The sequence below is a fragment of the Balaenoptera ricei genome, chromosome 16 (assembly GCF_028023285.1).
Source record: "Balaenoptera ricei isolate mBalRic1 chromosome 16, mBalRic1.hap2, whole genome shotgun sequence".
Taxonomy (NCBI): domain Eukaryota; kingdom Metazoa; phylum Chordata; class Mammalia; order Artiodactyla; family Balaenopteridae; genus Balaenoptera; species Balaenoptera ricei.
The window spans coordinates 4,737,356-5,706,011 of NC_082654.1; the positions used below are offsets into that span (position 1 = coordinate 4,737,356).

General features: G+C 44.7%; 5 protein-coding genes, 1 non-coding gene and 2 pseudogenes across 8 annotated transcripts; 3 read left to right on the forward strand and 5 right to left on the reverse strand.

Annotated features, from left to right (window-relative positions):
• Window positions 1-38,034: 38,034 nt before the first annotated feature.
• Window positions 38,035-39,717, reverse strand: FOXI2 (forkhead box I2). The gene is made up of 2 exons (XM_059900243.1): window positions 39,219-39,717; window positions 38,035-38,474 (listed from the first exon to the last, which is right to left on the reverse strand). The coding sequence occupies exons 1-2, from the start codon at window positions 39,715-39,717 to the stop codon at window positions 38,035-38,037; spliced, it is 939 nt and encodes a 312-aa protein (XP_059756226.1).
• Window positions 39,718-164,326: 124,609 nt separating this feature from the next.
• NPS (neuropeptide S) lies at window positions 164,327-167,631 on the reverse strand. Its single transcript, XM_059900733.1, has 3 exons — window positions 167,494-167,631; window positions 167,301-167,417; window positions 164,327-164,506 (listed from the first exon to the last, which is right to left on the reverse strand). The coding sequence occupies exons 1-3, from the start codon at window positions 167,629-167,631 to the stop codon at window positions 164,327-164,329; spliced, it is 435 nt and encodes a 144-aa protein (XP_059756716.1).
• Window positions 167,632-243,893: 76,262 nt separating this feature from the next.
• On the reverse strand, window positions 243,894-771,825 carry DOCK1 (dedicator of cytokinesis 1). Of its 3 annotated transcripts, none has more exons than XM_059900693.1 (52): window positions 771,640-771,822; window positions 720,383-720,466; window positions 712,828-712,868; window positions 708,428-708,483; window positions 704,850-704,946; window positions 701,934-702,082; window positions 697,428-697,563; window positions 696,034-696,191; window positions 694,588-694,669; window positions 694,025-694,160; window positions 690,151-690,223; window positions 686,958-687,100; window positions 680,304-680,429; window positions 675,690-675,814; window positions 672,711-672,809; window positions 671,689-671,761; window positions 666,334-666,437; window positions 665,585-665,768; window positions 661,199-661,296; window positions 655,879-655,968; window positions 655,447-655,547; window positions 651,012-651,146; window positions 642,735-642,843; window positions 592,342-592,412; window positions 589,608-589,714; window positions 570,561-570,688; window positions 568,335-568,430; window positions 450,938-451,039; window positions 443,864-443,958; window positions 361,662-361,740; window positions 352,677-352,777; window positions 342,149-342,207; window positions 330,733-330,881; window positions 320,524-320,609; window positions 320,181-320,337; window positions 313,774-313,814; window positions 312,210-312,300; window positions 307,855-307,974; window positions 292,417-292,506; window positions 291,485-291,589; window positions 281,974-282,115; window positions 281,761-281,839; window positions 280,148-280,232; window positions 277,000-277,086; window positions 273,956-274,132; window positions 272,864-272,947; window positions 267,315-267,452; window positions 259,936-260,081; window positions 256,025-256,223; window positions 252,040-252,193; window positions 248,742-248,893; window positions 243,894-245,044 (listed from the first exon to the last, which is right to left on the reverse strand). In XM_059900693.1, the coding sequence occupies exons 1-52, from the start codon at window positions 771,683-771,685 to the stop codon at window positions 244,949-244,951; spliced, it is 5,661 nt and encodes a 1,886-aa protein (XP_059756676.1). In that variant the 5' UTR covers window positions 771,686-771,822; the 3' UTR covers window positions 243,894-244,948. The 3 variants fall into 3 exon arrangements, with proteins under 3 accessions (XP_059756676.1, XP_059756677.1, XP_059756678.1); XM_059900694.1 differs by having other exon boundaries at window positions 686,958-687,037; window positions 771,640-771,821; XM_059900695.1 differs by lacking the exons at window positions 243,894-245,044; window positions 248,742-248,893; window positions 252,040-252,193; ... (12 more) ...; window positions 312,210-312,300; window positions 313,774-313,814 and adding an exon at window positions 315,587-315,654 and having other exon boundaries at window positions 771,640-771,825.
• On the forward strand, window positions 466,345-467,188 carry LOC132350602 (acidic leucine-rich nuclear phosphoprotein 32 family member B-like; annotated as a pseudogene).
• INSYN2A (inhibitory synaptic factor 2A) lies at window positions 501,220-560,441 on the forward strand. Its single transcript, XM_059899811.1, has 4 exons — window positions 501,220-501,374; window positions 522,643-523,822; window positions 543,983-544,054; window positions 559,058-560,441. Exons 2-4 carry the CDS (start codon window positions 522,648-522,650, stop codon window positions 559,236-559,238), a joined length of 1,428 nt encoding a protein of 475 aa, XP_059755794.1. The 5' UTR covers window positions 501,220-501,374; window positions 522,643-522,647; the 3' UTR covers window positions 559,239-560,441.
• LOC132350835 (large ribosomal subunit protein eL39-like) lies at window positions 701,244-701,405 on the reverse strand. The gene has a single exon (XM_059900360.1). The coding sequence runs from the start codon at window positions 701,403-701,405 to the stop codon at window positions 701,250-701,252; it is 156 nt and encodes a 51-aa protein (XP_059756343.1). The 3' UTR covers window positions 701,244-701,249.
• On the forward strand, window positions 722,347-722,419 carry TRNAV-CAC (transfer RNA valine (anticodon CAC)). The gene has a single exon. It is a non-coding gene; the product is annotated as a tRNA-Val (tRNA).
• Window positions 771,826-950,367: 178,542 nt separating the features above from the next.
• On the reverse strand, window positions 950,368-951,047 carry LOC132350867 (zinc finger matrin-type protein 2-like; annotated as a pseudogene).
• Window positions 951,048-968,656: the final 17,609 nt, after the last annotated feature.

Here is a 968,656-nt window from a genome sequence, read left to right on the forward strand (position 1 = left end):
ATGTAGAACACATTGTACTCCAGGCCCTTCTCCTCCAGCTCTTTTCCTACATCTTGTCTCCTGGGATCTCCTTCTGGCCATGTCTACCAGCCATGGACTTCTCTGTGTCCAGTAGTACAGTATGCAGTCTAACTTAACAGTATTGCAGTGGGAGGAGGGGAACTGACAGGGGTGGGGGAAAAAAGCATAAAGGAGAGAAAAGCATAAAGACAGAGGTAGAACCCTGCTCTCCTGATTTCAAGTCAAGTTTCCACTATTATTCCACAACAATTGAGAATGTATTAAGAAGGAAAATACAACACACAGGCTTGCTTTTCTTTGAGGTAATCTTCCCCATCACAAAATTTTTAATCATACAAAATGTTATTGACTTCCCTTACAAAAACCTACCAAACCCAGTGTTTTGCATGATCCGTTTCTCACATGTATTTTGGGCTGGCTCCAATATTTTTGTCACCATTTTAACTTTGTAGAAATTCTAATCTAAGGCCCTTCTCATGCATGACATCTTTCTTGAGGATCACCTAGTTGCAAGGACCAGAAACTCAAATAAGGTTAATCCAAAGGAGATGATTTGCTGCTGCTGATAGTATTCATGGTGTTGGCGGTAATTTATGATGGTGATACTGAAGATGGTGGCTATAGTGTGGTAAGGGTGACAGGAATGGCTGATGGTGTTATTAGTGAGGGGATATTGATGGTGGTTGTGATGGTGAAGATGGATGTTATGATGATGACAATTGTGGTGACAGTGGTGGTGATGGTGATGATGGTGATGGTGGTCATGGTGATGGGGATACAGTTTTGGTGATGATGGTGATGATACTGGTGATAGTGATGATGGTACGGATGGTGATGGTGATAGCGGTGGTGATGATGGTGAAAGTAATGCTGGGGACGATGGTGGTGATGGAGATGATGGTGGTAATGAGGATGCTGATGATGGTGAAGATGACGGTGGTGATGCTGGTGAAGATGATGGTGCCTATGACGGAAACAGGTGGTGATGGCATCTTTGGGATCACATGGCAGAAAGCAGGGTCAGATTTTACAAGGGGCTAGACTTGGGACATGAGTATTCCGTTAATGTGGCTCCTTTTTTTGTCTCTCTGGAGGCACATGGTTTCTTGTCTCTGCTTCTGTCTGGGCCTCTGCAGCACCATCTTGTGTCAAAGGGTAAAAACTAACCACTCTGGCCCTGGCTGTACATTGCCTTCCGGTTAAGAGCTCTTCACAGACTAACTCAGTCTGGGTATCTTCAAGTTATTCAGAGCGAACAAATCAGATAGGTTCAGACCAGCCAATGACTTCATTTCTCTGGAGTTAGCTGTAACCATACATCATTTAATACAAACAGAGAACCCAGGACAGTGGGAGATAGATTCTCCCAGAAGACTGTGGGCCAGAGAAGGCAATGACAGGCATCTCTAGGACTGGAACATCTGGAACAGGAAGAGTAAGAGTGAAGATCTGACAGGAGGAGTCGCAGTGGACAAATTTGCTGAAATCCAGAGGAGATGGGTTTAAAGGTGAAGATCTTCTCATTTTCAAATCATTCTCTCCAACCCTTGAGAGGTTTTGCTAGGAGAGAGATTATTTTTTCAGCCATATGGGTTCATACTTTCTAGTTAATACCTGCCTGAAAATTGGGGAACATTTAATCTTCCAGTTAATGGCCCTTTTTTCCTCCTTTTTTATTAGCAATTAAATATCTGCTAATAGTGTATATCTTCCAAAACTAAGAGTTCACTTGTAAATGTATTTATGGTCAAGTAGCTTCCACAATTACATGGCAGTCGCTATTCAAATTGTGATTTTAATGATCCACAGTGACAATTTTCCTCTTTCTTCTTTGCCCACTTCTGTCAAAATAAGGTGATAAAACAACCCCAAACTTGACATGTGTGATTTAGAAAACAAAGGGGACAATTGTGCAGACTCCAAAGACCCAGAACGCACTTGAGGTCTGTGGATGATCCACAGGGTTAATTTTGTTCTTAAAAGATACTTGTGGGCATCTTCCTGTGCCATTATCTCTGCAGCAGAATGTGGAAAAGAACTAAGTCTAAGATTCCATGGGCTCCTGACTGATGAATACCTGAGAAATTCTGCCATATCGCTGATCAAGGAAGTGAGATGTGTGTCTAAGAATCTAGGTTTTCTATAATGCACATGGCCTTTTTATCAACCGGCCATTCTATGAGGTGGGAACACATGGCAAGGGGTGTTTAAAAGATTATATTTCTTAAAGCAAAGAAACCCCAACCTCCTCCCTGCCCCACCACCCCCGGAGATTTGGTGACAAGGAACTTCAAGATGTTGGCACAATTTTCGGAACATAAGGGCTACCTTCCCCAACTACATGCCAAACCTCCAAAATGCAGTAATAGAACAATTTTCTCCAAAATCTTATTTGAAAAGAGGTTTAAAAATGGTCAGTAGAGAATGGTTAAGATTAGCTTACAGAAGCTCTGTGTCCTAAGGGAGGTTGAAGGCTCGTTTCACACTTGAGAGGTGCACACACCAGGGGGCATCAAGAAAGAAACATGGAAGCAGTGAAACCAAAAGGTCAATCAGACAGGCTTTATCAGCCTGGCATTTCACAGAAGGAATTGGCTCTGGGTTGACATTAAGGGGCTTGCCTGCCTTCATCTTGTTACCAAACTCAGGTTCGGCTGCTTGGCACTTGAAAGCCACTACTCAAGAGACAAGTGTTGGTAAGAAAGGGAAGTTTGCTTTATTCTGGAGGTCGGCAAACTGGGGAGAAGGTGGACTCATGTCCAAAAGCCAACTCCCAACAGCCAATCAGGGAGTAAGGGTTTTAATGGAGAATTTCAGGGGTGCACAGGCAGAGGGAAGGGGGGCTACGTGCAGAACAGCACAGTCAGCTCTGGCGGTCATTTTGAAATTGTTCACGTGGTGGTCTGATCAGTGTCATCTTGATTAAGTACAGTTAATCTTCAGCTCCAGGGTCAGTTTGTTCCCATTTCCTTAAGGACAGTTCTTGGAATTGTGCAAGATGGAGAAGCTTATGTCATGGCTACAGTCTCTGGTCATCATATAGTTAACTTCTTCCACCTGGTGGGGGTTTCAGTATCTGCAAAACAGCTCAAAGGATATGGCTCAGAATATGATCTATAGCCCTTGAGGAGGAACTAAAGGTCCTTGACTTTATTTAATGACTAAACTATTATTATTTTGTCTGGTTTGACTGCTTTCCTTTGCTTCTGCATTTTATTACTTCTCTGATTAAATTTATTCTTTGGCTAAAGTTTTTCTACAGACAAGAGGCAGGTGGAGGACACTGGGAGGGAGGGTCCTGTCCTGAGAAGGCCCCATAGGGTCCGGCTCTGTTACATTTTCTCTCGCTCTCTCTTTCTTTCCTTCCCTCCTCCTTTCCCTCCCTCCCTCTCTCCCTCATTCCTTACTTCCCTCTCTCCTTCTCTCGGTCCATTTCTTCTCTCCCTTCCTTCCTTCCTTCCTTCAACTTCCTAGTCATGGTCAGTCCCAAGAATCTTCCAGCAGAGGTCACACTTTCCTTTGAGATGAAGCAAGGTATTTTTTATTTGAGAGAGTAACTTATCTGCTTGTTCTGGGCTGTAAATTTCCACACTATTTGGAGAGATTCCACAGTGACATGAGGCCATTGGAGAGGTATGGGACATAGTGTCAGAGATACAAGACCACCAATCAGCTACGCATCATACATCGTGACAAAGATAATAACACCCATATTGACCATGTCCAGATGCCCAGCACTGGCCTTTTGTGCTGCCATTTGTTTATCCCGTCTTTGATGTGTTGGTTGAACTAGTGATAGGGACCCCTGGACATTAGCCTTTCCTTTAGGGGTGTAAGTATCACTGGGGCCTCCTTATCAAAAACTTCCTTGTCCACAGACTGGAGGGGTTCCATGAATTCCTTAGGACTATTGCTGTGGGGTCTCAGCAGAGACCTACAGAAGGGTCTGAACTTACCAGCAGCTGTCCAGGTGCTTCTGGTTTGCTGGATTGTGAATTCATCATTCATGAGGTTAGAGAGGGCTTCATGGAGGTGGTGGTGAGAACAGAGCATGGCTTTAGGAGACTTGTTGAAACTGGACTGGCAGAGGGAAAGAGGAAAGACATTATGACTCAAGAAGAGTCTGAGCAATTTGCTTGGGGAGTCACGTGGGGCATTCTTCTGGGTGACAGTCTGTTTGGTTTCTAGCACTAAATGCTAAGAGCTGAGATTTACTGAGCACTTCTTAAATCCACTCTTCTGAGCTAAGTGCCTTCCGTACCTTAGCTCATTTGAGTTCTACAGTTGGGAAAATCAAGGTTAAGTAGTCTGCCTGAGATTGTGCAGCTTCTAAGCAGTAGAGCCTATATTCAGACACAGTAGCCTGATTGGAGGGACTGAGTTTTAACCATTATTCTAATCTGCCCTCTTATCATACCTCAACTCACAGCACAATCACTCAACTTCGCTTGGGTTGATAAGTACGGCTGGGGAACTGGTGTTTAATATGTTTAAATTATGACAATCTTAGTACGTGGTCAGCTCCCCATACTACTCAACTCCCTTCAATTCCTTTACACTCAGTTTACACACAATTCACACACATGGACACACACCTACCTACCAACTTTAATAATTTAAAATGAGCTGTATATAAGTTTCCTGGAGTTTAGTCCTTGAGTACTCTGCTGATGTAGATTTGATGTCACATGTCTACAAACTGAAGGTCCCAGGGCCCCAGAGAGGGGTAAGGGCTGGCAATGCCCTGGTGTTTATACTTCCTCATTTCTTATAAGCTACAGTAGTTCCTGCCAGGATTTATGAAGCTATTGCACTGACGGTACATGGATTACAAAGTAGGAATGTTCTTTGGCTGTCAATTTTGGGGACAGGAGGAGAGTTTAATGCTGTCACATAGGAAGTGCCATGAACTTACACAACAGAGGCCCTATTTTTCACTTGGACCCCATATAGATTTCTAAGGAGATTTCACAATCTCTCTCCTATCACCACAGCCCATGGAAACCTGCTCATGACAGAGTCCGCAATGGAGAGCACATGGAAGAGAGGCCAAGTTTGTCCAAGGAAGTGGTGAATAAAGCATGGTGCTTCAAGGCTCGTCCTAGCGAGGTGTCATGCAAAGGCTAAGATGCACAGGTGGAGCACACAGAAGAAAACCCAAGCAGAGCTGTGCCCACAACATCTGGCAAAGGGTATCACCAGTCCCTCGGGGAGAAGAAACTAAAATTCCACCTCGGGACCTACTATGTACCCTTCGCAGCACCTTGCATAAAGATACGCAGAGGAAACACACATAGTTGTCATCAAGAACTGCCTGGACCCCAGTCACTGGCTATAAATCCTTTTGTCTCATCTTGGAATCCTTAAATAAGAACCCCTTGACGTAGTTCTATATTTTTACCAGGGAGCTCCAGATAACCATAAAAGTCTAGATTCTGGTGTCCAGAGTGGGCAAACCAGAAAACAAAACAAAACAAAAGCAAAAACACAAAAAACCCAAAAAAATCCTCTCTCCTAACATGAGTTTGTCCTGATGGGGCCATGCGTGTCTGGATCCAGATAGACTCTATGCACACAACTGAATGGGTATTGCTAACCTAGCTTTTTTTATGCCTTGCACACATTTGATGGCTCAGTTCGCTATCTGGCTTAGGGAAAGGAGCACGGATGGGGAAAGCTGTTGAAGGGAGCGTGCAAGGAGGCTTGCTGGAAAATCAGGGTCTTAGCCAATCCAGATCAGAGGGAGATTGCACAGGGAGTTTGTGATTGACACAGGGACATCAACTCTTCACAAAGCTCTTGCCCACGGTGGACACAATTAACGTTTGCTAAATGAATGAATGGACAAAAATTACACTTTAATTCCACCTCTGAGGATCCTAGAGTTAACATATATCTTGCATTAAAGAGCCTATGTATACAGATCCTGTATAAATGGGTTCTATAGTTAATAAAGAAATCCAGAGAAAATCTGAAATGTTGAGTAGAAGAAAAGGCTGGAATATCAAATAGCCCGAATATAGAGACTCCAAAACATCTCCTTGTGTGGAGAGCATCCGGTGAACCAAGCATCAGATCCAAAGTGCTCAGACCCTTTGGAATTATTCTTTAAAATCCCTGTGACATGGACAGAACATTCTTCTGGAACAACCCAGGACCACGGTTGACTTGGAGCAGCTGGAGGAAGCTAAGTCTTCTGTGTTGTTTGTTTACTGGGGATGCCAGGTCACTTTGCAGAGAATTGTTTGCCCTGGAGTCCCTGATCAAATTTGTGAAGTTTCACTAAAAACCCACAGCAGCCCCAAACTGTCAGACTGCATTCTGACTTGACGCTTTGTCATCTCTTCTAGTGTTGCCTGTTTCATTGTGATCGACACCTCCAATATTTTTTGGTTAAGGGATGATTTGTTGATTTCCTCTCCTCCCGCTCAGTTTCTCTGGGGTGAAGTCTCAGGAATGTTGACACTTGGTTATTTTCAGCTCCTGTTAAATCACCATCACCCTTAGGGCTCAGATCCCATGGTACTGGGGCCCTGCTAAGACATTTGAGAGCCGAGGTCTGGGGCACGGGAGGTGAAACAGGAGAAGCCTGGGGTTTAAGCTTACATTTTTCTGTCGCACTGCTAGCGGGAGGTCACTGCTATAGCTTTCTGAGATTTTTGATTTCCACAGTGGGGTGCTTATCATGTAGAAGATTTTAAAGGAATTATGCTGTGGGCTTCCAGAGTCATTACATGGATCTCGGGAGAACCAAGAACTTGACTTTTACCTCCTTTCTTATCCTTTTCTCATCTGTGCAAGCCTGAAATTAAAGTGCAAGCAGATAGAGCTAGCCCCAGGAAGAGTGGAAACCACAGGAAACAGATCAGAGTGTGCTCTTAAGAGTTTGAATCAGCTTTATCCACTGACTCTCTCAGAAATTGACCAAAGCAGAAAAGGTCTCCTGTTTCAATTATTTGTAATAGTCCAATCACACACTAACTTACTCTACACCTGTTTTTCTCCTTTGTATGGACGATTCCAGATTTTCCAGGCTATTTAGGAAATAATTGCTATACAGCAGCATTCACTCCATAAGTTAACAATTCCTGAAGCTTTTCCCCGGTAACAGGTATCATTGAAGTAAAAAGTATTTTTTTCCTCATCATTTTCTCCTGAGATAATACAGGTTTTTCAAAGCAGAGGAGCCTTCATTCATTCAACAAATATTTATTAATAACCTACTATGTGCCTGGAACTAGGCTAGGTGCAGACAACCGGTCTTTGCCACCATCGTCCTATATTATAGCTAAGCAAGTAAACATCATACGTGGGCAAAACACAGTGTGGTGGGAAGCGCTACGGAGACAACTAAGCAGAGAAGGGGGTCGGGAGAGATGGGAGCATCCCTGAGAAGGTGACATGTGAGTTTCAATGATAGATGCCCCATCAGCAGGTGAAGGCTTCTCTTGGTGGAGTCTGGGGCACTCGAATTTTTGGATTGGACCAGTTGAAGCCTGGGGTTTAAAAATCAATAAAAGGCTAGGGTTGGAAGTGACCTTGCAAACCCTACTGTCAACCCCGTTCATTCCACTAGTGGAGACACCAACCCCTGAGATGTTAACTGACCAGCTGTGTCTCTGCTCAGCCCTGGGTTCTGTACACTGTGCTTCACACATGGACACTTGTGTCTAATTACCTTTCCTCTCCCTGAGAATTCAGTCCACCTGCCCCCCTCCTTCATGGTTTTGTAGATTGCTTATGGAGCAACCTCTAATCATTGCCAGGAACCAAAAGGCAAGCAGGGTCACCCCGCAACTGTCCATTGTCTTGGACTCAGAAGTGGCTGCAACCCCACATTGGACTATCAGGTCATCTTCTCTGTGGAATTGAATTCCATGGGCTGCTTGGCAACCCACCTTACCTTTCAGAGCAGGTATAGTGCATTCTCCCGTGTGCACTTGTAATATAAACTCCTACTGGCGTTGATCTTCAAGTGGGAGGTGAATTACACATAGAAGACCCTGCACACTTCTGCTGTCTCTACACACCAGCACAAGTGTCAGTGGCTACCATGTGTTATGATGCTAAAATGGCTGGCTCTTCTCTTTGTAGTTTTATAATGCATGTCAAATGTTAATGCCTTCTTTCCATCTGCTTGGAAAAGAGCAGGTGCAGAATTTGACATGTGAAAGTAATCGGGATTCTTCTGCTGGAAGCATGTTCTGCAGGGTGGTAGGTCATCAGTGCTCTATAGGCCAGCCCACGGAGCCCAGGGGCTGTCGTTGCTCTGAGCAAAATAAGAGCGATGCTTCTGTTCAACCATCCAGACAACTCAGGGGTCAAAAGAATGTATCCATTCCTTGGGCAAAAAGCTCATAAGATGAGAGTATTTACTGGGATATTAAAGTTAACATATCATACTGGTCCAATCATCCATTAATTCAACACACACACAGATGCTACAAAGAAGAACAAGACAAACCATGGCCCTTCCTCTCTTGCAGTCCAGTGGGGGAAAGCAGACCTGTGAATAAACAGTTCTGTTTGGTAAGTGTTATAATCGTGATAAGATAACAAATTCTTACAGGGTGATAGAGGAGAGAGATACAAGCCCTGCTTGGGTTTGGGGTCAGGGAAGGCTTTTTAGAGGAGGTGAAATTCAAGCTGGGTCTTGAGGGATGGGTGGGAGCTCATCCACAGAGAAGAGAAAAGACTTTGTGGGCATCAGGAACACCCAGCATGAAGACATGGAATTCTGCAAGAACAGGCATGGGGTCCAGGAACCAGGAGTCATTCCGGGTGACTGGAGTTTGAAGTGTGGATGGGATAGTTCAGTGGGCGCCGAGACCACAGCCGACGGGGCCCTGGGGAGAGGGTCTGCATGTCCCTCTGTTCTTTGGTTGGTGGAGTCGTTACCAGCACAGATCCCCATCTCCAAAGGCGAAGATTGTCTCAACCTGCATGCCAGTCAGAATCATGAACCTACCATTTGCACTGGGCTCCTAAGGATGTCTGGATGTACCCACTCCTTCCTAGGGTCGCTGCCTTCCACGTGTCCACAGCAGAGCAGCAGACGTGCAGCTGTTCTGGAATTGGTGAGCTTCGGCCCTTTTCCAAAGACTGTCTTTGCGCACCAGCCCCTCCCTGCATCAGCCAGGCAGCTCCGGCTCTCTTAATTGCTGTGATCATTATCATTATAATAATGGGATGGGCTCCCTCGTGGAATCGGATCCAATTACGTGGCCGCAAAGCCTGCTCAGCTTAGTGCCCGGGTCTCCACATCACCGTCAGATGAGTCATTGGCAGACAGAGATAACTGCGAGCTGGCAGCTTCGCCGGCCCTGAGACAGGAGCGGGTCACTGCAGTAATTTCACGTGAGTGCAAAGGGCAGCCTTGGGTAGTTTCCATCTCTCTCTGTGAAACAGTAGAGCTGTTTGAACTTATCCTGGGGCAGCAGCAGAGGGTGGGTGAAGCTGCAGGAAATGTGACAGGCAGACCTCGGAGTGGAATCCTTCACGTGCTCCTGACGGTGGTCTGGACTACAGACAGTGAGGTATGGAAAGGTGTTTTCTCTCTCCCCCTGCCTCTGCCTTCTTCCTTTACGATTGCACCTTTTGTGTGAGGAGACAATCAATTAGACCACGGCAGAGAAGCCCCCATGCGCTAATCCCTTCTTAAGGAAACCAAAGGCACACTTAGAATCCCTTAGAGTAAACCTCACTGCAAGGAACAAACCTCATTTTTAAAAAAAATGCTTATTCACCCTATTCCTAAAGCTTAGGTTTCATGGCTGTAATTAAAAAACAAGGATCTTATTTAAAAACTTAGGTTCCATTAAAAAGCACACACAGGGTGAACAATCCCACAAACACTGGCTCGAAAATAGAGTGCTGCGGATGAGGGAGGTGGCATTTTAAAAATACAAATGGAGAGGACCAAATCAGAGTAGTGGCAGAAGTGTGCTCAATCAGTCAATCAACTCTAGAAGATTTCCTGAGGGCAGAATACGGCATTATTGCTTATGATTAAAATAAACAGAGAAGACAGTATCTCTACCCAGTAGGAGAATAAGCTTTTCTAGAGCAACATTTTCAACAAGTCCAAACAATAGATACTGTTCAAATAACGGAGTGCATTGTGGGGTGATGCAGGGGGCAGCATCTAGAAGGGAGCTCTGACTGTGAACCTGTCCTCCCAGACAGGATGGTTCTGGAGACCCAGCATTCTGCGGTTGCCGGGAGACAAGTAGAGACTGGGGGCAAAAAAGGCTCAGAGGAGTGAGGTTCCAAGACCCTACTTGGGAGGCTGCAGAGGGAAAGGCGAGTCTGGCCAAGGAGGGGGTGGGGCACGTGGCCAGCGATGAACAAAGTCATCACAGAGAGAGACGTCAGGAAGTCCTCCCGGGAGCCTCTGGATGGACCGTCTACAGGCCTCATGCAGGACCAGAGCTCTTACTGGGCTGTTTGTTTTGCACGTCTTCCCATCTGCTGGCGTCCAGAGTAAGTGGATTCCCAACTCCTTCCTCTCTCAGAAGAGCCACGGGGCAGCAACAATTATGATCCCATCTCATTAACTGTTTCCCTCCCTCCTCCTGCCCCAGTCTACTTCTGGCTTTGTTCCCCCAAATCTTCAGGAAGGAATGTCATGGGAGTTTCTAGAATGAAAAAACTCTCTTTTGGACTTTTTGACTAACCCAGTGTTCTGAGCACAGCCTTTGGAAGCTGAGGTCCTAACTACACCCACTGGAGGTGACCTTGGGAGGCACCCCTATGTTTTGTCCACTGTACTGACAGTCAACAGGGAGGGAGTTGTCGCAGCTGTTTAGAATGTCAAGGAAGGCAGGTGTGGTGGTGTTATTCTCACCAGTGTAAAAATAATATTTACTGTAAATCATTAGAGTTGCTTCATATCTGCTAATCACAGTTGAAAAGGAAATAGGCTGTCTGTTGGATTACAAATATTATGACCCAGATAAGTGACAGGGTGGTCAATTCATTTTCATCCCAGGAGCTCTTGGCATTGGGGTGGAAAGAGGAAATCTGTAGGAACTGCAACACCAACTCTGATGTCATTAAATGAAACCTCCGTTGTTGCATAGCCTAAATTTTAGTTTCCAGAGAAACACTCTGACAAAGAAATGAAACCATATTGATCTGCATCTTTATCATAATAAAGTTCTAAACACGGATTTAGGAATGTTGTTTTGTTTTTCCACTGGAAATGAGACAACATGTTGGTGTTTACCAGGCTGTAGGCTGTGTCAGAAGCTCAGTGCTGTTACCGTGGCAACAAGATGCTCTTGCACCTCTCTGCAATACCGCCATGGCTTTGCTTGGACCATTTCCCAAAGAGTCTGGAGGGTTCTTTCCCAGTGGACATTTTGACCTGACGTTACATTTACAGAATCAACCAAAGGACTCACACAGAGTATTCATCTTAGATTCAGAAATCCTCAGAAATTTTGCCCCCCACCCCAATAAAAGGCAATGGTCAGTCAGAAGTCTGTGTGAAGTCTACCTTAGCAGCCAGGGAGGGTAAAAGGTCAGGACATTCTCTACTGAAGAGGCATGATTTGGGTCCAAGAAAACAAGGAGCCATTTGTCATGCATCATAGATGAAGTCAACCTTAAGAAAAAAGCCAAGACCCCACACAAGGTCCCAAAGCCTGTGCTGGAGGCTGCAGAGACCCCAGAGGAAAAGCAGGAGCAGCTAGAAGGAGAAAGAGAACGTTTTTAGGGAAATATATGCATAAATATAGTCTTAAGGGCTTCCCTGGTGGTGCAGTGGTTAAGAATCCGCCTGCCAAAGCAGGGGACACGGGTTCGATCCCTGGTCTGGGAAGATCCCACATGCCGCGCAGCAACTAGGCCCGTGAGCCACAACTACTGAGCTTGTGCTCTAGAGCCTGCGAGCCACAACTACTGAGTCAGCGTGCCACAACTACTGAAGCCCGCACCCCTAGAGCCCGTGCTCCTCAAAAAGAGAAGCCACCACAATGAGAAGCCCACGCACCGCAACGAAGAGTAGCCCCCGCTCACCGCAACTAGAGAAAAGCCAGCACACAGCAACAAAGACCCAATGCAGCCAAAAATAAAATAAATAAATTTATTTAAAAAAATATAGTCTTGGGCTTCCCTGGTGGCGCAGTGGTTGAGAATCTGCCTGCCAATGCAGGGGACGTGGGTTCGAGCCCTGGTCTGGGAAGATCCCACATGCCGCGGAGCAACTAAACCCGTGCACCACAACTACTGAGCCTGCGCGTCTGGAGCCTGTGCTCCGCAACAAGAGAGGCTGTGATAGTGAGAGGCCCGCTCACCGCGATGAAGAGTGGCCCCCACTTGCCGCAACTAGAGAAAGCCCTCGCACAGAAACAAAGACCCAGCACAGCCATAAATAAATAAATAAATAAATAAATAAATAAAAATTTTAAAAAAATGTATAGTCTTGAGAGACTGTTCAATTCTTTTTTTTTTAAACAAATTTTTTAAAATTAATTAATTATTTATTTGTTTGTTTTTTGGCTGTGTTGGGTCTTCATTTCTGTGCGAGGGCTTTCTCTAGTTGCGGCAAGCGGGGGCCACTCTTCATCGCGGTGCGCGGGCCTCTCACTGTCGCGGCCTCTCTCGTTGCGGAGCACAGGCTCCAGACGCGCAGGCTCAGTAGTTGTGGCGCACGGGCCTAGTTGCTGCGCGGCATGTGGGATCTTCCCAGACCAGGGCTCGAACCCGTGTCCCCTGCATTGGCAGGCAGATTCTCAACCACTGCGCCACCAGGGAAGCCCCTGTTCAGTTCTTTATAAGAAGGCATGGTCTTTAGCATGACATGGACTGGGCCCAGTACAGGTTCTGCTAAGTGTTAATTCTGTGACTTTGAGGAGGAACTTGACCTCTCTGAGTCTTGGTTTCCTTATTGGAAAAGTGTGGTTTATAATATCAACTTCTGCAGGCTTTTGGGAAAAGTATTGATAATAAATACTGTCCCGCATGTGAGTGCTGTGTCATGATGTCTGACACACAGTAAGTGCTCAGTGACCCCCTTAGCTTTCTCATTCATTGTCTATTGGGCATTGGCAGGTGATGCAGACATTCAGATAAACATGTTTCAGTTCCTACCTTCAGGGAGCCGAAAGCGTAATTGGGGCGGGAGGAGGGGGATAGGTATTCATCTAATGGTCATGCAGTGTGACAAGCCTGAGAGCAAAGGGGCAGACAGAGCGTCTAACCATATCAGAAGAGTTGGGTGGGGCACCAGAGGAAGTGGCCCCAAAACCATGCCTTGAAAGAAGCACCAGAATTTACCAATAGAGATGTAGCTGGAAGGGCATTCCTCGCCAGAATGGCACCAGTGCAGAGGATGGGACTTCTTGGTGCATGGAGGAGCTTCACATGCTCGGATGAGGCTGCCACATCTGGCAGTCACCCAATGCCCTTCAGCACCAAGGCCTCGGGGACAGTTCCCTGATCACTGTGTGTGTTTGGGGGTGGGGATGCAAGGGGGTGCTGAAGGACCACAGACTACCTTAAAACTATGAGTTCACCTTGTCAAAGAAAATCAACATATACTAACCGCTTGCTTATTTTTTAAAAATAATATTTTGATTGCGATATAGTTCACATACCATACAATTCACCCATTTAAAGTACACAGTTCAGTGGTTTATAGTACATTCACAGAGTCATGCAACCATCACCATAGTCATTTTTAGGAGATTTTCATCCCCTAAAATGGAACCACCTGTACACATCAGCAGTCACTCCCCATTTCTTTCCAGCCCCCAGCCCTATGCAACCACTAATCCATTTTCCTTTTCTCTGGGTTTACCTATTCTAGATACTTCATATAAATGAAATCATATAACATGTGGCCTTTTGTGACTCGCTTTTTCTTACTTAGCCTAATGTTTTCAAGATCCTACGCTGTTGTAGTGTGTATCCATACTTCATTCCTTTTTATGGCCAAATAATTCCACTGTATGGATATAACACATTATCTATCCATTAATCAGTTGATGGACATTGTGTTATTTTCCCTTTTTGGCGATTACAATTAATGCTGCAATAAGCTTTCATGTACCAGTTAAAATGGATAAAAGGGACCAAGGGTGTGATGACAGATGGAAACTAAGGCTTTGGTGGTGAGCACACTGTAGTATAGACAGAAGTCAAAATATAATACTGGACACATAAAACTTATATAATGTTATAAATCAAGAAACAAATAAGTAAAATTTTAAAAGAGGTTAATATCCAGTGAAGTTATCCTTTCCAAATGAAGATAGGATAAAAACATTTTCAGATAAACAAAAATTGAGAGAATTAATCAGCCATAGACATGTTAACAACAAGAACAAAAAATGCGAAAGAAAATTCTTCAGGCTGAAGGGAAACAGCACAACTAACATTTATCAGAGGAAGACTATCAGAAATGTTAAATATGTGGGCACATATAAAATATTATTTATATACTTATTTCTCTTAACTTTATTAAAAGATATATGACTTTTCAAAGTAATTATGGTAGCACTGTATTGATGGGTTTATAATATCTATAGATGTAGTATATAAGATATCGACATCACTAAGATTGTGGATGGAGATAAACAGAACTATATTGCTTTAAGTTTACTATATTTTACCTAAAGTAACTCAATATTAACTCTAAGTAGTTTGATGTACGTTTAAGATGTGTATTGCAATCCTAAGAGCAACCACTAAAAATAATGCAAAGAGATATCTACAAAGTCACTAGATGAATTAAAAACGGAATATGAAATGGTCTGATGAACACATACATGTATGCACACAAGGGAATGAAGAAGAGATGAAAAGCAGACAAACCAAAAACAAATAGCAGAATGGCAATCTTAGATGAAACGTCAGTAATTAAATTAAAGGCAAGTGAATTGAACACCCTACCAAATGACAGGATAAAATTTATGAACCAACTATATACTGTTATAAGATATTTACTTTGAATACAAAAACAAATAGACTGAACATTGAAGACTTGATAAAGACATACCATGAAAATTTGAGACAGAAGTGGCTACATTAAAATCACACAAAATACCCTTAAAGACAAGGACTATTACTAAGAAGAAGAACACTTTTTATATCATGGTGATATTAATTTACTCTTTTTGCCATGCAAAACTTTTTCTTGTGAAATCAAATTTATCAATCTTTTTCCTTACTGATTGCGGATTTTGGGTTTCCCCCACTGAACCTATATAGACAAGTTCACTCATATTTTCATCTAGTACTTAAAAGTTTTTGTTTTAAAAAAATATTTAAATCTCTGATCCATTTTCACAAGCACTGAAAAAGTAGAATAGTCATGAGAAATTTTTGCCTCAAAATCTACAAAAGGTCTTGATTTGGTGCAACTGAATTAAGCTGACATTTGTTAGTTAAGAATGATTGTATTTCCACTTGCACTTCCATGTGCATTTCATTGGTAAATAATCAGCATGCAAGTTTTGGATATGAAAGCAAAACTCTCCAAATACGTTCTCTTTTTACGATCAAATGGGTGAGAAATTTCACAAGCCTGAACTAGCTCAGGTTCCTTACAGCTTTCTTGTCTTTCCATCTGTCATCACACCCTTGGTCCCTTTTATCCATTTTAACTGGTACATGAAAGCTTATTGCAGCATTAATTGTAATCGCCAAAAAGGGAAAATAACACAATGTCCATCAACTGATTAATGGATAAATAATGTGTTATATCCATACAGTGGAATTATTTGGCCATAAAAAGGAATAAAGTCAGCAGGAAGCTGCTGGGGCATGGTTTGGGAATGGATCCTTTCTGGAAAAGACAGGGCTGTGACTTTTGTTTCCCAGCATGATCATGGTCATTGAGTCTCTCTTTGGTATTAGTAGCTTTCAGAGTGTCTCCCGTAACTGTCCAGCGGGTGATGTGTGGCTCTATGCTAAGCCCAGCCCTAATGCATGAAGACGGGTCAGGTTATACAGTAGCAATGAGACAGGCAGACACCCGTGGGGGGTGAGGAATCTCTACACAGGCTCTCTTGATTCCAAGGGGTTCCCATGTCTGGCTTTTCACAACTATAATTTATTAAAGGTGTTAGTGGGATCCTGGTTAAGTTTCTCATTTTATAGAGAACTCACACAGTTTGTATTTTTGTCTTTTTAGAAGACATACTTTCAGGATTAAAATACACATATACATGTATACACAGACACATTTTATCTATCTTCTATCTTTTCTGGCTCTTAGATCAAGGTTTACTGCGGTGTTGTTTCTTTTGAAATACAAGTTGATTTGGAGATCCATAATTGTTATCAAATAATATGTATAGGGCTTCCCTGGTGGCGCAGTGGTTAAGAATCCACCTGCCAATGCAAGGGACATGGGTTCGAGCTCTGGTCCGGGAAGATCCTACATGCCGCGGAGCAACTGAGCCCGTGTGCCACAACTGCTGATCCTGCGCTCTAGAGCCCGCGAGCCACAACTAGTGAGCCCGCCTGCCACAACTACTGAGCCTGTGCTCTAGAGCCCGCAAGCCACAACTACTGAGCCCGCGTGCCACAACTACTGAAGCATGCACGCTTAGAGCCTGTGCTCCGCAACAGGAGAAGCCACCTCAATGAGAAGCCCACGCACCGCAATGAAGAGTAGCCCCCACTCGCCACAACTAGAGAAAGCCTGCGCGCAGCAATGAAGACCCAATGCAGCCAAAAATAATAAATAAAAATAAAATAAATAAATTTAAAAAATAATATGTATAAATAGTAATAAATGTATAAATCATAGGTATAAATCTCAGTTCCTGTGACATGCAAATGTTGGAGAATGTGAGGATCTTACAGTTACAGGCACTATTTAAATAGTTTTAATGTGATACAGACACCAAGCTTGGGGGAGAGAGATGTTGTTGGAATATCCTTCAGTTACGCAATACTTTAGCAGACTTGCAAACAGATGTGTACTCCAGAAATTAAACTGGAGTCTGCTCTTCCCCATCTCTGGGAGGTGGGCCTCCCTTGGGGTGTGGCGGAAAGGGCCCAGAAATCAAAGTCTTGTGGCTGAGGCCAGAGTCCTTGTGCGGCTTCTTTGAGGCTCACTGCTCAGTCAGGGACCAGCCGCTTAGACTGTCAGCCTCGACTTCTGCATATGGAAGCTCATGACGAAATGATGTAAAGATCTAAAGAAATGATGCTGGGAATTCCCCGGCAGTCCAGTGGTTAGACCCTGCTGAGGGCACAGGTTCAAACCCGGGCTGGGGAACTAAGATCCCGCAAGCTGCGCGGCGTGGTCAAAAAAAAAGAAATTAAAAACATAATAAATAAATGATACAAATGAACTTATTTACAAAACAGAAACAGACTCACAGACTTCAAAAACAAACTTATGGTTACCAAAGGGGACAGGTGAGGGGGTGCGTTAAATTAGGAGTTGGGGATGAACAGATACACACTATGATATAAAAATAGATAATCAACAAGGAACTACTGTATAGCACAGGGAACTCTACTCAATACTCTGTAATGACGTATATGAGAAAAGACTCTGAAAAAGAATGGATATATGTGTATGTATAACTGAACCACTTTGCTGTACACCTGAAACTACCACAACATTGTAAATCAACTATACCGCAAGATAAAATGAAAATTAAATTAAAAAAAGAAAAGAAAATAACATACCTACCTTAAGGCTTGTTTGTGGGGCTCAGATGGATCATTTATGTATAATAGGCAAACTGGTCTCTTGGTTGTGGGAGAACTCAGTCACACCATTTGGGTTCAAATCCCAGCTCTACACTTAGTTGCTGTGTCATTTGGGCAAGTTATTCAAACCTCTCTGTGCTTTAGTCGCCTCATGTATAAAGTAAAGATAGCAATAAGTCCTACTTCTTAGGTTGTAAAGGTTACATGAATTCATTGGTTAAAAACCAGTTAGAATAAAGTCTGGCACATAGTATGTTAGCTATTATTATTACAAAGAAAGACAATTTTAGAAATGTTCTGGAACTGCAGAATAAACAACGTGTGTTGTGTCCCTGCCAAGTACCAGGCACATTCCAGGTATTTTATGCATATTTCCTCATTCAATCCTCAAAGAATTGCCGTGAGGTGGTGTCTTTTACCGTGGGGGAACGGGAGACCCAGGGAGCTTATGAATTAGATGGTTTCCCTCCAAATAATCCTGATGGTTAACGTAGAGCCAGTGTATGAAGCCAATACCCAGATTCTATGTACTCAACCATAACTTTTTCCAAAAGCGACCACTTCTGTAAAACCCCCTCTTCACCAGGCCAGCCCCTCTTGGTACCATAAGTACCCACCCCTTTGCCCTGGGGGTCAAGTCCTAACTGCCCAGAGGACTCAGCCCGTGCTTAGCCCTCCAGCCTCTCCTTATGCCACCCCAATGCTGGGCACCAGCCACGTTGATCTTTCATGTCCCTGAAACATCTCTTCTTCTCTTGCTTCCAAGTCTTTGTGCTTTTCCGGCTGCCCAGAATACTTTTATATTCTTGTTCAGTGTTTTATTTAAACAACAGTATATGTCACCGTGAAACACAGGCAAAAGGCTTGAAAAACAATCTCAGGGACCTAAATTTCTTTTGTTTGTTAGTGGGCTGTGCTGAAAATTGTCTCTTTCTGTAAGAGAAAATAGACAAGGACACAGAATATTTATTACTCAGTGGGCTAAATGCCGAAAGCTGTTTATCTGGCTAATCAGGTTGAAGCCATGGACTTAAGTAAGAATAGACTTGACTGTCCTTTGTTCTTTACCATTAAGTAGAGATTCTCTTCTGTGTTGCTTGACATTCAACATACAGAAGGAATGACTCCCTGAAATGTCAAATTATTTTACTACAGAGCCTGTTTTAATTTCTTAGGAATATAACCTTTCAAGCAAAGGCTTATGTTAACTCTGAAGTTGGTAAAACATGTTCTAGAAAAACAGTATGAAGTCATTAAAGTGTTTGTTCCAGGATAACAGGGTATATAACAATAGTTCATAAAAGATGCCTGTGATTATTGGATTACATTGGAAGTAAACACACTTGGCTTTTATCGCTTCTCCCTTTTTTACTCTGAAAATGGGACTGTACCCTGGGAACTTGCTGGCGAGGAAAAAATGCACCCATCCCCAGCTACCTGTATTTAAAATGCCTCTGGAAGTTTCTGATGCAAATGTACCAGAATGCTGTCTTGCTTCCATCCCCTAAATACTGTGTCAGAACAGTTTTCTGAAGTTTCCAACTGTCACTCCCAGAATGTGAAGCTCTATCTGTGCCCATCTGCTGATGGGTTATAAAGAGCACCTCCCTCAGACAGCACAGCCCACGTGCCTTCAACTCTGAATACTCATCCCTCAAGCAAATGTTTTCTGACCACCTACTGTGTGCCAGGCTGCATTCCTGCCAGGGCTCCAGGCTTTGCAAGCCACACACAGTCTCTGTCACATATTCTTCTTTGTTTTTTGTTTGCTTGTTTGGCTTTGTTTCTGACGCTCTAGAAACTTAAAAGCCATTCCTAGCTCAGGGCCATAGAAAAACAGGCAGTGGACTGGATTTGGCTCCTGGTGATATTTCAAGGTGACATTGTGATGAAAAATGCAAACACAGCCCCACCCTCAAAGAGTGATGGAAAGCGATGAGTCATCTATGAGAGGAAGTGAGAGGGTTGTGAAAACAAAGACTCAAAGGCCAAACCCAGAGAGGCTTCCTGGAGGAGGGACACCACCTGTGCAGGGAGGATAGAGGTTGTGAGGATGACTGCAGTGGGCACACCCGGGAGGAGGACTGGGGCCAAAAAAGCTGTTTGTGCAAAGTTGGTGAGGCAGGAGAGAAAAGGAAAGAGTAAGGCCCTGTATGGCTGCACTCAATAGCCTGAGGGTGTCAGTGTGGCCTAAGGAGCCTTGTAGGGTGTTCAGCCGTGTGGGTTGAAAAGGAAGAAGGAGCTACTGAAAAGTGTGAAGCCAAGAGGCCAGGAGTCATCAGCCTAGGGCTGCAGAAGTGGGTGGATGGAGGGAGCCCCAGGGAATGTGGTCCAGAGGGAGGCGGTGGAGGAATGCAGGAGAGAGAGGATGGAGCTTGGACTGACCTTGGAGCTTGCCAGCCCCTCTTAGGCCAGTTAGAGGCCAGAGAGAATGACTAGGAGGTGAGCCTAAGCCCTCTCCTTATAGGACAATTGCTTGGAGAGTGGAGAGAGGGGCTTTGAGATCAGCCTGGGACCCTTCCCACAGCCCGTGGGACCTTCCAGAGACGAATCAAACCTCCACGCTCCCCTATTGCCTTAGTGATGGAAAGCAAGGTTCTGCTAACAGACAAAAAAGTGCCCAAATCCTTGTCCTGTGTTTACTGAGACTCCATCAATGTGCCCCAAACCTGGGTCTTAGGGGCCTGAAGAGTAATCAGCCTACTCTGTCTACAGGGAGTTGACTGTCCGGTTAGGGAGACAGATAGGCAAAGTGACCACAACACAAGAAAGAACAAGATGCGGTTAATCCTTAGTTTTAGGAAGACAGTGCTATAGGAGGAGATGGAATGATGGTTTGATGGGAAGGCAGCTTCCCAAAGGCCCTGGTGCTGGAAGCTGGAAAGGCTTATTTATTACTGCCTCTCCTAATGGAACGTTCCACAGTTTTCTGGAGGTCTGTTTGGGGAAACCCACCTCAGCCACACTTGGAAGCATGCATTGGGAAGAGGAGCAATTGGTGGGGCGGAGAACCCACCTAATTTCAGTTGGCATCTTAGTCACCTTGATGAACTTGGCTACCTGCCCATCCGTTTGTGCCTAGTAAGTAAGGCAACTGTGCGAATGAATCTTCCCTTTCTTGCACCATCTCATGCCAACAGCAGCTTCTGTCCTGAGTGCTGGAGGGAGTTGCTAACAAGCCTAAGCCAGGGAGACAAGAGCTACTTGATGAGAATGACTCACATTCATTTGTGAGCGATACTAATGATTCAAGGGAGAATAATGACAAATTTTCCTTTCTCTCAAACAAGGAACTTTGTGCCAAACTGGTTTTGATGAGGTCAGAAAGATACTAAGAGGTCATTAACACACTTGTCCCAGTTTTGTGTTTCTATTGTGTAAAACTTTTAAAGAATCAGACAGATTTACAATGGATAAAAACGTGTAGACTTCTGGATCTTACTTTTTTTCAGTTATACATTTGTCGATGAAATGTGCAGAAACGTGCATATGATTCAGCTGAACCTTTGATTATGCTTTTCACAAATGTATTTTCCCCCAAATTATGGGATTGTCAATATGATGCTGAACTGGGTCATAGGAGAAGGACAAACTCAATACCCTTTCACATTCTATACTGATTAGAGGACCACTTGTGGCCTTTCTGGAAAAATAAAGACCCTAACTAGAGAGACAAATTTAATGGCCAATGGGGATAACCAGATGCAGTGGGACCCTCTTGTAATTTCACCCTGTAGTCCCTGTAGGTGGTGAACCTGAGTTCTTACAGAAAACACTGTTTTCAGTTCCACTGTTAGAAGGAATTACTCCTATTTATAAACTTCAGTGAGGTTGAAGCAGTGAGCCTGTGATCAACAGAGCCTTCAGTTGGGAAGAGAGATGAAGGAGAGACATTCTGAACAATTTTTTTGGAGGCTTGTCTGATGGAGGAAAGTTGGGTTAGAGGGAAGAGGAAGCAAGCTTCAACCTGAGGGCCCCCTCCCCCAACCTGAGGGCCCCCTCCCCCAACCTGAGGGCCCCCTCCCCCAACTCCAACTCTAAACCTATCAGCAGCACATGACATCATCATTGGATTGGGCATCTGGGTACCTGCACCACTTCTGAGATAAGCAAAAGGATCAGGAAGGCTGGCATCAGCCAGCATAGCTGCATAGAGCTACCTTAAGTATTTCACATTAAATTCAGCTTAAAGAGGTTTTCGTAGTTATAGACTTTTTTATTTCCACTGTTTATCAATTTATCTGTAAGTTAAAACGGAGGATATTCTTCAGAGAAATGACATCGGGAGAAATAGTTTTTAAAAATCTTTTCATTTTTATTACATTTTATCCCTTCTGATTCAAGAGAACAATAAAACTAGATCATATATGTAATCTGATCAGATTTTTCACTGTAAACTTGTAGAAGCTTTACGTTCAATATTATGATTATTTTCAGTTAAATATCTGAAGCCAATAGGGGGCATTTAGGAAAAAATTTTGCCTATCAAGTATCACCTTTAGAAGCTGTGAATTACTTCTGCTCTGAATTACTTCTGCTGATATTCATTGCTTAAGCTTGGCTAAATCTGGGTCATGGTAATGCCCACTATGGCCTGAATGGTGAGATGTATCCCTTGAAAAGGAAACAGAGCAAGATTTATCCAGTGTCTGACTGCTGGCTCATCATTCATACAGAATTTGAGTGTCAGTCTCTGGACAGAATAAACACACCTGTGAAAATTGCCTAGACCTGTTGAAACTGGAGTAAAATAAAAATATTAATGATAAAAAGAGATGGAAAAATAAATTAAAAAATAAAATAGTAAAATATATATATATATATATATATATATATATATATATATATATATATATATATACTAATGATAGTGGTTGGAGACCCTCTTTGCCAGAAAGGCTGTCATGTTGCTGGGAACAGGCTTCTTCAGTGGCAACACCTAGTTCTGGGCCTGGAATGACCGGATGCTCAGTATTGGGGGAAGCCCAGGTGCTTGGCAGGGGCAGAGAAGATATGGAGATCAGTCAGCGAAGACACATGAACCAAGTCTCACAAAGAACAAAATTCTAGCTCCATAAGCCCTTTCCCTGGGAAGGTCTCCTGAGAGGTTAATCTGGATTCTTCTCCCAGCATCAGTGCCACTGAACTTGATTTCCAGTTCTTTTCCATATCAGGTCTGTAGCTAGAGCCATCCCATATTTCACAGCCATGGTCCCCTACTCAACTGATGGAACTTCAGGAATATGGGTCACACGTTCACCCTCACATTCCCCCCGTATCTAACTGCTGTTTCAAGACCCTTAAGTCTTTGCTCACCTAGTTTCTGCTACCAGGGGTGCCTGCCTGGCGAATCTCCACTCCACCTTCCAGGGTTCACGATGAGGCTCCCTCCCGATGAAGTCTTTGCTGGGCCGCATGCTGCTGTGGAGATGGCACCAACCCCTCTCCCCATTTCATTGCCCTCCTTGATTTACTTAACTACTTTTTCTGATGCTCCTGCAGGCTGCTTTTGTAGAGTCCCAAGTATATACCAAGCACTCAAAGTTTGCTGAGAAAATAAATACGTAGATCTGTTCGTAATTTTGATAAACTTTATTCAAGCCCCTCCAATATAACATCAATTCAGTCCCAAAGTAATTAACCTGCCTGGTATTTTCCCCCTCTCAACTATTTAAAAAAGAGCTTGACTCCAGCTTAATTAACCAGAAGCTGCTCTCTATTGTTTTATGAGGCAAGTCTGACTAGACTTTAAAACACATTAATGGAGAGTTTGTTTATCTTCCTTTTCCCTTTCTCAGTGAACACACAGCTTTCCTTCATGTTGAGTCTTCTACATTTAAGTCTGATAATTTACTCAAGAAATAAAAACACGCAAAATGAGACAAAGGAATGTTTAAAGATGCATGGGATTCTGCTTATTTTTCCCAAGTTGTATTATTGGTTACTACAACATTCAACTGTTTTCTCAGTGTATTTCTCTGAGGCCATGAAAATAAGCGTGTCAAGTGGGCAAAGGCAAACCTAGAAATCAGCCGGTAACCTCCAGGCCAGGATGAAGATAAAAGTCAGTGATAAGTGCAGATCTTTCCATTTTATAATAGCAAGCATTGTTTCTGTGCAATAAAATCCCATTTTCAATTAAAAATTTCAATTTTCATATTGGTGCTTAGTGCGGGAGCTAATATTTTTTGCTTGCGGTATACTGCCAACTTCTGACAGCAAGAGGTAAATAAGGGATGCATGTTCTCAAAAAAAAAAAGTCACATTTTTTTTAGTGGGGAAAAAAAATATACGAATAATCACGCCTTAGGGTGTGCTATGGTCTGAATGTCTGTGTCTCCCCCATTATTTATATGTTGAAATCCTACTGCCCAAAGCAAGGGTAGTAGGAGGTGTGGCCTTTAGGAGGTGCTTAGGTCATTAAGGGTAGAACCCTCAATGAATGGGACCGGTTCTCTTATAAGAGACCCCACAGAGCCCCCTCGCCCGCCCCTCCTGCATGGAAGGTTATCAGGAAATGGGTCCTCACCAGATACTAAATCTGCTGGCACCCTGTTCTTGGACTTCAAGCTTCCAGAACTCTGAGAAAGAAATTTCTGTTGTTTATAAGCTACCCTGTGTGTGATATTTGGTGATAGCAGCTGAATGGACTGAGACAGAGTGTCAGATGTCAGAGAAATTATGTGTGTGTGTATATGTGTGTGTGTGTGTGGGGGGGGTGTAAACGTGGATAGGGAGCTGATTCATTCTGTCTGGGAACTGAGGTAAGATCTTTAAGGAGTATTTGGGATATGGTGGGAGATGGGGAGAGAGAAAGGGCACTTGGCGGGGGGGAGGGACTGGTCCTGGCATACTTGGTGGGGATGAGTGAGAGGAGTTATGGTGGAAGAGAATGGAAATGATGTAGGGCCAGATGGCAAAGGACCTTGCGATAAGGTCCAAATGATAAGGAATTCGGACTTTATCCGACACTCATGGTATTTTAAGAATGGTGGTACCATAGACAAAGGATTGGAGACCATTGAAGTCAGGAGACCATTGGAACACCCTAAACAGGGATGGTAGAAACCTAAGCCAAAGTTGTGGCAGTAAGGATGGAGAGAAAGCCTCTGAGTTAAGAGTTATCTAAGAATGAGGTTTATTGATGAAATAGAGGGATGTGGGGAGGGCGTGGTCTGGTGTCTCAGTGGACCGTGGTGAATACAAGGCTAGCAGTTGGCTTGGTGGGGAGGCACCGAGGTCCAGGTTGGCAATGTGGAATTTGAAAGGCTGATGTGACATCCTCCTAATAGCTAGAGATGCGGGTCTGTGATTGAAGGGAGAAGGTGAGGCTGGAAATGACTTAGGACTCCACAGCCATCTGGGCATCAGTCAGCTCAACAAAGCAGGGATTTTTGTTTCTTGTGTTCACCACCTCATGACCAGGCACATAGTAGGCATTCAATAATCTTTGAAAAAGGTATGAAGAGGGCTTCTAATTTCAGCTCTGACATGTAAAGAGCTTATAAGTCATCACACCCATCTTTACAACAAGAAAAACCTGAGCCAACCGAAGACCAATGACTTTTCTTGAAACCATCAGAGAACAAACTGCCACCCTAAGATCTAGAAAGAAAGGCAAGCCTAGAGTCCCAGCCGAGATCTGCTTACCTGGGTCAGAAGCCCCTGGAGCTATAAACTGTTAGACACACTTACGGGGGGAATTTGATAAATTGCTCGAGGCTGAATGCAGACAAGAGTGAGAGTGAAAAGCCCTCAGGGGGATCACAGTCTTAGGGTTCCCCTAGACTTTCCTGGGTTTTGTTTCCAGGGATCCCTCTAAGTTATCATGATAAGGAGCCAAGAAAACCCCTTGAAAGTCAGGAAAAGGGACAGGATAACCATTGGGAAATACACCCAGAGTGTTCTCCATAATAAAAGCCTACTTTACAGGGAAAATGAATTTTACCAAAGCCTTGCCTCCCTTGGGGAAGAGCATTTCTCTGACTCTACCACCCTCTGGTATTCTTGCCCAAGAAAAGTGAGGGGGCACTAAGAAACACCTGTGAAGGTCACAGTCCAAGGACACAGACACACTCAGAGACTGAGATGGAATCACAAAGTAACAGAATGCTTCCCCTCCCCCACACAGTGGATTAGAGATGAAAGAACTACAGGCTTCAGGTTTCTAAGGAAGAGGACTTCAGGAAGCCCAAAGCCAACAGGAGAGACAAAAACAAGGACAACAGAGAAATTTGAAGCTTCTGGCACCTACTGCAAATATTAAATGCAGTCCAACCTCTAGCCAGATTAACACACAACCTCAAAACAAAGGCCAATTTACCCAATCTATCATGTTTAGCTTTCTGCAAAAAATGACCAGGCATGCTAAAAGGCAAGAAAAAACACAGTCTGAGGAGACAAAGCAAGCATCAGAACAAGTCTCCAATATGACACAGATGTCGGAATTATCAGATAGGTGATTTAAAATAGTTATGAATAATATGTGAAAGACTTTAATGAAAAATATAGACAACATGCAGAGACAGATGGGTAGGGACTTCCCTCGTGGCACAGTGGTTAAGAATCCACCTGCTAATGCAGGGGACATGGGTTCGAGCCCTGGTCCGGGAAGATCCCACATGCCGCGGAGCAACAAAGCGCACGTGCCACAACTACTGAGCCGGAGCTCTAGAGCCTGCAAGCCACAACTACTGAGCCCGCGTGCCACACTACTGAAGCCCACGTGCCTAGGGACCGTGCTCTGCAACAAGAGAAGCCACTGCAATGAGAAGCCCAAGCACCGCAATGAAGAGTAGCCCCCTCTCATCGCAACTAGAGAAAGGCCGCATGCAGCAACGAAGACCCAACGCAGCCAAATATAAAATAAATAAAAAATAGTAATAATTTAAAAAAGATGGGTAATGGAAGTAAAGTGATGAAAACCAAGAAAAAATTCAAAGGAAATGCTGGAAATCAAAAACACTACAACAGAAATGAAGAGTGTCTTTGATTGGCTCATCAGTTGACTGGTCATGGAAAGACTCAGTGAACTTAAAGATAAATCAGTAGAAAATTTCCAAACTGAAATGCACAGAGATAAAATAATTAAAACACAACAAAATAAGAGGCAAAGGATATACAAATCAATTTTCACTGCAAAGTAAAGGAGCTGTTACAGTGGAGGATTACTGGACTGAATGTCCAGTAATATTATGACATAGTATGAGTGTGTTTCATGTTTGGTAATTGCAATCATTGTTGCTTTTGTTGTGGTCATCCATGTACAATGCTTGGTGTCAGTCTATTTATCTCTTGCAAAAATAAAATACAGTGTGTGTGTGTGAAAAAAAAATAATAAATAAAATAAAATAAAATAACAATGGCATCCACTTCCCAAACCCCCCCCCAAAAAAACACAACAAAATAAAACAGAATACAGAACATCCAAGAATTGCAAAATGCATAACACACAAGTAATTGAAATACCAGAGGAGAAGAAAGACAGAAAAGAGCAGAAGAAATATTTGAAGTAATAATGGCTGAAAATTTTCCAAAATTAATGACAGACACCAAACCACAGATTTGGGAAGCTCAGAGGATACCAAGCAGGATAATTACCCAAAAATCTCCCACCTAGACATATCTTATTCAAACTGCAAAAATAAACAAAGAAAAAGAGATAATATTAAAAGACACCAAAGCAAAAAATACACCAAACAGTTATTATTGAAATATAGAGATGTCTGCTATCTTTTCCACAGTACATTAGCATGGTTGACTGAGTTGAGAAACAGAATCTATGCATAACTCTGCTATTAACTGGAAGACCTACTTTGAACAAATTATTTGACCTCTTTCCATCTTCATTTATGTTATCATGGCTGGAAGCAGATTTAATTCCACGTATGAACGCTGAGAGACAGGCAATGGTCTCCTGAAGGACAAAAATAAGAAAGATTCTGAAGATAACTGAAGATGGAGTGGATAAGAATCCAGTGATTGATTATTAATGTCTGCCCTGAGAGTAAGGAATGGAGAGACAAGTGCAATGTTGTTAGCCATCCCTGGAATAATGATCTCAAAGGGTCATTCTAGCTCTAAAAGGCTTGAATTTTAAAATACTTTTTAAACCAATACAACTTCATCGTTTTAGTTGGAAACAATTATTTGAAGATACTCATCACAGGTTTTTATTTTTTAGGTGGTGCCTCGAAGCTTCTGACCCTCTGCTTGATATCAGAATTAAGACCTGAGTAAGGAACCTGTCCCTACCTTCATCTGGAACCTTGGTGATGGTCCCCAAAACTTTTAGGAACATTTAGTCTTCTCCTTTTGTTGTTCACCACTATATTCTTCTGCACCGTCTCTTCTTAAGACTCCCTTTCTCTTTCCTTAACTCCTCCTTCACTCCCTCCTTACTTAACTTTTACCTCTCGACAGGTAACTTCACCTTTTGCTTCCCAGAGAAAGTAGAACCTCACATGGAATCTCCTCCTCCTCTCCATGTGGTAACTGCAATCTTTCTTACCTCCTTCCCTCCAGTCACAAGGAGCATTTCAGGGCTAAGAGGGTGGTAGGGGCTGAAGATGCCCATTTTTCCTGATAATGGCTTACTGATTCCTTTTTCTTTTCTTCTTGATCTGTCTTTCTAAATTTTGCCTGCTTTATTCATTTTTTGAAGAAACAACGCCTGATTTTTTTGATTGTCTATATTGTTTTGTCTTCCATCTATTTTTATAGTTACAATTTCCTTCCTTTTTCTTTAAAACCATTTATCTCTTCTAGTTATTGTATTGAACACAAAACTCAATTATTTTTTATATTTTTTTTTCCTAAATACATTGATTAAATAAATGTAATGCTAAATGTTTCCCTTTAACAGCCATTTTTTAAGCACTTTTACAATTGTTCATTTCAATTCTCTCTTTACCCCATGACATGTTTAAGAATTTAAGAATTTTAAGAATTTATTTTGGTATCCAGACATTTTTAATGATCTTTTATTGCACTGTAGTCAGAAAACATGGTCTATGTGACAAAGTCCTTCCATCAATGTTGAGATTTACCTTTGTGACCTAGTCTGTGGTTACTTTACAGAATAAAAACTGTAAGAAATATGTATTAATATCATTTTAGCATATGGTTCTAACTATCTCTGTTATATCAAGTTGGGCAATTTTGATATTCAAGTCCACAGCATTATTGATTATTGTTTTTTTTTTTGTCTGCTTGTTGTAGATAGAAGTGGGTTCAAATCCCCTACTCTGTGGATTTGTTAAATGTGTGTCTTTCTGTCAGCTTTTCTTTACTGAATTGTGAGAAAATACTGTTGGTTATATATATTCTTTATATCTTCTTCATGGTCAATTTCTTTTATTATTGTGTAGTTTTCTTCTTTATTCATATCCATGTATGTTCACTTAAATTTTATTTTTTATTAGTGTTGCTATACCAGCTTTCTTTTTGTTAGAATGGGCCTGCTATTTCTTTTTATATCTCTTCACTTTCAATTTTCCTTGAGGTTTAATTCCAGGTATATTTCTTATCAGCAGCTTATAGTTAGATTAAACATACATAAATCCAGTCCTCTGTTTTTATTAGAGCAGTTTCATCATTTACATTTATTATGATTAATTATGCATTTGGGCTTATTTCTGCCATCTTATTTTGTGTTTACTCTTAACTATTTTTTCCCACTTGCCTTTCTATCCTCTGATAAATGTTGACAACTTTTTTTCTGTAAAGGGCAGATGGTAAACATTTTAAGCTTTGTGGATCAAGGGTCAAAATTGAGGATATTTTGTGATACTTACATAACAAGAGAGAAAAAAGAGATTTCCACAAAATTTTTATTGATGACATTCAACTTATAACACATAATTACAACAGAACAAAATTGAGGACAAAAGCTAATAGTCTTAAACAAGTTTACTTTTTCTGGATATTTTCTGAGCACATTTCTTCAACTGCTGCTATCAAACCTGATTTAATGAACACATCATGAATAAACAGTTTTTCTTACCCAGAACTTTACTTTGTCTGGTTGCAACTTCATTTTCATTTCCTAATTTTTGTGGAGAAATTCTGCTGTGGTGAGATAGCTTGGTTAGAAAATAGACAGCTATTTTCTAATTTTTCTGACCATCACTGTACTGAATGGAAAGGAGAGGCTTAGTCTGGTAATGGTGATTAGAGTGTATTCTTTAGCACATGTATGGTGTCAGTGCCTGATAAACACAGTGCCTGGCCATCTAACTCCATAACAGAATAATCCACCCTCTACTGTGTCTTAAAATTGCAACATTTGAAGTCCATTTTTTTTTCTTTTCTTGTTTTGATATAATGGGTATGCATTGGTAATATAAAAAAAGTCTTGGAACATCCACATACATGGTCCTTAAAATGCAGGGCTCTGTCTGTCTCTGGGATCTGTGGTGTGTGTAGCCGTGAGAGCCACGTTGGTCTCTAATGCAGCTGTGGTCTCTGATGCAGTGCCAGAGCGCTGTGGACAGCACGGAAGTGAATGTGCAGGGTGTGTTCAGTAAATCTATATTTACAGGCGTTGAAATTTTAATTTCATGTAATTTTTACATGTCACGAAATATTCTTCTCTTATGTTCTCTTTAAACCATTAAACAATGTGAAAGCACTCTTAGTTCGTGGGTCATACAGAAACAGGTGGTGGGCCAGATATGATCATTTGGAATTTCCTGGCTGTAATTTTTTGTGCCCTCTTTTCAGTTTGGAGCCTATAGATTATATTTCTGTTCATTTAAAGATTGCCCTTAATTTTTAAAATTATAGTACTAAATTCTATTTTATAATAAATAACAGTCGTGTTTCTATTTTTTAAAATCATACCCATTGAATTATGTTTTTTTATATAATAAAGTCCAAAGTTAGTGATGTTTCCATCCTGTGTCTGAGCTTTCCTGGGAATGGGACACCATGGATTAACATCTCTAGAGCAGAATTTGAGGACAGAGAATGCGGTGTTCCTCTGCCGCTCCTCGCCCCCCCCCCCCATTAGTTACAGGAAAGACAGTGCGGAAAGTAGAAAAACCAGTGACTTTGGAGTCAGACTAGTTTAGCTTTAATCCTTGGTCCCCACTGCCTTACCCACCTTGGGTGAGTCACTTAACCTCTTTGAGCCTAATTTTCTCGTTTGTAAAGCTAAGTTAATACCACCTTCCTTGCCTAGTAGCTTTTAGTAGAAGTCATGTCTTTAAAGCCCCTGCAGACAGTGAGTACTCAGTACCAGGGCAACATCCTTGATGACCCAGGCCTGCCGCGTGCATCTTAGCGAGATTCCTTTCAACTGCAGGGATCTGTGTTCCGACAGTCAAAACCCCAGCTCTGCAATTTTGCTCTCTCTTGACACTGTCACTTACTCTGTAGCATGTTTGAAGACTTCGATTCGATTATCTCTAAACTGAACATCTCCACTTCACAAAGCCCACAGCATCGTGTCCGGATTTATGAAAGCCTGTTCCAGTGGATGGTGAACAGGGCATGCGTCTCAGCATCGGCTCTTGTCATTCTACACCCAGTTATGCTAAAAGTCTTTTTTTACTGTGGATGCCCCAAAGGGAGCCATGGAGTTGCTGTATGAATGAGCCCAGGCGAAATCTGAGCCGGAGAGGGGTTCCTCCTGAGAGGTCAGAAGAATTCAGAAACATCCATCTTACTAGTTACTTGAAAATATGTGACTTTTTCCTGTTATAAATCTCATTTTAATTTTGTGCCTGCAATGAATGCATTAATATGATATGTGTACTAACAGACTTATACATTCAAACCCAGAAAATGAAGAAACATTCCTGCCAGGGATGAAAAAAATTCTTGCTAATGAAGAAATATTATTATTGTAGATTCTTATATATATTATGTTTCTTACATATCTTTTATGTATTATATATCCTAACTAGGGTGTTGTAGAAAAATTAAAGCGATAATGAATGGAAAAAAAAGTTTAAGGGCAATATATCTCTTAAGAATTGCATTACAAATGAGTCTTTAAAAGTTTTCTTCTTTCCTTCCCTTATAATTTCTTTCTTACGTTGCATGTAAGTAGCATGCAGGGTTTAAGTAATATGCCACATTCCTTTTAATTTTCCTCAATTAAAATATATGATGTGATTTATTCTTCTTAACAGAAATTTAAAAATAATATATCAAACAAACCAAAGTAAATAAAGCAGCAAGGCCATCTTGTTCCACTCAGGATTCCAAAAGAGCATAAAGAATTAAGCTCCAACTTTTCAAGAATCCTGAAACAGAAACCTTTCATTAAAGTATTAATTCTACTTACTCAAGAAAGTCCATCTTCCCCTAAACCGACCTGCCCTTAGGCTTCTAGGACTAAAGTGTTCCCAGCCCAGCAAAGCGAGGTCCAGTCAAAGGGTGTCGTTTGGTTCAGGTGCAGAAGTTAATGTTCCCCTTAGGCAGAGGCAAACCGCCAGTGCGTGCAGGAGTGAGGAGCGGCCACAGGTGATGGATTGCTGAGACAGATCAGGGGCCCCGAGCCAGGCAGACACCTGAACACTTCTAGAAGATGCAGTCAAAATTATCAATTGTACACGCACTCTGCCGCTCCCCATCTTTTAGTCCAGGTCCTGTGGGAGGAACACCGAAGCATGACCCAAATCTTGTCCTTAAATTCTTCCTGCCTTCTTGGAAGCTGAGCCTCATTCTGGACAAGGATGTAGGTCTGGGGAGAGCAGAGGTGACAGGAAAAGGTATTCTGGAAAGGCCCAGGCATCACTGGCAAATAAAGACTCATCCCTCCGATAAACGTGTACACATAGCTAACCTCTCATCAAGGTGTGGCCATGGAGGTGGCAGCCTGGATTCTCTGTGACGTTGTTGGGATTATTATGATTGCTTTCGTGTTCAAAGTGAGAAACTAACCAGACCTTATTGGCCTCATCTCCCATCACGCCTCTGGCTTTTCCCACACGTCGCTCCACAGTCCTCAGCACACAGCACTCCAGCACAGGGCACTCTGCCCGACAGTGGTCTCCAAGGCTGTGTCTCATTCATTTTTGTATCTGCAGCGTCCAGCTGAACCTCTGGCTCTATACATGGAGGAATCAGGCCTGTCATAGGAGACTAGGGGGCCTATGAAGGGAGGGAGAGTGTATGGGAAGCTTAGGGTACAACTCTGCCCACTCACACTCTCATTCATTCATTCATTCAACTGCTACCCTCCCCACCCCTACAATATTGTGTCTATAATATGCCTGGCACTGGGGATGTTCCTGTGAAATAGAGCAGGCAACTCCTCCCCACATAGACCCCAGGAGAAGATGGAGGTGATGACAGGGCCTTCTTGGGGAGGCTGATGAGGCAGTCCATCCAGGAGCTGCAGGAGCAGAGCAGAGGGGCACCTAACTTGGACTTGGATGCCGGGGAAGGATTCCTGAAAAGTGAGATCTCCCTCAGATCTGAAGGATGAAGTGGGAGGCAAGGAAGTCAGGGGCGGGTGGTAGGTAGGTTCTTGCTGACACAGCTCTGAATTCTCTGTGGCCTCCAGGAAACAAACCACTTAATCTGTCTGAGCCTCAGTTTCTGCATCAGTAAAATGGGGATAATAATGCTTGCCTCCCTGGCTGGTTGTGAGGGCTTAAATAGATGATGTCCATTAAGCATTTAACAGAGTCCTTGTCATCTTGATGTTCAATCAGTGTCGAATGAATGAATGGGTGATTCTTGGGGGTAGAGAGAACCTCAAAGACTTATCAGTTCAATTAGCTCCATGTTAAAGAAGGGATATAACTCTGATTTTTTTTTTTTTGGTGGAAATCTAATTTAATATACTATTCATTTACCCTCTGCGAACTGAATGAAACTAAGAATATTTCACATTCTTTGTGTCCAGTCCCTGATGGGAGCTTACCAAAGAGAGTAGTCAGTTTACTGCAGGTGCTGGGCAAGTAGCCTTGAGGAATGTTATTTAGCAAATTTTACATTAGATTAAAAGAGAAAGAGTTCCCAAAACTTCAACAAATGGATGCAGGGATGCACCAAAGGAATCCATGCCCAGGAACCTTGGGGAAAGGCCAGCTCTAGTCCCATGAGTCACCATCTCTTGTGACCATCAGTTAATAGATCTTCTAATAAGAGGACAGGCTTTATGTTAAAGTTCCTAAATGACGCTGTGGAGAAGCGAGCAGATCACACTTGTTCCAGGCCAGGGCAGTGTTCAACTCCTGGCCTAAATCACAATGAAGTTACAAAGCTGAGAAAGCAAACAAACACTTCCGAGTTTTCGGAGTGTAGGAAACACAGCAATGAGGTAATTTTGTGTTTACAAATGAGATGGCTTAAGGACTTGATCATAAAGTCATTGTTTTGGAACCAAATAGCCACGGTCCAGCCTGTAACTGCTCCTTGATCTCTGCCTCTCCCACTGGAAGGAGGCTTTGGGAGGGCAGCAACGGCCCAGGGTATTCACTGCCGGGCTTAACACAAAGCCAGGTACAGAGTTGACACTCGAAAGATTTACTGAACACATCGCATTTTATTAGGATGTGTGACTCCACCCCTACTACATTCTATGATGGTTGCACATGTTCCTCTCCATCTGAAGTCAAATCCTGAATGCAAATGTGATACTCTTTTTTTTTTTTTTTTGGCTGCTTTGAGTCTTTGTTGCTGCTCGCGGGCTTTCTCTAGTTGCAGTGAGCAGGGGCTACTCTTCGTTGTGGTGTGCGGGCCTCTCATTGCGGTGGCTTCTCTTGTTGCGGAGCACGGGCTCTAGGCACACGGGCTTCAGTAGTTGTGGCCTGCGGGCTTCAGTAGTTGTGGCTCGTGGGCTCTAGAGCGCAGGCTCAGTAGTTGTGGTGCACGGGCTTAGCTGTTCTGCGGCATGTGGGATCTTCCCAGACCAGGGCTGGAATCAGGGTCCCCTGCATTGGCAGGCAGATTCTTAACCACTGAGCCACCAGGGAAGTCAGCAAATGTGATATTCTCACAGTATTGTTTGAATATACTATGCCTTTGAGTATCATGGGTTTGTGCGGTCATCTATGGCTTTTTTCTTGAGGATCCTGGTCAAGACATGGCTCAATGATGTGTGTGTGTGTGTGTGTGTGTGTTTGCGTGCACGCACACGTGAGCAAACGGATATGTACACGTGAAGATGCATTTCTGAGTGTGAGCCATAGCAAGGTTGCGTGTCTATCAGGAGCCCTTTTAGTTCTCATTAGATGAGCTTCTGGAGATCGCTTAACCCTTTGACTCAGCTTTTCTATCTGCAAAATCACAATGAGCTTCAGTCTCTTGTTTCACTGAAGAGTTAACAATAATTACCGTAAGGTTATTTCCCTGAATAAAAAAATGCCACTTGATTACAATGGATACACTCAGGAAATTAAAGATTAAAAGTTGAACATGAATAGCCCAAGGTGGCATCGCCAAAATGCAAAACTTGCGTTCATCATAGGTGGACACACTCAATGTTGAATCCATATGTGAATTCCTACCTTGAAATCCAGTGCTCACTTTTTAAAACTCTAGTTATTACCTTTTAAAAAATACTTTTAACAAATATTTGGGTTTTCATCACAAATGGTTCTTCTTTGCCTGGGGCACCTCTTCACCCCATGACTGTTTCCAGGGGAGGTAATATCATAATTTACTTTATTTTTATGCTCTTTGGTTTTTCAGTGACCTGAAAATTTCCACTATTATTTGGCAATGGAAAAAATTCCTAAAAACCTGGTATCCTGACAATTCTGTCTTTCTCCTCTGAAGTTGGAAACACATCATTTCTATACTTGAAACTATTCAGTGCCACTGAAATGTTGATTCAAATGAAGAGTTGAGAACTTCAGTGACACTCCATCGTGTGCTTATAACATCTTACCAAGGCACTCCTTTTGTAAAGGTTTGCAGTTAGTTTTAAAACAACTTGGAATTTTCCTCAAGAGAAAAGCCATAGCTTACAGCACCTACCCTTGATATGCAAAAGCACAACATTTTGCTATTTCAAAGACCAAAAAGACAGAGGGGTGGAGATGGGACCCTGAGCCCTGGGGAGAGGATTCTTCTGGCCTCCTGGCAGCAGTTCCTCCATCTGACCAAAAGGAGCTGGTCCTTCAGTTGCTCATGTGCAGGCTGCTCTAGAAACTAAGGTCAGATTCGCTGAGTCCTGGCCCAAAGAAGATATTTAATTATAAACCGGTAACAGGCTTCTTTGTTCTTTTTGCTTATTTTGATTTCAGCAGTTTCTTTCCTCTGGGAAAATATATCTTTGGGATAATGCAAAGTGGTTCTGAAGCTGACTGCCCCAGGGCCCAGAAACTGCATTTTGGTCTCTCCCCGTCCCTGCCCCTCCATTATAAAAATACATCCAGACACATATAGACTGTCACGGAGAAGGGATGGTTTCTGATTTCCAAATACCCTGCACTGCCAGAATTACTTTAAACTCTACTTTTCTCATGAAGATTCCATCTATTTGGTTATACCATTACCAATTAATGATATAAAGTATGAATGGATGAACCATTTTTAAACATCAAAAATTGATTTTTAGTCAAACAAACTAAAAGTTGAAAGATCTTTTTGAAACTTTTTCCCCCTCTATTTTGTCAGAAAAACCATTGTTGGAAGATTAAAAAAAGCAGCTTCGTACCAATTTCTAGCAGTCATGCAGCTATGAGACACAATGTTTATATACATATTTATCGGCCAATTTTCTGAAAGCTCTATTAATTGTAAAAGTGTCCATTGTACTTTCCCAATGTTGTCAAACTTATTTTTAAAAATTCCTTTACTCCAAGTTTCCTGCAGATGCAGAGTCTAAACTGAAAATGTTGGAAATAGTGGTGGATTCTTCACATGTATAGAACAGCAAGTGGATTCAAGTTACAGTATGTTGGTGTTTATTTTTTAGCATTTGTCGTTTATTAAATGGGCCTGAGAAAATATTCTTTCTTTTCGTAAGGTGATGATTTTCTTTTTCTGGTTTTCTTAAATTGTATTACACTTGGGGAGTGTTTCCCCCCAAAAGGTTTTGGGTTGGTTGTTAAGTTTGGCTGGGCAACATAGTATCACAACAGAGCTAGGACGCTGCTCGCCTTCCCACAGCCTGGCAGCAGAGAGAGGCGATGCTGACCGGCCTGCAACTTTGTGCCTCACGACCCAGGCTCCAAATTCACCGCGACTCTTGGCTTGTTCTAGCCCTGCCCGAAGCCCTTCCGCTTCCTCTAAAACTCGCGCCCTGGAGGCACCTGCTCCGCTGGGCTCGCCAAATCCCCTGCCCTCCTCCAAGTTCGCAGGGTCCTCTCCCTGCTCTCCCCCGGGGAAGACGCCTCCCTGCGCGCCCCCAGCGCAGGGAAGGTTGGTGCGGGGCGACAGCCGCTCCAGGAGGAACCAAATGATCCCGGTCCCCGGCCGCCAGAAGCTCGGGGAGGTCCCGAAGCCAAAATTTTTCCTCCCAATGGCTGTTGGCTCCAAAGATAACCTTCTGGGTAAAAGTCATACAAATTGGGGAGGGGGGTTTACATTTGCACAGAAGGCAGCCGCTCCGCGCAAGGAGTGGGGACTCTGGGGACCAACTTGGGGGGGATGAGGGGTACGACGGGAGAGGAAAACAAGAGTGGTTTCTCCGGCGTGTGAGTGTGGCTGGGTGGCAAACCTAAACCCACCCTGAGACTCCAGCGCGCTCGGCGCGGCTCTGGTGGCCCCCGGAGGCGCCTGCTGCTACGACAGGGTCAGGGAGGCAGGCGCTGAGTGGCAGGTGAGGAGCTGGTGTCCCCAGGGCCGCGCATCCGCCGCCCTCCTCGCATCCAGCCCTCAGGAAGTCCCTCGAACGCGCGTCCGGTCCCCACCGTCCCAGGTGCCCCTCGCTGGCTGCACACTCCCTCCGACGGTGGGGGGAAGCCGCCCGGCCCCCCGGGGCTGCTCCGGAACCCTCGGGCCTCCCTGGAGCGCCAAGGAAAGGCCCTGTGCGCCGGGTGAGCCAGGCTGGGGCGGAGGAGAAAACCCGCCCCACAAGGGTCCGGGCATCCCCACTAGCACGTATAAGAAGGCTCTTTGGGGTGCGCCAGGTTTCCCTCAGAAAAGCTGGGGTGAGCGCCAGCCTGTGGCCCCTTTAAGGCGGAACCCCCTGGGAGCGTGGGTTCGAGGTCCAGGTCAACTGGAAGCACAGGGGAGTGGGGAGCGCCCGCTCGCCCCACCTGGATGGTCGCCTGGGTGAGGGGTGCACGACAGGCCGGCTCGGTCCCCTGCATCCCGACCCGGGACCCTGCGCTCCCTGCGCTGCCCGGACCCCTGCGGAGCGAACACGTGGGGCTGAGCTCATCGCCTGTGGACACCGCACGCGGGACAATCCCCGGCCTCCCTTCAAACTTCGGTCCCTTCCCGACTGTAGACGAAGTGACCGACGCGGAAGCCGGTGGCCGCCGTCTGATGGCCAGCGGCGAAGCCGAGCGCGGGGCCGGGGGCCTGACCGTGGGCAGTGACCGTCGTGGATCTCCCGAAAGAAAAGTCGCCCGCCAGGCCCCCGGGAAAGGTGCCGAGGCCTCCAGCCAGGGCGCCCATGGCCGAGGCGAAACTGGAGAAGCAGGCGGCCGCCTCGGGCGCGGGAGGCGACGACGAGAGCCGCAGGTCCGGGGAGGCGGCGCCCAGGGGCTCCAGCTCGGGCGCCTTGGCTCCTCCCGGGCTCCGGGCACCCGAGGGTGCAGCCGCGCTCGCCTCCCCCCTTCTCTTCCTCTTCCGTCGGAAGTTCCCGTTGTCGAACATCTTCTCGCAGTTTGGGTCCAGGGTCCAGTAATTGCCTTTACCTGCGGAAGAAGAAAGGGCCCAGATCAGACAATCCAGGATTTGACCGAGGTGATGTGAGAACGTGAGAAATGGAGGTCAGCTTCACGGAGATCCCCCCACCGGCCCCTCCGTGAGCCCTCACGCCCACCCCAAATCTTGAGGGGGCACTTTGTACCGGATCAGGCCTCCACAGTCAGACTGGGAAGAATGTGGGCATCCCAAAAAGACCAGGGAAGGGCGACCCCCAGGAAATACAGAGCCTCTTTAAAGTCAAGGCCAGAGAGACTTATGAGGTGCAGAGCCGAACCGGCTCTCCTCTGGCACTCGCTTTGCCAGTGGAGTGGAGCCCACCATGCCAGGCCTCTCTGCAGGCTCCAAGGCTTCCCGAAGCGGCATCTGATTTGTCTTAATCTTCCGGGTGCCCACCGTCTTTCCCATTTTACAGCAAAGGACACAAGCCCAGAGAAGTCACTCCAAAGGTCCCCCGGCAGGCTAGCTCTCCTGCTTCTTCCTTAGCGGGAGCGCGCGAGAATTAGAGACTCCTGTTGCCCTAGACCTCAAGTCAGGGCCGCGGGCTCTGCTGGCGTCCTCGAGCCGTCTGCGGCCAAGTACGTGTCTCCTCCCCACCCTCCTCCCGCCTCGGCACCCTCAGCTGTGCAAAGAGGACCGGGTTGTCCAAGGCCGCCCCGTCCCTAGAGCGCCAGCAGGCCAGCTGCGGGAATCCGCGGAGTCCTGGACGGGGCGAGGCGGCGCGCTTCTGTTACCTGGGTCGTCCTCGTCGCGGGGTACCTTCTGGAAGCAGTCGTTGAGCGACAGGTTGTGGCGGATGGAGTTCTGCCAGCCCGCCTTGCTGCGCTGGTAGAAGGGGAAGTTGCCGGCCACGTACTGGTAGATCTGGCTGAGCGTCAGCCTCCGCAGCGGCGCGCTCTCAATGGCCATGGCGATGAGCGCCGAGTACGAGTAGGGCGGCCGCACCAGCCGCAGCAGCTCCTGTTGGCCGGACAGGCTCAGCCACGCGAGGTCGGCGCCCGCCAGGCCGCCCGGGGCCCCGAGGAGCGGGCCAGGGGCCCCGTAGGGGGACGCGGGCGCGGGGCCCGGCGCGTAGGGCGCGGAGCTGAGAGCGGGCGCGTTCAGCCACAGGCGCGGGCCACCTCCGCCCGCCGCGCCCAGGTCTCCACGCGCGTAGCCCGCGGGGTGCGCGGCCGCCCGGGCCTGGCCGTGCGGGGCCGGGCAGGGCCCCGAGCCGTCGCGGTACGCGGCCATGGCCAGCCGCTCCCGGGCCTGGGCGGGCGGCTCCGAGCCGAAGCTCATGGGCGCCCCATCCAGCGCGGCCGCCAGCAGCTCCCAGTGCGGCCCGCCGGGCCCCGCCCTCCGCCCTTTAAATGCCGTCGGGGCCGGAGCCCCAGGTGAGTGTCGGCGGCGAGCCCCCTCCCCGACAGTTTTGGAGGAGTGATGTCTCCATCCCCGCCCAGGGGTCAGCTTTCCGCCCCGCCCAGGTCCCGAGGCGCTCCGGACGAGCCGCTCCAGTAATTCCCAGACCCTGTGCTGTCTGCGCCATCTCGAGCCAGAATCTTTGCCACTGTCACCCTGGGTCCCCGGGGATGTCGCCGATCCCGGCCTCGTCAGGCCTTCAGGGCCCCGCAGCCCTGGCTGCTCTGCACCCTGCGGCAGGTACCGCGTCTCGCGCAGGCCCCCAAGATTTCGGAGCGGGATCGCCGTCCAGCGCGAGGCCCCCTGGCTCGGCCACCGGGGACTCGCTGTGTCTTTCGGGACACCGAGTGAGCAGCGAAGGGCCAGTGTGCGCGGCGGAGAGGGCGAGGGGCCCGGGCAGGGCCTGGCCGGATGCGGACGGTGGCGCTGGAGTCGTCGGGAGCCCCCGCGATGAGCTCGAAGGCAGACCGGACCCCTGTAAGCGCGGAGACGCTGGAAACTCGGGACGCCCCAGTCATCCAGGGAGCCCGAGACCCCGCCTGCCCAGTCCGCGCAGTGGCCTCGGGCACAAGGCGCGGTGGGTGGCAAAACCCTCTGCGGGGTTTCCCTGGACGCCGTGAAAACAGGGACGTCCCTGCGGTGCGCCCGCCACCACCCGGCGGGCCCTGGCGCCCCCGGCTGCGGGCCGCGCCCGAGGCTCATGCGCGGAGCAGGGAAGAGCCGCGCCGCCTCCCGGACTCCGAGCTGGGGCCCCTCGCCCTCGCGCGGAGAAGCGGTGATCAAGGTTCAGAGATGAGGAGACGGGCCCCCGACGTTCAGCGCCCGCGGGGTTAGCACCCTTCTGGTAGAAATCGGTTTCGCCCTGGGACCTTCCCAGCATCCCGGGGCTGTGCAGGGTCAAAGCCACTACATCCAATTCATTTAGAAATCAAACGTTCCAACCCACCTGTCCCACGCCGCCCCCTCCCCGCACTTCTGGAGGTGGGGAGGGGGCAGGGGGAGGCGCGTGGGTGGGGCTAAAGATTAGACGGAGTGCAAGACCCGGGCTCTGGAAATAAGCGGCCCAGCTGGAGTCAGCCGTGAATCTCCGTGTGGTTTTAGGCCTCTCAGGTTGTGATTTCGAATTTCATATAAAACAACCAATGTGTGGAACTATTTAACAAGTAGCAGAAGGGAGAGTCCCTCTATTGCCACGTGGGCCTCTCCTCTTAGAAGTAACAGCCCCCTGGGAAGTGGTCTCCGAACTCTAGGCAGTTCTGGGGGTTTGTTTGCGCTCTGAGAGTGTAGAGACCAGGGACCCTGGTCTCTCAGACGACGTCAGGAAAGAAACCGCCAGAACTGGTTCATCGAAGTCAGCTTCTCAGCCGGCCTGTACCGGCCCTCCCCTCTCCCTCTTCCCAAAGATTTCCAATTGATGTCAAAGGCTTGTGGGTTGTGAGGATCCCAGTACCTTTCAGAACTACCCCCCCCCCGCCCCCATCACTGCAGGGATAGTTCTGGGGGGAAGGGGGACAGTAGTACTTGGGATGGGAAGTACGCCCCTGATTTTTCTTGCTTCTGTCAAAAAACAGCAGCCATCGTGTCCACCTAGAGGGGTGGGATAGGCAGGGTGGGAGGGAGACGCAAGAGGGAGGAGATATGGGGATGTAGGTGTATGTATAGCTGATTCACTTTGTTATACAGCAGAAACTAACACACCATTGTAAAGCAATTATACTCCAATAAAGATGTTAAAAAACAAAACAAAACAGCAGCCAGAACCATTGGCCTGTCAGTTTAGAGATTTTCAGTACATCCTCACAATTTTAAACACACACTATCTCTGTAGATACGACAAGCTTTTTGGTGACTGCGTCTTAAAGACAGTGTCTTTCCATCAGCAAATACGATTGCAGGCATGACTTGGATGGGTTCATTACCAGCAAACTGGGTATCAACCCTGCACACACCCCCTCCCCTCCCCTCCCCACCCCTCTATAGTAGCCATACTTAGTTTGCTGAGAGTCAGCAGTTTTCCACACCTGACACTTTGAAATGGCTGCTGGTTAGGGGGCAGCTTTCCAGAAACCACCCTTCATGAGGATGGGACATCACAGAAGCCACGCAGCTCTGCCTTAACCCGAACTATGGGGGTGATGGAGAAAGAGTGTGATGGGAGACACAGCCGGGTGGGCGGACTTACCAGCCAGGCCTGAATCCACAAAGACCAGGCCCCGCCTTCCCTTTGTTCCAGCAGCTGCTGTGTGACCTGCAGAGGCCCCTGGAAGAAACCTGCTGCTCCTTGTGGGGGATTTGAGTGCCCAAGGCTTCAAATGTAGGAAACACTTGTCTTGGAGGAGTGACACAGTGATACGGAGGAAGAATCAATTTTGTCTGCAGTTATCTGTACTGCATCATAATACAATCAAAGATACTGAATTCTAAAGAACAGCCTGGGTCTTCTCTTGTAATGTGAAAGAATAAAAACAGTTGATAGTCCTTTCCAAATTCCTTTTAATTTTAACAGCCTTTCTTCCTGTTGATATTGTAACTCTTTACTACTTGTGAGTTTCAGGACTTCTAAGAAAATCAGATGAACCTCCGTGAAATTTCCCTCAGTTTCACCTTACAGAAGTCATTACAACTTGTGCTGTGCAGGAATGCCCATATTTTAATCACCTTTCCTTGCTTTCCGAGCCCAGTGTGCACCTTCCGTCTCTACTGTAATAATTTCCTCATTTTTCAACAGATTGGACTCATAAAATGAGTATCAAGCGATGGAGCACAGTCATTTGGGGGAAAAATGTTTTAACATTTGAGTCAGTCTTGGATGGAACTCTGATGAGAATTTTCCAAGAGGAAAAAACAAACCACCCCCCCTCCCACCAAAACAAACAAACAAACAAACAAAAAACCTCAGGTGAAGACATAAGGAGGGAAAAGGCTATGCCTTTAGAGTCCCCAGCTTCCCCTGGGTCCCTGGCCCTGCCCAGGAGTCCTAAACAGAACTGGTCCCCTCCCTCAAACATCTGACCCATTGCTTCTCCTTCTCAAACCTGACCCACTGCCTACTTTGTGGGTAGGTCTCCCCAACCTTCCTCCATCAAACTTCCAAGCACACCACAGCTGTCTTCCTTCCTCTGGTCACCGTGGGAGAGGTGTCCTTTCTTCATCACGTCAGTCTCTCTCTTTGCTTCTCTTCAGCAGCCCCGTGTCTGGAAGGGTTGCCTCTGTTGGCTGTTGGTGCGTCCTTCTGTCTGGAGAACACACCTGTGCAGCCCAGACGGGCGTCCACCCCCACGGCTCCACTGAACCTGCTCAGGCATAGTCTCTAGTGGCCTCTGTCACCCTAAGTCCAATGGTCACTGTCACTCCTTTTGCTTGACTCTCAGCAGCTCCTGACACATTTGAGAATCAACACCCCTTTTTCTACCTGCTTTTGAACTCCGTCCTTTGGTTTACCTCCTCTTCTCTGGCTCCTTCTCAGGCTCTGGCTTGGCCTGCCCTCCACTCAGAGCTCTGTTCCAGGCCCTCTCCTCAGTCCTGTGGCTTTAACTACTGACCATAAACTCCCGGTTTCTCAACCTCTTCACTATTGGCATATTGGGCTGGATAATTCTGTGCTGTCCTGTGCACTGTAGAGCGTTTAGCAGTATCTCTGGCCTCTACCTGCTAGATGCTGGCAGTACCCCTCTGCTGTGACACCAAAGATGTCTAAAACATTGCCAACCGTTCCCTGCAGGGCCAAATCACTCCTGATTGAAAACTTCTGCATTAACTAATGATTTGGTCATTTTTATCATCCATTTGGATGTCTTCCTCTCCAACTCAACATGTACTGAATTCATTGTCTTCCACACATGAGCACAGAGAGCAGCCTCTAGCAGATGAGAGCATTCTCTACCCCCCACAGCCATCGAGGAAGCAGGAACTTCAGTCCTACAACCACAAGGAACTGAATTCTGTCAATAGCAGGAATGACCTTGGAAGAGGACCAAGGTCCAGATGCAGCAGCCAACTCCTTGATTTTAGCCTGAGCAGAGAACCTAGCCCTGCCTTGCTGGATATCTGACCTACAGAATGTGAGCTAATAAGTGGGTTTTGTTTTAAGCTGCTAAGTTTGTGGTAATTTGTCACACAGCAATAGAAAACTTAAAAACACAACCACCAAACCAAACAGGGCCGTGTCACCCCAGTTCAGTAACCCCACCTTTGTGGTCATAAGGAGGTTCCCACTTCTCATGGGGGTTGTGCCTCCCCCAAGAAAGGCCCTGCCCCTGTGCCCTTACTTCTCACCATCCCCTGTGTGGAACTCCAAGTAAGGCACAACCACTGTTGGTCAAGGCTGATTGGTGGGGTCTAGTTAACTTTTTTAAACATTCAAAATTGGAGAGAACTCAAGGGGTTTTTGGTTTTTGAATGGATCAGTTACAACATCAACAAAAACTGGCCTTGACTTTTGCAGTTCTTCTCTGCCAAATAATGTCCCAAGTTCTGGAATTAGCTATGGATTTCTGGTTTCTTACTCTAGAAGGGGTCAGGTCAAGAGTCACTGTGACCAAGAGCTCAGGCCCAGGTGTCAACCGGACTTTGGCTTGAACCCTGTGGAACTTAGGTCAATGATTCCACCTCTGAGTTCCATTTTTTCCCCCACCTATGAAGTGCTTTGATGTATTAGGTTTCTCAGTTAATGCATATCCTGTTTCCTTACCACACCATGGTAGTTCATAACTGAAAGTTACTTCAAACTCTTACCACTGAGAAAAAAATTGAGGCAACATTCAGACTGTGCCGACTGCCAAACCTTTTTTCAGCTGGCAAATGTAGAAGGTGAGAGCTTTAGCTACAGACAGACTTGGATTCAAACCTTGGCTCTGGTCCCAGTCACCTGAATGGCTAGGCTGCTTAACCTCTCCAAGTCTCAGTTTCTCCTTCTGCAAAATGGAGCTAGTAGTGCCCAGCTCATAAGTTATTATGAAGACTAAATGAGATCATGCATGCCAAACACACATAAGCATTAAGTACTTACCGATAGTATGCAACGGTATTTTTTCTCTCTTATTCGATCATCCATTGGTCTGGAGAATCCAGACCTGATCCTGAGTTCACAGCTTGTCTCCCTACACGTTAAATACACTTTCATACCTAAATATGTTATCCACATTCTTGACATGAAACTGAGGAAAGGCTTTATTATAATATGTTTTCTCCAAATACGCTCTAGCGTCCTTTACTAGGGAAAATCCTGGCTGTGCTGAACTATGTTTAAACAGACCTCATCTTACTGATTTTTAAACTGTTTTAAATATTATATATTTTAACTTTTATTCTAAAAATGATCAAACATTGAATTCAAGTTTGTAAATTGTTGCTGTATTTGCTTCACCTCTGTGTAGGTATGTATTTTGTTGCTGAAGCCTTTAAATGCAAATTATAAATCTTTTGACTTATAATTATGTTTACCCTTAAACATGCATCAATCTTTTAAAAAAAGACATTCTCCTGTGTAACCACAATATTATAACCACAACTAACAAATTAGCAGTGATTCTTCAATATTATCTAATATACACTTCATACTTAAAATTTCTCCAATTTTCCCTAAATAACTTTTTAGCCTTTTTCTTTTCAAATCAGAATCCAATGTGCCCACGAGAGCTATCTTGTATTTGTCAGGTGCCTTCCATTTCTTTTATTCTAGAACAGCCCCTACCTCCCTCTCAAATTGAATATTTAAAGGCACTGACTCTTTGAAAAGAGCAGTCCCACTATCTAGATGTGTCTGATTGTTTTCTGGTGATGTTTAACTTATTACCATATTCCCTGCATTTCCTTTATACTGGAAGTTAGCTCTCAGGATTGGTGCAGATTCAGGTTACGTGGTTTTCCCCCATCATATCAGGAGACACACGATGCCAGGTTATGTCTCTCTCACTGACTCTGAGTTTGATCACTGGGCTAAAGGAGTGACATTGAAAAGACAATTAGGAACTAATCCATGGGATGATGCTTGGATACAATAAAAGTTCTCTGGTGGTCCTGTGGTTAGGACTCAGCGCTTTCACTGCCGTGGCCTGGGTTCAAGCCCTGGTCAGGGAACTAATATCTCGCAAGCTGCCGAGCACGGCCAAAAAAAAAAAAAAAGAAAAAATCCAACTCCCCACGTAAAGGTATCCTCTCCAGGTAAGAATTGCTATTGATTTTATTTTCTATTAATGATTGCTCCCTAAATCAATTACTCTACTGGGAGCTGCAAAATAAAACATTTTCTAACTCTGTCATTCTTTAACATTCATTAACTGTCATTTTTCTGTAAAACAGAGCTGTCATCAACTGGATTTATTGGGTTTCCCTGAACTATAATTTATATTAAAAAGACCAGAAAATTACACACTTATTTCCCTTTATTGATCAATTTTAAGAGTAAGGAGTTGGTGAAACAGTCATCTTAATTGGAAACAGTAAGTTCTAGTTTTGTTTTGTTGGATTTCTCTGAGTATCATTATGGACTCATGAATGTTTATATATTTAATGTTTTAATAAATTATACTTATTTTTGTGATGCATATATTGTCCAAAACTGAGGCATTGGTGGTCCCTTTGAGCTGGCCACCGTATCTTTTTGACATGGTCCCAGTAGGCATTGGACGTTTCTTTGCTGTTTCACACAAGCAGTCCTGGGCTTATTTTGTACTTTCCCTGACCCAGATCTTGAATCAACTATTTCTCCAATGGGCCCTGGCTCCTTTTTAGAAGGAATAGTATTAAGAGACTAAAATATAAGGAGTAGGATATTTTCCTAGTGAAAGGGGTAACATTGCTTTCAGACCTTTCAATGGACAGAGCTAGGAAATATATTTTTTTTAAAATCATGAGTTAATATACTTATTAAAATTTAACACTTACAAGGTTTGTTTAAAAAAACTTTATACCTGTGTCTTCTTTCTCTTACACTGGAAATCTGATTCCTAGTCACTTTAGCATAATTACTTCTTGCTTTATGTCACAGCCTACCTCCAATAACCATGCCAGTATCATTATTAACAGAAAAACTATTGAATGAGAATTAAGACTTCTTTGCAGTTCTTTTTTTTATCCTTAAAATACATCCCACTAAAGAAGTATAGTCAAAGCAATATGTTATTAAGTCCCTTGAAATTTTTCTTTTCTCTGTGTGGTCTGTTGCTGTTTTGGCAGATAGTTGGGCTCATTTCATTTTATTCCATGTATGTTTAAAGCCTGGAATTTGCTGAGCAGTAAGAAGTTGGAAAGCATACTTGGTCATTTAACTGTACAATATTTATTTCCTTTCCTGTATGTGTTTAGTAAATAAATGTGATAGACTTCATATAGGGTTACTTGAGTATTAAAAGTTATGGCAACCATTGGGATCATCTAAGGATGTTCTAAGTGTCGTGGTAACATTTATTATCTTGTATCAGGCAGACACTTTCAGGGACTGGGTGGGACCATGCTAACAGCGGTTGGCTTTGACAATGAGGAACTCTCAGATGGACTCCGGTTTGAAGCCTGGTCCTGCCAATTACTAACTATGTGATCCTGGATGAGTTAACTTGGACCCTCACTTTCCTCATCACTAATAGAGTAATAGTAACTGTCTCCCAGGTCCTCCCCTCCCCACTAGGGCAGAATGATATCATGCATATAGGGCACTGTGCACGTTTCCTGGCATAAAATACATGGCAGTGAGTGTTATTAGGGTGGCAAAGAATAGTGCATTTTCTCTCTTGTCTGCTTTATTTTTTCAGAAAAAAAAATTTTTTTTTTTTTTTAAATAATGAGCTTGCCTTGCCGTCATTGTAGCAAATAAACAGTAAACTCCAATAAGCTGGGGGTGAGACAATGATTTTTATCCTTTTTAGAATCACGTGATAACTTTGTTTATTCATCCTGCCTCTTCCCTCTGTAATTATGTGACTGTACTGCCATCTAGTGGAAAGTTATAGAGTCTATTTCCTCAAGTAGCCCCATTTCATAAAGAAAAATCCCACACTGATGTTACAAAATAGGTAGCTTAAGTTCCATTGCTTCCTCGGTATAAAGGTAATGAAATAGACAAGAGAAAAGAAATATTCAGAATCCATAGTCTTCAATAAAGATATTTTTGAATGAAAAACATTTAAGGATATAACCTACCTACAGAGAGGGTAGGCTTCTTTCATTATAAAGGTTTCTTTTATATTTCTTATGTCTGTGTTAAAAATTCTAATGCCAATTTTCATGATCATTCTATAGAATATTTTTTAACGTAATATATAGACAGGACTTTTTAACATTTTATTTAAGAGAAAGGCATTTTATTTAAGAGAAAGACCTATTGCAGTTAAGTACCATGAATATTCCTTTGATTAAAAAAAAATAATAATGTATTTGGAATGAAAATAAAGTTGCACCGATGGCGAAGCTAAGCCCATCCAGTTTAGCGGCGGCGGCGGGATTGCCTGGGAACCAGGGAACCGGCGTTCTCGTCTGGGTTGTGCCTTTCCCATCTTGGGTGACCTTTGGTGGGGAAAGTCCCCACCTGAGCTTCATCTGTAAATGATCGGGTTGGATGAGAAGGTCTCTCATCTTCCATCTTGTAGATCCTTGAATCCTTAACTACTGGTTTGTAAAAGTGAGGTCTTCTCTTTACGACTGCCACTTACCAATTGTATGAACATCTAAGTCCTATTTTTCCTGTGAAATGTACATGGCCATATAAGTAGGATAGATCAGGATGGAGACTAAGATACTCCTGAGTAGTGGACGGGGCATTTCTCCTCCTTCCTTGCTCCTGCCCGGATGTAACTCTGACTACATCTTGTAATGACTAAAGGTCAGAAAATCATTTTCTTTTCAATTTCTTATCATTTTGTTTCTTCAACTTAATCAATGTCCCCTGATTCCTGACCACTCTGGTTCAGGAGCGAATCAGGCCAGCAAACGCAGGAGGACAGAAGGGGCTGGGGTCCTGGCTGCTTCTCGCCAGAGATGCAGATGGAGATGATGTGAAACACTGAAAGGAATGGTGTCGTTTCTCCATCGTCGGCACCTGGTCTGTTTAGGGGCCACGAAGAGAAGGTACAGCTCTCATTTCTGAAGACTGCTGCCCCTCCAGAAATGAGGAAGGTCTGAGTGGTCTTCCAGATCTGGCCGAGGCTCCGACTGCTTCTCACTGCTCTCCTGTCCTGACACAGAGCATGAGCCCAGAATGCTTGTGCCAGGAATCAACAGGACACAAGAGCTCACGTCCTGCCTAAGTGGCAGTGAAATTAGCATTTAAGAGCCTGGGCTCTGGAGTTAGGCAGTCCTGGCTTTGAATCCGTGTCGTTGCTCTGTGCCTTTGCCTAAGATACTGAATCTCTCTGAGTCTCATTATCCTTGTGTGTGACATGCATATAATAATAATACCTGCTCCACTGGGTCAAGGGAGGATAAATCAGGTAACGCACGCTAAGCACCTGGTTAGTGCTTAACACATTGTAATTCAAGAGTCACTAATATATATTTAATCAAATATATTAATTTAATAATACAGTAATTACATTTTATATTTTATCCTATACTTTGTTATATGGTGCACAATATAATTATTATATGAACATACTGTATTAATAATTATATATTATGTAAATTATTTATATTATACTATATTATTTAGTAATATATTAAATTAGATTAAAATATTGAATTAAATATTTGTTATATACTAGTATGTGAACATTTATTTTTTTGATGATTTATTTATTGAATTGGTTTTCTGGGAGACCCGGCTGAAGGAAATGACGTTCCTATTTCCACATAATAATTCCATATAATTTGGTTCTTAGCTTCTGCCGTTTCCACAAGTCAATTAGATCAGTCTGGTTCTCCTTCCTCTTGCTGTCCTTCCCAAAATTAGAGCATTTTTCAGGGGTTCCCCCCCTGGAGTTTGCTTGCTCAGTATCTTTTACACCTTTGGATTTCTGCAATTTTGTCAATTTTGTGTGTAAGCTGTGGAGATGCTCTCTGGATTGGATTGGTACCCTCAGCTCGTACCCTCTGACCTCACGGATTTCATCTGAAGGTCCCCTGTGCCCACATCAGCTCAAGCATTATCTACGATGATCTAGAATTAAACTAAAATGCTCTGTGTCCAAAGGACTTCCATCCCGAACCCTTTACCGTGCCAGGCACTGCTTCCTCCCCGGCCAATGGCCAAGCATTGCTCTCTTTCCATCAGATTCTCCCAGGGGCTGGTGGGAAACAAATCATTTTCCTTGGTATTTTAGAAATTCCCCTGTGTCTCTAGTTACCTTTAGATAGCTACTCACACAATGGCAGCTCTGCAGACATTTGTCCAGTTTGGTGGCACATCTATAGAGAATTGCATTAAGAAAAGGAAACCAATCTAATTACAAGATGATAATTAGCTGTGTGTCTCTCCAGGCTCAGTGGAGGGGGGGGGGGCGGGCATCGGTTCAATGTTGGTCCTGAGGCATCATGGGGGCAGGGGGGACCCAACCGCCCCACATAGGTTATGAGGAACAGGGCTGGTGGTCCAGCGTCGTTTCCCACCCAGCCTGGCTTTTCCAGTTTACTGGCACTTTCCCTACTTTAGAGATACTCCTGAGGGACAGAGAGCCTGGCCAGGGCAGAGGGTGAGGTGCTCCCAGCTCCCAGTTAGGCCACTGACCACCCCGTGCCCTTGGGCGCATCCCTTAAACTTCCTTGAGCCTCAGTTTCTCTATCTGTAAAACATGCCATATCTCAGAGGGGTTTTGCAAAGGACAAAAAAAAAGCATGTTGTAAAAGCACTCGTGCTGTACAAGATTGGGGTATTTTTCTCCACAAAAGAAGACACTTCGTTGAGAAGTAAATATGCACACCTTTTCAAAAGAAGTGATATTCAATGAAACTTTTACAAAACCAGAACATTTTAAAGGTCTACACTTCTCCCCCCTTATTTTTAAAAGAAGAAAATTTAAAACTAACTTCAGCCTGATGGGTCTAAGTTTCTCCTTAGATATCAATGTGGTTATAGTGATCAGGGCTGGTTACTTTTACAAAATAACAAATAATGAATTTAGTGCCAGATATTGTCTGTAGCACTCATTTGTACTTCTGCCTTTCTAGGGTTTTTCTGTATGTTCTTTTGTTCTTCCAGCATAGAAGCCTTCAGAAGCAACTTTCCCATCAGAAGCAGGGTTTCCATTAGCTTCTGCCAATGGGAGGTTGAAAAGGCAGGGGAAGGCATGAGCTACTCTGTTTCGGGTGGTGCCACCAGCCAAGGCAGGGCCACGAGCCAAGGGGCAGCTGCAAGCTCTGGTAGCAGCACCTGTGGCAGTGGGAGGTGGGCTGACTTCTTCCCATGGAGCTGGGGACCTGTAGAACATGACTCCTGGAATCTTGCTCAGGGGAGCAGAGACAGTGGGCCGTGGGCTCAGGTGAGCCCTGGCTGCAGCAGCAATGTGACAGCTTTCTGCAGCTCCTGATGTCATTGTAACGCTACCTTTATGCAATTAGTTTATCACTTAATTCCCTGTGTTAAATCCTCTCTGTTTGTAATACCTGGAGTAGTGTCTGTTTCCCAATTAGACACTGATACTTGGAGAGTTAATTTGGTGGTTGTTGTTGAATTATTTTGCTGTTGCAGTGTTACTTTTGGTGGTTTGATTCTGAATCAGTGCTACCAGCAAAAATGATAACTCTTCACATGTACATGTGCTTTGGAATACACAAAACACCCTTAGAGATGTTGTCTCATTTGAGATTTTCTGGTAGTCCACGAGACAAGAAAAGTAGATCGCTATTATCACCTTTATACAGGCAAGGAAACAGAAACCAGGGGTGGTTCAGTAAAGTTTCTTAACTGTAAACCTCCTGTTTCAGGTTTAGTTCACCTGTCAGAGGCTGATGTGTGGTACCCAGCAGGTATACTCACCAGAAAGCACTTCCAGGAGGAGAAGGTGACTTCTCCACTTTAAACTTCACATGTCTCCTCCACCTTGATTGCACAATAACCTCTGGATGATTTCTTTTTCCACAAGGCTTGTTCATGGTCATCGCTTTAACAAGGTGGCACCTGCATGAAACCTGCAAGGTTATGCCAGTTTCTGTGATTTTTTTTCCTTGTCTACACATCCTATTTCTCGTGAATTACCACAAGGACATGTGTTAATTCTCAATCAACAAGAATTTACTCAACACCTACTGTAGGCCAAGATCTGTGTTAAGTCCTGGAAGGCATGACACTGTTTAGAAGCCAGCAAGCCAGTGAAGAAGGTCTGAGACAAGCGTCTAACTGCAGTGCAGGGCAGCAAAGGACCAGGCAATGCAAGGGCACGTATTGGTTCACGGTGGAGGCGTGATGTTATCAGAATCAGGAGGTCAAGAACGAGGAAGAGGGGATGGAAAGGGCAGAGGCACTAAGGGAGAAAAACCTGGGACAAAAATTTGGAGCAGGCGAGGATAGCTAAGCTTGTTATGATAAGATATATATGCACTATTTTCTTCTCTAAGCCAGGAATTTTATAAGGTGCTCAAGTTGAGCTGGAGGTGAACACGCCCAAGAATACATCAAGACTTCTTCCCTGGTTCAATTCATGTTTTTTTTTGTAAATGTTATTGCTATTTCTACAGATAAGTCTACAAATCAGGTGTATAGCTTGGCAAACTTTCACAGAGTCAATTCATCTCTGCCACCAGCACCCGGAAGTTTACAGCACTTTAGAGAATTCTAGAAGGCCCTCCTGCTCCCAGTCATGGCTGCCCCTCTTGAGGAGTAACCTCTGTGCTGACTGTGCTGACTGGATGAGTTGTATCTGGTTTTGAACTTTATATAAATGCTAACATTAGTATGTGCTGTTTTTTCTAGTTCCTTCATTCAACATTTTTTGGTGAAATTCAGCCATATTGTTGCAAGTACTTATAGTTGATTCTTTGTCGTTGTTGTTGTGCTGTAATATATTCCATTGTGTGACCATATCAAAATTCATTTACCCATCTCTCCTGCTGGTGGAAATTTGTTTTGTTTCCAGTATGCTGGCTACTAGATATAGTGTTCCAATGAACATCTTATACAAATCTTTTGGTGAAGATATGTATGAATTTCTAGAGTAGAATTACATACTCAATGAGGTACGTATATGCTCAGATTTATTAGATATTGACAACTTTCCGAAGTGGTGGTACAAATTTACACACCAGCCCCGCCTGTCTGAAATTTCTAATTGCCCTGGTCCTCACCAACTTTTGATATGTCTGACTTTTCATCATATTGACTCAATACCATTTGGGTGGATGGTAAATGTAGGGTTTTGTCTTCAGGATTTGTAATGGTTAAGGTCCATAAATGCAGTATCTTGTCCTGAGCCCTAGTAGTTAGATTGGCAGTGGGCTATGTTTCGCTGGATCATGTCATTGAATTTTCAAACCTCTGACATTTTCTTCTCTGAGAGCTCATATTTCTGAAATGAGAGCTTCTTGTTATAGACTAACATAGCTAAATACTCTAACATAGACACCAAATCCAGGTTCTGGGGGAATATTTTTTTCAGCATACATGCTTTTGATGTGAACAAGAACTTTAGCAAAAGTGAAATGTAAGACTTGAAAATCTAGTCGCAAATGTCTTCAGAACATAATTCATTGCTGCTGCCATTTTGACAAAGAAAGACTGTGAGTCTTTTTTTTATGGCTGTCTACCTGCAGGGGAGTAATGCAGTAGAGTGAAAAAAGGCATAAGTTTTGAGCTTGGGACTACTTAGTTTTGAATCCTCTTCCACCATGACTTGTAACTAACCAAGTTACCTAACCTAAACTTTAATTTCCTTATGTGTTAACTTGGGGATAAATCAGCAGTGACCATCCCATAGCATTTTATTTAAGCACCAAACATGGTAGCTCACGTTAGAGCATTTAGTTCAGTAACTGGCACTCAGTAAACACTCAATATTTGTTAGCTAGAACATTTTCCTTTTGGTGGGTTGCTAGATATTTTGATATCTATTTTGTAAATTGCTATAATAAACTTAAATATGTTCATTTTTGATCCTGTAGTGATTTTGTTTTTATTTGTTATTAAAGTAATATGTACATAATGCTAAACGTTTAAAGTGAAATATTAAAGTCTCCTTCCCCATCACCAACCCTATTCCCAGAGGTAACCACTTTTAATTCTTTCCGTGTTAGATATTTTGAAGTTTCCTCTCTAACTTTAAATTACATGCTTGTACCTGTTTTCTTTTTTTAATTAACTTTTTAATCAAAGTAATAGAAAATTATAGCAAAAACTTATTTTCTTTCCCTCCCACGTACCCCATTCTGCTCCATAGAAATAATAACTTTTAAGCTCTTTTACTTGATTTTTAAAAGATTTACCTTCACATTTCAAATAATATGCAGATACTGTTATTGCCCGATTCATTAATTTTTAGCTTCACCTATTGGCTTTACTTTAAGGGAGATGAAATTTTGGTTCCCTTATACCTAATCCTCCAACTCATTGTCCCAGTTTAGTATCATAATTTTAATTTAAATACATTTTTAGTGTTTTAGCTATTATAATTATGTAAATATCATTCACTTCTGACCAATCCAAATATGATTACATTTTCTTTTATGTAAATTTTTATTTTTCCAAGGGTTAACAATTGCTTCAGTTTTTAAAATTTACATTGTTTCTCTTGAACAGTTGACTGAGTCTTTCTATACCTCCAATACTCTCTCCAAGGCTTATCAGTACAATTCTTCACATAGCCTAACTGGTGAGATAATAAATTACCTAGTTTTGTATATGTGTCTGAGAAGTAGTCTTTCTGGAGTCCTTCTTTTAATTTCTCTAAACCAGGCTGCCTACTATTTTCATGGGGACTTTTCTCCACCATTATCCAGGGGATTTCTTTTTCCTCTTTCCTTCTTGAATCTCCTGCTTTCTGGGTCTCATATCTTTCTCTTTCTTGGATTATTCAGTTCTTTTAATGGAGGGCACTTCTTGTTGCTTCTCAAGAAAGGGTACTTGGGAAGTATTTGTTCTTCAGATTTCATACTTTGAAATTTCTACCTTCATTTTGATTAGTAGTCTCTCTGAGTATAGATTTATATGTTGGAAATTATTTTTACATAGAGTTTTGAAGATGTTTTTCCATTATAGTCCAGCTTCAAAAACTTCTGAGAAGTACACAGTTACTTAAAATTCTTGATCCTTGAGATGTGGTGTATTTTTCCCCTTGAAAATGTTCAAGGTCTTCCCTTTGTTCTTGGGATTCTGAAGATTCATGATTACGGGCTTCTATTTCTCTGATTATTCTGAACACACTTTCTATCCAGAGGCTCATGTCCTTTGATTATAAAAATATTCATATTGACATTGTTTTTAGATCATTTTACCCCATTCTTCTCTCCTCTCTCTTTTTGTAATGTCTACTAGTCCGTGTTAGACACCCTAGATTGACCAACTATTTTCTTTTCATTTCTGTCCTATTAATTCTCCCTTTTCTTATTATTGTTCTACTTCCTGGGAGAATCCCTTGACTTTATGTTCCAATTCTTTTATTATTATTTTTAAATTTTCATGGATACTTTTAATAATTTCTTTTTAACCAGAGTACCCTCTTATTTTTTGACTGTTCCTTTTCACAGCTTCTTGTTCTTGTTTCATGGATGCAAAACTCTCTCTTACCTCTTTTAAGATATTAACTATAATTGTTTTGAAAGTGTCTTCTTCATCCTGTGTTGCCTCTGCTTCCTTTGAGTTCATTTAAGCTTTTTAATATTTTATTCATTTCCATCTGTATCTTTCATATTGGAGCCTGTCATTAAAAGTCTAGTGATGCTTGGCCGACCAATCATATTTAGGAGTGAGGCAATAAAAAATTTGGTTGGTAGCTGCGTGTGTGAGTGTGTGTGCATGCACACAGAAATCAGGGCATCTTTTGAGTTGAACCCTGAATGTCAGCTCAGAAAAAAATATGTTGTGGAGCTGGGAAGGGGAAGAAGACTCATGTCTCACTGTTCATTTTGTAGACTCCTACTTAATCTCCCCAGTGTGAGTAAGATATTTTACTCCCATTTTCCTCTGTGCCTGGTGCTCTTAAGTCTGAGACCCTCTGGTTTAGTGTTCTTTCTTTTTTTTCTCCTTTTTTTACCTTAAATTACATTTATTTAATTAAGTCTTTAAATGCAAATACTAGTGTTGTTTCTTTTATGGGTGTAAGGCACTCACAAACATTGGATGGGGGTCTAATTGCTCTCTTATATGGACTTTCAACAAACCATCCCTTTGTGTTTAGTCGTTTACCCATCCCTGCCTTTTTCTGTTCTTAACGTGTATTAATTAGCTTGCTCCCACCTACGTGTTGAATCTGACGTTTTCTAAGGATTAGCATTTGGGGACCCTATTCTCAGGATTTCCTGCATCCCCATCCCTGCCTTAATCACCAACCCCTCTATCTCTGTTTATCTAAACTTCAAAACTTTTGAGAAGTTACAGAATTTCTAAAGCAATTGTTGAAACCAGAGCTTCTGACCTATTTCTGTAAAATAGCTGGTCTCTAGGCATTAGACTGAGATCTCCCTGAGTTAAGACTTAAAGATTATTTTACCATGTCAAGTAACAGGAGAATAATTTTGTGTGGGAACCAGAAGTGTATTGAGCTGAGTGTCTGTAACCTTCTATTGGGGGAGGTGTAATTCCCAGACATTGAGTGTCACAGAGGAGGAAATGAATAGAAAGAGAATCCCCCCTGGTGCTTTAGGGAAGGATTCTTCATCTGATTCTATGCAGGGAACAGCAGGGGTGTAGGTGAGGCAACACCCTCTAGTTTCAAGGAAGCAGCTGACACCGACTCCCAAGCACTTAATAGCCCAGCTGGATAATTTTGGGGAGTCATTACAGCATTTGTCGCTAATGGGAGCCCCCCTAGCAAAGGTGAGCCAGCCTCAGCTCGTAACTTAATCCTCACGACACCTTCACTGATGACACAGAAGACCTGAGAACGGGAGGCTTGACCAGGAACACAGTTTAATTGCTCATAATAAGAATCACTCTTGGCTGGTGAGCCAATGTCCCAGGCGGCAGGACTCCTCTTGTCAACAATTAATCACTCAAGGGATATTAATCAAAACTCCCATCATGTCAAAGCAGGATGGATACACAAATTCTTTCAAGAAGTTACCTGGGGTCTAGAATCTGCCTTGAAGGAATCATGGTTTTATTTTTCCAAGTACCTTCCTTTAAGTGCAGAGGTGATCAGATTACTGATTGCAAAGGACAGTTCCAATTTGGAATTAACAACCCAAATCACCTTTGGACCTTTGCAGCATGAACTTCCTATCCTGTGCATGAGGGTAATTTTGCCAGGAGCTACAGCAGATTGAACCTCCCAAAGGGTTCTCCAGCTCTGAAACAAGCACTGACAATGCTTTAGTGGATAACAGGGTCTTTCTAAAAGAGAAGGTCACAGGCTTAGTCTTTACCTAAGCAAGGTGGATGTGCATTATTCAGCTCTTTACAAAACTGCTGCTTTCTGGAAAAAATCAACAGCCATATCATGTGTCCTGTACAGTAACTGATTAAATAGCTGTCAAAAACCAGACTGGATCCTTCTGGTTCTGATTTTATCTGAGGCATAACTGAAAAGCACATATGTTGCCAGGGTTAGTATAGCAGCCCTGAAGCTCTGGGCAGTGTCCCTGCCTTTGGAGACCAGGACTGGCCCTTCCTGTTCCCCCTGCCTTGTAGGAGACGTGGCAAAACAAAGTGACTTTTAAAAAAGCTCTTTATTTATTTACTGAGTGTTATTTCTGCACACTGCATTTCAAAGAGGGGTTCATAAATATTGTATAATTCCTTTAAATACCGACATTTTTTAAACAGAAAAGAAGATTTAAAAAGTGTATCTTATAGTAATTTTCCTGGTGAGTAAATGTACGTGAAATTACTGTGAAGGATGATGTCAGAATGCATTTTATGGGTTTAAAGACAAGTGTTAAGATACATTTTATCATGGATTAGTCATATCTTTCGTGTAAGAGATTGTTGCTATTTTTTCTTAGACTAAGGTCATTGGAGGGGAATTTAAATTGAGTTGGTAGAAATTTACTTGTTCCTAAAACTGTGTTTTAAAAAGGGTCCTGTAAACTTTCTAAAGTCGAGTGGCTTTTCATTCTTGATTGATTTAAGTGCTGTTAATGATTCCTTCTGGAAAAAAAAAAATTTTTTTTTAAGAAATAAAATGTCTCGAATTGTTAATATACACTTTATTCTCTTCACTGAAGGTTCAGAGAAAAATAGGAAGGTGAGACATCTACATGAGTGTGTACGTTCAAAATGAACAGACAAGCCTAATTTTAGGCCTATCAATCTTGACAGCTCCTTTTTAATCCTTTGGATTTGCACAGATATGAACTCACAATTTAGAAGTCACATCAGGGCTAAAATTGCTTGAGAGGTGCAATGATTTGTAATTTGTTCATTACACTCTGAATCCAGAAATCTATGGTTCTATTAAAAATGGAAACCAGAAACCATCTATAATGTACAAATCCATATGAATGACATGCTTATGTGTAAATGTCAAATCTGAAGCGCCACAGATATGCTCTACACAGAAATGCCTCGACTTGTCTGCGAGTGGGGTGTCTACCCACTGCCCCCTCGGCACTGGGAAAATGAAGGTTGATACATAAATGAAACCATTAGCATCCTCCTTCACAAGTCTTACAGGGGGATAAGATGGGTCTTTTAAAAACGCTGTAACAGAGCCTTTTAAACTTGAACTTCTCCCAGTCCTCTTATGCCCAAGTCAAAATTGGTCATGTACTTCATACTAGTTGAATATTATAGTTTGACCTCAGTGCAAGTGGAGGACATAAGAATCCAAAATGTATTTCTCCTAGGAACTGAATGAACCTCAGGATTCTACAGTCGTGTAGAGCATGAGGGTAGAAAGCATTTAGCCAGGTGAGCTCCACGCTTTATCTTCTGGGTGGAGCAGGACACCGCATGGCTGGCTGCTGTCCAGAAGCGCTTTCATTAAACCACGGGCTCGCTTTGAGCTCTTGATGCTCGGGATACGGCGCCACTGTAAGTCATCCATCTTCTGGGCTAGTAAACCACCGTATGATCAATTCCTCTGCAAAGGATGATCATAAAGTTTTTCAGAGGTAACTGCAGAACTCTCATTTCATGAAACATCATGAAGTGACGCATTATGATCAATGTTTAGTCAAAGACAGGGACTAAAATATACAGCCAAGGCATGTCATGGCGGAGGAGGTGCTTCTGAAATGTGGACGCTAAGCAGACACAAAGCAGGTCCAGCTGGGTTGCTAAGGGGTCTGGCCATTGTCATCACGTGGCTTCTGTGAAATGACTTCAGGCTTCATCTGACACATCTTCCCCCTCACTGCTCCCACCCCACTCCACCCAGCTGGCCCTTGTCCTGTGAAAACTTCACATTAGCACTAACTTATATCTCTCCTGGGATTCTCTGCAATCGGGTTTGAACTCACCAGGCAGGAAGACTAAGTAAGCCACCCACACAGGAGCAGAACAGAAAGGATGCTGGATGCTTCAGAGACAGCGGTCCAGCAGGATGCTCTGCGCTGGCCCCAAGTTCAGGGCCAAGTAGTGGCATTTCTTTCTCTATGACCTTTGAACATAGAAGAGGTGTAGGAGTGGACACTCTATAAGTCCCTTCAAGTTCTACAGTGTTGATGTCTCATTGCTACTCAGCTTCGTCATAGAGAACCCTGGAAAGAATGAGAATACTTTATTACATACGTGGCCCCGTAGCAGTGGCACGCGTATCGCTCTGTTGGGTGCCAGTTTTTCTTCATGCTTTATGAATAATCCTATCATATGTGGAAAGAAGGAAGCAATGGTGCGCAGCCAAGCACTCTGACTTTGGAGGGAATTCAGGGGGAAGGGAGTCTTGCTTTAAAGGCCAGAACTGAAAAATATACAGGGAGCTGATGCACATTGCCGGGTTCAGAATTCCGAGCTCCTGTGGTGCGAACGGTTCTCTCTGCTCCCTCTTTCCAAAATCAGCCAATGGAAGCGATCATTTCTTGATGGGATCATTTCTGGCATCCAGGAGGCTCCCAAGTCACCTCTCACTTGTCAGCTAACACTCATTTTCTCTTTTTCTTTTCCGATTCTTTCTTCTTCCCTCCGAGTGGTGCGCACACGTAGCTGTCCTTGTGATGGGGGCCCTCTTGTGCGACATATTCTTTTTAGCATACAATCCAAGAGCTTCATCTACTGTTTCCTCCACGGGTAATTCTCAGCATCTTCAGCATCATATTTTATGTGGGTGAGCAGGCTGACGCTGCTACCGGACACCTTTCAGGGACGTTGACTTCCTTTTGTGAACTTGTACAGACACTTGTCTAAATGACTATTTATGGAAGATTTGTGGCCTATTGTTTTAGAAAAGCACTCAAAGCATTTTCTACACATATTAGTATTTCAAAGTTGATGAGTCAATAATTTGAATTCCATTCCTGAGGTAAGCTTTTTGAAAAAGGTAAAGAAAACCTATACCTAAGCATTATCTACCAGTGTTAAGTATGTTCTGTGTCTTTAAGTTGTATTCTGGTAGCATCAGCATGCTGATAAAATTATGGTAAATGGTATTTTAAGAAGCTAGGTAATATAACTTTTAGTGAAAAAATAAAGTGTGAATGCTGTTTTTAAAAGTAATTGTAGGTAAAACTAAAAATATATGCACAAACACATCTCTTTATAAACACACATATGTGTATATAAACGCAGACATATGCATAGACACACATTTGCATATACATAAATGTATGTGAGCACATATAGTTTTTTAAAAATTACGTGTATTGCTTGGCATTGTAGTTCCTTAATTTCATAGCGTCTCAGTTATCTATCTCCTTTGTACGCCTGGATTGGTTTCTTAATATCCTCCTATGGGTTTATTACATTTTATTTGCTGCTATTGAAACCCTGACTCATTTTCTCTTGGGGCTGGGTCGGAGTGTAAATGAAAAATATTAAATATCAACAGGAAAAATGACTCATCCTCTTCAGATTTCAATATGTGCTTTTATTTATTTTTTTAATTATTATTTTGTTTAATCTCTAATTCCCTTTAACTTTCATGTTTTCACTCATCCCACCAAGAAGTAGATTTCATATAAAAATAAAATTCCTGTTTATAACTAATTGAGCTGTGTCTTTCCCACCCTCTCAGTTGTACTCTGTAGCAGGAATGCTTTTGCATCTGAATAAATGTCAGCAAACAAACATCTTGTGTTGAAATGAAATAAAGGCTCCTAAGTGCATACAAAACTCAGTATTGTTTTTAAGTCTCTAATCTTTAAAAAATGTTTTTCACTCTATGATTCCAATTTGCAGCACATTTTAGTTTGGTTTATAGCTTTGTAGAGCATCTGCATATTCATTTACTCAGTGAATGAATTTATTAGTGTAACATTAAATTATTTTCAATTGAACTTTGATAAGGATCACTTATTACAACTGAAATATATCTCATAGATCGTATTTTTATAATATATGAATTTATTTTGATATATTTTAAAAAATGGACTTGGGAGATGTAATTGATGTTATTTATAGGGAAAGGCAATTGCCCGAATACGCCAAAACAGCGCTCTTCTCTCTAAAACGGCCTTCCTCGTTCACAGGGCAGAAAGCTCTTAAGAGGAATGTCTGCAGCCCATGGCCTGAGAGGATGGGGCAAACGGAGCTGCCATACGAGCGTTGTCAGCAGGGGGCTGGCACATGCTGCAACCAGAACACCGTCATGGCCATAATTAAAGTAGGTACATGGAGAAACGTTCACAGAAGTGGACTATTAAAACAGGACATTTAGGCCTCCCCGCGCCTCTTTCCCCGCCGCCGCCGCCGCCCGAGACTCGCGCAGAGCAGTCGGGGCGGATCCCGCAGCGCCCGCGCCCGCAGTCCCGGCTCCCGCAGTCCCGGCTCCCGCCCAGGTCCCGGACTCGCCCCGGACTCGGCCTCGGCCTCCGGGCCCGAAGCCGACTCGCAGTGGCCGCGGTTCTCTCCCGACCTGGAGTCGGGCCCTCAACGCGGCTCGGTGCACCGCCGGCGGGGGCGCCTCGTCCACGGCGAGGGCGAGGAGGAAGCCGCGGGCGCCCGGGCTGCCCCCAGGCGGGGCGCGGGCCACGAGGAGGGCCGGGCCGCCCGCCGCGCCGCCGCTACGTGCGCGTCCGGTGGCACCCGCGGGCGCAAGCAGCACGTGGAGGAGACCAGGACCAGCCGCTGACGAGCCGAGGTGTCTCGCTCCGCTCCAGGTAACTGGCTGAAACCCTAGCCGGAGGGAACCAGCAGAGCGGTAGGCAGGGTGGGGCTCTCAGATTTCCTGCAAGTGACCCGCCGTAGAATAGACGATACATCGGGACTCAGGACACGTGTATGTTATATGTGCGCCTGGAAAAGTTTTCTCGAAACAGTACTTAGGGGCTTCCTTGGTGGCGCAGTGGTTGAGAATCCGCCTGCCAACGCAGGGGACACGGGTTCGAGCCCTGGTCCGGGAAGATCCCACATGCGGCGGAGCAACTTAAGCCCGTGTGCCACAACTACTGAGCCTGCGCTCTAGAGCCCACGAGCCACGGCTACTGAAGCCAGCGCACCGCAACGAAAAGTAGCCTCCGCTCGCCGCAGCAACGAAGACCCAATGCAGCCAAAAATAAAGTAAATTAATTAATTAATTAAAAAAAAAGAATACATTTAAAGCAATTGCCCTTAAGACTAGTCCTAATAGATGTTAACATGTTAAATGAAGTCCCATTAATGAATCTAGTTTGGCCCTGAAAAAAGATGGACAGTGCAGCAGAAGAGAGCAGCAGATTAACAAAAGAATCAAACTCAAAAGTAATTTATAATATAATATAGGTAAGCACTTCAAATAAACAGGGAAAAGAAAGATGATTTATTAAAAATATAACCAAACTATAGACTGGCATTTAGAAAGAAAGAGAGAGATTTCTATTTACTTCTTATAATCAGTTCTAAACAGATTAAAGAGTAACGCACAAATAAAATAAAACGAAATAAGATAAAGCCATAAAAGACAAAAAAAAAACCTACACATGAATTCATATATAATCTTACAATGTAGAAATCCTTTTTAAGCAGGGCATGGAACTCAAAGCCATAAAAGAAAATTGAGGTTTCTTTACTTATAAAGTTAAAATTTCATTATGGATAAAATGTCTTAAGTAAAGTCAAAAGACAAATGACAAACTAGAAATTTTTGTGACACATATGGCAAATTAAGGGCTAATTTCCTTAATTTACAAAAAGCTCATAAAATAAATGAAAGTAAGACAACCCAATAGAAAATGAAGGTAGTAAACATGAAGTTCACCACAAAGAAAGTCTCTGACTAATTAACCTAAGAAAATCTTATGCATAATTAAATAAACATGACATAGCATTTTTAAAAATAATTTATTTATTTTATTTATCTTTGGCTGCTTTGGGTCTTCGCTGCTTTGCGCAGGCTTTTCTCTAGTTGTGTCGAGTGGGAGCTACTTTTTGTTGCGGTGCGTGGGCTTCTCACTGTGATGGCTTCTCTTGTTGTGGAGCCCCGGCTCTAGGCACGCGGGCTTCAGCAGTTGTGGCACGTGGGCTTCAGCAGTTGTGGCACGCGGGTTCAGTAGTTGTGGCTCGTGGGCTCTAGAGCACAAGCTCAGTAGCTGTGGCACACGGGCTTAGTTGCTCTGTGGCATGTGGCCTCTTCCTGGACCAGGGATCAAACCCGTGTCCCCTGCATCGGCAGGTGGATTCTTAACCACTGCGCCACCAGGGAAGCCCCTGACATAGCATTTTAAAATCTATCTGATGGTTAAAAATTTGACAGTACCCAGTGCTAGCTTAAGTGTGAAACCTGAAACCCCAGTTACTGTCAGTCAGAATATATATTATGACAACAATTTTTAGAGGGCTTTGTTCTAACATTTTAAAATTGAAGAAAATATGAACCAAGATTTCTGCTTACAATAATGATGGAGTAGGTTACTTTAGGCTAATCCACATAAAACAATTATAAAATATTTTAAAATAATTATTTGAATGTACTAGAAAGTGACCCAAAAAATGTAGGAAATGGAAAGGGTTGAATGTTGACATGAAGGAAAGCATTGCGTGAGATTTGCATTTATTCAACCTTTTGCTTGAAGGCACTCACCAGTCTTCTTGGAGTGTGGTAACTAAAAAATAAAACAGAAATCCACAGATTTACTGCATTGTGAGTAAATAAGGACTGAAACAAGGGAAGAAAGCCCTTTCTCTGCCAGGCACATCAGGACTTGTTAAGCAGAGTTTGGGCGGGGACTTAGCCTTCACTTGACCCCTTGGTTGGGCAAAGCCATCCCCTGTACAAACTGCCCAACTGTATGCATAGCCCCTGGAGGAAGCCATAAAACCCTGGGAGATGGGCTTGACTCTGGCCAAGGGTTCTAGCTTTGGTCTTGGACAGCTCTGAGTTTTGAGTCCCCCTCACCCACCCCCGTCGCTTGGTAGATATGAGATTTAGAGCAAAATATTTAAAGGCTCCTTCTTAATAAGAGAAGAGAAAGTCTAAACATGACTTTTGCTGATAAATCATTACTGAGTTTCCTGTTGTTTTTATCTTCAAATGAAAATGCCTGGAGGCATTTAGGCCTTCATGTCCTTTTTTAAAAAGTAGCAGCTTTATTGAGATATTATTCACATGTAATTCACTCATTTAAAGTAAACAACTCAACTGTTTACTAAAAATGCAGAGTTTTGCAATCATTGCCACAATCAATTTTAGAACATTTTTATCATTCCAAAAAGAAACCCCATCCCCTCTCGCTATCATCCCTCAAACCCCCAGCTTCACGCCCTGAGCTACATAAGCACCAGCCTACTTTGTATCTCTCTATGTTTGCCTATTCTGGACACAATATAAATGAAATCATAAAATATGTGGCCTTTTGTGACTGGCTTCTTATACTTAGCATACTATTTTCAAGGTTCACCTGTGCCATAGCGTGAGTCATTCCTTTTTATCGCCAGATAATATTTCATTGTATGAATATACTGCATTTTCTATCCATTCGTCAGTTGATGAACCTTAGGTTTGTTTCCATAATAATGTGGCTATCAACATTCATGTACAGGTTTTTGTGTGGACATATGTTTTCATTTCTATTTACACTTAAGGTAAAACCACAAACCCATGTCATACGCTAAAGGCCCTATCTGGTTGTCTCCAGATACTCTTTTGCTCCCTTGCCAAGCCCCAGACATATTGGCAATCTTCCAGCTCCTTGAAGAAACCCCATCAGGTTCTCTGCCTGTGAAGTTCTTCTGTCTAGAATGTTCTTCCTCCGGGATTTACCTGCCCCGTCCTACTCTTTCTTCAGGTCTCAGTTTCAGAGCAGCCTTCCCCGATCCCCTTCAGAAAAAAGTCCAGCTGCAATCCTCATAGTACTTTGTGCTTTTTCTTGATAATCTTTATTGCAAGTGGTAACTATGATTTTATTTGTGTGATTATTATTTGTAATATCAGTCTTCTGAAGGAGTGAGCTCCCCACTAGGACAGGGGTCAGGTATGCTCTGATCTTCCTTGTATTCCCAGCACTTAGTATAGGCCCTGGCATGTGGTTAGAGGCGTGGTAAGTACCGAGTGAATGAACAAATGAATGAATGAACAAATGAATGAATGAAGAACAAATGGATGAGTGAATGAACAAATGGATGAATGAATGCACGAGGCAGAGGTAGACCTCTTAGAAAAATTGAAAACCAAGACATCTAGGTTTTAAGAATGGACCAAGACAGTGTCACAAAAGGGTAGTTTGAGTGTAGACAGAAGCGGGTCTCTTGGCATCACTCTCCCTGTGGATTCCAAACATTCAGCCCCATTCTCTTATCAGTTTAGTGCTTTCTGGTGCTTGATTCCAAGCAAGGTAACACAATTCATGTCACGGCCTTGATGTGTCCTTTCTGAGAGCGCTAGCAATCAGTTTGTCTCCTGATTACCTTTATCCACCATGAATAATTATGAATGTTATTATTAGACTTAAAATGTGACTAACGAACAGCCCTCTTGAAAGGCCTCTTACATTATATATAAAGATCCTCAAGGTGCTGTTGACATTAGGTGGACGAGGCCTGGGAGCTCTCCCTAGACTTTCTTTCAGGATCGGATTTAAAGGGGGTTTCTGAGACCTTGCTCCCGCAAGGTTGGTTAGTGATAAATTCTGAAATTCTGCTCACCACGTGCAGAGCACCACGCCAAGCAGTTTACATGTGACTCCTCACTGCATCTGTACAGGAACCCAACAGGAGGTAAGGGATGCTGTCGTGGCCATTTTGTGGGTGAAGGAACAAGCAGAGTGGCGCGAGATAACTTGCTCCAGGGCACCCGGAGAATCAGTGGCTAAGCTGGCTGGTCAAGCATATTCCAGGACCCACCTTCTCAAAAGCAATCTTACTTGCTGGACTTGAGGGGGAACTCTATTCCCTGACACTATGAAAATCCATAAAAAAATCCGGGCATGATCTTAAGAAGGCTCAGCAAGGCCATGTCCATGACCTTTCTTTAATCACAGTTCACAGTGTGGGTTACCGAAGAAGAGTCTGGACCACCCTGACATTTCCCGTCATAGAGACCGCCACGTTTTCCCAGGAGATTCACACACAAGACTCTCACTTTTGGCCCAACAGGGTAAGCAATCGTTTTCACCTTTACTACTCTTCACAAAGTGGTTAAATTAAAAATGTAATACAATTCTTCTTCTAGATTTCTATAGTTTTATAATCTACTCCTATGGGAAACCATGAAACCTCAGACAAAATAGGTCATGGCTTAAAAGGGAAGAAATGTGAACATCAAGTATATTAATAAGATTTCTTAATTTAGACAAGCACCAATATTGGTGATGGGACAATTAGTGAAATGCTCAGGAAACGAATTTCAGTAATAGGGAAGGTAGATGAACTCTTTTTCAGATTGTGAGGACATTAGGGAAATAGCCAGAGTCAAGGAACCTCCAAGCTTGAATTGACATTGGAGACAATTTCACCCGATATGTTCATTTCACTGACGAAGATCCAAGTGGGATCATTTCCCACTTGCACACCTGATTGTCTCTTTAACTCAGAGCTCTTCTGCTGAGAGATGATCCTAATTTTTACCAAGTAACAATGGAATAAAATTGGCAAAACAGGAGAGAATTTCTTGGATTCAATTTCAGTTAGCTCCTGGCCTGTGTTCAGTTTGGCTTTCCCTTAAAGCCAAAGGACCCTGGGATAGTTATTCTTTTATGATGTGACTCAAGTGTCAGGCTAGATTTTTGTACTGTTTTTGGAGGCAATTTTTTTCCAGAAGCAACCGTGCATCCCTTATCCTGACGATCCAGCCATTTGTTGAAGGCAGATGTACAAAGAGAAGCCCAAGCAAGCAGATCTGAAGAGGCACAAAAGGAAAAAGGAATAAAACATTTTTAGCTCAAATGTTACTGATAACTTCAGTAGATAACATTTATACTGCAAGCATTTTTATTTGCAAGGGAGTCACAAAGTAGTTTATACATTTTTTTTTCCAGAAAAAATAACTTCAGGAAAAATGTTGATCTAATATATTCCATGAGTTGAAGTCAGTATTTAGAAACTTTTAATTTTCTGTACTTGATAACAATTGCCTCACCTACTTTTATTTAGAGTAATTCTTGGATACAGAAAACAGTTTTTGTTTTGTTTTTGTTTTTGTTTTTTCTGTATATTATAGTGATCATCACTGTAAAATACAACACTAGGTATATAGAAATTCAAAAGCTAGATTTCCACTCTTCTCATTAGACTTTTTTTTTTTTTACTGCTGAAACTAAACATGTTCTCATTTGATGCCACATTTAATTGGAAGCATTTTTGGCTTCATTTTCCATTCCTTGTCAGAACCATGTATTACAGAGTCATTTAAAACAGACTTGAGCTGGGCAATGACCAAATAAATCCATTCCAATGAAAGGAGATCTATTCTGTGCATTTTGGAAATCCACCTTTTAGCTCATATTTTACCACATGCTACATAACTGGTAGCAAGCTGCAAGATGTATTGTGCTCCTGGGCATTTTTGGAAGGGAAAGAAGTCAAGGACATTACTTGCCAGAAAAATATTTTTACATGAGGCAGAATACATTTGTGAAGTTCCATGGAAATATCTTTCTCTCTAGCAGCCTCCCCAAAAGCACTGTGCAGGAACGGTGACTTGACCTTCTTTCTGCCTCCCCAAGTGTCTTGAATGAGAGCCAGGGCCATGGGTTCCATGTCCGAGCTCTGGGTATGATTCAACCTACAATACAAAGCTAGTCAAATAATTTCTCAAGGATGTACAGAGGAAGTAGCAATTCTCCAATTAGAAAGACAGAGAAGGACTTTGTATAGGATTATTATTAATTATATATGATACTAAAAAATATTTAGAGGTGAGCTCAGACGATTTTAAAATTTATTTGTCTGGGCTGCCTCCCCCTTCTTTATATGGCATTAAAGCAGAGTGGTATCAGGAGACATTTGCTGATGAATTTTTCTTCTCTCTGTTGCCCCAACTCATGTCTTTGGAATACCACCATATGTACCAATTCCTTCTGATAGGATCTGGTCCCACCGATGTGAACAACTTAGGTGACTTGGGATCATCAAAGCATTGTGTAGAATTTGCCCCTGATGTCAAACATTGGACTCTTAAAGAGTGAGATAAGACCACTACATAATCTCAGGTCAGAAAACGTTCTTTCTCTCTCTTTGTGATATGGAGACTGCAAGGTGCAGAAAAGGAAAGTACTGGATTTGGAGGAAGCTGAGAGAACTCATGGAATCTTTGTGAACGCTTATCTCTCTAACATTGGCCTTGGGTGGGACATTGCTGGATTCTCACTCGTGCAGAGTAGATACCACATAAGTCATCAATTTGAATATTCTTCCAATGAAATGAGGCGGTATGTTACCCTCATTAGTCATCAACAGAGGAAGGGCTATTTGTTAGGGACTTGACATACCCAGTGGGACTTAGCAGCTGGAACCCACGAGAAAACATCTAGTGGCAAGTAATCCAGTGTACTTGTGGAGGTGCTTGATTCAGTAGGGTTGTTTGTTTTGTTTTTAAATTGTGGTGGAAAACACATTACATAAAATTTACCATTTTAACAATTTTTAAATACACGCTACAGTAGTGTTAACTATATTCACATTGATGTGTAACAAATCTCTAGAACTTTTTCATCTTGCAAAACAAACTCTATATCCACTGAACAACTCTGTACTTCTTCCTGGACCCAGCCCCTGGTAGCCACATTCTACTTTCTTTTTCTGTGAGTTTAACTACACTAGGGGCCTCATATAAGTGGAATCATTCAATATCTGTCTTTTTGTGACTGGCTTACTTCATTTAGCATGTCTTCAATGTTCATCCATGTTGTAGTGTATGACAGGATTTCCCTATTTTTTAAGGATGAATAATATGCCATTGTATGTATATGCCACATTTTCTTAATCCACTCATTTACCAGTGATCAATTAGGTTGCTTCCACCTCTTGGCTATTGTGAATAATGCTGCAATGAACATAGGTGCAAATGTCCCTTCGAAACCCTGTTTTTAATTCGTTTGCATATATACCAAGAAGTGATATTACTGATCATAGGGTAATTCTATGTTTAAGTTTTTGAGGAACTCCCATACTGTTTTCCATAGCAGCTGTACCATTTTATGTTCCCACCATCAATACACAAGGGTTCCAATTTCTCCATATCCTTAACAGCACCTGTTATTTTCCATTTTTCTTTTTTTATAATCATTCGAACTGGTGAGAGGTGGTATCTCATTGTAGTTTTGATTTGCACTCACCAGATAATTAGTAACGTCAAGCATCTTTTCATATATCTGTTGGCCGTTTGTATGTCTTCCTTGAAGAACTGTCTATTTAAGTCCTTTGCCCGTTTTAAAATCAGGTTACTTTTGTTGTTGAGTTGTAGGAGTTCTTTATATAGAAAAGAACCCAACATTCTTTTGCATGTGGATATCCAGTTTTTTCAACATCACATGTTGAAGATACTATCCTTTCCCCATTGCGTAGTCTTGTTCAATAGAATTTTAAAATAAAGATTGTTTGAGAAGGTGTCATGAGTTAAATTGTTCCCCACAAAAATTCATATGTTGAAGTCCTAACTCCCTGTGTCTCAGAATATGACCTTATTTGAAAATAAGGTCACTGTAGTTGTAATTAGTTAACATAAGGTCATACTGGAGTAGGGTGCATCCCTAACTCAACATGACTAATGTCTTTATAAAAGAGGGAAATTTGGACACAAGCTCATATACAGAGAGAATACCATGTGAGCATGAAGACAAACATCTACAAGCTGAGGAGATGGGACGGGTCCTCTTTCACAGTCTCAGAAGGAACCAGCCCTTTGGACTTTGGTCTTGAGCCTCTGGACTCCAGAACTTTAAGACCATAAATTTCTATTGTTTAAGCTCCCCAGTTGTGATCTTTGTTACAGCAGCCCTAACAAACTAACACAGGAGGGATATTGTAGGAAGAGTGGTTGAAAAAGGCAATTAAGGGCCATATCAAGGAATTTGGATACTTTGTATAGCAATTACGTGAAAGGGGAAGTGACAGTGACAGTTTTGGGGTAGAAAAGGGAAGCACATACCTTGTGCTTCAGGAAAACAGCACATGGAGACCTGACTGCCATAGTTGGGATGGGAGGCCAGGAGCTCCGAGAGCTCTCCTGTGATCCAGGCAGGAGGAGAAGAGCCTGGCAGAGGCAAGGCTGTGGGACAGGAGGCCTTGTTGCTGATGGACTTTGAAGGTACTGCAGGGGAGGTGGTAAACCAGGCGCTGAGATTGCAGCCTGTTCAGAGCAAGGAGGAATGGTTTCAGGGATTCATTTTGGAAATACTGGTCTTGTGAAAAAAATCCATCCATATGGAAAGTGCTCAGTAGTCGGTTATAAGTTTGGAACTGGCCATGAAGGCAAAGCTGGAGATGTCTATTACGGAGCTGGCACCTTTGGGGTGAAGGTGAAGCTGCCACTGTGGACAAAAGCACCAAGTGGGGGACTCTGAAAAGAGGGAAGAGAGCACAGTGTCTGCCTTTGAATGAGTCCCTTAGGTGAAATTCTTGAAACGCCCATGCATATTTTTATGCCTCTTAGTATATACTGCTAAATTGCTCTTGAAAAGGACTGTACCAATGCCACAAACTAGCATTGCACGAGTAGATTATTTCCTATTACATTTTACAATCTATCTGTGGTCTGTGCTTTGAGCCATCCTTGACTTCCTGGGGTAAATCTTGCTTCATCAAGATGAGTTACTCTCTGAATGCATGACTCAATTTCCTTTGTTAGAGTTATACTGTGATTCATTTCCTTTGTCATTATTTTTTCCGTGATCACCATGACTATCACCATCACCATCAACACCACTATCATGTTAGCAGAAAAGCTGGGGCTCACCCAGTGTCCTATGGTACGTTGCCAGGGAAGTCCTAAATCCATGGATGCAGTGGACCTTCATGTATCTGCTCCCTCCTTTTTCAGTTTCTGCTTCATTCAGACACTAGATGTGGCAAGGAGTGTGGAGCAGGACCAGCCATGCACAAAACTGGAGTGAGGTCAGTTGGGAGCTGAGAAGAGAGGAAGTGGAAGCTGAGGCAGCAAACGAAAAGGAGGCTGGATGGGAAGGAGTAGGTTCTGCCAATGATCCGGGAGCACCATTTGCCTGATACCACCGTTCTGTTCAGCTAGGGAGCCCCTCGCAGACACACTGAAGCATGAAAGGATAGACCCATGGTTACTTAAGTCAACTCATGTAGACCATTCTTTGTGGTCACCAAGCTAAAGCACCATCCCATAGGTCAGACATTCTGGCTTCTTTTCCTTAGATCCCTGCACACAGCTTAGGGTTCCTCTGGACTCAAGTGTGGTCAAGGGCACTTGTTTCATGTGCACTTGGGAAGCAGAGACTGAGGCTTGAAGAGAAACAGTGAGACCAGCCCCATGTGTGGACGCATTCTGAGACCCACCGGACTGCCAGACTGCTCTCCTCTGCTGCCTGACCTTTTGTGCTGTGTTCCCTTTATGACAGTTACATGCCTAATTCAACGCCAGAAGGAGATGAGCGCCTCCACCGTTGTAAATGTAGCCTAAAGAACTCACCTCTGCCACGAGAGCAATTATGCCCATAGCGCACAATTAGTAGGATGGCCTTTTTTTTTTTTTTTAGTAGAGTGGACTTTTTCCCTTACTGTGATGCTTCTATTATTCTTTTACCAAGTGCAGTTATTATGATGTAAATGCTATGTTTTAATTAGTTTTTATACATCTGTTAATCCAATTAGCAGCATTTTTTCCATGAGCAAGATGAGCGGAGTCAAGCTAATGAAGTGCGCATGCACACACAGGGCGGGAAAAGATGATTGATGGCCCCAGACACGTGGCAAATAAAACATTTGACAAGCAATCTTCTGTTTTTAATAACATGAAACATTTTGAGGGAAGAGAAGCCAGGAGGAAAATAAATCTATTTTTATAGAGCAGAAGAAGCAATGAAACGCCATATGAGAAGGCCAAGTATGTGTTCAGTAAGATTATCATTATAGGTGATTTCAATTATTCCAAACTAATTGAAAAATCTCTAAGGTATTCTGCACCACAGCCGCCGTTAGGAAGAGACATGCAGCAGAGAGCTTGGCTATCTTCTGATTCTGAAACTCCCCAGAGCAAAATTCCACATTCCTCACCACGGACCAAGATGGTGCCTGCAAATTAGAATTAGCCAAAGACACCAAGGTCAAATCGGGCTGCAGACTTATTACAAAGACGACAGGACATTTAATTTAAAAAGAGTATTTCTCTCTGCTCCTTGGAAAGTGCCTTCCATTGTGTGATGCTTGCTGAGTGATTGCAGACTGGATGGAAGCCTTCCAATTGCCTTCCAAGGTACCCAGGCTCTTCCTGGAGCCTCACTTCCATAAGTAGGGCCATCTTTTGAGTAATACATCATCAGTGTGTCCTGTGCAGATTATTACACTAATATATCATTAGGCCAACAACTTGCTTTGGTGATGGATGGCATAATTGCACCCTGGGAGGTGCAGTTCACTCCATGATGGAATGCCCCCTCATTCTGATATACATTCACAATACTGCCTTACGGGTCCTCTGTGAAGGAGAGAGGACAGACTTCAGAGTGGGTTTTGTTTAAAGAAGCACAAATGAAGCTCTTTACAGAGGAGTGTTCCTTGTAGATCAAGCCAGAATATGATTTGTATTCTGATCACCAGGCAATAAAATGACAAAAGCATTTCCAGCATTCAGCTAGATTCTAAAAAGCCCATATCTTGGGTAAGCCATATTGAAATTTTCAAAGGGAGTGGCCGCTTTAGGACATGTGTGTCTCAACTACTGGGGCAACAATGGATTCTCTTTGATTTTCAATGAATGTGTTACTCTCAGTGTCCTGTATGTCGGTTCTGAAAGGAGAGCTATAGCAGCCCTATTTTCTGATAGATCAGGTCTACTCTTAGGTAAGTGGGACAGTCCTAAAAGTCAAACTCTATCAGTTATAAGAAAGGTTTGATTTCTACCTTGCTTAGCTATGGATTACAAGTGGACCCACTTGAGTGCAGGAAGAGGAGTACCATATTCATATACAGGCGTCATTCACACCCAGTCAAGTCTTCTGCTATTTATAGTCCTCAGACTTGTCATTTAGCAAGTCAACGAATAAGATTTCCCAAGTCTCTGGATGATTCTTTTAAAAGAAGCTAATAGTACAAGGGCCAAACCTGGGGCATCTTTTAACCAGCTTTGGGTTTTGCTCTAGTTTAAGATTATTTCAGTGAACAGGTATAATGAAATATATTAATATATTGACCTGTACAGTTTGGATCATCATGGGAATGATTAAGAACAACAGTAACCTCATATTATTAGAGTCTTTTAAATACTAGAAAGCATAGCCACATCGCTATCCAATTTTGAAGGCTCTCCACACATCAATCCATCATATAGGTTGGGCAAGTATTAAGGTCCCCCTTTACAAAAAGGAAATTGATATGCAAGGGGTTAATGGTTTTACCCAAGGCCATCATGCCCCTTTGGGTCAGAGCCACTGTTGGACACATGCCTAGGCACTGGCAAGTCCCACCCGTTTCCCTTATGCCAGGCATCTGCCATCTTTACCCCATGAATCATTTCAGAATCCCTGAAGTCCTGACCACTCCTTCAAAGTGAAATACCTGGGAAAATCAGTAACAACATTGTAAAATAAAGTCATGTGTAGAGGTATTTTGCTGGAGTCATCAGAGTCATTTCAGCTGCAACTAAAATTTCAAAAGTGAAGTGAACAGGAACCTCAATGGACCTGAAGGACCCCAGCGTTCCTGAAACCACAATTAGCCGGTTTAAAATCATGTCTCCAACTGGAAAGATAATTCTTTTTCACTTCGAAAGAGTCTTGAAACTGGACAGGCTATCATAATCCTATTCTCTGCCCCTTATGGATAAATAATGCCCAACTCTCCGACTTCGACAGGCTCTGCTTGTGTTTAATTAAGGGTGTGTTATGGGCTGACTGTTCTTTCTGTTGGTTGTCTTCTGGGGACAAGATCCTGCCTTGGGTGGTTCGCCCCTGCTGGGGCCACTGCTCATGCTGGCTCAGCACTCAGCTTTCTCAGCTTGTCTGGGAACTTCTACCCACTGGAGGTGAGAATTTCCCCCCCAAGCATGACTGTTTAATGTCACTCCAGCTACCACCTGGTTCCCTCTTTGATGGCAGAGGGCAGACTAGCCGCTGTCCTGGAACACGACGCTTCCTCCACAATGGACTCTTTCTCAGTATTTTCACACTTACAATGAAATGTCTATTTCTGAAGGTAATTTATCTCAGCCCTTTTGTCCTTTCCTGTGTAGCTTTTTCAGAACCTCTACCAGTTCTCCTAGCAAAGGTTTGTGGTAGATGTTTGAAAAGAAGTTCCGCTGGATCTTGATGTTTGTTTTTTACATTAATTAGCAATATTTAGTGTTCTCTGTTTTTTATTTTTGCAGAAAGCTTGGGATTTATGTGGTTTTATTTGTTCTGCTTGTTGATTGGTAAAGTTTGTGGTAGATGTGTGGAGATATTTGTATTGAAGTGTGTAGTCCCCATTGCTTTGGCTACCAGGAAATCCCCTTGATGCAGTTTTTTTTTTTAATTAATTTTTATTGGTATAGTTGCTTTACGATGTGTTAGTTTCTGCTGTACAGCAAAGTGAATCAGCTATACATATACATATATCCCCTCTTTTTTGGATTTCCTTCCCATTTAGGTCACCACAGAGCACTGAGTAAAGTTTCCTGTGCTATGGAGTAGGTTCTCATTAGTTGGCTGTTTTATACATAGTAGTGTATATATATCAATCCCAATGTCCCAATTCATCCCACGCCCCCTTTCCCCCTTGGTATCCATACTTTTGTTCTCTACATATGGGTCTCTATTTCTGCTTTGCAAATAAGTTCATCTATCCCATTTTTCTAGATAAGCAATATTATATAATATTTGTTTTTCTCCTTCTGACTTACTTCACTCTGTATGACAGTCTCTAAGTCCATCCATGTCTTTGCAAATAGCACAATTTCATTCGTTTTTATGGCTGAGTAATATTCCATTATATATATCTACCACATCTTCTTTATCCATTCCTCTGTTGATGGACATTTAAGTTGCTTCCATGTCCTAGCTATTGTAAGTAATGCCTCAATGAATATTGGGGTGCATGTATCTTTTTGAAGTATGGTTTTCTCTGGGTATTTGCCCAGGAGTGGGATTGCTGGGTCATATGGTAGTTCTATTTTTAGTTTTTTAAGGAATCTCCATCTGTTCTCCATAGTGGCTGTACCAATTTACATTCCCACCAACAGTGTAGGAGGGTTCCCTTTTCTCCACACCCTCTCCAGCATTTATTGTTTGTAGATTTTTTGATGATGGCCATTCTGACCAGGGTGAGGTGATACCTCATTGTAGTTTTTTTTTTTTTAATAAATAAATAAACTAATTAATTTATTTATTTTTGGCTATGTTGGGTGTTTGTTGCATGGGCTTTCTCTAGTTGCAGCGAGTGGGGGCTACTCTTCGTTGCGGCACGTGGGCTTCTCATTGCAGTAGCTTCTCCAGTTTCAGAGCACGGGCTCTAGGCATGCGGGCTTCAGTACTTGTAGTGCACGTGCTCGGTAGTTGTGGTTCATGGGCTCTAGAGTGCAGACTCAGCAGTTGTGGCTCACAGGCCCAGTTTCTCCATGGCATGTGGGATCTTCCTGGACCTGGGCTTGAACCCGTGTCCCCTGCATTGGCAGGCAGATTCTCAACCACTGCACCACCAGGGAAGTCCCTCATTGTAGTTTTGATTTATATTTCTCTAAGAATTATGACGTTGAGCATCTTTTCTTGTGTCTGTTGGCCATCTGTATGTCTTCTTTGGAGAAATGTCTATTTAGACCTTCCTAAATAATTTAATTTATTCTTTATGCATGCCATTATAGAAGGGCAAAAAGATACTTACAGAATAAGTGGAAATACTTTTCTTTAAAATTTATTTTGTGTAAAACAATTAAATACTTTATAGTAAGACACATTTGTTTGGTAAACCTTCATTAACATACAATATAAATTCAATTGTTAATACAATTGGAATATCAGTCAATATTGTGTATCCTATTGAAAAGCTCATAATAACACATTTAGTTTATTTAAATTTCTGTATTTCATGACATTTGAAATTCTGGACCATGTATGAATCCTCTATGAAGTACTGATAGCTTAACTATGTCTCAACACAAGCTTCTTAAATATAATATTCATCATGCTATCTAGAGATGGGTAACAGCAATGGAAACAAAGATAATTAAATAGGATTAAACTGTACAATCCAGAGGAGTTAACCTTGTTGAAAATTTCTTAGTGTTACCTGTTAATAAATAATTTCTTAACAGTGATTAGAAGTTTGTTTATACACTATAATTGTATTGTATAATGAGTCTTCCTGTTATGCAGATAATAAAGAAAACTGGGATGTACTTTGGAGAAAATGCTGAAGTTTATTAAAGATAAAAATTATGGATTCAACAAATGCAAAATAATAAGTTTGAACCATATTGTTTATATACTCAAGTAATCATTCTCTTATTTTCTTTTAATATCCTGTTGTTATTAGAAATTTTATACCCTATTAATCTTCCTTGACTTTTTCCCAGAGGTAACATTACTATTAAACACACACACATTTATATACACACAGACGTTCACATACAAACAGGCACCTTGTGAGTATAATTACTAACATTGATAGTGAGTAGTAGTACCACTGAAATACAGAAGAGATAACAGACATATCTTCCTAAGAACATAATGGACTATTTTCTAGCTTTATCCTAAAATGTGTGAATTCGGAAAATTTGAACTCAGAGGAAAATATATGACTACAAGTTGGAGTGGTATTTTTTGTGTGAGTCTTTGAATTTGAGGAATTCAGGTTAAAGTGATTTTGAAAAGCATCTGGCAGCCCAAAGGTTTCTGAGGTGTTTCTTTCAAAACCACAGAGGAATCCTGATTAAATGAATCTTCCTTATGGCCCTTTGTAATTCCTTGTGAGAGACATGATCCAAATTAATTTAATGTCACCTGAGGAAAAAGGTTAAACTTATTGACTAAAAGTCCCTGTCTATGTGTAACATTTATTCTCTAAGCATGAATAACCAAGCGTTGACTACAGGAGCAGTTCACCTTATATTAAATCACACCTGTTTCTGAAATATTCAGAGTATGTATAACAAAGGGAGATGGGAATGGAAAGAGAATGTTTAATTGCAAAAACATTCTGTGATGCTTTAAATTCTTTAAAGTGCATTTATGTGCCCTTGAACTAAATGAGCCACCTAAAACCTGTGGATTGTGTAGAATAGGTACTGTCACCCCCCATTTGATCCATGGGGAAACGACAGCTACAGGAAGTTGCTAAAATCACTTGGCCAGACTAAGATAACTGGGGTTTGGGCAGAAGTCTTCTGTCTCCTCATTCAGTGTTCTCTCAACTATATCTTTCAGCTTAATTGCTTGCAAATTGATCCAATATTCTCTAGTTAGACTGTACTTTGGAAGCCAGCACCAAAGCTTTACTCACAACCAAGGCGTCTTTATTGACTTGGCTCCTGAATTGTTTCTACTTCATAGAGAGGTTTGGAGAATGGATGTAGAGAGGGAAACAGGGAGTGGAGGAATGAAAACCCTTATTGATCACTCAATTATGGATGAGATATTTGATCCTCATCAAACTCAGGATGGCAGGTTAGTGGCCCCTTTTTCTGTTGACTTGGATACTCCATCAAGGAAGCAAAAGCCCTTGATACACTGGGCCTCTAAAACCATGCAGCCTAACCATTTTTCAGTCAGTAGAGGGACCGCAATTTCTGATGAAGCCTTCAAAGTCTGAAGTCTTTGGGTGAATTTCCTTCCAAACTGTTTTCTGGGCCAAATTTCACCTCTGCTCATAAGTCTTGATCAGATCAATATGAACCCAATGCTCACACTTTCTGACACATTCATCTAAATCATTTCTTTTCTTTTCCCACTATGGAAAATCCATCCTTAAGACAGGGGTGAAGCATATTTTTCCACATCAAAATAGTGCACACAGAAAGTCATATTATTTTTTTGTCATATGTAATACACACATTATTTTCACCCATGGAAGAGTCAGATTTGATTCCTGTAAAGGAAGGGTCAGTAATAAGAACTTGAGGAGTTTCAAATCCTTACTCAGACTTCTTTAAGAAAGGTCAATGCTCAAATATCTGGTCCTGTGGTCTGAAACCCAGTGTTTGAAAGCACACACACACACAGGCACACACACACACACAAGTTAATGAGGATTCTCAGCATAAGATAGAATCAGTGTTACTCATCGCATTTTTATATTGATTTACACGATAATTTGGGATGTAAAGTCAGTATTTCAGAGAAAGTATTCAGGGAGGTGAAGTTATATGGTGTGATTCCTTTTGCACAGTACTAGAAGCTGTGCGCTGGACGTTAAGACCCAATTTCTAGATTCATAGCTTACGCATAGGAATATATCTCAGACTGTTATTTGACACATGATATAACCCTTGACTTATTAGAATCCACTTTATGCATTTTGGGGGGATAGCAATTTGGTATTTGAAAATTCAGGGCCAAATATGTTAGGTCACATTCTTGCTTGCTGTGTTATAATGGCAGCTATAATTAATATTTTAAATTGGGGCCTCTCCAGGGTGTTTTTAAACAATATTTTGATCTCAGTCTGTAAGTATGAAAATCCTGTTTTTCCCCTGATCTAAAAGTGAGGATAATTCCGGTGCAGAAGTGTGTCTTCTTTCTGTGCAATATGTTCATCACACGAAAGATATATATGCTTCTTGATATGCATTAAGTTTACTTTTCTGGAATAGGAGAACTTTCAATTTATACATAGGTCATAAAATAGCTTTGCCAGCATTCTAAGTAGTTATTCAGGCTAAAACTGAATCACTGAAAGTTTGGAATTCTGGCTGAAATTCTTCTAATCAAGAAAATTCATTTCCTGGGTGTTGGACCTTGGCATTCTGATGTATGTGAGAAACTGAAAATGGTTAGAAAAAAGTAAGTGGATAGAAATACACCCTTGTGTTTCAATAGGTTGGAGAATTTAGACATTTTTTGATGTCCTTTTCTACAACATGAGGAAACTCTGTATGTGTGTGCTTAATTTTGATAAATATGATACTTTGTTATTTTAATTCTCTTTTCTTAGATGTAAGGTCTAGATATGCCTTTTTCTTCATCCTCCTTTAAATACTATTATAAATTCTGTTGGAATATTTCTAACTTTAAAATTTTATATTTGATATAACTCGATTTATATCACTGCTCTCCAAGTTAGGAACTTCAAACTTTCATTTTTCTAAAATCATTTTTCATCTTTCCTGAATTCATCATCCAGCTGAATTTAGAGACCTGGACTCCAGGGTAAATCCATCTTCTCAAGACAGAAAGACCTGCCTTCAGGTCTCCTGGGTACACTTCACATCTCCCACTTTTATTTCCCGTACTCCATCCCTAGGTATTCATTGTTATTTCAGCAATTTGAGTTCCACAAGCTGTGAATGCTTAGTACTCTAAGGCAGTGGTCACCAATTGATTTGGTTTATTCACCCCAAAAGAAGAACTTGGAGAAACGGCCTGCCCTCTTAAATATTTTAAATTTTACATCCAAATGCTTTCAACGTATGAGTGAAATATGCAAACAGGCATCATTTCCAGAATATCATAAGTATTTACACTTAAAAATAAAATAGTCTGTCGTTCTTTTTAATGATCTAAAGGAATCTGATACCATAGTGATTCAATATCCGCTATTATCCATTTAAGAAATACACAAACTATCCTTTAACAGTTAGAAATTATATATATACATATATATATATATATATATATTTTTTTTTTTTCTATTTGAACTTGCATTTTCATTCCACTTTTGGAACAGAATTTTCTCTGAGTCTAGTATATTTTATGATTGAATGTCTTCTGTTGATCAGCCTTTAATGCTTCTTTGTAAAAAAAAAAAATGATACATACTTAAATCTAAAATTTTTAAAAATTTATTGTGATCATAAGGCTATGTTAAAAAATTTATTCTGGCTGAGGCTGCTATTAAAAGTACTATTAATATGCAATTGATCAACTCAGCATAGCATATAGTATAAATTTTAATAAGTATTAAACATATCAAATGTTATTGGAAATACATCTTTTGGTAAAATGGATGGAGATTTTTATAGTTGATTTGAAATGCATAATGAATGTGGCTGAATGTGACATTGTTGGAAATGTGGCAGAGTCTGCATCTATTTTAAAAAAGATGTAAATGCTGAGAGGACTTGTCGACATCAACGAATAGGTAAAAGAGTTTCATGATAGAAATTCTCTGAAATACTTTTGAGTTATATGTCAAAAATCTTAGTGACCTAAAATTTCAAGAAATTAATTATCTGTCAGCTGCCAGCTCTATTAATTCCTCCTTTAGTTTTGCTAAAAGCAAAGGTTTGGGAAATACCTGAATTGAAAAAGGAGTTGGTAACTATTCATTAGAGTAATTCACATTCTCAGAATGACCTGGATATTTCCAATTACCCTTTGTGCAAGGCTGGGCTTCATACCCCAGAGCAATACGCCAAAGTAAGATATACGTCTTTTTTTTCTGTTAAAGGGAGAAGGTGATTGTGATAGAAAAGGAAAGAAAGGAAAACCTGCATTCTCAGGGTCATTTTTAGGAAAAAGTACATATGGGATGGAGATTCCTTTAAAACAATGGTTGGTTGCGTATCCCTTGAAAAGCCCAGAGACCTGAGTCCCCACCTGAAGGTGGTTGAGCTAAGGCAACATGGTGGCATATTGTAGTCCATGAACTTCAGTGTGTAAGCAGAAGTCCTGGATGTGGGGTGAGGAGAGGCTGCTTAGACAAGTCTGTGGCCAGTCTCTTTTTCCTCGTATTCCTCATTCCTTATTAAAATTCAGTATGCCTGGGAGGTAGCCCAGGAACCTGCATTTTAGACTAGACTCCCTGAAGATTTTGTTGCAAGTCACAGACAAGTCATCCTTTGAGAAACACTGGATCGCAGGAAAGAGGATGGACTATGGCCTTAGCCAAGAATCTTCACTCTCTTACCTACTACCTATGCAGATCCTGAGCCAACAGGTGAACCTCTCTAAGCCTCGGTGTCTTCAGGTAGCTTTTTGGGGAAGTGATCCTATGAAGTAGGAGTAAGGGACAGGGGAGAGGGAGGGAATAAGGATGCTTTATTGATTTGGCCACTGTGGATGACCTGTGTTGCATTCTACTGGGACTTTCTGAGGAGCCCTATGAAAGATGTTTCATGACCATCCACCTGAGGTCAAAACACAGAAGCATTCTGTCCCCCTTGAGTGTTAACTGCCCACACTTGCAGGGTGTACAGGTGAGAGCACCTGGCAGGTTCCTAGCAGTGATCCACATCATGGGGAAGGATGGAGGAGCCCCAGAGGCAAAAGTAAGAAGTATAATGATTGCTCAGTAACTTCCCTCCACCCAACATCCTAGTATGTAAATGGTCTGGGTAGAGGATTTGGCATCTTTTAGAGTACTTTAGTGTTCTCTTTTTAAAAATAATATCTATTCCCATCTTGACTTTCAGTTCCCTCTGGCAAATTTTCATTCTACTCTTTTCGATCAGAAGATCTTTCACCCTACAAAGAAGAGAAGAGCAATATGGCACCTAAATGGTCCCCATCACTCCATGAGCACTGATGGCTGGTCACTTTGCTTCCTGCTTATTTTCTTGTTTTCTTTGTAATTCTACAAGCTCTTAGTTGACCTTAACATTGATTAGGATCCAGTGTTTCCTTCAATTCTTTGCTGCTCCTAGTCTCAGCTCAAGTATCACCTTCTTATTTTGAACAACCCTGTCCATTTAAAATTGCAAACCACACCCTCCCTCACTCCTGATTCTTCTTCCTCTCTTCTACTTAAAGAAATAACACTTAGCACCTCATAACACGCTGAGATTTGCTTACTATTTATGGTTATATTTAAGTTCCACAGGACAGAGGATTTTAACTTTTGGGTTCACTAATGTATCCCCAGTAGCTAGAACAGCGTCTGACACTTAGTAGGTGCTCAATAAACATGTGTTGATTGAATGAATACATTGTGAATAGTTCTGGCACAATCCTTAGTAAATAAAAGCAGGGTTTGACTTTCGACAAGCATGTTGGAATTTTCTATGGATTGAAGCTCAATGAACATGGTCACCATACTCAATGCTGAGGCCTTAGTTGAATTGATAACTCGCCTTGAGAAGAAAAGTTTAAAGAGATGCACAGTGAGTATTATTTTTGACTGCTCACCATCGGGAAGAGATCGAGAGCTAACATAGGCAGCTGGCTCCCTTCCCAGTCCAAACTTGAAGGTGCCAAAAAGGGAAGAGGAAACGGTACAGATTTGGAGAAGGAAGATAAATCCCACGAGGACCCCTGGGGACTCAGAAGGAGTGGTGACTTGTTTTCGGGAGAAAATAGCAGTAAAGCAGTGAAGGAGCAGATGGTGGGCTGGGCTGGGGGAGGAATAGGTCGGGCAAGAGATATTAGTTGCACTCTTGTCCTCGTGGCATAGCTCTGGGCTGGCCATTGCTCTCCCCATCACCAACGTGGCACAGAACAACAGCAGTAACGCCCCAGCACCTTGGGGGTGAGGGTGGGAGACTGACAGTGGAAGAGCAAAGAGCCCCCCTGTGACAGGTGTGGGCATTCTGGCTCACCCCTTCACCCTCTGCAGGCTGGGTGATTAAGATAAAGGGGGAAGTCTCTCTGAAGACAGTGATCATGGGATTTTGGTTTAGGCTATATTGAATATGAACACATGGACCACACTGAATTTGGCTGAGATGAGAGAAATATGATTTCCCCTCTGATGTGCTCTGTGAACTCGACTAATGAGAGCTGTCACTTATTGAGCACCTACTATGTACCTCATACTTGCTATTCACCATTCTATTTAATCGCACCAAAAGCTTTGCAAAATAGGTGGCAATCTCCCATTTTTCCATGGGCAATCCTGAGGCTTCGAATGGTTGACAACATTGTGAGTGTACCCAGAGGCACTTAAAAATGGCTAAAAGGGTAAATTTTATGTTGTGTATTATTTTACCACAACTTAAAAACTCATACCTCACATTAAATTAACCATTTAACTACGTTGAAAAAAATGGTGGTAGGTGTCAGAAAAAGGGCTTGACCCCAGGCCAATGAGAAAGACCTTGCTTTTCCTCCTGCAAGTAGTTTGCATTTTCCCCTGCCTGACACAGGTTAACTTCTACCGTGGGGGTAAAAAAAAAAATCACCTCAAAACTCAATGGCTTATTATCTTTCCATGGAATTCAGGAGTGGGTCAGTGGGTTGTTCTGGCCTCTGCGGTCTCTTGTGTGGCTCATTTGGATGTTAGCCAGGGCTGCAGTCATCTCAAGGCTTGCCTGGGCTGGAGCATCTATTTCCAGGATGGCACATTCACATGGCCAGCAAGCTGGTGTTGGCTGTTGGTGGGACGCCTCCGTTCCTCTCTATAGAGGCCCCTCCACAGGGCTGCTGAGGACTTTAAACAGCATAATCTCTGTCCCTCACAACAAGAAATCCAGGCAGAAGGGGTACTCTCTTAAAGACTTACCCGTGGAAATGACAAAGCATCACGTTTGCCATGTTAGATGCCAGGCACTAATTCTGGTCCACATTCAAAGGAAGAAGAATTAGTCTCCAGCGTTAGAAGAGAGGAGTGCCAAAGAATCTGTACATTTAAAAAAATTTCAATATGGCTTTCCAGCATTTTTTAAATTGTGGCAAAAAAAGCAGATCTAGCTTCAGACATAAGACATTGTAGGTTATAACTCGATGTAGAAGCTTAGTATACAACACAATATTTTTTGCCATGTTCTATATATTTGTCCCTAAACAAAATTTATATTCAAAGCTGCAGTTTTAAACAATAGCTATATTTTTAAGTGATCAAAACATGAAGCAGATGTCAGTATATATAACTGGCATAAAATGGATATTCTCTCACATGTGAATATTTCAAGTAAATATATGGTATATATTCTGACTTTGTGATTTGGATTTATTTCCAGGGTCTTATTTGATCACATTTTGAGAGTAATCGTTATATCTACTGTGAGGTAGATTTACATCTAGAGAAGCATAACATTTTTTCACAAGGTTCACTTATTAGGCAGTAATCTCTTTTTAGAGAGAGAGAGAAAGGAAAAAAATTTGAAAGAATCTTTTTCGGTTGTTTTCAAACATTTACCAAAATTACCTTTCTCTCTCTCTCTTTTCCTCTCTTTCTCTCTCTCTCCGTATATATATGTATAAAATTATAAACTCAAAATAAATATATAATAAATAACATATAAATAAATTTTATATACAAACATATATAAACATTTATTTTGTGTTTATAGTATATATATGTAGACTCTACTATCCAACTGAGTTTTTAAAAATACTTAGATTATGAAATTAACACAATGTATATATTATTTATTTATTTATTTATTTATATTCTTTATTATAAATATTTATTTTGAGTTTATAATTATAGCTTCATAATTTCATAATCTAGGTATTTCTTTTAATGCAGTTGGATAGTAGAGTTTATCAAACTTTAAATTTGCAGTTGAATGTAAATTAGATTTTATTTCGTAAAAATTTCAAACCTATTGATTTCATACATTTGTAATGGACATATAATGTCAGTGAAAACAATTATTTTTAACAAAGATAAGCAGTGCAAACATTCTTTAGATGCACATTTGATTCAATTGTTGGAATCAACTCTGGTATATTCATATCAATACATAGTCACATACAGGAACACTCACCTTATGAAGAGTTAATAAAGCACATTCTCCGGGATTTACAGTTTCTAATGAGCTGAACATTTTAGAACATCTCACCCCAGTAGCTCCCAGGGTGTTAACAATCCCAGGGAAAATGATGGGTCCAGAATTTAGGTATAACAGGACCCTGCTGAAGGCTGCTTCTGCTTCTAGAATAAGAGCTTCTAAGTGCTATTGTCATAATTATTTCTCAGGCACAGAGTCCCCAACCTCATATTTCAAACACATTCAAAAAAGGCATTCAGAAAGGAAAGGAAATAAACCAGGGGATTATTTAAAGCTCTTTAAGTGGTACTAAAATATAAAGCATTTAGCACAGCAAGCAATGAATAGAACATCCTGAACAAGAAGTGGGACATTTTTTGACAGGGTGAGCGTTCTGATGCCCCAAAGAGAGGTTAGAAAACAATAGCTTCTCTTATTTGACATTGTCCTATAAGTTTCTAAAAAATTAGAAACAATGATGGGTTTGGGTTTGCTATAGGTCAGCTTTCTTTCCTCTCTGTCTTTCCTTCTCTCCCTTTCTTTCCTCAGTATATTATATATATTTTTAATAAAAGTATTCTAATCACTTTGAATTAAAAATTGAAAATACAGAAAACCATCCAAAGTGTATAAACCTAATAAAATAACTTAATACCACTTTGGAATATTTCTCTCACTTGGTCCCTTTGTTGCCTAGATTAACACACACACACACACACATACACACACAATTAACTATAAATTTTCAAGACTGCATAAGATTTTATTCAACTCTTCCTACATTGTTCAACGTTTCAATTATTTTTAGTTTTTCTAAATTATAAACATGCTGTATTATGCATCCTCATGAATAGATCCCCCCAACCTACGTTTAGAATGACTACCTTGGAATTATTGGATCAAAGAGTATGAACTTTTTAAAAATGTAATACCTATTGCCAAATTGCTTCCAAAGGAGTTGTACCGTTTTACACTGTCATCAGCAATGGTGGTGTCTGTTCACGTCACCTCACCCTCAGCCAGCAAATTAAAATTAATATTTCTCCTTACTTTAGTGGAGTGAAAAGGAGCCCATTCATTTAGCAAACTCTTATTAATCACCTGCTGGAGATAGTGACGAAAGACCCACGGTCTGTGTCCTTGAGGGTCTCACTATCTAGTGGTGAGAAGGCTGCCGGGTAGCTCATGCTCCTGTCTCCCTTCCAAGGGCATCCTTCCTGAGCCCAGGGGACCAGGCAGAAGGCTCTGGCTTGTTGTCTCCCTCAGGGCTGCCCTCTGCTGAAAGGTCGGCTAGTTAGTGGGATTTTTACACTGTTCCCGAATCTTTGGGGAAGGTAGGGGGAACGATGGCCAAGCCCTGCAGTCAAAGGAGGGCGCGGATTCCCTGGTTGGGCTCCTTTACAGTGTTCTTACCAGCACAGCTGCGTAGGGACGCTGGGGCCTTATGTGAAGCCCACCTGTGACCACCTGCAGCCCTCTGCAAGCCAGTCAGTCATTTTTGAGAATAACCCGGTGTGGATCCAAATTGAAGAGGAACTGGCTTCTTTTCCGTGGTTCTACAGAGGTGTGTGTGCTTCTTCCCTGCTTCTCCCGGATCCTACCTGATCAAAAAAGGTGCAGGGCAGGTGAAGGATGAAGATCCCAGGCTTCTCTGTGCCTTGGGGGTCTCATCTGTAAGATGGGCATAGGGATCATGGATCATGTCTACCTGACCCGTGTAGTGAGAGGAATAAATGAGGTAAGATATGGATAACTTGTAACCCAGCATTGTTTCAACTATACTTTCAAGCACTTCCTCTACAGATTATTTTGAAACAAATCCTAACCGTATCATTTTATCTACAAAAACATCAGTATGTATCACTAAAAGCTAAAATATCTTTGTGAAAAACATCACTACAGTACCATCATCAGACTTTAAAAATTAACAATAATTCCTTTATATCAAATATCCAGAGTTCGAATTCTGCATTGTCCCCATACTTGTTTTAAGGTGTTTTGTTTGAATGAAGATTCATATAAGGTCAATACACAGCAACTAATTGATAAGTCTCTTAAATCTTTTAAAATTCATGTCAGTCTCTGTCTCCGTCTCTCTTTCTCTCTTCATTGCAATTTATTTGTTGAAAAAATATATTTTGAATATAAGGCCTTTTGACATAAATATATATGTGTGTGTTATATAATACATAATATTTTCTTCCATTGTGTGACTTGCCTCATTATTTTCTTAACAGTGCTTTTTTATTTTCATTCGGGTTTTTCATTTTTTTTCTTTCTTTTTTTTAATGCTTATTTATTTATCTATCTTTGGTCACACTGCGCAGCATGTGGGATCTTAGTTCCCCGACCAGGGATCAAACACGTGCCCCCTGTAGTGGAAGTGCAGAGTCTTAACCACTGGACTACCAGGGAAGTCCCAGCAGTGCTCGTCGAATATTAAAAATTTTGAATTTTGATAAAGACCAATTTAGAATATTTTTCATTAGGGTTCAAATTTTTGTGTCCTATCTAGGAAATCTTTTCCTAAACCAAGGCCACAGTATTTCCCCTATGTTTTCTTCTAGAAGTTTCATAGTTTTAGACTTTACATTTAAGTCCATCATTTATGTTGGGTTAAATTTCATGTGTGGAATAAGTAAAGGGTCAATGCTTGTTATTTTATATATGAATATCCAGTTATTGCAGCACCATTTGTTGAAAAGAATGTTTCTTCCTAGAATTGCCTTGGTAGCTCTGTCAACAATCTACTGGCTATATATGTGAGGATTTGTTTCTGGTCCCAGTTTTGCTTGTGTCTATTTTTCTTTCAATATCGTATTGTTCTTATTACTGTAGCTTTATAGTAAGTCTTCCATCATGTAACATAAGTTTATTATTTTAAAAATTACTTTTATTATTCTGGCTTATTTGCAATTCCATATAAATTTTATAAACAACTTTTCAATTTCTACCCAAAAAAACCTACTGGAAATTTGATTGAAATTAGATTGAATCTATATACCAGGTCCTAGAGAAGAGACATCTTAATAATATAAAATCTACCAATCAAGACTAGGTGTATCTTTCCTTTTATTTGGGTCTTTTAAAATTTATTTCAGCAATGTTTTGTAGTTTCCAGTGAAGAGGTCTTGTGTGTCTTGAGTTAAATTTATTCCTAAGTATATTATGTTTTTGACTCTATCGCAGTTGGGATGATGTTTTAGTTTTCTTTCTCTAGTTCTCTTTTGCATCCTTTTGACGTGCTGTCTCCCCAGGAGTGTTTGAGTCCTATCTTGCTTTCTAACACAGTGAGATGTACTTTTCTTGCCTGAGGCGTGGAATGAATAAGTTTTTCAGGTAATTCTGGTTTCCCCTTTAGTGGAGAATAACATTTTGTCTTTAGATTTTATCCCACTAATGATGTACAATCAATGTATCGAGACAAAACTCACTTGAAGTAATATCTTATGATCTTATGTTACTTATTTAATATACTCTTGGGTTTATTTGATCCCATTTAATTTCAGTCTTAGGTTTGCTTTTTCTTACTGATTTAATTTCAGTTTTTGAATATGTATAATATTAACTTGGCTCAAAAGCCCAAACTGTATGATCTCAAAGAAGTCTTACATCTTCATCTCCTCCATATTTCCCATACAATAATCATTTTTATTATCCTGTGCATTATCCTTCTGAAGGCTTTGCTTTTTGCTACTATGGGTTCTTATTTCCCCTTCTTTCTTTTACAAATTTACCATGATACATATACTTAATTTTTTTTTTCATTATGGCTTATTACAAAATATTGAGTATAGTTCCCTGTGCTATACAGTAGGACCTTGTTGTTTATCCATTCAATATATAATACTTTGCATCTGCTAATCCCAAACTCCCAATCCATCCCTCCCCCACCACTTGGCAACCACAAGTCTGTTCTCTATGTCTGTGAGTCTGTTTCTGTTTACTATGGTACATATACTGCTCTGCATCTTGTTTTTATCATTTAATATAACCTGGAGATTACTTCATATAGAGCAAAGATGACTTTCTTGTTCATTTATATGGCTCTATAATATCCCTTTGGGTGGATGTACTATGGTGTTGTCAACCAGCCTCCTGCTGAGGGAAACCTGGGTTGTTTCACATCTGTTGCTATTATAAATAATGCCATTATTTTTTTTTACAAATTTATTTAATTATTTGTTTGCATTTTTGGCTGTGTTGGGTCTTCGTTGCAGTGCGTGGGCTTCTCATTGTCGTGGCTTCTCTTGTTGCGGAGCACGGGCTCTAGGTGCACGGGCTTCAGTAGTTGTGACACGCAGGCTCAGTAGTTGGGGCGCATGGGCTTAGTTGCTCCGTGAGATGTGGGATCTTCCCCGGGCCAGGGCTTGAACCCGTGTCCCCTGCATTGGCAGGCAGATGCTTAACCACTGTGCCACCAGGGAAGCCCTAATGCCATCATTAATAACCTTACGTATGTGTTGTTTCATATTTGTGGAGGTATATCTTCAAGGTAGATTTCTAAAAGGATTGCTGGGTCAAAGGAAAATGAATAAGTAATTTTGTTACTTATTGCCTAAGAGTTCCTACTATTTTGTACCCCATTAACAATAGATAAGAATGCCTGTTTCCCTACAGCCTCACCAAAAAAAAAACACTGATTCTTTTAGTTATAACTAGAATATTTTCTGAGACTACCACATTTTTTCAAAGATCATGTGATAAAACCCACAGATAAAACTTGTGATGTTAAGAATTTGTGATTATCCAATAAGGTAGTTAAGACCGATTCTATTCAAATCATATAACCAGGTATTTGTTATTTTTACATAATTTCTCACTGCAACTCAAAATATTTCATATTTTCAATCTCTTGGTAACAAAAAATATAATAAGTTAGCTCCTGGAGAGATAGGATTTTGGCAATATATCATTTTCTTTTTAATTAAATATGTAGGAAAAGTTTAGTTTTGAAGTGTATTGAAATTAATGACATTATTGCTGACTTTATATCCATTTTATTTAATTTTTTTCAATAGCGAGACACCAGCGTCTGACATGTGAACGTATAAACAGTTTTACTGAAGAATGCCACATCACTTTCATTCTTCACTTTAATTTGGTTACACATTAGTTAACTATTGTGTATAATCACTCATAATTTAGCTCCACGTTAGTGTATTAATGCTAATTAAGTAATGAGACGTAACACGTTGATTTATCTTGTTTTAAAAATTAGTACAAGTCCTTTGCCCATTTTTAAATTAAATTATTTGTTTTTTGCTACTGAATTGTATGAGTTCCTTTGTTTCGGATATTAACCCCTAATTGGATATATGGTTTGCAGATATTTTCTCCTATTCATAGGTTGCCTTTTCATTTTGTTGATTGTTTTTCAGAGTCATCATTCATAATGCTGACTTTCCTCCTTATTGTGGGTGCTCCTTTTTGCCCATTGATATTGAGAATGACAGGCCGGGAGCTGATATGGGAATTGCAGGTTTCTTCTGCAGTACTGGCCGAGGACTGGGGCTGGGGAGCTTGAATACCTAACATGCAGTTCTGTAAGCTGGTTGTTTCTACTAAAAAACTTTGCATCATGCGAGCAGGAGTAGAGCAACCCTAAAAATTAGTGATGTACATAATGATGAAATCAGAATGCTTGGAAGAGAATTATGATTAGATATAAGCATAATTAGAGAAACATTTCCTCAGTTAAAAAAAAAAAACTGATTATATGCAGATTGAAAATGGCCACCATCTTCCAGACAAAATTAATTAGAAAATAATTACATTTCTGAACAAGATAATTAAAGGACAGATCCTAGAAGCACCTGAGATAGATGAGGCATGATGCTCACAAGGACGGAAAACTCAGACGTCTTTGAAAAACCACAGTCCAGAAAACAGAGGACCGTTGTTTACATGTTCTTGGGGAAGAAGTCTTGTAAGGTCAAATTTTATACCCAGCCAAATTTTGATCATGTGCAGAAATAATGCAATGATATCTCCATCTGTGCAGGGTCTGAGATGTGGTCTTTAAAAACTTACCTTGAGGGCTTCCCTGGTGGCGCAGTGGTTGAGAATCTGCCTGCCAATGCAGGGGACACGGGTTCGAGCCCTGGTCTGGGAAGATCCCACATGCCGCGGAGCAACTGGGCCCGTGAGCCACAACTACTGAGCCTGCGCGTCTGGAGCCCGTGCTCCGCAACAAGAGAGGCCGCGATAATGAGAGGCCCGCGCACCGCGATGAAGAGTGGCCCCCGCATGCCGCAACTGGAGAAAGCCCTCGCACAGAAACGAAGACCCAACACAGCCAAAAATAAATAAATAAATAAATAAATAAATAAAAAATAAAAATAAAGGAATTCCTTTAAAAAAAAAAAAACAAAACTTACCTTGATAGATATGTCCCAGCTAACAGAGAAATATGGTCTCATTAAATGCTCCAGGTTGGGTTACTTGTTAAAGAACAACTTGTAAGAGGTAAGCTAATTAAATAGACAGCTAAATGTGAATACCTGTCACTAGAGTTCTAGAAAGACCATAAATATAAATAAACATTCTTGAAACTTCAGAGCCATACCATAAGAAATGTATACCATGAGGAATGCATACTGTATGACTGAAATGCAGATTAGTTATAATAATAATTATGGCTTCAAACCAAGAATATGTGAAATTCTTCCTTTTACTTGGGGCAAGGTGAAACAGGAAGAAATAAATTAATTCTTGACTTTGTAATTAAAGAAATGCAGATTTAACTGTTTCTAAGAATGCTTAAAGTTATACTTCATTAGTATTTTTTTTTAAATGGAGAAAAACTAACCAAATATAGTTAGCCCATAGAGAAAAAAGTAAACAAAGAAAAAAAGCATAAAATGAAACTGAATATGAGATAGGATGAGAGAAATGAAGTGAAAATTATCAGTGTGGCAAGAAGTGAAATGCCTTAATGATTATTAAACACGTTCTTTAACTAGGATGTTTCAGAAAACTGGTTTCACCATTAAAATGCAGACTCCTGGGCTCTACAAGAGTTTGGTTTGCTGAAGCAGGGTTTGCAGAAGTGAGAACAAGAATTTGTAGTTGAATTGATTCCTCTGGAAGTTCTGTTTGAGAACCTTGACTTAAATGTTGGCAAGAGTTTAGATTAGATTTAAGAATAACCCGCTGCACAGAGCCTAAAGACATACAATTAAAAAGTAAAACTACAATTGAATGTTAAAATAAAAGGATGAATAAAAATTGACGAGGCAAATATAATCATAGAAAGGAGTAGCCAAATTGGTCTCAAGTACAGCAGAATTTAAGGCCAAAACCATTAAGTAGGAAAAGAGTCATTTGATATTGATGAAAGGTGTCATTCACAAGGAATATAATAATGACTGGACTATGTTGAAATAAACAAAAAATATGTAAAACAAAATATAAGGAGAGCCCTTAACTTTTCTCTCTTTCCCTCCCCCCACCTTTGTATCCTAAAACCAAGAAACATCTAGAAAAATTAGGAGCCTATAATATATAATAAAAATGAACAAATGAATAACTCAATAAATTCTAAAAAGCAAAAATTATTGTCCAGATCATCTGACCATGATGTAATTAATGTGTTTTTAACTAGCATCTATTGAATTTCTACAATATAACCATATGTTGGGCTCTCTGTATTATATTTATTATTTCCATCCTCACCCTAGGCTTTTCTGGAAAGAATATTATATGTACTCAATGGATTAAGAAACTGTGAATCAGAAATGTTACAAAATTTACCCAAGGTCACTAAGACTAAGAGTGTGAACTTAAAGTTCTGTTGGCCTGAGATTTTTCTCTTATCATTACAGCTCATCCATCTATTAATTCAACACGTATTTTCCGAGCACCTATAAGGTGCCAGCCACAGTTCTAGGTGCTGGAGTCCAGTGATGAACAAAACTCACATGACCTTGCTTAATGCTCTTATAAGACAGTGAGGAGAACGAACATAAAAATATATATATACTCATTATTAAAATTGGTGATACAGGCTAAGAACAAAGATAACTAGAGGGATGCATTTTTAGACCTGGAGAACAAGGAAGACCTCTCTGGGAGGTGACTTCAAAAAGGAAACCTGAAGGATGAGAAGAAGGCAGCCATGCAAACAGCTGAGGAAAGAGCATTCCTCCCAGGGGCACAGTATGGGGAAGGGCTCCGGGGTGAGAGGAGCTTGCTGTAGGAGCTGGAAAACCTGTGCAGCAGGTACAAGTGATTGAGAGGGACAGCAATGGCAACTGAGCTTTGAGAGTGGACAGGACCTTAGTCTTGAGAGGATTAAGATGTTAGGATTTCATTCCAAGCAATTAGCAAGATGGGAGGATCTTAAGCAGGGGTTGAAAATCATCCAATTATGTCTCTAGCTGCTCCCTGGAGAAATGATTGGAAAGGAAGTGGGCAGAATGATTAGAAATCTATTAAAGAAGCCTTGCTGAGATATAATGATTAATTGGATGGGGTGATAGGAGTAGAAATGGAGAAAAAAATCAATGCATTCAAGATGGAATCCACAGGAATAGGTGATGAATTGAATGTGAGGAAGGATAAAGAAGATGCAAGAATGGCTCTTAGTTTTCTGGTCTGAACAGTTAGATGGATGGCAGTACCATATTTTAAGATAAGATATTACTTATCGTTTTCCAGGTACATGCATATGTATCTGTCCAGAAAAACTAATAAATACTTGGGCTTCAAAAAATAGCACAGAGCAATAAAAAGGAATGAGTTAATACACCATAAGTAGACATGGATGAATCCTAAATGCATTTTGCTTAGTGAAAGTCAGTCTGAAAAGGCTCTAAACTCTATGATACCAATTACATGACATTCTGGAAAAGGCAAAACTAGAACAATAATCAAACAGATCAGCGATTGCTGAGAGTTGAGAAGAGAGGGGGAAGGTTGAATAAATGAAGCACAATGTAATTTTTAGGGTGCTGAAATGATTCTGTATGATACTGTGAAGCATTTTTTATGATATTATGTATTTGTCAAAACTCCTAGAACTTTACAGAACAAAGAATGACTATTAATGTAAGAAAAAAAATTTTAAATCACTTAGGAGATTGGAGGACACCAGGATGCAATGTGGAATGTGATAAATGAATCTAACTGTATTATAAATATATGAAACAATCTCACTGAAGCAGGTGGGAGTGTAAGATGCTGAGGTAAGTAACGTTGGAAATGTCACTGTAAGAGGAGAAGAAAAAGAAGCTGCACACAGTATGCTAGCTGATTAAGTTGCTACCCATGGAGATGGAGGCACAGATTAACAATGCTGGCAGCATGGCACGTGGAGACAGAAGCTGAACAATTAAGGTAGATGGATCGCAGATGTTAGAACAGGCTTATCACTGTTCTCAAGCTCACCAATCTTTTCTTCCCCAGTTTCAGCCACTGATGATCTCTTTAAGTGTAGTTTTCACTTCAGGAGATATTTTTCATTTCTGAAGTTTGATTTGGGCCTTTTTGATATTTTCCCCTCTCCTCATCATGTTTGTTTCCTCTATCCCTTGAATGAATGGAGAATGTGTATAATAGCTGTTTTAACATTACATTTGCTAATTCTATCATCTCTGTTATTTTTGTCATTGATTTACTATTCATTGATTTCTTTTTTTTCTGGTTATGGGTTGCACTTTCTTGCTTCTTTGCATGTGTGGTAATTTTTTATTAGATGACAGTCATTGTGAATTTTACATTGTTGGATGCTAATTGTGTTTTATTTCTTTAAATATTTTTTGGCTTTGTTTTGGGATGCCAGTTAAGTTATATGAAATCAATTTGATCCTTTCAAGCCTTGCTTTAAAGGGGTTAGTTCACCAAGAAAACATTATGGGAGTGATATCCCATGTTCATGGACTAAGAGATTCAATATTAAGATGTGAATTTTCCTCAAATTTATCTATAGGTGCAATGCAATGAACAAGCTAATTCCAAAAATAGCCAAAAAATGTATAAAGAAGAACAGAGTTGAAGGACATACTGTACCTGATATCAAAACTTATTATAAATTTACAGTAATTAGTCAGTGTGGCATTGACAAAAGACGGATATATAGATCAGTGGAACAGAATAGAGAGTTCAGAAATAGACATATATAAAATTTGCCAAGGCAATTCAACAGTAGAAAAGATAATCTTTTCAATATATAGTGCTAGAACAATTGGATTGCCATATGCAAAAAAAAAAAAAAGAGTTCCTATATCACACCATATAATAAAAACTAACAATAAGAAATAAATGTACCTTAAATTATAAAATTTCTGAAATAAAACATTTTAAGGAATTCTTAATGATCTTTGCTTAGGAAAATTTTTCTTAAATTGTACACCAAAAATGCCAGTCACAAGTATTGGATCCTCAGGTTAACCACACTTCTGTCCAACTTTACTGCAAAGTCAGTGGCTTCCCACAACTCACCCCCCCGCCCCAATTTCAGGTTTGATAATTTACTAGACTGGTTCACAGAACTCAGGAACAATCTTTACTTACTCTTGCTGGTCTTGTTCAAGTGATACAGCTTAGGGACAGGCAAATAGAGGTGATGTACAGTAAGTTATGGGGGGGACACACGCTGAGCCTCCGCGCCCTCCCTGGGCACCCTATGCTCCCAGCATCTTGATTCATTCGCCAACCCATAAGTTCTCTGAAGGTTTCATTACGTAGGTATGATTGATTAAGTCATTGGCCATTGGTGATTAACTCAATCTTCAGCCCCTCTCCCCTCCCAGAAGGTTGGAGAGGCAAGGGCTGAAATTTCCAACCCTCTCATCAAGGCTTGTTCTTTCTGGAAAGTCCAAGGATTTTACGAGCTACATGCCAGGAACTGGGAACAAAGACCACATATTTATTTTTTATTGCATCACAGAAGCCTTTGGAAACTATGAGACGAGGAGTGACATGATACAGGTTGCATCTTAAAGGACCACACTGGCTGCTGTAAGGAAAATGGATCGTGGCAGGGGTAGGGTTAAGCAGGTGACACTTTTGAAGGCTCTTGTGATGGTTCAGGTCAGAGGCTTGGATGGTGTTGGTTAGAAGGGAGAGTGGTCAGATTTTGGATGCTCTTACAGGATAGAGCTGTCGACTAAAAAATTATATTCTCAACCTAAAAGTTGAGAATTATGTTTTATTCGGAGAGAATTTTAGGACTTCAAGCCCAGGAGGCAGCATCTCAAGTAGCCCTGAGGAAAGTGCTCTGAGGAGGCGAGGGGCGCGCTAGGATATATAGGAGTTTTAAAACAAAGGGCAGGTAGTCAGAACCTCAGAAGATTACTGTTAATTAAAGAAGACCAGACATCCCAAGTTAAGGAATTTAGTGCTTTTCTATGTATGGGAAGACACAGGAGTCTGGGCTCATTGAAATCATTCCTTTGATATGCACCTCAGTTATCTGGGGCCAGTATCCTGTGTTTTCATATCCTGAGTTTCCTTAGGGCTCACCAGAGGGAGTGGCTGATGGCAGGTATTCTTTGTTTCCTTCCTGAGTTCCCTCAGGGCTCAGCAGCTCACCATCTCACCTTTGGTGGTGCCTGCAGGGCTGCAATCGCTGAGGACTGTGGCATCCTTTGTTTACTGATATGGCGGGCAATATTGAGTCCATTGATCAGAGCCAATTGGCTTCATCCAGCTATTGCTCCATTGAACTATCTTTAAATTCCATTTTCATTTAAACGTTCACATATTTGTGTCCTGGTTCACCCTGGTTGTGAGTGCACTGAAAGCGTGGTCTTCCTTTGAATCCTTGCAGGACTTTGAGCTTGGCTGGTGTTCGTCCACACCTGCGATCTTCATCACACTCAAGACGGGCGATGTGGGTCTCTAAACTCTCACCCAATAATAGTTGCAGTGAATGTTTGTAGAGGTCTTGGTATTTGCCAGTCATTGTTCTTAGTGCAGAACTTGTATTATTTCATTTAATTGTCCTCACTCATCAATAATGTAGATATTATCATTATACCTGTTTCAGAGCTGAAGAAAAAGGCTAAGTCACTTGCCCAGGGTTACACCACTAGCAAGTGGAGCAGCCAATCCGATCTGCCTCCTGCCCTCAGGAGCCTGTCATTGGTCGCCTCTGTCTTGCACGCCTCCCATACCACCCCAGTGCTCTCTGGCTCACTGAGAACTAGGAAGAGAAGGCAGGAGATGCATTCCCCTTGGTTTTCAAGGAAGAGGCATGTCAGTTGTGGCTGGAGATGACTGATGCACAGAACGACCTGGATTACCTTTTCACTCTGCCTCCTAGGATGTGTCTCTGTGGGTCACACGAGGGATGGGGAGGGCAGACACCACCACACAAGGAGCTGCTGAAGCCACTCTGCGTCTCAAAAGTCCGCCTACTTCTAGAGCCAGGAGGAGCTGCAGGATCCTCTTTGTCTACACCCACTGTCCCTGCCCCTCACCAGCCAGCCTCCCAACACACCTGTACCTTCCTCTGCCCTTTGAACCTTCTCACTCCAGGCTCACTAGCTCCAACCCTTTCTAAGCAGGGTGTGGTTGAGTAACATAGCCGCACTAGCCATAATGTGGCCCTGGGGCAGGAGGCTGCGTGGACCCGGAATCTGGTAAGACATGAGTAAGTCCTGGGAATCCTCATCCTCCTGGGGTCCCAGGTGTCTCACCCCACATTTCGGTGCCCGGGTCAGAACACTCCCTTCCTGTTAGCCTGCTGATTTCTTTCTGTGCCTGGAACCAGGACATTCCACCTGTCTGGTCAAGTCCTTCTCTTTCTGTCCCTGGCAAGGGGTCACCAGCTCAATGTGGTGAGCTGAAAAATGGCCCCCCAGAGACATCCACATCAAGTCCCCACAACCTGCAAATATTACCTTATATGGCAAAAGATGTGATTAAGCAAAGGATCTTGAGAGGAATGATTATCTGGATTATCTGGGTGGGCCCTAAATGCCATCACAGGTAGGCTTAAAGGCAGAGGGAGTTTTTTTGTTTTTTCTTTTTTTTGAATTTTTGAATTTTTTTTTATACAGCAGGTTCTCCTGAGTTATCTATTTTACACATATTAGTGTATATATGTCAATCCCAATCTCCCAATTCATCCCACCACCACCCCTACCCCACTTTCCCCCCTTGGTGTCCATACGTTTGTTCTCTACATCTGTGTCTCTATTTCATAGGCAGAGGGAGTTTTGATGTACCCGGAAGAAGAGAAGACAATGTGACTACAGAGGCAGACATGGGAGTGAAGCGGCCACCAGCCCAGGAACACAAGAAACCAGAAGAGGCAAGGAACGGATCCTCCCCCAGAGCCTCAGGAGGGAGCTCGGCCCTGGTGACACCTTGACTCTGGAAGTCCGGCCTCCAGAACCATGAGGAAATGTGTCTGTTGTTTTCAGTCACCCAGTTTGTGGTAATTTTCTATAGCAGCCCCAGGAAACGAATTCCGGGTCTGATGAGTTTTGCTGAATCCCCAGTTATGACGACCCCTTCTGATGGACCCTGAGTGTCTCTGCTTTTGGGGGCCACTGCAGTGCCTGGCAGGTCAGGCTTCTTAGACGCCCACAGTCACCGTGATCGGGAGATGCAGGGCTTCCCGGCTTCTGTGTGGGGACCCGTCTTCTCAGCCCTGGTCCTGCCTGAAGCACCCTCACCAGCACTGGTTGCCAGTCTAGCTCCCAGCCGGACGTGAGAGGTGGGTGTTGACTGAAAAAACAACGCACAACCTAAAAGTTGAGAGGTATGATTAATTTGGCAGATAAAACTGAGGACTTAAGCCTGGGATGTAGCATCTCAGAAAGCTCTGAGAGGCTGCTCCAAGAGACAAGGAAGGAGCCAGGATTTACAGGAGTTTTACAACAAAGGGCAGGGAGTCAGAACATCAAAAGATCGCTGTTAAGTAAAGGAAACCAGACAACTCAAGTTAAGGAATTTAGTGCTTTTCTATGTATGGGAAGATGCAAGAGTCTGGACTCACTTAAATCATTCCTTTGATGTGCACCTCAGCTACATGGGGCCAGTGTCCTGTGCTTCTCATCCTGAGTCTCCTCAGGGGGCACCTTTGGGGGTGGCTGCAGGGGCTGATCGCTAGATGGCTGGCACGCTGTTTCTATCCCGAGTTCCCCCAGGGCTCACTGTTGGGGCGGCTATAATGTGATGGCTTGATGGCTGCAACATCCTTTGCCTACTGATATGGCAGGGGGCATTTTTTCATTGACATGGGCAAGAGTGGTGCGGGAGGGTTCTGCCTTTGCAGCAACCTCAACTCACCCCTTCCATCCTCGCATAAACCTGACACATCCACCTCCCTCCCAGCCATCCTTTATGGTTAGCTGTTCCTCCCAAATGTGGTAAGCACCTGCACTGGGTGTAAGAAGTATTCTGGGACCTCAGAGAAACAGTAAGTACAGCAGACAAAGCTCCTGATTTCATGGAGCTCCTATTTTAGGAGGGGTAACAAAAAAAGAAGCAAATAATTAAACAAGATGATTTCAGAGGCAAGTGACAGAGGTCCAATTCAATCGGAAGAAAGCTAACAGAGAATTTTTTGGGTCATGTGATTGGAAAATCCAAGAGCTAAACCAGCTTTAGGCCTTAGGTAAACAATGCCATAGAGCCTTCGCCTTTTTCTATTTGCTGTGTCCTGTCCTGCTGGGCTTGTTTCCAATTGTGTCTCTGCACATGGAGTAGACGACTTCTGGCCGAGCCTACCCACCCCCTTCAGCCTTTCCCTCCTGGAGGGCTCTGACTGGCCTGGTCGAGTCACGTGGTCATCTCCCAACCAATCACTGTGGCTCAGAGGGCTTTGGTTTGCCAGCTGGGGTCACGTGCTCACTCCTGAGCCTCTCCCAAATCAAAGGGATTCAATGGGATTACAGTGAGATGGGGAGCTCGACTCCCCAGGGAGGGTTTGCTGGTCAGATAAACCTGTGCGCCACAAGGTTGTGACTTCTTCTCTCATATGTGCCCCCCAGCACCTCCTAAAAGAGGAAAGCAGCCAAGAGAGGAGAGAGGACAATCAGCTTGGCTGCATCTCTCTCAATGAGTTTTTATCTTTGCTTTGGGGAAAGGGTGACGTCACAGGCTACTAGGTCTTGTAAGTGTCCCTTACAAGAGCTCCCAAGGCTTCTTCCCCAGGGCGGTTTTCACCCCATCAGAGGATGAACACTCAGGACACACTGCCACTCAAAGGCGATCGTTCTTTCAGGTTGCAGATGTTATCAGCTCCCTTCCTTGCTAAGCGCTCTTCAAGAAGGAACAGATTGATTTGTTTTTAGAAAACAAAAACCACAGCTGCCCAGCTGTACTGAATGGGGTCATCTCGGAGGGTTTTGCCGGGGGAAGCCAGCAGGCTGGCATTCACTTCTCCCGCGTTACCCACCAGAGAGGTTGTGTTTGCAGGCACGCTGACCCTAAATCCACACGAGGCAGCTGCTCATCCAACAGCTGCCACATCACCACGCTGGGAAGAACGTCCTTGATGCATTTACTAACAGCCTCGCCAGACCTTAGGGGAGCAGATTAGACCCTGCAAAGGGGGGCATAATCCAAAGCTGTGATTTGAGCCAGGATCTTGTCACAGTTACATGCAGCTGTTGCATTCAGAAATACATTATTTTTTTTCCCTTCTAAACAGGCTCTGTTCATTTCAACTGCTTCATTTACCGCCTTTTTCTACCACTTTGGCAGTTGGGTATAATAACGAAACTGTTGAACTCTCTGCTGTTAACAACCTTTTTTTGTGACGTTCTTTGGATGTTACAGGCACTTTTGAAGAAAGAAATGTTTCCCCTTTCTGTAGTTTTGTCAATCGTGATTTTCTTTTTAATAGCATTTCATGTTTCCTCGTATGGTTTCAAATCCCCAGTATAAACAGAATGAAACTACCTGCTGATACGAAAACCCCTAGATGACTTTATAACATGGCCAGATCTTTTCGTTATGATGGTATTTAAAAGAAAAAGTACTTCTGTCTTGAAGTGCTACCGTCTGAGATACTGAGACCACCCTAGCGCTGGTGGGGGCTTTCTGTGTATGTAACTATGAATTAATTCAATTTTTTTTTCTTGTAATAAAAATAGAGAAGATCTCCAGCGTCTGAACTCTGGAGTGATTGCAATGTTCCATTTATCTTCAGCAAGTTGATCCACACAATGCAGTGAGTGTCTGTTAAGCACCTACTATGTCTAAGTCTTTGTGTCCCGTTCAAGGGGGGATTCAATGATGAATTGTTCACTTTCTGCCCTCTGGGAGCTTGCTACCCAATGAGAGAGTCAGACAGGGTAACAGCTATCTCTAAAGAAGAGCAGAACATGGATATCTTACAAAACACAGAGAGTATAGCCATTATTTATGGTAACTTTAAATAGAGTATAATCTATAAAAATATTGAATCACTGTGTTGTACACCTGAAAGTAATATAATATTATAAATCAACTATATTTTAATAAAAAAAATAAAGGAAAACAGAACGCTTGGAGGGTGATTGAGTAGAGAGATGCCCGCTGCCCCACAGACCAGGACACTGTGGGAGGCCGCAGGGAGGGGAATCATCCACTGGGCCTTAGAGAGTGAGCGGATTAGATGTCAGCGCATGAAACACATGGTCAGAGGCTCAGCCGCAGCGTCAAGCTGTTGGTGTTTTCAGGTAGTGATGAGTGGTCGGGAATATGCAGGCAATAGTGGTGGCGAGAAGGCTTGATTGCTGGGGTCAGACTTTGGGAGAACCTGATGCACCAGCCCAGGAGGATGAAAAGCTTTCCAGAGGTGGGGGATTGCCCGGGCTCATCTGAGCTTCGATTTTCTTTTTGGAAAAATCTGATCTAGAATATCCTTCACTTGCTGTCCTCATTCTTAGGAGGTGCATGCCAAGGAATTTGGGAGTGAGTCTCATGATGTCTGCAATTTATTCTCAAATAGTCCAGCAGAAAAGGTCACACACATACACACACACACACAGAGAAAGAGGAAAAACATGAACAAATGTCAAGTCTAGAGGAAGAATATATGGGTGTTCACTGTACTGTTCTTTTAACTTTTCTGAGAATTTGTAAGTTCTCACAATACAGATGGTGAATAAAAAAGAATGGCTCTGTTCTACCAGAGAGTGTAGACCAGTTAGTAATATCTGGGTTTTGGAATTTAGCTCTGGTAGCAAACATTCTGTTCTAATAAACAGTCCCAGCTTCACCATCTGCGAGCCACGGGGCCACAGACAAGACACTAAAGCCCCTTGAGCATCAGCTTTGGCGTCTATCCAAAGGTTGCGAGGACAGGACCTGCTGGCCCCCAGGGCTGAGGGAAGATCAAGGGAGAGACTCCACATCTAACGTACGTAGCGTGAGGCCTGACGCATACTGCATGCAGCTCAGGAAATGGAGCTGATTGTTGTTATTATTACAACTACTGTTATTAAACGTTATGCTGACCTCTTCTAAGTCCTATTTCTGCCCAGCGCCCATGAGTGGTGTCACAGGCTCAGAGGGCATCCCAGCGACTCTGCTGACACCACATCCTCCAGAAAGTGCTGAGTTACAACACTCACGACATCCTGCCCTGGAAAATATGGTCTGTCTGTCCAACCTGATGTATGGAAAGGGCCTCCCAAATTGCACTGGTGAGCAGGTTGTGAACATTCAGATCAAATGTCAATGTCGTCAGTGGGGTAGTCATTTGGTTTAAATTAAAAGAATATTCAAATAAGGTGAGAAAATGATATTATTCTTTCAACTGCATCGGCAGCCCCACTGTCCTTTTTACTATTTATTGTTTCTAAACAAATCAAACATTTCGGTGTGACAGTAAATCGTCATAAACGTGACATGATTGATTTGAAGATGGCCAGAAAAATCTCAAGGATCATCTTTTCCCTGGTGCATTCTGGTCTTTGCCTCATCCCTCTTGTCCCTATAAAATGGCTTTACTCTGATCCAGGAGGCATTCTGCATTTAAAATAGAACATTTAAGAGCGCTCGCTCAGCTAATCAAAAGTAAGCTCAAGGGACTTTCCTGGTGGCACAGTGGTTAAGAATCCGCCTGCCAACGCAGGGGACACGGGTTTGATCCCTGGTCTGGGAAGATCCCACATGCCGCAGAGCAACTAAGCCCGTGCACCACAACTACTGAGCCTGTGTTCTAGAGCCCGCGAGCCACAACTACTGAGCCTGCGAGCCTCAACTACTGAAGCTGGCGTGCCTAGAGCCCCTGCTCTGCAACAAGAGTAGCCCCTGCTCGCCGCAACTAGAGAAAGCCTGTGTGCAGCAACAAAGACCCAACGCAGCCAAAAAGAAAAAAAAATAATAAAGTAAATAAAATAAATTTTTTAAAAAAGGTAAGCTCAAAAATTCTGCATTGAAGCCGTGTGTGTCTTTGTTTTATGTTTGCAAATGTTCATAAACATACATGTGTACAGATACCCAAAGTCCTAAGCAAAATAAAATAAGAGCGACTTAGTGCATATGTTAATACCTGTATGACTGCAGTGCTCCAATAAAATGCAATTCAAGCTATGAAGGTAACGAAATAATGTAACTAGCCAAGTAAAACCACTTCAGCACAACTACACATGAATTCTAGGCCACCACAAGTCCTTCTCCATTATCTCTACTTTTAAGTAGATTTTATTTTTTAGAGCAATTTCACATTTATAGAAAAATTGGGGGGATGGGATAGACAGCTACCTGGTACCTCACACCAACTTCCTCCGTTATTACATCTTTACATTATTATGGTACATTTGTTACAGTTCAAAAACCAATATTGATATGTTATTAACTAAAGCCTGTACTTTATTCAGATCTCCTTTGTTTTCACCTAATGTCCTTTTTCGGCTCCAGAATCCCAACCAGAGTCCTACTTAACATTTAGTTGTCATGTCCTCTTAGGTTCCTCTTGGCCGTGGCAGTTTCTCGGATGTCCCTTGTTTTTGGTGACCTTGAGCTTTGAGGTCTCCTCATCTTGTTATTGGCTTCATTTCTCAGCCTTCCTATTTCTAACCACTTTGCCTTGTAAAACTAGAAGCCTTCAACATTGCTCACATGCTTTGGACAGCCTTGTATTATCAAGTCAGAGCAACTGTGATTGGCTAGTAGTTATACTTTAAAAATGTGCTCATGTTTAATAATAGGTTAGGGCATTTGCATTCAAAATTGTTTTCTGGTAATTAGATAATTTTGAGATGTGTCAGAGACCCCCAATTTTCATTTTATTTGAAATTACAGTTTACTGCAATTATAAACATAATCCGTTCAGTCTGGCTCAGTCTGGTAGTGATTATGCATTATGGGCATAATTACAACTATCCTGTACTCATGTCCCACCTCACTCTGTAAAAACATAACAATTGCCAGAAAACTAGAGTTGGAGGGAAATTGTTAGAGAGGAGAGCTGATGGATGGCATCCCATCCTTCTGTCTCCTTGCTTCCAGGTCATAAAATCCTAAATCACAAAAGCCTCTGTCAAGAGCCTTTTGCCCTAAACACAGCTGTCAGGTCTTTGAGAGTCCATGGACCTGCTTCTTCCCTGACTTAAAAAGCCATTACATGAAATTTCTAAAAATCTTATATGTTCTGGTATAATGTTATATGTAATAATCCTAGTTATTACTTTAAAATGTATATCTCAGAAATAACTAATTTTCTTGTCAACTGCATTATTATGAACTTTCATCAAATCTTTAAAAAAAAAAAAAAAAAAAAAGATACCCAAGCTCTCTGTATGAAGCACTTGGCCTGGACAGTGCAAACGCTCATCCTTGCCTCATGGACCAGTCTGTCTAGGGACACAGAGTGGATAAACCACTCAAGGCTTGGTCTACCCTGTGTGTGTGTATAACTACATCACTGTGCTCTACACCTGAAACCAACCCAACATTGTAAATCAGCTATACTCCCATATAAAATAAACATTAAAAGAAAGACATGGTGGGCTTCCCTGGTGGCACAGTGGTTGAGAATCTGCCTGCTAATGCAGGGGACACGGGTTCGAGCCCTGGTCTGGGAAGATCCCACATGCCGCGGAGCAACTGGGCCCGTGAGCCACAACTACTGAGCCTGCGCGTCTGGAGCCTGTGCTCCGCAACAAGAGAGGCCGCGATAGTGAGGGGCCCGCGCACCGCGATGAAGAGTGGCCCCCGCTCGCCGCAACTAGAGAAAGCCCTCGCGCAGAAACGAAGACCCGACACAGCCATAAATAAAAAAAAAAAAAAAAAAAAAAAAAAAAAGACATGGTGTCCCCCTAAGTTGGAAGAGTCCCCAGTCTTGCCGTGTTCCCACTCTTTTCTCGGCTTCTCCAGTCTCTCTGATGCTAATCTGCCACCACGTGGAGTTTGTCTGTGCTGCTGCATTACTTGGAACCCTGCTTGTGACTCACCCCAGGCTGTCTGGTCACGGGCCAGCCCCCTTCCGTCCATCTCGGTGCCCCGTTTGGACTTGCCCGAGATTTCTTAGCTCTGACAGCTGCCCACTTTGTTAGCCAGGCCCTGCTGCCTGGCCCGTGAGACACTGGATAGTATTCATGGCAGGTTAGACAATGTAGAAGAAAAGAGTGGTGGAACACATAGTGAACACAACTGCCCAAAATAAAACATACAGAGAAAAAGACCTAAAATAATTCATAGAAAATTAGTGAGCTGTAGGAAAAATTCAAGTGACCTACTGTATGTGTAATTGTAGTCTGCAAAAGAATAGAAAGAAGGGGAAGACAGAAAAAAAATCTGAAAAAAAAAATAGAATTTTCTAAATTTTCGTACAAAGTTGATTCCAGGGCCAAGAATATTACCAGAGATAAAGTCATTTCATAATGATGTAAGGGTCAATTCATCAAGAATGCATAACAATCCTAAACAGGTATGCACCTAATAAGAGAGCTTCAAAATATATGAAGCAGAAACCTGGTAGAACTGAAAAGAGAAATAGACAAGTTCAAAGTTGTCAGAGATTTCAACCCACCTTTTCAATAACTGCCAGAATGAGCCCACAAAAAACGGGTAAGGAAATCTGAAATTTACTTTGATATTAACATAGCCAACACAGATACAGTTTTCTTTTGATCAGTGTAAACATATCTTTTAACATCTTATTACGTTTAACCTATTTCTGTCTTTATGTTTAAAATGCATATGTTATATGCAGCATAGAGTTAAGTAGAGTCTTATATAGTCTAATCAACCACATTGACATAATCAACAATTTTGGGATACTCTGCCAAACATAAGAGAATACACATTTTTTTAAGTACACACAGAATGTTTACCCAAATTAACCAAACTCTGAGCTTTAAAATATGTCTTAATACTTTTAAAGGGACTTGATTTGTGCAAAGTATGTTACTTGGCTACAGTGGAATTAAATTAGAAATCTAAAACAGAGTGCAAGTAATTCCCAATTATTTGGAAACTAAATAATATACTTTAAAATAATCAGTGGATTAAAGAAGAAATCAAAAGGGAAACAGAAAGTATTTTTAACCAGTAGTTTAAAACAGAAACACCGTATTTTGAAAATGTATTAATGTATCTGAAAACATAATGTGCCAGAATTTGTGTGATGCAACTAATGTAATACTTCAGGGAAATTTATGGCACTAAATATCTATACAAGAAAGGAAGAAACATTACAGTTTGTGACCTCAGATTCCCCCTTAAGGGGGAATTTAAATTTAAAAAGTAGAGCTACTCACACCCAAAGTAAGCAGAAGAAAGTAGATAATAAAAATCAGAGTGGAAAACAATGAAATGTAAAACAGGAAATCAGAAGGGAAAATCAATGAAACCTAAAACTGTTTATTTGAGAATATCAAAAAAGTTGATAAGCTTCTAGCCAGGCTGAAGGAAAAAAAGAGAGCAGATACAAATTATCTATATCAGGATTGAAATAGATGACAACACAACAGATTTTACAGATATTTAAAAATAAGGGAATATTGGGAATTCCCCGGCGGTCCAGTGGTTAGGGCTCCGCGTTTCCACGGCACGGAACACAGGTTCAGTCCTTGGTTAGGAAATTAAGATCCCGCATGCCGCGCGGTGAAGCCAAAAAGAAAAAAAAAAAAAAAAATTAGGGAATATTATGAACAACTTTATGCCAATAAATTCAATAACTTGGATAAAATGGACAAATATCTTGAAAGGCACAAAAACTACCAAAGCTCACTCAAAAAAGAAGTCAAATTTGTAGTTAAAAATCCTTCCAGAGAGAAAACTCCAAATGACATCACTGATGATTTCAGGAAGAAATAATACTAATTATACTAAAACTCTCCCAGAAAATTATATAGGAAAGAATATTCCTCAATTCATTCCATGAAGCTGGCTTTACCCTGATACCAAAACTATACTAAGATATTACAAGAATAGAAAACTACATACCAATATCCCTCATAAAAATATATGTCCAAAATAATGTATTATGAGGAAATGGGGTTTTTATCCCAGAAATGCAATGTTGATTTAACATTGGAAAATCTATCAATGTAATTCAACACATTATCAGACTGTGAAAGAAAAAACAATACCATATGACCATCTCAACAGATGCAGAAAAAGCATATGACAAAAATGTAACATCTGTTCCTTTTTTTTTTTTTTAATTCTCAGTAATCTAGGAAAAGAAGGAAGTTTATAATCTAGGAGGTTTATCTTCCTCAATCTGCTAAACACTACTTAATATTGAAAGACTGAATTCTTTCTGCCTAGGAAGAAGGAACTCAGCACTTTTATTCAACATTTCTCTGGAATGTTGAATAAAACATGTGCCGTAAAGCAAAAAGAGTCAGTGCTGTAAAGCAAAAATAAATAAAAGTTATACGGATTGAAAATGAAGGTGTGAAAACTACCTTGATTCATGGACAATATGAGCATCTATGCTATATTATCTACACAAATCTACTGGAACTAACAAGTGAGTATCAAGTTTCAGGATACAAGATTAATATACAAAAATCAATTGTAATTCTAATCAGTAGCTATGAAAACTTGAAGGTAAAAATAATACCATTTACAATAGCATCAAAAACATGTAACATACTTCGGGGTAAATCTGTCAAAGGGAGTTCAAGACCGGTACACTGAAAACTGTAAAAGTGAGAGGCATTAAAAAGACCCAAATAGGGGAGAGATAGGCCATGTTCATGCACTGGAGGCCTCAGTGTTGTTATGTTGTAACTCACCCCGAATAGATCTACAGATTCAACACAATTCCAGTCAAAATTCAAGCAGGAATTTTTTTTTTGGTAGAAATTAACAAGTTTATTCTACAATTCAGATGGAAATGCGAAGGTTCTAGAATAGCTATAAAAACATTGATGTGAATGTACAAAATTTTCATAGCTGCTTTATTTATAATATTCCAAAACTTGAAATAACCCAAATGTTCCTCAACAGGTGAATGGATAAGCAAATCAATGGAACTCAGCAATCAAAAGGAATGGAATACGGGTGCGTACAGCAAAATGGATGAGTCCCAACTTGACTTTGCCGAGTGAGCCACACAAAGAAGAAAAGTGCATGCTGTCTGATGTCATTCATACAAAATTCTGGAAAATGCAAACATTCTATCATGACAGGAAGGAGGTCAGAAGTGGCCTGAGGACAGGAGTAGGAGCCAAAGGAAGGGGTGGAGGGGCAGAATTACAAGAAGACGCTAGAAAACTTTGGGGGTGGTGGGTGTGTTCTATTTGATTGTGTTAATGGCTTCATGGTTGTATACAAATGGCAAGACACATCAAGTTTTATACTTTAAATAGGTACAGTTTATGTTATATAAATTATACTTCGATAAAGCCATTAAAAATATACTACCTACACTTCTACCCAGAAATCCCACTCCTGGGAACCTATGCTTTCAAAACCATGTCACCTCTGGGTAAGGATCATGCAAAGGGATGTTACTGCCATGCTTATCATTAATAAGTAAGTAATTGAATACGTCTGGTACATATTTGCCTTGGAATACTATGAAGCTCTTTGAAAAGATTGAGCTAGATCTCTAGCAGCTGGTAACTCATCTACCAGATGTGTTAGTGAGAAAACTGGTACAGAATAGTGCATGTAAGTTAATTCCCCTTTTGTAAAATGATGAACACATTTCTGTCACATGATTGTGTGCGTGTATGGAGTATTGTTAATATTGGTTTAAAGTCAGAGAAAGAGGGAAAGGAAGGGAAGAGACGAGGTAAGCAAAAATAAAATTTCAGTCTTAAAAATGATGCTCAACTTAGCTTGGATTCTAATTCAAATAAATTTTAAAATATGAGGTAATCAGAAAAAACTGAATGACAATGTTTGATGATATTAGGGAATGACTAGTGGGGTTTTTTTAGCTGTGAAAATGGTATTGGAGATTTTTTCAATGTTCCTTATATTTTATTTTATTTTTTTAAACATCCTTATATTTTAGAAACACTAACAGAAATGTACATTCACGAAATGATATAATTCTGGAATATAACTCTAGGATTTGGAAACAGTGGGAGGGCGTATAGATGAAACAAGCTTGGGTAAGATTTGATGATTACGGAAGCTGGGGTATGGGTTTGGGGGCTTCTCTAAGACTGTATATGTTAAATTTTTTTCACAGTAAAATGATTGAAAACTGTAGTTTCTGGTCTGACATATAAAGATATTGGAAATTGCCACTGGGGTCCTCACAACAAGAAAAAAGCTGAACAAACACTTGTTAGATCTGTCAGAGAACTGAGCTCACGGGGTAACAGCTGCCCCCAAACTGGAGAGAAAGACAGGTGAATACAGAGAATCCCAGCTTCTGGAGCAGACGCCCAGGAGCCGAAAAGGCCACCGGAGCCAGGGCTGGGGTAAGAGACCCTGAGCTGTAGCTGCCGAATTGCTGCAGGCTGCACGTGGACCTGCTTGAAAGTTAAGAACTCCAGGGGGACCCAGTCGCAGTGCCCCCCACATTTGCAAGAGTTTTACCTCCAGGAATCCCCCTAGATTCTCAGGGTGTAGAGCAGAGAGAAATGGCACTTCTGGCAGGGGTAAGGGCAAAGCACTCATTTTTTTTTTTTTTTCCACATCTTTATTGGAGTATAATTGCTTTACAATGGTGTGTTAGTTGCTGCTGTATAACAAAGTGAATCAGCTATACATATACATACATCCCCATATCTCCTCCCTCTTGCGTCTCCCTCCCACCCTCCCTATCCCACCCCTCTAGGTGGTCACAAAGCACCAAGCTGATCTCCCTGTGCTATGTGGCTAAAGCATTCATTTTGAAATACACCCAGAGTTTTCTGTTCTCCATCACAGAAACCTGCCCTTCTGTGAAACTGTTTACTAACCACCTTGGGTTTGACCGCAGGGTAACCTACCTAGGGGGGAGGGAAATGTCCAGATCCAGCCCCTTATAGCCTTCCTCTCCCACCTAAGGGGGAAAACAAAACAAAACAAAATTGAGCAGCACTTGTGAAGGTCACACGCTGGAGACACAGGGTCCCTGAAAGATGGAGACCCAATCCGAGGGCCATGGAGCTTTCCTATCCCCACACCTCACCACCGCCTCTAGAGCTCCTGTGTGATGACAGGGGATTACAATGGAAAGAACCACACATCCCAGACCTTACTGAGGAAGAAATGTCTAGAGAATCCCAATGACAAAGAGGGGGGCGACAAAAACAGGCACCAAAGTAGCCTCTGACACCAGAGCTACAGCCCAGTGTGAGTACAGCCTAGCAGCTAGCGAGATAAACACAAATCCTGCACTGAAGACCTTTTCCCTCATCTCCTTTCACTCACTACATCGTGCCTGCCTTTCAATAAAAAGATTGAACGCTAACTAAACAACAAACAAAAGCAAAAAGAAGTACGTGGGGAAAAAAAGTACGCACACATCATCAGAACCTCACGTCTTACCATCTCCACGGCTCCTACTCTGGTCCCTGGTCCCTGGTCTCAGCCGCCATCAGCTCTCTCTTCTTTTGGTCATCTTCAAATTCTGGTCTCAGCTCTCCTTTACAATTTAGTGTCTCCTCTTTCCTCCCTTGGCCCTGAGGTTAGTACATCCAAACTCGACTTTATCTCCTGAATACTCTCCCCTAAACCTGGCTTGTGGGGTGAGCAACAAAGGCTTGGCTCACACGACTCTATCTTCTTGTGGCGGGGGACGGGGATGTCTGCATCCACCCTTGAAGATTCAACTTCCTCTCCGACCTGTACATCTTTTCCTATCTCCTCTGTTCTGAGCCGTTCCAAGGGGTGAGGCCAGCACGAGGGCGACTTGAGCGAGGGTATCCCGGCTCCCGGCTGTGCCACACCCACACCTGATGTGACCCTGGGCAAGAGCCATGTGTGCGTTTTAAGTCCCACTTAATTCAGAATGAAAGGAATATCTCCCCTGTATCATTACCTCAGGATTGCTGGGCGAGATCTTCTGTGAAGGATTTATGAACTCATATAGTATGGTTATTAAGAAATCGTGGACTGTTACTTTATTTTCCATGCATTTGTCTTTTCTCCCAAGGAATTTGCAAGCTCTCGCCGGCCAAGGTTTCTGCACTCGCCTTCTTTGTATGCGCTGAGCAATTTGCCTTGTGCACGTAGCAAGTGCATAGTGAATGCTTTTCTGAACCAATCATGGCTTTGTTGGCTCAAAGGTGATCTTTCTGGCATGCTATCCCATCCCCATCTTCAGCAGCAATATTTGTCATTGCCAGTTACGGAAATCTCTGCAAACAAAATCCAACTCGGTAATTGAGTTAACATTTCTTTATTTTCTACAGTGTTTTGTTTTACTTTACAAGCAAAGTAACATGAAGTGGCTTCTTAATTTTTTTAAGCAAAATATGAGTTGAGTAGTCTTTTCTGGTCAGTAATTGCATCACATTTCCCTTATTTATCACTTTATAGCAGGCATATTTCTGCCAAAATGGTAGTGATCATGTGGTCGATTCTGAGAGCATGATTTCACACAGACCCCTAGCTAACAATCAATCAGAATTTCAAAAGTTACGGATATCCATGGGCGCCTAATCGGATTTTCCTAAAATTACTATATTTGAGGAAAGTAAACTGTACATTTCATATTAACCTGTTACAAAATATATGAAACAGCTATGATTTTTCTTTTCAATCTTAACCTTTATAACCTATATCTCAGTGGCCTTAACAGCCCAAATTTCATCTCCAACTCCTCAGCTTGTTGGCATCAAATCGCCCTTTAACACAAACTTTAAAAAAAAGGATAAATTAAGACACAGACCTACTAGAGAATGGACTTGAGGATATGGGGAGGGGGAGGGGTAAGATGTGACAGGGTGAGAGAGTGGCATGGACATATATACACTACCAAATGTAAAATAGATAGCTAGTGGGAAGCAGCCGCATAGCACAGGGAGATCAGCTCGGTGCTTTGTGACCACCTAGAGGGGTGGGATAGGGAGGGTGGCAGGGAGGGATACGCAAGAGGGAAGAGATATGGGAACATATGTATATGTATAACTGATTCACTTTGTTATAAAGCAGAAACTAACACACCATTGTAAAGCAATTATACTCCAATAAAGATGTTTAAAAAAAAAAAGGATAAATTAACTGTAGTATATTTATATAATGAACTGCTATTCAGCAGTAAAAAGTGAGAGTTTTTGATACATGGAACAATATGGGTGAATCTCAAAAATATTATGTTGCAGAATAAAAGAAACAAGGAACAAAATAATACATAAGACTTTTTTATATGAATTTCAAAAATAGACAAAACTAATCTATGGTAGTAAAAGTCAGACTAGTGGTTACCTGAAAGGTTATGAATTGGAAATGTTCAGTATCTTGAGAGGGTGGAGGTCACCATGAGTGTATACAGGTATAAACATTAACTAGCTGCTCACTGAAAATGTGGGGATTTTTCTGTAAGTAAACTATATATCAGTAAGTCCTATTAAAAAAAAATTAAGTGTAGACTTCCTTCCACTTCTGGAAAGATGAAGTAGACATACTTTCTCCTATTCCTCCAACTAAGTACAACTAAATACCCTCGACATTGTATATACAAAACAAACATAAGAAAACCCTAAAATGTGGGAAGAAGAGGGCAAACTAATTAGGGACCTCAAGACCCAAGGAACAACAGAGTGGAGGTTCTTTGGGTTTTCTTTTTGCCTCATATATCCCAAGACTTGCGTGAAAGCAGCCACAACCTGGCTCACGCGTTCATCACTGGTAAGAATACGAAATGGTACAGTAACCATGGAAAACAGCTTGGCAGTTTCTTTTTCTTTTTCTTTTTTAAATAAATTTATTTATTTATTTATTTTTAGCTGCATTGGGTCTTCATTGCTGCACGCGGGCTTTCTCTAGTTGCGGCGAGCAGGGGCTTCTCATGATGGCTTCTGTTGTTGCGGAGCACGGGCTCTAGGCGTGGCTTCAGTAATTGTGGCACGCGGGCTCAGTAGCTGTGGCTCGCAGGCTCTAGAGCTCAGGCTCAGTAGTTGTGGTGCACGGGCTTAGTTGCTCCGCGGCATGTGGGATCTTCCCGGACCAGGTCTCAAACCCATGTCCTCTGCACTGGCAGGCGGATTCTTAACCACTGTGCCACCAGGGAAGTCTGGCAGTTTCTTAAAAAAAGAAAACAAACCTCCAAATACCACTTGACCCAGCAATGCACAGAGAAATGAAACCTACTGTTCACCTGTACACAACCATTTATAGCAGCTCTATTTACAATAACCAGAGCAGGAAGCCACCCAGATGTCCTTCAACAACTGAGTGATTAAAGAGACTGATGCAAAAAACAAACAAACAAACAGACCGGTGTACCCATACTATGGAAGACTACTTAGCAATAAAAAGGAAACTACTGGTTTATGTGCAACCTGGATTAACCTCCAGAGAATTACACTGGGCCGGGCAATCCAAAAAGCCTACATACTGTATGATCTTATTTATAGAATATTCTTGAAATGACAAAATTATAGAAATGGAGAACAGATAAGTTGTTACCAAGGGTTACGGACGGTGTGAGGGGGCAGAAGAATGGCTATACAAGGGCAACGTGAGGGGTCCCTGTGGAGATGGAGATTTCTGTGTCTGACTGCATCAGTGTCAGTATCCTGGTTGTGAAACTGTGCTGTAGTTTTAAAAGATGCTTCCTTTGGGGAAAACGGTGGAAAAGTTACATGGAATCTCTCTGTGTTGTTTCTTGCAACTGCATGTGAATCTACAATTATCTCAAAATAAAAAGTTTAATGAAAAATTTTAAAACATCATAACAGAGCAGGGTTTGACTGGGGAAGGGCATGAGGGAACTTTCTGGAGTGATGGTAATGCTTTATACATTGACAGAGATTTGAGTTATACACATGTATGCACTTGTCAAAACTCAGCAAATGGTAAGATTCGTGCACTTATGTGTACATACGTTTTACATTTTAAAAAAAGAATTAAGTAAAAGTGTCTGGTCCCCACGTCCCTGCTCTAGGGATGCTGGGAAAGCCACCATCCTTTCAGCGCTCTGGGGAAGCTAGTGGAGGGGCTGGGGCTGTGCTTCTCCTGGTTCCCCTGGTTCTAAAACTGTACTTGCATTGATTCTCTGTCCTGACTCCGCTGCTCTCGTCTGCCCTCTGTGTGTTTCTTTCCCCACTGCATTGCTTAGCTGGGGCCCCTACCCTTCCACTCAGCTCTGTGTGTGACTGACTCAAAACCAATCAACTCAAAATCAGGTATTAGGCATCCCTGTGCTTACAAGTCCTTCAGCCATTTCTGACCCTGGGAACCTCCACAGGCGGCCCCCACTCAGGCTCTGGCCGCTTGTCAATTTCTGGATCACACCTATTCCCCTCTCTTTATCCTCCCCCCTGACTCCCTGACCCTCCACCCCAGCTCATTCTTATGAAAAGCTTCCCCACAGCCCAGCCTGACCCCTAGAGAGTTGTGTAGGAGACGGGAGCTTGCCCAGAGGTTGCCTTCCTGGAGTGCCCGGATTCTCAGTCACCTGTCTTGCTCCTAGGAGTGTCGAGGCAGCACTGGAAGGGTCTCTGCTCTGCTCCTTTCCCTGGTGCATCAAGTCAGCCGTGAATTGGGATGCACAGATGCTCTAAGGACCCTCTGGATGCTCTCTTTCCAGAATCTCAGACCTACGTGACCAGGGGGAATTAAGGTTGCAGATGGGATAGAGGTTCGTATTCAGCTGACCTCAAGATGGAGAGATTTCCCTGAATTATCCAGGTTGGTCCAACATCATCAGAAAGTTGCTTAAAAGTGGAAGAAGGAGGCATAAAAGGAGGATAGGAGGTGGGTGTGTGACAAGGAAGCAGGAGCAGGGAGTGACAAAGCTTCTGGCTTTGAAGACAGAGGAACGGATCACAGGACAAGGAATACGGCGACCTCTAGAAGCCAGAAAGAGCCCAGGAATTGAACGTCTGTAAGGAACACAGCCTTGCTAACCCCTTGATTTTAGTCCAGTGAGACCCATGTCAAATGTCCATCCAATAGAACCGTAAAATAAGAAATGTGTGTTGTTTAAGCAGCTAAGACGTGGTGATTAGTCACAGCCACCATGGAGAAGGATCCACGTAGGAATGTAGGTCCTGTGGTGGGTGAGTGGGAGCACAGAGGAAAAGAAACAGCGCCCAAAGGCTCTGCAATAGAGCGGTTTACTTTAACACCCATGTAATAATGTTCAACAGTCATTGCTGGGCTATCTCTGTAAAGCAGATCAACCTCACCAGGGTTTTAATGATTTTTTTTTAAAGAGAGTTACATCATTCTAGGGGAGTCAGTTCTACCCTGACCAGGCATTTCTATTTGGAGGGCCCTATGCATGAACCTATTCACACGGTCATGGAATTTACCAAAGTAAAGTATTTTAACTCCAATCAGCTTAGACTACTGTCCATTTCTGCTGCAATATCTCCTCATTTTGGGTGGTGTGGAATGGCCACAAGCATTTTGGGGGTTGGCTCAGGAAAGCAGATTGAGGATGCCTTTCTTTACATTTGGTGGGAGATGTGATTTCAGTTATTTTCATGTGTATAGTTAGTACAGCCAGTTTCAAGCCCGCAAAACACAGAGTTGGATCCGTACTCAGGTTCAGAGGTCTCGAATTCTAATGGTCTTAACTCTGCACTGTACGTTCGGCCTTTCATATGCTCCCAGCGTGTCAGGAATTGCTAAGGGTCCAAGATTCTATCCCCCTTGCACATTGACAAGTGAGCCTGCCACAGTTTCACAGATGCTGGCAGAAGACACGAGAGCCCTGGGTCAGAGAAAAAGGATGGTAGTACTCACATACATCAGACCTTTACCTCCACAGGGAGACTTTCTTTATTATCCTGGTCAGGAAACAAATCGGCCCTTTGCTGGGAGGTACCCTCTCTGTCTTCCAAGGTCACGTGCAGACATCCTTGGAAAGCTAGCCCTGGGAAAAAGCCATCGGTCACTCTACTGAGAAGATGTGCAGAAATACTAGAGACTGTGGGGGACTGTCTCCAAAACAGAGATTCACGTACAGGCCTTGAACCTTGACCCCAAGGCAGGGGGGCCACTCCCAACCTCTCGGCAGCAGTAGACAGCCTTTCACTTCCCTCCTTGAATCTCACCCGCTTTCCCCATCTTATCCCCCTCTCCTCCCCTTCGCTACACGCCATCCATCTATAGGAACCTGCCCAAGCACATTTATATAGGTTCTTTTTCAATTTCTTGCTGATCTGTCATGAAATTCTGACATAAAAGGTAAGAAAAAACAATAAGCCACTACAATGTGAGAACTGACAGCAAACTGGTTAGTGAGGATCCTCATTTAAAAGAGTAGTTAAGATTAATTCCTTCAAAAGAAAACTTGAAATGCCCTGAAACTTTACAGCTCACATTTGAGAAACTTGATAGTTTTTCTAAACATGACAATAATTCTAAATAATTCATAATATTACCAATAATGAATTTGGGAAGCTTAAAATCAAACTTTCTAAGCCATCAGTAACAAAAAATAAACGTTGGTCCTCCATGACAGAAGAAAGACTGGATTATCTTTCTAGTTTTGATAGAGCTGTCCAGTCCCCTACGGTAGCCACTAGCCATGTGGCTACAGAACTCTTCCTGCGTGGCTAGTGTGATTGACAAAGTGATGTATGTGTAAAACACACACCAGATTTTGAAGACTAATTAAGGAAAAAATGTAAAGTATGTCATTAATATTTTTATTAATAATATGTTGATATCATAATATTTTGGCTATATTGGGATAATGAAACATAATTAAAATTACTCTCACCTCTTCCTTTTTAAATGTGACCGCTACTAAATTGAAAACCGTATGGTTTTCATGTGACACACTGAAGGGTTTGCATGATATTTCTATTGGATAGCATTGCTTTCTAGAAAATGATGGCCAAATTGTTTTTGTAGGAAAAGATCATCAGAGTATGCAACCAAATATATAGGAAAATATATTACTTTTTTCTGGATTTTTTAGTGTTTGTGGATTTTTCAGGCCTTCTAAAATTTGTAATTTGTTGTGATCTATCATGTTAAATAAATATTTACTTTCACGCCTATTTATGTCTTTATAATTCTGCATTCTCCTTCTTAAAGAAGTACCCCCAAATTGTATAAGCTTCATGCCCCACCAAACCTGGATCTGCCCTGGGTGTCAGGCTCCATGCTCTGCAGAGGGGCTGGAGAACATTAGTCAGTCCAAGGGTGGGGTCCTGGAAGTTGACTAAGAGATCTTTTAATGTGTTGTTTCCAGTTTGCTTCTCACATGGTTCAAAGTAGCTGTGGGATGAGAGGACAGGTGAGAGAAGATTGCGGCGGGGTGGACAGATGGAGGGATGGATGGAGAGGAGGTGGGGGAAAGAAGAACGGAAAGGTAGACAAACGTCCCACTGAGCGAAATTCCTACTCTTTATTCTGAGGTCATCCCATGTGGTATAAAGTCCTTCCTTTTCATTAGCACTGATATTAAAGAACAGGAAAGAATGAGTTAATGGAATTCAGTTTATATAAACAGAGCAAGAACAGAGCACCTCTGGAAGGAAAGGAAAATGTTATCATAAGAAAGGCCAAGCAAATTTGCAGGCAGGTGTAGTGATGAGGGAAGTCAGGCAGCTCATTGATGAATCTGCTTCTACACTATGGAGGGACAGAATCGGAAGTTTTCTAGTAATTGAATTTAAGGACAATGCAGAAAGCAGGAATTAAAAGACAGCCAGGTAACCCTGGATCAGAGACTTCCTCAGAATTCACGTTTGAGCCGCCTGGAGTTGGAGCTGTGCTTTAGCCCACTGCAGTAGCAGAAAGTGAGAAAATAGCAAAAAGATATGCAAAAAGGGAGATCAAGCATTCCTGGGATATTAGTTAATCCAGTGAGGTAGTATATCGTTTACTATATATAGGACTTGGCATCCAAGTCCTTCCTTCTGCCCATTGCCCTCTTCTCCTGCAGGGCTCTTCCCCTTTCTCTCCATCAGTCCATCATGCATGTGCTCACCTCCTCAGGCAGCAGCCGGGTTCATCCTCCTCCAATCAGTCATCACTAGTCCCTGCACCTGCATGGACCTCTGCCTTTGGACATTCCTGTGGCTCCTGCTTTTGGAATCATTCCTATTCTAGCCACCCGGTAGTCCTTGCTACTTCTGGTTCGTATCTTACTTTCCCAGCTCTGTCGTAGTGACTCTGGCTTAGCCTTCCTTTTCCTCTCTGGCTGGGAGAGATGCACACTTGTCATACTTTAAAAACATTGATGGAGTAGGTCTTGATGTATGTTCTAAATCATCAAAGAGGAATTCAATTCAATATATTAAACTGCTTAGTATTTTTTATGTTTGTGTTTTCAAAAGTGGAAACCCATGTGAGCTGTTTCACGCCGTAACACAATCAGTTTCAGTGTCTGAAGTCAGTCCTGGAGGCGTACTCTTGCCATCCATCATTCTGAAGTCTGCTCTCATAAGTAAATAGGGGTCTTGGTTAATCAATGTATTGAACCAATGGATAGACCCCCACTCAGAAAGAGGCAGAAATAGGCTGAACCATGGCAAATATAACTACTAAAATTACAATTCATGATAATCCAAAGTTCCAATTCAGATCAAGTTAAGCAATAAATGGGGCAAATTTGCCAACATAATTGGGAAGGACAGGGCAGGAAGGAAGGGCTCAGACTCAGTCACTGAGTCGGTTCAAATAAGGCCTTTAGGAGTCTCGATTTCTGTCCATCTTTCCTTGTGGCCTCTGTCCCTTTGTCGTCCTCATCTCTCAGGATCCTCTAGGTGATGGGGATGTAGATTCCGCAGCTATGGTCCCATTCACGCAGCGGGCCAATTTCTCCCCCCAGCGCCCTTATGTAATTGGCCTGACTTGGCCGGGTGCTCATCCCTGGACCAATCTCTTTGCCAGCACTTGGAAACCTGGATTGGTCAGGCTAGATCCCACGTCCACCAGTATGGCCAGACAGAGAGAAGGAAAGCAGGCTGCGTGCATGAGGGGCAGTTAGCACGGTTACCAGAGGAAGGGGCATGCGCAACACACACCAAGCAAATAAAAGCAAAGGTGCCCCCTGCATTTAAACATTTAAGCGGCTCAATGTATCTGCTGGTCATAAACAAAGACATGCCAGAGGGAGCAGGAAGAGCCCCTCGATGATAATGTGTCGGTGAAATTCTCTCGGATCTTCCTATTGTCATTTCATTTGACTTTGGTTTCCTGAATTCTGACCTACAGAAATGTCTTTGTTTTCTTCCTCGTTCACGTGGGATAACGGAAGTCCTGCTCTCATACCACCCGCCTGCCTGCCACAGCTCTCGGAATTGCTGCTGCTTCTCCTCTACAGTAAAAGTGCTTTGCTGTGCGTCATAATTGCTTCAGGGTGAAGCACCACCCTTCTCTGGGACCATCTCTTTGAAACTTCAAAGACCTCAAATCCCGCAGATTCCCTTCTTTTCAGCTCAAACACAGAAGCTAATGAAGGAACAGAGTAGGTGAACCTGGCTGAAGGCCCTTGGAGGACCTCTGATCATTCCTTCCAAGTGGGATGAGATTCACACCAGAACTTTCTCCTTGTTCAGCATCACGATGCTGTCCTTGCTAAGCCTCACTCCAGCTTTACCAGCTAAATTTCTTAAAGGAACGATGTTGGTATTTTAAAAATCTCCTTTCTTTGAGTTATTTGAAACTGACTTTGAACCTAAGAGTGGTTTCAAAGCAGTGTCTACACAATGAATATCTTCAACCACACAACTCAACAACTAACAAGAGCCTATTTCCCGACTCCCATTGAAATAGGACATGGCGTTGTAGCCAGATTCTCTCTCCCTTATCTTTTGCATTTTCCTTTGTATAAAAAAAGTATCTGAATCACAAAATTTTATCCCTTTGTAAAGAGGGAGCTTTCTCACCAGCAGGTTAGGGAAATACATGGATTGGTGTGGGTCATTTAAATTCACACCTTAATTCATCTCAAGATTACCTGTGGAAAACACATAACAAGTTGGCATCCTCAGAGCCAATTTCTGGTCTTGGCTTACAAGTGAGGCCCAGGAAACCTCTTTATAACTTTGCTTTCTGTAACTTGCACACTCTCTGATTGCTTGAATATTTTTATCAGTAGAATTAACCACCATTTATTTAATGCTTGCTATGGGACTGGCTCCGCGCTAAGCAATTTCATTTAAACATTACTGCAGCCCCTAAGTTAGGCGTGAGCTGCTTCCTTTGATAAATGAGGAAAGTGTGGCTTACAGAGGTGAAGTACCTTGCCCCAGGTCAGCCAGCTGGCAGTGGGGCCCTAGGACCAGAACCCACATGCCCCTAACAGCTACTCTGTCCAGTGAAAGATGGTCTGGGTACAGGCAGAGCCTTATTTAGAAAAGTTTTGTTTCTAATCCTCTTCCATTCATTTCAAAATTATCCTTCAGTCTCCAAAATTTCACTCAATCTTCACTTTACTGATAACAGAGGCTCTTCAACAAGAGGCAAAAAGGGTTCCTTAAAAAAATCCCTACATAAGCATTCTAATTCTGAAATCATTATTGGAACAAAAGCTTCATTTTCTGATACTGCGGTTCAGCGTGGTCTACAGGAATGTAAGTCAGCTTGCTTACCCTTCTAGGAGATGCAGATTTTGCATGGAGTTTGGTGGAGAAAGTTCCATGGTACCTTGGACCAAAGACCTCAGTGCTTTCCAGTCTTGTGGCTAAAATTCACATACACACACACACACACACACACACACACTATAGCAATAACTCCTTTTAACTGTTTATATATATTTATAACCAGCTGTGTGATAAATTTACATTTAGAAAATTCACCTTCTACACAGCAGTGAAAGGAAAACCTTTGATGTTTTAAAAATTGTTAATGATGAGTTATAAACAGAAGCACAAATGAAGTTATTTTGCAAGTCCTGTATAAACAGGACTTTATTGCCTATGAAACGACAAAAGAGTAATGAATGGATATTGGACTCATTTGTCACCACTAAGGAGATCATACATTTGAAGCAGTTTATAAATTTTGGACTATTTCCCCTCACACACTTGGAAGTGTCACACGGCAGGGGTAGGTGGTTTTCGTGAACAGCAGTCCCAAGGCAGCAGCTACTGTTATTCATCTGGCATAATAAAAACAAAATTTAGTACACAGGAGGGCTCATAAAATGCTACAGAAAGTGAAGTGAGTTCACTCTCCTTGAAGTAAGTAAAGAGATTGATTAGCAATATGCATTTTTTTAAAGCTAGTTTAAATGATAAACATTTTATTTTTCCCAAAGTTATGTTTGTAAAGAGAATCTACATTGGAAATGTCCTTGGTTATAGAGTGTATGATATCTTTCAACAATAAATGGCACATCTGTGTCTTGGTGAGCAGACTGGGGTGGGGATGGTAGAGGGTGATGCAGAGAGAAGAGTGGAATGGAGGCTTGGACGGGGCTGGACTGGAGAAAACCCTCGACCTGACATGCTGCCGCCCTGGAGAGTTGCATTCTCACCAGTTTTCACTCACTGATTTCATTCTCAAGAATACATAACCTCGACACCTGAAACTAACAGAACATTGTTAATCAACTATACTCCACTATAAAAGACAAAGTTTAAAAAAAAAGTGTCTTGCTGAAACCCTTCGAGGAGTTTGGGGGGTTTTGGGCACGAGCCACCTGTCTCCGTGCATAGCCCTGCAATAAACATTTCTCTGTTCCAAAAAAAAAAAAAAAGAATATATAATCTCTTGAAACCCCTGTAATCCTGTAATGGGTTCTTGTAAGTATATTACTTTTAAAATGTATTTCATGGGTAGAACTTTCATGTCTGATCAGTGTACTAATAATGATTTTATTCAAATTAATTTTTGTATAATCTTGAATGTTATTTATAAATATGTCTGGCTTTCTTTCCATTTAAAAAAAAAGATGCATACTTTCAATTAATTTTAAAAGCAAAAGCATAATTTGACAAAGATAAAAATTTAAATGGCATATGGTGTCACCACTGGGTTGGGGACCAAAAATGCATCAATACATTGAAACATGGGCTGATTGTTAAATACATGTGGCGGCCGTACTCCTTGGAGATACCAGCTCTTCTGACCTTCCCACCTGGGATGGGAAGACTGGGAGCCCCTCCCTCCACCTTTTGCTGCAGAAGCTCTCCTCCCAGCCCTGGATTTCAACCCCACCTAAAACCCTGACACTAGACATTCCCAACCTCACCCTACTGACAATTTGGCCTGGATGATCCTTCATTGTGTAGTGCTGTCCGGTGCTCTATAGGATGTTTCAGGGCACCTCTGGTCTTTACCCACAGATTCCAGGAGCACTTTTGACAGCCAGGTTGTCACAGCCATAAATGTCTGCAGGCATTGCCAGTGCCCCATGGAGGGCAAGCTCTCCCCAGGTTGACACTGTTTAATAACATCACCTCATCTGCTCTCCAGTTGGCCTCCAAACTATGGCCCACGTTCATCCCTAGTGTGGGAGAGGAAATTTCATTTTATATAGGCACAAACACGCTAAAATTTTGTTTTAAAAATCCTTTGCTTAAAAGGTTCCCCCCCAAAATATTTTCAAATCTAACAAGTGTTTACTAAGCACTCACCTTTTGCAAAGCATTGTGTTGGTCCATTTTTCTCCTTTATTGGTTTTCCAAGCTCTTTTCATGTCTCTTTAGCAAACGAACAATTTCCAAATCCAGAGACAGCCTATGAGAAAAATACCTTATTTTGCCTTTAACACTTTAACTTTGTCAAGTTTTCCTTTGCAAAAACCATTCTTTTTGTACGAGGAGGGAAGGAACTGAAGCCAATTTATGTTAACTCATGTCTTTGTATTCGCACTGACATTACAAAGATTTGATTTTGCAAAATTTGGAGAGATTTTGCTCCACAAATTTCCACTGAAGGTGCAGAGTCATAAATCTCAGAGAAGTGAGACGTATACAGGAATCTCTCACACAGTTGCCTGTGGTGTCACGGTAGACTGTGAATAAAGGACACGTGCCTTGTAATGCAGAAAACCTCTCCAAACCGCCCTTAGACCAAATTTGCCACATGCAGATAGAACACTAGATGTATCATCTAGCTAATAAGACCAAGAGGGAAATGTCATTTGCTTCAAAAGCACGTACACATTCACCTTGCCTTCCTTTATAAAATCATAAGAATTAAAATAAAAGCCTTTGCTAACATTTGTCTGAAAGTAAGTTAGGAATCTGGGAAGTCAAAACAAAATCTTTTTGTTTTATCCAGTTATTTAAAAACAAGGAAGCATACCTTCATAATTAAATCTGCAGAGTCAGGAAAGAACCAGTTCATAGAAATGCTGCCAATGCCAGTGGGGGGAAAAAAAAAAACAAATGGCTCTGTGAATGTCTTCTTTTAACAGGTTATTTATCCAGGCTTTTTTCCTGAGCACACATCCTCTAAGACATCTTTGGAGTCAGGTTTTTCCTTGGGCTATTTAGAACCAACTTTGCTGTGTAGTGAAAACTCGGTTTTGTTTTTTGTTGGTATGGTTTTTTGTCCATCCACCCACATACCTCGTCCATCCATCTATCCCTCTATTCACTTATTTATCAGACATTAGTTGAATGATTCTCCTGGCCTTTGTGTGATTTCTCTATGCCAGGGACTGTAGTAGGCGTAGAGATTCAGAGATGAAATAGATCGTCTGGTTATCACAGACCTTACAGTCCTAGAGGGCAGCTGTGTCTGCATACTCTGGGCTTTTTAAGACTACCAGAGCCACATCTCCATTAGAAGAATTAGGTATGTACCTAGTAAACGTGATTTATGTAGAACTGGGTAATTCAGAATCTTTTTTGATGTTGTATTTGGCAGGGGGCTGTCTATACTTGACAATCATTAGCCACCCATCATCCTCTTGGCCTGAATTAGCAGCAGCGACAGCAACAGGAAGCGATTTCTTCCAGACTTAACCTCTAATCCTCGTTTGCTTCTGCAGCCACTTGCCAAGCCCTTTTGACCAACTGTGTGGAGTTCAAGAATCTCTCACTTCAGGATTGCAATGAACGATATCAACCCCAGCACTTTTCTTGCCATAGAATTTCTCTGACATCCCAATGGCTTTTTCGGTGGAATCAAATTTGGCAAAGGGAAGAAAGTATTAGTATTTAGTTTCAAAATTCAATTTAACTTTCTAGTCTAGAAGTAGCCTGCATCTAAGAGAGCAACTAATTGAAAAAAATCTTTCTTCTCAAAAAAGTTAGCTCACCAGAAATCAGTAAAACCTAACAACCCAAATCAATGTGCAGACAACTCATCCCATGAAATTTTGCAATATTAACCAGCTTCCAAAGCATTTCCTGGATCTCTACCAATTTAAATTTCCTTAAATAGTCCATGAAATTGTCCAGTTAACCACATCTTCACTTGATATTATCATTTAGGCCAATCGGCTTGGAAAAGAAATGCATGCCCATTCATGTTTTATAAATATTTTCCTGATTATGGGGGTACTTTTTTTTTTTGGTGTATTGCCCATTTACATTTCGTTGTCAATTAATTGCCTGTTAGAATTCTTTTCCTACTTTTATTTTGAGTTGTTTGGCTTTTCTTTGAATGTGGAAGGCTGTGGGGGGTCGTTTTAGATTTTCTAAATTTAAATGAACTGAATTTAAACTTAGAATTTAAATTCTAATCCCCCAACTGAATTCCTGGTCTTCCCCCTCCCTCCAAACGTGTTTACCCATAGTCTACCCCACCTGGGGGATGACAGCTCCATCCTTCCCATGACTTATTGAAAAGCACCCATTTTCCGTCACCTGAAATGTTCCTAGTAGCTTTTGTAAATTTACCATAACGACAACTTTCACTCATTAGAAATAAAAAACAAAAGCAAAGTTGTATTCAAGTTACAGTGCCTCTCTGCCTTCCTCTACACTTTCAAATCAAATATGGGAGAGTCTTTGCACCTCGTTAGAACCCACAAGGTAGAAGTTAGAATGACAACCAAACATTGGTGGTTTGAGATCAGGAAGGAATGTGGTGTTCCCCAAGACGCACAAGAACCAAATGCTGTGTTGTTGTTTAAACTCCACATCTGAACGCACTGTGGAGGAACATTCACTGGGCCTTCCTTCTTGTTACCACAGAGGAACCGTCCGTATCCTCATCTGAAGCTGACCTTCCCTCCCCCGCTCAAGAGGGTGCTCCAGCGAGATCATCCTCTCTCTGTTCATCAGTGGCTCTCCCCCCTCCTGGGATCATCCCATAAATACACAGACACCAGACACCCTGGACTTTCTCCATTAAGAAAATTAACAAACAAAACAACCCCAAGAACAAGAAAACCCTTTCCTTTTCTAGCGCCATCAGACCCATTCCTTGGGCTCTTTAGAACGCTGTTAGCCCTCAGGATGCTAAGTATCCTGGAGTATAAAATGAAGGACAAACCACAGACCATCTTGAAACCAACCCCAATGAGGGAGGTTAAGACACGGGGGAATCTGCTTGGGAACTGGGCCACAGGGGATCCGGACAACCAAGTTTTTGTATTTGTCATAGTTTTAGCAATGGGAATTTTATTAAGTCTCCTTCACATTAAAAAAAAACATTGCTAAGAAGACCTAGCTCTTTTTTCAGTCTGGATTTGTCCTGAGACGCCCAAACTCACTTCAGAGGCCCCCTGAGACCAAGTAGACTGGGAGCTGAGACTCCGCGGCTGGGAAATGCACGACCGCCCCAGTGAGCTCCGGGTGAGGGTCATGGAACAGAGCCGCAGGCTGGTGCACGAGGAATTCCAAATGTGAACAATTAATTAAAGTGGATTCTAACGGTGTAACTAACTGTAAGGTCCTGATCCGTCATTATTCGTGTCATGGGATGGTTTAAGTTCCCCTTAAAAACAGATGGGGGAGCACAGACTTCTTTTTCAAGAGTCCTTCAGTTTTCTAAAGCGAGCTCTTCACTGTCTGGGGTGACCCAGTAGTCCTTTGCCGCGTGTAAATTTGGACACAGAGCGTCTTGGCACGTTGACAGTAGTTAAAAGTGTACCCAGCAGATGGCCCGATTGGTTCACGTTAGAAATAGACAGTGTTTGGAGAAATTCTCACTGTGCGTCAGAGGCTTACGCGTCTGAACTCCTGGAGCGGGGGAGGGGGAGAGGTGGCACCAAGTTGCGAAATTTGCTTCACCTGCTCTGCAGGGAGCCCTGGAAAGAACCACCTTCTCCTGTCTGCTGGGGCTTAGTACGTGGGTGACACAGAGTAGGTGCTCAGTAAGTGTTTAAATCCAGGCTTCTCCTCTGCTGATGACCCAGTTTCATTAAGGTGGAGAGTCTTAGTCTTGTGCCTTGGGGGATACGTGCGTGGCTCATGGGGGAAGTGGGGTCAGCTCCATGCGCGGAGTGCACTCAGCTAAGCCCCGCACATTTGTACCCCTACTCCCACTCACTCCAGTAATTTCCACCAGTGACCTAGGTGCTGTCCAATGGGAAATAGTGTAGCTGCTTGATTCCAGCTCGCTGGGTGCGTGTTCTAAGGTAGGAACCCTCTAGCTTGGGTCATCCAGACGGTCATCAGTCTTTGACCCACCGAATATTTCTGCTGGACGTACCCCCACCAGTAGTCCTTTCCCATGAGCTGAGTGCTTTTTGCACCGGAGTGGAGGTAAATGTGTTTGGCTCAGGGTTCACCTTCAACCAAGCGCTGAGGTTGGGGAGCAATGGGATTGTCACCAGACGAACTGGTGTTGAATTCAAAGACTGCCCTTGGTTCCTGCCAATCAGGTGAAGAAGTTGTGCTCCATAAACACTTTGTTTACAAAAACTATGACTAAGCTAAGGGTCAGGCACAGAGAGTTTCCTGATGGCATAGACACACTAAAAAGTGGAGGGTTTTATGAGTTCCTGTCTTTCTTCATTTGCCATTTTAAGGTGTAATGATTTTTTTTACAAATTGATTCCCTTTTGTGTTTTTTTAAAAACTGTCATTGGAAGTTTATTTGGAGGAAGTAAAAACTTGTCCTCGGCGCAAAATCTTGAACTGGAAGCCATTTTTCAAGGGAATGTGTCACTTTCTGAGCCAGTGTTTGATTACAGAAAATAAAATTAGCCCACACAAGCCAGTTTAACTTCCTGCCATTGTTGACTTGGCTCAAACATTTTGTTTATCAAAATGCAACTATTCCTGGTTCCAGCTGCAATGAATTTTCATGACAAAAAGGACTACAAATTTAGCTCTCGCTGAGTTAGTGCCATTCTTCATTTCCCCTGTTAAAGCATTATAATTTAAGAATTATATTTTAGATTGGGAGCTTGAAACGGATTGTTTTTAAAAAGGGAAGTTAGAAGTCTTAGCTTGAAACAAATGAAAATATACCGGGTAATGAAGACATTCAGAGCCTTCTGGAGTCACTGAGGATTGAGGCAGACTTGCCTTTGACTCTGAAGCTTCAGACATTGAACTTGATGTACCAGAAGGTGCTTCAAGCACAGCCAACACACCAGAAGCCAGCAGTGTCAGCCAATCAAGAAGGCATGGATGTTCTTAGAAAGTTACTTGAAAGGTGAATTTTGTAATTGTGGCAAAGCAAATATGCTTAAATCTTATTGTCTCCTGTTTAACAAAACTGAATAATAAATTATACCAAACAAGATCATGATGGGATATTTGAAAACAAACCTGCAAGCTTTAAAGAAAATCTGAGAATATTTTTGTAGCTAGAAAGGGTAGTCTTTTGACTAGAAATAATGAATGAAAAGTAAAAGCAATAAAACTTAAAATAAGAAGTTGCTTGTCTCTATCATCAAGCTTGGTTTCAGAAATCACTTGAACAGTGAAATTTACCTTACAGGAGAAAAGCTGGTGAAGCCCTACCCTGTCAGTATGATTGATTCTAGTTTGGAACCAAATATAGGCAACCTTGCTAGAAACATACTCTTCTCAAATGGCATGATAAGAATGCATTTTATTCTGATTAAAAGTCACACTTTGCTCAAATAAATGGATAAGAGACTGAGTTTAACTCACTTCTTTCCCTTGCAGTTGGTTGACCCCATTACATAGATCAGTGTTCACAATGCTTATGATGATGATACTTATAAACATTAATTATGCTGCAAAACACCTTATGGTTAGATGTGGCACAGAAAATTTCAACAATGGGTGAGCGTTTTTTTTTTTAGTAATTGCAGAATTGACTAGGGGGAAAAATGATGTACATTTAGATGCACTGATTAGGCTACAGTGATGACAGTTGATGTTTTAGTTTGGGTTCCTGAGAAGCATTCCCGTAGGTGAAGATGTCTGTGAAAGTGGTTTATTAAGAAGTGATCCCAGGAAAACTGATATAGGAATGAGGAGGCAGGACCAGGAAGGCAAGGATGACAAGTGAGGTGAGCATCAGACGAGGCCCCAGAAGTGCAACTTGGCTCAATCCCTAGGGGAAACTGTGGAGATAAGTACAGTTGACCCTTGAAGATGCAGGGGTTAGGGGTGCCCACCCTCGATGTAGTTGAAAATCTGAGTATAACTTATAGTCGGTCCTCCATACAAATGGTTCCTCTGTATCCCCGGTTTTGCATCCTCACGTTTAACCAACCCACAGGTCCTGTAGTCCTGTAGTACTTACTATTGAAAAAATCTGCATATAAGTGGCCCCGTGAAGCTCAAATCCCTGATGTTCAAGGGCCAACTGTAGTTCACATCTCAGAATCATTCCTACTAGTGTAAAGAGAGATGAAGCACTTATACTATTGTTTAAGGGCTGATCCCGGTGTGGGGGAGGTGTAAATTCTCAAGCAATTCCCTTCTTTTTCTGTATATAAGTAAAGCATGCTTCAGCAGCCTGAGGCAGCCCTCCAACGAAGAGACATAGATGCTGCCTATTAGGAGTGAAAGCAGGTGTGCATGAAAATGATAAAGAATCAGAGGATGTGAGCATTGTTGATACAGCTGCTAAGGTCCATTGCACAATCTAAGTATATCAAGCACATCTCCCCTCAAATAGCCTGTCCCTTGATTTCTGTGTTTTATGGCAGAGTTTCTCCGAGTTGCCTGGTCAATATCTACTCCCCCCTTTTTCCTCATTAACAGGACCTTGATTGTGTTTCAGGCACCAGGTCCCCAGCTAAACTATGCACATTTCCAGACTCCCTTGCAGCTAGAAGTGGCTGAGGGGATGCTTCTTCGCCTCTCTTCCGTCCTTTTCATCTTCCTTGTTGAGGCCAGCCTGCAGGGACGTCTTGTGACAGCAGATGGTAAGCATGCTGATCAGGAGGACTGCCACAAAGGCAGTGCAGTGCAAAGATGGAAATGTGGAATGGCCTAGATCCTGGAGGCACCTGTACCAGCCTTATTTGGTCACCTCCTAAATTTTTAGGTTGTGGGTGAAATAAATTCCAAGCTAAGCTATTGCTGGCGATTATTTTCAGAGTGTTATTTGCAACTGGAATTATTCTTAACCAAGGCAGCACTAAATGGAGTGGTAAAAACAATATATTGAATAAAATAGACAGTGCTTTTTTGTTTATTTTTGGTCAAATTTTAATAAAAAGGGAGGTGGCCTTGAATTTTTGTCCTGATCCATGAATATTAGCTGACTTGGATGGAAAAAGGCACTGGTCAGTGTTTTCCTATTCATGGTCAAATTGTTTTTCTTCAAGGAGGAAAAATAACAGGCATCACTTGGACAAGGGGAATGAATTCATTATTCATCCAAACGCTAAAGAGTAGCTCACAGAGATGGTTTATTTTAGCAGATGTTTAACACACTTAATCAACAATTTCAAGGGAAAATGGAATACATTTATTGCCGTTGACAAGACTGTTGAAATGAAGATGAGCTTGGGAATTGGATGAAGACAATTGATCATGAAGATGATTAATCATTGGAGACTGTTGGGTCATTTACATGTGATGAGATTTAATGCATTTGCAGCAAAATAAAGTGCATCATCAATTGTCTTTCCTTACTGAGAAACAGTTGTGAGGACCACGTGAAAGATTGACCAGGGTGCACGCCCTGGGCTCAGTCCCCAAGCCCCCATTGTGTGACTTGCAGCAGGTGAAACTGCCAACCTTCCCTACCAGGCTCCGAGCTCCAGGAAAGTAGGATGTGTCCCTTGTTCCTTGTTTTATCTCCTTCCTTGGCCACATGATGGACTTGCAAATATGGAATGAATAATCACAGAGAGGGTCAGAGACCCTTTTAGTCTGCCATATGCACAGACAATTGGCCTCCAATCAGAATATGTGTTTTTTGAGATCCCCACCAGTGGAAGCCTAGACTCTGCACAGTACAATAACCTGGGCAGCGTTGGGGGCGTCTCTCATCAGAATTACTCTAGCTCCAGGGGTAGAAAAGTGTTAAAAACACTGACGCCATTGATATTCATGCATTTATGCTAGCCTGGATTCTCGAGATACTGAGCTAACAAGTCAGAAGGAAAAAGGACCTGGATAGAGAACCTGATATGCAGAGACAGCTTTTTTTGCAATTCAGTCCAGTTTGGGGAAGTGGGCAGAATCACTGCACCAGCATTTCTTCTGTTAAGCAACAAAGCAGAAAGAAAATCTTTTGTTCCTTTATGATATACTTAAACTATTATTTTTCATGGTAAAGCACGCATAAATACTGAACTGGAATACAGGATTTACTTGTGATTGAGTGGCAGCAAGAAATTCCCAATTGGAAAAAAATCAAAAGGAGTTAAAATATTTTTCTGTCTAATTATCCTTTAGAAGGAATGAACTGGTATGCCCAGGGGTGTATGGTGAAGGGCAAAGAGGCCTTATTGATATAAAATTTTCCTGAAATTCTAACAGTTCTGAAAAATTAACATTTTATATATTAAATTTCTTTTAATCTATAAAAACCAGAATAGTAGCACAAATGCTTTGAAGGAATAAAAGTTATATAAAGGCTTTAAAATTTTTGTTATATAACACTACATTCTAGTACTGAAGGACTGGCAGTTACATGCCTTTTTTATCCTTTCGTTTATAAAGGAGAGTCATCCAATGGAGAAAGAATTCTTTTCAAAAACCATGCTGGAATAACTGGACATGTATACCCAAAACAATAAACATTGACTTACATTATGCTATATTCAAAAATTAACTCTGGGTCAATGGTTGTAAATGTAAAACCTAAAATTATAAAACCACTAAAAGAAAACATTTGAGGAAAGCTTTATGACCTTGAGTCAGGCAAAGATTTTGGATACAAGAAAAAAAAATATGCATTATAGAAAACAAAAAGATATTTGGACTGCTCTTTAAAAGATATCATTTAAAAAAAAATGAGAAGACAAGCCATGGACTGGAAAGACATATTTGCAAAACACGTATCTGATAAAGTACTTGTACCCAGACTATATGAAGAACTCTCAATACTCAAAAGTACTGAGAAAAGAAACAACCCCCAAGGGCGAAGGTTTTTGACCAGATACTCAGGCACTTTACCAAAAAAGATAGATGGATAGAAAATAAGAACATGAAAAGATGGCCAACATCATCAGTCATTAGGAAAATGCCAATTAAAACTGCAATAAGATCCAGGGCATACATTTCATAGCAGCTTTAAAAAAAGAAAACAGAAAATATCAATGGGGCTAAGACACAGAGAAGGTGAAACTCTCATATACCACCGAGGGGAATTCAAAGTGATACAACACTTTGAGAAGCAGCTTAGGAGTCTTTTATAAAATTAAACATATACTTAGTTTTCGTCCCAGCAATCCCAAGCCTATATATTTACCTAAAAGAAATTAAGTGCACAAAAACCTGCACACAAATGTTTGTAGCAGCTTTATTACTCATCCCCTAAAACTGGAAAAGACTTAAATGTCCATCAACTGGTAAGTAGATGAACAAATTGTGTTCCATCCATATGATGGAATGCTACTCAGTGATAAAAAGGAACAAACTACTGATATATATAAGGACATGGTTGACTCCCAGAGGCATATGCTAATTTTAAGAAGTCAAACTCAACAGGCTTCCTACTGTATTATTTGATTTATGACATTCTGGAAAAGGCAAAATCTTAGAAATTAGATCAGTAGTTTCCAGGGGTGAGAAGAGGCAAAGGACTGGTTATCCAAGGGCTACAGGGAATTTGTGGCATGATGGAAATATCCTGTATCTTCAAACTACCATCAAGGTAGTTTCTTTACTATATAAGTTGTCAAAATTTATAGTCATACACCTAAACAGAGTGACTTTTACTCCAGGTAAATTCTCCCACAATAAATCTGTGGGGTGGGGGAGGAAAAAGACGTGATAACCAAGTGCAATGTGTGATTTCAATTGCATCCTGAGCCAAAAAAGAGAAGCACGTAAACAAAACAACATTTAAAAAAACCCAACAGCTATAATCACATTATTGGGACAGTTGGGGGGAAAAAAATCAGTGAACTGTATATTGCTTAATATTATTGTACAAATGGTGAATTTCTTGGACATGATAAAGGTAGCGTGATTGTATAGGAGAATGTCTTTTCTTTGGAGCTGCAGGCTGCAGTGTTGAGGGGTGAGAAAATATTATGATGTCTGCAAGTTACTTTCCAAAGTCTTAAATTGTTCAGGGAAAAGACTCTGTGTGTGTGCTGGGGGGAAGGGGGGGTGGAGAAAAAAATGAGCAAAATGTTTACAGTTGGTCAAACTAAGTGAAATCTTCATTATACTATTCTTTCTAATTTTTTCTGTAGGTTTGAAATTTTTTCAAATAAAAACTTGGCAAAAAAAAATCTGTTAATCCTTTTTAATCCAACAGGGACCTTTGAAAAAGTTTATCCTAATAAAAGAATTAAAGTTGTACACAAAAATGCATGAAAAAAATATACTCAACACTATAAGGTTCGTAAAGCTAAAAATTAAAATGTCTGAGATGTCCAACAACACATGGCCCCTGACACAAAGTGGCACTCGATACCTTTTTATTGAAAAAAAATGAGATTGCATTAAAAAATAATGGGTAAATAAATTACAGCATAATAACACAATGGAATATTATGCAAACATTAACCATGTCTTGCTAAATATTTAAGGAAGTGGGAAATGCTTATGCTATGTTAAATGAGAAAGAAATCAGGACGCAAAACCTGTATATATGAAGCTGTTTTTTCAAAACACACTTAAAAAAATCATGGAGTGAAAAACCCGGCAAGGTTGGCTCTGGTGATAGGGGTTTATTTTTCATTTGTAGTTTGCTCTATTTCCAATTTCCTACACTGAGTCTATTACTTTATTTTATTTTATTTTATATTTTATTTTTGCAACCTCAAAAAGTGTTTGAATTTAGCAATGCAGTGCATTGGAAAGGAAACAAAATGTATCCAGAAGAATCTCTTAAATCAAGTGTTGCAGGTAATGTGATAAGGGGGATGCGATATTAGAAACTTTGTATACATTCAACACATGCATGGTGGATTAATTGCTTCACAATAATCTACCTCATTATAGCAAAGCTTCTGGACTTAACTTGTTACCTTCACTGAGAAAACATTTTCAAATATACTTTAATAAAATGACAGCACTTTCTAATTGTGTATTACTCTTACCATGTAAAAACAGCATGAAATAAAACCTTCCATCGGATGAAGCAGGAAAAATCCAGTTCTATTTTTCCAGAGTTTTCTTGGCAAACCCCTTGACCCCTGGCCCCGTTCTGCTCTACACTGGGTGGGGGTGCATAGGAAGAGGCTCCTTCCGATTTGTTTCCACCTGAGATTGTTCCTGTGCTAGTTGAGTGACTTCAAAGAGCAGTAAAGACTTTCTTTTTGAAATCATGTGGCTCGAGGGAGTGAGCGCAAAACAGGAGAGAAGATGTGAAAAGCCCAAGTGGAAAGTGTGTAAAAATGCAGAGCTGTTTGTCAAGATCTCCCAGCCAGAGGCACCTGAATCCCGTCCCCCAAGATCAAGTCCGGGTCACGGAGTGGAAGCCTGAGGGCCCTGGATTTCAGAAAAGGTCCATTTGTGCAGCTGAGGTTACTGCATCTCCTGGATGGGGAGGGCTGTGCGGGGGCCCCCGGGCAGCGTGGGGGGAGAAACCTGGCAGACCTGAAGCACAGTAAGATGTGCTCAAGCTTTGAGCCTGGAAGCCAAGGTCCTCCGGTGATGAAGCGGAGGTCAAGAGCGTCTAATATGGGGAAACTGGCCTTCAGGGAAGTGCTGGGGATGTGTTTGCTTTGGGGATTTGATCACTAGAGTGGAGGAGAAGCTCCAGCAGCCCAGACTCAGGCCGAGCAGAACCAGGAAAGCCAAGCACATCCCTCTGCAACCAGGAGAATTCACTGTGAGGACGAGGCCCGTGGCAGTGAGGACCTGGGATGCGTGTGGAAGAACTGGGACCGTTCAATAATCGATCACCATCTCTCGCTAAAACGAATACCATGAATTCCTTTAGGTCTTGATATCATTACAGTGTCAGGTTGACTGGGTGTTAAGAGAAAAGGTTGGCAGTACTCCAGCAAAGATTTTTCAAGCAAATTATCCTTTAAAAAAATTACGAGTCAATTTTTTGAGAGAAAAATTTTTGAATAAAAAATATTTTTAATTTTTTTTCTGAGGATCACTATGAAGGCCTGAGGGAAACTCAAAATAGTGGCTTTGCACCTCATTTTAACATTAACTACCATGAAATTCAAGCTCTGTCAGTCATTTATAACATCCTGAAATGGACACTTGCCTTTAAATAATGTAACAGTGTTGCAAAAATACTTTCATGCCTGTGAACTCAATTAAGTATTAAGTGTAAAGAGTTCTATAAATCCATGCAGTTAATAAATGATGTTACAGCTTAATGTGGGTGCTTTGGAATCTTTGAGAGTTTTTATCTTCGTATTTTAAATTCTTAATGATTCCTCTCCGTTTCTTATTAAAGCCTTTTGGAAAAATGAATCTTTTTATTCAGGAAATCCTTAAGATTTTCCTCAGTAGTTGGAAGGAAAGGGATCCCAGTGAATGCCGTCTCCCTCTCTCTCTCTCTCTCTCTCTCTCTCTCTCTCTCTGGCTTCTATCTGAGTTCAACTGAAACAACTGGAATTAAGTTTTAGTGTGAAAATTCAGTTGCTATGATTGTGGTGTACGAGTGGGGCATCTACATGCTTTTGCATACTAAGCTCTTACTGTAGTGAGAGCCCTATGTGTGTGGATGCACACACACGCACACGCACGCACACACACACACGCACACGCACACACACACACACACACGCACACACACGCAATCATGGTTGTGGGTAGCATTCGAATATGAGTACAGCTGAAGTACTCCAGCAATCATCTGAGTCCAACTCTTTCCTTTTACACATCAGAAAACTGAGGTTCGGAGAGGGAGAGTAAAGTGCTCAAGTTCACCGATGGGTTTTAGGCGGCCTGAGGCCACTGCCCAGTCTACTTATCCTTCTGTCCGGCCATGTGGCGTGACGGGGGCAGGAACTCACAAGTCTGAATATCCGCCCTCTGGTTTGCCCGCTCTGTGAGCTTCTGCACATCACTCATCTTCTCCGAGCTTGTTTCCCACCCCCAGAGTGGGGCGGGTGTCCCCTACCCCACAGGCCGGGAGGTGAGAAGGGGTCATGCATCTCAGAGCTTTTTAGGGTGCCCCACTGGAAGCGGATTCCTAGAAACGTTCACTGGCCACGTGGCCCTGCCTTCAGTCCCATCGTGCTGACGCTGTACTGCGTGGACGTGAAAGGGACGCAGGCGGCACAGCCAGCCTCCCCGTGGACATTCCTGGGGCACAAGTCTCGCCCCACGCTCGGTGAAAAGGGGCTTTGTAATGAGATAAATGGGGGGAACACCACGTGTTATTCAGCTTTGGTTAATTCAGCAGTTCCTGAAATGACTGGACCCCATTCACCAACATCCTACTGAATTAGGGTGGTCAGGAACACACCAGGCTTTGTGACTCCAGCTCGAGGTAGGTAAAATCAAACCAAACCTCAAGAAAACAAAGCAAAAACCAGTTCCAGGGCTGAGAGTCTCCCAAACGGCCAGCCCTCGGTCACCCCTCCCCCACTCTATGGTTGCTGTGGCCGAAGGGCCGCTGCCTCCTGGTCACACACGTCCTCTGGTCCCACGAGTGACCCCTACCCGCCTTCGGTGCTCACTTGAACTTGGCTTCGGTGGGGCCTCCGGTGTGCTGTTCCTTACTCCCTTCCCTGGAGCCCAGCATTTCCTGCCCTCTCTGAGGAAGAGCCTAGAATGTGCTTGGTGCGTGGAACGTGTCCAGCACGAGCTCCACGAGACATGAGCTCCCTCGAAGCCTCCCTGCCCTCCTTGGTAAAGGACATTTCTGAACAAAGCGATGGGCTCCTGGTCCTGGTGTCACGTTGACCTGGATGAATGCATGTAAGTATTGAGATGGAGACTCCAATTTTATAAAGTTTCATCAGGTCTTGAGTTCTGTTTCATGCTTGTCAGCTGTAGCTGTTTGGGTTTTTTTTTTTCTTCTTTTTCTGTTGTTCTGTGTCTTCATACATAAAGAAATCTCAGGTCACTTAAACATGTTTGAAAGCCAAAATAACTTCTTTGGAGTATGTCATGTACCAATGCAGAGATAAAGCTGGATCCCATTTCAGTGGGGAAGGAAGGACCACCCTCCAAGTCCTAAGATATTTAGATGCTGCCACAGGACATGTACTGTGACAGGCCCCTAGCCTGGGCTCTCCTTCCTTTTATGGAAGTGAGGACAACTGTCCCATGAACAGGAGGATGGGCCCCGTGCGATTCACGAGACTGAAATCATGAAATTCAAAGATTCCCACTGTGAACCATCACTGCCCTTGAACATGTTTTACACTTTGGCCCAGGGATGGCCAACACAGGCCTTCTTCAGATCATTTTACTCTTCAAAGGACTGAAGAACAACTGGCATTACGAGACGCTGGTAATTTTTATGAAAAGAAGAAAAATTACTTTAAACTAGAAATTGTGCTCCTTTTTAAATGAAGGGAAAATGACTATCTTATTTCACTCAAAAAAAAAAAAAGTAGTCAAAACCATTTATTAACCAGCCGGTGGCAGTGTTTTCACGAAGAAAAGACAAAGTGATATTACGCACAATTTACTTCTGATGCATTTTTCAAATGTTCAAGAGGAAGGATTTTAGGTCTTTCTCGTTAAAATGCTTAAAACGCCAACTAAACGATGGGAATCAGAGTTTTTGATAGTTCTTGAGCAGTTTCTAACCACCAGGCAATAATATAAATTGTATGAGGCAAGATTAAAATATTTGGCGTCTTTTCTATTGCTAGCCCCTTTGTTACGGTTTATACGGATAGACAGCGGTACTGATTGGCTAGGGTTATACTTCCACTGACTGGCTTACCAGTTGACTAGAGCTGTATGACTAAGATGCTTTTTTAAAAATTGAAGTATAGTTAATTTACAATGTTGTGTTAGTTTCAAGTGTACAACAAAGAGATTCAGTTATATATGTGTATATAAATATAAATATACTTTTTTCTTTTTCAGATTCTTTTCCATTACAGGTTATTACAAGATACTGAGTACAGTTCCCTGTGCTACATAGTAGGTTAAGATGCATTTTTGATGGCTTAAATGTTCCTCTTCCTGTCTTCTGTCATAAAAGAGAATAGAGTTGTATTCAGCTTTCTTCTCTAAAATTATCCAACCAATCCTTTCCTCACACATTTCCTGCAGACAGCGCCACTGAGTCATACGTCACAGACAAGCAAATCACCCTAAGTTTTATTTCTGTAACACAATCAGGTGACAAACAAGCTAGCATCCTTGCCAGTGTTTAAATTCCATTATGCCAGAAAGGACTGCCAATCAGGTCTGGGAATAACATTGTCCGCCTACTGAAAGGCACCAAAAATATCTACAGCCTTGACCTCTCCATCTGGAAATAGGATTTTACTCCTTCTCCAAGGGACTGAATCCTCCCACCTGTATGTGCTACTGGTACCATCTGCACCGTCTCCATCTGGGAATTGGATCCTAAACCCACGCAGGTACTCAAAGCCAGTGCCTCTACCCAGCAGACACCCTGACCCCTGGGCCCAGCAGGAAACACTGAGCAGCACAGAGCAACTTGTCTGTCTGTATCTCGTCCCTCCTCAACTAGAATCTATGTCTGCCTCCTCTCCCTGGGATCAGAATTGGGTTATTTTGTGTTCAGAGTTTTATTTCCAAGGGTATATTGATCCAGTTGGCATTGCATTTAGGACCATCTTTATTAATTGTCGTTGCAAATCTCCCTTGTTCTCCCCTGCTCCCTGTAAGATGCAAAGCCCTCCATATGGATAGAGGATTGGGGTCACCTGCCCAGGATTGCACAGCAAATTACAGGAAGGTGGAACTGACAGACTTGGATATGCAGTTTTCAGTCCATGGAAACTATTGTGCGTGAGTGAAGGGCACTTTGTTGATGTAAATTTGCAGAAGTATAAAACCTGCTCCAAGAACAGGAGTGGCATGACCAAGAGCAGATGGGCCTTGAACACTTTTCTACGGTTACTCCAATCTTCACACTCTTCAATCTCACATAGGCTTGCAAAGATTACTAAGCATGACGCTTGCAACAAAAGCTGTCGTGAAGAGCTTATAGCAAGGCCATCTGAGGACCTGAGAATCCAGTATCCTGTGGGATTCGCAAAATGGCCATCAGAGGGGAGAAAGCTTCCAAATGCCCTTGAAAGAGACCTTGGCCCAATAGTCCAGGACACTCATGTCCTCACGGGTGCTGGTGCCTGGAAGACACTCAGCATTTGATGCAGAAGTGGTCGTAATTTGGTCTTAGCTTCAAACCATTAAGTGGGAGCCCAAGAAGGCAGCGGGGCAGAGCAGCTGTTTTCAAATGCTCCCGAGGGTCATCAGATCAAAGAAAGGGGTGGACCTAAATAAGTGGCTGATCCCAGCTCAGTGTTTGGAGGGGCTTTCTAACACCCTCTAGATATTACACAAGTGAGAACATTCCTACACGAGGCATTAGAATGATTTGAGTGCCTGGGTTCAACTCTTTACCAGCTGGATGATCAGTTGCAGGTTATTTAACTCCTCTGATCCTCTGTGTTACCTGGTCATCCTACTTTTTAGGACTTCTATGCTGGCCAAATAAGAATGAGTGTGATGGGTCCAAATTTGAATTGTAAATGGTATGGCTTGAAGTGGTCATCTTTTCTAAAGGGTGGAGCCAGTGGCTACCAAGGTTATAGATGGGGCAATTCATTGGGTAATAATAGGTTCATTCACTGAACCTCTAATATACCAGACATTGTGCTCTGCTTGTTTATATGCTCGCAGATAATCCTCTCAGGAATCTTTGAAAGAATGTTGGAATCCTCATCTCATAGGTAAGGAAGTTGGGACTTAGAGATATGACATCCATTGCCCAAATGAATTGTCATGCTGAAATTTGAACCCAAATCCAGGGAACTATTTAAGTCACCTCCCACTCAGCTGCTCTCAGTCTCTTGCCTAAACCCCTTTTAATCAAGAAAGAGGGTTGATATTCAGTGATTCTGACAGGGTCACTTGCAACGCAAAATAGAAGGAGGATGGTACAAAGATGTGTGCACCTTATTACAAGTCTCCCCCTACTGAAGTCAAATAACATGCAGGAGGAGACCAGCATCAGTTTAAAGGTTGCTTGCCTGTTACTATTCCACAGAGCTGCCCTGTTCCTCTCTTCCACATGGCAGCCAAACCTGCAAGTGTATAAGACTTGCGAAGATCAAAAGGCTGTCTTCAAAAATCTGCTCTAAATAGCTGTAAAGTACTCCTTTAATCTGAATTGTAAATTCTGCAAACATAGCCGTGATCTCCCAAGTGTACCACAAATGTGTGAACAGCTGGGCAAAAGCAACACTGGTGTTAATTGACTCACCTCAGACACGTCCGTCTTAGCCCAGCCTAAATTGGGAGAATTTTGCTGTGATATTCATTTGGTTTGTTAATGAATGATTATAGTCAGTTCAAGAGTGAGCTAAAGCTTACAATTACTGTCATGAGGAAAGGAGGGAAAACATGCCAATGCACACATGGTAGACCAAATCGTGCATTCTGAAAACTCTGCAGCCTGAATTCCAGAGCCTTGGATCCATCAACCAAAGGGTGGTCTGCCCAGAAAAAAACAATCTACGTGGCCTTTCCCTTCATTTTCATCCTTTCCCTTCATTCCTCATCCCTCTCTTTCATTCTTTTACTACTCCCTCCTCCCTTCCTCCCTCCCTCCTTCTCTCTCTCTCTCCTCTCTGTCAATCTCTCTCTCTGTTAGTTTTTAGTTTTATCAAACTTACACATGTGCATAGATTAAAGAGTCAACCAAACAAACTTCCTTATAAAAACAGCTGAAAATCCTTTATAAAAATCCCCCACTTCCAGTGGAGGATTACTGGACTGAATGTCAATATTATGACATAGTATGAGTGTGTTTCATGTTTGGTAATTGCAGTCATTGTTGCTTTTGTTGTGGTCACCCATGTACAATGCTTGGTGTCAGTCTATTTATCTCTTGTAAAAATAAAATACAGTGTGTGTGTGTGTGAAAAAAAAAAAAAAAAAAGAATATATGTTGAACCAAACAAAATTGCCAAAATTTGACCATGTTTTATCCTACTAAAAATAGAAATTTCATGTGATTCAACATAATAAATATGCCTTTATGTGTTTTAAAAAAATAAAATAAAAAATAAATAAAAATCCCCCACTTCACACCCACTTTTCCCCTTTCCAGAGGCAACAACTCCCATCACCGACAGCTGATTATTTTGGAGTTCACCTCCATATCTCCAAGGATAGGCTTGTATTTCTTCTCAATTTTTCAGTTTTAGGTATTATACAGTTAAATCATAATTTTGGTGAGATCGGTATGTCTTGTTTATGTATTGTGACTTTGTAACACTAGGCACAGGTAAGCCATATAGAAAGTTAAGGTTACTTTTCTTTTCCTGCACAACTTTTGTTTTCCCTTGAGGTCATATTTTATCTCTCTAATTTGCCTCATTTTCTATGCACTTATCATTAATCCAACCACGAAAACATCATTAGTGGCATAATCTCCTTTCAAGACATTCAGACACATCAGCATTTTTATCAATCGAAACTTCCTGGTGCAGCATCTCCCAGAGTCTTCTGACCAGCTCCAATCTGGAAGAGTTGCCTTTTATGCTTGGGCACTGCTGTTCCCTGGATCTCCCTTCGCCGTCCCTCCCAGGATTCCCTTCATTTATCTTCTGCCTGGATCACCTGCTCTTTTATCCCTGTGTTCCTATATTTCTTGATCTATTCTCTATTTGGTGTGAAGCACATTCTTCTATAGTGTCCTGAGAATAAGTGCATTGGAAGAACATTTCCTAGACTGTACTTCTCTGAAAATATCTTTATTTCACTCTCAAAATCTATTAATAACTTGATTGGGTATACAATTCTCTATTGGAAACCATTTTCTTTGGAATTACAAAGATCTTATTCCATTGGCTCTCAGCTGTTCATTAGTGTTATTGAGAAATCTTTCTGATTCTAGATCCTTTGCATATGACCTTTTTTTCTTTCTTTCTAGAAGCTTGTAGGATCTTTTTTGGCCTAAATATTCTGAAATTTCATGATGTGTGCCTTAGTGAGGTCTAGTTTCAACTATTGCGCTATACGTTTAGTGTATCCTTAACTGGAAACTTACATCCTTTAGGTATGGGAAATTTTCTTGAATTATTTCCTTGATGGTTTCTTTCTCTGTGTGTTCTCTTTTGGGGACTACCATTGTTTAAATACTGAACCTATTGAAGTGGTCCTCTAATTATGTTCTTCTATGTTACATTTCCTCATCTTTTCGTTCTGCTTTCAGGGACACCTTCTTGACTTATATTCAAAATTTTCTATTGACTGTGTTTTTTATTCCCAATAATGTTCTTTTTGTTCCTTGAATGTTCTTTTTCTATAACATCCAGTTCTTGTTTTGTGGTTTCATGATATTATCTTATCTCTGTAAGGATATTACTGATGGTTTGTTGTCATTGTTCCTTGGTTTTGCTTTGGTTTTTTCATGTTTTCCTTTTCTTGCATAGCTCTATTTTCTCCAAGTTGCTTTTTTCTATTTGTAAGTGTAGGTATCTATCTTCCCTGCTAGAGGCTTTCTTCAGACTTCTCTCAATCCTTGTTTGTCTGCTTCTACTAAGTCAAGGGCATTGCAGAGTCGACTGAATCCTCTAAATGTTTATGGAGGTTGTCATCTGTGAGCGCTGCTGCTATGTGAACTGGCTGATTGCTTAGTCGGGGAACTTTCAATGTTAGCATCTTTAGGTCTTTCCTTTTAGCCAAATAACCAAGGGAAGAGTCTCCCAGTGTCCCAACTGGAAGATGAAGTTCATCCTTGCAGAAGCTGATGAGAGCAGAGTGTTGAGGTGGGTTCCCAGCATCCAGGACACCCACCTCCACCTGACCCCTAAGTTCTCAGTAGAGTACCCCTGTATTTAATCATGCCTAGTTCCTTTGATCCAGAGACCCCCTTTCTTATCCTTGCTAAAGAATAAAATTCCAGTTTTGGACCATGCAAAGGGGGCAAGGTGAGAGGTGGTCACAGATAATGGGAGATGGAATCTGGAGGTCTAATTGCTTCTTAAACAGACTTCTAAAATTCCTCCTTGTTTTAGTCACCCCACTTTAACCTGCTTCCAGAGGCATCCAGTGCCACTAATTACTGGGCCTTCTAAGGATCAGGTAGTATAAATCAACTCAATTCTAAAATTTTCCTGCTGCCAGTTTAGGATTAAGTTTTCTGGGGTCCACTAGGTCATTTATCCTTTTCTATCTTCTTTCTAACTTCCCAGATTTGCTTGCTGTTATTTCCTCTCTCATTCTCCTTAGTCTTGTGGGTTTATGCCTGTTTTTAAAATTCCTTTGTTATGATTTTAGTGTAGTTGCTGGTGGATATAAGCAGACACATGTGTTCCATTTTGAACTGAAAGGCCAACCAACGTTTCCCTGAAAAAGGTATTAAAAATCAATGTCATCAGCACAAATCAACATATCTATGAAGCAAAAACAGACTCACAGATATAGAGAACAGACTTGTGGTTGCCAAGGGGGAGGGAGAGGGTGGAGGAGGGAAGAATTGGGAGTTTGGGATTAGCAGAGGTAAACTATTATATAGAGAATGGATAAACGACAAGGTCCTACTGTGTAGCACAGGGAACTATATTCAATATCCTGTGATAAACCATAATGGAAAAGAATGTGCATCATTTTGCTGTACAGCAGAAATTAACACAACATTGTAAACTAACAGTACTTCAATAAAATTAAAATTTAAAAAATAAACTAAAATACAAAAGTTAATTAAATAATAAAAAATCAATGTCATCAGAAATCATTTTATGTCTACCTCAAATATCACATATTAATGTTTAACTCATTTTCTCTTGTCCCATTTTCCATGAAGATGAAAGACAGCTAATCAATGTCTTCCATGGTCACATTGTCAAGTATGCTATTAAACCACTATCAAACGTGAATGGAAGTGACTCCTCTCTTTCATTAATAATCATCTTAATTTTTAATTTGTGCTTAAGTGCAGTTTATTATCCATTGTGTTTCCTTAAGTCTTTTTTAGCTCTACTTATTCCTAGCTAGTTATTTCTTAAAAATAAAGCAAGGTGTAAGTAAGTAAATAACTTATTCATTTAGTCAGTAAGCATTTATTATTTTCCAGTCACCATGTTAAGTACAGGGATTGCAAGAGTAAATAAGAAAAATATACTCTGTCCACAAGGACTTTACACCCTATTCTAGTGGAGCACAGATTCTATGTTCATTTTCTAAACTGATCATTGAAATTTGGCATGACCTGTGTTCTCCTGACTGGCTATTTCTCAAGAGTTTGTAGTCACTTTGAATTCTCTTCAGAGGTTCTCTCCTGCAGTGTGATGATACCACTAATGTCTCAAACAAATTCACAAAAAACCGAACAATCATTTTAGATGCCATTTTGGTGGGGGGAAGAACATCACTGTTATTCTTGGAACATTAGTTATCTTTTATATCTAACATGGAAGTGCCGCTTCACAAATCTTCTTTCCCAAGTTCTAATGATGTATAATAAAAGAAACATCTTATATTCGTCTGTGATACATAATGACAATTTTAAACATTTTACATAATACTTTTAGATTTGCCTTCCATTAAAAACTATAAAAATCTTTATGTATTTATAAGAACCATGTTTGGAAAGCAAAACCATTATGGTTTATCACAGGATATTGAATATAGTTCCCACAATAAAAAAATATATGTTTTAAAAAAAAACATGTTTGGGACATGGTTATTCTTAAGGACATAAAATAAAACTTGAGAATATACTGTATGAAGCAAATCAATTGCAACTGCTGTGTTTTTGCATCAGGCTGGAAAACTGGCAAGAAATAAGAGAACCATATTGAAACTTGGAAATAAGGGTGTACCTATGCGGACTCTGTGGATATACTTAGTTGTGAAATCGCCTGAGGATTTTCTAATCACCCAATGGAAGTGGCTACTCAGGCCAAATGTTCCCCCAGCTATACATGGCCAGGAATCCAGGGCAAGTCATAGTCTCTGAGACAAGCACCCCTGGGGGCTTCCTCTTCCGCGAGGCTTTGGCTCCCATGGTTGTGCAGGCTGGGAAGACTTACAACGTGCTGTCTACAAGCTGGGGACCCAGGAAAGCCAGTGGTATGAGTCAGCCTGAGTCAGAAAGGCTGAGAGCCAGGAGCTCTGATGTCTGAAGGCAGGAAAGTGGGGTGTCCAAGCTCATGAAGAGAGAGAAAGAATTTGCCCTTCCTTCACCCTGGGCCCTCAATGGACTGGATGATGACTGCCCACATTAGTGAGGACAGAGCTCTACTCAGTCTCCTGACTCAGATGCTAATCTCCTCCAGAAACCCCCTCATAGACACACCCAGAAATATGGTTTTACCAGTTACCTGGGCAACCCTCAGCCCGGTTATGTTGACACATAAAATTAACCATCACACATCCTTTTTCCAATGAAGTGCCCAAGGAAGGGCTATGAAAGGAAGCTGGCCTGGAGGATTGTGGAGGTGACACTATCATCTCTTATTGCTCAGGTCACCTGTCCTATTCCAAAAAGCTGAGGGGAGGTGCTTAGATATCAAGAATGACCAACCCTGCTGACCAAGTCCAGTCTACGGCACATCAAAGCAACTGGCTGCTTAATTGTTTTTCCTGACTGATTTGTCCTGACATTCTGATGTTTTGTAGACTCTCTGGGACATTCGGTGAAGGGCTGTTTTGGAATGAAAGACCAATGGACAACCCACCTTCTATTGTATGTCAGTGAGATTGTCTGTCCTGAGTGGCTCCCTTCTGAGAATGACCCTCCACATCATGGTTTCATGGTTGTCACCCATAAATGAGATTTGTTCATAAGTATGTGTGGTTCATACATGAGATTCAACGTGTTACACACCATGTTCATACAGAAGGGTCTTCACTCCTGGCCCCAGCCAATTGATCCAGAGGAGGGCACCTCCTTCTCAGTGGCTGAAACTGTTAGATGAGCTCAAGGTGGCCCCATATCTAACTACATGAGGGAAGTTCTTGTATAGAATTAAAAAAGAGTGTAGCCAACACAGAGAGAGAATGGAGGAGAGCTACCCAGACAGAGAGAGCCTGGTAGAGACTGAGCCCTGGTCCAGAGGTTCAGCCAGTCTTTACGCCATATCTTTGTAACACACTTATTTATCCTAAAACCTGTTTGAGTTGGGTTCTTGTTACCTGCCAGCAACGGAGTCTTAACCAATGCTCTCCCTACCCCAGCGAGCACACTTTGGTTTTCCTCAGGAGCAGCTGTTCTGATTTCCTGTGGTTCTTCTGTCTCCAGCACATGAAGCCAAAGCCTCTCGAGAGGCTGGTGTGCCTCTTCCATTGGTGTTGCTATTTTCCCAGAGCTCACCTGGAGCAGTGTTTCAAATTAAAGTGGAGAAGGGGAGAAAACAGGCAAGGAGAGTCTGCTGGGATCAAAGTTGCATTAAAATACACAGGACCTATCTCTCTGAGCCAGCAGTGATGGGGGAAACCACCACCATGAGAGATCCCTCAGAGGGGAAGCTTATTCCTCTGCTTATGAGAAAGTTCCTTTATGGAGCATGGAGCCAACCAAGGGTGATTCGTCGCATCTCTTTCTGCACTGATTTACCTGCTCATGCAATATTTCAACAAGCCTCCTACTCAATGGCAGCTGCTTGAGGACCAGGATGCATCTTCTCTTTCCCCTTCTCGCTCTCCTTCTTCCTTGACTCTTATGATAGATAGTAGAAGAAGGTCACGACAGATCCTAGTATATTAATAGCTTATCAAGTGTCTTCCTTTGACAAGGATCTGATTATCATGCAATAAGACAAATGTTTTTCCTGGTGCCCAATAATACAAAAAACTTGTCATATGATTATGCTTATATCCCAAGAAACCAAAATTATTATGTTTCAATGTTTGTATTAGTGGCTTCTCCTGCTTCAAATCCCAAAACCAATTATATTATGACCAAAAACAAAAGACCACCACATCTCTCAGAGGGCTGTGTTTGCAGTTTCACAAGGGTTAGAATTTTGGATTTTATACTCACAAAGAATTGCTATAAGTTAACAGGATTTTGGATTAATAATCATGTAATACACACTCAGCTTTCTATGTGTACATATTTTCTGCAAACTTGAGTGCCATCCTAAAATTAAATGTGGAAAAAGAAACTTGTGCCCATAACTTAAGCAAAGAAAATTTAGCCCAAATAAATAGACATCTCATACAACCACCCTACCATAAGAATTCTAAAATCTTATTATTTTTAAAAGCATGTCGTCTAAATTTTATAATTACTTTTCTTCTTTCTAGCAATTTACTATGGAGAAGAGGAGGGAGAGAAGAAGAAAATAGATTTTTAAAATCTATTTTTCTTAATCTTTAGCCTATTTTGTTCCAACATCTGTCTCAGATCATTTCACCAACAGGGGAAGGCTTTCTTTTCTTTCATTAAGTCAGATATTTTGGAGGTTGGAAAGCTTTCAGCAGCACTTTGCACCAGTATTTTCTTAGTGAAAATACCCAGTTGGAGGAGGTCTCCTAATAGCAAGTGATTTTCCAAGCCATAGCTGTTTTTTGTTTTTGTTTTTGTTTTTTTAATATATTTGATCATAACGAGGAGGCATGAATAAGTAGGACCGGGGCAAAATGAAGACTTCAGATTTAGCTCCAAGCAAAATGCAGAGTCCGGAATTTCCTCTTGGGCTGTGCAGCGTTAGAGCCCTGTGAGGAGAAGAGTGAAAGAAAAGCAGAGTCATCACTACAGAGAGCCACAGAGGCTGATTTCAAGCCACTTAGGATTAAGGCTATAAAATGGAAGACACCCACATGACCCACTAATTTGCAAGTCCAGGGCTTGTAGAACAACTGAGTCATTTGGCTTGAACGACGAGACAAAAACATTAGTGTAAAAAAATTATGTCTCTTGTCATATTTTATGTTGACTCCTGTGTGCTAGACTTGAGGTATGGTAGGCAAAGCGCGCTTCTCCATCGTGGGCAGACAAGCAAGAACATGGACCGCTTGAGTCAGGACACTAAGTTATGGTAGATCACGGGCAGACAGCCGTAGCTAGATTTCCCAAAAGAGAGACCCAGCTTAGTCTGATGACCAGGACCGTGACGATGATGTTGATGATGTTGGTGGTGCTGTGCTAGGATGATGCCAAAAGTAACAGCGACACTTGCTGAGCCCTTCCGGTATCAGGCCTCGCACTGAGCTTTTATATGTCTTGCCTCAGTGGGAGGTTGGGGTCAGCAGATGTAAACTTTTTGTATGGAGTGGATAAACAGCAAGGTCCTACTGTAGAGCACAGGGAACTATATTCACTATCCTGTGATAAACCCTAATGGAAAAGAATATGAAAAAAGAAATTATATACATATAACTGAGTCACTGTGTTGTACGGCAGAAATTAACACAACCTTGTAAATCAACTAGACTCCAATAAATGGCCAAGAGGCACATGAAAGGATGCTCAACATCACTAACTATTAGAGAAACGCAAATCAAAACTACAATGAAGTATCACCTCATACTGGTCAGCATGACCATCATCAAAAAAATTCTACAAACAATAAATGCTGGAGAGGGTGTGGAGAAAAGGGAACCCTCCTGCACTGTTGGTGGGAATGTAAATGGATACAGCCACTATGGAGAACAGTATGGAGGTTCCTTAAAAAACTAAAAATAGAGCTACCATGTGATACAGCAATCTCACTCCTGGGCAAATATCTGGAGCAAACCATAATTCGAAAAGATACATGTACCCCAATGTTCATTGCAGCTCTATTTACAATAGCCAGGACATGGAACCAACCTCAGTGTCCATCAACGAGGAATGAATAAAGAAGATGTGATACATATGTACAATGGAATATTACTCAGCCATAAAAAAGAATGAAATAATGCCAATTGCAGTGACAGGGATGGACCTAGAGATACTAGTCATACTGAGTGAAGTAAGTCAGACAAAGACAAATATCATATGACATCACTTATATGTGGAATCTAAAAAAGTAGTACAAATAAGGCTATTTACAAAACAGAAATAGAGTCACAGATGTAGAAAACAAACTTATGGTTACCAAGGCAGAAAGAGGGAGAAGAATAAATTGGGAGGTTGGGATTGACAAATACACACTACTATACATAAAATAGATAACTGAGAAGAAGCTATTGTATAGCACAGGGAACTCTACTCAATACTCTGTAATGACCTATATGGGAATAGAGTCTAAAAAAAGAGTGGATATACATATAGGTATCAACTATACTGCAATAACAATTATTTAAAAAAACTATACTTCAATAAAATAAATATTGGAAAAAAAACCATGCAAAATAGTTATGACATGAGATTGTCCCTGGATCTATGACACAGAGCCCATGATCCTGAGAGAGACTGGACGGATCCAGGGCACCTCAATCCCAATCCCACCTAATTTTGCTCATTGATCTGAGGCCAGGAGCCCAGGAAGATCTGCCTACTCACATTCTATTCGCAATGACATAGCTGTTTCTATCCCACAATTAAAGTAGAGTTGTACTTCAACTGTCATCTTGCAAATGTCTGTCCCTCCTACGTGATACAATTTGCTGCCTCTGAAATGATAGCCTTAAAGAGATATGAAATTGGGTAATGATTTAAACCTTCCAAAAGTTCTTCTAAAATATTGAATGTAGCCTTTAAAATTAGTTAATTTTAGGAGTTACTAATGAAAGCATAATGGCAACTATAATGCTGGCCCTTTGCAAAGTCCTTATATAAATTAGAAACTTCTGGGATCTTGAACAAGAGATTTCGCGTTCTCAGTGGCAAGTTCCTGCATGCTCCTCTTGAATTATAACATGTTAATATCATCTGAAAATCTGAAAACAGAGACAACGCTTATCATGAGAACCCACAGAGTTGGCTACTCAAAAATTATAGATTTGTAATTAGTTATATGTCCTCAGCTTGTTCCTATGGATCTCAGTTTCATCAACTGTAAAATGGAAATTATAATATCTTTTCTACCTATGTCAGTTTAGATACAGGATATGAACTCTCTTCGAGAAATAAAAAGATAAAAGCCTTATCCAAATGGAGGACATTATTTTTTATGGTTATATACACAAAACAAAGCAAAAAAATGTAAAAGTCTCATCCACCTCTTCCTTCTCCTGCTCCTCCATTCTGTCACCGTTTTTCATGCTCTCTGGCAGGAGTTTATAACGGAATCAAGTTTATTATTCCTCTCTGCTCCCAATTTATACGAGGCAGACGTTGAGTGCACATTTGAGATGGAGGGTAATTCAGAGCCTTCTCAGACCCACTCTCGTCCTGGGAGTATATTAACGTTCACTTTGAAGCCAAGGGAAGGAAGTCTCCCACTTAAGAAGAGGGTAACTTTATATTAATTTTGCTCGTTGAAATCTTTATGTAATACTTCTAGTGAAACAACACCCTAAGGCAGGTTCCTTGGGCAAATGAAATGCTATGGCCAAGTTATTAGAGAACATCCAAGTTATTTAGTAGAAACCGAGACCTTGGAGGAAGGGCTGACATCTGACTTCAGCAGAAATAGAGAACAACGAAACTCTTGCTCAGGTCCAAGCCACAGAGGTGCCCAGGATGTGGTAGAAAGTTTGCAAGCTGCAGGAAACTCAGCTCAAAGCTGTTGAAGCAAAAGGAGATTTTACTGGCTCACATCAAGGGAAGGGTTGTGTGGATATGGCTTTAGGCATCACAAACTCCGGGGCCCCTTTTCTTTGGGGCCTGGTAGGTCCCCATGTCCCTGTATCATTCACCACCATTTAAAGTCTCCTCCCATCATGGAAAAATGGTCGCCAACAGCACCTCTCCTCATAGCTCAAAGGCCATGGAAGAAAAGGAATTTTCCTCCCAGGCAAGTTTAGCAAAAGTCTGGGCTTCGTGTGCTAATCCCTGCACCCCGTCCTGTGAAGGGGGACTAAGTATGCTGGTCAGAACAGGAGCAGAGCTCCAGGGGGACCATTGGTAGTGAGGGAGTGTGAGTGTCCAAAGCGACATCTCTCTATGAGATTACCAGAAGAAGGGGGTGGGGACAAACAGCCAAAGAGTTCTCTGGGTCACTATGTGAACCGGAGAAAATGTAAGGACATCGTGACCAAGTCACTTCATAACACCCCCTTGATTTCTGGAAACGAAGTCCAAACACTGGACATTGTGTTAAAAGTCAGGCATCTTTCTGTCCCTAGTGGAGAGCCCATTTCACCAGCTCTGTCCCCACCCACGTCCTCAGCATCCTCAAATGTCATCTCTGGAAAACTGGAGGAAACCGCCAATAAAAAGAATTTTAAAGTTTTTATTTTACTCTGCAGGGATGTACACACCCACCCCCTCTCCCAGCTCCTGAAACAGGACAGCATTTTATGTCATCCAGAGAGCACTCCACACCCTGGTCTGAAGAGTTTGGATTGGGATCGGCATTTAGCCGGGGTCTGGTGCTACACTGAGGACACAGAGTAAGTACTTGACCTACACATGGTGGTCAGGAGGGGTCCCTGATGTGGCCCTTCCTAGAACAAAGACACTGTCTACACCAAAGATTTGTTCTATCCTTTGAGTTCTAAGAGGCAAAATTCTGTTTTTTTTCCTGCTTCTAGTAATTGGTGGTTCATTGCACTCTGTTACCCAATCAAGAAAACGTTGCGGGGAAAACGTGGGGCATTTTTGTCTGGTTTTCAAAATTTCTTTTTAGCAGATGTGGAGCTAAGACTGCAGCCTCACTGTCTCAATCCTGGACGAGTAGCCACCCAAATTGAAAGTCCAGGTTAAGTCTCCGAAACCAGAGTATGGAGAAAAATAGAGCCAGGATGCTCAGAGCTGGAGAGAACACAACTTAAACTGTGTCACAGGTGAGGAAACTGAGCATGCGTAGTGCAATTGCCCAGTTAAGGTTCTGCAGCTAATTTGATGAACAAAACAAGGTTAAAAAGGCAAAGAGAATGGACTTGAGGACACTGGGAGGAGGAAGTGTAAGCTGGGACGAAGTGAGAGAGTAGCATTGACATATATACACTACCAAATGTAAAATAGGGACTTCCCTGGTGGTGCAGTGGTTAAGAATCCGCCTGCCAATGCAGAGGACACGGGTTCGAGCCCTAGTCCAGGAAGATCCCACATGCCGCGGAGCAACTAAGCCCGTGAGCCACAACTACTGAGCCCATGAGCCACAACTACTGAAGCCCACGCACCTAGAGCCCACGCTCCGCAACGACAGAAAGCCCGCGCGCAGCAACGAAGACCCAACCCAGCCAAAAATAAAAATAAATAAATTTATTTTTTAAAAATGTAAAATAGATAGCTAGTGGGAAGCAGATGCATAGCACAGGAAGATCAGCTCGGTGCTTTGTGACCACCTAGAGGGGTGGGATAGGGAGGGTAGGAGGGAGACGCAAGAGGGTGGGGATATGGGGATATATGTATACGTATAGCTGATTCACTTTGTCATACAGAAGAAACTAACACAACATTGTAAAGCAATTATACTCCAATAAAGGTGTTAAAAAAAAAAAAAAAGGCAACACATGGCCTATTTGAGAAGGCGTAGCAAGCACTCACATGTAGAAAGCACTCAGTAAATGAAAACAGGGTTTGGAGTCAGGCACAGCTGATTTAAGCCTTGACTCCTCCATGTTTTAGCTCTGTAACCTTGGACAATTTAATTAATCTCTCTATGCCTCATTGAGATAATACTACGGATGTCACCCTGTGGTTGTAAGGCTTAAGAGGTAACTTATGCTAAGTGCTTAACAAAATAGTTGCCGTGGTAAGCACTCAAAATGCATGATTATTTTATTTAAAATGATTATTTAAAATATTATTTAAATATTTTATATTTAAAATATTATTTAAATTTTATTTTTAAAAAGAAAAAAGAAAGAGAGGGAGAGTTAATATCCCAAAGCGGTCGTTTTTGGAAATCAAACAAATCAGGGAATTTTCTTCACCTTTTTAGAGAGTAAAAAGAACAAAAGATGAAAAGTGAAAGAAGATAAAAGAAGGAGATTAACATAGGTCTGTTGGCCTAAAGATAAAGACAGTATCATTGCAGAAATTAAAAATATTTTAGAAGCTGCAGTTCTCAGAATCGACACTACAGAAACCAAGTTAATAACATTCAGGACAGGAATGAAAAGTCCCAGGTAACATAGAGGCAAAGACAAAGAAACAAAAGAAGGACAGAGAAAATGGTTGTCCTGGACCCAACAGATGAGCCTCCCAGTTTCTGGGCTGGACACGTCGGGGCCACTTGGGGAGCCCCAGCCAGGGATGTTGCCCTTGCCCGGAGCAGGCTGCCTGGATCAGGGGCCGCGGTGGCACCACTGGATCAGGGGCCGCGGTGGCACCACTGGATCAGGGGCCGCGGTGGCACCACTGGATCAGGGGCCGCGGTGGCACCACCGGCTCAGCTGTGCAGCCAACACGCGCACTTGGTCCCAGACCCACGCTCGGCCATTTCTCCTAATGTCACCGGCTGTCTGCATCTGCATCCAACCCCGCAGGACCGGGGGCTCCTGCTCTCTCCACTTCCAAGCTTAGTTGAACCTTCACATGCTGGGACGGGGACCTGGTTTCCCTGGCAGCTGCCTGGGGCCGGGATTGGGGGTGGGACCTGGGCAACACAGCCCAGGAGTATGGAGAAGGGAGTAGCCCAGGGGAAAAACTTTGATGGAAAGGAGCAAGCAGACCAATTTGACCAAAAACTCGGCAAATGATTTACACCTCCACCCTCTTCTCCAGTGAACTGTCTTAAGACCAGCGGTTCATGTAGTCCCAGAATACCAACTATGTTTTTTGATGATGGTATGACCAGCTCATAATGCACAACCTTGTATTTGCTATTCCTCCCTCTTCGTTTCACTTCCATTCTCCTTTCATCCTTGCTGTCCTGGAATTGCACTCCAAACAGAGGGTTCCCATGAGGTGTTGCCCACATTCTGTGTTCTGGGGAATTCAGACTAAGGTAGTGATCAAAATGTGATAGACATTGGATATTGGATATGGATATTGGGTTCCATGAATTAGAAAATAAAAGAGTAGAATTACATGATAATAAAATGTAAGAGAAGAGAGCTTTCAAGGAAGTACCATGACCTGGACAATTAATTAATAGAGAATGATAAATATCCTGATAAGATTTATCCTGATAAGATTACTGAACTTTAAACTTTTAAACTGAAATTTTAAAAAAACTAAAATAATCTTACAAATATGCAATAAGAAGAAACAGGTTACTCACAAGCAAAAAAAAAAAAAAAAAAAAAATTAAAGACAAGCTAGAACTTCTCAGCAGCACAAGTTTCCAAAAGACAATGAAGCAATCAGATATCTACAAAATTTTGACAGAAAAAAAAAAGTCCCAACCTCAAAATGATGTAAGCTGTTATTTACATTAGAGGTCAACCGAAGGGCATTCTAAATATGCAAAGAGGGCTGATGTACGTTTATGTAAATACACTTGAGGATATAATCTAACTCAGCAAGAGATGATGTCCTGGATCAAAGACTTAAATAAACTCTTAAAACCTTTTATTTTCTTGGAATGGGAGCATTTTCTTTCCCGTGACCCAATAGCCAGAAAATGTGAAGGAGAAAAATAAAAGATATTTGCAAGTTAAATACAAATAAAACAAAAATATAATTACAAAATATGACAAAAATGCTCAATAGCCTATTACATAAGGAAGTTTTAAAATCAATAAGAAAAGATATCTAATTGAAAAATGGGCCAGGTACATGAAAAAGCAATTCATAAAAGAATTCCAAATGTGTGTGTGTGTGTTGGTGTGTGTGTAGGTATGTAGATAGATAGATAGACAGACAGCTAGATAGATAATAGATAGATGTTTAACCCTACCAGTAATGAAAAAATGAAAAAGTACAAATTTAAATATGTGATACTGCTTTTTACCAACCAAATTGGCAAATTTGAAAAAGATAGGCAATGTCCAGTGTGACCGTTCCAGAGGACACTTTAGCAGCATATGTTGAAATTTTAAATGTGTATAACCTGTTGACCACCTTTCCCAGTTCTAGCATTTTATTACAAAGCAATTGACCAAATTGACAAAAGTATGAGTTGTAGCATTTTTCCTATCAACACAATATTGAATGATTGAAATGTCCATTAACAGAGGATGATTTAACTAGTTGTGATACATGCATACAGTTGAATCCTCTGCAGACCTTAAACACAATGGTATATTTCAACATCGACAGACATAGAAAGCTATCTGCATATTGTGAATTCATAAAACAGATTTCACAATTTGAATTGTGTAACCACATTTATATAAAAATGTGCGCGCGTGTGTGCATGCCTCTGTTCCCACATCACATAGATGTCTGAAGACACTGAGAGAGGTTACCGATGGGTAGTGAGATTAGGGTTACATTTTTCAATTTTTGGGTTTTTTTTTGCCTTTTGGGGTTTTTTTTTTGCCTAAGTTTTCTAAATGTCTGGTTTTTAAATTTACAGTAAGATAAGTGAATAAAATGTCTTTATTTAAAGAAAAAAAACACTGAAAAAAGTTCAAGCCAACAGATATTTACATTCAACCAATATTGTCGATTTCCTGGCAAGTTTTTCTTAATGTATGTCACCTTGGTTGTATCTATTCATGGAAACAAATAGACCACCCAAATTGGAACAAACAGGCTATTCGCCCACAGCTTGCCATAGCAAAGGAGTCGGCCACCATCACTTGCGTTTGACAGAGACTCAGAGACAGAGGAGCACAGAAACTTTATAGTGGAAAAACAGGGAGGTTTCAGGTTTGCCCTGACTGGAGGCTGTTGGCCTGGAGAAGGTGGAGGTGGGCTGACTAGAAGTGGGGCATCTTATGTGATTGGTTTGAGAGCATATTTGACTTTCTCTGTTGGTTATGAGTTGTATGTGAGGTAAAAACACTAGAGAAATTGGCAGTCATTGACCAAGTCCTGACGGTTCTGCGCCAGTTGCTGCAGAAATCGGCTTCCTGGCCTGGTGGCTGCAGAGGCGCGGGTCTGCATCGTCCTGTTTGTTCTGGTCCTTGCTGGTCTGTATATTCAATCTCCCAACGTACTTGCATTAATCTACGTTATTGGCCACACTATTTCTAGAGGGCATAGAACATTTCCCTCACGATCAGCCATACCAGCATCTGTAATAGCTTAGCAATATACTCAGGATAACATCCAATCCATACTTCCATCATCAACAAACCATATCTGCCTCCAAATCTTCACCAACTTAATTTGTAAGTATGAGTTATATACCGCATTTTCTATGCAATGTTAAACCGGGATGTTCGGTACATTCTGCTGCAGCTGGTCACCATCTACAGAGTACTCAGGTGGAGAACTGTGTTAGGTGCATAACATGTGTTACTTCACTTACTTCTCACTACAACTTTATCCTCATGTCACTCTGGGTTCCATTTGACAGATGAGGCAACTGAGGCTTCAGTTTCCTGAGAAGCCCAGGATCATGTCCAGCCACCAAGCTTATCAAGTGGAATGCTGTTAAAGCTCCCATAGGTCTAAATCAAAGCCTATGCCTCTAAATCTCAAGCAACACAAGACCCCAGGGAACTGACTGGTCACGCACAGCCTGGGTCACCAAAGCTCAGAGGATCCCGGGCAGAGAATACAGTGCGCTGATTCTGAGCTGCAGATTTTGTTTCTTAAAGGCTATAAAAGCACCTTAACTCATAATTCTTCGATATACCTGGAGGGTTTCCACCATGGTGGTAGGAAGCAGGATTCTAGCTAATGTCATCCTTCGGCAGTGACCATAATTCACTTTGATAATTACTAGCCTGCTTGCCCAAGGATATGACAAGGCCCATTATGGACAGAGGAACAAGAGTTACACACCTCCTGGAGGCTGTCTTCTCCAGTATAACTTTTAGCAATTTTACTGCTATAGAAGGAAATACTCTCTCTCTCTGTTATTTATAGAACAGTTACTTCACGATAGCACATTGCTATTTATCAAGTGCAGAGGCAGCTCCTTCATAATTTCCAAATTTTCTAATTGAACTGGATCCAGTCATTTTCTAATTGCTTCTTTGCTCTCTCCCACAAGAACACATTTCACCATGGGAAACATGTCTTGGAAATTTCAAATACACCATTTCCTTTCACTGTGTCCTTTTTGCCTTTTTGCCTTACTCCCTAGCCTGGCTTTCCTATACTCCAGCTGCAGCCAGCTTTTCTTCACTCGCCTGTGCCATTCAAAAATGCCTGAACACTCCCAGGAGATGGCAGCTTTCTTCGTCTAAGGGTTTTAGACGCTGAGTAGGGGGAAAATCCTCCATCTCTGGAGTTAGACCACCTGGGTCCCCATCTCGGCTCTACTGCTCACAAGCTATGTGACCCTAGGCAGGTTACTTAACCTCTCTGCCCCTGATGCCTTATCTTTAAGATAGTAAGAGCACCTACCTTAGAGGTATTTGACTGTATTCTTGAAGAAGTTATGGGAATTGAACGAGCTCATACGTGGAACTCTTTAACCAGTGCCTGGCATATAGTAGGACTCCAATAACTTAATTTTCACTCTGTATTTAAGCCTTAAAATCAATCTAAGTCTTACTAACAGACCGCCAGTCTGCCAGACCACCTTTGGTGTGTATCCTACTCCTTCTCAGAGCTCCGGTCTAGAGACAAATGGTTCTCTCCCACAGCCAAGGCCAGTCACCCATAACTCCTCTGTCGACTCTGAAGTGGCGCCCATGATCCTCACTTCCTGGTGTTCACACCCTTGTGTAAACCGTCCCCTTGAGTGTGGGCAGGACCTCTGACTTGCTTTTAGTCAATAGAATATGGCAAAGGTGGTAGATGTCACTTTCATGACGATGTTACAGAAGATTGCAATGTCCATTTACTGCGAGATTCTCTGTCTTGCTGGCTTTGATGAAGCTGGCAGCCACGGTGGGATCCCACATGGCAACGACTGATGGCAGACTCTAGAAACTCAGGACGGTCTCCGGCCAACAGCCAGAATGAAACTGAGACTCTCAGGCCTTCAGCCACAAAGGACTGAATTCTGCCAACAATTACGTGAGCTTGGAAGTGGATCCTTTCCCTGTTGAGCCTTAGGTGTGACTGCAGCATTGATGACACCTGTACTGCAGTCGTGTGAGGCCCTGAGTTAGAGGACCCAGCTGTGTCTGGACTCCTGACCATGAGAAGATAACAAATGTGTGTTGTTTAAACCACTAAGTTTCTGGTAATTTTTTAATGTAGCAACAGAAAACTAATACACTGTGTTAGGGTTCTCCAGAGAAACAGAATGTATAGGACATATGAAGAGAGAGGGGGAGAAGGGGGACAGAGGGAAAAGAGAGAGAGATAAAACGCAATTGGCTCATGCAATTATGAAGGTTGAGAAGTCCAGACCCTGGAAAGCCAATAGTATATTTTCAGTCTGAGTCTGAGTCGAGAGCAGAGAAGACCAGTGTCCCAGCTCAAGAACGGTGAGGCAGAGACAGCGAGTTCTTTCCTACTCAGCCTTTCATTCTACGCAGGCCTTTAGGGGACTGGCTAAGTCCCACCCACACCTGGGAGGGCAACCTGTTTTACTCAGTCTGCAGATTCAAATGCTAATCTCATCCAGAAAGTCGGACACACTTAGAATAATGTTTAACCAAATATCAAGTCACCCCATGGGCCAGTCAAGTTGACACATAAAATTGACCGTCTTGTATGCTTTCTCTGATTTCTTATTTCCTTCTCTTCTCTTCACTGCCTGACACCATACCTGTGGGCAACTGGACATCACAGGTCACAGGGCACCTTCTCTGCAGTCAGACAGACCTGCCCTTTACCGGGTATTTGACCTTGATCCTCTATGAGAAAACCACTGGATCGCCGAGCTTCAGTTTCCTTGTCTGTCCATGGAGATAAGAGCATCCCAGGGCCCTCTCCCAGGGCTGGGGCTGTGGAGAGTACAAATGGGATGGAGTATGGAAAGCACTTCAAGCAAAGCCCCCAACCTGGTAAGTGGGAGTTTGGATATCACTGCAGAGGAGACAGTTTGTGACCACACCGAGTCCCACTTAGCAAAGATGTCTTTAGGTTTGGTTTTTTTTCTCTTTTTTTGCAAGTTTTCTCCATCTAGGGCATTAGTCTTGATGGACAGGGGTCAGCCAAGAAGGTGTCATCAGGTTTAGCCTCAACACCACACCATGGAGGGCAGAGGTCAGGGCAGAAGGCCCAGCAGCTGGGCAATGCCTGCAGGGCCTGGTCTGGGTCCCACAGAGAGGTGTGCTTGCACCTGCATGGCTGGACTCACCACGGTTTGTGATCCAGGAGAGAAGGCCTGCCAGACATCTCACTTTTTGCAGGTCAAGCAGGGGAATGGATTTGTTAGCTGGGAAGAAACAGTCTGAACTGGATTGTCAGCTGCTCAGAAAGTTGCATATCCCAGCCTGGGGGGAGTTGAGGGGGGCTCAGCACTCATGAAGAGGAGGACTGACGACAGTCATCCCAGGTAGCGCAGGGGCAGCTCTCCAGCACCCAGAAGACAATCTTTCCTCCATAGAAGAGAATTAAAGCAACAGTCTTCCATCAACAGAGAAACCTGCCTCTACACTTAGCATGTGAGTCTACATGAATATTAGCAGAAAGAAACACATATGGAGGGAAAGGGCAGAGAAGAGTCTCCTGATGTTTCCTTTTTGCTGTTATTGTCTGCGGGCCAAAAGGAGATGAGATTATTGAGTGTAGAAATGGGACTTTGATGTCAAACTGCTATATTCTGGGTCTTACTATATGAGAGAAATGAAATTCAATTGTTTTTAGATTTTCCTTCCCTAAATTGTTGCTCCTTCTGTGACGGCTCAAAAATGAATGAGACTGAGTGTTCGGAGTGGAAATTTTGTAGCAAGCATCCCTGTTTGTTTTTTCATGTTTCTGCATTAGAAATAAATCACCACCAGAAGGAAAATGAGAAGAGCATCTCAAAATTTCAAGTGTGTGAGTTGAAAGCTTAATTCTTGTATTTGTTTGCTGGAGCTTTCTACCCATAGATTTACACACTCATGCATCCCTCCCTCAAAATTTGGGATGTTTCTATGGGAATCTCAGTAAATATTTGAAAATAAAATGTTCCACATTTGTACATGAAAGAGAATCCAGTGAAATAGAATTTCACATTTAAGGTGATTTTTAGTTGATGGGACAGGAATCTGACTCTCAGTCATGTTCTCTCAGCACCTTGGAGAGTGACAGCTCTCCCTTCCCATGTACTTGCCCAATCAAGGGTTCCCGCTCAGTTTAATTATTTCCCAGGGCAGAACTATGAAACAGGCTAGGAAGAAAAGCAATACGAGTTCCTGGGTGTCAACCGTAGAATTAATTACTGCTACTATTATTGAGACCTACTATGTACGCACCTTATTTCTCATTCTTACAAATCAATGAAAGCTGAAAGATATATTTGATAATGTCATTTCTCTGCTCAAAACACTCCAGTGCCATCCCATGTCATTTAGAGGAAAAGCAGAAGTTCTGACAAGACCATACAGAAGCCCCCTACCTGTCTGGTACTGAAACGGAGCAGGACCCTGTGGTCTTGGCCCCCATGTCCTCAGCCTGCCTTTCGTCTGTGGAAAAACTTTAGCTAAAGAATAAGTTTAATCAGAGAAGTAAGAAAATGCAGAAGCAAAGAAAAGCAGTCCAACAAGACTAAATAATAATACTTTAGTCATTAAGCAAAGTCAAGGACCTTTAGTTCCTCCTCAAGAGCTATAGATCATATTCTGAGCCATATCCTGTGAGCTGTCATGTAGATACTGAAGCCCCTGCCGGGTGGAAGAAGTTAACTCCATGATGACCAGAGTGTAGCCATGACATAAGCTGCCACAGTTCTGAGAACTGGCCTCAAGGAAACGGGAACAAACCAATCCAGGAACTGAAGATTACCTGTATTTAAAACAATCTAGATGATGCTGGTCAGATCACCACAGGACCGAGTTCAAGACGACTGTTCGAGCTGAATGTGCTGTTTCTGCATGCAGCCCCCTCCCTCCGTCTGTAAAAGCTCTTGCCCCCTAATTGTTGGGGGCTGGCAGGGAGATGGCCTTTGGGCAGGACTCAGCCCTCCCGCCCCCCCTGGTTGCCGGCCTCCAAAATAAAGCAAACTTCCCTTTCCACCAATTGGCTTTTGAGCAGCGAGCAGCCAGACCCCACTTTCGGTTACAGCACCATATCCTCCCACCCTCTCCCTGTTCACTCCATTCTTGGAATTTGGGGAGTTTTACTAATCATTCTCAGCAACGCCTTCCCTTATGACAGTATCTGAAATTATGCCTCCACTCCTAGACCCTCCGCCCTCCCTCTTCCACTTCATTGCTGGTTCTCCTTATCACTTATCCCTGATCACCACCTAACATGTATAATCTTCTTTTCTCCAACCCCCCTCCCACTCCACTAAAAGATCAATGAGAGCAGGAATTTGGTCTGTTTTCTTAACTACTGTACTGCATTCCCACTGCCTAGAACACTGTCCCTGGAATATAGTAGGTGTTCAATAAATATTTGTCAAGTGAATGAATTGGCAAATGAATGGACAATCCTGCAAGGTAAGTAAGTATTAGTCCCATTTCATAGGTGATGAAACTTGGGCTCAAAAAATTCTAGAAGCTTGAGCAAGGTCATGCAGCTGAGTAGACACTGGCCCTGGGATCCAAACGCAGTGTGTGTGGCCAGGGGGTCTTTGGCGTCCTGCCTCCCCAGGTCCTGCTCTGTGGGCTCTTTCTCCACACAACGTTCTCTCCCCCAGGCGCTCATGGCCCTCAGGGCTTTTTTCCTTCCTCTCCAATTATACCTCTCCAGGTAAGAAATGAAACTTAAGTGAGTGAAGGTAGAGTTGAGCAGAATGAACACACAAAGCTACTCCGGGCTTCTAACCCCTAGCCTGAGGCAACTGGCTCTACAGGTGAAATTCAGGCCTCCACTAATACCCCCTGGTGACAAAGGGAAGTCACCAGAGCCACTAACCTCTGGTGACCCTCTCATCACCACGCCCTCTGACCCCAGGCCATTCTTCAGGCAGCCTTAGGAGTAGACAGCCTTGCTCAGGACCCTGCAGAAACTGGTGCCAATGACTGAATATGACCCACTGGCCACTCAGGTGCTACACTGTCTTAGGGTTCACTTTCTCCAAAGGTTTCCATGGTCATCCTTCGGTCACCTCTCTAATGACACTATCTGAACATGACTTGGAAGTCTTCTTTATCTTAAACACTTTATTCCTAAAACCTTATCAAGAGGTACCATTTTTCCTCAGAAAGCAAATTTCCCTGCCTGCCAGTTTTTCTCTGCTACAATTTTTAGAGTGCGAATACTTTCTCATAGGCCAATTTTCCCCTTGAGGTTAGAATGATATTTCAGATCCAGAAATGGGAAGAAAATGTTTCCAATTATGTTTTTGATGTTTTATTATTCCAACCAATCCATATAAATGCAAATAGAAAATTAGGAAGATTCCTCTGCAATAAAAACCTTCTCTCTTCCCTACACAAGATGCCTGATGGGCGCCGTGCGTGCCATGAGCTTATTAATGCAGTAACTGTTTTTCAGCTTTGCAGGAGTAAATACTGTCTATCGGGCTATCTAATTAGCTTCCCCACCAACAATGCTAGGCAGATAAAAAAATACCGATTTCCCTGACAATCATCTGTCAGATTTTCCGCAGTTTCTTGGGGACAATTTACATCTCACCCGTTAAGCCTCCTGGTGCCGCAGAGCCTGTCTGCAGGCAGGGCGTAGGTGGATTCCTTCCTGCCATTTCCAGATGCTTCGAGGGGAGCCCAGGCTTGCAGTGGAGGGTAAGGAGAATGGAGCTGCCAGTGGCCAGTTGGTTAGATTTCTAAAGCTGCCCTAATAGGAAAAAAGGCCAGGACTGCAGGGACAGAAAACAAAAGGACACAAAGGTCCCGAGTCCTAAAATGCATTAGGACTTTTTCACCTCATCTGTGTCTACACCGATAGAGTGAAATGGAAAACGTAATAACTTTCTTGGCTAGAATGCCCTTAGTGTGTTGCAGAATTAAACACGCACATACACATTTATGAAGATTATGCTGTTGAAATAATAGCACATCAACCAATGTTGCATTATCCTTTAAAAAAAAAGTAATGTCAGGGGATTTCCCTGGTGGCCTAGTGGTAAGGATTCCGGACTTTCACTGCTGTGGCCCGGGTTCAACCCCTGGTTGACCTTCGGCTAAAAAAAAAAAAAAAGTAATAACAGGAGTTTCAGTGGAAGGGGTTTGAGGTCTTTCCTGGAGGGGGAGGGAGTGGGGCTTTAATCAACACAGTTTTGGGGAGCTGATTCACAAAGGACTCCCTGCACCCCCATACCACTCCTGGGCTACCAGCCGTCTCTCTGCTGTCTGTACTGTTACTGGCGATATATCTGTGTTTTAAGATTTAAAAAGAAGACAAGTTTTCAAGACAAAACAATAATCCATGTCTAAGTATATCTGCTGGAAAAGGGTAGCAAGAGTTACACCCAGAGGGCCCTGGTCATGTTTGTTTCTGGTATCAATCGATTGAGGAAATTACACTCGTGTCATGAATCTTAGCTTTTGTTAATTTCACAAGACTCTCTTAGAAGCTGAAATAACACATCCCAAAAGCATTGGCCTTGCTAAAGTCATTCCAGAAAACCATATTTAAAGGGAAAACATTCAGTATTATGATATGATAGGCAGGGGGAAAAATCATACCACTGTCGTCATAGTAAAAATGCTCATACTTTCTGGCCAATTTAAGAACCTAGCAAATGTGTCCATGCCTATTCCGGAAAGTTACTAACTGATCACATAAATATTTTATTCTCTCACAGTGGAAGTTTGACACGGGTTTACATTTTTTTCAACTTAATTTATTCCGTACCAGCTAGGAGAGGGAAGATATTTGAGAACTGAGAGCATAGCAATACTAAATGATAAAGATATCAGTGACTTTTAACACATTAGCCACACTATACAAAGTCTGAGATTAATTCCCAGAGTCCTTTGCACACTTAGTCATGATTTTGCTCTTTGAAAGGAAGTTTTTTTCATTCCTGTGCCAACTCCATTGCGAAAGGACCTTTTCATAAGTGTCTTCTCCAAAATTGGCTTTAGAAAATCCAGTCCCTCTCTCCTGCCCATCCTCGTGGGGCAGCTGTTCAGCAGGACAACAAAGTAGTCAGATTTTCCAGACACCTGGCAGTTGAGATGGGGGAAGAGGGAGAGAATACAGCTTTAGGGTTCAAAGTTTATTTCAATAGTAACAATTTTCAAAATCTTACGGCAATAAATCCAATATATCCAATATTTAAAGAGGGTTTTGCTAAAACACCTTTTAAAATTTATGCTTTATCAAAATACAAAATACTATTTGGAGCTGTCTACCCTCTTTTCTAAATTTTACACTACTTATGTGATTGCAGTTCTTCACTGTTTGCATCCTACACCGTACAGTTATCTTGTTGCTATTACTTTATAAAGAATCTTTCAAGTGGTTCTAATTAGTCTTGGGACTAGTTTTTTAAATTCACTGAGAAAAACAACCCATGATAACCAAACTCCAAGTTTCAGCTGGAACCACTTTCCTTCTGGGGTCTATCCTGGGCCATTTGCCAGGGTTATCCACAAGGATGTCTTTGAACTTGAGAGTTGACATCTTTGTCTTTTGACTTTGGTTCAGTTCCTCATCAGGGCCTCAAAGGCCTGGATGATGTAGGATAGTGTAGGGAGCACTTCGTCGTAGAAGAAGTAAGTCTGGAATCTTAGACCTCAGATTAGCCGTTGAGAACTTGCAGTTCATACTAACCCCATACTTTGTAGATGAAGGAACTAAGTACAGAAGCAAAGGGGCATGATCAGTGATCTTTGTGCTACATGTTTTATGTGTATCATCTCATTTTATCCCCTCAAAAAGCTTTATGAAATTGGTACTATTATTTCCTTGGTTATAATTTCCTTTAAATGAGGAAATTAATTAAATGGCTTGTAGGTGAAGCAGGATTTGAGCTGAGGCATCTGACTCCAAGCCCATGTTTTTCAACTGTATGAGAACTATAAGAGGACAAGGGGGCTGAATGTCCCCTTTACAAATAAAGAAACATACTTCAGTGTCAAAAGCACACATTTTCCTATCCTGATGCAGGAAAACAAGTTTGGTTTGGGGTTACTTTGGAAGTTGAAATGGGGCCAGTGCATAAAATACTCCCTGGGATTCTCCACCCATCACTGAGTGGCTTCCTGGAGGGTCCAGCAGTCAGAGCCCCGAGGAAAACCATTCCCACTGTTCTCTGGAAAAAAAAGATGGGCATTTTTGGATTTGGGATCTGGGAATTGTCAGAGAATTTCAGAAGTATTGGTCATGGGAAAACCAATCAAAAATTCTTACACTGTATGTTTTACCCTGTGTTAGCAGAGGAGATCTAAGAGTGATACAATGCCATCTATTTTAAATTCCCAGCAAGGAGGGGCCTATGAGTCATTTCAGGAAGGGAAGCATTCCAGTTCTTTCCAGAAATTCTCATGATGCCACCTTTATATTGCAAAAACAAAACAAAACAAAATGCATCATTTCTAGTTATGAGAGCCCCAAAACATCACTAAACATCCCTAAAAAGATACTGATGCACTTTGCTGATCAAGGAAGGGAACCCGTATCAGGCAGACTCGTTAACTGAATAATATGGTAGATTTGCCTGGTTGATAAACTTTATGAAGTTCACAACAAATATTATAAAAGCCTGTATGTCCTTTGCATAAACACTCACCCTAAACAGTCGAATTGGCACCATTATTACGTGATTCAGTTATAATGAGAACAAAATTGTCACATGAAAAAGTAGAAATACAGAAAATGCAGTGAAGGAAGAAACATTTCATTTATGGACAAGGATATCTTATAAGAACAACAGAAGAAAGAACATTCTTAATTTAAAAAAACCCCTGCACACAAGTGCCTATTGTTCAACGGAAATGTCATGAACAAACCTTCAGGGAAAGAATAGAAAGTAATTAGCAATACACTTGAGAAAATATATCAATTTATGGATTGTGAGTCATCTGCTTGATCAATGTGGTGTCTTATAGAATCAATGACTAAATTAGTGTAGAATGCTCGTAGGAGTAAACCAGGAAAAAAGAAGCTAGATTAAGTAAACAAGAAATAGAAAAATGACAGATGCAAAGATTAGTGAGAAGACTCATAATATAAATAACTAGATCATTATGTTTGGACATATATTTATTATTGAGGATTCAGGTGGCATCTCATTATCCTAAACGTGGTTTCTTAATTACATCAATTTCAGTAATTACAGTATGCTTTTAGTGAAGCAAAGTTAAAGTACAAAACACTATCAATGACAAAAGATATTTAAAATTTTTAGACAAGGTATTGACATAAAAAACCTGAAATGTCATGTAGCAACAGCATTAAAAATTCCAAAGGAAGACATTCATTTTCTGAATGTGTGGAACAGTTCAATGAATATAGTTAGGAGCTCAATCAATAGTCTTGAATAAATATATGATGTAATATTTTATATGATATTCATTGAGAACTGGCATATTATCTATATTCTGTATCTTAAAAAGTTACCATTTTTGTAAAACTAAGAAAGTTGCTGTTTGTGAAAAATAATCCATTGTATTTTTAATACAGTTTCAATGGTTAAATGTTCACTTTGATTATGAGTGGATGCATGTGCAACAAATGAATTGTCATGGGCAAAATAATTTACATTTTACAGTGAAATGAATGCGGGGGCCAACTTCTAAATAATTCAAAGCAAATTTTAGTATAGTCTGCATCATCTATTGTAAAAATGTTTCTTTTTACCTAATTTTATGACTCTACTTATATTTCTTTCATTGTAAACTCTAGCAATAAGGGAAGTAACTTTTCTTTCAGATATTCCTAGAGATTTTTTGAATTTACATACTCTGCAATTCTAGTCATTTAGTCAAGCATCAAAAATAGAGGCAAATCTCTTACCTTAGAAGATGGAACTGGATGGCACCAGAACACATGCATTGCAGAAATCAACAGAAATAGAATAAGATTGGATTTTAATGAGCTGCAGAGTAGAAAAAACAAAAACCTCAGAAAAGTCTTACTCAGACAAGTATAAATTAAAAAGCATATACAAATTCAACGTTTTTCTTTGTGGAAAAATACAATCTTTTACCTGATCATTTTGGACTTCCTGAAATCTCTGTAGATCGGTGATTTTATTGCCAAATTCCTCACCCTTACTGTCAGATCCTCCGTTGGTGATCCTTTTATACCAGGAAAGTTCAGGAGTAAAAATAGCATCATGTCCCATCATAGTTGACTAACTGATCTGGCCATGGCCTTTTGTTCCTGTTAAATTGGAAAAGGACAATAACATATAGACATTGTCATTGACCTGCCAACCATTGACTTCATTAAAGTTTGCCATTAAAAATGTCCTTCAAAAGTGCTGTCTTCTAAACTGTGTCTCTGTGACATAGATAGCCAGAGGTCTCAAAAGGAACCAAAAGTTTGTTTAGCTCAGAGTTTAAACACTCAAGAAGTATGATATTATTTCCTTGAATATCCAGACGTCTCTTTTGAGAGAATAACGCAAAAGGAATCCTTGCAGGAATGAAGAGCATCAACCCAAAAAACGTGCACACGCTGAGTTTTCTATAACAGATTTCCTTCTTTTAGGACTTCTGAGGTTAAAACAGGGAAAGAAATGTCATCCCCCCCTTTGCCACTAATCATCCAAATAAAGGAAGGACACTATCTCTACCCCCCTTTCCATGAGCATCCCCAAAGTTCCAGGGCCAGAGTTGTAGGCGAACCTGCCTGCAGTGGCCTCTTTTTCTCTCCAGGACATGGAATTTCTCCAGGAAGCCTCTTCTGTCCTTGCACACCAATGGGCATCCACATTAATAATGGATTCAGAAACGCTAAGTGTGAAGGAACAGATGTTGCCAAGGCTTACGATGGAGGGAAACACCAAGCGAGGTGCTTTCTGCTTGTATAGATAGTATTTCTGAGATGGAGCCAATATTTTTGGAATACAAAGAAGTGGAGGAAAATCCTTGCCTTCTCAAGATCAGCACCTTTTGGAGGACAAAGCTGTCTTACGTCTGGGACCTCCGCTGCTCATTGGTCAGTGCTGCATCTCTTTCTTTTGTAAATTGCCCCTCGGTATGTTTCTCATGTAGTTGTCAATCAGTCAACCATATAGTCACACTTAGCCTTCCACAAGGAAAAGCAGGTGACCTGACTTTCAAGAGACTCCAAATCACAGAAATTAGCGCCAAGTTGGGAGCTGGGGCACGTGATCCAATACCTTTAATCATTGTCCTTTTGGAGACACCAGATGGAGTTTGGGAGAAGAGCCTTAAGGGCACCAAGGAACTGAACACACACATTTACTTTTAGTCTCTCCTTAAACCCAGCAAAAATACACACATAAGAACAAAAGGAAGGGAGAGAAGATGACAACAACAGCATTTTGCTGAGTGAGGAGCATTGATGAAGCAGATCTGAGGAAGGCGCCTATCAAAAGGGTGGTTTAGTCACAAACCCTCAACGGACTCAAGTATTCACGGAACCAGTTACTTTCAGATGTGGTGAAGGTGGCACTAAAACACGGAGGATCAGCTGGAAGTTTAAGGATCTGTTCAATCCCACATCCCCGCCCCACTTCTCATGCCCAGACAGCTTCTGCTTTGTCAGAAGACCATAGATTTTTTTTTTTTTTTTTTTTTTTTTATGGCTGTGTTGGGTCTTCGTTTCTGTGAGAGGGCTTTCTCTAGTTGCGGCGAGCGGGGGCCACTCTTCATCGCAGTGCGCGGGCCTCTCACTATCGCGGCCTCTCTTGTTGAGGAGCACAAGCTCCAGACGCGCAGGCTCAGTAGTTGTGGCTCACAGGCCTAGTCGCTCCGTGGCATGTGGGATCTTCCCAGACCAGGGCTCGAACCCGTGTCGCCTGCATTGGCAGGCAGATTCTCAACCACTGCGCCACCAGGGAAGCCCGCCATAGATTTATTCTAAAAAGAGGGTAAAGCAGGAGGCCTTCTGAGTGAGGGAATCAGGAGACTCCCTAATGGCATTAGGGAGTCTTCTGAAAACAGAGGTTGAACAAGCATTTTGCTCAAAGCTGAGACCCATGGATCTCTTCCCTGACACAGGTCCCAGCACACTGTCAGCTCTTTACCCTCAAGACGAGTGAAAGGAAGACCCACCCGTCTTTGGGGTTCACCCTAACCTGTAAATGTCCGATGCACGGTTTTTCTTTCAACCAGGGTTTGATTGTGGGGAGAAGATAGAAAGCCGATTACTGGGTGCCTAAAAGTGTGGGGTGGATTCCAGGCATACTGTGGGGGGGGATGGGACTGGAGTCAGGAGACTCCAGAGAACTCTGCCCGACCTTGGCTCACAGCCCTGGGACTGACCATTTCCTTTGGTGACTGTGCCTGTCCTGTGATGTCTGTGACAGGTGTTTATGGTGCAATTGGAACCTGCAGAGACTCACGTCAACACCTAAAGGGCAGGTTAGCACTCAACTTGGAATTTAATGGACTTTTCATTGAAAGTTTACCCTCTTATTCATCACAGTGTAACTGTTTTAGAGTCACCCAAGCCCTTTTCACACATTTCCTCATGACATCAGTGTGAAAGCCAGAGGGCGAAGGAACAAATTCTTTTTGACTTCTGCTTCTCATTGGTCAACACTGAAGTTGACAGACATGTCCTGAATCATGCCTCAGAAGTTCAAGCACATCAAGTCAGATGTATTTTGTACCGAAAAGATGAATGAAAGCCTTTTCTTTTCTAATTTCCAGAGCTTCCTGTTACAACACCAAGAAACTTCCCCCAAACACCAACTCTATCGCTACTGTGTTTGGCTCCTTGCTAAAAACAGGACTTGGAAATGTGTTAAAATGATTTTAACACATGATTTTGCAGGGACAAGCTGGAAAAGGTCATCAGCTCAGAATCATTTAGAATTTTGGTGTCTTAAAAATAATTCTACAATTGATTCCATTGTCCCCAATGATAACACACATTAAGCCCTGCATCTTTCAGCATATATGGAAAAATCAATTTAATTTTACTGCTTCTTAATTCATACAACTGTTATATCCTCTGAAAGTATAATTAAAATGTAGAATGTGGCTAAGTGCGTTTTCTGGTTTTATACTAGAGTAGGGGAAATAGAGGCTTGAGCAGAGCTTAGGTTAATTTATTGAAATAAGTCATCTCTCCAGTTCCTGGTTGCTCCTAAAATGCTCTATTACAGTTTTCACATGGGCATTCAGAACAGGCTCAGTGTTGAAGATCAAGGTTCTATGGAATAAAAGGCAAAGAAAATCCAGAAGGTGAGGGTGGAATGTAAAAAGTGCAAGGAAGTCTCTTTGTTTTAGAGCATCGTGTCTCAGTGTCGGCACTGTTGACATTTGAGGCTGATGGTTCTTTGTGGTTGGGAGCTGCCCTGTGTGTTCCTGCTTCCCTGGTCTCTACTCAGTAGATTTCAGTAGCTCCACCATCCCAGCTGGGACAACTGAAAATGTCTCTAGACACTATCAAATGTCCCCCGGGTGGGGGAACGAAATCACCTCCACTGAGAACCACTGTTTGTCGGTAAACAAGCTCTCTGCTCTCTCTCTCTCCTGTTGGACGTGGAGTGTTAGCACGGACATGCATTTCACAACCATGGCATCAGTGTTCATAGGAAGCATATTTTTCTTTCTTGACGATGCATAAAGTAGTGGTGTATCTTCTAATGGATAAAGTCTTAGGTTCAATGAAATAGTACTTACTTTTATAAACCATCAAAGGCAGTAGTTGAGATATATTACTTATATATTACATGTTAATTTAAATAATTAGTAATAAAACATGCTCTTAAGTTTTTTTCACTGACATATGTTCTCAGTTACAAACTTCTGCATATTGTCCTATTTTTCACACACTTTGGTTTTATTTTAACAATACTCTGAATTGTTTTTAAGAAAGCAGATGTTATATTGGACATAGTGTCATCATATCATGAATGGCATTTTGTTTAATAAACTCCATTAATCATTGATGTGATAGCTACAGTATACTACTTATATACCTGGTGAATAGCAGCCTGAAATGGCCTTCCTAAGGAATCAACATGAGAAGAGAAAAACCTGCTATAAAGCATCTTGTTCTGCCTGGGCAGAAAGCATTTTTGGGAATGATCTTTGTAGCAGCCAACACTTCATTTATGAATTCATCGAGGAATCAATTAAGGCCCACTCTATGCCAAGAGCTGTGTGACTTTCTGGGGATGCAGCCATAAAGAAACCCCACAAAGTGTAAACACAAGGGGAAATGACAACTCCAAGGTCAGGGTCGGGGTGGGAACAGCACCTAAAGGAACTTGGCCTTGACTATGAGGAAGGGCAGAGCAGCGTGTGACCCACAGGGACAGGGAAGAAACCCACCAGTCATCTGAGGGCACGAAGGTGGCTCAGTCTGGTGACCGCAAAGACTCACTTGGGAGGGCACAGGGGGTCCCCAACGTGCAGGGTGTGCACATCCTGGACTTGATTCTGAGGCCCACAAAGCTCATCACACGCCTTTAAGCAGGGGTGGGACCTAATCGGATCTGTGTTTTAGAAGAATGGTCTGGTTGCCAGGAGCAGGCGGAATGGGAGGGCCAGGGACCAGGACAGAGAGGACCCCCTGTGGGCTGTGGGGTGAGTGTCCAGATGGGACGACGGGGCTGTGCACCAGGGTGGTGGCCCTGGAGCCGGAGAAAAGGAGATGCAACTGAGACATTTGGGAGACGGAAATTAATTCACACAGTTACTAATGGGAGATGAGGTGATTCAGTGATCTTTTTCACCAGCTCATCGTAGCCACTCAAAAAAGCTGCTCCTCCAAAGGTCAACGGTGACCCAGCCGACCACATTGTCCCATCCTCCCACCCACTCCCCCATCCCACTCCTTCTACTCCAGAGCCTCTGACGCACAAGTGTCCCGCCTCTGTTCCTGCCTCACCCTCACCATCCATCACGCTCAGAGGGGTCCCTCCTCCCCCACCACCCAGCTCAGAGCCTGCATTCCATTGTTATAATGATGTTCCCCGAAAGCACCCCCTCTCTCACAACTGGCCAAACTCCAGCCTTGAGTGACCCCATGTGACCCCATCTCTGAGCTTCACTCAAGTTATGACCATAAAAAGCCTTACAACAGTGTTTCCTAGTCTCGTGTAAAAATTCATGACCATACATCTCCAATGAGCTCCAACCCTGCCCAACGAGTAAGATGTACTTGGTAAGGAGGTCCATCCTCTTAGTACGTAAAAGGGGGATTTCATACCTTCTCTCCTCTAATGTTTGCATGGCCCACGGTCCTCCTCCACGCCACCCCCCACCCCCACCCACAAATCTGAGTTGATGGCTTTGCCGCTTTCTTTGTTGAGAAAGCCAAAGCAAGGAGTTAGGGACCTTTCATCTTCTCACCATAAAAACCACCAACCTACTCATGTCTGTACCCATGTCCTGATTCCTGCCTTTCAGCTATGGATAAAAATCCTTGCTCCTATTGGGGGCCAAATCCCCTGATTTCCCAAGGACTTTGTGCGCACAGCTGTCTCCCCTCACTCCCCTGCATTCTCTCTCTCTCATATTTTACTACCATCAGCTTCCAAACATGTTGTTATAGTTTGTATCAGACAAAACATCTGGATGTTTTTAAATAGAGCCTACATGAGCTTCCCCACCAATTCCGAGCTGGTGCCTCCACCAAGACCCTTCCTGTTAAGGTGACCAAAGATCTTAGCAAACATGAGGTCACCTCTCTGTTCCTGTGTCACTTGATCCTTCAGCTGCTTTGGACCCAGATTGCCAGCCTCTTTCCTTCTTGAAACACGTTCTCCTCCAGCCATCCATGATACTCCACCCTCATGTCTTCCTCCCTCTCTGACTTCTACTTGGCCACCTCTTGCTGGCTTCTCCTCCTCTCGCTCACCTCCCAATTTTCCAAGTGCTGAGACTCCATCCTGGACCTCCTTCCCGTCTCTCTGCACAATCTCCCTATAGAATCTCATAGAGTCTTGAGGCTTGTCCCTGACTCCCCACATTTTATCTCCTTCTCTGATACTCCCTGGAGTGCCATATGCATTTAGCCAACATACCTGACACAAACTTGTTGTCCTAAAGTCATTTCCAGTTGTCTCCATCTCTGTAAATAATGACATGACCCCTCCATTGCTCGAGCCAAAGATTCTTTGATTCTTTTCTTCCTTAGCCTTCCCACCAGCAAGTCCTACCAACTCTTTCCCCAGGATAAAAAGTCTACATCCATCCACCTCTTCCATCCTCCCACCATCATTGTTCCTGGAACGTCTGCAAGAGCTTATAAGCTGGCCTTTGCTACACAATAGCCAGAGTGATCCGTAACCATCTTTCACGATGTAAATTGAACACTGTCATTCCAATGTCTCCTCACTGCGCTGAGAATAAAGTCCAGGCTCTCGTCCCTGGACTACAAAGCCCTACTCAGATGGTGCTGACCTCTTAAAGGGGGTTGGAGATGAAGAGGTGTGCACTCCTTCCCGTCACAACTACTTGCAAGTACTATTTGCACTTAGTGCCCAAAGCCCAGAGGCAGTCCCGCCCACTGAGGAGTTGACTTGTTCACAGTGCCAACTACGCCCCCCATGGAGAAACAACGCATATAACCGGGACTCAGCCCACCTCCCAGCCTCATTTACCCTCTCCTCCCAAGCACACTGGCCTTCTCACTCTCTTAGAACCTGGAGTGCAGTTCTCTACCTGGGATGTAATTCCCTCTGACTTTGTATGCCTGGCTCCTCTTGCACTTGATCTTGGCCTAAACATCACTTCCTCAACAAGGCCTTCCCTGAACCCTCATTAACCCACCAGGGAACCCTGTACCACATCACCATGACCATCTGATACTTCTGTTTCTTTTGTTTATTTTTGGTACCCTGCCTTAATTAACACACAAAGGACAGTAAGGATTCAATCATTACTTGTTTTTTTTTGTTTTATGTATGTATGTATGTTTGGCTGCATTGGGTCTTTGTTGCTGCATGCAGGCTTTCTCTAGTTGTGTTGAGCGGGGGCTACTCTTCATTGCAGTGCGCAGACTTCTCATTGCGGTGGCTTCTCTTGTTGCAGAGCATGAGCTCTAGGCACGCCAGCTTCAGTAGTTGCAGCACACGGGCTCAGTAGTTGTGGCTTGTGGGCTCTAGAGTGCAGGCTCAGTAGTTGTGGTGCACAGGCTTAGTTTCTCCACAGATCTTCTCGGACCAGGGATCAAACCCATGTCCCCTGCATTGGCAGGCGGATTCTTAACCACTGAGCCACCAGGGAAGTCCAATCATTACTTGTTGAATGAAAGAACAAACACAAGAAGTAAGAAATCAAGAGAATGAGTGCCTTCTAAGTAACAGATGGATTATAGCAAAGTTTAGTTGTATGAGGAGAATAAACTGTTCAGTTTCACTCTAGAGGAAGAATGTGTTTATACAACAAGTATTTTTTGAGCTCCTGCGGTCGCATCCTGTTCTATCAATCACAGGGTGGGCTGCAGGGGGAATACAAACTATGAAGTGCCCAGGGGTTGTCTTCTTCCTGCCTTTCCTGCCTGAGGTGCCGCTAGCCACCCACCCCCACAGCCCCTTCCAGCATGATGGGGGAGGGGCGAGGCATGTCCAGTGCTGATGGGGCTGCCGATCAGCTTGGGTGAGATGGGTATGAGATGGCTGTGCAACAATGCAGGACAGTCGCAGCCCCCAGGTTACATGCTTTCTCCAGCAAAGGGGGGCGCTGGGAGAGCACCATAGATACCGCAGGTGCCTGGGCTCCTGCCTCTGGGAATTGGCAATGGGTGTCTGAGGGTCTTGGGACATCATCTAGGCTACCCATGAGGATGCTCCTGGAATGGTTGACCAGATGTTGCAGTGCAGGGCGTCACGCCAAGTGAAGCCAGGAGGGGCTGATTGATTAAGTGCGACAATGGGTTTGAAGGAGAGGAGTACGCCATGATCCGAAAGAGCAGGGGTGAGGAGGAAGCAGGGGAGGAGGGAAAGGAGACGAGGTCAGAGGAGGAAACTGGAGCCCCCTTGGCTGGTGGGTATGGAGACACTGGAGAAACCAAGCAGAGAGCAAGTCTGGAAGCTGAGAAGGAGAAGTCACGTTAACAGATGACTCTATCTTCTTTTTGAGCATCTCTCTCTTCCCCACCTTCTCCCATAGGAGACTAGACTGAGGCGGGCTGGGGAATCGAGGACAGTGTGTCCCAGGCATTGAGCTAAGCATTTTATGGGCACAGACTCCTTTCATCCTCACCATGGCCTTGAAAGGCAGGGGCTATTCTGGTTCCCATTAACGGGTGTGGACCCACAGACACCATGTGGGGTCTGGTTTAGACATCCTGAGTCACTCTCCCGAGGCTCCAGCCAGGGCGTGACCCCACACAGCCATGACCAGGGAGAGTCTGCAAAGAGATGACCATCAGCTCCTGGGACTCAGCCCTGACTCTCCTTCCTGCTCCTCTCCTTCACGCTTCAGAGGCTGTTTCCCAGATGATCTGAGTATCGTAAAGAGGAAAGCAGATGCAAGGAAAAGCAACAGCCCTTGCCCGGCCACTGATACTCCAGCAGCCCCCATCGTGGGACTGGGGCAGAGGAGCACATCCCTGACAGAACTCTGCCTGGGATCCCCAGCTTAAAGGCTCAGAGTGGAAAAATACCCCTCAGAGCCTTAGGGCTGCCGCGGGGAGAACCTAGCCCGCTAGATTTGCTGAGCGAAGCCTCTTCCCTGCAGGCAGCCTCCGGGACTCGGCAATTCCCGTAAACCCTGTCTCTCAGGATGACCCTGCTGAATACAATCTTGCTTTTAACCTCTCTCCTCATCCTTTTCCCCCAAGGTTTAGACATCACATCCATAGATTCTGCCATCTAGTTTTTACGAGCACTGTAGTTATTTTCCAACGATGTACCCATTTAAACTTTACAGTCTTTTATTAGGGTTGTATTCATGGACAAATAAATACAAGGTACTTGAAACTTTATCTACTGGAAGCTTCCATCTCTGCCTACAAGACGATCCTGATCTCCCAACTAATTTCATGTCATTATCTCCGAAAGAGAGAGCTTTCTCAACTTTATGTGCCTAAACAGGGTGAAGATAAATTTCTCTCTAACTGACAATCTTGTTATTTTGTGGATTTTTTTTTTTACTGTTTTGAAAACTATTGTATTAATATTTAGAATTCTGAAGCTATCAATGAATATTAAGTACGTATAATTTCCTGCAAAAAGGAACATTAAGTTGATTACAAGTATGAAATGTACACTACATGTATTTGAGTTTGGGGTGGATGGTTTATGGTCATATGCCGCAGCTGTTGCACTGCCACATCGCATATTTAGGCTGGTTATTTACATGCAGTTACCTGTGAACATTTCAAAGGCATCCAACTAATATTTTAGCCATACAATTAGTAACAGACACTATAATTCACTCTTGAACAAATGAAAGGTTTCGGAGCCCAGTGAAAGCATCTCATTTGCTTTAAATATGTGTGTCATTTCTCCTGATCTTGACTGATGTTTAGTTGAGAAAGATTTGTAATACAGGTCAGATGCTGGCCGGAAGGAAAAATTAAAAACCTGAGAAGTGTGGGTGTGGGGGAGGAAGGACGAGAGAACAGAAAGTTTCAGGCAAGGAGCTGCTTCATCGGAAAAATTAATCCAGCTGGGCAGCAAAACCAGAGTGCATGCTCACCCCACCCAGGACAGAAGTGCCCCAGCCCTGTGCGCATGACAAGAAGATTAGGATGGTTGGAATTGGGGGCTACTTGTCTTCATTCCCTGCGCTTTCCTTCTGCTGGCTGAGGACTTGTCACTATGATCGACAGATTCTACACAGCCTCTCTCTTCCCTGAAAGAAGGTGGGAATGATCTGAAGGTGGCATTTCAGGCTGCAAGAGGAGCAAGGCGATACACGGCCAAGTTGCCTTTGGGGCTCCAGTCTGAAAAGCACTAACAATAGCATGTGTTCTGGCTCGCTTTTGGACACCACATTCATTTTTTTCAAATGTACTTTGAAGCATTTGACCCTTAAAACAACTTTGTAAATTTAGTAATGTCTCTTTTTATTTTACAAACAGGGCGGCTGAGACAGAGGTAAATGAAAAATAATCATTGCCTCTATTTTTGCTATATGGTGATTTCTTTCTCTGCAAGATCCATACCAGGATTCTTGGGGGAGGGGAGGGCGAGAAGGGTGTCTGGAAATACACTACACTTGCCACTTAAAGGTCTCTCGGTTGCCAGTAAGGGTCTCCTTCTATTGAAACAGCTGCCTTCACGTCCACCGGGAGTGTTGGGGTAAGGACTCCGTCCCTGGCATTTCTCCTCCTGCTTGTCCCAGGGCATCGCGGGAAGCACCTTGTGGCAGCTGGCAGGGATTCCTGTTTATGGGCTGGTACTTCCCGGAGCGGGGGTATCCTCTAAACATCCATGACTGGCCTGACTCTCACCTAGCCTGCCCTGACCACGCCATCTGCCCTGGCCTCTCACCCCACAGCCTCACTAAGGGGCCCATCCTTCCCATGCCCTGACCACTCCATGCTGGAATGATGGCTCTCCACCCTCAGTTGTTCTGTACATCTTCCATTAGGAGAAGCAGGAACTTCTGGATCCCTCCCTCTCCACCTGATGGCTGATGGAGACCTAGGGAGTTTTCTTTGCCTTCTTTCTGGCTCAGAAAACAGTCAGCAGCATGGTAACTCTAGTTTTAATTTTCTGAGGAACCTCCATATGATTTTCCATAGTAGCTGCACCAATTTACATTCCCACCGATACTGCACAAGGGTTCCATCTTCCCCACATCCTCGCCGACACTTGTTATTTGTGGTCTTTTTGATGATAGCCATTCTGACAGGTGTGAGGTGATATCTCATTGTGGTTTCGATTTGCACTTTTCTGATGATTAGTGATGTTGAGCATCTTTTCACATGACTGTTGGCCATCTCTATGTCTTCTTTGGAAAAATGTCTATTGAGGACTTCTGTCCATTTTTTAACCTTACCTCTTGCCTCCTTTTTTTTTCCTTAGGGAACACAAAAGGCTTCCTTTTACCTCCATTTTCTGAATTGCAAGGAATTCCCAGGAATTCCCAGAACGATACTGTGGTTCTTCTTAAGACAGCCGTCTCGCTCCCATTCCCCAGTGGAAGGGCAAAAAGAACCATGAGTGATAAGTTATACAGGTTACAGTTTTGTTTTCCCTTATTTAACATTCTCCAGATATATACCAGTCGTACGAGGTTGGAAGACCCAGGAATGCCCTCTGAGTGGGGACCTCGCACTATTTCATGTGCACGTGAAGAAACGATGACCACGGGAAAATGTACCGAAATGGGTTAAACTGGCAAAGTTCTTTACAACTGGCTTCCATTGCTGGGACATCTAGTTTAGGTGGGGGAAAAATATTAGGAAGTATTAGGGCTCTTTGCTGTTGGCAGTAATGAATTCTGGAACTTCCTCTTGATCGAGTCGGCCTCAGAGATTTAATGATTGTAAGAAAACTCCTAGCGGTCAGAGACGATTTGGTTTAGGATTCCTGACTGTGGCCTGGGAAGTCTTCTGCCCGTGTTCTGTCCCAGAGCCCCATCCGCCTCTTTCTGGAGCCCTGTTTCTCCTTATTGCCCAGCAGGACCCAGAGGGGACTTGTTGCAGATCAATCTCTGAGCTTCCATTAACTCTTAAACTTCCCTGGGAAAGAAACATGCACGCCACCCCCTTCCTCTGAAAGGACTCTTCGGGCCTCGTGCTGGACTCTGCTTCGCCAGGTCACTTTATCTCCCAGTAGCTGTCACAGCAGCTCCTCGAGCACGCTGGGGGTGGGAGGGGGCAACTTCCCCTACTGGAGGTCACTGCCCTCCACAATAGCCTTGTCCATCACTCCTTTCCCTCAATGGAGAGAGCTCTGCTGGCGCACCTCAGAGTCTGCTGGCTCAAGAAATTGCCAATAAAATCCGCTGTGGAGACATTGCCAGTGAGAGGGGCGAGTTTCAAGAACACATTAGGGGCCCACTGCTCTGAAGATCCCTCTGGGCGCTGCAGCCATGAGGCAATGGAGGAGCCTCTTCGGTCCCACCACGTCGTCCCCTCTGCGCCGTGCCCATCCTCGCAGGACCCCCTTCTCCTTTTAGGAAGCTTTCCTGGCTTCTTGGCACCGCTTCCGCCTTTTCTGATTGTACGCGCTGCCCAGGAGATTTATCAGCTCTGAAGTCCTATTAGTAGCTGCACACTTTTTCCTTCTTTTAAATACAGATTTCTGCGTGAATCCCCAAGAACGAGCAGGGTAGAGCAAGGGAGGACTATATTCTCGGGATTTCCAACTGCGAGATTGAGGCAGTTCCTCCAGGGAGGGGCGCAGAGAGGCAGACTGTCCTGAGTAGGTCCTGCTCCATTCCCAGGCTGCCCTGCTCCAGCAGTGGGACCAGCCCTCACTGGTCAGCCAGATCTGGCAGAACCTTCGAGCAGACAACTTCAACCCCAGACGTGAATAGCACGAATAATCTGGTTTTGAAAGATTTGCGAGGACTTTGGAATGCTGCTCCTTTTGGAATTATTTTACTTATTTTCCATGAATGCCCATTAAGGCTTGCCCCGTTCAGCCTAAAGTATCAACACGCATCTACATGGCAGATCATTCATTTCCTTTACATCCATATATGTGCTCCCGGAGAAGGGCGGTTGGTGCGGGGGGGGGATGCAGGCAGAAAACAGGACAACCTTACAAGTTTCGGAATGTGACGCCAGACACCCAGGCTGCACCACCTCTTCTTGGCAGCAGTCAGAGAGCCTGAGGGGCCGTGTCTGTCTGCCAACATGGATTATGATTGCACAGGCTGCTCAGAGAGATTCTAAAGGAAGTTGCTGCTCGAGAAAGATGTCAGCATTACGAAAAAAAACCACCTATCAAAGATGAAACCTCATTTCACTCTGAATAAAGAGCTCCTTTGGATTCTCAGCTGAGCGTACGATAAACATGTAATTTCTCAGTGCAACCGCAAGAATGGATTTCCAGTCACTCTGTGAAAAAGCAAAGCTGCAGGAATGTGAAGATCATATCATTTAACTTTTAACTTGAATGGCAAACGCCCCCTTTTTCTGAATACCCTCTGCGTGTCAGGTCCGTGCCAGGCAGAATGCGAGCATCATTGTGTCACCACACCCTAGTGTGACGGGCAAGGTCACCGTGGTACAGAGGAGCACCTGAGGCCCAGTACAGTTAGAGCTCTGCGATCGTAAGAGACAGATGTGGACTCTGGCTAATTTGGGCGTGGAGAGATTGTGGGAGGCTCACAGAATTAAAGGAGGATTTGAAGATCTGTGCCTGGGACAGGGCCTGGGCTGACCCAGTATCTCAGTAGCAGGAACTCACAGACCAGCTGAAGTGGGATAACACTTATCAATGCTGCCCTGGAGGACAGTTCCCAGGAGGGAAAGTCAGATTAACCTGGATGGGTCATGAGACCTCACGGAGTGGGTTCAGAGAAAGCAAGAACCATTGCATCAGAATCATCCAGAAAAGGGGCGGGGCCTTCCCAGGAGGCCAAGCAGAGTGCTGCTACCGCAGGAAGCCCGGGGACACTGGGCTGCCACAGGCACAGATGGACTCAGGGAGAGCAAGCTCCTGCCTGAGAAGCAGCGGAGCGTAGGGCCATGAGGACAGACTCTGGACCACTGTCCTCGCATGTCCCAGCTCTGTGACCTTCGACATGTGGCTTAACCTCTCTGTGCCTCATCTGCAAATGCAGCCAGTATAAACCCCAACAACTACCCCATAAGCTTGTGGGGAGATGCTTTAATACAAGCACGATGCTTAGAACAGGGCCTGGCGCTGCATGACGGGCTGCTGCTGTTCTCACGTTCTTGCCAAGATCCAGGAACTGCTACACCATTTGTGGAGCCCGGTGCAAAATGAAAATGTGGGCGTCCTGTGTTCAAGACTAGGGGGACTTTCTAGGCAGCAACAGCAGATGGTTACACCAGCCCAGGCCCTAGGGAGCGCGGGGCCCCGAGGAACTACATGGACCACACACACGTGAAACCGGCCCTGCGTGGATCACACGGTGGGCAGAGCTGGCATTTCAACGTTAGACCGTCTCCTACAAAACCCAAGCATCTTCTGCTTCCCCGCATCACCTCCCTACACAGTTTACCTTTTTCTAAAGAACCACCTTGAGGAAATAGCTGGGCTCTCTTGGGGGCTCAGGAATTCGGGAACATGAGAGGCAGAATATGGTGCTGACGACAGGCCCCTGCTCGCTGGAAGGAGGGGAGCAGCCCGACCCTGAAAGCTGCGGACAGACCGCCAGGCGGGCTTAGTGACCAAGTCAGCCAGACTGCCTTGAAATCTCTTAGGCTTGTGGCTCTGCGGGGAAAACTGTGTGGGCAGAGTGAGGTATGAAGTGAAGGAAAGAATGTCAGGTGGAAAGGAGAAAGGCCAGAAGGAGTTCGGCCCCGCACCATCTCAAGGTGACACGCTTTATTAAGAAGTGACTGGCAGTAGAAAAGAGCCGCCGAGACTGTAAATGTCAGTTGGCGCCCAGAGTTGATGCCTATCATTGCCTGCAAAAAGGTCCCTCTTAGAGAAAGCAGCGGTGTCACAGCCGCACACTCCCAGCCCGCGTGATGAGCCTTGTCTGGGTCTGAGCCCCTGGCCCGGCTTCCACTCATCCAAGGCTATCAGACGCTCTTGGGGAGAGAGCGTTCCGGTCTCGGCCCCTTGGCACCAAGTCTGAGACTTCTGCCTTGCGGGCATCATTTTCTGGATGCTCGATGGCCAGGCCACAATTTGTATGTGTTAGTGATTTGGGGCTACCTGTTGGAAGGCTGGGAAGAGCAAATGCATTTCTTTCTTCTCCTAAGAAGCCCCTAAGTTCACCACTTTTTAAGACAGAAAAATGCAAGTGGCCCCTTCTGAGCCTCAGGGCTGGCGGTCACTGGCTAAGGTCCCTGGTGACCACATCGTCCCTTTTTCTTGCTGTCTTCCGTGCTCCCCCCCTAACTTTTCAGGGCTTGTCTCTCTTTCAACCACAAACAAAGATTCAGTCCCTTGCTCAGCAGCTCTCCGGTCCCTGTTGGTGGATTCTTTGCCCCGGCCCTGGGATGGGCTTTTCCACAGCCAGCGCCCAGGGCCCTGGGAGGAGAGGGCAGAGCGCGGGGAGCCGACATCCCCTGACAGTCCTTAACCAGGAGCTGTTCCTGCCTGGGGGAAAGCCTGGCTGTTGTGTCCCCATTCGGGACTGTTCCGAGACATCACGTAAGAGGCTCAGCCTGGAGCAGGGCCACGTGACGCTGGGCCTCTTCCTCCAAAAAGAAATATAAAAATTCCTTTGAAAGAAATAATTAAAATTATATTTTATGACGGCATTAATAGAAAGACAAATAAAATCCAGGCCGGCTTGTAGTCTTCTGATTTTAAAAGAAATTGAAACATTTTGGGAGGCCCTGAAAATAGCGTGGGTCCCTGCTGTGCCTTGTGGAGAAGCCAGGCGGGCTGGAGGGGCTCTGTGGGTGGGTGGCCAGAGCTCACATCCTTCCTTCTTCCCCGGTGCTGCTCCCCCAAGCCCGTCCTGGACTCTCCCTGGAGCTGGCCCAGCCCATCCCCTCCACCACTGGCCTCTAAGCCCCGCTGCACATTTCCCACCTTGCTTGTCCATATGGGGGGGTCTGTCTCCCCAGGTCTCAGAACCACAGCTTTCCCAATAATACCTGGCCCGTTTTGGACCCATGATAAAGGGCACACAGCAAACTCCAGCCAAATATTGTTGAATTCATCCATTCATTCCTGAACAATCCTTCATGATAAATTGAAGTCGACAGACACTTTTTTAACCCAAAAACCATTATGTGGGGAAAAAACCGAAACTTAATTCCAAGTCTGAGAGAATAAGGAAGACTATTCCTTTGCATTTCCTCACTGTTGCCAACCATTTTAGCCTTGGATGGAGTTGACTTCAGAAAGAGGAAAAAGTCGTTCAGAACCAGGGCTGAGAATTCAGTGGGGAATCAAACTGAGCATTATTAGGACAAAAAATGAGCCATGGCTGGGAAGCCACGGGAAGGATTTTCTGCAGTTTCGAATAATGTGGCTCTGAAGAGCAGACCAAACGATTGTTTGAGCGATCACAGAAGCACTGGAAAACGTAAGTCGACTCAAAAAGTGATGATTTTGGGGGCTTCCCTGGTGGCGCAGTGGTTGAGAATCTGCCTGCCAATGCAGGAGACACGGGTTCGAGCCCTGGTCTGGGAAGATCCCACATGCCGCGGAGCCGCTAGGCCCGTGAGCCACAACTACTGAGCCTGCGCGTCTGGAGCCTGTGCTCCGCAACAAGAGAGGCTGCGATAGTGAGAGGCCCGCGCACCGCGATGAAGAGTGGCCCCCGCTCGCCGCAACTAGAGAAAGCCCTCTCACAGAAACGAAGACCCAACACAGCCAAAAATAAAATAAAAATAAATAAATTTTAAAAAAGTGATGATTTTGAAAGGGAGTGGTACTCTCCCGTATGCGTCGGTTCAGGATTATATTAAAAAGCACATTCTCATCCCATTGTAATCATAGCTCGTTACATCTCTGAAATGTGGCATATGTTGATGATCCGAAAGTTCTTTAAAAATGTGATGTACTTTTCAGAGTTAAATAACCAACAGAATTGCAACCTTTCCAAGCACATTGGTAATCACCAATAACGACCTGGGGCCTCTCTAACTCCTTATTTCTGTGATAAAGTGGAAATTGGATCACACACACTTCATAATGCTTCATTATCACAACATTGATAAAGCTGGAAGGCAGGGAATTCTTCTGGTGATGTGGTATCAGGCCATTTTTGATCCAGCAAAGACTAAATCTTTATTCCAATTTGTCAATGATCAAGAATTTTCAGTCTTTCCTCTATTGTAGGTCTCTGACATTCTCAAGTCTGATTTTCACGTTGGAGTGCTAATTTGTGGTTTCAGATAACTGCTGTATTATTTTCTTCTTTTAGTAACATTTTACCGCTCAGAGTCAGGACCACATTTTCAGAGCATCTTCATAGTTTAGGTGCGTTCGGCTTCCTTAAGTGGTGCTACCCTGGTGGCTCCGCCCACAAGGGGGTCCCCTGTCCAGACAGCCTGGCCACCTGGGGACACCTTGGCTCCTGCCTCATGGCCACACCTAACTTCCTCTCATGAACACGAGGACGGCTTAAGACAGGAAGTGGCTTTCCAAAATACTCCAAAAAGACAAAAAGAAAGAAGATACCTTCTCATACATTTTATTTGTCTTTCTCCTACTCACGTGGATTCTCTTACAACCATTTTATCTGACACAGGTGAACCAGGAGAAAACATCAAGGACGGTTTGTCCTGTCAGTGGGACCCATCGCCTGATGCAGAAACTATCTGCCTAGCTGCCTCTGGGAGTTTCTTTCTCTTCTGCCCGAGGAAGAGGTGCTTTATTCCACCCCGAGGAAACTTGAGCATCGGAGTTCTTTTGCTCATTTGATGGGACAGCGTTTCTCACTCCTGGTTTCTGGCTTTGGGAATTCAGTTTCTTTCCTTTCCCTGAGGAATGCTCTGCATTGCCAACCAGTGCTTTTAGGTTTTTGCATCATGTTGCAGAGTTGGAAAGAGGTGGGGCGGGTCCACAGAGTGGGTGTGGAGAGGCATCTAAGGAGAGAGATGCCAGGTTCCCTGGAGCACGTGAGACAGGCAGATAGAAGAGGAGGGAAAGTCCCCAGGCACTGTGTAAGCCATTCACATGAGTGAAAATACAAGTAAGGACTTTGGATTGGTTTGAAATTACTTTCTGTTGGCTGAGCTGATACTTGATCTTCTGAGATAGGGCTCTGAGGGTTAGGGCTTCAATAGTGATCCATTTCCAACCCAGTCATCCTTCCCTCCTTCAGTCTTAATTAACTCCAAGCTCTGTGTGAAGCCAAGTTCTGCTGAATCTCTGTACCCATCTTGGCCTCATCTTCTTTGACACTGTCCCACTGCTAATGGCCGTCATCTTCCATCTGGATGATGAGAGTGGCCTTCTAATTGTTGCCTCTGCTGCCAAGCTCTAGGCCAGTGGGTACCACGGATCAGATACAAAAGATCTTGCTCAGGCATCATCCATAGGCTGTTCCTGGTCAGTGGGTGGCTCTCCTCCACGTGGTGATCAAGGACCAAAGCTCCTTCCATGTCAGGACTCCATCATCATCTAGGGCCTGTCGCTGCTCTGAAGTCTTGGTCCTGAGATGGCACCCATCATGCATTCACTAGAACTCAGTCAGATGGAGGCAGGGGAGGCAGGAAAGGAGCCCAGGAGAGGAGGTGGGTGTGGATGAAGAATAGCCATCTCTGCCACGGAGTAAACAGTGAAGTTGCCAAGTCTAGGAGAAGGGCCCACAAGGCAACCTCAGCTTGGTCACTACCCACCTGAAAGGCCCAGCTCATTTCACTTTGAGGATTCAGTTTATCAGTCATAGGGGAGGGTTTGATGAGGCAATGCCTAGGCGCTAAGAAACCACGGTCAATGTTCAGTGTGCTTCAGAACCATCCAGAAGTGTTCAGGCAGTTCTTCTTTAAAGTAGGCCTTTTGACTCTCCTGTCATGAAATTCCTCTCTCTGGTTGTCTCTTTTTAAAAAATCTGTGATTGAAATTGTTAACGAGTAGCATTAATTATAAAGTTCTTCTTTGCTGCTAAATACTTCAGTGCTCACTTGATACTGCTTCCCTTTATTTTTATACCCATATAACCATTTCCGGTTAGAATTTTAAATATAGGTAATTGAAAGTGTATCTTGTAGCTGGGTAATAAGTGGAGAGCCTGTCCATCTGTTGGCAAAGAAGGTAGGCACGGTTTACCTCTCCCCTGAATCTGCCGTCTGTAATTTGGGTTGCAGACAGCACCATCTGTTTCCAAAATCCACTTATCTGCACTCGAGCAAGAGGGTAATAACTTTCCTGGGCTGGATTCAATCCACCCCTCACTTCTGACCAGCCGCCATCCTCCTGTCCCATCTGTGAGAAAGATTGACAATGGACAGCTGGGATCCCAGGCCAGCTCGGCCAGGAGAGCCTGCTTTCCTCCAACAAAGGGGATGCATACTGCTCCCCACAAAACCTTTAAGTCCATGAGGAAAGAAGCTGGGAAAGCACCCTTAACTGGTGAATATGAACACATTTCTGTTTCCCAGGAAACGACTCCCTTTGTGTCCTGGGATCAGCACAGAAACATTCTATATATTTTCCTCTCAATGATATTCTCATCTTGCTGATGTGCAGCATATTGAGAAAACCCTGACATTTAATAAAACTTGGATGGCAATCCTCTAAATCTGATTAACCCTTTTTAGCATTAACTGTCACTTCCTGACACCCACAGCAATGCTAAAAGCTTTAAGCATGAGTACAACTCATTTCAAGTGATAATACAACATCTCGGTTACAGGAGAGACTCCCTCACTTTCCAACTTGTAAAGGGGGGAGGTGGCAGGAATAGGGTTTAAACCATCTGGTATATTCTTAGCAAACCAGAAAGAACTTTGTAAGATAAGACAGCTGGTTTGGTTACTAGTCATGCCAAAGGAAGGTTTGGGGAGAATTAAACTCAGATTCATTTAGCTGAGTCATCTGTGAACAACGGTTAAATATGGGAAGCTCATTAAGAAGAGAATTTCTTCATTGAAATTTGTATGATAGTCAATTCATTCTTAACCACAACATGATTAAAATCTGGAGTCACAATTGCCACTTTATCAGCATTCTATTCTACATGCTCATTTCAAAAAAATCTGTAATAAAAAAGTGCTATTAGTGTGTACATAAATTTTCAGTGGTTGTTTCCCCAAATTGCTGACTATCTATGTCTCTACCCAATTTAGAGATATTATCCTAGAAAAGTAACCTGTGCAAAAACTACTTTAATGCCAGAATTAGATCACTGTTATTTGTACCTGTCTTCAATCCTAATAGGAGAGGCTTCAAACTTTTGGAGGGCAGAATAAAAAGAGCTCACTGGGAAAAACTGGCAAAAGGACATAACGATGGTGATCAAGGCAGGTTCGCTGATGGCCCTGGGGCTCCCTGCTGTGAAAGGCGGGCAAAAACCAGACAAGGCTGCTCTCCAACGGGGTTGACAACATGGGTAAGAAATTCTGGTTCTACTTAAGCCAGTATTTCTATTGCAATACTCTGAGAGCAAGAAAACAATACTCATCTATAAAAGCCCTACTATGTGCCTAGCACTGTGCCAGGTTCCAGAGACTCAAAGAAGTCTACGTCCTGCTTTCTGTCCTCAAAAGATTTATAATAGAGCTGGAGAGAGGTATGCACAAAGAAAGTGGATGGTTCAAAGCTGCCTGAAAATGTCAGCAGGAAGGCACAGGAATGGGAAACTCTTGATGTCATTTCTACCTCTCATGCCCGTGCAGGCAGCACTAGTCGATCATGACACTCGTTTTGTCTGAACTTAGTTGTAGTTGCTGTATTTTTTTTTTTCATAGCATCTATCATTTATTTTAAAATACATGTCTTGGGGTTTTCCTGGTGGCGCAGTGGTTGAGAATCTGCCTGCCAATGCAGGGGACACGGGTTCGAGGCCTGGTCTGGGAAGATCCCACATGCCGCAGAGCAGCTAGGCCCGTGAGCCACAACTACTGAGCCTGCGCGTCTGGAGCCTGTGCTCCGCAACAAGAGAGGCCGCGACAGTGAGAGGCCCGCGCACCGCGATGAAGAGTGGCCCCCGCTCGCCGCAACTAGAGAAAGCCCTCGCACAGAAACGAAGACCCAACACACCCAAAAATAAATAAATAAATAAATAAATTTAAAGTACGTGCAGAAAAAACCAAGAATTTGAAATTTGTATCTTCATTGATTGTTAAAAAAAAAAACAAAACATGTCTCCTTGGAAGGAACACTGGTAAACCTACCAGTGTCATGCTTACGTTGCTTCTTTGCTATTCTTCCCTGGGAGGGCTGGAAGGTTGAGCATCATTCAAACTACGTCACTTACTTAACATCAGAGAAATCAACAATCCCTGATCACCCCCTCCTCACCAGAGTCGTAAGTGGCCACCACTTTACCCCTCTTTGCCTTCAAACCAGGGTCTTGCTCAGGTAGAGCTGCTGCCCTTTCTTTACCCAAATTCTGGGCCCCAAACTCTACAGTTAGCCTCATCGTGCTGGTAGAAGAAAGTTTAACAGATTTCCTAAATTTTGCCGGTAGCGCTCAAAGCATCTTCAACACGTGTTGTTTGCACTGGTCGTAACACAGTGGGCTAGGATTTTTCCCTACATGGTCCTCCATCCAGGCAGCCATTGATCAGTTGCAGTTATCACGTACAAGGACACCCAGGTGCCATCCCTGGCCTGTACAGTCTGTGCTGGGAGGAGAAGGAGATGCCTCCATGGGATCATATCCACTGATATTTCAAAGGCCAGTCTGTCTAGCTCTTCAGAGCTGAACCAGAAGTGACAGAGAAGGGTTAAAGCTCTTGGGAGCAAAGTACCTGGGTGTGGAAGAGTCACCACGACTCCTCTGGGCAAGCTCAGATTCTTGATGTTTGGCTGTGGGGGTCTGGGGTGTGATTCCATCCTGGTGAGAGACGAGGCTACCTGTTCTAGGCCATTTGAGAGGGGGTAGGATGAAGGGCTATGAACTGAGTCCCCATACACACTTTCCAAGATGAGCAGAGGGTGAGTCTTGCCTGCAAGGGGCATTGTCAATGTCCTGTCAAGCATCCCAGTACTACCACTTGGCTCGGATAAAGCATGTTCCTTGGGACAGAAATGAGACCTGCAGGGGAGGGCTGAGATGGGTGTGTTTTGACCTTAAAAAACAAATAACATAGCAGGAAGTAAGATACTCACATTTTGCAGAGACCAGAGACCAGGAAGTGACAGACTAACAAGATAATATGTCCTTGAGATTGGCATATGGTTATCTTAGGAACAGAAGCTTGTCTTCAAGAAATGTCCTCAAAAAATTCATTCGTTCAACAAATATCTCCTGATTGCCTACCGCAGGCAGACCACAATGGCAAGCAAAATACACTTGGATTCCATACTCGTGGGGTTTGGAGTCCACTAGGAGAGACAGCATTCTTCACCCGAGCCCACAAATGGTGATGTGCCACTGGGTGATATTTTGATGTATTACTGTACTACTGATCTCAGAGAGGCAGCAGTGAGTGGTGGCGTGAAACGAGATCTTAATTCCCTGCCCGGGAACTGAACCTGCGTAGCCTGGATGAAAACCAGGAATCCTAGCCACCACACCCCCTGGCTCTTGCCCCCGGTGAAAAATGCATTTCTCACGGAGGCAAAACTGTAAAAACAGGTACCAAGTTTATTATTAGAGACATAGCACAACAACAAGTGGGAGAGCACACAGAGAAACAGTTTGCTTAGTTAAGACAGAAGCAGGGCAGAGATGCACACCCGGAGAGGAAGGGTGTGGGCATCCCCCCAATGAGGAGGAGCCCAGTAAGGAGGCGGTGAAGTCATTCACATAGGGCAGCTCTTCCGGGTCTCTGTTTACCTCTGGCCAATTATCTGGTTTCTTTTTCCACCTGACCTGCCCTGGGACCCTCCCCATCATGCGTGTGCAACTTTTTTCCAAGATGGATTACAGCCCAGAGGCCTATGGGACGGCCTTGGCATCACCTATTATGGGGTGGTGCCCCCTCCTTTATGACCCCCGAGGAGCCTTTCTGCACACGTGCAATGTTTCCCTTGCCCCAAGGATGGGAAATGTATCACCTCTTGACCTTTTAACAGAGTTTAGTCCCACTCTGTCCCTGCCATAAAAATGTCCAATGTCCGGTTACTTACCCTATTTTTGTTGCTGGCTTTTATATCGAGCTGCAGATCTTGAAATATAGACAGGAGTCCGGTCATAAATATGTAGTCCTGGAGTCGTTTGTCTCTTGCTTCAAGAAATGTAAACAGGGAGCTGGTAATGAATGTCCGGCCTGGAGCCCATCTTCTTCTCACCCCAGGAAGTGTGAACAGGAGACCAGTTGTAAATGTCTAGCCTGGAGCCCATCTATATCCTGCTTCACTACTTTCCTATTGCTGCTGTAACAAATTACAAGAACTGTAGCATCTTAAAAGCAATTCAAATTAATTTTCTTAGCGATCAGAAGTCCAAAATGAGACTTATGGGACTAAAATCAAGATGTCAGCAGAATGAGAAAGAAGGCAATCCTGCCATTCACCACAACATGGATGGACCTTGAGGGCATTATGCTAGGTGAGATAAGTCGGAGAACACAAATATTGTATATCACTTATATGTAAAATCTAAAAAGCTGAACTCATAAAAACAGAGTAGACTGGAAGCTACCAGGGTCTAGGGGAATGAGGGTATTGGGGAGATGTTATTTAAGGGTAAAAAACTTGCATCTGATAGATACATAAGTTCTGGAAATCTAATGCACACACAGTGATTACAGACAACAATACTGTAATATAAACTACAAAGTTTCTAAGAGACTGGGTCTTAATTGTCTCGCCACAAAAGAAAAATGATAATTATGGGATGTGATACAGGTGTTAGCTAACTCTAGGGTGGCAATCATATTGCAATATACAAAGTATCAAATCAATACCTTGTACATCTGAAACTAACACAACGTTGTATGTCAATTCTATCTCAATAAAAAAAAATAGTTTTAAAACACATTTGATTAAAAAAAGATGTCAGCAGGGCTGTATTCCTTCTGGAGGGTGCTGGAGAGGATCTGTTTCCTTGCTTTTTCCAGCTTCTAGAGGCTGCCCCCAATTTCTTGGCTTGTGGCCCCTTATTCCATCTTCAAACCTCATCTCTCCAAACACCCGTTCTGTTGTCGCATCTCCCTTTTCTGATTCTAACTCTCCTGTCTTACTTTTATAAGGACCCTTGTGATTACATTGGGCCCAGCTGGATAATCCAGGAAACTCAACCATCTCAAGATACTTACCTTAATCACATCTGCAAAGTCCCTTTTGCCATTTAGGTAACGTCAGTGGTTGCAAAGATTAGGTTACAGAGATGGTCATCTTTGGGCAGCCATTTTTCAGCCTATAATAGTAACGATTTGTTTTTCCTTTTAATTCCTTTTACTTCTTCCCTCCTCTCCACCATTCAAACAGGGAGAAGGGCTTTCTCTATGACATCCTGCCCCCCCGCCCCACCTCAAAAAGTAGCAATAAGAAGATAGGAGGAGACCAGAGCATATGACGATCTTGAAATCTACCGTGTTCGATTCCAAGAGCCAGGCCCTTGAGAGAGAAAAGCTGATTTGAATTCCAAAAACCTTTGTTTGGAAAATCAAAAGCTCAGGTCTGAAGGATGAGAGCATAGTGTTACTCCATATGTAACAGACGAGAAAGAGAACTCAATTGTTTCTGTTTAAAAGGGGATAAAGCTTTGCCCAGCTGGCCACAGGAGAGAGACTAGAGGCCAGTGGCATGAATTTAGGAACAGTGGGTCCCTGAGAGGTTCACAGCCCTGACCCCTGCTGAGGTCAAACCCCAGAAGATGGGTGTGCAGTGTGAAGCGTCAGTCACCAGGTCCCTGGAGCTGCCCTTGGGCCTCTCCGATGCTCAGAGCAGCCAGGGGTGGGCACCTCTGCAGGCTCTTACCCTGTGCACCCCACACTTCTGTGCGCCCACAGTGGGGCAGGAGGGCACCTGAGACATTGTTTCCCTCCAGGCGGGAGTGGAAGGACCTAGAAGGGAAATAATGGGTCCCACAGTTTAGGAAGAAGTGGGGCTCAGCCTTCAGGAGCAGCTTTGGCACATAAGGATGGGCAGGATGGATGAGCCTCATCCCAGGAGAGGCCAGCAAGGACCGAGGCAGCCCAGACCCCGGGCCCACCCCCAGCCCCAGGTGACACGGGAGCTGCTCCTGCCCGGTGGCGTCTGGACCGCCACCCGAGAGTGAGCGCAGGGATGAAGGGAGGGGAACCTGAGTGCTTAAGCCCAGGCCCCATTTTGACCACATTTAAAGCAGAAAGTGACTGGGTTACCGTTCATGGGACTAAGGGGCTATAGAGAACCCCTAAAACTTAGACCTTAAAAACAGGAGACCCTGGTCTCGACAGGTTCAGAGAGGGTTGCTCATGTGGAATGCGTGAGAGGGGTTCACTCACCAGGAATGGTGTTCGAGACGCTGAGATCAGCAGCTTTTGTGTCATTTTGTCATCACCAGCTCTCTGATCCCTCTTAATACCTTTTGAAGGCGTCAACCCAGTGTCTCGTCGGTACCCAGGGAGGGAGCCATAGTCGCCGTAACTCACTGATGGGGAATTGGCTGTGGGACAGTTACACAGCCCAGCACTCTGTGTGCATCCTCTCACGGGCTCATCACCTTAGGTTTAAGAAGTAGGTCCTATTGTTGTGTCTGTTCTGCAGATGAGGAAACTGAGGCTCAGAGAAGCTGTCACTTACCCGAGGTCCCACAAAGAAAAATTCTCTATCTGGCCAGAGTTTATGCCTGGAGCCAATAACAAAAGAGGTCTGTCTTCACACGCTTCTGAAAGGGGCAGCTGGCCAGGACCATGTGGAGAGCCCACGAGGAGGAGGGTTTAATTCCTTCAGTCCCATCTGGATCTCAGCATCTTGCCAACCAACCATCCCCTGCTTCTGACATTGGTGTGCCAGCCTTGGTGTAGGAAGGCAGTTCTTCAAGTTTCTGAATAAACTTTGAATGATTTCCTACAGCGCCAATATTCCTTCAAGATTTAGGAGAGAGCAATGAGGTATTTAATCAGAAAACAATTTCAATGTTTTCTTAAGAATATAATCAAGCATATAAGAAGTTTGAGCATAATTAACATACAGACAAGTTGAAAGAAGAGTAGCCTGTACTAGTTACCATCTAAATCCACACTTGTCAATAATCAATTGACAAAATGGTAAATGGTAAAAATAATCAATTTACCTGTCCAGGTCGGTTGGTGTTGAACCATTAAAAAGTGAGTTGCACGCATCCTGACACTTTACTACTAAATATTTCAACTTGTGTCTCTTAAAAATACGAACGTTGAAACTAGGGATTGTTATCACAGCTGAGAGTATGAATGATAATTTCCCAATCTTGTCTAATGTCTAGTTCATGTTCATATTTAATCTGTGGTCCCCAAATGTCTTTTATAGCTAGCCTGTTTTCTCACCAGGAGCCCATCAAATTTCATGTACTGCATTTACTTTAGTTGTGTCTCCAAATTCAGATAGTCTGCCACTTATTTTTAACAGCATTGGCTCTTTGAAAAGACAAGCCCCGTTGCCTTGAAGAATGTCCCATATTCTAGGTTTGTTTGATTGTTTCCTTGAAGTGTGGCTTAATTTGCCCTTAATTCGTAGACTGCCAAGCTTTTACAATTCATATTTTTAGTATTTATATATTTATAATTTCAATAATCTATAGCTAATTACAACAAGAGGATGAAAATTTGCTTTGAGCCAAGTAACTGTGTGTTACATGCATTGTCTCATGGAATCCTCACGGCAACTTACAAGAAAGACATCCTGACACTTTCATTATGCCCAAATTGCAATGACCGGTCTTTGAAGTGTTCACTCACTTTCTCAAGGCTACAGAGTGAGTGGTTGCACTCGAATTCTAACACTTTTCTGTCTCCAAAGCCCAAGCACCCTCAGCCTCATGCCTGTGCCCCCCACTAGAACACAGGCCCTTTGAGGATGAGGCCACGTTTTAACCTCTCTAGACTCCTGACATGTGGCACAATGCCTCTGCCTTAATACAGACTCAGAACCAGGAACACTGAGTGAAGTTAGTCCTCTGCCATAGTCCAGAATGATGAGTGGCACATAAGACATGCATTTCTTGAATGAATGAATGAATGAATGACCGTCTTTTGGGTTATTAACTCAGCCTTAGATATTTAAGATTCATTAAAATCCTAGACTGGGGAGAGAGTGATGAACGGGACTGGTGTTTACACCTGGCCAGTCCAGGTTGTCCTTAAAGGGGGCTTGTGTACTTCATGAAGGACAGCAGTGACCTTACTGTGATCGTGTAATCCTTCCGCAAATATCACAAGGTTTCAAACAGTGTATTACAAGGAACGAGTAGCTTTGATGCTTAACACCTTGTCACAGGTTCCCATTTACTAAAACATTTTCTCTAAAGGCAGATTTTCCTCCCACGGTTCTTTGCAATCCTGGCACCTAAAAAGCCAACTTGGGAGAATGAGAAGTCAGCCTTTTACACCGCTGGAGCATCTGCAGAATGAGCGTTGATGAGACAAAATTCATCTGTAATTCTCAGGAGGCCAGACGTAGACGGCATCCACACAGGAATCATGAACTTCTTGCCTTCCCGATAGGATGACCGGAAGCGGGTGCTTTGGAATCCAGCAGGGTGGACGCTCTAAGCTCATCCTGGCTTAGAGCACTGACTCCACACTGCTCAGAATTAGAGACGTATATATGCATCAAACAGTGTGCATTTTCAGGATGTATTAAAATATTTTATGTGCTTATTTTCTCCTGAGAATACCAAAAAGGAAAGGATTGCAGAAATGCTCTCACTGTTCTTTGATCACCATTTCCCCAGCAGGATGCTAGGAGGAAAAGGCCATGTCTGATTCACTGATGTTTCCAGAAAGAACCTGCAAGGTGTCTGCCCAGCATAGGTCTCATGTGCTTGATAAAGCCATGTTGAATAAGTGAAGTTTCTTGGGAGAAATTGAGACATAAAAGAATGATTTCTCATGGATTCAAATGGCACACTCCATTTCCTCCGCCTTGTTTGGTTTTTCAAAGGAGAAATCTAGACCCGTGTTCATTTTTTTCCCTGATAGGCAATCCCTCCATGAGTAACTAAAGAAGCCTGCTGGAATTCAGATAACCATTTAGAGCTGGGGAGCTTATAAAAGAGACTCTGATTTCCGGTCTTTGCTCCTAAAGATTCTGATTCAGCAGACCTGGGATTTTGCTCAGAAATCTTCACTTTTAAATACCTATTGGGATGATTCTGAGCAGGCCCATTGTGGGAACCACAAATTTATTATTATTCAAAGCCAGCTGCAAGGTCAGCATACTTTGAAGGATTCATTCACTGAAAGATGAAAGTTAGATCATCTCAGATGGCAGCTGAGCAGCTAAAGCTTCTCAGTCCTGGGTGCACATCTCAGTTACTCGGAAGAGCCTTTTTAAAAACAGGATGCTGTGCTCTCTTTCCAAACCACTTGAGTCAGAATCCCTGTGGCAGGGTCTGGGCATTGTTTATTTTTTTAGAGCTTCCCAAGAAGATTCTAGAACAGCCAAGATTGAGGACACGATTGAGTTAAACAAACCTGTTCAAATACACATCAATTCGGTTGCCTTGTGCTGCCTTTCCAGGTCATTCAGTCAAAAAAATAAAAAATAAAAAAGAGTCCTTCTTGCTTGCTCTTTACCTTAATAATGGTCTATACTTTACAAAGTACAGTCCGTAACACTCTGAATTAGGTAGGGCTAATTTTACCACCTCCATTTTTTTACAGACAGAGAAAGTGATGCTAAGAAAGGTAAAAGTAGTGCACAAGTCAGCACAGCTCCAAGTGATGGAATTAGCATGAAGGGTTACAGCTCCAACCTGCAAGTTACTAAAGGTCCACTGCCGAGTTTGATCTCCCTCAAGTTAGAGGTTATTTGATAATTGCTTTTTAAAGGTCCATGTGATTCTTTAAGGTTGCCTTTGAGTGGTGGGTAAATGTCCAGGGCAGAGGGGAGAACCCACACAATCACGTACCCTCATAGAAGACACCCGGCCAAGGAGGGACTGAATTTTCTGTGATGTCCATAACATACAGCTTATTAAATATGATCCAAAAAGAAAATATCTTCAAAGACAAGCAGCTAAGTGGATCAAAAGTTCACAAGGAAAGGAATAAATTACTCAGGGAAAGAGAGAGCAAAAACAAGATAACAGAATGTATATATTTAGGATCAAATTTCTAATTTACTGCAATCTGTAGTACTCTGAATCTGACTACATTGGGTATAATTATTTCTGTCTAAATAATTTTGCAAACTTGCAGCATGATAACTCAGGCTCACAAATACGAATCAACTCTGCTATGCTCACAACACAGCAATAATTATGTTCTTGAGTTGGTACAGCTTCTCACAGCTTGGTGCAAAGTAATTATGTTTTCTTCTTTATGCAAAGCATATTAACCTGTGGAAATTACAAACCATAAAGTCTAAAAAAAAAAAAAGTCCATTTCTAATGGGAAAGTACTGAATTTGGCCTACAAAAATTCGCATCTAAGTGAATTAGGTGGCGCTGTGAGACCTCCCTGGAGAAAATTAGTGGTCAGTTTGTCAGCTTCCCACTGGGATAGAGAGCACTTTTCAGTGGAAGAGATATGAAAGCAGCTACCTCCATGCCCAATAAAGATACAAATGTGCATTTTATTGTGGAAAGGGCACTGGAGTGTTTCAGATCTATCCAGGTTGATACCTGTGGTCTTAGTCATTCATTTGCATGGCTGTATATTCTGTTCTATGAATATACTATAACTTGTTTATCAATTAGTGGTTGCCTCTGGGGAGTGATGAGGGTTGGTGTGGAGTTGAGTGAAATGTAATTAAAGAGAAGTACTCAGTGGGTTTCTGCTACAGTTAGGATGCTTTACTTCTTAAGCTGGGTGGTGATTATGCTATATTCGTTGTATTCTTTTCCATATTTTTGATTCATCTGAAATAATTTATAATTTCTGTGATGGGTAATCTTATGTGTCAATTCGACTGGGCTAAAGGATACCCAGATAGCTGGTGAAACATTATTTACAGATGTTTCTGGAAAAGATTAGCATTTAATTAATGAACTGAGTAAAGCAACCAGGCCTCCCCAATGGGATGCGCATCATCCAATCTGCTGAGTACTAAAATAGAACAAAAAGGAGGGGCGGGGGTTTTCTGCTTGGGCTGAGACATCTATCTTCTCCTGTCCTCTGTGCTCCTGGTTCTTGGGCTTTCGGGCTCAGAGCACAACTTACATCATCCGTCCCCCAGTTCTCAGGCCTTTGGACTCAGATGGAATTATACTACCAGCTTTCCTCGTTCTTCAGCCTGCAGATGGCAGATAGTGGGACTTATTGGCCTCCATAAACACATGAGCCAATTCCTATAATAAATCTCCATTTCTCTGAAGAAACCTGACCAATACTATTTCTTCTTACAAAAGAAAAAATGCAATTCAGGGAAGATGGCAGGGGGTATATTTTGGGAATTTTCCAGAATATCTACATAAGAACAGATAGAGCAACTACATTGCAGGTCAAAACTCATGGACAAAATTTACAACAAAACTAGGCAGTGAGATATTCCTGCAGGCTCCACAACACAAACAAGTAGAGAAAAGTCTCCAAAAGCCACTAGACTTTTGGTGTCAGTATGGGAGAAAGTAGAAGAAAGACCTTAGAAAAGAAAGACCTCAAAATAGTTAACAAATATTTACTGGTGAGCATAGCCTGCCAATCTGAGAGCAGCAGCTGAAACAGCGAGAGGGTTTTGCCTGTTCCAGTAATGAGAGAGGGCCAGAGACCTAAGTTAAGAAGGTTTGAAAGGTCTGAAGCTGTCCAGCCTGTGAACTCTTGAAACTGACCCTCAGGAATCTCATCTAGCACAGAGTTCCAAATTGAGAAGATACGGTTAGAAGTGCCATCAAAACTGAGCAAGAAAGGGATAATAGAAATGAAAAGTAATATAACAGCATAGGAATAGAGGAAACAGAGCCAAGAAATAGAAAACAAGCAGCCCTATTTTGAACATCACATTTAAATAGCAGGTGAAGGAGCTCTATGAAGTTAGGAAAGCTATATTTGAAACAAGCCTCCTTCTAAAAGTTAAGAAAAACTAATTTCACTTAAAAAAAAAAACCTAGAATACAATCAAGATCAAATCCCATACAAAGTTACATAAGAAAAAATAGATTATGGAACAGAATAACATCCCTATAAACAATGAAAGCACTCCAAAAATTCATACTAAGAAGGAAAAAAACCTATTTCAAAATGAGCTGAAAGACATGAAGAAAACAACAGGAGACACAAAAAAACAACATATATCAGAATTAGAAAAACTCAGAATGAGGTAACAGAACTCAAGAAACACTTGGAAATAAAAATTTTTGAATATAATTGTAAATGAGGGTTAAACTAGAAGGAACGCAAGCACAAATAAGCAAACAAATAAGTTCTTAGTACAAATAGTAGTGAAAATGAAAAAGAAAGGAAAAAAATTTAAAGATTCAAGATAATCTTTAAAATTTGAAGATAGGCAAAGAAAATCCAACATACAGATAATAGTACCTAAAGAAAAAATGAAAGGAAGGATACAGAATAAATTATACAAACTCTAATGAAAGGAAACGTTCTTGAAATAAAGAAAAAGATATGAAACTACATATTGAAACAGCACACTATTTATCTGAGAATACTGCCACAGAACCAATAAGAAGATATTTTCTAGTAAAATTATGTGACTTACTAAAAGAAAAACTGTAAGGAAAAAATCCTTTTGATATCTAGACAAAAATAAAATGTGATTTATAAGGAAAATAAAATTGTATTTTTATCAGATGATTTTTCCAGTGTTGTTTTCAAGCCAGAAGAAAATGAAGTAGCATATTTAAGATATTTAAGGAAATAAAACGTTAGTCAGGATTTTATATCCGGCAAAGCTGATCTTCAAGTAGAAAGAGCTCATACAAATGGTTACCAAGATAAAATAACTCAGGGATTATTGTTCATGTGAGATTTTCCCAAGGACTCGACTAAAGAACAAGTTTCAGGCAATTCAAATGATCAGAGTCATGGGCATTAAGGACTGGCAGTGAGCACTAAACATAGAGTTACCTATAGAAGTAGAACTAAAATTAAATAAGAGCTAAAGGGGAAATATGTATGTAATGGCTATATGACCTGAAATATAGCTAGAGTATCAGCATAACAAAAAAATTAAGATGTTTTCAATAATCACAGTTGGTAGTAGTGTAAGAATTGTCATCAGGAAACTCTACTGTGTATAAGTGGAATGAAGCTAATGAGTCATTTTGGAGTATTCTTTTATCATCCCCTGTGTTCTTTAGAATCAAGACTCAGTGTAAGAGAAAAGAAACTCAGATGTAATATAGTCGAGGTCAAATTAAAACCTTGTAACCTTGAATATAATTTGGAAATATCAATATGAACTCACATGTTATTATACCTGTATTTGGGGGAGAAATACATATATCTCCTAATTCTGTACACTGTAGCTATGCACACGCAGTAGCAACGCTCATTCCAAGAACCCAAATTGTGGTCTTGAAATATCATATCCCAGTAAAGGAAACTAGGGCTTAGAGAAATTATTGATTCCAGGTCTGGAGCAGGAGATGTATAAGATGAATTTGGAACATCTTGTAACAACCAGATAACAAGGAAACTACTACAGCTACTTCCACTGATCAAATATGGGATAATTAAAGTGAGCTTCAATAAGAAAAAAAAAATTGCAGTAGATTGAACTCTAACAAATATATTTAAATCCAGGAACAAATGACAGGAATCAAGTCACCGTCTTGGAAGCTGGAGAAATAGAGAAAAGAATCAAACATTTACCCTGCCTTTCCTATGTGAACTATGCCCCCAGATGACCAAATAGCAGGTGAAGGAAATATCTCCTTAGAAAACTATTCCAGTGAATCCATGCAAATGAAATGGTAGAATCAGAACGTCACTATTCTACAACCGCCAGTAAATTAATGGATCAAGGCATCGAGCGCCATGGCTCTAACATTTAAAAGAGCATAAACCGAATCCTCTTTCCGCCCAATGAAAGAACACAACTTGTGGCCTTTCCAAAGGGGTCCAGCTGAGTCTCATTCAGCCTCCAGATCCAACTGCCAAATTCCAGGAAATACAGAGGGCCGGGGCATATTGAACCACACCATGATCACGCACTCAGCAAAGTCCAATCTATGGGAAACCATAGGTCAAAAGGCTACACAGATTGTATGGAAAAGAAAAGGATGTTGATTGCACAAAACTTAAGAAAATGTATTGTTTCAAAATATGGGCAAGATTAAACTATAATCTCTAAAGATGACTTGAGTGACAAAAACATAAAGACTCCCAAGGATGTGGTTACTCTAAAAGTCAAGTAGTAGTGACTTTTGGGAAGAGGGAGGTCTATGATTGGAATGGGGTACATGGAGGAATTTATAAGGTGGCTGGCAAAATTCTATTTCTTGATTAATTGTTGCAAGATTACTTGCCTTATAATAATTCGCTAAGCTATTTAAGAAATAAACAAATGAATAGATGGTAAAAAGAAGGAAAGATGACTAAATTTGGGATTAGACACCCCTGGGATTAAAAGTATATCCCCTCTTTTATTAGCTATTTCACTTGGGCAAGTCACTTAGCTTTGCTGAGACTTGGTTTTTCTCCTCATCAAAACTGAGTTGAACTTGCAGAGTAATGGTAAAAAAAAAAATGCTCCTACCTCCAAATTTTTGTGAAGATGGAATAAAATATGATAATGTAAGTAAATTTCTCTGAGCCTCGCTAGCACTAAAAAGATCTCGGGAAATGATCTTGGGATATGAATATGTATCCTAGAGGCAGCTTTGATTTGGAAATAGGAGTTGTGGATTGGCCAGCCCTAGTGACCAGGGAAAATCACTCAGAAAATGGGAATGCAAATGATACCTGCATCCCTGGGTGACTGTGACAATGGAGGGAAAGGATGGGCACGTATACCTGGTGAACTGTCCATTCCTTACAGAGAGCGAGCTACCGTCATTACCCTGCAGCACCTGGAAGGGGTGCTCTGCCTAATAACCGGTGGGATGATCAGCTGTGTCCCAATGATCACTCCAGCCCATGCAACGTTTTCAAATTCATCTTCTTTTTTTTTAACATAACAGGAAACCTTTTCTGAGTGATTGCTATGATTCAGGTATCAGGCAATTTGCATGGATTAAAACATAAGCAACAGTATTATCATTCCCACCTATCAGTAGAGAGATGGACACAGAGTGGGCTTAAGTCACAAGTGCGAGATGCAGCTAGAAGGGCAGGATTCCGCGGGTGGCGACACAGCCCAGCTCATCATCACCACAAATACCCCGTAAAGGAGCGCAGAGGAAAAAGAAAAGCATCAAAACAGTGCTTTTCCAGCCCGTCCCTCAAGCCACCCTTGCTCCTGGGTCTGAGCACACCACTCAGAGGTGGAACTTGCTCAGGGAACGCCCAGCCTCAGCGGGACCCCTTGGTCTCATGGCTCCCTGTCATCCTTACCACAGGGTCACTTTGGAACCATAGACTTGTCTCAACTCTCAAGGGGCTTTGCTCACCTTTGAGCCATGTTTCTGGCTCCCCTGGGGCAAGGCCCCTTTGTCATCTATTTCATTATCACTCTCTGCCTCGATGCTTCAACAAGGCTGCTGCTGTTTTAGAACAGATCGACTCTGCAAATGTTCTTGTTGGAACATGGACATTCGAATCCACTATTTCCCTTTAAAAGTGGGAGGCAAATAGCCCAGAGGGTAAGGGTTTAGACTTGGGGATTCAATTAACTTATACTGGTAAGTTATATGGTTCAAATTCTGTCTCCATCTCACACTAGCTAGATGGCCTTGGGCCTGTTCCCTAACTTCTCCATGTGCCTCACTTTCCTCCTTGGGAAAAAGGGAATCATATGGACTACTCCGTAGAGTCGGTGCTTAGCACAGCCCTAGGCTCAGAGTAAGTGCTCAGCGACAAAAGGTAGCTTTCATCATTGTTATTTTATTATTGTAGTGAGGCCCAAGCTGGGAGGGCATGACCTGCCCTGCTTCTCAAACACCCTCTGAAGTATGGCAAAGGAAGGTGTGTCCCTTAGCATTGACCCTAAGAGAGAAAGCTTTTATTTCATTTTTTAAATTAATTAATTAATTTATTTTTGGCTGCGTTGGGTCTTCGTTGCGGTGCATGGGCCGCTCATTGCGGTGGCTTCTCCTGTTGTGGTGCACGGGGCTTAGCTGCTCCGCGGCACGTGGGATCTTCCCGGACCAGGGCTCGAACCGGTGTCCCCTGCATCGGCAGGCGGGTTCCTAACCACAGCACCACCAGGGAAGTCCTGAGAAAGATTTTTAAGTTTCATATTTTATGTTCAAAGGTCATATGATTTCTGAAATTTTTGTTTTTTAGAAGACTTTATTTTTTAGGGCAGTTTTAGGTTGACAGCGAAATTGAGGGGGCATCAGAGGTTTCTCATGCACCCCTGGTCCCCCCCTCAGGCACAGCCTTCCCGGCGATCAACACTCTCCACTGAAGCAGTAGCTTTGTTACAACTGATGAACCTGTGCCGAGTCCATGGTCTACATCAGAGTTCACTCTTGGTGTTGTTTATTCTGTGGGTTTGGACAAATTCATAATGACAGGTATACGTCATTATGGTATTACACAGAGTAGTTTCACTGCCCTAAAAATCCTCTGTGCTCCACCCCTCCCTGCCAATTCATGATGTTTACATTTTACTTCTTTGTTTTCTGGGAGAAAATATTTACATATTAAAGCTAAGACAAATCTCTTAACATACAAAAAGTTATTTAAAAGCAATAATAAAAGGGCCATAAACCTGATTTCAAAAATAGGCACAAAACACAAAAAATTTAGAATAAAAAAAAAAAAAAAATTTAGAATAAAATAAAGATAAATGACCATTCACTATATGAAAACATGCTCGGTCTCAGTCATAAAAACAGAAAGGCAAATTAAAGCTAACTGAAATATTATTTATTACCTACTGTTTTGAAAAAATGCAGACATTGAAGAAACCTGTGGAGAAATGGGCTCTCTACATATTGCTGGTAGAAACACACAATTATATGAATTCTAGGGGAATGTGGCATTAGCTAGCAAAATTGCTATATTTGCCCATGACCAAACTATTTCCTTTCTAAAAAGCTGCCTTGAAGATAAACCTCCACGAACACAAAAACATGTATGGTCAAGTTTATGAATTGTGGCCTCTTTTAGTAATTGTAGATAATTGGAACCAATCCAAATGTCATTAACAAGAGACTAGTTGAATAAACAATGGAAAGTCCATGCAATAGAGTATTATGCAGCCATGAAACAGGCAGGAAGATCTCTATGTATTGATTTGGGGTGATCTCAAGCACATGTTGTTACATGAAAAGAAGCAAAGTGCAGAACAGTATATCTTGAATGCTGCTTTGGGGGTAAGAAGGTAGGGGAAATACAAAGAAATGTACTATTTGCCTATTTTTGAAAAATAAAAAGAAACCCTGCAAGGATAGCTGGGAGTGAATGAAATGATTGTCCAGAAGAGGCAGGGGAGGGGGAATAAAGTGAGAGCAGATATTCACGAAAATGTGATTTCTCAGAGATCCTTTTTTATATAATTTTGACTTTTGAATCCTGAAAATCTTTTAGATATTCAAAAAGGAAAATTAAATATAAAAGAACAAAACAAAAAAAACCCTGAAAACTAAAAGTCAAATGGAATCTGTAAAACTAACGACACACCAAGTTGGTAAAATAATCACACAGAAATGAGTTCTTCCAAGTGACATTTGAACACAATACAGAGGTCCATACCCAGTGAGATCTATCACCATCAAATGAACAACAAATAAATTTAAACTTCACTTAGTGATTTTATTGATAGAAAATATATTGGTATAGTAATTTTAAAACAGTTTAATGTATATTTTAGGGTAAAGCAAATAAGTTAATATATTAATATATTATGTTATTAGGAACCAAGATATTTAGTGTAAGAGAAAAGAGGAGGTACAACTATAAAATCTAAAATACTTTTTCAACTTTAAATTTGAATTTAAGTATCAAGTCATATTTTTTTTAAAAAACCCTAACTTTGCCTACGGAGAGGACCTAGAGGCAATGAACCTACCTAGCACTCAGATCTTGGTCTGTGCATACCATTTTTCCCTATAAGGAAATAAGATTTCTTAAGGTAGGAAATAATGATTCCAGATACGAGAAAAGATGGTGATCCTGGGACATAATTTTGAGCCAGAAGACACAAAAATACTCAAAGACTAAATAGACCTTGTCAAAATGCACCAGGAGTCATTTTGGAGCCCCGTTGGCTAAATGAGGGATGGGTGGCAATCTGAACTTCAAAAAACATGACTAATTCATAGAGTAACAAAAATCCATGAGTCCATAGTGATACGCTGGGGGGTGGGGGGGGTGGAGGAAGGGGCAGGGATCATTTCCCAGTGTTGGAGGTGAGTTTGTACCAACTTCTTACGCTGAAACTTGGTAAATGAAGGGGGGAAATAACCATTAACTCTGTATTATCTGAGAAACTGTAGTTTCATCTCCAGTTTATACTGGCAAGCTCTTCTTTCCTAAGACGAATGCTACCAAATGTATAAATAATGAGGAAATGAGAAAAATCACCATTCTGCAGTCCTCCAGGAAATAACTGATACAGGCAAGGAGAATCAAATGATGCTAAAACCATTCTGAAGCATTCAGAACAAAATATATTGCCTGGTGCTGGAGTATCCCCTCCCAGATTTCTGACTTCTCACAAGGGGAAAACCTACCTTCACACGGAGAGAGCCCGTGGTCGACCCTTAACAAAGTGGTCAGTCCTAGCATCAGTAACAGAGACACAGGCCAGCATCACCGTCCTCCTGATGTGATGCTTTAAGACCTGCACAACATCATCTAGAAAACATCCTTTGCAAAAATGTTTAACCTGAATCTAAGCAAGCCATAGAACAAACTGCCGGTTTACAGTAAATTTGGGGAATAAGGGAACATATCAAAGAGTTGTCACAGGAGAGAACCATACAAAGCCAAACACTGTAGGACTTAGAAGGCGTTATTCCCTCAGCATGCATGTTTCTGAGTCTGTTCTGAGGTTAAAACACGGGCTCATCTCCAAAGGACCTGTGTTCTGGTGGAAGACACAAGCCCACACCTTAGAGCTTTCATGGGCTTTGGAGACAAAGGGGCTAAAATCCTGGTGCGACCACTTCCTCTGCAGTCTTGAGATAGTAACTGAACACTTCAAAGACCATGTCCTTATTGTAAAATGGACCTGAAGAAAGCGTCAGGATGTCTTCCCCATAAAGCTTCTGGGAGGACCATGCACGAGGTGCACTTAGCACAATTATCTGGCTCAAGGCACATGTTCAGTACATTTAGCTTCCTGCTTCTGAGATCCATTCTTCTTTTTATAAAAGCTTGAAAGCCACGAAGTGTTGGAGAATGGCCCGTATCCCCTGGTGATCACAGCTGGGGGAAAAGTCTCATCACACTTGCCAACTCCACTAATTGAAGGGAGAGTCCAGGAGTACTGTGCAGGGAAAAATTTTTTTTTTTTGAGAAAAACACTGGATCTCTCAGAAAAGAAATTACTTAAGCTGAGTCTGGTGGACCAGAAGGGTTGTTTCCCAAAGTTTCTTCAGAAACTTTCAGATTTTCAAAGTAGATTGTGACAGAAACATACGTCAACCTCTAGAAACTTCTTGCATCAAGGGGAAAATGCTGCTTCTCTTTCCTCCCAATTGTAACTCTCCCTTCCTACGGGCTTGATTTGATGGAGATCATGTTAGAGAAATAGAAACAATAACAAGTTATGTGTATTGAGGTCTCCTGTGTCTGAGGTGAAGGATGACTGCACCTGCTGAGCTAGTGCAGGAACCACACGGCACAAAAAATCCCGTCCCCACCCCATCCTCCAATGGAGCCTTCCTTGATACGGTGGTGGGCACAGGTGATGGGAGCGGCTAGGGAGGTGAGTTTAGCCTTCCAAGACCTGCCTGTGGTTCTCTCTCTGAATCACCCTAAACTGGAATCCATGAAGGGAAGGCTCAGAGGAAGCAGCTTGGAGTACCAAGTACCTCCTCCCAGTACCCCCACTGCCAAATTAAGCAAACACAGGCTGCTCTGTGACCAACATCTACATATTTCTTTAGCTGGTTCGCTATGTCAGTGATGGCAAAGCACTCAAAGTCAGAGGATCCAAAGTTACACATTTTAAGGGCACGTTCAAAAGATTCGACTGTGCAAAAAATACTCAATAACAGCTTCTTCCTACCCCAGGCTGCCAGTCCTAGAAGAAGCCATTGTTAACAATTCCTTTTGTATACTTTCAGATATTGTCTATTACATATATATATATATATATATATATATATATATATATATATACTGTATATATATGTATAAAATAAACTTACACTAAGCATCTTTATCTATTGGAAATATTTCTAGTGTTTCCTCCACTAGCTGGATGCTATCTTTTGGTCTCACCTTGTAGAAAGACTTCTATCATTTCCTAGTTCATTAAGAGAAAGTTTTTAGAGTGTCAAGATTGGATGTTAACTTTTTTAACATATATATTTTGCCACCCATGGAGAAGGTCATTTGATCATTGTTTTTTGATCAATTAACATCTTGAATTATATTAACGGATTGCTTAATGTCAAATCATCCATGCATTCCCAGGGTTGGCGGGGGGAACATATTTGGTAGTAGTAGATTCAGGTTTTTGTGATACATTGCTAGCATCTATTGCTAACATTTTATTTCAAATTATTGCATCAGTGCTCATGGCCTTAGTCTTTTTTGTTGTTTTATGCTCTTTGTCAAGTTTTATTTTCTACGGGATTCTGGTTTCAATAAATAATTTAGATTATGTGTATTTTAAAGTTTTGTCAAAATTTGCCTCTGAAACTTACTGACAATTCTTTTTCTTTCATAAAAGTTTGTATACTTCGATGTTCTGTATCTTTGTATTAGTTTTCTATTGCCGCTGTAACAAATATCCACAAATGTAGCAGCTGAAAAGAGCATCCATTTATTATCTCACAGTTCTGTAGGTCAAAATTCCATGCAGGCTCAGCCGTCTCTTCCGTTGAGGGTTGTGTAAAGCGGATATCAAGACATCAGCTGGTCTGGGCTCTTAACTGGATGCTCTAGAGGAGAATCTGCTTCCAGGCACATTCAGGTTGCCAGAAGAATTCAATCTCTTGTGGTTGTAGGACTGATGCTCACATTTTCTTGTTGGCTGTCAGTGCAGGACCACTCTGTTCCTAGAGGCCACCTACGTCCCTTGTCATGTGGCCCCTCCATCTCTGCTCTAGCAGTGGAACCATGAGTCCCGCTTACACTTCGAATCTTTCTGACTTTCTTTTCTACTATCAGCTGGAGAAAGTGCTCTGCTTTAAGGGCTCGTGTGACAAGAAAAAAGTCCATCTACATAATTTCCCTACTTTAAGGTTAGCTGTGCCAACTCACAGAACACCGTCATGGGAGTGATATTTTACCATATTCACAGATTCCAGGGATCAGAGTGGAATATCTTTGGGAGGCCATTTTAGGTATTCTACAACAATCTTATAGGGCCAAAGGCTGATTATTAATGTTCTTCAATAAAGCATCCATTCCATCCAGGGTATTTATGCATAGTATTAATGAAGTATATTCTTATTATAACAATTATTTTAATTACATTTATATTTGCTCTAATTTTTCAATCTCTTTTGTGATTTTTGATATTTATGCTTCTCTCCTTTTCTCTTAATTATGTTAGCTAGAGTTTATCTCCCCCACTGCAAAGAACCACCTCTTGAAGTAATGAATTAGTTCTACTGGGTTTCTATGTCTTATACATTAATTTCTACTTTTATCTTTATTATTTCATTCTGGTTTTATTTATCTTAAATATTGTTTGTTTCATACTCCTTATTTAAATGACAATTCATTAATTTTCAACCTTTCTTGTTTCATAACATAGGTATTTAAAGTTAGAAAAATAGTTTTAATCCTTTAGCTAGTCATAAGTTTTGATATATAGTTCTTATTATATTTTCTAGGTAATTTTGGTTGTTATCTCCTTTTCAACTTGTGTTTGAGAGTTTTTAAATATCCAGGTGATAAGAAATGTTTAGCTATTAATGTATAGTTTTATTTCATTTTGATCAGAGTATATACTCTGTATAATTTCCACTTTGGGGGAATTTTAATTAGTTATATTGCTTTTTAAATTCTTTTAGGAGTTATATTTACCCTTAACATATTTAAACCTTTAGTTCAGTCATTGTCCTTACTTCACTTATCATCTTTGAAAACATCTATTAAAAAATGAAGAATCCATGCATTTACATTTTTTCCCACTTCCTTGACACTCTCTACCTCCTGATATTTACACTTAGATTATTCTACATTTCAAGGTTTGCAATATTTATTCTGTTCTGTACACACAATTATCATATTTAAATAAATTCAATGCTCACCAGTAATCCTTTCACCCTGATTTTATTTCATTTTGCTGGATTTTGTTGTCATGTAATATGTTAAAGAAGGGCTCAAATATTCTCTATATGCTTATTTTACTAAATAAGTGATTTGAATTTTATTCCTTTTTGTCTGATACCCATACAACTTATTCTTTGTCTTTAAATTCCAGACCATCTCTCCAGTTTTTATTCTGTACCAGTTCTTCTTGTTGCTCTTTCCAAGTTCATATTCAGTCATTCCGTTATCACAGGAGTTGTTATATCTTTGAATATGCTTTCAGTTCCATTTCTTCTTTTCTTTTTTCCAAGAACACCAGTTTTCTACACTGTATATGTCCTTTGGCTGCCTTCCATACATAACATTTTCCCTATAATCTTTTAAACTCCGCTTTTTTTCCATTTTATTTCCCCAAATTTCTTCTTCATATCTCTGACTGCGATTTTAGCAGCACCAGTCTCCTTTTTTACTGACTCTAGTTTGGACTTTATTTCTGAAATTTTTCTGATTTTTCTCTTCCATTTATTTCTTAAACTCTTTCAGTTCACTTGTCACTACCTTCTGTTGTCTTATCATCTGCTTTGGGGTTTTTATAGCTCATTTATGTGTGCTTATTTCAAGGTGACCATACTGTCTTTTATTTGTTTGCTAACACAGAGAAGTGCTTGTCCACAAATAGCTGCTATCTCATGGCATAGTTCTTCTTCAGTTGTGTAATCTGGATTTACATTTGATTTAGTATATTCTTTTTATTTTGCAGTATCATTTTATTCTGCAGTTTTACTTCTGAGACCCATGTAGATTCTTTTTTGGTTGCTACTCATCTTTAAATGAGTTCTTTCAAAGCCAGCCATTTGCTCAAGAACAGCATGGAGGATGGCCCAGGAGAGTGAATTGGGAGAGGACTGAAGAACACTGTCCTACCCACCAGGCAATCTGCCCTCAAAACAGATCTCTGCCTTGGGCAAGCGGGAGCTTTGACTGGCTCACAGAGAAGTATTTACCGGGTTCTTCTGGTGGTAACTTAATGTTTACATCTTTTCTGTTGACTGAGATCAACAGCTGCAGAGCTGCTCACCACCAACTGTCTTTCTTACAACACAACACTCAGACAATCATCTTGCAAACACGCTGTGTCTGCATGAGTCCTGCTTCAGCGCTGCCTTAACCAGAACTCTGCAATGTCACAACACGCTCAGGGATGCTCCCAGAACCCACGATTCCAAGTGGTTTGGCCACTTGATCCTACAGAACTTGGTTTACTGCCCAGCATCTGCAGAACCTGTTCCCTTTCTTGGCACACACACTACATCCTCCTGCTGCTACACTAGCAGGCACACAGGTGTTCATCCCCCATAAGCAATGTCTGCATCCTGGCAAAAAGAGAGCCTTCTCACTGGAAGCCCACTCATTTTACAATAAGCCAAGACAACATTTCCAAAAATGTTTCTTTGAAGCCCAGAATTAACAGGTGAGGCTCTACGTACTGAAACATAAAACGGCATCTGCATGTTTGCTGACGTTTATCACGGATGATAAATTGAGTAGGAGTACCAGCATTTTATGTTCTTCCCGAGATTTTCCATCTCTTTTATTTTCTGCTAGCCAGAAAAATTGGGCCATACCATGTAATAAAAAATCTGCCGCCTGCCTGTTTTCCCGGGTTGTTACATTGAGATAGGAGCGCCCTGATGGGACAACTCAGCTGTGATGACAATATGTCCGATTTCAACCTTCCTAGTGTTAATTGGGGAACTTTCCTGACACACAGAATAACAAAGGTGGAAGTGATGGATGTAGTAAATGATTACATGTCAGAGGCATTATCAGGAATGCTTAATGTCTGGATCCATTTCCAACTAATGACCAAGATGGTATTAGGAAATCAGTGAGAGCTAGACACTGGGGTCAGGCCACTGCACAGTGATGAAATTGGTGTAGTGTGGAAATAAAAGAAAAGCTATCGGCAAAAATTAAAGTGTCACTCCAGTAGGCAGGAAGGATGCTGGTGGAGCACATACAAGTCAGAAGAGCTCAGATCCTGTGAAGCACTTTCGTCTACAGAAATAGAACAAACACAGAAGCCATGGCTTCTCTGAGAGGCCGTGACTTGTTTACTGAAATGGCAATGGAAACACAGTTGTACGAAAATGAAAGGCTGATTACAGAAAAGATTTTGCAAGAAATCAAATAAATATGGTGCAATGTTAAGAAACGGTCGTCTTCACTCTGAAATAGAACTGGGCTTCTGGAGTAAAAGGAAAACCACTTCAATTTGGGGATATGCTTGGAGTGGGCTGGATTCCTGACCCCACTCCTTCACTCCTGTTACAGGATTATATACAAACACAGCCATCGCCATGTTACTTTGCATCCCCCTCCCACTGTCGGAAGAATAGTCTTCCCCTGTCCATTGTTTTGGTCTTGACCATATGGCTTGCTTTGGTCAATGGAATGTTAGTGGATGTGACATGAGCCAGGCCTTAACTGCTAGCACAGTTGGCTTTGGTCCCTTGTGCTCCTGCCATTGGCTATGAGAAACTCATGCCCCAGGGAGTTGCTGGCTCAAGGGGAAACCCATGAAGAAGACCCAAACTGCCCCCCTGCCGCCCGCAGCTTGGAGCCCCAGGCAGCACACCCGCCACCGACAGAGCTGTTCAACCCAGCCCACTGCTTATTTCAAAATTTTTTTTAATGAAACTCAATAAAACTCAAGTCTCTGACCTCTAGTCTAATGTGGTTTGTCTTTTTCAATGGCTTTATGTTTTGTGAAGAATCGAAATCCCAGTTACATGAAAAAGTTTAGAACTTTTAGTAAGTTATATCCATATTCATAGCACTTTTTCAAAATTGTGGTTAAATATACACAACGTAAAATTTACCATTTTAAGCATTTTTACGTTTGCAGCTCAGTGGCATTAAGTATATTCACATTGTTGTGCAACTATCACCACCATCCGTCTCCAGAACTCTTTTCATTTTGCAGAACTGGAGCTCCCTACTCATTAGTCATCAGCATCGCCTTCCCTACTTCCCCAGCTCCTGACAACCACCAGCCTGCTTTCTGTCTCTGTAAATTTGACTACTTTGGGTGCCTCACATAAGTGGAATCACACAGTGATTTTGTAACTGGTTTATTTCACTTAGCATAATACCCTCAAGGTTCATTCATGTTGTAGCATGTGTCAGAACGTTCTTCCTTTTCAAGGGTGAATAATATTCCCAATGGTATGGTATGGCTATAACCACATTTTGCTTATCCATTCATCTACAGATGGACACTTGCGTTGTCGCCATCTTTTGGCTGTTGTGAGTAATGCAGGTACGAGCATGAGTGCACAGATATCTCCTGGAGACCCTGCTCTTAATTCTTTGGGGTATATAACCAGAAGTGGAATTGCTGAATATATGTTAATTCTACTTTTAATTTTTTGAAGAACCACCGTACTGTTTTCCACATTTCAAAGGTTTTTAAAACTATTGTCTTTTGGAGGCAGAAACACCCACATAGACCACAGACCAGGCCCTGCATATTTTAAATGAAGAAACTCAGTCTTCAGAGAGTGGGAATTCATACCTGCTCACGCAGCAAATAGCTACGTTACTGACAGGTAGCTTTGTCAATTCCAGTTTTGCTAGAAAGCTTTAAAAGTGGAGCTCAAGAGACACTTCCCCTGGGATACCTCTCGATTCCCCCAGAGGGCACTACTGTCTGACGTGCACTCTGGCCCCTCTGCACCCTGTGTGCTCCTCTGTCTTCCTTTCTAAGTCTGTCCCCCCTCCTAACTGTAAGCTCTTGGGATGCAGGGCCAGCACCTTTTTATCTTCTTTCTTGAACTGCAGTGATTTGCATGATTCCCAAGTGCTTAATTGGCACTCATTGGATGCCTCATGCAATACTCACCTCTGAATCCCTGTCTCCCCCTTGGCCCTCAGGCCACCAGGATTTGGACCCCATCATGGCTACTGTGCTCTCACAGCCCCTTGTGAGCTGGTTTCCTGACCCACCGAAGCGCAGGGTATGGTTGGCCCCTCCCTCCAGGGCAGGATCCCTGGTCTGGCCTCTCCTCCCCAGCTCCGTCCCACTCTCTAGTCATTGCTCCCCTCCTCAGGGTCCTTCATGACTGTGCTCTTACCCATGCTCTTTGCTTGCTAGTCAACAGTCCCTGAGAGGGTCCCACGCCCACCCACAGTTTCAATGTGAACTCCATCCCCTCCCCCTTGCACCTGCGTATCGGCCCCTGACATCTGTTCTGAGCTCAGGACCACTTTCCCAAGTGGCCTGGGAGATGTTCCTGCATGGCGAGCCTTCAATCCTTCACACCCCTCCTCTCATCCTGAGCAGCTTATTTTTGGTAATGGCCTTGCCATCTTCCCCATTAAACCCAGAAGCCACTCCCACCCCTCTCCCTGACATCTGCTAGTTGACTAGAGTGCTCGGCCTGCCCCCACCCCCCGCCCCATGGCTCTCAGGGCACTTGTTCCCTCTGCTGGTACCACCACTGTATCACTGAGGCATGTGCCCTCTCTCTTACTGCCTCCAATTTATCCTGCTCACTGCTACCATGGTGGAATTTCTTGTACACCAAACCCCTCCTCCAATGTACCTGATGGCCTTTGACCCTTAGAGCGCCAGCAGACACCCGGGCAGCTGCCGGCCTGGCCCCATCACTCTCTTCTTTGCCTCTTCAACCCTCGGCCAGGCGCTGCAGGGAACATGAAATGTGTTAAGTCCTGGTTCCAGCCCTCATTTAAAATGTCACTGGGGAGAGAGCATAGACACACCCAAGTCACAGCTCCACCTTTGAAACGTGTCACTATTTTCTGGTTTAAAGAGAGAGAGATCTCAGAACACTCCATCTCTGCCCAGACTTGTGTCCTCACCCTTCCTCCTGCAGAGTCCTGCGGAGGCTGCCCCTTGCCTCCTGCATCTCCCTGACAAGCTACATCTGTCCTGGGTTTGGCACAAAATTTCATCCTAGGAGCGCTGAGATGGCAAACCTCCCGCTCTTGGAATCCCCTTGTCCTTGCCGCAAATGTGCCCACCTGCGCTTGGGGTGCAGACACGGGCCAGGTCAGGGTCTTCATCGTGGACGCCTGTCCCCTGACTGTTGGACCTGCTGCTAAACACCATTCGGAGGCTGCTCCGGCCCCACGGGCATGACGGGGGTGTCGCAGGAAGAGGCTGCTGCTCGGGGCCACGTGGATTAGCGAACGGACAGATGGCCTCCTCTCTGGAAACCTCGACAGTATGCTCGGGCTCAGCTGGGGGTGATGCCCCGGCCTCAGCTAAGTCCGCTCCCCACCTAGCAGCCTGGGCGCTACCAGCCAAGGCCTGCAAAGAGGTCAGGAGCGCGCGTTAAGCAACGGTGATCCCTGCGTCTGCGCAGGGAAACCGAGCCGCGCTCTGAACCCACCAATCCGCAGGTGCTACCAGGTGGGTGGGGCTAACAATCCTCTCTAATCAGACGAGATTAATTTTCAAGAGGCAAAGACCGCTAGGGAAAAGAGGACACATTCCAGGGATGGTGGATCTCAGAAGAGCTGATCCATTACAGACACAAATCCTTACAAGGGCCAGGACCACTTCCAGGATTTCCAGTCTGGACCCGCAGGCCCAGAGCTGTAGCGGGATGGATTTAAGCTCCAACAGCTGGGAATCAGCTGGCTAAGGGGAACCACAACCAGACATGGCCCGAGTGTGCACATCAAGAATAAATTCAGGCCCAGCCACTTCCTTCCCCTCATCATGAAAAAAAACAATTAACCCCCCTCTGCTCTAGAGAGTAGGAGATTGTGTACATCCTTCGACCGCCCAGAAGGGCACGCACGGTTGGCTTGGGAAGCTGAACTAATGTCCTTGAATCTCTGAAGTGGCCTTAAAACACTGTCAGTGACAGTGCATATGAAATCAGCTATTTGGATTCTTCAGAGGAGACACTGATGGACTTCCTCGTGGCAGGCTCCTGAGAAGGAAGTGAGCCCGAGGGACACAGCCAGGGACGTGAAAGTAGAGAAAGTGCCGGTTCATTACATAAAGCAGATGTTACTTACCCACGCAGGAGCCGAAGGGAGGCTTTGCCACGGCCGTGGACGGAAACCCTGGCAAGACACAGCGAGGAATCCAGTGACAGCTCGCAGGATGTCAGGGTGAGCCATCTAGAGCAAGCTACCCAGAGGAGACTGGTGGGGGGTACAGAGGTGCAGGCAGAGGACAAAAGTAATCAGGGTCCTACCAGAGAAGGAAAGTGTGTCTCTGAAGAATTCAGGGGCAGTATATACCATAGCGGGACACACAAGAGCCCAAAGAGGGACTGGAATGAAGGCAGAGCCATTAGGATCTTGAGAAAACAAAGAATCTGAGATGGGCAGCCCTTAGAAGACTAGACAGAACACATATGGACTCCAGGATCCTAAAAAGGGTGGCCCACATGGGATTTTTAGGGCAGTGAAACTGTCCTGTGGTCAATTGATTTGCTAGAGTAGCTCACAGAACTCAAGTAAACAGTTTACCTAATAGCTTGTCTGTTTATTAGTAAAGGAGATAACTCAACAACGGCCAGAGGGAAGAGATGCATAGGGCAAGGGAAGGGGTGCAGACCTGCCACGCTCTCTCTAGGCTGCTGCTCTCTCAGGACCTCCACGTGTTCACCAGCCTGGAAACCTGTACTTTGGGATTTTCGTAAAGGCTTCATCACGTAGCCATGATTGACCATTGACTCAATCTCCAGCCCCCTCCCCTTTGTGGAGATGGGAGGGCGAATGAAAGTTCCAAGCGTCTAACCACAGCTTGGTCTTTCTGGTGACCAGCTCTCATCCTGAAGCCATCCACCCAGAGTCACCACATTAGAACAAAGTCACTCCCATTGCCCAGGAAATTCCAAGGGACCTAAGAGCTCTGCATTAGGAACTGGGGTCAAAGACCAAATATTAGAACAAAAGATGCTCCTATTGCCCTGATTACTTAGGAAATTACAAAGGTTGTAGGAGCTCTGTGCCTGGAGCAGGGGCCGGAGACCGATATACGTATTTCCTACTATTTCACAGACACAGAGGAGGTGATCAGAGAAATTCTCTGTGACAAGAGCTTGACCTGCTGTTGCTGGTTTTGAAGAAAGAGGAAGGGGCCACACATCAAGGAAAGCAGGCACTTCTAGAAGCTGGAAAAGACCAAGAAGTGGATTGTCCTCTAGAGCTTCCAGGAGGAACCAGCCCTGCGCACACCTTAAGTTTACTCCAATGAAACCTATATCATCCATCTAACCTACCGGACTATTAGCTAATACATTTGTGTTGCTTTAAGCCAGTAAGTTTGCGGAAACTTGTTACTTCCACACGAGGAAACTAACCTATAAAAAATGACATTGACTCAACCAACGTTTATGGAGCGCTGTCCGTGTGCCAAGTACTTAGCTGTTTTCTTGTTCTATCCTGATGACAATTCTAGAAGGAGGACACCTTTATTTACCCCCATTTTAGAGCTGAAGCAACTGAGTCATAAGAAGATTATTGTTTAAAGCATAAAAGGTGTCAGGACCAGAATCTGAATGTGGGAAGTCCGCCTGCTTCCCACCGAGGGTTTGCAGTTAGAAAGGGAAGGAGGCGGGAAGGCCCACAGGCCATCCCAGAGGCTCTGATGCCTCTTGGCAGAGTTCCTAACAGGTGGGAAAAGAAGCAGGATGAGAGTGAGCAGCCCTCATAGATATAAATCATGCACTTTTAAAAACAGACACCACCTGTTGTTGTCTAATGAGGAAGACGAGGCATAGTTCTGTGTTTGCAGGATAGTAAGTTAGCACCGCGGGGAAGGGAACCCAGGAGGGGGGCGGGGAGAAGACGGGAGAGTTGTAGCCGCAGAGATGGATGCCCATGAGATGGCTGGGAACACGCTTTGCTGAAAACTGGGAAAGGTCATGTCGCCTCCAGAGCGCCCTCTGACTTACCTGAGAGAACATGGCCTTGAATTTAGATGAAAATCTATACAACCTATTGGAACAGATCTTAATTGTGAGTCTGCCGTGTGCCAGTACACACGTACAGAGGGGTCCACACCCTCAGGGAGCTCATACCTTGCTGGCGACATAAGATGAACTTTCTACAAACAGAAGCAGAACGTCAGCAATCCCATCACTGTCATTTCTTATATTAAGAGGTTAAATGGGAAAACCATATGGCCATTTATAAGGATGCCAAAAAGACATTTACCAAGATTGCACATCCGCTTCTGAGAAAAATTCTAAGTCTCTGGGGAGTAAAAATACATTTTCGAAAATTCAGAGCATCTATTAGAAACAGCAGGCAGGCACCATACGTAACAATCAATCATCACATGTCCCCATTAGAGTGGCTAACTGCCAAAAATGGCCACGCATCCACCCGCCTGTGGGTGTGCCCTCCTTTGCAGTGCTGCATTGCCACTCGTCCCGTAAGTGGTGGAGTCCCCACCTCATGAATATGGGCTGGCCTCATGACATGCTTTAACAATGGGACATAGTGGGAGTGACATCGTGTGAGTCCAAGCCGAGGACCCTGGAGGCCTTGGGTTCCTGCTCGTGCGCCTGGGGAGCACTGCTCTGAGAGCACCCTGGGAGGAAGCCCCGTCTCACCCACAGGGGATGCAAGCCCACATGGAGCCGGGAAGGGCTGTCTCAGCTGATGGCCAGCACCAGCTTCTAGACTTGTGAGTGAGGCTGCTCTTGGCCACTCTAACGTGGTCAAGCTGCAGATGACCGCAGCTGTATGAGGGACCCCGGGGGAGACCAGTGAAGGACAGTCCAGCTACGCCCAGACCAAACTGCTGACCTACCATGTGATGAACAAATGAAACAGTGACTGTTCTAAGCCACTAAGTGTGTGGTGATTTGTTATATGCATTAGTTTGCTAGGGCTGCCAGAATTAAGTACCCAAACTGAGTGGCTTCAACGTAAATAACAGAAATGTATTCTCTCACAGTTCTGGAGGCCAAATGTCTGAAATCAAGGTGTCGACAGTTCTGAGGACTGAGAGAGAAGGCGTTGTTCCAGGCCTGTCTCCTTGGCTTGGAGATGGCCGTCTTCAGTGTTCACATAACATTCTCCCTGTGTGCGTGCCTGTGTGACCAGTCTTCCCCTTTTTATAAGGACACTAGTCATATTGGATTACCGTCCACCCTAATCACCTCATTCTAATTTGACTACCTCTGTAAAGACTCTATCTCCCAATGAGGTTGCGTTCAGGAGGTTAGGACATCAACATATAAATTGGGTGGGGGCATATAATTCATGCCCTAACATTATACAACAATATATGACTTATATAGTCAGGAGCAAGAGTAATTGCTATTATTCAACTTTTGTCCTGAAACTTTAACTAATGTAATAAGGCAAGAGAAAGAGGCAAAATGTTTAAATATTGGAAAGGAAAAGACAAGATTATAATTCCTGGAAGATTATCTTACTGTCTACATGAAAAATCAAAGAGCATTAACTGAAAAAACTATTGAAATTAAAAAGAGCATTTCCTAAGATTCTTACATTTAACATTAAAATATATTTCAAAACACTTTCCTTTATATCAGTAATAACCAATTTGAATATATCATTTTAAAGAATATATATACAAAGAGTTGTATATAAATGTTCATATCAGCTTTATTAATAATAGCTCCCAAATAGAAAAAAAACTCAAACATCCATCAACTGTTGAATGTCGAAATTGCAGTGTATTCATACAATGATTGTTACTTTTGATAATGTATACATATGTGGTATACACATTTTTATTCAAAAATGTATTCATTGGGAGTATAAAACTCATCAAAACTGCACTTGATATGGATGCATTCATTTTATTGTACGTAAGTTATACCTCAATAATGTAACTTTTTCAGATTCTAATTTTATTAACGGGATAAATCTAAAAATATTAGAAGACATTAAAATGCCAAAAGAAAATTTAGAAGGATATTTTTTATAACCATATGGTAAAAAATAATTTAATTATCATGACAGCAAAGCAAAAGCCATAAATTAAAAGATTAAAAATAGATGTTATATAAAACATTTTACACGATTTGTATGTCAAAAGGCATCATCAAAAATGTTTAAAAATAAGCCACAAACTTGGAAAAATTGCAACATAATAGGCAAACAATGGAGCCTCATGAAAAACCCTGGTCTAGGGTGTGAAGTGAGAAAAGAAAAAAACTATTGGAATTTAGGAGATCCAGGAACTGAGAAGATGGGGATTTTAGATCCAGGTGGATCTTCCAGGAAGGAAAACAGGAGGAGGGGCTGGCCGATAGGTCCTGCATGAGGTGTCCACCACAGGGGGCGGGGGGAGCAGTAGGGAACCCCTCTCCTTATGTGTTTAGCTCGATGTATAGCGACCTGGCTTAGCAGTTAATGTGATACAATCAATAACCTATGAGATTACCACCTCCCCTCCTTGGATAAGAGTGAGGAATGATGAGACACACGTTCTATGCCAGCAGTTCTCAAACCTTTTGGTCTCAGAAACTCTTTACACTCTAAAAAACTAATGAGGATCCCCCAAAGCATTGTTTATCTATCAATATTTACTGCATTAGAAATTAAAACTAAGAATGCTTCTAAATGTTTATTAATACATTTTAGAAGAAGAAGAATAAAGTCATTATGCGTTAACATAAATTATTTTATAAAAATTAGCTAAATTTTTCAAAACAAAAAAAATGATGAGAAGAGTAGCATTTCTGCATATCTCTGTAATGTCTGGCTTAAGAGAAGACAACTGGATTGCCACATCTGCTTCTACGTGCAACGTGTTGTGATGTGTTGCTTTGATTGAAGTATATGAAGAAAATCAGACCTCACACAGATATGTAGCTGCAAAAGAGAGCAACTTTTTTTTTTTTTAAAAGAGTGTGTGTTTTTTTTTTAATTAATTAATTTATTTATTTTTGGCTGTGTTGGGTCTTCGTTTCTGTGCGAGGGCTTTCTCTAGTTGTGGCAAGCGGGGGCCACTCTTCATCGCGATGCGCGGGCCTCTCACTATCGCGGCCTCTCTTGTTGCGGAGCACAGGCTCAGTAGTTGTGGCTCACGGGCCTAGTTGCTCTGCGGCATGTGGGATCTTCCCAGACCAGGGCTCGAACCCGTGTCCCCTGCATTAGCAGGCAGATTCTCAACCACTGCGCCACCAGGGAAGCCCGAGAACAACGTTTTAATAGCCTCTCAGATCATTGTGAATATTCTTCTTGCATGCTACAAGTTATAGGCTCTAAATGTTTTGTTGCAGTGTGGAACCCAAAACCCCATCAATGAACTTTCTCTACTCCAATCCATTAAACGCCATTGGTCCATCTTGTACTTTGAATGGATTGTTTTCTCACACACAATTTTGTACCATCATTTGGAAAAATGTGGGTTCACTGAGTCTGCAGGTCTTCCAAATGTTGACACATTTCATTATACAACATTAAAAAAAATAATCGTACTTGTTAAAATCACCCCCCATCTCGTAAGTAAAGTTCAGAAGTACTGGGAAGCTGTCAAACTCATGGTGGCTGATACAAGGTTTCCAAAATTCCCATTTTCACTTGAAATCTCAAATTTTATCACTGGCAAAAATACTGTCAGTTGCTTTCCTCGAAGTGACAGGTTGACTTCGTTCCTTTTTGAGAAAATGTCTAGCAAATACCCCGGTCTGAAGAGCCCCAGCATGTCTGTCAGTCATTCTTTGAAGGCAGAGTGGCGTTTCCAGGAAGAAGTAGCTTGTTCAGCTCAAAACAGAAACTACTGCATGAGTGCTTTTCCTTGAGACAATGTACATCCCCGGGTAGATAGCAGAAATGCTTTATGCACAAGTCCCAGGATAGGAAAGAGATGTGTACACAGGGTCAAAATTTTTAAAAAGTAATAGTTTTTACTGCTTCATCAAGGGCATTTTGAAGTGAACCTAGCTGTTTTTAATTGTAAGTACATGAAATGGCCGTGAGGGCAGTTTGCTGCCACTGCTTTGATTCCTGCTAAGGCATCGGCTGCTTTACCCACCACTGCTTTTGCACCATAGTTGCAAATGTCAACACAGTTAAAGAGAGAAATGACATTTTAGTATTATCATGAAAAGAGTTTTGACTTCACAGACTCCCTACAAGAGTCTCGGGGACCCTCAGGGTCTACATTTTCAGACACACTATGTTATGCTACTCCAAGGAAATAATCAGAAGTTTGTTCAAAGATGTATGGTCAAGCAATTCCACTCCTGGCTATTTATCTGAAAAAAAAATGAAAACACTAATTCGAAAAGATACATGCACCCCAATGTTCATAGCAGTATTATTTACAAGGTACGGAGGCAACCTAAGTGTCCATTAACAGATGAATGGATAAAGAAGATGTGGTGTACATATATACAAGGGAATGCTACTCAGCCATAAAAAAGAATGAAATAATGCCATTTGCAACAACGTGGATGGAACTGGCGGGTATCATGCTTAGTGAAATAAGTCAGAGAAAGACAATACCACATGGTATCACGTATGTGTGGAATCTAACAAACTAATGAATATAACAAAAAGAAACTAGTGAACAAACTAGTTTTATAGAGAACAGATATAGAGAACAAACTAGTGGTTACCAATGGGGAGAGGGAAGGGGGGAGGGGCAAGACAGGGATTAGAGATTAAGAGGTACAAACTACTATGTATAACATAAATAAGCTACAAGGATATATTAAACAGCATAGGGAATATAGCCGATATTTTATAGTAACTATAAATGTACTATAACCTTTACAAATTGTGAATCACTGTGTTGTACCCCTGAAGCTTGTATGATATTGTACATCAACAATAAATTTTTTTTTTAAAGATGTATGGTCAGGGATGTCAGTTTCAACATTGCTTGAAACAGTGAAACACTGGAAATCATCTGAACGCTCCTAGGTGAACACTGTTTAACTAAACGTTGGTACATCGATGCAATGAGAAAAGCAGGTTGGATGTCAAGGGAATCAGACAAAGGCAGAGCTTTGCACAATGGAGGTTTGTCGGGAAGTGCACCTGGGAACATGTCTAAAGACCGGCAGGAGGAAGGGTTGAGTTGATGCTGTTTGGAAAGAGGCCCCAGCTCATCCCACTTTTCAGAGGTGCCCAAAGCGTAAGGCACGCGGCCTCTGCACCCTCACGTGGGCCAGTCGTCGGAGAGGCTGGGACAGGCACGGGCGGCTCTCCTCCTCCGTGTCAGTGCCCCTCGGATTCTGCTGTGAGCCATGAGCGAAGCGCTCTGTCTGTCGGCTGCCAAGGGAACGAGCGCCCTCCTCCTGAAGGGGGTTCAGGGCAGCGTTGTACAGAATCCACCGCAAGCTATTGAAAGACACAAGGCACTCCTGCAGCTTTTCATGTGAAAAGATGTTTTCAAGTAAAGTAGAAGTTTCTAGTGTAAGTCCATGCTCTGTGCTGAAAAATAAGATCTCAAGAGTTTGTAATACTGATATGGGAAAGGAATCTGAAAAAGAATAAGTATATGACTATGTATAACTGAATCACTCTGCTGTACACCTAATACTAACACAACATTGCAGATCAACTATAGTCCAATAGAAGATAAAAATTAAAAAATAAATAGGGACTTCCCTGGCGGTCCAGTGGTTAAGACTCCGCGTTTCCACTGCAGGGGACACGGGTTCGATCCCTGGTCGGGGAACTAAGATCCCACATGCCACGTGGCACAGCCAAAAATAAATAAGTAAATAAAATCTAGGAAAACATTTTGTTTAGAGTGTCCAGGTGGGAGCTGGTGGTGGTCAACACAAGAGCGGTGGCAGCGGGGATGGAGAGCTGAAGGGCTCGGTGTCCAGATGAGCTCGAGTGGAACGGATGTGGGTTTGAGGGACAGGGAGAAGCCAAGGAGGTGTCCCAGTGTCCCAGTGTCCCAGCTGGGCAACCTGAGTGCTGATGTGCCATGCACTGAACTAGGGGATGGGAATGCAGGTTGGTGGACAAGGGCAAGGCTGGCAAGGAAAGATACAGAGCCAGTGGGGACGTCGTATTGGTCAGCAGGGAACAGAAAGCACATCCATCAGGCTAACCAAGGGGAGGAGAGCAAAAGCACCAGTGATAAAGGTGCGGGCAGGATTTAAGGCGCAGAGGGATGTGAAGCTGCCAGAAAACGGGGTGGGGAGGCCAGCACCACCTCAATGCCAGAAGGTGAGGGGGGAGCATCAATTACCTGGGTCAAAAAGAGTAGTTATGTGGAAAGGGACACGGAGTCAATCTCCAGCCCCATAGTGAGGGGTCTGGGGAGAAAAGCCCTGACCTCAGTCTCTCGAGCCCCGACAGTCTCCTGCAGAAGCAGAGGGTGAGGGAGCCAGCTGGTACCTCCTGGGCACCGAGCAGGGTGGAAGGTGGTGGAGAGGCAGATGGAGAAGAGCCGGCACAAGCACAGTGACTCTGTAGGGCCTACAGGGCGTTCAGGTGAAGCTGTACCCAGATGGTTGAGTACGTACACCTGAAGCCCGGGTGATCTGAGCTGAAGACACAGAGTGAAAGGAGCCATCAGCCTGCGTCTGGGGCCAGCAGAGGAAGATCCCATGGAGGTTCTTGAGAGGGGCCATCAGGGAGGTTGGAAGAGAATCAGGAGATGTTCCTCAAAGGGTGCTGTGTGGAAGGCTGCTCACAGGGGAGCCGAGAAGGGCTAAGTATTGCCCACCAGTGTAACAGAAGTGGCGTTGGTGGTGACCTTAGCCATAAGGATTTTACTGGACTAAGGAGGGAAAATCTTATTTGCACTCAGTTGCTGGGGGAGGTAAGGGAGTGGAGGTGTCAGGAGTGGTTTGGCTGTGAAGGGGGAAAGGGCAGAGCTGAAGGATGATGATGATGGTGATGGTGGTGGTGATGATGATGGTGATGATGGTGGTGGTGATAGTGATGGTGATGATGATGGTGATGGTGATGGTGGTGATAGTGATGATGGTGATGATGGTGGTGATGGTGGTGGTGATGGTGGTGATGATGGTGATGATGATGGTGATGGTGATGGTGGTGGTAATGATGATGATGGTGATGATGGTGATGATGGTGATGATGATGGTGGTGATGGTGGTGATGGTGGTGGTGATGGTGGTGGTGATGATGGTGATGATGATGGTGATGGTGATGGTGGTGGTGATGATGATGATGGTGATGGTGATGGTGATGGTGGTGGTGATGATGATGATGGTGATGATGGTGATGATGGTGATGGTGGTGATGATGGTGATGGTGATGATGATGATGACGATGGGAGGTTCTCTCTGGTGCTGGAGGATCCAGGGGTGAGTGAGTGCAGAGCCAGGAATAAGGCTCCTTACAGACTCTATTTCCCTAGGCCAGGTAATGCCATGTTTTCTGTGGATTTGGATCCAGATAGACCACTAGAACCTTAAATAAAGGATATTGGAACATCTCTTTGTCAGGCCAATTCCTTTTTTCCATACTGAGGAGAAGTGGGGGTGACAAGAGAATTCCCTTCCTGGACCACAAAAGGAGTGAAGGTGAAGGGGGGATGTAGTGGGCACAGCCTTGTAGAAGACAGTAGAACACTGACTCTGTAAACACCCAAGATTTTCCAGGCGGTGTTGAAAGCCAACTGATGCTAGCCATGGGTAAGTAATATGACCTTGAGAAAATTCCTTGGCCACTCTGTGCCCCACTGACTTCATCCACTAACTGAAGGTCATAATGCCCCCTCCATAGTGTTATGGTGACAAATGGGAGGATGATTGTCAAGTGCCGGAGAGGGACTGGCACGTAGTAGGTGCACAATCGGTTAATTCCAAACTCTCTGAATATTTCTGGAAATGTTCATCTTGGCTCTTCGATCAACAAAGAAGACTTAAAACCTATGAAGTCAAAGGAAATAACTTGAGCACCACAATAGGAGGACCAAGGCAGGTGGTAACTCAGCCTCCTTCTAAGATAATAACTCACCCTTCTTCTAAGATAATAACTCACCCTTCCTCTAAGATAATAATTCACCCTTCCTCTAAGATAATAACTCACCCTTCCTCTAAGATAATAACTCACCCTTCCTCTAAGATAATAACTCACCCTTCTTCTAAGACACTCGAGTGTCTCTTTTGGAGGAAGGTTTTAATCTGCAGACATTCTGACAATGGAAATCCTTAATATATTAATGACTTAGAGCAACCAAAGAAAAATGCTTTATCAGATAGCATTTCACCTGGTATTTCAAATACAAACAGAATAAACCTTTTTGTCAGGTTGTTCAATCCTTATTTAATGTTGGTTTTAATTAGTTCAAGCTGTAGCTACCTAAATTATCAGAGGAAAAAATTAAACCTAGCCTGCTAAAAAAAAAAAAAAAGAAAGAAAATGTTCCGCTACTAGCAAACAATTGAAGAGGGCAGGGAGAGGGTATTCTATTTTTTTCAGCATCTCTTAACTGTTCTTGTTTGACAAGAATTATTTTATTGTCAACAGATTTGTTACAAATTTATGAACCTTTTTCTATTGCACGGGGAACATTTCCTGGTGAAAGAATTTGAAGAAATTGTTCAAAGCAGACTCTTGGGTGTCAGTTTCCCCCTCCCTCCCTAGAGGGTTCCTGGGAGGGTGATGGACTCTGTAGACCAATCACTCGAGTCTGTCGATGGGAGCGTAATATTCAGGACGTTTAGAAGTCATCTTTGTAATACAATAAAGAGAATGAAGCGCCAAGAGATTATTCATGCCCATTGACCTATGAAAGTGAAAGAAATGATGTGACCACATTAAAAAAAAAAAAAGGAGGAGGAAATAAAGTTCCCTTTATGGAAACATTTTATAAACACTTTACTTTTCATCATTGGTCAAAATACCCCCAAATTACTACTGGTCAATCTACTTTTCTTAACCAAAACTCACCTCTGATATTCAGGTAGAGGGCATAGCTACATCCATGATAAACTGCTAGAAGGAGAAATATGAATGTCCAATGAGCTGATTACATTGTACCCTTTAGACAGTAACCTTTGTCACAGAGCTCTAAAACAAGAGAAAGGGATTAAAAGTCTCACTATTGCTTTTATTGCACAACGAGGTAAATTTTGTGTAGAAATGTCATCATCTCACTAATGAGCTTTGAGGATGAGCATTAGGATATGATCATTTAGCCAAAGTGTTGCCCCTTTCCTTCTGCAGAATGAAAGCTCTCGAGTCAAGTTTTCAAGCAGTGATGAGACTCTTGCTGTGTGCAGTGCCCTCATTACGCCTTTCAATTAGTCACAGAATCCAACGAGCATTCAGGGAGTCAACAGAATGGCAGCAGCCTTTCAATGTTTTGACCCACGGACCCTTTTGCAAATTAAAGCAATCCCCAAAGAAAACTCTGCAGTTTAAAAATCCTTGAAAATGAGTATCATAAAGAAGAAAGGGAGGCTTCCCTGGTGGTTCAGTGGTTAAGAATCCGCCTGCCAACGCAGGGGACACGGGTTCGAGCCCTGGTCCAGGAAGATCCCACATGCCGCGGAGCAACTAAGCCCCGCGTGCCACAACTACTGAAGCCCGCGCACGTAGAGCCCGTGCTCCGCAACAAGAGAAGCCACCACAATGAGAAGCCCGCACATTGCAACAAAGAGTAGCCCCCACTCGCTGCGACTAAAGAAGGCCCGCATGCAGCAATGAAGACCCAACGCAGCCAAAAATAAATTAAATTAAGAAAAAAAAGAAAAAATATTCTCTTAAAAGAAAAAGAGGAAAGGGTTACAACCTAAGCTCCTGATAATAAAATAAAATAATATAAAAGGAATTGTGCTCATATAACATTCAAGGTAGTGGTAAATAATCTTTCTTAAAAATATCTTCATATACCATATGGTATCTTGCATGTGCCACATAGAACAGCAGTTAATGCAACTAAGTAAGCGTTGGATAAATAGTTAGAAACTGAACATTCCAAGAATCTTAAATCTACCGTGTACATTAGACCTTCACAGGCAGTAGCAATTCACCTAGTTGGCTACCTGTAGGAACCAGGTAATTTGAGCAAGGCAGTGGATGTATTTTTAACCTCCAACTGTCAGACTGGATTGAGAATAATGAAGCTTGACAAGACTCCAGTTGAAAAAGGGTTCATCACAATAGATCTGCTACAAGTTCTGAATCTTAACACAAAGGTAATATTGTGCTGTGATTGAAGAGTTAGCTAATCTGTGTGCTTTTCTATAAAACACAACACTTCACAGAGAAAATGTGCACTCAGCCGACACTAGAGTTATCGGATTTGGAAATACATTATTCAGTAAACATTTACAGATGTATATATTTGAATAACATTATTTTAAAGAACATTTGCTATTCTGTATCAAGTATAGTGCTAACCCCTGGGCATGCAAAGAGGAGGGAGCCCTAGCCTGTCCTCAGAGAGGAAGGAAGGAAGCCATCGACTCAAACTGGCTGAGATCACTCCAGTCATAGTAATATAACTAAGTGCTGTGAGGACCCAGAGGTGATTTGGGAAAATTATCTCTTGTGCCTGAGGGTCAGGGAAAGCTTTGTAGAGAAGATGATGTTTGCTTTTACCTCTGAAGGAAGACTGAGAGTCTGACAGAGTGGGGAGGAGAAATATTTGAGGCAGAAGGGACAAAGTGATCATATATATTTTTAATTGTATTAATATTTTTTATATTTATATTTATGCACACATACATATATCTGAATATATAATATAATATATAAACATATAAAACTTTATCCATCCTACATCTAGGGTATGCATTATTCCAAAATATACATACATGGGCCATGTATAAAAATTTAAAATATTCTAGAAAGAGAAGAATGTTTAGGTCACCTTCTCAGATCACAATGCAATAAAATTACAAATGTATGATTTTTTTAAAAAAAATTAAACCATTTTGGAAGTAAAACATTTCAGTCCTGTAGTTAATACTTGAGACAAGAGGAAATCAGAATTGCAATTACAGAATGTTTATATAATAATGACAATGGGAACTTTAAAGGTAAAATCCTTAGTTATCCTCTCATATGCTCTTTATTATTAAATTAAAAAAATTAAATATGCTTATCATTCAACTAAAGAAGTGAAAGAGAAAAAAACCTGAGAAAAACATGGTGAAGAAATTAATCAAGATAAAAAGATAAAATAATGAAACTGGAGTATATTTTTAAAAACGCAAAACATTGGCAGGTCCAAGCAATGTTTCTATAAAAAGCAATAAAACAGACAAGCCTCTCGAAAATCTAATCAAGAAAAATCGTTGACAACAAAAGCACACTGTTATGAGTGAGGAAACGATGTAAGCACAATACAATCATTTCAAAGATAAAGAATAAGCAACTCTATGACAAGACATTTTAAAGTTTGAATGAAATGGATGATTTTTTAGGAAAACATAACTAAACCAAAATCACTTTTAAAAGTTGAGGACTTCCCTGGTAGTGCAGTGGTTAAGAATCTGCCTGCCAATGCAGGGGACACGGGTTCGAGCCCTGGTCAAGGAAGTTCCCACATGCCGTGGAGCAGCTGAGCCCGTGCACCACAACTACTGAGCCTGCGCTCTAGAGCCCGCGAGCCACAACTACTGAAGCCCATGCCTAGAGCCCGTGCTCCGCAACAACAGAAGCCACAGCAATGAGAAGCCCACGCACTGCAATGAAGGGTAGCCCCCGCTCGCCGCAACTAGAGAAAGCCCACGCACAGCAACGAAGACCCAACGCAGCCAAAAATAAATAAAAAATGTTTTTAAAAGTTGAAAACAAATAAGCCAAAAATAATTTTAAAATCTACCAAGAAGCTATCACAAAATCAAAAACCCAAGTTCTGATGCAATTGAACAGGTCTGTCCATCACATTTAAATCCACTGCTGTCTACCATGAATACTGGTGTTCCCCACTTACACAGCCACCCCACCTCTCTCTCTGTCTGTCTCCCTCTCTCTCTGCCTCTCTCTCTCCATCTTTTTCTCTCTTTCCTATGTCCATCTCCATCCCAGCATCCCCACTCTCCTTTGTCATAATTCTTCTCTCCTACAGTCTTCTCACAGCCCTATTGGTCCAGCCCCACATACTTAGACAAATGAGTGACATTGTACATGTGCATCTTTGTTTCTTATTTTATAGAAATTAGTCTGCGTCCTTCTTTCTTAGATTCTAACTCTTGGTTTATTTTGCAATAAATGAATCACGGTATGGAAACGAGATAGGAAAATATATGCAGTCATGTACATGTGTGAGTGTGAGGGATGCCCTCATAATGCTTCATTTACTATTATTTCTTATGACCAGAATTGCTTTGATTCATCCAGATTCGCTTTATATGCAGATTTCCAGGAACACGTTTGCAGCTGAAAGCTGCTCCTATTTAAAGCCATAAGGACTCACTATCCTCCAACCAAACTTGCTGTGCTTTGATGACCTCTTCTCCTTGGCATGTCAGGGGCAGGTGAGACCTGGGAGGGAGCACCGCTGGGGCATCCAGTGGTCCATGGACCCGGGGATGGAGTCCCTGCGGCAAGGAGTTGCCTGGGTTGTTTGCATGTGGAGACTGAGGGTGAGAGTTGTGAGTCCAGGTTGGATTAACTCCCAGGACAGAGACAGGCAGCAGGCAGGTCTACCAAGTGGTCTTGCATGTGGTCCTGTAAATCAAGCCTGCATGTCTTCCCTGCTTGCTATTTCTATTTCCCAGGGAAGAATTCCTCCTCTCCAGCATACTCCACTTTGGACGGCATACTCCACTTTGGTTCAGGCCATTCATCCATTCACCCGCCCATCCGTCATTCTGACCAAGCACCCATTAAGGGCAGAAGTCCAGGTGCTGAGGGGCTGGAAAGACAGAGCAGCCTGTGGCCCGCCCTGATCGGCGGACCACGCCCTGCAGGCTAAAACCAGGCAAGCTCGGGCACTCTCTCTTCTCGTAACAGGGCGATGAACACTCTGGAGTAACCAAACCCCTTTTTCACTGACAAATACTATCCTTAGTATCATGTTCAGCTTCCCTGGAGATTAGGTCTATTAATACCATCTGAGGACACAGCTTGCAGACTTGCTAGGAGTGTTGCTTTCACGACGGGCGGACCGTGCACTTCACGATCAGGCAAGTCTCGGGGCTGCGAGGGACGGGGCCAGGCTGAGATCAGAGACCAGGGGATGCTGAGGAACCCCTCCGCCTGTTGTGTGGTCCAGCTGGTGCATCAGTGTCAGCGTACCCAGGTTATGGAGTGAGTTCTTCCTCTGTGCTGAGCCCACCTGGGGACAGCCTTCCCTGCAGGATTCCAAACCACCTCCAAGGAGCAGGGACCACACCTCACAAAAGCTCGCCATGTGATCAGAGAAAGGTGGGCCTGCCAGGGGCCCTGCAGAGGACCTTCAAAGGGGAAGCGGTGGTCAGTGCACACAAGCTCAACAGTGATGATGTGAATGGACCGGGCTGGCGTGGACCAGGACGGCTGTCATCATGACAGCCAGGGATGCACTCCACCCATGGCTCTATTCAGCCTGCTCTGGGTATCCAGCTGTCAGTTGGAAACAAGACCCCCTCCAGCAAGCAAGTTCTAGGATGAACAGAGAGAAGGAACTAGAGGCTGGACCTTGAGTTAATTCGTAAGATGAAAGGCTCTAGACCATGAAGCCCAGAGCGTTTCCCTGGACTCAGGGAGCGGACCATGGACCCATGAAAAATCTGAAACAGAAGACTCTCTGTCCAGTGACTACTCCTTGGTAAGGCTCACACTGACTCTCATGGCCACGCAGGGCTCCATACAGACATAGTTTAGATTCTGAAATTCATTACTGAGGAGCCCAACATTTTAGTATAAAAAGAAGTTCAGCAAGATAGGCACTTGGATGTCTCCAAAGTTGATATGCTCAGGAGAGAGCCATATATTAAAGATGATGTGTTTTAGAGGTTTTTTTTTTTTTTTCTTGTTATTATTGCTCTTGACATTGGTTTCTGCTGACTTCTTTCATCATTCCCATAAGTTTCTCATCACTTAGTGTGATGGTTTAACTCATTCAGCAACTATTAGTTGTGTATTTAATGTAGAAAGAGCCAGGAAATGAGTAGCTAATGGGAGCCCAAGAAAGTTAAAGTAACTGAAAACCAAGCCAACTTTCTATGGGGTGAGCCATGCAGCCAGGGGCAGGTTGGAAAGGGGGCCAGGCTCAGTTTGAACTGGGTTTAGAAGGAAGTGATGGGCATGACCTGATGGACACAAGAGAGGAAGGTGTGCCGGGTGAGGGGGGAGAGTATGAGTCAGGGTGTGAAGTAGGGCTGTGTAGATGTGCAGACGATAGAGGGATGGGTGAGGCCCCGAGCCGGGATCCCGGCTTCCCATCCAGCCGTGACCGCCAGGGCCCTCTGCTGGCGGACTGTGTGCACTGCAGTTTGTCATGTGCAACACCTTGCAGGTTTCAGAGGCAGGCTGGCTCCGCCCCTTGTAAAATCCGACGGCCTTGCCGCAAGCCGGTCCAGTACAGGGCTGGAGCGGCTCCAGCCTTTTCCTTTAGGTCGCCAATCGGCATGCTGTTCTGTCCTGGTCACCGAAGCCTCCGGCCCCGACACTGGCTTGGCTGGCCTTGGTTTCCAGTACTCTGCTCCCTCCTAGTGGGGCAGGGGTTCCTCCCCTGGGGCCTCCCCCCGCATTTACTCCCCGATTCATTGGGCCCAGAGCCTCTGTCGTACGTAGCCCACGTTTTCCCAAAGTGTGGAACCTGAGACAGGTAGTTTATTTGGGGACGTGAAATGCGCACACATAGGGGATGGTGGAGCCGAACTCACCTGCCCCCCTCAGGGCCGAGCCTCCGTAAGGAAGTCCCGGTACACACACTGCGGAGCTCGACCACCTCTTCGCACGGTTGGTTCCTGGGCGCTATCACACACCACGAGGACGCTGGGTCTCTTCTGCCCTCGGAGCTGCTGCTGAGAGAAGGCCTTCTCCCGCGCCCCTGTGGCCGGGGTGGGTGGGATGGGGGGCAGGCGTTGGGAGGCGGGGGAGGGAGGTTGAAACCCGCACTGGGCCCCAGGTGGGTTTAGCACGTCTGCCTCACCTCCTGCAAACAGCCGGGGGTGGGGTGGAGTGGGGAGTCCAGCTTGAAGCCAGTTCGATCCGGCCTGAACTGCTGGGTCTCTGGTCAGCTTCCTCTCCTGTCAAGTGGATACAATCCTGTCTAACGAGGCAGAGGAAGTGTCTGGTGCAGCCGGAAATATAAAACAGATGACCTTTCTGTTTTAACGGCTATTTGTTAGCAGCAGTTTCTAAAGCATCTTGCGTGTGCTCGTGTGCACACATGCGGACGCGCACACACACACACACACACACAGGCTCTCAGACACTTCAGGTCACAGGAGATGAGCCACTGCAGCGTCTCCCAGGAGCTAAGCAGGGGTCTACTGAGTCTTCAGCTATTGCTCAAAGAAGCTGCCTCTCCCCATCATCTTCACCTACAAAGGGAGAGGAATGGAGATGGCCGAACGTTCCAGAACCACTCTCCTCACTCTATGCAGGGGGCACAAGCCCCCACGGGCCGCTCCCCAGGGCAGAGGTGTGCTAGGAGGAGCTGGGGCAGTGGGTCTCTCTGGAGCTCAGAAGCATTAGCTCATGCCACATTCCTTGTGCTCTTATTTTAAAAAATCCATCTTATTGAAGTATAGTTGATTTACAATGTTGTGTTAAATTCTGCTGTACAGCAAAGTGATTCGGTTACACATATGTACACATTCTTTTTCATATTCTTTTCCATTATGGTTTATCACAGGATATTGAATAGAGTTCCCTGTGCTCTACAGTAGGACCTTCTTGTTTATCCATTCTATATATAATAGTTTGCATCTGATAATCCCAACTCCCACTCCATCCCTCCCCCACCCTCCCTCCTCCGCCTGCTCTTCTGAGGCAGCACGGGGAATGCGTGCGCTGAGCGAAACACTACCTGGCATGTTGGCGTGGAAATGGGAACCTTCCTTTGATGGGAAAGACCTGGCCACATCCTAAGGGATAATTATGATCAACTGAGAGTCAGAAGAGCCCCCAGTGGTTCCCCACTATTTCATTAATGTGCAATACCAATGAGGTGGGGCTGGAGTTATCAAGACCATTTGGGAAATTCACTGATAGGCGACTCAGTGCTTTTAGGACACGTGGGGCTGGGCTCCATCAGCCCCCAGAGAATGCCTTTATTTACCAGCCTGGGTCAAGCACAGGGTAACGGTGGTCCTGTAAGAGCCTCAGGCCATCCCAGACAACAGAAGACCTGCAGCCCACCCCCAGCATCCTCAAAGACAAGAGTGTTTCCTTGTATCCAAGTGTCTTCTTCCTCAAGAAAGAACACCCACCCACCCACGGCTGCGTGATGACAAGCCACTTCCAGTTACGCTGCCCCATCGCTTAATGCTCTACGTCAGGCAGAAATGAGAGCAGTGGAGGCCAGGCAGTTCTAAGAGGAAAATTGTTTCTTTAGTGCAACTGTGACCTGCAGAACAAGCGACCGCTCCCAGGGAAGCGACAGAATGATGGGTCAGCAGGCGCTGTAAGCTGCTCAGCAGCAGTGGGCACTGCCCTTGCACCAGCCTCCTGTCCTCGCCCATCCACAGTGCAGGCTGTCATTGGCTCAGGGACACTCCTCCCCTGACAAAGGCCACTGAGGCGTGGGAACAGAGTCTCTGCCCGGATAGCCTAACTTAGGAATTCCATCCAGGTTGGAATCCCAGCTTTTCCCCCGTGAACTCTGAGACGTTGGCAAAGAATCTTCTCAGACACAGCTGCCTCCACCATAAAACGGAGTTAATCGTGGTGCCTACTCCCCTAGGTGCTGATTTCCAAAGTGAGTCAAAGGACAGCTGCTTTTCGCTGTGCCCAGCACTGACTGTACCTCACGTCACTTCACCTTCTCAGCCGCACAGGAGGTAGGGGACCAGGGAGCGTGCTTGCAGCTGGAAGTAACCAACGCCTAAGAGAGGAGGCTAAACGCAAAGCAAGCAGAATGAAAGAGTGACGAAGATGAGAGCAGAAATAAATGAAATACAGAGAGAAAACCAGTAGAGACAATCACCAAAACTAAAAGTTGGTTCTTTGACAAGAGATCAACAAAACTGACAAAGCTTTAGTGAGGTGGACCAAGAATAAAAGAGAGACGACTCAAAATACAAAAATCAGAAAGGAAAGGGGAGACATTGCTGGACCAACCTTGCAGAAACAAATATGCCGCTCAAAGAAGAAGCAAAAGCATTATTTCACATAATTGCAGGTCCAGAGGCAGGGCATGGGGGGATGACAGCTTAGCAATGCCATCAGGGACCCAGTTCTCTCTGCTTCTCCACTCTGTTCACCAAACATTTCTACGTCCCCTGCCTTCCCAGGACATGGTAGGATTACACTACCCATGCCCCACCCGCTCTTGACTTGCTTTGGTGAATGAAATGTAAACAGAACGGCCTGGATCACTTCTGGGAGCTTGTGTTGAGGCACGTTCTTTTCTCCACGCCCTTTCCCCTGCTGTGATGATTGTGGAAGCCAGTGTTGAAATGCAGCCTCCGTCTGCCTGGACTACCGAGCGACCACTGAGCGAGCAGGAGCCCCTTCTGCTGTGGGCAGGTCACGTAGCGTGAGTGAGAATGACGTGTGTGTTGCTTTAAGCCACTTGGGTTTCAGGATTGTCAGTGCATGTGTCTGATACACCATCTCCTGCACCAGCGCCACGCCGAGGTCAGTTTCCTTCATGATCACTAGAGAGCTATGCAATGGGGCCAGTGTGTCGTCATAATGGACAGCGAAAGCTTTCCCTTTCACATCCATCAGGAGAGAACCTCCTCCCCAAGCATGAAAAATAAATATCTTGCTACGGTCTGATTGGGTCAGTGTAGGTTTCTTGTCCGGCTCTGGATCAATAAAGGTTGCCCGGGGGATGGCCATGCTGATTGGCTGGCACTAGGGTCAGCTGAGGCATCCACCCCAGTCTCCGGTACATGGATTCATAGTATTATTCATATTACTAAGCATGATTGATGATCATGACATGAGGCTTAGGTTATTAACTTGCTCAAGGTCAACAGCAAGCATGCAGCAGAGCTAGAATCGTCCTCTGCTGCCAGGTCCCAGAGACAGAGTTCTTACCAGGTCGTAAGCCCCCCGAGGGGAAGGAAGAACTTTCATCTACGCATTCATTGCTTTATCCCCAGCAACTAGGAAACCAGACATGTGTTGAATGAATGAATAAGCTACGCTCCATCCACCCCATGGGGTGTTGAGAGGATTGGACGAGACGTTTGTGCTCTAGAGTCCATCGGATGTCTGGCTGGGCTTGGAGCAGGCCTGTGGGGAGTCACGGCCACATGTCACTCAACCATCTCACGTGTCAATTCCTCCTCCATAAAATGGGAAGAGAAATATGTTACTGCTCTTACCTACTTACAAGGCAATTTTGAGGATCTGATGAAATAATAAACATGGAAGTACTTTGGAGAACAAAGAAGCTAATAACAAAAATAATTATTATTATTTTATCTTATATCCAATAACAATTCATCAACATGATCATTTCTTGACCCACTACCAAGTGTCTCCAGGAAGCTGACAGCAGGGATTAAAGTTTGGTGAAGATTTTTCTACTTGCCATTTCCCCAGACTCAAGATGGCATTTCCCATCCCACCAGAGAAGTCTGGAGCAAGTGATGGGAAAGGGTGAGTTTTAACCTTGCCAGAGAGAGGCAAGCTGGGGCATCTCGTGGGCATTGACTGAGACTTGCTGGGTTTTTTTTTTTCTTTCTTTGGCTGCTCATTCTATAAGTCTGTGAAACTAATGGCAGGTTCCCCAGTGAGTACAAATTAGGTAGTGGTGCAGGGCAGTTAACCCCCTGATGCCACCCTAAACCAGTGGGAACCCGAGTCTAAATGCCCCCATGAACTCACTCTCAGGTCAGGTGTACCTAAGGGCTGGGGCATGAGGATAAGGCAAATCGTTGGCCACCAAAGGGGCAAGATGACTGTGAATGCTGGTCTTTCACAGGGCCGGAGGACAAGGAGGGTTCACCGACTTGGCGAATTTCTACAGTTGACCTGAGCTCCGGCTCTAGAGCATGTGGAAGGCTCCTCCCTGCACCCAACCTGCCCCTTCCCCTGCGGAAAGAGCAGATGGTTTTTGAAGATATGGTACAAGGGACAAAGGCCCACAATGGAAACTGGGTGGCCAGCCATTCTCCATCTGCAGCAGGAGCTGAGGATTTGGAGTGGGTCCCACGGGTGCTGCCCCGAGTGGAGAGGAGGGATGTCCAGGGGGAGAAGGGGCGGTGGCTGGCAGGAAGGAAGCAATGATCCTCGAAGCAGGGGGGATGTCCAAGTCCTTCCATCACCCCTTCTCTGCCTTCACATGTGCCATAATCACATAGCGGGAACTAGTGGGGAGAGCACAGCCTTCTGAGCTCCTCCATGCCCACCCGGGAAGAGTCTCCGATAGCCAGATGGCCTCTGTGGCCTTCAGGGGGGCTGACAGAACCCTGGGAACAGAGAGCTGAGACCTGGAAGGAGGAAAGACTTCCAAAAATGGAGAGAAAGACACCTAGAAATGCATGGACACACAAACATTTGGGGATGGGAAGGAGTGAGCTCTCCCAGAGGGTTCTAGAGGGAACTGGGAATGGGAGATGAGAGTGCAGGGGCACAGGTGCATCTGTGCTGAGGATAAAGGGTGATGGAGGTGGGAAGAGGGTATTTTGAAGCTGCTTTGCGGGGCTTTTCAACAACATGCCTGTTGCTCCTCCCCTTCCTTTAAACTCAGTAAATTTCTGCAAGACCATTGGCTTCAATTCTATTTTTCTATCCAAATGATGTTTCTTTGAATTGACTCTTCTCAAAGACTGAGTCACCCAAGGTCCTGGCCATGGTGTGAAGACCAGCCCTGGACGGGGCCCCTCCTGCGAGCAAAGGTAAGCACTGTCCAGCCTGGTGAAGAATGGTCCACACCTGCACTTAGCTGTCTTCTCTTTCTTTCAGCGTGGTTATCTGTGAGAGGTGATGTGAAATGATTGCTACCCAAATTATTGGCAGGATAACAGCTTTGAGTAATTAACACACACACAATGCGGTGAGGTACTGTAGCATGAAGAGTCATCTTCGGGAACTGCAGCTCTGGCTCGCAATAGCATCATTGTTAGAAAACTAACCGCAGCCCCGTGGGCTACTTTGTCATACTTGTAGAGAGAAAAATAAAGTGCCCAATAAAGCAGCCCGATCTGCTGCTGGTTTTTAGTACTGAGTTATGCTTAACACCAGTTGGGGGAGGCTTGGAGCCTTAAAAAAAATAAAAGACTCGCCAATGAAACAGCCCATTTCTAATCCAAAGTGAGTTCTAAAAATGTCACCATCTAGAAAACCAGCTATGTGATGTTGGTAAATCGTATGACCATTCTGCGCCTTAGACCAGTGCCTTGTGCTTACTGGATTCACATTACACGTTCTGATGAGTAAGGAATCTTAAAACTGAGGATTTTGAGCCATATAAGCTCTAAGGGTCTCTCCTAACAACATTCTGGGACTTGTTTTCTCCATTTCTAAAACGTTAAGTCTGTGCCAGTCGAGGACGCCCCCATTTCCTTTATTCTGATGACAAAGCAGCCAGAAGGATGACCGTGGTGAATTCGTCCTCCCTGGCACGACGGGTTCTGAAAATTCGAGGCTGCCTTGCAGAGAAGCAGGCTCTGGATGCCCCGTTTCCTCTCTGCTGGCACATCGCTGACCCCGAACTGCTGGGAGCTGGGCCTGGAATGATTCCCGTATCACTGAACCTTCTCCCTAATTTATTTCGTTAGGCTTGTCTCAGCAAGGGGGACCAAGGTTCCTGGGACTGTAGAGTTCCGTTCTTCAATCGTTGCATGTAATTCCCAGCGTTCCTGCCTTGGGGAGGCTTCATCCAAGGGATGATCAAAGGAAGAAAGGCTGCAGCCACAGGCCCCATCTTCTGCCCACTTTGCCTTCAAGCTGCCAACGGAGCCTCCTTTCGAGGCCATCAAACCAGAGGAAGCAGCTGGCTCTTTTCTCCACGGCTAAAATATCAACAATATGGTCTTCCTTTCTATCGAAGAACCCTCATGTCACTAATGTGTCTGAAAAACTGAGAGATGAGTCTGATGTCGCTTTTCTGTTATGATAGCTTTGCCCTCCAAAGTTTACTTTTCATGTGAAAACACTTTAGCAAGGCAGTGAAAGCCCACGATGCTGTCTTCTGTTCCCTGCAGAGAAATCAAAAATAGGTAGTTTAAAAATAACCCTGCCTTTTCCAGGTAGCTCCTCACTCCGTATTAAGTGCCCTTCTCTCCAACGCAAGTGTTCATGATGCTAAATTAACTGTTACCAAGGACTTTAAAATAGTATAATGTATGCTAATTCAGAAATATTCCCGTTCCCAAAGTGATTATTTTTACCTCCCAAATTGCTGCACTTTTGCATCAGCAGCTGAGGAGTCAGGGCGCTGTGATCAAGCATCTTTCTGAGTGGCTTCTGGATTCCTGGTCATTTCAAATGCGTGGTTTCCACGGAGGCACACAGCTTGTGGACAGTGTGCTCTGGATGTGATCTGTCGTGGTTATGGGAGGAGGAGGAGGCCCCCGGCACTGACCGGTGCTGAGTGTCATCCCTCAAGGCCAGGGCAGCACAGGAAAAGCCGTCTGCTCCTGCCCAGGCCAGCATTGTGGGAATGGAGGGGCTCAGGCTTGCTTGTTGGCCCCTCCTGGGGGTGCCCATTTCTCCCTGCTCACCCCCCAAAAAGATCATCATGGACTCTTATGGTGAGGACACAAGCGCAAAGCCCACTGCTACTTTTGGGGGGCTTTTTGCTTTCACTGAGATGTGGCCATGGTGAGGATTCGTCTGATGGAGTAAAGTTTAGGAGACCCCGTGGCCATACCTTCCATTTCTCTCCAGTCCTTTGAGGGAGAGTCCCACCTGCCCCCTACCCGGGGGGACACTGCTCATCTCTCCCTCCTATGGCATTTGGCTGTGACAACCATGGTTCCCCCATCCTCTTCCTCAGCGTCAATGCCTACCTTGCTTTGTCCCAATAATGGCCAAAGACTGAGTTGTTCAGGAAAGAAGGGAAGGGGAAGGAAAAGCAGCTTTATTTTTTGAAGCAAGAAATCTCTGAGAAAGTCCCAATGGCAGGAATCAGATGCCCCTGGAATCACCTGTGGTGAGAAGCAAGTTCACTGGTGAGCTACGGAGGGAAGGGGGGAGCCCCCCGGGAAGTGAGATGGTGCTGCTGCCTCTTGGGTTTGTGACTCCACCAGAAGGCTCATCAAAGCCAAAGACGACGGGGGAGGGATAAATTAGGAGGTGGGGATTAACAGACACACACTACTGTATATAAAATAGATGACCAGCAAGGACCTACTATATAGCACAGGGAACTCTGCTCAATATCTTATAATAACCTATAATGGAAGAGAATGTAAAAAAAGAATATATATATTTATATATGTCTGTATAACTGAATCACTTTGCTGTACACCTGAAACTAACACAACATTATAAATCAACTGTCCTCCAATAAAAAACTTTTAAAAAAGTCAAGGATAAATGGACTCCATGCTCCACATCCTCCATCATGTTCCATCATGGTACATCCTGTTCCATCATGTTCCACCATGCTCCATCACGTTCCATCCTGGTCTATCACGTTCCATCATGTTCCATCCTGGTCCATCATGGTCATGTTCCACCATGCTCCATCATGCTCCATTACGGTTTCTGTGGCTCCATTTAGCAGAGAACATGACATGGAGCCTGTGTGGATCCTCCCACCCTCAACACGGGCCCTGGGGTACACAGGACAAAGCCCAGGGTGCTCACAATAGCTTGGGAGCATAGGAAGCCCCCATCTGGATGCTGCCCAGTTCCTTGGCCTTCCTCAGCCTGCTCCTCCACACTGGACCCGCTCTGCTGGTTTTCTGGAAGTTCTTTCACAGTGTGGGGCTCCCCCTCATGTCTGGGAGGTAGCACACACTGCTTCTTCCCGTCCCTGACCCTCCTCCAAGTCTGCCCAATTCTGCGCATTCTCCAGACGTCCCCCAAAGTTTGTGTGAAAGGCCCCTCTACTCTGCTCTGCCCTGCCCAGTGCTAACCACGTGTCCTTCAACAAACCAAATCCTACTTGGCTGTTGGCTCATTCATTCCCTCACCAGATTCTGAGATCCATGAGGACAGGACTGGGTCTCTCTCCTTCCCCATTGTGCAGTGTACCTGGCACGTAGCTGTAGACACACTCCAAAGATTTTATAAAACGGCACAACCAGTTAAGAGAAAGAATAAAGAACAGATGAAATTCAGCACTCCCCAATAATGAAAATAAACGTGAATTATTAGCAACAGCTGAACAGGTGGCAATAGGTGTACAAAACTAAAGGAGACCAGGGAGGCAAGGAAATGATGCTGTGAAGCTAGAAGAAGGAATGGGATTACTTCCCAGTGGTGGGAGAGGCACCACGATTGCTAGAGGATTGTAGGACAAATTTTGGAATCTTCAAATCTCACAAAGGTCGACAAGAGAAGAAAAGGGCAAGAGAGCACGGCCGCTGCGTGAGGCCACTTCCGGGACTGGCCAGCTCCAGAGCTAATGTTAGAGGAGCAGCACGAGCTGGTGCAACCGGCCGCTCAGGGAGAGGATGCAACTTGACCCGGAGGGGAGCCCAGACCGAGACTGGGTGGACTGAGATGAAGGGCGCCCCCCACCCCTGCCGGGTCGCATGGGAGGGTCGCGGCCACAGCCTCACCATAGCTTAGCAGAGAAAATAATTCTGTTCCGAGTTTAAACAGGGAAATTCTTGGCCATGGGAAGTAGCCTCTTACACATGAAAAGAGTAATGGAGGATGGAAGACAGCCGAAGGGGGAGAGAGGGAGACAAACAGACAGAGACAGGGAGATAAAGACAGACAGAGACAGGGAGATAAATACAGAGAGAGAGGGAGACAGAGACAGGGAGACAGAGATAGAGACAGAGACAGACAGAGAGACAGACAGACACAGAGAGAAACAAAGACAGAGAGAGGCAGACAGAGACATACACAGAGAGGTAGAAAGAGAAAGACACAAAAAACAGGGACAGAGAGAGAGGGAGAGAGAGAGAGATAGAGAAAGACAGAGAAGAAAGAGAAAGATACACAGAGATGGAGACAGAGAGAGTCAGAGAAAGAGGATGCTCAGCCAGCCCCAGCGCCAGCCCCACGGAGGAAACCATTTGGACATTCCAGCTCCAGGGAAACAAACAACAGCATGGGCAGTTCCTATTGTCAGCATGTGACTGAGGAAGAAACCCGTGCATGGCGGGGCCGAGTGGCTGTCTGGGGGCTCCAGATTCTGGACTTCTACCCGGTAGCTTTCCTCTAAAGTCTGCCACTTCACTGAAGGTGGTTTGCTGCCCCTTGTCTTTTCCATGAATTATCTTGTTTTGAACCTCTCATGACACTCTTGTATCATGGTTCTCCACAGAAACAGAGCCAATAGGAGATACATATACATAAAGAGGGAGATGTATTTTAAGGAATTGGCTCATGCACTTGTGGGGTCTGGCACGTCCAAAAATTTGTAGGGAAGGATGGAAATGCAGGCGGGGTTGATGCTGCCCTCTTGAGGCAGAATTTCTTCTTCTCTGGGAATCCTCAAGTCTTGCTCTGAAGGACTTCGACTGATTAGACGAGGCCCACCCACGTTACAGAGGGTCACCTCCTCTACTTCAAGTCAGCTGATGGTCGATGTTCACCACACCTACCAGCAATACCTAGATTGACGTTTGATTAACCGGGCGCTAGAGCCTAGCTGAGTTGACCCATAAGACGAACTAACCATTGTAGGTCTTTTGTCCAGGGCTGACACAGTATTATCAACTCAGTTATAACAACTGAGTTGTTATTGTAACAACTCAGTATTATCAAAAGGAACTCTGCTGTGCCCCCCGTCACACACAGTTCTTTTTCGCCTCCCCTCGCAAGCTTGGGCCACTCACTGCATGCAGGCCTTCGCAGGACCTGTGAAGGGTTATTGGCTCACCACGTTTCCTGTTACCATCATCACCAACTAAACAGTAGAGTTTAAATAATTCTGAAAAGGCAGATTGGAAAAAAAAAAAAAAAAAAAAGTAAAAGTCCCCAAATAGACTTTAAAAAGTAAGTAAAATACTAAAAAGTAATTAGAACTAAAAAGCAAAAGCCAAAATCCATTACACCAACAAAGACTTGGTGAACATAAAACATAAAGTCCAATGCCATTAAAAAAAAAAAAAAAATCCAGAGCCGAAGATAACAAAATCTGCAAAATCTGTACGGAATTGAAAGAGATCAAATCTTTACATTAAAGAATAATCTTAACATTGATTAAAAAATAATTTTTTAAAATATAATACTAGGAAGCAATCTTCAAGCACCAAGGGTTGTTTTTCAATAAGAAAAAATTTTTACACTTGTAAGACATAGCTTATATACTATCTTCTTTTAATAAAGATTTGGGGAAAGCACATGTTAAACTGAATAGTTAAAGATGGATTTGTAATACACGAGGAAGTATTGTGAAAGACAAAAGAATAAAACCAAATTTAACTGAATGTGTGAGAGCTAAATTTGGCTTTGAGCTTCCTGGCCATCAAAGCAAAAATAGACAATAAGACCCTCACCATTCCTGTTTTAAAGCAAGTATTCTCAACGAGGCAATATCACCCGAAGGTGATGAAAACTGGTTCTTGGGGAACAAAACAATAATCTTACTTTGTCAATGTAAAAAGCAGAGATAGTCATAAAGTATGTAAATAGATGTATAGCATATCCGTACTGTTAAAACTTCTTGAGGGAATGATTAGGAAAAAAAATGTCTAAAAAGACTCCTGGGAGGCAATTATGAACAAAGGTTGAGAAACACTGTTTCTGAGTAAAAGGAATACATTAGTGCATCTAGAGAGGCAAGCTGTCCCGTCGAACCTCCTTCTAGAAGGAATGTCTCCAGAAGACACTTGATGACACAGAGGTCAGTTTCTCCTTGACTACAGTTTTGTAGCCCATGTTGATTTAAAAGGTAAAAAAAAAAAAAAAAAAAAAAAAGTGTCTGCCTAGCTTGAGAAGTTCACTTTTTGTAAATATAATTTCATATTTGTATTAGGAAATTTCTGTAACACCACCGGTAAAAAGTGTCCACTTTTCCTTTCCTAACTGTTGTGTTTGCCACGTACCTGGCAGCTCTGGAGGCCAGCGTGGAACTTCCGGCGGCTGGGGGGATGGGGACATGGTGGCGGGGGGCGGGGGGCAGGGGGCGGGGGGGGGGGACCCGGGCGGGGTGTGCAGTCCAGGGATCATCCAGGGAGACTTCCTGGGGGATGCGGCGGTGCAGGGCAAGAACTAGAACCCAGATGCTGTTCTAGAATAAAAACAACCATTGCCATAGGGCCAGGAACTATTTTTATAAATTTCGGCTAGAGCTTCCGCGAAGTGAAATACTGACTACCCAAATATCACCCTCGGCCAGAGGCTGGCCCCTCCCAGGTGGGTGTGCCCCTGCAATTACTTTAGGATGGTGGATAATATCTGGTTTCTCACATACTCAGTGGAGCACGAATATTCATGTTGGTCAAAGAGTAAAAATTCGAGAAGAAAAAAATTCCATATTCACGTGTGTCTAAAATTCCCTGGGGGGTGGACTGGATATTTACAAGTTCAAATAAACTGGGGACCGGCCATTGAGCCAGAGAAGGATCCTCCAAGCCTCCTGGGGGTTCCGCAGCAGCCTCCTTCGAGGCCTGGTCAGAAGGGGCAGAGTCACACCCTTGTGTTTATAACCAGGGACACATTTGGATGGAAAGCAGGACCCCAGCGCCTTCTTTGTTGCTTGCCACCTAAGATTCAGAGAAAGCTGGGAAGTCTGATGCCCTTCAAGTGCAATGACACACCCCAGTAAACAAAGCCCTCTCTCAAATTAGCAGCTGAAAAGGCTAAAAGGAGATGTAAATAATGTGCAGCCAGAGGGCCCCGGGGTTGGGTTGAGGGGAGAAAGCTCCAGCCTTCGCTAGGCTCAGGTCTGCTCTGCCTGTAAGGATACGCAAAGACGCACGCAGAGGCATGTGGGTGCTGTCTATCTGGCCTCCAAGTCAGAGACAATTAAACACAGATGATTAAGACCGGTGTTTGAGAAGGATGCACATACAGATAAACGTGCGTCACAAAGCTCTTTAAGAAAGCAAAATAGAAAACAGCGGCTTTTAGATTTTACATCAAGGGATAAAAACATAGTATGTCAGACACCGTGAGTCTTTTTAAATGACATTTTATTTTTCGTTGTCACGGATTAACTTTCGAGCCTACTAGAAGAATATCATGATTATAGTGAATAAAAAAATATAGATGATAGAATAAAAATATTAGGTTATACTAAGTTAGTTTTTTTCTTTTTTTTTTTAAATCATTGTCGACAATGATTTTTAGGACGAGCTTTGGGGAAAAAAAACCCAAGAAAATTTAATTTGGGTTTTTTTTACACTTCCCTCAGTTAAACATTAAGAACACATATTGGGAACCATTTGCGGACACGTATTACAATAAACAGAAGGACCATAAAAATTAAAACAAGTTCTAAAGACCCTCATATATACAAACTTCTGTACAGAATGAGCACAAGAAGAATTCACCCAATTAAAACCATCTCCTGTGGTCTACGTTTTGTTTTTTGAAAAGGAGAGAAAATCGATCTGCCTATACTCATTTATTTGTCCACTTGATCCCAGTATTTTTAATGGTGTCTCCACTCCATAAATTAGTAACTGCTCAGTAGCGGAGAAATATCCTATTTTAAATTATACCCAAGGAAATCAGGAACTTCCCTGAAAGGGCTGACCTTAGTTGCCTGATGTAAGTTGAAGGGACACTCAACCAACAAAAAGTCACACCACCAGGTGCAGCCAGGAGGGTTTGATAAAACATCCTGCAAGAGTCAGCCGGGGTTTGGCCTCGAGAGATGAGGGTCCCTAAGCTGTTACTACACAGTTCTGCAGTGAAGGCCTAAGCTCTCCTTACTGCGCTCCACTCAGGTCAACTGGCCTCTTTGCTAACGCGTCATTTGGCACAAAAAGAAGGGACTTCTGGGCAAGACTTAGGCTCTCTCAAGACGGACACACTCAGAAGCCTCCGACTTTGCTAAACATAAAAGCACGTCCCAGGCCCGTATCCACCTCGCTCCCCAGTGCTAAAGCCCTCTCACTCCGTGGCTGGAGACGAACTCCTGTTAAGGAAAAGCAATTGCACTAAACATCAGACATCACAGGCCCAATGAGGTAAACGCCAGGCGTGGGAGAAGATGCGGAGGGAGAGGAAGGGTACCAGCTCGCTCTCCGGCGGGCGCTGCGCGTTCACCGCACGATCCCGGAGTCCACCGACGTCTGCTTGCGCGTCGTCTTGGGAGGCGGCGGCGGCGGGGTCTTGCTGGGCAGCGGAGGGGGGAGATGCTGGAAGACAGAAAACGAGGGAGACTCCAGGGGGGCTCTGAGCCGGCGGGGTAAGGCGGTGAGGGCAAGTCGACCTGCAGCCCTGGGTGGGAACTGCCCGCTCCTCGTGACTCGGGGCCGGCAGCCGGTCGGCCACACTCAGGACCACGTGGCTGTGGCCCCGGCCACTATTTCACACGTGGTACGTCACACGTCTGCACAGCCCCTGAGACGTGTAACCGCTGCTCTTTGGGTGGTGGTTTTAAATCCACGTGCTGTTGACCTAAGGGCCCCTGGGAATGGACCGGGTTCAGAAGCGGGCGGCTGAGATGGTTAAGGACAAGTGAATGTGGGCAAAGCAGGACCCAGGGCCAGCCAGGCAGCCTGGCCATGTCACAGCTGAGCCTCCCGGGGTGAGGACCACCCAGAGGTCCCTCCTCATGCCCCCTGAAGATGCCCCGAAATGGTTCAGGGCCAAACAAGTCCTTGGAGATGCTCTCCATGGGTGGGTGGGTGAGAGGCTTGCTTTGCTCTCAGAAATGGAAAGTCCACATGAGAGAGGGTCAGCGAGTGGGTGATGGTGGCACCTGTGGCCACCATCCAAGTGACCCGTTGACAAGGTAGTTTCTCATCCACAGTCTCTTCCCAAACTGTAAACAGAGGAGGATGAACAAGGTTAGGGGGATGTTTAAATTCTTCATGAGGGGAGCACAGTTTATCAAGAAATGGGTGCAGTTGTGTTCTAATAAAAGTTTATTTACAAAGACAGGCGGCGGGCTGGACGTGGCTTATGGGCCACAGTTGGCCTTAGGTTCTCAAGAATGGATTTACAACCGTAACGGCGATAAGAGAAACGGGATGTACCTGTCAGGGTGTGAATGATGGAGGGCAGCGGGTGGCCTTGCTCTTGGTGGGCACGTGACACGCACAAGAGGTCAACGTGTGTTGACCACATACATAAAGAAATGAGTGAACAAATGAATGAATGAGTGAATGAATGAGCAGAGGAACAAATAAACAGACCAGGATAAGTGGGCACACGCCACAGGTAGAACACACCAGAAGGAGATCACAAAGCACTGGCCTCTAACTAAGGCTGACAGTGGATTGTTAACAGCTTCTCAGGGGAGGTCCACATTTAGCTCAACGTGAGAAAAGAAGTTTCAAGGACAGAACAGTGACGAAGCCGCGTCTTAACTCATTGCCCAAATTTCCTCCTGATTCTGAGACACACAAATACTAAAGTGATCTAGGGCTTAAGAGAGAGAAGAGAATCCATGTGGAAACACAGAACTGATGTAATGATATTTAGGCATTGTAACCAGGCAAGTAAAAGAACAGACTTGTAAATCTTTTTAAGTTGGTACGCACGGTCAAAAGAAAGACCGATTTCCGGCTCTGATGAGGCAGCTGCTTGTTGACACGTGGAAGTCAACAGCGCGGGCCGGTGTGAGCGGCGCGGGGCAGGCCACGGTCGGAACTGCCCTCTGTGCCAGAGACGTGCATGGTGGGCTCGTCACCACTGAGTGGCTCGAGAGCTTGGACGACCGGTCGTAACAGCCATTTTGAAAGAAGTGACAGCTTAAAGTGGCAACAGCTAGAGAGAGAGTTGACTACAAGCCCGAGGCTGATCAATGAGAGTGACAGGAGGACATGGGTCAGCCCCCATGGAGGGCGAACCGATCATGATCCCACAACAGCTCTTGGGGCCTGAAAGGGAGGCACCCCTGGAAACCCAGCTGCTTCCAGAAATGACACCCGAACCCACAGGCATGCCTCCTGAAGGGGTACTCAGCTGCAGGTACGTCAAACAAGACACCGACAGCAAGGCGACTTGGGAAATTAATCTCAAGGAACTCACACCCCTTTATAAATGGAGCCCAAGCTTGTGCATGTTTGTCCTTCCCCCAACAGCGGTGGCAGCAGAACTCAGATGATGTGTCCCAGAAACCGAGACCATCAAATGTTGCCCCTGAATTGATTTGTAACAAAAATGGACTCGCTCACACTTCCAAGTTCAGAATTTTCAGTTTAGGGAGACCTGGGGGACACTCTTGCTCTTCCGATAAAATAAAGATATGAAAATCAGGATGGAATCAGTTAACTACACTGTTAGGAAAACAACACCCCAACCAATCAATGATCTCTCTCAACTCCCTGCACCTCTTCTTATTCTAACCTGTCGTGAAAATCTGCAGGAAGGGTCAGACTTACATTTCCTTAGTTGCTACAAACTGTTCCAGCTTCCTAAAAAGCCATCATGGGGCACCTGGTCCCTTCTCCGGCCGGTCCCCCATCATGGAATCTCGAGGGACAGAGGGCTGATCCGAAAGGCACTGTAGCCTCGGAAGGACAAACCATCCCTTCAGCACCAAAGAGGAAGCCCCACTGCTTGTCTGGTTTTCTTACGCAAAAGGAATAATCGAATAAATATACTGTCAATATATCCCCTCTTTCTTCCGCTCCTCTCACAAGAAGGTAATAAACTTGCAGAAAGCTCAGTGAAAAAGTCTCCATTAAAAAAAAAAAAAGAAAAAAGAATGTAGGATTTATATCGTTTTAGAAGGGGAAAAAACACACCTTGCTGTTATGAAAAGAATCGTGGCCACATGACCACCTCATGTCTTCGATGTTCTACAGGAGTTCTGTTGCCGTGTAATTACGTTATAGAGGCTGACCAGCTGCACGTGTGATCGGGGATATTCTACTCTTCAGTCTGCATGGCTTTAATTTCATTAGGCTGTGAATAGCGTGGCTGGGGGAGGGATGAACCTGGATGCGGATCTCCCGGCGCTGCTGGGTCATTTCATGTGGGCACGCGGACCTCTGCACGCAGCCGGGCCAGTGAACAAAGGAGAGGCCTGTGTGACAGCAGCCTTTAGAAGCAGGAGAGAATGCGGGGGGATCTCAAAAGAATGTTTCTAGAGCTGTGAGTTGGTAACAGAGGCACAGGTTTAGGTGTTTTTTTCAGACTTTTAGCTGACGTTTGCATAAGTAGGCAGGCCCAGAGGCCAGAGCAGTGAGCACATCAGACAAGATTAGTGAAGGTTTCCAAGGGGGGACCAGCCTGGGCACCAGTGTTGACGAGGGTTTGAGTTGGCTGACCATGCTTGCGGCAGCCAGTACCCCGAATCTAAACAGGGTGGGGTAGGTTTCAGGGCTAGAGGTGTGGCTAGGGATGGGTGGCCTCGGGGAACAGGGTTTGCCCAACCTTGCTTCTCCTTTGCAGATTCTCTGTGCAGCAAGTGCCTGTCCCCACCCGGGAGTGGCCGGTGCGAAGGTGGGCTGCCTGGAGGGGCTGCCGGGACCAGGGCTTCTCAAGGGCAAGGCTGGTGTCCAGGAGCACAGGCCCCCCACCATGTGTGGCATCGGCCAGCTTCTTAAAAAGTCAGACAAACCTCTTCATACAAAAGCTACTTCTCAACACCACACTTTCTTAAGAAGTGCAGTGACCTCTAAGGTCACAAGAGTGGCCCTTCGATCCACGGGCTGGAGTTCTTCCCCCTTTGCCTTGTCCTGTGGCCCCCGTGGGAAAGTGCGTCCCTGCAGCGAGGACACAGAACGACAGACCACACGCGCCGGCGTTCCAACCACTGTGACCTCTGCTCGGAATCACATCTCGGCTTGCCCGGAGTAAACACGCTAACGCCAGGAAGGAGGGGCTTCTACCTGGTGCAGAGAAGGATGTGAGCAACCCCCTCCCCGAGTCCTGACTTACCCTCTGGTGAGGAGGAGGGGGCAGGGGGCTCGGCAAGCCCGCCAGGTCCAGGTTCTCGGTCAAGGTCCCGTAGTCTGCGCTGGTGCCTTTGAGAGGCAGAGGGGGCGGAACCTCAGCCACGTCCAGCCCGGTCATGCCGTTCAGCTCCAAACCTGGGAAACAGGGTGGATGAGAATCAAACCCACACCCCCAGCAGGCGTGGACACACACACGGCGGCTCGGTGCCCTCTCAGGAGTGGCAGGGAAGCGGGAACCCCTTCTCCTCCCAGAAATGCTTGTCAACAGGGCAAAGAGAGCAGAGAGGGGCAGAGAAGGCCAGGGGTGGCATTGCCTCCGAAGGGCATGCTCTAGAAAGAGAATACCAACTATCACGAGATGCCTAAAACCTGAGCTTAAAGGACAGATCAGACCACTGGAAAAACAGCCACGTCAACCTGGGACCCTTATTTATTTATTTTATTTACTGTTTATTTATTTACTTACTATTTATCTATTTATTTATTTATGCATGCTGCGCCTTGAGGCCCGTGGGATCCTAGTTCCCCAATCAGGGACCGAACCCGGACCCTCGGCAGTGAAAGCACAGTGTCCCAACCACTGGACCGGCCAGGGAATTCCCAACCTGGGACCATTCTGATCCCTCCTAGGCCCCTCTGCCTTGGTGGCATCTACACAGCTTGGGGTCACAAGGACCATCTACGCCTGGAGTTTTCAGAGCCCAGCCGGGACGCTGCACCAGGCGTCCTGCAGTTATGAGCCGGGGAGCTTCACTAAAGCCAAGTCTAATAACACAGCTCACAACCAGCCACCTGCCTTGCAAAAACTCTCACACCAGGAAAAGCCAATTGTACGAAATGCAGTTATTAGCAGTAGCAGCCGCTGCAGCTGCTGCTTTAAGTAAGCCAAGGGGAAGTACCATTTTTAAAGCAAACCAAAAAGAAGCTGTTTTCAGACAGAGGAGTGATCATTAAGGCAATATACTTTCTCAGCCTTTGTTGAGACTCTTAGAAATAATTTGTTTGTCATTTATGTTAAAGAGAGAAAAACTGACATTTTTGCTGTTGGGTCTCTTCTAAAGTTTTCCCCGATGATGCATCTGATGAAAAACCCTTCACTAGGAAAGTGCTTTCTAGGAAGAGTTGTGTCAATTTATAAGGAAGTCTTGCAGTTGAATCCAGGAGCAAGAAGGTGGTCTCTGATTGAATGACTGCCCTCGTGACTGGTTGTTTTTATTATGGTATTTATTTAACATTTACCATTTTAACCATTTTTAAGTGTACAAGTGGCATCGACCACATTCACACTGTTGCACAACCATCACCACTATCAATTGTATCACCCCAAACACAAAGGCTCTACCCTGAAAGTGATAATTCCCCCTCCGCTCTCCCCCTAACCCGATAACCTCGAATCGACTTTCTGTCTCCATGAATTTGATTATTTCAGCTATTTCATATACCTGGAATCATATACTATTTGTCCTGGCTTATTTCACTTAGTGTTTTCCAGGTTCATCCACGTTGTAGCATGTACCAGAACTTTTTTTGTAATGGCTGAATCATATTCTATTGCATGGGTACTTCTCTGGATGCACATTTTAGTTTATTCATCAACTGATGGACACTTGGGTTGTTTCCACCCGCTGGCTGTTGTGAATGATGCAGCTATGAACATTCGCGTGCAAGAATTTGCTTGAGTCCTTGTGTCCAAGTCTCTGGGGTAAATGTCTAGGAGTGGGCTTGCTGGGGGTTATGGCGATTCTATGTTTAATTTCAAGGAACCACTAAAGTGTTCTCCACAGCCGCTGCAGTGGTGCCTGTTTTCAGCTATTTATAAAAAAAATTAAAATATTTTTGAAGCAGATCACTGGTTATATATAGTGCAAGGATGTGGAACTAGGACACACCAGGAGACCATCGACCTTCCAGAGCCCAGAAACGCGGGGCTCTCTCAGGCTCATCACTGTGGCAGCCCTGGCTCCCGACCAGATGGACCATCTCCAGATTCCGCTGTCCCCTTGCGGCAAGAAGAAACCAGATGCTGAGGACAACTGTTCGCTGGCCCTGCACAAGCCACTCCTCAGGCTGGTGTGCCCCGTCCCCCCTCCCTTCTTTTTTTTTTTAAGATTTTTTTGATGTGGACCATTTTTAAAGTCTTTATTGAATTTGTTTCAATATTGCTTCTTTTTTTAATGTGTTCTGTTTTTTTGGTCACGAGGCATGTGGGATCTTAGCTCCCCGACCAGGGATTGAACCCGCACCCACTGAACTGGAAGGTGAAGTCTTAAGCACTGGACCGCCAGGGAGGTCCTCCCCATCCTCCTTCTCCGGCCGCCCTCGTTCTGCTGCTGCCCTCACTCCCTGCCACTTTCTTCCTGCCAGGATGTCACCTCTCTGGCCGGCCTGACTTTAGTGGCGAAAAGCCGGGTACCACTTGCAGTGGGTTCCACGGCATCAGTCCACAATTCACACCCACCCAGAACCTCAGAACATGACCTTCTTTGGAAATAGTGTCTTTACAGACGTATTAGTTAAGGATCTCGAGAGGAGATCATCCTGGATTTATGATGGGCCCTAAACCCAATCTCCAGTCTCCTGTAAGAAGAGGACAGAGCACAGAAACACGGAGAACAAGGCCTGGGAAGAGGGGGGAGGGACTGGAGTGATGCGTTGACAAGCCAAGGAACGCCAAGGACTGCCGGAATCCACCAGAAGCTGGAAGAGGCACGGGCAGATTCTCCCTCTGAGCCTCTACACGGTAGCAAGGCTGTTGATACCTTGATTTCAGACTTCTGGCCTCCAGACTGTGAGACAGTAATTTTCTGGTGTTTTAGGCCACCAAGTCTGTGGTGATATATCGAGCGGCCCTAGAAATCGGGCAAAACTGGAAAGTAAGTTCTACCCTTAGCCCCTCAGCACAGCCTGGCAGGGCTTCTTTCCTTCCCATTCCTCCTGGACACAAAAAGGCCCACAACCCTCCACCCCGCCCCCCTGGGCTGCATTATCTGGTGACACGAAATGGGGGACATTCCACATGCCTCTCGAGTTACCCCCAGCACACAGGAGGTCTGGAGAGCTGAACGGGCCCCACGCTTTCCTCCCAGGGAGCGCAGGAGCCCAGGACTGGGCTTTGGCCTGATTTGCTTTAGTCCCCGGGGACATTCCCAGGAAGTCAGGTGCTCGTCAAAACTCTCACCATCTGCTGGACAGAGAGGGTGTGTCTAACTTTAGAGACTTCGATCGAGGGGGAGGTCACAGAGCAACGTCAGGAATTCAAATACGGACAGTGTCCCACTTACTAGACTGCAGGCTGAAGCTGAGCTTGGCCCTCGGCGTGACCGGAGGAGGCGTGTGCTGGGAGGACGGTGAGGACGGCGACACCGAGAAGCGCCTTTCACTCCCCATGACGTTGATCACCTGACTCTTCGGTCTCTGGGGCCGCAGGGGACTTATCTACATCCGAGGGACGGAAAGAGCATAGTTAGGATCTGTCATGGGCTGAGCTGTGTCACTGCAAAAATTCCTATGTTGAAGTCCTAATCCCTCAGTACCTGCGAATATGACCTTATCTGGAAATAGGGTGTCTGCAGATGGTCAAGTTAAGATGAGGTCATTACAGGGGCTCCTAATCCAATATGACTGGTGTCCTTATAAAAGGGGGAAATTTGGACCCTGACCCATGCACACAGGGACAGCGCCACGGGAACATGAAGGCAGAGATCAGGGTGATGCTTGTACAAGCCAAGTGAGGCCAAAGACTGCTGGTCGACCGCCAGACGCTGGGGAAGAGGCCAGGAACAGATGCCCCTCACTGCCTCAGAGGGAACCAGCCCGGCTGACACCTTGATCTTGGACGTCCAGCCTCCAGACCGTGAGACAATCAATCTCTGTCGTTTCAGCTGCCCAGCCTGTGGTACTTTGTTACGGCAGCCCTGGCAAACTGATACAAGCTTCATAATAATCTCCTTACCCACTCTGGGGTAGATGTCACACCACATGTTTCCTGGACATAAATGTAATGTGGGCCATTCAGTGGGGGTGAGAGCACACAAGGAAAGCTCCAGAGGGTCACGAGTGGACTCAACGACTTGCTCAGTGACCAGAACGCCTCAGGCGCCTGATTTCTTGGTCTTTCTTGGCAGGTACGTGAAAATCTAGAAACTTGCCGAAGGATTTCCTTTATTCATCTCCTGTATCTTCTCTCATGCTACGCTATTACTGAGTAGGAATTCTTTCCACTTTTCATTGCATTTTTCCTCCCCACCTCTGACTTTCGGATGCACTTGACTTTTCCCACCTAAGCCTTTTCCTGCATCTGTAACATCGGGGTGTTTTATTTATCTATTTCTTACAACCTGGTCTCAGATCATTAGGCCTGGGGGAACGCAAGCGGTTCAAAATACTCCAAGGTAGGAGTAATTAGGAAAGTTATTAACCCAGCTGAGAAGGAGGAATCAAGATTTCTGCTCCAGGACGGGCAGGGCGGGAGGGCAGGGCTCTGGGCCTGGTTCCGGCGGGCTTGATTCCTGGGCCTGCTGGTGAGGGTCAGCTGCAGAGCCGGTGGGCGGCAGCATGTGCCTCTAAGTGGTCTGCAAAGGCAGGACCTCCCTGGAGGCTACTGAGGCTGGAAGGAGGGGAGGAAGGCTTAAGCCCTTTGGTAAACGGGGGACTGAGGGAACACTGGCCAACAGGCTGACTTCCAGAACTATCCCCTGCCAATGAAGGAGATACCGGAGACCAGGTGTCACCCCTCATCTGCAGAAACCGATGAGTTCCCTGCAGCTCAACGGCTGCGGGAGGTCTGGGACAGCCTGCCGAGCTCGGGCTTCTCCTCGGGTGCGTGTGTATGGGGGCTGGAGACGGGGATTCAGGGATTGCGTAGGTGCTCCTGCCATCCTTCCCACCCCATCCCATAAGTGCACATTCTGACGACTCGGGGAGCAGAGGACATTTTACTGGTGAGATGCAAATTGCACGTGGAAGGCGCCCCTCCGGCCCCAGGCCGACTCTGAGAGGCTTAGCTAGAGGTCATGAAATTGTTGACGATGCAAACTCAGGCAGGAAGCCGAATCCAGCCCCGTGGAGGGAACAGAGAAAACCTCTGCAGAAGCACGAGGCGGCCAGGTGGGCGCACAGAGCAGGGCAAGCCCAGTGCCGCCCCAGGGAAAGGGGCTACCGCCACCACTCAGTAACCCTCCCTCTCACGGGCCCCACCAGCCCACCTGCTCTGTCCCGCAGCACCTGGCCGGTCCCAGGCACATGGAGGCTTGAATAGGAAACTCCAGGTGCCTAGCTGGACTCACAGACCTTGCCAGCAGCTGTAACCCGAGGACAGACTGGTACCTGGGCTGGACAAGAGCAGCTAGTCTGCCTCCAGTGAGAGGTCAGGAGGCCTATAGCCCCTGCAGCTGCAGCGGTGCTTAGTCTGAGACTCCTCAGAGGCCGACAGCGGGGTCAAGGTTCTGTGCTCTGACGCTGGTGGGTTCTTGTGGACTGGCTGAGGGTAGCCCGGGCCGGCCACGGGGGGCGGGGTGCACTTTGTGCTGAACTCAGCCCATCTTCGCGGGAAAGCAGGGCCACGGTGGGGAGGGACAGACTTACACTGTGATGATGGCTGAGCCTGGCACGTCCTTTCCCTTCTCTGCACGCAACTTAATTCTGTTCAACTCTGCCACGTGGCTCAAATTCTCTGAGGCCCTCAGTTTTAACATCTTAAAGTGGCGCTTAAATTAAAATGTACGAAAGACTTGCACAGGGTCTGCACTTAGTAGATATTCAAAAAATGCTGCTGTTCGTTCCCCCACCCAGTGATGGTGTCTGGACTCCAGAGAGAGGGGGGTGCCAGCCAGTCCCAGCGGGGTCGCTGGCCTCCCAACTTTCCAGAAGAGTGGACAGAGCACAGGGGGCAGGGGCGGGTTCATCAGAAACCTCTGGATCCCACTGCGTGAGGTTGCACCTGGGCACTTCATGCTAGCCTGTGGCCAGTCCCGCCCCGGGCCCTACACCCTGGGCCACCTGCACTCTGCAGTGAAACACCAAAGCCCAGCTGCAGTCCGAGCTGTGTCCAAAGGCCTCGCAAGGGCCTCTGCCTTCATGAAGACCGCGTCGTGGCTCTGAGGTCTTCCCTTCCACCTCTAAACACCCAAGCAGCATGTGACTGCTGGTCTCCATGGCATGCGGTCTGGATGAAACATACCCTCTGGTATTCAAGATATCAACAAGCAGTGAAGCATATCTTATTAAACGGTGGTCCCACCTGGGCGCTTTGATAAGCAACCCTTCAGTAACAGCCGGGACAGGTCATGGACTCCCTGGCCAGGGCAGGCACTTTCTTGGCCACCGTACAGGCAAACGTCCATCCATTCTGAGGGGGAGGCAGCTCTAAGCCTGACTTAACCTTTGAAGCTGACGGCCTCGGAGAGCCTCTTCTTTATTTTGTCTCCAGTCTACGAACAGCACGTGCTGAATACGGTTCACCCCAGAAGCTGTCGGCGCCTCATTTTTGCCCCCAGACTCCAAACGCTGCTATGTGCTGCTGGGAGCTGCGGGTCCCCCCGCCCGGCCCGGCCCTGGGGGGAGAGCGTGCCGCTCGGGTTTCACTGGCATCACACAGCCCCAGACTCTGGAGCGAACGAGATTCCCTGGGATCCATCTTGAATGTCAACTCACCAGCACGTGTCATGTTACGTCCCTGAAAATCCTTCCGAAAGATGGCCAAGGGATTTAGGCATGGAGCACATGAGGCTGGCAGGATAACACGGGCCTGTGTACAGCTGGCACAGCCCAGCGGGAAGGGGCTCTGGGACGCTAGCTGAGCAGATTATAACATTCGGGCAGAAACGGTGGCTTAGTGATTTCTGGTCAGGAAGGGGCAAGGGAACAGCGTTAGCTGGCCCGCAGCACTGCTCTCTGACAACAAAAGCATCCTGTTCATCTCCAGAGACGTCTGGATGTCTAAGGGAAGCAAGTCCAACACTGCTGCGGAGCCTAGAACCATGTGGGGCCTGCTGATGGCTGGCCCTGCCCCCAGCCCCTGCGGGATGGAGGCTGGAGCACGGGGGCAAAGACAACCATCCTCCGGGGAGATGCAGCTCTTCTCTGCGCCTCTGCATGCCCTACGGCACCAGTTATACAAGCGGAGCGCGTGAGAGACCCCCGATTTTCAAATGACTATTTCATAGCCAATGCAATGAAATCCAATTGACAGCCCCCTTGGCTAAATGTGGAGCATAGACAGGTCCCGGCAGCTACCGCGGAGCGAGGGAAAGCTCCCTGTGAAGTTACCGTTTCTGAAAGGATCACAGCCTCAGATTGCTGCAGGGGAATGTCGGTGGGTTTAAATTCTTTATCAAATATCTCTTGATGTTTGCTGTTCCTTTTTTCCTTCTTCTTGTCCTTCTTCTCTTTATCTGGGTCGTCCTTGTCTAGCTTGTCCTGGGACCGGGAGTGCATTTTCTTTGGCAGGAGGGGCTCCAGAGCAAACCTAAAGGAAATGGTTCTTTAAATCAATGACGTCTTACTAGGACAGCCACTGCTTTTCGCCCTGCAGCTCCATGTAAAGTCACTCAAAATGAATCAGGTGCTCCCTGGGAAATGCCCAATTTTACAAGGGAAGAAAGGATTTTAAAAGGAAGGTCAAGGGAGACTTAAGATACACATTGCCGATTGCAATGGTTATAGTTTTGAATTTCTATAAAAACAAATTGGAAAAAAAGTAGAACACTTACAGGATGATGAGGGAAATGTAAAGTCTTACTGGATATGGGATGATTATATTCAGGGATTATTGTTGATTTACGACGGGAGGATGGTATTTGGGGTCTGTCTCAAAAGGGAAGCCCTCACCTTTGAGAGAGTCATACTGAAATATTCACGAATGCAATGAGGAGAAATAGGCAGATGCTAATGCAAAGAAATGTCTGTATCGGTACACAGGTAGCTTCCATTTGAGAACCCTTTGATGGCTCAGTGAGAAACAAGCCAATTCCAGCTTGCAAGGATGTGGAGATGCCCTCAGTTTTTTAGCTGAGAACTGAGCTTGAGACAGAGACAGAGATTCTGGGTCTCAGCTCTGCCACCTTCTGGTGTGTCTCCACAACCTCTAAGCACCGTGGGCTGGATGTCCCCCTTCACAAAATGAAATGGAATGAAAATGGTATTTAAGAAGAGATATGATCTCTTTAAAGAAGCTAGAGTCATACAGTCATATAGGAGAAATAGCCTATATTGTGATTTCTGATAAATGTGTTTTTTAAACTGTGGTCTACCCATCATTCCCACATGGTTAAGAGAAGCAAAGTGGTCAGCTGAGAGGGTTCACGGAAGCTCCCTGTCCTTGAGCTGCCCAATGTCAGGCAGCCCCTGAGCCCCATGGGAGGGCAAATCCCACCCCGGTAACGCAGGCTGTCAGGATAAGGGGCCAGGTCCCAAGCCTGCCACTGGGAGCCCCCAGTCCTCACTGTGACCTTCCAAGCCTGACTTCCTGAGACACCTGGAGACTGAAGTGTCTTCTTCAAGGGGACACTGATTGTAAGAGAAGGGAACCTAGAAAGCCCGTTACATTGCCATCCTAGCTGTGGTTTCTTTCAAATTTATTTGTGAATGGGACATTGAGAACAAAACCACTGTTCTGAATAAGACCATTCCAGCACCTTGGCTCCCCAACATGGGAGAGGTAACATGAAAGTCAACACTTAGATGGATCATTCACAAAAGCACATTTCAAATCCATAGAAGACGCTGACTGCTGAGAGCAAGAATTACATCTGCTACATTTTGTAAAAAAAAAAAAGAAAAAATTGGATGGTCAGCAGGATTTGAACAGTAATGGTATTGAATGTAGGCATTGATTATCAATAGCTGCTAACATCACTGCAAGGGAGAGAGACACGAATGTCCTTCTGAATGGAAGAACATTGAAGTCATCCTGTCCCCAAATCATGCCTGAATGTGCACAAGCCTCTAGACGTGACCACTAATCTGCAGGAAATATGAAAGACAGAGATACACAGTCAATAACACTGTAGGGGATGCAATAAGCAAAATCCAGACGACACCAGAAGCAACCTGGATTTTTTCAACAAATAAATTACAAGGAAAAGAAATGAAAAGAAAAAAGTAGAAGGGGAAATCTATGGATTAAAAGAGAGCTAAAGAGATACAGCAGCCAGCTGCAAAGAGGGGCTCTTATTTGGATCAGTTTCAAACAAACTAAAAAGAAAAAAAAAAAGTCATTTATGCCCCAACTGGAAATTAAAACCAATATTTGATGATAGTATGGAATTACTGTTCACTTTTTACATGTGCTAAAGGTAGTATGATTGTGTTTTTGGTAAATTCTTACCTTTTAGAAATTCACACTGAAATGTTTACAGATGAAATGATATGAGGTCTGAGATTTGCTTCAGAATAATATCGAAGAGGGAGAGGGTGGGCTAGGATTTGATCACTGCTGAGGCTGGCTCATGGGCTGGTACAGGGCCTCATTATGCTATTTTGTCTCCTTTGTACATGTCTGAAATTTTTGCATAATAAAAACTTGAAAATAATGAACTACACCAGTGTTGACTTTGATTATTAAGGCATTTCTGGGCATCTGGACTTTTCCAGTTGGATACACAATAACTACTAAACCAACATCCATTAGGTGTTAAATATTATATCTCTTCTACTCTAAATAAAAATTTCAAAATCTTCATGATTTTATTCTAGGTTTGGCAGAACTTGGGATAATTAACGTAGGGAAACAAAGGATTAGTGGACATCTTAAAGCTCTGGGGAAAACCTGTGCTGTGAAATCCAGAGGAATATACAAGGAACCAAGAGAAAGGCTGAGCTTTAAATTTTTCACATTATGAGAACCAACTGCCGACAGGACGAACTTTATTCTGCACAAAACTGGTGCCATTTGAGACCAAAGCCTCATTTTCTCCACATCCGTTAGGCAGTGAAGGGTGGCAACCCCGAGAATGAACAAAAATCTGGACTCTAATAAAGATGCCTTCTAGTTCAAGGTTAAACAAATATGGCTCCAGGGGTGGAGACAACGATTCCCACTCAGGTATTCACATGTGCAGGACAGTACTCTTCCATCTAAAACCTCTAGATCACTTTCTGCCCTCACCCCTACGTTCCTGGAAATATAAAAACCTTTTTATAACTAGCCTGGGGATTTACCTGGGGAGAAGTTGAATTAAGTTTCTTCAGCAATCTTGCTCTCAGTGACAAGCACACTTGATTTAAATACCTCTAAATTGAGGTTTTCCATATGAACTTGGCCTTATAAGTAGCAGACACTGATAAAAATTACTGTTAGGAAAAAAACGTGGGAACAGTTTGGCATCCTTCATTGGGCACACTGGTCATCGGCAACAAAGGGCACTTGGGTTGGAGCTGTCCCTTGGGGCGCTTTGGAAGTTTGTGTCTGCGTGTCGCAGGGGCCAGGAGCCTGTGGATTTGATAGGATGGGATGCTGGATTGTAAACCAAATGGGCTTGGACAAACACGCAACTGTGCAAACTCAACAGCAAAACAATCAGAAGTTCTTCTCTACTGTTTAAATTGCATGTGACATTTTTTCTTTCTGCATAATCAGAACAAACTTTTCATATATGCTAGTCACAAAACACACAAAAATGTCAATAACGAGGTTCTCTTTGCGGGAGACACAGTGGGAGCTCAATGAAATGTTTACCCGTCCGTTCCGTTCTTGATCCCTTCTTAGTTGCTTTGTGCCATCCGGTGCACAAGAGCAAAACTGGGTCTCCAAAGAGATCTTGTAGAAAGAAGGTGGCCCTGCCAGCTCTCAAGGAAGCCTGCCTGTGTGTGACAGTCCTGCCCTAGCGTGACACCTTGGAAGTGAGCAAGAGATGAAAAGTACAAGCACGCAGCTGGCAAGGAATGCATCACACTGCTTCCGGGACTTGCTGAAAAGGACTGAACACTCACCTGGAGATTTTACAGTTTGATGGAAACCTCATCCAAAGTGGTACCCAAAGCGAGAAATTTTTTCTCAAAAATTCACAAGACTCTACAAGGCTTAGTGGCACCATGATTGTAAAAGTCTTGGATGGTCTCCATTTCAAAGAGAATTTTGGTTTTTAAAAATCCTCTCAGGTGTGATGAAACAAACCCAGGGCCCTGGGTGGCTCCTCGAAGCCCCTCCCAACCCTCCCCGGCTGCTGAGCCAGACTCACCCATCGGAGCCCGGCCTGGAAGGGGTGCTGTCTGACGACAGGGACGAGACAGAGGCCACAGACAGAGGCCGGGACGAGGAAGGCATTGTGAAGGATCGGACCATGGACCGGGGACGGCTGCCTCTTCTGTCGTCCAGACTTGAGGGCTGGGTTGGGCAGAGGGGAGAGAAACAGAGAGAGAGAGACTTGTTTGATGCTGTGGCAAAAGGCGCCCAGCCTGGCACGGGCAGACACCTCGGACCAGGTGGTCTTAGCAGCCCGGAATCTAGATCAAAACTGTCCATGAACTTTCATGAACAGTGCATGTGCTTGTTCAAACCTGAAGACAAAAACGATGATTATTTGGAGGTTTTTTGAAATCTGATTTGATATTGTGAAAAATACCAGGAAGAACTTTGTTTTTTTTAAAATTTAAAATGCAGTTTTCTCTACCAAGACAAGGCATCAACTTGTTCCAGAGTCATAGTACAAGGTACTGATCAGAAAATTTAACTTGTAGAAAAATATCTAGAATGTGAAAGAATTTACAAGATCTTTAGATGAACTTTGTATCCCTGCATGGTGACAAACCAAGAAGATCATTAAATATATGGATGCATAATGACTGAACTTCTCTAGGCTAAAATAAGATGCACCTGCTGCTTAATTAAAGGTGGATTTCCTCCCCTGCCAGTGACTGGTACAATGGATTAGATGGATCCATGGCTGGAATTGCTAAAACTCCTCCTTCTCACCAGAGAGTGGACCAGTGATGCATTCTAGAGAAGAACGGTCTCTGGATAGAGTTTTCTGTCGTCTCTTTGTCATGTCATACTACTGTATATTAACAAAATAAGTGTCACTGAAATATAGCACGTCAACACCTAATTAGCTACAAAATGCTAGTGTATCTGCACCCCGAGCCAGATGTTGGCACATCTGGGATGGCAGCTGCAGCAGAAGCTCCTTTCTTTAACCTGAGGATGTGGAAGGAAACCAAATTCCTGTAGGGCATTCCCTCTCTGTGTGGCTTCAACCTCCCTAAAGCCCATCCCCACTCCACCAAAGCTGGTGTTTCATTCAGCCCATCACCTACAGAAGACCTGCCCGGGACCACGGTTGATTAGAGATTGTACAACACCACTGAAAAGACGGTCTGTTTCTTAAATATTTGTTTTGCCCATGAAATACTATTTGATCTGTACACTATCTCTTCAGTAGTAAAAGGTTCAACAGATATGTGGTTGCCAAGGGGAAAAGGGGTACAGGAGGGATGGATTGTGAGTTTGCGATTAGCAGATGCAATCTATTACATACGGAATGGATAAACAACATGGTCCTACTGTATAGCACAGGGAACTATATTCAATATCCTGTGATAAACTATAATGGAAAAGAATATGAAAAAGAATGTATTTATATATATATGTATGACTGAATCATTTCGCTGTACATCAGAAATTAAGACGACATTGTAAATCAACTATACTTCAATAAAATAAAATTTTAAAAAATAGTAAAAGGTTCAAAATTGCTAAAGAACAGTGTAAAGCAGAAGCTGGTAACTGTTTTCTGCAAAGGGTCAGATAATAAGTATTTTAGGCTTGCGGGCCATAAGGTCTCTGTCCCAAGCACGAAAAGAGTCATAAACAGTACAGAAATAAGTGAGCACAGCTGTGTTCCAATAAAACTTTATTTATAAGAACAGGTGTCAGGCCATAGTTTACTGATCACTGGCTCAATATGCAGCTGAAATCTGCCAGCACAGAGGGTCTGGCCCGTCTTGGGTTTAGCACCAATGATGGTGCCATGGCCCAACTCCAGGGAGACAGCCATTGTCATTAATTGGCTTTTATAAGGAAAACTTAAAAGGAAGTGGTTACTTGCAGATTAACCCAAATTGTAAAAATGTTTCTAGAAACTCGAAGTCTACAATATCCTCTTCTCAGTCATTTTTTAAAAAGGTTATATTCCATTTATAGTTATTATAAAATACTGGCTATATTGCCTGTGTTGTACAATATATCTTTGTAGCTTATTTTATACCTAATAGTTTGTACCTCTTAATCCCCTACCCCTATAGTGTCCCTCCCCTCTCCCTCTCCCCACTGGTAACCACTAGTTTGTTCTCTATATCTGTAAATCTGCTTCTTCTCTGTTATATTCATTAGTTTGTTGTATTTTTTAGATTTCACATATATGTGATATCATACAGTGTTTATCTTTCTCTGTCTGACTTATTTCACTGAGCATAATACCCTCCAAGTCCATCCATTTTGCTGCAAATTGGCAACACTTTATTCTTTTTTTATGGCTGAGTGGTATTCATATATATATATCTATCTCACATCTTCTTAGGTTGCTTCCACATCTTGGCAATTGTAAATAATGCTGCTATGAACACTGGGGTATATGTATCTTTTTGAATTACTGTTTTTGGTTTTTCCAGATATATATCCATGAGTGGGATTGCTGGGTCATATGGTAGTTCTATTTTTCGTTTTTTGAGAAACCTCCATACTGTTTTCCACACTGGCTGCACCAATTTACATTCCCATAAACAGTGCACAAGGCTTCCCTTTTCTCCACATCCTCACCAACATTTGTCATTTGTGTTCGTTGTGATGACAGCCGTTCTGACAGTTGTGAGGTGATATCTCATTGTGGTTTTGATTTGCATTTCCCTGATGATTAGTGATGTTGAGCATCTTTTTATGTGCCTATTGGCCATCTGCATGTCCTCTTAGGAAAAATGTCTACTGAGGTCCTCTGGCCATTTTTTAACCGGGTGGTTTGTTTTTATGATGTTGAGTCACATAGGCTGTTTACATATGTTGGATATTAACCCCTTAGCAGTCCTATCATTTGCAGATACTTTCTCCCATTCAGTAGTTTCCCTTTCTTAAACACGTTCAGACGGCAATCCAAGGCCAGAAGTGTTCCTCTCATCCAGCCTCTCGGTTGAGGCCTGGGAGCCTGTTTTGTGTCCCTCTGTTCCTGACCCTCCCAAGGAAGAGTCCTGCCTGCTACTCTAGGTGCGTCCTGACCCCCCCATCTGCCACCCCGGGTACCACCCTGCCCAGCTCGGCTACTGTTCCTCTCTCTGGCATCTCTGTGGGACTCTGACCCTCTTTATGCTTTGAGTGAGACCTGTTTATGGCCTCTGCCTTTCAAAACCCAGGCTCTCCCCTGCCAGTTCTTCCACAGCAGCAGCTTCTGAGGACGGCTCAGAGGTGGGGTTCAGCGTTCCGGAAGTTGGGGACTGTCTTTCCGAGCACCCACCTGCTCAAACCACCTCCTGACCCGCGAGGGGCTGCCTTCCCACTTCTCCCCGGCAACCGCCTCAGCTTGACTTCAACCCCGTCCTCTCTGGATCCAGGTGACGGGCAGAGGAGAAGACAGCCATCAACCTCGTGCTCGGGTGATTTTTCTGGCTTGGCAGATGCTGCCTCCGTTGTCCATCATCTTCTGGGCATGTGGAGATGCAGCCTTCCAGGAAATGCAGCTCTGCTTACGGTGGAGAAGAACCACGACCCATCTGACATCTGGGTGCTGTGAGCCCCATTCCTAAGAGCACCCAGCATGACGGTTTCCATTTCTCTGATGAAATGATCTTCATGGCAGCCAGCGTTGAGGGAGGGGGTGCACAGGAGGGAACCGGTCAGGGACCAGGAGGTGCAAATGGCCACAGGATGACCTCATCCACTCGTGGGAAGGCCCAGGAAGCAGCCGTGAACGTCCTGCCCCCAATCACAGAGGGCTGGTGATTTGCCCTGAGAGGCAACCTTGAGTCTTGGTTGGGATGCACAAGCACGGATTGGGAAGAATAAAGGAAGGCGGACGGCAGGAGCCGGCTCTGGCAGAGGAGGGACAGAAGCCAGTCTTGGTCCCACATCAGCAGGGCAGCCACGGGGTGTGGCCCTGGGTTCTCCCGGGCCATTCACCTCCCAATTCCTTCTTGACCAAGCAGAGCCTCTAGAAATTGAGGATCCAGGGCTTCTGTGTTTTCATCTGAAGCAGTTGGTCTCTCCCAGCCCTGATGGGGTAGCTCCAGCGCTAGGACACCTTGAGAGAGGGGACGTCTCTGTCCCTGCAGCGGGGCGGGCAGCGGGGGGGAGGTTAGAACTAGGCGGGAATGTTGTCTCTGGCACAGACTAGGTGACCTGGCACAAAACATGGAACTGCTCTGGGTCTCAGCTTCCTCCTGAGCATGTAGGGAATAATCATGCCACCTTGAGAGGCCGGCGAGGATGAGCTGAAATGACGCAGGTGATGCGCGTAGGGCGGGCCACACTCTGAACCTTTTTTTCCCAATCACTGCGCCACCAGGGAAGCCCTGGGGTTTTTACTTTTAAATCCATCTTTTTTAAAACAGGATGATACTGTATTGCTTTTGAAAGTATTCTGAGAAGCTTGAAAGTTCTCAAAGTAGGTAAGATGGGAAAGCCTCATTCCAGACGGCATTTTATCACCACATTTTTCAGAGAATGACAGGGTATCTGCCTGACCTTTTGTCTGCTCAAGGGAGGCTGGCCACAGAACCTGCCTTCGGGGTCCCAGGATGGAGGCGGACTCAGGGAGGCAGCTCCAGGGGACAAAGCACCCACGGGCGGAAAATGCATCCTTAATTCTGTTCCCAACTTCATTCCCAATAAGCCTGGTCAACCCTGGCTGGGGTGGGGGGGGCGGTGGAGATGCCTTGGCCGCCCCTGCCTCGGGGTGGGACTTTGGTGGAGGAGAGGCCGTCTCAGGCTGCGGTGCAAATGGCTCATCGCCGGCCGAGGACGCCCCACTGCCTACACACAACCGCCCCGCCCTCCTGCCCTCCTCCCCTGTGTGCAAGCACAAGCGGGCAGAGAAATCATGAATCACAGCAGAGAAAGGGATATGAAGGACGTCTGGCGAGCCAGACAGATTTCTGTCATCCTGAAATATACATGCAATGATTGATGAAAGAGGAAGCTTTTCACTTAGTAAGAAAACTTGGAGATTTCAGAAGTGTTTATTTCCCAGAAAGAATTAAAAGTGGCATCAGACTTTGAAAGAGGTGCACCGTGATGCACTTTGAAACTCTTCTGGCCACTTGACGCTGATTGTAATGAGTCACAAGCTCCAGAGTGATGAGGCACGGCTCGAGGATTCTGACTTGCAATGAAGGCGCCTCCAGCGTGGTCCTGATTTCTAAGCCTGCTCACCTGTAGCAGTTCCTGCTGGGCTGACGGTCCCAGATTCCTGCCTGCTGAATCTTCAGACCACAGCCCGGCAGTTGTGTTACTCTTGGCTTGGTCAGGCTCATGCTCTGCTGCGGTCAAGGCCAAAGACACCTCATTTGATCAGCACTAGGTCCTGGGCTTGGAGGACCTAGGCTCGGGGCCCAGGCATGGCCAGCAGGGCTGGGGAGGGTGGGAGAGCATAGAGCATAACCCCTCTCAGGGGTGGTCTGGCTCTCTTACATGTCTCCAACCACAAGGGCAAGAGAAGAAGAGCTCTGCCACTTACTAGTGTAAGCTCAGGCTAGTGAACCTTCCCACGTTCCTGTTGCCCCATCTATAAAATCGGTATGTCCACAGTGTCTCCTTCCTCGTGTTGCAGGAACCTAGCAAGTTCATAATTGTTAAAAACCTCGGCAAGGTCCCTGGCACATGGTAAGCACTAAATTAGTGTTTGCTAAGTGAGATAAATGTGTGAACAAAAAGAAGCCAGCTCAACAGGGAGCAGCAGAGAACTTTAGAGAACGGCAGAAAGATGGAGCTGGGTCAGAAAAGAAACCAAGATGGCGCACCTGGTTGGACACCTGATTCTTCAGGAGGTAGAGTGTCCTGTGTTAGGAGAGGTGGAGTAACTCCTGCAGCCTGCCTTCCCTTTGCAGGATAACAGAAGACCTGCTCGCATACACCTGCTCCACGCCAGCAGGCATGGGATTCCAGTAGACCACAAGAGGTCTCGCTGCCTCTTTCTGCGACACTGATGTTTACCCCCGGACAATGGAGAAAGGGGGCCTCAAGCCATCTGCTAGGCCAGACGCTTCCCGAGTCCACAAGCAGTCAAGGCTAGGACTCACCAAGGTTCCCAGGGACCCTGAGTAAGGGTGGAAGTGATGCTCTGAACTGCACCACAGGGGTGCCCTGATGTGAGGTGTCGGGCGCTGCCCCCGGAGCTGCTAAGGCATGGCTCACGAAGACTGCCTCAAGCCCGCCATAAGGCTTAAACTGTCAGGTATTTTGCATCCATAAAAATGCCTAACCACTTTTTTTTATCATGCTCCTGATCTCAGCCCTTGGTAGGAGACCTTTGACCAACTCTTTTTTTTTTTTTAATTGTATTATTATTATTATTTTTTAATATTTATTTATTTATCTGGCTGCTCCAGATCTCAGTTGCAGCATGTGGGATCTAGTTCCCTGACCAGGGATCAAACCCGGGCCCCCAGCATTGGGAGCGCAGAGTCTTAACCACTGGACCACCAGGGAAGTCCTCCACCAACTCTTAGCAAAAGCCCAGGTCTGATCTCCCTGTGCTATGTGGCTGCTTCCCGCTACAGCTATCTATTTTACATTTGGTAGTGTATATATGTCCAGCCCACTGTCACTTCGTCCCAGCTTAAAGTAATTATGCTCCAATAAAGATGTTAAAAAAAAAAAAAAAAAAAGCTCAGGTCTGTCCTTCATCCTGGAACATCCTGGCATTCCAGGCTCTGGGGGGCTGGTCACCTTCCCAGCTCCTCCTTACAATTTGTCTTCTGCCCAAGGCATGGCTGTGTCTGCACCGGCCCCTGGCCTGCCATTCAAATCCCTGCCTTCAGCCTTTGCTGAGTGAGTCCTCTCTCCAGCCAGTGTCCCGCCCGTCTCCTGCAACCTACCCTTGGCCTACATCAGTGACCCCTCCCTCCAACAGGTAACAGCTTCAGACGTCAGCAATCCACTCCTCCCCTCAATGACTCTGACCTTGGCCTGGGCACAGGCTCTACCTCGGCTTTGGGACATCATGAGCGCTGTTTCCCTGTGTGTTATTTAACCCTTCATGTGTGTTGTGTTACTGTAGGTGTGGTCTCTGTGAACCAGCCTGAGTTGCATGGATCTATGAGATTTTTCTCTTGATGGATCTATGAGATTTTTCTGTTGCTCCACAACACTATGGGTAGCTTGTGTTCACAGCCATAAGTGGGATATTTGGTGATCAAGCAAATTCATGAACGGTTACACACCCTGACATTTCCAGTTATCGAAAGGTGGCGGCTAGTTTGCTGGCACGTGAAATGATGAAGGGGTGGAGGTTCCTTATCTCACTTCCTAAGCAGGCATCACGTACACAACTCAAGTACTTGGCCCTGTGAGCCTGTCACAGTCGGACAGTGTGACACAAAGACACGCTCCCTCCCCTCTGCCGCGCCAGCCACTTACCATGGTCCGGACTCCGTACTGCTTCTCCACTTTTTCCTTTAACTGTTTGAAACAGGCTTCCATTCTCTCATGAAATGGCCTTAGTGCTTCTGTGACTTTGTCTCCATGAATCCTGATCCCTTCGGCCAAAAATGGAATCTGAAAAACATACAGGGTTGACGTTCCTTATTTCTTGCTTAGTGGTCTAGGGAGAGAAATGCACACCAGACAGAAAGTGGCAACGTGCAAAATGCATCTGCTTTGGTTTCCCAGTCAAACCGGCTGATTAAATTCATCAGCAGGCAGGTTACTCCCCCAGACCAAAATGTGTAAATGACAAGCATTTGTGTTTTAAATCGGACACGTCTAGTGCGCTGTGTAGCACAGGGCTGCCCCGTTACTTTGCCTGACTCACATTTGACCATCAACACCAGAATAGACCTCTCCGTGCTTTCCACTTGAATTTGGGAAGGGCTGCGTTTTGGATTTGTTTAGCTATGACTTGATCTGTTAGCAAAGGGCCAAGTCACAGGACAAAGATTTTTTTTGCTAAGAATATTGCCTCTACAGGCAATTGAGAACCCTATTCCAAAGTGTAAAAACCTAATAATACGTGATATATAGTCCTGAAGGATGTTCTTATTTGGAAAGGAAAACCAAATTTATTCTTCCTTAAAACTAAAAAGAATCATGTCTCTGCCAACACTGCTGTCACAAATATCCATGCCAAGACTTCACATCAGAGTGTGGAGATACAGCTGACCTTTAAAAGCGTCGTAGAGACATTTTTATTCCCCAGCCCCAGAGACCCTCCGGAGTCACAGCCGTTGGGGGTGGGTGTGAGAAAGCCTCCTTTCTTCCCCTGGCTTCTGCTTCCCCTGAGGCTCAGACTGGGAGGTAGATGCTCTTCAATGCAATCAAGCTAAGAGGCTTCCTCTTAATAATTTACAATTAAATCAAAATACTGATTAAAAACAGATTTTCTTAATATGACAGAACACCAATCTAAATGAGCAGATTTATTAGTAAGAAGGATAATAAGTACACAACTGAATTTCATGTGAACAAATTCAAGAAATCTTATCAAGATGAATCAATGCATAAAATGTATTTGGCTGCCATTTACAGCACGCAGCTGGAGCCTCTTGTGGTGCTCCAGGAAAGGACGGAATAAGTGAGCGCTCCCCTGTGTTTACAGCACCCAGCCTGCTCTCGAGCTGCCCTGGCACAAAGTGTGTTTGGCTGACAGTTGGGCTTATACCCAAGGTACACGCCAGGCATTCCTTTCCGAACAGCTATCACCAACAGGACAGCGTGCAGCTAAGGTTTCAAACCAGATGGGACGTTTTACTATTGCATACGAATTACTCTTGCAGATGGCAGCCTCCAGGGGCTAAGCTGCAGTTTGTTCAGGTTCAACAGAAGAAAATGCTCACAGAAATCCTTTTGCTTCCTGGGGGTCGGCAAAGGCAGGCTGCAGACAACTTTTGGTGGGATGGTAAATGTGTCGTGGCTATCTGGGCATGAAGACAAATGTCAGGGTGCTGTCTCAAGGTTAAAGCACAGCCACTCTAGATACTGAAAGCATCTTGTAAAATGGCCCTCTCTCAAATGTATAAAAGTGTGGTCCCATCATTTCTGCATTTTTTTTTTTTGTTGGTTTGATAAAACTCTTAATCGGCCAGATTCTTGATATCAAAGAAGTTACTTGCTGGACTAAAGTTAAGACCCTTTGGTTCAGGTCTTGGGACTGAATGAACGGTGATCTGCCAGGTGAAATTTATGGGGTATGAAATGTATCCCCTCAACAGGTCCCTGACATTGGTCAGACATAACCTTCTACAAGAAGGGTGGGATCCGGCCCTTGTTCTGTGTCTGCTCGGGGCTGAACTGAAGCTATGAATAAAAAGATGCTCTGTGCAAACACTCCAACGTATGAGGTGCTTAGTACACAAACAGAAGCCATGGACTGAGGCCTCGAATGGTCTCTGGATTCCAACCAAGATGAGCGTCAAAATCTCTCAGGCAGATTCCTGAATCCCACCCCCAGAGCCCTGATTTGGTCTAGAGTGGATCCCAGGAGTCTGCACATCCAAAGAGTTTCCCAGAGCCCAGAGAGTGGGGAGGACTTCCCCAAAGTCACACCTCGAGTTGTTCAAAGAGAGCATGCAGCCTGCTCTCAAAAGACACCCTTCTAAATGGCGGTGCTGTATTTGAAGTCTCTGCTCCTGTGCGTCTGCTACTTGGATTCACGGCCTGCCGGCGGCAAAGAACATTTGGAAGCACTGCTAAGTGTTCCAGGAGCACCACCACCGGCGACATCGGTACGACTGTCATCGGCTGGGGGTGATGAATGGGTTTGGGCTTTCATCTCTGTGCATTTCAAAAGAGAAATATGGGGCTTCCCTGGTGGCGCAGTGGTTAAGAATCCGCCTGCCAATGCAGGGGACACGGGTTTCCGGGAAGATCCCACGTGCCGCGGAGCAACTAAGCCCACGCGCCGCAACTACTGAGCCCGCGTTCTGCAATTACTGAAGCCCACATGCCTAGAGCCCGTGCTCCGCAACAAGAGAAGCCACCGCCATGAGAAGCCCGTGCACCGCAACTAAGAGCAGCCCCCGCTCGCCGCAACTAGAGAAAGCCCGCGCGCAGCAACGAAGACCCAACGCAGCCAAAAATAATAAATAAAATAAATTAAAAAAAAAAGAGAAATACGCACGCACCACAGTGGTTTCATGTGAGTCTATATGGATTCATCTTTGGACACACAGCAGGGATGCCCAACAGGACAGCTGCTGTGGGGAAAGACGGAGCTGTGCCTTTGAGGAAGGGGCTGGCGCTCGCTGCTGAGCGCAGACCTAGAAGAGGCCCCAGGCAGCCTGCATCCGACCCCAGCTCCTGCCTGCAAGGGGAGTAGCGCCCTCTGTTTCAGCAACGGCAACAGCAGAGCCAGGAGCTGCCTGGGACTTAATAACCAGCCTTCACAAATGATTTTAGGCATCAGTGATGGAAACTCTGCCAAGGAACCCTTGGGATTCTCAGGAGGAAAACCTCACTTTGCCCTGATGGAGTTTCAGGAAAAAAACCAAACCAAACAAATTAACACAGAACCAGAGGAAAGCATTCCGGTAACCCCAAACTCCTTATTTTTAATGACTGCATGACTCAATTACTGATATTAAAAGATGGGTCTTCAAAACATTTGCAAATGAAAGCAAGGTCACAGGTAATGTTTTGAATATGTATTTTTCATCACTCTTTGATTTAATGAAGTGGCTAGAAAACAGATTTTTTTTCCCTGACTTTCCTGTGAGCTACTTTAAAATTCATCCTTTAATATACTTATTAGGGGTGATGACATAGTGCTGACATAAAGCTCTCTCTGGGGAGCAAATTATTTTCCTCTGTAGGGCTTGAAACTCTTAAAATCCAATTTTCTGTAAAAGCTTACAGGAAAAAAAAAAAATCAATAGAACTTTTGCAGACCAAACTAGTTTTTGTGTAGCAATGGTTTTATAGCCTTCAGTGGAGTTTTGAATTTTGTACCCTTTGGTTTTTACAACATCTAAAATGGAATCATTCAGATCTTTAGATTCTCTCCCTCTTTTTTAGTAACAGAGGGAGACTGCCTACCTGAGGCTTACATCTTGTGCAAAGAAACCATCATGGCCAAAAAGTTCCCTTAAATTCAGCTCCCAGGGTGTCTTACCACAGAAGAATTCCAAGGCAAATTGATATCAAATGCCTACGGATTTGTGGCAAAGTCACACCCATTAGGATGGCGGCTATAAAACAAACAAACAAAAAGAAAACCAAAAAATAACAAATGTTGATGAGGATGAGGCGAAATTGGAACCATCGTGCATGATTATTGGTGGGAATGGAAAATAGTGCAGCTGCTGTGGAAAACAATATGGTGCTTCCTCAAAAAATTAAAAATAGACTTATATGATCCAACAATCCACTTCTGGGTATATACCCCAAAGAAGTGAAAGCAGGAAACAGAACAGATATTTGTACACCCACGTTCATTATAACATCATTTACAATAGCAAAAGTGGACGCAACCCAAATGTCCGTCAGCGAATGAACAGGTAAGTAAAAAGTGGTCTATACAGACAGTGGAATACTATTCAGCCTTAAAAAGGGACAAAATTCTGACACATGTCACAACACAGATGAACCTTAAAAACATTATGCTAAGTGGAACAAGCCCGTCACAAAAGGACAATGTATGATTCCACTTATATGAGGTCCCTAGAATAATCAAATTCATAGAGACAGAAAGTAGGATGGTGGTTTCCAGGGGCGGGGAGGATGGAGAGTTATTGTTTACTGGGTACACAGTGGTTTTGCAAGATGAAAAAGTTCTGGAGATGGATGGTGGTGACGGTTGCACAACGATGGGAACATACTTGATGCCACCGGACTGTGCACGTAAAAATGACTAAGGTGGTACATTTTATGTTACATAAATTTTATCACAGCAATATCCGTATATATTTTATAGATATAAAAGAAATACTTGTAATTAGGCTTGAAACCAAAACTCAGCCCCGCTCCACCCTAACAGGTCACACAGCCCATGTGCTGATGACGAAGCCAGGACGGTGAGGCTCCGGGGAGGCCGGTGGGGCTCCGGGGAGGCCGGGAGCAAAGCGGCCACAGAGCACTGGTCACAGCCTGGGACCCCTGGGCTAGGGTGGGATGCCGCCCAGGCACAGGGAGACCCTGGCCTCTGCCTTCCTCAGCCCTCTTCCCTCAGCCTGGCGTGTGGGGTGTAGATAAGCAGCACCCTCCTTGACTCCCACATGAGAAAAGGAAGCTTAAAGAAGCAAGTTGCCCAAAGTCCAGAGCAAGTAGGCAGAGCTCCCACGGGAACTGGGTCTGGACGTCCCCTCCGCCTCCAGGCTCATGAAAGCTCCAGAAGCCCAGACACACGAACAGGGAACTTCCAGTGGAGCCCAGGACACCCTCCAGAGCTTGCCCAGCCTTTCCAGACCATGTCCCGCTAAGGAAAGACTCAGAAGGCCTCAGGAGTACAAGCAGAAAAGCCAAAGAATATGCAGAATTACAGCTGAGGAAACAGAAATGAGGACCCCTTCCCCCGACCCTGACCACCGGCAGGGGGAACAGGAGGGTGGGTGCTCGGCGGTTCCCCATCCCCGCCTCTCACGCCGATGGCATCGGCTCGAGCGCCCTCCCAGGACAGGCTGGGGCCACGGTCTCTAGGGCATCACCGTCCTGACCTTGCCCGTGATGTTCCGTTCTGTCGATACCAGACAAAGATTTTCCAGCAGGCACTGCACTGACCGAGGGGAGGAAACAGACCAGGCGCATTTGCAAGACAGAACTTTCTAGGTGTTCAAATGCATGACTACAGCCAGGGGTCGAGTTAATCACGGCAGTGGTGAATGGGTTTATCCGGGACACACATGGTCACGGGCGCTCTGGCTGATGTCCAGGGTCCTCCGTGGCGGCTGGCAGGTGTGCCAAGGTGGCCCTGGTGGATCTGGTCCCAGACTCCACTTTCCCCGCCTCGGGCCCTGCAGCTGCCGCTGGACATTTACCTGCCAGGCAATCAGGTCCTTGAGCTTCTCGATCTTTTCGTGGGCCTCCGGGTGCTCCTGCAGGTACCGCTCTGTAAAGAAGGCCTGGTGGAGACAGGGAGAGCCACTTAGTACACCAGCACACGTTTCTGTACACCAGGCCTGGGGAGAGAGCTGTGTGTGAAACAGACGCACACCACGGCCATCACCCAGCTCATTCCCCCCAGGGTTGGACCCTACCCCAGCAAAACACCCAGTAAGGTCAGCACAACAAATGGACTTCGTTCACTCACTGTGGCGGCCCCGTCCATGGAGCCCAGCAAAGCCACAGCTGACCCGGGTCGCTCACTTCGCTGGGAGGCAGCTCCCCAGCTGCGCTCGTGCCCCTGACCCCCATCCCGGGTCCGCCCTACAGCTGAAGGCAGCTGGAACAGAGCGTCACCTCTCTGTCCAGGGCAGTTTCGCCTCACAGCCCGCTTTCAGGCAGAGCCCCTTCTGCTTCAGTTTGCACTTTGTCTAGACCAGGGGGCAGCAAACCTTTTCTGTGAAGGGCCTCAACTCTGCCACTGTTGTATCAGGAAAACAGCCACAGACACCAAGTAAAAGAATGGCCGTGGCCACGTCCCAAACTTGATTTACAGAATCAGGCGGCAGCTGTAGTGCAGACCCCTTGTCTAGAGCACATCGCATGATCTCCAGCTTCTGCCTGGTCTTACTGAGATATTCTCCAGGGAGACCAGCTGGCTGTCCCCACTGCACCAGTCTCCCATCTATTTTAAATATTCTAGGTCTTTTGTCTTTCACTGAAACTGTATCTTTTGGCCTTTAATGATCCCAGGTCTCTGGACAGTCACGAGGGTCACTCTCTAGAGCTCCATTAGCACAGCCCGGTGGGGGGTGAAGATGAGGGGACAACGCCCAGGCCGGCCGGGCCTGGGGTGCGGTCTTGACCATCGGGAGCCCGCAGAGGCTGCCTCTGGGCAACCTGGCCTGGGCTCGGTCACTGCGGAGCTCGCTCAGCGAGACCAGGGTGGTTTCCGGGCTTGGAGACAGGGTTTGGAGACAGTCCGTCCCAGGACAGGGCTGGAAAGAGGAAGCTGGCGTGTCACGTGCCTTTTCGTAATTCGCAAAGCCTCCCATGACGGCGGGGTCCACGATGCCGTTCAGGAGCATGGAGAGGGGGTTGACGGGGAGGCTGGGGTCGTCCAGGTGCTGCTGCACCATGCTGTTTATCTTGTCGTTCGTCAGCTGCATGGTCTCGATGGCGTTCTCCAGGGGGCTGATCTCCACCTGCGCGGGGGGTAGGACGGAATGACATCGGGCCAGCTGCCACATCCCCTGTCCCGCCAGGGCCTCCGCTGATGCCTCTGGCTCCTCGCCAGAGGACACACATTTCCGAGTGGGGCAGGCTTCCTACTCTCCATGCACTTTTCTTCCCAGTGGCTTCTGGGGGCCAAGGTCCCTCGTCACCCAGCCAAGAGAAGCCGGGCATTTTAGGATCTTTATGTGTTTCCATAGACCTGTCCCCACATGCAAATTCCAAAGGCACAACGCGAGGTCACCTAGACCTGGGGAATGTGTGTGCACTTGCACGTGTGTATTCGTGTGTGTGTGCGCGCATGCGTGCGTATGTACACGTATGGTCATCCTAGGAAAACACAGCCCTGAGTGGCGCTTGAGCACCGTCTACGTGCTTCACAAAGCAGGCCTTTTAACTATGGCCTCGTTCGTTGCTTGTCTTAAGGAATTTTGAGCAATCTCTCCCTGTCCCTGAGGCAGGAGGTCTGGGCGCTTTGTCCCTGGACTTGCTTGGTTAGGGAAGCGGGGGAGGGGCAGAGAGGTCCTGCCGTGGTCTCCACAGGAGGTCACAAGCCCTCCTAGGAAGGAACAGCTCCCCCCAGCCCGGTGGTCACCACTTCAACTGGACCTCACGGGCCTCCCTTGCAAACCCGCCACTGGTCAGCGGGACCTTCAGAGCAGGAGGCGGGGCGAGCCAGCAGGGGCCCACCTCGCCGCCACTCCTGCACCTCTGCCCACACCGCCAGGGCCCTTCTTTCTCTGGGGGCCCCTGCAGGGCCCGGTGAGGCCCCGCCCCACGCTCCTCTCTGGCTCAGCCCGCAGGTGCCAGGAGGGTGCGTCCGCGTTTAAAACAATACCACCACCTTCCCACCAGGCCTGGCTCTAGCAGACCCTAGGCTGGGCCCTGGAGCCACGTCCAAGGGTGACCACAACACATGATAATCTGATGCTTCCCTTCCCCAAGGGCAGTGGGACGGGTCCCCACCTGTGCCGGGGACCCTAGGGTGTCTTTAGCAAATGGCAAAGCAGAGCAGCCTGTTTTCTCCTTCTACAGCCCCTGGGGATTGTCTGAGAGGTAGAGAGGGGGGGTCGGGGGTGCAGAGATGTTCAGAGAACGGAGAGATCCTAGACTGACACCCTCAGTCGTCACTGGCGAGCACCTGCTGGAGAGGTGACCTGATGGAGAGGAGGTAACACGCAAAGAGGTGGCCGACCAGGTGCTGGCCGCTGAGGGTGCCCCCTGCTTGCACGTACACCCCAAACAACACGTACCCTGGGGCCTTTGTTTTCACCCCACACCTGGCTTTATCAGACCCTGGAATGCACCATCCCAGACACATAACTTCGCCAAATGGACCCTCCAGGGCAGAGTTCCATTTTGACTGATGGCTAACCCCCTGCCGCTGATCCCGTTTGCCGCAAGAAAGAGCTGTGTCCTAGCTTTATCAAACCAAGAGGGTCAGCTGCTGCCCTCACAGTGTCCCGTGCTGGTCTGTTCCAGCGATGGCGGGGCCAGGGGTGCGGACAGCAGGATTATTACAGTCCTGCCCTCCTGGGATTATTCAGCCTCCAGCTTTCTTCGTTCACTAAAAAGGGCAAGCACAGCCCGTGGCAGAGCCACATCCTTACAGAAAATCAGGGCTCAGCCCTCGCCCCCTCGAGCTGTTAAGCCCCGTCCTCACGCATCCGGGCTGGCTCACGGAATCCCCGATTACAAACGGCTTACGGGAAGAGGCTCATTAGGAGGATAGGAGTGGTGCCTGTTTATGGAAGGGTCTCCTGTCCTGTGGTCTCCCACATGTACACCACCAGCTCCAAATGGTGCCAGCGAAGGCTTGCATTTCTGCCAGCTGCCACGTCTCCTGAGCCTTCCAGAGGTCAGGGCCCGCCTGGGTGCTAGGGGGGGACAGAGTGGGGTCTCTGGGGACACAGGAAGTGGGGGCGCCCTCCGGGGGTGGGGAGGCGGGCACAGAGCCCTAGGGCTTCAGAGCAGGAGGAGGGGGCGCTGGAGATGGGGATGGGAGGCAGCTGACCACAGGCACGCTCAGGGAGAGGCCCAGAGCTCAACTGGCGTGGACGAAGGTCAGGAGTGGAAACAAGGCTGGGAAGACAGGCGCCAGCCACGTCCTAGGGCAGAAGCAGGAGTTTCCAAGGGGACTCATGGTAACTGAACAGTGGGCACCACCCCTCTGGTTAAGATCCTGCCAGGTGAAAACCAAAGGCATTGAGACACATGACAAAGCACACATATTCCAATCAGACCTTGTTATACTGGCAATGGTCACGCTGCTGCTGCTATACCTTCAGTAAGAACCTTCTGCCCAACTCTGGCTCCTGTGATTGGAACTGTCCGATAGCTCAGCACCAAGGCAAAGTTTAGCTAATGAGATGCGGGTCATTATTTCTTTAAAAAGTGCGGGTGAGGGGTATATTCTCAAGCTACTTTTACTTGAAAACGAGCAAGTACTATTAATCAAGTTGTTTGTCATGTAAATGGCAATAAAACCATCAGGAAGAAAGATCTTAAAAAGCATATGTAAATTGGAATTTGTCAAACTTTTCATTTCGGTAACAGAAAGAACTGTCAAAACAGCACAGTGAAGACTGGATTTCAATGTTTTGTAAGAAGAAATGAAATCTTAGTTCTGGTTTCTTTCTGCGCTAGAGGAGGTTGTGATTACACAGCATTTCCACCGCAGTACCCGTGGACGGGGAGAGTGATTAACGGGGTTAAACCTGATGTGGGGTCCGAAGCATGCCTGCCAGCCACAGTGACCAGGTGACACGCCCGGGGAAGAGGCCGTGTCAGACCGTAGAAGAGGGGGTGATGGGCAGTTCCTCCTGCGGGGTGTGCTTACCATGAAAACAGATTTGACCTCAAACCACCTTAAAATGCCAGGCAATTTATACGCAGTCGTGTATATGGTCCTTTCGATCCACATATTCTGCAAAGGGAACACACACAGGACACTTGTTAGGAGAAGGATGTTGCAGGTAGATGACAGCTTCTGTCCTCACGGGGATTTGCAAGGGTCTGGGAGGCAAGGTCACCAGCCGCCCGGGGAACACCTCACAGGCCATGCTCTGCTGAATTACCAGACTGTTACACAGGACACCGCGGCCCCCTGTTCCCTGGCCAACGGTGCCCGTTTCCCTAGCATTTGGCCAAGAAAATACAATCGAAGGGGAGAATTATATACGTCCACACGAGGGAGGTTCCCTCTGAGCAAACAGATTTTTGGAAAGGCTCCAATGAGCTTTACGTTAGCCTTACTTAGCGTTCAAAAGAAACCTGAAGATGAAAATCCATTGAGGAAGACTGGGGTTCATAAAAGTGACCTCTCAACATTCTAATAAAATCAGTCAGTACTCTAATGATGAATTTTTTTCTTTTTTTGGCCTAACATATATATTTACATCAGAAAATGAAGATATGGAAATAGAAGGCAGAAAAATCACTCAGTACCTAAAGATGACAACCTAACCTTTCACTATCTGGGGTTCAAGGCTTCTTACTAAGCATTAACAAGTGTGTATATGTGTATTTTCAATGAAAATGTATTCTTCCTAAGATGGTATAGTACATATTGCGGGAAGCTGTTTAAAGCCAATAAATGTAACTCCACCCCTCTTTAATGGTTGCACAGAACTCCGCTGCAGGGGTGAACCATAACCCTTTCATCCCACCCCCTACTGCGGGATGTCTAGCTGGTAGCAGCCTTTGCCTGGTAAACCTCCCAGTAACAGAGAATCACTGAGCAGTCTGAGTCTGTCCACAGTGATCCAAGTATAAAAAGATGGCGTAGTGGATTGTCAACATTTCCAGAAAACCGGCTGGAATTTAGAAAGCGTTTTCTCCAAACCCCAGATTCCAGGCTGGGAGAGGGGAAGGACCTGGCCGAGGCCCCAGGGACACAGGCCAAGGCTCCTGCCGCCCCCAGGGGCTGCTGGCTCAGGCACCGGCCTGGAAACTGCAGGCTGCACTGCTCCCCAACTCCAGCATCCCTGGCGGGGTGGGGGCTTCGGGTTCCACGTTGACCCTGTCTCTGGCTCCCTCCTCCTTGCCGGCTCTGGGTTTCAGAACTCCATGCGTGGCCGGGTTTGGAGGCACCAGGCTGCTCTGAGCTCCCGGGCTGGCCTGGCAGGGAAGCTCTCCCAGCACCCAGGCCCTGGGAACCAGGCTCCCCGAACCAGGCCCCAGCCCGGCCTCCCATTACCACTCAACCCCCTGCGCTTATCTGGAAGCCTGGGGCTTTGTCAAGCACGTGAAGGACTAAATCCCGTGGCTTCTGAAAGCCTCATCTGTGTGTGAGAACCTAACGGGGCCATTAGGGGATTTCTGGGCCATTTAGAAACAGCCCAGCCTCTAAGGTTTAGCGCAGCTCCGGCGTCAGGAGCCGTGCTTATTCTCAGCTCTGCCTCGAATGGCTGCGCAACTGTCGGCAATTTGCTCGACCTCCTTGTGTCTCTTCCTTCACAGTATAAGAACCTAGATCGCCGCGAGACGTGAGAGGCCTGAGGGAAATTCAAGAACTGCCCATACACCCTGCAGCCACGGTGCTACATAAATGACAGAGTGATTGCTGTGATGACCAGAGCAGAGACGGCCCCGAAAGCCCAGCCCCGGTGTGGGTGTCTAGGTGGGGCCTTGCCTCTCTCACCACTGCAGACGGTGCCACAGTGCAAGCAGTCACCAAACAGGTTCAGGATGCCACACTAACCAAGAAGTAGGGTTTTGGTTTTGAAAGAGCCAGCGATGAAACTGGGGACAGCCTTAGAATTTCCCGACTCCAAGATCCTAGTTGACACACAGGAAACTGGGCTCGGGAAGGGCAGGGCCTTTCAGGGGTTGTGACTGGAGACTCACAGACATCACCCTGGGGATCAAAAGATTATAGGAAACAGGGCTTCGAAGGGAGGGTGGGTGGAAGGCAGCTTTGCTGCAAGTGCTCTGGGCTTCCCTTTGGGCCAGCAGCATGGTGCTAATTCAACTTTGACCCCCTGCACCCCCAGAGACCTGCAGACAAGGTCCCCGCCAGGGGTCCTTGGGGCTAATGCCACCTTGAAATATGGGCCTATCTAGGGATTTCCAGAGGAGGTTTTTTCAGGGCAGGAGGAGAGAGAAACGTTAACATTAAAAATAAATAAATAAATAAATAACACTATGCTTTCAACATACAGTTTTGAGGGCATTAGCCCACTGTGGCCCCCTTTGCCTGGTAAAGCAATAAAGCTATTCTTTTCTACTTCAAAAAAATTAATTAATTCATTAATTAAAAAATAAAAAAGCCATGCTTTACTTCATGCCTTTCCGAAATGGAATCCATTCAACCAGTTGTATGTATATTTTTTAAAAGGTTGCAAGAATCTGTGTCAACATTTCTATGACTCTAATGCGGTGCCTTCAACAAGGCACAGACGTTTAGCAACGTGTGGAAACATTTGTGATTCACTGTCACAACCGGGGAGGCTCTAGCTGGCACCTAGTGGGTAGAGGTCCGGGATACTGCTCAACATCCAATGAGGCCTGTTATTCAGCTGTGCCCGCGGGGACCCTGTTCGGGCGTATTGTGCCACAGTGAAGTTCAGGTGTGGGCACCGGATAGTGAGCCCAACTCACCTCCTGACTGCTGGTCCCCTGCAGAGAGCCATGTAAGCACTCGGCACCTCCGAGAGCTTATTTATAACTGAGACACCAGCACCTGCTCCAGGACCCGGGGCACAGAGGAGGACTCAGATACACGCAGGAGGGAAGCAAGTGTGCTCCGAGCACGCAAACACTCTCAAAGCACTAGTTACCTTCTTACAGTATCACAAGCACCTTAGTGATACTGTTTGTGAAATGGTCTTCATTTCACTAAATTTGAATGGGTGATATGCTAGGATCTCTGCACATAACACACAAAGGCATTCAATCCTGCACTGTGGGAGCCTTTGAGAACACACTTTTCCATGCGCAGTTTTGTTAGTGGTGACATGAGTTTGGGGGTGTTTTTTTTTTTTTACCGCAAATTCGTTGTCTGGGTTTTTCTCTCCCTTGCGGATCGGACGAGAATATTCAAATCGCTGGACCTCGTTTACTCTGTAAAAACTGTACAGAGATAGAGAAATCATTAGACATTTAACCAGAAAAGCAGCCGATTTGCTTTTAGACACAGGATCCGGTCTCCCTATAGGTCACTGCATCCCTTAAAACATCTCCAGCCTTGACCTGGAGCGATAGCTGGGCTTTCTTTCCCCGCCAGCCTCAGAAGAGAGACGTTGGCAGGTGGAAAAATTACCTTGAATTTTTGCCTCCTCCCTGTCCCTGACAACGCTCAAGGGAGAAGAGATGCTGAGTAAGAGTGAAACCGGCAAAAACAGAAAAGGTGAAGCAAAGGAGAGGGGAAAAAGGCCTTCATTCTCCATTTATGCGTTTATTATTTAAAATTTGAATTCATAATTCAACAATTAATTTATTAAATAATTTAATCTAATAAGTTATTAAATATTTAAAAATGTCTTATTTTTTAAAAGGTCTTGTATACTTTAATTGCAGATCTACAAAAGGCAGATTTGGCAACCACCAAGGGTGGCATACATAAGATGGAGACTGTACCTTCCTCCCCTGGGGAGGGGGGTGGGTTTCATGCATATCCCAGAGGCAGGCTGGGAGGCTCACTCAGCCCCCTGTGCTGAAACACAGGTGGGCACCCCACATCAAAGGGAAATATCTGAGCATACACTACAGTTCACTAGTGCTTAATGCCTCTCTGAGAAAAAAATGTTGCAAAACTTAAAATCTAAGCCTTATGAAAGCGATCATTCATCAATAAACCAAGTCCTGGTTTATTTCCCATGTTTGCTGATGAAAGGTTAAAGAAATGGTAGTGAATTTTGCAGAAGAATCCAATCCACCAAACTTCAGGATATAAAATAAGCAGAATCTGAGCATTATTAGGCCATCAAAGAGGTTAGTTGTTTTTCACCAGTACATGGATCAAATGGAAAAGAAAATTCTTCATATCAAAGAGACATCTAGTGTAGGTGTTTCTACACCACTGCTAAGTCAGGGGCAATTCAATGTAGATGCATAATATCTCACTCAAGTTTGGACAGTTGGTCTGTGAGTTTTAAAATCCACCTCCGAATCCCATATTATGTAATCACCCTGTTGTAGGGGTGAAGGCTTCTTCTCATCCCCCACCTGGTTCTCCATCACGAGCACATGTCTGAATCCCTATTCCTGCCTTCTGGGATCCAAATGCTCAGGCCACACCACAGGCACATAGACTCATATCTGTGGGGTGAGGGGCAGGGCCTGGAGAAAAGGTCTACAGGGGGTCTCTCACCTGGTGGCTCAAAAGGAGCCCAGAGTACCCCTTCCTCCCCCTGACTTTCCCTGTCTCCCAATCTCGGGTATAAGGAACAGCCTTGCACCCTCCCGGCCACACTTGTTCACATCCTCCTTCCCCCTTCTTTGATGCTGAACATGATTAGCTTCCCTTGCTATTCGAAGTAAACAGAAAGAGCATCTGAAAAGTTAATCAAAGGCTGACATCCACCCTCCGAGACGCGAAATTATGAAGCGATCTGAGTACGCCTCTCACCACCCTCATGTTGGGTAAGGAAAATGTTACCTTACAATCTGCTCTGACACGGGCCTGTGAAATTTAGGGGGCAAATCGAGTTTGGGCTTTACTGTGAAGCACTGAATATCTGAAGGTCAAAGGGGTTAAGGACCATAAGGCAGAGTGGTCATCAGCCAGGAGCAAGGTCCCACGTACACCCAACCACCCAACCAAACGAGATCGCCATCATTTTATATCCGACATGGTTGGCTGAAAGGATACACTGGCCAGCAGAGTTTTTAATATCGTCGCCTGGTGGAGATGTTGTCTTCATTTTCTCAGCATTTGGAAATTGAGTTAATAGACGAGCTTCAAAATCTTCCCTGCGTTCATACTCCTTCCCTCGGTAAATGAAAACTTTCCCCTGGAAACAATGACATTCATTAAATAACACCCCAGGGGAAGGGCCAGGAAAAGTTCACACATAAAGGCATTGGTCTTCAAAATGGGCTTGACAGTTTTTTTTTAAATGTCACTGAATTGAAGAACAGCTTGTAATTGCGGTGATCTTACTAATCAAGAACACAGGAAGAGAAGCCAGGTAAGTTAATACTGTTTAAGAAGCACTAAAGATGATGTTACTGAAGTCTGGTAGTACATTTCAGTCTTAACAGTAGCAATCAATGTACAAAACCATGAGAAACCAAGTGAGTGACTAAAGCCCACACACTAGTGGGCATGAAATGGTCAGACAGGGTAAAGGCATCAAGGCAAGTGGAGGAGAATGGTGTCCGTATCAACTCCCCCCACACCCCAGGTAGGCCCTAATTAAATAGTTTCCATCCTGCCAGAAAGAATTCAAGGGAGAGATAGCCTCATCCACCAGAGGGCAGACAGCAGAAGCAAGAAGAACTACAATCCGGCAGCCTGTGGAACAAAAACCACATTCACAGAAAGACAGATAAGATGAAAAGGCAGAGGGCTATGTACCAGATGAAGGAACAAGATAAAACCAGAAAAACAACTAAATGAAGTGGAGATAGGCAACCTTCCAGAAAAATAATTCAGAATAATAATAGTGAAGATGATCCAGGACCTCAGAAAAAGAATGGAGGCAAAGATTGAGAAGATGCAAGAAATGTTTAACAAAGACCTAGAAGAATTACAAACGAGATGAACAATACAATAACTGAAATGAAAACTACACTAGAAGGAATCAACAGCAGAATAACTGAGGCAGAAGAATGGATAAATGACCTGGAAGACAGAATGGTGGAATTCACTGCTGCGGAACAGAATAAAGAAAAAAGAATGAAAAGAAATGCAGACACCCTAAGAGACCTCTGGGACAACATTAAACGCAACAACATTCGCATTATAGGGGTCCCAGAAGGAGAAGAAAGAGAGAAAGGACCCGAGAAAATATTTGAAGAGATTATAGTTGAAAGCTTCCCTAATATGGGAAAGGAAATAGACACCCAAGTCCAGGAAATGCAGAGAGTCCCATATAGGATAAACCCAAGGAGAAACACACCGAGACACATAGTAATCAAATTGGCAAAAATTAAAGACAAAGAAAAATTATTGAAAGCAGCAAGGGAAAAACAACAAATAACATACAAGGGAACTCCCATAAGGTTAACAGCTGATTTCTTAGCAGAAACTCTACAAGCCAGAAGGGAGTGGCAGGATATATTTAAAGTGATGAAAGGGAAGAATCCACGACCAAGATTACTCTACCCGGCAAGGATCTCCTTCAGGTTTGATGGAGAAATCAAAAGCTTTACAGACAAGCAAAAGCTAAGAGAATTCAGCACCACTAAACCAGCTCTACAACAAATGCTAAAGGAACTTCTCTAAGTGGGAAACACAAGAGAAGAAAAGGACCTACAAAAACAAACCCAAAACAATTAAGAAAATGGTAACAGGAACATACATATTGATAATTACCTTAAACGTGAATGGATTAAATGCTCCAACCAAAAGACACAGGCTTGCTGAATGGATACAAAAACAAGACCCATATATATGCTGTCTACAAGAAACCCACTTCAGACCTAGGGACACATACAGACTGAGAGTGAGGAGATGGAAAAAGATATTCCATGCAAATGGAAATCAAAAGAAAGCTGGAGTAGGAATACTCATATCAGATAAAATAGACTTTAAAATCAAGAATGTTACAAGAGACAAGGATGGACACTACGTAATGATCAAGGGATCAATCCAAGAAGATATAACAATTATAAATATATATGCACCCAACATAGCAGCACCTCAAAATATAAGGCAACTGCTAACAGCTCTAAAAGAGGAAATCGACAGTAACACAATAATAGGGGGGACTTTAACACCTCACTTACACCAATGGACAGATCATCCAAACAGAAAATTAATAAGGAAACACAAGCTTTAAATGACACAATAGACCAGATAGATTTAATTGGTATTTATAGGACATTCCATCCAAAAACATCAGACTACACTTTCTTCTCAAGTGCGCATGGAACATTCTCCAGGATAGATCACATCTTGGGTCACAAATCAAGCCTCAGTAAATTTAAGAAAACTGAAATCATATCAAGCATCTTTTCTGACCACAACGCTATGAGATTAGAAATGAATTACAGGGAAAAAAACGTAAAAAACACGAACACCTGGAGGCTAAACAAGATGTTACTAAATAACCAAGAGATCACTGAAGAAATCAAAGAGGAAATCAAAAAATACCTAGAGACAAATGACAATGAAAACACAACGATCCAAAACCTATGGGATGCAGCAAAAGCAGTGCTAAGAGGGAACTTTATAGCTATACAAGCCTACCTCAAGAAACAAGAAAAATCTCAAATAAACAATCTAACCTTACACCTAAAGGAACTAGAGAAAGAAGAACAAACAAAAAGCCAAAGTTAGCAGAAGGAAAGAAATCATAAAGATCAGAGCAGAAATAAATGAAATAGAAACAAAGAAAACAATAGCAAAGATTAATAAAACTAAAAGCAGGTTCTTTGAGAAGATAAACAAAATTGATAAACCATTAGCCAGACTCATCAAGAAAAAGAGGGAGAGGACTCAAGTCAATAAAATTAGAAATGAAAAAGAAGAAGTTACAACAGACACCGCAGAAATACAAAGCATCCTAAGACACTACTACAAGAAACTCTATGCCAATAAAATGGACAACCTGGAAGAGATGGACAAATTCTTAGAAAGGTATAACCTTCCAAGACTGAGCCAGGAAGAAATAGAAAATATGAACAGACCAATCACAAGTAATGAAATTGAAACTGTGATTAAACATCTTCCAACAAACAAAAGTCCAGGACCAGATGGCTTCACAGGTAAATTCTATCAAACATTTAGAGAAGAGCTAACACCCATCCTTCTCAAACTCTTCCAAAAAATTGCAGAGGAAGGAACACTCCCAAACTCATTCTATGAGGCCACTATCACCCTTACACCAAAACCAGACAAAGGTACTACAAAAAAAGAAAATTACAGACCAATATCACTGATGAATATAGATGCAAAAATCCTCTACAAAACGCTAGCAAACAGAATCCAACAATACATTAAAAGGATGATACACCATGATCAAATGGGATTTATCCCAGGGAGGCAAGGATTCTTCAATATATGCAAATCAATCATTGTGATACACCATATTAACAAATTGAAGAATAAAAACCATATGATCATGTCAATAGATGCAGAAAAAGCTTTTGACAAAATTCAACACCCATTTATGATAAAAACTCTCCAGAAAGTGGGCATAGAGGGAACCTACCTCAACATAATAAAGGCCATATATGACAAACCCACAGCAAACATCATTCTCAATGGTGAAAAACGGAAAGCATTTCCACTAAGATCAAGAACAAGACGAGGATGTCCACTCTCACCACTATTATTCAACATACTTTTGGAAGTCCTAGCCATGGCAATCAGAGAAGAAAAAGAAATAAAAGGAATACAAATTGGAAAAGAAGAGGTAAAACTGTCACTGTTTGCAGATGACATGATACTATACATAGAGAATCCTAAAGATGCCACCAGAAAACTACTAGAGCTAATCAATGAATTTGGTAAAGTTGCAGGATACAAAATTAATGCACAGAAATCTCTTGCATTCCTATACAACAACAATGAAAAATCTGAAAGAGAAATTAAGGAAACACTCCCATTTACCACTGCAACAAAAATTATAAAATACCTAGGAAAAAACCTACCTAAGGAGACAAAAGACCTGTATGCACAAAACTATAAGACACTGATGAAAGAAATGAAAGATGATACCAACAGATGGAGAGATATACCATGTTCCTGGATTGGAAGAATCAATATTGTGAAAATGACTATACTACCCAAAGCAATCTACAGATCTAATGCAATCGCTATCAAAAGACCAATGGCATTTTTTACAGAACTATAACAAAAAATCTTAAAATTTGTATGGAGACACAAAAGACCCAGAATAGTCAAGGCAGTCTTGAGGGAAAAAAGTGGAGCTGGAGGAATCAGACTCCCTGACTTCAGACTATACTACAAAGCTACAGTAATCAAGACAATATGGTACTGGCACAAAAACAGAAACATAGATCAATGGAACAAGACAGAAAGCCCAGAGATAATCCCACACAACTATGGTCAACTAATCTATGACAAACGAGGCAAGGATATACAATGGAGAAAAGACAGTCTCTTCAATAAGTGGTGCTGGGAAAACTGGACAGCTACATGTAAAAGAATGAAATTAGAACACTCCCTAACACCATACACAAAAATAAACTCAAAATGGATTCGAGACCTAAATGTAAGACCAGACACTATAAAACTCTTAGAGGAAAACATAGGAAGAACACTCTTTGACATAAATCACAGCAAGATCTTTTTTGATCCACCTCCTAGAGTAATGGAAATAAAAACAAAAATAAACAAGTGGGACCTAATGAAACTTCAAAGCTTTTGCACAGCACAGGAAGCCATAAACAAGACGAAAAGACAACCCTCAGAATGGGAGAAAATATTTGCAAACGAATCAACGGACAAAGGATTAATCTCCAAAATATATAAACAGCTCATGCAGCTCAATATTAAAAAAACAAACAACCCAATCCAAAAATGGGCAGAAGACCTAAACTGACATTTCTCCAAAGAAGACATACAGATGGCCAGGAAGCACATGAAAAGCTGCTCAACATCACTAATTATTAGAGAAATGCAAATCAAAACTACAATGAGGTATCACCTCACACCAGTTAGAATGGGCATCATCAGAAAATCTACAAACAACAAATGCTGGAGAGGGTGTGGAGAACAGGGAACCCTCTTGCACTGTTGGTGGGAATGTAAATTGATACAGCCACTATGGAGAACCGTATGGAGGTTCCGTAAAAAACTAAACATAGAACTATCTTACGACCCAGCAATCCCACTACTGGGCATATACCCAGAGAAAACCATAATTCAAAAAGACACATGCACCCCAATGTTCATTGCAGCACTATTTACAATAGCCAGGTCATGGATGCAACCTAAATGCCCATCGACAGACGAATGGATAAAGAAGATGTGGTACATATATACAATGGAATATTACTCAGCCATAAAAAGGAACGAAATTGGGTCATTTGTAGAGACGTGGATGGATCTAGAGACTGTCATACAGAGTGAAGTAAGTCAGAAAGAGAAAAACAAATATCGTATATTAACGCATGTATGTGGAACCTAGAAAAATGGTACAGATGAACTGGTTTGCAGGGCAGAAAGTGAGATACAGATGTAGAGAACAAACGTATGGACACCAAGGGGGGAAAGTGGCAGGGGTGGTGGTGGTGTGATGAATTGGGAGATTGGGATTGACATGTATACACTAATATGTATGAAATGGATAACTAATAAGAACCTGCTGTATAAAAAAATAAATAAAATAAAATTAAAAAATTCAAAAAAAATTCAAAAGACCATGAGATTAAGGTGGGGCCTCAGAGCCTGAGCTCAACTTTCCAAGCTGGCTCCTATAGGTCACAGCCAAGAGATGAACAGAACCAGAGCGAAGAGGGTCCAGACCAAAGCAGAGGGACCCAAGGCTCCTGGCCTCCCCTGGTGCTGAGAGGGCAGAGGTGGTGGCCGGACTCCCCTCGTGGAACGTTTGGAGTTGCCGTGTGCACAACGAGCCATCAACGGATGACAGGGTAGGGCATACAGAGTGCTCCTCCTAAAGGCTGGAGTCTGTCCCTCTCAAATGCCACTTCGTCACCTCCACAAAGTCTGGAGAGTCCACCTGGGGGTTGTTTTGGGTGGCAGGGCTGGGTGACCTCGAGGGAGGGTGATAAGTAGGTAAGCATTCCTCTCTACTCAGGCTGTCTCGTTGAGACCTGTCTCGTGACACGGTCACTCTGTAAATATGTCTGTCAGGAACGTTCTGATCCCAAGATGGAACTGATCTCCATACCTTCAGAGATTCAACAAGTGTGTTCTGAGTGGCAGCTGAATCACAGAAAGGTGTCAGTGGGTAGTGTGATGCGGCAGCTGGTTCTCGAAGCCCTCCACCTCCCCCCACCCATCTTCTTGCCCCATCTCAGGGCTGTCTCAACATCAATGAAAACTGCCACAAGGTTTTCCTTGTTGCAGTGAGCAGAACCCACAGAACCCGAGGAACAGGAGGCTGGGGGCTCGTGCTTCTCCTCCTTGGACTTGGCTGCTGTTTCATCAGGGACCCTGGGCAAGAGGGTCCGGGCCAGCCAGTCATGAGTTAGGGGGCAGCCCTGTTATCTCCCCTGACCTTGGACGGATGCCAGCGTGCAGGAGGGGGAGAGGGGGGGAGAGGGGGAGGAGGAAAGTGAGGGGGCAGGGGAAGGATGGGGAGAGGGAAGAGGAGGAGAAGGGGGAGGAGGAGGAGGAAGGGGAAGAGAAGACACACAAACAGATGCATCCTAGAGACTCAGCTCAAAGCCAAATTAAAATTTGTCTAATTAATGAATTTTCACAAAAACAGAGCCCCTGTGGCATTCCATTTATCCCCTTCCCTAGTCCAAAGTTATTCCGAGTTCTTGTAAATCACTAAAGAAGGAACAATTTAAAAATTGAATATGTTTTTTTCACTTTGTGCTTAGGTATGTCTTAAAGTACCCATTACAGGAGAAAAATGTGCTCTTTCTTTAAAAAAATAATCTGAAGCAGAAACCAAAGTAATATGTAGTCTTAATTAGAAATATAAATACACACTATGGGCATCTTTTAGGGCTATAAAAAGCCAAACATTTCAGAAATTCAGGGTGATTTAATGTATAATAGGCTACTACGAAACTAGCATGCATTTATTATACTTTACACTAGAAGGAAGACATAATAATAAAAATGTATATAAAGCCTTTAACAGAAAAACACTAGTGAGTTATAAATGAACACACTAATAACATTTTCTAGAAATGTCAATTACTTTGCATTTTGAAGTGGTCCATTCAAGCCTGAAAACAGGAGGGAAACGTACATATAGTCAAAGATATTTATTCCTTGTAAGAATCATAAATATTCATATAAATGCAAAAAACCCCAATGCGATCAATTCTTAAAGCAAAACAAAGCAGAGGGGCCAGCGAGTCAGTTCTCAGAGGCTGTGCTCCCGGCACTGAATGAAGTAGACAAACATCCCACCCACTTTTTTGTAACTGCTAATGTCATTGTCAGATGGAGCCCTGACAGGTAATCTGTGAAGCGTAATGAGTGTATTGCTATAGGCCCACAGAATTATTCGGGGGTGGGGGGGAAGTCAGTTCCATATTAATCAAGCCCGTTAAACTCGTTATTCGTACTCTGCATTTTGCCCTTGTGACGGGCAGGTGACCCAGCACGGTCCCTGGAGCACGGATCTCATGTGACCTCCCAGGACAACCCTGGCATCAGTTGGCTTGGGGGCTGCAAAATGCTCACCCGGCCCTGCTGCCTCCTCAGGACGCCAGGACAGAGCCGTAGTGCCCTTAAATTATGGCACTGTCCAAGGAGGGCCACACATACACTCTACACCCAGCACAGCACAGGTCAGCTGTGATTTAGGGCCTGTCCCTCCCTCTCAGTCTTTCTTAGAGACACACACACACACACATACACACACACGGAAGCATATGTACAGATTCACATACCTTAATTAAAGCCTTCAGCAACATTAGGTGACTTCAACTCCAGGCTCATTATCCCCTTTGGATTGGTTTTTTACTTAAAGTTAATTTCAAAATCCTCCCTAACCACTATCTTAAATGCCACGATGAAGGTGACGGTGTTAAGGAGAGACTGACCAGCAGTGACAGGGACAGGCCAGATGCCCCAGGCACCCAGCCAGGACCCTGCGTGAGCGTATCAACTAACAGGTCACCTTCTGGAGCTGGTCAGCCCTGCGAGGGCCACTTGCTGACGTTCCTATACAGAATGACAGGTCCTCACCAAGTAAGTCCTTCCTGCTGGTGCCAGCGTGAAGGGATGTCTTATACTATCAGGGCCTCCTGTGGGATCAGAAACACCAGGGCCAAAGGAACACACCTCTGGGGCTACAGAAATCTCCCAACTGGATCTAACTGCCCGGGACAGGTGTGCCCTAGGCAGAGAGCTCCTGCTTCTCTAAAACCAGAAGGATCACGCATGGTCTCCCAGGATAAGAGAAAACCAGGTGACATTAAAAAAAAAAGGTCATAAGAAATGACAGGAAATCATGGTCAACGGCATCCAAGAATGAGTTTTTGAGAAACTCGAACAATTCTACTAGTAGGCTAGGCAGCATTTATTTACACAATTTCTGGCCTCATGATTATTGGGTGACTTGGCTGGTGATCACAGTATTTCTTCCATCATGTGTCAAAGAGCACATGCTTGTCTCAGAAATGGAGTACGATTCTGAGTTTCCAGCACTGGGAATCCATTTCCAGTTTCTCATATAATTAAAAATACTCATGTTCATAGCAGTGTTCTTCATAATAGGCAAAACAACCCAAAGTCTATCAAAGGACGGATGGATAAACAAAATGTGGTACATCAGTATGATGGAATATTACTCTTCCATAAAAAGGAATGACGTTCTGATACACGCTACCACATGGATGAGCCTTGCAGACACGACACTCAGGGAAATGAGCCAGACACAAAAGGACAAGTTTTATATGATTCCACTTAAATGAGGTCCCTAGAACAGGCAAATTCTGAGACAGAAAGTAAAAGCGTGGTTGCCAGGGTCTGGGGGGAGGGGAGAAGGGGGAATTATTGTTTAATGGGATCAGAGTTCTAGTTTGGGAAGATGAAAAAGATCTGGAGATGGATGGTGGGAATAGTTGCACAACAAACTAAATAAACTTAATGCCATTGAACGATACACCTAAAAAGGGTAAAGATGGTAAATTTTATGTTATGCATATATATCTTACAGAATTTTTTTTTTTTTTTTGGCCGTGCCACGCGGCTTGTGGGATCCTAGTTCCCTGACTAGGGATTGAACCTGGGCCCCTGGCAGTGAAAGTGCGGAGTCCTCACCACTGGACCACCAGGGAAGTTCCCAACCACAATTTTTAAAATATACATAAATCTCTGAACAGGAGTTCTATTTGGGAAAAATGAGATGCAAAGTTTATATGCAATCAAAAAATATGATCAGCCCCTCGCTGGCACCCTAAGTCAAGCACAGAGCTGTTAAAATAATACAAAGAGTCGGACTTCGGATGCAAAGTCCAAATTCTTCCTCGGAAAGGGAAGAGGCTCACTGCCCAGGGAACAATCCTGACCCAATCAAAACAGAATCCAAAGTTACCCGAAGGAACGTGGGGAATCCTTGTCCGTAGTAACCGACAGCAAAATAGTCAGGCTTGGGTCTTATCACCTTGACGATGTTTTCATAAAATTGAGCCTGTTTTTTCTGAAAGGAAGAAAGGAAATGCATTTCAGGTTTGAATGGAGTAGTTGAACATCCACGCATCTGGATTCTTCCAGCTTTGGCAGTTCTAGCGGGTGGGAGGGGGAGAAGGCGGGGGAGCGGTGCTGATGCAGGCATTGAACTTAATCTCACCACAAAGCTTTGACAGTACTCCTCACTCACCCTCCAACATTCAGCAGGGGAATTTGACCAAAAAGCCAAATTCAGCAACCAGTTGTGATTTATAGGTGTTTTAATAACCAAAGAGGTGCCAGAGAGATGGTTTTTCTTCTGATTAAATGTCTGATCTTTAGGATTTTTTAAAAAAAGATATCAGTCAGGTAATGGGATACATTACAAGAGAATTTAAAAGGGCAGAATTCTGTTCCACATTCATGATATACATCACAACATCATAAGTCGATCTGCTGAATAGAAAAATGATACAGCAGAGAAAGCAGTAGTTAGAAACGGATAGCTTCTGTGGCAGGAGAAAGGTCTGGGCTAGCCTCCATCTGTCCCCCTCTTGTAGACAGGCTCACAGTTTTAAACGAGTGGAGACTCCTGGAGACCTCTGGGCCATCAAGACCAACGTACACCTAGACTCAGCAGTTGTTCACATATAAGTCGTTCAGAGGCATCTTAGAGTTTGGTTACAAAAGCTCACTGGGGAATAAAAAGTGAATACTCATGGGCCAGAATCAACCAGCAAATAAATCAAGTGTCCTCCTGGACAAAATGAAGGACAATCCCAACGTTCAAAGGAAAAGAAAAATTCCAGAAGAACAAGCTGAGACTGCCTGTTCATTTAAAGAGAAAGAAAGACCTACCAGCAATTCGCTAAGTTGTTCATAATCAAATATCTCGTTTTCATACTGCTCAGCCAGTTCCTTGCCCAGGGCGATGGCCTCTTCCCACATCTGTGAGGGAAAAGAAAGCAACAAGGGAAAGAGAAACGCAAACCTGAATCATGCGGTCAAAAAGTAATGCTGCAACACAACCGTTCATGATGAAACAAGCTGGAAACACACTCGCTTAATCTGAAAGCACTGGAAAAATACAGATATTTTCTAGAGGCTCATGGCCTTTGGCTCGGGCATCAGTTGACCAAATTGGTCAGCTACTGGCTCATCAATCATGGTGGCCACTGTCCCCGGTCAGAGCAGTCGGTCCGCCAGTCCTGCCTCGCCTGCTGCTGGCCGCTGACGCCCACCTGTCGGAGCAGCCGTGGAGCTCAGAAAGGAAACCACAGGGCGAGGTTGAGAGGAGCGTTTGCGTAGAAACCACAGGCCTGATTTTGCTACTTTCCCAAACCATCCCATTTAATAAGCTCTACGTGACAGTGGTCAGAAAAACAAGGATCTATTTCGACTCTACATTAAGGCTTGCAAGAAGTTCGTGTTATGTTTGCAGATACCGTCAGGATGTAAAATCTGCCATCGTTTGGAAAGGGAGAATTTTTTATGGTAATGGTTTAAAAGTGGGTTTCCCAATCAGGGAACATTTATTAAAATGCTGATAAACTTTTGACACATGTGGATTAATTTATTGATACATGTGGTAGGCCTGAATTTCCCTTATTTTCCTTGGGAAAAATAAAATACAGTGGTTTACTTGAGAAGAACATGGAAAATATGGAGGAACTATCTCCTCCAGAAAGCCTTCCTGGGTGCCACCCACCCTCTTCCTCTGTGCTCCTACAAGACCCAGGGTTCCGCTACTAAAAAAACTTTGGGTAATGTACTGAAAGTGGAACGCTCCTTTGTCATTCCTCCTCAGGGACTATAAGCCCCTTGAGGGCAGGGCCTGAGCATCATCAAAACCTCTGGACCGTATGGAGCCCAGAACCTGCTCAACAATGTTTCTCCAACAGAAATGAAGGTTGCTGACTTAGAATCAGGAAAGTGTCACACCACCCCACATACTGGGTCCCCAGACATGAATCGCCCACTTCTCCACTGGAACCATCCCCACAAGGTGGTAGCACCGTTAGGGCAGTGACTGCAAGCTTATTCTACCTCCAGCGAGATGCCACCTGCATTGTCTTGTTAAACTCCTTTGCCTTGTCAGGTGGGTATCTTTATTACACCTGTTTGGCAGATAAGGAAGTTGGGGATCAGACAGGTAAGTTACCTGCCCAAGGGCACACAGTGGGGTGTACTCGGCCCAGCTTGGTCTTTTTCTGATGTTCTTGCTCTCGATGACTTAGTTGGAGGTGCTATAACAAAATCCCACACAACAGGTATTTCCTTCTCACAGTTCTGGAGGCTGGGAAGTCCAAGATCAAGGTGTAGGCAGATTCAGTTCTTGGTAAGCGTTCTCCACCTGACTTGTAGACAGGCACCTTCTTACTGTGTGCTCACATGGCCTTAGGAGAGATCTTTCTCTTCCTCTTCTTATAAGGGCACTAATCCCATCATGGGGGGCCCCCACCCTCATCATGACCCAATATAAACATAATTACCTTCCCAAAGCCTCACTTCCAAATATCATCACATGGTGGTTAGGGTTTTAACATATGAATTTTGGAGGGATGCAAACATTCAGCCCATAACAATGACCATGTGCCAGTACTTCCAGCTGCCCCACACCCCCTCCTCCTGGAATGGGTTTTAAAGGATGCTGAGCTAGTCCCTAACTCCAGGCTCTCACTGAGACCACAGGGAGCCGGCTCCCATACCTGGCATACCCTTGGCACTGAACCCTCACCTGCCTGCCAGTCTTTGCCTTTTCTTAGTAGAACCACACTATCAAAGACCTTACTTATTACTGAATCACCCAACAGACTTAAAATACTCTTTACACAGCTGCTACTTAAAGAAACCGTCTGCTATTTTTGACGAGAAAAAGCTATTCTGAAATTGCATTTTAATACTTTGAAAGACATCTTAAAAATAACCCCAGAGTAGAAAAAGATTTCAGAGTTAGGACCAGCAGCCAGGGAAGAGAGAAAGTGGCTGAGATGCTCTTCCTAGAACCACACACTTCTCTTCCCAAGAACCCCTACCTGTCTCCTTCATCCTGCTGAAGCTTTGCATCCTTTGAATATATTCATCCGTTGCTCCAGGTAGCTCAGGTCCTTTGCCAGAGCCCAAGCTCACATTTCTCGGAAGAGGGAGTTTCTCCAATTGGAATGTTTCTTTTAAGCTCCAGTGACCAATTCCTCCCTTAGTACATTTCCATTTCAAAGAAATCATTACCTTTAGTTGTAGTTCTCATTCATCCGATTGATTTTTCTTTAGTTTTCCGCAAGCTAATACACCACTCTCTTAGCTGCCTAGAATCTTAGGGCTTCTAATTCACTGCTTAATCTGTTTTTATCCTAAATGACAGATGAGATGCTTTCACCTATCAAAAGTAATTGTTTTTAAAAGAAATATGTCTTGAATAAATATTTTATCCAACCCACCCAGAGGTTACACAGTTGTGTTCTTTACCAGATTTTCTATAAACATACATTCCCCTCTCCACCCCCCTCACCCCGGAATGTTTAAAGGATGCTGCATTAAGGAGATTTTCATCTACTTTTAATTGGCTAGGGCTCTACAGAGTGTGGGATGCTCATATTTCCCGTGTGAATACCTTGGAAAATATTTCCATGCCAGAGAGAAAACAGATTCAATATGATCGAGATTTAGATTATCTCAGTGGAAGAATCGCTTTAACCTGTGTGATTGAACGTCCTGATTGAACCTGGCTCCATTCTTAGACATGCAGTAGGCAGATGAGGTTTACCACAGTCCCAAATGAAAGAGCACCCTAGCAACGCTCCGCTTTATTTTCTGATTTGAAATCCTTAGTCCATTTTACAGCATCCTTGGCCTTGTTCGTTTACTTGCAACACGGAGCACACTCTTCCCGCCTCCTCTTTTTATCAGATGATCTCAGCTACATTCTCTTGAGATGATCACCTTTTCTTTCTGAACCTCTCGGTTCCAGGAAGTCCCATTTCTGCAAGTGTCATGAACAGAAAACTTTTTAATTTTTTTCTGATGAAATTCCTTTGTTAGTTCCAAGACTGAAGTGGCTGCAGAACACATATCAGCGACTGCTTTCCTGCGGAGAACTGTGAGGTTGACGGGTGACCAGTCGGGTAGAATGACAACATTGATCTAACAGGATCAGGGAGGCAGCGGATGAAAACCAAGATGGCAGCTTGGACAAGCACCCTTTACAAATAACTCAGGCCAGTGATGACTCACCAGGATATTGGTGTGCAACTGCGGTTTAACCCGCTAACTAGCTCCGCTAACTAGCTCTAAGTCCCTCACCAGTGAAGATGTTTTATGGGATGCTCTTATTGCAGTCATTCTAAAATTCATCTGGTTTTCCAGGCAGTTGTTGGGAAAAGAGTCATATTCAATCACCCTCTAAATTTCCAGTACCCTGCACAGGAAATGGATGAAGAGTCAATGCTGTGGAAGATTCCAGAGCACTGTCTGAGGGCCCTCAGCTCTGGAGGGGACCCATGTGGCCCAGAACTAGCCTTATGCCCTGGCCAGTGAGTGCTTCACTGCAAGAATGACGTGAGTGAGAATCTCTTTCCAGTCCCTCGAGGATGAGGGGCTGGAGTCCCCAGGAAAGATGTGTGTCATAAGTCTGGATGGCGACTCCAAGGGGTGTGGTCCAGCCAAGAGGGGACTCAGCCAGTCCCAGCGTTGCTGCAACCTCTTCTTACAGAATGGAGTCTCCTTATGGGCACCTCCACTCTCTCTAGGCCTCCCCATCTCTCCCTGAGCCAAGCTGCATCCTGGGTCCTCCTGCGGTTCTCAGCTGATCTCCACTAATCTGAGCAAGGGCTGGACACTTTCTGAAGACATTTCTGAGTGAGTCAGGCCCCGCTCTCCCAGCCCCTGCAATGGAGCATTTGCTCTGTGCTCTGCACCAAAGCCGCCCAACCGTGCAGTAACGACGCCACCCTCTCTCTGAGCGCACACATGACAGAGCCAGCGCCTGAGAAAGGGGGTCAGATGGGCTGGCTGCCCTCTGGTAGGGCAGGAAACCCAGTGGGATCTGGGACTTGGGCTGGACTTAGGAAGCCTTGCTGGAAAGGTTCTTACACTGACTCGAAGACGAATCCTGCCTTGTGGTGCAGTCAAGTACTCAAGAATTACTGACCATTGAAATCATGTTCCTTTTTTCCCCACAGCAATTCTTTTTTAGTCCAAATGGAAAACGGTTTGCTCAGTTTTAATGCCCCGGGGGAAAAATGGAGAAGGCATAACTTTTTCTTTTTCCCCTAAAAAAAGGGATTTTTTTTCCTTTTTCTTTAAGCCAGGACATCTGTAGTTCTGCAAGCCCTTAGAAAGCCTAAACCAGACAGCGAAAGACACAGTTGCCTTTTGCTTGGTGGTTTGATTGGAAGGAGAAGGGACACATCCTGTCACTCACCCCCTCATTCTGTAGATAATTATTGGGCACCTGTGATGGGGGTGGGTTCAGGGAGAACAGAGGAGGAAGAGGAGGTGTACACGCAGCTCTTGAAGAAGGAGTGGAGAAAGAAGAGAAACAGGCAGTAGCTGGAGAGGGGAGTCAGAACGAGAGAGAATTTTTTTAAAGATGGGAGAAATAATGGCATGGTTGTAGGCGAGTGTGTATCAGCCAGTGGAGAGGAAAACAGTGCTGCTTGTCAGGGAGAGGGCGGACGGGCCAGAGTGATGTCCTGGATGGGGAGGGGGATCCCGGGCTCAGAGGGGGGAGGAGCGGCCTTGGACATGATCACGGAGGGCTGTCCCCGGGACAGGAGGGACAGATGCAGACCCGTGGACGAGGGTGTGACGGGGCCAAAGCTGCACCACACAGCCTGGGTATCACTAGCTGGAAAACTAATTACTTTGAAAAAGAATTCACACGTGAAGGAATGGAGCTTAATCACTCAGAGCTGCTCGAACTGCTTGGAAGGAAGTCAAACCTCCCTGGACGGATCAGAAGTCACTTCCCTGCCAGCTCTGCAGCCACGTGAGGCTTGTCCTGCTCCCGGCATCTGAGCCACCCTGGTACCCGGCTCCGCTGGGCGTTCACACATCTGACACTGACCCCATTTGAGAGACACTGTGTGATCAGCTGACTTCAAGTCTCTGGAGCTGTCACCTGCCTCTCCTCATCCCCGCTGCCACCACCTTTCCCTGGGCCACCACAGGCCACCACTGCTCCAGCGCTCGACCCCCAGGGCTTCTGCCACCTTGTAGCCAAAATCACTCCCTGAAAAGAGGAAAATAAAGGCATCCTTGCCTATGTTCATAAACTCTCATTGGCTCTTGTGCCTTATGGGGTAAGTCAAATCTTCAGGAGACACACAAGGCCATGGACAGACTGGCTCCCAAGTTCTCTGCATCTGTGTCTCCCAGGACCCCTTCCTCGCCCCGCCGAGAGACAGACTTCTCGGCTTCTCCAGAAAACTGAGATGTCTTCGGGAGCCCTGGCCTTGACCAGTGTGATTCCCACTCTTTGGAATCTCTGCCCTCCCAGCCATCATCTGGCGAGCTCTGTCTCATTCTTCAAGACCCAGTTTACATGTCACCTTCTCAGGGACAAGGAAGTCGCCCCTTTCTCCTCAGAAGAGGGACTCATTCCTGTACCTGTTAGGTGGGTTGACTCAGCGCCCACCAGTGCAACCGACCAGAGGAGGGTTTTGGTATTTACCTGCTCACGCCTCGAGGCGGGCCTTTGCCCTCCCGCCCCCCAATTCATGGGTGCAGGTGGCACCTGGCACCCAGGAGGCTGGGTGGTGGAAACACGTGTGAGGGGTCCTGCAGGGCGGGGTGTGGGGCAGCAGAGTTGTTACCGACTCTAAGCCTTGATTTTCTCATGCTCTGATCGTAAATCGTTCTTTTTTGGGGGCCAATCATAATGAACACATGATCTCTGAGCACTCCAGCCAAATTCTTGCTAATTGAACAGATTCTGGAATATATCAGGATTTTCAAAAATTTTGGAAATGCTGAGAACAAACCAAGAAGAGGGTGATATGATGCTCGCACCTGTAATTCCCCTCAATGACAACTGTGTTTTTAAAAGGAAACTCAGAGGATGAGAAAAATGTCACCCCCAATACTTAGAAAAGAAATCCAACCATTTCATCAAAAGTGGAAACTCGCTTCCAAACCCCTATTTTTAGTTCACGAGATGATGCAAGATGCCTCCTCTTTTGACTTGGGCACAAGGCAAAGTGCAAACTTCGTCAAGGCGAGGTTATTTTCAGGGAAAAGAAGACAGAGCTCCAGCTGAAAAGAATCCCAGAGCTTCATACATCACATGGGCTGTCGGCTATGTGCCCCCTTTGCTGACGCTGCCAGGCTGCTTCATGGTTTTCGAAGTGGTTAATGTTGGTTAATACTGGCTCCCTCACTCTGACTACATTTTCCTGAGAGCAGGGCTTCTATTTTAGACACACCCTCCATAGAGAAGCCTGGTAATTTTCAGTGCAGTGCTTGAACTAAGGGCTTTATTGAAAATTACTAGGCCTCAACCAAACACAATAAGACAGACAATTCAGAGCATCTTCAGGACAGAATGCTCGACTGCCACGATAAAACCCGACAGCAGGCTTTCCGGAGATGCAAAAACAGGTGGTAAAAAGAGAAAGGAAAAGGAGCAAGGAGTAATTATTAGCCCAGGAAGGAAGAAGTGCAAAAGAATGAAAAGGGAAACAGATGGAAATGACGTTTTTTGGAGAGAAAGAAACAGATGAAAAGACCAAAAGCTGGGCTGAAAGACATTCAAAACTTTTTTAAACGGTGGAAAAGCAAAAATAAAAGAATGATGTTTGCGAAGAAGAAATACAGAAAGATAACAGAACATAATTCAAAAACCGGAGTGTCCAATATGAAGGAGCAGAAAATCCATTCAGCGTTGCTGTTTTCAGAGCACAAAGGTAGACAGACTTTTAATACAGTCTGACCCCAGTCTCTGGTGGGTGCCCTGGGTTGTCCCCGCAGGTGCTGGTGTCCAAGGGATGGGGTGGGAACCCGCTCCTTTAAGGGCCTGCGCTCACGGTCTCCAGGACACAAATCTGCCTTGGGTTCTGTAAGTCCCTACTTCCCCTGGGTAGCTGCATACATTTAAAACAGTGAAAATTAGCTCTAGGATGTGTAAAGTTTCCACCTGTTAAGGACATAGTGAAGATTTCCTTAATCACATAAGGTGACGGCCTGTATCAGTGGCGCTATAACTGAGTCATACTTTTGCCAGGCTCAGGTACCGGGTAGAGTTCATTTTACAATTGTGTGGTCCTCAGCCATCACTGGTCTTCAAGTCCAACTGTAGTATTAAGGCCCATTACCCAAATATATGGTTTTAAACCAAAATTGCAATTTTTTTCCCCTAAAATGAAACACGTGTAAAATCAAACCCAAGAAACTCTTGTGATTTAAATACTCATGCGTTGCAGGAGAACATTTAGAACATGGACCTGGGATGGACCTTGAGTCAGCAGTGAAGTCAGAGCCTGTGGCCGATGCCAGACGGCCCTCCCCGCATGACCATCCCTGCCCGTTCACTTGATCCACCCCTGCAATCATTCTGACCGAGGATGTATTTCTAGCAGACGTACGGGAGTCCAGGCAGGAAAAGCCAGCCCGGGTCTTGGAAGAATCTGTCTTTATTCCATCCACAACTTCTGCAATGAAGGCAGAATGTAAGCAAGTCAGCATCAGGCTTGGGAAGCGAGCCTGCGGAAAAGGCACGGTCCCAAGACCGGCACCTCTGGAATGAGGAGCGGGATCTGCCCCAGGGGGCTGCCGGGCAGGAGTCGGAGGCAGGGGGGCATGCCCTTCAGACGTTTCCGGGGCTCAGAGTCTGCGCCAGGAGGCCAGACCACACACGTGAGACAAATAAGCCCCATGTTAGGAACTCTGTGGAATGTCTGAGCGATGGCGGCCTTTTCCAGTGTTTGCTCAAGCATTGGCCAGAATGTGCTTAATTCAATAAAAATGACACTGTTAACAGTGGGAGAGGCTGCACATGTCGGCGGGGGGGCAGGGGTACCTGGGAACTCTCCCCATCTGCTGCTCAATTTTGCTGTGAACCTAAAAACTGCTATTAAAAAATAGTCTCTTTAAAAAAAGTGACTGAATACCCAGTCTGTGTGCAGCACAGGGCTCCCGAAGAGGGACAAACAGAAGTGTCAGACACAGCCTGCTCTGTCCCCAAGGAGCTCCAGTCAAAGCAGGACCTGGTGACCCAGGGGTGGACCCTGGCCCAGCCGCATTGCCATTACTGGGAGCTGCTTAGAAATGCAGAGCCTCAGGCCCCTCCCAAGACCTAGTGAATCAGAATCTGCATTTTTTTTTTTTCTTCTTTGGCGGAACCATGTAGCACATGGGATCTTAGTTCCCCGACCGGGGATCAAACCTGCGCCCCTGTAGTGGAAGCGCAGAGTCTTAACCACTGGACCGCAAGGAAGTTCCCAGAATCTGCATTTTAACAAGATCCCCAGGGGACTCAGGGGACCATTAAAGTGTGAGATACTCAAAGGAGGGGATACAGGATACGTAGAAATAGCTCCTGGGAAGGGCAGGGAGAGCCCAGAGAGAGGACTCTCTCTGCACGGGGGGCAGGAAACGCTCCAAGGTGGAGACAGCATGGAAGCAGGCGGAGGAGGTGGGAAGGGGTCACCACAGGAGACGGCAGGTGAGAGGGGCCGCTCCCCATCCGGGGGAGACCACAGAAGGTCCCGGGGCTGGGAATCAACAAGCATGTTCAGAAAGAGGCAAGATGCTGTGGGTGACGAGAGGGTAGACACAAGGGCAGAGCCCTGCTGTAAGGGGCCTCACCTGCCAGGCAGAGGCCTGGATCTGCCTGTAGAGGAGGCTGGGGGACCCTGAGGTTTGGGCATCCTTGGAGCGATTCAAGCTATGACGCCATGGCCACTTTGTTAGAGCGCAGAACGGTGGCCCGGGGAGCAGAACGGCAGGGATGGATGTGGGTGACGCATCTTGGACTGGGAGCCCGGGGAGGCTGAGAGCTCACGGGGAAAACACGCCGGATGAGCTGACTTCTGCTCCGAGACCCACACTGTTCAGCAGTGTCCCAGGCAGAACCCGGCCAAGACGGTGCAGACCTTAGAGCTAGTCGGTCGGTGACACTCATCCCCGAAGGCACTCGGACACACAAGTCACAGTGAGAAAACGTGACTCATCCTTAAGAGCTTGGGAAACTAACAATATATAATAGACTTTGGTCAAAGCACAGAAGAAAACAACTGAGAGGCATAATTCTAAATTTTAAAAATAAAATACATAAGTACCAGAAAACTCCACCTTGCTCCAACAAAGCTATGTTGCTTCTTCCTGATTTCTTATGGTTTATCTTCATAACTGCCTCTGTTTCTACTCTTTCCTTCCCTCCCTACCATGTGCCTTGTCTGTATTTCCTTCAGAGGATCTTCTATCCATAAAAGAGCCCCTCACATGCCCGTCCCTCCAAATCCCCTAATGCTAAGAACAACCATACTCTGGACACTTATTTCAAATTACAGAAGTGACACTGGGTCACAAGAAAAAAAAAAATCCAATTTTGGTGCTTGTGATCATGCTTCCCCTTGTCATTCTGACATACATTCTATTATCTCCTGGCTTTGGTTCCCATTTCCTAATTCTCTTAGATTTATTTCAGTTTTTCAAAATATTCATTTAGTGTAAGGAATATATCCCAACGAGCACGTAAGCAATGCCGCCGCCTGTGATGACCCCAAAGGACATGCAGTAAAGCTTCGATTTACCAGCAGCCTGTGGACGGATGTGCTAGCAGATACCGTTCTCAACAAAAGCAAAGTCTTTGGCTCAGAGCTACACTCTCCAGGGGAACCATCAGCCAAGATACATGTACAATTTTTCTAGTAGCCACATTTAAAAAAATGGAATTAGGCACCTGGTGGCACGGTGGTTAAGAATCCGCCTGCCAATGCAGGGGACTCGGGTTCGATCCCTGGTCTGGGAGGATCCCACATACCACAGAGCAACTAATAAGCCAGTGTGCCGCAACTACTGAGCCTGCGCTCTAGAGCCCGCGTGCCACAACTACCGAAGCCCACACACCTAGAGCCCGTGTTCCGCAACAAGAGAAGCCACCGCAATGAGAAGCCCACGCACCGCAACGAAGAGTAGCCCCCGCTCGCAGCAACTAGAGAAAGCCCGCGCGCAGCAACGAAGACCCAATGCAGCCAAAAATAAATAAATGTATTTAAAAAAAAGAAAAAAGCTTTAAAAATGAGCAAACTCTTAAAAAAAAGTGGAATTAATTTTAGTAATATTTACTATACCTGAAGTATTCTTTCAAATGTAATCAATAACACAAAATTAATGAGATGTTTGACAGGCTGCCATAACAAAGTTCCAAAGATTGGACGCCTTAAACAAATTTATTTCCTTACAGTTCTGGAGGCGAGAAGCCAAGGCCGAGTTGTCAGAAGGATGCTTTCCTCTGAGGCCTCTCTCCTTGGCCTGTGAGACAAATTCCCACCCTGTGTCCTCACCTAGTCCTTGCTCAGTGTGTGTCTTTGTCCTAATCTCCTCTTCTTATATGGAGTTCAGTCATATGGGATCAGGCCCTATGTCCAAATAGTCACCTTCCGAGGTACTCGGGTTAGGGCGCCAACACATGAATTTCTGGTGGACATAATTCAGCTCATAAAAACAGTCTCTTGTTCACGCTGCGCCTTAGAAATCCAGTGCTGTTGTACGCTGATGGTGCGTCTGGCCAGTTTGGACTGGCCATGTTTCCGGTGCTCGTGGCCGCATGGGCCCTGTGACTCTCGTAGCCGACAGCTCAGGTCGGAGCCCCCATCATAGGAGGGCTGGTTCCCTGGGCACCTCTACCCAGAGGACCCCACAGTGAGCGGCCTTCCCTCACGTTCCCGTGGGCTGAATCACTTGCCAATTATCACCCATTTCAAGATATTTTTTTCCCCAAGCATCGACAGATGAGTATGGATAAAGGAGATGTGGTATAGAAACACAATGGAATAGCACTCAGCCAAAAAAAAGAATGAAATAATGCCATTTGCAGCAACATGGATGGACCTAGAGAAGATCATACGAAGTGAAGTAAGCCAGACAGAGAAAGACAGATATCATATGATATCACTTGTATGTGGAATCTATGAAAATGATACAAATAAACTTATTTACAAAACAGAAATAGACTCACAGACATAGAAAACAAACTTACGGTTACCAAAGGCGAAGAGGGGGAATAAATTAGGAGTTTGGGATTAACGTGTACACGCTACTATATATTAAATAGATAACCAACAAGGACCCACTGTATAGTACAGGGAATTCTACTCAGTATCTTATAATAACCTATAATGAAAGGGAATCTGAAAAAGTATACACATACATATATATAACTGAATCACTTTGCTGTACACCTGTAACTAACACAACATAGTAAATCAACTATATTTCAATAAAAAAAACAAACAAAACAGAACTTCAGTCTGGGCACGGAGTACAGAAATGTGTGCATCTAGTCCTTCCCACTGTCAAGTTCTGAATCTGCAGCAACGACCTCAGCCACTGTCTTATTCCAGAGAAGGCAGGAAGGATGTTCTTTCTCAAATCACCGCATATACCCACACCTGGCAGGTATAACAAGACCATGTCTCGGTCTTGTTTCCTAAATGAATGTGATTTTAAATCTGGCAGGAAGAGGCAAACTTACCTTCTGCTGTGACCTCCTGCCGCCCCAACTCCCCACCTGCTGAGACTTCGGGCGTCCTGGCCACAGGGAGCTGGAACCAGTTCTCAGGTGCTACTGCCCCTGCACTGCCCAGCCCGGTCACGTCGTTCCCAACCCCTCGCTAACCCGAGGAAGAAATTCAACTACGGAGGAGCTGGCCCAGCACCAGGTTCTGGAGATAGCTCTATTCTCACATGTCCAGTTGTGGGAAGCTGTGCAACTGGGGGATTAGAGGGACTATTACCTTTTTAGAACATACATATACTTAGGTAATTTCCACGTGCCTTGAGAGCCCTAGGTTAGAACCCCGCCTCACTTGTCCGATTAAACGTCCTGGTAGTTCACCTGGTTTATCTGGTAGATGTAGGCGCTACGTACATTGCCTTCCCTTCCGGGCACTTCCCCATCCACTGAAGCTGGTTGTGGCCGCGTGATTCGCTTTAGTCAATGACACGAGCACAAACGCATGTGTCATTTCTGGGCCAAGTGTGTAGGGGCCGGGCAGTGACTTGCTGTCCCTCTGAGGCTGCATTCCTTTGTGCTGGGACCTCCGCTCACCTGGGTCCCCAGAAGTGACGATGGACCGACCGGCAGCATGAGTGAGAAATCAATCTGGGTTGCGTAGCACCACTGAGACGGTGAGAGGTTGCAACCCCAGCAGATTCCAGCCCATCCCAGCTCATACAGAAGATGGATACTTACTTCCTTCTGTTAGTTTTTCCCCAGGAAATTTAATGCTCGTTGATGTGAAAACGACTTTTTTTTTTTTTTTTTTTTTGCTTTGCAGCTCATCATCCAGGTACTTGAAATTTCGTTTGATGAAATTTTCTCCCTCACCCTCATGTTAGCCTCAGAAAGATGCGTGAACTTCCGTTTCTTTTTAACGTTCTCGTGGAGAAGTTATGGGCATTCAAAAATGGCTTTTCAGTCTCTTTTGCCAGTACGCCTCTAACAGCTGCCGTGAAGACGATTCTCCTCAGTTCTGATTAACAAGTTCAATCAAGTTGAACATTCTTGACTCCAGGTGAGCTAAGTGCTCACTTTACCAGAGCCATCTTTCTGTCTCCTCCAAAACACAGAAACATGTGAGAACATTCCTTCAGCCCCTTTCTCTTTTTGCCTGTAATGCTTTATCACTTGAATTCGCTTTTTTCAAAACCAGGATTCCTCAACCTGGCCACTACTGACATTCTGGGCTGGATAGTTCTGTGTGGCGAGGGCCGTCTGCCTTGTAGGATGTTGAGCAGCCATCCCTGACCTTGACCCACTTGATGCCAGTCGCATCCACACCCCCAGGCATGATAACGTGAAAGGGTCCTGGTTGAGAACCACTGTTCTAAACTGAACACGTTCATTTTTTTCCCTCCGTATGAGACTGCTTTGGCTAAAAACAAAACCAAACCCACTTGGTTCCTCAATTTATTATTTATTGAAGGCCAGCTGTCCTGCTGTCCATGAGCACCTCTCATCTGTCCGAAATCACCCTTAAATGCTGAGTATTCACTCATTTGTTCGTGCATTCTTTCACTGATTTCTTTGTTCATCTACCAAATGCCCCTGTGTTACGTGCCCGGCTCTGTCTGAGAGTTACGTGTGTTGTGAGGGATTACACGTGTGTGGCCTCTATCTTCACAGAGCTCATGGCCTATGGGAGACTCGCTAAAGGAATACACGTGCAAATCTACTGTTGCAAATTGTGGTAAGTGCTATACAGGAAAAGAAGAGGACATTGTGGGCATCGGAGCAGAGGTGACATTAAGCTGGATGAGGACAAATGAGCCGAGGGCAGGAGCAGCAGAGGCCTGCCAGGCAGAGGCAGGAAGGGCTGGTGTGGGCGAGGACCCAGAGGGGGTGGTGTGGCCAGAATATAAGGAGCGAGGTGGGGAGGAGAGCTGAGATGTGGCTGGAGGGATCTCGGGGCCAGTGCTGTCAGAGGACGTGAGAACCCAGAATGGCTATCAGCAAAGGCACACACTCTTTCATCCCCAACGACCTCTGGCCCTCAGGCTTCCTGGGCCTCTCTGGGGTCCCACCTCCTGTTCTGCCCCTTCCATGACACCTGATTACCCTTCTCAAAAACATAATAAGCCAGAAAGCCATCGGGGGAAGGAATGGATCCACTTTTTTAGCAGTTTGTGGAGAAACAGAATTCCCCTGGCTAAGCTAATAAAATTTTAGCAATTGGCCTTAATTGTGAAACCATCTCATTTCTATGAAGAAATATATTCTGTTTCGCTATAGGACCAGGTGTAATTCATAGACCATTTCCAAGTGGCCTCTGGCCAATCCTCATGCTATTCTGAATATTTTGATTTTTGTCCCATGTCAAGGACCCCAGGGAATAAATAAAACACCCACGATCTTTTCAAAAGGGTTCGGTTTATGTCGACAGCCACAAAAAGGGTCAGCCATCATCCTTTCCCGACATGGGTGCTGCTGGGGGTAGAACTGGGTCCCCCCCCAAAAGATATGTTGAAGTCCTAACCCTTGGTATCTGTGAATGGGACCTTATTTGGAAATAGGGTCTTTGGGCGTAATCAAGTTAAGATGAGGTCACACTGGATGGCGTGGGCCCTAAATCCAATAATCGGTGCTCTTAGAAGAGGAAGATTTGGACACAGTGACACACAGGGAAAAAGCCACACGAATACGGGGGCAGGAACTGGAGTGATGTGTCCACAAGCCAAGGGCTGCCGGCATCACCAGACACTAAGAGAGAGGCAGGAAGCAGATTCTCCCCCTGAATCATTCTCTCTCAGAGAGCACGGCCCTGCCGACACGCTGACTTTGGTTTTATAGCCTCCAGAACCGTGAGAGAACAGATCCCTGCCCAGTGGGTAGGCCTATGTTACCACAGCCCTAAGAAACGAATACAGGTACCGTCATGGAATTCTCTGTTCACTTTTCTCAAGGTTAAAAAAAAAAAAAAGAAAAAGGCTGGTAAATCAGATGAGTTAAGAATCCTGATGAAGGCACAGAATGAGCTTAGAAGTCACTTTGGTGGCAGATTTTAAAAACTTCTTAACTGAAGGAGCCCCTTTTTTTTTAATAGTTACTATTTATCTGAATCACATGAACTACAGTGATGAGATCTATTACTGGCTGATTAAAATGATGGCATGTTTCCTTTTAGTAGAAGTCAACAGGTTAAATAATTTTGTTTGAGCCAGTTAATGGAGAGGTCACCAACATGAGCGATATTGGTCTTGCTATGGGATTAATATTTTGGTGACAACAGAAAAAACGCAAACTGTCAAAGGAAAGCATTAGCTCTAACGTAGCCAGAAATTCCCCCAAATCAGTGTCCCAGCCTGGGTTCTCCCTGGCAAGGACTATGAAAATACTTGCGCTTTTCAGTCCTAACTTTCAGTAGAGCATCTACAAAAGGGTGATTGATTTTTTTTTTTTTTGGTAGGATTTCTACTTAGAAGTGCCAGCGGGAGGGCCATGCATAAAACCTTCAGATATACAATCTGTAACAAATTTCTGGTACCACAAACACCATGTGTTAAAAAGTGTGTTTACAACGCTGCAAGAAGGTGCACACAAAGAGGAAAACACCAGAAAAACGGCATTTTTTTTTTTACCTTGCCTTTGTCGAAGTAGTGGATGATTTCCTGGTAGAGCCGCTCTTTCAGCTGTCCCTGTGTTGTTGCCTGGTACCCGTCCCGCTGGGTGAGGTGGGCCGCGCACACGTCCTCCGACCACTGAGGCAAAAGCAAAGTGTGAGCGGTGCCAGGTAAGGGCACGGCCAGGGTTACCGTTTCCCTACCGTCAGGTCAGAATGCACAGTAAGCCCTGAATTCGGTGTGGGCACTCGGGCCATGATTCCGGGGATCGTTGGAGATGCTGCCATCAGGCTGTCAGGTCTGGAATTGAGGGCAGAACCTCTGTGCAGAGGCCTCAAGACGAGGGAAAGAAAGAGGAAGGCAAAGCTGGGTCTAGATTCACACAGAAGAGAAACCCAGCAGGTTCTGGACAGCACAGAACTGTCAGCTTGCCCCTGATGCCTTGGAACCTTCCAGATGAATGAGGAACCGGGTGATCTGTGGCTGCCTCAAGTGGGGCATCCCTGGGCGGCGGCCTCAGTCCTGTGCTGCTCAACATTTTAATCAACAGCAGATGGCACATGGATTCCACTTACAGGTCGTAAAGAAAGCTCCTTACAGACAGGGAGGTGTCTTGGGATCTTCAGCTCTAGGCACGTTGCCTGTCGCAAAGGCAGGGCTTGGCCAGCGTTTGTGGACGTGACAGTGGACTTATGGGATGAAGGAAGGATGCATCAAAGTGAAGGCAAGCTCATTTGACACCTGAACTCCTAGACTTATGCTCAAGAAATCAACGGCACTAAATATAGGGTTCAATAAACTTCAATATTTGGTGGGGACCTACTATGTGCAAGGCACCAGGTCAAAGATGAGTCAGAAGATGCCTGCTCCAGAGAGAGTGCTATTACAAATTAGAGCACAGTGGTATATAATAACTCTGCAGAAAAGATTTCATGGGCAATTTAAGGGCGGGAGGCAGGACGAGGGGGTCTGGGGTGGCTCCTTGGAGGAAAGAATCAGGATGGGCTCAACTCATCAGTTGGACTCAGGAGGTGGGTCTTGACCCTGTTTTAAGACAGGACAGTGAGGATGTTACCAAGAAAGCAGCAGACTTGCAGGCTGCCTGGACCACAGGGGGGTGGGGGGGTCCCCACTGGACTCAGGGCTGGCCAGGCCACATCTAGAGCAACGGGACCAGCTGTGGTGCCACATTTTAGGGGTCATGACAAATGGTCAGGAACCACTGGGGCAGAGGGCAAAGGCCCCAAGGGACAGGCCTGCAGAAGTGCAAAGCTCCCTAAGGGGCGGGCTCTCACAGCACACACCCCCTCCCACCTTCCCGAAGCCAGAGGGGCTCTGGAGCACTCCGTGTTGGACCCCAGGGCTCCAAAGAACAGGGTGAAAGGGCCATGGGGCCAGATGGGCTCTCCAGCACCTGGAGTGTCAAGTAAGAATGAGAAACCTTTACGCTGCTGCAAATTCTTTCACCTTCAAATGAGAAGTGCGTAGCCCAACCATAACTGGGAGTTACAAACTCAGTTAATTGTGGCATTTTCACCACATGGCCAGATTTCTACTTTTATGGAGGGTGAAAGTAAAATTTCACATGATTCTGAAATGTAACTACAATAAGATAAATAAGAATAAGAAAGTTTGGATGCCAAATAATTTCCTTGGAGCTTAAAATCACCTAAAAAAATATTGAATGGAGAAGCAAAACTCCTTTATACCTTCCACTTAAACAATGAGTTGAAATAACTTGATTGCTAGGCGAAAGGCTGATGTTTTTATTGCCCTTGTTTTTTTGACAAAACAGCCTTAACCAAAAAAAGAAGACCCTATTTGAGGAGTTTTACTTAATGAACAAGAATATATCAATCATGGTGAAGAATTTTCATAAAGATACAAGTAACGTTCTTTAGTATGTTGATTAACCAGCATGAATTCACATTTACTGCAATATCAAAACATATTTAGGACAAACTGCAAAATGTAATGATGTAAAAGATATGGAGAGCGATTATGTGGCATCTAACTGGAAAATTCAAAACCCCAGTGGAAATAATAATGCAACTGGGCCGATGGATTTGGGTTGTGAAACATCCTTGTACCGTTTGTGACAAACCCGTCTGTGCTCAATAAGTGCAATGATTAAACAAATGATACTTCATACACATATATCTATTTTACATTCACACGCCCGTAGAAAAGTTTATGTACTATGAGAGAGAGTAAGGGTGACCAAGCAGCTTGTCGAGCCCACTTTAATTTCCCTGGTGTAAAAGAAATATCTTCGTAGTTTCAAAATCACCTTGTTACTAAAATTTGGGTTTCTGGGCTTCCCTGGTGGCACAGTGGTTGAGAATCTGCCGGCCAATGCAGGGGACATGGGTTCGAGCCCTGGTCTGGGAGGATCCCACATGTCGCAGAGCAACTGGGCCCATGAGCCACAACTACTGAGCCTGCGCGTCTGGAGCCTGTGCTCCGCAACAAGAGAGGCCATGATAGTGAGAGGCCCGCGCACCGCGATGAAGAGTGGTCCCCGCTTGCCGCAACTAGAGAAAGCCCTCGCACAGAAACGAAGACCCAACACAGCCAAAAATAAATACAGAAATTTAAAAAAATAAATAAATTTATAAAATTTGGGTTTCTAACAAATGAAAGCCATTAGAATTCAAAGTGGGACGGCTGGTGTGAGATGCCCCAACTGATATCTCTATCTTCATAAATGACAGTCCTTAGGAGAGCTTCATATGGTGCAAAGCCAAAGGGGTACCATGGATGACTATGGATGAGGCATTCAGATTGAAATGAGTCTCATTGTGTTTTCTTTACAAAGGACTCTTGTTTTCAGGCAAAGGTAAATCTCCACACTCCAGTGTCCCTAAAGCAGCTTATGAGTACGCATATCACACAAGCTACTGGAGAGTTCAGGACTGGGCCAAGGGCTGGAAGATTCTTGCTGGGGCTTCACTGCCTAACACGGCATCCTCCTTAGTCCTCTCATCACCCAGCAGACACTGCTTAATGCTCATTTTTAATGTAATCTCATCTGGTTTCCTTTCATTCAGTTTTTGGTATGCGGGGGCTGGCTTGAGTTTAGACACAGGATCCCTTGAATGAGCAATCTTTATGTAGGGACACTCAACTCAGTTCTAACTCTCATAGCTGTTCCTCTTTACCTAGTTTATAATTTTTCAATTTTTTATGAGGGTATAATGGGAAAGATGATCTAGTGACTTGCTAAAGTTTTGAAGTATAAAACTAGAAGTTGTAAAGAAATTCCCTCATCTATCCACCTACCTACCCACACATCCATAAACCCACACATCCGTCCATCCATCCACATATCCATCCACCTACACATCCATCCACACATCCATCCATCCATGAATCCATCCATCCATCCACCCACACATCCATCCATCCATCCACACATCCATCCATCCACCCACACATCCATCCATCCACCCACACATCCATCCACCTACACATCCATCCACACATCCATTCATCCATCCATCAACACATCCATCCATCCATGAATCCATCCATCCATCCACCCACACATCCATCCACCCACACATCCATCCAACCACACATCCATCCATCCACCCACACATCCATCCAAACATCCATCCATCCATGAAACCATCCATCCACCCACCCACACATCCATCTTGCCATCCATCAGTACAAACAACCACCCAGTTATTTACTGTGGGTCCACTCTGCATGACTAACTGGGCTGAAAATGGACATGGGGAGAGCATGAATATATTATGGCAAAACACACACACACACACACCAATGTCCAAAGCTATCTGAATAACAAAACGACACTGAGAGCTGAAAGCTGTCATGCCAGACCTATGCTGAGGGGTAACATCCCCCAGGAGAGTCAGGCAGGAAGTCCAACATGAACTGATGGACCAACAGGAGATCTCAATGGAACCGCTTAGAACGCACGGAGAGAAAAGTCATGATCTGGTCCCTACACTCTTTGATAAAATGAGAGGTGGGCTCATCCTCTCTCTTAGCTATTGTACCACAGAAGTTCCTTCTTATGGAGGTCGCCCTCCGGCACTACTGGGTCCTGTTGGCAGGAATAAGGAATCACAGAATCTCTAACTCACTGCTGGCAGACCAATGATGGGTGTTTAAGATGCTCAGTGATAACCTGCTCTGACATCTTGCCCAATTTGCATTCAGGAGAGCCAGATCTATAATCAAAGTACTTCTTAATTATCTTCGTTTATGTCACTGCATTGAGTCGACATCCATAAAATCTTAAGTTCTAGGTTTACTGAAATTGGTCATGGAAAAATCAAATGTTAAATGATCTTAGAATTTATAACGACAGGATCGTGAAAGTATATGGTAATTTTTACTACCTTCAGAAGCTTCGCATGGAGAAGCAAGGTATAGGCTGCTTCAGTGTAGTTATCACATTCTTTGTGCAGGTCACAGAGCTTGTACAGATACCTGAGACGATAAAACATAGGTACATCCTTAACGCATCACCAAATAATTTGTGTTGAGAACTGCAAGAGCTAAATTCTACCTTCAACAGTAAATCATCTCTATACTTTCTTTTTACAATCTTCACAATGCATAATGCCTTGGAAGCTTCTGGTACACAAAGCACTAAGAAAAACCAACCAGAGTAATACACAATAGATATATTTTTAAAATTTAAGTGCTCTCTTTCCAGGACAAGACTGAAGATGGCACAAGGAGGTGGAATTATACTTCAAGGTTTCTCATTCTTTCTCATCTTTTCCAGAGTTTTCTTCATACAATTGAAATGAGAGTACACAATGTTTGATTGTGATTTCTTATATTTCTATTGAGTCCAAATATACACACACACAAAATCCATAAAAATACAAATCCATAAGAATAAAGAGCTCCAATGATCACAGCGAACGTGATCAAAAGAATTCCTCTGCCATAAAGAAATAAAAGTTGCTTTTCTAATATAAAGCAACCTACATCTTTTTTTTTGTATACACTTCTTTTTTTTTTTAACATCTTTATTGGAGTATAATTGCTTTACAATGGTGTGTTACTTTCTGCTTTATAACGAAGAGAATCAGCTATACATATACATATATCCCCATATTTCTTCCCTCTTGCATCTCCCTCCCTCCCACCACAGCCTACATTTTGGATAAAAGAAACTGATTTGTTTTCCTCAAGGTTTATTATATTCACATGGTACTGTTTTTAAAGGACAAAGGTAAAAAGTCTTAGAAATCAAAAGTTAGAAAATCATGTTTTTGTTTACTATTTATACAAATAAATACACTAGAGACTTAACAAAAAAAGAAAGAAAATAATGCTTAATGTAACTATCATTAAACTCTGATGCCACGTGGATTATATAATTATTCTGGTCTCATAAGTGGTAATCTTATTAAATTTTGACACTGGCCCCTAAGAGTGACCAAGAAGGAGAGGGTACCAATCATAGCCCACCACCCTAGAGAAAAAGGCAAGTGAAGGAGAAAAATCCAGAAGAAAATACGAAATTTGAGAATTTGGTACCCAGGTAAGAATAGACTGAAAATTTGTAATATTGCCTTACTTCTGATAAAGTTAAGACTGGACTTCTCATTTGATCATATGGCTTACTGTGAAACAATAAAATCTGTGGCAGTGCTTTTTTTCTAAAGGGCCACAAGGGTCGGCCAAGAGGAACAAAAACCCTGTGAGATAATAATTTTCTTCTGAGCTGGCTAAGGATGCCCCCCACCCCAAATCTCCGCATCGGCACGGACAAACTGCACCAGGCCTGATGATACTTCTGGGAGCTCCACCAAATTCAAACTCTAGCCTTCACGATTCCCTACAAGATCAACCCCTGTGGCTATAAAACACTTTTTAGCATGGACTTGACAAACAGCAATTATCATAAACAGGTCGAGGGTGCAGACGAGCCAGATGCTCACATACCTTATATACATTTCTTCTCTTTCAATCTCTTTGTAGAAATTCTGAAAAATCAAACCACAACGCTGTTTTAAGAAACCTGTTCTATAAAAGGTGTCACGTACACATTAAAAATCCACAGTTCTTCAACCTGTGTCAAACACAGCCAAATGGACCCAGATCTTTGGATATGAACCATAAATTCACATAAAATGCAAAAACACCTTACACTGCTCTTCTTTTTTTTTTTTTTTTTGGTTGGGGGGTGGTGATTCTAATGAATAAATTTCCTATCCTTTAAACAGTGTAGTGTGTATATGTTAATCCCAAACTCCTATTTTATCCCTGCCCCCCACTTCCCCTTTGGTAACCATAAGTTTGTTTTCTAAATCTGTGAGTCTATTTCTGTTTTGTAAATAAGTTCATTTGTATCATTTTTTAAGATTTTACATATAAACGACATCACATATCTGTCTTTCTCCATCTGACTTACTTCACTTAGTATGATAATAACTAGGTCCATCCATGTTGCTGCAAATGGCATTATTTCATTCTTTTTTATGGCCGAGTAATATTCCATTGTGTATATATATCTCACATCTAAACAGATAGCCAACAAAAACCTACTGTATAGCACAGGGAACTATACTCAATATCTTGGCATAATCTATAATGGAAAAGAATCTATATATTCAGATATATATAGACCTGAATCACTTTGCTGTATGCCTGAAACTAACACAGCATTGTAAATCAACTCTATTTCAGTAAAACAAAAAGGAAAATAAAAACATGCTTGGCAACAAATTTTTAAAAATTAAAAAATGAAATAAACGCTGTGATGGCTTAAATCTACTTCTGTCATTTGAAAGTCACCTGTTTTCAGTTAAAACAAAGGATTACCCAAAGATACCCAAGGATTACCCAAGATCTTCACCATTCTTAACCATTGTAATCTCATTAGAAGCGAAAAAAAAATTCTGGAATAAGCATCATCAACATGATTGAAAGCATGCTGGGTCTAGCCTCACTTACCAAGAGCCGCAAGAAGGCAACGTGGCATTATAGACCTGATGTCCAACACAGTAGCCACGAGCCACATGTATTCAAATAGAAAGTCAGTTTGATTAAAATTGAATGAAGTTAAAAATTCACTTCCTCAGTTGCACTTGCCACACACTTCTGAGTGCTCAATAACCGTATGGAGCCAGTGCTACTGTCTTGAACAGTGTAGATACAGAGCATCTCCATTACCAAGAAATTTCTATCGGAAAGCGCTGTTCTAGACAGGCCTTCCAAACACAGTAAGAAAACCGGTTGCTGCTTAAGAAACACCTCGTGTACGGCATTGATAGAGGAAGGTTAGTTAGCAGATTATCAACAATGGGCTACTTCTACATATTGTAAACTATTTTCAGGATGGGCATAAATATTTCTATTACAATTACATTTCTTAATGTGAAATCTCTATAAACACTCTAAAACCTTTATCGTTCACGAGGCACCAGAAAGGTGCAGAACAGTCACCTAACAAGGTCTAAGGTATGGAAACACCATTGCCACTTTCAATGTGAAATTTAGCACCTGCACACAATGTTAGAACTCTAGAATGGGGGCCAGAGATTACTAGTGAATAGCACCATCATAAAGGCATGCAATTACCCAAGAAGATGAAACAGCCTGTCTCATTTCATTAGCCAAAGAAAGACACTGCTTCCACAATTGATCTCTCCGAAAAGAAATCATAAACAAATGCAGAGAGTAAGCGGGGCGCATTTAGAAAGACGCACCGAGATTTTCACATTTTGCAGCACCTGAGATTTGCGTGTCCTCTGGTTCGTGTGCTGTGTCTGGGTAATGAGGATATTTTCAGCTGACGGCTCGGAGCGATGTAACAAAGGGAACCTACATCAAAGGCAGAGGATGAGCCCTTCACTTCCAACTCCCCAGTATTTACACGCTACGATTTCACACCACCCTCTTCTGCACTCCTATTTTTAATCCCTTCCTAAGCTTTTGATCATTCTCTTCTACAATTTCTCAACGGGGATATCATGCGACTTTCCTCCCTCTCTCCGAGATACGGAAGTGTCTCCTATATCCTGCCTGCTCTGCGTTCTGTTCCCTGCCTAGGACTTCAGAAACCTCCCTAGAACTGAAGGAAGTTCATCTCAAATCCCAATTTCTTTATAAAACTTTTTCTTTCTTTATGTAGAAGTTCACACCGCTCGGTGCCCCACTTCTGGGCTCTGCGGGCAGCCTCCCACCCGCCATGGTCCTCTCCGCACCAGGGCTGACATCTGTCCAAGCAACCCTGTTGGGACTAGGTCCCCAATTCCAGTCCAGCGCTGTGCGTTGATCTTTCAGAGCGCAAGCATTTTCACTGTATTTCAATTTTGGACTCCTTCATAACTAAGACACATCCTAAGAGTTTTAGAATTCTAGTTGGAACCACCTTAATTAGCCTGTAGAGGGGCCATGAAGGACCTAACTTATGTCTGTAAAACAATGATTCTACCAGTCTTGGGTATGAATACGATGATAAGTGCAGAGAAGAGCCAGGTGACGCACAACAAATCATGAACCAGTAATTAAAGATTGCATGATTATGAGGTGACGATGAAATTCCACTTAATTACAAATATGCATTTTGCCTAGCGGGAACCATGATCCAGTACTCATGCAGACCTGCTTGCAGAGGCGCCTCTAAAGGACCAGGCCGCTGGGCAGAATCACAGCCCCTGTCTCTCATTTTTTAATTTTAATTTGTTTTTTAAGTGATAGGGAGAGTAGGACATTAATGAGCCCACACAACTTAGAACGTTCCACTAACTCTATTAAAAAAAAAAAATAGGGCTTCCGTGGTGGCGCAGTGGTTGAGAATCTGCCTGCCAATGCAGGGGACACGGGCTCGAGCCCTGGTCTGGGAAGGTCCCACATGCCGCGGAGCAACTAAGCCCATGCGCCACAACTACTGAGCCTGCGCTCCGCAACAAGAGAGGCCGCGATAGTGAGAGGCCCGCGCACCGCGATGAAGAGTGGCCCCCGCTTGCCGCAACTAGAGAAAGCCCTCGCACAGAAACGAAGACCCAACACAGCTAAAAATAAAAAATAAAATAAAAAAATAAAATGTTGTATAATTTGTGTCAACACAATTTAAAAAAAATAATAATAATAGTGTTGGTTTTAAAGGAAATTTTGCAATGAGCTTACATTTATTTATTGATGAATAAATCTTACGTTCTTTATTTTTTAACCTTAGGATTTCAAGGGGATTTCTGCTTAGTGATCAGTTGAGTACATTTTATATGTTTCTAGATGTATGTTTATACATCCATACTCATCTAGAGATGGAGAGACATATTCACTTCTGTGAAACTCTATTTGTTTCACAAGAAAAGTACCAGGAGAAAAGGTAAAAATGGACCCGGAGGTTAGAAATATATTTATATGATTAAATGTTCTTGGCAGTGAATATTAAGAGACAGAACATCTATCTATAAAAATCCATTTTTGTTTCTCTGTCATCCATAGACCTCTGTTTTTTAAATGAAAGAATTGTGATAGTCTGGGATCCATCTTATCCTCCCCAGGAAACAGTTAAGAATAGAATACTTGACTCTTCATGGAATGATTCAGGATGTTTCAAGTTGAAGGAAGTGAATGATGTCCGATAATCTCAGGATGAGAGAGGAACACACCATTACGTCAGGAACTATCATCTCAGGTGTCCTCACAGGACCTTATTTTTCTGACCCTGATTCTGAGTCTGATTCTGAGTCTGATTCTGACAAAAGGCCCCGTTCAGAGCTTGTCACCATTTCTCCACTAGGTTTTGCATCCTGGTGAGCATGAAAGATCCTGCTTGAAACAAATAGCAGTCAATCATCAAAGCTGGAAACCTAATCAACATAATAATAATTCTTCCTTCTGGACACAAATGGGCCTTTTGGATCCTCCTTAAAGCTCAGAGGGAGCACTAGAAAAGTATGCCCATGGTAGGGAATGTTTTTGAAAAGGTTTCTGTTTCTCTCCTGCAGAAAGACACTGATCTCTATTTCGTGTTAACCACATTGGCATCATCAAAATAAATTCCTACGGACAGACGCAAGAATGCAGGAAGACAACAGAGCAAGAGCCAGGCTCATTCCTGAGCAAACGATCGAGGCCCTTACCTGGGGCAGAGCTCGCTGCCGCCCTAGCACAGTCAGGCTACAGGTGGATGGACAGGCAAACATAGCCAGTGGGCCAGATCTCGGGGATGGATGCCAGTAACTCCTACAGTGGCCCCCGACCCTTATGATGCACATGCAAACATATTTAGGTGTTTCAAGCTCAATGATTCTTTCCTCAGCCATGTCCAGTCTATGGATAAGTCCAAAGGCATTCTTCATTCTGCAAGTGTCTAGCATTTTCTCTTTGATACTTTCTTAGAACTCCCATCTTTCAGCTTATATTACCTGTTCTTCCATAATGTCTACTGTTTCTATTAGTGCCCTTAGCGTATTTATCATGGTCATTTTAAATGCCCAGTCTGATAATTCTAAAACCTCTAAAGTCATGTCCAAGTCCAGCTCTGATGTCCTGTCTCTTCAAACTGCGCCTTTTTTTCCCTTTAAGACACCTTGTTATTTTATGTTGAAAGTGGCCATGATGTACTGGGTAAAAGGAGTCCAGTACCGGCTCCAGTGTTCGTTTCTGCTCCGGGAGGCTGTGATTCTCCGTATCACAATTTTGGGAGCAGGAGTTTTCCCTGTGGATCGAAGAAGAGTTGTTGATTTTCAGTTTGCCAGTTTTTTCCTTGCGGTGAGGAGAGGAGTAACGACTTCCTAGCTCCTTTTACATACTGGACCAGAAACCAGAAGTCCCCCGTGTTTAGATTTTCAAGGAAAAAAAAAAAAAAAAAAACTTGCTCTGGAAATGTTTACCATTGGCCAAAACTGGTTGCCCGGCCCCTGAATGTAGGGCTGAGACTGTGCGAGGTTTCAGCGGCCGGCTCGTCGTGGCAAAGCTCAGATTCGGTGTTGACAATAAAGGAGATGGAAGGTGAAAAATATTCCTTTTTGTTTATCTTTTTAATCCAAACATCTCTGGTGGTTTTCAAGAATGAATGATGTGTCCTGCTCCTCCTGGCACAAAAGTCCGCTCCCATAAGCTCAAAGCGCCTACAAGTCCGTATGAATGGGGGAAGTCACGGCAGGGTAACCACCTGCTATCCAACAACCAGGTGGTGATGAGGACAACCCAGAGAAGTAAAGAGAAGAAACCAGGCACAGTGTTTCCTTGCGTTCCTGCGTTGGGACAGGCGGGGGAAATTGAGGAAAACACTACCAGGGCCAGGAGTCTGCTTGTCTAGCTTCTAGGAAGCAGCAGAGGGGGAAGACGCAGAAAGATGCAGAGAGCGCTGGAGCCAGATGTGGTGGTCACGTGGCTCCTGAGAGCCACGAGGCCAACCAGCCATGCCCTGCAGCTGAGCTTGTCGTAAAGCTTCCTAGAAGTTCATCGCCCTGAAGCATTCCCTGATGCACCACAACTACGTCAAAAACTGATGTCCACAGAACCTGACCATGTCACAGTGACAGCAGCTGTGCAAGACGCCAGTGGATGGCGGCGGTCAAGTTCACCCAAGCCATCATGTGGCCACGCACGAGTTTCTTATGGCTGCCATAACAAATTACCACAATCTCGGGGACTTAAAACAATAGCTCTGCATTCTCTTTCAGTTTTGGAGGCCTGAGTCTGAAATCCAGGTGGCAGCGGGGCCACATGCCCTCTGAAGGGACTAGGGGAGCTTCCTTCCTGCCCCTTCCAGCTTCCGGTGGCTCCAGCTGTTCCTTGGCTTGTGGCCACATCACTCCCATCTCTGCCCCTCTCTTCACGAGGTCTTCTGCTCTGGGTCTCTGTCTTCTCCTTTTCTGTCTCTTATAAAAATACTTGTCATTGGATTTAGGGCCCACCTGGGTAATCCGGGACAGTCTCATCTCAAGATCTTTGACTTAATTACATCTGCTAGGAGCGTTTTTTTTCCAAACAAGGTCACGTTCACAGGTTCTGAAGATTAGGATGTGGACCTATATTCCGGAGGCCACCATTCGACACACTACAGGACATGTTTACAGTCTCCTAGTAATGAAACACTTAGGCTCTGTCAACCGTAAGGGTGCTCCCCTGATTACAAAATAAGGTGGCTCATCATTCTGAACCAGGGGAAGAACAGTGTGAAAACACCCAGAAGGAAGATGATCGCTGACGTGCTTAAAGCAGATATGCAAACAGTTCTTCGTTCCTCCTTCCCTCCCACAGCCAAGGAAACAGGCAAAGCATGCTGTGTCCTGCTCTGTAAAGCTCTGTGGCCAGCTTTCACAAGGCTTTGAACTTCTGGTTCAATCTCCGGCTTCCTGGGAAGACCGGATATTTAACTTTTCACTCACCAGCACGTTGACAGTGCAGCTCATGCGATTTTCTTTGTTCTCATCATGCATGATGGTTCTGTAATCCAAAAGTCTTTCCATCAGGTGCACGACGAGCTTTACAAAAGTTTCTCCCGTTTTGGCGAGGTATTTGTGCTTCCTGCAGTGCTCTAAGAGACTGAAAAATAATTACACACACCTTGTTAATCACACTCAGCAAAAGAAACGTGACTGAGGTGCAATTTAAAATATTTTCCATTATCAACACTTTTTAATTATCTCTGGGCTACAAAGTTCATTGTCGTCTAATTACAGTCTCTCTGTCTCTATTCTGACATAAATCCCACTGTTAATCAACACTTACATTTTATCAAATAACACTTTGTACTGCTCATCGCCTCTACCTCCTTCCACTTCATGATCCAGCTTGGTGATGATCTCATTTTCAAACTATAATTAAACAGAGAAAGCGTAAATAATCAGCATGGTGGATATTTCATTTCGTGACTTGAGCGTCAATAATACATAAATCGCCGACAGATCATCATCGGAGAGTTGCCCTACACCTTTGAAGCCTGATTTCATTTAAGAGTTGTCCTTCCCGGGGCTTCCCTGGTGGCGCAGTGGTTGAGAATCTGCCTGCCAGTGCAGGGGACACGGGCTCGAGCCCTGGTCCGGGAAGATCCCATATGCTGCGGAGCAACTGGGCCCGTGAGCCACAACTACTGAGCCTGCGCGTCTGGAGCCTGTGCTCCGCAACAAGAGAGGCCGCGATAGTGAGAGGCCCGCGCACCGCAATGAAGAGTGGCCCCCGCTTGCCGCAACTGGGGGAAGCCCTCGTATAGAAATGAAGACCCAACACAGCCAAAAATAAATAAATAAATTTAAAGTCCAAATTTAAAAAAAAAAAGAGTAAATGCTGAAATAATGAATGATGAGGATTGAATTAAAAAAAAAAAAAAAAAAAAAGAGTTGTCCTTCCCAAACTTCTGGGGGTTTCTGATGAGCCCCTGTCACAGGGGGAATCTTTCATTTTCCTTCCCTGGTTAATGAGGCCTTGATGCATATTCTGATCACAGGAGCAAGAGCCAGAGAAAGACAGACAAAGAAACTATAGGGAAGAAAAATCAAGGAGCAACATGAAAAAACATCCCAAACTTCATCCTTATGAACAAGTAACAGTTAAAATAGCTCCTTGGTTCTTGGAAAAGAACAGATGCTGTGTCACTTGCCCGCAGAGTTCTCTGCAATCTGAAAACAGGCAAAGGGCCACTTCCCTGCCATTCCTTGATGGATCCTAGTGAAATACCTCACTCTGGGTGAAAAACAGAATAAAAAACAAGAGGGGCAATGCCTTTCAGACAGACCAGCAGACACCTCAAAAAGGTCCATCCCAGGCCTTTCCTTGAATTCCCCAAAGCTTCTGATTGGATTTCCAGAATATCGTGGTGCGAAAGGGTACTCACAACTGATGGTCTCTCTGTCTCATGCTTTCAGGAAAACTCTAAATTCTGGAGAAGAGCGACTCTCTAAAATGTTTTCACAGAGGTCATGGACCCCATGGCCGATCAGGCTGGAAATAACTACCTCAATAATGATGGACATGCATCCCCATCCTCGCTGCCCAGTCCCCCATCCCTGGCAAAATTCAGAGCCACCTCAGTACTGGGACTCTGGCCAGGTGAATGCCCCTGTTGCAAGGGGGTCCTGCAGTTACTCATGGATGTGGGCCAGGTAGGAAGAAGGGGCTGCAAGAGCTTTAGCTCCCTAGAGATGGTGGCACCCACGCTGAACTGAAAGAAGATGGGCAAAGGAGGAATTGAAGGAAACAACAGCTGAATTCAGGGTTCACAAAGCAAGCAGACCATGGCATGTATGCAAGGGTCTCTGGGATCCCTTTTTTTTTAAACATTTTATTGATGTATAGTTGATTTACAATGTTGTGTTAATTTCTGCTGTACAGCAAAGTGACTCAGTTATACATATATATATATTCTTTTTCATATTCTTTTCCATGATGGTTTATCACAGGATATTGAATATATAGTTCCCTGTACTATACAGTAGGACCTTTTCGTTTATCCATTCTCTATATAATAGTTTGCGTCTGCTAATCCCACACTCCCAATCCTTCCCTCCCCGACCCCTCTCAAGTCTGTTCTCTATGTCTGTGAGTCTGTTTCTGTTTCGTAGATAGGTTCATTTGTGTCACAATTTAGATTCCACATATAAGCGATATTAGATGGTATTTGTCTTTCTCTTTCTGACTTATTTCACTTTGTATGATCATCTCTAGTGGGATCCCTGTGAAATATATGCTCAGATGTTGCTTCCCCAGGCAACTATTACTCGGATCCCATAAGAATTTAAGCTGCGCGAGAGAAAGAATTTTCTTCTCTCTTGGTCACTGCTGTATTCCCAATCCCTAGGACAGCACCTGACACGGATACTCTAATGGGATGAATGTGCCATGTGCACATAAATTATTGGATAGAGTTGGTGTTACACTGAAGCTGGGGAGGGCTGAATAGGGTCCCAAAGGAGTCGGCCAGTAGGTTGCTAATACACAACCTGCTCTCTTGGCCACACAAGCCAAGTGGTGAACACATTCACCGAAGTGCTTGTAACAGGTCCATCAGGCACCGTCTACTGCACTGGGGACCAAGGGCACAGCTGCTGCAGTGTCACCTGGTTGTGGACCCTGGGAAGCAGAAGGCAAGGGGGCTGGTGAGACCCAAGGAGGGGTCTCAGAGCGTGACCTTGATCGGGGCACGCTGCCTGAAGCCACAATTTCATCACGCTACAGATGAAACAAAGGCTTAAAACAGGACTGGAGAGAAGTACTGATTCTTGCTTGACATCAAGGACTCAGCAACATCACAAAAACTAGGACTTCAGTGAATCCCTGCAATTCTCTGCTCCGTTGCCTCTTCCCCCAAATAAACACCCTCTTTGATTCTGTTGGGCTTAAGCAGTTCAGGGATTTTAGGAACAGAGGAACAAGCATAGTTCTACTGAAGAAGAAAGCATGAGTTGCTTTCTTTTTGTTCACCTGAGATCTCATGATAAGGACTTTTACTATATAATAACAACCTTTGGATACTAACCCGCTATTACTCTGTTCCTTACAGAAGAAAATTCTGCAAAAGGCGGTTCTTCTTGGAAACTAGCACAAGAGAGATGGCTTGCCACTAGACCAAAAGTTGGCAGCCCCATCTTCCGTGATGGGAATGCCAAATATTAAGTGGTGAGTGCTGATTCTTCAGAAGAAATAATCGAGAGACAAAATAAGACTAAATTTAATTAAAACACATGATTCAATTCCACACATGTTTAAGGAGCATACAACAAAGAAGGCTTAGAGAATGAAGAAAAACATACCTTATCCTAACATTGGCAAGCACACACTGGCATTTCAAATTGCTCATCTCTAGTTAATCAGAAGGTATTTGAATTTGGAATCTACTTTCTGGAAATGGCATGTTTTCTCTGGTTCCACATAAACCTCACTGTCACAAACAAGGGCAATAAAGGAAGCTCCAGCTCCTTAAGTATGCTGCTTATCAAATTTTGACTGATGAATTTAATGTTTTCTAAAAAAGAGTGGATGAATGATAAGTAAATCAGAAGAACACAGCTGATTCTAATTTTACTAACCTCTAGTCTAAACTCTGTAACTTGCACAAACACCTGGCAACCCTACTCCGTTTATCAGCAAGGATTCAATTCCACAGATCTGCAGCCAGCCTCAAATTCTAGGGCCTTCGTTAATTTTTACAAAATATACTAGAATCAGTTTGCTCCTGTGCTGTGAACTGTTATCATAATCAGAATTAAATGATCCTGTCCAAATAAACTGGAGAAAGTAAGTCTGAGAGAGGAGAGCTGGTTTTATAAAAATTATGCTTATTACCTTACTTGTAAATGCATGCTGTCTGGTGATTTGCAAAAGGAGTCTCTATGGTTAGGATAAAATCAGCAAGGGTTTACTGTGTTGTTCAAAAGGTAGCAGAGACTCACTCATGTGATAAGCAAAATCATTATCTTTTCCTCTCTTTTCTGAAACACTAATATGGCTTCGAAAAGATCCACAGGGTGTCCAACTTAAAATATTGAGCAGAGCATCGCTAAGCATCTGATACCAGCAGCCCTCTGAGAATATGAAACATAAGAGGCCACGTATATAGGGCTTTTCAGAAGGTTGCTATTAAGTTGAACACAGTGGAGGACGTCTGGGTGGTGGTGGGGGGGAGCCATGCTCTCAGGGGTCATGTATTAACATCATCGTTAATTCATTGAACTTAGAAAGAACCACTGCTTTCCCCACTCAGTGCCACTGTGAACCATAGGTTATTGGCTCCAATTTAGGAGATCATGGAGTGAAGGGTCTCAGCAGTGGATAATCCAAAAGCCAGTTCTCCTTGGTTTGGAATGCTTCATTTCTGTTGGGGCTTAGGTTTACCATTCTTGCTATAATGCATTTATAAGTGTATAAAAACCAGGCTTGCATTCTCCAGGCATGCAGGGACACGTTTACAGAAGAGATCTGGGGTTATGTCAGAGCAAGGGAGGACCAGGATGGAAAGGTTTGCACAAATAACTCACCACATGGGTAAAGCGCTTAGAGGTTACCAAGAGCTGGGAGAAAGCTGAGCTCTAGGACCGCGGTCAGCTTAGTGCATTAGCGAAAGGGTTTCTTTCGAAACCCTTTATTAATAACCCTAAATAATAACCTAAATAACCCTAAATTATTCGCAAATAATCCTGGGTGCAGGCATGCTTCTTTTTATTGCGCTTTGCATTACTGCGTCTTTTACAAATTGAAGGTTTGTGCATTGAGCAAGTCTACTGGTGCCATTTTTCAAACAGCATTTGCTTACTTTGTGTCTCTATGTCATATTTAGGTAATTCTTGCAATATTTCAAACCCTCCAGCAGCCTTTACGGCTCGCTGAAGGCTCAGATGATGGTTAGCATTTTTCAGCAATAAAGTATTTTTTTACTTTTTAGCAATGAAGTATTTTTAATTAAGGTATTGCGTTTTTAGACATAATACTATTGCACACTTAAGAGACTACAGTATAGCATGAACAACTTTTATATGCACTGGGAAACCAAAAACTTCATGTGATTCGCTTTATTGAGATTTCCCTTTATCGTGGTGGTCTGGAAGCAAACCTACAATATCTCCTGGGTCTGCCTGTACGGGTACACTTTGCCCTACTTTCTGTTTTTTAAGAAAAGCTTCTCACAAGGTTCTGGAGGTAGGACCATGGTTTTAGACCACCCCGTAGTATTAGAGAGCTCGGGAAATTAGATTCTCTTTGGCTCTGCACCCCCCGTTGGAATTGTCCAATCCAACAGCACTGCAGAACCATGACCTTCTCTTCAGCATCACTGGAGGGGCTGTGGGGGAGAAAGTCACTGAACTGTGTCTGTGTGGGTCACATGACCAAGAAGAGGGCACTGGCCTGGCACACAGCAGCCTGCTTCTCTGACACCTTTGGGGCTCCCGGGCTCACATGTTGACACCCGAAAAGTAACTGATCCCCCCAAATCTATCACTCAGCCTTTAATCCTTGTACTCAGACACACTAATATTTTGACGTATATTGCATTCCTCTTGCTTAACCACTCTGTAAACTTAATTACACACTTAATTAACCTCTGGCACTCCATATCCCACCTTCTAAAATCCCCACATCCTTCTACGTCTAACAAGCGGGCAGCTCAGTGACCTTGAAGCTTCTGTGAAATACTCATGAGCCCAGAGGCCCCAAGCCCCAGACCTGCAGCAGCCTGGCAGGGAAACTGACTGCTACACCTGGCAACACCTCGGACAGGTGTAGCTGTGCCCCACTGCTATACAGCCCAGACCGAGGATTGACTTTAGAGCTGTATTCACTGACAGTGGACTCCAGGAACAAGTTCGCACAGTAAGTCCTGTTGGTTAAAGGAGATTATCGGAGTCTAGGCATCTCTTTGCTGGAGAGCTTTTCTAATAGGATTCAATGCCATCAGAACTCTCAGAGTCCAGGGTATTATTTTCCATGATCTCTTGGACCACTTTTGGGTCTGGGGTTCAGTGAAATAAAAGCCTAATTCTTGGGCCATATTTCCCCTCTAATCATCCAAAATGACAGAAGCAAGTATTATTTTTTAAATGAAAGCAAAAACAAACCAATCAACAAAATCCTAATGAACTGAAGAATAAACAAGATAAGATATAGGGGTATATGGGTAGCTGATTCACTTTGTTATAAAGCAGAAACTAACACACCATTGTAAAGCAATTATACTCCAATAAAGATGTTTTAAAAAAAAAAGAATATACAAGATAAAATCACCACCAAACTTATTCACATTCATATTACAGTTCAAAATATATTGGCTTTGCCACCAAGTGGCAGAAGCTGCCAGCATCCACTTGGGTTATTCAATTATTTGCTTAAGGTTACCAGCCTGGGTAGTAGGAAGAGATTATTCAAACAGGAACTTGGAAACATTGCAGACACAAAGATTACTCACATTCTAATATTTTTACAACTGAATAGGAATTTCTGGAAGTTGTGGAGCATTTTGCTGACCCTCACGAAGATGACAGAAAATAGCTCCATGACTGAAAATATTACTTTGTTGTGGAGCCTTTTCCATCCCATTCTTACGAATGGTCTAAGAGCCCAAACAGTCATTTGCTGCAATTCTCAGCTGTTAGTTCTGTATTTTCCAAAGACATAACAAATGCATTTCTTTAAAAAGGTGCTACGAGAGAATTTAAAGGTATGCTTTTCTTCTGAAGCAAAATCCAGTGAGGCTAAGACTCAGAATGGTACTCATTTGGGGGCAGGGATCTCAGTGAGATGGGGGAAGCGTTAGTTAAGGCTCGTCTTGTGGTTACATGGCTCAGCTGGTCCACTGGATGATGTAAGAGGCCCTAAGACAAGGGTGCCCCCAAACCTCTCCGTGCTAGCTGGGCAGATCCTGAAATCTTCACACATAAGGTCTCTCCTTTGGAAAAAAACAAAACAACAAAACAAAAAAAACCCCAAGATTTCCCAAGGTCCTCAGTTTCAGGGTAATCACGCTACTCTGGGATCTCTGGGGTTGGGGTGGGGTAGGGTAGGGTGGGGACGGGGGACAGTGGCTGACAGTGAACACACCTGCAGGGATGACTTGAAGATCGGACGCATGCCGAGGAAAGTGAGAAGAGAACGTATCCACTGGGACTAATGCACTGGAGGGAAGCAAGCTCTGAGAGATACAGCAAGCTCTAAAAAAGCAAGGCTACGTCACATGTTCAAAACACTAAAGTTCTGTAAAGATGAAAAACCTTCATCTTCCCCTACTCCATTAGGTTTGCACATCTGCTATGAAGGTAGAGCCAGTTTAAGCCTTGTTCATATGACTAATAAGGCTGGATAATTGGACTCCACCCTAGGAGCTCCCTGGATCGAGGCGCGGAAGGCTGTGCCCTGCTGTTCTGTGCATGTGCAGCTACACATATTCACCAGCATCAGCGACAAGGAACAGAGGGCATGCCTTGTGCTTCAGGACAGCAGCCACTGGAGGATGAGAGTTGAACCGAGAACAGAAAGGAGTCAGAAAAGATACAGCAAGTCGAGAGACAAATGCTGTGGTCCAGGAGAGCCCTGGGATAGGGGGTGAGGGAAGCAGATGGACACTGGGGATGAGACAGAGGAAGAACGCACAAGTCATTGCAACCCACCACGGAGGCCAAGAGAGCAGGCCAAGGCCAGGCCAGTGGGACTGGACCCGTGAACCCGAATGACAAGGAGCCAGGCAGAAACGGGGATGATGGGGAAGCAGCAGAGCTGGGAAGGATGACGTCACGTGGCATCCACGTGGCCTCCCGTGGGAGGCTGAGATAGGTCAATAGAAAAATTGAGATGTCTCAACGAAAAGGAAATTGATCATTTCGCAATTCACCAGAACACATTAATATGGCAGGGAGATTTTTTTTCACAAGTTTTCGTTTTTCTGCCTTGATTTTTACCTTCGAGGTGTTCTACCACCTGTCTGTGAGGGTACAAGCAGATGACAACACAATGAACAAATGGCCAAGGATTCTTCACCAAAAAACTCGAGCAGCTGTTTACACTTAGCCCGCATGTGGGTTCTTTTTTTGTGGACCTTTGTCTTCATGTTTGTGTTTTTATTTACACATGTCCAAGTGAGGCATGTTTTAGGCTAAGGAAGTTGTTGTGAGGTGGAATTAAATGGGTGTAACTACTTCATGGTACGACTTAAACCATTTGGTTTTCTGGAAAGATGTCTCATGATGTTGGGACAGATTCCGAAGCCACTACTGGGCACAGGGTGTTGAGAATGGAGGCAAAAATGCTGTGACTCTTGTCAACTTTGGGCCATTTACTGACAAACCTGAGAACTCTGTGAACTGGAGAAAATGAAGCACATGCACATAAGACGGTTATAAGACATTTTAAAACTATGGTGAAACAGGAGTGAGACAACGAATGGGAGGATGAGAACAATTCAGAAACCAAACTCTCAATTCCAACGGCCCTTATTTTGACCCAAAGACTCCTTGAAAGAATGACAACTGACATAATGTTTTAAAGGTTTTTGATCTTACATTCCCGGGCTAGTAACATTTATCTATACAAATACATTTTTCTCCTTTACCTGATTCTTTAATTTAATAGCATCTTTCCATAAGGTCCTTCTTTGAGGCTTGATTCATACAAAATTCAAAGCATCTGATGCATCTGCAGCCTAGGGAAGAGCATTTTAAATTACAGTTCCTAGTTCTGGTGAGTTGGCAGTGAGACGGGGCCATGATTTCGTGCCGGTGGCAGTAGGGATGGGTCACATCTTATGGCAATAAGATCAATTGGCAGTAATGTCAAAAGTCACAAAAAATAATTTGAATCAGCAATTGCATTTTTGAGACTGTACAACAGGAAAACTTTCAAAAGAAATTCAAGCTACATGCATGATTATGTTCACCGCATATTTATTCATAGTAGTGAGTACAACCTAAATGCCCCAGTAAAGGGGATGGATCAGAAAGGATGAGGCCACTCATTCTATGAAAGGTTACACCATCCTCGAAATCATGGTAACTATGCTGCAGTCGAGGATGTCCTTGATATATCGACAAACAAGAAGAACAACGTTCACAAAAAGGGGACAATGTTTACGATGTGACACCACACGTGTACAAAGGCTGACGGTGAATCCGAGAAACCAAACCAAACGAGTGGCTCTTTCAAAATAGTCTAATTTTACAAATAAATAAATGTAAGGAAATCTTCCTCACCCAAAAGGAAGAAAGAAAAGAAGGAAAGAAGGAAGGAAGGAAGGGTGGGCTTTATGGGTTTGATTTTATATCTTACAACAGCTCTTTCGAATAGATTGTATTTCATACCAATTTTACAGCTCTGAGCTGGAGACATAAAGATGGTCGGTGATCTGCTCAAGACCCAGGTGGTTCCTGACGGAGCAGGGCTTTAGGGTCTACCCAGACTTCAGCGTCTGAATGCCATGCTTGCTCACAGACAGGGCTTCTTTGGGCTTTGTATCTGTCTTTTGTTCTGGGAAATTGTAAAATTGCTCTTCGTGGCTACTAGCTTCGTGCAATAATGACAAAGACTGACCAATTAAAGCCTATAAACTATTCAAAGTTTCTGAAACTGGAAAGTACAAAAGTGAGGAAGGAAAACCTACTCTTTAAATATTAGATCTCACTAAAATCATGTTACCTTGATTGATGCAGTTTTGATTTCCATTCACTATAGGAATTTCTCTCTAAATTCCTCAAAAATTTATGTAAAATGCTTAGTACATTAACTCCCCTGAATCACTATAATATTTTAACAGAGGTCGTTTTCAATTTAGAGGACCCCCTATCTCTGGGTTTTTCTCTTGCCTCCTGCAAAGCATCATAACCAAACCATTAGTACACAAAGGAGAAGTCCATTGTATGTGCATGTGTGTGGGCCTGTGTGTACCCACCCGGGAATCCATAAACACCATCCTTATCCAGGGAAGGAGATTTTGTTCCTTCTCACATATCAATTATTCAGATTTTGTCCTTCATGTTGATACAGGATGATTCTAGCACTTTACATACACTTCCTTTATGGAATTTTCAGCAGTTCCATTGCACAGGTAAAAAGACCAAGGCACACACTTAAAATAAAGGCAAAGACTTTACACTTAAAAATAACGTAACTCAGTAAGAAGCAGTCAGTCTGACACAATACAGAAACATCTGATCAAAAGCGCTAGTGCACATACAAAGGAGGGCCAGAGAGAGAGTTTTACCCAGTTTTAATGTGTCAGTAAATCCACTTAAAAGTAAGTAAAAGCTAAAAATGGAGAACGACATTCTCTAAAGACGAGAGTGATCCTCCCTAAGAATGACAGGCTTCTTCCACAAGGAGAGTCTAGGACTTTTCTCTCTTAAGCTGTAGGGAATTATGTTTTCCATATTCAGCATGTGTAACTGGAGAACGATCTATACGTCTCAAGGTACCCAGGCTTGTCCCCCTTTTCTCTCCAAGCCACTTACTGCACACCCACGTCCTTACCATCTGGAAGCTTCGGGTGGAATGGAATTCACACTGCATCATGTCAAAGAAGATGGGGATGGTGGCTTTGCGAAGCTCTGTCTCAGGAATCAGTGTCATTTCTAATATTGGGCCGACCATTTCTGGAATGAACTTTATCTTGTGTTGACCTTGAATAAAGAAGTGCATTATTCAGAAATGTTTTTAAAAAAGGATTCTGAAATGAGCTTCAACGGACAGAAACAAAACGACACAGATCATTGTGATTTTGAATGCTAGGATCTTGGGAATATGTATCCATTTCTCACCTACAGGCAACAATTTTGAGTGTGTCCAGCCTTTACTATAAGAAGTGAACTGTATTCCAAATAGTGTAAGTGAAGCTGTTAAAAAAAAAAAAATCTACCCAATATAAGCCCTGCAGTCATGATTTGTCTGTTACCGACGACAAATGCCATTTCACAAACAGACAATTACATCACACACATGGAGGCATAAGCAGCTTACGGGTACCCAATTTTGGAAAGAGCAGGGCTGGGAGACGGGACCCTTGGCATCTCATTTTATAAACAATGAACAAGAGCTGATAAAGTGAAGGGGTTAGGGCAGGTGGTCTCTTGGGCCCTTTCTGTCTGCAACGTCACATGAAAAAGAGTTTACTATTTGGAACCTCTGTAAATAATGTCGAGGGATCTCTATAACATTCCGAGTGACTGATCAGAGAAATCAAAACCAGACCTCAGAATGTGAAGCTGTGAAAATAGAAAGGATTCTGCCTTTTTTGACTTACTATTTGATTGGATAATGCTTATTAAAATCGCTACTTTATTAATCTTATATCCCACCTATCTTGTCCAGATATGATTTTTAAAGCATAAGATTATAATACTCATTATGATTCACAAGGGCAATAGTATGTGCTTAAAAACAACTTTTGAGAAAACTTTTCAAAAGTTGTTTTTAAGCACATACTTCTGCCCCTATGATTAATAATGAATATTATAAAATTAGCTAACACTTACTAAGTACGACTACATGCCAAGCCTCATAGAAAGAGTCTCACTGAATTCTCAACATAATTTTGTGAGACGACTACCATTCCTCTCCTCTTTTTAAAAAACAGACCGGGGGCTTCCCTGGTGGCGCAGTGGTTGAGAATCCGCCTGCCAATGCAGGGGACAAGGGTTCGAGCCCTGGTCTGGGAGGATCCCACATGCCGTGGAGCAACTGGGCCCGTGAGCCACAACTACTGAGCCTGTGCTCTGCAACAAGAGAGGCCGTGATAGTAAGAGGCCCGTGCACCGCGATGAAGAGTGGCCCCCACTTGCCGCAACTAGAGAAAGCCCTCGCACAGAAACGAAGACCCAACACAGCCATAAATAAATAAATAAATAAAATTTAAAAACAGACCGTACTTTATTTTTTAATAGACTTTATTTTTTAGAGCCAAGGTGATCAGAAGGTACAGAGATTTCTCCTATACCCCTGCCCCCATTACGACATCCTCCCCCAGCGGGGGTGCCATTCTGAACCCTGTTTTACGGATGAGGAAACTGCGAATTTCCCCAAACCAGCGTGCTGTTCAGTGGAAATGGTGGAGCAGGATTGGAACCCGGGTCTGTGATTCCAAAGCATCAGCTGTGTCCCCCGTGCCCTGCCCGCTTGTCACGAGATCTTTCCAGGACACTAGGCCTCTCCACCTCTTGGTAATAGAAACGATGCCTGCTGTCCACAGCACTCCCTTACCTGTGTGCTGCCATAATCACCCAGATGCAGAGGACAGCGGCCTGTCATTTTATCTAGCACTACTGGGGTGTCACACTTCTAAACTGGGCGCCCCAGAAAGTAGAGACAGGATTCTTACAGGCTCCAAACCTTTTTATTTATTTTTTTCTTTTCTATTTCAATTATTTTGTTGGAAATCTGGGTATCACACCTTTTGAGGCCTCTGCCTTCGACTCAGACACTGCTAACTCAAAATCTCCACTTTTTTCATTTTTTCGTTTTTTGCTGCCATTTTGCCTCACCCCAGCAGTGGCCTCCACACCCTGCTACATCTAAATTCCTGAGGGCTGGGAGTGATGTGGGTGAACTTCCAGAGAACTTGAAGTGATAAAAGGCCGCCAGAGGGAAGGAGCTGCTGGAAAACTCATTTCTGAAAAAAAAGGGGCGTTGACCTTATGTAAGATGATATGATTAAATTTAGAGGCAGGTCCCATCACGGAAGTGGTCTTTTATAATTCCTGCCTTCTTATCTTTAATTTCAGAAATCCTGATTTATTTTCATTTCACCCCATTACAATTTATATCTTTTTGTTTCCAACATATAATAGAAGAATGCACAAGAATTAAATGCTTGAATGAATTATTTGTGACATTTTGTTATTAACACTCATAATTTATCCAGAGTTAATCAATGTTACTAATATTTTTACACAATCTGGAAATACAATGGATACACTAAATAATTTCATTTTCTTTATAACTCAGCTAATGCAGATTTCTGTAAAGAGAACCATAGCCATTAAACAAATTTGGCTATTATAAATAAAGACCCTTAACAAAATACATAATCCTCATAAGTGGTCTAAATTAAAGTATTCAGAAATTTGTATTGGGTGGACACGTACATAAAATGTAACCTTCAACAAGGAATCTGAATATAATTAAAATCTTATTAACCTTTACTAAATAATACTTTGACTAAGGCCCTAATATAACACGATTCTCATCGCTTCCCCAAGTGCTTAATGATTCTGAAAAGCATGTAAGTGATGCAAAGCATTCTCTTAAAAATGCTATTATATCCAGTCTCTCAGGTGACACGTTTCTTGTATTATGCCTAAAAAATGTCAAAGCCAATGTTTCAGAAAACAGATGCTGGTGACAAAGAGTTCTTCATCAACCACAACTGCAGTGTCACAGAGGGCTCTGTCACTGACAGCCTTTATTGTTCCAGGCTGGGAGGATCGTATAAGGGAGAAACAAGTGGTTGCGAATGCAGGGATTGGAAAAATATGTTCCAAAAACGAAGGTGTCCTTAGCTTTGATTATTACCCCTCCCATTAACACAGGACACGTTGGCTGGGGGCCAGCACTGAGCTTCAGCCACAGTGATATCCCCAGGGTTTAACCTCGGAGAACCAATGGTCCTCAAGGTGGGTAAGCGTTGGATGCAATTCTCCAGTATTCGTCTTTTTTCTTTCTTTCTTTCTTTCTTTTTTTTTTTTGGCATTTGCATTATGGATTTCCCCTGGAGCATCTCTTGTTCAAATTTAATGATGAACTCAGGTCTGGAATCAATGGGAATCAAGGTGACTCCTGAAATGTAGGCTTCAAGAAAAAGAGGATTTACTTTTTTTTTTCCTTTTGAGACAAAGGAAGAACAAACTAATTATCGGATCACAATGGGAATCAACGGATCACTCTGGTCACCTTGGCCAAACTCCTGGTTACCACTCCTCAGTTCTTAAAAACCCACGGAGAGTCTTTCTTCTAGTGACAAAACACGGAGCTTCTTCCCTGGGAACCAGACCGCGCTGTCTCAGGGAAGCCGGCTTCTCCCCCATCAGCCGGCCTCCCACTGGGTGCCTGGATGATCTCTTGACAATCATGAGTGTTCAGAAATCCGGGACCTTAAACATCATCTAATCCCAGGAAAATCTCCGTATACACAAGAGTAGACAGAGCAAAAATTTCCATCACCCAGTCCAACGGATTAGGCCCCATTGTATGTGGGTTTTAATGAAAAGCACGCAATTTTTTCCAAGTCTCCAAAAATACCCATGAAGGGAATCCCTGCATGACAAATGTCCCAGACCGCAGTCTTGCTGCGAGCACATTTGTTCTGGACGGATTGGAGAGACTGCGGGCTCCGGGGTGCTGTATGTAACAAACAAAATGTAAATCGAGGTGAGGAAGGCGAGAGAGAGATCAGGTGCTTTGCAGGCTGCCGCACAGAGTGTGCTTTGATAAATAACCGAAGAGTTGAGTAAATAAGCACATCCGCTTCCCCCGCCCCCCACCTTTTTTGGGAGAGAGTCTGCCTTTGATTTCTCCTTTCACACTCAAAATATGACAGGTTTGGGAGGAAAAAAAAAACCCACCCATGCTGCTCTGTCCCATGGGGCAGCACTGTTTCTGCACTTGCATTAAACTGAGCAACACAGACCCTGGATCCTTGCTCCAATGCTGTGCAAGGAGGTGGGTTCTGGGCCGCTCACACCACATGTGTGACTGGAGAGACTCGAGAAGGAAACGGTCTCACAGCACATTCGGCTCAGGGCCCGATCCAGTGACAGGTGACTGATTGTAAGAGGATAAATATATCTGACGTCTATTTTTATTTTCTTGGCGGAGCTGGCTAGATCAGACGGCCAATATGATCTCAAACCTGAGCCCATTTGAAAAAAAAATTTTTTTTTTTGTTCAAAAGTTGTGTAGAAAATAGGTTGTGTACATCTTGGGAAACGGAGATGTGCTCTCGTTAATTTCTAGAGTGGCATCCTCAGCAACGACCCTGGCGGGCAGGATCCAACACCTGAGATTCAGAGCAGCAAAGAAAGGGCCAGGTGGCCGGAGGTGACCCCACGGAGCTAGCCTTAGCCATTTTGAGGGGAAGCTGGGCCAGATCTTGGGAGCAGCCGACATGTTTATTTTTTATTTTTTAACTTTCAAACATAATTTAATTATTTTATAAGCAAGGGACCCAATCACGTGGGTTAATGATTATTTCTTGCTGTTACCAAATCCCTGCCCTTCACTGACCACAGCCACAGTTTACACTTGAATTCCTGGCCGCTTCTCATGCCAGAGTCAAAGGTCCTGGTAGAAAGCTGCCAAACACAGAGCTGATGCATTCATCGCTGTATTCCAATCAGCAATGGACAGGGAAGAGATGGGACATTTGCTCTCTTAACTGTATCCTTTATGTTGCAAATCAAAAGTCTCTGTCACTTGACTCAGCCTATTTAGAACGTAATGACATAATGTCGAGAGAACCGACCATTCTGACCACTGGAGGCTTCACGAGGGCCCAGAGGTGGCTTCACAGAGAAGCTCATGCTTCCCTGGGCCCATCTCACTGTCCTCCACTGAAATCGGAGCAAATGAGAAGGAGTCAGTTTCAAACTGTGCTCGATCTTAGGGATTCCAGAGATGACCTTGAAAATACTTTGAAGAAAAAAGAAAAGAAAACCCGAGTGTCAGGAACGCCCATGTGTCAGGCCAGCCTGGGCTTGAGCTGGCTTTTGGAGGCTCCCTCTGAGCCAGGAAGTGGCCCTTCAGTTGAAAGTCAGAGAGGAGGGGAGGGTCCCGGGTGAGGTGAGCTGAGACAGCAGCTACTAATCAAACAAGAAGGACGCCTTTTAGTGCGTTAAAAACCAGTCTGAATATCTACCAGGGTGGCTGTGTCTACTTATCCTAAATGAGGAGAAAAATATGACCAAGGCATTTCGGAATGAAGCATTTGAAAACACACCTAAAACGGTCCTTTCAGGGGAAACAGACTAGCTCACAGTTCGTACTTTAGAGGTGACGCTGAACAATTCAGAAGGTGTTGTCACTCTCTCTGGAAGGGCCGGGGTGAAAGATGGCCTCAGAGGGCCCTCATGCAGAGGTACATCAGGTCCCCGCTGAAAAGCCTGGCCACAGTGGGTGCAGCCCATCACCCACTGGACTCTGGCACCTAGAAGAGCCCTGGGCTCCCACTTGTCCAGCCGAGAACGACTCCCTCCACGCCATCTCTCTGAACCTTCCTGCCCGCCCTCACCTGCCCCTCCCTCGGAATGGGGGCTACAGACAGAACCTTCCTGGCAGGAGTCCCACAGTGTCTGACCTGCCAGGAAACATGACAAATGAACCTGTCAGAGCAGGATCAATTAAAATGAATCATGAACGGTTCTAGGAGCCTTAGCATTTCACTACCGAGATCACCATATATATATAAAAAGCATTATTGAGCTTCAGCGTTAGAAGGAAAACTTCCGTCCAGCCTCTGCATCTTACAGCCTAGAAAGCTGAGTGAGGGAAGCCCAGACCGACTGAGTCACGCAGCCAGGCAGGGACAAGGCAGGATGGAAACTCAAGTGGAACTCATCCAGTCTCTTCCCTCGGAGCCCAGGGTTCCCACTCTCTCCCCAGGGACGGCAGGAAGACCAAGGACGGGACAGTGCCTGGAAGGTTCTGTGTTGGAGATGCAGCCAAGCACTTTGACACCGAGAGCCAGTACTTTGATTCTGGACGTTTAAGCTGCTGCAGCAAAGTCCCAGCGGAGAGTTTCCTTAAGGGGTCCCCAGTTGACTCCAGGACTGATGCCCACATGGCAGGTGGGGAGCGGATTCTCCTCCGACTTGAGAGCACAGGCAGAGAAGCCATCCCCACCAGCTCCTTCTCTCCACCTGGGAGCCCTTGCACTGGATTTTTATTCTTGAGAACCCAGCAGGCGCCTCATGTTAAACCAAGCTTCTTAATTTCCATGTTCTTAGTACTATCCACAGAGTATCGATTTCCTCCCCAAAGAATTGTACATTTATTTTTCTGGATGAAGAGCCATTTGAAAAACACTCCATCCTTCATATAAACGGAAAGACAAAGAATATTTGGAAATTCTCCTAACATTCCCTAGAGATGCGACAGAGCCTTCCTTCACACACTTCTGCTGACCTCCGGGCACTCAAGAAGGATTAGGAGTCAAAGGCCTCTGAGGAAACCTGGCTTCAGTTGAAAAGAAGCCGCTGTGAACGTGCTGACCGCTAAGCCAAGTAGCAGGGCTGGCCCTCAAAACTCTGGCCCCGTCTGCTCAAAGGGCCATCAGGAGGGCGGTGGAGTCCAATGCCACGCCTTCATTGAAAACCGTGTTTAGTTTTGTCACCTCGTTTCGTTCTGCCCAAGGAATGTAGATACATCAGGGCATCTTTCCAGCCACGAAGAAAGCTATTCCAGAAGCACGCAGGTTGGGATACAGCTAAGGCACCCCAGCCCTGGTGGAACAAACGAAACCCGGATGCAGTGGGGTGACTAGAGAGCAAAGTGGGCAGTGGCCTGCCTCCTTCTAGAGAAGAAAAGTCACTGGGGGATGGGGAGAGTGGAAGCCCCCCCCCCCCCACAACAAGCCAAGGTAGGATTCGTGTGCCAATCTGAGAGAAGGAAGGAGAGCCTGGGCAACTCAGAGGCAGGAGCTTGCACAGGACCAGGAGTGGTGCTGAAGAAAGATGCCCGGGGCACCTCAGCACAAAACCAGCTGAGGACAGGTGCCAGGAAGAGTTTCATCTCAACTAGGAGAGGCCAGGTTCACAGAAGACACATAAAGGTGGTGAGGAGACACCAAATGATAATCAGTTGTTTATTCCTTTATAAGGAACATACCCAACAGAATGACATGTCATAGTGGCTAACATTTTAATAGAGGATTCCTCGTCATATTAATTAATTCACTTATGAATAAAATTGAATTAATTGTATTAATTTCTTATCATTTTTACTTTTTTCTTGCTTATTGTAAGAATACACTTAAGATGAGATCTACCTTCTTACATCTTTACACGTACAATACAGGATCATTAACTTGAGGCATCACGTGTATAGCAGATCTCTAAAATGTATGCATCTTGCAAAACTTCAACGTTTCACCCTTTGACCAACACCTCCCCACTGCTCCCTCGGCACACCCCTGCCCCTGGCAACCACCATTCTGCTCTCTGCTCTAATGAGTTTGACTCCTTCAGAGATCTCATATATGAGGATTCATGCAGTAATTGCCCATCTGTGACCGGCTTATTTCACATCCAACAGTGGTCTTCAGGGTCTTCCATTTTTTTTCATATGATGGGATTTCTTTTATTTTAAGGCTGAATAATATTTCACTGTACATATATACACCACATTTTCTTTACCCAGTCATCTGTCAATGGGCATTTAGGTTGTTTCCATATCTCTGTCATTGTGAATAATGCTGCAATGAACATGGGAGTGCAGATATCCAGATTCTGATTTTAATTCATTAGAATATATAACCTGGAGTGAGAATGCTGGATCATAGGGTAGTTCTATTTTTATTTTATTGAGGAACCTCCATACGCATCATTTTATATTCCCACCAGCTGTGTACGTGAGTTCAAATTTCTCTACATCCTTGCAAACACATGATTATCTTTTATTTATTTTCTTCATAACAGCCATCGTAACAGGTGTGAGGCAATAGCTCACTGTGGTTTTTGATTTGCATTTCCCTGATGATTAGTGATGTTAAACAACTTTTCATGTACTTACTGGCCATTTGTCTGTCTTCTTTGAAGAAATGTCTATTCAAGTCCTTTGACCATTTTTTAATTGGTTTATTTGTTTTTTGCTAGAGAATTGTAGGAGTTCCTTATATATACTGGATATTAATCCCTCATCAGTCACGGGGTTTGCAAATATATTCTCCCATTACTTTTCATTTTACTGTTTCCTTCCTTTGTTGTGCAAAAGCTTTTTAGTTTGATGTAGTCTACTTGTCTTTTTGGTGCCATTTCCAAATCAATGCCCAGGCCAAGGTCAAAAAGCTTTTCTCCTATGGTTTCTTCTAAGAATTTTATGGTTTCAGGTCTTATGTTTAAGTCTCTAGTGTGCTATGAGCTGCTTTTTGTGTATGGCTTAAGAGTCCAATTTCATTCTTTTGCAGGTGGATATCCAGTACTAACAACACTATTTGTTGTTCACAAACCACCTGTTAAAGTCACTTTCCTTTCTTCATTGTGTATTCTTGGTTTCCTGTTGAAGATCAGTTGACTGCATATGTGTGGGCTTATTTCTGAGCTCTCTCTTCTGTTTCATTGGTCTATATGTCTGTGTTTATGCCAGTACCACAATGTTTTAATTTCTATAGCTTTGTAATTTATTTTGAAACCAGGAGGTATGATGCCTCCATCTTTGTTCTTCTTTCTCAGGATTGCTTTGGATAGTCAGGGTCTTTTGTGGTTCCACATGAGTTTTAGAATTGATTTTTCAATGTCTGTAAAAAATTCCATTGGAATTTGATAGCAATAACAATACCAAGTCTTCCAATCCATGAACATGAGATGTCTTTACATTTATATGTGTCTCTTTAAATTTCTTTCATCAATGTTTTGTAATTTTCAGTGTACAAGTTTTTCACCTCCTTGGTTAAGTTTATTCCTAAATATTTTATTCATTTTTATGCTATTGAAAATGGGATTGTTTTCTTAATTTGTTTTACAGGTAGTGTGTATAGAAATGCAACTTTTTTTTTTTCTATGTTGATTTTGTATCCTGCAACTTTTCTGAATTTGTTTGTTAGTTTTAACACATTTTGGAGGAATCTTTAGGGTTCCCTACATATAAGATCATGTCATCTGCAAAGAGAGGTAATTTTACTTCTTCCTTTCTGATCTGGATGCCTTTTATTGCTTTTTCTTACTTAATTGGTCTGTCCAGGACTTCCAGTACTACGTTGAATAGGAGGGGTGAGAGTGAGCATCCTGTCTTGTTTCCAATCTTAGAGAAAAACTATCAGTTTTTTACCACTGAGTATGATATTAGTTGACAATATACGCCCTTAACTATGTTAAGTAACATTCCTTCTATATCTAGTTTGTTGAATTTTTATCATGAAAGGGTTTTGAATTTTGTCCAGTGATTTTTCTGTATCTATTGAGATAATCTTATTATCCTTCATTCAATTAATGTAGTCTATCACTTTTATTAATTTGCATATGTTGAATCATCTTTGCATCCCAGAGATAAATCCCACTTGTTCCTGGTGTATGACCCTTTTAATGTGCTGTTGAATTCAGTTTGCGAGTATTTGGTTGAGGATTTTTGCATCTGTGTTCATCAGAGATGGTGGCCTATAGATTTCTTTCTTTCTTTTTTTTTTTTGTAGTGTGTTTGACTTTGGCATCATGGTAATGCTCATGTCATTAAATGAGTTTAGAAGTGTTGCCTGCTCTTCAGTGTTTCAGGAAAGTGTGAAAAGGATTGGCATTAATTCTTCTTTAAATGTCGGGTAGTATTCACCAGTGCAGGCATCTTGTCCTGGACTTTTGTTTGTTGTAAGATGATTCAATCTCTTTACTCATTATTGGTCTGTTCAGACTTTCTATTTATTCATAATTCAGTTTCAGTAGGTTGTATGTTTCTAGGAATGTATCCATTTCTTCTAGGTTGCTGGCACATAAGTGTTCACAGTAGTCTCTGATGATCCTTTTTATTTCTACGGCATCAGTTGTAATGTTTCCTCTTTCATTTATGATTTTATTTTTTTGAGTCTCCCCTCCTTTTTTCTTAGTAATCGAGCTAAAGGTTTGTCAATTTTGTTTATCTTTTCAAAAACCCAACTCTTAATTTTATTGAAGTTTTCTATCCTCTATTTTGCTTATTTCTGCTCTAATCCTTATTATTTCCTTCCTTTTGCTGACTTCAGGCTTAGGCCTAGTTTTTTTTTGGTTGTTGTTGTTCCTTGAGGTGTAAAGCTGGGTTGTTTATTTGAGATCTTTCTTCACCAGTAAGCCAACACTATAGATCAATGGACCTAACAGACATATACAAAACATTTCCCCTAACAGCAGCAGAATACACATTTCTCTCAAGTGCACAAGGAACATTCTCAAGGATATGTCACACATTAAGTCACAAAACAATTGTTAACAAATTTAAGAATATTGAAATCATACCAAGTATCCTTTCCTACCATGACAGAATAAAGCTAAAAATGAGTAACAGAAGAAAAACTGGAAAATTCACAAATACTTGAAAGTTTAAAACTGCACTCCTGAACAACCAATGGGTCAAAGAAGAAATCAAAGAGGAAATCAAAAATTATCTTGAGACAAATGAAAAATGAAAACACAACATACCAAAACTTTGCAGTGCAGCAAAAGCCATACTAAGAGGGAAGTTTATAGTGATAAATGCCTATGTTAATTTCTTATCTTAAACACACATATCCCTTATTGTTTTGCACTTATTGCACAAGTACTCATCCTACCACCACCTGGTGGCAGTATACCTAAATACAGGGTCCAGTTTTGAGTTGGCGAATAAACCCTTTGGAAGGTAGATTATGTGAAACTGAATACAATAAGTGATGGAATATATAACAGTAGGATGAGCTACATGCTTTGATTCATGAGAAACAGAGAGAATGGTAGTGTTGCCCAGGAGCAAGAGTTCCAAGGCAGAGCTGTGCTCACCTGACACAAGAGGGCGCTCTATTGACTTTTCTGTTTTCTCCACCAATCAGATTTTCTTCCCTTTACTTTGGTCTCCCATCTCTTATTCACTGAAAGCACTTACTGCAAAGGTAGCATTTGCTCTCGGAAGAACAGAAGCTGTTCAGATTTTTAAGATGCCCCAAAGCTGACAAACAGGACCAATGGCATCGCCCACGACCGAGTCACGATGTTCACCGTGATGCCCTGAAGTCCCGGTTACTCACCAAGGTTGTACCACATGTCCCTGATTTCGAAGCCAATCTGTCTCCTCATATCTCCGTACCTGAAAACCAGGGACAGGAAAAACGCTGAGTCACTCTATTATGGAGCATTTGAAAATCAGACTTGGATTATTTTTAAGTGCAATGAAACTCTCCCATCCCTGAGACAAATAAAGAGAGTGTCAAGGCATCAACTTCTTTTGACACCAAAAGGAACCGAAGGAGGAGGAATCCAGCTAGGGAATCTCATTTTCCCATCACCACAGATTACATAATATCCTCCCCTCTGTGGAAACACTGGGGAGGTGGTGGAGAGAAATGAAAGTATTTTCCTTTCTTCGGTCTCTAATGGCAGGAGAAAGAGAACCCGGCTCCTTGGCTTGAGGGGGAGTTTGTTTTCCACGCATGTTATAAGCATCCAGGCACCAGACACCAAATGACATCCTACAGCCCGGCACACAATAAGCAGTTCTCACATGTTAAATTAAGCCCTGGAGTCTTAGACAATCAGAGCAGGGAAGGCCTCTTCCATATACCTCCCAGCTCCTGGCTCTTTCTTTATCATTTTCAATGTAAGGAAGGGCTTAACACCAAAAGATGTCAACAAACATTTCCCCGTTTTTATGTACCAGCAAAAATAAATGCTAATTTTCTTCCCAGTGGGTCAGCAGAGGGGGTGTGTGTTTCATGAGTAAACAGAATTTGATGCTTCAGAAGATAAACCTTTATTAGTTTGTGAGCAATTTAACATTTTCCTTTATTGCCTAAGGAAAAGGCTGATTATATTACAAATAATAATTTGCAAAATTATCCTACAGTGTTACAGTTTAGCAGCTGTGTCGTGGCACCTGCTCTGTGCGTCCTTATGTCAGCTGATGTGGAAAGAAAAGCTCTGATTACAGATGACCGACTTGTGCCTCCACAGGTAGAGATCCCGGCTGGTAAATCAACAGCCCCAGCTGGCTGCTGCCCTTTATCAAAGTCTCGGGTACCCTAAGCACCTGTCTGTCACTTACAGCAGGAAAGGACAGCAGACCCTGCGAGAATCTCAACCAGGAAAGACGAACGCACCCAGCAGCTCCTCTTTTGGAGAATTCAACCTGGGGAGCATCACAGCTGGACAGGTGCCAGGGCGTTCACTGTACACGTGGAGAAACCGAAGTGAGAGGGCAGCGTCATACCCCTTCCTCCGAGGACAAGCTGGTCCTCTGAGGTGAAGGTATTACCTTGCAGAGCAGCCCGACACCAGGGGAGCACTGCTGCAGGGAAATTCGGTGAGAGAGAGGGCATCTCTGCCCAGGAATGCTCCCAGCACCAAGCCCCAGGGAGCAGGGACCGGGTCACCCTTCTGCGCCTAGCTGGCACCCAGAAGTGCCCCAGGGGCACAAGATCTGAGCACCAGTGAGGCGTGCACCTTTTGAGGCTTGCAGAGCCGTTTTCCAGTCCCCATTTTGCTACTGTGGGAATGACAGAGGGGTCCCAGCACCCAGGCCTGGAGAGGATGCGGGTGGCTGCATGATGACTCACTGGGAAGACCATTCTCTGGGCTTTTACCAGGAGAAGAGGACCGGGGAGAGGAAAACCACGCTCCATCCAGCGCAGATGCTTCCTCCTCAGGCTGGAGGGGTCCTCGCTGTCCAGGGGGCTGAGCTGCCTTTCAGGGGAGCAGGTGTCTGGGGAGGTGAGGGGTGTGGCATCGCAGGGAGGACCCCGAGAACGTAGACACCCCAGGCCCTGCTACCGGGCGTTCAGACCTCAACACAGTGAGGACGCCAGAGGCCCAGAGGAGGCGAGAGCCTGTCCCAGGGGTGGGCCTGTCACTAACTCAAGCTTAAAGACTCTTAACTGCCAAGCAACTCCTTCTCAGCCCAGAACAGTATCTTTTGAAAAATACGAATGGTTAAAGCCAGGCTGTTCTCCATCAGGGTCTGCGCCTTGCTGGCCCCTGACTCAACTTCCTCTCCTCTTCCTCTTCCTCTCTTATAATAATTCAAATCAAACCCCAAAGTTCAGAAAGATAAAGTGCAGGAGAGCCTTGGCAGCAGCGGGCTCACGGTTTGGGTTTGGATCACCAGCAGTGACCCGACGGACGTCTCAAGTCCTACAGTGACTGCTGTTTGTCCAGAGCTGGACTTGACCCGGGGACCCCAGGAGGCGTGTGAGGAGAGGGAAGCCGGCCCCCGTCCCTGTCTCTCCGCCTAGCGCCCCTGCGCCTGGTGCCGGCGGAGAGTGAGGGGCTCAAGGATGCCTGGGTTACATTTTTCAGTGCCGCTTTACTGTCTTCTACGTGGGGAATGATGTGTCTTCACAGTATTTCAGAGATTAGCAGAGATCTGAGTGCACATCGCTCAGGAGAGTCAGGCCTCTGGTAGAAAGGTGCTAAAAATGCCATTATAATAGTCAAATAAGACACAGGTGCTCGAGGCTGGTACAAGCTGAGTAAAGAGCTGGAAGGTGAAGGGCAGGACTGAATCTCCCTGGCAGTTAAGACTGATCTTTACTCTCATTTTAATAAGAAGGCAGCTTTGACAAATCTATACACGTCTCCGCGTTAATCCCCGAATGGAGTCACAGCTGTCACCAGAACTTAAGAGCGATTCCTGAACCATTTGTAATTCTTGCCCCAAGGAGGAGAAAAAAGCAGTAATGGAGAGTATCTGGGATCATGCTCCTACCTAGAGAGAGAATTCCAGAGCTGGTGGCAGCCTTAGAGACCGTAACTAAGTCCATGACTAAAGACTTACAGTTGAGGGAACTGAACTGCTCCTGGGGGGGAAGCAAAATGACTCGGCCATGGTCACAGGGCAAGGGGAGAAGAGACTGCACAAGCCTCCAGACTCCCAAAGAACTCCTGTTCTTCACCCCCAGCATGCACCTCGAGGACCAGAGAGGGCAGACTTCCACGGTGCCACAGCACAGCACTGTGTCTCACCCCTCAAAGTGCATGTGTGGTGTGTTTCATTTGATTTGATTCTCAAAGTAAGACCACAAGGTGAGGAAGACGACGTTCCCGTAGCCATTTTCCCACTGAGGAAGCAGAGACTCCTGGGGGGGAAATGACATGCCTGTTTCTGCAAAGCCGGAGTCACCTGGTGCCCCCCACCACACCCAGGTCGCCTGTGCCCACCCACAAAGTGAGTGGACAACTTCAAACGGCCAGCCCGAGGGAGGTCCCAGGAGGCATCCTTTAGACAGCCCAGGGAGATCCCAGATCCCACATCCAGGCCTGTAACTCTGACCCAAAATAGCATGACTCTGGTCTCTGAGACCTTACCTTAGCGCCTGCTTTCCTGAATCTTTGTCCCAAAAAGCAGAAATCCCATGTCCACCAGAGATAGCCCGAGCTTGGGGGTAAGACCAACCTGAGACCAAATCTAAGCACACTGGGAAAATTACCTGACCACTCTGACCCTTGGTGTCCTCATGTGTAGTACTGGGATAATGATGGCATGATGCTCGTCTCCCAGGCCTTCGGGAGAACGAGGAGATGGTGCCCTCGTCTGTCCTAACAAGCAATGAAGCCAGGCTGGTCCTTCCTGTAAAAGCTCAGAGTGGGCCTCATCACAGCATCCCCCTCATGGCTGCAATGGTCTTTTAGATTAATTTGTTCTGTAAGCGTTATTCATTGTTTAATGAATTACTAAATGCTTACTGAAGGCCAGGCACAGAGCTAATATGGGAACACTAATATAATGTGGAAAAGAGACACAATCCACAGACCTGAGGGACTATTAGCATGTAGTAGAGATGGGCATTAAACAATCATATAAGACTCACACATATATGTATATATAGTAGTTTTTTTTGTTATTATTTATGTTTTTTTGGAGGCCATGGTCACAGTTCTTTAGGAAAAACTGGAGGAGTGGGTTCAGGTTGGCTGTGGGAGAAGCTCTCTTAGAGAGTAATATTTACCCAAGATTTGAAGAAGGAAAGGTGTAATCCAGACAGAGAGGGGAAGAGACCAGCAGGTGCAAAGGCCCTGTGGCCGGGGAGCGGGGTAGGTGAGTATATAGACCAAAGAAGGCAGTGAGACTGGAGGACAGGGAGCTTGCCTTACTCCTTCCCCTTAAGAGGAGGGGTGTGCTGTGAACCAAGGCTGCAGAGGCAGATTTATAAGTATTTTTTTTAAGTTTCAAAAACTCTTTTGCAATAAGAAATACACTAAGCAGCATGCATAAAAATGTATGTATACAAAAGTTCTATGAAAGAATACTTAACTTTACTACCTGCAATCAACTCTGATGCTTTCTTATATTCTATTTCACTGAAAAAAAAAATGCGGGGGGGGGGGGGGAAATGTATGTTGGTCTTGGCTCATGTGGTTGACTTGTGTCCTCCATAAAGATCTGTTAAAGCCCTAACCCCTACTACCTGTGAACGTGACCCCCTAAAGAGGGTCTTTACAAGATGTAACCCTGTCAAGATGAGGTCATGCTGGATGGGGCGGGCCTTAAATCCAAGGATTGGCATTATTATAAGGAGAGGGATACATTTAGAGACACAGACAAACAAGGCTGAAAGCCACGTGAAGAGGGAGGCAGAGACAAGAGTTATACAGCCACGGCCACGGAGCACCAAGGATGGGGGCCACGGCCACGGAGCACCAAGGACCAGGGCCACGGCCACGGAGCACCAAGGACGGGGGCCACGGCCACGGAGCACCAAGGATGGGGGCCACAGTCAAGGAGCACCAAGGATGGGCACCACCCACCCCCAAAAGATAGGAGAGAGGCATGGACAAGGTCCTCCCTCTGAGCTTCCAGAAGGAAACAACTCTGCTGATGCCTTGACTTCAACCTCTGGCCTCTGTAACTATGAGACAATAAATTTCTGATGTTTCACTTAGTTTGTGTTGTTACATTATGGCAGATGACTCTAAGAAATTAATACAATGGCCCATTAAGTTGCTATCCCAGCCCAATGAAGGGCTGAGATGCACAATTTAAAAGCTGCTATCTTAAGGAAAGAGAACAGAATGAGAAGGCCCAACACCAAGACTTTGAGGTGCTCCTGCACTTAATGGGTGGAGGGAAGAGTCTGAGCCTGACAAGGGAGGAGCGGAGAGGCCAAAACAGTAGGAGGAAAACCTACAGAGGGGTTCTGGGAGCCCAGGACAGAGCTGGCCCGCAGCCAGCATCAGGAGTGGGTGGGGCGTGCGGAGTGAGAGAGGCACGGAGGGAGCTGGAGGGAGATGATGGGTGGGGTGAGACATTTTTATTTTTATGGGAAAGACTGGTAAGTTCTGGGGAGGTGGGAGGAGACAGGACCCCAAATGTGACAGATGGGAATAAGCCTTACTAGACACAGGGGTCTGATGTGTCCTCCACTGCATAAAGTTTTATCACATTCAAAAAAATTCAGCATCACTGGGCTGGGGGGTGAGGGGGTGGTGGTGGTGGGATGAATTGGGAGATTGGGATTGACATGTATGCACTAATATGTATAAAATGGATAACTAATAAGAACCTGCTGTATAAAAAGTTTTTTTTAATGTTTTTTAAGAAAGAAAATAAATATGTGCACACAAAAAAATTCAGCATCACTAAAAGAAGATGTGGTATACATTTACAATGGAATATTACTCAGCCATAAAAAAGAATGAAATAATGCCATTTGCAGCAACATGGATGGACCTAAAGATTGTCATACTGAGTGAAGTAAGTCAGGCAGAGAAAGACAAATACCATATAGTATCACTCGTATGTGGAATCTAAAGTATAATACAAATGAATTTATTTGCAATACAGAAGGAGACTCAGAAAACAAACTTACGGCTACCAAAGGGGAAAGGGATGGGAGGAGGAATAAATTAGGAGTATGGGATTAACAGATACACACTACTTTATATAAAAGAAGTAAGCAATAATGATTTACTGTATAGCACAGGGAACTATATTCAATATCTTGCAACAACCTATAATGGAAAATAATCTGAAAAAAAATATATAACTGAATCACTTTGCTGTACACCAGAAATTAACACAATGTTGTAAATCAACTATACTTCAACTAAAAAAAAAAAAAAAGAATATAGCATTGCTAATGCATGTGGGACACTTAATTAATCCTTCGAAAAGGATCTTAGCACAGGTTACAGCTTGTTGAGTCCATCTCCTTGGGTCCCCTTCTAATTCTTAGTATATAGTGAATTTATCTGGAATAATTTGAGTCGCTTAGGAAAAAAATTAGCACAAACACAAATTATTTCCTTTTATAATGTGGAACGTTCAACTGCAGCTTCAGATTAGGTCACACTGCAAAGCAAGGCTTGTCACTGTACTTCTTTCCTTTTGGTTTCCCTAAAAAGTAATGTGTACAGTATGAAGTAACACACTGATGTTTCAGAACCCAGTGTTTGGAAACATTGTGATATTTTGTTTATGCGGTATTTTGGTCCAGTAGTGAAACCTGTCCTCTTAGAAGAGGCACTGAGCTGAGGATAGACTTCTATAGGAAAAACAAAACGAACCAGAAAAGGATGGGAAACATCCCAGGACCAGCTGGCGAGAGGGTACCATGAGGAACCCACATTAATCACATAGGTTCAAATCCATTGACCTGGGCTTGGCCATCACGCTTTACCCTCTCGGGCTGGAATTTTTAAATGGGCATTTTATGCTTAGAGCTGCTGGAGGCCCATTCATGGACCCCTTTCCTCTTCCAGAATGCAGTCTGGTCCTGAACACAGAAGGTCATTTGCAGTCACATCACCCCATTGCCCCAACACTAGGACACACGATGTCTTACAAACTAAAATGGTCAAGTTGGCTGCTAATCCAAAGCCAACTCTTTCACATTTGACTCATGCTTCCGGAGCCCCCGTAATGTACAAGGCGTGGGGGATGGAGGGTGGGGCATTTATGAAGGTCAGGGTTAGCATTCTGCCGCCTTCTCTGTCTTTGTTAGGAGTCACTAGCACCAAGGATGTCTGAAGGTGAGTCAGTTAAATGTTCTCATTATGGACTTTGATTCCTAGAGGTTATTTATTTTGTGGTTCGTTGCCAGATCTTGTACTCAGTTTGGGTCTGACATAATCAGTGTTCTGCACGCTATGGCCCATTCTTTGATGTTACTCCCATGTGCTTTGGGGAATGCTTTTGGAATAAATATCCTAATTATCTCCCCAACCTAGGTCACCAGGAGGACGGGAAGCTTAACAAGAGGGAAGGAACAGGCAGATCTTCTGATACTGGAATTTTCTATTGTTCTGAGCCACAGTGCTGTGGACCAGGCAGACGTGAGGAGCTGCAGGCCGCGGCAGAGAGGAAGGGCAGCGCTGGGGGCACGAGGGGGCTCACGCCGAAGCCCTGGGTTGGATTCACAAACCCTACAGCAGTAGACAAGCTGATGTGGACAGCCAGAGGCTACTAAACAGGGGGGCATCACTCCACTTTCAGACCCCACGGCCTTTCCCTCTAGAAGAAAATAACCCCCTGGATCACGCTCCAGTGTGCTGGAAATCAGGAGCCAGCCATTTGCTCAGACGCCTGGGGTTAATCCCCGTGTCACCTGGTCCCTCGCACCTTGCCCCAAGTCCCCATCACTCCAGGCCCGGCCACTCACTTATGCTTTAGCAACGCCGAGCATTTCTGCTTATAGAGTGGGCCGTGCCCCTTAGGACGCGATGACCCCTTTGGGACTGGCTGTCTGCTGACAAGGGGCTCAGTCAATCAATCCGGTAAACATCTCAGCCACCTTCGCCACCCAGGCTGAGTCCTACATGCCCACCTCCGGGCTGCCAAGGCGTCTGGGGAGCACTTACGTTCTACCCCAATCGTGTAATTTTGCACAGCTACCTGCCCCCTAGACTGTGAACTTCTTATCTCTGGGTCCCAAGCACCAGGACCCGGCCTAAGTACATGGCACAATTTGAAACAAATTAAAACATTTCTAAGGCACTAGAAAATTTAAGCATTTGGGTAGGACCATCTCCTAATATTTCTCATGCAGGTTTTGCTGTTTAGAAATTAAAATTGCACACGGATGATAAACTGTTTAAGGTGTGGCGAGAGGCAGGTTCAACAAACAGGTGAACCAGCGGTTTATCTCAGCCACGCGGCCTCATAGGCCAAGAGCGCTCAACACAGACGCTGGAAATTCCTTCCCCTCGGTGGCCTGGCATGGCCACACACTGAACCTGTGCCCCTGGGAGAGGGCCCCTCGGGCTGCACAGGAGCTGAGACACTCCTGCAAAGACAATTTCTGAAATGTTTGGGGCTTTTTCCCTCGGGGGATCCATGAGACAATTTCAAAGGGAAAATCCGGAGTCTCTCCTTGCCACGGCTGTGAGACAGAGAATTCTAAAAGCCCGATTCAGGGGCCCTCTGGGAGGGGCGACACCAGCTGGCTGTGTTTAATTTTCCTTGGCTTTGAAGCTTCAGAAGGCACAGCACGATGTGGGAAGCAAACGTTTTCTCTGGTGGACAAGGCAAGGCCCTGTGTGGTGAATGCATTTATTGGTGTCGCTCTAGCTTAGACGTTAATGCTCTCACACCACCAAGGAAAGGGCCCAGGGAGAGAGACGGGCCCCGCCCTGACCGGAGAATGCTCAGAATCAAATGGTTTTATTCTCCAAACTGTGAAGGAGACGTCAGCTCTTTTCAGGCAGATTTCCGGTTTAAACTCAATTCTCCTCCGCAGGCATCTCTAAGGGTAGGATGAGCTACGAGCTTGGCAAGGAATGGGCACCGTGTCGGCTGGAGCTGGGGCTGGACCCCAGCCTCACCCCACATGAGCACTGCACACAGGAGGGCAGGACAGGATAACCAGGGCTCTGGAGGGCTCTGCGGGGGAGCGGCTAGGGCCGAGTCCTGTGTGTGCTGGTTATTAGTGTTTCTATTACCAACAGCTTTCCCCATGACAGCTTTTCATCAAGGACAACAAGCTGGGAGCCATCCCTCACTTCCTGGGAGCACTGAGGGAATGTAAATTTCACAAAGTGGTAGCATCCCTGTTGAGCCAATCCCCGGAAGGTGCTGCCTAGAAAAGTCTGTCTCCTGAGCCAAGATGAGGGATGAACCCTGCTGGCTCGGAGGTGGGGGCCATCTTCCCTGCCATCCCCGCTGGGCACCCACCGGGCCCAGGCCCCCCGGGGTGCATTTCCCTTTCTGAAGAAGGAACACTTGTCTCTATCAACGGCCAACAGACGAGTCATTCAACTGTGGAAGCTTGAAGGAAAGACGGCCCGATGTTTTGTTTTTGTTTTGGTTGCTCCACGTGGCATGAGGGATCTTAGTTCCCCGATCAGGGATCGAACCTGGGAAGCAGGGAGTCTTAACCACTGGGAAGGGAAGCCAGGGAAGTCCCAAGATGACCCGATGAAAGCTGACTTTCAGATGGTCTCAGGGAAGGAGTTAAGGTTCTAAAAGCAGCCCAGCTAAACGTCTCGGGCTCTGAACTGCCCGAGTTAGAATGACTCGGTGTGAGACACGGGACCCTGGTTCACAACCTGCTTCACTTCCTCGTCTGGAAAATAAAGATGATAAGAGAACCTATGGAATAGTTTTGGTTTTTGTTCGAATGATTCTATGTGAAAAATGCATAAAACGTTCTTAGAAAGTCACTGGCAGGTCATACGTGCTCTGTAAATATCTGCTGAACTACTTCTTACTCCCCAGGGATAGTGTGCTTTCCATTTGGTCTGCAAGGGAGACACACACTCCTGGGATACTAGGAGGGAGGGCTGAGCAGCTGTCCCCTCCTGAGAGGCCCTGGAATCTCTAACCTCAGTGACGGTACCGGGCTGGCAGTGCCTTGGAACCGTCAACACGGCTCAGAGGGATTACGAAGTGATGAACAGGGACGGATGACTTAGCAACGTGATGTACTGATGGAAGGGGCCCCCAGAGAACTGAGACGCTGGTGAAACTGAGGCAGAGAGAGAGGTGGCAAGGCCCTCAGAGTGCCCAAGGGTTGCAAAGAAACCCACGCAAGGGTTCTTTTCCTGACTCTGGACCAGGAGCTGTTCCGGATACAGTGCTGAAGGAGCCAGGCAGGGGTCCTGGCTTCCCCGGGGCTTCTCAGACGTTTTCAGGATAATCCAAGGGCTAGTTAAGCCCTTTCAGAGCTCCTGCCTGGAAGAGGACTGGGGTCATCTCTTGCAAAGAAGGAACCCCAGATGACTCCTCACTCCACAATAAGCTGTTCCCCAATCCCAAGATGCCAACAGCTTCCGCCAGAAGCTTCTTTGTTTGAAGCAGCATTGGACAATTAAGTAATACAGCAAACCATACGTGGCGTGACATCAGCACGGTGCACAGCGAAAGCAATTATCTCCCGAAACTCCCATTCTGTTCGGTGCTAATAGTCTTGAATGACACTGACTTGCAACCCACCAGAATGGATCTGCAATTTTAGATCTGGATTCATGGGTCACAAAAGGCAATACTCAATTCATGGTTTGAAACCACCCTCTCAGTACACCATGATTACATCTCAATTGGTAACCATTTGGCTTAGAGGACGCAAGAAGACTGTGCTAACAGAATTGCAGGCTCCTGCCCATGCATTTGGGGCTATGTGGACTTACTTGTTCAGGATTTTCCCTCTCTTTGCACTTGAAAAATTCTCCAGCTGCAAGGACTCTTGAGTGAGGAAAGCGACAGCCAGGTGAAAATAGTTGTTCCACAGCTGAAACCAAAAAGGGGAGATGCTAAGGTGCCGAATCGATTAATATAGGATCTCGGAAACGCTCCGAGACGTTTAGAGTAGCATTTGCCCAGCACACACTTCTGAAAGGTTTGAAAGCCGCACTCTCTACATACACATTGCTAATCAGCCACCCACGGTGTGGTTCAGGGCTGAGCATGGGCTCTGACAGTGCAAGCAGTCAGATCCCAGCTCAGCTACTTACTTAGGCGGACACTCCAACCTCTCTGTGCCTCGGTTTCCTCAGGTAAAGTGGGAATTTCAACAGTACCTACCTGATAGGGCTGCTCAAGGACGGAGGGAGTAAAGACATGCAGTGCCCATCCAGTGGTGCCGGGAGCACGGTAAGCACGTAATAAATGTTAGCTGTTATTAATACTGTATTATGGAGCCCCTTACCTCACAGTATACAGCAAGTCCCCTACATATGAAGGAGTTCCGAGAGCACGTTCGTAAGTCCAACTTGGTCATAAGTCCAACTAAGTTAGCCTAGGTACCCAACTAACACAATCAGCTATATACCACTGCTTTTACGCTTGCTTCCGGAAGTCCTGGGCTTGAAATAAAGATACTGTACTACTGTACTCTATACAGTACTGTAAAGTACACAAAAGCACAACCAATTGTAGAGGATGCACACAAGGGACAATGTACGCCAGACGCGTGAACTAACGTACGTGATTGGACATGCAAACGCACATTTGCACGTTTGAAAGTTCACAACCTGAAGGTTCGTAGGTAGGGGGCTTACTGTATAGATTTCTATAATTTATCATTTTTATGATACTAAAAATATATAAACACTAGAAAACTGAGGAAAACGTAAAAAGATCCAACATTTCATATTTCAAGGACTTACAGACTGTACGTGGCTTAAATGACAATTTACTATAAAATGATTTTGTCATCCTAAAGCTCTTCACTGGAAGCTCTGTGTATCTGGACACAGTATCCCATAAAAGTGTCCTTCAGGGCTTCCCTGGTGGCGCAGCGGTTGAGAATCTGCCTGCCAATGCAGGGGACACGGGCTCGAGCCCTGGTCTGGGAAGATCCCACATGCCGCGGAGCAACTAGGCCCGTGAGCCACAACTACTGAGCCTGCGCGTCCGGAGCCTGTGCCCCGCAACAAGAGAGGCCGCGACAGTGAAAGGCCCGCGCACCGCGATGAAGAGTGGCCCCCGCTCGCCGCAACTAGAGAAAGCCCGCGCACAGAAACGAAGACCCAACACAGCCAAAAATAAATAAATAAATAAATTAATTAAAAAAAAAAAAGTGTCCTTCAACAAGAAATATTATGATGGGTAGATTCCTAAAGTCATGAAACTAAGACCCCCTGATTAGGTCAATGTTCAAGACCAGGTGAAGAAAATTAAAATGAAGGACGAATTCTTGGATCATGAATGGGGGCTTTCCGCTTGAACTCAGTAAATGGCACGGGCGTACCCCTCACTGCCCAGGGGAGAAACCCGGGATTTATTCTGGGCTTTGTCGTTCACAGCATCCCACCGTTTCAATCAGCAAGTCCTTCCGCTTCACCTTATAAATCCCTCCCACGCCCACCCACTTTGTCTCAGAGCTGGGGTACCACCCACCCCAAGCCAGCATCATCCCTCACAGACCAGAACAGCCTGCTTCCTGTTTCCTGTCCTTGCCTCGTCCCACAAGGCAGCCAGAGGGAACTGACACTAACCTGAGGGGCCACACCCCAGCTCAAACCTCTTCAGGAGCTTCCCACACGTTTCCGGTCAGAACAGAGTTTGAAGGGGAGTCCCGCGGCCTGGTTCCCTCTGCTTCCGCCTTGCAGCAGGCTTTCCAACCACACTCTGCACCCTTGTCTTCCCATCAGATCCTTGAGCTGACGCTCTCCCCGCCCCTGGGCCTTTGCACATGCCGGGTCCACCCCCCTCTCCTCCCTCACTGGGTCTCAGCATACCTGGACCAGGTGTGTTCGCCCTCTCCGTGCCCTCGAGCACCTTGGTCTGTCCCTACAGTCCTGCCCTAATCGTCCTCCCTTTACACTCCACGGTACACAGGGTGGGGGCAGGATTCCAGGTCTGGGGCAGAGCCTGGCTCAACGTAAGGGATCCATCAGGAATAATCAATATTTGAGGGATGAATCCATGGGGATTTCTCAAATGCAAATAAAAACTCTATGAAAAAAAAAAAAACAAAACTCTATGGACATTTCCTCCAGATTGCTTCCATCTGCATCCTCTCTCAGAGGGCGGCACCCAAGGGTGGGGGGTTGGGGAGAGCAGGTGAGAGATAAGCGGGGAGACCCTCCCCACCCCAGGAACTGCAGCAAGGGGCTCAGAGACTGGCCATCACAGATACTCCTCAGCGGACCATTCTTGTACCACAGGATATTTCAGGGGAACTTTCACCTGCTCCCAGTGGGAAAGAGCTGGAGAGAGTTTCCATCACATGTCCAAGCTCCAAGGTGCCTTCAATGATCTTAGGAAGAAATTTGTGGGTACTGGTTTTCTTATTTACGAAACAGGGATAATATTCATTGCATCCAATGAGATGGTTACACAGAGTTACGTAAAAACAAGGTGTTAACAATAATGACTCTATTTTCAGTGACCAGAGAAATAAGAGGAAATTTTCAAGCATGGATGTAGCTAAGAGTGTGGTGGGCTTCACTTATCCGGTGCTCCTCAGGAACTGGCATTTCCTCAGGAACAGAGCAGCTCAATCCCAGGTAAGTGCTGGTCTTCCCAATTTCACAAATGAGGTTCAGACACTTGCTCCAAACCACAAAAAAAAAAACACGTGAAGTAGAACAAGGGTCTCCAGCGGGCCATCCTGGACCTCACAGGCCACACTCTTTCCTGCCCACAAAGGCACTTTCTGTGTCAGGCCTTTTTATAATAAAAGGGGTGACTCAAATCAATAAAGTACAAGTTGCTTCCTTTGTTTCTGGAACTAACACTGCCCCGCTATGGCCACCCATCTCCCAGCAGTGCCCTCTTCTCACAGCACTGGCAGGGGTCCCTGGCCACGTTTGGGTCAGGGGCACCACTAGAGCAGGACCCAGAACGTATTTTAATGTATACCTGCTGCCCATAAAAACAACATCAACAAAAATATGAATGTGTCTTTTTAAATGCCAGTTTCACTAACTCTATATTCCTTCTCTTCACTCACACAGCAGCCAGGACGACAGCTGAGCCACAAGTCTCCTGAAAACCCTGCCCTGGGAGATATTTAGGGGAACTGCGTAGTCCAATGCCCTGAAGAAGGAGGTTCCCCCATGGCCCGCGTGCCTGGCGACTCAGCGTTTCCACCTGTAAAGCAGGACTGGGACCCACAGGAGATTTTTATATCCTTAGGAATGAGGAGGCTGCCTATTGTGCACCTCAAAAATCCCCTGGCCATTGTCAGAGCCTGAACAGGACGAGGGGGCCCCCCAGGAGGTGGGAGCATCTGGCATGGGGGGCAGGGGTCACGACTTCTGTGATGTTCCTCCCAAGGGCGCAGTCTGGGTCTAAGCACTGGGGAACGTGAGGCAACCCAAGTGCAGGGCCGTCTGCAAACCCAGACCTGTGCTCTGCAAGAGTGCTGAGGACAGAACAGCCAGGAAAGAGTGAGCAACTGTGCTAGCCTGAAGGAGACGAAAGACACGCAGAAACTGAAGGCATCGGGGGAGGGAGGGATGAACAGGAGGAGGACAAGGAGTTTTAGGGCAATGGAACTGGATGTGTGTCACTCTCCATTTGTCCAAACCCACAGAGTGGGCAAAACGTCTACAGTGTACCGTAATGTAAAGTAAGGACTCAGTGATTATGATGTGTGAGTGTAGGTCCATCCATTGTAACAAATGTACCATCTGGTGGGGGATGTTGATAGTGGGGCAGCTTCGTGTGCAGGAGGTGGGGGTCTACGGGAAATCTCTGCACCTCCCTCTTAATTTTGCTGTGAACTTGAAACTGCCATTAATAAAGTCTTTTAAAAAATCACATAAAAATACAAACATTAAAAAAAAAAACCCTGTAAGCTATGCGTGATTTCAGATGTGACAACTAATGGCATTCGTGATGCTGACCTGTGAAGGATGGGATTGGGACGACTGAACTTGAATGTGGTCTGAGGACTGGTTAGGGGTGATGAGAATGTACATTTCCTGCATTTGGTATTCTTACTCTAGTCAGGTAGGGGAAGGTCTCTGTTTGTATGAAATATACACTACAGATCTGGGGAGGTGATAGGGTGTCAGGCTGGCAGCTCACTAGGATAAGGTTAAGAAAAAAGAGTTCTTGGTAGCATACTTGCTGGAAATGAGAAGCAGACCGAGGAGGGACAGAGGGAAGCAGCAGCAGCCCACAGGGATGATTAGTTAAAGGAGAAGGAAGTGTCAGGAGAGAGAACTGTGCAGGGAATGTCAGAACATAAAAACGCACCTTGTGGGAGCGCCCGCTGCCCGGACCACACGCTGAAGGCGGCCTCAGCCACACGGCACCCAAGCCTCCCCCTGGGGGTGGGAGGGTGGGAGCCCTCCAAAGTGGAACAATCAAATGCACTTCACACTTGCCAAGGGACAAAGGCCAAAACGGCTCATTGCAGGCAAGGTGTTGGGCCTGAAGGGAGCGTCCAGAGGACCGTATGCATGAAACAATGCACAAGCTCAGCAATAACCAGTAAGCCCACACCCACAGCAGTCACACCTGAAATACACAGCCATCTACTCAGCACGTGATAGGCACGGCCTACATGGATAAAACAAGAAAACCTAATGAAGGACACATAAAAAGGCCTAACTATTCCTGTGTGGGATGGGAAAAAATAAACACTGCCACGTATTCCCCGAAGTGCTGTTACATTTCCCCTACAATTATTTATGAATTCAATAGAATCCTAGTTAAAATATAGACTGCATTTTTAAGAAGTTTAACAAGGTGATTTTGAATTTCACACAGAAGAGGAAACGCGCAAAAAGAGTCAAGATAATTTTGCAATAACACACTAACGGGGAAGTCCTGGTTATACTAGCTGGGTATAAAACCCATAGGTAATAACACAGAAAACAGAAATGTACACACATGCATTTGTAATTATGAGTTTTCTCAGTGGCAGTTCAAATCATTGGGAAAGAAGAAACTATTTATAATGTGAAATAAAATTCATATGTTATTTAAACATAAAAATTCTTCTCTGCCCTTTGGACTCCTTTCTCCCCTCACTGTGCATTGTGTATCTGCATTAGGCATTGACCAAACCTCTGCCATCGGCAGAAAATAGCTGCTCAAGCATAAAGAGAAACATTCTCCTCGCATCAACAAGACAACTCCTTAAAAGATAACATCCCATTGTATATATGTGCCACATCTTCCTTATCCATTCATCTGATGATGGACACTTAGGTTGCTTCCATGTCCTGGCTATTGTAAATAGAGCTGCAATGAACATTGTGGTACATGACTCTTTCTGAATTATGGTTTTCTCAGGGTATATGCCCAGTGGTGGGATTGCTGGGTCATATGGTAGTTCTATTTTTAGTTTTTTAAGGAACCTCCATACTGTTCTCCATACTGGCTGTATCAATTTACATTCCCACCAACAGTGCAAGAGTGTTCCCTTTTCTCCACACCCTCTCCAGCATTTATTGTTTCTAGATTTTTTGATGATGGCCATTCTGACCAGTGTGAGATGATAAAAAGAAACAAAACTGAGTTATTTGTAGTGAGGTGGATGGAGTTAGAGTCTGTCATACAGAGTGAAGTAAGTCAGAAAGAGAAAAACAAATACAGTATGCTAACACATGTATATGGAATCTAAGGAAAAAAAAAAAGGTCATGAAGAACCTAGTGGTAAGACGGGAATAAAGACACAGACCTATTATAGAATGGACTTGAGGATATGGGGAGGGGGAAGGGTAAGCTCTGACAAAGTGAGAGAGTGGCATGGACATATATACACTACCAAACGTAAAATAGATAGCTAGTGGGAAGCAACCGCATAGCACAGGGAGATCAGCTCTGTGCTTTGTGACCACAGAGAGGGGTGGGATAGGGAGGGTGGGAGGGAGGGAGATGCAAGAGGGAAGAGATATGGGAACATATGTATATGTATAACTGATTGACTTTGTTATAAAGCAGAAACTAACACACCATTGTAAAGCAATTATACTCCAATAAAGATGTTAAAAAAAAAAAGATAACATCCCTCTTGACCTTGTAAGGGGTCACATGACCCAACTTGATGACTTAGATCTGGATTATGTAAACTGTCAATAATATGTCATTTGATGTACCACCCTCTGTCTCAAAAAAACTTACATAAGTGTGCCTTGATTTCTAACTGGCAGAACAGTTCTCAGAGCTTTCTGAGATGTTCTCACTGGGTTATAATCCTCAAATTCAGCTTGAATTAAATTTTCCAATTCTTTCTTAGACTGACTCATTTTTTCTCTATAATAAAATAATGTGGGAAAAAGTGAAGTTGAACTCTAACCCCTAACACTAACTATAGAAAATGCACATGTAGATAAACAACAAGGACCAACTGTATAGCACAGAGAACTATATTCAATGTCTTGTAATAACCTATAATGGAAAAGAATCTGAAAAAGAATATAGATAAATATATTTTATATATATATATGTATCTGAATCACTTTGCTGTACACTTAAAGCAAACACAACTGTAAATCAACTATACTTCAATTTTTCAAAACTCATTAAAAAAAGAAATCACAGATGGATTAATCATTGGAAAGTTTAAAAAAAAGCAGAACTATAAAGGTATTAGCAGAGACTATCTACATAAAGAATAGTTAAATTTATAATCAAAGACGGATTTGCCAAGCAAAACGTAAAACCCAAAAGCCATAAAAGAACTGACACATTTAACTACAGAAAAATCAAACATTTCTATATGATAAACCTAAATCCATGGCTAAGTTATATCGTGAATTCCGACTTACAAAAAAGTATGACAAATAGCTTAAGAGAAAAATGAGCAGAGGAAATGATCAAACAGTTCATACTAGAAATCCTCACAGCCAATTAGTACTCTCAACCCAACCAGCAATCAGAGAAATACCAATAAAAATAAGAATCAACAATTTTAAAGAAATTGGTATGGGAGAAGACTCTAGACAATGACTGCTCTCAGAGAAGGCTGGTGAGATTGCAAATTGCTAGAGCATTTTAGGTCAGTCATTTATTAGTGTCCATGAAACTTAAAATATCTTACCAGTCAGCCTGGCAATTATGCTTCCAGGAACCTGTTCTATAGCAATGCAGCACTGAGATGCGTGTGTCACACTGTTCGTGGAAGCACTGCTTGGAAACGGGAAAAACTGAAAATAGCCTGCAGGTAATCAGTGCAGGAATGCCTGCACCAATGTTGGTACATTTATGTTGTGGAATATGATAGAAGTGAAAACCATGGGTGGCACGACCCAATTCACGTTCAAAACCAAAAGAAAGCAGGTCTAGGTCCAGATACAACTGACTCTTGAACAACTCGAGTTTGAATTACTAGGGTCCACTTACAGGTGGATATTTTTCAGTAGTGACTACTACAGTACTACATAGTCTGTGGTTGGTTGAATTACACTCAGATTAATCACCTTCCAACCCGCCCTCCCACATTTTTAAGGGTCAACTGTAAATGCTTAAAGAAGCCTCAAGGAGAACACACAACAATGATTTTAAAAGTTACCCGGCAGAGGGAGAAAAGGGTGAAAGGGTGGTAAGGGGCCTTTCATATTTTATTCGATGTGCGGATTTACCCTGCATAAATATTTTACGTGCATGTATCTGTGTATTAGGACATGTGAAAACAAACATTAAGCAGAGAAAATAATAAAACATTTAAAACTGTGAAAAACAGTAAGTAACATTTCCAAACACACAGTACCTGATGTACTACTATGTACTTGAATGATGATAAAACATTTTTAATTTAAAAAAATGATACAAGAAATAGGGCATAGGCACCTAAGAACTTAATCTAATAAACCGAGTAGCATATTAGCTCTAAATTTTCTGAAGACAATGCAAAAGGGAAGGTAGATGGTTGTCTAATTTTTGTTATCTGGTAACTCATTTTTGAGCCAGACCACCCTCTGGGTATACATAAATTCTTCAGGTTCCTTCTCAGTGAAAAATCCCACCCAGGAAACTAACCTGTTTGCATTTGGATGCTTTTATTTGCAAACTTTAGTAAATGAAAGTACATAATGGCAAAATCATGATTAGCAGAAATATATCCGAAGTTCAGTGGAAATGAGAGTCACAAATAGCAGATGCATAGTAAGAAATCATGCCAGGGAAAAATCAATCCTTTTTACACACACACACACACACACACACACACACACACACACTCCACAAGCACTGGAGAAGTAGGGCCAACATGGAAGAATCAGCTGACCACAGCCCAGGGGTGTTGCAGGGTTACGACCTTTTGCCTGGTAAAGGCCAACTGGGGCAGCACAAAGCCGGAAGAGAATATATCAGGGGAAAATCTATATCTACAAGCAAGCTGGGCTCAGTGATGCACACCCACTTCGCCTCCTAGGCTGATCCTCATCACATTAGGATGGTCTGAGACAATCCTGGCAGCCTCACCAATTGAGACGTGGCAGCCTTCCTGCTCAGAGAGTCCCTACTTGTCACTCTGATTCAAGACTTTCACTCTGAAACAGCTCCATCTCCTTCCTCGCTAAATTGAGCAAATAGCCCAAAGGCATCATTTTCAATCCTCGGGTTCCAGTATCACACACTGTAAATTCCATTTCCACACCTTAAATGGGAAACCTTAAGTTCAAGGATTAGAAATATAAGATATGGGCTCAGACCAGCAATTTGTTTTAACATGATTTCCCAACAAAGGTCATGTCTACCTCTTCTCTTACCTGCAGCTCAAAGTTGGTTTGATCCAGAAATTTTTTGTTCAGCATATCTGCATACTGATTAATCGCTCGCAGAAAGACTCTGAAAGATCAAGAGAAAATTACATAATTACACACTTCTGCTCTGGCACCTTTGGAGGTTTGGCATTTCAATTAGCTACAATCCAAGACTGTCTGGCACGGGAACTCTCTAAGTCCTGTGAAAAGCTGTGAGGTTTTGCCAGTGAAAAGCCCAGAGAATTATATGCAGACGTTCTCCAAATTAATCAAGGACACACGCAGAATAAAAGAAACAGACCAAAATAACAGTGTGAAAGTAACATATGAAAAATATCACTAAAAACCCTAATTTTTTTAAAAAAGAAAAGGTGCAAATTAAATATTTTTCTCAAGTCACAATGTATTAGTGTTATAAAATTGGTCTTCGCTTAGCTGGCTTTTTAAAGTGAAGCATTTGAAAGCACTATAACACACTGTCAGGCTTGGAATGGTTTGGCATGTCGACTGGAAAAAATTGCACAACCTAAAAGGTGAGAATTAATGTTTTATTCGGCGGACAAAACTGAGGACTTAAGCCTAGGACACAGCATCTCAGATCGCTCTGAGGGACGGTTCCAAAGAGGTAAGGGTGGGGCCAGGATCCACAGAAGTTTTTGCAACAAAGACCAGGTAGTCAGAACTTCAAAAGATTACTAAGAAATGGACAAATTCTTGGAAAGGTACAACTGTCCAAAACGGAACCAGGAAGAATTAGAAAATATAAACAGACCAATCACAAGTAATGAAATTGAAACTGTGATTAAAAATCTTCCAACAAATAAAAGTCCAGGATCAGTTGGCTTCACAGGTGAATTCTATCAAACATTTAGAGAAGAGCTAACACCCATCCTTCTCAAACTCTTCCAAAAAATTGCAGAGGGAGGAACACTCCCAAACTCATTCTATGAGGTCACCATCACCCTGATACCAAAACTAGACAAAGATATTACAAAAAAAAGAAAAGTATAGACCAATATCACTAATGAATATAGACGCAAAAATCCTCAACAAAATTCTAGCAAAGAAAATCCAATAACACATTAAAAGGATCATACACCATGATCAGGGATGCAAGGATTCTTCAATATATGCAAATCAATCAATGTGATATACCATATTAACAAATTAAAGAATAAAAACCATATGATCATCTCAATAGATGCAGAAAAAGCTTTTGACAAAATTCAACACCCATTAATAATAAAAAAAACTCTCCAGAAAGTGGGCATAGAGGAAACTTATCTCAACATAATAAAGGCCATATATGAAAAACCCACAGCAAACATCATTCTCAATGGTGAAAAAGTGAAAGCATTTCTTCTAATATCAGGAACAAGACAAGGGCGTCCACTCTTGCCACTATTATTCAAAATAGTTTTGGAAGTCCTAGCCACAGCAATCAGAGAAGAAAAAGAAATAAAAGGAATACAAATTGGAAAAGAAGTAGCAAAACTGTCACTGTTTGCAGATGACATGATTCTATAACATAGAAAATCCTAAAGACGCCGCCAGAAAACTACTAGAGCTAATCAAGGAATGTGGTAAAGTTGCAGGATACAAAACTAATGCACAGAAATCTCTTGCATTTCTATACACTAACAATGAAAGATCAGAAAGAGAAATTAAGGAAACAACCCCATTTACCACTGTAACAAAAAGAATACCTAGGAATAAACCTACCTAAGGAGACAAAAGACCTGTACTCTGAATACTATAAAACATTGATGAAAGAACTCAAAGATAACATAAATAGATGGAGAGATATACCATGTTCTTGGATTGGAAGAATCAATATTGTGAAAATGACTATACTACACAAAGCAATCTACAGATTTAATGCAATCCCTGCCAAACTACCAATGGCATTTTTCACAGAATTACAACAAAATATTTTGCAATTTGTATGGAAACACAAAAGACCCGAATAGCCAAAGCATCTTGAGAAAGGAAAACAGAGCTGGAAGAATCAGGTTCCCTGACTTCAGACTATACTACAAAGCTAGAATAATCAAGACAGTATGGTGCTGGCACAAAAACAGAAATATAGATCAATGGTACAGGATAGAAAGCCCAGAGATAAACCCACGCACCTGTGGTCACCTTATCTTTGACAAAGGAGGCAAGAATATACAATGGAGGAAAGACAGCCTCTTCAATAAGTGGTGCTGGGAAAACTGGACAGCTACATGTAAAAGAATGAAATTACAACACTCCCTAACACCATACACAAAAATAAAATGGATTAAAGACATAAATGTAAGACCGGACACTATAAAACTCTTAGAGGAAAACATAGGAAAAACACTCTTTGACATAAGTCACAGCAAGATCTTTTTTGAGCCACCTCCCAGAGTAATGAAAATAAAAACAAAAATAAACAAACGGAGATTGATCCTTTGTCAGCTGCTTCATTTGCAAATATTTTCTCCCATTCTAAGGGCTGTCTTTTAGTCTTGTTTACGTTTTCCTTTGCTGTGCAAAAGCTTTTAAGTTTCACTAGGTCTCATTTGTTTATTTTTGTTTTTATTTCCATTTCTCTAGGAGGGGGGTCAAAAAGGATCTTGCTAAAGCAGAAACTAACACACCACTGTAAAGCAATTATACTCCAATAAAGATGTTAAAAAAAAATAAAGAAATGGGACCTAATGAAACTTAAAAACTTTTGCACAGAAAAGGAAACCATAAACAAGACTAAAAGACAGCTCTCAGAATGGGAGAAAATATTTGCAAATGAAGCAACTGACAAAGAATTAATCTCCAAAATATACAAGCAGCTCAATATCAATAAAACAAACAACCCAATCAAAGAGTGGGTGGAAGACCTAAATAGACATTTCTCCAAAGAAGACAGGTGGCCAAGAGGCACATGAAAAGATGCTCAACATCACTAATTATTAGAGAAATGCAAGTCAAAACTATAATGAGGTATCACCTCACACCAGTCAGAATGGCCATCATCAAAAAATCTACAAACAATAAATACTGGAGAGGGTGTGAAGAAAAGGGAAGAACCCTCTTGCACTGTTGGTGGGAATGTAAATTGATACAGCCACTATGGAAAACAATATGGAGGTTCCTTAAAAAACTAAAAATAGAACTACCATATGACCCAGCAATCCCACTACTGGGCATATACCCTGAGAAACCCATAATTCAACAAGAGTCATGCACCACAATGTTCAGTGCAGCTCTGTTTACAATAGCCAGGACATGGAAGCAACCTAAGTGTCCACTGACAGTTGAATGGATAAAGAAGATGTGGCACATATATACAATGGAATATTACTCAGCCATAAAAAGAAACAAAATTGAGTTATTTGTAGTGAGGTGGATGGACTTAGAGTCTGTCATACAGAGTGAAGTAAGTCAGAAAGAGAAAAACAAATACCATATGCTAACACATATATATGGAATCTAAAAAAAAAAATGGTTCTGATGAACCTAGGGGCAGGACAGGAATCAAGACGCAGACGTAGAGAATGGACTTGAGGACACGGGGAGGGGGAAGGGTAAGCTGCAACAAAGTGAGAGAATAGCATTGACATATATACACTACCAAATGTAAAATAGATAGCTAGTGGGAAGCAGCTGCATAGCACAGGGAGATCAGCTTGGTGCTTTGTGACCACCTAGAGGGGTAGGATAGGGAGGGTGGGAGGGAGACGTAAGAGGGAGGGGATATGGGGATATATGTATACATATAGCTGATTTACTTTGTTATACAGCAGAAACTAACACAACATTGTAAAGCAATTATACTCCAATAAAGATGTTAAATTAAAAAAAAAATCTACAAACAATAAATGCTGGAGAGGCTGTGGAGAAAAGGGAACTCTCTTACATTGTTGGTGGGAATGTAAATTGATACAGCCACTATGGAGAACAGCATGAAGTTTCCTTACAAAACTAAAAATAGAACTACCATATGACCCAGCAATCCCACTACTGGGCATATACCCTGAGAAAACCTTAATTCAAAAAGACACATGTACCCCAGTGTTCACTGCAGCACTATTTACAATAGTCAGGACATGGAAACAACCTAAATGTCCATCAACAGATGAATGGATAAAGAAGATGTGGTACATATACACAATGGAATATTACTCAGCCATAAAAAGGAATTAAATTGGGTCATTTGTAGAGATGTGGATGGACCTAGAGTCTGTGATACAGAGTGAAGTAAGTCAGAAAGAGAAAAAAAAATATCGTATACTGACACATATATGTGGAATATAGAAAAATGGCACAGATGAACCTATTTGCTGGGCAGGAATAGAGATGCAGATCTAGAGAATGGACATGTGGACACGGAGGGGAAGGGGAGGGTGGGATGAATTGGGAGATTAAGATTGACATATATACATGACCATGTGTAAAATAAATAGCTAGTGGGAACCTGCTGTATAGCACGGGGAGCTCAGCTCGGTGCTCTGTGGTGACCTAGATGGGTGGGATGGAGGAGGCGGTGGGAGGGAGGTCCAAGAGGGAGAGGATATATGTATATACATACAGTTGATTCACTTCATTGTACAACAGAAACTAACACAACACTGTAAAGCAACTATATTCCAGTAAAAAAAAAAAAAAGAAAGAAAGAAAAAGAAAATCAGATATCTCAAGTTAAGGAATTTAGTGTTTTTCATATATGGGAAGATATGAGTCTGGGCTCACTGAAATCATTCCTTTGATATGCACCTCAGCTATCTGAGGCCAGTATCCTGTGCTTTCTCATCCTGAGTTCACTCAGGGCTCACCACAGGGGTGGCTATAATGTGATGGCTTGATGACTGCAATATCCTTTGTTTACTGATATGGCAGGCAACTTTTTTTTTTTTAATCAGTAAGTGAAATATCATCAAGCTTGGACGTATGGCTTACTTCAGTATCATTTGTCCTATATGCCAAATGCTAATTTTAGTCACTGTTTACTTGTTTAAATAAAATAAAAAAGTTTTAGTAGATATGAGAGTAATTTGACAAGAGTTTTAGCAGGAATTTTAATTCATTGATTCATTGATAAGGTACCATTTTTAGAACACAGGACAAAATATCACACCCTTCCATACCTTGACCTTTCCTTTTCCGTGATGAAATATATTATACAACTCAGGGTTGTCACAAATGACTCCAGAGTACTAAGTGTTTCATAAGGTTGTTTGTTCAGTAGATTTGTTTTATTACTCTGGAGAGTGTTTACAACAACAGAGCTTAGTCTTGATACTTCTTTTTAAATGACCCTTCTCCCTCTGCACAAAGGCAGGACGCAAGAGGAATTAGCATTAGGTCGCAGATAATAAACTTCATTACACTTCCTCTATTTAGACAGCAGGAAGCAGCCAGAGTGTAAGAGAAATCTAGGTTACTTACTAGGAACTGGTGCTCTCTGACAACAGGATCTCTTTAGCTATGCAATGCCTGGAGAAGCTCCCCAGCCCTGACAGTCCCAGAGCCACTAAAGGCCAGTTAGCCTGGGAGGAGGGAGAGAGGGAAGGTCCACCTGGGGCTTTAAGGAGGTCTCCATCACCACCTCCCACCATCACCTCCTGTCCAACACCCGCTATCATGCAGCTTTCTCTGGCATAGCTCAAAGAAAGAGGATTTGCAGACATCATTTCATTAAGAGACCTATCAGGGATCCAGGACCAAAACGAGTATGACAGATGACCTGTGCCGGAGTTTGCTGTCTTAGTGGCTGAAGGAAACCGTAGCCGGAGTTATCTGAATTCTTCCCTGAGGATGTTGAGACATAACCAGAAAGGAGGAATTGGTGCTGCAAGTGACTATGAATGGCGGGGCGTGGGCGCGCTGGCTTGTCCGCTAACCAGGAGCATGGAGTGGGCAGCAGCATCAGCCATAGGGGGGCCAGACTCTGCCACTATAGGATGCCTAGTTAAACTGGAAAAATCGATCTTCTGGCTGAATTTCATAATTTATTGAAAAAAAAGCTGAATACAGGGCATTGAGGGCATCCTGACAAATTAACCCAGGACCAGGACAAAATCACTAGATTCAGGATACGCCTCATATATGCAGGTCACCTGGCAACCCTAATCAGCCCTCCAGTCTTGGGCTGAGGTTGCCCATGTCATGTTCGGTCCTCAGAAGTACGGGATGCGTGGCTCAAGAGAAGATGCTCTACCCGGCCCACGTGACCCTTGGCAATTGTGTTCCATAGCATCTGGGGACGTGCACTGCACTGACCCCAGCAACCGGAGGAAGCCCCAGGTGTCAGTGGAGTAAGACAACTTCCTGTCACGGGGCTGAGAGGGGCTGTCATACAGCACAAAACCACTAGGCTTACGGCCAGGGACATTTTCTTTTTCCCCTTAACTTTTCCTTCCGCTTCAGAAATTGGCCGTTCACTGGCGTAGCCCAGAGTCCTTATGAGCTTTAAGGAAGCCACTCCCTCCAGCCCTCTATGACAATAACGACAAGTTCACTAGGACATGCCTTATTATTACGGGCTAATTATTGTGCCTCAAGATAGCACCCAAACAGCTGCAATATGCTATTTCTAATTAAGCTCTGGAACAATTTCAGCTAGTTAAATAAAGATATTGCTCAAAATGACTTTAAAAAAAAAGATGCCATGCTGAAATAATATGAAGGCTGAGCAAAAACTTTTTAATGAACTGACAACTGAGAAGGAGCAGTGCTGAGAGAGATTCTATAATTTAGAGTCGCTATAAATTTTTTAAAAAGCCAGGACAAAAAACCAAATAACACAGAATACAAGTTGTAGGGGAAAAACTAAAGGGATGATCAAATAAAAACCATCATCAATGCTGCAACAGAGGTGAGCCACTCAGGCTACAGGTATCAAGGGCCACCTCACTTCTGCAGAACCATCCGGGACACACATACATTCCATCCTACCTTTCACACTTAATGGGATTAAAATCTTAGCAATGTTCCAAGTCCACTTGAACACAAATCAATTAACTAGGCAAAAAGAAACATAAACAGAGGCTAACTTTTAGGTAAGAATATTTACTATCTGCTGTAATTCATGAGTTACTTCTAATAACTATCAAACTGAGCGAAATAAGTAAGAAAATCACATTAGAAACTTTCGCGTAACAATCTGCTTTCAGTCAAAGATTATGGAAAGCATCAGAGCTAAGCCAAGCGATTGGACAGCAGGATGCCTTACTAGTCTGAAATGAAGGGTTTCAGCCCAGCTCAGCAGAGGGGAAGAGCAAGTCTTTTCTGTCGGGGAGCAATGAGAGGGAGGATGGGGTGCAAGTGGGCTCTGCTCTGCGTCCCTGGTGACCCTGTCCACGCTGGGCACTGCTGGAGTTGCACTCAAGGACAGAGAAGCCCTCCAGACTGTTCCCAAACGGTCCTGTTTATTCACCCACATGTCTGCAATGCCAAATGGGCATCTGGCACATCACATATGTTCACTATGTATTAGCCACAGGAAAGAATGAATGGATGAATATGGATGGATGGATGGATGGATGGATGGATGGACGGATGGATGGATGGATGATGGATGGATGATGGATGGATGAGATGGCCCAGAAGATCAGGCCCTGACCCACATCAGAGGGCTCAGGGAGGCTAGAATATTTGGTAGCCCCCGGCTCTCCCTGGAGTCCTTGCATTCCGAGTGGACTTTCCACTGTGGGGTTCAGCCCTTTAGAGGTTCTTGGTAACCACATTTCTCATTAGGCATTTGGCATTTATGGCTGGGCATTGCTCCCCTCCACTTCTGGAGCTGGTTCCTTAATGGAGGGAACCTCGTCTTTTACACATCAGGATCCCCCAAAGCACATCTTACCGCTGTGCATATTTAGAAATGTTCTGATCTAAGGGAGCATCAGTTTATAACTGCACTAACAGGTGTCTCAGAGCCAGTGGTATGTCCAGGAACTCCTACCACGCAAACAAACACCCATACACACACACACACACACACACACACACACACACACACACACACACACACACTCAGAGCCTGCTCGAGAGGGGAGGGGGAATCCACCCTCTGGCAATCTGCATTGGTCTTTATTCTCTCCATCCAACATTACTGTACATAAATGTCAGGACCCAGTGAATAGAGGTCATGCCTACTGTTCATAATGTTCCCAGCTCCCAAGAACACGAGAAGGAGATGCTTGTAGGGAGGGGACAGAGAACATGGCAGGTGGAAGGCAGGGAGCAGTTCAGACAGGTGTTGCTTTGACTCTGCCAGAAAAGAGAGGGAGTGGAAGAGATGTGAACCAAGCAAGTCATGTCTCATTCTGAGCCGCGAGAGTGAAGTAATTTCTAAAAAACGAAGCTAATGGTGTGAGAACTAAATGCTTTCATGGATGCTGTCCCACACGGTCAAAATGATTAAGAAAAAGGGCAAGCCAATATTTCACAGAGCTCTTTTCAATCATTTTTAATCTATGAAAGGATTTATTTATAATCTAAAAATTTTAAAGGTAAAACCAAACACACAAACTAAATAATGTAGAGAGAGCCACAGGCAAATCCCCCAAAGATTTAGAAGCCCTAAGGTCTAGATGTACTGTCTGTAGACATTCAAATTATTCAAGACAAATGGCTGCACCTTTTCTTGTTAATGGCTCCGTGGAAAGAACTCCATCTCGCTCTGCTTGGTAACTGACACCTTCCTGTCTCCAGAGAGTCAAGGTCACCACCTTTACCCCTCTCGTCACAACGTTACCCATTTTAAATAATCTGGGGGCCTGGTGACACAGAGATCATTCATTCCCAAAGCTCATACAATTAAAAACAAACAAACAAAAAAGCCCAGGAAGTTTTCCTTGACTTCCTTCTCTTCTACATGAACATTTAACTACAGTGAGCTGCCACTGGAAACAAAATGCTGCGCTGTAATTCCTGATGGTGTCAAATACGAGTTTAATTGTCTACACACACAGACACATCCAATTACAGTTTTAATCTAATTATTTCTATCAACTATTATCTATCTATCTATCCATCCATCCACCTATCCATCCATCTACCTATCTATCCATCCATCCATCTATCCATCTATCATCTATCTACCTACATACCTATCCATCTACCTATCCATCTATCTATCTATCTATCCATCTATCTATCTATCTATCTATCTATCTATCTATCTATCTACCTATCTATCTATCTATCTATCTATCTATCTATCTATCTATCATCTATCTATCTACCTATCTATCCATCTATCTACCCATCCATATCTCTCTCTCTTTACATCCATGTAAACATATGGCTAGAAGACCTTCAAAAGGTGCCCAAGTTTTTGAGATTCTCCTATTTTCAACCAACACTTAAAGGTACTAAACTATGGGGCCTCTAAACTCTCTTGAACTTTAAATCTCAGGTTGTTTTTTTTTCTTTACCTTCGAGATTAAAGGTAAGGAAGATGTACTGCCACATAATTCAAAGTCCTTTGAACACTATGACGTCCGCTGATGCTTTACAAAATGGTAAGTAGCATTTGGTAAAAAGGGGACACAAGCCCCATGACTCAACTTTTGCAGTGTTCGCGAGAAGGCTGGGTGAGGAGGGGCGAGGCTCCGAGAAGGAGGCAGCTGCCGGTTTCCAAGTCTCCCAACCACAGGCGTTTTCCAGAAGCCAACCCCCGGCCTTGCCTCTCACCCACATCCCCACTGTATCCCTGCACAAAAGGGCCAAGGCTGTCTCGTGAGCTCCAGCAGGGGACCGTCCCCCAAAGCTACCTATTGGAAAGCAATGTGTGTTGAGCAACCAAAGTAGCACAGTCCTAAATAATTATGTGTTAACTGAGAAGAAGGGAACTTAGAAAGCGGAACATAATCAGAAACCAATTTAACTACTAGAAGCTCCTGGCACAATTACAGTCCCTAAAATGACTTTATTATGACAGGGCCACAGGCATTTCTGTATCTCTGCTACCCAGTGTTCGCTGCCAATGAAACTGCAAGATGAGAGGTCTTATTACTACAGAGAGAAATACATCTATCGAGAGATGCCCTGAGCTTCCAGGGCAAGGTAAAGCCCCATTTCTCAAATGGTGAAGCTGTGGGGCTTCTCTTATTCCTTCTCTAAACTTACTTTAAGCTATATAATTAGATTGTACAGTTCAATACGAGGGCATTTAAATACCTCTGGCATTCACATAAGAGCCGCTCTGGGGGGAAAAAAAATCTGCATCTTTTAACAAAATGTTTTGCCCAAAGTGGTTAGAAAAAAAGGCAACAAATGTAAAGCAACGCATCCTATCCCTGTAGAACAATAAGTCAAGGAATCGTAGCTGGAAATTTGCCTGAAAATGATTTCCGCATCGTTCAGGAATGCTGGGAAGGAGAGGCAACTTCAGGTGAAGTGATGAAAGCGGTGCAGAAGCTGCCACTTCAATTCCAAGGGACGGACGCTTTCCTCCAGCTGATTGGTCTCCCGGCACCTCCCACAAGCAGCACGGCGTCAAGTCAGTGTCTAAACAGCATCAGCCACTTGCCCTGATGGGATCTTGGGTGAGGAACGAAGACCACATGAGCACAGAGAAGTGACTTCTAGGAAAGACCCTGGTGTGTCTCGAGGTGAAGTGATGCACACAGAAGGTGGGGGGCTTTGGTGGGACCCGCTTCCAGTCTTTGCAACTTGGGAAACAGTGGGAAGACCAGTGTCATGAGAACTTTCTGGGAATGAGGCTGGAAGAGTTGGCTGGGGCCGTGAGAGGGTGGAGACACCAAGGTGCAGAATCTGCACCTCTGACGGTAGGCAATGGGGGCCCTGAAGACTTTAAAGCAGGGAAGAGGCCAGAAAGGCAAAAGGGTCAGCCGCCCTTGTTTCCTGAATGCATGAGATTTCCTCATTTCTTTTTCAAATCAATAAGCCTTCGACATCCATCAGATTCCTAACTAAAATGCAAATCGCTCTGAACCTTTCTGCTGGCCAGCTCTGGGAGAAGTGGGCTCAGTCCGTGAGGCCCAGGAATACAGAGAATTCCCAGGGAGGGTCTGCTCCAGACTAAGAAGGTCTCATCGCTGCTGGGGGGGTCTCCTGGAGCAGACATCTGTGGGCCCTGGTCTGCAGGTCCGACTCACGCTCAACACACTGGTGTTCTGGATGCATGGTCTGTCTCCTGTCTCAGGTTCCGGCCAAAACAGTGCGTGTTGTGCACGAACCACAGTGGGCTGAAGGCGAGACATCCTGAAAGTGGCGGGACCGACCACCGCTCTCTGCCTCTGCCACTTGACCACCCCCCTAACTTTCTGCTGCTTTGCTGGTGAGCATTTTCTGAGCACCTTGTATGTTCCAGGCAGTGTTGTTACGTCACAGACATCACTGTGTGTGATACTCACGAGTCTTGGGGGGTATGAATTACCTAATATTTTACAAATAAGGAAACGAAAGCTCAGGGAGGCAAAAGTCCATGTTCCTTATAGTAGGCTTAGATCAAGGTGACAACGGGTCACAATTATGCCACCTTCCTTAGGAGCGTCAATCAGTGAGGTCAGCATGATACAAGTATAACCCTGCAACTGTGTTCCTTTTACACTGTATCGAGGAAAATCTCCAACACACGCAAAAGTAGGCAGCAAAAGAGACCCCCGTACTCCTCACTCAGCTTCAACAATTACCACTTTCTGCTCATGCTTGCTTCTGCTCTCTCCCATCCTGCCCCCCTCCCACATTATTACTGTTGTTATTTTTAAACAGACTTGATTCCTGAGGGCAGCTTTAGGTTCACAGCAAAATCGAATGCAATGTACAGAGAGTTCCCCATCCCGGCTGGCTCCTCCAAGGCTGACATCCTGCACCAGGACAGTACATGCATTCTAACTGATGGACTTATATTGACTCATCATCATCACCCAAAGCGCAGAGTGTCATTAGGGCTCACTCCTGGGGTCGTACATTCTATGGCTTTGGACAAATATACAAGAACACATTTCCACCATGACAGTATCACACAGAATAGTTTCACGGTGCTAAAAACCCTCTGTGCTCTGCCTTTCCATCCTCCCCCTCCCACTGCGCCCCTGGGAGCCACTGATCTTTACTGTCTCCATAGATCTGGTTTTTCCAGGATGTCATTTTGTTGAATCCCACAGTGTGTAGCCTTTTCATAGTGGCCCCTATTATTTTTAGAATGTTGTCTAATTTTTCCCAGGTTTGAGACCCTTAACATTTAAGGCACTTTACAGCAAAGACTTGAAACACATTCTCTTGTTAATCTCTTTTCTAACTCATCTGGGCAGCAAGTGCCTGCCGTACACAGAGTTCATGCGTCATCGTGGCTTAAAGCACGTCCTGCACCGTAGCCCGGGCTAACGCTCAGGAAGCACCTCTGCCCCTGATGGGCCGGATGGTTTAGGGTGGGTCGCTCTATGGAAAATGGGTTACTAGCACACACCTCACCAGGCTTTTCTGACGTCTCCATGTCTGTGATGCGGCAGTTGTCTCATGAACGGCATCAATTACTGTTACGACTAATACACACCCACCCCTGGTTTCTTCCCACGCTGCCTACAGCTCTCTCTCCCATCCTTCAAAGCAAGGTTCCCCACAGCCTAATTTTGTAAATAAAGTTTTTTGATTTCTTTTTTTAATAAAGGCTTTAAAAAAAATTGCAGTAAAGTACATGTAACACAAAATCTACTATCTTCACCATTTTTAAATGTACGCACGTTTCGGTGGCATTAAATACGTTCACATTGTTGTGCAACCATCACCACCATCCATTTCCAGAGCTCTTTTCATAAAACAGAAACTCTGTCCCGATTAAACAGTAACTCTCTACTCTCTCCAGCCCCTGGCCCCTGGCAACCACCCTTCTCCTTTCTGTCTCTAGGATCTTGAATACTCTAGGGACCTCACAGAAGTGGAATCCTACAATGTCTGTCATTTCGTGTCTGGCTTACTTCACTCAGCATAATGTCCTCAAGGTTCATCCATGTCGTAGCATGTGTCAGAACGTCCTTCCTATTAAAGGCTGAATAATATTCTACTGTGTGGATAACGCCACATTTTATTTATCCACTCATCCATGGATGGGCACGTGGGTTGCTTCCACCTTTTGGCTACAGTGAAGAATGCTGCTGTAAACATGGGTGAACAAATATCTCTTCAAGTCCCTGCTTTCAGTTCTTTTGGGTCTATACCCAGAAGTGGAATTGCCAGGTCAGGTGGTAATTCTGTGTTTAGTTTTCTGAGGAACCTCCGTACTGTTTTCCACAGCGGTCGTACCGTTTTACATTCTGGCCAACAGTTCAAGGTTCCAATTCCTCCACATCTTTGCCAACGCTTGCGTTTTTTTGTTTTGGGTTTTTATGTTTTTGTTTTTGTTTTTGGATAGTAGCCATTCTAATGGGTGTGAGGTGGTATAAATAAAGTTTTCTTAGAACACAAGCACGTCCTTTCATTGAGGGATTTTCTATGGCTGTCTTCACACGACAAAGGCAGTGTTGAACAGTGATGCCTGCAAAGGTACCTGACCCTTAACAGAAAGTTTTGCCAACCTCTGCAAAGCTGTGCTTCAGTTCTGATCTGTCCTCTACACAGAGTTTTTGGAGAGTTCTTCACCTATTTCAGGAGGGAGCCAGGGCTCTCATCTGTTTCTTGGCATCAGAAAATAAAGCTTGTTGATCAAACAGATGTTAAAAAGCCCCCTCCAAAGCTTAGAGAAAACAGCTTCCCTCTTTCAGCCTGGAAGTGGTGTTAGCAAGAGTTGGGAGAGGGACCTCCCTGGCGGTCCAGTGGCTAAGATTCCGCACTTCCACTGCAGGGGGTGAGGGTTTGATCCCTGGTTGGGGAAGATCCCACATGCCACAAGGTGTGGCCAAAAAAAAAAAAAAAAGAGTTGGGAGAAAAACGATTTGGAAACCAAAGTCGGCAGGTTCCCTCCATTTGCACCTCCAGGGCACCAAGCATGTCTTAACTAACAGTTTTATTTCAGGGTCAAGTTTTTTACATGTATAAAGCTACCCTCTCCCTCTACTCTCTAGTACCTCCTTCTTCTACTTTCCTCTCCATCCCCAATCCTGCCTGCCTCACCTATTTCAACATCACACAACATCACAAAATAAGTGTTGGCTGATTTAGGGACATCCTGGGTAAAGGGGGAAAATCCCCAAGACAGACACATCAGGAAGGCCCAACAGCAAATGCTAAGAAGTGAGATGTCTCCATTGATGGAGGGGCCATGCAAGGGACAGGCATATCCCCATTCTAGAATCAGCCATGGCGAATAAGCGAGGGTCCCGGCTGACCCCGGAGACCCCCACCACCAGCACCCCAGCATCCATCTGGCAAGCCCCCTCCCTCCTCTCCCAGGGTCCTCCTGTTGTTCCCGTGATTGTAACTAGAGGCGTCAGGACAGCCATGGTGGATGTGCCCAAGGACAGCCACGGGTGGGTACGCTAGGGGGCAGAGGAAGCGGGAGGGAGGCGTGACCACTGACCCATCCCTTGGCCATACGCCCCGACTGCCCTGGAAGACGTGCTTTCCAGGGTGTAAGAGCGTGTGTATCTGTCACCGAAGTATTTTCTGAGTTCCAGATATGTGGGAGTAGGGGGTGGCGGTAGAAATGAGGACTCAAGAATTGCTTTTTAGTGATGAAACATTTTGGAAATAAGTAGTGGTGATGGTTGCACAACAAGGTGGATGGAATGAATGCCACTGAACTGTACCCATATATATGGTTAAAATGGCAAATTTTATGTTATATATATTTTACCCCAATAAAAAAAAAAGAAAAAGAAAAAGAAAAAGAAAAACATGAGAACGGAAGAGAACAGGGTATTTCCAGAAACCGCAGCAGGGGGGATCCTGATTTTTCTGTTCATAACCCCACCATCAGTATGATGCAGTGCCATGATTTAAAAACAAACAAACAAACAAACAAAAATAAACCAACAAATGAAGAAAAACCAACTTGGGAATAAGAACTTCTGAATTTTCCTCCCCGAAGAACCAGGTTGTTCAGATTTATTTTGGGAGGAGGCAGGGCATTAAAAAAAAAGTGTGAATATAAATAAATGGAAACCTGATAATGACAACAAGCATCCACCCAGAGGCCTTTAAGATCCTAGTGCGTCATTTCTCACTTAACCTGACACATGACAGAGGTCACCTAACACTGCATGTCTCAAATCTACTGCAAGTCCATTGACACTTTATTCCCTATAGCACTCAGCAGTGTATCTTGTATAAAATACAGTACAATTGAATCCGCTTAGTAAGCCCAGGAAAACATGAAGTGGTCAGAGGCTCTGAGCCAACTGCAGGGCCCAGGGCAAAAAATCTTAAGAGAAACTAGCATAGTTACACAAAGGGGATGATTCTTTCCAGCTATTTCACACTCGGAATATACTAGCTATGCCCAGAATCTATCCTGGTTCATTTTCACGACTTGCTAATGGGCACTGTCATCATTTAGCAAACGAATGTAATTTGCTTTAGGTTCGTTTGCCAAAGGCTAAAAACTGGGACAAGGTTTTCTGCCCATTCAGGGGGCTGGGTGCTTGCACGTGTGCATGGAGCGGGCACCTGGCAGCTGGCGGTGTTTCCACATTTCCCCTCCTCACTGGTGTTCGGCTACTTCTCACTACTCGTTTAGTTTCCCTCCCACTAGGCTGGTGGGCCTCTCCGTGGGGGGGTACCCCTCTGAGAGCTCTGTGCCTAAATCACGTCCCATCCCTCAGGCTGTGCAACCTTGGGCAAGTGAATGAATACCTCTGAACTCCAGTTTTCCTTATCGAGGTCTGGGAGTGGGGGAGATAGAGGGGTCAGTGTTTGCAAAGGGCTTGGGTTATTCTAGCTGCTCAGTAATCGGCAGGTGCTATCAGGAGTGTGATAAAGATACAAAAAATGAAGACCTCTGTCCTCTTCTTTGTTATTTGTTTCCAAAGAGGCCTCTGAAGGAGCTCTTCAGCTTGTCGTGAGCAAAGGAGCCTTTACGAGATCAGTGTTCATGAAAGCTCAGCTGTTGTTGAAGCTCTTAGAAAAGAAGAATGTCTTGTAACTTCAGGTCTTTGATTTTATTGGGGCTTAGAATTCTTATCACTCAATGGTTGAGTGTATGGAACTTTCTTCCACTATCTTTGTCCGTGGAGAGCAGCTCAGATAGTGCCAAAGACTTTCATGGAAGGGGTAACTTCTCAAGACGGAAAAGGGTGGCCTGGTGAGGCTCACGCTCGGGTTTTGAGACGAACGGTGCTGCAGAGACAGGTCCCAGCCCAGGGCCGCAGCTCATCCCCAGCTCCCGGCCGGACAGGCATCACGTGAGGGCCACCTGCCCTGGGCAGTGCCGCCATCTTGGTAGGTTGCCTGCTGGTATGTAACAAATTACCACAAATGTAGTGGCTTCAACAGCCATTATGTCACAGTTTCACAGGTCAGAACTCCCTGCGGGCTAAGCTGGGTCTTTGCTTGAGGTCTCAGAAGGCCTTGGTCCAGGCACTGGCCAGGGTGGGTTCTGACATGGAGGCTCTTGACTTCCAGGCTCATCCAGGCAGAAGCCAATTCTTTGCAGTTGTAGGTCTGAGGCCCCCATTTCCTTGCTGCCAGCTGGGGTCCCCTCTCTGCTCTTACGGGCTACCTGCATTCCCTCTCATGTGGCCATCATCACATCGGCATCTGAGTCCTTCTGATGCTTCAAACTCTCACTTCCTTCTGCCATGAGCCAGAGAAAACACTCTCCTTTTATAGGACTCCTGGGACGACATTAGGCCCGCCCAGATAATCTCCCTATCTTAAGATCCACTAATTATATCTGTAAAAATCCCTTTTTCCAGGCGATGCAACACAGTCACAGGAACGTTAATGTATCCTATTCATACTCCCATCCACGTCCCAGCAGAGGAGATTCTCCAAGGACCCTCACTGACAACTTGGAACCACAAACCTCTATGCCAAACTGCTTTTTCTGGGTCCCACTTTCATTCTTCTGAAAGCCCGAGAGGGGGAGAGAGAGAGAGAGAGAGAGAGAGAGAGAGAGAGAGGGAGAGAGGGAGGGAGAGAGAGAGAGAGAGAGAGAGGCTGCCATCATGGAATTCTCTCTTTTGTTGGCCCCCGTGCTGTTCTGAGTATCTGAGACAAGATAAAAGACTCAGCTTAGTGAAGGGGAGGTTGGTGAAGCTCAAGCTCGAAATACCAACCTGAACCAGGTCTTGCAAGAATGAAGTGGCTCTTTCAGAAGCCGTTTGTTTGCAACCCACCGAGTGACACTTTCTATTAACAGGCATAACCTTATTCCAAGCCCAGGATGCCGTCTGATTCCAAGCTCATTTGCTCGCTGGATTCAGTGTAGCAACCCAGAACACAAGAGCTCAAGAACTGAATAATGATTTTCTTCCCCATACAGTCCATAAAAATCACTTAAACAGCCATTCTTATTTACATAATTCCTCTGATTTATTCTAAAGAAATGAGGCTTTCTTTTTAGCGAGAATAGCATGGTCTTGCACATTAAGTACAGAACTAGAATTTCCCATGCTCGTGTTATAACCCTAAGCAAGGAAATATAAAATTGGACAGTATCATATCTCAGAGGTCAGCAAACTACAGCCCATGGGCTAAGTCCACTCCTCTGCCTGTGTGTGTAAATAAAGTTTTACTGGCACAGAGGCATGCCCATTCATTTACATGTTGCAACAGGGAAGGTAGAGCCCACAAAGCTGAAAATATGGCCTATTTTTTATTTTATTTTTATACATTTATTTATTTTATTTATTGTATTATTGGCTGCGTTGGGTCTTCGTTGCTGTGTGCGGGCTTTTCTCTAGTTGCGGCGAGCCGGGGCTACTCTTCCTTGCTGTGCATGGGCTTCTCATTGCGGTGGCTTCTCCTGTTGCAGAGCACGGGCTCTAGGCGCACGGGCTTCAGTAGTTGTGGCTTGCAGGCTCTAGAGCGCAGGCTCAGTAGTTGTGGTGCACAGGCTTAGTTGCTCTGCGCATGTGGGACCTTCCCGGGCCAGGGCTCGAACCCGTGTCTCCTGCATTGGCAGGCGGATTCTTAACCACAGTGCCACTAGGGAAGTCCTGACCTATTATTTAAACAAATGATTTTCAAGCAGAAAAGATGTAATTACCTATTCCAATCTCTAAAATCAGTTTCTACTACTTTCTCTCTGTAAACTAATTAATCCTCCCCTATTTGCTAGTTTAAATCTGTTTACTTTTTACTATTAAGACCATTTGATCTTGTTTATTCTTTCCTGGAGAGAACAGTGAGCATCTCCACATCCTTAAACACAGCCATTAAGCAACCCTGAGCTTCCTCCTCATCAAAAGCCTTGCCATGAGATGGAAGACTAGAGTCAAGCCTTGGTTAGTGTTGAGAGGCAGGTTGCACAGTGGTTAGAGCAGGAACTCCAACGATAAACAGCCCGAGATGAAATCTGGCTTCTACCACTGACCCACTGTGCAAACTTGAGCTGGCTTCCTCCTCCATGAAATGGGTGTCAAGAGTATTCGACCTGCTAGGTGGTGAAGGTTAAATGAGCTAAAACGTGTACAGTGCCTGGAACAGTTGCTGGAACACAATAAACTCAAGATGAGTGTTAGGAAGTCTGAAAATTACGCTCAAGCACTTCATCAGAGAGTGCTGGTTTAAGGGGTAAATTCTAAGTACTACTATAGACAGTTGGTCATCAACCTTTAATCAGAAAACCACATTCCAGAAGACTGCTTGGGCAAGTGCTCTGGCTAAGCTTCTTCTTGATCGAAAGCAGAAGCATGAGAAGAATAATTGTTAGAAATTATTTTCTTTTGGGAAATGTGTGCCTTCTTAATGAATATAATGGTTCATAGAAGTGGGCTGTCCTAGTGGAAATCAATGCTATGCAAGGGAAGTGGATCAGCTAAAATATTTTAGGGACTCTGTTCGCTCCTGTGTGAATAGGGTGCTTGGTTCCAAGGAGCCCGGTGTTGGCGGACGGGGCCCAGAGCTTGACCCTACGCTCTAGTGTCAAGTCACAGGTCTGGAGGACTCTGGTTGCCTGATGGTGACTATAAGCTTGTATGAACCTTGCCTCCAGCAGATTTTCTCAACACCTAAACTGACAGAGAAATGGGGGCATCTTGAAGTCTCAGAACAAACTGTGTGCACTGATTGTTGGTGAGAAAGCATTTCTTAATAGACGTCTCTGTGTGGCAGACTTCGATCTGACACTGTCACTATAACTTGGTAGCAAATGGTGAACAGCCACCTTTCACCCATTTTCACTAATGAACAGCTCACAGTGTCTATGAAAAAGAACCTAGAACGTGCCTTTGGTCAGCCCCCAATAGTACTGCTCTCCCCCAAACAGAGGCAAGATGGGCGCTGGACTGGACTTCAGCTGTCACATCTGCAAAACGGGCTTAGAGACAATGTTGCCTGGGAGATGGCGTACATAGGGGTCCCCGATCCTGCCCTGGAAACTCAGTGGGGGCCAGAGCTGTCTTCTTCAGCTGCCCCCCCTCCGAAATCAACTTTCCAGTCGTTTCTAAATTCTAATATCGACACGTTACTTTAACGAATGCCCAATTAATGGCAAGCCTGAGATGACAGGGGATGACGGTGATGTCTGCTTCATGTCTCCCAGGAGATGTGGCTGGTGCTAGGTTGTCAACTGAATTTGAGATGGGTTATTTCTGCTCAGCCCCTCTCTGTCATTTCGGGTCCAGGGGTTGAAGGCCTCAGAAGCAGATTTCTCTTCCCATAAAGTCTCCTCTGAGTCAGCATCTACAACACACTTCTTGAGGGCCTGGAGAATGTCTCTGTGGACCCGCTGCTTCCTGAGCCCGTGACAACACACAGCTAAGCTGGGAGAGCCGAAGGACCCCGCCCACCTCAAGATTTAAGAACCAGCATCCTCCCTGAAATTCTTCTTTCCACCTCTGCTGCGACCCCTCACCCTGGAGAGATGGCACAAGACTCAGGTGCACGGTGGATTATTCCACAGTTGACCTTGACACCACCCATCAGTGAGAGAAACACTGGACACCGGCTGAGATGCAGAAACGCACAGTCAAAGAAAAGTCGGCTCCTGGTCATCCCGTGCAAGGACAAGAGAGGCGACATGATCAAGCAACCCTTACAAGCACCTATTGTGCCAGGACTCACCTGTACGCGCAACAGTACACAGGCGGGAACCATGAAATCAGCCCTCGCCAGGTCACCCAGACAGCAGGTGCAGAGCCAGGAAGCCAAGTGACTGCCCGTCCTTCTCTCTGCCCCACGGCTCACTGGCCACACGGTGTGCAGGAGGTGGAGGCTGACCCCAGGCGCAGGCACCCACATGCGGGAAGCACCCCACAGGCGTAGCGGAGCTGCCCGGCCTTACCATGGAGGTACCCTTTATAGATAACTTAGATTTGGCCTTTAGAAGACACACGAGGGAAACTACAGTTTAAACAGCCTGCCTTCCTTTTCCACAACTGGCTAAAAGGAAATACACGCACTTGGCTCAAGCCCCAGAAGCATCCATGGTCGAGACAGTCCTGATGGAAGGGGACATCCCGAGAGGCTGGGGAAGGAGGGCACGGAGCAAGAGGGCACGTGGGAGCAGAGCCTTCCAAATATCAAACTTGCTTGGCGGACCGGGTTGGGGGGAAGGTCACGTCTCCAGCTTTCCCAGGGAACGTTAGTTTACATGCTGTGGGAAGCAGCAATCACACAGCCCGGTACTGGGGGCAGCTGCTCCCACTGGGGGGCACCACGGTCAGTGGGGGGCTGGGGTAACCTCGTGGGGGTCACAGAGCTCTAGGTTATGGGGAAAGCAGGGGCGGATGTCGTCATTCTCCACTTTACAAGGGAATGTGGAAAAGGCATGGGAGGGAAGGACGGCTGGAAGAGGTGAGAATTTCTACCAACGGGAAGTGGCTGAAGTCACCCCTATAAGTGTACATGTTGGGCCGGATTATTCCTAAGATTCTTGGGGCTCTAACGTGGAGTGACTCGATAACATCTGAGCACCCAGAATTTGTGACACAGACTGTGAAGGACACAGGGGAAGCCCTCTTCCATGGCCAGACCAGGGGCTCTGCCTCGAGGGTCATCTCTGCCCAGCCTTCGGCTCCCCACCCCAGGGAGCGGGCAGAACACTGTAAAATGGGAACCGAGGGTGGAGGGGAGCTTGGGAAGGTCGCTGGAGAGGAGGGCAGAGCCTTTTGAAGAGCCGAGGGTGCAAGGGAGAATAAACACCTTTCTCTCTGCTCCAGACTGAGTCATCCCACTTGCCCAGAGTGTGAAGCAGAATCACGAATTTACAACTGTAATGCATCTAATTACTTTTTTACTTTGAGATAAAGAACATCTTTATGAAACTGCCATTTAGAAGGAAATCCACAAATGTCAAGTTAAAACAAGAGGAGGGGACAGCTGTGCTCGGTGCTGATTTATTCTCAGGGCCACAAGCAGACATCACTGGGAGTCCCGGACCCCTACCTGGCCAGGGTTGGAAAGAGGCAAGGCCAAGAGGACAGGGGAAGTCGAGCAATGTTCCTGAGTGTACTACTTTCCTAAGGCTTGCTGTAACAAATTACCACAACTTAGTGGTTTAAAACAACACAAATGTATTATCTCACACTTCTGGAGGTCAGAGTCCAGAACGGATCTTACTGGGCTAAAACTGAAATAACAGTAGAGCTGCATTCCTTCTGGAGGCTCTAGGGAAGCTTCCATCTTCTTGCCTCTTCCAGCTTTCCACTTTCCGTCTGTAACCTTAAGACGCCCCAGCCATGTAGCCTAAGGTATTCACAGGATCGGGGGGTTGGGGTATGTGCACCTTAGGGGGACTCGTGCTCTGCCCACCACACTGACAGAATCAAATGATCTGGCAACCATAACACCTGTATTGGTCCAAAGTACCAATATGGTGCATGTCTCCCTGCTCCAGCCACCTGAGTTACTGCCCAAGGGTTGATATTCTTCACTATGCCTTTCATGATAATGATCCTGTCTCCTGAAAGGCAGAGTCCACAGGTAGCCATTTTCTGTATCCTCCAGACCATCATTTACATAATAGGTTCCCAGTTAACATCAGAATGATTGATTATCGATTATTAATTATTGATGACAGCATGCAAATAACATGTCCATCATTAACATGGCGTTTACCATGCTGGATAGTTTAGTCCAGGGAGCAGCAAACTCCTTCTGTAAAAGGCTGGATAGGCTTTGCCAGCCATTTGGTCTCTGTTGTAACTACTCAACTCTGCTGTTGTAGCAAAAACCAAACGAGTGGGTGTGCCAATAAAACTTTTTTTTTTTACAAACACTGGGATTTGAATTTCATATAATTTTTGTGTGTCACGAAATGTTATTCTTTTGACTTTTTGCTTTCGACCCTTTAAAAACGTAAAAACTGTTTTTAGCTCGTAGGCCATACAAACAAACAAACAAAAATGACCGAACCAAATAAAACAAAATGGGTGGCAAGCCAGATTTGGCCCGTAGGTTGCAGTTTGCCAACCTCTGGTTTAAGAAGTTACGTTGGTGTCCATTTCCCACTGCCCCTCGTTCTTGCCCTCTGGTTCTTGAATGAGACTGAGCACCCACTGCGCACTGGCAACTGTGCTGATCAGGGTGAGTGAGGGGCTGGAGCTGGGGTGCGGCAGGAACACGAGGCTTCAAAGGCGCCAGGCCTGTGCCCAGCGCACCAGGATGGAAGGTGCCATTTACGGTGATAATCACCGTGACGGGGGCAGAGCGCTGAGAAAGCTCCTCTGGGGAGTGAGGTCCTGGCTTCAGGCTCGGGGTCACGCTGCTGTCAGTGAGGTCTGGGATCAGGTGAGAGGTCAAGGGTGGGATGTACACATCTGAAACTAGATGTGAGCCCAGGTACAAACAGATCCTTAGGAACGGATGAGAGAACACGGAAAAGAGATTTTAGAATAAGTGGGACAGGGCTTCCCTGGTGGCGCAGTGGTTGAGAATCTGCCTGCCAATGCAGGGGACACGGGTTCGAGCCCTGGTCTGGGAAGATCCCACATGCCGTGGAGCGACTGGGCCCGTGAGCCACAATTAGTGAGCCTGCGCGTCTGGAGCCTGTGCTCCGCAACAAGAGAGGCCGCGATAGTGAGAGGCCCGCGCACTGCAATGAGGAGTGGTCCCCGCTTGCAGCAACTGGAGAAAGCCCTCGCACAGAAACGGAGACCCAACACAGCCATAAATAAATAAAAATAAATAAATTTTAAAAAAAAACAATAAACAAAAACAAAACACAGAGGCCCCCCATCACTGCTCATGAAACCATTGTTTAAAAAAAAAAAAAAAAAGAATAAGTGGGACCAAAGGAAGGCCAAGAATAGAGCCTAGGGAAAGTCCAGCCTTTCTGGGCAGAGGAAGTAGAACCTGGAGGCGAGGGGAGGGGAAGGGAGGGGAGGGGGAAGGGTCCCCGTGGTCTGGGCTGGGCTGACTCCTTTCCACACCAGCTGCACTGACTACTCCATAAATACTCCTAGAGCAAACCAATGCCCAAAGGAACGATGTGAGACCGGATTTTAAACTTGGGGTCTGCCGCCTGTCACCACTGCTGCTCTAGCCCCTTCCCTGCTCTCCCCACGTCCAGGCTTTGGGCTCGTCACTCTCCCCACACACCTGCCGCTCAGCCCGTCTGCCTTGGGCCCATTTCTCAGCTTGCTCTCCGGTTTACAGCCCCATTGCCCGGCTCTGACCTTATTTTGCACCTTCATCAGGTCCCTGGTGTTGGATTTAATGCTATCCAACCCGACGTGCTCCCAGCCACGCGGCTGCGCAGGAAGGAGCCCTGGGCTTCCCGTTCTACTTACCCAGCTGCTTGCTGGCTGCACTGGCCGCTGTGTGTCAGCAGCCCCAGCCTTCCCAGCCAGCCTTCTGGGAAGGCTCGAAATAGATTAAAAAAAACAAAACAAACAAACAAAAAAAAACTAACTCCACATCTGCCTCTGCTCTCCCTGCCAGATTCCCTCTTCTTCTTTTTTTTTTTTTAAATGACCCCTTTATTTCTTTCATGCTCTCACCCTAATTGGCTATGTCTGTGCTAAAGAGGGGAGGGGGTGAGGCAAAGCTTGAGAGTCTGCAAAGCCAGGCCCCAGAATCTTCTGCCCAGTAGACGGCTACTGGAACGAAGAGAGGGAGAAGAATCGTGAGCACAGACTAGGTGCAGAAGGGCTCTGGGTCCTACATTTTTACCCCTGAGAAAAAGCCCAAGGGGCAAAGTCCACTGCCCGTAAAATATGAAGGATTAGGGCTCCACCTCATGGGTTGATTTAAGATTAAGTGAGAGGCAAGATGAGTGGATAAGGGCTAGCATCCCTTTTTTTTCACATTAAAAAAAATTTTTTTTTTTAATTGAAGTGTAGTTGATTTACAATTGTTGTGTTGGGGCTAGCATCCTACTTCCCCTTTGCCTAGGAGTCCATGAGGTTCTCATGCAGGAAGCAAGCCGTGGAGCAAAGACCAAAGACTGCCTGCTTCAAAGCCCATGCTCCTTAGCCACAGTTAATAAAACAAAGCAGTTCAGACACATGTGGCCATGCTGTGCTCTGCTTCTGGAAAGCCTAGCAGAGATGATCCAAAGGCCACCTTCTCATATGACTATGATTTTTGGGAACCAGACACGGCTTGGGCTGAAGGAGATGGAATCCAGGATCTCCTTATCCTGTCTAGCCAATTGCATTCACCAACAAAATAATTCCGTTTTCCGTGTTACTCCACTTTTCACCACCCGAATGCGGCCATGACCATGGTAGGCAGTGACTTCGCTATTAACAGGAGGCAGTTGGGTGATCACGGGCTAATGATCATCTACTTGCTAATGCTAAGTGACTCATTACCCATAAACACACGCGTAAAGGGCTCTGGGAAGCCCCTGCCAGCCGAATACATGCAAGTTAAGCTTCTTAATTGGAAATATAATCTGTATTGCAGAGATTAAAATATATTGGATTCATTTGGGCTCTATTCTTCCCCATTGTCCCACATACATTTTCTTTATGCTACACAATCAAATTAGTTCCCCTGCTACGGAAATTATTTCCACACAATAAATCAATTTTACTGTGAAGCTATGTCTGAATGTCCTATTTAAAGGAAAAGCAAACTGGGGATGGAAACAATTATCTTACTGATGCGATCAGTGTTCGCACCACATGCTTTGGCAATCTTTGTTGGTTTTATCTCTTTTGATTTCTTAGTTTTCTTGTCTTCCCCTTTATCGTCCTCGGGAAGGCTTTGGTTCTGTGCAGTGGGGAAAAGGCAGGTAGGAGCAAGCCTGAGAGGAAAAACCTCGGTATTCCAGCCTCTCGTCCAGGGACGGCCCATTCCCACCCTCCCCGGAAGCCATCCGGACCCCTGCCAGGGGCAGCACAGCTGTCCAGGGGCTCTCCAGCCCCTGCCATATTTATTTTTTCATAGCCCTTATAGTTGCTGACGTCACATGACCTAGTTATATATTTGGTGATTACTGAGTCCGCACCAACTAGAAGGCAAACCCCATGAAGGCAGGGGCTTGATCCGACCTATTCAGTGTTAGATACGTGGCGTCTACAGCAGGGCCTGGCACATATCTAGACCAACAGTCAAATACATTACAAAATGAGATGATGCCACCATATTGGGGTCGACGTGCGGTGAGCCTCGTTCCAGCTGGAAGGGGGTGAGGGAGGGACAGCGTTCATCAGAGGTGTCCTCAGGGCCCTAACACGTTATGGGGATGTGTTCACTTGTAGGACGAGCCTAGGCCTCACTGACCTTTCAGTGCTTCCCACGTGCAGGACCTTTGCAAGTGCTGTTCCCACTCCCTAGGGCTCCTGCTTCCTGCCTGGACACACCTGGCTAATTCCTTCCAATTTTTCAGCTCCCAGCCTTCCCAGGCCCACTCATCCCTCATAACATGCTCCTGTAGAACCATGTATCCCTTCACCAGGGTGCTTGGGTCACATCTGTCATTAGACAGTCACTTGTTTGGTGGTTTGGGCCAAGTCCAGCATCCTCCTGTGGACCCTCAGCTGCCTTACGGTAGGTTCCACATCTGTCTTTGCTTACATTTATCCCCAGCATCTAGCGCTTTATGTGGCCTTAGTAGGCACTCAATAAACACTTGACTAGAGAAAGAATGAACCAATGCTGCCATGAAAATGATCCCCAAGTTCATTTATCATTTCAAATTTGAATGAGGTTGAATTTAGCAAATCAGTGTCCATTTGTCTCATGTATGTCTCTACGTTAAGATGGGACAAGAGAAGGTTAGTACCTGCTGGGTGCAGACTCTGGCCCGGAGAGGCTGCAAGACACCCTGCCTGCCTTCAGAATAGGGGCTGATTATGACCCAAAGGTCACTGTCTTCCTGGTCCATCAGCATCACTAAGGCAGAGCCTATGTGCGCTAGAACGGCAGCAAGTTCCACTGGTGGGGGCTACAGTGAACCTCACAGCACAGCGGCTGTGTGTGTTCAAACACCCTGGGGTTTCCAAGACAGAACTCGGGTGTCCACCAGTAACACACGGGGCTGGAAAGGCACCAGCATATTAGTGGAACACCATGTTAGTGGCGTTCAGAACTTTGAAAGATTGAACGTTGTAAGTTGTTCAAAGCCTGCCGTGTTTATTATCTCAACTAACCAAACCCTATGTGATGGCTCCAGGACATGTCTGTCTTGAACTGCCATCCAGGACGCTGTAGCGTCCCATCCAGGCTGGGGTTTCAGGGAACTACCTTCTCAATGTTACCAATGAATAAGTTGGAACCAGAATCCAGAGCGCCTGACTCTGGACATTGGACATGGTGTACGTGTTCTCACCAGCTGACTGTCACTTCTATGATTATAAATTAATTCAGGTTATCAGAGGTGCAGTGGCCTGCTTGAGCAGCAAGACCCCTGGACTCCAGGTGAGATATTTGAGAATTACCTGTATGAACAGGGCAGGCAAATGAAGAAAAATGTGTACCATTTCAACAAAGCAAAGGATTTCAATATTATATATCAAGTTTGAGAAAAAAACACCATTTCAGTGCTGTTCTGTAAAAGGCTGCAGTGGACGAAGCCTTTCTCTCTGGGTCCAGCCACACTGAGATGCACAGAGTGCCCTAAAAGGGCAGGGCTGTTTTAAACTCAGGATCCTGGAATCAGAACAGTGTGTGTCACTGCACCCGGACCCACAGGCTTACACAAAAATACACCCTTAATGAGGTCACAGAGTTAAGACTGAAATGGCTGAAATGCATAGAGTGGGCCCAGAAAAACTGTCAGCAAAGTCTCAAAATAGCTTTACTAAGGTCTGTCAAATTTGGGGAAATAATTCAGGAAAATGATACAGGGGGTACACAGACGCAGCAGCTCATTTGGGCATAAGGCAGCTCAGGGAACGAGGTTTGGGGTGAGACGTTTGATTATTTAAGGGGAATTTCTTTGTTCCATGCTGACATTTTTCATCGCCTCAGGGTGTGTGGGTCTTCATTCTTGGTGGCGGTGTCTATTTCCAAGTTCACGGGCACAGATGCCTGCAAATGCTCTGGGTGATGGGGGTTGGGGAGTGGGGTGGCCCCAGAGGTGGCAGTTGCCTGGGGAATGTGAGGGATCCCTGTCTCGGGCCCTAGTCTGTGGTTTCCCTGTCCTTTTGCTTTAGTTTTTCTGCAGGATAATGCGGTTTCATAAACCCACACTCAGTTGTCTTGTCAACACTATCCTATTGGATTAAAGTCATACATCTTTGCTAAACTCACCCACGGTCTGAAAAAATAAACCCGAGAAATCACAAAAATAACAACCCAAACACAGCACTTTCAAATACGAAAAACAAAGAAGAAACAAAGCAAAACTTTTTGTTTGTAATGCTCTGTTTAAAATGAATCCAAATAAAAGCTAAACAGCATACGGATGGCTTTTTATACGTTCTTCTAAACATGATTTCTGATTTCTAAAAAAAAAAAAAAAAAAAATCAATATTCCCTCCTATTTTTTCACCAATGTTGTGGAGTTTTACTATTGGATAAATATAGTCCATCCGTCTCTTTTCCCTAGAAATTCTAAATAAAAGTACTCAAATGCTTGTCCCCAGCTGGTTGAGAAGGATGCATGAAACCCTGAAATTCAGCTGATGTGACCCCGGGGGCAGCCCTCACAACAGGTAAAGAAAACAGGGTTCTGTATTCATTTGCTAGGTTTGCCGTAACAAAGTACCACAGACTGGCGGTGTACACAACAGAAATGTACTTCCTTACAACTCTGGAGGCTGGGAGTCTGAGATCAAGGTGGTGGCAGGGCTGGTTTCTGGTGACGTCTCTCTCCTTGGCTTGTAGACGGCCGTCTTCTCCCTGTGTCCTCACACGGTCCTCCCTCTGTGTGGGTCTGTGTCCTGATCCCCTCTTCTTACAAGGACACTAGTCAAATTGGATTAGGGTTCACCCTAATGATCTCGTTTTAACTTTAATTATCTCTTTAAAGGCCCTATCTCCAAATACAGTCACATTCTGAGGTCCTTGGGTTAGGACTTCAACACATGAATTCTGGTGAGGACACAATTCAGCTCAGAATAGGTTCATTCCTGTGGAATCTTTATCATCTCTTTTTAACAGTCCACAGAACGTGGTTCCCATGATGTACCTATGGGTTTGGTGGTACTTTTTCCCTTTGCCAACTCTCCATGCCACCAAACCCCAAACCTTTGTCATGGGGGAGGGGACAGGTCTGCACTGTGCCGACTGGATAACCCCCTTGGCATAAGGAAGAATGAGCTGGCCCAGTCCAACCCTAAGACCAGGAAGCACCTCTGGCCAGCACCAGCTGGGCTGGAATGGGGGACTTGCCTCTCCTGGGGCTCTCTGCCCTGGCGGTGCTGCTCATATACTACAGTCATCACCTTATCACTGTCACCACTGTCTTTACGTGTCCATCTGCTCATCTCCTTGAAAGCAGAGCCCAATTCCTTCATCTCTGAATCCCCAACGCACAGAGTAAAGACACAACACACTCTCTGAACAGCAACCCCTACAGTGTGTGGACTCATAAAAGCCTGTGTTGAGCACCTGTGCCGGTCATAGGAGGGGTGAACCAGGTCAGGGTTCACAGACCTGAACACCCAGGAGAGACAGACAAGGTTCCTTCCCCTACAGCCATTTTCTAGAGGAATCTGGGGAGACTCAGAAACCAGCTTCCCTCAGATGCACTTCCCTCGGATGTGACTGATTTGGTCACATCATGATTCCTAGTTTTCAACAGAAACCTAATGTTGCAGACAAGATACATGTGGCTTTGCCTACATATATACACATGCATTTGAAATCGCTCAGAGAAGCAGCAGCTCTGAGGCCAGAAAGCATGCAAAATAACTTACAACTTAAAGAAACCCACTTATAATGGAAGTTGCTGGAGTTGTTTTGAACTTTCCCCAAGACCAGCATGGTACTCAGCTCAGAAATCAGCAGGTGCAGCTTTCCATGGTTCATCCAGAACACAGCCCAGGAGAACCATCATTCATTTCCAAGTGGCCTTGGCCTTTGTTATTCCTTCTCCCATCTTACAGTTGAGAAAAAATGACTCCCAAATCATACTTAAGCACACACAAACACACAATCCCAACCAACTCTAAATATTCCCATTCCCAAGGAAAGCATTTCTATGGCCTGCCCTTCCTTGTTTTCAAGATGCACTAAAAATAGACATCATTACGATAACCCAGGTCCCCGGAGGAATTTCATGGCATAAGCAGGCTCACCAGCCAAAGTGTAAAAACAGGTGCGTGTGACATGCTCTGAGTCAAGACGAATATTTCCAGTCTCAATATTCCTGGGCATGAAAAGTCATTTTCTCTGAAGGGTGCAAAGCTCTAAAAAACAACGCATAAAATCTGTTCCACACAAAACGTCTTAACAGAACAAACCAATTGTGTACATCAGAGAGCTGCTATACAAAAATAACACACACACACAGACCCAGCTCAATTGCCAACATGCCCAAACTCACAGCTGAGCCAGATAGGAGCCCCTGTGAGCCACGAGTCCCTGGAATCACAGGGCGGGGGCTTTAGTTCTAGAGTCTCTCTGCCCTTGGGCAAATCCATCCCAAGAAAAGGCACTTGACAATACATCTCCAAAGGGAGGTTCCAAGCAAAGCCATGATGATATCAGAAAATGAGAAATGAACTCATCAATTTGAGGAGGACCTGTTTCCTTTGAAAAAGTCTCTGATAACGTGTGGGGATTTTGGAAATATCATTGGCTATTTTGTTGACTTCAAAACACTCGAACTTGAGCAGTCAGTAGACTATTGCCTTTCTGGCCCCCTTTGAAATCTCCTTAAGTTCACGTCTTGGTGGACTTTGGGGAGCAGGACTTCCAGCAGGCTACAGAGCAAGGAGAAAAGGCAAGAGACCTGTGGTCACACTCCACTGCCTTCATCCTGACAAGTGCCTTAGCTCCTCGCGGAGAACTTCTATCTACAGAATGAGGATAGACTGAGGAGCTGTGTGAGGATAATAAGGGGAAAATAAAGCAAAACACACCTCATATCCATTAGGATGGCTACTATCAGAAAGGAAGGAAGAAAGGAAGGGAGGGAGGGAGGAGGAAAGAAAGAAAGAAAGGAAGGAAGGAAGGAAAGAAGGAAGAAAGAAAGAAAGAGAAAGAAAGAAAGAGAAAGAAAGAAAGAAAGAAAAAAAGAGAGAGAAAAGAAGTGTTACTAAGGATTTGGAGAAACTGAAGTCTTTGTTCACCACAGTGGGAATTTAAAAGGGAGTAACTACTGCAGAAAACTATAATGGAGGTTCCTCAAAAAACGAAAAATAGAATTACTATCTGATCCAGCAATCCCACTCCTGGGTATATACCCAAAAGAATTAAAGGCAGCGTCTCAAACAGATGCTTATACACTCATATTCACAGCAGCATTATTCACAATAACCCAAAGTGGAAGCAACTCAAGTGACCATCAACAGATGAATGGGTAAACAAAATGTGGTCTACCCATCCAACGGAAATACTATTCAGCCTCAAAAAGGAAGGAAATTCTGACACGTGCTATAACATGGATGAGCCTTGAAGACATTACGCTCAGTGAAATAAGGACAAACATGGTATCATTCTACTTATATGAGGCATCAGAAGAGTCAAACTCATAGAAATAGAAAGCAGGGTGGGGGGGTGGGTACCAGGGGCTGGGGGAGAAGAAAATGTAATTAGTGTTTAATGGGTGCAGAGATTCAGTTTTGCAAGATGAAAAAAGTTCCAGCACAATCACATGAATATACTTAATACTAATGAATTCTGTACTTTAAATAGTTTAAGGTAGTAAATTTTATATTATAGATATTTTGCCACAATTAAATTTTTAATTAAAATTAAAAAAAAAAACACCCACAGTCAGCATGCTTATGACACAGGAAGGGTTCCATACATGGTTTTGTTAATAACAGCCCATGGATTTTGGTGCTGTACCAAAAAGTCCATTACCGCTGGTCATCCCTGGCTGTTCTTCTCTGTGAGTGAACCGCAGGTTAATTGGTCTCTTTTCATATTGTAAGATGGGGAAAGCCTTATCTGCTATGGGTGACAGCAGCACTGGGCAAAGATTAAATAAGATTCGTGGATCCTCACAGGCTGCAGAATTGGAGCCCATCCCAGGTTGTCAGAGAGAACGTCATGGGCCAGTGTCAAGACCAAGGCTTACAATGATTACAACAAGCCCCGGTATCCTGAGGAAAGCAGCAAGGCTGACTCAGGCCAGAGAAAAGCTGGAAAGGAAACAAGAACTTAAGTAGTTTAAGCAAATCCTGGAACCACCACATGAAAGGCGGGGGGACCTGCCTTCTCTTCACTGGGGTTGAAGCGAGAAGGGAATGAGCCTTGGGGAAGAAACAGGGAAGAACCCCTCCTCCGGGGAGGAGCAGGAGAAAGGGGTGGGGTGGGAAACATCTGGCTGGCTGGGCGCTCACTCCCCATCAGCTGTGGACAGAGAGTGCTCTCTATAAAGGGTGACTTGAAGCTAGTTTGCGGTTCTGCCTGCAATCAACAAGGATGGAAGAGAACCTTGCTCCTTACCGTGTGCCCCATGGAAGAGCTGCCTCGGAAGTACCTGGGAACTTGCTAGAAAATGCAGAGTTCCAGGCTCCTTGCCAGATCTTCTGGATTCGAAGCTGCATTTTAATGAAATCTCCAGGAGATTTGTGTGCACAGTAAAATTTGGGAAGGACTGGGGTAGATGACCCCCTGGTCCATTCTTATGTCCATCATATCCAAATATCTGTACATGAAAAAAATAAAATAAAATCCACTGAAGGAGCGTTAGGTCCAAACTCGACTGGAACTTATGAACAACACATGGCTGCCTGCATCACACTCATTTCAGATTAATTTTCTGCCATTGGCTTCAGTTGGCCTTTTTTCCTCTCTCCTTCTAATTATCATCTAATAAGACATGAGAGGAGATAAATCAGCCTCCTAGTTTGGGGCATTAAGAGATTGTAGTAATGTGTTCTAGCAGCCCACTGGAGTTGGTTTCCTTCTATTTCATGACAACTGAGGCATTATATAGTCTTAAATCATCAGGCTGTCCCTTGCCTGCTCTGTGACCACTCCAGTGGTTTTGAAAATCCAATATGAGAAATCATTCTTTATGGCAACCTCCATAGCTGCAAGTGAAGCAATTTAGAGAACACTTTTCTGAGACCAGTTTCTACATACTCTGCTTCTGTTACAAATTACTCCCTCGTTTTGACAATACTTATAAAATACGCAGTTTAAGTAATACAAATGGCTTATCAAATTTCCATGATGTAAACAGTCAGAAAAGTTGTATCCTAACAACAAATTCATAATAAGCAGCCACAAAGCTCAAGTATTGACTTGCTACCCAGTCTTTCCAGCTAATTGGGCACCAAGCTATCGGAAGAGACCTTGAGACTTATTTCCTTCATTTGCCAGAGTAAATTCCCAGGGGCGGTGGGGTCTGGGGTACAACATGCGACAGGCTCCCATCCATAGGATGGGAGTCCTAGCTCTCAGATTTGATTATCACCAGAACCTTAATGGAAAATGCAGAACACAGAATTCCCTTGACCTAGAATATAAGATGTGAAGGGAATTTTTTTAATGCTGTGAGTCATCTCATTGATTAAAAAACATTAACGTTGAAAATTTAGAAGGTCCTCCATAGGCTGGCCCTGATAAGTCTTGGAAATGGTCAGAGAAACAGAAATGTGGTCACAGCTGTGTAATTTCCTAATTACAAGATGTAGATAATCCCAAACTGAGATCAGAGAATGGGCCCTGCATCTCAAGTCCCCTCCACCACGAATGAAGAGCAAGGACACAGGGTCCTGTACTGGAGGGGCAGCTGGCCAGATGTCTAGCACACAGACCATGTCCAAAGCAGGTACTAAAATACTCATCAGGATTAGCCAAAGAAAGGGTAAGCTCAGATGCAGCCATGCCACGAGAGACAGTCCCGTGGCAAATCAAGTGGTTCCTAAATTTCCACAAACCATGAAACCAACAGGATGGGGTTGAGACACAATCTGAGACTCATTCTATGGTGCTATGAGAAACAGGGTAACCTCGCCCAGCACCAAGTAGACAGGACAACACCAGCCACAGATCTCCTCCTGGTTCAAAAGGCAGTCTTAAAGGCAAGCAGCCCACCAGGGGGCCATGCCATTACCAAGCCAGCCAGATGGCCACCTGCCCACCAGCCCCACACAGAGTCTCACCTTCTGGGCTCTGACAACTCCAGGGAAACATGAGATAAGAAGCTCCCACAAGAAGGCTGTAGGTGGCAAGAGACAGAAGAGGCCTGGACAGGGGGATGTCCCAGAGATGGTGGCCTTGTCTGGAGATGTGTTCAGACACTGTGGGGGGGGGGGGCGGGGGGGGCAAGCATTCAAATGTGAGACCCAGGAAGTGGGCCAGGAGCTCTGCAGTGAAAAGGATCCAAGCAGCACCCAGACTCAGAGTAGGGCCTCCCCAGGGGAGAGGCCAGGGCCGCAGAGGTCTCTGGATGCCATTTCTGTCCAGGCCACAGCGGTGGAAGGGTCACCGCTACGCACGCCACCCCTCCCAGGATCTGAGAAGGATGCAGACAGCAGACTGGGCACTGTTCACTAGGACAGACAGGGCATCGAACAGGAGAATTTCTTTTGAGGATTTGGTGTCCAGTTTTAGAGACCAGGTTGAGATCTAAATCATCTCAGAGGAGATGGGGATGGGCGGGAAAGAGTGGATGGTCCCACAGAGAAAGTGCAGATCCTGAAAAGGTAAAATGTCAAAACATGACAATGTCGCATTATGTTACCACGCCACCCCATGCCAAGGACCTCACTGCCCAAGTGTGTGCAGAAGGAGGACGGATTCTCACTTGTCTTTCACAGTGACAAGCTGTCAATCAAAGTGATGAAATGCCAGAAAAATAAGAGATGCCCTCAGTCTGATTTGCACAATTCCAGTGGGCTTTCTCCACCGCTTTCCACCACTTTATATTTAAGTTATCAAACTAACATTAAAAAACTAAAATGAAAATATTTTCTTATAAATGGATCTTACTTTTAATCCTAAAATGGTTCCCAAATTATTGTCAGTGTATCGCACGTTTTCAATTATGGCTAATTTAATGGTTACACTTTGCACATAATACATGTAAATATTTTTCTCAATTCTTATCCAGAGAGACATTATGGTAAAATTCTTTTTAAGAAATCGAGATGTTGATTCTCAAACTTCAATTTTAATGCCCCCCATGGTTTTACTTGTGGTTTAATTTCCTAAATAGCTAAAAATCTAACACATAGAGATAAATGTAAAAGCCCCGCAAACAGTTATCCAAGCTTCCCGTAATGTAGTCAGTATAAACAAAACATATTTCCCTGATAAATTCCTAAGACCATAAAATGCCAAAGTCAGAGAAAATAGGCCTAATGGTGACCTTAGAACAAACTTCTACATGAAAGAAAAAAAATTCTCATTCTCAACAACACAAAGATGTTTTCAGGTAATCAGTCTCCTAAATGCCACTAAGATCTCCTATGACACCTAAATTTTTGCTTCTACATGCAATTACAAACCAGGTTTTAAGATGAACACCCACATTCACTGCTCCTCAACATGTGAGCCAGAGGCACTGCAATAGCACAAAACGCCAAGAATTCATTTAGATCAAAAAGTAAGTATGTCCCTAATAAGAACAATGTTTCTAACAACCGACTTTTGGGGTTTTCAAATTGATATACCAACTGAAAATCAAATATATATCTAAAATATACTGGAGCTAACCACAAAAAACATTCAATTTGTGATTACCTTATTTAGATACATAGATCCCACAGTCCTGGGCTCAAGCCATCTAGTCAACCTAGTACAATGAAGGTCAGGGGCCTGATCTACAAAATGAGCAGATGAAAAGAACCTGACCCGGAAACAACCACCTCTGAAACCAACCAGAAGAAACAAATCAATAAAGTTCTACCTCAGTAAAGAAAGGGTACAACCAATGGAAATCTCAATTCTGTAACAAAAAATACAGTCCCTCTGGATTCTTTTCTGATTGCGAATAGACTGCCAATCTATCATAAGATTTTGTTCTTGAGGATGAATTTTTGAGGTTGGAGAGCATGTTCCAGCTACTTTTGGCCTTATCTCCCCGAGGGCACATCACTTTTTTTGCATTGTGTTACCAGACTGCCATCCTGTGTCCTAAACCACGTGCCCTTAGGGCAGGGCTGGGTCATGTGCATCACGGGTATTCCCCTCGAGACCTAGCACAGAGCTAGGCATGTGTTAGGCACTCAAGTACCTGAAAAAGCCTCTGAAATCATTTCTAGGGAAACACGTTCCCGAGTTCACCAACGCTCTACAGAGCCTCAGTAAATTACACTGACAGGTGTCCAGGGTACGATGACCATTGCAGCCACAGGCTTCTGACTTTCTAGACTTTCTGGGCTTTTCTGGCCACACTTTCTAGACTTCTAGACTTCTGGGCTCTTCTGGCCACACTCTTCAGGGCACATAATCCCAAGGTCAGTTGGGTAATTAAATAAGATATGAAGCAATGAATTGTGAGTGTCATCCAATTGTCATCCAATGAAAGGAAGAACCATGTTTTGAAAACTAAATTAAATGCTTTAGAAAGATTATAAAGGTAAATAGTTTAAGAAATTCTGCAAAAGTAGGCATGGGTGAGACAACTGGAAAAACTAGAAAATGTGAAGATCTCCTAACTCTACTTTAAAGGAATCTTAGAATTGATTGACTCTGTATTACGAAAGTGAATCAGTGGAACCACATTCAAAAACAGGCACTGACTCTACATAAAAATATCAGGAAAAAAAAAAAAGTGAAAAAGGCACACTTCCATGTTTTATGTAAAAACAAAATAATTAAGGGGTGTAATAATCAAAAGGATTGCTTCCACTTTTTCAACTGATCCCCTAACTTCTGGTTTAACCACACTGCAAAAGATTCCTTTTGCTCTGGAAGGCCCTAAAATTTAACTGAAAGTCACAAGTGCATAGAAGAAACTTCAGGAAAAGGGCTGACATTTTCCTCTTGGGTATGACTCCCGAAAATGCAAAAATACCGCAGAATTTTGGTCATGATAAAAGAGGAAATTATTTTCTAAGCACATGAAGGACCCCTAAGATAATCTCACATCACAGCGAGCTGAATGACAAGTTGCTAGGGTAATACCTCAGAGAATAGCATGGTTTTGATCATGGGATAAGTTTCAACTCCTGTCCCTCTGTGCCCATTGGGCCACATAGAACCCTGCATCCTGAGAGGCAAGAAAGCTCTTGTGTTCTTTACACTGCTTTGCACATGCTGTCCCCTCGCCCCCAGGCCCTCTCCACTCTCAAATGCTCTTACCCTAGCAAACTGTTAAAACTCTTTTAAGAACAATCCCCAAAACAGCTTCTCCGCTGAACTCCCCCGGTTTCAGGCTGGCCCGGCTGAATCCTTCCAGTTGATAAGCCTGCACCGTGTCTTGTACGTGACCCCATCCTAGCACATCTCAATGCACTGTGATTACATAATACCCTCTCATCCTTCCTCCACTAAAAAAAATATTTTTAAACCCCAGTACCGAACCCAGAAGAGGTCAGTAACTGTTGAGTAATAAGACTAAGTCAAGTGCTGACAAAGACTCTCTTTGATGAAACTTGAGTCAGGCTCCTCTGAGTCCTCTTCTTGATCAGGCTTTGACTTTAGCCCCCATTGTTGCTGGGCCTTAATAGGCTGGTTGTGGCAAGAATCCTGCTAAGTCAATTTAGATACAACTCCTTCCTCCTTAATTTCTAATTAAATTCTTCATCCCCCACTTCGGATATACAATCAGCCCTCCATATCCACGAGATCCTCATCCATGGATTCAACCAACTATGGATCAAAACACCACTTTATATAAGGTAATCGAGCCTCCTCGGATTTTGGTACCCACAGAGGATCCGGGAACCAATCTCCTGTGGGTATCAAGGGACAACTGCCTAAGTCCTTAGCCTGTCTTCAGGCTTTAGCAACAATCCCCCAACCCTTGATCCTCTTAGTAATTCTCCACCCACTGACCCTTCCATCTTGCTCCTTGGCTATAAATCTCCACTTGTTCTTATTGTATTTGGAGTTGAGCTTGATCTTTCTCGGCTACTGCAAGTCTTGACACCCATCACAGCAGTCCTGAACAAAGTCTTCCTTACCATTTTAACAAGTGTCATAATGATTTTCTTATCTGTGCTCAGTGTTTTTGTATTTTATTGCAAACTTAAGCACGAGATTTAATTGTGCAACCTCATGGTAAAAATATGTTAAGATCACACTAGTATTTTAAGAAGCTAGACATTTAAAGAAAAATGCAGCTTTTCTAGTGACCTCACACTTGTGTTTTCATTGCACACAGAGCTGGCATCCATGTTGGATGTTCTCATGACAAGACCCACTTAGAAATGTTTCTTTTCCATCTGTTTGAAGACCCACACACCTACCTCCTCCATGTAAGAGCTGAGAAAAAGCTGTACCTGGGTATAAAGCAGTACACCTACAAACTATCAGCATCAACCACAAGACTTCAATGGAAGTAATAAAGTTAAAAAACCAAATTGTTTGGATTGTTGCCTTGAGCGCTCCATTTCTTAAACCACAATTTCCACGCAATGGCCTAAACTTTAGACACAGTGCTAGGTGAGACTGGATTCTGTGGGGAGATATCTTTGCCATCCTCAAAATGCCTCTAACTATGAAAACAGCCACGGCTTTGATTCAGAGACAGGCAGAGCTAGCAGAGAATTAGAAACAGCCTCAGAATTCCCACCGAGAGTAGCTCTGGTCCCGCAGGAATTGTCTCCTGGTGCCCTCCCTCCAAGCTCAGGGCTCATCTTGTCTGTTCAGTGATGCCCGAGCACACAGGTCCCCTCAGCACCTCCCTCACCCACCTGCCTTCCTGCCTGCCTCACAGGTGCGTGTGGAAAGGGCAGGCATCTGGGGCTTCAGGTGCATGGTGGGCTCAGGTGGGCCAAGCAGAGAGGTCAAGGCTGGCTTGAATTCCTCCAGGGCAGACTGAGGGTGGGAAACACAGGCTGTGGAAAAGAGCTGGGCCAGAAAGGGACCTAGATCAGCATCCGAGACTCTTACCTTTATGCAGAAGGGACCCTGGATTCTGAGACCTGCCATACTAACTAACCGATGGGACCACCGGAAGGAAGAAGGCCCAAGAGACCATCGCCAAATGAAAACACAGAGGTCTGGGGGCAGCGGGCTCACTGGGTGCACTCATGCATCCTTAAGTAGCTGACTTGATATAAACCCTTGCCTACAACACATTCAACATTTTTTCCAAATACTGAAATCTGAATGTACATATTCACAGGTGACCACAAAGCCTTGAGAAATTATTATTCCACACAATGAAAGTGAAGCTATTTTGCAAACACCTATCATCCCTCCTACCCCTCCCTCTGCAAAAAGAAGCCACTAGTACAGTACTCATTAAAGTTAGTTTGACAGATTCATATTCGTTACATCAACCAAATATTTGGGTCATTTTGCTAGGGTCAATACACATGCTAGATGTTTAAAAAAGGATGCAAAATCTACTTTTCAAAGGTTTTGTTGAATCACGCTGGTGTGTAAAACGGACTCAAAGAAACGCAACCATTAACCCGCTAATCTAGCCGAAACCTGTGCTTCAACCCCTGCATCCAAGTGCTTTGGAAGCCATGGCCCAGCGCGCACTCAGAAATGGGCGTCAGCCTCTCGACTGGACAAAGCTTCCAAAACCCTCCTCTTTGTTGATCTTGGCTTCTTTCATAGAGACACAATCACACGGATGCACACTGACTCTGCTAGGACAGAAAACTCAGCTGCTCTTCCCAGGGGAGGTGTGATTCTAACATCTCAGCTCCAGTGTTTGAATGAGGCTGGACGGTTGGGAGAAGCTGGTATCTCTTCTGGGGGCTGCAGTGGGGGGTGCACCCAGCCTTCACACCAGCCTGGCTGCAAGAGAGGCCAGAAGTGCCCGTCATCGCCTTCAAAATGGCCAGGAAGAAGTTCCGTTAGAACAAGTTCCACCACAAATGCAAAACAAAGAAAGTCAGGTGGTGCCCCAGGGAGCACAGGAGGGCCAGCTGGAGAGGAAGGAGGGAAAAGGCCTGGTACAGCCATCCCGGGGCTGGCCAGGGTGCAGACCAAAGGCCCCCTCAAATGAACAACCAGAAAGAATCCAAAGGCAGATCTACAAGGAATCCCAGGGCCCGCCAAGGAAAAAGAAAATACACTGTAAAAGGGGAGGGGGCAGCCCTTTTCTGTTTCGTGACCTAACACAGTTTTCCTGGAGGGCAGTCCCTGATGGGCCATGGCCTATGCATTCGCTTAAGTCCCTGCTATTGTCTCTGGGGTCCTTCATTCTAGTACATACTGACCTTTGCTACTTTGGCTGTCTTTGTCCACACCGAGTCTCTCAGTGGCTGTTTTCCTATTAGGCTTTTTCTAAGTAGCTCAGGAAAGAATCAGAATTATCAGGGAAGCACAAGGAAGATGGGATGGGTGATGGAGAAGGGGGCAGAGGGGAGCAGACGCAGGAGAGAGGCCTTCCACTGTTCAATGTCCCCCTTCACATTGTGGTCTCTATCTGGCGATTCCCAAGAGCCCAGGTGGGGACACGTGCTCCCAGGCTGCAGCCCACCAGCACCTGCCATCAGGGGAGGACGCCAGCTCAAGCCCAAGGCTGCCACCAGCCTGTGGGATGTCCCTGAGGGGAAAGGCCAGAACTTGCTGAGCCCATTGAGGCCACTGGTCACCTTCCTGTCTGTGCTCCTCCCGGTCCTTCTGCCTGAATCACCTCCTCCAAGCACACAATTAATGTTGGGTGGGTGGGTGGGAGGTGGGCTGGCTTTGGAGAAACAGAGTCAGGTCCCAAAGGCAGGGCTGCTCCAAGAAAGGACACAGAGTCTGGGAGAAGTAACACTGCACAGATACTTTTCTCTCTTAAAACTACATGCCCAGAAGGAGGAGCAAAGGATGGGGGTGCGAGGTTTGGTTTCACTGGTTGAGGTGAGTATGTGGTACAAGAACTTAGTTGAACTGAGCAAGTCCTGTCTACCCTTGACCACAGCATGATGACCTTCCAAAGTAGCCACAATGGGCCTGGGAGGTCCCATCAGGACTCAACCAGACTGGCCGAGGTGACGTCCTAGTGTCCTAGGACTCTGGTAACAAATGACCACAAAGTGGTGGAGTAAAACAACAGAAATTTATTCTCTCACAGTGCTGGAGACCGGAAGTCCAAGGTCAAGGTGCCAGAGAGCCATGCTCACTATGAAGCCAGTCTGGGAGACCCTATTCCATGCCTCTGTCTTAGTTTGTGGGGTCCCTGGCATCCCTTGGAGATACATCACTCCAATCACTGTCTTCACTGTCACATGGCATTCTCCCTGCAAGCTGTGTCTGAGCCTCTGTTTTCTCCAGTCATAGGATTAGGGCCCACCCTACTCCAGTATGACTTCTTAACTTGATTACATCTGCAAAGACACTATTTCCAAATAATGGTATATTCACGGGTACCAGGGGATAGGAACTCAATGTATCTGTGCAGGGACGTAATTCACCCCCAAACAGATGCCTTGGCTGGCTGCGTCCCACCTCTACATCATCTGTTCCTTTATGAATGAAACGATCACCAGGCTTTTTGTCACCCTTGGGTAGATTTTCTCTTGTCTCTCACGAGCAGGACCTTCATGTTCCTTCCCCAGGTCAACAAAATCTCAAGAAATTTCTGGCAAATGTGCCCAGCTGATTTTCCAAAGTGATGTTCTGCTCACTGTGGTCTCAGGACCTTGTGATATGAACCCAGAGAAGTTTGCGAGGTGTTTCCCTTGTAATCAACCAATAGCAGTTTTTATGCATCTTCAGAAGGTTTAACAAAGCCCAGCTCTGAGCAGATCATCAGCTCCCGTGTCTCAGGAGCAGGCAGTAATCTTGGTTGTGAGACAATTTATGTCCCAGTTGGGGAAGAGGGAGATACTGAAGGGAAACGCTTTCTGGCTGACAGTGGTCAAAGCAATTGCTTGGGTCACTCAAGGAGAACTGAAGGATACGCCAGTAAATTTAAAAAGAAAGGAAAACTCCCGATTAACTCAACCACGAGAGATAATTTAATGAAAAGATTTCATTTCAGTTAATGAATGACTTACTGAAAATGCAAGCAAATTCACCCTCTGCTACAGTTATCACTAGAATTCCAAAAGAGGGAATTCACTCTCTAATTTGTCACAGACTAAAACTAACCCTAAACAAAGGGATTCATCTGTGAAACACTTGATTGGCTGACCGGTGATTTTTTTAAAAATAAATTTATTTATTTATTTGTTTGTTTATTTATTTATTTTTGGCTGTGTTGGGTCTTCGTTACTGCACACCGGCTTTCTTTTTAGTTTCAGCGAGTGGGGGCTACTCTTCGTTGCAGTGCGCGGGCTTCTCATTGCGGTGGCTTCTCTTGTTGCAGATCACGGGCTCTAGGCTCGCAGGCTTCAGTAGTTGTGGCGCGCGGGCTTCAGTAGTTGTGGCTTGCGGGCTCTAGAGCTCAGGCTCAGTAGTTGTGGTGCCCGGGCTTAGTTGCTCCGCGGCATGTGGGATCTTCCTGGACCAGGGCTCGAACCCATGTCCCCTGCATTGGCAGGCAGATTGTCCACCACTGCGGCACCAGGGAAGCCCTGACCTGTGATTTTTTGACACTAATTACCATACAGGTATTATTTGTATGGGTATTAGGTTTTAAGGTCACAGAACATGGTATCACAAAGTATGCATAAGCAAATACCAAAATGATGGTGCTCATAACTAGGAACCAATTTGATCTTAATAACAGTTTCTAAATTCACATTGATTCACACTTAATGGATTATTTTCCCTACAGATAGGTTATTATACGGAGTGGGAATAATTACTTTTCCAATATGATGTTTGGTGAGATTAATTAAGTAGTGTTTGTTTCCCCTCAGGATAAAATAAACAAAACCTTGGAATGAATACTATTCAGAGCAGGAAGTGGAGAAGGCATCCTGATGGGTCACAGCGGTGGGACTGGACCCTTCCTCCAAAAGCATGCTTAGAGCTGTCGTCACTTTCTTCTGAAAATGCTTCCTGCATTTCCCTTCTCATGGAACTGATGTTCACTGCAAGCGCTTCTCAAGCTAATGCTAGCAGTGTTTGGTTTATGTTTTCAATATTCCAAGATGCTAAAACCTAACTAAAGAGAGTTACTAAAATTTATTACTGTAAAATTGGAAGAGGGATAGAGCATGCTTGAGAGCTGCTTTGCTTTCTGAGGAATATCATTCTGTTGTTTAATTGTAAGAGTTTGATGAGAACACATCCCACCTGAAGCTTCCTTCCTTGGCATCAGTTACACAGGCTGGTTCTTCTCTCTCCTTCACTGCTCAGTGCCCCTCTCTTTTCTCTACCTGCTTCCATGAGGATGGTCCCCAGGACAGTGTTCCCCACGTCTTACTACTCCCCCCCCCCCACTCCGGAATCAGGGCTCATGATTCTCGTGCCCCATCGCCTCTCTACCTTCCACCAGGATAAGCTATTCCTCCAGAGGCTACTTGTTTCTCAGCTCCAGGCCTATACTTGCAGGTTCCTACTGGTCAGCCCATCCCACCTGTAGGCGTCTCAAACTATGCACGTCCCAAAACAAACTTACAACGGCCTTCTTCCCTTCCAAACCGACATCTGTAACGACAGCATCCTGCCTTGTCTTTTCTAGGCCCCTCCTTGCCTTCCGCAGCCAGCTCACTGGCACAACCACAGATTCTGGCTCCTAACCACCTCTTGTTTCCCTCGCTCCTTTGTACTCACCCAGCTGCTGCTGTCCTATGAGCTGTGAATAGCTGCCCACTCTGTCTGCTGGCGTCCCTATCTCCACCGCATCCTCACCTGAGGCCTCAGCAGGTGGTCCAGAACCCCTGACCCAGTCTTCTTCTGGTGGACACGTGAACGACCCCGCCTCCAGCCGCTGACAGGACAGGGTGCACCTCTCACGTGGGGGAGGACGCCCTCTTGGATGTATTGACAGATGGCTCCTCTCCTTCACGTGCCGCCTGAGATCCAGGCGCACGGGGCCACCCCCGTCCACCCATCAATCTCCTCCCTCTTTGGGAAGGCCCCCTCCTTCCTCGTGCACACACCACGCAAAGGCCACCTCTGCCAGCCTCTCCCTCCTCGCCCTCATCACCTTGTCCTGGAATTGGCTGTGTACAGGCCGGCCTCTCCTGGGGACCAGGGCTTTGCAGAAGGTCAGCACTGAGGGAGGTGAGCAGAAAATACGCTGTGCAGCAGCTACGTTCCAGCCGCGGTGAGCTCAGCGCCGAGATCAAGTGCACGCAGGGGTAAGGGAAGACTCCACCTTCCCTCGGCGGGGCCTGGGTGGCAGGTTTCTGGTTTGCTTGCTTGCTTGCTTGGCAGGCAGGCAAAGAGAGAAAAGCTAACTGAACTGCTGGATAATCCTCTGTTTTGCCAATTAAACCACAACTAGTCTGGGTCACCCGTTGGGCACTGAGGTGTGATGAACAGGTGGGCGCGCTGGAGCCCCAAGAGGAACACAGGACTTTCCGGGACAGGCAGGGGCCGAGGGCACTGTGCAGGGCACGGGCTGGCTCCAGGCCCCGCTTCGCCCCCTTCCTCTGCCTTCCCAGGGCTTCCCTGGTGGCGCAGTGGTTGAGAATCTGCCTGCCAATGCAGGGGACACGGGTTCGAGCCCTGGTCTGGGACGATCCCACATGCCACGGAGCAACTGGGCCCGTGAGCCACAACTACTGAGCCTGCGCGTCTGGAGCCTGTGCTCCGTAACAAGAGAGGCCGCGACAGTGAGAGGCCCGCGCACCGCGATGAAGAGTGGCCCCCACTCGCCGCAACTGGAGAAAGCCCTCGCACAGAAACGAAGACCCAACATAGCCAAAAATAAATAAATTAAAACAAAACAAAACAAAAAAAGTACAGAGGCAGACTTTCTGAGTGAGAAGGGACTTCAAAAATCATACATCAACTATAACACCCACTCATTTCATAGATGAAGAAGGAAAATCCCAGAGAGGTTAAGAAACTTGCCCCAAACTGCACAGCATGCTCTAAGAAAGCCAGAGCCTGTCCACCCAGAATTGACCCCTCCTGTACTTAACTCTACTTAAAAGCACAATTATCAGTATCTGCTGGAGAAGAGTTAAATACCACAAATCTGATTTTAGGTTTTTCATGTTGTTGAGGCTTTAGTTATACCTATTAATTGTTTTTAAAAACAAAGATAACATAATATATTCTAGCTATCCAAATGGGTAATCTAGGGGTGAGTCAGGAATCCTGACCTCCATCAGAAGCTATGGGCCACGTTTGTTAAAGGGGCTCCTTTCCCTGGCCCCAAATCCCTCCCATCATGGTTCTGTCATCTTCATTTAAGAATAGGAAAACTCACATAAAATGCAATACTTGGTACAAATACACGTCTCTTGGGAAAAGGTTCAACTTCAAAATTGTTCCATTCCAAGTCTATCTGAGTGAGAGAGGCCTTAAAATAGGCAGGTGATGACCACCCAAAGGAACGTGAGGACGGGGGGCAGGAGAAATGACATGAGCTGAGCTGGGGGGACAGATGGACCGCAGGAGGCAGGCACCCACACCTGCCCTGGAGGCTGCTCCCCTTCGCTGTGCGTCCACAGCCTGGTCCCCGTGGCTCCCCAGAGAAGTGGAGAAGCTCCATGCACGTGAATGCGGGGGGCAGACCAGATGCTCGGAAGGTTCTAAAACCATGCCAGAGGCAGAGTCCGGGAGCTGGGAAGACGGCGGCAGAGGAGAGCTCCTGGCTGGTCTCACCAGCTTTTTAAAAAATGAAGAGCCCTCCCATTTTTGCTGCTTTCTTTTGATCTTGTGTAGTCATTCCACAAATATCTATTGGGTGCCACCTCTATGCTAGGCTCTGGGTGATCTGGCCACAGAACCTGTTGCCCAGGTTCAGAAGGGCTGATCGTCTGCCTCACTGGGCAGGCAAGTACCACGGTCCTCACAGACCCACAGTCCCAGATTCACCCCCCACAAAGCTGCCCAGCAGGCTGAAGAGCAGGACCTGCCCAAAAGGGGAGAGGGGAGGGAGGGCGTGTGCCTCGGTCAAGGACACATGTCACGTCCATCTCGGCTGCAAAGCCACTGCTCTGTCCCCTGAGAACGGACCATGAACCCAGTCTGGGCAGGATGCGCCAAAGGAGGATGCAAGTGACACCCGAAACTCGGTCCTGGCCCTTCGGGGTCCAGACAAGGGAGCAGTGTTCCTCCACAGCCCGAGCCACGGGGAAGGGAGAGTCACAGCCGCCTGCAGGCCACCAGGGCTCTCTCCGCAGAGGCAGGCATTTGCTTCTTTTCCCACCTAGACTATTGTCCCCTCAGAGATAACAGATTAGATGCCAGCCATCAGTACCCCGTGTCCCCATAAAGCCCATGCCGCCAAGTCCGTGCTGCTTCGGAAGATCCGGAGCAGCAGTTCAGAGCACTGGGAGCCCCACGTCTCTGAAGCTTCCCGACCCCAGTACTCTCGCCCCGCCCGGCAGTGCCATGTGGAGGGGACCCTTGTGGGAGGCTGCGACACTCCCACCTCTAACAGCCCCCCTTCCTCTCTTCATCTTGTGGAGATCCTGGCCGGCAGGTACAGCAGGGCCCTGCTGGGCTTCTGGATTCCTTCTTTCCCTCAGAGCCTTTCACGTTACAAATTGAACCTGTCAAGTTGGGACTTCCCGGCCCTGTTTCTAATGTCCCTAACAACTCCAAGGCGGCAAGCGGGTGGCCAGGAGACAGGGCATGAAATCTGTCTGCCAGTATCAACTCTCGGGGGGTCGAGTGTCACTTCGCATCATCAGCAGGTTTCCTCGGCAAGAGGAAAGCATAAAGCCCATCGCTGCGGGTGAGACGTGAGAACAGCTTTTATTTCTCCTTAAATAAATGTGGTCAACAGCCTGATGAGTGGGCAGGCTGCACCTTTCATCAGTCAACAGGAAGGCAAAAGTATCCAATGAACTTACTTACAAAACAGAAACAGTCTCGCAGACATAGAAAACAAACTCATGGTTACCAAAGGGGAAGGAGGAGGGGAAAATTAGGAGTTTGGGATTAACAGATATACGCTACTATATATAAAATAAATAAATGACAAAGACCTACTACTGTATAGCACAGGAAACTATATTCAGTATCTTTTAATAACCTATAATGGAGAAGAATCTGAAAAAGAATATATATATGTAAAACTGAATCATTTTGTTGTACACCTTAAACTAACACAACATTGTAAACCAACTGTACTTCAATTAAAAAAAAAAAAAGGGTATCCAAAGACACATGCAATGACGCATGTGAAAATAAGCGTCTCACAGGTAGTAACACCACACCTGGGATTTGTCAGTTACCAATGTCCTTTACTTCACAGCGTTATACCCATTGTTCCATGGCCTCAGTTCAGTGTTATTTGGGGCATGTGACCCTGGGGCCCTGTGACAAACGCTGGTGGCCCATCTCTCCTGTAGAGACACATAAAGGCCCAGGAGCACTGTTTCACACTCCTGGTCCATGAAACAGCAGAAGAGAACTCCGCAGCGAGGCGGCCAGTGGACATCAGCCACAGGGGATGTCCCAACCAGCGGAGAGCAGCCCAAGTCCCTCTGGTCCTGGGGCTCAGGGAGAACCCTCACCTTCCTTCCCTGGGGCTGGCACACAGGGTCTGGAAAGATCCCATCTTGCACAGACATGGAGGCCCCAGCAAACATTTACAGAGGATTTAAAAGGGGGAAAAAAAAAACCACCTGGAGAGACCGGGAGTGGTCCTATTGGAAATGCACATAATGAAAACTGTCCAAAATCAGGGTGGTCTGTTAGAAGCGCTGTCAGAGGCCAACTGTGACTCAGCTCAGGCAAGTTGATGAAATAGACGCAGAGGTGCTTTGGACACGCAGGGTTTTCAGGGATCTGCTGTTGCTTTGTCCTTGTCAAGCCACAGATATTCACTCCAGAGCAGTGAAGGGCACAGAGCCTGACGCAGCCAAGGGTTGGTGAGCTTGGCTACGTCCTACACCATCCCACACCACGTAGGATGGAGACAGCCCGGGGGAGCCCAGTGAAACCCCTTTCCTCACACAGGCCCCCTACTGCCAGACCTCTTGTTTAACAGATTATCTATGGCCTGCATTTCACTTGACTTGGCTTGTGCCTCGAATTGCTGTCTGTTCCTCCGTGTTCTGTCTACCGAGGCTTATAATAAACACTACACACCCACTGCAATGTGGAGCAGGAGGCTGAGCTCTGCCTAACAAGGTGGAGAAAGAAGCAAAGCCACAGGGTAGAAGGCAGCTTCCTGGCAGGGGTGGCTCAGCCACTGAGCCACTGGATGGCTGGATCGAGCCCCGTCCCGTCAGGTTCTCCCAGGGAACTGACCAACAGGGGCGCCTCTGATCAACAGGTGACACTCCCACCTCTGCTGCTTGCTCGCTACACAGGGCTGTGTACTAGGTATCGAGCCACAGGAGCATTAGAATTCCACTCGAGGGCTTCTAGAACTCACACGAAGGGGCAGGTACACCCGTCTGTCTGAGAATGGGAGCTGCGTGTGGCGAGTAGCCCTTATTCCCCACCTGCCACAAGGAGAGGCGGGGTGGGGGCAGGTACGGGGGGTGCATGGTAGCAGGAAGAAATGAAGCTGGCCCACACTGAAAGCATCGAGGAGAGGTACTCAGCAAGCCACTCCTGCAGATTACCCCCAGATGCCCATCAAAGCTGTGCCTGACATGTGTTCGCATAGTCTCTGTTGTGCCTAAGCCCCTCCTAGCCTGTGTCCTGACCCTTGTAACCAGGAGTCTTGACTAATTCAAAAGATGTGGATACGCGGGCATGTCACACCTTCCCAACCTCGACCTGTCCCACCAGTACTCAGGCTCCAGGTATGTGTCCATGGTTGAAGCAGGGGGAACTGCACATGCCCCCTGCACTTAACTCCACCAAGGGGGTGGGCAGACCACCTAAGCCACACCTCCCACCTGACCCCTGGACCTGTCCCTACCCTCACCCCATATAAGGAACCAGCTCGCCTTGCCTTGGGGGAGTGAGCAACGGAACCTGTTACTTGCTTTCGCTCCCTCCTGCTGCAGCAGGGGGCCCAATAAAGCCTTGCCTAAATTTCTTATCTGGCCTCTTATCAATTTCTATTGATTAAGGAGGCCAAGAACCCTGGTTGGTAATGTATTTACTTATATTAAAAGTTAAGTAATAATGTATAGATGAACAACAAAGTAATAAAAATGGTTTCCTATAGAGAAAGGGAGGTAAAGAAATGAAAGCACTTTGAAGACACATATTTAGTATATTTGAAAGACATAACAATATAAGAAAATAAAAGAGTAAGCACTAAATTTTTTTTTTAAAAAAGAAACTATTCTAAATATCACATTGATGACTTTAACCATACAGGAGGAATCTCCTCAACTGTATGCAAAACACAATAATTTGACTGTGTATTTCTTGTAGAATACATCCTGCAGAAAAATAAAGTATTTTCAGTAATCATATTGTTAGTAATAATATTAGCATTGCTATTCTGAAACTATTTTACATGTGTGTGTGAGAAATATATAATATATGCTATATATTCTATATTATATATTATAAATTATTGTATATTTTATCATCTATATACATATATATGGACAAAGCAATAAGTAATTATGCTAGTGTCATTAGAAACCAAGATTTTTAGTGTAAGAAAAAAAAATTACAAATAAAAAAATCAAAGAAGATAAGTTAAAAACTCCATAACTCTAAACTGGAATTGGGACTATCAGTATGAATTCCTATTATTGCTTTCTCTATTGAAAATGTATTTCCCAGCACTGCCCACTAAGACCTAGAAACCATGACTAATTCAGGTGCAATGAGCACCCTTATTGCCCAGCTATGGTCTCTAAATACCAATTCCCACTAAAAGCAGCTAGGCTTCTTCAATGGCTAACTCCAGATTTGGGGCAGGAAATGTACCAAATCAGCCTGGGACAGCCTGTCATATCAGAAAGCCAAGCCATTATCCAAGATGACTTGGGCTGTGTGAAAAAGACCCAGGTATCCACATGAAGAAAGTCTGGCTGGCCTAAGATGGCACAATTGAGCAGCAAAAACAGTAATGATGTCAACAGCCTGAGACACATGATGATTCATGATAATACTAAAGGAAAAAAAAAAACAACTCATTGGTCACTGTTGGAGGATACTAGCGATCCAATTCACTATTTGGAAGATAAGCAAATAAAAGAGGCAAGCATTTATCCTTTTGTTCCTTTGAAAACTGCTCTTTGGGCTGACCAAATATTTTGTGAAAAAACTTTCTATTTTGTGAAAGAATTCCAGCTAATGAATGCAGATAGAATAACAGAATATAAATAATAAATTTTTGTAAATGTTACCCCCCCCGCCAAAATAATGGACCTAGTCAATGATCATCATTGGTTGCTATAATCATTGGGTGAAAACTACTACATTTTTAATAAATCCTAAAAAAAAAAAAAAAAAAAAAAAAGGATAAGTGCTGACAATACTGGAAGATCCTAATTAATCTCAGCATTATAAGACAGACAGACATGATGTGCTTCCCAGTATGAGGGAACAGAAAGGACACCAGACCACCTGAGAGGTATTCTTGCCAAACAACAAGAAACAAACAGAAAATAAATCTCACTGAGTTTGTAAATATATCAGTTTAGGGTAAACATAGTGGACTGGGAGATACAATCTGCGAAATCCAGAATGTGGAAATTCCTACAGGATAAACATGGCAATATTTTCCATAAATAATTTTTTTAAAATGAGAGGTTAAACCTCAAGATTATAAGAAACTCATTAGATATAATAACCAAATGCAATGTTTCTACAATGTTTAGTTACTGATTTGAGCAAACTATAGAAAATACATGTGAGATGATTTTTTAAGGTATAATAATATGTTGTGATGGTATTTTTATTTTTTTTTATTTTTATTTTTATTTTTATTTTTTTTAAAAGCACTTTTCTTTTTTATAGCTACTTTATTTATTTATTTTATTTTATTTTTGGCTGTGTTGGGTCTTCGGTTCATGCGAGGGCTCTCTCTAGCTGAGGCAAGTGGGGGCCACTCTTCATCGCGGTGCGGGGACCGCTCTTCATCGCGGTGCGCGGGCCTCCCACTATCGCGGCCCCTCCCGTCGCGGGGCACAGGCTCCAGACGCGCAGGCTCAGTAGCTGTGGCCCACGGGCCCAGCCGCTCCGCGGCATGTGGGATCCTCCCAGACCAGGGCTCGAACCCGTGTCCCCTGCATTAGCAGGCAGACTCCCAACCACTGCGCCACCAGGGAAGCCCTGTGATGGTATTTTTAAAATTCTTATTTTAAGAGCTATAACTAAAGTACTTATGTACGACCTGATATAATGCCTGGAATTTGCTTAAAAATAATAGTGAGAGAGAAGAAGTTCAGGTGATATCTAGAACAAGCTTAGTCACGGTTTATAACAGTTAAAGTTGAATGATGGTTATAACAGAGACACATTATACTATTCTAATTTTCCATATATGTATAAAAACTTCCATGATAAAAAGTTAAAAAAAAAAGAAAAATACATTGGCATTAAAATTCCACTGGAGAAAAAGACACATTACCTTCAGACAAATAATAAGACTGTAGAATAAATAAAAGCCAAAAGATAGTGGAATAATTACCTTCAAGAAAATAACTTTTTCAAACTGAAAAAGAGTCACAGCCAGCCTAAAATTATTTTCCTGAAATATTCTTCAAAAATGAAATTAAAAAGACATTACATAGTAAAGAGAGAATTCAAAATCAGCAGACCCAGGTGTTCCTCAATCAGAAAAAAAAAAAAAAAAAGATCCCAGATGGAAAGTAAGAGATACATGAAGGTCATCATTTAATTATCATGGAAAGGAAACAAGATGGAAGCCTGCATAGGAAGTTACCTGGAGGGAAGGCAGGAAAAGGAGAATTGCAGAAAAGCAGGCTGGCAGCTGAATCTAGGAAAGCACGCTGGGGGCTGAGTCAATTGGAAAGCCCACCAGAAAAAGGCATTCGGGGACACCCTGCACGGACCGCAGGAGAACACCTGCTCTGGCTTTTGTAGAATGATTTGACAGTGAGGTGCCACCCCTGTGTTCACTGGGGCCCAATTCTATCCTATCAGCTCACTGAATAATCCGCTTAGACAGCTACACTGAGCCCAGAGTGAGGTCTTTCAGGTAACTCCTTGCTACAAAGCCCCATCTTCACAGAGAGCTTATTGTCAGTCACCGTGGCAGGAATGCTGAAGTGTGTTCTCCAATCTGAAGGGCAACCTCAAATTTCCCACATCACCGCCACCCTGCCCAGCAGCACTTGACAAAGACCCCAGCGACCAGAGGACAGCGTGACCTTGGAGGTCTGACTCCACCTTTACCAACTGACCTCACCTGCACTCCTAGCTGCCTGGGCCTGGTTCCCTGCAGATGGGACAGATGGCACCTGGGGTCCTCAGCATGGAGTCCCGCTCCAACCTCCACACTGAAGGTGAAGCAGGGCTGGGAGCTGAGCTGTGAGGCTACCCCCCACCACTGCCAAAACCAGGAAAGGAGAAATATGTGCATACACCCAAGGGTCTACATTAAATCCAGGTCAGCAAGGTCATTTGTGGGCGATGAGCCACTTTATTTTTTATCTTCTAACACCTTCCATAATAAACATGGATTTCTTTCATGAAATAAACAAATACATTAAGCATAAAATTCAGCACCATAAAATGCGCCTGTTTCACACTCAGATCTACTGCAAGTCCAATCAGAACTTGAAAAAAATTATTTTTGGTAGGAGATTTAACAAAATAATTTGAAAGTTCACTTGGTAGGATAATAATTTCGAATATTAAAGAAGAATCAGAGAAAGAGTAATAAAGAAACACTGGTGCTGTTTGATATTAAAACATACCATAAAGCAGTAGTAATTGAAACAATGTGGTCGTGACCCAAGAATAGAAGATTATATCATGGAAGCAACAGATTGCCCAGAAATGACCAATAACATTACCTAAAAAGTTAATTGAAAGAATCATTTTAAACTATACAGGATTGTTTAATAAATGATGTTGTAATAAGTAGCTGAAATTTAAAAATCAATTCAGAAACGCTTAGCACAAAAAATCAAATTCAGATAAAACTAAAATCTTAAGTATAAAATAATAAAATAAAAATAAAACCTAGTATTGAATATCACATTTGTGGATGGAGGATGCCATTATGTAGAAATCATAAAGAAAAAGATGGAGAGATTTGATAAGTTAAAAATTCGGATATAAAATAACAAAAGCAAAATCTCTAAAAAAAACATAACCAGATGAAGTAGCAAACAACAACACAGGAAAAATAGTTGTAGAAATATCAAATGGGTTAATATGAGCACTGTATAAAAATGCTCATAAAATTCTTAAAAAAAAACATTAAAAGACAATAGATAAATAGGCAAAGGTTCTGAACAGTTTACAAAACAAAAAATGCAGTTAGAAAGAAAATGAACGCAAGCTATTTTCTCTTGCAAATAACTGAAAAAATGGAAATGTAAACAAAACACGGCCACTTTTTGCCTGCTAAATTAACAAAAAAAAAATTTTTTTAAGATAATACTGAATTCTGGCAAGTGTGCAATAAAATGGGTAAAAATCCTTTTGGAAAGCATTTCAACAATATGTATCAAACTCCAGTAATCCCATTTCTCGGAATGTATCCTAGGAAATAATCCAAAACACAGAAGCCATATGCAGGAAGACACTCATCACAATGTTATCTACAACAGATAAAACTTGAGAGCCATCTAAGTACAAGAAATGAGAGAACGTCCTGGCAAGTCACGGGATAGATTCATGCAGCCAATAAGAACACTGGTGATGATAATTCTGTGCGAACATGGAAAATTGTCTGTGATAGACTGGTAAGTGAAAAACGCAGCACACAGATGATATTTATATCAGGATTATAAGAAAGTAAAACATACATGTAAAAAGATCTGCCCAAAGCCAATTTGAGAAAAGGGTTATATGTATTTTTTTTTTTACTCCTTTCAGACTAGGTATAGGATGGTTTCATTCCTCCTATATTTACTGTATATAATGTATTGAAAGGAAACACTATGCAATTCTCCTGTGCCCTGTGAGGTTGGAAGCAGGCAGCATGCCTTCTGGAGGCTTCTGTAACCTCTAGGGTGATAAATCAGGTCAAGACCACAGAACAGGGCTCGGCCCCTGCTCTGGGCTTTGCTCTGACCTCATTGGCTTGTGTGGCTACAAGCACACTCTTTCCATCCCCACCCTGACCTGCTCCTTCCAACAGCGACTACCCGTGTCAGACAAGGAACACAGCCGCTCCATCCAAGAGCAGAAGCATGAAAGCACAGATGGGAAAAGAAAACCAATGATTCATTCTTTAGTGCAGCCGAGCAAGACCCCAGTGTGATGCTCTGTGAGCAGAACTTCCAACTGGCATTCAGGGCCTTTTCGCAGAGCTAAGCAAAGGGCACCATAGCCCACCACAGCCCCAGCAAGGCTCCGTGTCTCAGCCAAACAGGACCCACAGAAGCATGGCGCTTCTAGCACATTTTCAACTCACAGGACACTTGGCCCTTGGATGGAGAACTTTCCACATTTATCTGTTCTTACCTGGTGGGAAGAGAAAGGGTAGGAAAGTATTTGGTAAACCCATGAGTTACCTGGGTCCCCTCTGGCAGATCCCCAACACACTCCAAAGAGACTGTCTTTTTTTTTTTTTAAGTCTGCCACTAAAAAATGACAACTGGTTGTCACCAAAACAGAGCTTGCTCTCAGGACTCAGGGTGATGTCGGAAATAGCTGAGGGAAAAAGAATATGTAGCTGAGAGAATCTTGGTGCTGCTGAAGAAGCAAAGAAAGAAATGGGGGGGGGGGATGGTGGTGGAGAGGAGGGTGGGTAGGGGGTAGTGGAGGAGAGCTGGCTGGAGACGGGGGGCATAACGAAAAGGTGGAGGTGTGCTGTCGCTTCCCTCAGGGGACCTCCTTAGGCTTCCACTGGCTTTTTAAAATTAATCTTTGCAACGGAATTCTGAACACCATTCATTCCCGGGCAGGTCACCATCTGGTGGCTGAAGCCACAAGGTTTCTGAGCGAGATCAGCTGCCCGGCCCCGTGAGGGGGCAATCGGCCTGCGTGTCTCAGGTTCGAGGGAGACCACCAGCCACATCCAGGGACCACGGGGCTCCGTGCAAGTCACATTCGCCTGTGCCTTTGGCCTCTCTTCCAGAAAGAGGAAAAAATACAGCAGAAGGAAAAAGCCCCGAAGTCATCTGTACTAAACTCAAAGGCCCAGAAGCTCAGAGCCTTCCAGAGGACAGGACATCACTGAAAGAGGAAATGACAGCCGTCTTTTCAGGCATATGTGATTTTGCCAAGCAAAGGAATCAGAATCACAGTTAATAAAGATGTTTCTCAGGATTATAAACTCCAAATACTTCCACTCCTTCTCCCAATATGATATCAGAATCAAGTAGGTTTTGAAAACCATCTACACACTTAAAATGGGTGAATTTTATTGAGTAGACGTTATACCCCAATAATGTTGATTAAATTAAAAAGTCAAAGAGGAACTAGCTCTAACTCCTTTGAAACACGACGCTGCTGTAAAGCAATAATTGACTATTTCCCGCCTTGGAAGAAGGATGACTGCTTTCCCTTTTGGTTCCTCAAAGTAACTTGTAAACCTCTCCTCCCCACTAAAATAAAATAAAATAAAATAAAATAAAAAGAACGTTTAACAGCATCAAAACATGAATTATGCCTATTTATATACATAAAACTTCACGTTCTCTAACCACCTCTCAAGATAACACTGTCTTTGCTGCATAAAAGACTTTTAGCAACCAAAGCAATTGAGTCTTTCCTGATATTTTTGGGGGGTGGGATGAATGTCATGATTTGATAAGATTTAATAGGTGTAGGGCTTCCCTGGTGGTGCAGTGGTTAAGAATCCGCCTGCCAATGCAGGGGACACGGGTTTGAGCCCTGGTCTGGGAGGATCCCACACGCCGCGGAGCAACTAAGCCCGTGCGCCACAACTACTGAGCCTGAGCTCAAGAGTCCGCAAGCCACAACTCCTGAAGCCCGGGCACCTAGAGCCCATGCTCTGCAACAAGAGAAGCCACCGCAGCGAGAAGCCCGTGCACCGCAACAAAGAGTAGCCCCCACTCACTGCAACTAGAGAAAGCCCGCGTGCAGCAACAAAGACCCAACTCAGCCATAAATAAATAAGTAAATAAATAAGATTTAATACGTGTAGGAAAGCCTATAGTTGATTAAGAATTTAGCTGATTAGAGACTAACTCAGCTGAGCCAAAGGAGACAGCTCACCTGGCCCCGAGCAGGAGACTCAGAGGAAGGGAGGCCACCTCCACAGACGATGCAACTGGCAGGTAATTTGTACGAAAGGGAAATTTTTGGTCAGTGCCCCCATAAACCTTGTACCAGAACCTCCTAGAATAAAACAGATGTATAGATACATAGATATATCTCCCAGTGGCAGGAAGGAGACAAGAAAGAGGAAAGCAAACATTCGTGGTATACCTACTATGCATTCTAGGATAATTTGTGAGCACCTAGTAAGTGCCAGGCCTTATTCTAGACATTCACATATTGGGACCAACAAGACAAGTCTTGCCTGCTTCAGTAGGCAGAATAATAGCCTTTCCATGCTACCTTCAAAGATGTCTATGTCCTACGCCACAGAAGCTGTGAATGTGTGTTAGGTGACATGGCAAGGGGGGAATAAGGTTGCAGAGGAAATTGATGTTGCGAACCAGCTGACCTCAGGGCCTGAGTCTGTCATTCAGGACTCCTGCTACCTGGCCTGAAAGCACCTCTCCAGGGCCTTGTCCTGCTCAATCCTGTGGGACCCTCTGCTCAGCCTCCTGCGTCACCAACAGATTCCCTAACCCAGGCCCTGCATAGCACTGGGTCTTTGCACACTACGCTCCTTCAAGCCACAGGAACCTTCCCCCTGCTTCTGCTGACTGAGTTCTATTCTGCCTTTATAGCCCAGCTCCCAGATCCCCCTGTGCTTGGCACTTTTCCTGAACCCCTGTGCGAGGAAACCTGCACTGGTGCCCACAGTGCACGCGTACCTCCACTCTGAGACCATTTCCTCCCTCCTCATCCCAACGGTTCAGCCTTGGTGGTTTGCACATCCTCCCTACATAGGACTTCTCTCGGAGAGAAGGAGATAAGAGGAAGGAAGGGTGGGGACCAACCAAGCCGGGAGCTGCAATGTTTTCTGCAGTCTTCTCCTGGAAGTGACATACCACCTCTGACCTGTAGGGCAGTCAGTGTCTTCATCCCGGCAACCCCAGCATCAGGGGTGGGGTCAGGGCCCCCGTGGTGCGAAGTCAGCATCTGCTCGTCTGAACCAACTTGGGCCATTTGGTTCTCAAAGCATCCTGTTCAGACAGGCACCCAACTCTCAAGATGAGGATGCATGAGCACGAGATCGGCCCCAGGTGTCTTCAGCAGGCCTTTGGCTCTCACAGGCCCTCTGGGTCCCGTCCCCAGCAATGCCAGTGAAGCACGGAGTCAGCAGACAGGAGGAACCCAGTCCTACCCGTGCACCTGCCGGGGGTGTGACATGCCTGTGCAGCACCTGCGACCCACTCCCAGGAACAGCACTGGCCCCTGGCATATAGTGAAAGACTTGCCTCCTAAGCCCTTCTGGAATGATCTGTCCTTCTACGTTGCTCCCGCAGGGTCGAGAGCTGTCCTATTGCGAATTCTCCCAGCAAAGGCGGTCTTTGTGTCACTGCCAGAGAGCTCATGAACTCTTAAGTTCTGCGTCATTCTCTCAACAAGCCACAAAACTACCTGAGACAATTACAGTTTGCTGTGCCACAGCTCAACAAGCTAATCCCTCTTTCTTGCGAACTTTCTACCAATTATGACTTTGGCAACGCCTTTCAGGAAAGCTGCAGCTTTATGAATTTGCTTCTTGAAGGACATTAAACAAATCCACTTTTCAATTTAAAAATAAAACTGTATCCGTGTGGCAAAGCCCGGGGGCCTCCGTTTCCCGCCACGATGGAAACACAGAGACAAAGTCTCCAGCACAAACCAAACAAGGAAGCCAGGGAAGTTATTTAAAACAAACACTCACTAAATGGAAATATATTAAATAAGGCTTTACTGTAAATTCCAACGGAGTAACTTGCTAAACTAAATAGTGTCAGTGATTCACCAACTCAGGGAATAAAATACGGACCATGGGGCTGACCTGATCTTCATTTCCTTTGGACATTTCATAAATGGAAAAGCTGAAAATATTCCTGATTCTTCCTGGCTTGGGGAGAAAAAAAATAAAAGGGAGGGAAAACAGACAGACACCTTCAGTTTCAAACCAACACGGATTATCAACGGCCTCATTAAGGCCTCTCAGTAGATGCTGAAGGACCAGGGCATTTTGCATTTCTCCTATAAGCCCCTAACTTACCTCTACATCAATTTGCCTCCGTAGTCACTGATCTATGCCCTGAATTCTCTGATGTCGAAGTGCCTGGCAAGAGGCTAAGTGCCTGTAAGAACAGTGAACAAACTGCCAACTTTGTCCCCAGGAGTTGTTAAGGCTGAGTGAATCCCCTGCATTTTGGCCTTCAATTTTCCAAATGCCTGAAAGCTGTCTGAATGCAAGGTGATGGGAAAGGGTGAAGATGACGCCGTGTGAAATGTGTGGTATTTTTGTCTGAGTTAAGAAAAAAAAAAAAAAAAAATCTTAAAAAGAAAAAAAAAACAAAAACGGTTCACTGCCAGGGCGTTTTACTCAAAGAACAAAGGCTTCTCCCTTTTTAAAAAGTAAAACATATAAAACAAAGTTTTTAAACCACAAACATACTTCTTAAAAAAATGAATGAGCTCTCAAAGTATGACATTTGACCCGACTTTCGGGTCACGCTTCTACAATTTTACTGATGTGGAGATATCATGGAAAAGCCACTGATGTGATGAATGAGAAAGGATGGAGTGAAATTAAGTATTTTCTTTGCGTGTGATAGTCCCTTTCGGGCGGCCATGCTCACAAGTGTGAGAACGCGAGCCGCAGTCTCCTAATGCAGCCGCAGCCGGGGGAAAGTGCACCAGGCTGACTGGATCTTCCTTCTGTGCTGTTCTTCCAAAGCGCACTGCAAAAAGGCTCTGCAGTGAACACTAGCACATTTCTTTACTTGAATTCCAGCCATATTTCTGCCCCTGACAAAGATCTTCTCCTTCATCAAACTCAGGCTCCCCTGAACTCCCTTCTCAACTAAGCCCTGACCTGTGGGCTTCCGTGGTTGTCTCTGCGTCATCCAGTTTTAGCAAGAATCCGTCACCCTCCATAGCTGATCACCACGGATATCTGATCTGGTTCCTCCCCCCACCTCCACCCAGGTGATGTCTGATCACCCTGGTCTGCCTTCAGCAAGAAACCTGTTAGGTTGGATTAGCCAGCATCTTCCCTTGCTTCTGATGCTTCCTTTTCATGATTTAACATCCACTGATCCCACCCTGCTCCTCAGCTAAAAGTGCCCACCTTTTGCTTCTTATGTTCACAGGGAGTTGAGCCCCATTTCTCTCCACCACTGCAAAACCCCATCCCTACAGCCATCAGGATCGTCCTGAATAAGGTCTGCCTTACCAATCTCTAACAAGTGTCAAGAGTAATTTTTTTTAATACCCCAAACATTTATTTAACTGACAAAGGGGCTGGAAGTTCTACATCAAAACAGTAGGGGAAAAAATGTTTATCCAAGCAACTGCATTATTGGATAATCTCATGCCTTCTCCCCCATTCATATTCTAAAGGGTAAAGAAGGTACAAAGGAGGTGAAAACTATAACTGGAGATTAAAAAATTAGAAAGTGAACTATGGTGTCAGGCAAACCGGGGTTTGAATTTGGTCCTCTCTGACTTATTAGTCACATGACCTGGCATGAACTGCCAAAATCAGTATCAACTTCAGCTCCCTCACCTGCAAAATAAGGATCATATGATCAGCCTTCTGTGGCTACAGAGAGGATTGTGTCAAAGGATGCAAGGAAAGTGCAGCCCAGACTAAAGGCTTGATAAATATCAAATGCTTTTATTATGATCTTTATTATCCTTGATGATAATTCCTGTAAAATACACCTACAAGCCTAAGAATATAGTTGGGGCTTTTGAAGCTGTTTCAAAGCATCATGAATGCTATTTTATTGTGAAAAAGCCAAGTGTATTGATTTATACTCCTTTGTAGAAAACACTACATTGGAAAAGCATTAATTAAATATAAAGCAGGATCAACAGATTCATCTAATATTTCTTGGGAACCCAGATGTTCAGGGCACTGAGCAGATGTCCCGGGGGCACAGGAGCTACAGTAAGTGGTGGGTCTCACCTGGTGTCTGTTCGTTCAGACCTTAAGAATCCGATTGGGTACTTATTTTTGCACCCATCATCGTATAAGCAGCAGATCTAACCACTTGATCTGATCTCCTGTTTGTCACACAGAAGGAAACTTTTTATTTGGTAAACAATGCTAGAGCATCTCATTAGTGTGCTAACATCAGTGATTACATTTTGATAAGAAGAAGCACATCTTTTGAAAGGGAAACAAAATAAGGTTTTCTCCTCTCCTCTCTTCACCTCCACCTGCCTCGCCCCCTCCCCTGCCAGTCTCACAGCCTGGGTGATGCTTTATCCTGTGATTAGTCAGCATGTGATCAGGTTCCCCCTGCCCTCATCTGTCACCACGCGATCAGGTGGTGCTTTGCCACATGAGCAAGTTCAATACTCAGGCTTAGGAAAGAACATAAACCTTTTAAGTTTAATCAACCTTCTTTTATAGTTTTTTTTAACTTACTTTCCTGGTACTCCCTAAACCTCATGTAATCTTCCTCCAGACTGGATGTGAGATATTTAGGAGAAAAGTGAGAACAAAACCCTCTGGTCCCTTGAATGCCAGTTCTGCTTCATTTACTACTTTTCTCTCAGATCTTAATACTTGGTCTCATTTTCTGAGGATCTGAGAGCTTACCCACCCGCCATCTTTGAGAGGTCGGCAAAGAGCTAATCAGAAACAGTAGGGAACCCTCTTGCACTGTTGGTGGGAATGTAAATTGATACAGCCACTATGGAGAACAATATGGAGGTTCCTTAAAAAACTAAAAATAGAATTACCATATGACCCAGCAATCCCACTACTGGGCATATACCCAGAGAAAACCATAATTCAGAAAGACACATGCACCCCAATGTTCACTGCAGCACTATTTACAATAGCGAGGTCATGGAAGCAACCTAAATGCCCATCGACAGACGAATGGATAAAGAAGTTGTGGTACATATATACAACGGAATATTACTCAGCCATAAAAAGGAACGAAATTGAGTCATTTGTTGAGACGTGGATGGATCTAGAGACTGTCATACAGAATGAAGTAAGTCAGAAAGAGAAAAACAAATAACGTATATTAACGCATGTATGTGGAACCTAGAAAAATGGTACAGATGAACCAGTCTGCAGGGCATAAGTTGAGACACAGATGTAGAGAACAAACATATGGACACCAAGGGGGGAAAACCGCGGTGGGGTGGGGATGGTGGTGTGCTGAATTGGGCGATTGGGATTGACATGTATACACTGATGTGTATAAAATTGATGACTGATAAAAAAGAAACAGTAAAGGCCAGTGGTTGCATAATTGCCAGGAGTGCATTTAATGCTAATTTAAGTATGTTAATGTCTCTTTTCTTGGGAAGGTCCAACACTATCTAGTTAGGCCTTTTTCTTCTAATGCACATGGATTTAAGAGACATCTGTATGCAAAATCCCTTACACCCAACACCAATCGAGGAGGACCTAATATTCACTTTAACAGAGATTTTTCTTTTTTTAATCTACACAACAGTGACACTACGGGTAACATTAAATAGCTCTCCTTCGATGTGATCATGTAACCTCTATAGTTAAGAACAAAGCACATACACACGTATGGTTTGTACATACAGTTGTGTGTGTTCCCTACCTGGTTTATATCCAGGAAACCTGTTATCATAACTGCATAAATTACTTAAAAATTATATGAAATGATAAACTACGACTATGAAAAGAAAGTTGACTTTCATGTGAAGATGAAGTCAAAGCTTTGAAAAGACTACACAGATGACTTGCTTTAAAAACTGCTGTCAAATCAGATGGGCGTGAGAACATTCCAGAAATCCAGGAGAGTTCAAACCGCTGTGTTACTGGTCTTGAGTTTTCCAGTTTTTAAAGGCATGAAAACTCACTTATTGCAGGTGTTTTATGCCAGAAAGACAATGTGGAGTGCTAACCAGTAGACCCATCTTAAATTAAATAAGGTAGAACAATGTGGCAAACAAACGGACCTTGTGAAACAAATGTACGTTTACATCTTAAAAGTTAAAGTGTGCAAGGTATATATGTACTATATTTTTTTAGTGATCCACCCCTACACCAAATGCTTTGATTAACAACCAATACTGTTTGTGATTGTACTGTATGAAATACTTCTACAGTAATGAAAATAGAGAATTTTTTATTGAAGTATAGTTGATTTACAATATTGTGTTAGTTTCAGGTGTACAGCAAAGTGATTCCATTCATATATATATATATATTCTTTTTTGTATTCTTTTCCATTATAGGTTATTACAAGATATTGACTGTCAAGATATTGACTGTATCTTGTATTACAAGATATTGACTGTATAGTTCCCTGTGCTATACAGTAGTTTCTTGTTTGTTGTTTATTTTATATACAATAGTGTTTATCTGTTAATCCCATACTCCTAACTTATCCCTCTCCCCAGGAAATTTTTTAAAGTCAAAAGGACATTAGAATCTCTGCTGCTCACAAGATATTTCTACATTCACCTTTTCTAAAAGGGAAACTGATTATGTTCCAATTGAGCTCGCTCTCCACTCTCAACATCAAGGCAGCTGAAAAGGGAATCCCTTCATCACGGCTGCCCAACTGGCATTAGCATTTCCAGCTAGACCAGAGGAGGAGACACTTCTACGTGAATGTGATCAGTGAGATGCATGAAGGCCATTAGCTTTCAGGGCTCTATGCACCCTGACCTGCTGCTCGCCGGCAGCAGGGACATGCATCTTATGTCATTGAGGAACTAGGAAAGTGAAGTTAGCAACAGAAAATGGCCCATAATGCTCAGCATGTGATTTCTAAAATCCCTTCATGCATTCTGCAACTGAGCAGTTCAAAAAGCAGTGGAGATCAAAGAGCAACTAGGATGGTGGAAGAAGAACGTGGTTCTCAAAATTCTTGCTGCGCCCGAGATTTCCGGGGACTGAACAAGAAGCGCTGAGCAGAGCTTCTGCTTCTGTACCTCTAAACGAAACAGAGAAAGGATGGCAAGCTACCAGTCTGAAGTGTACCACTGCTGGGACTCTGGACCACTGTACCAGAGTATGTCCTGGGCTCCTGCTTTTCTGTCCTTAAGGACTGGGGGGCGGGGGGGACACAAGATCGTAATCACTGACTTTTCCGAAAACCCCTTCTTGCTAACGATCTTGCTTCATACTTTAGCGAGAAAAGAGAAAGAAACATGCTGAAATCTTCTCATCATACAACAGTCACCTCTACACCTTTGATGACATCTGTACCCACTCTGTCTTCTTTCCTGTTACAAGGGATCCATTGTGTTCGTTCCTATCAAAGGCCAGCCCCTGCCCTTCTATCCCATCTACTATGGACCCCAGAGCTCACACTGAGCTCCTCCACCCAGCCCACCACCACCCCTCATCTGTTTCTCTCTCCACTGGATGATTCCTATGTCAACAACAAATACATGTCAAACCCATCTGGCATCACAGTTTCCCCCAGACAGCAATGCATCACTACATCCTGACAGAGGTGCCCGGTCAGTGTGTCCACTCTCTCCATGACCCCTGCAGGCTGGTTTCCTCCTTGACAATTACAAGGATACCGCTCTGGTCAACAGCAGCAGTGACCCCTGCGTGGCCGATTCCTCTGTTCACTTCTCTGTGATCTTACACACCCTCTCCTCAGAATTCAACCTCGTCTTCCCTCTCCTGGCTTTTCTCCTTTGATGACATCTCTTCCGCTGTTAATCCCTTCCACGCAAGAGTGTCTTGAGTCTTCAGCTTGGTCTGCTTCACTTTTCCAGCCGCACTCACTCCCCAGGTGGCTTCAATTTCATCATCTAAATGCTAGGGACATCCAACTGTATCTCCTAACCTCCCCTTTCGTCTGAACTCCAGTCTGAATTTCCACTGCTAGCTGAGCTTCTCTACCTGGCTGTCTCCTAGGCATCTATCTCATTATTAACCGGTTTGTTCATTCTCCACAGGTTGATATCTCCCCTAAGGGGGTGAAAATTGGTTCTTGGGGAAGATGTAGAACATTTTAGACATTATACTGGCCTGTGGCCCTCCAAGCTCACCCTACCTACAAAATTTTACTTCTTAGCACTTAATGTCTCTTCTTAATTAAACTTAAATCTAATTTAATCCTTCTCCTTAGGAGGGTGATAATGAAAAAAAAAAGGTTGAGAAACACTGAACTAGGCCGGAACAGAGCTCCCCCCAAACCTGATTTTCCATCTCATTAAAATTTCCACCCATCCCTTTTTTGTGTTTTTTGGTGTGTGTTTTTTTTTTTTGGTATTACTGTTATGCCTCTTTTATTAGAGTTGATTTACAATATTATATTAGTTTCAGTTGTACAACATAGTGATTCAGTATTTTTATGGCTCATACCCATTTGAAGTTATTTATAAACTATTGGCTATATTCCCTGTGCTGTACAATATGTCCTTGCATCTTATTTTATCCTTAGGGGTAGGGATTTAAGAGGTGAAAACTATTATTTCCCCCCCCCCCCCGCCCCATCCCTTGCCCCATCGGTAACTACTAGTTTGTTCTCTGTATCCGTGCGTCTGCTTCTGTTTTGGTCTATTCTTTCGTTTTACTTTTCAGATTCCACTTATAAGTGATAACATACAGTATTTGTCTTTCTCTGCTGTATTTCTCTGCCACGTCCATCCATGTTGTTGCAAATGGCAAGACTGTGGTCTTTTTTATGGCTGAGTAATATTCCATTGTATCTATATCCACCACATCTTTATTCTAAGAAATCTAAGGTTTCTCCTTGATTCTCCATTTTCCTTCCCTCCCTACACAGTTTGCAACAGGTCCATTTGACCCCGCCTCCAAAACATGCCCCAAAGTCCCCATTCCTCTTTCTCTCCCCAGAGACTATCTGAGCCCAGGCCACAGACATCTCTTGCCTAGATTCTTCCAGTGGCTCCTCATTGGCCCTCCAATGACACAGTTCTCTCTCCTTCTCTACTCTTGGCAAAGCAGCCCAAACAGTCTCAGAAAAACAAACGTCAGTGATGCCATTTCTCTGATTTAAAGCTTCCAGCAACTTTCCATCTCAAAATAAATCTCTGATAGAACAGCACGACCAGCCTTCTTTCTGCTCCTTGTATCTTGCACACACACCCACCAGACAGCCTGAGTCCACCTGCTCTCTGAACAGGACACTCTTCCATCTACCGGGTTGGCCAAAAAGTTGTTCATTTGGGTTTTTCCATAACATCTTACAGAAAAACCTAAACAAACTTTTCGGCCAACCCAATACTTTAGTGAGGATTTTTTTTTTTTTTGGCTGCTTCGCACAGCTTGCGGGATCTTAGTTCCCTGACTTGGGATTGAAGCCAGGCCCCTGGCAGTGAGAGTTTGGAGTCCTAACCACTGGACCACTAGGGAATTCCCTCTTCCATCTACTTGAGGTCCCAACTTCACTGCCACTCCCCTGCAGAGCCCTTCACTGAACCCTTGGTCTAAAGTAAGCCACCTAGCCTTGCCTATCACAGCCTCCCATTCCAATTCTCTGAATGATCCTCATTGCCATCTATATTTTCCAACATGCCTCCTTCCTTTTTTTTTTTAAATAAATAAATTTACTTATTTATTTACTTTTGGCTGCATTGGGTTTTCGTTGCTGCGCGCGGACTTTCTCTAGTTGCGGTGAGCGGGGGCTACTCTTTGTTGTGGTGCAAGGGCTTCTCACTGCGGTGGCTTCTCTTGTTGCGGACCATGGGCTCTAGGCACGGGCTTCAGTAGTTGTGACACACGGGTTCAGCAGTTGTGGCGCATGGGCTTAGCTGCTCCGCGGCACGTGGGATCTTCCCGGACCAGGGATCAAACCCGTGTCCCCTGCATTGGCAGGCGGATTCTCAACCACTGTGCCACCAGGGAAGCCCGCCTCCTTCATTTTTAAAAAAATTTAAGTAAATTTAAATCTGGGAATAGGTTTAGATTTACAGAAACAGTTGCACAGAGAGTTCTGGTACATGATTGTCACTCTGTTTCCCTGGATGTTAACATCTTACATCACCGTGTTACCTTTGTCTCCATCATGGAACCAGTGCTGCATCATGGCTCTTCACTAAACCACACATTATTCAGATTTCACTAGTTTCCTCCCCATGTCCTTTTACTGCTCCAGGATCTCAGCTGGGTTACCACATCACTTACAGTCCTCCTGTCCTTTGGGTCCCTCTTCGCTGTGACAGTTTCCCAGACTTTTCTTGATTCTTGATGACCTTGACTGGAACACCTGTCAGATATTTTGTAGAATGTCCCTCAATTGGAGATTGTCTGAAGCTTTCCTCACGGAGAGACTTAGATGTATTCATGTGCTTGTCCGTTTGTTTCTTGGCCATCTTTTCCCAATGCCCTGGACCCCAGATGCCTCTGAACTCTGACGACTGAAACACGTGCAGCTCCTGGAGGCTGAATCAACTCTGTTTTACTCGTTCTGTGTCCCCAGAGCCAGAACAATGCCCGTCCCACAATAAACTATCAGTACACATGCACTGACACAGGGGCAAGAATATAGACACACACCACAATCTAAGCCACATGAAATTTTCTCCCATTTTATAGGATCATGCAAAATCATACATCTGTGTCCGAGGATTTCACACTGGGTTAAAGATGCTCACATGTAGTTAAGATAAAACTCCATCTTAAGTCTATTTGCAGCATCTTTCCCTCTCCCTATCTCAGTGGGAACACTGTACTTTTTAGAAAAGTCTTCATTCTTAGAGGCACCAAATTCTTTCGCTATTTCCTGGCTTTGTTGTGTTTTTGTTTTTTCTTATATTACAAGATCCCGTGCATCTGCTGCAGGCCAGTTATTTGCTATACAATATCTTCTGGAATGCTCACTGCAAGCCACTGTCGTCTCCACTTCAGGAATGAGGAAGCTGCAACTCCAGGAATTAATGGAGTCACCAAGGCTGTGTGGCTTCTACGTGAAGGAACTCAGGTCTGAACTGAGAGCCTGAGCCTCGGGCTGGTCCCTCCACAGCTTTGTGGACCATCCACTGCCTCCTGGTTTTGCCTCCTGGAGCATCCATGTGGCTGAAAGGAGATACGACATTTACCAGAACGGATGTCCATCAGTGCCTCAGATGCAGGAGAGCACGCAAAACTGAAGGAAAACACCACATGGGAATTCAGGGAAGAGATGAAGGTAATGAAAGCTGGAATCTCAGCAAGTGTAAGAACTTGAGGAATGTGAAGGAAAATAGGGCAGAAACGGGGTAAGACATGCAAGCAATGGCTAGAAAGAAGGCGACATAGGTAAGAGGCAGGGAGACCGAATGCCCATTGTTCATAGAATGAAAAATAAAGACAGCCCACGTTGCTTATAGAAGGTGTCCTTTTTGCAAATACAGATTGCCAAACTATAAAGTCTGGGAAACGGCAAACTTGAAAGCTCTGTGCTATTTTCATCCCTTTGTTGAGGATTTCCAGAAGACCAGAGGCATCTTTAGCTATCCATCCCTTCATCTCCACGTCCATCCAATAACAATTCTTTAAATCCCAAATTTGTGTGCTGCTCTGTGTGAGAGGCTGGGCAAAGCAGGCGAAGAGCCGTCCTTGAATAGCTCACCTTTGAAGCTTAAGTGGGTAGTTCAAGAAGATGAACTTAGAAATTCAAAGGGAATTACTTGAAAGAAATAAACACCTGAATAAAGTGAAATGTAGCAATGAGGTGGAACAGGACCACTTGTCTAAAAGAGACACAGTCATGTGCATATCACCCAATAATAGGACCTAAAGATGGTCTCCTGCTACCTACGGCGCTGCAGCAAGCCCCCTTGCACTCCCCAAAGCATCAAGAGCGTAAATAACTAAACTGATGAATGTTCCCTTTTGTTATCAGCAGAATCACAAAGGAACTGATAGACAGTGCGGTGCTTCCTCGTGGCCCCTTCATCACAGCATGCCTCGTGAGTGCAGTGTCTGCCCTTGCTTCCTAAACCTCACTCCAGCCTCGGGCATTTCCCAGCCCGGGGAGTACATGATCTTGAATTGTCCCTCAGAGAACAAATCAGAAATCCCAGCAAATAAAAAAAGTTCCCCTTGAATCTAAACTCAAGAATTTTCACTGATCTCAAGACAACCACTACAAAATCTGCCTCTAACTTGGTCACCTGCGGTCTCGGCCAGGTGGTCTTTCACAGTCAGTCCCGCATGTAGCTGACCAGAGGCTGACATGAGGCTACCAGATCCTTCTTCTTCTTCCTCAAGCCCAGAGCCTCCCCACCCGCAGCTCTGGAGGCCTCACTGGGCTTGACCCTGGGCACAGGGTCAAAGGGTGGGTAGTCAGTGGACCTCAGCACCTTGATGTGGAAGATTATAGCTCCTCTGATAAAGGAGCACTTCTGTGGCCCCAGGGGACCCAGCCACTTTCTTCCAGGAAAGGTTTTTGGCTCCAACACCCCACAGATCTATAAAGTGTAAACAGAAGCCAGCCCTGAGGGCGATTTTCTTTTCAAAGCTGTACAGATTGAGCAGGAAGATGAAGGGGGCTGCCCAGGGGCAGCCCCCAGGCCTGCAACACAGAGAGCAAACTCTCTTTGTGGGGGGGGCATGGGTTTAGCATCTTTGCAACTTCCGTCATCTGGAGTGTCAGAGGAGATGGGCTTCAGCCCACAGGAAGGCCACGCACCTCAAGGGATGCAGCTTCCTGGCATTTTAGGGAGGCCGCAGAGCAGGGATGGACCCTGTCCCCATTGCCCTCACTGCCAGGACCAGAGTCAAGGCCAAAGGAAAGGCTGATCCCCCCTGAGGTCGGGGAAGTGGGCAGTGAACTGCACTTAACACACAAGGTCATCCCAGCCCCCCAGGCAGGGTGGGGTCGGGACGCTCTCAGGGCAGGAACACACGGAATCACAAAACGTGGCCTCCTGCGGCCCCCCCCCCCCGTGGATTTATCTCCATCCACTATGCGGGATCACAGGCACTGCAGAGAGCTCGATGCAGACAGCTCCCGTGTTGCCCCACCCCAGGCCAGCTCAACTGACAAGGGAGAGAAAGGGGGCCAGAGCTGCATTAGCTGCCGGCTTTCCAGGCTCCCAAAGCCCCACCCCTGCATCTCGCTAATTCAAGAATGATCATACAGTAACACTCATCACGAGGATGGTGAGGACACTCCCTCTGGCACCGGTGGAGGGTGGCTCTTTGCTGGCCACTGGCATAACCATCGTGAATCCTTCCAGAAGACTGTTAATTCACAGGGGGCTGGGGAAGGCAAACCACTGCCCCAAGGCTGTCCGACTAGCAGGGGTGTGTTTGAACCAAAGTCTGTCAGACTCTAGAGCAGGTGTGCTTCTCCATCTACAAAGGGAGCTCCTTACCTGATGCAACCTTAGTGACCTTGATAATAACATTACAGAACTGGGATTCACTTTTCTGTCCTGACTTTCACCCAGGTGATCATGAGTAACATAGAAAGAAGGCTTGTGCCACCTCTTCCAATCTGACACTGAGGACATATTCTATGATGTAAAACAAAACAAAAGCAATTGCAGCCTCACCTCTAAGGACCAAGATAAGAAACTTTCATAGAAATTTACATCAGAGAAATATGGGCTTCCCCTGGAGAAAGCAGTAGTTCCTTTCACATCAGACCCCAAGGGTGATGGCACTCACACTGTCCCTCATTTGTCTGGGCGGAGAGACATAGTTATGCCTGGGTCCCACAGGGTTCCTTCTAGCCCCTTCTTATCCCAACAATCCCAGCTCAATACATGTTTTCTTTCAAGTGTTGTGTTATGTATATGGTTTCTTTAAACTGAAAAACCACCAAAATCTACCTCTGGGGCAGACGACCAATAATTAGCAGGATGTCTGCCTTCTCGCCGTTTTTCTCAGTATGAGAAACTCGTTTTATAATGCACTGGATATTGGGGAGCTTAGTTCCAGGAGAGAACACCTAACTATTTGACAAACACTGCTCAGAAATGCCAGGCCCCCCAGAATTACATGCAAACCATGTTTACCTCCAAGGATGTCTCATAAAAGAGAAGCACTCCATTCCCTCTAAATCAGGCTTAATTCGTAGGTTTAATATCAAAAATAAAGAAATCTATCCAATATGCAGCTTCTTCTCATATTCCATTTCCAAATCATCTGCAGGTTAATAGCTAATTAAAAACACCTTGGACACAATACACTGTAGGATCAGATGGGAATGAGATAGCCATTTACTTGAGTGGAACAATAACATTCAGCTGGAAGAATCAAATCAGATTCCTGACCCCTTAATCCCAGGGATGTTGGGGAAAGCAGAGAGGCAGCCGGCTCCCACATGGCAGGGAAGGGGGGACTTCCAAGGAAGGGCCAAAGCTGCCCCCGTCAATGCCTCCACCGCTGCCTAGCCCTCCCCAGCCAGGACAAAGGAGGAATCACGACAAAGGTGTGCAGGATGAAGGTGTGGAAAGGTCCCTGAAGCAAAGCCACCCTGGCAGGTATTGATGGTTCAGCCTCCGTCAAAGGAGCTCAGCCCTACGAAACAGCCCCCTCCCCTTTCAACACATACATCCTATCCCACCGAATCACAGGTGAGGAATTCAGCCTGATAACTTCAGATTTTCTGGCTCTTGCACAAAACCTCACTAAGTTTTCCCTCTGAACATAATGAATCAAGAAAGAGAAAGGAGAGATGAAGGGGGCTCTCCTAACCTCCTCTCCCAAACCTCTGCATCCCAAACAGCCCCATGTTAGGGATGCAATGGCAACAATTCAGAAAAAAATAGGGAAAAGATCATCTCTGCATATGAAAAATGGATTGAAAGCTGAAAAAAGTGGTAAGTGCTAAAAAGCTACCCACGGGTCAGACAGCTGGAGTGCTCCAGGGATGGTTAGTATTTATATTCACAAATATTAACATTTAGCACTTTCTATCCCTTCCTAAGATCCTGTGTACCCAAGACACGGAGTCAGTGGTCACTGGGTCTTGAGCAGAGAGAAGGGCTCACGGCATCTCTGATACAGCAATGCGGGAAAAGGCTTTGGCTGTGGGGCTTTTGTTTGGAACCATTAGAAGCCAATGAAATGAAAAGAGCAAGCTGTCAGAGTTCATTTTCTTCCTAAATCAACCAAATGTAGAATAACAAAATATTTCACTTTTCAATATAATTTGTATTTTCAATTTACTTGCAGCTCTGGTAATTTGACAGGCACGGTATTAGGTAAAACCCTCCTCTGAAGTCTCACTGGAAAGGTTAAGAAGAAACAGCAAGCTCCAGCAGACAGCAGCCAGCAGACAGCAGCTTACAGACCTGCAGTCAGAGGCTGGCTCGTACGTACAAACACGGGTCTCCCTCATACATTTCTGTGGTACATTCAGAACACCTTCAATTAAGGAAATTCATTAGCTAATAGCTATTCACTAGCTAATCATTTGTTTATTGTATATCTACATCTGGAATTATTTCTTTGTGGACCCAAAAATAACAAGGGTAGCTGTGTTTCATTCCTGGAAAAGAACCACTACAAGAGTATGTCATGTGTTTTATCAGCTGACTTTGTAATAAGAACATTCCCTATCGACATTCATTCTTTTCAGTCAGGCAGTTACTCAGCCACTGTTTGTTCAGCACCTACTATGCGCTGGACAGCGACACCAAACTCCGAGCATCACTGAGATGATGAGTGATTTCCCACAATGCAGCGTCCAAGGGTCATGCACAAAAGAAACCATCACGAACCTAACATTCTGAGTCCATGGAGAAATTATACTAACAGTATTATCATTTCTTTATACACCTGCAAATGTACTACATATGTGAATTTTTTTTTAAGTATTCCACTGTCAAGCTGAAGATGGAGATAAAATATTACTCAACTTTATTTCCCATCTTGTGTCTAGAGAAGAACAAGAGCTTGATAAATAATGGTGTAATTCCATGTTCAATCTTCAAGATGATTTCATGTCAAAAACTGCATTTCACGGAGCTTCCATATAGAAAATATGTTAAGCCCCGCTATTTGGATGGTCACCATGCTTGTTAGGACCAACTGACCAGCAGGAAGTCCACTCGGTTTCCTTCTGCAAGAGTCCTTAAAGATTTTTTTTAAATAAATTTTTTCAAATAAAAAATTTTAATGTCAATCCACAAACACCACTCTTAAGAGGGGGTAAAAAAAAAAAGGACTCACTGAGTAAGAAAAGATATCAGCAACACACATACCTGAAACAAGGTTCAAGGATGCATGGATAAAAAAGATGTGGTGTATATATACAATAGAATGTTACTGTATATACAATAACATTGTATAAACCCTGTCATTTGTGAAAACATGGATGGACCTTGAAGGCATTATGCTAAGTGAAATAAGTCAGACAGAAAAAGACAAACACTGTATGATCTCACTTGTATGTGGAATCTAAAACAAAACAGAAACAAAAACCGTAACTCCCCCATAAAAGACACTTGCTAATATTTTCCACACATGTCCTATGTGCCAGGCACTAGAAGGGCACCCCTGGGATCTAAATTCTTATCAGTGTGACTTACTCTCATTGTCACGTGAACCTGAGCCACGCCCACAGGGATCTTCTGTGAAGCTGTAGCACCTGGCAGGGCATCTTGGGGAAAACTGCCTCCAATCCTCACCCTCTACAGGAAAGCTCAGCCCTGGCATCGTCAGTGGACGGCTGCTATTATTTATGGTAAAGGCTCCTGTCTTTGCTGGGGTCATGCAACAGAGAAGGGTGGCTGAGAAAAGCGGAAATAAAGAAAAGAGGATCACTGAAATGGATGACATATATTTCTATTCATTACTTAACATTACTGAGACTCAGTGTTTTCATCCATAAAATGGGGACATAGTTGACATGGGGGGGATGATTCTTTGCAGCAGGTGTGACTCTCACGTACACGGAAGGATGTTTAGCAGCATCACTGGATTCTCCCCACAAGATGCCAGTAGTCCGCACTGTGATAGCAAGTTGTGTCTGGACATTTGCCGAATGCCCTCTAGGGGGGAAAAGCGCCCCAGGTGGAGGACCACAGAACAGATACCTAAGAAAATGCTGGCAACACAGCAAGCATTCAGTTATCATGGGCTTCCTCCTCCACCCATTCTAGACTTAAAAGCATCACACCAGAGGGTCTCACGCTACACACGCTTTCTGCTAAGTCCCAGGAACACTGGAGGTAAAATTTTAGGATGGAAAGATCTGGAATACGACCTATAATAAACATAGGAAAGATCTGGAATACAACCTATAATAAATATAATAAAATATATGGAAATATATGGAAAGATCTGGAATACGACCTATAATAAATGTAATAAAATATATGGAAAAATATATGGAAATATATGGAAAATATATGGAAAGATCTGGAATACGACCTATAATAAATATAATAAAATATATTTCCTCCATTTTGCCTTGCATTGAGAGCAGTCTCATGCAGCAAATAGAGAGGGCACTTGGCTTCATTCCTCCTAAAGTGAAGTACATCCTCTAGCATTAAGTGCCAGGAGGATGGCGTCGTCAACACCAGCCGGGAGCTCATAGCAAGGTGGGCACTGGCTCGGAGAATTCTTAAACAGATTTTGCCCTTTCAAAACCTTCCTCTAAAGCACGCTTCCCTAAATGAGAGTCCTGGCTAAGAGTGCTTCATCACTGCCATTCCTTGCAGAGTACTTTGATTTTTCATCTCAGAATTAAATAAAGAAGCCATTTGAATAAGACCCAACTGTATAAAATATCTACGCCATGTGCAATAAATTAGTGGTTATCAACATCCAGGTAAAATCTGGAATTATCTGTTTTAATTTTAGGCCAACCTTAATTATTAAGCAAAGAGCAAAAGTACCCATGCCAGAGAATAACTGTATGGAAAATGGTAAAATAATTTATGAAAATGCCATAAAGGATAAACAGAATTCCAACTAATAGCAAAGCACTGTGCACGTGGGCTCCTCTTCCTGCCGTGGGGTCCAGAGCACCATTCCTAGATCCAAATCAAGAGCTGGCTTAGAATCTCGGTGCTTCACGATGGCCACCTCTGCCTCGGAAGAAGACCTCACGTGTTTCCCCCTGAGGCCGGCCAGAAATGTGCTCAGCTGCAGCCCAAGTGGCCCAATCCGGCAGCAGGCCTGGGCCTCAGTGCCCGCAAACTGGGGTCGGACCTGCAAAACATCTCCACTTAGCCCAGTTTCCCTGTAGAGGATTAAGGTTCCAAGAGTGATGTTATGAAGTGTATGAGCCAAAGCTGAGCACTAGGGAAATTTTCATTCCAGAATGTTTTCATTATCCTGACTTTGAATTCCTGTTTCTTCACTCAGAAACAATATATATATTTTTCCTTTTGGTCCTTAGCTAGTGGGGTTGTGACAGTGTTTATGTCAGCTACTGTATACTGTTTCAAGGGAAAAAATGATACTTAGGTGTGCTTAAAACCGTCAAGTTATTGGACATGCAAAACCTCAAGAGGAACCCAGTTATTTTCAAAAATAAATTAAAAACAACATCAACTAAAACCCCATGCTTCAAAGAAAGGAGAAAAGATGTTGAGAAGAAATAATCCAAGAGTCTCTTGAGCCCAAAATGCTTGACACCCATGCTTTTAACTTGCACAAAGATTTCAAATCCATGCCCTTTCACCGGAGCAGCGTTTCCTGGAAAGGAGGTTGAGTTGGAAACAAAACACGCTGTCCTCCCAGACTCGACCATTAGGTATCTGTTCTGGCTGTGGCTAGTGCTACAGTACTTAAGGCCGGTCCCCAGAAAGTGGGGACCCCTACCTTCCTCTCTCCCGAAAGCAAATGGTACATTTTCTCTGATCTAAGCCCAAGGCACAGAGCTGGCAAGGACGAAAATTCTTCCACAGCAATGAAACCCAACGGCTCTGTACCTGCAAAGAGCCTACCCCGCAAATCTGCCTTCTGAGCAGTTTCACGACGTCTAAGAAACCTGGCATCTCAAAGATGGAATCCCTTTCTAAGTCTTAAGGACCCTTCCTATCATGACTATATGCCAAATTAATTTTGGCAGAAACAGCCATGAGCTTGCCTTCCTGGATGCTGATACATCTGATGAATACTACTTATCAGCGGGAAAAATGCCATATTTTACAGGAGAAAAATAGCTAAGTTACAAAAATATGCATGGAAAATTGACCCAATGAAAGGAGCCATATGTGGTTGTAAGTGTGTAAATATGTATTGTATGCATTAGGTTGGTGGAAACATAATGCACTGTGTTGATGGACTGAGGAAAACACTCCCTGGTCCAAAAATGCCTGAATCACAGGTGAGAGAAGAGGAGTAGAAATCAGCCAACACTGCCATGCAAAGACGATTGAGAACGCAGACTGTGCTCCCATCACCCTGGACTGTTCGGCCTTCAAACGGCCATGATCAAAAAACGAGTAACACCCAGACATGTGACATCAATAGCAGTACGATCTCATAAATTCCAAGCTGGGAAGAAATGTCAGTGTTTGAAAGTACAAATTTAAGATGAAACCTTGACTTCAGGTAAAGTCAAACCAGACAATAGTTTAGATGGGTTGGTCTCCAATATGTGAACGGTCAACAACTAGACAAGACTAAATTGGGCAGCTCAGCAAAATCCACTACGTTCGAGAAGCTAGTCTTTAGGCCAGGTCCAATGATGACCAACTGCTCATGGTCAACATGCTGACCAGCAACATCTTAAGCATCTCAAAATTGAAATAAAAATAATGTCTTCCATTTTCTGTGGGCACAATTTTGAGTTCTCAACTGATTCCTTCAATGTGATATTCTTTTGCTCAGTATGTCATATATAAGGATCTCCACCATAAGTTGCCAGTCTCCCCTGACAAACTGCAAGAATCTTTTTTATCACCCAGTGAGAATTTTGCAATCCATTATATTTTCCTTCGTGTTCTGTCTCCCAGGCAGCTTCAAGTATTTTGGCTTCTAAAAAACTTCCAGTTTTCTCTATGGCTTTACATGGTCTATTTTATACTCACAGTCTAGGAATCCTTACTTGTAAAATATACCAAGTTCTGTTATGAATGTGTGTAGGATATTAAAAAACAAATTATAAATATAACCTCCTTTAGGCCCCAGCTTAATATGGACAAAACCAAAGAGAATGAGACACAAAATCTACACCAAAAGAGGACACTGGAAAATACTGATAATCAGAGTTGTAAACAATGAGAGCTCTGAGGAAGTAAAAATGATCATTTAATTTATTTTTCATCCTAAGAGAAGAGGACACAAGCAACAAGATCTAGTGAGAAGCTGAATCAGGGTAACTGAATTTTTAAAATTCTTCTGCAAGTCTGAAGGGTGGACAAATGTAAGAGGTTTTATCCCATGTTCTGGAGTCCACATGAATAAGAAAGTCTAATTCTAAAAATCTGAAAATTATACTCAATCCTGCCCCTGTTTTTAACCCCATGGCACACAGTAGAAATGTCTTCTGCAAGTAAATAAAAGCAGTTAATAACAAATGCTTCCTTCAAGGTGAAAAAGGAACTCAGTCAAACCAACAGACTCATTTCCTACCAAGTCACTCCTATGCCTTAAACTTCTAGTCAGGATTATTGGTGCACAAACACTCTACTGGGATGAATTCAAGCCCTACGACCGGAAGAAAGACATAGAAATGCAACTAAGTGGTCACGTTTGTGTTAACAACCAGAGAGAACTCTAAGAGAGCCACAGCATAATTCTTCAACATTAGACTAGGCTACACACACCACAAACTGTAAACCTGAACATTTTAGCTGACAGAAGTTCAAGAATGGCGACCAGCACTTATCTGCCAACAGTGAAGGTCTATGCTTCCAATACTACCTGAGATCTTAAATGGAAACTTAGCATTTGCTTCCCTCTGGGCAGATTAAATAGCACTTCTGGATGCTAACACACAAGTACACGTCTACTATATCTGAACTGTGCTTGTCTTAAATGTCATCTCGCCATCTGACACTAGTATATCCTAGAGCAGAGTTATAACGTCAGGCCATTGCCAATCACTTACTATCTTGAATACAGCCCAAGTGACTACTGTCCTTTGGGATATTCATTATATCCTATAAATTTGATTCCTGATTTACAAGTTGTTGCCCCAAAAGTAATGTAAAATGTAATTAAAGACAGCATCCAAGCCCCATGAATTGAAGAACAGTCCATCTGCAGAGGCAAAGCTGAACAAGCACACAAATATTTAAGGGGCCGTAGAGGCTGATTTTGTCAATTTCTAAGCTGTAGGTGGTAAAAATGCATGTCCAGCTGTATCATTAAAACTTAGATACAGACTCTGGAAACTTCTGGGAATTACTGCTTATCCCAAGGAGGCAAGGAAACATCCTCTGATGCATGCTGGAAAGAGTGGAGGAGGAACAGACAACTCTGGCAGCATGTAAGATATCAAGCTCTTAAGTCATAGGAATAAAAAGGGGCAAAGAGACAACGACAAAGAAAGTGTTACATGGTACCTATGTAATTTCTATGGGAAATTATTTTATTAAGATATTAGTGAGATTCTGTCCTAAAAGTTCACAGCAGGACTCCATAAAGCTCAGTAATGGATGCGATCCTCTGTAACAGCATATACTTTTAATGGCTCCAAAAAGCTAAGTAGGAACATCTTGACTTCTGTGCTTAAAATTCACTCGGGTAAGTAGTAAATCTTGCAGAAAAGTTGTGTTTTAAAGACATAAGGATTAAAAATAAAACAAAATACTCTCTTTGGAAAACAGGAGGCATACTCAAGGTAGCAGGGTGGTTTTAGGCTACGGGCTCTTTAAATACTGGCCCTATAACCTCCCAGCTGTGTGTTTTTTGGCAACTTAAGAAACCTTTGTGCCTCAACTTTCCCATCTGTAAAGTGGGCATAAAAACAACAGCTGTCTCAGAGTGCTGCTGAGGGTATTAAGGACATGATGACTTGTAGTCTCCCCCCAGAAGTGCTTGGCACGTGGAAAGCATACATTTCAGCTCACCCTTAGCCTGAGGATGAAAACGCACAACACATCACAAAGAATGCGAGTGTTAAATGAAAAAGGAGATAAACCCTCCTCTCTGAAACTGGCATTTAAACAAGGATGTTAAAGAAAACTAAAGGGTCACCAACCAGATGTCTTAAGACAGCTTTAAGTGTTACCTAGTTGGTTGCATGGAGGCAGTATCTTCCTCAACCACCCAACCGATTCAGCTTCTAAAACCCAATATTGTTTATTCAACAGAGGGGGCAGCGTTTTAAGGCAGTAAGATGTAAGAAAGAAAATTACAATGATCACAGCCCCAACTTCTTATTTATTTATTTATTTATTTATTGACTTATTTATTTATTTTTGGTTGTGTTGGGTCTTTGCTGCTGCGCACGGGTTTTCTCTAGTTGCGGCGAGTGGTGGCTTCTCTTGTTGTGGAGCACGGGCTCTAGGCACGCGGGCTCAGTAGCTGTGGCTCGTGGGCTCTAGAGCGCAGGCTCAGTAGTTGTGGCGCACAGGCTTAGTTGCTCCGCGGCATGTGGGATCTTCCCGGACCAGGGATCAAACCCGTGTCCCCTGCGTTGGCAGGCGGATTCTTAACCACTGTGCCACCAGGGAAGTCCCTCACAGCCCCAACTTTGATCAGAGTCTAAAATGCCTCCTTCATGGCCTACTCTTCTGCTACTCCCTGTGGCTGGGGACCTTGTGCCTGCAAAGTGTGTCAGCTGTGAGAGGAAGGCGGATTGGCTGCAGCTTCTCAGAGTCAGAATCTCTGCAAATAAAAGTTTAGGGAACTCCCTGGTGGTCCAGTGGTTAGGACTTGGCGCTCTCCCTGCGAGGGCCTGGGTTCAATCCCTGGTTGGGTAACTAAAATCCCACAAGCTGTGCAGTGTGGCAAGAAAAAAAAAAAAGGGTCTTTACTTGGTATCAACAAACCCACACACACGTACACAGACACATACACACATGTGCATGCACACACAACCACACACATGCACAAACGTCCATATACATGTGCATGCACACATACCACACACACACACACACACACACACACACACACAGAGGCATACACAGACACAGCTCCTGCTTGGGACGTTCTGATGGAAGAAACGCTGTCAGCTGGAAGACTTGGCCTCAGAGTACCAGAATTCTTGATGAGACAGCTCCGTACATTTTATGCACAACATAAAAGAAACCACAGGGCTTTTACATTCTGAGTGTTTCCTCCTTTATGGAGATGTCTTTTAGGGCTGCAGCCTACGAGCATACTGCCCAAGATAATAGGATGGACTTCTGGCTCCAGACCCTAATTCCATCATCGTCGACACAAGACTTTATCCTCAGAAGTCTCCGGCATCTGCCTTTAAGAGGACACAACAAACTGGGGCTTCTGCCTTGCAGAGCTGCCTTTCCCTACGAACAAACAGCTCTCCTCCCTGTGGCTGAGATGCAAAGGCTTGGGTTGGTGGAGATGCCACGGCACACCTGCATCTCTGTCACGTGGCTGCACCCTGCAGAGTGGCACGTGAGGAGGAATGCAGGGATGAGGCCGGCTCTGGAGTGCAGGGAATGCACAATTCCAGCAAGCACGGGTCAAGCCACATCCTCACCCCGGGAACTACAGAGCATCCTGGGAGAAGCTGGACAGGGTCTCCGGAGAAGGAAACTCTGAGGGCTGCGCTCCGTGCTTTGAGTCACAGAGCACGTGGCTTTTGCCCACGTGCAGGTCTGGTGTGACGATCAGATACCTCAGTGTTGGCAGGAGAAGGCAGAAGATGCAGTAGCAGGAAGAGGCTATGATGCAACCGTAAGGGTATAACTGAAAACAGACTCTCCATCGTCATCAAAATAGCATCAAAGTAAAGTGTGGCTGCATCCTCCTCAATGGGGTGACAGTTTACCTCGGTGGGACCCCTGGGACTGGGGTCCCCAAGTCACACAACTTCTGAGGACAGATGGCACCTGACGTTGCAGGAGCAGCCCTCTCCCACCCTTGTCCCCAGGGTGTGGAATGCACAGCCTGGGTGCCAGGACACGGCCACTCTGCAGGGGAGATGCAGCACAGGTGAAGTCCACATGCGGGGTCATGCGTCCACACGCCCGCCTCCCGACCACACCTGGGGCCGCCCGGCTGCCTGACTCAGCGGCCGCCTTTAGTTCTACTCAGTGGAGTTACGGAGTCGTGGTTTCGCTACGGACGTGGCAAGTTTATCTGCCGGGTCTAGTTAAATGCAGAGGCCCCGAGTTACTTCATTGCTAGACGGCAAGGACGGGTCTGTCGTTTTCAGCTACAGCATCCAGCAGAGCAAGGAGAGCCCGAGTCTTCCTGTAGATCCAGGACAGCGGGTTTTGTTTGTTGTTTGTTGAAAACAGGCCACTAAAAACATGAACACTGCAGCTCTCTAGATGCATTCTAAATCGTCACTCACAAAAGTTAATCCCGACAGAGAAAAAGGAAGAAACTCCTCATGCTTTAAGTTCCTCACTTTCTGGGTGAGGATTCAGATCCCAAGAGAGAGGAGGTAGAAACGCAAGAGGCCAAGGCCAGGACCCCTGCTGTGAGCGCTGGCCACGTTTACATCTCCAGCTGTGAGATACCGCTCCCTCCCAAGCCTCTCCACTTAATTCTCAGATGTTGTCCGATGTGAGCAAGGAGGCTTCAGCCACAGCAACGTAGGACTTAAGATGGACAACACTTACTTCGGCTCGGCCCTAGCGGAGGCCTGCTCAGAACCCGCGGCTTATGGTACCCAGGGCCGAATCCATCCCTGCTGTCCTGGAAAGGAGCGTCACCCACAACAGGCAAAGGGAAAGGCCCTTGCTGCTATGAATTTATCCACAGGGTGGACAAATCATTAAAAAGAGGCGAAGACATCAGGGAAAACGTAAATGAAAACCACGAGACATCGTACACGTGCACCAGAAGGGCTAAAATGAAAAATGGTGACAACAGCAAATGCTGGTGAGGATGCAGAGAAACTGGGTCTCTCTCACATGGCTCGTGGGAGTGGAGAACGGCAGAGTCGGGCAGTTTCTTACAACACTAAACATCTGATTAGCATGCAATCCAGCATTTGCATCCCAGGACGGTTGTGCCAGAGAAATGAAGACTTAAGTTCACACAAAAACCTGTACAGGAACGTTCGTAGCAGATATATTTGTAATAGCCCCAAACTGGAAATAGTCTAGACGTCCTTCAACAGTAAAAATGGTTAAACCACCTGTGGTAACATCCATACTAGGGAACACTAACTCAGCAATGAAAAGGAACAAACCACTGATACGGGAACCTAAATGAGTCTCCAGGGAATTAGGCAGAGTGTAAGAAAAAAAGCCAGTCATCCCAAAAGGTTACAGCCTGTATGATTCCATTTATATAACATTTTTGAAATGACAAAATTTTAGAAACGGAGAACAAATTAGTGGTTGCCAGGGATTAGGGAAGGGGGAGGGTCACAAATGGGGAACCGGAGGGACCCCTGTGGTGAAGGCAATGTTCAGTGTTTTCACCATGAGGGTGGATTTGAGAACACATGCATGTGAAAAAAATTGCAAGAAACTAAACATAAACACTAATGAGTACAAGTCAAGCTGGGAAAATCTGAAGAAGATGGGAAAACTGTATCAATGTCAGTTCCCTGGTTGTAGTTTGGTGCTACGGTTTTACAAGGTTTTACAAAATGTTATCATCAAGGAAAACTGGGTAAATTGTACACAAGATCTCCTGTTTTACTTCTTACCGTGGCACTGACTATGAACCTACAATTATCTCCATAAAAATTGGAAAAAGAAAGAAGCAGAAAAAAGAAGTCAACAGAAATTCCTTCTAGAAACCACATGTGATTGAGAACCCCATGATCTTTGTTGGCGCTTACAGAAATTATAAAACCCAAGTGCTAGAAAATTAACCAACAGCCCTCACAGGAAGATGATGAACAAGGCACGTGTTTAATATTTAATAAGTATGATGAAAATGCTCATGATTTTTTTAAGCTGAAATATGTGAAATGCAAACACTTTTCAAAAAACTCCCACAGAGCTGAGAATCGCTTTGGGTAACAAACACACATGGTTAAGATCAGATGGCAAACTGATGCCCTTGACAAAGGTGAAGGGAAAGGCGGATCACATTCATGTTTGTTTTCTCCAAGGGGTAGAGCCCAAGTTCTCAGCCCCAGAGCCTGTGCTGGCATAAGGAAAGCACCCACTCTCCAGGCCCATTTCTCCAAAGGACCATCTGCATCACAGAAGGGGGCGCACCCTGTACACTGTGAGAGCCCCCATGGTATCCAGGCAACACCTCCATTCCCACCAGACATGAATCAGGCACCTCGTCAAGGAGAGCCTTCCCCCGTACTCACTTATTCTGCATCATGTTCATGATCACCCAGTCGAAAGGGTAGACATTCTTCCCAATGAGGTTCTTAAACATGATGAATGTTTCCATCAGGAAATCCTGAAATAAAAAAGAGAACATTGAAACAACCCACCCAGAAAAAGGTGAAAACCAATGCCCCCTGGAATAATTACAATATAAATGACTTTTTTTTTTCTTTTAACTGAATGAGAACATGCGAAAAAGTAATGAAGATGTATTTCACAGGAGGTATGTATTACACTTCTGCCTTTCTGTTTGCCTGAGCACCTCCTGTCCTGGAGAACTTTGTCAAGGACATATTAAAAGATACTCCTTGGGCATATATATGAGTCACAAAGAGTAAATCCCCAAAGGCTACAAATACATAGTCACACTCTTTCTGCTTAAAGAAACCTTTTTAAACAAACATAACATGCAGGTTGTAACTATGTCCTATATTTACTCTACAGAGATTTTTCATTATGAACAGGGCCCATTGGGTTGAATATGCGGTATTATTATCCTTTCCTTTTTCTTATGTAATTTAACAGCTGAAAGGCTCAAACAGGATCTCCTGACCATCTGCACCTATTCAGCTCCCAGTAAACCATTTGAGCATGCGGTCGCATTGCCAGACTCTTTTATGTGGCATCCTCAAGTCCATAAGCTCCTCAGTTATGCCTCTGTTGTCGCCTAGATGGTCCCTGAATTTCACGAGTGGTTCCCTGCTGCCCGACCTTGCTTCCTGGCCAATTAGACCGCTCCTGGCATCGGGAAGGGGTTCCCCTTTCCTAGTGGGTCCACTATGTGCCTGTCAGAATTAGGAGAATTTCTTGAATCTGACAGTTTAGTGCTTATTCTGAGCTAACCTGAACAAAACAAGCGGTTATCCTGAAAAGCACATATCCCGGTAGTCCGGGATGCATGCTCCCTCAAGATCTGGGTGGGAAGGGGACAGGCAACTGAGAATTCATGTAGGAAAATGAGGTCATAGTCAGAGATGGCCAAATAGAGTGGATGTTTCTCATTTATTTAATCTACTGATTCATAATTAGGTACAATGGCTGTGAAGACCAAGGTGGTGAACAGAATTTATGCAGCCAAGAAAGCAACTCCCAGCACAAAGTTCTACTCAAGAACTTCTTGCACAGAGACACCAGTTCCATCTGACAGCAGCAATGAGCCGATGTTCAAAGATGCTTCCTCTGCAACCGTAACAGCAATGCCAGGTTACAGCGAGTCATCTCTGCCTTGGGAGGGGTTTGTTGAGCCTCCTCCCATGAATAAAAACTCAAGGAAAGATCGTAATCACCCTTTTTACAACAGAGGTCTCCAGTGCAGGAGAGGTTAGGATCCCGGGCAGAGTCAAGAGGGAAACGTCAGTTCGACGTCCTCCAAACTCTGCCCACAGGAGCCCTGACCAGCAGGGCTTGTGAGCAGGGGTGTTCTAGGTGACCCCTGACACAAGGAACAGTTTCTCTCCCCAGTTTAGTTACTGAAATTCATACTTCACTCCTTAAGTTTCCCCACTTTGTCAAGAGTTTCACATTTTAATGACCAGGTTGCCTACTTTGCCGGCTGAGTGCTGTGATTTAGTCACATCTCTATTTGCATGAAATTGCTGGCTTTCTTGCTGATCACTCCTCAAAGCCTAATAATTGAGATACAGGGTCTGGTTTTTATTATTCTAGAAGAGAAGCATACTTTCCCAATTCCTTTTTTTTTTTTTTCCTCTAGGAAACACAGCCCCATACTTCATTAGTATGGCTCAGCTGTTAAATGTTGGTACTTTGCTGATCAAACAAAATGCTGCAGATTGTCGGATTTGAGGTTTTGCAAGGCTTCCCTGTCGGTCTGCATAATTTACTAGCCAGGGTGGTGGTCCCCACCACTGCATTTGCCTAGAACGGCCGATGAGGCTGAACAGACTATTACCACTGCTATCTCCAAGGCAAAGAGGGGAGCTGGACGACTAACATGAGATATTTTGTGAAAATTTCATCTTTTCATGATCAATCCATCCCTGCTGCATTTTTAGTTTGATTATTCACAAGATGCTCCATATAATAAGAGGACAGCTCTATCAAGAGCCATCAGTGTGTTCCACAGGCAAAAATCTTCCTGTAAAACCATCTGCTTCTGTCCATCTCTATCCCCACCCACTTGGATAACTGATCATCCTTTTTCACCTGGACTACCAGCGGGGAATCCTAGCCCATCTACCTATGGTCACTCTTGTCTCTCTTGGTCCCCACACTTCACCCAGAGTGACCTTTTCAAATTACAAATCTGATCAGGGCACCAATACTTCCCCCAGTCTCCCACTGAAGCCACGGCCTCAGGGGCTTCCCAGTGTTCCTAGATTAAAGCCAAAGAGTCTTGATTCTCAGAAGTAGGAAGTCACCATTCTCTTAAGTCAAATAAATAACTGTTTCAGACAAGGACCATCAATATATGCTAAACTTATCAGATGAAACATTGCTAGAGGATAGGACCTTTGCAATTTTCTGCAGATGCCGAAGTATTACCCAGAGATTACATGATAATCTTTAAGGGGCATGTATCTTCACAACAGAGAGATCTGGCAGTTACTCCCTCTCAACCAAGTGATCAAACCCAGCATCATCAGTGGTGGTCAGCCTGGCATTCCCATACTCCCAACAGACACACCAGGGAATGCTTAACACCAACTTCTATTCCGCTTGCCAAAAGGGTGAACTTGAATTTTAGATCAAGCTTCCAGTTTGCAGGACACAGGAATTTGCAGAAACACATCTGCACACAAGGCAGCAATCAAAAATTCCAGAATGGGTGAAAGTCTGCAAAGCTAATGACTTTATCCCTTCAAAAAAATAAATAAAAATGAAATAAAATTTTAAAAAGCAATGCCATGAATGGGAAGGAAAAACAAGGTGATGAACTTATTCTAGAAAAAAGAAGAGATTAATGAGAGATAACCAAATACGACATGTGAATCTAGATGCAGATTTGAGAAAGCCTATAATGAAATACAACAAAGACTGGTGAGAACTGAGGAGAAATTTGAATATAGACGGTATGAAGAGATGATTGTTATGTTCTGGAAGGTCATTAAGGCCACTGACTATCGTCTTCAACCTTGAGAGATATTTGCTGAACCACTAACATGTTTCTCACATACTTATGGGATTTGGCTACATAGAAAGAGGTACATAGAGATACAGGGGAGGCAAATATGGCAAAGTGCTTGCAACTGATGAATTCAGGTGACAGGAATAATGGTTTCCATTGTACTATTCTTTCAGCTTTTCTGTATGTTTGAAATTTTTCAAGATAAATAGAGCAAAGAATTCAAGCAAAATGGAGAGAATCAACATGAGATCAGTGAACTGTATCACCGTCAACATTCTGATTTTGACATTGTTCTATAGTTTTGCAAGATGCCACTATTGGGAGAAACTGGGTAAAGAATACAGGGACGCTCTGTGTTATTTCTTCCAGCTGCATGTGACTCTACAATTTTCTCAAAATAAAAAGTTTACTCAAAAAATAAATGCTTTAAAAATAATTTTAATATAATTAAGGGAAAAACGGTAAATAAATGATACAGAAATGGAAACCAAACAAGCAGAAAAACACAAAGCCTCTTAGCGTGACCAATGGGGTCCCGTGCAGTTTGATGCCCCAGCACCTCTCCGGCTGCACTTCACCCCCAGTACCCTTGCCGCTCTACTACCTACAGTGCTCTTTCTTCTATTCCTCGATAGTCCACAATCCTCTCCTTTGCAAAGAAGGCTACTGACCACCCGACTCAGTCCAGTCTGGCTGCTTTACAGGGATCATTCTTTTGGAGCATGGATAACCTGGGTTATTTGAAGGACTCCCTGATGACCTGTGATATTCTCCACTAGACTGGGGGCCACGAGAGCAAGACCCGTCTGCATTGCGTGCTGTCACTTCCTCCACCTGTTAACACTAAGTCAGTCTCCAATAAATAGCTATTGAGTGAACTCACTATAAAAGGATTCTGCACCCCCAAACTCATCATCCAGTGGAGACAGTCTTCAATAAAGCTTCATCTACGAGGAATGGTCACAAGAAATAAAGAAACGGATGTTCAGAGCAAGGTTCCTCCTCCTACTCATGACGTTCTCTACACAGGCTTGCGGAGCACCCTTCGGTGGCCATTTCACATGGAAATCAAGGCTCTTTAAGACCAGGCCTGCCCAACAGCAGCATGTTTCCTAGGCAAGGACAGTCACCTGGCAAAGATTCTTGCTTTCAGAATCCCCGTGAGCATCTTCACCACTTTCCATTTGTGAGAAGTCACTCTGGACCAGCCCAGCACAGGCTGATGGTTGACTGGGATGGACAAGGTACAAGGGAAGGGGCAGGGGGCGATAGCCGCCAGGTGAGGTCAAGGCAGGTGTCGGGTAGGGGTTCCCAGCAGGGGTTGGGATGGAAGCTGAACGGAGGCAGGAGGGTAATCCAGGAAGAGGACGCTGAGAGCTCAGAGCTCTGCCTGACCAGCTTCCCTACATAACCTACAACTGGACAGGACTGGGAGAGGCCACAGAAAGAGGTGGGAATGCACGGTAGCCTGTGTCTGCCCCTGGGTCCTCCTTGGAGACGAGAGGGACCCCACAGCCTGGTTCTCTCAACCTTCACTGTCCTGTATCCTGCATTCACTCAACCTGTAACCAATAAGCGTTACTTCCACCTGCACTGTTCTTGGATACGCCATTATTCACTCAGTCACTCTACAAACATTCCTTTATGGCCATTTAGTGGGAAGTTGGGACAAGTGTCAAGAGTACAGGCTCCCCGAAGGTCCAGAGTACTCCTCGTCACCTCTGATCTTACTACGGACACTGAGTAAGTTCTCCACCTGTGGTCCTGCTTCAGTAACTTGGACACAAGACAGCTAGCAGCCCCTTCTGCAGGCCAGCCTCTCCACTGCAGAAGAACTTAAAGTCCCCGCATGGCTCACCATCCTAAAGGGACTGTCTCTATTATGAGAGAGTTTTGAGCCAAACATGTCCACCCTTTTCCTCTCCTGCATTAGTCTTTCCGTTTCATGCTGTGGTCCATCCTTTCACTGTCTTGGGGTCCAAAGGGTCATTTGAGAGACTGTAAAAGTGCCAGTTCTGAGGCCTGTGACTTTGGTGTTGATAATAACTGAGATTTTGTGTGGGAATGACTCATCCAACCAAGAAAGAGCTAAATTTGAAAACCTGAAGTAGCACTTCTTACAAGGAAGTAGTCTTGAGAAAATGGTCTAGGCTATTCGTACACTGCATTACTAATAAACTCCCAATTATTTAACACAAAATGATCTTTCAGTCCAAGTAGAAAAATAGTCAAATACTCTCTATGTATAGTTAATAGATAGGAACACATTTTACAAAGGTTCTGACAGATTAACAACAATTAAAAAAGGTTTACAATCCTTGCAGTATGAATTCATGATATCCAAACCACAAATGCCATTTTATAATGGAAATCAAATTGTCTGCAAATAATTGATGTTCTGAACTACTGTGTCTAAGGAACCAAAATCCCTTGGGAAATCAGGACCACAACATGCAACAAGTATCTGATGATCTACTCTGTGCAAGGAGAGAGGGTACACACTTGGAATTCAGCAAATTACAGTCATTTTTAAACACTATTTTGTATAATCGCTTTTCACAATACATTGAAGCTTCCCTATCCACAGCAACACTGAATAATTCAGATTAAATATTTTTAACAGTTTGCATGAATCGTATGATTTTGATCATGTGACTATTCTGATAAAGGGCAAATAATTAAATGGAGTCCTAAGTTTTCAGCACAGGTAATGCTTCTCATTCTGAAAGGTTTATTATCCAGCCTGAAGTGTTGTCTAGGAAATTGTTCATAAAGGTTCAGCTCCAACTATCCTTCCCCTGATCAAACATGAGGCATGAAATGTTTCACATGGCAAATCTGATTCCACTATGCCATGACTGCTGAAGAATCACAGGATATAATCACATGTGCTATATGTTACACGCATGAGTACAGTCCTACATTAAACTGCTCGTTAATATTTTTAAAGAAGACTAAACACAGAGACACACAAACACATACACACACATTCTTGCTCCTTGACTTTTATTTAAGGAAAATTGCTATGATTTTAAGGTATAAATCCATTTTTGTATCTTTAGAAATTTAAATACATATATTTATTATTATTTATTATAATATTAAATATTATATATATATATAAAATTTAAATATACATATGCACGCACACACACATATAGCAGCAACAGTTAATAAGGTAGTTTTTTTTATTAGAATTAATCCTTTGGAAAAAAGCCTTAAATGCATTGTCTCTATCCCTTAATAAGACTGATGTAAAGTGCAACCAACCTTGTTCTGGAAATGCTAGTAGAACTTGCTGTAGTCTATAGGAATCTAGGGGCCCCAGAAATGGAATCTGTGTTCCCAGACAGGAGAGCCGAGGTAGACATCTACTCAGAAACTCTGCAGACACATTGGCTGCGGCTTCGCAGAAGACATCTGCTGTACGGCCCTGCGATGTCAGCTTGTTAGGGACAGAGCTCCTAAGTTCCCCTCTGTACGTCTCCTAATTAAGTTGTATCATAGTCTCACTGAGGACGACTAGAGAATTATTTCGAGAAATGCTAATGAGCTTCCGTGACTAGAGCTAATTAATAACGGAGCACAATTTAAAGGCTGAAAATGCTCCCTGGCTTCTGCTATTGAAAGCCAATCAATAAATGAACAGCAGTTAATGACAGACTCTCCATGGGTAACATCTCCAAATTTTCCGTGACCACAAAGCATGGGAGAGAAAAGAAAAAAGAAAAGGGATTTTTCTCGGCTGACACCCTGAGTCACTCCCCAGGTCAGCACGAGGAGAGAGTCTGTATCATGACCCTTATCTTCTTACAAACATGCCTTTAAGTTAGACCATCCCTGGTGGCTTCTGAAATCAAGTGGAGGCAAGTCCAAAATCGTATTGAAAATGGAAATACTTACAGCAGCGTTTTGCCTAAAATGCTGGCCTCAAAACACGGTTATAGAAAGTCAAAGTTACACTCACCACCACGTCGGTCCTCATTTTCCCAAAAGTCTTGATCAAATGGGCATAATGATAATCTTCCATTTGTCGTAAAATAGCTGTCATACAGGCCACGAAGTTTCCCTGTAGACAAATCAAAAGACACAATTAGATGAGGAGACAACAACACTCATGGGAGAAACTGATGTAAACTAAGAGTCTGGGATCAAAGCCCATCAGGGAGAAGCCATGTGCCAGGTTGGCCAGCTAAGTGACCGGTCACTCCAGCCTCACCATCTTTTCTTTTGCTACATTTCCTTCTAACTACATTAAATGTTTCCTGATACATGACTGTCCAGTCTGGAAAAAACAAGCTTGAAATATTCTTGCATTAAATATGTGCAATGAAAGACAGGCTCGAAACCGCCACCACTGTGCGTTGTGTTCCCTGGAAAGTTGCTGCCCCTGTTATCAGGCAAAGCGTGTGTGCAGCCCCTGCTCCCAGGCTGTGGCAAAGAGAGGACTTTTATTTCTCAAAATCTGCCTCTATCCCCCTTGGCCAATTTGGAGGCAATAACCACCGACTCCACAATGAGTTATGGCTCACTTCTCCTCCACCAGAAGCATGTGAGGAGGAATGCAGCCTCATCAGAATGTAAAGTGGGAGAGACGGGAATTTCTCATACCAGACAGAGCTGGCAGGAAAGGAAAAGAAGGGGAAAAAAGAAACCACCAAACAAAATCAAGACATGGAGAAACTGAGGGGCCAGAGCACTTAGCAACAGAAGTGCCCAGCATGCAAGTGGCTGTGCGTGTGGACGCGTTTGCGTGTGCAGGTCTGTGCACCTGTGTGTGTGTGTGTGTGTGTGTGTGTGTGTGTGTGTGTGTGTGCAGACACACTAAGGGGGATTTGGTCTAGCGGGGGAGCAGGGGGTGAAGAAGTCCCACTGCCATTAACTGCAATGTATCACTTCTGGGGTTCACGGCTAACAATTCCCTAAAAGACTTCTTTGCTTTTAAATATTTTCCCCTAAAGTAATGATATTTCAAGAAACAGAGGACATATATTTTCTCCCATTAAACCAGCACAAGTCTGGTAAAATTATAGGATGAGATATACTTTGAGACATGTCCTTAATTTTGCCTTATTAAATGAGTTCACAAATTGCATTCTTTTACTAACTGTTTTACAAGCAATGTATTTGAATGCCTAAATATCCCTTGTACTCATTTCAAATGCATGCTCTACAGTGAAATGTTAAAGGTCAAAATTTTTTCGGATCCATTTTATATCTATAATATACATATATGCTTCCAAATGGGTCCTCAGAGGACGCATTACATAAGTTGAACAAATAAAATAATGATAATAAGGTATCTTCCATTTGCCCAGAAATGTAAACTATTTATGAATGATGATAATTGCTGAAATTTAGATTTCAAGTTGGTGTTCAGGGAAAGAGCTAAATAATGCTTGTTTTCCTTTGGAGGAATGATTCGTAAAATGGTAAGATGTCTATTTATGAGTATACACTTTTGAAATATGTAAATATTTGGCATCCCGTTGAGCTCAAGAGAAGCCGCCTTTGTATCTTCTTTACTCCTCATGAGATGCCACCTTTGGGATAACAGTCTTCATAATTTTACACGTTGACCAATTGCAATATGTCAGGCGCTGTGCTGAGGCCATTAGAACCATGGCCTCATTCAATCACACCACAGATTCTCATCTCGTCCCATTTTATAGGCAGTAAAACTGAGGCTGAGTGGTGTTCCCCTCTCAATGAGAATATGGAAAACTGGCTGTGAACCCAGCACACCAGCTACAAGGTGGGTGCTTAGCAGCTGAGCTAATTTTCCTCTTATCCAGATAGGCATTTTAATTCTTTTTCTGAGAAATCTGAGGTCACTGACAATGGCCAACATGAAGTAGAGACTTCATGCACTTCTGTGGTCATCAGAGTAAGTTGGGAAGACGATGAGGAAATGGAAAGGCGGCCATAGACAGTGTCCCAATTTCTACCCTGACCGAGGTGGCTGTGACCTGGACTCCGCCCTACTAGACAGGGAGCTTTTCTAGAGCAAGAAAATGCCTACATCAGTCAAGGTTCACCTAACAGGGGCTCAGATTAATTCTCTGCAGGTCAAAAGAGTTAAAGAATAGGGACTTACAAATTAGAATCATTGAAATCACAAAGCTAGCTATGTATAATTCAAAGCAATAGACATATGTACTGCACTTAAGATATCAAGTTGAAAGTGGAAGAAAAGAAGACCCCAGAGCAGTCCTGAAAATGCAAAGGACATGCACACTGAGTAACATTAATGGAAAAAAACTAGAGCATCAGGAGTCTGGCCAGATACTCGAACAGGTGACGTGGACATACTCAATTTAGGGAGCAGAGTGCCATGTAATGCTGAAAATTCATGCAAGGCAAAGGCTAGGGGAACTGACACGACGCATAAAATGAAAAACTGAAGAGAACGTAGCAATTTCCATAAAGCAAGTCCTGGGAATACTTAAATGGCCGGTCGGGAAGCCTTCTCTTTGGATGAGAACATCACAGAAAGGGCAACCAAATGGCCTCTTATTTAACTGTAATGGGGACTAATTGGAGTAGCCCAGAGAAAGGGTCAGAGGCAGGTCATCGCCATGAGTTAGAGGTCAAAAGGCCAGCAGGTGCAAATGTGCTCTTTACTTAACTTAAGGAAATGTTCCAGAAGCAATTTGTACTGTTCAGTCTTTCTTAGAGGAAGCAAATCTTGCTATGTCAGCCCTTTTCTAAGCTGAAGCTTTAGACCCCACTAGGAAAGAGGTAATATGCCTGTCAAATTTCACAGAAAGGCTCCCCCTTTCCTTTGGAATGGAGTCCCATCCATGGGGGCCAGTATCTTTAGAGAAGAAGCATAGCGGACGCTCTGCAGCATGACTGCCCACGTGAACTCAGCGGAACCCTCTAGAGCAGAGTGGTGGGTTTTTATGGGTAGATTAAATGCAGGTATTTATGGAAGCTGTATTTGAAACCAATCATACACTAGAAACAGAAATGGGGGAGAGCTGTGAAAAGAAACTTATTCTGCAGGCTCAGAATAAAATCACTATTCTATGCTTTGTCGTTGATTTATTGGAAATGCAATTTAGAAGTCCTGGGAAGCTTTCATGTCAGACAGTGGGTGGGTGGGCAGGTAGGCTGGTGGTGATTGTGCAGAATTCTTCCTGGAACCTGAGCCTGGGGACGGGGTTCCAGCCCCAGTGGCTGAGTAAAAATGAGTAAATAAATGAAAATAAGACATCTTCCTTATGACTTCAAAGCGATGCAAAATAGGGACAGAGAAATCAGGAGGCAGTGGCAGAAATTTTAAAAATCAGGTCATGGAGAGAAAGCCTCATAAACAAAAAATGTGAACTTCATTAGTAATCAGAGATGAAAACGGTATATCATGATTTGCCTGCCGAAATAGCAGAGGAGTATTTAAGTGACGATAATGTCAGCAAGGGCGCAGGGATGAAGCACTCTTAGACGCCACTGGTGGGACCATAAATTGCTATAACCTTTTTAAAAAGTGATTTGGCAATAGGTTTGCAAAGTCTTGGGGAAGAAAATACTCATCTCCTCAGGGTAATTCTACTTCTAACAAGCCGCCCAAGGAAGTAATTCAGAATTAGAAATTTTATGCCCAAAGATGTCCATTGCATCACTGAAAACATCTCAATGTTCAACAGCTAGGAACTGTGTAAGTAATATGAGACTTTGTAAGATGGCAAGATAAAATACAGGATGCCCAGTTCAATCTGAATCTCAGATAAATAAGTATGTCCCAAATTTTGCATTGGAAATTTCACATCAGACATTCATATACTAATAAAACGATCTGTTGTTTACCTGAAGTTGATTTTTATTTGCTAAATCATGTAACCATACCATAGTTTTCTGATGAAATATTATGCAACCATCAAATACTAATCATGAAAACATGAACTATTTTAATAACATAAGAAAATGCTCAACGATGAAAATCAGACGTAATTATGGTATATACTTTTCAGCAAAACAAAGAATATATATATAGCATAGGAAAAAAATAAAAAAGAAGAAACAATTAGAAGAAAAGACACCAGACAGTCGTGGGATGGGAGGAGGAGCCCAGATTACTTTTATAATGGAAAATATATTAGTATTTTATTTTTTATATAAATTTTTATTGATTGATTGATTTTTGGCTGCGTAGGTTCTTTGTTGCTGCACGCGGGCTTTCTCTTGTTGCAGCGAACGGGCTCCCGGCGCGCGCTTCAGTAGTTGTGACATGCAGGCTCAGTAGTTGTGGCTCGTGGGCTCTAGAGCACAGGCTCAGTAGTTGTGGTGCACAGGCTTAGTTGCTCCATGGCATGTGGAATCTTCCTGGACCGGGGCTCGAACCTGTGTCCCCTGCATTGGCAGGTGGATTCTTAACCGCTGCGCTGCCAGGGAAGTCCCTATATTAGTATTTTAAAAGGTAGTCGTGAGAGAAACAGATGAGATCTCCTCTTTCTCCCCCTGCCTGTGAGTCCCCAATTCCTACTCCCTTATCCTCAAAAATCTCTTTCATGGGGCTCCCCCATCCACAAGGACTAGGTCACTGCTGCTCAAGCCCTGGACTGAACTTGCCTCTGAGCTCTCCCTCTTAGAACTACCCTCAATGCCCCAGTTTTAAATCTGTCTGGCACCCCAGTGCTCTAGGCAGGAGGACAGGTAGGACGGAGGACAGGTAGGAAGGAGGACAGGTAGGACGGAGGACAGGTAGAATGGAGCACTGATGGCGGAGCAGGGGACACTGAGTGGCAGGCTAGTGAACGCACAAAGTCCCTACAGGATATAGAGACAAAAGGTTTTAAAAAAAGAACAGATTTTGGAGAACGGGAACTTAGGATAAGTTCTTTTCAATGGTATCTTTGTCATCTTTGGCTAGTCTAAGGTCCGAGACTGAGTACATGAATTAGAAGGAAAAATCCCAAGGATGTGAACTCACAGTCCTGAGTTGTGAAGGGGGGCTTCCTTTACGTAATAACATCAGGACTGAGTTATGTGGCTTGAACAATAAAGTGTGAAACTGCTCTTGGTAATTCCATCAACCAGTCCAGAATGTTTCATATGACTGCAGAGCTCACATTGTGCATGGGGCACTCGGCACAGGCAGAAAAGTTAACTCTCTTCCGAGTGTTCTAAACGCCAAGGGATTTGGGGGCAGCTCCAAACCACAGAAGCTATTGGAGATGCGGAGAGAGCTCCAGGAGCATGGAGTCTGGAGGATGGGCACCAGGCCTGAATCAGAGGAGAATCTATTATTTGAATCGGGGATTACATTTCTTGGTGGCCAGCGATGACATGTTAAAAATTTTAAACGTGTTTTCACGAAGGCAAGTGCTTTGAAGAGGAATTCTCATTTATATGTTTCATTTCAAATATATCAATGAAAACAAACCTACTTCATCACCATTAAAAAATTAAAGAAAAAGTAATCCTCCAGTGATACTGCTAAATGACACTGGGCAGGAATTGTAGTAAAGACAGGAAGATGGATGGCTTGGTGGATTCTGGATGACTTTCGCATTGGGGAGCATTCCAGCCGGAGAGTCAGTACTGTACAGCAACATCATGACGACGAGGATTTGGGAAAGGGAATGTAATTGAGAGCTGGGTGCTCTGTTTCAAAGGCGGGGGTGACGTGAAATAAATCCCCGTACGGATAAGTTCTTGGACAGAGGAGGAGAAAGCCCTCGAGAACGCAAAGGCTTTCTGTTTTCAAGAGGGAAAGCCAATGGTGAAACATTTAAAGGTTCTATTTGTTACAACGAAATTTAAGAGAGAAAAAGAGGGAGTCCAAAAAGATAACACAAAGAATATCCCCAAATGTCATTAACTGGCCCAAAGCGTCCTCCAAAGTCTCTGTAGAGTTGATGTTTGTGAAAATATAAGCAGGGGGCTTCCACGTAACAAATTTAAAACAATGAAAACACAAACTCATCTGTCTCCTCACATTAAACTGACAATAAAAAAAGTTTCTAAAACTCACAAACCAGATAGCTAGTGGGAAGCAACCGCATAGCACAGGAAGATCAGCTCGGTGCTTTGACCACCTAGAGGGGTGGGATAGGGAGGGCGGGAGGGAGATACAAGAGGGAGGAGATATGGGGATATATGGATATGTATAGCTGATTCACTTTGTTATACAGCAGAAACTAACACACCATTGTAAAGCAATTATACTCCAATAAAGATGTTTAAAAAAAAAAAAAACTCACAAACCCACAAAGACCAAGAGAATAAGAAGAGACACAACTACAGACAAGAGAATTCTGCAAGATGACAAGTCGATGCAGGAATGGTTACCGGCGGCCCTGGAGGCAGGAAGGGAGTGAATATCTATCAGGAATCCTGTTGATTCTGGGCAGAGAACCCTAGGAAGGCTCAGAAACTGGAGGTGCCAGGTACTCAGAAAGTGAGGCTGCATGTCAGGTGGAAACCAAAAGCACTGATGTCTTTAAAACGTGGCCAATATGCCCACCCCAGCACATCCACCAAGGGAACCCCGCTCACTCCCGGCAGGGAACCACGTGTTTATACCCTGGACAAAGCAAAAGAGACAGCGTGGCAGGAACCACCTGGCTGAGACTATCCAATGATAAGAAGCCAACCACTGGGGGCTTCCCTGGTGGTGGAGTGGTTGGAAATCCACCGGCCAATGCAGGAGGCATGGGTTTGAGCCCTGCTCTGGGAGGATCCCACATGCCGCGGAGCAACTAAGCCCACGCGCCACAACTACTGAGCCTGTGCTCTAGAGCCTGTGAGCCACAACTACTGAGCCCACATGCCACAACTACTGAGCCCACGTGCCTAGAGCCCATGCTCCGCAACAAGAGAAGCCACCACATTGAGAAGCCTGAGCACTGCAACGAAGAGTAGCCCCCGCTCGCCACAACTAGAGAAAGCCCGCGTGCAGCAATGAAGACCCAACGCAGCCAAAAATAAATAAATTAAATAAAAAAAAAAAAAGAAGCCAATCACTGTAAACTCCCCACTCTGCTCAGCTCAGCTCCCAGCAAAGCAGCAAAGCTCAGCCCCTCCACCAGGCTTAGCCCCATAGCAAACTGGAACAGGAGACTGGAAGAATCCTCTTTGGAGAAACTGACCAGCCCAAGAGCATACCCACTAAATTCCTGTGGAGGTTCTGACAGCGTGAGAGCCCAGCCCACAGTGGTTTGCCATGCAGCGAAGCCCACCAGCCTCCAAGCTCTGTGAGAAAAGTCAACCAAGTATTAATAAAGGAGACCTGAACAAACAAAAAAAGAAGCCAGAGGAATGAAAGAAAATTTAGAAAATATAAGAAAATTCAAAGAACTATCATTATTTTCCTCAGGTAGGAGATTATATCCATAAAACAAGAACATAATGTTATAAAAAGAAAAAAAGGAACAAAGACAAAGAAATGCTTCTGGAATATTTCAGCTGTATTAGCAAAAATAAACATTTTTATAGAAGCGTTGGGATAAAAAACTAATGAAATCCTCCAAAAGTAGAACAAGAAGACACACACAGAGAGAGAAAGAATTCCATTTACAAAAGCATCGAAAAAAATACTTAAGAATAAATTTAACTTGGTCCCCGAAAACTAGAAGGTAGTGTTAAAAGAAATAAAAGAGGACCTAAATAAATAGAAAGATACCCCATGTTCATGGATTAGAAGACTTAATATCGTTAACATGGCTATACTCTCCAAATTGAGGTACAGATTCAACCCAATCCCTATCAAAATTCCAGCTGGCTGCTTTGCAGAAATTGACAAGCCAGTCACAGATGATCATATTTTGCATAATTCTATTTCTAGAAAATGTCCAGGATAGGCAAACCTATAAAAGCAGAAAGTTAGACTTGTGATTGCCAAGGGCTGGAGGTTTGGGGGGAAATGGGGAGTGACTGCTGTTGCATACAGGTTTCCTTTGAGGATGATGACAGTATTCTAAAATTGATCATGGTAATGGTTAAACAACTCTGTGCATACAGTTAAAACCCTTAAACTGTTCACATTAAATAGATGAATTTTATGGCATACAAATTAGATCTCAATAAAGCTGTCAAAAATTTTAAATAAAAGTTAATTAATTAAAAGATGTAAGATAACTTTTCTAAAATGTCACACATATACAAAATGAAAGGGCCCACTGTGTGTCAAACACGACCCAGACTCATATTTGTGAGATTTTGGAACACTATGGATAGAACAATGAATCTCAAACATTCAAGAACAAACGAAAAGCAAAAAGAGTTGCAGGTGTGGATCGGGAATTGATCATGGAGGGAACGGTGAAGGGGCAGCTAATTCTCAGGGCAAGTCAAACGATCTGTCCTTGTAAACCAAGTAATATACTATTCTAATTTAAAACAATAATAACCTACTTGGAAAACTCCTTCCAAATTCTATGATCCTTGTGAAATTGTTCTTTCTCTTTAGATTTGTGAAATAGATACAAGACAGTTTTTTTCACCTTTGCTTTGATTTCTTCACGTATGTGTTTTCCCATCATATGAAATTACTTAACCCTTTTAGGATGGGGGTTACAAGGAAGAAATGATAATGCAGATAGAACAATGGTGTAAAATGAAGGAGAGACGACAGTGTCCCACGTGAAAAACATCAGAAGGCAAAAGTCACTGCTGTACTTTGCAGAGTATTTCACGTCTTGTTAATTAAATATGTGCTTAAGCATAAGATACAACAAAACGGCTGAATCGGGTACTGTTGTTAACACTGAGGTTCTTGGAAAAATAAATATTCACTCACATCATTTGAACTTAGTACATCTTTCCCAGAAATACAATCCATGGCGAAACTGAGGGCTGTCTTTTGTTCCCTTTCTCATTTAAAGATAAATTCAGTCCCATGAATCCTTTATCCAAAGTATGGTTAATTTTTACTTATTTAGTTTCCAAAATATTGCAATCCTTTATTTTATCAATATAAAGGGCCGTAGAGCGAGGGATGTTTGTAAAAAGAAGCTATACAAAATTAAAAATAGTATAGTTGAGAAACTAATGTCATCTATTAGCTCTTTACAACTACTAGCAACAAAATTAAACCTGAATCTTAAATTTAAATTGAATGGTAGTATTTCATATCATTGCAGACACTATAAGGAAAGAAATCTAATTTTAAAAACAAAATCATTTTCCATTTTACAGTGGCAGTAATTTTAAGAAGATGTTTATAGGACGAATATACCAAAAGGGACTATCTGGATCTTGCATTAATCATAACAATTATTTGCTGCTTATTCAATATAATAAATTAAACACATATTCACATTTGTTATAAGGGATGAAAATAAATTACAATCAAATTTTATGCATACAATTATACTTTATGTAATAATCAGGAATATATACTTTGTATACAACTTCTTGATAGAATTCATTTGTTGCTAACATAAGTCAGAGTACAGCAGAAAATTTTATATTTATTTTTATAAACTCAGAAAATCAGATAATTTAAAATAATCAGATTTTTCAAATGTTCTCCCATGATATATAGTAACTGTAAATACACTGCAATAGAAACAAGAGTAATTGAGTCTTAATAAAATTTTGCCTTTGAAGGAGGATCAATGCGCCACACATTTTTTAAATTGACTTCTGTCCATAAAGGACACTCTTACCATCACAGTTATAGATTAAAGTTGAAACTCTTTACTGGACGAAATGAAATTCCTCTATAGGAATCATAAATGGATGCTGTCCCTCAATATTATTTATATTGGTTACATGAGTCAGTGAGGAGAAAACTATGTCACATACCAAGGGTTAAAAAAATTAATGGATCTTTAAGGAGAATAAAATATATTTGGGAATATGAGATTATTGTATAAAAGAAACAGGGATGATCTCATTTATAAGATATTATTTCTTAGGAAATAGTTACTTGTACATAAATAAATACATCTATTGTGTGCAGATATAGGCTCAAACGCTACACATCACATCACCCATAGCTCGTCTGTTTACAACTGCGTAAGCACCCAAAGTGATTTAGGCTCTAAGTGCCTTGAGGTTTATTTTCAAAATCTCCTACTATGGGGAAGTGGGACTCAATCTGGGGGGTGCCCAAGAGAAATTTTGCAGAGCAATGTACCTGTCGAGCAGGTGTGTAAGAAAACACTGCAAGTATGAAGCACACCCCACTGGGGCTCCACGCCCATCTCATCTCCCTTCACCACAGTCCTGAGGAAATCGAAGGTCCCCAAGATTCGGAGGAGATGGAGCCACTTGGAATATACCATAAGAAAGTGGGGGGATAAGGCCAAAATGATGAAAAGATTCAAAATGTTGCAGAGTATTAACAAGTGCAACACTCAACTCACACTCAAAGAGTGGGTGCTGTGTTGAAGGCATGGAGTTCCGGGGCTTGGTCAGGTGAGTAAACACAGTGCCGCCCAGGAGGAGCACACACAGGGGGCCTGGGACCAAGGGGACCAAGACAGGACGACGAGGATGCTGGAAGAGGCCATCCTGGCCACAGTGGGACATCTGTGACACCCGAGTGTCACAATGAACAAGGAGAGCAATGGATTACAACGCATGGAAAGTCCTTGAGTCTATGGTGATACATGAACAAGGGGATGGGTGAGGCGGGTGGCCTTGGAAGGAGAGGCAAAGATAAGGCTCTTTTCTTACAGACCAAACAATGTAGACGGGAAGAGAAAATTAGGAAATCACCAGTTTCAGCTCCTAAAGCAATGGTTGATTCCAGCAAGGATCCTCAATGGGGGTTGAAACTATTAGGTCAAAGGTCCTTGGGGATGAAGATACTCAATCTGAAAGTATCCCCCCACGCATTCTTCCTCATTACAGCTGTGCCCCCCGGTTCGATGGAATGTGAAGGACACATTATCGCTGAGGTAGTATTTTATGCCAAAAATGTTAAATCGTGAGGAATAATTTTTTGAGGAAAACATCCTTACCCTAGTTTTTTTCAGGGGGTGTATAGAGGATATTAACTCCTTTTTACAGATAAGAGTATAGAGAGAGTTTAAGCCACCTGGCCAATATACAATTAGAAGATGAGAAGAGCAAGAAACAGCCTTCAGACCAAAGTTTAAGAAAAAAAAAAAGGAAGAAGGAGGAGGAGGAGGAAGAAAGGGAAGAAGGGGCAGGGGAGGGGGAAGAAGAAGAAGGGGGAGGGGACGGGAGAGGGAGCAGTAGACAGATGCAGATTATGGGACACTGGACAAGACAACTGGCCTGGGCCCAGTGTCCGGCTACATACACAAATGATGGCTATAATGGTGGTGGTGGTGATAATGACGGATAAAACACACAAAAAACACACAAGAATACTTTAAAGTCACGAAATTTGTATGCTGAAGTCACGAAACGTTCAAAACAGAGTCAAAGAATACCTAAAAAAACTGGAGATACATATTATGTTCATGCTTTGGAAGAATCAATATAGTTAGGATGCCAAGTGATCTACAGTCAGCAGGAGGTTATTGTAGAAATTAACAATCTGATTCTAAACTTCAAGTGGAAAAGCAAATAATGTGAAACAGCCAAAGAAATCTTGAATAATGTTAAAGGACACACACTATCTGCTTTTACGATTTACTATAAAACTACAGATATTAAGACTGTGTGGTACTGGTGAAAAAGGCCTATAGATGAAAAAACCTGACCGCACACCTATGGTTAACAGATTTTCAACACAGGTGCCAAGAAAATTCAATGAAAAAGTATAATCTTTTCAACAAGTGGTATTTTCAAATGGTACAATTAGACACATATGAAAAGTCTCAAAGAAAAAGGCATGGGGTGGGGAGATAGAATTGATCCTCTGCACCATATACAAAAATCAACACAAAATGTATCACAGACATAAATGCAAAATCCCCAAAACAGCAAAACTTCTAGAAGAAAACACAAGGAAAACCTTTCTGACCTTGGATTTGGCATATATTTCTTGGGATACAAAAAGCATGAAACATAAAAGAAAAAAATGACCAATAGAACTTCTTCAAAATCAAAAACATTTGCTCTTTGAAAGACATTGAAAAGAAGGTGAAAAGGCAGACTGCAGAACTGGAGAAAATATTTGCAAAACACACCTCAGACAAAGGGCTTGTATCCAGAATATATAAAGAATTCTGAACACTCAATTAACAACCAACCAAATCGAAAAATTGGCAAAAAAATTTAAAGAGACATTTCACTTAAAAGGAGATACAAATGGCCGAGACAGACATGAAACCATGTTCAGTGTCACTAATTATTAGGAAAATGCAAATTAAAACAACAATGAGATACCACTACACACCTATTAGAATGGCTAAAGTTTAAAAAAAAAAAAAAAGCAGGAAGTTGCAGAACAGACATTCTCCTATGTTGCTGGTCTGAAGGCAAAAGGATACAGACATTTTGGAAAAGGTTTGGCAGGACCCAACCTTCCTGCTTCTAGGTATTTACCCAAGAGAAATGAAAACATATATCCACACAAAGACCTCTATACAAATATTTATAGACAGTCTTAGTCTTAATTGCCAAACATGGAGACACCTTACATGTCTATTACCTAGTAAGTGGATCAACAGACCGTGGTAAATCCATATGACGGAATAGTACTGAGCAATACAATGGACCTACTACTGAATAAATAAATGTGCATCATTCTCAAACACCAAGGGTTTCTTTTGTTTTAAAGAAAAAAAAAAAACAACTGTGCTAACTGAAAGACGTCAACACAAAAGGTGACACAGTGTATAAATTCATTTATGTGACATTCTAGAAACCCAAAACTACAGTGACAAAGGGGAGAAGGTTGACTCCAGAGGGGAATGATGAGGAACTTTTTTAGTCATATCACAATACTCTAAACTTGTATTTGGTGGTGATTACACAACTGTATATATCCATCAAAATTCAGAACTAAAAAGGGTGAATTTTACTGTATGATCATATATATATATATGATCATACAGAAAAAGAAGAAGATATATATAAAGAAGAACACTTGAAAATCATAAATCCCCATAAGATGATACGCAACTAATATTGATATTTTAGCGGATTCATTCCTGCTGTCACATATATAGAAAGAGACTAGTTTTAATGAACATTGGATCATACTTCAGTTACTGTAGCTTTAGCTTTCAAATGGTTTGTTATCTGTAGTACAAGTCCTACATCATCACCCTTGGTTTTCACATTTCCCCGAGTGTCCATGCCAATCTATTCTTCCACATGAACTTTAGAACCACATTACTGAGTTTGAAACAAGTCCCACTGGAATTGAAATTGAGGTGGCATTGAATTTTTAAATTCATTGAGAAGGCTTATGATAGCAGCCTTCTCAATTACACACACCCAGTGCCTCTCCATTTGTTCAAGTCTCTTTTGAGGCCATTCAGGAATATTTTGTGGTTTTCATCATATGGATCTTAAACGGCTCTTGTATTATTGTTCCTAGTGGGGGGAGAGCTTTTTTTTCCAAAAGGTTTTAAATTTTTCTCTATATTTTTATTTGTATACTTGGGAAAACCATTGACTGTGATGTGTAAAGTTTATAATTGAACTTGCAGATTTCTGTCATTACTCCCTGTAGTCTGTTATGGGGGGTGTGTGGAGGGGGGGCTGGGGAGAGATGCTGAAACAGACCAAGCCAACATCTGTCAATAATTTCGTGTTGTCCTTTCCAATCGCTATAAGCTGTATTTCTGTTTCTGGACTTACTACACAGGCCCTCACCACCAAGACAATGGCAAGCTGTAATAAGAGCCAGCATCTTTGGTTTTTTTTTTTAGAGATTTTAATGGGTATGCATGCCTTTAAGGTCTAATGTTTTATTTTTATTTTTTTAATTGAGATTTAATTGACATAGTTTAAGGCATACAATGCGTTGATTTCATACATTTATATATTGCAATACAATCACAACTTAAGGTTAGCTAACATATCTATCATGTCCCATAATTGCCATTTTTATGGGTGGTGAGAATATTTAATATCTAGTCTCCTGGATACTGGCTTAAGATAGACCTTAAGATATTAAGGAAAATTCCTAACCTAGAGATCATCTCTGACAAAATATGTGAAGCTAAACAAATAGGATTATGAATATTACTAAAATATAAGAGTTTTATATTGAAGGGCAAAAAGATCCAGCAATAAAATCACGCATCAAAAGAGCACATAGGGGGCTTCCCTGGTGGCGCAGTGGTTGAGAATCTGCCTGCCAATGCAGGGGACACGGGTTCGAGCCCTGGTCTGGGAAGATCCCACATGCCGCAGAGCAACTGGGCCCGTGAGCCACAACTACTGAGCCTGCGCGTCTGGAGCCTGTGCTCCGCAATAGGAGAGGCTGCGATGGTGAGGGGCCCACGCACCGCGATGAAGAGTGGCCCCCACTCGCCACAACTAGAGAAAGCCCTCGCACAGAAACAAAGACCCAACACAGCCAAAAATTAATTAATTAATTAATTAATTTAAAAAAAAAAGAGCACATAGGGATGCTGTTAAATTTTACTAAGGGGGCAAGAAAGGTACCGCCCCCAAAAATAAATATGTAAGGTCAAGCTATAATAAAACAAAACTTAGAAGAGGGACATTTCTTTATAAATCCCATTTCCTAGGAAGGGCATCATCGAACAAACACTTACAGAGGCACACTGCATTAGGCACTATTCTTGAAGCCCTCATGAAACTCACATTCTATTGGCCAGAGTGTGTTGATAGGGAGCTTACTGTCAGCTAAATTTAAACAAGAGCTTCACTCAACCCTGACAAGTGAAGCTCTTGTTTAAAGCTCCTTAGTATCTTAAGGAGACCCTCTGGTACCTGCTCTGAGGTATCATCATGCACTTGGCAAGTATACACTGTAGATACTGTCACATCACATTTTGCAAAAACAAGACAAAACCAAAACCCCTTCCAAGATGTTGAGAAAAATATTCAAGGGGATATCAATCAAAATATACAGCGAGTACCCAGAGTTATGTACACATTATTCACATCTATCTATTCCTACACAGACTTAATGAAAATACTAGAAGAAGCCATTCCCCTACTCTTATCAAAATTTAGAGCTGTGTCTTCTAATTACCAGTCATAATGGTGACCACCACAGTTTTCATTAGGGAATATAAAACATTGGTTTTTTTAAGATTAATCTCTTTGAAACAAATTCACATATTTTGAAGATTAATGTTTTAACATGACAATCATAGACATTTCAGGTACTTGACTCATGCATAAAAATAAAAAGGAAGCATCGGATCCGGGGGCTCCACTCGCCTGCCCGCATGCCACATGCGACCCGGGACCGCTCAGACCCCTTCCGACAGCCCTCTCTGCGCAGGCTGGAACGCCTCTCCCCCGTCTGCCCCCGCCGCGGAAAGTTAAGTTTGAAGACGGGGCGGGGGGGAGAGAAACATGGACAAGAAGAGGACGATCCACCTGGGGCTGAGGAACTGGACCCTGGCAGCTGTTCAAGAACTTGTCCTGGACAATTGCACATCAAATGATGGGAAAATTGAGGGCTTAACGGCTGAATGTGTGAACTTAGAGTTCCTCAGTTTAATAAATGCAGGCTTGATTTCAGTTTCAAATCTCCCCAAACTACCTACATTGAAAAAGCTTGAGCTCAGTGACAACTGAATCTTGGGAGATCTGGATATATCAGCAGAAAAACTTCCAAATCTTACACATCTAAACTTAAGTGGAAATAAACTGAAAGATATCAGCACCCTGGAACCTTTGAAACAGTTGGAATGTCTGAAGAGCCTGGATCTGTTTAACTGTGAGGTTACTAACCTGACTGACTACGGAGAGAGTGTCTTCAAGCTCCTGCCCCAGCTGACCTACCTAGATGGCTATGACCGAGAGGATCACGGTGTCCAACTCAGATGCCAAGGTGGATGGTGTGGATGAAGAAGAGGACGATGAAGGAGGAGAAGATGAGGACCAGGAGGAGGAGGAGGATGGTGAGGAAGAAGAGTGTGATGATGAAGACGATGAAGATGAAGACGAAGTCAGTGGGGAGGAAGACACATTCACATCATGGGGACATGATGGAGAAGCTGATGAAGATGAAGATGAAGATGGTGAGGATGAAGATGAGGAGGAAGAAGAGGAAGAAATCGGGAAAGGTGAAAAGAGGAAGAGAGAAACAGGTGATGAAGGCGAAGATGATTAAGACCCCAAATAACCTGCAAAAAAAGAACTGTTCAGGATTGGCTGGACTGCTCACATGGATTTGGTAGCTGTTTAAGGAAAAAAAAAAAGGTAGCTGTGATTACAAACCCCAGGACACCCACCCACCCAAAGAGCCAAAGAATAGTTTCTGTGACATTCCGCCTTCCTCCATTTAGTCCCTCTTAGAAATCCACCACCAAGCTTGGGGACTTCACCCCAACCAAATTACAAGCGCTGTTAGGTTTTTGTGTAAGACTCTTGCTGTCGCGTGGAGAGCTATGATTGGTGAGTCAACCATCCGTGGCTGCCAGTTACACTGAGATTGTAACAGCATTTTTACGTTCTGTACAACAAAGAAGCTTTGTAAATAAAATCTTAACACTTAAGAAAAAGAAAGAAAGAAAGGAAGCATCACAAATCACATTGGTTTCCCTTCACCTGAACCCAAAACTCTCGTCACAAGTCACATTGAGAAGATCTAAATTGGGAGCCACTTTTCAACAGATGTTCAGCCAAGAATTTTTTTTTTTTTAATTAATCTTGCTTAGACAAGATCTTAACAGCATGTAGTGGAAGGTAAATCCAGAAAGTCGTACTATAATGACTAATTTCAATTACTTTCCAGAATCACTCCTTGTTTGCAAAATTGAGTATGTTTCTCACAAGCTAATTATCTGGCTACACAGTTAAAAGTCTGCAAAATGTAGTGATCCGAGTTCCTGTCTCATCAAGAAGTATATGGGATAATGAAGCCCATTAGTTTTGCATTTAAATCAGCTGTTTTGGTGTCATGACGGGGCAAAAAGCAGAATTCTAGACTGATCAGTTAAAGAGAAGCACAGTCAATAGGAGGTATTTGTTTGAAAGAACTGGAAACTTCACACAACTACACGGGAATTCTGGAAAGGAAAGCACCATTATTGGGGATAAAACCATTATCACAAATAATAATTTCTAATGTTGACCAATGAATGCGCCTACAAGGCCATCCATGAGCTGCCCCACCTCTCTACAAAATACCCCTGACTCCATCTCTGATATGAGCTGAATTTTGTCCCCCCTCCCCTGCAAATTCATATGTTTAAGTCCTAACCCCCCAGAACCTCAGAACGTAAATGTATTTGAAGATGGGGTCTTTAAAGAGACAATTAAGGTAAAATAAGGTCATTAAGGTGGCCCTCATTCAATATTACTGGTACTCCTTAACGAAGAGGAGATTAGGACACAGACACACACAGAAGGAGGGCCATGTGAAGATGCAGTAAGAAGACGGCCATCTCCAAGCCAAGGAGAGAGACTTCAGAAGAAACCAACTCAGCAGGACACCTTGATATTGGACTTCTGGCCTCTAGAACGATAAGGAATGAATTTTGGTTGTTTAAGCCACCCACTCTGTGGCTTTTGTTATGGCAGCCCTAGAACCTAATATAACCTCATGGCTTCAGTCACAGTCTCCATGGGGTCTTAGAACTTGCCCAGCTTCTCCCCTTAAGAGGCTGCCCTGCCTGTGTCCTCTGATGAAGGCTCCTCCCCAAGAAGACCGCCTTACTCGCAACCCCGTCCTCCAGCGTGTGGCTCCAGGGCCTGCCTCCCCAGTACTGATGCTGCCCCATCCCATTCAAAGCTGGACCCCCGCTCAGGCCCCAGCACACCCCATCCTCTTACACCACCTTCTCCTGCACGAGTTACCTTCATACACAGTCACGTAATCCACCTACTTATTAGAACTGTTGTTGATCAACTCTCCCCACTGGAATATAAACTCCAAGAGGGCGGGGATCACTGTTTCACTCGCCAACCAAGCTCTAATGCCAAGAAAAGAGCAATAAATCCTTTGACGAGGCAGACTGAATGCCCGTGCTGTTGTCATTAAAAAAAAAAAAAAAAATTAAAGCGAAAAAAGGCCTAATATAAACAAATAAAAGGGAAATTATTCAGTCCAGCAAAGGCCACAATTGGATATAAGGACAGACTGATTCTATCAATTAAAAAAAAATGTACTTCTAATGAAGTTATCAATTTCTTTCTAGTCTTTTAAGGATCCCTAAACCTACTGTTAAATAACACTTTTCTAAAGAAATTCATGTACCAAAGTATTTTTTACAATCAACTTGAAATGTATGTTCTGAGACGTTGACAATACTACCAGAATTTTTTGGTATCTAATAGTACTGAATTCACATTACTTAGCAAAATGTCTCTGTGGTGGGGTTTGCTGTGAGGGCATCTGAATGTAAGAAACTACCCTGGGGATTCGCCATCTATCTTTTCTCTAAAGAGAGCTCTCTCTCTGGGTTATCATATTCAAAGCAAATTTAAACGCTGTCCTGGAAAAAAAGAATTGCCAGATGAGCCTTAAAGCAAAGCTGCCTGGTCATTTAATGGACATTGCATTGATAACGACAACCTGATATGCTAGAAAATTTGTGCACTTTTGTACATGGAGTAAAAGCCCAGGGCCCTGTTGTAAGACATGGTCTGGGAGTCTATTTACTGGGCAGTGATAGGTGTGTACAGGTGCAGCCCGTGGCTTCCATCCCACGCAAAGCTTCACCTGAGTCACATCACGTCATTGTAATAAGTCTCCATCAAAACACGGGGCAAAGGCAAAAACCAAACAAGAGTGCGCTGGTAGCCACCCAGCGATCATAATGCAGCCACGTAATCCAGCAAAACTGAGGAAGCAGAAAACCTCATTTTGCTTACAGGCTTTGTAGAGCGTTTGAGAGAACATTCCGCCAAGCGCACCGTGCTGCGCCCCGCCCCACAGATGAGAGAGAAAGAGTCTTCCCACCACCTGGGGACGCGGGCACGTTCCTGTGACTCAGGCACACCTTTCTGGAGGGTCTCCTCATCTACACTCCATCAGGAAGGAGAGAAGCCCTGAAGCCAGATGATTCAACTCCCCTCCCTCTACAACCTGTGAGCAAAATCCATTCGTACGAAAAATAGGCGAGGGCAAATGTGGCTCGTTTTGAAATATTAAAATTATCGTCATAGACCACAGAAGGCAGAGGAGAGTGTGTTGAAGCCAGGACATTAACCCAGCATGTGTATATCACCATTTAAAAAAAAGTCTGCTTTGAAAGAACAGAGAAATTCAAAAACATACAAAGAAATATGTGTGATCAAGGAGATCTTTATAATCTGACAGAGAAAAGAACATATTTATTTATTATTTTGAGTTGCTAATGGCTTCAATAAAATTCTGAGAAAATTTTGATATAGTTAGAGTCTTGTTAGGATAATGAGGTATTTATATGGTTCACATTTCTTGTGTATTTGATAAGTCCTTACGTTGGCATAATTGCTATGAAATAAATTTCTATAAAGTCAAAAAAAATAAAAACAATAAAATCATCTTCAAATTTCTAATATTTTCATGATTTTACCAGATGGAAAATCTACTCGGTTACTAACAAGTATCAGTTATAGGGTAGGCAGTAAAATTTAAGCTAAGGGTTATAAAGGTAATGGGGAAGAGATCAGTCAGAGCTCAGGAACATCCAATAGAGCAGGTTTATGCAAGGCTCAAAAAGTCCTACCTTGTCGCACGTTACTCGGAGGGAGCTGAGGGGGATTGCTAGGATTCCACGCTCAGCCCAGCCTGAAAGTCACTCCGAGATCTGGCTTCCAGATCTGACTGTGTCTGAGCCGCAGTGAAACCTCACCAGCAGCGCCCCAATGGGAGAGTCACAGATCAAAGGCGGCTCATCCTGATTCTGCCAGCATGGAAGGAAGTGTGAGGTTCTCACTGCCTGGAGCCCTGAGAACAGGAGGAAGGCTTGGCATCACTGTGGCCCCGCCCCTTTCTGCACACTACCTGCGCTTTATAACTGGCCATGAAGTAAGCCTTTTCCAGCCAGAGGGCAGCATTTCCGGGAAGAGCAGGGTAATTTCCAGGGGAACCAGAATCGGGGTAAAGTGTCCAGACCATCCGCTGCACCCAGGCATTTCAGATAAAGGGCTGCTGGCGGACGGCTCAGAATCAAGCCAGTAGAGGACGAGAGAGCCCACCTCACATCCATTTCTTGTCTGCTTCCTGCCCATCAGGTGGGTGCTCAGGGCGTGTCTGAGGATACAGAACGGAGGCCTTAGGAACACCGCTTGTAAAATGCATTGGTTACAAATGGTCGCCAACCATGCCGCAGCTGAGGGAGGCCCACATTGGCAGAGAGTTACAAGTCTCAATCACCTTCCCCCTGCCCTCGGAAGCTCTTATGATGGCCAGGTGTCTTCACCTAGCGAGTATATTCATGCTGCCCTGACCCCGAAGAGAGGGTGTCCAGGACAGGAGCTCTGGAGCAACAAGGACAAAGACTAAGCCAAGAGCAAGAGATAAAGGAGAGGACAGGCAGGGCAATGAATTACAGGTGTGATCTCCAGCGAGCAATCGAGAGCTACCTGGTGAGTGGGAGGAGTCAAGAACGGCCACACGGGGGAGCTGACTGTACACTAGGACCTCGGAATCATCCACTCACTTATCAACACACACATGCATCACTACTTGCTACAGGGCCAGGTCCTGTGCTGGGGCTTGGAATATGAATGGAAATAAGCCACAGGTGCCTGCCCCGGTGTCTGGTGAGAAAAGACCCATTAAAGAGCACTTGTATTAGCGTGGCAGGGTCAAGATGGGGTGACACGGGTACTGGCGGGGAATGGAACAGGGGCACCCAGCCCGGTGGAACTGGGAAGAGAAGTGGGAGAAATTCAGTCCAGGCAGAGATGCTCTCTAATCACAATGGTGAAGGTCCCAGGAGCCTGGGAGCTGGGAGCCCAACAGGCCCCTTTGTGGGAGCTGGTCAGAGAGGCAGAAAGTAAGACAGAAGCAAAGACAGGGCAGGGACCTCAATGCTCAACTTTATTCGCCTCCAAGTTTCCTGTGTCTTATACATAGTTACTCTCTTTGCCAATTAGATCCTACGCCAGTCCACAAGAAACATCAATATGATGGGGATAGAAAGTTGCCTATTAGGAAAATTTCAAAACATCAACAACTTTGGCGCTCACTTAGAAAGCAGCATATTGTATTAACTACTTCTTACGGATGACAGGTTTCGTCTGGCTTTCTTTTTGCATACTCTTGTACAGGAATGCAAATCCTTCCCTGGCAATTACAGAGTGAAATAGTGGAAAAGATACTTTTGCAACAACTTGTAATTTTCTAAGCTATGTATCCAACAGCTAGAACTCAGAAGGCTAACTTCTCTGCATTCTTCCAAAGCAACCCTCACTCCTTGGAGAGAAATCCTTCAATCTAATTGTAGTTAATTAGACAAAACTGATTAAGCCCTGCATTTGGTTGCTGGCAGTCTGGATCAACATGAGATGGTGAACAGAATAAACAAAGAAAAGGACGGGCTTGGCTGCATCCTATGTTGTGCCCTTTCTCTGGGATCTAAAAGGAAAGAATGGTGATCGGAGAAAATGTCAAGATTCACAAAGCAGAGGGCACACCATGGGCTCACCTGTCCTCTTCAGGGAAGTCTCTGACACACCCCTCTCTTGCCTGTAGCACTGATGCAGTAAGTGGGGCAACTCTTTGCTTGACTGACTAAAACTTGTTCCTTTCCTGTCATTACCAATAAAACACTCAATTATAAAAATTTTTAAAACTCAGTTTAGTACTTAGAAAATTCAGTTATGAGGGGCCTGCAAACAAATTACAATTCTTGTTCCCATCTATTACTTTGTGTACTTTTGACACATAACAACATATGAACTCCAAACCTCTCTCATTCAGATTTACTGGCAGAGAGAGAACAGAGTTAATCGGTGGAAAATGTGAATTTCAGGATATATTTTGTAAACACTGATTTTATATACATAAACGAACTTACTCAAAACTAGATTACAAAAGTATATATAGTAATTTTTCTGATACTTCTAATTTAATGGTTACATATAACTTTTTCTTATTCCAACAGCACAGTTAACATATTCAAGTTCATTAAAATGTATTTTAACTATCTACTAGTTTGAGTTTAAGCAAATTTTATATCATATAAACTCCTTTTTGGCCTTCCACAAAACTCCTGCTTTAAATCCTCGTTTATTTTTATTTGAAATTCTTTATTACAAATAACTTAAGCCATAGTAAAAAAAAAAAATGTATACACATTTTAAAACAGTATTTCTTAATAGTCCTTCTCCATCCTAAAAAAAATAGTCCAAAGTTATCTTTGGATATAATTAAAACAGGGTATTTTTTCTTATTAAATAGTTAATGGGACTTCCCTGGTGGCACAGTGGTTAAGAATCCACCTGCCAATGCAGGGGACGCGGGTTTCAGCCCTGGTCCGGGAAGATCCCACATCCTGCGGAGCAACTAAGCCCGCGCACCACAACTACTGAGCCTGCGCTCTAGAGCCCGCGAGCCACAACTACTGAAGCCCGCGTGCCTAGAGCCCGTGCTCTGCAACAAGAGAAGCCACCGCAATGAGAAGCTTGCACACCGCAACTAGAGAAAGCCCGTGCGCGGCCACGAAGACCCAACACAGCCAAAAATAAATAAATAAATTGGAAATAATTTTTTAAAAAAGGATTGCTTTGAAAAAAGAATAGTTAATGGGTTATCAAGAAAACCTGATTTTCCAGGGACAGAAAGTAAATACATAAATTTTTAAGAAGGCGCATGTGAGCCCAAAGCATGGCTATAAACACATACCCAAGAAAACATCAGTATCTTATTTTTCTTGCAAGTCTCCAAGTCATTTTGATAAGCTAAGTAGCAGAAAGCAAACCTCAGCTGGTCTGTAGTCCCTACTGATAAAAGCTTATGGTGAAAAAAGGCAAACTGTGCTGAGCCGGGGAGTGTGTGTACGGAGATATGGAGAGACCAATGACAGAAAGGTGATTTATTAAGCTAATTACACAATTACTTTCAACAGGCCATTTGTAAGCACAAATCTTGATAAAAAATAAATGCTGGAAACATCAGCGTGTATTAAATTCGACATCTGTACCCCTCTGTGCTGCTCCTGCAAGCTCAGATACAGCGACTTCCTTCCCTACACACATGGCTAAAGACGACAAAGACAAAAATACTGACTGATGCTATGAGAACAGCATCTCCCTGACAGAACGTCATTGAATTAAAGGGTGTCTGTCAAACACTCTCACCGTAACAGTACTTCGCTGTCCAGCAGGCCAGGCTACACACGGTTCAGCTTTCCACTCTCCTCCGAATGAGGCCTCAAAACAGAAAAGCTGAGCTTCACAAGATGTAGACCGTCCTCCCAAAGGTTTAGTTCAAGAGTCTTTAATCGAAAAAGCACTGAGCTCTACACCAAATTAAGGAAGTAACTGAAGGAGACTCAGTAAAGTAAAGATAAGCCATGAGGTGCAAGTTCCACACAAGAGATCATCTTTTTAAGACACTGTGACTCCGAGAGCAGCACATTAAACCACTTGCTGGGTATCGCTTCTCCTCACTCTCTCTGGACGAACCTTACACTATTGTACCTTTAAATCAACTAAGAAAGGCAACTGCTCGTTCACCCAGGAAGATACAATAAAGATCAATCCAGGACACAGGAGCGGAAGGAACTTTAACCAGATGACATCTTTGAACATTTTTGGTTCTGTCATTTATCCCTAATGCTCCTAGCATTCATTCTGAACCCCATACTCTGGGCCAGAGACTGCGGGAGAGGCTGAGGATACAGAAATATGAAGACACAGTCTCAAGGCTTGAGAAGCTCCAACAGTAAGGGAGGGGACAGTGTGAACAATGAAAAGGGCTGCATGAGTGACCCTCAAAATGGTAAGAGCTGGTCTACACCTGCCACTGGTATAGGCTGGGGACATGGTCAGAATCACAGAGCAGGCTGGGCTGGGACAGAGATGGGACAGAAGGTAAGGAAGAGAGGGTCTCACTCAGCACTGGAATCAAGTGGGCTGAGAAGATGACCAGGGGATTCCACACCAAGGAATGCTTTCAAAGCCAGCCCTGATTGTCTAGAGTAGTAAAATCCACAGAGACAGAAAGTAGAAGGGTGCTAGGGTACCACGGGCTGGAGGAGGGGAGAAGGGAGAGTTAGTGATTAATGGCTATAAGAGTTTCAGTTTGGAAGGATGAAAAGAGTTCTTCAGATGCATGGTGATGATGGTTGCATAACAGTGTGAACGTACTTAATGCCATTGAACTGTACACTTAGAAAAGGTTAGGTGGTACCTTTTGAGTTACGTGTATTTCATCACAATTAAATTTAAAAAAATTAATTAGCTCCGACAAGACCTAGTACTCCCTCCCCTTTATAGACAAAATGGCCAAGATGTGAGTGAGTAGAATGATGGGAGATAAGGAAGTTAGCCAAAAGCTAAGTACATAACCCCAAAATAGCAGTAAGCTTAACCAAAACCTTTACTTCTTTAGGGCTGCTTTGAACAGATCATGAATCACATGTTCACACTTGTTAGGACTTGTAGAATATATTTCAGCAAGTCCAGTCCAACTGCAGTGCACTGACAGTTTCTTCTTTACCCCCAATCTTCTTGAACCTAAAAGGAAAAGCTCAGGGCAAATCCACAGACCCAACTCTGAATCTGGAGAATTAAATAAACAATATCTAGAAGTTTGACCTTAATAACTGATTATCCTTTGATTGGGAAATAAACGCACAAAATAGGAGGAAAAAATAAGGAAAGGACCGTGAATTTCAATGTGACAGAGACAACGGGCATCAACAGTGCAGAGAGTATAGAGACATGTGAACTTTGAAAAAGCCCTGCTTTGTCTCAGTGCAAACGGTAGGGGGTCATTGCCAAGAGCATCCTTGGCTGGTGGAGTGAGAAAAGTTTGATAAGCACAGGTGTGGGCAGGAGATTAGACGGGATAGAGGTCAGAAGCTACCTGTCCTAGTTTGTTGGCAGCAAGCTAAGTAAGTTACCAATTTTTCTCATTTAAAGAAGATTCCCCCCTCTACCCCCAGCCGAAAAGTAAAAAATAAAAAGGTTCCTCCAGTTCAAAATGTTACGACTTGATGATTCCATTTTGAACCAAGTTATTTATCTGGCTCTACTATTAGTGATACCAAAAAAAAAAAAAAAAATAGCAGATTCTATCTTGACACAACAATATTTTCAATTGTGCGTCTCACATATACTACTGCATATTAAGTCAAATTATGCTCCTATTTCTATAAAGGAAATCCCTATTCAAATATTTTGATGTTCTTTTAGATTAATGAAAGTAATTATATTCTAAAATTTTTAATATCTCATAAAAATATTTTCCATGTGGCATTTTTCCCTCTGATACATGGCACCAACATACAAGAAAACTTTGTTCTTCAACATGCAAAAGCATATATGAGCATACTCACATTGCCAGTATGCTGGCATTACGTGTCTGAAGCATGACTTTGCCATTATTTCCATGAGGATCTCCAAACAGATAAGCAACTGGTAAGTGAACTTAACATTGATTAACTGGAAATCTTTTCAAGATATATCCTTGCTTTTTTTTTTTTTTTACAGTAGAATGAGAAATCCCTAGGAGCTCAGAACCTCCTGGCAAAGCACAGTATGCTCAACAGACACACAGTAGGATTCTCATCCTTTTGGCTTCCAGAAAATTAGCATACTATCAGTTTATGAGAATTATGATCCAAACACAGTGTCATTAATGAAATAACACCCAGCGTGAAACTGCTTAAACCGCTTACACTATCCAGTTCCAAGGAAGTAATGGGCAGAATCCAATTAAAAAACTAGTTTTCATCTCTTAAAGCTGGAAATCGGGGACAAAGGCAAGTTACGTTGAAAGGACAGGGTCTTAGCAGGTGTCCCATGAGCGGGTTCTCGGTACAATGGCACGAGATGCCTGACTTTGGAATGTTTCTTACTTTTCCCCGCCCTCACCTTTTCTCTCCTCCTCCCCCCTCCCTCTGTGTTATAATTAAGCCCCGCTGAGGCCAGGGGACAAGGCTGATGGGTGCAGCACTGAATGCCCAGCACTCAGAACATGGGACTGTGGTAATCACCTAATAAATATGGCGACAAGCGCATGAGGATCTCCAATCACCTAATAAATATGGCGACAAGCGCATGAGGATCTCCAATCACCTAATAAATATGGCGACAAGCGCATGAGGATCTCCAATCACCTAATAAATATGGCGACAAGCGCATGAGGATCTCCTCCAACTGCCGCTTTTACTACCCCCTGGCCAGACAACAGCTGGAGGGAAGAGGAGAAATGGTGGTCACTGACCACGGCTCTTTGGACTTGACTGGATCAGAGCTATAGGATGAACTATGCAAGCACACCAAACCGTGCCCCTGATACAGACTCAACGATGGAAAGGTGATGGCTGCAACCAGCAACTGGGAGGCCACTTCCCCAAACAACGATTCCTCCCCTTAAAATTCTGCTCAAATCTTCACCTGACTCCAGCCATTATTCCTAGCACAGCTTGCCCATCTGACAACCAAAGGCTTCTATAAATTCCTCTGTCTGGCTACAGTTGTGAACACGTTGTTCTGAAGGCCAAAAATTTTCCAGCAGCAGGCGAGAGCATTTAGAAAATTAACGAACCAGAATTCTGTTACCAGTAAAATCTTGCTTTAGTATAAGGACCAGTCTGGGTGCTTGCTCACTGTGGGACTGTGTATCTCAGTAGTTGGCAAAATGGAATATGGAATATTGCCAAGAGGAAAAGTGATGAAATTCAAACATACTTGTAGAAATGTAAGCTCCTGACCATTTACTGAGATCCATGATTGGCTTAGAATCAAGGCAACATGTTGCTTACAAACATAATGAACAATAATACATAAATAGGCACTTAAGTTTTTTCTGATTCGTAGATAGCATTTCATTTTTAGCTTTTAAGCTTGCGCTTTAAATTTGATTTTCTGTTTTGTTCATCCAGTCTCCCAAATTGACACGTTTAAGTCCTCCCTTTAAAATGCTTTTGACTCAGCAACATTGCTTGTGGGAGTTGATCCCAAGGAAATAAACCTAAATAGAGAGATGTTTTGGCAGAAAGATGGTCCATGAAGCATTACTTATCCCTAAAAATAATTTAAATATTTCATAGTTATAAAATAGTAAAGAAAAATAAAGAACACTCATTTGGTTGATAAAATTTATACCTAAAAGTGGATGTTAGGAAGACAAAGCAACGATATGGGAGAAGTGCCTGTCGTAGGAGATTAACAACCTCTAGCAAATGATGGGACATGCAGACGCAGAACACAGAAGTTTGCAGAGAGGTCAAGATTTGTGCAGGGACTATTCACAGTAGCCAAAACATGTAAACAATCTAACTGTCCATCAACAGATGAATTGATAAAGAAGATGTGGTGTATATATATATATATATATATAATGTAATACTACTCAGCCATTAAAAAAAAATGAAATAATGCCACTTACAGCAACATGGATGCAACTAGAGGTTATCATACTAAGTGAAGTAAGTCAGAAAGAGAAAGACAAATACCGTATGATATCACTTATATGTGGCAACTAAAATATTATGCAAATGAACCTATCTACGAAACAGAAACAGACTTGTGGACATAGAGAACAGACTTGTGGTTGCCAAGGGGGAGGGGGCTGGTGGAGGGATGGAGTGGGACGTTGGAGTTAGCAGATGTAAGCTATTATTATATGGAGTGGATAAACAACAAGGTCCTACTGTATAGCACAGAGAACTACATTCAGTATCCTATGATAAACCATAATGGAAAAGAATATTTAAAAAAAGAATGTACGTATACGTATAACTGAATCACTTTGCTGTACAGAAGAAATTAACACAACATTGTAAATCAGCTATACCTCAATAAAAAAGAAAGAAAAAAAGAAAGAAAGAAAAAGAAAACAAGGTTTGTGCAGGGAGATAATAAGAAGAAACAAAAGAAGTTGAAAGAAAAATATTAGGGTGACAACAGTATGAGGATAGCTATGCTAAAAGATGCCATAAAAAAACAATGATTAGGACTTCCCTGGTGACGCAGTGGTTAAGAATCCGCCTGCCCATGCAGGAGACAAGGGTTCGAGCCCCGGTCCAGGAAGATGCCACATGCCGCAGAGCAACTAAGCCCGTGCGCCACAACTACTGAGCCTGCAATCTAGAGCCCGTGAGCCACAACTACTGAGCCTGTGTGCCACAACTACTGAGCCTGCACTCCGCAACAAGAGAAGCTACCGCAATGAGAAGCCCATGCACCACAACAAAGACCCAACGCAGCCAAATATAACTAAATAAATTTATTAAAGAAAAAGAAACAATGATTAAAAGTGCTGAAGGAGGTAAAATAAATTAAAATTAGGGTCATAAATGAGGGATTACAGTGTATTTAAATTAAAAAAACAACAACCACGTTGTGAAAGAATTCCAATTTTTTCATAAATAATGTCAACCAGGGAGATTACTTAATCTTTCTGAGTATCAATTTATTCATGTATAAATTTAGGGTGTTTAATTCTACCCTCAAGTGTTGTTCTGAAACTAATAATGGTTAGGCAATGTGTCCTTTTGGTCTATCCATCAGTTAAAAGAAAGAGGTACTCAAATGCCCAGGAAAGACTCAGGAGGATGAGGGCTGTCTGATCGGCATGGGATGTGGTTATCAGAGGATGTTAGGGACTCCAGGACAGAACAGTTCCAGAAGGGAGGGGAGAGAAGGCAGGGGCATGGGTGGTTAGAAGTGGTGGCAACAGCTAGATATTCTCTAGGAGTTGCCAAATGGTGAACAGAACAAGACAGAACAGACTCCAGCGACCTGGCATGAAGCAGGGATGGTCGGCAGCATTTCTGGGGCTAGGAAAGTTCTACGCACAGAACGAGAAGAGAGAGGAGATGCAGAGATGGGAGATGCAAGAGGACATGGAAGAATGAATGGAGCAAGTGCTAAAAAGGTGAGGGAAAGAAACCGGGCACACGCAGAACTGGCTCTGAAAAGGAGACGGCACATTTGCCTCCAATCCAGGAGAGAACTGTAGGCGGGACATACAAAAACAGGCAGTTTGAAATGAGTGAAGGAAAAGGAAACCGAGACCACTCACATCTGGTGGCTCAGATTAAACGTATTTACCAAGCACGAGCTCCGTGCAAGGAGCTCAAATTGGATGGTCATGTCACCTGCAAGGCAGCAGTAGGGGACATGGGCGGACGCTAAGAACAGTAATAGGAAAAAAAAGTGCTATCCTGCAAACATCCATATCCTGAGGGGCCACCTAGCAAAGCAGAGCTAACCGATTAACAGACACGCAAACTTCTGAAAGGCAAGGGTCCTGGCCTGGTCTCAAGGCAGGATCTCAACCAGATGGAAACGGCGCCAGTCCCTGCAGGACATCTGCACTGCAGAGGACACGTATCCACTCGGAAAGGAGAGCAGGGGGTAACAGGTGTGGTGCAACTACCTTCTACTCAGGTCTGAATCTTCTGTTAAATTAGCAAATTGGCAAACTTCATCCACACTGAAAAGTAAGGAGAAAAGGCAACACTTCTGAAAGGTAGGATGGGGACGTGCGTATGTTTCCTGGACAGCAAAACCCTCGAGCATTTGAGGGTGAGGCACATTATTATTATTGCACTGGAGAAATTATGAACTTATCAACAGCAGCCTTTTGCCCAAGTATGGGAGTCGGTTTGAGCCTCTTCCTTTTTCCAGCAAATGGAACAGTGAGGTTGTCCGGCCCAGAGGCTGTAACGCATGGTCATCAAGAACATATATATGTATAACTGAATCACTGTGCTGTACAGCAGAAATTAACACAACATTGTAAATCAACTATACTTCAATTAAAGAAAAAAAGAAAAACTATTTGAGGGCAATCTGCCAACTTCCAAATAATGGGGATATTTTAGTGAATACAGAAGGAAATAACTTTTTTTGGTCACAAATATATGAAGGCATTTGATACTTTTCAAAATCATACACTTGTTAAAATTTAAGAAAGCATAAAAGTAAAATGTTTTCTCTTATTAAATATTAACTTTAATCCCCACGGAAATAGTCATTTGTCCCAGGCGGGTACTCTTCTTTAAAGAAGAAATGATTAAAGAAGAAATGCCAACATTATGCACTGAAATAATTAAAAAATAGACATGTTTGGGGATAGCCTCTGACTAATTACCAGTACCACCTAAATACATCAGTACAATGTATCATATTTTAGGTCAAAGAACCTAAAAAACAAAAAGTTTTGTTTAAAGGAAAATGTAATCCAAATGAATGGCAACCTTTTGACTTCATAATAAACACTCAAGGAATCAAAATATACATTTTAAGAATCTAGCCAATTTAAGCTTTGGTTTGGATTTCCATTGTCTTGTCCTCTATACTTTCAACAATTAATAAATACTTTCAAAAAAAAAATACTCCCAGGTGGCACCTCCTGGGTACCACACTCTCTCTGAAAGAATACCACTGCTCTGACAAGTTTCCACTAAGTAGCAAGAGGTCTTCCCTTAAAAGCTGGCAATGCTTCTAAAGACAGGCACCAATCTGTCTTCTGCTTGTCCTTGCCATTGTGTCTGTATCATTCACTTTCAGATTGGTTCCAAGGACTTTTTAAATTTTTTGACCAAATATTTACTTCTGTGTGGAGTTTGGTAGAAAAGCTCACAGAAGCTACTTCCAAACTTGGTACTTAAAGAGTCACTACAACAAATAATACCTTGACCAACAGGTTCCAATAGCCCACAAGTGACTCCAAAGGGGGGGTTCTTGTGCTTTGTTTTCCGCACTGCAGCCCAAGGATCTGGTAGACTACACACCTTCTAGAGAACAATTTCATTCATGAATTCCGCAACTGACCCCCAGGTATCAGGGATTCTATTATGCCCAACCCTGTGAATCAATCCTCCTGTCACACCTCAGATACAGCTACTGGGGAGCTATATCTCCATGAGTTTACATTTCAGATGCAAAGGTGCAGTCAGATAACTCAGCAGCAGAAACACAAGTGAATATTTAGAGCCACATTTGAATAGAAGAGGTGCAGTTCCTGTAGGCTGAGGGTACAGGGTAATAAAAGGGAAATCTTGCTCTACTGCTCATGTTATTTAGATGTTTTTGCTATTGTCTTCTGGGTTTTTTTGTTTGTTTGTTTGTGTTTGCTACAAAAAAAAAACCAAAACCTGGATTTTGACTATTTTGAAAATGTCCATAAATCATCCCATGTGTAGGTAGGGTTTTTCTGCCTTTATTTTCTTTAGCTCTGTATAATTTATCTTGGAATCAACCTTGTGGAAGCATATTTTAAGCTTCTGAATGAGATCTGGATACAAAAAGTGCCTATCAGTCAATGAGGATTATCAAAGCCATCCTGTCTATTTCAGGGTCTAAAAAAACAAGGCAGAGCTATTTGTTCACAATCCATCATTATTCGTACCTGCTAGCAGGAACTCAAGATAAACAGGGTAGAGAATTGAGCAGAGGCTTCTGTTCTAAATTATTTTGGTTCAATGCCCTGGGCTCCCAGGGGAGCTGGAAGCTCAAGAGAGATGGAGGGGAGAATGCCCAGCTTCGGGCCACCAATATGTTCCCATCACATAGAAGGGGTACGTGTACATTTAAAAATACGACCCCATAAATATAAGTCTGGATTAGGAAAAGAGAATAAAGATTAGCCTGAGAAGGAATCACAGTGTCTGTGTCTATGTTTCACGATCACTACACAGACTTTTAGAGCTTAAGAAGGATGGGGGATTCTCTTTGCCTAAGGGTGTATTTGCCTAAAAGAGATGCTCTACCCCCAGGTACATAACCTAGAGAAGCTTTCACACAGGTGTGCCTGGAGATAGTGAGATGAATGATCTTAATGGCACCGTTCTCAGCACAAACCCTGATACCACCCATATATCCAAGCACGAAGTAGGGATAACTCAGTCGTGAACTATTCCTACAACTGGAATAGTACACAGTAAAGAAAATGAACGAACCACAGCTGCAACCATTGACATGGACAGATTACCAAACCATAATGTTGAAAGTAAAAAGCATGTCACAGAAAAATATGTATTGGATGATTCAAGGACTAAAGCAGGCAAAACATAAGAAAATACTTTTAAGGGATACATAAATATGTGATGAAACTATTCAGAAGAGCAAGGAGATAACCCAAAAACCTGACTAAAGATTATACCAGAAAACGGTAGAGGGATACACTTGAGGGCCAAGGGAGCATCTAAGGATCCTGAGCTGGAAATGGCACAGCAGCCCATTTTATTATTATTTTAAGCCGTACATACTTATTGTATTTACTTGCTTGTATGCATGATATACTTTGATTCAAAAGAAAAAAGAAAAACAATGACGCTGATGAGCACCATCTGTCAGCTGGAATAAGACAGAAACCTCAACAGCGGGAAAGCTCACGACCACACGTGTAATAGCCAACGGAGCACCATTGCCCAAGGTGTGTTCCCTGGAACACTGGCCATGGCACGCTTCACAGAAATAAATGGAGAGCTCCCTAGAAAGGAAAGTTAGGAAAACATTGCAAGGCTAAGCCCTATCTCGTCTTCAACAAATTCATAGGATACATTCACATATTAAGGTTTCTGAGACCACTTCTATAAGGCAACATTTTCATTTGGTTCAACTCCGTGTCACCCAACCTCATATGACCAATCCATTATGTAGAACACATCACTATGCCAAAAGGAAATGTTTGACAACACTCCAAAATATGACGCTCAATCAAATAACCTCTAACCTAGCCCAAAAGTAGGCAAGAGTACTCTATGAAGAATAAATCAGATTTTTCATAGGAACTTTCTAAATATATGATCTTTCCAAAGCCCTAGAAAATATTATTCATTGCTCTAATTAAAAGGAAAAATTATCTACCATGTTCTTTCTCTATCTAGAATACGACTAGTTGCCTACAATACTAACCCAAACACCTAACTTCCAAGTCGTGTCTTAAAATAACTCTTCCACCATGAAGAACAACACAAATGTATTTTGCAGCAAAGATAATTAGTACCAATAAATTTGTTCTGAAAAATTAGGGAAGACATTATAGCCTTCAGTTTATAGCAGACGAGGAATGCTTGAAGAATATTCTGGTAAAATAAAGCAAAACACTTAAGATCTGTACCTGTGGACTGCAGGAATGCCCATGTTATACTGTCAAATGAAAAAAAGCAATCTGACAAAACAACATACTCTTACGTTAAGATCCTTGGGGCAATTTTGCTCCTTGGTATTTACCAAAGGAGGTGAAAACAGATGTCCACGTGAAAACCTGCACACAGATGTTAATAGGAGCTTTACTCACAATTGCCAAAAGTTTGAAGCAACCAAGGTACCCTTCAGTAGGTGAATGGCTAAAAAACTGTGGAAGATCCAGGCAATGGAATGTAATTCAGCAGTTTAAAAAAAAAAAAAAAGAGCTATCACACCATGAAAAGACATTGAGGAACCTTGAATGCATATCACTAAGTGAAAGAAGCCACATAATGTAGAATTCCAACCTTCTGGAAATGGTATGGGGCCAGCAAAAAGATTAGTGGTTGTCAGGGGTCGGAATCTCAGGGAGGGATGAATACCCAAGGACCCACAGGATTTTCAGGGCAGTGAAAGGATTCTGTACAATGCTATAATGGTGGATATGGGTCATTATACATTTGTCCAAACCCATAGAATGGAAAATACCAAGAGTAAACCCTAAGGTGAATGAGGTACATTGGATGAGTATGAAGTGCCATATGGGTTCATTAAATGTAACAAAGGTACCATTCCTGTGGAGATGTTGATAGTGGAGGTGCTGTGCATGTGTGGGACCAGGGGGGTATATTGGAAATCCCTGTGCCTTCCCCTCAGTGTTAATGTGAACCTAAAACTGCTCTTAAAAAACAGTCTCAATTAAAAATTTTAAAAAAAAGCAATGAAGAGTAATAGGAACATATTAATTCTACTCTGTAAAAACACACAAAACACCCCCCTCACCCTCCCAATAATAATCTGAGCTTATATGTGTAAATAAAATATGTATGTATATTTTAAAATTGCATAAGTACTTATGAACAAGAGGAAAGCTGTGTAAAGAAACAAGCCAAGCTGTCAACATTGTGAGTGACAGGAGAGGGTGGGAAGGGGGACTGGGGAGAGATGAGATTAGATTTGACTTTGTACATCCTTCATTGTATTTTTGCTCATTACAAAAAAACCTATATGACTGCCAAAAATGAAAAAGTAAGGAATTTGGGGTTTTATTTTTCCCACGTGAAAACACTTCTCCAAATGTAAACTTAAGAAGCAGGAAATCATCATGGAAGTGTGATGCAGGCAATCAGCCTCAAAGTAAATGTGATACATATTCTCCATCCTTTTGAGGAGACAGGGTGGGGAGTGGGGAATTAAGAAGTGCTGACAACCATACGACCCAGTAGTCCCACTCCTGGGCAGATACCCGGAAAAAACCGTAACTCAAAAAGACACATGCACCCCAATGTTCACTGCAGCACTATTTACAGTAGCCAGGACATGGAAGCAACCTAAATGTCCATCAACAGAGTAATGGATAAAGAAGATGTGGTACATATATACAATGGAATATTACTCAGCCATAAAAAGGAATGAAACTGTGCCATTTGCAGAGATGTGGGTGGACCTAGAGATTATTAAGTCAGACAGAGAAAGACAAAATCGTATAATATCGCTTATATGTGGAATCTAGAAAAATGGTAGAGATGAACTTATTTGCAAAGCAGAAATAGAGACGCGGATGTAGAGAACAAACGTGTGGATACTAAGGGGGGAAGGGGGAGGGTGGAATGAATTGGGAGATTGCATTGACATATATACACTACTATGTATAAAATAGGTAACTAATTTTTTAAAAAGTAAAAAATTAAAAAAATTAAAAGTATGAAAGGTCAAAAAAAAAAAAAAAGTGCTCACAAAACAAGTCACCTAACTAACAAGGACTCTCAAGGTCCTTCAGAGAGAGCATCCTTCACAGAAGGGCACATAACAGATTTGGTAAAGTCATCCTTTATTGAGAGAAAAAAGTCCACACAAATACCACAAATACGCATAAATGGAACGAGAGCTTCTGAATGACGGGGCATCCAGGAAAGCCCACAGGGAAAGGCTTACCTCACCTGGGGGGATCTGAAAGCACAAAAAGAAAATGAAGTAAGGACTCTGGAAGCATAAAGCCCAGTCCTCAACAGCCAGCAAGTGCCTGGCTTATAATATTAAAGCCTTTTCACCTTCTCCTGGAAACTGATTTTCAAATTCTGTATGGATGATATCACGTGCTTACATATTCCCTTCAAGCACACCTAGGCACAAAATAACTTATAAAGTGAAGTCTCGCTTTTCTTGAAATGCAGCCAGTGTTGTCACATAGTGGCCACGTGTACATCTGCTTCAAAAAACATTTCTTACGAGTGCAAAGACCAAAAGGATTCTTGAAATAATCTCATACTCAATCTAAAGCAGACACATAATAGGAGGCCAGCAGGTAGACGACTCAGAAATCAGTGAGCCGGGGTTAAATAACCCTTCTTCTTTCAGGATATTATCCTCTGAGTCCTTGAAAAAAAAAAACGCACATAACCAAAATGATACACTCACTGGTGATGGGTATTGTTTAAAAATACAAAAGAAATAAAATTGATTTTTACAAATCGCCACGATAAAACCAGTTTTGAATAATTTTGCAATGCATGCTTATTCTCCAAATGGATGACTCCTTCAAGGAGGAAAACACTGTATTCTCAAAAGTAAATTGAATTTGGTTTGCAGGTTTAAGTCTTTGTAAACGGTGCTGTTTTCAAACTCTGGAATCACGGCACACTCGGCAGTGGTTTGGAACGTGCAGCAGACTTGTTGACAAGGACAGGAAATGATTTGCAAAATTCACCTCCACGTGGACAAGGCGAAGGGCCGGAGTCAGGGAAGGGTGAGTGTTCACAGGAACAGCCTGCACCTGGGGGGCACGTCCCTGGGAAGACTCAGCCCCACCCAGGGGGTGGCTGCAGAGGACAGGTGGACCGCCCGCGATGCCGTCTTCCTTTTTCACCAACTGCATGTATCACTTCCGAATACGTCTTTATAAAAATGATGGCGCCTGAATTTTTCTCATTTGACCAGTCATCTAACCTATCATTTCGACTAGGGAAAAAAACAAAAAATCAGTGTATAAAAACTCAATATGTTAGAGGCAAATATCACCATCATAAAAAGCACAGAGGATTTTTAGGGCAGTAAAATTATCCTGCGTGACCCTATAATGATGGATATGTGTCATTCCACATGCGTCCAAACCCACAGAACAGACAACGCCAAGCCTGAACTAATGTCATCTATGGACTCTGGGTGATCATGATGTGTCAGTGTAGGCTCGTTGATTGTAACAAATGGCCCCCTCCAGTGGGAGATGCTGATAGTGGGCGGCGGAGGGGGGCTGTGCATGTGGGAGAGCAGACGGCGAGGGAGACACCTCTGTATCTTCCCCCCGATTTTAATGTGAACCTAAAACTGCTCTAAAAAAAAATCTGGAAAGAAAAAAAAAAAATCAGTACCGAAAGCTGTTACATGTCAGAGGCAAACATGCCAATAATGAAAAGCACACAGACAGCTGTGCTTCTAAGGGGCACCTGATGCTGGTCAGATCATATCTCAAGACCCCAAGTTCACAAAGGGGGTCAATCCACACTCCCTTATAAAGGCAGAAAACAGGAAACAGAGAGGCTGGCTTGGCAAAGGTCAATACATGAGTTTTGGGGGTAACCTGAGAAGGAGCCATTCTCCCCTTAAGGGGTCTGATAGCTTAACCCACTGAGTAAATTAAGAGAAATGCCCTTCCCAAAAAGGAGACAGGCAGACCCCATCTGTCCAGCTACCTGCACTTGGCCTTCCCCAGTGGCCCTTCCTGCGATGGGTGTGCAGAGCTGGACAGCCCAGCTGGAGCTCTAAAAAGGATGCCAAGAGCCGCTGGTTGTAATGCATTAAGTCATTAAGTCTTTGTCACATTTAGAAACCAGCCCCAAGAATATTCTGAGCTTTTATTTCACTCTTTTAAAGAAATGTAGTCATGCCTAAGACAATGCAGCAGAGGGAGAGAATGTGCATTATGCTTTCAATTGCATGTGCTGAGGAAATCTTTGGGGAAGGAAAACAAAAAGAGAGAGACCAGTAGAGGTCATCCTGCTCCCAACCTCGACCAGCAGCCCAGCTCCTGCAGGGAGGGGCAGAGTGGAGAGCTAGGCCTGGCACCCACACATTCATGGCCTATGCCAATCGCATCTAGAGGTGCAACGCCGGATGGACAGGAGAATTAAAGGCCAAGAAAGCAGGGGAGGAGGGACAAAGAAACAGCCTGACTTAGCTCCTGCTCGATTTGCATGCCTGGATTCCTGGGCTCAACTTGAGAGTTCCTTCCCAGGAATCCCAGAAAGTCCCCTTCTGACTGCATGAGCGTCCAATGGTACTGCGTCCCCCATCCCTCAGAATAAATTTTCCAGCATGGGCTCCTTTACGGCGGCTCTAATGCCTCACACCACCTCCTTGGCCCTCCAAGGCTTCTGTGGGAGTCCTTTGCAGAGACAAGGAGGGGCCCTTCTTCCCGGGATGAGCACTGGGGCCACGTTACGAGCACTGATGGTGCCCAGAGCACATGTTGATGGGAGCGGAATGGAGTCTTTACGGTAGTTTCTACAGGTAATGGGACGATAAGCACCAAATTTAAGATTCCATAAAAAATTTTCATTCTCACTGTGAGGGAACCAAGGAACTGAGATATAAATCTTCTCTTTTTTTTCCTGATTTGAAAAAAAAAAAAAAATGTGGCAGAGCATCATAATGTGTCGAAGTGACTATAAAGCGGGAATGATGACTTATACCAGCTGCACAGAAGCCAAGCTTAGGATTTCCTTAAGCCAAGCCTCCATGTCCTTGGAAAATAGCATAGAGGACATCGAAACCCTTGCGGCCCTGCTAGGGTGAACGAACATGAAAATGAGAAGTCTTAGGAAATGGGCCCCAGCTGAATTCATGTGCTCCGGGGTCCTGCATATTTGGGTGCACTGCCAACAGGAGGGGGGCACTGTTAACAGGAGGGGTGCACTGCTAACAGGTGGGGGGCGCTGCCAACAGGAGGGGGGCACTGCCAACAGGAGGGGGGCACATCCATGTATGACTGGAGTCACGATCCCTAGGCCTCTCTGAACAGAGTTCCTTCAATAAATTCTACGTGTAACACTTAATTGCCCCGGTTGTGGGATGTATTTATTTTTACAACTTATTGGATGGAGCACTTACTGGTGTGAATCATCTTCTTGCACTTTTACTACTTTTCTATTTTCCAAATCCACCATTTTAAAATGAAAGGCAGCTCCAACCAAGGGAAAAAAGAAGAATGGCTCTGAGGACTCCCTGTAAGCCTCCCCCCTCCAGCATGACATGAGGTATCAGATTCTCAGTTCTGACAAAAAGGATGAGAACTACCCTCCCCTCAAGTCCAGGCAAGTCATGGAAAACACCAGGTCACCAAAGACTCCACGGGCTTGACCCCATCCTGAGCCCCTGCTCTCCCTGTAGTTCCAACTTGCCCTTGCTCCTTTCTTCAACCTTCAGAAAATCTTGAATGCGATTTTCCCACACAGGTTGACCTCAGATTTTGCTTTCTTTTACAAAACCCCAAATCAAGCCCTAGAACGCACGCAACACACACTTGCTTGTGCTTTGCTTCTTCAACTCCAAAGGCAGGGTCAACCTTCTCTTAACTTCTATGTGTTAAACATTCTGATTCATCAAGTGAAACCTTAGTATAAGAATGAAAACTGGTTCTCAGAACTGCCACTCGTTGTCAGCTGAAGGAGAGCATAAAACCAAAGAATTGCCTCTGGGTATTCCAAGGAATCTCAGTACTTCCAAGAGTTATGCAGTGAGAAGATAAATTCAAAGACGCTTCCTTCAGTTAAACACACTTGAGAGAAATGCAATGTATGTAGGTTAAGATCCTCCTGCTAGGTAAACACACGGCCATTGCCAAAGAGACATTATGTTAACTGCAACTTGCTAAATTACAGCACAACGCACAACAAACTAATTTTAGTTAATAAAGGTGCACCATAGTCCTAATGACAGGCTACAGAAAAAATGCGGTTATATAAAATTAAATTAAAATACAAGAGAGAGGAAATATGGGGATATATGTATACGTATAGCTGACTTACTTTGTTACACAGCAAAACTAACATACCATTGTAAAGCAACTATCCTCCAATAAAGATGTTAAAAATAAATAAATACATAAATAAAACCATGGTAAAATGCAAAAAGAAAAAAAGTTTATCTAATGTCTTCAGAGATTATCACAAAGTACTAACAGATGATACAATACTGACAAATCTTTTTTTTTTTTAACATCTTTATTGGAGTATAATTGCTTGACAATGGTGTGTTCCGACAAATCTTAAAGTTGGGTGACAATACACAATGGAGTTTATTGAATTCAATGATCACTAGGTCACATCTTTGGCATGTTTAAAAAAATGATACAGGGACATGAAATCTCTGTTCCCTGATAATATTCAAACCTGAAGGATTAAGTATAACATTAGTAAGGATATGTGAGTATTTATTCTTTTTTTAGTGAGAAATTCATATGAAGCTAATACTTAATCATTTTTCATATGGTTACAAAGACCAGTTATAGAAACTTAACTATTTATCTCAACTGTTTGGAAACTACCAAAACAAAATATATCTCATATCAGTCACCATAATAGCTCCAGTATTAAAAGCCTACAGCAAAGATATTCCATTTGGTTTCGTGAAGCACCTAAATAAATCAGGCATAGATGAAAATCCAATAACAGCTGTCTAGCATTGTCTCGTCTTGACTTATATAGTGTTCTCTCCAGGGGTGTGGAAGTTCAAAGGCCCCAAATACACTCACTTTCCCTTATACTGCCTTTTAGTTCCAATAACTAGAGTATTCCCATAACCAGCAAAGCAAAATCCTTCTGGTACACAATGACAAAGATGTTGCCATTCCCAGTTTTGTCTTTTTGGTTTTTGTTTTTTCCAAGAATGTGAATCTTGATGCATGGAATTATTATCTGTTACTCAAATACTAACAGATGAACTGCTCCATCACCATATCCCACACCAGAAGTAATCCTTGATAGGATACACTGATCTAATTCTGCACAAACCTCAGATGAAGCAGTATTACCTAGAATCCAGTGTATGTGAGAAGCAAAAGGAAAAATCACTGTTTTTTGTGATGAGTCAAATGCTTTATTAATTCATCTTTAAAATGTAGGCTTATATATGGCACCGAAATTCTTCAGAACAACTTATGCTATGTATCAGGGGTCAGCAAATCTGGCCCACTTCCTGGTTTTATAAATAAAGTTTTACTGGAACTCAGCCATGCGTATTTGTTTACCTACTGTCTGTGGCTGCTTTCCTGCTTCACCAGCACAGATGAGCTTTTACAACACAGATTATTTATTGTGTAACTCTAAGAAAAAGTCTGCCTCCCACTGCTATAAATTCTTCTTTCCATTAACGATTAGGTAATAAAGTCAGTTGCCTATTAAGGCAATCCCAAAATTGCCTTATGATAACCATCCATGTTCTCAACATGTACAAGAACGAATGATGTTCTGTTTTCCTGGGGAAAAAGGAACAGTACTTCCAGGTCTCCCAAAAGTTTATTGGTTCATTCATGTACAAGCTGAAAATTAATACTAACATCTATATTTTGCCTCACTGAAAGTTGAATTGTTCTCCGATATTTCTGGAGAAGATTCCTAATCACCCACAACTTCTTGGTAGTGGTTTTTATGTAAGATTCCAGACCTACTCAGTCACATGTGTAGACCTCTCTGTGCTTCTTTTCTTCACCTGACATGGTGCTGATAACCATGGCCTCGGTTCATGGAGCTTTTAGGAAGGTTAAGGTCCTAATTCATGAAAGGTCTAGAACCATGACCAGCACAGAAGAACCAATGGGCGTAAAGTGAGTCAGCTCAATGAAGACTAGAGAATGAGGGTGGTGGTGTTTTCTATTTCCCCATGAAGGTCAAGAATGTAATAACAGATAATGGAGGAAAGATGGTACCCAAAACTGACTGCACTTTATGGAGAACAGAACCGGGGATGCCAAGGCTTTTCATTTATCCAGAAGAAATTAGCATATATTTAAATGAAATACTTAATAAGCCAATACATCTAGTTATATTAGCGAGAAGAGAGTGTTGGCTACCGTAAAAACAGGAATAAACTCAACTAGACAAGGCCTGTAAAGTACTTAGAAGAACACCTTAGGAAATTCCAATTTACTATAACTCTGAAAAGTGATGTAGGCAAAAAAAAAAAATCTTCCAAGATGCTACACAACCAGCCCTTCGATTTGCATTTCGCACGTTACTACTTCATAACGTTGTGGAGGCGATGAAGTAAGAGAAAACATGTAAAGCATCTAGCACAGTGCCTGATCCTTTGGGAGGTAAGTCTACCTCTTTATTTTTTTAGCTCTGGTTTGTACTCAGTAAATGTTATAGAGAGGGTAAAGGGGAACTTTAGCAAACCGAGAACACTGATAGTCTGCTTTGACAACCCAAATCATGTCTAGACTATCTTACTCGGGGAATGTGTACAGAAACCCACCGCAGGCAATTTCAGGAGTTTCCAGTGTATACGTGTATTCATATGTGTGTATAAACAAGATTGTATAGTAGACGATACTTGACGCAAAAGATGTAGTCCTGCAGAGTCATGTATTAAGTAACTTTTGACCACCTGAATCCCTCTAAGTGCATGAGAGACAGTGGCTATTTGAAGGTAGTCTTCGTCAAAATGAGCATTTGGTAGTTATCAGTTTGCCTGTTGCCAGGCCATCCTTTCATATAAGGAGTTTGCTTAAAGTGGGTTGCACCCACGGATGAATAACTTTTAAAATATTGATTCTGTTCTGTATTCACATGAAGAGATTACGCATGCTTGTCAAGAAATAAAGAAGAAAGAAGTCTATGGGAGATCTTTGCATTTTACATGGTATACAGACATTATTTCTGCTTTACTGGAGCTCATTTAAATTTCAAGGCGAACTCAGCCACGTTTCAACACTTGCCACATGCATGCATCACACCTTAAGCTGATTTCACTACAGCAATGTTTTAAAAATGTCCTTTAAGGACTAAGTACGCTTGTCCATTGGAAAAGCAAGAATTCAACAAAGAACTCTACATATGCCCAATGTACAACAGGAACACATCTCTCTGGAAAGCCACACGCTCTGTGCTGTGGACATCTGCCTCGGATCACTTACGCGACCAGGAGGGGAGTGGTTACCAAACTACGACGTGGCTTTAATCTGCTTATTTGCTTATGAGAGGTTGTCTAAAATATCAGATCGAATTCATGCAATTCACCCACAACCACAGAGTCCGAACATGGAATTCCCGGGGCTGAGACCCAGAGCTTGACACCCAGAACCCTCATTCCTAATTCCGGATGGAGTCGGGAGCAGAGAAAGCTCCAGAGTGAAGATGTTCATTAACACCCAGGGACCAAAAAGGAAAGAGCCAACAGCTGATGAACCTGCAGGTGAAGATGTTGGCTCTTTACTATTTTCATGGTGTGAATGAATCACAACTCTTATTTTAAGGGACTTGGAAGTATCATCAGCAATTTCACGTGACAGTATTTACTCTGCTGGACAGAGGGGGGGAGAAAGTACCATTAAAATAAACTTCTTCATGTTCATATTTGGATTCAGTGAAATAAATAAATCATCAATAAATTTCATCTTCTACTAGAACTTTAGGGCACAATGCTCATAGCCCAAGACATCCTCATAAAAGGATAATTTTACATGTGCTCATGTTGATCAAATGTAGCAAGGTGATCCACATTCAAATGGGTAAAGAGATTTGAAGCATGAGATGGGCCAGGAGGGGACAAATCACGATTAATGAGGACACGTTGAACTGAGGCCAAGGGAGGCCATTTAGGGACTCAGCTGTCAGTCTCGAGAACCCTCACTGATTGCTGAAATGCCAAGCCTCGGTGAACATTTTCAATATTTAACAAATTCTGAAACATTACATGTTGGGGGTCCATACTGAGGACAGAATAAAAATGAATTAAGATTTCCTTGAAACTTGACACTGAGTAACAGATTTCTCTACTAATGCTATGTCATCTGTTTGGTGACTCAATTTCCAAATTCACACCTCAATTTTATTTTTTTTTAAAAACAAATTGATTTTCAAGTTGCTTCCTTTAATCTCCTGAAATAGCCAACCAATGAACACCAATGAGAAAAAGCTTTGTATGATTTGCCTCTGTCCCTGGACAGATGCATGAAATGCATGTTCTGGGATATAAAGACCCCTCCCCCTTCTTCTGAGCTCAGAAGCCTGGGGGCAGGGAGAGAACCCACCAGGGAACCGTGATCCACTGTACAGGGGCTGTGGTCAACCCTGGCCATCTGCACCACATTCTAACCATACGCATTTTAACCTACCACACTGGGTTTTGTATTTTAAAAAAAGAGAAAAGAAAAAAAGAACACTAAGCAACATTTAAAAACAAAATGTCTTGCTTTTCTTTGAATCCTGTAAGAAGTTAAATTTGTATAAGAAATGTGTTAAAATATGTTTTCATTTATTGCTTTAACTTTAGTTAAAGGTGCACTAGTATTAATGCATGGGAACCCAGAAGTGAGCTTCTAAGGCCAGGTGCACGTCTAGAGTGTAACACTGCTCCAGAATGTGCCAAAACACAAATTAGGCAAATTGGAAACAGGGAGTTCTGCAACGCGACAGCGCAGTGGAATTAAAGTAATGGCCTATTTAATTCTCCAAGGATTTGGTAATATGAGGAAAAAAAAGAAATATTTATGAAAAACACAGAGCTGAAAATCTGTGTGTAACCTTAGAGATCACCAAACAGAACTAGAGACTTTTAAAAATTCTGTACTCTTCCCACTTGGAACTTGGCGTTTAAGAACAAAATGCTTGCTTTCCGATGGATGGCAGCTGGCTATCTCATCACCCAGGGTCCACCTTACTAAGCAAATACATCTAGAAGACCACTGTAATACAGCGTCATGATGCCTGGTCCCGGAAGAAACTCAGATGGTCTTCTGTGGTATATATGGAACATGTCTATTATGATGGATCCCTTTAATAGCAGGTATTCAATAGAGAAAATGTGTGCTAAGATCATTGAAATTACATTGGAGAAGCAAAAGGTGCTATCCAAGTTCGAGATGATTATGGCATATTCCTGTTCCAAAGTATAATTGATACAGTGATCAGATGACGTTTAGGGAATAAAGGAGAAACAATGCCTGGCCAAAACCGTGCCTCAGTCAGCCTGGACACGTGATCTGCTTTATGAGGGCTTGGCATTAGCAGTTAACATCGCTAGTCAGAATCTATTCCATGACAGAGCCAAGATGACACCACGAGAGCCTGGAGGGGTGAAGTCCACTCTGGACACGGGTAGCTGGTGTGGCCAGGAACGGATCTCGCTGGTTAAGGCCACTCCTCAAGTAGGACCATGATGTCTGACCAGTGCGTGGTACAAACAGGGCAACACTCAATCTGTCCCTGAGCAAAGCTCAGATTGATACAAAAAGCATAAACCTGAGTGGGGCAGTGTAGCATTGTGGCAGCCGGCAGTATTGGATTTGAATCTAGACGCCATCACTTCCTAGCTGTGTGACCTTGGAGAAATTACTTAACTTTTTTGTTCTTCCTCTGTGAAAAGAGTATATAGGAGTATCTATTTCATGGTTGTCTTGTGAGGACAACAGGAGATACTGCACAGTTTACCAGGTACGTGGCATTCTGCAGAAATAGGACCAAGGAGGACCATCATTATCGTCAAATGGGGTTTGTGGAAGGAAAAGAGTGAAAGAACGAGGGTTCTTTGTTTTTCTCCTTGCCCTTGTGCCCATCCCTCCTCCATGTCTGTGAATCCCCAGGTGGGAATAGAAGGTAAACAAATTAATACCCGTATCGGATACCCCACAGCAAGTGCTGCGGGGAGACCGCAGGCCTCCCTGAGGTCCTGCCCACACTGACCACAGGCCTTGTGTGCCCCAGGGCAGACGGCTCAAGGAAGGGTCATCAATAGTCTGGACACCAGCAAAGTGGGTTAGCAGAGCAGATACTGAAATCTGAAAGCAATTTTTATCCCTTCTTGACCTAATCCTGGTCAAAGGTATCATTCTTCAGCCGGGGTCGATTGCCTGCTTGACGAGGGGCTGACTTCGCCACCTCAGAGAGGCAGCCAGCATCACCGGCAGGGATTAAGCAAAGCCCCTTACCTTCTACCTCATCCGGAAGAGATCTGCTCCCCAGCAGATTAGACTTGGATGATGAGAAATCCCCCATGGGCCCCATCACCCAGACTCACCAAATGAAGGTCAGGTAAATAAGGTCCAGGCGTTTATTTCTCAGCACACCCACCTAAAGGAGAGGGGGCAGTAACGGACTTGGGGGAGGCGAAAGCCTCTGGGTTTGCAGAGCCCTGCACATAAGGGGTCCTGAGCGGGGAGGGGAGAGTCAAAAGCAAGTGCCCACTCTTCACCGTTTCTCACGTACCATCGCCTCGGCTGCGTGGTGTGTTTAAGAAAACCTACCACCACTTTTGTTCTCTTTACAAATAAAACCATTCCATTTCCTACAGATAAATGAGGTTCACAATGATGCGTTATAGAAAACCAGGAATTTCAACTCATCTGCGTGATGTTCAGTTTTTCGGAACCAAATTGCGTTCCAAGTCAATAGCATCATCCCTGGTTGCTCATCGGGGAAGGGAAAGAAACTAGAGATGGGGAGAATCCCCAGCACTCGAGAACCAGCTCCGATTCCCACCAGGAGGAGACGCGGCTTTGCTGCCAGGACAATGGAAGAGCCACGGGCAAGGGACTTTACACAGAAGGAGACTCTTAGGCGCAGAAAGTCAGTCCTGAAAGCGGGCAGTAAACGCTTGAGCAGAATACGACAAAAGGAGTGATTCAGAAGCCTTCTCACTCGTGTCTGAGGCAAAGATGAGGTCTGGCTGGAGCCCCTTTGAGTGCTATATCTTGTTCTTGAAAGAGAAAAGAAAAATGCCCTGATGTATCTGATCTCTCCCCTACAGGCTTAGGTCAACCCGAGTTCCCTCCCCTCCGTAGGGGCTGAGCATGGCTGATCTGTACCCACAACTTCTGAACTGAAGGGTGGAACCTGCCATCACAGACACAGGCTCACCTGACAGTCGCTGCAGAACATGAAAGGACGAGGTAGGAAAATCATCTCCAACATGAACCCTACTGTGGTTGTATCCTGAGAGTCGAGCAGATGTCTAGGAGCAACCTCCCAAGGAAGGATGCTCCAACATGCAGGTAATCAGAGCCTCCCCCACAGCACCAGTGAGTCTGTCGACACCCCTCTTTCTCTTGGCTTGGGTTTTGGAGAGAAAGACACTTCGGAAGACACAAGCTAATTTCACTGACGGAGAGATAAGCTGGTTCATTTAAAGGGACAGATTATTGGAGGAACTTGTGTGCCGACATTGCAAAGACGCAGGGACAATGCCCAGACAGAATGGAGGCATCCTGAAAAAAGAGAACGTCTCGATGAACTTTTCCATAAGTACACAACTGTGCAACCACCTGGTTCAAGATACACAGAAGGCAGTGTGACCCTGTATGATGAGTGTGCTCAAAGATAACCATCCTTCTGACATTTACCACCATCGGTAAAATTTTCACCCTCTTGGACTTTATTTAAATGGAATCAATCATATGACACTGACTTTTGTGTCTGGCTTCTGCCGCCCAAGGTTTGTGAAGGTCACTCATGTTACCATATGCATCAGCAATAACTTCCTTGCTGTGTAGTATTCCACTGTATGAATAAACCCCCCAATTTTTATCCACTCTACTGTTGATAGAAATTTGGGTTATTTCCAGTTCGGAACTCAGATGTACAAAACTAATGAACATTCTTGTACATCTTTGACTATATTCTTGTCTTCTTTAACGTGGAAATTGAGACCTCAAAATTTACTAAGCTGTAGAACTGAAAAGCTAGCAATTCTCTGCACAACACCTGCCCACATCCAAGAAGGAGGCAAACGAAAAGACACTCGGATATTTTCTTAATCATCTGTCTTGTACTTTCTTGTATTTTTATTCTTAGGTGCTTCTGCTTTCGGGAAATTCCACTTTAAAAGTAGCTATGTTTTTTCCCTTTGCCAGTCCATCTTTTCCAGCAAAAATCTGAAGCAAAATGTAAGAACCCAATTTTTACCAAACTGACTCCTAAAATGAATCTACTTTCTACCAACTTTTAACTCCTTTTCCGGAAGAACTAAACATGATCTATTCTACACCCTAAAAATACGCACACTTCCATCCATAAAAAATAATGCCATGGAGATCTGGGAGCAGGAAGACGGCTGAATTCCCTGTGTCCCCGGTCAGCCCCCAGCACAGCGTTTGCTTTAAAGATTAGAGCATGATGTCGCATCAACTTCACCCATGTGGAATACCTCTCCACAGCCTAAGGTAAGGTGCAACAACGTTTCACCATTATTTACCTTCGTGAAGTTGAAGACTTGCCATGGAGTAATACGACAAATAGTTTTTTACTTCAAAAAAGAGGGGGGATACCAATAATTTTAATAGACTCATGTCTACTAGATCCATGAACAACTAAAAGTAGTCTTGATGATATGAAAAAGGACAATTAAATCCTCCTCTTCATATTAAGTGGGTTTTCTAACCTGCCAATTACAGCTTTCCATTTTCTTCCCAGAATTATACATCATGTGGGTCACAAACATCATTGTCCCTGGAGCTTGCCAGCTTCACGCTGCCACCTGTGGCTCAGCTCTGTCCTCGGCATGCATTTACGCATTTATGTTTATCTGTTTTCGCTCATGGTCCCTAAAAATTTAGTTTTCCATTACCACCAGCACAATTTCAGGATGCCCTGGCAGCTTTATTTACAGTGACATGTTTAAGAGATGGAAGACAGATTTCGATGTTGTGCATTAGCAATAAAGCAAGATTTACAGAAAGTTGCCCAGACCACTGGGAGAGATTATTGAGCCCACATGGCAACAGCCCATTCCCGGAGGATTATGTTGCAGGCAGCCATGGCGACGATCCCTCTCACCTGGCACTGAATGTCCCCAAGTCCTACACATCCCCAGTATCAGTTCCCTTCCAGGCAGAACAGGGGTTACAGGTTTCCCGGCTGCTCACACATCACCTGGCAAATCTCTCCAGCCAGCCCCACCAGCGCCACTACCAGCCAGAGAAGTAAACAGGCTGAAAATGAGCCTTGAAGAATCTAGGATAAGAAAGGATAAGAAAGAGCACGGTGACAGAGTTCGGATCCACAGGTTCAGGATTCCCTTCCTGGGCATATCTGGAGGCCGAGGATTGTAGAGTTGTATCCCAAAGGATGAGGGAAAAGGAGATTTCAGGATGCTTTCCTTGTGTAATGTCTGGACACATCGCCCCAAGCATCCACGTAGAGACAAATAAAAATTTCATATAAAGTGAGTTATAAGGAACTGACACTATATACAGCATGGAGCTAGGCTCAATTCAACTCAGTGAACAAGGACCCAGCAGGGGCCGAGTCCCAGGCACAGGGCTGGTGCGTCAGGGATGAGCAGGCAGGGTGTGTGCACCAGCAACTGTGTCTGAAGAGGTGCTTGAGTGAAAGGCCGTCACCAACTGTCCTCCCAATGCATTCCCCAGAGCCTGGCACTGCCCTCCAGTCTACCATTTCTCTGACCTTTCTTGGGAAATATTAAGTCTAATGAACGTGGCTACTTTCACACATTTTCAAAGAGAATGAACTTCAAGCCCCAAGCCCGAGAAAATTTAGAGAGCCAGGTGACCCGCAGCTAGCTGGCTGTCGCATCGCAGGCACCTCCTGCCAGGAATTAGCAAAGCCCCTGGGGCCAGGTGCTTTGAGCTCAGAGGACCTACTCATAGGTGGATTTGGGGGGCAGTGGGTGTAGCTCCTTGTGCCTCCCTAAGCGAGCTCCACTCTGCCCTGAAGCTAACGCAGCAAGCGCCCTGGCCTGGCAGGTGGGCGGTGAGCATCAGCCGAAGGGGAGGGTCTCGGTTAGGAGCAGCGGTGGCGCCGGCTCTGGAGTGTTCCTAAAGGTCCTCGGGCAACGGACGCCGCGGGCAGCCCCACTTCGGTCCCCAGGCCAGTCGCAACGAGCCTGCCGGTCAGTCTCCACTTAGAGGGGGCTGACCCCGGGTTGGGCCCAAGGCAACGCGCCCCTGACCCTGGCCGGGCAGCAATCCGCAGGTGAGGGGGCAGGCGCCTAAGCCCCCCGCGCTCCTGGATTTCAAAGCCCCGCTGGGCTGGGTCGGCCGGCACAGCAGGCGGCCATCGCGCGGGGTCCCCACCGACCCCTCCCGGTAAAAACCTAGGGGGCCCCGCCCTCCAGCTGCTCCGGAGGCGGCTCCAGCTCCAGGGTAGGCTCAACAAGTTCCCGGGCCGCGCAGCGCCGCCTGCAGCCCAGAAACCCCGAGGACGCGCCGCGGTAGAGCCCGGCGCGCAGGCGGCAGCCGCCGGCGGCTCCTTCCACCTCCTCCCCGGGCTCGGGCGTCGGCGGGCGGGGGCTCCTGCACTCCCGCCCGCTCCGCTCCCTCCGGTCCCCCCACCCCACGCACTCGGCCCGGCCCGGCCCCGCGCCGCCCCGGCTCCCGCCCCGCGGGGCCCCGGGCTCCGCCCGCCTCAGTGCCAGCCGGGCGCACAGGCGGCGGGCGCGCGGCTCCGGCGCCCTGTCCTCCGGCCGCCCGGCTCGGCGGAGTAGCTGGGACCCGGGGGCGGCGGCAAGGACTTCCCTCCCGCTCCCTCCCCGTCTCCGCCCCCGCCTCCCGGCCTCTGCTCCGAGATCTCGCCGGAGACAATCGCAGTAAATGAGGACATCGGAGGAGCACGGAGCCTGGTGGCTGTGGCTGCCTCCGCCACGCCGCGAGCCAGCGAGCGCGCGGGCATCCCCGGAGCCGGCCAAGCCGCTGCCTCCCCGCGCGCGTCGCTGAGCCGGGCCGGAGGGCCGCGAGCTGCGGCGCGGGGGCCGGCCGGGCCGGGCCGGCGGCGGTGGAGGGGGCGGGCGCGCAGCCGGCCAAGTCTCCGGAGCCGAGCCTTCCTCCGCGCGAGCCCGGCGAGCCTCGCCGCGGATGCCCTGCCCTGAGCGCTCCGTGCCGCGCCAGGCTTGCCCGAGTCCGCGGCGAGACATGCCCGAGCCCGGCGCTGCACCGACCTCGACTTATCTGTAAGCAGCCGAAGGTAAGCGGAGCCCCGCGCGCCCTCTTCCCGCGCCCCGGCGCCCGCTGCACTTGGCCGCGGGCAGAGCACCGCCGGGACGGGCGCCGACCCCGGCTCGGGAGCTCGCACTCGCCCCCGAACGGGCATCGCCGGGGACTCGGCGGCTCCCGGGGCCGGGACGCGCCGGTGCAGCCGGGAGCGAACCCGGCGGCGGGCGGCGGGCGGCGGGCGGGGCCGGGGGGGAGGTTACGCAACTGCATCTGGCACGGCCGGATCGCCGAGGGGCGTCAGGCAACTTTGGCGACGGCCGGGGAGGAGCGGGGCTGCGTGTCTGCGATGTCGGTTCTAGACAAACGCCACAGCCTCGTGAGCGCCCGACAGCCCGAGCCAGGCAGAACTGGGGGGATCGGGGGCGGCCGTGGCCCCGGCAGATTTCGAGGTTTTTAAGTCTTTTCCAAACTAAAGCGAACTGGCAAGTACGGCTGATTAACTTCGGGGGCATAAGTCCGAGTGGAGGGGCCCTGGCGCCGGCCGCGATGGAGAGGCGTGGGCAGAGCGAAGGCAGCTGCCCACGTGAAATGCCCGTCTCCTCCCGTGGCGCCAGGGCTCGCTCGGGTTGGCACCTTCCCGGGGCTGCGGGCCGGGGTCGGCGCCCGCGGGTCTTCCGGGGGCTCGGCATCCCGAGTCAGACCGGGACAGGCGTGGGAAACCAACCAAGGCTGCAGACCCAGCTAAGCAGGCTTGCTGGCGAACCAGGGCAGAAGGGAGGAGGGAGCCCGCGGGCCGGCCCGGGGCCGGGGCAGCGCCTGGAGCCCAAAGTCAAGAGCGAGAGTCTGCGTCTTGCTGGTTCATGCTCACGGTTCCCGGCCGGCATCTCCATCGCCAGGATAAAGAGCCTGTCCCCGTGACCTCAGCATTCTCCTAGCCCAAAATATGCCACAGGGAGATGGAGCTAGCGATAAGGGGATGCCAGGAGTGGGGGAGGAGAGGCGCATCTGGTGTAAATCGGGGAGGAACGGGTGCGCTTGGCTCATCTACAGAGCGGGGCCCTGACCCCTCTCCTGCTGCAGGTCTGTGCCGGAGGGCTGGACGCCCGGTCGGGCCGCTGAACCATGAGCAGCAGTGAAGCCGTTCAATTTGACCTTGTCTGCTTCGGCGCTTAAATTCTGCGGAAGCATCCCGAGGTGAAGTGGCCAAGAGAGGGAAGGAACTTTGGGCCAGCCCTGCCTTGGCTGGGAACTCACGCGATCATTTCACAGGACTACAGCTCAGACTAGGAGGGTCCAGGCCGGCGCGTTGGGAGGTTTTCCCTTGGACGAGCACTAACCAGGAGGTTCCCTTTCCATTAGCCGGGGGGGGAGGGGGGGGGGAATGTCAAGGTTACCGGACTGGGGATTTGACTGAAAACTACCACCCAAATCACCTGACTTGGGCCATTCCTGACGAGTGGTACACGTATGAAAACGCTTTAACCTCATTAAGCTCATGCTACGGACCCAGCAGAAAGTATAAGCATCATTTCACTTTGCAGAGGCGGAGAGTGCCGGGTTTTACGATTCACATTGTGTGCTATTTATTACATTCATATCCTGTTGAATGTTACTTTTCAAAGAAAAGTTCATATTCATCTTTGCCATTTTTTTTTTTGCCAGTATGATTAGCAAACGTGCTGTCAGCTCAAAGGAAAAATGGAAGTCTTGCCATCTGAATGCCTCACCAGATATTAATAATTCACTATCTATGTTTACTACTTACATTAGATGGCACTGCTACTCATGATGGTTTTATTACAGGAGCATTTGGAGAAAAAAAAATGTCTAGCACAGCTATCACTAATTGCATGATTTTGCATAAATTATGTTAGCTACAGAGAGTTTGAGCTTTTCTTCACTTCACGAAATTCATCATTTCCTTAAAGATAGGACGATTCAGTTATTTCTTAGCTAAAGAAGAGGCCTCTACTTAAAGATGGGTACCCTTGAAAAGCAGAGGTTACCTTTAAATCTACTATAGTTTATTATTGTGATTAAGGCATTAGCTTTTACTTAACTCAGGCCCATTATCCCATTGAGACACACAACCACTGGTGATGACATAGGTTAATCAGGCCAAAGCTGAAAAGCTTTTGAAAGCCTAGGGAAAGTTGGGTACTCTCTTAGTCTCTTGACTTTGGGGGCTTCTCTGTTCTGCCACATTTGTTTTCCCCACATGTAGGGTATTTCTTTTACTTCTCCCTCTGTAGAGAAAAAAAAATTTAACTAAATAAGTAAATTAATGAAAAGACTTGTGCGTGAAAGGCACTGGTCTACGGGGAAGATTCCTGCACAAGGAAATAAGAAGTCAGAAAATAAAAATGGTTCTCAGAAGGAAGAGTTGAATCCAGCAGAGCAGTTGGACAGATGTGTTCACTTAGCTCCACATTTGTATTCTCTTGTCTGCTCTCACCCACGGCTGTCTCATTTAGAGCTACAACAACTGAACTCTTGTATGAGAAGCAGATTACTTACGTGGGGGACAGGCTGCTTCTCCAAGATAAAGAAATCACAGCTACACTGCGAAGCGGCAGTCCTACGGACCAGCATCGATTTAGGGAGGCAGTGACCGGGTCATCAGGACCAGCCCACCAGACACCTGAGTAGGTGCCAGCAAGGCTGCTGCTTTAACCAATCAGAAGCTCGGGGAACCACACCAGTTATGCCTGTTTAAGGCAAACCATGGTCATTTAGGGACTATGAGGTCATGATGATGCCCCAGACAAAACTGGCATTGTTATTTTAAACAGTTCCTTCATCACCAATTCCCTTAGCAACCTCTTCCCCTGAGCCCTTCATTCCCCAGCCAACGAAATGAGCTGCCATAATTTATGAAGCAGTTTCTTTTTAGTCTCCTCACATATTTGATTTTAATATTTCATTATGGAGTGACTTCAGTACTTTAAAGCAAAATTTAGTATGATTGATATGACATGCCAACACTTTTATTACCAGGGTATTTGCATACAAACATTTGGATAAGTCTTTAATATTTGGGCGAACCTATAACATAAATGTAGAAAAACCTTATAACTTTTAATCAGTGTATATTTAAAGTCTATTTTCCTTATATATTAAGGACAGAACATAGAGATTTAGTGCCACATTGTGGGGACCCTGCTGGGATTCACATGAAGAGGCTGTTTAGTACTAAACAGTAAGCCGTACAAATTACAGGTTTGAACCTTTGGACCGTGTATGATAACGTATCTGTTTCAGGTCCAGAGGCCCTGAAGTGTCTCCAAGCACCCAAGAATCTTACCTCTCAGATTGACAAAAAACATAACTTGGAGACATTTCCGGGTTCCAAATTCAATTCCTGATATAAACTATTTCAAACACCCCCTCTACCATAGGGGTAGGTGCACAGCAATATCACCATAAGCCACCGTGACATTCAGTATGGGTCTGAGTCATACGTACTTGAGACATCGTTCACACCACAGTGAATGAGTTGAGGGGCTCTAAGGTAGACAAAGATATTAATTATCAAGTGACAAATCGCTGATGTAAATAAAAACAAAACACTTTAACCTGATGGCTCTGTGTCTTTCTGCTGAGTGCATATTCCCAGCTCTAGTTGGGAGAGAAAGAAAATTACCTCGACTACAGAAAAGCAGATATTAAGGACAAGAAAGACTTGGGTTTCTAAATTATAAACCTTTTGGCTAACACTGTATTTCCAAGGAATTTGGAAAGAACAGTCTTCAAATTTATCATTTGCGAATATTGCTTCTGTAGAGTACTGAACTGATTATTCAAAGTATTGTACATCCACAGACAAGCTCTCTTTACTATGTCATCTTGCTCTTAGGAATTGGAGCAAAAAAGGAGGAGAGACTCACATTTACACACTGAACCTTCACCCGAGTTACTCTATTATGGCCACGACACGGGTGAAGAAACTTTTTGAAAAATCACAACAGCATAGCAAAAGGCTGGTCAAAGTTTATATCGCAGTTACTATGGAAAATTCCAATTCAATCCTTAATAATCTAGCCTCGGGCATAAAATGAAACGCAGTCAACCACAGCATATGAAATACATGAGAAGGAGGATTTGGGATGCCAGAAATATTACAAGCAGCCCTGCAAATAAAAGTTACTCTCTCGCCTCACCAAGACTCCAGAGAGAAAAGGGCAGGAAAAGGAGGCTGATGGTCTGGGGCCTCCTTTCAGCTGCTCAGTTAAGAAATCACCCTGGAGGTTCAGCATCTCCACTGTCAACGATAATGAAACTGACCAATCTTTGTTTGTGTTTCTAGGTCATTCCACCAGTGATGTGGGTCGCTCCATAGTGGTTGTTCCCTAGGAAGTATCCAGTGTTTGTCAGCTGCCTATCTCTTTAGCTTTTCTGTGTATACTTAGTACTTAGACTCAGAACACCTCATATGATCTGCATTTTGCTCCCTGGAAGCTGCTTGCTTTTGTAGTAAGTGATTTTAGCATCCTTGGAAATGTAATGGAACTATTAAACCTGGACTTGATAATGGGCAAGCACTGGAAAGTAGGTTGATACACAGATGGCTTGGTCCAGAAAGGAAGGCTGGTTTGTGGAAATGCACCCGACAGTAGCAACAGCGGCCATGGCAATGTGTGAGGTGTTGCAAGATGAGTGAGAGGTCCTCAAGAAGTTCAAGGCCAGGAGGGCGAGAGGAGGTGGGAGGTAGGATCAGGAGAGGACCAGCGGTGTGCTTTGAAGGTTCCCAAGCAGGAAAGGGTAATGTCCTGGCTGAGACAAGGGTTGAGACTGGCCCCGTACACACAAATTCTGCAGCTTAAGCACAGCTGCCGCGTACTCAGAGCAAGAGACTTGGGTGGGAAGGGTAAGAAGTGACACTGGGCAAAGGTCTCGGGGTGAAGATCAGAGAGTGAAGAAGCAATTTGAAGTCAGTTAACAGAGGAACAGGCAGGAAAGAAAGGTCCTATGTTCACTGGCGATGGGTAACCACTGAATGTTTTGAACAATCACATACACTTCCAGAAGATTAAGTCTTGACAGCTAGAGATCGGCTGAGAGGGTGTGACAGGTGAGAATTAACTGGTAGCAAAGGTGACTGGTGACAGTGGGAATGGTATATAATGGGGTGGCTGGGAGAGAGACATCCCCGGCGGCAAATCTTTATGACATGGCAACGTGAAGAAGGCATTAAAGATGCTACTAACCCAGGCAGACAAGGTGGCTGGGGACTCAATGGAAACAGAGAAGCCAGGGAGCCAGCAGATTTGGGGGGGGGAAGATATGATTACTATTAGAAATTTGAACTTGAGTGTCCAACTGGAAATATTATTTTAAAAGATAAGTTCGTCATCATTTCTTACTTCTTAGAATGTCCGTGAGATATACTCTCAAAGAGAAGAAAACTGGATCAAAGGATCCTCAACACAGAGAAATTCTTAAAGGACTAAGAATAGCCCTATCAAATAACAGGTGCTTCATGAATATTTAATGAGGCTATTAACAATAAACCTAGTCAGTGATCTTGCTAGAAATTCACAGACTCCAGATTGGACAAAATTTTTTTTTCTTCCATTTCAAGTTGTTTTGAAGTAGGAATTAAAAGGAAGTCTTGTGAGAAGATGCTAACAATGAAGACAGCTTCTGGAGATGAACAGTCCTTACATCTGTGCCATACAGTGACCAGGAAAGAAAAGAGGATCAAAGTTCTGGGGTTTTCCACCCCCAAACTCAACCTTATCGAGTTTCCTTTGGTAAAAGTTCACATGAGTAGAAGCTGAGTTTTTAAAGAAAGAATGTGGGCTCTCCCTGGTGGCGCAGTGGTTAAGAATCCGCCTGCCAAGGTAGGGGACATGGGTTTGAGCCCTGGTCCAGGAGGATCCCACATGCCGCGGAGCAACTAAGCCTGTGTGCCACAACTACTGAGCCTCCGAGCCACAACTACTGAGCCCATGCACCACAAGTACTGAACCTGCACTCTGGAGCCTGCGAGCTACAACTACTGAGCCCGTGCGCCACAACTGCTGAGCCTGCGCTCTAGAGCCATGAGCCACAACTACTGAGCCTGCGAGCCACAACTACTGAGCCTGTGTTCTAGAGCCACAAGCCACAACTCCTGAGCCCGCATGCCACAACTACTGAGCCTGCACTCTAGAGCTGCAAGCCACAACTACTGAGCCTGCGCTCTAGAGCCACAAGCCACAACTACTGAGCCCGCGAGCCACAACTACTGAGCCTGTGCTCTAGAGCTGCGAGCCACAACTACTGAGCCCACGAGTCACAACTACTGAGCCTGCGAGCCACAACTACTGAGCCTGCGCTCTAGAGCCACGTGCCACAACTACTGAGCCCACGCTCTAGAGCCACGAGCCACAACTACTGAGCCCACGCGCCACAACTACTGAGCCTGTGCTCTAGAGCCGCAACCCACAACTACCGAGCCCGCGTGCCACAACGACTGAAGGCCGCACGCCTAGAGTCCGTGCTCCGCAACAAGAGAAGGCACCGCAATGAGAAGCCCATGCACTGCACTGAAGAGTAGGCCCTGCTCGCCGCAACTAGAGAAAGCCCGCATGCAGCAACGAAGACCCAACGCAGCCAAAAATATATAAATAAATAAATAAATTTTAAAGAATAAAGAAAGAAAGAATGTGTTTAAGTTTAGTGACCTAGTGTTAAGAGTGAATGAAACAAGGGAGAAGAACAGGACAGATGATGACTCTATCTCGCCTCAATCCAAGAGATTAAATGCTCTTTTACCCCAAATGCTGACATTTTGGGGTTGAAAGGAATTTTCACTTTACCAAAATACTGGAGAGTTCACTGGGTCAACCCAAGACCACCAGAAGACGTCTGGTCTCTTAGCCTTGACCCCACCTCTCAATATGACGTCACGACATGTCCACTCCATTGGTTTCTGCGCCAGACCCATCAACGTAGCGCTTCTTTTCTAATCAATACCAGAGTGGCTCATAACGACTTGGGGTTTGTTTGTTTGTTTGTTTCTTTTTTCCTTGTTGAAATTGCATGGCACAAACAACTAGACAACTAGTTCCCCGTTAGTCATGCACTTAAGACTCGCCTAGCTTGGGGAAGTGCGCCGAAGAATCACTCCCAAGAAAAGATCACACCACGTGCAAGCGTGGAGAGTTTGAAATTTTAAAAATGTTAAAAAAGATAAGTTGCTCACTCTTAAACCATATTTTTCATTTGACTTCTCAGGCCATTGAAAAACCCCATGATAACTGCTTTTCTCAAGTATTTACTGTCTGTCTGTTTTCAAAGTAGTTGTTAGTTCAGTGGCTTCATAGAAGTATTTTCCATTCTTGTTTGTTTTGTTTTTGCTATTTCTATTTGTCTCCATGTATACTATTTACTGTCCTCTAAGTACGTCTCTACTTTATTTATTGTTTCTATCAGATTTGCTAGTGTGGCAAAAATCCCCAAAGGTTAGGCTAAATGATGGAATTTATCACATGGTTGCAACACTGGGTCTATGAAAATATCACCTGCTCTTGCTGCGCAGGGGAAGCTCAGGGGAGGCGTCGCTTCTCGATGGGGCATGATCAACTGCTGAGTGAGTGGTAGAGAATGGACTGGAATCCAGGGCCCCCGGCTCTCAATTCATTCCTAGTGACCATTTAAATTCTATTTACATCAAAGCATCACATCAATTCTAACTCTACATCTAAAGATTATGTGAAAATGACCACTGGCATGCCCTGTTTTCAAGTAAAAACCTAGGACAACTGTATACTTTTTTTTTTTTTTTTTTACTTATTTATTTTTGGCTGCATTGGGTCTTCGTTGCTGCACGCGGGCTTTCTCTAGTTGCGGCGAGCGGGGGCTACTCTTTGTTGTAGTGTGCGGGCTTCTCATTGCAGTAGCTTCTCTTGTTGCGGAGCATGGGCTCTAGGCGTGTGGGCTTCAGTAGTTGTGGCACGCGGGCTCAGCAGTTGTGGCTCATGGGCTCTAGAGTGCAGGCTCAGTAGTTGTGGCGCACGGGCTTAGTTGCTCCGTGGCATGTGGGATCTTCCCGGACCAGGGCTCGAACCCATGACCCCAGCGTTGGCAGGCGGATTCTTAACCACTGCGCCACCAGGGAAGTCCAACTGTATACTTTTTAATCAGCCAAAGTGGAAACCTTACAAGTGGTTCTCAAACCTGTTTCTCTCAAATAACATATCCAGCGTCATCTACACCCATAAGGTATTCTTAAGCGCGTTGTCCTTGTCAACAGCACTTCATCACCAGCAGCAGCATCGCCAGGACCACATACTGAGGGCTTCATAGGCACCTGCCTCCTGAGCCCTCATCACAGGATCAGAGCACTGAGAGCCGTGTCCAGGGGACACTGTCCACACCTGCACCCCCACTTCTGCCAATTACTATCTGGGTGATGTGGACACGGACTCATTTCTCAGTGCCTCAGTTTCTCCACCTTTTAAAATATGGTAACTCCTCCTTCAGAGAGTATTTGGAGAATGCAATGTAAGAACATGGATAAAGTACAAAATGGTACCTAACCCATGCCAAGCACGATAGAAACATTAGCTTTTTATTACCTTTACTTGCCCAGGTCATATAATGTGCTCAGGATTCTGGGCTAATATGCGGAAGGGCCAGAACTCAAAGCCAGGCAGTCAGTCTCTAAACCCCAGTTCTTAAGCACCATGTGATACGACATAGCCAGGAATGACCATGACAAGAAAAGACTAGTATGAGTCTAGTCTAAGGGCTGACCTTACATACCCCCTTGCTAACTTATACAATCCTACATCTAAATCATTTACTGAAAAGCACTGGCACTAATAACTGATCTCAAACCCCAGATCCCTGGTGAGAAGAGCTGCCCCCACCCACGGAATTCCTAGGAAGGGGCAGAATCCTAGACGTGCTGCATCCCCAGCCAGAATCAGCAAAAGAAAAAAGATGTGAATACGTCATATTCCTGCTATGGACCTGTCAGGTGACAATTTACCTGGAATTCGCCACTTGATAATTAATCCACGTTGCAAAAGACCTGTATTTTAAACGATGACAATGACAGGTCGCTAATTGTCCCTCCCTGTGGAAGGGGAATCCATGCCCACTGATACTCCATGAACAGAGCCATGGAAAGCCCACCCTGCTGGCCTCGACCTGGGCTCTGTTTGGTGATCAGCAACCCCTGGCTGAGTCCCAGGTTCATTCTAGAAAAACTAGAAGGGGACGGCTCTGCTTGCTCCCCTGGGACATCACTCATTCATCCCTTCATTCGGTAAATATTTATGGGTACCTTTTATGTGTCCCATGTAGCTCCAAGCTTCAGGGATACAGCAGGAAATACAAGAGAATGAGGGGAACAAAACAAGACACGGAGGCCGGTGGTTCTTCATCTTGCATGCATTAGCAAAATGATCTCTCGGCCACCCTGTCACCAGTTTCCCCAGAAACTCTGACCACCTAGTCTGGGCTGGGGACCAATATATGTATTCTAGAGAGTCAGGCCCAAGGATGGAGGCCTTGAGGAAGATGCGTGTCTTCCTACTTCCTCTGGGATGAGCACAGCCTCCCTTCGGATTGTTTTCCCCTACGTGGCCAGAAAGGCTGTCTTTAAAAACAACAACAAAACTTGTAAAAGGTACCACTTCTTCAATGCTGTGCTCTCCTCCAAAGTTTCAAGAAAGCCAAGTATAGAGGGGTCGTTTGAGGTTTTGGAAAGGCTTATGTTTTCCTTTAAAACAATATTTTTAGGATTCTGATGGGCACAGAGAATCATTTCAAGATCAGCGGTACTGCTTATGCACAACGACGCTAACTTCTTGAACCTCCACAGTCTTACCCCTCTGTTCTCTCTCCCTTTACCACAATCCCTATGAAGGAAGACAGCATCAGTTCCAGCAAGGTGCCAGAGAGATTAAAAGGCAGAAGCAGAACACAGAAACGTCAACTTAAAATGTGATTATTCATTCAGTTTAACACTTGTGTTCATTGTGTGTTGGGTGCTTCATAAAATGTGAAACTGTATGATGGTCCCGCCTCAGTTACCTGTCCTTGGCTTGATTTTTGTTTTGCCCTGGGAGGAACTGTCCAGCTCTGTTCTGTACGGGAGGAGAAGGGTTGCTGCAGCTGCCTGATACAGAGCAGTGGAAAGCTGACGGTAGTGGCTCTGGTCCATCAGAACGATCTGTGCCTCCATCCCCAGTTAATAGCACTCAGGATGTAATGCCCTCTGCCTGGACTGGCTTCCCTGAGCACCTCCCCTTCCTCTCCTGTGCCTGTCTGTGCGGTTCTAGCCTTCACTGTTCCCCTCACATTCTCCCTCTCATTTTATTACCCCATTTCCCTTTTCCTTCCTCCCTATGTTCATCACAAACAGTAGCGTAGAATTATATTTCTAACTACTGATTTTATTTATTGAGTGCGATTTTATACTTTATGTTCTCATTTCAAAGTAAGGAAAAATGAAAAGCTATTTATTTCATTCAACACCTTTGGGCCAAAACACACATGCTCTGAAGTAACTCAATGCAAAGGTGCGATTCCCAACCCTCTATTGATTCCCCCCCACTACCCTGAAAGGTCAGGGGTTCCTCCTCTATAGCAAAATCTAGAGTCCAATGAGAAGGCTGAGATTATACCGATTCCATGCTCTCTAACATGTTTATGTTATCCCAAGCTATTGAGATTTTTGAATTAAATTCTTAATTTATTCTGCCATGACCACCTCCCACTCCCAAGAAGAAAGCCGGGCAGTGTAAGAACAAGCCTGCTGGTCACATTTACTATAACAAATATGTTGTAAGGGCCCCAATGCACTTTATGATTAACTATAAAATACACACCACTTCTGAACCATCTACTCATTTTTGTGAGTGTGTGTGTCATCTTCGTTTCCCTCCACCTGCACAGAAAAAAATTAAAAGTAATACCGTGTAACAACCAAACTCAAGATAGTTACGCCAAGGTTCAGAAGATAAAAATCTGAGGACATGGTTTTACTCAAACTAATGAAACTCTGTCCCGTTCCCTTTCCACTGATCCGATCCCTACCCAGGTTGCAGAACACAGCCGTGTTCACCAGATCTGAGGATCCAGGTTACGCAGAAAGACTCCATGAAAGCCAGCGATACTGAGTACCCACTCTACACCTTCTTAAAATGTCATGGGTAAGGCCCCTGCTGTGAGGATCCTGGGATGTATATATCATTATATTCTTAAACTAATTAGCAAGGATCAAAGGCTGATTGAGTTCGAGAGAGAGGAGATGCTTAGCGGAACCTAGTCTACAAACACTTACATACGTGTAAGAAGAGAGAACTGGCACATCAAAGAAAAGTGACTCAGGCTTTAGGCCAACTTTTCCATGTCTCCCAGGGGAGGCCTGCCTTGACTCCCAGGGAACCCTCTCTCAGCACTTTCTTCTTCCTGACACCAGGATGGTCCTGAGCACAGTGGGCTGGTGCCATCCACAGAGGAATGTCTTTCCCATGCTGAGCTGCACATTGCCGAGGACGGTTCCTCGATTCCCTGGGTGCCCAGCACACGTCACCCTCCACATGCAGGTGCCATTCACTGAGTCAATGGAAGCAGCCATGAAGACTGGAGTAGCCAGAGAAGGCAAGGCTAGACCCGGACCATTAAAAAGGAGGGTGGGGCACAGCCCCAGAACATGAACCACCGGAAGCAAAGACACAAAGTAGGGAGTGACCAGGGTGTATTCTAGAGACAGTACAGGAACTGACTTTACTTGAACAGACAGAGTTTGTGAGTACCCATGAGAAGTCCAGGGAGATTAGCAGGATAGGAAAGATTATAGAGGACCCTTAAAAAATTGCTTTTTGGAAGCACTACCAAACTGGGACTCAGGTAGGTACCCACAGAGAGGAGAGATGTTTGCACTTGAAGCCTGGGCTAAGAGAACATGCAGGATGGAGGGATAGAGAGCTGAGGGCAGGGGATGTAAAAACACCAAGGTCAAGGTGGGAACGGTGGGAACAAAACGGAAGAAATCAATAGGTGAAGCAAGAGGAAGGAAAAACAAAAATCAGTGGGACCTGGTGATGGCTGGGTTGGGGGCATTAAACTAGGGAGTCAGTCAGGCAAAGCAGTGTCAGCAGCTGTTAAGGCACCCTCAGAATAAAAGGACTCAGAGACTCACACTAGCCTACGATGGATGGGCTGGGATCTCTTGACCCCCTGGTAAGACAAGTTCAGTCCTGCATTTAACACCGGGCACCTCTGCTCCATGCTCAGCTGAGGTGAGCACAGTAGCTTTGTTACTGGGTTGAGTACAGACCATCAAGGTCTCAGGCCATTGCCCTGTGCCAGCCCTCCTCCCAGGAGGGTACAGAGTCCTCTGGGCTGCCAGAGATGCTACTGAGATTTTCATGTGGGGGAGGGGTGTAGCTTCATATTTTTTTACAAGTAGCTACATATTGTTACGCACGGAGAAGACATAAGTTCACAATAGCTGTTAGTCAAGGAAGGAATTAACAAACCAACTGGCCTGGCAGAGTAGAAAATCCCACCAGGATCAATGAGAAGTCGAATTTGTGTTAAGGAATAAAATGTGACAGCTATTTGGATGCTAAAGTGTGTGACACACAGACACTTTTTGTTTTCTCTTTTTCATCTCCCACCCCTAACAATGACATTTTGGGTCCTGAACACTGAAAGTTCACCCTTAGTGCACCTGCAGTTGGGAACTATCACTTGCTACTAGTCACGTTCCCTCAGTTTCCCTGTCCTCAGTGAGAGTGTACACTCTCTCCCTGCCGAGCCTAAGTTTGGTCTACACTGACGACATCGCTCTTGAGGGTAATGAACTACTTCTGAGGTTCCCCCTCATTGTTCATCAGCTGCAGTGGAAGGAAAGGGGTCTTAATTCATGTCCTTTTGGTCCTCTCAGATTAAATAATGCCTGCATCATTTTTAGCCCAAGAATCAAAGGAAAGACTCAAGTGTTCAGACCAAGCAACCTTTCCACCCTGGACCCCAGCTGATAAAACATGAGCCATACGTGGGAAGACCACACACCCTGACTCTGACTGTGGCTTTTTGTTAGGATTCTGACCTGGGCGGTTGTCTCTCTACATTTTGCCATCCACTTATAAATAGAAGCCGATGACAAGAAATGCTCATTTCTCCCTTTCTTTCTTGGCTTGCTACCGCTGCAGTACACCCAAGACCTTGCAAAGTCTACAGTTTGGCCAGACCATGGAAACACGGGCGACACACTACAAATGAAAAACACACGGGGGATCTGTTTAGATGGTAATAGATGGACACTCCCATGGCCTTGCCAGAGAGATGGATTACATCCTCAACTCTAATTGATTTCAATTGTAGTGAATGGTAACCTCCAAGCAGAAACCCTGCCGGGGTGTTCCAATATGGTATCCTGAGATTCAGCTGGTAGAAGCAGCAGGGAAAACGTACTCTTTTGACAGTTATTTCTTGGGGAAATTACTGTTCTAATTTTAGCTTCAGATATATCATGAGTCAAAACATGCCATTTAGTAAAAAAAAAAAAAAAGTATGGATTCACCATAGTTCATCAATAAGGCAAAACAAGCCCAAAGCCCATCCCAGTATGCACACGTTCTCAAAGGAGTGAGATTCCCATAAATAGTCTAAGAAAGGAAAGCCATCTCATTTGCATCCTACTAATTCCAGCCTCTTGGGGTTGGGCCCCAAACTACGAGCTGATTGTTGCTTAATTACTTGGAACCATCAGGGAATAGAGTAGGTGAGCTATTTGCTACAGTAATCTAAATGCACTCATAAGCTATGCTCAAAACTAAGGCCCTATAGGTAACATTTTCTGTAATTGTCATACCGATGGGGGAGAGAAGAGGAGTTGGGAAATCAGTTCCTCTGACTGGTCTTACAGATGATTTTGGTGAGCTGTTGGAACCAGGTTTACTGAATTCTTTTTGGACATTGTTAGTTAGCAAAGCTAACTGCGACACATAAAATTTCTTACAGTGATGGGGCTTCCCTGGTGGCGCAGTGGTTGGGAGTCTGCCTGCCAATGCAGGGGACACGGGTTCGAGCCCTGGTCTGGGAAGATCCCACATGCCGCGGAGCAACTAGGCCCGTGAGTCACAACTATTGAGCCTGCGCGTCTGGAGCCTGTGCTCTGCAACAAGAGAGGCCACGACAGTGAGAGGCCCGCGCACCGCGATGAAGAGTGGCCCCCGCTCGCCGCAACTAGAGAAAGTCCTCGCACAGAAACGAAGACCGAACACAGCCAAAAATAATAAATAAATAAATAAATAAAAATTAAAAAAAAAATTTTCTTACAGTGATGTAACATCTCATTTGGAGGAGGTATTTTTTCCACTTGGTTTTTGCCACCATCATAAACTTTTGCTAATTCATTTCTAGTAATTTAGATTCTATTTGGACAGAGGACGAACAAAGGTTAATGTCAGTATAAGCTAAACGTCGAAGAACTAAGTAAATAGTGAAACACAAATGAAGAGGAAAGTCTGGTCCAAAGGGCATCTTCTGGTTCTTCTAAAACCTCAACACCAAACCCAAGCATCCATGTAGAAAATGGATGGTTCACTCCCTCTGTTCCCACTCATTAGAAACAGGCCAGGGAGAATCTATTTATGTTATGTGGCTGAAGTAATTGAGTAAAGGTTTTCAGTAGGTTAAAATGGGTTTTCTGAAATCAAAGATATACATGAGCCGGGGCCCCAGCTGCCATGCTGTTTCTTCTGCCCAAGACCTGCAGTGAAGCTCCCTGAGTGCCCTTTGCCCTGCTTCCGACTGGATGGTCCTCACTTCTTAATGATGGAGGCCTCACTGCAACAGTCCATAAATCCAGGGATTGGGGGGTGACTTGGGCGTTTCCTCCAATGGGCCACCGCATTGGAGGCTGAGATGGGAGCAGCCTCCGCCCAGGGCTCGATCTCAGGAGGGTGTCGGCATTCACTTTTTTACCCCATTTCAGCCCTCTTAATGACCTCTGAAGAAGAGAACACATGTCTGGGAAAATATCATTTCAGTGTATTAAAGGAAATTAAACTGGATAATAAATCTAACTTAGACACAGTCCAAAATCTATAGCAGTTAGCTTTGCCCTGAGGAGCGGAGGACTCCCGTTTTGGAAGAATCAATCAGTCATTAAGACCCTATAAAACAGGTCTTAATGTGAACTATTTCAGAAGGCAGATGAATTCATTAACGGGTGAGGCTCTGTCTCACTTCCCTTTCCCTCCGGGAAGCAGCGTGTTAAGGCATGGGATATTCTTTTTCACTACCACCCCCCCGCCGACTAGCCTAATGTTCAGGCATTCCCTCTGCATATAGAATAAAATGCTGACCCAATTAATCTTGAATCCCAGCCAGTATCTTTGACACCAAGGTGTCTCAACAGTGGGACAGCAACGAGAACAACCAATAATGTCACGCAGTCCCTTTCCAAACTCGTCGGGTTGCTTGCCTAGCTTTTTTGCTGTATCCACTGACAGACGCGACCCTGGGAGGTGTCTTAGCAAGGCCGTCCCATTCCCCAGCCCCCACTGTCAGTCGACTGCATTATGCCATTTATATCACAGCTCAGGGCCAGACTGGAAACCTCTCAGGTCCCTGCAGACACTAAGAACAAAACTAACCCAGTGGAGATTCTCTCTCGTGCTGAAATCCCACAAAGTTTCCTTCAGATGGTAACTGCAGATTATAGGTCAAAACTGCTTGATTCCTAATTAAAACAGATGGCAAATTCCAGCCGACAGTGAGTTTTCGCACATACGGATTTATCTTCTACTAAACGCTCCCTGGATCTCCCAGCCAGTCTGCACACACCTATATACAGAGGCGTGTATGCAGACGTCTACACCCTGCAGATACACATACACACACACGAACACTGTGAGGATTTTGAAATTCATTTTCTTTCTTTATCCAAGGTTTCCTCAAAACAAGAAAAGATGACCTTTGGGAGACTGCTTGTACCCAGATCTAATCATTTCTAGGTTTTTCTTCTTTTGATCCAAGTGTTTCTACTTTCCAGAGGCCTGATCCTGTCATGCTGCCCTAAGGTGTGGACTAACTTTGCCCTGTGTTTTTTTCATTGGCAAACAACATAACGACACTGCAACTCCCCCTACCCAGCCTGGAAAACAGAAGGGAAAATAAACCTCCCCAAAAGCACTATCTCAACACCACAATGATGTCCAGTTTTGTTCATGTTCTTCCAGTACAATTTGGTAGATTGCTTTCTTTCATTTAACATTATTTCATAAGCGTTTTTTCCCGATACTAAATAATCTTGTTTTTTAAATTAATTAATTAATTTATTTATTTTTGGCTGCGTCGGGTCTTCGTTGCTGCGCACAGGCTTTCTCTAGTTGCAGTGAGTGGGGGTTACTCTTCATTGAGGTGCGCAGGCTTCTCACTGCGGTGGCTTCTCTTGCTGCAGAGCACGGGCTCTAGGCGCGCGGGCTTCAGTAGTTGTGGTGCGTGGGCTCAGTAGTTGTGGCTCGCGGGCTTAGTTGCTCCGTGACATGTGGGATCTTCCCGGACCAGGGCTCGAACCCTTGTCCCCTGCATTGGCAGGCGGATTCTTAACCACTGCGCCACCAGGGAAGTCCTAAGTAATCTTTATAATTATCATTTTAATGGCCTCACTGAGTGAATGTACACCATAATTTACTTAACCGTTTACTTATTGTTAGGCGTTTAGTTGCTTCCATTTTTCACTCCTTTAAGCTGGGATGAACATCTTTATATAAGCTATTAATTTAAACCAGCATGCAGAGATGACTCTCCATCACTAATCTAAAAATACAGGGTTTATATATTTACAACTCACATTTGATTATGAAATTTAATTTGAGGGTAATTAAGACATTTATATTCCAAACAGCTCCTTGACATCAAGCTCTCCCCGAGCTAGCCAGGCGCAACCATGACTTGCCATTTTCACCTCAAGACAGCACAGTCCAGTGAATTCTAAAACACAATTTTATTATGAAAAATAAACTTTCTGAACTCTTGCTGCTTTAGAGCCAAGAGATTAACTCCAAGAGTCCATGGTTCTCTGCAGTGACACAGCCAAGGCAAGCCATCGGTGAAAATGCCATTTTGGTGTCATGCTCAATCCAAAATTCAAGGCAACCCTTGTTGAGTCTGTGCTCTAGGACCAGGTACGTTCCTGGGACCTACCTGGAGGTTCTCTGCATAACCTGCACCCAGATACTTTGTGGCAAGAGGCCAAGGAAATTGCTTACGTGAGTTCCAGCTGTTTGATGCTTTATGAGGTTTATCATGGGTCACTTCCAGTTACAGATTTCCCCAGGCAGGGGTAGTTGTTTAATGCATGGGACTTAAAGGGATGTACTGGCTGTGTGATTCTGAGCAGGTTTCGAAAAAATCTTGTGCCTCAGTTTCTCGATCTGCAGCTTGAGGATAACAATAGTACCGCCCCTGTGAGGCTGTCATGAGAGTCAAGGAGAAGATGCAAGTGAAGTGCCTAGGACAGTGCTGGCATTTGGTTAGGACACAGAAACAGGGAACTTATGGACTGAATGTTGAGGTTACACTGTAACGTGTACATGAACGAATGCATGCAGGAACGATGAAAAACGAGTGTGCCAGGAAGTTCCACTTGTCTCAGACTCTCATCTAGAGAATGTCCAATCTTCTTTCATGACACAATCATTTTTTTATTTGTTTTTTTTAAATTTTATTGAAGTATAGTTGATTTACAATGTTGTGTTAATTTCTTCTGTCCAGCAAAGTGACTCAGTTATACATACGTATAATTCTTTTCCATTATGGTTTGTCACAGGATATTGAATATAGTTTCCCTGTGCTATGCAGTATGACCTTGTTGTTTATCCATCCTATGTATAATAGTTTGCCTCTGCTATTCCCAAACTTCCATACAAAATCATTTTCTTAATGGTAATCACGTCAAGCCCAATCCCCCCCAATAAACAGTAAATGAACACCCTGGAAAGATGTGCCCAACTTGATATAAAAGTGATTCTTAATGTCTAGGAAAATTCCATTGTGAAGCTTTAGAAAATATCATCCAGTCATCAGTAGAGCTCATAAACTCATCTGAAGGCAAAATAAGTCATCGACAAAACTCCTTGGTGTCTTTACTACCAGTGAAATTAGGACGACTTCATTACTATACTCAAAAAAACTTCAGCAACAGCAAACTAAACTGATATAAAAATCTTATTTATCACCATCATTTCTACTAATAAGGAAATGATTTTTATATACTTTGCAACTCCCTGTGAAACAGAGAGGTGCTTAGGAATTTTTTATTATTATTATTTTGCCACTGGCAATTAATTCTTCTGATTTGTTTTATTAGTTTGATGATTGGGTCCAAGACTCAGAATATCTTTCCAAACCAGCAGACTGATGTAAAAAAATCATTTCAGTGCAGTTCTTGGCAAATCGTGATGATGAATAGCATGGTAGGACAAACTTACTCAGACACACATTTTTCTGTAGTGGCAGGGAAAAGGCTGAAAAATTACTATAAATTGCTTTTTGTAAAAATGCTCTCTCTTTCAAATTTTCCCTAGTATGAAGGTCTTCTGCAGAATGATGGCACAATACATTCTGACATACCTGGACAACAAAGGCATTAAAGAATGAACATGAGATAAGAGTGAGGGTTAAGATTTCATTTCCTTATTATCCCACCCCCCCCCATACTCTCCCCAACACGAGGTCCCTTGTGTGCATCTTTTTAACCTCATGGAATAAGTAAGTGTCTCTTAACCATATATATTATCTACCCTTAGCAGGCATGCTCTGTCCCCACCACCCATAATCTAGTTCAGTCTGTAGCTCTCCCTTTTCTTCTTTCCAAAACTGCCTAGTTTTTCGAGTTTCAAATGACAAAGGTTTCCAAATATCCTCAGTACCCAGTAGAGCACCAAAGACCAAAGAAGCCTTGTTCTCTGTCTTTTCCAAACTACCCTCGGATTGTGATTGTTTCGGATTAATTCTTTTGTTGGAGGACACACAGGCTGCAATGGAGTGAGGAGTTGCCTCGATGCTGGCTCAGCACAGAGCTGGAACTTTTCCAGATTGGAGCGTCAGAGCTGGCACTTTGCAGACACCCTGCCCCCTGGGAGGTGGGACACTGCCACCCCTTCTTGGTCTTTTGCGTGGCTTTCCACCCCAGCCTTACCTTCAGGACACACTCTAGCCACCCAAGGTTTTACAGGTCTAATGCGGTGGTTCTCAAATGAGGATGGTTAGGCCTCCCCCCACACCAGGGCCATTTGTCTGGAGCCACTTCTAGCTGTCACTTTGGGGTGGAGGTGCTACTGATATCTAGTGGAGAGAAGCCAAGATGCTAATAAACATTCTATACTGTGTAGGAGAGCCCGCCCAACAAAGAATTACCCAGCCTGTAATGCCAGGAGTGCCAAGGCTGGGAAACCCCAGTGTGATCGAAACCAAACTCTGCAGGGATTATTTTGGATGTCCTGTAACATGATTCCCAGCTCACTGTTCAAGGCAGAATTGATGAAGTACCTGCATTTTCTCTAAGCCTTTCGTTCAGTAACACTAGTGAAGTGCTGGCCCGCGCCAGTGCCACGCTGGCATGAGATGTCAACTTAACGGAGTCCCCAGACTCCGAGGTGGGGGCAGTTCCATTAACTCACTCTCAGACAGGGGCTCCGGGCTTCTCCTCTCTTCCCCTTCTCTGAACCACCACCCCCGTTAGCCTGCAATCCTAAGTCAGTAAGGACTAGGGACGTGGGGAAGTGTCCTGCCTCTTTGTTCAGTGGACACCTGAGGGACGAGAAACAGCATGGACTCGGGGGTCAGGTAGATCAGGATCCTGCCAGTAGGTCTTACTTGCTGTGTGACGATGACCAAGTATCATAACCTCTCTGAACCCCAGTTTCCTCCTTGAAAAGGGACGTGTGGCACTGAAGGTACTAGGTGTGGCCCTCCTCTATCCACAGAGCTCCTGGGGGCCACACACCCACTGGGTCCCAGAGCGGCAGCCACGTGATCTCACTGCCGCTAGCATTTCACGGAAGTACTCTGGGAGGGACACGGTGGCCTGACCCTGTTCTTGTTCCCCTCTCACCGGCTCCTGTCAGTGACCTGGCCTCTCTGGGTACCTTGCTTGGACGCCAGTGCCCTGTACAGCCTAGCTTCCTCCCATCTGTTTTCTTCTCGAACACAGGGGAAAAAAAGTGAATGCTAACTCACAAACAGCATACGTAACTATATTTTCTCGCTTTCAGTTCAACCCTCAAGAAAGTTCTTCCATGTGCAATACACAGCTGTGAATCTGCCTAATAAAGTGAAGGCATTTTACCCACTGGTATTCCCCCAGAGCAATCATTGGCCACCTGCATCTTTTTAGTTGCATTTAATAATTCAGCCCAAGATGAATTTGCATGATTAACATAAAGCCTTGTGATTTTATTTTCTTTCAGGATTTAAATCCTGAAACCACCACCATTGTGTTCATTTTCAGAGGTTGTGATCAAAACACAAAACTTGATTTTAGAATGAGTAATTTCTTTAAAAAAAAAAAAAAAAACAACAACAGTATTTTCAAATACCTCTCTCCACAGAATCAAAGAAAAGAGTTGCTAACACAGACTTTGTAGATGTAGGGAAATCCATGTCCCTTCTATGGCTACTGTTAACCCATTAGAAGCAAGCCATACTGCAGAGATTTTTTTCCTTTATGCTTTTCCCATAAAGCAGCACGGCCCACCATCCCATGGCATCCAGAACGGCTACCATAAATAGATTTAGCTCAGTTCCTCATCGGAGGGCTCTCCACATTTATCCGATCAGGAGCTAGAATCCCCAAGAAGTCTTTAAGAGAAAATAGCAATTCTCTCGGATTCCAATAATAGATTAATCACGTCATCTTCAAAAAAAAGTAGTAAAAACCCAAACCAAGTAAGTTGCATTTGGAAAACCATCTGCCTGTGAAGTGGAGATGTGCGTGTGAAATGGCAATTTGCAAAGCAGAAGAGGCAGCGCCGTCGGGTTTCTTCATGAATATAGTAAAACAGGTTTGTCTAATAGGGAAACATGCCTTACTATCAAAAGAAAAACGAGTGTATCCCACAAGGAGAAGGAAGCAAGCTTTAATATCTGAGAAGCATTTCAAGCTGTGCCTGCCAGCGATTCTCCGCCTGTCTGATTTTCCTTAACATAAAAGCCGACCTCACCTGTTTAAAAATAATTAGGGAGCGGGCAGTAGTCATTCCGGCCAAAAGTTTGTGCTGCCTGTGTTTGCGTGTGTGCTTCTGTTCCACTGACACGTCTGTTGCTGTCTCCGACTGCAGGAACCATGGTCAGTAAGGAGCCCAGCAAATGCGCACTCACGACCTCGGCGAGTGAAGTGGAACCTGCCGCCTGCCTGGCCCTGGAGATGAAATATGCCCTGGATCCCAACCGGCAGATTAAGAAGCGTAATAAAGCCCTGCAGGTGCGGTTTAAGGATATCTGCGAGGCACAGAACGAGCAGAGGGGCACACAGCTCTCCTCGGGACAGCTGGGCGACAAGCCGGCGTCCTACAGGGCCACCTACCGCAAATACATGACCGTGCCCGCTCGGAGGTCCATCCCCAACGTCACCAAGAGCACAGGTGTGCAGACCTCGCCGGACCTTAAGAAGTGTTACCAGACTTTCCCTCTGGACCGCAAGAAAGGGAATCTCAAAGGCATCCCAGCCGCGGATGCGTTTAAAAGCCAAAACAATGGGTTTGTAATTGATTCGAAAGAGAAGAGTGAGGAAGGGCCCGGGGAGGAGTCCCGGCAGTGGGGCGCGGACCGGGTTCAGAAGGCGGCAGCACTGGTTTTCCACTCCGATGAGCACGAGAACGCGCTGGACCAGCCCGCCGGGGTCAACGGCGCAGAGCCACGCAAAACCCCCGACCTGCACCGCTGCCGAGATGCTCCTCTCCAGAACTCCACTCGTCCTCCCTCCCAAGAGCCCGATGACCAGCTGCACGGGAAAGCAACGCACGACCGGGCGACCCCGGACGCCGAGGAACCCGCTGCATCGGCCCACGGCATGGTGTTTAAGACGGAGGTGGCCACCGTTTACGCACCTGCCCCCGGCGCTGGGGCCCCCGGGCTGGCCTTGTCGAACTCCGCCCCCTCGAGCGAGTGGTCCCTCTGGCCCGTGGCCGACCAGGAGCGGAGGAAGGCCTCACAGGCCAACGGGCTCCAGGCCCCGCCGGGCGCTGCCCTGGCCTGCTCGCCGCCGATGCAGTGCCCGTCCCCCGAATGTAGTGAAGCGTCCCTGCAGACTCAGGCCCCCCCGGGGCGGGAGCACCAGCCTTGTCCGACAGCGCTCGCTGTGGGTGAGGAATGCCAACAAATCGTGCCTCATACGGAAGTGGTCGATCTGAAAGCACAGCTTCAGATGATGGAGAACTTAATCAGTTCAAGCCAAGAAACCATCAAAGTGCTCTTGGGGGTCATTCAGGAGTTGGAAAAAGGAGAGGCCCATCGGGAAGGGTATGTATGTTCACGCCTTTCTTACGAGGCTCTGCAGGCTTACCACCCTCAGGGGCCATCAGTAGCCCCCAGAGCCCAAATCCTTAGTGAGACTGAAGCCTGCATTTCTGAGAACAGGCTGTAGTCTGAGGACAGAGCAAGGTCAAAGCAGCCCCAGGTTATTTTATGATGCTAGACCTCATTCATCCTCACTTGCAAGATTGACTTGTTGGTTAGCATTCCTGTGCCTGGCCTGGAATTCAATACCTATTTTTTGAATGAACTGATGGAGCTTTCCTTTTTATCTCCCAGGGCTAAAGGTTTATGATACTGATGAAGTATAATAGGTATGCCAGTCCAGAATATCTAATCTAAATAAGAAGCTGCCTGCCTCTTAGGAATCATATTATAGAAAATAAATTCGGATGGCATTTTGAAAAGTAAATGCTGACTCGCTTATGCTAAATAATTGGAATAACATTGATATTCAGGACTGTATGAGGTTTTATATTTTATACAACAGACAGTATTTTTTTTTTTCTTACTTGGAACGCATAGAAGCTATGCCCATCCTTAGACAAATCCTATCTGTATATCATTAGGAGCAAGATGCCTTTCTCCACGAGTTGCCCTGTGTGTGTACAGATGGGCAGTAGAGAGAATGAAAACAGCCAGGACTGTCTGCCATTGATAACAGAATTGCTGAACTTTGTTTCCCATCTTTTGTACTTGAAATTGTGCTAGGACGCCCAGGCAGTGTGCTAGGCTGATACGAAACAGCCAGCACTGCTCTGCTTCCGTGCTTCTTGAAACAGTGTCATGGCTCACTGGTTTTGTCTAGACGGCCAGACCTTCTCTTTCCCATTCCCCCATGAAGCTGTCTGGATTCCACCAGCCCATGTTTTGGAGGTGGCATCTGAGGCAGTGCCCTGTTGCCTCACGTGATTAGCACACTTCACCCTGTGGGCTCCTACCCCTGGTTAAGTGAGCTGGCAGCCAGCATGAAGATAAGCCAAGAAATGCACTGTCAGGGCAGCAAACCACCCTTGCACAGGATTGTTGTGGTTGAGTTACATTGTGTTTGCATATTGCAAACAAAGGGGAGGAAACAACCTCTATGATCTTAAGGCCTGGCCCCAGAGGCAAGGTGCCTGGTGCAGATGTTGCCCTTGGTGTCTGGCTTCTCCAGCTTCGTGCAGGTGGTCCATCTACAAAAGGAGTTAACTCTCAATAACCCCCACCTCCTACGACCTAGCATTGTTTGCAGGCTACAGTATTAAGCAAAACAAGTTGCTAGCCAATCGTAAACTAATCTAACAGTAGATTAATAGTAACCTACCACTACAGAATGGTTTTCAAAAGGCTTTCTTGAATTTTGGGTTTACATCTCCATTTTCATCCCACTTCAATCATTTAGACTTGAATAAATACATAACCAAAAGCAACCCACTAAGGTGGGTCTGTAAGGGATTTGTGATCAGTACACCACTCCCATGGAAACATGAAAAGCCCAAACAAACAGGGACCGATCACTGACTTCGATATAGCTGGTAGTGACTTAAACCAGACAGCAAACTAGAAAGATACCAACATCACCAAATGGGAAATAAAATTCAACAAATGGTATAAAACCAAATGCATCTACTAAGTCGCGTGCATCTCACAGGGGTGTGTGCCAAAATAAACACCTGCATGGTTTGAACATCCACAGACAGCCCGTGCAAGGAGAACTGTACTCTACACGGAGGTTCCTTCTGTGAGAACAGGGCGGAAAGTTGTTTTAAATGGGATCCTCTGAGTTCTCTGAGACTACATCAGTCTTCAAAGTGGTTCTGAGTTTATTAAGACGTGTCTAGGTGGGAATTCTGGCTCTGAGGACTTGGGCGAGGGCTGCATCTCTCTGTGCCTCATTGCTTCACCTGTAAGTTGGAGCTCATCACCTGTCCTGCAGACCGAGGGTGAGGAAGACAGGGAGTGACCTTCCAATGCACGGAGCCCAGCACCAGGTGCATCTGAACGGGTTGGTGTCCGCTGGTGGCGTGAGGGCTGCCTTGCTGGTCAGCGGTGTTGGGGTCTGGGGAACACTTAGTGGCCCCATGTCTGAGTCCAGAGTGATGGATGCACCCCACACACTCTCAGTACACAGGCTGCCACCAAGTGCCGTTCCTGCACGCCCTGACCTGCTCTGTCCAACAGAGTGGCCACACGTGGCTATTGAAATTCAAACTCGAGTTAATTACAATTGAAAATTCCGTTCTTTAATCATATCGGAAACATCACAGGTGCCCAAGAGCCACCTGTGGAGATTGACTCCTACACAAGACAGGACATTTCCATCATCACAAAAAGGCCTTCGCCCCAGTATCCCCAAAACAAGGGACAGTGCCTGGCTCCTAACCATTTGAGGAGTGGGCACCTTAGATCAAGGCAAAGGATGACTTGACTTAGAAATCAGTCTCTAGGTCAGTTGTTGTCTGCACAGGACAAGTTCACGGTAGAAAAGCAGGACCATATCCAGGTGAACTCCCACATCTGTTCCTAATAATCTTCATTTCCACCTCCCTCTCTGAGCTCTCTGGATAACAGTGAGTCAAGTGGTTTCAAATTCCAAAGCCACCTTGAAGGTGACCCCTCTTGCTCAATTGCCCAGGGTCATTAATTTGCCCAGAATTCAAATTTCCACCACTCTTTTCCATGTCAGAATATGGAAAAGGAGACAGCAGCCTCAGAGGTGGGCAGATAAGAAGCAAGCTCCTTATCCATCCCTTTCTCAGGGGTCTGGGTCCAGCACAGGGTGGGAGAGTGGGGGAAAGGTCTGCTGGTACATTTTTAACAACTAGCTCTCAAAGAAGGGGGAGTAGCATTTGCTGATTTCCATGGTGTAAATAGTGCTATTGTGGCCAATATCAAACAGCTCATAAAATCCCGAAAACTTAACCTTCGGCTCCTCTGAGCACTGGACCAATCCCCTGAAGGACATGCACCAGGACAGTCACTTTAAAGGAGGAATTCACAGGACTTATTTTATGTACTCAATCTAAGCCAAGAAATGTTATCTCATCGTTGCATCTCATGGTAGAAAATAGGAAAACTCACTCTACTTTATGTAGATTATTATTATAGTCATTATGTAACATGACAAGGAATTTCATGACCACATTAGAACACTGGAAAACACTCCACGTCATCACCTGTGAAGAATGCTCAGAACCTGGGTACAATCCATTTCTCTCCTCGCCCTTCACCCCCAAATTAGTTTGCAAGGGCCTTTGTATAGAAATTTACCTTCAGTAAGAGGAGTCTCAGTGAGGGAAGGAATTCTGTGTGCACTTGACTTAGAAATCAACCTAAGAGCTCACGACTTTGAAACCAAGTGACACATTTTGCCCCCAGATCCCCACTGCACTGCAGGCTTGAGCCAGGCCTGGCGAGGCCTCGGGCTTGCTCTTGTGGGTGATGTTAGCACAGACCAAAGGAAGACCATGCTCGTTGAACTTGGCTAGCATGGCCATGGGCCAATTATATTGAATGTATAACTTGAATAGAACTTCTTTTCATTGTTGAGTTTGTTTATCCATTACCAAGTTTGCCAGGCAAGTTCTTGCAATAGTTCTTACTCTGTGCGTAGAAATTTCTGTATCACCAACCAGGACCATTTTCAGTAGCTTCCAAATTATTTTTCGGAAGAGACTCTTTCTTTTTTTTTTTTTTTTTTTTTTTTTAAAGGAATTCCTTTTTTTTTTTTTTTTTTTATTATTTATTTTTATTTATTTATTCATTTTATTTTGGCTGTGTTGGGTCTTCATTTCTGTGCGAGGGCTTTCTCCATTTGCGGCAAGCGGGGGCCACTCTTCATCGCGGTGCGCGGGCCTCTCACTATCGCGGCCTCTCTTGTTGCGGGGCACAGGCTCCAGACGCGCAGGCTCAGTAGCTGTGGCTCACGGGCCCAGTTGCTCCGCGGCATGTGGGATCCTCCCAGACCAGGGCTCGAACCCGTGTCCCCTGCATTGGCAGGCAGACTCTCAACCACTGCGCCACCAGGGAAGCCCGGAAGAGACTCTTTCTTTACTCTCGTTTGGTTATATAGATTTCCGAAAGGCCTCAGCAGAGAAAGTTTTCAGTTTAGGCAAGTTACTTAATCTCAGCGAGCTTCAGTTTCATCTTCTATTAAGCAGGGATGCTAGAAGCTTAACAATGGTGTCCACAAAGGTCTCAGCAATAACCAACACACAGCGGGCACTGAAAGAGGACCTAACCTAATATGAGCATTTCAGCGGGATGCATTCTGTAAGCGAGTGGATGTGCACAAAGTGTTCAGGAACATGCCTTCTTATTCTTAGTCCCTTGTAAAATGTCTGGGCAATTCACTAAAACCGCTCACTTTATACAATCCAGGCAGCCTTTGATCCCTCTGTTTGCGTGAATGCCAAGAATGATCCTGCTTATTTCAAAGCTCTCAGCGTTATTCTTGTCTCTTCCCAGGAAGTTCAGGGTCACACAGGGTATCTAAATGAGCCACAAATGTAATCGCTGAAGGCTGAGACCGGGCAAACGGGGCACTGAGTTTAGAAACCCAACCAATTCTTGTAACCGTCGTAATTCCCCAGAGCAGCTGTGGGTTGCTGGGCAGGTGACCCTCCGACCCAAGGCTGTGGGGCTGCAGCACTCAGCTCAGGTGCTGCACCCTCACCGGCCACCTCGGCAGGGAGACGGCTGCTTACTTCTAAGATGCTGGCAGCCCCACACGTGTGGTGTCTTGAGGGGTTCACTAGCTGATGACAACCCAATGATCCTCAGTTCTTCAGAGAAGACCTACAGATGCCATGAGAAGCTTTACTCCACCCATTAAGCGAGAGGGCAGGACCTGCCATTGCCCAGAGTGAGATAGGTTCTTTCACTGGTCGGGTCTCTCCCAGCACCAGCCAAGTGTTACCTGCAGGCTTGGGTGTGTGGGGAGGAGGGAGGAGCAACCAAACCCAGGCCACTCCTGGCCCTTAAATGTGACCAGCAGGCAGAGACGAAATCATGAAGCTCTGGGGGCTCTGTACTGAGTCAGAGCAAATGTAAGGCCATCACATAAGAGACGAAAATCCTAAGTAACCAACCAGCCCAAGGAGCCTGTTAGCTTGCAGTGAGGGTTATAAATCCGGTGATTCAATCTCCCGGTCATGGGGTCCTATTCAACCTCACTGAGAAGCGGGTTTCTCCACGGGGGGATGTCCCGTTCTCCCGAGTCCAAGTCACACAGTGACAGGAAAGGGAAGAACTAGCCAAAGGAATCGCCCTGAGATCAGGGGCCCTTTGAGGGCACACTCTCAGTGGCTCTGCAGGCGAAGGCGATAGGAATAAAGGTCTGGGGACAGCCACGAGTTAAGACAAACCCAGTGTGGAATCCTGTAGTCACGTTTGCTCAACTTTGTTTTTCCTTTTAATCACTGACAAAACAGGCAGCCACAGAATGGGTGAGGGCCTGTGTGGGTGGTACGTACATTTAGAAATAAGGACCTAGGCCTGCAGGATCTATTTTTACTGAAAGACCTCAGGATCAGCTTCCAATGTAGTAGATGTCGGCAAACTTTTTCTGCAAAGGGCCAGATAGTAACTATTTTAGGCTTTGAGGGCCGTGCAGTCTCTTTTCAAGTGGTTCAGATCTGCCACTACATCATAAACACAGTCATGCACGACACACGTACGAATGAGTATTGCCATGGTCCTATGAAACTTCACTAAAACAGGCGCTAGCCACACTTGGGCCAGTTTGCCAGCTCCTGCGACATGGTCGGTCTCGTAAGTGTAGTAACCATAGTTCCTCGACCTGAAACCAGGTCACAATATGGGCGCAGGGCAACCCCAGATTTGACTGCCCCACAGACGAGTGTATCGTTCATTCACAGGTTCAAAAGGCTTCTACCAGGAGTCTCCTAGGTGTTGCACACTGTGTCAGGCAAGGTGGAGGGGGGAGGGTACAAGTCAAAGAACTCAGGCCCTCCTCTGAAGAGTTCTCAGGTCACTGACACTCTGTCTGTACAAGCCTACCCTTAACTGTTCATCAGCCCATCAAACCTTCAGGATTCTGCTGGGGAAGTGTGCATGTGCGTGTACGTGTGTATTATACACAAACCTGTAATTTACATGCATATACATATAGGATGTGGAAAAGGTCTCACTCTCCCACCAGCAGCAGTAAGAGGTCATCACAACACCTATTTATATGATGTGACTTGCTTTCACCTAGATATTAACGCTGGATGGACAGAAATTACATACTTGCTTTACCTTATGTCCTTATATTGACAGATCATTCAGCATCAGGCACTCTTCAGAGGGACCTGTCAGGGGATGAGAAATCTCTCCAAATTTTCTCTAATTATCCATGCCCAAACAGAATAAATACTGCATCGCAATTACAGAGGAAGCATAAAGGGACAATTTAATTTGTTTAAGTCACAGAGCAGAAAGAACCCACAGGAAAATCAAGCGTCACTGCAGCAGGCAGGGAGTAGCCCGGAGTCACGGAGGTCCCCGCAGGAGGCGTGCAGCCTCCCACCCGAGCCCAGGGGGAAGCCAGGCACAGTTAGGCAAACCCATCTCAGGTCGGCTGTGCACCCTCTAGAAGGAGACTGGGTTACTCTTGCCCAAACCCACCCAATTAATTGCGATCAAAGTTTTCCACCTGGTTAGCTGGAATGGCCAAATGTCAAAGAGGGGAGGTGGGTGCTTCTGAGGTCTTGACAAGCATCCTGGCGGATGTCTCTGGAATGTGAGCACTGCCTTCCCAGGTGTCTGGCCCGACAGCGCATCACAGAAAAGAGGGTGTGTGAGCCGAAAAGGGAGAGCAGCACACAGCATCAAGCTCAGAAACAAGAAGTTTCTCCTCCTGCCAGCTGCACCCCTGTCCCCTCACGCTCCCTATTTGAACGGGATGGAAATGTCAGCACTTCATTCTCTAATGTTCTTGAGAAATCAGTTTTGGTGTCTCTGGCCATTTGTTGCAACCCAAAACATTTTAAAACATGCCAACCAGCGGACTGAGGTTCCCTCCTGTTCACGTGGTTTTTCCATTTTCCGAGAATGACCGGGGCTCTGCAGCCAACTGCTCCTGAGCTGGCCACTTTGCCCCGTCCCTCCCTGTCCTACATGTGCTTGGGGATGGTTATTAACCTCTCCAGTGCCTTTCTCCAGAGGCTTCTGACTCTGTGAAAGAGACCGAAGAACACGCGCCCTTCCTGGGCTTCCCTGGGAGATTAAATAAAATACCGAGGACCAGGCTCTCACTCCTTTCAAGTTACTTTGTTACTGAGAAGCAGCCTTCCAGGTGCTAAAATGCAGGGAGGTGATGCAAGGGTGCAGGCGTGAACACCTGCGGAGAGATGTTCTTGCTTTACTCAAAAGGCAGGTTTATTTCCAAGGATTAGGAGGGGCTGAGGATTACAGAATGGAGGCATCAAGCTTTGTACTTGTTTTCAGAGAAATGTACAGGGCAAGGTTATTTGGTGTTACGGCCAGGGCAGCTGATGTGGAGTCAGGAAACGTGGTTTTGTTCCCAGCTCCTCCTACCCTCGCCCCTCTGAGCCCCACGCTCCCACATGAAAGGAGGACAGTCCACACGAGCCAAGGGACCTCAAGGGTCCTTTCTGACCAAGAACCAATCCTCCAGAGATGTCCAAGAACTTCATAATTTCAGCCACTGCTGTAAATACATATGGAAGTTGAGAGAGAGAGAGAGAAAGCAACACAGCCCTTTCTACGGATGTCGGTTAATAAATGCACATAGTGGTCCCACTATTAGGTTTTCTTTCTCCTCCTGATGCTTCAGCCATCCCTTATCTCTTCCACTGCTACACATGCTGGAACTGGCCTCTGTCCTTCTAGCTTGCAATCCTTTGAATAGTCTTCAGGGAAACTCCCCTTTTTTTCTTTTTCTTTTATAACTAATGGCTTTTATATATTTGTGATAAAATATTCAAGTTCTAAAGTCCAAGTATAAGTTACCGTGTTTTATGATTTTGAAATAGAAGCACACATGATATTCTCTTCTAGCATTTTCTTCATTTAATACACAGGGCTGCACTGAGTCTTTCCTATAGCTTAAATTTATATAACGTTGTAAGTACTATTTTTAAGTTTTTAAGCAATAATAAGCCTTTCCGTCCTTAATATGAAAAATGAAGCACATATATTTATGAGAATATAAAACAGGTTCCAAATTCTTGCTTTGGGCTTCATGTAGGTATCACACATACTTGAAAATGTAATTTAAATAATCTTCCTGTGCAGAATGCCAAAAGAGATTTCAAATACCTCCCTAGCCTTTTAAGTTGGTAGGTGAATAAAAGCCTCACTACTGAGCCACTAGGCAATTCAGACACCCCGTTCGTAGATAAAATGAGCAATTCAAGGCATGACATGAACGTTTATGGAATTGATGGATTTGTGTCCCAGAACTCGGACTTAAAAAAAGAGAGAAATGAAATGCAAGTTCTACTTTCCAAATACTTTTCTTTTTTTTTTTAAACCCCATGCAATTTCTGCTAAGCTACGCAAAAATGGTTTGAGCTCTATTTCCCATTGGCTCTGGGGGAGAGTTCCGGTGAAATGTGTGTCTCTGGGCAGAGCACCAACAAAGCTCATCCATTCTGAGCACCTACAATATGGTGGCCATTCTGCATTGTCTCATTTAATCCCCAAAATAACACTGTAATGTACGAATTGCTTCCACCAGGAAACTAAAGCTTGGATATATTAAGTAACGTCCCCAAGGTCAAGACTGGTGAGAAATAGTAAAGACAAAGCTCACATCTAGACCCATCAGGCCCCGGCAGCATCCTCTGCCTCCTCTGAAAATGGGAAACCTGGCTGTCTGCACAGATTTGAAAAGCAGACATTTTTGTTGCTCCTGCCGATTCTGGGTTCTTCCTTTTACTTGAAGGGATCAAGAGGCTCCTACACCCAGACCTGGTAAGGTCCACGTGAATTTATGTTCTGGAGAAAGCAGAAAGCACCTTGGAAGGGACCCCAGTAATAAAGTATGTTTTTAAGGATTCCTAATCAGTAAGAGGAATCCCCTCTGTGGGGTAGTTTCAGAAAAATCAAAGCCGTTGATGTGGAAGTCCAGGGACCAGCAGCCATCCATGAGCAACCTTCCCGGGGAAACCACTTCAAAGCTTTCACGTACCGCCTGTCACCTAAGTGGCTCGTCCAGTGACCACCAAGTGCCACCCGAGCTCTACCTTAATCAAATTTCTGTCCACATTCATGTGAGCAAACGCTGAAGCAAAGTTTTTAATGCACCATAAAAACAAGCAAACTTGTGTTTTAAAAGCCAGATCTGAATGGACAATTATGAAAAATGAGTTCCTCTAGGTAAAGAAGGTCTAAAAATGGGCCTATTTTGACCCAAAATGGAGTCAGATTTTTTTTGTCAGTATCTCATTGGTTACAGCACTAGACTAGCTCTCCAGATAGAAGTCTCATAATTGGACATGAAGAATTTTATACTTGCTGACACCAAAATTTGAAGATTTTAATCTTCAGCTACAAGAGCTCTGAAGCATTTGTTTAAAAAACGAGTGCAATGTCAAGCTTCTGAAACAAAGCACAGAAGCTTCACGGAGAGGAAGTCTGATTTAAAATTGTGAACTAACGTGCTCTAAAAAAAATACATCAAAAGAAATCACATATCAAAGATAAAAGCTCTGTGGTTATTTACCATCGGAACCACTGCCCAACGCACATCATTAATGCTTTCAAATTAAAACCTCTGTAAGATGGTAAGTGACAATACTACAGCTGAAGAAAATGGCAGCCCAGAAAGAAAATTTGTTTTCATACAGTATACTCACATTCCTATTTTCCTTCTAGTTTGGTAGCAATGCCACCAAAACTCACTTTCATTAATTTTCAATAAACTATAGCTTTAGCTTTATCTCTCCTTCAGGAAACAAGTTAATCAACTCAGCTTCAGCTCAGCCCTAAAAAGTTGTTTCCTTTATTAATAGCTACTCCTGGTGCCCTCTGGGGCCAGTGACTTTTTTGTCATTATTGTCATTATTTTGCAACTTAGCATCTCCTTGATTTCAGGAATATATGAAAGAAACTGAAAGCTCTGCCCTATTTGTAATATAACTGGGCAGTTCTACATGCCAAATAATAATTAATATCTGCCCCGATTTTTATATATTATGATTTTATATTATGGAAATAGGATTAGAAAACACTAAAGAAAAAGTCCTGCCCTAATAATAGCGTTCATCTCCGTGTCTGTCTCTGTTCAAATCTCAACGTATTTCTGATAGGAGTAATAATGACTATGCAATAATAGGAAGACATTCCCTCTTCTTCATCATGCATGGCTCTGTGTAAAGGCAAGGAAGGAGAGAGCTGGGGCAGGGCGCAGGGAGAGGCAGAGATAATGAGACACCATGCTGGAGGAAAGGCACGCAGCTCCTGCCAAACCCCCCACCACCCCCCCGCCCCGGGGGACTAGACGCTGCATGGCCTTGACCCCCCATGCTGGCGGCCATGCTGCGCCACTCACCACCATTACAGTTTCCCTTTAATTCTCTGTAATGAAAACAAGCATTAAAAGCTTCCCTCACAGCCAGAGCCTCCCCAGAATAACAGAGTCACCGTATTTGTTGGGCGGCTGGGCTAATAAAAGTTAATTTGTCAACAGCGTCTAAAGAAAGCCACCGAGTTCATTATATATGGTGTTTGCCACTGAAATGTGTTCACCAGGATTCCTTCTGGGATAAAGAAATGACATTTCCTGGGGTGAGGAGGGGAGCTGGTTTAGGTGCAGACTAAGCCATTTATTTTAATAACTGGGTGTGGGAAGCAGAGGATGACTGACCTTTCCCACTTGTGTGGGGAAATTTAAGATGGTATCAGGGTAATACTTTTAGACAGGTGTTTTCACCTGATCCAGCTGGGAACATCACAGAACTGACCACCCTGTGGGTGGGTATCAGTTAATCCAGCAGAACACTCAGGCAGATTCTTCATTCATTCACTCACTCATTCATTCACTCGTTCATTATTCAAAAATGTTTCTTGAGTACTCGCTACACTTCAGACCACAAAGTGAGCAATAAACATCCATCAGGGAATAAACAGACAAAATCTCTGCCCTCGGGGTGCTGACATTCTAGTAGGAGAGACAGACTAAAAAGCAAAATCATAACTCAAATTTATGGCATGTTCCATGGTGGTAAGTTTAAAGCAGAGAAGAGAGGTAGGGTACTGACTTTCTATCAGTCACGACAGAAGCCGGCGTTTACGAAGCACAGCTCCAGCCCTGCTCTCCAGAAGGTACCAAACTACGTGCTGGGATTGGGAAGATGGCCGAAGCCGTGTCCACGGCCACCAATATGCTGTCAGCCACACAGGAGAAAGACACCTCTATTGGACATCATCAGCATTCACTGTGGAATGATCTGGAAAAGAGCCACAACAGGGTGCTGGGAATTTGCCAGAAGCCATGCTGGGCAGCCTATGAGGGAACAGAGGAGCTGGTCCGGACCAAGGATACTGGTGTGAATAAGCACAGAAACTGCCCCACGGAAGGAGTGCTACTTTTTGAAGTTACACAACTTACTCCGTCAACTTAGAAGCAATTCCTTCATCTTGGAAACAGATGTCCTCTAGATTTTAAGTGTCGTGAGGGCAAGGGCTGTGTTTTATTCATCCAAGTAACTGCTCCCCAGCAAAGGGCCACGCACAAAGCTGGCGAACAAGAACTATCCCATGAACTGAACACGCAAACACGGTGAAAGCCAGTTGGTTACTTTGGCTAATTTATAGCAAAGTGCTTGAAAGTCTAAAATCAGAACACTACACAGAAATAACTAGGATTACTGAAAATCATCCTGATGTGTTTAATAAGCTCACACGGGGTTACAAAGAGAGCTCGTTCTTCAAGGGTCCACATCTCAATTCTTGGCTCTGGGAGAATGATGCGTGTACCATTTTGAGAACTTCACCCTCTGGTGGAAGAAATTAAGTAAGGGTAAGACTAATGGGAAGAAGAAAGATCCAGCTCAAGCTATGATTGGGCTGTGCTCCAAAACATCACTTCTAAGTAATCTGTTTGGACCTCTGCACAGTTTCCAACAAGCCAAAATCATACATGGTGTTGGAGTTCCCAGGCTAGCCCTCAAGTTTTTTCAGCTGTACTGGGACTCAACAGAGAATGCTGTGAAATCTAACAGTCAAGTTCGTAGAGTGATTATTTCTTCTAACACAGGACTCCAAAAATGGACCTCCCTTAAAGGTTCCAACCAGAACAACTCTTATTTTATGCAAGCGACATGTGGAACATACACATTCAAATTCAGGAGGATCGCATGAGTGTGTGTGGAAAGAAGTATTCGATGTCCTTCAATCTCAATGAGAGCCCTTTCCTCCAAAAAGAAGTCCAGAAGACAAAAAACTAAAAACAGAGGAAACCAGTAGTTAATGAGAATGGCCTTACTGCCTGACCTCACATCTACAGGCAAAAGAAGAGGAGAAGAGAGAAACCAGGGTCCTAGAATAAATGATTGCTGGCTAAAATTCTCTAAATACGAACAATGCAGCGATTATAACCAAGAAACTAGTGCAGGCACTGCTCTAGCACATTCAGGGTAATAAACAGAAAACATGGAAGTGAGTCTTTTAAAGCTTTCTTTAAATGTCAAGAGCTGCCAAACTCCACTGAAACAGAGATCAAACCAACCCTCATAGATCGACTGAGACACAGTTACCTTCCCAGATAACTTTATCTTTCATTTGCTCTTTCATTCATCATTCCATGCGTCCAAACCCTTTCCACCTCTCCTGTGCCCAGCAAGCCAGATGTTGGCTGGGCAAACAAAGAAGAAGGCAAAGCACGCCATAACGATACCAAATGCTGGGAGTGCTGGTGGAGGAAAGTCATTGAGAGCTGGCCAAAGGGCACCTGAAGAGCCAGTGACGGTGCCGAATTCTAACAAGGCTTCACAACAACCAGCCCACTTAGACATCCCTAAGGCAGGGGAAAGCAGGGGTGGTGAAAAGATCTGGGGTCAGTGTTAGTCTGTGTTCTTCAAACCGCAACCTCAGTTTTTAAAACAAACACGCTGCTTTGTCAGCTTGGGGATTCCAGGCCACTAATGAACAAAGAATTGCTCAGCCTAACATAGCAAGTCTGCCACTGGCTACAGAACGGCTCCCCTCAGCTACTGGGAAAAAGGCACCTGGTCAGACCATCACCAGTGAAAGCCAGTACTGCCTTTTATTGACCAATGGGTGTTCTTGGCGTTTGTTAAGAAAACTGACGTCATATTTTTTAAATAAACTTAAATTGGATGTCCCCCAAATCCTGGCATTTAATAGCTCAAGTTAATAAAACAGATATAGTTGAGTTTCCATGGTTATATGGGGAAAGTCTACATTCACTTTAGCCACTAAACAGCTGATATAGGAACTAAACTACAGTTCAGGGCATAATCTGGCAAATTCCTAGTGAGAAATTAGACTTAGGAACAAGCCAAAACTACTGCCAGAGGTGGGCTTAAAACATAGGAGACGGTCACTGAAAACAGCTGAGTTTGACTATTTTTGAAATTTAATTTCCCCCAACAAAAGTAGTGGTATCACTTTATGCCTCTAATTAACATCACTTTGAGACTATTAAGTTGAAAAGCCCTTTAAGATGCTGACATAAATGATGGCTCAGTTATCAAGAAGGCACAGCTGGAGCACAAACCTGGCCTAGAATGCGGATGGAAAAAAAAAAAAGGGAGAAGATGAAGTGAGAAGGCTGAAAGAACAAGAGAGATCAAAATTAGGAGAATAAATTAAACAAGGGCATAAAATGATCACTCAGAGCAGAGACCGTGCCACGTTCTTCGTTGCAGCAAACCATGTCTGAGCAGAGGACCTAACACATACCTTTGACTTAATTCAAAGTGACTCAATACCCTACGTAACCAGTGTTTTGAAGACCCCAATTCAAGGATCACGCCCTGATTTTAACATTACCCAAACACGTCTTTCGCTTACATGCTAAGGGCTCTAAAACTTGCTGAAAATCACCATGTCATTTAAAAGACCCACAAATTAGCAATTGGGGTCACTTGCGCTGTGTGTCCTGCGCCGTGCGCCCTGCTCTATGTCCCAAAGTGGAAGTGGAGGAGGGGCCCCTCCAGGTGCATGCTTACACACTGGTGATGCTGGTTGAGAGGAGAATGCTTTTCTGAAATCTAAAACCAAACACTCCATCCACAGTTCCCCGGGGAATGTGAGAAGAGATTTTTCCATGGGCAATTTAAGATCTTCTGGCGAAAACAGTGTTGTGAGATGTGGCAGGAGAAACAGCACGTTAAAGCCCATCCAGTAATCCAGTACCAGTGATTACAATTCAATACCATAGAATTACTGCCACTTGCCAACCACGCTTCTCTCTGAGCTGCTTATAACTTTGTCAGACTTTGCTTTTGAGAGCAGGCACAGTTACGAGACATTTTTTTCCCTTTCCTGACCTTTCCACCAAACAATTTTTCTCTGCTGGGGCTGGAGTGGAGACACAGAATTGTCAGTCTCCACTCTCAGGCCCCATCTTCAAGGTCTCAGAGACACTGAGCCACTTGGACATTGAGCCAGGAAGAAAGCTTCCGGTGACCTTTCTGTGACATTTTGCAGCGCCCTCTCCTACCACCCAGGGCCCTGCTATCTTAGATCTCCCTGTGATGCGTTCATGAAAAAGCAGATGCCGTCTGTCCCCGGCTCTCCATCCCTGCCTCCCAGGACACACCTGTGGTCCAGCTCAGACTGAAGCTGGCAGACATGCTCCTTCGTTGATCATTCCTAAGGCTTTGTGACAAAAACCGCCACACCAGCTCTGCCCTTGGCCTTCCCTTCTTTGTTTCTGTTTTTTAAATCCCATTCCTCATTGCCTCTTTTGTTGCTGATCTGCAACGCGACTAACTGAAGACTTGCAGACCCAAAATTGTCACCAATGCTGTCTATTTCATAGAAGTGGACAAAAGTATATTTTTACCTTCAGGAATTTTTGATAATGACAACTAAAGAATTGGAGCAGATGCCCTCGGAAGCCAAAGGTAGCTAGAGAAACTGGTGAACCACATTCTGAGTTAAACTTGAAAATTCTAGGCCATTAAGAAAGGAGGGTCTGATGTGTTCTTTGAATGGGGGTGCCCCAACCAGAGTTCCATGCTGTCTTCTATAAAGGACCCTCATTTTACTTTCTTTAAAGTACAGCAAGGTCTTCGGAAGAAATCTGTTTCACTACAAAGTGGAAGTGGAAATGACTCTCTAACTGGACTCCACCAAAACTACCTTGTAAAATTAGCTTGAGCAAAACCTGCTTTAACAAATCAAGAACAACAATCCCTCCATGTGCTTTCCACAAAGTCCATTCTCTTTACATCCCCATTAATTTCATAACTGAAGTCTAGTCTCCTTTACCTTTCAATAAAGCCCACCCTGACCAATGAGTGTCCAAAGGGCATCAAGGAAGGAGAAGGTCAGGATCCCAGAAATGGTCCCTGGGTTAGAACGGTGATCTGAAGGGATGGGAGTCAAGAGGGTCAATAGAACAGGAAAAACGGCACCTTGGACTCTTGGTGCTATCCTTGGTGCTGAATGTTATGCCTTCCACTCCCCCACCTCCCCCCACCATAGTAATATATGCTGTTGAGTCCAGAACATTGACAAATGGCAACTAACTGTAGTGAGATGATAAACAGCAAGTGCTGCAAAGATCAGTGCATTAAAAAATCCATGTTTGCAGTGAGCATGCCTATCACTGGGATCCAAAGAGGTTCACACTAGAAAGTGAGAACCAGAACTTTTCATAATTTATACTTTTCATATGCTCTTTGCACTCAGAATTTTTTTCATTAGATTTGTCTGTTACTGGACTTCAATATGAGAACACAGAGACTGACTGTATTATTTGGTTAATAAATTAATATTAACCAAACGCCCAGCGTGTACCAGGCATTGTGACAGGCGTGGGGTTATAAACCTATATAAGGTATAGGTTCCTCAAAACAAAAAAGAGTTTTGTAAAGGTAGCAATTAATGTGCAAGACAGAAAATTTATAATTTTTGATCAAGATGTTCTCCCTCTATGGCTTTGACATCCATAATCTAAGCTCTCTCTTCTCCAAACTTCTAATCACAAAAGACCTCTAGCCCTACTGTCACTGGAGAAGCATCTGCTCCAGCAGTTCAGAGTTTTTGGATTGCTTCTCTTTTTGGCAATGGCAATCCAGAAAGATAATCATTCCAAGTATTGGTTTTATGACTTGTTTCCAAGAGAGAAGGAAAAAACAGGGACATTCCATAATGGCACTTGGTGTGCCCTGTCCTGTAGAAAGGACTTATCTGTTTTGCCTGTATTTGGAGAACACATTCATTCAGATTCTGCAACACAATTATTAATGTGACCATAAAATCATCAGCGAAGCCAAACCCTACATCTTGGAAGCCCCAAGGACAATTAGATGGATTATCAAAGCAATAAGCACAATGGGCTACACAATTTAAGCCCTCTACTAAGAACACCCTCATGCTTAATAAAATTGTAGTGGACATACCTTGATTAACAATAGCTACTGGAGGCAGCCTGTGACTCAACCATATGACACAAGGACAACACTTTAACTTTTATCCACAAATTTATCTCTCACTGACATCTGTTTTTATGAACTACCTTTTTGGACTCCAAACATTTGAATCCTTTCAAAAAGAAAGGTCCTTAACAAAACCATGGAAACATCCTGAAGGGTCTTCCCAAGAATAGTTCGTGGCAATGAGCTCTTGAAAACACTTCTCACAATGGTGGCAATATGGCGGACCACCAAATTTTCATTTAAATTAGCTAAAAAAGGGGGGATGGGACCACACACAGATATGTCTCTCTATAAAGCAGATATTATGACTCACTTGATTCTAATCAACAGACATCAGCCAAACCATCCTGTATCTCAGGATTGTGTGAGTTAGGTTGGGCTACAAATAAAAGAAGGGAGAAAAAAGAAATTGAATGCAAATGATGTGATAGAAAGGGAGGAGTGAGAGTAAAGGTTAGGAGGAAGTAGGTTCCATGTCATTCTGTCATCCACGTATAAATAAACCTCTACAGTGGCTTCCCATTAAATTTATAACAATGTCCAAAGAGTTTCCTATTTTATATGATCTCTTCTCACCTCCCACCTCTCTCATGTGCTCCAGCTATTCTAGCCACACTGGCCCTTTTTTCTGTCCTGCAAACATGCCAACATCATTCCCATTATGATGTTCACAAGTGATGGCCCTTTTGTTTGCAAAACTCATCTCTAGATCTGGAGATGACTAACTGCTCTTTCATTATCATCCAGGTCTCATTCCAAATGCAGGGTCCTCGGGGGGTTAGCCAAAGCCACCCGTACAACATTTCCTTAACAACGAGCCATATCCAAAGCCATTCATTCATTCATTCATTCATTCATTCATGTGTTCATGTGTTGCTCGTCTGGCTCTCCCACTCTGCTGTAAGCTTCAAGGACAAGGACACAATCTTATTCCAAAATGTCTCCTCAGTAGCCAGAATAATGTCTGACACCTAATGGCACTTAACCATTATTTGTTTACTGATTATAACAGGGAAAAAATGCGTGCTTTTTACCAAGTGATAAGAATAGTCTGTTCAGAAAGGGCTTTAAAAAGAGCAGTTTATAACTGAAGAACCCCAAGGTCCTGGAAGAGAGTTCTCTTGTGCGTTTTAGGTGCCTGAAGCCTTTGTCCTGTCAGTGCTGGACTCATTGACTATCCCAAGGTGGCAATTATACAAAGTGCAGAACACAGGTCCCAAGGTTCGAGCAGGGCGTCACGGAGCATCAGAAGCCTGGGGTCTAAGAATAATGAGATCCCAGACCTGAAGTGTTGCTATATTCTCCTCTGTAAGATGAGGTAGCGTAATTAATTCGAGGACTCGAGGCTCCAATGTAAGTGAGACACTTGGGAACTCCATGCTCCTGGGCAAGGAAGGGGTGTTGGTGTCGATGAGAACTGATGCAGATTCGTCCTGAGGTCTCGAGCAGGAAAGTTCTGCAAGCATGGAAGTCGGATTTTCCTTAGAGCCCAGTAAGCGTGCCCCTCAAATAGAGGTTAGGAAATGCCCTTGATTTCGTCTGTTTTCTTTTAAAAGCCTAAACTTTAGAATGTGACTAGCGCATATAGAAAACTATTACATATCCTCTTCCCTGGCTGGTGCTTAATACACACCAATGCAACACACAGAGGAGCAGTCCCTCGTCTGCAGCCCAGCCTAACAGCGGGACGGCACGTCCTGCAGCAAACACGTCATTGCCAGGACTTGTGCTCAAGTACCATGCTTATTTCACCATACAAAATGACCATGGTCAGACATGAGCTTAGGATAGAGCACCAGTAAAATCAGTGGGATGGAGAAAGGCCTTTTATATATAATAAGGCATGGGAGAATGGAGGTCAATGTCTAACACAAGAGGACCCTTGGGATGGGTTCAACAAATCTGGAGCCAGGGAGGAAGGTTCAGGAGGAATGTACCCTTGGGGCTTGTCATCAGGAGGAAAGGGCTAAGGAAAAGAGGAAAGTGTGATGCACAAGCTCTTCCCTGCTCCCCTCCTGACAAAGCTCAGGGGAGAGGAAAAGACCCCAAGTGGGCATCCAAAGGCGTCCAATATGGGGGACAAAGGTCAACACAAACGCAGCCCCAGGGTGATTCCAATTCTGGCTCGAATATCATGGGCCACAGGCACTGACTGGTGACACTTTAGGACAGAATATTGTCATTTGATTAATAAGTGAAATGCACAGAACTCAAAGGTCAAGTCCGAGTTCACCAAAGCTCAGTGCGACAACATGGCATGGAGAGGAAAATCCTTTTGTCAAATGTTTATGCAACACCAAATATAATGAGGAAAACAAAAGTTAATTTCAATTCAAAATCCATGACGCATGTAAGAGAAGTTTACATAGGGAAGGTGATAAAATATCGACTATCCATGTTGACAGAAAACCTTCTGAGCACTATTATTATGCTGAGTCACTCTCCAAACGTTAAATGTGCCCCCGAAGTATGTGTAAGCCAATTCAGACGGAAGCTTTTCTTCTGCCACTAATTTAAAAGATTCTGGTTATCATGTTCGTCCCTTAGCACAAAGTAATATTCAGAATAAAATATGCCTGCATGTTAAAAATATCAGAGAGGGAAGGCCAGCCAAAGTGGTGGGAAAAACATTATGAAAGCTCCCCAAAACTAGCTTCTTGGGGTGACTGGGCTGACAAAGATTCAAGAAAATCCTCTCATCAAACCTTTAAGTCTATACAACCTTCCAGAATATACTCCAAAAAATACCCTAAGGTTATTTCTGTTAATGGGAAGAGAATCAGCACCCCTACCTCTCCTCCTAAAAATGTCTAGTCTCATAGGGCTGACAGAACTCACCAGAGAATATAGCCAGGGACGGGTGTCAGAAGGCATTGACAATGCAGCACGATACTCTACCACGTAGGTCAGCACATTTTTTTCTCTACAGGGCTAGAGAGTGAGTATCCTGGGATTTGCAGACCAAGGGCATTGTAGCTACTAACGTAAAAATTTTCACTATCCTTTATTATCAAAACTTAAAACTTTATTTATGGACACTGAAAATTTAATTTCATTAGTTTTCACGTGTTCCAAATACTATTATTCTTTCAATCTTTTTCAACCATTTATGAATGTAAAATTCAATCTTAGCTTGCTGGCTCAGAGTGGGATTCGCCTGAGGGCCCCAGTCCGCAGACCCCTCCTCTCGCAGGCCAAGGGGTGGTGGGGCAGAAACAAGTCAGAAGATCTGGGGTCGGTTTCCCATCAAAGTTTCTTGTAAACACCATAAATATCAAGCTGCACTGAAACATCCCAAATTCCCTTTGCTTAGAACAAAATCAGATTATTTACTTCATGCAGTAGTTTATGTTCGCATCCTAGATTTAATTTAAATATCAGCTGTAGAGGTTGCATTGGTTGTATACAATAAATGCAGAGACAGGAGCACAATGGGAAACACGCTGACCGATTTCTATTACCATAACGAGCAATGGCATTGGGAAGGAATCTGACTGGAGCTGCGTGCTCTAGAAAAGCCAGCGGCCACCACGTGTAATGCTCTCCTGTTCTTATCTTGTAGGCTTTCATATCGGACTGGGCAAGACACAGCTAATTGTGACACATGCAGGAACAGTGCATGTATTATCTATAGGTATGTCAACGTTCTCCTCTTCCCACTTTGTTATTATGAGTGACAAATGATGTTTACCCACGAATGCAAGAATCATCTGGGATCATGCTGGGGTGATTACATCACACAAAAAGTAAAGAACCTTTCCTGACCATAATTCTAGGCTGCTTCTAAATAGTCAACCTCACATATAGAATCACGGGTTGAGGGAGAGCTTGAACCCATGTATCTTGCAAATGTATCTTAGCAGTGTTTCCAAAATCGGTGTAAGTTTGATGGCTTGCTCCCTCAGAATCGATAGCCAGGAACACTGTACTGTGTGTTCCGGAACGGCTGTGAAATATAAGCCCTTCAGATGGTATAGATCAAAGGCTGCAAACCATACTGTATGTGCTAGGAATACCACAGAAAAACCCAATGTGCAGTTTATTTCCTGGGGAATCACCAGGGTTGTGGCACTTACGTCCCTTGGGGCATAAGCCCCTGTCTAGAGCCCTATGGCTGGTCTTCCTGTTTTTCAATTTGAAGTGCGTTTACATTACTCACATTGACAAGAATACAGCAGAAACTTTCAACAAGCAAAAAGCATGTTAGGCTTTTGGCAATAATTCAGGATTTTAAGACATGGTCATGACCTTCAGAGAGGTTACTGTCTTTTGTTTTTCTTTTTGGAAATGTAATTTTCATAAGCAAAAAATGAGAGCAGTGAGAGATGTTATGATTTAGTTCATTTTTTTAAATTAAGCCTGAAGAATAATTTTACTTGATTTGCCAAATTATCAACAACAAAAAAAAGCTGCATAGTTTTATATCTTAAACTGTATAAAGGAACCCCAATCTCAACCAAAAAACACCTTCTAAAGAGATCTTCAAAGTTACCACCCTCCTATCAAGAAGGCAGAGACAGGGAGAGGGTATAAATGTCTTAACAATGGCAAAAAGCTTGAGTCCGCACAGTCTTGGGTCCATCCCATCTCCAATCCAGACGGAGCATCCCAGACCGGGCCCCAGGTTCTTTAAAAGTAGAGTTGGGTCACCTGGTGACTGGTGTGGCTGCAGCAGAAGAAACCACAGGGCAGACACGAGCTCCGGCACCACCGTAGCAAAGTCCGTCCTGCAGAGGTTCTCAACCCAGGGAGATTTTGCCTCCCAGGGCACATTTGGCAAGAATGGAGGGAGATGCTTTCAGCTGTCACAACTGGAGAGGTGCTACTGCATCTACTAGGTAGAGGCCAGGAATGCTGCTAACATCCTATAACGCCTAGGACAGCCCTCCACGACAAAGAGTCAGCCCGTCCAACTGTCAATTGTGTCAAGACTGAGAAAGCCTGCCTTGCAGGAACCATGGCCTGGTTACGATCTAGTAAAAGGCACACAAACTGCTAAGGCCTCCTGGCTACCCAGAGGGACCCAGGTCCCCTGCAGCAGCCCTGGCCCAGCAGGCCAAGATGCCTGATTGCTCTCCACTGTTAACAAGGAGGTGAAAATCAAGCACCCAGGCAAGAAACGTCAAGCACTCCCAATACAAACTTATCAGAGAAGTTTGGTTGGTGGGAATCTTTTTACTGCACCCATATTATGGGAAACAATTTTGAATCAACAGGGAAGGGATGTAAGTGACATAAAACGCTTTCAAAGAAAAAAAAAATGCTTTCACTAAACCAGTCAATTAGGAAAAGAAATGAAGAACTGAGAGCTCCTGGCATAAATATCCTCACCATTTAGCTTTTGCTACTCTGGGAGCTAAAACTCCTCCAGTCTCCAATGTTACAGAGTTGAAGTGAACACAGATTTCCAAAGACATTGCTAAGAGTGAGCTTGATGATGTAAACCCACTTAACATTTTGTGGGTGACTGAAAGACTTTATTAGGACACTCTCCAATGTAAATTGAAGTAATTTACATAAATTTAGCTCTAAATCCAGAAGTAACTTACATTGAAAAATAAAAAGTGATGTTACAAGTGATTTAACAGTCTGTGAAGGACAGGAATTAGCCTTGAGTGGTTATTGTTTAGACATGGCTCACCCAGCAATCTGTGTGAATCCCAGTACACAGGCCACTGGCCCATTTATCATAAGAACTGGGAGTTCCAGCACCATAAGAATTTGACAAAATTTAGTAAGACTCACCCACCAGGTAGAGGGATTGAGTCATTGCGACCACTTTGCTCATCTCCTGCAAACTGGGGAAATGCGTATCTCTTCATAGAGACCTTGTCATCAAAGATGTGACCGCAGGGACTGTGCATCTTCAGGAACTGTGTACACTGGGGGCCTCTAGAGCCGTGCCACCCTACAGTAAGTAGGCCCTCTCTCTAAGTGAACAGAGCATCCCGGGAGAGGCGGTACTAGAGAAGAAGTGGAGTTTTAGATCGCTCTTTCGGGAAAGTGTTTTAAAATCCCCCTATCAGACTGATAACAACAACAAAAATTTCCCAACACTCCAACTTCTGCTGCAAAGAGAAGTTACTCGGAAGGCTTAATAGTAACATTTCAGCTAGACTCCCACTGCCCCAAAAAGCAGTCTTCCTGCTATGAATTCAAATAGAGGTCTCTATATTATTACCAAGTTGAACATATATATTTGTCAAATTCTGTTTCCCAGTTTTCCTATCACTTTATATAGGACATAATTTAAAATTATAACTGTTAAAATTTAACAGTTACTCTTGACATTGGTTACTGACATTAGCAAGAGTTTTCTGAGCACTACAGATGAGAGGAAAGAAAGCTCACTTCTGGTTCACTAATTGGAACACCAGTCAAAAGGGAAATCATAAACGTAAACATGTTATTTGAATTTGAATCATATAATTGTCTTACAATGTACATGATTTTAAGTTATGCCAATCTTTTGAGGTGAGGCCCAGATGTCTCCTGTGCCCGTGGTCACCCCCACTGGACTTCCAAGGTATCTGCCACGAACCACACCCATTTTCCTGACGTAGAACACCGTCTTGTGATGGAACCTGATTTCAGGGTCCTTCTGGACGCCGATTTGCCCCTCCCTTTGTCACACTCAGTAGTTTGTAGCACGCTGCTCTGTCCAAAACATCTAACCCACAGAAATAATTCTCTCTTGCCTCCAGTATATCTCATGGGTTTATGTAACACTCAAATAAATCACATCATTTCAATGGTGAGTACAAATGGCATAAACAGATCCAAACCCAGCATCCCCTTGGTGAGCACACAGCTGGAGAAGTGAGGACAGAGGGTCAGGGATCAACAACAGCGGAGCCTGTCTGCCAGGAGCGTCCAGCCCCGCGTGGGCGGCAGTTCCATCATGGGGGGGCACAATGGTGGTGGCTAATCCAGCACCTCGGTGAAGGGGGCTTTTATAATCCCATCAGAAAACCAAAGACTGGTACAAAAGAGTGGTGGCTGGCAGTTGCTGATACCTCCAGATAGGTAATTTCCCTTGGGGTTCCCTTTTGCCAGAAAAGAATGGGGAGTGTAGAGCAAGGGAGAATTCACCCAGATGATTTCTCAGTGTACGGTCGGCCCTGTGATTCAATCCTCAAATGTCAAACGCTTCATGAAGGATAGAGGTTTCTTTGATAGAAAAGCATTCAGAACGCAACAGGCCTTGGGCAGAAGAAGTCACCTGTCCAGGTGACCCTGTAGCAGTGCAAATGGGCAGCCAGAACATCTCAGAGGTGAGCCAGAGGGAGTGTCCAAATTGCAAAGGCTTTATGATTTAAGCGCATCTCTTTTCACGGAGGACACTGCAAAAAATCCTCCATCAGTTCCTGCAAACACCTCTGTAGAGACGATCCCATCAGAAGGGGATGAGTTCAAGCTTGGAGTCCCTGCAGTTGGTTCTATGCCTGGCTCTGCACCCAGGCTCTCAGGTACCAGGGCCTGCACCCTAGACTTCAGGAATGTTCTAAAAGTCCCTATACCACCATCTCTGCCACTCTTCTGGGTCTTTCTCAGAGGATGCCTGCAGCACCTCAGAACTGAATAGGTTGAAGGAGTTTCAAAATAAAGACATTTTAAAATGCCAAAGGCCTGTGGTTGTCCCAGAGCCTGGGCGAACACGAGGGGCCATCAGAGCTGCCGGTTTCCACATGTTGTCATTTGTCATACCTGTTTGCTGGCAGGCAGAGAGCCCTGGAAGTCAATGAATTTGATCCCGCCCATCTTGCATTTACACACTGCTTTTCACCTGAAACCCAAGTACCCTCTCCGAGCGGTGTAAGAATCCACCGTGTTGCCAGTAACACTTGGCCTAGGGACATGCAAAGGGGGCCGTGTCCAAGACACAGCTGCCTGTGGTTCTAGCAATGCAAGCCCTTGAATAAATGTGTGCCTTTGCCATGGGTGGCAGTACATATTTCTCTGTAAAAAAATAAGTCTGTCATGGAAAAAAAATATCAAAGGGACAAAAGATCTTGAAGCGATTTCATGGAAAAAGGGCCTCCAGGACCACAAACAAACGGTTGTGAAAATCAGCCTGCCTGGGACTGATGCTCAGATAGGGGGCGCCCCAGAGGTTAGGGCTGAGCTGCCATCCTCTGTCTTTGGAGGGGTGTCCATTAGATCTCCAAGTTCTGCATGATTGAAGGAAGGGATCAGGTAGGTCCTTTCTAGCTCTGAAATCCCGTGAGTCAGTGATCTACAATTATGAAAGGAATGGATCTGAGAGCTTCAAAAGAAAGTCTACGTGGAGATAAAAGTTTGGGCATTCACAGGGCATTTCTCAACCAAATAACATCCATTCCTGTATTGGCAAATCGATTTACAAAGAGCCGAAACAACCATCCTTGGGCAATGGATTGCCCTGCTTCCTAGACACTGAAACCCAAGCATCAAAAGTGATATCTTCCATCACTGGGAATTTGGAGGTGGTTGACATGACTACAGTTTTTGTTTCCTAAAACGACATTCTTTCCATTTTGATCTGGACCAATTGTGAAATTCTAATTTAAGACCATCTCAGCATGAAACAAGATAACAAGAGATACAAGTTTTAGTTTTCTGTAGTAAAACTTTTCTGGCTTATCATCCATATTTCCTGTCAAAATAGGCTGTAATTATTTCAGAAAATGTTTGAAGGATAAATTACTAATATAATCTTTGCTCATAAGCAGTTGAAATCCTTTGTATCCACCCTATCTCAGGAGGTCTCTTGTCAGACTAATCTGATGAGTCATGCTAACTGACGATTCATCCTTTGTTCAGATTTTGTTTCAAAAAGGAACAATGCAACATACCATTTCCCAGCTTTACTGAAGTGGTTAATTCGTAAAATAATACCACAACAAAATGGCTTGAATTCAAATTTGTGCATTTTTATGAGGATAGCCTGTGCTAACCTCAGTTCAAAGGCTTTGGGGAATGAAAGCGAGCTCTGAAAGATAATGATAATGATGATTCAGACTAATTAAGTAGAATCTTTACCAGAATTTAAATCTTCCTGTAAAGTATTAGAATTCCTACCATTAGTTCCAAGTCCTGAAACACCTGTCCCCTTCAGGAGGACACTGCCCGCACCTGCTTCCTTTCTGTATCATCAGGGCCACCCACAGCCAGCCTCAAGTGACACTAATAATGATGCAGTGAATCTGTGAGTGGACTTGGCCCCCGAAGGGAAGGGAACACTGCCCGTCCGCCTGTCACTTTGTTTTCAACACCCCAGAGGGAGGGACTTTGCAGGATGCCCTGTTGTCTATGTTGTATTTTCATCTTTTGATATGATCCATGGATGGTCAAGGATAGACAAAATTTCAAACAACTGTTTTGATAAAGTACCCGAGTCCCTTCCATGTGGTGCTTCTGTGAATTTCCTCAGCAAGCATTTTTCATGGAACTCCTAGGAGATGAGGGGCATGGTCCCACACACCGGGAGACGGGAGGAATTGGTGATCTGGCTGAAGACCAGCCCGTAGAACCCCTACCGTAAGACCTTGTAACAACAGAGTGATAACAACAGAGAACCTTCTGTACCGAAGGTGTGGGCCACAGACACAGTGAAGAAAGGCAGAGGACGGGGAGATGAGGCAACCAGGGTGCTCCACGTGGGGACAGCTGACGCAGAGGACAGAGCACCACCTTGGAGGGGTGCCGTATCGGGGAGGGTTTAGATGTGTTCTGCAGAACACCTCCCCCACCCCCCAGGCTAGAGGGTTGGAAACAACCAGAAGGATTACGGGGAGAAACAGCCAGAGCATTTCCAAGGATGAAAGGGGATGCCTTGCTGCTGGCACATAAGCATTCAGCTTTACAGCAGCTGGGGAACTTTCCAGTGCATCGAAATCTTTGTTTATCAAGGAAGCTCCCAAATTCTGCAAGGTCCTTTCCAAAATGATTGGAGGGTTTTAGGAAAGACGAGAAAAATACCCTAATATTATGAGATGGAACAAGGAATTCACAGAATTAATGGTTTGCAGTTTCTCAAATCATCAGTAGCAATTCACTGCATCACCAATAAGAACACAAAATAGAATGCTGCAAAGATTCCAGACAAAAATGTGCACGGAAATGTCACTGATTCCAGAGTATTGCAAAAAAAGGAGCTGCAATCAGGACAGCCACCAGAGCTGGAGGCCTCGAAACTAATGAAGTCTTATTATTAAGAGAGGTAATTGCATTTGTATGCAGAACCGGGGCCAGGTCTAGCCTGTCCAGAGCCCACTTGGAGTGGAATCTTCGCTGCCTTTGTCATTTAGTGATTATCTCTTAGTGGAAGTGGCCTTTGCAGGCCTGCTTTCGATCACCACTACTTGTGCATATTAAGTTCTTTACCAACATGAACTGATGTGGAGGAAATGAGCTTTTGTCTAATACTTAGTGCTCTGTTCCTAGTATTTACAGTGACTGATGGGGCGGGAGGAAGATGACAGAAAGGGTTTCCTTGGATAATACTTTAGGCGATGTTATTCTGATGTAAGGAAATATGTTTTAATAAAGTAAATTAAACGTTAGAAAAAAAAAAATGACTTAACAGACCTCAAAATTCTCCTTGAAAATTCCCCAAACCAATAATCCAAGTTTTGTCTATTCCATGAGAATTATAAAAATATATTCTTTCTTTTTCCCCCAATATGTAAGGATCAGGTTTTAGTCATCTTTAGTGACCTTTTACTAACCTTTAGTATCAAAAATTCTATGTGTAACTGATTACAGCTGTAAAAGTGAAAACTGATTACTCATCTCAACATATTCTTTGTAAAGCAATTAGTTAAAAATTATTCAGCAGAGAAAGGTTAATTATACTGATTAACCTTAAGCCCTCCTCTTAAGACCCTCAAAAGTCAAAATTAACGAGGTAGTCACCTATGTCTAAAAGTGTGAAGGAGTTACATTGTCAGTGTCATGAGCAAATCAGTGTAATTCACTTTTAGACAACCATGTAGATTTTTCTAGGAGCTAGATACAGCATCCAGTCCTTACCTGAGTGCCCTAAGTTAGCATGTAAAATTCCTTGGGGACTCAATGACAAAAGAAACCACCTAGGGTTTGCTGCCGTCACTCAGCTGACTCTTCTCCCCCCATCAGCCACCTTGAAGGAACTGATCCCACAGACAACACATCCCTGGAGGTGTGGCAGGGAACCCGGGGGTTTAGACAGGTCACCAGTGACACCATAAGACATGCACAAGAAGCTAATGGTTTTCTGGTCTCTGCACTGAGAACTGTCACTGCTCCATATCCTCTCTCTCTCTGCTCATGTCAGAATAGGGGAAGCTCCTGAGAGCGTCAGCAACTCAGCGTTCTGGGCTGGTGGCTCAGAGGGGCCGGGTTGCTCTTTAGCTCAAGCACTGTGATCCCAAGTCATTCCTCTCCGGGCAACAGATTGTCCATCCTCAAGATGAGAACAGAAGACAAGGTCACGGCCAAGATCTCAGCCAACCCGACTCAGGTCACCTGGCTGGGTGTCCCAGCCCTGGCACCTGAAGGACCCACTACAAACAATTTTGGAGAGTCCTGTGTTGTCTCCTTTTAACTGCAGTTACAATGCACTTCCTGCTCGAAGATTAAAAAAAATAATTGTGTGCTCTTTGTTGAGGCCAGGGACAGCAGTGAATTGGCAGTCCGCATTTAATTTAACAATTATCCATCCCTTCTAAATATAATGTCTGATCTTGATGGCTTGCTAGCAGTGTGACATCAGATATGCTTAATACACATGTTGACACTCCTGTGAGTGATCTGGTCCATTTCTTACTCGAGAAATTATTATGGTTGGAGGTTATAAACAGCGCTTGAGTCTTTGTGCCTCGACCTCTCTGTGGCGCAAAATTATAGGAGGCTCAAACGCAGTTCCCTGATTCCTGTGCATCTGGCCAGCCCTCAAATTTGGGCACTTAGATGAAGCCCGGGTGCTAGACCAGTCTTTGTATTCCAGAGGAGTCAGAGATAAGAAAGATACCAAGGATGGAGCTTCAGTCAACCATAAAAGGAAGGACTGTCCTCCTGCGTGGTCAGGCTACATACCACGATGTATTCAGAAAGGTCGCTGTCTGTAACTTTGGATACTTTGGAATATACTTTATAGCTAGGATAACTGGCTAATGTTTTGCTTTTTATAACCATAACTTCCTTGCCATAAGCCATCATGAAAAGGGGACAGACCTTATAGTTCAGGTATTAGTATTATTGAATACCCATCTATTTCTGGTATTTTAAATCTTACAGTGACTCTGTAAACTTTGATTATGCACCTACTGTGTGAAAGAGTGGCAGGAGAAGGATTCAGAGTTAGGATGAATCACTTCTATGTTCAAATTATTAATATTGGAAACTATTGGAACAAGCTCCATATATATATACACAACAGGTATATAACATATGGACATATTTTGTGTACATATGTTCGTTTTGATGAATAAGTTATAACTAGAAAACAGAGCAGCAGCATTCTGCTGAGACTGGAGGTGAGGGGATTCGGGTTCAGTTCATCAGTTTATTTCAATTCAGTAAACAAAGAGGTCACACGCTGAGTCTGTCACTGTATTAAAGGCATCACAGATGCAGCTGGATTCAACATGGTCTATCCCTCGATGCGCTTCACAGACCTGAGAAAAAGGAGCTACGAGCCCACATGAGCCAGAAGTGCTCTGATAAAAATGTGCAGAGACCCTGCGCAGTGTGGCCCAGAGGAGTCTGGACAGGACGGAGGGGCGGGCACATGTGGTTAGTCTAGAAAATCCACGGAAGGAAGAGGCAACAAGTGCCCTCGGTTTAAAGGATGAGTGGAAGTTTGTCAAGGAGTTTCAGGTTTTCCTAAGGTGACTCTGGTACCTGGAAAACGCGTTAGGGCAGGAGAGAGATGGAGAGAGGAAGCAATGGATGGCTGTTTCAGTGGCCAAAGTGAAAACTGCCCAAGTTCTTCGGGGGCAGAGGAAGGCGCTGGAGATTGCTGAGGGCAGCTGCATGGTACCCAGCTGATGGAAGCAGGCGGGAAGGGCGAGTCCAGCTAGATGCCAAGGTGCCCGGCATGGCAGCTGAGTTTGGGAAGACAGAGCAGCAGCCGGGGGAAACGATCTGATTCTGGACATGCCGGATGGATGGGGCCCCTCAGTAGTCACACGGAGATGCGTCCAGGGGAGTAGGATGGCTATTTTGGGTCCTGGTTCTCCCACTGCCTAAAAGGCACAGGCGGGACCACATATGTAAACTGAGGCCGACAAGTAAACAAAAAGAGATGTGCCTGGTTCTCCAGGCTTGCAACGGAGACAACCCAGCCTGTTACTTGGAGCCTGACTTTCAGCTTCTTCTGAACAACACCGTGTCATCCAAGGCGCTGACGTGAAGCCAGCCGGACATAAAGCACTGCCTTTTGAGGACACTGTGAGAGCCATCGCACGCCCCAGCGAGCTGGGTGCCCTGGGTTTGCCTGCGTTTCCGCGCAGGCGTGGTGGCCCCACGGAGCCCCCTGGCGGTGGGCGTGCACCTCCACTGTCCTTTCACAGCCCCGGAAGCTCAGGCCCCTGAAGGTGGGATGCCGTACCCACGGTGGCAGAGCGTGGGTCAGCCAGAGCCACACCGAGCACCGGGGACTCCGCGATCTGATTCAAAGAAAATGAAAAACGGAGGCTTCCGCTCTGCAGTCCACTGAGCCCCGCCAACACTGTCAAGGTTGGAGAAATCAGAGATTTCGGGTTTTCTTCCAGCCCAGAAAACACACAAGTGCCTGGGAGCCGAACTCACCTGCTTTTAACTCTTCACTGCTACACCCAGGGGACTGGAGAAAGGAACGTTCTAAATCCATTTCCCCTTCAATTAACTCAAGGAGCTGGCGACAGCTTGCTAAGGAAACTGTGGCAGGGCCCGGGTATTTATAGGAGCAGCAGACAAGCAGAGCATCTGCTGGAGATGCTGGGACCACGCTCCTCTGCAAAATCCCATGAAGTCGTGGGGAGAAGTGTTACTACAAAGCCCAGCAGAGACGCTGGGAAGCAAATAAAGCTGGTGCCAGCTGACAGAGCAGCCTGAGGTTCACGGCAGATTTTTATTTCTTTGGAAATGTACAGAGTAATAATTCTGTAAGCAAAGTCCCTACACATAAAACTTGTATTTTCAAGAGAAAAAGACTAACCAAAAAATGCAGTCTGCAGCCCGTGGCTTTAATCCTTCATCACCGTGAGTCACGTAGATGTGGCCCATGGCTTTCGGTGGCAGGCCTGGCAGCACGGCTTCAGTTACCACGGAGCTCTCAACACAAGCGTTTCGTTGGATGGACGCAGGCAGGGGAAGGAGAGATATAAAACGTAGATAATGAGAGCTCCCGGGGATTTATATCTTGTAAACAGCCCCAGCAGTCCTGGGGCCGTTCTGGATCACCCAGCACAGTCTGCAGTCTGCGTTGTAACTCAGGCGCTAAAGGAGAGAACAGCCAGCTTAGGGGAGGCTGGCCTGGCTCTAGTCCCTTCACACTCAGGCTCGGACTCTCTAGAGTCAGGACTTCTTCCAGGCTGCTCATCCTCGGAGGTGCAAGTGTTCCGCATGATGCGTGTGTCCCCTCGACGGTGCGCTACAAACGCCAGATCTGGCCTGCAGGAGGCGGGCGGTACCGCCAGCAGCCTCCAGCCTTCTGTGCGGCTGGACCCCGAGACCCTGGACTTGCAGAAAGCTGTGCCAACCCCCAGCCAAGTCCTAAGAGATGAGGACAAGGTCTAGAGGCCAGACTTGGAATACACACACTCCTGTCTGCCTGTTCAATTAGCGGGTAAGTCTCTGAGCTGGAACTGCTCTGGGAAGGCAGGTCCAAACCGCACAGGGCAGGTACACTGCCCTTGACGGAGCTTAGGAGCAGCATCGTGCAGAAAACCACACCAGGGCCTCCAGCCCACAGGAAAAGTGGAAAGGGAATCAAAAGACTCCCGGGTTCGAAGAGCACAACTGACCACACCCTGCTGACCCCACCCATCTTAAGATTTTACCACAGACTCTTCCAGAAAAGGGGAAGCCAGGAGTAGAAGCGGAGGAGGCAGGCTCCAAACAGATCCTGGTGTGTGTTTTACAACAAAAGTTTCAGCATCTTCTTCGATTAAGTTCTGAGAGAAGGGAGCCTGGCCACAGATTCCACCGGGAGTGGGTCCAACAGCGCTGCCTGGGGGAGAAGCCCTGTTTACCGGCAGTGAGGAGGGGGCTCGATGGGGGGGAAGAATAAGGGGGCACAGCCAACATCACCAACCAGGACAGAACAGCCCAGGGCAACAGGGACGAAAGACGAGACGGGACTTGTCTTTTACGGCTCATGCGTTAATTCTGTAAGTATTACATAGGCAACTGCTGCGATTCAGGCCGTCCTGTAGGTGCTGGGAGCAGAGACGGGACAATAGTCACCTCGTCACAGCAGCTGCATTCGGGGGACGGAGGCAAAATGATACGGAGACAAATGCAATCATCTGTAGTGAGTGCCAAGAAGAAAGAAAGGAGCGGAGTGGGGGAGCTTTCAGTAGGTGCTAGAGAGTAAGGAGGTCATGTGTGCCTGGGGACAGAGGGGCAAGGAGTGGCCAGGACACGTGCTCCAGACAGGGGAGAAAGTGACAGCCCTGAAGACGGTGATGGTGCCCACACGGGCAGCTGCAGCCAACCCCTGCCAACACGCACCCCGTGTCCCTCCGATCAGTGTGGAAGCCCAAATCGAGGGCCATCACTTCTCCACGAGGCAGCACCCACCCCCCATCCCCCGCTCCCAGGCCCTATCTGGACAGCTCGCTGTGTTAAACAGGGAGGGGCTCTGGGCACAGAGTCCAAGGGCCCTAGACTGTCCACCGCTGGCTTCTGTCCAAGTCCTCTGTGCGGACCAGGGCAGCAGGTGCTGCTTTATTCTGGCCATTTGGCCGCTAAGACTGAAGGGACCTTTGCTGTGTGTCAGCTAGAGTCAGCCAGACTATGAACCTTCGGACACTGCCCTCTCCAGCCAGCTGTCTGCTTCAGATTCACCCCGGTGTGTTCCTCCCTAAAGGAGAAAAGTCCCCCAGTGGGAAGCACTGGACGGAGCCACGTTGTTGCTACCTGATAGCAGGGCCCAGCATTCCCTGGGACCCAGACATCACCTGACAAGCAGGTGCACTGCAGCTCGGGGTTACAGACCGGGAGGGAGGCCAGGGCTCGAGGTCACCTCGCCGCAGGCATCTCCCAGCGGGCACTCACGGCCACTCACGCTCCCTCCGCGAGGAAACCAGCTCCGGGCGGCAGCTTCTCAGTCGTGGGGGAGTGCAGATAGGAATCAACTGACAGATGAAGTCGAGTCATTTTGTTAACAAGAACTCAGATTAGATTACGCTGTGATTACAGCGGTGGTTCTGCGGTGTGATAAATTGGTTAATAATAGGATTCCCAGTGTAGGAGCTTAATGGGAATTCAATAATTACAGGTACCCAGAATTGTACTGTTAGCCCAGCAAATGCTAGCACCCACCCTCTGATCTAATAACACAAACCCTATCTGGGCCTATTGAGATGGTTATGATCTGGAGAACATGCTTTCAATGCTAACCAAGCACCCTGACAAAATTACTCTTTTGTACCTAAAATACCATACTGGATGCTATACTGTCTTACAGACTCAGTGGCAAGGTTCTTGTTTTCCTTGTTAAATATCCAAGTTGAAGAATTCTTGAATAGGTATTTCTTAATCATTGTTAGCTCTTGTCCCCATTATACAATCAGTGATCAACAGATGATAAGGAGAAAATAATATCTGAATTGCATCTTATAGTTTAGGAAACTCTTTCTTTCAGGAGAGAGGGAGTGGGGAGGATCCTTACCATTTTTCAGTAAGATACCAGTAATACAGTAATTATTATACCCCTTCAAGTGAAGGAAACCGAACCTTAAAGAGGTTAAGGGATTTATCTGAGCTCCCACTCCCCCCCTCCCCCCTCCGCAGCATCAGATGAAAAGGCCAGGATGCAAATCCCTGTTCTTCCTACTGAAACGATAACCGAGGCTGGTGTTTCACAAAGGCAGCACGTCCTGAGATTTGCACTTTTCACAACTGTCCCCAAGAGGAACCATGAATACATTATCCCCTGTTCTAGATTAGCAAGTCATGAGTTCACGGGAGTTTATCCTATTTCCTATAAACTGCAGCATAACTCAAAGAGGCCCTTTGAAATGAGGGGGGGAAAAATAATTTTTGTTTTGGGAACAGGGGGAGAACTAGCCATAAACTTCTCTGACAATATTTTTAGTTTTTTCACTAATACAGTCGTTGATGATAAGAAAAATGGAACAGTGGATTTAAAGCATAAAACGGTCCATTAGATGGGTCTTGAACTTGTTTTTAAAACTCCAGATAATACAGCTTTGCTGTTTTTGTCTTTTCAAAATGTCAAAATGTGGCTAGGATTAATGGTTCTCTAAATCAATAGGATATCCTGTTTGTAAATGGTTTACAGTTCCGCTGGATATAAAATGTTCTGAGCTCATGTATTATCGTCACTGCTGAGCCTTTAGTGAAATCTACTGACATTTCCACTGGCATCCAGAGCAGAAATGGAAGGAGCACAGAGTGCACATCTCCGGAGGCCTGGAGTGATGCAGCACCCAGGTTCAAATTCTAGGGGTACAGGCAAGGGAACCAGAAGGGAGGCGAGGCCCACTGCCCCTGGGCTGATCACAGAAGAGTGACACTGGAGCAGGGGGGTCCTACCCAAAGTTAGGGGGTCAACAATGGTCCTTTCCAAAGCCATGGACGGATGGGAGGACTCTAGGCCAACTGCAGCATTCTCAGGAGAAATTTCATAAGACACAAGATATACTTAAGAAAACCAGCTTTAACCCTGTCGTTCTAACACAAACCCTATCACTAATGGCAAATGTCCTTCCCCATGGCTACCTGTTTGCACATTATGGCTTCAGCCATGTAATTACAGTTTTGTTATTTTCACCGAACACTATCTATCTTTTTGCCTGGAAAACTATCTTTGCGAACAACTAACTGAGTTATAGTCAATGGTGTTGATTTCATAAAACACACTCTTTTCCCCAATGTTGGATATTTGGGCTCTTACCAGTTTTTTAGGCAGATGAGATTTTGCAAAGGAGACCAGAAGCCAAGGTCACTTCACTTTACAACTGTTTCAGGTGAGATAAATGGTTTTCTCTGACCTTGTGAAAAGTTGCACAGAGCTTCCAAATACCTGGTGTACATGCACTAAGATGACCCCTGAACACTCATATCTTCGGTTACCTCTCTGTCCCATGAAGCACATGTGTGCAGTCTACGGACAAGGGTTACTCACATGTCACAATTCTCATTTCTACAAACACAGTCTATGCTTTCACACCAACTGTGTACATTAATAAAACTTCAAAAGTTGGCAATGAATGCAAATGAGTTATTTTTCAAAGAAAACGAAACTTTTTGAGATAGTTCACAGTGACCGAGCACTAAAACATATTATAGCCAATTGCTTAATACTGAACCGTCAAATGGCATTATAAACATCATACGAATGATCATTACCCTGCTGGGATGGCACCAAATTCTGCTGTCTCTAAGGGAGCTCTTTACATAGGAAAGACCAAGCACTAAATTCTTCCCTCTCTTTTCTTTCCAGTGTGGAGCTAGATTTTAAGCAGCAAGAAGACAAACTCCAGCCAGTTCTGAGGAAACTCCATCCTTTCGAGGAAACTCAGGTCGCACACTCGCCTTACTCTCAGGAGACTTACTCAACTCCCAAGCAAAAACCCAAAACTGAATCTAAAAAGCACGGACGATGGAAACTCTGGTTCCTTTAAAACTCATGGTGTTTGGAGTCTAAAGGCCGTCTTTAAAACCCACTGGAGTTCAAAGTAAATCCTTTTCCAAAACGAATAGGACGGAGTGAACGGTGGCTGACTCGGACGCCACCAGTTCTCACCCTGCTTACCAAAAAGGCCTTTGTAACAGATCAACTCACAGAAGCGAAGTAGTACATGTCACACCTTGCCAGCTGTTCTTTGCAGTTCGTGGATGTGGGATGTAAAACCGGAAACGAAACTTAACATAGTCAAAGATGATAGGTAAAAATTCTATGCCCGCACCCCAGATCAGCAAGGATTACATTATCAACCTGCAGAACGGCAGGCTGTCACTCTGTAACACAGCTAAAACTCATAATTATTTTCAAGCCTTTATTTTTTTTTTTTAATACTGAGAAGAAAAAGTAGCCCTTACGTTTGCAAAGGACTTCACTTTTATGTTTAATTTTGCAAATAAGCGGGGGGCGAGTGCAATTTTCAGCACATCAAATTCCGGAGAAAGCACAATTTTTTTCAAGTGGTCGGAGACCATGAATAATCTCTAAAATGTGACTATATGTATATTTGCCTCATGTGCTGTAGCGCTAAGCCAAGTGACATCTCAGCGTCACAATGAAACCTCAAGTTCAGCGTTTGCTTCAACTCCAGACCGGCGACAGGCTTACTGCTCATCCTCCAAATACCCAGCAGCCAGGAGTCCCCCAAAGTCAGGACATGCCTTTAATCACTGCAAGTTGACAGGGTCAGAGCTATCGGACACTAAGCTTTCATAGATCTCATTTTTAATCTTTTGGTACCCAAAGGCCAAATGATAAATCCTGGCAAGAATTTGAAAACACACGTGGAGATACACAGCGGATAATACAGTCACCAATAAATCACAGGCGTTCTCTGCCACCGGAAAATGTTTCTGTGGATCAATCTTTGAGACACTGTTCATCATGAAAGCTCAGCCAGACGTTTTATACAATTCGTTATGCTTTGTAACAACTGTAGAAGATCTGACCATCTCAAAGAGAAACCGCGTGCTTAGTTTAGCTGCTACCAACAAACCAACTAACGTCACCTACATTTAACCTATTAGTGAGTTGTACTAAATGACATACCTAGGGGAAAGCTGTGAATCAAATGTTTTTAGGTCTTTTTTAAATAAATCGTGACACTTCGAGTTCTCTTTTGATTACACATTGCAATATAAAGCTTAGTTCCTTTATTTTTTCACTCATTCCTTTGCACCTTTGCAAGTATCTTTTTATAGAAATCAAAAGCCCCTAGTCTATTAAGGACTCTTGTCTATCAAGTTTTGGCTTTTCACAGTAGCAAGTAGGGATCTTCTTTTGACTTTTTTTGGTTCAACTTTAATTTTGAGTCGTTTGTGAATGTACAAGGAAACCAAGTCTTCTGGTCTCTGTCCAACCGTTTCTTATCTAATCTCGTGCTCACACGCACACCTCATTGACCAGACGCCAATCAGGTGATCGGCCTTAGTGAAAGGATCTACCTGCGTTTCTCAGATTGGAGCTATTTCTTGCCACGCATTTTCCTCCTGACTCAATAGCAAATCTATTTTCGTTCTAAGTGTTTTGATTCTAGAAAGACCTTAGTGGACTTGGAAAAAAAAAGTGACAGGAGTATCTCATGTAAGCATTCTTCGGGGGTTACTCAAACTATATCACAGATGTGTGCTTTAATTAAAAAAAAAAACTACGCATCTTTTGTGGACACGATACATGAGGATACAAATCCTTGAATATCAGTTAACAGAATTGAGAAATACTTTTGTGCAAGAGGAAGGCTAAGTTGATCCTGTACCATGAAGGAAGTGCAATTGTTTCATGTAGAGATAAAATTTAAAAAAATGTGTTTCATGTATTTTCTACTGTTTTTAACTAAAGTTATAAAAAATGTTTGCAACAAGCTATCTCTCCTTGTGTTTTCAGAATCCCGACTATCTCAGTGAATTGAAATGAGGGTGTTAGCAGCTCTCTGATTAGTACCATAATTCCATCTAAACAAGAGGACATCTAGTAAACAAAGTTAACATCACTGTTTGAAAGCAGTCTAGACAAAAAAAAAAGTTAATATTTTCAGAATCAAAAAGGAAACTGAAGATAAACAAATTCCTATTTAAAAATGAAACTGTCTTCAGAATAGAAAAAAAAATATTTTCAAACCCATTTCATAGTTTAACTGCAATGTGTCCTAACAGATGATGACTCTTCTCTTAGAAAGATTTAAGTAAAATCTTTGATACAAAACCAAGGTAAAAAGTACCGTGTTCCCTCATATGTAGATGTACACATGGCATTACGTATAGAGATTAAATTATTATACTTGTCACTAAGTTCTTTATTAATTTTTAAATAAAAAAAAATCAAAGGTCATGTTTTGTGTGGCTATTCATCTTATTTCGTGGTTTCAATAATTTCGGAAAAAAGAAGTAATCTGAGGAAATAATAATAAAGGAAAGATGTTCGGGCTGAAGAGAACTCCATCGGGTCTTTGGGAGAGGAGAAGCGTCGTGGGCACTGCCTACTGGCCTGGCCTGGCTGGAGAGGGGTCAGGGCTGAAATCCAGCTCAGACTCAGTTGACCAGACCACGCACCCTGGCATCGGCTTCAGCTGCCAGGAGAACAGGATGGCTTTTAAGGGCAAAGGGCACTGTACACAGCAGCATCTGGCTGAGGTCTAACTTTTAAATGAACCTCTGGGGGACAACTGAACACATTGGTGTTTCCAGGGCAAATCCTGTCATGCCCCCCTGGAGACAGGTTCTCTCTAGATCATCCATCAAGCAGGTCCGCAGCCCCAGGGGGTCGGCCACCTCCTTCCTTTCTTCTTCCCTCCCCGGGGTGGGGGACCAGCGCCCCAGTGGGACTGAGCACCCTGCCTCTCCCACAGAGACCAGCCCAAACCAACCGCCTCTCCCAAGGGAGAGGGCCCCCTGGAAACTTAGGAGAGGAGAGGTCACCACCCCCTTTCCTGGGCTCTGCAATAGCAGAGTCCACTCGCAAGGTGCGGGAGCAAGGATGGGGCTGAGATGGAAGGCGCTCACTGCCTCACAGGTTCCTCTGGGGAAAGAAGTGGGTGAGGGCAGCTCAAGTATAGGATAGAGAGGAAGACCCAATGCCCGGAGCACCGGGGGAAAAAACTCCAAGTCACGTTCTACAATTATCTGTGAGCTGAATACTGGTGCAGCCTCAGAGGTCCTCTCTTATCGATAACTAGATCCAACAAAGGGCATTCTGCCACATAGGTGCCCACCAGTCATTATGAAAGTGTGCGACTAGCCTCCAAGGAGAGGTCCCAGGCCTCTGCATCTGGTCCTTCGATCTCAGACTCTCCCCTAAAGCAGAGTAAAATTGGGGAGAAAATCAAGGTGTGGGGAAACCTCGCTATCTTGGAAAGGGCATATGAAGTTGGCAGAAGTTTCCCGCATCCTATGAGGCTGCCAAGGTGTCCGCTGCCATGGAGACCTGAGGTGTGGCAGAAATGGCATCATTCATGGACCCACACCAGGCCGAATGCAATCTCAAACAGCAACAATGAGCACACCTTGCAAAGCCATTCTCCTTGGGGTACCATCATAGGCAAGGCAGATACACAATCCTCAATTCCAACTCAGAAGACACACCATTAAATTCAAGTGCTTGCTTTGTGCTTCTTAGTGAAGACAGCAAGGACAAAATACAAGACATGAACTCCTCCATTCCACCCTGTCTGTGAGGGCACAACACGTTTACAAAGCCCACCACAGCTGGAATGATTCTTTGGGAGCATTTTTATCAGCAAATAAAATTTGACGTGACTAGTAAGGAAGACAGTGTCACTGGTGCAGTGTCACCTAAAGATAATAGCAGCTGCCTCGACATTGATATATCCCCTTTTATCTAGAAAAGCTCTACCACTGGCACATCTGGCATGGGATAAGTGTGCAACCAACTTATTTACCGGAAGAGAAGAACTATATGATTCAGAAATAATGTTCTGTTTTGTGAACTAGGGATAACTCATCGTGCTATAATGCGCAGCATACGTTTTGGCAGATGAGAAGGTCATATGCAAGCAGCATAATGCCTTTTAAGGAGCTCAATAATTAATTTAAGATACGGTTTGGGATGAATATGCAAGAATTGCACAGCATATTTTACCCAGGTAATGATATGGTTTTCATTTCCTCTGCAGTAAATCCACAGTCAGTGACCAACCTTGAAAAAATACTACGGCCACAGAAACATGTGAAAGGCAGGAAAAATTGCTATACCGATACCATATGGAAATGAATTTATAAAGTCATCAGAACTCACACGTGTACCTGTGATAGGGTGATTTTCTGGAAGTCAGATGTTTTCTAAGTAGGTTTATTAACAAACATACAAGTTAGAGACACTTTTTGCAACACTCATAGAGAAAAACCAGATACTGTCCACTTGAAACTTTTATAATGCATTGCTTTCTTTTGCAAGGCAAGATTAAGAATAGTATTTTGTTAAAAGCACATTCATACGTAAAGTCCATTAGAATAAATATCGTAAAACGAATGTTCGTGCATGGGGAAATAACATCTTTGTGTAAATATTTGGTGATGAGTCTTGGTAAAAGGGAGACCAAGTCTATTACAGTATCTTTTAAATGGAGAAGTATGTCAGGTCATTATAAATCACGCAGGCTCAAAGACATCAGTGGATTTGCACTAGCAGCATCTCTTCCCCACCAATGGTGCCGCTGTCACGATGAAACACACCGCACCCATCTACGTCCCCTACAGCTGGTGTTCGGAGTAGAAACAAAAGAACTTCCATCGCTTGAGTCTAGGGAATCAGGAGGTTTGGTGGTCACAAGAACAAGTGGAGAATGCAGGAAGAGTGTTTCCCTTTCTTAAGCCTACTTCTGCGGATTTTCCAAGGGAACTTTTCTTTTGAAGAGGGCCACATTTTCATTTTCGTGAATTAGTAATTTTCAGTCTTCCGGTGTGTATCCAGGCCATAGAAAAATCTTTAAAAATCCTTCTCACTCAATTACATTTTTAAAGGACCCATTAACAGAATGTAAATCTGATTATCTGAAAGAGGCAGCAGAGGCTAATGTCACAAGAGAAGGAAGGGTCACGTGTACTACTCATCCTGTCTGCACTCAACCCAGCTCTGTTTACAGCACTTACTCCAGCAAAGACACAGGCATGTGTGTGTTGGCGGGGGGGGGGGTGTGTGTCAAGGGAGGGGGTAACCATGTCACCTGCCCACCAGACAAGAGCACCTAAGCCAGCATGGCCCCCTGCTCAGAGCCATACACAATGACCAAGAAGGTGCCCAACGCTGATGGCCTAGACATCTTTTCAAAGAGGAAGAGAAAAATAAAATCTGTAATCAGACAATGTAAAGCTCAGCACCTCACTCAATTATGCTATAGCATTAGACGATCCTGGGATAAAGATAGAATGGCATCTTAATTCTGTGGCAAGGTTACTGCAAGGCTTCTGTGTTAGGGCCTGCTGTCAGCATCCACACAATCCACAATCCTACACTTGCCAAATGGAGTTTTATTTGTTAAAAAAAACTATAATACTTAGGATCATGGCATATTTTTATCCTCTGCCTGAGATGCATTCCAATAGCCCATTTCAAATATAAAGTTGAAAGGTATAAAATGAACTAAAACAAATGATATATAAGCAACTGCATGGTGTTTATAAGGTACCACAGATACAGTTAAAAGAAGATGCTTATACAGTACATCACAGCTTAGCCAATGGCGTGTGAAGCTCCCCACTTCTCAATTCCATATATAAACAGATGGGGAAACTATCAGGCCACAACTGATCCCCAACGAATAACTTGTTTTGATGGAAAGAGAGGTCACGCTTCTATTACTGTTGACAATATCATGAAATAAACCACTAAGTGAAGCACAGCTATTCAAAACCTTTTTAATCACTTAAATTGTTAACGTCCATTTTCAGCGATTATTTAGAATTTGTGAGCTGATTCACAGTTATACCATTTCCATTCCACTGATGCAAAAAAGAGGAGCAAACACACAAGGTTTGGAATCTCTGTGGTATAATGGAATGTTGTAGCTACGCCCAAACAGGCCTATAAACCATTTTCTGCTCTTCTTCCACTCTAAAAGGGCCACCGATTAAGTTTTTTGGCCACCTTGTCAGGGGTATTTTTTTCCCCAGATCTTCCTCTCATCTAAATTCACGGAGCTACAACAGTGACGTTAAGAACCTAATGCATATATCTGCATGGGAGCCCATGTGGAGAGCAAGGCTGAGCTCACCAAGCAGGGCAACATTTCAGTCTCACTGCTCGGTGGACGCCACAGAGGGGACTCGTGGTTCCCTGACGACGGAAAGAGTCTCTGAACATCTCCAATTTGAAATGGACAATGTCCTTCCTGAAAACATCTTAATGCTGTCATCACTCATTAAATAATTACAGTATATTCAGTTGTTTGTTTTGTTTTTGAGATTCCTTCCCTGACGGCCTAGTTCATTTTAGGAAGGAATTTCTGGGCTCCACATTAGAGATGCTGGCATTGGGAGGAGTTAGCTTAGGACCTCAATCCTGTTCCTGCTTCTGGAGACTTCTGCTGCAGAAGGACAGGGCGGTGGGGGGAGGCGCCTGGATGTAGGCAGCTTGCTCTAGTGCCCCGTGGCCCCCGACGGTGCCCTGGACCCCGCCACCTATGCAGTAGGAGCAGGGCCACAGCTAGGTAAGACTGAGCCTGGGTCCTCACTTCATGCACCCGTGGTAAAGGTGCAAGGGCTCTTCCCAGGCACCCCTAAGGGTTCCTTAGGACACATGGCTTCCTCCAAGCCCTTCAGGAAAGGGGCAACCGATCCATGGTCTGGCCCGTCTTCCTCCAGGACATCCTGACATTTGGTCCACGAAAACGATTGAAGGTGGCAAAGGGCAAAAGGTGCTTATTTCCCTGGGCGGCTGCCTCACTAACTACGATGCAGAACCAGGAGGAATTCTGAGTCCTCCTCTGGACCTCCTGGACCACCACTGAGATCAGCATCATGAGTCTGAGTCTTACAGGAGACACCAAGGAAAGCCAGCTCTGGCGCCAAACCCGGGCTCCCCACAAGCGCCGCCACGCGAGCTGTGGGTCTGGGACCGTTTCCCATCTCTCTGCAATGCATTTCTGCAGGGGCCTATGCACGATGAAGGGGAGGGCTAAGTGAGGATCCTCCATTCATTATACAGGGCCCAGCACGTCCACAAGTGCTCGGTGAGGAGAAGCTATTACTTTCGCCACTATTATCACTATGTCTGAAATATGAGAAATTTCCCAAAGGCATCCGGGACCACATGGTCTGAGAGAAGTCACCATGCTCCATTCTCGATCCTCTGATTGAGCTGCGAGCACGTCTTACAGTCTTGCCCCAGGCTAAGGTCCCATCCAAACTGTTATGGGCTTCCTCCCTGCCCTCCTCTCCCCAGTTCAACTGCTGGCCAGTGTGGGCTTATAACCCAAGTGAACACACCCCTAACCAGAGACAGAACCATCTCGTCAGTTCACTGGCCTCCACATCGGCCATCTCCGCCATCTGCCCATCGTGAGTGCCCAACACGTTCACTGTGACTCCATGACAGCCAGAATGTCACCTCAGCCCCTCTGCTCCAGCCTGTTCCAACAGGGGTCTTAGCAGAATGACACCAAACTGGGTTCAACTTTAAGCCACATTCATTCTTTCTACTTAAAGCCCTCTTGAGTTCCACAACGAGAGAGTGTTCCAGGGGCACCCAGGGCACAACCCCAAGAAGACAGGAACACCGGACGCCGGGGGTGCCCCTGGAGTCACCCCAATTCCTCCTCCACAGGGCTCAGTCTCTACCCACGTATACAAAAGCATTTCCAGATTACAGAAAAGAATCGTTATGATGAAGAGCATGAAGAGGCAAGTGAGGGTTACAGAGTAATGGAAAAGTCCACTGGAAGCAATGCCAATTTACAAGGAAATATTTTATTCCCTAATTTATACATGTTATAACCCAAACCTAAAAGAGATATACCTTAAAAAGGAAAATCTGCACATAACAAGTGCTAAAACTCTGAGACATAAACTAGACAATTTTACTGGATGGAAACATACAAAGGCAGCAGTTATTCTCCTGTGATTCACCCAAAACCACAGACCGCATCCTTTACTGTGATGAAGCCGCAGAAACCAACACAAGCCCAGCGCTCCGGTAGTGCTTTGTTGTCTGATGGAGATAGACGGGTCACTGTACTTGATCCATTCCCAGGCTACGCAGACAGAACTAAAATCACCCAAGGACCATTCCCAGGCTATGCAGACAGAACTAAAATCGCCCAAGAAGACCAATGTGCCTAGTCTGATTGCCAGTGAAGAGTCCAACTGGATTTTCTGTTCTGTGATTAGGAAAGCTATTTTTTTGAAATGCGACCCACCAAACTTAGTTAAACGGTAACATGTACTAGAAATGAAAGAAATTAAATGGGACCTACAAATGCATCTTCTGCCCACGAAACCAAATTTAAGAATAATGATGGTGAGGAGGAGAGTGGCAAACTCTGGAAACAATCACCATAATATGAAAATGGAAAGACTGTCTAAATTATTGTTAAAACTCTGAGAAAAAGAACAGATACCATTCCTTGTCTCAACAATCTGAACAAGACAGACATCTACAATACTTTAGACATAAAATAGCGAAGTCGGAGTGCCTCAATTCCTTTTTAAGGTCCTTCATAAAATTTTATTAATGGCATCTTAAATGTAAATACGTAGAAAGAAACTGCCATAAGAATGAGTACTCAGAAGGACATATACATCCTTTGCTAGAAGCAAGCAATGAGAAAACTAGAACCAAATGTTGGTTGGTTACTCTTCAACTTTGACACTTACTTATAGAATCGTGGAAATGAGTACCTTTAACCTACTAGACTGTAAATCAATGCATCCCAACTGCTTGCTATATCGTAGTACAACACGGTTAGTTTCAAAAGGCAGGTGGAAAAGAACCACATGGATTTTCGGGCTTGAGAGTGAATGACTTTCCCGGGAAAGATGCTCTCAGCCACAATGAAACCCACAAGCGCGTGTCACCGAGCACTTACGATGAGGTCGGAATCCCGCCCCATGGAAATGACGGTTCGGTTCACTGTCCGGAGAAGCTTCTCCATGATAATCTGGACATGCCTCTGAGTTGGTCCCTGCAGGAGGACACACCAGTGTAAATAAACCACCACCTAAGACAGTCATAAACATGCCAGTCCCGCGGCTGTCACTGAATCCATTTATCCTGTAAAGAGTAAATCAATTACAACCCTTAACGAGAGGAAGAATGGCCCTTGTCAGAGGCAAAAGCCTTCACAAAGAAAACTCAAGGTATTTTATTAATTATAGTCCATTAATGATAATGTGTTATATAATCAGAGTAATTTAATTCAAGCAAACCTTAAAAATAAAAGCAAATCTGTTTAAACAATATAATGTTTATGATCCCTGATTAGCTCACCAATGAGTTTTCTAAAGACACTTGGCCACTTGTAAATGGAAGGCTGACAGATAACAAACATAGATGGCTCTGCATGTCAGATCCCAATAATGTGGGAACAGTCACATAGAATCGAATGTTTAAATATCATTTTAGCACACTACTTAAAATTCAGAGTGCCAGAGAACCTTCTATCAGTAAGAATTTGCTCCTTTATTTTGTGTGTGATGGGACTGCCGATTCTTCTTCATGAACTTTGAACGTGTTTAAATGGGCTTTCTGGATGCTTCCGCACAGGCCAGGCAGGCACTACCTCCTCTGTGAGGCTTGGCCACACACAACCTCTTTACTCCCAACCTTTCATCTGATAAGAAAAGGAAAAGGCCTGGCATGGGAGCCCTGGAGGCTGGCCTTTGGGTTAAGGCTTCCAACACCTTTCAAAGGCAAAGCCCGGGAAAAGCGGATGCAGCCACCATTCCAATGAATTATTTTACCTTATCTCTTTCTTCAAGGGCAACACCCAGGCTCTGAGAGAATGAGCAGGTGCAGCAAGGAAGTGGGCAGGACAGGTGCGCGTGCACGCGTGTGTGTGTGTGTGTGTGTGTGGACTGGGGAGGTGGCGGGAGGTCACGTGGGGGAGAGCTAAGAGAAAGTCCTGCCGACTTAAAATCCTGGCCCATCTGGCCACTGCTAGAGGCAGAGACAGACACGGCCCTGTACACCTGTCCAGACACACCTGGAGAACCAATGACTTCACATGTGTGTGCACACGTGTGCCCAAATGAACGTAGTGGGTACAATGGGGTCAGGGAAGCATAGGGTCAGATGTTTCCATATGTGCTTGCACCAGCTTTTGATTAAGACAGAAGGTCAGTGGAATAAGCATACAATTGGGAAATGCAAAAGGAAATACCATTCAAAAAAAAAAAAAACAAAAAAAAAAACAAAAAAACAACAACAACAAAAAAAAAAAACAGCCAAGAAAGCACAGAAAAAAACTGCCTGTCGAGGGAGGGACCCGGGAAAAAGGGGCAGAGAACTGCTCTTCTCAAAACTCTCAGATGCACTTAAAACAACCAACAACAACTATGTGCATGTATAAAATAATAATATTATCTATTTATTAAATATATAATAATTGAAAGAAAGTAGGCAATTAGCCTCCCTTTGTTTATTTCCAATTTTTAATATCAAAGCCTTTGACCTTAAATATCAAATCTAAGTCTTGGGAGCCACCTGGCTGAGAAGTCACAGGAAACAAACATAAAACAGTATCTTCAGTGCTGAAAAGCACACGTGGTAATATAATCATCATGCTTTACACATAAATAAAAAATAATTTGAGGGGGCTTCCCTGGTGGCGCAGTGGTTGAGAATCTGCCTGCCAATGCGGGGGACACGGGTTCGAGCCCTGGTCTGGGAGGATCCCACATGCCATGGAGTAACTGGGCCCGTGAGCCACAATTACTGAGCCTGCGCGTCTGGAGCCTGTGCTCCGCGGCAGGAGAGGCCGCGATAGTGAGAGGCCCGCGCACCGCGATGAAGAGTGGCCCCCACTCGCCGCAGCTAGAGGAGGCCCTCGCACAGAGACGAAGACCCAACACAGCCATAAATAAATAAAATTTAAAAAAAATAATACCTAGCATATATATTTTTAAAAAAAAAATAAAAAAATAATTTGAGGATGCAACTCTAGAGAGACAAAAAGAAAGGGTAACCCTTAAAATTCAGGCCATACTTTTTTAACTGAATCAAACGTGACTTGGTCCTGGGAGGCCGGGGTCCCTGGGGATCGCAGGCCCACACTTGCTGCAGGGTCCACAGAGGCAGCCCCGCCATCACTCACCACGTCCTTCCTGTACAGAACCTCCAGGATGTTGCTGAGCAGCTGGCAGCAGGCCTCCAGATCTTCCTGTCTCTCCAGATGGTACTTGAGCTGATCCGTCATCATGGGAAGCAGGATCTCTCTGCAGTCTGCAGGGGACACCGGGTTGCCAGTCAGCAGGAGACCCACCAAGATGCAACTCTGTTTGCTAGAAGCTTGTTTTCCTAGCTTGTGACACTGCGTGTTACATTTACATACTCTGCAATGTGAAACTGACATCTGGAGGGGGTCAGACTACTTGACTGGGAGGAAATCACTTGTTTTCTTATGAAATAATTCACTCAACGTGTGCACGCATATGTGTGTGTGTCACCACGTAAATACACAACGATAATTCACAAACAAACATATAAATACATATTCACGTATATCCAATAGTATGTACATAGGTACAAATGCAAACCAGCATGCTGGGGTTTTAACTAATTTTCTGTGCTGAACTGTAAATTTACTGATTTGCAACTTTAGAAGAAATACTTGTTACAACAAAAATGATTTGAATTGCAGCTCTTCTTATTATTTCCTAGGAAGACCAGAGCATGGTTCCTTCCTGCTCCCATATACCTCCCAATGAGCTTGGCCAGTTCACAGCTTACTAAATTCCCCACTTAATGCTTACCCACTCAGGGACAACTTTCTGCTGGGCTCACATCTGCAGAGGGACAGTCTGCAGGGGGCTGAGAGCTCAGGCTCTGGAGTGAGGTTGTCTGGGTTTAAATTCTGTTGGCTTCCTTGCAAGGTTATCTCGGAAAGAGCTAGTTACCTCTCTGAGCCTCGGTTTCCTCATCTCTAACATGGGCACAGTGGCACTAGCTACTCACAGGTTTGAGGCACAATGTACTCCTGCAAGGTGAGGCATGAAGGCCTGGGCCTGGCACAGGTGAGATGCTCAGGACAGGGTACTTGCTCTTACGATGTGATATAGATACTGGTGAAGAGCCCCAGCCCCTCTCTGGTCTCCCAGACCCCTGGGCTAATGAGGGAGGGGGCGGCAGGGAGCAGGTATTGACCTTGGAGGTGAAAGTTAGCGAGGCAATACATTCACCTGCTGGGAAGAGGAATCAGAATTTCCCACAAAGGGTGGGCCATCCAGGAAAAGGAACCCTATTCACAAAGTCAAGTAGACAGGAGCAGATGACATATTCACAGAGCCACACGCACAGTTCAGGAGGGTGGGGAGAGGAGAAGCAGAATAAAAGACCAGACGGGCAGCTGGATTTCATCCTGAACATGATGGATGAGACAGAAAGAGGAGGAGAACTGGAAGATGCTGACAGGGAAGGGATATGATCAGATCAAAAGGCCAGAGGGAGTCGCCGTGATGGCGCCAGGTAGGGCAGTGGAGATGGGAGGCTCATTACTGGACAGTTAGCTACTGCAACAGTCCAGGCAAGAAACAGTAAAGGCCTGACCTCCTGCTACAGTGGCAAGTTTGAAAGAAGAGGCCTTGAACAAAAGCAAACTGGAGGCAGGCTGAACACAGTGGCAGGTGATGAAGTGGAGAGGAGGGTGGGGGCTAAAGGAGAGTCAAACACAGCACCCCATCTTCGTGATGAGTTCACCCAAGGCACCGTGTGATGCCATCCAAGGAGAGGAAACTGGGGACAGAAGGGTGTTTAAGGGCAGAGAAAAGGACCAGGTTCTGGACAAGTTGAATTTGAATTGCTGTTGGACATCCAAGTGGCCTCATCTAGTAGGCACATGGAGAGAGGGTTCTAGACCTTAGGGATTTCCGGCCTTACAGACTGAAGAAGCAACAGCCCTAGGCCATAATAAATGCCAAGTATGTGAATAAGACCATCAAAGAGGAATCTGTAGAATGAGAAGGGGAAACTGTGAATAGCAGTCAGGATGTTGGTATTAGAACAGAAGATGGAGCGAGGAAAGATGTGGGCTGACGCAGAGATGAATGACGTCACCCAAACCAAGGGAGGGCAGGTGGCCAGCGTGGCCAAATATGGTGGCAAGAACGGGTAGAAAAGCACAGCCCTGGGATGTGACAATAAAAAGCACACGGAGGGGAATTCCCTGGTGGTCCAGTGGTTAAGACTCCGCGCTGCCAATGCAGGGGGCGCAGGTTCGATCTCTGGTCAGGGAACTAAGATCCCACATGCCGCGCGGTGCAGCCCAAAGATCAAAAAAAATAACATTAAAGAAGAAATAAATAAAAGCAGATGGAGTCCTTCTCAAGGCAGCTTCCTGGAGTGGGATGAGAAGACAAAAATAGGAGCACAGACACGGTTCCGGAAAGCACGGCTGTGAAATAAAGGCACACTGGGGTCTAAGGATCAAAGATCACTTGGGTTTTCATTTGTTTTTTAGGTAGGACAATAGAAAGAATGTTCAGAAAAATCAAAGAAAAATAATGAACCAGACACAAATAAGATTCGAGATGAAATGCAATTACTAATTGTGTCTTCCTGTCGGGAAATCCCGTTTAACACCAGCACCATCCATCCCCCAACGTGAACTGTCTGCTGACAACACCAGTTCTGTACGGTGAAACCAGCCCAGCCGCTGGAGGTCCCTTTAAAATGCAGTGCACGAGAGAAAAGACAGCAGAGCTGGGAAACATTAAATATCTTGTGCTTGTTTTTAGAATTTTACATTTTAGGACTTCCAATGTTAATGATACCTAAAAGCATGTTTTGCATTAATGTTTCCTGAGTTTTCTGAATATAAGGAAAAAATAAGCATGCAACATTGGAATGGCTCCTGAAAGTATGCAGACTTGCTTAGGAGACTTTCCCAAGAAGTACACGGTAAAGAAGGCATGGGGATGGAGGCGCAAGGCAGCTCAGGGGGAGGTGCAGAAACCGCACACGCCCTTCTCCTGCTCTGCCTTCCAGGGGAACGCATGTAGGAAGCTCTCACGCTAAGCCTTTTTCAAGCTCCATTTTGATTTAATCCCTAGAAAAGGAACTGATAGCAACTCCATTTTTCCAGATTGAGTTTTGTCCAATGAATATATGAGTATATGCATTTACTTGTTGATGTCACCATTACAGTAATCAATACACAGGCAGGGGTAACGCAGAGATGCTGAAGTGCTGCGTATCTTCCGGGCAGAGGCCAGCCGGCCTTGGATGACTACGACGTCAGGAGTCGCCGAAGGTCAGGGAGTGAGAGCACAGCACAGGGAGGAGGCGCTGTCCCATGGGGACCAGGCAGTCTCTCCACACTGGTGCTCCTGGATGTCACGGGCCATCACACGATTCCCTTATCTTCCCACCCAACCCTTCCTGTGATGCCAAGGGTGAACACAGGGCCCCGTGGAGAGCAGCTCTCTGAATGCCACAGCCCCTTGAACTTGTGATGGAAGTGCTCCCAAGCCGAGATGGGCCGCCAGCGTGGAGGGGAGGGGGGGGCCCAGGCGTCAGAGAGCCGCCCAAGGACAAAGCCAGTCCAAGGGACATGCCACAGGAAAATGACCACGTGCAGTGAATCCAGCCTGAAAATGCAGCTGCCCAAAATGCTGACCCACTGCATACACGAACTCCACAAGCATCCCAAACCCAATGTCTTTCCTACACAATCCTGACGTTCACAAGTTACATCCGCCCCAGTAGCTCTGTTGACCTTAACCACATCACAGCACAACATCCACAGGAGGGGCTACACTCCCAGCTCCCAGAACCCAAGGGGCAGGAGAGGTCCCTTGGCAAAGCTGTCTGAGTGCAGCCCCGCCTGCGTTCATCCTCAGGGGCCCAGGCAGAACATCTCCAGGATGAGTCCTCTTTCCCTCCCACCTGAAACACATCACCCAGGGTGACCTCAACAGGGGGTGAGCCCTCGGCCACCCCTGTCCGCGTGGTCCTCCCTATCACTGCCACCACCGTCCTGGGGATAAGTCTAGTTTCCAAGACAGGTCAGTGGGAGAAGTAAGAGCCACGAAGAGCTGAGAAGGTAAAAACAGACCCTGACCACGTGACCAAGGAGAACATGACAACGGAGGCTTAGCAACGCCATGTCTGCAACAAGCCTGGGAGGGACCCAACAGCGGCAGAAGGCCGAGGGGACTTGCTAGGCCAGCACGGGGCCAGGTGTGTGCCCACGAACAGCCCTGGAAGATCAGAGGAACACAGCTCTGGACTCAGAGGTGGCAGAAATGCCTCTTTAGGCTCTGGCAACCCAGATGCCCTGGCCGAAGTCCATCCCATACGGCCTCATTTATCTGTCACGCCAGACAGGCAGGTGTGCACTTCACCGTTCCCAGAAGTAACTGAGTGTGTTGGTGTCGTCTGTCAGAATTACTCCAGGGTGAGGGAAGTGGTGGGCGCCCCGTCCATCCTCCCGGGGGAGAGATGCTATCAGCCATCCTTGGCTACCTGGTGGGAACGCCCACCCTCCTCCTAGCCCAGGGGTCTGTGATAGCTCCGTGCATTTGTTATCCAGCCCCTTCTGAGGCTTTGGACACCAAACTTTTGGACACTTCGCTACCATTCTGTCACGTTTAGAGACGTTTCATTCTCCTAGCCCCTGAGAACATAAAAAACCCATTTGTTATAATCCTTCAGATGAACCCACAGTATTCACACGTGGGATGTTTTCAACATCCATAGGATAACTGTAGCTCTGACTCTATAACCCACCCCACCTCTGGCTGGTCAAGATAAAGGCGGGTCACGGGGATGAGCCTACTTCATCGAGAGGATGAAACAAGACAACACGAGCAGGACTTTGTGAGGGTCCAACATTCCTGTGTGGAGGACCACACCTCCAGCCCCAGGACAGAGCCCCAGCCCCTGACCACATGCCCATCACAGGACCAGATCTCCAGCCAGGAGCAGCCTCATGCCTGGGCTTTTCTTACAGGCACAATGACCACCCCAGGCATCTCACGCAGGCCTCCAAAGACAGAGGGTCACAGGGCAGCAGCACCTTCAGAGGAATGGCAACGCCCCAGAGTCCTGCAGAGGCCACAGGGACCAAAACTGGAAGCAGCCCAAGCTGACACACCCACCTTCTTGGTGAGCCGTGATCAGCAGGCCCCAGCTCAGCCCCCCGACGGTCCTGGGGACAGGCAGGCCGCAGGTGCCAGCTCTTGGACTGCTGGAAATTACGACCAGCTCTGTGGCCTGTTTCTCCTCCTGGGACGCAGTCTCCGTGAGAGCAGAGGTCTTGTCTTCATCCATGGCAGTAGCCCTCACACATACACTAAGACCTGACAGTGGAAGTGTGTGTGTCCATGCGTGCACATATGTGTGTGCAGTGACTTCAAGCACGTGTGCAAGTGTGTGTGTGTGCACGCGTGCATATGCTCATGTGGAGAAGCGCGCTCTTCCCAGCAGGACAGCTGCTGCACAGGACTTTTGTCCATAGGACTTTTGGTCCTTTTTCACGAGCAAACGTAGCACTTTGCTCCTATCAGTCGAGGAAAGACCCGCAGCCGCCCCGTCCCATCCTGGGAAGACACCAGAGGGACAAAGGCATCATAGCAAGATCCCTCCTGCCTTTCTGGTGACTCAGTTTCACTGGATAGTGTCCAAGCCGATTCGGACAGCAGAGTTCGGGCACATGGGCACACGTGTGTGTGAGTGTGCATGTGCTCGCACCCGCACCCGCACACGAGCGGTGGTCTGGGGTCACTGTGATTACAGGTGCAGGGTATCACAGGAGAGTCTGTAGTGAGAAGCAGGTCCACCTCCTGGTGCCGTCCCAGCCACCCAGCAGCCCCCAACCAAAGCAAAACAAACCTCACTTTACAAAGGACGTCCCCTACTCTGCATTTCAGCTCCTTCCAATTTTTTTTCAAGAAATGGTGGGACACAAGTTTGGAATAACACTAAAGATCCTGAAATTTTATTGCAAGTCAAGACAAAAAATTAAGAGCACAGAGGAAGCTACTACCCCCCACACTCACACCACACACACTCACACCACTCACACACACACCACACACTCACACTCACACACACACTCACACCACACACACACACACTCACACACACCACACTCACACACACACTCACACACACCACTCATACACACACTCACACACACACTCACACACACACCACACACTCACACACACCACACACACACTCACACACACACACCACACACTCACACACACACTCACACCACACACACACCACACACACCACACACTCACACCGAACTCACACCACACACACTCACACCACACTCACGCACACACACACACACTCCACACACACCACACACACACACACCACACACACACACATCACACACACTCACACCACTCACACACCACACACACACTCACACCACACACACCACACACACACCACACACACTCACACACACACCACACTCACACCACACACACACACCACACACACACTCACACCACTCACACCACACTCACACCACACTCACACACACCACTCACTCGTGTGCACACACACACTCACACACACCACACACACTCACACACACACCACACTCACACCACACATACTCATACCACACTCACACCACACACTCACACACACCACACACACACACCACACTCACACCACACTCACACACACCACTCACTCGTGTGCACACACACACTCACACACACCACACACACACACCACACACACACACACACACTCACATCACTCACACACACCACACACACCACACACACCACACACTCACACCACACACACTCACACCACTCACACACACCACACACACTCACACCACACACACTCCACACACACTCACACCACACACACACCACACTCACACACACACACTCACACACACTCACACCACACACACACACACCACACACACTCACGCCTGCAATGAGCTGTTTTAAAGCATCCAAGGAAGAGGAATCTCCTGTCATATTCTGAGTGTCCCAACTCAGTGTCCTGAATACCATTCTCCATGAACAGAATGTCATTTCTCTAGCATGATTTGTGCCCACTGTCCCATTTGGTTCAAAACAGATGGCCCAGGAAGCTGACAATCCCCCCACTTCAGAAAAAAAAGAAAAAAGAAAAAAAAAAGAAAGAAAAACAATCAACCAAACCCTTATATTTTAAAAAGAAAACACATTTCAAATAAACTACCCATAGATAACCACATGGAAAACAGCTGCAACAAATACCTGACTGGAAGTCTAGGAACCAGGGTCAGTCTATTCGATTTTGTTTGTTGGCTTTTTAATTGGAGTAGAGTTGATTTACAATGATGTGTTAGTTTCAGGTGTACAGCACAGTGATTCAGTTATACATATATCTAACCTTTTTCAGATTGCTTTCCATTATAGGTTATTACAAGATGTTGCTTATCACAAGGTCCTTGTTGTTTACCTGTTTTATATATAGTAGTGTGCTTTTTGTTAATCCCATGACTCACAGACATAGAAAATAAACTTATGGTTGCCAAGGGGGAGGGAGAGGGGAGGGACAAATTGGGAGTTTGGGACTAACAGTCTATTTGATTTTGGAAAAGCCTTTTGGCCTCACTAAAGTTCAGTTTACCCATGCACATAGGAAATAATAAAATCCACCTTGCTCACTCTTTGCCTTGAATCTTAGGCAAGTCACTTAAATTCTCTAATCCTTACTTGTCCTTCTTTGCAACATAGGCCTAATATTGTTAACCCCTCGGGTTTACTATGAGAATTAGATGATATAATGTGTGTATCTGGCAAGTAGTAAGCATTCAATAAATAGTAGCTGTCAATAACAGTAATAGAAATAATATTATTATGCAAAGTCAGCCTTTTCAACAAAGTACACACAGAAAACTAATGCCTTAGAGTTTGTTATCCAGTAGGGTAGCCAGTGAACCCCTGAAATGTAGCTAGTAGCTAAGGAGTAGAATTTTCCATTTCAGTTAATTTTATGCAATATTTTAACTTAAATGGAAAAAAAAGACATCTGATTCAGTTATTGTTAACAACTGTTGGAACAACGGGAACAACTTGGGTATGTAAGTCTACTCTTCAATGGTAAATTATATTAAATGTTAAGAATACAGATCAAGCATCTGTGATGAAAATTTAGCATCCAAATTGAGATGTGCTACAAATGTAAAAACCACACTGGATTTTAGAGACTTCGTATGAAAAAAGAATGTAAAACATGCCATTTGTCATATTTAGATCAAAGTCATGTTGACATGATATTTCAGATAAAATATATTATTAAAATTAATTTCACCAACTGCTTTGTACTTTTTTTTTTTTACTGTGGACTGTATAAAATTATAAATTACATACGTAGCTGGCATTCTAACTCCGCTGGACAGCGCAGTCTCGGAGTATGCCAGGAAGCAGATGTTAAAGACCTCTTGTGCGAGTTCTCATTTTAATAAACCAGTGTTCATCTTTGGAAGGAGAATCAAGGCCACAGCTTCCTCCTGTCAGATCATCTTCACACGTACAGGACTGCAGGCCTCATCGGTGCCTGGTAGTCTCAGTCAAGGCGTAGGCCTGACCCCACAAGGAAGCGAAAACCAGCCAGCACAGCTGTCCTGGTTTTCGCTGCCGTGCACAGAAGGGAATGCTGACAGCCCAACCCACAGAGCCAAGAAGGAGCAGGCAGCCCGTGGGCCCAGACTCCATGCAAATCAGCCGTGGGGATCAGAGGTCCTGCAACACACCAGCCGGCCTTCCACACCCCCTTTCCCAGTGTGATCCACTATGATTACAGACAGCAATGATTTCACATCTGTTCGTCCTCAGCTGTGCAGGCTGAAGCCATGATGATTAATGCTCTGGTAATGGGCACAGAGTAAAAAATACTAATCTTTATAAAAGGTATTCAACAGGCATCATCAGCTTATAAATGTCCAAGCAGAATATCCGTCTGTAACTCCGTTACAGCTCTACATCAAAGCAAGATGCAAATACAAGAATGAATTTGTCCATTTAAAACATTCATTTTATGAACACTGAATAATGTGCTCCTTAATTTTTAGTTTGGTCACATTAAACAAATGATCCATAAAGTGCATTTAATAACCTTGAGCCTGTTACACAGAACTGAGATCCAGACGAACACTTTTAATGAGAATTAAACAGTAAGAGCCATATAAATGGGGGATGCTTGCTATTCATCTTATACAATCATCTTATTTTTCAACAATCTAAGAACTCTGTACCCACGTGATTCGATTTGTTCAAATAAGTAATTCTCTCCTTCCATACAAATCTTTAAACACCAGAAATAAAGAAAACAGAGCCAGCAATGGAAGGGATCACAGGAGCAATCTACTCATGTCCAAATTTTACAGATGTGGGAACCAGGAGCCAGAATATAGGGACCAGGCAGCAGCTGAGCCAGAATTAGATGCCTGATCCTGAAGCCAGAGCTCCTTATGACCCATGCATGTGCACGTGTGTGTAAACATGTATGATTCAGGTATCTTTACATGTCTAATGCAGATTAAATTTTTCCAAGAATTACTTTAATTCGCTTTAAGTAAGCTGTGACCATTAGCAGTGCCAGGAGGATAAATTCACATCAAGTAACCCTAAGTGTGTCAGTTTTCCTTTCTGAACTTCAGTTTCTTTGTCTGTAAAACGGAGTAAATACAACTGCCCTGCACTGGGTTTCGATTCCTATCTACGGGTAGCACCTCTGTAAGTACTCTGGTAAGAAGATCCTCAGCACCACTTGGTTGAGTGCTGAAATGATCAGAAATAAGATAATCTGCCTGTCAGCTGTGAGGTACCCAATGTCACAAAATTTTAATTGAGAGGGTGACAGAGCAATAAAAAGTATCTTGAAAATTGGAAGGGAACATGGCAAGATACAGATTGCAGAACAATAGGAAAAAGAAGCTGGTCAAAGACACATCTTCTGGATGAGGCCACCGGGTCTCATAAAAAGTGTGTCATCTTTTGAAAGAAGGGAGTGGGGCAGCAGATATTTTGTATCCTGTAGTTTGGAGAAGTATAATCATAGAGGTTAACCAGCCACTAGTATTATAATAATAAATACTTTGTCAGAAGAAAGAAATGGAAGAAGAACCAATGGAGAAAAATCTAAAATGAGTCCCATTTAAAAGCAGATGAAAATATTAGAAAGACTCAAGCAAAATGCCAGGGAAGATAGTGTGGAAAGTACTGGTCAGACCAGGAATCTATCCTCTGGATGGAAATGCATTTAAGGAGGTGGCTTGGTACATTTGAGAGGAATTCAATAGGTCTGCCAGTCCTTGGGCAGAATCTTACCACGTGGAGGATGAGAAAACAAAGAGAGAAAAACAGAGCTGGGGAGTCGTGTGCATGCTTTTACCCAAGAGCGTGAAGCTAACCAAGAACACAGGTTTTGGTCAGTGTGGCCCAGCACACCTCCTCTACTGTTTGCCCCCATATTGAGCTCTACAGTTAAAAAAACAACGTCAAAACGATATGGTCTGTCCACTCCATCTTGAGGGAAGGACTGTGCCCTCAGGGAGGGGTTTACGCAACAGAAAAAAGTAGGGTCTAGAAGGAGAACCTAGGAGACTGCAGGCTGACCTGGGGCTCCTCCAACTGTCCCAGGCAACACGGTGCGGGTACAGAGCTAAGCTTGGGGCCGGGAAGGAACCGTGAACTGGGGAGACTCAGAGACCTGCCGTCCCAGTGCCAATGTGAGCATGATCGGATATGGGACAACCAAGGCAGCCTCTTCTAAGACTGCTCTTCATGTCCCCAACATCAAGCAACAGGGACAAGAGTCCACTCAGAGTTGGGTGCAGAACAGAGAGCCAACAGACTATGATAAAGGTTAGACCAACTACACCCTGAGGAACTTAGCACTGCCAATTTGATCACACAGAAAGAGAAGAGAAAAGGCTATGAAAACTCCATAAGCACATGAACACAACACTACATGGTTTATTTATGTTTAATCTATTCATGTGTTTATTTATTCACATACTTGTACTTTATCTTGTTCCATATGGCACTTGAAGTGAATTCAGTTTTCAGAATGCATAACTCATATGGTGGATGTGAAATAGCTCATGAAAAGAGTAGGGGATGGATTTGTAACAAGACAACTCCCTAATCAGCACCACGGTGGTGGACAGCTCCCTGCCTGGGATTTTGCTTGCAGACTAGGATTTGCTACTTAACTCCTGGGTCGTTATCTGTAAATTAAGAAAATTACTCTTTTCCAATTATGCATTTTTAAACTGATGGGTCTGAAGCTATTCTCAGAGGAATCAAACTTGCTAACCAACAGTCCTGAGCACATGGTAGGTACTCAACAAATTACAATGGAATTGGAACAGATATAATTAAGAAACTGAAATTGGGTTCACCCTCCTAGATTCATTAAGCCATTTCTAAAAAGGCTGCACTGTTTTAACAAATGATCTTTTCAAAAACACATACAATGAAAGCTATAGAATGATATATAGAATGAGGGATGAAAAAAGGGACAGTACTTTACAGATAAAGATTAAAATTTTCTCAGGGCATGAAAAAAAAATAAAAGAGGAGAAAATTATATTCATATTCCATCTTTACTTAAAGAATTAGTCTTTGGGGTTCACAGCTGGTAACGTTCATTAGACGTCTTCAGCACAACTATCTAATTAAAGTATTCCAGAATGCTATACGAGTGGTACATTAAGTAATTATGGCATATGATGGTCCCAACCCCAATTTTTCTTTCTGTGAAACATCCATCAAGTTAACAAAAACGACTACAGAGTAGTCCTGGGTTTAAGAACCCTTTCAATAAGAGAAATATCTCTCCATTCTCCACAGTGGAGAAGCTCAGGAGATTTTATTTTGATTTGTTCATGGATCCAAAGCATTCAGAAGGTATATTTTACTATAGGTCTGTATTAAACACACAGCTTTTCTTTCTACAATTTAAAGCACAACAAATTGATTAACAGGGTAATTTTTTTAGAGATATAAAATCTTGGATCGAATCACAGTGAAAACGGTCTAGAAATCTGACTTTGCTAATTCCTACTACTAGCTAGCCCCAATAGGCATCTGGGCCTTTGCCCTCAGACTTTAAAGAGCTGCTGTAACTAATGTTTCCACCATTAAAAAGGAGAATTTTACTCTGCTTGACAACTGGAAGAATCATTCACCTTGAAAATAAGAATGAGAAAAATTATTTGAGCTCTCCAGGCCTACATTTTTAAGGAGCTCTGTATTGTTCAAAAATGGAACACAAATGGTTCTCATGAACCTAGGGGCAGGACAGGAATAAAGACACACACGTAGAGAATGGACTTGAGGACACGGGGAGGGGGAAGGGTAAGCTGGGACAAAGTGAGAGAATGGCATTGACATATATACACTACCAAATGTAAAACAGATAGCTAGTGGGAAGCAGCCGCATAGCACAGGGAGATCAGCTCGGTGCTCTGTGACCACCTAGAGGGGTGGGATAGGGAGGGTGGGAGGGAGACCCAAGAGGGAGGAGATATGGGGATATACATATGCATATAGCTGATTCACTTTGTTATACAGCAGAAACTAATACAACATTGTAGAGCAGTTATATTCCAATAAAGATGTTAAAGGAAAAAAGAAAAAAAAAATGGAACACAAATGAAGTTTTATGAGGTTGATGAACACTGTCTAAAAGGAGCCTATTTGTTATATTGAAGGAAAGAGCTACAGGAATGGCCAGAGAATGAAGGAATGGCACATTTTCCATTCCTACTCACTGCTAGATTCCAAACATCAGGGAAAAAATAAAAAACAAACAAACAAAGTGGCCCCACTTTATTCTCCAAATCTTACACTATTCTGCAAAAACAAACTTATGACACAAGGTAAGTAGACAGTAAGCTCTAAAGGAAATCTGTCAGTTGCTTTGGTCTCTTTGAATATGAGAATATGGAAAGACTAGATCTTGAAAGGGAAGGAAATTCAGCGTTAACTGGAATGAGCTTTCCCAAGGTCTCAGGTTAAGGACTGCAGCGGAAAGGAGCCCATGTGGGTAAGAACACAACTCCCATCTCAACTGAAAGGCTTCTTGCAAGGATGTCCAATGCTCTTGACTAATTTAAAAGTTAACGGTATCTAAGGTTGATTTCTTTTATTCCAATTCCTATAACATTAATGTAAAATATTTGTGTGAACATAAATCCCAAACCTTGGTGTCCTAGTGTTTATTTTAATTATATTGAAACTTTTCATTTCTATAATAGGATTTAAGCTTTAATTTTCACAACTTTTGTTAGATATGTGGGCAACAATATAATCACATGGGAACAAAGCTACAAATGTACAAATTATGAAGCTCTGACCTTTCCGTCTCTTCGTAACTTGCTTTGAAAATCTGCTCACTCCATGCCGCAGATTACATGCAGGAGTCATCTTTTTGTGAAGCACATAATCTATTTAAACCAGCTTTCAAGTAGTCAAGTCACATCTCGAAACAATGCTTGGAGCCATTACTGCCCATTCATTGGCTGTGCGCACACAGCATGATAATGAGTCCAAGCCCTTCACCTCAGCTGGAGAGCAGGAGCCAGAACAGCCAAGGTGGGTTCCTGGCACCAACGTGGGGATCCACCCTCCGTTTTCTGAAACAATGCCATTTACTCTGACCACAAACTTACATTTGAAAAGACACCCTCATGAAATGCTGTGAAGGCTGGGATTTGCCTCCAAATATCTGGGGCACGGGGAGGGATGGGCTGGGAGTTTGGGATTAGCAGATGCAAACTATGATATGAAGCATGGACAAACAACAAGGTCCCACCGTGTAGGACAGGGAACTATATTCAATATCCTATGATAAACCATAATGGAAAAGAAGATGAAAAAGAATGTATATATATATATATATATATGTTTAAGTGAATCACTTTGCTGTACAGCAGAAACTAACACAACCGTGTAAATCAACTATACTTCAATAAAATAAATTTAAAGAAAAATATCTGGGGGAGGAGCACCGAGATAAAAACAAGACCATGACTTGATAGGTTCTGAAGCCCAGCGAGCGCTACATAGGCGTTCATTACACTCTTCTCCTCATTTTCCTATATGTTTAAAATCTTCCGTAATTTTAACAAAGAGCTATCTTGAGTCCAGAGGTAGAGTTGAGCTGTCCCCTCTGCCACTTCATCTTTCCACAAAACAGGGGAATAATAAAATCAGAAGCAAAAAGAAGACAATCTTAAAAAAAATAAAAGTCCCATAACACTGTAAAGCAACTATACCCCAATAAAAATTAAACACACACACACATTAATATATATATTAATATATCTATATCTATCTCTCTATATATAGATATAGATAGATAAATAGATATATAGATAGATAGATAGATCAGGGCTTACCATGGCCCCTGGCACACAGTAAGAGCTCAACACTATTTAACTATCATAATTATCATCTGCATCCAGACCTCAGCACAGTGGATGGGACACCAGAGACCCCACAGCAGTTGTCTGGGAGGCCAGAGACGGTTTCCTGGGTAGATGCAATCATATAAAAAAAAAAAAAAAAAGAAAAGAAGACAATCTTAATTTTATACAACTGCTCACGGATGACCCTCCGTATCTTAACTCTCTCACTTGTCTCTTTCTGTCACTCCTCCTCAAAGACACCTCCTTTCTGCTCCATGGTCAATCCATTCAGAGCCCAGACGGGGAGAGACACCCAGCTTCCCCGTGTGAACACAAGACCTCTCCTCCCTCAGATCAAGTGAACTACATATGCATGTCATGCTTCCTTCTCTGCACTGCTCCCTGGGGAAAGAAGTGCTGGATTTGAACATGCGATAAATACACACTGTGAGCCAGGCACTGTTCTAGGCACCAGCGACAGAGGAAGAACAAGATGAACAAGAAGGCCACACTCCAAGACCTCTCATTTTAAGGAAGGACCAGAGAAAATAAGCGAGCCAAGAAGTAAAACCAGGCAATGATTGCACGCTGTGGGGAGTGGCAGGAAGAGCCCAGGGGCAGTGTGTCTGGGGAGATTTTATTTATGCAGGGTGATCAGAGCACCTCTCAGAGGAAGCTCGCTATGTAATCCCTTGCAGTATTTGGTCCAGGTCTGTTTTCTTTTGCCCCATATTTGACATGATAGCCCCGGCCCCCCCATGAGGGCAGGGTCTCACCTGCCATTCTTCTAATGAATCCTCAACAAAAATGAAAAGACATGGCTAACATTTCTTGAATGTTCATGAAATACTGAGTGTAAATCTCAGTACCACACATGTATTAATCTTCAAGATATGTAACGGAGGCAAGAAGAAAAGGGCAGCTGGAGAAATTGAAGCCTGGAGGGTAACTTACCCGAGGTCACTGAGTTAGCAGGTAATAGAGGCAGGATTTGAACCCAGGCAATGTGATCACACACACTCGCAATCCTCTCGTGAGCTGCCTGCCCTCATCCCAGCAAGGGTTTCAGACATGCATAGTTCTTTATTAATGAGGAAGTAAAATCATTTACAGGAGAAATGATGCAAACCAGTCATTCATTTTATTTTTTAAGCAAAGCAAAGGGAGAGAGACATGTGCTCAGAGAAAAGGCTAATGTGACTGGCACCCCACCACGCGCTCCGAGTCGCTGGAAACCTGCGGAGGGGCTGGAGCCCTGGCGTGGTCAGTAATCTACTGTGGCAGACACGCGGGATGGCCAGGTCCACACACATCTTCTGAACAGGCTTCTTAAATTCGGGGGAGATTTCTACATTATGAGCTCTCTTTCCCCAGTACAGAAGCCAAAACTCAAATCCACAGCCACCCTTGCAACTACAGCTATGTTCCAGGTTCTGCCAAGGAGGCGTGACTTCTTAGGATGGCAAGTGGAAATGAGCAGCGGGAAGGACGGCTCTGTGAAGAACTCTCATTTCCTTCGGGCCAGGGTGGAGGATGCAGAGGCAGCGGGAGTTGCAAGGTCCTGATTCAGAAGGAGCCTTACAGCTGGTACGGCTGGGAACAGATGGCAGTGACAGCAGCCGTGGTGTCCACACCAGCTGGGGCCAAACACAACCCGATTTGCCAAAAGACACATCTCCTGTTGTAGCCTAACAAACTCAGCAGGATGCGCCCTCAGTCTTCTGGTCCTTAAAGAGGACAGAAGGGGAGCCGGGCTGAGCCAACCAGGACACTGGAAGCCTTGGCCTGCTGGCACCCAAACCTGGCAAGGGAAGGCTTTCCTGCCGAGGGGCAATGGCAGTTTCAGAATTCACTGCCAGCCTCACTGCACCCAGATCAGCTTCCCGCTTCCATCAAAGTAAGACTCTCAAAACGATGCAATAGCTTTGATATTGGAGGGAGATGGAAAGAAACATTTTAGAGCAAAGCAACAAAGTGAGTCTCTTCTATGAGTGAAGCAACACACATGCTGATGAGCAAAGACGTGCCCTGGAGCCCAACAGAGGAACCGAAGGAGCCAGACAGGGATGCACTCTGACCACATCCCCCAAAGAACACTGACGAAGGTCTAGCACATTCAGTAGCTTGTGCAGCTAAACCTAGTTATGACACATTCCAAAAATCCAGACACGAAGGGAGCTAGTTGGACTGATTCCACTTGGATCAGGAAAGGGGACACAAACAACTACATTTTTTTTTTTTACAAATTAACAAGAAATGGAACAAGGCAAGAACATCACAGCCATCATATCTCACCAGAAAATGGCTTGGCTTTAAATATTTATACCAAATGTGGCACAGAATATTTTGCACAAGTAATGACATCTTTGTAAGAACAGACCAACCGGATGATTTCCAGTGATAAATCTTTCCTGACAAGGAGGTAAGACGGCTCTTGGTAACTTTGAAGCAGCAGGGAGCCTAAAGATGAGAAAAATCAGGGCTGTCCTTGCTGTCTTTACCCAGAAAGATTCTTAAAACTCAAAGCCTGCAAGCAGGGCCATTTCCACATGGGACAAAGCATTCTGAAATGCTTCCAGACGGCCAGTGAGCGTCTGGAAGTACATTTGCACTGAAGATTATGGCTTAGACAATGTCGACTGATTGGACGATTCTAGAACTGCTGGTAAGACATGAAGCTTCAGGCTAATGTTGGCTCATTTTGCCCGTGATAATTCTGGATTCATGTATTTCCTACAATCTCATTTACTACGTTGGGTGCAACTGACTCTTAAGATTAAACTCCTACCTTTGCAAATATCTAGAAAGATACTAAGTTAATAATTCCAAAATGTTACACATCCTGACAACTCCCTGTCAAACAAAGCTAAATATTTATTTGCATGCTGCATTATTTCCAAAACGAGACGTAAAGCAGTCTATGATGAAAGACTCACAGAACAGGAGTGAAAACAGAAATGGAGCACAGAAAAGAGAACCGCAACTGCCAAATACAACGGCTGATACAATTCGCAAAAATCAATACTAAGTTTGCCTTCAAGCTATCTACTAGCTAAAGAAATAGAGTGTCCATAGAAGAAAACATTTCCTTGAAATATACTCTTAAAAGAAGATCTATTTTAAATATTTTTAGTTGAACCATTTATGCCTTAGGTCCTTATTCAAAGGACGTGGAAGAAAGTTTTGCAATAGAAATTTTGAAATGTATGTAAGATGTCCTCAAGAAGGTCGTCCCTGTATCAACACTCAATTAAAGCCAAGCACAGTCAATCCGTGATAACTGTTATTTTTTTGATAATTGTTAGCCCAGTGAAGGCACTGGTGGTGGCAGCAATGGTGATGGTGATGGTGGTGGTCGTGGTGGTGTGTGTTTTTGCATGTCTTGGGGTTGGATGGTTGGAAGAAGAGATATTAGTAAGCTACCTAATAAGACCCAGATATAAAACTTGCAGGGGATTTCACCTGCTGTGGTATAAAGTTTAGTCAATATGGAAAGAAACAACGAAGTAGCATCTCCACGTATCGCCTCCATGCCTCCCTGGAGTCTCACAAAGTCCCAAGCTTTAGAAGACACCTGAAGAATAAGCAATTCAATATCCAGCCTTCCAAGAAGAGCCTGAAATACTGACGGTTGGGATTACTGGCTTAAGGAGTTTCATGGGCTTTGAGTCCCAAATAACGGCGACACAGTTGACTTTCTTTTATGCAAGTGAAAAATAGAAAGAGATGTCTGTTTGGAAGGGCTGCAGAAAGCTACTCACTTCTTGGTGTGATGTGTTTTCTCCAGAAGAACACTCCTACCCAAATGAAGTCTCAGCATTTCCTCTTGACATAAGCCTTAGCTGTAAGTGCAGACTCCAGTGAATTGTGTAAAGTTAAATCAAGACATAAGATTAAAAACATAGGGTCCAGTAGTCTAGATGGTACAAAGGACTAAACCAGACACACACCGAGTTCTCAACAGGGACATCTCAGGCCTGAGCTGCTCCATCCCTGAAACACCACACGTGAGGACAAAAGAAAATGAACGGAACAGCCAAACGTCTGGACACCAATGGAATAGAATAAATGTATGCCTCTCCATCAGAATGTCACTCAACAGTCTTCACATTTGTCTCCAATAAATGAGGAAGGTTGTGGAATTATGCAAAGGTCTTAAGCTTTCAATAAAACTTCTTGACAAGTGTAAAATATTAATTCAATCTGTCCAAACAGAAAGAAAGTGATTAATAAAAAGGGTAGGGACATAACGTGTGGAAACGTGAGGTGTTCCTTGGGATAAATGAATTGAGGAATCATTAAAATTCTTTTTCCTTTGAGCAGGGTTTGAAGAAAGCCTGTCACAGAATGCAAAGTTCAGGCTAAGACATAACCATGACTTCTAGATTTAAAGAAAATTTGAAATTTTTTGTTGCAATCATCTCAATGGAAGCCAGTGATTGCCTCCCCAGGATAGATAATCACACATCATAAAGGCTACAATGTATGCTGATTATCCTAGGGCTCTGGTGTATACCTAAATTCCAAACGACAAGGTTTGTGCCTTCATTTTTCAATGATCTGTTACCTACGGTATATGCCAATTACCATTCTCTGGTAAGGGCTAAATCTTCCTGTCTTGTAATGGAGCTGTTTTAACTGGCTGCAACCTCCCCACTCCTTTTGACAAAGAAGAGAGAATTCAGACAGGGCAAGGTCTACAGACAATGACGAATGTGACAATTTAACGATTCTCAGGGTTTCACTCACCATGCTGTGTGAAGAGGTCACTGTGAATTATTTCAATCAAGCAATATAGCTTCTGAATGGTCAGCAAACCCACGGGAACATTTAGGATGAAATCAGTAAACATTTTGCTATAAAAGGAAAAACACAAGTGAAAAGAGATGCTGGATATACTGCAAAACGACCCAGTGAGATACAAGACAGTAACGAGACGCGAGTTCAGTGAATGGTCATTAGATGCCACCAGAATGTTGGAATAGGCCCATTATACAATATGGGCCAAAATCTCTTCCAAAAGAATGATGCTTTAAATGTTATTTTTCACTTCACACCCACTAAAATGGCTATAATCCAAAAGACAGCCAGTAACAAGCAGTGACTAGGACGTGAAGAAACTGGTACCCTCATACCATGCTGGTGGGAATGCAAGATGGGGCAGCCACTTTGGAATACTGTTTGGCAGTTCCTGAAAATGTTAAAACATAGTTACCATACGACCCTGCATTTCCACTTCTAGGTATATACCCAAAAGAAATGAAAATATTTATCCACACAAGACCCTGTATATGAATCATAGCCATGTTATTCATAACACTTGAAAAGTGGAAAAACCCAGATGTCCATCAACTGATGAATGGATAAACATAATGTAGTAGATCCACACAATTCACCCATAAAAGGGAATGAAATCCTGACATTAATAGACCTTGAAAGCATTATGCTAAGTGAAAGAAGCTAGTCACAAAAGGTCACGTATATTATACGATTCCTTTTATAGGCGATGCCCAGAAAAGGTAAATCTATGCACACAGTAAGTAGGTTAGTAGTTGCCTAGAGCTGGGGTGGGAGTGTGCAATGACTCTTACTGGGCACGAGGGATCTTACTGGGGTGACAAAACTGTTCTAACAGTAGATTATGGTGATGGTGTATAAGTCTCCTTCCTGATGTAGGAAAACAAGATGTCTTCAGCACAGGAGTCGACTGTAAAATAAAAAATGTAATGCTGAATTCTTTTAGGGGTGTATGTACGTGTGTGTTAGTGTGTGTGCACACACGCTTGCACACAAAAGATAACTAGAAAGATCCAGATCCTCGTGGAATTAACTTTGAGTTATTCTCCTCTGTGATCTCTTCTGTTCCATCAAAACATGACTCAATTTTCTAAACAGGAAAAAATACATCCATGATTTTCAATGTCATTTTTTAAAAAATCAGTAGGTAAGGTGTTGAAGAGGAACCCACGCACGCAGAAAGAGTCAAGGGCCCAAGAGCAGATGGGGCCGGTCCTGGGGAAGGGAGTCTTCCTTGGATGTCCAAGCACAAGGCACAAGCACCCGTTGTCAACATGGACGTCACCCCTCTAGTGAGCAAAGGCCTGGTCCCCGTGCCCCAGGATGACAGGCCCAGAGTATGGCCATGGCCCACCCAGCTGCAGCTCCCCCCTCGTCCTCTGCTTCTCCAGACCTGAGGTCCTCAAACAGGAGCATTCATTGAGAGTGTATGGAGGCATCATTAAAACCAAATAGCTGGGCCCCGCCCCCAATGTCTAATTCAGAAGATCTGGGAAGGAACCCAAGATTCAGCAAATTCCCAGGGGCTGCTGATACTGCCCTTGTCTGGACCACTGTCTGAGAGTCGGGCTGCAGGGACAGAGCACAGAGAGACCCAGGAGGGCAGACCTGTTGCCCATGGGCCCATCTGTGCCTCCTTTTCTCATTTAGAACCTGCTAAACTATAACCAGTATCGTCAGTGCCTGGGAGCAAAAATAAATGTGTCCATGCAGGACACTAAATCCTCAGGCACATCAGACACATGATGATTCGTGGGGAGAGCGGCTTCCCAAAAGCCCCTCACCCTTCACTTCCAGGGCATGACTGACCTATGGTGGACATAACGTACGGAAGGGTGACCGTTTTTCATTCCGTTTAACCACCCGAGGGACAGATGGCCCTTTACTAACATTTAGGTGGACTTTTCTGGCTGGTCAAGTGGTGCCATCACCTGCAGGTAAGTTTATTGTGTCAAATGTTAAATCAAAACCCAAACAAGGGGCAGACGAGGGCTGTGCTGTGGACGTCTGGGGTCCCAGAGGCCGTGCACCCACTTGCTCAACACACCTCTTTTCCAAATGCAGTGACATCTGCACAGTAAACAACTGAGACTGAGCTTGGATGGTGACGGTGGCAAAATCGGAAGGTGAAAGGAAGGATTCGGTCCCCAGCCTGACTCGCCATCTGAAAGCCAGTGTCCAGCTTGCCCAGAGTTTTGTTTTGTTTTGTTTTCGTTTTACTATAACCTGAGCTGACAACTTGTGGCTCCTCTGTCTGAGGTTCACAGCCCTTGGGCAGGAGCCCCCAGAGAGAAGCTGTATGGTAATGAGGGGGAGGAGGTGAGACACCAATATTAAAGCTCCCGAGTCAAAACGTTTAGATGCTGAAACCCAAACCCAAACCCAAGAACCACTTATTGAATTTTAAACTCTAAAGGATGCAAAATGCCCAATTTATATTATGTATGCATGAGGCTATAAATAATCTTCTAAAGAAAATATTGTGACTGTTGATAGATGACACCTTTTCCACATAAAGACATAATGAGCAAAGTGTCACAGACACCATCACTAGAACATGTTCCAGAAAGATCCAGGGCACTGAACTATGTGGACATGAGACAACCCAAGCATCCCGTGAACTAACGCCCTCAAAAGAAGGCCAAGCGTGGCACACGGGAAGGCTTCGCCTTGGGTGCTTCCTTACCTGAGCTCTTTGGGATCAAATACCAATTTCACATCGTTGACAATGGTTGGCAAGTATTTCAGCGCTGCACCCTGCAAACCAAGAACAAAGAAGAATGTTGAGCCTAAGGCAGTTGGCAAATGTAATACGAAGTTGTAATTACTTTGAAAAACCACACACATACCAAGAAGACTAAGATCACTTTCCAGATGAGAAGCTGATGGTTAAACACAACAAAAATGAGGGGAAAAATAAAGCCTCTGATCCACAAACAGTGGAGATGTGTTACATGGATATCCTGACGTAATAAAAGTGATATTAGGAGAAGCCAACATTCAATGCTTGCTCACGAATGCCTATACTGTGCTAAGCTTTTATGTGATTTTCCCCTTTATCCTAAGGAAATCCTAGCGAATGAAGACCTGTGCCCCCAGAAGAATCCTCCACCAACAAACTCACTGTAGCGCTACCACATTCAACAATTAGAATGACTGCCTTTGTTCCATTCCAAAAATGACTGCCTGTATATCTAGGTCCCTGAACTTGGAATCACTTTCTTCTTTAGTAACTTTATCACCTATTTTCACATTCTGTATCTTCTAGAAAACCCACACTTTCAGAAAATAGAGTGATGGTAATAATGATAGATCCTAATACATGCTCTGCGCTGTGCTAGACCCTTGTATATTTTATCTTTAATTCCAACAGACCTCCTACAGGGAGTTAGCTGTGCAGGAAGGCAAGGAAACTGACAATGGAGATGTTAATTACTTTGCCCCTGATCACACAGCTAGTACTGAACTGAGTTAGAATTAAAATTCAGTTTGGTGGGAAGCCAGAGCCTCAGCCCACCCTCATCTATATGTGATTGGGAAAAGGTCCTGGATTTTAAATGTTCTGACCCTGGCTGGGACGCCCCCCTCTGCCTCTGACTCTAAGTGACTCCTTCTACCCGGGGGGGGGCTCCCCCTTCCTGAATGAAATGGAGGAAATAATACTCATGTCAAATACCTCCAGGGGCTGCAGTAAAGCTCAAAATCTAATTGACAAGAGAACTGGATAACACTTTGAACACTGGAAAATGCCACACCTATTACCTAAACATCTGTTAGCATTGTTTTCCAAAAGCAAGTAGGCAGAAACCCACCTCACACGGATTACCCTGAATATATAGGGTCAATTGATTTGCAACAAGGGACAAAGGCGCTCCCTCCTCCAGCACCAAATAAAATTCCTTCCATACCTCACACCCTATATGAAAATTCACTTTAAATGGATCATAGATCTTATATTCTTAAAACTATAAAACGTCTAAAAGAAGATACTTGTGACTTTGGGCTAAGCAAAGATTTCTTTTATATGATACCAAAAGCATAATCTGTAAAAGAAAAAAATTTGATCAATTGTACATCATCAAAATGAAGAATTTCTGCTCTTCAAAAGAACTTCTGCCGAGACAACAAAAGACGACGAGCCACACACGGGGAGAAAATAATTGCAAATCAAGTAAAGGCACAAGTGAAGTGAAGTTGTTTGCCAGGATTTGGAGCCAGTCCACCTCCAAGCCCCTCAAGCCTTAGCGCTCCACAGTCAGGATGATCAAGGACAGGTAAGCAAAGTTTACCTCTAAACCTGCACTACAGAGTTAGGGGTGTTTTTCCCCAGGTGTTAACCCTGACCTTCCATGCCGGCCTGATCAAGGAATTCCAACTCTCTGCTTTGAGATGCAACTTTTGAAAAGAACCTTAAATAGAAACAATTTCATTCTGGTATCCAAATTTCTGCTTCAAATACCTTGGAGTTGCTTTGAAAAACTAAAAACTCTTTATTGTGACATTTTAATAATAAGCGTTTGCACAGCTGACTGCTCGGGCCAGAAAGTGTCTTGTCTAGTTTGTGAGGGTCCCGCGGGCGAGGATGCGTCAGCATAATGCGTTTTATCCTGTACCCCACAAAGCAGCATCTGCCTGGAGCAGCATGATAAATACCATCTTACAAGGACAAACAGCGGCAAACAAGACAGGCCTTCATGGCCCACCCCCTGCTCGCTGCCCGGGGGCCACCGGGCGCTGCGTTAACCAGCTCCCGAGGGCTCCCCGACCCGAGGTCAGGCAACACCCACAGAGGGAGGGCTGTACCCGCGGAGATCCCCAAATGCTGGTTAACAGGGAACTCTGCCTAACTGACCCAGATCCTGGGGACGTCACGTTTGACAGTTCATGAGGGTCACAGAGAACAGAGAGCAGCCACGAGCCCACGTCAGTCCTGGATAACATAACAAGGACAGACAGACGGAATGAAGTGAAGGCGAGGGGGTGCCCCCGCACCCCATTTTCAGCTCTGTTCTCTCCATTCTCCGGCGGTCGTGGGCTCCTTTCCACCCTCCGCCTTCCCCCAGTGACCATCTCAGCCTCTCTTCGCTCTCCTCCAGCCCAGGATCCCACCCCCTTTTCACTCAGCTCACCTCCTGCTTCAGGGAAAACCAAAACCATCAGGCGAAGAGGCCGGGCAGTTCTGCCCACCACTCAAGCCAAAACAAGCCTCCCGGAGGACGCCCGGCCTCCGCCTGTCCCTCCAGGCAGAGGGAGGGAGCACCTGCCTCCACTGGGGGGGATCCTGCCCGCTGGGCACGGCCCCTGCCCCACCGTCTGATCAAGCACCTCCTGCATTTCCCGTCCCTGCCCTCTCCAGGCGGTCCAGTTCTCACCCCAGCTGCCCCCTTCCCTCCACACTCCAGCCCACGCCAGCCTCTCCCCTTGAAACCACCCACAGCCCCAGGCTCCCCACCGCCCACCCTGGCACAGACAGCTCCCAAGCTGTGCACTCACCCCGGGGTCCACTACCAGCGCACTCCCCCGACCTCCCTCCCCGCCCTCTGCAGCCTGACTCGGCCGCCATCAAACCTCCATTCCTGCCAAGGCCACAGCGACTCCAGGTCTTCCCTTAGGTGACCTTCCCATGACACTGCTGTGACCCCTCATCTCCCGGGGCATCCACAGCCCTCACTGCCAGGGCGACCGCCTTCCTCTGTCCCCTGCCCCTCCCGTAAAGGTGGCTGTCCTTGCAGTCCTGTTCTAGACTTTTCTCCTCCCTCTCCACACCCCTTCGGCCAGCTGCGGACGCCTAATGCCTGTCCCCCAGGTCACCTCTCTCCTGAGCTTCACACTCACACACCCGGCGGCCACTGGGCTCGTGGCTGCCCCACAGACGCTGCCAACTCCCCCTGCCTTAGAGGAGGCCCCACCCTACGCCCTGGTGCTCCAGGCTCAGGGCGCTGCGCCCGGGAGCCCCCAGGTCACACGCTCAGGATGCTCCGTCTTGGGCACAGCCCACTTCTGACCAATCACAGAGCCCGGTGGATCCTCACTATTCCACACCCCCTGCCTCTTCCGCCTTCTCCATTGCTATAGTGTCCACCACCTGGCCCAGGCCACTTGTGTCTCCCTCTGGCAGGAAGGCATGGCCTCCTAAGGGACCTCCCGCCTCTGCTCTGACCTCCTCAAGGTCATGTCCCACGCGCAGCCAGAGCAGCTTTCCTAAGATGCAGATCTAACTGAGATACTTGGGTGGCAACGCCCTGCTCCTGGGATCCAGGCCTGAGCACCCAGCATCCTCAGAGGCCCGGGCCCCACCCTCCCATGTCCCAGTCAGTGGTCCCCACCTCCACCTGCAGGACCCTTTCCAGCAACGTGGAGCCTCTTCCCGTCTCCCCCGCGCTCCGGACCCCTCTGCCAGCTCTGCGGCTGTGCCCATGCTGTTCCCTCTTCCTGGGTCACCGTTCCCCCACTCCTGCCCCTGCTCCTAAACACGCAGAGTGAACCTCGTGACTCCTCAGCCCTTAGCTTAGCCATCGTTTTCCTCAAGACACACGGATTCCGGGTCAGCCATCTAGGAATATTACCGTGATGGGCCATGAGTCTGTAGCCCCCAGACCAGGGTCTCACGGCTGTGGCCCGGCCAAGGACCCTAGACACAGTAGAGCCTCCGTGACTCCCTGACCAACAGAGCTTTGCCCAAAACCACCTCTTTAACCTCAAGAGACTCTCCACCTCTTTGCTTTGCACCCACAGAAATCGGCCTCGTTAGCTGAGAGACCCAACTGTATCCCCTCCAGGATGACGAGCAGCCAGAAGAGGCCGAGGGAACCCCGAGGTCCCCCCAGGGCAGCCCGAGCCTCCTGAAGAAGCACACACCATCCCCCACTCTCATGAAGGGCGCAGCCAGCTTTGCCCATTTCTAACACTGGCTATTTGATGAGAGACTTGAGTGTTTTGGCTTCCGCTCGCGCTTGCAGGGAAAGGCTCCCGTTTCCTCAGCGGACTCAGGCTGCTTCACTGAATTCAGGTCTCTCTCAAGGGCAGGGGCTACTGCTTCGAGAGCCTCTCAAGACGTGCAGCGCGGGGCAGACAAGGCAGGGCTCCTGCTCGGTGATGGACGGCGCTGGGTCGAATCTCATCCGCAGAAGACGCCTCCAGAAACAGAAGGCCCGAACGCAGACGAGAGAGGGTAGACGGCATGACGCCCAGGAGTGGGTGCCCCACCCCCGGACAAGGACCCGGGCTCCGGGCCAGGCTGTCGCCTCCGCCACCTACTATGCGAACTCAGGAAGGGAGCCTTTCCTCTGGGTGCCCCTCAGTGCGAAAGGATGGAGGTTAGTAGCGGTGAACGGGGCGGCCTCCAGCGGCAGTCGGGAGGAATGGGAAGGGCGCCGAGGAGGTGACGGGACCCCCCCAGCTCATCACTGGTGCTCACGGACGGTGCTCACCACTCGTTGTGGCGGCAGGAGAGTGTGGGGATGTGTGCAGATGTGAACACACACACCTTCTTCAACGTGCAAAACTCTCCATTCAGTGAAAACTTCCATTTATAAAGTCCTGATTAAAGTGGTAAGTAATGAGTAGAATCATTCGCCAAATCTCAGAGACAGTCGGGTAACAAAAATGGAGGGCATTGGAGACGTCTCTTTTTCTGTGGTTGTTTTCTATTACTTTTTGTAAACCCGTTATTTATTTACACAAAATCTTGCTCGGAACATGCCAGCCTCTTTCGAATGGCAGCGGAGAGGCCAGGACGCCCGCATGGCATGTCAGCAGACACCAGGCCTTGCCTCCCAGGCCTTGGCTAGGGTCCCTGCAGGCAGTGGGAGGGGCACGCATCAGTTCACTGGGCGAGTGGGGTGGGGAGGAGGTGAGGCCGGTGGGATGTGCCCGAGAGGCAGGGCTCAGCTTGGAGTGGGACCTCCTCGCCCACCCCTCCCGGGGCTGTGAGCCGGGGGCCACATAACCTGTGTGAACACACCCACCTGACAGGGCCTAGCCGGGAACAGAGACCAGCACAACAGAGGAATGTAAATGAATTCAATGTTTGAGCTTTGTTTACCCGTCTCCTGTGTTTTAAGTCATAATTGAACTTATCAAATCAGTGTTTGCTTTTTAAGAAAGTTATTCTTTCACAGCTGACTTTAAATTTACCTAAATTAACAAAATGGCAACTTACGCCCAGGCTGGCACTTCTCTTTGAACTTGGAAAAGCTTTGATCTGTCCCCATGAGGACGGACGGGTCCAACTCTAAAGGCCTTTGGGCCTCAAATACGTGTGCAATGACCCACTGACATGCTGAACACACGCACTTCAGTCCTCCACACACTCAGGCACGTGAAGGATTCAGGTACAACTGAAACTACCACCAAAAACAATAGGGCTCCCTGCCATTGAGCACTGATTGAAAGACAGCAATCCACAGAAAGATACAAGAAACAAAATCAGGGGCCAGTGGTAAAGCTATTCCTACTAATATTAAAAGACAGGCAAGTTGCTGAGCAGTCCTCTTAATACTGGGTTCATCACTTAACATCCAGGCAATCAAGAACTCATGGTATCCATAGTTACCATATGATCCTGCAATCCCACTCCTGGGCATATATCCAGATAAAAATATAACTTAAAAAGATACATGCACCCAATGTTCACAGCAGCACTACTTACAATAGCCAAGACATGGAAGCAACCTAAATGTCCATCGTCAAATGAATGTGTAAAGAAGATGCGTGATATATATATACAATGGGATATTACTCAGCCATAAGGAAGAATGAAATAATGCCATTTGCAGCAACATGGATGGACCTAGAGATTATCATACTAAGTGAAGTAAGTCAGACAAAGGCAAATATCATATGATATCACTTACATGCAGAATCTTAAAAAATGATACAAATGAACTTATTCACAAAACAGAAATAGACTCACATAGAAAACAAACTTATAGTTATTTACCAAAGGGGATCGGGTTGGGGGGGGAATAAGTTACGAGTCTGTGGTTAACAGGTACACACTACTATATATAAAACAGGTAAACAATAAGGACCAGGCTTCCCTGGTGGCGCAGTGGTTAAGAATCCGCCTGCCAATGCAGGGAACACGGGTTCGAGCCCTGGTCCAGGAAGATCTCACAGGCCGCAGAGCAACTAAGCCCGTGCGCCACAACTACTGAGCCTGTGCTCTAGAGCCCACGAGCCGCAACTACTGAAGCCCGCGCACCTAGAGCCCGAGCTCCGCAACAAGAGAAGCCACTGCAATGAGAAGCCCGCGCACCGCAACGAAGAGTAACCCCCACTTGCCGCAACTAGAGAAAGCCGCGCGCAAAAACAAAGACCCAATGCAGCCGAAAATAAATAATTAATTAATTTCAAAAAACAATAAGGACCTACTGTACAGAACAGAGAACTATACTCAATATCTTGTAATAACCTACAATGGAAAAGAATCTAAAAATATATATATATGTGTTTGTATGTGTATAACTGAATCACTTTGCTGTACACTTGAATCTAACACAACATTGTAAATTAATTATACTTCATTTAAAAAAAAAGAGAGAAACATCTCTGAAGAGGGCAATAATAAAGAATGACTTAAAGGTTAAAACAAAAAGAACTCATGGTATCACAACTCTGAGGAAGGAAAATGTGGTCAGAACTGAATCAAATGGACAAAAAACACATTGAAACCAAAGTTCTAGAGAGAAAGAAATGAAACGCATAAAAGAATTATGAAATAGCCGAAAATTCCAAAACTTTTCTAATTGCTGAAATAGTTCAGGTTAAAGAAATTAAATAAATTTTATACTCTTCTCTAAGCAAATTTAATTGTCATGCATCTCATGAAAATGCCAACTTAATCCAAACTGTAAAACAAAACAAAAAATGCACTTTCCATCTAGTATCGGTTTAATGTTGTAAGTGTCTCTCTGGCTAAAAATATTACTACTGATGATGATTAATAGACACTATTTTAGGGTAAAGTTCAGGCTACATTTTTCAGTATAATTAGTTTAATTAAATCCATTAGCATATTTTTATATAAGATTACAAGAGCTATCTGTGATACAAAACAAGTTTTTCTTGAATAATGTATGAAGCAATTATTAATTTACATATTTCTCCAGAAAACACATATTAAAATGATTCCATTTGGAGGTTTTGAGCTGAAATATATATGGTCCACAAATTCCCCTTTCAGACTTGGCTCAGAAGAACCAGAGCATCCTGATACAGGAACATACAGCAAGAACAGTTCAGCCAATAGGCGCCCCTGGACCAGAGCTTGTGTCTTTCATGGGGCACGAATGAGATGGAGCACATGGCTGGACATGAAGGTTTCAGGCAGTTAAAATGGAAACACATGGCACTTTGGAGAGATTCAAGGATGAGCCACACTATTCTCAGACACACAAGAATCCAGAACAAAAAGAAAGATGATGACAGTGACTGCTTACGCTCCTTACAACCTATTCAATCAAGACTACCTACAGGGCTTCCCTGGTGGCGCAGTGGTTGAGAATCTGCCTGCCGATGCAGGGGACATGGGTTCGAGCCCTGGTCCGGGAAGATCCCACATGCCGCGGAGCAACTAGGCCCGTGAGCCACAACTACTGAGCCGGCGCGTCTGGAGCCTGTGCTCTGCAACAAGAGAGGCCGCGATAGTGAGAGGTCTGCGCACCGCGATGAAGAGTGGCCCCCGCTTGCCGCAGCTAGAGAAAGCCCTCGCACAGAAACAAAGACCCAACACAGCCATAAATGAATAAATAAATAAATAAATAATTTTTTTTTTTTAAAAGCTAGAGAAACATGCAGTATTTAAAAAAAAAAAAAAAAAAGAGACTACCTACATCTTCTGTACCTTAAACCTAAAAATACCTCTTCTCTTTGTACCAAGCTCCCTTGAAGCAGATTCTGGTCTTTAAAATAACATTCCCCATCTCTACCGCCAACGTTATGTTTCATTCAATCCCAAGTGACAAGTGAGCAGCTGGAGGAAATCACTCCTCTGAGTAGTTTTATATTTATCACAAAGTCCAAATGAAAAAGGTAGTGAGAAAGGTACAAACTTACTAAGATTAAGATTCTTCAGTGAGGACTTCTCTGGTGGCACAGTCGTTAAGAATCCGCCTGCCAATGCAGGGGACACGGGTTCAAGCCCTGGTCTGGGAAGATCCCACATGGCGCAGAGCAAATAAGCCCGTGAGCCACAACTACTGAGCCTGCGGTCTAGAGCCCGCGAGCCACAAATACTGAAGCCTGCCCGCCTAGAGCCCGTGCTCCTCAACAAGAGAAGCCACCGCAATGAGAAGCCCGCGCACGGCAACGAAGAGTAGCCCCCACTCGCCACAACTAGAGAAAGGCTGCACACAGGAACGAAGACCCAATGCTGCCAAAAAATAAATAAATAAATAAATAAATAAATTTATTAAAAAAAAACAACACAGAACAACAGAAAATAGCGGGTGTGGGCAAAGACATTGAAACCTCTGTGCACTGCTGATGGGAATGTTAATGGTACAGCCACTGAGGAAAACAGTATGGAGGTTCCTCAAAAAATTAAAAATATAACTACCATATGACCCAGCAATCCCACTTCTGGGTATTTATTCAAAAGAAATGGAAGCAGGATATAGAAGATACATTTACACACTCCTATTCACTGCAGCATTATAAGCAACTGCCAAGAGGTGGAAGCAATGCAAATGTCCATCAACAGATGAATGAATAAAGAAAATATGGTCAACAGGAGCTTCAAGATGGCGGAGGAGTAAGATGAGGAGATCACCTTCCTCCCCACAGATACATCAGAAACACATCTACATGTGGAACAACTCCTACAGAACACCTACTGAACGCTGGCAGAAGACGTCAGACCTCCCAAAAGGCAAGAAACTCCCCACGTACTTGGGTAGGGCAAAAGAAAAAAGAAAAAACAGAGACAAAAGAATAGGGACGGCACCTGCACCTCTGGGAGGGAGCCGTGAAGGAGGAAAGGTTTCCACACACTAGGAGCCCCTTCGCGGGCGGAGACTGCGGGTGGCGGAGGGGGGAAGCTTCGGAGCCGCGGAGGAGAGCGCAGCCACAGGGGTGCGGAGGGCAGAGCGGAGAGATTCCCGCACGGAGGCTCGGCGCCGAGCAGCACTCACCAGCCCGAGAGGCTTGTCTGCTCCCCCGCCGGGGCGGGCGGGGCTGGGGGCTGAGGCTCGGGCTGCGGTCGGCTCGCAGGGAGAGGACTGGGGTTGGTGGCGTGAACACAGCCTGAAGGGGTTAGTGCGCCACAGCTAGCCGGGAGGGAGACCGGGGAAAAGTCTGCAGCTGCCGAAGAGATGAGAGACTTTTTCCTGCCTCTTTGTTTCCTGGTGCACAAGGAGAAGGGATTCAGAGCGCCGCTTAAAGGAGCTCCAGACACGGGCGCGAGCCGCGGCCATCAGCGCGGACCCCAGAGACGGGCGTGAGACGCTGGGGCTGCTGCTGCCGCCACCAGGAAGCCTGTGTGCGAGCACAGGTCACTCTCCACACCGCCCCTCCCGGGAGCCGGTGCAGCCCGCCACGGCCAGGGTCCCGTGATCCGGGAAAACTTCCCCGGGAGAACGCACGGCGCGCCTCGGGCTGCTGCAACGTCACGACGCCTCTGACGCCGCAGGCTCGCCCCGCCTCCTCCGTACCGCTCCCTCCCCCCGGCCTGAGTGAGCCAGAGCCCCCGAAGCAGCTGCTCCTTTAACCCCGTCCTGTCTGAGCGAAGAACAGACGCCCTCAGGCGACTTACACGCAGAGGCGGGTCCAAATCCAAAGCTGAAACCCGGGAGCTGTGCGAACAAAGAAGAGAAAGGGAAATCTCTCCCAGCAGCCTCAGGAGCAGCGGATTAAAGCTCCACAGTCAACTTGATGCGCCTGCATCTGTGGAATACCTGAATAGACAACGAATCATCCCAAATTCAGGAGGTGGACTTTGGGAGCAACGATATATATATTTTTTTCCCTTTTTCTCTTTCTGTGTGTATATGTATGCTTCTGTGTATGATTTTGTATGTATAGCTTTGCTTTTACCCATTTGTCCTAGGGTTTTGTCTGTCCGTTTTTTGTTTTTTTACTTAAAAAAATTATTTTTTCTTAATCATTTTTTTTATTTTAATAACTTTATTTTACTTTATTTTATTTTATCTTCTTCTTTCTTTCTCTCTTTTTTTTTCTCCCTCTTATTCTGAGCCGTGTGGATGAAAGGCTCTTGGTGCTCCAGCCAGGAGTCAGGGCTGTGCCACTGAGGTGGCAGAGCCAAGTTCAGGACACCGGTCCACGAGAGACCTCCCAGCTCCACGTAATATCAAACGGCGATAATCTCCCACAGATCTCCATCTCAACGCCAAAACCCAGCTCCACTCCATGACCAGCAAGCTACAGTGCAGGATGCCCCATGCCAAACAACTAGCAAGACAGGAACACAACCCCACCCATTAGCACAGAGGCTGCCTAAAATCATAATAAGGTCACAGACACCCCAAAACACACCACCAGACGTGGACCTGCCCACCAGAAAGACAAGATCCAGCCTCATCCACCAGAACACAGGCACTAGTTCCCTCCACCAGGAAGCCTACACAACCCACTGAACCAGCCTTAGGTACTGGGGACAGACACCAAAAGCAACAGAAACTACAAACATGCAGCCTGCAAAAAGGAGACCTCAAACACAGTAAGTTAAGCAAAATGAGAAGACAAAGAAACACACAGCAGATGAAGGAGCTGGGCAAAAACCCACCAGACCTAACAAATGAAGAGGAAATAGGCAGTCTACCTGAAAAAGAATTCAGAATAATCATAGTAAAGATGATCCAAAATCTTGGAAATAGAACGGAGAAAATACAGGAAACGTTTAACAAGGACCTGGAAGAACTAAAGAGCAAACAAACAGTGATGAACGATATAATAAATGAAATTTAAATTTCTCTAGAAGGGATCAATAGCAGAATAACTGAGGCAGAAGAACGGATAAGTGACCTGGAAGATAAAATAGTGGAAATAACTACTGCAGAGCAGAATAAAGAAAAAAGAATGAAAAGAATTGAGGACAGTCTCAGAGACCTCTGGGACAACATTAAATGCACCAACGTTCAAATTACAGGGGTCCCAGAAGAAGAAGAGAAAAAGAAACGGACTGAGAAAATATTCGAAGAGATTATAGTTGAAAACTTCCCTAATATGGGAAAGGACATAGTTAATCAAGTCCAGGAAGCACAGAGAGTCCCATACAGGATAAATCCAAGGAGAAACACGTCAAGACACATATTAATCAAACTATCAAAAATTAAATACAAAGAACAAATATTAAAAGCAGCAAGGGAAAAACAACAAATAACACATAAGGGAATCCCCAAAAGGTTGACAGCTGATCTTTCAGCAGAAACTCTGCAAGCCAGAATGGAGTGGCAGGACATATTTAAAGTGATGAAGGAGAAAAACCTACAACCAAGATTACTCTACCCAGCAAGGATCTCATTCAGATTTGGTGGAGAAATTAAAACCTTTACAGACATGCAAAAGCTAAGAGAATTCAGCACCACCAAACCAGTTTTACAACAAATGCAAAAGGAACTTCTCTAGGCAGGAAACACAAGGGAAGGAAAAGACCTACAATAATAAACCCAAAACAATTAAGAAAATGGTAATAGGAACATACATATTGATAATTACCTTAAATGTTAATGGATTAAATGCTCCAGCCAAAAGACATAGACTGGCTGAATGGATACAAAACCAAGACCCGTACATATGCTGTCTACAAGAGACCCATTTCAGACCTAGGGACACATACAGACTGAAAGTGAGGGGATGGAAAAAGATATTCCATGCAAATGGAAATCAAAAGAAAGCTGGAGTAGCAATTCTCATATCAGACAAAATCAGACTTTAAACAAAGACTATTACAAGAGACAAAGAAGGACACTACATAATGATCAAGGGATCAATCCAAGAAGATATAACAATTGTAAATATTTATGCACCTAACATAGGAGCACCTCAATACATAAGGCAACTGCTAACAGCTCTAAAAGAGGAAATTGACAGTAACACAATCGTAGTAGGGGACTTTAACACACCACTTTCACCAATGGACAGATCATCCAAAATGAAAATAAATAAGGAAACACAAGCTTTAAATGATACATTAAACAAGATGCACTTAATTGATATTTATAGGACATTCCATCCAAAAACAACAGAATACACATTCTTCTCAAGTGCTCATGGAACATTCTCCACGATATATCATATCTTGGGTCACAAATCAAGCCTTGGTAAATTTAAGAAAATTGAAATCGTATCAAGTATCTTTTCCGACCACAATGCTATGAGACTAGACATCAATTACAGGAAAAAATCTTTCAGAAATACAAACACATGGAGGCTAAACAACACACTACTTAATAACCAAGAGATGACTGAAGAAATCAAAGAGGAAATCAAAAAATACCTAGAAACAAATGACAATGGAGACACGACGACTCAAAACCTACGGAATGCAGCAAAAGCAGTTCTAAGAGGAAAGTTTATAGCTATACAAGCCTACCTTAAGAAACAAGAAACATCTCAAATAAACAACCTAACCTTATACCTAAAGCAATTAGAGAAAGAAGAACAAAAAAGGAAAGAAATCATAAAGAACAGATCAGAAATAAATGAAAAAGAAGTGAAGGAAACAATAGCAAAGATCAATAAAACTAAAACCTGGTTCTTTGAGAAGATAAACAAAATTGATAAACCATTAGCCAGACTTATCAAGAAAAAAGGGGAGAAGACTCAAATCAATAGAATTAGAAATAAAAAAGAAGTAACAACTGACACTGCAGAAATACAAAGGATCATGAGAGATTACTACAAGTAACTCTATGCCAATACAATGGACAACCTGGAAGAAATGGACAAATTCTTAGAAATGCACAACCTTCCAAGACTGAACCAGGAAGAAATAGAAAATATGACAGACCAATCACAAGCACTGAAACTGAAACTGTGATTAAAAATCTTCCAACAAACAAAAGCCCAGGACCAGATGGCTTCACAGGCGAATTCTATCAAACATTTAGAGAAGAGCTAACACCTGTCCTTCTCAAACTCTTCCAAAATATAGCAGAGGGAGGAACACTCCCAAACTCATTCTACAAGGCCACCCTCACTCTGATACCAAAACCAGACAAAGATGTCACAAAGAAAGAAAACTACAGGCCAATATCACTGATGAACATAGATGCAAAAATCCTCAACAAAATGTTAGCAAGCAGAATCCAACAGCACATTAAAAGCATCATACACTATGATCAAGTGGGGTTTATCCCAGGAATGCAAGGATTCTTCAACATACGCAAATCAATCAACGTGATACACCATGTTAACAAACTGAAGGAGAAAAACCATATGATCATCTCAATCGATGCAGAGAAAGCTTTCGACAAAATTCAACACCTATTTATGATAAAAACCCTCCAGAAAGTAGGCATAGAGGGAACTTTCCTCAACATAATAAAGGCCATATATGACAAACCCACAGCCAGTATCGTCCTCAATGGTGAAAAACTGAAACCATTTCCACTAAGATGAGGAACAAGACAAGGTTGCCCACTCTCACCACTATTATTCAACATAGTTTTGGAAGTTTTAGCCACAGCAATCAGAGAAGAAAAATAAATAAAAGAAATCCAAATTGGAAAACAAGAAGTAAAGCTGTCACTGTTTGCAGATGACATGATACTATACATAGAGAATCCTAAAGATGCTACCAGAAAACTACTAGAGCTAATCAATGAATCTGGTAAAGTAGCAGAATACAGAATTAATGCACAGAAATCTCTTGCATTCCTATACACTAATGATGAAAAATCAGAAAGTGAAATTAAGAAAACACTCACTTTTACCATTGCAACAAAAAGAATAAAATATCTAGGAATAAACCTACCTAAGGAGACAAAAGACCTGTATGCAGAAAATTATAAGACACTGATGAAAGAAATTAAGATGATACAAATAGATAGAGACATATACCATGTTCTTGGATTGGAAGAATCAACATTGTAAAAATGACTCTACTACCCAAAGCAATCTACAGATTCAATGCAATCCCTATCAAACTACCACTGGCATTTTCACAGAACTAGAACAAAAAATTTCACAATTTCTATGGAAACACCAAAGACCCCGAATAGCCAAAGTAATCTTGAGAAAGAAAAACGGAGCTAGAGGAATCAGGCTCTCTGACTTCACACTATACTACAAAGCTACAGTATCAAGACAGTATGGTAGTGGCACAAAAACAGAAATATAGATCAATGGAACAGGATAGAGAGCCCAAAGATAAACCCACGCACATATGGTCACCTTATCTTTGATAAAGGAGGCAAGAATAGACAGTGGAGAAAAGACAGCCTCTTTAATAAGTGGTGCTGGGAAAACTGGACAGCTACATGTAAAAGAATAAAATTAGAACACTCCCTAACAGCATACACAAAAATAAACTCAAAATGGATTAAAGACCTAAATGTAAGGCCAGACACTATCAAACTCTTAGAGGAAAACATAGGCAGAACACTCTATGACATAAATCACAGCAAGATCTTTTTTGACCCACCTCCTAGAAAAAGAAAAACAAAAATAAACAAATGGGACCTAATGAAACTTTAAAGCTATTGCACAGCAAAGGAAACCATAAACAAGACGAAAAGACAACTCTCAGAATGGGAGAAAATATTTGCAAATGAAGCAACTGACAAAGGATTAATCTCCAAAACATACAAGCAACTCATGCAGCTCAATATCAAAAAAACAAACAATCCAATCCAAAAATGGGCAGAAGACCTAAACAGACATTTCTCCAAAGAAGATATACAGATTGCCAACAAACACATGAAGGAATGCTCATCATCATTAATCATTAGAGAAATGCAAATCAAAACTACAATGAGATATCATCTCACACCGGTCAGAATGGCCATCATCAAAAAAACTACAAAGAATAAATGCTGGAGAGGGTGTGGAGAAAAGGGAACCCTCTTGCACTGTTGGTGGGAATGTAAATTTATACAGCCACTATGGAGAACAGTATGGAGGTTCCTTAAAAAACTAAAAGTAGGGGGACTTGCCTGGTGGTGCAGGGGTTGGGAATCCGCCTGCCAATGCATGGGAAATGGGTTCAAGCCCTGGTCCAGGAAGATCCCACATGCCGCGGAGCAACTAAGCCCGTGTGCCACAACTACTGAAGCCTGTGTGCCTACAGCCCGTGCTCCGCAGCAAGAGAAGCCACGGCAATGAGAAGCCTGTGCACCGCAACAAAAGAGTAGCCCCCACTTGCCGCAACTAGAGAAAGCCCACGCACAGCAAAGAAGACCCAATGCAGCCAAAAATAAATACATAAAATAAATTTATAGAAAAAAAAAACTAAAAATAGAACTACCATACGACCCAGCAATCCCACTACTGGGCATATACCCTGAGAAAACCATAATTCAAAAAGAGTCATGTACCACAATGTTCATTGCAGCTCTATTTACAATAGCCAGGACATGGAAGCAACCAAAATGTCCATCAACAGATGAATGGATAAAGAAGATGTGGCACATATATACAATGGAATATTACTCAGCCATAAAAAGAAATGAAACTGAGTTATTTGTAGTGAGGTGGATGGACCTAGAGTCTGTCATACAGAGTCAAGTAAGTCAGAAAGAGAAAAACAAATACCATATGCTAACACATATATATGGAATCTAGAAAAAAATCGTTCTGATAAACCTAGGGGCAGGACAGGATTAAAGATGCAGATGTAGAGAATGGACTTCAGGACATGTGGAGGGGGAAGGGTAAGCTGGGACAAAGTGAGAGAGTGGCATGGACATATATACACTACCAAACGTAAAATAGATAGCTAGTGGGAAGCAGCCGCATAGCACAGGGAGATCAGCTGGGTGCTTTGTGACCACCTAGAGGGGTGGGATAGGGAGGGTGGGAGGAAGAAACAAGAGGGAGGGGATATGGTGATATATGTATATGTATAGCTGATTCACTTTGTTATAAAGCAGAAACTAACACACCATTGTAAAGCAATTATACTCCAATAAAGATGTTAAAAAAAAAGTAGATAAATAACCATTTGTTATGCCTCCCTTGGAGAATATCAACAATGGGGGAAAGGTCTCGCTGTTTCTCACGGGAGGGATGTCATTTTCATTGGGCAGGACAGCTTTTACCACCTCTCTGACTCCTGCCCAATAAATGCACGTAACCCCCTGCACATAACACACACACACACACACACACACACACACACAGAGTCACTGTCACAATCAAATGATGTCCCTGACATTCCCAAACAGCCCCTGGCTAAGAACCACCAGGTTAGACCAGAGCTTCCCTTTCTGTGTCACGAATGGGTCCCCAGCGAGCAGAAGCCCTCAGCCCTTGGGTCAGCCTGGCCAGACCCAGGCCTCTGGATCGATGGGCTAGTCCCCTCTGGCCACGAGTAGCTGTGCTATACAAGGATGTGCCCATGTATGGAAACGGTGGGGACGCACGGGCTCAGGTGTGGCTCTGCTCTCCCTCGTTTAGCTCCTCTCAGTGGTTAAGACTCACTCTTGGAACAAGCTCCTGTACCTGTTTCATCCTGGTTCCCCGATGCTGGGCACATGGGACATCAGAAGGGAGTTCGCTCAAGGATGGAATGAACTATAGGACAAGGGGCCGGGGAGCCGCCATGACTCAGGAAATGAGGCCAGGCTGAGACGCTCAGCAGAACACAGGGGTCCTGCAGAGTCGCCTCTAGGTAGCAGGACCACGGTGCAAAACGTACAAGGCAAGAGACAGAGAAGGGGACGTATTAGCACATTCGAGAACAAAACCTTCTTCTCTGGAGCCACTGTGCTCTCCCTAGCCTTCTAGAATCCATTCGCCAAGAATTAAGTCATGCAAAATAGGAGTATTACCGTAATGTCGGCAAGAACAAATTTGAATTAATTATGAACTTTTTTTTTACTTTTTATTGGCACAGCCGTGTAGCAAGGAGGCCCAGTGAGAAGGGGACGATCCTTTAGAACAGGCCTCCGCAGCCTCCAAATTGGCGAAAATTAGTTACCTGTCTAGACAGCTTCCAGGAGGCAAAGCATGCCTTCCAAATGATGGCGATTTTCTAAAACACACTTGAGATTCCGAAGTCGACAGACAAGAAAATGGTCCGTTCAAAGCATGTTAAGGGGCTGCATTTACACAGCCTTTGAGGAACAGAAATGGGTGGACGAAGGGGCTCCAGCAGACAAGGGAGGACGGAAGATGCAGGAGGGAGGCTGCTCTCCTCCACCCTCCCAGCACCTCCCGCTGCCCGCTCGCCCCAGCCCGCCCGACCCCCCCTCAGGAGAACCATTAGAGACGATGCTCAAGGGTGTGGAGACACTCCACAGGCAGATGTAGCCAAACCGGGTGAAGAAAAGGCCCCTCAAGAGAGTTAACAGTGAAAACAAACAGGGCCCAGCACTCGGACCCAGGCTCTCCCTCCCACTCCTACCCAACCCCAAGCCCTGTGCACACTGGCTTCCCTGCGTTCAATGCAAAAAACAGCCCGTCGTGGGTGGAGCTGTGCCCCCCCCCCAAAAATATGTTCCACTTCTAACCCCTGGGACCCATGAAAGTAAACTTATTTGGAAATAGGGACTTTGCAGATGAAATCATATTAAGATGTGGGCACACTAGAAAGGGTGGGCCTTAAATCCCATGCCTGTGTCTCTGCTTTGTTTATTTACTCATTTATCGTGATTCACTTATATTTATTTATTTTCATTGAAGTATAGTTGACTAACAATATCATTAGTTTCAGGTGTATAATACGGTGATTCGATAATTTTATATAACATAAAATGATCACCCTGATAAGTCTGGTTACCGTCTGTCACTATACAAAGTTACTGCAATATTATTGATTATATGCTCTAGGCTGTACATTACATCCCTGTGACTGACTTAATTTATAACTGGAAGTTTGTACCTCTTAATCACCGTCACCTATTCCCATCTCCTTACAGGTCCCTCCACTCTGGTGACCACCAGTGTGTTCTCTGTATCTATGAGTTTGCTTCTGTTTTGTTACATCTGTTTATTTGTCTTGTTTTTTAGATTCCACATGTTAAGTGAAATCACACTGTATTTGTCTTTCTCTGACTCATTTCACTTAATACCCTCTAGGCTATCCACATTGTCACAAATGGCAAGATTTCATGTTTTTATGGCTAACATTCCTGTGCATGTGTGTGTGTGTGTGTGTGTATACACACAACATTTTCTTTATCCACTCATCTATCGAAGGGCGTTTAGGTTGCTTCCAAGAGAGGGGGCTGTGCACAGGGGCACAGGCAGGGGAAAAGGCAGAGGCTGGGTGGAAAATGGACACGCAAGCCAAGGAAAGCCAAGGATTGCCAGCAGGCACCACAAGCTGGAGGAGACAAAGAAAGAGAGACAGATGCTCCCCTAGAGTCTTCAGAGAGAACATGGCCCTGCAGACACCTCCAGAACCACGAGAGAACAGATTTCTGTTGCTTTAAGCCATCCAGATTGCGTTCATTTCTCAAAGCAGCCCTGGGAAACTAACGCACTTCCCATCCCAAGACCAAAAGGAAACGCTTCTCCCACTACCTGTAGTGAAAGACGAAAGTTTACTTTTATTTTCAGTCTGTTTCCAACCAATAGCTTTGTAAAATAAAATTAAAATGATTTTCTAGTAACTGGAAATGCCACTTGGGTGACATAGCTGTGTCAAATTACTGTATAAGTTCCTAAGCATTTACTGTCAACGCTTGTGCTGTTCTCACTAGGGAGAAGTAATAAACACCCGTGCACAGGCAAGGGTCTGAGACCACTCGCTTTCAGTGACACTAAGAGCAGCATGTCCAAGTCCCCTGGGGGTGGGGATATGCCTTGGTCAGGGATGACAGAGCTGGGACTAGAGTTCCACCCTTCCAGGTTCAAATCCTGACACCTCCTCCCACACCCTCCTCTCCAGCACATCAACATTACTGCTGTGGTCACTCCAGTGTTGTCTTGCCAGCCCTGTCCAGGAGAACTTCCTGCAGTGATGCGAGATATCCTACAGTTGCTCTGTCCAATGTAATAGCCACTAGGTACATGTGTCTATGGAGCACTTGAAATATGCCTAGGCTGACAGAGGAGGAGAAATCCCAGCTTTATTTAATTCGAAAGGATTTACATTTAAACAGGGCAGGTGCAGATCCAGGAGACACCCCACAGCAGCATTCCTCAGTGTGCGCCTTTTATCCCAAAGTTGGTCCCTGAACCCTGGGGTAGGTTGGTATTGATTTCTCTTGGATTCTCCCAGAGGACGAATCTCATGAGAATTAAATGGGAACCTGCAGGGAAGATGTCTGATGCGCGGTCAGTGCTCAATTATTTCCTTGAGGACAGGATTTGAGTCTTCTTGGCCCTGAGGCTCTTCCGTGTCATAGGTTCTAAGATTTAGGAGGTTGTAAATAATACTGATGTTGCTGTCTTTGATTAGGAATGGTGGGTTTTGACAGGATGTACTCCTGGAAAAATATATCTGTCGTGATTTCTAAATTCTCGAGATTGATTTGCTGTCCCAGGACTCTGACCTTACGTCTCCTCCTTCTCTTCTTTCTGGATGCCCCGTCTCCTGCTCAGGGAAAAACACTGCATGAACTTGAATCCTTTGGGTCTTGAATCTCAGTGAAGATCCTAGATATTTGAAAACATAAAATATAGCCCTGCATTTGCCCTACAGAGAAAGGTTTAATATAATAAAGGAGGGGGGACTTTTCCATATCGACTTTCATGTGTAATCCAGGAGTTCATACGATACAATACATTAAAGAGATTCACCATACCACCCAGAAGTTCCACTCTTAGGTCTATTCCCAAAGAACAAAAACAGGTCTTTAAAGAAAACCTTGTACAAGAATGTTCAGAGTAGCATGATTCACAATAGTCAAAAAAGTGAAAACAACTCAAATGTCCATCAACTGATGAATGGATACACAAAATGTGGTCTATCCATACAATAGAATTTGATTCTGCCATAAAACGGAAAGAAGTACTGACACAGGCTACAACATGGATGAACCTTGAAAATATGCTAAGTAAAAGAAGCCAGACACAAGAGGCCACATATTTCATTCTGTTATTTACATGATATATCCAAAATAGGCACATTCATAGAGACAGAAAACAGATTAGTGGTTACCAGGGGCAGAGGGAGGGAGTAACAGGGAGTCACCATGGGAACAGGGTTTCCTTCTGGGGCGGTGAAAATGTTTTCGAACTAGGTAGTGGTGATGGTTTCACAACACTGGGATTGTACTAAGTGGTTGCTTTAAAATGGCTAACATGGTAGATTTTACGCATGTACATTTCACCACCAAAAAATTAATTTAAAAAAAAAGAATGTGCTGTCCCCCCGACTATAAATGACACCCACAAGATTGCTCTTTATTTAGTCCTTCAGAGTCACTCTCTGTCACTCGAGCTGTGACACACAGGACTGACCCTCAGGATGGTTTCCAGCAGAGACAGACCAACACCTTGGAAACAGCACAGTGCCTCAAACTTCCTCTAAAATGAGACATGAAATTAGTCATCATAATAATGATTCCAATGTCACCGCATGGTTCACTGGGAAAGCTACGTCTCGCCTGAAGCTAGCCACAATCAATGCTTTAATTAAGCAAAATGTAAGACAATCCACCAAAGTAGAAATCCAAGGAAACCAGAAAGGAGAGCCACCCCAATGCCCCCAACACCAATCACTGCCCCGAAATGCCACCCCTAAGACCCCCCCCTTTCCCACTTTTCTATGGCTGTGTCTCAGCATTTACCATGTAGGTCAGAGGATTCAAACCATGAATATCCAAATTAATAACTTTGTAAAAAGGTACTCAGAGACGTGGAACGGGGAATTTTTATAAATGTTGCCGAAATAAAGAAAAGCTTGGGGTTAGGTAATTAAAAATATTTCCGCGGGTCAGTCTCTGCTCCTCCATAGGAAACGCTGGTTGGGAAGACTAATTATCGCCGTACCAGACACCAGCTCGGGGCAACGTCTCTCCTGGAGACCCGAGTGTCAGGCGCTCTGCTGCCCCACGTGCCCCTCATCCCCTCGGCAGCCCTGGCCTGGTGCCAGGACTCGGGAAGCCCGCTCCCCTGGCTGGGGTTTTCTCTCCTAGAATCTTAGATGCGGGGACCTGAATCCTCAGTTATCCTGAGGTCCCCCAGAGGGGGAAGCAGGATGTCACAGGGGGACTGAGATGAGACCAAAGGAGTGGAAGGAAATAAAGTGGGTGCACAGAGGGTGTGAAAGCAGAAAATGAGGTGGGCAGGCTGTGACCCGCCAGCGAGGCGGGGGAAGGCGGCGGGCACCGTCTGTCCATCTGTCCTTCTCTCTGAATGGAGCAGGTGGGCCTGCTCCAGGAATGCAGACGCTAAGAAGGGAAGGGGCCCCAGGTCAGGGCTCCGTGGACACAGAAGGAACAGACAGGGGCTGGAGAAGGTCACAGAGGGACCAAAATAGGCGGACCGGGGAGGACAAAGGAAACCCCAGCAGGGCTGAGTCACCGGGGAGGCCAAGCGCATGGGCCTGGATCACCCGCTGGCTGCCTTGGCAAGACCCCCTCCCCTGGGCGGCAGGGTGATGGGGAGGAGGGGGCTAGGAAGTCAAACCCAAGTTTAGGCAACTCACTGGGATTTGCTGTTACAGGCTGTGTGAGTCAGCAAGGGGTGTCGTAACGCCCACGGATAAGGTGGCTCCTAGAAGCCCCAGATCGAGGGGTCACCTGGGTGGGCTCCTCCTTGGCTTGCAGAGGACCTCCTTCTCCCCGGGTCCATCCGGGTCCTCCCTGTGTCTCTCCTCTTTCCTATGTGTCCGTGTCGTAACTTCCTCTTCTCATAAGGACAGACTGGAACAGGGCCCACCCTAAGGGGCCTCGCTGTCCCTTAATTACCTCCTTAAAAGCTTTGTCTCCAAAGTACAGTCACACTCGGAGGTACTCAGAATAGAGCTTAAATTTGCTGGGGACACAATTCAGCCCATAACGTATTGTTCCCCTCTTCTCCCTCCTTTGTGCAAACGTATTTGTTTATTAATAAAAAAGACTTTTTTCTTCTACCTAATGGCATTCTCATTGTTTTACGTTCTTCAACACAGAGCACTGACAAAGGCTCTTTTGAAGGAAAGGCAACCCCAAGCGGGAAAAGTTCAAAGTCTCCCAACAAATGTGTTCTCTCAAAAGTACCTTCTGCAAACCTTCCCACCTCCAGCCACGAGGCACGAGCTCCCATCAGGACCACAGGCTGACGACTCCTGCCGCCCTGGCCGCAGACAGCTGCTCCTCTGCAGGTCCCTGGGGCACTAGCGCCAGGGATTAGAGCCCACGAGTTAGGAGATGCCAGACGGTCAGCGTCCTGAGGCCAGAGACCAGCACCTGGCACACAGGAAAGGTCAAGGCACGTTTCTGGAAAGAACTGTAAGAGATGATTATGTGGGGTGTTTTGTCTAGCTCCCAGTGGCTGCTGGAGAAGAGAGAGAACGAAGCCCAGAACATGCTGCCGGCAAGCTAAGGTTCAAGGGAGCGACGCCATCCCCACGCACGAGCAGCAGGTCAAGTCACCCGGAGGCGAGGAGTTAAAGAAACGGCTCTGGTTCTGTAACAGCACACGGAGCAGGCACACGGGGTGCTCTGTGCAGAACGAGAGGGTGACCAGGAAAGACGGCGTCTGTGCGCACAGGGCCTCCCCCAAGCGCCGCTCCGCCCACCGGGTCTGTTCACCGGTCCTCCTCTGCCCTCCATGAGTCCCCACGAGCTGGGACTGGCTGTGTCCAAAGCCCACGTCCTCTTGTGCCCAGGCCGCCTCCCAACACGTGAGCACGATTTCCGGCTGCAGCGTCCTCCCCCCTCCGCCATCTCCACCCGCTTTCCAGCTGGAAGGTCCTTCTCCCTCCCCGCTCCGCCATCTCCACCCGCTTTGCTCGGTGCTTCCTCCACTGGGACGGGTCACCACGGCCCCGCACCACTCCTCAAGGATGCCGAGGTGGGGAGGTGGGTGCTTTCCACGGGAGAGCAGGGAGCGGGTGCTCCACGTCCTCCAGAGCCCCGCAGAGTCTGCAGTGCTCCCTGTGGATACGGCTTCAACCACCGCAGAGATATCCACCCAGTGTGCCGGACTGGCTCAGCATCTTCCTTGCTGAGCACCTCCAGAGATCTGGAGCCCCAAGAGGCCCAAGTCCCAGCTTCTTTCCCTAACACACAAGACAGCCATAGCCTGGCCACTCCCCACTGACTTTTCCATCCCCCAAAGCTAGGCTCCAGCCACCTTTACCTCTTTCCAGATTCCTGAGAAAGCCAGGTGGTCCTGCATCCTCCCCTTTGCCTCTGCCACCTCTGCTCTCTAACCCATTCACTGAGCCCTTGACCAGGCAGCCGAGATGCCCGGGCACTGGCCATCCATTCATCCCTTCCTCAGATACACAGACAGACACAACCCAAGACTAAGACCAGGGCGAACTTGACCATAACCTGCTGTGAATGCCACCATTTTCTATCAACCCGGCCAGGCTATAGCAGCCAGCTGTTCAATCAAACATTAGCCTAGCTGTCCCGTGAAGGAAATTTGCAGATGTGATTAGGAACTCCAATCAGGTGACTTTAGGTAAAGGAGACCATCCTGGACAAGCTGGGTGAGCCTGATCCAATCAGTTGAAAGATGTTAAGAACAGAACTGGGGTTCCCCAGAGTTTCCAGCCCGCCCTATAGACTTCAGACTTGCCTAGGCAACCCCACGATCACGTAAGCCAATTCCTTGCAATCAATAAACATATACCCTACTAATTCTGTTTTCTAGTGGATGCCAGACTGACACACCTCCCACGCACATCTCCATCAGAGCCCTGCCTGAGCTCGCCTAGACCCGCTGGACCAAGCACACCTGGAGGGGAAGGGCCTTGCCTAGTTCTGCTGGATCTCCCAACCTCTGCCCCGCCCTGACAAGACACTCAAGAAAGAACTGTGGAACAGGAGAGAATGGTGCTCAGTAATCACACACTAAATTAATAAAAGGGGGAAAACCACAAATGCTCAGCCAATTTACAAAGGCAAGAAACCCTGCTCCACATGACTTAGCCATTTACTCACTCGTTAAACCAAAATGCACTGATTAGCAGAGATGTGTTGAAATTCCAAAGAGGATACTCAGCAAAGCTGTTGAACCCTCTAGAAGAAACCTTCCAAGTACAGGGTTTTCCTTTTTTAATAGCTTCGACCCCTGAGGAAGGTGCCGTCTTTGACCGTTCAGCAGACGTGCGATCCTCAGTCCCTTTCAGGCCTGAAGGCCTCCGAAGTGGATGCAATTAAACATGAGAGTCAGGGAAAAGGCAACATAAATTCATTTAAAGTGACTTCCCCAGAACCTGGCTTCAAATCCATTTTTCCAGGTAATGCTAAGAGAAATAAGACGGACCTCTCGTGTTTTCTTTCCTCGATACAGTTCAAATAAACTGCAAGCACCATAATCATTGTTACTTCCAGATGCAATAACAGGAGTGATAGATTAATTTGAACCAAAACAAGAGTTCACAGAAAGACATAAAACCAGGGCAAAATCAAAAAACAATGTTGAGGCTTCTACTGCAAAAATAAACAGTAGTCAAGTTAATAGCTTTTAATGATTTCTGAAGGGTATTTTTAACGCAGACATGGGAGGAACGTCCCTGTTTGCAACCTGGAAAAAAATGGTATTTTGCTCCAGAAGAAGACAGCACTGGCTTCCAAAATTGACTGAAGGATAGAAAAAATGTCAGAGAAAATGACAGTAAACAATGCAATAGTAAGTGAAAAGGACAAAAGCCCCAACTTCCAATTTATAAAAGGTTTGTTATTTGAAGACTCCACAGTGTGTCTGAACACATAATTTAAAAAAAAAAAAAAAAAATCTGAGGCACTTGATGGCAGCCAACTGGTTATCAAGTTAAATAAAATTTGGAATGAATTTTACAATTACACTCACAATTGCCACCATCAAAACAGAAAACCTGCTAGCTTTCACTTGGCATTTGTAAATGATGATTTAGAGTGAACTAGAGAAAACGCTGCAATTAAATACAAAAGCAACTGCAGGAAAATAATTACATTTATTGGAAAATGAAATGACATGATTATCAGAGAAAATGAAATAATTCCGCTCTCGATCTTGGAAGGTCTAGAATTTGACAAACACAAGAATTTATAAAAATAAAGCTGTGAAGAAGAAAGTTCAGGATGAGACTCCCCGTTAATGTCTAAGATTTGTATTTGTAAACAAAAGTCATTTATCTCTTTTAATGACCAATGACTACCAAAATTATTCTGGTTCTACTTAACACAGATGGCCCTAAATGATGCAAATTTTTAGCTCTCCAGTGCCACTTACATTTCATCGGAGTAATCTCACAAAGGCTTGGCTGCAATCCCAAACCCCGCAGAACCCTTGAGAAAGAGGAGGGGAGGGGCAATGTTTCTTGGGAATGATGTCTGCAAACTAATGTTCCTTCACTGCCCTCACATTCAATAAGCCCCCCAAGCCTACCCCGGTTAACCCTTCATTGGCTTCTGGAAGAGTGAGCACTCATGATTTCTCAGGGACCCCCACCCCCCCGAACCGTGATCCATCCTTAACAGCCCCTGGGACCAACCCCACTCAATATTCTCCCCAAGATGGGTCCACAGAGCAGCCCTCTCCCTTCCCCCAGCCCCATGAGCATCACGAACTGAATCCCAGCATGAACTTCTGGGACTTGGTCAACCAGGACGAATGTTATAAAGCAGTGATCCATCTGATTTGACGCTCTAAACATCGCAGAGCTTCTCGGCATCCGCTCGAGAAGGTGTTTCGTGTGCTGCTTGGAAAATGACAAGCCCATCCTCTGAAAACTCTTACTACTTTGGCAAGCATCGTGTGAATCTAATACACGCATTACATGAACAAAGGCTCTGTTTAATCGCCAGTGCTCTAAGGACAAGCTGCAGAGTGGATTTCCTTCCATCCAAACCTGACCATGTTCCTTCACATTCTGGAGCCTTCTGGAGCCCACCGTGAACATCTCTTGCTATATCCACTCCCACCTACCCAGCTGTATGGAACTTCCTATGAATCAGCTGACCCTGGATATAAGACAGTCCCTCATTTTTCCAATGAGAGATTTTCACATTTTGGCCACTTCAAATATATATACTTTTATGGATATAGGGAAAAGCCAAGTGTCTAGTTGTAATATTTATACTTCATTAATTTAACTATGTAGCATCTTAGTATATGGATATTAATTTAGAAATATTTTTGTCCACTCTCAGATTTCTCAAAACTATTCTATATGAACTTTTTACTTGCACCTTTGATATCTAAGTTATACATATTCATGATCTTTCATGATCTCCACAATGTAACCAATTATTCTATTTTATAAATGACCTTTAAAAGGCTTATTATAATGACAACACTTGAGTTCATGCTAGCAGGAAATCACAAAATGTGTTAAATTTCTTTGCTCCCCTTTTATCCATTCTACCAGGTAACCTGTAAAATCATGGCAAACTAGCATCAAGGTTTCAGGCTAATCTGTTTTAGTATTTTTTAAAAAAAATAATGAGAAAGATGTTCTAAGACCAGAGAGAATGTTACTTAGCTTTGAGAACTGGGAGGCAATTGTGGGGTGCACAGACCTAGGCCATGATACTGAGAAGAGCAAGCCGGGTTCCTCCTCCTGCATGTGGGCGCTTCTCCAGATCTGATTTGTAGGACTTCACAGCAATTTCCTACAACTCCCACACGTCCCAGGACTGAGGGGGCCCTGGTCCCTCTCACTGGGGTCCTCTCGCACCCCATCACTCACTCAGGACCTCCCCAAGAGCTGAGACCCTCTTATCTTTCTGCATCTCCAGCACCTTCCATAGTATCTGGCCTTGAGTTAGCGCTGGCAAACGTTTGTTACACGAATACACGTATGAATAACATCACCAAAATGCTTTAAAAAAGAAAAAGGAGGGGCATGGGATCCAGAGGTGAGACCTGGGGAACAGAAAGAAGGCCTTTGGTTCAAAGAGTTCTGAAGTCAGAACTCTTAAGTACCTGTGGGCAACCTAGGGTGACCCACCACCGTCCCCCCACTGGACTGTGAGAAAATAAGAAACACGGACACAAAGAAATAGTTTTATTACGGCCGAAATTTTTTAAAATTTAGACGTGTGTCCTATTACGAGATTGGTGCCCTTCTTCTTTAGGAAGGTTAGGAGGGCCTGTCTTAAATAAAATGACAGTGATAATAAACAGCAGTTGATTTTTATTGTTGTTTATCACTAAGTGACAGATGACTCCATTCTCTGCCATCTCTTTCCCCTGGTTAGAATGTAATGCCGGCTTTGCATACACCCCCCTCCCCAAGTCCTAGACCACTGACAGATCTCCATGCCTAGAATATTGCCTGGCACATATACAGGGGCTCAAAAATAGCTGGCGATTGCAACTTTTTCGTCGGTGGCAATTTCTTGTTAGCTGCCCATCAAAATCCCGCTAACTGTGCAAAACCACCCAGGAAGCCCACGCAATAAAGAAGGTCAAGGGTAAGAAGGATTCTTAACCTCCCTCTCTTCTACCAAGTCCTCCCCAAATTCCAGGCCCAAGGCTGCTCCACACCGCAGAGGCCAGAGGCTGATGGGATGGGTCAAGAACCAGGGTTGGGGTAGACAATGGGCTAAAATGCAGAGATGGGATCAGAGAATGATGAACAAGCCAGGAATCAAAAGGCAGAGAACTCCTGGTTTCCATCCCACTTGGGGTAAGACAGTCTCAATGCCCTGGTAGCTGTCCCAGGCTCCCACCTCATCATGTCTTCATGAGGTCAAAGGCCTCCTCCGGTCAACCATCTTTTGCAGAAGCCACCCCCTACCCTCTTCCTCACTTTTGCAAAATTCTGTGTCCCCCTGGTGGGTACGGCAGGGGGCACCAGGGAGCAGCCTGGGGGCGGATGTACTTTGCAGAGAATCTACTGTAATGTTTGAGTTCTGTCCCTTGAACAAGGAAATCCTCATGGAAACTCATTGAAAGACAGGGCAAACTAATATTCTGTTGAGATAGTAATTTGTGTTTTGTTCTCACTGACATATGACACAGGAAACAACAAGTGGTCTCTCTGCATCCCCATCCCAGGAAGACTGTCCTGCTGTGTTGAACAGAATACTGCAACCACAGGATTAGTAGCAGCGTCTGTATGTTTTCGTTTAGGTTCCCAAAGAGAAGCTGCTGCACACGGCGAGGAAAGCCCCGACCTCGCTATGCTCGCCGGCCCCTCTAGGGAGAGGGTCTTCGACACTATGATTAGATTTAATGTTCCGACATGCTGGTGAGAGAGGGGCTTTGAACCAGAAGTGTGCGTGACAAAAATAAACGAGGAGATCGGTGATTATAAGGAGGTCACCAGATGCCTCCCAAACCCAAGTGCTGTAGCAGAGAACATACAAAGTTAGCTCAAAATGGCTTTATACGTTATCTTCCTAATCGCAATGTATAACAATCACTCACCAATGAAGAATTTATTAGTTATAAGTGATGAAACACCCACAATATGGGAGATCACTGGGTGAAGAATTTAAGGATGAAGAGGATAAAGGAGGTTAAAACAATAGCATTATTTAGTCATCAAACAACAGGACAATATTAAGTACAGTCAGCCCCCTATATCCGCAGGTTCCTCCTCCGCAGATTCAACCAACCTCAGACTGAAAATACGCCCCGCACCCCCCCAAAAAAATCCCAACAGTTCCAAAAAGCAAAACTTGAATTTGCAGCACTCTGGCGAATATTTACACCGCATTTACATTGTATTTACAACTATGTACATAGCATTTACTTTGTACTTACTACTATTTACATAGCATTGTATTAGGTATTATAAGTAATCTAAAGATGATTTAAAGTATACAGGAGGATGTGCCTGGGTTATATGTAAATACTACCCCATTTTACATAAGGAACTTCAGCATCCATGGATTTTGATATCCAAGGGGGGATCCTGGAACCAATCTCCTGCAGCTATGGAGGGATGGACTGTAAAGGGATTTGGAAAGATTTAGATTCATTAAGAATACTAATATTTTGGTGGCAATACAGCAAAAGAGGGAAAATATTTTTTATGTCTAAAAACTTATGATTCTGCTTATGACAAGCGTCAGAAACCTGATACTGTGATCAGTAAAACATCTAGGAACTTTGTCCCCAGGTTAACAAAGCACAGCAGAATGGATGTCTATAATTTATTTTCTCTCCTGTGTCACAACATAATAAAGAGACAGATAAATAACTCAGTTCTCAAGCTTTAAACAGCTTCTTAAAGATTTTAAGCAACTATTAATGGGCTTTATTCTTTTTCTTCTGTGTATCAGAGGAATTTGTTTGGAAGATTAAGAAATCACCTTAGGAAAAACAGAAAAGAGGACGCACTAATCATCTTCCATTTAGCCTTTTATATGAGTAAATAGGGAAATCATTTATAATCACATCCATTATAACGAATTCAAATTACTCTACTCTGTTTTATTACCTATCAACAGGAAGCATACTTCCTCACTATGAAGTTCAGTTAGCGTGTTAATCGTATGATCAGCTCCTACGGTAATAGCCAAAGGGTCTCTCAAATGAAAGCAGTCAGGTGGGGAATCGACACCAAAGGAGACAGCAAGAGGTGAGATGCAGGCACAGGGCACACTCCCCAGCCACGCGACAAGGAGGTACCGCCGCGGGACCAGGGGTGTTCAGCCCACCTGGAGGTGTCCTGGAAAGCAACGGCGACAGGTGTTCTACAGCTCCTTGGATGCCAACAGCAGGTGTGTTTTCAGAGTAATTTTCTAATCTCCAGTTCATGTGTTTGTAAGGTGCCAGGCCAAGTGCTCAACGGAAGAGCGTCTTGATCTGTGGGAGAAGCAGGATGTGCGAGCGACGATCGCCAACACACCTGCTTGCTGTCATTTAATAAAAATGTGGAGTCCTGCAGAGGACGCTGGGAGGCACCTGCTCGAAGCACAGGAGGCCAGGACAAACTGGTACCAGCAGCTTCAGCACTGGGTTTCAGAAGCTGACTGGCAGGTCCCGGGGGAGAGATGAGGGGCGCCTGCATCCCAGGGAGAGAGATCTCCGCATGCAAAGACTCAGAGACAGGCAAAAGCACAGCACGGCCAGGAAGTGAGCAGTCCTGTTTGGGGCCACTAGACGAGAGGGAGCAGGGAGGAGTAAGGCTGACAAGGAGCGGACTGCAGGGGGTGGGGGGACAGATGCCCAGGGCACGTTCCGGCTCCTTCCACACAGCCGCTGTCACCTTTTATTCTCCCACTTAAGCCTCTATCTGCCCCATCCACTGCACACCAGACCTGGGCAGACACCAACTCCCCGGGCCTAGACGGACTGGGCATGACTTAACATTTCCACATGCTGAAGAAGCAAAAAATGACCGGGAGAAAGAAGACTCTTGTGTCCAGGGTGAGGAAATGACACCTGGTGGGGAAACTTCTCCTCGTTACTACAATTAACCTTCACTGGCCTGAGGTGTCAGCAGCCTCTCACGGTGACAAAGGGAAAAGAGGAATTAAAACAGAAAAAAACTGTAGCTTAGAGAAAAATCACAGTAGAAGCCAAAGGAAAAGAGATCAGGGCTCTTTTTCTCCGTCTTTGGGTGCAACTGCTCTCCTGTGAAGAACCAGCATACGTATAAGCGTCGAGGGGCTGGCAAAAGAAGCTCACAGAGGTGATGAAATACTCTATCTCTGGATTGTAACAGGATGAGACGGTGGGTACATTTTCAGAACTCTTCGAGCCATACACTCGGAAGGATTGCATTTGTAAGACGTAAATTATACCTCAATAAAAGTGATTTTAAAAAGAACTCTCAGGACTTCCCTGGTGGTGCAGTGGTTAAGAATCCGCCTGCCAATGCAGGGGACACAGGTTAGAGCCCTGGTCCGGGAAGATCCCACATGCTGTGGAGCAACTAAGCCCATGCGCCACAACTGCTAAGCCTGCGCTCTAGAGCCCGCGAGCCACAAATACTGAGCCCATGTGCCACAACTACTGAAGCCCATGCACCTAGACCCTGTGTCCTGCAACAAAGAGAAGACACCACAATGAGAAGCCCGCGCACCACATTGAAGAGTAGCTCCCAGTCGCTGCAACTAGAGAAAGCCCGCAGCAACGAAGACCCAGTGCAGCCATAAATAAATAAATAAACTTATAAAAAATTTTTTTTAATAAAATAAAATAAAAAGAACTCGCAAGGGGCCACGATTCTGCTTGTCCAGGGCAGGGCAGGAGAACCGCAGAGATGGCCTGAAATTCTGAGCCAGGACACAGGGATTTCCTTCCAGCCTTAGACTCAGGCCAGGAAATTCATGGCTATTGGAGTTGCTCTCCCTGGAGAGGTAGCGACCATGGAACAGCACAGAGAGCATCAGAAAAGAGACGGAAGCAGACGAAAGAAGAGTGAAGGCAGGAAAGGCAAGAACCATGCTGACCCTTGGGTCTGGTCTGTTGTAGGGAGAGCGTCCAGGGGACACATCGTTTCTCACACCTGGGGCCACAGAAGCAGTGTGAAAGGCCATGAACTGCCCAAGGCAGGAATAGGGTCTGCACAAGTGCAAATCAGTGAGCAGGAACTGTCACATATACAGACTGCAGAAATGCCAGCAGCCACTTCTTCCAAGAAGGTGAACATCAGTTGATAGTTACACGCTTCATAAGATCATTATATCTCCTAATAAAAGGAAATATAAATGGATGGGTTTTAAATTCTCTGCAAGTAGTATTTATTTTGCGAAAATATAGGATCATGGGTTCAGGAACATTTCAAATAGAGATGACATGTACAATTCATAGAGAGAGCAAAATCCCACTTAACTACCTTGTGGGGGCTCACAAAGGGTTGAGAGTGAGATCACACCAGACTCCGAGAAGGTTATGAAAACAATTATGAGCTAATGAGTAGATGCTGGGAGGGCGAGAGAGGAGAGCGGCAAATTGCAGGCTGGCTAACTGTATCCTCACTCATGACAAATAAGAGACCAAAGATGTCATTTTTAAAATATTAAATTATTGGGTAGGAAAGTCCAAATTCAAACACAGAATAAATAAAACCAATCTGTAATAGCCTAGCATTGAAGACAGGTTGGTAGACACAGACTCAGTGTGAACTGTGATACAGAATCTACTCAGGGCTCCTTCCAACAAGGATATGCATGTTCAACTCTGTGAGATGCATGAGCCAGCGGGTCTAGAAAACCCGGAGGACCGTGGCCACCCAACCCCCAGCACGCCAGATGATGCGATTTTCCACATCCAGTGGAAGGGAACTGCAGGGAAGAAAACCTCAGGATGGTTAGACATTAACTAGCACTTATAATACAAAAGCAAATATCAATCAAACCCTGGACTGGAGGGCAGTGGGGGTGAGGGTGGGAAGCAGGGGGCACAGAGATTAGTAAAAAGTCTGAGGTAAGAAGGATAACTTTTCAAAAAACGAAATGCTATTACTTTCAAGTTTTCAAAGGAAATTAACAGCCCAGGTCAGCATGATATTGGCAAGAACTCGGAATTTCAGAGCTGGAGGGGGACCTGGAATTCATCCCTCCTAAGCTCCCTGGTAGAAATCTGGTGGAAAGAAGAGTTGAGGAGGACTGATGCATAACGCGGTACCTAAAAAGATGCTACTCTCTTGGGCTTCCCTGGTGGCACAGTGGTTGAGAATCCACCTGCCATTGCAGTGGACGCGGGTTCGAGCTCTGGTCCAGGAAGATCCTACATGCTGTGGAGCAACTAAGCCCGTGGGCCACAACTACTGAGCCTGTGCTCTAGAGCCCGCGAGTCACAACTACTGAGCCCGTGAGCCACAACTACTGAGCCCGCGAGCCACAACTACTGAAGTCCGCGCGCCTAGAGCAGGTGCTCCGCAACAAGAGAAGCCACCGCAATGAGAAGCCCGAGCACTGCAATGAAGAGTAGCCCCCGCCTGCCGCAACTAGAGAAAACCCGGATGCAGCAACGAAGACCCAATGCAGCCAAAAATAAAAATAAATAAAAATAAATAAATTAAAAAAAAAAAAAAAAAGGATTGTAAAAAGATTCTACTCTCTGAGGAGGTATAAGCACGCCATCAATGACTCAAACCTGCTCACAGTATGGATTCGTCTGGCAAAGCTCCATTTTCCTAGCTGGAAGACGTGAACGGCTGCCCAGGCACTACGTTAATTACCCCAAATCACGCATAAGTGGGGTGTGAACGAGACTGTGCGCCGCTGAATTTAACATAGGGTCAAAAAAAAAAAGAGTTGGCAAAAGATTTTAAATATCACACAACTGGCATACTAATTTGGGGAGTTACGATTTGTTTAAAATATAAAGATGAAGCACTTCTAAAGGACTGACTACTGCATTACACACTCAACCGGCTTCTTTTTAAACATTCCATCTCTGTACACACTTCAAAGAAATTATTTCCCAATGCAAGCCAATGATGGCATTTTGACCTTTTCAGCCTGTGCGAAGTTTTCTTTGATGTTCATTGTTTACTTTAAAGAGGTGTTTATTTTAAAGAGGTGACCGTTTCTAGAGAGAGGATCACAGTGTGTAAATGCAGGGGCAACCTCAGAACACAGTCTAAACCATTTCCTTTATTTTACTGATGGGAACAAGAAAACTCAGTGGAGTAAAAAGTTTCATTCTGAAGGAACCAGAGCTGCTGAGGCAACTGGGATTGAGAGGCTCAGATTCCAGAGAAGAAAAGAGAAGCAATGCACCCAATACCACCAGTCAATACACCCAATGTACAAAACTGGTGATGGAATGCTCTTTATTTTGATGGAGGTGTGAGTTACATGACGCAATCATTTCTCAAAACAGAGTAAGCTGGACACATCACATTTGTGCATTTCAATGTATATGAATTATACCTCAATTTAAAATTCAGTTTTTTGATATAGGTATTGTAAACAAAACCAAACAAAAAAAAATCAGTAGATTAAATACTCCAAATAAACGACAAAGGTTTCAGACTGAGGAAAAACAATACCAGTAGCTGTCCTTAAATATAAGAACAAAGAAAGGTTGAAAATAAAAGGGTAAAGGAGCTATTTTATGTAAACGCTCACACACAGAAAATGGATGCAGTTGGAATACATGAGAAATAATCTAAATCTTCCTGCCCCAATAACACAGCTTCCGCCCGTTTTCTGGGTGAGATAGTGCCTCCCAGCCCCTAATGCAGTGTTCTTTCCGCCCCACAGAGGAAAAGGCTTGCTGGCGTGGAAGTTGCTGGCACACTAGGTGACCGAAAAGCCCACAGGGCAGCCTGAAAAGCTGCAAGGGTCCCAGACGTGAAGGAGAGCCATGAAGCACAGAAGGCGGGGCCCAGAGCCACCTTCACGTCAGATAATGACACAGGACACGTCACATCCTCTAGCAAATATGACTGACACACTTGGAAAATGGTCATGATTTTCTACAAATACATTCCACATACGCAAGACATCACCTCTCCAGCTGAGCGAAGCTCTAGGAAGGAGGGACAAGGGCCACTCCCCCATACCCCCAGCGGCTTCCCTGGATGGAAGGTCACCATCCCTGGGAGAGCTCCCAATGACAGCCACAAAACTCTGAGAGGGGACTTGCAAGATTCCAGGAAAACTTTTTTCTCCACTAAAAACATGTTTTACTTAAAAATACAAATGAAAAAAGGTATCCGTGACAAAAATAAAAGAACTAACAAAGAATTCTCTAAGATAAAATTTCTAGGAACTCATGTAATTTTCATACTGAGAGACCCCTGGGGGGAAAGTCCATTTTTTACTTCCTTGGGAGATCCTGTCCTTTTCTAAAAATGTAATTTTAGATCAAAAACCACACCTATATGCCAATTCTCACGGGGTCAGTTCAGAATCTCAGAGATTACTACCTGATTAACAGAACAGGACTGCAATTCCTCTTCTCAGCTCTGAGGCCCTGAGGTCAGACCAAGGCTGCCCGCCCCCCTGCTCCTGATGCAGCTGGCCACTCCAGCCCCTGGGATGCGGTCTTCTCACAAAACCAACCCGTTCCCGCCATCCCACCCTCTCCTTCTTTTCCTTCTCCCTCCCATCCCCAACCTTCTGCCCCCTCCCTGGAATGTCTGCTTATCTCTACTCCCACCAACCCTTAAAGTTCAGAGCCAGTCCTATCTGCTCCCACCATGCCTTATCTGGTGATCTCAGGCCACCTCCACTTTCTCTGGGTCCTTGTCTGGCCTGCAGTCTCCCATCTGGATGCCCAATGATGCAATAATGCACCACCTCATCTGTTACCTATTTTGCGGACCAAATACCTGCTTTCCTCTCCTGCAGATAGAAGGCTACACCTTCCTCTGTGTATTCCTCATGTCCTTGGGCCAGGACGAGTCCACAGCTGGCACCAAATGAGCATTTAACAAGCTATAAAGCCAAGTAATCCAATCCACACCACCTCTGCATACGTGTTAAAAGTGCATATATATTAAACTACTAAATCTGACAGTAACATCATGAAGATTGCAACATCTAAAGCAGACCTGGAGACGCGCTTAAAGTTGTTTTCTCGGTAACAATTTAATAAACATCAGGCAAACACCGCACAGATGTTTAAGTTACCACAACATTTTTTCCCCCAAGAATAATCCACCTGGCCGCTCCCACAGAGGCACCAGGTCCCTCCTCACTGTGGACACGCAGGCTACTGGCACCTACCCTCTTCCATCCGTGGAAGCCTGCAAAACGCGGCGAAACTCCAGCCAAGAAGGCGGGGAGGAATTTGTCGGAGTCACTGAAGAAGTCCTGTGCCCACACAGAAACAAGCAGGCGCAAGCCCAAGGTGGACATGGCCCCCGGGAAGAACGAAGGAAGGGGCGGGCCCTGGAGGAAGAGGAGGAAGCCTGCTCAGGGGCAGTGGGCGGCGCTGAGTGGCTGTGGGCGGGGCTGAGGCCCACCTGGATAGGCCAGCGCAGGTGAAGCAGGCACAAGAGGCAGGCCCATCCCTCGCAGCAAGAAGAGAACCACGAGGAACGGAAAGGACGTCAGAGGCCTCAGGTGCATCACGGAGAACCAGGGCTGCCCTAGAGCCACAGAAGCACACCTGCAGACCCTCCCCAGACCATCAGCACTGACTGCCTTAGGCCTTGAACTCCAAGGTTCCCACTGAGGTTTACACGGAGACCCCTGCTTTCTGGTTCTTTGCTTTTCCTTAATTATGACTAATGATCTTTTTTTTTTTTTTTTTAATTTTTATTTATTCATTTATGGCTGTGTTGGGTCTTCGTTTCTGTGCGAGGGCTTTCTCTAGTTGCGGCAAGCGGGGGCCACTCTTCATCGCGGTGCGCGGGCCTCTCACTATCGTGGCCTCTCTTGTTGCGGAGCACAGGTTCCAGACGCGCAGGCTCAGTAATTGTGGCTCACGGGCCCAGTTGCTCCGCGGCATGTGGGATCCTCCCAGACCAGGGCTCGAACCTGTGTCCCCTGCATTAGCAGGCAGATTGTCAACCACTGCGCCACCAGGGAAGCCCCTGCTGATCATTTTGACTGAGCTTTTTTGTGTCATGTACTGTCAAGTAGTTCTGAATTTATCAGCATTTCACTGGATCCTGATTTGGTCCAAGCAGCAAGTCTCTCTGTGTCAACAGGAAGGTATCTATTCTGTAACAAGAAGTGCATACATGCTGTGCGGGGAAACAAAGCAGGGGACAGCGCTGGCCAAGTATTTATCACCGGGTTATTGGAAATCACATGTATTAATCCATACAGAAACAGAAAGAATTCAGACACAATCATGACCAAAGGGCTGACAGTGAGTAATCTCTCACTGGTAGATTTATGGGTGTTATTTTTTGGTACTTTACTCTTTTTTGTTACCTGTCTTCGAGAAGCAATCAAAATAAAGAAATGAAATTTTCATTTAAAAATAGTCCTATAGTTTCTGTTAGCTCAAGGTTCTGCGCTAGGCAAAGTTTTAATAATGAAGCACAAAGTACACTCAGCTCCCACCCCAGCTCGCTGCCACACAGACCTGCCCGCTGCCCCAGGGGTACCTCTGGCTCCAGAGGAAATTGTAGCAAGCTGGGAAACTAGAAGGGGTAAGTGCCTGACACTCACATCTGAAACACACCCAAAGGGCAAATTTCAGTAAATAAATCATATAACCTGGAGCCCTCCGATGTACTGCTGAACCAGTGGTTTATCTTCAGGTCCGGAAAAAATAAGGCAGGAGAAAGGAGAAGGGGCCAACCGGTAGACCATGTAAATCAGCAAGGTGATTGCCAAGGGTAATGGATTCATGAAGTTGCTCCCCTTAAGGATGCATTGATGGGAACACATCAGCAGAGTCATGACCTACCAGGAACTAACAAGATGATCAGCCTGACAAATGGCAGCAGGAATAGTATTTTTTTTTCCATCTCAAAATGAATCGTTTAAAAGAAAAACAAAGGACAGACTTGGCGGTCACCTAATTTCTCAGTCATATGACCTTTGTACTTCATCTTGAGTGGTGACCATATAAAATGTGTAATGTCACAACGTGTATTTCCTGAGATTTTCTATGAAAATCTCATTTTCAAAAATTAATTACACTTTAGCTATGTTTTATTTAATCAGACGATGGGGGTTGTTGTTCTTCCCTAATCATTAAACTAGAGAGAAGACAATTTACGTTTCAAAAAAAATATTAGTAACTCTAAGAATCAATCACTGTATCTAAAGATTACACAGGCAAGAATAAAAACTGCTTTATTTTAACAAGATATGCCTTTTATAGCCTTTTCTTTCCTTTACCTTTTCCCTAATGCAGTGTACCATATTGAATGCATAGGATTTCCCAAGGGAAAAATAATTCTACTTGAATTATAAAAGTGTCACATTCACAGTTCATGGAGAATAATACTGCTCAGATTCTCATCAAAATTATTCTGCCTGGCACAGGATTCTCAGGTTTACAGTGTAAGGTATAAGCTTAATGTCTGATTCGGGATATCACGGGGAAAGCAATGGGCTGAAGAATGGGAAAGCAATGGGCTGACCCTCCCTCACAGAACCATTCTGTCCCCTCATAAGTTCCTGGAAAAACTCAGGTATGACTTTTTCACTCCCCAGTTCCCTGATTTCCCAATGTTAACTACTTGAGCACTTTTGCAATTCAACATAAAGTCCAAGATTTCGTCCATACATACACAAAAATAATTTATTCCATCATATAGTTCTGAAAAACAGCTTTCATGAAATTTTGTAATTATTTGATATAAGTATAATGGAGCTGATGATTTTTTAAGCTCAAGTATGAAATTTTTTTTTTTCACACTTGCTAATGCTCTAGCACTAGCCGACTCGTGTCTCAATAAAATTCTTCCTGGGCATATTTAAGGGTATATTCTCCTCTCGGGCCTCAGCTTGGGCTACTTGGCATGCCGGCTGGAACACCAAGCCTAAATGAAGGCTTTTACTACCCTTTCCATCAGCCCAGCAGACAGTCTGGAAAATAGCTACAGAAGCCATTTCACAAGGTCACTAATTTGCACTGGCTTCAGCTACCCTCACAAATGTCACGTCAGCCCCCCTACTAGCTGCCTTTACCCCTCTCTCTCTGCTCTCTGCAGCAGGAAGCCCCCATTGCTCTTTTCAACTTCCTTGTCTTTTCCTTTCAGGGATGGTCCCTTCCTTTACAGGAAGATGGTTAGTGAGGGTTCTTTCTGTGGATGGTTTTGGCCGTGAAAAGCTAGACAGTCATTCTGGGTCCTCTAGGATTACAAATAGTAAGAAAACTACAAGCCTCTGACTAGTGGTGGCCATTCTTCCCTCAAGCAGAGAGAAGAAAGTACTGAGCCGAGAGGGAGGATCTCTTTCAACCCCTGGACACAGTCATGACTAACGCCTTGGCCTCCCCAATGACATGAATCAGTTATTTTCCTTCTTTCTGAAGTGAGTGTGAGTCGGGTTTATGCATTTAGATTACTGTAGCTTTCCAGAGAGACCAGAAGTCAAGGAGTGTCGGTCCTCTGATGTTGTTCTCCTTCAGTATGGAGAGGAATGTTCTGGGTCTTCTGCCCTCTTCATGTCACTTTTATCAATAGTGACACAGTAATTTGCTGGGACTTTGACTTGGGACGGCATTGAACCTACAGATCAAGTTGGGAAGATCTGACATCTTAACAATAGTGAGTCTTCTTACACATAAACAGGAATATCTTGCCATTTATTTAGCTCTTGTTTGAGGTTTACGTCATTTGCAGTCAAAAGAAGCCTCAATCCACAGAAACTCACAATACAAAAAGAACCCACAAGCACATGCACTTATAAGTAGCATTCCACAAGCAAGGTACACGTGACCTTTGCAGACCCTGTGTCTGCAGTTCACCCGGGAGACCCTGCTTTAGATGGTCAGACTGCTTTAGACGCTGTTCTAAACCCCCTCATCCTTCCTAGAACAAAATCTTGGAAGGCGCTCCACGGGGCAGCTGCAATGTGAAGATTGCAGAGAAGAGCCAGTGGGTGTGGGTTCTAAATGTCTCCATCGATGACTCTGCTATTAAACTCACCAACTTTACATGATCGTGTTTCCTGCCCCTCCCTTCTGCATGTTTTTTCATTACTACTTTGAACGGGGTGCCCTGGCAGCGCTGGGAGGGTCACAGGAAGGTGCACTGAAAGGTTCTGACGAGTGAGAGAGCTGCACAAATTGAAGGGATTAGGATTATCTCAGGCTCCCTAATCCACCTGCACAAAAGCAGCGGGTAAGATCTCTCCAAACCATATAGGAGTCTGGGTTTGGTGCTTTCCTCCACTGTATTATGTAACGTAACCAAGCATCCAATAGCAACAAGCTCTGTATCTGTGTAGACACCTCCAGCCACCTAGCCAGCAGCACCACTGAGTAGACACCAGACAAGGGGTGGAAACTGGACGCTGTCTAAAGAGAACCGGAAAATGAGAGCCCAGTCCTAAACGATGGTCATGTAGTCAGAAATGTCAGGTAGGTACCCAAAATGCGTGTAAATAAGGATGTTTTCAGCACACAACGCTGCACAGGAACATGTTTCCCGTGGTGGAGTGAAGCAGCGTTACTAGCACAGCAGTTCTCAGAAAGAGATAACTTTGAAGCAGGGTCCCAGGAGAAGCCCACCCTCAAGGTCCAAATATTCTAGAATCTTCACCCACTTCTTTATTTTTTTTAATAATTTTATTTATTTATTTATTATTTATTTTTGGCTGCGTTGGGTCTTCGTTGCTGCATGCAGGCTTTCTCTAGTTACGGCGAGTGGGGGCTACTCTTTGTTGCGGTGCGCAGGCTTCTCATTGCGGTGGCTTCTCTTGTTGCAGAGCACAGGCTCTAGGCGTGCGGGCTCAGTAGTTGTGGCACATGGGCTCAGTAGTTGTAGCTCGCGGGCTCTAGAGTGCAGGCTCAGTAGTTGTGGCGCACAGGCTTAGTTGCTCCGCCGCATGTGGGATCTTCCTGGACCAGGGATTGAATCCATGTCCTCTGCATTGGCAGGCGGATTCTTAATCACTGCGCCACCAGGGAAGTCCCTTCACCCGCTTCTTAAGGTGTCTCTCCATCGCGCAGTGGCTTAAGCCAACGATTTGGGAGGTGATGACACCGCCCTGCGTCTTCCTCATCTCCCACATTGGAGCCACCACCGCAGTCTGTAAATTATACCAGCAAGTCTCTTCCTCCTTCTCAAAACTCATCACCAATACTGGAGCCCAATGTCTCAACCAGGGGCAATTGTGCCCCCACCTCAACCCCAGGAGACATTGAGCAATATCTGGACACATCATTGGTTGTCACGCTAGGAAATGCATCTAGCGGGTAGAGGCCAGGGATTCTGCTAAACGTCTGTAGTGCACAAGACAGCCCCACAACCAAGAAGGATGGGCCCCAAATGTCAATAGTGCTAAAGGAAAGAAGCCCGCTCTAGCCCCAGCCCCATGGTCTCTTACCTGGACTTCATGACAGCCTCTCACCCCACCGTGTCCTCTCTTAACTGCTCCAGCCCATTCTGCAGACAGCAGCCAGATGACCCTTTGAGAAGCCAAGTCTGACCTGACCACGCCCATTCCGGTGGCGCCCACGGACCCTGAGCAGGACCACAGGGCTCTGCCCCAAGCGCCTCCCCCGCCTCTCCATCCTCTCCCGCCAGCCCTCGCTGGCTCACTGCCCACCCCGTCCAGCCACAAGCACTGATCTTACGGCCAGTCCTTGAAAGCAGCAAATACCCTCCTGTCTACTGGCCTCTACCTGGAACTTCCCCCACCTCATGCTTTCTTCACCCAACTCCTCCTTGAAACCTTCCTTGAATTCCCCAACTCTTCCCCATCCCCTGATACCCCTGGTCATCCTATCCCTTACTTTCCTCAAAAGGACCTTTTACAATCTAAAATTAGAGATTTATGTCTATGGTTTGCTTAAAATCGTACAACTATATATGTGTGTGGGTATGGTGATTTGATTAATATCTGTCTCGCTGACTTAAATGTAATCATCATGAGAACAGAGCCCACAGCTGTATTATATGTGTGTGCCCAGCGCCTGGCACACAGAATGAACATATTAGTAAATGAATTTTTAAAACAAATGAGCCAATAAATGAACAATGAGGGCCTAGGCATAAAGCCATCCATGAGACCTGCTCAGTTTCACAGAGCACTGAATAAATGCTGACTGTGATGGAGGAAAGAGAAAAGGGCTGGGGGGCACCTTGCCTGGTGGAAGAGGTGGGCAGAAGGCTTGGATAAGGAAGGGGAGCTGGGGGAGAGACCCCTGAAGGCCAAGGTCAGGGGCCAGGAGAAGGCAATCACTCCAGGTGCCTGAGCTCTGAAGCCACGAATTGAAAGGAGTGCTTTTCCACTAGAAAGCATCACTGCAGGGGGCAGGACAGGCAAGGTGGCGAGGAAAGGCCTGAAATCCTGCGGTCCCAAATTAAAGCCCTGTCCTCCAACACAGGCAGGCACATGAGGGTAAAGAACATGGAGGAAACCCACCACAAAATTAAAGGAAGGATCAATGCCACCAACTACTTCTCAATAAAATCATTCACTGCAGGCCTAAAATGCTAAAAGCAAAAATCTTAGTACTCAACAATGGAAAAATTAATGAGGAAAAATCATTTGATTAAGCAAACGGAACGCACATCAATGCAGGCACGTGCTCTGAACTGGCACAGAGCCGTTACAACTACAACTACTCATTCATGTGGAAAGGCACTCATGATGTAATGATAAAAAGGGAGTCAAGCGAACCTCATCTAGGTTGTAACTATAAAAATTCTCACGCACGTGCACCATAACTTAGGTAGAAAACCAACACAAACGGCTGGTTTGCTGAAGGAGAGTGGAGAACAGAAATGATTTTGCTTTCCGCTAAGGCTGCATTTCTGCTGCCGCTGCAAAGTCCTGTCCACTACACATGGGGGCAGGGAGGTGGTCAGGAAACAAGTGTCTCCATCCAGACAGCTCCAGACAAAGTCTGCCCACATGGGTGGTATCTCAAGTGTCCTGGGGCTACAGCCGAGAAGACTGTGCATCTCCCCTGCAAGGAACTCTGGCCAGAAGAGAGATTCCAGAAATCCAACACTGGGCGAATGCTCTCCACATTATACACTGGGGGAAGCTGGAAGCCCCAGTGTTGGGTGAGTTCAAATTGGAAGCATTTGAGCCAAAGGTTTACCGAGCAAACGACCTAGAGTGTTTTCTTCAACTTTTTTTTTTTTGGCTGCTGCTTCTTTTTTGATGCGAGTCATGACTTCACTTGCAAGTGTCTTATCATCTACGCATAAGGAAAACTTGTGAAATCAGAATAGTCCAGAACATCGGGCAGCGGAGGGCTGGTGGCGCAGATGAAGCCAGCCCCGAGGGGGATACCTGCACCTGCCTGGACTCCCACGCCCCCCACCCTCCAGGGCAGCCAGGACACTCACTGCGCAGGTGAGATCCAACCACACCCACCTCAAAGTGTGGCCAGGGACCAACGTCAGCTGCACTCACTGGGTGATGATTGGAAATGAAAACCCTCGGCCCCCTCCCTGGAATTACCGAGGGGGAATCTGCATTTTCACAAGACCCCCAGGTGATGCGTGTGCACACACTGAGGGCTGAGAAGCAAGGGTCTCCAGCTCCTCTGGGGTCCAGACGGCTACGGGAACCTGGGCCAGGGTCAGCTTCCTCTCCAGCTGTTCATCAACCACTGGCCGGGGTGCCGTTGGCATCCATCTTGATTCTACATTGACCTCTATTGTAGGTTCAATTTTATCCCAGAAAAAGCTAAATTCAGATCCTAACCCCTGGTACCTGTGAATGTGACCTTACTTGGAACTAGGATCTTAGCAGATGCCATCGAGTTAATGTAAGGTCACACTGGAGCAGAGTGGGCCCGAAATTCAATGTGACTGGTGTCCCTATGTGAAGAGGAGACAAAGACACAGACACACGTGGGGAACACCACGTAAAGGTGTAGATAGAGATGGGTGTGACCCATCAGCAAGCCAGGGCTGCCAAGGACCACGGCACCCAGCAGACACTGGGAGGAGGGCACAGAACAGGTTCTCTTACAGAATGTCTGAATGTTTGTGCCCTGAGCCCTCAATTCATAGGCTGAAACCCAGCCCCACTATGTGATAGATTAGGAGGCGGGATCTTGGTACGTGATTAGGATTAGGTGAGGTCAGAAGGGTGAGGTCCTCATAATGTGATTAGTACCCTTATAAGGGTCACAAGAGGGATTGCTTCGTGTCTCTGCTATCCACCATGTGAGGATGAAAGAAGTCAGCTGTGGGCAATGCAGAGGAAGGCTCTCACCAGAACACTGCCCTGACGGCACCCTGATCTTGGACTTCCAGGCTCCAGAAACGTGAGGAATAAATTTCTGTTGTTTATAAGCCACCCAGTCTATGATATTCTGTGACAGCAGCCCAAACTAAGACAAGCACCCAGAAGGAAGAAATTTCTGTTTCAAGCTGCCATGTTTGTGGTATTTAGTTGCAGCAGTCTGAGGAGACTGGTGTCACTTCCAAGCATGGCTTGGTCCCCTCGGCCCCTGGAGACTGGAACCACCCTCTCCTCCCTGTTAGTAGGAGAACTCTCCAGAAGGCCCGGCCCGTTGCTGATTCTCAGTCAAATGTGGCCGTTCCCTTCATGGCTGTCTTCTCCTGAGCTGCCAGCCTTCAGCTGCTGAGTATCCTGGTTCAAAAAGTCTTCCCCCCAAATGGACAACACGTGACCTGGAAAGTCACCATCCAAGCCATCTGGGACAAATGATGACAGACTTGCAAGCAAAGCCCTGACTCGCATCTGCGGCATCCTGGATCAATCAACACAATCAACAACCACCAGCCCCCACCCTCAAAAAAAAGTGAGGAAAGTATTTTATTCTCCCTCCCACCCTCCCTATCCCACCCCTCTAGGTGGTCACAAATCACCGAGCTGATCTCCCTGTGCTATGCAGCTGCTTCCCACTAGCTATCTATTTTACATTTAAGGAAATGAAAACCATGCTTCTTGGAGGGCAAAACTCACCCAACAACCGCATTTACTGTGATTACCGTATAGCTTATTTCCAACACAGTTCTTCCCAGAGAAGGCCAGACAGAAGTGGCACCACCAGGGGTCAGAAAGGCAAGCAACAGGGAAGCTGGCACCCAAGGGGCAGGCCCCTGGAAGGAAGGCAAAGCCTCACGCATCTGTGTGCCCATCTCAGCTCAGGAGCCTCAAATTCAATTAATCTTCACCCCAGTCCAATCCACATGCTGGTAGGGGAATTCACTGAGCACCAGGGACCTGTGTCTTTACAATGGAAGACACACAGAACACTAATAATATTTCATACTAAACCGAACAAGAGGGTGGAAGAAATAGAAAGAACGGTAAAGAGCAGTGTTTTTCAAATGTGGGTTGAGATACGTTCGCTGTTCAGGAAATAAATTTAGTGCCTGTCAACCAGCAATTTTTTTTTTTAGTGAAATACATTAGTTCAGAATAGACTAAAGGATACCAGAATAGAATAGAAAATGCCAGAGTACATCCCATGGAATAAAAGGTTAGAACTTTTTCATGAAAGACTTTTCAGCTTCACACACACACACACAGAGACCCGCCCAATGCATTTTTATTGTGGATCAGGGTCAATGTTTCCCTCAACAGAAAGTTCTAGAAATTTCTAGGGAGGCTATGCCTAGTTCACAGGGTAGTCTTTTCCAGGATCATTCCACAGAGTTGTAAGATTTGTGGAAAAGAGTGAAAATGTCAGTGCCTGTGTTAATTCTGATGGCAAAACCCCAAGTGCCCCAAATCTAGCACTGCAATCCATGAGTGGTGAAGAAACCGAAGCCTCTGTGGCCAATGCAGGGGGCCCATCACCGAGACCCATCCTCCAAGAAGCCTCAGGACCAGCCCCATGGAACTGCCTTTACCTCCCTCCAGACACAGCCAATTTCTGCTGGCATAGCGTCCAAGTTTTTTAATTGCTTTATGCCAAAAAACATAGGACATATCCACTCCGAAGAAAAGCTCCACAGGGAACGAAGCTGATGTCTTTACAGCCCCAAAGCATCTGATCCAGAGCTGCTGTCCGTCGATGTGGACAACCACTTTAGGCCCTGTTTCTGAGCCATTGGATCACTGATGCCCAGTGACCCTCTCTGGGGGAACTGAATGGAAGGATGTGGCTCTGGATCTGGGCAATGTGGGCTTAAATTATCCCTCTGCCTGGTCCCATGGCCTTGGGCAAGTTCATTAACAGCTCTAGGTGTCTTCACCTAAAATCAATGACAGTACCTACGGAACGGGATTACTGTAAGACCCATAGAAGATGATAAACATAAAGCACTCGGAACGGCAAGTGATCGATGAATATCAGCCCCTGGAGCTCATGCTTCTTTCTATCAACCTTTGGAATCAATTCTCCGGGTGGCTTCCGAGCATGCAGAGGGGCACTCTACTCGTGTCTCTAAGAATCAAAGGCTAGGAGAGTTGGCTGGATTGACTGTAAAGATTCTGAACGGCAGAACCTGGAACCTGACCCATTTCTCCAAGGCAGCTGGAGAACATCACAGCTTCCTGAGAAAAACAAGTCCATTGCCAGATGTGAGTTTTAGGGAAACGCTGAAATACAGTCAGGGAACAAGAAGGGCAGGTACAGCACTGAGGGTGTAGCAAGTAAAGAGAGGTTCTGCCATAATTTCATCAAAAGTAACGGAGCACCGGACACACAGTGGCTCGTGGTAGGCACGGCCAAGGTGAGCAAAGGAAGAGAAGGCAACGGAAGAGGATGATCGCGTCTGGCTTGGAGATGCTGCAGGTGAAGTGCCATTGGGTCGTGCGTGGGGGAGAGGCAGACGGTGACCACACAGCGTAGAGCAGAGAACAGGACCAGACGGCGCTGGCCACAGGTACAAGGACCTGCTCAGGGGGAGGGGAGGAGACGGAGAGGTGTGATGGCCAAGAAGGTTCCCCGAAGCACCTGCTGAATGCTGAGAATGTCTGGGGGTGGCTGTAGGCACGTGAAAGGGGCAATCTGATGTGCAGACAGAAGATTCCAGACTGAGAGGAAAGGGTGAGGGATCCATCAGGACCCCAAAGGAAGGGGCAGGTAGGGGAGAACTCAACACAGGTGGAGGGTTAGTTTCAGGTAGTAGAATGGGCTCGTCTTCTTCGGAAGGAAGTGAGAAAGGAAAGGTGATGTTGGACAGGTATTAGAGGATATTTTCAGCACAGCAGACAGACCAGCATCATTTGCTAAAGGTGGAGGGGGGTGGGTAATGAGCCTCAAGCTTGAGAAGCTGCCAGAAATACTGTTAAGATAAATGGAACGAGAAATCTTTTTTTTTTTTAATTTTTATAAAAAATAAAATGGTATGGGCGCTGTGGAAAATGACATGGTAATTCCTCAAAAAATTACACCTACAACCCAGCAATTCCACATCTGGTATAGACCCAAAAGAAGTGAAAGCAGGGCTTGAACAGCTAGTTACTTGTAAACTTACTTTCACAGCAGCGTCATTCACAAAGGCCAAAAGGTGTAAAGACCCCAGGAGTCCATCAAAAGGTGCATGAATAACAAAATTTGTTGGATACATGCAATGGAATACAATTCTGTCTCAGCAAGGAAGGAAATTCTGACACCTGCTCCAACATGGATGAACCGTGAGGACATTAGGCTAAGTAAAAGAAGCCAGTCACAAAAGGACACGTACGGTATGATTCCACTTATACGAGGAACTTGGAATACTCAAGTTCATAGAGACACACAGCAGCACGGTGGCTGTCAGGGGCTGGGAGGAGGGGAGGAAGGGGAGCTACGGTGTAACAGGTACCGAGTTTCTGTCTGGGGAGATGAGAAGGGTTCCAGAGACGGATGGTGGTGATGGTTTCACATCCACGTGAATGTCTTTCATGTCACAGAACGATACTCTTAAAAGTGGTTAGGGCTTCCCAGGTGGTGCAGTGGTTGAGAATCTGCCTGCCAATGCAGGGGACACGGGTTCGAGCCCTGGTCTGGGAAGATCCCACATGCCGCGGAGCAACTAGGCCCGTGAGCCACAACTACTGAGCCTGCGCGTCTGGAGCCTGTGCTCCGCAACAGGAGAGGCCGCGATAGTGAGAGGCCCGTGCAGTGTGATGAAGAGTGGCCCTCACTTGCCGCAACTAGAGAAAGCCCTCGCGCAGAAACGGAGACCCAACACAGCCATAAATAAATAAATAAATAAATAAATAAATAAATAAATAAATGTGGTTAAAGTGGTAATTTTTCATGTTATTTACCATATAAAGAATTTTTTTAAGGATTTGGCAGCAGCTCTGAGGTTGGGGGTCATGAACTGAGGGATCGTAAAGCAGCACAATAGTGAGTGTGTCTCTAGAACCACATGGGGGTCCCAGAGCAGGATCTAGAAGAGGAGGAGACCTGAGGCCACCTGGCAGAGCATCGCCCACACATTCACCGTGGTTCCCTCTCCCACGTAACAAAAACGTACCCAAGTACGCTCCTGCTTAAGTTAAACGACCCTGCTAAAAACTCCAAGTGCAGTGGAAGGCGGAGCTGTTGAAAATTCTACTTGGATGCTGTGTTTATCCTGCAGTTAATTATTATCAGAAACTCCTCTCGCCTCTCCCTTCACTGAGGCATAAAACGCTGACTTGAATCCGCAAGGTGGGTGTAAGTGGTTCTTACAAGTCTGAGAAGGGTGGCGGCAGGGTGCTCAGAAGGGCCACTCCCACCCCACAAGCCCATCAGGCCACGCTGAACAACACCAGGAAGGCATGGAGCACGCTGACCCCCTACTCACAAATGAGATCATCTCCAAGATCAAAACAGCCAACAAGGGCCACCCTTGGGAAACAACGTTTAAACCCCTAGGAAACGCCAGTCTTTTTCATGTTTCCTCTACGTAAGATGACTCACAATTGTATTCCCATTTCAACAGAGCAAAACATAAAACGTTAAAACAACCCAAAAACAGGATCCCGTGATGGGAATTCTTAAATTTCAGAAGTCGAGGAAGCACCTATTGTGCAAGAACAAAATACAAAATTAGCAGCAAGGAGGCAACATTTCAAGTAAAACTCAGTCATCTGTCTTGCAGATGTAAGGTTTGCATCAATGCACAAACGTCACTGAATTCACCCATGTCTCATGACAAAACACCCACTGAAGGAAGGACTTCCAAGTCTGCAGTTACTAAATGCCTTGACATCCAGGGAGGTGGGCAGACACAAGTCAAGCCCAATCAAATTTAATAATCTAACAGTATATTTAGAAACCAAAAAGGACTTCTGGGCTCAAAACTTCCTGTCATTTGTATCTATTCTTAGACTCCCTGCGTCTGTTTTTCAGAAATGCCAGAGGATTTCGTAGTAAATGTACCAAACACGTTGTTAATTTTAACCTCAAAACAATAAGGCAGCTTTAGGCAATAAGTTGCCAAAATAATTAAGCCAAAACTTGAAAATACACGCCACAGAGCTTTCTCTGTGGATCGCCAGCTCTACATGAAGACTGAGAAATGATACCGAGGATGGCACGGCTCTGCCAGACAGCAAGCTTCACCTCCGAGATGAAAGGGCCATCGTGACTGTTCATGTTTAGTGACACTGCTCCCCTGGTCACAACAACCGTGTGAGCCGTCACACAACCGTGTTGTGGTCACACAACACATCTGAGCACACGTACATCTCTGTCCCAGACTTAAAAGCTGGGAAATCACTTTCCCACAATATTTTTAATAGCCATAAAGATGTTTCCTGGGAAATGATACAGTAAAAGCACATTCAAAGAGGAAAGTAAGAATAGAGGCTGCTACAAGGAGCAGTGGAGTGAAAGCTGCAAGTTAATCATTTGGAAGATTCTTATCCTTTGTAGGAATTAGCACGGGCAGCACACACAAATCGCACGGCTTCTTCTGCACTAAGTCAGCGACACAAACTGCCAGACAGGGATGCTGGCGAGTGTGCGGGTCCTGGGCTGCGCCCTGGGCCCTCCCCACGCCCCACCTCCTGGCACCTCCACGCCGGCGTGTCCTGAAGACCACACAGACCCCACCTGAGACGCAGGCATCTTTTCTCCCAAAGGACCACAGGGCAAGAACAGATAATAAGGTGGTGAGAAGAGCAGGACCACGGGAAGGTCGGATCCCTCGCTTGCTCTTCCAGACTCGCTGGAGGGATGAAGATATGTCACTATCAGCATAGCTCAGCCTGAGGTCGGACGGATGCCTGGGGCACCTACAGCCTCAGCCTCCCACACCTGCTCAGACACTGAGAACCTCTCCTTGCCGAGAAGCAAAGAGCAAGGGCAGCATTTGAGAGCACCTACAGAGGAAGCAAAAAGAACCCCATTACAGGGACCACGGTCACGGTCACTGCAAAGCCACTCCTGAACCTTCCGCTCAAGTCCAGGCTTCGAAGGACACGCAGACCCTGCTCTTCTCGGCCTGCAGGGAGTCCTGCATCTAAGAGCGGGGCCCTGAGTGTGGTCGGCGCTGCCCCGAGGACCTACCTTCACCCGGACGGTCTGGTCCGACACGCCACCCATCATGTCACTGATAGATCGGAACAGCTGCACCAAGGACTCCACGAAATCGGCCTCTCCTTTGTTTTCATACAGCCTGCAAAGGAACACACAGATCTGTGGGCCTGGCACACGGCACATCACCACTTTCTGCTCCTGCATCTACACACATTAAAGTTGCTGTGAGGGAACATCGTCAGTAACCATGGAACACGGGAGCTGACTTGGATTATAATCTGGACCTCTCAGCTAGGGAGATGCGCCTTCACGCTGAAGAAGCTGATTTTTAATCATTCTATTGATTGCCTTTTGGCTTGTAACGTAACACATTCTACAAATCTGAAAAACGCAGAAATGTATAAAAAGGGAGGGAAGGAGGGAGAGGGTAAGGAAGGGAGAGAGGAAGGAAGGATGGAGAAATCCAGCTTTAATTCTACCCCACAGAGATCCCATCATTAATATTTCAGTGCATATCCTGCCAGTGTTTCTTAAACCCATAATGTCACATAATTGACAATCACAAAGACAACTAAGTTTAACATGATCTTAGAACCTTCTGAAAATGACACTATAATAATAAACTCAAAATTACTTGATTTCATAGTAATGATACTATATACAAATTCTTCCATCATAGAATTGGTGGTTCCGGGAAAACATTCAGAAAGTGGATCATATTCAGTAAATGGATAATAAGGAAGTGGTACATCGGTTACATGTATGCAAATACGTGCTGCTAACTGTAAATAAGTGTCATCTATAAATTATTTATTAGCAGTTACTTCAAGCTGCCATGTTACTAACAAGCAATACATTTGCATTTTTAAATGCTGCAGCGCAGATGTTTTATTAATACAGACTAGTTTTCTGCCTAATTAAAAGTATACCATACCTGAAAACCTGTGTACAATGGAAAATTTTGTAAACTAAGTGATAATTAATTACCCTAGAAGTAATCTTATATTTAAATGAGTTCCATTGTAAAGCAACAAATTCTCTCTAAAATGGGAAATTGCAACCTAGTGTATCTGTTTTGTAAAGGGTTTTCGAATATGGGTTTGTATAAACAGTGTACCAAACAATGACAATTATGAAGTCATGAACTTGTGCTTGCAGGTGAAAAGGAGCAAGGTTTGGCAGACTGGTGCAAATACTTGGGGAAGCTTCTAGCATGCACTCATCCATTCTCCCCGCTTCCCCCCCACCCCACTCCCAGTATATATGCCAATTCCTAAGGCTCCATGGCGCAGGGGACTGAAAACCAAAATGAAAACATCTATAAAGCAGAGTGGAGTGTTTATGTGTCTCCAGAGATAAAGAATACAGTTTGAAAAATGCCAGGGAGAGGGGCTCCAGATAACACAGCAGACTCTCAGTTGAAAACCCTGGGGAACCAGAGGAAAACCATATAAGACTGAGGCTCACAAAGGCTACATACAGCCTCTGTAGTGTAAAGGTTCAGTCTCACTTTCTCTGCCTAGAAAAGAAAAGGATGAATCACCTCTTGAAGAAGATCACATCATCTGGAACTTTGACAGTTTTATATATTCACAGTCCTGTATTCAAACAAAGTTACTAAACACAGCAAAATACCAGACCACATGGCCAAATCAAAAAAGAGACAACAGAAACAGATCCACAAGTGATCAAGATATTGTAGTTAGCAAGCAGTTACATCCTGTATCAAGAATGTCAAAATAAATGTAAGTATTATATTGTAAAACAAAAAGAAAAAGATGGAAAAAATAGAAAACTGGAAATATGAAAATAGATGAAGAAAACAGAAGGTAAGACAAAAAATTCTAGTAGAGAAATGAATGTATAAAAAAAGATGAAAACTCTGAAACAAAAATATAATATCTAAAATTAAGAATTCAGGGACTTCCCTGGTGGCGCAGTGGTTAAGAATCTGCCTGCCAATGCAGGGGACACGGGTTCAGTCCCTGGTCTGGGAAGATCCCACATGCCACGGAGCAACTAAGCCCGTGCACCACAACTACTGAGCCTGCGCTCTAGAGCCCAAGAGCCACAACTACTGAGCCCACGTGCCACAATTACTGAAGTCCGCGCACCTAGAGCCCATGCTCTGCAACAAGAGAAGCCACCACAATGAGAAGCCCACGCACCACAACTAAGAGTAGCCCCCACTCGCCACAACTAGAGAAAGCCCATGCACAGCAACAAAGACCCAAAGCAGCCAAAAATAAGTAATTAATTAATTAATTAATTTTTAAAAATTCAAGAAGCTCTCAAAATCCAATGTAGGATAAATAAAAGGCTAACCATTCCTATGTAATCCATAGTGAAACTGCTAATAACCATAGAAAAAGAGAAAAATTGTAAACATAGGTAGAGAAAAAATTTTAAAGACACCTTTACCTTCAAAGATGTAACAATAAGTCTGAAAGCTGACTTCTCACCAGAAATGATGGAAATCAAAAGAGAAAAGAATAACATCTGGAAGAAGAAAATAACTGTCAATCTAGAATTCTATATTAAAAGAAAACATCCTTCAAAAACAAAGATGAAGTCAATGATTTTCATACAAACAAAACCTGCAGCAGACTTATACCCAAAGAAATTCTACATGAAGTTCTTTGCACTGAAGGAAAATTATCCTATAGAGAAACATAAAATTAAAAGAAAGATGGAAAAACAATAATAAATATAAAACATGCTGAATGAATACCAACTATACAAAATAATAATAGTAATGCCTTAAAATATATGTAGACTTGAAACGCATGACAATAATAACATAAAAAAAGAGAGAAAATGGGATAAAAAAAGAAAATTTTGATTGATACAAAAGAAAGCAAAAAAAGCAGGAAAAGGGAAACAATACAGATGGGTAAAAGAGAAAATTGATAGAAAGACAGTAGATATAAACCTAATATATTGCTTAATTGCATTATATATAAATGAACTAAATACTCAATTAAAAGGATTTTCAGACTGGATGAAATAAAAATACAGCTCTATGCTGTGTTTAAGAGACACACCTTAAATATAAGAACACAGAAAGGCTGAAAGTAAAAGAATGGGAAAAGGTATTCCATGCAAATACTAACCAAAAGATAAACGGAACCTTTTCATATTAAAGAGTAAATCCACAAAAAAAGAGATCACAGTTCTAAATCTGCATGCCCCCAATAACACAGCTTCAAAATCTACAAGATACAATCAATCAGTCTTTCTTATACTTAAAATTCTACCAAGAATTCCTCAAGAATGAAAACTTAATTACTAGTTTCTCTGCTCCAACCAACATGTTTAAAAGACATAAATGGTTAGTATTTTACAGCAAGCACTCTGAAGCACCTTTCTGTAATGAAAGAGAGGTTTCTAGTCTCACCCTCTTGGTTTTGTCAGATAAATCAAGAAGAGTCACTTGTCTGACCCACCTTGAGGTGGGTGAGAGGAAAGAACTCAGAGGAATATTGGTAAATAAACAGACAAAACCTAGTCATCATACCTTGCTCTATTTAAATGTTATAAGTATTCATTAACAAGAAACGACTTGATCTTTGTCTATTAACTACATCCTACCTTTGTGACCCAGTAAATGATAGCAAAAGGACAGAAAACGGGATTTAAAAAAGAACACTTTGATTGGTACAAAAGAAGGCAAAAAAAGCAGGAAAAGGAAACATAATACAAATGGGTAAAAGAGAAAATTAATAGAAAGACAGTAGATATAAACCTAATATATTACTTAATTGCATTATTTATAAATGAACTAAATACTCAACTTTACAACTTACGATCAATGATTAATTATTCAGGAAGCTAACACCAGGTGACACGGAAACACTCAACAAAGCACCAGAAAGACAGAAGAGGAACTCGGCAATAACTAGCTTTAGTGACTGGATTCAGAAGGTCTCGTGCAGGATGCGTCTGTTTTCTGGCTTTCCAGTTAATGTGATCCGCCCACTCGGAAAACACAGACAAACAAAACCAGTGGAGAAGTGCCCCTGGCTGTCAGGAATCTCTTGGTGGGTTCCCCAGGAACCAAATATTTTTGGACCAACTACTGTTCTCATTCCAAAACAAAATGAGCTTTCTAAACAAAACAAAAAGCATGGATTTGCATGGTGAGAAAGAGAGTGGAGTAACAACGATAAGTTTCAATACCTTCTTCTCCAAAGTTTCACCCCTTCCTTTTTTGGAAGGATTACTGTCAATTATCATGGCATTTTACAAAGCTACTACATTATGTGAAAACACAGTACACCAGTTTGAAAGAAGAAAAATAAAAGACCTCAAAAGTTTATTCCAACTGCAAAAAAGAAAAACACAGTTGTCAATTCCAGCTGTGAGCACAACTGTTTTTCTCCCAAGGTAACAGATGTGTTGCAAGTAAGAAAATGAGGACCCGCGTGTGATTTCTTCCCCACCTCAAAAATACCATGCATCAGAGCTGCTTACGAATCAAACATCCCAGACATCTGTGAAGGACACAGGATGGCTTTTTCCTTAAGCAGACTATACAAAATAGGAACAGTGTTTCATCTCAATGCCTTTGATAAGACAGATGAAGAACTACTAAAATGGGCCCGGGGGGTGAGGGGTGGTGGTTTGAGGACAAGACGTGACTAAGAGACTTTAGCCCTGTTGTCCATGATTTTAAGGTTATGATTTTTTTTCCTACCATAGATTCTTCTCAGCAATCTCAGACTAAAGATTTCAATTTAAGAAGTACTGTATCTGTGCAGTGTGGCTACAACTGTGTTCTAGGTTTCGAGAGGAAGGTATGTCCTTCTCTGCCCTCAAGAATCGTAAAGGCAGCCAAGATACGTTTAGGGAACATTTAGAGAAGAAAACTAAGGTCAATATACTACAAAGTATATTATAAAAGTATACCATAAGAGTCTGGGACAGTCAGGTCTCCAAAGCTCATTAAGCGCTTGGGAAGGAAGGATCCTGATTGCTACAGTATCTGGTGAGATGAGGTCAGGAATGTCCAGACAAGGGGCTTGGAAGGTTCTGGAAGCCTCACTGCCTTTTGGCAATTGTTGCTACTCACCTCTGACCTCTTTGCACTTTTGGTCCTGGACAGTCTCAGCTCTTGACAAACATGTTAACCTGGCAAAGAACCTCAGCTGGGGATCAGCCCTGGCTCCTCCCACTCCAGGACAAAGGCTGGCACCTGGACCCCGGTCTGTGCCAACACCTTGTGGCCAATGGCCAAAGCAAAGGCATGCCTAAGGATGTCTAAACTTAGAACACTTCCTGGGTCACAGGGAAGGGTCTGCTAAGTATTTCACTCCATTTCTGTGTAACACAGTAGGACTGAATCACGTCTTGGATCACTTAGGGCTCAGTGACTTCAAGTCAAAGAGATACTAGAGACAGGAGTCTCAGAGACCGACCCCCAAACTAATGGGGAAGAAAGGCTCTCGGGGGCCTAATTACATAGGATTTACTAATCCAGAACAAGTTAGGGATGCTCTAAACGGTCAGGGAACAGAAATTCTTGGTCAAAGGCATGAGAAAGAGAATGTTCACTGCCCATCCAATAAATACTTCTCCTTTACTACTTTACTAAAAGAAATTTGATTTTGTTGAATGCATCAATAAATCCTTTCTCACCTCCCTTGCATCTAGGGTGGTCATGTGACATAGTTCTGGCCAATGAGACGGAAGCACCTGACCCTTTGTAGGCACTGGGGACAATGCTCTTTAAAAGGAGAGTAACTGGAAGAGCTGTTTACCCCTCACCTTCCCCTTCTCTGCTGCCTGGAATGCGATCCTGATGCCAGGAGGGGCAGGAGCCACTTTGGGGCCATGAGATAGACACAGACCCCTAAGGATGGTGGGGCAGAGAAATAAGCAGCCAAGGACCCAGAATAAGTAACCAGAGACCAAGTGCACGAGCTCCGGACTCTGGGCTCCACGTCATGTGGGGAAAAAAAAGTGAACCTCATATGGTTGAACCATGTTAAGCTGGGTTTTTCTGTAACACGTAGCCAATCATATTCCTAACCTCTGTTAAGATCAATCAAACTCAGTAATATTTTTGGACCATGGTTCTAAAATCTCATGCCATTTGTATTTTGAGGTTGAAAGAGATTAAGGAGAGACAGAGAGAAATAATTTTGCTACTGGTCCACTTGGGTGCCCCAATCTTTTCTAAGTAGCAGTATTTTGTAAAAGATTAGAGCATTTACGACAATAGCAGGAACACACACACCGACCACCAACACACACTTCTTTGCATTATTAATCTCTGGATGAGAAGGAAAATCAGCAGTGTGTTTGGAAAGGAGATGGGCATCAATGAACCCCTAACCCAGTGTCATACTGATCACAAATTGTACAAGATGAAAAATTTTTTCAAATAAAACATGACATAATCCGTGCCACCTGACTGTTCCATTCTTTCAAGTTCATCCTCGCACCTTAGCATCGATTTTGTTTTAGAGTACCCCAAAATTTAAAATTAGTGGGGAAACTTTATATAAAAGCAAGATAGAGGGTGCCAAGAAGTTCATTTTTACAGAAGTAATTTTATTAAAAAATAAGATAAAACACAGGAAAACAAAACCTAGTTTACTTGTTCATCTTTCATACTGTGACAGTGAGAAAATCATCAACAGCTTTGACCTTGAAGAAAAGAGAAAGCTTCGACCCACATCAAGAGTCACACTTATCCACAATAAGCAAAATAGAAGAGTGTGCCTTTGATCTCTCAGTCAAGGATAAGAGCACAATAGCCTCAAACCGTGGGTCTTAGATCACGGGAACGTCAGAGTGAACAAAGCACAAACAATCCTTGACCAGTAACACAGGGGCTGTGACCACTGATCAATGGTGGGTACTACCCCGTCTGTGACTCTCTTTTTTTTTTTAAGGATTTTTTTTGATGTGGACCATTTTTAAAGGCTTTATTGAATTTGTTACAATATTGCTTCTCTTTTATGTTTTTTGGTTTTTTTGGCCTCGAGGCATGTGGGATCTTAGCTCCCCAACCAGGGATCGAACACGCACCCCCTGCATTGGAAGGCAAAGTCTTAACCACTGGACTGCCAGGGAAGTCCCTCCCATCTGCAACTCTTACAGTTGTACACACAGTCAGTAACTTGCTCCTTTGGCTTACATGTACCATGGTGTGCACAGGCTGGATTTTGAATACCTTCCCTTTCTCCCCAGCCCTTCTGGAGAAGCTGACTTCAGGACAACAAAGATAAAGTAAAGAGTCAATAAGGAGGTACCAATGTGGGTCCACACTCGCTCAATCCCGAAGTATTCACTGATACGTTTCGAGAGGGCTGTGCTTTTAAAAGTCACATGTATTCTCTAACTCAGAGGGACATTGATTCTTAAACTCCATCTCTGTGTTTAGAACTCACCACAAGAACATCAACCTCCAATAACCAACAGCAACCAACATCATCCACTGTAGGTCACCCAAAGCAGCTAGCTCCAAAGGCAGTAGCAGAGTGAGTCAATTTCAACACCCCAACACCCAATCTACCCATTTCACATCTCTTCATTCATAGAGTTAAATATTGTGGACCACCTGAAAGCTCATTTATTTTAGCACATCTCTTTCATCTAGAGATATATAGAAAAAAATACTAATATTCTCTATAAAATAATGAAGTCATTATTTTAAAGTGGATTGGGACTATCCCAGTCCACTTTAAAGTTCAAACACAACTCATAAATTCACCTAGATAGTGTATGAAACACATCACTAGGTTAAAACGTTGAGTGTCCATTTGCACAGCAATCTTGTATGTGGGAATCTCTCTCTAGAAACAAAACATGATTCTAGTTGAAGGAAAGAGGGAGGAAGCCCCACAGTCTTCCCAAGTGAGGTAGTTTCACTTGGTTTTGGCTTTTTGCTGTTGTTGCTTGTTTGTTTTAATTTTGTTTGTTTTTCAAGGGCTTTTTTCTCTATAAGATATACTGAAAAGAACTTCAGAACCCTTGGTGTTCAGTCTGCACTACCTCTGAAGAATGATCAACGCTTTCAGGACACGATGTTTGACTCACAGGCACACATTTCAGACTCAGGGCTCAAGACTCAAACTCATGCTTGCCTTTCACTACACGCGGGAGCAGTTACAGTGAGTGTGGGCAAACCCAGCCCAGGACTGTTATCTGTTACTGCTGTGTCGTGCTAGACAGCAGGGAAAGGAAGGAGAAAGACGGGAGGAAGGGGGAGAAGCAAGAGGAAGGGGAATGGAGAAGGAGAAGGAAGGAAGGAAAGGATTTCCCACAAGTCCTCTGGAGAGCCAGCACGGCGATACGCACTGATTGAACAGGACGCGGGAGCGCACGATGAACTTGAAGATGTACTCTAAAGCTTTCATGGCTTTATACAGCTGGTCGCTGATTCCTGGCTTCACGGCGCTGTCCACGTAGTTCCTTAAAACTTTCGTCAGCTTCCTGTTCACAATGGAAACACGAGTTAACGAGTTCAGGAGATTATGATATCTCAGTTCTTAACTGGGACAAAAATACACAAGTGGGTTCTTTTTATTTGGGTACACACTTATCAGTATATGCATATTTGTGAAATGTATTTCAAGCAGATTAAAAGCGACCCACATCATAACTCTCAGAGGAGCGAGATCTGAGCATTTAACAAGAACTTTCTAAGTTTTCGATGCTTTTGTAAGCATTTAAATGTATTATATAATTTATTCTTCACAGCAACTCTATAAGGCAAGTGATGAGTTCTATCCCTAATTTACAGATGGAGGAGCCCAGGATTAGGTAGGTAAACTAGCTTTCCCAATGCTAAATAACAAAAATCAAAGGGATTTTTACAGACATATCTATTTTCATAATGCTCATTTTTTTTTCATTGAGCATATGGTATTTTCAAATGATAGAGGCAGTAATGGTAATAATCAGTTTTTGATTCTGTCCAAACGTCTATATTTTCTACCACTACTGGCCCATAAACTAATAATCACTGTTCAGTGTTCACAAGGATGACCCTCAAGCTATGCTTTCTAAATCATAAAAGAAGAATTAAATTAACTGCAATATACTATCAGCTTTTAGTGTACTGGGCTACACTGTAACTCTCCAAAAACTAGCAGCATATGTAAAACCTGTATGACAACAACCGACAAGACTACTCCCTAAACCAAACTTCTCCACTCCCCAACTTTTTATGTAATCAACAGAACTTCCCTGTGGCTTTTAAATATTCATCACAGTCATAAAAATAACCTGCCAGGGTACTCACAGCATTGCCCGTTAAGCTGTGAGCCAGCAAGCACTAGCTTGTTATTCGAGATTATTACAAGACGCTCATAAGAGCAACTGTAACTTGGATTCTGGATGACCTCGGAACAGTTCTAAGAGTAACAATTTTACTGATAAATCACGATAAAAAGGCTTTTGGGTGACTGAGTGGATACGAAGTCATTTCTAACACTAATCAGGCTGCAGAACTCAAGAAATGCGAGACAACCATAGAAGCCTTCCTGCCAGTATGTCCTGAAGAAGCGAAGCCAGAGAGATCCCCTTCCCACAGGCTCCCTTGGCCCCGATGTCGGGAAAGGTATTGTCCCATACATGTCTCCTGATGGCTCCTGAGGCACAGCAGAACATCTCAAGTCCTGGCATAAAACCTGTTTCACTCGTTTTAACTTACTTTCCCAAACTGATTGGACCACACACCTTTTACTCTTAAACCTTATTAATATCCCAAGAAATATACATTCCATAGAAATACATTTTGGAAATCCTTCCAACAGATTAATCAAAGAAAAGAATATAAAGAAGGAATGATTCGCAAAGAGAATGACCCAGAACCAGAAAATAAATCTGGAAGTCAAAAGACCCAAATCCACGCCAGCCATGCCACTTGTAACCGCAGAAAGACCAAATTCCTCGGCACCGGCTCAGAGGGGCAGACCAAACGGCACATCGGTTCAGTGGGAGGAAGGTCTGACCCAGCTCTGGGCAAGGCAGCTCTGTGGACAGAAGGAGTCTGTCCTGCTGGTCTTCTGGAAGAACCATCCCTGAAGCTGACACCTCCCTCCCTCCTCGCTTGGACCAGAGCCGGTCACTCTGATCTGTGAACTGCCCACGCAGGGGAGCTCCTGCTTTGCGAGAGTCGGAGGGCTAAGAAGTAATGCCCATCGCCTCCAGTCATCTTTAATTTCTTCTCTTGGAGTTCTTTGCAAAGAAAGGCTACAGATCTCAACATTTATCAAAGGAAAGACATAAAGAAACTAGCTGGACCAGACTCTAACCTAACCAAGGCTCCTAGAAGAGGCGGAGGAGAGACTAGCTGTGACGACACTTAGGACCGAATGTCCCCTGGGCCAGAGAAGGCTGAGAGTACTTCATTAGTGCAAACACAGCCTTCCATGATTGGCTTAGAACTGCGTGAACCACAATTATCTCCTCTGGTATTTCAAGGCAAAAATACTCAGATTCTAACAGCTGACGAACCACTTGGGGCTGCTGGTTTACCAAAACATGACAAGAATACTTATTTTCCGAAATTAAAATTTCCTTTTCGGCAGAGGACAGACTGAATGAGAGGATACCGATTCTCAACTCCGTCCCATCGTAACTTAACAATAAAATGGTACTTTTTGTGTCGCCCACTGAGTAACTTGCCCAAAGCTCCCCAATGTTCGTTTTCCACCTTTGAGAATAAGGGCACCGTTCTCCCCAAAGTCACAGGCAGGGGGACGCCAGCTAGAGGACCTGGAATGCGGCACGGTGACCTTACCACTGTTCTGATTTTCTGAAATGAGCGTGCAAAATCTAATCTGAGCAAAGCTGTTTGGCCCCCTTTCAATAAAGAAGGAGAATGGTGAAAGCGACACATATGGAGGTCACGTGGCACCCAGAGCAGTGTGCAGGCCACGCCCATAAACCCTGGGCTCCCTTCTGGTTGCTATAGCGAGATGGTGCCACGCGATCAGCCCTCCCACGGTCTGCAGGGAACTGTCCAGAGTGTGACAAACTGGGCTTCTCCACTGAGAACAGAATGTTTTAAACAAACGCTTATTAGTCAGCAAGCACAAAGCCTGTCACAGCTTGTCCTGCGTGGTGAGGACATCGCTGCTCCCCGCCCACTGGGGGCTCCGCCCACTGCCCTGCAATAAACATGCGCTCAAGCAGACACGGAAGCATCCAAGAATCAGGGACAGGACTGCTGACCTTGAGTTCCCACAGCCAAGGACAACAGGTTCTGACCTAAGTATGGTCAAGACACAGATGGGAGCTTTGACTCAACTTCCTGGCCCTAAGAGAATCATTTCTAATGATTCTAATGACTCTAAGTGGAATGCTCTTAAAGAAATTAAACCTTTCTTTTTCACTGCAACTCACACAATAAAAAGTCTGAATAAATGCCAATAAATCCCATTGTGAGAGAATGAGGAACTCGCCCTAATAATTCTAATAATAACAAAACCTAACTACTGCTTGGTGCTTTCTGAGTGCCAGGGATTATTCCAAACACTTGACATGTAATAACTCATTAAAATTCTCAAGAAAACCTACAACCGTGCTGTTGTACAGATGAGAAGGCTGAAGCTCACAGAGTTTAAGCAACTTAAGCTTGAAAGTGACAGAGTGGTAACATAAGCCCAGGTAGCCAGATCCCAGGGCTGTGGCATCAACACCAGGCTTCACACTTTCCCCTTGGTGTCTAGTAGACCCAACAGGGGCCCATGTGGGGATGTAGGGCAGGTGGAGAGCAACTGGGTGAGTAGTAAGAATCCTAGTTAGTTAGAGGCGAAGCTTCTGGAACAAAAGGAAAGGCACTCTTTAGAAGGCAAAAAGAATCTGAAAACAATATATATATGCGTATATATATATTACACACACACATATTTATGTATAAATGAATCACTTTGCTGTACACCTGAAACTAACACAACATTGTAAATCAACTATACTTCAATAAAAAAATTAAATTTAAAGAAAAAATAAAAAAAGAAAGAAATGCACGAGTATTAAAAGCCAATATCCAGATGAAGTCTAAAAACAAATGTCAAACCTGCAGATGTTTTATCTTGACAACATTAACATTCTGGCTCTCTAAACATCACTAACCAACCAATTTAGAAGAAAAAATAATTTTTTTTAGATCTATTTTTTTTTTGGCCATGCTGTACGGCTTGCGGGATCTTAGTTCCCCAACCAGGGATCGAACTCGGGCCATGGCAGTGAAAGCGCCGAGTCCTAACCACTGGACTGCCAGGGAAGTCCCGAAAAAAACAATTTTATCCAGCTTTGTCCAGCAGAACAAAAATAAACAAATCACCTGCAACCTTAAAAATAATAATAAATAAATAAAGAGCAAAAAGAGAGATTGAAAAGTACAAAACTGAATTTTATTCACACTAAATAACCAATAACCTCAGTACAGGACCACGACCATTTATTCATTCATCAAACAGTCGTCAGCAAGCTGCAGTGTGGCTGCATTCATGTATCCGTTTCATCAAACATAAACTGAGCACTTCAAAGACAAACAAAACGTGTGGAGAAGAGCAAAAACTTATTCCGGAATCTTATATCACCTATCTCTTTCAACAAGATATTTACGTCTGTTAAGAGAGAAACAATAATAAAAATGATCCCAGTAAATTCACAGTTGGGGAAGGGAAACGTAGAATCACAGGCAAAAGTATATGGAAAAGAAGACTCTTACAAAAATATACAAAAAGAAGTACTGGTTTTAAAACAACAAAAAAGAACTTACGTGTAGGCTAATGTTGCACTAAAGTGTTTCTTAATGTAGGTTTCCAAAACAGGATTAAAATGCTGAAATTTTCTATCAGCAATTAGTCCAATGATAAATACCTGTTAAATTAATATTTTCATTAGCAAAAGAAATGCAAACCATTTTGGAATCTTCAGCTGAATCACTTGCACCTCTGTGTGAGTCAACGAGCTATAACACTTTCGGACACAGGTTGGTCAGCCCCTTTACTTCTTCCCCTACAATTTACATTTGCCTAATTACAGTGTTACAGTGGAAGAAACTTTCTACCTCTCAATTCACCTGCTTTGATTGGGTTTACAACTGAAACCGCTTTCAGGGTTACTGTGATGGATCCCGCCCCAGCTTCAAAGGCTGCAACGTGAAAGCGTCCCGTAATATCTGCGCAGATGCAAAGTCAAGGTCTCTTACCAGAGCATCAAACACTAATGTATCAAAGGTCTCGCTCTCCGAGTTCTCCATCATGATGTTGAAGAGGGCATCCAAGGTGTCCTGGAGGAACTAGAGAGACACAAAAGGTCAGCAGACGAGGTAAATTCACCCCACTCTCCCCAGCCTAGAACAACTATCATCCTTGGCAATACTGCAAACACCCACCTTTCCCAAATGGCACCTACCAAGCTATAGACTTTGGGGATTTTTGTCAGTCATTAGATTCACGAGACAAAAATCTGAGATGAGTGAATTCAGAACAAAGACATGCCACCCTGAGTCAAGCAGAGGATGGGCAGCAGGGAGATGCCCTATAGCCCACCACCCACCCACCCATGAGACCTCTCCAACCCTTCTCCTGATTTGCATCAGGACAAAGAGCTCAACAGCAACCCTGGGAAGACCGAATCTGACTCATTCCGTACACTCTTGAGTGTGGGACCTGAGCCAGCAACTGGGCAGAAGCCATACAGGGACAAATTTCTAGTATAATAAAGGATCTTCTCCAGACACAGATGCCCAAGGACAGAAGAGGTGTGTGATTCTGAAACTGGGGTACAGAGCAGAGAGCCATGAGCTTAAGTTATTCAACAGTAATTTAGAAATTCCTTTTATGCTTACTATAATTCACCAAATAAATATTACAGCATAGAATGACAAAACATTACAAATTTAATTTAGAAAAAATTAGGAGACTTCAAAGTTATGTCACACTAGAACCTGGCTTTGAACCCTAACCCCATTCTCCCCTGAAAGAAGTATAAGATGAACTAAAAAAGACTACATTGGAAGTAATGAGTTCCCTGTTTATGGGGTAGTTCAAGACTAGGCAGAATGACACACAATGGACTACTGACCATAAAAGGGAATGAAGTATGGCTATATCATCTTTAGTCACTGGGATTAGTACATCGAAATCACAGTGAGGTATCACTTCACCCAGACTGAGGTGACTGTCATCAAAACGATGTACAATAGTTAAGTGTGGGAAAGGACGGAGAGAAATTAGAGCCCTTATACAGTGCTGGTAGAAATGTAAAATGACGCAATGGCTTTGGAAAACAGACTGACAATCCCTCAATGGGTTAAACGTAGATTTACCACGTAACGCAAACATTTCATTCCTGGGTATGTAACCAAAAGAATGGAAAACATACATCCACACAAAACCTTGTACACAAATATGCATAGCAGCTTTATTCATCATTGTCAAAATGTGTCCATCAGCTGATGAATGGATAAACAAACTGTGGCATATCCATACAATGGAATATTTATTATTCAGCCATAGAAAGGAATGAAGTTCTGATACATGCCACCACGTGCCTTGAAAGCATTACACTAAGCAAAAGAAAGCCAATCAAAAAAGGCCATATATTGTCTGATTCAATTTACATAAAATATCCGGGATAGTCAAATCCATAGAGAAAGCCGGTTGCAGGGAGAGTGGAAGTGACGGCCAACAGGTATGGGGTTTCTTTTTCCGGTGATGGAACTGTTCTGAAATGAGATAGTGTGGACAGGTGCACAATTCTGTGAATATACTGAAAACCACTGAATTGTACAAATGAAAAGGTGCTTTCAGGTATGTGAATTACATCTCAATCAAGTGGTTATTAAAAACAAAAGGAGTAAGTGAGACAGGCCCACAGCCGGGACAAAGGTGTAGCTGAGTGAGATCCCTGGACCAGATCTTCCTGGGCGGCTCAGCCCATGCACAGAACCTCAGGGGCCTTCATGTCCCCAGCAGAGGATCTCAAACGGTTCGACCCGCAGACAGAGGCCTGCTCCCCAACCAGCGCTCGCTCCCCACCCACCGTGAGCCGTGGAACCTTGCAAATCCAGCACCCCACAGCTCTTCTTCCTGAGGGAGGACGCGTTCCCAGACCTAGGAAGTGATCTGAGACGCGTCAGGCATAAAATCCTCATTCTATTCCACCATGCCACCTACCACCTAGTCTGTGCCAAGAAGTGTCACATGTAAATGGCACGGGAATGAAAGCAGCCGGACCAGGAGGCATTCTGGTCTGGACATCAGGGGCTCCGTCCACTCCGTAATTGTTTAAGCCTGCACCACCTCTCGTTACTTTTGTATCATTTCCCATCATTTCAGATTGTAAAAGCTTTGCGAAGGTCAAAACCTGACGCCGCCATCTGCTAACAGCCCAGTGTTCCTGCCAACAGACACACCAGTGTCCAGCGCCAAGCCCTGGCTTTTCACAGTTCATGGAAAGAGGTCTACCGCCCCACCCAGACAAATGGCACAGAAACAGGACAGCAGACAGCGGGGGCCCTGTGTATCTGGCCGTCGAGCCGCAGCAGTGCAGGGACACGAGTGTCCTGAAGGCAGTCCCTCACACAAGGCCACGAAAGGACTTCTTTTGACACCCACCCTCTCTCCAAGACCACCCACTGGAACAGCACAATCACCATTTTCATTTCCCACTAAAATGGGAAACTACACTTTTTACTAAATGAGCAAATACTTTTCTCAAGCAATGTCACTTTTACTAAACAAGCAAATACTTTGCTCAGTCTATCAAGCAATGTCATCTTTCCACTAAAAGTTATAAAGACACAGAAGGGAGGTCTTGAATAAATGGAATAAAACCCACAATCCATCAGTGTCCTTCAACAGAATGAAAGCAGCCCCATGCAGGCTGGGATTCCCTCTGTTCCTGGCTCCATTAACAGCCTGGTGGCCTTAGACGAGTCCATTCCCTGCTCCAGGCCTACAGGGTATTAGGATACGCTGTCAATGGGAAGGAATAAACAGGCAAAGCAAGTAAGGGCCGGACAGGACATCCAAGCCTGGGCGGTACCAGTGAACACAGGAAGGAGAGGGGGAGAGGTGAAAACCATCTCCAGGGATGAACAACAGGATTTGATAATAGATTAGATAAGAGGAACTGAGGGGGGCAATAAAACCAGATGGTTCTAGAATTTCCCTGGTCAGTGTGTCAATAGTTCAACATAAATACAAGTAATTCCTGATGTGATACAGGGACCGAAAAATGAAAGAGGACAAAATTTCATTAACTGTGGGTCTTTTAAAGTGATGTTAACTTATTCACCCAGTTTTCATCTGAATTAGGGAATTCATAGAACCCAGGGAAGTTTCAAATGCAGTTAATATTGTCCAAGCCAGTAGAAGAAGACAAGGGCCAGGAAAAGGTGATTAAAATTTGAAGATTAGTGAGGATATGTTTGAACAGTTATACAATGATTTTAGGAGAGCAGTGCCACCAAATTAATTTCTACTGAATTAACCACATTGCTGTTTAATTAAGGCCATTTTAAGTAATTAATTTTCACAGAGATAAGGTCGTCTCCCTCCGCAAGCACCTCTCACGGAGGATAAAGAACTGAGGCAGTGACACGGACCTGGCTGTGGGTACCTTGCTCACGGGCAGCCATGAGTGGTGGCCCAGCTTGTTGCACGCCAGCCAAGGTGGAGCCCAGTGGCCACGGAAATGCATTTCCTTACATACAGGGAGAAGTCACTGAGCACAGGAGTGGCAAGGAGAGCCTTTTACTGAAGAAAATATTGGAACCACCAACGATTACCAAATCGGAGCGCTCAAAGGGACCTCTGATCACTATGGTCCGACTGTCCTATCATAGATGAAGATTCAAGAGGGCACCTAGCATTCGCCAGGGCCTGCTCTGTGTGAGGCTAAGAAATCAATCCAAGACCACACGGGAGGAAAATGGCCAAGACAAGACTGAGTGCTGTGATCTTTCTGACACACCGCAAAGCTCTCCTCATCAATGACAGGGCTTCTAGGTGAGTTGAGAGCCAGGGTTGACAATCACGGGGGTGGTCATGACAGTGATAATGATAAATCCTGATACTACCAGACCACCTCCCACGGGCCAGTACCTCATTTAACCTCCACAGGGACCCTCTGAACAAGGCACTCTGGTTATGTCCATTTTACAGCAAGGGAAAGCAAGGTTTAAAGATGTCATTTAACCTGTGTCAGCCCCACAGTGAGGACCTGCTGGAAGAGGAAGCAGAACTCTAGACTTGGTTGATTCCAAAGCCTGTTTCCATCACAGTGAAGCCAGGCCGCCCTCCCCGGACCAGAGTCCAAGAAGGATTCTGTCGTCTTAGAGGCGTATGTCAACATTCCGAAGACTCTAGTTGTTAAAAGGCTTATGACCAGGCAGACCTCGCTTTATTGCAGTTGGCAGATATTGTGGTTTTTACCAATCAAAGATGTGTGGCAACCCTGGGTCCAGCACGTCTCTTGGAGCCATTTTTCCAACAGCATTTGCTCACTTTGTGTCTTTGTGTCACATTTTGATAATTCTTGCAATATTTCCAACTTCATTATTATTATGTTTGTGATGGTGATCTGCGATCAGTGATCTTTGATGTGACTGTTGATTATCACTCACTGAAGGCTCAGGTGATGGTTTAGCGTTTTTTAGCAAAAAATTATTTTTTAATTGGTTTTTTAATGGACATGGTTTTTTAATTTTGAGGGTTTTCTGTTTCTTTTGTTTAAACTTTTTTCTTTTTTTTTTTTTTTCCACTCACTGCGAGGCATGTAGGACCCTGGTTCCCCGACCAGAACCCGTGCCCCCTGCAATGGAAGCGCACAGTCCTAATCTCTGGACCGCCAGGGAATTCCCTTGTTTGTTTTTTGGTTGTTTTGTTTTTAATTGGAGTATAGCTGATTTACAATGTGTTAATTTCAGGTGTACGGCAAAGTGATTCAGTTGTACGTACATGTATCTATTCTTCTTCAGATTCTTTTCTTTTTTTTTAATTGTGAATAATATTTTATTTAGTCATTTTTGTTTACAACTAAAACTCTTGCAAGGAATTTGAGGGCATCCTCCTCTGTCATTTGCAGGACATGAAGGGCTCTGGACATTGTGAAAGTTTCCCTTTAAGTTACGATGGGAATCCAGAACAACGCTGTAGGGACCCCTGTCTGGGGTCTAGCTCGGAAAGCCAGATCCTTTTCCATTAAAGGTTATGACAAGATATTGAGTATGGTCCCCTGTGCTACGCAGTAGGTCCCTGTTGGCTATCTACTTTATATTGTACCTATTTTTTTCCACATGACGCTACTGCACACTCAGCAGACTACAGCAGAGTGTAAATGTAACTCTGATACTCACTGGGGAACCAAATCATTCGTGTGACTTGCTTTCCCGTGATGGTCTGGAACCGAGCCCGCAGTGTCTAGAGGCGTGCCTGTACCATCTTGGGAGGCAGAGCCTACACCTCTTCATATCCGTGAGGACAACAGAACAACCAGAACCAGCGTGGGAGCCACGTTACCTTCACCACTTCGCCACCATCCACCTTCATCAGCTGCCTCAGGTTCTGCTGCAGCAGGTTGGTGTTGGATCGCCACTTCAGCAGCCCCAGCAGGTCCACTGGAAACAGTAAACAAACATCAGTTCCTCACAGCAAGGACTCTGTCTCCCTCATTCACCCATCATGGGAGGTCCTCTACATAATTTTTTGAACAGATGAACCGAGCCTATTTGGAAACGTCCGCCACGTAAATATTTCATTACTTTCTAGCAACATCCTTGACACCCAGTGTGACTGGATTCATTACTTCCAACTACGTTTACCATGAAATGATTTCCACGTGGAAGCTTTCAAAAGGCATCTGGGGAGCCTACGGAAGAGGGACCGGCCTTCCGAACCCACAAGAAGGCAGATCAGAGCACAGAAGAAGGACCAGCCTTTCCAACCCACGAGAAGGCAGGTCAGAGGAGCAGCGGCCTGAGAGGCTGCTGGCCATTCAGTGCTGTCCTGGCAGCTCCTGCCAAGGGGTTTTCTCCTGTTCGAGAATAAGATTCTGAGTTTTTTAAGATAAAATAAGATAAAATAAATAACCAACACAAATTCAAGTACTGAGAATGCAAGGGGACAGTCCCCAAAGGAGACAGGAACCCTGGCCCCGGAGACCACTGCTGCACTGACCCTGCCACCTTTACCAAGTCCTGGCCCTTCCACAAGTTTTTGTATGTTTGTTTTCTAATAGAAAAATCACAAGTTGAACGTATTGGTTTTTGCAGACTAAATGTGGAAGACAATGTTGAGAAATGACTTTGTTTAAGGCATGAAAACAGAATCCAAAACATCTCTAGGAAAGGACGTTTTCATTTGAAGTCATATTAATATCCCATTACGTGAAAATACACAGTTAGCAAAGCACATCTAATTTACTGTTTATGCTCATCGGGAATGAATTTCTGCTACAGAAACTGTCTCCATAAAAAAAAACCCTAGTTAATACTGAAAAGAAAAATGTAATTTTGGCAATAGGTAGAATTTCAGTGAACACAGGACACCAGTTATCATTCAAGGATCAAACCACACAAAAGGCATACAGGTGATGAGCACCAAACACACATTCTCCATTTATATCACCTTACCCCCAGGTACAGCTGATGAAGGGAAGAGTTACAAACAGGAAAATGTGAAGGGGACAGCATCCTAGTGTCTTTAGAACGCGTAGAGAGTAGACTCAAACACCAGCCGGGCCACACCACCAAGATGTGACCTTGGACAAGTACCTTCACCTCAGTTTTCCTATCTGAACAATGGGTACAGTGTTGCCTGGGTCACAGGGTTGGTGCAAGACTTAAATGGCAAGACGTGGAGAAAGCACTTAGTGTGATGCCAGGCAGGAAGACCAACAGCAGTCACCCATCAAAGAGATGAACATTTTAGCCATTCATCATGAAGGTTAACATGTTTTAATTTCTAATTGAAGGTGAAGTCATGAGAAGGGCTACACCCTGCCCAGACACGCTCTCAGTCCCAGGGTTAATGGAGATTTCCACCTCATAAGAGTAACCAGCGACTTTTTGTGGGGTTTTTTTTTGTTTTATTTTTAAACAGCTTTTGCGAATGCTAGAAGCTACTGCTTATCTTTGGTATTTTGTTTGTTTGTTTGTTTGTTTATTTATTTTTGGCTGCATTAGGTCTTCATTGCTGTGTGCGGGCTTTCTCTAGTTGCAGCAAGCAGGGGCTACTCATCGTTGCAGTGCGCAGGCTTCTCATGGCGGTGACTGCTCTTGTTGTGGAGCACGGGCTCTAGGCACGCGGCTTCAGTAGTTGTGGCATGCGGGCTCAGTAGTTGTGGCTCTCGGGCTCTAGAGCGCAGGCTCAGTAGTTGTGGCGCACGGGCTTAGTTGCTCCGTGGCATGTGGGATCTTCCCGGACCAGGGACTGAACCCGTGTCCCCTGCATTGGCAGGCGGATTCTTAACCACTGCGCCACCAGGGAAGTCCACCAGCGTTTTTTTAATGGAGGTGAGTTAATACTCTGGATCCCATTCATGCAAAGTTAGTGGCACTTTGGATTAGAGGGAGGCTGAGGTTTACCTCTGTGTTGTACTTTTGAGAAAAGATACAGCTGGGCAAATTAGCAGTGGACAAACACCTTTGAGGAGGGGGAGCTTGCTCAGCCCCCTCTGCCCTCTCTGTCCCCTCTCATTCCCAGGGAGCCACCGCAGTTTGGCTCGTAATAATTCTCTGCCTCATGACTTCTCTCTCTCTAATTACATAGTAAGCTGATGGAGGAGAGGAACCACGTCTCCTACTTCTTTTTATATCCCCCAAAGCATCCAGCATAATGCTGAGAACAGAGATGTTTAATAGAAACCTCGATGAATAATTCAGCCACCACTTTTCCCTAAGTAATGGAACTTCGCAGTAACAAATCACGGTTTCAGAAAAATGACTCCCTCAAATGAGAATCTGGGACTCGATGCCAGATGCCAGTTGGGGCAGCCCCATCTTGCACACACCTGACACGCCACCATCCAGAAAAGAGGCACTGTTGGCTGGTGTGAAATGAACAACGAAAGATGTGCCCCCCTCACGCTTAGTGACCTGCATCACATCGGAATTTCCTGGTTGCCTGGCAACAACCACTGGCGAGACCAGGGTGCTGTGCCCCTCGGTCCCAAAGAGGGGATTACCCTGTGTCTGGTGAGATTCGAAGAGCTTAAAGGTGAGAGGAGGTGGGACACATCTCCCCGGGAAATTACTGTGACTTAATACCTTGAGAATGTCCTAGTTCACAGTCGTCTTCTCCAGGGATATGTGGGTTAAGAAGGATTCTGTGCGTGGGCCTCACAACCTAACCGCTGTTCAACACACTGTTTTAATGGGGAAAATATATTCAAGTTCCAAATAACAACTTCCAAACGTGCTTTTGGAATATGACCCATTTCTAAGAAGGCGGCTTCCCACACAGTGAGATGGCCAGACACAGCAGAAGCTTCAGTGCCCCATTGGAGAGGCGGCCCTCAGTTAAAGGAAGCCCTAGAAGGAGTAGCCAGCCGTCAGGCTAGTGGACTATCAGGGCCGTATCCAGAGGGTAACATCTGACCTACGGGGTCCTCATTTCTATAACCCAGTCTCAAACCAGCACCCGCCTTGCTGACAGCATGTTCCCTGGGCACTAAACGTGCAAACTCCCTGCGCATAATCGACCCCTCCCCATGCGTGCAGGGAACCCAGTGCCCCAGGGAAGGGTTTCCATCTGCTAATGGAGGTTACTACAGCAGGCGGTGAAAGTCTATCAGGACCCGCACTCTCCACTGCCACACAGGGCCTTCCAGATGACGGGGTTACTTCTGTCCTGTGATCAGCCTGTTAAAGTCCAAATGATGACTGTCCCCTGAGCCCATCCGAGACCACTGCCAAGCTTTACGGACAACCCCCGGGAACACGATTCCCGACAGCAACCGACATTAATGATCAATATCCATATCAGTGGCTGAGAGGAAAAAAAAAATTGGGTTTTCAAGCTGACTTTCAAGAGAGCGTAAAGCTACTCTGCACGGCTGTGAGACCGTCACATTTGGGGAACTCGATTTTTCAATGGAAGATCTGTGCAGAGGACCCTCTGCCTCGACCAGACAGCGTGCTCTGAATCAGGAGCGCCCCCGGCCGGACAGCCATGCCTCGGGGAGGCTGCAAGCCCGTGGGAACAAAGCCGAGCAGCCCGGCCCGCAGCGTGCGGACGCTGGGCACCATCTGATGCTGCGTTAAGGCCGCACTTCGGTGTGAGTGCATCAGCAAGGGGCGCCTTGTCTCGCTGTCAGGGGGACTAGAAATGCCATCAACACCAACTTGTAAAACTAAAGGTAACTGGTAATTTTCGCAACGCACAGACGAGAGAGGGGAAGACCCAGGGAGGATAGGGGCCTCGCCCCCTGGAGCTCCCGCAGCCCTCAGACAGCCCTCAGAGGCAGGCATTATAGCCAGGGTACAGATGAGGAAAATGAGCTCAGAGACCCTAGCTCGACGTCATTCCCGGGGTTATCAGCACAGGGCCAAGGCTCAAGTTCAGGGCTTTGGTCTGACTCCAAATTGTGTGCATTTCTCCCTTCCCTTGGCCAGAAAGCTTTTTTTTTTTTTTTTTTTTAAAGTAAATCCATTGCTTTCTCTCTCTTTGAGGTTCATCCTTAGCATAAAATCAGAATGTGAGTTTTAAAGCAGAACAATGTCACCCTCTCCCTCTCTCCTTGTCCGTCAGCATCCACAGGGGCCATTACGGAGGGAAGGTATGACTGACTCGCCGGCAGGGTTCAGGGACCTAAGGAAGCCTCCTCCGCTCAGCAGGGAGCCCGAGAAAGATGGGGTTGAAGGAGAAAAACTCCAGGGGTGAACCCGTTTCTGGCCCCAAGCTCACCATTCTGGGTCAGCTTGGTGGAGCACACGAGAGTTGAGATCTGGAAGGAGTCTTTGCTGATCGTGCAGCTCCCAAGACTCTGCATGCTCTTGCCCGTCGCCGAGTGGCCCTTCTCCTCTAACTCGGCTTTGGTGGACGGCAGGCTCAAGTACGTGCCGGCGTCTTCCAGCTTCTTCGCTTCAGCCTGTGGGTTTGAGGATGCAACAGGTCAAATGCAACTGACAATCCCGTGCAATATTTTCTACCCCTTAGGCTCCTTAATCCTTTTGACCATCATGATATTTGCTCTTTATCATTTGCTAAACTGCTATTTTATTTTTTTTAACTTTTTATTTTATATTGGAGTATCGTTGATTAACAATGTCGTCTTAGTTTCAGGTGGACAGCAAAGTGATTGAGTTATACATATACATGTGTCTATTCTTTTTCAAATTCTTTTCCCCACTAGGTCGTTACATAATTTTGAGCAGAGTTCCCTGTGCTAAACTGCTTATTTTAATGATTTCCCTTATTCCTGTAGATGAATTCACATTCACACAGAGGATTTTTTTAAACAGCACTTAATGTGCTATTGTGTATCAGCTTCTCTCCTTAGGGACAGCTGGTCATCTGAAATGTTCATTTACCTCATTAAATGCTGTTACATAGCAGTGTTCTCACAAAGATGGGAAATGTCAGCTCAGGCCAGGAAGCCCAAAAAGACTTGCAACAGCCAATATTAGCAACACTGCACCAACAGAAGAGCGTACCTTATAGACAATAAGATCATGTTCCCCGTCTCTCAGGGTGGTCCCATCATAGCGCATCAGCTTTACAAAAGCGAGTGCGAATATTTTCTCGGATTTATCCTTAGCTGCAACAGAAATTAATAATCATTTTCTACTGCCATCACGACACAAAGAACATCATAAAATGCTACAAGGGCTGCCTTTCTGAAAAAAATTACAAAACTCTTCTGACAGATGTTAAAGTAAACATAAACAGAGATATAGACAACGTTCACTTATCATAAAGGCATCAGCTGTGCTCAAACTAATCTGTAAATTCAAAGCAATTACAATCAAAATCTCATGGGAGAGCTTCCTTGTGGAACTTGAAAACTAATTCTACAGTAAAGGACCAACAGTAGGAGGATGGTTTTGAAAAGGAACGTGGAGGAAAGCCTGCAATACTAAAACCCAACAGTAACTGGAAAGTGGTAACAATGAAGACGGTGGGTTTTTAACACAGGGATTCACAGACCAGTGGGAACAAACAGGGCATGAAAACACAGGCCATTGCAAGTGACCACTGGAAGGCGCAGACCCTTCAGAGTGTCAGCAGGGACAAACAAAACGGATGCTCACCTCACACCCTCCACAAAAGTAAGTCACAGGTGGACTGAACACCCTACTGTGAAATGGTCTCTTTGGCAAGAAAGTCCTTCCCCCAGAATTTGCATGTGAGACTCATTCCCTCACTTCTTTCAAGTTTCTGCCAAAGTATCACCTGCTCTGAAGTGACCAGCCTGCCCAGAAAAGCAAACGCCTACCCTGGTCACACTCCTGCCACTCGACTGATTGTTCCTCCCAGTCGCTATGGGCTGAACTGTTATGTTTTGTCTTGTTCAACAAAACTCTTATGCTGAAGCCTAACCGCCCCCCCCCCCATGTGGCTGTATTGGAGAAAAGGCCTATAAGGAGGTTCTTAAGGTTAAAAGGTCATAAAGGTGAGGCTCTGACCCTATAAAATGGGTGCCCTTATAAGAAGGGGAACAGACACCACAGTGGTCCCTCTCCGTGTGAGCTCACAGCGAGAAGGCGGCCGTCTGCAACCTGGGAGAGGGTCCTCACCTGAACCTGACCATGCTGGTACCCTGATCTCGGACTTGCAGCCTCCAGAACTGTGAGAAAGTACATCTCTGTTGTTTAAGGCACGCAGTCTATGGTATCTTGTTATGGCTGCCCAAGCAGATTAAGACAACAGATTACCAAGAGATTACCAAGAGATTACTACCAGATTACCAAGAGATTACCAAGCCTGTAGGGTGTCTGTGCCTGAGAAAGGGCCAGGGGAGGGGGGAGACTACGTGGTGTTTACTGTTAGTTTCATCCACTGGGCTTTTCCATGCAAAAGACGTTGTGGATTTTTTCACTGCTATTTCCCCAGTGCATGAAATAGCGCCTGCTATATGTTAGGTACTCAAATATTTGTTCTAGATGGGGAGATGCCAACAAACAAGTCCTTTCAGGGACTTCCATGGTGGTCCAGTGGGTAAGACTCCGTGCTCCCAATGGGGGGCCCAGGTTCAATCCCCGGTTGGGGAACTAGATCCCGCATGCATGTCGCAACTAAGAGTTTCCATGCCACATCTAAGGAGCTGGTGAGCCGCAACTAAGACCTGGTGCAGCCAAAATAAAAAAGCAATTTTTTTTAAAGTCCTTTCAGATAACAAAGAAAACAAAAATTGGTGGCTTGTTAAAGCGTGATGATGGGAACAGGGACCACCCAGCTGGATGGTTGGAAAAGGTCTCTCTGAGAAGGTGGATGACGTAGGAGCCAAGATGTAAACCCTCCAGGAAAAGAGATGGCCAAATACGGAAGCCCTAAAGTGGGACCGGCCTGCCTTGCTTGGAGACTGGAAGCCAGTGTGGCTGGTGAGTGGTAGGCAGTGAGAGCTCCAAGGTGAGCAGGTGCCAGATCAGGAAGAGACATGAGGAGTCTGGACTGAAAAAATGGATTTGTGATGAATTTTTCAAGATGCAAGCTGAACACAGCACGGAAACACAGAGTTTCAGGGCTAGAAAATACCTTTAAAACTATAGATCCCAGATTCTCTTTTTGGAGATGAAAGGACAGAGGTTGAAGAACATACATCTGCCCACCTTGAGTCAGGGGCTCAAAATATTTGCTATAGGACTTCACTGCCTGAGATACCATGTTTCATTAGTCTTTGCGTTCCTGGTGTCCATCGGGATCTGGCACACATTAGGTGCTCAATAAATGCTAGCTAATTAGCTGGGTGAATGATTGACCAACCAAAGCTAAAGGGAGGGATAAAAGCAAAAAATATGTACTTCTAGGAATTGAAAGAATAACTTTGTGAAAGGGTTCTTAAAAACATAAAACTCAGTGTTCAGTTGAGAAGGAACCTGAACCTGACCCTTGGGCTGACATGAAAAAAATTAAAACACATCTCTCGGAAAGCAGCTGCAGTTCAGGACATGTGACCATATCTGCCAACAGAAGGCTTCCCCTGACCCTACTCTTAAGTAGCACACAATTTAAAAGCGCACCTTTTATTAATACTCTGCATCTTCACATAGGGAATGGACTGCATTTGTTATATCCTCAATAGCAGCCATTATGAGGCAGAAAACAAATTTACAAAACACCAGGGGCCACAGAAGAAAGTCACATGGCCCAGAGGGCGGGCAGCGCTGGCCGACCCAACCAGCCCCCTACAAACAAGGGAAACTCAGCTCCTGGCAGGCCGGTCCCAGAAGCCACTCATCTGCCCGCATCCACGTAAAACATCGATCGGCTGATGCGTTTGGAACGGCTACCAAGTTGCAGAAGAGCATTAGACGTTCACACCAGCGCCAAACTTCCCAACCCCAAGGACAGACCGCAGTACGAGAAATCCCCTCACTTTCTTCCACTAGGGGTAAAGAGCGCGCGTTTTGCCTGGGGCGGCGGAGAGGGCGTGCAGTGTGGCCTTCCTCCCATTTCTGACCCAGAGCATCTGCAGACGAGGCCGCAGCAGGGGCCCCGGTGGCCCCCATCCCTCCGGCAGCGGACAGCTCGGGACTTCGTCAGCATCGCACTTGCAATGCTCGACACGTTCCCCAAATCCCACCAGCTGTGGCCGGGGAGACTTCATTAATTATGCAAATGTGTCGCGGGAGCCGGGTGATAGCATCTTGTCTATAATGAGTACTTAAAACTGACAAGAAAAACAAGGATTTTGAAAATTAAAATGCTACCAAAGAGATCCCTCTGCCCCGGTGTAATCTATTAATTAGAGAGAATGAGCTTGTTCTAAAGAGGGAGCGTGCTTCTGAGACAAGTCCCCTGTGCATTCTACAACTTTGTCCTTGCCCTGCAACAGGGCTCCCCCCCCCTCCTCCCCTGCAGCCCATTCCCACCCCCGGCAACTTCCGGTGTGCAGGGCGCTGGGCCCACCATACCTTCTGGGACTTGGCTGAGGACATACCTGCCCCCAATTCCCCCAATCACCCACCTGACCCTGCTCACCCCGCACCTCTGCCTAATGCACGCGACGCTCCCAGGCCGCTGTTCGGCACTTGGCTCTTGCGAGCCGATCTCAAGCCTCGACCCAACCTAAGTCTGGCAAGAGGAGAGCTCTCTCTGTGAGTTGCGTATACAGCAGGTGCTAAACAAAGACCAAATGACGGCAGTGGCCTTGGTGCTCCCCAAAGGCAGGGGAGACACAAGGACTGGGGTGGGAACCAGAGCTCTTCCACTGACCATTAGGTGACTTTGGGCCACTGAGGTGGGGTCTCTGAGGCTCAGTTTCCTCATCTGTAATGTAGGAAGTGCCAGTGATCCACCACACGGCATCGTGGTGAGGACTCATCTAAATAACGTGGTAAAAATACGTGCGCCAGGAGAGAGTAAGAGCACGACGAACACGTACGAAGAGGCGTTCGCATCCGTCGAACACCTTATCCATCCACGTTTCAGCCGTCCAGAAGTGCCATGCACACAGTCAGCAGACCCCAGCCCACTGCCTGGCGGCCTGGATTTGGCCCGAAATGGGGCGGGCCCTGCTCTCCAAGCTGCCCAGACTTCACACCCTGCGCCTCCCACACTGCTTGGGCCCCGACCCCTTCTCAGCTGGCCCCCTAAGCACTGGGACAAGGGGAGGGGTGGAATGACGCTCCAGAGCGCTCCCACCCCTCCCCCCCGGCACCCTCCACACGCCCCCTCACCACGAGGGACCCCGCGCGCTGCTCTAGACCCCTTGGCTTCGCCACCTCCCGGCCTCACCCCACGCAAGCACATCTTCGGGCTGATATTCACACTTTGCACACACCAGCCCTGTAGTCCTCGAGAGAGCTTCCCACTGGTCCCACACGGGGGTCTACACACCCCCAACTTCACGCCTCTGCTCACGTGTTCACCCTCCCGGCTGCTCTCCTGCACCCTTGCCTCTGCGGGCTCCACGCCCTGGGGAGGGCACAGGTCAGGCAGGCCCCCAGAAACAGTAAGGAGGGTGGACACACCATCACAGCAGCGGTGGTCCTGTGGAGCCCTATCCTACGGCCGGCATCGTGCTGAGGGGTCGGCAGCCCCCATGCATTCCCCTTCTCAGGTTGAAACATCTGTGAAGACACACAGAGCCAAGGCTGAGGTCCCCCAACCGCACGGCTCCGGCCCCCACAGGCTGGTGGGTGACAAACGTGCCCACCCAGACCCCCGCTCCCTCGATGTCACTGCACACACGACCCGGCATCACTGATTCTCTCGAACCTTAGCCACTGCCAGATGGATACAGACCATGAAGGGCAGGGGGCGTACCTTCCCCTTGTGATATCTTACTTAGTGTCTAGCACAGGGTGACGTCCTTAGCAGACAATGAATTCAACACAGGCAATGAGACAAACTTCAATCATCGATGATAAATCCTCCTGGAAGGTGAGTGATTCGAACTTCTCTCCTCCCAAAGTCTTGGCATCGCGGCCAAGGCTACACCAACGTGGACGAGAAAAGGTATGCCAGAGCTCCAGGCACCAGCAGCTGCCAGCAGAGCCAGAGGTTTTCAACGCCAATGCAAGAGCATTAAGGGCAATTTTTGAAATCTAGGTTATTATATCTCAGTGACTCTTCTGCTGGAGGGGGCAGTATTACAAGCCAAAGGGGAAAGAGGAAACCCAAGGGGAGAGTAGAAAGGAGCAGCAACTCATCAGACAAATTCGAGAAGAAACCGAAGATCTCCTGGGATCAACTCAATCAGAGTGGACGGCGCTTCACAGCAGCAGGTTCACGTGGGCACCGAGCTGACGTGTCAAGACCTCACTGTGTTACGGTAGCCACGTTCTAGAACAATCCGGAGTTAAGTGCATGATAAACACGGGATAACGGAGCGTGTGGTTACTCACAGTCCTGGGACGATCTGTGTCGGAAGGTAAACCGTAGGTGACTGCGGTTCACGTCCTCGATGGGGATGGCCACCTGCAGGATAAAGAGGGAAGCTAAGCATCTTCTCCCTCGACCAGCTCTACTCCCCTGGAGACATCCTGGCCCACTCTACACTCTTCTACACTGCGGGGAGAAGATACCGTACGCCTCGTCCCCTATGTGATTCTCCCAGGAGCAAATGCCTTTTGAAAATTTACACCAGATAATATTATTCAGGATGCCAAGCAGACCGGACAAGGCAGCTGAATTTTTTTTTAAATGTGCTGATCCTCACCGTGAAGAGTCTGTTTTTAAAAGTTGCCATTTTCGTTGTTAGCCCCGATTCAGAGGTGTCTATATTCCCTCTACAGTTGTAGGGACCTGCCCTCGGCTGCAGCGAGAAGGCGGTCCTTTTCTGACTTACAGTAAAAGGAAAAAGACTTAATACCTGCTGCCTTCAAGCCAAGATTGTCCCTAATCTCACAGCTAACATCTGTATTCCAAAGCCAACCGCTGGCCTGGTGTCCCAGTACCCAAGCCCGTGGTGTGTGGGCTGGTTCACCACGGTGGGCTGCGTGGGGTATCAGCGGGCTGCATTAGGAGCCTCAGAGCACCAAGGCCAACGGAACAGGAGCCATCTCTCCAGCGATGCCCTCCATGTATTATCATCTCTATTTTTTTCCATTTGGTGTAAAGACAGCATGCCACACATAAAACAGACCCGAGAAGAGAAAGACGATAGCTATCTTTAAAGGACTCTATATGTGTCTCCAGGAAAGTCCTGTTTTTAGGTCCAAAAGGAGATGAGAGTAAATGTAAATTCCAAGAAACACCAGCGTGGTTTCTTAGCAACCCTAAAGGACTTTGTTGAAAGTGCCTTGGGGCCGGCGGAGGGTGCCCACTGGCGGGCAGCCCTGGGCTGGGCAGGAGGCGGGGACTTCCTCAGGGTACAAATGAGCATTTCATAATCAACCCCATGGGAAAAGGACCATGCAAATGATACCTTAACCGTCTCAAACCAGCGCGGCTGTTTCACTTGGTAATAAATCACGGACTTGTATTCCGAAATAGCTTCGTCACCAGCACCCGGGAAAATCACATGCTTTAAAAGAAGGCATAAGGAGATCGCATCAGCCCTCACAGAGCCTGAGGCTGCATCCATCTCCCCCAACCCCCCGCCACCCCGGTTTGATGATCCAGAAGGAGCGAGGGCCCTCGGGGAACACCAATAACCCGGTCGCCCACGGAACACCTCCCAGCGATGGAAGAACAGATCCGGCTGGAGCCAGCGGCCAGCAGAAAACCTTGCTCACAGACATCTAAGATCTTGATCTTTTTTTTTTTGTTGAATTGGGCGATTGGGATTGACATGTATACACTGATGTGTATAAAATTGATGCCTAATAAGAACCTGCAGTATAAAAAAACAAACAAAACAACTAATACTAAACTTTCATTGGGTTATTTGTATGGAAATATGCTAATATAAATGTTTCAGACATTACATGAAATTTCTAAAAATCTTATATTTGTATTTGTATGGAAATATGTTAATATAAATGTTTCAGACATTACATGAAATTTCTAAAAATCTTATATTTGTATTTGTATGGAAATATGTATGGAAATATGTTAATATAAATGTTTCAGACATTGCATGAAATTTCTAAAAATCTTATATGTTCTGGTATAATGTTATAAGTAATAATCCTAGTTATTACTTTAAAATGTATATCTCAGAAATAACTAATTTTCTTGTCAACTGCATTATTATGAACTTTCATCAAATCTTTAACCGTGGTCATTTTTAAGTCTTTTGTCATTTACAGACAGTTCTGGGTGTACTCTGATGATTTTGCAAATATGTTCCTATAAAAGGGTTTCATCTTCAAGAAATTCATGGAAAAGACTCTGACAAGTACAGGTTTCTGGTAACTGACTGTACTGCTGAACTGAATGAATAAGCATTTTCAGAACTCTAATGAAAAACTGATGAACTCATAAAAGTGCTAACAAAAGATCAAGATGAAAAAAAAAATTAATTACATGGGACTGAGTGAACTGATGAGGATGAGTATAATTTGTGTGACTTTCTGTCTGAATTTAAAAAAAAAAAAAATCCCACAAGGACTCAGAGGCAAAGAATATACAAATCAATTTTCACTGCAAAGTAAAGGAGCTGTTACAGTGAAGGATTACTGGACTGAATGTCAATATTATGACATAGTATGAGTGTGTTTCATGTTTGGTAATTGCAGTCATTGTTGCTTTTGTTGTGGTCATCCATGTACAATGCTTGGTGTCAGTCTATTTATCTCTTGTAAAAATAAAATACAGTGTGTGTGTGTGTGTGTGTGTGTGTGTGTGTGTGTGAAAAATAAATAAATAAATAAATAAATGTAGCACACAGTGGGGGGGGGGGAAAGATTTATTGATTGATTGATTGATTGCTATGTTGGGTCTTCGTTTCTGTGCGAGGGCTTTCTCTAGCTGCGGCAAGTGGGGGCCACTCTTCATCGCGGTGCGCGGGCCTCTCACTATCGCGGCCTCTCTTGTTGCGGAGCAGAGGCTCCAGACGCGCAGGCTCAGCAGCTGTGGCTCACGGGCCCAGTTGCTCCGCGGCATGTGGGATCCTCCCAGACCAGGGCTCGAACCCGTGTCCCCTGCATTGGCAGGCAGATTCTCAACCACTGCGCCACCAGGGAAGCCCCCTAAGATCTTGATCTTGATGGCTGTGGGGACGCTACTGCCCTCCATCCTTCGTACCCTTACCCCTAATAACTTCCACCCTGGACCTGCAGGAAGTTGCCTGACTGACTCGGCAGCTGGAGTAAAGGACTACAGACCAAAAAGGGGGTGGCAGCACTCTGTCCCTTCTCTAGCCACAGACACTGACCACTCGACTCTAGGGAGAGCAATACTGGTAAAGCCCAGGGGAAGGGCAGGGACACTGGGCACAGGCCACCCAGAGAGAAAGGATGCCACCCACCTCCTGGCACAGCTGAGCCTCAGGAGTACCCACAGGGCGTTGCCCTCGGCCACATGCGCCCAGGGGAGCCCGGGCTGCAGCCACGGGCCAGAGAAGCAGCTGGCAGGGGACCCCCGCTTGGGCTCAGCCTCCAGTCCTCAGGGGAGGCCACAGCCTCTGAGCACTTCCCAGGACGCCCGCAGGCTGCTGTGACCACGCACGAGGAGGTCTTGGTAACCACCACCGAGTGAAGCACAAGGTTCAGAGGCCCAGATTCACAACCCAGTTCCACCTCTCATGAGCTCTCTGACCTTGAGCAAGGTGACTGATTTCTCTGGGGCTCAGTTTCCATCTGTCTCAAAAGATGCTAATAACAGTATCTGAACTTCTAATGTGACCATTCGCCCTCTGAGCCTCGGGTGTACACCGGCAAGTGGGACCCCAGGATAGAGTTTGGAAAAGAAGGTGGTCAGTGGGACTTCTCTGGTGGCACAGTGGTTAAGAATCCACCTGCCAATGCAGGGGACACAGGTTCAAGCCCTGGTCCGGGAAGATCCCACATGCCGCAGAGCAACTAAGCCCGTGCGCCACAACCACTGAGCCTGCACTCTAGAGCCCGAGAGCCACAGCTACTGAAGCCCGTGCGCCTAGAGCCCGTGCTCCGCAACAAGAGAAGCCACCGCAATGAGAAGCCCACGCACCGCAGCAAAGAGTAGCCCCCGCTCGCCACAACTAGAGAAAACCCGCACGCAGCAACGAACACCCAAGGCAGCCAAAAATAAATAAATAAATAAAAAGAAGGTGGTCAGGACCCCCAGGGTCGTCCTGAGACAGGCCGGCTGCTGGGACCTGGTAGAAACCAGCCCTCTTGGACAAGGGAAGAAAAGGAAGAAAAAGCAAACGCTCTCCCCCAGAAATGAGACTGTGGCTTTTGGCATCCTGCAGCAGAGCCAAGGTGCACACTTGGGAAGTAAAACTTAAACACTACAGGTTCAACTTTGCAACAATCAATACCTCCAGTCGTTTTCCATCTTCATCGTAAACAGACACTGTAACCTCAACATTCTTTGCCGTCGTTTTGCTTCCTTTATCAAAATCTCCTTGAACTAATGTTACATAGATATCGTTTCGGACATCACCTGCGGGGAAAAAAATTACACGTTTAAAACCAATCCATTATTCACAGTGTAACTGTGAATTTTGCCATTCCTAGCAGAGTATCATAAATACTGTATTAGAGGATTATGAAATATTTTCTACAAAATAGTGTCCGCATTTAACAGCATGACAAAGGCAATTTTCATCATCACCGTAAGACTTGCAAGAAAGAGGAAAATGTCAGGGCCCCTAATTATCTGCTTGGTGCTTCACGTGGGCAGAGGAGCTCTTACACTCCATGGGCAGCCCATGCCCGGGGCAGCTCGAATGCTGCCAGTGGGTTTGCGCAGGCGTTAAGACACCCCAAACCCCCAGCATCCATGGCCCATTGCAACCCACATTGCCACCCCTTGTTAGGGCACGGCTGCGGTCATCTGAGTCTCAGTAGCCAAGGAATATCCCAACCCCCACTGGCGCACCAAGGATAACCAGCAACGCTGGCCTCCTTTCCGTTCCACTAAGGAGTTGAACAAAAACAGTATTTGAACCACAAGCCAATGTCCTGAGTTGACACTTAGGATCAGGGACTAGGGATGGGTCAAGAGAGAAACTTTCTGCAAAGAATCCTCTCTCCTCCTGGCAGGCAGCTGTCAAGATCCTGAACGGGGACACAGGGAGCAAAGACTCATACATTTTTAAAGTGAGATGGGCCTTAAACTGTGCCCAAAAAAAATACAACCGCACACACACACTCAACAAATGAGCTCGAGACGCTTCCTCCTCCTGAGAATACACAAAGCCCCTGGTAATGGTCCGACTGGGAAAACTTTGCAAGCTTCGTTAGCAACATGATTTAGAGGAAGCATCGCTACGCTCTGGCGGCTGCTCTGCTGTCTGTCTGTCTGGCTGCCTCAACAGCGTGGCCAGGAGCAGCAAATGACCTGCTCTGGGCAAAGAACAAGGATCCCTGCAGAGAAAAAATCCCCTTGGTTTCTTGTTTTTCTTTTGCTTTCTAGACTGCTCTATTCTGGCTTTTAATGTATCCAACTATTACATTAAGCTTTCATTTAAAAGCCATTATTGTAATAATCCCAGCGGGTTGCTACCACTGCCATAGTAGCTGCTGGAAAAGAAGCAGGGCTGTGATCGCTGATAGCGGCCACGGAGAAGTTAAGAAGGATGGCGCACGGGGCTGGGGGCAGGAGGCAAGGCAGCCGGTCCAGGACCTGCTGCTAATTAGCTGTGTGACCTCAGACCAGTCACTTAACCTCCCGGGCCACTCACCACTCAACGGCCTTATCGATAAGGCAGGGTAGTCTGTGCAAGCGCTCCGCCTGAAAATTCTATCAAAGCGCCAACGCCATAATCAAAAAGGGCCACAGCAGCTTCATACGGGCCTCATCAGCCAGAGAAGCAGCATGCGCTGGGCAGGGAGGTGGTTGAACCTCAGGGTCCCCTTCTCCTATGGCCCTAGGGATCCTGACTCCAGCCCAGAAGTACGACCCCATTTATAGGAGGTCAATACCCCCCGATGGGCACTCACAAGAGGGTCTCAGCGAACGCCTTCTGGGCTACAAGGTTCTCATTCTGGGGAGGAAGAAGGCTGGAAGCAGACACAGGTGGCCCATCCAAGCCTCCAGCCACACTCCCAGCTCAGGCGACAACTCTGCTTCCCCACCAGGATCCTTCAGAAGGACCCAGGGATTCCCAGTGGGTCATAGAGAAGGTAGGAGAGCCAGCAACAACAGTGACACGGCCGGCTCTCCCACTGTGCAAAGGAGATGCACGTCTCCATAAACATGCGCATACAAGAAGGCACAGGTTCTGCGAGGCTGAAGGCGGGCGTCTGAGCAAGCCCCCCCAGAAGGGTAAGATGCGGCGCTCACAGCCTCTCAGTGGTCACTCAGCCACAGAGGACGTGGGGGACGCACTCAAGCCGCGCTTGCTCACTGTGGGAAGCCCAGCCCCAGACTTAGGACATGGAACAAGCCAGAACAATGGTCAGCGGCATAGTTTTCCCATGCATCGATCATGAGATTATCTTAGAGGTTTAGACTTACTTTTTAAGTCTATCAATTGTAAGGGAGGCACAAGCAGTGTGAACTAGAAGTTTCCCAGGTTTCCCTTTGCACACGAGGGCCTCCTAAGGTCACCCAAGATAAATGCATGATGTCAATGACGTTATCCTCATCTATAAATCTGCACCTCGAATCCAAATGCAAACAATATGTCCACTCGGAAGTCCAAGTTAATTAGCTGCATATAGAACAGACTTGACTTGACTTGACTCAGACAAGCAATAGGTGTTCCATCGTTTCTTAACTTGCTGAGTGTCATGCTTACCTCCTCTACAGGTGAGACTGGCAAACATTCAATCTAGCTGATGTTAGATGTCTTTCCTATAGTTTTAACAGACAGAGTAGACAATGACCCACAACAGCCCTGAAAGGCAGAGGGAGGAGAAAGAACAGGTCCCTAAAATGCCCTAAAATAAACAAATCAATAACTTTGAGGCACACTGAGTGACCAGCTCTCCCTGTGAACCTACAGCAAAGCTCTGTACCAGGAGGCTACAGGGAAGCACCGACCATGGGGTGGTTTGGCCCCGTTTCCCCTGCTCGTTAGCCGTGTGACTTCAGGCTGTGGCTTAATCTTGATGGGAATTAGTTCAACACCAATTTGTAGGCTTCCAAGATCCTTATATGGAATCAAGCTAGATTATTAACGGGAGCAGTATTTGCAAACCAAAAAGTATCCCACGGACATCAAGGATAAAGATTCATGCTTCCCAAGATTTCGTGAGAATCAAATCAGATGATTAATATGAATGTCATTTGGAAACTGAAGGCATATGTAAATATCAGAGATTAACCTTAACATGGGCTCTCATTATCAGTTTAGTAAGTGTAAAACCCATGGTTGGGTTGGGGCGATACTAGTGTGACAACTAATACACACTGAGCAGGTACCAGGTGTAAACATTCACAGGCTTCATCCAGGGAACCTGTGCATTCGCCCTACAGCAGCCTTTGTGTTGGGCTGTCACTTTCTGCTCCTCCTTCCTTCTTTTGATCAGATGTCTATCCAGACATGTGTAGTGCGTCCCTGTCTCCCTCACACAACCCTTGCAGCTGGGGGGAGCTGACCCCTTCCAGAGGTCCCTGTGGCCGACGTGCACGTGTCACCACCATTGCCATCCAGGGTCCCCGGGGGACCTGAGCAGTCCAGGCCAGATGACGCTCGGCCTGCTAGTTTGGAAACACTGGGTGGAAAGCATGTCGTCTTCTTCAGGACACTGGGATTTGGGAAGAAGATAGGCGCCAGCAGGACCTGTCCCCAGAGGATAAAGTCAATACGCAAAAGAGACAGCTCAGCAGAGGGGGCTGCAGAGAACCGGAGCCAGTGGTCCAGGCTGACCTGGCAGCAGGCTCTGTCTCTTTTCCTCATTCACATGACCGACAAATATCCTCAGGGTGCGGCCATTTGAGCTGGCCTTGTGTTTTCTGTTACTTACACCCTAAAGCATCCTAACTCCAACCAGATCTATAGGTAGGAATTATTACTATTCTCGTTCTTCAGAGGAGGAAACCACAGCTAAGAGAGATCGGGTAACTTGCCCAGGGCCAGGGAGGGGCAGAAATGAAATTCGTACCAGAGGATGGGATGCCTGCACTCTCACTTCTGGGGCCAGTGGATGGGGTTCAAGGCTGTGGACCACTGTGGTGAAGAGACATTTAACCCATCACCTACCAAAGAGGGTATATTTACCCAAATTGTGCTCCCTTCATTTTGAACACATTCTGGATAATTCAAATGCTGTTAGAGGATCATAAGACGGGCCCAGGACCATCATCGTGAACGTACATTATTATCGTAAAGGAGTAGCCTTAGTCCTACCCAACCATCATAATCAATCCATTCCTCAGAGCCTAAAAGTCAGTTCTGCACGGCTCTCCAAACGGCCCCCTGCCTGATCACCCTCTATCACATTATTAAGTATCACCCGACCAAACGCACTCAGTCCTTCAGCCAGGGTAAGTGGCATGTCACACGCCCATTCTTCCGTTCCAGACACTGTGGGGCAGAAGACAAATCGCAGGCATCCTGATTAAGGACAACAGCAGAACACGGAACGGCAGTGCGTTTGATTACGATCATGACGGCGTTTCGCCCAGCTGGCGACAGAAACCATCTCGAGGCCTCAGGGCTGGGCCTCTGGCCGATGCTGTTTCGTCTGCTTACCCCTGTTCCTGTATCACCAGGAGTCGCTCCACACCAGCCCTGCAGGGTTATTATAACCAAGAGAAACCTCGTCCCCTAGGCCTGACCCCGGGTGCTCGGCTGTCACGCTGGCCGCAGCTCCTGCCTGCAGGAACGACCCATCGCCACGCTGGGCTTTACACCCTCGACCCTCTGCTTCCCTGAGCTCCTACCTAAATGTCGCTCTTTGCGGCCAGCTACATAAACCCTCCCGATGCCGGCCACATCCACCCCACGCTCAGAGGGGCCAAAGGATTCATCCATTCTTACCAGGCATGATTATCTCCGGAAACCCCGTTTTCCGAGCCACCGCTGTGGTCCTGTCCACCAAATGAGGAAATTCTTTTCTAATCTGATGGATATCTCCAGGAAGTAATTTCAATGTTACCCACAAACCTAGAAAAGCAATGGATGCATGAGTCACAGTTTATCTTGTACATCTTTATATCTTGTACATTTTTAGAAGTTTTCATGAAATCAATTTCAATGAATGAGCAGCTTTTAATTCACAACGCAATGCCTTAAGAGGAAGTGTGGGTGGATGAGAAAGACAGGAGCGGGACCAGGGAAAAGGTGCCTGGCACAGATGCCTGCATCTGATGAGCTGGGATGCAAAGCCCACACTGGAGGAGCCTAAGGGCGTAAGAGCAGTTACGTGCTGCCTCTGCCTGGGACTGATGACTCTTTTGAGTTGATATACATTGAAGATGAATCAGAAGGTAGCATTTTTCTGGAAGGGGATTGAGAAGGCTATCATTTTCCATTCTCCCAAGAAGGATGACAGCGGGAGAGGATTCAGGAGGTAAATTTGCAGCTTCACAAACCCACGAAAGTGTCCAGTTGCTCAGCGGCACCCGTGCTCCCGGGAAGGGGAGCCGCAGAGCACAGGGCTGGGCACCACCAGCGGGCCACCCACACGACTGGGACAGCGGCAGTCAGGGCAGCCCCCTCCCTCTGTTTCACAATGTCACAGCGAAGGAGCAACTAATGCTCTGGCCACCACTCAGCTCCTTTCTCCAAGGGGGAAAATGAAGGCTTTCAAACCCTCTAAAAGAGATGCGAGGATGCCCGAGAGAGAGCACGGTGTACCTGGGAGGCGTGTGTGCCCTGCCCTCTCTCCCTCCCTCCACAAAAGCTGACGCACTTTGTAGAAAATGCTCCAGGAGCAGCAATCAAACAATAAGAGGGAAGAAAGCCGACACTTAACAAAGTCAAAGGCAGGACACAAAGCAGTCGCTTGGCTCTGACAGTGTTTTCAAGGACATGCTTTCCTAGGGAGGGAGGGGGTGTCACTATCAGTTGGCAGGTCGGGGTCTCCATCCTTGAGACTTCGGGGGCCTGGCCTGCTTGCTCTCCTCTCACTCAGCTCTGCGGGACCCCACCTGCCCATCAGAACGTAACAGTACCTGTCCTCACTCACATGACTATTGTGTGTGTGCCCACGTGTGTATGTGTCTGTCTGTCCAGCTGTCCCTCCTCTAGATGCATGCTTCCGGGGACCACTCACCACTGTTTAGCTCAGCACCCTGCACTCAGTAGAAGAAAATGGGAAAACCACAGACCTTGTTCACAAACAACTTTCATTCTAACTGGACCTGGAAGACAGCTGATGGGGACACACAAGGAACACGTCTGAGGCTGTTTCTGCTGCGAGCGGCTCTGCTGAATTAAACCTCACGCCTCACTCCCTCCCCCTCCCCGCTCCAGCCCCCTCGTCTCCCAGCAGCTGGCCTGTCCTCTGCAAAGATTTACACAACTTGTCGTTGAGAAAGTCCACGGTCACTGATGCCATTTTATTCTTTACCAGCTGGTGAAAGCCCTCTCCTCTTGCCAACTAGACTGTCCCTCTGATTTATTCAAAAGTACCTAATGTGCACCCACGGAGTGCCAGACACACACAGGGCACTGCAGACACAGGGCAAAGACTCACTACACCACTGCCAGGGGCTCACTTCTATTCCATGAGCCAAACACCAAGGGTGTCTCCCTGTGAAATACGTGCCTACGAAGAGCTTTCTAAAGCACACGTGGAGACTGCGCTCCTGGGCGTCACAGAGGCTCCCCTGAGGAAGGAACGTTGTGCTGAGACCTGAGGGGGGAGGAGACGCTAAATAAGGAGGTTCCAGGCTGCAGCCCCGAGATGCAGGGGGAAGAGGCGTGGGATGCGGCTGGGAAAGCAGCACAGACCTGACCCCTGGGCCTGTCGGCCGTGGCAGGAGCTATGGTCCCCACCAAAGGGCCCGGAGGAGGAGTCCGACCACAGTCTGACCTGACAGGACTCAGGTGGCCGCATGGGACTGGGCAGCTGGGAATTCAGAGCGAGCTGAGGACCCCAGTGAAGAGACCACTGCCGGAGCCCGGGCGGACACTGGGAGGGCTTCAGCACCGGGGGCAGGGGTGCTGCGAGCAGCGTGGGGGTCACATCAGAAGTGTAGGAAGGAGGGGTGGAGGGGGAGTGGCTCTCAGAGATGGCGACAGTCCTGGGCATGACCAACAGCAGGTGCTGGCACACCCTGCATCCCAGGGGAGACATCCTGAAGGGTCAGAGCACAGAGCGAGGAGAGCAAGAAGACGCCCGTTCTGTGCCCAGGAGAGCTGCTGGCGTTGAGAGTCGCACAGGGAAAGAGAAGTCGGCGAGAGACAGGGGAAAGCAGAGGGCAGAGAAAAAGGAAAACCAGGAGCGGGTGGCATCAGTGTGGCCGAAGGCACAAAATGCAGCCCGAGGAAAGGCGAGTGTCTGCAGCACTGGGCAAGCAGGGCGGGCCTCAGCAGGAGCCCTCCTGGGGGAGGAGAGGGGCCAATGCTGCTGGGAGAAGGACAGGGAAGTTACAGGAGACGAAGGGCGGACAGCAGGCGAAAGACTCCACTGAGAGATCAACAGTGGAGTCAAGAGATAGTCAATACACAGAGACAGAGGGAGAATTTTTTGTTTGTTTCCTTGTCTTTTCTTTCCTTCTATATTTTTCCCCTTTCTTTCTTTTTAAGATATAACATTCCCAATCATGAGAGGGAAAGTTGAAGAAGTAGGAGAGAAGCATAACCAATAAAAAGAGGTCTCTAAAGAGTCATCAGGGGGTAGCACCCCAGCAGGGACGCGTGTATCATTGCTCAGGATGTGCACTGCACAAGGCAACCAGCAAAGAAAGGCAAGTGGGAGCTAAATCCAGCCTGCACTCTGCTCACCAAGCTGTGCGTCCCGGCAGCGATGCATCTCCCCACTCACCCCGAGGACAGACCATCTCTTTCTAATTCACACAAAAGCACCACAAGCGGGACTTCCCTGGTGGTGCAGTGGTTAAGAATCCGCCTGCCAATGCAGGGGACATGGGTTCGATCCCTGGTCCGGGAAGATCCCACATGCCGCGGAGCAACTAAGCCCGTGCACCACAACTACCGAGCCTGCACTCCAAAGCCTGAGAGTCACAACTACTGAAGCCCGCGCACCCAGAGCCCATGCTCCGCAACAGGAGAAGCCACAGCAATGAGAACCCTGCAACGAAGAGTAGCCCCCGCTCGCCACAACTAGAGAAAGCCTGCGTGCAGCAACAACGCAGCCATAAATAAATAAATAAATAAATAAATAAATTTACATTAAAAAAAAAAAAAAAAAAAGCACCACAAGCTGGCACAGCTCCAGACCTGTAGGGTGAGTGAACAGACGGACCCTTGGAGTGCCGGGCACCTAACCCCTGGCTCTGTCCTCCAGGAGAGCAGACCAGGGAAAAGGGACGCTCACAGAAGTGCAAGGGGAATTATCACTGCACATGACACTTGGCATGAACCTGGTCCCTGCTGGGGACACCAGGACGCAGCTAAATCTTAGGAGTCTGAGTCCCGAAACCTCCCAAAGGAAGGAATATCTCCAGAATAAATCTAACTCAAAGACACTTTTCAAGGACTTGCAGGAGAGGGTAAAAGTAAAGATGTCTTTCCAACACCTTTTCTTTCTCACAAGTACCAGCTTGCTCAACTAGCTGATGAACCAGTAACTTGGTGACACAACTTGTTATAACACAATTTAAACACAGAGATTAAATTTGCCCAGTTACGCTGGGTTTCAAAAACACCTTCCTCAGAGGAGGAAATGAGGCCAATTTTCAAAGGAAAAGTGCATTTTAGGTTGACTTTTGCTAAAGCAGAGTAACTAAACACAAAAGGGATTAGCATATCCTATATTTCAAACAACAGGAGCAGATGTCTGGGGGTGTATAAGGACTCACCGTCCACATAAAATACCCAGCGCCTCTGGGTTCAGGGTTCAGAATAATTTGGGCTAAATATAAAAGATGTCCATTGCAACAAGTAAACATGTAGATGTTAACCTAAACTAGGCCAAAGCCTGGAGACCAGTTCAGAAGGGACAGGCCATGTCCCTCCAAGTCCCTTCCACAGCTCTATGCACTTGACCGTGTGACTTGATGGGTCACCATGGATGGAAACATGGGGCTCCACTGGGCAAAACCCCGCAAACCTAGCAGCTCGCTCCGTGCTGCATTCACGGGGCCCCGGGCCTCTCAGCTCTCCCTGGAATAGGCCTGAGAGTGAGCCCTGGCGAAAGGTCACTCCATCACTTCCGGTTCAAGGTCAACCCGAGCCAGTGATGTGGCCCAAGGGCATTTTGGTTCAGGAAGGCACCAACCGTCCCTCTGAAAACAATCAATGTTCTTGTCGCTTAGCTCTCACTGTGACCTGAAAGCACCCCTCCTCCCCCCCCAGAATTCAAGGAATCGGGGTCCCCTGGCAACAGTCCATCTCTGTGACACAGATTTTGGCCACAGTACCAGTGAGACTGACAGAGGCGGGCCACGGGTCCTCTTTGTGGGCAAGTTCCTGCTGGCCGGCCACCGGTCTCCACTTGTCCTGTGTGACTCTGTAATAAAAGTGTATCAAAACTCTGATGACTTTGCAAGAGGAGCCGGGGGCCTGGGGCCACTGCCTCAGAGCGCTGTAATCAAACAGCTTTCATTGGATCTCCCTGTGGTTTTCAATTAAAGTGCAAATTGGGAGGGCTGGTAATTTATGAGAAGAGGGGTCCTGGGTCAGCTGAAAATTGCTCTGTCTAGAAAGGCCACGATTCATTAGCGTTTTGGGTTGGGGTTTTTGTTTTGTTGTTTTCCAGGGAAGGGGGGTGGTTCATACCAAAAGAAAGCCAAAAGTCCCTGCAGAGGGATAGGGGCTGTTAATTCCTCCAGGACATTCTTTAGGTTTGATTCATGCTCTCCCTTAGAACAATGGGAAATGAATCAGGATAATTGTTTCTTAAAAGTCTGGTGGCATAAGGTAACTAGACAATGAAACAGGTCTATTCATCTCAGCTCTACTGAGTTTATGGTTAAGTCTGCATCTAATCAAGGACTGAGGAATGGATATTCCCACTGGTGCTAAAAGCAGCCTCAGGTCAGAGCAACTCAGAAGGTGACTCCCCCAACTTCCCTTCCAGCTGGAAGCGGGGCCTCAGTAAACACTTGTTTTCCGGCAGCCCTCCTGGCCAGCCGAGTGCCAGCTGTCACCAGCCCGTGGTGATTGATTCATTGCCTCTGCCAACAGAGGGTCAGCCGCTGGGAAACTTGTCAGCGTGGGATTAAAAACGATGACTGCAGGCTGGGGAGCAGGGGAGGAGAAATCCCCTCGACTACAAAACTGAAGGGGAAACAGTCTGCAAAATGGAGCCACTTTCTCAGGGGGACGGGGTGCGGGGGCCCCGGAAAACAAGGTGGCAGTGATTAGTTCACAACCGGAGTGAGAAAAAACCAGCGAGAAGAAGAGCACGTGGGGAGGTGGGTGATGCTGAATGTCTCTCTGTGTCTCTAAACAGCAAGGTGGAATCACAGGCAGTGGACAGTTATTTCATTCTCTTGTGAAGTCATTCAAGTGTTCTGGACAGAGGAGGTGGCTGGAGAAGTCTGAGGAAAGCCAACAGAGGAGGTGCTTCCAGTTCTATCAACTCTGGGCTCTTTCCAAACATTTCATTGTATCCTAGTCAGTTTTCTCCTCTCATCCAGGAGCTTGGCTCTCAGCAATGCTTACAAAGATGATCGGCAAGAAAACCCTCATAGGCTGTACATCAGGGACAATGAGTACACCACTACCCAACACTGCCACCATCATCATTATCAGCATCAGCAGAACCATCAGTATCACTGTTATCATCATCATCATCGTCATCATCATCAGTATCATCATCACCATCATTGTCATCATCATATCAATATCACCATCATCAATATTATCATCACCATTATCATCATCATGTCATTATCACCATCATCATCATCACCATCATTGTTGTCATTTTCATCATCATCAATATCATCATCATCACCATCATCAGTATCATCATCACCATCATTGTCATTATCATATCAATATCACCATCATCAATATTATCATCACCATTATCATCATCATCATGTCATTATCATCATCATCATCATCACCATCATCATCATTGTTGTCATTTTCATCATCATCAGTATCATCATCACCATCATTGTCATCATCATATCAATATCACCAGCATCAATATTATCATCACCATTATCATCATCATCATGTCATTATCACCATCATCACCATCATCATCATCAGCATCAGCATCAGCAGAACCATCAGTATCACTGTTATCATCATCATCGTCATCATCATCAGTATCATCATCACCATCACTGTCATTATCATCGTATCAATATCACCATCATCAATATTATCATCACCATTATCATCACCATTATCATCATCATCATGTCATTATCACCATCATCATCATCACCATCATCATCACCATCATCACCATTATCATCATCATTGTTGTCATTTTCATCATCAATATCATCATCATCATCATCAAACTAAAATTCAAACCACAGCATGTTCCCAAGTTCATGTAAATGGACTCTTATAGAAACAAAACCATAGAATACATACCCTGGCCCTTGTGGTTGACTTCTTTGGCAGCAATGACTTTGTTTATAACAGTCTGAAGGAAGTCATTCTCCCCCGCCACCCTGGGTGAAAAACGGGATGACATGTTCAGCGGCTTGTGTCGAATGGCGTCGTCCAACGCGAGCCTGGAGGGCACGGGACGACCAAGACCACAGGAGACAAAGGGGCACAGGGACCCAGAGGTCACGGTAACAAGGGAACACAAGAGATCATCATCACCGAGTGCGAGAGAGAGTCATCACAAGTCAATGCACGACAAAGGACAGGATAGGTGACAAGAGACACAGGGAAGAGCATTGATCAGGAAAATGCTGAACCACACGAGAGAAGTAAAGCAAACGAGGTCGACCCTATCCCCAGGAAATAGAGGTGAACCAGAGCCCCACTCCATGTCTATCAGACAATTTACAAAAAGGGAACTTATCTGAAAATAACATGGTCGAACAGCATTTAATCCCAAGGAATGTTTATGACCATTTCTTCTTTTTCATTAATTCCTGACCATATAGCATAGGTCAAGGGGTGGGTGCTTTGAAGGGAAAAGCAAAATCAAGACAAAAAAAACAAAAGATCCCTCGGACCTAACTGCTTGGGAAGCTTGGGTAGCAACCACTCTGCTCCATCAGACTGTGTACTCAACGTAGCCTAAAATAACTAAATGTGAAAAGAATGGCATAATCTTCAGAGAACACAACTACAATGCCTGAAGAGTAAAACTGTGACACAATTATGAATGTAAATCATCAATGTTTTGGGGACTCATGGATCAGGAGCTTTTAATAGAAGCTGCACTAGGACTGAGAAAATAAAAACAAACAGGCGACATGGGCAAAGGGAAATACCATGTAGCACAGCAAAGCACAATATGCAATAAGCAAGAAAATATATGTCATGTATATAATGTTTAAAATTATTTCTAGAAACTAGGACAAGTGCTATTTATCACTTGAGCCCACATTACTCAAGAAAGCTGAGGGCTGTTTTCATTTACTTCACCAACTTAAAAAAGACAGAGAGAGAGAGAAGCGTACCCTATGCTTCCTTCCCTAAAATTTATCCTGTGGTATAATAAATCAGTTTTAATGGAGCAAAAAATGGGTTTCATTAGCATGGCATTTCCCAAGGAACTACTTTCATTGCTTATTTTGCTATTAAAATCATGCTTCTCTTTTGTTTCTAACACTGAACATATGAATCTGTATATCAGTCTTCCTTTAATGGAGCAAGAAGTCACAAATTACAGTAAGAATTGAGCATGTAATAGTATTTTTTAAAGTGGACATTTCACTACAAGAGAGAAAAAGATGGCAGCAAGATGCCACCTCAAGTAGGTCATAGCACGTCCCGGTGAAACTGAGATTAGTGAGTCTAAAACTAAACCCCCTCACTTTTCAAACCATAACCCAAGTTTTTTTTTCCCTTGACTTTTCCCAGAAGACACTAGTAGGCAACAGGTAATTTCAATGCAGTGGTGCATTTGGGCATCAAGAAACTCTGAGGTCTAATGAATAAAACGGCATTCAAAACATCACTGGGCTGCATTGTTTTTCTCATGGGCAACTTAATATTACCGTTTTATAATGGTGTATTTTAGTTATTACCTCAATATCTGCCCATGCTCCAAGATTATGTTCTCCTTGTTTACTAAAGAAACTTCCAGATTCTGCAGAATGGAGTTCCCTTTGTAACTTTCTTCACCAGGTATGATTCCAAATTATCACGTTCCAACAGAACGTTCTATGATGACGGGAATGTTCTCTACCTGCACTGACCAATCTGGTAGCCACTAGCCACCTGTGGTACTGAAGACTTTAAATGGAACTAGTGTGACGGACACACTAAATATTTAATTTTAGTTAATTTTCATGAATTGAAATGGCCACACGTGGCTAGTGGTTACAGTGTTGGACAGAAGAATAAATCTAAAGCAATGAAGCCACAAAAAACCTGCGCCTCCAGGTGTGTAGTGAGATACGTAAAAGTGAACCCCAATTTCAAGCACGTTAATGCAAGGTTTTCTGTTATTCTAAATGCCTACTGAGCCATGCTTCAAGATGCTGTCTGACCAGATCACCTGCCTGCAAAGGAAACCACTCCGTTCCACCTTGAACAAGTGGTTCTCAAGCCCGGGGTTGAAGGCGCGGTCCGTCGTGCAAAGACAGGGGTGCAAAGGGAGACCACCTCCCACCTCCTGCTCCCCCATCCCCCCAGGACAGGACTCCTCCCACCACCCGCCAACCTCCAAACCCCCTCAGCCAACACCTGAAAACAACCAAAACTGGCTAAAATAAAATTTCTTTCAAGCCTGGAATCACTTAAGTAGAAACAGAAATGAGGAGAAAAGACAGAATGCAGGGCACTATGACAGGTCATTCTAACTCGATTTATCATTTACTCTTTCTTCTAAGATTTCACACCGCCAGGAGGAAGCCCCCTCTTGCAGCTAACCTAAACCCCTCTAATTCCTCCTCCTTTCTCTCTGTCTAAGGTGGAGAAGTGCCCTTGAAGGGACTACAGACCATTATCCAGGTGCCCTCTGGCTTTAATCTCCAGGGAAATAACACCAATTCTTTCAGCCTTTTCCACGGGAACTACCTTCAAATCGGAGAATCAATTTAATGAATCTCCTCCAAGTGCTTTCCAAGCACGCCTCTCTATAGACTTCAGGTCAGAACTAGACAAACCCTAAAAATGGCAAGCACAGACAACGTCCACTTGAGGCAGCCCCGGAGACAGAAAAATCACAAGTACTATTTCTCGCTTTACAAAAGAATTCATTCCTATTGTGTGTGGTTTTTGTATTTTGAAGACAGCAACTTCCCATGAGGAATTTGAAACTACTGTATTTTGAAAATGTGAATAGCCACTAGAATAAATCAATTATGTAAAGAAACATGCATGCTCAGATTGGAATTGTAATTCTGAATGTCCTACATGATAAGGCAATCAGGGATCACATGTAAAATCTTCTACTCGCAAGACCGTAAACTTTAACCCAGGTTTCTTGCGACTACAAAATTGCCCTTCACTAGAGCAGCGACTAAACAGATGTTTCATTATTATTAAATAATCAATTCCTGTTTGTGCTGAATTTATACACTGAATTATAAAGATAATTATTACAAACATACATTTTCCATATTCTATCTGGTTAAGTACTTTGCCCCATACTTACGGCTGAAAGGGAATGAAATGCTGTTTGTCTTCATCATCTACTTTTCCATTTATTATATCTGTTACATCCATCACTGGGGACAAGAAAAGAACACAGGTGGTTTTGTTTAAATGCTATCATCATAGAAAACAAACGAACAAAAGAACATCAGAATGTCCTCTGACCAACAACAAGCATAAACTGGTGGAATTTTTTTACATTCAAGTTTAAAGTATTTCCATGTTTGAAAGACCAATTAAGTTATCTGAAAACACCAGCCCAAATGGGGTTGGGGCTTAAACAGCAGAGTTCTACTTAATAAATTCCTTGGTCTATTTATCCAACTGGCACTGACTGAGTTGCATTTTCCAGTAGAACCTTGTGTGGTGATGAAATGTTCTATCCCAAGGAGCATCTAAAATGTGGCCAGTGGAATGGAGGAACTGAATTTTTACTCTGATTTCATTTTTATGCCAGAATGGCCACATGTGGCAGGGCGACCAAACTGGACAGCACTGTTCTGGAGCCTCACATCGGCCACTGCACGGCCCCAATAAGGAAACGGTACATAAAGTGGCTACGGTTTACCCACCCCGTGCTGGCATCTGTGGACACCATTTCAACAAACACTGGACAGCTTAATCCCCACACTCACCTACTGTATGGCTGAGGAAACTAGGCTCAAAGACCTGAATGAATCTGCTCAAAATCTGGTAGCTGGAACATCACCGATGCCCAGCTCAGACCAACACAGCGAGAAACCCCAAGAACAGCCCTAGGGGCACACTGGACACGTGCTCTGTCTCTGCTCAGCTACCACAACTGACTGCAGGTAAGTGAGCAACACGCCTCATTTATTTCCTTCTGCACAATCCCCTCTTTAACAACATACGATCATATATTAAAAATGGGGACAATTTCCATTTCTACCACCTCCCTCCACCCAAAAAAGGGGGAAGGGGTTTGCAGGACCAGAACAGAAACATCCCACCTACTGTTAAGATGCTCATATGGCCAAGACCACATCTTTACCACCAGTGCTGAACCAACAAATAGAGCTCATTTTTCAGCCCAAGTCCAATCAGCCTTCGGTATTTGCAGCGGCAGCTCAGACAACTGGCTCCATATGGGTCAGAACAAGTGAGTCTGAACCCAGGAGACTAGCTCCTACAGCCCGGGCCGCAGTGAGCAGCCTTCCTGTGTCCGCAGACCTCTCTCCTCTGGGACTCATCCCACCAGCTGACTTATGAGTCTCTCTGATAATCCAGCTCCCTTGTTAAAGCCCCGTCTCTAGCCCTGGACACATCCAGGAGCCCAGCAACGACTGGCAGGAAGGCAGCATGTGAGCAAGAAACACAACCTAGGTCTGAGCATGAGTAAGTTGACAGCAGCCTTAGCTCTGCTACTTCCTGGGAGTGACAGCCCCTTTGGGCCCCCAGCCCAGTCTCAGAGGGAAAGGCGTTGAAATCGCCCATCACCATGTCTTTCCCTCACTGGTCTTCAGCACACAGGCCCTGGCGAAGAAAGTTCTTGCTGTGATTGGGACTTTGGGCATCAAAGGTCCCCGTTGCCCAGGGAAGAAATGAAGGACTTGGGGGTGTCACCCCCAAACTAACAGCCCAAGCGTTTCAGTGTTCAGGTATGAGGGTCCATCTTAAGAAAGCCCAGAGTCCACTACTGGGCAGATACCCTGAGAAAACCATAATTCAAAAAAGAGACATGTACCCCAATGTTCACTGCAGCACTGTTTACAATAGCCAGGACATGGAAGCAACCACAGTGTCCATCGACAGAGGAATGGATAAAGAAGATGTGGCACATATACGCAATGGAGTATTACTCAGCCATAAAAGGGAACGAAATTGAGTTATTTGCAGTGAGGTGGATGGACCTAGAGTCTGTCGTACAGAGTGAAGTCAGTCAGAAAGACAAAAACAAATACCGTATGCTAACACGTATATATGGAATCTAAAAAAAAAAAAATGTTCCGAAGAACCTAGGGGCAGGACAGTAATAAAGATGCAGACATAGAGAATGGACTTGAGGACACGGGGGTTGGGAGCAGGGGGGAAGCTGGGGCGAAGTGAGAGTGACATCGACATATATACACTACCAAATGTAAAACAGATAGCTAGTGGGAAGCAGCCGCATAGCACAGGGAGATCAGCTCAGTGCTTTGTGATCACCTAGAGGGATGGGATAGGGAGGATGGGAGGGAGATGCAAGAGGGAGGAGATATGGGGATATATGTACATGTATGGCTGATACACTTTGTCGTACAACAGAAACTAAGACAGTATTGTGAAGCAATTATACTCCAATAAAAATCTATTAAAAAAAAAAAAAAAAGAAAGCCAAGAGTCCAGCTGTATATGGTCACCAAGGGCGTGTGACAGAGGAGGACCTAAACGGCCCAGAAACATGACATCACACGAGGCAGGGGGTAGACGGAAGGTGGCGTCAGGATGCTGGTGATGGAGGAGGGACAGCACAGGTAGAAAGCCAAGAAGGCAGGGATGAGAAACAGGCTGGAGGGGCGACGGGCCGGGCGGGCTCGAGTGACGCCTCCCCACAGCCAGCTCCTAGCAGCCGGGCACCACGCATCCAGGTGGCCAAGACGCACGGCGTCCGCTCCTAGGGGTTCATCCTCGCCCAACGGTCAGAAGAGACGCCAAGATCCAAGTTCAAGGATGTGCACTGCCCACCTGGGCAAGAATATGTTTTAATAGCTCCCCAGACTGTGTGTATGATTGTATAACTGCAAATGAGAAATACACTTAGGGCTGAGAATCGTTGCCTTAAAAGATTTACCTTTTGTGCCCAAAATGTACATGGCCACATCGCACGATGAAATGTCCTCCCTCCGTCTCAGAGCAGATAGGAGTAGGAAGTTGGGAAATACAGAAGCAGAGTGCTCAGGTCCTTACGTAGTATCTGTAGAAACTCACCAGCTCAGCAGCTCAGGAAAGCCAGCCCTCTGGGATGAACGTGGACCGTAAGAGATCGCTTGCCCCCTCCCTACCTCACCCCACGGCTCACTTTTGCTCTGAACCTAAAACTGCTCTAAAAATAAAATCTATTTAAAAGGGGCCAAAACAAAACGAAACGAAACTAAGCCCTGAGTTTCCTGATAGCCCAGGTAAAGTGTCCTTCCATCTCCGCTCATACAAGAAATCCAGCGATGTATCAGAAAGGAAGAATTTCTCACATACCTATTGATGTAAATCCCAAGAATCACAAAAGGACAGGAAGAAATAGAGGGCTGGGTAATGAAACTCCGCTGCACCCATCAAATCGTGAGAGAAAAATCACTTCCCAAACCGTGAAAAATGAGAGTGACGCTGAAAGAGGTCAACTAATTAGGACGTCCTGGGGACACTTTCCTCTCCCCTCCACAGAGGTAACTCAGCACTCCCTTTACTTGTGCCGTCACCAAAAACAAAACAAAACAGAGCACACGTCCGCAGGATAAAAGGTCCCTATGTGAAGAGAACTCTGTCCTCTCCGGGCTTTCTGCTCCTACCTTTTCATCCCTTTGACCATTCTGCGTAAATTCATTCCTAAATCAATCAGTCACCAAGTCCAGAAACCCTGCAACCCTCCAGTGACCAGTTTCCCTCCAGGATGAGCATGTGGGTCAGGGTCTCCTCCAGGAGACAGGATCCACTTTCACACCAAATATATAATTTGCACCTGAAGCTTGTGGAGCAAAGACCCTGAGCTGCATGTGGACCTGAACCCATGCAGAGAAGAACGAATAGACTTTTTTTTTTTCCTCTCCAACAGGAAAGCTTATAAATCAAGCAGCCCACTGTCCAATATTCAATGGCAGCTCATATTCACAGCAAAGGTGATGATCTTGAAACTCTTAAGAAAAAGGAAAGAAATGGATTACCGGCCACCCCGAAAGGCCGCCGCAAGCCGGAGGTCAGCTTCCTTGTGTTATTGTCTCTCAGTTCCATGCGACCCACTCGAACAATCTGACACACAAAACTGATTTTCTCCCTTTTCAGGTCTTTGCTTCCGAGATCCTAGAAATATTAATTTCCATAAGTTATTTTGGAGAACCATTCATTACTCAATGCAGGTTCAATTGAAACAGACAGTAGAAAGATGGATTGTGACTCTTTTCTCCAACCAGTTTTTAGCATTTTAATAAGTCATTCACCAGACAGAAAGGAGCTGAATCACAAAAGTCAATTAGCATTAAATGAATTTAAGATCCAAGTTTAAGAGACATACTCAATGTAATGGAGTACACGTCTTTGTTGTGGGGATTCTAAGGGTAGCTAGAGACCCAGAAGATTCCTGGGCAGTTATGTTATTATAGTAAATTAACAAGTATTAAAGGCATCCCAAGGACCCATGCTCTAGTGTGGTGAGAAGTCAGACGGCGGTCATTAAAAATAGTCATTAGAATGGTGGGCAATTCAAATGAACATCTTTGGTTGCACTTACAGTGAAAACAGCTCGCAAATTATGTAATCTGTCTATATCTTTAGGCAATCCTGAACTTGACCAGCGAACCAGGTAGTTTTCACTTGAAAAAAAGAAATAAAGGCAAATTAATTTCCCAAATAGAACAGGGTACCAAATGCACATCCACACTGACTTTTAATTAATACCACGGAGGTCCACTATGCAGACAACTAAATGGGCTCAGAAATATCAACCATGTCAGATACAGCTGCTCTGCCATTAACATATAAGCAATTTCCATACAGGATAGTATGCAAGGACGGCCTATACAAAATCCTTGAGATTTTAATTTTGGATGTCCAGGGTTATAATTCCAAAGGAACTATATGCAAACGGCATTTCAAAGTTCTTATTACTTTTTTAACCACTTTTTTAAATTGAAGTATAGTTAATTTACAATGTTGTGTTAGTTTCAGGTGCACAGCGCAGTGATTCAGTTATATACATATGTATTCTTCTTCAGATTCTCTTCCATTATAGGTTATTACAAGACACTGAATATAGTTCCCTGTGCTATACAGTAGGTCGCTGCTGTTTATTTTACACAGTTGTGTGTATATGTTAAAAGTTTATTATGAAAAGCATATTTGTTCATTTGGAACAATTATAGTCTCACATTCACCATTCATTCACTTATAGTATAAAGTAAAACTGCCTGATTATTTCAGAGCCTGACACAAACCAAATATGACCTAAAAATACATATTGAATCCTACAACAAAAAGAAATAAAGTCCTTATCAGAAGTGGCAATGAAATTTGTTCTGTTTTCTGTCATATACTAAGTTTTTAAATTTTCAATAATACGAGTGAAGATTCTAGACTTTTAAAACACACACACACACACAGTTTAAACCATACTTTTTCCCTCTGGACAAAGAGAAAGTTATACTGAGGAACAAAAACAAGAACTGAGAAAGAGAGCACATGAGAAAGGACAGACATGGCAGAGATGGGATTTACAATATTTTATTGAACAAACATTCTTTGAGAGCCTTTACATAGCAGGCACCGTTCTAGACATTGTATCCCAGCCAACCATCTTGGAGAAATAACAGTAGGTCAAAGGTCCAGAAATGACATTCACAGAGAACCGAAGCTCGAAAAAGCAAGATTAAGACAAGAGCAATATATTGGGTGGGGCTGGGGGGGGTGGTCAACAAACAAAACATCCTCTAAAGACAACACAGGAAGCATGACTTCAATCTGTAGTTGCCAGGTCCTTATAGCATTACAAGACTGCAGCTTTACCATCAAATATCCACGTACGCGTGGGAAAGCTGACCCTGACGCAGAGTTCAGCTACCCGGGGGAAGTCTGGCCAGCTGATCACCCCTAGGGCTCCCTGCAAGAGCAAGACTTTGTGGGGGGGTCCTGAGGCCATCTTCCCAACAGTAAAAGACAGCAGCCAGGGAATGTCACTGACCTGATGAACTTGGACTCCACAGGGTCATACAGAGACATGAGCACTTCAGCATCTTCTCCGATTTTACACACGACGTTTTTGAGGTTGACAAACAAGGCCAGAGAAGGGGTGGCAGCAAACTTGGCTTGCCTGTTAATGTCTATGTTCTGCTTCTGAGACTGTCAGTGGAAATAAAACAACACAACAGAAAGTCGACAAGAGCAACACTCCTGGCTACCGCTTGCTTTGTTCATTCAGTAGTTAGTTTCTACTGTACAGAACAGAAAACCATGTGAAAGTAGCTGCAATAACACAGCAGAGCCCTTCATGCAGTGTCTTCCTTGTCCTCACCTGACACTCTCATCACAGGCACGCATCCAACTGAAAATAACAGCGCCCTGTGCGATGGTCCCAGTCCCACAACAGCTTACACTGAGTATTTTCTTCAGATACAAAACATTTAGGGGCCCAGTCAATGAATCAGAATGGAGACTACATGTGGAGCTGCTTGTTTACTTTTTGGTTCTCCCATTAGATCAAACCCTCTGAGGACATCTCTGTTATTCATCATTATGGCCTCAGTGGCCTGGCACAGAGTAGGTGCTCAACAGTTGCTGAATGAATGGATGGCTCCGTCAGGCAATCGAGTTCTCAGTATCAACTACATACAAGATACCATTAAAGGCCATGGAAGATGAAAAAGATCAATAAGATACGTGTTCCCTGCCCTCACTGAGCTTATTTTTTTAATCAATTCTTATTGGAGTACAGTTGCTTCATAATGTTGTGTTAGTTTCTACTGTACAGCAAAATGAATCAGCCTTACAGATACATATATCCCCACTTTTTTGGATTTCCTTCCCACTTAGGTCACCACAGTGCATTAAGTAGAGTTCCCTGTGCTCTACAGTATGTTCTCATTAGTTGTCTATTTTATACGTAGTATCCATAGTGTATATGTGTCAATCTCAATCTCCCAGTTCTTCCCACCCCCCGTTCCTCCTCGGTATCCATACATTTGTTCTCTACGTCTGTGTCTCTATTTCTGCTTTGCAAATAAGATCATTGAGCTTAGATATGTCACTCTCCTACTCCTATCAAAGAGGAAACACAGAATCGAGTATTGTTTCCCATGAGCTAAGACCACAAAGCCAATGTCATTAAAATCCTGCCCCCTGAGCTGAAGCACACCCCCCTCAAGGGATGAAATGCTTTCAGGTCATCAGCAGCATGTTTTTGACGCTGGGCTCCATTCCACCCCTTGTTGTATGAAATATACTGTGTAGCTGTGCCTTTTCAGGTCCTTTTCAGTGCACATAATGGGCATCACTGGTGATGTTTTACTAATGTAGTAAACAGCTGCTGAGAAAATGTGCTCCATATGTAAATGGCATATTACAGAGAAGTGAACTTACCTTTTCTTCTTGTAATCTTTCCTCCACTTGTTTAGAAGCTACTTCGTGAGCTCTGAAAAGACTAATCGTGCTAGTTAGTTCTGGATCCAGAATGTTCCCATCTTCGTCTCTCACCACCAAGTCCAGATCAAGGATCCTAGAACAACAAGAATTCAGAACTTCACAACCCAAGGGCTTTGAATTCTCTAACAAACTTCAGTCTCAGCAACTGAGCAGAAAACATCACGGAAAGTCGGGGTCATCCACACAACATTAGGAAACACAGTTCTGCAAGGTCACTGCCTTTAACTTAAAATGTATACCCTTGGAATTAAAAGAAAAGAAAAAAAAAACTTATTCAGTTTTTACTTCCATTGCCATAGTGGCTTTGTCTTACAGATCTACAAAGTCCAAATGAAATGTACGTTGCTAATTACCATGTGAACCGTATGGACAGTTTAAAGCACACACGTGCCATGTATATACTGCGGCGTATGTGTGTATATAAACTTGCGTGTGTACGTGTACGTATATACAGTCACGTGCCCACCAGTATGCCCAAATATATACAGCTGGTGGCTGGGGAGAGGTGAGAGGGAGGAAAGCTGGAGCAGAGGCACACCCACCGCTCCATTTCCTCACCACTGTCTCTGGCAGGTTCCACTGCACTACTTTCCTTCTACCTAGAGTCAGTTCTAATCCCTTAATTAGCCCAACAGAAGATTTTCGATAAAGATGTTCTACTGTTTCGACATAGAACATATGGAAGTCATCCACAGTAACGTTAAGCAACTTTCTGGCCAGATGGCTAAATGGAGTAGCCAACTTAAAACACAGGCAGCATCTGACTAATAAACCTGTCCGTCTATATCTGGAAATGTTTTTTGGCAACGTTCTCTCCATTTCCCCAAATCCAACGAAATAGTTGGGTGATTTTTACCACAATGTTTATTTAAAGAATAAACAAAGGCAATTATATAAAGAAAGAAACCAAGAGCTGTGCTACGGTGGTGTGTTCTGGTGTCCTTTTAATAAGACATGAGGATCTTAACCACAGATGCCTTATACTTTGCCTTTGGGATTTTTCCTCCTCCTCTTAACAAGTATATAGAAGCAGGACACTTTTATTTTTTTTAACCATACAACAAAGGAAAACATCCTTTGAAATGAAGATAAATTTCAATTAGAGAACATGTTTAACAGTTACAAGTTGAAGAGGAAAGTTGACTTGGCAGTAAAACTTCCATTTAGATGAACTAATCTCTGACTTCTCCGAAGGTCACACATCTTAAAGCTACACGTGAATGAGCCTGATAACGTGTCAAGCAGGTTTAGTTTTGTGGGTTGTGCTGGACCACTGCACTATTTGTGGAAGGCAACCACAAAAACCTCATTTTGTCCTGTTAATATATCTACTGAGCAAACTCACTGATGGTGAAACAAGACCAACTGGGCCTCTTGGCAGCAAGAGGGTCAACAGGCTTTTAAACAAATAGAGGCTTTTCCCTTTGCATGAAAAGAACCTTAGTGGTTGTAATGATTGTGAGGGGTTTCAAGAGGTACAGGAAATAAACCTTTTATGCTCTTATTAGCTGTCTTTGTAACAAGATTCACCAATTTGGTAAAGCCCCTCCCTCTTAAATATTACTGCTGGTCCCCTGGGAGGAGCCAGTGCTGGTGTGGGTGGAGTCAATGCTAATGAAGTGGGATCCTTTCTGATGTGGGTGGGGTCAATGCTAATGAAGTGGGATCCATTCTGATGTGGGTGGGGTCAATGCTAATGAAGTGGGATCTGTTCTGATGTGGGCAGAGTCAATGCTAATGAAGTGGGATCCCTTCTGCTGTGGGCAGGGCCAGGGCTGGCATGGGCAGGGTCACTGCTGTTTAGGGTGGGTAGGGGTTCCTGTTCTGGTGTGGGCAGGGCCAGTGTTGGTGTGGGCAGAACTAACAAAGCATCTGGCTTTAGGAGGACTCGCCAGAAGGTCCTGCAGGCCACACAGAATCAGGCTCCCTGAGAAGCAGAGGCTCTGGCCGTGCCCCAGCCTGCTGTGTACATCCTGCCATGTGCCTCAGGCCTGCCAGTACAGACGGTCAGACCCATGGCACAAAGGAGGAAACCTAAGCTCAGAGAAACATCTAAAAGACCCCCGGGCCTGGATTCTGAGCCAGAACCCTCTCATGGCAGAGCCCATGCTCCTTCCAGAATGCCACGTGGGAACTGCCACAGGAAGCAGTCTCTCAGGGATCTTCACACCAACCACTCCACGTGCTGTTCTCAGCAGCTGGTGTTCCGGTGGTTCTGAATCCAGACTGAGCCTCCACTGTGAAGGTACATTGCAGCAGAGCAAGGGGCTCTAACACCATTAGAAACTAAATCCGTGGAAGCCCAAAGCACCCCCGGGGTGGGGGTACCCCCTGAAATTACGTGCAAAATTGTGTGTGTGTGTAATGTGTATGTGTTATGTATGTGCATTTTCCTAGAGAGATGGTCCATGACCTTAATCACATTCTCAAATGTCTCCCAGAAACCATTTTAAAATCTGACTTTCAACACAGTGATTTTATTTTCTACTATTTTGTTTTCTGAAGAAGGAACTAGAAAGATACGCACAGAGTAGTGGGCTTTAGAGGAGTTATGGAGTAGATCTGAGTTCCTTGGGCAAAAACCTATCTTGTTAAGGACTGCATTTCCTATCAAAGTAGTAAATTACGTTTGGAAATACTTCCTTTCTTAACTAGATTGTTCCATGACATAATGTATTTTGGCTTCCCGCGGCCAAATTAAGCAGGTGGTTTCTGGACATAAGTTCAAAATATGATACTCCAAGAGAAAATAAAATCAAAGCTCCAAAAGTTTGGTTTTTTAGGCAGGTGGTCTTGAAATGGGTTTCACTGCAGCAATATCTAATATCCTATACCCAGAAATCTCTGGCTTTCTGGGGGAAAAAAAATTAAAAAGCCTTCTCCTGCAGCCTTTTCTAAGCCAAACATTACATCTTACTAATAATGCAGCTTTTAAAACCTTTTCACGCTTGAAAGTCTGAATTACCAGAAAACAAAACTGTTATAATTCTGATTTTACAAAACACTTTTTTAGCTTTTCCAGGGCTCCCTTCAGCTGAATGGAGCTATTTTCTGAGCTTTACGTCCTAATGTGTAAAATGAGGAGGTCGGACTAAACCAGGAGTTTCCCAATCTCCTGTCCCTCACAGTGCAAGTCTGTTTTTAAAGACTGGGATTTCTAGCCAGCATTCCAGACGTCAGCAATCAGGATCTTAAGGAGTGGTTCCCAGGATTCCATATTTTGAAAGCTTTCCAAGTGATTCTGATATAGACCAGCATGTGGGGGGTCCTGTCACCAGATACTTTTTAAGGCTTCTTGCAGCTCTGACATTATATGAACAGTCAAATAGCTTTCCGGTAGAAAAGGGCGTGGCCTCATTCTGGTTACAGAGCCTGGGAGAACTGGGATGCCTGTGCATGAGAAATGCACGCTCACACTAGAACACGCATCTCTGTGGGAGAGTGAGAGCACCACTGTTAAAGGCATTCAAGCAGAGCTGGGCGGCGCCCTGCTATACATGGGAACTTTTGCATGACACATGCTCCTGTAAAACAATTATGTGTTGTTTATATCGAAAATGCAAATTTAGCTGGCTGTATTTTTTTTCCAACAAAAGGTCTCACATATTTATTATTAAGCCAAAGCACTAGTGCAGAAAAACTGACACAAAAATAAAACACATCTGGCTGTTCAGATAGTAGTGATGGTCTCAGAGAGATATGGTAAGATGCAAGTGATCTTGACCCAGCATAAATGTGTGCCACCTCATGCGACGCTCCTTATAGACCCAGCTTGGTTCTTCTCCAATGTCTTCTCTTGGAATTGTACCTGATTTTATTACCAGTTTTCATTCGAATCCACTGGGGAATAGGACAATTCTCCTTTTGTTCCTTGGCCAGGAATCGCTTGATCCTGAAAGTCTTGTGAGAAGACATGGCAAGGAGCAAATTCAACCACACATAGGATGACGGAGAAGAGAAGAGACCAGCTGGCTGTATTTTTGTTCATCAAATCTGGCGTCCCTACACTGGTGACAAGTTTTAAGGTGCCCTTCGATGCCCCTTCCAACTTTCAGAACACAGTATTGCACAGAAAGAAACCTGGTGCTTGTTACTACACAAAGTATCCCCATGTCTGGACTCAAGGTCAAATACTGTCAGCAGAAAGGAAAAGTTCCGCATCAGGGGAATCACTGTGCGGTCCCCTCTGGAACAGTGACAATGACAGGTTACCCCAGGCCCATCTTCTCGAAAAAAATACTTTTCAACAATGACTCGGAAAACTCCTGATCTTCAGGATCCGAGAGAATATAGCTCATCCTTTTAAAAATGAAACCTGTGCCATTATTTTGATGTTAGAAATTTTGTTTTATCGTAAGATAGGATTATATTCTCCTCAAGGTTTATGGGGATGCTATTATATTGGATAATTTAAGCATGAAATCATCTTTCAAATAAACAAACCTGTTTCCATAATCAATTTTGGCAGTGACTTTCTTCTTCAGTTCTTTGAGCTCATCCTGTGGCAGAGTTCCAGAAAGAATTTGCGATCGCCACTCAATAAGGTCGTAGATCATGTGCCGAACGTTTCGAAACATCTCCCTGTTATCTTGCTAGACGAGGGGGGAAAAGCCAAGTGTTAAGTTCTTGATTTAAAAGAGCATTGTGGATTTCTCTTGTTCTCAAATAGATATGTCTGTGCTTTATATGATGGTGTTCAATTAATTTCAAATTAAAGATGTTTTTAGCATGGAACTGAACACGTTAGATAGAATTTGGTTCCCATCACACACGAAAAGATTAAAAGAATAAAAGACAATGCACGATCTTGCATATTCCAGCCAACCAGAGTGGACCAGGGCAGGATCTGGACTTGGAGCCTCAAAGCCAGCACGGGAGGTTCTAGAATCTGGCCCATGAGTGGGCAACCCTTGTAGCTCCCTGAGGAAGTGCCCAGCCTACAGATCTTGCCTACTGAGACTTCAGAATACCTTCTCCCCCAATAATTCTCAGCACACAGAGAAACTCAACCCTGAGGCCTGCCTGTCAGCTGAGCTACAAGAGAATGTGGCTCTGGGCTCTTCTGGTGACTGTGGTGCATTTGGCATGTGCAGAGAGGCTTCTGCAAAAGGCAAAATCTGAATCTACAAGCTCTCGGTGCATTTACGTCAAAAGGGAAGTACAAACAGGATACAAAATTCATACCTCTTATCACTTTCTACATATTCCAAGGGGTTTGATGGCACAAAGAAAAGCAACAGTTTTGCAACAGCAAGAGTACAATACATCAAGAGGGACTTCCCTGGTGGCACAGTGGTTAAGAATCCACCTGCCAAGGCAGGGGACACGGGTTCGAGCCCTGGTCCGGGAAGATCCCACGTGCCGTGGAGCAACTAAGCCCGTGCGCCACAACTACTGAGCCTGCGCTCTAGAGCCCGCGAGCCACGACTACTGAAGCCAGCGCACCTAGAGCCCGTCCTCCGCGACAAGAGAAGCCACCACAATGAGAAGCCCGCGCACCGCAAAGAGTACAATTCATCAAGAAAATGAAGAATTACCCAAAGGAAAAAGAATCCTGTGGTTATTTCCATGAAAAAAAATCTAGGTGAAACCTAACTTGATAAAATTCTACATGGCATGGTGCCTATAAAAAATTAAAATGTGGTCATTGCTACATTTTAGAATAACTTCTCCTCTACATAGCTGCATCTCTCACCCCCACTATTTCTATATTTGACATCCTTTCTAGGAATTTCTAAGATCCCCACCACTTACCCATCCTATCATGCCCTAACAGGTTATCTTCCATCCCATGAGCTTTTTTCCGTAGTATCATCCTAATCTTAATTTCTTTCTATTTTTTTCTTTTTTTTTTGACCACGCCACAAGGCTTGCAGAATCTTAGTTCCCCAACCAGGGATCGAACCCGGGCCCACAGCAGTGAAAGCACTGAGTCCTAACCAACCACTGGACCACCAAGGAATTCCCATAATCTGAATTTCTTAAATGAAAACTAAATAATCAAAATCAATGGTTTATTCTAAAGTTAAGTTTGTTTCCATCTTATTAATTCTCCTTGTCCAGTTTTATAAAGCATTACCAAATATCTAAAATCCTTAATATTTTCCTAACTTGTCTACAGCCACAGAGCAGGGCGGAAAAAAAATATTTATGAGCTATATATATATATAATATATATAAAATAAGCACTGTTGTTTAGCTTTGCACAAATCTAGCAATGTAAATCCCTAAGAGGCAAATGTGAATGTTTTAAAAGGAAACCAAGGTGATAGTCCGGAATGCCTGTTCCGGGATCGCATGGCTAAAACCGTGTCCACTAACGTATTTGTCAGTATCAACTCCTGTTTGTTTTGCTGCTGCATTTTTGTTTAAAAATTGCTAACATGAAACACCGACTCCAAAATTGCTCAGATTTACACAAAACGTTCACGGCTAACTTTACGCTTTTAGGTTTTTGAGAACATTTGATGAACAATTACTGCAACTGCTTATTACTGTGCATTTATAGGAAACCACTGTATAATCAAGAGCAACAAGGCTGCTTGGAGAGCAGCTGTGGGACACTGGGAAGTTTTCTGTTCCCGAGAAATGGAAGCACGGCCTTCCCTCCAGAGTCCAGGCTTTGTGCTGACAACATTAGCAGATGAGAAATCAAGACTCTGAAGAGAAATACAGGCTTAACAAAAGGTATTCTTCTGCAAATATGAATGTATGTGCAAAGAAACGCCCCGGGGAATACGAAATGGAAGATGTCAGGGCTCCAAACTCGCCGCAGTAATAAGGCTTCTTCCGTCATCAGGAGAACTGGACGTCGCACACGAAGCCAGAAAGTAAACTATTTCCCTCCCTCTGCAACAGACACGCTTAGGTCTAGAAGACTATGTCATTTTTCTCAAATGATAAGAGGCATTACCTACATGCAAACAATGGCAAAGATAGTCATCCCTCTCTACTGCATCCACAAAGAAGCACCTACGACAGTTGAAAAGCAGATTTTCGCTTTCATACTCACATACAAACTTTGAGGGAACCCCAGCGCAGGTTGCCTCAGCCTGTCTTCCAAAGCCTGCAAGCAGCCCATTTCCCTTTCCAACACAAGGAAAGGTGAAACCCATGGCCCCTTCCTTGACAGCCACTTCCCTGCAGTGAGCACGGCTACACCCCAACACAAAGCAGGTGGAAGGGCACGTGGTCCCTGAGGGGGGCCAGAATACTGGGCCAGGCTGCTAAGTATGACCCGCTCCCACAAGCTCTGCTTTTGAGGTTCCCGGAAAAAGGAAAGCTAATCTGTTGGTTCAGCAGGGTCCAAAAAGACCATTCTCTATTGCTAAGCTCCGATTCAAAATCCCACTTTCTCACCACGTAGAGCTGCCTCCAGATGGTGGACCACTCTCTCAGTGTTGTGGTGACTTCCTGTATGAGCGGGAGGTCGCCTGGGATGACTGTTTCATGTTGCCTGGGAAGGATGGAGGAAAGGACAGAGACGGTCATGGCTTCGTTAAACCAGGGGTACCTTGTAAGTTCCAAATCTAGGCCATAGTGTGCAATATTTAAGCAAATGGAGAGACGGTATACAAATAAGACTGTGCCCACAAAGGAATACATACATCTCTAAGAATGACAAGTAATTTCTATACAGAGTCTGAGAATGCTGGTACATCATCTTCCGTGTAAGCCATCTACCTCATATGTCAAGGTTAAGATGAAGGAGGCAAGTAACATCCCATCAGAACATCAACGTCTGAGAAGTGGAAAGTATATTCATCATATGTGTACCCATCTATTTTATAGATGCCATAAATTACCACCAGTCTGTGTGGCATTAAAATGCAGGTTTGGGATAAGACGATTTTTTACATTTCCATCAGGCCTAAAACTCATTATATGATAATATACATGAAGCGGTTATCCTTGCGAAATATGAGCGAGGTTACAGCTTTCAAGTGTCCACGGGTGCCCTGATCCCCAAGTTCTGATTATCCTCTTTCCCTTTTCTCTCCACCCCAGAAGGTTAACCCTTGACTTATTCTTGACTCATGATCTATCAATATTTGTGCACTGGTTTTTATTAAATCAACCATTGTTTTCTGGTCATGTGCTCTGCGTCAGGCATTGCGCTAAGTAGAACTCATAATATTGATATTTGGGACCGGGTCAGAGACTGAATTCGGTGGCTTTTGAAGTTAGACCACCTGGGCCTACAGGTCCTGAGCAGACAAGACTCCCATCAACATGAAGTGTCCAGGGGGCATTGAAATAGGTCCCACCTACCTATCTTCAACTGCCTGGAGCCCAGACCCGTGGGCAGGACCCTGACTACAGCTCACAATCGGGGTTCAGGGCTGCGATGACTCACTGACGGCGGGGTGCTCCCCAAGGAAGAAACACTGGAGTTCCTGAGAGAGGGCCAGTCCCTCCAGAGAGGTCTGGCCACGTGTACCAGCGGGAGTAGCAGGGACCAGACGTCCGGGGAGGGCTGCCCGCGGGACCACCCCACACAAAAGCGCTGTTGGGAATTACCCTTTGATGGGACATCATCAGGGTCCATCACAGGACGTGACGGTTACAACAGCCCTACCACCTCTGTCACCGAGTTTCCCAGTAGGGATGTTGATGAAAATGTGGTTGACGTCACATGACTCTGTGATGTCATCCTTGCAAAGCCTCCACGGAGAGCTTCTCTACTCACAGCGCGAGGACACTCGCCAGTAATTGGGCTGCATTCATGTCACAGAGCCTGAGTTTCACGCTGGGTCCACCGGGCTCTTCCCACTGGCTAGGAGACACCTGGAACTCAATGAGACCCCGCTTCCCCCACGGGCAGAGGGCCTCACTGCACACGGTGGACCCTGGTCTCGGCTCTGGATCCTTCTCACCTTCTTTCCTGAACTGGCCTGATCTGTCCCTTGGACTAAGTGCCAGCTGGCTCTAAGGTATTTGATGCAGCTGTGCTGTTACCTCTGTAACCACCCGGTTACCTGCTGGGGGCCAGCAGTAAACAAACCCAACAGTGCCTGTCACAGGTGGTGATTCATATGAGCTCCTTGGCTGTGCATGACTGAAGCAGATGTCCTGGGGCAAGTCAGGGTCAGAGGTCCCCATCCAAGTGTTCCCCACAGAGAGGGCAACAAAGAACCAGAAGGTAAGGAGGGTGCCCTGAGAGGGGCAGGCAGGGGTGAAGCAGGGCAGGGAAGCCTCAGATCCCACAGGAGCTGAGTGCAGCGGACGCCCGCCAGCGTCAGATGCGACAGACAAGCTCCAGAGAGGAGGACTAAGAAGACCCTGGCGTCGGGGATTAGGAGGTGTGGTAACCACGTCGGTGTCGGGGGAGCGGACAAACGGGAACTGCCTTGGTCACGAGGCTAAAGGTACAGGATCGGTGGCAGCCGCAACATAGCCACGATCTGGGGTGTCTGAGCGTGAAGGCAGGCCGGTGTACAGAGAGGAGAGAGAGCCTGCAGGAGAGACAGGATGATGAACTTGGACAGCAAGGAGACAGGCAGGGGCAGGATGAAGAGTGGCCGGCACTGGAAAGGAGGAAGGACCAGGAGAAGAAAGGGAAGGTGATGCCCACGGCATCCGGAGGCAAGTACGGAGTGAGACCACCGGTCAAGTCTGAAGGCAGGAGGTTCTTTGTCAGGAGGGAGGCGGGAAGCAGCCAGGTTTGGGTGGGAGCAGCTGAGGGAGGGTTAGGGCAGGTATTGGTAACAGCAATCACAGGAGCCCTGGAGCATCGGCAGAGAACTTTCTAGACTGCTGGTTTCACCGGTGCCCCATTTGTTTGCTCACACTGGGGCATGTGACACTAACGCAGTGACAGGAACAAAAGTGTCTGTCTGCCTGTCCATCTGGCTGTCAGGGGGTGACTCCACTTACCAAGAATCCACACAATCCCTTGTGCCCTTCACTATTATGCTTCATAATTACATTTTACATACACTCATTTGTATACATCAAAGTGCTTTTTAAAAAAATAATTCCTGTACAGTCTGATGTCCAGACTGATCCTGATACAGACTGATGTAAAATACATGAAAAGCACACTTTATTCAACTATTTCCACAGGAGGATGAAAGTTTCACAACTTTCCTCTTTTTACTTCCCTTTGAAACTGTACATACAAAACATTTTATCTGTAGAAAAAAGGACCCTATTACAGGTCATCACATTTATGCCTCTAAATTATTTTCTTCGTTTTAATCATGCATCATGGAACTACAGAGCCCGACCTAGTCCTTTTTGTATGTTAAAAGTACACTGCTTGGAAAGGCAATTTTGTAATCAGCCGCAGAGATGTCATTATGCAGTAATCATATGATTAGTAATTTTATCATTTACATATTCAGCTGAGTGTGAAGATGTAGCAGAGACAAAAAAGGAAACCATCTTAATGTTCCTTCCTCCAAGTTCACACCTGGCTATTCATTTGCCATTCCTGCCTAATGGGTTTCTGTTCTACAAATGTCCTTTTAAAGATCTTATACATCAGTTTTATGACCTCTAGGAAACATACATCAGCATTAGGCAACATGTAAATTCACACACGCCCCAATTTAACAACTGTTGCTTCACCCTCAACTCCATTTGCGTCACAGCCTGCAAAGTCTTCCGGAAAAATGGATTCAGAGCTGGGGGGCCGTGCAGCCTTTGCCTAATAGAGTGGCTCACAGAGGAAGAACTAGGAAGCTTTCCAAATCCACATCTGAACTTCAAGGAGGTTGACTGCAGTTCCGACGCTGACTTAACTTAAGACTGTGTAAAGGCTCAAAGCCATGTTATGGACAGCCCTAGAGCAGAAGTTTCCCTTCTCTCCCCAAACTCCTGTCACATCAGGGTCAATGGCACCCATTGCCCAACCCCCAACATCGCCCTGCAAAGAGCCTCAGGCCAAATACAATCACTGCATGACTTCATTTAAATATCAAGACGAGACTCACCCTTTTCCTTCAACTATGGCTTCTTTAAGATGAATATATGAAGCAGGAAATATACCCTTTGGGAGGAAAAAAGACAGTAGGTTTTATTATTAATATGAGTACTGATTGCAAATCAAACGACTGCCCCCCCAAAATGGAGGTGGGGATGGCTGGATCACTATTAAATCTGCAAGCCTAATGCTAAGTCTCATACACAACATAGCACAGAAAACAAAGAAGTGTAAAAGATGGCAACTCAGTCCGCTTGTGTTTCAAAGAGGCTGCAGATGTCTTAGAAGAAAACAGACGCAATCTGTTTGCGAAGAAAAAAATCCCACAGGGACTTTGCTGTGTCTTCTCCATGGGTCACACCTCGTTTTTACTGCTGACCTCAACACAGGCAGATCCACAGCCAAATGATGCCTAAAAACAATTTCTGACAATGGCTTCTGACAGTTCTTCCTTTCGAAATACTAAAATTGTCATCAAAAGTTAGTTTAGGGCTTCCCTGGTGGCGCAGTGGTTGAGAATCCGCCTGCCAATGCAGGGGACACGGGTTCAAGCCCTGGTCTGGGAAGATCCCACATGCCACGGAGCGGCTGGGCCTGTAAGCCACAACTACTGAGCCTGCGCATCTGGAGCCTGTGCTCCGCAACAAGAGGGGCCGCGATAGTGAGAGGCCCGCGCACCGCGATGAAGAGTGACCCCCCCCCCCCACTTGCCGCAACTAGAGAAAGCCCTCGCACAGAAACGAAGACCCAACACAGCCAAAAATAAATAAATTAATAAATAAAAATTAAAATGGAGATTTCTTTAAAAAAAAAAAAAAAAAGTTAGTTTATACCGTTGATCATCACATATGCACTGACTGCTTACCTGACCCAAGGAGTCTTTCTCAACAATCTCCAGAGGGGCCATCAGATAAAACAGAGAAACTGGCTGCATTTCGCCCAACCTGCCAGACTCCTAGGGGGAGCACACCAGGTTACACGAAGACAGTGCTCGGCACCCCCAAGTGTACAGCACACAGGGGCCCAACAGACAGTTCCGAGGGAGACAGTTCCTCAAGAGGACGGTCAGTTTCAGGCGCCGTGCGTGAAGTGCCAGGAGCTTTACCAAGAGTTTTGGTCCTGCTTCCTGAGCAAGGACACTACCTCCCTTCCTGGAGGGCAAGCAATGGGGCACCAGGCCCTGGGATCTTGCAACGAAGCAACGCAAACAGGTTGCGGCTTCCCACGTGAGATGTCATGCATGCAGCAAAAAAGCCAATCAGTGGCCCTGGTGGCTTCGGGCACCTGCTGTGGGAACAGGAGCTTCCGACCAGGTTGCCCTGGCATCTGGCCCCAAAGGATTTCCACAGGAGATCCAGAAACCACCCTACTAATCCTGCTTGGGAAGGGGGCATGGGCACCACTGGTTCAGACTCCTCCTGCCTGCCAGGGAAGTGGCTGCATTTCATGTAAAGAAGAATTATCACAGAGAGGGAAGGAGTCAGGCAGAAAGACAGAGGCTGAGCACCAAAGAGGATTGCGGGGGCCCGATGCTAGGACACCTCCAGATCCCAGGACGGTCTCCAGGTGCACAACTGACGTCAACAGGTGAGCACGGGGCGGGGAGGGACGACGGGATGGACACACATACAAATAAGCCAGTCTCGCCCCCTGCCCGTGTCCATGGACAGAGATGTCCCTCAGTCTCGGTAAACCTGCTCTCGAGAATCATGGAGCCACAGGAGGGACAGTGAAAGAAATGAGGCTGGACACATCTGGAGGCTTGAAATAAGCGACTTTTTTTTTTTTTTTTTAATTCATTTTATTTTTGGTTGCATTGGGTCTTCGTTGCTGCGCACGGGCTTTCTCTAGTTGCGGCGAGCAGGGGCTACTCTTCGTAGCGGTGCGCAGGCTTCTCATTGCGGTGGCTTCTCTTCTTGCGGAGCACGGGCTCTAGGCACGTGGGCTTCAGCAGTTGTGGCATGAGGGCTCAGTAGTTGTGACTCACGGGCTCTAGAGCACAGGCTTAGTAGTTGTGGCACACGGGCTTAGTTGCTCCGCAGCATGTGGGATCTTCCCAGACCAGGGATCGAACCCATATTCCCTGCATTGGCAGGTGGATTCTTAACCACTGTGCCACCAGGGAAGCCTGAAATGAGCAACTTCTCCAGCTGGGGCGGTCAGGACCAGCCCAGATCTATTGCTCATTTGTGAATACCGATAAAAGAATGCTTCCAGAACACAGAGTCATTTACTAGGAGCCAAGTCCCTTCTCTGCTACTGCCTGGGACAGGGGTGCTGATGCAAAATCACGACCTTTTTAAGGCTTCAATTTTCTCATCTGCTAATGAAGATTTTAGGTGGAAAAATAAATATGCCCCTACCCAGCTCTATGAGCTGTAAAGTCAGGGCCCTGTGGTGCAGGGTAGGAAGGATTAGGGCTCACACAGGCATGGGGAGTTGGGAGAGATCCCCGACTGGGAAGGTGGTACCAGACACCAACTACCAAACGTCAAAGAAAAGTGAACAGCTTCCCTGGGATGCGCCTAGCACATGAAGTTGCAGCTTTGTCACTGGGGAGGGGGGATGGTCCATGATCCTAATCTCTTTATTAATAAAGTCCTCAATTGTGGCTTTCTCACATGAACCTCAGGTTTTCATCTGCAGGAATACATTCTTTTTTTTTTTAATTGAAGTATAGTTGATTTACAATGTCGTGTTAATTTCTGCTGTATAGCAAAGTGACTCAGTTAAATATATATATATACATACACACACACACACACACACACACACACACACACACACACACACATTCTTTTTCATATTCTTTTCCATGATGGTTTATCACAGGATATTGAATATAGTTCCCTGTGTTATACAATAGGACCTTGTAGTTTATCCATCTTATATGTAATAGTTTGCATCTGCTAATCCCAAATTATGGAAGAGATAATCAAGGTGAAAATAGAACTTGCCCTGGAGAAATCTATTCCACCAGCCGCCTGGTTGGAATCTACCTTGTTCAAAGCTCAAGGCTCCATCCAGGTCATTGGATGTGTAGAGAGACTCATAGCCCAGTCTGAGCTTGGCAGGGCGAGGGTGGGAGGTCCCGGCTCCCATTTGCAGATCTGGCTCACCAGGTATCCCTAATAGCACCTCTCACATTAGGACAGACTATGCCAGAGAAAGGCTGCCATGAAGCTCAGCCTGCATGCCTCCGAGGTGACTGAGACCAGAGGATGGACAGCTCCCACCTGTCTGGCACAGGCTGCTAGCAGGGCGTCTGGGGAAAGCAGATCGAGAAGGCCCTGTGCTTGAACAGCTGGACTTCAGCAGCCTTAGCTATAGGCTCAGGACCACAAGAAGAGCCCAGCCCAGTAAGTAGATAATGAGAGGCCAAGCTAAGAAACAGAAGTAAAATGAACCATCTGTCAAGTATAATTAGATTTCATAAGGTAACGTGGACAGCCAAACCACAGCTTAGAACGGACAGTACTTCAGAATCATAGAATGAAATGGAAGAGCCATCATTAGATTTTATGAAGCCGAGAATGGAAAAGCCACAACAGAACTGTGTACGGGACTGTCCACCGCAATGTAATTGCACATCTTAGCTTCAGAAATTCAAACAACCACGCATGCAAACTGCCCTGGAAGGCAGAACCTCTTTCTTTTGCCAGCGACATAAGCAGCATAAAAATAGTTATAAGCAAGAGGGGAAAAAGCAAGCATGAGCTCTGCAAATCTGCTAATTTATCATCAAGGATAATGCAAGATTGAAAATCATGAGCAGTACTTTTTTTCTTAAGTCATTATACCCAGATCATTCTCTTACACATCCTGTGCTTAAACAGGATGCAGAATTCTACCAGGAAAAGAAGAGTCCACCTCTCATGACAACAGGTCAACATCACCCCACAGCCCAGCCATTCACTCATAGAAATGAAATTGCAATTGCTACGTACATATGTTGTTTAGAAGAAAACAATTCGGGAAGGGAAGTGATAAATTAGAAGTCTGGGGTTAACATATACAACTACTATATATAAAATAGATAACTAACAAGGACCTACTGTATAGCACAGGGAACTCTACTCAATATTTGGTAATAACCTGTATGGGAGAAGAATCTGAAAAAAAATGGATATATGTATATGTATAACTGAATCACTTTGCTGTACACCTGAAACTAACACAACATTGATAATCAATTATACCTCAATTAACAAAATAAAAATTTTTTTAATTAAAAAAATTTTTTAAAGAAAACAATTCAGGGTAGCCCACATTTCAACCCATGTATTTTTTTAATTCAGAGAAAGAGATATATAAGGACAACCCTTAGGCACCATGAGACAGAATTTATTTCCTCGCTTGTTGTGATTTACGAAGGGACATGCACTGTGTTTAATAACAAGAAGGACTTACCTTCTTAGACTTTTTCCTTAAGGTGTAGCCTCTGTACCACCCTAAACAAACACAAAAGTGAAAGTTAGTACAAGGAGACATCACAGCGTCCTAACAGCACCTTCCCGTTGTCGAGAACTCACTGTTTGCAGAACCAGGGAAGTCAGCCTGTAACAGAACTCAGTAATCCTAGGGCTTTGGAGAGATGCTATGGGGTTTCCTAAACAGCATCTCAAAACCGTGCTCGAAGCCTGGCCAGGGGCCTTCACACACAGACCTCCAGCTCTTTCACCTCTATCTGCCGCACGTGGCCTCGAAGGTGCCAATGAGAACTGAAGAAGCACAGTCCCAGGAGCAGGAGTGGTCCTTTTGACCATTTGGCCCGAGGCAGCCTCCCGGAGTGTGCGTTTTCGTATCTGTTCCTCCGCCGGATGGAGCGGGGTCACTGCCAAGTACACACATACCAGCATCCTCAGATCATCAAGAGCTGCCGCAAAACAGAAATCCTATTGAGAGCCGACTTCCTCCCTCTAAGGGATGGAGGGGGGCTTTGCCCTGGAGTAGCCACGATCGCACAAAGTGCTTCTGTGGCAAAGACTGGACCCCCAACAGGAAGCACCGGGCCCAGGAATACGGGTCCGCCTACCCCCTTGGGGTCTGGCCTACATTCAAGTTCCCATTCCCTCACGTGGGGAGGACAAGCAAACAGAGTAGAAGACAGACGTGCTAGCACTGTTGGCAGGAATTAAATGCCAAATGGAAGAGACATTCAGTGCCGGACTGGACCTGACCACACCCTTGTCCCCTCCGCTTCAACTGAGGGCAGAAATCGTCCCTGCCAGTGCCCAGGGGTCCACGGCCGGTCACCCACCTCCCAACAACTCCGCCGCGGCAGGACGTCGGTGGATCTTCCCTTATCCCAAACACTCTGAAGCTGCTTTAGGCCACCTCACTCCAGAAAAGGAAATCAGAAGCTCAGACAAATTCCAACTCAGCCCCCCAGGAGCAAAAGGACAGAGATACTTGGAAAGTGCCAGTCGAGTCAACTCCCAGAGAACAACCAAGTATTGGGATTTTATACAGTATAAAATAGTCAAACCTCGGAAACCTGGGATACATGAGCGAAGGTGCCCAGAAACTGAAAACGGGCCTATATTGCACCAATGACCACACACCTCTAACAGACCAATAATTTAACAACCAGAGGTGGAGAGGAACCAGAAAGTGATGGGGTTAAGATCCTCCAGGGATTATGAACAGATGCTTTCTGAGCATTCAGAAAAGAAGCTGGAAATTGCTAGGAGCCTCGCAAAGGATTTGCTAAGACCTAGATACAACCAATGAACCCATTTCATTTCCTGACAAGGGAACTACACAGATTGATTAGGGGGCACCGCAGACACAAAATGTCTAGATTTTGCTGCACATTTGGAGGATTACCTCCTGAGAGCCATGCACTGTCTCCTTCGGTGGTTTCTACCTGCCAAGGTCAGAATCAGCGTCCACCTAGGAGAGTGTTCACAGACAGTGAAATGGAAAAAGATGGAAGGTCAATGTAGTAAGTTGTTCAAAAGGCTGTATTCAGTGTAAAGGACTGTCCGCTATCCTGTTATTTTATCCTTCCCGTATTTTCAGTATTACTTTGCCCTTCCTTTTCTGAAACTGACATGAGATGAATGTCCTAGAACATCTAAGGAAATACTTCAAAGTGACAAGAAGAAGACAGAAACCAAGTCAAAAATAAGCAATGTTTATAAACAATGTATAGAAGAAGGAACCTAAAAGACTTACACATGAATGAAGAGATGCTCACACTAATAATCAGATAAATGAAAATTTAAAACATAATGTTACTGCACGGTTATTATAGGGAGGGAAATCTCAAGGCTGCAGGATTCAGGCAGCCCCTGGCACTGAGGGTGGGAGTGGAGGCCACACAACCAGTGTGAGCGTGACCCTACTTATCCAGGGTATATACCCCGATACCCCGCGAGCAGCCACGCGCCCCAAAGACATCCCACATACCCATCCACACGCAGCGGGGCAGACGCAGGAGACCCATGGCAGCGTGATCTAGGGGGGCAGAACGAGTGCCCTAACTGGGGGGTGGTTAGTAAAACGTGCAGGTGCACCCAGAGCAGTGAGGGCCACGGACTAAATACATACACACAACAGGACTGCGTCTTAGAGCACAGCGCTGAGTGAAAAGGTAAGAAACAGAATGAGGGTCTTCCCTGGTGGCGCAGTGGTTAAGAATCCGCCTGCCAATGCAGGGGACACGGGTTCGAGCTCTGGTCCAGGAGGATCTCACATGCCGCGGAGCAACTAAGCCTGTGCGCCACAACTACTGAGCCTGCGCTCTAGAGCCCACGAGCCACTACTACTGAGCCCACGTGCCACAACTACTGAAGCCCGTGCACCTAGAGCCTGTGCTCCACAAGAGAAGCCACTGCAACGAGAAGCACGCGTACCGCAACAAAGAGTAGCCCCCACTCGCCATAACTAGAGAAAGCCCGCGTGCAGCAACGAAGACCCAACGCAGCCAAAAATAAATAAATAAATTTTTTTAAAAAAGGAAACAGAATGAGAGCTACAACCACATTTATATACATGACCTAGAGGGGTGGGATAGGGAGGATGGGAGGGAGGCTCAAGAGGGAGGGGATATGGGGACATGTGTATATATATGGCTGATTAACTTTGTTGTGCAACAGAAACTAACACGGTATTGTGAAGCAATTATACTCCAATAAAGATCTATTAAAAAAAAAAAAATATATATATATATATATATATATATATATATATATATATATATATATATACACACATACCAACCAGTACAGGCCAAGAGAAAAATTCACTTCAAACACAGCAGAAGGGTTTTCCAGGAGAAGGGAGAGGAGAAAGAGTTGAACTACCGGGATAAAAAAGATAAGGAGTCTTTTTCTTTTATTTTACTTTATGATAATAGACGGTGGTTTCTTTTTTAATGGCCTTCCTAAGCAAAAAGAACACCTAGGGTTTCCCTTCCCAAGAATTTCTGCGTCTGTTATTCCTTCCACCAACTGAGCCCCCAGACTATGTGCCAGAGGCCACGCTAGACAGAGCAAATGTAGAAATATCAATAGATTAGACCCAATTTCTGCCCTCCAAGGGCTCACACACCGGAAGATTCCCCTACGACAAGCAGGGCTCAAACCACCACCAAGGGCAGAGATTTGAGCGTGAAGGAGAGAGGACATCCCTGCAAAGGCTTCATGCAGGGAAGTGGGGGAACACAGAAGGGTGATGAGTGGCTGCTGCTTTGGGGGGGCGGGCCGCAGGGAACGCAGCTAGGCGCAGGAAGATGCGAATGGCTCACTGAATTAACAGGCTGATTCGCTCCTCCCAGGCAGGGCTCAACCAACCTGCTCCAAACAAAAGACACCCCCCACCCAAGAGACACCCACCCAACGGCAAGTATAGGTCAGACATAGTCCCGAAACTCAGGGAGGGCCCCGTCCAGCCCAGGAAAATGGCAGCCAAGTCAGTGGGTACACTGGAGCGTTCCCAACAGGACAGGAGCACACACGCTCAAGGCCAGGGCTGGAACCAACTGAGGACGGGACCAGGCAGAACAAAGCAGGCGCAAGGGAGCCGGAAAGGAGCTTCTGCCCAGAGAGGTGTGCTTAGGCAGAGTCTTCAAGGATGGCTAGTCAGATGGAGGAAGGAGGAGGGAGGCCCGGCAGAGCACAGGTGCAGAGGGGCACTCACCAAGCATCTGAGAAGCCACCAGCAGCAAAGCTAGGACACGCATGAGAAAAAGGCTGGGGGGACTTCCCTGGTGTCGCAGCGGATAAGACTCCATGCTCCCAATGCAGGGAACTAGATCCCACACGCATGCCGCAAATAAGAGTTCGCATGCCGCAACTAAGAGTTCGCATGCCGCAACTAAGAGTTCACACGCCGCAACTAAGGAGCCGGTGCAACCAAATAAGTAAATAAATTATAAATATTAAAAAATAAAAGGCTGGGGCTCAGGTGGGACAGGAGGAAACCAGATCACTAAGGTCCTGGGTCCTCCCAACTCACAAGTACCTGCCTGAAGATGGACAGCACAGTCACCTGTGTCAGGTGTATTGTGTCCTGCTCTGAGTACTGAACAACAGTACAGCCAAAGGCCGGATCTGACCAAACCATGTCCTAACAGACAGCATCTGCGTGCACACTGGGCATTCTGGAGCTGTCCTGGGTACAATATTTTGCAGGCACCTGGGGTGGGGGTGTGGGCGGGGCGCAGACCCAGCCCAGAGGATGGAGGTTCTGGAAGCAACACAGGATGAGAGGCACAGCTGCGGTGCTCTTCCACTGGGCTGGGGCCAGGTGGCCAGTCACCTGGGACAAGGTGCAAAGGATGCCTGCGGGGTGGAGGCTGCACGGGAGGGCCTGGTGGTCTTCTGTGAAATGACAGCCTTATCAACATGACTACTTTTCCCAATTTGCTGTGGGTTGAACTGTGTTCCGCCCACCCCAAACAGATGCTGAAGTCCTAACTCCCTCTACCTGTGGGTGTACCCCTATCTAGAAATAGGGTCTTGGCAGATAATCAAGTTAAGATGAGGTCATTACAGTGGACCTAATCCAATATGGTGTCCTTATAAAAAGGAGGAATAGACAGTCAAAGTCAAGCACAGGGAGGACGCCATGTGATCATAAAGGCAGAAACTAGGGCGTTGCATCTACAAGGCAAGGAAGGCCATTGATGTCAGCAAACCACCAGAAGCTTGGGGAGACCCGTGGAACCGCTTGCCCCTCTCAGCCCTGAGAAGCAACCAACCCTGCCGACACCTTGATCTTGGACTTATAGCCTCCAGAACTGTGAGGGAACACATTTCTGTTGTTTAAACTCCCCACTGTACGGTACTTTGTTACAGTCGCCCCAGGAAACCCAGAGGCAGTCCTCTCAAGACCTTCAGTTGACAGATGCTGGTGGCAGGAAAAGGAATTAAGGTGCATTTTGGAAGAAAATAGATCATTATCACTTTGAAAAATTTGAATGAATTAAGTTCCAGTGTTGTGGTTTCATCAAAAGAATTCCTTCCTAATCTGGGCGCAATCTCCTCTCATACAGGCACAGCATCCAGCCCGTGGAGATCCTTCTGGAAATGAGCAGGTGATAGGATTGGCTGGATTGGACTCTCCTTGGCTGGAGAGTCACCTAATCAACATCGGTGACCTGGGCTCACCTCTCCTGTCTGGTTGACCCCAGACACTGCTTAAAGGCAGAGGCATACCCTGAATGACCCCTGAAAGCTCAATCCACCTCCCTGGTGACCGGAAAAGTTCTTTTCTTTGTCCTGTGCTCCAAGCCTCCATGAGCCTGAGACAGAAAAATTAACCATAACTTGCAGGTAAATGTGTTCTTTCAGCCTTAATAAAAGGAATGATCATCTAGAAATTATATTCTCCAGAGCAATCCCAGTAATATCCTACCCTGAACAGGATCACATAGAAAAGGAAAGTTAAATTTGACAAACATAAATAAATTTTCTTCGGGGAAAAGTGGAAGGGGCGAGGAGAAAAGAAGAGAAGGCCAAATTCTAATATAATCCATAAAATTTAAATAGAACAAGAGGAAAGAGCAGAAAAACAATTATTCCATTGTTATTTGATGACAATAAAGTCACCAAGTTTCCCAAAATCAAAACTACTTCCCCAAATGCATTTCTCTGACTGGATTCTGACTAAAACCAAAAAAAGACAGCAGTTAAAGAAGGGGAAGTTGTTTTATGTTACAGGGTCTTTACAAAGACTGGAATATTTTTATCAGGACTTAGAAGATTGATGAGCCCGGAAACTAAGTGCTCACTGAAGAATCCTTTATCACGATGCTGGCCAAAAAGTCAAATGCCTGCCAGCCATTTTTTTTTTTTTTTTTTTTTAGTTAAATGTACAGGGATCATCGACTCACCTAAGGATTCCCCTGTTTAAAGAGTGCATTCTTCTTACAAAGCAAAAAAACAAGAAGTCGCAGCCCCTGCTACCCCAGGCTGCACAGGAAATTGTTATCTATTCAGGAATGACGTCATTGTCCAGTGTTTATTAACCAGGATTTCAAATGCAACTGACCGGGGGCAGAAATAAAAAAAGATGTAAGAGCACTCTTCCTTCAGATCGGAAAAGTGTCCGAGATGAGAGGTTTGATCCTTAACCTCTTGTTAATTTCTCTGTTTCCTCTCAGACACTGGCCATATATATACTGGGAGCAGATAAGGCAATCCAACTGTCAGCTGTAAAAACTGAGATCAGGCGGAACGTGCCCATTGCAGCTACTCATTCACATAAAGACCGGTTCTGTTTTTGCAGTATTACATCTGCTTCCAGGCATATGCCATGAAAGCTGATTTTTTTTCCCCCCAATAGGACATTTCTTAGGGTAAAAGGTGCAAATGGAATGGAATTCCAAGCCAGCATGAGTCGGATGGGGAAGTGAGGGACATGGACGTGGACATGGGTATTTTAATGAGTTTGTGCTTCTCCAGGAACACGCGAGCAAGCTGCAGCTTGCCTGGTTCACAGAAGCTGAACACTGCGTCACTTGCGTGCAGACAGGATTCCGAAGACCGAGTCTGAAGATCAATTTGTGATTACTATAGGATGTCTGCAATTTCCTCTCCCTGTCGCCCAACCTCCTACTTGGAAGGGTCTGGCTAAACCCAATCTGAAAGCCATTTTGCTGTTGGAATTATCAATTTTAATCTGTTCTCTTTTTTCCTATGTTGTATGGAAGTCACCCCTGTGAACAGGAAACAAAGCCACCAAGACTCCTCTCACACACGTGAGGAGTCTAAAACTCAAGCCCGTCATTGCTCCTCTTCTGTGCAACGATAAACCACAGCATAAAACGAAAGGTGTCCCGTTTCAATGATTTGCAAAACCCTAAATATGAAAACCAATTGTCTGAAAAACCAAGGACATCAGGAAACCACTGTCACCCTCAGTATATTTATTGGATAATTACAACAATTGCTTTACTGGACCACATCCCACAAAGCTGTAACAATCTCTGCTCACCCCTCAGAAAATGGGGTCATAGATTTTTTAAAAAGGAAATAAGAAATGACAATTTTGGTTCCTCTCAGGAAGTTGTTAACAAGTCTACGTGAGAGTATAAAAAGTCTCACCATTCACATAAAACACCTCAAAACAATGAGCCTAACACTAAAATATCTTAAATGTATTTTAAAAACTTTTTTCAAGTGGTCAGTTATTAACAGTCAAGATGGACATACATTTGCAAAAAAGGAAACAATGGGGGTTTTTTTCTTAACAATAAAACAACTATTTCAACAGAAAACTTGAGAAGTTAAAAGTTTAGGAATTTAGTTTTAAGTTCACCTTAAATTAAAAAAAAAAAAAAAAGATTTAAATAACAGATAACCTCACCACTGCCCTTTCCCGATACGGCATCTATCGTGCAAGAAAACGAACCATACACGCTTTCCTAACAGGGTAATGCTTTGCCCATTACGCACTGAAAAATGTACTAACTGCACAAAACTACAAACGGAAAGACACCAAAATAAATACGCACCTTCATACGTTTCCAGGATGTGCACGGTGTCTCCTATTTGTAAAGAAAGTTCATCCGCTCCCCTGGCATCATAGTTATAAAAAGCTGTTCAGAGGAAAAAGAGGTAAGAAGATATTAGTAAAGGTAACTATGCTGGATTGTTTCTGCCCGTTTTTAAGACTGAAATATTCAGTCTTTGCCTGGATCATCCTCTCTGATACCCACAAAAGGAGGCTTTTTTTTCAAGGGTCCTCAGTTTAAGAAGAAGAAATTCATAACTACTCATAACGCCAGAAAACCACAAGTGGTTTACTGTGGTAAAATACATATGATGTGAAATTTGCCTTTTTAACTATTTTCAAGTGTACAATTCAGTGACGTTAGTTACATTCACAATGTTGCTCTCCCATCACCACCATCAATTTCCAGAACTTTTTCATCACTCCAAACAGAAACCCCATAACCATTAAGCAATCACTCCCTATCACTCCCTCCGCCAGCCCCTGATAACCTGTAACTCACTTTCTGTCTCTATGAATTGGACTACTCCAGCCACCCCATTAATCATACATTATTATCCTTTTGTGTCTGCTTCTTCCACTTGGCATAATGTTTTCAAGGCGTATGCACTTCGTACCATGTATCAGAACCTCATTTCTTTTTATGGTGGAATAATGTTTATAATAGAAAGAAAACTAAAGCTCTTGTCAACAACATTTCAATTATCACTTCATATACTATCTTATATTTCCATTAACAGACTTTTTTCATTAGGTGACTTTTTCCTATCTGTAAATCAATGACACATGGACTGAATATTTTTTGAAAACCAAACTGATTCTTTAAATTACCATATAGCCAATGCTGCTACTAAGCAATCAAATAGGCAAAAAAATATGTCTAATATTAGGAAGCAATCCTTCAAACTGACAATATGCAACAAATGTCTGAAATCCCTGGGACCTCCCTGGTGGTCCAGTGGGTAAGACTCCATGCTCCCACTGCAGGGGGCCGGGGTTCGATTCCCTGGTCGGGGAACTAGATCCCACATACCGCAACGAAGAGTTTGCATGCCACAACTAAGAAGTCTGCACGCCGCAACAAAGATCCCTCATGCTGCAACTAAGACCCGGCGCAGCCAAAAATAAATAAATAATAAATTAATAAATAATTTAAAAAAAAAAAAAAGCAATTCTGTTCCTCCTAGCTAAGCATGTAAAAGTCATTCCATTAAATTCAGGCCATACTTTTGCTCAAGCATGGAGATAAAGGCAACTATCACACTGCTTATGACTCCCAAATATTCAATTAGCCCATAAATACAGTGATGTTTTTCCTTCCCAGTGGATTCTCCCTAAAAAGATGTCAGACTTGAGGCAAAATTCATCGTAAACCTTTCATCAATCAGGATCAAACTCTCATCCATCCATCCTGAACACCCGGTTGGACTAGGCTGTCCTTTACGGGCACCATTACTGTGTCCATTTCTGGAGTTCTCCCCGGTCACATCATGTGCAAACTTCTCCAACAAGCATGGGGGGGCCTCCATCATCTGACTGACCGCCTGGCCCTCCTTCCAACCACACACTCCTGGTCCCTGTCACTGCTTCTCCTTGAAAGAACGAAGCCACATCTGTGTGTCACTCCTTATTCCTCCCCTGCCAAAGGGGTCTTCCCACCGGTGTCACCTCTTCCAGACAGCCAAGTCCAAGCACGTGTTGGCTCTTTCAAACCCCTTCTGCAAAAATACCCAGCAACACAGCACACTTCCTGTCGCCAGCTCCATAACCAAGCTACATTTGTGGTCTCTGGAAGCAGACAGAATGGGCAGGGTACCACCTCTCCTCATGCAGACCTGGGTGACCTCCAGCAAATGCCCTATCCTCCACATCTTCAGCTTCCCCATCTGTATAATAAGGAGACTGATATCTACCTCATAGGATGGTGTGTGTACTTTGTGTCTTAAAGAAAACAACACTGGGACTTCCCTGGTGGTCCAGTGGTTAAGACTCTGCACTCACAATGCAGGGGGCCCGGGTTCGATCCCTGGTCAGGGAACTAGATCCCGCATGCCGCAACTAAGATCCCGCATGCTACAACCAAGAGCCGGCACAGCCAAATTAAAAAAAAAAGAAATGGATCTGTTAATTTGATGCAATGTGTTGCCTGCAGTGAACACTTAGTAAATTGTAAAAGCTCTTATTGTGTTTGAGGGTATTTTGTTTTTACTGCCACGAAGACTTAGCAGACTATCACACGTTCACAAAGGTGCTTTGTGTCCACCTAGAGGGGTGGGATACGGAGGGTGGGAGGGAGACGCAAGAAGGAGGAGATATGGGGATATATGTTTATGTATATAGTTGATTCACTTTGTTATACAGCAGAAACTAAAACACCATTGTAAAGCAACTATACTCCAATAAAGATGTTACAAAAATAAAATAAAACATCAGTAACCATATATACATAGAAAATTCTATTTTCGCAGGTATTTTCCTATATTTGAGTTTTGTTTCCTATATTTGAGTTTGAGTTTCACCCAAACTCATAAAATTTAAATGTCAACTGACATAAATGGTTATTAGTAGTTATTAAGTTTATTTAGCATTTTATGGTGAATCTTTAACAAGAAATAACAGCATTAGATAAAGAAAGCTCAGAACATATGCCAGCCTCTCCCAGCCCAGCACAACCCCTTTCAAAGCCTTTAGGAACTATAAATGCATTTATCATCATTCTTAACAAAATCCTTGCCAGCATGCCTATTCTATTACAGATGCGGAAAAAATAAACACGTCAAAAACAATACAAATAAAATAAAATGGACAAGTCCACTGTAAATACATTCAGGTCCATGTGAATTTGTAAGGCATACACGCAAAAACCTTTAAGTAGTGGCCCTTCCATCTCTGAAGCAGGCAGAGAAAAGCAGTTGTGAAAATCTCATACAAGAACAGAGACATTTCAAATTTAACTATGAAATGAGGCTTAAAGACCCATGATTTCACAGATGAAGGGAAAGGGAGCCTCCGAGGGTTTACGCACGTGGCCCCAAATGACACAGCAGAGCTTGGACCACGACAATGGCTGCCCAGCCCCCAGCCTTAAGGATCCCACATTTAAATGCAAATTAAAAAACTGAACTATACAAATTATTGGACAAGGAAGTGGGAGGGAGGGGGAAGTGTGGTAGATGGAAAAATGGCCCACAGAGACGTTCACGTCCAAATCCCGGAACCTGTGAGGATGCTCCCTTACACAGCAAAGGGGGCCAGTGCAGACGTGATTAGGTTAAAGATCTTGCCATGGGGGTGCTAATCCTGGGTTATCCAGGTGGGTCCAATGTAATCACAAAGTTCCACAAGCGACAACAGGAGTCTCCGAGTCAGCCAGAGAAGTGACCATGGAAGCAAGGAAGGGGCCACAAGCCAAGAAGTATTGGCAGCCTCTAGAAACTGGAAAAGGCAAGGAAAGGACTCTCCCCAAGAGCCTCCAGAAGGAACAGAGCCCTGCCGAAACCTTGACTTTAGGACTTCTGACGTCCAGAACTGTAAGATTATAAATTTGTGTTGTTTTAAACCCCTAAGTTTGTAATTTGTTACAGCAGCAATAGGACACATATGCAGGGAGGAATGTTGCAAACAATTTAAAAGTGGTATTTTGTGGTTGATTTATTCACTGCTGAGCAGGGTGGCAAGCATCTGAATCTGACAAGTCTGAGGCTGAGGTTCCCCGATTCTTGGGTGATAGAAAAATGAGAACAATGCAGTGAATTTTTCTTAAATAAGCCCAAAAGTATTCAATGTAAAAGGCTACGCCTTAGTCTGATTATGTGACCTTTCGAAGCTGCCCCTTTTTGGTGTGTGTGGGGGGGAGGGGGTGAAAGCAGAGACGAGAAAGACCAGAGGCATCGTCTCCTTCACGAAGGATGATGATGACAGATGGCATCTGGCTTTAAAAATGTCTTTACTTGGGCTTCCCTGGTGGCGCCGTGGTTGAGAATCTGCCTGCCAATGCAGGGCACACGGGTTCTAGCCCTGGTCTGGGAAGATCCCACGTGCCGCGGAGCAACTAAGCCCGTGTGCCACAACTACTGAGCCTGCGCGTCTGGAGCCTGTGCCCCGCAACAAGAGAGGCCGCGACAGTGAGAGGCCCGCGCACCGCGATGAAGAGTGGCCCCCGCTTGCCGCAACTAGAGAAAGCCCTTGCACAGAAACGAAGACCCAACACAGCCAAAAATAAATAAATAAATAGCGTTCCCTTTCAAAATAAATAAATAAATGTACCAATATTTTACTTTAAAAAAAAAAAGAGAGAACACGGTCATCACGCCCCCATTCACATCTTTGGAGAGAGCAGCCTTCACCTCCCTCTGGCTGCTGGGTGTACCCTTAATCAACTCCTCCTCCTCAAAGCCATTTACCTTTCTCAACAGCCTGGCTTGAGACGGCGCCACTGGGTATAAATGCACCTTCACATGAATTTCTCAATCCTGGACCGCAGAGTCCGGCATACAAGCTTGACGTGTTATTCATGTGAAAAGTGGAATGGGAAAGGATGTGGAGGTGAACTCAACTCGAAGCTTCTTTCCCCAGATGGCATGTTTGGGGGTGGGGTGGGGGTGGGGGGGTGGGGGGTAGCTTTTTTCTGGCAGCGCCGGCAGCAGCACAGAGTAAAGGAAGCACATGGATCTTTTCTTCCCAAAATAAAAAATAAACACTCCGGTCAGTGCTTCTCACAGCTCAGATGCATCAGAGATGCTGAAAAGCCAAAGTCATCTCCTCTGCTCAGTCTCCTCAACACCCTAAAAACGGCTGCCCAGGAACGTAAGGGAAGAACTGTGGCTCGTAAATCATACAGGAGGGCTTCCATTTACACCAAGATTATTCGTAACACTGACAGTGACGACACGACAGATGAAGATGATGGTGATGGTGACAGTGATGATGATGAGGGTGACGATGCTGGTAATGATAGTGGCTGACATTTACCGAGCATATTCCCTGGGCTAGCCAGCGGGCTAAGAGCTTCACACGTTCAGCTAATTCAACCCTCACGACAGTCCTAGGGGGTGAAGATAAAAATTTTCCCACTTCCCTCATCAGGGTTTATAGCAGCCCAGAGTCGGCCCATACACGAGCAGCCAGTGGAGGGGCTATACAGGGCCAGAGGCCAGCCTGGATGAGAGGCCAGAATGCCAAAGCCCTGCAGGGTCTCTTCCTCAAACTTCGCCCTCTCTGGGCTTCACATTGCCCTCCTGATGGCTCCCCACAGATCACAACATCCAGCCTGGATCCCTGACAGGCAAATATGCCTGGGCATTCCTGAAGTCCACCAGTGTCTACAACATCATGGTGATGGATTTCTCATTCCTTACACAGAAGAACCCAAATTGAGGTAATTCCAGAAATGCAAGGTTGGTTTAACATCCAGAAAACCGATTAATGTAATTCACCACTTTAACAGAGTAAATGATAAAAAAGCATATGATCATCCCAATCAGTGCAGAAAAGAATTCAATGAAATGTAACTCCTATTCAGGGAAAAACAAAAAAACCTACTTGACTACTCTGACATTGGCGGGGGGTGGGGGGGCACACACTACAGTCCATCAGCCCATTTAACAGATGAAAACACAGAGCCCTCCAGAGGAGTCATGACTTGCTCAAGGAGGCAGAGCAAATGACAGCAGCCCTGGGACCCTGGAATGTCCCTTCCAGACTGTCTCCACCACACCACTCTTCCTGACCCTAGCCTTCACCATCTCTCCTTGAGATGAAAAATAATAGTTCAGCTGGTTTCCTATATAAAATCTTCTCTCCATCACCAAAGTTACCTTCCTTAAATCTTACTCCAAAACACTACGTGGTTTCTCTTGGCTTTCTGAATAATGGCTAATTCTCCAGCCCAGCATTCAAAGCCCTGTCGGATCTGACTTCAGTCCACCTTTCCAATCTCGTCTCCCCCGACTCCCCCTCCTCCAGCTCCACCTCCCCCCACCCCAGGCCTATCAAAAGCTGCTCCTGCCACTAGGAATGCCCCTCTCCCCACTCCCTCTGAAGACCCCACTTGTCTACAAGGGCTGCCTTTAACTTCACATCCTTTTCCAGATCCTTACTGAATTCTGACGTTTTCCCCCGGAACAAAAAAAGGTACACGCACACCTGAATTAATTGCTTGCTTCCCAACTTTCCTATGAGCTCTGTGACACTCCATGGCCTTGGAGGGTTACTTATCTATATCTGTCTCTTCCTCCAGACCCAACTCCTTGGGGAAAGTAAACATTTGTTAATCACTGGATTTTCCACAGTAGCTAACACCATGCCTTGCAGGCACTCAACAAAAATTCACTGCATTTAACCAGACCACAAAGTATTCCTTCTTGTGAGGTTTGCAACAGAGTGAAAGCAAACACTGTATCATGTGTTCCTTTTCAAAATGATCTTGACCTCTACAGACAGATCCAGGAGCCCGAGACTTATTCAATTAATAAGAAAGAGAGACACAATATTAGCTTTCCCAGCTCTGCTTTGGGTTTCTTCCATCTAATGAGATAATCCACCATCAGTGCTCGGGTTCAAAGCCTCCTTAACGCACCAAAGGCATGGGCTTGACCACACATCACTTCTCAAAATCTGCTCAGCTCTGAGCTTCTCTCTCTATTCCACACACTGTCCCCCTGAAACATGACTTCAGGATTTCAAGTAGCAATTTAAAAGTTAATTAATTCTTTTAGAAAGTCAATTTGTGAAAATTAATGGCTCTGTGATCTCATTCCCTTTGTCTTGCCCTCAGTGGGGAAAAAATGTTCAACAGCAGGCATCTTCGCAGGGCTGGGGAAAATGCAGACCGTGTCCTTAAGGGGACGGGGCATGGACCCTGGCTGTGCCCCCCACAGGGCCTCCTTCTAAGGGGCTGTCTGTCTTGCTCTCCTCGAGTTTCACAAGCCCAACACGTGTTTATCTAGTCCATGCCAACCACAGACATACAGTGTTTCCCAAGCCTCTATCTGGCTCCTGCTCTGGTCCAGCAATGGGCTGGTGCTGGTGCTGCAGAGATGGGCTGAGCACAATGCAGCCCCAGGGGGTAAAGTCACCCCGCAGCCTGGTCTCTAAGGAACAACCTTTTCACATACTGGACCCATTCAGGAAAAACAGTGTAGAAAGAATCAGAACACTTACGTACAACCTTGAACTTGACTCTGGGCAGGGAGCAGCTCCCACCTTACATCAGAGCTAGAGGCTGGGCTTCCTAAAGTTTATTGTAAAAAAGAGACTGGCACCCACTCAATTACCAGCTTCTATGACCCACAGCCCAGTCCTTCCACCTCTCTGATTTTGGGGCAGGGGTAGAGCCTCCCAGAGGCCTGAGCCATGATGACTTCTCAGCGCCGCTTTCACCATCAGCCTTACTTTTGCCCAGCACCTAACAGTACCTGGCTCACAGCAGGAACTCTAACGTGGACGGAAGGAAGGAAAAGGAACAGGATAGGGAAGAAGGGAAGGGAAGGGAAGCAGTAACTCTAACGTGGGTGGAAGGAAGGAAAAGGAACAGGATAGGGAAGGGAAGGGAAGGAAGATTCTTAGAGCCTGGTCCTAAGGATGCTGCTACAAGTGTTGTCTCTAAAATTTTTTAAAGATAAAACAAATAAAAAGTAAAATACTTAGGAACAAACTTAACTAAGGAGGCAAAAGACTTGCACACTGAAAACAACAGACCAGTGCTGAAAGAAATCAAAAGATGCAAATACATGGAAAGTTACCTCATGTTCATGAACTGGAAGACTTAATATTGTTAAGATGTCAATGCTACCCAAAGAGATCTACAGATTCAATGCAATTCCTATTAAAATCCCAATGACAGGGCTTCCCTGGTGGCGCAGTGGTTGAGAATCTGCCTGCCAATGCAGGGGACACGGATTCGAGCCCTGGTCTGGGAAGATCCCACATGCCGCGGAGCAACTGGGCCCGTGAGCCACAACTACTGAGCCTGAGCGTCTGGAGCCTCTGCTCCGCAACAAGAGAGGCCGCGATAGTGAGAGGCCCGCGCACCGTGATGAAGAGTGGCCCCCACTCGCCACAACTGGAGAAAGCCCTCACACAGAAACGAAGACCCAACACAGCCAAAAATAAAAATAATAAATAAATAATAAATTAAAAAAAATTTTTTTTAAAATCCCAATGACAGGGACTTCTCTGGTGGTCCAGTGGTTAAGATTCCAAGCTTCCACTAAAGGGAGCATGGGTTCAATCCCTGGTCAGGGAGCTAAGATCCCACATGCCACATGGTGTGGCCAAAAAATAAATAAATAAAAGAAACCCTTCTCTAGAGCGAGCACTCACCCATTTAAAAAAAAAAAAAAAAATCCCAATGACATTTTTGCAGAAATAGAAAAATCCATCCCACAGGAGCCCAAATAGTCAAAACAATATTGAAAAAGAACAAAGTTGGAGGCCTCACACTTCCTGATTTCAACACTTACTACAAAGCTCTGGGAATCAAAACTGTGTGGTATATACAGACATACAGACTAATGGGATAGAATAAAGAGCCCAGAAATAAACTCTCACATATATGGTTAAATTATTTTGACAGGGGCGCCAAGACCTGGAGAAAAGACAATCTTTTCAACAAATGGAGTGTTGGAAAAACTGGTATCTGTATGTGAAAGAATGAAAAATCATTCACAAAAAGTAACTCAAAATGGACAGAAGACGTAAACATAAAAGCTAATAAAACTACAAAGCTCTTAGAAGAAAACACACGAGAAAAATTTCACGGCACTGGATTAGGCAGAAATTTCTTGGCTATGACACCAAAAGCACTGGCAGCAACAACGACAAAAAAATAGATGTGGACTTCATCAAAATGAAAACCTTTTGTGCATCCAAAGGAAACTATCAAAAGAAAGAAAAAGCAACCCACAGAATGGGAGAAACTATTTACAAATCCTGTATCTGATAAAGAATTGATAACCAAAATATATAAGGAATTCCTACAATTCGATAATAAAAAACAATGTAATTCAAAAATGGACAAAGGTCTTGAATAAACATTTCTCCAAAGAAGATACACAAATGGCCAATAAACACATGAAAAAATGCTCAACATCACTAGTCAAATCAAAAACTACGAGATAGCAACGAAGAGCCAACACAGCCAAAAATAAATAAATTAAATAAATAAATTTTTAAAAACTACGAGATATCACGTCACATTCACTAGGACGGCATTTTTTTTTTTAATAGAAAAGAAAAAGTATTGGCCAAGATGTGGAAAAATTGGAAACTTTATAATATTGCTGGTGGGAATGTAAAATGGCACAGCCACTGTGGAAAACAGTTCAAAACATTAAACTTAGAATTACCATATGATCCAGCAATTACACTTCTGGGTATAGAGCCAAAAGAACTGAAAGCAGGGACTTGAACAGATATTTGTACGGCCATGTTCACAGCAGCATTATTCACAATAGCCAAAATGTGGAAGCAACCCAAGAGTCCATCAGCAGATCAAATGTGGTCTATACATACGATGGAATATTATTCAGTCTTAAAAAGGCGGGAAATGCTGACACAGGATACCTTGAAGACACTATGCTAAGTGAAGTAAGCCACACACAAAAGACCAGATATTCTATAATTCTTCTTCTGTGATGTGCCTAGAATTCTTAAAATTCATAGAGACAGAAAGTAGGATGGTGGTTGCCAAGGGCTGAGGAGGAGGGGAATGGGGAGTTAGTGTGTAATGGGTGGAGGGTTTCAGCTGGGGAAGATGACAAAGTTCTGAAGATGGAAGGGGGTGATGGCTGCACAACAATGTGCATGTGCTTAATGCCACAGAACCGTACACCTAAAAATGGTAAAAATGGTAAATTTATGCTATGTCTATTTTACCATAATAATAAAAAAAGATGCAATGAATAAAAAGAAAGATTGCTAAAGTAAATGAGGAAAATTCCCAGTGGACCCAGCATCCCCCATTTCTGTGAGCTGCAAAACATACAAACTCCCAGTGGGTGTAGCAGCTGCCCTTACCTGGTTCAAAACATCAGGTTCAAACCAGAAGGAGAAATATAGGAAAACTAGAGGTGATGGGCTCAAGGTCAAAAGATACCTCCAGCTGCATGCATGAGTGTGAGTCTGACAGAATACCCACATTTCTGAAAAGGATACCACTTTCAAAGTCACAAGTTACTTCTCTGGGGTTCATCTCTTTCTTTCCTAGGAATAGAGAGATTGTTTTCTCTGCCAATAAAATTCCCTGCGGCAAGATTTCATGCAATGTTGGATATTAGAATCACGGAATTCATGCAAATAATTAAAGAAATGGTGCAGGGGCATAGCAAGATAAAGGAACCGTCTTTGGTTATTCATTATTTCTTTTTGCCTTTTGTATGGAAACAGGTGTGAGGGATGGCAAAGATAAGATCGTGAAAAGAAATACATAAAAGAGTCTTCTGTCAAATTCTCACTGAACTGACAGACATAATTCAAAGATATTTTAATATCTTTCTTTAGAATAAAGTATCATTGTAGCCTTATCCACAACGAGTCAGAAACTATCTCATTTCTATCTCATCCAAAGGGTCACAGTGCCCCAAATATGCAGGTTTCTTAGGAAATATACTGGTTGTGGATGAGTTTAGACTTTATTGCTTTTCCGTGACACGAAAAATGAGTCCACTTTTCAACACTTTTGTCTTTCATAAAGTCAGTGCCAGGGGAGAAGACCATTGACTTCATTATTGATGGTCTTTGCAAATCCGCCCACAAATCAGAAAAGATTTAGCTGACCTGAATATTATCTCTTTTTGCATTTCATTTTGCTCGGCGACAAAGAGATGCAGAGAAGAGATGGGGAGAGATCTAAACTCTTTAATCATCCTTCTTCAGGCAGAAAGGTTACTGCAATTTGGGAAAATATATGCCAGTGAAACAACTCGTCTTTTACCCACCCCATACCCCCTCCACCACCCCACTCCCACCGCAGCCATGAGACCTTACAGTGACCTCACCCCACAGGGCTGGGCAAACACCATGAGGCTCCCTGAAGACGGCACTGCAGACCCACCAGCCACGTGGGATGTGAGCCCAGGGCACTGGACAACCAGGGGCTGGTCTAGTGAGATTCCCGATGGGGAAGACAGGAGCCTGGACCCCTCCGATGTTGGTCTGATTTGATGCATGTCTTATTTCTCTGCTACAGACCTGGCCAGGACTTGCAACTTCCTCCCACTGGTCAAACTGGTTCTACCTAAAGGGCACAGTGAAAACACACACAGGCCTGGGGACCTGGGGAGACAGAAATGAGCCAGGTCTCCTCCACCGGGGACACACCATAAACAAGGAGAGGAGTGACAGAACTGAGCTTAGTCCTGTTTACCTGTGATTCTCAACGATAAGGTCTCTTTGACACAAGCCCCAATTCCTCTTACTGGGCTTAAGCTTTGATTGGTTTTGCAGAATGAGGCCATGTCTTCTTCTCTCGTTTTTTCAAATCTAATATTAGCAGTGATGAATAAAGGGGAAAGACAAAAGGAACATTCCAGAAGGCTAACTTGTTTTTCTTCATGGCCAAAAATAATAATATCACAAATAAAGCTAGCAGTCAACCTGGGGGAAGCCTTTGCCATTGTGCAAATGTAAGCAGAGGGGTTCCCAGGTCACCGTACCACAGGGTCACCACAGCCCTCACCCCACCCCAGGACTTTGTCCCAAAGCCTACTTCTGTCTGGAATGCCCTTTCTTCCCCCTCTTCACCTGGCTTGGCCCTCCACTTCATCCATCACACGTAAGGAAAGCTTCCCCGTCACTTCTCACCCAGTGAGGGAGTTAAGCGACCCTCACAGGAGCTCAAGAGAGCCCTCTGCCCACCCCAGGACTTTGTCCCAAAGCCTACTTCTGTCTGGAATGCCCTTTCTTCCCCCTCTTCACCTGGCTTGGCCCTCCACTTCATCCATCACACGTAAGGAAAGCTTCCCCGTCACTTCTCACCCAGCGAGGGAGTTAAGCGACCCTCACAGGAGCTCAAGAGTGCCCTCTGCCCACCCTGACGAAGCGCCATCAGAAAACCACCCGTTTGCTACTCACTGCAGGAAGCCCGTATCACTTAGCAGGTATCCAGTAAATGCGTGTCACGGGGAGCCTGAAGAAGGGCCCCCTCCTCTGGTCTCCCATCCCACGAGCAGTTCTTCTACACCACAGGACCGTTTACCCCTTTACCTCTCTGCTCGCCAACTCCTGCCACACCTGCCCTGCGTCAGTTCCATCTCTGCATCCTCGCTTCCCACTGCCTGGCGCCCAGAGTGACACCAATGTTGATTGAGGGAATCATTTAACAAATCAACACAGGTTTTCAAGGCGGTAAAACTACTCCTTGAATCCCAAATCCGTTGGAAAACACTGCAGTTTTGTCTGCATTTATTTCACATTAGAAACTAAGGACCAGACTGGGGTCTTAGCCGGCAGAGACAGCTTCTAACACCTCCGTTCTAACAGCCTCAGCAGGAAGGCGTGTCCTGGAGGTCTGACCACACGCTCAGAATAAGCACAGTTTCACTTGGGCAAATGGTGCCAAAGATCCTGCCCAGGGCACCTGCACACTCAGGCCCATTAGCAAACCACACGCCCTGGACGGGCTCTGGGGGCAGCAAGACTGGGCAGGTCTCCCTTGGCTCTGGGTGTGGAAAAGACACTGCCCGGTAACCCAGCCCCTCACTGGTCACCCTGGTGTTGACCCTCGTCGAGAAGAAGAGGCCTGAGCGGAGAGTGCCCCAGCACTGCCTTGAAGGAGGGAGCCGAGGGTCCTGACTTGGCCAGACCTGGGCCACCTGCCTCTCGTGTCTGTCTTCTCAGGTGTGTAGATGAATCTGATCCAAAGGCCTTCCTCCAGCCGAAGCCATCAAGTGTGAGGTTCAAGTCCCCCGAGGACACAAGACCAATCTTCCCTTAATCATTTGACCCATTTGCCCTCCATGAACAGTGCACAGAGGGGGAGAAGGCAGCATGTTCACTGAGGGGTGTGTACAGGTGGGCTGCCTTTCACAAAGCAGACCCCAGCATGTGCTCACAGACCTTATGTGACGTGGACCCGCAGGCAGGACTGCAGATCCAAGACGAGGCAGGAAACAAACCAGTGCACATGGGGAGGGTCTCCCCTGCCCGCCCATTCACTGCTCAGAGCTCTCCTCTGCCCCAGACCCGCCTGCAGGAGCTGCTTTAGGCCCAGACAGCACGAGCCTCTGTCCTCCCCATCAGGTTGCTAAGCCCGCACCTGGCCAGACCTTCATGCTCTTGAACGTGGCTGTAAGTCCAAAGAACACCCAGCAAGGCCGAGGCAGGGTGCCTTCCCAGCAGAACTGGCTACACACGTTTCAGAGCCCAATGCAAGGAAAAGTGTGAAGTCCCTGATTCAAAAATGATTAAACATTTTAAGACAATTAGGATGGCTATTATCTTTAAAAAAAAAAAGGCAAGTGTTGGTAAGGAGACTGGGACCCCTGTGCACTGCTGGTGGGAATATAAAATGATGCAGCTGCCGTGGAAAAGTTTCGTGGTCCCTTGAAAAATTAAATATATGATTAACACCTGACCCAGCAATTCCACTTCTGGGAATATATCCAGAAGAACTGAAAGCAGGGACTTGAACAGGTATTTGTATAGCCATGTTCATAGCAGCAGTATTCACAATAGCCAAGAGGTGCAAGAAGCCCAAGTGGCCATCAATGGACGAGCAGATAAGCAAAATGTGGCCCATCCATCCAATGGAATATGATTCAGCCTCAAAAAGGAAGGGAATTCGGACACATGAGACAACATGGATGACCCCTGAGGACATTATGCTAAGTGAAATAAACCAGTCACAAAAGGACAAACATTGTATGATCCCGCTTACATGCATGTTCCCGGAGTAGTCAAACTCATAGAGACAGTAGAATGGTGGTTTCCAGGGGCTGGGAGGAGGGGGAGTTGTTGCTTAATAGGTACAGAGTTTCAGTTTGGGAAGATGGAAAAGTTCTGGAGATAGATGGGGATGGTGGTTGCACAGCAGTGTGGATGTACTTAATGCCACTAAACTAGACACTTAAAAATGGCTAAATTCATCAATTTTACGGTATGCACTTTTTACTATAATTTTTTTAAAAAAGAAAGAAAAAGAAGTAAGTGCAAGGTCTTGTGTCACTGCACAGGTTTCAGGCCTGTGAGTCTGGCTCTGGCTCCCAAGGAGGGTTCTTTTTCCAGGACGAAGCTGCCCCATTTTGCAAAGGCAGTGCTTCTCCAGCAGAGCTCCTGCGAGCCTGACTGCGATGTTATATTTTAATAGTCATTTCAATTGACTAGAAAAATACAGCCTCACATAATAAAATTGCTTTTGCACCATGGTAGAAACACTTAGCAAGAGATGAGCAATACTTAGCAAGAGGCTATAAAAACCTATATGCTTGCTTATAGAGCTGCTGCTGAACAGGACAAAAGCAGAAGATAAAGGGAAGGCAGGAGAGAATCCATCCCAGGATGTGCACGCAACAGTGTGTCCGCCACTACACTCAACAGACAGGATCCACTCAGTATTTTTTTATAATGCACTGAACAAAAAACTGAACATCTCCCCACCATTTCTACTTGTTTCATTTTTAACTTTTACAGCTCCATCACATCTGACATCAGAAAACACTCATTTCCCTGCAATTCCCTGTTGTTCCCTGTCGCTCACCACAGCAGGCTCTAGATAATACCACGCCTGACCCCCGAGAAACCACAACACCCACCAACCCCAAAATACTTCCTCCACCAAAGCAGTTTCCCAGGAAAAATCCCAACTGCCAATGAGGTATACCCTAGCACACTCTTCCCATGAGGGCTTTGCCGCAAAGGCTTCCAGTGAGAAAGATGGGGGGCTCACCAGCACCATGATCATCACCAACAACACACCAATACCACCAGCACCACGACCATCATCACTAACAATACCGACACCAACACTCCAGAACCACCAATACCACCATCTCCACCTCCACCACCATCATAGCTAAGTTTCACTCTGCACTTACTAACAGCAGACACTCCATTTAAGACTCCACGTACTGGACCTCCCTGGTGGCGCAGTGGTTAAGTATCCGCCTGCCAATGCAGGGGACACGGGTTCGAGCCCTGGGCCGGGAAGATCCCACATGCTGCGGAGCAACTAAGCCCGTGCACCACAACTACTGAGCCTGCACTCTAGAGCCCGCGAGCCACAACTATTGAGCCTGCGCTCTAGAGCCCGCGAGCCACAACTACTGAGCCCCCGTGCCACAACTGCTGAAGCCCACACACCTAGAGCCCGTGCTCCGCAGCAAGAGAAGCCAACACAATGAGAAGCCCACGCACCGCAAGGAAGAGTAGCCCCCGTTCACCGCAACTAGAGAAAGCCCGTGCGCAGCAACGAAGACCCAACACAGCCAAAAATAAATTAATTAATTAATTTTAAAAACACTCCACGTACTTCCTCACTTCACCCCACACTAAGATGTGGGTACTAACTGCGTCCCCATTTCTTCATATAAAGCTCTGAGCAAAGAACAGGGACGGAGGGTGTGCTGCGTAACTGACCACCACGGGCATCATGTGACCTCTGGCTGGGAGAACGCCCTCCCTGGCTGTTCAAACAAAGAGCAACTATGCTGCGGCTTCACAAACAAGGGCTGTGGAGCGCCTGCTCTATAGCCAGCCGCACTGTGCTTCCAAGGGACAGGGACAATCGGGGACAGCATCAAAGGCCCCACGTCCCTTACTCCAGAATGCCGTTGAGGCATCATGAAATAACAATTTCATCAATCCCATGAACAGAACCCTAGTCTAGAGGAGAAACTTCCTCCCCATGTCACCCTGCAAGCAAGCACTCACCAGAACCCCGAAGACTATCAGCCCGTCCAGCAAACGAGGAATGTTTACCACCCAAGGTGCCAGGTGAGCACCATGGGGCAGGTGGAGACTCACAAGGCGAACGAGACAAGATTCCTCCACCCTGAAGGGCTCCCCATCTCAAACAGTCTCCCTCCAGCCAAAAATGGAGCCGTGACTGATACACACCCTGCCACAGACCTGTGATGGGAAACCAGGTGTCCAAATGACACAACCAGCAAAAACTGTAATGAGAGCTATTCAACCATGACCATGGAACAGTCTCTCAAGGATGACCTAATACAATTACCTCAAGACTTGACAAGGGAGGTATTACTACTACCATTCCCATTTCACAGGTAAAGAAACAGAGGCACAGAGCTGTTAAGCTGCCTGCTCAAAGTCACAGAGCTAGAAGGAGGGGAACACTGCGTTTTGGAGCCTGGAGTCAGACACTGGCGTGTGTGTTGCTACAAAACATCCGGGTGACGTTCTAAAGGAGGACCACCCACACGGGCAACTGGACACAGCTCTTCCGCCCTGGCTACTCTCCCTCTGGCGCTCCCTGAATAGCTCTCATAAAACCAGGCGGAAAGACGTCAAAACAAAAGCCACACAAAATATCATCTAATATCACACAAAGACTGTCACAAGCAAACCTTGTCACCAAGTCCTTTTTAGGTGAAATATTCTCTAGTAATACTTTTCCCTCCAGATCCTTCCCGCATCCGTCAAACTGCTACATTTTCCTAACATGAATTTATGGTTATTGCACAAAAAAGACATTCAATACCCCACGCTCTCATCACACAGAGAGATCCATCCGTGTCCCAGTTCTGCCCTGCTCCTCTGAAGTAAAACGGGAGCACCGATGGTCTGGGGAGAGGAGGGGTTTGCAAGGATGGATCCCATCATAGGAACATTCCTCACCCACCTACCTATTCAGGACCGCCTTGTGCAGTTGCTAGGTTGTTGACTGCACAAGGGTCAGGGCCGAAGGGCATATGTGGGAGGGAGGCCTGGGTGAGGGTCAGGGGTTCTGGCGAGCACACCGGCTGGGTGTGCTTCCCGCCGGCGACAGCAACGCCTCAGCCGCTCTGACGACCAGGTGCGGAGACACAAGCCACACAGGCACACAGCCTCCACCTCAGGACGGCGGACAGGGGCCAGGGTCCCTTGTGAGGGAGAGGATGGAATATCAAAGGACCAGAAGAGCTGATACACTTGCAGGGGCAGGAAGTTTGGGGTTAATCGTAGCTGAATAGCTGGATGCAGGAATCACGGGTGGCTTAAGAGGCTAAGACTCCGGGGAAACGGGGCCTCTGGTCCAGTGTGCTGGCCCTCAGACCCGGGCACTGGAATCTTCTTGCTCCATCTCTGGTACTGGAGGCCCCTCTCCCAGTCTCCAGGGCATCAGCCTTGATGCTGCGGCAGGTAGGAAAGGTTTAACCTGTATATATAGTTTATACACACGTTTTAGTTTTTAATACTAGATATAATAAATCTATACTAAATATAAAATTTATATATATATTTTTTTTAGTTTTTAAGCTAGGGAAGGTTGGAGACCGTTTCATCTTTAATAAGCAGCAGTGCTACCCTAGATAAATAGACTTATAAGCCTCTTCTTTTTTTAAGAGTTTTAATTATTCCAAGGAAGGGAGCATATCTGTGGCAAACTATTTTCCACTCAAATCCTGAGTTATGCTGGAGGCTTTCACTTCTTCTTCCCTCCCAGTATTATAAGAATCTTAGAGTCAACACTTGCAATCTTTCTTTGGATAGTTATACTTTTCGATAGGCGGCACCCCCTTTTTTTTTGAAGTGCTCTTATTTATTTATTTATCTTTTTTTTTTTTTTTTTTGGCTGCGTCCGGTCTTTGTCGCGGCGTGCGGGATCTTTGGTCGCAGCGCGTGGGCTTCTCTCTAGTTGTGGTGCGGGAGCTCCAGAGCGCGCGGGCTCTGTAGTTGCGGCACGCAGGCTCTCTAGTTGAGGCGCTAGGGCTCAGTAGTTGTGGCCGCGCAGGCTTAGTTGCCCCGTGGCATGTGGGATCTTAGTTCCCCAACCAGGGATCAAACCGGCGTCCCCTGCACTGCAGGGAGGATTCTTTACCACTGGACCGCCAGGGAAGTCCCGATGGTACCACCTTTAGGCAGCTGCGTGGGATGGGCTTGTAAATGAATGTCTTGTCTAACGTCCACTGTCACCTTGCGTGCGTTTGTCACTCTTCTAAATCTGACCCATGCAAAAAGTGTACGCTTTTCAAAATTTGTAAATAAAAATAACCTTAGCCAATACATACGTGTGTAGGGACCTGGGCTCCTGCCTCACCTTCTCGTGAAGCACGGTGGGTTCCCCCGCACGATGGGCAAGAGTACAGGGCCGTCCCGTGGCCGGGTGGTCCCCACCCTGGAGCCCGGCGGGATGTACACCGGGCAGAGGCACAGGGTCGGGGAGGGGAGGTTACAGAGACCCGGGTACCTCAGGTACCACATCCCCGGCCGCTCAGGTGGGGGCTATCAGTACTCAGGATGCAGGGCGCCCCTCCCAAAGGCTGCCTGCTGCTCTGCGGGGCACCTCGCCAGAAAACACCTAGGACGTTCCACCCAGGCTGACCCCAACCAGGGACAGGCTGACACCAGAACACAGAAGGCCAGGCCCCGTGCCTCAGGAGGATCAGATAGCGGTACTCTTCACACTGGGAGTTTCTTCACCTGTCCTGTCTGCTTCCCTGTTGACCTTCAGGCCTCTCCTGAGAGCACCCTCACTCAGCCGCTTGACCAGAATCCCGTCCTCAGGCTCTGCTTCTAAGGTACCAGCTTAGAAACGGGAGTACTCCTGACAGAGAGTCGCCAAGGGAATTTCCTTTTTCACCAAGGAAATTCTAACTTCTACAGATTCCCAAGGCAAGAGAAAGTCCAAGCATGGGCCAAGAGGAAGTGAGAGAGAGACAAACCCAGAGAGGTTAAGTAACTTGTCTGCAGCCCCACAGCTTAGAAGCGGCAGTGTCAGGAAAGCAAAGCCCTAACCACCACTCCCCAGAGCCTCTCAAAAGTGTCCATATGACCTCCGCCAACCCCGAGTGCAAATGTTAACAAGGATAATAAAACACAACATAAAACTTGAAATGAGCATTGACAACCACCGGTGAAAAGCACTCGCGGCATCTTATTTCCTCATTCCGTAGGTGCACTTGCGGCATCTTATTTCCTCATTCCGTAGGTCAGGAGTCAGCAACGCTAACCCACAGGCCAGTCTGGCCCGGTGCCTGATTTTGCAAATAAAGTTTTATTTATTGGCAGTATAATGACAGAGTCGAGTTGAGTTGCCCCAAAGCACCCAAACCAGGGTCTGGAGAATATGCTCAAGGTCTCCGGGCCCAGGGGACATCTCACCCCGTCATCCTCAGGCGACAAGGACCCAGGAAGCACCTCCTCCCTCCCAGCGCACCCTGCAGGTTGCTTCCCACAGGACAGGACAGGTGACCTGCTCCGCTAAAACACACCCAACAGCAAGGACGGCCTTCCCCTGTGCCTCACGAAGACGAGGAGTACCCCTCCCCTCGCCCCAAATATAACCGCACTCAACGTATGACATGTTATAAAACAATTTTTTTCTACGATGTAATCTTTTCTGTTTCCAAGGGGGCACCTCCCTTCAACCTTCAGGTCCTTCCTACAAGGACCCCGACAGGGAGCTAACGCTTCCTGCACAGACATCACGGTGTGTGCAGGGCATGTGCTGGGCGCCACGACAGCCTGAGGGGGGCAGGTCGCCAGGACCCACAAAGGGGAGGACACAAACCTCAGAGACTGGGACGAACAGACTTCCGAGATGGCCACCACGATCCCGCCTCCTGCTGGCCACACCCGCGTGGTGCCCTCCCTGTCAGTGTCAGCTGGACCTAGTGACTGACTTCCAGCCAATAAAACACAGCAAGCGATGGACGTCACTTCTGTGATTAGGTTACAAAAGGACTCCGGCTTCCGACTCTCTAGCTGGGTGTGTGTCTGTCTGTCAGTCTGTCTCTCTCACTGCTTACTCATTCTGATAAAACCAACTGCCGTGTCTGAGCTGCCCTATGGAGAAGCCCACGTGACAAGGGCCTCCAGCTAACAGCAGCTGAGAGATCCCTGCCCACAACAACTGTGGGCGCTTGGAAGCAGGTCCCACCCCGGCTGAACCCGGAGAGGCCCTGAGCCTGACCTGCAGCCTCACAAGACAGCCTGAGCTGGAGGACCCTGCAAAGCCACATTCCTGACCCACAGAAACTGAGATAACCAACAGTATCTAAAGCCGCCAAGTTTTGGTATAGTTTGTTATGCAGCGGTTGCTACCTGGCACAGAGGATCACTGGCAGAGCTGCCTCAGTCCTCTGCTTCCCAACAGCCTCCAGCCCCAAAGCTCTCCAGACACGTGTACCTCTCTCCAGCCACGTCCTTGGCTCTCCTGCCCGCTCAGGCTCCAGCCACGGCGCCCCTGGACCTCGGCCCTCAGGGTCACAGACATCCCAGCCACTGACACTCTCCACCTCTGCCTTCCCGACCACTTCCTCCTGGGCCTCTACTCTCCAGGTTTCCCCCTCTTCAGTCCTTACCCCCGATGCTCCTGGGGTCCTGTGGCCTGAGCCGCTGCTTCTCCTCTTCCTGTGCCTAAGTCACCTCCGGCTTCCGTCACCATCTCACTATCCATGTGATGACTCCCAACTCCATCAACAGTGCCCAGTGACTCCGGCAGAGTCTGGGTGTCCCAGAGACACTTGGCACTCAGCCCTTCCAAACTGAGCGGATGCTCACCGTAGGAGTCAGCAGAGACCTCCTGAATGTCCGTCACCGCGTCCGTCCTTCCCCAGGACCACCCACCCAGTCACCAGCAGAGCCACCCATCCTGCCCCCGCCCCCAACCAATCAGGCACAACCTTGCATTACTTACCCTCCTCACATTCCTCCAATGCATCCGCTTCTCCCAACTTCTACTGCATCGTCGCCCTTGCCCAGGCCACCATCACCTCTCACCCGGATGGCTGCCACAGCCTCCTCATCCCCCACCTCCTCTCCTCCCTCTTTCCTGCTCTTCCAACCACTGCTTACGGGATCTTTCTAGAACAAAATCTGACGACATTACCCTCTGGCTTTAAACCCCTTAGTAACTACTCACTGATCTGGGGATAAAGTCAGATTCCTCAGTGAGGCTTGCAAAGACCCAGCTTAGTTATCCGACCTCAGCCTGGACATCAATCCATCCTCCACCCAAAAGGTTTCAGACTCAACGTCAACGTCTCATGCACTCTCGTGCCGCTGGGCCTTCAGATATATTTATGCTACTCCTGCCTGCCCTTCTTCATCTCATTAATTCATACCTATTCTTCAAATCACCCACTAAGATGTCACCTCTTTCAGGAAGCCTTCCTTGATAGTCCCTTCTCCCTCCCACCGTTGACCCCTCTGCCTTGTGGTTGCCGACTTACTTGCCACCCCCCGTATCTATCTTGGTCCACATTGTAACCCAGGGCCCAGCCCAGGGACTGACATTTTGTAAGCATTTGGTAATTACTTACTGAATATATGAATTTAGCTAACTCATTTGCAGAGAAAAAAACTGAGGCATGCAGAGGTTGACTGGCCTAAGGTCACCCAGCTAGCAGCGGCAGAGCTGGGGTTTGACCCCGGGGAGTCTGGCTCCAGAGTCTGTGCTTCCAACCACAGAAAAACTAGCCCTTTAAAGAAAGTAAGAAGGTCAGGTTCAAAGAAGGCCTTAAACCCTTTGTTTGTTCATTTTTAATGATCATTTCTAGTTGAAAAAGGAAAGGAAGTGAGTATTTTTTAGGATAGTAATTAAAATCACAAGTGCTCATGAAAACTGAAAAAATCCATATTGAGGTTGTGAAACACATAATCTATTTAAGTATTTTCTGGAAAGAAACACCTTGTAAATAAACACCCAGGACTTCCCTGGTGGCGCGGTGGTTAAGAATCCACCTGCCAATGCACGGGACACGGGTTCAGTTCCTGGTCCGGGAAGATCCTACATGCTGTGAAACAACTAAGCCCATGCACCACAACTACTGAGCCTGCGCTCTAGAGCCCGCGAGCCACAACTACTGAGGCCTGCGCACCTAGAGCCCGTGCTCCACAACAAGAGAAGCCACCACAATGAGCAGCCTGCACACCGCAACAAAGAGTAACCCCCGCTCGCCGCAACTAGAGAAAGCCCGCGCACAGCAACGAAGACCCAACACAGCCATAAATAAATACAGACATACATACATACATACCCAGCCAGAGGAATCATCAAGCTATCCCTTGCTTTCTATTACAAGCTTCCCAAAAGGACAGATCATGGTTATCTTTTAATGAATTTTTGTAATGTTGAGTGTATTTACAGGAAAAATAAGCAGGATGTTATGTCTCTGCTTCATCATAGGTCCCAGGTTCCCAGAGATGGCTGATCCCTGGAGGCCAGCTCATTCCATTAAGGCAACTTCCTGCCAATCAGAAATAAGGAGCAGATTCATCCATTGCTCTCAGATCCCAATGCTTGTAGGTCTTCCAAGATTTATTTCCACTGTAACAGCAAGCAACCTGCGTACCCCTTCAACCGGAAATGAAAAGTGAGCTTCGCTCCACTGGAAACAAACTAAGGAGAGAGACTGGGCCCACCAATCCTCGTGCCCATTCCTGGGACTCAGGAGGTCCCGGACGATGCGTGAGCTTAGCCCTCACATCTAAACACTCAAACAAAGCAGCTTAAAAGACATGCAGAGAACCACCAGAAGCACCTTCACGTGAGATTTTGAACTCTTAGCACCCCACCTGCAAAGGCACTGAGAAAGGAGAAAGTTTTCCAGGAAAGGCAATTATACTCAGACAGGTAAAATCCACACATTCTGTTTGACTCTGATTTTGCCAGATTTTTTTGTTGTTGGTTTGACTGATTTTGTTTTCTGTTTGTGTTTTAAAGGATGACTAGAGTCCAAACTAGCACCGTAAAGTGAAAAATGTCATCAGGATTTAGGTATGTGCAATCTATCCACAAAAGGTAATCCCTTCCGTATTCTGTTCAGGGCTTCTTTATACAGTGCATGCAGCATCCTTTCATAACCACAGAACACACACCATCAAACTTTCTCTTCCTCTCTGGTACCAATAAAAACATGAAGCTCCAAACAGTTTCTAGGAGGTTAAGCTGCGGAAACGCCCTCTGGTCAGATCTCAGGGCAGATAAACCATCAAACAACATTATGAAGAATATCCTTCCAAAGACCTAAGAGATTACTCTGGACCAGCAGGTCCTTGAAATATTGTGATGGAAAAATGTAAATGTACAGCTGATAATTACTTTGGTTGTTTATCCGTTTGCTTTCTCATATATAGGGTTTCATGATTGCATTTAATCACCCCCAAAAGAATTATCTTGGTGAGTTCACAGAGCAACATAATAGAGTCACTATAATTCAATAGACACTTTTGACTTCCCTGATAAGATAAAGAGTCAGCAATTACTGTTTGTTATCACAACTCCAGTTCTTGTCAATACGATTCAAATTTTACTTGATAAACTAACTACATAAACCCTGGCCAACTACAAAAGTCCGAACCCTGAGTTATTTGCAGTGAAGCTTGTACAGGTACTTTGAAAAATTACATTAAGTGTAAAATGCCCCAGATTCCCTGTGTTATCTAACTTGGAAAATCACCCTGGTTTGAAAGAATAAGCAGAATGGTGGCATGGATCTCCCCCTTCCTAGGGCTAGTTTATTCCGCATCATCCTCAATCAACTCCCAACAAATTAATCTAAATTACGAAGCAAAGCAAGTCCCTGAGTCCTCAAATGCCCCATGGTCTGCCACCATTCCTACAGACCATGCTAATTCACTGGGTCAATTTCTTGTCAGTTATGGAAACAACAAGGAAATGTCCAAATCAGAGGCAACAATGCCACACAAATAGGACTTTCAAAAGTTAGAAAGTCATTTGGGAGGAAGCAAAAAACTGTGCCCACTTTCTTCTCCTTCTTGCCTCTCCTCTGATCTGTCTTCTCCTAGACCTACTGCCACACCAGCCCTGACCAAAGGTGAGGGCCAGCTACCAGCTCACCCAGGCTGCTGCTCAGGCCAGCCTCTGGGCATGACCCCCAGAGGACAAAGGGCCCAAATAAGGCAGCCTTCTTCACTCACGAGCATGTGCTACACTTACAGCCACCAAGAGAGGGACCCAAATACAGAAGGACCTAATATTATGACTTGTAGGATTATCAAATACCAAACCAAAGCATCCAGGAAGAATGAAAGCAGCTACACCAAATCCAGATCTCTGAACTCATCTATCAGAGAACATTGATCTGGTAGGTTAAAGGTAGATTATTACTGAATCAAGCCATTGCCAGTCAGGGTAAAATTAAAAGACGAATACATTTAAATTAAAATAAATAAAACCTTCGACATCCTTTAAACTATCAGCCAAGAAATAAACCGAAAGTAAACAGGTACATGCAAGGAATCCCAAAACAAGCTTGAAAATGAACAAAAGCGGCAAGACTCACACTTTGTGATTTCAAAACTTACTACTACAAAGCTACAGTCACCAAAACAGTGTGGTACCAGCATAAAGAGGCACATAGAGGCCAACGGGATAGAATACAAAGCCCAGCAATAAACTCTCACATATATGAACAAGTGATTTTTAGCAAGGGAGCCAAAACCAGTCAACAGAGAAAGGACAGTCTGTTCAACAATGCTGCTGGGAACACGATATCCACACACCAAGGAATGAAGCTGGACCTTTACCTAACACCGCATACAAAAATCAACTCAAAATGGATCAAAAATCCGTTTATTGGCGTAAAATACACATAACATGTAAAAACAAAGCTAAACAGGTAGTACACCAGGGGAAATTTTGGGAATCTACGTCTCCTGACAGGTTCAATCATTTGTCTTTGATTTTACACTAATGTTTTTTATTCTTTTTAAGTGGGAATTCTGCCCTTTTCGGGAAAGATTTTGAACACAATCCTAATCAACGGTAACTACTTAGACCAGAAGTCTGCAAACTGTAGCCCCACCCAAATCTGGTCGGCCACCAGTTTTTGTATGGCCGTGAACTCAAGAATGGTTTTTACATTTTTAAATAGTTGGGGGAAAAGATCAAAATAAGAATATGTCAAGGGCTTCCCTGGTGGCGCAGAGGTTGAGAATCCGCCTGCCAATGCAGGGGACACGGGTTCCAGCCCTGATCCGGGAAGATCCCACATGCCGCGGGGCAACTAAGCCCGTGCACCACAACTACTGAGCCTGTGCTCTAAAGCCCGCGAGCCACAACTACTGAGCCCAACATGCCGCAACGACTGAAGGCCACGCACCTAGAGCCCATGCTCCGCAACAAGAGAAGCCACCGCAATGAGAAGCCCACGCACCACAACAAAGAGTAGCCCCCGCTCACCGCAACTAGAGAAAGCCCGCACGCAGCAACGAAGGCCCAACGCAGCCAAGAATAAATAAATTAAATAAATAAATTTTTTAAAAAATGCTGGAGAAGGTGTGGAGAAAAGGGAACTCCCTCTTACACTGTTGATGGGAATGTAAATGGGTGCAGGCACTGTGGAAAACAGTACGGAGGTTCCTCGAAAAACTAAAAATAGAGTTACCATATGATCCAGCAAACCCACTCCTGGGTGTATACCCAGACAAAACTCTAATTCAAAATGATACCTGCACCCCTATGTTCACAGCAGCACTATTCCCAATAGCCAAGGCATGGAAACAACCTAAATGTCCCTGACAGATGAATGGACAAAGAAGATGTGGTACATATATACAATGGAGTACCACTCAGCCATAAAAAAGAATGAAATAATGCCATTTGCAGCAACATGGATGGACCTAGAGATGATCATACTAAGTGAAGTAAGTCAGATAGAGAAAGACAAGTATCATATGATATCACTTACATGTGGAATCTTTAAAAATGATACAAATGAACTTATTGACAAAACAGAAACAGACTCACAGACATAGAGAACAGACTAGTGGTTACCAAAGGGGAAAGGTGGTGGGGGGAGGGATAAGTTAGGAGTTTGGGATGAACATATACACACTGCTATATATAAAACAGGTAAACAACAAGGTCCTACTATAGAGCACAGGGAACTATATTCAATATCTTGTAACAAACCATAATGGAAAAGAATCTGAAAAAGAATATATACATATATAACTGAATCACTTTGCTGTACACCAGAACTAACACAACATTGTAAATCAACTATATCTCAGTTAAAAATTTTTTTAAAAAAGAATATGTCATGACATGCAAAAATCATCCAGAATTCAACTTCCAGTGTCCATAAATAAAGTTGTATTGGAACACAGCACATTTGTGCCTTGACGCCTCACCTGTGGCTGCTTTGGGGCTACAACAGCAAAAACGAGTAGACGCCAACAGAGGCGTTATAGTGCATAAAGCCTAAAATATTTACTTTCTGGCCTTCAGCAGAAAAAGTTTACCAACTCTTTTCTCGGACGGCCCCAATTTCAAATGTTCTGCAATGCCGCTCCCACAGATCATCAAAAGATTCCCGGAACTTCAATAAGATTTCAGCCTCATTTGTACAAAGATTGATGAAACACCAGCTGGGCCAAGGTCAGCACCAGGCACCAGGGGTACGAAGACAGGCCAGGCAGACGCCACCCCTGCCCTCACGGAGCTTCCAATTTGAGGACCAAGATGGCCAGTAATCAGGAGGTCACAACACAGCCCGTGACCTTGGCCTCTACTACGTTGGACGTTGTGGGCAGCACGTAGTAGGGGCACCTTAACCAGGCGGAAGGCAAGTGTCCAAGGGGGCTTCCAAACCTGGAAGGAGATCAGAGAGAAGCAAGGCAAAGGGCAGAGGGGAGAGGGCAGGAGGAGTAGGAGGGCAGGGCAAGGAACGTGCACTCAGGTAAGAGAAAGGACACCTTCACGGACCAATAGCCGTAAGGACATGGCTCGGCCTGGCTGTCCCTCGAGAGCAGTGGTGAGATGAGCCGGGGCAGCAGCAGAGGCCCTGCCAGGTCCAGACGAGCCCTGCTGGCCCGTTAAAGAACCGGCCTCCAGTCCGCATGTCCTGGGCAGAGCCTCTCACCTGCGAGGCAGCCAGAATCCCTCTGGGGGCCACCAGTCAAGTTTGTGGTAGAGCCCTAACAAGCCCACCACATACGAGGATTTTCTAGATAAAAACCACAGGCTCAGGACTTCCCTGGTGGTCCGGTGGTTAAGACTCTGTGCTTCCACTGCAGGGGGCACGGGTTCAATCCCTGGTTGGGGAACTAAGATCCCGCACGCCACAAGCTGCAGCCAAAAAAAAGTCACACGCTCAATCATCAGAAACCAATGAAATGTGTTAATATCACGACTACTCTTCAAACATCATGACGTTCTCAATAGAAAACTCTAGATGAAAATCGGTAACGTCCCAATGAAGGGTTTTCACATAACCACGACGTAAGAGTCCACATTTCAAAAGAAAAGTTCCATACCTTTCCTGATCCGTATCGTCATCCCATGCCTGTGAGGGCTCCACCAAGTAGACAGGACAAAAATAAAAACTAAGACCCCATAAATTCCAAATAGGCTCTGGCTAGCCATGACACTGAGCCACATCCAAAGTCAACTCATAGCAGGTGGGAAAACAGATAAAGTCGACGCCCATCTGTTAAGTAGGAATAAAACCCTGAAAAGCTTCGATGTGGATTTAAAGCACCTGCTCAGTCTTGATACGATGTATTGCTCCACGTTAGGTAACTGTGATTTTTTTCAAATAAAGTTAAAACTCATCTTCCGGTATCTGCAGATTTTACCAGGCTTGGATCCTAAACACCAAGTGCTATGATTAGGAAAAACCAAATCAGTGACGCACAGCATCTCACAGAAGGTGGGGGGTCTGCCACAGAGCCACCGTAACAGTGTGCCTGTCACACTCAAGGTCACGACTAAGCTCTGCACTGTCACACAAAGGCATCCCTCTGACTTCCAACTTGGATGATGAAAGGGCAAACGGTAAGGCAAGTACCACACTGTTTGGTTTTGAGTTTGGGGGCAATGAAAAACTAAATTTTAGGAGTTCCCTGGTGGCCAAGTGGTTAGGATTCCGGACTTTCACTACTATGGCCCAGGTTCAATCCCTGGTCAGAGAACTGAGATCCCACAAGCCATGTGGTGTGGCCAAAAAAAAAAACCACTAAATTTTATTTAGACTAAAAGATCATGGATCATGCTGTATATAAAATCTGGGCTTATATGTAATTAATGCCACAGTGTTAAGAATAAATAAACTGACTTCAGATTCACGCATCTGAAGACTGCCGGAGAACCCACATCCTGAGTGGGAGTTCAAGTTGCTTCACAGAAAACGTCTGCCCCCTTTGACAGAATACTGAAGGCCTCTAAGGGAAACACGATGATAAGCACGTCATCATTTATAGCTGGATGAATAATCACCACATTTCCCTGCACGCCTGGTCCTGCTCTCCCAGGACGCAAAGCATCCCAGGAGCGAGGGCTGCCTCTTCCATCCCTTTGATCCCCAGCCCTAGGCCAGCGCCAGGATGTGGAGCCCTCAGCTAATGCCATGTGCAATCCCAGAACTTCAAAGATCTTCACGGAATCATCACATATCCTTCAATCACTGAAATATTTAACTTAAAAGAGGCAGGAAGCGACACTGCTCCACAGGGCCCCGAGATCCCAGGCGGGTGGTGGCCTGGGCCCCCCCTCTTCCTTGCCCGTCCGACAAGGCGAAAGATAAATGTTTAAAGGAGGACACCATCGCCCCTGAGGCGTGGCGCTCCTTACGGGAACGGCTTCACCCAGCATCATCGCATCAGCCATGAGATGCTGCAGGTGCCGGCGTCTATCACATCGCAGCACCAGCATGGACCACTTTTATCACCTACATAGGTTTCCCTCCAAATAAAGTCACATTTCCATCTCAACATGCCTGCAAGAGCCACAGACCTCAACACCTGCCTCCTCCCCACACCGCAGCATCTGTCCCAACTGTGGGAAGTGGACATCAGCAGACCAGCGCCTCGCACACGGGTAGCCCCGTGGAGGTTGGCCCATCCATCGGTGCCCCTGGCACCTGGGCAGTTCACTCCTCCAGCTGTCCAAAGCCAATGTCCTCCGTGTCTTCCACCAGCCACCCAATGCCTTCAGGCTCCCTCGACACCTACCCAAGTCAACCCATGGGAAATGGTCCGAAGGACAGATGTTAGATACACCAGGGGAGAAAGGGGGCGCCCTCCATGAACCAGCGATGACACTGTGAGTCGACCTCTGTGTGACCTCGCTCTGGGTCACCTGCTGTTAAAAACGCTCCCCCAGGACCAGCAGTAACTGAACTGAATCTCAGAAGGAAGGGACTCAGAGCTCTTCTAGTTCAATCCCGCTGGGCCTTCCTGAGTCACCAAGGTGTGCACACTGCCATGGGTGGTTCGCGGTCCTCCAGGGGACATTCTGCCCCTTATCCCCGCTCTGGACCCTTCAACCTGCATCGCCGGGCCTTGCATTTCCCTGGTGCCACCAGACCAGGTCCCATCCACTGCTCCAGGACGGGCTTCCATCACCACACACCCCACATCTTCCCTCCTCCAAACCTCCAGCTGTGCTTGTCCAGGACAGCCTGCAACGCTGTGAACTGTGCTTTTCTAGCAAGCCTGACACGCTGCTGGTTGAGATGCTTGAACAATGATCTCTAGGTCTCCGCAGGAGGCCAGTTTTGAAGGCCTCACTCTGTTATCTTGCAGCTTGTCCACCAATTTGTGTCCCTGACCATAAGACTCCACAGTTAGTCTGGCAGAGGTTCACTTGATGTCCTTAGGCCTGTGATCCGAAACAATCAAGACCTCTCTGAATATGGATTCTGTCGTTCAGCTCTGACTATCTGCAACCTTCTAGAATCCAACGGGCAGGAGCTCCAGAGGATTTACCTTCTACCCATCACTACTCTAAAATGATCATTCTAGCCCTAAGAATATGCCCACACTTCCACTCCATCCTGTTAACTAAAGATTTAATGCCAGGACTTCCCTGGTGGCACAGTGGTTAAGAATCTGCCTGCCAATGCAGGGGACACGGGTTCGAGCCCTGGTCCGGGAAGATCCCACATGCCGCGGAGCAACTAAGCCCGTGTGCCACAACCACTGAGCCTGTGTTCTAGAGCCCGAGAGCCACAACTACTGAGCCCGTGAGCCACAACTACTGAAGCCCGTGCGCCTAGAGCCCATGCTCCACAACAAGAGAAGCCACCACAATGAGAAGCCCATGCACCGCAACAAAGAGTATCCCCCGCTCGCTGCAACTAGAGAAAGCCTGCACACAGCAACGAGACCGAACACAGCGAAAAATAAATAAAATAAATTAGTTTAAAAAATAAATACCATTTTAAAAAAAGAAAAGACTTAATGCCTTTTTAACATCTGACTATATCTTGTTGCCTTTCTAATACCTTTCCAGAAAGGGGCCCGGAGTCCATACCAGGCACCACTTAAAGCGCTTTCCATCCTTCCTTCCCTGAATCCCACACCAGGAAAAAGGCAGGGTCCAGGTGCACCAACTGTTCATAGATGAAAACACTGCAGCTCCTGCGGATGCGAGCTGTGTCCTGCGCCAGCCTGGGTGCAGGCACTCTGCGCTGTAGCCCCGCCCCCTCCAGGCTGGCTTCCATAAAGAACCAGAGAAAACCCGGAAAGCTGACCGCCCCATCCAACACACGAGGTCCTCCGGAGATGGAAGACCCCCTCACCCCCAGGTCAGGGCCTTGTCCTTCCAGCTCCATCCATGTCTCCCCAAGTCGGAGCCCATGAGAGGCTTCCCGTGAAAAAACACTGCTGTCTTTCCCGTCCAGGGTCATCTGGGAATAGACTGTCCAGACCGTATTCCTGAGGAGCTCCAATCCTCAGAAGGGGACTGGACATTTCAGAGACTTTATCAGTTCATGCCTGTCTCCCCTTGGAAACTGTAGAACTCCCTTTCCTAGAAGCCCTGGCTGGCTTTTCGAGGGGGTCTGATCTCTGAGACAGAGGGCGATGATCTGCCCACCTCCCCAGGCTGTTTGAAGCTCCTCAGTCTCACCTAAGTGAGATCCAAACAGTGTTCCCCTCCACGCGTTCCCCGAACTTCTAGGAGCTGTAACTGTCAGCCCAGCAAGTCACGAGTTAGAGAAGCTCAGCTTTAGCAGATGGAAGCTTCCAGCAGGTATCCAGATAGAGGAACTCTGTCCACGCTCTGTCGCCCAGGCCTGTCCCGAGACAGCATTAAGAGAGCGCGGCATGGGCGTGTCCTCCCAGGGTGTCAGCACTCACCCAGGTTTGTGGTCTTCTGCATATTACCTCCCTAATAACCTTCTGGAAATGGGGTTTCTACTAACCTGGAAATAGATCTAATCAAGGTTAGTAGATCTGTTTGATCGGTTTATTTTGAAACATTCATAATTAGTAGCTGTGGTAGGTTAAATTTTGTCCCCCCAAAAGTTATATTCAAATATCTAATCCCCAGTCCCTGGGAAAATGACCTTCTTTGGAAATAGGATCTTTGCAGATGTAATTAAATTGAGATGAGGTCATACCGAATTAGGGTTTTCTACTGTTCTTACAAGAAAAGGGAATTTTGGACACAGAGACTCAGAGAAACACAGACAGAGCACTGTGTGAAGACAGGCAGAGACTGGAGTGATGCTGCCACAAGCCAAGGACACCAAGGACTGCCCGAAGCTGGCAGAGGAGCAAAAAGCAGATTCTCCCTCTGAACCTCCAGAAGGAACCCATCCTGCCAACACCTTGATTTGAGACTTCTGGTCTCCAGAACTGTGAGAAAATACATTTAGTTATTTTAAGCTACCCAGCTTGTTACAGCACCTTATGATGGCAGCCCTAGGGAACCAATACAATAGCTGTCATCCATCCATCATGCTCACTGCTTGGCAGGCACTGTCCGTGTACTTCACACCCGTTAGCTCACAACATCCCCACCATGGCCCTAGGAGGTAGCTTCCTAACCACACCGTGTGGAGAGATGAAGAAACTGAGGCATGTAACTCACCCATGGTTACTCAGCTGGAACGCGATAAAGATGGGCGAGGACCCAGGTCCCACTTCCCTGCACGGGCACTATCCCCTGTCCCTCTTCCAGTGCTACTCCTAACACCCAGCCCTGCTGTACCTGAGAGACACCTGCTTCTTATCAGAAGTGCACACACGTCAGTGACACACCCATCCAGTCTAAGCGTGGGTCTGCAGGCTGAGATCCCGTACTGCCCTCGCCCTTCTTCCAAGTAATTTTCCCCCATGAAATGTTGGGAGCCACCTCCAACCCCACCTTGCCCTGGATGTCAGAGCTGCTGCCTCCTAAAGTACCAGACAGAGCAGGGGCTCCCGGACGACCCTACACATTAGGGCTCCAGCAAAACACAGGGACCTCGCTCAGCGGGGTGTGTTAACGAGCCCAAGAGAACCCCTCACTCCAAAGCTGACCCCTGACCCTGTCCAGGACTCTGTGCTGCTGGCATCTTTACTGCATTTGCCGTTATGTCCAAGAATCTTGCAACTAATTTAAACACAGAATTACCATATGGTCCGGCAATTCCACTCCTAGGTCGGTACCGAAAAGAACTGAAAACAGGCGTTCCAACAAATACTCATCCCTGAGTGTTTATGGCATCATTATTCACAATACCCAAAAGGTGGAAATGACCCAGATGTCCCTCAACAGATGAGTGGAGAAACAAATCATGGTATGGAGACGTATAATGAGATACTCTTCCGCCACAGAACGCAATGAAGCATTGACACACGCTACAATGTGGGTGAACCTCGAAAGCATTACGTCAAGCCAAAAAAGCCAGACAAACGAGGTCACATATTGCATGATCCGGAAGAGGTAAATCCATGGAGACAGAACACAGATTTAGAGGCTGCCAGGGCCTCAGAGGAGGAGGGAAGGGGGAGAAACAGCTTAATGGGTGAGGGCCTTTACTCTGGAACGATGTAAATGTTTTGAAATTAGATGCAGGACGTTGCACAAGGCTGTCCGTGTAGTAATGCCACTGAACTGTTCACCATATCATGCCTAATGGTACATTATGTGGATCTCACCCTAATACATCACTTTTCTTGTAAATCCTGCCACTGATTCATAAACTGACAGCTGTGCCATACGTGCTGCCCTGCCTGCCTCCCCGCTCCGCCCGCACCCGCGGCTTTCAGGACCAAGTTCCCACCCCCTAACCCAGCTTGCAAGCCCTTGGCCCGGCCCCTGTCCTCTCTCCCCCGCACCCCATGCTGCAGCCCAGGCAGAACCTCCCACGGGCTCCCCGCCATCAGGTGCTCCCTCTCTGCTTCCCTTCCCAACCTCAGCATCCTCGAGGCCCGCCAGGAGTCCTCGGTGAAGCTCCGCAGACAGCCTACCACCCACAACCAAGCACCAGACCCATTCAAGACCAAGGGCGAACACTTTGCATCCCCATTGCTGTAACTGTCACCCGAGACTCTTGAGAGCAACTCCAACAGATAAGAGCATGACCTGGGTGTCGACTTCTAATCCATGCCAACACTAGGGTAGCAACTGCTATTACCCCCAGTTTATAGGGGAGCAAATTCACCCTCCACGGCACGGAAGGTAAAGTAAATTCTAAAAATTACCCAATCAGCAAGGCAGATAGCCAGAATTCACCCTCAGCTCAGTCCAACTGCAAACGGTCCCCTACCCCTCTGGGATTCAGCCCAACAACCATCCAGCCCATCATAGGACCTGACAACGAGCTGCAGAATCAATTCTGACGCAAATAAACTTGCATGGATTTTCATCTGTGCCTGACAGACCTATACATGGCTGCAAACCCTGGTTCCTTCCGCCTTCCCCAGACGGCGTCGGCTTTCATGTTTAGCACATTTTCTTCCCTGCGTCCTTCCGGACAGAGACGCCACCCTCAAACAAGACATATGAAAATGCTTCCAGAGATTAAATGCTTACAGCCAAGCTTCTGAAGGTGACCTGATTAAATACTTAACCATAATACCAGTCTAGACTCAATAGATCAAACCCTTCTGGCTCAGGGCAATCGTGGCTCTGCGGCAACTGTGCAAAATAATGCTTATAAATGGAAGAAAGGAAGCCCATTTCTCCTGAGTTTCTAGTAAATTGGGGGTTGGAGACTTAATAATGCCAGACAAATTTACAAGTCAGGCAGCAGGTTCTGTGGAGGCCCCTGGGGGCAGAGCCCGGCCATCCGCCCAGGACACAGCTCTGGCAATGAATCACGGCTGAAAGCCAGGGAAAGGGGTCCAATGCTCCCCCTCCCTTCCTAGGCTCCCTCCTTCCACCTGGGGCTCGGAGACCATCACTTCGCTCTGTTTTATATTCTGAATCCAGGGAATGTCCTCACTCTGTTCATATTTTATTCTTTCAGCCTCTCCAACAAGCCACTCATCCCAACTCCAAACCTCGGACACATAGTTCCCTCTGCTGAGACCACGTCCATGTGTCCCGTCTCTTCCCCTGGGTACCTGCTGGAGGCCCCGGGTCTCTATAAATGATACTTGCTCCTGCCGGCGTTCCCAGGCGGTCCGGCCCCTGGGTAGGGGTCCCCCACCTGCGCGGTAGGCACCCTCCCCCTTAGAGAACGCTCACTCCCAGCATCATAGCACCCGGTCCCAAGTCCGCCTTTCCCACTAGACGGTGGGCAACCCGAGGGCACACACTACGCTTGCCTTGTACTTCGATGAGTCTCCAGCACCTAGAAGGGTGTCTGTCATGGAAGCTCTGACTCAACGTCTACTTATAATGATGAAGCAATGAACGAAGAAACTCAGGTGGTCTCTCTGGCGGGAAAGAAAGAGATCACCTCTCAGATGCCAACTAAAGAGCCAGCTGCAAACCAGAAGAATCTTCCACGCGCATTTCAGTGCCTTCACCCTTGGGAGGGATGGCAGTTTATTAAGCATTTTCTATTCGCCTCAAGTTCTGGCCAAGAAACTCCACGTCACATCCAAACTGAAAGAAAAAAGCAAATCAAAGAGAGAGAGCGGGCGTTCCTGGTGGCGCAGTGGTTAAGAATCCTCCTGCCAATGCAGGGGACACAGGTTCGAGCCCTGGTCCGGGAAGATCCCACATGCCGCAGAGCAGCTAAGCCCGTGCGCCACAACTACTGAGCTTGCGCTCTAGAGCCTGCGAGCCACAACTACTGAAGCCCGCATGCCACAACTACTGAAGCCCACATGCCACAACTACTGAAGCCCGCGAGACTAGAGCCCGTGCTCCACAACAAGAGAAGCCACCACAATGAGAAGCCCGCACACCACAATGAAGAGTAGCCCCCACTCGCCACAACTAGAGAAAGCCCGTGCGCAGCAACGAAGACCCAACGCAGCCAAAAATAAATAAATAAAATAAATAAATTAAAAAAAAAAAAAAGAGAGAGCAAAAACCTACAAACAGTATCACACATTTGCACATTAGTCACCACCTTAGTCTCCAGACAATCTTCTAAAGAGATGATGCAGAATATACCGGGACACAAGGTCTCTGACCATCAGCTTCCTCACTGAATGGAGACCAGAAACTCCTTTTCACCTGTTTCTCAAATGCATCTCTGCCCTAATCCCCTGTATTAGGGCCACCATAACAAAGTACTGCAAACCTGGTGGCTTAGGACAATAGAAATTTATTCTTTCACTGTTTTGGAGTGCAAGAGTCCAAAATCAAGGAATGGGGAGGGCCGTGCTCCCCTCCAAAGCCTTGATGGGGGGAGTGCTTCCTTGCAGCCTCCAGCTCCTGGTAGCCCCAGGCGTTCCGAGGTGTCCCTCGGCTACTGGAGGCTTAACTCCAATTTCTGCCTCTGTCCTCACGTGGTCTCTCCCGGGTCTCCCTCTTCTTATAAGGACCAGTCATCTTGAATAAAAGGCCAACTCTAATCCAGGATGACCTCATCTTACCTAATAAGACAATTGTATCTCCAATGACCCTATTTCCAAATAAGATCACGGTCTGAGGCAATAGGGGTTGGGGGGGGGGGGGACACAATTTAACCCACAACATCCTCCATCTTCCAGCCCAGAATGTGGATTAAACGATCCAGGCACGATATTGCAAGCATCAGGAACTGTGTTTTCCTCAAGTTAATATGTAAATATATGCAAATACTTTTGTGAAAATGTTGTTTTTCAAAGTTTAATTATTTTTCTTTTGTCTACTTTTCCTGGATATCTAAATTCAGACTGAAACTTGCAAGTAGTTTAGAACCGAGAACAAACGTCAAGTAATTTACATGGAAATCCGATGCTTCTACTTAATAGCTCTGTAATCTTAATCTTTTCTTTCCTTTTTTTTTTTTAAAAAACAGAAGAATAAAGTACACTACACAGAGGTGGCTTTGTCACCAGGGGTCCATTTTCAGGCTTATGTGGTGCTGAGGATGGTGTTCCCAAGTACTAAGTGATTAGCGGGCGCTAAGCATTTGACACTTAGCCTGTCACTCCTCTCCACAATCATCGGAAGTGGGTACTATTATTATCCCCACTTTACAGATGCGCAAACTGAGGCTCAGAGAGGTTAAGTAACCGGCCCAAACTCAAACAGGAATCCGGGGGTCTGAATACATGCCAAGTGCCTCCCCCATGGGCTCGACTTAGGGATTTCGGGGATGGAAGAATCTCATTGTTACCTAGTTCAACCGCCCAGCCTCCACACCAGGCACACCCCACATCACATCCCTGCTGAGAGAGAGCCCCTCTGGGAGGTTTTCCATTTTCCTAGTCCTGCCTGGTAGGATTCTAACAGCTACAGGCACACGGCCTCCCTGACGGCTCCCCCAGAGGGCGCCCAGCCTGGTCAGACACACGGCAGTCACATCAGCACTGGCCAGGCCCCCAATCCTCGGCAGGCCTTCACGCTCCCAGGGCTGCCGCTGGTCACCGATGACTTTTTACCCTTTGACTTAAAATTGCCACAGAGGTGGAGGGGTGCAGGAGGGGGATTGGAGGAAGGCGGTCAAAAAGTACAGACTTCCAGCTATAAGATAAATAAGTACCAGGGATGGAATGTACAACGTGATGAATATAATTAGCACTGTTGTATGTTATACATGAAAGTGGCTGAGAGTAAATCCTACGAGTTCCCATCACCAGGAAATTTTTTTTTTCTATTTTCTTTAATGTTGTATCTATACGACATGTCGGGTGTTCACTAAACTTATTGTGACAATCATTTCATGATGTCTGTAAGTCAGATCATTATGCTGTACACCTGAAACTTATACAGCGCTGCATGTCAGCTATATCTTAATAAAGCCTGAAAAATAAATAAATGGATAGATTGATTAATTAAATAATGAATTAAACTGCCACAGTATTTGATTCCAGTCACGGAGCTCCCCGCTGATGTCATGGGGCAGCTCCTCTGATAAGGCCGGTACTCCAGAGCAAGGTCAGCCGTCCCCTCCCAGCCCCTGAGGCTCTCCGCGACTTCTGTGACAAAGACGGCGCTCGTTTCACTCGCCAAAAGTGGCAGTTTAAGAAAATCTCATTCCATTGTTAAGAGTCATCTGTTCTAAGGGGTAGTGGTGGGGGCAGGGGATAAATTAGGAGTTTGGAATTAACAGATACACGATACTACATATAAAATAAACGATAAGGACCTACTGTACAGCACAGGGAACTATACTCAATATCTTGTAATAACCTATAATAGAAAAGAATCTGAAATCTTTTATATATTTTTTTTTCTAAGAATCAATTTTATTTATTTATTTATTTTTCATTGCCTTGGGTCTTCATTGCTGCACATGGGTTTTCTCTAGTTGCAGCAAGCGGGGGCTACTGTTCATTGCAGTGCACGGGCTTCTCATTGTGGTGGCTTCTCTTGTTGCGGAGCACGGACTCCAGGCGCGCAGGCTCAGTAGTTGTGACTCGCAGGCTCTAGACCGCAGGCTCAGTAGTTGTGGCGCATGGGCTTAGCTGCTCCGCGGCATGTGGGATCTTCCTGGACCAGGGCTCGAACCCCTGTCCCCTGAATTGGCAGGAGGATTCTCAACCACTGCACCACCAGGGGAGTCCCATATATATTCTCTATATATATTTATATATATTATATATGTATATATATATATAAACTTTATATATTTTATATATATAAACTAAATCACTGTGCTGTACATCTGAAACTAACACAACATTGTAAATCAACTATACTTCAATTAAAAAAAAGTCATCTCTACTTGAACTTTTGGGTATTCCCTCCACTTGTCATCTCAGAAAAGGAAGAAATTGGAAGCATCCCTGCTCTAGAAGGGTCCCATGAAAGGTTTTCTAATAACATCACTTCGTTTGGTCTCACCTGCCCTTCGAGGTTTTCGGTTGTCCATATGAGTGCAGCTATGGCACATATACTCTGCCACGTGTATATGTTTAGAAATGTACCCATGAATCCCCTGAGTGGTAAGAAAAGGTAACAAGAAGAGTAAAGTGGAGAAGCTGGACCAGGTAATGCCAGGATTTCAGCCAGCTCTGTATGTCTGTGTGTGTGTGCGTGTGTAATTAAAAGTATTTTAGAGCATAAGCAGAGGACAAATAGGCCCACTGCCCAGCAAGGTGGGCTGTATGAAACAAGAAGTGTTCATAAAAAAAATGAAAACAAGATTCAACACCACCATTCCATTTCTTCCAGCTGTGGTGCAATGCCAGCCACGAGACGAATCATTATTAAGTCAGTGATAAAGGCGGGAAGCCCGATGAAAATTTTATAAGCTGCTCCAAAACTTGTTGTAGGCTGACACATTTCAAGCACGTCTGCAAAGCCGCTGCACATATTAGCAGGTAAGCGGCAGGCTTTGCTGGGTGAATAAAATATCGACTTCAAAAATGGAAGTAACTACTGCTATACTATTTATGCCATGATTATTAAAACTTTGTCCTTAAGAAACACTTTTATCCACTACTTCATTCCCAGGCACTTAGATTCTTCACTCTGAAGGCTCATTCCACGCTAATCCCACCTTTAAGTGCCTGCCTGTAAATCACAGCAGTCGAAGAGGGAAATTGAGCAAATGCTTTCGAGCCCTTGACCACACGTGGTCCCCACTGGTAACTACTGGTCAGATGAAAACTGTAAAATGGAGGTTTTATTTTCTGTTCAATTGGAGGCAACACACGGTTGAAGAGGCAGGAACCCTACAGAACTGGATTTCTGTTACATCACTGGTTTTAACCTTTCCCTCAAGGTTCCCTGCCCCTCCCCCACTCCCAGCACTTCCGAGGCCTCCTGTGTTCATTAAAGCTCTAAGGGGGCCTGCCAGAGAGGGTCCCAGCCCAGCTCTACCCTCACAGCCCTGGTCCCTCAATTAGAAAACCAAGACAATGTTGCCCTTTTTGGCTTTAAGAGTCTAGCAATTACTATATATAACATAGATAATCAGGACTTCCCTGGCGGTCCAGTGGTTAAGACTCCACGCTCCCACTGCAGGGGGCGCAGGTTCGATCCCAGGTTGGGGAACTGAGATCCAGCATGCCGAGCAGGGCGGCCAAAATAAATTAATAAATGAATTAATTAATTAAATAAAAATAAAATAGAGAACCAACAAGGACCTACTGCATGACACAGGGAACTATACTCAATATTTTGTAATAACCTAGATACATACACTCACAGCTTTCAAATTAGCTCCTGATACTTTGCCGAGATGAACTCTCGCTGTCCCTTCACCTGCACTCAACAAGATGTGCCAGGGACCACACAGCTGCAGGGAACAGAGGAAGGAACACAACTCAGCCCTTGTTCCCAGGGGCCCTCTGTCCAGCAGGGGACATGAATGAGGAGTCCACCAACGGCACCCACAGACAGAAGCATGTTATGAAACTGCAGAGAGCAGCCTGGAGAAGGGCCCCTCGTGCAGCCCGGGTGAATCAAGGAAGATTGACCAGTTGACTTCCTACACTGTTGGTGGGAATGTAAATGGAAAAGAGTATGGCGATTCCTCAAAAAACTGAAAATAGAGTTGCCATATAATCCAGCAATCCCACTTCTGGGCATGTATCTGAAGAAAATTCTAATTCAAAAAGATACATGCACCCCAATGTTCATAGCAGCATGATTTACAATAGCCAAGATATGGAAGCAACCTAAATGTCCACTGACAGATGAATGAATAAAGAAGATGTGGTCTATATATACGATGGAGTGCTACTCAGCCATAAAAAGGAATGAAATAGTGCCATTTGCAGCAACACGGATGGACCTAGAGATTATCATATTAAGGGAAGTAAGTCAGATAGATAAAGACAATATCATATGATATCACTTATATGTGGAATCCAAAATATGACGCAAATGAACTTATTGACAAAACAGAAACAGACTCACAGGCATAGAGAACAGGCTGGTGGCTACCAAGGGGGAGGGGAGGTGGGGTAGGGATGGAGTGGGAGTTTGGGGTTAGCAGATGCAAACTATCATATATAGAATGGATAAACAACAAGGTCCTACTGTATAGCACAGGGAACTATATTCAGTATCCTGTGATAAACCATAATGGAAAAGACTATGGAAAAGAATGTATATATGTATAACTGAATCACTTTGATGTACAGCAGAAATTAACACAACACTGTAAATCAACTACACTTTGGGACTTGCCTGGCGGTCCACTGCAGGGGGCACGGGTTCGATCCCTGGTCAGGGAACTAAAATCCCACATGCCTCGTGGTGTGGCCAAACCAAAACAAAACAAAACAACTACACTTCAATAAAATTAAAAAAAAAAAAAAGGAAGAAAGGTTTACAAGTTGAGCTGAGCCTGGAAAAGCCTGACAGATGGAAGATAAACAAAGGACATTTCCAGGCAGCCAGAAGAGCATATACAAAGGCACTGTGGCACTACCAGAACACACAGGGTAGAATGTGCCAGAACTTGAGTACGGAAATACCACCAGACATCAATGAGGTCAGCCAAACTAAGCTCTCTTCCCTGCTATACGTGGGAGTCCCCAGTACGGCTTCCCGTCCCCACCTCTCCCTCCCCCTGGCCTCTCCAGGCTGATCCTCAAAGCAATAACCCTCAAGAACAATCTGAAGAAACTTGGCAGCCTGGTCACAGCGCCTGGAGGACCAAAACGCATTCTTGCCTTTGAAAAATGGGCAGTAGAACACACATGATGTTAGAACGACTTGAAAATTAATCTTGTGAAGTTAATAGAAGCACAGCAATTTGGAAAAAAAATAATCACATTTCCCTCCTTCTAAATCATTATTTGCCCCTGGTAAAGCCAATTATGTTCAAGAAAATAAGTTATTATTTTGGGGGGAAAAATGGAGTCTTGATAAGTGCCTTTATTCCAGCAAATAAAACTCCAAGAGCGAATGCCTGACCTCCTGTATTTACGAAGGTCTGTGGGCAGCCTGAATGATATTTCTTAGACAGAATGTTGGGGATGGACCATAATTCCCCTGGTAATCTGTGCATTCTTCCCAGGACCTGACCTCAAAACTGCTGTTTGTCTCTCGGAAAGAAGAAACACAGCTGTCTCCTGATCACCCTTAGCCCCGGTGCCCGGCTAACCCCCTCCCCCAACTCCCTTAGGCTTCCTCCTCCTCGCCCTCTTGCCCGAAGCACACCCTTTGGGAAACAAGTCCTGCAGGTTTCTAACTTTTCCTCCCAAATATGCGGCAAAGACTTTGCTTCTAACAACACAGCCACAATACTACAGTAAACAACTCCAGAGCGCTGACTAGGAGTTGGGGGTGACTCCCAGCACTTTATTGACACCAGTGGGAGCCATCTGGCCCCCAGGGGGACAGATGGCAATGTCTGGACCTATTTTGGGTTGTCACCACTGAAGGGAGGGGATTGCTAGTGGGATCCAGCGGACAGAGGTCAGAGATGCTGCTAAGTACCCCGCAATACACAGGACTGCCCCCCACGACCAAAATACATCCAACCCAGAATGCCACAAGTACCCAGGTCGAGAAAACCTGCTTTACATGAATTCGCCCATTTAACCCTTGAGCAACTCTGTGAGGCAGAAACTACTGTCATCCACGGTCGACAAGTGAGTAAACGGGGGCAGACGGGCTTCAGAGCCCCAGGGGCATCCCGACCCAGCACTACGGTCCTAAACCGGGCAGCCTCCACTCAAAGTACCTTCTTTGCAGGGATGTCACTGAATACTGGAGGGACAAGGCCCTGAGCCTTAGACAGGTTCCCTCCCCCATATTCAGGCCAGCTGCTCCGGACCCCTTGCTGGGCACCACTGCTCTATCAGCCAAATCTGTACGGGACTCCGGCTGATGGAATTAAGAAGGGAAACCAGAGTGCTGTGAGCTCTGGGGGAGGTTGGCCTCTGGTCTCCTCGATCCTGACTCCCTGACCCCTGACCCCGCTTGCCCCCTCCCCATGCTCTCTCCACCACTCCCCTCCCTTGTCCCTCAAGACTCCCAGGCCCTGGGGACTGAGGACCATTCTCCCTGGGGCCTCAGCCCTCACACACCTCTGTCCCGCAGCCCGAGGTTGGGAACACAGGGGACAGTCAATTCCCGAAGGGCTCAGCAGGCCGGCAATGCCGGGAGGGGGGAATGGGCCGAATCTGGCACAGACCCTACCGAGCTGAGGCAGGAAACTGCAGGCCGTGACCTGGGACCAGCCAGGCAGCCGGTGGGACGGGAGTGCAGCAGGAAAGGAGGCCAAGAAGGCCGGGAAGGGCGTTTTAAAGGATGCCCTTTCCAAGCAGGCGGCAGCCGCCACGGTCTCGGGAGTCTAATCAGAGACCTCGAGAGCTGGGATGGAGGACACACTCTCAGAAGCAAACGGAACGTGTTAGTTTAGGCATGAAAAAGGAATCAAACAGATCCACATGCCTGCAAACCCCAAAGTTCCAAACGCCGCAGAGTTTTGAGTAATTCACTTAATGGCAAAAATCCAGCGGAGATGAGACATGGGGTGTTCTAGGAACAAAGCTGTCAAGTAAACAGGAAAGGGGGGGGGCGGGGGAGGGAGGAAGGGAGGAAGGAAGGAGGGAAGGAAGGAAGGGGTTGTTTGAAGGCACCATTTTCTTCTATGGCTAATTCCCTGTGGTTGAGGACCACTGCGCTCATCCCTGAAGCTGGGACACACTTACTCCATCACTCCTCATCTCTACCTACACGCGGGTTCACGTGCCCAGGTGAGCAGCTCATTCAGAATGCTCATCTGCCCACGATGCTAGCCCATCACCAGACAACTTGTCTGTAACAAATAAAACAAAAATTAGCAAACTTTAGGAAAAGGAAAGCTCACAAGGCCACACTGCTCTTTTCCAATTAAAAGTAATGAAAACCATCACCAGACATTGCGGATTTTCTCTATAGTAAGTTAACACCCACACAGTAAGCGAATCCGAGCGGTACTTTTTCTTGCTGCAAGCTCTCCCGCACACGTGATCTCTATAGTTCCTCCCGGGCAGCTGGGAGGTGAGCACAGGCTCTGGGATGCTCCCAGGGTCCCGTGCAGGGCCTGAGGTTGGGGAGGGCAATAAGGTGGCATAAGTGTTGCACCCAGGCCTGGATTTCAGGCATTCTGACTCCTGGTCCAGTGCTCTTTAAAACCCCACACCATCAAGTCCCCTCATATCACTTTCAGTTACTGCACTTCTGACTGATTTACCCTTACAGCCTTTTTCGGTGCCTGCTTGGTCATAAAGACAAGTGCGATTTCAGAAAATGAAGGTTCATTCATTGCAGCATTATTCACAATAGCCAAGACATGGAAGCAACCTAAAGGTCCATTGACAGATGAATGGATAAAGAAAAGGTGGTACATATATACAATGGAATACTACTCAGCCATAAAAAAGAATGAAATAATGCCATTTGCAGCCACATGGATGAACCTAGAGATTATCATACTAAGTGAAATAAGTCAGACAGAGAAAGACAAATATCATGTTATCACTTATATATGGAATCTAAAAAATGATACAAATGGGCTTCCCTGGTGGTGCAGTGGTTGAGAATCTGCCTGCCAAGGCAGGGGACACGGGTTCGAGCCCTGGTCTGGAAAGATCCCACATGCCGCAGAGTGACTAAGCCCGTGAGCCACAATTACTGAGCCTGCGCGCCTGGAGCCTGTGCTCCGCAACAAGAGAGGCCGCGATAGTGAGAGGCCCGCGCACCACGATGAAGAGTGGCCCCCACTTGCCGCAACTAGAGAAAGCCCTCGCACAGAAACGAAGACCCAACACAGCCAAAAATAAATAAATTAATTAATTAATTAATTTAAAAAAAAAAGATACAAATGAACTTATTTACAAAACAGAAACAGACTCACAGACACAGAAAACAAACTTATGGTTGCCAAAGGGGAAAAGGGGGCAGGGGGCGGATAAACTAGGAGTTTGGGATTAGCAGATACAAACTATTATATATATAAAACAGATAAATAGCAAGTACCTACTGTATAGCACAGGGAACTATATTCAACATCTTGTAATAAACTATAATGGAAAAGAATCTGAAAAAGAATATATCTATATTTCTATCGATATATTATATATATATATATATATATTAACTGAATCACTTTGCTGTACACCTGAAACTAACACAACATTATAAATCAACTGTACTTCAATTATAAAAAAAAGAAAATGAAGACTCCATTCTAACAAAGAAACAAAGGCTAACACTTAGAAGCAGACACAGTTCTCACTAGCAGGCTTTAGTAACCATCTTCTGAGGCCGAAAGAATTCAACAAACCCAGGAATGGGGTCTGGGGTGCTGCATACGTTTTAGGGTGGTGAGAACAGGAACTGCCGACAAATATGAAGATGACCAATTTAGAGAGCTTTCCTTATGCTCATGGGTCCACTCCCCCGACCCCAGCAGCCGTCCGGATTAAGTACCCAGCAAAGAACATCCTGAAATCTATAGGACATAAGAAGTGGAATATACTTCAAAGAAAAAGGCGGCATCTGTCCCCATTCACATCTCTTCACATCTTTGTAGGGGTCTGGCCATCTGTTCCGCCAAAGGATTCTCAGGAACTAAAAGGTATGAGATCTTACAACCCACCACTTGCTCAATGCCCATGTTGCTAACCAGTCCATCACACCTCTTGCTGATCAATGGAAAACACAGGGAGGAGATCCACATCGTCCTCCTCCTGCAAGGCACACAGCAGGACTACGTTTCTGAGTCCCATGCGCTGGCCAGGGATGGAGCTCTAAGCAAAAGAATGTGGGCAGAAGGATGGCACCACCTCCAGCCCTGGCAGGGAAGAAAATCTCCTGTGAACTATCCTTCATCTCTTTCTTTCCCCACCCCCAAATAAAAGGCAAGGAGCCCAAGATCCTGGCAGAGGGCAGAGCCACAGGATAGAAGACGCCCTGGTCCCTGAATGACCCGATGGAACAGAGCCCCCCGTGCCCGCTCCCCACCACCCACACGGACTGTGCCCTGAAGGAAAAACGAACGTTCATTGTATGAAGCCAGCGAAATGGTGGGGCTGTTTGTTTACACAGCTAGGCAACCCTAATTCAGAACGGAAATCACAATAGTTACATTTATACCTAAAAGTATACCTAGCGTATCCATGTAAGTTAAACAAAATCAGCAAGATGGCATATAAGTTGTGTATCACACTCTTGAGGAAAAGCAGCAGCAACCGTAAACAGCAAAGAGGCCAGGGTACAGACTGAATAAAGTTTTTGATGAGGGCTTCCCTGGTGGTGCAGTGGTTGGGAGTTCGCCTGCCAATGCAGGGGACAAGAGCAAATGTCGGCGAGGATGCGGAGAAACTGGATCTCACACACACACACACACACACACACACACACACACACACACACACACACACACGGCTGGTGGGAACATAAAATGGCACAGCCGCTCGGGAAAAGTTTAGTAGTTTCTTAAAAAGCCAAACTACCTTTCCATTCAACAACTGCATTCCTAGGCATTTATCCCAGAAGATGAAGACTTCCATTCACACAAAAACCTGTGCGTGAATGTTCACAGCAGCTTTACTGGTAACAGCCAAAACCCAGACATCCTTCAAACCATGGATACACACAGCAACCTGATGACTCTCCGGAGAATTATGCTGAGGGAGAAAAGGCAATCCAAAAAGGTTACATACTGCAAGATCCCATTCATGTAACATTCTTGAAATTACAAAATTACAGAAATGGAGAACAGATTAATGGTTGCCAGGGATTATACTGAAGGGCAAAGGGCAAAGGGCAGTGGGTTTGGCAACAAAAGGACAAGAGGGGTCCTCCCGATGATGGAAATGCTCTGTATCTTCTTCAATGTCAATATCCGGGTTCTGCTATCGTGTTGCAGTTTTGCAAGATATAACTTTGGGGAAAAATTGTAGTGGGTACACAGGATCTCTCTGTACTATTTCTTACAACTGTTGGGTCTGTAATTATCTGAAAATCCAAAGTTAATGAAGAAAAAAAGGGAGAGGAGGGAGGGAAGGAAGGAAAGAAGAAGGGGGGAAAAGGAAGAAGGAGGGGAGAAAGAGAAAAAGAGAGGAGAGACAGAGACAGAGAGATGGCAGGTGCCCTTGGGCACTGTGGCTTCTCAGCTGTACCCAGCACAGGACTCAAAACTGCCTGTTTCTTTCTCCGTGTTTGCACTACCTGCATCCTCAGAGGTCACAAGAGAACAAGAGAAAGAACTATTCACACACGCTAAGACAATCCTGATAAGATGTCTGATATTCTGGGCCAACACTGGCACTACAATAAATTTAAAATTTTTATAGTGTTTCCAAAGTAAAATCAGGTTTGTAGAAATATAATATGCCTTAATTTCATTTTTCTGCAACTCCAGTGAATAAAAATGTCTGCATTTCTATTTACTTACAATCAAATCTAATTTTTCTTCCCCCAAAGTAGCAGCTTGCTTGCTACTCTAAGCAACAAAAGGGATCTCTCTGCAACTCTCACACTGCCAAATTTACTGGGATACTACACTATTCCTAGCAATTATCATCGCGCAGGGCTAATCTGAATACACACGTCACAATCCCTAACACCAAGCAAAATGTCACATCCCCTTAATATGGGGGCAAAACACACCATTAAGACATCAAGTTTGGAAGAAAAGCATTCCTCCAGCCACCTTGACTGTCAAATCCAAACAGGAAATCACTTGTCACTACATTTCTAAACTGCGCTTTATTAAATAAAAAATTACTAAAAGCACCGTTCCATGGCGTACCTGGCTTATCACAAACACTGATCTCAGGGCTTTGTGCTCTGAGGACATTATCTCAGTGAATCCCCACCGGTCTTTGCAGTAGGCAGGCTTGGGTCCTCTTTCCAGATGAGGAAACTGAGGCTAAGAAAGCAGGAATAATTTGCTCAAGGGCCACATAACAACTAAGAGCCAGGCGTTAAAGATGTGTCGGTGCCAGTGCCCACATCCCCACATCCCGTTTGAGGTCTGCCTGGAGTGGAGAGTGAAGGGCACGCTGAGGTCACTGGTGTTCCTTCAATCTGCCTCTAGCAAAGCTAATGGCTGGAAAGAGAACCGTAGTCTCGCCCAGGCTGCTCTCCACACCACCTCCATTCCTGTTCTATTGCTGCCATTACAAATCACCACACCCTCGGCAGTGGAAAACCACCTACATTCATTATCTCACTGTGCTCCAGGTCAGACACCCAGCGGCTCTGGGTCTCAAAGCCAAGGTGTTGGCCGGCTGGGCTCCACGGGAGGCTCTAGGATGAACGTTTCCAGGCTTATTCAGGGGTGCTGGCAGAATCCAGCTGTAACTGCAGGACTGAGGTCCCCATTCCCCTGCTGGCTGTCAGCTGGGGCCAACCTCAGCTCCCTGAGGCCTCTGCCTGGTAGCAAGTGGACCTCGACATCTCCGGGCCAGCATCCGGGCATGGAACCCTCCCAGGCTCGGAATCGCTCTGACTCCACTTCTGCCGAATCTCTCTTGTGTGAGCAGACAGAGAAAGTTCTCTGCTTTGGGGGCCCACGTGGGTAACCCAGGACCATCTCCGCACCTCAGGGTTCACAGCCGTAATCTCATCTACCAAGTCCCTTTTGCCGTGTCACACACCACATTCACGCGTCCTGGACACTTGGGGGGCCGTTATTCTGCCTTCTGTGTCGTCACTGAGATGTGAGCATGCCAGCCTCAGGTGTGACGGCTGCATCTTTTCCACCTCATCTGAAGAACAGGATCCATATGAACACAATTTTACTGGTGTTGGGACGTTATGACTCTGCCTAGTTGGGGGATGATGGAAAAGTTCATCTGGTCCAACCCCTCAGTGTGACAGCTAGGTCAAAGTTCATGTCCGTGTTAATAAGCCAGGTCAGTAAACACTGACCCACCAAACTCAAGCCCAAGGGGAGAAATTAACAGGCTGGTCAATTTCACAGGTTGCCCCCCCCCCCCACTACCATGAATGGGGGGGAGGGGGGGAACCAGGGTTTCCTGCCTTTGCTGAGCAAGCAACAGATCAGCTGTTTACTCCTTTCCTGATTCCACAAAGTAAATAAATAACTGAAGTGTCTCATTTACAAACAATGCTTCTAACAGATTCTAAGTACTTGCAAACAATGAGCTGTGATTCATGTTTCCAAATGAGATGGAGTTTTACCATTTTCTCTCCCCTCGTGATTCATTCACGGGCCAAGCCACTGGCCGGGTGGAAGCCTGGCCGCCCACAGACCCACCAGGGCCCATCTAGGGAAACACAGTCCCGTTGTAAGGCTCCCCCCAAAAAATGTAAAGGGGATCTCCAGTAATTTTCCCTTAGGCAGAAAGAGGAATTAAACTCGTGGAAGTGAATCCCTACATCCAACACTTACATCTTCCTAGCCAGCCCACTCCCTGAGAACCAGCGGAATCCTCCCCAGGCAAACTCCCAGACAAGAGGGCAGCCTGACTCAAGCGTCCTCGGCTTCCCCCTGCCCCAAATCGGGAACTCTAGGAGCTCTAGGCCTGCGCGCCCTCCCTGACAGGGGGTCCAGTTATTTACAGTTCCTCCTGCTGCTGAAAGAGTTGTGCCGCCTCGTCCTCTCCACCTGGTGAAACTAGGCAAGACAGCCCCCTCCCATCTCCCCTGCCTGACAGCCACTCACATCCATCCCAGAACTGGCTCCAAAACCTCCAGGATACCCTTCTTCTCTCGAAACTTTTCAACTTGGAGTTTTCTTAAAACCAAAGTATTAGCCAAAGGTGTGATGTTAGAAGGCACTGCCGTGAGCGCTAGCAAAGCTTCTGGAAGGCACGTGACTTACCGTGGGAAGGACACAACCGCGTTCGTGCCCACAGCTGCCTCCCCAGTGGGGAGACCCTGCTTGTGGGTCTCTCCTTGTGAATGTTCCCTTTGGTCATGAGACACAAGTCACTCCACAGGTATGGACACCTCCAGGGTTCTCACTGACACCATCCAGGTCACCCTGGGAGCCAAGGGTATCAAGATGACCTTAAAGAGAGGTCTCTCGCCCATCTCCTGGTGAGCACAGTGGGGTGAGCATGAACTCTAGAGCCACCACCAGGGTTCAGTTTCAGGACGGAGCACCTACTAGTGGCGTTAATCTGTCCTTTGCCTCTGAGAAGTGGCAGGGACAGTAGTCCCCTGAGAGGGCAAGTCCTGAGCAGGGGGCTCTGCTGCCCTCTGCCTGCCCCCTGCCTGCCCCCCGCCTGCCCCCTGCCTGCCCCCTGCCTGCCCCCCGCCTCTCCCCAGGGCTCCAGCTCCTCTTCCATCTCTAAGCACTGCGCTCCCTGAGGGTCTGCCCTCAGCCCTCGCCTCACACACACCATCCCAGCAGGCTCACTACAGCCCAGACCCCCCCATGCCGCCCCACACCCGAAGCTGACCCAGCAGGAATCTCCACACCCAAACCTCCCTCATCCAATGTGGATTGATGAGGACCTTTCTATCGGGGCTGAAACCACCTGAACGGGCACAGGATGCTGCTTACAAACTCAGCTGCACTCGGAAGCCCAGCTCTGCTGCTGACCTTTGTAGATGTGCCGGGGCCTGAGGCCTCATCTCTAACACAGGGGTGGGAAGGGAATTCAGCCACAGCGGTCCTGAAGCAGCGCCACCTGTGCAACAAGCCCCTGCGGGCCCAGAGGGGACCTAGAACCGTCGCGATGTCTAGGCCAGCTCCACTCTACGTCCCTGGCATCTAGCAGAAGCATCACAGACAGAAAAGAGAGAGCCCTGGGGACTAGAATCACTCAGGCTTCCCAAAAGTGGGAGGGCTGAACCACACCAGCAGTGGGAGTGGGCTACTCCCCGCAAAGGCTCAGAGTCGGGAGGGCGGGGCAGGCCGCAGGATCTGGAACCCCAGGAGGGCACCACCTGGCTTCGGAGGGGAGGCCAAGGTTACAAAAGGCCTTCCAGGTCAGGCAGAGTGCAGCCTGGCTGAAGAGGTGGTCAAGGACCCCTCTGGATCGTGGAGCAGGAGGAAAGAGAGACTGAAGCCAACTGGGAAGCCGTGGGGATGAGGAGACCAGCCGCGGGCCCAGACAGAAGCGTCCGGTGGGCAAGTTAAGAGAAGGCAAGAACCCACAGGCCTCCGCAGGCCAGGCTACCAATCCCCTCCAGGAGGTCGGCAGAGCGCACGGGGCCTGGGGGGGCTGGTTGTTTAGCCATTAAGGAAAGCCTCCGACTCTGGAATGTGTACTTGGTCCGAAATGTAAACTTGCAACGGACTCTCCCTACTCCCCTCAGGAAGCGACAAAGAGCAGCGGAGCCAAAACAGGCCCCCGCCCTTCCCAACCCGCTCTCCGGCCCCGGGGACCCCGGAGCGCTCGGCCGCTGGTCCCCGAGGGTCCCGCGCCGTCCAGGGCAGGACCACCGAGCGGCAGGCGGCGCGATCGGCCCGCCCCGGTCGCACACGCCACCTCCCACCGGGGGAGAGCACAGTCGCTGCAACTTGAAACTGTCCACCCGGAGCCGCAGACACTGAGCACAACTTCATCCGAAAAGCAAAAAGGCGCGGCCGAACAATGCCCCCGGGGCCTCACGGCCCGGCCCGGCCCGGCCCAGCTGGGGTCGAGGCGTCGGGGGCAGCCCCGGAGGCTGGAAGGCTCCGCCGCCGGGATGCCCGCCCGAGAGCTGGATGTCGGAGGGGACACCCTCGGGAAGTGACACAAGCCTCCCCCCACCCCCGCGTGTCCCCGGCCCGGCTCGCGCAGGCTCCGGAGCGGGCGCGGGGACAGCGTGCGCCCGGGGTCCGAGTGGGCAGTGGCCGCCGACGGACCCTCGGGCGGGCAGGGCGGGGACGCGGGTTCCCGGCCTCCGCGGCCCCTCCGCGTCCCGCCCGCGCCGCCCGGGCCGCCGGCAACAGGCTCCCGGGCGCCCCCGCCCTGCCCCGCCGGCCCGGAGCGCGGCGCGCGGGAGGTGCTCACCCACGCCGTATTTCTCCTCCCGCTTGGTGGGCACCCAGCGCGTCATGCCGCCGCCCGCGTCCCGGCGCCCAGGCCGCCGCCGCCGCTCCGCCAGGAAACTCCGCGCCTAGGCCGCCATTTTCCATTCCTTTCGAGCCGCGACAGGATGGGGTGGAAAAAGTTTGCGGCGGAGGCGGTGTCATGTGGGACGGGGCGGGCGGAGCGTCGCGGGCCGGATGGGAAAGGCCGGGAGCGCCGGCGGGAGGCGGGACGGCGGCGGGCGGGGGGCCATGGCCCACGCCCCCACCCCCCGAGGAGCAGCCCCGCAGGGGCGTCGTCTCCCCCTTATCCACGGAGCCCTCCCGGGGGCTGGATCTCATGCACGGAGAGGGGTGCGCCCTGGCCGGCAGGTGGGCAGGGGGATCCTTGGCAATTTGTGAAGCTTGTGGCTTGCACAGCCCCGGGTTAGACTGGCGCGCGGTGATGTGAGGTCCCCAACTCAGTTTCCGCCTTGGGGGGAGAGGCCTGGAGCTGAGCAAACCCGCAGGTTCCCTGGGAGGAGGCTTCCCGGAGCACGTGGTTCATTCATTCATTTGACAAACATTAAATGAGCACCTACCCAGTGCCGGGTGCGCTCGGAGCGCCACACTAGCCAAGCTGGGGTGGGGAGGTCATGAGAAGAATAACAAGAGGTGGGTCGGCTCCTGGTGCTTGGGCAGGGACACCCAAGGCTGGCGGGAGGAGACGGTGCAGTGCTGGTCAGGGAGCGCTTACCGGGGAGGTGACCTCTTGCGGGAGTGTGGAGTGAGTGCATTTACCCGGAGAGGCCAAGAGGGAAAGGCAGGCAAGGCCCCGCTGGGGCCCAGAGACCTCAGCCTCCTTGGGCCCCCAGAAACTTCTGCTAGCTGAGTAGGACTCAAGGTCTGTGAAGTGGGGAAAGAGGGGAAGAGATGCTGGCCTGGAGAGGAAACCCCAGGCCGGGTCTGGAGCAGACACACTGGCCTCTGAGGAACGTGGTCTTCACCCTGTAAGAGTTCTCAGACTGTTGTGTTTTCCACAGCCTTAGAAGATGGGGCTTCAGATTTCTCCAAGGAAAAACTTATAACAACACACACACACAGTTATTTTTTACCATAATTTCAGAAAAGAATAGAAAAGGTCAAAACCAAGAAAAGGAGGAATGAGACAGCTTCAGAATGAAGACAGCGCATAAAATGGAGTAAATTTGGTGTCACGGCATATTAACTGGCTGTCCGCCTCCTCATGCCCCCAAGAACCAGTGACAAGGCAGTAGGCCTGAAAGCCTTCAAGGATGGACAAAGGAAGGTAAAAAAGACTGGAAAGCCCCGTGGCGTAGGGACAGCGCTGGATGGCAGAGCTGGGGAAGGGGCTGGTAGGGCCTAGGAAAGGCCAGGAAGGCCACCATTCTGCTGTAGAGAATGCCCATCGCCTGTCCTTGGGACCACTTTGAGACAGGGAAATCTCAACATTCCACCCAGAATATCAATTAATTAAACACTTGAGAACGCCCTAAGAGCTTGTCGGTTTGGGTGGCTGAGAGGCAACCTCCTACATACAGAGGATAGTATATGACTTGAGAGTTCACGGACATCAACCACTGGTTTATAGAAAGTTGCAGGCCCTGTTTTACTGATAAGGAACTTAAGTCCCACAGAAGGAAGGAGACTGAGCTCCAACCACACACAACCTCATGTACACACTTAAAACCTCCTGTAGAAATCAGAAACCTCAGGAGCTGAGGCCCTGAACCCGTGGCCTGGTGACTCGGACCCTTGAAGGAGAAGCACAGTGAAAGTGCTGTACAGGAGAAGTAGGGCACTTTGAGACAAATGACATGTCGGCCTGACCTACTCCAAATCAGGACGGGCTTCCCTGAGAAAACAGAGAAAGCCAAGACTTTAAGGAAAAGCAGAGACTAGCAGAGGGAACAGCATGTGCAAAGGCCCTGGGGTGGGAAGGAGCACAAATCCGTCAAGGAACTTATAGGCCACTGTGGCTGAAGCACAGGGAACCAGGGTAAAAGGGCCAAGAAATGGGCCTGCAGTAGAAGGGCCTTCTGGGTCTTGTTAGGAACTTGGAATTCTGCAAAGAAAACCTGGAAAACATTTTAGTGATACTGATCTCTCTTGTGCCCAATTTTAGTTTTGCTTGTGTGGCTACATGCTGGGGAAGATGGCGTATTGTAGTGAAAGACCAGGGGCTTGAGAGCCACGCACATCTCGGAGTCCTGGCCTTGCCATTGCCAGCTGTGTGACCATTCTCCTTCCGTTTCTAGCCTTTTCTGCTTGTAAGCCTTAGGGTTCTGAGAGCCCTACATATGAACTAGGGATAATGATACCACCCTCACGCAGCTCTTCTCAGGATCAAAGGTGAAGATATGGCTGAACAGGTAAGACATTCTCTAGCTATGCTTGGTTTCCTCATCTGATGCTGCCCCCAGGTTTTTTGCTTAATAACATCATGGTTAACATTTTCTAGAGCAGTTTCCACTTTCACCCTGATAAAGGTGACCCATTGAATAGATAAATAAATGTGGAGTGGGATTTGTATACTTTTGTAAGACACTCATAAAAATAAATTTCTAAATCAGAGTTTTAAAACTCCAGATGGACCACAGACCATGTGTTGGAGACAATGAAGTTTTGGTCCCATCACTGCGATGGGTGCCCAAGTTTGGCCACTGTCCCTGAAGCACTGAGAGGTTTCTCAGCGTTCCCTGGCTGACTCTGACAGTGGTCTCATCTTGCGGCTCTGAATCGAGTCTGGGCCCTGGCTCCTTGCCCTGTGGTCGCTTGAGCTCCGGACTGGCATCATCTCCAATTCCACGAGTCCTGGGGGGTTATAGTGAGTTGGCATTTTTAACTCCTGAGTTGACGTGGCTGGGCCACAGAGCTCAGCCATACCTCCCAGGCATCACGCAGGACTTGGACCTCTGCCGTGCTTGCAGATCCCCTGGGCTCTTAGTGCCCAAGAGCACTGTGGCTCCGAGTAGCCCAGTCCTAAGCGTCAGTGGGAGTTCAGACTAGTGACCCCCTCCCAAGATAAGGGAGAATCTTGCGATGGAGCCATGAAAAAGCATAATTGATATTACAGTTTTAACTTTTGAAAATTCAAATTGGGACTTCCCAGGTGGTCCAGTGGCTAAGACTCTGCTCTCCCAATGCAGGGGGCCCGGGTTCGATCCCTGGTGAGGGAACTAGATCCCATGTGCCTCAACTAAGAGTTCAGATGCTTCAACTAAAGATCCCGTGCAGGGACTTCCCTGGTGGCGCAATGGTTGGAAATCTGCCTGCCAATGCAGGGGACACGGATTCAATCCCTGGTCCGGGAAGACCCCACATGCCGCGGAGCAACTAAGCCTGAGCGCCACAACTACTGAGCCTGCGCTCTAGAGCCCGTGAGCCACAACTAATGAAGCCTGCCCGCCTAGAGCCCGTGCTCCGCAGCAAGAGAAGCCAGTGCAGTGAGAAACCAGAGAAGCCACCGCAATGAGAAGCCCACGCACGGGAATGAAGAGTAACCCCCGCTCGCTGCAACTAGAGAAAGCCCGCGTTCAGCAACGAAGACCCAATGCAGCCATAAATAAATAGATAGATAAATAGATAAATAAATATCCCATGCAACTAAGACCCAGTGCAGCCAAATAAATAATAAATATTTTTTTAAAAAGAAAATTAAAATTAATTTTTTTAATTTGAAAAAATTATCCATATTCACAATGCAAACTCAAGAGGTAAATTCAGCAAAATCTTGCCTGGTGGAGGTACCAGAAGGCACAGTGAATGGGGGAGGGGGACATGTTTATCTGGCGAGGAAGGGTGGTGAGCAGATGAGAGTAGGACAGGGAGGCAGGGATTTTACACACTTCATCAAGGGGCTTCACCACAGACTGTCTGCCACCTGAAAGAGGAGGTACGGGGTCTGCAGTGAGGCATCTAGTTGCTGCCCCTTTGATCCAGTAGCAGATGTTAGCATCATATTACGTGACCAGGCATGTGGTCACAAGTACATAATGTCGCGCAGAGCTAAAAAGTATAATCCAATAAAAAAAAAAAAGTATATTCAAGACTTCAGACCTAAATTCCAGTTTACAGAAAATAGAGGAGATTGAGCAAAAAGTTAAATGACATCACAAGAACCCCCGACAGTCCTCGACTTAGGATGGTTCGACTTAAGATGTTTCAACTTTAGGATGGTACAAAAGTGATGTGCATTCGGTATAAAACTTACCTCGAATTCTGAATTTTGATCTTTTCCTGGGCTAATGATACACAGTCCAATTCTGTCTCGTGACGCAGGGCAGCAGCTGGGAGCTACAGCTCCCAGTCAGCCCTGCAATCAGGAGGGGAAATGACCAATACACGTACAATCATTCTGTGTCCGGACAGCCAACCGTTCTGCTTTTCACTTTCAGTACACTATCCAATCAATGACATGAAATATTCAATACTTTCTTATAAAACAGGCTTTGTGTTAGATGATTTTGCCCCACTGTAGGCTAACTTAAGTATTCTAAGCACGTTTAAGGTAGGCTCGGCTAAGCGATGAGGTTTGTTAAGTTCGGTGTGTTAAATACATCTTCAACTTACGATATTTTCAACTTACAATGGATTTATTGGGACCTAACCCCATTGTAAGTTGAGGAAGATCTGTACAGTCAGATGAAGATAGAAGGTAGTCTCTTCTGTAGGACACTGGTCTGGTGTCATCAACAAGTCAGTATTATTGGAAAAAAATGGGTGGATGGGAAAGAACTGTTCTAGATTTTAAAAGACAGTAAATATAAGAGGACTTCCCTGGTGGCACAGTGGTTAGGAATCCCCCTGCCAATGCAGGGGACACGGGTTTGAGCCCTGGTCCGGGAAGATCCCACATACCGCAGAACCACTAAGCCCATGTGCCACACTACTGAGCCTGCACTCTAGAGCCCACGAGCCACAACTACTGAGCCCGTGTGCCTAGAGCCCGTGCTCCACAACGAGAGAAGCTACTGCAGTGAGAAGCCCGCGCACCGCAACGAAGAGTAGCCCCTGCTCGCCACAACTAGAGAAAGCCCGCACACAGCAACGAAGACCCAATGCAGCCAAAAATAAATAAATAAACAATAAATAAATTTAAAAAAAGAAAGAAATATAAGAAATTCAGTCCTTGACTGGGTACTGCTTTTAACAAAACCAACTCTAAACGTTGTTAAGGACAAGAGAGGATTTTAACTATGAACCAATAGTAGATAATATTTTTAAAATATTTGTTTTGCTAAGTGTAATAATAGAATTATTGTGGTTATATCAAAAAAGTCCTTATATTTTAGAGATACATGCTGCAGTGTTTAGAAGTTTGTCATTTACTTTAAAATACTGCAGCAAAAACAAAGAAAGGTGAAACAAAATTCTTCCGTCTAGGTGATAGGTTTATGAGTGTTTCATCCCTCTACTTTTTTTATACGTTTGAATTTTCTTTTCTTTTTTTGGCCATGCCACACAGCATGTGGGATCTTAGTTCCCCAACCAGGGATCGAACCCAAGCACCCTGCAGTGGAAGCGCGGAGTCTTAACCACTGGACCTCCAGGGAAGTCCCTGAAATTTTTTAATAAATAAGGTGAGGGAAGGGAAGTGCTTGAGATTTGAAAAGCTGCTTGTGAAACAGTAGCCTGGGCTGGCCTCACTCCAATCACTCGGGCTCTGCTTCATTTTCCTGGGGCACCGCTCTGCATTCTCGGTGAAGATCATTAAGGCAGACCCTTGATGTTAAACTTCAACCAGCTCCATAGAGCAAATATGTTGTTCAGTAGAGGATGCTGCCTGCTGACCCAATGTGCCTTGTGGGCAGATGTGACTGTGAATATAAATGCAGACCAAGCAGTCCTTCCCACACTGAGTACACACAGAAATGAGCTCTGGGGCTGGGGGCCAGGACACCTGCAGGAGGGGGAGTGTCCTGAAATAGAAGGAGCCTGGATCCAGCTGGCAAGGCCTGAGACGGTCAAGGCCTTGCCCCTGGAAGCTGGGTTCCCTCAGGGTCCAGAGAGTGCATGGTTGCGTTCTCAGAGTCAGGCAGACACATGACCAGCACCTTGGCGGCTGTCTGACTCAGGGAAAGTTACCTGCGTGCTCTAAGTTCCCTCGTTTTTATTTTTTATTTATTTTTTTAAAATAAATTTATTTATTTTATGTATTTACTTTTGGCTGTGTTGGGTCTTCGTTGCTGTGTGTGGGCTTTCTCTAGTTGCAGCGAGCAGGGGCTACTCTTCGTTGCGGTGCACGGGCTTCTCATTGCGGTGACTTCTCTTGTTGCGGAGCAGGGGCTCTAGGCGTGCAGGCTTCAGTAGTTGCGGCGTGTGGGCTCAGTAGCTGTGGCTCACGGGCTCTGGAGCACAGGCTCAGTAGTTGCGGCGCACGGGCTTATTTGCTCCGCAGCATGTGGGATCTTCCCGGGCCAGGGCTTGAACCCGTGTCTCCTGCATTGGCAGGCAGATTCTTAACCACTGCACCACCAGGGAAGCCCCCCCCCCCTTGTTTTTAAAATAGTCTGACTTCTAGAGTGTCTTGAAGACTTAATGAGATGATGGTAGCAGAGCTTTCACTCGTAGGGCCTCCAGATGAAACAGTGGTTTTCAGGTATCAGACTCCAGGCGACGCTGGGCTGTGAGCCCTGAAGAAGGGAAATGAATGAGGTGAGTTCTATGGCTGCCCAGGTGGCTTCCTGGAGGCAGTTTCTGGGCCACAGCACAGGAAGGGGAACTAAAGCAAGCCTGGGGGCTCAGTCACAGAAGACAGACCTGAGTTCAGGAGACCCTAGGCTGCTAGGAGTCACAGGTCAGAGGACCCAAGAGGAGGGAACTGTCCACACAGAGAGAGAATTCCAGAGATCTGCAGAAGGGCTGCACTGAGTCTCTGAGTACTCTGCATGGGTGGGTTGAAATGCTAGGAAGCTGGCTGTGGAAAGAACACCAGGAAATAGCAGGCCCTGAATAATTTCCAGAGCTCACACAGGAGTTAGTATTCCCTCCAACCAGGGTGGAAAGACCTCATGATATAGAGTGGAGTAGAGTAGAGTCCTCCAAAGGATCACACCGTCATAGTGGGACGACATTAGCCCTAAACTAAAGGCTGCGCTAATAAATAATAAAGCCTAGAAGCAAGATCAAAAGAATGAAACTGAGCCCAAGTAACATAACAGCATGCCAGAACAAAATCCAGTGCTATTTAAAAGAATACAGTAAAATCCAGCACCCAACAATACCAAGTGCACAATGTCTGGCATCCAACCAAAAATGACCAGACATGCAAAGATGCAGGAAAATATGACCCGTAACCAGGGAAAAAAACACATCAGTAGAAACAAACACAGAAATGACAGGGATGATGTAATTAGCAGACAAAGACCTTAAAACAGAGTTGTCAACATGCTCCAAGTCCCAGAAATGTAGAGGAAAACATAAAAATGGTGTGAAAGCAACCACAGAGTCAGAGTCAGTGCTCATAAATGGGAGCTGTTATTGTCACGGTGGGATTGGTGGTAGATACCTCTAAGAATAAGAATAAGGTACCTTATTCTTTTTTTTTGGCCACACCACATGGCATGCAGGATCTTAGTTCCTGACCAGAGATCGAACCCATGCACCCCTGCAGTGGAAGTGCAGAGTCTTAACCACTGGACCGCCAGGGAAGTCCCTGGGGTACCTTATTCTATCTGGGAAATTCTGGGCTTCTCCCAGCCTCTTCCTTTTAAACTTATCTAGATGAGACCCTTCCTGTCTCTGGTTCTGAAAGTGCTCACTGCTTTCGGCATGGGGCCTGAGTGAAGAGGGAGTCAGGAATTATGGTGAGTATCTGTCCCCCTCACTCCTCCATCTTTGGAAAATGCCATTCTGGCTGTCCTTTGGGGACCCACTGTTATGCACTGAATTTTGTCATATGTTGAAGTCCTAATCCCAGTACCTCAGAATGTGACTGTATTTGGAAATAGGGCCTTTAAAGAGCTGATTAAGTTAAAACGAAGCCGTTAGGGTGGATCCTGATCCAATCTGACTGGTGTTCCTATAAAAGGAAGAAATGTGGACACACAAAGAGACATCAGGGGTGCACGCACAGAGAAGAAAGGCCATGTGAGGACACTGCCTGAAAGTGACCACGGAGAGAGGCTTCAAGGAGAAACCAACCTGCTGACACCTTGATCTCAGATTGCAACCTCCAGATCTATAAGAAATACATTTCTCCTCCCTGGCTTCTTGCAGTCTCCTGCACAGCAGCTGCCCAGCTTTCCCGCTGTCATGCATCCTCACCCAGGCCACCTCGAAAGCCAGGGACAGGATGTGGGCCGCAGCGCGGGAGGCTGGCACGGCTCCAGGGCCTGGCCGTTGCCTTCTGATGGCTCAGACAGCAGAGGCAACACTTCCTCTCCTGAGCCTCGCAGCCTGACCCTTGGCCAGGGGCTCCTTTTCAGCCACCACAAAGGAGTCCAGGTGAGCGCGAACTTACGAAAGGCCAACGGTGGGCGGGCCCCGGGTCTGTCAGTCACGGAGCCCAGATACACATGCAAACCCACACCCCTGCCTCTGGAGGCTTAGGGGTGTTTGGAGGAAAGAGCAGTTCATACCACCTGGAGGAATCAGGGAAAGCAGACAATGTGGTGGCCATCACGGGGAGAAGGTGAGACGTGAGGTGTCATTCCAGGAAGAAGGAGCAGCGCGAGGAATGGCCGAGGTCCAGAAAGCGCTCAGTGCCTGAGATGGAGCGCGGGCGTGGGATGAAGGGTAGTGGTGGGTGTGCGGCCAGAGGAGAAGGGCTGTGACCACCAAGCCAAAGGGACAGCACAAGGCAAATCTGTGCTTTAGGAAGCTCACGCTGGTGGCAGAAGGGAAGATGGACTGAGAAAAGAGAAACTGGATCTAGAAAGTGAGTTAAGGGGAAAGGGGGGATGAATTTGGGAAGTCCTTTGTTTAGAGTTTTGACCTTCACAAATTAAACAGGTGCACAATACCAGCTAATTTACTGAGAACACACCCACTAATGCACTAGGAGCATGTCATCCTCACAATAACCTGGGAATTAGGAGCTATGGTTAGCCCCATCTTACAGATGAGGAAACTGAGGCTCCTAAAGGTTCTCTGTAACTTGCTCAGAGTTCACAGCTAAAAAGCAGTAGAATCCAGATTGAACCCAATCACTGTAACGTCCGACCCCAGACTCTGAACCACCTACATGAATTTGGTCTTGACGGCAAATCTATGGGGTGGATACGATGGGGGCTGTTCTTATGCCCACTTTGCACATGAGGAGGCTGACAGGCTTGCTGGGGCTGAAGCCCAGGCCTCCAGACTTCTCGTCTTCAGCGACCAGTGCTCCTTGGATCTCCCTGTCTCTGGGACTTGGCAGTCCAAAGGCACATGTCGAAGCTGAATAGTTCTCATCATCCAGACCACACAACGGCCACCTTAACCACTAGTGTCCCAATACCATGACTGGATGGAGATCCAGACCCAGGGCAGCCATGTGGCTCCTCTCTAGGTGTGGCCTGAGCCCAGAGCAGCCCTGCCAGGAGCGGCCATCACACCAAGACTACTCCTCCCAGCCAGCTCACCTCCCGCTCTACAGGCACACACCCAGCCCGCCAGCTTAAACTGTTGTGCTTAAGCCCTACTAGCCAGGTGCCCCAGGGGCCTGCGCCCCTCCCCGCCAGCCTCCATCCATACAAATTCCCGCCAGGCCCTGGACATACACCACTTGCTCAGGCCCTAGAGGGCACCTAAACCAAAGCCTTCCTAGACCAGTACAGTACCTGCCCCTCCTCTCTCCCTCTGGCCAAGGCTAATGCTCTCCCAGCCTGGGTCGAATGTCAGCCAGGTGAGGCTTTTTTCACCCTGCAGACAGTTAGTCCCTCCCTCTGTAGCACTCACAGAAGCCCTTCCCCCTCAGAGGGCATCTACCTGGACTGACTTCTCTGGTCCTGTAATTATCTGTGACTGCTCCACAGGCTGGGAGGGAGGCTTTATGCATTTTATCTGCAGAGCCTGGCACTTGGGGCTAATAATAGCGAGATGAAAGCACTAATAGTACAGAGAGGCAGGCTTTATTGAGCTCATGTATTATCTCATTTAATTACAGCCTATCATTTGCAGGCAACCACGTGGGAGCATTTCGTGCACTGCTTGGAGCACAGCGAATGTGTAACACATGTCAGCTCCTGCTGCCCGTAGAGCGGGAGCTCAGCAGATGTTTGTTGAGTGAATGAGTGAGCACCTGGGGTGACTCGGCCTCCCTGCTGGGTGCTGCGGGGACCGCACACAGCATGGGCTGTCAGTGGTACCAGTGCACGTCCTTGGCCTGAGGACCAACTGGTCCACCTGTGCAAGGGTGCAGCTGAGTGACAGTGGGGACAGAGCTCACCCCAATTAACCTTTTCTTGAACCTGCACAAAACTCCTGTGGCTCAGCGTCATGGAAGGCCCACTCCCCGGGCCTTTTCCCCAGAAGAGGACAAGCCTGGCCTCGCAAACACATTCACCAAAAAGCCCTCTCCACTCCTGGGCCCCGAGGTAGGGCCACAGCCAGATGCAGGCAGACACACACACCCTGTGCCTGGTTGGCTGTCACCCAAGGACCAGGACCACAGACAATGAGGAAGTGGCTTCTGGCCCGAGCCAGACACACACCCAGGCCCAGCGGAGGGACTCAAGCATGTGGGGCTCAGCTCAGGGCAGGAAGTGTGCACAGCACACCCACTGTACGAGGGCACCATGGGGGTCCTGGAGACCCAGTGATGACCACCCCCCCAGGAGCTCCCAGTCCGGAGGACCACAAACTAAGGAACAGCTGGGAAGGTTGTAAGTGCAGGTGAGGACAGAAACAGCAAGGGCCGCGGGTTCTAAAAACCCATCCCTCTCTTTCCACCCTGAGGACTTTTGCTTGCCCAGCACCACTTGTGCTACGATTTGCTTAATATTTTTCTTAAAAATCAAAAAAAGTAGGTTGATTTTAAAAAGGAGAACCGGTATTACTTGCCGTAAATAGAAAGGAACTAAAAATAAAGGCCTGACTACCTGAAGAAGGAAGTGTTCATTCACCTGCCTACTCAGACCCTCTCCTGTCCCACCCCCGGGGACACTCTGCTCTCTGCAGGGCCCCTCACCCCCGAGGGGAGGTAGGGCTGAGGGGCGGGGGGGTCTGGGCAGGGTTTCCAGGAGAGGGTAGTTCTGCAGGAGGGGCCCTGCAGCAGTCACGGGGCTGCGGGGAGGTGGAGGCGGGTAAATGAGGGCAAGAGTGGGTGAGGAAGAAGGGCTCCACCAGCAAGGGCGCAGCGCAGAGCCGCTTGGGGCCGGGGGTGTGTGTGTGCGCGTCCCTAGAGGGGAAACTGTCTCGGTCTCTCCAGGTGGCTATAACAGAATATGATAGACTAGGAGGCTCGCAAACAGCAGACATCTGTTTCTCACAGTTCTGGAGGCTGGAAGCCCAAGATCCAGGCCCCAGCAGACCTGTCGGGTGAGGCCCCACTTCCTGGTTCACAGCACCATCTTGCTGTGTCCTCACAGGGCAGAAGGGGCTCAGGAGCTCTGCGGGGGTCCCTTTTATAAGGGCACTAATCCCATTTATGAGGCCTCCACCCTCATGACCTAATCACCTCTTCAAGGTCACACCCCCTAATCCCATCACATTCAGGGTTAGGATTTAACATATGAATTCTGGGGGGACATAAACAATCAGACATGGGGATTCTGTCTTACCAGCATGGAGAGTTTTCTGCAGGGAGCAGCATAGGTGATAAGACATGAGTTAGAAACCCATTCTGCTGGGTTGGAGGAGACAGGACTCTGTAGCTGGAGAAGCAGAGGCTGTGGGGCTGCCAGCTGCTGGGCTGTCTGGGTCCAGCCCTTCAGTGCGATTTCAGAACTCTGGATACGGGAAGATAAAACCCTGAAGAAATAGGGTGTCTGGGCCCTCCTGGCCCCTCTCTTCCCCTCTGACCCGACTGCTGGTGAGAGACCAGGTAAAGGCATGCTCGGGAGGCATTTGGAAAGAATTCTTCCTGCATCTACCGCGCTCCACTTTAACTCTGAGACACAAAAGACCACACCCCCATCCAACCCCAGGTAGACACATGAATCACTTCCAGGGTTGACCTGCATGGTTTTTATCATGTTATAAAAAAAATAAAACTGCAAACATTTTGAGTGTGTCATAATTGCAATATGCATTGAATCCGTATTTTAGATGAATGCAGATTTCAAGGAGATCTTTGTTCTCTGAAGTTCAATTTTTTTTTTTTTTTTTTTTTTTTTGCCACACTGCGTGGCTTGCAGGATCTTAGTTCCCCAACTAGGGACTGAACCCAGGCCACAGCAGTGAAAGCGCTGAGTCCTAACCACTGGACCGCCAGGGAACTCCCACAATTTTTTTTTTAAATCAGTGGAATAAAACAGTTTTAAGAAACAGGTTCTCCAAACGTATGGACACCAAGGGGGGAAAGTGGCGGGGGGTGGTGGTGGTGGTGTGATGAATTGGGAGATTGGGATTGACATATATACACTAATATGCATAAAATGGATAACTAATAAGAACCTGCTGTATAAAAAAATAAATAAAATTAAATTTAAAAAAAGAAAGAAAGAAACATGTTCTCTTGCTGTATTCTAGGCATCCTTGATTTTCTTCTTTTCTTTCTGCCACTAAAAATAGTAGTAGAGGAATTCTGCAAGAACAGCATCACTTGAATGGGATTTCCTAAGGCTATAAAATCTATAACTTGAGGCTCTCCCGCTGCTTGTAAAGGAAATGAGTGACGGACAGGACTCGGGTCGGGGGAGCTGCAGGGAAAGGGGATCCCTGCCATCCCGGTCTCCCTGCTGCCAGTGGACAAGCCTTCGGAGTCTGCGTGGCTGGCCACCTCGGGGGCTGCAGGGCTCCTCGGGAGGGCAGGAGGGTGGCCAGGCCTCCTTTACTCCCCGCTGCCCCCGGCACACCTGCAGCTGAGAGCTAACATTACTGAGCGCTTGCTTGGATGGCAGGACATTTGAGATATGGATTTGGGTTCCTCCCTGCCTGTTCCTCTTCCTCTCCTTTTGGGGCAGAGGCCCTGCAGCCTGTGGTCTCTCCCTCCTGCAGGCAGAGCTCTTGCAGGCAGGAAGCTGAGGCTGCCTGAAGTCGAGAGCCCCGGCCAGGTAACCTGACGTGCAGTCCTGGTGAGTGTTGCCTATCCCCTTGGGAGCATCGCCCCACTGGGCTGGATGAGAGCTCAGGAGCCCCCCAGTCACCCAGACTGAGGCCAGTGACTGATTGGTCAGAGGCACAAAACAGGACTTCATACCTCCAAGTGGGACAACTCCTGCCCTGCCCCTCACCTCCTGCCTCAGGGTCAGGCTGAAGCTAGTCTTCCGGCTGAGTTCCTCCCTCCCTGCTCCCTCTCTTTCCTTTTCCTGAGAGCACTGCCTTAGCAGAGCATCACAGAACAAGACTTCCCATCTTGGGCCTAATTCTAGAGAAACTGCCCTAAAAGGGTTTGTTAAAGAAAGAGGCTGGGACTTCCCTGGTGGCACAGTAGTTAAGCATCCGCCTACCAATGCAAGGGACACGGATTCAAGCCCTGGTCCGGGAAGATGCCACATGCCGCGGAGCAACTAAGCCCGCACGCCACAACTACTGAGCCTGCACTCAGAGTCCACGAGTCGCACCTACTGAATCCACATGCCACAACTACTGAAGCCCGTGTACCTAGAGCCCGAGCTCTGCAACAAGAGAAGCCACTGCAATGAGAAGCCCACGCACCGCAACAAAGAGTGGCCCCCGCTCGCCGCAACTAGAGAAAGCCCGTGCGCAGCAGCGAAGACCCAATGCAGCCAAAAATAAATAAATAAATAAATTTATTTTTTATAAAAAGAAAGAGGCTGGTGTCCTGGATAGGAGGGAGAAAGGAGGACGTTTGTAGAGTCATGGAGAGAAGGAGGGTCCCCCAGATTGAGAAGGGGACCTAGGGACTCGGGACCCCCAGCGCCTAGGCTGCCTGCTTCAGCACACAGCCCAGGCCCAGGTGAGATGTGTGGAACTCAACACCTGGCGGGCAGGGATCCTGTTGGTGACAGTGAAGGCCAGGGGCCAGCCCTCGACTTCCAGTCCCCCAGACACGCGTGGAGTCTGGGGGTGTCCTAGAGGTTCAGGATATGGAAATGACAAGGATTCCTTCTCTGACGGGGCAAGGGTCAGGAAATAAACAGGCAAACAAGTAAATCAGGTAGATAATGGGAGAGGATGACATCTGAGCTGACCTGAAACAAAGCAAGAGGACAACTTTTTTGTGCATTCTGATTCCTAGAGAGGTTTTAAACGCGTCTTTGCTTATAGACGTAGTTATTTCATAATATATAGAAAAGAACAGGAGACAAATGAGGTTCTAGCTTTCAAAAGGAAAATTGTCTTCATGGGACAGACCTTTGTTTTCACTTAAAAAAATCTTCTTAATAAATCAGAAATTCAGAAAACTTCCCACATCAAATATATGGCTTAGCAAATTCTTTTTTTTCCCCCTTTTTTTTGGTGGGGGGGGGGGTGCTGTGCCCTGCGGCATGTGGGACCTTAGTTCCCCGACCAGGGATCGAACCCATGCCCCCTGCAGTAGAAGTGTGGAACCCTAACCACTGGACCGCCAGGGAATTCCCAGTGAATTCTTTCAAGGCAAACACTATCAGGTTGAGAAACAGAACTTTGCCAGCCACCCTGATAGCTGCTTCCGATGCCTGTCCCAATCACAACCCCTTCTTTTGCCCCAGATGCAACATTACCCTGACTTTTAATTTCTTGTGCTTTTTGAAACTGATTTTTTTTTTTTTTTTTTTTTGGCTGCTCATAACACTTCTGGAAGCAACTGTGTGGATTTTCCACAACAAGCAATTCTCCAATTCTCCCACACCACCTGGGCGTCCTGAAGTTTAATTCAATTCTGACACTAACTGCAGTAGTTAACGCCAGACCTCACAGGTTAGGGGCTCAGTCCCCCAAGACTGCCTCCTAACTTCAGATGCCAGTTGCCAGTAGTGGGTGCCCAGGTTACCCACACTTCAGGGATTCCTACAACCCCCTTCTCACGTTTAATAATTTGCTATATTGACTCACAGAACTCAGGGACACACTTTATTTTCTATTACTTGTTTATTATAAAGGATACAAATGAACAGCCAGATGATGAGATACAGAAGCTGAGGTCCAGAGGCATCCCAAGCACAGGAACTTCTGTCTCCATGGAGTTTGGGTTGCACTACCCTCCCGGCATGTGGATGTGTTCACCAACCGGGACTCTCTCCAAACCCCTTCATTTGGGGTTTGTATGGACAGTCCATTATGTAGGCACAATTGATTAAATCTTTGGCCATTGGTAATCACCAAGGTTTCGGGGTGGTGCTGAAAGTTCCAACCCTCTAATCACAGGGCAGTTTACTCTGGCCTGGAACCAGCCCAGATTGCCCAGCCCTCCATGCCAGAGGGACCAGCCCAGATCCTGACAACTTACACCCTACCTAGAGACCCCTCAGCTAAGAGTCATCTCATTAGCACTGTGGAGAACAGTATGGAGGTTCCTTAAAAAATGAAAAGTAGAGTTACCATATGATCCAGCAATCCCACTCCTGGGCATATATCCAGAGAAAATCATGATTCGAAAAGATACATGCACACCAATGTTCATAGCAGCACTATTTACAATAGCCAAGACGTGGAAGCAACCTAAGTGTCCACTGACGGATGACTGGATAAAGAAGATGTGGTATATATACACAATGGAGTATTACTCAGCCATAAAAAAGAATGAAATTATGCCATTTGCAGCAACATGGATGGTCCTAGAGATTATCATACTAAGTAAAGTAAGTCAGGCAAAGACAAATATCATATGATATCACTTGTATGTGGAATCTAAAAAAAAATATGATACAAACGAACTTATTTACAAAACAGAAATAGAGTCACAGACACAGAAAACAAACTTATGGTTATCAAAGGGGAAAGGCAGGGGAGGCATAAATTAGGAGTTTGGGATTAAAATAAACACACTAATATATATAAAATAGATAACCAACAAGGACCTACTGTATAGCACAGGGAACTATACTCAATATGTTGTAATAACCTATAATGGAAAAGAATCTAAAAAAGAATATATATATATATATATATATATATATATATATGTATGTATGTATACTGAAACACTTTGCTGTACACCTGAAAATAACACAACGTTGTAAATCAACTATATTTCAATAAAAATTTAAAAAAAAGAATCATTTCATTAGCATACCAGAGACACTCAGAGCACTTAAGAGATTTCTAGGCTCTGAGAAGCTCTGTGCCAGGAATTGGTGGGGTAGGGGTGTGGGTAGAGACTGAATATATGTTTCTTATTATATCACAACAATAGTCTTACATTAAAAACATTTTTGGTTTATCTTTCAAGTCTCTTTTAACCTCTAGGTTTCTCTTTCCTCCCTTTTGTTTCCATACAGTATCTGTTGGAGGACCATTGATCTGTAAAATTTCTCACAGTCTGGGCTTTGCGGATTGGACATTTATGATACAGGTTTTTGGTTTTTAAAAAATATTTATTTATTTATTTGGTTGTGTCGGGTCTTAGTTGCGGCATGCATGCGGGATCTAGTTCTCTGACCAGGGATCGAACCCAGGGCCCCTGCATTGGGAGATTGGAGTCTTCACCACTGCGCCACCAGGGAAGTCCCTATGGTACAGTTTAACATGTTCCTCTGTCCCTGTATTTCCTGAAAATTTGCAGCTGGATCCAGAAACTGCATCAGATTCAGGTCAGGTCCCTTTGGCCAGACTATAGGATGCACTTAATAACTAGTTGTCTCTCCCTTTGTAATGTTAGCGGGCTTTGGTGCTCAATGCCTTTATCTGTTAAGTTATTAGAGATTGCTAAGTGGTGGTATTCTAATTCCACCATTTCTTTTCATTTATTAATTGAAATACATTTTTAAAGAGACACTCCTCCTCATCTACTACTTGGTTCCACAGGGGGTTCATAAGATAATGTTTAATTCTTCTTTAGTTACCAGTTTTCAGGATGATGAACTCTTTCTCTGTAATCTTCCAAATGCAGTCCCCTTTTTTTTGGCCTTAACTTTATGAAGTTATGGATTTAAACATATTGGGTGGGTTTCAATCCATTGCAGTTATTATCATATCATTATTGAAGGTATGGTCCCACCTTTGGTCTGAAGGTGGCATTTCACATTGGCTCCTGGGTCCTTTAGACATGACCCTAGGAGTTGTTGATAGCTTTTGTGCTATATGATATTAAAAGATATTTCAGGCCATTTATATGTTTTCTGCCCCAGAACTATAATCAGTCATTTCTCCAAAAAGTGCTGGTTTCTTTCCGTGAGAGAGAATGCTCTAGGAATGCTCATTGTTACTGGATTAATTATTGTTTCTCAGCCTTTTCAGCAACTTTATACATACGCATATGAAAAAATATATATATAAAAATCATATGTATATAAAAAAATTTTTCCTGAGTTCATATTGATCTTCCAATTCAAACTTAAGATTCTAGAGCTTTGACATAAACTCTTCTCCAGTCTTCTCCTACTATATCTGTAACTCCTAGGTTTTTTTAATTTGTTTTTATTTAATACATTTATTTACTTATTTGTTTATTTTTGGCTGCATTGGTTCCATTGCTGCACACGGGCTTTCTCTAGTTGCGGCGAGCAGGGACTACTCTTCGTTGTGGTGCGTGGGCTTCTCACTGCGGTGGCTTCTCTTGTTGCGGAGCATGGGCTGCAAGCGTGCGGGCTTCAGTAGTTGTGGCTCGCAGGCTCTAGAGCGCAGGCTCAGTAGTTGTGGCACGTGGGCTTAGATGCTCTGTGGCGTGTGAGATCTTCCTGGACCAGGGCTTAAACCTGTGTCCCCTGCATTGGCAGGCAGATTCTTAACCACTGCACCACCAGGGAAGCCCATAACTCCTAGTTTTTAAGGACACAGGGGATGATAGAATTAATACGGCCCAAAATTCTGCACTTCTGTTATCCCCTATCAAGCATACAGCAGCCACAGAATAATAGTGCTAATACTACCACGAACATATTTAGATACTTTTTGAGCATATGTTCTCCACAATCTCTAATGCCCCATTAGAAAAAAACCAGTTGTCTCTACCTACATTGTCAGAGCACATTCTCATGACTTACTATGACCTCTACACTTCAACCCTCACTTACTCTTAGTTCTACAAATAATGATATATTTAGTGTTCACCATCTGTCCTTATGCCGATGACTGTCTGATCATTTGGGGATCTGAAAGTCATTCTCTATTAAATTCCTCAGGAATAGCTGATTGGAACACTATTCCCTGCTTTCTTGAAAGTTCATAGTAATTTGTGTTTTATTGGAAAGTCAGTTTTGCTGGATATAAAATCCTTGGCTTACCATCCCTTTCCTTGAGTTTCTTAAATAGGTGCTCCACTTTCTTCTGGCAGGAAGTATTGCAGTTAAAAATTCTAAATATGGTCTAATTATCTTTCCCTTACAATTCCTATGTTCTTTTTTTCTAGATGCCCAAAGTTTTCTGGGCTTTTTTTATTTTTTAAACTTAGTAATTTTACTAGACCATGTCTTGGTGTTGGTTTTCTGGGTCAGTAGTCTCAGGTGTGTACTATGCTTTTTCAATATGTAGTTTCATATCCTTTTTTTATCTCAGGGAATCTTTCTTGAATTATGTTTTTAATATTTGTTTTCTTCCCTTGCCTTGATTACATTCTTAAGGGACTCCTATTATCTGCATGTTTAATCTTCTTTGCCTACTTCAATATTGGCTACTTTTTCTCAAATCTTTTTTTAAATTTCTTTTTGATTTAAAATGCTTTTTAAAAATTCTGCTATTACTCTTCAGGCATTATTTCTGTCAATTCACCACTGTGTTCCTTCTAAATTAGTCTTCAACTTTTTTTTTTTTTTGGCTGTGCCACACGGCATGTGGGATCTTAGTTCCCCGACCAGGGATCGAACCCCCGCCCTTGAATTGGAAGCATGGAGTCTTAACCACTGGACCACCAGGGAAGTCCCAAGTCTTCAATTTTTATATAAACTTTTTTTTGACTTCTAATTCTTTTGTAAGTTCTGTTATCTCATTCCTGAATTTTCCTAAATGTTGTTTACTCATATATTTTAGCTTATCTTGAAATAATAGGTTACTTTTGATCTGTCGTCTCATCTCTCTGGCATGCTTTGATCATCTATTGGGATGTTTATTCTGCCTCTTCTGTTCTTTTTCTTACAGTCACTTTGTATGGAATTTAACTTCATTCCTTGTCCATTGCTCATTTTTAAGTGGAATTAGTTCTCCTTAACTTTCCAATTAAGGCAGAGTTCAGGAAGGTTTGCCTAACTCCCCAGAGTTCTTCTAACTCCTCCTCTGTTGTTTTTGTGTCTTGTTAAAAGATATGCAGGACTCCTTTGGGCCGCTTTTCACATTGATCAATTTCTAGGTATTTTTCATTGGCCCCTGGGCATTGCATTCCCTCAATAGCAAGCACAAGATCTCTCCACCACTTGGTTTTTGACTGAAGGGGAAATATAGGAACATACTGAATTTGTGATTTCTGGTGTCACCTGTGTTACCAAAAATCAAAACATATAAAATCTTCTTGATCAAATGTTTAAATATATTTTTTAATATTTGGAGCATGAGTTGTCACCTCCTCTTTGCCTTTTTTATAAGGAAATATTGGAGAGTTACACCATTGCTAATGTAGAAATGTTAAGTGGAAAAACATACAATTTGCTAAAATAAACTGTGGGTTTTTTCCCCTCCTTTCTTTCCATAGCACTTTTGATAACAAGCAAGTGGCTTCCTTTTAGAGTTATTTAAAAAGAGAAAAGAAAAAACAAATGAAGCCCGACTACCTAACCCTTTCTTATTTGTATTTGTTTTAGTATTGTGAAGTTGTGTTAAATAGCACTAGCTTTCTAAGAAATATTGATTTCTGGTTATCATTTATCTTCCCTGTGTCACTTGACATTTTAATTGTCTTAAACTTCTTGGTGTACATCTTCTGGCCCTTTGAGTGCTGCCAGAGGCGAAAGATGTTTGTTTAATTCATTCCATTTGCATTGTCTCCTGGGATCCCATCTGCAGCCTAAAGTGTGGCTGGGAATTGGACTTGAGAAGATTGGCTTGAATTAGATCCATAATCATGTGTGATCCCATCATGAGTTTATTGGAATTTGTGTTGCATGTAAGGCAATCTTTCCTGTTGGAAATCTTCCTTTTTTTATGTATGTATATTTTGAAAAATATGAATAAACATGAAATTTTAAAAGCTAAAAAAAAAAAAAAAAAAAAGATATGGCAGCTTGCTTTCCGAGCAAGGTTTCTGGGATCCATTTCCCTTAACCACCGTGACCTGGATCTTACCTTCATCTCTACTGTCCCTGTCCTGATCAAATTTATTCCATTCCCTGAAGTTTCTCCTCTGTGTGTGCCCTATTCTAGAAGAAATCCCTGGCAGGCCCTGAGCTGCCCCAGTCCCTTTGTCCTTCTTCCCATGCGCCCGTGGCAGTCACTTGCTCTTGGAAGGGGCAAAACCCCTCCTGGTTTCAACTGCTGTTCTCAGAATCCACCTATATCTTTGCTTTCGGATGGCTTTTAATTATGGTCCCCTCTTTCTATAATTGCACTCCAGCTAGAGGTAGCAGATGTGAGAAATTTTGTCACTGTCATTTGCTATTATAGTGGGAGGAAGAACAAAGAATATACTCTAGAAGCTTGCTTGGCAACTGAACTTTTCCTAAAAATTAATGGTTTATAATGTGGTTGAATGGATACTTTAAATAGTAGGTTGACTGACTTCCTAATTATATCATAGCTGAAAGGAGTGATAAGTGTTGGTTTTAGTCTCACGTCTTAATTTGGAAATTTTTGACTTGATTGTAATTTAGGCTCAATTAATAATTTTTAAAGTTTTCATTAATATCAATAATAAACACTTAATTCTAAGATATTAATTGAATAAAAAGATAACATCTTAAATCTTGGGTAGGTCTGTTAATCTCTGTATTAAAATAGAAATGAACTGCAAGGTTATTTTAAATATCACTCTACTTTTTAAGGGGCTAATTTAAGTTTAAAATTTAATCTTGAAAATGAAATGAAAATTCATATTTTGTGACAAGTGGAGAAGAAAATCAAGTAATGAATCATTTATAGTCTATAGTGAATAAAAATATTATGAAGAGAAGAATAATCTTTTCATGGAATATCACTTTTATTCTTGGGGTTGAATGCCTTGGCTGAGTGGGGTGGGACCATGAAACCAGGGTGGTGGCTTGAACAGAGCTTGTTGGAAGATTACACTTCAAGGGGAAGAAAAAAGAACTGAGTATCAGCCAATTATCCATTTATGGAGCACTTTAGCTGACTGTAAATGTATGACCCATGGGATCTGAGAATAACAAGCTGTAGCGTCATCCATGGGCCCATGTGAATTTTTCTGCACCTGCAGACAACTCCCAGCACCCTGAAAACGCCCCACCTTGAACTCTGGTTTCTCTCTCTTCCCGTCTGCTTGAAGGGCTTTCTTAGGCACTTGAAGCATGCCTAGACGCACACAGGTGCAGCTTGGAAGTGAGTGGAGAGTGATTGCCTCCAGGGATAAACTTCAGCCAGTGGGAGAGGGATCGGTGGGTAAATGCTCTACTGGACATTTTCCACCTGGAATCTCAGGTGACCCACGGGGGCGACCAAGGAGTATCCTGATCATCCGTGAATCTCATCGGCTTTTCTCCCTTCCTTGTTCACTTTCCTCACTTCTTCCCTTGTGTTTCCTGGGATCACCTTCCAAAAAGCTATCTTCATGCAAATCTTTGTCACAGTATCTCCTTTTGGGAGCAACCAAACTATGACACTAACTAATTTGGGTATTATTTCCAAAAAGTCTCCAACCTAGTCCCCTATATCCAGTCTGAGGAAGGGAGAAGGTCTAGAAAAGGTGCAGACAGAAAGCAAGAATTTGTCAGTTCAAATCCAAGTTTCTGATGGTAGCTTAGAGCCCACCTTACAATAAAGATGGGGCATTGGCTGGCAGAGTCCCTCGGCCTTAGCCTTCAGGTCCTCCAAGCAGCAGCCTTTGCTGGACTCTGTGCTTCTACTGCCCTTCCATCGACGGTGTGACTTCCCTTGAGGTCCCCGTCCAAGAGAGCATGACAGATCCACAGACATGAGTCTTGCAGGCGACTCAGCATTTTATTTTTGGATATCAGTGAACATGTAGCCTGTATTATTTTATACATTCACCTCTTGGAAATTTTGTTAACCTGAATTTGTTCCTATGTCTGGTCAACCCTAGATTCAGTTTCGGCTGCTGCAATATTGATGTCCTGCACCTGGCACATGGGGACATCAACTAGGACACATCTAGCTGGCGCCCCCTGCGAGGCCCAGCGGGCACACTGAGTGGCCTCCTAGGGGACAATCATTGCCTGCTTTTCCTATTGCAGCAGGAACTCTGAGATGTCAGTTGTTTGTTGATCCCAGGACAGGCACTGAAGCAAATTCGATGGGTGGAGATTCCTGCCATGGCTCCTCCAGAGGGAAGCCTCGTCTCCCAGCTCTCAGGTGGTTGCCTGTGGGTGTCCCCCCATCAGTCCTGTGTTGAATGAGTGGGTTGTTCGTATACCTCACGGCCTCTCCTTTAATTCAGTTATTATTATTTTTAAATACCATCTTGCTTTACATCTTCGCTTTCAGATTCCTTTCCCAATCTCTTTCTTCTTTTGTTTCTGTTCACGGCCCCTTCGAGCAAACGTACATGGGTCAGGACAGTTGTCTTCTTCACTGAAACGCGAGTTAGAGCCCCCATGTTTGGCACCACAGAGACAGCTTCTCCCTTCGATTCCTGTGCCATCTCCACGGTGGCCCGACAAGTGAACTTACCTTCCCTCGAAGGCTCTGCCCCAGTGTGGACACTGGCTGCTTGTCTGGCTCCTCTGGGTCCAGATGACAGGAGCGAGCATTTTTTTACCAGAGCTTTTAGCGTCACTGTAGTAACAGGTCCATGCATTCAACCTTCATTTGGTTAACCTTTGTGGAGTGTCTGCTCTGTGCCAGAAAGCACCCTGCCCCTGCCCTCAAGGAGATCACTGCCCAGTGGGGTAAGTGGACCAGAAAAGTTTATTGGGAACGCACTGTGTGCACTGCGGATGATGGGCACCCAGAGGAGCAGCCCGGAGCCAGGTCTGAGGACCCGGAAGACTCGCCGGCGGAGGTGATGTTATGCTCCGGGAGATGAGTAGATGTGAGCTGGGCAAGGAGGCGGGCAGGGGAGAGAAACCCTTCAAGAAGAGACAACAGGGGTGTGAGTAAAGCTGAGAAGACGTGAAGTCACCTGTGGTCTAGTAGAGTCCAGACAGAAGGGTGAGGAACAATGAAAGGCAACTGGAAACGTGGGAAGGGGGAAGGTCAAGGAGGCAAGAATGAAGGTCAGGGTGGGAAGGGGGAAGGTCATGGCTGCTCGGGTTCAAAGACTTCTCCTGTAGGCATCCCTCCATGTCGAGTGAGTCTCAACGTGGTGATTGTATTTGTCCTGCCGACCAGACGCAGGGGCTGCATGCCGAAGGCTGGGCTCCAGATGTCTGTCCAGAGGGTGAAGCGTCTGGGCAGTGAAACAGTGTTGCCAGGGAGAAGTGATGCGGGCCTGGCCCTGGGTAGGGAGTTAGGATAAGAGTTGATAGAAGAGATGGGAGATAAGATAAGAGACCACAAAGAGCTAAGATCTTCTCAATAGGACTCTGGTTGTTGGCACAATGAATGACCTCATCCTCAGTTATTCAGGAGTGGCATGTCCTCAAGTAAGACGTCACATGGCAGTAATGGGATGGTGGTTCCATTAAACCCACTTCCTTAAGTCACAGAATCCACATCTGGAATACAATGATATTGGGAAGTTGATTATTAGTATTTAGTACAACACGAATAACGCTATCTTCATCAGGCTTTAAGCCAGCACATATTATAAACTGAATTAAGGTTTTAAAATATGAATTTTAAGGAGAAAGTCTCTGGCCCTAGGTCAAATGGGGTCTGAGAGTTCCAACTGTTATCAAAGAGCAAATCCTATCTCTAGGGAGAAGTCCTGCTTATTTTTCATTTAACAAGCCCAGCCCATCTTGCTTATTATACTGTGCTCTTTACGCATCCAAAGAGTTTGCCTCTTTGAACAATAACAACACTAAGTTTTGACTTTGCACAGCTGTGGGCCACTCTGACCTCTGGATTATTATATGATAGAGGTTCACAAAACCTTGCTTGTTCGGTGCATTTTTTTTTAATGTCTAAATTTAAGACCTATACGTCTGATTTCAGATAGGTTTTCTTACTGAAATATCATCCTGGCATAGAATTATAGAAAAATGACAGCAAAATCCAAATCTCAATGAAAGAAAACCTAGGCAGTTGATCAATGGCACAATTGTAAAGTTATCACTCATTGTATGGCATTGAGTGGCCAGCACAAGAGTTAAGGGTTAGAGAGGAAACACACACTTCTTTGAAGTCTGAGCCTGAGGATTGTAAGATGGGCCCACTTATTCTCCGTCGTTCCTGGTGTCATTGATTTACCATCGAGCTCAGGTTGACTCTGTAATGTGAAAGGAGCTAATTGCAATGATGAGATTGACTTAGAAGAGGAATCAGAAGGCAATGTCCTTGACGGGACTTCTGGGCATGCTTTTTCTTTTATCATTGATCTTTGGGGACAGAAGAACGGTAATCTCACTGTTCTTGTAGGCGGCTTAGTTCTCAGAAGACTCTTGGGGATGCCCGTTTTTGAAAGAGACTTCACAGCTTGATTGCTCTTGGTTTGGGTCAATTTAAACATTTGTCCATTCTGAGCTCATTCAAGTGCTTCTCGGTGGCAACAATGTTCAGCCACTCCTCCGAGCGCTGGTGTGACCATGGAGAGTGAGTCTGGGAAGACAGACAGTAAACAAACAAATCTCCAAACAGGAGAACAAAGGAGGTGGGCTCTGCAAAGAATGAAAATGGGAGGGGGTCACAGAGGGCGGAGACGGGGAGAGGACCTTTAAGATGGGACTCCGTGATGCCCAGGTGAGGGGTGTACATTTCGAGGAGAGGAACTAGGGGTGGCCAAGGCCCGACGTGAAGGATGATCTTGGCGTTCAAACTTGGCGTTTAAGTAACAGAAACAGCCGCATGGTTGGCAAAGCATGAACCATGGGAGACAGGCACAGGTCAGGGTTAAGAAGTAGACAGCCTAGAGGCCTGGCAGGCCATGATAAGGGCTGGGTTTTATTCTAGATGTGGTGGTAACCTTTGGATTTTAGGCTGAGAGAAGGAACACATCTCATGTTTTTAAAGTTCTGCCTCTAAGAGTCGAGGCAGGATACCCATTACGAGGTGCTGAAGATCTCTGGAGATCTAGGTGTAGAGGACCACGCTCAGGTGGGGGCTATGACAGGACCCAGTAAGGGGCTGCAAGTGGGGAGTGAGGAAAAGAGGGGGTGCCAGAAAGACTCCGAGATTTTTGGCTTGGAAATCTGGGTAAGTGATGGGGTGGTGATTACAGAGATGGAGGGGATACAGGAGGGATGCAGGCTGTGGGCAAGGGAGGGAAATAAAGAATTCTGTTCGGCCTCTTGAGTCTGAGATCATTCTTAGACATGTGAGGAGCCATGTCAATAAGCAGTTGGATCTAGAAATCTGGAATTCCAGGAGGAGATGAGAGCAGGAGATATGGATTCAGGGGTCAAATACAAGGCATTTAGAGCCTGGAGACAGGGTGAGATACCCGGGAAGAATGTGCAGAGAGAAAGAGGAGGGGACCCGGAGCAGGCCCTGGATATGCCCTCAGTGAGGGTCAGAAGGAAGAGGAGGAGCTGGGAAGGAGCATCAGAGACCAGGAGGGAACCCCAGAAAACGTGGGGTCCAGCAGGCAGGGGAAGGCGGCGTTTCAGCAGGAAGGAGAGGCCCACTGTGAAGGTCGCTGAGAGGCTGGGATGAGGACAGAGGAGGGATCACTTGACTGGCCAGGTGGAGCACGTGCATGACCTTGACACGCGCGCCTAGAGCCCGTGCTCTGCAATAAGAGAAGCCACCGCAGTGAGAAGCCTGTGCACCGCAACGAAAAGTAGCCCCTGCTCGCCGCAACTAGAGAAAGCCCATGCGCAGCAACGAAGACCCAATGCAGTCAAAAATAAATAAATTTATTTAAAAATGTTCTGAGTTCTTTGGAAATGCTGTGCGGTTCCTTAGTCCAAATCTCCCTCATTTCTCCTGCTGCCCATTTGCCTCTTAAACCTGCTTCATTGTCGTCTTCCAAAGACCTCTGCTTTTTCTGCTCACTTCCCCCTCTCTGATTCTTGTTTCTGTTTCTTGCCTGTTGCCTATCATGACTCATGCCACCCCCTGGCCTGGGCTGATTACTTGCGCAAATCCTTTAAGCCACGAAGCTGCATGACTCAGCAGCAGCCCGAGGGACTGAAAGAGTTAAGATGGGTTTTGTTTATGAAGTGCCTTCCAGGGCTGTGGAGGGAAAGAAGCAGGGTCTAGGAGTCGGGGCTTTGGAGCCGACAGGTGCCCACACTGCCGCTTCCTAGCAGAGGGATGCTCGGCAAGATATCATCCTTTCTCATCCAGGGCCCCCGGACACAGTTGCCCAGGCTTCGCACTGAACAACACTAGGAAGGTCCATTCGTGTAGAAGTCTGCACGAGTAGCTCCCGCATGGGTGTGCTGCGAGAAACACCCACAGCCCACACGCCCCAGCCCTGACCCTCTGGGTCTGTTTCCTTCTCTATGAAACACCCTTGATGATTTCATAGCACAGAGTCCTTGGGGAGCATGGTGCATGGAACCCTTCCGGTCTGACACTGGGCACAGGGTATTGGTCAAATATGTGGCAATACATGTGACCGGATGCCGGGAGGTGTAGGAGGGGCCTTTGTCCTTGGACGGGTTAATATTCCAGCGTGCGAGGCAAGACAAACCCCTTAAAAATAACCACTTGGAGGTGTGTGACCCCTCGGGGGACACTAGGAGTGTCTCGGCCACGTCCCCTCACCTTTACCATTCCGGTGCAGATAGGCCAGAGTCCCAACACCAGCATAGCCTCCCACCGCCCCCCGAGGGATTCTGCTTGCCCATGGAGCCGGCTGTCACCTGTGTGGCAGGTCAGAATTAGAAGCTTCTGGAGTAGGCTTAGCCCATGACTGGTGGAAGTTGGTGCATAAATGTCCCAGCTTCCTCGTCCTCCGGTGGCGTAGCTCAGAGGCAGGTGTCCTACACTGGCTTCCAGCTTCCCCAGCAGGATGAAGCTCCTTCACCCCACGGGATGCTGGCTTGATAACGCATCCTTTATTGGCTGCTTTTCTCCCTGGTCTTATTCTCCGCCCCCTACTAGCATCGCTGGAACCTGCTGAGTAGCTCCCTGCGTTCCAATTCTCGCCTCAAGGTCTGGGTGTCCCCAAACCCAGACAGTGACCCGCCACTGTACTCCTGCAGAGTCCACGTCATTCCTGACCCATTACCCCCATATGTGAGCATCTCGAGGGCTGAACCCAGGTCTTCTTTGACCTTATAGCCCCAGGACCCAGCACAGCCCGTGACACACGGAGGACCCCACTAAACGCATGCTGAGTGTGAGATGCGGTGTGAGCTTCTGTCATGCAGCACAGCTCCAGGGCTAAGATAATCTAAGTTAGTGTATTTCCCCCAGTATCTGCTGGGGAATGCACTTCGTCATTTTCCTTGCAAGTTCTACTGAGTGATCCTTAAAAATTAAGCCTGTAATTTCAGGCAGATTTCATTACAGATTCTGGAGAAGGGGCAGGTTGAAGATTCTTGAAATGTAGTGCAGAGTCCCCAGAAGATTTGTGCCAAGGGACTGCCCTCTCCTTTCCCCTGAGGACGTGGGTGCCTGTGAACTGCCAGACCCGGGCACCCCCTGCCTGTGGCCGAGGTCTTGCTGGAGTATGTGGGAGGAGACACTGGGGTGAGCCCGCCTTCCCCTGACAGTGGCAGCTGCTCTGTGTCACTCGGCTTCCAGTGTGCAGCCAGCGTGGGCTCCCTGCCCATAGCTCGCCATCCCCAGGTAGGAGCAGGCCGTACATCTCTCCCCCACTTCCTCTACTGCCCCCTTTATTGAGATACCAGTCTACCCTCTGATTAACGTGAATGCTTAATACCTGGGTGGTATTTTATTTCCAGCTCCTGACCCTCTGCCTGTTGGTGATGACTACAATTGCTGTCACATCTCCAGCGTGTGTTTCCTCGGCTGCCCCGAGGTTGCAGCTCTTTATCTTGATTTATGATGGTTCCCTTCCTGCCTCTCCACATTTGTTCTGATATCACACAGATCCTTGAGCAGGTCACTTGACTTCTCAGTGCCTCAATTTTCTTGATAGAAAAGTGGGGAGAATGGCATATACCCTATAGAGTTCTTGAAGGATGAAATGAGATAGTCCACTTAAAAATGCTGGACACAGTGCGTGGCATTGAGCAAGTGTCCAATCAATGCAAGTTATCACTGTTGTTGTTATTAGCCAAGCCATTTAGCTGGGTCCATGCATTGCTGTTTGCTTTCGGATCCCTTTGAAAGCCTCGTTTGCCCTGAAGGTCTTGTAGCCCCCCAGGTAACCTTGGCTCTGAGATGATCATTTACATCAACTGCAACCCCTTCACCCAGCTCCCTCTGATGAACCCTCTCCTCTCACATCTCTGGGTTGACTACTCACGCTCTTTGGGGCACTTGCCCCATCTAGCTGTTTCTTCTCCACATCTGAAGCCAAGGTCAGAGGCTGACCATAGGAGGATGGGGAGGGGGTACTATGAAAGCACGCGGGGACTTGTGTTAGGACGCAATTAACATCTCAACGCTGGGCCCAAAGCACAAGCACTGAGGGCAGGAAACAGCTCAGGAGGGAGAGAGGCCCAGGAATGGCTCCTGGCCTCAGGAGCTCTTCTGCCCTGTCCTTCCTTCCACTCTCCAAGGCTGCCTTTGCGCCTGGATCCCAAACCCCAGCCTTGCAATGAACACTTGCATTTCCCGTCTCCAGTCCATCCTTCACTGTGACGCAGCCTCAAGCTTCTTCGACAGACACTTTTACCACCTCGGCTGACATCCCTGACGCTCCTGGTCATGTGTTGCTGTGATATTTATAGGCTTGTGGATTGCAGACCCCCATAAGGGGCGGCAGGCTGCGGAGGCGAATGAGATGCCAACAATGCAAAGTTGAGCTGGGCAGGGCTCGGCTCTCGTTAATGTCTCTGTAAATCTTCCCATGCCTTCAGGATGCTCAATATTTTCTTATTCATCTCCATTTCTCAAGGGGAAAGTGTTCAATCTGTCAAGCCAGTTCTTTACAGATGGCTTGTCAGTTGTAGAGCCATCATGGACCTGTGATTCTACCAAAGAGCTAGGGAAGGCTTGACGCCTCGTGATAACATCCTACTTAGGGTCCTAACTGAGCAGCAATTATTGTCCAGCATGCGCCAGCAACTGTGTAGGGGCTGTGGCTACGGAGACCAGCAGGAATCATGCCATTCTCCACTCAAGAGGCCCCTCATTCATTGAAGGAAGCACCTCGGTTAGTAGTTCCATGGTGGCCGTGGTCAGTGTGTCAATACTAGTGTGTCCAGAAGACCTGAAGCAGACCTGGGGGTGGGGAGTGGATCACCCCACGTGGGGATGCAAGAAAGCCTTTGCAGAGGATGGACTTTTTAAAAATGTTTTTTTCCAAATTGTGGTAAAATGCACATAACAAAATTTACCATTTTAGGGCTTCCCTGGTGGCGCAGTGGTTGAGAATCTGCCTGCCAATGCAGGGGACACGGGTTCGAGCCCTGGTCTGGGAAGATCCCACATGCCGCGGAGCAACTGGGCCCATGAGCCACAACTACTGAGCCTGCGCGTCTGGAGCCTGTGCCCCGCAACAAGAGAGGCCGCGACAGTGAAAGGCCCGCGCACCGCGATGAAGAGTGGCCCCCGCTTGCCACAACTAGAGAAAGCCCTCGCACAGAAACGAAGACCCAACACAGCCAAAAAAATAAAGTAAATAAATAAATAAATAAGTCAGGAGCTCTCTAAAAAATAAAAAAATAAATAAATATAACAAAAAAAAACTTAAAAAAAAAAATTTACCATTTTAACCATTTCTAACCAGTTCAGCAGTGTTAAGTGTATTCACCCTGTTGTGCAATCAGTTTCCAGAACTTTTTCATCTTCCCGAACTGAAACTTTGTACCCATTACACAATAACTCCCCCCAGCTTCTCTCCTCCCCCCACCCCCTGGCAGTCACCATTCTCCCTTGCGTCTCTGTGAATCTGGCTGCCCTAGGGACCTCATATAAGTGGAATCACACAGTATTTGTTTCTGGGGTCTGGCTCATTTCACTTTGCATAACGTCTTCAAGGTTCATCCATGTTGTAGCATGCATCAGAATTTCCTTTCTTTTCAAGGCTGAATAATATTCCATTGTGTGTATATACCAAATGCTGTTTATCCATTCATCCTTTGATGGGCATTTGGGTTGTTTCCACCTCTTGGCTATTGTGAATACTGCTGCTATAAATATAGGTGTAGATTTTTTTTTTTTTTTAAGTTGAGTCTTGAACACATAGGATTTCCCTGGCAGAGCAGAGGAAAGCAGGGGCCAGGAAACACACACAGTGCAAAGGCACTGGATCATGACAGCATGGTGACCTGGGGATGGCTCGGAGTTCTATGTCGCTGGGGCCACACAGGTGGTGCAGAGCAGGGGGAGACGAGCCTGGATGGCCGAGTGATCTGGGATCGTGACGGGCCTATGTGCTACAGAGAGGGCTCCAAGTCACAAGACGTCATGATGTGAAGGTTGTAATTTGATGCAAACTATCACTCAAGAGTGGACCACATGGGCTTCCCTGGTGGCACAGTGTTTGAGAATCTGCCTGCCAATGCAGGGGACACGGGTTCGAGCCCTGGTCTGGGAAGATCCCACATGCCGCGGAGCAACTAGACCCGTGAGCCACAACTACTGAGCCTGCGCGTCTGGAGCCTGTGCTCCGCAACAAGAGAGGCCGCGACAGTGAGAGGCCCGCGCACCGCGATGAAGAGTGGCCCCCGCTCACCGCAACTAGAGAAAGCCCTCGCACAGAAACGAAGACCCAACACAGCCAAAAATAAATTAAAAAAAAAATGTTAAAAAAAAAAGAGTGGACCACATTAAACATTTTCTGGATCTCAATGGAGCACACTAAAGAAAACAATTTCTACATTTCCCACTCACCGGTCATGGGGGACCGAGCCAGTGCATGGTCTATTGGGCTGCTTATAAAACTGGTCTAAACCCAGAGGAGGATTCAATACCAAATCCCACTATGTTGCTGACAGAACTTTCCATTGCTGCTCAGTCCTGAGATCTCCTGAGAATTGGAACCCCGTCTAATTCTAATAGCTCTGTGATCTTGGGTGAGCTACTTAACCCTTCTAAATCTCAGACTTTTGCTAGGTACATGAAGGATTTGGATAACTTTTAAAAATTCGTAAAAAATCCTCTTATGTACTTATGAATTCTATCAATGTTACTGTTAAATATGCTGCTATATGCCCCTCTTGCCCTGCAGGAATATAAATCTCCAAATGGTTGACCTTAGACAAATGGCTTAACCTCACTCCACGTCTTTGTCTGAATCATCATCTGTGAAAAGGGATGTTAGATATAATGCCTTCCCATTTTTTCCTGCAGGTCACTGCATGCACCCATGTGGAACTTATAAAAGAAAGCATTTAGGGTAAGATGTTGCTGTGTCTTTAACAGTTTAACAATTTATCATCAGGTAATTTTCTCCACCTCTCAGACCTCCACGCTGGATACACACAATCTTTCCCAGCTCTTTTCTCCAAAGTTCCTGGTTTTCCTCAGGTCCTAACATCCCACTTGACTTACTCGCAGGATAATGTCTTTAGCAGGCTCCCCACTGTCTTTGGGACACCCCAGGCCCTGCCCCCGGCTTCTCGTCTGTGTCAGGCCTGCCCCTTCTGGTGCAATTCCCTCCCGCCTGTGGCCACTAGAAGTCTTTTCTGTTATTCATGTTTCAGATAAAATCTGCCTGGCCCACCCAGGAAGACAGTTTCTCCCTCCTCCTGCTGGGGATCACTCAGAGTTGTCTTATCATTGTTTATGAACTTGTGTTGCTGTCCCTTTGTCATAGGTCGAGTTACCCAAGAATCAGATTCTGTGAAGCAGGTTTGTGTGTAGGAAGGAACTGGGAAGAATCCTTCAGATCAGCCCTATGGGGGAGCAGGGGGTGTGGGGTGGGAAAGCAAGATCGTGTGAAGGGAGCAGGTGAGTGTGATGCAGTTTAACTCAGGCCTCGGCTCATCCCCTGGGGGCCCTGGAGCTGGAGTGCCTTCTTGGGGATGACCTCCTTGGCCAGGCCTTCATACCGCATCATGGACTGGTCACTGTGGGCTGCCCCCAGGTGGGATGCATGACCTTGGGCTTGGCCACGGCCTTTGTGAGGCTTGGAGGGAGACTCAGCTGAACAGCCTCCTCTGCCAGCGCTCCCAGCAGGTGGGAGAAAGAGCGGCTCAGTTCTGAAGGGGCCCCCGGTGGCACAACCCCACGTCCAGCCTCTGGACTTGAAGCCCGGGGATGAGAGGAAACAGGTCTTGTGCATGTGTTCTGCCCATCGCATCTCACGCTATCCTGACAGGTGGTAGGTCCTTAGTAAACAGTCGTTAAATGAATGAAGAAATCAACAAACGAGTAGCCCATAGCATCTGACAGCTTCAGTCCTATCATTTTTTGTTTTTGTTTCCAAAAAGTTATTTTTAGTCCCATTGATTTTGTTCTCTCTCTCTTTTTCACATCCCATTTTAATGTTGACTGTTATTCTAGGCGTTTCCTAGACTCTGCACCTGGGCTTCCCCGGGACAGTCCCTGGGGAGGAGTGATAATTTTTTTTTTTTTTTGATGGTGGTAAAATACCCACAACATATAATCCTCCTTTAACTATTTTTTTTTTCCTTTAACTATTTTAAGTGTACCCCTCAGTGCTGCTTTAAGCACATTTACATTGTTGTGCAACCATCACCGCTATCCGCATCCAGAATTTTTTCATCATCCCAAATTAAAACTGTACCCATTAAACACTAACTCTCCATTCCATCTTTCCCCCAGGCCCTGAGAACCTCTATTCTATTTTCTGTCTCTATAAATTTGCCTATATTAGGCACCTCATATAAGGGGGATTATACAATATTTGTTCTTCTGTGTCTGGCTCATTTTAAGGTAATGTTTTGAACGTTAATGTTTTTAAGGTTCATCTATGTTGCAACACGTGTCAGAATTTCATTCCTTTTTAAGGCTGAATGATATTGTATGGAGAGACCACATTTTGTTTGTCCATTCATCCATCAGTGGACATTTCAGATATTCCCACATTTTGGCGCTCATGAATGATGCTGCTTTGAACATTGCTGTACGTGTATCTGAGTCCCTGCTTTCAGTTGTTTTGGGTGTATACCTAGGTTCATTTTTTAAAAATATTTATATATTTATTTATTTATTCATTTGGCTGCATCAGGTCTTAGTTGTGGCACGAGTGATCTTCGTTGTGGCACATGGGCTTCTCTCTAGTTGTGGCACATGGGCTCCAGAGTATACGAGTTCAGTAGCTGTGGCACGTGGGCTCAGTGACTGTGGCTCACGGGCTCTAGAGCGCAGGCTCAGTAGTTGTGGTGCACGGGCTTAGTTGCTCCGTGGCATGTGGGATCCTCCCGGACCAGGGCTCGAACCCGTGTCCCTGCATTGGCAGGCGGATTCTTAACCACTGAGCCACCAGGGAAGCCTCCTAGGTTCACTTTTTTTTTTTTTTTTTTTTTTTTTTTTAAAGGACCAACATCTTTTTCTTTTTTAAATTTTTATTTATTTATTTATGGCTGTGTTGGGTCTTCGTTTCTGTGCGAGGGCTTTCTCTAGTTGCGGCAAGTGGGGGCCACTCTTCATCGCGGCGCGCGGCCCTCCCACTATCGCGGCCTCTCTTGTTGCGGGGCACAGGCTCCAGACGCGCGGGCTCAGTAGTTGTGGCTCACGGGCCCAGTTGCTCCGCGGCATGTGGGATCTTCCCAGACCAGGGCTCGAACCCGTGTCCCCTGCATTGGCAGGCAGATTCTCAACCACTGCGCCACCAGGCAAGCCCCTAGGTTCACTTTTAAAAGAAATTTTTTTACCTTCTTTTTCTAGAGGTGAAAACTTTGGCCTGAGGGAATAAAAGCCTTTTGTTTGATATTTGAAACTTTTGTTTATGGGACATGTTAGTGGGACAAGAAAGCCTTTTTGAAATAAGCCCTCTGCTTCATGCTGTAAACCAAAAGAAACTGCAACAAGATTGAGAATGTTCTTAATCATCGCAAATTTTTGCATGTATATGTTTGTGTTCTTTGGCATCTATAGCTTTCATCAGATTCTCAAAGTATCTGCAACCAGAAAAAATTGGTTAAAAGCTACTGGATTATAAAATTAAATATAAAAACTCAAATCATGAAAAGCTGTCAGAGGATAAAAGGAGTACGTATCCCACCTCTATGGAGAGGAGCTCTAAGTATCGTACGAAAAGATAAAAACATAAAGGAAATTATACAAGAGAATTTGCTCCGTAAAAATTTTTAATTTCCTATATAAAAAGTAGCAAAGTTAAAACTGACTGGGGAAGAATGTATAGAAAAAGGTAAAAATTATTTTTTGCTATTGTATTAGTTTCCTGTTGCTGCTGTAACAAATTACTGCAAAGTCAGTGGGATGAAACAACGCAAAGTTACTACCTTCCAGTCTGGGGTCCGAGGTCCTAAGTGAGTCTCCCTGGGTTAAAACCAAAGTGTCAGTCAGCAAGGCTGTGTTCCTCTCCTGAAGCCCTAGGGAGAGAATTGGTGTTCTTGCCTTTTTCAGCTTCTAGAGGTTGCGCATTTCTTGGCTCGTAGCCTCTTCCTCCAACTTGGAAGTTGGCAATGACCCGCTGGGTCCTGAGTCTTTCCAACATCACATCCCAACATCATATCCCTCGGACACTGACTCTTCCGCCTTCCTCTTCACTTCTAAAGACATTTGTGACTACAGTGGGCCTACCTGGACAATCCAGGAGAATCTCCCTATTTTAAAGGCAGCTGATTAGCAAGCTTAATTCCCCCTTGCCATATAACATAATGCACTTATAGGATCTGGGAAGTAGGATGTGAACATCTTTGGGTATGTTAATTTCCTAGGACTGCTATGGCAAAGTACCGTAAACTGGGTGGCTTAAAGCAACAGAATTTTATTCTCTCTCGGTTCTGGAGACTAGAAGTTGCCCTGATGGCTCTGCTCCCTCTGAAGGTTCTAGGGAAGAATCCTTCTTTGCTTCTTCCAGCTTTTGGTGGCTCTGGCAATTCTTGGCGTTCCTTCCTTTGTAGCTGTGTCATCTCCATCTCTGCTGGTGTCTTTACATGACCCCTTTCTTTCCTGTGTATCTCTGTGTCCTTTCTTCTTATAAGGACACCAGTCATTGGATTTAGGGACCATCCTAATCCAGTGTGATCTCATTTTAACGTAATTCCATCTGCAAAGACCCTATTTCCAAATAAAATCTCATTCTGACTGTTAGAGTGGACATGGATTTGGGGGGACACCATTCAGCCCGTTCCAGGTGGGCATTATTCTGTCTGCATGGACACAAAAGAGGTCCCCTGAGCTTAGAGTGTTCCTACTTGGATCACCCCACTCCTGGGCCTCAGCACTGCTCTTGGAAGAAACTGAGGGAGATCTTTAGAGGCCCATGTGCCCTGGGAAGACCTCATTCCCAGCTCCCACCACAAATTGCCCGTCTTATCCCAACAAGATGCCCAGAAGGTCAGTCCAGGAAAGCATCTCTAATCAGAGCTGGATTTCTCTGCTCTGCAGCTCATGGAGAATTCAGCATCCACATAAACGACCATCAGACACCCTGGCCTCTCAGCTGCTTCATCTTCTCATTTTCAGCCTTCCTTTTCCTTCTTCTCACCTTATCTCCATACTCCCATGTTCATACCCTTCACAGTGGTTCTCAGTCCTCAAAGCAGAATTGTGTGGAGAGCTTTTAAAACGTACTAGTGCTGGGACCTCATGTCCAGAGGTTCTGATTGATGTCGTCTGGGGAAGGCCCAGGCAGCAATATTGTCAAAATCCTTTTGAGCTGCTTCTAATGCACAGCCAGGTTTCAGAGCTTCTGCCTGGCCCAATCCTTGGAGTTCTTTGAAATCTTTTTTTGTTTGTTTTGTTTTTAAATCCCTGGTCAGTTGTAGATTTGCAAACATCTCCCAGTCTGTCACGTTTCTGTTAATTTTACCAATGGGTACACTGCTTATCATAAATTCTTATTTCTGATGCACAGCTCTTCTAAATCTTGATCGCACTCTATTGCTGCCCATTTTCTAGCTTACTTCCTGCAATACCGCCAACATTCAACAGGACTTATGATGCCCTGACTCTTCTACCTGTTCATTGGTCATCAGCAAAGTCCTTAATCCTCTTGTTATGTGTCTGAGATCCTTGTGCCATGGTTACCATCCTGATCTTGTATATACTCTGATTGGAGGATTTGAGCCCAAGAATGACAGGATTTGATGTACATTTTAAAGACTGTGCCAGCTTCTGCATGGAAAACAGACTATAAGGCAGGACTAGAAGCAGGGAGACTGGTCATTCAGGTAACTTGGAGGTCCCTGCAGTGACCCAGCAGAGAAGGGACAGTGCAAGGGGTATTGCCGGGATGGAGGATCATCCAGGGATGTGTGGTAAAGGTGGCATCTTCAAGACTTGCTGATGCATCAGATGCTGGTTTTGAGGGAAAGAGCAGAACCAAGATGAATTCATGCTTTTTGTCTGAGCATCTTGGTGTCCTGCATCATTTGCTGAGATGGAAATACAGGTGGAGGTGGAGGGACCTTGAGCTCAGCCTTGCACACACGCCAAGTGGGAGAGGCCTGTGAGAATCCAAGAGGAGTGGTCTGGGTCTGGAAGCTCAGAGGAGAGGTTGGGACTGGGAACGTAGATTTGGGTTTCATCAGTACATGTAATGTTTTATGCCGTAGGACCAAAGGAGGTCACCCAGGGAGTCAGTGCAGATAAAGAAGTGAGTCCTAGGGTTACATAGTGGTCAAGGGGAGGGGCAGGATTTAGTCAGAGATGGAGGAGGAGGAGCCAATGAAATAAGGGGAAAACCAAGAAATTCTGGCATCCTAAAAGGATGAAGGAAATAATGATCTGTGGTCAAATGTAGCGAAGACATCAGGGCACCGCAGCGCTGAGACCTGACCACAGATGTGGTGCCGAGGAGATCATGGGGGACTTGGCAGAAGCAGGATGCTGGTGGGACAAAGGTCCAGCTGGAGTGGTTTCTGAGAGAAAAGATGGAAGATGTAGTTGGCAGGATAACCACCTCCTAAAGATGTCCATGGTAGAACCCCCGGAGCCAGCCTGTGAGCATGTTACCTAACTCGACAAAAGGTGCCACTGAAGATGTGATTAAGGGTTTTGAGATGGGCATAGTATCCTGGATTATCTAGATGGCAGTGTAATCACACGGTCTTTATAAGAGAGAGGCTGGAAAAGGGAAGGAAGTGGATTCTCCCCTAGAGCCTCCAGAAGGAACGCAACCCTGCTGACGCCTTGATTTTAGCCCAGCAAAACCCATTTTGGACTTCTGACCTCCAGAACTGTAAGATTATAAATTCATGTTGCTTGAAGCCACTAAGTTTGTGGTCATTTGTGATAGTAGTCATAGAAAACAAATATAGGCGATAAATCCATGTGTGTTTGCAAAGTGTTGGGGACGATCCAGTTGTGGTAAAGCTCTCTGAGGATGCAGGAGAGGAAGGGGAGGGTTCTAGGAGCGTCATCCTTGAGTCAGCAAGAGAGGCCGGGACCCAGGAGCCAGGACCCAGGACCCAAATGGATGGAGCGGCTGAACTTCATCTGTACAGGAGGGAGGCCAGATAGTGTGATGGTCCAGGAGCAGGTAGGTGGCTGGACTTGGTCAAGGGAAGATAAGAAAGTTCTCTTTGATGGCTTCTGTCTTCTCAATGAAATCAAGAGGGAAGGTTATCAGCTGAGATGAAGAGGAAGAAGGAAAAATGGAAGCAAGAAGGAGAAGTTATGAAATGGTCCTTTAGAGAGTGGATTTGCCATGCTGTGTAGCATGTGGGATCTTAGTTCCCTGACCAGGGATTGAACCTGGGCCCATGGCAGTGAAAGCACTGAGTCCTAACCACTGGACTGCCAGGAAATTCTCCCCTGATAACTTTTCTAAAGGGAATAATTGGAGAGATGAACAATGTTTTATACATAAGAACGTTTCTAGCAATATTGTTTAAAAAGGTAAAAAATTGGGAACAGCCAAAAGGGCTGACAAAAGGTTATTAACGGAAGAAATATGTTATATCCATGATGGATTACTCTGCAGCCATTATAAACCGTGTTTTAGAGGACCGTTTAATTAAATATGAAAATGTACTATCTTGTTAAGTGAGAGCAGTTCCAAACAAATATGCACAGAATGAAACCAATTTTGCAGAGATAGTGCATTAAATATATGCATTAAAAAAGTTGGTCAGGAAATACATAAAAATTTAAATAACGATTATCCCTGGGTGAGGGAATTACAAATATTTTCATTTACTTTTTACATTTTTCTGCATTTTTATATTAAATAGAAATGATTTTTATAGTATAAGGCTCTATGTGTGTGGAGAAATGAAAGGAAAATAGTCAAAAAGGGAAGGACTTGGAAAACAACACTTATTGATTAGCTAAGTACTCAATAGATCTATTATTTCATGATCAAAACAACCCAACAAGTAAGCATGACAGTCACACGTGACTAGTGAGGAAATTAAGGCTCAAAGAGTGAAGTAACTGGGATTTCCCTGGTGGTCCAGTGGTTAAGACTTCACGCCTTCACTGCTGAGGCTGTGAGTTCGATCCCTGGTCGGGGTATTAAGATCCCGCACGCCATGTTGTGCCGTCAAAAAAAAAAAAAAAAAAAAAGTAAAGTAAGTCCTTCTGTGTCACCTGTAATAAGAGGCTTCAGCATCAAACCCAGTTCCTCTTATCCTATGGCCTCCCTGCCCCTGTGCCCAGAGTTCTGCCAACCAGCTCAAGGGCCACTGATCTGGGAGAGGCCACATCTCTGCCTCAGGGCCTGCCTTTCAGTTAACGAAGGGAAGTTTTTCCTGAGTGGCAAGGGCCCGATAAAGGAGGGCACTGGCCAGGCACCACTCCCTTTGCCACGGACAGGACACTCATGTCATGGTAAAAATGCTGAAATGGAAAACACACACACACACACAGATGCATACACACATATGAACACACACACACAAACGAAATTAAAGCTAAGTCCAAGGTGAAGCCATACTTGGTCTGGAATGCTCTATACTGGGAAAGGGATTCTGTCCCAACAATGACTGTAGTCTTTTATGGGTTGAATTGTGTCCCCTGAAAAGATACATTCAAGTCCTGGTCCCTGTGAATATGACCTTTTTGGGAAATAGGATCTGTGCAGATGTGATTACATTAAGATGAGGTCATACTGGGTTAGGGTGGGCCAAATCCAATTTCTAGTGTCCGTATGAGAAGAGGGAAATTTGTGCACAGAGACTCAGAGAGACACAGATGGGAGAATGCTCTGTGAAGGTGGAAGGTGGAGATGGAGATGGGAGTGATGCTGCCACAAGCCAAGGAGTGTGAGGATGTCCAGAAGCCCCCAGAAGCTAGAAGGGAGACATAGACTAGACTCTCCCTCTGAGCAGTCAAGAAGACACCAGTCTTGCCAACACCTGGATTTCAGACTTCTGGACTGCCGGAGAGAATCAATTTCTACTGTTCTAAGCTACCAGTTTGCAGTACTTTGTTAGGGCAGCCTTAGGAAACTGATAAACGGTCACAAGGGAAAAAATTGGAGTTGGTTTAAAAGGGTTTCCGTGAGCACGTGAGTTTGAGATTGCTTCTGAGTAAGATGTCTATTGTCAGTGGAACTTACCAAGGCTAAGGCTGTATGTTCAGGTCACCGTGCCTGTTCTGTCAGTCAGGAAAGTCCAGTTACATCATTGGTGGTGATGCTTACACATGTAGGTCTTTTAAAGTGATGGTCTAGAGCTGCACAACCAATATGGTAGCCACGAGCCACGTGTAGGCAATTACATCTTTTAAAATTTCATTTTCAATCTGCATATAATAAATCACTATATATATATATATATATATATATATATATATATATATGCCGGATCTTAGTTCCCCGAACAGGGATCAAACCCGTGCCCCCTGCAGTGGAAGCACGAAGTCCTAACCGCCAGGGGATTCCCAATAAATCATTATTTTTGATGTAGGGCTCCATGAGCTTTGACAAATGCATAGAGTCAAGTACTGCCACCCCAATCAAAATGCAGAAGAGTTCCATCACTCCAAATTATTCCATCAGGCTGCTCCTTTGTGGTCAACCTTCTCCCAACCCCTAGCCCCTGGTAACCACTGATCTGTTTTTTAATCCCCATAATTTTGCTTCTTCAAATTTAAATTTAAATTAATTAAAATTAAATAAAGTTAAAAATTCAGTTTGTCAGTTGCACTAGCCACATTTCATGCACTCAGTAGCCATGAGTGGCTAATGGCTAACATTTTGGATAATGCAGATATAAAATAGTTCCATCATTCCAGAAAGTTCTATTGGGCAGCACTGGTAAAAGTACATGTATTCAGTGATTCTTAAAAGTTTGGGGGGTCGTATCCCCTCTATGGATCCTCTTCCTAGAGAAAGGCACATAATACAGACGTGCAAAAAAATCTGGTGCACATTTTCAGGGCCTCTGTTGATCCCTCCAAGCCCCACCCTAAGGGTTAAGATTCCCAAATTTCATGTAAACTCGAAAAGTCTAAAAGCTTTTTCCTCAAGTCTAGTTTTCTGCTTTGTGTCTTCAAGTTAGACAGCAGACCAAAGCATTATCTTGTAACCTTGCTGTTTCCCTTTAATATGCCATGCTGACAGGCAATTATCCATGGAGATTACTCCATGCACGGCATCTGCCTGCTGGGCCGCCCGTTCTGAGTTGCAGGAATGAGCGTTTGGAAATCATCATTATTAGTAAATACGAATCGGGGGTGTTTGAAACGACTTAATGGAAGTTTAGCTTCTCGCCCATTAAATCTTCTTGTTAAAATCTAATGGTAAAGTCATTTCAGAATAAGCTTAGATGGTAAAAAAAAAAAAAGGTAGCTTGTTCCTTACAACAGTGTTCTCGGCAATTTTTGCCCAGATCAATTTCATTCTGAAAGCTGCTTTTTTCCATTCTGCAATTTAGGTGCAATAATTGTGTTGGCTTACTGATGCTGTCCTGTCCACAATTTCTGTTTGATTCTGGATCCTGTTCAGCTCCCCTGAAGACGTGGGGAAACCTTCCTCTGTTGCGGAGTGTCCTTTGATTACAAAATGCCCCAAGCAAAATGGGAAAGGGCCTGGCTTAACTGTTGTGAATGGATGCTCATGTGTGGGTCCTGGATCACCCGTGCAACGTGATTCCATCAAAGGAGAACATTTTAGTGACTTGCATACGCGCACACACTTCCTTAGAGCAGAATAAACCATAACACTTAAAGAGGTTACCTGGTCCACGTTTTAATGTCTCCTCTGATAACAAGGCCTGTTCCTTTGTGACCAGGTGTCTTCTGGGATCTCCAGGTCCCATGCCATCTAGGATAACAGTGACTCAACTACCCATTCTGGGCCTCTGGAAACCAAAAAGACTATCTGTCAGTGACTGCAAACAGCCCATGGCTTAGCTTCCCATGAGAGGATCAGACCAGAATTCTTGATTTCCTGCTTGAAAGATTCTCCTTCTGTGCTCTGCCTCTTGTGATTATTCCTTATGTCTGCATTATGGTGAGTCCAACTCTGACCCTAAACCTCCCTTCCAGCTGCCATGAATATAGGCTGCTTCCACGTGGAAGAACTCTTCCTGAAATTTATGGTCATAAGGAGTAGTTCCTTTGTGCAGCAAGCGTTCAAAAACCCCACATTATGTACTGCTGCTCTTAAGGGCACGTTAGAGCCTCCGCAGATTCAGCCAGGCGGTGCCCTGCCTTCTGCCAGCTTCCTGGCTCCCATCTTCTGCCCCCTCTCTCTTCCCCTTTCTCTCTTCTCTCCCCTGAGGTGTGAATAGATCTTGCTAAAAGATACTCCTAATGCAGAACAGCTTGTGCCCTGTCTTCTGTGCCCTTGGCTCTTGCTAGCTCCCACATCCTCGGGACCTCATTTCTATTCCATATTCACCAGAACGTTTGGGTTGCAAATGACAGAAACTGAACTCAAATTAGCTTAAGGGGGAAAAAAAGTATTCCATCGACTCACAAAACCCAAGGGGAAATAGCGGGGTGAGGGCCATCTTCTGGGCTGACTTGAGGGCCTGAAGTGTTTTCTCGCTGTCCTTTCAGCCTCTCATAGTTTGGGGGATTTTTATACAATCAGCTTTCTCCAGGTAGTGGAGACATGGCTTCAGGCAGTCATGGACTCCCATTTGGCCAGCTTGCCTCCAGCAAGGAAAACAAGACCTTTCCCCAGTACCTTCAGGTAAAACACTGAAGGTAAAACCTACAGGTAAAACACTGATTGGCCCACCTTGGGTTACACACACCCACCCCTGGACCAATCACAGTGGACAGAGGACAGGGGATTGCCACCTTGGTTGAGTTCCCTCCCCTGCAATTAGGGAAGTAGATTCCAGATCCAGATCCAGGGGATGGGAAGCCAGCAGGATAAAAACAACAACTGGTGCACATAGCAAGCTGTTCATCAACATGTTTACCTCCACGAGAGCAGCTCCAGGCGAGGAAACTAGAGCTGGATATCCCAACACGTTGCAGATCTCATGACTCACCCACAAGAGAGGCGAGGCCAGAACCAGGTAAGTCACCTTTTCTGCCTCTAGGAAGGGTTGGTAGCCCCGCAATCTATCCATACCCATCTGGACATTTTCAAAAGTCATAACAGATGCCAACTCACTGCTTTTTTGTGCCTATTTTATTTGTGAGATATTTTTTGTCAGTTCTAAATCATTTGTTGGCATGGAATTGTTTTTGCTGGACCTAAAATGAGAGCACGTTTCATGGAGTAGTTGTAGGTCATTAGCCTGAGCAGCTTTTGAGAAACCATTTAACGTTCTGCCAGGTAGCATTAGGAACTGATCATGTAAGACAGAGGAGGATGTGGCCGAGCCTTTTCTCAGATGCAAATCCAAAACGGGCAAAAGCAACCACCCCAGTCGTTAGTCAGAAGGCAGCACGGGTTCCAACCCACATACACTGGGGTCAAAGAAAGATGCACCCAGGAGCAGGAATATGGGAGGAAAAGCATCTGGCTTGCTGGTGAGATCATGGATCCCAGGTGAGAGCACACCCAGCAGTTGAGTTCTCTCCCTGATGTAGGAATCCACTGGCAGCCCCTGTGACGGTTCTAAGGGGGAATTCACAACTTCAAGAGCTGAATGAATGAATGAGTGAATGAATGAATTGAAGGTAGTTATGATTGCTAGGAATGCTTTTTTTTTTTTAATACCTGAAAGTTTGTACCTTTTGATTCCCTTTACCCATTTCACCCCTCTCCCCCACCCTCTACTTCTGGCAACCACGAATCTTTCCTCTGTATCTATAAGCTTTTTTTTTTTTTTTAAAGATTCCACATATAAATGAGATCATATGGTATTTATCTTTGTCTGACTTATTTCACTTAACATAATGCCTTCAAGGCCCATCTATTTTTTCACAAATGGCAAGATTTTATTCTTTTTTTATGGTGGAATAATATTTCATTGTGTATATACACCACATTTTCTTTATCCATTCAACCGTTGATGGACACGTAGGCTGTTTCTACGTCTTGGCTATTGAAACTAATGCTGCAATGGCAGATATTTCTTCAAGATAGTAATTTTTTTTCCTTTGGATATGGACCCAGAAGCGATATTGCTGGATCATGTGGTAGTTCTATTTTTAATTTTTTGAGGAACCTCCATACTGTTTTACATAGTGGCTGCACCAATCTGCATTCCCACCAACAGTGCACAAGGCTTTGGGTTTTCCTTCTCAGCTGTATTATTTGGGGGATTACAGGTGGATTCTGCTTCCCCATCAAGGTGATGGCTCAAGAAGAACTCCTTACTGCTGTGCAGGTCTTGTACTGTGAACTCCAGCAGGGGCCTTTCACATCACTCTCTATGGCAAAGGGGTGCCCTGCAGTTGTTCAGTGCACAACCTGCATGGCTGTACATGGCCACCCCATCAGTCTCAAACCCCATAGACCTTCTCATCAAATCACTATACCCATCTGTGAAAGGGCTGAGCACCACCCACTACAGGAACAGTGGATACACACAGGGGAACGTCTGAGTGTAATAGACAAAACACAAAATTTTACGTAGTTCTGTTAAATTTCTGTTGATGTTTGTAGACATCTACTGCCTCATAAACTTTGTTTTCAATTACATATGCTCACAAGCTGTTCCTTTTTTGATATATTTAGGAAAAGTTCAGTCACATTTTCAGAATTGTAATGATTTCCCATAAAATATCTGATTCTGAACTTTTGTATCTATACAGCACAAATAACATAATGGCAAGCTAATCATGCTACATATTACCTTCCTTTATGCTGTAGTTAAAGTTATTAAAGCTTTCCAAACAGTTTCTTTTCAATATCATAAATAAAGATCCTGGGGTACAGGCTATTTTAAAATATATACATAACCTGGAGGCCCAGTATTTACTTATCTTTCTAAAACACATCACATTTCTTCTCAGCCCAGTTTCTTCAATAATATTAGTACAGAGGTGGAATCTTTAGAAATGCTCTCTTGCCCAAGGGTCCAGTACAACTGGAAAAGGTACAGTAGGTAGAACAAAACTCCCCAGGTACTGGATCTGGGGTAGGTCGTGATATGGAGGTTTAGCTGGAAGAGAACCGTGCATCTCGGCAGACCACAGTTTAATCACCCTAAACAAGGAGGGTTTCTGTTTTTCTAAAGGAGAGGCCGAGGATGTGTGGTTTGGCATGACCAGGGCGTAACCCTTCTGCTCTAATGATCTTCGCAAAGCTAGCAATGAAGAAAGTCTCTATCCTTTAGGAAGGTGGTGAGAAGGGTGAAGAGGGCGTCCAGAGATCAGTGGGGGTACCCGGAACCTGGATATGTGAGGCAGGGCTGCTTGGTGCCAGGTGACAAGTGAACAGGAGTCTGGGAGTCTCCCCCTCATTCAGGATTTCACGCCCAGAGGTTTCCAGAGGCACTGCCAGCTCTGGGCAGAGTGGGCTGCAGGAGAGTCAGGGACCTCTGGGACTATGAAAGCTGGCATTCCCTCAAGCACTCATTTGTTCCTTCATTCATCCACACATCCATCTAATTTCTTAATCACCCACAATTTGCCCTAAATCTCTTTTGAAATAAGGCAGGTTTGAAATCAGGCAGCAAGACAGGCAGCATGGGTGGCTCAGATTACTGCCATACACGCTGTTCGGGGGGGTACATCAGACACAAACCTGCCTGCAAGATGCTGCCAGACCAGCGGGAAAGTGAGACGCGTGAGGACAGAGAAGCCACAGCAAAGCGTAGAAAGAAGACTTCATGAATAGAAAGAGAATGGAAGGAATGAGGACGGGTCTCAAACGGGGCGGTTTGACTACCAGCTGGAGGGTGGGTTGGTTTTATCCAGCTATAATTTTCTTGCAGGATCTTCCAAGACCACATCTTTGATCACCTCACTCCTGTGCTTGGAAACCATCAATGGCTCCCTTTTACCTGCAGAATGAATGACAACTGCGTTGGCATTGCATTCAAGGGTGTTCCAAAGTGACCCCCTTCTACGTTTCTGGAACGATCTCACATTCTCTCCCTCCTACCTTTCATGCCCCGACCTGATGATCTCACAGTCTATTTCCATTGTCCTTCCCTTCCTCTCCTCTTCCCTGAAACTGGTGTGGGGACGCCCCCTTTCCCCCACCCCATAGCGCCAGGAGAGGGGTGATGATGTGGTGGGTTTGCCTGGAAGCCTGGGGAGAGCCAGTGAGTTGGGGAAGAGAGAGACCAAGACATTCAGAGGGCATGGCACCTGGCGCCATCTGGGGCCTGAGAGTAGGCACCGTTGGAGCCTCGTGTGCAGAATTGGTGGGAATTAAGGAGACCCTAAATGGGGACCCAGGCTGAGAACATCATTTGCCTGGCTACCTTTCTAAGCAAGTTTAATTGCTGGATTTCAGAAATGCTAACAAATCAAAGGAAACGTGCACTGGAAGTTCTGGTGGAGATTGATTCCAGTGCTTTTATAACGAAATGGTATCGTGATAAAATGTTTTACCCTATCTTTGTGAACTCAAATGACTAACGCTTCAATAAGTGATTTACAAAGCGACTTTGGTCCCCATGACAGCAACGTTTTAGACATTGTTAAATAAAACCTTCAAGATTTTTCTTTAGAAATGAAACATTATAGGAAATATATGAATATAGGTCGGCTTCCTTGGGCATGCCATCCAGAAGGTGTGTCCATGTGGGGGGCACATTAGCAGTAATAACCACAACCATTGGGGCTTTCTGGCTGTCACAGGACTTCCAAGGACCCTTGGAAAATCCTTTCTACACACACCAGTTACTAGAATCCCTAGAGTGAATTCACACCATGTACACTGAGAAATTTCCTTGGGGGAACTCAGAAGGGCCCCTCCCTTCCAACCACAGTAGCTTTGCTCCGGGGGCAGCATTTAGGAGTTCCCGTCCCACTGCCTTCCTTTCCCCTCTGCACCAGGAGCAGCTATAAATCCTCCTCATCCTCCCGCCCTGACCTCTTCATCCCAGGAGCCCCAACCAGAGCTGAATCCCCACGTCAGTTATGGGTGAAGCTCAAGCTGCATCTTAATGAGATGGAAAATAGCACCTAACTATTTCTTAGAGGATCGTAAATAAATTAGTTATTGATTGTAAAATGCCTTGGCAATGTAACGGGGGAGGCAGTGCAGTGTACGGGCCTGAATCATTAACAGGAAAAGCAGAGGGAGGGGCTCTGGTCCCATTCTTCCACTGATCCCTGGTATCTGGAAACTAACTCAGTCCTCGATCATTAGAAAGGGGCAGCTGCCATGGGGCTTGGGGCCCGCACTCCTCTGTAGCACACACCCCAAAACCCTCCGGGTGTGGTAAAACCTCCTGGACACGCAGGTATCACCAGAACCCCCTCTTCAGGAAAACCAGAAACAGCAATCTCAGCTGGCTGTTGGCAGAGAGGTGACTATAGATCACTTCCTCTTAGAAAAAAAAAAGCTTTATGATTTTTTTATATAGAACCGGTAGTAGATGCTAGCTATAGAAAATCCGGCAAGCACCGAGAAGCAGAAAGGAGACTCAAGTAACATAAACTCATCACCCAAAGACAGTTAACATTCTTGCTGTTTTCTTCTGGTCTTGTATTTGAATTCTTTGATTTTTTAAAAATGCCTTTACCATAATAGTCTTCATATGACTTTATATGGCATAGACGATTTTGTTTCCCATTAATATTAGATCATAAGCATTTCTAACGTTATTATAAGTGCTGGATAAACATCATTTTAAATAGCAACTTAGTGCATTACAATTCTATTATTTTCTCATCCGTTTTGTGATTGTCAGACATTTAAGCTCTAGATCATTTGTTTTCGGCAATGATAAGCAAGTGAATAAATGGAACCTCCAGATGATGGGCTTAGAAATTAACGTATAACCCCACAGCAGGAGGGGCCCTTCCCTTCCCAGCCTCCAGGGGGAGCAGTTACGGGAGCCACAGTGGTTTCCATGGGGCCTATTAATGCCTGGCTTTGGAGATCAAATGTTAGTCCACACGCCATGTGATGCCACAGAGGAGGGCTCACAGGCACTTGTTAAATTGTCATTCATTCATTCATTCATTCAACAATTACCGTGCACATCCATGCGCCAAGCATCGTACAGCTCTGAGGATACACTGGCTGAGCACACTGATGGAGGCTGGTCACTTAGGGCCAAGTGGGTTTCAAGCCAGCGATGGGGAGGAGGCGCCTGGAGCTTCCTGGGGGGCCCGACGTCCTTCCAGCAACAGGTAGTGTCGGGGGGCAGGTGGTCAGGACACCCCCTCCCATCCTGTGTGTGTGGCTGGTCCATGAGGCTGTAGCAGCAGGTGTAATTAAAGAGATGTATGCTAATTTCCAACTCGGTTAGGGGATATTAACTTAGACAGATGAACCTCTCCTTTCCCAATAATTAGGTATCCAAACAAACACACGCTTTTCTCCCGAGTTAAATGAATGGAAGCTTTAAACTCTGGAGCTCAATTTCAACATGCCCTATTTGTTACTGGTTTCCACTTCACTGCTTCCTTTAACTTCACGAAAACAAACGACACTATAAAGAAGCATAATAAAATCATAACAGTAAAAATATCCTTTTGATTTTTGAGGACAGAAAACGCTCATTTACAAAGGGAAAAAAAGACCCCATGTTCACCTTACATGTCACATTCTTTCCAAGAGAATATAGTTTAAAGGGCTCAGGGGATGATGGCATCCAGGTGGCACATTTCAAAATTATATTTAACCTAAAGCAGTAATGCCCATGCCTTCGGTATATAACAGATGGACCATGTCAAGCAAAGTTGTTTTTTATTAAATTAGTGGAAGAAGGAAGTACACTTGATGAATTTATTTATACACTCTTCGGTATAGGCCAGTGCTTCCCAAAGCACGGCACCTGTACCACATGGACTAAAAGCGTGATGCTTTCAGTGCCAGGAAGGCAAAGGCCTTTTATTTTCCTGTCTGTGGCTGCAGCCTGTGTGTGCACGCAGCTGGCTGGCCCTGGTGTGGCAGACCGGGAGCGGGTGAGGATGGGGCCCAGGAAACCATGCTCCTTTGCCTCCTGCATCCACTGGTTTGGACTTGAGGGATATTTCCAAAATGAGGGTCACTGGGCTTGGCACAGACCACCTCTCTGCTGTCCAGGACATGGCATGGTATGGATGGAACTGCAATGTGCCATGCAGTGTAGACCAGTGAGCCTACTTAAGCGAACACAAAGTGAGAAGTTATAAAAATAGGTAGGTTTACCATCAGTATATGTGACATTGTAATGGTGTCTACGTATGCACGTGGGACTCCTGCTCAAATTCAGAATGAAAAACCATGGTCATGGGCAGAACCCCATCTGTAAGCAGACCCCCAGCAAAGAACTAGCCTGGTGACCCTCATGCCTCGCTCTAAAATTCCACTGATAGCTACTGTTTGAATTAAGACTCCAAGGCCCCCTCGCCCCCCAAATCATGAGCGTGCCCCTGGGAGGCTGTCGCAATAAATGCAGGACTTCACATAATCATACTTGGGCTCCAACAGGCCGTGAAGCATTGGCACACAGACAGGAAGGACGTGATGGGGAGGGTACGGGTCATGTGGCCCGGAGAGAGTGGAGGCCCATCTGGAGGAGAGCTGGACCAAGACGGAGAGGTCCACAGAAGCAGAAACCCCAAGTGATCCGGGTGGTCGGTGCCGGAACCCCTGATGGGCTCCAGCTTTCTCGACCCCAAGGGCCCCGCCCCACGGTGGGATCACCACAGCCCAGGCAACTCAGGTGGGTCTGATGATGAGTCACCAGGGGGAGGGGACATCCCCTGGTGTGATGTCGGGTCACACCGTGGACTCAGAGTCCGGCCCCGTGAGGTGGTTACGACTGTGGTCGGGGGTCAGGGTTTCCTTCCCCAGTGACAACGCAGGTGGGAAACCGCACAGGTTACCACCCCAACAATGACAACAAAACCCAGCCCAACAGATGCACGGAACGTCTTTGATGGAGGCCTTCCATATTGTCAATCACACAGCCTTTCATGAGGAAACTTTCAAGACAGGAACTGCTATCATTATTCCCATTTCACAGATGAGGAAACTGAGAGGTTAAAAGACAGAAGACACAGCAGATGAAGGTGGGAAACTGGGCTTCAGCCTCATGGTCAGACTCCAGGTCCACCATCCACTGTGTCCCCAGCATCCCTTCAGCAAACAGTGTGATGAGGAAGGATGGAGAATGTGTGGGACGTGCTCTTTCACACAGCAGTGGTTGTGCTGTCTTTTTCCACTTTTAGGTACGCTTGGGGGACAAGGCACAGTGCCTCTCTTCTCCAGACAGGGTTGGGCTGTGACAACACATCAACACAACAAAATCACACTTTGTGGGTCATCAGACAGACCTGGGTAGGATTTGGATGTGCTCTTTTCTGTGTGATTTTGGACATATTATCCCATTGTCTGCTCCTTGCTTTCTTTGTGGGTAAATGAGAGTAATCTGTCCCCCACTCCCAGTGCTGTGAGGTTGTCCATTTCCCCAGCAGACCCCTTGAGGGGCCAGGCTTTGCCCTCCTCTGTTTAACCTGCCATAGGCTGGGGGACCCTGGCCTTTCAGACTTCAATGGACCCCACCCTCCTCTTTCACTCCCAGGCTGTTTTTGTGATCCCGAGGGGCTTTAGTTCTCGCGGTCGGTCCTGCGGCTTCTGGGGTCCTGCCCTTGCTGGCCACCACCCTCCCACTGCCACCCTGCTCCAGAGGTGGTATTCAGCCCCACGTCTGTCCCCTCATCTCTCCTGTACCACTCACTCAAGGCAGATAGACCCGAGTCTGGCCGGGGATGAGGGAGTTGGTGTCACAACAATGCAGTGTTGACATGAGACATCTTTGTCCTTCAGAGCCCACTGGGCACAGTGCCCCAGACACGCCCCATTAGCCTCCCACACCCATGTCCCCCACGGTCTGTTCTGCTTTCTGCTCCTCTTCTACAGTGTGAGTTAGGGATTTCTTTGTTTTGCTGCCTCTTTTTCTAATTCAGAGATCACAAACCGGTGGTCTACGGCCCAATACTTTCAGCTCACGGGTGTGCTTTGTTTGTTCCAGAGCCTTTGGGAGTTTTTGAACTAGAGACCAATATTTAACATTGGGTACACTGCCAAAGTTTGAGTTTCTCTGGAAAATTTGGACAATCTGGCAAAACCAGCACCCCTTCCTGTGTCAATCTGTCCCATGAAGGGGGTCCGTGTTGTCCATTTGGCCAGAGTCCTGGCACTCCTGCCACCTGACAGCAGGCAGCTGGGGAATCCTCCTGCGGGCTGACCCGTGGCCTTTGGTCTCGCTGTGCACAACGCAAAAGGCTGATCAAATTATTCTCCTAAGCCCAGGCAGGTGCTGATGGCAGCTGTTAATATTTGTCTGTGTGTCTATCTATTTATCCATTCATCCATCTATCATCTATCTATCCAACTATCATTTATCTATTGATCCATCATTTGTCTTATTTATTTATTTTTGGCTACGTTGGGTCTTTGTTGCTGTGCACGGGCTTTCTCTAGTTGCGGCGAGCGGGGGCTACTCTTCTTTGCGGTGTGCAGGCTTCTCACTGAGGTGGCTTCTCTTGTTGTGTCTCGCGGGCTCTAGAGTGCAGGCTCAGTAGCTGTGGCACACGGGCTTAGTTGCTCCGTGGCATGTGGGATCTTCCCAGACCAGGGCTCGAACCGGTGTCCCTTGCATTGGTAGGCAGATTCCCAACTACTGCGCCACCAGGGAAGTCCATCGTTTGTCTTTTTTGACTCTATCACCCATGCATCTGCAGCACTTAGCACAGTGCCTGGCACACAGTAGGTATTCAGTAAATATCTGCCAAACAAACTGACAAGTATGTTATAGATGATGCAGCCAAGGCTCAAACAGGCTGAATTAGCGGCTTGCCCCGGGGGCCCACAAACGGGGGAGCCAGACCCTGACTCCAACGTTCTTAGGGAACCCTTGGCTCCCTCTCACCTCTGGGCCAGGTTGGTTGGGGCTTGTTCTGGCCACCATAGCTCCTCTCTCTGCACCTTCCTCACCCCCGCCTGTCCCGGTGCTGCCTTTGCTCAGGTAACTGTCAAATGCTTAATTGCATCTTCCTGGTGACCACTGGGTAGGCACCTCTGTGTCCACAGAGCCCTTTCAGGTTGGGGCTCCATGGAGAGATGCCCCCTTTCCTCTAAAGAGTCCATATTTCCACGGATGTTTATCAAATAAGGCCTAGCCCTGACCGAAGCGTCTTGGTCTTTCCCGCCTGCCTCCATTGGCTTTTTCTAGAGCTCAACCATGACAACAGTAACAACGGCCACTACTTACTGCTCACTCCCTGCGGGCCACAGACTGTGTGTCCTCTCATGTCACTGGGACAGCAGCCCTCGGTTGGTTAAGGCCACACAGTTAGTCAGACACACTGCCAGGATTTGACCTTAACCTTGCACTTGACCTCTAGATGAGGTCCGACTATGGTCCCTGGGCCAAATCCAGCCGCTGCCCATTTCCTGTATTTTGTGTGGTTCTTGCAATAAGAAATTTTACATTTTTTAAGTGGTGAAAAAAAAAGCAAAAGAGGAATCATATTTTGTAATACATAAAAATTACATGAAATCCAGATGTCAGTGTCCATAAAGTTTTGTCTGAACGTAGCCTATGGCTTAGGTATCGTCTCTGGCTGATTTCAAGCAGCATCAGCTGAGCTGAGTGGTTGCCCACCTGAGCTCGTGTGACTCACAGAGTCTGAGGCGTTAACCATCTGGCCCTTTGCAGGAAAAGCTTGCCCGTTCCTGCTCTAGGCGGAGACCCAGCATCCAGGTTCTGGGGGCTGATGCTCAGAGCCCAGGCGTCTCCGGAGAGGAGTTGTGAGCATGGAGAACGCGGGTGAGCGGTGCTGTGAACAGCATGGGCCCTGGGGATGAGGGGAATGTCGAGGTGGGGAGGGGGCCGGGGAGGGCCTCAGGGGTGTTACAGCACAATCAGGTGCTGTGTGTCCTCACCCGGCAGCCCTCGGTCAGCCCGCAAACATCTATTGGCCCAGACCATGCTGTGGCGAGAATGGGGGCTCCCAGGACAGTGCCACCTTGCTCTCAGGGTGACCCTCAAGGATGGGCAGCAGTCACTATAGTGTTATGATGGGCATAGCCAGTTCAGGGCTAATTTATGTGCTTTGCGCTTGTACCGACTGGTTATCCAGGAGGGTAGATGCAAAACCTTACTTAGTATGTTTTTGAGGGGAGAGGGAGTGGGAGAGAGTAAGTTAGTCAAGGGTTAAAAGCGAACCACACCCTCTATTCCCACCCCAAACAGGCGTGTGCTCGTGCACCCCTGTGCCCCCAACACGCATCCATATTGGAACCACGTGGACACAGAATTAGTTGAACCCCAGGGGCCGAAAGGGCCTTAAATAGCACGTACTATGGTGCTTTTCAAATTTTAACGTGTGCACGAACCACGTGGAGAATCTCGTTAAGCTGTGGGTTCTGAATCAATAGGTCCGGGGTGGGTCTGAGATTCTGTGTTTCTAACAGGTGCCAGGTGCTGCTCTGGGTCCAGGTAAGGACCGCCCTGAAGCATGAGGCTCTCGTGCTGGGGTTTTCCCCGTGCGGTTTCTGGACCAGTAAGTAACAGAAGCTGGAGACCTGCTAGAACTGCAGTTACTCAGACCCCATCCCAAGCCCTCAGATAAGAATTTCGGGGTCCAGCCTGGTCCTCTGTGATTAATGTGTCCTGCAATGATTGGGACACTGACTCAGGTCTGAGAACTGCCTCTCTGGTCCCTTATTCCAGGTCCCCCTCCTCTGCCCTGAATGTCCTCCCATCTGTTCTGAAGCCAGCTGGGCTTCCTGCCACGACTTGAGAGAATCATTAACCATCCTCTGATACCTAAATCCCGGAGGCCTCTCACCTGGAGCAGGTGATGCAGCGTTGCCCTTGGGAGAAGCAGCTCAATTATAAGCCAATGCCAGCAATTGTTAGCCTCGGCCTGGGTAATTTTCCATTTGGGGGCTTGTTTTTGAACCAACTGCTTGCTTCCTCTGTCTACAATGTCTTAGTATGCAGGCACTGTCGCTCTCTTGGAAGGGAGTCACGTGGGGTGGGCAGGGGTGCCAGTCTCAGCTGTTCTGGGATGCCTGCCAGGCTCTGTGAAATGCACCCACCAGGGCCGCACCCCCCCACCCCCGCCCGCCAGGCATTTCCTAAGCTGACACCTTATATTTTAAATCACGACATCCCAAACCTACCCTCCCAATGTTGTGTTAATCTGTTCAAGCATTTTTATGTGATGCAGCAATAAGAGAGAGAACCATAATTTTATCTTTAATAAAAGCATAAATTACATGTTTCAGAGAGTAGAAAATTATTGCAGAGATGAAGAGTTAGTTTCCTAGGAACCTAGCTAAAGCCTCTTTCTAGAGAGTGAGAAAGTTAACCTAAAACCTATTGGAGAGTTTATGTTTGTACTGCTGTTAATTCCTATTATGAAAATATTAAATTTTCATTTTCATGATAGGTTTTAATCTGTAAAATTGCCCTTGTGTTAGCAGGTGGAGCTCTGGGATTCTGGAGCCCTTATTTTGACTTTTGGCTCTTAAATAAATGAAACTTTAAAAAAATGTCGTGCGTAATACTAAAATAGAAGGTAGTTAGATTTTACAGTGACTATAATTGTGATTACAATTAGATGACTGTAACGATACAAAAGACACATTATCTTTATAATTTATGATCCTGCTGGACCAAACTCAACATCTTAAAAATGCAACATTTCAGTACCATCTGGGAGATTTGCCCAACAAAATTATGTATAAACAAAGTTCTTTATTGACTCGCTGAGATCCAAGTGGAATCAATTATATATTATTGTTGTCTTTGTTGGCACTGCAAAGTGTACGGCAGCTAAAGACCCACATTCCGTAAATCATCCAAGTGTAATTTCCCCAGGGGCTAAGTTTGGTGGAAACAAAGCATTGTTGGTATTTTCTGCTTAGATGTTTTGATCCTATTCAGAGAGTGAGTCTATCCATTTTCCTTGAGATCCCCAGTGAAACTTGCCAGCTTCACCATATTGGGCATCAAGTCTTGCCCTGGAGGCTTCAGATCCTTGGAGTGTGTGGTGCGCATGTGTGAGGGGGAGGTGGCTTCCGGTGATTGCATGTCAAGCTACGGCCTTTCAGTTCCATGATTTTCACTTGTGCACCCTCAACGTCAAAATTCGGAGGAGTATTTTGCAACGTAAGTGAAAGATTGTACTGAGCTATATGTCACTGAAGGAAAAATCACTTGATTACAGAAATGTGGCCAAAAACCCCCCCTCAAACCCTGTGGACCTAGAATTTATATTCTGTTATTCTGCGGATAGTTATCTCAGAGCTCACGAGGGAAGATACTCTGAAATAGTCCACCGACAATTAAAATACAGTGACAGTACTCATCTCGAAGAAAGCGATGGTACCAGAGAGGAGATTGATGATCGTTTCGTGTTGACTTGATCAGAGAGGAACATCACGGTGAGTGGCCCCAAGAGAACTGGCCAGGGCTTTCCCATCTTGCGCTTTCACTGAAGCCGTGTCTGTAGTCGGCTGGCCCCCAGGCAGAGGTGACGAACTGGTGGACCTGGGATGGCTCTCCACCTGCTCTGGTGTTGGTCTAGACTGAGTCAGGAGCGGCTTCTTAGGTGGCCCTCTACCTCTCGTCTTTAATATGTTCATTTTGCCAACATTCCCGAGCCTCCATTAGGAGCCCACCATGGGGCTGTTATTGTCAACATCAGCCGGGCAGGGCATGAGACAGCAGTTGAGCAACGATAGTTAGTGTGGCCAGTTCCTGGTGGGGGAACCCCATAGGGATGGAGCTGCTCCATGAATGTGACCCAGAGGCTAAAGGGATGAGAGGTGAGCCGGGTGAAGCGGGAGGAGGGGACTGGATGAGGCTATGCTGGGCCGGGAGGTGAGGGTCCAGAGGGAACCTCTGAGGACTGAGTGGGTCTGAGGGAGATGAAGGAAGCGGAACCTGGGGAGGTTGGTGGGAACAGACTTGTGAAGAGCCCGCCTCTATCCTGAGGGCACTGGGGACACACCACGGGTTTATTTCAAGTGGGGGCAGTGACGAGTCAGACTTGCAATCCAGGACGCTCTCTGGCTGCTTGCAGAGCACAAGGGGAGGGGCATTTAGGAAGCAGATGACGATTTGGACCCAGTAGGGGCAGGTCAGATAGAAGATTCCAGATGTGCAGGTGCATGTTTGCAACAGTTGACTTGAACGAGAAACACTTGGCTGTAGACTTGCTCTTTGCAAGCAGGTGGGGTCGGTACTGGAATCTCCACTTTCCCAGGACAAGTCATCCTCACCTCTCCTTCTCGAATGTCTTCACTTCTCCTGTGGTGATTTTTGATCTTGCAGACGGGGCCATACTACCCTTTGATAAGAGATGCACTTTCATATCTTCCTAGCCTTCAGTGTTCTCCTGGTTCTCTCCCCAGGGGGGACACCAGGACCCCTGCTTCCTAAATCCTGGTAGGGGGAAGAGGAAAGGCTTCGCTTCTCCAGGGCGGTGGCCGAGACTGTATTGTTTTGACCATGAATATCCAGAATTTTCCCTTGGCTCATAGAAAGCACTGAGTAAATGCCTGCTATTATTTTTATTATATGCTTTTATCAATAATAATATCCTTAGGCCTATAATAGATGCCCAATAAATATTTGCTGAATATTGAGCATCAGATAAATGAGGGTTGTGCTAACTGATAAAAAAATTGTGGCTTAATAATTAACTTTGGAACAAGGAAGTATTGGGTTAGCCAAAAAGTTCGTTCGGGTTTTTCCATAACATCTTACAAAAACCGGAACGAACTTTTGGGCCAACCCAATACTTTTAGTTCAGCATTTTTCTCTTGGTGAACTACTGTACTCTAGTAAAGATTTTCATCTCTTTCTAGCTTGTAAGATGAGACAGTTTTGGGAAACCAAGGATCCGGGATTCTTTGATCTTTGAGTAGGTGAAGCTGATATCTTAAATGTCCTTTCTCTTTCTCTCTTCCTCTCTTGCTTTTTCCCTCTCTCTCTCTCTCTTTCCTGCCTTGTGGAGGGTCTATAGATAATGAAGCCATTTTATCATTTTGAGACAGTCTCAAGCCCAAAAAAAAGGCTTTGCAAGGAGCAGTAAATCTGGCTGCCTGGGAACCCCTCCCCTGAGTGACAATCCAGCCTGATGTCCTCAGCTGTCATCAAACCTTCTTGGGATAAATATTCCCAGGAGGAAGGTCTCTGTTCCTTCCAAAACAGCCCTGAACACATCATTCATTAGGAAATTGCTGGTCTCCTGTGTGTGTCAAGATGCCAAATTCCCCTCAGCAGAGCCTTAGAGTTTCTTTTTGAAAGAACTGTTAAGCTTCCTCTTACTAAACATCAAAAAACCATGTAAACTATGGTTATCCCTTGAGACTCGATAGCCAGGAAGCTCAGAGATATCTATGTTCGGTGAACAGCCCCAGTAGCACATTGTCAGTAATTCTTAGTAACATTGCATTTCTTACCTGTTAGCAAACATGTTTGCATATGGTTTTTAATTGGATTCTTACAACATTGCTTGAGGGTAATGCTGAAATCATCCCCATTTTACAGATGGGAAATAAATGCTTAGATGGATTGATGGACTCGTCCATGGCTGGTGAGTGATAATGTTGACCAAGGATCCTGGAATCATGCTCTTCTTCTTTCTTTTTTTTTTTTTAAAGGTTTAATTTTATTTATTTTTTTAATTTTGGTTGCGTTGTGTCTTTGTTGCTGTGCGCGGTATTTCTCTAGTTGCGGCGAGCGGGGGCTACTCTTCATTGAGGTGCACGGGCTTCTCATTGTGGTGGCTTCTCTTGTTGCGGAGCACGGGCTCTAGGCGCACGGGCTTCAGTAGTTGTGGCATGCAGGCTCAGTAGTTGTGGCTCACGGGCTCTAGAGCGCAGGCTCAGTAGTTGTGGCACACGGGCTTAGTTGCTCCACGGCATGTGGGATCTTCCCGGACCAGGGCACGAACCTGTGTCCCCTGCACTGGCAGGCAGATTCTTCACCACTGTGCCACCAGGGAAGTCCTGCTCTTCTTCTTTCTTTACTTGCTTCTATTTGCTGGTGGCTCCAGAGATACCCGGTCAGGGTGCTGTATCCTTAATAACTAAGAACAGAATATGAACAATTAAATTCGGTCTCTCCTGAGCAATAATAAGAACTATGCCTGGCAGTGTTGTTTACAATATACACTGAAAGCCTTAAACTCAATAAATATTTATGTAAACATAGCTCTTACTAAAGATTTAGAAGTTCGTTGCAAAGACTGTTTCTAAATGTTAACAACTCTGAATAATTCTTATTGTATTAAAAATGTATGTTATGAGATCCAGACTGAATAAACGAGGGTGATGTGACTGTTTTTCCATGTTCTGGGGGAGATGTGCATTTCATCCAGTTTGACAGGTAGTCATAGAGGCCCTACTATGTATTGGGCTGAGCAGGAAAGGCATGATGAGTAACCTATGATCTGTCCATGTGTGTCACACAAGTTAACCAGGTAGCAAGAGAAATACCAACTCACCACCAGGCGAGGCAGATGTAGGAGGGCTGTCAGTGGGGAGGCAGAAGGAAGCAGGGCTCATGGGGCCTCTGGGCCGCTTGGTTCATCCCACTAAACCCTCATGGGAACCCTTCTGAGTGGGAGTGGCTGCATCTATTTTACAGATGGGATTCTGAGGAGTTTACTCAACATCACATAGTGAACGAGAAGCAGAGCTGGCTTCCAGCTCTGGTGGGAAAGCCCAAGCACTTTCCAGGACCCCGTGAAACTCCATATACCCTTCTGGTTTCCTTAAGAGAGGTGGCAGGTGTATCAGGTGTAGAAAAACAGATGCGGGCACAGTTAGGGAGAACGGGTGGTGGGAGGTGGGATGGGAGTGCAGAAATCTCTGTCTGGAGGGGATAAGTAGCCTGTGAGGGTTAGTTTGAAGGAAGAATGGCTCTCAACAGACTTGGTGGGGTAGCGTTGATTTTCTTCCAGTTTATTGAGCTATAGCTGACATACAGCACTGTATAGGCATAATGATTTGACTTACATACATCATGAAATGATCATCACAATAAGTTGAGTAAACATCGATCATCCCACTGGCGGGGGGTGGGTGCATTTTTGCAGAGAGAACAACCGAAGCAAAACAAAAGAGGGAGGAAGGCACAGATGCTGCTGGGGGCTGATCTGTTGTAATAACAGAAGTGAGACTAAGGGGCAGGTGTAGCTCTGGGGTGCGGGTAAGGACACCCATGTTGGAATCAGACCAGCGTGAGTCTGAATCCTGGCCCCAACATTAGTTATCACTGCGACTGTGTGATAAGAAACTTGTCAGAGAAGAACTTAGCGCAGTGCCTGCCCAGCACAGAGGAGATGCTTCGTGAGTAGGGGCCGTGTGGTGCCACACACTTGTCAAGAAATGGGAAGCATTTCAGGATTTTGGGGACACAAAAAGATGTGGTCTGTGCCATTGGGATCCTAGGTCTCAGGATCTATTGGTTCTGACCCTTAAGAGAGCTAAACTTTTTTTTTTTTAATTATTAATCCATTTTTTTTTTTCTTACAAGGCTTCATTCTAGTTTACTGTTAATGAGAGCTGGCCATAGCAACTCAGTGAAAAAATGGGAAACGATGTTTAATTCTTTATTATTGTTGCCTGTCTCCAAACTGGCACATTTCTCAAACTTTCAAAAAAAAGTGGGCAGAGATTGTTGTTGTTTTAAATGCTTTGTGTGTTAACTTATCTAGAGAGGGGTCACCTATTAGAATCGTGATGATTGTGGACTTGGACCAAATACCTGTATTTCCCCTTAGCTTTCTTTTGGGTATCACAGTGCTTGCTTTTTTTTTTTTTTTTTTATTGAAGTATAGTTGATTTACAATGTTGTGTTAATTTCTGCTGTACAGCAAAGTGACACCGTTATACATATATATATTTTCTTTTTCATATTCTTTTCCATTATGGTTTATCACAGGATATTGAATAGAGTTCCTTGTGCTATACAGTAGGACCTTGTTGTTTATCCATTCTCTATATAATAGTTTGCACCTGCTAATCCCAAACTCCCAATCCATCCCTCCCTCCCCCCACCCCAGGCAACCACAAGTCTGTGCTCTATGTCTGTGAGTCTGTTTCTGCTTCGTAGATAAATTCATTTGTGTCATATTTTACATTCCACATGTAAGTGATATCATATGGTATTTGTCTTTCTCTTCCTGACTTACTTCACTTAATATGATAATCTCTAGGTCCATCCATGTTGCTGCAAATGGCAGTATTTCATTCCTTGGTATATATGTACCACATCTTCTTTATCCATTCCTCTATCGATGGACATTTAGGCTGCTATGAACATAGGGGTGCAGGTATCATTTTGAATTTTAGTTTTGTCCAGATATATTGGGTGTCACAGTTCTGTCACTGTTTCTGGGGTTGCTCCTGCCCCCTCCCAGAATCCCTGTATCTCGTTCCACTTAACCTGTAACTACAAATGTTTTTTTTTCCTCCAAAGTGTTCATTTATTTAATTTCATAAAATTAAGGGAAAAGAGAAGGAAAAAGCCATAATTCATTATTCTAATTTTTTTTTTTCATTTTGCAGTCTTTGTGCATCTGTATATTTATTTAGGTACAGTTGTAAACCTCTGCTAGTGTAGAACCTGGTTCAGAACCACAGTTACTATGATTTATTGTGTTTCCCGAGTGCTAGGCGTAGGACAGAGGGCTTTACGTCTACAGAAAGTGTAGCAAGGTTCTGAGCCCTGGTCGTAGGTTCAAATCCCTGCTCTCTCCTGCACTAACCCTGTGAATAGAGATAAACCTGAAACGACAGCTAGCTTTTACTGATTCCTTTGAGCAAGCCATGGGCTAAATACTCCCATACATTCTTTATTTGTCAAACACCTCTATCAAGTATGTGACATTTTTATTCCCATTTTATAGAAGAAATAGAAACTTACAGCAGGTAAGTATATAGCTTGCCCAGGGTCACAGAGCTAAGTCCATAATTAACATTTGTCTTGTAGCGTTTTGAATCAATCTCCTGTGAACAGAGCACAGACATTTGAATTAATCAATGAGTGAAGTTTGTCCCAGAAAAATGTATTTTTCTGATTCTTAAGAGTGAAGCCATGTAGACACATTTAAAAGTCATCAGAGATGCTGGATTTCAGAAAGCTCTAAGACCCCTTTCTCCAGTCTGTACTCATCACGGAAAAAGGTCTTTAAGATAGAGTGTTACAATTCATGGAAAGATCCCCAGTTGACTGGTATGTAATGGGAAGGATGTGTGTGTGGAAGAAAAAAACAATCTTGGCAAACCTCCAGCGGAGGAGCGGACGCATCCATTATGCAACGCATTTGTCATGACTGGGGTTCACACATGTCACCAGGAAACGATGTCCCTTGCACCTTAAACGCATGTAAAGTCATCTCTGGCTCTGCCCTTGCCAAGGATTCAGGCTGCATGTAAGGATTTGGCACTGAGGCGCCAAAGGTGGATGGTGTCTTGTCAGAAGGGAAGATCCAAATGAAAGCTTGGAGCTGAAAAGAACCAGCGGGAAGGAACCCAGCAGCCAACACAGGGCCCGGCACAGGGGTTGCTCAATAAATCCTGGAAAGAGGATAAGCCAAGTGGCTGAGTTTCAGAGAATGGAGAGCAAGACAGCATCAGAGAGAAGCAAAGCCAAGGAGAAGCGTCAGGGGAAAGAAGGTTCTAGAATGAGGGTGGGGCTCCTCAGTGCACCTGGACCCTCCTGTGACACAAGCCTCGGCAGGTGGGCACTCACAGGGACCCTGGCTGTATGTCCATCTTCTGGCCTGGCCTCGGCTTTGTCCTTTGACCCTGGCAGCTGGAATACGATGACCTGGACCATGAGCCCCTCTGGTCCAGCTTCCCAGTGCCGTTGGTTGGGATGTGGACTTGACTCTGGGTTGGCCTTTCTGGGGCTTCACTAGGAACCTGGGTGATTACCCAGTGCCTTTAACTTGGTCACTGAGATTCCAAACTGTTTCCTGGTGGGAACAGAAGTCCCTGCTCAGCACTCAGCTCTCCTGCCGTCCCCCCCTCTACTTGGAGTCCCGTTGGTCACATATACAGTTCAGGGCCAGCCAATGATTTGGAGGTGAGATTATTCAGTCACGGAGCTCCCCTTTCTGTGCCTCCCTCCTTTATTGGATTTCCTCCTTAATTTCTTACAGCCTGGCAGCCCCGAATTTCTCCCGATTCCTCTCGCCAACAGGTTGTGACTTTCCTTGAGAGCTAAGGGACCCCCACCATGCGGGGCAGAGTGTTCTGGAAGGAAAAGCAATTAAACGTGGATCACACCCCCTGTGACTCCTTTCTTTCAAGGGTTGAACTACCTCCAGTTTCTGCCTAATTTTGGTTGCTCTCCAGTGCCTCCAAAAATTATATGTTAAAGATTTTTGTCCAGAGTTTATAATTATTACAACCAACATGAGGCTTAGTCTGTATGACCAGAAGGCAGAACTCTGATAAGTTTATAGCTTTATTTTTCGCATTTTGTTTTGCCCCAGCTATATTTCTGAACACTAATTTTGGCTGTTTCCAATATGATTTAAATTCTTCTTTTTCCCCATGTGGGGGGCTTGAGTAACTTCCGACCCTATAACACTGGGCTCCCAAACTACTTAAAAACTTTTCTTTAATTAAAAATTTTTTTACATTGGAAACTTTTTAGATGTTTTATTTATGTTATGAGGTTTTGTGAGCATTTTATGAATTGTGAAAGCAGTAGTGCCTTCTTTTTTAATTTAGTTTTTATTTTATATTGAGGTAGAATTGGTTTACAATGTTGTGTTAGTTTCAGGTGTACAGCAAAGTCAATCAGTTAGACATATATGTATATCCATTCTTTTTCAGATTCTTTTCCCATATAGGTTATTACAGAGGATTGAGTAGAGTTCCCTATGCTATACAGTAAATCCTTGTTGATTATCTATTTTATATATAGTCATGTATATATGTTAATTCCAAACTCCTAATTTATCCCTCCCCCCCAAACTACTTATTTTTATTTTTAAGATTTTTAAAAATTGAAGTATAGTTGATGTACTGATTTGAATTTGTAAATGTTTTTATTTTTCTTAGATCTTCCAACCTGCTTATCTTCTCCTGGTGCCTTATAATATCTGTTTGAATCTTTCTCTCTTCTTTGATCTCTTATCAGAGAATCAGGTTGCCTTTGTCTTAGTCCACTTTGGCTGCTGTAATAAAAATACCATAAACTGGGTGGCTTATAAACAACAAACATTTATCTCTCACAATTCTGGAGGCTGGGAATCCAAGGTCACAGTGCCTGCAGATGCAACGTCTGGCGAAAGCTCGCCTTCCAGCTCAGAGATGGCGCTTCTCCCTGTGTCCTCCCAGGGTGGAAGAGGCAGGGGATCTTTCATAAGGACACTAATCCCATTCATGAGGGCTTCACCCTCATGACCTAAGCAGTTCGCAAAGACTCCATCACCTAATACCATCACCTTGGGGATGAGATTTCAGCACATGAATTTTGGGGGGACATAAACATTCAGTCCATTGCACCTGTGATCTTTGAGATGAAAGAGAAATACTCTCAATTTTCAGCAACCATAAAGTCAGTGGACTTTATTATAAAGTCCTTAGCCATAGCCTCTCTGTTTCATAATCTGGTCAGACTGCCTCCCCTTCCTCTTTTTCTCAGGCAATCTCTCCCTCAGGTCAGATGCCATGTCCTTCATAAATGAAAGTGGTGTCTCTTCGTGGTTTCTCCTTTACATTGACCTCTTCTGACCATCAGTTAATTGGTTTGCTTCTAGCATTGATCTACCCTATTCACAGATCTAATCAAAGGCTGATGAAGAGATTAGCCTTTCAGGACCATGATGAACTTTTATGGGCATTGGTGATAGCTTAAAATCTGAAGATGTGCCTTATCTCTTGGCGTCTTCCCCATTTTTGACCGTGTTTTACAGCACCCTGCAGGCATGCATCCTTTTGTGCTTTGGAGTTGTGGCTCTTTCCCTGTCCATTTTAAGATGAGGCTTTCCCTTCATTTTCAGGTTGTTTGGGGTGACCTTGAAAGGAGTGGGAGAAGTAGGTTTACTCACCTGTCTTTAATCAAAAAGTTCCCTTTGCTCCCAATTTTAAGGGGTCATAAACTACTAAGTAAGGGTACAGGCAGTCCTTGATTTTGCATGGTCCCAATGTGCACCACCATGCAAGGTGAGGACCATCTACACTCATACTGTTCCAGGAAGTTTTAAAAAATGAAATGGTCATGTGTTTCATATTTTTCCTTCATATTTTCATAAATGTTTATATACATATTTTTTGAGGTTTGAAGTGGTGCACGATACAAATGTTTCTTTCTTTTTCTTGGTATGTTTTTTGTTGTTTCCTAAAGCTAAGCATAGGCCGAAGATGACCCATGAGGTCAGGGTGTTCTCCAAGCTTGTTTGGAAAGGGTTGATGTGTGAGTCTGTTTCAGAAGTGAGCGTGATCAATATTTTATGGTCCAATGTGGAAGATTTCATATTATCAAAATAGAAATGGAGACTTTAAACTGCTTTAACCAAAGCTTAGCTGCTACAGAAAGGAAAAAGGGAGAAACTCTGAGATGGGAAGGCAAGAAGGAGCAGAGTTCAGAGATGTGTGTCTTGCTTGCCTCTTGCAATGTGGGTCCCTTTTCCTGCTCTTCTCTCCCCCAAACCTGTGCCATGAGGGGGGACAAAGACCTGGCTCCTCCACTCCCTAGCTGGGGTGGGAGTTTTTTACTACAGTGTTAAGGCTAACCTAGGGATAGACAGGAGATTTCTGTTCCTAGTTAACTTCCTATTTCGTGACCTACTCTCTCCAGCCTGGGTTTAGGGGGCCATCTTTGTCTAAGGGAAGAGTTCACCAATGTGTTTGCCAAAACAAAATGGCTGCTTTCTATCCAGAATGTGGAGATTCTGACAATTTTTATAGTTTGTGTCCATTTTTGGAACTATGAGGTTTAATGAAGGAAAGTTAGCCATACTGGACGATAAGTGTTGAATGCCAGGTGAGTGTCACGGAAAGTTCTGGGCAACATCTTCACATGGTGAAGTAGGATGAGTGGGTAGAGAAGTCCTCAGGGGAAGTGGGGTTGAGTTGGACAAGGCGGACTTTAGCCCTGTGGAGAGGAGTAGGAGGAGTTTGGGGGAATGGTATGAATAATCTTATGGATGCTGAGGGCATGTGGTGTGCCTGGAGGGTGGGGAGATCTAAGGGGATAAAGGCAACAGGCAAGGGAGCAGGCTTGCGCCACTGTTCATATATATGAATATATATAGAATATATATATATATATATAGAATATATATATATATATATATATATCCCATATCTTCTTTATCTATTCATCTGTCAATGGACATCTTTTTTTATTATCAGCTTTTTCTTCATGTATTTTAAAGCTCCATTATTAGGGATACAGTTATGCCTCCCTGCTATGTTGACATTTTTTATCATTATAAAATGCTCTGCTTTATCTCTGGTAATGCTTCTTGTCATGAAATCTGTTTTGTTGGATACTAATGTAGTCACTTTAGTTTTGTTATGATTAGTGTTTGCATGGTATATGCTTTCTTCATGTTTTTACTTTCAACTTATTTGTGTCTTTTAAAAAACTATTAAATAACTCCTTTGTAGACAGCATATACTTGGGTCTTAGTTTTTTATCCAGCTGGAGAATCTCTATTTTATGATGAGAGTTTTTAGTTCATTTACATTTAGTAAACTTATTGATACAGTTGGATTTAGGTGAGTTATTTTGTGATTTGTTCTCTATTTGTCTCATTTGCTTTTTGTTTCTCTGTTTCTCCTTTCTTGACATCTTGTGAGTTAATACAATATTTCTTTTGTTTCTTCTTTAGGCATTTTTGCTGTTTTAATTTTTCTTTTTTTAGTAGTTCCTGTAGGGATTACATTAATTTATCACAATCAACTTAGATTTAACAATTCACTACTTTATATATAATATAGGAATATTGTAACAGTGTCTTAGTTTTACCAAACTACTCCACTAGTACTGGAAGCTGGAACTCACCTTTCTTTAAAAAAAATTATTAAAAAATAATTTTAAAATATACAGTAAATTAAAAATTGTTTTTCTTTTGGTACAGTTCTATGAGTTTTGATACATGCGTATCTTCATGTAACCACTACCATAATCAGTATATAGAACAGTTCCACTACCCCCCCAAAATGTCATCATGTTTTCCTTCTATAGTGATACCTTCCCCTTACCTGTCATTCCTGGCAACCACTGATCGGTTTTCCATAACTATAATTTTGTCTTTTTGAGAATGTCAAATAAATGGGCTTGTACAATATGTAGACCTTTGAGACTGCTGCTCTCGTGCAGTATGTCTTTGCAATTCATCCAAGTTGTCCCATGTATCAATAGTTTGTCTCTTTTTTCTTTTTTACTGCTGAGTGATAGTCCATTGTACAGATGTGCCACACTTTATCAATTCACCTAGTGAACAATATTTGGAATATTTCTAGCTTCTGGCTTTCACGAATAAAGCAACTATGAATACAGGTTTTTGTGTGAGCATAAGTTTTCATTTTTTTCTAGGGCAAATACTCAGGAATGGGAATGTTGGGTCAAATGATAAAATTTAACTTCATTTGAATATTTAACTTCAGTTGTCTGCCAAGCTGTTTTCCAGAGTGACTGTACCATTCTGTATTCCTATCATCGATGTATAAGAGTTGTCATTGCTCCACATCCTTGCCAACAGTTCTTATTTTCATTATTTTTAAATATTTTAGTCCTTCTAGTAGGTGTATAGGTATTTCACTATGGTTTTAATTTGCATTTCTCTAATGGCTAATGATGGTAAACATCTTTTATGAGCTTATTTACCATCTGCAAATAGTCTCTGGTAAAGTGTCTGTTCAAGTCCTTTTCCCATTTAAAAAATTGGGTCGTTTGCTTTCTAACTGTTGAGTTTTGAGAGTTCTTTTATATTCTGGATATAAGTACTTTGTTGAGCATGTGATTTGTACATATTTTCTTCCAGTCTATAGCTTGTCTCTTTATTCTCTTGACAGTAGCTTTGAATAAGGACAAATCTTAGATCTTAATAAAATTCAATTTATCAATTTTTTAAATGTTTTGTCTGTGGATGCCTGTCAAATTACTATTGCTGAGTGGGAATAAGAGCCAAATACCTCCTCTTCCAACACCTGCTGAAGTTCTATCTATTTTTAACATAGTGATTTTGGTGTCATTTCTGTGAACTCTTCATCTTAAAGACGTAGGTTTTGATGGTTTCCCTCTAAAAAACTTTTTTTTTTTAATCTTTTGGCCATGCTGCATGGCATGTGGGATCTTATTCCCTGACCAGGGGTCAAACCTGCACCCCCTGCATTGGAAGCGTGGAGTCTTAACCACTAGACCACCAGGGAAGTCCCCTCCTCTAAAAAGTTTTATTATTTGTATTTTATATTTAGATCTCTGATTCATTTTGAATTAGTCTTTATATAGGTCAAGTTTTATTTTTTGTGTATGGCTGACAATTGTTCTAACATCATTTGTAGAAATAACCTTTTTAAAAATTGTATCTCTTTCTTGCCATTTGCAGCAAATGGACCTAGAGATTATCACACTAAGTGAAATAAGCCAGACAGAGAAAGACAAATGTCATACGATATCGCTTATATGTGGAATCTAAAAAAAATGATACCAAAAAATGTATCTCTCTCTCTCTCTTTCTCTCAATTGAATACTAGAGCTCAGTAAAAATAAATGAAATATACAGTAAAAAAGTATATCTCTCTTTCTCCACAGTCCACTAGTTCTCTGGTTACCTCCCCAGAGACAGAAACTCTTATAAATTTCTAGTGGATTTTTGCAGTGAAGTTGTGTGTATAGATAAATATAAGGATCTATCTCTCCTTTGAAAATAACCCCACCAATTGTAGCCTACTCTATCCACTGTTTATGGCCTTGCTTTTTTCATAATACGTTGTATTGGAGAATATCCCATATTAGTACAACAGCTGCCTCATTCTTTGAAATTGCTTTATAATATTCCATTGTGTGAATGCCATCATTCACTTAACCAGCTCATGCTGATGCACCCTTAGGATGTTTCAATTCACTTGCTATTCAGTTATATCCTTCTAATTGTCTTATTCACAGGAATATCAGGTTCCTATGAAAGTCCAAGCAATAGGTAACATCCCTCCTATTTAAAAAAAAATAGCATAATACAACAGGGCTGATTTCCCTTCAACGAAGATAAAAGAAACTTTCTACAAGTGCAAAAGAATTATCAGAATTAGACAGAAATACATCAAGAATGTCTCTCACAATGAAACTTCCCTCTTCAAGAACAGGAAGGCAGGGATTCTTATAGGCACTTATAGTGCTGCTTAACAATGGAGTCAAATGGTCTCATTTCTTTTTTTTTTTTTAAATCAATTTATGTATTTATTTGCTTTTATTTTTGGCTGTATTGGGTCTTCGTTGCGGTGAGTGGGCTTCTCATTGTGGTGGCTTCTCTTGCTGGGGAGCACGGGCTCTAGGCACATGGGCTCAGTAGTTGTGGCACACAGGCTCAGTAGTTGTGGCTCGTGGGCTCTAGAGCGCAGGCTCAGTAGTTTTGACGCACGGGCTTAGTAGCTCCCTGGCACGTGGGATCTTCCCGGACCAGGGCTCGGACCCGTGTTCCCTGCATTGGCAGGCGGATTCTTAACCACTGCACCACTAGGGAAGCCCCAAATGGTCTCATTTCTTTTCATAAAATGCCCTGCTAAAGAAGCTGTGTCTAGGAAGGACTTCTGTTTCTGTCTTCTGACTGTAAATGCTGCTCACGTGTCAAGCAGACCTATAAACCTGGACGCAAAGACCTGCTTACAGCCATGGATTTACCTGTTCTGTCAAAGCTGATGCAAAGAGCAGGAAAGGGCAGGATGGTGGTGGTCTGTGAGGTCCCCCTGAGGTGCTGAGACCCCTGTTGCTGTTGACGAGGCTGGGTAGTTAGACTATTTGCCCAAATGTAGGAAATACGATAAAGATGAGAAAATGTGATGAAATGTGGGCACCTTGTCATTATCCCACAGGCCACAGGAATCTGAGACTAGGACTTCCCTGGTGGCGCAGTGGTTAAGAATCCGTCTGCCAATGCAGGCGACAAAGGTTCGAGCCCTGGTCTGGGAAGATCCCACATGCCGCGGAGTAACTAAGTCCATGCACTACAACTACTGAGCCCTTGAGTCACAACTACTGAGCCCGAGAGCCACAACTACCGAAGCCCGCACACCTAGAGCCAGTGCTCCGCAACAAGAGAAGCCACCGCAATGAGAAGCCTGTGCACCGCAACGAAGAGTAGCTCCCTTTCCCCACATAGAGAAAGCCTGTGCACAGCAATGAAGATCCAACACAGCCAAAAATAAAATAAATAAAATAAATTAATTAATTAAAAAAAAGACAGCAGCTCTACTATTAAAAAAAAAAGAATCTGAGACTAATATTTAAAATCAGAGGAAAGAAAGCCTATGTGGAGGGTGGAACATAAAATCCTCTTTCATCATCTCTGAAATGTGGTTCTAGGGCAGGAAAGGTTAATAATGCCTCACAACTCTTATGACTCCCGTTACTTAACTTGAGGAAACATTTTTTCCCTGAGTTCAAAGTACTTGGTTCAGCATATTTTAAATCTTCAGAGCTAAGAGCTTCATAAAGGTGAATGAATACTGCCTTGTGTTTGAGCTGTGCCATAATTTTAAGTTTAGATCATACAGTGTAAGTGACAGAAGCTTCTGGAAAGAAGATTCCTTGCTTTGATTAAACTGGCTGGGTCATTAAGTCTCCATTACACTCATAGCAGTCGGCAATGGTAGAACGCAAACCACTGTGTTTATGACCTGAGAACACTTTCAGCTAAATGGAAATGATGATATTAGTTCAGTGACATAATTACACTATTTGGTCCTGGGAGCACATCTGGAATTGGTCCCTAATGTGTTTTAATTGCTCATGCAACTTTATGGAATTTTTAAGAGTCTATAGTAGTTATGTTATGTACATTTCTTCCTGCACAGTAGGCTTTCCTACCACTTCCCCTCGAGGGGTGCAGTTTCCTTAGTCTATTCTGTATTCTTTGTTCTTTTGATGATTTGAAATGTTCTATTCTGAAGTGTAGTTGCAGACAGTGACAGATTCTAGATGCCAAAGGAACTAATAGCAGTTACCATTTGTTAGACACTTACTGTATGTCAGGTTTTATTCAAGGCACAATAATAAGAAACTAATAATTCTATTTTTGGTAACATCTATTGAACACTCGCTATGTGCTAAACACTGTTCTAAGTGCTTAACATAACATCATCCATTTTATCCTCATAGAGTGCGTTTGGGCAGATATAGTTTATTTTCATCCTCATCTGACAGACAAGGAGGGCAGATGAGTAAATGCCTAAATAACTTGGCTAGTGAGTGACAGAGAAAGGACGGGAGCCCAGGCTCTGAGGCTTATCGTCCTAACCACTATGCTTACTGACTTCCTAGAGGACGGGTGTAAGTTCACACACCAGTGTTCTCTGGGCTCCAGCCCCCAGTGAGCTGGCGCATTGCATCATGGAACGTGAAGCCAGACATGTCCTGCTGTGCCAGCCAACATGGAGCTTGGATTTATTCATTCAACAAATGCTTGCTGACCTCTGTGCCCATCTGGGGAAATTAAATACACACTCAGTTGCTGAAGAAAGCTAAGCATTAAAGAGTGCTAAAAATGGGATGTTACGGGAGTTATAAGGAGATAAATGGCTTCCAGTGGCTTCGAGGGTGCAAGAAAGACCACATGGGGGTGGGTGGGTTGAGAAGAGCCTTGTAAGATGCATTGCACCAGGATGTTCTGAAGAGGGGAACGAGGGGCTTTCGACACAGAGGGAGAGATAATCATAAGCCAGCCACCGGAACACTCTGGGTCTTGGTTTCTTTTTATGAAAACACGGCAAAATGAGAAAGTTAAATTTGATGACCTCTAAGGTCACTTCCACTTTTGAAATTCTGTGATTCTCTCAATCTAAGCCTTATGGGCATTGAGTAATGAACCTGACAGCATACTCAAGAATTCAACAAGAAATTTATTTAATTGTATCTTAGCTATATTCACCCCAGAAAGTCATCTGCCAACTCTCATTTTCTAGGAGAGGGCTCTCAAACTTTTTCTTTCCATGGATCCTTCCCTGAATCCCTAACTCATTTTTTTCCCTTGCAGCCACAAAACATTCCCTAGATTATAGAGTGCATTTGACTGGGCAGATAATTTAATGTCTTCAAATGTCCATTAAATATTTCATGTATTAAACCCTTAGTGTGATTAATTAATTAATGGACATTAAAAATATTTAGTCCTGTTAATTAATTAATCAATTAACAATAAACCTTTGTTGAGTATCTATTTGGTATCAGGAACCGTGCTAATAACAGGGAATATAGAAGTGAGCAAATTAATCTCAGTTCTTGGTGTCTGGGGGTTTGTACTCTAGTGAATCACATTATTACCATAGAATCAGAATGCAGATGCCCATCCTGGTTCTACCACTTATGAGCTGTGTGACCCTGGGCAAATTACCTAACCTCTCTGTGTGTCAGTTTCCTCCTCTGTAAATGAAGGTTAATATTAGTACTAACCTCATAGGATTGTTAAAAGGATTAAATAAGCTATTTTAAAAGTTATTTGTAAAGGGTTTGGAAGATTATATGACGCACAGTGGGTTCTAAGAAGAGATTAAGTAAGTAAATTATTTAAATCAATTGATAGTTACATGTTTTCTCTTCATATTGATACACCATAGTTAACTGTCCTTCTAAATATCACTGAAGTTTTATCTTTAACTCAATGTGTAATTTTTGCAACAATAGGACTGCTTGTTGAGTTAACTCCTGAACTGCTTTTCCAGAAAGAGTCTAATACGTAACAGGCATAGACACGAAAGGCTGCCACATTTGATATTTCACTCTGTAATCTCTCCTACACTTCCATTTTCTGGTTAAGAACCATCATTTCTTAGATGCTTTACTTCCATCACTAGCACCGATTTTCCTTCTGGCATTATTTTGCCCAAAGAAACAATGTTTCAAAGAGAATTCCTTCATGAGAGTTGCGGCCTGAGACGTGGCCTCCAAGGAAGAAGAAAGCTTTGTGGGTATAAGAATCTGAGGCTTCGGAAGCAGAACCTCAGCGTGTCCGAGCGTGAGGTGGCATTAGCCAGATGTTCAGGGCAGAGGAAATAGAGCACGCAAGGGCCTGGAGGCGAGAGAGAGCAGTGCTTGCAACAGACCAGGATGGCATGTGTGGTTGGGAGGGATGCACTTGAGCGGAGAGATAGGCAGTGGATGGATCCTAAAGGGTCTGCAAAGATCTGACTTTACCATGGAGGCACTGGAGGACCACTGAGCTAAAATTTTACAGGGGATGAGCACCAGAGAATTTATCCCTGCCCAGAACGAGATCTGGCCTTCGTCCTCAGCTTCTGGGAGGTGATCTCTAAGCCCTTGGAATGTTCTGCCTGATAGGAGCATCTTTGTTTTCCTGGGCCCTTGGGCCAAGCAGGATAGCAACAATGTGATGTAGGGTGGGGACTTTGGGTCGGGGGTCCAGAGGGGCTGGAGACAGACCAGCTCCACGGGCAATCAGTGAGGCCTATGTGATGGAGCCCCAGTACAAATCTGGATGCCAAGACTTGGGTGAGCATCCCTGGGTGGCAATACTCTGTGCGTATTGTCACACGTTGATGTTAGGAAAGAAGTGCTGTTCCTGACTCCACAGGGAGACAAAAATGGAAGCTCTGTACTTGGGACTTTTCCTGGACTCTGCCCATGAGCCCCTTCCCTTGGCTGATTTTAATTGAAGTATCGTTGATTTACAATGTTGTGTTAGTTTCAGGTGTACAGCAAATTGATTCAGTTATACATACATACATATATATCTCATCTCCATCTCTGTGTCTATCTCTGTATCTATCTATCTATCTATATTCTTTTTCAGATTCTTTTCTCTTATAGGTTATTACAAGATATTGAGTAGAGTTCCCTGTGCTATACAGTAAGTCTTTGCTGGTTATCTATTTTATATATAGTATTGTGCATGTGTTAATCCCCCAACTCCTAATTTATCCCTCCGCCCATGCTTGACTGATTTTAATTTTATCCTTTCCCTGTAATAAACCATAACCACAAGCATAACAGTTTTCAGTGAGTTCTGTTGAGTGCTTCTAGCCAGTTATCAAACCTACAGGGGATTTCGGGAATCCTCCAGACTAGCAATTAGTGTCAGCAGTGAGGGTGATCTTGTGCACTGTGCTTCCTCTAATTTTGCAGTTTTCTAACCTTTACAGGGACGGTTAAAATATTCAGTGGTTGACACTCTCAAAAAAATAAACTTTAAAGATTATAAATGTAATAATAGTCATAGTTAAAATGATACAAAAATTTACAATTTGAAAGTGAAAATCACCTGAAGCCACAACTCTCTCTCTCTCATACACAGGCTCATATGCATGTGTGTGAACACACACACACACACGCACACACACAGAGTATCTTTTAGATATTTGTTTGTTTTAGCCCAGGTACCTAGCTTATTTGCTAAGGCTTTCCTGGGAGGTGCAATTCCAGGGCAGCAACAGTGAGGGAAAAGGGGAAGGAGGCAGAAGAGGTTAAAAAAAGCAAATATAATGTGGTACATTATTGGGCTATCGAGAGCCTCACAGGAAGACACAGTGGGCTGTCTTCCAACAGCCTGTGTGGGACTTCCATGTCTCAGAACACTCTTAGGGGTTGGAAGGGAGAGGTTCTTACCTGAGGGCTCCTGCTAATTTCTGGCCTCTCACTGGTCAAGTTTTGCCCCATGGACATCCAGTACATTTCTGTGCTTTGTTGCCAGCCTCTCCAGGCAGCCATTGGAGAAAGCAGGTCCTACCCAGCAGCTCAAGTGCTTCGTTTGGATCTGGAAGTGGTGGGAGCTGCCATACATGGGGTTTTTGATTTAGACCTGCCTGTTGGAGCCATGGGCTTGAACCTGAACCCAGCCCTTGTCTGGGGAGACTGAGACACCAGGCAGGGTCAGGAGACTAAATAGGTCTTGGTGGCAGCAGTGGGATTCTTACCGAGCAAACAGCCAAAGCTCTAGGGGTGGCGGGATCAGGGGACCAAGCAAACTGGGTTCACTACAAGAGAAGGCATAATTTTCCCACTTAACTCTCTGCCATTAATATGTTATTAAACAAATATCTGATTATAGCATGTATATCTTAAATGGCTGTATAATCTCTCAGTGGGTATAAATCGTGGATTAGTGCTACATTGCTAGACATATAAATGATTACCAATTTTTTAGTATTCAATCAGTGCTCTGATAAATATCATTACACATATATTTTTTGGATCATACTTCCTGGGGATAAGTTTCTAGAAGTAGAAAAGCTAGGTCAGAAAGAAAAATTGTGCTTTCTAAGTTAAATCAATGAGATTTTTGAGTCTTGGACTTTTGCATGTGTCCCTTGAGAACCTAAAGGACTCTCTTGGCCTTTGAGGCTGACTTGGGGTTAAGACTCCTTGAGAAGCAGCTGATGTTCACAGCTGGCCACAGGACACTATAGAAAAGTTACTGGTCAAGGAGGCAGGAGACCTGACTGAAGTCACAGAACCAAATGTCCATAAGATCCCAGCAGAGGTGACAACTGTGGGATCTGGTGGGAATGGGTCACTGAGTGGTGAGGGCGACAGCGGGAAAATGGAAATCGCACATTTGAATGGTCAGCACTATGGAACTGAAAATATTCAAATGTATAAGAAAACAAACAAAAGAAAACCAAGATTCGTGTGCTGGCCAAGTATAGCTTACTTTAGAAGCAAACCTGCCTATTGTAACCTAAACTTGGCACTCCCAGCTTCTCAGGGCTTTAGCTGTAGGATGAGGGGGTCACATTTTATGTCACGGAATATTTTACAGAACTTTTCCTCTCCATGGAGCTCACTTTGGGAAAGACTTTGCATACAAAATGTATTTCTTATTTTTTAAAAAAATTTGTATTGAAGTATAGTTGATTTACAATGTTGTGTTAATTTCTGGTGTATAGCAAAGTGATCCAATTATATATATATATGTGTGTGTGTGTGTGTGTGTTCTTTTTCATATTCTTTTCGATTATGGTTTATTACAGGATATTAAATATAGTTCCCTGTGCTATACAGTAGGACCTTGTTCTTTATCTATTCTATATATAACAGTTAGCATCTACTAATCCCAAACTTCTAATTTATTCCTCTCCCACCCCTTCCCCCATTGGCAACCATAAGTTTGTTTTCTACATCCATGAGTCTGTTTCTGTTTTGTAAATAAGTTCATTTGTATCATATTTTAGATTCCACATGTAAGTGATATCATATGGTATTTGCCCTCCTCTGTCTGACTTACTTCACTTAGTATGATAATCACTAGGTCCATCCATGTTGTTGCAAATGGCATTATTTCATTCCTTTTTATGGTTAATATTCCATTGTGTATATATATATACATATATACATACATACTACTCAGCTTTTATATATATATAAAATCTGAGTAGTATTTCATTTATATATTATATAAATATATATATATTTCATTATATATATATATATATATATATATATATATATATATATATATATATATATATTTATATATATTGGGTGGGCCAAAAGGTTCATTCAGTTTTTTCCACAAGACGCCTTTAGTAGCTCTTAGTTGTCTTTAATTTCATTCTAATCAATTTTGTTAGACTGTATGTGACAGCTGTTATATCAACGTGCATTTAAAAAAGACATCAAAATTGGTGAATTTTTGTGTAGCCATTTTAATATTGAAGATGGAAGGTAAAAAAGCAACATTTTTGGCATATTATGCTTTATTATTTCAAGAAAGGTAAAAACACAACTGAAGAGCAAAATAGATTTGTGCAGTGTGTGGAGAAAGTGCTGTGACTGATCGAACATGTCAAAAGTGGTTTGTGAAGTTTCGTGCTGGAGATTTCTCGCTGGACCATGCTCCACGGTTGGGTAGACCAGTTGAAGTTGATAGCGATCAAATCGAAATGATAATTGAGAACAATCAGTGTTACACAATGCGGGAGATAGCTAACATACTCAAAATATCCAAATCAAGTGCTGAAAATCATTTGCACCAGCTTTGTTTACGTGAATCGCTTTGACTTTTGGGTTCCACATAAGTTAAGCAAGAAAAACCTTCTTGTCCATATTTCCACACGCGATTCTCTACTGAAGTGTAATGAAAACGTTCCATTTTTAAAACAAATTGTGACAGGCAATGAAAAGTAGATACTGTACAATGTGGAATGGAAGAGATTGTGGGGCAAGCGAAATGAACCACCACCAACCACTCCAAAGGCTGGTCTTCATCCAAAGAAGGTGATGTTGTGTATATGGTGGGTTTAGAAGGGAGTCCTCTATTATGAGCTCCTTCTGGAAAACCAAATGATTAATTCCAACAAGTACTGCTCTCAATTAGACCAACTGAAAGTGGCACTCGACGAAAAGCATGCAGAATTAGTCAACAGAAAACGCATAATCTTCCATCAGTATAACGCAAGACCACATGTTTCTTTGATGACCAGGCAAAAACTGTTACAGCTTGGCTGGGAAGTTCTGATTCATCTGCCATATTTGCCAGGTATTACACCTTCGGATTTTCATTTATTTTGGTCTTTACAAAATTCTCTTAATGGAAAAAACTTCAATTCCCTGGAAGACTGTAAAAGGCACCTGGAACAGTTCTTTGCTCAAAAAGATAAAAAGTTTTGGGAAGATGGAATAATGAAGTTCCCTGAAAAATGGCAGAACGTAGTGGAACAAAAGGGTGAATATGTAGTTCAATAAATTTCTTGGTGAAAGTGAAAAATGTGTTTTTTAGTTTTACTTAAAAAAACAGAAGGTACTTTTTGGCCCACCCAATATATACATAACACATCTTCTTTTTCCATTCAGCTGTTGATATTTAGGTTGTTTCCACATCTTGGCTATTGTAAATAGTGCTGCAATGAACTTTAGGGTGCATTGATCTTTTTGAATTATGGTTTTCTCTGGATATATGCCCAGGAGTGGGATTGCTGGATCATATATCAACTCTATTTTTAGTTTTCTGAGGGACCTCCATACTGTTTTTCCATAGTGGCTATACCATTTACACTCCCACCAACAGTGTAGGAGGGTTCCCTTTTCTCCATACCCTCTCCAGCATTTATTATTTGTAGACTTTTTAATGATGGTTATTCTGACCACTGTAAGGTGGTACCTCACTGTAGTTTTGATTTGCATTTCTCTAATAGTTAGTGACACTGAGCATGTTTTCATATACCTATTGGCCATCTGTATGCCTTCCTTGGAGAAATGTCTATTTAGGGCTTCTGCCCATTTTTTGATTGAGTTGTTTGTTTTTTTGTTATTGAGTTGTATGAGCTGTTTGTATATTTTGGAAATTAAGCCCTTGTCAGGTGCATCATTTCAAAGGCGTTTCTTATATAGCCGTTCATAGCCAGTGCTACCACAATGAACTGTTATGATGCCAACCAAGAGCAATTTTGAAAATGGATATTTTAATGAGCTTCTGCAGCCTCAACTCAGATAAGCGCATAGGAAACAGAGACAATAAAGCCCCATTATTACCTTTTTGGACTCCAGCTGTGTGGGAACCACTAGGTAGGAAGGAAACATTGAGATACCCGAAGGGGTCTGCGCTGTGTTCCGCTGTTAGAAACTCAGCTTCCCGGAGCTGCCCTGGCTGGTTTCCTTTCTGTATCGGTTCCTGGCCTCTCCCAGGTGCTTCTGCATCTGTCCTCTCCTTGGCAGGGCAAGAGGGCTGTGCCCAGCTGGTGATGTCTGTCTTGGGGGCTGGAGCGGTCTTGGCACGCGTGCTCTGTGTTTGCTGCTGTGGCTTCTGGAGACTTGAGTGCTTTACGTGTGCCCCCCACCCCCTACCTCCCACACCCCGATTTATTCCTCCCGCGAGGAAAGCGTCTTTCACGGCATTGTGCAGAGGAGCAGACTTGACTCTAAGAGATGAAGGAACTTGTTGAGGTCACGTGCCCATCACAGCGATGCAGCGATCTGCAGCCAGGCTCGTCAGACACCACCTGCTTTCCAGTGGGCTAAGCCTGCCGTCAGGGGAGACTTTGTGGAGGAGGCAAGTCCCAGAAGGTACCCTGGGCTTCCAGGTAATCAAGGAGAAAGGGGGAGAGACTGAGAGGGCTTATGGAGGGCTGGAGGGGGTGGTATCAGATAAAATGAATCTGGACTGAGGTACAGAGAAACTTCTTTTAGAAGGATTATTGCAGTGGGGGGAGGGGACTATTATTTTAATGAGGAGGACACTTGACCATGAAACTGCAAGCTCTCCAAGGTCAGGCAGAAAAGGCATTTTCTTTCTTTTCTTTTCTTTTTTTTTTTAAACATCTTTATTGGAGTATAATTGCTTTACAATGGTGTGTTAGTTTCTGCTTTATAACAGAGTGAATCAGCTATACATATACATATGTTCCCATATCTCTTCCCTCTTGCATCTCCCTCCCTCCCACCCTCCCTATCCCACCCCTCTAGGTGGTCACAAAGCACTGAGCTGATCTCCCTGTGCTATGCGGCTGCTTCCCACTAGCTATCTATTTTACGTTTGGTAGTGTATATGTGGCCATGCCACGCTCTCACTTTGTCACATCTTACCCTTCCCCCTCTCCATATCCTCAAGTCCATTCTCTAGTAGGTCTGTGTCTTTATTCCTCTTTTTTTTTTTTTTATAATTTACACTTTTTTTTTAAAGACACCAATTGTACTTGAACATTTGTTACTTTTTTAAAAAAATTAATTAATTAATTAATTTATTTTTGGCTGTGTTGGGTCTTCGTTTCTGTGCGAGGGCTTTCTCTAGTTGCGGTGAGCGGGGGCCACTCTTCATCGCAGTGCGCGGACCTCTCACTATCGCAGCCTCTCTTGTTGCGGAGCACAGGCTCCAGACGCGCAGGCTCAGTAGTTGTGGCACATGGGCTTAGTTGCTCCGCGGCATGTGGGATCTTCCCAGACCAGGGCTTGAACCCGTGTCCCCTGCATTGGCAGGCAGATTCTCAACCACTGTGCCACCAGGGAAGCCCTCTTTTTTTTTTTTTAAATTGAAGTATAGCTGATGTATACTGTTTTAGGTATACAGCAAAGTGATTCAGTTATATATGTATATATACATATACATGAATATATATATATTCTTTTCCATTATAGGTTTTACAAGATATTCAATATAGTTCCCTGTGCTATACAGTAGGTCCTTGTTTATTTTATATATAGTAATGTGTACCTGTTCATCCCAAATTCCTAATTTACCCCTCCCCATCTTTCCCCTTTGGTAACCATAAATTTGTTTTCTAGGTCTGTGAGTCTGTTTCTATTTTGTAAATAAGTTCATTTGTATCCCATTTTTATATTCCACATATAAGCGATATCATACGAGATTTGTCTTTCCCTGTCTGACTTACTCCACTTAGTATGATAATTTCCAGGTCCACCCATGTTGCAGGGGATTTTCCTTTATAGGGTGGAGTCAACGGGCTAGAAAGCACCAGGCATGGGGGAGCAGGAGGGGCGAGTGGTCAGACAGCGGGCCGGGGCGTGTTTGGCTCTGAGCTCAGCTTGTTCTGTTAGGAAAGTTTTGCTCATCGTTCCAGGGCCCGAGGACAGGTTCAGGGGCTCTGGGGAAGGGGCTCCGAGCCTGATGAAACTTTGGCCACGTTAGCAGGCATTTTGTCCAGATTGGTCAGTGGGGACAGCCAGTTCAGCCAATCATTTATGAGACAAAACATGGGAATTTGGGGTCTGGGTCTGGCTTTCTTATGGGTAAACAAGGGCCAGGTTGTGGGGGGGGGGCATCTGTGATTCTGACCTAAGCCCTGTGGCGAAGGGCAGTTCTCTGCAGTTGGCTGTTCGCTGGAACAAAAAAGGCAGGGACAGGGGTTTAACCATCGCTGTTTTCCAGAGCAGGGGGCTTGGGAAAGTTCGACATCGCCAGCAGAAACAGTAGCAGGCAGCAGAGGGCAGTCGGCGGCGGAGGGAGGGTCGCTTATGAGCCAGGCCCGGAGGCCAGCAAACCAGGCCCCAGGAGGGGGGGCAGGGCGGCGGTGGGTGCAGTGGCCGGGCAGCTGTCCTTGCACGCACACGTGGTGTGGTTGTACGCACGTGGTGTCACCCTTGCACGCACACGTGGTGTTGCACGCACGTGGTGTCACCCTTGCACGCACGCGTGGCGTCGTTGGCCAGGCCCCTGACTTTCAGGAGCTCTTCGCCCCAGGACAGTCAGTCCCAGCCGGAAGAAGGACCTTACCAGACAGACTCCTGGCGGAGTCCAGGCAAGAAGCTTTGGGCTTTGAAGCTTGATGGCTTTGAGGCACCGACACTTGAAAGCGAGGACCCAGAAGAAAGCCAGAAAGGTCTGGTGGCTGAGATCACATTCTGGGCCTGCCCAGGATCCTTCCTCTCTCTCGTTACCGCATCTGAGGGTGGAGATCAACGTTTGGCACAAACGAGGCGGAAGGTGCTGGGTCTGTTTGCTAAATTGCATGTTTCAGTTAGAAGCATGCACTGAACTATAATTTTCTATCACACCGGTTGGTCTTTGCCTTGCAAGATCCATTTAATTATCTTTGCTTAAACCCTACAGGGTGTAAATGGAAACATCTGTAGAGGAAGACTCCTAAAAAAATCACAGGTTTTGGGCCAAAAACCAATTTCCATTCTTTTGGTCGACAAAGAAAGATTTCCGGGGCTCCTTTTGAATGCAAGCTGGCTGGGAATGTGGATGCGGCGCTCCTGGGACGCCTTGGTGGTGGTGGAACCTCCCTCACTGTGGAGCTACTGGCTTTAGGCGCTCCAGCAAGGAGGCAAAGTCGGGGATCCTCCTGCTTCCAGCCTCATGGTTGTCTGGTCTGGGCAGTGGGGACATCCTGAGATGTGGCAGGGAGGGTCCAACCTCCAGCTTCCCTATTTGTCGAGTCCCAGCTCCATGGATTCTGTGCTGGCCTTGGAATTTGTTTCTTTCACCATTGAACAGTCATTGCATTGAAGACAGAGTCTTATTTTAACTTTGTGATAATTCCGTAGGGAGGCACTAGTATGATCTGCAGTTTATAGATACCCCCAAAATACAGACTCAGTGAGGGCAGGGATTTTTGTCTGTTTTAGTCACTTTTCTATCCCCAGCACCCCCTAAGATACCTGGCACTGGGTAGGTGATGTGTCTAAGCACAGAGTTTAGACCCGGCACTTCTTTCTCTTTCTGTCTGTCACATTGGATGACTCTGTCATGATCACTCCCACTTTCTGTAAGAGTAGTTGAGTGGCTCTCTGGATCAGATGTGTTTTATGAGCCCCTCCAGGTGGATTCTATGACTCTGAAGAATCACATCTAAAGCGGGTAGCCCACTGGAAATTATTTTGCTCTGATCTTGGGATAGAATATTTTGCACAGTTGGCCTCGGAGGTTGGGCAGGGAACTTCCTAGCTTTCCTCGGAGTGACCAGACAGTTCTGGCCCATCCTGGCTGCCCACGCACTCCTCAAAGGCTGCCCAGGGGCCGAGGTCCTCTGTCAGCCGGGGGCGGATGGGTGTTCGCGGCGGTCCTGGCCCTGGCCTTTCCCAGCTTGCCTGATGCTCCTTGGGCTTGGGCAGTGCCCTCTATGCCCTCTCATGCCCTGGGCTGAGACCTGGGCCTCCTCTGATTTCTGCTCCCCACGTTTGTTCCCCACATGAAACCCCATTTGTGCATTGAGCCATGCCTACCTGGAGCCCGGGTGTCCTTCAAAACCTAAGTCAAGTCTTGCTGCTTCTTGAAGCCTTCTCATTGATCTTCTACTGACCTCTTATTTCTTCCTTTTTTCTCTTTACTTATTGCCTGGACCCAATCATTTACACCTCCTTCCATTGCATCTTATTTTCTCTTATTCCCTATTGTGCTTTAGCTGTGTATTCTATCGCCATGTGTATGTGGACATAAAATCCTCTTGGCTTGGTGAGGTCGCTGCCCACTCCCTGGGAGACGTCCAGGCTTCTGCTGTTCAGAGCCCCAACTCTTTCTTCTCGACGTGTGGACATGTTGGTGGCCTCCACCAGCCTGGTTTTCTTAAAGTAGACACAGTTTATAATTTTTCTTGATTGCACCAGTGTCAGACAGGTGCCTGGCACATAACAGATGCTTAAATCAACATTTCTGGTGTGAAACGAGAAGTTCCCACCTAAAGTGGACGCTCTTTAAGCAAGTGGGCTATTCCCAAGACCTCTTTGAGCTTGGACTGATGCTCAAGAGAGATGATTTGAACTGGTCTCTGGCTGGTAGGCGGGGGGTTGAGGGGGGAGTGTAAGGCTCGAGGAAAGGGTGGGCCACGTGTTTGGGGCAGAGCCCTTCGGTGTGTTGGGAGTGTCCCCCTGAACGGTGGGGCCCTGAGGCCTTGGCACTGCCCATCTCTATGGAGCAGGAAGATTTCACAGGGAAGGGACTGCATTATTCACTTGTCAGTGTTGAGACTGATGCGCTAATAGGTGCCAATCCCGTTACCTGCCTGAGTTCAGAAGAGAGAGGGAAAGACAGAGAGGACAGGGAGAGACAGAGACAGGGAGAGAGAGGGAGGGAGAGAGAGGGAGGGAGAGAGAGAGAGGGAGACAGAGACAGGGAGAGAGAGGGAGGGAGAGAGAGGGAGGGAGAGAGAGACAGGGAGAGAGAGGGAGGGAGAGAGAGGGAGGGAGAGAGAGAGAGGGAGACAGAGACAGGGAGACAGAGACAGGGAGAGAGAGGGAGGGAGAGAGAGACAGGGAGAGAGAGGGAGGGAGACAGAGGGAGGGAGAGAGACCCTTCATGGGAGGAATCAAGCAAACAGCAGTGAACACATCCCGTTTCCTGATGAAGAGTCAGTAAGAGGACAGACCCAGGTGTGTGGCCACACGGGGCTCCCCAAATCCATAGTATGGACATCCTCTGGCCCTCCCCCCCACCCCAGGGCTATAGCTGCCCTGTGAAACTCACTTTCTCAGAAAGCAAAGCACACAAGACAGGAGGTGGCCCAGTGCCTCCTCTGTCTGCAGTGGCTGGGGACTCAGAACTTTCAGCCACTCCAGCAGGACTACCTGGTCATCGGGGCTGACCTTGGCTGCTTGCCCGGCAGGGGGCCACCTCTTTGGGGGACTAGGTGCATACACTTGGGAACTGTGCAGCTCTGGTGATCATCCTGGCCTTGCCATCAACTGCCTGGAGGCCTCAGGAGAGTGCCTCAACTCTTCTGGGCCTCACCTTCCTCATCTGTAAAATGGGGATGCAGGCATCCCCCACTTTTGGAAAGTTCACTTAATGCTTTGCTTTTACGAAAGAGCTATACTAGTACTTGTTTTTGCCAACTGAAAGAAACCGGAAGAAGATTTTCACTTTTACAAAAAAAGGTGAAAAGCAAAAATTGTGAAAGTTGTGTTCAGAGTTTGTTTTGCAGCAGTCACTTTAGGGGCAGTGGACGCCCCTCCCCCCCCAGCAGTGGGAGTGGCCCTGCCAAGCTCCTTCCCCAGGACTATACTCAGCATCTCAGCTTCAAGTCACCAGAGCTTTGAACTGTGCCTGTGAGCATCTGTGCTTTATCTCAATTTATTTTGTATACCTGTTAGCAAGATGTGTCCTAAGGTAATTGTTTCTTCCCTTTATGCTGTTTCAGTTACAGAAGCTTTCATAGGAATGCTCTGCTTTTGGACAGCGGGGGAAACCTGTAGTTCCATTTCCTCCTTTAGAGGCTGTTGTGAGGATTAGATGAGACAATGCACATAAGATACTTAGCCCAGGGCTCGCATGAGGTAAGTGCTTAACAAACGCTATTGACTATTTTTATTTTTTGAAAATAATGGTGTTAAGCTGTGTCACCTCTCAGTGATGCCCAAGGCTCCCATTGTCATGTTTTTTAGACATTGGATTTCAAAAGTCCTTTCCAATTCTCATATTCTGTGGCTTGCTTTGACTCTGTTCAGTTATGAACACTTAGCAGAAATGAAGAACAACCTTCTTATTTGGCATGAATTTGAAGAGCATGGAATCTCTTAACTCTCTGTTCTCTGGGACAAGCCAGCTCCACACCCAACCCTCCCCCAGCTTCCCGGAGGACCAGAGGTCCTTACCCAGGCGAGGTTCACTGGCTTGTTTGTACCATCTCTGAAGCCCACGTCCTGTTTCCCACCTTGGTTCACTGCCCGCGCCTTATTGCATACAAGCTAACATCTAATCTGCTTTCATTGCTTGATTTCTTTGGCATTTTTAAGCATCTCATTCCCTGTGACTTTATCTGTTTGGGATTATTTTTCCTATATGCATTAACTGGCATTTATCCAGCAGGAATCTCATTTCTTATTTTCTAGCTCTGTTTATAATCTCCTTAGGTCCATTTTTATTATTTGTCTTTCTTCTGTGATGTTCCTCAAACTGCCCAATTGAGTTATAAGGATGCCACAAATTAGCAGCACAGTGTTTGAGATTCTATTTGCCCACCTCTGTGTGGGTTTAGCCAGCATGCATGCTTGGATCTTCATGTTCTGATTTAGCATTTTAAAAAAACAAACCACTCATTCTATTAAGAAATTGTCACCAGCCCATCTGATTCTTGAATAGTTTGGTATGTGTCTGCATCTTGCCTATAATTGGATATAATGAAATCAGTTTATTTCAGAATCAAGTTAGATTAACCAATGATGTTATTATGATGGACATGTTGGTAGATTAAAACAAGCTTTTTAATTTTTATATTTGCAGATGTGTTGCCTGAATTTCAGAGTTCTGTGAGTTTTTTCAATTTTGACCTCTGCTTTCTATCCCTTTGATTTACAAAAAATGAACTTTTAAAAACCAGTTTTAAATTTACAGAATTATTGCCAAAATAGTACAGGGAGTTTTCATGTACCCCACATCAGTTCCCCTGTTATTGACATCTTATGTTAATATGATATATTTGTCACAATTCCTGCATCTAAGTTGATACATTATTATTGATTAAAGATCATAGTTTTTTTTTTAATTCTTTTTTTTTTTGGCCACACCTTGCTGCTTGTGGGATCTTAGTTCCCCTACCAGGGATTGAACCCACGCCCTCGGCAGTGAAAGCGTGGAGTCCTAACCACTGGACTGCCAGGGAACTCCCAAGATCATAGTTTATTTAGATTTCCTTACTTTTTACCTAATGCCCTTTTTCTGTTCCTTAATTCCACCCAGGATCCCACATTATACTTGGTCATTTTATCTCCTAAAAGTTCCCTTGACTGTGGCAGTTTCTCAACTTTCCCTGTTTTTGATTAAACAGTTTTGAAGATTACCAGTCAGATATTTTCTAGAATGTCCTTCAAGTGGGATTTGTCTGATGTTTTTCTCATGAGTAAATTGGATTCAAGGGGTCCTGGGGAGGAGGACCACAGAGGTAAAGTGCTATTCTCATCACAGCATACCAAGGGTACCTCCTATTAATATGGTTCATCACTTCTGATGTTGACCTTGATCACCTGGCTGAGATTGTGTTTGTCAGATCCCTCCACCATAAAGTTGTACTTCTGTTTCTCCCTTTCCCTACAGGCACTCTTTGGAAGAAAGTCACCAAAGAAAGCCCACACTTAAGGAGCAAGGAGTATGGCCCCCTTCCTTAAAGGCAGAGTGTATACATAAATCATGTGGAATTCTTCTGCATAGAAGATTTGCCTAATCTTTCTTATTTATTTACTTATTTAATCATTTATTTACATCAGCACGGACCCTACATATTCATTATATACTTTGGGTTATAATCCAATACTACTTTATTTATTTTATTTCACTGCTCAAAATTTTCCAGTTTGGCCATGGGGAGCTCTTTCAATTGCTCCTGTACTCCTTTAAAATACCCTCAGCTTTCTTTTTCTTTTTACACTTCCTTGCATTACAGGGTGCTCCAGGCTCATCTCGTGTACTTCTTGTCCCAGTCTATAATCCCGCCATTTGTCTAACTAGCCTGCATTTCTTTCACTGGAGAATGTTATTAGAAACCAAGATCTAGTGCTTGTTGGGCTTGTTGCTACTAGGTTGTCATTTCTTTTATAAATTTAAATTTATTTATTTATTTATTTTTGGCTGCGTTGGGTCTTCATTGCTGCACGTGGGCTTTCTCTAGTTGTGGAGAGCAGGGGCTACACTTCGTTGCGGTGCTTGGGCCTCTCATTGCAGTGGCTTCTCTTGTTGTGGAGCACCGGCTCTAGGCACATGAGCTCAGTAGTTTTGGCTAGCGGGCTCTAGAGCTCAGGCTCAGTAGTCGTGGCGCATGCGCTTAATTGCTCCACGGCATGTGGGATCTTCCCCGACCAGAGCTTGAGCCCATGTCCCCTGCATTGGCAGGCGGATTCTTAACCACTGCACCACCAGGGAAGCCCTAGGGTGTAATTTCTTTTAGGTCCTCTCAGCTGACAGAGCAGTCGTATATGCATGTACTAGTCCATGTGTATGTACATATCTATAAATATTCCTGTGTGTAACCATCTGTATCTATAGCAAGCTGAACATGAGTTTAGCATACTCATACCTCTAACTCTAATCCATTCCCATTCTAACAGTGAGAAACCTGACTCCTGCCATTTATCAACTGCTTACTTTCACTATGTATGTATAACGGTTTCAGAATTGTTAATGCATATCCCCACGGGAACAAGCTTATCAACTAAGGTGCTTATGTATAGGTTATGTGTGTAGCCTCTACTCATTTCCAAAGTTTCTTAGGTCAGCACCTTACTCCCCATCCTAGTCAGATTGTTGCATATATTTTTACTACATTTAGAGTCTTCTGTCACATTCTGACTTCCATCCTGGGACCCCCAACATCCTAAGTGATTTTTTATAAATTTGCCTAATTTGCGTACTTTAAGGTTTCCTCTTTGTGCTGTCAAGTTCTACGGGTTTTGGCAAATGCTTATTGCTTTGTATTCATCATTATAGTATCATACAGAATAGGTTTGTGGTCCTAAAAATCCTGTGTGCTTCACCTACTCAACCACCACACCCTGACTTGGATCTCCTGGCAACCATAGATCTGTTTATTGTCTCTATTGTTGGCCTTTTCCCCAACATCATATAATTGCATGGATATACCATAGTTTGTTTATCCATTCACCTACTGATGGACTTTTTGGTTGCTTCCTGTTTTTGGCAATTATGAATGAAGCTGCTATAAATGTGTATGTGCAGTTTTCTGTGTGAACATGAGTTTTCAAATCATTTGGGTAAATACCTATGAGGGTAATTGCTAGATCTTATGGTAAGACTGTGTTTAGTTGTGTAAGAAACTGCCAAACTGTCTTCCAAAGGGGCTATACCGTTTTGCATTTCCTACAGCAATGAATGGGAATTCCTGTTTTTCTGCATTCTTTCCAGCAGTTGGTACTGTCAGTCTTTTGGATTCTAACCATTCAAATAGGTGTGCAGTGGTGTCTCATTGTTGCTTTAGCTTGCAGTTCCCTAAGGACAAATGTTGAGCACCTTTTCATATACTTATTTGCCATATGTTTATCTTCTTTGTCGAGATGTCATTACAGATCTTTTGCCCATCTTTAAACTGGGTTGTCTGTTTCCTTATTGTTGAGTTTTAAGAGTTCTTTGCCTATTTTGGATACAAATCCTTTATCCGATATGTATTTTGAAAATATTTTCTCCCAATCTGTGGCTTATCTTTTCATTCTCTTATCAGTGTCTTGTGCAGAGCATGTTTTAACTATAATAAACTCCAACTTACCAATTTTTTTCTTTCATGAATCATTCCATTGATGTTGTATTTAAAAACTCATCCCCAAGCCCAAGGTCATATAGATTTTCTTCAAGAAGGTTTATAGTTTGGCATTTTACATTTAGGTCTATGATCCACCTGGAGTTAATTTTTGTGTAAGGTGTAAGGTCTGTGTCTAGGTTATTATTTTTGCCTACAGTACTGTTTTTTTTTTAAACCATTTTTAAAATACAGTACTGTTTTTGAAAAAACTACCTTTTTCCATTTAATTGTCTTTGCTTCTTTGTCAAAGATCAGTTAACTAGATTTTTGTGGGTGTATTTTTGGACTTTTAATTTTGTCTCATTGATCTATGTGCCTGTTCTTTTACCAATATTGTGCTGTCTTGATTACTGTAGCCTTATAGTAACTCTTGAAATTAGGAGGTGTGAGTCTTCCAATTTAGTACTCCTTCAGTATTGTGTATGCTATTCCAGGTCTTTTGCCTTTTCCCATAAACTTTAAAATTATTTTGTAAATATCTACAAAATAGCATGCTCATATTTTGACTGGGATTAAGTTGAATCCTTAGATCGCATTGGGAAGAAGTTACATCTTAACAATATTGAGTCTTCCATTCCATAAACATGGAATATCTCTCTCTATAGATTCTCTTGATTTTCATCAGTGTTTTACAGTTTTCTGCATATAGATCCTACACATTTTTTGTTAGATTTGTACCTAAGCATTTTATTTTTTGGATGCTACTGTAAGTTATTTTCTTTTTTATTTCAAATGACAATTGTTCATTGCTGGCAAAAGAGAGCAATTGACTTTTGTATATTAACTGTGTATCTTATAATCTTGCTATCCTCTTTTATTGGTTCCAGGAGGATTTTTTTCTTTTTTTCTTCTTTTTGGTTGTAGTTTCTTTTTTGGTTGATTGGAATTTTTATACATAACCATGTCATCTTAAAACAAAGAAGTTTTATTTCTTCCTTTCCACTCTGTATACCGTTCACTTTCTTTTCTTACCTCATTTTACCAACTTGCACTTCCTGTGTGATGTTGAATAGGAGTGGTGAGAGAGAACATCCTTGTCTTATTCCTGGTTTTAGGGAGACAGTGTTCAGTTTCTCACCATTAATTATAATATTAGCTATCACACTTAATAGTTACCAATAAAAACTAAATAGATTTTTAAATTTTTATTTTATTTTTATTTTTTTGAAGTGTAGTTGATTTGCAATGTTGTGTTAGTTTCAGGTGTACAGTACAGTGATTCAGTTATACATACACACAGACACATACATATATACATATATATATCTTAAATAGGTTTTTATAGATGTTCTTTATCAGATTGAGGAAGTTACCCTTCATTCCTAGTTTGCTGGGAATTTTAAAAAAAGTCATGAATGTGTGTAGATTTTGTCAAATGCTTTTTCCGTGCCAATCGATATGACAATATGATTTTTCTTCTTTAGTCTGTTGATATGGTGGATTACATTGGTTGATTTTCAAATGTTCAACCAGCCTTGCATTCCTGGAATAATAATCCCACTTGGTTGTAGAATAGAATACATTTATACATTGTTGGATCAGATTTTCTAATATTTTTTGAGGATTTTTGAGTATGTGTTCATGTGAGATATTGGTCTGTAATTTTCCTTTCTTTTAATTACTTTTTTAAAAATTTTGTTTTAGGGTAATGCTGGCTTCATAGAATGAATTAGGAAATGTTCCCTCTGCTTTTATTCTCTGGGAGACATTGTGGAGAATTGGCATTATGTCTTAGTTAAATGTTTGGTAAAATTCACCCATGAAACTATTTGGATCTGGTGCTTCTTTTTTGGAAGGATATTAATTATTAATTCAATTTCTTTAAAAGTCATAAGGCTATTCAGGTTATCTGCATCTCCTTGTGTGAGTTTTATTAGTTTGCCTCTTTCAAGGAATTGATCCATTTCATCTAAAATATTAAATTTGTGGGCATAGAGTTGTTTGTAGACTTTCTTTGTTATGTATTTAATGTCCACTGTATCAGTAGTGATGAACCTTCCAGATTTATGATATTGATAATTTGTGCCTTCTCTTTTTGTCTTGGTTAGCTTGGCTAGAGCTTTATCAATATTATTAATCTTGCCAAAGAACCAGCTTTGGGTTTTATAGATTTTTCTCACTTATTTTCCTGTTTTCAATTTTATTGATTTTTGCTCTAATTTTCATTGTTTCTTTTCCTTTCTTGCTTTAGGATTCTCTTGATTTTCCTTCTCTAGTTTTCTAAGATGAAAGTTTAGATTATTGATATTCTAGTTTTCTTCTTTTCCAATAAGTACATTTTAATGCTGTGTATTTTTCTCTAAGCACTGATTTTACTATGTCCCACAAATTTTGATAGGTTATGATCTCATTTTAATTTAGTTCATAATATTTTTACATTTCTCTTCATACTTCCTCTCGGAGCCATGTATTATTTAGAAATGTGTTGCTTAATTGCCAAATATCTGGGGCCTTCCAGCTATTTTTCTGTAACCGATTACTACCTTAATCCCTTTGTGACCCAAGGACACACTTTATGTGATTTCTATTCCTTTAAAGTTATTAAGATGTATTTCCTGGCCCAGAACATGGTCCATTTTGCTGAATATTCCATGAGAGCTTTGAAGAAGGTATATTCTGCTGTTGTTGGATAGAGTATTCTATAAACGGCAATTAGATCAAGTTGATTGATAGTATTATTCAGGTCTATTGTATCCTTATTTATTTTCTGTCTGCTTGGGCTATCAATTACTGACAAGAAGGTATTGAATTCCAACTCTAACAGTGGATTTGACTATTTCTTCATTCAGTTGTATCAAATTTTGCCTCATGTATTTCAATGCCTTCTTGGTAAGTGCATACATCTTTAGAACTGTTATATGTCTTCTTTGAGAAATAGCCCCTTTATCATTATGTAGTGCCCCTGATAATTTTCCTTGTTTTAAAATCTGCATTGAAATTAATATAGCTACTCCAGCTTTCTTTAGAATAGTATTAGCATGGTCTGTCTTTTCCATTCTTTTACATTAAACTTTATGTTTATAGTCACTTCCATGTGGATAACATATATTGTGGTCTTTTTTTCTCTGACAGTCTATTTTAATCATATTTAATGTGATTACTGATATATTTGGATAAATATATCAACCATGGTTGTAACCATTTTCTATTTATTGTCAGAAACTTCTTTTCTGCCTTCTCTGATTTTATTTGAGCATTTCATATGATTAAATTTTATCTACTCTTTTAGCATAGCAAGTATGCTTCTTAAAAAATTGTTGCTCTAAGAGTTTACAAAACTCACTTTTAAACTAATTTAAGTCTACATACAAATAACATTATTCTACTTTATATGTAGTGAGGTTATCTTATAAAAGAGAATTCCCAATTTCTCCCTTCCATCCTTATGACTTTGCTGCCATTAATTTCATTTACCTATTTGCTGTAATCACCTAATACATTGTTATTGTTACTACTTCCAACAAATAGTTATCTCTTAGATCAATTAAGAATAAAACATATTTTCTTTACCTTCATTTATTCCTTCTCCGATGCTTTTCCTTTTTTTTTTTTAAATGTAGATGCAAGTCTTGGACCTACATCATTTTCCTTCTGCGTGAGAAAATCTTTTAACGTTTCTTGCAGAACAGGTGATGGATTTCCTCAGTTTATATGAGTAAATCTTTCTTTTTCTTTCACTTTTGAAGAGTAATTTCTCTGAACATAGAATTCTAGATTGGCATTTTTGTTATTTCAACAGAAAAGCTTTGACTCCATTCTCTCTTGCATGGTTTATGGTGGAATGGCTGCTAAAATTTGGTTTCATCTGATAAAGTGTCTTTTTTCCCTCCCTCTGCCTTTTTTCAATAATTTGTCTTTGTCAATGGTTTTCTGCAGTTTGAATATGTTACGCCTGCATGTAGATTTTTTTTGGCATTTATTCTGCTTAACGTTCTCTGTTATTCTGGATCTGGGATTAGGGGCAATTATTATTAATTTTGGAAAGTTCTTTGCCATTATTATTCAACTATTTCTTCTGTTCCATTCTCTTTCTTCCTTCATAATAAATTATGCACTTATTATACCTTTTGAAATTGCCTCATCACTCTATTTTTTTTTCTTTTTGGCCACACAGAATGTTTTGTGGGATCTCAGCTCCCCGACCAGGGATTGAACCCAGGCCATGGCAGTGAAAGCCCAGAATCCTAACCAGGAAACTCCCCTTTCCCATCACTCTAGAATGTTCTGGGGATTTTTTTTTTCATTCTTTACATTTTAGTTTGGAAAGCTTTGATTGACCTATTTTCTTCTTAAAGTATAATTGATTTACAATGTTATATTTAATTACAGGTGTACATCTATTGACCTTTTTTTTAACATCTTTATTAGAGTATAATTGCTTTACAATGTTGTGTTAGTTGCTGCTGTATAACAAAGTGAATCAGCTATATGTATACATATACCCTCCCTCTTGCGTCTCCCTCCCACCCTCCTTATCCCACCCCTCCAGGTGGTCACAAAGCACCGAGCTGATCTCCCTGTGCTATACGGCTGCTTCTCACTAGCTATCTATTTTACATTTGGTAGTGTATGTATGTCAGTGCTACTCTCTCACTTCATCCCAGCTTACCCTTCCCCCTTCCTGTGTCCTCAAGTCTATTCTCTACATCTGTGTCTTTATTCCTGTTCTGCCCCTAGGTTCATCAGAACAATCTTTTTTTTTTTTAGATTCCATATATATGTGTTAACATATGCTATTTGTTTTTCTCTTTCTGACTTACTTCATTCTGTATGACAGACTCTAGGTCCATGCACCTCACTACAAATAACTCAGTTTTGTTTCTTTTTATGTCTGAGTAATATTCCATTTTATATATGTGCCACATCTCCTTTATCCATTCATCAGTCAATGGACACTTAGGTTGCTTCCATGTCCTGGCTATTGTAAATACTGCTGCAATGAACATTGTGATGCATGACTCTTTTTGAATTATGGTTTTCTCAAGGTATATGCCCAGCAGTGGGATTGCTGGGTCATACGGTAGTTCTATGTTTAGTTTTTTAAGGAACCTCCATACTGTTCCCCATAGTGGCTGTATCAATTTACATTCCCACCAACAGTACAAGAGGGTTCCCTTTTCTCCACACCCTCTCCAGCATTTATTGTTTGTAGATTTTTTGGTGATGGCCATTCTGACCAGTGTGAGGTGATACCTCATTGTAGTTTTGATTTGCATTTCTCTAATGATTAGTGATGTTGAGAATCCTTTCATGTGTTTGCTGGCAATCTGTATATCTTCTTTGGAGAAATGTCTATTTAGGTCTTCTGCCCATTTTTGGATTGGGTTGTTTGTTTTTTTGATATTGAGCTGCATGTGCTGCTTACATATTTTGGAGATTAATTCTTTGTCAGTTGCTTCGTTTACAAATATTTTCTCTCATTCTGAGGGTTGTCTTCTCATCTTGTTTATGGTTTCCTTTGCTGTGCAAAAGCTTTTAAGTTTCATTAGGTCCCATTTGTTTATTTTTGTTTTTATTTCCATTTCTCTAGGAGGTGGGTCAAAAAGGATCTTGCTGTGATTTATGTCATAGAGTGTTCTGCCTATGTTTTCCTGTAAGAGTTTTATAGTATCTGGCTTTACATTTAGGTCTTTAATCCATTTTGAGTTTATTTTTGTGTATGGTGTTAGGGAGTGTTCTAGTTTCATTCTTTTAATGCAGCTGTCCAGTTTTCCCAGCACCACTTATTGAAGAGGCTGTCTTTTCTCCATTGTATATTCTTGCCTCCTTTATCAAAGATAAGGTGACCATATGTGCATGGGTTTATCTCTGGGCTTTCTATCCTGTTCCATTGATCTATATTTCTGTTTTTGTGCCCGTACCATACTGTCTTGATTACTGTAGCTTTGTAGTATAGTCTGAAGTCAGGGAGCCTGATTCCTCCAGCTCCGTTTTTCCTTCTCAACATTGCTTTGGCTATTCGGGGTCTTTTGTGTTTCCATACAAATTGTGAAGTTTTTTGTTCTAGTTCTGTGAAAAATGCCATTGGTAGTTTGATAGGAATTGCACTGAATCTGTAGATTGCTTTGGGTAGTATAGTCATTTTCACAATGTTGATTCTTGCAATCCAAGAACATGGTATATCTCTCCATCTGTTTGTATCATCTTTAATTTCTTTCATCAGTGTCTTATAGTTTTCTGCATACAGGTCTTTTGTCTCCTTAGGTAGGTTTATTCCTAGGTATTTTATTCTTTTTGTTGCAATGGTAAATGGGAGTGTTTCCTTAATTTCTCTTTCAGATTTTTCATCATTAGTGTATAGGAATGCAAGAGTTTTCTGTGTATAAATTTTGCATTCTGCAACTTTACCAGATTCATTGATTAGCTCTAGTAGTTTTCTGGTGGCATTTTTAGGATTCTCTATGTATAGTATCATGTCATCTGCCAACAGTGACAGTTTTACTTCTTCTTTTCCAATTTGTATTCCTTTTGTTTCTTTTTCTTCTCTGACTGCTGTGGCTAAGACTTCCAAAACTATGTTGAATAATAGTGGTGAGAGTGGACATCCTTGTCTTGTTCCTGATCTTAGAGGAAATGCTTTCAGTTTTTCACCATTGAGGATGATGCTTGCTCTGGGTTTGTCATATATGACCTTTATTATGTTGAGGTAGGTTCCCTCTATGCCCACTTTCTGGAGAGTTTTTATCATAAATGGGTGTTGAATTTTGTCAAAAGCTTTTTCTGCATCTCTTGAGATGATCATATGGTTTTCATTCTTCAGTTTGTTAATATGGTGTATCACATTGATTGATTTGCATATATTGAAGAATCCTTGCATCTCTGGGATAAATCCCACTTGATCACAGTGTATGATCCTTTTAATGTGTTGTTGGATTCTGTTTGCTAGTATTTTGTTGAGGATTTTTGCATCTATATTCATCAGTGATATTGGTCTGTAATTTTCTTTTTTTGTAGTATGTTTCTCTGGTTTTGGTATTAGGGTGATGGTGGCCTCATAGAATGAGTTTGGAAGTGTTCCTTGCTCTGCAATTTTTTGGAAGAGCTTGAGAAGGACGGGTGTTAGCTCTTCTCTAAATGTTTGATAGAATTTACCTGTGGGGCCATCTGGTCCTAGACTTTTGTTTGTTGGAAGATTTTAAATCACAGTTTCAATTTCATTACTTGTGATTAGTCTGTTCATATTTTCTATTCTTCCTGGCTCAGTCTTGGAAGGTTATACCTTTCTAAGAATTTGTCCATTTCTTCCAGGTTGTCCATTTTATTGGCATAGAGTTGCTTGTAGTAGTCTCTTAGGATGCTTTGTATTTCTGTGGTGTCTGTTGTAACTTCTCCTTTTTCATTTCTGACTTTATTGATTTGAGTCCTCTCCCTCTTTTTCTTGATGAGTCTGGCTAATGGTTTATCAATTTTGTTTATGTTCTCAAAGAACCAGTTTTTAGTTTTATTGATCTTTGCTATTGTTTTCTTTTTTTCTATTTAATTTATTTCTGCTCTGATCTTTATGATTTCTTTCCTTCTACTTAATTTGGGTACTTAGTATGATTTTAGGCAGCTTCTTTGCTAATGGCTCAGGTTGTCTTCCTGTCTTGCTAGTTGTTTGGCATGTGGAGTCCAGTACTGGAGTTTGCTGGGCATTCGGTGGAGCTAGGTCTTAGTGTTGAGACAGAGATCTCTGGGAGAGTTCTCGCCGATTGATGTTATGTGGGGCTGTGATGTCTCTGGTGGTCCAGTGTCCTGATCTTGGCTCCCCAACCTCAGAGATTCAGGCCTCACAGCAGGCTGGAGCACCAAAACCCTGTCAACCACACGGCTCAGAAGAAATGGGAGAAAAAAAGAGAGAAAAAAATAAATAAATACAGAAAAGAAAAAAAATTATTAAAATAAAAAAATATTAAAAAATAATAATAATAAAAAAAGAAGAGAGCAGCCAAATCAGTAAACAAATCCACCAATGATAACAAGCGCTAAACACTAAACTACGATAAACATAAAAATCAGAAAAAAATCAGTTGCAAACAGCAAACCCCAAGTCTACAGTTGCTCCCAAAGTCCACCGCCACAATTTTTGGATGATTCGTTGTCTATTCAGGTATTCCACAGATGCAGGGTACATCAGGTTGATTGTGGAGATTTAATCCACTGCTCCTGAGCCTGCTGGGCGAGATTTCCCTTTCTCTTCTTTGTTCGCACAGCTCCCGGGGTTCAGCTTTGGATTTGGCCCCGCCTCTGCGTGTAGGTCGCCTGAGGGCGTCTGTTCTTCGCTCACACAGGATGGGATTAAAGGAGCAGCTGATTTGGGGGCTCTGGCTCACTCAGACCAAGGTGAGGGAGGGGTATGGAATGCGGGGTGAGCCTGCTGCGGCAGAGGCTGGTGTGATGTTGCACCAGCCTGAGGTGTGCTGTGTGTTCTCCCGGGGAAGTTGTCCCTGGATCACAGGACCCCGGCAGTGGTGGGCTGCACCGGCTCCCGGGAGGGGCGGTGTGGATAGTGTCCTGTTCTTGCACACAGGCTTCTTGGTGGCGACAGCAACAGCCTTAGCGTCTCATGCCCGTCTCTGGGGTCCACGCTGATAGCCACAGCTTGCACCCATCTCTGGAGCTTGTTTAGGCGGTGCTCTGAATCCCGTCTCTTCGTGCACCCTGAAACAATGGTCTCTTTCCTCTTAGGCAGGTCCAGACGTTTTCCCAGACTCCCTCCTGGCTGGCTGTGGTGCACTAGCCCCCTTCAGGCTGTGTTCACGCAGCCAACCCCAGTCCTCTCCCTGGGATCTGACCTTCGAAGCCAGAGCCTCAGCTCCCGGCCTCCACCGGCCCTGGTGGGAGAGCAGACGAGCCTCTCGGGCTGGTGAGTGCTGGTTGGCACTGATCCTCTGTGCGGGAATCTCTCCGCTTTGCCCTCTGCACCCCTGTTGCTGCGGTCTCCTCCGTGGCTCCGAAGCTTCCTCCCCACCACCCCCCATCTCCGCCAGTGAAGGAGCTTCCTAGTGTGTGGAAACTTTTCCTCCTTCACAGGTCCCTCCCAGAGATGCAGGTCCAATCCCTATTCTTTTGTCTCTGTTTTTTCTTTTGCCCAACGCAGGTATGTGGGGAGTTTCTTGCCTTTTGGGAAGTCTGAGGTCTTCTGCCAGTGTTTAGTAGGTGTTCTGTAGGAGTAGTTCCACATGTAGATGTATTTTTGATGTATTTGTGGGGAGGAAGGTGATCTCCACGTCTTACTCCTGAGCCATCTTGAAGTTCCCCCTACTGACATTTTTTAAATCTCACTGATTCCTTTCTTGGTTTGTCCATTCTGCTGATGGGCTCATCAAAGACATTCTTTATCTCTGTTACAGTGTTTTTTTAAAAAATAAATGTATTTATTTATTATTTATGTTTGACTGTGTTGGATCTTCATTGCTGCATGCAGGCTTTCTCTAGTTGCAGTGAGCTGGGGCTACTCTTTGTTGCAGTACGCAGGCTTCTCATTGCAGTGGCTTCTATTGTTGCGGAGCACGGGCTCTAGGTGTGTGGCCTTCACGTAGTTGTGGCATGTGAGCTCAATAGTTGTGGCTCACGGGCTCTAGACCACAGGTTCAGTAGTTGTGGTGCATGGGCTTAGTTGCTCCACAGCATGTGGAATCTTCCCAGACCGGGGATCAAACCCATGTCCCCTGCATTGGCAGGCGGATTTTTTAACCACTGCGCCACTGGGGAAGTCCTTGTTACAGTGTTTTTTGAGTTCTTGCATTTCCTTTTGATTTTTTCTTAAAATTTCCATTTCTTTGCTTACATTTCCCATCTGTTCTTGCACATTGTCCGCGTTTTTCCATTAGCACCATTAAACATTAATGATAATTATTTTACATTCTCTGTCTGGTAATTCAGACATCTGTGTTATACCTGAGTCTGGTTCTGATGCTTCCTTTTTCTCTGCAGACTGTGATTTTTTCTTTTCCTTGCCTCATTTTTTTTTCATTTTAACTGTTTTTTTTTAAACATCTTTATTGGAGTATAATTGCTTTACAATGGTGTGTTAGTTTCTGCTTTATAACAAAGTGAATCAGTTATACATATACATATGTTCCCATATCTCTTCCCTCTTGCGTCTCCCTCCCTCCCACCCTCCCTATCCCACCTCTCTAGGTGGTCACAAACCACCGAGCTGATCTCCCTGTGCTATGCGGCTGCTTCCCACTAGCTATCTATTTTACGTTTGGTAGTGTATATACGTCCATGCCACTCTCTCACTTTGTCACAGCTTACCCTTCCCCCTCTCCATATCCTCAAGTCCATTCTCTAGTAGGTCTGTATCTTTATTTCCATCTTACCCCTAGGTTCTTCATGACTTTTTTTTTTCTTAGATTCCATATATATATGTTAGCATACAGTATTTGTTTTTCTCTTTCTGACTTACTTCACTCTGTATGACAGACTCTAGGTCCATCCACCTCACCACAAATAACTCCATTTCATTTCTTTTTATGGCTGAGTAATATTCCATTGTATATATGTGCCACATCTTCTTTATCCATTCATCTGTTGATGGACACTTAGGTTGTTTCCATGTCCTGGTTATTGTAAATAGAGCTGCAGTGAACATTGTGGTACATGACTCTTTCTGAATTATGGTTTTCTCAGGTTATATGCCCAGTAGTGGGATTGCTGGGTCGTATGGTAGTTCTATTTTTAGTTTTTTAAGGAACCTCCATACTGTTCTCCATAGTGGCTGTATCAATTTATATTCCCACCAACAGTGCAAGAGGGTTCCCTTTTCTCCACACCCTCTCCAGCATTTATTGTTTCTAGATTTTTTGATGATGGCCATTTTGACCGGTGTGAGATATCTCATTGTAGTTTTGATTTGCATTTCTCTAATGATTAAAGATGTTGAGCATTCTTTCATGTGTTTGTTGGCAATCTGTGTATCTTCTTTGGAGAAATGTCTATTTAGGTCTTCTGCCCATTTTTGGATTGGGTTGTTTGTTTTTTTGTTATTGAGCTAACCGTTTTTAAGTGTATAATTCAATGGCATTAAGTACATTCAGAATGTTGTGCAACCGTCCCCAGGCATAAAGTGGGTGGGCACATGCAGGATGTGCGTGAAGAAGGTGGGCATGAGCTGAGTGGGCTCTGCACATCCTAGCCCAGCACATCCTGACATATAGTGGTAGCCACTTAAGTCTTGAGTGAAAAAATGGAAAGAAACAACATCTGTTTTCCATTTTTTTTTTGAGGAAGCTCATTATATTTGTGTTTAACTTTTAAAGAAGTAGAGCTATGTAGCTTGTTATGTAGCCCAGGGCATCTCAGAGTCATTGGAGAGTTTTTAAAACTGGTTCTGCGTGTCTGGATTGGAATCTGAGATTCTGCATTCCTAACCAGGTGATACTGATGCTGTAGGTCCCTGCACCGCACTTGGCAGGGCTCTGACTCAGCCCATTCTCTGGCTTTGTATTTAATGCCATTAAGAGTTGGATGATCCCCTGGTGAAGCCTCCTGATTTTACTGAGCTTTTCTGGGTGCACTGCAGCTCGAGTGGTAGCTGGCTAAAGCATATACACCCCCTTAGGCTGCAGTGGCTTCCTTAGACCCTCTGAGGGGTTCTTAAAATCACAAATAGGAGTGGTTGTCAGCCCCATCAGGGACTGTGAAGCAGTGTATACCTGGGTCCACCCAGAGAGTAGAGGTCTCCCCAAGATCAGGGCGGTGTGAAGCTGGCTGAGGACAGCTGTGAGGCTGCAACCCTGTCTACACTCCAAAAGGGTCAGAAAAGGGAAGTTCACTCCATGAACTTTGGAGCCTACTTTGCCATGAAAAGAAGCCTGGAGTCAATACATCATTATTTCTCTGCTTCCTCTTCCAAAAATCTCCCTCAACAGAAATCTTCCAAAGAGGATGATTTGTTTTAAATTGTTAGTCTCAGTGGTTTGATATCAGCCTCTTTTCCTAGTACCGACAGAGACCAGGAGATGGCATCTCATTCTGAAGAGTCTTCTAGATGAGAAGTTTCCATTTCCTGTGTTATTATTTAAATATAATGCAGCTATTATCTGGAATATTAATCAGCCATTAAAAAGAATGAAATAAAGCCATTTGCAGCAACATGGATGGTCCTAGAGATCGTCATACTGAGTGAAATAAGTCAGACAGAACGACAAATATTGTATGATATCGCTTACATGCAGAATCTAAAAAGAAATGATACAAATGAACTTATTTACAAACTGAAACAGACTCACAGACTTAGAAAACAAACTTATGGTTACCGAGGGGAAGGGTCAGGGGAAGGGATAGTTAGGGAGTTTAGGATTGACATGTGCACACTGCTGTATTTAAAATGGATAACCAACAAGGACCTACTGTATAGCACAGGGAACTCTGCTCAATATTCTGTAACAACCTAAATGGGAAAAGACTTTGAAAAAGAATAGGTACATATATATATATAACTGAACACTTTGCTGTACAACTGAAACCAGCACAACATTGTTAATCAACTATACTCCAATATAAAATAAAAAGTTAAATAAAAAAAGAGAAAAAAATAAATATAACGCAGCTATTATCATTTGTCAGATGAACCTCTAGATCTTATAGAGCAGGATGTAAGCTGGACGTTGTAATATTAGATATCCATGGCTCTGTGCTCCCAACACACACAATTGATGTTTTGAAGATTTAATATTCATAATAATGTTGGTAGTAGAATCAGTATTATTCTTTTCTTGGTAAGAAACATGGGAACCGAGGCCAAAATGTTATATGTGTTGGCGAGAGGAATTCAGACCAGGACCATTAGTCACTGGGCCCTAAAATACATTCTGGAAGTGAGACCGGCCTTCCTCTGTCAAACCTGGCTGTTCCATCAAATGTAGACCACGAAAGTTTTGTTTCCTGTTGTCAATGAATGAACGTTCTAACACTGCAGTTCTAAGTCTGTTCACCAGGTCTTGTAAATGGGGACCACCTTCGTGCCCTAAGATCTTGTGCTCCACAGAAACAATTACAACTCCTAAGGTATACTTTATTAACCTCAAAAATGGAAATGTGTGGACTGTAGACTCGGGGCATGTGACACGTCAGTGAGTTCTCATATACACTCACACGTGAGGATGAAACTCAATACCCACTTCACCCAGGCACCAGCTTCCTCCCTGTCACGCGCGGTTAGGTGGATGACATTGACAGAGCTGTGTGGTAAGAACTCCAGGTGTGGGGAGACGGGGCCACTGGTTTCCTGTGTTAAAGGTGTTTCCGTGGGGCTCCAGGATGCCTTGCATGCCCCAGCTGCCGCCTTGAGTCCTGCATGACTGTCAGTGTGTGACCATCTCATTTCTCGGACGACCAGCCCAGGCTCACAGCCACGAAGAGTCTAAAAGTCATTTTCTTCTTCTCTAAGAGCTCGCGGGACTCTCAGTGCCAAATGCTCGCCTTCACAGGGTGGAGATTCATTTGATGTTTGAGGCAGTTTCAGAAACTCATTCTTCTTTAGAAAGCTGACTTTTCTTGTCCTCAGCCCTGGGCTGTTAGATTTCCTGCTTCTCTTTTCCTGAAGGTGTAAAGGAATCAATTAACATACGGTTCTCTCCTTATTGCTTGATTCTAATTAATCACCTTTCTGTGTCTGAGCACTCAGTCTTTTATGTTCGAAGGAATGACAATGGAAATGAATGGGGTGGCTGTTTTGGATTTAAAAAAATACTCCTTGATGCTGGGAAGATTCAGAAATAACCTAGCAGTGCCCATCTGCATTGGACAATCTCTGACTTGCTTGGACTTCTGTGTTTATAAAAGGCACTGTGTTGACTGATGTCTAGTCCATTGTAGGGCTGCCCTATCCAGTCATGGAACCCACCGGGCACGTGTGGCTCTTGAGTTTTCGAAATGTGGCTACTCCAAGTTGAGACGGGCTCCAAGTATGAGATACACTCCAGATTTCAAAGACTTAGCAGGAAAAAGAGAATGTAAAAATATCTCATGAAGATGGTTTATATACATTATGTGTTGTAAGAATAATAGTTTGAATGTGTTGAGTGAAACACATCATTGAAATTAACTTCACCTATTTCTTTTTATTTTTCTAATGTGGCTACTAGAAAATTTATGTCTGGCTGACATTACTTCTGTTGGACAGGGCTGGTCTAGACAGTTCAGATTATTGTGCAATTCAAACAAGGATATACACTCTTTTTTTTTAATTTTTGAATTTTATTTTATTTATTTTTTTATACAGCAGGCTCTTATTAGTCATCAATTTTATACACATTAGCGTATACATGTCAATACCAATCACCCAATTCATCACACCACCATCCGCATCCCCCCGTGGCTTTCCCCCCCTTGGTGTCCATACGTTTGTTCTCTACATCTGTGTCTCAATTTCTGCCCTGCAAACCGGTTCATCTGTACCATTTTTCTAGGGCCCACATACCTGCATTAATATACGATATTTGTTTTTCTCTTTCTGACTTACTTCACTCTGTATGACAGTCTCTAGATCCATCCATGTTTCAACAAATGACCCAATTTCGTTCCTTTTTATGGCTGAGTAATATTCCATTGTATATATGTACCACTTCTTCTTTATCCATTCATCTGTCAATGGGCATTTAGGTCGCTTCCATGACCTGGCTATTGTAAATAGTGCTGCAATGAACACTGGGGTGTGTGTGTCTTTTTGAATTATGGTTTTCTGTGGGTATATGTGCAGTAGTGGGATTGCTGGATCATATGGTAATTCTATTTTTAGTTTTTTAAGGAACCTCCATACTGTTCGCCATAGTGGCTGTATCAATTTACATTCCCACCAACAGTGCAAGAGGGTTCCCTGTTCTCCACACCCTCTCCAGCATTTGTTGTTTGTAGATTTTCTGATGATGCCCATTCTAACCAGTATGAGATGATACCTCAATGTAGTTTTGATTTGCATTTCTCTAATAATTAGTGATGTTGAGCAGCTTTTCATGTGCTTCTTGGCCATCTATATGTCTTCTTTGGAGAAATTTCTATTTAGGTCTTCTGCCCATTTTTGGATTGGGTTATTTGTTTCTTTAATATTGAGCTACATGAGCTGTTTATATATTTTGGAGATTAATTCTTTGTCTGTTGATTCATTTGCAAATATTTTCTCCCATTCTGAGGGTTGTCTTTTCGTCTTGTTTATGGTTTCCTTTGCTGTGCAAAAGCTTTTAAGTTTCATTAGGTCCCATTTGTTTATTTTTGTTTTTATTTCCGTTACTCTAGGAGGTGGATCAAAAAAGATCTTGCTGTGATTTATGTCAAAGAGTGTTCTTCCTATGTTTTCCTCTAAGAGTTTTATAGTGTCCGGTCTTACATTTAGGTCTCGAATCCATTTTGAGTTTAATTTTGTGTATGGTGTTAGGAAGTGTTCTAATTTCATTCTTTTACATGTAGCTGTCCAGTTTTCCCAGCACCACTTATTGAAGAGGCTGTCTTTTCTCCACTGTATATTCTTGCCACCTTTATCAAAGATAAGGTGACCATATGTGCGTGGGTTTATCTCTGGGCTTTCTATCCTGTTCCATTGATCCATATTTCTGTTTTTGTGCCACTACCACACTGTCTTGATTACTGTAGCTTTGTAGTATAGTCTGAAGTCAGGGAGTCTGATTCCGCCTGCTCCGTTTTTTTCCCTCAAGACTGCTTTGGCTATTCAGGGTCTTTTGTGTCTCCATACAAATTTTAAGATTTTTTGTTCTAGTTCCGTAAAAAATGCCATTGGTAATTTGATAGGAATTTTATTGAATGTGTAGATTGCTTTGGGTAGTATAGTCATTTTCACAGTATTGATTCTTCCAATCCAAGAACATGGTATATCTCTCCATCTGTTGGTATCATCTTTAATTTCTTTCAACAGTGTCTTATAGTTTTCTGCATACAGGTCTTTTGTCTCCTTAGGTAGGTTTATTCCTAGGTATTTTATTCTTTTTGTTGCAGTGGTAAATGGGAGTGTTTCCTTAACTTCTCTTTCAGATTTTTCATCATTAGTGTATAGGAATGCAAGAGATTTCTGTGCATTAATTTTGTATCCTGCAACTTTACCAAATTCATTGATTAGCTCTAGTAGTTTTCTGGTGGCATTTTTAGGATTCTCTATGTAGAGTATCATGTCATCTGCAAACAGTGACAATTTTACTTCTTGTTTTCCAATTTGTATTCCTTTTATTTCTTTTTCTTCTCTGATTGACGTGGCTAGGACTTCCACAACTATGTTGAATAATAGTGGTGAGAGTGGACATCTTTGTCTTGTTCCTGATCTTAGAGGAAATGCTTTCAGTTTTTCACCATTGAGAATGATGTTTGCTGTGGGTTTGTCGTATATGGCCTTTATTATGTTGAGGTAGATTCCCTCTATGCCCACTTTCTGGAGAGTTTTTATCATAAATGGGTGTTGAATTTTGTCAGAAGATTTTTCTGCATCTCTTGAGATGATCATATGGTTTTTCTTCTTCAATTTTTTAATATGGTGTATCACATTGATTGATTTGCGTATATTGAAGAATCCTTGCATCCCTGGGAAAAATCCCACTTGATCACGGTGTATGATCCTTTTAATGTGTTGTTGGATTCTGTTTGCTAGTATTTTGTTGAGGATTTTTGCATCTATATTCATCAGTGATATTGGTCTGTAATTTTCTTTTTTTGTAGTATCTTTGTCTGGTTTTGGTATCAGGGTGATGGTTACCTCATAGAATGAGTTTGGGAGTTTTCTTTCCTCTGCAATTTTTTGGAAGAGCTTGAGAAGGACGGGTGTTAGCTCTTCTCTAAATGTTTGATAGAATTCACCTGTGAAGCCATCTGGTCCTGGACTTTTGTTTGTTGGAAGATTTTAAATCACAGTTTCGATTTCATTACTTGTGATTGGTCTGTTCATATTTTCTATTTCTTCCTGGTTCTGTCTTGGAAGATTATACCTTTCTAAGAATTTGTCCATTTCTTCCAGGTTGTCCATTTTATTGGCATAGAGTTGCTTGTAGTAGTCTCTTAGGATGCTTTGTATTTCTGTGGTGTCTGTTGTAACTTCTCCTTTTTCATTTCTAATTTTATTGATTTGAGTCCTCTCCCTCTTTTTCTTGATGAGTCTGGCTAATGGTTTATCAATTTTGTTTATCTTCTCAAAGAACCAGCTTTTAGGTTTATTGATCTTTGCTATTGTTTTCTTTGTTTCTATTTCATTTATTTCTGCTCTGATCTTTATGATTTTTTCCTTCTGGTAACTTTGGGTTTTGTTTGTTCTTCTTTCTCCAGCTCCTTTAGATGTAAGGTTAGATTGTTTATCTGAGATTTTTCTTGTTTCTTGAGGTAGGCTTGTATAGCTATAAACTTCCCTCTTAGAACTTCTTTTGTTGCATCCCATAGGTTTTGGATTGTCGTGTTTCCATTGTCATTTGTCTCTAGGTATTTTTTGATTTCCTCTTTGATTTCTTCAGTGACCTCTTGGTTATTTAGTAAGGTATTGTTTAGCCTCCATGTGTTTGTGTTTTTTACGTTTTTTTCCCTGTAATTCATTTCTGATCTCATACCGTTGTTGTCAGAAAAGATGCTTGATATGATTTCAATTTTCTTAAATTTACTGAGGCTTGATTTGTGACCCAAGATGTGATCTATCCTGGAGAATGTTCCCTGCGCACATGAGAAGAAAGTGTAATCTGCTGTTTTTGGATGGAATGTCCTATAAATATCAATTAAATCTATCTGGTCTACTGTGTCATTTAAAACTTGTGTTTCCTTATTAATTTTCTGTTTGGATGATCTGTCCATTGGTGTAAGTGAGGTCTAAAGTCCCCCACTATTATTGTGTTACTGTCGATTTCCTCTTTTATAGCTGTTAGCGTTTGCCTTATGTATTGAGGTGCTCCTATGTTGGGTGCATATATATTTATAATTGTTGTATCTTCTTCTTGGACTGATCCCCTGATCATCATGTAGTGTCCTTCCTTGTCTCTTGTAACATTCTTTAAAGTCTATTTTGTCTGATATGAGAATTGCTACTCCAGCTTTCTTTTGATTTCCATTTGCATGGAATATCTTTTTCCATCCCCTCACTTTCAGTCTGTATGTGTCCCTAGGTCTGAAGTGGGTCTCTTGTAGACAGCATATATATGGGTCTTGTTTTTGTATCCATTCAGCAAGCCTGTGTCTTTTGGTTGGAGCTTTTAATCCATTCACGTTTAAGGTAATTATCGATATGTATGTTCCTATGACCATTTTCTTAATTGTTTTGGGTTTGTTTTTGTAGGTCCTTTTCTTCTCTTGTGTTTCCCACTTAGAGAGAAGTTCCTTTAGCATTTGTTGTAGAGCTGGTTTGGTGGTGCTGAATTCTCTTAGCTTTTGCTTGTCTGTAAAGCTTTTGATTTCTCCATTGACTCTGAATGAGATCCTTGCTGCGTAGAGTAATCTTGGTTGTAGGTTCTTCCCTTTCATCACTTTAAGTATATCATGCCACTCCTTTCTGGCTTGTAGAGTTTCTGCTGAGAAATCAGCTGTTAATCTTATGGGAGTTCCGTTGTATGCTATTTGTCATTTTTCCCTTGCCGCTTTCAATAATTTTTCTTTGTCTTTAATTTTTGCCAGTTTGATTACTGTGTGTCTCGGCGTGTTTCTCCTTGGGTTTATCTTGGGACTCTGCATTTCCTGGACTTGGGTGGCTATTTCCTTTCCCATGTTAGGCAAGTTTTCAACTATAATCTCTTCAAATATTTTCTCGGGTCTTCTCTCTCTCTGTTCTCCTTCTGGGATCCCTATGATGCGAATGTTGTTGCATTTAATGTTGTCCCAGAGGTCTCTTAGAGTGTCTTCATTTCTTTTCATTCTTTTTTCTTTATTCTGTTCCGCAGCAGTGAATTCCACCATTCTGTCTTCCAGGTCACTTATCCATTCTTCTGTCCCAGTTATTCTGCTATTGATTCCTCAGTCCCTTTCTTTTTCTCTTCTTCTTCTGGGACCCCTATAATTCGAATGTTGGTGCGTTTAATGCTGTCCCAGAGGTCTCTGAGACTGTCCTCAGTTCTTTTCATTCTTTTTTCTTTATCCTGCTCTGCAGTAGTTATTTCCACCATTTTATCTTCCAGGTCACTTATCCTTTCTTTTGCCTCGGTTATTCTGCTATTGATCCCATCTAGAGTATTTTTAATTTCATTTATTGTGTTTTTCATCATTGCTTGATTCCTCTTTAGTTCTTCTACGTCCTTGTTAAATGCTTCTTGCATTTTGTCTATTCTATTTCCAAGATTTTGGATCATCCTTACTATCATTATTCTGAATTCTTTTTCAGGTAGACTACCTATTTCCTCTTCATTTGTTAAGTCTAGTGTGTTTTGACCCTGCTCCTTCATCTGCTGTGTGTTTTTCTGTCGTCTCATTTTGCTTATCTTACTGTGTTTGGGGTCTCCTTATCACAGGTTGCAGGTTTGTAGTTCCCGTTGTTTTTGGTATCTGTCCCCAGTGGCTAAGGTTGGTTCAGTGGGTTGTGTAGGCTTCCTGGTGGAGGGAACTAGTGCCTGAGCTCTGGTGGATGAGGCTGGATCTTGTCTTTCTGGTGGGCACGTCCACGTCTGGTGGTGTATTTTGGGGTGTCTGTGGCCTTATTATGATTTTAGGCAGCCTCTCTGCTAATGGATGAGGCTGTGTTCCTGTCTTGCTAGTTGTTTGGCATAGGGTGTTCAGCACTGTAGCTTGCTGGTCATTGAGTGATGCTGGGTCTTGATGTTGAGATGGAGATCTCTGAGAGATTTTTGCCGTTTGGTATTACGTGGAGCTGGGAGGTCTCTTGTGGACCAGTGTCCTGAAGTTGGCTCTCCCACCTCCGAGGTACGGCCCTGATGCCTGGCTGAAGCACCAAGAGCCTTTCGTCCACACGGCTCAGAGTAAAAGGGAGAAAAAATAGAAAGAAAGAAAGAAAGGAAGGAAGGAAGGAGGAAGGAAGGAAGGAAGGAAGGAAAGAAAGAAAGAAAGAAAGAAAGGAAAGAAAGAAAGAAGCTATAATATAGTGAAGTAAAATAAAGCTATTGTAAAGCAAAGCTATACAGACAAAATCTCCCCCAGAAGCATATACATATACACTCACAAAAAAAAAAGGAAAAGGGGAAAAATTAATATATCCTGCTCCCAAAGTCCACCTCCTGAATTTGGGATGATTCGTTGTCCATTCAGGTATTCAACAGATGCAGGCACATCAAGTTGTTTGTGGAGTTTTAATCCGCTTCTTCTGAGGCTGCTGGGACAGATTTCCCCTCCTCTTCTCTGTTCGCACAGCTCCTGGGGATCAGCTTTGGATTTGGACCCGCCTCTGCGTGTAGGTCGCCTGAGGGCATCTGTTCCCCGCCCAGACAGGACGGGGTTAAAGGAGCAGCTGCTTCGGGGACTCTGGCTCACCCAGGCCGCGGGGAGGGAGGGGTACAGAGGAGGCGGGGCGAGCCTGCGGCGTCAGAGGCCGGCGTGACGTTGCAGCAGCCTGAGGCGCGCCGTGCGTTCTCCCAGGGAAGTTGTCCCTGGATCACGGGACCCTGGCAGTGGCGGGCTGCACCGGCTCCCGGGAGGGGCGTGTGGAGAGTGACCTGTGCTCGCACACAGGCTTCTTGGTGGCGGCAGCAGCAGCCCCAGCGTCTCACGCCCGTCTCTGGGGTCCGCGCTGATAGCCGCGGCTCGCGCCCGTCTCTGAAGTTCGTTTAGGCGGCGCTCTGAATCCCCTCTCCTTGCGCGCCGCGAAACAAAGAGGCAAGAAAAAGTCTCTTGCCTCTTCGGCAGCTGCAGACCTTTTCCCGGACTCCCTCCCGGCTAGCTGTGGTGCGCTAACCCCTTCAGGCTGTGTTCACGCCGCCAACCCCAGTCCTCTCCCTGCGATCCGACCGAAGCCCGAGCCTCCGCTCCCAGCCCCGCCCGCCCCGGTGGCTGAGCAGACAAGCCTCTCGGGCTGGTGAGTGCTGCTCGGCGCCGAGCCTCTGTGCGGGAGTCTCTCCGCTTTGCCCTCCGCACCCCTGTGGCTGCGCTCTCCTCCGTGGCTCCGAAGCTTCCCCCCTCTGCCACCCGCAGTCTCTGCCCGCGAAGGGGCTCCTAGTGCGTGGAAATCTTTCCTCCTTCACAGCTCCCTCCCACTGGTGCAGGTGCCGTCCCTATTCTTTTGTCTCTGTTATTTCTTTTTTCTTTTGCCCTACCCAAGTACGGGGGGAGTTTCTTGCCTTTTGGGAGGTCTGACGTTTTCTGCCAGCGTTCAGTGGGTGTTCTGTAGGAGCAGTTCCACGTGTAGATGTATTTCTACTGTATCTGTGGGAAGGAAGGTGATCTCCGCGTCTTACTCTTCCGCCATCTTCTCTCCTCCCGACTGTAGACTTTTTGATGTCTGCTATTGATTCCTTCTAGTGTGTTTTTCATTTCAGTTATTGTATTGTTCATCTCTGTTTGTTTGTTCTTTAATTCTTCTACGTCTTTGTTAAACATTTCTTGGATCTTCTCGATCTTTGCCTCCATTCTTTTTCCGAGGTCCTGGATCATCTTCACTATCATTATTCTGAATTCTTTTTCTGGAAGGTTGCCTATCTCCACTTCATTTAGTTGTTTTTCTGGGGTTTTATCTTCTTCCTTCATCTGGTACATAGCCCTCTGCCTTTTCATCTTGTCTATCTTTCTGTGAATGTGGTTTTTGTTCCACAGGCTGCAGGATTGTAATTCTTCTTGCTTCTGCGGTCTGCCCTCCATGGATATACACTCTTTAAAAATGATGTCAAATCATCCTGGGGCTTTTTTGCACTTCTGATTGCCCACTGCTTAGAAAAACTTCCATGACGTAGAAATTTACTTGAGACCCTTTTCAATACCCAGGCTATGATGTTTTTTGAAGAGTCATACCATTTCACATGAGACCTCTGAGAATATTCTGATGCCCAAGAAATATAACTGGTTGTCAACTTTAGCTTGATTGTCTTGAAGTCCAAGAAGAACTTTGACATTCAGTGGCCCAATTATGACTTTGACTGTTTGAGCCACACTATGTTTATTGTAAGCAACAGGTGATGTCTTTGCTTTATGAAAATAAAATGCTCAGTTTGATACATTGGTTGGAATGACATTTTTGAAATGCATATTTAGTACCTGGATAAAACTGGCCAAGTTTTAAAAATATAGAAAACCTAACATTAGAAAAGACAACAAAATTAAGATCAGAGAAATATTAATGTGGAAATAAGAAAGTGTTAAGGGAACCATGACTGTAATTTATGAAAACGATGAGTATAATGTGTGATGTATTAACACCAGCAAACCTCTCTAATGGCCTCATTTTAGGACACTAGTTCCCTTTAAGTAGTTTCCTTCCAGATGCCTCAGAACTATTTCTGTGGGTTCCTCCAGGGTTTCTGGATTTAGCAAATGAAAATACAGGACACCCAGTTAAATGTGAATGTCAGATAAACACTGAATAATTTTTAGTACAAGTATGTCCTGTGTAATATTTGGGTTTTGTTTACACTAAAACTGATTTGTTGTTAATATGAAACAAAGAGTGTTGAGGACCCGCCCCTTCCCCTGCCCTGGTTTCCCACCTTGGCCTCCTGCAACTTGGGGCTCCCCTCTGCGGCCTCTGCCACCAGTGCCTCTTGGGTGGGCTCCTTTGCAGGGTGAAGCTGCCAGTTGTCACTTGGGCTGGGGCTGGAAGTTTGTGGAAGGCTAATAATGGCTTCTCAAGGTGTCCAGGTCCCAATCTCTGGAGCCTGTGAGCATGTTACTTTACATGGTGAAAGGGATTTTGCAGGATGTGACTAAATTGCGAATGTTGCCATGGGGAGATCCCCTGATTCACCAAGTGGGCCTGATATCTTCACAAGGGTCCTTCTAAGAGGGAGGCAAGAAGGTCAGGGTCAGAGAAGCAGGTGCAAGGATGGAAGTGAAGGTTGGAGTAATGCAGCCATGAGCCAGGGAATCCAGGAGCTCTCTAGATGATAGAAAAAGCAAGGGACTGATGCTCCCCTAAAGCCTCCAGAAGAAACACCAGCCTTGATTTTAGTTCCTTAAGACCCATTGTAGACTTCTGACCTCCAGGAGTGTAGGAATGACTGTGTTATTTTAAGCCACTGAGTTTGCAGTAATTTAGTACAGCAGCAACAGGAAACTAATACAAAGGCTGAGCCTGGCCTTCCTCTTGGCTCCTTTGGGTCATTCACCACGGCAAAGACCAGGTTCCAACCTCCAGAAAAATATTAAAGATGGACCCATGATCATAGGAGACGAGCAGAATCACATACAGCACTGCAGGGCATCTTCTCCCCGCCCCCTCCTTACCTCGGTTCACAGCCCGCTTCTGTCTCCCCACTGGTGCACTCCTAAGATCGGCCCCAGACCCCAAGGCTCAGAGGACTTTTCCCCCTTAACTCTAGTAAGAAGTCCATCTGGCTTTGATCTCTTTAGAATCATTGGTTTGCCCCACTACTAGCCACAGAACATGAGTACATTTCTCCAAGCTGGATTACCTGATCTTAAATCCCACCTGCAGTCTAGGCTGGGCTGGGCCAAGGGGAGCTGGTGTCCTTTTGAGTCTCTCCTCTTGGCCTGAGGGGCTGGATGGGCCTGCACGTCCTTCCTGTAGCTCTCAACACCCCATCCACGCCGCCCAAAACTGCTGAGAACTCGCCCACAGCTCTGTGAGGACGCAGAAGAAAATAGGCTAAAGGCAGGCTCAGTCCTCACTTAGGAAAGAAGCACCTTTCCATCACTAATACCCTGCAGAATAGGCAGCTCTGTCCACAAAAATAGCAGCATCTCAGAGGACGACGCAAAGGAGCATGGTGCCCGGTGCCATGTTTTCTCAAGGCCCTCCTTTCCAGTAAAGTCCCTTTGCTTTGCAGATACTGAAGGACTTTGGCTGGTTTCCCCAGAACTAAGGAGCAGAGAACATCAAGATGCAAATCTAAGCATCTCCTGCTCAGGAAAAAAACTGCTCACAAATGTACCTGAATTTTCCCAGTTTCTCTTCATCTGGATTCAAAAAAAACCCGTGACCCATCTCACCTTGGGCTGGCACATTTTACACTTCCTGTGTGAAATGGACTTGGTCACCGTCTCCTAGACCCTAGAGTGAGGAATCATCCAGAAACTTAGAGGAAACAGTTTTAGAATCTACAAGTCGGGGGTAAATCATGAGTTTACAGAGCAGGAGATCTTAGCCTGAGTTGCCAGTTACAACTGTATATTACTGGTGGTTAGTTACACAGTATCTCTACTCTAGTGGGTGAATTTTCCTAATATTTTCTTCTTCTTTCAACCATTTCTAATTTCTTGCTTAGTAGAAAAATATTCCTTTCTAGCAAGGCTGCCTATATGTTGTATGTTATGCAGAGTTGGTGCTCAGAAAATATATTTTGTTCTATTTTTTATTTATTATTATTTTTATTGATGAAACAGTGTGTAATTTTTCTCCTTGCTGCGGTAAACTTGATTTTAATTACTGTAAACAACATAAGAGAATATCTAATTAAATTTTTGTATATGTTTTTCTCCATATAAAGTATAAAACTGAAAATTAAGTGAAACTGAGGTATTCCCATTCTTTAATTGTGTCACATTTGCATCTTTTTTTTGAAGTAAGTCAGAAAGAGAAAAACAAATACCATATGCTAACACATATGTATGGATTCTAAAAAAAAAATGGTTCTGATGAATGTAAGGGCAGGACAGGAATAAAGACACAGATGTAGAGAATGGACTTGAGGACACTGGGAGGGGGAAGGGGAAGTTGGGACAAAGTGAGAGAGTAGCACTGACATATATACACTACCAAATGTAAAATAGATAGCTAGTGGGAAGCAGCTGCACAGCACAGGGAGATCAGCTCGGTGCTTTGTGACCACCTGGAGGGGTGGGATAGGGAGGGTGGGAGGGAGACGCAAGAGGGAGGGGATATGGGGATATATGTATATGTATAACTGATTCACTTTGTTATAAAGTAGAAACTAACACACCATTGTAAAGCAATTATACTCCAATAAAGATGTAAAAAAAAAAGGAAAAAATATTTTAAATGGATGACAGTTGAGAGTGAAAAGGAGGAAGAAGACTTGGTTTATATATTTTTTTAATTAATTTATTTAATTTATTTATTTTTGGCTGCGTTGGGTCTTTGTTGTTGCACGTTGCTTTCTCTAGTTGCAGAGAGCGGGGGCTACTCTTTGTTGCAGTGCACGCCTTCTCATTGTGGTGGCTTCTCTTGTTGGCGAGCATGGGCTCTAGGCTCACGGGATTCAGTAGTTGTGGTGCACGGGCTTAGTTGCTCTGCAGCATGTGGGATCTTCCCGGACCAGGCCTCGAACCTGTGTCCCCTGCATTGGCAGGCAGATTCTCAACCACTGCGCCACCAGGGAAGTCCTGACTTGGTACATTTTAAGACTCCAGTTTGTGGTTGAGGACAAAGGGAGAAGGGGACACAGAGCCTTGAGGATTTTCAACCCTGAGCAAAGATGCCAGAAGTTGCTACCACCCCAGTTTCCTGCAGAGTTTTTCCATCAGTTTTGGGAATATAGGAAATCTGACCATCTCTGAGTCCATACTGAGAAAGTGAGAGGAGGAAACACCCAACTGAAGAGTCAGGGGTTATTCATCCTTAATCCTTTATGTGCTTTGCTGAAGGTATATCTTTTCCTGGTGTGGGGAGGGGAAAGCTCTGTTGTGAGTCACAGATCTCTCGAGTCAGAAAAAAAATATGGAAGAAGATTTCCAGGGGCAAATGTTTTCTTTTCAAAAATTAACGGTAATATCAAAAAAAGAGACTTGAAGGCAGGGCATCCCCAAGTGCCATGCAGAGGTCCACCCATGTCCCCCCTCCAGGCCCCCCAGATTCAGGTAAATCCCTGGGCGCATTCAGTTTTTGTTTCTGCGGGACCCACAGTCTCTCTGGTCCACGCCATCCTGACTGCATAACTCTGTCCGTCCGCTTGATTCCACACACAAGGCAGTTGTGTGGGCGGTGGACTTGGAGGAATGTTGGCGATGATGGAGCTGCTTTGTAACTCACACTTAATAAACTATTCTGTCCTTGGAAGCCCCTGGGGACCCTCCGCTTCAGCCCTCCCTTCCTCTCCCCCCTCCTCTCTTCTCTCCTTGACCTCTACATGCAGAGCATCTGAAGCCCATCTTTTATTGACTTGCTTCAAGCCAACTGGAGTGGGGCAGCCACTCAAGTTGCGGAGCCACTTTAAACCCCGTGAACGGATGACTGCGGTATTTTCCAACATAGTGCCTGCACACTCCCAAAAGAATGTTGGTCTTTCCATTACGATGATATTTTTAAACCTTACTCCATAAAGATAGTGTGTTTGCCCTTTAAAATTATGTATCATAATGTACCTTTTTGCAACATATCTGAAAATTCAGCCTTGTGTTAGCTTAATAACAAATTCACAGTTTTTCTATCATTAAAATGATGAATGAAAAAGATTCCATGAGAAAGTGCAGTCATGCACAGGATTATCATATTATCTTCATTAAATATTTCCTGAGAAAGTGATAATTATGGTAGTCAAACTGTCAAAGCCAAAATGAGTCACAAGACAAATATTGTAGGTAAACCCTGTAGTCCCCCAGTGTAGGAATTTGCCGACAAAATAGAGTTCTTAGTTCTTCTAATTAACAGAGGAGAGCTTTCTCAGAGGTGATAGAAATATGATCCCTTACCAAGATATTCCATTTAAGAAAATTTGCAAATTGTGAATATAAACTAGTTATGGTCATGTGATGTCATTTTCAAAAAGGGAGTTAGAGACCTACTTCAGGTGGGTCTAGCAGCGTGTAATTTGCAGTCAAGACATGCCACCTTGAGAAATACTAAACATATTTATGAACATATATGCCAGAGCCATTTGCATATTGTGATTTTTAATTGGTTCGGTGATTCCGCATGGAAATCTTTAGTTGAAGATTTTCATGGGAGATTCTACTCAACCTTTTTCTAAATAGGAAAACGTTTCTAAAGATGCCTTCAGAGGCTGCCTTAACAAAAGAGAAAATAACTTGTATCATCTTTCCTAGCAAATATGTGACTTTTTCCAATAGAGCAATCACTCCCCTCACTGCCGAATCCACTTTACGATCAGTCATCTTCTATTTTGACTTTGGAAATGCAATTGTCTCCTCTCCTGGCCACGGAAAGAGTACACTCCCAAGCTTTCAGGGAACTGAGAAATCAGAAGGCGTGACTTTACTTGTACTTTCTTCAGTTTCTTTAGATCACTGTTGATTAAACATTCAAGCAGCATTTCTTTCTTCTTGGGCATTTTGTAGTTTACAAACATAAACCCTTATTTAGCATTGTTCTATTATTCCATAGGAATTGGATTATTATTCTTTCATGAAATTTCAAGATTAGCGTTGTAGTTGCCAGCTAAGCGCATCTATCTAGGTGATTCAAAATGGAAACCTTAAGTTTAAGGAAAATTTCTGAAAATTTCGAGAGGATGAAAACATCAGAAGTCAACAAGGTTCACTTCAGAGGAGGTATTGAATCCACCCCAGGGGAATTTATTTTAACAAATGGATTTCTCACAGCAAATAAGAATTGAATGCTACAATGAGATATTGCTGTGTGGCATCCATCAATGAACAAGACCCAGACTGCTCTCTCACGGCATCTATAACCTAGTGAAGAGAACGGGCATGTATGCTCATGGTTCTAATAAAGGCAGCAGAAAAGCAGGGATCCAGGATGTTTTCCTGGCAGGTGGACCAGAGCTGGGCCTCAGATGATTCTGCTAAGTAGGGATGGGAGGTAAGGAAGGGTGCTCCAGGAAGAGGAACCCGTGTGAGCAAAGGCCCTGGGCATGCACTTGTGTAGTGTCCATACTCTGGTTACGAGGAAATAAGCAGTGCATGTGAAGGAGGGGTTGGCTGGGGCGAGACCCAAAATAAACTTGAATGCCAAGCTGGGGGGATTGAATTATACAGAAAGCAATGTGAGAGGTGGACATGGGGGCTGAGGGTTTTTAGATTCTGGAACTGTGTGCTGTAACTTAGGAAGATCTTCTGGGCAGTTGTGTAGAAAGAAGAGATACTTGGGACCAGGCAGTTGGAAGGCTAGTGTCCAGGAGAAATGCAGTGACTTGAGCAAATGGTGGCAGTAAAAAGAATGGAGAGAATTCACAGGGCAAGTAGGGAATAAGAGGGAGCATTCAAAGATGACTTTGAGTTTGTTTTCTTAGGTTGGATGGTTTGAATCATGTTGGCCCAACTGGGTGAAATAAAAGAGTTTAAGGTAGAAGGCAGTCTGAGAAAGGAGATGAAAATTTAGTTGAACATGAGATGAGGGTCTGCTGGGACATTCAGAGAAGGATATCCCATAGACAGGTGGCAGTGGGGGCCAGGAGCCCAGGGAGAGTTTGGCTCAAGGGTTCTCAGCAGGTCATTGGCTGCAGCCCAGGTGGGTTGAGAAGGTCCAGGAAAGAGGATGTAGAGAGAGTGGGAGAGAATTGGGCCAAGAGATGGATCCTCACTTAGGAGGCCTAGGGGAGAAGAGGGAGAGAAGGGAATCCTTTATCCTGGAAAGGAGCATAGTAGTAGGAAGTATTTCCTGTTTGGGAAGGTCTACATGTGTTTGCTTGGAGCTAATAGAAAAGAAAAGAAGGGAGAGCGGGAGAGTCATGAAGGGGCAGAGGATAAGAGCAGGTGAGCAAAGATGATGGAGAGGAGGGCCACTTCTTTCTAGATAGGGAGAGAGATGGAGAAGCCACAGGACGATTTTGGGAGACACTCTTCTCTTTGTCACATCAAATACCACGAAATAGCACAGACGTGATCTCTTCAAGATGTGAGTTACATTAATGTACACTGAAGTCATAAGACTTTACATTGTATAGTGCTTCCAACAATCAGACCTTCCTGGTGATGCTGTCAGCCCAGGGTACGGTGGAAGGCCAGCATCACTGAAGGGGAAGTCAGGCACTGCATGCCATTTGGAGATTGGACCAAATTCCCTTAATCCACTCTACCTTCTTTTTGCTTGGATGCCTCATGTCTCTGTATCTACTGCCTTAGCATCTAAATATTGATCATAATTTGTGTGTATTTGGAACTGCTTTATTTTCATAGTGCTTTCCTGTACATTCGATCCTCACTATGACTGTGTGAAGAAGTTAGGGCAATTTTTACTATATCTACCTGTCTGACCAGTAGCCTGAGACCCTGGGACGAAGGGTGATTTATAAAAGTCATACAGGAACAGTGTTGGGGCCAGGAATGAGCTCTTTTAAACTGATGGAATTCTCTTCCCATAACACGTGACATGGGGTTAGATTTCCCAACTGGACACGATATCTTTCTGGTGGTCCTTTTGGAGAGAGGAGTCAGCGTCCATGCCTTCTATGTGAAGTGAGGCTTTGGGGTCAGGCCTGCAGCAACCAGCCTGAGTATGGTCTCTTACTAATTACTCCAAGGAGTGGGATTTTTGTTTTCGGAGCCATCATGCTCATGATAGTGCTGGGCAGACTTCATGAGTATATGCAGGATTGCACTCATTTTTAGTGCCATGCAAATTGACAGTCTGATGCAAGAAGTGCCAGCAAGTGAGGGGAAGGCAAAGCAGAGGGAGGTTGGGGGGAAGGAGGTAAGTCTTGCCAAATGGGTACTTGGCATTATAATAGGGGTGATGCCACGAGCCGAGTAGACCCATTTAAATTTCTGATAAATAACTGCTGCTGTTGTCATTGTGCAGTGATGTCAGGTTCCCTTCATGCATCCATCCTTTTCACAAAGAATCCATTAGTCTTGCATGAATCTTCAATTATCTCATTACACGGTCTACAGAAAGCAAAGTTATTTCAGTTGGAAAATCTCCTTTTTATTCTCCTATTTAAACAGGAATCAGACCCTAGAACATTAATAATCTTTCCTTACATCACATAAAATATCAAAGGAAAGGTTCCATGGATTTTCTGCTTTGATACCTGTGTGTAGGATCCACCCCTGTTCATTCACTCACTCAAAAACTTCTGTAGAGTACCTACTATGTGCCAGACACTGGGATAAATCCTGGAGACTTTTGCCATTTGACAAGGGGCCCATCTACCTTGTTCAAGGGATGTGACACATTACAGCTATTGCAAATCAACCCCGACAGGAAGAATATTAATAATACTGTTGTGAAGTTGCCTCTACTGATGATGAGCCCATCAAAGAGCTTAGACTTCTTTATGTTTAATGTTTTTAATTTTAAAAGAATTACAAAGTTATAGAAAAGTTGCAATTGGAATATAAAGAATGGTTTTCTGGACCATTTGAGAATAAGTTGCTGAGTTGATGCTTCATTTTCCCTGAATGCTTCAGGGAATTCTTTATAGAGAAGATAGCATTTTACCTAAATCCTAAAAAGTTAGAAGAATTTGGATCTATGGGGATAGGCAAGGGGCATCCCAGATAGAAAGAATAGTTTTAACAAAGCCAAGTAGGTGGAAAATTATGGAGTACGCATGGATGACAATAAAATCAGGAAAAGCAAGGTCAGATCATGTGTCACTTAAGTCTCTTTGGGTTGGAAATGACAAAATCCAATACCAGTCAGCTAAAGAGAAAAGGAATCTATTGTTTCACTTAAGAGAAAAGTCAGGGGTAGCCTTAGGCATGACTCAGAAATGTCCCTACCCTGTTTCTCCCCATCTTGTCACCTGGCTTTAGTGATGGGCTTCATCCCAGAGAGGCTTTCTTTTCATGACCACAAAAGAGGTGCCATAGCTCCAGTCCTCGTGTTTCTTAGCAGAAAATAATATGTATTTCTCAGGATACCTGGAAAAAGTCTTACTGCATCTCATTGCCTCTGATTGGTCATGTGCATAATATTGAACCCATCAGTGTGTCAAAGGAAATGTGATTTATTCACTGATTGGCTGATGTGCTTCACCTTTGGAGCGTGTCCTCTGGATGAGGCCAGGTTTCCTCCAAGAACCAGGAGTGAGAGTTTGGTAGAGGTGGTTTCTCAGAGGGAAATAAGGATGTAGTTAGAAAGGAAAGTGGAATAGATGCCGGGAGGTCATGAAAAAAAGCCTGAATGTTCATAACAGGCAAAGGGTTTGGGGTCAGATCCCAAAAGGCCTTGAATGCCAGGATATGCTTACTCAGGACATTCAATGCCCAGGGATCAGCTTTGATGTCTTTTCAGAGTGATGATGATGATGATGATGATGTTGATGATGGTGGTGCTGATGGTGATGATGATGATGATGATGATGATGATGGTGATGATGATATTGATGATGATGGTGACGGTGATGTTGATAATGATGGTGCTGATGATTACTTACTCTGTGCTAGACATTGTCCCCTGGGCTTCACTCACCTGAATTAAAATTTTATATGTACCTAGAACAGTACTGGGTATACATTTGTCACTCAGTAAATATCCACTAACTGTTTGAAAATGCCCAAAGACATAGCACTGAGGGCAGTGTGGTCATTAGGGTTATAGAGAATCAGACATTCCTGGAGTGTATTGTGCTTGTTTAAAATGTTTAAACTAGGGGCTTCCCTGGTGGCGCAGTGGTTAAGAATCTGCCTGCCAATGCAGGGGACACGGGTTCGAGCCCTGGTTTGGGAAGATCCCACATGCCGCGGAGCAACTAAGCCCGTGAGCCACAACTACTGAGCCTGCGCATCTGGAGCCTGTGCTCCGCAACGGGAGAGGCCGCGACAGTGAGAGGCCGGCGCACCGCGATGAAGAGTGGCCCCCACTTGCCGCAACTAGAGAAAGCCCTCGCACAGAAACGAAGACCCAACACAGCCGAAAATAAATAAATAAATTTAAAAAAATGTTTAAACTACAGAAATTGAAATTATTAACTTCGATGACCTTAGAGTAGATAATTCCAAGGATAAGTTTACTGATCACCTTATTTGTGTGAACTGGGAGTAAAATAATATTTTAATTTCATCTAATTTCAAATTAGATGCTGAGGAGGAGCCTGGGGATGCAAAGAGAGGCAACTAGTTAATTTTGATATTTGTTATAGCAGAGGGTCAATAGATGAAAAGGTAAGTGAGGAGGAAGTAAAGTATTATGAAGAGGTATTTATGTAGAGGTAATTACTTGCACAAAAATACAAACCTCATTAAGACAGAAAGATAAAAAACCGAAATGCCTACATACTGAAAGACCATTATATGTATTTCCATATACATGTATATGTGTGTATAGGTAGGTATATACATACGTATATGTACATAAAATATATAATATGATGAAACTGAGGCAAAATATATTGATTGTGATAAATGTAAATCGGTTTAGACTGTTAAAGGAAGGATTTACATTTTTGGTTACTTAAGAAAAATCCAACACTATGACCTATATAAGAGACATTTCTAAAATAAAGAGATCTAGAAAGATTAACAGTTAAAGAATGGACAAACTTATGCTATGTGAGATAATGAATAAGTAAAATAAAAAGAAGGATAAAAATGCAAGAAAGAAAATTTGATATCTGGCAAGGTAGATGTCAGATCAGAAAGCATTATAAAAGACCGGGAAGACAGTTTATAATGTCAAGGCTACGATCACAGAAGATACCGCAGTTGCTAGCATGTAGGCACCCAGTGACGTGGCAACAATTGCAGTGCAGAATCTATAAAAGATTCAAGGAGAATTAGTCAAGCACATAACATTAGACTTAACCCACTCCTCTCAACTGAAGCAATACCACGTGGACAGAAAATTAGTAAGAATATAGAAGACATAATAGCATACTCAGTGAGTAAATTTTATAGATATGTATAGAAATCTAAACAATATATGAGAAGACACCTTCTCTTAAAGTACAAATGAAACATTAAGACAATTGACCAAATCTTACCTCACAAAGAAGATCTCAATGAATTTAAAGGAATAGAAATAATACAAGCAGGATTCTCTAACCACAATGAACCAGAAATTGACAACATTAAAAAACAAAAACATCCTTCCACTCCTAAATATAAAACAACAACAGCAAACACTGGCAACAAAAGCTAAAATCAACAAGTGGGAATGCATCAAACTAAAGAACTTCTGCAGAGCAAATTGAAAAATAATCAATAAATTTGAAAACAGTACATTGAAAAGGCAACCTACAGAATGAGAGAAAATATTTGCAAACCATATATCTGATAAGGGATTAATAAACAAAATACATAAAGAACTAAAACCAAAAACCATTACCACCAGCAAAACAACAACAACAAAACACCCTCTATTAAACAGCTCTTGGTTAAAGGGAAAATGCAAAATGAAATTGTGGAAGTTCTGAAAAGTAAGTATAGGTTAAAAATATGATCTATTGGAATCTAAGGGATACAGCTAAAAGAGTTATTAGCAGAAAACTTGTAGCACTAAATACATATAGCAATAATAATGAAAAAGAAGGAAAGAGTTAATAAATGTAAAGAAGTTAATATATTAAGCAGGAGAAAAACAGTAGAGATCTTAAAAAAATGCAAAGGTGGATTTCTTTAAGTGAAAAAACAACAAAATAGACAAATCAATAGCTAATCAAATTAAAAATGGAGAAAGCAGAAATTCACAGCATTAGAAGTGACAAAGGGTGATACGAAAAATAAAAGAAATTTAAAAAAATCAGGAGAGTACTTTTCACAACTTTAGGCAAATAAATATGAAAACCTAGATGAAATGGATAGTTTTCTAGAAAAATACAACTTACCAAAATGGAACCTAGTAAAGACATTAAGTCTAAACAGACTTATTATCACAGAAGAAGTAAGAAACTATTAAAGAACTATCCTCCCCAAGAAGTACCAGGCCTAAGATGCATCTTTCAAGTTCATGTAATCTCAATACCTCCCAAACTATTCTAGAGTGTAAAAAAATCAAGGAAAACTTTGCTGTAAAGTGAGTATATTATTAATCTTCAAATTTGAAAAGATTTCATTGGAACATAAAACTTCTGATTGATCTTACTGTTAAGTATTTATGTTAAATTTTTTTTTTTTTTGACTGCATTGAGTCTTTGTTGCTGCATGAGGGCTTTCTCTAGTTGTGGTGAGCGGGGGCTTCTCTTGTTGTAGAGCACGAGCTCTAGGCGCACAGGCTTCAATAGTTGCAGCACACGGGCTCAGTAGTTGTGGCACCCGGGCTTAGCTGCTCCTCGGCATGTGAGATCTTCACGGGCCAGGGATCGAACCTGTGTCCTTGGCACTGGCAGGCGGATTCTTGACTATTGCGTCATAGGGACTGGGGAAGTCCCTATGTTAAATTTTTAAATAAAAAGTTATCCAAAAGAATGCAATAGCACATAAAAAGAAAGATACATTAAGAAAAAGTGAGATTGAGGAATTCCCTGGCGGTCCAGTGGTTAAGAGTGGGCGCCTTTTTAGCTGTGTCCTGGGTTCAATCTCAATCCGGGAACTAAGATCCCACAAGCTGTGCAGTGCAGCCAAAAACAAAACAAAACAAACAAACAAACAAAAAGCAGTGAGATTAATTCCAGAATGCAAGGATGGTCCAATATTAGGAAATACATTGATATACCATACTATTAATAGAGCTAAGGGGATAAATCATATGATCATCACCATAGATACAGAAGAGGTACTTGACATAATTCTATCTATATTAGACTGCTAAAGGTGTTGTAACGAAGTACCACAGACTGGGTGGCATGAACAACAGAAATGTATCTTCTCACAGCTCTGGAGGCTGGAAGTCCAAGATCAAGGTATTGGCACGGGTGGTTTCTTCTGAGGCTTCTCTCCTTGGGTTGCACGTGGTCTCCTTCTCACTGCATCACCTGGTCTTTCCTATGTGTGCATGTGCTCCTGGTGCCTCTTGGTGTGTCCAAATTCCCTCTTACAAGGACACCAGTCAGAATGCATTAAGGCCCACCCTAACGGCTTCATTTTAACTTAATCACCCCTTTAACAGCCTTTTCTCCAAATACAGTCACATTCTGAGGTACTGGAGTTAGGGCTTCTACATATGAATTTTTTTTGGGGGGGGGACACAGTTCAGCCCATAACAATACCCATTCATTTTATAAACACTCAGTAATATATGAATTGATGGATACTTTCATAACATGATAGATATATACGCTTCAGACCAAAGTTAGCTTTTGATTTAATAGGAAAGCACTTGGGGCTTTGCTACGAAGGTCTGGAACAAGAACTAATGCCTGCTGTCTCTACTACTGCTAAACATTGTGTTATTAGAGAGGAGAGATGCTTTCCATTTCGGAAATAATGAGTTTATTTGTGAAACCTGGTTGCATATATGGAACCAGAGATGAGGAAAAATCATAGACTAGAGATTCTGATTTGGGAATTATCAGCATATGCTACAAATCATTGCCTCTTAAATATTTTCAACATTAAGTATTTGAGACGCAGACACTCTGGCCCCAAACTGCCCTGTTCGCCTTCCCAGTTGAAGAAACACTTTCAATAATCACAAAATTTCACTGTCCAAAGACATTCTGAGGGAATGATTTCTAGAACAACAAACTAATATATATATTTATCATTATATAATTATCTAAAATAACACCTCACAAATCTTAGCAATAGGAGTCTGAAGGGTTCATATTTGTACCATTACACATTGTCCTAAATCTGGGCACTGGAAAATTATGGGCCAAAAATGCAATGGATGCTAATAGGCATCTCATTATATAGCTGACCAAATAGCGCACAAGAAATTAAAGTGATAATGATGAAGTCAAACTAATAAAGATTTCTAATTGAAATGGAATAATAGTTGCAAGCCCAAACCACAACAACTCAAGGCAACGTTGACAACGCATTAATGACCAAGCATTATCCCTGAAAATTCCAAATGCTTATTTGCACAGGAAGTAGGAGAGAAGCAGTACTGTTTGGCAGAATCCTCAGTAAATTCTTATATGGGGCTGATTTTAGTTTAAGAACTCCAAATTTAGAAACACATTTCATGGGTAACGCTTAATCCCATAAAAATAGAAGACCTTGGCACTGCATGCCATTTGTCTGTTAGAAAAGAAAGCAATTTGTACAAAGGTATTTGCACATAAGTATTTTCAACCTGTCTTCTTCCTCTTCCCGGGGGATCAGGGTTTTTTTTGTGTGGGAGGGGGCGTTTTGTTGTGTTGATCTGTGTAGAGCATGGAGAAGAGAAGGGAAGAAAGCTAGATAATCATATGAGAAAATGGGAGAAGTAGTTGTAGAGAAAAGATGGATCCTGAAAGCCAAGATAGGCTGGAGGGTTTTCTTAGGAGGGGGGAAGTGGGAGGAAGGCTGCTCAGGAAGAACGTGACGAGAAAGGAGAGAGATTTTTGGAGAAGGCGGCTGCCCGGAGTGGGACTTTGACACAATTTGCACCATCTCATGGAGTACCAGGCAATGTCATCCCCTCTTTGGCACTCACAATCTAAACGGCTTTTCAAGTTGTGGGTGTTGGTCTTGTTTTTCTATTGCATTTTTACTGGGGAAGCAGGAGGACATTTCACAGCCTCTCAGGGACAGGTTGAGAAGTCCGGCTGCAGATGGTAGTTGGAAGTCCGTGAGTTGATGAGATTGCTCAGAGTGGGGACATAGCACAGGCATCCTCTGGTCAGCAAATCCTCCATCCATTGACCTTTGAGGACTGCTGTCCAAGAGGGCTGCTCTTGAGATCTTTCATCTTCACAGAGACCATCGCTCTCCCCATGGAGTGATCAAAGTCCTTCCATATGTAACAAGTGTCCTGCACCGACTCAGAAAAGCAAAGCCCACTTGTCATGAGATCTGCAGGGCTGGGAATTTGTCTGCAGGGACTCCCGTTCTCCAGGCACCCGGCTTCTTCCTGCTCTCCTTTGCTGTGGGGGAGTGACGTCTAGAACCATGGTCTTGTAACCTATGTAAGAGTCAGCGTGTGTGCAGATAGGGTGCTGCCAATGTTGATTAGGTAGCATGTGGCATGGGCAACTCTTCTCATACACTCTTGAAATGATTGAGGACCCCGGAGAACTCTTGTTCATGTGGGTTTTTATCTAATGAGATTTCCCACATTGGAACTTAACTGAGGCATTAAAAATTATTTATTAATTAATTTAGAAAGAACAATAACAGACCTATTACATGTTAACATAAATAATGTATTAATTTTTAAATTGAAGTATAGTTGATTTACAATGTGTTAATTTCTGCTGTACAGCAAAGTTATTCAGATATATATATATACAAAACACACACACACACACACACACATATACATATATATACATTCTTTTTTGTATTCTTTTCCATTATGGTTTATCACAGGATATTGAATACAATTCCCTGTGCTATTCAGTAGAACCTTGTTGTTTATCCATTCTATATATACTAGTTTGCATCTGCTAACCCCAAACTCCCACTCCATCCCTACCCCATTCCTCCTCCTTCTTGGCAACCACAAGTCTGTTGTCTATGTCTGTGAGTATGTTTCTGTTTCGTAGATAAGTTCATTTGTGTCATATTTTATTTATTATTTATTTATTTATTTGGCCATGCTGAGTGGCTTGAGGGATCTTAGTTCCCCAACCAGGGATCAAACCCAGGCCCCGGCAGTAAAAGCACCGAGTCCTAACCACTGGGCCACCAGGGAATTCCCTGTGTCATATTTTAGATTTCACATATAAGTGATATCATGCAGTATTTGTCTTTCTCTGTCTGACTTATTTCACTTAGTATGATAATCTCTAGGTCCATCCATGTTGCTGCAGATGGCATTATTTCATTCTTTTTTATGGCTGAGTAGTATTCCATTGTATATATGTACCATATCTTCTTTATCCATTCATCTGTTGATGGACAGGTTATTCCATGTCTTGGCTTAAATAACACATTAATTTTTTAAAAAGCTATATTTTCCAAGAAAAAGACAGTGAGAAGAGTGGCATTGTTTTACATTTTTACATATCTCTTTAATGTCTGGCTTACTAGAAGACAGCTACATTTTCTTATCTACTTTATGGAATGTGATGAGTTTTGTTGAGGTATATAAGAAACACCTGGCCTCTCACAGGTATGTAGTTGGAGAAAGGAGGGTGATTCTAATAGTCTTTTCAGATAATGGTGGCTACTCTGCTTTTATACCATATCAAAACTTGAATGTAGTAGTATCCCCAAAGTTAATTGCAACGTGGAATATGGAATGATATCAATGAACTTTTCATTCTCTGTTATATTAAAATCCATTTTTCTATCTCTTTGGATGGATCTTCTACCCATGCACGATTTTGTAACATCATGCACTGGCCACTTGGAAAATACTGGTTCACTAAGTGAGGCAGCTCTTCCAAATGTTGATACATTTCATTAGACACTATCAAAAATTACTTTGGTTAATATCCATCACATCAGAAAAGGGTTTACATATTGGAAGGCTTTCCAGCTCGTGGGGGCATATGTAAGTTTTCCAACATCTAATTTTCACCTGAAATCTTGAAATTTTATCACTGGCAACAAATATCCGTTGTTTTCCTTGAAGTGACAGGCTTACTTCATTCACTCCTGAGAAAATGTCTGCTAATTACCCAAGTCTGAATAACCATAGTTTGTCAGAGGTTCATTCGAGTAGAAACAGAGTTCCGTGAAAAAAGTATCTAGTTCAGTGCACAACTCAAATAACTGCACAAGAACTTTTATTCAAGACAACCATTGTCCTGTGGAGTGCAGTGGAAGTATTTTATGTGTATTTCCCAACTTTGTCACAGGGATATTTAGAGACATGTTCTCATAGGTGAAGACAAAATAAAATGAATAATTTTTACTGCTTCATCAAGAACATTCTTGAGTGAAACTAGCTTTTTTTTTTTCTTCCAATGAGCACAGGGCAGTAAAGAACATGATGGTGACTGGTGCAATTTAGTGGCATGCCTTCATTGGTTATTAGGGCACCTGCAGTTTGATCCATCATTGTTTGCACCATCTGTGCAAATGTCCATACAGAGAAAAGGGCGCATATCATCTTGGTGGTATTGTGTAAACTGTTTTACTGTCACAGACTCTCCGAAAGGGTGTTAGCAAACCCAAGGGTCCACAGGCCCTAGTTGGTGAACTGCTGGTATAGTTGATCCTCATTATTCACGGATTCAGTATTTGTGAATTCACCTACTCACTAAGATCTTTTTGTCACCTCCAGTCAATACTCACTGCACACTTGTGGCCATTTGTGGACAAGCACGTGCACAGAGTGGCTTAAATTTTGTGGCTCAGTGTGCACGTTCCCAGCTGAGGTCAAACAAGGGGATCCTCTGCCCTCCTTGTCCAGCTCTCAGACCATAAACCAGGGTCCTTTATGCAGTTTATTTAGTGCCACACTTTTAGCTTTAATTCTGTGCTTTTGTTTGGTGATTTTACTGTTTAAAATGACCCCCACGTGTCATACAGAAGTGCTATCCAGTGTTTCTGAGCACAAGAAGGCTGGGATGTGCCTCATGGAGAAAATACACGTGTTAGATAAGTTTTATTTTGGCATGAGTTACGGTGCTGTTGGCCCTGAGTTCAATGTTAAAGAGTTAACAGTACATACTACATAAGGTGTGTTTAAACAGAGACACACATAAACCAAGGTTCTATATTGATCAGTAGATGGAAATGTGACCAGAGGCTCATAGGAACCTAACCTTGTATTTCCTTTAGGGGCAATGACTCAGTATTCCCTAGTTCAGTGTTCACGACAACTTTATAGAACATAACTACTGCAAACAATGAAAACTGACTGTATAAGACAGCGTGGTCCACATTGACCATCACACCGTTAGTTAGGATCAGCTAAGTTATGCTGTAGTAACAACATCTCCTACATCTTTGTGGCTTAGGATGATAAAGATTTAGTTTTTACCTCATGCTTCATGTTTATTGTTGGTACCTGGGCTCTTCTGCATACTTCCTTCCTTCTAGGACACAGGCTGACAAAGACCCCAGCAACTAGAACGGTCATAGTGGCAGCAAAAGGACATATGGCTCACAGGCACTTAAAGACTTTCTTCTGGAAGGGGCATCATTTCTGCTCACATTTTATTGGCCAAAGTCAATCCCACAGCCACACCAACTTTCCAGAGGGCAGATAAGTGCAATCCTACCATGTGTCCTGGAGGAGAGCAGGTGATATTTGGTAAATAGCACAAATGACTGTCTTATTCATTACATTTCATCGACTCTCAGGTGCCAATTGTTGAAAGTGCACCATTATTTTATCTACCAATAAGAAAGAAAAAATGCTGCTAATTAAGCTATGACATGCTATCCATTATAAGACTCATCCTGATTTCAAGGAGGTTAAAATATAAAAACACAGAAACTTAAAATTGAGGAAATTTGGTAGATGCTGGAGGAAAACTAAATACTATACTTGAATATGGAAAAGTAGTGTAAATGATCATAATTTTTTTTCATGGCTTACCCTTTATGTCTTATTGCCTCGAAGTATAACGCTTACTATGCCTACCAGTAGTTGTGGGTTAGAGCAAACTCATTGGTATGTTATTATTTTGACTTTTTATTCTTAAATAATTATACGTTCAAAGTTAATTGCAAAAAAGGTACAAGGAAGCCTCACATACTCTTCGCCCAGTCTCCCCCAATGGTAACATCTCGTACAACTAGAGTACAATATCACAACCAGGAAATTGATATTAGTGCAACCCACAGAATTATTCAGACTTCACTCATTTGTGTGTGTGTGTGTGTGTGTGTGTGTGTGTGTGTAGTTCTATGCAATTTATTATTGTGTAGATTCGTATAACTACCACCCAATCAAGATACAGACCATTGGCATGTTTCCTGTGATATTAGCAATACATTTTATACACATAAGCTCAGTGGTCAGGGGATGACTCAGAACAGTTGCCTGTTTGCAGGTTAAAATTAGTGGGCACATTGTTGATGATCTTGATTCCTTGAAATACTTTCGATCAACTTGAGCAAGAAGGGTTGTCTAACATAGGAATTCTTTGACTTGAGAGTAATTTGTGAGAGGTTTTTAAAAAGAGCTATTGAGCCTTATTAATTTTAGAATGAGATCCAACAAGCAGTGGAGGAACTGAGAAGGGAAAAGTAAAGAACACACAAGATTGTTTGTATCAGATTCTTCGTATTTTCAGACCTCATCTTTAGAGGAAAGGGGGTGTGACTTTATTACACACGTGTGATTTTAAAATGTCTATTGTCATGTTGGCGAGGAGGTGGCGAAAAGGGAACCCTCGTGCACTGTTAGTGGGAGTGTTAATTGGTGCAGCCAGTGTGGAAAGCAGTATGGATGTTCCTCAAAGAACTAAATATAGAACTACCATATGACCAGCAATTCTACTCCTGGGTATATATCTGAAAAAAATGAAAACACTAATTGGAAAAGATACATGCATCCCAATGTTCATAGCAGCATTATTTACAGTTGCCAAGACATGGAAGCAACCTAAGTGTCCATCAACAGATGAATAGGTAAAGAAGATGTGGCACAAATATATATACTGGAATACTACTCAGCCATAAGAGCATGAAATTTTGCCACTTGTAACCACATGGATGACCTGGAGGGTATTATGCTAAGTGAAACAGGTCAGACAGAGAAAGACAAATACTGTATGATATCACTTATATGTGGAATCTGAAATTTATAACAAACTAGTGAATATAACAAAAAGGAAACAGACTCACAGATATAGAGAACAAACTAGTGGTTACCAGTGGGGAGGGGCAAGATAGGGGTAGAGGATTAAGAGGTACAAAATATTAGGTATAAAATAAGCTGCAAAGATATATTGTACAACACAGGGAATATAGCTAGTATTTTATAATAACTATAAATGGAGTATAACCTTTAAAACTTGTGAATCACTATTTTGTACACCAAGAATTTATATAATATTACACATCAACTATATATCAATAAAATAAAATTAAAATGTCCATTATCTCCCCTAGTTTCATTAAGTTATGTAAAGCACCTAAAACAAGGTGTGGGGTGGCAGCACTTTTGTGACAGTTGCCACCGAGGGACTGCCTGCCCTCTGCTAAGCCGTCACACATACTGTCTTGTTTGTTTGGACATTGACTCGCGGGGTAGGGTTTCTTCCTCCCATTTCACAGATGAACAAACTGTGGAAGACAAATGACTTGCCCTGTGTCCCTTAACCAGCAAGTGGCTGAACTGGCCCCACAGTTTCTTTGACAACCAGGTCTGTGTTCTTCCACTGGGCAGTGCTGCTTTTCTCCGCCGCTGGGCATTTCACCCTATTTTTCAGCAGATCTGGAGAGGACCCACCAGAGCTTTAAAGCACCTATTGCCTCTTCTGTCAGGTGCCAACTCTCAGCATGACACCGGGGAGCCAGACCTGCACCCAGCAGCCATTCTTCTCATAGTTCTAAGTGTCGATTGCTTTCCTTTCAATTTCAGATACTCTCTTCCTCTGCGCCTCCCATTCCCCCAAGCCATCCGCTGATGGTGTCGCCTTGGTCTTCCGTAGGGCAAATCGGAAACGTGCAATGGCGCAATGCAGGAAAAAACAACCACCACCAGAGGGCGCTGCAACTCTTATGTGGTTGGTACCTCCAGGACAAATGGCCCCGTCCACTTTCCCAACAGAGAAACGTGATTTCTCTGAGATTTACTTTCTCTTTTGGCTCAGGCATTGCCTTCATTGCCTTATGCGGATAAATCACAGTGGTTGCGGCATGTTACAGAATCCTTATGTGCTTCGCTGGCATATTGCCGTTGAAAGTAAACGACCCACTTTAAGGCATTTCCCCTTCCATCTAACCTTGATGGATGAGGATGGCTGAGGCTGCTTTTTCCCAAAGCACAAATGGATTCAGTTGCTCTCTTTAGAGCGCACCATTCAATTGATTCTGACACTAAAATATAATAAGTGGTGTTGGAGAAAGGTCAGCAGATTACTTGGGATCTCAAGCAAAATCCTAGGCCCCCCAGCCCTTGTTGATTTCAGTAAAAGGCAGTGTTTAGCTGTCAGTCAGCTCCTAAATCATCTAGAAGGGGAGCTATAGCTCGTGATGGGGAATGCCAAAGATTTCTTTATGTAATGGGAACTACTGTTATCTCTGTATCAAACTGCCCAAATGTGACTGGTTTATTTATTTATTTCTAATTCACTTATTTTTTAAAACTTTTTATTTTATATTGGAGGATAGTTGATTAACAGTGTTGTGTTAGTTTCGGGTGTAGGGCAAAGTGATTCAGTTATACATGTACATGTATCTATTCCAAATGTGACCGGTTTTAAATTCTTCTGACCAAGTAGAGATGCTGCTATTTAAAGATATAAAGTGATCTGGAACATTAGGGAAGGGAGAACGTGAGATGGATAACAGGCCAGTCCATTTATAATTTAGTCCATGGGTCTTCATGTGCAAGGGCAGCATCTTTGCGAAAGGAAATCCTGTGGTAGCGACAGTTTGCAGGAGGACTGGGGCTGCCAGTGGGGCATCATTATCCATCCAAGAAAGGGCAGCGCTCCGCAAATCCCTCTTTTGACACGTATCTTTGGTCTGTAGATGGGGAATTGCCATGGACAGGGCATCTCCACCATGTGCATTCTGTCTGGGCTCTGACAGCCCCTTTCCTGTGAAAATCCCTGGGCTAGTTCCCAGCAGACTGTAAAATAAATGCTCCCTCCCATAACTCACCCAGGTTCCAACCAAGCTACTGGACCTCCGCCTGGAATGACCCTTCCCATAGAGATCTCTATTTTAATAAGGATTTTTAAAAAATTACAAAATCAGCCCATTCTAAAAAAAAAAAAAAAAAAAATGAGAATCACCTTCTTTATCACTCCCTCCCTACCAATTACATTCTCCGGTGTAACCATTGTTCTTAGTTTAGTGTGTATCCTTCCAGAACTTTTTCTGTGCACATAGAAACATATACCCTTATATTATATATTGGTAGACATCTTAATTTTTTAACAAAGTTGTGTATATATTCTGTCTATAGTGGTCTTCCCCTAATAATCCAGCATGGGTGCCCTTCCAAGTAAGTACAGACAGGTAACTCATTCATTTTAACTGCTGTGCAGAGTTCCATAGCTTGGGGGTATCATAGTTTATTGGTCAGTTTTTATTGGGGGACTTTTAGGAGGTCTGCAATTTTTTGCCGTTACAAACAAGACTGTAATGAACACCTTCTCACAAATATCCTTGACTGTGTGGAGTTGCTGTGCGTTTTAACTTTAACTTAGTAGGCATTGCCTCAATAGCCCCAGTTTATTTTCAGTAGAGGAATTTTGAAGAGGAACCATTTTAATGCTGAGAAGGATGGCTATGAAAGAGTGGGTCTGGGGTTGTGGAGCTCCTGGCGAGGGAGGGCTGGTCCTACTCACAACAGAGGCAGCCAGTAGCTGTGTGGTCCTAGAGTCAGGGCATCTGGGCAACCATGGTGATGGACACTGCAGTGCGCTCCCCGCTTCATGATAAAAACGAGACACATCCGGACGCTCATTATCCACCCTCTCGACTGAAAAAGATTCGATCGTAACCAAAGCAGCTTCTAAGATCCCCCTTCCCATGTTTATAGCGCTCAAATTCTACACAAGGAGTGACAGCAAACGTGGAGAGGCTCGTTCACCCCACTGATATTAAAGGAGTCAGTTCATCTAGAGAAGGATATGTTTTCTGTCTTTCTTCCTTGATGCAATCTCTTTCTCTTGTACACACACATACACACACACACACGACACATACACACACTCTTGCTCTATTATTTCAAGTCAACCTCGACACTTTCCAAATCACACTTTGCTCTTGTGAATTTCTGCGGAACATACATTCCACTTCTTTAAAAAGCAACCTATGTTTTTCTTCTTCTTCCCATAAACAGTCAGCCTCAAATATCGTCTCACACCAAATAAAAGACCTAATTAACCTCACATTTCTGCATTTTTGTGATTGCAAGACCTGTTGATGGCATATTTCCTATGATCCGAAATGGCCTCCCAAGATGGCACCACTGATGGCATCAAGTCAAGGGGAAAAGCTGAATGGAGAGCAGTCAGTTTAAATCATATCTGGTGAAGAGTAATTCATGAATGTGTCAATAAAGCCATTTACAGAGCACTTACGAAGGGCCACACAGTGGCAAGTGCTGGATACACAGAGGTGATGAAGACAGTCTGTGTCCTCACAGCCGACAAACACACGGTAGGGAGAAAAGACAGTTGCCCTTGGAAGGATAGCTGAGTGTAGACCTGTAAAGGCTCGCAGACACTTCAGTAGATGGTGAGACACCATTTAATAGACGAGGAGACTGAATCACAGAGGAGGGAAGGCACTGGTTCTTCTGTCTAGAGCCAAACCTACTGGTTTGTGCTTATTCCTTCAGGCCATGCTGGGGTCCTATAGGAATGTTAGCTGACAATACAGCAGGACTTCTCGGGACAACCTTAGAAGCCTCTCTGGTCCTCAGGTCTGCATGTCCGAAAGGGTGTTTCAGGCACCCGCCAACCCAAGGAGATGGTGCAGCAGCCAGAGTCCACTGCCACGTGATGCTGAGTCTTCCCTTTGGCGGTCCTTCTCTGCTGCTTCTCCTTTTAATCCCCCTCCCTAGGTCCCAGCCTCTTGGAGGTCCTAAGCCAGCTCTGAGCTGCTTTTGTGGCCTGAAGCATTTGCCTTACATCAGAGAGCACATCTTCCATCTTCCACTTTTCACTGCAGCCCTCTTGTCTTGGAAATGATAACTCAATGTCATGCTCCCGAGAGAGTGCTCTGTCGAGTGGCACAGCCCATTCCTCTAGCTGTGTGGTGTTCAACGGGGGTCCCTTCAAATATGCGCTGGTCCGTGCGTTCACCTGCACAAAGGGAGCCATTGCAGATGGAGTTCACCTTTGCTCCTACCAAAAAGTGCCCCCGGGGCAGGGTCAAGCAGAACATCGACTAGACCCCGCCGCCTGCCCCAATGAGATCAGTGCGTCTCTGGGCTCTGCCTTACAGATCACGATGCGGGAGAAACACCCAGTGAGGCCCGTGTCAAGTGGACACGCAGTACATACTTGCTGAGTGGCCGGAGACGGGCAGTGACTCACCAGGAGGCCGAGCTGTGCATCCAGGAAAGCAGACCTGGCTCCCAGTTGGTTTTTCTCCGAGTGGTGTCCATCCGTGTGTGACAAACACCAGGCCACCTGCATCCAGACCTCCCAGGAGCAGCTTGTTAAGCATGCAGATTCCTGGGCCCCACCCACAGGGCTTCTGGTTTGCTGGGTCTGAGGTGGGATAGGAATCTGGGTTTTTAACAACATCACAGGTCATTCTTTTTTTTTTTTTAACTTCTTTATTGGAGTATAATTGCTTTACGATGGTGTGTTAGTTTCTGCTTTATAACAAAGTGAATCAGTTATACAAATACATATGTTCCCATATCTCTTCCCTCTTGCATCTCCATCCCTCCCACCCTCCCTCTCCCACCCCTCTAGGTGGTCACAAAGCACTGAGCTGATCTCCCTGTGCTATGCGGCTGCTTCCCACTAGCTATCTATTTTACGTTTGGTAGTGTATATACGTGCAGGTCATTCTTATTATACGTGGGCTGAAGTAGGGGTATCCTAGGTTAACGACTGGCCAAAGGGCTGCTTATAACTCCTGCATGCATCTTTTGCCTCCTAACCTGTCCTAATGAATAGAATAAAATTGAAATTAGTTACCTTTAAAAATCAGAATTTTTTCCCCTGGAGTCAGAAGGAGTGGAAACTGACTCCTTCTCGATGTTGGGGAGAAGCAGCCAAAGTGCCTGGCAGGGCCAGGAGACCCCAGGCTGTGAGGACGGGAGGGTGGATAGTGGGACTGATAGAGAGTCTGTACCAGAGCAGCTGGCCTCATATGCATCTAGGAAATTCATTCTCTAAAGAAACTGAGATGGGGAGCATCTGGGCTGCAGAAGGTGGGGGTGAAGTGCAGGGCTAAATATAGAGGGTTTCGTGGAAGTCTGCATCCTGAGCCTGAACACCCGGCTCCTGCCCCCACCCTGTCTGGAATGTTGCAGCCAGACTCTGTCCCCAGGTAGGACTGGAGGATTCCACTCTAGGGACACAGGCAGAGCTATGGAGAAAAGACCCTGGATCCCATGGGGGTGAAGCTCACCAGTCAAAAAGCACAACCCATAGGCATAGCCTTTTTAGGTCTCCCTCCTGGGTATGAGTGAACAGCCAAGGATGGCCAGAACTTTGAGGAGGAAATCCTGCACTTGAAAGTGAGAGAACAAAGCAAACACGTGCAAGGGGAAAAAAATCCTGAGGAAACGCCATCGTGGGAATCAGAAAACAATTTCAAAGTTTACTTATTATTCCCAGAGAGATAAGAAGACACATTGCATCCAGAAACCAAGATCAGAATGCCAATGGGGAAGGAACCATCAGGGACATAGAATGAGCTCTTGGAAACTGACATATGGTAGCCATCAGTAAACTCAACAGAATTGGGCAACAAAGGTCCAGGAAATATCTCAGAAAATAGAATAATAATTAAAAAGAAAGAGAAATGGGAAGTAGGAAAGAATAGGAGCAGGAGAGGATGAGTCTAGGAATCCAATGTCTGGCTGATGGGATTTCCAAGACAGAAGAAGAGAGAAAATGGAGGGAGGAAATGACCAAGATGCAGTTCAAGTAACAGGACGGAAGGACACAAACCACCGCAAGAAAAAGCCAAACTAGAACAAAGAAAGATGATAGTATCAGCAGTCAAACCCCCAATATCCAGTGGTTGCTCACTACATGCCAAGCACTGTGGGGTTGTTTTTTTTTTTAATTTTATTTATTTTTGGCTCAGTTGGGTCTTCGTTGATGCACGTGGACTTTCTCTAGCTGTGGTGAGCAGGGGTTAATCTTCGTTGTGGTGCACGGACTTCTCATTGTGGTGGCTACTCTCGCTGTGGAGCACGGGCTCTAGGTGCATGGGCTTCAGTAGTTGCAGCACGCAGGCTCCGTAGTTGTGGCACGCGGGCCCTAGAGCGTGTGGGCTTCAGTAGTTGTGGTGCATGGGCTCAGTAGTTGTGGCTCATGGGCTTAGTCGCTCCACGGCATGTGGGGTCTTCCCAGACCAGAGATCGAACCCGTGTCCCCTGCATTGGCAGGCAGATTCTCAACCACTGCGCCACCAGGGAAGTCCCTGTTTGAAGGGTTTTGATGTATTATCTCATTACTCTGCACATGCACTCTACATGAAGGGCACTCATCCCGGTTTTACAGAGGCACAGTGAGGTCAAGTCACATGTCCAAGATCACCCAGTTCATGATCGTCATTGCAGGGTTTGAGGCCCAGGAGGTCTACCTGACACCTCCGTTTGTTGCCATGAAATGTCCGAACACCACGCATAAAAAGAAGAGCCTAACATCGCAAAGAGAGAAGCAGGACACAGCCGAAGGAACATGAATCAGAGTGTCTGATTTATCCAGCGCAACTCTGGAAATGGGAAGACATGGAGAGATGCCTTCAAAATCTGAAGGAAAACAGTTTTCCAGGCAGAAATCTATACCAGCCAAATTCCAATCACATGTAAGTAGAATAAAGACCTTTCAAATGTGTGAAGTCTCCAAAAATTCACTTCCCAAGCAGCCTTTTTAGGAAACTACCAGAAATATATCTCAACAAAACGACAACTGAGAAAACCATGGAATCCAGAAAACAGGGGTCCCAACTCAGGAGAGGGGCACAGGGATGCCCCAGGGTGAGAGCAGGACTAGGGAGCTGGTGAGACCGAGGTCACTGAACAGGGGCTGTGACTGTGTCGGGAGGGTCGGTGCAGTAAGAGCGAAAAAATATCAGCCTCAGTGAATGCAGGAAATAAATAGGCAATGCTTAGAATAAGCTAACAAAGAGCAGAATAACCATACTTTTTAGTAATAGTGAAGAAAGAAAAAGAGCATTTGAAAGTGGTGACTGAGGATGGTGATTGGAGAGAGATGGGGCAGGGGCCACTGTTACTATAAGCCTTTGATTTTTTCCCCCAGTTTTTCTTTGCTCTTTAGCTTGGATCTTCAGAAACTTTAGGTTCACAGCAAAATTGTGAACAAGGGGAAGGTACAGAGATTTCCCATATAGCTCCTGTCCCACAGGCACACAGCCTCCCTCACTATTAACGCACCCACCAGATGGTACATTTGTTACAACTCATGAGCCTACACTGACACGTTGTTATCACCCAGAGTCCATAATTTACATTAGGGTTCACTCTTGGTGTTGTACATTTGGACAAATGTATCATAATGACATATGTCCACCATTATATCATCCAGAGTATTTTCACTCCCTAAAAATTCTCTGAGCTCTGCCTACTCATCCCCTCCCCCTCCCTCCAACCCCTGGCAACGAGTCTTTTTACCATCTCCATAGTTTCTAAGCCTTTGATTTTTAAATTATATGCGTCCATTAAGTTAATTAAGAAAAATATTCAGTGGCTTTCACCTAAAAAAACCAAATATTTGGCTTCTTTTGAAAAAGCAGAAAATCTGGCAGCTCAGGGCTGCCACTGCGCCGGTAGCATTGGATGCAGCTCTCTAGCTGCAGATCCTTCTGGACGAGCTGCCCTTCGAAGTTTGCTACCATCCCAAACAGGCCAGCTTTCTGCATTTCCTTACCCCTTTTCCTTATAACCTTGGAGTGTGTGCCCCGAAACCAAGTGTATCACCTGTCTATGCTGCTCACCTGTCAACCTGGCTGAGCACAGGTGTGTGGAAGATCCATTAGCTGCAGGAAGAGGCTCTTGGGTGCCAAAGCTGAGGTTGACATCAACGGTACTGGGGTCACATTCAATACCCAGAACAGCTTCTTGCTAAATCACACTGTCTCTAGAAAGCCCCAAGCAGTAGATTATGTAAGTGGGATTAACATTGGTGTAGTGAAATCCCACTTGGAGAGGTTCAGCTTGCAGGCAAATGCATTCCAGCCCTATGCCTTTCATGGGGGTTGTTTCTGTTGAGCAGATGACATACGACCCCTCCATTATGCTTCCAGGAGCTTCTCATCTAGCAGATCTACCAGGATCGCAGGATAAAATCATCTAGTCAGAGTGTTGTCAGTAGGAATTATGAAAAGTGTATTTCATGCCCCCAGGAGTCGACACTCTGATTTTAGTGAAGTACTACACAGATCTTTGATCTCTTGGCATGTTGTTTAAAGAATGATTGTCATCCTCATAAGAGGAACAAGAACTCATGGAACCCCAGATCAAGGTGGTCCTGGCATTCAAAAAGAGCAGTAGGGATTCCTTCTTGTTAAGAGAGAGAGAGTGTGTGCATAAAGGAGCAGCTGTAGCAGAAACCAATTCAGTGTCTGAGTATCTTCATTTCGAGATACAGCCGGTTAAGAGCCAAGGTATTAATTTCTCCTCCTTCTAGATCCTTTGTCAAGAATACCAGGGAAGTTTCAGACAAGAGGCAATTTGATGGGCTTTTCAAAACTGCACACCCTTCCTGTATTGCAACCAACCATCCCACGTGGACACTCACTTCCTTTTAGGAAGTGTCAAGAGCAGAAGCCACTTTGGGAAACAAACGTAAAGACTCCTGATTGGAATCCACAGCCTCGGGCATCCCAACAGTGAGTCAGGGACAAGGCAAAGATTTGAGTGCAACTCCCTCTGGGTCCCTAACAGGAATGTATTCCATTAATATCATGCTCAAGAAACACTAACAAAGATAAAGCACAGCCAAAGTTTTGTTAAATTCAATATATTTCAAGTGACCTTTTCTGCAATTATCAATTGTGTCACTGGTTTAATGTTTGAGTTAGTGGCTGATCATATCCACTTGGGAAACTTTCCAGCCCCTAAGCAAGAAGTTTCCCCATTTTTGAGCCATGAACCCACAGGATTGTAGGTGTGGTTGTTCCCAAAATTCAGCTTCCCCTAGACTGTGTTGTGGAGCCGCTGATTATCACCCTCCCTCAGACTTTCTGAAACAGCCAAAGTCCCCTTAAGTCACCATGAAAAATGTACTAAAATTTGTTCACTTCTGTTCTGAAGTGCTGGCAGGGAATATGTGTGTGGATGAAATAAATAGAAGTGTGTGATATTAATCTAATATGTCAAGTCCTATGTAATGAAATATGAGGCAAGGAAGATCATAGTCATGTGTAAGACCTGGAAGGGGCCGATACTATTAAGTTCCCTTTCTGGTGGGTTTGTTTTCTTTACAAATCTATCACAAGTGTGGAGTGTTTCTAAGGCACTGATCACGTCAAAGCCTGCAGGGTGGGTGAAGAGCACCCTAAGTGGAAAATGCCACCCTATTATTCAGTATTTTTAAAGTATTTTCCATGGACTACTTGTATCAGCATCACATGCGGAACCTGTTAAATATTTAAATTCAGATGCCTGCCTCCTGTCCCCAGACCTAATGAAGGTCTAATGAAGGAGGCTTTCTGAGGGAGCAGCCTGGGAAGATGCATGTGTAGCAAATAACCCAGATGATTCTCGAGCTGCGAAAGTTTGGGAATTTGTGGATACTTCCAAAGGTCCCACATCCTGGGATTCTGTATATTCTGGGAATGATGGAAGAAGTAACAGCAAGTCTGAGACATTCAGCTTCCAGTCTGCAGGACAGAATCACAGGGACAATGTGTCACCAAATGCTAAGTGATTTGAACGCTTAAGACATTTAAATGGTGAAACACGCATATTTGCTTCTAGTGATGCCTCATGTTTCAGCTTCACCTCTAGTGACATCAAATGAGTTTTTTAATCTACTTCAGACCCAATTTTGTTTTTCTCATTAAAGAAAGCGCTGACAGAAAGAGTTGAATTTTAATCCTGACCTTCATTTAGTATGAAGGCCAGGGACCAGAGGGTCACTTTTTTTTTTTTTTTTTTTTAGTAAATGTGTGGGGTTTTTAAACATTTTTTTTAAATTTATTCATTTTTGGGTGTGTTGGGTCGTCGTTTCTGTGTGAGGGCTTTCTCTAGTTGCGGCGAGCGGGGGCCACTCTTCATCATGGTGCGCAGGCCTCTCACTGTCGTGGCCTCTCTTGTTGCGGAGCACAGGCTCCAGACCCGCAGGCTCAGTAGTTGTGGCTCACGGGCCTAGTTGCTTTGTGGCATGTGGGATCTTCCCAGACCAGGGCTCGAACCCGTGTCCCCTGCATTGGCAGGCAGATTCTCAACCACTGCGCCACCAGGGAAGCCCAAGAGGGTCACTTTTAAAGACGAATGTTTTGCTAAAGTGTAGGTAATTTAAACACCTTAAAACACAAATGCCCTGCAACATCTTCGGAAGAGAAACTCAGGTGCAAACTGAGATCTCAATGGGAAGATGGATAAAATCTGAAAATAACCACAAGGATGAAATGGAGATGTCAGAATGATGGGAACAACTCAAGATTCATCAGCATCTGCCCCTCCTCCCCATGGCTTCCTCCATACCAGCCTCCAATTCTTCTCTGAACCACTGGGATGTTGGAGGATAAACATTCTGGAGGGAGGAGAGCAGGAAATGGAAGGAGAGGAAGTGTGGGAGAAATTAATAAGGAAGAAAAAGAAGCCAGTGTTTGTGTGGAGCTCAACGCTCATTCTTCCAAAAAATTGAATGGGAATTAAGTTACCAGAAGGACCGAAGCCTCACCATCCTTCCGCCATCATCCCCACGTCCCCCAGTACTGATGACATGATATGGCCCAAAGCGTCTTCACTTTACTGCCTGCTTTATCAACGTTGGGCTCCTCTGCTTTAAGACAAAACTGGATGAGTGGAACTCTTTGGCACAGGGTGAGAAAAAAACCTGTTTCTGTGGAATCCAAGCTCTTAAACCAGCTTCAATTACTCACCAAATAACCCATGGAGACGTGGTTCATGAGGAGACTTATGTGCTTTTGCTTGATAAGTTCTTGCCTTTCTCTTTTATTTATGCAGTCTTTTCCCTAAAGAACACCAAATACCTGAAAATTGACCATACTTGTGGGAAATATGAGGGTCGTGTAAGGGATGTTCCCACAATGGAAGGAGGGACTTATAAAATTTGGGTAGCAGAAGTGATCATGAGGACTAAGGCCATTTGGGAAAATAAATATGATTTGCATGTTGGACTTTTTTAAAAAGCTGGTTATTTAGCAGGAGTTGCAGGAAAATGTACATAATTAGTAGTTACACAAGCTTAAGACACAATTATTTTTAATAATACGTCTAAACAACTAAAACTCTTTTACTTAACAAATGAATACAAGTAATAATTGCTCTTGCTGGAATATGTCATAATGATTTTGTAAAGTACATTATTAACCTTCATGACAGCATTGTGAAGTGATTATCATTCTAACCATTTTTACAGATGAGGAAATAAGCAATAGAGGTCAAATGACCTGCTGAGTTGCAAAAGCAAGCTTATTATACCAATCTTAAGAATTTTTCTATCGTGCCCATCACATTTCTAGAAAGAAAATCATTAAAAAACAGACGGAAGTTATTTATTTTTATCAAGTAACTATGGCTGAAACGGTTGGCTTGGGAAAACTTTAAAATGCAGTAATGCATGTGTTTGTTTACCATGTATCGTTGACTTTACCTTGATATTCACTGCCTGATACTGAGAAACCCCAGTGAAAATCCAGGTCAGAGGAAAGACCTATATCTTTTTGAGTATTAATCCACTGAGATCTCTGCCTAATTGAGGGAAAACATGTAATGAAGTGTGCCTGATCTTTTTTTCTTTCCATAATGAGTTATCACAATTCCTTAAAATAGAAGAGAAATGTCTCTTAGATTGAACGTGTAGATAATGGTGTGTGTAATAGGGTATCATCACAGATCCAGGTCAAGATTGATTTCCGAAGAAGAAAGGCATCATCTTCTAGGTCTAATTCTCTCCGTTTCTCATGGCACATTACTAGGCTGGTAAGAGAGGCATTTCCAAGTTAATGGTCTTGCACCCTAAATTGGGATTCAGTATGGTGGTCAGTTTGTCAGTGTTAAGTCTAAGCAGTAAGTCCTGGTGAGTAAGGGCCCAAGAGTGGGGAGGTCACCTGAGGCCAAACACATAGTGTCCAACTCTGAGTGCTGGCTGCCTTCCTGGGTTTGTGGCTTGGGACTTCTTTGCAGGTGCAACACTTCTTCAGGGGGCTCCTTGCTTTCCTTCCCAAGCCCGGTTCTCCTACCAGGTTCTATGCTTCAGCTCATGATGCTGAAACGCTTAGGGTCTGGTAAACCATGCATTGTTCATCACTTTGTCCCCAGATACAGCATGGTGCCTGGCACGAAGTTGGCACTCAGGCAGTATGTGCGAATAAGTGACCACATCTCTGCCTCTTCCTGTTCCCTGGCCCCCAGAGTTCTATGTGTTCATTCACATACTCCTGATGCTGCCGGTTTAGACATCACACTGCCCCCAACCCCATGCTTCTGAGTTCAGGCTTGTGTTAGCTCTCTCTTGAACTCAACCATTCCTTAGCGTTTTTGAGCACCTACTGTTTGCCAGGAAGTTTCTAGACACTAAAGATGTCCAATGAATATGACTCCGATCTCTCCTCATGAAGCTCACAACCCAGAGAATTTTCATTTTTTGCTTTTCTAGATTTGAAATGTATCAAAACAAAAGTGATGCATGCTCACTGTTTTATTTTTATATTTAAAATGTTATTGAAGTATAGTTGATTTACAAATGCTAATTGTTTAGAAAATCACATTCTCAAAGTATATAAAGTGTGGAAGACTTCTATATTCCTTGAGATATTTTTGTAAATATATATGTATTTACATATGTTCATACCCATACATACATTATTTTATAACATGTTTAACAGCTTGCTCTTTAAATTTAAATCTTAGATGTCTTTTTATGTCATTATAATAGCTGCATCTATTTTATTCTTTCTTTTACTGTGTAATATTTCAGTGTATTGAATAATTGCTGAGAAGTTCATAAGTGGAACTTATGGAATAACTCATAAAATGAATTTATTCATTCATTCAATAAATATTTTTTGAGTGCCTTCCACATGCCAGGCACTGTTCTTGGTGCTGGAGATAAAGGACAAACACAACAAAGTCCTTGTCATTATAGAGCTGATATTCTAGAAGAATAAACAAATTGTTAAATACATAGCATGTCAGATGGAGAACGTAACATAGGGTGTGGAGGAGAGGAGTGAGTGTCTGGGGTTACTATCTCCTACAGTGTGATCAGGGAGGGCTCCCTGGAAAGGACGCATTTGAGCACAGACCTGAAGGAAGCAAAGGGGTGAGGAGACAAATCAGGACAGGTTGTTCTAGGCACAGCAGTGCTGTGCTGGAAGTAACTAACAACCAGCTCTCTGAAATGAGATTTTACCTGCAACAGTGGCTGATTTCCATTGTATAAACATACCCACCATAGCTGATTTTAAGCCACCAACATGATGTCACTGAATGTGGAGTCGGCAAGGGACACTCATAATTGTCCCCTGTGAGCCAGATCCAGGGGGCATGAGCTGGCCCCAGCACACCACAGAGGCAGAAGGTGTCCCTGGTGTGGTCCCAGGGCAGCTAGAAGGACCATGTGGTTGGAGTGGGCTAAGCAAGGGGGAGAGAAGTAGATAAAGAGGTGGGCTGGGGCAGGTCACATAGGGCCAATGTAAGGACTCTGGTTTTTCCCCCTGTAAATAGAAAGACTTTGGAAGGTTTTGACTGGAAGGGTGACTTGATCTGACTTACAGTTTTGAAGGGTTGCTAAGAGATTATAGGAAGGTCAAGGACAGAAGCAAGGGGGGAGGAGGAAGCTATTACAATAATCCGGGGGGACGATGCTGGTGACTTGGACCCAGATGTGAGCGAGTAGTGATTGGATCATGGGTGACTTTTGAAGGAAGATCTGATGGGATCTGCTGACTCATTGGACAAGGGTTGGTAGAGAAAGAGAAGAGACAGGAATGGCTCCAAAGCTTTGGTTCTAGTAGCAGGAGGCACAGTGTTTCCATTTCCTAGGGTTGGGAACATTTCAGGAAGAAAAGGTTTAGGGGAGGAAATCAGGAGTTCCGTTTTGGCTATTTTGAGTTCAAGAGGCACATGACACAAGCAAGTGGAGAGGATGAACAGGCCGTTGGAAATGCAAATCTGGAGTCCCAGGCAGAAGTCTGGACTAGAGTTATAAATGTGGGAGCTCACAGCCTATGATGGATGCTCTCATCCAGGGAGTGAACAGCAATGGAGAAGAGGTGCCCGAGGACTGAGTGCTCCCAGGTTTAGAGATCAAGAGGATGCAGAGGGACCAGCAGTGTCCCTGGGAAAGAGCAGCAGTGAGAAGGGAGGAGGAGAGAGAGGATGCAGCGGGCAGGGGGGGAAAGCACGCCTGGAGGAGGAATAATCAATCAAGTAAAAAGCTGCTGATGGTCCAACAGGACGAGAACTGAGACAGAGCACGGGACTGAGTGACCTGGAGGCCACTGGTGACCTTGAGGCGAGCCTGGCAGTGAAAGCTCCATCGGAATGAACAGCACAGAAAATGGGAGGTGGAGAGCTGGACTGTGCTGTTCAGGTGTCTCCGGCCGTGAGTTGCTTGTAAAGTACAATAGTGGGATGGAGCGAGGGACAGCTGTGGAGGTTGCCGGATCAAGGCAGAGCTTGATGACTTACACTGCTTTATTAGCATCATCGCACCACATATACACCGACGCGGAAAGAGGTGTAAAGTCCTATGGTGATAGCACTTCTACAACTGTAACACCAAACCAAGTGATTCATGAAACAAAAACAAAATTACAATAGCAATAACATTCAAATCACAACAGCATTAGGACAATTGACACTGTTTTCTTGAAACTGAATCATTGATGTCAGGTTTCCCAGTAGAAAGGTACATCTTCATGTTTTTAAAAAATCGTTTGTTCCCTAACTGATCTTTTAAAGTGTTTTCTTTTGAGCCCACTGGGCCTCCTCCTACTGCCACCTGCCAAGGTTGGAAATTCTAGTATGTTTGAAAGCTGCTGGGAATGATCTGGTAGACAGAGGAGCAACAGATTAGGATTTATTTAACCAGCCCCCCTCTAATCATGCATCATTGAGCACCCTTGTGAGGCCACACCTGGTCTCCCTGCTTCCAGACTTTTCCTTTCTCACCTGTCCTTCATAGTGCTACCAGATTACCCTTCCTGGAGGCCAGCGCTGATTACATCACTGCCCGACTCTGCTGAAATGCGATCAGCAGCCCCGTTTCCAACCAAATCAAGTCCTCAGGTCTTGGTGGGCATTCATGGTGCTACCTTCCCTGGTCTCAATCTATCTTTCCATGGAAAGGGGCAGCATCTGTGGACGTGGCCAAAACAGTGCCTGGTCATGTGTCAAAACCATGAATTCCCTTCCACGAATCCCTGTCCCACAACAGAAGTTCTTTCTGTTCCCCGGAAGCCTCCAATGGGTCTTCTAGGATCTCAATTCTTGGTGTTTCTTCTCTCCACATTGTGCATCCCTGGATGCTGAGATTTCCAAATGCCAGTCTACATTCTGAAACTCCTTCTCTGCAGACTCTCGCGGTTTTATCGCATTTTACATGTGTCTGGGCTCCAGGGTGTGGGTGCAGGTTTGTCCTCCTTCATCTTGGCACCTCCACTGGGCTTTGCCCAGACCCTGCACACAGCTCAGAGCATTCATAGCAGTGCACGGCGTTCATTGACACTTCTTTGTGCCTGGCGGTGTGTTCAGTGCTTCTGTGCATTATGTAATTCATCTTTTTTATTCTTGTACTTTGAATATCTGACTTCCTCTTCTTTTTTTTAAAATTGAGGTATAGTTGATTTACAATAGTGTGTTAGTAATTAATCTTTAAACAGCATCAGAAGAAGGTGCTTTAAAAAAAAATCCCTATTTTGCTGTAAGTGGAGGAGAGCCTTGTCCAAGGTCAAATATTTGGTGAGCAGCAGTGCTGTGGTTGAACCTGCGTGGAGAGCTCTTTATCCTCTATGCCCTACTATCAACTGTCAGCTGGTAGCCCTCCTGAATGAATGAATGGATGCACGGTTGCATGGATAAATGAATTGTACAAAGGGTACCTGAGTATTTCATGAAAATCATCGTTCTTCCTGGGAAACAGGAAAAGACGTGTCTTCTAACTGAAGGAGCAGCCAGTTCCCTGGCACATTTTGTTGGCACGATGGCAATGCTGTAGTGGGGTGAAGGGAGTGCTGCAATGGGACGGCAAGGTCACAAGGCTGGGTTCTAAGATGCTAACGTCTCACGTTACAGATGTGCATCCTTGCCCACTTGCCTAGATCACCCAACGTTCACTCTAACTCAACTATTCTGTGGAATAAGAAGCTATTCAGAAGTTATTTCTTTACCTCTCAGATAGAGCTTTCTTTACATCTCAGATAGAGCTATTGAAAGAATCAATAGCTGAAAATTGAATTTTTAAAAAGATTTCTTTTTTAAAAATTAATTAATTAATTAATATATTTTTGGCTGCGTTGGGTCTCCATTGCTGCGTGCGGGCTTTATAGTTGCAGCGAGTGGGGGCTACTCTTTGTTGCAGTGCATGGGCTTCTCATTGCGGTGACTTCTCTTGTTGCGGAGCAGGGGTTCTAGGCACGCGGGCTTCAGTGGTTGTGGCACGTGGGCTTCAGTAGTTGTGGCTCACGGGCTTAGTTGCTCCGCGGCATGTGGGATCTTCCCAGACCAGGGCTCGAACCGATGTCCCCTGCATTGGCAGGTGGATTCTTAACCACTGTGCCACCGGAGAAGTCCTAAAGAGAATTCTTTAAAAATCAGTGTTATTGCAAGAGGAGAAGGTGTCCCGTATCTCACCTGAAGATAAATAAATACAGTCTACGGCTCTCTCAGTGTTTCATCCTTCCAGACTACAAGTTATCAAACACTTAAATATTTAAAGCCTCAAATTAACTTCAAGATAACACTAAAATGCACCAGTGTCTTCTACCCTGATAAGAAGAGCAATGGATGATTTTAAATTAATGCCGAGTGCACATGCTCTGAATATATTAAGGAAGCCATGCAATTTGTATGCCTGGCAGAGCCGTGCTTGTTCTCCCTGCAATTGAGGAGGTTTGGTGCTCATTAAACAATGCCAGTGACAAACAGCGCTGTGATTTCCAAGTGACAGCCGTGGACCAGCGGGCTGCAGCCCCTGCCTGCGTGGCTCAGCAGGAGGCCACCAGCTGCCTTTGAAGCACTTGTTGTGTTGTCAACAACATTTGCACATTTCATAGTGTGGACACACACTGGGTCCGATGTGGTCCTCACAAGCGCCCTGGGAGGTAGGCAGGAGACAGATTACTAATTGCCTTTTTACAAGTCAGGAAACTGAGGCATAGGAAGTTTTGCTTATCAGAGCGGGGTGCTACTTTGTTCCTTCAGTGCTTTGGGATTTTTGGAGGTCACGTTGACATTGTCTTTTAGAATTAAGATGTGCACAGCTTTTGACCATGCGGTTGCACTTAGAACTTAGCGTAGAAAAACTGACATGGGAAGGTCTCCTAGTCACATTGTCAAGAGGAAAAAAAAAGGCAAGTTGCAGACAAATAATATAGTATTTATGTAAAGAAGAATCCTATGCATTTCTATGTGTAGAGATATATGTTTGTAAATGCTTGGTAGAAAGATACACAGTAATTGTCACCAGTTGTCACCAGTAATTGTCATCACATCTAGGGGATCACTGCATCATTAGTGTTTCTACTATTAGTAGATGTAGTGGCAGCGGTTTTAATGATAGTAACAACATTGCGGGAATTCTTGTTTTTTTGATAGATATGTTGCAGCATAAGATACAAAGAATTTAGAATCCGTACTTTTTGCTACTCACCCATGATTCAGAAATGGCTTTAAAGGAAGTACATCGGTGGGGTTGGAGACCCCCAAAGCAGCTTGAGGGCCGCTTGATGCCTGATGTTTAACATGAATGTCAGCAAATATCTGAGGTGTCCCCTGTTCACAGCTCTGTGGCATCTTGTACTTTTTTTTTCTAGTGCTCATTACAGTTGAAATTAACTGGATTTTCTAGCATGTAATTATTTCCTAAATGCTTGTTTTTTCCTCAGGGCAGTAAGCTTCTTGGAAGTAAGGATTGTGACTAACTGAATGAATGAATGAATGAACGAATGAATGAAGCAAACCTCGTGTCTGTGTGGATCCCTTCTGATGGCCTCACACAGCACCGTGGGCAAACCAGTACTTTCAAATGCATTTTAATGAAAATATGATTTGCTTAAAGACCCCATGAATTATAAACAACCTGGAAAAAATCCAAATTTTGTTTCTTCCTCTGTCTTCTTCTATACCTGACATGGGAGGTAGTAAGAGCCAGTGCTCCTTGAGTAGCGATGGATAGAAATCCATCTCAAAGTAACTTAAGCAAGAGCAAGGAGTTTATTGGGTCGTGTGAACCTGGCCCGGGGACCGGGACCTCAGTGACATCGGCTGGTCTCTCCTGGTCTTTCCCCCGTGGCTTCTCCCTGTGCTGTTTCATGGTTCATGCGACTCATGAGCTTCCTCGATGGGATCATGGCGCCGTCAGGGTGTGGGGACACAGGGATGACCAGAGACCTATGGCTTCCCTGATTAGAGACCCCAGGGGACAGGGGGAAAGGACAGCTCCTCTGTCACAGCCTCTGAGTATAAAATCCCAGGGAAGGAATGGACTGACCCGTGTGTCCATCCCTAGGCCCAGCCCTGTAGCCATGGCATAAGCTTAGGTGACTGGCCAGCCTGGGAGTGATGCCCTGATAGGAGGGGGAGTGGGAGTGACACAGGAGGGGAGTGGTGGGTCCCCAAAGAAAGGTAGTGACATTCTCAGAATAAAGAGATGAAACCCACTGGGGCTGGCACCCCAATGTCTGTGCAGTGAGCTGAAGAGAATTTCCATTACTAGTTTTTATCTTTGGGGTGACTGTTTGTGCAATTACAGCTCAAGCAGGGAGCCCTTTTCCGTCGCCATCTGACCCAGTGTTGCTGCCCCATCCCAAGGCCCGAGGTCCCCTCTCCTCTTTAGTCCATATCCATAGACCAGACACCAGCCTGCAACAACAAATATGTGTATGAAATACACACTCCCTGCTCTCCCATGAATACAAATCCCAGCCCAAAATCTACCAAAGGAATTGTGTTTGTTTGTTGGGGCTGCCTAACCAATTGCCACAATCTGGGGGGCTTAAAAACAACAGAAATTTATTCTCTCACAGTTCCAGAAGTCAAAAGTGCAAAATCAGGGGCTCTCAGAAAGCTCTATGTAAGAATCCTTCCTTGCCTCTCCCAGCTTCTGGTGGTTGCTGGCAACCCTTGGGGTTCCTTGGCTTGTAGATGCATCCCTCCAATTTCTGCCTCCCTCTTCACAGGCCTTCTTACCTGTGTGTTTCTCTGTGACTCTTCTCTTCTTATAAGGATGCCAATCACATTGGATTAAGGGCCCACCCTCCTCCACTGTGACCTTATCCTAACTAATTACATCCGCAATGACCCTATTTTCAAATAAGGTCACATTCTGAGTTTCCAGGAAAAACATGAATTTTGGGGAGAACACTATTCAACCCAGTACAGTAGCTATAAAGAAAAAAAGAAAACAAAATTAGATAACTCAGCGGATATTGAGACCAAGTATTTCATCTTTGGAAAAGCAGAGAAAATAGAAAGAAGGGCTATAGAGAAAAGTGTGAAGGGAAGGACATGGGCAGGGAGAGGGCAGATGACATTTCTCTAATGAGAAGCATCCTGTAAAGCATTTAAAGTCTATGAGGTGCTGAGGGAGCCCTGATTTCTGGCTTAAGCACCTGGGACCTCACCGTTCTCTTGGCTCTGCTGCCACGTGACACCTTCCTGCCCCTGAGACTAAGGGCTAAAGTGTGGCCGGTGACATCACCCTCTCTGCCCTGATTGCTGTGAGAAGCACATAAAAGACTCTTTATAGAGTAAGTTATTGTGCCAAGAAATTGACTTTCCTTACCCTTTTCTTTCACTCTGGAGAGGGCTTCGACTGCATCCCTAGTGAGAGGAGGTCCTCCCCTTCACAGGTGAGAAATGAGTGTGAAAATGTTTCCCAGGTGTTCGCTGGCTCTGCGGGTACAGAAGCCGTGAAGCCTTTAAAAGCTCACCACGAGTTCACTGCACCATATTCTCCAGGTTACTCCTTGATATAGGTCCCTCAGAAAAATAACAGGACCCCAGCTGAGGTGGCAGGACCACCGTGGAAATTGTAATCGCTTGGCAAAAGGTCAAATGAATGGTGGGTGTGGAATCCTTTCCTTCAGTCAATGAGCCTGGCATGTGCTTGGTGCTGGCGATACAGGATGTGAAGGACATAGCTCCTCTTTCTAAAAAGCACAGTCTTTTTCAAGGGTTTGTAAGCTGGGACCCATAGGTCTGGTGATCTGGGCTTCAAGGTCTATGAAACTTCTGAAACTTCTCACAGAAGTTTTTGTGTGTCTACGAGGGTATGTGGCCATAGTCACTAATACTCACTCAGTGCCCATCACATGCTGAGGATTCCAGTCTACACGGCATTGATGATGATAAAATCTGATGTCTTTCAACTTTTATGCTCCATTTAGCATCTTTATAGTTTAGCTGAATCTACTGAAATATTTACATAAAAATTTGACTGTTTGACTTTTATCTCGTCACTCAAACTGCCAATCCCTGAGTTGAATGAGCATCTTTATTTCAATTTCCTCCTGAAACATTCTGTTTGCCTGGCAGTGATTCTGCCTGCCTTTCAGGGTGTGTTTAGAACTCGGCATCTCAAAGGCCGAGTTACAATAATGTCCAAGTTGAGTCTCAGCTCTAACTGTTCATTAGAACCACCCAGGAAAGCATTTAAACTATACCATGGATGGCCAGGTCCCATCCCCAGTGGCTGAGATTTAAGTTCATCCCAGAAATGGCCAAGGCATCAGCGTGTTCTGAAAGTTCTCTAGGCGATTCTAACGTAGAGTTGGGAGGGAGAACTCCGAGCTGAGAGGCTGTAGGTGAGACCTCACGCAGGCACACCTGGGTTGCTGGGACTTTCTGAGGTGGGAGCAGAGGCAAGACCACCTGCACCGGGGACCAGGAACAGGGAGGGTCTCCAGCGGACCCTGCAGAGGGCTGGAAGCCTGGGGGCAAGAGGAAGAGGCCTGAGCTTTGAATTACGAGGCAAAGAAGTCTGCCCAAATATGAAGAGGGACTGGCAAAGGTTGCAGGTACCAATGGGCGATGCCCTCCAGGGGTGGCCAAAGAGCCTGTCTTCCTCCTTCCTAGAGACCCAAGTGAGAAAGCGACCTTGCCTCAATGGGCAAATGGGTTTGCCAAGCCGCTGGGAGTGGGGTCAGTGGCATGGACGGACCGGGGCTGAGAATGGTGGGCACTGGGAAGGGACTGGAGATTTCCAGCAGCTCTGCCAGCCCAAGAACCTATAGTAAGTTCCCAGCTTGGCTGTAATAAAAAGAAATAATAATTATTATGAACAACAATAATAGCACATGAAGTGCTCATACAGCAGCCACTTTGCTAGGTGCCTTTTGTGCATTATTTTATTTAAATATCAGAAAATGCTGTGGTTCTTCTTCCATTTGCTTAAGTCAAATACGTAATTAAGGCATTCTTTTTTTTTAATTCAGATATAATCAACATACAGCATTGTGTAAGTTTAAGGTGTACAATGTATTGATTTGATACATTTATATGTTGCAATATGATTCCCACTGTAGGGTTAGCTAACGCCTCTATCACCTCACATAATTATCATTTCTTTTCTGTGGTGAGAATATTTCAGATCCAGTCTCTTAGCACCTTTGAAGTTTATAATTCAGAATTGTCTGTAATCACCAAGCTGTGCTTTAGATCCTCAGAACTTATTTATCTGCTAGTTGTAAGTCTGTACCCTTAAATAACATTCCCCCATTTCCTCACTGCCAGGCCCCTGGTAACCACCATTCTACTCTCTGTTTCTCTGAGTTTGGCTTTTTAAGATTCCCCATATAAATGATCTCATACAATATTTGCCTTTCTCTGTCTGGCTTATCTCAGCACAATGTCCTCAAGATCCAACCATGTTGTCACAAATGGCAGGATTTCCTTCTTTCTCATGGCTGAATAATATTCCATTATATATATATTTATATCATTATATATGACAAATATGTATCACATCTTCTTTATCCATTCATCCATTGAGGAACACTCAGGTTGTACTGCAATAAATATCGGGGTACAGATAGCTCTTTGATATTTTCATTTCTCTTGGATATATACCCAGAAGTGGGATTGATGGATTATATGGTAGTTCTATTTTTAATTTTTAAAAGACCCTCCATACTGTTTTCCACAGTGGCAGAACCAATTTACATTCCCACTAACAGTGCATAAGGGTTCCCTTTTTTCCAAATCCTCTCCAACATTTGTTATTTCTTGTCTTCTTGATGATAATCATTCTTACCTGTGGGAGGTGATATCTTAGTGTGCTTTTGATTTGCATTTCTCTGATGATTAGTGATGTTGAGCACCTTTTCATGTACCTGTCGGCCATTTGGATTCATTCTTGGTTTTCTTTGAACTTCAGAATACTCACCTGATCCTTTAGCACATCCCATCGGCTTTACCTTCAGAATACATTTCCCCTCAGACTTTTTTTTTTTTTGGCTGCACCATGTGGCTCGTGGGATTTTAGTTCCCTGACCACGGATTGAACCTGGACCCTCAGCAGTGCAACCCCGGACCAGGGTAATATTTTTATGACCTTAGAGTAGGAAAATATGTTTAAAAGGATACAAAAAACACTAAAGATCAAGGAGGAAATTGGTAAATTGGGTTATATCAAAATGTACAATCCATCTGGAAATGTTTTTTGTTTATGGCGTGAGGCAGGGGTTACAATTTTTTTTTTATATACATATCCAATTGACCCTGCACCATTTATTGAAAAGACTATTTTTTCCTACTGCCCAATAAATTAATAAATTAGATATCTCCCTTTGTGAACCTTTTTCTAGGCCCTTTTCTTTCCCACTGGCCTATTTGTCTCTCTTTGTGACTATACCACACTGTCTTAATTACTGTAACTTTAATATGAGTTGGTATCTGGCAATGTAAATTCTCCTACCATTGTTCGCCTTCCAGATTTGCTTTGGTTATTCTTGACCCTTTGCATTTTCATTTCCATTTTAGATTCAGCATGTCAATGTTCTCAAAAAGCCTGCTGGGATTTTGATTGAAACTGCATTAAGCACATAAGTAAATTTGAGAGAACTGATATCTTTATAATATTGAGTCTTCCAAATTATGAAATTGACATATCCCTCCATGTATTTAGTTCTCATTTCATATATTGAAATACGTGTAAAAAATTTTCAGTGTACAGATTTTCTACATTTCTCTTATATTTATTCATAGAATTTGAAATTTTGTGATGATATTATAAATGGTAATTAAAATTTTTTCATTTTCTATTACTTTGTTTCTCATATATGGAAATATAATTGGTGTGTGTATATTTACCTCATATCTAAAAAACTTACTAAATCTATTAATTAATTGTAATAGTTTTTCTGTAGGTTCATTTATATATTCTCCATATGCATATTTCTTCATTTCCAATCCTCAAGCAGTTTACTTTTTTCTTGCCTTATTTTACTGGCTAAAAACTGGTTCAAGGTAAATGGAAGTAGTGATAGTAGGTATCTTCTCACTTCCAATCTCAAGGGAAATGTTTTAATAATTCAATTTGACAATTCAATTTGATGTTTGTTGTTGTGGGGGTTTTTTGGTAGGAAATATAAGACTAGGAAGGTATCCTCATATTCCTAGTTTGCAGTGAATGCTGGAGTGCATGGATCTTTTTGAATTAGTGTTTTGGTTTTCTTTGGATAAATATCCGGAAGTGGAATTGTTGGATCATATGTAGTTTTATTTTTAATTTTTTAAAGAACCTCCATACTCTTTTCCATAGTGGCTGCACCAATGTACAATTCCACCAACAATGCACAAAGGTTCCTTTTTCTCCACATCCTCACCAACACTTGTTATTTGTTGTCCTTTTGTTGAAAATCATTCTGACAGGTGTGAGGTGGTATTTCATTATGGTTCTATTTTGCATTTTCCTGATTTTTAGTGATGTTGAGAATCTTTTCATGTGTCTGTTGGCAATCTGTATGTCTTTTTTGGAAAAATGTCTATTCAAGCCCTCTGGCCATTTTTTAATTGAGTTGTTTGTTTTTTTTTGATGTTGAGTTGTATGAATTCTTTGTATATTTTGAATATTATCCCCTAATCAGATATATCATTTGTTAATATCTTCTTCCATTCAGTAGGCTGCCTTTTAGTTTTGTTGATAGTTTCCTTCATTGTGCGAAAGCTTTTTAGTTTGATGCAGTCCCATTTGTTAATTTTTGCTTTTTTCCCCCTTGCCTGAGGAGACAGATCTAAAAAAATACTGCTAAAACTAATGTTAAGAGTGTACTGCCTATGTTTTTGTCTAGGAGTTTTATGGTTTCAGGTTTTACATTTAAGTCTTTAATCCATTTTAAGTTTGTTTTTGTATATGGTGTGAGAAAGTCCAGTTTAATTCTTTTGCATGTAGCTGTCTAGTGTTTCCAACACCATTTATTGAAGAGGCAGTCTTTCTTCATTGTATTATTCTTGCCTCCTCTGTCATGACTGTATAAGTGTGAGTTTATTTCTGGGTACCCTATTGTGTTCCATTGATCTATGTGTCTGTTTTGTGCCAGTACCATACTGTTTTGATTACTATAGCTTTGCAGTATAGTTTGAAATCAAGGAGTGTGATATCGTCAGCTTTGTTCTTCTTTCTCTAGATTGTTTTGGCTATTCAGGGTCTGTTGTGTTTCCATACAAATTAAAAATTTTTTTGTTCTAGTTCTGTGAAAGACTTTAATAGGGATTGCATTGAATCTGTACATTGCCTTGGGTAGTATGGTCATTTTTTTAAAATTTAATTTAATTTATTTATTTATACAGCAGGTTCTTATTAGTTACCCATTTTATACATATGTCAATCCCAATCTCCCAATTCATCACACCACACCCCCTCCGCCACTTCCCCCTTTGGTGTCCATATGTTTGTTCTCTACATCTGTGTTAGTATGGTCATTTTAACAATATTAATTATTCCAATCCATGAGCATGGTATATCTTTCCATTTGTTTGTGTCAACTTAAATTTCTTTTATCAGCATCTTATGGTTTTCCAAGTATAATTCTTTTACTTCCATGGTTAGATTTATTCCTAGGTACTTTACTCTTTTTGATGCAATTGTAAATGGGATTGTTTTCTTAACTTCTCTGACAGTTCATTTTTAGTGTATAGAAATGCAACAGATTTCTGTGTATTAATTTTGTATCCTGCAACTTTACTGAATTCATTTATGTCTAATAGTTTCTTGGTGGCATCTTTAGGATTTTCTATATGTAGTTTGTCATCTGGAACCAGTGACAATTTTACTTCTTTTCCAATTTTGATTCCTTTTATTTCCTTTTCTTGTCTGACTGCTGTGGCTAGGACTTCCAAGAAATCTCTTTAATGTTGCTTTAAACGAAGTTTGGCAACAAATTTTCTTGGGTTTTATTTGTCTAAAATGTCTTTATTTCACCTTTATCTTTGAAGGATTTTTTTTTTTTTTTTTGGCTGAGATTTAAATTCCAGGTTGGCAGTATTTTCTTGAAGAACATTAAAGGTTTTTTTCCCCCCTTGGCACTAGAATCCATAGTTTCTGTTGACAACTCAGCTGTTAGCTTTTCTGTTAGTCTTTTGAAGGCAATTTCTTTCCTCTCAACTGCTTGAATGATTTTCTCTACATTTTAAATTCTTTTTAGTGTTAACATGATAGACCTTATTATGGCTTTCTTTATACTTATACAGAACATCTTGGATATGTGAGTTGATCTTTCATCAGTTTTAGAAAATTCTCTGCCATCATGAGTTCAAATGTTGCTTCTGTCCCATTCTTTTTCTCTTGTCCTTCCAGACCACCAATTATACACATCTTAGATATTTTGACTGTGACCCACATAAATGTTAATTGTTCCTTCCTGCTTTTATTCCATCCTTTTTTCCTTTCCATGCTTCTGTTGGATATTTTCTATTAATCTGTCTTCCAGTAGAGGTCAACAATCTTGTATTTTACTATGTTAAATCCAATTAATGAGTTCCTAATTTCAAGCATTACCTACTTCAGTTGGAGACTGTCTGTTTAATTTTTTATAGATAATATTTCTATGTTAAAATGATCTACCTTATGTCTATTATCCATTTAAAAAATTATCAGAAACGTTAATTATGGTTATTTTATAGTTTGTCAGCTAATTTCAATATTTGGATCCTTGTGGGTATGTTTGTGTTGTTTAGGTTTTTTTCCCCCTCTTGTTATTTGGTCATGTGATTTTGTCTCTTGGTGTATCTAGTAATTTGTTAATTTAGAGGCCCAAAATGGTTTTGTTTTCCTCTAGATAGGACTAAACCCTTTTCTCTGCTGGGATCAGGGAGCAATGGCTGATTACCCCAATGCAATCAGGGTTTGAGCTGCTGATGGTCTGCAGCCTTAGGAAGGCTCAGGTTACTCTGATCATCTCTGACCCTAGAGGGTTTTTCTGCTGTGATCCAAGTTAAGTCTACAAGGCTTCTCTTCTTGGAAGGTCTTGAATGCAAATCTTTGTCTCTTGAGACTGTGCTTTTCAGAGGTTTACACCTAAATTTTTAGCTTACATTGTGTGTAGCCTCAGAATTCAGCTAATATTGAGAGGAAACAGGTCATATAGTTCTTGAGGACTCCCAAACGTGTACCAGAATTCTGCTGGTTTTTTTGTCCCCCTGCAGTGGCCTTCCATTTAGTTTTTCACTGAGCTTTACGACGTTTTCAGTCTTTTTCCACACTTAGAATTGGAAAATGTCCTGAGAGTACCAGCAGCCAGTGACAGCCAGCTTTCCTCTCTAATATTCTTCCTTCTCTGGAATCTTAGCCCCTCTAATTCTCATTGCTTCAGCAGCTTTCCACTGCTTCTGAACAGTAGATCCTCACAAACCTCCAGTTATGGGAAGCACAAGTGACCAAGCTCCCCAGCTGCTGTGCTCTGAAATCCATCCCTGCCTTTGTACTGAGCCCACACTTTTCCTGAGTTGCTCTCAGCTGGTGATTGAAGGTGCCACAGATACTAAGGCAGGCACACTCCTGGGAGACACAGGACTCCTCTACCAGATGACTTTGGCTTGAGGGCCTCCTGGGGGCTTTTCCCAACCTCTTCAGACTGCACCGCAGCCTGGACCATCTCCTTCCCTCCTTTTCTCCTTCACTTGCCATCAGACTTGCATCATGGTCTGATGACTTTTCCCAGCTCCCTCTCAGTTTTCTCTCACAAGGCATTTTTTTTTCCCCTAAGAAAGTCACTACACAGTCAATCTCATCTTGATGTCTTCTTCTTGGAGGACCTGGATTAACACAGGCTATTTCTGTATTTTATAATCTGTTGTTGCTGTCTTAGGTGGGAGCGCTGGTCAGCCATCAGTGACCCCAGCCCATTTGGAAGTGAATGTCTCAATAATATTTTGAACTGTTAATCTATGTTTTCCCCTGGTATTTTTCTATTCCCCCTAAACACATTGCCTCTAGGGCAGGGTTGGTAAGGTTAGTTTAGTCAAATTAAAAAAAAAAATGAAGAGAGGCAATTTTCAGCTTTTATTTCAGAAGTTGAGGTGTAGGTATAAGAAAGTAAGACTTAGAAGAAGACCTAAGGAACCAGTTTTCTTGCTCTAGAGAAGAAGAACTTTCTTGGGTTCTTGCTGGGGAGGATCAGAGGGAGAACCCAGGAGTTAGATGCTAGCATGGGATTCTGAAAAGGGACTTGTTCCGTGCCCCTCTCCCTACCCCAAGGAGTTTGGTAAATATCCCCAAGGAAGAGAGATAATAAAACCTCTAAAGCAAAGGAGGGTTGAGCCTCACTGCCTGGTTGGGGCCAGGAAAGCAGCAAATGCTCATCCCCCACCATGTGTAGTGCAGCAGCTGGGGGGGGGGGGTGGGGGGTAGATGTGGTGGGGCAGGGGGTCTAGTCAGAGCAGATCTTAGAGACTCAGGGGCTTATGCAGCCCCAGAGCGTTGGGCAAGGGCATCGGGAATATCCTGTGTCTCAAAGAAACAGTTGCCAATATTTTTATTTGCTAAACCTGGCAAAGTGGCAGGGGAAGTGCAGAAGTAGGTGGAGATGGCTGTTAAACTGAGGGGTCCTGGAGGCTGGGGTGAGAGGGCTTCACATTGACCTTGTTGACTTTGCTGGTAGACCAGCTGGCGCTGAGGCTGTCTCATAGATGCTAGCAGACACTGACGCCGATGACCGGTGACTAGAGGGAAATAGGGCTCCCCAGCAGCTGTCACTTGGACAGATGACACCAAGGCCCCCCTCCCCCTTTCCCTTCTCTGTTTGACACAATATAAACCCCCCTCCCTGAATTTAGAGGCCAATCCAGTAAAAAGGCGGGGAAGAGGAGCCTGAATTGACTGGGCTTATCCTGAACGATCTAAAGTTACGTTCCTGCCACGGGTGGATGAAATTTAAGATAGAAATTAAGTTCAAGTAAGAAAAAATAAAATTACCTTTGCATATGCCTGAGCTTGTGGCTGGAAAATGTGGGATCTGGGGATTATGTAATTCTTTGTAAAATTGGTTTAGATGATCATTTCTGTCAGGGGAAGGATGTTGTTATCACTTTTCTATCTCCAGTTCTCAGTACAGCACTTGACACACAGTCAGTGCTTTTCTCTCTTCCAGAAGTTCTTATATATTTATTTTACTGCCTGTCTACTCGCTCCCCACTAAATGCAAACTCCCTGAAGGCAGGATACCTGCTTTACATCCTATTTAGTTGGACCCACATGGCTTCATCAGTTTTCCTTCATCCATCAGGTCTGGCCATTCTGCATGGGGTATTCAAGCCAAACTCTGAAATAGAATCACACATTTATCCTCAGTGTTTGGCTCCTTCACTGCCTCCTTAGGAGCTGGAAGGTCTGTGCCCTCTTCTTCAGAAACCCTGGCTTTTTGACTCCAGAGATCTTGGTGGGGGGCCCTTTCTGCATGCCAGACTGTGCCTTGGCCCGGAAGAAGTGGAGATGAGCTAGCTGGTCTCTATTTCAAAAGGGTTTACTCTCACGGGAAGCCAGAGAGGTAAATGCCAATAAGACAGTTCCATAAACACCATAATGGGATGTCTTCACCCTTCTGAGGGAGCTCAGGGTAGGAAGCCACCCTTTCAACCAGGGGAAACCCAGGTAGACTTCCTAGAGGAGGGGCCACTTGAGCTGGGCCTTGATGATTGAGTAGAATTTTCCTAGCTGGATATGGGGCAGTGGAGATGGAGGGTTGGAGGAGAGAACAGCATGAGGAAGGATACAGAGGCGTGCTTTGTTTCAGGAGCAGCAATCACGGTGGCTGAAGCCTCTGGTACAAGGGTGGGGAATCTGAGTTGCCTAATATTGGAGATGCATTTCTGACTTGCGTTTTGAAGTGTTAGATAAAGGTTCTTACCTTTTGTTTTTCCTAATTAAATAATTATTTTATTGCTGCTTTCATTATTTGAAATCTCTGCAGATTCACAATACCCTCGTATTTTATAAAGATAACGTGTCTACCCTTAGCAGAAAGCATCTCTCTCTGGGAAAGCACAGGAGGTCAGGAAAGACAGAAGTTCTCTGTGTCCTTAGGAAGCTCTATTAACACTTTGCGGTCATCCGGATATGAAGGCCCGGGAACAGCTATTCATAATGCCCTGTTTCGAGGCTCTCAAAAGCAGTGGGTGCTTCCAATGCTGAGTAGTTTGGCTGTTTTCACGTAACCAGATCGTGCCCAGGGCAGCGGGAAATCAGGTGGGTGCTGGGAAATTCCTGATCTTAGAAGCAGGGTCCCTTCACTGCAGTGCCCCAGAGGCCCAGTGGGAGAATGAACTCCCTTGACAGGAGTGTAAGGGGGACAGATCTGCCAGCAGGTGCAGGGGTTGGTGAGCCTGGAGAGGGGCTTGGAGGAGAGTAGCTTTTTAGGGGAAAAGACAGCCCTAGGCCCGGGTCCTACAGGAAGCTGAATGTTGGCTGGGCTGGTTGAGGCAGACGGCAGCTGGCAGAGGGGAAGCTGAGACTTGAACTGGTTGGTACAGGAGGGAGGTTCAAGCAACACGGGCACCCAGGGATGTTTTCTGGAGGGGTAGGATCAAAGCGGGGTATCTATTCCCCTCGCTCCGTGAGCCAGGGGAGGTGGCAGCAGGGACAGACAATGCACAGAGTGGAACGGAAGAACGCCCAGGAGGCCGGGGCTCCTCTCTGCCCTGGGCCCGTCCTCATTCTGAAGGCTGAGTCTTCTTGCCTTGCCTCAACCCCTTCCTCTCTTCCCCCATGGCCTTGGAGTTAGGCACACAGGGCCGAGCCCAGGATGTCTGGGTTTGTCCCTGCTCCATCACTCATTACCACTGTAACCCTGAGAAAACATTGTAACATCCCCGAGCCTCAGTTTTCCCATCTGTAAAGTGGAGATATGGTATCTGATACGAGAGTCAGCACTCCATCAAAGTTTGAGTCCTTTATCACTTGTTCCTTTGAGAGTTCTCCACTACTCCTGTTTCTACTGTCTGTTCCCTGAGACAAGGGTCCAAACAGGGAGGAGGGGGAGGAACGGGATGCAAAGAAGGGCTGGGAGGATGAGAACCTTCTCCTGGTTTCCGCACACCTTTCTCACACGGTTTTACCTGGGACGTTGCTGAAGATGGAACCAGCAGGCTTCCCCGTTTGTTCTCCTCTGCTCCGAGCTCAGCTAGGACCGGAAGGCCAGTGTGAATGGGGAGACCTGCCATCCAGAGGGTATTTGCAGCCAGAGAGCCATGCCCTGCCTGGTCCCTGCACACCAGACTCATTCCTCACCTTTCCCCACCTCATGTTCCGCTTCTCCAAATCCCCTCAGAGATGCCAAGACTCTTGTGGCCCTGGGCCTCTGCACTGCCAGCTCTCCACATCCTCTCCTCTTCCAACCCCTCTCCATGCCCCCGCCCCTCATTCCCAGGTGCCAGTCTGGAAACTCTAAGATTTCCTTTCCCAGTTTGGATAGCACTGCCTCCAGGAAGACTTCCTTTCTGACACCCTCCCCTCAACCCAGTTATAAACCCCTTTTCTGTGCCCATAGTATCCGGCCTTTCCCTATTGATGCCTTTGTCACACAGATAGTCATTGCCAGCTTCTTTTCTGTTTCTCTCTTTAAACTGTAAGCTGTGGCTGGTAGGGCTCTTTTTTTTTTTATTGTGATAAAATACACATAACATTTACTACTTTAACCATTTTAAAGCATGCACTTAATTGGCATTTAGTACCTTCCTAATGTTGTACAACCATCTCTTCTATCTAGTTGCAGAACATTTTCATCACTCCCCAAGGAAACTCTGTACGTATTAAGCTGTCATCCCTCATTTCTCCCATCCCCCCCAGTCCTTGGCAACCACTGATCTACTTTCTGTCTTATGGATTTGCCTATTCTGGACATTTCGTTTAAATGGAATTATACACTATGTGGCCTTTTGTGTCTGGCTTCTTTATTTAGCATGTTTATCAAGGTTCGTCCATGTTGTAGCATGTGCCAGTACTTTATTCCTTTTTATGACCAAATACTATTCCATTGTATGAATCGACCACATTTCATTTATCCATTCATCAGTTAATGAGCATCTGGGTTGTTTCCACATTTTGGCTACTGTGACTAGTGCTGCTATGAACATTCGTGTATAAGTTTTTGTTTAAACACCCATTTCAGGATGGACCTAGAAATTATCACACTAAGTGAAGTCAGACAGAGAAAGACAAATATTGTATGTTATATGTGGAATCTAAAAAATGATACAAGTGAACTTATTTACAAAACAGAAACAGACTCAGAGACATAGAAAACAAACTTATGGTTACCAAAGGGGAAAGGGACGGGGATAAATTAGGAGTTTGGGATCAGCAGATACAAACTACTATATATAATATAGATAATCAAAGACCTACTATATAGCACAGGGAACTATATTCAGCATCTTGTAATAACCTATAATGGAAAAGAATCTGAAAAAGGACATATATATACATGAGAATTCCTGCTTCTTCACATCCTCATAAGAAATATATGTAAGAAAAGAGTCTGGGGGATCCCTCAGAAAGTTAAACATAGAATTACCCTATGATCCAGCAGTTTTACTTCTAGGTTTACACCCAAAAGGACTGAAATAGACGTTTTACTTTTTTAATTGAAGTATAGCTGATTTACAATGTTGTGTTAGTTTCTGGTGTATAGCAAAGTGATTCATATATATATATATATACATTCTTTTTTATATTATATTATGTTCTTTTCCATTATGGTTTATCACAGGATACTGAATATAGTTCCCTGTGCTATACAGTAGGACCTTGTTGGTTATCCATCCTATATATAATAGTTTGCATCTGCTAACCCCAAACTCCCAATCCATCCCTTCCTCAACCCCCTCCCCCTTGGCAACCGCAAGTCTGTTCTCTATGTCTGTGAGTCTGTTTCTGTTTCATAGATAAGTTCATTTGTGTCATATTTTAGATGCCACATATACGTGATATCATATGGTATTTGTCTTTCTTTTTCTCTTTCTGACTTCACTTAGTATGATAATCTCTAGGTCCATCCATGTTGCTGCAAATGGCATTATTTCATTCTTTTTTATGGCTGAATAGTATTCCATTTTATATATGCACCACATCTTCTTTATCCATTTGTCTGTTGATGGACATTTAGGTTGTTTCCATGTCTTGGCTATTGTGAGTAGTGCTGCTATGAACATAAGGGTGCATGTATCTTTTTGAATTATAGTTTTTCCCAGATATATGCCCTGGAATAGGATTGTGGGGTTATATGGGGTCATATGACAACTCTTATTGTCCCCCCCAGCTCCCCAGTTCCCATGGGCAGGGATAACTGCTACTGGGGTCTCCAGCCCTGGATGTCACCTCCACCTGGGTCCTGTAGTCACCAAGCAGGTATTGACCTGCTGGACACGAAATCTAAAGCCTGAAGAGGTTGCTGGGTCTCCAATATGCCTGCTGCCTATGGGGGACCTGGCCCAGGGCAGCACAGAAAACCACTTCCTGCTTTTTATCTTCCCCGCGTTTCTCTCATTGCCACTCGAGCTGCACAGCCCTCGCCGTCACTCAGGCTCCCTGGGTGCTTTTCATCCTCTTAAAACGCTGCTCACAGGAGGCAGGGCTTTGCCTTCGAGGGCTGCTCTTTCATATTAAATCACCTGGAAGCAGCTGGAATATTGATAGCTGTTATTGCAGAAACCTAGAGGATGACACGGATTTTTTTTTCACTCCTATTTTGGAGGCAGCCCTTACTAGGAAACCCTCTTGGCAAACACCTGTCACAACCCTGCCCATGGGGCCTCAGCTTGGGACCAGGTTACAGACGGAGCAGGGGTTCAGGTGCTTGTTTGCAAGCAACAGAGACAAACATCAGCTGGCATGCAACCCAGAGAGGCATTTGCTGGAAGGGTGTGGGGCAGAGCACAGACAGATGGCAAGCTGAAGACCCCGGCCTCAGCGGGGCCGCTGTGCAGAACTGGGGAGCAGCAGTGAACGCGTGGCCTCCGCCAGGAGCAGCGCCAGCTGGGAGGTGGGGCTGGGCGCCTCGACTGGCCGTCCCAGCATCACCACGTACTATGTTGGAGTGGGACATCCCGAAGGCCAAGCGTGGCTGCTACTGCAGAAGTGGGGGAATGGGTGCAGGCAGGCAAATGCGCGTGTGTCCTCTGCATGTTCCGGGGCGGGGCGGGAGTCAGGAATTCTCCAGCATTTAGTCAGGGATTCATGCAGCGCTCCTGTAGGAGTTCTAGCGAGACATCCAGCAAGCAAGGACTTACGGATCATGATCCAGGGTTTCTCCAAATGTGTCCCGTGGACGCACACATCAGAATTGCTTGGGAGAGCTGGTTGATCCCACAGAATCAGAGTCTCGGGGGATGGGTGGGCTCAGAGTGCGTATCAGCGTGTTTCCTCAGTGGTTTTTCTGTAAATTTCACCTTGGACCCAGTGTGCCATTTAAGCTTTTTGATTTCTAGAGCAACGTGCTGGCTGCTCTTAGACTCTGTGACAATCACATTCCACGAGTCTCCACTCGTGAAGCCAACCCGTCCAAAGAGGAGGGGACAGAAGGCTGGGAGTTGTGATGGGAGAGAAGAGGACCTAAAAAGGGTGGATGCACTTGAGCCAGCAATCAGCGGCCCTTCATGGTGGCCAAAGCATTCTTCCCCATTAGTAGCAAAAGCTGAACTCCTGTGTCATTTTTGAACTCGTGTAAAGATGGAGACTTCTTTTAAAGGGTGATAAATAAATAATAACACAGTGTTTATTGAGGGCTTCATCCTTGCATTTTATCCTGGCAGCTTTGAATTGTGGAGGCGTTCTACTCTGCTCCTGGTTTTATAGGTCAGGAAGGGGATGCACAGAGATGTCCAGAAACTTGCCCACGGCCATGTGGCGGGTGGCAGCGGAGCTGGGGGGAGACCAGGTGACCTGCTGGCAGGGCCAGCCTCTCGACCCCGTGCTACCTCCAATTTGTTGACACAGGGTTTTTACAGATGGTGAAATATCTGCCAGTGCAGGCAATGCGGTTGTGTCCTTGTGTTTTTGTCTGATTCTATTCTATTAGGATGGCATTTACTAAGAGCCAGGCACCGGGAAAGCAAAGGTGACTGAAGCATTGTCTTTGTCTTCAAAGTGTCGGTTCTGGGCAGGGCTGCAGAAAAACAAACCCACAATGCTGATGTAACAGCCTAATGCACGAGTGTTCTCAGCCAGGGGCCCTATCTGTATGGTGTGGAGCAGTGGGCGGGACACAGGTAGAATCAAGGAGGGCTCCAGGGAGAAGGTGACCTTCAAGCTGGGCCTTGATGGGTGAATAGAAGTTCAGCAGGTGGACAGGTTGGGAGAAGTGGGAACGGGATAGGGCATGGCCACGGGGGGCTCATGTGTGCCAGTGCCTGAAGCATGAGGGCTCCAGGCCAAGTGGTCCAGGGGGGATTGAATGGGGAGAGGTAGGAGGAAAACAGGGTAGTGAAGGGGTTAGAGATGGAAGAATGGCTGGAATGAGATGGAAAAGTGAGCCCAGGTTATAGAGTCCCGGACACATTCCTAGGCATTGTCCATTATCCTGTGTGTTAGTTTTCTATGGCTGCTGTAACAAATCACCGCACCTTAGTGGCTTAGACAATGCAGTTTTATAGCTTACGGTTCTGGATGTCAGAAGGCTGAAATGGGTTTCACCAGGCTGAAATCCAAGGGGTAGTCAGGGCCACATTCCTTCTGGGGGCTCTAGGGGATAATCTGGTTTTTTTGCCTTTTCCAGCTTCTAAAGGCACCCACATTCCTCCTGGCCCCTTCCTCCATCTTCAAAGTCGGCGACAGAGGGTAGCAACCTCAAGCTGCATCTCTCTGGTTCTCTTTTCTACTTTTTTTTAAAAAATTAATTAATTAATTAATTTATTTATTTATTTTTGGCTGTGTTGGGTCTTCGTTTCTATACGAGGGCTTTCTCTAGTTGTGGCAAGTGGGGGCCACTCTTCATCGCGGTGCGCAGGCCTCTCACTGTCGCAGCCTCTCTTGCTGCGGAGCACAGGCTCCAGACGTGCAGGCTCAGTAGTTGTGACGCACGGGCCTAGTTGCTCTGCGGCATGTGGGATCTTCCCAGACCAGGGCTCGAACCCGTGTCCCCTGCATTGGCAGGCAGATTCTCAACAACTGCCCCACCAGGGAAGCCCCTCTTTTCTACTTTTAAGGTCTTTTGTGATTATATTGGGCTCAGGCAAGCAATCTAGAATGGTTTCCCTATTTTAACATCAGATAATTAGCAACATTAGTTCCATCTGCCACCTTAATTCCCTTCGCAATGTAACCTAACATATTCAAAGGTGCTGAGGATTTGAAGGTGACCATCCTTGGGGGCCATCATTCTGTCCACTGCACCTCGTATCACTGAAGGTTCTTAACTTGTGGAGTAACATATCAGAGTTTGAGAATGATGATCTTGGCAGCAAGCTTACAAACAGATTCATAGAATTCCTTTTTCTGCCCCTCATGGTGGACAAGACATAATTCATTTTCTGTATCCTTATGTTAATGTCACTTTGTGACATTTACAGAAAAAAGGGGAATGGCAAATTTGGAAGTTTACATTGTGATGTTTATTTACCTGTGTTTTCTCCATATTTTATGTATATTTTGCCTCAGACAGCAAAGAATTTGATGTAACTTCCCAAAATGTACGTAATACACGATGCTGGAATAAGTAGTTGTAAACAGGAAAAAGAAAATTTTAGGTAGGAAAAAATGAAGCCAGAGGGTTAGTTCATTGCTGACTGAGGTGGTTCACAAACTCAGCCTCAAGCTTCCTAGCTCACAAAGCAAAGAGAGAAACAGGGTCAGTTACAAAATTCACACTAGCAGTAAGATAAATACAGGTGAGTTGTTTAGCAGATGCTCAGACACCTATGGCTGACACTTGAGAATTTCTGCTCTGGGTCCTCACAGCAATAGTGTTGGTTGATGCAAACTTTGTCCTCGGAAGAGCTCTAGCGGAGACAGTAATGACCTTTGTATGAACGCCAGTTTCATACCGAGTCCCTTAATGCAAGCAGATGAGCCAAAACCAAAGTGCATTTCAGTGAAAGACACCACAAAAGGTGTGCGGGTGCGGGAAGTGTTTCAGGTATTTATTGCTGCATCAAAACACCCCAAACTTAGTGACCTGACACAACGACCACAATGCATCTCTCCTGAGTCTGCCGGTGGATTGGGTTCAGCTGGGCAGTGGTGATGTAGCGTCTGCTGGGGCTGCATCCTCCATGAGCTTGGCTGGGGTGAGCATCCAACACGGCTGCTAGCGGTGCTGGCTGTCAGCTGGGAGCTCAGCTGGGCTGTCAACTGGGATGCCTCGGTTCTCATAACAAGGCTGCTGGGTGCCAGGAGAACCACTCTAACAGCGAAGGGGAAGCTGTGGACATCTTTAGATATGTAGACATTCCAAGGTCCAGCCCTGGAAGTTTCACAGTGCTACTTTCTCCGCGTTCTATTGGTTAAACCAGATCACCGGGCTAGCCCAGATTCAAGGGAATGGGAAGTTGACCCCACTGCTTGATGGGAGAAATAGCAAGGAATGGGTAGCCATTTTTAACCCATCACAGTGGCCAAAACAATGACCAGGTGTGCAAGCCCCTGATAAGCTGACTTGATGCAGGGGTGGAGCTTGGAAGAGCTCAAGGAATGGATGGGCTGCCTGAACATCTCTTTCTAGCAATTAATTCCCTTAAACATCAGCTACTTAAAATGGTGTTCTTGATAAAGATCAACGTTTACAAAGATTTTTCACCCCTGATATCTCAGTATGTCACAGGCTAAGTGCCCAGAGTATGGACCAGTGACGTGGGTGACCAGGAAGTGGAACTTTCCTGCTCAGAGGGTCAATGTTCAGGATTTAGGGAGAGAATGTTAGCATTCACTCGCCCTTGATTACTCACCTGGGCTCGTTCACTGGGTATATCATGTCCAGCGAGTGTTTAATTCCATATTGGATCATCCCAAGCAACTGGCCGTCCGCGGGTACCGTGTCCCACCGGTGGAAGTGAGACATGGCTTAGAGGGCGAGACTGGTGGGCTGAAATCATGCTTATGAGGGAAGCTCCTGTTCCTTTCAGTGACAAGTTCTTTTGTAACTTTGTGTTTTGTGTGGTTTCAAACTTAGAGAAAAGTTGCAGAAATTTTTATAAAAAATCCCAATATCTCTCTACCAAGATTCACCCCGTTTACATTTTGTCCCCATTTGTTTATGGTTATCTTTGGGTTTTTTTAATGATATATTTTTAAGTGAAGTATGGTTGCTTTACAATGCTGTGTTAGTTTCAGATGTAGAGCAGTGATTCAGTTATACATATATATATATACATCTATTCTTTTTCAGATTTTTTTCCCTTACAGGTCATTACAAAATATTGAGTTGAATTTCCTGTGCTATACAGTAGGTGCTTGTTGGTTATCTGTTTTATGTACACTGTATAGTGGTGCACACTAATCTCATCGTGGAGGGTCCATTCTCACAACTTCCTCTAAACCTAGTTACCTCCCAAAGGCCCCACCTCCAAACACCATCACTTTGGGGCAGCTTCAACATATGAATTTTGGAAGGACACAAGCATTCAGCCCATAACAGCTCTTTTGGCAAGAGGAGAAATCTGAAACCAGTTCCTCTGTCATGACTAGACATGGATGTCTCCATTTAGTTTTGATTTAATACTCCAAAACACTGGATTCAAATCGTGCATTTTAACTCTTGATCGCATCCACAGCCTGCCAACATGTTGGTAGAATAGATTCAGAACAGCGTAATTTGAGACTTTGAGGCAAAAGAAAAATCAGTCCTGTACTGTGGAAAACAAACTCATTTCTTTTAGCGTCTTGTTGAGCTTTGAGGCATTCGTATTTACACATCTTATCAGTTTGTGATATCTTTCAGAGAAGAGTATCATCAGAAATTCCAAGCCATCAGTGGTCTTCTCCTATGTGATGTGCTTTCTATGGGCCTTGAAAACACTGATATTTCTGTATCTGTTTGTGTGTGTGTTTTAGTTCATTTCCCCCTAATTTCTAAAATCACGACATATCACTTTTCGCAAAACTGAGAAAATAACATGAAATTATAAAGAAGAAACTGAAATCACCAATAAAGTTATTTAAAGACAATTATGGATGTTCCTTCAAATTTCCCAGTGTGTTTGACATAGGCATGCCTTGCTTTCAAAAAAAAGATGATTATTCAAAAATCCCTATATACATGTGAATTGTTGAACAGGACAGTGGGACGGACATTCAAGGATACCTTGTCTCAGTCCCTCATTTCGTAGCTGGGTAAACTGAGGCTGGGTGAGGCCTCAGAAATGCATGACTCTTTGCATCCTGTCTGCATTTCACAAATTGTGCCATTTCTGTATTTCTCCCCCGTATTATCTTAGTCATGTATTGGAGTAATCATTTTTCCTAATAACCAGTACTCTAGGACTAAAATTAAAACATTTGCCCATGTCCTGCCTCAGATTCTATCAGGCACCCTACCTTGTCCTTGTCAACAGCAGCCAATGGGAATTCAGTTAGAGAATGGTGGTGTCTCTATAATTATCTGCATCACTTCCGTGGATCTTTTCATAAATTCCAAATTATGAAAGGAGTTGAGAAAAATCTTACAGTCCCAGGATTCTCACTTTTTAGATTTTTTTATCTTAAATAATTTTAAATGCACAGAAGCGTTGGGAAGACGGCAGGGGGTTCCCTTCACCCTGCTTCGCCTAGTGTTAGTATCTTATGTAACCAGGGTACATTCATCAAAACTGAGGAATCAGCGTTGGTGCAATGCTGTGAATGAAACTACAGACTTATCTGGATTTCTCCAGGGTTTCTACCGATGTCCTCTTTCTGACCCTGGAGCTAATCCAGGATCCCACGAGGCACTTAGTCCTCAGGGCTTCTCAGCCTCCTGCTATCTGTGACACTTCCTCAGTCTTTCCTTGACCCCCATACTCTTCACACTTTTGAAGAGAAATGATCAATCGTGTTGTAGAATGTCCCTCAGCTTGAGGTTCTCTGATGTTTTCTCATTATTAGGCTGAAGTTACGGATTTGGGGGACAAACACCGTAGGGGTCACATGCCCTCCTTGTTACATCGTATTAGGGGCACGTGATACAATGTAACTCAATACCAATGATGTTAACCTTGATCTTTGGTTGAGGCTGTGTCTCTCTACGGGTACCATTTTCCCCTTCCCACTCTCTCTTCATTAAGGGAGTCTCCTTTTCAGCACCGCGCTGACGGGGTAAAGCAGAGAGGCACAAAAGACCTATGTAAGTGTAAGTGTTTCTCCTCCCTGCTTCCCTCCGTGAAGTCGGTCCCTGAGCAGTGATTCTCAACGCTGGCTGTGCACCTGGGGATACCTGGGTCCCTTCCTAAGAGCAGTGGTTCTCCAAGTGTGGTTCGCAGGCCAGCAGCGTCAGTGTCCCCGGGGAACTTGTTACAAATGTAAATTCCTCGCCTCCACCTCTGACCTACAGACTGAAAGCTCTGGGGGTGGGACAAGCAAACTGAAATTTTTTTTTTAACATCTTTATTGGTATAAAATTGCTTTACAATGGTGTGTTAGTTTCTGCTGTATAACAAAGTGAATCAGCTATACATATACTTATATCCCCATATCCCCTCCCTCTTGTGTCTCCCTCCCACCCTCCCTATCCCACCCGGGGAGGGGGAAGGGCAAGCTGGGGCAAAGTGAGAGAGTGGCATGGACATATAAGCAAACTGAATTTTAATGAGCCCTCCAGGTGATTCTGAGGCACGGGTTTGAGAACCATCTCTGAGCTTCTGTTTGCCTGATCACTGGGAGTTCCAAAGCTTCTCAGCTGATTCTAAGGTGCAGCTGAAGTTGAGAATATGACCCCTGGAGCCATATGCCAATTTCAGGGCTTGCTTCTCCAGCAAACTGGCCTTCTGCAGGCTGCTCTTCATCTGAATAATGGCTTTTTCTACTGTTTATGGCAGATTTTTCTTCATCTCTCTAATCTGTATTATAAAAGAGTAGAAATGTAATTTCCTGGTTAGCTTATGTTTTACATGAAAAATGGCTAGTTTGAATCAGACAAAAGAGAAGACATCCTTCAAAGGGTAATGACCCCTGTTTAGTCAAATGGCAGTGTCCCCGTTACTGCAAGAGAAGGGAACAATTCATTTCCCCTAAGTTGCTTTTCTTCAGGGCATCTTCTCCCTTACAAAGGAACACTTCTTAGAAAACCAAGAGTGGGTAAAACGGAGGCAGCCTTCCAGCCTCAGGACCCTCTGGCTTTCAGGTCACTTCTTGCATGGTGTGAGTGAGAATATCAGGTTGTTTCCAGAGCTTTGGGGGTGGGTCTGAGATTTGAAGTAGAAATTCTTGGAAGGTGGGGACCTCCCACGTGTGGCACCACTTTGCATTTGAAACTTCGAGTGTCTTCCGTGCTGGTCTGATGGAGGCTTTCTCAGCCTCAGCACTGTTGAGGTTTGGGGCAGGATAACCTCGTTCATGGGAGATGTCCTGTGCACTCTAGGGTGATTGGCTGTATCCCTGGCCTCTGCCCATCAGATGCCAGAGCACGTCCGCCCCATTTGCGATAAGCACAGATGTCTCTAGATACTGCCAAGTGTTCCCCAGGGCGGGGGCAGGGAGGGCAAAATGGTCCCCAGTCATGAGCCACTGGTCTCAGGAGGTTAGAGGTCACAGGGGTCTTAACCAAATGCCAGCCCAGCGGGTTCAGCAGCCGTGCGGTAAGCTCTTCTGCTTCCCCGGCCTCCTCCCTGCTCGGCCCTGCTGCCTCTGCCCTGGGAGCGGCCCCCAGCTCCCAGTGTCCAAGCCCACCTGGCTCAGACTCTGCATCCCCGCGCGTTTGACTTCATCCGTGGTCTCCGAGGCAGCTCATGGTGCTTTGCCTGGCGATGCACTCCAACCGGGTCACCTCTGGCCGTGAGGGACAGCCAGGTGGCCTCAACAATCTGTGAGCAGACTTCAATCCTAAGGCTTCCAGAACTTAGAGGACACGGGAGACCCAGGCGTGGGGGCCTGGAGGAGCCCACCCGCCGTCTGTGTGTCATTCTTGGTTTTGTAGTGTGGCTGGCTGAGTGTGTTGCAGTGTCTTTTATGTCCGCTTATTGCACTTTCACGTGTGTTTAGTGCTGGGTTCCAGCGGGATGTATTTCCCCCCCTTCATATAAATATGTGTTGCTTCTTTTTGAAGAGGTTTTCCTTTCATCAGACTTAGCAGGTTAATAGAATCAAATCTTCAGTGCCCAAAACTATTCCAAAAAGTATATCCCTCTTTTGTCCCAGTCTTTACCTTTCCAGGTGACTCTGATTCTATTGGACCAATGGCCGCTGGCCTCTGCCGGTTTATACGGTATAGACAGCCTGCATCTGTCAGTGGATTGTGAATAGTATTGCACTGATGCCCATCATGGGAGAAGCACATTTTCTCTTTCAGATGTTTCACATCCAGAAGGAAGAAGACTTTTCCCAGTGGGGAATTCCCATCCACTCTATAGCCCAGGGCTTCCCCAGATGAAGGAATCCTTACAGGTGTAGGTGGGCAGAATATCAGGTACTGCTGAGACTTGGCTTTGAAAGTCTCTGGCTTTACCGTCTAGAATAAGTAAGAGCCCCCCGCCCCCATTCCCACCCACATCTGAAGTTTCCCAGGGACCATGACTCTGTAGGATCAGATGTCTGCAAAGGGTAGGATTCTGGCGGGAGCCTCCCCAGAGCTGACCACACTGACCAGTTGATTGGAGTGGCTGGTGGGGCAACCATCCCTCTTACGAGAGCAGCTCCTCATGTCATGCAGGGAGGAAGTGAGAAAGAAGTGAGAGGTGTGTGGGCCCCTTAAGATCCGTCTACATTCTCTCTTCTTAGAAATGTTAGGACTCACAAAGTAGGGCCTTGCCGAGCTCCGCTTGCTTTTGGTGAGAGGGTCTGACTTGTTTTATGTGAATGATCTGAGAACCTAAAGCAAATTAAGCACTGAGACCATTCAATCCAGCTCCAGAGGGAGAAACCAGGGGCAATAAGAGGCTGTCCCACCCTCCCTGTCTAGACTCAAAATGGCAACAAGTTGACTTACTTCTGATGCCAGTTCTAGCCCCCCAGCAATGTCTGCCTGGGAGAGTGACTGAGGATTGTGAGGCCGTGTCCAGGGTGAGTAGAAGCTTTGCCTTGATTGACTCGAGAGGTCTCAATAGGTCTTCAGAGGAAGTGGTGGAATATGGTGGGTGAGACAGAAATAACCACAGGACAAAACAGTAAAATGTGCTTGGAAGAAAACCCACAGAATATCAGAGCGTTGAGAGACAGAGAGTTTGCATTGAGTTTAGGGAATCATGGAAGACTTCGTTTGAAATAAGACCTTACTTCCTCCTTCTTGTTTTTGTAAGGGTAGCTGGTGACGGGTGTTGGTGCATCCAAAGTCGATGACAATTTTGAATTCCCCAACGACATCCCAACAGGCAGTTCTGTATCTATAGGTGTTCACTTTGAGAAGGTAGAGGATAGAAGCCCTGAAGTAAAGAAAACATGTGGCTTATTGGGCAGAGGAAGAATGGTCCAGGGCTCAGGCGTTCACATCTGCATGGTCTATCTATACTGTGTTGTATTGGACTGTTGAGCCCAATGGTCTTCCCTTGGTCAGATTTAATTTGCTTCCCTGAATCCTCGGTCTGGGTCTTCTAAGTTCATCTGCTGATATACTTCTGGGCACACAGTAGAACTCTCTAGAGGGATAAAAGTGCATGTAAATGCAGCATGGCAGGAGAAACCACCCATCTGGCCAGGTGATCCTTTTCCTGGCAATGTTTTCAAATCTGTGAAGCAAATTTAAGTCCCCTTCTAAAATCCTGGCAGATATTAAATAGCAGTCTTTAAAATGATTAGAAAGACTTGATATATGATGAGAAAGTTCCTCTCTGAGTTGTTTCTGTTGATACTTTTGTTTTCCCCCGGGCTGGAAGTAGAGGATTGATTAGCACAGCCCTTTGTGCCACATCCCAACTGTGCAGTGGGAACCATCCCAAGAGTCTTACCGGCAGCTGGCTGTGCCCATCACTCAGATGCCTAATAGGTCCAGCCCCCAGAGGTCCATGGACTGCTTGGCCATTAGCTATGATGGTAGTGAAAAAAGATTAGCCAGATGGTCATAACGTCATTGGCTCCTGAACTCTTTGTTTCTCAGAGCTTCCAGAGCCTGAAGATTGTGTATTTGGTTGGATTAGACTTGAAATGCCAACTGTGTGTGTGTGTTTTTTTTTTACCAGCTATTAAACACAAATTATTTCTAAATAATTTTCATAGCCAATGTCTATAAGGGATAGAAACAACAAAAAAAAGTTATGTAAATTGTTTGTTACAGTTTTCGAACATGCAGGTTACAGAGTATCTTTTTTGATTCTGTGGCTTGACAGACACTTTGTCCTGGACCCAATTTTATCCTCCTCTGAGACATCTTTTCCTCTAGGTCTTGACTTTGGCCCTTGTCCTATCTTTGGTCTGCCCAGCCCATTGTAGCAAGAACCCCCTACTTTTGATATCTGATCAAACTTCTCATCTCCCATTTTTGATATCTGATCACCTCAGCTTGCCTTTAGCAAGAATCCCTCTGACTCTTTTTTGTTTTGTTTTGTTTTGTTTTTGGCCACACAGCATGCAGGATCTTAGTTCCCCGACCAGGGATCGAACCCATGCCACCTGCAGTGAAAGCATGGAATCTTAACCACTGGACCATCAAGAAAGTCCCAAGAATCCCCCTGACTCTTGATGTCTCCTGTTAGGAATTTTCCATCCATTGAGCCTCTCACTCTGTTCCTTGGCTATAAATCACCAACTTGCCCTTGAGCTTGGTCTCTCTCCTATTGCAGTAGTCTTGAATAAATCTCCCTACCATTGTAACAAGTGTCAGAATCATTATTATTTTTTAATTAATTAATTAATTTTATTTTTGGCTGCACGTGGGCTTTCTTTAGTTGCAGTGAGCGGGGGCTACTCTTTTTCGTGGTGCGCTGGCTTCTCATTGCAGTGGCTTCTCTTGTTGCAGAGCATGGGCTCTAGGCACGCAGACTTCAGTAGTTGTGGCATGGGGGCTCAGTAGTTGTGGCTCGCGGGCTCTAGAGCGCAGGCTCAGTAGTTGTGGCGCACGGGCTTAGTTGCTCCGCAGCATGTGGGATTCTCCCAGACCAGGGATCGAACCCGTGTCCTCTGCGTTGGCAGGTGGATTCTTAACCACTGTGCCACCAGGGAAGTCTCATTATTATTTTGTTTTGTCCCATTAATTTTTAATAATTATTTTTAATGGGCTACTATCTAAGGTGAGTAAGGCAAACATTGCCTCTGTTTTACTAAAAAAGACACTGAAGCTCCAGTTGTTCAGTCCACAGAACAGATGGCAGTGTTGGGACGAGCTGCAGGGCCCTGACCTCTGGCTGGTGGGTCTGGCTTTGCAACTCACACACTCTGCACTCATCCCATCGAGCCAGATATCTGAGTTTCCTTATTTGGTTTTACTCCGTGTGGACAGAAAACTCCATTCAAGATGTGCAGGGGGAAGGGACCCACCCCACAAAGGGTGCAGAGGGGAGAGAAGGGGGGAGCAGGGTACCACTTTGACCTCTGAGTCCCCCAGAGACCAGGCTTCCTAAAGCTGCTGGTTTAACCCGTTTTCACCAGTTTCTGCTTCTTCTCCTGGGAATAGTCTTCAGGGTGGAGTCTTTAGCTCCTATTTAAGATTATCCCCGGGCTTCCCTGGTGGCGCAGTGGTTGAGAATCTGCCTGCCAATGCAGGGGACACGAGTTCGAGCCCTGGTCTGGGAAGATCCCACATGCCGCGGAGCAACTAGGCCCGTGAGCCACAACTACTGAGCCTGTGCATCTGGAGCCTGTGCTCCCAACAAGAGAGGCCACGATAGTGAGAGGCCCGTGCACCGCATTGAAGAGTGGCCCCCACTCGCCGCAACTAGAGAAAGCCCTCGCACAGAAACGAAGACCCAACACACCCAAAAATAAATAAATAAATTTAAAGTACACGCCGAAAAAACCAAGAATTAAAAAAAAAGATTATCCCCAAACAGCTTCCATTTAGAATAAATGGGAAGGACACCTCGAGCTGGCTGTGTGATGTCAAGAGAGTTCTTAACTCCTTTATGCTTTGTTTTTTCTTGTGTTCAACCTAGGAGGCAGCCAGCACCAAAGCTAATTCCAGTTACAAAACTCGGCGAGTCTAGTGTTCAAGAGCATTGATTGTGGAAAAGAGGGTGAAAGATACAGGGAGGGGAGAGAATCCAATTAGTGACAGAATTTGGAATCAGGGGTTCGTCTCCCTTTCTCACTGTTCTTTCCCCTCTACCGTCCGAGTCAGCTCACTGTGGGCTGTCACTAAATCTGACTCAGTAGATGGAGTGATGGCCACAGTTGGCCCTTCTGGGATACAGGCTCAGGATCCAGAGTTTGAATGTCCCCAGGAAGTTTGGCTGCTGAGCTGGTGCCTCCACTTAGCATCGTACATGATATGTAGCGTGTCGTGCATTTGCTGATGAAAGACGTTCAAAGCAACAGGGTGCTAACCCCATTTCAGGGGAGGATGGGAGGTAAATCAAGGTAGGATGCACCTCTGGATTCTGTGTTAAGCTGGATCTCTCAGGAGTGCCCCAGTCTGACTCGCGGGCCACAGGCCTCAAATTCAACAGGAGAATCGATTACCATATGCAACAGACACTAACTGGCTTCTTTCCGTATTTCCTGGGCCACTAGGGCACCCTCCTGGGTCTTCCATGGAAGATTTTTAATCTCATACCTATCACCGTAACAGTCATGTCACATGCTGTGATTGTGCGCACGCCCACATCCCAGGGGATCTGTGTTCCTTCAGGCAGGGATGTTGTCTTTGGGGCCCTGCTGATTAGCCCCTGGGAAGTACCTGATAACCCTCTGCTGAATGTGCTACTGCATCTCCGGGGAAAACCCCTGGACCGAGGTGGGCCGAGCAGAGTTGGAATTTCAGCCATGGGATGGGAATCGGGAAGGCAGGACCGCATCTGTGCTCTGCCCCTTTCCAGCTGTGCGCCTGTGGTCTGGTTGCTTGACTTCTTTGAGACTTGGTTTCTGCACCCAGGACCCTTATGAGAACTAAATGAGCAACTTTTGTGTTAGTTTTTTTTTTTTTTAATTTATTTATTATTTATTTTTGGCTGTGTTGGGTCTTCGTTTCTGTGCGAGGGCTTTCTCTAGTTGTGGCAAGCGGGGGCCACTCTTCATCGCGGTGCGCGGGCCTCTTGCTATCGCGGCCTCTCTTGTTGCGGAGCACAGGCTCCAGACGCGCAGGCTCAGTAGTTGTGGCTCATGGGCCCAGTTGCTCCGCGGCATGTGGGATCTTCCCAGACCAGGGCCCGAACCCGTGTCCACTGCATCGGCAGGCAGATTTTCAACCACTGCGCCACCAGGGAAGCCCTGTGTTAGTTTTAATGGCGCATCTTACTGAGCAGGATGAGCTTTGATGGGGTGACTTGCTCCCCTAGAGGTCTAGAGGGTGGGCTCTGAGTCAGACCCCAGCCCACCTCCACGTTGTGTCTTTGCCCCAGGGAGTCACACTTTTGATGCTTCACCTCATCCTTCACAACCCCCCCTTGGGGGGGGGGGTTTGTGAGGATTAGATGAGCACCTTCTCTCCATTTAGCCCTCTGCTTGGCACCTGCAGTCCCAGTACCCAGTAAGTGTCAGTTATGCACCTAATTCACGCTCCAGGTACTTCTCATCAAATATCTGTTTGATCTCCCAGGTACCACTCTTCAACAGTAAGAGAAATCATTTTTAAACATTTCCCTAAAATTGTTTTTAATGAAGAGTACTGCAGGTTCATTGCTGAAAAGAAATGCAGCAAGAAAAAATTGCCTATATAGTAGCACCACGCAAAGCAGACCACTGGTAATAATCTATCACATTCCCTTTGTATCGCTTTCTGTGTTTGTACAATTTTATGTTATATAAATGGTATTGAAATAATTTGCTTTCTTACCTGGAAATTTCAGTTGTTTCTTTTTTATATTATAATCAGCACCTTTGCCGTTAAAAAAAATATCTTTTTCCTCACTTCTGATTATTTCCTTCGGATCTCTCCTCATCAGGGTTTTGGTGAAACCTCAGCTAGGGATGGTGAGAGCAGTTTTGTCCTGCGTCTTTTAGTCTCCTTGAGTTTGTCTACGTCTAATCTACTAACCAGTATCAGCCCATGGCAGTTGCTCTAAGAATGCTCCCTTATTTTTATTTAATTTTATTTTTTAATAAATTTATTTGTTTATTTTTGGCTGCATTGGGTCTTCCTTGCTATGCCCGGGCTTCCTCTAGTTGTGGCGAGCGGGGGCTACTCTTTGTTGCGGTGCGCGGCTTCTCATTGCGATGGCTTCTGTTGTTGCGGAGCACGGGCTTTAGTAGTTGTGGTGCGTGGGCTCGGTAGTTGTGGCGCACGGGCTTAGTTGCTCTGTGGCGTGTGGGATCCTCCCGGACCAGGGCTCGAACCCGTGTCCCCTGCATTGGCAGGCGGATTCTTAACCACTGAGCCACCAAGGAAGTCCTCACTTATTTTTTTTTTGAAATAGGCCCAGTCAATGCCATTTATTATACATGTTGAACAGCCTCTGAGACCCAAGGGCTCCCATATGAAGTTTTCTCCTTTTTCATTTTTGCATCAAACAGGTTCTTCCAAGAGCCTGCTTACAAGGAAGACAAAAACAGAGTAATCCTCAATAAAATGAAACAAATAGGAAAAGCTGAACAGTTTACATATGAAGAACAAAGGTTAAAAAACTCACCAGACAAAAACCACACCAAACACTCATCCTAATTAATTTCCTGTTACATGCTCTGTGGAAGCTGAGAACACCAGACCCCAAGGCAGCAATGCGCTTGAGGCTCTAGTTCAGGCTCCCTCTATGTGACAGTTTCATGCACACACCCCGCACATACCAGTGACCCAGGCAGGAGTACACGTGTGTGCACAGGTGGCCAGAGAACCACGGGGTGGGGTTGGGGGAGAATGGGGAAAGGAGGGGCCAGTCAAGGATATGCTGTCAGCTGGAAACTGGGGACCCAGAGAACCCTTCTGCTGTAGGCTAAGCAAGAGTTAAAATTAAAACAAAGGCAGAACACAGGATAAATGTACGATGCTCAGATGAGATGGACAGATGAAAAGGAAAAGATGCAGGGGGAGTTTTGGGAAAGCAGCCTCAGAAGAGGTGGTTTTTCTTCATTGGGAACTCAGATGATCAGAGGTCCTCTGTCTCCAGTGAAATACTGAGGCTGAAGGAACATGCCACAGCACGTTCCTTTGCATCCTGTGCTCTCTCCCAAGGCAGAGGGAAACCACAAGCACCCACCCTCTAGCCCTCTCCATTGCCACTCTTAAGGACTTTCCCCAGTACCTCCCCCCAAATGGCACCCACACACACAAAGTTAGGCCTGGCAAAAAGCCAAGCGTAGAAAGCCTCTGTAACTCTTCTTGGTGGAACCAAAGCCAGAGAAGCCCATCACAGCTGCCATCTCATCCTCCTCCTCAATGTCAAGTCCTCCTCTGCCCTCCTTTTCTTCTCCTTCTGTTTCTCTTTCTTGTAGGCTTTGGCCTTCTCCTCCTATTCTCTGAGTTCCTTCATCCTTTCCTCAAAATCATAATCCTTCTTCTTCTTTTCCATTTTCTTCTTGTTGACTTCAAAATGTTTCTTCACCTGATCCAAAGTGGAATGTTCCACATGCATAGACATGCCCAGGTTTCACTGATGTTTCTTTCCATTAATGTGATCCAGGAAGTTGATGGAGTCTTTCACCACACAGTCACAGACATTGCAGTAGTATCATCCCATCTCAGACCGTGGGGTGGTCTTGTTAATGACCGTGGGGTGGTCTTGGTAATGACCGTGGGGTGGTCTTGGTAATGACTGTTGTCTTCCTGAGCTTGGATTCCAGGTCCACCTTGTAGTCCCTATGCCAGAGAAGCTCTCGCTTGACTGGCCGCACTGGTTTTCCATCTTTCTTTTCTCTCTCTTCCGTGAGCCTCTTCTCGGCGAGCTTCTCATATTCATCTTTGTCCCACATTCAGCAAAAGTCCAAGTTTTTTGTCCCACTGCCCGACGCCATCTTCACTGCCCCTCACTTATTTTTAAGTCAATACTTATATCCTAATTTCAGGGTGTTTTCAGTCTCCCTGAGTCCAAATTCATTCTTGAATCTACAGTGATTTTCTGACTCAGTTCCATAAACACTGTAAATACATTTCTATTTTTCTAGCTCTAGATGTTCCATTTTAATATTTTAATTATCTGTGCATTATTTAGGAGGTGTGGTTTCTTTTGTGATAAGGCTTTCTTCGAGACAATTTCTGCAACTATCCTGGCAGGCAGAGAGGTTGAATACGCCTCTCTGGTTTTTGTGAGGAGAGAATATCTCTGTTGGACTCAAAAATGCCTGGAAGATTCTCTCCAGTGACTCAGAAGTTCCTTTATCTCTTCTTTTCCTCCCTTTCCTCCCATTGAGCATTTTCCATTACACCCCACACAAAGCATGTCGGGTAACAGATTGTATGTTCTTGGGCTTCATTACCGTGAGACACCTATAAGGGGAAATAGGGAAATTTATCGAGCTCCTACAAGGCGCATCATCCTAGGCACTTCTCTGAGGTATTTAAACTTTAATACTTATTCTAATCCTGTATGGGAGACAATCTCCTCCCACCCATTACTAAGTAAACTAAGCCTCCATGGTGTAGGCAGAGGGAGAGTTCAGATGGAGAATCCAGTTGTTCCTGATTCCCAGTAAGTCCTTGCCCCTCTGGCACTGTGATTCTTTGATCCATCCATGGATTCCTTGAGCCAATGGGTTCCTCTCTCTGTCCAGACTGGTACAGGTGGGTTTCTGTCAACCCCCAGAATCCTAACACACTGTATATATTTGACCTTCCACAAGACTTCCACTGTATATGTTTGACCCTCTCAAGAGCTCCTTGAGATTAGCTACTGGGTCCATTCTTACTCTCTGATCCCCAGTAGAAGAAGGAAGAACATCTTCTGAAACAAAAATGATCAACTGGTTTGAAAATTGAACAGAATCTTTGCAATCAGGATTATTTTGCAAATTTGTGCAAAATTTGGGCCACGTGGTCTTTTAATATAAAGTTCCTTTCAACTTGAAAATTCCGTTAGTTATAACCAAGGCATGAGTGTGTAAAAACTTGGAAATTCTCATCATGAGGACTTGGGCGTCTTAGAAGATCATTGACAGTGTTTCCCTGCAGCCCTCTCCAGAAGCCATTCATGAGTGAGCAGCGGGTGAATTAGAAAGGAAGAAGAAAGGAAGGCAGGGCCAGGGAAGCTGATGGCCTGGGAGAAGCCTCTGGTGTCGAGAAAGGGGGGTGGATGAGAGTCTCCCTGTGCTCATCCTGCAGAGCCAAATGAATGCTAGTCGGTGTGACTGCTCGACTGCAAGGTACAAAGGTCTGCTCGTGTAGGCGCAAGTAATGTGGGATTTGTGGTCAGAATAAAAGTGTATTCCTTGGATCCTAAATACAGTGAGGACCGGCCAGCCAGACCAGGGTGCCCTGGCAGCTCTCTCTCCCCTTTCATCTTTGCTGCCAGTCTGCTTTTTTCTGCTCTCTGCAGCCCAGCTTCTCTGGTCATCCCCTTGCACATGGTCCTGGCATGGTCAGCCTTAAACGGCAGTCCTCACCTAGTTGGCTCATTCTCTTTGCCCCCGATGACAAAGCTTCTCTGAGGAAATTTGATTGGCTAAGCTTGAATCGAGCTTCCACCTCTTAGCCAATCATCTGCAGTCAATGGGGTCATGTGATTTAAGGAGCTCTCTGAGGGAGAGAGAAGCTCTCAGTCAGTACAGCCTGCTTAAGAAAACATTGCAACGACTTAAACTTGGAGCAATGTTTGCAAATAATTAATAGCTTAATAAGCATTGTTAACTGTAGAAAATGACTCACCACCAGTTCACTAAAAAAAAAAAATCTGGATCCTTTTGTGTGTTTCAAGAATGACCCAACTACAGTATTCTTGACATACACTGGGTTTTCCTGGAAGACATCTGCTGTGTATGGCGAGGTAGCCTTGAACTTCACGTTTAAGCCCTGTCATGTCTACAGTGGCTTACAAGGCTGTCAGGTGGCAGTATTTTATGCAAATGATAGCTCCCTCTTACAAGGTTGTATATTTTTCTAATTTAACACACGGGCATGTTCACGTAATCCTCGAAAGAAATAAGGTGAAAGAGCAACAGCAAGATAAATGCGACCGGGATACATGAATCGGGGAAGAATAAGCTACTGTTATGCTACTTTGATTACTTTCTACATTGTGACATGATTGATAGAACAAAAGCAGGACAAGAAAAGATAAAATAAAAATGGGACTTAAGCCTATTAATCAGATTAAAAATCACAGTGCAGGAAGCATCCTGTGAACACAATTGGCTGAGATATAAGAAAACATAAACATGTCCCTCTTTCCCCTAATAGACAGGTAAGATATGAAGAAAATGAGGCAACTATGGGGAATTGAGTGAGAGTAACAGAGATGCTCGAAATCATGGCACTTGGCCCTCCCCTTTGCTCCAAGTAAATACACAGGGTATCATCTTTCCCTCCTGTGATTTGTCTTTTGTGGGTGGGCTTGGGTCCATGTGTGGAGAGAAGTGGTGTTGAAGTCAAAAGGATGAACAGAGACCTCAGGATGAAGGGTGGAACTCATTGGCTCCTGAGAGTGAATGGAGCACAGAAGCCGTCATCCATGTCCCACCAGAAATAGCTCCAGGTTGAGTGAAGTCCAAGGAGAGTCTCTTGGTCTATCAAAGTCAGCAATAAAAATGAGATAGGACCACATCAACAGATGAGTGGATAAAGATGGATGTGATATATGTATATATGCACATTCACACATACATACATACATACACATACACGATGGAATATTACTCAGCCATAAAAAAGAATGAAATAATGCCAATTTACAGCGACATGGATGGACCTAGAGATTATCATACTAAGTAAGTCAGACAGAGAAAGATAAATATCATATGATATTGCTTATATGTGTAATCTAAAAAGAGATACAAATGAACTTATTTACAAAACAGTAATAGGCTCACAGACGTAAAAAACAAAATTATGGTTACCAGTTTTCTAATTTAACACAGTGAATGTGTGTGGGGGAGAGATAAATTAGGAATTTGGGATGAACAGATGCACACTACTATATATAAAATAGGTAAACAACAAGGACCTACCGTATAGCACAGGGAACTCTACTCAATATCTTGTAATAAACTATAATGGAAAAGAATCTGAAAAAGAATGTATGTATATGTATAGCTGAATCACTTTGCTCTTCACCTGAAACTAACACAACATTGTGAATTAACTATACTTCATTTAAAAAAATGATTAAATAAAATGAAATAGGACCAAATCAGAGAGCCAGTGTATAATTAGGATGCATTGGGTCATGAACTCAAACTGAGTTTAAACAGTGTTTGGGATTAATTTGCCTGTGCAGCTGGTCAGTCTAGAGCAGGTGGACTTCAGGGATGCTTTGATTTGGCTACTCCGTGTCATCAGGGGCCTGATTGCTTTCTGGGCATCCACTCTGGCTTCCCTGCTGTCAGGCTTTGTCCTCAGGGGAGAGATGGTTGTAGAAGTTCCAGACTTCACAGCCCCCTCCGCCTCCAGTGCACAAGGAGCCAGTGTCTCCCGGCCTGCCCAGACCGGGGATGAGCATCTTCCTTGGAAACCTCAGCAAATTCTCCTCCCTCCAGAGTGGAACTGGAATTTACCCAAGACAGAGGGTGCTCAGTGGCGGGGCTGCCGTAGGACACTTCTGAGGACCAGCGGGGAGAAGTCAACCCTGGACGGTGCCATCCTCCCAGTCCTGGAGAAGTCTGTCACAAGTTCCTTGAGAGTGGGGCTGTGAGAAGACCAACCACAGTGGGACATCTAATGGCAGGCTCTTATTCTGGTAGGGAGAGCCCCCCAACCCTCTCATTTTGGGGCAAGTGAGTGAGCTTGGCCCCAAGATCAGAGGTGGAGGTGACGCAGCAATGGTTTTGCAAGGCTCAGCCATTCACAGTTTTGAACAGTGACAGGCAGTCCCCAGAGCAGCAGGAAAAGGTCCCCAAAGAGAGTAACACCTGAACTCTCCTTGACCCCACTGGAGAAAAGGGAAGGGAACAGGGTCATTGTTTCTGGACCCTCAATTGCCCTTCCTAATACAAGTTTGGTGGCCTGGTGGACAAGGGCCACATCCCCACTGCCACTTGTCATCGCCAACGCAACTTGACTTATGATGCTTCCCAACCTGCCGCCACCTCTACCCCACACCGAGGAGGAAACAATTCCAGTTCTGTGAAGTGTCCTCCAGGATGGGGGCTCCAGACGACTTTCCATCATTCATCCCCACCAGTGAAGAATTTTTAGGGCACTCCTAACATAGGACCAATTTTTGCCTCTAAAGTATGACCACGAGCTATTGTATTAACATGTTCTATACAGATATTGAAAAAAGATGAGACCAAAGTATGTATAAATAAAAGATGTAATCTTTCCCCACCCCTGTGGACACCAGAATGTCTGTGCAAGTGCCCAGACCAGGTTTGGAGGCCATTGTCCCAGGGCCACCAGACTTCAGGAGCCTTGAGAGCAGGCACCATGCTTGGTCTCTTTTTTAAAATATTTTTAACTGTGGTGAAATATACATAACATAAAAGTTACCATCTTAACCATTTTATGTGTACACTTTGGTGACATTAAGTACACTAACATTGTTGTGCAACCATCACCACCATCCATCTCCAGAACTCTTTCATCTTGCAAAACTGAAACTCCATAACCATTAAATAATAGCTCCCCATTCCCCTCTCCCCCAGTCCCTGACAACCATCATTCTACTTTCCATCTCTATGGAATTTGACTACTCCAGGTACTGCCTATAAGTGGAGTCATAGAGTTGTCCTTTTGTATTTGGCTTATTTCACTTAGCATAATGTCTTCGAGATTCATCCATGATGCAGCACACGTCAGAACATTTTTGTGTGCGGCTGAGTAATATTCCATCATATAGATAGACCACATTTTGTTTATCTGTTCATCCATTAATGGACACTTGGGTTGCTTCCACTTGGCTGTTGTGAATAAGGCTGCGATGAACACAGGTGTACAAATACCTCTTTGAGACCTCGCTTTCTGTCCTTTTGGGTATATACCCAGAAGTGGAATTGCTGGGTCACATGATAATCCCACGTTGAATTATTTAAGGATGCGCCATATTGTTTTCCACGGTGTCTGCACCGTTCTACCTTCCCACCAAGGGTGCACAATTCAGGGACCGTGTTTCACTTAACCTTGAGTTCCTCCTGCTTGGAACTGCTCCTGTTCATCAGAAAGTGTCCACGGAGTGAATGCCTGAGCAAGAGGCAGCCGAGTTTCACTGAAATTCTGGGGGAGTTGGCGGGGGGAGGTGAGAGCATCAGCTTCAGCGGGGACGAGGTCGGCTGGCGCAGGAAAGTCTGGACACTGGGCAACAGGAGGCTCCACCCAGCGGGACCTGCGCTTGACTCGGAATTAGTCATCTTCTAGCTAAGACGCCAAAAGGGCTGCCACTCCTTTCTTCAGAGGACTCAGGTTGTACCTTTGTAAACTATTTTAGCCTCTGCCATTGGCTGGCAGGGTGGATTCTTCATGTAAACCTCCCCCTTCCCCAAATCAAACCCTCAGACTTTCTGTTTTCTTCTTTTTGAAAAGGGCACTGGATGGGTCTGGCCCTATATTCCTGGTTCATTTCATTTCTCCAAAACAAGGCTGTTTTCTTGTTTATGAAACAATGAATCCGGTGTTGTGGTCAGTAAGCACTTTAGAACTCTCACTGCCACGTTAACTTAGGCTAACATTGCATAGTATTATAATCTGTGTCTAAATTCAGATTGGGATAGAAATTACTTAAATTGTGGGAGTTGCTTCTTATTTCACATTGTAATAGGAAATGTTTCTATGAATTCAGCTACCTAAGATAAAACGAATAGTTTTCTTTGTTTTTTTTTTTTCTTCCCTTTTTTGGTCATCGTTAGTGTACTCAAAATTCTGATCAATGAGTTTGTGTGTGATGCTGAATGACAAACTCTGAATGATCCAGTTGAAAACCAGTCCCTCTTCTTTCTTCAGCCCATTTTTGGAGAGGGTTATTTTCCCTCAGTGTCCTGTGTTATACTAACCTAAGGGAAGAACGGGTAACAGGGGGAAATAAATGCCTGTCTAGTGAAAAAAAATAGGGCTGTCAACCAATTTGAATGTTAACTGTAGGATGAGAAGCACAGAGAAACCTTAGCAAAGGCAGAAGGCAGGAGCAAGGAAACCGAAGATGGGGAGGAGAAAGCATGCAGGAAACCCGAGGAGGCGCCCTTTGTGATCAGCTCCAGGGAGGAGAGATGGAATCCGAGGTCCATCCCCTCGGATGATGGGCTGGCCGGGAACACAGGCCGGGCAATGCAGCCAAGGGTGAAGAGCCCCAAGACTGAGAACCTGGGGACATGAGAAAGGGGAGAGAGCGAATTTGCACCTTGAGGTAGCCTTGCCCCACACCTGGTGCCCAGGCTCAGGACGTTGGCACGGTGGGCAGTGTGTGCTGGACATAGACACTGGCCAGACTGGTCCAGCAGGCTTCACCTCCTGTCAGCGAGGATGCTACAGTTTGTTTGTCACCCTTGGCCTGTGGAGGCCTCTCAGACAGGTGCTGAGGGGGGCAGGGAGAGGAGGAGTCCTCCAGGTGATCAAGATGGAACACACCTGGATAAACAACAAGGGCCTACTGTGTAGCACAGGGAACTATATTCAATATACCTTGTAAACTGGAATGGAAAAAAAATTAATAAAAAAAAAGGCTATTAAAGCTGAGTGTTAGAAAAAAAGAAAAAGAGGGAACACACCTGAGGAGATCTGGCAGGTGTGGGCTTCCTAACGGGCGTGAGATCACTTCAGATGCAGCTTAGAAATGAAATCCTGTTCTAAAGAGGTGTGCACTTTGCTGAATTATATTCAAACCTCTTAACAGAAAGCTATTGCCCCAGCAGGGAGACGCCTATTAACAGGGTGAGAGAGTTACCCATTCACGGGCACGGATGGAGTTTGGACAAAGGCTGGAGATACCCATGCTGGCAAGCTTTGGAGAAGTGGTGGGAAGAGCAGCTTACAATTACGGAGTCTGTTCCTTTTGCTGGTGCCCTAACAGGGATGCCCCAACAGGGATGCCCACTGGGGCAAAATCTGCTAGTCCTACACTTCCCTTTACCGGTTCTGAATCAATAAGAGAGAGCCTTATACTCTCTCGGCATGGGTTTCAAAATAACACCTCGGTGATACTTCCTCAGGCTTACACCCCCTTGAAGACAGGTTGGAATCAGAGAAAAACCTATAGCGAGGCATTCAGCCTCTCTGTGACCTGCCTGAGTGTTTGACAATCCTTCACCCTGATTCCTCCAGGAGAAGGATGCTGACCCTCAAGGAGGACCATGGGAAGAGTTCCTGGGCCTCTGAGTCATACCAGGTACTCTGAATGGTGATTAACTCAGCATTCTCTGAGGAAGGCTGATTCGTGGCCTCTGGCAGTCTCCTTACTCACAGGCTTCATTCCCTATTCCTCTGTGTGGATGCATTTGTGACCACACTATCACATGTAACCGATGGTTACTGGGATTCTGTTCTGAGCAGGGCACTGAGCTGGACATTAGGAGGACCCAACGGAGATTCTGATACTCATCCCATTGAGAGCAGAATGGGCACCACCAAAGTGCCTGGGGGACAGATTTCAAGGTCCAAGATGGGATAGGAGAGGTCCCTGAGGGACCTAGAGGTGAGGTGTCAAGGGGACACCATAGGCGATTTGGAATTGGGCCCAGCCCGGGTTCTCCTGAGAGCAGAGCCTGCAGCAGCTGACCTGGGATGTGTACCCAGGAGCGGGCATGAGTGAGGAACCAGGGAGGGAAACTGAGAAGGTGGGAAGGCCAGGGAGAGGGCCTGTGGGGCAGGCACCCTGGGCAGCTGGTGCTCCGTCACCAGCCCTGTGGATGAGCCTTAGGAAGCACATCTCAGGCCTGTCCCTGGGCATCCGCCAGCCCCTGATCCCACTGACCCAGGTGGCCCTGCTGGTGGCCCTGCACAAAGCTGGCCAGAGCTGCACAGAAAGAGGGAGACGGGGTGGAGGGGACTGGACGGCGCCACAAGAGACGTGCGATGCAGCGTCCCAGGGCTCCAGGCGTGGCCTTAGGTGCGAGGTCTGCATGTAACACCAACCCACGCCTCTCCAGATAGTGTCGAGAATATCTAATCCCTGTAAGTCCTTCTTTTAGGGCAAACCCCACAACATCCACTTTCATAACAGTCTGGCATAACCCTATCGTTCATCCGAGCTTTAGGCAGTGGAACGGGGGCAGGGAAGGAGGGGCAGGGAGGAGGAAGCAAACTTGAGAACCAGCACCACCACCGGTGGCACCACGCCGTGCTCTCTGGGAGTTTACATTCTTGGGGGTAAGGGAGAGACTATAGAAAACAGCCATGAATATATATGTTGGGATAAGAAGTAACATGAAGAAGAACCGAGTAGGGCAAGGGAGGTGTTTGGCCTGGGAGGGTCCATTGCAAAGACGGCATCTGAGCTGGGGGCAGAGCAAAGTGAGGAGAAGCTGAGCAGATGTACTGGGACGGGGGACCAGGTGGGAGTGCGATTAGCAAGTCACAGCGGCGAGTAGATCTTCATAGAATTATCTGGGTCAGGCTCCCCTCCCCTCCCGTCTAACTCTTTCAGCACCTTCCATGGGGGCAGGGGCTGTGCTGCCTTGCTCTCAGCCATAGTCTTAGCCAGAGTCAAAGCCAGAGTCTTAGGCTGGTCCGAGCCTGGTGCCCAGCACTTGGGACCGTTCACTGCAAGGTGCGCACACCTGGCGGGCATCCCGCTTTCCCGGGGCGCACCAAGCCCAAGCATGTACTGCAGCTGGGTTACAGGCTAGAGAAGCGGGTTTGGTCTTTGGGGCTGACTTTCCTGTTTCACTGGGGACTTCATAGGATTGCGGATCTGAGAGGTCATGGAGAGTGGTCAGGGCCAGTGGAAGAGGTTCTGCACTTCGTCTGAGTCCTGGCTCTGCCACTTACCCGCAGGGGCCTCACCTGCTCATCTGTGAAATGGGAATCAGGATCATCCTCTCACACTCGCAGTGCCGTGAGGACTAAACAGGGCAATGAGTGGGATGATGCTTGGGAAAGAGCAGAGAGTGATGGAAAATGTCGTCATTGGGGGTGTCGGAGAGCTGAGCCCCGTTTCCCGGACCCCCCGCTCGCCCCCCTCATCCGGAGATTCTGATCCAGGGGCCGGGCGGGGCCTGAGGGTACGTGGTTTCAGAAGCACCCAATGCTTCTGTAGCACACGGAGGTTCGGTAACCCTGGGCTAGTCTACCCGCCACGGTCAAAGCAGGGGTCTCCTCTCAGGCTCACGGTTACAGAGTGAGCTCACTGCCTCACCAGAAGTTCTCATTTCTGGGGGCTGCAAACCTTTTCTATCAAGGGCCAAATAGCAAATCTTTTTGGCTTTGGAGGCCGCACAGTCTGTGCTGCAGTCACTCAACTCGGCCACCCTGTGAAGAACAAAGGCACTGCAGATAACATGTACACAAATGGGGGTGGCTCTGTGGCAATAAAACTTTATTTACAAAACAGGCTGTGGGCCACATTTGGCCCACAGGCCATAGTTTGCAGGTCTCTGGTCTTATTCATTGGTGGACAGCTGAGGTGGCTAGAAAATTCTTATATTTATATGAAATGACCTAAAAGGTAACTTGTACCAGGCCTATTTTATTTTCAGAAAACGCACACGGAGTATTACACATCTTCTGTGGATGTGTTTGTGTGTGTGTTTGTGTGTGTGTGTGTGTGTGCGTGTGCAAAAACAGTCATTACATGGAACTGCTTTTTATAATGTTTGGGAAACCAGGAAACTGCCCACACTGGTTGCTGGTCTTACTGTGTGAGGAGGACCCAATTGGCCACCTGTGTTTCCTCCATAAAGTGGGAGAGAACCTTGGAGTTACCACTTTGGTACCCAGTAAGGGGATCCTCTGGGGGCTCAAGGAAAGCCCATCCTCTAACCAGGACAGGACAGGGGCCTGACTGCCAGTGGGTGCATGTGGAAGGCCATTCTCTGTCAATAAGTGTCAGCTGTGGCCTGGGATGAGAGCTCACCCACACAGGTGCCTGCCACTCTGCACTGAGGGTGGGGTCTGGTTGCCCCCCAAGCAGCTGCCCACCTGCTGTCCCCATGGGAGGGAGGGTCAGGGTTGGGAGTCCCAGAGGTTGGCAGTGGCCACACTATTGGCTGGTGCTAGGCCTGTGGTTTCCCCTGGGGCTTGGGTGTTTTCCTGATAAATATTGGATTTCAGGAATTTGTTCAACACACTCATTAATTCATACAAGCAAGGAAACATGGCAAAGAGTGACAGTCAGTGTATCTGTGAGAAGGAAATCTGGGCAGAGTGGAGTCCTCTCTCGGGGCAAGGCCATAACACCCCCCTCCTCCCCCCGCCACGTTGTTCATTGCCCACAGCCCGGCCTGGCATCCGTTTCTCGTGGCAGGATGGTGACAAGTGGCTGACACTAAAGGTTTTCCTCTTGGGTAAAATTGACCGAGGATGTAAATACCAAACTGATTTTTATATTTCCTTAAAGTTTCAACCACAATCTTCACCACCCCCTCAGGCTTGCCAAAATATATACTTAAAAATCAAACATAGTTTCTAACGAAGTCATAGGTTTTCTTTATTCAAAATCTATTCAGACATTGGAGAGAAGATATGAAGATACCATTTGTTGTCTTCAAATAACTCATTCCTCCCAATGAGTTTGAAGGAGGGCTGTGTGATCTCTCCCTTGTGGTGGGTTGCTTTGGTTTTTACCAGTATTAGAAGTGGCTTTGAACGGGGAATTGGAGTAGTTGGCCCAGAGCTGAACACCCAGCGGGTGCAAAGTAAATGATTTTTGAAGGCTTGCAAAGGGGGAGAAAATGAATCTTGTAGATGAATATGGCAATGTGGTGGGTGCCACTGCTCCAGTTTTCTCCTTGGTTTTGCCACTTCCTCTTGGAAAGTTAGGAGAAACATCAAATTATTGTAGTTTCCAAACATTGTATAGTGAAGCGGAAAAAAAGTTTTTTCCATTTACAGAAGAGAAAAGAGTATACAGTTTTAGTTAGTAATCCCGGGGACCAATTTGGGGAAATTAAACAGGCTCTGATGCTTTATGACAAAATGTGTGCATGGGAAGTGAAAAGTGAAGGCCTTCCGTTGACTTTTGTGCATGTAAGGCCAGCCATGGGAGAAAAAGTATACCATACAAGAAAAGATAGTTGATACCTTTTCATTTTATTCATCCATTGAACAAATAACTATTGAGAACCTGTAAGTGATCACTGAAATGATCACCCCTTTTCCATTCATTGATGCTAAAACCCAGCACAGCTGAATGATTTGCAAGGGAATGGGGTTCATCAAGCAAACTTGCATTCTCTTCCTACCGTTAAAAGGTGCAGGATCCCATAATCAGCCATATTATTCTCAATTCTTTTGTTTTGTTTTAGAACCCCAGCAGGTAGGGATTAAGAGGAGGAGAAATACATTGCATCATTTCTACTGGCAGCCCTTGTGAATTTCACACATCTGTTTTAAAAGGATGATTGTTCAGATGCTCTCTCAGCAAGCACTGTGCCTCTGAGAGAAAACTTCAGCTCCCACCTGATGAGTGAAGCACCCGTAAATAAAAATGTCATTTCCCCCAAAAGGGAAATCAAATTATGAATTCAGAAATTCATAGTCATCTGTTTTTATTGTTGCCTAATGCTTTTAGTTCTGCACAGGCCCTGCAGAAAATCAGCTCTGAAACTGCATAATTAGGATGTCTTTCATAGTCGTAAATGCTAATCTTATTGGAGAAGAGATTAAGAATTCATAGGCATAAATTCCTGGCATCAGGTACCTGTAGTTCCTTTTCTTTTTGAATAATTCATTGTTTAAATACTTCATTGGATATCCTATACAACCCTACATGTTGTATCAGGGGCAAGGGAGAAAGAAGAGATTAATTTCACATATATTTCAACACTAAATACATTCAAGGCTTATTTATGTTGATTTGGTGTCACTGAATTGCAATTGCTAACAATTGTACAGTTTTAGTTAGTTACCTCCGGGACCAGTTTGGGGAAAATTAAGTAGGATCTTCTGCAGGACATTAATAAGGTCAGGGATCTAACTTTTATAGATCACTGAGTATTTGGTTTAAGAAACAAACAGCAAAAGATTCAGGTAGTTGTTTTCCAGAAAGAGTGATGATTATTTGCAGTAAATATGGCTTCAGTTAAGGCCTCCCCTTCTTGGCTGCGACACTTTATGGCAAAATGTATGCACAGAAAGTGAAAAGTGAAGGCCTACGGTTCACTTTTGTCCATGCAAGTTCAGCCATGGGGGTTTGTCAGCCCATCAGGCATCCTTCAAGACTGCAATGTCCTTTCTTCCTTGAGGGTTTCTCAGGGTCTCCATCAGCCGATGCAAACCTCCCTCATTGGAAGCACTCCCTGTGCTCTGGGGACCTGCTTGTCAGGCGTCTGTCCCACTGCTGGGCGGTGAACTCTTTGTGGAGGCACAGTGTCCCTTTCATCTGCGTGTCTCTGCTGCCTGTACAGCGCCCAGCACTGAGAAGCACGTCACGTGTGTTTGTTTAATAAAATAATGGATTTTCAAGGACTAGCCCAAACTCTGTTGGTTGCAAGTGACAGAAACTCAAATAGTTTAAGCCAAAGGAGAAAGTAGTAGAAAGACACAAAGAGAAAGTATAATTTTCTAAATATATAGTTTATTTATTCAGGTGCACAGTAAATTGATTCAGGTATACATATACATGCATCCATTCTTTTCCAAATTCTTTTCCCATATAGGTCATTACAGAATACTGAGCAGAGTTCCCTGTGCTACACAGTAGGTCCTTGTTGGTTATCTATTTTAAATATAGTGGTGTGTATATGTCAGTCCCAAAGTTTTGCATACACTGACTACCTGACACAATGTTCACACCAAACTGCTCGGCGGGGAAGCTATCTCTGTTTTGCATTTGGGGAAGTCAAGGCTGTCCTGCCCTGGTTCCGGTCACCACTGCATGGTGGAGGGAGTTCTAGAATTGGGCTCTTATGACGTCCCGTTCAGTCCGTTTCTCCTTAACAATCTTCCTTACTTATTATTCAAATAATACGTCTGGCAATTTACCACTTTGAAAATCTTTGCCTTTTGAGGGTGACTACAGCTGGGGTCTGTAGAGCACACACCCAGTGCCAGGCTGCCCCAAGCCCTTTACACGTGCCAGCCCTCCATCTCCGCAGAAGCCCAAGGAGGAAGGCACTTTCGTGACCCTGTGAAACAGATGGGGAGACCGAGGCAACGGTGGTTTGCAGTTCACCCGAGGTTGCAGGGCCAGTGCTGGGAGCCCCAGAGAGAGCTGAGTCTTCTGACTCGGAGACTGTGCTTCCCGATGGGGCAGTGATGGGCCTAGTGGAGGTCGTGGCCCCGCTGGGAGTGAGAGTGCTGTTTCCAGGGCTGGTTGGAAGGACCTGAGCCCCTTCCTCAGCGGCCCAGACAGGAGGAGGCTTTCTCTGCAGGGGGCCTGCTGCCTCCCCTGGGGTGGGGGACGGCCCTGGGTGGGAAGCCGCTCTCTGCTATGTCCACGCACGGCCTGGACTGACCCACTCTTACATTCAGGGGTGTCAGAGCCGCCAGGGGCTTGTTGATAACTGAACTGAAGCGCAGGGGAGGGGCTTGTCTGTAAGTCATCACATGCTACTGAGTTTGGGGCCCCATCCCCTGACTGTGCCCTTTCCATCCCGCTGACTCTCCACCAAGCGTCGCCCCCTCCGGGCCTCTGTCCTCTTCCTATGATGAGGGATCAAGTTCGACAGTCCTGAGGTTTCCAACCAGTCTTACCCACCAAGAACTCCCGAGACCTGCTGAAGGTCACACTGACACCGAGGCCCCCTAGAACCCAGTTCCTCTGCCGGGTTTCCGATTAACCTCTCTATCCAAAACATACCCACGTGTTCTCCTCAAACTTGAGGCGTATCTGAGAATAGCGGGGGTGGGGGGGGTGGGGGAGGATTGTACTGGGCGGAGCTGGCGCACAGCTGGCAGCGCTCAGCTGTTACCTGGAGACCGTGAGCGCAGAGGTCACAGGTCGCGCTCCGCCATCAGGGTGGGTCAGTGGGCGTGGTCTTCGCGGCAGAGAGTGAGGTAAGAGGTGGTGGCGGCCTTCTCCCCGGGGCCCTCCAGGCCCTCCGGCCTCGGGCTGGGGGCCGGGGCCGGGGCCGGGCCCAGCCCTTGGGGCGGCCGCGAAACTCCCCCCATCCCCGCCTCCGCGACCTCATGGGGCGGCCGTGGCCTCCACGGGTCGTGGTTCCTGGGGCCCGGCCCCCTGTTTGGGCGGCCTGAGGAGCCTGCGGGCCGGCGGGGACCTGGGCGCCTGGCTGCCTCGGTGATGACGGCTGGGCAGGGTCTGGGGACCTGGCCCTGAGGGCGCCGCCAGCTGGGAGCGGCCTCTTCAGCCGGGCCTGGGCATTGGCGGGAGGAGCCAGGCTGGGTGCGGGACGGGACGAGCGCTCCCGGGGGTGAGGGGGGGATCCGGCCCCCGCAGGCACCCCTTCCTCTTAGCCAGGCCTGGACCTCAGAGTGTGAAAGTCGAGCCTTGGGACCTTCCCTCTCTTGTCAGAACTGAGAATCACATTTGTTTTGGTGGAGATTTACAGGAACATCCTGACCTGACCGTGACTTGACCTCAAGAACAAAGGATCTGACACCGAGAAGTTTGCAACTCACCACGCCCCTCCCTCACCTCTCCTCTAAAAGGACTTTGCTGAAAGCTTTCCAGGAGCTCCGGGTTTTGAAGGCATGAGCCACCCGTCTCCTTCTGCGGCCCTGCGACAAAACTTTCTCTGCTCCAAACTCCCACGCGTTGGTATCCTTTGGCCTCACTATGCATCGGACACACGGACTTGTATTTGGTAACAACGTGACTGCTTTCTCTGGTGGCTACAAAGGCTGGTTAAAGCCCAGCCCCGTCTGTGGTCAAGGGAAGAGAAAGTCAGCCTTGACGATCTTAGGAACCTCCGGAGCCACTGCTGGCTGGCACGGCCTATGACGGGCGGCTCTCACCAGCGGCCAGCACCCCTCAGCAAACCTCTCGTTGCTAGTCAAAGCAGTCGGATGGGCAGTGCACTGGCCTCTGTGTTGCCCGGGGTCCTTTGGTGTGCTGTGGTGACAGGAAAGACTTGACCTTTTTTTTTTTTCTTTTTGTAACCAGGTTTGCAGGAGGTCCTGGTTGGGAACAGATAGGTACCAGCAAAAGCTGGTTCAAATGGTCACTGTGGGGTCTCAGGAATGGCCTTCACAGCCCCCAGAGAGCCAAGTGGTGCCCTCTTCCTTTGCTGTCCTTGTTGAATTTTAATTTCTTTATTGCTTGAATTTCTTCCCTGTCTTTTTCTGGGAGTTTCCAAATCTAAGATGGCGCCCCCATGCCGCTCCCTGGGGCGTGTGCAGCATGCCCCCTGGGCATCAATCTCGGTTGTGCTGTGTTTCCATGGGAACCATGACTGCCATCAGTTGGTCTTGACCTTCTCATTGACCTCCTTGGGAGAACCACAGGCAGAACCGGACAGTATTCTGTTTAAGGACTAGGGAACTCCACTGTGTGGTCTTGGGTTGGCATTTAATCTCTCGGGGTCTGTTGTCTTAACACTCAAATGAGAACGTTGACCTAAATTACCTCTGAGGTCTTTTCTATCTCCTACTGTGTTTTCGTTCTCGGCTTCAACATTCCCATTGCCTCCAAAGGGGCAAGTTTAACATTCCACCCTCCAAGTCCTAGCACTGCCGCGTGTGATCTGCTGAGCTCCCGCCTGCTGCAGGAAGGGTTCGGTTCTGGGCCACGGACTGATGCTCTGTTTTCAGGAAAGTCATTTGGAATCATGTCTTCATTCAGTCTACCCCCATGGCTTTCCGTGTGGAGAGGGAGAACTCTTCAAGGCGCATATTTGCCAAAAGCTGACAGGAGGCTGCCTGCAGAAGAGAGGTCTGTGTGTGGGCTCAGAGCAAACCCCGGGTGCTTGTCACCTGCCCTCTCCTGGCCCAGACCCCTGATCCAAGGCTTGTAATTCCCACTTCCCAATGACTGCGTTAACAGAAATAGCACCAAAACATGAAATGAAGTGAAAAGGCCTATATCATGCATCTGCCTTTCTGAATGATTTGCAATTCAGAATCCAATAATTTTCAGCATCCTTTAAATCTCCACTATAGCAAGTCCCCTACATATGAATGAGTTCCGTTCCGAGAGCACATTCCTAAATCCAGTTTTGTTCGTTAAGTCCAACAAAGTTAGCCTAGGTACCCAACTAACACAATCGGCTATATAGTACTGTATTATAATAGGTTTATAATACTTTTCACACGAATAATACATAAAAAACAAACACAAAAAATAAAACATTTTTAATCTTACAGTACAGTACCTTGAAAAGCACAGTACAGTACCAGCTACCTCACCGCTGCTTTTACGCTTGCTTCCGGACATCCTGAGCTTGAAATAAAGATACTGTACTATTGGACTCTATACAGTACTGTACAGTAAAGTACACAAAGGCACAACCACTTGTTGAGGATGCATGCACGTGACAATGTACGCCAGGCACGTGAACTAACTTACGTGACTGGACATGCGAACGCACGTTTGCATTTTTGAAAGTTCGCAACTTGAAGGTTCGTATGTAGGGGACTTGCTGTATATTCTATATGTAGAGAGGATGTTACTGAGTCCAAGCTTGTACTGCTTGCTGCAGGACAGGCTGATCAATTGAGAGACAAGTTGTTTCAGCAAGAAATAGCGACTTTATTCCAAAGAACCACCTTCCCCAAGGTAGAATTCAGGCTTCTTCTGTACTAGAAGGGGAGGGGGTGTGGTTCGTTGTGGCAGATTTCTTGGTGTCAGAATCCTTTGTTCTTACAGCTGTCCCTGGAGGTCTGGTCACAATGTTCCTATAAACCTCCAAGACAAACGTTAGTCTCTGTTCTGCAACTTTATCTCTATATGAATGGAAAAGTGTTACACCCATAAAGGTCAGAGCCTTGAGAATGGGCTCTCTGTATATTTCAGGCTATAGGCAACATTCTTAACTTGTAGCAAAAGCAATAGAATACAAAGGTTAAAGTAAAAGAAACAGAGCTGATACAGAGGCGGATTTGTTCTTCCCTATGAGGAGAATTGTGTGCAGCATAATTTGGGCAGAAGAAATGCAACTGTTCTTTGGAAATGGTGCCTTATGTGACTCTATTACATGCTATTTGCTCACCATTTTGCTCACCTGATCCTCCTAACGACCCTGTGAGCGGCAGGCATTATTATTCCAAGTTTCCTCATGGGGAAACTGAGGCTCTGGGTGGTGAGGGGATTCCCAGGGTTGGCTGGGGACCAGAGCCCTCAGCTAAGCCAGGGCACTCCCCCAAGTGGCAACCAGGACATCCTACCCGAGCTCTGTGTCTCTGATGCCAGCTTGTACCCATCACTGCCTCTGTGCTCGACTTCTCTTTTTCACTTGAATGTGTTTCTTATCTTCTCCAGGGCTGAGGTCACCCT

Excerpts from the sequence above, each read along its gene's own strand:
- FOXI2 (XM_059900243.1), bottom strand. The coding sequence starts at position 39,717 with ATGGCCGCGTACCGCGACGGCTCGGGGCCCTGCCCGGCCCCGCACGGC. Across the intron at positions 38,475-39,218 it reads CCGCGACGAGGACGACCCAG|GTAAAGGCAATTACTGGACC; the intron begins GTAACAGAAGCG and ends CTTCTTCCGCAG.
- NPS (XM_059900733.1), bottom strand. The coding sequence starts at position 167,631 with ATGGGACATGATGCTATTTTTACTCCTGAACTTTCCTGGTATAAAAGG. Across the intron at positions 167,418-167,493 it reads AGGAAGTCCAAAATGATCAG|ACTTTTCTGAGGTTTTTGTT; the intron begins GTAAAAGATTGT and ends TGTCTGAGTAAG. Across the intron at positions 164,507-167,300 it reads ATCCAGTTCCATCTTCTAAG|GTGTCTGGAAAATCTGACTA; the intron begins GTAAGAGATTTG and ends CTCAACTGCCAG.
- INSYN2A (XM_059899811.1), top strand. The coding sequence starts at position 522,648 with ATGGTCAGTAAGGAGCCCAGCAAATGCGCACTCACGACCTCGGCGAGT. Across the intron at positions 523,823-543,982 it reads GGAGAGGCCCATCGGGAAGG|GCTTTCATATCGGACTGGGC; the intron begins GTATGTATGTTC and ends CTTATCTTGTAG. Across the intron at positions 544,055-559,057 it reads AGTGCATGTATTATCTATAG|TGTGGAGCTAGATTTTAAGC; the intron begins GTATGTCAACGT and ends TTTTCTTTCCAG.
- LOC132350835 (XM_059900360.1), bottom strand. The coding sequence starts at position 701,405 with ATGTCTTCTCACAAGACTTTCAGGATCAAGCGATTCCTGGCCAAGGAA.
- DOCK1 (XM_059900693.1), bottom strand. The coding sequence starts at position 771,685 with ATGACGCGCTGGGTGCCCACCAAGCGGGAGGAGAAATACGGCGTGG. Across the intron at positions 690,224-694,024 it reads GCGGCCTTTCGGGGTGGCCG|TGATGGATGTAACAGATATA; the intron begins GTAATCCATTTC and ends TCTTGTCCCCAG. Across the intron at positions 267,453-272,863 it reads AGGACCTGATTGCCTGGCAG|ATTCCATTTTTGGCCGAAGG; the intron begins GTAAATGTCCAG and ends TATGTTTTTCAG.